Consider the following 957,671-nt stretch of genomic DNA (forward strand, 5'->3'; position numbering starts at 1 on the left):
GAGGGAGAGAAGGCCTTGGCTGATGGGGAAAGGTGACAGCTTGAGATATGAAGCAAGAGTCAAATCAAGCCGTAGTGAGAGGTTCCTCTGCTTCAGATCAGTGTCTTCTTCCCCCTTCAGGCCAGGAAAGATACTAACGATAGTCACTTCTTCATTCAACAAACACTGTCATATGCCTAGGCATGGGAAAGCACAATGAGCAGGTGTATGACCTTCTTACTTCCTCTTCCTCCTCTATGGACTCTTCTGCGTCTCTTCTGTGAGCATCTTGTTGTGGCCTCACCCTGTCCTCAGGAATCTAATCCTACTTTCCTTTTCTTTCCAGTTTTTTAAGCCAGTCATATCAAGTCCATAATATTTGCTTTGAGGACAGCTCCACTTACATATTCCACAGCTTATTGTTGGGGAAATAAAACAATCCTACCAATGCAAGACCCCTCCATACCGATAGAGGAGAGAAAGCCATTTGAAACTGAGTATGATCAGATTACATACCTGTAAATGTAGCAGGAACTTACCTGCAAAGTCTGGACAGAATTTCGTATAAATTCATTCATAAAAGTAGAAGAGGAAAAGCAATAAAAACTTTTCTTAGCTCCATTAGAGACCAGAGGACACACCTCTTGCGCATGATTATCTCATGTATCTCTTCTGAGAGACTTCCAAGTTCCTCTTGGAGGTTGTGTTTATAGTTCCAAAGTCAGAAGGTTCATGACCTTGCCTGATGAGTACAAGGTCAGACATGTGATGAGGACCCCTGTATTTTCACGGAGACACACTGAGGTACAGAGCGTGGGAGGACTGTCACCTCCCTCCTCTTTGCTAAACAAAGTAAGTTCGATCATCTTACCCTTATATTTGGAAGCTTGATCAATGTACCCTTACACACCACAAATGTATATTTTCTAAAGTGAAATGGTCTTTTCTTCAGCTTCACCCCACTCCTTCTTGGTTTTCTTACATCAGTATCAAAGGGAATTGCACTGCCAATCCAAGTCTTTACCGAAATCAGAAACGAAGATGGTATCTTTGACTCTTTTATCTCCTTTCTAGATTCCCCTCTCATGTGATCATTAGAAACTCCTGGCCATACTACCCCATAAATATCTATCAGTGTATCTCTTCCTCCTACCCTTTCTGCCCTACTGACCTCAGGCCATCCTCCTCCATGTGTCCTCAGCATCCCTGCTTCCAGAATGGGCTCCATGGGGTCAGGGGGATTACAGGAGTGGAAACAAAAGCCTGAACAATTTGCATTTCTTTTTGTCAAAAGGAGGCTCTAATAGAAAATTTAGTCATGAAACAATTGTTCTTCAGTGCTCTTGTCATACTTTTTTACCCAGCTTCTGCGCTTCTTCATTCTAGACACAAAGCTTTCTTTTCTGTTTCACATTTTACAAAATACGCCTTCTCCTTCCTCACTTTCCTCTTCTGTTTAGCTGTGATCCACTCCCAAATATTAACGAGAAAGTAAGACTATCACAAAATGGCCAACAGCAATGCGTAGAGCTTATCTGGCAAGTGCTCTTGGTTGCTTCTTTCGGATGGAAGGGCTTGTCCTCATTCTGTAGTGCTCAGAATGAATCAAGGCAGGGGTGCTCAGTACACTGCATTGATGGTGAAGAATAGAGGTGGAAGCCCATTGAATCAGAAAGCTTTTGGGGTGTAAGACATAATATTGGTCAGTTTGTAGTACGCTCATTGCAAAGCTCTGAAGGAGGGCAGACTTTTTTCCCTCTGGAAAACAAATCGCCACAGCCTTGTGAATCTGAGAAGACATTGGGGCGTGGTTGGAAGGGGGGAGTCTGGGACTGGGTTGAGGGAGCAGTGAACAGTTATGGATGCAAAGGGCTCCAGGGGGCTAGGAGGCAACTAGAGAAAACAGGACATGTCAACCTGGGTAAAAGGCTAGAGCCAGGTTCTTGTTACTTTATTCACTTCTGGCGATGTAAGTAGATAACTATGGCAGGAAATTTGTTTTTGTTGTTGTTGTCCTTAATTGTTCATGATAGCGGCAGTCCATTTATTTCTAAATTTCAAGCCCTGCTGGGAATTTCCTCAGCACTCCAAGACAAGACAGGAAAGTTGTCTTTTTTTTTTTTTAATTGAATCCTTTAAATCAAATGAGAAGAAAACATGTCATAGAGTTGTAATTGTGGTGTCATTTGCATTGCCATTCTGAAAGCCGTGTCAGTGTTTCCACTGCATATCAGTCCTTTTATAGGTTTATAGCTATCATAAAATACCCTAGGGAAGGAAATGTGCCACCTACACATTTTTTTTTGGTTCACCTGCTGCATGGCATAATTAACGTAACTACTTTTGCTTTTACTCACTCTTCATCATCAAAAAATAGAAATATCAAACACAAAGCCTTTGTCTGGAACCTGGCACACTATTACTTTTTATGGAAACAGGAAAAACACGTTCAAGGATACTGTGTACACCTATCACGTGTCCACAGAAAAGATAAGTGAGACCCTCCCCCTCCCCCCAAAAAAGTGACAGACTTGCAAAATGCTGTGTGAAAACCACCAGCTCTTTCTCTTCATGACTTCACGTACTGGAATGAAAGCCAGACTATTTATCAAGAATAGTAAATATTCTACGGGTACATATGATAATCAGGTTTCATTTTCTCCTCATCAGGCTAAGAGAACCGTTGCATGAATCCTACACTCTCCTCATGTCCTAGAAAGACCTCAGAACTTCATATCGCTCTTTGTTATCTAAAAATGTTATGTGGCTACCTGGATGGTAGAGACAGACCTTTAATATGAATGACTTAAGATTCCGATGCCTGAGAGTGAAGTATAGCAGGGGCTCTGGAAGAAGATTGAACTCAGCTCTGTAAGTAAGTTCTAAACTACTCAGAATTCCAGTTTCCTTATTTGTAAAACGTGAATAACAATAAGGCTTTAATTGTTCTCTATTTTATTTAATTTTAAGGTAACATCTGCACATGATACCGAGAAAAAAAATCCGAATAATACATAAGGATACACAAAAGGGGCAAGTGTATCTCTCATACCTACCTGATTCCTACTCGCACCATTTCCCACCCTCCCTACTCCATCTGCCACAGCCAGGCTCCAGAGTCTTTGCTATATGTGTACGTACACATGTGTGACTAGATGGATACATGCATATGCATATATTCTGTTTGTTCCAGACAATATTTACAGAATATCATAGCATTTTAATTTGTAATTAGATTTTCCTCGTTCCAACGATTCCTTTTCTTCTTTATATGTTATCCTTCTTGCCCACATACGCCAACAAATTCTGATGTATTTCTTTATATGTCAGGAATCTTTTATGTGGGATAGGGTTCATGTCATGCAATAAATAACTTTCTGGGACCACATCCCTCAAAAATCAAAATAGTGCTGTGCTCTGTGCCCCTCAATAACACTTGAAAAAGACTGTATAAAGACTGTAAATATGAACACATAATATTTTGACTGTGACATTCTGAGGTAGCTCTTTTGATGGTAGCTGTTTTGACTACCAATTTTTTAATCTTTGCATGCCGATAATTTTGCTCAATTTTTCACACATGCCAATGTAAGATTTTTTTCCTCTGCAAGACTTTTTTTACTGACTATTTTTTGTTAACCATTACTGTGTCTTTCCAACAACCACCAATTCTCCAATTCTCTGAAATCAGCTTGGTGTCTTACAATTCGTTTCAATTCCTACACTAACTAGAGTCAGTACACATCCCATAGATTAAGAGGGAAGTCCCACAAGACTGGCCCTGCTTCAGATATCAGCTGCAAATGGGATCCCCAGGCTACTCGCACTTCCGCCCAACTGACGACAAATTTGGGGGTTCACACATTCCGCCCATTTCTCAACTCTAGGTTTGATAATTTGCTGGAATGACTCATAAAAAACAGTAAAACACTACGCTTCTATTACATTTGTATTCTGAAGGATACAATCCAAGAACAGCCAAATGGAAGGGATGCATATGGCAAGGTATGGGGGGACGTAAGATGCAGTTTCTATACCCTATCTGGATATCCCAACCTCCTAGCACATCGGTGTATTCACCAATTCACGAACTCACTGAAGCTCATTGTTCAAGGTTTTCAAGGGTTTTTATCAAAGTTTCATTACACGTTACACAGGTATGACTAATGACTCATTGTCCATTGGTGTATCTGATCACCTTGCTAGACATAGTATTATGATGTTATTAATTGATTTCTTTGTTCTAGGTAGATTGCACACCCTATTCAACTAGTTTTTTTTCTCCTTCTTGCCAGTATTTATATACATTCATTTTCCCCCTCATTTTATTATAGTAGCTAGAACTTTTCACACAACCTTGAATATCAGCAATGACCACTGGCTTCCTTATCTTACTTTTGAACCTGTGAGAAACAAACTTAATATTTAACCATTAATTGTGTTATCAGTTCTGGATTTCTGGTAGGTGTTTTTTTTTTTTTATGGAATTAAAGAAGCTTCCTTCAATACTAATTGAGAAGAGATTTTTTGTTTTTTGAAATCATGAATAGGTATAAAATTTTGTCAAATTCTATTGAAATGATGATGTTTATTTTTTACTTCTGATCTGTTAATATAATAAATTACAATGATATATTTTTCACATTAATGTTCCTTGCCATACTTGACTAAATACTTCCTGATCTTTAAATACACTGTTAATATTTTATTTTTAATTTTTAAATGCACTTTCATAAGTTAGAATGCCATAGAGGTTTCTTTTCTGGTCCTGAACCACCTAGCATATATGGATACTAGGTTAAAACCTCCTTCAGATAAACGGACTTACAATAATTGATTTCTCAATTATAGACGTTTAGAAATACAAACAGAGAACCACACTTTAACAATTAAAACCAAGGTTGAAAGCTCAAATCTGTACACAGACCAGAAAAATATCACAGATAAGTGAGGCAACCTATGTAACGTATGTATGTGTATACAGTAAGCAAGTGGGAGGCACTCTGGCAAAGAAACCCACCAGCCAATTGAAGGAAGCAGCCTCTACTAAGGTCCAGCCAATTACTGCCTGCAGAAATGTGAGCACAGTGCTTGCAGATCTAACAGATATTTAATTTCCTTTAAAGATTTGGCTCAAACAAAAAAGAAAGAAAGAAAGAAAGAAAGAGAAAGAAAGAAAGAAAAGAAAATGAAAAGCCACTCTCTGGGACTTGTTTGTGACTTTTGAATTAGACAATAAATTGTAGGATTAGATTAACACATGTGTGCACATCAGAAAAATCTCACTCTTCTCTTTCACCAGTCAGAAGGAAAGAAAAAAAAATTTTCCTGTGAACTCCCATCAATAGACCAGCAGAGAACTTTTTTTTTTAAAGATTTTATTTATTTATTCGACAGATAGAGACAGCCGGCGAGAGAGGGAACACAAGCAGGGGGAGTCAGAGAGGAAGAAGCAGGCTCCCAGCGGAGGAGCCTGATGTGGGGCTCGATCCCAGAACGCCGGGATCACGCCCTGAGCCGAAGGCAGACGCTTAACCACTGTGCCACCCAGGCGCCCCCAGCAGAGAACTTTAAAAAGACCCCAAAACAGGTAGACTTCTTTAAAAATTAGAGCATGATTTAAACTGTAACAAAGCAGAGGTGATTCTGAAAGACAATGAGATCACTGAAAAGTACTTGCTAATCAGATTTTTATGTATAGTGATAAAAATGAAAATCTCAAATTACCTCTAGATCTCATGACTCGCCAAATAACCTAGTCTTAACAGTGAATCATTATTTTTGGCCTCAGATGAAAACTGTAATTCTTTAGATTAAAAAGGACAAGGTTAGAAAGCAGAAAACTTGAGACATTTTTTGAAAAATAAAAGCAGAGGAGTTAAGATGGTGGAGGAGTAGGGGACCCCATTTTCAGCCAGTCCTCTGAGTCGAGCTGGATAGGTACCAGACCAGCCTGAACATCCACGGAATCAGCCTAAGACCCAGGGAGATACATCTGGATCTCTACAAATGAACATCTCCAGCACTGAGTATTGAGGTACGAAGCGGGGAGCGGTGAAACCGGGCACAGATATCGGAAGATAAACAGAAGGGGGAGGGAGATGCCACGTTCGGGTGCTGGGAAACGGTAGCCACCTGAACAGGGGAGCGTGTGGACTCGCGGACCGGCACCGTGAGAGAGCGGACTGAGACCATGAGCTGGGAACGCGGGCCACCAGACTGAAACAGAGCTCCAGTGCGCTCACTGGAACCAGACTGAGACCGGGAGCAACAAGAGCACACGGGGGCAGCTGGAGGCTGGCGGTGTTAGAAACACAAAGGATAGAGACGCGCTGGCCCTGGAAGTGAGGGCTGGGATGCCGGGTGTGGGGCGCACATCCCGGGACGTTGCAGGGTTGAGCAGTACCAACACAAACACAGTTAAAGTGGCCAGATCATCAGTGGAGAACGGGCTGCAATCCCTCTGTTCTGAGACAGAGGCTGAGATTCGGCTACTGTGGCTCTGACTCTCAGAAGAGGCACAGCAAACCGCCAGGGAAAGCCGCCAGAGAACAAAAGCCTGGAAAGACCGGCTCACAGCGTGCCCATCCCCATCCCACCTCGCAGGGGACACGGAGACTCTACCCAAACAGGGTTGCCTGAGTATTGGCGTGGCAGGCCCCTCTCCCAGAAGGCAGCCTGAAAAATCAAGAAGCTCACATCCCTAAGATCCCTATAAAACAAGGGCGCACTGCCTGGGTCCCGGTCAATAATGTGGGCTCTGGACAACCCCGCAACGTCTCCTCATCAGAATGACGAGAAGGAGAAATCCCCCCCAGCAAAGAAAAGACAATGAGTCTGTGGCCTCTGCCACAGAACTAATGGCTGTGGATATAACCAAATTATCAGAAATGGAATTCAGAGTAACAATGGTCAAGATGATGTGTAGACTTGAAAAAAGTATTAACGAAAATGTTAATGAGAATATAGAATCCCTAAGGGCGGAAATGAGAGCAAATCTGGCAGAAATTAAAAATTCTATGAGCCAAATGCAGTCAGAACTAGAGGCTCTGACGACCAGGGTGAATGAGGCAGAAGAACGTATCAGTGAATTGGAGGATGGGTTAGTAGAAGAGAAAGCTAAAATAGAATCTGGACTCAAAAAAATCCATTCTCAAGAATATAGGTTACGGGAGATTACTGACTCAATGAAATGTTCCAATGTCAGAATCATCGGCATCCCTGAGCGGGTGGAGAAAAACAGAGGTCTAGAAGAGATATTTGAACAAATTGTAGCTGAAAACTTCCCTAATATAGCAAAGGAAACAAACATTCATGTCCAAGAGGCAGAGAGGAACCCTCCCAAGCTCAACCACAACAAACCTACACCACGTCACGTCATAGCGCAATTCGCAAATATTAGATCCAAGGATACAGTATTGAAAGTGGCCAGGGCAAAGAAATTTCTCACGTACCAAGACAAAGATATCAGAATTACGTCAGACCTGTCTACACAGACCTGGAATGAGAGAAAGGGTTGGGGGGGGGGGGCATTTTTAAAGCTCTTTCAGAGAAAAACATACAGCCAAGGATCCTTTATCCAGCAAGGCTGTCATTCAGAATTGATGGAGAAATAAAGACCTTTCAGAATCGCCAGTCATTGACCAATTTCATAAGCATGAAACCAGCCCTACAGGAGATATTAAGGGGGGTTCTATGAAAGTAAAAAGGCCCCAAGAGTGATACAGAACAGAAAGTCACAAACTATAGAAGCAAAGACTTTACTGGCAGCATGGCATCATTAAAATCCTATCTCTCAATAATCAGTCCCAATGTAAATGGCCTAAATGCTCCCATAAAAGGCCACAGGGTTGCAGATTGGATAAAAAGACATGACCCATCCATTTGCTGTCTACAAGAGACTCATTTTGAACCTAAAGATACATCCAGACTGAAAGTAAAGGGATGGAATATCGTCTTTCACGCCAATGGACCTCAAAAAAAAGCTGGGGTAGCAATTCTCATATCAGACAGATTGGATTTTAAACTAAAGACCATAGTTAGAGACACAGAAGGGCATTATATTATTCTTAAATGATGTATCCAACAAGTGGATATGACAATTATAAATATATATGCCCCCAACAAGGGAGGAGCAAGATACACAAGCCAACTATTAACCACAATAAAGAGACATATAGATAAAAATAAGTTAATAGTAGGGGACCTCAACATTCCACTATCAGCAATAGACGGATCACCTAAGCAAGAAATCAACAAAGAAACAAGAGCTTTGAATGCCATACTCGACGAGCTGGACCTCATAGATATATATAGAACACTAAACCCCAGAACCAAAGAATACTCATTCTATTCTAATGCCCATGGAACATTCTCAAGGATATACCATGTTCTGGGTCACAAAACAGGTCTCAACCGATACCAAAAGAATGAAATTATTCCCTGCATATTCTCAGACCACAACGCTTTGAAATTGGAACTCAACCACAAGGAAAAATTTGGAAGAAACTCAAACACTTGGAGACTAAGAACCATCCTGCTCAGGAATGATTCGATAAACCAGGAAATCAAAAATCAATTTAAACAATTTATGGAGACCAAGGAGAATGAAAACACAACGGTCCAAAACCTATGGGATACTGCAAAGGCAGTCCTAAGGGGGAAATACATAATCATCCAAGCCTCACTCAAAAGAATAGAAAAATCTAAAATGCAGTTTTTATATTCTCACCTCAAGAAGATGGAACAGCAACAGAGGGACAGGCCTAATCCATGCACGAGGAAGCACTTGACCAAGATTAGAGCAGAAATCAATAAATTAGAAACCAGGAGTACAGTAGAGCAGATCAACAGAACTAGAAGCTGGTTCTTTGAGAGAATTAATAAAATTGACAGACCACTGGCAAGACTTATCCAAAAGAATAGTGAAAGGACCCAAATTAATAAAATTATGAATGAAAAAGGAGAGGTCACAACCAAGACCAATGAAATTGGAAGGGTTATTAGAAACTTTTATCAACAGCTTTATGCCAATAAATTAAGCAATCTGGAAGAGATGGAGGACTTCCTAGAAACCTATAAACTACCAAGACTGAAACAGGAAGAAATTGATTTTTTAAACAGGCCAATTAATTATGAAGAGATTGAAACAGTGATAAACAACCTTCCAAAAAACAAAACTCCAGGCCCGGTCAGTTTTCCTGGGTAATTCTACCAAACATCCAAAGAAGAAATTATACCTATTCTCCTAAAGCTATTTCAAAAAATAGAAACAGAAGGAAAGCTACCAAACTCATTCTATGAGGCCAATATTACCTTGATCCCCAAACCAGGCAAAGACCCCATCAAAAAGGAGAATTACAGACTGATTTCCCTAATGAATATGGACGCCAAAATCCTCAACAAGATCCTGGCTAATAGAATCCAACAGTACATTAAAAAGATTATCCATCATGACCAAGTGGGATTCATCCCTGGGATGCAAGGGTGGTTCAACATTAGTAAATCTATCAGTGTCTTAGACTTTATCCAGAAAGAAAAATTCAAAAATCATATGATTCTCTCAATAGATGCAGAAAAAGCATTTGACAAAATACAGCATCCTTTCCTGATTAAAACCCTTCAGAGTGTAGGGATAGAGGGTACATTCCTCAATCTCATAAAAACTATCTATGAAAAGCCTACAGCAAATATCATTCTCAATGGGAAAAAGCTGGAAGCCTTTCCCTTAAGATCAGGAACACGACAAGGATGCCACTCTCGCCACTATTATTCAACATAGTACTAGAAGTCCTTGCAACAGCAATCAGACAACAAGAAGGGATAAAAGGTATCCAAATCAGCAAAGAAGAAGTCAAAATGTCTCCCTTCACAGATGACATGATACTCTATATGGAAAACCCAAAAGAATCCACTCCCAAACTACTAGAAGTTATAGATTAATTCAGTAATGTGGCAGGATACAAAATCAATGCTCAGAAATCAGTTGCATTTCTATACACGAATAATGAGACTGAAAAAAGAGAAATTAGGGAATCCATCCCATTTACAATAGCACCAAAAAGCATATGTTACCTTGGAATTAACTTAACCAGAGACGTAAAGGATCTATGTTCTAGAAACTATAAATCACTCTGGAAAGACATTGAAGAAGACAGAAGAAGATGGAAAAATATTCCATGCTCATGGATTGGAAGAATTAACATAGTTAAAATGTCCATGCTACCCAGAGAAATCTACACTTTCAATGCCATCCCGACCAAAATACCAATGACATTTTTCAAAGAACTGGAACAAATAGTCCTTAAATTTGTATGGAAACAGAAAAGGCCCCAAATTGCCACGGAACTGATGAAAAGGAAAAACAAAGCTGGGGGCATCACAATGCTGGATTTCGAGCTGTACTACAAAGCTGTGATCACAAAGACAGCATGGTAATGGAACAAAAACAGACACATAGACCAATGGAACAGAATAGAGAACCCAGAAATGGACCCTCAGCTCTTTGGGCAACTAATCTTTGATAAAGCAGGAAAAAACATCCGGTGGAAAAAAGACAAGTCTCTTCAATAAATGGTGCTGGGAAAATTGGACAGCTACATGCAAAAGAATGAAACTTGACCACTCTCTCACACCATACACAAATATAAACTCCACATGGATGAAAGACCTCGATGTGAGACAGGAATCCATCAAAATCCTAGAGGAGAACATAGGCAGCAACCTCTACGACATCGGCCAAAGCAAACTTTTTCATGACACATCTCCAAAGGCAAGAGAAACAAAAGATAAAATGAACTTGTGGGACTTCATAAAGATAAAAAGCTTCTGCACAGCCAAGGAAACAGTCAAAAAAACTAAGAGGCAGCCCACGGAATGGGAGAATATATTTGCAAATGATACTACAGATAAAAGACTGGTATCCAAGATCTACAAAGAACGTCTCAAACTCAATATGTGAGAAACAAATAAATAAATCATAAAATGGGCAGAAGATATGAACAGACACTTTTCCAATGATGACATACAAATGGCTAACAGACACATGAAAAAAGGTTCAAAATCATTAGCCATCAGGGAAATTCAAATCAAAACCACACTAAGATACCACCTTATGCCAGTTAGAATGGCAAAAATAGACAAGGCAAGAAACAACAATTGCTGGAGAGGATGTGGAGAAAGGGGATCCCTCCTACATTGTTGGTGGGAATGCAAGTTGGTACAGCCGCTCTGGAAAACAGTGTGGAGGTCCCTTAAAAAGTTAAAAATTGAGCTACCCTATGACCCAGCCATTGCACTACTGGGTATTTACCCCAAAGATACAGACGTAGTGAAGAGAAGGGCCTTATGCACCCCAATGTTCATAGCAGCATTGTCCACAATAGCTAAATTGTGGAAGGAGCCGAGATGCCCTTCAATATATGACTGGATTAAGAAGTTGTGGTCCATATATACAACGGAATATTACTCAGCTATCAGTAAGAATGATTTCTCAACATTTGCTGCAACATGGATGGGACTGGAGGAGATAATGCTAAGTGAAATAGGTCAAGCAGAGAAAGACAATTATCATATGCTTTCTCTCATCTATGGAACATAAGAACTTAGAAGATCGGTAGGGGAAGAAAGGGATAAAGAAAGGGGGGTAATCAGAAGGGGGAATGAAGCATGACAGAGTATGGACTCTGAGAAACAAACTGAGGGCTTCAGAGGGGAGGGGGTGGGGGAATGGGATAGGCTGGTGATGGGTATTAAGGAGAGCACATATTGCATGGTGCACTGGGTGTTATACACAACTAATGAATCATCGAACTTTACATCAAAAACCAGGGATGTACTGTATGGTGACTAACATAATATAATAAAAAAAAAACATTAAAAAAAAGAATGGTTCTGGAAAAAGAAATAGAAAAGCAAATGCACTAAATAACTCCTAGTTGATATAAGTTCCATATCCTCTATAACAGCAACAACAACAACAACAAAATTGGTTGCACACACTCTCTTGAGACCTACCTTTTGCTTTTACTGGATGGGATTAATATGCCACCCTTGCTTCCCTTGGGTATACCTGCTTAAGGGAAGGCCATTAAAGAGAGTTGGTAACAAAAGCAGCAGTAAGAAAAGGCAGCAAAGAAATCTAAGGCTTTGGACATCCATATACATACACTCATACACCCGCATATACACAGGGATATCATTGGTACTCTGAGCTCCCCAAGTCCTCTCCCACTCCATAGCAGAATCCCAAATGGCTCATCTGTTCATTTGAGAGCCCTTTTGCTTTTCCTGCTGCAGTCTTGAGTATTGCTTTTTTATCTGCCATCGTTAATTCGGCTGAGTCTTCGGCAGATGTTTTGGCCCACTCAGCTTGTTTTGGACATCTATTGAATAGCACTGTGAGAAATGCTACAGTAAAGGTAGAACTTTTTTTTTTTTAAGATTTTATTTATTTATTTGACAGACAGAGAGAGCACAAGCAGTCAGAGTGGCAGGCAGAGGGAGAGGGAGAAGCAGACTCCCCACTGAGCAAGGAGACCAATGCAGAACTTGATCCCAGGACCCTGGGATCATGACCTGAGCTGAAGACAGATGCCCAACCGACTGAGCCACCCAGGTGCCCCAAGCTAGAACCTTTAATATCACATCAGGACTGTCTCTTCTGTCTCTGTGGATATGTGCCCTACCAATGCTGCTGAGAGTCTCATTCAAGGGGTCTCTCAGTCTTTACCTAGAAGTAATATTTATCCTAACTCAACACTTGCAGGTGAATTAGTGAGGGTATGTGAGGCTGCAGTGACAAAGAGGCCTGACATGGAATGCCTCTAGGGAACAGAAATTTCTCACTGATGTGGGTGACTCGGGGTGACTCAACTTGGTGGGAGCAATCTGCTCCCCTCAGCCATTCAGGGCACCAGGCTGGTAATGACTTTGTCATGTCTGACACATGTCTTCTAAAAGTCTGCAAAAAATGGGAAAAGTATGGAAGAACATGTGTGGGAGATTTTTATGCTAGGCCTAGCTATGACAAACATCACTTCTGCTCATATTCCATTCACTATCAGTCATTTGGTTTTACCAAACTGGAAGAGCAAGTGGAAAATGAGTTCTAGCTGAGTGCTGGGAAAGAAAGGGAACATATTTTGGTAAATACTTAGCCATGTCCACCACAGATGGGAAGAAATAGCATCTGGATCAATTGACTCTGGTGACCTTGTAAAAAAATAGACCCTCTTTCTCTATAGTTTTTTTTTTTTTCATTTTTCCATTTCAAAACCTTATGTAGTACTCATCCTACAGATTAAAGGACCAAGCAGCTGTGTTTGAATATGAGCCACATAGTTTTTGCATTAAAGCATCTGGGCAAATAGAAACCCTTTGCTTTCCCCTACCTCCCAAGCCCGCGATACATGCCTGCTACATTAAAAGCATGGGTAATACTGAAGACACTGAACTCACAATCTCTGCCCTCTAGGGGGGTGCAATTGAGTTTCCAGAAAAGAGAAGACTTATAATCGTAAACACAATCAAAGCAATATCACATTACACTATTAGATACATTTTCACTGTAAGAACAGGAAGAGCAAAACCCCATCCCCAGGAAGTTCCTGATCCGTAGCCTTATGCACACAGTGTGCGTGAGTGTCTTAGGATGAAGAGGAAATATTGTTGAAGGTTGATTACATTTTAATCAGAAAACCAATTTATTAATCCTATAACCAGTGATTTTCGATTTAAAAAATCTCATGCCTGGAAAGCTTGGCAGTGTGCTGGCTTATTTTGCGTCTTCTAGGTCTCTCTTTTTGCATATTGGATGTATAAAACACTCCTTAAATTGTATTTCATTTTCCCTCTGTCTTCCTTTATAAAATAATGAAATTAAAGGTGAGAATTACTGTCATTAGAGAAAGGACTATCGGGGCGCCTGGGTAGCGCAGTCATTAAGCCTTAGGCTCAGGGCGTGATCCCCGCGTTCTGGGATCGAGTCCCACATTGGGCTCCTCGGCTGGGAGCCTGCTTCTTCCTCTCCCTCTCCCCTGCTGTGTTCCCTCTCTCGCTGGCTGTCTCTCTGTCACATAAATAAATAAAATCTTAAAAAAAAAGAAAGAAAGAAAGGACTATGATGAGTGCAGGGAAATGTGACTTGCTAACAACTATTTAATCAAAGCTTTTCCAAGATCCATCTGTAGTTTTAAAAGATTTTCTTCCAAGTTTTGCTGTATTGACATGCAGTACAAAACTGTGCATTAAACCACGAATTCTCCAAATTCAATAAAAGGAAATGTAAAAAGATATTTTCTTCAAATGCCTCCAGCTGGCCATCTGCCCTAATCACATACAGGCCTCAAAATCGTTTTCTACTGACAATAATAGGATCTATAAAGAGTATTACTGTGGAGTGATTTGAGAGCGTGTGGTGCCTTGTGACCCTCACCTCCACTGAGCTGAGCCTGCCTGGATGGGAATAGAGAGATGCAGGCAGAGGCCAAAGACCCGGGTGTGGGCCAGCTCTGCACTGCTAAGGCATGTTGCTCAAATATCTCTGAGAGGCAAAGGACAGCTGATTAGCTGCTGGCCTTCTGCCCCTGGAGGGCAAACTCACACAGCATGGATGGGGCACAATTATTGCAATAATTCAGCAAAGTACGAGTTATAAAAAGAGGTTGGCTCTAGCTGCTGCTCGAGTCTTCAGCCTTCACTGGGCCATCCCCGTGACCATGCACGGCGCCTGTGGGAAGTGAGCACCAGGGTCAGCCAGAGCTAGAGGGAAACAGAAGTCCACGAATGGGGTTGGGGGGCCAAGGAGGCTCCCTCCATCAATCACAGGATAGGTGTAGACTCCTGTCTTGCTAAGGAAACTGCTCCGGAGCGGGCTCAGCCCCTTGCACGTTTCAGATCCATTGAGTCTGAGTGACCCGTCAGGAAACACAAGAGGCAGCCTGGTGAAGTGGGGAGAACATGGACCCTGGAACGGAAAGATCTAGGTTCATAACATAGATCTGTCTCTTACCACTCATGCTCCCCATGAGGAATACTGACTAAATCACTTCCAAGGAGACCTAGTTCCTTCGTCTGTGAGGGAAGAATAACAACAACATGTACCATTCAGGACTGCCTCTTGGAGTGATTGAGATGTCTTTGAAAGGGTTTTGAAAACAGCCAAGTATCAAATATCGTTGAGTGATATGAAAGAATACAAAAGAAATTCCATACAGAGAGCCTGATATCAGGGTCCTATTTCTTTAGGGAGAAGTGGGCATTTACCAAACAATTTGAGGAAAATGAGCAAGCAGACACACAAGGCAAAATTACATAATGACATGAATGCTTCTCATTTACTTAAGCACATATGTACATTACATACACAAAGTTTTCAATTGATCCTTACAACTGCGGGATAGAGCGGTGTTCGTCTCCATCCCCCAACTGTGATACATTTATTGTGCAGTGCCCTGTACAACATGCTTTATGTATTGTGAGGATCGTGATTATCTTACAGGTTAACAGTGAGGTAGATACTAGTATTCTTTTCATTTTAGAGACAGGGAAACTGAGGTACGGAGCAGCTAGAAACATGCCAAGTCAGACAGGTAGTTAGTGCTTCCAGACAAGTTAAGAATCCAAGGAAATGGCCTCTACAGTGCTACACTACCATTGTGTGCAGGAGCTGAGGTTCAAAGACCAAAAGGACCTTCCAAGATGACTTAATTAGTAAGTAAATAAGCAAGGAAAAATTCCATACTAACACATGGGTCTTTTGACCTTTTGGTCCAGCTATCAAAGACCGCATGCTGCAGTAAAGAAGCATAATCATTTAGGGGTGCCTGGGTGGCACAGTCGTTAAGCCTCTGCCTTCGGCTCAGGGCGTGATCCCAGCATTCTGGGATCGAGCCCCACATCAGGCTCCTCTGCTAGGAGCCTGCTTCTTCCTCTCCCACTCCCCCTACTTGTTTTCCCTCTCTTGCTGGCTGTCTCTGTCAAATAAATAAAATAAAATCTTTAAAAAATAAAAAAAAATTAAAATTAAAAAAAGAAGCATAATCATTTAGCTCTATTTCTCTTCAATTACACATTTTCAAATAAAAAGGAATTAATTAGAAGAGTTAAACATTTACAGTTACACATATTTACTTGGATAATTCAGGGCCTAAATTTGAAAATCACAGAAAGACCTACATTATATTTGAAAACTCCACTGACTAATAATTTATAGGCACTCCCTAATCTTTCACATTCCTCCCCACTCCTGACTGTTCTCCTACCCTGGAATCTGTGCGTTGCAGGCATTTGTGTATGTAACAAATTTTGTCATAAGCCAAAATCCCTGTAGCTTTTCGCCATTTGTTGGCTTCCTTCCTGGCTAGTCTCTTCTCATCTTCTTGATCAAATTCCTAAACAAATGCACAGCTTAGTTCTGGTTTCACTCGGACTTAGGAACGCTTTGTTTCCTTCACAGGAGAAGACTTCAGCTAATCCCAGAAAAGGCCTCAGTTCCACCATGGACTAGTTCTCTGAGTACTCAGGTCTGTTAAATCATTTCTTCTGCCAAAGGCAGAGAAAAGACAAGAGGGCCACTCATCTCTCAGGCACAGAAAATCAATCTCTCAGTCACTCCTCCCGTGAGTCCACAAGTTGCCATTTCTGCCTGACATGGGAAAGGTTCCTACTTCTCTACCAGGAAGAACCAGATTTGCGAGTTGGGAGGAAGCAAACAGGAAAAAGCCAACAGGCTTAGTAATCCATCAGGAATGATACCCACTTGCCGAGGTGCTGAGGGAAGCAAGAGACATGGTCTATGGGAGGGGTGCTTGACAGTTCTGGTCTAAATAAATTGTTCTCAAATAAGGGGGCCAGGATTGATTTGAATTTTGGCTCACTATTTAATGATTTTGAGATCTTGGGTATATCATTTAACTTTGCTGATCCTCAGTTTCATCAAGTAGTTCAGTTCAAAACCATTAACAAACATCTACTGAGGGTTAGTGTTAATTCACCAAATACTCATTAAGTACCTCTCATAAGCAAGACTCGTGTTTGTTCCTGGGAATACAGCACAGAATAAATTGGCCACCATCTCTGCTCCAATAGAGATTATGGTCTAGAGCTAGGGAATCTAGAACAAGGTAAGGGAAATGCTCGATGATAAGACGCCTTTCAGAATTCAGTGAAACAAGGTAAGTAAAGCATGTGTCATACAGTAGGCACTCAATATACAATACAGTCACTGTGGCAAATCTTTAGAAATTTGCATATATAAAAATTGGATCGATTACAATAGCTTCAATAGGATCTCTGAAAAGTTTAGCCTGTTCTTAGACAGGAACCCTCTTATTTAAGAGAATGAGAACCCTTTTCATCAAAAGTGTAACATGAAAAACGTATCTGAATTAAGCATATTCATGTTTGTAAATATGGGGCACCTAATTTTTTCATCATTCTCTCCATTTTCCATTTTGCATACATTCAATACTTTTGGAATTTGACAAGAGGCTTGGGCTTTCCAGAGGGAAGAAACTACAAAAGCTCAAAGTGATAATATCCCAGCAGCTAAAGTGGGCTGCAATGACTACACAGTGGCATTTTAGAAATGGCCCCGCAGGACTCACTCGGTAATGACCTAGTTGGGCTAGACCCTCTCAACTAAAGGCCAGGCCTCATCGAGCAAAAATGAAAAAGGAAATTGAGGCAATTTTTCACGTAATTTAGGGGGAAAGCACTTTCATCTCAATTCTTGAGGTACAATGATTGGCACAAATCTCTGCCCTGGCAGTGGAGACCTGGCCATTGTGGAGCCCAGGCTGAGTCAGTCATTCGGCAAGTGAGGGCTGTGAGCTGAAGGGAGATAATCAGAAGGAAAGCACATTCTTGTGAGCTAAGATCTGGATGGCTGCTCTGTCCACTGCACCGATTTGCTTTCCAGTCGCAAATGACCAAATCAACAGCCCACTTTGCTCTTAGGACATGTTTAATTATATTAATTCATACGGAATTTTTCTAGTAGTTATTCTCTTCACTTTAAATGCAGCCTAGAGGGGCACCTGGGTGGTTCAGTCAGTTAAGGGTCTGACTTCAGCTCGGGTGATGATCTCAGGGTCCTGGGATTAGTACGCCCACCCCCATGTCAGGGCCCCCTGTAGGGCTCCCTGCTCAGCGGGGAGTCTGCTTCTCCTTCTCCTCTGCCCTTCCCCAACCCCCTGCTAGTGTTCTCTCTGTCTCTCTCTCAAATAAATAAATAAAATCTTAAAAAAAATAAAAATAAATGCAGCCCAGAATTTATTTCTGAACTCAAAGGACAGTGAACATGCAAAGTTAGAGAGGTAGGCAAATAGTTAGTTGCACAGCAACCATAATAAAAACTCCACAGAAAAAAAGCATTCTCCCTGGGCTGCCAACCAAAATTGCATCAGACAATTTTGAAGGCACTGAGAACTTGTTTTCAACTGTGTTTCTCTGGCAGGATGTTTACTTCCTGCTCAGACTGAGAAATTGTACCAGTTCATTTAAAAATGGACAAATAATCCCCCCAACCCCCACACTCATACTTGGTAACTGCTTCTTCACCATAACGTCCAGCCTCCAGGAATAATTTTGGCAAGCTGAGCTCTGGCAGCAAACGGAGGGTATGGTTATAATGCCCACCATCATGGCTCTGCCTTTTCTGGGCTATAACACTCAGTTCCTTCAGATAAATCACAATGGATTATACATTAACCAATGAGGAACACATTGTACAGGGAAAAGCGTGACTTTAAAGATAAAAAGGATTCTAAGAGATGACTCCATCACTTACTGTGTGATTTTTGGTGAAATACCCAACGTCTCTGAACTTGTTTCCTTATCTACCTATGGATATCAATGGGTATTAATTGATTAACTTAAGAAAAGCCCAATCACAGGGCTTGAATAAAAATAAGTACATAGTAGGTGTACCTTCCCTCACACCTAATACAAATATCTTTCGCTCTTTTCTCTTTTCTAGGGTTCAATGTGTGGACCAGAGCCCAACGTGTAGATCCAATATCCTGATGCTGATGCAGAATTTGGTACAAGGCAGCTCTAACTCAGTGAAATAGACCAAAAACTATAGGCTGAAGATTCAGATGCTGTACTAGCTATAGTTTCCCTCAGCTGCTACTCACTCCCACTCCACTTCTCAATAGTCCAACAGTATCGAAGCCAAAGTCTGAAACAGCTGCTACGCTTTTTGTTTCTCAACTTAATTTTAGATGCTTTGGTTAAATAACTGTTAAGTAATAGGAATAATTTTGTGCAATGGATGACATTTTGCTTATTTGTTTTGATATTAAGTTCATCATAAAATCAATTTATGCATATGAAGAAATGAAAACAATACAAAAAATTGAGAGGTAAAAAATGAAACTTTCTATACTCCTATGCCCTTCCCCTTCTCCCCAAACTTCAGACCACACACACATAGAGGATTTGGAGGCTGACTTCTGGATGGAGGAGGTGATGTATTGAACTGAGTGGATTCTATTCCTCTGGAAGACTATGTCACCATTCACAATACTCAGAATTGTGACATTTGTCAGGAGATGGTTGTAATGGAAAGTCATCTCTGATCTTTACATTAGCTGTGGCTACTTTGAGGGGTCTGACAGCCACTCTGTAACTGCCATACAAACGCTTGCAAATATGCCCTTTATTTATGTTGAAGTCAAATTTAGTACTCTGTAGAAAATATCAAAGTATTTTTATTAGTAAATATTAGTGGACAAGATCTTTCCAAATATTAAATTCTCATTATTTTTTTTAGAATTATCACAAAAAATAATAGTAATGACTTCTTCAACCCACATGATATTACTCAATTCACTCTAATAATAAAATCAGGCTCCCAATCCTTTTTAGAGGCCCAGCAGATAACTGAGGTATTAAAAGAATTGCTCCAATTCTGTATCTATTATATACACACAATGCATACAAAAAAATTCCTGCAATAGTCTTCCTATGGATTTTTCTGTCTTCATTTGGCCACCTCAGTTGACTCCATCCTGTTCATGAAATATCTCCTTAAAGCAAAATTGTAAAGATGAAAAAGTTTCTACTCAAAAACCATCATTGGTTTGGGTGCTCATTCATTTTGTAAATGATGGGGACCACTCAAAGGAAATTTCAAAGGCCCGTCATCCAAGGTTCTCCTTAGGTCAAGCCAATGTATATTTCCAGATTCTTCTTCCCCAATCACCTACATACCATGGACTTGTAGGCACAAATTGGACTGCTTCTACAGCATTCTCCCAGCATCCTTGCCTCCATGTCTGGACTATGATGATGTCTTTTATATAGTAGGAATGCTCTTTTTTCTGTGTCTGAGGCATCATATTTATCTGTATCAGAAATAAACGTGTTTTCCAGAACAATAATAACACAATGACTGTAGCCACTCCTGCAGTAAACGATGGTGTGGGAATGATGAGGGGTGGTAGAGCAGCATTGGCAATGTCCATATTCAGAGACAGTCCTATGAAAACATTTGAGTTGGCCTAGATTAAGAAACCAAAAAAAAATCACTGCCATTTCAAGGCTCCGTGCTGCTGAAATAGTCCTAGAAGAGAAGCCTCTGGTTTCATAAAGTACTTAATGACCTGTGTGCACCTAAAGCCACTTGGGATTTCGGTTAGGGTAGGGATGACAGACAATGTTTCTATGCACTAGCCTTGGAGCCTTTTGTTGTCTTCTGAGAGGCAGCCGAGGTACAACAGAGAGAGAAGTTTCATAAGATAACCAGGGGCTGAAGAGAGATGCTCCATGAGAAAGGCCTGGTCATGGAACACAGCTGAAGGACTTTTAATTACAGCACTTTCTAATACTTACTGTTACGTTATTTACAGTATTACATGTAAATTCACCCACCTCCGCTTTCTCAGCATTTTAGCGAAGTTTATCTACCCCCCAGCCTTGTGACTGTGGAACCTCAGAGGAGGAGAGAAGACTAGAAGGAAAAGTGTGCCCAGCAGAACAAAATGTTATAGAAAAGAAAGACACATCATCTGCAGTAGGAACTTAGAGCCAGGGTGGCTGGGAGAAAATTAAGAACCCTTGAATCCTGGGAGTTAATGGAAAGGATGCTGCGTCCCCCTGACATATGTAATGGGTATAAACCAGTTTGAGTTAAACCTTAAAGACACAGTAACCCCAGAAAGCTAAAAGACCAGTAATATACAAGTAGGTAATATATGAGTACAATATCCATTCATGAAAATCCAAATGAAATGTCCTATTACAAACAAAGTAAGTAAAAATTAAGAGAAGATGGAAGGTTATAGGAGAAGATTATTGAAGGAACTGCATAGCTGGACTAAGAAGAGGGGCCGGGGGCAGACACATCATCTTCAGCAATCCTAGTCACTACAACCTGATGAAGCAATGGCATGCTGCCTATCATTTTCCTCACAATTCCCGCCCTTGGCTTCCTTTGCGTGGCTTCTGTATCCCCACTCATCAGAAAAAAATGCCCAGAAGTGGCAGTCCTTGTCGTAAAAGAGAGGGTTTGGGAGAAGGAAGGATTATAGGGATATAAAAAGCCTCATGTTATGGATGCCCAAATGGATTTTCTCAGTGTCTGCTGTTTTCAAGTAGTGCTTAAAAGGTCTTATCCACATTTGTTAAAAGAACTTTTTCAACTGTTGGGCATTATAATAATGATATTCCACCCATGTTTCCCTTTATATAAAGAGGATATTAAATACGTATTAGACACAGGTGACTCAAAAGTCTTAGCTGTGATTAGTCTGGAAAGGGTATAAGTCAATTTTTCTAATCAAAATGAAATTTTAGTGTATCCTTGGAGTTCTTAAAACTTATATATTGAAAGTTTTCCCAAGTATTTCTCCATTTATTTGTTTTAGGATATACATTAGATCAGAAATAAAAAATTATGTTTTCATACATTTGTAACTTACAGCATATGGTGGGGGAGAATAATAGAAACCTAGAATGGAGTTAGAAGGCATCATAGAGATTGCCTTGTCCAAAACTTTTGTTTTACACATGAGGAAATAAAATCAAGGCCCAGAGGCAGAGGATTTGACTTTTCATTCTCATTCTATTATAAACTAATTAATGTTAACTAAAAGCAACAATCTCTCAAATAGAACCTACACACTCAGAACCTACTCAGTACATTTACAGTTGTGATCATGATGACAATGACGGTGGTGGTAGTGGCGGTTTCATTAAGAGCCCTATTCTTCACTCCTTCTCATATTCACACCTTTTGCAATATGACTTTAAACTTTCTCCAGGAAGAGTAGAGTATATTTCCCTTCCCCTTTGGCTTTAAGTTTACCTGAGTGACCAGCTTTGTCCCATAGATTAAAATGGAAGTGACAGTGTATGAGCCAGATCTAATCCTGGACCTTAAGAATTCTGTGGGTTTCTGCTTGCTGTCTTGGGTCATATTCATCACAATAAGAACAACATTTCTTGTGTAAACCTCTGGTCCAAGAAGGATGAGAAACACATGGAGCAAAGCCATCCCATCCCAGCCCACAGTTACACAGTAAGAAGCGGAGCTGTCCAACAGCCTCAGCCTGAAGCAGAAGCCTCCAGCCAAGCCCAACCTGAATCAAACACCACCTACCCACCTACAGATGCATGAGCAGTAATAAATGACTGTTGTTTTAAGCAGTTGAGTTTTGGGGTGCTTTGTTGTGAGAAATAGCAAACCATACAATGATAAACCATTCATTACCTATAAATCCATTTTTTAAAATTATTTTTAATGGGCTTTAAATGCCAAGTGGGTTATTTTTATGTTGTTTGGCTTTTGGCAGGCAAGAAGGGAAAGAAGGAGTATCTGCTCTTTGTCTTTTTGTTTCTACTTCTACCCATTAAGGATAATAGCCCAAATCCCCACTCTCCACCTAGAAGAATACTGAAGGTAAGACACAGCTTTTCTGATGCTCACTTTCATCACAAAGGAAAGAGCAGTGGTAAATTTTGTGAGAAATCAACATCCACTGAACCATTTTTTTTGGTGGTCAGGCTGATGGCCCCGAAAGCCAGACCTGATTGTACATTTCCTTTTTCACTCTCTGTGCTCTGTCAAACATGAGCAGCCTCTTCTCTGGAGGTAACTATTCCACTTTATTTTCTGCCTCCAAATGGATGTTTAAGACAATCTTGAGGTCCTCATTCATCCAGCTGTTTGGGTACTGGGGTTTTGAGTCTGTACTTTAGACCCAGTAAAATCTTTGGGTATTAGTATTGAGAGTCAGAGCAGAGGGTAAGAAGCCTATTTTATTTGATTTTATTATTTTTTTAAGATTTTATTTATTTATTTGACAGAGAGAGAGAGAGCCAGTGAGAGAGGGAACACAAGCAAGGGGAGTGGGAGAGGAAGAAGCAGGCTCCCAGCAGGGCAGGGAGCCCGATGCAGGGCTCGATCCCAGGACCCTGGGATCACGCCCTGAGCCGAAGGCAGACGCTTAATGACTGAGCCACCCAGGCGCCCCAAGAAGCCTATTTTAAACTTGACTCTAAGACACAGCATCCATTCCAACTTTCTATTCCATTCAGCAATTTCCTTTATGTGTTTCCTCCATTGATGGATATCCAGAGGAAAAGAGGGGTTCCTTTCCCTTTCTTTTTTGCAGTTCTCTAAATTTAGCTTGTTCTTCAAAAGCTAGCTCTAATCTTGGTCTGTGATTCTCCACAGTGAAAGGAATCTCCACTGCCTCCAAACTGCAATAAACTTAATCTATCCGTACAGCTCATATGGCTCGCGTATAATTAGCTACCTTTTTATGGATTTACATGTTATTGTCTCTTTCAGCTTATTTGGTCTATATATTACCCTACTTCTGTTTACCTTCCTCGAGGCTAACATAATGCCTTTCCCAGGTAGGTGTTAGACAAACAATTAACTTACATATGAATGATCCATTCTTTTGTATTCATGCCTTTTATCCCACCCAAGAGCAGACTATATAGACAAACTTATAAGTGACACTTGACTTTGAGGATTTAACACATTGACCAATAATTTCGGTTTGTTGTTTTAACAAATATTAGAACTAAAATTGCTCACCTATTGTACAATGTCCTGTGTTGTTGCCTTTTTTCCTGGCATGGTTCTTTTCTATTTCCCACCTCAACTCCCCCTTCCCTACTTCCCACCACCAACACACACACACACACACACACACACACACACACACACACACACACACGATACCCTCAGAACTAAAATAGTTCTCTGATTTCACCTCCCTTTCTCCATCTTCCCTAATTTAGCTTGTCTTTAAGGCAATTTTCCTTAATTGTTGATTTAATTAATTTCTTTGAGCCTATGGATTGACTTTCCAGGTTCTATTTACCTGATTTCTTCTACTATACCTTCTTTAAGTAAAAAATAATTAGGCCTCTGATTTTTGTTTATTTACAAAACAGCCAAAAAGTTGCTAGTTTCTATAATTTTATAAACAGAATTATAGATGGCTGGCTGACAAATGCAATGCTAGGTGAATACTGACTGGGTTGAATTGCATAGGGTTAAAATAAGCAGTGGCTCTTTTGTGTGAGAGGAAGGAAGGAAGGAAGGAAGGGAGGGAGGGAGGGAGGGAGGAAGGAAGGAAGGAAGGAAGGAAGGAAGGAAGGAAGAGAAACGGAGGAAGGGAGGAAGGGAAAGAAGAGAAAGAGAGGGAGAAAATCAGAATACTATACTTTAGCATTTGCCAAATCAAGAGTCTCAGGAATTTCAAACGCCCTCTCCCTGACTCTGTCAAGAGGTTTATATTGATACAAGCACCAAAAAATAAAAATCTCTGTCAAATGTGGTACTTGATCTTGTAGACTAGCTTGTGCTTGACCTGAAGTGGTCAGTGGAGCATGGCACTGTAAATGGAGGACAGAGAGAGTGACTGTTTACCGAAAATTTGAAGCAAAGGCTGTGTTTGGAAAATACTGGATGGAAAAAATATATTGCCATGGTAACAAATTACTTTTATACTCACATAAAGCAAAAATAGATCTTTCCCTCTCTCCCTCTCTGAGAAGCATATATTTTAAAGTATATGGAAGATTAAAGGTGATATAGAGAAACAGCTGCATGAATATATTTTCATTTTTCTTCATTTGGTTTATACTAATGTCAGTATAAATCTGAAAGGCAGAAATAATTTTGAACTGGAAGTATCTCAGCTCCAGAGAGCAGAGCAGCTTAGGAGAGAAATGTATAATTCAGTCAAAAACTCTATTTTGACTGTAATATAATGATGGCAGAATTGAACTTATCAAAACAAAATGTTCCTGGCATCAGTCACCAAGGAAAATAACATTTCTTCATGTATTTTTTTTCTTTCTCTTTGAAAAGCCCAAAATGTTTTACTCCTCCCTTTAGCTAACAAAGAAGAATTCTTCAGTTTAACTTACATGAAAAGGTAAATGATATTGTCAAGGGTCCTTAGATCTTTCTTTAAAGTTCTAAGATATGCTGCTCTATGTGGTAATGGCTGTGGAACACTAGTGTGGAGACTGTGGAGAAATGAGGAGGAAACAACCCAGTTCGTCCAGCATAGGTCTTGGGAGTTGAATCCTAAAAAGTCCCTCCACCACTACCACTCACTTGCCAGATCAGATCTCTCCATTAGCTTCCCTGGAAAACACTGACCTTCCCAAAACAGTAGGTAGTGAAAGTTGAGAAATAAAAGGTAGATATTTTGGCCTGATAAAATTTTTGTCACCTGTTTTATTTCCCTTGGAAGATTATTTTCAACACTTAACAATAATCCTCATTTCCCTAGTGAAATCTAAAGAAGATACTTTGTAAAGATCTTTCCCAAAGCCTGGGAAACTATTTGATGGGTGATATGAAATTGCCATTTTATGTAGATCAAAAATGGTCAAATACTAACAATTTCATAAGGTTTAACCTAGTAGATATTTTATGTGATTATAGAACTTCCCTCTAAATCAGTAATGCTATTGATAATGCTCTTCAAGTTCATCACAACTTCTTTTTTCTTTCATAGATAAGAGGTGAAAGGCTTTCACATTCAATGATGCTTTGTATTTCTACATAACCAAATCAATATGCCCAAACCTGAACTCATCATCGCCACCCAGAACTTCGTAAGCCTACTACTCTATTTTACAATTGGCTCTCCCACATATTTAAACAGAAATCTGGGAGCAATCCTCAATATCTCTCATTTTCTTTTCTACGCTCTTATAGTCATAGAGTTTCACCAATTGCAACCTTTCTTCCTCAATCTCAGTGATACTTACTGATCACTGCTATAGCCCAGCATTTTATCACAACTGCATTTGTGCCCTAGTCACAGGAATAGTCTCCCCATTTGCATCTCCTCATTCAAATTCAAGTCCCACTGCTGCCAGAGTAGATTTCCAATATTACAAATCTAAAATATCCCTCTCCTTTTCAAAAACCTGAGTTCCTTCCCCATGGCCTAGGGATAAACTCAATATTCCTAAATTATAGCCATCTTGGACTACCATGTACTTTTAAATTTGTCTTCATTTGTTTATTCTGGCTACTATTCCTGGAAAAGCCCACTCCACCCCCACCTTGTACAGCTTGAAAATCTCTAAACATCATTTAGGGCCAAATTTCAGGGGCTGGGGAAAATGCCTTGATCCATTGTCTCTAGTACTCAACAGCCAGGATAAAGAAATTTCTTTTCTGCCTGAGTCTTTTGTACATACCCAGTTATAATGCTTACCACATCCTAGTATTCTAGGCACTATGACTGTTCATGTCTGTAATCCCATCCTAGCCCACAGATTGTGAGTTTCTTCAGTATACGTAGTTTTATTCAACTTTATTTTTCAAAAAGCCTAGCCTAAGTGTTCGTCATTACTCACAGATTGTTGAAAGAGCATTATCAAATGAGTGACTGCATATACTTCCCAAACACTCTAACCACTTGGAAATAAAGACTTATTTTCAGTTATGAAAATGGTTCAGTTATGACCCAGAAGTATAGTTTCTTTCGTCTTTTCTTTTCAGCGACACTAGTTATATCTTTTAGTATTGGCTTACTATATGTAGACTAGACTATACCCCCAAACATCTGTTTCTTTTGTTTTAATTTGTTTTGTTTTGTTTTCTTTTTTTAATAATAATTTTTTATTATATTAGTCACCATACAGTACATCCCCAGTTTTTGATGTAAAGTTCCATGATTCATTACCTGCGTATAATACCCAGTGGCACCATGCAATACGTGCCCTACTTAATACCCATCACCAGCCTATCCTATTCCCCCACCCCCCTCCCCTCTGAAGCCCTCAGTTTGTTTCCCAGAGTCCATAGTCTCTCATGGTTCATTCCCCCTTCTGTTTACCCCCCTTTCTTCTTCCCTTTCTTCTCCTACTGATCTTCCTACTTCTTATGTTCCATAAATGAGTGAAACCATATGATAATTGTCTTTCTATGCTTGACTTATTTCGCTTAACATTATCTCCTCCAGTCCCATCCATGTTGCTGCAAATGTTGTGAAATCGTTCTTTTTGATGGCTGAGTAATATTCCATTGTATATATGGACCACAACTCCTTAATCCAGTCATCTGTTGAAGGGCATCTCGGCTCCTTCCACAATTTAGCTATTGTGGACAATGCTGCTATGAACATTGGGGTGCATATGGCCCTTCTCGTCACTACGTCTGTATCTTTGGGGTAAATACCCAGTAGTGCAATTGTTGAATCATAGGGTAGCTCAATTTTTAACTTTTTAAGGGACCTCCACACTGTTTTCCAAAGTGGCTGTACCAACTTGCATTTCCACCAACAGTGTAAGAGGGATCCCCTTTCTCCACATCCTGTCCAACATTTGTTGTTTCTGGCCTTGTCAATTTTTGCCATTCTAACTGGCGTAAGGTGGTATCTCAAGGTGGTTTTGATTTGAATTTCCCTGATGGCTAATGATTTTGAACATTTTTTCATGTGTCTGTTAGCCATTTGTATGTCATCATTGGAAAAGTGTCTGTTCATATCTTCTGCCCATTTTTTGATTGGATTATTTGTTTCCCGTGTATTGAGTTTAAGAAGTTCTTTGTAGATCTTGGATACTAATCTTTATCTGTAGTGTCATTTGCAAATATCTTCTCCCATTCCATTTTATTTTCAACTGTGAGCAAGAATCTCTTGAAGCCATGTATAACCAAGCTACCTCTGAAGATCTCATATATCTTATATCCCTTTTCATATTACCACCATAATTTTACCATTAATCCAGTTTTCCTGAGGTAGAGTAGAAGATGCTATTGATCTGATGCTCCACTCCACATCCTATTGACCTATCTCTGAGTTCACTGGTGCTGGGCTGAACAGTATATCATATGCTGACAATTGCCCAGCGCAAGTACCGATATCTTTGTTTCTCTGCCAATGGCTTTTCCCAGTTCTACAAGCATTGGCCCAGCCAAGGAGTGCTATACATTTAATTCCCCCGGAGGCAACTTTAAAACAATGATAGTCAGGAATGGGTAAACAAATACCCCAATTTCCCAGTCCCTCAAGTAGACAATTCTGAGCTGTGTTCTACCCAGTTCCTCAGAGGTCCCCAATGGAATCCAGCTGCATTTGCCCACAGTAATATCCTACTAAGTGATACAATTTAGTGGTTTTCTCCTTTCTCAACTTATCTTTCCCTTCTCATTTTTTCCATTCCCTTTCCTGTGTTTCTTTTGACCACTTCCCAAATAAATGACCTACATCCAAGTCCTTGTCTTAGAGTTGCTTTGGGGGAAACTAGAATTAAGATGGGAAACATCTTGGGAACCCAGTGCAGAGGTAGTTCAGAACATCAATAAAACCAGGAAGTATAATAATAAAATCACTAAATTTTAGAGCATATAGGGTCATAAAGTTCATGTTGTCTTATCCATTCTCTCTCCTTCTCTTTTCCTTCCAAGCCTCCTGGATATCCTGGTTTATGTCTGTACAGTGCTTTGTTCCCTTGTCACTTGACTTAAAAGAAACAGTGTTGAATTTCTCCAAACTAACTATACATGCAGGAAAAAGAAAAATGCAAACCAAACATGAGACATAATAGAAGCCTAACACTGGCAGAGTAACTTTATTAGTTTGCTAGGGCTGCTTTAACAGAGTACCACAAACTCTGTTGCTTCAAGAACAGAAATTTATTGTCTCATAGTTCTGGAGGCCAGAAGTCCAAGATCAAGGTGTTGGCAGAGTTGATTCCTTCTAAGGGCTGTGTGGGAAGGATCCATTCCAAGCCTCTCTCTTTGGTCTGTATATACCTATCTTCTGCCTATATCTCTTCACATTGTCTTCCCTTTATGTGTGTCTATCTCTGAGTCCAAATTTCCCCTTTTATAACAACAGCAGTCATATTGGATTAGCGCCCACCCTAATGACCTCATTTGAACTTCATTACTCTGCAATGACTCTATCTCCAAATAAGGTCATTTGCTGAGGTTCTGGGAGTTAGGACTTCAACATATCTTTTTTGGAGGGATACAATTCAACCATAACAGTTCATCATGATAGATTCCTTGTGAAACTGTGTAATGTTGTCTTTGTTTTTCGAATCAAATTACAGAACACTCAGAGCCATGTTCCTTTCTTCACTTTGGCAGAATCTTGTTTACCAAGGGGCTAATCTTTCACCTGAGGCAAAGTTCAGCCGTTTGTTGCTGCTGTTAGATGTATCAGGATTATAAATTTAGTCTTTTTTTCAGATCATTAAACATTCTGAGAAAAATGTCAAATTTGTCTGCCTTGAACATTATTTTTCATGTCAGTAAAATACAGTCCTAATTAATGCATACTATTAAATATAATAGCCTTCTCTGATAAATATTTTTGCATACCACTATACTTAATTGTATACCTTTAGACAACTTTAGATATGTAGTTTGTTTAGGTACTGTATAAATGGCTTTTTCTGAAATACTCAGAATTAAAACTATTGGGTTTGAAGTATATGCCCCTCAAAAGGCAATTCTCAGATTTCTTTCTGAAAAAGACTATACCAGTCTGTTTTGCTGAGAGCAATGCATGAGTATATTGTTTTCCCACATCCTCACTAAAACTACATGTTACCAGTTTCCTTTTTTAACTTTTGCACAGCCGATGAAAAATAAATATTTTACCTCTATTTTAATTTGCATTCCTGTAATTAAAGGAGAAGGAAGATGGCCTTATTTAATTCATTTATTATTCTTTCTGTTTCTCTGCTAGGCTGCCTGACTGTAACTTTTGCCTATTTCATAATAAGTTTTGGACATTTTCTTATTTACGTGTAAGAGCTTCTTAGATACATGTTTGCAATTTTTTTAGTTTCTTTTGATTTTTACTTTTTTACATTGAGCTATTTTACATATATACTATATGTATAATATGATATAGGAATCAAACATATTTTTCCCCAAACGAAGACTCAATTGTCCCCAAACCATCTTTACTTAATCAGAATATATAACTTTATGACCAAAGTCTCTTTTTTATTTTTCTCTTTCTACACAAATCAAACTATTTAAATTATTAACACTTAAAAGTGTTTTGATATCTAGTAGAACAACTCTTTAATATTTGTTCTTATCTGTGTAAATTTTCTTGACATGTTCCTAAATCTTCTCTTCTAAATAAACTTTATAATAGGTTAGAAAATTTCATTTGTCTTTTGACTAAAATTGTTTTCTACATATAGATTAATTTGTTGATAAGACAATCCTTTTCCCCCACTGAATTTCCTTCTGAAATTTAATGACTATAGTTAAATCTGGAAGAATTAATGTACTAACCTTAATATTTCTTGGTTTATTCACAGATCATATACTTTCTTTCCTAGAAAGTCCCAAATATATATATATATATACATATATATACATATATATATATGTATATATATATATTCATTAGCATGGACTTCCAGGGCAATGTTGAATAAAATGTCAAAAATGTCAAAAATTGGATCCTTGTCCTAGTCTTGACTTTAGGGTTAAAGTGTCAAATATTTCACCATTATATATAATGTTAGTTGTAGTATTTTTTTAGACCTACTTTATGAGATTGAGAATCTTTCCTATTCATTATTTTCTGAGACTTTTTTCTTGTCACAAATGAGTATTGAATGTTTTCATGTTTGTTCCTATATCTTTTGAGAATAATATAATTTTCTCCTTTATGAGCTATTTAGTGAATTATATTGATTGGTTCTTGAATGCTAAACCAATTATGCATTCCTGAAATAAATTCCACTTAATATACTATATTTTAGGTCTTTAAAAACATTTTTATATTACATTATATTAAGTTACATTACAAGATCAATGAGAACAGACGAAAGCCCAACATATAATAGTACAATTCACAAATCTTAGATCAAAGGAAACAATCTTGAAAGTGGCTAGGGGGAAGAGATTTCTTACATACAAAGGGAGGAACATCAGAATAACGTCAGACCTGTCCACAGAGGCCTGACATGCCAGAAAGGGTGGGCAAGACATATTCAGGGTCCTAAATGAGAAGAACATGTAGCTAAGGATACTTTAGCCAGCAAGACTGTCATTCAGAATGGATGGAGAGACAAAGAGCTTCCAAGACTGGCAAAAACTGAAAGAATATATGAACACCAAGCCGGTCCTACAAGAAATATTAAGGGGGGGGGGTGTATTAAAAAAATATTTTTTTAAAGACCCCAAGCGTAATATACACCAGAAATTTACAGAGACAATCTATAGAAACAAGGACTTCACAGGAAACATGATGGCAATAAAATCATATCTTTCAATAATCACTCTCAAAGTGAACAGCCTAAATGCTCCCATGAAATGTCACAAGATTGCAGAGAGGATAAAAAGACATGACCCATCCATATGCTATCTACAGGAGACTCATTTTGAATCTAATGATACATCCAGACTGAAAGTGAGGGGATGGAGAACAATTTTTCATGCCAACGGACCTGAAAAGAAAGCTGGGGTAGCAATTCTCATATCAGACAAATTAGATTTTAAGCTAAAGACTGTAGTAAGAGATACAGAAAGACACTATATCATTCTTAAAGGGTATATCCAACAAGAAGATCTAACGATTGTAAATATCTATGCACCCAACATGGGAGCAGCCAGCTACATAAGACAGCTGTTAACCAAAATAAAGAAATATATTGATAATAATACTTTAACAATAGGAGACCTCGACACTCCACTCTCAGCAATAGACAGATCATCTGAGCTGAAAATAACAAAGAAACAAGAGCTTTGATTGACACACTGGAGCAGATGGACTTCACAGATTATATACAGAACATTCCACCCTAAAACAACAGAATACTCATTCTTCTTGAACACACATGGAACTTTCTCCAGTATAGATCACATACTGGGTCACAAATCAGGTCTCAACTGATACCAAAAGATTGAGATTATTCCCTGCATATTTTCAGACCACAATGCTTTGAAACTGGAACTCAATCACAAAAAAAAAAAAAATTTGGAAGGAATTCAAACACTTGCAAGTAAAGACCACCCTGCTTAAGGATGTTTGAGTCAACCAGGAAATTAAAGAAAAACTTAAACAACTCATGGAAACCAATGAGAATGAAACACATAGGTCCAAAACCTATGGGATACTGCAAAGGTGGTCCTAAGGGGGAAATACATAGCCATCCATGCCTCTCTCAAAAAATTAGAAAAAATCCCAAATGCGAACCTTATACCTTAAGGAACTGGAGAAAGAACAACAAATAAATCCTAAGCCAAGCAGGAGAAGAGAAATAATAAAGATTAGAGCAGAGATCAATGAACTAGAAACCAGAAATACAGTAGAGCAGATCAATGAAACTGGAAGCTGGTTCTTTGAAAGAATTAATAAGATCGATAAACCACTGGCCAGACATCCAAAAGAAAAGAGAAAGGACCCAAATTAATAAAATTATGAATGAAAGGGGAGAGATCATGACTAACACCAAGGAAATAGAAACAATTATTAGAAATTATTATTAGCAAATACATGCCAATAAATTAAGCAACCTGGAAGAAATGGATGCCTTCCTGGAAACCTATTAACTACCAAGACTGAAACAGGAAGAAATTGACAATCTGAATAGACCAATAACCAGTAACAAAATTGAAGCAGTGATCAAAAACCTCCCAAAAAACAAGAGTCCTGGGCCTGATGGATTCCCAGGGGAATTCTACCAGACATTTAAAGAAGAAATAATACCTATTCTCCTGAAGCTCTTTCAAAAAATAGAAACAAAATGGAAACTTCCAAACTCATTCTATGAGGCCAGCATTACCTTGATCCCAAAACCAGGCAAGGACCCCATCAAAAATGAGAATTAGAGACCAATATCCCTGGTGAATATGGATGCCAATATTCTCAACAAGATCCTAGCCAATAGGATCCAACAGTATATTAAAAGGATTATCCACCATGTGATTCCTGGGATACAAGGGTGGTTCAATATTTGCAAATCAATCAGTGTGATAGAACACATTCGTAACAGAGGAGACAAGAACCATATGCTCCTCTCAATTGATGTAGAAAAAGCAATTAACAAAATACAGCATCCTTTCCTGATTAAAACTCTTCAGAGGGTAGGGATGGAGGGTACATTCCTCAATTTCATAAAAACCATCTATGAAAAGCCCACAGTGAATATCATTCTCAATGGGCAAAAGCTGAGAGCTTTTCCCTTAAGATCAGGAACACGACAAGGATGCCCACTCTCACTACTATTGTTCACCATAGTACTAGAAGTCCTAGCATCGGCAATCAGACAACAAAAAGAAATAAAATGTATTCAAACTGGCAAAGAAGAAGTCAAACTCTCTCTCTTCGCAGGTGACATGATACTTAATGTGGAAAACCCAAAGACTCCACCCCCAAATTACTAGAACCCATACAGCAATTCAGTAACGTGGCAGGATACAAAATCAACGCACAGAAACCAGTTGATCTTCTATACACTAACAATGTAACTGTAGAAAGAGAAATTAGGGAACTGATTCCATTTACAATACCACCAAAAATCATAAGATACCTTGGAATTCTAACCAAAGAGGTAAAGGATCTATATTCTAGAAACCACAGAACACTTATGAAAGAAATTGAAATAGACACAAAAAGATGGAAAAACATTCCATGCCCATGGACTGGAAGAATAAACATTGTTAAAATGTCTATGCTGCCCAGAGCAATCTATACTTTCAATGCCATCCCAATCAAAACACCAATGGCATTTTTCAAAGAGCTGGAACAAACAATTCCAAAATTTGTATGGAACCAGAAAAGACCCAGAATCATCAATGACATGTTGAAAAAGAAAAACAAAGCTGGGGGCTTCATGTTGACTGATTTTGAGCTTTATTACAAAGCTGTGATCACCAAGACAGCATGGTACTGGCATAGAAACAGACACATAGATCAGTGGAACAGAATGGAGAGCCCACATATGGACCCTCAACTCTATGGTCAACTAATCTTTGACAAAGCAGGAAGAACTATCCAATGTCTCTTCAATAAATGGTGCTGGGAAAATTGGACAGCTATATGCAGAAGAATGAAACTCGACCATTCTCTTACACCATACAAAAGATAAACTCTAAATGGTTGAAAGACCTCAATGTGAGACAGGAATCCATTAAAATCATAGATGAGAACATAGGCAGTAGCCTCTTCAATATCGGCCACAGCAACTTCTTTCAAGACAATCCCCAAAGGCAAGAGAAACAAAAGGGAAAATGAACTTTCAAGTTTTATCAACTTTTATCAAGATAAAAAGTTTCTGCATAGCAAAGGAAACAGTCAACAAAACAAACAGGCAACCCATGGAATGGGAGAAGATATTTGAAAATGACATTACAGATAAAGGGCTGGTATCCAAGATCTATAAAGAACTTAAACTCAGCACCCAAAAAACAAATAATCAAGTCAAAAAATGGGCAGAAGACATGAAGAGACACTTCTCCAAAGAAGACATATGAATGGCTAACAGACACATGAAAAGATGTTTAACATCATTAGCCATCAGGGAAATTCAAATCAAAACCACATTGAGATACCACCTTACACCAGATAGAATGGCAAAAATTAATAAGGCAGGAAACAACAAATGTTGGAGAGGATGTGGTGAAAGAGGAACTCTCTTACACTGTTGGTGGGAATGCAAGTTGGTACAGCCACTTTGGAAAACAGTAGGGAGGTCCCTTAAAAAGTTAAAAATAGAGCTAGCCTATGACCCAGCAATTCCACTACTGGGTATTTACCCCAAAGATACAGATGTAGTGAAAAGAAGGGGCACATGTACTCCAATTTTAATAGCAGCAATGTCCACAATAGCGAAATTGTGGAAGAATCCGACATGCCCTTCAACAGATGAATGGATAAAGATGTGGTTCATATATACAATGGAATATTACTCAGCCATCAGAAAGGATGAATACCCACCACTTGTATTGACATGGATGGAACTGGAGGGGATTATGCCAAGTGAAATAAGTCAGGCAGAGAAAGACAATTATCATATGGTTTCACTTATATGTGGAACATAAGAAATAGCATGGAGGACATCAGGAGAAGGAAAGGAAAAATGAAGCGAGGGAAATCAGAGGGGGAGATGAACCATGAGAGACAATGGACTCTGGGAAACAAACTGAGGGTTTCAGAGGGGAGGGGGGTGGGGGGATGGGTTAGCATGGTGATGGGTATTAAGGAGGGCACGTATTGCAATGAGTACTGGGTGTTATACGCAAACAATGAATCATGGAACACTACATCAAAAACTAATGAAGTACTGAATGGTAACTAACAACATAATAAAAAAATCAAACTGTTTTTACATTACATTTATTATTAGATATTTTAGACATAATATAAATTTTAATATTCAAAATATTTTCAATATAATTTAACATATCAGCATATTTTAATTATAATTTAAACAGTTAAATGTACCACCTGTTTTAAATATATTTTAATTAAATATTTTATTATATAATTATATTTTGAAATATTTTATATACATTTATAGTTTACTGGATATGATTTGCATATATTATTAAGGATTTTGCATCTATGTTCATGAGACATATTGGGTCTTTAATTTTTTTTGAAATGTCCTTGGTGGCTATATAAGACAAGTAGGAAAATATTCCTACCTCCTCTATGATCTAATAGAGTTTACATAAGATAGACAATACAGTTGACCCCTTAACAACGCAGGGGTTGGGACACCAACCCCCTGTGTAGTTGAAAATCTGTGCATAACTTCTGACTTTCCAAAAACGTAACAACTAATAGCCTACTATTGACCAGAAGCCTTACAGATAACCTAAACAGTCAATTAACGCATATTTTGCATATGTATTACATACTATATTCTCACAATAAAGAAGGTAGAGAAAAGAAAATGTTATTAAGAAAATCATAAGGAAGAGAAAATATAATTATAGTACTGTAGTAAAAAATCTGTGCAAAAATGGACCTGCATAGTTCAAACCAATATGGGTCAAGGGTCAATGGTATTTCTTTCTTGAGTATTCCTTAGAATTGACCAGTAATGCCATCCTTTGAAGATGCTTTTTAATTCAATTATCAATCCTTAATAGATACAGAGATATTCAGATTTCCTTTTTCTTTGGCTGGTTAATTGTGTTTTTCACAAGAAACTTGTCAGTTTCACCTAAGTTGTTTAAATGCATGCCATAAAATAATTCATAATATTTCCTTTTTATTATTCTAATGTTTGTAGCATCTCTGGCGGAGTTCTCTTTTCAACCCTGATATTGATAATTTGTGTCTTACCTCTTTCTCTTCTTTCCTCTTGATTAATCTTGTTAGGGGTTTATCACTGTTACTAGTATTTGTGAAAAATCTACTTTTGGCTTTGTGGATATTTGCTATTTTTTGTTTTCTTTACTTTTAAATGTATTAAATTTGAACCATTTCGACTATCTCCAGTTAGCGTGCTAACCATCTCCCTACTTCTACCTTTGACTCCCTCTTTATTAGCAACACAGAAGTCACAGCTTTGTTAATATGAGTCTCACACCCCTCCCAATCCTCATTCCTTCTCTATCATTATCTTCTGCTCTTTCTCACTTCTCAATTCCCTCTAGCCACAATGGATTTCTAGCAAGAAACAGTCCTCAAACACTTCAAGTATGCTCCTACCTCAGGACTTTTTACTTACTGTTACCTTTTCATATAATACCCTTTCTCTAGACTTCCCTAATTTCCTTCAAGTTCTTATTCAAAAACAACCTCTTCTTTCAAATTAGTTGGGAAAGGAAATTAGTGTGGAAATTCAAGGAACTAATCAGAAAAGGGGTATCTACTCAAAACCTTCAGCAAACATCATATGTCACATTGACACATTAAATGCTTTCCATTTCAGATTCAGTTTAAGACAAAGATGTCTGCTAAACGACTTTAATTCGGTAATTTACTAGAAGTCCTAATAAAGGCAATAAGACAAGGAAAGATACACAACTTATAAAGACTGAAAGGGAAGAAATAAAACTGTCATAACAAATCACATCTTTATGCATGTAGAAAATCCCCCCCCCAAAATCTACCGATAAACTGTTAGATTTAAAAAGTGAATTTACCTAGGTCACTGTATACACATTAATACACACAATTATTTGTATTCCTATAAGTCGTCAGAAACAAATTTAAATCTTAAAATAAGAAAATAGGAAAAATTAATACAAGAATAAATTTAATGACTGCAATATGTCTACACAAAAAATTATAAAACATTATTGACATATATTAATAATACCTAAATGATGTATATACTATTCTCAGGGATTGAAAGAGTCAATATTGTAGATATGCCCCCAAAGTAACCTATAGATTTACTATAATACTTATAACCTCAGTAGTGATTTAGTGTAGAAATTATAAGATTATCCTAAAATTTATATATAAAAATAAAGAATAGCCAAGGTAATCATGAAGAAAATCAATGTACTTCCATTACCAGATATCAAGGGTTACTATAAATCTATGTTTATTAAGAGAGCATAGCAATCATGCAAGGATAAACAAATGGAACAATAAGCAGGAAGAGACTATTCAGAAATAGACTCCCATGTACAGACATTTGATTTATTCCAAGAACGTCTCTGAAAAGCTGTAGGGAAAAGAAAATAGTCTTTCCAATAAATGGTGCTGGTCAGTTAGATATCCTATTATAGAAAAAAAAAACATACATACACACACACATAAACACCCCTACTTTACACCATTTCCAAAAATCAATTCTTGTGAAGTAAAGTCTACTTGCAAAAGATAAAACAATAAAAATTTTGCAATATTACATAAGAGAATATCTCCATGATCATGGATTATGTGAATATTTCTTAAGTAGACAAAAAGCAGAAATTGTTAAGGCAAAATTGTCTTTATATAAGTCACTAAAATAAGGATGAATTCTGTTCATCAAAAGACACTATCAAAAACTGAAGAAACACTCAAATCCACATTATATAAAGAACTCCTACTAATCAATAGAAAAATGGGCAAAAGACTTAAATAGGCATTTCACAAAAGATCTCCAATAGACTGATAAATAATTAAAAACTTGCTCAATCTCTTCAGTCATCAGAGGAACAAATTGAAACCACAATGAAATACCTGCATGCAACCATCAATATGACTAAAATTAAAAAAAAAAGAAAAGAAAAATACCAAATGTTGATGAGAAAGCAATTAGAATTCTCATGGACTACTGGTGGGAATATAATCTGGTACCACTATTTTGGAAACTGTTTGGTGTGCTAAAACTGAACACAGACATAGTCTACAACCTGGCAATTCTGACCCTAGGTATTTATCCAATAGTACTACATAGATATATACACAGGATTTTGCATGTAAGAAGACTCACTGCAGCGTTATTCATAGTAGCCAATTACTGGAAGCAACCAAAATGTCCATAAACAGTGGAATAGGCAAATAAAGTGTGGCACAGTCATAATAAACTACTATACAGAAATAAAAATGAACAAACTTGCTACAGAAAACAACAGAAGTACACTTGACAAATATAATGTTAAGGAAAAGAACTCAGATACAAAAGAGTATATAGATTATATATTCCAGTTATATTTCTCAAATACAGGGAAAACTCATTAATGGTATAGAAATCAGGATCATGGTGATCTCTGAGAAAAAAGGCACAGGGACTAGAAGCGGGCATGAAAGAGCTGCTGAAATGTAATATTTCTTGATCTAGGGTGCTGGTAATGCCCCATTTCTTGATCTTCATTTGAAGATATTTTCATTTCATGAAAATTCATGGAGCTATATATATTTATGACTCATGTGATTCTCTATAAAAGTTATATTTCAATAAAAATGTGTATTTTCTAAAAATCGACTTATCCATGAGACTTCCTAGATATCCCTTCTCAAGTTACACCCTCTACACATACTCCATTCCCTGCTTTATGTTTTCCTTGGAAAATCTTTGTAGAACACAGCCTTCAGAGTTATCCCACCTGAGAGCTGAGATTGCTAGGACAGTTTACAAGTAAACTTCTGCCAGCTGTTGGTTGACACTTGCTCCTAGAAGTGTCTCCATATCTCCAGGCTGAGTAGGCTCTAGGGGTAAGCGCTGAGACCAAGAGTTTCAGGGCTCGCAGAGGGGTGTTGGGATGACTGCACCAAGTGGAGATGGGCTGCAGGGATATGGGCTGGCCATATTAGGCATTTTACTTATTTCATCTTATTTTCTGAACTCTATCCACTGTAACTAGAATATATGCTCCCAAATGGCAGGAATTTAGATTTCTGGGGTCTGTTTTTGTCTGGTTCATGGAATATACTCAATAATGTTTATTGAATAAATAAATGAAGAACAACCAAGACTGTGGTTTCAGTCTATTTTACGGTCATTTAAATTATCTTTCAATGTACATGACTAAAAGAATAAAAAGGGCTTTTATTTTCTGCATTCATTGACAGCAATATCCTATGTGACAAATACGAGCTTTTCTCTAAGCTACATAGTTCACCATCTTTTCCCTTTTGTTGATGTGATTGACTCTTTGTTAGAGGAGGAAACTGAGATGTCTGACACAAGGCATTCTCTAAAGAAACGAAGTACATATCTGTGTGTGTGTGAATATATATATTTTTTATATATACTAAGCTACAACCTAATACCATTTACTCGCCTAGGTGTTTATAAATTATTTGACTTGTATCTTTATATGGATTTATTTTTCCACTTGAAAGACTGTGGTATTCAGCATAACCTTTTATGTTTAACAGTAACAGTAACATTAATAATTCTAATAAATGTGATACTTCTAATACTATGCAAAGCATTTTAAGGATCTTAGACATATTTTTAAGTATACTGTGTTCTTTTTACAGTCTTTAAATAATTTGTTTGTTAATAAATTATTTAAAATTATGAATTCTGACCTGTATTCAACCCTAATATGTTAAGTAATTTAACCAGTTCTAAGTGCCACCTTCAACTCCTGAAACTTTGTTTACTCAAGTCATTCCCTCTTATAATCTCCTTCTCTGAAAGACATCTCCTTGTCATTCATAAGCAGACATACCCTGTTGGAAAGATCACAAGTGATCTTTTTAATAAATAAAGATCATTAAAATTGAAGGCTTTTGACTTTTAAAAAATCATCTTTTTCTCCCAGATTCTGATGTCTTTCCATCTTTCGTTTCTCCCAGAGAGCTAATGCTTATTGGCCTCTTCTGAACCTGGCCTCTTTATCCCTGCATAGCTTTCATATACCAGACCAAATCACCCTTTTTTCTTGCCTGCATTCTATAATCTGATTAAAACTCTGGGGATTGGCTAAGAAAATGTATTAATGACGATCCATAATATCAACCTCTCCATTGGTTACAGCATGAATTAATTTCTTTTTACTTTCATTATTATTGGTTTGCTGACTGAATAAAAACTCTTTAGCTGCAAATGATTCCCTATAGAAGAAAGAAAATCAGGATTTGGTAGAAAGTGGAGTTGATATGTTGTATGGCATGTGATATAGTTTTTAAAGGAATAAGGTGCCCATTAGTGTCATTCAGTCAGTAAAGATTTTTAAATGCTGACCATATATAGGCATTGAACTAAGTGCTGGGAATACAAAATTAAATAAGACATGTTCCTGCCCTCAAAGAATTTGCAGTCTAATGAAGGTTGAAATAAGTACATGAGTGATTATATTTTACTTTGGTAAAAGATAGGAGAGTGATATGCAGAAGGTACTGTTGTCTCAGCAAGGGGTAAAGAAATTAGATGGGCACGGTTAGGAAAGAATAGAAGAGAAAGAAGGAAAGAACAGAGAGAGATCTCAGACAGAGAGCTCTGAAGAGAATATCTTTTGATCTTCTCAAACCCCAGAAGGGTGGTGAAGTCTTGGAAGATGCAGCAGCATGTAGGAAAGAGATAATTTTATGTCCTAAGATAGGAGTGTGGCTTTATTCTAAAACATCCTATTGAAGGATGTTAAGCATGGAATGATTTATATTTTAAAAATTCCTTTGGTATATTATAAAGATGGATTGAAGGGGGACCAGAATGAAAACAGAAAGACTAGTTGAAAGATCCAGGTGAGAATAGTACAAGAGCTTATTCCTGGGCTCTAGTGAGTTAACTAATTGAGCTAATTAATTGAGCTAATCAATTCTAAAATACTCCTAGATTTCTGGTTTGGGAAACTGGATTGAGGATGGTTCCATTGGCTAAGGTGGGAAATATAATCATAGGTTGGGAATAGGGAGTGGGGATGACATGTTCAGTTTTACACATGAGGAATTTGGAATACCTATAAGACAGCCAAGTGGAAGACTTGAGTAGACACTTGAATATGACTGGGAGTTCACTAGAGAAATCCTGATTAAAAATATAGGTTTCTGGAGTCATCAACATACTATGCAGTAGTTGATGCCATGGATGTTGTTTATGCCTCAAGAAGAAGCATGCGAAAAGTAAGAGTAGAAAACTCCTGGGGGCAGGAGCTTCTATTGTTAAGGCTTGAGCCAGAGAAAGAGGAGCCTCAGAGGAGACAGCAAAGGAGCTACCACAGATGTGAGGGAAATTAAGGAAGAGTTATATCATGGAGACAGAGGGGCAAAGAGTAATTCTCAGATATTGCACGGGTCTAAAATTCTATCTGACTTTCAAACAAAATTGTGACTCAGAAGACCGGGAGACCCAGCAGCATCCCAGACTGCTGCAAAAGGTAAAGCATGGTGAAGAGAAGCAATGGATTAAAAAGTAGGAAATGGGAACACGAAACGACATGTTAAATAAGGATACTGTGAAACCAACACAGTCGTTTACACTTGATCATTTGGTAAGTGGGATAAAAGCCTACAATATTTTTCCTCTTTGAACTCAGAGGGCTTTCAGGGGCTGTTTGGCCCCTGCCCTTCATCTTTTAGACAGCTCAGGTAGTATCATATCTGTTATAGATGTGCTAACTGAGGCTCACAGAATGATTTGTCTGATACTTAAGTACAAAAAAAGATTCCACCAAAACATCACAACCGTGCTTTTTCTCATCCTTTTACCTCTCCTATCAGAAAAGAAAATGTTGTTTACTAGTAATGGGTTTGTGAGTCTATGCTATCTTGCTTATTAAATTTCACCTTTTTCTTTTCTTTTTCTTTTTTTTTTTTTATTTATTTATTCGACAGAGATAGAGACAGCCAGCGAGAGAGGGAACACAAGCAGGGGGAGTGGGAGAGGAAGAAGCAGGCTCATAGCGGAGGAGCCTGATGTGGGGCTCGATCCCATAACGCCAGGATCACGCCCTGAGCCGAAGGCAGACGCTTAACCGTTGTGCCACCCAGGCGCCCCTCACCTTTTTCTTATTTGATGCAAATGTTAATTGAGGACTTTAGAGAATGTCAAACAAAAATAATCATGTGAGAAGTGTCATAAATGAATTGCCAGGTATATCATTTCTAGACTATATTAGAGACTAAGTTTTGTTGCATTAAAGTAGCTTTCAAGGCTTAAAAAAATCATCAGAAACTCTTAAAATTAAATAATAAGTATGATCCAATATATAAAACAGTAAACGTAACATATTAAACAGTGATATTTCATTAATAAAATTTTATTTTATAATATATTTAATTTACAAAGTGGATTTTTGCCTTGTATTTTTAGAGGTCACTTAATTATGCCAGCAAGTTGAAGATGAGTCTGCAACTAATGTTTGCCATGGCTTTTGTTTATTCAGCTTGGAGAAAGTCCATATTCACATTGACAAGTGGTGGCAAATGGTATTCATTCTTATAAAACAATTCACCCTGCATGATCGCAATATCCAGTAGCTAGATATAAGTGGCCAAAGAAGGTTTATTCTGAGGACTACACAAAAATTAATTACCTTGGAAGCACAAGAGAACAAGTTAGTTGGTTCCAGTGTTAAAATTTGCTATATAATACATTTTAAAATGCATATTGGTTTTATTCCTGATTAAAATATATTAGAAAATAAAATTTATAGTGAAATTCTGTCAAATCCCTTGAAGTTCATAATCTTTTGTGGGAAATACTTTGATATTACAAGGTCTAATAAACTTTGGTATAGAGCAGTATTTTTCAAAATAGAAGTATTATTATAAGACCCTTTTCATTTTTTAATAAACTTTTTATTGTAGAATGGCTTTTAGATTTACATTAAAATTGAGAAGCTAATACAGAGTTCCCATAAACTTCATACCCAATTTTACCTATTGCTAACATCTTACGTTAGGATGGTACATACACCCCAATTAATGAACCAATATTGATACATTATTATTAAAGTCCATACTTATTCAGATTGTGTCAGTTTTTCTCTAATGCCCTTTTCCTGTTCCAAGATTCTACCCAGAATACTACATTATGTTTAGTCAGCATAGCTCCTTGATTGTGACAATTTCTCATTTTCCTTGTTTTTGATGACCTTGACAGTTTTGAGGAGTATTGATAGCGTATTTTGTAGAATTTCACTCAATTGGGATTTTTCTGATGTTTTCTCATGACTACTCTAGGATTATGGGTTTTTGGAAGGAAGATCTCAAGGTAAAGTGCCATTCTCATCATATCATACAATCAACGTGTCTTATCACTGTTGATATTGACCTTGCCCACATGCCCAGATAGTGTTTAACAGGTTTTTCCACTTAAAGTTACTCTTTTTCCTCCCCTTTCCCCACTGTCCTCTTTGGAGGGAAGTCAGTTGGGCAGCCCATACTTAGGGACTGGAGAGTTATGTTCCACTTCCTTAAGATCAGAATATACTTCTCCTCCATTTATTTTATTTAATTATTTATTTGTCAGTATGGCTCCATGGTATTTATTTTATATGTTGTATTATAATCCAATACTACTTTATTTTGTGCCTCAAATTGCTTCAGAATTGGATACTGGGAGCTCCTTCAGTTGGTTCTCATGTTTTTTGACATGTGTTTGACATTTTATTTGGGGCACCTTATTTTTTTGCACTATAAGATAGTCCAAAGCTTATCTTGTATATTTCCTACCTTAGCCCTATAATCAGCCACTTCTGCTAAGATTCCATGGTTCTTTTTATTGGAGAATGGTATTAGAAACAAAAATCTGGGTGCCAAGTGGGTGCATTGCTCCCAGGATATCATTGCCTCTAGGCCCTCACTTTAGACAGCAAAAAAATATATTTCTCTATTCTATATGTATACACACATATCTAGAAATATGTCTATATGAACCATCTGTATCTACATTAAGTTAAACATACATTGATGTCTCCAACTCTAATCCATTACCACATGGGTCATTCCAGCTTCTTCCCTTGCTTACCTGTAACCTCCTATTACAACAGTAAGAAATGTGATGCCTTCCATCTGTCATCCATTTAGTTAATTGTTCAAATCTCCTTTACATGTATAGGGGTTTCAGAACTGTTAATCAATATATCTGCAGGTAGCAAATTTATCAACCAGATTACACTGCATATGGGTAGTTCTTTCATCTTTAGTCTTAGAGACTCCATCCATTTCCAAAGTTACTTAGATCAGCACATAGGCAGCAACCTCTATGACATCAGCCAAAGCAACCTTTTTCATGACACATCTCCAAAGGCAAGAGAAACAAAAGATAAAATGAACTTGTGGGACTTCATCAAGATAAAAAGCTTCTGCACAGCCAAGGAAACAGTCAAAAAAACTAAGAGGCAGCCCACGGAATGGGAGAATATATTTGCAAATGATACTACAGATAAAAGACTGGTATCCAAGATCTACAAAGAACTTCTCAAACTCAATACGTGAGAAACAAATAAACAAATCATAAAATGGGCAGAAGACACGAACAGACACTTTTCCAGTGATGACATACAAATGGCTAACAGACACATAAAAAAATGTTCAAAATCATTAGCCATCAGGGAAATTCAAATCAAAACCACACTAAGATACCACCTTACGCCAGTTAGAATGGCAAAAATTGACAAGGCAAGAAACAACAATTGCCGGAGAGGATGTGGAGAAAGGGGATCCCTCCTATATTGTTGGTGGGAATGCAAGTTGGTACAGCCACTCTGGAAAACAGCGTGGAGGTCCCTTAAAAAGTTAAAAATTGAGCTACCCTATGACCCAGCCATTGCACTACTGGGTATTTACCCCAAAGATACAGACGTAGTGAAGAGAAGGGCCATATGCACCCCAATGCTCATAGCAGCATTGTCCACAATAGCCAAATTGTGGAAGGAGCTGAGATGCCCTTCAACAGATGACTGATTAAGAAGTTGTGGTCCATATATATACAATTGAATATTACTCAGCTATCAGAAAGAACGAGTTCTCAACATTTGCTGCAACATGGACGGCACTGGAGGAGATAATGCTAAGTGAAATAAGTTAAGCAGAGAAAGACAATTATCATATGGTTTCTCTCATCTATGGAACATAAGAACTAGGAAGATCAGTAGGGGAAGAAAGGGATAAAGAAAGGGGGTTAATCAGAAGGGGGAATGAAGCATGAGAGACTATGGACTCTGAGAAACAAACTGAGGGCTTCAGAGGGGATGGGGGTGGGGGAATGGGATAGGCGGGTGATGGGTATTAAGGAGGGCACGTATTACATGGTGCACTGGGTGTTATACGCAACTAATGAATCATCAAACTTTACATCAAAAACCAGGGATGTACTGTATGGTGACTAACATAATATAATAAAAAAATTAAAAAAAGATAAAATTATAAAAACTGAAATAGTAAAATTATAAAAAGGAAGATCAGCACCTTTTACTCCATATTCCTCAGTGAGCCTGTTTCATACACTTGTGATATAGTTAGACAATTTTGCTACATTTTATATCCCATCTTGGGATTCCCAGATACCCTAAAAGACTTTTTAAAATTTGCATACATTTTCACTTTTTTGCTATAAAGTTCTATGAGTCCACAGTATCATATGGGATAGTTTCACCACCCTAAAAAAATCCTTTGTGCTTCACGTATTCACTTCCTTCCCCTTCTCCCATGGAACTCTTGGCAACCACTGATCTGTTTACCATCTCAATAGTTCTGCCTTTTCCAGATGGCCATGTAATTGTAATCACACATGTAGCTTTCTCAGACTAGCTTCTTTCACTGAGCAGTATTCATTTAAGATTTGCTCATGGATTTTCAGAGCTTCAGAGCTCATGTTTTGTGCTGCAGGATAATTTCTGTTATATGGATGTATTATGGTTTGTTTATCCAATCACCTCTGAAGGACATCTTGCTTACCTCCAGTTTGCTGTGATAACCATTCATATGCAAGTTTTTAAGTTTCCAAATCAGTTGAGTATATACCTAGGAGTATGATTGCTGGATCGTATGGTAAGCCAATGTTTAGCTTTGTAAGAAACTGCCAAACTGTGTTCCAAAGTAGCTGTACCATTTTGCATTCCTACCAGCAATGAATGAGACCTTCCTGTTGCTTCAAATCATTGCCAGCAATTAGGATTGCCAGAATTTTGCATCTTATACATTCTAATAGGTGGGCAGTAATATCTCATTGCTGTTTTAGTTTGCAATATCCCAATAACAAATGAATTTGAACATTCATTCTTATGCTTATTTGGCATCTGTATATTTTCTTTGGTACAGTGTCCAGATCTTTTGACCATTTTTAATTGGCCTATCCCTTTTTCACTTTAAAATCCATCCTCATAATTCAAGCATTTGGTATAGTTCCCACCAAATAACACTGCATAACCTGCATAAACTTTTTCCATTCTTAAAATTTAGGGGAATTACTCTCAAGTTTATTTGAGTTGGTCATTCTCTTATTTTGTAAGCTTAGCAAATACTACCAGCTAAGAATGTTTTATTTGAGGCAAAAATAATGGTTCAGAGACTATCATTTGGAGAAGGGGTAGAGATCAGAGAAGGGAATAAAGTTGGTTTTGGCAGCAAGGGAACAGTAGTCTGGGCCCCAAACACCCAAAGAGGCGACTGATGAGGAGTGAGCCACTAATGAGACCTGGGGCAATGTCCACACACAATCTAAATCATGGGGAAGTGGGAAACACTGCTCTTTCTTATACAACTATTTGCTTTAATTAAAGTAAATAAAAAATTAACAAGCATATTGTATACTCATTCATTTTCTAGGCACTTTTGTAATGATTTCTCCTGAGTCAAGTGTTTGGAGCTAGCTTTGCTGTCAGGGTGACTTCTGAAGCCAGGGTGCAAACTCACCAGGCCTTCAGCAAAGATCAGTTTCTCTCTGCAGATGCCTTTAACCTCTGCCCTCTTACTCATCAGAGCATATGGAACCCACTGCTGTTAGCAATCCCATATCTCTGCCCTCAGATCACACAATGTGTTGGGCAGAACTAAATATAGATCTCAAATTCCAGGATTATCATGCTTCACAGACACCCAAGGTGCCTTTGTGAGTCTTCCACTGAGACATAGCCTGAAAACAAGAGAGTTGGCAAATGGCTTTTAAGCCCATTGGGTGGTGGCATCTGGGTGGCTCAGTCAGTTAAGTGTCTGCCTTGGTCCCAGAGTCCTGGAATTGAGTCCCACATTGGGCTCCCTGCTCACTGGGGAGTCTGCTTCTCCCTCTCCCTCTCCCTCTACTCCTCCCCCTGGTCCTTCTCTCTCTCTCTCTCAAATAAATAAATAAAAGTAAAAAAAAATGTTTAAAGCCACTGGGTGGTATGCCATAGATGATGCAGAGTTTTCACCTCTCCTTTTAGGATCTCCCAATGAACTATCTAAATGCCTTTACAGACCTCACTGCTTCTGGGTACGCTAGGCTGCCCCTCTACCCACCTCCCCAGCTTTAGTTAGAAAAGTGGGGAAGACCAGGCAATTCCCAGTGACTTTAACAAAGGCAGAGCCAACATCATCTCTGTGGACACACTGTGCTGTTTTTATCTGCTGACCTTAATTCATGTACTGCTCTCTTTCAGGAGTGCTCTCTTTGGTGGACTACTAAAATACTGCCAATTCTGGAAGAATCCGACCAAATCTCTACTCCTTTAAGATGTATCTCTTGATTCCCAGTCCCATAAGAGATCTCCAGTTTTCTAAACTTTCATATCATTTGCAGCTGAACCATTACTATAGTCTGTGATATACATATGCATACACACGCACATTCTGCAATGTTCCTTGTGTGTTATCCTTGCTGTTTTATAAGACAGCAAGGCACTCATGGCCCTCTCGGGTCAAAAGGAAATAACCTATGCTATTTTCTATATCATCCTTCAAGGTTGAGATGAACTCACAATAGATGCTAAATGAATAATGTTATGTGAATTGATTCCTAGTATCCGGTATAGAAACGATCATTGACTTTCTTGTGTCATTCTGTACGTAGGTCCCATAAAGCCTCTTCAACAATTTCTATTTCATATTCTTTTAATATACATTTATCAAGTACCTAATACTATAGAGCAGTATATAGATGCTAGAGATAAAATGATCTATAACATACTGTCCCTACCTTCAAGGAGTTCACAATTTAGACTCACTGGGCAAAAATTGTGGCACTAGGTAGAATTAATGTTGCCAGCTACATTCCCAGGGCACCAATTTTATCATGAATCTGGTAGGGACAGAGTCTGGTGTCCATTTGGAGACGTAATATGAATAGACAATTTTTTGCAAACATCTGGAAGACCTAAGCAGAAATGGTAAGTCTCCCTTCCCATCCACAAAGGATGAAGACACTGGGGAAAATATAACAAAAAAGTACAAAATTAAAATTAAAAGCAAGAAAGGAAAATCTTTAGGTGCTAAAAATGAAAAAGTTACTCAAATCTAGGAGAGCTAGAGTTGAAGTTAAATGTTTATCTCAACTTAGAGGGCTGGATATACATTTTAGACAGTTGGATCCCAATGTCTTCACAGAGCTGCAAGTAAAGGTTATCACTCAGAGCTAAATTAGGGGCTATAGTTGGACTTTGTTCATAAACATGGGAAGACAGAAGGGACTATCCTATTAGTAAAGAAAGATTTGAAAATTTTTCATAGCATTTTGAAGGTTATATAAAAAAATAAATACACCTCAAAACATAATTCATAAAACAAATTGATATAATTAAATATCAAATCTTAAAATGTTTGTATAGTAGACTATATGACTTTCAACACCTAAAATATTTATTATCTGGCTCTTTACAAAAAAAATGTTTGTTATAAAACAACTGAAAATAAATGTTTCAACATGAATAGACTATAAAAGCAATGTGAAATGAAAATGACAAGTTGTAGAATGATGTATACCATTTATACCATTCCTATTAAATTATAAAACAGGTAGAATAGTACCATAAGTTGGTAATGGATACTTTTTGGATAATACTTTTATAAAAATTCAAAGGTAAAATGTCTTCATCAAATTCATGATAGTGGTTCAAATTCTGAAGAACAGAAGGAAAAAGGACTGAGAATATCACAAAGAGAAGTTCCTGGTATACATATATACACATATGTCTATATGCATATGTGTGTGTGTGTGTGTGTGTGTGTGTGTGTGTGTGTGTGTGTATCTGTCAATACTCAACTCATATTCCCCTGGTCTCTCCATTTAAGTGCACATCAGTCTACTTTCAGCTGTCAGGACCAATATCTCTTTGCCTAAGGGCTTTCCCTAGCTTCCTGTAAGACCACTCAACCCATGCATGTGACAGCCGAAGTGTCAAGAGTTAACACTTCCTCTCCCAGAACAGCCTTCCTTAATAGCTGAGTGGAGATGATGTTTATGCACGCAGTAGCATCACCCCTTAGGTGAGATAACTCTCTGGTGTGTGTCCTACACTGCTTCCTAGAGTTCCCAGTAAGACTAAGTCAGCTGTGCACAATGATTATTGGAAATCATACCCATTACTGCCTTTTTTCCCCTTTCCCCTACTGGTACTTCCTGGGACTATTTTCCAAATAAACTATTGCGCCCCAAATTCTTGTCTCAAGATTTAGTTCTAGGGGGATTCAAACTAAGACAGACATTTACACTCACAAAATAAGCTCACATGTATTTTCTACAGTTGTTATCTCCTTGTGAAGTAGGCTGGACAGAGCATTTTTTCCTATTTTACAGAGAAGGAAACTAAGGCACAGTCACATTAATCTCCCAGTATTACCACTGGCAACCACCACCACCATTCAAGTCTAGCTAGTAACAGATAAAATTTGGACTTAGACATTTGAACCTCTCTATTATGTTGTGTTACTTGAGAACACCTTTGGCCTGTATTTCTACTGTGTAATGGAAGCTGTATTATGAGAGTTTGAGTCTGTAATAAATGGTGCACTTTGATTTTGTTGCAACTCCCCAGAAATGGTGACTCATGCGTTGTGAGGGGGCTTTGTCCCATGGACATCAGAGAGTTGCTGGAATGTTCCTGAGTGCCAGTTGGTGAGAATGCTTATCTGGATTACTCTTCGGGAGTTACTACTAAGGGTGGAGAGCCACACAGCCTCTATAGGAAAATGGCAGGTGAAACAGACTTTCTTAAATCAGATTGCTTCTCTAGTTTCCAAGGTTCACCTTCAGAAGATGGCATGTCAAGTTTCATGAACTAATTACTTCAGGTTTGAGGTGTTGCAGCTTGTTAAAAATTCTCACTTCTTATTGATTCCCCATGGCTTTTCAAAAAGGAAGGACACTTTTAATACATCACATGAAGAATCTGTGATACGATATTATCAGGAGTTGAAGGCAATCAAAGTCCAGATTTCAAATCCCATTGCTGCAAAATGTTTACTTGTCAGATCTCATTTGTTGATGGTGTTCAGATGCGTGTAATTTCTTGCAAGGCAGACTTTTAGAATGTGAGGACATGGCAGTAATGAAGAAAATTTGTATGGTGGGTGAACCGCAAACCTGAGTGTTCGAGCTTGACTTGGTAAAGTCAACACAATGCCAACATTAGTATTCAGATGAAATCTCAGGTCCTATGAACAAGCTGCCATGCAGCCCAATTTGTCAAGATAAAATTTCAGAGCCTTGTTCTGTGTCTCTTCTCTCTAATAAGCAGAACTTCCAAGATGTGAGAGGCAATTTCAAGGGTATTGATGACAATCTTCCTTGTTGAGAGGGTTGCACCAAATATAGTGGAAGAATGCTAAGATGAGCACTTCATAATTTGTAAAGTGTCTACTCGTAATTTTGCTGGTTTAGTCCTCAAAACAATTCCATGAAACTGTGAACATTTTTGACAGTGTTAGATATTAATCCTTCTACGATTAGTAAGCGCCTTATGCATGGAAGGCAATTAGAAAAACTTTTTTTTTTTAAAGATTTATTTATTTATTTATTCGATAGAGATAGAGACAGCCAGCGAGAGAGGGAACACAAGCAGGGGGAGTGGAAGAGGAAGAAGCAGGCTCATAGCAGAAGAGCCTGACGTGGGGCTGGATCCCATAATGCTGGGATCACGCCCTGAGCCGAAGGCAGACGCCCAACCGCTGTGCCACCCAGGCGCCCCAATTAGAAAAACTTTTAATTGTGACTAAAAGACAAGGCAATCTAAGCTTTGGACAAATTATGGCTGTCCTTCATTCTGTGAACTTAGTCTATGGTCACTTAGTTAAATTACCATGCAATGCAAATGCCCTTGGCCACATTCGAAAAGATTAAGTACCGGACACACTGAGGCTGGTTTTATACAGGTAAGATATTGACCCTACACAATGGTTAGGAGGCATAACCAACTCAGCATTACCTTTCAAGTGTGGTAATAATTGTTATACATTTGTTCTATAATTTAAAATTTGTATATCCATAATCATTACCCTACTACAGACTCTCTTTAAGTGTGTTTCAAAGAGCTTGATTTTCTCAGAATGTTAACAGGTATGACTTGTTGAGAAAAAAAATATTTGAGAACTCCTTGTTTAAACAAGTTTAGGAATTGCTGGTTTAAACTAGGTTGATTTCTTAACATTAGGATACCACAGAGCATTTAATATGCTAATACATATTATACTCTTCAAAGGGGGTTATAAATAGTGGTGTTTCTGAAACTAATTTGCTCGTTAAGCTCTTTTTCATGGATCATCTCAAGGGATTGGTGCTCCGCAGCACACTGTATTAGAAATACTACCAATGTATTTGAAGGGAATGAAATTTATTTTGCTCCTTTTGAATTGGCCTCATCACTATGCCAATAAAATTGGTAGCTTTACTTACCATTCTTAATGTCTTCTTCCTACAAAATTTTTCTGGAAAAAAAATTAATTGTCTATTGGTTTATCAGAAAACTAAGGCCTTGTGTCTTTGCAGCTATAGAAATTCATGTTAATTCTGCAGGGTTACAAATTATCCAAAAGAAAGACTGAGAATCAAAATGGTCATTTCTGAATGTAACATTTTTCATTGAGTCCATTAAATCCCTAAGCTGCTTTGCCTTTAATAAATATATATAATATACATGCCAGCTGTTTTACTCCCTGACAAATCAACTTGCATAGAAAAAAAAATTATATTTGTGAAAAATGTAGGCCAAAGCTAAAGTAGAAAAAGTGGTAATATTGTTTTTATTACATGGTGGCATAGGTAATCATAATTATTCACTAAATACATGACAAATAAGTACCAGGAGATGAGCTAGATGAAGGAATGTATATGGGAATAAACCTACCTGGTCCTGATTCATGGACCTTATCATCTTTTGAGAAAGATATATTAAACTGATCATTTCAGGGGAGATGAATGTTTTGAAGAAGTAGAAGGTTTTGTGGATATGATTTGCAGGTAGACCTAACCATTCAGGGAAGGATTTTCTCAGGAAATGATGTTCAGCCTGGGTTCTGCATCCTGAACTAGAAAGAGCAGACATCAGCACATCATGAGCAAAGTGGAACGTCTATGCAAAATTTCACATGCTACAACATAAGAGAGAAGTTAGGTCAATGACCTAGGAGTCTCTGAAAGTATTTCACAGCTTCTTCAATCCCCCTTATCTGCCCACGAGACTCATTCATGATCTATTCAGTTGTTTATCACAGACCTACTATGTGCAAGATTCCATAGAGGATATAAAAGATATGTAATACATTTTGAAGTAATTTATAGTCTAGGAATAAGCTACGAATGAATGAAGAAAATGAGGCGAAGACAAATAACTATTTGGCGCCATTAAATAGCATCTAGATTATAAGAAGTCATGATGAAAATCAGGTCAATCCATTCAGTGTTGTCAAACTGAGGCAGTAGGCTGAGGGGAGCACCTGCAAAGCCCTGTCCAGGGTACTCAGGTAAAACACAGACTTTGGGATATTTGAAAATGGGTTGGGTAGAAGCTGAAGCAAAGATGACATTTAAATGTTAAAAGTAGCTTTTATCTGTTAGGAGGTGGTGACTCCAATACATCTTTAGAGATCACTCTTCCCTTGTTCAGGCTGTTAAATTAATTGAGCAAGGAGGCCATTAGACCTAGGTGTCTCTAATGCTGTGGCGGCCTATGTAAGCAAACTGAAACCTAAGCCTGTAAATGCCTCAAGGTTATGAAATCAAAATGCTAAGAACACCAATTACTAACAGCTAACTAGGCTTTATGCTACAGCCAATCAAATAATTTCTTCTTTGCTTCCACACTTTCTCTATATAAGTCTTTCCTCTAGCTCCTGTCAGTGGAGCACTCCTAACCATTTCCAGTTTGGCACTGCCCAACTGAAATTGATTTTTCCTCAAATAAACTCTTAAAATTTTTAATATGCCTCAGTTTATCTCTTAACAAGGCAAACCCCCTTCACTGGCCTTTTAATTATGTAGATGCAAAGATAATAATGTATAGACGTCTTATTTATTTCTCACAATAACTCTATGAGGGATGTACTATTATTATCATGCCCATTTTACAGATGGGAACTGTAGAGAAGTTTATGAACTTTCCCAAGGTCATAGCAGATCTGAGGCTGGAACCTTGGTCTGTTAACTTTAGAACCTGCTTGTTTCAGTTTCCTGGGGTTGCTGTGATAATTGACCATGATTGTCTATGCTGGAGACAAACACCCCAGTTAATATTTGGGGAAATATGTTTTGTCTTAGGAGGAGATGAGGAGAATGGGAAAGATGTTATGGTGTTTATTCCCCTATGAATTTGATCCACTATGATTTCCACAGCCAGAAACTGGTGATAACTTTTTCAAAATCTACTTTGTGAAATTCCAAACAAAAAGCAGAATGGTTTAGGAGTCCAGGGCTCAAAGTGAGGGGCAAGGTTAGGGAATGTGTCATTCCTCCACCTGAAGAATCCACATCTGTCTGGCTCACTGAAGAGCCACTGTTGCAAATCATATCTTTTCATTATAATTTATTATTGATTATTGCTAAAAAAATGTTTTCGGTTTTGGAATGTTCATATTGTATCTTTTCTAATTCTCCTGAGTTCTCCACGCATACAATCATCTCCTTCTCTGAAAACAATCACGACATGCCTCCTTTCTAATACACCTTCCACTTGTTAATGTTTCCTGAATTATCACATTATCTAAATTATAAACTGTGTCTAATGTAATGAACATATAACATAGTTGAACCTCAGGAGAGCTATTTGAATACAGAGGCCAGGAGCATGGCAAACAGCTCCAGAGATACTGCAGTGATTTCATAATCTAATGATGTTAGGACCAGCATGATAACTGAGAGCCGACGACAGAAAGAAGGCTTTTTCAGAGTTTGCATGTCAGAAAATGCTTGAGAGTTTGTTTTTACTACTTCTATAGCTGATAACAGAAACCACGTAACACTGTAAAAATATTTATTTCTAGACTGAAAAGCTCCATCATTTGATCACACCAGAAGCTGACATACTTCATTATAAACAAAGTAGTAATAACCTTTGTCACATTGGACAAACAAAACTGCCTTTGTTTGGTGGGTATTCCTGTCTGGTAAGGTTTAAGCTGCTGCAGCTGCTGTGAAATCCCTCCTCAATCTCAGTGTTGTTTGTGATAACACACTCGTTTTCTCATTATTAACTGTCATTCCTCAGAGAGAAATGAATGCAAAAGAACAGATACAAGTCAGGCAAGCCCAGTAGTCCATGATAGCAACAGAGGATGGAGGAAATATCAGCAAGCAAACTAATAATGTCCCTACAGAAATGGAGCCTGCTCTGTAAAGCTTTTCAAGGTTTTTAATCATGCAGGCGACTAGTGAAAGATTTATCCTGTCCTTTGTTACTAAGTACTGCCCCCACTAACACAGTTCTTCATCAAGCATAATTAATTTGGTGTCCTTGCTGCACAGTATGATTTTTGGAAACCATACCATCTCACTGTTCAGGCAGTAGTAATTGAACTTTACAAGTATAACCTAAACACAATGCATACAGATTGGCTTAGTGAGTTAAGTATTGAGGATTTTGAGCCTTCATTTTCTGCCAGGAAGTACTGAGTCACACAGAGTTCCCTATTTGATCTTGGCATATTTTTGACAATATCCCTAGATCTTTTTATCATGCCTCTAATGATAAAAGAAAAGGCTAAAACAAAGTATTCTTTGTTGCTGAAGAAATGTCATAGCTGTTGCAAGCTTTATGTCAATTTATTTAATATAATAGTTTTATTCTATTATAAAAATAATACATATTCACAATAAGTAACTTTAAAAATGAAAAAGCATGGAAAATAATCGAAAAAGCTATAATACCACTATCTAGTGACAACTTATGTTAATATTTTGGTATACATATTTTGGCAGTAATATTTTAGATTTTTATGTATTTATATATAAACACCACTTATCGAATTCCTACTATGCCCTAGGACTACAGTAGGCAATCGACAGATGATTTCTCACACAAATTCACGGAATAACTCTGTAAGACAGGTACTATTATCCTCATTTTACAATGACATCCTGAGGCCCAGTGAATTCCCAAGATCTCAGCTAAAAAGTGGTAAGCCTAAATTGTTCTGATTCCAAGCCTAATGTTTCTAACTTCAATGTTCTATTGTTTCTCATACACTCTGACAGTGTACACTATATATATTATAAGCATACATATATGTACACATATATGTTATAACTGACATATACATTATACTACTTGGAACTTAGGGTCTTCTAGTCTGGCTTTCATATAGCATTCCCAATCACAAGCATCCCCTCTGCTATTAGCAATTCCTAGAAAACATTATATTCATGAATGCATACTATTTCATCACATGAATATCTCAGAATTATTTATTACAACAATATTATAATGAGCATCATTGAACAGAACTCTTAAGCCTCTGATTATTTCCTTTGCTTAATTCCTAGAAGATGAGCATTGTAAGAACCATGAATATTTTTCAGGCCTTTAATATTTATTCTGAAAGTGTGAGATGAGACAGTAGTATATATATTATTAAAGATCTACTAAGTCGAAAACCATTCACTTGGGGAGTGGGGCTGAGGGATAGAAGTACATTGATGAGAAGAAAAGGGAGAGAAAAGAAGAGAAAAATGGGGAAAAGCTTCTGCTTAAGAAATGAGTTAAACCAAGGATGAGCTGGGATGGTAAGATGTTGCCAAATTTTGACAGCCTGTGTTTCTCTTTTCCTCTCTTTAGCAGATCCATCAAGTCTCCCCTTGCATAACTGTCCTCCCAACTCTAATTAATTCACAAAGAAAACAGGAAAGTTGCTATTTGCCTTTGCAAGCACTTGCTACTCCCACAGGACAGGACTCCTGCTCGCCTTGCATGCCCAGCAGGAGGGCTTGCCATGGTGCTCTGAAGCCACCATTCATGACTGTTCTGTGGCCCATTGCTTATGAGAACAGTTTTGTTAAGACAGGTGTGACCAGATGGTCCTATTCTGTCTCTCCTGCTAAAATTCTTCTTTTTCTTTTTCTTTTTTTTTTCAAAGTAGACTCCAGGGGTGCCTGTGTGGCTCAGTTGGTTAAGGGTCTGCTTTCTGCCTGGGTCATGATCCCAGGGTCCTGGGATCAAGCCCACATCTACTTCTCCCTCTGCTGCTCCCCATGCTTGTGCTCTCTCACTCTCACTCTCTCTCAAATAAATAAATAAATACATAAAATCTTATTAAAACAAACAAACAAACAAACATAGACCCCCTGTCCCACATGGACCTTAAACTCACAACCTTGAGATAGAGAGTCACATGCTGTACCGACTGAGCCAACCAGACGCCTGTCTCCTGCTAAAATCTTCCTTTTTTTTTTTTTTTAAGATTTTATTTATTTATTTGACAGAGAGAGACAGCAAGAGAGGGAACACAAGCAAGGGGAGTGTGAGAGGAAGAAGCAGGCTTCCTGCTGAGCAGGGAGTCCGATGCAGGGCTAGATCATGACCTGAGCCAAAGGCAGACACTTAATGGCTAAGCCATCCAGGCACCCCTGTCTCCTGCTAAAATTCTTACAAAGGAAAAGATTTCATGGGCTAGCCTTTGTTTAACTGTCAGCTAGTAATCCATCTTTTCTTCACTGTCACATTCTCATTAAACTTATTCTTCCATGGGGACACTGAGGATAAAAGGCTTCTAAACACTATGTCTTGTTTCTGGTCTCATCTCTGTATGTTCTAGATCTCTGATAGCTGGCCATGATGTTTCTAACTGTGCCTTCCTGGAATGTCCCACTTCTTGTGTCTATAGTCGGCATCCTCACTGCAGTCTCATGAAATGCCCTGTGAATGTGACCATCTGGAAACTAATTGGCTGTTTTGATGTCTGGTACCCTCTTCTTCAACCCAGAAACCCAGAAAATACCCCGTGTATTTTTCTCTATGTGCTTTCAAAAGTTAATAAAATGACACTATTTGACTCAACAAACAAGCATTATTAAACAGCTATTAAATGCCAGGCATTCTGTTAGTTTTTAAACATAAATAGACTGTAACCACGGATCCTATCCTCAAGAAATGTCTAGCTTAGTGAGTCAGATAAATACACAAATAACTAAGTAGAATAGATGTTTATAAGTAGTGTATTAGACATAAGCCCAGGGTAGCACAGAAAAACATCTAAATTAAAATGAGAGGTGATGGAGGCTTTTCAAAAGAAATGAAAAGAGTCCTAAATGAAGTGTGGAAGTGAAGTAAAGGAGATGGGAAAAGAAGCTGTTGATGGAAGAAATGACAGCAGGAAAAAGTCAGAGGTCCTTGAGACCACATGATATGATAGACAAGGTATCTAGATTTAGCAAATACAAAGGCAGGATGCCCGTTAAATTCGAATTTTAGGTAAAAAGAAAATAATAATACTTCTGTATAAATTTGTCCCATTCAATATTTGGAATATACTTATACTAAAACATTATTTGTTATTTATCTGAAATTCAAATTTAACTGGGTGTCCTGTATTTTATAGGGATTGGCTAGGGATTCGTGGACTGTAACAAGAAGTGAATAATGATACAACCAGAAGAGAGGGGGGTGGATCAAATTGTGAAGAGCCCCTCATCCAGTCATTTAAATGTGGTCCTAAAAGCATTATTGATCATTGGCAGATTTAGGACAGGGCAGTAATGATCATATTTGCATGTTGAAGGCCTGCTGGGCCTCTGTGTGGGGCTCGAATGCAGGTGGACAGACTGTGGAGGTGCTCTAAGTGAAGAGGAAGGATGTTTGAATCAGCCAGTGGGACTTTCTAGTTGTCACTCCTGCTCTGTGTACTGGCTTCTCCAGTGTAGCTCTGATGGTTTTTAGAAAGTATTTCCTAGATCACCTTTGATACTGATCTAGTAGCCAACATCTTAAAGTAAGGACACCTAGATCTTGTAGGTGGGGAATGCACTGGCAGTAGAAAAACAGATTAATATTTCCTGAGAACATCAGATGGGCCTGACAGTACAAATGTTTAAAATTCCAATGGATTTTTACATATATAAGATTAGACCAAAAAACTACAGAAGCTGCACTTGGGCTGGACTCTTCATTCATTCTTTGAAGAAACAGAGCCTCTGATCTCATGCAACTTGCCCAGGCCACATGGCTATTCGGGGCCAGCAGCTTCCTTGAACGCTAGATCTTCAGACTGAGTGCTCTTTCAACGATGTCACAGGGCACCTGGGTGGCTCAGTTGGTTAAGCGTCTGACTCCAGATTTCAGCTCAGGTCATGATCTCAGGGTCATGAGATCCAGCCCCGCATTCAGGCTCTTCATCAGGCATGGAGCCTGCTTGAGATTCTCTCTCTCCTTCTGCCCCACCCCACCCACCACTCATCCACATTTTCTCTCTAAAAAGAAAAGAAAAAAGAAAGAAGAAAAGAACAATGTCACTTGTTTTCCTGGTTAGCCCAGGTTGATGAAACAGCAGCACACTTGGGTGCAAGGTGTGAAGTCAGATACGAGGGAGCCAGGAGTGGGGCAGAGTGGGGCAGTTAGGGAATGAGCACTACATGCTGCCAGCTTTTGAAGAGCTCACTGTAGAGGAGAAGGGAATGGACGTGGCTAACAATAATATAATTGGACCTGGGATAAATGCTCTCAATGGGAACAAATTGCTATGACAGCTGAGAAGAGGAAGGAGAGACTCATTTGGAGTAAAGAAACTGATAATGACTTTATAAGAAGACTGCAATTCACACTGGGCTCTGCAGGAGCAGGGGTGGATGATGGGAGACTAGAGAAGAGCCATGAAGTCTTCACCAAGTTCAAAGCAGTCCTGCATGTCTGGGCTGCACACAGGCCTTGGTGGGAGGGATTGAGAATGACAGTGTTAACAGGTGGTAGGTGACAGTTTGCAAAGAATCTTGAAGGCTCTGATAAGGGGTTTGGCCTGTATTCTGCAGACATGAGAAATTACCAAGTGTGTAAGCAAGACAATAACCTAGTCACATCTGTGTTTTAGAAATACAGCTGGAGCAGCAGGGTGGAGATGGCATAGAGAGGGGAGGAATTTGAGACGGGAAAAGGCAGATCAGGAGTTTTTCCAGTTTACTCTGTGGATCTCTGGACTCATAAGCTGCTACATGGCGGGGAGAGAGGCTCCCAAGCATGTTTGGAGACAGTGACCTTTATATTTCACTCTTATGTCTCCAACCTATTTGAACAAAGGTTTTTCTTTCTGTAATAGTTCTAGGGAACTAACAGAAATGACATTCAAAGTATTTAATAATCAACAATGAATAAACACTAATCAGAATGAATGCTAGAAAGGTCCCGGAGGCCCTCGGCAATATCAGGCATGTCCCAGATCATGGAGAGGTGATAGAAGGTGCCAGGTGAGGGGCCAGGGCAACCAGGATGCAGAGGCAGCTCTCAGCATCCAGCTCTACAAGCAAAATAAGTTGCTAGTGTCAACATTTAGTGAATAAAAAACACATTTATTCAGGTCTGCACTCCCATGCTTATTGCAGCATTATCACAATAGCCAAGTTATGAAAACAACTAAAGCATCCATCAACACATGAATGGATAAAGAAAATATGAAATGTATATATAGGAATAAAATATGTATTATATATTACACATATATAATGGGATATTATTTAGCCATGAGAAAGAAGGAAATCTTCCCTTTTGTGACAACATGGATGGACCTTGAGGGTATTATGCTAAGTAAAATACGTCAGAGAAAAACAAAAACTATATGTTCATAATTATATGTGGATTCTTATAAAGCTGAACTCAGAGAAATGGAATAGAATGATGGTTACCAGGGGCTGCGAGGGGAGTGGGTGACATGGAGAGATGTTGGTCAAAGGGTATGAACTCCAAGCTATAAGATAAATAAGTTCTGGGGAACTGATATACAGTATGGTAACAACGATTAACAATATTATATAACTGAAAGTTGTTAAAAGATTAGACCTTAAATGTTACCACTACATACACACACTAAGGTAATCATGTGAGGAGATGGAAGCGTTAACTATTCTTATTGTGGTAATCGTTTTGTAATATATACATGTATCAAATCATCACACTGTATCTCCAAACTTACATGTTGCATGTCAATAATACCTCAATAAAGCTGGAAAAAAATAAAAATTTTAAAAATACAAACAACAAAAGTAAACTGATTATATGGTAGAAAAATAAAAAACAAAACAAATTCAGAGCTTTCCACTATCTGCTCAGAGTGCACATCAAATTTTATCTGAAACCAGACATCTACCTAAAGTCCTCTCTGTAGCAAAAAAAAAATCATTTCCTATTTCTCAAAAATGCCTTGTTTGTTGTTTTCTTGTTGCTGCTGTTGCTGTTGTCTCTACGCTATTGCACAGAGTATGTTTCCAAAGCATGTTCAAAGAAACATCAGTTTTCAAGACCAATACCCACCCAGTTTGCTCTGTACAACCAGGCTAGTTGTAGAAATATTAAAGCACATCCACAGCAGTTTCAAAAGCTCTACTTTATCATAATAGCAGGAATTAGGTGCAAATATTTCCAGAAATCTCTTTCTCCTTGCTTTTCCTACTTCAAAAAGTCCACTCTTTCTCACCTCAGGGCCCTTGCACATGTATTTCTTCTACTTGCAATGTTCAACCATCACTACCAGCACCCTCTTCTAGCAAAAACCTCTTTGTGCCCTGACATTTAATCTAAGACCTAGGTTTATGTCTTAATCTAAGACCTATGTTTCTGTCTTAATTTAAGTCTCACCTTCTCAGACAGACCCACCATGATCAACCTCTCCAAGGAACCACCCCCTTCTAATTGTTCTCTCCACCCCTATTAGTTTCCTTCTTAACGTTTATAACAACTTGTATAATTTTATTAGTGTGCCATTTTTTCACTCTTACCTCTACTAGAATATAAGGTCTATGAAGATTGGACAGCATCTGCCCAGTTCACCATTATATCCCTAATACCTATAACAGTGTGTGGTACAATAGCAAATGTTCAGGAAATCCCTATACAAAGAAGAGAGGCAGGCTGGCCACTACTCAGTCAGCCTGGAATACTGGTAATCATGGAGGGTCCCCGAGGTCTTGAGGCAAGACCTTCCATCTTTGCAGAAGTTCTCCACAATCAACTTCACAGACTCCACCTGATAAATGTAGAGAGCTTGAGCCCGTTGTGCTAACATCAAGCAACTACAGTGTGACACGTTTGAACAAACTAGCTCAGCTCTTCCTGGCCTCACATTTATGTATTCGACTATTGTTCCTTCAGAGCAGCAGAAGTGGGCTTTGTTCTTCCTGATTATTTCATATGCTATCACATTGGTGGTATATGCAGTTATTGCAAGCGGTACCAAGCAAGGCCAAATGCATGCCAACCATGCCGCTCCTCATCTTAAATGACTTCTTTCCATGTTTTCTCTTCCATTGCCACAACTGTACCCGTTCTAGTCTAAAATTTGGTGACAGTATAAAATACAAGCCCCAACTAATCTAATTATGCTTTTCTCCTCCCAAGCATGACATAAAGAAGAAAAGCAATGTAGGCTTGATCATCCAGTGGGTCTCTGGGAGAAAGTTGATGCATATAAATTATTCTCTTTAGCTTTTGCCATAATTTTTTAACAAAATCTTGGGAAACTGCATAATATTAAAGGGAAAAATGAAATGACCTATACATTTATAGTCATATTCCAAAACCAGAAAAGAGTTACTGATACATTTGTTTGTACATAAAAGTATAACAATAAAGAACAACTTTATATGAAGGAAGGAAGGAAGGAAGAAGGAAAAGGAAGGGAAGGGAAAGAAAGAAAAGAAGAGAAAAGAAAAAAGAAAAGAAAAGAAAGGAAAAGAAAAGGAAAGAAGAAGGGCGGGAGGAAGAAAGATGAAAAGGAAAGGAAGGAAGGAAGAAAGATGGGCAGAAGGGAGGAAGAGAAGATACATACACAGATAGATGCATAAATATATAGATATGTAGAAACACAGGTGGAGATAGATGATAGACCTACATAGATCTACACATATATATACACACATAGAGAGAGAGGAAGAAAGAGAGAGCAAAAGCTTACATTCTGTTAGTAACTAACATGCATATAGAATTTTATAATTTATTATCATGCTATAGATTTTCTGAATGATTGTCAGAACATATCCATGGTTGGTTAAGTAGGAGTTATTTTCCAGTTTTATAAGCAAGGACAGAGTCGATTGCCATCTATTGTGGCTTTGCCCAAGGTCACACAGCTAGGAGTGGAAGAGCCTCCTAGGACGCCAGCTTATTCCCTGCCCACACTCTTCCTTAACATGTTTTTGATGCAGACGCTCTTCTAAGAAACAAAATCCCTTAACTTTATACAATCATTCATTTAATATTTTTTGGTGTGATATATTTCATTTCTAAGTTAGAATATTTTCTGTGGAGCGTGTTTCTAATATGCTGGTTCAGCTGAGTTTAGGAAAATTTATTAGTTTTGGCTTCAGCAGTCCTGAGACGGTGCATAATTTGCTGTGTTCATCTGTATTCACAAGCTGCCATCAGGCAATGTCTTAAACCAGTTGAGCCCAGAAATCATTAGCATGTACTATTTCTGAGATTGAACTAATACTTGGGCCGTTAGCTCACTCTTCCTAGAAATCCAACCACTGATTTCCAATCCAATGTTCTGATTTATAAATTTTGAAAATCCGGATGTATTTTGTAATTAATACCAGTTCAAGGAAAGAAAATATCAATTTACTTTCCTTTTTTCTCCTCTGAATGTCTTTACAAAATGAGGCAGGTTAGAGGGGTTTTTTTTCACCTCAGTGACAGAAATTGGAGAAGTTGGCATGTGTCCAAAGAGATGAAGGGAAAACAAACAGATCAATGAGAAGAGGAGAAATAGTAGATTCTTACTAAACTGTTATTTTTTCTGTTTGAGAAATGTTATAACTTATTTATTTTTTGAAAAACTCATCAGGAACCAAAATTTTGTAGATTTTGCTCCCTAGTAAACTCTTTAAAAACTGGGGATAGTAATAGAAGACATTCGGGAAATCCTGTCTACTCTATTGCCCTGGAAGAGTGACAGTGCTTATGAACCTGATAACACCTCTGAGACATCACTGGGAGGTGGGAAGGGCAATTTTTTTTAGTGTGGTCCAGTGTCATAAAGTTATTTAACCACAAAACTTGATTTTTGAGGACAATCCATATTAATCAAACAATATACTTTAAGCTACTGCATTCATGTTTGAGTTCAATCATTATCCTGTGTTTAAATTGCCCAGTTGATTTTAATATTTAAAAAAATTTACTGAATTATGAGTATGTTGAGCACAATCAGTGAGGGAGGCACAGTAAGGACTAGCTGAGAGAGAGTGGGATTAGAGTTAGGTTTATAGTCAAGGCAATAAAAGATTTATTTCCTTCTCATACTTTCCCCTAGGAAACCCCATGCTTATGATATGGGTATTCTCTTTCCACCCTGTCACATAGTTGTTTTTTAATTACTGATTCTGTTCTCATAGCCCATACTAGTAATATAAGCTATTACCCAACAATATCCTTATTCAGCAGAGTTAAACATTTTTTAGAAATCCCCCATCTTTTTTCTTTTGCAATATAAGCTATTACCCAACAATATCCTTATTCAGCAGAGTTAAACATTTTTTAGAAATCCCCCATCTTTTTTCTTTTGTGATTTAGTTTGTAGGATATCACACACCCGTCTTCCTTGAATCCTCCTCAGAAGTCTTCATTTCAACTTTTTCCTTCTCTTTCATTACCATTCTACTTCACCTGTCTCAGTAGCTCAGTGAAGTGATGGTTCCTTCTGTGACTATTTCTAAACACTTGGAAGGAAATTGAACACCATAGATTCCCTGTCCCTGCTACTCCTAAGGACATGTGGAAAACTGCACCAGGAGTAACAAAACCAAATTGTTGGGCTGCATTCAGTAGGTTTGTGTCTTAATTGTAATGTTTGTTTACAGAGACATTGATATTAAGCTTAAGGCTGAGTTTTGAAAATAGATGACATCAAGTGATGGGCTTCATGAAACTGAAAGTTGATTGGGATGAATTAGCTTTCCTCTCAACTTCTGCACATAGTGACCTGATTAATCTCAAATCTTCCCATGCCCAAGCATTATGATGCCCTCTGGTGCCTGGAACACAAAACTCATAGACATTTTATGAAACGACCGTCACTCAGAACCCTTCTATGCTCTTGAAACGACAAAAACACGTTTTTGTGAATTGTGATCCTCTTCCTTAGTTGTGTTTATCAAACTTTCCCCAATAATTATGGTTTCTGTTGATTTCACATAAATATAGATATTCCATATTTTTCCTCTAAATTTGTCTACTAAAAAATAACTTCTACATGAGAAAAAAGGTAATGAAAATGAAAGGTCATTTTTTTCAACCCTTTATAAGGTTTCTAGCTTTTTTTTTGCCAATTAGATTGGAAATTAGATGAAGGGAACTTAAGAATGCCAAAACATTCTCTTAGTACTATGTTTTATATTCCTTTAAATAAATGAATTGTTTTTAGAATATTCCTGACGTCTCCATCATCCCAGGTTTTCAGAGAGTTATGCAATGTAAAAGGGAATCAGTATGATTCCTCAACTGGTAAAATTCTGTTTAACAATGTATTACCTAACACTTTGTCCTTCTCTAAAATTCATCCCAAAATGTCATGTTAAACTTCTACTGATTTTCAAGCAAAAAAAAAAAAAAAAAAAGAAGAGAGGAGCGTGAATAAAGGAAAAAATAATAAAAAGGATCATAAAAAATTAGGGAACTGGGTAGCCAGAAGCCTGGAAACAGAGCAGTCTTACTGTGAGTATTTGCTTTCTGTGATTGGATCAGTGAGTTCTTGGATCCTTGGATTCCAGCTTACTTCTAGAACTACATCGTCATGTAAGTTCATGGGGACAGTGTTTTCAAATGGCAATCATTCTTGTTTCTCAGGATATAAGCAAAGAAAACAAGATGCTCTTTTTCCAACAGTTATTTTAGGACTATATTTATGATATGTCTACAATCACAGATTTTCCAGTCACTATTAAAAGGATGTGAGCTTTTTTCATTGTCTGGGAATAACAGTTTCCATCACATTATTGTCACTGAGTAACCATTGAAATTCTTTTGGGATTTCTTTTCATTCATCAAGCTTACTTTCAAGAGTAATATCACACTCCTAAAACCAATTTATTCTTTCCTTTTTCTCAAAATCTGACCTCAGGATGTAGACAGTTAGGGATCCTGATAATTCAGACCTAGGAAATGTTCACAGACCATCCCTCCAGTTCAAAAAAGAACATTTATCCATTCTGTAATAGATAACTTCCAAACGATAAAATAGGAAGTGTGAACCTCAAGGTCGAATTATAAATATCTCCAAATGAATTGTAGTTCTAGTTTCTTCCAATTTTTTTCTTATTTTTGATTTGAAATAGTACTTCAATGATGACATATGTATGTTTATTCTACATAGTTGAAGAACAGTTTAATTTAAAAAATTTTTTTACAGAAACAGATTCATGGCTTTAAATATTTGAGTGTCTCCCATATATAAGAGAAATGACAATTTTTCTATGTGACATATGAAAACAGATGTAACACAGGGCTGGAATGTACAAAGATATTCTCATAGAAATTATACTCTCATAGAAAAAAATAATTGTCTAAGAATTAGAATTGGGGGGCGCCTGGGTGGCACAGCGGTTAAGCATCTGCCTTCGGCTCAGGGCGTGATCCCGGCGTTATGGGATCGAGCCCCACATCAGGCTCCTCCGCTATGAGCCTGCTTCTTCCTCTCCCACTCCCCCTGCTTGTGTTCCCTCTCTCGCTGGCTGTCTCTATCTCTGTCAAATAAAATAAATAAAATCTTTAAAAAAAAAAAGAATTAGAATTGGAAGATGCTTTACAGAACAGTGAAATCTCATCCCTGGTGAATTTAAAGGAGTGGATCAGTCAAGGATGCTACCCAGGTCATTCCTGCATTTTTACTGAAGGCTGGAGAAAAGGACCATAGCCTCCCTTTCAACCATGACCATGACACTCATTTCTCAAATACCTGGTAGTTGAGAAGGGTGATTTGAAGAAATGATCAGAGAAGAGAGTGGAATATCTCCTTAACACAAATATCGTGTGTGTACAATATGCTTTATTTCCATTTATTTAATCAATTCTTGTGAGATGGGTATTATACCATTTACTGTTGAAAACCTGATATTTGGACCTAAGACACAGCAAAATAAATCTGAACTCTAATGCTTCAAATTTCAAAATTCATGTTCCTTCCACACACAATACCACTTCTTTATTCTTACTTTGCAATTACTACTATAATCAATTGTCTTCAAGATCAATTTCAGAAAGAGATTTAAGAAGAACCTCTGCCAACTCATTTTTCAATAAAAATTGAATCCTCAAGGCACATGCCATTCCATTATGCTCCTTGGGAGCTCATTTCTGTATTTTAATGAGGACTGTGCATTAATTGTGTTCAAGTCTGTTGATGGCTTGCTGGGCAAAATGCTCTCCAAACATAAGCCACAAATACTACTAGGTTGAACCAGGAGCTTCTTTCTCATTTCAGAATCTCTTATGACATCGAGTGTAGTACTTTCTGCTGGTAGGTGCTCAGTAAAGAAGTATTCAGTTGAATCTAATATTATTACTAGGAATGTTTACAACATATGTTAATGGAGCAATCACATGACTTAAAGCCAATGACTGTGAATTGATAAGCTGTGCTACCCGGAAAATTTATTTAACCTCTCTGAATCTAACTCCTCATATGTAAGATACTAATCAATATCTACCTTTCAGAGTTATTGTGAGGATTAAAGATAATTTATGTAAAGTACCTATTACTTATCACATAGAAGGCGCTTAGTAAACAGTAGCTATTATTATCCTTGATTTGTCAACTTCTTATTGTAATAAATACCTGTATGGGTTTGAAATTATAAAGTGATTTTTTCCAGTAGTTCTGTTAGATGATTAACCCTATATACCCACTTTTATTCCAGAGGGTTGACTACATATAGCTTTCTGAATGTAGTTGTTCTATTTAGTAGACTAAGAATGGCATTTTTCTAAAAAATGTAAAAAACTAAAATTCCCTAGATTAAGAAAAAAATATTACTTATAGCATAGCCAGTGATGTGTACAGAGCACTTGAATGGAGTTTAAAACATGACCCATGTCATCAGAAAACAAACATTCTAGATCGAACGACAAGATCAAAACACATAAAAGAATCAGAGAGTAATTTATTACTAAAAATATGCTACTGATAATAACATGACAGATTTCAGAAAAGGGAACTATCAGAGTGGGCTCTGGGAGCAAATACTTTGGATTCAAATCTTTCCCCCATCACTGACTAGATGTGAGAAGGTTAATTAACTTTCTTTAGGTTTTGTGGAAGGCACACTCTAGAGTGATCCCCAATGAATCACACTCTTGTATAATCCCTTCCCTTTGAGTGCTTGCTCCTAACCAATAGAATCCGTGGATTTGCTTCTAACCAGTAGAATATGGCAATGGTCAAGAAATGTTGCAGATGTAATTAAAGTGTCTAATCAGTTGACTTTAAGTTAATCAAGAGAACCTCCTGCAAGCCTCAAAGAAGAAGCAAGCCACTGTGAGTTCTATAGTGGTAAGAAAACTAATTCTACAACAACCAGGTGAGTATACAAGAAGATGCCTGAGCCTTAGACAGGATTTCAGACCCAGCCAGTGCCTTGATGATAGCCTTGTGAAATCCTGAGAATATGACCCAGCTAAGCCATGCCCAGACTCCTATATATGTGAGATAAATGTAGATGATGCTCTAAGCTAATAAGTGTGTGGTAATTTGTTACACAGCAATACAGGATTCAATTTCCTCATTTGTAAAATAGGAATAAAAATAATTCATACTACAAGGGCTTGCAACGAAAACTTTGTAATGGCACCTGTTATTATGTAAGCTTGATAATTCATACAACAACTCCATCAACAGTATCAATTTTAGAGACCCTAGTTCAAGATACTTCAGAAACCTGCTAAATTTGAGGCAGTGCTTATCCTTGTCCAAAAATGAAAAATGAAAGCTTAATTTAACTTCAAGATATCATAACAAATAGTTTGCACAATATTTTTCCTTTGCTAAAATCACAGACATCACAGTATTGAGGTGGACAATCAAAATCATGAACTTCTCTAATGACTATTACTGGAATAAGCCCAGGCATGCTTTGTATGGCTCATTCCAGTCATCAAGGCAAGGGTAGGAAGTACAGAAAGAGCTCTGCCTTTATATACTTTAGTAGTCAAGGTTTCATATCATTGGAACAGGTCAACTGCTAGAGGTGGGCACCAGATTTCCCAAGATTTTCTACAAATAATTTGGAACCATTGTCACTCCATGTCAATCTGGTCATTGTATCAACTAACTATACGTATACAGCTCATGGGAAGAAAAAAATTTTTAATGTTAAGCTACCATTCGAGTGGGGAAAGGTGGACTTCTTCAATCAATAGAATGTACCCTGAAAACAAGTGCTTCTAAATTCTGCCCCTAAATTTTTACTAAATTCTAAATTCTGCTCCTGTATCATTTATAACTTCATTATTATATAATGAATTATATAATCTACTCAGACATCACAACAAATCAGACAAAAAGTTGAAATAATTACCAAGATCATTTGAAATATGGATTCATGCTCACTGTCATTAATGTTGAAACTCTCCCTAGGAGCATGATATATATTAAAATAATAGCTAATTAGTATATGAAGAATTACTTTAGCAAAATCCAAAATTTTTATATGAAACATTTATAACATGCTGAAGATAAAAGAAACTTAAATTTATGAATCTAATACTTGACAAAATTCCATTAAATATAATGGGAAATGTTTAGATGCTTCTTTGGATGTTTTCCACCAAATATTAAAAATTTAAAAGACACCACAGAAGAGGAAATTATCCTTCTTGAAAAAGTAATAATGGTCCAAATAATACCCAGAAAATGATATTATATCAAACCAAAATGCATATCTTGCCAGCAAATATTGTTAGAGGACAGCAAATTTGCTCAAGAAACATGTATTTAAATAAGTTGATTATAAGTTGATTAATTACAAGTTAAGAGAAGTTTGTCACTAAATTTATATAAATGTACAGGTTTTGAATATATCTCGATTTATAGTACTTTCTAGATCTTTTCAAAAATAAAATAAATGGAGGATTCTGGGTTTTGTGATCATCTTAAGGAAAGATGTACTAGATAAGATATATTCTTAGTAGTAAATAATTGGCTATGCAAATACTAGATTTCAGCAAACTAACACACCTTCCAAGTACAACTAAAAAGACTATATATAAAATTTTAAAAGTCCAGCTGAAAGCATGAGACCAAGAGCTAGAACTTGAGGGTCAAAAATTCCAGAAAGGAGGGAAAGACATAAAAGTAAAACCAAAAACGTGCTCTGCTTTTCCCTTTGAAGTATTTGCTGATTCATCAGCTGAGCAAGACTAGAAGTTAAGAGGATCAGAACAAAGTGTCAGCTAAAAGACTGAGAAACTAGGCAGAGCAATCCTCAATTTCATTGTGTTAGAGAGACAAAAATTGAATTTCAGGGCTCATCAAGGAGAGGAAGTCCCAGTGAATAGCTTGGCTCTCAGATACAACCCCTGAAGGGCAACATCCTAAGAATAGACTGCAAATAGTTAAGTCCTTTAAAATACTGTAGTCCAGACTGGAATGAGTTCTACCTTGACTGGATTAAGGTGGCCTGCCCCTACTATCACTACTTATTGTAATCTAAAATTAATTTCCTCCACAAAGATATTATTATGATCATACACAATGTCTAGCATTCAATTAAAAATTACCAGGTATACCAAGAAACATTGTCAAGACAAAAAGAAAATAGAATATAGAAACAGACCAAAGGGTGATCCAGACATTAGAGTTAGCAGATACAGACTTTAAAATAGCAGTGATTAATATGTCCAAAAAATGATAAGAGATTTTAGAAAAAAAGTGGAATATATTTTTAAAATCATATAGAAATTCTACAGCTAAAATATACAATAACTAAAATCAATAATTCAGTAGATGAGTTCATCATTAGATTGGGCCCAGTTGAAAAGATGATTTTGCTGAACAGAAAGATAGAAAATATGCAGATGAAAGCATGAAAAAATAGGGAAAATTCAGAAAACAATATAAGAAATATATAGGAGATCTTAATAAGTTCTGTGATACACAAAATCAATGTCCTAAAATGATAATACAGAGAATGTGACAGAAGCAATATTGAATAGATATGACTTAGAATATTCAAAACTGATGAAGGACATCAACTTACATATTCAAGAAGTGCTTTAAACACCAAGATTTAAAAAAATAATAATAAATCCACACTAGGCACACAGCAGTAAAACTGCCAAAGACAGGAAAATCTTAAAGACAGCCAGAGATAACTGGCACATTATCTTCACAGGAGAAATAGTAAGTCTGGGCTGATCTTTTAACAGAAAAGGTGGGAGCTAGAAGACAATAAAAAGATTCCTTTATATGCCCAACTAGAATTATATAGTCCATGAAAATATCGTTCAGAAATAAAAGTAAAATTGGGGTGCCTGGGTGGCTCAGTCATTAAGCGTCTGCTTTCAACTCAGGGCGTGATCCCAGCATTCGGGGATCGAGCCCCGCATCAGGCTCCTCTGCTGGGAGCCTGCTTCTTCCTCTCCCACTCCCCCTGCTTGTGTTCCCTCTCTCGCCGGCTGTCTCTCTCTGTCAAATAAATAAATAAAAATCTTTAAAAAAAAAGAAATAAAAGTAAAATTGAGACATTTTCTGACAAACAAAAGCTGAGAAAATTTATCACCAGTAGATTTTCTTAAAATATTTACTGAAGGAAATTTCTCAGACAAAAAGAAAACAGTCTTATACAAAATGCAAGAAGGAACACAAGGTGGCATTAAGTGATAAATATGTAGATAAATATAAATGGAGGGTGACTGTACAAAACAATAATAATAATGTGCTTTGGAGTTTAAAATATACAAAATAGATGATAACGGTTTTGGGAAAGGCAGAATGAGAATAAATGCAGTTAAAGTATTCTAAGTTTCCAGCATAATCAGAGAATTGATAAAGCTAATATTTTTTATTTGACTGCAATAAGTCAAGTGTAAGTATTAAATAATAACAGAAGCAGGTATAACAGACAAGATAATTGAAATTAAAATTAAAATAGAAATATCTTATTACCCCAAAAGAAGACAATATAGTAAAATGATGGTTATGAGAACAAAATGGTGAACATACTTGGCATATTTCTCATATGTAAAATACTACACATATCAATCATGGGATAAGCTTTGCACATGCAACGTTTACCAAATTGGCAATATGCTGGGCTAGGAAGCAATTTTCAACAGACTGAAATCATACAGAGAATATTCTCTGACTGAGATAATCCCTAAGTGGTTGGAAGTTAAGCGATATAACACTAAATTAATCCAATAAATTAATCCAAAAACCAAGAAGAAATAACAGTGAAAAATAAAAAATATTTAGAACTAAATAATAGTATAGATTAATAAAATTTATGGAGTGCCATTAAAGCCATTCTTAGAAAGACATTTATAACTTTTGACTAACACATTAGAAAAGAAGAAAAGTTGAAAATCAGTAATCTGAGTATCTACCTCAAGAATTTAGATAAAAACTTGGGGCGCCTGGGTGGCACAGCGGTTAAGCGTCTGCCTTCGGCTCAGGGCATGATCCCAGCGTTCTGGGATCAAGCCCCACATCAGGCTCCTCCGATGGGAGCCTGCTTCTTCCTCTCCCACTCCCCCTGCTTGTGTTCCCTCTCTCGCTGGCTGTCTCTATCTCTGTCAAATAAATAAATAAAATCTAAAAAAAAAAAAAAAGAATTTAGATAAAAACTTGACAAATTATTTCCCCTCCTAAAAAAAAATTAAGGAAGTAGGAAGAAAACAATAAATTTGGAATAGAAATTAATAGAACAAAACACAACTATTCAATAAAGAAAATCAACAGAACCAAAGGGTTTTTTTAAGATTTTTATTTATTTATGTATTTGAGAGAGAGAGTGTGTGCATGTGCATGAGTGGGGTTGGGGGGCAGAGGGAGAGGGAGAGAATCTCAAGCTGACTCCGCACTGAGCCTGTAGCCAATGCAAGGCTCGATCCCCTGACCCTGAGATCATAACCTGAGCCAAAATCAAGAGTGTGTCACTTAACCAACTGAGCCACCCAGGCACTCCTTTTTAAACACTAGTAAAATAAATAAACCTCAGGAAGATGGATCAGGAAGAAAAAAAATAACACAAACTGTCAAAATCAGAAATACACAAAGAAGACATCATCTCAGATTTGACAAATATTTAAAGGACAAGAGGAAATTATAATACTATGCTCTGAGGTATTTTCTCTGACACCACAGTCAGTTCTCTGATTTTCCAGACACCAAGTGGGTGTCCAACAATTCATTTCAATTCTGACACTATCTACCCAGAGTTGGTACAGACACCACAGGTTTAGGGCTCCGTCTCACAACACTGCCCCCACTTCAGACACCAGTCACAAGTCCAGGGCTATCCACTCTGACTGGCTATAAATCAGGTGTTCCTATGATCCTCTCCTCAGGTTCAATAATCTACTAGAGCCGCTCTTGGAACTCAGAAAAATAGCGTAATTTGGTTTACTTTATTCGTCCTTATTAGAAAGGATACAACTCAGGAATGGCCAAATGGAATGGATACATAGAGCAAGGTATGGGTCCAGAGCTGCACCTTTTGGGGTAGCAAGAAGTGAAAAAGTACCCAAATCCTTATTTAAAATAGTTAAATAAATTGTAGTATATTAGTACAATGGCATACTATTCAGTGATGAGAATAAAGAAATCACAAATATTTATCATAATGTTCAGAAGACAAGGTAACAAAATACTGCATGCTGCATGATTCGACTTGTATAAAATGCAAAAATAGGAACAACAAATTGATCTACAACGTTAAAATTCAGTATAACAGTTACCTCCAGGAAAGGTAATGACCACAAAGTGTCCAAGGGGGGCCTCTACAGGGTGCTAGTGATGTTCTGCTTCTCAACCTCATGTTTGTTTCATGGGAGTTTTTCCTTGTGAAAATTCATAAAGTTGAAGCTTATGGTTTCTCTGAATATAAGTTAAGCTTCAATAAAAATTTTAAAAATAAAATATGATTTTAAAAATGGAATGGAACATATTTCCCTGAGGAAGTGAAGAATATGCCAACATACTTCACATGCAAGCTTCCAATTACTTTATTTTTCTAAGTTACCTTCATGGCCTTGAAGGCATTTTAGTTTGTAACTCTTGTTTTGGGAGCATAATATAAAATATGATCCTGTTTTTTGTGGCTGGGCTTTATCTTGACCTATGGCTTTGAAAATGTGAGATCCTAGCTGCTAAAGCACTCCTTTAGGAAATTTGCAAACATCCTTGGATTGTGTGGGAAGGGATGGGGGAGAGGAGAAATAACTTTAAACTAGGTCAGATAATAGAAACTTTGGTGAAGCCCATGGGTTTTTTCTCTTCCTTAATGATCTTCTGCATGAATATGTACAATGGGCATTGTCCTATAACCAAGAACAGAGAAAAGTGGTCACCTCCTTGTGGGGCTGGCTCTACTATGCAGGGAGCAGAGACTTAAAGGAGGGCCAGGTACCCCATAGTCATCCTCATAAATATTAACAGGCTAGTGGCTTGAGAAATAATGACAAGAGCCACCCCCTCAGGAACACATTAGAGGAACATATCTTACTGCTCTCAGATAGCCAGTTAGACTTTTGTAAGCGGCAAAGTCAATCTACAATACAATTTCAGTTGGATTAATTATAGGTAACACACAGGGCTAAGCATTTTCGTTAACTCATTTTCTAAGTTACCCGATTATCCTCTTCTATATATTCCAATTCATGTTCCTACATCACCCCACTATCAACCTTCATCTTCACGTGGCATGTTCTTTGTGCGCCTGTTTCTGTATTCAAATTTCCCCTTCTCATAAGGACACAAGTCATACTGGATTAGGTTCCATCCTAATAACCTCATCCTAACTAATTACACCTATAATGGCCTTATTTCCAAATATGGTTACATTCTGATGTAACAGGGATTAAGACTTCAACATATGAATTGGAGCGAGGGTGGGAGATGGAAACAGTTTGACTCCGAACAGACCTTATTTCTGAAGAAGGTCACATTCACAGCTACTTGGGGTTGAGACTTCGACATCCTTTTGAAGAACACAATTCAACCCATACAGCACCCATACTTATAGATGGATAGTACTGTAGTCCAGGAAAATTACCCCATGATGCAATCCATCCCTAGTATCTTCTCAGTCCCTAGGTAAAATGTAGATGTTAATGTCTTTGCCTCCCGGAGCTACTCTGCCCATACCCACCTGATACGGACTATCACCTGCCATCTGGGTTACTTGTTACCATGTTTTTCTCACTGACTGCATCTTCCAGATGTTATTTCAATGACCACTTGAGCTTTCCATGCCTTTGGGACAATGTGCATAAGGCCGTCTGACTTCCTTGCCCTGCCTGCCTCTCCCTTCTCACATTATTACACCAACCCGCCTGTGCCCACATGCACACATGTGCGTAACACACCACTTACACCAGAACTCCACATATAAGAAACATGAGACCAGTTCAGTGACCCAGGTGCTACACATGTCTCTCGGTGTATCATCTGGGTGGACCTGCTCACGCCATTCATGCAAGGGCTTCAATTGTGAAATTGTGCTTCAGCCCCAACATATCTTTCCCTGATAGTCCATTCTGGTATAATTATGTAGCTACAGGCAATGGATTTAAGTCTTGTCCAGATTTAATTATTTTATTTTATTTTATTTTATTTTATTTTATTTTATTTTATTTTATTTTATTTTGAGAAAGACAGAGGGAGAGGGAGAGAGAATCTTAAGTAGGCTCCACACTCAGCACAGAGTCTGACACCAGGCTCAATCTCACAGTCCTGACTGAGATCATGACCTGAGCCAAAATCAAGCGTCTAACTGATGGAGCCACCAAGATGCCCCTAGTCCAGCATTTTTAAGACACTGCTTCTTTTTGTTTTTGTTTTTCCCTGACAGACTGGACCAGCTCCTTAATTCCATCCAATTCTAGTAAGTAGCATGTAATATTAATTCCAAGTAAAACTTTAATTTATTATGAAATAAAGGAGCCCTAATTTCTCAAAGAACAAAGATAATGTATTGGCATCATTTGAATGTCAAAGAGACTTCCTGCTCCTAACTTCCTGCTCATAACTAGGAAACTGGTGGCACCTTTAAGTTTTACAATTATATTCCTAAAATTTAAGTTGTTTTGTCACAATCATTATTTCCAGAAACCCTTGGAGAAGTCTACTTAAAACATACTTTCTCCCCTTGACATTTGGGGTAAAAAAAAAAAAGAAGAAGAAAAAGAAGACATCTCAAGGCAGAAAAAAAAAATTATGACACTTCAAAGGGAAGATTGGCATATTTTAGGACACTGACATGATTCAATTATCTGGTGACTAAAAGAAGACCCTCAAACTAAGAAAGGTAACCAAATCTAAAATATGGAGGCAGCCTGCCAGGAGAGGTTCTACAGGGCACACTGCCATGTTGGCAGGCCATCAGGAAGGGTGGGATCCAGCCATCCAGGCTGACAGGCACTTCGCGACATGAGAGTTTGTGTCTCGACTTGCAAGCAAGAACTCCGAGGCTCAGAAAAGGTACTTTTGGAGAAAAGCAACACTTTATATGTAGAGAAAAAAAAATAGTACTAGAGAGATAACTAGGGATAGATGCCCTGGCATAGAAGACAAATGACAAGGGAGCTGCTTACAAGAAATGGAACAGAAAGGCAAAGGTGGGCTAAGGGCAAGGATACCTAACGCTGAGTCTAATCAGGGTCAGGATGGATCATAAAAAACAAGCTGTCAGGAATAAGCAGCAGGGGATTGAGCTATTGAAAGAGGGGAGCCTCAGAGGCTGGGCTATTGGAAGAATTTTGTGGTTATTGATTCTAATGTCCAAAAAGCAATAGAGAGACACAAGCCAAAACATAGGGTAGTCTCAGGACTCAGGGAGGAGTCTTCACTTTGCCCCTTCATCTCTCACTGCCTCCTTCTTCCTCTTCCTGCCTCCCTCTCACATTGTCCCTCTCAATTACTCTTCTTGCCTTTGTCTCTTTGCTCAGTTTGTAAATATTTGATTTCTCTGGACTGTTTCTCTTCCTTCCATTCCCCTTTTGCTCTCCCTTCTCCCCCCTCCTCTCTTCCCCTTCATCTGTCTACCTGTCTCAGCATCCCTACACAGCTCAATGGTTCCTTCACTCACCTCCCTCTCTTACTATTCCTTCCTTCCCCAATCCTGGAGTCTCCTACAACCCACCATACTAAAATGACACATTTTCTTAATTTTATGTAACTATCAAATGAAACATTAAAATCCCAAATTTAGAGAAGATCTTTAGGATGTTTTTAATATTTCTTTCTCATGAAAAGATAAAAGCAAACAAATTATTTTTCCTTTTATGCATCTGATTTGGGAGATCTTTTTCCCCAAAAAAGCTCAGTGATTCTTACTAAGAAACAAAAAAAAAAAAGTTTCTCCCCTTGCCCTTGTTTTCAAATTTCCTAAGTCATCATTTGAAAGTCTCACCCACAATGAAATTCTTTGTACATTGTTAAATTCTATCATCTCATTGATTTACTATCTCTTTGTTACACCAGAGATAGAGAAGATGAGAATCTGACCCACTCTTATAAATGGTAACAATTATATTCATCATGGCTAGGTCTCTTTGAACATCACAAAGGAGATGAGCATCCAGCCCAATAATACCAGCGGCCATAGAAGCCATGGTAATAAAAGACAATCACTAAACCAGCAATAAGCTCTCAGGGTACATTGTTTCCCCGGCACTGACCAGCAGTTCATTTTAACACAATAAGACCTCATTCCCAAACGATGTAGGACAGGTAGAATGCGATTATTGCACACTCTTCATTTGTTCGCCCAGATCTCCATGTGTTTTCTGACCTCTAGTACTGAAACTGCTATTGAGGCTTATATTCCCTATTATTAGCTTGGCATTAGCAAGCTAGAAAAGGAAAAAGAAAAACAACCACAGATTTGAAGAATTTATTGTCTGCCATAAGCGCTTGCATCAATGAGGCTGAGCAGCTGGCGCAAAGCTCTTATGATATCACCATCTGTAACTCGAAGGGGAAAACGAGGATCTCTGATTTTTCAAAGGGTAGAGAGAGTACAATTGTATTTATTAGGTGTTTAAAAGCTTTGACAAGAGAGGCCTGTCAGACGTTATCAGCATGTGCCAGTTGGCATGCAGATTGCAGACATATTGTCCATTTAAGTTGTCAGTATACAAGTCTCAACCAATGTTTGCAAATCTGCATAGCAAAAGCCAGTCGTTGTTGTCATGATCCTAGGAGTAAGCTTAGGGACTGGTGTCCCCACTGTTCAAAACTTACATAGGAATGTGCTTTGCAGGAGAAACAAAAAAAAATTATATATATATATATATATATATATATATATATATATATATATATACATACACACACACACACACACACACATACTTAATACTGATTTAGACATAGTGGACCGTCCATTATTTTACATGATTACCTTGATAATATAAGAATTTGCTGGCTGTCCTTGGTCTAGGGCAATGCTTTCTCTATACTTTTTCTTCTTCATTTGACAACCTCTATCTTCATTCCTTCCAGGGGCCCAGTTCTGAAGCTTCTTGGAATCTCTCATGTCACTAATAAAATATATTTTATAATAATAAGGCTAACTAACACATTTAGTACTTGCATTTTATCTTGTAACACAGCAAATATCAAAGAAGACCCTACTAAATGGAGGAGAAGAACAATGATTTTGGAGAGAAAGATTGTGAAAGATATCCATTCTTCCCAAATAAATATATACTGTAAGACAATTCTAATCAAAGTCAGTCACAAATGAAAAAATAAAGTCACAAATGGTTTTCTTCACCTTTTTGAAACTTTACTAAATGATATTTAGAGAAATAAACAGGCAAGAATCACTAACATCTTTTTAATGATGGTAATGAGAGGGTACGTTCTGTACCACAAATTAAAATGTGTTCTGTAGCTACAATAATTAAACTCAGTGTGGTACCTATGCAACAAAAGATGAACAATGGAACAGATTATTGAGATGCTTAATTCCATGCAGGTGGAGCCCACGTGTGTTCTGTTCGTGACTCTTATTCATTCTGTATCTTTACAGTGCCTGGAACATAGTAAACACTTGTAGAATAAACGAGCTAGCACAGTAAAGGCAATATACATAGTATTGGAACATAAATACACATACACATATAACATATGAGAAAAACAGAATCATAAATCAGTGAAAAAAAACTATGTTTTATTCAAAAAGTGTTGAGAAAATCGCCTTTTAAGGAAACAATATACTGTTTTAATCATCACCTCACAGAATGCATGAACAGAACTTGTTCTATAATTAAAGTGTAAAAAAAAAGAATTAAAAAAAAACTAGAAGGAAACAAATTACTATAAATTTTATCTTCGGATTGGGGATTGGGAGCTCTTAGAAGGAGGGGAAGGGGACATTCAATGTTTCAAACAGAAAAAAAAGAAATCAGATGTCACAAAGAAAAAAATATTTCCACTATCAGCATTGAGAGTATCTATGTATGGGCACACACATAAGCCAACACAACTTTAGGAGCAGTCATTCGCACAGAATGGCGCCCCTTGAAGGTAAAAAAAACATGGTGTCTCTGCAGGACCACTAAGCTCTCCCAGTCATTTTGGTCTCCTGGAGGATACCAGTTTAACTGGCAACATTTTTTTAAAAGAGTTTGTTTATTTATTTATTTATTTATTTATTTATTTGAGAAAGAGAAAGAGAACACAAGTGGGGTGAAGGGCAGAGGGAGAAGCAGACTCCCTGCGGAGCAGGGAGCCCGATGGGGGACTTGATCCTGGAACTCCAGGATCATGACCTGAGCTGAAAGCAGACGCTTAACCAACTGAGTGACCCAGGCGCCCTAACTGGCAACATTTTAAGAGAGTTTATAGATCTCATTTATGGATCAGCACCATAGAAAGCCTAAGCTCAGCTCTCAGATAGCTTAGATCAGTGGTTCTCAACATGTGGGTCCCAGCCAGCAGCATCAGGATCACCCGACCCTCACCAGACCTACCATATCAGAAACGCTGGGGTGGAGCCCAGCGCCTGTGCTGGGGGTGCTGATAAGAGGTGAAGTCTAAGTACCCTGGCTCAGATGAAACAAACCACCATCCACTTACAACTGAATCCACAACTTCTTCTCAGTTCAACTCCACTTTCCTTACCACTATGACCAAAAAATATCATTTTCACACCTAGTGGTCATATTGCCCTGTCTCAGGCCCATCAACCAATCAGCTCCTGGAAAATCTGTGTTTATTGGCATATTCCTACATGTTGGTACCTAGGAAAATTTTTCACAGTTCAGCGTGCCCAAGATCCAGGATTTATAAGTCAAAGTTGAGGAGAACATCAATAGCACCTAAAGTCTTATATAGCAAGCAAGGATAGGCTGAAGTAGTCAAAATCTAAATTTGCATCAAGCATAAACGAGCACTAAAAAACCTTCTAAGAAAAAAAGAGAATGCAATATATCACTTGATAGCACTACAGAGCCATAAAGAAATGATAGGTGATGCCAAACATGCCGTTTTCCCTAAGAACGAAAGGAGGGAGGAATGCAGGGATCACGCTGGGAAGACAAGTTTGAGATCTCTATGTGAATACTCTGTTCCAAAGATGTTCATTTATCTCCACTAATGCCTCATGAAAATACACGATAAGTAAGAAAATCCCCAAATCTTTAAGAGGAAAGTGTCTAACTATCGTAAACTGACAAACCACAGCAGTGAAAATTAAAAGAACTAATACATGAACGTGAAAGAGGTAAGACTCTGTAGTAATGACAGACAGAAAAATAAAGCTATACAATTCAGTTATTTATTAAATTGTTGAAATATTAGAGGACAACTCTCAGTGATGACAGAAGTATTAAATTATCACAAAGATTCTAGAAGGCAATTTGGCAAGCTACATTAAGAACCTTAAAATGCTGAATCTTTCTGACTCAGAAGTGTCTTCTAGCATTCCATTCTAAAGAAATAAACAGGAATATGGACAAATATTTACACCAAAAAAATGTTTATCTTAATTTTATAATATGCAAATTGGAAATAATCCAATTGTCAAATTATAATAACATAAGAGAAAGTTCAGAAATTTTCTTGTGAAAAAGTAGGATACAGAATTAAATACATAGTATGAATTCAAATATATAATATATGTATATTTGACTATATTAATAATATATACTTGAGTTCAAATATATAAAATATAATAAGCATATGCACATACCAAACATTAACACTATTCATGGCTGGATGGATATGGTTGGAGTATTCAATATGGTTGGATATTATGAGTAAATGTTTTTTCTTTTACTTTGTCAAATTTTCTAAACTTTCTATAAAGAGTAACATTTACCAGAAAAAAATTTTTAAATGATATTACATGAAAATTGCATTTGGAATATTTGGGGGGAGATATTTGGGGCTATGGGATCTTTCTAAAAAAAATCACCAATAGCAATAAGTTTTAATGTGGTTTAATGACATAATTATTTCATTTAGTGTTAATTAAATCTTTATAAAGAAGATCCATTTTTTCCACTGACTTGCAATATGAAATCAGAGAGATGTTTATTTAGCAACACTTTTTCATTATATATAATTAAAATGTTCTGGCTGGTTTAGAAAAGAGGGCTATGTCAAGCACTCCTGCAATACTACGCTATCCATCATGGCACCCTTCTATCGCGTCATCTCACCAACCCGCCAGGATAATTTATGACTAGCAATGTTTGTCAGACTTCTCTCTTCTCCTGTCTTTCTTGGTGAATTTACAATAGCAAAAAGAATAAATGCAATATTATATTTTATTAACAATTAGGTAGCCTTTCTTTAAATCCTTTTAGTTTAAAATTTCAGAGAATGGAAAAACTATAAACTCTATTCATCCATTTCAGACTAGGAGTGGTAAAATCAATTTTGAAAACTTTTTTTTAAGATTTTTTTATTTATTTGAGAGAGAAAGCATAAGCCGGGAGAAGAGTGAGAAGCATATTCCCCACTGAGCAGGGAGCCCAACGTGGGGCTCGATCCCAGAACCCTGGGATCAGGATTTGAGCCAAAGGCAGACGGTTAACCGACTGAGCCACCCAGGTGCCCCTGAAAACTTTTCTGCAAATATTCTACAAAAAAATTATTTTAGACATAATCTTAACTCAGGGCCAAAAGTGAACATGTTCTTCTACAAAGTACCACAACTCTGTGTTCAGAGGAAACTAGCCCATTTCAGATAGTCTTCAGTTTTCTCCCAGACACTGGGGTCTCATCATTGATTGTAACAGACATGTGCCTGCTTACTTGATGAGATGACATGTGACTGAGGGATCCTGCACAGGTTTAAGCATTGGCAAGTGGCTGGTGGGCTTGGCAGTAAGGATGGGATACAGATTAAGAGTGTAGGGAAAGGATATTCAGTAATCCTGGGGGCCTCTATTTTACCAACACATTGGTCTATCTCACCCAAAGCCATTCCTTGGACTTGAGGGGCCATCCACTGCTGATATAAGTCAAACTCTTTTTCACTCAGTGACCTTTGTTCCAGTCAGGACCACACACGTTGTCCACCCACCAGGCCTCTCTAGCCCAGGAACCCAAGCTCAGCTCCTGAATCTTCAAAAAGTCATAGCAGATCTCAGACACTCTTGGCTCCCATGTCACCCAGGGTTTCAGGAGATATATGGTGGGATGGAGTTCATCTTATAGCCTCTCTGCCTAAAATGCCTCATCACCATTTTCCATTTCTACTCCACTGAAGAAACATCATGTCACTGTGTAAAGTAAAGTGAAGAAGGGAACTTTTCCAGGTGGCTTTCTCTAGGCCAGGGGTCAGAAAACATGGAGGGCCGGATGGTAAATATTTCAGGTTTTGAGGGTCATACTGTCTCTGTTGCAAGTACTCCATTTTGTTGCAGCAGGAAAGCAGCCATAGATGCTAAGTAAGCGAATGAGCATGACTATCTAACAACAAAGCTTTGTTTACAGAAACAGTGAGCAGGCAGGATTTAACCTGCCAGACAGCTTTCCAACCCTCTTTCTAGACTAGAAATGCCTTGAAAATGCAGACTATGTCTAGGTCTTCTTAAACTTCTACAGAGCATTTACTGCCTTCCATTCATAGAAAGTCAATAATGTTTGTGTGAAAATTAAATGAAAGAAAGAATAAATGAGTGGGTTCCCTACTACCACCTAATAAATCTATTCTTCTCTTTTAAAATCAATCGTCCGTCTTTTAGAAGACCCAGTTGCATCTTTTAGAGTTTGGACCTGTAAGCAAAATTCTTTCTGAGCTCTCAGAAGTTATGTGTAGTCTGGGGCTTCTCTTCACGTTGGTTTCAAAGCCCCTTTCAGGACTGAACTAAGAGTATAACTACGAGATCCCTGAGCCCTGATGCCAGCCCCCACAGAGGAAGCTTCTGGACCCTGGGAAATCAGGTTCTTTCAGACCCTCAGAGACAAATCCAGCTCTAACCATAGGAAAACCGAGGAATCTTGGATGGCTACCACTGCCACAATGGACCTAAACTGTCTCTGGCAGCCTGAGACTTCTGAGGCTTATAAGGCTCTCCTGTGGGTGAGAGAGGCCAGGGGAGGCTGAAATACACTCAGAGTGTCAGAAGCTGCGAAGACCAACTGGGAGTGATGCAGCCAGTTGTCTGCAGCCCCAGCTCGCTGGCCTCTACTCACAGCAACAGCCTGCCTCACTCTCTCCTGTGGTTGTCATTCCCCATTGATAACCCACCCCTAATCGGAGTCGCGGTTAGAACCCCTACATCTAGCCTTCCCAGCAATCACCAAGCATGAGCCCTACTCAGTAGCACCTCTTAATTCAGTCCTACAAGTGACCATGTGGCCTGAGGATCCCAGGCAATCAGGTCATCTCACTTGTTCTGGATCCACTGATTCCCATGTTAATATCCTTGTCCCCAACTACGCGTAGACCTAAAACAATCTTTCTAGGGTGCTGGAAATGGCCTAAAATTTGATTGTGGTATCGATTGTACAACTCTACTAAATACTAAAATTTACTGAATTGTACACTTAAAATAAATGAATTTTATGGTATATAAATTATATCCCAATAAGCTATTTCAAAAAAATAATAATACAGGAGAAAAAAAGAATGTTGCTGAAGTTTTTAAAAATCACTTTCATTACTAATTATCATTTGGTGATGACACCAGGTATCATGTTAAACAGGGAATCTCACTTAATCAAAGAAACTTCTTTGCTTCATTTCACTTTTTTTTTTCTTTACGTCTCACTTTATCCTCACAGAAGTCCTCTGGGTAGGTATTCCCAGCCCTGTTTCACAGATGAAGGGAAGAACGTGCTGGAGGTTTCCTAGATCTGAAGAGAAAGAGCCAGGAGACAAATCCAGATTTCTCTAACTGGACCCCAATGATTGTGCTCTGCTCTACAATTTCCTTAATTCTGGGCACCCCATTATATCTTATTTAAAATATTGGATAATTAGTCCAAATCCTGCCCAAATAGCATTTGAGTAAGCTGTCTTATGAGAAATTGATATATCTGAAGTCTGGAGTAACAGATCAGTAAGCTGAAATTAGAAACAAAACAAGACAAAACAAAAAACCAGAGGTCTCCTTTGTTCTTCACCCAAGGGCTCCATTCTGGGGTGTGCTAGGGGGGTGGCATGTTGCTTCAAAGTCATCTGGGAAAGCTACACATCCGGGGCCTAATGGAGCTATAACCTCAGCCTACGTAACAAAGATCCTGTAGTTTGCTTATCCTGTAGTTTGCTAAAATACACAATTTCCTATTTAAAAACAGCTGATCGATGACACCAGTGTGGGTTTTGCAGAGGCTTGAGACCCCTCTACAAATTGCAGGCACAGGAAAGCAACAAACTATCTTTTGGCCTCTGACCTCTGGCTGTTCATATCTGCTTTTCCTTCTTTTTGAAGCCGTCTTCCTAACCTTTTTAATCAAGCTGTATATCTTCAGTTCTCTGCTTCAAAGGCATCACCCTGGGGAAAGCTGACTTGACTTACATGCCATTCCCATGTGGGTTAGGGAGACACGCATACTCTGGAGCCTCCAGTTCACTGCTCACAGCACCTAGCACCCACTACTGTAGATGTGTGCTTGAAGCACAACGAGATGCACCTGCCGCCAAATCCCCAACAGATAGTACAGCAAGGGGAAACAGTGGACACTCAGTAAGTCATCATTCAATGAACAAAACAAAGAGCCTAAACTTACTTGGTGCCGGAGATTTCAAGTTTTTGTTTCATTTCATTTCATTTCCCCCCTTTTTTTCTTTACAGACGACAGTTCCTAGCTATAAATTTAATTTAATCTGTGAGGATAAAATATGTTGTTTAATCTGTGAGGATAAAATATGTAAACAATGGTATATCGCGTGGTAAGCAAGCATATGTATATGCTATCAACTGAGGTGTATATAAGATACAGTGGGAACATGATTTTCTCTCTATAGTCACTTTTATTAAAATAAATAATGAAGATTCATAATATGTGTAGTAGGAAAGATTGAGTGTGATAAAAACCCTTAAGACTGTTTGTTTCCTTCTTGATATCCTATACTACCAACATGGGGACTGCCTTTCACGATCACAAGAATGGAGATTTTGCGTAGGTGTAATGAACTGAAGAAGTAGCTACAGCACCCCAGCAATTTCTTTAAATTATGCATTTTCTAAAACTCACGCTTGTAAAAGGTAAACTGAATTTTCTCCCCACCCCAACCCACCCTTGGGTGATCAGATGTTCTACTAGGAGGGGAATAAACTTTCTAGTAGTTACTTGGAAGTTATCATTATAGAATTTACCAAATCTTTTTAAAGCTTCTCTTTTCCAGGTCAGGCTTGTCCCGGGACATGATTTGTCTCCCATAGTATAGGGATGGCATGAGGACACTAAAAATTTGCTGAGGTTCTGCCATCCATCTCCCCTTTTGATCCAAATACATTACTCCAGGATCCTAGAAGTGAGTTTCTGTGGGGCTGACTGAAGGGAGGGTGAATAGGGAGACAGACTGAAACAGGACTGAAATTTATTTCTCCAGCGACTGCTATCTGCCTGGCATGGGACAAGGAGCATGGCAGATATAGTTATGCTTCAACTTTATAACAACCCAATGACATTTATGCAAGAGGATACTGAAACCCAGGTAAAGTACCCACAATTAGTAAGTAGCTGGTGGGTCTAATATTTTACCCAAGACCATAAAACTCCAGAGACTTTTTTCCTTTGCACACACACCCTCCACAAATATCTGTTCCCCATGAAATCTGCCCACAGGATTAAAAAGAAGCAGATAAAATTCTTAATATAACTTTTTCATTTTTTGAAAGTTACAGCAAAATGGTGTTTTAGAAGCATACACCAATAAAATAATATAAACTGTCTATATTAATCAAATAGATGATTAAATATATAATATATAATTTTATATAATAAATATGTAAAATGTATTGCTTTATGTTAATAAAATAAAATAATATAAAATACATACAGAAGTAAAATAAAATAAAGCAGGTAGTTTTTTTCAAAATCATCTAGGTTTTATGTCAATGCTTTCAGCAAAAAAACAGCCAATTGGCTTTATTAATTTTTTTAAATGATCGGTTTACATTTGCAGCAAATTGATTCTCATAACCATAGTACAATATAATTGGTATAACAGATTTATCGAGCATCTTAACTTAGAGCAAGTGTCTGGTAAGCATATGCATAATAGCTTTCTAGAGGAGGAATTCCAATGTCAGCCAAAGAAATAATCACTTACAAAGGAAAAAAAATAGATCGGGCAATTCGGCCTAAGTACCTTCAGGGTTTCCATGACAACCACAATTAGTACCATTTAACAAGAAAACAATGGATTTGCAGGTTCAGAATAGTAGTCAAATACGTGTCTCCTAATTTATTTCTATTATTAGAAATACAAAGAGATAATTGAATACGGTACTGTGAGTGCTCCGGCACATACTCTTCAGAATTTCTGATGCGGTGAGAGGATCACATCATTAGCATAAACAATATTGATTGTGTGGGCTGTGGCGGGACTAAGATAAATGTCCTCTAGAAATCCCATCTGAACACTCACCACCATCCCAAATCAATTACCCTCTGTAAGATAAATAAGAACCGACAAGTTCTTTGTTCCAAAATGACCAAAAGACAAAAGGGATTCCCCTGCTCTCCCTCCATTTTTGGCCGGGTAGATCACTCCAAATTACAGAGGTTAACTAAAAGCAAATCAATAAGCTGGAGCTGTCAGCATTTCATGATTAGCCCCATAAAAACTTTCTGATCACCCTTTTCTCTTGACTTTGCTTTTGAGAATGTGAAAATATGGTCACATCAATTCTTGGGCCTATGGACTTGGCTGTGATTGCTGCCTGCCTTTGGCTGAGTCAGCAGAGTCAGGCTGTGAAGTAATGGGGCATGGCTGCTTCAGCCTTTCCTGTCCAGCACGTTTTGTTACAAAGCCCTCCACAGCTGGCAAATTTTGTACATCAGCCTGCTTTATTTACTTGGTAGTATTATTTGAGGTTTCTAGCAAGTTACAAGTTAATTTGGTCTAAAAATATCCCCCTGCAAAAAAAAAAAAGAAAGAAAAAGAAAGAAATTATTTCCCAGATATACAGAGCAGGGGAGACATAAACATTTATAAGCAATTTTAGTAATAAAAATAGCTATCTCATATTGATTATCTGAGAGTATGTTGCAAGGATTCTTTCATTTAATCCTCACAACTCTCTGAGGACTGTATTATTATTAGCTTCATTTACAGCTCAAGAAACCTAACCCCAGAGAAGTAACAGCCCCCAATGACACACCTAGCCAGTAGCCATGTACCAAATAAATGTAAGGGTTCGAATCCTAGCAGTCTGGCCCAGGGCTGGTTCAGTAATAACGCTACTCCATTGCTGAGGTCTGAAACTGCTAGGAATTCTCCAATACAAGTAGATATTATTCATTGGAGGTATTCACACAAACTAATGTGTCTGCAGCCTGTCTACCTGCAATTTCTTTTTTGAAGAGTTACTTGTCCTGAGAGGCAGAATAATGCAATGAAAAGCATGGAGCCCCAGGGACGCAGTTTTTAAATCCCAACTCTGCAACTCACCTACTAAATGACCTTGGGCAAGCTTCTGGGCCCTTCTGGATCTCAGTGTCCCCAACTGTAATAAGCATCCTGGACAGCTTTGGGGAATCCTAGCAGTGGCATATGTTAAATGCCTTACAGGTGACAGGCACTCTGAAAATAGAGTCAATAATTATCTTGAGCTTCTTAAGGACCCATCTCCTTCAGATCTATCTCTGACCCCAATTCTACCGGTTGCCCCAACAAGTAAAGATATTTCTAGCAAAATCCAAGAGAATTGTCTGTATGTTCTGAATCCTGCTGGTAGAATAGATGAAGGGGTTTCCTTTCATTTCTAAATGAGGAAATTCTTATCCAGACACCTTTACATACAGTGTTATTAGGAAGGTACCTAATCCCACAGGGCCTGTCACTTTATAATGAGGAAATTTTAGAGGCATGAAAAACTCAACATTATATGAAACAAGATGGTTCCGGAAGAAAATTAAATAGCGTCTGAGTTGTGAGCTCTGGATTGTGCTGGGCCGAGAGTGTAGAGGTTGTAGAAAGGGCTCTATGCAGTGCACAAAGCACAACCAAAGGAGTTAAATGGGACTACTGGCAGCATTTGCTCAACTCTAAGGAAACAGGAGGGCTCTTTTGATCCTAATATATTCAAATAGATCCTGAAGAGGCGCTGGAAACAGCACAGTGTTCTGCAATATTTAAAGGATGCTGCTGAGATTCACAGTCCTAAAATTAGACCTGCAGGCTGTTTCCTGCACTTCAGGCTAAGCTTCCTTTCCATGCCCAGGATTATCTTTCTAGAAATTAAGGTTCTGGTTCATTTAACCATCTACTCTGTTTACAATATAAAAAAGCCCACAAGAAGCCTGGGCTCTCCTGCCTTGCTCACAGACTTACCCAGCAGGACTACACCTGAGTTCTGTGACATGAGGGGGCTGACAGGGAAACAAGCTGGGCCCATGATAGGTCTTATGACTCAAGGACTGTATGAGGCAAAGGTGGACCCTGTGTGCCTTGCTACTCCACTTCCATGGTGAGCATCTCAAAAATGGGAGATTAGGTCTAAGATCCTACCCTTTTCTGAGTTTTAAAGCTTCAGGACCTTGAAACAGAGTAATGTCTCCAAGTCCACTGTACTCATTTAGAAACTACATCTTTACTTTTTAAAAAGTATCCAAATAACAACTTTGACTTTTGATGTTAAATTACATCAATAACCTTGGAGGCGGGGGAAGTAATACAAACCAAAAATGCATTTAGCAAATGCATTAAAAACATTTACACATACACACATACACACACATACATCTATATATGCAGTTGCCCCCTGTGAATGGCCTTCATGAAATCATCATTGGCACCATTAGCCAAACCTCCGTAGGGACTGTGAGGCAATACTCTGCATTATCACATGACATCTAGCCAAAACCCAGCTGGTTGTCAATGAAGAATACTCCCCCCCCCCCAGGCAAAGTCTAACTTTATGTGATCCAGACCTCTTTGCGACATCTGTTTCTGTCACCAAAGAACTATAGCGATTTCTGTCTAGAGGGAGGCTTGTGTAGACCAGGGCTGCAACCTAAACCTCTCTAATAATTGAGCGTTTTCCTTACAACTTCTGAACCTGAATAGACCTCTGTCATTTAGAGGTACAGTTTTTCTCTCTTGATTTTGAAATCAATTATTGTGAATAATTTTAGTCACTGTTTATTTAATCATGCTAAAGTAGTAATGATTTAATATTTATAGAAGTAGCCAGTGAAAACTTCCATCTCTCCTACCCGACATTAATTGAAACTACCCTGCATGATTGAAAATTAGAGTCTGGGAAACTGAAAGAAAAGGAAAACCAAACCAAACCCCAGCATGGGCGTGAGGAAGGCTATGGAAATCTACCCCCCAGGAAAGCCAGCATTGTCCCTTTTCATTGTTAGCAGACGTACTGATGGTGAATATATTTATTTTATTTACAATAATGCAACCTGGAAGCATGTTTTCAGGTTAAATGGTCCCTGCCCTGAACAAGTAATTATTTAATCATGTTAAGTATATGTGTGTGCGTGTGTTTGTGTGTGTGTGTATACATATATATATAATATCCAGAAATAGTATAGATATAGCTACAGATACATGTATATACATATATCTATATATAAACTATCCAGAAATATATAATAGCCAGAAAAAGGGACAAGTGTGTGCTGGCATTTTGAACACCTCTTCATTTTAGCTCTTACATCCTCTGTTGGCAGCATCATAATTCCTGCGGTAGCAACTATGACAGCCAAACAAAGGATTAAGGCTGTTTGTGGAAAAGCAGCAGCAGTTGAATTCATAAGCAAGAGAAATTCAATATACTTGTAAATGCCTCTCACAATAGAAAACAAGGGAGATAAAACTCCGAGAAACAGAACTATTTATTTCTCGAAGATTACTTGAATTCTAAAAATAGTGAAGCCTTTTTATTTGCTCTTGCAAGATGCCATCTTGGATTTTGACCACATACAGAACAATCCTTTGTGGTGCTCATTTTAAATGTATGTTTGAATATTAAATTAAATTATAAAAATATTATAAAACATTATTAAAATAAATTGAAAATAAATTTTTAAAGATGGCAAAAAAATTATTACACTCTCCTAACACAATATTTTTATTTTTGTTTGCTCCTTCCCAGTCATTTTTATGTTTCATGCTAATTTTTCATATAGATACAAACATAGAACAGGTGAATTCTTCAAACTATGTTATGTAAGAGATCTTTATTTTGTTCAGATTTCCAAGGAGATTTTGCAAATATTGTGAATAGCTGCATATTATTATGTAGAATTAATGTGATTGTCATTCTTAATTATTATTTAGTATTGGAAGTTTAATTTCTTTCCAGTTTCTTATTATTAGAGATAATACTACAATAAATATCATCATACAAATAGTTTTTTTCTTCTGCTGAATTATTTTCTTCAGATAAATTTCCAAGGAAGTGAGGTTGATGGACCAAATGGCATAATATTTTTGTGCTCAACTTATAGAAACATACTACTTTCTTAAAAGGTTGTTCCCATTTACCTTGTCATCAGCCACATGCGTGTTTAAGGTGTTCATTTTCCAAATTTGTGTGTGTGAGGTGCCCATTTCTAAATTTTTCTGGTAGTTTGGAGTGCATACGGGCAAAAAGGAGGAAGAAGGTACAGAATAGGGAAGAAGGGAGGTGCATGAAAGAATAATAATCAGTGGTCAAGAGATGATGGTTGAATGAATGAATGGATAATTGCACTATTCAAATGCTCAACTCCTTGCCTGGAAGAAAAGGTAGCCTAGAATAAAGCATTTGTCTAGCACAGTGAGGGGTTAGATTTTCTTCCAAAGGTTGGCTCAATAATAGAGCAAACATTGGCTTCCTATTAGCTTTAAAGTAGAAATAAGATGCTCTTTTCAATATGATTTTTTTCTTATAATTGACCACGAACTGCCTTAATACCACTATCATAGGACAATACACTTTATCATCATTTCTAATCTTTAACTAAACCCATTTCTAAGGCAATTACCTGTCTACTATTGATTGGCCATCTGTTTCCCCAGAAATTACATGAGCGCATCACTTAGCAACAGGATGCACTTTTCTTCCATATTTCCATAGAACAACATGGTTATGGTTTTAAAGCAAGAAAATACTGAAGTCTTCTGTTATTGCAAATAAATGTATAGTCACATGTTCTGTGCACAACTGTGTGAACGGATGTGGCTGTGTGCTCCTTTTATCCCTGGTTTCTGTAGTTAACAAGGGGAAAAATATATTTGCCTGGATATCTCATAATTACCAACAATAGCCACTACAGTGACTATTGGAGACTTACTATTTATCAGACAGAGCAATTTGCAAAAACTTTACATACATTACTTCACTTAATCCTTAGAACAATCTGATAAGCTAGGTACTTTTATACCTAACCAAGTGGTTCTATCCTATTTACAGATAAAGAAATAGAGGCTTAGAGGAATTAATTTTCCCTAAGGTCATAGAGTAAGTGACAGAATTAGAATTCTAAGCCAAAATTACCCACTCCAAAGCTCATGTTCTTAGAGCTGCGTCCTTAGAGCTGATCACAAAATCAGTTCATTTACCACTTGGGCATCTTGGTGCTTTCAGACCAATTTCATATAGATTAACAATGAAGGGAGATTTAAGAGTGCCTCTGGCTCTCTCTTTAGACTGGGCCAGATGTTTCTTTGTTCTCTTGCCAGAACCTGGATCAGTGCTTACAGTTCAGTGCAGGGCCTGTGGACACTGCTTTGGGTACTGAGAAACTCCCAGATCCTAGCAGAGATAACAAATGTCCTTGTCCAGGGAGTTTCATGTCCTTATTCAGAGTAAAGTAAGTATCCTTAGTAAAATAGTTATTAAGTTTCTGTACACAAACTGACATTTTCACTTGCCTGTTTCATGCTACCCAGCTTCACTTGGGTGATCAATAAGCATTTCAAACTCAAAAGATTCCAAACTAAACTCAGTTCTTTTTTTTTTTTTTTTCCTGACCTTCTCCATACCCCCAAACTGTCCCTGGTCCAAGGTCCCCTGCTTCTGTGAATGGCACTACCAGAGATGGGTTTGCTCAGTTGAACCTAGTGAATACAATTCATCTATGATTCCTCTCTCACTCCACTCACAGCTTCAATTCCATTACCAAGCCAGTTTACCAGTCCTATCCTTCCACTTACCTCCATACCCAGGCTACGAATATGTGTTTTTTTAATATTATTTTATTTTTCTTTTTTACAGTGTTATATTAGTTTCAGATGTACAGTACAGTGATTCAACAATTCCATACATTATCCGGAGCTCATCACAAGTGCCCTCCTTATTCCTCATAACCTATTTAACTCATCCCCCCACCTCCCTCCCCTCTGGTAACCATCAGTTTGTTCTCTATAATTAACCAATATGTCTTGCTGTAGTTATTACAAAAGTCCCCAAACTGATATGTACCCACTCTTGCCCTAGGCTGTCCAGTCATTTCACTGCAACTGGAGGAATCTTTCTAAAACACATGTCTGGTCTTTGTACTCCCCTAATAAATAGCATATGATTCCACACTGTCCTTAGAATGAACTTTGAATTTCTCTCTAGGGTTCACATAGCCCTTCATGGCTGATTTCTGCATCACTCTCCAGCCTCACCTCTGGAGATGAATGAGTCCCCCGCATTCCAGCCACACCAACTCACTTCTAAGTCCTGAATATATTCTCTCACTTCCAGGCCATTGCACTGACTGTTCCTCAAGCCTCCTTTGTCCAACCACAAATTCTTTCTAGGTCCAACTCAGTCCTATCCATTCCAGCGTTCAATGCTGAAATTACTTCTTCCAGAAAGCTTTCCTGAACACTCTGAGTCAGAATAAATGCCCCTCCCAGGAGCCCCCGTAACAGCTTAGACTTCTTCCATTGTTGCATCTGTTACACTATTTTGCAGTCATTCACTTACTTGTCACATTCTCACTTTCGCTGTAGTGAAAGGCAGTCTATCTTGGTCATAACAATATCTCTAGGACCTGGGACACATAGTAGATGGAAGCTCCATTTCTTGGATGATTGACTAATTAGCTAAATAAATAGTAATGATAAGAAATCAGGGGCTGAAAACTAGTATAACTGGATATGGACATTTTTTTCTTGGCTTCATATTATGAACTTTTTGGTTTCCTTTCTTCATCTTGACTAGATCATCTGGGCAAGAATTTGCAAGTAGTTCTTTGATCTGGCAATGAGGAGAGGTGTTAACAGAAAAGTGTGGGTAGGGTCTAAGAAGGAAAAACATTAATGACTTCTACCAATACACACCCCAAATACATGCTTTATCAGCCCTCAGTTTCCAACTGGTTAAGAAAAAGATTATGAATGATAGATAGGCAAAGCTGCTGATGCAAATTTCTATCCAGAAATTCTTGACTCCTGTGTATAAACTAACAGCAGGATGTTCTCCCATGTTGGTCTTGCGTTAGTGATGAGAGGCTGTGGTGTGAAAGATCTCTCTCACCAGCTGTTTGGACTTAGGCAATTCACTCCAACAAGGCATTTAGGTCTCAGTCTCCTCATCTGTAAAATGGGTGACTGTACTGTCCTACCTCAAGTTGGTCTCCATGAAGTCTGCTATTGCTGGTTTCTTTGAAACCCTTCTTCTTAAGTGCCTTGAACTTTCACAGCCTATTGTTTTCATAGCTGCTATTATCCTTTACCTGGAATATACTTTTTTAGACCTCTTATAAGGTAGCTCCTAGTCTGTCCAAGGACTCAATTATCATATACTTCAGAAAACCTCGTATGATCTCTCTAGCCGAGATTAAGTGCCAGTTTCCTCAGCTCCATTTGTCATGGAACACTGACAATGTTGTCATGCTGCTCTATATTCTTGGTTTACTTCCATGAGACTCTGAGTTGACTGCAAGGTTAACATCAATAGTAAAAATAATGATGAGCACTCATGAGTGCTTACTATGTGCCAAGTACTCTGCCAAACTCTTCCCACGCACTTTAATCATATAGACCTATTAATCTCCTCTTTATGCATGACCAAATCAAGGTTTAGAGATGTCAACATCTAAGTAAGTGACAAAAACTGGGTTTCAAACACCATCCATTCAATTTCAGAGTCCAGGTTCTTAACCATTATGTTATATTAACTCTTCTTGAGGGAAAATTCTATCCTATTTATCTGTGTACTTTCAATACATGTCTAGCACACAGTAGGAATTAAGTAAATGTTAGGGAATTGGGCAAGCAGTTGAATGACTGAGCAAGTGAATTAACGAATATGGCAAAGAAGCAATAATAAAATAGTAAAAAGAATAACAACAATAATATCAATTGGATATTGAATAATGGAATAATATCAAATATCAAATAATATCAAATCTTATATATGTATTATTGCCATGGTTCTGGTCTATAATTCTTACTTGCTGAAAAGGTAACTAAAAGTTTACTACATTTTTTTAAAAGATTTTATTTATTTATGTGACAGAGAGACAGCCAGTGAGAGAGGGAACACAAGCAGGGGGAGTGGGAGAGGAAGAAGTAGGCTCCCAGCGGAGAAGCCTGATGTGGGGCTCGATCCCATAACACCGGGATCACGCCCTGAGCCGAAGGCAGACGCTTAATCAAATGTTAATTTTACTGAGCAAATGCCCCAAACGATCTTTCCTGTAGTATGCCAAGTATCAACCAAAGGGGCACCATGTATACATTTTCTAAGTCCTCGGGAAGATTCTTACTTTGTTTACATCTCTAAGATGTTGGCTCAAAAGATAATCTATCACAGAGAGATGACCAGCATAGCCCTTGCCTTCAGGCAGAACACAGACAAACTTAAGTAAAGAAGTGTGCTTTGCTTTTTATACATTCCAATCCCTAAGTTTTTCCCACTAGGAAAAGAAGGAAATGGAATAGGAAGAGGAGAAAGAGGAAGAAGGGGAGGAAGAGAAAAAAGATAAGGAGATATGAAGTGAAGAAAGGGGAAGAAAAGAAACAGGAAGAGGAAGAAATAGAGCAAGATAAACAGGAGAAAGAAGAATTGGAGGAAGAGAAGGAAGGATAAGAGGAAGATAAGAAGGAAGAGCAGGAGCAGGTGAAAGAGAAGGCAAGTCTCTCCCCAGATGATACCTTCCCTTACTTTAGAAGTCCTACGGACTGTGAGAGAAGCCCTGGCCTAAATGCAGGAGGACAGGGACCAACTTGGCCTCTTGTTGCCTCAGGGACCCCAAGAGCATTATCTTTGTGAAGATAAAACAGGGGAATTGGACTAAAAATTTCTAAGATTTCTTCCAGGTCTAAAATATTAGTAAGTCTACAAAAAGCCCTGTTTTCAATTCTTCTAAGTTGTGACTGAAGAATGTATATTATAGATGATTTCAGTGCTTTTCAGGCAACATGAGAAAAATCCATCAGTAGAATCACATTGTGATGGTTAATTTTACATGTCAACTTGACTGGGCTACAGGATGACCAGGTATTTGGTCAAACATTATTTGGGGTATAACTGTGAGGGTACTTCTGGATGATAGTATCATTTGAATAAGTAGACTGAATAAGGCAGACTGCCTTCCTTAATGTGGGGGCCCTCGCCCAGTTATCTGAAGGCTCAAATAGAACAAAAGTGCTGACCTCCCCTGAGTAAGAGGGCACTCCTCCTGTGTGACTGTTGAGCTGAGATACTAGTGTTTTCTTGCCTTTGGACTCAAACTAAAATGTGGGCTCTTCTTGGGTCTCAAGCATGCTGGCTTTTGGACTGGAATTTATGCTATCAGCTCTCTTGCTTCTCAGGCCTTTGGACTTGAACTGGAATTATATCATTGGCTCTACTGGGTTTCCAGATTAGTTATTATAGATCCTGGGACTTCTCAGCCTCCATAAGGACATAAGCCAATTCCTTAAAATAAACCTCTGTCTCTCCCTGTCTCCATTTCTCTGTCTCTCTCTCTATATATATATTTTTTATTTTATATATATTAGTTCTTATATATTATTTCACATATATTAATTCTAATATATTATTATATCTAATATATACCTAAAGTATATTATATATTTTATATTATTAGTTCTTATCTATTATTTCATATATATATATATATATATTAGTTCTAATAAAGTTTTACTAGTTCTGTTCCTCTGAAGAACCCTGACTGAACACAGATCATTTACAAGAGATGAATAAACAAGGTTTGATCATTTCCCTCCTTTTCTAGGACTATTAAGACTTTCCCAGGCAATTTTGTGGAGCTGACAATCTCCAGAAGAACTAGGATTCAATTTATAGCAAGCTTTCTAGATCATGGAGCACCCAGTGAGCCACCTCAGAAATCACAGATAACTACATTTCCCCTGGTACTTAAGTTAGGATTTCCTGAAACTCTAGGGCTCTAAGCCACTAAAACCTGCTCTGTGACTCCTTAACATCATGAAGCAGTTTCCAAAACGCTGAACCTCCAGTCTGCAGTGGGTCTCTCTTTTAAGAGGCTGCTCAGGAGATACTAATCCTTCTTATAAAATAAATGCTGAACTGGTCAATTTAACATTTTTTATCAGATAAATGCAATGCAAATCATTAATCTTAGTGGAAATATTTGGGGGAGTTCTTTGAGTAGTTTAATACTTGATCATTTTACCCTTTCTGACTTTCAGCATATCCTTAGAAAGAGAATGAAATTTTTTTATTATCTAGAATTCTTTATTCCAAACACATTAAAGACTTTCTATTATAGGAACTGTCCGGGAGAAAGTAACATATAACATCTGTATGCCATAAAAAAGAGAAAGAATTTTTCTTTAAATTGTGATACTCTGATTCCCAAATACTTTTCAAAGATTTGTGAAAGACCTTGAATTAAAAAAAATATATAGCAGAAGAATTATTTCTGATTACATGCTTCTCTTGCCTTTTAATAGGGTTTAAATTGGATCACTGATCTCAAATATTCATTTTGAAAATTATTTCACAAAAAAATAAGATTAAATAGTTGATGCCTTTAACTATGGTCTTTAGAGACAGCCAAATGATATTAAAGCTTGTTCTTCATTGTCTTTTTGTTCTAAATAATCTCTATCAGGATGATTATTGCTAATATTTGAATTAACCAAAGAAGCAATTAATTCTATTCATATTAAATTAGAATGAATTAAATCTATAAGAAATTATCATTTTAAAATTTTATATAACAATTACGTGATGTCTCCTTCACCAAGAAAAGTATTTTTGGCTTGGATTTAAGTGTAATTTTTAAAATGATTTACATTCCAAATTAATTTTTCACCTATTTTATTTGTCTTGGGGAGATTTAATTTTTGATATGTAATAACTTGGGCAGTGAAATATGTCCCAGGATTTATCATTTCTTAAGAAAAAAATGGCAAGTGCAACAATCCCAAGATTTCTGGTCCAGGTTTAAGGGTAATAAAGGTACTAGAACTTAGCAGAACATAGAATTTCCACTTCTAAATAATCTTCCCTTCATGGTACCAAATAGTTTAGGAATAGAACATACTACCCGAAGTCTTTACCTCACACATGGTTAGGATTCAAAATCAGTAAGTAGTCTCTGGGAAATCAGTGCTACACTGGTACTGTGAACAACATAAAAACAGAGATTGTGAGTGAACCAGGAAATAGACTTTTCAAGAGAGGGAAAATGTACAAATAAAAAACAGAAGTCAACAGTAAGAAAGACTGCAGAATTACGGCTGACTATATAATCAGAGACTGACATTTCTATAAAAAGTAGTGATCAGGACATACGCGGTCTACATGAATCTGTGAAGTCCAAGTTCGGTCATATTTAGAGTGAGTATCTCCTGTAGGTGTAGTTCCAATGCGTGTCTGCTATTGGACCTACTACCAGAAAACCAATACTTTTACCTTGAAGGTCAGTAACACAGAAAATAGAAATTTCCTTATAAAGCAGCTTATCCAACTTTCAATCTCTTTTGATTTACTGACCGTGAGCCAAATAAATAAGAATCACAAATTACAGAATGGTTTCCAATTCAGTCATGCATAGAATTTGAAGGTCCTGTGGCAACATACACAGAGCTGAGTCAGAACCCAAACCCTACATTTTGAGGATGTGATCAATGTGCCACTTATACAAACAAAATCATTAATCACACAGCAGATTAAGTAACACTATATACATAGCATTACATATGATAACAAACATAAGCCACAGTCCCTTAAGTCATATCTACATTATGACTTAAGGGACTTATATCTACAGTCATATCAAATTATGAATTTGATATCAAGAACAGAAGCAATTAGTGTCATACAACTAATCATAGCAGAGTTAGAAGAAGGGCAAGATCAGATTGAGTTTAAGATTCTTTGTAGCTTTTTTCCATTAGCATAAATGTAGACCGCCTTCTCAGGTCAGACATTTATCAAAGTAAGCTTTCCAATCATTATTCCTGTGTGTGTGTGTGTGTGTGTGTGTGTGTGTGTGTGTATGGAAAACGCCAGATTTAGTGAAGAATGTTAGTGGGTCATGTGAGTTGAATATTAACAGTCACTGGAAACCCAATCAACAGTATTTAGTGTGTACTTACTATGGGTGAGACACTGAGTTTGCTATTTTAACAGCCATCTTTATGCTTTCTACATTGAGCATAGTGAGGGAACAAGTCATGGAATTCTGCTTCAGCCATGAAGATCCTGAAGTTATCATCAAACTTGAAGGAAGATATTGTTACAAACTCATGGACGATTTTTTCTTGTCATTGAGATTTTTATTTTGTACTAAATGAACGAGGTCTTTCAGACTTGGATTTTTGTCATATGTCACTCTTATGCATACAAAAAAAAGAGAGAGAGAGAGAGAGAACATAAGTGAAAGAAATTGGTTAAGAAATTTCTAAGGCAACCACATCACAATTGTCACTGGCTCTCAGCAATTGTAAGACCATCCTGATTTCAAAGATGCTAAAACATGGGAAAAAAAAAAAAGGATACACAAAAACGAATAGCATGCCTTCATGTACACATCACCTTGCTTAAGAAACAGAACAAGTCCCAGCATCATTAAAGCTCCTTGTATACACCTCCCTTGTCACACTTTCCTCCTCTCCATATATATGTATATATATTGTCAAGTCATATTTTTCAACACAGTTTGGCTCTAAGAAGTCCTACCAAGCTCTGTTTAGGCCAGCATTGTCATCCCAGCTTATCTGGCCATGGGAAATGTGTTCAAAGTAGCATCTACTAATTTCTGAGGAAATACTGTTCTGAGGAATTCACCTGGGAAACACTGGCTTGTCAAATGTGGAAAGAATTGCTGAGAGGCAAGGGTGGATAGGCAGATTGAGTCCAGATTGTAGAAAAGCCTGAATGACACATGAGGGAATTTGGATTTTATCCTGATGGTGTCAGAGCCATCTGGTCTCTTTTAAAGGACATGGCATGATTTGACCTGTACTTCAGGAGAGTTCCTCTGGCACCAGGAAGATGGATTCATGTGGAGGGACTGAAGGAAGGAAAACTAATTAGAAGACAAATAATCGTAGCCTTGTGAAAGGTGATAAGGGTATGAGCTAGGCCAGAGGCAGCAGTTAGAAATGATTTAAATGAGTAGAGGAAGGACAGCTATAGTTACCGAAAGTGGTGAAGATCAGGGGTGAGGGGATGAACGCTTAAGAGACAATTCAGAGGATTTGACATTACGTGACAAAAAAATAAGTGGTACCTTTAGGGGGGGGAAAAGGGAAAGTCAGGAAGAAAAACTTCTAAATTTTTTAGGAAAAAAATATTGTTTACTTTGGACACAGAATAAGATACAATCATCCAATCATTCAATAACTTTAAGTATCAAGCATCACGGCTGTCTAAGATGTCCCTTGTTTATATCTCCCCTAGCAACAACAATTTGGTATCCACTCACAGACAAAAGTGCCTCCATGGGAGCTGTGGAATCCAGCACCATATGCCAATGTACCCAAGAGGAATCTTATCCATCCATGCATCAGATAATAAGCATAGACACTCAGCCCTGGCTGTGGACCCTGCAATGGCCCATGAACCAGCTCCAGCCCTTCTCAGCTGTGTCTAGAGGCACCGGACAACACTGTCTTAGACAAGAGAGCCTCTGTGGAAGTTCCGATTTCCAGCAGAAAAGTCCCCGCATACCAATGGAGCAAAATTATATGAGCTTGGACACACTGGAGAGAGTGGTTTATAAAGACAGGAGGTGACCACTACTTAAAATGTGAAGAATGCAGTGCAAGATGTCAAGAAAGAGGGTGGTGATGGTTACACAACAATATGAAAGTACTTAATACCACTGAATTGTACACCACAAATAGTTAAGTAGCAAGTTTTATATGTGTTTCACATCAATTAAAGAAATTGGAAAAAAACAAATGTATGCCTGTTTCCTCCCTCTACCTTCCTTTCGCTCCCTCCCTCCCCTCCCTTCCCTTTCTGTCCCCTCTTCCTCTCTCCCTCCTTTCCTTCCTTGTGGGAACCAAGCAAAAAGATAACCAAGCCTGGGATCGTTCTAAGCACAGGACTCTGCAATTGCACAGGTGGTACAACTATGAAGCTAACCTTGCCAGCACCCTTTCAGAATATCTCCTCACAAAATATTTTATCAATTAGAGAAAGAAAAAAAGTAAATTTATCTTGGAGAAACTAGGCAGCTGACACCATCTTAACCACACAATTTAAGTTAATACCACAGATAATAAGATAAATTGACACTGTGTGCCACCTGATAGGACATGATGAGAAGAACACAGGGCCACTTCTATGGTATTTCAGTCAAAGACACAAAACCTGAGTCTAATTATGAGAAAACATTGGACAAACCTAAACTGAGGGAAGCCTATAAGATGGCCTTGTATATTTAAAAAGCCAAGGCCGTGACAGTGAAAGAAAATTGAGGAACTGCTCCCATTTTGAAGGAGACTCAGGAGACATAATATGGGTATACCCTGTGATCCTGCATTGGCATGTTTTACCATAAAGGATGTTATTGAGATGATAGATGAAACCTGATCGAGTCCCCAGGCAAAAAGAATGTGGAAATTATTTTGTTTCATTCTTTAGGTAAAACTTTTCTATAAGTTTGGAATTATTTCAAAAGAAAAAGAAAAAAGGAAATTTACCATGACAAAATTAAACAAACCAACCAATAAATAAATAAGTAAGTACTCCTGTCTTAGTTTGGGTTTCCCAAAAAGCAGAACTGGTGCAGTTAGCTGGGTGCAGTATTCATCTGGGAGGTGATGTCAGATGGCTATTATGAAAAACACAAGAGATAACAAGTGTTGGTGAGGATGTGGAGAAAAGGAACCCTTGTGCACTGTTTGTTGGTGGGACTATAAGTTGGTGCAGCCACTATGGAAACAGTATAGAGGTTCCTTAAATATTTAAAAATAGAATTAACATATTACATAGTAATCCCACTTCTGCGTATATATGCAAAGGAAATGAAATCAGGATCCTGAAGAGATATCTGTATTCCCATGTTCATTGCAGCATTATTCACAATAGCCCAGATATTGAAACTACTTACATGTCTGTATATGAATAGATAGAGCAAATGTGATATATGTGATATTTATACACAATGGAATATTATTCAGCCATGAGAAAGAAGGAAATCGTGTCATTTGCAACAACATGGATGAATTTAAGGCACTATGCTAAGTGAAGCAAGTCAGACAGACAAAGGCAAATGCTATAGCATATCACTTACATAAAAAACCCAAATGCATAGAAACAGAGACTAGAATGGTGGTTACCAGGAGCTGGGAGCAGGGGAAGTGGGGAGATGTTTGTCAAAGGGTACAAACTTCTAGTTATAAGATGAATAAGTTCTGGGGATGTAATATATATGATGGTGCTTATAGTTAACAGTACTGTAGTATACACTTGAAAGCTACTAAGAGAACAGATCTTAAATGTTCTCGTTACAAAAAAGAAATGGCAATTACGTTAGGTAATAGAGGTGCTAGCTAACGCTAGTGTGATGGCCATTTTGCAATGTATGTGTTGTACGTGTTGTACACTTTAAATTTACTTACTGTTATGTTTCCATTATATCTCAATAAAGCTGGAAGAAATAATTTTACATATCTACTAGATTCCAGGCAGTGTACTAGGTGCTGAGCAAACAATTATGAAAAAGACAAAGGCCCTGTTGTAGAGTAAGGAATAAGAGGTAAAATTTACCACAAGTGATTTTAGAATGTTCAAGTTCAAATAATATTTTAGAAATACGTAACTTTTTTTTTACAAGATTTTATTTATTTAATTGAAAGAGAGAGACAGACATAGCAACAGCACAAGTGGGGAGGAAAGGGAGAAACAGGCTCCCCACTGAGCAGGGAGCCTGACACAGGGCTGTATCCCAGGACCCTGGGATCATGACCTGAGCCGAAGGCCACCTCTTAACCGACTGAGCCACCCAGGTGCCCCAGAAATAAGTATCTTTAGCAAGGTGATGAAAATGAGACTGATACTTAAAAAACAATAGTGTTGGGTGCACACACAAATGTAAAATCAGTGAAGGAAAAGATAGGTCAATGTAATAAATATGGATGTCCATAAGAAACAACAGGAAGTAAATGTATCTGTTTCTTTGCTTAATTTGAACAGAGATGGGTAATTAGAAGATCAAATGAGATGATGAGTTTCTACTCTTGGGAGAAAACCAACTAGCAGTAGGATTATCACCAAGAAATGACAGCACAGAGGCCTAACAAAGGGACTTAGGATCCCAAATCATTCCCCACATCCTAAAGGTAATCTAAAGAAATAAACTCCCCTAGCAGGGTCCCAGGGAAAATGGCACTACCTTCCCTGGAGGTCAGAGCCGTAAGACCAGGAACAAAACGTAGAATACTTTCTTCGGTTTGCATAAACATGCAAATCCAAGCAGGAATGTTTAAGAACTTCTGGGGTACATAGGGTGATGTCCTGGAGTTAGCATGCACCAGTTCATGAGAGCCTATGGCTAAATTTTCAGGAATTTTGCAATCTACAGGTTTTAAAAAAGCATATTACTAAAGAATAAATTATATAAGCCTACAATTAAGTTTCATTTTTAAAAAAGGGAAATAAATACTTAAAATTTATCACTTTCAAATCATACCTTTTACTATTATCCTGTGCTCTTGAGGTTTTCTGAGGTTTTTACACCTACTCTTAACTGTATGGTGGGAATATGATAATGACATATGACTGCACATCTCTGCCCAACTCCATGTTTAGTGACATCATGCCGGTAGCTTGGAATTGGTCAAGGTGGGAGAATTTATAACATAGAAATTGTCAAATGCTACAAATCAGGCTTGGTTTCTTGTTTTGTTGTCTGTCTGGACTTAAAAAAGTAACGAAGTAGAGTGAGCTGGAGAAGTCAAGTAGTGAGCCCAAAGTTACAGCACGAGTACAGGTGAAGTTTTGATCCTGGGCAGTTTTTCTCCACACTCATGGAACTTAACCAGCTTTTATCCCGAGAGAATCACCCAGGCTGGAGATAGGACCAGCCTTATGTTTGAGTAAGCAAGGAGGCTAATTCTAATAGGACCTGAGAACCTCATTGTGTCCTGTGAGTCTCCTAAATGTAGCCCCGTGTTTATTCAAGCACATTCACCTGTCTCCTACCTGTGTGTTCACCATTCTTTACCTGACTTGATATTCCCACCTCCAGTGTTATTCTGAGTACCTGCTGTTGTCTTACATTTAAAAAGTAGGGCAGACATTTTTTAGATGTGCTCATAGCAGGGCAGGGGTCAGGGTCTGGGGTGTGGGTGGACATTTCTCTTCTAGGGAAGAATTCTCCTCAGGCCTCTTCTCACTAAGCAGCTTCATATGAATCCATGTATTACTTTTTTAAAAGCTGCAAAGACTGACTCTAAGGTTTTAAACTATAAGGAAATACATTCATAAGTGAAAGTGAGGTTGCTGGGCGCGAGAGAGGGGGCGCAAATGCACCAACGCAGGGTTATAGGTCTTAGATGGTTGGATGAAGTGAGGCAGGCCCCTTCGGAGGAGTCACTGATGAAACTCCTGAAGAAAAGGGACAGGGAATGAAGTAAGGAAATAGAAGTGGTGTGGTGCCAACACTCAACTTTGCAAACCTTATAGTTTTAATTGGGGCAGAAAGATCATAAGGTGCTTCTAGGCTGAGGCCCTCTGTTTTTAGCTGGATAGAACCTTCTACTAGCATGCAGAAGGTCCATATTCCTAATCTGGCTTCTGGAGCCCTGGCTTTTATATTGTCTCTTTGATTTTTTTTTAACTTTCCCCTAATTTTTGTCTTCCATCTAATTAACTTACCTATTTCCCTACCAACAAGGCAAAACTCTCCAAGGGCCAGCATATTCTTATACTTAAAATGCATCAACTATTAGTAAAAGTTCTGTCAATACATGTATAGGCTATCAATTACTATTTTGATGGCATCATTAGATTTTTTTAAATTCATTTGACTTGCTTGGATAATCATCTGATCAAATTTTTTGGTTGTTTTGATACCAGGTAGGTGTATTCAAATAATGTTATTCAATTATCTCTTATCTGCTTTTTTTTCCAGATTGAATTGTCCTGATATATTTAACTTCTATGTCTGGTAAGTATTTTCTGGTGTCTCACTAATTTTCCTTGCATTCCTGTGAACTTTCTCATAATATTCACATCCTTCATGTTTGGGACATAGAACTTTAGGCAAGTCTAGGGCGCCTGGGTGGCACAGTGGTTAAGCGTCTGCCTTCGGCTCAGGGCGTGATCCCGGCGTTACGGGATCGAGCCCCACGTCAGGTTCCTCCACTATGAGCCTGCTTCTTCCTCTCCCACTCCCCCTGCTTGTGTTCCCTCTCTCGCTGGCTGTCTCTATCTCTGTCAAATAAATAAATAAAATCTTTAAAAAAAAAAAAAGAACTTTAGGCAAGTCTATACGATGCAAAATTCCAATATAATACAAAGGCCAAAAATCAGGTATTTCCAAATACATGTACTCTGGGTATGTGTGTATGCAAGCGTGTATATATGTATGTTTATACAGATATATTTGACATTGTAGAAATAGAGCATCTGGTATTTTCATCCAGATGTTTGACATTAGGTAGTTACTATAATCCAGCCAGCTGTGTGTTGTAGGTCACCTTTTTTTTTCTTTTTTGTTCACTGATGGGTTGTAACATGCAGATAACTAAAAGATTTGTTGCAATCAGGACAGAGTACATCTATCATTTCTCCTTGATCTACCATATTAGATTAGCTTAAAAGGATTTGGTTTTAAGTAGGACACATTAGTCATTATCCACTAAGTACCTTCTTGTCTTCAAGTTATTTGCAAATTGATTAGATCAGGGTTTCTGCCAGTATTTTCTTAAGTATCCAAGTGAAGGTTACTTGTCTGTTCTGCTTGTTATATGACTCATGACTTCATTTAGTCCTCTACTGGTGACAGATTTCCCTGTTAACACTTCAAGATAAAACCTTTAGGGAATCTGACACATGAATAAAAAGAATGCATTAAAACCAAGGTTGGTGGAGTTGTTGCTATTATTAGAGTTCTACATACATTCTACATTTGAAATTCTGCCAGTATTTCAAATGCATACTGAATGCTTAAAATTGCCATTGCCATTCTTAGTTGTGTATTTAATATCAGACTTAGCAAGCAAGATTGTGACAGATTCTGTTTACTACTTTTTACAACCACGAAACATGGTGGACTTTGCAGTTTAAGTGACCATGACCTAGAAGGGCCAAAAAGTGGAATAATAATAATTAATAATAATAATAATAATTTCTAAAGTTTTTCACTTTACATATGGATTAAATTATATATAACAAAGTCAATGTCATTTCATGAGTGGTGTGATTGATACATAATAATATGTTATCTTCTAAGACAAGTGTCTGCACTTATAAATTAATTTTACATAGTAATATATCTGGAAGAAAGCATGGTATAAAAAGGATAGGAATGTACTTAGGCATCCCATAGACCTGGTTTTAGTTTCAGCTGGCCCACCTACAAGCTGTGTGACCTTCGACAAGTAACCTAAGCTATTGAAACCCCAGTTTCTTCATCAATAAGTTAGGGTGGTGTTACTTATCTCATTAATTTGTAATGAGCGTAAAGGATATAACATATTTAAGTTGACAATATCTGACACAATTGATAAGCATACTTTAGGGTTCTAAAGAGTCACAGGTTTTCTGAAGAGGGATGAGAACTGTGATGGGAAAATCTGCTAAACCATTTTGAACAATGGCTTGCTCATTTCCTTGGCACAGGGTCAATGTGATGGCATGTGAATCACCTTTATGTGATTTCTGGGACATAGTCATGTCCAGTTTGATGAAGTCAGATTAACATTGTATTATTAGTGTAATCAGATTGGGCAGAACTACCCATGGATTGAACAGTATTCAGATCACGGGCACAAATAGAAAATTGGCATAATCTCTAACCAAATGACCAAAGTCATAAATTAACATCATTCACCACATACCAGTTCCATTTAGAGTGACACATTGCTAAGAATCATACCAACAACCCCTCAAATGAAAGCTAGGACCCCTACCTACCCTGCCCAGCTTAAAAAGTAAGCCTCAACACTCTCTGGGATTTTTGTCAGGAGATTATGGGGTTGCTCCTGATCCTAAAGATGGCCATTATCACTATTATCAACAACATGTGAATAAATATATTAAGGCTTATGAAGTCAGGGCCCTGGAATATATTGATCACCAATGTATCTCTAGCACTCAGGGAAAAAAATGTAATACATAGCAGTCTTTCAAAAGCTATTTGTTGAATGAGTAAATGAATTAATTTTAAATTAGGTAAATTCTTGAATGATCAACGAGCCTGTCAAGTGATTGAGCTGCAAAGTTTTGCCACCTGAGGGTTAAAGAGTACTCCAGCTTCCTGTTTGGTTCAATTCTTATGGTTTCTAAATGTTTCCCCAAATGTCTGTATACAATCTCTTGCCTTGCTAAGCAGTCTAGTGAACATGACTGCATCTTTCAATGATGTGATAGATCATTGCAGCCTCAGGATTATCATGCTAAATCCATTTTCATCTTTTAGCTGCAGGTACAGAGGTGGGAAGTGTAGGAGCTGGGGTGAAGGAAGTATGGTCCTGAAATATAAATTTAAAATTTTCACTGAAATAAAGATTTATCATCAACAAATGTTTTCATCACCTATATCTTTTTCTAAAATCCATATGGAAAAAATATCAATATTTCTAGGTTTCTGTCATATGGGATCTGAATAATTTTTGCTATAATGAAGATCCTATTATCATTCAATAGGTGAGTAAGGTTTCTTTTATTCCAGAAACTGTTTGTGAGCACCTACTGTATACTAGGAAGATAAATGTGCTTGAGAAACAGACTCATAGACATTTAACCTCAATTCAATATATTATAAAAATAACTCTCTACTGCAAAATATAATTACAAGATACTCTGTTCAACTAGAAGTGATTACTCTGTATATAAGGACTTCTCAGAAAAGGCATTATGTCAGATAAATTTTGAAGAATGAGTAAGAGTTCACCAAGTTCACCAAGACCATGTTGTAAAACTCCAAGGAGCAGCACCATCATGTTATATATAAATAGTGACCCCTGAGTTTCGGCTCCTGGGAAACTCTTTTGTATATCAGTTAGGATGCCTTCAGATGCAAGTAAGCAGAATATTACAGAAAGTAGCTTAATTAATAGAAGGTTTAAGGGGTACCTGGGGGGCTCAGTTGGTTAAGTGGCTGCCTTTGGCTCAGGTCATGATCCTGGGATCCTGGTATCCTGGGATCGAGACCCACAGAATCATTGGGCTCCTTGCTCAGTGGGAAGACTGCTTCTTCCTCCCCCTCTGCCCCTCCCCCTACTCATGTTCTCGCTCTCTCTCTCAAATAAATAAATAAAATCTTTAAAAAAATTAATAGGTTTTATTTTCTCAAAGTCTAAAAGAAGTGGTCCTAAGTGGTTTAGGTGCATGCTATTTCAGTCAAAATCTTCCATGATTTCACTCTGTTGTGGTCAGCATGTTGGCTTCTGTCCTTGGGCTTATCACCAGATGGTCATAAGATGGTTTCTAAAGTTCCAGAATACTATCCAAAATACAAGAAGAAAATGGGGCAGGTGAGAACACTCTCTGAATGTATCTTTTTATTTTATTTTTTAATGGAAGAAAATTCTTCACAGATGCCATCCAGATGTTAGTCTTACACCTCATAGGCCAGAACTTACAAAAAACTAGTATCAGTTACAAGAGAGATTGAGAAGGCAAGTAGGTTAAATATGTTTTTAATCTCTGTTGTGCAAAGCACTCTCTACTAGGAAGAAAAAAAAGAAAGAAAATGAAAGCTCTTGCATAGGCAACCCACGGTGTCTGCAGGCTATTCTAAGGTGAAAAGACATTAGGCTTTTAGTGTCCAGAACTAGACATTTTGACAAATATTGAGGTTTTCTTGTCAGTGTCTGCTAAAACTATACTTAGGTTTTAATAACTTCTAGTATTATTCTTCCCTTTCTCAAGAGTAGTATGCTTCAGCTAAACATCCTCTTTTTATTCTACCAAAATTATCTAGGAGATAGGTATTATAGTTAATATTCCATCTATAGAGGAGAAAACTGGGGCAAAGAGGGGTAAAGCAACACAGCTAGCAAGTAATTAAATAATGAAGCCCAGAAATAGTCCCAGGTCTCCTGACTCTGAGACCAGTTTTTTTTTCTGTGATGTCTTAAATGTTTATATTTTCATGTTATTTTCATATATTTATATTATGTTTATATTTTCAAGTATGATATTATAGAATAACATGATAAAGGATGATATATTATTTAATTATATACAGTATGATACAGTTTTGTACTATAACATAGAGTAATAGTTAATCTCTGTCATATTTCAAACTATTATGGCCCAAGGTAGACTAATCAGCTTCATAGGAATTATTCACTACCGGCTTAAAGGTAGTTCTGTTCAATAGGGCACTTTCTGTTCCAGGAGCTCACCATCTTCCCAATACAGCCTGAGAGAAATAAAAAAGTTGGCTCTCACTCCAAGAGTAGAAGAGTTCAGGAAATGACCTGGGTATGAGGGCAACTAAGCATAAGAAAGGTGATTTGAAAAGCAAGAACTCTACATTCCTTGGACCTCTTTCCCTCCTTTTGTCCTCTAGTTTGCATCTGTCCATGGGGAGTAACAAAATCACCAGCAAATCAAAAGAACACATTGCACCAAGAGATAAGATGAGCCTTTAAAAGCCCACAAGGAGCTAAGATGTGCTTCACCCCCGGGGGAAGAGACTGCATGGGCCATTTGAAAACTTTCTGAGATGGACTCTACACTCAAGATCAATGGATTTAATATCCGATAGCACTAGCCATGGTCACCATGGTGAGCAAGGCTCTGGCTATAATTATAAGATTCGGCTGGATGTATTGCAGGGAGAAATTCTTTATGAACAAAACAGACTTGGCACTCTTATAAAGTTCGTATCCAGCATATTTCTCAGTCATGGACAATTCAAAAGATGGTGCCTTTGAAGATAAAGTAGAAACCAGAGTAACTGGGTCATTTCATTCTGGGGTTTTCAAAAACTATTCTAAATCAGGCTAGGTTCTAAATAGTTCCGGTGTCTATAGCTATAATTCTGGACTGTGGCTGAGTGTTTACTTGACCTCATTTTCCAACATAAAGAATTATCTATTAGACAAGTAAAAATAGATTTCCCCAAAGCAAGCACACTTTGGTCAAGGCAGAACCCATTCAAGTGGAACCCTGTAGAAGAGCATCTAAAGAATGGGAGAGGTCAATGACAGAGTTTCCCTAAGATGTTATCATGTATTTTTAAAAAGAGTGCGCCAAAAGAAGCGGTAGAATGTCATGTTTCTGAGTCATAGGTTGTTTAGTATGCTTTGATCATGCAGATTATTGTGCAGTTGCTCAAAAATCTGTTTCAGGATAGGCAGTTGAGTTTTTTGACTGAACTGTATATACCCTGAAAATTCAAAGATTATATAAAGCCTACAGATTGGTGGCAAGCCCCAGAAATAGAGCAAATGGTTGATGTGGTTTTTTAAATTAAACTTTCTATTTTTGAAATAACTGTAGCTTCTTCTGCAATTGTAAGAAGTAAGAGAGAGATAGAGTACTCTTGATTCAGTTTCCTCCAATGGTAATATCTTGTCTACCTATAGTACAATATCACAACCAACATATTAACAGTGATAGGATTCTTCAACCTTGTTCAGATTTTCCTAGTTTTATATGCACTCATATGTGTGTGCGTGTGAGAGTATCTGTGTAGTTCCACAGAATTTTACATATGTAGAGGTTCGTGTGTCCACCACTACAGTCAAGATACAAAACAATTCCATCGCCACAAGGGTTCATCATGTTGCCCTTGATGTAGTTTTAATGACTTGTGAAGGAGAGGTAAGAACTATATCATTATTTAAATTAAGCAGGAGAGGAGTACCTGGGTGGCTCAGTGGGTTGAGCATCTGACTCTTGATTTCCGCTCAGGTCATGACCTCAGTGTCCTGAGATCGAGTCCCATGTCAGGCTCTGTGCTCAGCAAGGAGTCTGCTTGTCTCTCTCACTCTCCCTCTGTTCCTCCCCCAATTCACATGTGTTCTTTCTTCCTCTCTCAAATAAATAAAACTCTTTTAAAAAGTCGATCAATCAATTAATTAATTAAGTGGGAGAAACAAACAAAAACAATGCATTTTAACATGTACATTTCTAAGTTCCTTTCAATTTCTATTATATTCATATTTCCCCCTGAATTATTTAAAAATATAATTAATCTGACCTTGCATAGTTTTGATATTTTTATATAGTCATTTTAAGATATATATTTAGTTATTAATCACTTATTTCCACTATAAAATATATGACCATCAATTACATGCCTGGGTATTCATCATAGAGAAATGAAAAGTTATGTTCTCCCCAAAACCTCTACATGAACATTCATAGTAGCTTTATTTTTAAGAGCCAAGAACTAGAAATAACCCAAATGTCCTTCAGGGGGTGAATGGATAAACAAACTGTGGTACATCCATAAAATGGAATACTAGTCAGCAACAAACAGGAATGAACATTGATACGCACAACTTGAATGGATCAGCGGTATGCTGAGTGAAAAAAAAGCCATCTTTTATGATCCCATTTATAAAACAGTTCCAAGATAACAAAATTTTTGTGATGGAAAATAGATCAGTGTTGCCAGAAGTTAGGATTGGAAAGAGGGTATGACTATAAAGGAAGAGCACAATAATTTCTTTATGGTGACAAAACAGGTATGTGTTCTGATTATGGTGGAGATCACAGACATCTACACATGTAATAAAATTTCACACAACTATATGTCCCCCCCAAAATGTTTACATGTATAAAATGGGTGAAATCTGAATTCGGTGTGCAGTTTAGTTCATGGTACTCTACCCCTGTCAATGATCTGATTTTAATAATGCCCTATGGTTATCTAAGATCTTGTCACTGGGGGAAGCTGCCAGGGAGGATACACAGAAACTCTATGTGCTAATTTTGCAATTTCTTGTGACCCTAAATTTTTTTCAAAATAAAAAATGAAAACAAAAAATTAGCTTCCCAAATTTACAGAGAAGTAAATTAAGATTCAAACAGGCCAAATAAACTGCCCTTATAAAGAAGCCCTCAAGTTGGAAAGGCCAAACTGGAATTTAAACAGCGGGGCTTCTGACTCATGTGACTATTGAAATTTAAATTGATTTTATTTTTTAAAATGTTTGTAAATTATGGTTTTTTTTTTAAGATTTTTTTATTTATTTGACAGAGTTAGAGACAGCCAGCGAGAAAGGGAACACAAGCAGGGGGAGTGGGAGAGGAAGAAGCAGGCTCACAGCAGAAGAGCCTGATGTGGGGCTTGATCCCGTAACGCCGGGATCACGCCCTGAGCCGAAGGCAGACTCTTAACCGCTGTGCCACCCAGGCGCCCCTGGAAATTATGTTTTTAAATATTTTATTTTTAACTAATCTCTACATCCCACAGTGGGGCCCGAACTCAGGACCCTGAGATCAAGAGTCGCATGTTCCATCAACTGAACCACCAGGCACCCATACATTGATTTTAAATAAAATTAAAAATTCAATTCCCCAGTTGCTCTAGCCATATTCAGGGACTCAATATCTACATGTAGCTAATGGCTACCATATCAGACAGTGCAGATAGAGAACATTTCTGTCACCTCAGAAAGTTCTAATGCACAGTGTTGCCTAAAGTAATACACAGTGACTCACTAATTTGTCTTCCTTGACTTTTTTCTACCTCTCTCACACAATCAATCATGTTATTTTAAGAGGTTCAGCACTCCATGTCTCAAATGGGCCCCTGACATCTGAAATGAGGATAGCAGCATTGAGTTATTTTCAGCACAATTATGCAGAATCCAACTATAGTAGAATCCTGATGACTTTTATATAAACATATCAAACTTTATGATTATGCCATTAACACCATGTTATGTTTAATATGGTTAAGAAGTGCAATAGGCAGGAGTACCTTTTAGGAGCACCTCCCAAAATATCTACACCCTTATCCCCAAAACCTATGAATATTAAATTCCATGGAAAAGGAGTAATAAGAAAGTAGCAGATAGAATTAAAGTTTGCTGACCAGCTGACATTGGATGAGTAAATTATATTGGATTATCTAGGTGAGCCCAATGGAATCACAAGGTCCTTAAAAATGGAAGAAGGACGGAGAAGAGTCAGGGTCAGAGTGATGCAGAGGAAGAAAGACTTGACAGGGTATTGGTGGCTCTGAAAATGGAAGGGAACCATGTGCCCAGGGAATGCAGGCAACCTCTAAAAGCTAGAAAAGGCAAGAAAACCCAATTCTTCTTTAGAGCCTCCAAAGAGGAATGCAGACCTGCCAACACCTTGAATTTAACCTACTCAGAGTGATTTTGGATTGATAACTTCCAGAACTGTAAGATGATACATTTGTGTTGTTTTTTAAGCCACTAAGTTTGTGATAATTTAGTAACACAGCAGTAGGAACCTAATATAGACGTTTTCTAAAATTCAGTATTAATGGGTGTAACTCTTGCTTAGTTATTTCTTTTTTTTTTTTTTTTTTTTTAGTTGTGGAGAAGCAGATTTTAAAAGAATTAGTGGTACTTTGAGTCTCAGGAGTTCTTGTATCAAAACACGGAGGCTTCAGATTGGCCCCTTGGCCTAGAACTGCACAGGAGGGAATGGTGGGTCTACGGAGGAGAAGAGCAGACCTTGAGCTAAGTCTCCATGCACAGAGTTGCTAATCCAGTGTAGTTGTTTGCCTGAGAATGACACTGAAGTTCTCAGCAGTGAGGATAAAATTAGATAATCTATTTTGCTTCATGAAAAGGACAAGGAAATGATATAATCTTTAAGAACAGTGGAAGAGTATGCACAATTCTACTTAAAATAGCAATAAGAGAATTGTTCTATTGTGTCAAATTACTGAGATTAAATGTTATCAGATGATATTTTATTTTTCATTTTGGCATTTTTAAAAAATTCAATGTGCTTCTAAAGACAAAAAAGTCAATAAAAAATTGAATGTTAGTATTAAAATAGGAAAGTGGGTCTAATTCATTTGAAATGGGAGGAAATTTGCTGGGACGTGTGCTAAAACACATCCTAGAGTTTTCATATTTCATATGACGCACCAAAAAATCATGATTTAATGAGGGCTAAGAAACTACCTCAAAACTTTCCAAAAACTTTCACGCTTCTGTGCCTACCTGAAATTTCCACATTATCTGCTCATTTTGTTTGAGGCTTTAATGGCTAATGTTAAAGTGAAAAATATATATATATATATACACACACACATACATATGTAGACAGTTTCTTAGTCAGTGTTTTCAGGAAACCTATTCTTAATTACCTTCCAAGAGCCGTGAACTTCCTGTGTCTGCTCTCAGAGCACCTGAGATCCACTGCATGTCACCTATTCAGAGATAAGGATCTAGTTGCCTACCACACACCTCAAACTCAACATGTGTCAAACTCAGCCATTCAAATCCTTCTCCACCCCCACCCTGTCCTTCTCCCATTTTTCCTGACCCACCCACTCAAGCTGAAAAGCTCAGTTATCCAAGGATGCCCCACTTGCCCTCCCACCACTTCTAGCTCATCACCAAATCCTCACAATTCCTCCTCTTCCATGTACCCTTCTGGTCCACACACTCCCTTCCATACCCAATTCTGGAGCCTCCATTCATCTCATTGGTTCACATCTAAACTCTAATCAGTCTCTCCTAACCAATCCAGTCAATGAAAAAGACTTATTACCACAGGATTTATGGAAAGGATTTATAGTCAATATTTCAGTTAAAAATATTTTGCATCCCTGTTACCTGAAAATCACTGTGGGAAGGCATACCCCTTGTTATCAAGAAGTTTGAAATGAAATGGGAAACAACAGTAATGTATAACAATCATAAAAATAACTACAGTTATCATTTACTGAGTATCTCCTATATTCTTGACATTATTCCAGATGGTTTCCATGTATTGTCTATAATAATCATAACGGCCCTACAAGGTAGGAATTATGCCCATTTTATAGATGAGAAAATGGAGGCTCAGCGATGTTACTAATTTGCCAAGATCTTACAATCTTAAGTGGAGTACAAACTGGAGATTTTTTTTTTGAGATTTTATCTATTTATTTGAGAAACAGAGCAAGCAAGAGTGAGAGAGAGTTGAGACAAGCTGGGAGGAGGGGAAGAGGAAGAGGGAAAAGCAGACTCCTCACTGAGCAGGGAGCCTCAACACAGAGCGATCCCAGGACCCCGGGATCATGACCTGAGCCAAAGGCAGATGCTTAACTGACTGAGCCACCCAGGTGCCCTAAACCTGAGATTCTTAAGGGCAGAGGCTATAATTCAACTTTTTATTTTCTATTAATGTCAGAATAAAAGAATTTCAGACAAAATAGCAGCTGGCTTTGTAAATACTCATAAACAGTATGTCAGAGGAAAACTATATCCTTTAAAATGTTATTTATACTCCTTACTATAAATGTTACAGTGAAAAAAAAAATCAATGTCCGATTTTAATCCACTGCATTTACATACACACCAATCTGTTTTACCAGAAGTTCACTTGGCTCATCATCTGAACAGAAAGATATCAAATCATGGGATTATGGAAGTTCCATACCAAGGCTTCAGGTTTTTCCTATATATGTTTGTGGACTTTTTTTCTCCCCGATATGCCTTTGTCCTATAATTTCTAGTTCCTCTTATAAAGAAAATATATGCAGTTAATGAGAATTACTCCATAGGAATGTTGGGAGAACTTAATAAAAGAATGCCTGTGGATTGTCTACCACAATGCCTGACAAATAGTAAACCCTCTATAAGAAGTAGCTGATAGAGCATAATGGCTAAGAGAGTGGACTCTGTAACCAGCCTCCTGCTACTACTTTACAAGCTGTGTGACTTTGGCTAAATCACTCAACCTCTCTGAAACTTGCCTCCTCACATGTAAAATGTGGCTAATAATATAATACTCATTCCACTAAGTTACAATGGATCAAATTTGGATAACACATTTTGTAAAGCACTCAGCCTAAATTAGTAAAGACTCAATAAATACTAGCTTTCGGCTGTTATCTCACCCTCCTCCCCAGAAAAGGAGAGTTTCAACAAAAGTGTTACAGTGAAAAAAGAAATCAATGTCTGATTTTAAAATCCACTGCATTTACATACACACCAGTCTGTTTTGCCAGAAGCTCACTGGCTCATCATCTGAACAGAAAGATATCAAATCATGGGATTTAGGAACTCAGAGAGAATCTTATCTGAAATTCAGCTCAATCTGGCCAAGTTCAGAAATGAAATGAAGGTTCAAAAAAGGAAAATTGACTTCCCAAGGTTGTAAAGTTTGTTTAACATAGATCCAACAGTAGAATCTAGATCTCTACGCTTATAATCTCATGCTCTTTCAACTACAAACACACCTTTTTAAAAGTGAGTTCAGTACCATCTCATATATTAGAAATACTAAAATGAATCACCAGTCATATTGTTCCAAAGTGTTTGACTGACTATATTAAACTATCTATAGCTAAGTTTAAAATTCAAGTAAAAGCAAATTTATATGCTCCTTAATATGTGTTCATATTGCTTAAAAACAACATAAAAATACGAATACTCTTATGAATCAAAATTTTTAATGTTAAATGAATTTTTTTAAATCACTGATTAAATTCAGAAAGCAACTGACATTGATTAAAGTAAGGATTATCAACAAAAACTTGGAAAAATAAAATAAGTATTTTAAAACCCTAAATCACGCATGTTTTCTGCCCTTAAGAAGATTCCCATTTCCTGATGGGGTAGATGACAAAGGAGCTTCACTACACACAGTCTTCAACTATATCACCTTGGAATTAATAGTTTTAAATGTGAAAGAAATGCGAGTCACACAATGAATATACTCATTCATTGGATAACTATCAACTGAGCACTTCCTTTGTTCTAGTAATGGTGGTAGGAGCTGGAGTCATAATGGTAAAATAAGATATGGTCCCCATTCTCCAGAATCTTAGAAGATAATGGAAGAAGGAGACAAGAGATTAAGATGCTAAAATCCAGGATAATGGACATCAACAGCTAACATTTAGGATAATTGATATCAATAGCTAATATTTATTCAACATTTATTCAATATATTAGGTGCCAGGTAATATGCTAAGCACTTCCAACTTTCAGGCTGTTTCACAAAACCCTGTGAGATGACTGCTATTATTAGCCTCATTTTCCAAGTCAGGAATCTGAAGCCAAGAACTTATTAGAAAGCAGGAAGGTAGGATTCAAGTCGCTATTTGCTGCGTCTGAGTCCTGTCTGTTAACAATGAGGACCACTGCCGAAGTGATAGATGGAGAATATACTGTGCCAAAGATGAGGGGCTGAACCCAGTCCTAGTGGATAAGGAATCAGGATTCCTAGAAAACACACGTACATTGAGATTTGACAGGGATTGTGCCAGTCAGAGAAGGATAAGAAAGACTTTCCAGGTGGATAAACCAGTATAAGAGAAACCGCTTTCCCATCGACCTGAAAATTACCCTAAAAGCATGACATTCAAGTCCCTTCACGGTATGGCCTAGACCCATCTCTCAACACTATTCCCATGAGTCAACTACAATTTAACATTTTTCAGTTGCTTCGAAGAACCAAGTTTACCTTCCCTGCTGGGTCTCTGAGGATGCCATTCCTCTGTCGAAATTAGAACTCTGCTCCTAGGTAATGCTTAGTCATTCTGGAGGTCTCAGCATAGACACTGTTTTCTCCAGGGAGTCTTCCAAGAGCTATGTCCAGGCCCTTCTCAAATTGCATTTAGAGTCCCTACCATTCATGCCTATGGTCCCCTGCATTTCTGTCACTGCAGCCCTAAGCAGACTGCTAAATCCACATTTGAACATCTACCTTCTTTATGATACTGAAAACGCCATTGGGCAAGGTCTGTTTTACTCATCACTATAATCCCAGAGCCTGGCACAATGCCAAGCACATAGTAGGCACTCAATAATTATTTGTAGCATGAGTTAAAGGATCTAAATTTGTAGAGTAATATCTCCATCTTGTGGCCTTTTGGAAGACTCTGATAAAGTCATGATACCCTGCTGTGTTTTCAATACTAAAAGCACAGGTAGGCACTGGCAATCCTTGCTCCATGCACTGAAGGAAATGAAAGTAAAAGTGATATACCACCTGTAAGGTCAATGTTTCCTACCTTTAGTTGACACAAGGCAGAAGAAATATGTGGAAGGGAATAAACCTGAAAGTACAGTTGTGTACAGCTGTGAAAGTACACTCAAATCAGACAAACCAGTTCCCTTGTCTGCTTCCATTTTTGAAGCGAAAGACTTTATTCAGGCTTGCCTTCTGAAAGGACGTTTTCCAAGCACATATTTCCTTACGGAATGAGTCATTCTCAGTCAGACTCACAACCTTCTTAGAACCATAGCACCTTGGATGGAAGGAAAGAGCCCATATTTCAGAAAGAAAGCACCCAGCTAGCAAGTGGCACTGCTAGGCCAGAACCCAAACCGGCTGGCTGCTAAACCTCAGCTGGAAATTGTTAATAATTAAGCAGTGACTGGTTAGTGTGCTGTGGAATGGAATGATGGAATTTAGTATTAGTATTAGTAACTTATCGTAATTAGAATATAATTTTTCTATGAATGGTCCAGAAGTGGGTGGTGGCACATAAATTAAAGCAATGCCCAAAAGGGGGTGCTTTGAAAATTTGCATTCATCCCCAAAATAATAACCTACAACTTCAGAATCTTGGACGATTTTAAGAGAAGTGAGGCTTAAAGGAAGACTCTAATTAAAATGAATAAAAAATTGAAAAAGACTTTGACTTCCCCAAATAATTATCACTAGCCCTTCCTGCAGCACTTCCTGTGCACCATAAACTGGATTGACATGGCTTATTCTACTTACTTCCACAAGCACCCCACTCCTGTAAGTAGCTGCTGTCATTAATCCCATCTACAAGAGGAAGAGACCGAGCAAAGCGGGGGGGGGGGGGGGGGGAGCTAAGGAACTGTTTAAAGTCCCTTGTGAGTAGATGGGGACCTGAGATGCAAGATGCCCGAGTGGAGAGCTCTTGCTTCTGTGGCCCTTTGCAAATGTGAAAGTTAAACCCTTCCTTTCTGTCAGTTTGCCACCATAAAACCTTCCTTTGAAGATGCGTTAAATTTACAACCTCGCTTCCTTTCAGACACTCTGTGGATATTTTCTGAGTCTTTTCACTTAATAGAGATTTCTGGCATCAAAATAAGCCACAGTAAAGTCAAAACCACACTGGATTTGGTCTTGAAATACACAGGCTTTGGAATACTTGGATTTTCCAGTTTATCAAAAGTCACTTAACCTCCTTCAAAGTTTCCTAATGTGTAAAACAAGAGTAACACCTATTTCACAAAGTTGTTGAGAGAGTTTAATGAAGTAATATATTTTAAAAGGCCTGGGACATGGTGGGTGCTCAAATATTTTTTGGTTCTAATGGGATGATTGTCCTTGGATTCCACAATACTCTCGAAAATTGACAATGGCCCCTTCCACGCAAGAAGCCTGAGTATAAGGAGTTGGTCACTCAGACAGTGGATTGATAGAAGAAACTTTGTGACTATTTTCGAACATTCTTGAAGGCCCTAGCAAAGTCCAGCAAAATATTTTCCCTCAATTTGGTCTCCTAAGCATATCAAATCTGGCACATTTCTGACTATGGGCCTACATTTGTTTAGCTCAACTTTAAAAGTCAAAGGACTCTTTAAGTCATCATCAAATGTAGAAGAAGCAAACAAGCCCAAATGAAAACATTCTTCACGTATTTTTCATGCAGAATCAATCAACCCATGATGAGATTCATTCATTCAATACTCGGCAAACATTTATTGAGTATCTACTATATTTGTTTTTAATAAAATATAATGCCAGGTGTTCAGAATATTTGAAGATTGGTATAAAGTTCATATAAATTGCAAATATTTTTATTCCCTCTCCAATCACTCTCCAAGAAAGGAATTCAGAGAGTGACATGCTTAATCTGTCTGTGAAAAAGCACAGAAATGACAGAACTCTCCAATGTGACAACCTTCCCTTGCTAATGAGGTCTCCTCCTCTCCCACAGCCTCCTCACTACATTGCCTTTGGTAACAGGCACCTCCTTGTTCTGAATCTGCCACTTATATACTATGTTTAGTATTATGAATAAGTTTTCTTTACCACACACATTGGCACAGCCCAAGGACATGAAGTCAAATAAACAGATATTAGGCAAATGTTCTCTTATCTCTTGCCATAGAGATAAAAGGGGAAAAAAATGATTGAAAGAACAAATGAAGCCACCTGCTCTGAATTTTAACCAAAAAATGCGGAATCTAAGGACTTTGAATAGTGCTCTAAGCACTGAATGCATTTCAGTATTACTTGGTACAGGCAGGTATGCCTTAAGAACCAACGTCTAATTCAACAAAGCTCTTAACTTTCCCTTCCTTTACCAATCTATAAAGTAGGGGTGATATTGGCCTTTCACTCATCTGTGGGTCAGGGAAATAGAGGAAAAAGTGCCTTGTCAATTGAAGAAAACCACCCCAGTGTTCCATGAGTTTTACTGTATAGTTTTGACTGTAGAAATCTCTTACGGCTTATATATTGTTTGGTGTCAGAACACAGGAGAGGGAATAAGGAGAGGGAGGACAGAGTACAGGCAGAATAGTGAGCCCCAAAGATGTCCACATCCTAATCTCTGGAATCTGTAAATATGGCCCCTTATATGATAAAATGGACTTTATAGGTATGACCAAATTAAGCATCTGGAGATGGGAGATTATTCTGGGTTATCTGGCTGGGGCAATGTAATTGCAAGTGTTCTTACGAGAGGGAGTAGGAGGGTCAGGATCAGTAATGAAAGATGGGATGGTAAAAGCAAGAAGGTGGAGTGACCCAAGGAAGTCACCCCAAACCAAGGGGTGCTGGTGGCTTCTGGAAGCTGGAAAAGGCACAGAAACGGATTTTCCCTCGGAGCCTCCAGCAGGACGCAGACAGTGAAACTGGTTTTGGACTTTTGACCTAGAACAGCAAAATAATACATGTGTACTGTTTTAAGCCACCCTGTTTATGGTAAAAATGAAGTGGATACAAGTGGGAAATGAATACAAGTGGGAAGCTATGTTCTCTAGTAAAAAGAGCAAAGGATGAGGGTCAGAAAGACTTTGGCTCTGGTTTTAAGTTTGGCACTACTAGCCATGGGACCTTAAATGAGTCACATTACCTCTCAGGACTTTATTCATAACCCACAGGGTTTAACTCTGGCTAAAGCTTTAGTCCCTTCTAGTCCTGGCAGTCTATTACGGGCACAATGCTAAGTGTACAGAGGCACTTAACATCCTCCTCATCCTCCAGACGATATTCCAAAATTTAGTTTACATTCTCCCTGCCATGCCACCTCAAATGACTCTAAAGCCAGATCACAAATCCGACATTAGCACTAAAGATACAGTGGCATACAAAATTTATGTCTAAACCCTGGAATGTATTTGCCTAGTACACAAGTTTTTTTTAAACACATGGTGCTTGCCTTAGGTAGTTTTATTTTGGAGAAGGAGCTTCTTAGTTCTGGCCAAACATATGGTCTGGCAGTTCCACTACACCCACTGAGTGTTTGTCTTCTCTGCTTCTGTGCAGTAATTTTAATAAAAAAAGCCTGTACCAGCCCTCACCCCAGGTGGTAAGCCAGCCCCACCTGTCTCTTCCTGACAGACTGTTGAACATGGATGCCTTCCAGCAACTAAAAGTCATTATTTTGTCTCCCCAACCTCTCTGCTTTTGCTCCAGGTAGCTATTGCACAGAGTCGTATATTTAGAAACATGATGTCAGCTATTTCTTATCTTGCCATCTTTGAGATGTCCTGTGTCTTGGAATTTCCAACAAAATAGATCCCTCTTTGCAGCACTCCCCATTCTAAACACACAAAAGAAAATTAAATAGATTAAAGGAATCCCATTATTTTATCTGTGTTTCATCTTCTTCAGAATAAATAAGCCCACCCATGCACTTGGTGCTGGAAGTAAGCTAAGGACAGCCAGGTGATGCTTTGCCCTTCGCTGGCCCTGTACAAAGGATTTTTCTTTTTGTCTAAAACTGAGCTGTTAATTGCTTTTAATCAGACAGATCCAATGAGAACATTTTCACCAAAAATCAAAATAGAAACCAAATATTCTGAGTATATGTTTAAGAACCAGATTGCAGGTACTTAGCAATTCTGAGAGTTCATGAGAGCACTCACTGTATTTTGTCAACTTAACAAAGAATTGTTCCTGCCCTTTGTGAAGCTAGCAAACATGAGGATAAGAGAGACTTAGATTTTTATATTTCTTTCTCTCAGACTTTCAGAAGGGCAGGTTTTCTATATCGACTATCTTGAGGAATCTGGAGCCTCTGAAAGCCTGAATAGTAATATGGGTTATAAAAATTATTTAGGATATTCAGATACAGAGATATGGTAGGAGATTAACCATCACAGTGCAGAAAGGTCTGATCTTTGTGATACTCCTAAAGGCAAGATGATAATGAAATCCTTTTCTCTCTCTCCTTTACTCATAGGATCTGAAGCACTCACTTCACCTCCTGTCCCTGCAGGCCTGTTCATCCAGCAGGTGGAACCAGATGAAGACGAGAAGGGCAAATAACCACACTGGAGGTGCAAAGGCAGAACTCTGCAGGCACACGGCACAAGAGAAATTCAACAATATCCTTCTTTGTAGATAAATATTTATCTCCCTGAGAAGGGTTTAATTTTCTATTAGTGGAAATTATTCCACTTTTTCTATTTTTTACTTTGTTATGTAAAAAAGTAGATGAGTGAAAAGAACAACAATCATACAAAATAAAAAATCTGCAGGGTTTTTCATGTAGCCCTTGATTTTTTGTGGCTCACTGTCCCTAGACAGAAATCAAATGTTATCCATGAATCACTCTTGTAAAGGTCAAGGCTCTTGGTTGCAAGCAATGGAGACAAATATCACTAACTTAATGAAGCACTAAGGCACTTAGTAGAAGAATATTGTGTTGCTAACTCAATCAACAGGAAGGCTAGAGAGCCCAGGCTGAGGAAATGGGCAGGGCCGGAGCACAGTGAACAGCAGGGAACCAGGAATATTCTGTCATGATGCCACCACCAGTTACTACCACCACCAATAGCTCAATGTTGCCACCACCAGACACTTCATGTCCTTGCCTCTAGAATTTTGACACTAACCACTGCCATTGGGCTCCATGAAATCACCAAACTAACAAGTATTTTTCACAAGATTTGTGATTTTGTTTCACTATCCCAGGAATGCTGGAATGCTCAAGCCTAGGCCAGGGAGAAGCGTCTGGCCATTTTAACTTCTATAAAGGGAGGTGAGGTTTCCCTTCCACCCAGGTTCGCATTTTGGAGGATTTCCAACAAAGACAAGGGTGTTTGGATGCTGGGTAGCCAAGCAATACCAGATGTCCAGCACAGTCCAGTACTCTTCTTACCTGATTTCTACATATAGTCCTCACTCAAAACTACTCCTGCTTCATAATGTTCCTCAAATAATCAAGACATTTTCAGCCCCTCCCAACAAAGGAAGGCAACCTTTAGCCTTGCTAGTTACTGCCTCTAGATCAAAGTCTGATTTCTGAGTAATCTTTTTCCCTCCATATCTGTTGAATACCTTCATACTATTCTGCAGCATATGACCTGAAATGTAAAGTTAATCAGCAAAACTTATTTAGAAATGGTGTAGGAAAGAGGTAGGAAAGAAAAAGAAAATTAACAAAAATACACAAATCTACACATGACATGGCAGTGAAGGTCATGGGATGAAGTTGATAGAATTCTCTATCACACATTTCATTTGCCCTGCATCTTCAGCCAGCATTGTAACTGGTATGGGGTCCTTAGCCACGTGGATGACACAAACCTTCCCAATTGGGGTTCTCAGTCCTGTGGATTAGCCTAGGAGGGGCTACTGTAGGGTTTCAGTAACTCGTTTTGTTCAATAGAGTGATAATAGGATGCTGCCCAGAGAATTAATTACCTATGCTCATCTCCATCTCTTTTGAATACATGAAACTATATGTCTTCTAGATAGTCAGAATCCATCACCCCAGTTACCACCATGATCCCCCTTTTCCTCTGTTTTCCCAGAAGCATGAGTGGTCTGTTAGCTTCCAGTTCAGTTGAAAATTATTGTGATACCTTCGGGAAGAAGTATTTCTCTTGGGGTACTAAAATTACTAAACTAACAGAATCCAGAGTCACAAGGACAGAAAGCAAGATTTGTAAGTGGGTCATTAGCTGTTCTAGGTAAGGATCCACCCCACTTCCAGTTCATTATTCTTGGACATGCACATTCTGGCTATGGGAAAAAGAGCACCATATTTCAGTTGTCGGTTCAGAGCACATTCTGAATTTTGTAAGACAGTATCCAACTTCACTAGGCATTGGCACTAAAATGAGTATTGCATAGTCCATTGCACCATTCCATAAAACTAACTGCTTCTAGTGATAAAGATAGAAATTTAGTGAATTCCATGGACATCAACCACTGCCCTGTTTCCCATACTGTAACTTAACTTCCACTTGGTCCTTCCTACCATACAGTTCTTACTTCATGAATCAGAAAACTAATGAAGATTACAGGTCAGGATACCTATTCTGACTATATGTAATATAGTATACTTATCTTTACATATATTTACATACATACATATATACATCTAAATTTATAGGAACTAAGTAAAAAACCATGTATAGAAACCCACTGAACCCACGATGAGGTAGATCTGGGTCAAAACTCTAATTATTATCCGGCTTTTTTAAACCCCCATTCTTCCTGGTAGACCTCAGTGGAATTTGGAGTCACCAGAAATTAGCCTGAGTTAGAAGCATTGTGAAATCTGCCCTGGAATAACTGGGTATTTCACTTTCTCCAGGACCTATTTACCATGGTAAATGGTAAATGGCTACACAGCACTTAAGGCACAATTAATGCCTAAAGTATATAAAGAGTACATATTCATGACTTTCTAGTATGTCTTTTCTGAGGGGTCCCAGACCCACCTTTGTTCAAGGCGCTCCAGGTCTGTGATGTGGCTCAGGGCTGGGAATTGGGTGAGTAGCTACTACTTTATCATAAAAGCTCATTGGGCCTCTTTTCCCCACACCTATAGATGTTTTTGTTTTTTATTTAAATACATCAAGAAGGACCATAGAGAGTTTCCAATTAGGTATTCCATGATCAATTATCCACCTCTAAAATCAGTATGGGTCACACTCTTCTAGTCAGCCATTACTCCTGCTGCCTGTCAAGGTAATCACACCACTTTGCCTCTGTCAATAAACACCATTACTTGGCCTAGGCATCTGGGTGCTTCCCATCGCCATTGAGTTTATGAGTCCATTTTCCTGCAGCACTTCCCACTGCTATTGCAGCCTACAGAAAAGTACCTGTGAACTACTTCTCAAAAGTGCTCACCTTATCCTTGAATTACTCAAGACCTTGTTGAAGACAGTTTCTTCTGAAACCTCTTGGAGGGCATAGATAGCTATGGCAGTCACACTTGATTAATGCAATCAAGGACTCCTGTCTTTGTAGACACAGGCTACATTGCACTGAGTATATTTTGACAGATCAAGTTCCTTTACTCTAGAGCTCTATGAAACCGTTTTCATTCAACTAGCCAAGTCAACACTGAGCAACTATTTCAGCTACTTGGTTCAGCACATAGGATCCAGAATCTCTGGGGTCTGTGTCTGCATTGGTAATTGAGTCTGATCTGTAGTTGTGTCATTCCTTCCTTGATACAGCTTCCCCAGAAGACATTTCCCTATAGATTTTGCTGAAACAAATTAGCAAAGATATTTAATTCTTTTCTTACATCACCTTGTCCTTCTATGTTTGCCTTTGTAATTTCCCAAGCACCCACTCCTCCATCACCCACATTCAAACCACACACTCTGGTTTCAAGTCTAGAGACATCACTAGGGTGAGAGAGTGCAAGGAGAATAAGTACTTCTTCCAGGTCAACTCCCTCAAATGAAGGTACAGTGAAATAAAGCGGCCTAACTCTCTGAAATTTAACAATGCTTATAGAATATTTTTGCATATTTTTACAGACTTTTCAGGTGTTCTGAATTGAGAGGACTACTCTGGAGAGCAAAAGCACCACATTCTTGGAAAACTCTCCTACAACATTTGATGCTGGTAATCATTCTCCTATTTGGAAACCTTCCTCCTTCTATGTTCTGTGTCATTTCATTCTCCTAATTTTGCCTTTCTCCCTCAGTTTCTGACTATTCCTCATTACTCTAGGATTATCTTTTATCTTCTCTATCTTCTCTCGTCTCTTCCCACAGTTCCAACTACAATCAATTATTCATTTTTTTCATCCATAGCTACATGCCTAGGTTTTATCTCTCTTCTGAACTCTATTCCTACATTTCCAGCTGCATGACAGACACCCCAAAGTTGCTACTGCAACATAATAGCCCTAGGACTGAACTCCTTTCTTCCTACAAAACAAGTTCACCATCACCCGAGTTAGGGTCTTAGAATCATATTTGAGTTGTTCTCCCTCATTCACACGTCCCATCTATGCCAGTTCCTTTCAAATATTTCCACAGTCTCTAAAATCCATACCATTTCTTTGATTATATCATTTTCTGCTAAAAGATTTTCAAAGGGTTCCCATTGTCTTGAGGATAAAAAAACTATGTAGTATAAAAAAGTTCAAGCTATCAGGAATCTACTCAGTCTTTCTCCAGTTCCATCACGCTCTAAGTAGATTTCCCGTTTACCCCTTGACCTCCAACCATACTTCCCAAGGTAATCTCAAGTGTCTACTATTTCTCATACTCACCCTTCATGAATTCACTTAATCATCTCTGGTCATGCTATTCCCTCCATCTTGCCTCTCCTAACCCTCCCCTCTCAGCTGGATTAGGTAAAGAACCCAAGAACTGGAAGATAGTTATAACAGAACCAGAGGGAGAGGATGTGACAATGATGCTTTTGAGAGGATATGCTGTGCTGAGCCATCTCCTTTCCTGAAGAAGTTTACAGGGATGAGGAGGGGTGAAAATCGCAAAAACCTCTGTATAAATGTTTAGGAGATACAGAGCAAAGGGAATCTGTGCCCTATGCCCAGGAGAACCCTGAAAATTGGCAAGATCTCGGTGTCACTAACCTCAGCATACGTGGGAGAATAGAGTAGGCATAGCAGTGGGGTGGGAAATCCAGAACAAGAACCTCATGTGGTCTCATAGAGGGCCTGGGTGCACATGCAGTGTCAAACAAGAGAATGAATGATTTCATTGCACCAAACAGCATTTCAGAGCAACAACTAGCATGGAAGAGGTGACTCAGCACTGCCAGCTCCACAGTGGCTGACAGACAGCATTCCTATGTTTGGAAAGGGAGACCCAGGAATTACCTGGGTGAAATAACCCAAGGCCAACAGGAATGAGCACATCTCAGCTGATGTCAGAGGGGTCAGGGACAAAGATCCACACAGCATATGGCCCTTTTCAATGCCTGAGTATCATAAAGCCACTCTGCCTTTTCTCAGGCCCCTCTCTTTTTCCATGGCTTGTGGGGGAAGGGGTGCTAAATGGATGAAGATGTAACCTTTGCTACCTAGCAGAGTGAGGACTCCGAACAGAAATTAAGCTCACTTAGAAAACGATAAAAAGGATCATTTCTGGCTGATTTTGTGTTTGAGATCCGTATCTGCATATGTGTATTATGTATATATGTATGTGTATATTCATTTTTTTCTTTCATCCATAAATCATCAATGTGTGTTTTAGTCCATTTGGGCTGCTACAGTGAAATATCACAGACTAGGGGGCTTACACACAACAGAAATATATTCCCCACAGTTCTAAAGGCTGGGAAGTCCAAGACCAAGGTGCCAACAGATGTGGTGTCTGGTGGACTTACTTCCTGGTTCATAGATGCAGGTTTTTTTGTTTTTTTGTTTTTGCTGTGTCTTCACATGCAAGAAGGGCAGGGGAGCTCTCTAAGGTCTCTTCTAGGGAATAAATTCATTTCTGAGGGTTCCTTACTCATGACATAATCACCACCCCACCTCCAAATACTATCACACTAGGAGTTAGGTTTCAACATATGAATTTTGGGGGACACAAATATTCAGTCCATAATAATGTGGTTCTAAATACTGTGACAAAAAATAATCTGTCAATAAAAAGATTTTGTGACTATATAGAACATCATCCTAAATACTTCCGTGATACAAAATCAAAATCAACTAATTGACAAAACAAACCAAAGTTCTCTGTGGGAAACACTATCCCGAAGGACCTCCAGGAAGTCATTTTCTAAACTTTCTTGAAAACTCAAGTAAGATTTTATTATAAATAATAGAATCTGACAGCATTGAGAGGCAATTTATAAATTCCATTCTACGACGAAATCGTGCAGCTGGAAACTTGAGGAGTGGACTAAATAAAATGACCTTAGAGGTGACTTCAAAACAGCAACCCTCATTATATCTCTGGATCCCAATTTTCCTACTTCCTATATAATTTCAAGATATTTAAACTGCCAACTGCAGGAAGAGATCAGATCAAAATACTCAGAAATTTAAGACACAACTACAGAAAATGCTTATCAAAATATGTACATGGATATACATATATATATACACACGCAGAGTAGTAAAAATACATAAATAAACAATACATAATTACTTTTTTAACCTTTTATAGTTTGTCTCATATTTTAAAGTATTTTGCTATGTGTGCATGTGTATATATATGAATCAGTGGGAGACATACTGATATACCTAAAATCATTGACAAAAGTAGCTTATTGATGTAGAAAACCAGCAGAAAATACAGGAACACATCTAATTATAAAAGATGGGAACTATAAATGGAAGAAATTACATAAAGACATTGAAGCTGAGTCAAGTCAAGGGAAGTCTCTAAGCTCTTCTTTCAAGAATAACTGTTAAATAGATTTCATTGAAATTATACTTCACAACATGTTAATTCTCTGTCCCTAAGGGATTCCATTTTGCATAGAACCTAAATAAACTGCCTGAGAAAAATTTTGCTGAGATTGGATTTAATTACCAGACCTAATTCTTCAGTAATGGAAATTCAGCCAAACAACTGGGAGAAAATGCTGACTGGATAGAGACCTGAGTGACCCAGCTAACGGGAAGGGAACAACATTTTTGATTAATTGAAAGGACAAACACTTCATCTTAAAATATCTAAAGGTGAGACATGTAGAACTAAATAAATCTACAACACTGTTTGAGAGCACTTTCCCAATAACCCTGTGGAGTACCTTTCATATGATAATATATGAAATAGCAAGAAGCATATTTTTGCAGGCACCTTTCTACACCCAAAGTAAAATTTAATGTTTTTTAGAGTTTTCTGAATAGGCATTTCTACTACTCATAAAAACAATTTCTTATATTTTCAGGGTTAGTTTTATGGCAAAGGTCACCAAATATAATTGGTTACAGTACTTTCAGATGGCATAGTTGGAGTTGGCAAGAGACTGTTCAGTGAAAAATCATTTTTGGATCTTCTAAGTGAGTTTTGTGTGTCTTTGGCAGATGAACTGCCTCTATAGCAATGAACGGCAATGATCCTACATGTTATTTCGAACATGAAAATGTCATTCTTCCCCTTTCAAAGCCATCCTGCAATCAGCAACAATTAGTATGCTTGTTAAAAAGGAGATGACTTTATTGATATTAATAATTCAATGTCACATTAGAATCATGTTTATTATCACTGCTCTAACAAATCTTGAAATTAACATGCAGACTTTAACTGGTGTGGTTTGCTTGTCTGTTAATACATTTTTAAATATTATATGATCTGTTCAAATATGTTTCTTAAGTAATAAGAGGAAAAAAAGATTTGGCTACTTTAAGAAGTCACTGTAGGACTTGCATGAAAATGAAATATCGCTAACCAGGAGGGAGTTATTTAAGGGGACATAAAATGGTTGTTGCCAAAGTAACCTTCCTCTGATTGGAGGAGAACCATGACTGCAGACAGAAGATCATGCTGCAGACAGAAACATAACACATCTCATTTTTCTCTCTTCTCTCCTTGTTTTAGCCTAGAGGGAAAGAACAAGGAGGTTCTCTATGCCCAGAGCCGCTTGGAACACATACAGAGTCCAGCGTCACTTTAAGAAGCTGAGGGATAAGCAGAAACACATCCAGAGACCAGCAACCAGGAGGACAAGGAGTCTGGAAGTCACAAGATAAATGTTTGCAGCAACTGGGAATGTCTACTTTGGAGTGGGGACAATTAGGGAGAAATACAATAACTAATTCAAATATCTGGAGTTACTTTTTTTAATTCAAATTATTTAAACTAAAAACAAAAACAGTTCACTCATTTCTTCCTCCACCACTCCAAGCCCCTGCTTCTGGAAACTACCAATCTGTTCTTTGAATCTATGAGGTTGGTTTAGTTAAGAAAAAAACAAAAAAACAAACAACAACAAAAAAAAAAACCCGTTTTTTAGATTGCACATATAAAAGAAATCATATGGTATTTGTCTTTCTCTGTCTGACTTATTTCCTTTAACATAATGCCCTCAAGGTCCATCTGTATGGTCACAAATGGCAAGATTTCAATTTTTTATGGCAAGATAATATTCCATTGTATCTAGATACCACAATTTCTTGCTCTATAATATAGAATATGTCTTTAACATGTTTGTGCAGTTTCAGAGAGCAATATCTACCCACATCTGAGCAAGCATCTGAAGGCAGCAACCTGCCCCAACTGTAAGTCATGGACTTCTCTCCTCCTCCTGCATATTATTATTCCCTTGATTTCCTTGTGGGGGACTTTGCTACTTTAGGTTTCTCCTCTGGGTCTTTTCCCTTTTTAAAAAATACATGTAACACACTTGGATAGAAGTAAGTCTTACTCATCCATCATTATATAAAGGATGCTATTTGCCTGGCCTGTCTATAGGAAACTTTATTATTTATTTCAGGTTGGAAATATATACATTTATGTATATAAATACCTGTATCTATATCTATATCTATATCTATATCTATATCTATATCTATATATACATACATATATATAAAATATATATATATATAAATATGTTTATATATATAAGATATATATAAACATAAATTTAATTCATGTTCCTTAGAGGGAAAAATTTGAATACATAGAAAATAGAAATTACCCATAGTCCTGCACCCAATCACTGCTAAAATTATGATCTTTTTCCTCATGGCTTTTCTGAGTACTTTTATTAAGTTCTGACCTTTGTACATGGTCACTTTTATAAACCGTTCTCTTCACTCATTAAAACAAAGATTTTGTATTATTAAAAATATTTCAAAATATTCAATGATTTTATACCTCTCCATTGTAACATTATTTAGCTATTTTATCATTCAGGGGCAGTTAGAGTGATTATCAACTGTCCCTATTGTAAATATGTTGGGTTAATCTGTTAATAAACCACCTCGTTTTTTTCCCTCAAAATTCTCATTTTGCTCCATGACCTCTCTTCTGGGCATTTAATTTAGGCTTTGCCTCAGGGAAAGGACAGGAGGGCAAGTGAAAAGAGTTCATACTCAGCTTCTGAGTTTTAAAGCGGACTTCTGAAACTTGCAGCAAAGATGAAGCAAAAGGTTATTTTTTGAGCCTCAAAAATACTTTCAAGTATCAAATAAAATCATGATGTTATTGGTGGCATTTGTACCATACACAATAAACTTGAAAGCATGTGAGATTGGCCAAAGCAGTTTAGAAGGGATAAAAACGTACAAGAGAAAAGTCTGAGATATCACACCAGGAGTTAGATGGTGTGAGTCTTTGAAAAGAGAACCTGCCCTCTGACCATCATCACCAGGACCAAAACTCTTGGGAGACAGTGAGGGGCAAAGAATCCCAGATAGGTTTGGGGCTCTCAGTGAAGAGGAGACCAGTGCCCCACTTCCTGACTAGAGACTAGGCAAGAGGCAAACCTTATATAGGGCTCTACCTCAGCACGATGACAGTGGGTAGAGATGATGCCTTGGGAATGTCTATAGAGATGTGCCTGAGAAAGCTCCACAGAGTTTCCTTTGGCCCCATTGTGGAATAGAAGAATAGCTTAATTTTGCTGGTGCCCCTTTGCGAGGCATGGAGTCATTTAAAGAGAGCTCACAATTTCATCACATCTCCTGAGTTGGGACATCTCGATGGCTGAAGGGTGTACCAATGGACTACAGCAACCAAAGACCAGTGGGAACCCAGATGCCTCAGTAGATGCCACAGTGGAAAAGTCACAGAGCCCAAGGATCAGTTAGAATAGTGCATCTCACCAGATGTCAGCTTGGGCAGAGAGCAGCCCAGGTGCACTCTCTTCTTCATGCCTGGATGTATTGTAATTTCCTCACAATTGAGATGCAAAATCAGAAGGGGAATCCTGAATTTACTGAGAAAACCATAATTTGACTAAGTCTATCCCGAATTGCCTGAGATTAAATAGCCAAATAGAACAAGGGGCTCAGTATCAATGTTAATTTCAGTTGGATAAAAATTATTACATTTTTGCATACCCAAATCTGCCACCTCTGCATAATTGACACCACACTTAACCATTCATTGCTTTGCAGCAATAAGAACTTGAACGCCTTTTCATCTGGGTTTAGTCATTTACCTTTATACTCATTTATTCCTTTGGTGAACTTTTTGAGCACCTATTTTCTAGGCACTATACTAAACACTAAGTTTAGAACAGGGAACAAAACAGATGTAGCTCCTCTCCGTTTTCACTAACTTCCAGTTAGGAAGACTGACAGAAGTTATTATAACAAAATAATGTGGCCATTTTGACAAGGGAGGGGTCCTAACCTAGCTTTCTAGGCAAAGCATCAGTGACATAGAACCCCAAAGAATTAGTAGACACAAGACAGAGAAGAGTATCCTAGTATCCTTTGGAAGAAAACAGCTTACCTAAAATGTCAGGAGTCAGAGAAAAATGATATGGCCATATATTATCAAGCATGCACTTAGCATTTGAGGATGTATGTTACGTGTTTTATAAATGGAGTTTCAAGGACCATTATGCTATAGTTTAAAGAAAAAGGTAGGACTAACAGCTAAAATTAGACAAATTCTGTGAAAAATACATTCTCTGCATTTGATAGCCTACCACTTTTATTTCTACTTAAATCAGTGGAAATAATAATACCTCATGTATAATAATAATAATAATAATACCTCATTTTTCCATGACTGAAACAGAGACAGATAATTGCCTACCTCAATATTAATTTTCTACCTTTTCTCTGACTTTAAAAAAGGATCTTACTCAGTACAGTCATATGCTCAGTTTTTCTCCAATTACAGATGTGACCAGGGAAATAAATTCTGGTCATCCAGATATAAGTAAAAGAATAGGAGGTACCTGCAGGAAATCTTCTTAAGTTTCCTTCTTTCAGCTGCCATCCTAGAATGCAAGCATGATGTCTGGATCTTCAGCTGCCATCTTGAAACATGAGGACAAAATTCGTACTCTAGGGTTTGTAGAATGAAAAGTAAGAAGGATCCTGGTTACCAACGGTTTTGTAAAAGTTACAAGACTAGCTTCCCAAATTGATTTTACATGAAAGAAATAAACTTCTCTCATGTTTAAGCCATGTTATTATTTATCAGGGATATCAAATATGTAGCAAAGCATAATCCTACCTAATATAGTGTGGTAAGGAGCTGATTTAGGATAACTGAGAAATATTCTAAATCTATGCCAAGGCCCAAAACAATAATCAGAAAACTGTAAAGCTCAAAAGAAATGTAGAAGTCATTTGGTTCAACTGCTTCATTTTGTTAACCCAACCATATCACTCTCTGGGTTGAGGCTGTTCATCCTCTGCATTGGTAAGATAATGTCTAAGTCTAAGTTTCCTGAATGGTATGACCTGGTCCTTTCTACTTGCCACCCTTACCTCCTAACATTATGCTAAGGAAGAAAGGAAAGGGAAAGGGAAGGAGAGGGGAGGGGAGGTGAGAGGGAGAGAAAGGGAGGTGAGAGGGAGAGAAGGGAAGGGAGGGAAAGGAGTGAAGGGAAGGGAAGGAAAGGAAAAGAAATTATGCTCGGGAATTATCCACTATTTTTAGTATCCTAATATAACATGTATGTCATAACCCCATTGTTTATTATGTACTATTCTCTCCAACAAAAATATGCTTTCCCTGCTTTCCCATTTTGCTCAAAAATTTCCTTCTCCATTGCCTACCTCAAAATTACCAAGCAGCTGGTCACTTCCTCTTTTGTGTTATCTTTATGATGTATATATTTTTCTAATATTATACATAAGCGTGTAAATAGTTACCATCTAATGAGATATTGTTTATTCTGTATCACCAGGGCTCAGCACAATAACATATAGTAGGTGCTGAATAACTACTTGTTGAATTGATTGGCATTTCAAATTAGAAAATTAAGAACTTTGAAAAACTAATCAAACTAGGTTGTAACAGAGCAAAGAGACCCAGAATTTATATCAGGGGCTGAAACAAAAGAGAAAAGATAAGCCAAAACATCACTTTTATATCTAATAGAGGTCAAGTTGGAGGGCTTGACTTATATGTTGACACCCACGAACACTGAACTCCAGAATGACGCAGACTTACTAGACAAGTAAGGTAGCAATGGAACAGAGCAAGCCTCCTATGTGTTCTAACAGAGGGAAATGCATGTTTACTTCTGAAAGGAGGAAAATGGGAGCTGAGCTGAGCATGCCCTACTAACTGGACTCAGAGGCTAAGAATCTCCTCAGAGGCAAAGTGATTAACAGAGTAGAGGGAAGCCCAGAGTTATAACAAATTGAGCTCCTTTCATAAGAACAAAGCATCGAGTGGGGAAGAGGTGAACCTGGCCCACATCTCCCAGCTTTTCATTCTCTTAATTCACTGGACTTAAGCATGAAGGCTTTGGTCCGCAAGAGTTGTGGCTGTCTCCCTCAGGAGAACTTTGCCTCCAACCTTCATGAGACCACCTCTACACCAATCTCTGCTCTTGGGGGTTTCATCTTGGGTCTAGTGGCAAAGCTGAAGCTTTTAAATGTTTAAATATTCAAATGTTGTCCCTGGAAGAATCTGCAATGGGTCAGAACAAAACATTCAACGTATCAACTTTGAAGGGCATCTGGGTGGCTCAGTCGATTAAGCGTCTGCCTTCAGCTCAGATCATGATCCCAGGGTCTTGGGATCAAGCCCCACATTAGGATCCCTGCTCAGTGGGGAGTCTGCTTCTCCCTCTCCCTTTGCCCCTCCCCCTGCTTGTGCACTCTCTCTCTCTCTCTCACTCGCTCAAAGAAATAAAATCTTTAAAATATAGATATATATGTATATATCAACTTTGAGTCCACTCCATGCCAAAAGCTGAAAATGTATTTCCTTTTCTATTTTCTGTCCAAAATTATGTCCAGGCATGCTGTCCAATGCAGCATGACAGAGATTCTGCAGAGATTGAATGCTATCTTAAAGATACTTCAATAATAAAATGCCTTTAAAGAGATGCTTCATATTTGAACACAATTTCCGTTCTATTATTAAAGTCCCAACATTAAATTCCTTTACAGGTTAAAGACATTAAAACCCCAAGAACTAAAGTCTAAAATAAAATTCTCTTGTCCTGTGTGTTAAAGTTCAAAGTGCAAAGTTCAGCTGCAAAACAAAACTCATCTCTCAGTTCCTTATTCTACACAGGCTCAGCTAGAGATTTTCTGCCTGAGTAGAGAGGGGGTCCCTTCAGCAACTGCAGCAATCTCTCCCTGGAATGGGTTTGGAGCTTCAAAAGCCTCAAAAGTTATAGTATTCAAGGCCTGGTTTCTCAGAAGCTTCACTTTCAAAAATCCAAAGAGTTAACAGGCCACACAGAATTATCGCAGGCCTTTTCCAGATTTACCTAATATAGAAAGCCATTCTCCTGCCATTAAATCAGTTGGTGCAGGCAAAATTACATTCCCAGAACCAGGGCTGCCAAGACCCCTAGAGTAATCCGATGATGTCTGAGAGGAAAGGAAAATATTCCTGGCCTCATTCTCAGCAGGAAGTCTGTCATTCCAGACCAACTGTCTGGATTCCATGACCTGTTTACTTAAGCCAAACCAGGAAAATTCTTCCGACAAGAGTTAGTTGAGACTACACATTTAGCATTTTCATTTACATTTCTTCACATTTACATTTTTGTGAAGAAAGTAAATCCATCTCTGATTCCCGCATCCTCTCAGAGAGAGTCATGTGAGGCATTTCCGTCTCCTTGCAAACAACTACAATGGGGGCGGCACCCCAGCAGGGCTCACTTCAGGCGCTTTCTTCCACATCCAGCATATCCAGTACTTCTTAATCCCTTTCCCACTGAGTCTTGGGCCCCTAACGCTACCCTGAGGACAGGCTCTGTCTGGTGACACAACTGCACCGTCTCCAGACAGCAGGTATTTTGGGGATTGCTCAGGCTATGAGAACCGCCCCCTCAGGAAGAGTTCTTCATTTCCAATTTGTTTTAGCTGAAGAATCATCCTCCACAGATTCCTGTACTGAGATTTTGATGCTTCTGAAGCTTAGGTCCTGAGGAAAAGCAGTTTTAAATGTCCCAGAGTCTGAGTAGCTTTTTTTTTTTCCCTGCTATGTCTTTTTCTGAAACACTGGGACATATCACTGATATTTAATTTCCCTCTATTTCTTGACAGCTTTCAGGAATCTCATTCTCAAAGTGGCCCCTTTCTTTCTCTAATCTGTGTAAGAGCTAATGCTGCTTGCCCGAACAGAGTGCCTCTCTTCTGTTTACTTTACCTTTACTTTCTGGCCAAATGGTTATTTTTATAAGTACTCTGCATTAATAATAATAATAATAATAGAGAAGAAATCAATAAATTCTGGGTTTATTGTTCAAATTTTGTCTACTTTACTCTCAAGGAGATGGATAATCCCCACCTCCCTGGAGATATTCTTCCATCAGACATTAAATAGCCAAAGCCTGGACCTTTTCTCTGATTCTCACATCTAGATTTCTTCATGTCTTTCCTCTACTTTCCTTTAGGATCCTCACTTCATAAATTTGTTGGCTAAAGTCATTAGTTTCCCTCCCAAAAGTATTTTTAAGATGCGACAGAATCATAGCATATGGAGAAACAGGCATTGTCATTGCCCTGAGTGATGTATAGAACTGTTGAATCGTTATATTGTACACCTGAAACTAATATAACACCGTATGTTAATTATACTTGAATTTAAAAACACTTTGCCTATTTCACATGAATTTTCTCTCAATTCTGCCCAGACTTTTTGTAACCACTTGGGGTAGCTATCCCAATCTTTAAGAAGCAGTTCTCCAACAGCTTTGACTGAGGTCTGTGGCTTTCAGAAATCATCTCTAAGCAACACGGCCTTTCTTGGAGGAATCACTCAAGCTTGCTCTCTGTTAAGATTTGTTTGGATTCCAGTCACTATCTCTGACCTGATAACAACAAAAATATATTTCCTTCCTAAGGGCAGTTAGAATCTGGGTACCTTTTCCCCCGCTGTGTATTTGCTGTTCAGGATGACTTTTTCCCCTTTACTCTTGAATGACTAAATAAAAATCTCTTCCTCCAGTTTAATCAGCCTACTACGTTTTTTTATTTTCTTAATCTTTAAGTGCTCCTGGATTTGATAGTAAAACTGAAGTAACCTTTTCAAACCACTCTGGTTTCTCCTTGTTTTCCTAAGCAAATGGGACTATTAGAGGCAAACAATTCCAAACATAGAACATTTTTGTTTCCTTCTAAGACTCTGCATTTATAATAATGTCATTTAGTTGATTTTCTATCTTAAGGGGATGGCATTTTCTTTCTAATAAGGGCTCACATCTCTTACCTGTTCATTAAATCTAACGCGAGTTTATGGTGAAGCCACAGTTCGAGTCTCAGATAACAAGTCAGAGTTAGAACTTACATCAACATAGAGCCAATTTGAGATTCTATGATGGGCAGTGAGTCATAAAAATTGGCAGAAATACCACAGAAATCAAGGTCAAGCAATCCACAGTGCCCTCCTTGATCCTGAAAGAGGAGAGAACCTGGAATACCCAATTTGGTTACCTAACTAGGCTTAGTACTAACTGTATAAAGATTGGGCATCTCTAGTGTTCTATGATACATGCAGAATTCAGCTGCCCTTCAGCAACCAATAAAGCCACCCTGAACAGTAAGCTAAAGCAGTCTCTACCTGAAGCCCCCAACACAGCTAAGGGTTGTGTTTTATTTTCTCACATAAGTTGCATAAGTCATAAGTTGCGGTCACCTGCCAAGCTCAAAATACCTCATGAGAGCTAGAGCTTTTTTCCCAGGCTACAGAAGTTCAAAGCCACCTGAAAAAGTGTGAAAACATGTTTGGCCTAAAATAAGACTCTATAAGCCAGGCACAAATAACTTTTCCTGAAATTTTCTCCCTCAAGGTGTTCTCTTTTATTTCTCAGTGTTCCTGGTGAATAAACCAAATCTCTGAGAGCACCTCCCCAATAAATAGCACCCTTATCCTACTCTCAGTTTAGAACAAGCTGAGAAATACAATGAAACAGAAAAGTAGGAGGCCAAAATATCACCTGGTACTGACAGAGAACATCAGAGAATAGTCCTCAGGACATGGTGTGTTCGGTGGGCGGTGCTGGGCGTGGATAGGCCTCTCCAGATGAATGCAGCCTAACTAAGATTAACAACTTAGAACACACAGGCTCATTCCCAACAGGGATAAAACTGAAGTTAAGTCAAGTAGGTTCACGTACTCTTCTCAATGCTAACACTCAAAACACTTCATCTCTCTAGGAGCTGCATAAATAAAGGACAAAGAGAGGCCTGGAGTTACATTAAGAGAGCCAGCTTCCAGGAAGGAAACACCAGGAATGGGGAAGAATTATTCCCAGCTAACAATACCTACAAACGCAATTAAAATCCTTGCTTATTGGTTTTTATACTGACGGTAACTTTTCTCAAGATGTTTGTGCAATTTTGATAGTGTAATATTCTCATATTTAGTTTTCAGTTCCATCTTGAACTGCAATTTAATAAATCCTATTCGTGGATTTTCAAGGTTTTGCAATATCAACATTCATTCATTTTCCTAAAATTTGATATCAGAAAGTCCGTTTTAGAATTTAGTCTTCAGCTCTACAACTTGGGAATGTATTCATAGTTAGCTCTGTTATTTAAATGTCTGGAAATTGATTTCCCATAAAATTGTAAGCCAGATTATTCCCTGCCAAATAATTTCCCAAATTCCAACTTAAATGTAATGCTATAAGAATAACTTTACACAAAAATACTAATTCTTTAGATGTGTTGTATTATTAACTAAAGAATCCAATCTTTACAAGGCAGGGGGTAGGAGGTATGGAAAAATTAGGAGTAAAATTTCCCTTAGATTACATAAACAAAGTTGATTCTTTTAACAACCGAAAGTATTTTTTACTTAACATCTATGTAAAAAAAACCAGACACCTGTATCATGTACTCGACTTATCAACAAAGCATTATACTATCTCTGGTTCAAATCTTAAGAGTATATCTAGTTCTTGGTGTTAATTTCTCATTCCAGGAAGGGTTTTGGCTTGTTTTCACAACACACAAAAAAACAAAGCAATTGATAAATATAAGTTGTAATCCTTGCAACTGGATTTATTTTGTGTGTGTGGAGGGGGGTTCAAAATTAACATCAACTATTGCAGAAGTAATATTTATCTTATCCCATACCTAGCCATAGTTCCTACCATGATTTGTTTCATAAGGATGTAGTAAGTGCACTCCCTCAATATAGACATGTTTTATTATACATAGAAATATTACATCTGCAAAGAAATATGCTTGTTCAATTTTCTCGAATTACATAGCCCTCTTTCACTTCTCATTTTGCCACTTTTAGTAAGAGAGTTGATTATAAGAAATAGTTCATTTTCCTCACCTCCACAAGTAAAAACAAACAAACAAAAAAACTGCAAAGGCTGACAGCTAAAACTCAACTTCAGGGACATAAAAGGCTGTAGTAAGAACCTTGCCAAAATGGAGAATGCATACCCTAAAAAGACTCTACCCGACCATTCCTCAGCTCCGATGAATTAAATTCTAGGAAGGGATGCCAATCTTCTGATTTTCTAAAAAAATTGAGAAATTCATTCTTTATAGGATATCTCTAGATTTTAAAATATTGATAATAAAATATTTTAAAGCAATGTGTAAGCCAACACCATGTAAGCCAAATAAAATACTTTATAAGCCATGAGTTTGCAGTCAAAGGTTTATATGAACAATAATTAATACTCTTAACCCAGTAGATAAATTGATTCTGTTAAAACATAAACCTCATCATGTCATCCCTCTAAAACCCTCCACCAGCTTCCTTTCTTGAAAGAAAGGAAAGAAAGTGAGGGGAGGGGAGGGTAGAGGTAAAGAGGGGAGGGGAGGAAGGGGGAAGGAAGAAAAGGGAGGGAAGGAAGAGAAAGAAGGGAAGGAAGGGAAGGGAGGGAAGGAAAAGAAGGAAGGGAAGGAAGGAAGAAAAACAAGAAAATTTCATTATGGTTTATAAGACTCAACATCATTGGTATGCTGGAGAAGACATACCAGCTCACAGATCTATTAAATTTTAAGGAATTTCTGAGAACTAGTTCATCTCATGTTGGTAGCTTGAAATTGGCCATGACAGGGATATTTGGCAGAGAAATTGGCAAACATTGCAAATCAGGACTTTTTATTAATTTTCCCCCCAAGGAGCCAGCTGTTAAAACATTTACCAGCACACCAGTGTCCTATGTGACCTATCCTACTCCATGCCAACCCAATGCACCTCTGACATCTCCTACCATTTTCCCATTTTACCCAATCCACTCCACGGGCACATTCCTTCCTGCCTGAGGTCTTGCATATACTGTTTATTCTGCTTGGAATTTTCCTATCCCTGATTAGTCCCCTTACTAAAGAGGCTTTTCCATGATTATCCTATGTAAAACAACAAACCAATTCCCCATATCTATAGCACATCTGACACACAGTATTTTATGTATCATCTATCATTTATCTCTTTGTAGTATAAATTTCACAAGGGGACATAGTATCTATTTTGTCCTGCTATAACCCCAGCATCTTAAAAAAAAAATGCCATGGCACAGAGAAGGTGCTCAATAAAAAAATTTTCTGAACTAATGAATGGATAGAAGTTGCCACTTAGTGGTCTGAATCTAAATATTTATATGTCTCTCTTTCATACATAGAAATTAGTTGCTAGATCACTTATGCTGCTGAATATGAAGTTATAATTTTTTTAACATATAACTATGTTCTCATTATATCCATGCTTTCTAGAAATCTGTTGTGCCATCAGAGTGAGCCTGACCATGAGTCCACATAGTCTGTCTGTTACCCTCAATTCAGTGGCAGGTACAATTACATACACCAAATGGTACAAGTACAGAAGGATGAAAATAACACTCACATATCAGAGAAAATGACCAGAACTTGACAACTGGCTGTTTTAAAATAAAGAGAGAGGTCAATTTACTCCAGTTTTACACCAGGTACATAAGAGTCCTGACAGCAAGAAGCTAAAAGGAGTAGTTGGTTTAACAGAAAAGCTGGTGAATTGTTTTTATGATAAGCTAAAGTTAGTGAAGATTATATTAGGAAATACATTAACTGTCTGGATATGGGAATCATTAGCATACGCATCATTTATAAACTCCAAACCGAATTGTCTCAGGGAACATAAGACAAAGATACTAAACTGGTCATTGAATAAAGAAAATTAGATGGAACCACAGGAAATTCTAACACTTGTAGAACATGAAAAACAATCTGCAAAGATGACTCTGAGAAAAGGAATACTGGAAAAGATCTAGTTGGGAGCTGGGAAGATCAAAAGCTCAGTTTGAGACATGTTCAAGTTGAGATGTATTTGAAGTATTTGTGGGTAAGTATGAGATAGGTGTTTAGATGTAGAAGTCTGAAATTCAGAAAAAGTCTGAGCTTATATAAATGAAATCATTGGCTAAGAAGTGGTGTTTGAAGCCCTAAGCTTGGATAAAGTCACTCAAGGAAGTTTTATGAGCAGAAGAGTGAAAGATAAAGCCATATTCTACATTTCATAGTTCAGTAAGAATAGCCTATAAAGTGAGGCCAAAGAAATAGGTACAAAATACAAGAGACATTTGTCTCAGGGAAGCTATGAAAAAAAGAGGAATTCAACAAAAAGTAACAAATATTGCTGACATCAAATAAAAAGAGTTCATTGGATGTAGAGCAGAAATTCATTGGATGAAGACATACATACCTGTTTTTAGACTAGATGGGTTTTCAAAATTAGGAGAGGGAAAAACAGGTTGAAATGGGTTGAGAAGTGAGAAAACTGTGGCAATGAGAACTTCTAAACGTTTGTTTAGAAGTTTGAAAAGAGTAGTAAAGAGGAGGGAGTTAAGATGGCGGAGGAGTAGGGGACCCCTTTTTCAGCCAGTCCCCTGAGTCGAGCTGGATAGCTACCAGACCAGCCTAAATAACCACGGAATCAGCCTGAGACGCAGGAAGATACATCTGGATCTCTACAAATGAACATCTCCAGCGCTGAGTATTGAGGTACGAAGCGGGGAGCTGTGAGACTGCGCACAGATATTGGAAGATAAACGGAAGGGGGAGGGAGCCGCCGCGTTTGGGCGCCGGGAAGCGGCAGCCACCTGCACGGGGGAGCGGGCGGACTCACGGACGGCACCGCGAGAGAGCGGACTGAGACCGGTGAGCTGGGAGCGTGCGCCACCAGGCTTCTCGCGGAACATCGGAATCCCGGTGTGCTCACGGGATCCAGACTGAGACCAGGAGCTCCCTGAGCGTGCGCGGGGCGGCTGGCGGCTGGCGGGCCACCTGCACGGGGGAGCGGGCGGACTCGCGGTCGGCACCCGGGAAACAGCAGACTGAGACCCTGAACTGGGTGCGCGCGCCACCAGGCTTCTCACAGAACACTGGAATCCCGGTGTGCTCACCGGGCATAGACTGAGACCGGGCATAGACTGAGACCGGGAGATCCGGGAGCGCGTGGGGGCGGGCGGCTGGTGGCTGGCAGCGTTAGAAACACAAAGGACAGAGATGCGCCGGCCCTGGAAGTGAGGGCAGGGCCGCTGGGTGTGGGGCGCACATCCCAGGACGCTGCAGGGTTGAGCAGCACCAACAGTAACAGAGTTAAAGTGGCCAGAACATCAGTGGAGAACGGGCCGCAATCCCTCTGTTCTGTGACAATGCAGCCTCTGCTGCTCTGACTCTCAGAAGAGGCATAGCCGGCCGCCAGGGAAAGCCGCCAGAGAACAAAAGCCTGGAAATACCGGCTCACAGCGTGCCCATCCCCATCCCCCCTCGCAGGGGACACGGAGACTCTACCCAAACAGGGTTGCCTGAGTATTGGCGCAGCAGGCCCCTCCCCCAGAACACAGAAGGCAGGCTGAAAAATCAAGAAGCCCACAACCCGGGACGCCTGGGTGGCGCAGTCATTGAGCGCCTGTCTCCGGCTTAGGGCGTGATCCCGGCGTTCTGGAAAGGAGTCCCTCATCGGGCTCCTCCGCTGGGAGCCTGCTTCTTCCTCTCCAACTCCCCTGCTTCTGTTCCCATTCTTGCTGACTGTCTGTCTCTCTCTCTCAGATAAATAAATAAATAAAATCTTTAAAGAAGAAGCCCACATCCCTAAGATCCCTATAAAACAAGGGGCACGGACTGGGACCCAGTCAATAATTTGGGCTCTGGACAACCCCGCAACCTCTCCTCATCAGAATGACAAGAAGGAGAAGCCCCCCCCAGCAAAGAAAAGACAGTGAGTCTGTGGCCTCTGCCACAGAAATAATGGATATGGATGTAACCAAATTATCAGAAATGGAATTCAGAGTAACGATGGTCAAAATGATGAGCAGAATTGAAAAAACTATTAACGAAAAGGTTACTGAGAATATAGAATCCCTAAGGACAGAAATGAGAGCGAATCTGACAGAAATTAAAAATTCTATGAGCCAAATGCAGGCAAAACTAGAGGCTCTGACGGCCAGGGTCACAGAAGCAGAGGAACGGGTTAGTGAATTGGAGGATGGGTTAATAGAGGAAAAAACCAAAATAGAAGCTGCTCTTAAAAAAATCCAAGCCCACGAATGTAGGTTATGGGAGATTACTGACTCAATGAAACGATCCAATGTTAGAATCATCAGCATCCCCAAGGGGGTGGAGAAAAACAGAGGTCTAGAAGAGATATTTGAACAAATTGTAGCTGAAAACTTCCCTAATCTAGCGAGGGAAACAAACATTCGTGTCCAAGAGGCAGAGAGGACCCCTCCCAAGCTCAACCACGACAAACCTACGCCACATCACGTCATAGTGCATTTCGCAAATATTAGATCCAAGGATACAGTATTGAAAGCGGCCAGGGCAAAGAAATTTCTCACGTACCAAGGCAAAGGCATCAGAATTACGTCAGACCTGTCTACACCGACCTGGAATGAGAGAAAGGGTTGGGGGAGTATATTTAAAGCTCTTTCAGAGAAAAACATGCAGCCAAGGATCCTTTATCCAGCAAGGCTGTCATTCAGAATTGATGGAGAAATAAAGACATTTCAGAATCGCCAGTCACTAACCAATTTCGTAACCACGAAACCAGCCCTACAGGAGATATTACGGAGGGTTCTATAAAAGTAAAAAGGCCCCAAGGGTGATACAGAACAGAAAGTAACAGCCAATACAAACAAAGACTTCACAGGCAACATGGCATCATTAAAATCATATCTCTCAGTACTCAGTCTTAATGTTAATGGCTTAAATTCTCCCATAAACGCCGCCCACAGGGTTGCAGATTGGATAAAAAGAAATGACCCATCCATTTGCTCTCTACAAGAGACTCATTTCGAACCCAAGGAGGCATTCAGACTGAGAGTAAGGGGATGGATTACCATCTTTCATGCAAATGGACCTCAAAAGAAAGCTGGGGTAGCAATTCTCATATCAGATAAATTGGATTTTAAACTAAAGACTATAGTTAGAGACACAGAAGGGCACTATATTATCCTTAAGGGAAGTATTCAACAAGTGGATATGACAATTATAAATATATATGCCCCCAACAGGGGAGCAGCAAGATACACAAGCCAACTTTTAACCACAAAAAAGAGACATATAAATAAAAATACATTAATAGTAGGGGACCTCAACACTCCACTATCAGAAATAGACAGAACACCCTGGCAAAAACTAAGCAAAGAATCAAAGGCTTTGAATGCCATACTCGACAAGTTGGACCTCATAGATATATATAGAACACTACACCCCAGAACCAAAGAATACTCATTCTATTCTAATGCCCATGGAACATTCTCAAGAATAGACCATGTTCTGGGACACAAAACAGGTCTCAACCGATACCAAAAGATTGAAATTATCCCCTGCATATTCTCAGACCACAACGCTTTGAAATTGGAACTCAACCACAAGGAAAAATTTGGAAGAAACTCAAACACTTGGAGACTAAGAACCATCCTGCTCAGGAATGACTCGATAAACCAGGAAATCAAAAATCAAATTAAACAATTAATGGAAACCAATGAGAATGAAAATACAACAGTCCAAAACCTATGGGATACTGCAAAGGCAGTCCTAAGGGGGAAATACATAGCCATCCAAGCCTCACTCAAAAGAATAGAAAAATCTAAAATGCAGTTTTTATATTCTCACCTCAAGAAGCTGGAACAGCAACAGAGGGACAGGCCTAATCCACGCACGAGGAAGCAGTTGACCAAAATTAGAGCTGAAATCAATCAAGCAGAAACCAGAAGTACAGTAGAGCAGATCAACAGGACTAGAAGCTGGTTCTTTGAGAGAATCAATAAAATTGACAGACCACTGGCAAGACTTATCCAAAAGAAAAGAGAAAGGACCCAGATTATTAAAATTATGAATGAAAAGGAGAGGTCATGACGAACACCATTGAAATTGGAAGGATTATTAGAAATTTTTATCAACAGCAATATGCCAATAAACTAAGCAATCTGGAAGAGACGGAATCCTTCCTGGAAACCTATAAACTACCAAGATTGAAACAGGAAGAAATTGATTTCTTAAACAGGCCAATTAACTATGAAGAAATTGAGTCAGTGATAAACAACCTTCCAAATAACAAAACCCCAGGCCCGGACAGTTTTCCTGGGGAATTCTACCAAACATTCAAAGAAGAAATAATACCTATTCTCCTAAAGCTATTTCAAAAAATAGAAACAGAAGGAAAGCTACCAAACTCATTCTATGAGGCCAACATTACCTTGATCCCCAAACCAGGCAAAGACCCCCTCAAAAAGGAGAATTACAGACCGATTTCCCTAATGAATATGGACGCCAAAATCCTCAACAAGATACTTGCTAATAGAATCCAACAGTACATTAAAAGGATTATCCATCACGATCAAGTGGGATTCATACCTGGGATGCAAGCGTAGTTCAATATTCGCAAATCAATCAGCATGATACATCATATCAACAAGAAAAGACTCAGGAACCATATGATCCTCTCAATTGATGCCGAAAAAGCATTTGACAAAATACAGCATCCTTTCCTGATTAAAACCCTTCAGAGTGTAGGAATAGAAGGTACATTTCTCAATCTCATAAAAGCCATCTATGAAAAGCCTACTGCAAATATTATTCTCAATGGGGAAAAGCTGGAAGCCTTTCCCTTAAGATCAGGAACTCGACAAGGATGCCCACTCTCGCCACTATTATTCAACATAGTACTAGAAGTCCTTGCAACAGCAATCAGACGACAAAAAGGGATCAAAGGTATTCAAATTGGCAAAGAAGAAGTCAAAATGTCTCTCTTCGCAGATGACATGATACTCTATATGGAAAACCCAAAAGAAGCCAGTCCCAAACTATTAGAAGTTATAGAGCAATTCAGTAACGTGGCGGGATACAAAATCAATGCTCAGAAATCAGTTGCATTTCTATACACGAATAACGAGACCGAAGAAAGAGAAATTAGGGAATCCATCCCTTTTACAATAGCACCAAAAACCATACGTTACCTTGGAATTAACTTAACCAGAGACGTAAAGGACCTATATTCTAGAAACTATAAATCACTCTTGAAAGACACTGAAGAAGACACAAAAAGATGGAAAAATATTCCATGCTCATGGATTGGAAGAATTAACATAGTTAAAATGTCCATGCTACCCAGAGCAATCTACACTTTCAATGCTATCCCGATCAAAATACCGAGGACATTTTTCAAAGAACTGGAACAAATAGTCCTTAAATTTGTATGGAAACAGAAAAGGCCCCGAATCTCCAAGGAACTGTTGAAAAGGAAAAACAAAGCTGGGGGCATCACAATACCGGATCTTGAGCTGTACTATAAAGCTGTGATCACAAAGACAGCATGGTACTGGCACAAAAACAGACACATAGACCAATGGAACAGAATAGAGAGCCCAGAAATGGACCCTCAGTTCTTTGGGCAACTAATATTTGATAAAGCAGGAAAAAACATCCGGTGGGAAAAAGACAGTCTCTTCAATAAATGGTGCTGGGAAAATTGGACAGCTACATGCAAAAGAATGAAACTTGACCACTCTCTCACACCATACACAAAAATGAACTCCAAAGGGATGAAAGACCTCGATGTGAGACAGGAATCCATCAAAATTCTAGAGGAGAACATAGGCAGCAACCTCTACGACATCGCCCAAAGCAACCTTTTTCATGATACATCCCCAAAGGCAAGAGAAACAAAAGATAAAATGAATTTATGGGACTTCATCAAGATTAAAAGTTTCTGCACAGCCAAGGAAACATCAGAAAAACTAAGAGGCAGCCCACGGAATGGGAGAATATATTTGCAAATGACACTACAGATAAAGGACTGGTATCCAAGATCTACAAAGAACTTCTCAAACTCAATACACGAGAAACAAACAAATCATAAAATGGGCAGAAGATAAGAACAGACACTTTTCCAATGAAGACATACAAATGGCTAACAGACACATGAAAAAATGTTCAAAATCATTAGCCATCAAGGAAATTCAAATCAAAACCACACTGAGATACCACCTTACGCCAGTTAGAATGGCAAAAATTGACAAGGCAAGAAACAACAATTGTTGGATTGGATGTGGAGAAAGGGTATCTCTCCTACATTGTTGGTGGGAATGCAAGTTGGTACAGCCACTCCGGAAAACAGAGTGGAGGTCCCTTAAAAAGTTAAAAATTGAGCTACCCTATGATCCAGCCATTGCACTACTGCGTGTTTACCCCAAAGATACAGACGTAGTGAAGAGAAGGGCCATATGCACCCCAATGTTCATAGCAGCAATGTCCACAATAGCTAAATCGTGGAAGGAGCCGAGATGCCCTTCAACAGATGACTGGATTAAGAAGTTGTGGTCCATATATACAATGGAATATTACTCAGCTATCAGAAAGAACGAGTTCTCAACATTTGCTTCAACATGGACGGCACTGGAGGAGATAATGCTAAGTGAAATAAGTCAAGCAGAGAAAGACAACTATCATATGATTTCTCTCATCTATGGAACATAAGAACGAGGATGATCAGTAGCGGAAGAAAGGGATAAAGAAAGGGGGGTAATCAGAAGGGGGAATGAAACATGAGAGAGTATAGACTATGAGAAACAAACTGAGGGCCTCAGAGGGGAGGGGGGTGGGGGAACGGGATAGACTGGTGATGGGTAGTAAGGAGGGCACGTATTGCATGGTGCACTGGGTGTTATACACAACGAATGAATCATCGAGCCTTACATCGGAAACCGGGGATGTACTGTATGGTGACTAACATAATATAATAAAAAATCATTTAAAAAAAAAAGAAGCTTAAATTTAATTAAAGTCAATAAAACCCTAGACTAAAAAAAAAGAGTAGTAAAAAAGGCTGAAAGATGGGACATATATAGGTACCTTTTAAAAAAAATTTTTTTAGGAGCGCCTGGGTGGCACAGCGGTTAAGCGTCTGCCTTCGGCTCAGGGCGTGATCCCGGCGTTATGGGATCGAGCCCCACATCAGGCCCCACATCAGGCTCCTCCACTATTAGCCTGCTTCTTCCTCTCCCACTCCCCCTGCTTGTGTTCCCTCTCTCGCTGGCTGTCTCTATCTCTGTCGAATAAATAAATAAAATCTTAAAAAAAAAATTTTTTTTTTAATAGGAGAGACTTGAATATATTTACAAACAATGGGAAGAAATTTCTGCTTTTGGCCTCCTATCAGGCCAAACTTCCAGTAGATAACAATGATAGACAGTGAACAAAATATAAAAAGCAGTTGCTGGGCAGAGAAGAAAAATAGAAACTGGAAGGGAGTCAACAATTGAAATGTGGGTACAGCACTTGCAGACTTTCCTATTTTTTAGGCCTTTTACTAAGAGCAGGCCCTGGTCTGCGTTAAGATGGGTATCTAATACCTCAAGGAAATCCTAGTTTTACTGGATTGAAGAACTAGAAGATTAGGGTAACCACAACTGCTAGAAAGTTAATAGAGACAATCTCAGAAAAGAGAGAACAAGAGAGCCTGAGTTCCAATTTTGCATATACACTCTGGCTAATGCCTGAATCATTCAGAACCTCTGGTACAATTCACAATTACTCAATATACCAAGAAGTAGGAAAACAGGACTTATTATCAGAGAAAAGACGATCCACACAGACCAGCCTCTTAAGGATCCAGACTGTGAAATTCACAGAAAAGGAACTCAATGCAGTGAATATAACCAGGCTCTAGGATGTAAAGGAAAATATGTTTATAATGAATAAGAGAAAATACCAGTAGTGAAATGGACATTGTTAATAAGAACAAAACAGAGATTCTAGAACTAAAATATACAGTATCTAAAAAATGCAACGGATGGTCTTAATGGGAGAAATAAGATGACAAAGGATCTGGAGAACTCAAGGAAAGATTCTATAGAAATTATCCAATCTGAAAAACAAAGAATCAAAAATGTTTTAAAAAACGAAGACAGAGGGGGGCGCCTGGGTGGCACAGCTGTTAAGCGTCTGCCTTCAGCTCAGGGCGTGATCCCGGCGTTATGGGATCGAGCCCCACATCAGGCTCCTCCGCTATGAGCCTGCTTCCTCTCCCACTCCCCCTGCTTGTGTTCCCTCTCTCACTGGCTGTCTCTATATCTGTCAAATAAATAAATAAAATCTTAAAAAAAAAAAAAAAACGAAGACAGAGGGATCTAGGAGACAACAGCAACAAGTCAAATATATGTGTAATTGGATTCCTGGTAGGAGAGGTGTAAGAGAATGAGTAGGAAAAAACTTTTTCATAAAATAATGGCTGAAAATCATCCAAAATTTGGTGCAAAATATAAATTTACAGGGGCGCCTGGGTAGCGCAGTTGTTAAGCGTCTGCCTTCGGCTCAGGGCGTGATCCCGACGTTCCGGGATCGAGTCCCACATCGGGCTCCTCCACTGGGAGCCTGCTTCTTCCTCTCCCACTCCCCTGCTGTGTTCCCTCTCTTGCTGGCTGTCTCTCTGTCACATTATATATATATATATATATATATATATATATATATATATATATATATATATATAAATTTACAGACTTAAGAAGATCAATGAGCCCCAAGTAAGATGATTACAAAGATAACATCAGGCATATCATAGTGAGATCCTGAAATCCAAAGTTAAGAAAATATTTAACTAAGGACATTATGCTAAGTGATATAAGCCAGTCACAAATAGACAAATACAGTCCTACTCTACTTACATGAAGTACCTAAAGTAGTTAAACTCATAAAGACAGGAAGTAGAATGGTGTTTGCGAGGGGCTAAGAAGGGGGTAATGAGGAGTTTCTTATAGGTACAGAGTTACTGTTTTCCTAGATGAAAAACGTTCTGGAAATGGATGGTGGTGATGGTTGCAACAACATGGAATGTACTTAACACCACCAAACTGTATTGTTACAAATAGTTAAGATGGAAAATTTTATGTGTATTTTACCACAATTAAAAGGAAAAATCTTAAAAGCAGGCAAAGAAAACTGAAATTACACATATGAGGACAAGGACATGTATGACCAAGGACTTATCAAAAATAATGAAGGTGAAAAGATACTTCCTTTAAACTTCCAGTTATAAAATGAGGAGGTGCTGGGGACCTAATATACAGCACGGTGAATATAGTTAACTATGTGTTATATACTTGGAAGTTGCTAAGAGAATAGATCTTATTTCCACTATGAAAAAAATGTAGATGATAGATGTGTTAACAAACCTTATTGTGGTAATCATTTAGCAATATATATGTGTATCAAGTCATCATATTATACACTTACAGTGTTATATGTCAGTTATATAAGCCTGGGGAGATAATCGAAGAAAACGTGAGGATGGAAGCAGAGTCAGAGAAAAATGTGAAGATGCTACATTGCTGGCTTTGAAGATGAAGGACAAAGGCATGAGCCAAACAATTCAAACAACCTCTAAAATCTGGAAAGGCAAGGAACTGATTCTCCCCTAGAACCTCCAGAAGGAACACAGCCCTGCAGACACCTTGATTTTACCCCAGTGAAGCCTATTTTGGACTTCTGACCCCCAGAACTGAATGATAAGCTACTAAAATCATCACCATCATCAAATAGCAGAGCAACAACTTTAAAGTGATAAAAGAAAAACCTGTCAATCTAGAATTTCACATTTAGTGAAAATGTCCTTCAAAAAATTAAGACAAAATAAACACTAAGAGAATCTGCCATTAGACCTACACTATAAAAAATGCTACAGAAAATGATTCTGGCTCAATGAAAAGCAAAACAGACTGAATCCTGGATATTAAGGGAAAAAAATAAAATTTCAGGAAAGGTAAATAGTAAATGTTAGAATCTATTTTTCCTCTTATTATCTTATTGTTTTGGGGGGGGCGGGGAGGGGCAGGTGGAGAGGGAAAGAGAGAATCTTAAGCAGGTTCCACTCCCAGTGCTGAGCCCGATGCAGGACTTGATCTCACAACCCTGAGATCATGACCTGAGCTAAAAACAAGAGTTGGATGCTTAACCGACTGAGGCACCCACGCACTCAGCTATTAATTTCTTTTGAAGTACTTGGAACTGTTTTTGTTTAAAGCAAAAATAATATTATACTGTAAGTTTTACAAGGTTGTAGATGTAACATATGATAATTATAACATAAATCATAGATCACTTTGGAGAGAACTGACATCTTGATATTTGGAGTCTTCAAATCCAAGACAAATTTCTCCATCTATATCATGTTCTTTAATTTCTCTTAACAATTTATTTTCAATATACAGGTCTTAAGGATGGTTTTTTAAATTTATTTCATATTATTTTGGGGGTTTTGTGATGTATTGTAAATTGAATCAATTATTTAAAATTTATTTTCCAATAGTTTACTGCTACTAAATAAAAACAGATTGATTTCCATAAACTTTATATCTTATGATCTTACTAAATTCATTCATTTGTCAAAGGAATTGTTATTTAGAATTTTTCTAGGAAAACAATCATTTTGTCTAATACAAAGAATTTTCTTCCCTCCTTTTGTTTGCTTATTATGCCTGTTACATATTTTTCTTCCCTTATTAAACTAGCTTGTTAATGACATACATGCTAACAGGCCTGGGAGAAAATGTACTGATGTCTGTAACTTGCTTTGAAATGCAGCAAAAACATAAGAGGACTGAAAGATGGAGGGAGGGATAGATATATGATTAAGTAAACAGTTAAATTTCACTGTAAAATATTTTATGAATGCTCCCTATCAATTTTTTTCAGTTTTCTGTATGTTGGAAACTTTAATAATATTAGGAAATCAAAATCAAAGCAAGGATCTACTTTTGAGAGGACTGAAAATACAAGAGAGAGAAAGGACAGATGTCAGGTTTTTCGAGACAGGCTAAAATTGCAGATCAGGCTTAAAAGGAGATAAGCAGCTTCTCTTTATATCTGAGAATATGAATAGATATAAAGCATATAGGATGCATACAGATCAACATATAGTAATATAGAATGCATACACATTTGGTGTTGTTAGCTGGCTAATAAGGACATAAGTTTTGAAAGAGACACTGTGGAGACTTAATTAGAGAAATGTAAATTTGTTGGGCAGTATCGAAGGCCTATTTCTTGGTTGGTGGCTTTGAATTTATTAGAGTGGAGCCTGTGCTGAGCTGCCTGGATCATTTCCTCACTTGCAAAACAGGATAACAAGGCCTACTCTGAGACTGTAGGAGAGTTAAGTACGAGGATGCCTATGAAGAACCTAGTACAGCGCCTCATACAAAAGTACTTCATGTTATCCTGGAAAGGCTGTGTGGAAATCTTTACGTGCCTACTACTAGTCCTCATTTTGTACAGCTGCTCTTCAGGACCTTCCTGAAGTTTCTTACGCTGCTGTATTAAAGAGACAGTAACTTCAGTATGCAATCAGCTAATCAAGAGCAGCAACAGGCACGGAAGGTATCAACCCACAAAGGTACCATATAGTGTTTATAACCAGCGTTAGGCTGCAATTTGGACATGAGCTAAGGTTTATAGGGACCACTATTTTTGCAGAGCTACTGAGAGGAAAGTAATTTGTTCTAAGTCTTGCACACCACAATCAAATTGATAAAGGGCATCTTGTGATAATGTTCCATATTTCCATAGGAATTATAAACAGGAAAGAAACCGGGCCAAATAGCTAGTGAAATCTAGTTCGTCAATTTGAAAAATTTGAAACGATTATGTTTTTCTTGAGAGCTAGGTACAAGGAAAATTGCTGCCAAGAGTTGATTTTTTACTTTTTAATAACTGTGTTTCACAATTTTGAGTGCTATAATTTGGAAATAACACTTACATTCCTATTACTCAGCTCTGATATATCTAGATATAAAACAGAACTTTACAAACACCACAGCAAGACTTTTTGTTGTGATGTATATTGCACAACTTCAAATCTCAGGAACAAAATTTTAATTTATATTATAAAAACATAAAATGAAAGGAGAGAGATATCAGCATCATTGCAGCTTAAGATCTCCCTACTTTTGTCACCCACCCACAACAAAACTTAAGCAGTCATGGGCAGACGTGCCTTGAGAAAGTTGTGGGGTTCAGCCACATATGCCAAGGGACCCTAGAGGAGTCACACACCTGTGCATGGAGTAATAGACAGATAGTCCTTGGTCCCAGTTGTTGACCCTGCAGTGGTCTATAAAAAGGCTCCAGGCCCTCTCCAATCAAACTGTCCCCTGGAGAACACTGGAGAACATTAACTTAAGACAATCACTGAAAGAGAAGAGAACCTTTGTGGAAGTCCAAGTTTCCAAGAAGTTCTAGCTCTCTATTGGAGAAAAAAATGAGTTTCAATGCATTGTAGTGGTCATAACTTTATCCATGTCACCCTGTCCCCACAGCATCACAACTTTGGGCCAAAAGGACACCTTCCTTCACCATATTTGTCCCATGGGGAAAAGGAAGAGCATATGAGTGAACACCTGGCTCACCAGGTGTACCTGGTGCTGCCAAAGAGGGTCCTTTCCTCTTATTGTCCCATCAGTACAGAATCATGCGCTATATGACTTGGGGGCAGGAAGAGACAGGAGAGTTGCAAATATAACTATTGGAGGATAAGAATGTACTCAGATCCTACCTGCATCACAGACTCCATCAAAAATCTGCCTGTCAGCTGCTGGGAACTCCTCACTTGTGGATCACCCCACCTGGCCCACAGAAACCCCTAGCACTCTGTGTACCTCACGTACAAACCTCCCTCTCCTGTGGCCACCTGTTTGTGCTCCCCAACAGTTGTGCAGTTAGAGTGAACTTTGGAAGGGGGTAGTGAACATGCACAAAAGTTGGCCAAATCTGCAGGCCAGGGAGAGATCATAAATTTGAGCTTTAGCACCACCTTTGGCAAACAAAAGAGAAACTGTCAGCACTTGGCCTGCTGTATCATAGGATGCAGAAAAGGCTTAAAGCTTAAGAACTCTTTCATCCGAGGGGGCAAGAAGTAACAGCTGGACCCAAAAGAGATCTGGGATAGCTTCAGAGTCTATATCATGGCTCATGGAAGGTCTCTCTCTCAAAAGCAGTTAGTGAAGCACAGAGGAGAAGACTGCTACTTTGGAAGTGAAGAAAGTAATGCAAAGCTTCAAAGAACTTGAAAAATCAAGGTTACATAATTCCACCAAAGGATCACAATCATCTTCTGGTAACAAAACCTAAAGAAACATAGATCTGTGATTTATCCAATAAAGAATTTAGGCAACCTAGAAAAAAATGGATAAATTCCTAGAAACGTACAATCTACCAAGACCGAATCATGATGAAATGAAAAATCTGAATAGACCAATTACTAGTATGGAGATTTAACTGGTAATTAAAAACCCTCAACAAATAAAAGGTTAGGACCAGAAGGCTTCATTGGTTAATTCTATCAAACATTTAAAGAATTAATACCAATACTTCTCAAACTCTTCCAAAAAACTGAAGATGAGGGAACTCTTCCAAATTCATTTTATAAGACGAGCATTGCTGATTTCAAAACCAGACAAAGATATTACAAGAACAGAAAATTATAGGCCAATATCCCTAATGAGCATAGATGTAAAAACCCTCAATAAATTATTAGCAAAACAAATTTAAAGTTCATTAAAAGGATCATACATCATAATCAAGTACGATTTATTCCAGGGATACAAGAACGGTACAAAATCTGCAAATCAGTCAGTATGATACATCACATTACTAAAATAAAGGATAAAAATCACATGATCATCAAGAGATTCAGAAAAAACATTTGACAAAATTCAACATCCATTTATGATAAAAACTCTCAACAAAGTGGGTAGAGAGGAAAAGTACTTCAACATAGGGCCATATATGACCACCCCAGGCCTAATGTCATACTCAACAGTAAAAACCTGAAAACCTTTCCTCTAAGACCAGGAACAAGATAAGGATACCCCTCTTGCCACTTCAGGATAGTGCTGGAAATCCTAGCCAGAGCAATCAGGCAAGAAAAAGACAAAGAGCATAAAAACTGGAAAGAACAAAATAAAACTGTCACTGTCTGCAGATAACCTGATACTATACACAGAAAACCCTAAAGAGGGGAGCCTGGGTGGCTCAGTCTTTAAGCGTCTGCATTCAGCTCAGGGCATGATCCGAGTCCTGGGATTGAGCCCCACATCAGGCTCCTCCACTGGGAGCCTGCTTCTTCCTCTCCCACTCCCCCTGCCTCTGTTCCCTCTCACTGGCTGTCTCTCTCTCTGTCAAATAAATAAATAAAATCTTAAAAAAAAAAAAAAGAAAACCCTAAAGACTCCATCAAAAAAGTGTTACAACTAATTCAGGAAAGTTTCAGGATATAAAATGAATACACAAAAATCTGTTGCATTTCTTTACACTAATAACAAACTACCAGAAAGAGAAATAAAGAAAATAATCCCTTTATAATTATATCAAAAAGAATAAAATAACAATAAATTTAACCAAGAGATAAAAGTCTATATATTGAAAACTACATTAATGAAAGAAATTGAGGGAGATACAAATACAAAAGATAACCTGTGCTTATGAATTTGAAGAATACTGTTAAAATGTCCATACTACCCAAAGAAATCTACGGAGTCAATGCAATTGGTATCAAAATCCAGTGCCATTTTTCAAAGAAATAAACAGTCCTAAAATTTGTATGGAACCACAAAATAACCCCAAATAGCTAAAAAATCTTGAGAAAGAACAACAAAGCTAGAAGCATTGTGCTCACTGGTTTCAAACTATATTACAAAGTTATAGTAAATAAAACAATATGGTATTGGTATAAAAGCAGATACACAGATCAATGGAACAGAGAGGCCAGAAATAATCCTATGCATATATGGTCAATTAATTTATGACAAAGGAGCCAAGACTAGACAATGGAGAATGGACAGACTGTTCAACAAATGGTGTTGTGAAAACTGGACAGCCACATGCAAAAATAATGAAATTCAACCACTATCTTATACCACACACAAAAATTAACTCAAAATGGATTAAAGATTTGAACATAAGACCAGAAACCATAAATCAACTCCTAGAAGAAAATATAGGTAGTAAGCTCCTTGACACAGATCTTGAGTCTGACACCAAAAGCAACAAAACCAAATAAGTGAATCTACATCAAACTAAAAAGCTTCTGCACAGCCATGGAAATCATCAATACAATGAAAAAGCAACCTACTGAATGGAAGAAAATATTTGCAGACCATATATCTGATAATATCCAATATCCAAAATATATATCCAAATACCCAAAATAAAGAACTCATACAACTCAAGAACAAAAAACAAAAACAATCCAAATAAAAAATAAGCCGATCTGAATAGACATTTTTCTAAAGAAGACATACAGATAGATAACAGGTACATCATTACTCACCAGGAAAATGCCAACCAAACCACAATGAGTTATCACCTCACACCTTTCAGAATGGCTATTATCAAGAAGACAAGAAATAACAGTTTTGGTGAGGATATGGAGAAAGGAAACCCTTGTGCACTATTGGTGGGAATGTAAATTGGTACAGCCACCATGGAAAACAGTATGGAGATTCCTCAAAATATTAAAAGAACTACCATATGATCCAGCTATCTCACTTTAGTATACATCCAAAGGAAAGGAAATGGGATATCCAAGAGATACATGCACTCCCATGTTTACTGTGGCATTATGCAGAACAGCCAAGACTTGGAAGTAACCTAAGTGTCCCTCAACAGATGAATGGATAAAGATGTGAGAGATTTAAATATATATATATGTATATATGTGTATGTGTGTGTATATATATATATATATATATATATATATATGTGTACATATATATACATATACATATATATATATATATTTAATGGAATTATTATTCAGCCATGAGGAAGAAGGACATACTGCCATTTGTGACAATATGGATGGGCCTTGAAGGCATTATGCTAGTGAAAAAGACGAAGACACATTATATGACATCACTTGAGTGGAATTTTAAAAAGCCAGACTCATAGAAACAGATGGTAAAATTACAGTTACCAGGGGCTAAGAAGTGGGGAAATGAGAAGCTACTGGTCAAAGAGTATAAACTTCATGTTTTGAAACGAGTAAGTTCTCGGAATCTAATGTGCACGATGGTGATTATAATTAATAATATTGTATTATATACTTGAAAGTTGCTGAGATTTTATTTTCTCACCATAAAAATGAAATGGTAATTTCATGATGTGATAGAGGGGTTAGCTAAAGCTCTGCTGATAATCATTTGGCAATTATGTGTATCATATCAACATATTATACAACATACAACTGACACAATATTGTATCTCAATACCCTGGAAAAAAAAGTACATAAATCATAGTTTTAAAGAACTGTGTAAGAGTCACACACAGAAATCAGGACTTTCACTTAAAATCCTTAATTCAAGACTTTCACTACCAATTATAAAAGAGTAACTGATAATACATTGTCCTCCCATTGTAAATAACTGGAAAACTAGACAAAATGTATATAGCAACTCTATAATGGACATTGGACAGCAGGCAGTGCAAGACTGGGATGCGTAAGAGAAAAGAAACTATTGACGTAAACTCTAAAATCACCCCTGAATTTTGCCTAGAGGCATTTTCCTGCAGGTAGGAAGGGCAAATCCAGGTGGACAACTGTAATAACAATGAGCTGGAGAAAAGAGCAGAATTCAGAGGCTGAGGCCACTGAGTATGCATAGCAGAGATCTGGAAAGAAGAGAGTTATAGAGAAAAAGCATACAAAAATCTGCATTAAGAGTTTCCTTGCATCTTTGGCTAATTACTAAGTCACATATGCATTGGGTATGACTCCACAAAGCCAGACCAAAAAAAACAAAAAAAAAAAAAACAAAAAAAACTATTGGGAAAAGATCTGTTGTAAACTATAAACTGAAAAATTACCAGAGCTCACATAGGGCTGGAAGACATTTGATTTCTGGTGATTCGTGATACAGACACCTCAGTGATCTCTAGGGCATTTAGCAGAACACCACAAAAATCATGCCTCAGTTGTAAAGCTCAACTAGGGATAAACACTAAAATAAAGGTGAAAAACAAGCAGCAAAAGGGATCAAACTGCTGCTAATCAAATAACTGCTGCCAAAAAAAAGTTCAAAACTGTTTAGGGGAGCCTGAGTGGCTCAGTCAGTTGAGTGTCAGGCTCTTGGTTTTGTCTCAGGTCATGATCTCAAGGTCATGAGATGGAGTCCCACCTTCGGCTCCACATTCTGCATGGGATTCTCTCTCTCTCCCTCTGCCCCATCCCCCCATGTTCGCTTATACGCTCTAATAAATAAATAAAATCTTTTAAAAAACTCTTCAGGGGTGCCTGAGTGGCTCAGTCAGTTAAGTGTCTGTCTTCGGCTCAGGATCCAGCCCCACATGGGGTTCTCTGCTCAGCAGGGAGTCTGCTTCTCCCTCCCCCTCTGCCCTACCCCCCACTAGTGCTCTCTCTCTCAAATAAATTAACTCTTAAGAAAAAACTCTTTAAAGACAACTGAATTCAGACATTCAAAAATGTAACATTACAATGTAATATTCAAAATAGCCAGCATCCAATAAAAACTCATGCATATTAAAATGCAGGATACCTCACCTACGATCAGGAAAAATTATTAGTCAACAGAAACAGATCTAGAAATGACTGATATGATGGAATTATCAAAGACTTCAAAAGGGTTATTAATATATTTAAGAAAATTTTAAAAAATCATGAACAGAATAAGAAATGTAAAACATAAAAAAGAACCAAATGAAACTTAACTTCCGGAGTGGAGAAATTCATTATTTAAAATGACAATTACACTGCATGGTCTTAAAAGCAGGTTAAATGGTGCAAAAGATTAGTGAACTTGAAGGCAACGAACCTATTCAAACTGACGGACAGTGAGAAAAGTCCTGCTAAAAAAGACAGATTTTATAGGACACTATCAGGAAGTCAGAGATACAAAACTAGGGTATCAGAGGATAGGGAAGAAAAGTATTTGAAGAAAACAGCTAAATTTTTCTAAATTTGATAAAATAAATAAACCCACAAATCAAAGAATCACTACATATATGAAGCAATATAAACAGGAAAACACTAAGAAAAACAGTGTCAAGACACATCTTAAAAGATTTCATTTATTTATTTGAAAGAGTGAAAGAAAGAGCAAGCAGGGGAGGAGTGGAGAGAGATAAACAGACTTTACGCTGAGTGCTAAGCCCCACGCAGGGCTCGATCCCACAACCCTGAGATCATGACCTGAGCCAAAATCAAGAGTCAGATGCTTGACAGACTGGGCCACCCAGGAGCCCCTGATACATCTTAAATAATCAAACTGCTGAAAACTAGTTATAAAGACAAGTTGCAAATCTCACAAGTAGTCATAGGAAGTAAAAGAAACAAAAACACACAGGGAAAAAGATTAGAATATAGATCTCTCTTCAGAAGCAACGCAAACCAAAACACAAAACAATATCTTTCAAGTCCAGATAGGAAAGAAAAAACAAAAACAAAAACCTGCTAAACTACAATTCTATATCCATTAAAAATGCTTATCAAGAAAGACTACATAATAAAGACATTTTAGGCCCCACCAACCCCCCCCCAAAAAAAACCAGAATGCTGAGAGAATTCACCAGCAAAACTGCCCTACAAGAAAAGCTAAAAAGTTTTCAGACTAAAGAAAAATGGTATCAGATTGAAATTTAGAGCTACAAAAAGCAATGAAGAAATTTGTCAGTGAAGTGCTATTTATACTAAGTGAAACAGGAGGAAATTAGGTGATCTCCCTCTGCAGAAAAGTATTAAAAGTGAGTGGATAAAATTGTCAAAAACAACCAATCAGGACACTGAAAATTGATCAGAATTAGACAAATTAAAAAATGTTTATTGCCAAAAAACTATTTAGCTTTACATAAAAATGGCAGCAACTCTATGGCCTTCTCTATGTGCATGACACCTGTCACTTGGTTGGGAAAAAACTGTGGCTTCATAAGTTCAAGGCTGATTGCAGCCACAGGAGGGGACTCAATTCAGGATGTAGACTGAGGAAAACCCATGGCTTTGCTAGATTAAAGTGACAGACATGGTTCAAAAAGGATGGGGAACATCTATAGCTTTGCTAACCCAAGGTTCCAAGTTCAGTAAAGGATGCAGAATATCTTTAAGTTTGCTAGCCCAACGTTACAATTCCAGTTCATGACCATTGAGAGACCAATCAGTTAATGAAATGAGAAATCCTGGAAGTGAAAGAGCCAAATGGCGGCCAAGGTACATTCCTGACTGACACCCAACTGATTGCTAAACTGGGGAAGTGAAAACAAAGGATACTGAGAACTGGTTGCAATCTTGAATGTGTTCCTCAATCGACATGTACCTCAGCTGACTTCAAGTCTCAACTTTAAGATGTCTGAATTCAAACTGTCCAAATGATTGTCTGGCCACTGAGCTATGCAGATAGAAAGATGAAGCCAGGCTAAAATAAAAATAACTGAGCAGAAACATCAGAGGCTGCATAATGAAAGGAAGATAAGATTATACAGTTTAAGTCTAGGTAAGTCTATGAAACAAAGAAACAAAACAAAAAATCAGAAAAAAAAAAAACCCACAAAGTTGCTAAAATATATTATCTAAAAGTTTTCAGTTACATATTACCAGACATGGAGTAATGGGAGAGACAGAAGTATAACAATACTGAGTAGGACCAGATGTTGGATTAGCAAAGACTTCAAAGCAACTATTATAAATATATTCAAAGAATTAAAGGAAAATATGATAACAATGAGACAACAAATAGGGAATTGCAATAGAAAAATTGAAACTAAAAAGAACAAAATGGAAACTCTAGAATCAAAATGTACAAATATTAAAATGAAAAAGATATCAGATATGAAATGGCATAAGAAAGAATCCATGAACGTAAAGATCAATGAAATTATCCAATTCAATGATCATAGAGAAAAAAGAGTGAAGAAAAATGAACAAAGCATCAGAGATCTGAGACATCAAGCTTCCAACATATACGTAATGGGAATCTCAATGGAGATGGAGAGAAAAGATCAGAGAAAAATTTTGAATAAATAATGGCAAAGAATTCCCCAAACTGAAACTATAGTGCTATTACTCATAATAATCTGATCCAAGAAACTAAATAAAGTCCAAGATAAACACAAAGAGAACTACAACTGGACGCACCTTGGTCACATTGCTAAAGCCAAAGAAAAAAATGAAAAAACTGAAAACATCAAGAAAGTGATGCATCATATAAAAGGAAACAATAAGGTTACTGACCAACTTCTCAGCAGAAATAATAGAAGGTAGTAGAATGAAATATTTAAAGTGCTGTGGAAAAAAAAAGTAAAATCAAGAATTCTATAAATGAAGATAAAACAGATATATGCCAGATAAACAAAACTGAGAATTCATTGCTAGCAGACCTTAACTATAAGAAATATGTCTACCATGCAAACTCTCAGCAAAAGAAAACTGGAGAGGCTATCTTAATATTAAAGTAGATTTAGCGCAAGAAGTATTATCAGAAATAAAGAGGCACATTTCAAAATGACAAAGTTGTCAATTCATCAGCAAGTCATAATAATCCTTAAAATGTTTGAACCTAATAATGAGCTTCAAAATGCACGAGGTAAAAACACAAAGAACTGAATTAGACAAATCCTTGTGGCTGTAGATTTCAATATTCCTTTCAGTAAATGATAGAAAATTAATAAAGAAGATCTGAAAATATATCTGGAAAATCTTAATTATTTGGAAATTAACACACTTCCAAGTAATAATTCAATCACAGAAAAAAATCACAGGTGAAATTAAAAAATAATCGGAACTAATGGAAATGAAAACACAAGACATCAAAGTTTGTAGAGGAAGCTAGATAGGCATGCAGGGTGAAATTTTTAATTTTAAATGATATTAGAAAAAAATGGTATAAAATCAATTATCTAAATTTCCATGTTAAGATTCTAGAAAAATAAGAGCATACTAAATCAAAAGTAAGAGGATGGGATTAATAAAGATAAAAAGGCAATCAATAAAATATAAAATAATGCCAAAAATCAATGAAACCAATTTTATAGGAACAACTAGAACTCTCATATTTTGTTGGTAGGAATGTAAAAATGGTACAACTTCATTGGGAAGTTTGTTTGGCAACTTTTTAAAAGTTAAACTTATACCTATCTTATGTCCATTCTATCCCTACATATTTACTCAAGACAATGAAAATAGTATGTCCACAAAAAGACTTATACAACAATAATCAGAGCAAGTTTGTTTATAATAATCAAAACCTGGACACCCAAAGGTCCACCAATAAGTAAACAGATTTAAAACATATACAAGCATTACCGGTCAATAAAAATTGAAATTAGTGAAATGTAAGTTTCAACAATATAGAGGAATCTGAATTGTATTTCTGAGACAATGAAGCCTGACAAAAAGATGGTAACAGTCTTTGACTCTACATTCTTGAACAGGCAAAACTAACCTATAATGACAGCAAGCAGATCAGTGGTCACTTAGGCCAGTGTAGGGGTGGACTGACCATAAAGAAATGTGAAAAAACTCTTTAGGGTGATGAAATCTGTATCCTGATTGGGATGGTGGCTACTTTGAATTGTTCGTCAAAAATCATAGACTTTAGGGGCGCCTGGGTGGCACAGCAGTTAAGCGTCTGCCTTCGGCTCAGGGCGTGATCCCAGCGTTCTGAGATCGAGCCCCACATCAGGCTCCTCTGCTATGAGCCTGCTTCTTCCTCTCCCACTCCCCCTGCTTGTGTTCCCTCTCTCGCTGGCTGTCTCTCTCTCTGTCAAATAAATAAATAAAATCTTTAAAAAAAAAAAAATCATAGACTTTAAATGGGTATGTTTTATTATACAAAGTATACTTCATTTCTCTAAATCTCAGCCTCTTTGTTTTTATAGAACAAAGATAATACCTACCTCCTAAAGACATAAGGTTATAATAATACATAGAAAGTTCCCAGCGCAATGCCTAGCATATGTAAGCACTGCATTCTCCATTAATTCTCCACCTGAAAATTTCCTGTTTATAAGGAGCTCTCAAGCTTGCCATACAATTATGATAGCCATTGTTAGAAAGTTGTTCTTTACCTCCAACTGTCTCTCTTTAACCTATGCCCATTGATCCTAAGCATACATTCTCTACAGCAGTGGTTATCAAACTCAAGCGTACATCAGAAGTCCCTGAAGAGATGGTACAACACAAAGATTGCTGATGCCCATTCCCATAGTTGCTGATTCAGCAGATGTGGAATGAAAATTGAGAGTTTGTGTTTCTTAGTTCCCAGGTGATGCTGGTGCTGGTCCAGGGATTCTACTCTGAGAAGCAGTGCCCTAGAGACATGCAAATGATAAGTCCACTCATGCTTCCAAGTGCATTATTCTAAACATTAGAAGACAGTCACCATATTTTTGCTTTTCTTTTATCCAAATTAAAAGTCTTAGCTCTCCCAAATCTCACTTTCCCAGTTCTTTCTTTTGTTACAATGTCAATACCCTTCCTGGCATCTAAGTCCCTCAATGACAGAGACTGCCAATTGGGGCCGAAGTAGTACCGCCAAAACAAACACACAGAAAGGCAATCATCACCTCTCTTGACCTTAACAGCTTCCCGTAAGCCTAAAACTGTATTAGACTTTTTTGTATGTGTGAAACTGTGTCTGCCAATTTAACACTTCCTGATTGTTTATCGCTAACTGCTAGAAGAACAGGTCTCCCTGATACCTTATAGAGGTAATTTAACTTATTTAAACTTAAAATCTTTTATTTTACCTTGTTGGTTTAGCTTTTTTTGTAGTCATGCTTCTGTTGCCCCAAATTAAAGAAACTGTTCAGAACCTGTCATACAAATCTGTCAAGCAAACTCTTTGTTCCATGAACCAAATTTCTAACGAAAAATTGTTCTAAAGGATAGATCAATGACAGAAAAATACACTTGTTCAAAGAGTAATTTCTATATTAATATACCTTTGCTGTGAGCCACATGGCGCATGTTCTTCAGGAACCTCAAGCATTTAATGAAAACACGCATACGTCTTAGCAGCCAACCTAATACCAAATCTGAATCACTGAAATAAAAGCTGGATTTCTGTAGTTTCAATAGAAATGATTCCAACAATTTTCTTCATACTCATGCTATTGTATTTCAAAATTAATCCTTACATTTCCTGCAAATATACAGTTCTTGATTGAGGGAAAATATGATTAAAGTTAATGACCTGCCAAGCAAAGAGTTATGTGCCTGTGGCCAAAAATGGTCCCTTGGAGGACAGAAAATAATCTCTGCTTTTGTATGTGGTAAATTTCCTCCAACAGATGAGAGAATGAATGGAAAATGAGAGGACCAGCATTGCATACTTGAATAGCAAATTTTGAAAGTCATTAAAATCATGTTTCTGGACTCTAAAGTTTCTAAGTTGTGTCCTTTCAATATACTTCTTTATATAAAGGAGTAATTATTTAACTTAGAGTACAATAATAATTCACAGGAGAATTATTACAAAAAAAAACCACAAATAAGACATGATTAAGTAAAGTTAGTTTATTTTACCTGCAGCTCTTCCAATATAAACTGAATGTAAATGCTGATACTGAGAAATATTAGGAAGAATTAAGGATAGACGTCAAGATGTCAAAACATCATGCCTTCCAATCCATCCTCCATGAACTTCTTATAAAGTGCCATAAATTTGGCCACGAATGCTTCCAAGTGATAAATGGCTTTGCTACCCAGCTGTAGACGATGTTCATAGTAAGCGGCCATCTGGGCCACTTCCCCTTTCAGTTGTCCATCACAATTATGTAAAAGTTCTGAGAGAAGGCCCTGAAAAAAGACAACTAATAATTAAAAAGTAATCATTAAAAATAAAATTAAAAAAAAAAAGGTGAACAAGCTTTCCAAAATCTTTAATTCTTTTATATGGAATGCCAGTCTTCATCCGAAAACAAAAAATTGTATACCCTTTCTATAATGTAAAAATGTGGTAGTTATAAATCATATTCCAAATGCCAAATTGAGGGATAAGATATTAAGTACAAAGATGCTTACTGCAGCATTATTAGTTATATTAATAATCTGTAGACAACCTGAAATTCCACCAACAGGGTCATATTCAAAAACCTACACTATAGTCCTACAATGAAATTCCATTCATTCACTAGGATAAAATAAATCCATACTGTCATGAAACATCATCCATGCTACACTGTTGAATAAAAAAACACAGTGCAGAACACAGTGAAGTTTTGTGAAACTACACACACACGGCCATATATATGGGCTTATTTCTATGTCACTAGAATAGAGGTCTGTTTAAAGTGCATACTTTTGTGGAAATGGAAGGGTGGACCTTCACTTTTTTCTTTTAAATTTAGTATAATTTGAATTGTTTCATGTAAGTGTTGCCAGGTAATTTTAATAAATACAAACAAAAACCCTGCATTCTCTAACATCCAAGTCAATCAACACAGCTGGCTAGGTAGCTAAAAGACCAAACCTAAAGCTGTGCCTCACAATACCCTACATAGAACAGACTCTACCAACTTCTTTAATGTCATTCTCCATGTGCACTAAACATCACTGTCGGAAATACAGCTGACTCTTAAACAACATGGATTTGAACTGTGAGGGTCCACTTACAAGCGGATTTTTTTCAATAAGTACAGTACTATAAATGCATTTTCCTTATGATTTCCTTAATAAGTTTTCTTTTCTCTAGCTTACTTTATTGTAACAATACAGAATATGATATATACACATAATGTGTTAATCAACTATTTATGTTATCAGTAAGGCCCTTGGTCAAAAGTAGACTGTTAGCAGTTAAATTTGGGGGTAGTTGAAAGTGCTGTGCGGATTTCAACTATGCAGGGGGTCAGGGCCTTAATATCCCCACAAGGTTCAAGGGTACACCTGTACTTGTTCCCATCTATTGACACGGTTCTCTTTTTTTAATCCTCCGAATCTCAGTTTAAACATACCTTCCTCATAGAAGCTGTCGCTGACCTTCCACAGCCCAACTTCCATTACTATCATTTCACCTTGTTACTTCCTTTTAAAACTTACAACATTCTGAAAGCCTTTTGCTTGTTTCCCATTTCACCCACTAAAATATAAATGGTCTGAAAGCAGGCCCTCCCCAGTCTTTAACACTCCCCTAATGGTGTCTGACACACGGAGAGGCTCAATAAATATCTGTTGAATAGAAAGCTGGATAGAAAGAAATGACAGTGTGTCTCAGTACTGCAAAAGCCCTGTGATCACATACCCAAAGTCCAAATTTTATGGTTATAAAGGGTTCAAGATCTGAAATCAGATTACCTTCATTATTATTTCAGGAGGAATACAATGAGTTAGAAGCTCATAAAGTCTTCCACGAACTTCAAGGAGCCTACAAAAAACAAGATAATTAATATTTTATACTGAAAATAAGACATAATTTTTTCAAGTACCTACTGTGCTGTCTTACTTTATGAGTTAAACAATCCAATACAGACAGTTTCTTAAATGGCTTATCATACTTAAGAGAGACATTTAAGCTTTTCCTAATTTCAGTTCATTTTCCCAAAAATGTTCAGAACTTTTAGTCAGACATTTATATTCAGACATCTAGAAAATGGTCATGAAAAGATTAAACAATCACTAATTATACAAGTAAGAAAAGAGAATATAAGCATGATATATGATATATGTTACTATCTCAACTGCTAAGTAAAAAAGCAGTGTGGTAGGGAAACAAAGCTGTCCTGTCACAGAAAGGGCAGTGCAAGAGGTCATAGGTTAAGCACAGAATCAGGCAGCCGAAATTAATATGAACATTCCAACCTCTGAGCTCTTAATTCTAGGCTCTTCTTATAATAGTTTCAGAAATGAAAAGTATAAAGGAGGGAAATATACATATGACATTTTAAAACAGGAAGAAAAAAGTGACAAGTAAAATTTAAATACACATAAAACAATTATCTTTATCTCTTTACATATACTTAGTACCTAAACAGAAAATACTGTTCTGAATCTTTACTAAAATAATATCACAGATGTTCCATATTTCAGATCAGTCAGAGAAGTGATTCGTCAAAGACTTCTTAAAAGTGGAAGTTCAGATCCTTGTCCAGGGACTCTAAGAGTAGGAAGCTGTACCACAATAAAAGTAAATAAAGTGAAAAAAGAAACTAGCATCTTTTGAGCCCCTGCTATGTGCAAGACACTGTAACAAATAATTTAACTTAGTCCTCACACTAGCTCTGAGTGGGTGTATTATCTCCATTTTTTTAGATGAAAAGACTAAGGCTCAGATAGTTTAAGTAACCTCACAAAGCTGACTACAGCAAAACCATGATTTAAGAATAGATCTGCCTTCCTTTCAAATCCATACCCTTCCAATGTCTGTCAAAGCATTTATTTAACCCCTTCCTCTATAAGAGGCTCACTACAGTATGCTATTGAGACCTCACAACACCACTCCTTTAATTAAGAGTTCAGAGAGGTTAAGCATCCATTAAAACTCATGTAGTTAAGGCAGAATTTTAATTCAAGTCTGACTCCAAAGCCCTTGATCCTTCTTGGCCATGGTAGTAGATCTCATTTTAAAAAAACAAAAACAAAACAAAAACCCTGATTATTAAAAAGTAAGAAACAGACACAAATGACAGATGGTATGAAATTATTTTAACAATTATGCATATAGTTTATTTCTGAAGAGTTAAATAAGGATATATTTCCCCCTACAAGTGTGCCATAACTACGCTGTGTTCACCTCATGCATGTTACATCCATCTCGGCTTAGTCTGAGTTCATTTCTAATATGACTTAGCTTCTTTAAAATTAACATATTCTACATTTTCTATGTTTGTGTCATTATTTCTTGGGGATTGCAAGTGATAAAGAGTGCAAATTCTTCTGTCAGAAAAACATGGTATTATAGAACTCTCTGATTCTTAACCGAATATCTGTGAATAAGCAACAATCTCCCAAAACAGCAGTTCTCTTACCTACAAAATAAAGATGATATAAAACTTTTCTTCCTAGGACTGTTCTACAACTTAAATGAGATACCACAGTGTAAGAACCAACATACTAATTGCTCGCTAAATATTAGCTGTTATCCAAACTAGAAAATTATGACTCCTAAAACAAATCAGACAAGAATCAAGACTAAGGGGTCAAAAACAATAAACAGTCATTTGGTAATGTGTGAGCCAACAATCAGAATGACACCAGCTCTCCCAGTATTTCCAGTCAACTTGGAAGCTTTCTGGAATTGAAATTTCTTTTTATGTAACACAATGGAATTAATTCCCACAACTGTTAGTTTCCATAGGAAATAACAGCACCTCTTCTTAAACAAATTTGAGTCTCCCAAACTTGTGTGGAAAATTGGAAGAAGAGGTAGCAGCAAAGTCTTAAAAATACAACTAGCAATTGTCAAATATTACAACATCTTATACTGAACTCTCTTAAAATTAGGAAAGTTCTACTACTACCACCAAATTTTCTTCTTTAAAATCAAAAATCAAGAAAGTCATCTTCAATGTGGAAATATTTTACAAAAGTAAAAGGCTCCTAAAACAGGCTGTTTGAATTTTCTCTCTTTAAAGCTGAGATTACTTCACAGCTTATCAACATTTTACAAAACGGAATGCACACTTTTTCCTAAAGTAAGGTTTCTTTTCTGAAGAGATTACTTATAACGTTTGGCACTTCTTAAAAACTATTAAATTCTTCAATTAAAATAATTGAATTATAGGAATTCAAAGCAAACCCTCATGAAATACTAAGTACCCATTATGTGTGATTATCCACCTCCACTAATCTACATAGGAGCCAAGGAGTTTATGTTATAATCCTTTTGAAGCATCTTCATAAAAACTAGAATTCATCAGATATATCATCCAAAAGGAGGAACATGGTGTATTTTTCTCACGATTATTTTCATATGAACCAAGAAGCTTAAACTTCAGTGGTTGAACTCAGTCCAGTCTATTTCCTAAAGCGATCAACTATCTTCTCTTAACTCCAAAGATGGTTTCTCAGTTCTAACAGGCAGTAAGTAAGAGTAAGAGACTGCACATCAATGAGCCTTAAAAATCTCCAGGCTTCCCAAAGGTAGTGGGCCTTAAGACAGTCACTCTTGATTTGGAGAAGAGCAGATTGCCCTTCTCAATCAAAGCTATCTTAAACCAAACAATTAGTGGTTGAAGTATTTCCAGTATGGTCCACTACTGAATAAGAGACCCACAGAAATAAATGTAAACAACTGTTCAGCAAATACGACACAAAATACTTCCTAAATACTGGTGGTGTATACATAGTATTGTTCTTAACAGAGCTTATCATCATACATAAGCAGTTTTCTAGTTCTCAAACCATTATCACACAATCTTACTCTTCACAACCAAGGCCCAAATATTCCTAGCAGGGTAACAGCAACAGTATCTTCATTACATAAACGAAAATGTTCAAACTCTAAGATGAAGTTACCTGAAGAATTTTAGCTAAAAATCAGTAAAAGTCTGATTCATAAGCTGGTGTCTTTCTAGGATATGATGCTTCAATTACAAAGTATTATTTTTTTCAATATTAGATAACTAGGCACATTATGTTACATACTAAGTCATCTGAGAGTCTGAAAAGAAAACTAAAACTTCCAAGATTTGTTTTAATTTACGTATAAATTCCATATTTACCTGTCAATAGCTTAATAAAAGCCACGATACTACATAACAGCTATTCTGAACCACTACATTTCTAAAATTAAATCATATCTTTTCTTTGAAAGTTTAGTATTCAGATACAAGATTTATTGTAATTCTAAATGGCATATTGGTAGTATAAAACAGCTAATCCAAAACTCAGATCATCTGTGCTATTTTCATGTTGAAACTTTTATGGTCATCTTTGATACTATTTACCTTTGTGGAGTCTGCTGACTGACAATAGCATTGGCGGTCTCCCTGAGATACACCTCCCAATCTGTTTCAGGGATTTCTTGATCTGAAGTAAAAGGATATCTACATGATAAAAAGAGTACACAATAAATTAAATGGAAGGGTGCTTGTGTCCCAAAATGTTTCCTGCAGTAACTGCCCCTTTCACTCACTGTTGTACTCTGCAGGCTTCACACATAAGTAGGGCTTTTCGGAGATTCCTGCAGGACTTCTCTGCAAGTCTCTGAGCCAGCTGTGAAGGAAGATTCAGACCTTCCTTCTTGCACACAGTAGACAACACATGACAAATCTACAAACAAAACATTATTAACAAAATTGGGCAATCTGTCAAACAGCACATGGATGCAATTCTGTTGATAACATCTTTATAGAACCTTGTTATTTTATTTTTGTCATTTCCTACCCTATCTCACATGTTCCTCTAAGCAGAAAACCAGGTGTCTAATCTAGCTGTCAGGAAGGGGCAGCAACTGGCTCTGCAACCAAAGATCTGGCTTAAATTCCTAGCCTGCCAGCTACCCTGGGGGACTGTGAGAAGGACACACAGGGCCTCAGGTCTTTTACAAGGACACCACTCACAGGGCTGCCAAGTAGAGCTGCACAGGCTGAATTCTGCATGACTCAGGGGTATTATTTGTATGCACTAAGATGCCAACGGTGCCCATAAGAGTGGTGTAACCTGGTAGCCCTGCCTTTTTAACTTTATTAAGTTTTTACTATATCAAACTATTTTTAACCATATAAAAATGTTTATAAGTGAAACATTTAAAAAGGTAATTTAATACTTTGCAACCAACACAAGGTCACAGTCACCTACTATACCTACTTTACATAAAATCACCCAAAATCTATTAATAGTAGGAAAGCTGCTTATTTTGAGAAATTCGCATTTTTATTTATAAGTATTAAAAATGATAAAGGAAAAAAAACATGTACTATGTTGTTTCAGACTAATTTTGGTCCCCTAACTAGGAACTAGATATTCTCACATTAATCTCCTTGCGAAATCTAGATCCTCCAACCTCAAGTCTTTTCCAAAGCCAAATAAATCAGCTTGAGGTAGAAGACACTAAAATAACTAACCCTTGCCTAGTTTAGTAAAATTCATGATACCTACTTGTTTAAGGTAAAAAATGACTTAAAGAGAACTTCCTAAATACTGATAGCATATACACAATATTATTATTAACAGAACTTACCATCACACTTTCTATATAATGTTATCTGGCATTTACTACTCTATATATTGGTTTATTTATCCACTAACAGTTAGCATCCAGGTCATAGATGTTCCTGAATTACTAATACACTTCACCATGTTTTTACAAAACAAACATGACAAGGATGTACACACAGTACTCACAGAATCTGAAATAATTTCTGAAAAGTTTCACTTGACTTACATCTTCGATGCTGGGAGCAGGCACACGAACTGCCAGGCACCTACTACGAATAGGTGGTATCACTTTAGATGTAGAATTGCAACACAAGATCAATCTGCAAGTGGACATATACTTTTCCATGGTTCTACGCAAGGCATGTTGAGCATCTTTGGTGAGTTTGTCAACCTCTGTCAATAATACCACTAGTCAAGGAGAAACAAAACCAACTTTAACTTGAATATCTCTTTCTCTTCCTCCTTATTATTTAGAGAGAAATCTTAAATAATAAGTTTGATATACTACTCTTTCCTTTGGCAAGGACATATAAAAGTCACAGGTATGGTGAGAATAATTTTATTTTTATTTTTAAAAATTCCAATCAAACAAACCTAAGAAACATTAGGCTAAATGAAGTTAAAGAGGTTACTTTTTTGTAGAACTTACTAGAGGTTTTATTATATTTATATGAACTAAAAATCACCAAGACAGGGAAATACTGTGCTGTATTTCCCCAAAATACTTTATCGCGGGAGCACCTTCCTGTGGAACAACTTCAATCTTATCATTCCTAGAAATAATCTTTGGAAAACACTGATGAAAGAGACATAGTCAATAAGAAATAAAGACATCTGGTAAAGTACACAGTAAGATTTCACCCGGCCATAACAAAGGATCAGCTTTAAGGTGTTTTAGGAATAATATGTAGGTAAGAACTGAATCCAACTATTGTATTTTTCTTTTCCTTTTTAAAAAAGATTTTATTTATTTGAGACAGAGAGAGGGAGAGAGCGCGCACACACAAGGAGGGGGAGGGGCAGAGGGAGACGGAGACTCCCCACTGAGCAGGGAGCCCCACGAAGGGCTCAATCCATCCCAGGACCCTGGGATCATGACCTGAGCCGAAGGCAGACGCTCAAGCAACTGAGACACCCAGGCGCCCCTGTATTTTTCATCATATTAAGTTATTTCTAGAAAATGGTAGTGGTAGCAGTGTAGATCTGAATCTCCCCCATAAAAACAGAGATTCCAAAACCAAAGACTCATCGATAACATTTATATCAAAACAAAGTGACAGGTTTTATCTAAAAACCCCAAATATGAGCAAGTGAGAACAAGAAACTATGTGTGGAAGAAGTGGCGGGGATGTACGAGGTTTTTACAGCCTTTACTACAGAACCCCAAATCGCCCACAAGAGCACACTGTAAAGTATAATGGGTCAATCTGAGAACAGTACCTACAGGGTTCCATTTCTGGGTTAGAGCAAAGGAACCTGGATGCAAAAGGTTTGAAAGAGCAGTAAACTAAAAATAACAAAATGAAACTCCCTCCCAAGACAATCCTTCACAATGAGGAGAAATTCTGGAGATAGAAATCCAAATGGAACAGAACAGGGAAAATAGAAATAAAGAGACTGATCTCCAAATCTAACAAAGATAGCACTTAACAAAGTACTGTAAACCAACTGATATAAAAATAACTTCTTCGTAGGCAGAAAACAGCATCATATTTAAAAATTTAACACATCATGACCAAGTGAGCTTTACTCTAGAAATACAAAGCAGTTTCACTAGAAGACCCAATATAACCTAAGATACCAATAGAGCTAAGAAAAATCTTAAAACACTCAAAATATGAACTGATGCTTACTTTCTTATTATGATCAAATAGATACACCTCAGGCCAAAATCCAAGAACTAAATAACTAAATGGGGAAACTCTAAGGCTCTCCTTCCAGAGTCATGACAAGGACGTCCACTACCTTTAGCACTATTAAACACTGTATTGGAGGTGTTGGCAAACATAATTAGGTTAAAGAAAGTATTTAAAGCCATACAAACTGGAAAGAAGAGGAAAAATTATCTCTATTCACAGATGATATAAATATATATATATATATATATATATATATATATATATATATATATCCAAAAAGTCAAAAGAATCAAAAGGCTATTACAAACAACAGAAGCATGTAATAACATAGTAAGACATAAAGTTAAGATACAAACATCAATAGCTGTCACATATGTACACAACAGTTAGAAAATGTAAGATAGTACTCCATTTATAGTAGCAAAAAATAAAGATAAGGGGCACCTGGGTGGCCCAGTCAGCTAAGCAGCCAACTCTTGATTTCGGTTCAGGTCATGATCTCAGGGTCATAGGACTAAGCCCTGAGAACAGGCTCCATACTGAGGCTCCAAACTCATCAGGGAGTCTGCTTGGAGATTCTCTCCCTCTGTCCCACCCCACACTCTCGCTTTTCTCTCTCAAATAAATAAAGAAATAAAAAAATTAGATATACGTAAACTTATTCTGAAATACAGTGAACTAAGGAGGAAAGATAAGAAATAGGCTGAAATATGCACAGGCAATTCATAAAACAGTAAAATAAGCAATGAACAAAAGAAAAAATTATCACACTAACTAAAGAAAAAACAAACACAAACTATTTTCTCCACTCAAACTGACAAAGATTAAAAAAATTAACCGCAGTGGTGATAAATATCAGAGAATGGTACTTCCAAATACTCCTGGTGGTAGGATAAGTCTACCTTTCAGATGAAGAATTTGACAAAATATATCAAAAGCATTAAATGCTGGCATATTCATCATCACAAGATCTTCTATGAGAATGTACACATATATATGCATAATAAAAAATACTGGAAGGTAATGACAAAAATGTTAACAGTAATTGTCTCTGGACAGCAAAATTATAGATTATTTTCTTCTAAAAATTTGATAATGAACATATAACTTTGGTCCTAGAACAGTTATTTTTAAATCATGTTATTTCTTTGTTTTTTCATTATTCATCTAGTTCTAAAATAACAAATAGGTGACACAAATAGTTCTCTTTCCACCAAAATTCAACTCCATTAGCCTATACACTGTCATGAGCACAAAGATCATGCCTCTCTTATTCACTTTTATATCCAAAAATAAGGGAGCATGTTTGGCACAGAACAGGAGGTTAATACGTATTTGCTAAATAGATGGAATTCATGTTTCCTACTACATTTTCTCTTACTCACTGCGTACAATTTCAGGGTCTGCCTTAAACATACCTTTAAAATCTCTTTGAGAGTTTGTTTCAAGTTGCTGTGATTGTGCCACTGTTTTCAACATCTCCTGAATTACTACCCGGTCACTATTTCCAGCATCACTACACAAAACAAAAATAATGGCAAATATAGATGTAAGTATTTAGAAAATATTATGCCCTTATTCTTATGAAGATCTTATTAAAATTTTAATCAAAATTATTCACACCTAATTACAGTCACAAAATTTTCAAAGTGAAATATTTTAGGGGTCATTAAAATACAATATTCTAATATTCAATTACAATTTGGTAAGTATCCCTGAAAACAGTAGACATGTTCTCATATTAAATTTACTGTAACTTAAAAAGAGCAATAACTAATCCTTAAGTTTCTTAATTATCTGTAGTTACTCAAAATGTAAAAATAAGTCTGAAACAGAAATTTAATCTCCATCCCCCAAATAATAAAGGTCTGAGAGAGAACAAGCCTAGACAAGTCTGTTCCCAACACTAGCATGGAGCTCATTCAGGGTCTTAGCAAGATGATGGGATAAGCAAATGGAATTTAACATAGAACCCTGTGGGCTGTTGACTTATTATAAGCATTATCTATCATTTATACTAACATTATTGCTTTGGCACTTAAGTCATGCAACTCACAAACCAACATAAGTCACCTAGTTAATTTAGGCTGTCAATTTCAAACACCTGAAAAACAAATCAGCTCAATCTCTAACTGACTATTCTTGCTACAGAGGAACTCACAATGAGAAACAGGGCAAAGCAATCGCTTTAGTTTATTTTCCCGAACGGCCATCAAATCTTTCTCAATTCACTATTAGATCAATACACCTTGAGTATCTCTTTTATGATCATTTACTAGTCAAGAATCCAAAACATTTCCCTTCTGTCTACCGAATTAACACTTCTAATTTTCTGATAAGACCCTTTCCCACCAATCTTAGTTCTCTTAATTTTTTGGACATACCTGGGGAAAATAATAACACCTATCTGTTAGGGTTGTTTTGAGGACTAAATATAATCCATGTAAAGCTTCTCACACAGTGCCTGCTACTGAATACACATTAGCTTATAACTATATTCTTCCTGATCCACTCAGTCTTGAAATGGATGTTCATCCTCATCTCTGTTCCACTGCCCAAAAAGGTTGCCTTTGCCTGAAGATGTCCTTGATTCTGTACTCCTTAAAGAACATTATCAGGCCCCAGACAACCCTGAAGCTTTACCCAACTTTGTTCCCAATACAATCGCTTCTACACTATTAAGCAGTACTGCATGAGTTTTCAATGTGCCTCCCCACAGGATGCTCATCTTATTTAGTCATGATAAATAATATAGACATTGGTTGTTGGACTATTATAACACACTCTAATCAAGAAATTGAAACAAAGGAGTGGCAAAAAAAAAAGATCTGATAACCCAAATTCACATTCTGAAATATTCACTCCAGACATTACAAACTTTTTAGACACACTTTACTTTGCTCATCAGTTCTGAATTAGTCAATATAACAATTAATAATTTAATGATTTAAATTTAATGATTATGAAATGTACTCTGTATAAAACACTAAACTCTCTAGAGCAAGAAAATTTAATTATTAAAATTATTTGACTCAGAGATCAAAAAGAAAAGGAGAAGTGGAAAGGTTCTAGGTTCCCTATTTCACACTGAGCAGCTTTACTTTTATTTGTGTATATATTGTGCTTCCATACATGATTCTATTTCAAGAATGGGTTCTACTCTTTAAAAAAAAAAAAAAAAAAGTCTTAATTTCTATATAGTAGCCTTACCTGGGATTAACTTCAAGGTGATAATTACTTGCAATGGTGCTAATTTCAATTTTCTTTTTAGATGGAGTCTGTGGACAAAGAAAATAGATGATTTTAATGTTTATTTAGTGGCCATTTCTCCTCTTTTTCTGTATTTGTTTTTTAAAAATAAACAATTTATACTTTATAAAAAAATTTTAGATAACCACCAATATTTTAACTTCATTAATCCCATTCTTTATGTGCAAATAAACGTGTTTCTACATAAACTGGGGCATATCACACACCCTGTTTTTATTATGATTACTTTTTCCCTCTACCTCTAGAAATCTACAAACCATTCCATTATGAGAAGAACATCACTGTAAACAGTCTGCATATGTCCACTCACAGACTTTACCATAACACACATATGTATATTTATATATAAATGTATTTTTATATATTTTATATATCTCTATAGAGTGTCAGTGTTTCCTGTAAAAAAGTCATAGAAAAAGAGGCAATCCTATCTATTTCTGTTTTACTTTTCCTAGTTAACAATACATCTAGGCAATTACCCTCCGATATTGATATAGGGTAGTTGCATATCGACCTATAACTTGGATGTCCCGAAGTCAGTCATACCGATGGGCATTTTGTTTCTTGCTTTTTGACATATCAAACAATCCCACAATTAACATCCTTCTACATATGTCTAACGCACTGACTTCATTTCTATGTAACAGATTCCCAATAAAGGATTTGCTGGATGAACAGGATTTGTTTTTTTGAAGTTTTATGTGTGTGTGTGTGTGTGTGTGTACAAGTATAACCAGCCTGTTTTCAAAAAAACAAAAAACAAAACCACAAAAACCTAACAATTCAGTTTTCAACTGGCAACAAATACTCTTCCCCAACATTCCCCTTCTGCAGGTTTTATATAATGTCCTCAATTTCTGCCGATTTTATAACTGACTCACTGCTTCTCTTCAACTATCACAAATGTCAAACATCTTTACATATGTTTATTGGTCGCTTATATTTCTCTCTTGAGACTCTTTCATTCAGTTTTCTACCAGGTTATTTGTTTTTCCATTTTCAATTTGTAAAATCTTTTATCTAACACATTCCTTTCAAATATTTTTTGACAATCTCTTATTTTTCTGATTTTACATACGCTATCTTCTGTCATACAAACTTGTAATTTCACATATATACAAGCACATATTTTTTTTCCTGTCACTTCCATGTTTTTATTAAAAGGTATTAAAAAAAAAAGGTATTCCTGACCACAGGCTGTTCATTTAATCTAAGAAATTCAGTATTTTTTTTTTAAGATTTTATTTATTTATTTGACAGAGAGACAGCCAGTGAGAGAGGGAACACAAGCAGGGGGAGTGGGAGAGGAAGAAGCAGGCTCCCAGCGGAGGAGCCTGATGTGGGGCTCGATCCCAGCATGCCAGGATCACGCCCTGAGCCAAAGGCAGACGCTTAACGATTGCGCTACCCAGGCGCCCCAGAAATTCAGTATTTCATTTTAACAGTTAAGGCTTTAATTCACATGGAATTCACCTTTATAAATTATGAATCATAGGTATTCAACTTTATTTTCTTCAGGGTAGATAACTAGGTATGCTGGCACATCTTGCTGACTCGTGCTTTTAATACTGATTTGAAATAGCTACCATCAGATTTTGGGGCTCTTTAATAAGTTCCACTGATTGAATTCCCTATTCCCAAGCCAATATAATATTGTTTTGATTACAGTAGCCTTACAATACGATTTAATACCTCTTAACACAAGTCCCACTTCACAAATCTTTTTCATGATTACTTTAGCTAGTCTCAGAAATGTATTCTTCCATATGTACTTTAAGATGATTTCAAACAACTAAAAAAACGTTGGATTTTAATTGTAATTTCATTGAAATTTATCCTGTAACTTGTGTAGAACAAATATTTTAAAGTATTAAGCCTCTGAGAACTTGCTGCATCTTTGCATTTGATCAGCTCTTGTTTTTTGTCCTTTTATAAAATACTAGTTTTCTTCCCACAAATTTCACACTTGTTAAATTTGTCCCTGCATACTTTTTAAGAATTCCGACCAGGGTGTGCCACCGGCACCTCAAACTCAATGTGTCTAAATATAAGCTCATCAACATTAGCCTAAAATCCATTTGTCTTCCTAAAGATTCTATTAATAGTACTACTTACCATCCAGTCACTCAACATACATTTTTTCAGTGCCTAATATGTACAAGATGCTACACCAGAGCCTACAAAGGATATAAAAATGAATAGGACATGTTCCCTACATAACTTCAAACCCAATCTTGTCAAAAAAAAAAAAAAAAAAGCATGAAAAACTATAATCAAGTAAGTACTCTACCACTACTCTTACCAAACAAAGTAAGTACTCAAAAAACTATAAACTATAGGGATGGTAGAAGGAAAAATTAATTCTAAAGGGATTGGGGGGGCACAATGAGAGGAGGTATTTCAGCTAAATCTTAGACACAGTCTATAAGGAGAATATGAAAATGCACTGCATGGTATAAGACTGGAAAGCTCAGCCAAGGGCAGGATCGCAGGAATTCTCTGAACATCCCAGAGCTTCATGCCTCCTTTTCTTATCAGTCAGCTGCCCAATCTCCACCAAGTTGCCTGATTCCATATTCAAAATTTTTCTCAAAATCATTCCCTTTCCAAACCCACTACTGCTCTCAGAACAATGAATTCTAGAGACCTGAGTTCCAGTTCCAGCTGAGGTACTGATTCACTAGATAATCTAAAAAGAATTCCACCACCTACATTTTACCCAAAATTTCCTGTTACTTTTTCTCTCTAACTTAACTGACTCTGATCTGGCTTTCATAGTTAGGTCTATACATCAGCTCTCAATCCTGTGTACCTGGGTTATCTTTGAAATTCTTAAACACACATTGGGCAACAATGGCTGGGGCCACAAGAATCTGTATGATGAGGACTGAAAATCCTTGCTATAAATATTCAGAGGCCTCAAAGTAAAATGCTTACTGTGATGGTCTGATGTTCAATTCTTAATTTTTCCACTCCAACACCATAAAGTTCACGTAGAATACACATAATTCTTGTCTTTTTTCCGGCACCTGATGGTCCATACACTAAGAGGTGAGGAAAATCACCACACTGCACCTGGAAAAAAAGGAGGCATTTTCCCTGGTCAAACAACTACTCTAGGTAGAATTAAACTACTTTTTAGGTATCAAATAGTTTGTGTCTCCACCTCTGAGGTGGAGATATTTAAAAATATATATATGTATGAGTGTATATATACAAAGACTTTTTAAAATTAACTGAAATGTTGATTATTCCTCTGGCATTAATTTTATATAATTATATACCAGCATAGTACATGCAGGATACAACACCATGTCCTAGAAAACATAAACTTCCAAACTAAGTCTGTTAAAATCTCTTAGAGAACTTCTTAAAATAAAAGACTGGACTCCACCCATGAGATTATGATTCAATAACTCTGAGACTGATGCCTGTCTTAGTTTGGGCTTTCTATAGTCCCTCTGATAAGAATTGAGTGTATCTGGTTTATTTGAGGTAAAGGAAAATTTTGTAGGGGAATAGGGAAGCAAAGCAAGGTCAGAAAGGCAGCCAATGAGTGTATTATCTGCTTAAATAGCACTCTGGGCATCTGGGGTTTAATTCTGCTGGAGATACTCTTGAAGTCAGTGTGAAAAAAACACCACAGTGTTAACCCATCCAAGAGTTGGGGAAGCTGGAGTATGATATACTATTTCTCATCAGTCCTTTGATGAAGCTTGCTTGGGAAAGTGGTTGGGATTAAGGGAGGGCATTAATTCTCAGGTATTTCAAGTCTGCTTAGGGATGTCAGCAAAAGAAAGTCTTCAGGAAGCGCAGATCCAGGAAGCTGGAAGTCAGTCTGTGTGTGCTTGCAAGTTAAGAGCAATAGGAGGAGTAGGGCACTGACAGTACCGCAAAAGACTACAAGACTGTGTGCATTTAAAAAGCTTCCCAGGTGACTTTGATATCAGTCAGGTTTGGAAATGAGTGCTGTGAAGGGTATAAAAATGATGAAAACACAAACCATGACTTCAACAGTATAAAATCTTGTGGAGCAAAAGCTTCTACATAAGCATTACAGAAAAAAATGAAATAAGTACCTTAATAGAAGTGATGATTGCAATAAATTTTAATACTTTGTAAACTGATCTCTGGCACTGAAAAAAAAAGTTTCAAGAAAAGGAACTATTCACCCCAAACAGTGCATGGAAAATAGCAGGTGCTTCACAAATACTTGTTGCCTCTGCTCTATAAACTCAATCTAGCCAAAAGAAAGGGTATGCTTTAAAGATTTCATAGTTTCATTAAACAGTTGATTCAACAGTAAAATGGGTGAATATTTCTTAAAAAGCAAATCTATTACACACAAATTTTGTCCAAAATATTTACCCCAAATTTTGTACAACAAAAAGATGGCCATAGAATATAAAATGTATCCTATGGCTAAGGAAATCAAAGTGAAAGGTATTCTGAGAAAACACAATTTGTCTAAACATGAAGTAGATAGCTGTAATAGATTTATTTTAAATTAGTATAGCTGGAATACCATTAAAAAAGAAAAAAGCCCTCAATCTCACAACATTATCAATTCTTCTAATGATTTTCATATAATGCTGGAGTTTTTTTTTTTTTTTCTCATTAAAAAAAAAAAAAAAAAAACTTAGCAGATAGTACCTGTAACTCTGAAAGGAGATGGGTATTGAAGAAACTGAGAGCTGAGCAAAACACTTTCATTAGCGTATGGTGCTATTAGATTCTTAAAAGGACTGGATAAATAGCTTCCACAGACACTAGATTTTTCTCAAGACCCTTCTTCCCTCTACATTTCCTGAAAGATTCAGTTTGCTTTTCAGAAAACATTGCCATTACACTTTTACCAACTACAACACGAAAATACACATCAGGTTGAAGAAAAAAATAAATCTTCCATAAGAAATTAAAATCAGGGACGACCTAATACAACCTATTTTAGAATTAGAAATGACCTCCAAAATTAGTAAATACCTTCCTTTTTGTAAGTAAGGGCAATGACACCAAGAAATTTTAAGTAAACCTGTTAAAAAATAAAGTCAGATGATGTCACTTCTCTACTACTCAAAGCCTTCCAATGGCTCCCTACCTCACCCTATAAGGATTTACTGAATCTGCACCTCCCCGTCCCGCCGCACACCCCCACCCCATTTTCTACCACTCTTCCCCAGGCCCACTATTATCCAGCTACAGGGCGTTCTTGAGGTTCCCAGAACAGGCCGGGCACACTCCTGCCTCAAGAAACCTGCACTTGCTGTTCTCTTTACCTGTTCTACTCTTCCCTCATATTTCTCTACTGAAGGCTTTCTCACTTAGGGTCTGAGCTCAGAGGACAGTTGTCTGGGAGGCCTCACATGTTTACCAACACTACCCCCGCCCCCGCACACTCTTTCCCCCTTCCCTGCTTCATTTTTCACCACAGCACTCACCACCTTCCGAAGAGGGTTGGCGATGCGCCACTCCCTAGGGGCGCGAAACTCCGGAGCTGGGGGCCTACACCTCTCCCCACTCTCCCCGCCCTGTCCCGTCGACTCACCAGGTTGCGCAGCTGGGCCGCCTGCTCCTTGTGATAGTCCAGCCGTCCCAAGGAGCAGGGCCGGTATTTGTCCACCCAGAGGCTCATGCCAGCTCGAATTCCCGGGGTCAGACGCTTGAAAGTCCCGCGCGCGGGCGCTCTCTCCGTCCGGACGCTGAGACGAGTTCTCCCGCGAATTCCAAATCTCGTGACGTCACTACCGGCCGGGTCACGTAAGCGACTTTCGGTCTAAAGACTACGGAAGCTGGATGGGGACAATATTCGCCGCAATGTTGGTGCACCCCCCCCCCTTACTCATTGATGTTCATTGTTTATGTAATCATTTTTGTTGTTCTTACCGTCTATGACAGTCCAGAGATTACTAAACAAAATTGGAAATTTGGCTCTGATACTCCGGGCTTCAAATGCAGGTACCTCAAAGAAGACAAGTTCCTTGATTAATTTCCTTCATTCATTCATTCACTCATTCGTTCTGCAGAAACCTGTAAAATATCTCCGGTGTTGAGCTCTGTTTTTGGCACTAGAATATATACGACTTGAGCATTTCTCACTGGGCAGGTTCTCAATAAAGCTTTTTAAAATAAATTGCTTCAGAGGGGCGGGGGTGGGGGAATGGGATAGGCTGGTGATGGGTAGTAAGGAGGGCTCGTATTGCATGGTGCACTGGGTGTTATACACAACTAATGAATCATCGGACTTTACATCAGAAACCAGGGATGTACTGTATGGTGACTAATATAATAAAAAAACATTAAAATAAAAAAAATAAAAAAATAAAAAAAAGACGACGACTGCTTCCTCCAGCAGCTGTTTTGCTGCAAGGGATTCAAAGACAAACCCTGATTTTCAACTTTTCTTTCTCACTTGTCTGTATGCTCGTATTTTCCTACATTTTTCTTAACCGATGTAATTTATTTTTGAAATAAGGAAAATAAATAGTTCCCCTTTTTGTCATAAAGAAATAAAATTAAAGCATTCTGAGAAATTGTTTAAAAACTGAAAAAACATTGCTAAAAATAAAATCTAATCTTCACTATCTTTCCTTACTTCCATTCTTCAAGAGTCACTGGGTTGAAAGCAAGAGAATCAAAAGGTCATGAAAAACTACAGAAATGTTGCCTGTAGGAGAGACGATACGAGGTTAGTATGCTATCCTAAGCCATAATGTTGTAACACCCTTCTGATTAAAATAAGAATAATGTGAAACCCTTGGGAAAATATTCTGCACATCAGGCCTTTATAAAACTTGAATTGTGCCCCTCAAAATGCACCTCTCAAATGCACTTTTCTAGTTGTACATAAAATTAATTCCTTATTTAAGTTATGGTCTTATTTTACATATTGCTCAGAAGGCTGTCATTGGACCTCAAGTTCTTACGGGACAGGCATTGATTTCAAAATATGTTTTATGACCTATCAGAGTACCCCCTTCCATTCTTTTATTAAACAAGAATTTATTGTGCTCTCTGAGTCATCATATTTACTGAGTTATTCCTATGGGCAAGATAATATTGAGCACAATCAACAACACCAAGAACTATAAGATATAGTCCTTATTCTCAAGAAACTTTCTGAAACAACCCTGGGAGGCTTCTACCTCAGGACCTTTGCACTTCTATTTACTCTTCCTGGACCACTTTTGTCCAGGTGTCAATAGAGCTGGGTCCCTCACTTCTTTCAGGGTGTTTGCTTAAAGTCATCTCTTCAATGAGGCCTCCCTAGCCCTATTTAATACTACAAAACCTTCCACAAAATGTTTGAAATTAGAAGGTAAAGGAAATCGGAAGCAAAGGTATTGAATTGTCATCTATGTGGGTAATGGAATCCTGAAAAAGATAATAATGGAAATAATTATTCAGAGAAAGAAAGTGAACCAGGTGCTAAATCAATAAATTTACAATAACCCTGAGCATGACAGACAACTTCTACTACTGTAAAAGGTAGTAGAAAGCAGAGTCTGAAGATATGTAGACATGTGTTTCAAAGTTACCAGAAGGTCTAAGGAAGGAGAAATGGTGTGGAGGGGACAACAATACATAAGAAAGACCATAGCTCAACTAGGGTTGTCAGAGTCCACAAATAAAAATAAAGGAAGCCTAGTTAAAGTTGAATTTCAGGTAACATTTTAGTATTACTAAATATTACTGCAAATAATATTTAGTATTACTAAATATTACTGTAAGCATTGCATGGACATACTTATACAAAAAATATTCATTGTTTTTCTGAAATTACAATCTAATTGGGTGTCCTGCATTTTTTCTGGCAATCCTACTCCAGACTCTTGAATATATGGGAAGTGAGAGATGGCTACAGAGGAAAATAGGATCCTCAGGGGAGAGTCAGAAAATGAAAAAAGGTGTTCAGAGAAGTGGTTATGCATATTAAGCAGTGGCCGGCAAACAATAGCTCCAATCACTCGATGACTCAGTTTCTTCAGCCCTAAAATGGGGTTGATGAAACCTGCTTTACATAGTTCATTCGAGGATTAAGTAAGGTAATGTAAGCAGCAACCACATAGAAGGTATTCAATAATTAGTGGTTAGGTTTTATTGAGAAAAGACATATTCATGGTGATACAGGATGAGGGGGCATGAATACAGAGATGGTTAAGAACACACCAAGGCTAAATTTGCACTGAACTCATCCAAACAAAAACGATAAAGCTATCATCTTGTACCTGTAACCCACTGCTAGACAGAATCAACCTAAACTTCTAAAGACCCTCAAGCTCAAGGATTGATCTGCTCCTAACCCTTGGCAGTTTATCCCAATGCACCTCTCTGGGGCAAACCTATAATCGGTTCTTGACAGAATCAGGAGAAAGGTCTTTCCATAGGCTGGATCTAATTTGGCTTCTTTAAAGAGAAGTAACAAAGCAGATCTCACGAGTCACGATCTCAAGAGGCCTAGAGACTAGTCAAAGAGTGTGTGTAATTTTACTTCCTCTAAAAATATATTATCACTTTGTCTTCACAAAACATTTGTGAGTTTTCTCTTTCATATGTCTGAGAAGATTTGGACCTTCCTTTTCAGAGAACACACCCAACAAATTTTGCTGCATCCTTGCTTCTATTTTAAAGTGAGGGAGTGTTCTTGTCCTTTTTTCTTATAATTTATTCTTTGAAATTGTCAGCGATAGTGTCCAGTTATAATTCTGTTTCTCCGTTTGGGGAAGGGCCAATGGGCAGATCCCTCTCTGCACTTTAGAAATAGCATTGAATAGTATGCTGGAAAGAATTTTGAGCAGAGGTTTCTCACAGGAACTTCACATAATGTCATATTTTTTGTGGCAATAATACGAAATTTATCTTTCTAAAATAAGTAAGTATAGATTTTGCTGCAAATAACTTAAGAACAATAGCTTAAAACTCCCAGCAAGAGAGAGGAGAGGTAAGATGCATTTTAAAATTGTGGCAGAGCCCATGCTCTGTGTTCACCAAATCTCCTGATTTTCCTGGGTACACGGGTGATTTTTCAAGCTTCCTCTGTAGTTAGTAGAATCACGTGACTCAATAGGACTCTGTAACATCCCCATCCAAACAAAAGTCAGAGCAAAAGATTCAGATCTGTGCTGGGTGAAAGGGACCTGAGGGTCGAGGCAGCTGATTCCATGTAGTGCTTTTATATTTCATCTGACAAGTATTGTTTCTTATGTTTTTATACACATTCATATCTGTGTATCTACAATCTATATCAAGATATAGAATATTTCCACCACCCTAAAAATCTCTCTCATGCCCTTTCCCATTCAATATATCCCCCAGAGTAGCCACAATTCTAAATTCCATTATCATATATTATTTTCTCTGTTCTTAATCTTCATATAAATGAAATCATATAGTACTTTTTCTTTTGTGCTTGGGTTTTTTGCTCATCATAGATCTGCAAAAGTCATCCATTCGTTATATGTAGTAATAGGTCATTCGTCTTTTATTGCTGTGTAGGATTCCATTGTATCAATATCAGGACAGGCTTCATGGGAATGTCATGTGAGCAGTGCCACATAGCCTCCTGTTTGCTTTAATGCTCTGCTGTTGACATCTTGAAATTCTTAATCATTTCTTAGCCAAGCACCTGCATTTTTATATTGCATTCTAAAATTGCCCTTAAATTGTGTAACCAGACCTGATCACTACAACTCATTATTTGTTGTATTGTTGATGGACATTTGGGGTGTTTCCATGTTTTGTCTAGTAAGAATAATTTCATTGAAAATTCTTTATATATATATATAAATATATATATGTGTGTGTGTATATATATGTTTATATACATGTGTGTATATATATGTTTATATATATGTGTGTGTATATATGTATATATATATAAAGTATATGTATATATATGTATATACACATATATGTATATACAAAATATACATATATTATATATATATTTATAAAAATAAAAATGTATATATATATAAAATTCTTTATATATATGTGTGTGTATATATCTTTATATATATATGTGTGTATATATATGTATATATATGTGTATATATATGTATATATATGTATATATATATATATATAAAGATTTTATTTATTCATTTATTTGACAGAGAAAGAGCACAAACAGGGAGAGCAGCAGGCAGAAGGAGTGGGAGAAGCAGGCCCCCCACGGAGCGGGGAACCCGATGTGGGGCTCGATCCCAGGACCCTGGGACCATGACCTGAGCTGAAGGAAGATGCTTAACCAACTGAGCCACCCAGGCTTCCTAAGATGCATTTTTTTCCTCCATGTGGAAATTCAGTTACACCAGAACTATTTTTTTCAAAGATTTATTTATTTATTTTAAAAAGAAAGGGGGGAGGGGCAGTGAGAGGGAGAATATCAAGCAGACTTTACACTGAGCATGGAGCCTGACCTGGGGCTCCATCTCATGACACTGAGATCATGACCTGAGCTGAAATCAAGAGCTGCATGCCTAATGGACTGAGCCACCCAGGTGCTCCACACGAGCACTATTTATTGAAAAGAACTTTCTTCACTCTAGGATCACCTTGTCATAAACCAGGTGACCATGTACGTGTGTATTTGTTTCTGAACTCCATATTCTGTTCCATTGGTCTATTTTCCTATCCAGGCACAGATACCACACTGCTTTGATTACTATAGTTTTATAATAGGTCTTGTTTCTGGTAATTGGACTCTTTTTGTTCTTACCCAAGGTTGCCTTTGATAGTTATTGTCTTCTACATTTTCATATACATTTTAGAATCAGCTTGTCAATTTTGCAAAAAAAATCTTGGTTAGGATTCTTTTGGGGATTGTTAGTTACAAGCATTTAACTATATTTGAACATTGTAGATTTCATCTTCTTGGTCTTGGAAATCATAAAATATATTTTTCCCCCTGAGCACATTACAAACCTGTCACCCATTTACTCAAGCCTTTATGTATGCGGCAAAAATTGCAAAAGCGAAAAAGCACTTTTTTCTGCATGATTTTACTGTGATATATATTTAACACCTCTTCAGTTGCCCTTGCTACCTTCTTGAAAGGTAATATATTAAAACTGAAAATGGTCACTCATAGATGTTAAAAGGGAGAATTTATTTTACATGAAATGGCATCAGAAACCAATTACAAATTTAAAAACACAAAATGTGATTAAATGTCTGATATGAAAAGAAGAAAGGGCCTTTAGTCCTTTGAGGTTCTGTGGCTCTTGTCACTGATATTACTTCATCTTGATGTTTCAAAAATGATCAATCTGTAGCCTCTGAGAGAGGGGCCTTGAAAACAGGAGATACCATTGTGAGGCAGAGCAAGTGGATATTCCAGGATCTCAGCGCCGGAAAGCTCCAGGCAACAGCAACAGACACACTTGGGAAATGAGTGCTTTAGGCTAGAGCAGAAGGACAACTGTCTCCAGAAGATGAAATTAATATCTGATGGGCTCACACATACTGAAATGAGGATTACACATATGCAAGAGAATTTGGGGGTAAGTTAGCAATAGGTACATTAAAAACTAAGCCAAAGAGAAAACAAGACAGTCACTAACAGCAAGAAACATAAACATTATGTAAAAGGATATATAGTGTCTAAGAAAGAAAATGTGATAACATTATACCTCGTGGCTGAACTATAAATAACACATACAGAATCAAAATAACATAAAGACCACATGTTTACCTCACCAGAAATGATGCTATAAATTCACTGGGGAGTGTTTGAGAAGAGACTGGTGTAAGAGAGATCAGACCTCATTTTCCATAGTAGGAAATCAATGGCTATCTTTTCAAAATCAAGAAAAGCAGGATAAGTATGTTATCAAGAAATCTGGAGTTATTACTAATACACACACACACACACACACACACAGACACACTAAAAGAGTTGAAAGTGGGTTTTTTTGGAAGCAGAAATCAATTGGTGGGGCAGAGACCAGGGATAAGGGATGCCACATTTCATACCAACCTTTGTGGACCTTTTGACTTTTCTTACTATGTCCTTCAATAAAAATTGAGTAAATAACACAATGATTAATACAAAGTAAGCCCAAAGAATATACTGACCTCTACTGCCACACATATTAAATTGTTTATTTCAATACTAGCTTTAAAGGGGATTTCTAGGGGCACCTGTGTGGCTCAGTCAGTTAAGCATACGACTCTTGATTTTGGCTCAGGTCATGATCTCAGGGTTGTGAGATCAAGTCCTGCATGAGGTTCCATGCTCAGTATAGAATCTGCTTGAAATTCTCTCTCCCCCTCTCCCTCTTCCTCTCCCCCTGCCCCCTGGCTCGCGCTTTAAATAAATAAACATATAAATAAATAAGTAAAAATCTAAAAAAAAAAAATTTTTTTTAAGCAGGATTTTTTAGGGAGACCCACCTAAACAGGTCAGTCGGGAAGGGTTTCTTGGGAAGAGTAACACTTAGAATGAAGCTACAGTTGGAATCAGCCAGAAAGGAGGAGAGTGTATTTCAGGATAAAGGACCAAAACTTGCCATAGGCCCTGAATGGGCAAGTTTCATGGCTCCTACTGAAAAACTTGTTGGCCAGAGAGGAGTAAACACGGAAGAGAAAGGCAGAGGAGATATGGTGGGAAAGGCCAATGAAGAAACTGTTTGGTGGCCCTCGTAGCTTTTAATAAGGATTTTTTGGGCTCTATATCCTGAGTTTCCTCTGGTTACCTCCCCAGTCTGTAACCAGATTAAGCTGGTTCTTCCCAAGTGCAACATTCTGCAATTCTAAAACCCTGAGCTGTTTTCCCAGGGATTTTGCTCTGATGGACAGCTCTCCGCTGGGGGCCGTGCGTTGTCCCTGGCGTCTTGTTTCACTCCGGGCAGGTCGCTTTCTCTGGGCCTGAATGGAACTCTCCCGCAAAGCGAAAGGCTGCATGGGGTAACCTCTACGTGCCCTGCAAGCCTGATGTAGCACCTTGCACTCCTCTGTGCTTTTGCCAGAAGGAAGAACACCCAGTTCTTCCAAGTATTCACACTTTTGTGGCAAACTGCTTTTTGACATGATACTTAGCAATTCCTCAACTTCCCATTTCTTGAGATGTTTCTACAAAGTGGGATAACGATATCAGCGGGTGTTGGTTTTTGCAAATGGGATGCAGAGGTGATGATCTAGGATGATCTTGATGTCAGTCTATTACTAAATCACTTCATTGCAACGTTGTTTTCAAAAATATAGCTTGCTTTTTTCTCTTGGAAATTAATCATCATTATATACATTTTTATTAACTAGATAATTTTAGCAACATTCTAAGCTTTTCCTGTAATCACAACAGCTCGTTACCCCGTTTGTTTGATGATTTTTCCGGTTTCCATGTATCATCTGCAGCAGCAGCAGCCTCTTGTCTGGGGCTCCCCTGGCAATGAGGCAATCTCCTCATCAGCCTGATCCACAGGACTCCCACCCAGCAGCATTCCACAGGGGGAAATGGGACATTGTAGGTGGGGAAAAGAAGGGCAGAGCTTTCTCCTATTTGGTTTCTTACTTACGCTACTGCAATGATCAAAGGCTCAGTGGTTACTTTCCTTTTGGGTTACTGTCCTAATGGATGACCCTAATATCTGGCAGCTCAGATCGCTCCAGCTTAGCTCAGTCTTGACAACAGCTCATCACCAACATGAGGTACAACACATTTTAAGCTCCACAACAGCTAGGAATACAGGATGTAGAAAAGGGACTCTGGAAAACATTGTAATTCTTGGAAGCAAGCCAGTGGCATTTGAGTATTTCAAGTATATGGCATTAATGTATTAATGTTAATAGGGTGAGATTTTGTGTCCTGACTGTCACATTGCCCCTTGGGGGAAGACCCCACAGGGCAATGCAGCTCGGTCCTTGAGAGGGGAAAAAGCCTCATTGTGGATCCTCCAGAACCCTGATGCAGGAAATACAAAGCTAGGCTTTATTCAGGCTGAAAAGGATCCTGAACTGGACTCTAGAAGAGCTAGGTTGAGCAAAATTGGTTTACCTTTCAGTTTAAACGTCTGGGGTTTGCTGTGGAGCCTGCTGTCATTAACTGCTCCAGGCTAGTCGAGGTGCAGCTTGCTTTCAGTTTCCCATGGCTTCTGCAGGGCAGAGCTAGCATGAATAATTCAAAAATGGAAATAACCCAGGGCCTCTTTTTAATCCTTTGTTTCAACCTCCTCCTGGAAGGTAGCAACATTTCAATCATTAAGGTTTTGTTCGTTTCCTGCCTCTTGTAGTTCCTCTGTCTGTAGCGATAAACAGTGGCAAGTGAGTTCTACAGCTGTCTCTGTCCCTCTCCTGATGGATGGTAGAGAACAGTGAGCAGCCCACCTCTTGCCAGCACAACAAAGCTTTCCACATGCATGTGGTATATGCTCTCTGTTCTCACGGTCCTACTTTTGATACCTAATCTCCTCGTTGTTCATCTGTTTTATGTATTTTGCAGGATGCCCGGGTGACTCCGTTGGTTTGGCGTCTGCCTTCGGCTGGGATTGTGATCTGGGGTCCTGGGACTGAGTCCTGTGTTGGGCTCCTTGCTCGGTGGGGAACTTGCCTCTCCCTCTGCCTTCCGCTCTCCCTGCTTGTGCTCTCTCTCTCTGACAAATGAATAAATGTTATCTTAAAGAAAAGACAAAAGATTTATTTTGCTGAAAGTTATCTAACCACCTTAAATCTTCTCGAACAGGGCAGAATGTGCATAAATAAATACACAAAACGTTGTTATGTTACGTCAGCCATTTAGAAACAAAACAGCAAACAACTAGAGCAAACACTTGGAAGGGTCAAGAGTGTGGCGAATTTAAATATCTTGGTAATTATCTCTTTCAAAAATGGAACGGAATCACTACTTCTGTTAGGAGGGACTGTTCTTCCGATGCAGAGTTTTTAAGGCCACGGTAGTCTGAAATTTCCTCAAATTGTATCAAATCTTCTCAGAAAACCAGTCATGAGCAGGTCCTGACTAGATCCCCAGGAGACTATGGCTGGAAAAGCCACACTGAAGGAAGTCATTGTTGTTGCACTGTCGCATTGTTTCAGGTTTTGTTTTCTTTTTCTTTTGAAATACACTAATGGTAAAACCAAGGAGAAGGAAAGACTAAGTAGAAAAAGCCAAGAAATTTATAAACGATGGTTTCATCCTACTGTTTTGTACTTAACAGTGTGACTTAAGGGCTAATCTCATTTGTCAAGGAATCTAACTTGTCAAGGAAGAGAATGCTCCAGAAAAAGAACATTTGGTTACATTTTTTACATTAAAAGTTACAAATTATTAGACAAAGGGCATTTCAGAAAGTTGCAGACCTTAAGTTCCTATTACATGCAGGGTTGTATGACTTTAATCTTCAGGGAACCAGGGAAGTTTCTTACCTTTTCTTATCCTCTATGTTCAGAATGCTCCTTTTTGGTTATTTTCTTTAAGGAAGCAGATGTACAATGTGTGCTTCGGGCAGAAATAGAGCCTCTTGCTTTGAGATGTTGCTGAGTCATTTTGACCTTGGTAAATGTTAAAGTGTGGCTTCCCTGGGAGCCCAGGAGCAGAGTCCACAAACATTAAAAGTTGAAAATTTCCTTTAACAGTTCCCAGTTGTTCTTAGATGTCATAGTTAAGAAAAGAGCATGAAATATGCAATACCTATGTATTCTGTATCCACACCTTAGCTTTCATTTGAAAGATTTAATTTTTTTATTCCTCTTGGGGCTGCCATGCTATCATTTTAAAAAGCCCTAGGCATAGTGCCATTAACAAAAACAGAGAGATAGGAAGAGGACAGCCTAGATGATTCAAAACATGTGAAATGTAAACCTAAATGCAGCTATTTTGACTGTAAGATGTTACCAAGAGTTTAGAGAGGTCATAAGTCTGTTATTTATTCTCTTCTCAAGATTTCTACACTTTATTAAGAATTTAGAGATTCATCACAGGGGATGCGCAGGGGGTTAAGCGTCTGCCTTTGGCTCAGATCATGATCCCAGGGTCCTGGGATCCAGCCCTGCACTGGGCTCTCTGCTCAGCAGGGGAGTCTGCTTCTCCCTCTCCCTCTGCCTGCCACTCCCCCTGCTTGTGCTCTCTCTCTCTCAAATAAATAAAATCTTTAAAAAGAAAAAAGCGTCTAACTCTTGATTTCAGCTCAGGTCATGATCTCGGGGTTGTGAGATTGAGCCCTGCGTCAGGCTCTGTACTGGGTTTAGAGCCTGTTTAAGATGCTCGCGCTCTCTCTCTCTCTCTCTCTCTCTCTCTGCCCGCCCCCCCCCCCAAAGAATTTAAAGATTCATCACGAAAACTTCAAATTCATTCATATAAAGATGGAGGTATAGTTTTTTCAATTTGTACATTATTAACTGAATAAGACAGGAAGACCTCGACACATAGTGTAGATAGAAAGAAAAACAAATACGTTTATGCTAAGTTAGCAGTTGTTATTTCTTTGTTTCAGTATTTCTTATCTCCCTCATTTTAAAAGAAAACCCATTTATAATATGTCAAGGAATATCAGCAAACCAAAAAGTTGTTTTTTTTAATATTTCTGTTCAGCTGCTGTGAACGATCCGGTCCATTATAATAAATGCCTTTTTTTTAAGTGGTACTAGCACCATCAATTCCATTTTCTTCTCTTGAATAAAGATCTAAGTTGTGGAGTTTCTTCATATCCCTATCACCCCACCCCCTTTCTTTTACATAGGAGTTACAGATAGAAATGCCAACAGGGGCCAGACAAGCAAATACATGATCCAGGCTTTGGGAGAGCAAAACAGGAAGAGAACACAGGAAGTCTGTCCTCACCAAAAGGGGGTGACAGCCCCTCAGCTTCACTTGATCCCCCCAAAACAGGATCCCAGCCTACTGATGATAGAATTCCATATGTTTTGAGAAAAGTCCTAGTGCAGATTTTTCCCCCCTAATCTCCTGAGAAAAGCTAGGACACTGTGCAGACCTACAGAGCACATCTGCAGACCAGACTCACCCCACACTCCTTGCCTTGCAAACTTTGCTCAGAACTTGGAACATTTTGCTCAGATCTTCTCAGAAAGAACCAAAGCTCAAATCAAGCAGTATTTGATTTATTTCCCCCCGGATTTATTGATTTATTACCCATTGTTGGATACTGGAGGGAAACCTCTGGGGCAGGCAATTGCTGGAACAGTTGACCAAAAGGTGAAGGGAGGACTCCATTCTGACTGTCACTGAAGCAAACACTCCCTGCCTCTCTGTATCATGGATTGCCAGCAGCTGATCAACTGTTATCTGGATGGCTACCACTTTGGTTTCACAAGTTAAAGGAGATTTGCTTGTTTTCATTCATAAAAATGTGTTATATAAGAAAATACATTTATTTATATTTTCCACATTTGAAGACTAATCACATTTTCCTACAAATAACAGCTTGTCCACAAATGATGCTCAGAGATGGAAAGAAAAGCACATCTGACCATTAAGTAATTTATTTACACAATCATCTGTTTTATAGAATTCGATTCTCTGTTTCATTTCTGGGATGAAAAGGCTCAGAAATCCCTTTAGTTTCACTTATTTTAAGTGATGGACAATATATGTTATAGCCAATAGTTACAATCCTATGAAATATAAATGGCTTTTATTATGAACATATGATTATACAAGTAAAAATGCAAAGGATTAGTAATGACTTCTAATAGAACCCCATTGATTTCCCTTGTATTCCTCACACTTCTTTTGTCCCTGATACTTTCTTGCCAAATATTCTGCTAAATTCCTTATCCCTCCTTTCCTTCAAATTTAAGAATGATTTTGTAGGAACTACTTAACATGAAGGGAATTTTGAATTACTATGTCCTTTCCTATGGTGCTTTTGAATATTATTCATTAGAAATCGAGTTTCAAAAAGCAGTTCTGTTTACTCACGCTTTTAAGGGCACATGTATTTTTAGATATTTTCCTAAGAGCCATCAATACCTGAGCCATTAATGCCTTGAACTTATTTATAATTTGTTATAACCTGTTGTAACAAAAAATCGTTCATGCAACTTCTCTGCCTCATTTCCCTGGTGAAACTAGACACATTCTAAATAATTTTTTAAAGAATTCTAAATTAATTCTAAATAAAACACTATTCAAATTAAAACACGGTTTCTATGGCATACAATTAGCCTCGTTCATCCACCTGTGACCACGGGTATCTAAATAAAAAGAAACTTAGTTTAACAGTAATTTATATTTATAAACACCCCCTGCAAAAAAAATTAAAAACCTTAGCTAGTCCCAAACAATACCAATCTTGCACTAATATCATGGTATCTTTCCACCAGATTACGAAATTACCACTGCTTTAAGTAGTGTAGGAAGTTTACTGTAAAAGCAGAACTCCCATACATATAACTGCTCAAAAATTCTACAACTTTATTTCTCACTTATGTAAGGTCAAAAATGAGTGATCCTAGAACAGCAGGTGGCTCTTCCAAGAAACAATACAGCGTCACAGGCTCCTTCCATCGTTTGTTTTTGCTATCTTCACCAGCTGGCTTCCAAGGTCGCCATGCTTGTCTGAATCTAGCCGATGAAAAGGGAAAGAGCATGTAGAATCACATATGAAAGTGTGTCAGGGCTGGAACTGGGAGCGGGCTATAGCGCACCCCATTTGCTAGACTTAGTGATACAGCCATATCTAATTCAAATGGAAGCTAGGAAAAATAGCCTAGCTATATGTTCCGGGTATAAGAGAAAAGGTGCTTAAAGAACACACAGCCAACCTTTGCCTCACCAAATATTTGTGCCTGTGCATAAATTGCATAATCCAAAAAAAGGAAATAGAAGAGGACCATACTTGTATCAAGATGGAGGCGTTTTCCTAAGATACAAGTAGCTTGAGGCTTCACTCTGTCCTTGCTACTCAAAGTGTGGTACCCGAACCAGCAGCAATCTGTACCATCTGGGAAGTTTTTAGAAATGCAGACTCACAAGCCCCACTCTAGTGCTTCTGGTCTACATTTTAATGAGAGCCCCAGGGAATTTTCATATACATTAAAGTTTGAGAAACACTAACCTATACCTCAATTAAAATATGTTAGTTCAGAATTATTGTTCTACTTCTATAGAATTTATATTTCTTTTGTGCAGAGTTGCACATTTCATGCACTCATGTAAGTGCACATACGCTAGTGTACAGATGTGTGTATATTCGTGTGCATTTATATATATATATATATACACACACACACACATATGTATGCTTGTGCTAACTTAACTGTATATATTAATTTGTTGGTATAAAAGCACTTTTTAAAATTATTATTTTCTTTCTTTGACTTTATAAACTATCAGTTAAAATTTTTTTCAGATTTTGTTAAGAGAAGAGCACTTAAATCAGGTGGACCCACTGACAATTTCAAGTAAGGTTTACATTCCAGACAGTACTATAAGGGAAGTGGCATGTCTCACAGAATGATGTTCATTTTAGGGTAAGCCCCCAACAGGTAGGGGGACTGAGGCAGAATAGTAATTAGGATGGAAGTTGAAAAATGCATCTTTAAGGTAGTACCATTTGAGTTGGATCCTGAATGATAAATAGAATTTTTCAAGGCCATGAGAGAAACCTACTGAGGCATACAGGCTTGATAGCAAAGATTTATTCAAGAAAAGATGAATGGTATATTGTCAATGGTTGTATCTGCTAGGATTGCATTTGGTTCTGTGTCAAAGTGACCAGAGTTAGTGGCATAACCAAATAGAGACTGATTTTTCTCACAAAAAAAGAAGACCAGAGGCAGGCAACCCAGGACTGGTGTGGCAATACCATGCTGTCCTCCATACCCCAGGCTCCTTGCATCTGCCCACCACCATCGGTAGCTGGTAGCTGTCATCATCATTGACCTCAGGGTAAAAAAAAAAAAAAAAAAAAAAAAAAAAAAAAAAAAAAAAAAGGCTGTTCTACCTCCAAGCTTCAGTCCACTCAGCCAGGGAGAAAGAAGAGAAAAGAAAAAACAACTAGCAAATAGAAGATGCGGGTGCTATTTCAAGAAACCAAACTCTTCCTGTAGATTTCCAACAGGCAATTGCTTACCTCTCTCTGGCCAGAATTTTATCAGATGATGACTCCTGGCTGAAACAAAGATGAGAAATGTTGTGTGTGAATGTGTGTGTGTGTGTGTGTGTGTGTGTGTGTGTGTGTGTGTTTTAAACTGGGCATATTGATGTCTTGGAATACACTGGTGATCTAAGAATAGAGAAAAAGGAGAGATTCGATTTTCAGTAGGCAACTACCAGCAGCTGCAAAAACAGGCATAGTGTGAGGATTGGGGAGTGAGGAGAAATGAAGGGAAACTAGGCAAGTGCCAGATAAGGGAAGGTCTTCTGTATCATGCTGAGGAATTTATAGTCACATGTGATTTAATTTCCGTGATTTGTTTAAAATATACATGTAATCCTAGAAGCAGCATGGATGGCAGATTGGAACAAATAGACACCAAGGCGAGGAGACCAGTAAGAAACATACTGTGAACGTCTAGTTGTGGGATGATATGAGCCTCTTCTAAGACAGTGGAATTGAGGAGGGATATTTAGAAGGTATTTGGATGAGAAGGGAGAATGGGGGTGGAGAGAGTAGTTGTCAGATGTTTCTAAAATATTTCTAAAAATCTTGCTTAAATGAATAATATCAAAGTTATTTCCAAGTTGTGAAAGGTCAAATGCTTTTTAATTAATTAATTAATTAATTAATTGGGGGGAGGGGCGGGGGGGAGAGAGAATCTTAAGCAGGCTCCACCCCAGTGTGGAGCCTGATGTGGCACTTGATCTCACAACCCTGAGATCATAACCTGAGAGGAAATCTAGTGTTGGACGCTTAACTGACTGAGCCAGCCAGGGACACCTCAGGTGCATTTAAAATTGATAGAATTGTTCCTAAATTTTTATCTAGTATATTATAAAAGTAATATTATAGTCCAAGCCCTTACTGAATGTTGTAAACACTTAAAGAATGCATTTTCACCCTTGCCCCTCCTCTACTTTAATTTGTTTTATTAGTAATTAGAAGAACAAATTTTCCTACGACAGATTAAAATCAAAATATCACAGAACAGCTGAGTAAAGAACAGCTCTGCTAAGCAGCCATTTCAAGGAAAATTTGCTTTTACTTCCAAGGGAACTGGTTACTAAATGATTCTTTTTCCCCAAGAATGTTAAGTGTTATAAAATGAAAAAGCAGTTTTCGACTGGCCCCAGGGTGGCTGAGATTCTTTTACCTGAGTCTTGAACTTGTCACTGTTTTTCCCCAAAGTTAACTCCGTTGCTATAGAGCCTATGAAGGCTTTTTAATTAAAGACCATTAGAATTTGCTTCCCAAAGACACAGATTATAGTGCCCCACAGTGGTCTGCAAAGTAACAAGACATTGTGTTTGGTAAACTTTTATTTATTTATTTTTTTTTGGTAAACTTTTAAACACAAAAGTCTATTAAATAAGTCACAGGGATGAAAAGTACACAGAGGGAATTTAGTCAGTAATACTGGAATACACTTATCATGGTGGGCATTTTGTAATGTATATAATTGTTGAATTACTATGTTGTACACCTGAAACTAATTTAATAGTGTATGTCAAGCATACATCAATTACAATTAAAAAAAAATAAAAGCTATTTCAAACATTATACAGCTATGTTTGTTTCCTGTTATTTCCATAACAGGTTATCACAAATTTTGTGGCTTAAAACAACAGAAATGTATTTTCTCATAGTACTAGAGGCGAGATATCTGAAATCTAATTGCCTGCAGGGTTGGTTGGTATTTTCTGGAGGCTCAGAGGGAGAATTCATTCCGTGGCTCCCATCTAGCTACTCTTTTCCTAGTTTGCCTGTATTCCTCTCCTTTCCTTGACTTGTAGCCATATCATTCCAGTCTCTGCCTCGGTCTTCACATGTCTTCCCTCTGGTTCTTCTCTGTGTCTGGATGTCTCGAACCTCCTGTATTTTGCTTATTAGAACACTAATCATTGGATTTGAGGCTCACCCCAAATCTGGTATCCTCTTGTCTTCAGATCTGTAACTTAATATTATGTACAAAGACCCTATTTCCAAATAAGGTCACATTCATAGGTACTGGGAGTTAAGACATGGACATAATTTGGAAGGACATAATTCTACCCACTATAACAACTGCCCCAGGGAGAACACCAAGGTTTTGTGATGTCAAGGGGGGCCGGAGACAATGAGACCCAAACTTGGGTTGATTGATCTAACCCACAAACCTAAGAGGAAACTCTACTGAAAATAAATGATCTCGGTGTATTCTGTTCACACTTTTTTTAAAAGCTGGTGGAGACGGAGAGTCCCGTTTTTATAGTTTTCTACATGCTGAATTTTTCTGTTATAAAAATGTGCTTTTTCATTAGTTTAAAATGATAAAGGTTTTTGGAATTGTTGGGTCATCATTGCTTTTACTCTTCCCCTTATAGCAATAAATCAAAGGAAGACAGAACGCTGCCTACTTTGCTTGCACACCTTTTTCTCTCTGTATTGCAATTTTATTCACTTGGTGACTTTACCCTGAACATTTCCATATTTCAGTTAACTTTTATTTACAGTTTTGAAATAGGAAGCTCTGAACCATGAAAAGGGTAAAAAATCAACTGAAGTTCTTTGATGCCTACATAAAGTAAATGTGTATATCTGCTTCATAGCTAAATAGTATTAAATACACCATTGAAACCAAACCTTACTTTTACTTTAAGAATTTAAAAGATCTAGGGGCGCCTGGGTGGCACAGCGGTTAAGCATCTGCCTTCGGCTCAGGGCGTGATCCCGGCATTGTGGGATCGAGCCCCACATCAGGCTCCTCCACTATGAGCCTGCTTCTTCCTCTCCCACTCCCCCTGCTTGTGTTCCCTCTCGCTGGCTGTCTCTATCTCTGTCAAATAAATAAATAAAATCTTAAAAAAAAAAAAGAATTTAAAAGATCTTTTAAAAGGAATTAAAGTTTAAAGAAAAGCAGTTTGCACTTTGGCAACTTTTGTTTATAGATCTCTCATCAGTAGGTGACAGACAACATGGAGTATAATTTTCTATTTTAAATGATTTTTACTCATCAAGCATATGAATAGAGATGTTTGAGAGAAATTAAATGTAGATTCTACATAAATTTAAAAAAAAAATTCTCCCTGAATTGTGTAGTTAAATTCACTCCAAAATATTCATTGAGTGCCTGCTCTGAGCTGAGCACTGTTTTAAGGATTCCATGAACAAGCTGACTAGGTCCCTTTTTCTCATTGGGATCCTTTTAGTGGGAGGGGACAGATAAAAAAATAAGCACCAGTATAATTTCAGACATTGATGAGTGTAACGAAGACAATAATGTTGGGTAATGTGATCATGTGTCACATTGTGGCATGGGGTGAGGGATGTCTGCTTTAGCTAACGCAGTCAGGGAAACGCTCCCTAAAGAGATGATGCTGAAATTGAGGTTAACAGATGAAAAGGTACTTTAACTACTGCTGCAGCGGCTGACATTGTATTAGCAAGGCCAGATCCACGTTTACACTAAGCACAAGCAATATAAAGGAAGAAGAAATGATGTCAAATAGCTTCAGGACAAGATTTGAAGCCAGAAAATTTATTTCCAAGCTGATGACTCAACACAGAGATGATGCATTATGTCCAGAAATCGTCTTAAATGTATGGCCAGAAACTAATTAGGAGCCTTCCAGACCCAGGCCTGTGGCCCTGTGCCCAGATGTAATTTTATTCTATTGATTCTGGGTACGACAGCTGCAGGATCTCAGCAGCAAATAGCTCCAGGTAAGGGTCTAAACTGAAATCCTGGGGAATCTTTTCTCCAACCCGTCATTGTTCTCTTTATGTGACCCACAATCATCACACAGTTTCATAATACCAAATGTGTGGTTCCTAAGGCTTGGAGGGGTCAATCTACAAAAGCTTGGAGGGAGGGGGAGGATTTAAAACAGAGCCCAATTTTTGGTAAAGAAGCAAAAAAAGTCTTTCCGATTTATTACCTCAGTCTCTGCAAATGGTTGTCTGGATAGAACAATCCAGCAGAATGCCGACCTTAAAGTTATGGTCAGATTTTTATTTTGCTTGGAAATCAAGCTTTTAATTTTATTCACTATCAAATCAGTGATCACCATTACTCTTACTAGTATTTTTTGGTTCCCATTTTTCTTTCTAAAAAATCAACTATATTGAGGTATAATTTAAATGCCATAAAATGTTTATATGTCCATATTGACAAATATAAACATATGCGTAAATATCTCACATGAAGAAATGAAGTATTGCCATCACCCAAGGGTTCACTTGTGATCCTTCCCATTTCATTCCTCTCCCCCACCCTCAGTCCCAAGAACACTGGTCTTCTTGCAATCACTATAGATTTGTCTTTTCTAGAGGTTTATATAAACGGAATCAGAGAGTATGTGGTCTCCTGTGTCTGACTTTTTCCATTTAACATAATACCTAGAGATTCATCTGTGTTGCTCCATGTCTCAGTAGTTTTTCCTTTTAATAGAAATATTCCATTGTATGGCTATAACACAATTTATCCACACACCTTTTGATGGACATTTGGGTCGTTTCCAAATTTTTGCTAATGCGAATAAAGATGTTACTAACCTTGAGGTACAAGCCTTTTGTGGACATATGTTTTCATTTTTCTTGAGTAAATATCTGAGTAAAATTGCTCACATAAGGTTAAGGGAATATTCAACTTTACCGGGAAGTGCCAAATAGTTTTCTAGTGTGGTTGGAACATTTTACATTCCCACCAGCAATATACGAGTGCTGCAGGTGCTCTTATCTTTGCCAACATTTGGCACCTTGTTTACCTGTTTGTGTGTTTGTTTGTAGTCACTGCGTGTATAAGTGGTATCTCATCGTGGTTTTAATTTTCATTTTTCCTATGACTAATGATATTAAGCATTTTTTCATGGGCTTCTTGACCATTCACATATCTTTGTGAAGGGTCTATTCAAATCTTTTGCCCATTTTTAGTTGAGTTGATTTATTTTACTGAATTGTAAGAATTCTTCACATATTGTGGATGTAGTCCTTTGTGAGATACACGTATTGTGCTTGTCTCCCAATATGTGGCTTGCCTTTTCATTTTATTAACGGTAATTTTTGAAAAGTAGAAGAGTTTCCTTTTCTTTTTCTTATTATGTTGCTGATCTTTTGCTTGTTTTTTCTTTTTGTCATATCCCTGAATTATGTATGTCAAGAAACTGAGATTATAATTTGCAATAATATATATTGCTAAATATTAAATGGGTAAAAAATTATACCATTATGAAACTGAAAAAAGTTCTATAACAGCCTGTACTAGTTTTTTATAGCTGTTGTAACAAATTACCACAAATGGAGCAGCCTAAGATGACACGTATTTATTATCCCACAATTCTGTACATCGGAAATCTTGTTGCATATAGCTCAGGTGGTTCTCTGCTCCCAATTTTAAAAGGCCAAAATCAAGGTGTGAATAGGGCTGCATTCCTTTCTGGAAGTTCTGGAGATGAATCCTTTCTCAGTTTCATTCAGGATGTTGGTAGTGTGCAGTTCTTGCAGGTGTAGGACTCAGGCCCTGGTTCCCTGCTGACTGTCAGCTGGAGATAGTTCTCATGGCTGCCTCCATGTCTGGAGCCTGGCTCCCTTCACAGCCAGCAATGGCAGTTGCGTCCTTCTCAAGGTCTCTGTGTCCTTTTGCCCATTTCTCCTGTCTTCCTCTTCTGATGCATCTCTCCGACTGACCCTTATGTCTTCCTATTCTACTTATTAAGGGTTCACATGATTAGATGGCACCCACTGAGACAATCCTGAACCATCTCCTTATTGTAGCTTAGCTGATTATTAACCTTAATTATACCTACAAAAGTTCCTTTACAGAAGTACCTAGATTAGTCTTTGATCGGATAACTAGGGGATGGGAATCTCAAAGGAACATCTTTAAAATTCTACCTAACACACTGCCAAACCATTACCTATATTATGTGTGAAAAAAACAACTTAAAATTAGATTCAGCAAGAGGTTGGAACTAGGAATGCTAAGAAGATATTTTAATTGGAAATAATCATGCTAATGCTAAATATTAGCTTATAAATTAGAGATAGTAAGGTAAAATTTACAGATATTCTGCATAGGTATTTTATTCAAATTGTCACTTTTTAACCTCTACTCACTGTCACATTGAATATGCAAAGAAAAGGAAAACTCTTTCATTTTGCTTCTCTTTGCCCAGCAATTGATTTGATGGACACCTTAAACAATAAATAATTTGTATCTGCAAATCCATCGGTCGCGTGAGTGTGAGACTTTTTTGCGAAATTACTAACAGTGGCAGAATAGAAAAAGAAATCATAACTGTAACACATTGTTAAAAGACTGAAAATTGTTCCTCCTCTTTTACCCCCTTTCCTTGCTTTGTCCTTTTTCAAACTGAACTGCTTCTTCAAATCTGAAGAGCACTGCAAGAAATGTGCAAGGTATAAGAAAGCAAACATAGTGGTGTCATGTTTGCTATATCGGTCATGTTGCTGTATTGGTCTGCTAGGGTTGCCATAAGAAATGCCACAAACCGGGTGGGTTAAACAGCAGAAATAAATTTCCTCACACTTCTGGAGGCAGAAGTCCAAGATCAAGGTGCCGTCAGGGTTAGTATCTGGTGAGTCCTCTCTTCCTGGCTTGCATTGGGCTACCTATTCACTGTGTCTTCACATGGCCTCTCTGTGCATGTGTGAAGAGAGAGGGTGCTCTAATCTTCCCCCCCTCTCATAAAGACACAAGTCCTGTCAGACTAAGGTCCTACCTAGTCTTAAGATCTTAGTTAACCTTCATTCCCTCCATAAAGGTCCTATCTTCAAACACAGGCACATTGGGGGTTAGGGCTTTAACATACTTAATTTGGAAGGATACAATTCAGTCTGCATTTTGTGATGAAAAAAAATGACAAATCGAACTCGTTATAAGTTGAAATGTGTTCCCCCCCCAAAAGATATGATAAAACCCTAATTCCCACTCCCTCAGGATGTGACCTTATTAAGAAATAGGGTCTTCGCAGATACTTTAGAGGTGGTTCATGGGCTTTATTTTAATGATTTAACATAACTGGACCTTTAATAATCTACAAGAGGAGATAGTTACTGCAAAACTCATTCACATCACATCGCATCTCTCTTTTTTTAATTGTGGTAAAAAACTCCACATAATGTGAAATCTACCCTCTCAACAAAATTTTAAGTGCATAGAACAGTATTGTTAACTATAGGCACAACTTTGTACAGTAGACCGATCTCTAGAACTTCTTCACCTTGCATGACTAAAACTTTATACCCATTGAACAGCAACTTCCAATTTTCCCCTCCACCCAACCTCTGGCAAACACTGTTCTACCTTCCGCTTTAATGATTTTTTCGATTTCCGATACCTCCAATCAGTGGAATCATGAATTATTTGTCATTCTCTGACTGGCTTATTCCACTTAGCATCACATCCTCAAGATTCATCCGTGTTGTAGTACGTGACAGGTGTGATGGTTAATTTTATGTGTCACCTTGACTGTGTGTATCTGTGAGTGTGTTTCTGCATGCGATTAACATTTGAATCAGTAGACAGAGTAAAGCAGAGGGCCCTCGCTAATCCAGTGGGCCCCATACAATCCACCGAAGAACTGAGCAGAACAGAAAGGCTGAATGAGTGGGAGCTCCTCCTGGCTAGCTGCTGGATCTGGGAGATCAGTTCTTTCCTGCCTTTAGACTAAAACTGAAAAATTGCCTCTTCTCAGGTCTTGAGGCTTCCAGCTTTCTGACTGAAATTTACAACATCAGCTCTCTGGGTTCTTAGGCATTTGAATTCGGACTAGAAATACATCATCAGCTCTCCTGTATCTCCAGCTTGCTGGACGCATATCTTGAGACTTCGTAGCCTACATAATTGTGTGAACCAATTCCTTATAATAAGTCTCTTTGGTTCTATTTCTCTGAAGAACCCGGATTAATACAACAAGATTTCATTCTTTTTATGGATGAATAATATTTCACTGTGTATATGTGCCACATTTTCTTTATCCATTCATCCATCAATGGATATTTAAGTTGTTTCCACCTCTTGGCCATTGTGAATAGTACTGTATTAAACAAAAGAGTACTAATATCTGTGCAAGATCCTGACTTCAATTATATTTGATAAATACTCAGAAGCAGGACTGCTGGATCATTTGGTATTTCTATTTATAATTTTTTGAGAAAACCCTGTTTTCCATAGTGCTTTCATAATTTTATATTCCCACCACCAGTCACAAGAGTTCAAATTTCTCCATATCCTCATCAGTATTTGCTATTTTCTGGGTGTTTCTGATTTTGTTTTTCATAGTGGCCACTCTGACTGGTATGAGGTGATATCTCAGTGTACTTTGGATTTGCATTTTACTGATAAGTAATGATGTCAAGCATTTTTTCATATATCTGTTGACTATCTGTAGGTCTTCTTTAGAGAAATGCCTATTCAAGTCCTTTGTCCATTTTTTTAAAATTCAGATAATTTGGGTTTTTTGTTTTGTTTTTTCTATTGAGTTGTAGCAGTTTCTTATACATTTTGGATATTAGCCCCTATCAGATAATATGGTTTGCAAACATTTTCTCCTATTCCAGGCCTTTTCAATCTGTTGTTTCCTTTGCTGTGCAGAAGCTCTTTAGCTTGATGTAGTCCCATTTGTCTATTATGGCTTTTTTATGTTGTGTATCAATTAACATATTTTACAGTTATAGTTACTTTTGTACTTTTGACTTTTAACTCCTAAAGGATGTATACACTTCTGTTACAGTTTCACAGTGTTCTACATTTGTCTATATTATTATTGCTTTGTTAGTAAGCTTTATAATTTCTTGTTGTTTGGCATCTTTTTTTCATGTTGAAGGACTTCCTTAGAGGTTCCTTTGCATGTGATGAGTCACTTTTGCTGATTTCAAAATTCTCTCTTTGTGGTTTTTGACCATTTGAGTGTCTGGGGGTTCCTACTCCACCGTCTTTATGATGTCACTTCCTGGGTCTTTGTAGATTTAATCAAGTTAAGATGAGACCATTATGGTGGGCCTTAATCCAATATGACTTACAACAAGGTGTTCTTATAGAAAGGGGAAATTCGGATACAGACATACACCAAGGAAAGATAATGTGAAGACACACAGGGAGAAGATAGCCATGTGACTACAGTGATGCCAAGGAAGGCCAAGGATGGCTGGCCAATACCAGAAGCAAGAAGCAGCAAGGAAAGACGTTCCCCTGGTGTTGTCAGAGAGAGCATCATTTGCTTGCTGACAGTTTGATTTCAGACTTCTAGCCTCCAGAACTGTGAGACAATAAATTTCTGTTATTTAAGCCACCTAATTTTTGGTTTGGTACTTTATAATACAACAACCCTAGGAAACTAATACAAGAGCTCCTTTAATAAACTGAGTTGTGCTGAGGACTCTCTCCCACTCACCAAGATAATATGCATAGACACAACCATTTCTGAGTGGTTTCTCTTCTTTCTACAAGAACAACTAAAGAGACTGGGAAAAGGGAATTAAAAAATACATCAGGAGTTATGGAGCTAAAGAGAATGCCTCTTTTGAGAAATTTGTTGAAGTATCCAAACTTGAACTTGATAGTGTAATATCAAAAGTAAAATGTCTTGCAGTAGACAGCTGCTTATTATTTCTTACAACCTCAATAATGTCACGAACTCATCTCTTCACCTTGGTGATCTACCTTCTGAAGAATTTTTAAAGTTCTTTTGTCTTCTGATTGTTTTTATTTCAATAAACATGGATGCAAGAAAAATAAAACAAGAATTAGCAAATTACAAAGTTATACATAGTAGAGTATGTACATTTAAGCAAAATATGTTCTAAAGACGCAAATGTGTAAATACCACTACTGCATAAAATAGAGCGAAATATAACTGAAATATTGAAATGACCAATTAGCACTGAAGTAATTGATATAGCACTTAAAATGTTTCTGCTTCCAAAATAAACATCATATCTATTTCTTGCTTTTCTTTTACTTGTACAGTATACTAGTGGACACCTGCCTTTGCAACAGAACTGAGCCAACACTGAGCTTGACATTCCACTCCTTATGCAAAACATAAATTGTAAATAAAATTTCCTTCCTTTCTTTCTATTTGCATTTCCAGGACTAGAAGTTCACTTTCCTTTGATGTCTCCTTTTTTTCCACAAAGGAAGAAAGTTTGTCATTTCTTTTTTTTTTTTAAAGATTTTTATTTATTTATTTGACAGAGACAGAGACAGCCAGCGAGAGAGGGAACACAAGCAGGGGGATGGGAGAGGAAGAAGCAGGCTCACAGCGGAGGAGCCTGATGTGGGGCTCGATCCCATAACGCCAGGATCATGCCCTGAGCCGAAGGCAGACGCTTAACCGCTGTGCCACCCAGGCGCCCCAAGTTTGTCATTTCTTAAGAGCAGAGAATAAGAAACCAAAAATGTGGTTACCAGGCCAATTCAAGATGCACTCAGGGGCCAAGTGACACATTCCCATACACAAGCCTCAGGCGTAATGTATGCAAATTTCCACATGTCATCAACCTTTGAGGTCAAAACCATAATGGAGAATGGTGAATCCACAAATGCCTAGTGGCTACTGTAATTAAAGTTAAGCCTTGACTGACAGTAAACATGGATGATGGGACTCTGTCCAAATCATACCAAGAGAGGGTTATCAGGGGAATCGGCAAGATAGCTTTCTAAATTGTGGGGGGATGGGATAACTGGGTGATGGGCATTAAGGAGGGCACTTGATGTACTGGGCACTGGGTGTTATATGCAACTGACGAATCACCAAACTACCCTGAACCTAATAATACACTGTATGTTAACTAACTTGAATTTAAATTAAAGTAAGAAAGAGAGAAAGAAAGAAAGAAAGAAAGAAAGAAAGAAAGAAAGAAAGAAAGAAAGAAAAGGAGAAAAGAGAAGAGAAAAAAAAAGAAAAGAAAAGAAAAGAAAAGAAAAGAAAAGAAAAGAAAAGAAAAGAAAAGAAAGCTGGGTTCCTACAGGATAAATGGTACCTTGAAGAATACTTGGAAGATACCAACATTAAATATCATGCATTAATACTAATCTCAGATTAAAAAAAAATGAAACTAAGAAAAGCAAGAGTATTGAAGAAGAATACATTTATTACTTTGGAGATTTTTTAATTTATAGAGCAATTGGAAAACACAATACTTAAAAGTGCATTAGAACAAAAAAGCAATAACTTCTCCCCCCGTCAGATCTAAGAAAAGCGTTCTTTCAGTGAGTGTTCTTTATTAAGAACATTCATCTTCATGCCAATCAGTGCCACCAGTTGGTTTTAAACTCCATGGTAACAACATTAACTACTAGAAATACCAAGAGTAGCAATAAAAATAATAATTATAATAAATGCCTACTTAGGGGAAATTTTCAGTTCCTTCGGGAGTTTGATTTCTCTTTTGTCTCATGGAGGCAAATTATAATAATTGTTTTGTCAGTTGCTACTGGAGATCTTTTAACTTCATATCACATCAATTCAGAGATCCCAAGTCTAACTGTCACTCAGATAATGTTAAATAACTGTTTGGGAGCCTACAGGAAGCTGAAGCTTTCTGATTCCTTTCACTGAGTCCTATGGAATAAAACAGCATTCCCTTGACACAGCAGTTCTCCAGTCCCACAATACCTCAGGGTTATTTTCAATCAGATACATTGAAAGGATAATGCCTTTTACAACAAGGATGGGCTGGGAAACTCCATATGTAAATATAAGAGCTTGGAGGAGTCCACAGGGAGTGATTTCCCATTCAACAATAACTGACAATTCTTATGTAATGGAGAATAAAATTTAATCAGTAAATGGGATTCATGGGGAATAATGGATGAACTGTTCTAGTAATTTTAAAAAACCTGTTCTAACTCACCCTTTAAGCGAGCGAGTAGCTGTGTAGGAACAAGAATAAATAATATAGGTCAAAATGGAAAAACAAGAAATTTCTAGAGAGTCCTTTATCTTTGGGAATTCTATAAGAACAGGGGCAGCGTTTTCCCTGTTCATTACCACCGCATCTTTGGCATATTACTCAACATGCAGTCGACATGCAATAAACAATTGTTGGATAACTGGAGGAGAGGCATGGTGGCTATCATAAAAGATCTTTACACAGTTATTTTATTGTTCTTTTAAGATTTTATTTATTTATTTGACAGAGAGAGAGAATGAGCACAAGTAGGGGGAGCAGCAGGAAGAGGGGGAGGGAAAAGCAAGCTCCTTGCTGAGCAGGGAGCCTCAGGACCCTGGGATCATGAGCTGAGCCGAAGGCAGACGATTAACCGACTGAGCCACCCAGGCGCCCCTACACAGTTATTTTGATACAATCTTATCTTGATATTTTTATTCCACCTGTACATTTTTATTATAGTCCAAAATGAAAAGATAGGTGAAAAAGGATAAGCATAACTATTTTCTCTGTTAATTAACCGTGGTGTTTTGGAACAACTGTGCTAGAGATCAGATGACTTCTGGTGGGATGACCCTATCCCCGTCATGATGTGACTATGAATTAGTCAAAATCTGAAGTTTAGAGAATAACATCTTGCAAGAGTTTATTATAGATGAAGTAATCTTAATAGCAACATATACACTGCAATTAGCAAAAGAAGTATTAGTATGCTACCTTGTGTTTTTACAGTACTCTAGCATTTATAAAATCCCTCCATTTATTATCACTCCATTTGCTCATCACAATGATGCCACAAGAAATAAGGAGCTCAACCATCAAACAAAAACCATGTTAACCTTGAGTTAACCTTGAATAAAACATAGGCACTTTCTAACAGCTTTTTTTTTTTTTAGGATTAGCTGCATACCATACAATTTACCCATTTTAAGTGTAAAATTCAATTGTTTTTAGTAAATTTACAGTTGTAAAACCACCAAAATCCAATTTTGGAACATATTCATCACCCCAAAAAGATTCTTTGTGCTCATTTGCAATCACATCTGTTCCTACCTTTAGCCAGACAAACAGAAAAGTAACAAAGAATCTTTTCATATATATGGTATGTCCCACATATTTCATAGGGCATACTTATACCAAAATATTTTTATCAAGTATCTGAAATTCATATTTAATCAGAGACCCTGTTAACCCTACCAAAACATGGACTTTTTAAACTTTTTTTTTTTTTTTTAGTATTGTTGATGGATTTACGCATACTTGTTCACAATCCGTTCACTGGTAATAAAATATGCTTTTATAAGATGGCTGACCAAGGACTTATATTTGTACAATTCTTCCTACATCAATCACCATTAGAACAACTAAGGAGTTCTAAAAACCAGTTTTTCTAAGGAAACTAATCCCCACATCCCTTTTGCATGTAAGGGCAGTTACCAGAGGACTTCAGGCAGAAGGCCAGGCTCGGTGCTGCTCTAGGATGTTGTGAGTGTTTATGATTCTACCTGATGTGTCCCGAGGCAGTACACGTCTTTCTCTGACATTCTTTAAGGCACTCCTGCATTTGAAAATTAGTTGCAGGGGCGCCTGGGTGGTGCAGTCTTTAAGCGTCTGCCTTCGGCTCAGGGAGTGATCCCGGTGTTCTGGGATCGAGCCCCACGTCAGGCTCCTCCGCTGGGAGCCCGCTGCTTCCTCTCCCACTCCCCCTGCCTGTGTTCCCTCTCTTGCTGGCTGTCTCTGTCAAATAAATAAATAAATAAAAATCTTTAATTAAAAAAAAAAAAGAAAGAAAATTAGTTGCAGTACACTGTCTACTTGCTACATCCAGTGAGGGTGTGACCTCCTACACACACTGCCTCCGGTAGAGAATCTGTTCAGGGAATGGTAAGTTAAGCAACATGAAACCACAAAGAAAAGATCGCTCCCCTTTATTTATATTGTCATTGTATCAGAGACCTGAACCTTCAGGCTGGGACTGTTTAGTCACCAGAGACCTGGTTTTTATGTTTGTCTGTTTTTGTTTGTTTTTTTATCAAATACAAGCTTCCACTGAAGAATGAATGTTAGGTTTTTCACAAGACGAGGCTCTGTTGTTAGGTGGATAATAGTCTAAACAATCTCCTTCAGTCTCTATGCTGTGGTTCCTATTTGTTTCCCTCATGCTATCACCTCAGCTTAGTCATTCAATCAATCTGTCAACAAATACTTCCTGAGGGTACTGATTTGAAAACTAGACATTTTGGTGGGAGATAGAAGTTCAGGATAGTGTTTGGTTTTTGTTTTCCTTTTTGGTCTCAGGGCCAAGCTCAGTGCCTCGGTGGGGCGGTACCCAAATTCATGTGCCAAATACATGAATGCATTCATTTGCCTATTTTATCGAGCTTTCTCAAGACAGTTTTGAAGTACAGTAGAGAAAGTCAGGCCACAAGAGTGTCTGCAGTTCTGGTTTTCCTCTACTTTTTGCTTTAATCTTGAATGCTTAAATCTTGAAAATCTTTTGATTTCCTACTTTAGCCTTCTGACCTGAAACAGGGAGGCAAACACTAAATGCTTCTTCCAGGGCTCACTTCAGGGGGCATTATCGGTCATCCCCAACCCTAGAAGCTCCTGTCTAATTTTCCTCAGACTGAGGGAACCACTTGGAAATGGCAATATCCCTTCTTTCCTTGGCTTACAATTTTCTTGGGATTACATGGAAATCTCATTTAGATCCATCTAGGGTAGAGCAGTGCTATGACAATCCAAAACCCTGAATCAAAACAAAACCGAAGCTAGGCAGCCGCAAAATGGCACGTGACTAAATTTACTGTTTGAAACTAATGCAAACTACTGAAAGCTCAGTTATATGTTAGCCTGGTGATCTTGTATCATTGGGACTTTACTAGTATCTAGTAATTACTAACATCATTCAATATTTAGTTAATATAATCTGTCATAAAAAGGACGATAGCTTGGTGGAAATGTAAAATGATGCAGGCTCTATAGAAAACAGGATGGAGGTTCCCCCAAAAGTTAAATAGAATTATCATATGATCTAGCAGTCCTACTCCTGGGTATTATCCAAAGGAACTTAAAGCAGAATGTTGAAGAGATGTTTGCACACCCACGTTCATTGCAGCACTATTCACAATAACCAGGAGACAGAAGCAACTCAAATGTCCATTGACAGATGAATGAATAAATAAAATGATATATACACAACATAATATTATTCAGCCTTAAAAAATAAAAGGAAATCCTGTTTTGTGCTACCGACCCTCTCATGAATCTTGACATTCTGCTAAGTGAAATAAGCCAGTCACAAAGACAGATACTATATGACTCCACTTCTATGAAGTATCTAAAGTAGTCAAAAGAAAAGAAACCAAAAGTAGAGTGGTGATTGCCAGGGGCTGGAGAAGAGGAAAATGGGGAGCTGTGGTTCAATGGATATAGAGTTTCAGTGTCATAAGATAAAACATTTCCAGGGGCACCTGGGTGGTGCAGTCGTTAAGCGTCTGCCTTCGGCTCAGGGCGTGATCCCAGCGTTCTGGGATCGAACCCCACATCGGGCTCCTCCGCTAGCAACTTGTTTCTTCCTCTCCCGCTTCCCCTGCTTGTGTTCCCTTTCTCGCTGGCTGTCTCTATCTCTGTCGAATAAATAAATAAAATCTTAAAAAAAAAAAAAAAAAATTTCCAGAGATCTGTTGCACAGCAATGTGAATATAGCTAGCACTACTGAGCTATACACTTAAAAGTGGGTAAGATAGTAAATTTATGTTATATATTTTCTAAACATAGTTTTTAAAAAAGGACAATCCTAGTTATGCTGAGACCTAATATTTTCTTAGTTAAAAGAAAGGAGATTGAAGGTTTAGCTTTTTAAACCCTGTAATCTCCATATAAAATGAATCTTGTTGTAGACTGGACAGAGATTATTTCCAAATTTGCATTGGAGATTGATGCTAAGCCTGCATCACTGTGTGTGAATCTTAAAAGGGAGAGTTATTTAAAATAGATTAAATGATGTAGAATAAAACTTCCAAAAGCTGTAATTGAAAGTGTCAGAAACATTAGCTTTGAAACAAGTAACATTTAATCACATAGATTGTACAGAAGCATAAATTTTTGTAGGTTGTTTTCTTCAATCAAATTTACATTTTAATCTGCTGAGACTGTTCATCACTTTTGGCTGTCTGGTACCAAGCAACTTGTCAGAACTTATAAATGCAAACCGCCTACATTGGGAATAGGACTTTTCCTTTAAGCACAACGATGATGAAAGTTTAATTAGAATACATCAAGATAGCAGGTGTCTGAGAGTGGTGAGATTAAAAGAAAGGACATTTTGTCTATCTGTATTTCTTTAGCTGCTAAATGTTAAAAATTATAATCATTCATGCTTATAAAACAGCCTGAAGGGCCAATAAAATGTGAAACTTTCCAAAAACGGACACTTGCCAAAGGTGAGAATTTGACAAGATATGTACTGTGGTTGGGAGAGCGAAGCGATGAGACAGACAGATACTCTCTTCAAGGGTTGGGCTGGGAGATGAGAGTTACTGGTCATTTTGGAGGACCTGCTAAGACAGGAGGGGTCCAAGGAGAAAGAACCCTCATATGGCTACAGATTGTGGCAGTTCTCTTAGTTAAGTGTTAAATTCCAACTGTTCTCCACAGTTGTCCACGGAATTTGTTTTCAATATTACCACGTTCTGGAGCAATTCTTGGTTTTACTGGCCTCAAGAGGGCTGCTGTTGGACTCTCAATAAAGCACAACCACATGTGGTTGTTGAGGTCATGGTAACAAAGTGTAGTTTGTTATGTACGTGTTTATTTGTATTCTTTTCCATGACACAAATGCCACCAGGTACAAATATCATAAGGTAGAATAGTTGAAAAATATGGGTGAATTTGTACAAAGGCAGAACCTTCCCAGAATATGCATCTTTGGGCCAACAATGGCCGTGGCATGGATTTAAATGTTATAGTGAGTCAAGTCACAGAAGACATGGCATAAATTGCTTCCGTTGTTATTTAGTGCATGAGAAAGCAGTTCCTTGGGAATGGCCAATGAGGAGACCATAACATCACCAACAAGCATGGACTGCAAACCTACTTATAAAGCATCATGCTGGTGCCCGAGTGACCCAACCTGGAGGAAATCATCCCTGTCCTCCACAGAGAGAGATATATATCCAAGGAACTGGAGAACAAGTATCATGAAGACTCAAAGAAAGAATAAATTACTTCCTATTAGAAATTATTTTATACAGAGAACCTGTCTTACCCTTTCTCTCTCTCTCTTTCTTTCTTTTTCTTTCTTTCTACTACTGGGGATCTATCTGAATAGAATAAAAAAAAATATGGGAGTCGAGTTAAGATGGTGGAGGAACAGGGGACCCCCCCCTTTCTCAGCCAGTCCCCTGAGTTGAGCTGGATAGGTACCAGACCAGCCTGAACATCCACGGAATCAGCTTGAGACACAGGAAGATACATCTGGATCTCTACAAATCAACATCTCCAGTGCTGAGTATTGAGGCACGAAGTGGGGAGCTGTGAAACCCGCACAGATATCGGAAGATAAACGGAAGGGGGAGGGAGCCGCTGCGTTCGGGCGCCGGGAAGCAGTAGCCACCTGCACGGGGGAGCGGGCGGAGTTGCGGACCGGCACCCGCGAGAGAAAAGACTGAGACCGTGAGCCGGGGAACGCGCATGACCAGACTGAAACGGAGCTCCAGTGTGCTCACTGGAACCAGACTGAGACCGGGAGCTCTGGAGGGCACGGGGGCGGCTGGCGGTGTTAGAAACACAAAGGACAGAGATGCGCTGGCTCTGGAAGTGAGGGCTGGGACACCGGCTGGGGGGCGCACATCCCGGGACGCTGCAGGGTTGAGCAGCACCAACACAAACAGAGTTAAAGTGGCCAGAACATCAGTGGAGAACGGTCCGCGATCCCTCTGTTCTGAGACAGAGGGTGAGATTTGGGTACTGCCGCTCTGACTCTCAGAAGAGGCAAAGCAAACCGCCAGGGAAAGCCGCCAGAGAACAAAAGCCTGGAAAAACCGGCTCACAGTGTGCCCATCCCCATCCCCCCTCGCAGGGGACACGGAGACTCTACCCAAACAGGGTTGCCTGAATATCGGCGTGGCAGGCCCCTCCCCCAGAAGGCAGGCTGAAAAATCAAGAAGCCCACATCCCTAAGGTCCCTATAAAACAAGGGCGCACTGCCTGGGTCCCGGTCAATAATTTGGGCTCTGGACAACCCCGCAACCTCTCCTCATCAGAATGAGGAGAAGAGAAATCCCCCCCAGCAAAGAAAAGACAATGAGTCTATGGCCTCTGCCACGGAACTAATGGATATGGATATAACCAAATTATCAGAAATGGAATTCAGAGTAACAATGGTCAAGATGATGTGTAGACTTGAAAAAAGTATTAACGAAAATGTTAATGAGAATATAGAATCTCTAAGGGCAGAAATGAGAGCGAATCTGACAGAAATTAAAAATTCTATGAGCCAAATGCAGGCAAAATTATAGGCTCTGACGGCCAGGGTGAAAGAGGCAGAAGAACGTATCAGCGAATTGGAGGATGGGCTAGTAGAAGAGAAAGCTAAAATAGAATCTGGACTCAAAAAAATCCATTCTCATGAATGTAGGTTACGAGAGATTACTGACTCAATGAAACGTTTCAGTGTCAGAATCATCGGCATCCCCGAGGGGCTGGAGAAATACAGAGGTCTAGAAGAGATATTTGAACAAATTGTAGCTGAAAACTTCCCTAATCTAGCAAAGGAAACAAACATTCGTGTCCAAGAGGCAGACAGGACCCCTCCCAAGCTGAACCATGACAAACCTACGCCACGTCATGTCATAGTCATAGCAATTCACAAATATTAGATCCAAGGATACGGTATTGAAAGCGGCCAGGGCAAAGAAATTTCTCACGTACCAAGGCAAAGGTATCAGAATTATGTCAGACCTGTCTACACAGACCTGGAATGAGAGAAAGGGTTGGGGGGCATTTTTAAAGCTCTTTGGGAGAAAAACATGCAGTCAAGGATCCTTTATCCAGCAAGGCTGTCATTCAGAATTGATGGAGAAATAAAGACCTTCCAGAATCACCAGTCATTGACCAATTTCGTAACCACGAAACCAGCCCTACAGGAGATGTTAAGGGGGGTTCTATAAAAGTAAAAAGGCCCCAAGAGTGATACAGAACAGAAAGTTACAATCTATAGAAACAAAGACTTTACTGGCAACATGGCATCATTAAAATCATATCTCTCAATATTCAGTCTCAATGTAAATGGCCTAAATGCTCCCATAAAAGGCCACAGGGTTGCAGATTGGATAAAAAGACATGACCCATCCATTTGCTATCTACAAGAGACTCATTTTGAACCTAAAGATACATTCAGACTGAAAGTAAAGGGATGGAATACCATCTTTCATGCCAATGGACCTCAAAAGAAAGCTGGGGTAGCAATTCTCATATCAGATAGATTGGATTTTAAACTAAAGACTATAGTTAGAGACACAGAAGGGTACTATATTATTCTTAAAGGATGTATCCAACAAGTGGATATGACAATTTTAAATATATATGCCCCCAAGAGGGGAGCAGCAAGATACACAAGCCAACTCTTAACCAGAATAAAGAGACATATAGATAGGGGCGCCTGGGTGGCACAGCGGTTAAGTGTCTGCCTTCGGCTCAGGGCGTGATCCCGGCGATCTGGGATCGAGCCCCACATCAGGCTCTTCTGCTATGAGCCTGCTTCTTCGTCTCCCACTCCCCCTGCTTGTGTTCCCTCTCTCGCTGGCTCTCTCTATCTCTGTCAAATAAATAAAATCTTTAAAAAAAAAAAAAAAAGAGACATATAGATAAAAATACGTTAATAGTAGGGTACCTCAACACTCCACTATCAGAAATAGACAGAGCACCCATGCAGAAAATTGACAAAGAAAGAAAGGCTTTGAATGCCATACTCAACGAGTTGGACCTCATAGATATATATAGAACACGACACCCCAGAACCAAAGAATACTCATTCTATTCTAATGCCCATGGAACATTCTCAAGAATAGACCATGTTCTGGGACACAAAACAGGTCTCAACCAATACCAAAAGAATGAAATTATTCCCTGCATATTCTCAGACCACAACGCTTTGAAATTGGATCTCAACCACAAGGAAAAATTTGGAAGAAACTCAAACACTTGGAGACTAAGAACCATCCTGCTCAGGAATGATTCGATAAACCAGGAAATCAAAAATCAAATTAAACAATTCATGGAGACCAACGAGAATGAAAATACAACAGTCCAAAACCTATGGGATACTGCAAAGGCAGTCCTAAGGGGGAAATAGATAGCCATCCAAGCCTCACTCAAAAGAATAGAAAAATCTAAAATGCAATTTTTATATTCTCACCTCAAGAAGCTGGAACAGCAACAGAGGGACAGGCCTAATCCACACACGAGGAAGCAGTTGACCAAGATTAGAGCAGAAATCAATGAATTAGAAGCCAGGAGTATAGTAGAGCAGATCAACAGAACTAGAAGCTGGTTCTTTGAGAGAATTAATAAAATTGACAGACCACTGGCAAGACTTATCCAAAAGAAGAGAGAAAGGACCCAAATTAATAAAATTATGAATGAAAAAAGGAGAGGTCACACGGAACACCAATGAAACTGGAAGGATTATTAGAAACTTTTATCAACAGGTTTATGCCAATAAACTAAGCAATCTGGAAGAGATGGAGGCCTTCCTGGAAACCTATAAACTACCAAGACTGAGACAGGAAGAAATTGATTTTTTAAACAGGCCAATTAATTGTGAAGACATTGAGTCAGTGATAAACAACCTTCCAAAAAACAAAACTCCAGGCCCGGATTGTTTTCCTGGGGAATTCTACCAAACATTCAAAGAAGAAATAATACCTATTCTCCTAAAGCTATTTCAAAAAATAGAAACAGAAGGAAAGCTACCAAACTCATTCTATGAGGCCAATATTACCTTGATCCCCAAACCAGGCAAAGACCCCATCAAAAAGGAGAATTACAGACCGATTTCCCTAATGAATATGGACGCCAAAATCCTCAACAAGATCCTGGCTAATAGAATCCAACAGTACATTAAAAGGATTATCCATCATGACCAAGTGGGATTCATCCCTGGGATGCAAGGGTGGTTCAACATTCACAAATCAATCAGTGTCATAGGTTTTATCCAGAAAGAAAAATTCAAAAAATCATATGATTCTCTCAATAGATGCAGAAAAAGCATTTGACAAAATACAGCATCCTTTCCTGATTAAAACCCTTCAGAGTGTAGGGATAGAGGGTACATTCCTCAATCTCATAAAAACCATCTATGAAAAGCCCACGGCAAATATTATTCTCAATGGGGAAAAGCTGGAAGCCTTTCCCTTAAGATCAGGAACACGACAAGGATGCCCACTCTCACCACTATTATTCAACATAGTACTAGAAATCCTTGCAACAACAATCAGACAACAAAAAGGGATAAAAGGTATCCAATCGGCAAAGAAGAAGTCAAAATGTCTCTCTTCGCAGATGACATGATACTGTATATGGAAAACCCAAAAGAATCCACTCCCAAACTATGAGAAGTTATAGAGCAATTCAGTAATGTGGCAGGATACAAAATCAATGCTCAGAAATCAGTTGCATTTCTATACACGAATAATGAGACTGAAGAAAGAGAAATTAGGGAATCCATCCCATTTACAATAGCACCAAAAACCATACGTTACCTTGGAATTAACTTAACCAGAGACGTAAAGGACCTATATTCTAGAAACTATAAATCACTCTTGAAAGACACTGAAGAAGACACAAAAAGATGGAAAAATATTCCATGCTCATGGATTGGAAGAATTAACATAGTTAAAATGTCCATGCTACCCAGAGAAATCTACACTTTCAATGCTATCCCGATCAAATTACCAATGACATTTTTCAAAGAACTGGAACAAATAGTCCTTAAATTTGTATGGAACCAGAAAAGGCCCTGAATCGCCAAGGAACTATTGAAAAGGAAAAACAAAGCTGGGGGCATCACAATGCCAGATTTCGAGCTGTACTACAAAGCTGTGATCACAAAGACAGCATGGTACTAGCACAGAAACAGACACATAGACCAATGGAACAGAATAGAGAACCCAGAAATGGACCCTCGGCTCTTTGGGCAACTAATCTTTGATAAAGCAAGAAAAAATATCCAGTGGAAAAAAGATAGTCTCTTCAATATATGGTGCTGGGAAAATTGGACAGCTACATGCAAAAGAATGAAACTTGACCACTCTCTCACACCATACACAAAGATAAACTCCAAATGGATGAAAGACCTCGATGTGAGACAGGAATCCATCAAAATCCTAGAGGAGAACATAGGCAGCAACCTCTACGACATCAGCCAAAGCAACCTTTTTCATGACACATCTCCAAAGGCAAGAGAAACAAAAGATAAAATGAACTTGTGGGACTTCATCAAGATAAAAAGCTTCTGCACAGCCAAGGAAACAGTCAAAAAAACTAAGAGGCAGCCCACGGAATGGGAGAATATATTTGCAAATGATACTACAGATAAAAGACTGGTATCCAAGATCTAAAAAGAACTTCTCAAACTCAATACACGAGAAACAAATAAACAAATCATAAAATGGGCAGAAGATATGAACAGACACTTTTCCAATGAAGACATACAAATGGCTAACAGACACATGAAAAAATGTTCAAAATCATTAGCCATCAGGGAAATTCAAATCAAAACCACACTAAGATACCACCTTACGCCAGTTAGAATGGCAAAAATTGACAAGGCAAGAAACAACAATTGCTGGAGAGGATGTGGAGAAAGGGGATCCCTCCTACATTGTTGGTGGGAATGCAATTTGTTACAGGCACTCTGGAAGACAGTGTGGAGGTCCCTTAAAAAGTTAAAAATTGAGCTACCCTATGACCCAGCCATTGCACTACTGGGTATTTACCCCAAAGATACAGACGTAGTGAAGAGAAGGGCCTTATGCACCCCAATGTTCATAGCAGCATTGTCCACAATGGCTAAATCGTGGAATGGAACCGAGATGCCCTTCAACAGATGACTGGATTAAGAAGTTGTGGTCCATATATACAATGGAATATTACTCAGCTATCAGAAAGAACGAGTTCTCATCATTTGCTGCAACATGGACGGCACTGGAGGAGATAATGCTAAGTGAAATAAGTCAAGCAGAGAAAGACAATTATCATATGATTTCTCTCATCTATGGAACATAAGAACTAGGAAGATCGGTAGGGGGAGAAAGGGATAAAGAAAGGGGGGGTAATCAGAAGGGGGAATGAAGCATGAGAGACTATGGACTCTGAGAAACAAACTGAGGGCTTCCGAGGGGAGGGGGGTAGGGGAATGGGATAGGCTGGTGATGGGTAGTAAGGAGGGCATGTATTGCATGGTGCACTGGGTGTTATACGCAACTAATGAATCATCGAACTTTACATCAAAAACCAGGGATGTACTGTATGGTGACTAACATAATATAATAAAAAAACATTTAATAAAAAAAAAGGCACAAATTCCTATATGTATAGTGCTCAGTTTAAGTATATGCACTATTAAAATTCTGTTTTATCTGCCAAATTTCTTCTAGAACATCCATGTAATCGGAGTACCAGAGGAGAGAAAGGAGCAGAAAAAATATTTGAAGAAATAATGCCTGAAGATTTCTCAAATTTACTGAAAAACAATAACCTACACATCCAGAAAGCCCAATGAACTCCATGGAAGACAAATTAAAAGAGATCCACAGACGTATCACAGTAAAAATGGTCAAACACAGAAGAAAATCTTAAAAGGAGCAAGAGAAAAATGAGTTGCTACTTACAAGGTACTCCCAACAAGATTAATGGCTGACCTATCAGCAGAAACAACAGAAACCAGAAAGCAGTGGGATGCCATATTCAAAGTGCTCAAAGAAAAAGAATCCTATATCCAGCAAAACTATCTTTCAAATATGAAGGTGAACTAAAGACATTATTGGATAAACAAAAACCAAGAAAATTTGGTTGTTTGTAGACCTGTCTCACATACTAAAGGAAGTATTCATGCTAAAAGCAAGGGAGCCTACGTGGTAATTTAAATCTACCAAAAAAGACAAAGAGCACCAATAAAATCAGTTTAAATGAGGAAAAAAAAATCCATAAAAAAATTAAAATATCATAAATTAGAAAACATTCACTTAATGCAAAAGAAAGCAATAAAGGACAAACAGAGAAACTAAGGTCATACATAAAACAAAAAGTAAAATAGCAAGTAAATCAAACCATATCAATAGTTAACATTAAATGCTGAGTGGAGGGGCGCCTGGGTGGCTCAGTCGTTAAGCATCTGCCTTCAGCTCAGGTCATGATCCCAGGGTCCTGGGATGGAGCCCCGCATCGGGCTCCTTGCTCGGGGGGAAGCCTGCTTCTCCCTCTCCCACTCCCCCTGCTTGTGTTCCCTCTCTCACTGTGTCTCTCTGTCAAATAAATAAAATCTTTAAAAAAATAAAAATAAAAAATAAAAATAAATCAAAAAATTAAAAAAGAATAAAAAAATATGATACTTACATTTTATTAACATAAGGATGGTAATTAATAGCTCCTTAACTCCATGATAATAACAGTAAACTGCAAAATCTATTTACTTTAGCACTAGGGTAGGATAAATGTTACTCATAAGTCTAGTACTGAGTGGTAATTGTAAGGGAGACCAGGAAGTCACAATTAGTAGAGTTCTTTGCTTATTATTCCTTCCTTTTTTAACACTGTTCCCCTATTCCCTGTGCTTAATTCCTTACAGCCCAAGGGAGAATGAGTTTACCAGATAGCTTCTTTCTGTTACAGTAGGAATCAGCACAGATAGGCTGGGGGAAGGGTACTGGGGCAGTTTAAGATGAGCTCAGTCTTGGCTCCCTTGAGTCTTGAGATGTTCATGAACCACCCAAGTGGAAGTGTAGAAGAAGAGCATGCATATTCACACCCAGAATTCACAATGGAGATCCAGACAGAAGACAGAGGTTGATGTATGGAAGGTAGTTGATGTTGGCACACTGGATAAGATCACCAAGGGAAACCATGCAGTGTGACATGAGAAGAGGTGAAGAATGGAGCCCTGTATGCTGGTGTTTGAGTTTCCCAGGGAGCAGCCTCTGACACAGAGTTTTGTGCTTAGGATGTTTATTGAGGAGTGCACTTGGAATCCACACCTACAGAAAGGGTGTGGAGGAAGCACGGTTAGGCAGAGGGAGAAGTTGAGTTGCAATGCCGCCTCCAGGTGGAATGACCTGGCCCAAATTACCAGCCCTTTATGCTCTGCCTTCATCAGTTAATCACTGGATATGTGTCCTCAGAACAGTGTGGACATGAAGGCCTTCTTTGCAGCTGAGGCCACATCAGGCTGAGCTGAAAGCAGTCCCTGTCTGTACTCCCAGCAGTTACAGTAACAAGTCCTTTCCTATAGAGGGACCTGGGCAAAATGTCCCCATGTCCACCACACTGAGAAATGCAGAAATGTAAGGGGTAAGCAGAGAAAGAAAAGTCTAACATTCAGAAGTTCTAAAGAGCAGGTAGAGAAGTAGTAAGACAATAAACAGCTTGTGCAGTGTTGGGAGTGCTGGAGGCCAGAGGAAGAAGGAGGGACTGGGAAACAATATTAAGTGCTATTTTTAAAAAACAAATAAAATAAGGACCATCAAGTGTAGATAAATGTCAAGAGTTTATAGCTACCAGTAGAGGTACAGGCTTTTACATGAAGATGAAGCACTAATGGTCCAAAAATGGCATGGAATATAAAAAGTTACTGAGATTAAATCTTAACCCAATACTATGTGAGGTTGGAAGAATAGGCCAAATACGCTTAAATGGGCCAGTTCAGATCAAATGTCTTCAAGGGGATGTCAGGTTTCAGTTAAGGCAAGAGTTCCAAGTGGTTTCCAATATCAAAGGTTTGGTTCACCACATCGAATATTCCAAAGCACAACAGGAAAGCTTAGAAGGGGGAAGAGGGAAGGGAATGGAAGGATGGAGAAGGCAGGGGCACGGGAATGAGCTATATGATTTTGACCCAGGTAAAAATATTCACCCAGCAGCCTGGAGTGGAGTGAGATTATAGGAAAGAAGGAATGCTCAAAGGGGCTTCTAGTGCTTTAGATGGGAAATTGAGGCATGGGAAGATTTCTAACCTCAAGATTGCCAAAATTACTTGTGTCCGCAGGCCCAGTCTAAAAAACCCTCTAGGGAAGGAGTCAATCATTTTGCTTGATTGAGGGTGTTGCAAGGGATATCTCAGGTGAACGACAACAGGGTTGACTTGTTTTCAGGATTTCTACAAACATCAAATTCAGCAGAAGCCCTCAGTGGTTGAGAGCGGTCTTAGAAGGCATCAATGGGTGTACTCCATTTTTTAAAAATATTATTTATTTATTTATTTTGGCGGGGAGGGGCAGAGGAAGAGACTCTTTCGAGCAGACTCCCCACTGAGCCCAGAGCCCTATGCAAGACTTGATCCCAAGACCCATGAGATCATGACCTGAGCCGAAACCAAGAGTCTATCACACTTCAAGGACTGAGCCACCCAGGCAACAACAATGGACATACTCTTAAAGAACTACCACAATGACAACATTCCTTTCCCCCTTTTTCCTCCTCTATTTAGTTCTATGTATTAAACGATAAATATTTATTGAGAATTTATAGTTCCAGATAGCTGTCCTATAGCTTGAGGATTCAGAGATAAATAAAGCACATCCTCCGTCCTCCAGATGCTCAGAGCACAAAAATTCTAGCGTAGTTATAACTGTCAAGAAAAATGCTATGCGACAGTCATGCAAACAAGCACTCACAACCTGGAATAAATCAGAGCCAGTCAGATATCAAGCTGTTGATAATTAAGGATTTTAATAAAAGTTGAGAAATATCCCTGGCACCATTCTCCACACATTTCCTACTTCTGCGGCTCACTGCTGTCAGGTGTAACATTGCAAAGATATTATTGAGGAAAGGACAGTGAAAGTAGAGTCAGTGACAGATTTTTAGAGAAAATACCTGCATAGTTATTATTCTACTCATTGCCACATCAGTCTGGAAGAGCAGAACATGCCAACTGTTTTAGCCACCTACCTTCTAGTCAGGCTTCCCACTCACTAGGCCAGAAGGGATCACTTGTCTTTCATGCCTATCCTGGATCATAACTGATCTTCTTGTTCCATCCTCCACTTCCTCTCTTCTTATCAGCTTGCAAGTGTTGGCAGAACACTTCAGACTAAGGACTGATTTGGGAGCCGACCCCAAAACAAGCTCAGGCTACCCCTCTCCCCATGGTCCATGGTCACCTCTCACCAAAACTAGGTTCTCACTAGTGAATAATGGCTCTAGCCTCACATCTTGGCAAGGGGGTTTAGGTCTCATCACCAGGGAAAATATTAAATTGCTATAATTTATTCACGAGACATTTATTGAGTGCTTGCTAGGGGTCAGAAATCGAGATGAGTAAGACGTGGTCCCTTCACTAAAGAATAGAGGAGGGAAAACCAACAAAATATTCTCTGAGAGAAAAATGGATTGCTTAGGAAGCAAGCATGAGACATGGACAAAATCATTCCACTAACTTCTTTCATGGAACAATAAATGCCTGAAAATAGTTAACAGCTAATGACGTAACCTATTCCCTATCATCACTGACAGGATCCCGGTGTTATAAGTCAAACTCTATTTGCATGATTATCCATACAAATATTTAACATATGTGAACATATACCATTCATTCATATAGTAATCATACACACAGAGATGTTCAATTCTGAAACTTAAGTATCATGTATACATTTCACTTATTAATATTTGTTGAGCACCAATTCTGTGCAGAGATCTATTAGACACTAAGAGACTTACAAGATGAATTAGACACAAAGTCTCTTTTAAAAAGCTTTCATTTAAATAATCAATATTAACTTTTTAATGGACAGTTTTCACCAAATTTGGAAGACATATTTGGAATGTACTGCCTTAAAATACAGATTATGTGGCATACTGGAAATTCACTCAGGGGGGACTTCAGAGAATCCCTCAACCAGATAGGCTGCCTTCCCAGATATTAGCTATTTGGAGCCACCCATCATCTAATGGTACCTTGTTTTTTGGAGAGAGGCATTTCTTCTTCTTTGCATGCAATCTTAGCAAGATGGTAAATCAAGGTATCTAGCTGTCTCACAAGAGACGCTGAAGGGCCTCCTATGAATGCTCCCCACCTCTGAGAACAGCCAGAGGCAGGGAAGTGAACTAAAATTGACCAAACAGCCTCTCTCTCCCAAGACGTAGAATTTTGAACAGAGTAATCCAGAAAAAGAATAAATTACTGGAGCTGGCATACCCAGTGGTGAATTCAGAGTGAGGTTGGCTGCTTCCCCTGGCAGTGAGATCTGTGGTAGGTTCTGGTCTCTATTTTAGGCCTGGTTCTTCAGCCTTCCAAGGGATTTTGTAAGTTTCCCTATGGTTTTTTAATAAATTACCTTAAAAAAAATTCATCCAGCCACCATTCTGTTGCTTTCAACTAAAGAACCCTAAGTGATACCACAGGCATCTCCCAAGGACAGCTAGAGGTCCACATGGCTGCTAATGGGAAGAGAAATACAAAAGTCACTTATACACAGAGATTTCAAATATGAGTCCCATAGTGTAACTCATCAGACATTCCAAACTCCAGACATCGCTTTGTGACAGAACTGCTTCTCACCTGGACTCCCTGATGTAGAAATAAGGATTTATTTACTTAATGATGGCTAACAATTGTCTTGAAAATGTAGAACTCACATACAACATAATTAAAATTCAGAAGGAAAGGAGGTCATTACCACAAAAGGACAGGTAAAGTGTTACGAAATGCCAAGGAAAGAAACTGTGAAAAAGCCAAGGAGACATCTCAAAGGAGAGGATATTGAGCCAGGTGATCAAAGGAATTCACAATTCCTTGATCTTTGAATAAGATAAACAAGTAAGTCATAGAGGCACGAGATTATGGATGTTGAGTAGTTAAACTTGGCTAAAGCTTAGGGTCAGTGGTGAGAGGCAATGGAAAGTCAAGGTTGGAAAAGCAGTTTGTTGATACAACTAAGGGACACATAAGTTTCATATCTATATCTACTCTAATCAATGGTGTATGTGTGTGTGTGTGTGTGTGTGTGTGTGTGTGTGTGTGTGTGTGCTACACGAAAGCAAGCACTGAACTTCACGTACCATTCTACGTGTTGAACTGTCTAGGTTTCAGCGGCATCCACTAAGTTTAGGTCTAGTAACTTTAATGAATTGCAGAGAGGTTCTTTTCTCATGACTTGCTATGTGCCTTTGAGAGGTTTTAAGGAAACCTGACACAGTTAATCTTGTGTTTGTATTGCCTTCTCTGGAAACCACTGAAATCAAGTCTAGATACCATGTCCATGAAATACCTAGTCTGTGATGGGCATATGGCAGATGCATGGTAAACAGCAGCTTCTTTCTCCATGACTTTCTTCATTAAGGCTTTGGTGAAGCATCTCCATGATCTTCAGAAGTATCTTCGTGGATCCTACTCTCCTTCAATTATCATTCTTTTCCTAGTCTAGAAATGTTTGTCATCATTTTCTAAATATGTGTTTTAAAATTTGGAAAACAAACTGGACACAATATTCTCTAGAATCAGAATATCAGTGATTCTTCCCAACTGAGGTAGGTAACAAATATACAACCCAGTCATAAATACAGGATGCAAAAGATGTAACTTTATTTTCTAAAATTCGCCTTAAGTTTCAACCCTCATTCCATCAGTCCTTGGCATGTGTTAAATACTCAACATCTGTTTGTTGAATGAATCAATAAATGAATGAATAAATGAATTTGTTAGCACACCTTTAGTCAGCAAGTCCAACTCCCTACCTAGTACATTAATCTTTTTGGACAATGAGGCACCCAACTCTTTTAAACCTTTCTAGTTTTTTGCTAACTTTGAAAGGTAAATTGACATTTTACTATAGTTGTGGCCAATAAGAAAACCATGTGTCCTAGTCTTCTAAGCTAGTTTGGATTTTAAGTATTCTATCGTAATGGTCAGATCACAAAAATCACAGGATTTTGTGTTTCAGGAAATACGATCACTGTATATAATTTCTATTGTTACTATCATACCTAGATTATCCTCATCACATTTGGTTTTCTTCCTTCCTTTTTTATCCTCTAAGGTTTTTCTAGGAAAATCAAGTGACAAGCTAACCAAGAGTGAATGGAGCAGCGGGCAAGACAAAAAGATGCCCCAAAACTATCACGAGAGGCAGTTTGACAATAAGCCTCTACAGCACTGAAGACAACCTGGTTGTGTGGGGGAATTGGGCCAACCACCTGGATAGCCTGTGGGTCAGAAGGGGGAGTGGTCTAACAAAGGGAGGCAAAGAGTCAGCCCAGGTCACTGAGCTCTTACTGACCTAAGTAATGAATGAGATGCCCTCAAGTCATGGGCCCTTACTGGGCAATTGTAAATTGTTGGCTACACACATTGCAACACCCCAAGACTTAAGTCTGTGGCCTTTGGCAGCTTTTGATTCAGAGATATCCAGTAATTGGGGTAATCAAGGCTTTGCATAAGCTGAAAATACTGAACCAAAGAAAACCAATTAACTTGGGAGTAGTTTTAAATCAACTTTTTCCCCCCTATAATCACTCTGCCTTGTGTTTTACTTCCATGCTTTTCAAATATGTGTGAATTGCAAATGGATTTGCACACAGTCTCCATTTTGACTCAGCAGGAGACAAATGGTCTTCTTAGGTTCTTCTGGTTCCTTCCAAACAGTCCGAGAGCAAAGGTCTCAGATCTCAACTGTCAAAAGTTAAATTTGCAACCAGCTTAGGACCTCAAGGTCACACTCTTCAGAAACTCATTTTTCTTTAGGATTTAATCAAGACACATAATATCCCCATATTACATCTGTGGACAGAGATTCCAAGAAGTGATGGTAATTGCCCAATGTCACTGAGGGAGGTAAAGTGCCCCAATTCTACCAACACTTGCTGGTAATGTCAGCTGTTCTCTCTATATATTCCTGAACTCAAACTTGTTTCCCGTGGCTCCTCTTGACTCACCTAGAAAAAAAAAGGCTTGCAAGGATAAGGGCACATAGGGAAAGACTATAGGTGAGAATTTCTCAGTTACGGGTAAGAATTTCCTCAAATTTGGAAATATCTAGTCCCTGCCTTGCACTAAATGTTCAAATTCTGGAATTTCAAATTCTGTGAACTTTCTCTTTAAGACAGTCTACAGAGTAGGTAGTCGAGGATTTATAAACATCAGAGGGCTCTGAGCAGACTCTGTCATGGTATTATTCTTTTTAAAACACCTATTTCCTGGTTTGTAGCAGAGTGTTAAAATGATTGATGAACAAATAAGTTCATAGTAGTTGAAGCAAACAGTGCTTACCCAGCTGAACCAACTACAAATCATACATCATTTTTTAGCATTAAATCCTTTGCGTGTTGCAAAAAAAATAAAAAATAAAAAGCCACACACCCACAATTCTTAATGACAACACAGAGGGAAACGGGTGATTTTTGCATCAATCAAATGCTACTGTTTTTCTTAGAAACAATTCCCAACCCAAAAGGCCTCTGTAATGGTGAGCTGTGGGCTAGATGTCTTATTCCTCCTTTCTGGGCTACTTCCAGAAACATTTGCAGTAGTACAAACACATCTTTCATCCTTAATACACTTACAACTGAAGATGAAAAAAAGCACAATGCACTGCTATCAAGATACTAACCTCATTCATCTTGAAATACTATTGAAGCAGCTTATGGCTTTAGTACTGAAGAGTTTTCAAGTCAACCCTGTACATGTTCGTTAAGCACCTATATTTTCAGGGTGGCAGCAGAGACACAGAGATGAATACAACTGAAACATAGCCCCTGTGCATTTTATTTTATAGTTAGGGAGATGTCAGAGATAAAGAAGGAAAGAGTGACCACAGAGTGTGGATAAATGCAATGACAAGTGTGCCTACGAGAGACAGAAGAGTCCCAGAGGGGGCACTTATCACCTGCTTGGAGTGGTCAGTGGGGACTTCCCAGAGGAGGTGAGGTCAGAACAGGACTTTAAAGAATCGAATCAGTAGGTCTCATGGTCAAGAACGTGGGTGTGCCCTCTGGGGACAAGGAGTAACACGTGAAGAGTTATGACTGGCAGCAACTGGGGGCTGTTGAAATATAAAGGAAGGGGTGCTGAGATCTGTCAGAATGAAGTGGGAGGGAAAACACAAGGAAGACTTTATGGCATGGGGACCAAGAAGGCTTTATTTATTCGAATCTTCCAAAAAGTAGCCATACTCTTCCCCTCTCTCTTTTGAAAATTCCTGATATGTATTCCTTTGGGCAGTACCTATTGGAGAGAAAAGGCTACCAAATATTGAAGGCAGAATTATTTTTTTTCCGGGGCACCTGGGTGGATCAGTCGTTAAGCGTCTGCCTTAGGCTCAGGGCGTGATCCCAGTGTTCTGGGATCGAACCCCCCATCAGGCTTCCTGCTCAGCGGGGAGCCTGCTTCTCCCTCTCCCACTCCCCCTGCTTGTGTTCCCTCTCTCACCGCATCTCTCTCTGTCAAATAAATAAATAAAATCTTTAAAAAAGAAAAAAAAAAAGAATTACTTTTTCCCAAATAGATATATTCCTTCCCCTCCGATATGGGTTTCTACAAAACTCAAGGTCACAGGTGCCTAGTGGTTAGAGCAAATTGGCTTTGGAGTCAGGCAGGTCTGAGTACAATTCTGCATCTACCATGTATGCCCTGAAAAGTTATTTAAACCTTTAAATGTATGTTTTCCTACCCGTATTATGGCTGCTATGTGAATTAAATGACACGTACATACCACAGTGTCTGGAGTGTAATAAGTATCAGAACACAATAGCTACTGCCATTATCATTATTTTTTTTATTGGCAGTTTCCTAGCATAACATTATGCTTGTGTCAGGTGGGTAAATAAACTGTCTCACTGTAAATCCCTCCAACTAAGCTCAATGGCAAATAGATTGCATACGGTGGAGCTTGCTTCACCCCTGGGAGCCTTAAAATGTGCTAAGGAGAGAAACCACCAGGGTCCTAAAGACAGGACCCTATCCCCAACTTACCCTGTCACTTGCCTCCAGTGGGAACTCTCTCGGGCCCCCGAATGATTAAGCAAAAATGCCCAGAAGTGTAGACAGATGTTCTCATAAAATCCTGATTGTGCGTATATGGAAATTGTGGCGTCTCCCATGGCAGCCAGAATGCTTGCTGGAATCAGGAGCCAGGTTTTTATATGCAGCTCCCTCATTCTGCACTCTGCAGGGGCATTTGGTAAAATCTTGAGCTTTAAATCCATAGAGTACAATGGAAATAGCTTTATTAGCAAGATCTGAGGATATTTATTCTTTCCAGAAATATTTTCTTAAACAACCTGAACTATTTATTCAATCCTGAATATTAGAAGAAAATTGGAAGTTGAGGTAAAAGTAGTGGGACTATTCAAGCTGATCTCCAAAGAATGAAGAATTTCTTTAGAACAGAGAAATGGAAATGTGTCAGGCCCCTTTTCCAAAGCAAAATCGAATGTTTGTTTGTGGATGAAAATCTGTTCTGTATGAGATTGGAGTTTTAGAATGGTCACTTTCATGATTTCTATTTTGAAAAACATGCCAGGGGCGCCTGGGTGGCTCAATCCGTTAAGCATCTGCGTTCAGCTCAGGTCATGATCCTGGGGTCCTGGGATCAAGCCCCATATTGGGCTTCCTGCTCAGTGGGGAGTCTACTTCTCCCTCTCCCTCTGCCCCTCCCCCTGCTCGTGCTCTCTCTCTCAAATAAATAAAATCTTAAAAAAAAAAAAGAAAAGGAAAACATGTCAGTCTTATTAACAAGATGATACCTGGATCTCTGTCACAGAAATGAAAGTGCCTTATCATTTCGTAAGTATATTCTGCATTGCCAAAATACATATCTCTCCTAGCTCTCCTTCACCAAGTTCTGGGGCTGGATTTTCACACTGTCTTCTCGTGCATTCCCTGGCAGCATGAGGTCACTGGTAAAAGCTGAGCTCCAATACGAAACTTCACCAAAGTTAATTTATGAATTAAACTGTACCACCTAACCACCAGATCTCTACCACCCTAGCCATAAACAATCAACAAATATTTGGGGGGTGTCTAGTTTTATGTCCAAAACTGTGCTAAGTACCATGCAGAAATGCCAAGGGATAAATTATGTTCTTTGAGATTCTGAATTATGTAACATTATGAGGGGAAGAAGGTCACAGATATTAACATGCAAAACCAAGAGCAAACAACAGATTCAAAGCAATGTGGTATTGAGAAAGCTGAAGATTTAAAAGAGAGTATGCTAGGTTTAAAATCTTGTTATGTGACTTAGTACTTGTGAAATCATAGTATTAATTTTATTGTGCTAAGTTTTAGTTTTCTCAATTCTAAAGTGGGGGTTAGGCTTATGGGAGTGTTGTAGGATCAAGCACAATAATCTACATAAAAAAGTGTATTGTAAGCTTCAAAGTCCCATACAATAGTTAGATATTATTAAAAGTACCAAATCCTATGGTATATACTTTACATTCCCTTTTAAGGTTTTCTTAAACAGTGACCACTGAGTGATTTGTAATATCTAGCTTAACAAGTTAGTATACTACAACAGCAAAATTCTAAGAAATTTAAAAAACATATATAATTGCATCCCACCAATTGGATTTCTCATGCCATTTAATCACATTCTTATGTTTTTGATTTGGGGTCTCCTGAGTCCCCAAATTCTTGAGAATTCAAATTGACAAATAAATGTAAGACACGATTTTTTCAAACTATTGTTATTAGTTGGGAACCTCATTGCAAGACAGTAACTTTAGAAGACCTGGAAACAGACATGATTTCAACATGATCTTGCCCATGTGGATGTTACTTTTGTTTCAGGAACTATTTTTGAAAACTTGATGTGTCAAGTATGGAAAAATGAAGGATCATGACCAAGTTTCAAAGGAGGCCCTAGTACCACTCACACAGATTTGCATCTGGATGCATTTACACGCGAACGATTTCATTTGCATGCACAAATTGAGTAATTAGGCAGCTAACTACAAGATCAGCAAATGTAAATGCTTATTAGCCCATCAACAAATTTGTGCTCATAAAAAATTTCCAATCATAGCTTGTAGTCCAATTTCTTTTCACCTTTTAAATATTGGCAATATTCTTATAAGTTCCTTAAATTTTCAAGAATTGGGGGTTATTTGCCAAATAAACATACTCTCTGAAGTGTTAATCTTTCACAAACTTCTCAGTTTCAAAGAAGGATTGAAAGATGCTCTATTATTAGCAAAAACGATAAATTTCTCAGAAAATCGAATGTGATATGTATGTGTATATACAGGTGTAAGTGCATATGTATATTTACATATGTACACACATATATACACATGCACACACACATATATACTCCTTATTTACAGGTACATTTTTTAAAATTGAATTTTATTACTGAAATGGATCTTACTACTTGCTCATTTCTTTGTTGTTTGGACTATAAAACTAAGAAGCAGAATAAACAAATACCTCTAGTTGGTTGCACAGCTGGGGATTTGATTCTATGTCTCCTGATTCATCCTATTATATCAGCATCCTCTCAGGAAAGAGAATATCCAAATAAGGCAAAAAGTTAAAATCAATGTATGCAAAAATTCTCTGATATTATTCAAATGGGCTTTTCCTTCTTATCTTTTAACAAGATAACTTGAAACATCTGACATAATTTGACAGTTGGAGCAGAGTCTGGGAGTTAGGGAAACAAATTCTCAGGCTTTATGAAAGTCTGGGCCCTCAAAACGTCAAATAATGTGTTTCTAGCCTTTTTGTTGCCAAGTAAGGACACTGAAAAAAACTACTATAATTCACTCATAGTGCAATTCATAAAATGAAGAAGATTCTAGTACCAAAGAAATTGAAAAGATATGATCACAGAATAAAGGACTATCCTATAAATTAAATGAATTTAGTTTTGCGTAAAACTATGTAAACAAAGTTTATTTAAACCCTTTTTTCTCAGTCTGTTGCTGGCAAGTTAAGAAGTTCTTCCATATGTTAAGCCAAAATTGACTTCCTCAGAACTTTCACCCATAGTACCAGTGTGGATACTAGTGTTTCTTCCAGAACACACACACAAGTTCAATGTCAGATCACTAGATACTTGGGCAAGCACAGCATGGGGGGCAGAGACAACCAAGGTTAAATAAAGAACCCATGTCTTAAAGGGCAGACAAAAAGATCTAAAAGACATTACTTAGGATTTTAGAAACTATTTGACAAAATTCCATGCCAAAGACCATTTAAATAATTGTGTCACTATCATATTTACAGCAATGACCAACGGGCACTGTGCCACTTAAAGGTAATTTTACATCTATCATTTCATATATTACTACATATTTGCATTATTGTAATAGTTACATATATATTTGTTAACTATCCTATGTTTGAAGTCATATCGGAATTTTTTTTCCTAATGAGAAATTAGAAGATACAATGTGCAGAGTTAAGTGAGGACACCTTGGGATAAAGTGAAGGCAACGAAAGTCCTCAGGTATCATAGATTTTAACCTGTGTACCTTTGTTCTTGCTGCTCTTTTTGACTAAAATGACCTTTATCTTATGATCTTATGACCTTATCTTAACTTGCGAAAGATTCATTACAAGGCTTTCCACCCTATCAGGTCCAATTGCTTTTCCATCCTCTTCTCATTTGTACTTTATACGTAAAAACATTATTGCACCTCTGTTGGGTTTTGTTTGTGTCAGTTTTCCTAGTATATCATAACAGCCTCAAGGTCAAAAACTGAATCTTACTATTTTCTATACATTTTATCCCATCTCAGGTTGAATGTCACTTTCCTCAGAAAATCTTCCTGCATGAGAGGGTAAATTATGGTTCGCTGTTGGGTGTTAGGTCAGCACTAACACCATGCTCCTTGAAACCTCTGTCACCTCTTGCCTAGTTCACCCACTGGACCACAACATCCACCAGGGCATGGCACACAGTGAAGCCCATGAAATATTCGTGACTAACAAAGTGAATTACACAAAGTCATTACTCAAGGAAATTCTTACATGGGATTGTTAATAGAAGTTCAATATTTTATAGGTGTCCTGGAATTTCTAGATTTCTTAGAGGGTAGCGAAATATGAACAATTCAACTGCCACCCCAAGTATAACACTGAGAATTGCAGAATGCATCATCACCTTTCAAAACAATTTTCTCTATATCTGTAAGGAGGGTGGTCCTTCTCTGTGCCACTCGAGTCTCCAGGGAAGAACAGAAGTGTACCTCTGTGTCTCTGAAGCCTAGCAGGGAGCTCTGCAAGTAATAGGCATTCAAAATGCAATCATTGAATAAAGAAAAGTTCTAAAACTTCAGGGAATTACTCAAAGGCTACGATTGTATTGGTAATGTTTACATCTCTGAATGAAGAGTACCTCATGTTTGCAATGTAATTTTAATTCCTTTTTTTGTAAGTCTGAAGTATTTCAGAATACAGTTATTTTTATTGTGTGGAAACACATAAGACTTACCGTCTTCACCATTTGCTTAGTAAAAGGTGAAAGATTTATTGATCTTATCCTAAATATTTTTAAGTATACAGTACGGTAGTGTTTCCTGTATAACCTTACTGTGCAACAGATCTCTAGAACTTTTTGTTCTTGTAAACCTGAGACTCTATACCCAGTAGACAACTGCCCTTCCCCCCCCCCCAAGCTCCTGGCAAGCACAGTTCTACTTCTGTTAGGTAATTTACGTAAGTAGAATCATGCAGTATTTGTCCTTTTGTGACTGGCTTACCTTACTTAGCATAATGTCCTCAAAGTTCATCCATGCTGTAGCAGATTAAAGAATTTACTTCCTTTTTAAGGCTGAATAATATTCCACTGTATCTACATACCACATTTTGTATATCCATTCCTCCACTGATGGGCATTCAGGTTGCTTTCACATCTTGGTTATTGTGAATAGTGCTGCAGTGAACAGGTGTGTGTCAGAACATGGTTTTGAAAAACCTTGGATCCTCTTTGACTCACATATTAACCAAGTTCTCAAAGCTTTTCTCCATCTCTCTTCTATCCCTGCCTTCCTCTCTAGCTGACATTTCTTTGAATCCTGTTCTGGCGCTTTCTGCTTCACACCTGGAGGGCTAGAACAGTGCCTTCATTTTTCTTCCACTCTTCCATCTCTTCCTACTTCGTTATTTTACACAATGCCATCCATCCATCAACTTTCCTAAAACCGCCACATTAATCACATCAATGCCATGTGAAAAACCTTTAGTGAATTTTCACTGTCTATGGTAAGTGGGGCCTGACTTCAAAGGTCCTCTTTCCCTTCCAGCTTTGTCAATTCTTTCCCCAAGTCTAGGTTTTGCCAGTTGCCAGGCTTCTGCCAGGCAGAGTAAGAGCAGAAAGGTGGCAGAGGGAAGACCCTGGAGAAAGGAGCTGGTGAACCATGCCCTCAAGGAAGATGCCATAGGGCTGCAGCCAAGATTTAGGGTCCCCAGAACAAAGCCAGTGGGACACATTTGGGGTAAAAGTTAAGCCACAACGGAGGAGGAGACAGAAGAGTCACATGCATGCAAGGACACAGACACACACACACACACACACACACACACACACATATTGCAGCTATACCGCAGACTCACTGAAACACAGATACAAACACCGACACGTGCGTGACACACACACACATGCAATGACAAAGCTGCGAGTCACTGGACTGGGAGTTGAGAATGAAGCCACATCCATCTTACTCAATCAGTCAGTCCTCCCAGAACAAAACCAGGGCAGCTCACACTGCATGCAGTCAGGAGCAAGGAGCTCAGATAGGTCAGGGAGGGGAGCAATGGGGAGCTGGGTGACTTGTTTCACCTGCCCTTGTCCATCTGGTTTTACTTTTTTTTAAGTGATGTTTAAAATTTAAATTGTATTATGTTTGCATGTGGACAACTTTGCAAAGATGAATGGGAAAATAGGCAATGTACATGTTCATAGGCACATATACATATATACAACATTCCTACGTTACTAAACATTTATCCTATGCATCAACTTTAATGCTGCATAGTACTCCACAGATGGATTTAAGCAGCCCTCTATTCATTTATATTTATGAGACCATCTTTTGCAGAATCTTGGCTATTTCCCAAAGGTAGATTCCTGGAAGTAGGACTGTGTGATAATGGCTATGAGCAATTTTAAATATTGCTGATAAATATTGTTAAACTTCTCTCAGGAAGTCCGTACCAATGTGTAAGAACTCTGCCTTACGACTTTCCCCAACACTGAGTATTTTAAACCACTGCTATATAAACCAGCCTGACCTTCATTCAAAAATAATATCAGGCAAAAAAAGAATCAGCAGATATTTGAGAGAATATATTTGCACAAATGAAAAGAACCAAGATGAATAGGTAGAACAATTGCTCCAGTGAAAACATATAATTCAGGGGATAGAAGGGAGCTTGAAAATTTCTTTTTTATATCCTCAGAGAAATACAAGAAGATATTAAAACCATAAAACAAACTACAGTATAGGCTGCTATGAAAAGGAACAATCACAGAAAAAGATATTTCTTGGTAATTAAAAAATATGATTTCCAAAATGAAAAAAAAAAAATCAATAGAAGTGCTGGGAGATGCCCTTGCAGAAACCTCCCAAAATATAGAGCAAAAGAAAAGAGGTAGAAAATCTGAGTGACTAGCTGTCTGGACTGGCCTGTCTTAATAGAAAAAATAAAAACAAATAAAAACATCGTGTTAAGAAACAAGAGTCAGAGAGAATTAATAAGCAGGTGGGAGAAAGAACAAGGATCAGCACATTTTCAATCAGTGAGTCAGATTTTGGCAAATCAAGAAAGAGAGATTTACAGGTATTGCTTAGAGTTAGAAAGGTAACCACCAGGAGAATCAAAACTACTGGTATCCACTAGAATTTAGGGTGAGCAGAGAAGAGGGGGTACTGGAGTTAATTCTCTTTTCGTATCAGTGAGACAAGAGATGCTGTTGATCTTTTTTTTTTTTTTTAAGATTTTATTTATTTATTTGACAGAGAGAGACAGCCAGCGAGAGAGGGAACACAAGCAGGGGGAGTGGGAGAGGAAGAAGCAGGCTCCCAGCGTAGGAGCCTGATGTGGGCCTCGATCCCAGAACACCGGGATCACGCCCTGAGCAGAAGGCAGACGCTTAACGACTGTGCCACCCAGGCGCCCCTGTTGATCATTTTTTTAACCAAGAATTAAAGATGTCTGCATATTATTTGGCATTATAGAGGTAATCGCCAGAATTGCTACAAGCTAAAATGATTAATTTTAATTTAAAATTATTACTTGTTAATATGTACTTTTCCGTGTTCTAGTTTTCTATGTTACTGGAATTTTTTCCACTAGGCGCATATAATTATTTTATAAAAATAAAAATTACATTTCATCAAGACAAGACGATTCACCAAGCTAACTCAAACATGCATACGTACAGTTATACTGTACAGAAACAATGCACTGGGTGTAATTTCGGAGGTAACATGTGGGAAGGATGTTGGGGGCTAGCCTTGGAAAGCTTTGTCCTCTAATTACTTGCAGGAGACCCTTCGGGGAGCTTAGGAAAGCTTTAAGAGGTTCTGAGTATGAGGCTATTCCACGGTATATTCTATAGCTATAAACAGGTCGGACTTGCAGTTAGGAAACACGTGTTTGGAAAGGGGGGAGAATCCATTTGCATTTGGAGGGGTTAGTTGGGAGGCGAAAACAGGAAAGAAGAGCCGATAACAGGGCAGCAGATTAGACTAGAGCTGATAAGTAAAGGATCTTAAAGATGACAAGAAGGTAAAGATTTTAGCTGCAGGCTCACTTGTCAAAAATTATTGCAAAGAGCTGGTAGCCAAATTCAACAGATAAACTGCTTAAAAAAAAAAAAAAGGTTTCTGGTTTTCTCCTAGCACTTTATGTATTTGTCATGGCCTTCTGAGGTTGAAAAAAAATATTGTTCTTTTTTTCTAAGGCATTATCGCCCATAAAATCACTCCATCCCTACAACATTGAGGTACACATATATACCCTGTGAATTACTCTTCCTCAGGAAGAATAATCTCGGCCTGCAGCAAATAGCTGTTGCCGGCTCCCCCACAACACTATTCTACCATTAGTTCAATTTACTGGGCTCACACACACAGAAACCCTTTTTGTTATGTATTTCTTATGGTTATCCATATTAGAAGTAATGACCCAAAGTTTCAATGCCCAAAGTAACCGAGGAGGAAACTACATAGGGACTGCCATTGTGTTCAAAATTACACACATGGCATGCAAACTTTGGGAAAGTATAATCTTGCTCCTTGACCGAGCTCCCTTCTTTGATTTGACCATCTTATTGATTAAGCAATGTGGATAAATTTTAAAAATATCTCCTATCTGTTAAAAAGAAAGAAGTACAAGGCCTATCCTGGTAGAAGAGAACAACATAAGTAGAGTTATCTGTAACAGTAGTAGTCCTCTGCTATTTCAAACAGGGACTCAAAGACAACCAGTGAGTTTTTCCTAGAAGCTATCATTGGTGAAAGGAAAGTGTTCTTTCATCTCAGAATTTCTAATGCCTTAACTCCTTCATTGCAGCTGCAAAGCCAGAAATACTCTTTTAAATGAGGCATCCATTCTAAGTTTATTCTTATGCTAGGTCAAAAAGAATAAACTAGTTTTATAGAATTGTTTGAAAGAAACAGTGTCACACATAAGGAATCCAAGAAGTAACAAATTCTAATGATCTCGAATCTTTACTAAACCATTTTTCTTTGGTTTAAAGATGGAGAAGGCTGAGTTAGGGAGTGCCATTTTAAAGGAATGGCAAGAAGCTTTGTCATTTGGTCGACTTGATCTGTTGGCCATCATTCTTAACGTGGCAGCTGGTGATAGCTAGTATGTTACACAATCTGGAGGATTCTAAATATCTTGGGTTAGGTACAGGTAGAGGTTAGCTTTTAAAGTGATTTCTTGGACTTTAGTTTCTTTGCTTCTTTAATAGGCATATGGAACACAGCAGTGCCTGCAGGCAGGCACTATGAAGAATCAGATTTCCAGAAAAATACTAATTAAATAAGGACCATTTGAAAAAAATGAAATTTGGAATATGAGCATTTCTGTTAAAATTGACACCTCGTGTGTCAAAGTGGGTGAGTTTCTTCTGTTGCCTCACCATCCATTCCCAGGTCCTTCTCCAAGATCTTGAACAAGAAACTATACCTTTACCACTGTTGTATTCCAGGGACAACTCATCTCACCATAAATGCATTGCACTGTAGGTGTTCACCATGATTGAACAAAATGTCAGCAAACCACTTCCCATCGGTAGACTCGAAGAACAAAAACAAAAATAAAAACAAAACTTCAGAATCCATGGGCTCTGTGGCTTCCAGTCACGATGCATACTTTTAAAGAATACTGGCCAAAAATGTGTGATAAGGACCAGGTGTGATTAGAGATGCCATCAAGATGACAGCAAGAGTACTTATTTCAGTGTCCATTTCTTGGAGATTTGATTTGAACCACAAACTTGGATGAGACAGTGGGCACAGCCTTATTATCAATTTCATGTCTGGAATGAAAGGGAGATCAGCGTTTCATCTTTCAGGGTGGAGATGAGTTTTTAAGAGCCATTCTATTACAGAATGGAGGGTTCTATTTACAAATTCTGGGGAAATTGACTTGAATCCTCAAGAAATATTATGGGCTAATTTTAGGATAACAGCATTCTCTTTTTGATAATTTTCCCCTCCACTCCCATCACTAGAAATAGCTTGCATGTAGAGTTTAGGTTCACACTCAAAGAGTTTCTAATTCACAGGCAGGGCAGAAAAAAAAAAGTGTATATTTATATTTAATCCTTTTCTTTTCCATCCAAAACTGGAGAAGGAGTGTTTAAAAATACAGCCTCCGGAGTTAGTTAGAACTGCCTAGTTTAGATCTTGGTTCCTTGGGATAATAGCTGTGTGACCTTGAGCATGTAATAACATCGTTTTTCCTTAGTTTCCTCTTCTTGAAAGTGAGGGTGACACTAGTACCTATACAGTAAAAGACGACTGGGAGCCAAACTATGTCAGACCTGAGAAATACTTAGCTAGGCTCCTGATTCCCACTGTTATTATTTAACTATTTTTAAACCTCCCTTTTTCATCTGTAAAAAAAGACATCATTTTGCCTATCTTATTACCTTGATGTGAACATAACATTTGCTGTGTCTCTTGGTACATAAGACATGGATAAATATTAGCTATTATTTATTACTGACTTTTTGATAAAACAGCAATTATAACACCAAATATGGCCTCCTCAGAATGAACTTCAGAAACACTGCCATCTAGCGACATATCTAAACTCCCAAAGTCCTCTCTATTTCAGAAGCTCTAGCTCTACGCCTTTTATTATTCCCAGCTCATTGATGAAATAGGCTCTGCTCAATGCTTTAAAGGCGTGCTTCCTCTGCTGCCTGCCCCGGACATCAGGGAGCTAGGTATATAAGAAAGGAAAACACGCTGGCCACGTTAGCCCTGTGTGTATTCGGATTCTAACAATCCATTTGCTTCTCTCCTGTTTGTGTTGACTCAAGCATGGATACAGTGTTTCCTTAAGCAAACTCAACCTGAATAATGCTGAAAAATCAATAAAACAGCAAAGCACAAAGAATTAGCTATGGCGTTACTCCACAATGCCATGGTACCGTCAGATGGCTTTGGGGTGGAGAGTGGTTAAAAAGGCTACGGAAGAGCCATGGCAATTAAGCAGCATGTCATGTGTGACCACAGGCCAGTGAACTAAGGATTATCTCGGCTAAACAGGAGTGCGGTAGGGTGCTGCAGAGACCACTGGCTCCCAGTGTCATTTGTGTGTTCAGGGACTAGAACGGAAATTGCCCTAAAACAAACTGAGCGGGCTGAACCTCATCTAAAGAGCAAACACAGAAATGCGATAACTAACGGTGACCTCTGTGTCCTATGCTTGAATGTCAGCCATTATATTTTCACGGTCTTGCTGCTTTTTGCAGGCAAACCCATGTGGGTGAAGAACTGCTCAGGCTCTAAATATTGAGGAAAGTTCTCAACTTAATAGTGACTTCAGAATCTTTTGCTTCAATTACCGAAATAATAAAAGTAAAATTTCTGAGAGTAGAGATAGAGAAGGAGGTCAGGCCCCAATTGCTTAGAATTCTGTTTCTGCCTTCTGCTTGACCTTGTGGTTCAGGACTCTGATCCCCAAATCTTGGCACCATCCTCACTTCTTTAGGAAGTCCCAGCTGGCCTCAATGAGGTTAAATTTTCCAGCAATGTTCTCACTGAACCAAGTACCCACTTTCTTCACACTTATCACATTGCATTACATTTATGTGTGTGATTGTTTGATTAACATGTCTTTTTCCCATTTGACTGTAAGCTCCATGAGAGTGGGGGCCCTGACTGCTCTGGCCTAACATCATATGCCCACAGTTAGTGCAGACCTGGACCACACAGGTGCTAAATAAATGATGAAGGGGGGAGATCACTCATTGCTGGCTGAACCGAGCTGTCACTGAACAGAAATGGATATGCCTGGGGTAAAAAAAACTTCGGACCTATTCACTGTCCATCCTGCTAGTTAAAAATGACTGTCACAGGGAGCTCAGGGTGCTCAGGGAGAAGAACTTGGACTGGCGTGGCAGAAGATCGTTTGGTCAGAAAGAGGAAACTAGTACCTCACTCCTCTCTCTAAAACCAGGACTCAGCTTAAGGTTTATGTTAGGGGTCAATGACTTAATTCTTCTCCAAAGGCAACCTTTGAATTGGGTTTAAGTGATTAAAATTCAGTTTGATATTGGTGGTATGAAATCACTTGATATAACAATTCTCCCCTAAAACATAATTAAATAGTGCTCTCTAGGTCTGATACCAAAATAATGGTTTATGTAGAGAACGCTGCTTTCAGGTTAGTACCCAAACCTACATGTGCTGATAGAGGGAAAATGGGAAAATGAGGCACAAAAAACATAAAAAGCCATGGAGAATCTCAAAAAATAAACCTCAAGTCAACAAATACCTGTTTTAAGATTAAATACTACAGAATTGGGATTCACGGCTTTATCTCTTCAACTAACAACAGTAGCATTGGGCCTATGTTATTCTTTTATTTTTTTTAAAGATTTTATTTATTTATTTATTTATTTATTTATTTATTTATTTATGTATTTATTTGAGGGAGAGAGCTAGAGAGAGTGAGAGAGAGAGAGAACACAAGCCAAGGGGAAAGGCAAAGGGAGAAGCAGACTCCCCGCCAAGCAGGGAGCCCGATGCGGGATTCGATCCCAGGACCCCGGGATCACAACCTGAGCTGAAGGCAGACGCTTAACTGACTGAGCCATGCAGGCACCCCTGAGCCTATGTTATTCTTACTGATGTTGCCAAAAATTCACCAAATATTTTCAATAAGATAACACACGGGGTTGAGGAATAAAAGAAATGGTCCTTTTTTTCAAGGAAACTACATTCTATTTCCATGAGGAATATGTTACATTTATTATTGTAAAAGAGGAAACTGACTTCTCTTACCCTCTAAAAATAATATTTTATTTGGGGAATATTCTTTTTTTTTAAAGATTTTATTTATTCATTTATTTGAGAGAGAGAGAGAAAGAGAGAGAGGTAGATGCAAGCAGGGGGAGCAGCAGAGGGAAAGGAGAAGCAGACCCCTGCTGAGCAGGGAGCCTGATATGGGGCTGGATCCCAGGACCCTGGGATCATGACCAGAGCCAAAGGCAGACGTTAAACCAACTGAGTTACCCAGCTGCCCCTGGGAATATTCTTGGTTGAGAGAAATAATTTAATCTGCTTTCATAGGTGGCACCAGGAGAGTCTTAGAGAGAAAAAAAAAATTCTATCTATGTGTTTTTTTGTTGTTTTTTTTTTTTTAACATTCAGTGTTACAGATAGAATTAGTGGTATATCACAGTGTGTTTTTAGGGCTACAAAGGGTTATGGAATATGAAGAACTCTACTGCCTTTAGCCTAATAAAATACTTATAATGAGGTCAGATAGAATTAAGGGGGCAATTAAACATCTGACAGCAACAGTTTTATAGGTTTTGTTTGATTTAAGGAGTACAATGATAATCTGGTAGTCATCATCCAGCGGTTAGAAATTAGCTTTAAACTCTCTGGAAGCCATATCTAATGAGTAATGTCCAAAATAGTTCCAAATGGGCTCCAAAAAACATTAGCTATGTAGGCTTAGGAATTTTATAAATGGAATCTAGTTCGGTAATCAAAGCAATTAAAGTAATCAAGGTAACCAAGGTAATCAAGGGCCTTATACTACTCTGAGCCCCATTTTATGTTGGTTTCTAAAAAATTTGATCCATGTAATCACTTATACTCTTCTTCAGCATGTTCTCCTGTGAATAAATACAGAAATGAGAGTTCAAAAATCATAATGCATTGACTAGGTTCTAGCATTCTGTGAGTTTCATATCTTACATCTGAGCTTTAAGATTATTGTGCTATCTGACTGATATACATGGTCTTTCCTTTTTATTTTTATTTTTTACTAGATTTTTTTATCTTTATGATATGATGACTTTTTAGATAGAGCTAGGACCTAGGACGCTTATAAAAAGTGTTTGATAAGCTGCATGTGTGTCTAACATGCCCTTTGAGATTAATGGATCTAATGACACAACCTACTCACCCTACAGATTAAATGAAATCACCTCAATGTAATGACCTCAACTCATTCATATCTGGCATGTTCTGAGTAATGCAGGTGTTGTCATTTATACTGTAGTATATGTATTACATTATTGCCCATCAATCACTGGTACTGTTTCAGGGAAATACAAGGAAATGTGCTAAGATGCAGAGCTGATAAAGGAAGTTGGTCTAAATTACAGGTCTTATAAATTTAATGGTAGACAGATTCCTGTTTCAGAAAGTCTGACTAAAAGAAGTGAAAGGAGAAGAAAGAATTAGCATCAAAGATATAAAACTATAACTATTCTCTTACCCTACATTGGTGATACTAGTTAAATTTTAGTTCTTGCCAATTCCCTAAAGGACGAAGCTTTCTCTTGGTTACAATATGCATGGATGTATTCCTAAAAGGCAATATAATCTAAATTTGTACAAGACTAAATGTATCATATACACACAAAGGAAGTAGTTCCTCTTCCCGTCAAAATAGTATGATACATCTGTATGTAGCAATTAGTTCTAAAATAAGTCACAAGAGAATTTGTTACCATAATTGCTAAATTATCAAGGTTTGTGAATTATTTACTTAAAAAACCACTTGCTTCTGATGTATTGAAACTCAAAGTCTTGCGTATGTACAAGATTGTTCCTATAATACTACTCATCCCTTTTAGTAATTTTCATTTGACCATGCTTTCTTGAGTAAAACAGAAAGGAGTTAAATCTTAGCCATTATATTGGGAATGTCTCCAGGACAGGATTAATTGACCCTGGAGGTAAGTTTGTGCTTACCTCCATCCCAACATTTGGTCATTCTAATATTGTAATTGCTTTTTGACTTGTCTGTTTCTCATCAAGGTCCTTGAGGACAGCAGTAGTGCCATAGCAAATAGAATGAACTCAACAATATTTGTTCAATTAATAACTTAGGTTTATACAAAAACAAAATAGGGAGTCAATTGACTTTAAAAATTCCTTGATAGGACACATATCAGATGTACTTAAAATTATCTTACAAAAATTTGATTTGAGGAGTCTTCCTGTTGCATTGCACTCTTTCTTTTTTTAAGCCAAGGAGATTTGTACTTATTTTTAAGGAATTCTAAACTCTTTATTAATATTAATTTAATTTAATTCAGTGAGCTTTATTGAGTTCCTACTCTGTGCTACGTGCTAAGAAAACATGATGAATTAGACACAATTTCTACCCTCAAACATTATATATGCAAAGAAAAAGTTATAATATAGTATGAGAAAAGTAATAATGTAGGTGTAAAATACACACTTAGCATAGAAGACGGAGGATTAAGTCTGTTCAAACAAGTCCAAAAGACTTCCTGACCAAGATGACATCTTCGCTGAGGTTTCAAGGATGAGTAGTAGATGATCAATGAGTGAATAGTTGGGAAGGAGGAGGAGGGAATCATCTTGGGCAGAACAGTATGTGTACAAGCAGAGACATGGAACATCATGGATGGAGACAAATGTTCAAGGGGGGATGTTCTGTAGAATATGATTGGAGAGGCAGGCAAAGTACAAGTTACGTAGGGTCTTGTACGATATTCTAAGGAGCTAGCACTTAATTTTAGAACCAAGAGTTTTAGCATGAAGTAGATATGCTCATATTTGTGCTTTAGGAAGACCACATTTGTGACAAGAGGAGGATCAGAGAAGGAGAAGATAATAAGGCAGGAAGTTAAAAAAAAAAACAACTGCTGGACAATGTACTTCAGCTTCTCAATAGAATCACTTGAAACTCCAAAGCCCAGACCCATAGAATTAGAATCTCTGAAGGCAGAAGCCCATATGAGTGTGATTGCAAAGCAGAGTCAAGGTTGAGAACCACTGGTCTAGACAACGACTCTTCACGTTATTTGTGGAGAAAATGAGAGCTTAAGTAAAGCATCGTAAGTCACAGAAGATGGGAAATAGATTCCAAACCTCCTGATTTCCAGCCCAGGGGCCTGACCACCAGACTGAATTACACCTAGGAACATCAGCAGATCATTGACCAGCACTCACAAGTCAGCTCCATGGCACTCATTCATTTATATCTCTACATGCTCAAAGCCAGCTGACTACAGTAAGAAATAAAGGCATTTTTACCTCACTGGAGATAATGACACTTCAGATGATGACAAACTAATTAAGAAGAACTAATACTTCTAAATGTAAAGCCAGAGCACATATATTACAAGATATAGTTAATGGTAGAGGCCCTTACTGAAAGAGTCATAGGACTTCAGGGAAGCGAGAGTTAACTCTGAAAACATCACTCGGGGAGGAGACAAAACTCATCAAAATGTAAACTTGAAATTATGAGTATTTTAAAAGGCAATGAATGGCATTTCGTGAACATTCAGGTAACAATCCAATTAATTCTGACAGGTATGAACATAAGTCATTGAGTATTGCTTTACTAGGCAAGATTTAGTAGATTCGGGAGCTGTTTACAGCCTTTGCACAATTTTTAATTATAAATCAAAATGAGATGCAGTCATTTTATTCATGGAAAGATTAGGTCAATTGGAGAAAAAAATACAATTAACACTGAAGCAAAATGAGTTATTAAACTCACGTGGCTCTGAAGAATAGTCTTTCAAAGTGTTTCTACAGACAGAGAGTAGATAATCTATTTTTAACTGGCATAGCAATAACATTCACTGTGTCTACATGTAAATATCATCAAATACAAATTTAGTGAATACTCAAGAGTTATTTTGAAAATAACAAAAGACCAATTTTCCATAATATCACAATCATTAGTCTTCCCATAACCATCATCCCTTCATCCCTCCTTCCTTTGCACATCTATAGAACTGTGGTATTTCATCTCTCCTATGACATTGTCCACATTTAGGCGTGAGTTTTGGATATCCAGGCACACTCTACTGTACTGTACATGCCCAGAAATATCCACTGTGGTTGGGAAGGGGCATAGTGAATGACTAAGAGCATGGATTCTGGCCTCAGACGACCTGGGCTCAAATCGCGGCTCTGTCATTCACTAGCAGAATCATCATAAAATAAATGAGTAAAAATATAAAATAATGAGTAAGTTACTCAGCACCTGTGTTTTAGTTTGTTCATCCCTAAAATTAGGATAATGATAGTATCTACCTTAAAAGATTGTGGTGAAGATATTTCGATCAGTGATAGCAGTTGTAATAGTGCCCTGAACACAGGACAAACTCAATAAACGTTGATTATGGTGCTATTGTGATTTATAATAAGAAATATGTATTTGGTCTTTGTTCCAGTTCCTGGCACAGAGTTCCTAAAACACTTGGAATTTCCTGTGGAGAGAGTTATTGTGTTGTTTGTTATGCTAATGAGATGACTTTTGGAAAGCAGTTAAGGACGGGGCCTGGTTGCCAGTGGAGATAACCATGTGATCATAGGGTTGGAACTTTCATTCCCATTTATGACTTCAGGGGTTGAGAAGGAGCTGGATATTGAGTTTAAACACCAGTGGCCAAAAATTTAATCAATCGTGTCTATGTAATGAAGCCTCTATAAAAACTCCAAAAGGTCAGTGTCCAGGGAATTTCTGGGTTGATGAACACGTGGAGGTGTTGGAGAGTGGCATGCTTGGAGAGGGCATGGAAGCTCTGTGCCCTTTTTCCATACCTTGACCTATGCATCTTTTCCAGCTGCCTGTTTCCAAGTTATATCCTTTTATAATAAACTGTTAATCTGGCAACTAAAATTATTCTCTGAGTTCTGTGAGCTGCTGTAGCAAAATTAATCAAGCCCAAGGAGGAGGTCATGAGAACCTTTGATCTGTATAGCTGGACTTGGGATTGGCATCTGAAGAGGGTTATGTGGGGTAGTCTTGTGGGACTTAGCCCTCAACCTCTGGCATTGATGCTGATTGTAGTCAAAACAAAAAACCCACACTGGAATTGGGCGCAGAATCATGGTTACTATAGTGTCTTATATTAGGAGGTGTGTTGAATAGATACCGGATGGAAAGACCAATGAATAGGCAAGTGACATAGAAATAAAACATCTGATGGAAGAACAACAATATCCACTATAACCAGTAGGACTTGGTCTTTTTCTCAATCTACTTCAAACCAGCAGTAAATTGCTAGACAAGTTCTACAACCTCTCTTTGACCTTTACAAGATAATGATATCAACACATTCTTCCTATCTTCAAACTGACATGAAAATTGATTCTATAATATTTTTCACTGTAACATTTGAAAATCATGTCTTGTAAGTATAAAATATTATTTTAAAAAAATCTCCGTTTTATCCACTCTTTTCCAGAAGGAGTTGGGGGAACTACTTTTGAAAGGATCCTTGAAGAGCCTAATATCATATTCTTTGTTCAAGTTAGCAGATTGGGAGCATGACATGCGCTAATTCTCTAATAATCGAATGGGAGATCTCTAATTGGGTTTGGCCTCTACTAAAGCACACAGAGTGAAGACAGCTGCCCCTATCTAGGGACTGTGAAACAGAACACGGCTATGACAGTGCCTTTTAAGGAAAAGAACACTGCCCTGCCACATATTGAAAAACTCCAAATATAATCAGCATAGGTTTCCTCACCTACATAAAAGCATCAAATTGATACCTATTTGAATTAAAAGGGGTCCTTTCTCGAAGATCAATGTCTTTAAGAAAGATAGAGGATGCTGAGTGCACAACCCAGAGGAATAACAGTGTATGTCAACCACTGATTTGTTAGTTTCTGCAAAAGCAGCACCTAGGAGATACATCACAGGGGCTGAGTCATTGGAGAACTTCCTAGGCTGAACACAAGCAGCACCGGCTGACTTGAATTTACAACTTGCGGAAAAAAAGAGGGGAGAAAAAACTGCCCGGAGGAAACCTATCATTCCAGTAGGTGGTCCGATACATTGTGAGTTGTGGAAAGTGCCCATTTCAAAGCCCATGCGTTTTATTTTATGAGTTTATGCATTTAGCCACGTGTTCTGCTGCGGAAGCTGCATTAGTTCTGTGTCTTGGCCTCCAGGAGGCAGAACGGACAAGTGCATTTCACTCCAAGTGACTTTTCCTCCATCAGAAGATTGCTGTCACTCTAGGCCTTGATCTATACCCCAAATCTTTGAAAAGCAGTGATAAATTATTCCAAATGACAGTTTCCATATAATTTCACTGCAAAGACTATTAAAGCTGGAAAGAGCCTTAGAGATCATCTAGTGACAACTTCTTGGCCTTACAGGTGAGGAAATAGAGACTCAGAAAAATCTATGAGCCTTGGCCAGGATCACAGTCAGGTACTGCTTAAAGTCAGAACTAGATTCCAAGGCGTCAGACACAGAGTGCCTTCTTCAGTTAGGTTGGATTATGCTTTATACTACTGCACATGCCAGAGAACCTAATTCATTATCTGAAAACAATTTAGGACAATATAGAAGACTATAACTCAACAAAGCAGTGATATGTGAAGCATTGTTACTTATAGTAAATATATAGGCAAAAGTTTAAAAGGGCAGGCTGCTCATACATATGCAGAGAAAAATATGATTAAATGCTTTGACAAAAAAAATGTTCATTCTCTACTAGGTAACAACACTCTAGAGTGAGCAGGGGGATCAGTAAAAAAAAGCTATTTGCAAAGATTTCAAATTCATTTGGCCTCATCTAAAATACTTTCAACATATTTCAAAATCTCATTTTTTTATCACTGACTTCCTTATGATTCAATCAGATATACATACTCAGTTAACTACAAGTATTTCTTTGATGCCTACTATGCACCCTTTAATGCTATTCTCAGTGATAAGCAAAAGAATACTCTAAAGATGACTGAATTTACAAAGCGAAATTAGCTAAAGAAAAAAAGAAATACTTTATATTACTCACCAAAGAGTAGATTTATGTGTCCAATACAAAATGCTTATTAACAGAGAGCACTGACTTTCTGTTCTCTCAATATCTGTATCTATATAGATATATAGTATAGAGACACAGATATAGCTATCGATATACATCTCTGTGTGTGTGTGTGTGTGTGTGTGTGTGTGTGTGTAACATCTCCCTTGACCTTGGCTTTGTTCCGGTAGCACAAAGTTGCCAATGTACCAAAGAAACTTTTCTTTGACTTAGAAATGTTAATACATTATGGCTATTTAGAAGTTTAGAAAAATTCTTGGATAGGACAATCTCCCAACAAATAGTGAATGAAAATGTATAATTTAATGGTATGGTTGTATAACAGGTTACAAAACTTAACCTTCAGTCAGATCAACTTTTATTTAAGTTTACAACTTTCAGCAGCAAGGTCCAATTTTCCAAAATCATTTGCCTTCTGACGCTTACAGTTCTAAGAAGCTAGGAAACCAGGTTGTTCTGCAGGGTGGTATATCTCAGAATCAAAACAGTGCCCTTTGAGCAATTAGAGAAAGCAGTGCCTATCTGGACAGACTTCAGAGACCTAAATGTTTGGACCAATGTTAGTGTTTAAAGTCTACCAGTGGTGAAGTATTCATGCAGGTCCTCTTACAACAAACTAAACAAATACATGAAAACGTGTGTTTCCTTATTGCATAAGTAATACATATTCATTTTAGAGTAATCATAAGGTAATGTGAGATGGTGATAAACAAAAAGCAAAAAAAGCCCTCATATTCTTATCACTCACAAATAAGTACCATTATGCAGTCCCCACATCATGTATATAAAACATATATAATATATATATATATATATGAAATTCTTTCTAAAAAGGAAACTTGGGACATTTTATGTTTTATAATTTGCTTTTCTTATTTCTCTCCACATACAGAAATCTTTCCCCTTTATATCCTTTTAAATATCTGTATAGCATTCCTTTGCAAAGATGTAAGCATTTTACAAATGCCCTAACATTGAGCATTTTGTTTAGTTTCAATTTTCTAATAAGATGAGTAATGCTGCATTGAATTTCTTTGCAGGTAAGTCTTAAAACAAATTGAGGACTTACCCTATTCGTTAGGGTAAGTTTTAATTACAGTTCCTAGTTTAAGAGTATGCTAATTTTTAATGGTGATCTCCTACTCTTCCTGGGTGGGCCTAAGCCAAGCCAGAGGAGGGATGGACCTTCATAAGAATGGGGCCCCCTCTCAGGTCACTCTACCCCTCGACCATGGTGTGTGGAGCGAGCGGCAAGGGACCTGACCTGACCCCACCCTCGTGCCCTCTGCCTCCCTGCGCAGGCGGGGTCCTGTGACCTCCGCTGTCGCCCGCCTACCTCCTGGCCATGTTGCCGGGGGCTCTCCCTCAGGCGGCGAAGGCCGCAGGGCCCCGGTCTGCCCACTCCTGGCCCTCTGGAGGGCTCCAGGTCCTTCCGCCGGTGGCGAGATTAAGCGCAGGCGGCGTTTCCTGTTCCCAGCAAGCCCTGCGGCTCGGGGCTGCGGGTGGAGTGTCTTAGAAGCCGAGTCTAGAAGGTAAGGGAGGCCTAGCGGTCCCTTCGGGGGCAGATACGTCGTCGTCGCACTTGGGGAGAGGGGGGTGCTGGCTTGGGGGTGCGGTGCTCGGTGCACGCGTGCTTGTGAGCCACCACCACCCCGAGCCAGCCACGGGCGCCTGGCCATCCGGGACTGTCGTTTCGCCCTACCTGTGTGGTCTGGTTCTTTTGCCTTTTTCTTTTTTTCTTTTCTTTTCTTTTTTTTTAATTCGCTTGCTTGAAAAAGAAAGAATGCTAATTTTAAAGCTTTCAATATTCTTTCTAAACTGCTTTGTGGACAGGCAATACTAGAGTAAAATCCCTCCAATCCTGCCAGTGCTGGGTATTCTCATGTTTCGTCTTTGGCGATTTGACAGCAAGAATTCAGCAATGACCTCTTATTCAATGACGCATTTAGTGAGAACTTATTTCTGGGAAAGAGCATCCACTGTGTAACAACCCCGTGCTTCGGATGCTGGAATCCGAAGGCAGTAGCGCCCTTAAGAACCTTCAGTCAAGGGAGGACCGTTAAAAAGTGTGAAGCCTCCAAAGGATGAAGAAGGGGGGTTTAAAGATGAGCTGGTTTCGAGAGAGTGGGGTTAGTGCAAAGTGTGTGGTGAGCAAGTTTGCCTAGATCAGCCACAGGACTGAGTTTATTCAAATGAGTGCCTGGGGGTCTGAGGCTCATTCTCCCCTGGCTCTGCTGAGCAGGCTGGCAGTGGGCTGGTTGCATTTGTAATAAATGGTTCGTGTCCGCATAAAGGAACAATGGAGCAGTAATTTTTCTTTTCTAATGGTCCATTACCACTGTCCTTTATGTGAAATGATAATAGTGGGCTCTCCCCCATCCACATCTTTCTCCTCCCATGGGGGCTGCTGACATGTGGTTATGCAAGAGGACCTCATTTTTGTCATGTTGGGTCAGTGTGTTCCCTGCAGCATGTGGCTCATCATAATTCTTTATACTTCTGCTTCTGCTTTTTTTTTTTTTTACAGGATTAAAATGCATGTGTAGCACATATCATCAATCCCCAATGTCACTTAAGTGAACTGTGTGTGTTTATACAGCTGCTGACTCCCGAGATATCCTCTTGGGAAGTAGCAAAAGTTCTGAACGTAACTTTTTGTAAATCAGAAAATAGTATGGTCTGAATTTAAAGAAAAAAAATTAAAGTTTTTCATTCAACAGTTTTGTCAACAGGGACATAAACGATCTCTGTCTCAGGCATGTTTTGGAAGTGATAGCCAATATTTGGGAAATAGGAGGTATTTATTTGTTCTTTAAAGAAAACTGGAGTTTTGCAGGATTGCAATACTTTGCCCTAATTATTTGTTTGTTTCTTTTAATTTTTAAGTAGTAAAATCTGGAAATAATCCATTTTTTAGTGGGTCTTTCCAACTGGAAGTTGTAGCATCCCCCTTGCCCTGGGGAACTTCCCTATTCTATGCAGCTGTGCTGATCCCCACCCAGTTCCTGCCTCGAGTCCTCCCGGAGGTGCTTCAGAGTTTCATCCCACTTCCTCTGCCTCTTGTTAAACAATCGAGTTAACTCAGTTTACACTGTGTCCATTGACTGGCCCAATAATCCTTTGAGGTAGATACAGGTGAGGAAGCTGAATCAGCAAGAATCAGTGACTTGTTGGAGATCTCCATCTTTTCTGAGGGGCCACAGGTCATTCTGCATCTTTATCTAGGAATCGGTCAAAAACAGGCTGAATGATGGCTCTCAGCAATAAGCTCTGCTGCAGGATGGAAACTTCTGCCTTGATGGTTGGGTGGGAGTGAGGCTGTTAGTGCCTTCCACCGAGCATCCCTGTCTATCACCTTAGCTCTATTTTTTTTCTCTTAGTTCTTCCAGTTACAAGTAGTTTCTTTCCACTGTTCATGAATTTAAGGTACGAGGGGAAGTCTTTTGATGATGAATGATCAAGTCTGTTGTCATTTGAAACACACATGTGCTGGTATAGGTGTGGGGAGCAAGCCACACGTCTCTCCTCTCTCAGACTGTGTCCTATGTCACAATGAACTCCTGAATTTTAACCCTAAACACATTTCATCATGTCTTAATTTACCCATTCAACAAACATTTATGGAGCTGCCACTTTCCTGGACTGAGTTTACAGTGAGTTTACAATTCCCTATCAATGCCTTTCCCCTTCTTCTCTCACCCCCTGGGAGCTCACAACAGAACAGATTGTCAAGCCTTCTTCTTGCTGGTCTAGTGGTGTCCATATTGCCAATCCCTAGTACAAGTCCCAAGCATCCCAGGGGCCTCACCTGGGCAGGTGTGGTTCCACACACAGACTGATGAGATGGTGCAGACCTAGTTTACTCTGGGTGTGGGTGTGGGGACTGCTCTATTGGGCTGTGGGACATGTAGGGGAGAAGGAGCAGGGATGTGATGAGCGAGTTACTGAGCTGAGTCATATGAAAAGGCCGGAGGCTGTGCAGGGGATGAGGTGAAGCTTAGGTAAGGAGGAGAGCAGAGCTGGTTGAGAAAAATTCCCTGGGGTTTCTGATTGGCAGCCTGCAGCGAGATTGACAGCCACTATCACCGCTCACATATTTACCTGCCAGAGACCTTTAACCAGCTGGCTTTTCCGTACCCTTGCTCCCTGCCAGTCTCTGCCACATGGCAGCCAAAATAACCTAAAAACAGACTGATACCTTCTTCATAATTCCACTGGCTTCTTGTCACATTTAGAATAAAACTTAGGCATTCGCCTGGACTACGAGGTCTGTTAGTTGGCTTTTTGCTTGCGTCTCATCTCCTACCACTTCCCAGCCACACTGGATCCTTACTGCTTCAAGCATTCCTGCCTCACACATTCTCTTTCTCTACTTCTTCTCCTCACTAAATATTCCTTGGTTAGATTTAGGATTCTGTTAAGCTCTCACCTCCTCAGAGAGGCACTCTCTGACTGCTGCTATCTAAAGTAACACCCGTTGTGTCTCTTTAGTTAGCCTCTTCCCTGCTTCATTATATATTGTATAATACTTGTCACTACCTGACATTCTATTCTATTCCCATTTGTGGTTTGTCATACTCAGTAGAAGGTAAGCTCCATGAGGCCTGGGTCTGTCCTTCTTGATCACTGTTCTATTTTTAATGCTGAGGACAGTGCCTACATATAACTAGGGATCAATAAATAGATGAAGAATGGCTAAATTAACTAATTAATTAACTCAGTAGTGCTGTCAGCCTATATAAAGAATTTGCTCTATTGAGAGGTTTGGATTCATATATGCAATCCGTTATAGGACCGTTCAGTGTATATGCTGTGCTAATCTTGATGCTGATTTCACTTTTCTTCTTAACAAGACAATTTAGTGATGACCCATTTTGTGGCTGAAAGGAAATATATTAGGTATTTAATGTAAACTAGTAGTTTGTTGAGGTGAAAAGTAGAGCAATAATAGGCCATTTAAAATACATAAGGGGAGGAAAATGCCTTCATTCATCTATTCATTTACCCCCTAATTCAACTACTATGTATTGGTTCCTTCTCCACACGAAGCTAGGTGGTAAGCTGTGAGAATGCAGTGGTGAAAAACAGCAGACTCAGCACTTGCCCTTAGGGAGCTTAGAATCTAACGCGAGAGTGTTTTAGTCCATTTGGACCCTTCTACAAAACTACTGTAGACCAGGTGGTGTATAAACAATAGAAATTTATGTCTCACATTTCGGGAGGCTGAGAAGTCCAAGGTCAAGGTGCTAGCAGATTTAGTGTATGGGGAGAACTTGATTCCTGGGTTCAGGGATGGCCATCTTCTCACTGTGTCCTCATGGTAGAAGGGGCAAGGAGTCTTTTGGGGGCCTCTTTTATAAGGGCACTAATCTCATTCATGAGGGCTCTACCCTCATGACCTAATCATCCCAAAGGCCCCACCTCCAAAAACCATCATGTTAGGGATTAGATTTCAACATATGAATTTGGAGGTACAGAAACATTTTACCTATGACAAGAGATTAACTAAACAAATACTAGGAAATCAATTTAAAACTTTTGGCAAGTATTAAAAAGGTGGCTCACAATGTGCCATGAAATTAAATAAAGGCAACTTAACCTGTTGAGTAGAAAATTCTTCCTGAGGGAAGTTGCATCTAAACTGAAACTGGAAGGGTAAGAAGGAGTTGCCAAAGTCAGGAAGAGGAGACAAGCATTCCAGGTAGGGAAGCAGCATGTGCAAGGGCCCTGAGGTACATTGGGGTTTGGTGTAGTTTATTGGAAAAACTGAAAGGAGATCCAATATGACTGGAAAATACAGAATGTGCAGGTTCAGGATAGGAAATGAGCCTAGTGAAGCTGATAGAATCTGGCTTGTAGGAGCAACACAAATCCATCAAGACAGTTAAGAGATGAATGACACAAAAAAGATTTATCTTTTAAAAATATCACGAATAGAGTGTACAGAGTAGACTGGAACATGGCAAAATTGGAAACAGGGGTAAATTAGGGGCTATTAGAGTAATCAAGATAAGATATAATAACTTGGACTAGAGAAGTGGCAGCACAGATAGAGAAAAGTAGGTGGATCCAGGGGCACCTGGGCAGCTCAGTCGGTTAAGACTCTGCCTCCAGCTCAGGTCATGATCCCAGAATCTGGGCATCGAGCCCCTCATTGGGCTCCCTGCTCAGGGGGGAGCCTGCTTCTCCCTCTGCCTGCCATTCCTCCTGCTTGGCTCTCTCTCAAATAAATAAATAAAAACTTTAAAAACAAAACAAAAACTAGGTGGTTCCTAAAAATAATTAGAAAGTAAAATAGATTATTTTGGTGACTGGACATGGAAGAGAAGAGAAGGAGGTATCAAGAATGATTTCTATCTTTTATGAGTTTAATTGTGTCCCCCTAAAATTTATATGTTGAAGTACCTTGGAAGGTGATCTTATTTGGAAATAAGGTTGTAGATGTAATTAGTTGATCTGCATTAGATTATACTGAAGTATAGGGTAGGCCTTTAATCCGGTATGACCGGCATCTTTATAGGGGGAAGATGTGGACACAGACATGCCCATGATGAGAATGCCATGTGAAGTTGAAGGCAGAGATTGGAGTGATGCATCTATAGGCTACAGAATGCCAAAAGATTGCCAGCAAACCCCCAGAAGCTAACTGAGAGGCATGGAACAGATTCTCACAGCCCTCAGAAGGAAGCAACTCTGACCACACCTTGATCTTGGACCTTTAGCCTCCAGAACCATGAGATAATAAATTTCTATTGTTTAAGCCACCCAATCTGTGGCTGTGTTTACAGTGGCCCAAGCAAGCTAATTGTCCCGCAAGCTAATATACCATAATTGTCCCAAATCATGTCCCCTAATGGGAGCCCTGCGGAAGGACAGTGGGCAGGCATGGAGTTGCCTTTTTTCACTTCCTTTACCCCAGAAAAGACCATCCCTACCGAAGACCTTCAGAAAGCAGATTGAGGAATCAAAGGTGTAGACTAGAGAATGATTTATCTATTCATCCAGCCATTCATCTAGAAACATTCATTCCACCAAAATTCTTTGGAAGCTTCGCTTTTCAAGTGCTAGATGAATTTTGAAGTATTACCCATATGTATTGAAAGAAAGCACTTGTTTGGGGATGGTCAGGAAAATTATAGCCAAAATCTTGGATTCAGTTGAACAATGAGAAAATCTGGCTGACCTTCAAAAAAGCATTCCTAATAATAAAAGCTATTATTTTGCGAAGAGTTTCCCAGAGGAAGTGGTAATAATCCCATAGTTTGAGTCATAGGAAATTTTGCTGGACAGAACATTCAATAACACACTTTGGGGAACAATCTTAAATTATAAAGGCGAATAAGCAGGATTACTTCATTGTTTCCCCATCTTTATTTTCTATAAAAGCTCCTTGTGGAGACTTTCACGACATGGGTGGCCAAATTATAATCACCAAATGATACAGTAGAAGATGCAGCAAAACGCCATGATTGTTCTTTTCACTCCTATTTCTGACTTTTATTTGCGAGCCTCATCCTCTGGATTCTTTCTCCTTAGCATTTCCAGTTAATACCCTCCATTTTTCAATATTTCCTATTCTTGTCTTTGTTTCAGGGGTTTAATTAAGATATGGAAGCTCAGACAATGTGGGTTCGCACATCTTTTGGTGTAACTATGAAAATAGTCTTTCAGGTGCAAACAAACTATTGAGAGAGAATTTTCGCAGTTCCCATACCTTTAATGGTGTTTTAATATCACTTCACATTGTTAAGATGAGATTAGCAACAAGATAATCCTCCCATATTTTCTTTTGAAATGCCTACATTTTGTGTTTAAAGAACTTAGTCTTAGCTCCCTGGCAACTTCTAAATTGCTTCCTTATCTATTTCTGCATTTCTAGGTGTCTTACTTGGGAGAAGAGGGGGACAGTCCTAGGGCTCCTAATTAGCCCAAAGCAAAATGTAAGAAAGCTTTGAAAATGTTATCCTCTTCCAGCCCAATCGACTTATCACCTAAGACTCATCCATGTCTGACCAAGGGTGTTTACCCTGCTCCTCAGGCAGTGTGGGGACTGGTCCACATCAGAGGGAACCAGATGCCTGTAGAGCCTAAGAATGGCTTTGTTTTTCCCACATCTATAACAGAGTCTCGGGGCTCATAGGACATATGGGTCTACTGAGATCCCTTCCTAAGGCCACATCCCGTGGTTTTCAGATTAAATGGTCATTTCTGTCAAGGATACCACCACAGCTTGGTTTGGGGGTCTCAGATCGGGTAGCACAGTGCGAAGAACAGTTTAGGCAAGAAATAATTTCTCGGTAGTCTTCATTTCCGAGAAGCCTTTCCACAATGCATTGGCCTTCCATGAAATTCTAGCTCTTCTTTTCTGTAAAATTCTGAGGCTCCCAGACAAATCTCCAGCAAAGAAAGTCTTTATCATCCTTTCTCTGCCCCTGAATACAGTGCTCCATCAGATAGAGGATGTGAAGGATCACAGTTCTTGGCAGGCAAGTTGCCCTAGGAAGGAGAAATTTCTGAGCACAAAAGTTTTGTTTGTTTGCTTTGTTTTAAGACCTCAAGAGGCAGCAGCAAGTCATTTTTGCATAGGAGAAATCTAAAGTATTGTCTTCGCTGTGTACTGTGTGGGTGTCAGGTATGTCAAGTCCTCCATCCTTCTTTCACCTCTTCCAAACACATCCAGTACAAAGGATCACCCATTTCTCTCTAAACTCTCACCAGCTCTGGAGAAGAAGAGGGTCAGCGATCCTGGAAGCATGTGACCAGTGACATTGAGGTGAAGGTGTTTCTTATTGCTGTTATAACAAACTTAGAGGCTTGAGCCAACATACATCTATTATCTCACAGTTCTGTGGCTCAGAAATCTGGGCTGGCTGGTCTGGCTTCTCTGCTTACAGTCTCACAAGGCTGAAATCAAAGTGTCATTTAGCTTGGCTTCTATTAGAAGGCTCTGGGGGAAAAAATCTACTTCCAGACCCATTCAGGCTTTTGGCAGAACTCTGTTCCATGCGATTGTAGGACTGAGGTCCCTATGCTCTTGCTGACTGATGACTGGGGGTCTTTCCAGCATCTAGAGGCTGTCCTCATTCCTTGGTTCAAGACCCTTTTCCTCCAGCTTCAGAATCAGCAGTAGTGGGTGGAGTCCTTCTTATGCTTTGAATCTCTCTGACCTCCCTTTCTGTCACATGTCTCCTGCTTTCCTGTTCTGTTGCATCTCTTTAATTATTCTACCTTCCTTTTCTGGTTTTAAGTGTTCTTTTGATTACAGTGTGTCTACCAGGATAATTTCCCTGAAGGTCAGCTGATTAGTGACCTTACTTACATCCGCAATGTGCCTTCACAGCAGCACCGAGGTTTGATTGAATAATCAGAGAATGGGGATCTTGTGGGAACATCTTTAGGGTTCTGCTACCACAGGGAGCGTGACAGGGACATGACTTCAGGCCATCTGTGTTAAACAGAATATTAACCCAACTCTTCTGCTATCTTGGAGTTTCAACAGAGGCCCGAAAAATGGAGAACAAAAATGTCGATGCCAAATGATCCCACATCCTAATGAGTTGTTGTCCACATGCTAAGCAATTACAACATTTTTTCAGCCACTCACCCATTCCTGCTCTATGGGAGAAGGATTTACTGGCAATGAGGGCTGTTTGAGAGAGTTTTGTCAGTGTTATGTACTCTGAGCTCACCCGCACCCCTGATGAAGGAAAAAGGCATGCTTCCTTCCACTTCCAGATGAGGAAATGCTGTTTCAAGACAACACTCAGAGAGCTTGGCACTCATTCCCTAGAATTTGAGGAATGCAGAGACAGGTATCTGATGCAGACCTGGAAAGTTAAAGGTGAGAGTCTTCCTCTGCCACCAGCTACATAAGGAATAGTCTGCACTTTCAGAGTTTGATGGGGCAAGGAAAGACACCTTGAATTTCCCAAGGGTCAAGAGTTCATCTTGGGAGACAACCAGTCTTGGGTCCTTTAAAAGGGACCCTGCCCAAGAGTACTTTTTTAAAGGAATGAGATGGCCCAGCAGAAGAAGCTGGTGACAGAGGAGAAAGGTATCAAGAGCCAGCCACAGGAGGGGACTAGAAGAGGGAGAGCCCTAGTCATGGGGGAGAGGGTCTCCAAAGAAACCAGCAAGCAGTCCACAAAGAAAGAATTAGAATTTGGAACTTGTCATATTTGTAAAGCACCAACACCAGATCACAACCATATCGGCCAAGTTAGATCATTCTGTGTGCCTTATCTACCCCACTCCCTAGCTCTGCTGACCCTGGAGAGAAGGAGAAAAAAGTGGCCTGGGCCAACATGAGCTGGAGGGGGGCATATCTTACACTGGAAGAGAGTTTGTAATTTTATGATTATTACACTGGACTGGCCTGGATTGCAAGAACTACAGTAATTTCCTGAAGTTTCATCTAAGGGGGTGGGTAAAGAAATATTTGACATAGGAGGCTGAAAGGAGATTAGTGATAAAGAAGAAAATTGGCTTGTATTATCTTAAATCAAGCTTGTTCAATAAAATAGTTCATGTTATATGTGTCATTAATTGCTGACATCACTTATATATCAGAATCATTTTAACAGAGATGAGATCATCTCTCAGCTTTCTTTTTACCTATTTAAATAATATCAGTTCTTGCAACTGAATGTTTTAGTCATCTTTGAACATCTCTTGAAAAATCATCTCTCCATGGCTTCCATCAAGAGCCAAGATAATTCCATGTACCTTGGCTCTAGTTTTGATATGCTCTGTACTCTAAGGGAGGCTGAACAAAATGACCTCTGCAGATATTTCCAGCTCAGTAGTTATAAAATGAATTGTAGCTTTCTCCAAGGTCTCTTTGCCTTAGTTAACAGATTAGTGGTCCAGTTAGGGTTGAATCTGATAAACTCACTAACAGCTCTCTACTCTTCACAGAACACTTGGTTCCATGTAGAGACAACTCAGGGAGTAATCTCCATACTTCATCTCCCGTGGTCATCTTCAGTCACTTCCTCCCCCTGGGAGACCCATCTTCCCTTCACTTTGCCATGCTCCAGCCCTACTTCTCTCAAATCCCCCAGGAAGTGCAGTTCTCACTTTAGAACTCCCATCCCACTTCATCTCCCATGCTAGAGGCCTCTGTTAGAAAGGTTGTTGGTGCAGGGTATTTTTAAGATTTAGTTAGTTATTTTTAGAGAGAGAGAAAGAGAGAGTGTGTGTGTGTGTGCGCGCACACAAGTTGGGGGAAGGGCAGAGGGAGAGTAAGAGGGAGAATCTCCAGCAGACTTTCTGCTGAGTGTGGAGCCTGACAAGGGCTCGATCTCACGACACTGAGATGATGACCTAAGCTGAAGCCAGCAGTCTGACACTTAACTGACTGAGCCACCCAGGCACCCCAAGGATGTCAGTGCAGTTTTGACAGAAACACTTTAACATTGCCGGATATTCCAGAAGAATAAACTCTGGGGAAAAGAACCCTGGCATCAAAGCAAAGCTCAATTTATACACCATAGCAAGTTTTGATAGCTATAAACCTGACATGCAAATAGAACATTTTATGACATAGCACTACATTTAGATTAAAGTGCTTTTTAATAGAATATGTAATTCACAAATATAAAAGTGCATTTTAATTGCCCACAAATGAGTTTTTAAAGCACTTAGGTGTATCAGGAATATAAAATGCAAACGATTAGATGAGTCATGCTTCTAAAACTAATAATTTAAATGGGATAACTATATAAAGAGTAACTATGTAGTATTAAGACAGAATTCTCAGGGGCGCCTGGGTGGCATAGCGGTTAAGCGTCTGCCTTCGGCTCAGGGCGTGATCCCGGCGATCTGGGATCGAGCCCCACATCAGGCTCCTCCACTATGAGCCTGCTTCTTCCTCTCCCACTCCCCCTGCTTGTGTTCCCTCTCTCGCTGGCTGTCTCTATCGCTGTCAAAAAAAAAAAAAAGACAGAATTCTCAGGGCGCCTGGGTGTCTCAGTTGGTTAAGCACTGGACTCTTGATTTCAGCTCAGGTCATGATCTCAGGGTTGTGAGATTGAGCCCCGTGTTGGGTTCCATGCTCAGCAGGGAGTCTGCTCAAGATTCTCTCTCTCCGTCTGCTCCTCCCCAAAGCACTCGAGGGCTCTCAATCTCTCAAATAAATAAATAAATCTTAAAAAAGAAAAGAAAGGCAAAATTCCCCAAACTGTGTATGAAGCCTGTTTTATTACTTGAAATTTCTGTCTTGTATAAGGATATTGTTATCTTTTATGTTTAAAAGGCATCATTATGGATGGTGCAAAATCATGTTGTGTGTGACAGAGAAGCTTTGAGATCCATAGCCAGCTTTCTTCCTTCTCCATACCTCCTTTGTCCAGTATTGCCCAGGCATTGCCATTTACACTTCTCCTGACTTTACTCAGTGTGAGCCATGCTTTCTCTGATTTCTTCATTGTCTTACCAGCACCCTGTGCTTATCTGCTTCTGTTTCTTCATCACTGAAGAAAAAGCTTGAGATTGGAATTTGGGGAGCCCCTCACAGCATTTTTCTCTTTCTCTTGCCTCACGTCAGATCATCAAACAGCTCCACTCTAAGTCATTGTCTCATACATCGAGTTCAAAATAAGTGGACTAGTGAAGTTACAGGCTCATGGGCCCCTGGTCCAACCCGGGCATTGGATGTTAATAGCAGCTGTTCAGTGACGCTGTGGAACCTGCTTAAAACCATTAGAATAATATCAATAACTAATAGAATTATGCTGTGCTATAAGGGAAGACTGGGACAACAACTTTCATAAATGGCTCGAAAGAAGATTACAGGAAGCCATGAAAATATCTGGCAGGTAAGTTCAACCTAGCCTAGGGTTTCTAAATAGCTTCTCTGAGGAAAGTACATCCAATCTGAGATCCAGGGGATGAATATGTTATCCAGTATGAAAGAAAAGAACATTCAAAAAGGAATGTTTAAGGATCTGATAGATTAGTAGAGCAAGAGAGAGAGAAGGAAAGAGTTGATTTAAGCAAGAGTGGTTCAGATATTGCAGGATGATAATTAGAGGCAGGAATGCTTGGGAGGAAGAGTCTAGAAGCCATTTTCTAACTGGGGACAGAAATGGTGTTGGTTAGGACCAGGATGGTGCTGAAGAGATGAAGAGAGAAGGGTATTTAGAAGGTACACTTACCTCTGATGATCCATTGCATAAGGTGGGTGAAGAAGAGGAGAATGTTTTTCACTTACACACTTGGATAGATGGCAGTGCCATTCACTGAGCTAGTGGTCATTAGGGGAAAATTGAGTTGCTGGGGATGGAAGGAAGAGGTGCGTTGTGGGCTTACTGGTGTTAAATACCCATGTAGCAACATTGAGTAAACCATTAGGTTGGGGCTCAGAAGAAAGGTCTGTACTAGGAATATAAATTTGACAGTTATTAAAGATGTTATATGAAGCCATTAGGGTAGATGAGGTTCCTTAGGGAGAGCATGTAGAAAGAAATTAGATTTAAATGAAGAAAACAGAAGAGGGCCTCTGACCAAGACTTAGGGATCTCCAGTTCTTTCTTTCTTTATTTTTTAAAAGATTTATTTAGTTATTTTGAGAGAGAGAGAAAAAGAGGCGGGGAGGGCAGCGGAAGAGGGAAAGAGAGTCTCAAGCCGACTTCTCTGATGCAGGGCTTAATCTCATGAGTCCGAAATCACAACCTCAACTGAAACCCAGAGTCAGATGCTCAACTGACTGTGCCACCCAGGCGCCCCCTCTCCAGTAATTTAAAAGCTGGGGAGAAGATAATGCACTGGAAAAGCTGGGGTTACGAGAGCATAACTAGTAGTGTATTGTATCCCAGAAGCCAAGGGGATTGGAGTATATCAGAAAGGAGGAAATCACCATTAGAATAAAGTATAAAGTGTAATGAGATGTCAAGTGAAATGAGAACTAAAAAAAAAAAAAAAAAATCTCTGTGATTTAGGGACAGGGAGGTCTCTGCTGATCTTACCAAGAGCTGTTTAGAGAGTGAATAGCATGAATAGGAAAATAATAGCCTGAATTCCCAGTGCTTGAGAGCTGAGGATGTGTAGAATATAAACAAATCTTTCGAGTTGGTGTGACCAAATGTCCAGCCTACCCAAGATTAGGTTCCAATTTGGCCTATTGTCCTGGACAAACTATTAACAGTGCTCTCCTTCATTCTCAACCACGTCCTGTTTGAGTGACAAATTATCCTGGCCCTGTGTGAAGGGCAGGGGCAGGTTAGAACAGCAATCCGTAGCTGTCTGGTGCAGAAGTATGGCAGCACAGAGCGGTGAGTGAATCCACGTTTGAAGGCAGACAGCCCTGAACATAATTTTTAGTTCTACTACTTCTTGGAGCTTGGACAAGTTTATCTGAGCTCTCTGAGGCTAACAGGACTTACATTTCAGGATAGAGGACGGGTTTCTTGTAAAGTGCTAATGTGTAGTGCTCAGCAAATATGAGTTCCTTTCTCTTTGTTCCCTAGGACTTGTTCTTTAACCCTTGTTGCAATGGTTACATTTCCTTCTCTCTCTTCTCTCCTTCCTCTCCTGCCTCACCCTAAAACAACTCAAAGACTTTGTGAAAGAAAAAGTTCTTATTTTTATAGCGATAACAAAGCACTCTCTTTGTGTAACATGTTTCATTCTTCAGAATAGTTGGTGACCCAGTCTTCTGTCTCATTATTCTAACTGGGCAAATGCAATGATACCCAGCTCATTCATGTCAGTACATTTCAACGGGTACTTACTGAGTGTTGCTTGCATAGGAGTGTCTGATGTGATCCTTTTTCTCAAGAACCGTCTTTTGCAGGGAGACCACATACTGTGTATAGTACTCTTCCTGTTGCAGTTTCTCTGCCTCCGCTGGTGGCTACTGTTTATGGGGCCCCTTAGATGTACTATGACGGGCAGCTAGCATCTTACTGCATTAAATCTTCACATTGTGCAAGGCATTACTATAATGATTCAGTTTCACAAGTGAGGAAAACTGAAGTCCAAAGATATGAAGCCAACTGCTCAGAATGACAGAGCTCATGTGCATCCAAACTGGCATCTGAGTCCTGATGCCCCTGACAGTACAGCCCATGATCTCTCCATTACTCAGTGGAATCAAAAACAAATAAAATATCACTTCGGTATTTCAGAGTTAAATTAATGTGCCACTTGTATATATTGTTTGAAGTTTTTAATTAGAAGTCAAGCAGAGAAAGACAATTATCATATGGCTTCACTCATTTATGGAACATAAGAAATAGGAAGATCGGTAGGAGAAGGAAGGGAAGAATGAAGGGGGGTAAACAGAAGGGGGAATGAACCATGAGAGGCTGTGGACTCTGGGAAACAAACTGAGGGATTCAGAGGGGAGGGAGTTGGGGGAATGGGATAGGCCAGTGATGGGTATTAAGGAGGGCACATATTGCATGGTGCACTGGGTGTTATACGCAAATAATAAATCATGGAACATTGCATCAAAAACTGGGGATGACTAACATAATATAATAAAAAATCATTAAAAAAAACAAAACAAAAACAAAAACTGGGGATGTACTGTATGGTGACCAATATAACAAAATAAAAATTATTAAAAAAAACAACAAAAACAAAACAAAACAAAAAAAAAGAAAGTAAAACTAAATCAATTTCGGGAAGGGTAACATTGATTCTAATTACGTGTCAAAATAAATGGGACATTATAAATAGAAGTCAAAATGTGCACTCACTGAGCAGACAATTGCTTGGGGTGCTCAGGGGAGAGAGAGGGCACCCCTGAAACCACAGGTACTGCTGGAGGCTCAAGGAAGAGGAGAGACCCCGAGGGGCCAGGAAGCATAGTTTACCCAAGTGATTGTCCAAGGTGGACAGGGTGCTTTACAACGTGTGAAGCTAGAAATGCTTCCCAGGGGATTAGATGTATAGATTTCCAAGGTCTTCCATCTCCTTAGCCTTGACTGTTTAAAGCAAATTGTCACTTAAATGCCCTTGAAGTCCAATTGGATGGAATCAACCCTACTACATTCCAATAACTCCAAAGCTTCCCTGACTTGGGCTCTCACTTTACGAGCAGGAATAGCCCATTCAGGCTTCAAAATTACAGAGTTTCCTGCCGTTTACCAATAGCACATTATTTGTTTTTAGCTGTTGCCTCTAGCACTGAAATAGTACAGACTTTAACATGATTTAAAGTGTCCACTTAGAAGCTCGCTGAATAATGCTTGACTTTCATCAGTGCTGAAAGGGCACTTAAAGCACCAGCCCTGTGACTGTGTCATCTTCTGCAAATCAAGGTTGATTAATAACGAGATTGCCTCACCCTGGCGTTGTGCCTTTCATCTGAGCAACACTGAAGCGATTCCTGGAAAAGATCCAGTTTTCTCTTGCTGCAGTGGTGGGGTGTGCCGACAGCAGGGGCAAAAAGGAAGGGCAAAGTTAGCATTTGTGTTTGGTTTGGTTCGAAGGAAGTGAGAGAATGGAAATCCATCCTGTAAATGGTCTTAAGGTTCTCCAGGCTCATGGCACAGGGTCCACGTCGGGGGTGGACGTGTGATCATGCTTTCTCTGTGCAGCCAGGCAGGCACCATTTTATGGGCAAGCTTTCCGGAAAATGTTGATATCATTAGTGGGTGGGGTTCTAGGCACTTCTCCCGCCTTTCTTCTGAAAACAAGCAGGCTATTCTTCTCCATAAGAATTTTCAATTTGTACTCCATGGAAGTTTGCCATGGATCTGTGGCCTGTTTCAAAAGCAGAGCTCTGGCTATGGAGAGTTTTGTAAAGGACTCCCTGCAACACACACACATCTTCCCTGAGAGTAAGGAGAGTGTGTCAGTATTTTCTCCTGACTTCTACTTCACCGTGTCTTGTGGCATTGACGCCTACCGCAGAGCACTCTGGGAGCATCATGTACACAGTGAAATCCGTGGGAAGAAGAGGTTTTGTGTTGTACCTGACATATAAAGGAGTTGTCTTGCAGGGCCTTCACCGAGTGTTGACCTCCAGGTATGGAGAAAAGTAGGTCCAACCTTCTGGACCGAAACAGAGGTTGGTTTTCCTTTAGCAAACTTGCTGGTGATCTTGATGTACTCGGAAGCTGTCTGAGCATTCCAAAGAATGTTGTGGATATTCACTCCCTCGTCAAACCATAGTGAATGGAAGGCTCTGCTACCATTTCCTTGATTTGCGTGGATTTGTTGTTAGAGTTCCAGCCTCTGGTTAAAGGGGACGTCCATGCAATAGTTATTTAAGTCAGGCTCACTACAGAGTGGGTGATGTGTTCTTCATCAAAATTAGAGGTTAACAAGCTGACACTGAACTCTTTACCAAAATCCACATTTGAACTATTTTAATTTAAATACAGGTCTGTGAATTTACAGAATTAAAGATTACAAGTGAAAGGAAATCATGTTCTTTCTATAAAACTTAGTAAGAAAGAGGGAAATGTGGGGAGTCTTAGGAATCTGTTATGTTCTAGAAACTGTCTAGGTGCTATATCATTAGTCCAGCGGGCCTGCAGGAAGAACACTGAGCCAAAGAGGATTATTCTCAAGGTTTAAGATTAACAGAATTTGTCTTGCTAAGCTATGGACTTGCTTGGGACCCATCTCCCCTTTCTTGTTTTTGATTTCTCCCTTTAGGAATAGGAATACCTACCCTCTGCCTCTCCTACCGTTGTATTTTGAAAAAGCATAACTTATCTGGTTCCACGGGTTCACTGGAGAGAAATTTTGCCTCCAGTTTCACTGATACCTGATTTAGATGCTATTTAGATGAGACTTTGGACTTGGAATCGATGCTGGAATGAGTTAAGACTTTTGGGGTTGTTGGCAGGGGGTGAATTTGTTTTGTATACAAAAAGGACACAAATTTTGGGGGGACCAAAGAAGGGAATGTTATGGACTAAATTGTGCCTCCCTAAAATTCATATGTTGAAGCCCTAATACCGTGGGACTGGTGGCCTTCCAAGAAGAGGCAGAGACACCAGAGAACTCACTCTCTCTCCGCGTGCACACAGATAAAAGACCATGTGAGCACACAGTGAGAAGATGGTCATCTGTGAGCCAGGAAGAGAGGCTTCACAAGAAGCCAGCCCTGCCAGCACCTTGATCTTGGACTCCTAGCCTCCAGAACTGTGAAAAAATACGTTTCTGTTGTTTAAGCAACTCTGTCTGTGATACTTTGTTACGGCAGGCTGAGCAAATTAATATTTGCTCCATCCAATTAACAGACACCAACAGTTTCTGAAATTAGTCCACCAGTCTTGGAAATTATTACCATTCCATTATCAACAGTAATTTCTTATCCCGAGTGGGAAGCCATGTAGCTGTCAGAGTAGAATTAAGAGAGCCTAGAAATTAAGTCTCCAATCTCCTCAGGACCCACATTTGACAAAAAAATTTTTTTTCAAGATGTATCCGGATAAGAATAAAATAGCTATTGTCCATGATAAAGGCAAATTTAATGTAATTCAAGTAACAACGAAATAAAGCAATTCTCTTTAGAATACGTTGTAGGATTTTAAAAAGATTTCCTTTCCTATTAGTATTTTACTTGAATTAATTTAAAATGTGTTTGGGCGTGGTTCCCCAGGTGGTCAGTTAAGTGTCTGACTCTTGGTTTTGACTCTGATGGTGATCTCAAGGTCATGAGATTAAGCCCTGAGTGGGGCTCTGTGCTCGGTGCAGAGTCTGCTTGGGATTCTCTCTCTCTCTGCCTCTCCTGCTTCTGCTTTCTCTCTCTCTCTCTCTAAAATAAATAAATAAATCTTTAAAAAAGTAAAAAATAAAATGGGTTTGAGCTCATTGAGCCACACTGACTGGGTAATAGAGACGTAAGCCTGCTTTCTCCAGGTAATGGACAAGATGGAAAATTTACTTATGAATCCTTGGGGCTGACTGTATATAGATTCTGTGGGGGCATATGAAGTAGTTCTCAGCTAAATAGGGCAAGCATTTGAATGAGATAAAATTTCAGTGAAAGTCTAGTGGAAGGGAGTGTGAAGTCCTCTTTCTGTTCTAGGGATGGGAGCCACCCTGAATGAAAGGCTAGGAGAAGGGGTAGGACCTTTCTCTGTGCAGAGAACTAACAGTGATTAGGAAGACAAGTCAAGAGATTGTGTTTGGTAGACCAATGATTAGCCCTTGGAAGTTTCTGAGGGTGGCTTCACTTGAAGGAAAGACGAGCATTTTCATCACATTTGTTGGATGCCCACCAAGTTCTTGATTGATACTCCAACATTACATGTGTCTTTAAAATTGTAGTATGCCCTTCATCACCACAAATTCACTATTTGTATAAATCAGATCATGACTAATTGGGGTATGCAGTATAAACACATTTTATCCGAAACACAGAAATATCACCCAACCAGGTAATACGACTTGTGTGATCTTTTCACCAGGAAGAACATGGCTAATTAAGGAAGATTTCTTTCCTTCTTCTTTGTAGAGTCTTTATTCAAAGTTACTATCTCAGCACAGTACATGTACACTCTAAAGACTGGATCAACGATGGCAAACAAACATTGAAGACAGAACCCTCCCCTTACAACTGAAAAGCGACATGATTGAGCCTTCTGCAGGGCTTTCTGGGTAAGGTTTTCTGCATGGCCTGTCCCCGAAAGGCCCTGAAGTTTGTTCTCTTCCAGTCCTCTAACTTCTCATTTTGTAATCATGTGTAGTTTGTAAGACCTCAGACTCAATTTTCCAGATGACTTCATGGGCAGAGAATTGCTAATTTGTTACACTGATCTTGACATTTCACACTGCAATTGAAAACAGCTTTCCTTAATTAACTGTGTTGTTCCTGGTGAAAAAAATCAGACAAAACTGGCATGTTTGGTTGGGCAATGTTTCTATTTTGGTGTCTTATAAATATAGTCCTTCAATCCCAAGTTGATATCCATATATTAATTTCTCAGCTTGCCCCATAGAGAAAATTAAATATGAATAAAACTCTACAGCACTACTTGGGGAATAAAGATTTTACCCACAATAGCACTATTTTATCCATATTATCCATCATAGAATTATTGCGAGAGAGATATATATGAAAAATCCTTTTCTTCATTTAGTAGGCAAATACATTATTTAAAAGCTACCTCTCCAGGGGCACCTGGGTAGCTCGGTTGGTTGGGCGTCTGCTTTCGGCTCGGGTCATGATCCCAGGGTCCTGGGATCTAGTCCCGCATCAGGCTCCCTGCTCAGTGGGGAGTCTGCTTCTCCCTCTGCCTTTCCCCCCCATCCCGCTTGTACTCTCTCTCTCAAACAAATAAATAAAATCTTAAAAAAATAATAATAAATAAAATAAAAGCTACCTCTCCAAATATGGGTAAACCTTTAGAAAAAAGATGTCAGATCATCAGTAGCATTAAATGTGCCTTTACCTTTAAGTACTTTGGTTTTATTTATTTTATTTTTTCAGATTTTATTTATTTGAGAGACAGAGACCGAGATAGCAACACAGATAGCAAAAGAGAGCATGAACTGGGAGGAGAGGGAGAAGCAGGCTCCCTGCTTAGAAGCCCAGTGAGGGGCTTGATCCCAGGACCCAGGGCCCTGGGATCATGACTTAAGCTGAAGGCAGACACTTAACCAACAGAGCCACCCAGGCGCCCCTTCCTTCAAGTACTTTGAAATTCAAGTTGACTATAACTTTTCCCTCTAAAATATTTACTAAAGCATTGTGCTTGTCTAGGCTTATATATATATATATATATATAATATTATAGAATACATATTTATATATAAAAGTAATTATATATTAGATTATGTACATAGATTTAGTGTGTATAATAATATATGTAAATTTTATAGGAGGAATTTGCAGACTGGTTGTGCCTGCGAGGGGATAAGAGCCTATTGCTTTCAGAAGTGCAATCAGAGGCCTGGTTGCTGTATGCTACCCCTCTTCGCCCAAGCTTTTGTCCTGCTAGAGGTATATTCTCCCAGGAATGCAACACAAGGTGGTGCTGTTGTATTTATGCTAAACCAGCTGCAAGCCCAGCCACTTAGGCTATCTGTAGATTTGATCTGAAAGTGCTGTGCCAAACGCAGGGAGGGATAGGTTTTGCATATATAAGTGTTTACAGCGTAGTTACCCTTTCAGATAAGAAAAGCTAAGTAGAAATAAGGAGATGGAAAGTAAGTTTCTTCCATTTGTGGCAGCTTCTGGGAAAAGCATTTTAACGGAAGAAAGTGAAAGTGCAAATGGGCTCCTTTTGTGACTAAATTGCAGATGCATAGAATGTTCGGGGCTCGAAGAGATACTATTAAGATATTATCCAACCATTCCCCTATTTTCAGGCAGGACTTCGTTTATTAAATTATCAGCCAGTGAACCTTTTCTCTTGGCTTTAAAGTTTCCCAGGGAAGGAAATGGGGCAAATTAACAACGCTTAGTGCTGGCCATCCTCCCCTCCACCTGTGGTGAAGGGTTGGGCACCTCCTCACACTCCCCTCTCTCTGAATTCACACTCACAGGGGATGGGAGGGATCTCACCAGCAGCCCTATTTGGTGAGGAGCAAGAAGGGACTAGGCGTTAGGCAGCTAGGTTCTCCTCCCTCATCTGACTCAGGACAAGGCAGCCCTCAGATTCAGCATCTCCAAAGGGAAGAGGTTGGACTAGCATCAGTGGTTTCCACAAATAGTTGGATCACAGAATCGCCTGGGATGCTTTTTCGAAAATACACATTTCAGGGTCACACCCACAAAACTGCTCAATAAGAAAATCTAGGACAAGGCCCAGAAATTGTACTTAAAAAACAAATAACGAAAACTGAAGGTTTTTCCCCCCCTCGAAAACTTTTTTTCCTGTCTGAAGTTGGGGAGATGACCTCTAAATTCATAGGCAGGTGAGTAGATACCAGTAGATTAAATAGCTCTTAAATCCCATGTGGCTTTAAAATTGTCAGGCATCCCAAACACAAAAGCCCTTGAAAAATAAAAGTAAATTATCCCAGGTCCAAAGTAACTTCCTCTTCAATTAAAACCCCCAGCCCTTTGAGCAGTCTGTTGTGTAATGATCTAAATGCAAATGCTTTCTAAATTTTTCATATCCATGAAATTGGAAGGTCCAGAACTATTGCTATGATAAAAAATCGAATAATAGTAAATGTGTTCAGCAAGCTTCCTATGTGGTATTTTATTTTCCTATAGTTGTAACTGAATTGGTTGACAGTTATGAAAACAATATTTTGACCCTTTCAGTTTTTATTCTTATAAAACTGGAAAGTTAAGGAGTTGGGCAAATATCTGGCCAGTATATAAAATGCATATTCTGGCAAATTCAGCTGTGTAGGAGTCACTCAACAAAAAGTCTTCTAGGAGGATTTGGCTTTCTTACTCTTTCAGACTTTGTCTAATTTAGCAAAGTGAAATTCAGTAACAATGCAATTCAGATCATTTATACCCCAAAAGTCTCATCTGAAAGAATCAGATAATTGAAGCAACATTTGTTTACTCTAGCTTATAGTACCAAGGTAATTAATTCTGCTTTCCATTTTCCCTTGCTAATATAATGTGACCTCAATGTTATTTTCTAAGTAAATCAATTAGAAGGTTTGGCTTACATATGCAACTCTCACAAATGGATAATTATCCCAGCAAACAGAAACCTATATACTTTTTGCAAGCCCCAGTGTTGGTGTTGCTTTCAAATATTTGGTTCTCATTATTTGTAGTTTAAAAGCCATTTACAGGTCTAATTAATTTGTTTCACAACAATCTAAAGATCAGTGCTCCCAACTCCATGGATTGAATGTATAAAATGATGCATGGGGCCAAAATTAGCATTCAGTTAAAGATTAAAGTAAGTCAATGTCAGAGCTAAGCTCCACTAAATGCCTTTTAGGTAATCTGTCCATTAGACCTTTCAAATCACCCCTCAAAATTTGGGCAAGCTACTACTGTTTATCAGTTACAAATTTCCATATTCTGCTGCTGCTCAGTCATGCTGTTCCAAATTATCTCTAAGCCCATGTCTTGTGATTTTCTGTATAATTACATCTGCATTTCCCTGATTTTCCATTAGCTTGTGTCATCCTTTCAAGAGCACTCATGAACGCATTTGTTCCCTTTATCAGAAGGACACCAGCGCTCAGCTCTTCCTTTATTTTGACTCCCAAGCCCCATTGAATAAAAATAACCTTGTGTCCTCTGGAGTTCTCTGAACCATTTAGGAAAAAAGAATGCCTGTCATGGAATCACTATCATTTGTAATATCCTCTCCAAAAGAAAGCCACAAGGGAGGGAAAAGCCTTGGAACTATTTTGTGACCTCATGAAATACAAAAGAAAAGAAAATGTGCCCCGAACAATACAGCTTTTCTTTTCTCTTCTGACTCCTTGAAGCCCTAGTAATTTTTGTTGCTGGACTTGGTCCTGGTTGTGTAAAGGGTCTGAGCGTGAGGAAATCAGTTGCTGTCTCAGCAGCCAGTGTGAAATTACCCTGCGTTTTGAACCAGGCTCTCTGCCTTTGCTGCCATTGCTGCTGCTGGCTCTCTCTCTCGAAGACTGAGGCTGCTCTCTCCCTGGATACCGAAAACCTTGCTCCTCCTTTCCCCAGAACCCTTTCTCCATGTCCTGGAGAGACTGTGGGCTGTGGTGGAAGCTTGCAGTTCTTTAGCTAACTAATTTGTAGCTTTGTCCTTCATCAAGTTCCTGAGCTTCCGTGGGTATAAAATAGACACTGTATCTACTTCACAGTCTTGTTTGCACTGAATGAGCAGTTCATGAAATGAAACACTATAACAACACTCTGTGGTTGGGCCTTGCTGCCCAGATGTGAGGAGCTGTTGAATATGGCTGCTTGAGAGCAGTGGCCTCCCACTGGGGGCCCCCAACCTCGGGAGCGCACAGCCATGGAGTGAGGCATGAAAAGAGAATGTTAGAATATAAAGCTGTTTAAACTAAAAAAATTAAAAAGGTATTGCGTTTTCATGGTGTTTAAGACACGAATTAAAGCTGGCGCCTTCTCTAGGTGAAATGCTCATGGGACCTGGTCCATGGGATATCCTGACGAGATATCCTGCCAGTGCCACCACAGAGGAGTGACAGCAGGGTCCTTGCACATCTGTGCACGTTTTTGCACAGGGCACAAGGACGCAGTTTGTGTGTGTCCCGCATGGCAGGCAATAATGGCCCCCCAAAAAGGTCTGTGTTTTCATCTCTGGAGCCTGGGGATGTTACCTCCCATAGTAAGAGGAGCTTTGCAGACGTGATTAAGTAAAGGATCTGGAGATGGGGAGGTTATCTGGGTTATCTGGGTGGGCCCCAAGGAGTGACCAGAGTCCTTACAATAAGTGAAGGAGGGAGGCAGGAGAGTCCCTGGGACCGATGTAGCAACAGAGGTCAGAGTGATAGGATAGTCGGAGGGGCAACAGGCCAAGAAACGCAGGCAGCTTCTGCAAGCTGGCACCGTCGTGGAAGCCGAGCGGCCCCTACAGCCTTCGGCTAGAGCGCAGCCCTGCTAACGCCTTCATTTTTCCCCAGTGACACCCATTTTGGGTTTCCCCCCTCCAGAATGGTAACAATATTAAATTCGTGCTGTTTGAAGCCACTAAATTTGTGATAATTTGTTACAGCAGCAAGAGGAAACTGAAATATTATGTTTAAGTGGGTTTGTGAATACCATTACCTAGTTTTAGGGAAACTAATTGCCACCAAATGGGCAAATGTCCTCTAAAGGGATGTCTGCAGCAAAAATGTTGCTGAAAGACAGCCTTCATAATGCAACAGCACATTGGCAGGGCTGGACTTCACCTTACTTTTCAGTTCATTTTGAAGTCAAAGCAATGATGATGTAGTATGCTTAATCTTTCTGCTTTCACTATGATGATTAAATGAGGACATGGTTTTTATATCCTGAATACATAAACTGAAGATAATAAAACATTACTTTTAACATATGCATTTTATATCTGTTAAATCCTTTTTAAATTAACCTTTTATTTTGAGATAATTGTAGGTTAGCATGTAGTTGTAAGAAGAAATACAGAGAGACGCCCTGTCCCCTTAATCCAGTTTCCACCAGTGACCATATCTGGCCTAACTATAGGTTGCAATGTCAGAACCAGGATATTGACATTGATACAACCCACTGACCTTATTTGGTTCCATTAGTTTTGCAGGCAGTCCTGTGTGTGTGTGTGTGTGTGTGTGTGTGTGTGCGCGCGCGCGCGTGTGTATTCATCACTTGTGTAGATTCATGTAACCACCCCTACAGTCGAGTTACAGAATAATTTAATCAACGCAAGGATCCGTCATGCTGTCCATTCAATCCTATCCAGCTCCCTCCCCACCTCCCCCAGCCTTTTTCTATTTTCCATTTCTATAATTAGTCATTTCAAAAATATTATATAAATGGAACAATTCACTATGTAACCTTTGGAGAGTGAATTTTTTTCATTCAGCATATGTCCCCTGGGAGTCATCCAAGTTACTGCATATATTCGTCTTTTATTGTTGCTGTGCCAAATTACCACAGATTTAGCCACTTAAAGCAGCACATATTTATTATCTTACAGTGCTGAAGGTCAGAAGTCCAGGAACAGCATGGTTCAACGCTTAGAAGCTCACAAGGCCAAAATCAAGGCCTACATTCCTTTCTGGAGGCTCTGGGGATGGAGCAGTTCCAAGTTCTTTCAGGGTTGTTGGCAAAATTCAGTTCTTTGCAATCATAGGACAGAGGTCCCCATTATCTTGCTGACTGTCAGCCGGGGCCCTCTGAGAGGCTGCCTGCATCCTTCTCAAGCTGCCCATGTGGCCCACCCTCAGCAGCTGCCTATGAGGCCCTCTGACACTCAGAATCTCTCTCACTGGCCTTTATTTTTACTACTTTTAAGTTGGGGAAAAAATCGGAAGGCCTGTATATAGGTTTCTTTTTCTTTCTTTCTTTCTTTCTTTCTTTCTTTCTTTCTTTCTTTCTTTCCTTCTTTTAGAGAGAGAGAGGGAGCACGAGTGGGAAGGGGGTGGGTGGAGAGGCAGATAGAGAATCTTAACTAGGCTCCATGTCAGCACAGAGCTCTACATGGGGCTTGATCTCACAACCCTGAGGTCATGACCTGAGCTGAAATCAAGAGTCAGACGTTTAATTGACTGAGCCACCCAGGCGTCCCAGCCTGCATAGATTTCTAATATGAGATAAGCTAATGTTCCACAAAATTCATGAAGAATTCTTAGACAACAACTCCCTATATGAAGAATTTTTTCCTCTTGTTAAACACTGGACAGATGTTCAATCAGACCTATGACTTGAAAACTTAGCCACAGAGGAGAGAGAATTGAGAATGTCCCATAGTCTACCCAAGCCAAGTAGAATCAGAAGGAGTTTTATAAGAAGGCATTCATTCAGGGCACCTGGGTGGCTCAGTTGGTTAGGCGTCTGCTGTTGGCTCAGGTCATGATCCCAGGATCCTGGGATCAAGTCCTGCATTGGGCTCCCTGCTCAGCAGGGAGCCTGCTTCTCCCGCTCTCTTTGCCCTTCCCCCCTGCTTGTGCCCTCTCTCTCTCAAATAAAGAAATTTAAAAAAAAAAGAAGTCATTCATTCATTCATTCAACAAATATTTATTTTCTTGCATATTCAGTGCTCCATACCACATGTTATGACCCTGATACATGTAGTGTTTGTCCTAATGGAGACAAAGCTCAGTGAAAACTCCAGGTCAATAATCAAGCAAATGCAAAGACGCAGCAAGTACAGTGCTAGAAGAGTGACAGAGTGCCATCAGCACACACAGGAGGAGTGTTGGAGTCAAGAATCATTTGCATGCAAGCGACAAAACCACTAAGGGTAGAAGAAATTGGTAATTTAATATAGGGGTAGAGGTAATTCCCAGGAAACCAAATGGGTAGGATATAGGGCTGTTGGAAGAAAGCTGGTTTCTTGTTCTTCATCTTCCTGAGGCCATGTGATCTTGCACATTTGTTTCTTTCTGGGCATCTCTTTCATTCTCTGGAGGCTGGCTATTATTATTATTATTGTTGTTGTTATTTCTTCATGTACATGACAAAATATGGATGCCCCACATTGGCAACCCAACTGAGTTTACCTCTTTTCTTATTTCTAATATGAACTGAAATGGGTTATTATGCTAAGTTCCAAACCAAGTTCCCAGGAGAGAATCAGACTGGGCTAATTGAGCTCACGTACCCACGTGGGCTAAGACACCTTAAATTAGGTCTGCTTCAAGGAATATCAATATCTATGCTGATTAGGGGATTCAGGGAGAGTGTTCTAGAGGAAACAGCAACTAACTGAGATGGCAAGGATGATGTTATCAGAAGTCCGGAGAGAGCGTGGCATGTCTGGAGCACTGAAAGAAGCTTGGAACAATTGGAACTTCCGTCTAGTGTGTGTGGAGTTGGGGACAGTACATGAGGAGTTGAGTCTGGAGAGGAAGAAGAGGCCAGGTTAGAAAGGTTCTTGAAAGCCATGCAGAGGGGCTGAGTTTTGGCCGGGTGGTCTTCCTTGATATAAGCTTTAGAATGAAGGATGTTGTCTCCTCCCCACCAAAGCACCGTTGCAGCATTTGTGATTGCTCTGACTCCAGTCATAGCCTTCAAAAGACTAAATTAGAACATTTTGTTTTGGTTCACAACCACGTGGCTTTCTCCCTTGTTGTCTTCCTGTAGCTGTCCTTGTCTGGGCTTTCCTTGAGCCTTGCTTGAGATATAGGTATGTAGGATCATGGTTTTGCACAGAGGTGGAAATGTGTTTAATTTTTATTACTTTCTAGTATTGTCCAACATGACTTTGACCTCTTTGATGTGCGGTAGAAAAAAGCCAAGTCCCTTGATGGAACCATCTACTTTTATTCCCAGAAGAAACTATAAAAGACAAACCAAAGCATTAGAATAATTTATTTATTTCCAGTTTTCCTTCGAGATTTATACCCAAGCATGACTTAGAGTCATAATACAACAATTTGGAAAAATTCTAAAATACTAAGAGAAAATAAGTACTAAGAAAAAAGGAAGAAAAAAAAAAAAAAAAAGCACTAGGATAAGGGACCGTAACAACGGAGATGCCAGTTTAGTGACTTAAACTTGGTTTGTGTGTGTTTCATGCATTATATGCCTGTATTTTGAAACACTTGATGACAGTCCCCACTCCCACCTCATCTGTTGAACTGTACAGGTTTCTCCAGTGTTTCTTTAGGTCTGTCAATCATGACTCTAAGTTGAAAACGTGGAACTGACTTCTCCCACTAGTTCCCTTTCTTTCATCTGCTTGAATTTTCCTTTTAGTGTTTCTGGTTGCACTTCCTCATTTCTACCATCCAGTAAACCTTGTTTAGAACTGGCTTATTGAATTTCATTCTTTCCAGTTGCTGATCGTTTTAATTCCAGACTACTTAAGATACGTCACTGGAGTCAGATCAATGAGATTCGCTTATCTCAAAGAAATCACTTGCAAAGGAATAATCAGTTCATGTGACTTTTCGTGGTGGCTCTTTTCCTTTCAGGGTCTTGGGCCAAGGACAAAGTAAGGCTATATAGGATGTTTGCTACTTGGAGACAAATGGGAGTATCTTAAGTGGAGGGCATCCTCTGGAGGACAGTATGAATGGTTGTCCCCAATTTGTTCCTTGGAGCCAGAGGAATACACCCACTGTGGCACTGATTATCCCCTTCCCCTGTTTCTGAGAGTGGGGCTGAATGTACATTGGGAGGGCTGAGTTGGTGCTTGCTCTGGGATTTCTGTCTGTCTCCCTGCTTGAGACATGAAAAATAAAAATGAACTAATTCTCGGGCAAAATGCCATTCCTCTTCCTTGGTAGATCCCTAGGGGCTACCATCTTTAATAATTCAATACCAAGGTTCACTTCCAGGTTAGAAAATAATTGATTCTTACTGAAATGTTAACTTCCCAACTTTAAGAATCTGAATTCAAGACTAAAAGAGTAGAGATGCTTTTTAACTGCTCGACTAAATGTTGAGGCTCTACTCTATTGCCATTTTCCTTAGCAAATTTTCTGGTACTGGCTCAAATCTATCATTGAGCTGACTTTTACCCAAACTGGCACTTCATGAATAATTCACACTTATGAAAGTACAAAGTCCATGAAAAAATTATTATTTTTGCTACTGACTTGAATAGCCAAGATACTTGTCATCTCTCAACATTAATTTTTGATGGCTTGCTCCTTGGATAACAGAAAATGAAGCCGGAGAGGACTACAAGAACAAGAAATACGCCTCTTTTTGTGCTTGGAGATATACAACTCCACTTTTCTCTGACACATAAAAGATCATCTGAGAGAAATGAAACCATGGTGCCAAAGGGTGACAGACCCCCCCAAAAGTGAGACTAAAATCGAAATACAATGGACACTTGAACATTAAGATAGAGTAAACGCTTATGAAACTAAATTAAACTTGTTGTTTGAACATCATCAAAAGATTTAAAAATTAAATCCCAGTAGTATTTCTCAGGAGCTAGAACCAAAAATAAATTCAGGTCACCAGAATTACCTGTAAGAGTTGTACTTTCCAAAACAAGCCTACTCATTTTTAGGGATGGGGCAGAGAACAGACTTCATAACCTTCTGTATTTTCCACACACATTTTACATTAAATGATCTTCCTGAACTACATGAAACTTATTTGTTAGAATATTTTTCTTCTTTTGTTCTTTTTATAGAACTTATGACTATAAGGTATAACTGATGTCAGAAAAAAACCTGTTTTGTATTGTTCATAGAAACTTTACCCCCCAAAAATTCAAGGGACTTTCCAGATCTTAAGTATATAACCCAACAAACTTTCTCTAAATACTATGAAGTGACATAGTACATAAAAGTCATAAATACCTCCCTCGCTCATGCACCCAGCTATATTTTCTTTTTCTTTTTTTTTTTTTTTTGATTCATGAGATATAATCTCTCTGCTGTTATGGTTTCAACTCAAAAATAGGCAAGCAGTATAAAAACACAACAATGAAAACAGAGAGTTTTCCAGTCTCCTAGTTTCTTTATTTAATCAAATCAGACTTAAAATAGATCATTTCACCATGTTAGCTCTTTGTTTAAAGATGTAAATAAATTAATATATAATTATGTAGATATAATACAGTGCATTGTTTTTTCCTATCCTACAGTAAATTATAGATCTTGCTATGCTGTGGTTTGCATTCATCACCAAGAGTATAACCAAAGAGTTCTTCCTTTAAAGATGAATTTTTCAATTGCAGTGCTAAGAGCATTTCCTTAGGAGCAGAGCAGAGAGGAATCATAGCATGGAACAATGATTTGCCAATTTGCAGAATTCACACACAAAAAATCACTTTTGTGATTTTCCCAAATACATAGTTCCAAGCGGATTCTGTGTTGACAGGTAAGGTAGAGAAGCCGATTAACACCCCTGTCTGTGGCATAGTGTTCTTCAATATTGTTGTTGCACTGGAAAAATTAGTCTGCTGCTCATTATCAGAACGTGCATCACACATACTATGAGATTCTTCCCTGCACTAGCGACACTTTGGGCTGTCCACGCTGTCCTTTACTTGAGGCTCTGAGACAAAACATGCTAATGCTTTTCAAATGCAGCGCTAGTCCCCTGAGATGAGGAAGAAATAAATATCAGTGTCCTTATTTTCAATAGGGAAACTAGGACAGGAAAAAGTAATTTATTAGCTAGATCTCTGGCAAAACAAAAAATAAAAAAATAAAAAAAAGGAAAGAGAGACAATTTTCCAGCTAATTGGTGTTGAAACTATGTGATTGATGTTTTGAATACCATGAATATGTTTCAACATTTTATGTTTGCAGTTCCTGTTTTAATTTTAGGAATACAGAAGGATTAAAATATTGAACACCCCAATTTTGTAGCTCCATGTTTCAATTGCCAGAGATCCTTAAACTATGGTAGGATAGAAATAGAATCAGTAGTGGTGTTTTAAATCACATATAAATTTCACCGTTTTCAAAATCTAGGAGAAAAAAGTATAGTGCTTTCTTTGAAAGAATGTTCTGTGAAAAGGCAAAACATTTATTTGGGGGTTTGCACTTCGGGTTTGCTTTCTTTCATGGGAACAGACTGGACATGTGACAGTCTAGAAGCAGAACTAAATTGGTAGTGACTCGAACTACATGGCATCGTTAAACAGGTGTGTCTGACCATCCTAATCAGCAAACTCCAACTTGAATAAAGAGAAATGTGAAAACAATGTGCATAGTTTGCTAAGCTAATAAATAAGAGGGAATGAGGAATGGATCATAGAACTGAATGTAAAACTCTTAAAATAAAATGTAGGAGCAAATCTTTATGACCTTAAGTTAGGCAGTTGTTTCTTAGATATGACACCAAAAGTAAAAGTGACAAAAGAAAAAAGATACATCAATTGGACTTCGTCTAAATTTAAATCTTCTTGCCTCAAAGGAAACCATGAAGAAAGTGAACAAATAAACCACAGAATGGAAGAAAATACTTGCAAATTACATATATAATAAAGAACTTGTATTTAAACAATATGAAGAAATCTTAATCTCAATAGTAAAACTACAAATAACATAATCTACAAATGGGCAAAGAATTTGAAAAGACATTTCTCCAGAGAAGAGACATGAATGGCCAATAAGCCCATGAAAAGAAGCTCAAAATCATTAGTCATTACAGAAATGCAAATCCTGGGTGGCTCAGTAGGTTAAGCTTCCAACTCTTGATTTCGGCTGTTCATGATGTCAGGGCTGTAGAATGGAGCCCCACGTCTGGCTCCACGCCCTGCTTGCACACGCACTCTCCCTCTCTCAAAAAAAAAAGCAAATCAAAACCATAATGAAATACCACTTTATACCCCCTAGGATGGCTAAAATTAAAAAAGATAGACAATATCGAGTGTTGGTAAAGATATGGAGAAATTGAAACCCTCACACATTGGTGGGGAAGTGAAAGGATGCAGCTATTTTGGAAAAACAATGTTGCAGTTTCTTAAAAATGTTCAACATTGAATTACCATATGACCCAGCAATTCTATTCCTCAGTAAATATTCAAGAGAATTTAAAACATTTATCCACACAGAACCTTGTATTTGAATGTTCATAGCATCAGTGTTCATAATGTCAGAAACTGGAAATGACCCAAATAATCATCAGCTGATGACTGGAAAAACAGAATACAGTACAGCCCTACAGCGGAATTGTACCTGGCCTTAAAATAGTGCGAAGTACCGATGCATACTGCAATATGGATGGACCTTGAAAACATTACGTTAAGTCAAAGAAGCAAACACAAAAGGCAACATATTGTGTAATTCCATTTATCTGAAATGTCCAGAATAGGCAAATTCATAGAGACAGAAAGTATATTAGCCATTACTAGCAGCTGAGGAGAGGCAAGTATGGGGTGATACTCACTGGTGTGATGAAAACGTTCTAAAATTAGTGATGATGGACATATAACTGTTAATATATGAAAAACCACTCAATTGTTCACCTTAAAATGGTGAGTTTTGTTATGTGAATTATAATAATGTAGTTATTTTTTCAAATTGTGACCAAGAGTCCAGTTTGAGTGGCTGAGAAGTGGGGCAGAGGAATTTGCAAAATAGTTGTGATCTAGTTCCTTACACGTTGCAGATGTTTACGATGATTTTTTTTTAGAATGCTCTGTTTTCATATTCTGTGTTCTTCAGTTGGACTTAAACTGATGCATGCAAAGTATGAGAAGAAAGAGTCATCCTTCCAAGTACCAGGGAAATCGGGCTGTGCTTTCCAAGCACATGACCTGTAGCGGGTCACTCCATGCATTTTGCGTAAGATCCTGTTGAATTCCAAAAACCAAGAAAATCAGTCAAGGCAACTAGCTAGTTGGATGGACAAATCAAGGCAAAACACTCAAGCAGGGAGCAAATAAAGTTGGTTTCTGCTGTGATTTTATTTTATTTTATTTTTTTTGCCATAAAAATCGCATTGATTCCAAATCGAAGACTGAATTAGTTGCATATAAAATCATGGATGTTTTTATTAAAAATATAGAATCTCACTGACAATAACAACTGTTACATATACATACAACTGTTGTATGTATATACATGCATATATGTACACAGACACATATAAAATATATAGCATGTAGTTACATGTGATACATATATAATACATAGCGCACAGTTATAAACACACATATGTATAAAATCTTGGTAATTCTAAGTGAATCATCTGGCGTTGCCTCAGATAAAAAATAATTTTGGTTAAACTGGGGCTAAAAAAGATTTGTTGAGTTTTTCCTTTGGAAAAGCATAATCATCGTTACTTAACCAGAAAAAAGTTATTAATACAACTGTTGAGAATAAATTATCACAAAGATGTCTTAGTTTGTTCTTGTCCCTGTTATAAAATTCTACAAGTCTATGCACGCATCTTACCTTTCTAGTTTTGTTCCAAGGGAGGAAAAAAAAGGTCGAAGTTTTTAATCCTGAAATGACGTTGGCAAGGATTTCGTAAATTTGGGCAGCAGATGGTGTATGGCATTTATGAGCCCAGCTGTTGAACGCTTACAGAGTGACTCATGAACTGATAGCTGTTTATTGAAGGGGAAGAAAGGGCATTATCTTGTTTAAAATGTTGCCATGTTGCAGAGAGAATAGAAATCTCACTCCACTTTAAGCCTGTCTCCTTCCTAGTTTTACTAACAATAGGCATTTTTCTTTTGTTCAAGTTATTTATCACATTTAGTTCTTTTAATATGGCTTTTGTATGCTCTCCAAATTTTTACTCCAAATGAAAGACAATTGCACTGTGTCTGCATGAATATGTTTTAGCCTATTGCTTTCCATAGGTAAGAAAGCATGTCCACATAGATGGATAAATTCTTTAGATTGGCTTCTGCGTCATATTTGAAATGGAGTAAACCAGTGTTTTGGCTTCCTTTAATCAAAAAATGAAAGTAGAGGGGAAAATGAAGAAGCATAATGCTATTAATGGATTTTGAATGTCAACTGGTGAAGAGTTATGTGGTGATGGGATGGGGACAGGGTTTTAGCAACTCTTGGTCATTGCAGTTTGTATGCCAAACATTACACATGTGATGATGATCTAATTCAAATTTTGACTGTAGCTGGTGACTATTGAAGGTTGCCCCATGGCTTGAGCTACTATTAAGATCAGAATTCCTATCTTTATCTGCGATAAATTAGAGCACCAGTTCCCTATCTTGGTTGCCTCTCTCAATTCTGGCTTGCTTCTAGTATAGAAAGAACAGTATTAAGTTTTGAGTGCTCAGGGATTGAGCCCTGCCCCAAATAGCAACTGAGAAAGAAGCTCTATACAAGGACTCCTGGAGAAAGAGAATGTTTCTCCCTCACCCAGTAGGTCCTGATTCTCAACATGGGTAGAAAGCAAACATTGCTGTTTTCTAGTCCTTAAAAAGGAGATAATGTAGGATGTAGAGGAGGATTAACTGAGCCAATGTATCTAAGTCCTCAGCATGGTACATGGCTAAGAGCAAGTGTTCAATAAATGACAGCTGCATCTATTTTGTTTTTGTTGTTAAAATTAATAAAACAGAGGTAGAGTGATCACTCATTGTCGTGGAAAAAGTAGTAGGAATAAAGAGATGAAGTATATATAATCCTTGGCTCTACCAACTGGCATTTTGTTGACTTCAGAATTAGATGAGTCATTTCATAGGTTCCAGAATGATAGAATTTGAGAGCTGAAAGATACCTTACTCATGCATTTGTTCAATGAACATCTATTGAGTACCTACTATGCATTTCAGTTGGAGATAGAAAGATAACTTAGACCTCGCCCTTCATTCTGAGAGCTGACACTCCAAGGAGAATGACTTACAAATGATGACACAATGAAGAAGAAATGCTGTGTTATGGAAGCTTTTGGTGATGGAGACTTAACTTATTGTCAATGAAGATGTGAAGTTCTGGTGTTTAGAGAAAGCTACCTGGAGTTTGTAAGCAAAGCCTTGTGTAAGTGTTGCTGGTGTGATTAGCATTTTTATCAATAGCTCATTGGAGAGGTATGTAACTGAGCCAGTATCATAATAAGACAGGCTCAGACCTTTGGGGAACAGGCAGAGACCAAAGGCCAATGGAAAGGCTTAGTGAGCTGAGGTCAGGGACATGTATTGGGAGAATAAACCCACCTGCAATGGTTGACCTCTGTAAGGCAGAGTTGAAGCTCAGGACAAGATCATATCCAAAGAGTATATATTATTTCGAGAAGCATTAATACTAAGAATTCTAATTTAGTACATAAGACACAGAGGTTTTGGACAGTAAAATAACTATTATGCTGTGGTTATGGAGCACCAGTGTCCAGTCAGACTCCAGCCAGTGATTGAGAGAACAAAATATGGAATCCACGCCTTAGAAAGGTCTGAAAAAGTTAGGATGGATAGCACAGCTCTAGGTAAGCAAGCTGTGGTTTAGCTAAAGCCTTAGAGCATCGGTAGGGTAGATGGCATAGGACCTACGGGCTGCGGAATGGGGAGCAGGTGGAAGCCCATCGCTAAGTACCAGGTCAAGACTGTGAGGATGTGGAATGAGTAAGGACAGCTTGCACTCCTCACCTGGCTCTGTGTAAGGTGATGTTCCTGGTGCGTCTGATCCCAGCTCTGGCTGTAGTATGGACTGACCAACTGACTAATTGGTTCATTTATATCTCCGTTCCATGCTCAGTAAGACTGAAGGTGACAGTCGGCATGATTTATCCCCATAGGGCACTCAGATCCTGGTGCTTATCCAGAATTGCTATTTGAGTTTAGAAGGCACCTCCAGCCAGTTGGATGGCCAGTGTAATATCTAGGGACAACTTGTGTAGGTGCCCTGTGCATGATGGAGAAATATGTGATGGGAAATTGGGAGCATTTGTCCCATGCCAGTGCCTGGGCATGTAAAATCAATCACTTCTCAGAGGTGATGAAGGAGCCGCTCTTGAGAAATCACATGGTTAAAAATGTGAGAGTTTTCGGATGAGAGTTCTTGGAGGCCTAGGTTAAGACTACCCAGGGACAAACAGGCCTTCCTCTGAGCTTGCAAACCAGCAGGTATCTCAACTGGTTTCTGCTTTCCATGGGCACTAAACCACTTGCCAGCCACAGTGCGTGTCCCAGCTGTGGTGGGACCGATCTGTGCTCCTGTGGTGGGTAGTCATCCTCCTGTACCTCAGGGACACAGAAGATCAGAGTTTGGATAAGCTGCTCATGAGCTGTGGCCCTCACAGTGTCACTCACGTACAAGCATATTTTTATGCACCGGAACCGCATACGCACTCTTATAGTACTCATGTTGAGCGCTGATGATCACCAGTGTTAAGTCAAACCACTCTTTTAGTGAGCCCACATGTGGCAGCCACTATGTTGGGTATTTTCTCAATATTAGTGCCGATCTTTGTAACTATCCTATGATCTAGGCAGAATTATTCCTAGAACCTAGAACTAGAAAGGGGCTAAGGTTTCGTTCAAATCTTTGGTTTGATGCCAAACCCAGTACTTTTTCCACAACCCCCCCCCCACAAACTCTATGTGCTATTGTCACAGGGCCTGGCACACAGGGCAATTTCTGTTGTGTACCAAGTTTCCCTTTATGCATTTATGGACATCCTTCATTTTCTGAATATCTAACAAAAGCAATGAAGTTAATTAATTAATCAAAGGTTACACAAAAACCCAGTGCAGATAGAATGTAACAACCCTCTGTATATTACCTATATAACATATATGTAAGTGCAAATTATATATACATGTATATCTACACGCTGTCAAAACTATAAAACTTAAGAAATAGTTGAAGTCCTAATCACATTCTTTAGCTCCCTGAAAGCAAAGCAAATGCAATTTTTTCACCAGAATAGACTACACTGTGGATTTCCAGGGCTTAGAATCCTGTCCTACCTTATTTCTTAAACACTGTCAGGCAGACTGTAGAGCTGCCAGTGTGGAAACACAGCTATGGTCTCTTGGACAACTTACGTTGAGACGAATTCTAAAATATGGAGCAAACTCAGATGTTAAAACCCAGTGTGTCTTTCACTTTTCAAAAATGCATTATCTTGTGCCTAAGAGAATATTCATTACTCTCTTTTTTGAAAATGTTCCCTTTTTGATGAAAAATGTTCAAAGCCAGGACAAAACGTTCTTGAGATAATTCAGGAAAATAGCTCAGGGGGGTGGGCACTGAGAAGAGGCTTGAAAAACTGCAGAAAAAGAAAAAACCACAGAAATATAATTTTAGTATCATTTTCTTGGCTTTTGAACATCTCTTTGTTGTGTGGTCGAGGCAGCTTTATGGGTTCTTTATGAGAAGTAAGGGAAAAGTCTGAATTAATGTCTCTTTGGGAAAAGCCAGAGCTGAGTGTGGGTGATATCTGTTATCACTCACGGAACCAGGGTGGATGGAATTCTCCATCACATGCCTGCAGCGGCAAGGGATTTAACAGTTTCTGGTGTCAGAGGTGAAAAGCTTCAATTTAAGGGAGACTTTTTTGCTATAAGGTTTGCTACAAGAAATTTGTGATGCTTTTGATATGTATATTTCAAAGTATGTACGACCCAGAAATGGAAGAGCCCCCATTGGGAAAATCTCTCTGCTCATAATCAGCCCAGCAGAGCTAGTAAACTGCATTGAATTTCTCTCCCATCCACTTTCCCCCTCTCACTCACCTCCCACATGCATCAAATACACTTATTTGGAGCATACAGAAAATATGTGTTCCAAATATACGGAGGGCCTGTTCTTCCAATGGGACTTGGCTGGATAGATTTCTGTGCCCTTTCTATTATTCTGTGAAAGGTACCTCCTGCCCCTCTCTTCTTCCCATCCTGTTCAAAATAAGTGACACTTGTTTTCCAGCTTTTCAGAAGAAATAGACTATAGTCGTATCAAAGCAGAGATACACACAGCACTTTCAGAGCCATGGAGGATAGGAATGCATTTTTTTTTTTCTAGGAATCAAACAAACTTAAATGTGCATGGGGCTGAAATTTTCTTTGTTCTTTTGTGGCTGGGAGATGTCACATGTTTCCATGTGGCCAGACCCTTTTTTCATACTGTGAAATCACAACCTCATGCCTGCCCTGGGAGGGCTCCATGGAAAAGGTAATATGGCAGAAAATATTGGGATGGCAATAATTTTTCACATCAAAGATGAGTTTCTTTATCTTATGAAATGATGTGAATCTGCTCTCTCTGAAGGTGAGGCCACAGAAATAGAGTAAAGAGGATGTCAGAAAGCCTGGTGAATTTTTAATCATCTCCTAAATCCCACTGAACAGGGAACAAGGTTACTTTTCATCCTCAGGAAGAGCAGCTACAATCTTTCCAGGCTGAAAATGTCACGGTCGAAATCATTCTTGGCCAGAAGGCCTTTGCAAAACTTATAGAACAGAAATCAAATCAAATCAAAAAACCTTTAGAATAAGTTGTAAAGTACACTTCAGAATGCAGACTGCATTTCTGAGCAATGGAAACAAACAGGATTCCACAGTTGACTGCAATTTGTAGAATCATCAGATTAAATGTTATCGTGGCAATTAACTGCTAAATCTAAAACATCTTACTCAGATTTTTGAAACAACCAGTGCAAAAAAGAAAACTCTATATATCACAAATCTGTCTCTGTCAGGCTTTAACAAGACATTCCTCAAATTGTTCTCAAATATATGTGTTCAAAACAATGCAAGAAACTTGGGTTTCTAGACATGGCTCTAGAAATGCCAGAAAGAAAGAAAGAAAGAAAGAAAGAAAGAAAGAAAGAAAGAAAGAAAGAAAGAAAGGAAGGAAGGAAGGAAGGAAGAAAGAAAAGAGAGAGAGAGAGAGAGAGAGAGAGAGAGAAAGAAAGAAAGAAAAAGAAAGAAAGAAAGAAAGAAAGAAAGAAAGAAAAAAAATACCAAAAGGGCATCTCCTTGATTTAAGGACTCTATAATTAGAGATTCTTGAACTATAAAGATTTCCAGTCACTGTTGTCAAACATTGCATCAGACAGAGTTTAATCAGAGAAAGGCTTTGGGCATATCCAGGTTTATAAAAGCTGGAATTGAGCCAACAAACTGATTTAAAATGGCCACTTCTTCCTGTGGTGTCTGGATCTCCAACATCGTGAAGTGGTTACCACATAATGGGCTTCTCTTTTCTGTGGGATGTGGGCCATGCAGAAGCATCCTTTGAGAAGTGTAGCCTGAGAACGAGCCACTCACTTAGAGAGAACATTTTGTGACAAGAAATAAGTACTGTTTTTACTTATGTACCTATTTAGGGCCAGGTATCTTCCTGAGAGAGGGGACAGAGGAACTAATTGCTAATACCCTAACATAAGAACCGGCTGAAGGTATAGCTAGTAGCCAATATTTTCTTCCTCTGCTGTCTGCTGGACCCAGTGGTCTTCTGATAAGGACTTTTTCAGCGCCTAAGAAGGGCCAGGCACTAGGCATTGAGATGCAGGGGTGAACATGAGAGACACAGCTCTGGCCTTTTGGAGCTCATCTGTACTTGGGGGAAGACAGGCATTAAGCAAATCTCAAAAGTGTTCTATTTTATTCATGTTAAGTGTTGTGAGGAGTGTGGGACGCAGTGAGTGTATGACTTGGGTATTAATCTACATGTGGATCAGGAGGTTTTCCTTAGGAATTTATGTTTGTATTGAGATCTGATAAATGAGTCAAAGTTAGATAAAGAGGAGACTAAGGTTCAGCCCAGCAAACATAAAATTTATCTGTCACATGACAAACAAAGAAACTCCTATTCTAAGAGCCCTTTTCCCCCCACATTACTTCTTTGGCTGTATTGTCTAGGAGGTTTCTTCTATTCCCTCCATTCTAGCCGCCACACTGGTCACCTAGTGTTTAGCGTTTGTGTGTAAGACTTTTTTTTTTTTTTTAGTGCAGTTTAAGATTCCCCGTAAAATTGAGGGGGAAAGTAGAAAGATTTCCCACATCTCTTTCACATGGGTGCCTTTTAAAATCAGATAGAACCTCATCTTTTCAGGGCTGGTGCACCTAAGTGTCCAATCATCTAGAAACAGAGGTTAGACTAAATAATCAGGATTATGTGGGCTCCAGCAGCACAGTGATTCTAGAATTTTAATTCCATGATTATATGGCTTTCTTTTCTTGCCACTTGGACTGGAAATAGGGCAGAAGCTGGCTTTAAAAGGCTGGAAGGTGGTTTTCCTGAGCAGTGGCAGAAGGTCCTCTTCAAGTGCCACATTCCGGTCTCACGCAGGCAGAATGCCCAGCAGGGCTCACTCCACTGGAGTACTTGTGGCTTGCAAGTGGAACCAAGACAATTTGCTCCTGGATTAGGCCCGGATGAGTGAGAGCAAGGAGCTCCTGGATTCAGAGCTGACTTACGAACTGCAGAAGAGAAAATACAGCTCAGCAGAAAACGTGACTTGGGGTTGGACACAGGGCATGTATAGAGAAGAAACCACCTAAAACTTTGCTCTGGGCAAGAATACACATGCTCAGTGTGTGAGCCCATAGTGTTTGAGGGGTGCTGAGTTTGATCTCCCATGGGCCTGTTGCCTTGGTTCCCTTCCTGCATCCTTCGTCCAGCTGGAGGTCTTACAAATGCTGACTTCTGGTCGCCAGAGGATCTTGTGAAATGGGTCAGCACAGCCCAAAGTTCATGCTTCCTCGACCTGAATGCCTGATACCCTTGCATGTAGAAAGCACTTTTTCTTTTTGTGGGACTGAATTATATTATACTAAAAGTTACACCACTGTCAGTTAATTTCGTGATATCAAAAGATCAATTCTTTTTTGCTCTGTGTTAAATCTCAAGCACAATGAACTGAATAAAAAAGAAAAGACAGGTCTTTGAAGAAGTTAGTCCTACGTGAAAAATAAAAATAAAAAAGAGAACTTGAACAGAAAAATCAATGCACTGATATATTTGAGGCTGACTATACTAGTGCCTAATAGGTTTAGATACAATGGAATTTACCTAGAGAGCAAACTCTGTAGGACATGTGGAGCATATAATGCTTAGAATAAAAATAAACATTGTTAACTTACTCAGCTGTAACGTTGAAAGTGAAAACTAATATCAAATATCATAACACTGGATTTCAGAAATTGCCGGGTGGGGTTGTAACCATCCCAACAGAAGAATCCATGGTGCCCATAGTTTTCTAATTTTCTTAATTCAAAACTGTGGGAAGTAGTCTTTGGATTTCCAAACACATGTTCCTAATCACCACTCCCTATGATAGAAAAAGAATAAGAGTGTTAAAGTCACCTTAGGATAGACCAAATTGGTTAAAGATCTACAATAGGTTTTCAGAGTTCTATCCATCTGGGAGCTGCTGTTTCCCCATGTGGGATCCTATGTAAGCTGGGCCAGTATACCCATTCTTGATTCATTAGACAAGTGAAAAAGAACTGCTAGCAACGCGTCTCTTGCTTCTGTGTCTTTGTGGCCAGCCATGTGAAGATGTACTGACTGACCAGCCACATGGAGGACCTATTACAGCTTCTGTAGTGTGAGCTAGGCTCGCTTGGTGAATTTGAGCCCAAGAAGGCAAATATGGAAAGGAAGCCCTCCAAATTCACTTAGTTACTCTGGAGTTAGAAGGCAGGCAGGGAAAATTAGGGTCTGTTTCAATAGCATAGGAACTGTATATCACAGAAATGGGACACTTGTGAGGGACCCCCTTCAGGTGTATAGCGAGGGGATGCACTAATTCACAAAATCTCTCCACCTCTTCTGCTGGGACTGAGTTTAGCTGGGGTCACTTTAGGCGTGTCATGAGATGGACTAAGTCTTAAAGGTCCTGATTTTACTTTCTCAGAGCAGTGCTCTGCTTACCCACACATAGCTCATTTGTTTGGAGGAGGAATGATGAGGAACCTGTCCTTTGATGTCAAGAAGAAAGATATAAGAGAGAGGAAGGTTGAGAAAGGAAGAGGTGGACAAGGAGAATGAACCAAGGCAGACAATAGGAATTTAGAGATTGCTACAATTGATTGAGCACCCTCTCTTTGCCAGGCACTGTGCTGGACTATTGATTTCCATTAGGTGAAATCCTTACAAAGGCCCTGTGAGGTCAATGTTATCATCTTGTTTTGTTGATGAAGAAATCAAGACCCAGAGAGATAAAAAAACTTGCCCACACAGGGATAAAAACTCATGTTGCTGCACACTACAATACCCCTCAACCTTACCCCCCAGTTCCAAGATCTTGAAAACACTTGAAAGCAGCCCCATACAGGTCATTGAATGCAAGAGAGCAAAGCAGCAACTCTCAGAGCAAATTTGAGCTCAGGTCTTGAAAGGGGATCTAAATATTTCTTTGCCCTCGCAGCCTGCAGACAAAAATCTACCTTCTTGTGATAGCAAATGAGCTGTTAGAGGAGACAGAAAAGCCTGGGAGTTTAAGGATTTTGAGGAGACTGGGAAGAAAGGACAGTCCCAGGGGAAAGGTCTGAGACCACCGTGTTGTCAGGTCATTGACCTCAAACAGCATATTTAAACCGAATGATCAGTCTTCGAGATGGCAATATTTAAAAAGAAAACATACAAGCAATGAGAAGGTTTGGCCTACTTTCATTTTAAAATGAAAATTCATTTTTAAATGATATCCTGCCCATGTCTAAGCCCTGTCAATCCCCAACCCAGAAATCTCACCCCAAACTGGAATACTTTGCCATGCACAGGATTGCAAGTCCTACTCTCCCCTCCCCAGCCGAAATTCCCTTCAGAACCTCGCCCTCCATTTAGAGCTCATCATCACTGAATTCTCTCCCTTTTATAGATGAAGGAATCAGGTCACAGACACAATCCTTAATAATATACATAAAAAGAGAATACCATTCTTTTATTTCCAACCACATGACCCAGTTTGGGTGACTAATTCTGGAGGTAGTCTGCGTGTGAATGAGCAAAGTGGAGGCTCAGTGTGGTAAACTTGTCAGTGCGGCTCATGGTGTGTTTAGAGAGAGCTTTTCTAGGGTCATCGCTCTGAAGGGATAAAGGGGTGAGCAAATTGGCTTTACTGTGTCTGGCATGGCTCAGGCTTTAAACGGAAAGATTACACTTTTTAGAAACAATTAGATCTCTCCTTTTGCAAGTAAACTTGAGAGCTCTCCTGGGAAAAAGGTTCTTAGCCTTTAATGAGAAGAAGAGATGTTAATTGGATACGTCAGCAGACTGTTCATGTTTTTGCTATGGGCTTGGTTATAGTTACACTCAGGTCTATGTGATTAGCGTCCAAGTCAAACTCCTGGGTGGGGTATTGCCCTTCTCCCCGCCCCCGAAGGCTGGGCCCCATAGGAGAACGATGGATATGTTTCCAAATTCCTTTCCAGTGCTGCTCCCTCCTTGGACTCCTGCCATGTACCCTTTCCCCTCTCGGAGCACTCTTGCTCTGTCTTCTCAGCCCTTCCTTTTGCTAGTGGGATTTCTCCAGGCCCACACTTAGCTCTCTTATCTTAACAAGATATACCTACACTCCTGAGACAATCTACTTCCAAGGCTTGTGGTCCACGGTTCCCAAGTCACCAATTCCAGCCCAGCTCACTCTTCTCACAGGACAGCATGGATAAGAGCAGGGGCCCTGCAATTAAACTGCCTGAGTTCAAAAACCCAGTCCATCGACTTTCTGCCTGTGTAAATGGTACAAGAGGCTTGGCTTCTCTGCGGCACTCTGTGTCCTCCTCGGTGAAATGGCATCACTAGGGGCTTTCCTTGTGGAACTATTCTGAGGGCTGTATGAGTTAAGTACATGTAAAGCACTTAGAATAGTACTGGACACAACAGATGTGCTGGGAAATGTTCATGGGATCACTATTGCTAACACTGTTACAATTTGAAACATCTGTGTAGATATCCCTCCTGTACCTTGAAACCAATATGAATTTAATGCACTGGTGTGCCAGGTGGTCATATACATTGTGTCATTCAGTCCCTTCACAACAGCTCTGCAGTGTAGTCTTCTGGTTATCTACTGCTTCATAACAAACTATCCCAAACAGTGGCGTCGAACAGCACTGTTGTTATGTGCATGAGCTCTGAATTGGGAATTCCAACAAACACAGCATGGGCAAGTGCTTTTCACAATGCCTGAGGCCTCAGCTAGGCATGGCTTTAACATCTAGGAACTGAAATCCATGAAACATTTCTTCACCCACATGTCTGCCACCTGACCTAGGATGACTTAAAAGCTGGGTTCAGCTGAGACTTGACCGGAGCACCTATACGTAGCTCTTTACATGATGTGTGCTCCTTAGAGCACAGCAGCTGGGTTCTGAGAGGTAGCATCCCAAAAGGAGGAGCAACTATTCCAAGAGCACCAGACAGAAGCTGCAAGACCTTCTAAGACTTAGGCTCGGGAATCACAAAGCATTGATCCCTCCATACTCCATTGCCTGAAGTAGTCAAAGTGTTGCTGAGATTCAAGAGTAGGGAACATAGACCCCACCTTTTGTTAGGGAAAGTGTCAAAGAATTTGTAATCCTTTAAAAAATTGCCAAAGGCAGGTCCCATCACTACTTTAATAAAGAAATTGGTACTTAGAGAAATAAAGTAACTTGAAATAGGACACATTTGGTAGGAGAGAGAGTCTAGATTTTAACTCAAGATTTTATGTCGGGTATGAATTTATTTTTATTTATCCTGCTAGGAACTTTATATAACTTGAATATAAGAACTAATGTCTCTGGAAAAATCTCAGCTGTTTTCCTTTTAAATATTGTTTAACTGCCAATTCCATCCTGTTTTTAAGAATTCATTGATTCTCTCTTTGACTAGATGGTTCTTTTTCATATGTATCTGCTTATTTTTCACTTCTTATTTTTTTATAATTTCTTGTTTTTTCAAAGATAAATTTTATCCTTATATCTCTTTCAGGATTCCAAGCTCAACTGAGAAACATATCAGCATCCTATCTAGACAGCTCTTATCAAAATGCATCCGCACATTTTCCTCCCTATTGCGTTCCACATCAAATAATAGATTTAGCCAATTGAAGATGGAATCCTGATATGTTTACTTCAGAAGTGCTTCTGAGGTAATACTGCCTAACTGCCCATTTACCTCTCCCACCATATCCGTGCTATCTCTGTCCCCTAAGGTTCACACTCTCCCCTCAAGGTTGGGGAATCATTACTTTAAAATATGGATCTAAAAGTACTGTGGAGGGGCGCCTGGGTGGCACAGCGGTTAAGCATCTGCCTTCGGCTCAGGGCGTGATCCTGGCGTTATGGGATCGAGCCCCGCATCAGGCTCCTCCACTATGAGCCTGCTTCTTCCTCTCCCATCCCCCTGCTTATGTTCCCTCTCTCGCTGGCTGTCTCTATCTCTGTCGAATAAATAAATAAAATCTTTAAAAAATAAATAAATAAATAAAAGTACTGTGGAGAGGAGCCAACCTGGCAATGTAGGAGGCTCCCGAACCTCCCTCTTCCCATGGATGCACTGAATATATAGCTGCACAAGGAGCAACACCCTCTGCGAGAAATCCAGAAACTAGCCGAGTGACTCCTACACGATAAAATGACCACACCAAATAGGAAGGCTGATACCCTCTATCACCATAAACCTCACCCCTGACACAGCACCATTCAGTTGGGAGGGAACCTCCAGTTCCCAACTTCTTGGGGAGCACAGTGTTTGGATCACACATCTAGCACCCCAACTTTTAAGGCTCCCTCTGAGGGATGGGGACCCAAAACAGCTAACTCTGAGAGCCAACATGGCTTTTATTCACAAGTATCACAAAACTATAGCAAAGAAGCAGTTTCCCCCGCTCAGTTTTATTAAGATATAATTGACATATAACATTGTATTAATTTTAGATGTGCGGCATGATTTGATATATGTATATATTGTAAAATGATTACCACAATAATGTTAGTTAACATCCATCGCCTCACATACATTTCAATTTTCTTTTCTTGTAATGAGAACTTTTAGGACTTACTCTCTTAGCAACTTTCAAATATATGATACAGTAACTTTAGTCACCATGCTGTATATTACATCCCCAGAACTTATTTATCTTACAACTGGAAGTTTATACATTTTGACTACTTTCAGCCATTTTACCTACTTTCATCCATTTCTACCCCACCCTGCCTCTAGCTCTAGCAATCACAAATCTGTTTTCTGTTATCTATGAGTCTGAGTGTTTTTAGATTCTACATATGAGTGAGATCATGCAGTATTTGTCTTTCTCTGCCTGCCTTATTTCACTTACCATAGTATTCTTAAGGTCCATCCATGTTGTTGCAAATGGCAGGATTTTTATATATATATATATAATTTTATATAAATTTTATCTGATACATATATAATATAATTATATATATTTATGTAAATATGTATATATAAAATTTCTGCATCCATTCATCTTCATCAATGGACATGTAGGTTGTCTCCATGTTTGACTATTGTAAATAATACTGCAGTGAATATGGAGGTACAGATATTTTTTCAAGATAGTGATTCTGTTTCCTTCAAATACATACCCAGAAATAGAATTCCTGAATTAAATGATAGTTCTATTTTTAATTTCTTGCTTAACCTCCATACTGTTTTCCAGAGTGACTGCATCAATTTATATTCCTGTCAGCAATACATAAGAGTTCCCTTTTCTCCACATCCTTGCCAACACTTGTTACCTCTTATCTTATTGATAACAAACATCCTAACAGGTGTGAAGTAATAGCCCATTGTGGTTTGATTTGCATTTCTCTGATGATTAATGCATCTTTTCATGTACCTTTTGGCCACCCAATTGACTTCTTTAGAAACATGTCTATTCACTCCCTCAGCCCACTTTTTTAACTGGATTGTTTGTGTTTTTTTGTTATTAAGTTGTATGGGTACTTTGTATATTTTGGATCTTAACCCCTTATCAGAAATATGATATACATCAAAGAAACAGTTCTTAATGGGTGTGCAAGCACTCACTGTGGTTATTCCCATCGGGTTCAATTCAGAGGGAACAGGCAAAAATGCCTATTTCTCAGTCTTTCCTAGGAAGGGATTTGACTACATATGTTACAAGCTGCTGCCTGAGTGTCTGGCTTCTAAATAGCGTGCATTTAGGTGCTCACTGCAGTCCTCCCAAGAGTGTCAAAGAGCTTACGGACACTTCCCCACTTTATCCCTTTGGCTCACTCCAACAGTAAAACCAAGTTTCCAGTATCTCTTTGGAAGAAGAATATCACAAGTATTTTCCTGGAAGGAGAATGTCCACATACCTATTGCCCAAATCTTTATGTCTGCCACCGAAGGGATGGGCCCCCAAATCACCTAGCTCTAACAGCCAACAGAGTTTGCATCCATGGATCCCATGATATAGCAAACAAAGGAGCAGTTTTTAAACAGGTATAGGAGCAACCCCCACAGCAATACACCTGGCGTCAACACAGAGGTAACCGAAAAAAATTACCCGTATCCCAGTTTCTCCCTGGAAGCGGTTTAACTGCATGTTTTTCCAGCAGCACCTGAGGGTCCAGCTTCTAACAAGCATGTATCAAGGTGATGGCTGTGATCCTCATCTTTGGGACACTAATGGCTCCTGGTATTCCCTCAGCCATTGGGAACCACTAAGAACAAAGACAGTGGAATGTATGATCACAAAGGTTCGAGGGGCAACCAGAAGCTCAGGCAAGACAGATTGATGATGAAACCAGCCTGCCAAGGCTGGAGAGGTGACTGTTTTACTTAATACATAGAAACCAACACACAGTCAAGGAAAATGAAGAAGTGGGACTATGTTTCAAAAAAAGAACCAGATAAATCTCCAGAAATAGCTCTTAATGAAATGGAGAAAAGTGCTTTATCTGATAGTGAGTTCAAAATAACAGTCATAACAATGCTCAGCAAGGTCAGGAGAGCAATAAATGTACAAAGTAAGAATTTCAGCAAAGAGAAAATATTAAAAAGTACTAAACAGACATCATGGAGCTGAAGAAAAATACCTGGGCTGAAAATTTCAATAGAGAGATTAAGGAGTAACCTAGATCAAGCAGAAGAAACAATCAGTGAGCTCAAATTCAGGGCAGTGAAATTCATCCAATCAGAGGAGCAAAAAGAATGAAAAAGAGTGAAGATAGCTTAAAGAACTTATGGAACAACATCAAACAAAGCAATATACACATTATAGGGGTCCCAGAAAGAGAAGACAGAGAAAGGGGCAGAGAGTTTATTCAAAGAAATAATAGCTGAAAATGTCCCTAATGTAAGGAATGAAACAGACATTCAGATCAAGAAGCCCAACAAGTACCAAAAAAGTTGAATCTAAAGAGACTCACACTGAAACAGTATAATTAGTCAAAAGTGGAAGACAATGAAAGAATCTTAAAAGCATCACGATTATTACTAAAGCAACACTTTATTATGTATAAGGGGACCCCCCCATAAGACTATCAGCAGACTTTTCAGCAGAAACTTTACAGATCAAAAGGTAGTGGGGCGATATATTCAAAGCGCTGAAAGAAAGAAAACTGCCAAACAAAAATACTCTGCCTGGAAAAGTTGTCCTTCAGAATTGAAGAAGAGATAAAGAGTTTTACAGTGAAAAGTTGAAAGAGCTCAATAGCACTGGACCGGCCTTATGAGAAATGTTAAGGGAGCTCCTCAAGCTGAAATGAAAGGGGACTAATTAGTAACATGAAAACATATGAAAATGCACAGCACACTGGTAAAGGTAAATATATATGTTAGGCTACCAAATAAATCTTAATAAACTTGAGAAGACTAAAATCATACCAAGTAGCTTTTCTAAACCCAGTGTTATAAAACTAGAAATCAATTATAAGAAGAAAACTAGAAAATACACAAATACACACTCTGGAACAACCAATGGCTCAAGGAAGAAATCCAAAGAGAAGTTTAAAAAAATCTTGGGAGAAATGAAAGTGGAAACACAACATACCAAAACTTAAGGGATGCAGCAAAAGCAGTTCCAAGAGGGAAATTTATACTGATAAATGCCTACCTGCATTAGGAAAAAAGGAAGATCTTAACGTAACTTTACACCTTAAGGTACTAGAAAAAGAAGCACAAGCTAAGCCCAGAATTAGCAGAAGGAAGGAAATAAAGATCAGAGCAGATAAGATTTAAATAGATGCCAGAAAAACAAGAGAAAAGATCCATGAAACTAAAAGCTGATTTTTTCCATTTTACTTACTTATTTTTTTAGCGAGAGAGAGGAAGTGTGTGCATGTGTGCACACAAGTGGTGGGGAGGGACAGAATAGCAAGCAGGCTCCATGCTTAGTGCAGAGACTGATAGGGAGCTCGACCTCATACCCTGAGATTATGACCTGAACTGAAATCAAAGTTAGACACTTAACTGACCAAGCCACCCAGGACTCCTTGATTTTTTGAAAAGATAAAATTGACAAATTTAGCTACACTCACTAACATTTGTGACTTTTAAAATTAACACTTGCTAAGTAGAGCTGCTGGATATTGGATGGTGAACCTGAGTCAACAAAAGACCACAAGAGAATTGAAACAGAGAAGTTTGTTACTCAGAGACCGTGGAAGAAGTACACAGCATGCCTTGAGGGGGCCACATGGGAAGATCAAGGCAGTTGCAGGCAAAGATAGTGGCAGGACTTGGGACACATGCCTTTATGAGAGTCTGAGGGTGGAGTGCTTTGGGATTCTTGATCTAAAGCCAGATTGGCCAATTCAAATAAAAAAGAGTGGGGTTTTGGCAAGCTTTATAGGGGAGCTTATCACAAGGATAATCACAAGATAATAAAGGCATATTTCAAGGGGCATGTAAAGGGAAAGGCTTATGAGGTGGAAGAGATCTGTATCACAAGGGCCATTGCGGATGTCATATCAGGAACTCACCTTTATTTGTGACTCTGTGAACTATTATCTATGGCAAAACAAATAGCCCAGGCCTTACTTTTTTAGGGGCTAATGTCAGTTTAAGGCCTGTGCAGTCCACTTGGCCAAACAAAATGGATGCCCATGAAGCAATACCATGGTGTAGTTTATCTAAACATTTAACACTAACTTAGAAAAAGGAAGACTTACATAAACAAAATCAGAAATGAAAGAGGAAACATTAAAGCTGATAACTCACAGGTACTAAAGATTATAAGAAACTATATGAACAATTACATACTATATATAACAAATTACATAACCTAAAAGAAATAAATTCCTAGAAACTTACAACCTACCAAGACTAAATTATGAAGAAATAGAAAATCTGAACAGTCCAATAATGAATAAGAGATTGAATTAGTAATCAAAAACTTGCAACAAAGAAAAGTCCAGGACCAGATGTCTTCAGTGGTGAATTCTGCCAAAAATTTAAAGAATTAATACCAATTCTTCTTAAACTCATCCAAAAATTAAGAGAGGAAGGAACACCTCCAAACTCATTTTACAAGGCCAGCATTATCTGATACCAAAGCCCGATAAAGACCCTACATGAAAAGAAAATTAGAGGCCAATATCCTTGATGAACATAGAAGCAAAAATCCTCAACAAAATATTAGCTGGTAAACCAAACTCAACAGTACATTAAAAGGATCATACACCATGATCAAATGGAATTTATCCCTGGGATACAAGGATGGTATAACACATGCAAAATAATAAATATGATACATCACATTAACAAAATGAAGGATAAAAATCATATGATCATCTTAATAGATGCAGAAAAATTATTTGACAAAATTCAGCATCTTTTTATGATAAAGACTCTCAACTGTGGACATACTTCAACACAATAAAGTCCATACATGACAAGCCTACAGCTAACATCGTACTCTCCAGTGAAAAACTGAAAGATTTTCTTCTAAGATCAGGAGCAGGACAAAGATGTCCACTCTCAGCAATTTTTTTCAATATAATACTAGAAGTCCTAGCCAGAGCAATCAGGCAAGGAAAAAAAAAAAAGAAAGAAAGAAAAAGAAAGTCATCCAAATTGGAAATTGAGAAGTAAAATTTGCAGATGACATGATTTTATATATAGAAAACACTAAAGACTCCACCAAAAACAACAACAGCAACAACAAAACAAAAAACCCTGTTACAACTAATAAATTCAGTAAAGTTGCAGGATATAAAATCAATATGTGAAAATCAGTTGCATTTCTATACACTAACAATGGACTATCAGGAAGAGAAATTAAGAAAATAATCCCATTTATAATAGCTTCAAAAAGAATAAAATACTTAGGAATAAATTTAACCAAGGAGATGAAAGATCTGGACACTGAATACTATAAAACATTGGTGAAAGAAATGAAAGAAGACACAAATAAATGAAAGCTATCCCATGTGTATGTATTAGAAAAATTAATACTGTCAAAATTTCCATACTACCCAAGGCAATTTACAGATTTAATACAATTTCTATCAAAATTCCAATGGCATTTTTTACAGAAGTATAAAAAACAATTCCAAAATTTGTTTAGAACCACAAAAGATCTCAAATAGCCAAAGCAATTTTGAGAAAGAGCAAAGCTTGAGGCATCACATTTCTTCATCAAACTACATGATAAAGCTATTAGTAATCAAAACAGTGTGGTATTAGCATAAACACAGACACATAGATCAATGGAAACAGAGTGGAAAGCTCAGAAATAAATCCATGTGTATATGGCCAATTAATTTTAACAAAGGAACTAACTATATACAATGAGGAAAGGAAATTCTCTTCAGTAAGTGGTGCTGGGAAAACTGTATCCTGTTTTCTGCTATCCAGAAGTAGAGCGTTCCTATGACCTTTTCATAAGCTAAATGGCATATGTCAAAAAAACAATTACCATTTATTTATATGGAAAAAAGTTAAAGTATTCTCAGACCCCAAAAATAACCTCTCTTAAGCTTTCGTGATACCCTAGGACACATCTTGCTAATGGATGCACAAAATAAATCAAGATAAAACATAGGTGCTCATAGACACAGATCAAAGCCATGGCGGCTCGATGCTGAGATGCTGAGTGTAGTTCTGGGGAAGGAGCTTGGCGGGGTTGCTCTCTCTGCTCAGGCTGTGAGCTGCATCTACAGTGGCTTGCTGCAAAACAAACACTGAACACTACTTTTGCTTTTCACCTTTTTTTCATAAAAGCAAAAATCCTCTTTGGATTTTTTTTTTTTTTTTTTTTGGTTAGTGAAAACAAGTACTGACGTCGATCTTTTGTAAAAGTGGTGAAGTGGCATAATGTGAATTTTTGAAAAGCAGGGGACACCTGTATCTCCACGCCAAAGAATAAAACTGGACACCTATCTTACACCATACACAACAATCAACTCAAGATGAATTAAAGACTTGAAAGTAAGACCTAAAACCATAAAACTCCTAGAGAAAATGTAGGAGGTAAGCTCCCTAATATCAGCCTTTGGCAATAAGTTTTTGGATTTGACAGCAAAAGCAAAGGAAACAAAAGCAAAAATAAACAAGTGGGACTATATCAACCTGAAATGTTTCTATACAGCAAAGGAAACTATAAACAAAATTTAAAAGTAATCCATGGAAAGGGAGAGAATATGTGCAAACAATGTATCTGATAATGGGTTAATATTCAAAATACGAGCTCATACAACTCAATAGCATAAATAAATAAATAAATAAATAAATAAATAAATAAATAAATAAATTTTAAAAATGAGCAAAGAACCCAGTGAAGGCTCTCTTCAGTTAGTATCAAAGCTATGTATAAAGGAATAGTTTCCATCCATTCTACTCCTTTGTCCCTTCAGCCCTGGTTGGAAGTATGTGTTGCTGCTGTCATTGTTTACCATGTACCTTCACTTCCTCTGTTGCATCTGTGAAAGCAGCATGAGATTTGAGGGGGGCCAATATATGGTGACTGTCATCTGTACACTCATCATTGACCAAAACATTCCCATAGATGGTCATAGGAAGCATAAACGTTTAGAAAGGTTGGATTATGGCAGAAGGCAGTAACTACTGTCATGAGGAACATTATTTTGAACAAATGCACTAAAAATCCATGATAGAATGAAACTGAAAAAAATTAGCTATATTGAAAAAACATCATCCTCATAATAATATATATCTAAACCAAATACTCTTTCAAACACTTGCCTAATCACTTTAATTTCACTGCATTTATAATGTACACGTTACTTCTCCTAGTTATTAGTTTTCTATTTACTAATGCATTCAACCGATACTTACTAAGTTCCTTACCTGTGCCAAGCATGGATGTGCTAGGTTGTAGAAATAAAAAGTGGGTGAGAGAGTATTAGTTTAATGAGACAAGTAGACAAAAAATCAAAATTCAATTTAAGTACTGAACTAAGATAGAGTAAAATAAAGGATACTTTATAATAAGGGCAGCCTGAGAGGCTAAGGGAAATTCCCTGGGATGAAATGACTCATGCTGCATCCAAGTCTTGAAAGATCAAAGGCTTTGCCTACCCATCTCGGTCTTTGGTCCACAATCTCCTTGCCAGGGTTCATCAGGCAGGGCAAATATTTATTGAGCATGTTTGCAAGGCTCTGGCCTTGGTCCCTGGTGAGTCAGCACTTCTCTCTCTCAACGGGGATAAGTCCTGACTCACGAAGAGGGATTTTACACCCAGTCAGAGCTCATCCAGTGGCTCAGGAAGGATTGTACTGGTGAGACCATGAGGACTGAGTATTTCCAACTTCAGTTTTGTCTATTGACCAAGAAGAGAATTATTTAGTCGACTTTGTTTTGCGCACATCTCCAACCCACTGTACCCCAACATCTCTCTTTTATTGAGCAAGTCAATAAACATTTTCTTTCCCTCAACAGAATGTAGCTACTTATCATGAGCCCTATTTGACCTTTTGCTTTTACTTTCGGTATTTCAGTCTTGAGATAAGACTGGTAGCGTTGCATCCGGTTGCTTTTAATATTACTGAAACAATATTTTTTTCTCCCCCCTGTGTGGGTTCTTCTGCCTTTTCTCATTCATCAGATTCTTAGAATGCTAACGCTTTCATGGATTCCACACCAGCACTATCCAGAGGAACTCAGCCATGTAAGGTCGTCAGTCGTGATCACCACCATGAAGTAGTGTGGTGAGGGTCCCCAATTTCACCACAGAAGCACTAGGCACTTCTTCTTTAAGTCCTATCTTGACTCCTAAGCATGCCGAAAGTTTTTCTAGAGGCTAATTTCCCTGGATTATTCATTTTCTAGGATAAGACTCAACATCATCTAGTTTATAAGTCCCAAATTGGCAGCCTGCAGGGCAAATTTAACCAGCATATTTTGCCTGGTATTCATTAAACATTTTGAGTAAGGAGATTTATATTATAAAACTTAGAGTTCACATAAAAATTTGAACTTCTAGCTTCTTTTTAAAAGTCAAAAGATTTGGCATAATTCATTCCGTAACAAATTAGGGATAGTTATTATGGAATAATAACTTCCAAAATAGAGAGCTGTGTTTTCCACCTCACCTTAGCCCACCCAGTGAACAGCACTTTGAGTCTTTGCATTTACTTTTCCATTCCTGAACTACTAGTCCAACTCCTTCATTTGACAGAAAACGAAACTGAAATCCAGAGAGACCTGAAGATTTTCCTGGGCTTAGAGTTGATTGTATAACCAGAACCAGAACTTGAACATGGGTCTCTGTGCCCCACTCTCTACTTCGAGGGGCCGCCTTTCTCTCTTATTCATGCTCGCGACCAGCTGCTCACCATGATCCCTTCAGGCTAGAGTCCTAGCAAGGGCTGCAGAAAGGCCAAAACATCAAACTCTAAGCCTAGAGTAATGGCTCAAGTCTTAACGTATGGATTTTGAAGAGGTTTGATTATTTTGACGTATTTTTTTTTTCCCACCCAGTATCTCTTTCCTTTTCTGTGGCACGTTGTAGCAGGTGGACGTGAAAGTAAAAGCAAATGTTTTTCTGGTCCTTGTCCATCTATGTCCCACGAGAGGACATGTACTTCCTCTTCACAATGACTTCTAGCTGGCTTGATGTGGAAAGCCCACTTGAAATATTATGTCAGTGACACAGGTGCAGTAGATTTTCATTTTATCTTTGGGCTTGGTGGGGCCTGGCTAGCACACATTATTGCACACTCACAATTGTGAACTTCCTTCCGATAAAACATCCTGTCTGTTCGTAGGGAGTAGACACTTTTCTAAGAGGTGAGATGGAGCTTTAACGATCAGCCCTCCTTCACACCAGCCAGGACATAGCGGAGTTCTGAGAGATAAGCTTTTCCTCTTATCTCAACATACTGGTGAGTTGTTACAAGTCTTACTTGTTCCCCAGGAAGCTAACAAAAAAATAATTCTCTCTATTTTTAATGAATGAGAGGCCCATCCCAACAAAAGCATGAAAACTGCAGATTGGCTAGAGCCCTTTTTTATAACCCTTTCCTGCCCCCAAGACTTGGCCGGGACCTCACAATGAGGTGCTTTGTGAGCCTAACGCCAAGGTTGATTTGGCACGTCCGTCACAGAGAGCATGTGCAGACTGTGACAGGCTCCCAGGGAAGCCACTTCCCACATGTGCTCCTCTGGTTCCCTCATTGGTGTTCGGGAAGAGGAGGTTGGTTCCTCCGGGGGAGCTGGGTGCTATGACAGATGAGAGTTTCATGCGAGAAAATAAACCCTGCACATTTGATGTACTGCTTTAGACCCAAAGACCTCTTGGGACCCGAAATTGTAAGGTAAGCAGCGCTCTGCCACAGTTCTTGAACTTTGAAACTGTGAATGTAATTTGAGGACGTTCCTTGAAACTCTTTGTTGTTTAATGTGAAACTTTAACATGCCGCCTTTCCTCCTGCCTTTAAGAATAACAGCTCCCTGTCAAACAAGCACACACAGCTCTGGTTTGGAAAGACAAAAAAAAAAAAGCCACTGCTTAAAAAAAGAAAAATTCTTCCATAATGAAATAGTCACTTTGATTTGTACTTTTCAACCTGTGTGGAAGTGTCCCAGGTGGGCTGGGTTTTCTCTCTGCTCTCAGTAATCAGCGGCCTTTAAAACGGGATCAAATTATCTTTGCCACTTGAAAATGGGTGTGTGTGCAGGATTAATTTTGTAGACAGAAGAGCCCAGTGGAATTGTAACCAAATGTTTGTCCAGGTCTGTGGGGTTTTACCCAGAGTGTGGCTGGGTGCTTGCTAAGGCATGAGAGGGGCTTAGAGAAAGCCGTTGTGGCAATTGTGTCCGCACTGCTCTGCAGGACCTGGGAAATCTGCTGGGGTCCGGTGTTGCTGTGTGCAGACGAGTTCCTTGTGATTGTGGCAAATTAAGTTGGGAAGCTGGAAGTTATTCCAGTGCAGACTAAGAGCCAGTGGTTTGTCAGATATAAAATGATGCAGAACAAGTTGAACAATATACAAGGCAGTTATGTGTCTAATGTTAATGAAATCCAATCTTTTTATAGAAATCTACAGGAACTTTTAATGTTTTTGTTCAAGTTTGACCAGACTCCAAGGCTATGCTTGCAGCGCTGTAAATAATCTATTTCTAAGAGGGCATCACTGTAAAATATTTCTCTGTTATAGGGAGAAATGATGCTAAATCTTCTTTCTGTGTTCTGAAACCATACAGGAGAAGACCTCCACTATAGTCACACTGTTTCTTTTTCTCTTAAATCTTTGTCCAGATGTTTCTCCTTTCCTACTTTGTCTTTATCTCTTCCCTGGAGACTAAGTTACTATGGGCATCTCAAACTTTCGCTAAGGTCCCCAAACCCCTCCTTGTGCCCTCCTTACGGACAGCACCAACATGCATCCACACAAAGCATTCAGATTCTTGCTCATTATTGTCTTTCTCACTCTGGATAGTGGTTTACATTGATCTGTCAGCCCCCAAGGCACAGTCCTGTGATACAGGTTCCCTCCAGTTTATAGGCTGAGAAGGTGAGGCCCAGAGAGGCTAGGGCACCCCACCTAAAGTCTGAAGGAACAGCAATGGGGGCGGGGGGCTGGCCTAGATGCCATGTCCCCTCCCCCAGGCTTTCTCCCTTCCAGGACTAAGCTGCCTCACCTGGCTCCAGGTATTTCCACGAGCCTAACCCTTTGAACCACATTACTGATTAGCTGCACACAGTTTAGGCGAGGTACTCATTCACCCCAAGGATCAGAATGTTGAAGCTTCCTTTGGTCTGGAGGGAAGAAAATTTCCCCACCAGGCGTGCAATGTGGGGGTCTCTGGAAGCAAGAGTGACTATCTGAGGACTTTTCTCCTCCTCTTCTTGCTCTATTTCTTGCTAGTCTCGGCACACATTTTTAAAACGGCTCAAGCAAAAAAGGTGAAGATTCCTAAGGAAATGGGGCTGAGGTTGTTTACTTTGTGCAGCCAGGACACCCAGGATGCTCGTCTCGGAAGGATAAGCAGTGGGCTTGGATTAGCATTCCGGTGTGCCACTGCCTCACAGCAAGGGTTATTTTTAACTTGACAACATGTCTACACATCTGCAATCCAAATACCCCATTCTTGAGAATAAATATTTAGGCAGTGTGCTAGCTTCATTAACCAGACACTACATCAGAGCCATTCTTCATAATTCTTTTTCTTGTTCTAGTAAAATTAAAAGAGCAAAAAAGGAGGCGGGGGGAGAAAATAGGGGGAAACAGGGGTAAAATATTGCCTATGGCAGTTCAGGAAAAAAATGACCTAACCAGAGACCAGAAAATTTTTTTCAAGATTTTTCTATTTCTTTTATCAAAGATGACATCTCTCCATTGAAAGATACACTCAGGTTCTTGTGCTTTTCATCTTTGACAGCCCTGGGTCTTTTCCTCAGAGTTGTGCTCAGACTCTGATAGGAATGCTTATAGGGCGGTTCCCAAAAGGTAGACAAAGGCCCTGGAATTATAGGCGGTAGGCATAAGAATTCTCTGTCATTCTAACAACCAAACCCTGAAGAAATCACCACCATTCTAGAACTCACATTTAAAGAATGTCTCATTTGTCTCTGGAGCTAATAGTTTCCTTTACTTTTCTTATTCTTACTTTTCACTTTTTACCGAATGAATGAAATTAGCTGCGATGATTTCCCATCCCATCTGAAGCATGTTCCTTCAGTCATTCTACAGGTTTTCACTGAGATTACGCGGGCATGCAAGTCTATTGAATAAACACTGAGCGATGTGATTATTTTATTTTAAACAAAACCTAGGAAGGCTAAGGCAACAACTTAAAAGTTAATGATCCTGACTGGATCCTTTTACAGAGAAGATGGAAAATAATTTAAATATTTTGTTTTATGTAATATGGTATATTACGCAAAATCATATAAAGTGCAACCTATCACCTGTTTGCCTGGAAGCAGAACTTAGAAGGCTCAAGAAGGGTTGGCTGGCAACTCACAGGAGCTTTTGGTGACTTCTATACACCTTCCCTCTCAGACAGCTGTAAGTATAGACCAGGAGGTAATACCAGGACCAAGTGGCAATTATGGCCCCTGGAACCAGACTGATTTTTAAAATAATAGTAATAACAGTAAGGTGGGTCAAGGAAAAATAACATGGGAAAACTATGGGGTAGGAGAATATTAAATGTATGTCATATTCTTGAATTCATTCTGTGGCAACACGGAGGGTAGAGAAATTGAGCAATTTCCTTGAGAACAGGTCAGTGTAAAGTACTTGGAACAGAGTGCTTGGACAGTCTCTTAGCTGAGTTTATCAACATTTATTTTCAAGTAGGAGGTATTCCCCACTGGTGTCTTCAGATAGCTTCAAAAGGAACTTGTACATACCACTTCACTTTCCCAAGCTGGCAAGATTCTGAAATGGCTTATTAAAGGAGCGGTTTACAGAGTAGCCAAAGGAGATGCCAGTGGATCCCTAGAACTCAGCATAGATTCACTTAAAAGGAAATCATTGGGATAGTCGCATTTTTTTCCCCTCTAATGTGTTACTGGCTTGGTCGATGGTAGTATGTATTTAGCCAAAAGTAATTTGGTCAAAAGCAAATTGGTCAACACAACAGATTAGTTAAAAATGAATATCTTCCATCATTATACGTTCGAGTATGAGTGATAAAACATGGGACAGCTTTACAGCGCTATAAGTATCTTTAAACACTCTTTTACAGTTTCCAGAATTAATTCATCTTCAAACAATTGCTCTGTTTACACTCAAACAATTAAGGAATTGCTTCGGGAACAAGAATCCAACAAAAGGAGCTAAATACTTGAAACAAACAGAGTGATTGAACAATTGACTACAGTTGTGATTTATGTTTTATTTTAGACTTTTTAAGCTTATTATGGAAAATTATATTATAAACCAGAACAAAATTTTAAAGATAATTCCACTTAATAGTGTCCACCAATGATTGCACGTTAGTGTATGATGGGCTTCCGTATGCATCTCCTATGACTACATATGATATTTTACCTACCATATGGTATTTGGAACTTAGCATATTTTTTAAAAACAATCCGTCAGTTGTTGGGCATTTGCATTCTTCTAATTAACTGCTGACCAGTTATATTGTTTCAGTTAGTCTACATTATGAGCAATGCTTGATAGGAACAACTGGCTGGAAATTAATTAGAAATTTAAAAAATCAAACTATTGAGAAAAAACAAAATATTGGCAAAAATATATAAATACAAAATGGGTCACGATTCTATCTAATAGTACATACACAAAAATGACCAACTTTGAAAACACACTGATTGGCATTATTCTTCTTTATCTACATCATTGTTTTGACAAAATTGTTTTCTTGACCAAATTGCTTTTTGTCAAATTGCTTTTAGCAAAATTAAATCTGGCCAAATTAGAGGAAACAATAGTTCAAGGAAATGCAACAGACAAAATGCTCATGAACTTCAGTGGGGCATTGTGTAATTTCTTCATGATATAATTGGAGACAAGATTAAGAAATATGAGCTGAGTTAATGCAATTAAGCAGATTAATAACTGGTTGAATGAACATAGTTAGAGGGTGCTTCTTAGCAACGAGGGGGGGGGAGTGTCTGATGGCTTATAAAAAACTCTATTCTTAGTCCTAGCCTAATAAATATTTTTGTCAGTGTCTTGGGTAAATGAATGTTAAACAGATTTCTGGATATAAAGCCAAAAGGAATTAATACATTAGTGTGTTGACATCATATATAATCCAAACAGATCTTAACAGGTTGTAATAACGATCTGACTTTACTTAGACTGTGTAACAGTGGTAAGTATAAGATTACTTACTTTGACATAAATGTAAATGCTCAAATACTCATTGGAGAAGCCTATACTTGTAAAATAAGACTTTAGGATTTTGGTTGATGGTAAATTCCATTTGGTGTAGACAAAGAAGGTGATGTGATTTTTGGTGACATTGTCAGAAGCATAGGAGAGGAGTACAAATGGAAAATGCTATACTGAACACTGTGCTAGCTCTGGTACAGTCTTCTCGTCATTGTCCCATCCCTGGTGTGACTTCCATTGCTTCTGAGTACACATGTCATCCTTGAACTAAACCCTCAAACCCTGAAGTCCAAATGATGGGCTAATCCGGATGATGACCTCAAGACTTTCCACTCCAAAACATCTGTTTATTTCAATGTTACTGAGGCATCTGTGGGTGAATATGGAGAGGAGGGTAGTACTTAGCCTAGCAGGGCAGGAGAGATCTTCGTGTCCCTACAAGATTGAGAATAATGATTAGATTTTGTAACAAAGTGTGGTTGGACAGTTAGGGCCTTGCAGGGGCAGAGTCATAAAAGAAAATACTCTTCATATCATGACAATTAATGAGCATTAAGATCCCCAATGGAGTGAAACAAGCTGAGGAAGTCTAGAAGGACCGTGTGAGGTCCAGGAGATGATGTGTAAACACACCAGCTAAACCCAGGCGTGAGAGGCTTGATGAAGCATGAGTGCACTCTGAAATGATTTAAAGAGTCAGGAGAAAATGAAAAGCATCCATGAGCTGGTGTCTTCTGCCTGTCCCACTGCTAGGACTGTGTTTATCTACCTGGGAGAGGTTTCTGCATTCCTTTGGATTTGTTTCTACAAGAGTTGCTTTTCTGAGTCTGTGCTCTTTTTCACCCACCTGCATCTGCTGATTATTGGCTTGAGGCTATCTTTGGTTCTTATCTGCAAATGAAAAACTATAGAAATGATCCCTGAAAGTGTAGTCTTTCTTATCTGCAAGCGATTCTGAGCAGGCTGTGATTCCCATTGCTCTTAATCCAGTGTCACTAGAAGGAAGGCAATACCTAATGTGGTTTCAAGCACAGTCTTAGGGTTAGATCCAGTCCCCGCCACTTGCCAGCTTTGGGAAATGCACATAAGTTTTCTGTTTCCTCATGGGTAAAAAGAAAATCATAATAGTATTAACAAGTTAGGGTTGTCATGAGAATTAAGTAAACTCATGCATGGTAAGCGACTTAGCATAGTGACTGGAACATTCAATTAAATTTTAAATTGCTATTGTTGCTGCTTTTAATTATCCTTGATACGAACCTAGTATACCCTCTGAGGATGACCAAATACTGATGTAAAGTAGCACAGTGGCCTTTGGGGCTAGAAGCAATTATAAGGACTAGCCAACTATCACTGTAATAAAAGGTAGGACCCAGGCAGCGTCAACAAAATAAGGTGTTCAGAAATAAGATGAAGGACTAGCAATGTGCATACCTTCCACTCGCTTCATCACTCACAGTCCCAGGGAATATTCTTTACAGTCTCTATCTGGAACCTACCATGAGCATAGAATGAACCTCTTGCATATAGGAAGACCCAATCCTATTCATGGGAAGTTCTATTACTAATACTTTATAGACAGAATTTTTTTTTCTGAAATGTTTAAGAGAATAGTACATTAAGCCCTCTTGTACCTTGCAATCCAACTTGAACAATTATCAATCCATAGCCAATCTTGTTTTATCTGTACATTCCCATGGTGCCCACCTCAGATATTTTTGTGTTGTGAATCCAAAACATCATTTCATCTATAAATATTTCAGTTTGTGCAGGCGTGGTTTTAGCATTTTGCTTTCTCCCCCCTCAGGTGACAGTTTTGATGGATATTTGAAATAATTAAGTCCAAAGTGTTTCGGTGCAACAATTATTCAGCACCCATTAAAAAGGATAATTTTGTAATGGGTTATATGAAAACCTTTTTTTTTTTACCAACGAAGAGTTATCAAGCTTTTTTCATGTTTTTGCATCTCTGAAATTGGGATGAATTTTACAGTTGATGGCAACTGATAGTTTGAGTGTTATTTTTCTTTATTCATACAAAATCTTATGGTGTAGCTCAGAGAATGATGCCTTAGAAATGAAGAAGTGCAACAGTTGGGAAGATAAATGGGCACACTCATACACATACCCCTCAAACTACATGTTTAACTGCCTATTTATCCACTTTCCTACACATAGGATTTCTAGCTCAGTACAGTAACTCCTACACTAACATGATATCTAAGATCATGTCCAGCCCATAAATGGTGTGATTCTATACAGTAAGTCCCAATCCACATATTAGTAACATCAAAACAGCAGCACCAAGTGCATTCCCAGAAGCACTGGCCATTTCTCCTGAGATTCATGGAGAAGATATATAAATTTTTCTCCGTTTAGAGATTAGGAAGGATTTTCCCCATTTAGAGATTAAGAAATTACGGCATGCCATTCTGAGAAATTCTGCCAAAAATCCTGGGGTCAAAGGAATATTTAGATCTTACCACATAGCTTAGTCTCATTTTAGCAGCAGCTTTTCTTCCTTCGGGGGCAAGTCAGGTTATTTTATGCCTTGGTTTATTCCAGGTTCCCATGGTCAAGGGCAAAATATACTGACACATTTAGCTCAATGGCTTGCACTGAACCAGGAGAGTGACATTGACTTATGACCTTCCCCCTTGGGACCCTCATTAACCAAAAGTTATGACACTCTAGAGAACCCTGGAGAGAGTCAAAGCTTGGAATTCATTTTATTTTTAGTCTAATGGTTCCCTCTTCTCTCATCTCAATGGCTGCCTCTGAAAGCCAGCAAGCTTCTAGTTGGTTAAACATTACTTAGCCTCATTATTGAAAGAAAAATAGGGGAGCCAAAATAAAGAAGCACTTTCTTCTGTAAGAGAAAAAATATTCAAGGTAGTAATTACTCCATTGTCTGAAATGATCCTGTTAGGCATTGTCTTTCCATCAAAATTAACCAGCACAAAGAAACTGGCAGGAGAAGAGAGCTGGTAGAAAAAATATTGTTTTCATTTAGCTGCTGGTTAAAGGAAAATTTCAATGTCCTTATTCCTTTCTTAGAGGTACACAAGTAACCATTAATTGTTGGTCGTACAAAGATTAAGTATCTGTGCATTGGTTTCATTTTTTTGTCCTTAACTTGGTAGTCTCCTGAATGTTTTATAGTAGTATATCAGAAGTTCTTGGCTTTTTTTTTTTTTTTTGGATCATATACTCCTTGAAAAATGCCGCAGGGTTTCTACTTTGAAGATTTTTCATGAATTGCATAAAATGTCCAGGGGTTCAGGTATTCTCTTGTTCTAAACCCCATCCAAGAGAAGTAGTAGGTAAAATACAATCAAAACACTGACCTTAAATAAGAAACAGGAATTTGCTTGTGAGGAGCCTGGGTTATGTTGTTGGATGATTCACTGACTGGTGCTTGACCTTGAAATGTTGGCCCAATAACAGGGACCCCCTCTGGCCCTCCTTTATTCTCGTTGCTGGGACATTCACAACATAGTTTATCAACAGTCTTTCGCAGTCTCATGTTATCTTTTTGGTCAAGAGGAGTAAGGTGACTTGAAGTGTGGTATCTGAGGTTCAAAGCAGGCAACAGACTTGCTCTGAACAGCAGCAAGAATAAGAGAGAGTGCCAGCACTAAAGCCAGGTCTGTCGGATTTCTTCGAGGGGAGAGACAGCATTGTAAAGTCCAACAGATACAGCAAGCTGGGAATGCCTTAAAGGGAATTTTCACCCAGTGCAAAATCAACACAGTTCTGTAATTCTCAGACGGAAACCTCAACCGAAATGTGTATTTTTATGGAGCCTTTAGTGTTTTGTTCTTTCCCACCATGACACCAAAAACTCAACAATTGTAAAAACTCATTGAATGGATCTGCTACTAAATCCTTACTGAGTGTAGTGTTATGTGTGACAATGGGACACAAAGAGGAAATAGGTAGAATGCAAAAAGCCTCCATGGGTAGTTTTACTTGGTGGAAAGGGCTGTGGAATAGAAGTATGGCGTTGAAAAATTAATGCCTCCTCAGCACGTTTCCTCTCAGATCCTGAGTGGAAAGGACTTGTGATTTCTTGGGTTCAAGAAATGTCTATGTTTTATCTTTGAAGTGTCTGCTGGGACAGCCACCACTGTCTGTACAACCCAGCTCCCATGTTTCCTCCCATGCAACACAGACACCTCCCTTCCTTTTATAAGCTGTCCAGCTCCCATCAGAGGAGCGAGGTCAGACTTTATCACGGAGGAAGAACAGTTGCTGGAGCATCAGGCTTAGGCAAGTACAACAGAAGCTGATGATGTCATTCAAGGGAGTTTGGAATCATGGGCCTCTCATTTCCCTTTTGGTGAAATCTGAGAGAGCACATCTGCCTTCCTCCTTCCTACTCTCCTTCTCCCTCTTCCTTTCCCACCTCCCTCTCTCTCTCTCTCTCCCTCCCTCTCTGTCTCTCTCTCCCTGTTCAGAAATTACAGGCAAGGAAATATATTTGTAGATAGCTAAGGATCTGTTGGGCTTCCTCTCTATAATGTGACAGGCTAGATCTTCTTGAAGACCAGAATTTCACCACCTTGTGATAAACAAGTTTCATTTAAAGATTCAGGAGATAGGTGCTCAAAAGGTTAAGAGACGGCCTTAGGCCATAGAGTCAGCTTGGGGGCTAGAAGTGATTCCTAGTGATGCCTTCTCTCCATCTCACCAAATTGCCTCCCTAGATATTGCTATTGGGAAGAGTGGCTGAGCTGAAGGCTGATATGGGAGTGTGGAAACAATTGAAGACCACCCAAATGAGAATAAATGGAGGTAATTTATTTGGCATTTACGATAGCAGGAGAGTCAGCCACCATCACATACACTTGGCAGAGATTCAAAGTCAGGCAGAGGAGTGGGAAAGCTTTACAGGGGAAGAAAGAGAAGTCTCAGGGTGTGACCCCACTGAAGGTTTTTGGCATGCAGGAGCTGGAGGAGGGCTGGCTAGAAGTGGGGCTTCCTACGTGATTGCTGGAGGAGCATTTTGCCTGATCAGTCCTGAGTTGGAAGCAGGCATTAAAAGCAGGGAAGCTGACAGTCACTGGCTAAGTCCCGAATGCTCTGGGTGGTTGCTGCAGAGGTGGTGTGCCAGACCTCTGTCGTCACGTATGGCCTGGCCATTGTCACCTTGTATATTCTGTCTCTCAGGAGGGATTGCTAAGAATTGCAGCCCTACTCCAATCTCCCAGAGGAGACTTATCAGTGATATCTTTGAGTCTTCCTTCTTCTATATCCTCTGTGTTCCATCTACCACAGTTCTCTCCTTGAGCAATCTCTCTGACATTCCCACCTTTCCTCCCACCAAGGCCTTGTCCAGACACATCATGTCCTCTCTCAGGAACTGCCAAAACTCTGACGTAGCTAGACTCCTACCACCACTCTCCTGACCCTTAAGTCCATCCAGCAAACTGGCTACTCTTTGGCTAATGTCCCCTGACCAGCATCCTTTTGCAATACTGAGGCCCAAAGCAAATGAAAGAATACCTAACATAGCTCTATCCTAATCAGTCCAGGTTAAATTTGAGAGTTTTCTGCCTGTCTTTCAAAGTCCCTTCATGGTCTGGCCCACATGGCCAACCCCACTTGATTTCCCCCATCCCTGAAGACTATGGTCTCCCTAGCTGCGCAGCACTATGGACGGGAACCAATGCAAGAAAGAGCCTGGAATAGGCTCCCAGTGAGTTAGGACTTTGGTCCTCAGTTAAGCCAAGTGGTTTGTTTATGTTGCATGGCCACAGACTGTACCCTCGCACCAGCAGTCACCACAGGGAAATGTGTCCTAAGATCAACCCCAATTCATCTTTCAGACTTTTAAAGTATTTTATGATTTAGAAGGCATTTTTTTTCATATTCATCCTTTCAAGTGGTTATCATAACAAACCTAGGAGGACATTTAGTGCGATATTGCCCCCATTTTATAGGTGAGAACATTCGTGCTTTCTTAAGTGATTTACCCCAAATTTACACAGATAGTAGGTATGAAGAATAAATGAGTAAAAAATATTTTCGTAGTCTCTATTCCTAGAACCATACTCTGGATATCCAGCTGACCACTTGTATATATATTTTTTTCTGACTGCTATAGAACATTTGGGCAATATAGAAAAGGGTAAAAATGAAAGAAAAAAATCACCTATAAATGTACTCCCCTAAGGATAACCACTGTTAGCATTTTGTATATTTCTTTGCAGTTCTTTTTTTTAGTATTTTGAAATAATTGATCCCAAAGTCTATATAATTTGCGTTACTCTTTGTTAATTAAATATATGACTCAGGCATTTCCCCATGTTTTTAAAATTCATAATAAAAAATTCATGACAAATATTTGCTGTATAATATCTCCTCTTTTGCACCTACAAAATGTAATAAACTATCTCTAAGCAACTAAACATTTACTTAGTTTATAGCATTTGTATTTTTTAAAATGCTACTTCAAGTTTTTGTTCATACAGTATCTTGGATCTTTTACTAAGAATAGTTCTAAGATTTCTATCATTGAAAGCAATATTATTTGATATTAGAAAGTTATTTTCTAGAAAAGATGCTTTAATTCAAACTGCTATCAGCAGCGGAAGGTAATAAACACCTCATCTCACTCTCAGTGACCCTGAATTTAATACATTCTCAAAACCTTGCTGAGTTTATGGAGAAAACAGTGTCTCATTATAACTTGTAGTATTATTGTTTGCTGCTATTGAGACCAATTTTTTTTTTCATACATCCATCAGCTTTTTATATTTCCTCTTCGGGAAAACTTTGTCTCCTTATCCATGATGGGATTGTGGCAGTTTTCAAATTAATGAGTATGAGCTTTAGAACTTATTTTTACCCCTTTATGATCACTTCCGAGGCAACTTTGAAGGAAGTATAATAGAGCACGGCGTACCGCTTACTTCCACAGATTTTGATTTGTTGTTTCAAAGAAAGCAGCTAAAAGCATAGGGACCACAGCTGGTACGGAGGGTGAGGGTTTTCTCATTAAAACTGGATTGGAAGGACCTCAAGAACAGTCATTCCAACCTCTTCTTTTTATATCCTCAGTAGTGACTTAACCCAATCCCAGGCCACACTGAGGTACATTAACAAACACTTGGCTTATCAGCGTAGGAAAATGGGGAGACATGTAAAGGTCAACCAAAGGCCTGTGATTTGCCAGAGAGCAAATCAGATTTATCCTGTACCCTTGACCAGCCACACACTAATTGGACTTTCAACCTCCTCTGGTCAAGTCTGTTTAAGAAGGGTATTAATGCTTTGAACCAATATTTTGACAACATCTCTGGTTGTCTTTCAATTACAAAATTTCCAAAACTAAGCAAAATTTAACTTCATTTCCTACATGCAATAGGGCATCTACATAAAATCAAGGTAACAAGTGTGATAACTTCAAACTGGTAATCTCTGGTAAATAGTTTTGGGGCCTGGGCAAGAAATAAATTAATAATGATATATTTGTGAGCCTGTATGTATATTTGTTTATCTTTCTGGGAGGTCATATTACTCTTCTCTCCTCCTCTCCTCCTCCTTTGCCCTTCCCTACATGCATACATATACTCCCCAGTAGAGTCCCTACTTACCCCCAAATTTTCAAGTAAATTTTCGGTATATGTCAGAGCTTGTCTTACCTTCTTATTTCCTCTTCCCTTGACTGACTTTATGAACCATGTTTTTCAGATCAATCATTTGGGAAGGTAGACTTTATTAGTATCTGTTTCCAAAAGAGAACCGGAAGTTGAGAGGCAAATCCTCCATATCTCTTTTCTTGTAACCCCAACATTGCAGTTTGGTATCCGATTTAGGTAACTCCAAATCACTAGGCTTAGACCCCATTACACTTACTGGCATTTGAACTTGCTTTCTGGATTCAAGAGAAGTTGGTTTTATTTTTTATTAGTTATTGACACTACGAGCCCTGGCCCTTTGAGTAGTTTTCCTTGCAGAAATCTAAAAATAAGGTTATTAGATAAAATACAAGACACCCAGTCAAATTTAATTTCAGGTAAACATCAAGTAAATTTTTAGTATAAGTATGTCCCAAATATGGCATGGAACATACTTACAGAAAGTTATTTGTTGTTGATCTGGAATTCAGTTTTAACCGGGTATATTTTTATTTGCTAAATTTGGCTACCCTACCAAAGAAGCAACACCATCAATGAACTAACAGCACAAATCAAATACTTATTCAGTGTCCTACCTCCCTGACACAGCAGTGAGAACCACCAGCAAGTGTTACCATCAGAGAAAACAACTGCACATCGCAAGGGTCTTGGCTTGGTCAGGACCAGCAAGGGAACGCAGAAAGCAGAGAGCTAGGCAAAACCACAGGACTCAGGATTGCTCCCACTGATGTGGGATTATTCTAATTAGAGAGATTTTAACAATTAGAGAAGTTTTAACTGTCAGAAATACCTTTTTAGACAGTGAAAAACTGTAAGAATTATCACAGATAATAGTGCTATTTCAGGAAACAAAATCTTGCTTAATGTTACCGACATAAACATATGAATTTAGGAAAGAAAAAAACTGTACAAATATGAATCAGTTGCAAGAAAAATCCTGGTTCTACCTGGGCTGGAGCCTCGTTTGGAAGAGTTTCACTGGGCACACACCGTCACTGACCCTGCCCCGCCTACATACCTAGCTTCTACTTTCCTCCCTCAAAGGTCCTCAGAGGACCTCTCAACTTTTCAAAAGCTCTGTTCAAACAGAGCATTGGCATCTCTGGAATTTAATGAAGATAGTTATCCAAGAACAGAATGTGAAATCATATCAGGTATGATTTAAGCCTGTGAGTAATCAAGATTTAAATATTTTGTTTGGGCAATAGACATAGTGTCCCAGGTTATTGTACATGCAAAGTTTGAATTTTATCAACAATGGTGTAGTTGGAGTGGGGTCGGGGGGTCAGGGGGACACTAAGTCTGGATTAGTTGGTCCAGAATGTCATTTTGCTAGAGAAACAACAGCTACATCTGATGCCTGAAAGATAAACTTTAAAAATGGATTTCCCCCCAAACTTTGGGCTACTGATTTCTTTTGGCAAGCCCAAGTAAAATAAGACTTTTGATCTTCCCTGCAATTGCATCTCAATGAGGATATTTTTGCCTTTGCATCTCTGGTGTCTTCAGCTGGTGAAAAATCTTTGGTGTGAAGAAGAAAAAGTATGTTGAGAAAACGACACTTCAGGCTAAGAGGCAGAAACTGTCCCTAAATTAACAAGTGACTTAACTTTAATAATTTGGATTTCTTATTTGCAGAAAGGGAAAGTACTATCTACTTTATTTTCCATAGTGTTTATGAATTATAGACATAAGAGTACTTTGCAAAGTTAAAAGCACTATAGAAACATAACAATCCTATTTGTACACTTTCGTTCATAGCAATGTGACTCACAATACCAAATGGTGGAAACAATTCAAATGTCCGTCAACTGATGAATGGATACACAAAATGTGGTAGACATGCAACTAAACATAATGAGGCCTTAAAAAGGCAGGAAATCCTGACACATGCTACAACATAGATGGAACTTGAAAACATTATGTGAAGTAGAAGAAGCCGCATAACAAAAGGACAAACATTGTATGATTCCACTTACATAAGGCATCTAGAGTAGTCAAATTCATAGAGACAGAAAGCAGAACAGTGGTTTCCTGGGACTGGGGGAGGAAGGAATGAGAAGTTACTGTTGAGAGGAGAGAGAGTTTTAGTTTGGGCAAATGAAAAAGTTCTGTGGGTGGATAGTGGTGATGGTTCCACAACAATGTGAATGTATTTAATGTCACTAAGCTGTTATGCTGAAAAGTGGTCAAAATGGTAAATTTTATGTTTTGTATATTTTAGCACATAAAAATAGATACTATATATGTATTTTTTACAGAAAAAAATACAGTAATTAGTAGTGACAGATTTGGGGAACTTGGGTGGCTCAGTTGGTTAAGTGTCTGACTTAGGTTGAGGTCATGATCTCAGGGATCTGGAATCAAGCCCCACGCCAGGCTCCCTGCTCAGTGGGAAGTCTGCTGCTGCTTCTCCCACTGCCCCTCCCCCACGCATGCGATCGCGCTCACTCTCTCGCTCTCAAATAAATGAATAAAATCTTTAAAAAAAGAGAAGTGGTAGTAGATTTACTGGCATAAGCATTATAGGTAGGTTGGAGGAAACCTTCACATTGTATTGGGCTTATGTAAAAGGATGGGCTCAGCTACTTAAATCAAAATATTATGGTATGTTTGCATATATAAAGTGGAGGAGGCAAGGTGACCTTTAGACAGTTATGTCTAAAACTTTCAAAGCAAATTAAGGATTCTAAAGGAAGTTTACGTACCTATGTTGTAAGAATAAGTTAAATAACAGCTTAATTTTCCCCAGAATATCAGTGTTTTGAATATCTGCATATTGTTTACATGTTGAACTTGAAATCTTCAATTTCAGAACCTCTGCTATATGTTTTGATACCTTCCTGTGCTTCCAGTATTTTAATATGTATTTTACTACTTACCTGTGTCCTTTTCCTGATAATACTGTGAGGTGTGTGATGACTTCTTTAGCATTGGCACAGGGCTGGGCACTTAGCAGGCACTCAATAAATATTCGTGGAATGAATGAACAGATATGCAGGGGTGATGGAATCATATGTTAAGCATGTTTTTGAGCTAAATAGACCTTATAATTTCTATCACTCCAGCCCATGAACATGTCTTAATATGTTTACACCTAATACCCTCGTTGGAGAGCTAGAGGGTTCAGAGTGCTCGAGGGAAAGTTCTTGGAACCTCAGGATCAGTACAGGGTTGGACTAGGCATCCTTGCCCTTCTCAGGTAAGCCCCAGGGGTCTCTGGTCTGAAAGAACCAGGATTTAAAGTCCTGGCCATTGTCTTCTTGTTGGAATCCCTTTGGGAGTATGGGTTTCCACAGCATCTAAATTATCCTGAGGATAATTAAAAGTTCTTTATATATATATATATATCTTTTAGATTCATGCTCCTTTTTTTTCCTCATTCCCTCATTTCCTCCCTCCCTTCTTCTTCCTGCCTTGCTCCTTTCCTTCCTTCCTTCCTTCCTTCCTTCCTTCCTTCCTTCCTTCCTTCCTTCCAAATACTTACTGAGCAGCTGCTATTTCCAGGGACTATTTCTAGCATGATATATAGAGCAGGGGAAAAACAGACTATATAAAATCAGAATTTAGATTCTGGTAAGGGAAGAGGAGAGATAGGCAATAAACAAATACTTAGAATATGTAGAGATAATTGCTATGGAGAAAAATAAAGCAGGAAAGTGGGGATAAGAAGTGGAGTAAGATGATGAGAATGTAGATAGAGTGGTGGGAGAAGAGCAAGGCAAAGCAAGAGTGTGGCTGGCATGGACCAAGAGTGAATGGCTTCATTAACTTGCTTACATTCTTCCAAGCTAAGAACCTCTTCTTCACATGTTGCCCATTTTCAAGCATATTACTGCAAGTGTCCCGTAGGGTCCACACTAGCATTTCCCTGGAGACTTCAAACCTGTGCTACCACTCAGCATTCTGGGAACAAAAACTCCAGAACCTCCTTCTGGCTGATGCTATGCCTGTGTTCATATGGAAAATTACGTTTGTTAATTCACTCATTTACTTATTCATTAAAGTCTACAGTCTGCCCATCACTCTGTAGAATTCTGAGGGATCAAAGATGAAAAAGCCCACAGATCCTGCTGCCCAAAGTGTTAGCGCGCGCGTACACACACACACACACAGACACACACACACACACACACACAGACACACACACACACACACACGAGGATTACTGAGATTAGGGTTGGAATGGGCTGGGAGAGGAGAGAATAAGGATGTCTTCATTTGAGAGCAAAACAGTGATTTGCAAAGTCTCCATTTATTACAGACTTGCAGGTAATTAATTGTTGACTGTAACATATTAGCCTCCCGGACTGATGTATTGTAATTGGTATGGAAAAATGCCATCAATTCTTGCCAACAAATACATTTCTTCTCTGAAGGAGCTATCCAGTGTTGCAGGTCTGATTTCAGTTGCATAATACTTAGCCAGAATTTTAGCTCCTGCAATTCAAAAGGCAAGTTTATTATTGTTGTTTATTTACTATAGAATAACACTTAAATTCGAGTTAACCTCTCGGCTTATAATTATATCTGAATTTAGAAAGACATAAGGAATTAGGTCTGCTTGCCCTGTTAAAGTCAATTATAAGAAAGAAGGATTGCTATTATTATCTCGTATTTCTAAAGCATTCAGAATTATAAAATGCCATGCAGTTATTCTGTGTATCCTCATTCTCAGCATTGCTCCAGGGGGTGAGAGACATGGCAACCAGACCCTTTTACAAAGAGAGAAATGAGTCTTGCTCAAATGAGGAGTGGCTTGTAGAATGGGTATGGGCCGTAGGTAGGACAAGACCCCCAAAGTCTGACTCTGGAGTAATATTCTTTGGATCAAAGGCTCCTTCCCTTCAGTCAGCTGCAGAAGTCTTAGCAGTATGCAAAATCCAGGCAGAAATATTTCCAGAACTCTCACTTCTGACTAACCAAGGTAAAATCATGAATTAACCTAACAGTTTTTGCACCACAGGCAGAATACTTCACAGAAGTTTACCTGTTTTTATTTTCAGTAAATTATATTTTAACTTTCGACCTTACTCTATTACATTTTTTGAGATATAATTCACATACCATAAAATTCACCCTTTTAAGGTGTACAATTCTGTGATTCTAGAATATTTGCGACATTGTTAAATCTTCACTGCTAATTCCAGAACATTTTCATCATCCCAAAAAGAAACCCCATTCCCATTAGCAGACATCCTCCGTTCTCCCCTTCCCTCTCCCCTGGAAACCACTCAGCTACTCTCTGTGTCTATGGACTTGTCTGTTCTGACATTTTATATAAATGAAATCATGCAATATATAGGCTATTGTGTCTGGCTTAACACAGCATAATGTCTTCAAGGTTCATGTAGTAGTATTTATCAGTATTTCATTCCTTTTTAAGCATTGGATAATAGTTCCATCGTATAAATATATCACATTTTCTTAATCAATTCATCAGGTAATGGACATTTGGATAATTTCCACTTTTTGACAATAATGAACATTCATGTACACATTTTTGCATGGACATATGTTTTCATTTCTCTTGTTTATACACTTACGAATGAAATTATTGGGTCATAAGATAACTCTGCCAAACTATTTTTCTAAAGAGGCTGTACCATTTTACTAACCTACCAGCAATGTATGTGAGTTCCAATTTCTCCACATCCTGGCCAACACTTGTTACTGTTTGTCTCTTTTACTGTAGTCATCTTAGTGAATGGGGAGTGGTATCTTATAGAGAAAAGTTTTGATTTGCATTTCCCTAATGACTAATGAAGTCAAGCATCTTTTCATGGGCATGTTGGGCTGTTGTATATCTTCTTTAGAGAAATACCTATTCAAATACTTTGCCCGTTTTAAAATGGGTTATCTACCCTTTTATTGCTGAGTTTTAAAGGTTCTTTGTATATTCTGAGTGCTAATCCAGATATGTGATTTGCAAATATTTCCCCCAGGTTTGTGATTTATCTTTTCATTTTCTTGATTGTGCCCTTTGCAGCACAAGAGTTTTTAATTTAGATGATAGTCCAATTTATCTCTTTTCTGTTTTGCTGCCTGTGCTTCTGGTGTTATACCTAAGGATCCATTGCCTAATCTGAGGACACAGGTTTCCCCCTTATTATCCTCCAAGAGTTTTATAATTGTAGCTCCTACATCTAGGTGTTTGACCCATTTTGAGTTAATTTCCGCATATGGTATAAGGTAGGTTCTAACTTCATTATTTTGCTTGTGGATATCCAGTTGTCCCAGCACCATTTATTGAAAAGACTATTCTTTCCCCACTGAAAGTCTTGGTATGTCAGTTGAAAATCAGTTGACCGTAGGGATATAGGGTTCATTTTTGGACTTAGTTCAATTCTGTTGGTCTATATGCCAATCATTATGCCAGTAGCACATTGTTTTGATTGCTGTAAGTTTGTAATAAGTTTTAAAATTAGTAAGTTTGAGTCCTATAAGTTTGTTCTTCTTCCTCAAGACTATTCTGGCTTATTCAAGGTCACTTGCATTTCCCTATGAATTTTAAAATCAACCTGACAATTTCTGTAGAATAGGCAACTTGGATTTTGTTAGGAGTCCGTGAATTAATTTGAGGAATATTGCCATCTTAACAATATTTGTCTTCTAGTCCATGCACAAGAGATGTCTATTGACTTCTTTAACTTCAGTGATGTTTTCTGTTTTCAGTATACATGCCATACACAACTTTTGTTGAATTTATTCCTAAATATTTTATTCTTTTTGATGGTATAAGTTAAAGATATAACTGAAACTATCATTAAAAAATGCCTACTATTACAACTAGATGCCAGATATTGGACCAATCCATTGTCTCATTAAACCTACCCTACAACTCTTGGAGATGCTATTACTAGTCCCAATCTACAAATGAAGAAACCAGATCTCAAAGAAATGAAGTAACTTGCCCAAGATCATCCTAATAAGTGGCTTGCTGGGATTAGAAACCGAGTGTAACTGACTCTAAATTGTATGCTACTGATGTAAATTTTTTTGTGCCCCATTAAATTGGCTTTGAAGACAAGAATAGTTTGGGAATCCATGTGTTTTTATATCCATGAACCATGAAACTGTTACAAGTTTTACTTTCAATAACCACATAAGGAGAAAATTGTCAACAGAGTATGGTAATTAACTACAGGATGACTTTTAATGACAATTATTATTTAGAAATCTAGAGATAATGGCTTATCATCGTCCATAATACAAATGTGATTTTATCACATAAGCAATTATTTAATTATTGCTTGAATTAGTCTTCACCCAAATATTACCTTGACACAAAAAATTAAGTTAAATTATTGAAATCTCTGTCTCTCATTTTTATCTTGTATGAAACTTAACTATGTGGAGCTGGAGTTGAGGAGGGTTAATATCAACAGCAGAGCCCCAAATGCCCAAATTTGGGACTTTTTGGTCAATTCAGATCCGGAAATATTTATTGAGGGTTACTGTTTCGATTTTTCATTGTTATATAACAAATATTTGGTGGCTTACAACAATAATCATTTTATTATATCTCACAATTTTGTGGGTCAGGAATTTAGGCAGCACTCAGCTGACCAATTATTATGTTCAGCAAGTGACACTGAGTCACTTGTTTGTATCAGCTGCCAGTGATCTTCTCTGGAGGGTCCAAGATGGCTTCACCCACAGCCTGATGCCTTGTTGGGTGGAGTAAGTAGAAGGTGGACTTAGCAGGTCCCCCTTTCCATTCTCAGTCCACATACTTTTTTCAGCAGAGTAGAGGACTTCTTAAGACTGGTTTAGGAATCCAGAAGGAGGGTGAAATATAGGCTTGAAATGGATATTGGATGACTTCCAACATATTTTAATGTCCAAAGTAGTCAAAGACTGGCCAACATTCATGAAAAAGAGAGCTAGAACTCACCTCTAAATGAGATCAATGTCAAAGAATTTGCATACATCTTAAACCTGTACCAGACATGATGTTAGGCTTTAGGGAAAAAGATCAGAAAAACATTGCTTCTTTACCAAAGGATCTCAAAGTTTAATGACCGTTGTTAGAGTGATCGTATTGTACAATTTATTGTCTAAGCCAGGTACTTTTGAGAGTGAAAGGAGGTGCAAATAATTATTATGCTTGGATTAGAGGCATGACATGGAACTATCCCATGTAAACTGAAATGATAGTCATGTTAATTTTGGATGCATTGAAACTCAGTATGTTAAAAGAGTTGTGGAAAGCTTACATTTTACTCTCTAGAAATTTCACCACTTTTTTAGTGCATGAACTTTTATTTTTGAAAGAAAGTGTGTTGGGGAATGGTTTGAAACAATAGCAATTATGAGACCCCTGTGCATACCCCAAATAGCCAATGATAAAGATCACATTCTGTTATTAAGAAAAACAGATCTACATCCTCTCTCTAAAACTCTATGTTTCTTCCTACATACCTGACTTTATAAACACACACACACACACACAAGAAAGTTGCTTAGTAAAGTAAACTTGTGACAAAAGCCAATATTTATGAAGATGAACAAGTTCAAAATTATCCTTAGTATAATCTACTCCATCTGTCACATTGCCTCTTCTATTTTATTTCTGCTATGCCCATTACTGAATTTTATTTTTACCTAAGTTCTTCTTTAGAATAAAGTTTACTCTAAGAATTCAACCCTCAGGGTTCTCTAGGGTAAAGAGTGAAAAATAAATGCCCCAAAGACTTACAACATTAAAAGGAATTTTTTTTAATTGCTCATTTCACATTCAGGTATAGAGCCAAATAAGAAACACCTACTGGGCAAATGGAAGAGAGATAGTGTTATTCTCCATTCCAAGAACAAGCTGTTGAGGCTGCAAGTCACTTTATGCGAGGCTCCAGACTTGGCACTCAAGTGGCAGGGAAGAATTTCTGTGAATAGGAGAAAAAGAAACATGAAACTTTCCTGGCAAAGTGTTTCAAAGGAATTAAAAGCACTGTGCTAAAAATAAAACTTCAGACAAGCTGTATTTCATAATGACTCTTCTTGCTTGTATTAATTAGGGAGGTTTTTAAAATTCTTATTGCTTCTGATTAAGTATTTTAAAGTCAGTCACTCATGGCAGTTGAATGTACTGGCTTCACTTTCTATTTGAATGAGACATGGCTTTCATTTGTGACCTCTTTACCCTGACCACCAAGGCCAATTACATATTTATTTTTCATTTGAAACCTAAATTATCAAGCCTTCATCTGTATTTTGAAGTGTTTTGAGATCTTTCGAGGAAAAGTGATGGGTGGATGGATTGATGGATGGGTGGGACGTGGATGGTTGGGTGGGTAGAGATGTTCATTCAACCGGTATTTCTTTTGAACTAATTTATTAGGTGTCAGGCTCTGACTTAGGGCTGGAGATCCCCAATTGAACAAAATGCTGACGAGAACGTTCTCATGGTATTTATGTTCTGGTGTAGCCAGAGAAACAGTAAACAGGTCAGTTATAAACACAGTAATTAGAGATTGTATTAACTGCCTCTAAGGAAATATACAAGATGACATGATGGAAAGTAACTGGCTGAAGTGGGAGGGGAGGCATGATTAAGACTACCAGGAAAAGCCTCTCAAGGAGGTCATATTTGAGCTTAGACCTGAAAGATGAGAAGCAGAAAGCCATGAAGTTAAGAGAAGTGCATTTCAGACGAAGAAAATAACAACTTTGAAGGCCCTTTTTATACAGTAGCGTATACACAATGAATGTGTTAGGTAGGCTGGAATCCAAAAACAAACAAAATACAATAATTAGAATTTTGCTAATTATCTAGAATCTAGGTTATCTGGATTCTAGGTAATTTGATCAAACTAGGTCAGAGTGTCATTCCAATAACAAAATGAAAAAGACTACTGTGAGAACACAAACTACTCACTAACTAGCTGTGATTTGAGGCAAGTCCCTTCTCTAGGTTTTAGTTTTCTTACCTATAAATTGAAAGAGACTGTACCAGCTGCTTTCTGAACTCTCTACAGCTCTAAGTTCTTCCTCAGAGGGGGAAACTGAGGCCCAGGCAAAGGGGAAACTGAGGCCCAGGCAAGGAGGAAAGTGAAGGAACTAGCCTTTACTTAGGAACTGGGGACTACTACATGGGAAACCCTTTCCATACCATGTCCCATTCAATCCTTCCGGTATTCTGGACTAAATAGTATCGTTCCTGTATTACAAACAGGAAATGAAAGCACACAGAAGTGAAGTAACTTCCAAGTCTACCTAGCTGGTAAGTGGCAGAGCTGAGGTTTGGCCTTAGAGCTGCTGACATTAGATCCCACTGGATTCTGAAAAATATGGATTCAAATCCGGCCTCTGTTCATCCCCTGATGAGCCTGTGCAAATCACTTAACCTCCTGAGACTTGGTTTTTGCATTTGGAAATAGAGATAATATTGTCTGCCTAATGGGACCATTGAAAAGATTAAAATAAAACCTGGCTTATAAAGTACTCTGTAAGCTCCTTGCACAGAATGAGCTTTTAAGAAATGTCAGCTGTTTTTATTTCCCTAAGATCACATAGCAGATGGAACCAGATCTTGTCTTTTACATCTGAGAAGAGTCCTCTTATCATTCCCCATATGAAGTGCCACTGTATTAAAGAAGTAAATATATTCACTGAATACCTGACTAAATATATAATACAATGAAAATAATTAGCAGTAAAAATAGTGAAGATGTCCTCATGTCAGGAAAAGCTCTTGGATAGTATTTTGTCAGATGCCATGACTGAATTCTGTGGAACCTAAATCTTTGCTAGAACTTTCCCATTTACATCTTCTTGAGCACAAAGTCACATCACAATTCATTAAGCTAGATACGTCAGATTTGTGCTCGAGGTCCTTCAAGATAGTTTCTGGCTAATATAATTGTCATTGTCACCATAACAATATAGAGTTTGGGTAAGTATTTGAATTAATCAATTCCTAGAGGCAAACTACATGATTCAGGCCAAATAATTTCTTAGGCTAGGGAAGAATAGGGGGGTTAGGGAGCTTCTGAATGACCACTTAGGGTCTGAGCTACTAGATTCTCATCCTGGACTGGGCAAAATTGAGATAAGCGCCTATGGGAGCTGTTTGTTAAGTGTTAATTATTGTATCTATATCTCTATAAAATTATTAAATGCGAAATGAGAACCCACTGCGTATGAAGAACTTTCTTTCATATCGTTAATTTCTTTACCATTGAATTTTTTATTTGCCCATGAAATATTGCTCTTTCAAAGTTTTGTTTAGGAGTCAACAAATACATAAATCATTGTATTAGATGATATTTTTCCAATTTTTTTAAAGCCCTTGCTTGTAACATTTCATCGTTTAGAGTTCCGTGAGACTGTAATACCTCAACTCCCTACCCCACAGCTCTCCCTCCCCACTCTTTGGCTAGAATTTTGGAGCAGTTGCAGTTGATCTAAAATTAATTTTCTTAAAGTCAAACTTGAGTATGATTTCAAAGGTGCAAAACGGGGGCCTTGACACCTGTGTCTCACCCCTATTGCAAAAGCAGAATTGTTTGTCTGCCAGTACAAACTAAGCACTAACGTTTTTATCCCCAGAGAGGCTGTGCCTGACTTTTCCCATTACAGAAGTCCCCTAGAGCCAAGGCAGGTGCTGAGAAGCTCTTAGCCAAGATGTGTGGGAGTTTGAAGTATTCTTGGGCAGAACTTCCTGGAGTCCTTGGATTCCTTTATGTGGAATCCATGAGTGCGGAATGTACTCTTCTCCACACATCTGCTGGCCGTGAGGCAGAATGTTTTCTCCTACAAGGGGGACCCCTGATAGAGAGATGCAAGGAGAACAGCAGGGTATTTATTTTACCATATTTCCTTTCGAGATTTTAGATAAATAGCATGGAGATTATTTTTCTCAGCCAGGGAGGAAAATTAGTTGGGTAAGGTCCAGTGACATTCCAGTGAAGCTATTTGATGAAGAAGAACAGGACCGTGCCCCTGGAACACTCTCTCTTTGCGTATGCCAAATCATCACATGAAGTTTTATTCTTGCAATTGGATTTAATGGGATAAACCCATGTTACGTTAGCTCTGATAAGCTTTTTGTCAATTTTAAAAGTCACCGCCATCTTTCTGACAATAGCTGGTGTCTATTACTGCTCAGTTGTGTGATCTGTGTAGTATCCTCCAGCTTTAAGTCCCAGAATTCTCAACTAGGTGCAACTGTTGGCAGAAGGGAAAGAAAAGAGAAAAGCCCTGTGTGATGTCACTGCTGACCCAGGTAAATAAGATCCATCTTAGGTTATCACCCCGGCTGAAAAATCTGCCCTCTCTGTCCCAGGCATTCCTGTAGGCAAACTTTTTCACATAGGAAACAGCCCAAGGAGTGAGTACAACCCCTCCGCTGACATGCCACTTCCCCATAGCTTGAGGGGGCAGCACTCCTGCTCTTCACATTGCTTAATGATAAAATGTTTTCTCGTGACAACAAGCTCCTCACAAATTAACCTGGTGAGAGGAGCTGAAGTCAGTTCTAAGGCTGGCTAGTTACTTCAATGACCATCCCACTTCCTCCTGCATGGTGGTAAAAGTGATGGGTATTAAGGAGGGCACAGATTGCATGGTTATACGCAAATAATGAATCATGGAACACTACATCAAAAACTAATGCTGTACTGTATGGTGACTAACATAATAAAAATTATTATTAAAAAAAGAGCATCTTCTCACAATGAGGAAAATGGTATAAGTTTGTGTCAATTACCTATTTCTTTGTAATAAAACCCCCACAGTTTGGCAGTTTAAATACACTCTTTCTTCGTTAGCAGTTCTGTGGGTCAGCACTTTGGGCTGAGCTCGGTGGGGTGGTTCTTTGGCTGTTTGGTCTTGAGCAATACATGCAGTCATCTAGCAGCTGGGCTGGCTAGGGAGATTGCCCAAGATGTTCTGCTGCCTGGAACCAGCTGTCAGCCAGTCCTCTCTCTCCCTGCAGCCTTTCATTCTCAAAGAAGCTAACCATTCATGGTCTCAGGGCCACAAGGGGGAGGAAGTACAAGCTGCAAGGCCTCTTGAGGCAGAGGCTTGCAGATCAAATGACTTCACTTCTGCCACATTCTACTGGTCAACACAAGTCCCAGTGTCAGCCAAGAGTTGAGGGGTAGGGAGCTTGACTTTAGCTCTTGATGGAAGAAATGGCAAAGTCACCATGCAAAAGATGGTTGCATCTAATCTTTGCAAGCAGTCTCCCACAAAGAGCTGGAAGCAGAGTATTTGTAATAAAGCCACGTCAAGATTCTCAGCAGAAAGAAAATCTCCATGTGCTTCAATTTACTATTTCTGATCTGAGGGTTTTGTTCGCTAATGATGCAAATGCAAATCTATCACATGCATATTGTTCTCCTGGAGCCATCTGAACGTTTGAGCGTCATTATTCCTAGAAAAGCCTGTATTTAAGTTGCTGTGCACAGCATAGACAATATTGTACGTCCTCTGAAATAACTTGATGGTCAATTCACTCAGGCAGTTTTACGGATACCATCAGGGAAGGCCTTCAAATACCTGTTGTCAGAAAATAACTATTTGTTCCTTCTATTTCTTTGGAGGCTTTTTTTTAAGTCTGACCTCAGGAACAGCTCAGGCACCCAAATGGGGAGGTCTCCAGAGTTCTGGTTGCTTCTTTTAGTTCTCAGTATGGCAGAGAATGGCTGACTTCAGATCTGTCCAGAGAAATCCCCTGGGAAAAAGTGGAGTATTCCAGAAGGCGCTCTCACTGTTTTAGTTACACTTTTTTGGAACAGAGATTCACCCAAGTTGCTCAAGTAAATTGCTAGTGGGATTTTGTTCTGTTTTGTTTTGTTTAGTCAGTTATAAGCTGGGGATTAGAGGACAGCTGGAACTGGAAAGCTTTCAGCTGTCGACTCTAGGAACTGACTTCTCTCCCTCTTCTATGGCCTGATGATCTCTCTCTCATGTTTCTCTGTCTCTGTCTCTTTCTCTACCTCGTCTTCTTACTCTCTCATATTATCTGTTTTATCTCTCTCTGCTCTCTACCAGTAGGCTTCTCTGTTTATTAATTTGTTTTTCAGAATTTTAGCTAAAGTTTCAAAACTGAAGCTAACAGGTACAGAATCCCTGATTTTCAGAGCGAATGTGAAAGAGCAGCCAGATGCCTCCTCCCTCCAGCCCTTAATGTAGTCTTTTGACCCTTACTCTTACCTTCACCTCATCCAGCCTCTCTGAACAGAAGACCAGAATTTATTCATGGGAGGGAGAAAGGGTAAGAGAGATCACTAATATAAAAGAGTAGTTTGAGTTAGGAAAGTATTGGAGAAGTATAGGAAGGTGTGTAGTGAACTGCTCACATAGGCCTTAAATGAAACGCAAGAAGCTACGAGAGACCCTGACGCGGCCCTCGCCAGCTGGAAGTCACTGAACTCCAGAATCAAAGGCCCAAGACAGCATAGTGACCAGAGTACCGCGCAGCAGGAGGGGTCTTGAGAAAGCTTGATGTGGGTCCCCCAGAGCGTGGGCCTACATGCACGTAGGGCCTGGCTGTTGCTCTTGGCCTGGAGGTGAAGGCTGACTCCAAAAGCCAGGGAGCACAAGGGAGCAGGGAGGACCAGGGGACCAGCAGACCCCGGCCGTGGGGTGAGGCGGGGAACAGAGACTTCTCCACCTTCAAGTATGTACCACAACAGCTGTCCAAAAGTTCTCCCTTGCTAGATTCCTACCTATGGGGAGGGCCTAGAAGTGAGAAGCTGTGAGATGGAAAGCCAAAGATTGGGGTTGAGATGTGTTACAAGAGGTCAGAAAGTGCATTGCCTTGCATAAGGGATGGTCAGTGTGAAAAACCCACGATGTGCCCTATGGGGAAAGAAGCAGAAAGACGCTACTAGTAACCGAAATACAGCAGCACTAACCACATACAAAATGTCTGTCCTTTTCCTCTGTCCTTGCTCTGAGACCCCAGTACACCAGGGATGGAAGAGAGAGAAAGAGATACAAAGAGCAACAGTGAGTGAAAACATAGACCTGTCTTCCCTTCCCCACCACAGGGCCCCCCACCTTGAGTTAGGCCCCAGCGGGGACGTTAGGGGGTACATGACTGCTTTGAATTAGATGTGAGGTTGAAATTTTAAAATTGGGCTGTGCTGCACGTCTTAATATATGAAGTGAATCAGAATTACTAAAAAACGAGATAAAGCCTTTTTAAAAGAACTGAAAGTAAGTAGAAACCTATGGTGTCTGCCTGAGGTATCACCAAGAGAAACACAAAAGGGAAATCCCAAGGGGGCATTGGTTGGAGAAAAAAATAATAAAACTATTTCCTTTCTTGTACCTCATGCATAAACTGATTTCAAGTATACTTTTCTCAATTCACGGTCCCAAGAGCGTCTTGATTGGCTTAGCCCGCCTTTATTTGGGGCCACACTGTAAATCCCTAGCCAACCTGCAGAATGGCTGCCTGTGCCGGGGGCCCACCTCCGGGCCAGGCTGCTCTGACCAGGGCAGGGTCAGAGGGAGACCAGGACAAGGCCTGCAGGTCTTCCCTCTCGAGAAGGCACAGGGGGCAGGAAACTTCCCATGTGGAAGTTTTAAGCAAAGTAGGAAAGTACTCAGCATTCTCCTCTCCTCTAGGGACTGCTTAGAGGCTTCTGAAAGAAGACTAATCTTCCTGAATTGAGCTCAGAATCAAAGATGTTCTTGCTTTCCCTAAACATCCCCTATGTGAGTGTGTGTGAGTGTGTGTGTGTGTGTGTGTGTGTGTGCGCGCGCGCGTGCGCTCTAGTTAAGGTACCCAAGTTAGTTTACTGACATTCAAGAGAATCTCAAGGTACAAGCAACACACATTGTATAGATACATGTATAGAAAGTTGGGCTCTCTTTCTAAGCCAGTTTAAAGCAATGATCATGGCTTCCAGGTTAAGAGCTCAGGGTAATTGCTTAATAAATGTTTACTCTTTGCAATAACTCTGTCCCTGTGCGTGAGTTCACCCTGACCTCTTGCCTCAGTCCAAATCTAATCTTCCCTGATCTTGGCTTTATTTGTTCTTAAGCAAGTAGAGAGTTTATGTTTGTTTGTTTGTTCTCAGAGCTCCTAGCCTTTTGGCAGTACCTGGGGGAGTCTCGCCGCCCCCGCTGTCATATAGCCTTTGGGAAATGCAAGCAGGAGACAGAGCAGGGACTCTGGGGTCAGCCAGATGTTACTAAATCTGCACCACCTAATAGCTCCGGGACTCACGGTGGGTTACTTAAGGTCTCTGAGCTTCCATGTATTGACTTGTAAGCGGAGACCTCAGCGGTCACCTCAGAGAGTTGTCTGGAAGATTTACACAAAAAAATAGAGTTTCTGTGGCGTTTCTAAAGTACAGGAAGCGCTCAGTTCTTAGTAACCTACCCAAGCAGCCCCCTGCCCCCTCCGCCCACAGACTTGCTCTCCCTACCAGGGGCTTCTCTGCTGGCCCCCAGACTTCTGCTTAGATCCTCTCTCTTTTTCTTAAAACGTCTCTACTATTTTCTCAAATTGGCCACTGTGTGGGTCTTCTGCCTGCATTGCGCATCGTATCTCCCTTCTCTCAATAATGTCTAAATCCAGGTGTTTGTTTTTTAAGCTTTGACTTTATTCACAACTCTGAACCCTCAAGCTAAGTCTCCAGACTGCTGTCCTTCCCTCCTGTGTCAGCATAACAAAACCAAGCCCTTCCTGATTCATTAATTCAGTCATCCGTTTGACTATCTTCCTGAGTATTCTGTATGGATACCACCTTTCTCAGTGTGATCATGGAGAAGGAAAGAAGGAAAGGCACAGAAATGATAAGTTACTATTTTGTATGAGCCTAGGGTCTGGTATGAGCACTTCCTTGTTAGGGGATAGTCGTATCTGTTGTTGTTACGTGATAGTTGTGCCTTGGAAGTAACTCTTAAAGTCAATATCTCTTTTTCCATTCTTTCCTTGCTTTCTTTTTTTTTTTTTTTTAAGATTTTATTTATTTACTTGACAGAGAGAGGCAGCGAGAGAGAGAACACAGCAGGGGGAGTGGGAGAGGGAGAAGCAGGCTTCCCGCTGAGCAGGGAACCCATGCGGGGCTGTATCCCAGGGTCCTGGGATCATGACCTGAGCCAAAGGCAGGCGCTTAAGGACTGAGCCACCCACGCATCCCCTTTCCTTGCTTTCTTTACACACTAGCATAACAAAAGTATTACAATCCTGTTCATTTCTGTTCTGGTAGCTTTCTGGGACAGGCTATGTTTTTGGTACAGAAAGTACCAAAACTCAAATTTTTTGAAATTCACTTTTCTTATCTCTATATATGGAAACAATAATCAGTATCTCACAGGCTTTTTCTGAAAATCAAATGAGAGAAAACAAGCATCCAGCTTTGTTCCAGGAACACAGTAGGCACTCGATAAAGTTTGTGTCTCTCCCTGCTTTCCTTAATTGGCTTGTGGGGAAAAAAAGAAACACAACTTCCTTTCTCCATTCACAATCAAGAAGGGTGCGTTTCCCACTCTTCTCTTCTTCTTCTTCTTCTTCTTCTTCTTCTTCTTTTTTTTTTTTTTAAGATTTTATTTATTTATTCGACAGAGATAGAGACAGCCAGCGAGAGAGGGAACACAAGCAGGAGGAGTGGGAGAGGAAGAAGCAGGCTCATAGCAGAGGAGCCTGATGTGGGGCTCGATCCCAGATCGCCGGGACCACACCCTGAGCCGAAGGCAGACGCTTAACCGCTGTGCCACCCAGGCGCCATCCCCCCCCTTTCTCTTCTTGATCTGAGATTGGGATCAGTCCCAGCCAGGACCCTGATGTACTCACTTCCTCCCGTTGCCATAAGGGCCTTCGTCAAATCATATTGCTGAGCAGGACATTTACAAACCTGCATGGAACCTAAGGATCTGCTGTCTGAAGGATTTCATGAGTAATTGACAAAATGACATTTATTTGACAAATAAGAAAGCCATCTGCCAAATCCATCATTAAATGGCAAAGATTCTAGGTCTCTTGTGCTTACTTAGAGAAGGACGGGCCCTCTGTTTTCAGAGAAACATGGACTGGAACTGCCAGGCTGGAGGGTGAGTGAAGGAGAAGGCACTAACTATCATTAGTGCTGTTGTCCCTCCCTGATGCATAATATACTAGCGCCCTCGTTTGCATGGACTATTAGGACGTTATTTATATTCTAATCAGAAGCTATTAAATTATTGCATTTATATTCTAATTGCAGGGTTTTTTTGGAAAGCTCATATGTTTTCCAGAGAGGACTGAGATTTGAGGAGGAAGAAATGGGCAGTGGTCTGGAGCTTTGGTCACAACAGGACCCAGTAAAAATGAGAGATGGTGCCTAAGAAATAGAAACCACTGACCCCTGTGGGTGTGTTAGGGGAAAACTAGGTAGAAGCACAAAGAGGCATAGTTTTCACTGTAATTGAAAACAGCAACTCATGGCGGATTGGACAACAGCTTTTGGAAACCAGCAATGCAACCCACCAAGCATCCTTGAAGTCCTTCCCTCCAGGCAAAATGCCCAGAGAAGATGTTCTACTGAAGATACTCAGATGAGAAAAAAAATTAAACACCTGTACAAATTAGTGTTTTAGGAAAAAAGATTTTTGGATCAATGACTGGACTGAGTAAATGCATTTTCATAGAATGTGTTGATCTTCTCTACAAGGGCTCTGGATGGGACGCTGGAAGTGATTAAGAAGTTCAGCATAGAAGTACTGTACTCAAAAAATATGAAGTGTGCCACCTCTAATATCTTGTCGTTGCTCCTCTGGCTTTATCCAGGGATGAATATTCTCTAAGCTGACTCATTTTCCCCATCTCTTTTGTGTGTTCCACTGGGAATATAATGAAAAACAATAAAAAACACTGGATAAGGAGTTGAGAAACCCACATTAGAGATTTGGCTTTGCCACTAATGAGCTAGGTGGCCCTGGACAAATTTCTCAGGGCAGTCTCCTCTACCGGTTGCTCTGCCCATGGAGATTGGATCATTCCCTTCCTTCTGTTGCCATGATGGTCATACTTGGAGAATGTTGCTACACTGCAATGACTTGCTCACACGGCTATTTTCTCTACCATTCATGAGTTCCTTGAAGGCAGGAACCTTATTTTCCCATGAGACAGTGAACTTCATGAGAGCAAAGACCATGGCTATTCTTGGATACCTTTGAATGCCCCATCTCCAGCACAGCCCCGGCAAATAGCAGAGTTCAAGGCCTTGGACCTGTTCCCCCCTTATCCCAATATGGTGTTTGCCCAAGTGTTCCCAGGACTGATCTCCTCTGTAATTCCTCTTCCCTGTTCACCTGCCTTAAATAGCCTCCTCTAGGTTACTCTCCAACGCTTCATCACACCGCCCTCTGTATCCCTTGGTAGCAAGTGTCATCATGTGTCATTGTCATATCTATTCACTTGTGTCTTGCTTATTTTCTTTTCTGCTCCAACTAGAAACTCTGTGAGGTCAGGGAGGATCTCAGCCATGTTCATTATTTACCTCCAGAATTTAGAAAAGTGTCCGGTTTACAAATATTTGCAGAATGAATGAATCTGTTAATTGAGAAGCTGACTAAAGGCTTAGGTAATCAGTCTATAATCTCTGACTTTAGGAAAAGGAGAAGTGGGTCCCTTTCACAGAATACCTGACCTCCACAAATGACTGAAGACAAATGCCTTTGGAGGGTGGGGATGATTTATGGCAGGGTTTCCCCTGCTAGAAATCCTGCATGGTGAGCACTTGCTGCCCACTGTCTGCATTGCTCATTGACCACATAGCACTGCTGTATTTCAGTCCTCCATTTTAGAAACATGTTACACAAGCTACTATATGACACGTTATCTGCACATCAGAATTTTATTTTATTAGTATTGATTTGTTGTTATTTGCTATCTCGTTATCCCTCCTGTTCTACCCCTGCCTGATTTTTGGAGAGAGTGAGGTTATAGGTGACACTTAGATATACAGTCAGTGGCAACAATACAATCAAGTTAGGTAGAATTTGTGACTTGAACTGTTATGGAAATGTCAACCTAATATAACTTCTGCTGGTCAGAATCATATCTTAACCTTAGTATTTCAAACAAATGTGTTGCCACTGTATTTCAGGAAGTGAAGCCTGTGTATACAGTATTTCCAAATTTGTAGTTATAAAACCTTGGAGGAGGATCTATCTCACACCTAAGTTTCCAAATCCTGCATTCAGATTAGGGTAAAATAGAACAAATATGAAGCAATAGAGATTTATTCAAGGACCCGAGAACTTGGTAAAAGAACCAAGAGGAAGTGTAGAAAGAAACCATTAAATGCTCCAAAAAGGTTAGCTAAATAAAGTGAATAAATGAGTGAATGAACAGATGGAAAGATAATATAAATTTTGGTTAAAGTTGAAAATCAACAACTTTGAATCTAAAAAAATAAGATTAAAGACAGTACTAGCACTGTGATTGAAGCAAATCAAATTCTTTTTTTTTTTTTTAAAGATTTTATTTATTTATTCGACAGAGGTAGAGACAGCCAGCGAGAGAGGGAACACAAGCAGGGGGAGTGGGAGAGGAAGAAGCAGGCTCATAGCGGAAGAGCCTGATGTGGGGCTCGATCCCAGAACGCCGGGATCACGCCCTGAGCCGAAGGCAGACGCTTAACCGCTGTACCACCCAGGCGCCCCAGAAGCAAATCAAATTCTTATGTGAAGGAGTCTGCAAAACTGAGTTCAATACGTGATGAATACAATTTTTTTACCTGTTAGTAAAAGCGATGCCACAAGAATCAAAATTCAAAACTCAGACCCATCTTCTTTGGATTTCATGTGAATCTTATGTAGCTCTGTAATTCAAATCAATGTAACTCATGTTTTTAAATTACTTCCTGGAAGCAAAGTATGTGGGTTAGTGTAAGTTGTAACTTCTTTGAATTTCTTTCCATATGATAAAGTGTGTGAGTTGATTAGAAACTGTCTTTTGGTCTTTGGCAAAGTAATTATCAAAGCCCTTAAATGTGCTGCAAAATTATAAGCGTTAACTGCTGAGAAGCTTGGTAGAAAATGTCATGCAAGTTGAAAGTTTCATCACATGTTGGTGTTCAGTGCACATTTGTGAGAATTCGAAATGAGTTTCCAATGAGCAAAAGAGCAATCAGAATGATATTTATATTCCAGGACTTTCAAGTTACAATATGGAAACTGAGCATTTTTCCAGACGGCTGTGTGTTAAAATGTACCTTGTGGATATTTATCCAACTGAGGACAAGTTTGCTTTCATGTACAACATAGGCCAGAAGAGAGCGGTTTGAGGGTGTAGGTCACAGCCATGACTCCTTCACTCTCTAAATTCTAAATAAATTCTGTTTCTTGCAATTCAGCAGTGGAAATTTGGAGGCCTCTGCTGCCTCTTCTCTGCTCTCATGGCCCAAGGATAAGAACACAGAGTCTGAAGTCCCACTCTCTCCATTCACAACCACACTACCACTTACTAGTTGCAAGACCTTGGCTAGTTATTTGATTTCTCTGTATCTCAGATTCTGCTATTATCGGATGATGATAGTGCCTACCACAGAGGGTTGCTGTGGGGCTTAAATGAAACCATGGTGTTTGGCACATAAAGCACTCACAATAGAGATAAATGCTACCAAGTAGTATTCATTCCTTCACTGTGTTTTCAGGAGGAGTGTGTTGCTCACAACCCGAATTGAATGCTACTTTCAGAAGGATGCAAAGTCTGAGTTTAAAAATGATAATGTTACTGAAATTGATACACGGTACTACTCTGGAGCTCCAGGAGATTAAAAACAGAATTATAAACCGTTGGAGAGCTCAGGGGTCCCTGTTCCAACTCCCTGATTATCTAGGTGGTATAACAGGACCTCTGACTGTGATAACACAGAATAACACAGCCAATTAGCTGTTGAGCAAGTCAATGAACCCAGGAGTCCTGATGACCCAGCCAATAATTTTGACATAGCCAAAGTAAAATAGTAATGATGCCTTGTTGCCTTGACTAATTATTTTTTAATGGAGTGTCTGGATAGAATAGCAAGTGTGCTTATTTCCTACTCTTCTTCAAGTAAGAGAACAGACTTTTGAGAAAAGGAGCAACTTTCCCTCCAGTTTCAGGCTTTGAAACAAGAAGAAGGCTTAGGATCTCAGCTTCCTAGATAGTCCCATCATTAGGGAGTCCCATTCCCAATTTTCCAAGGAGAGTCCAGTTTATGCCTATTGCCCTGATGTCCACTGGATTAACACTGTTTCCCTCTCAAAAGTGTCCTAGTTTGGACAAAGAATTTTATGATTTCCCTATCCCAGATGCAATCTCAACAAAAGTAATTATAAGTGAAGTTGCTGAGCCTCCCAGTCCTCCTTTCCAGGAGCACAAGGAGAAATCCTATTTCTCATATCCTTTAAAATAGAGAGCTGGAAGGCCTGGGTATCTCCATTGGTTAAGCATCTGACTCTTGATTTCGGCTCAGGTCATCATCTCAGGGTTGTGAGATAGAGCCCTGAGTTGGGCTCCGCACTGAGCATGGAGCCTGCTTAAGATTCTCTCTCCCTCTCCCTCTGCCTCTCCCCCTGCCAAAAAATTGGAGGGCTAAGAAGAAGGCATGTGTTGGGGGCTACAATCAATCAGTCATCATAATCTTGTTTACTACAATGTACTGAGGTATTGAGTGTTTACTATGTGCTTAGTGTGTTACATCCGTTTTCTTCCAACTCTGCGACGTACGTATTTAATTTTCACTTATCGAGTAAGAAAATTAAACAAAGGATATAGAGCAGGATATGGTAGGAGCCAGGATTTAAACTCAGGACAGTCTGGCTCCATGGTCTGTACGCTGCTCTGCTGTACTATTTATTCTTCAGTACATTTTGTACGTGGAGTGAAGAATTCACAAAGTGGGCGCCGTAAAAGGTTTCTCTGAGCTTGGGGAAGCATTTTCTAAAGAAAAGGGAAGAACTGGGCTCAATTCTTGATATACTCATCCTCTTTGTTTTATTCTATAATTTATGGTAAAATAAAAAATGTCTCTTGAACGTCCTTTTATCGTAGTATCTCTAAGGCAGAGCTGGCTCATAGCTGCCTTTCCCCACCCTCCACTGTACATCTTGCATCTGCCAGGCACTGGCAGGGAGAAATCCCAGGGGATATCATGAGGCCAACTCCGAGCACACCCATTGTTTCACCACCTTGCTCCACCCTTCATTTGCAGCTACACCACTTTCCCTGGGGCCCAATGAACATTGTTTTTCTCTCTGTCGGAGGGGCAATCCAACCGTGTGAAAGAGAAATAGGAGAAAGAAAGTGAGTGAATGAGTGTGTGTGTGTGTGTGTGTGTGCGCGCGCGCGTGTGCGCGTGCGCGTTCGTGCGCATACAAATGTTTAAAGAAAGACAACAGTAATTTCGATCATTTAGTTTTGGTCCAATGTAGAATCAGTATGTTAAATTAATTTACATCTCATGGTTCCTTTCAGGATTTTAGACCTAGAGAAAGAAGGAATTTGGTGACCCAAAATAGCTTTGAGGTATCTATTCCAATCCAACTTCTGGGGGGAAAAGAAAGGAAAAGGAAAAGGAAAAGGAAAAGGAAAAGGAAAAAGGAAAAGAAAGAAAGAAAGAAAGAAAGAAAGAAAGAAAGAAAGAAAGAAAGAAAGAAAGAAAGAAAGAAAGAAAGAAAGAAGGAAGGAAGGAAGGAAGGAAGGAAGGAAAGAAAGAAAGAAAGGAAGGAAGGAAGGAAGGAAGGAAGGAAGGAAGGAAGAAAAAAAAGGAAGGAAGAAAGAAAAGAGAAGGCTTTGGAGTAGAAAATCTTTTAGGTGTCTATTTCTTTTGTAAATCAAACTTTGAAAACCTCATGGGGTTGTGCATTTAGAAACAGTTCAGAAGTTCTAGGAAATGCTCATTGGTAACAATGAGAACTAGTCCATGTATTTAATGAACAGTTTCTACCATTGGATCATTAAGGCATACTTTAACTGTGAGGTCACTGATGTTGGGTAAGTCTAGAGTATGGAGTGAACTGTTCCTTAAAGGAGTTCTGACATGTCCTGTCAAAAGCTTTCAGATGCTATGGATTGATGCCACTCTGAGTTCTTAGCTCAGGGATATAAATCAGGTTATAGCACAAATGAGGTACGATTAGATGCCTAATTTTCTGATATAAGGTAAGAAGGAAATGAGATTATTTAAACAGTCATGTTTATCTGGTGGCCATCTTTTAACAAAAATCCTCTCCAATCTATGAAAAACTATCATTAAATTATCAAATGTAGTTTTGTCCTCTGAAAGACAAAAGAGTAGTGTTTAGACTATCTGAAGAATCCATTTGACTGAACGATGCAAACAAATGTGGTCTTGTTGTCATCTCGGGGTCCTTCTGAAAACCCTGTGTACAGAGTTCAGATTGGGAGCCCCAGGAGGGTGGTCAGCAGTGAAAATGAGCTTTCCACTGGGCCAGCTCATTTCCCAACACCACCCCAGGCTGCGAGGAGGCGCCACGGGTCCTGCTCCCAGATTACATCACCCTCTCCACCTGACCTTGCATGTCAGGCTAAAGCCTTCCATTCTGCAATTGGTTTTTACATAACAGGGTTGAATAATGAAACTTGGAACCAGCCTGAGGGGAAGGTATATAGCAACATCTGACTTCTCTCCTTTTTAACATTATTGTGAAGATACAATCAAACACAACCGACCTGTTCTGTGCAGTGATTACATTTTAAAATTTGTGCCAGTCATTCGTGTAGATCTCAACACAGAACAGGAAGCTGCAGATGCAATCAATGAAGGACATTTAGCAAAGAATGTCCTTTTCCCCCCATATTTTCCACAATTTAACATCTACTAAACTCGATAATGACTAAGTAATATATATGAATATTTAGAGGTCAGTATTTTTTTGTTTCTTTGTCTTAGGTACATTCTTTGTATTAAGAACCTTAAGTTCATCTTGTGGATAAGGCAAAATGGGGTATGATCTATGGTACTATTTACAAGAATCTGCTATAAAGCCCTAGCGTTCATTTAGAACGTCCGTTTATGTGCTGTGTAGAAAAAAAAAAAGTTATCATAAGATTAAAGGTAACCAACAAATTCTTGGGTAAATAGCATTAGGCAGCATTTGGATGACAAGAGGTAGTTAGAAGGTAAGGACTTTCTAAATGCCCAGAAGGGTTAAAAGCAATGAATGACATTGCTGAATAATACAGCTGACATTATCAAGCACTGTTTTATCATCAACGTCATTTACAATTCAACACATGCCTCTTAATAGGAATTAAATGAATCTTTTGGGGAATTTCAGGATAAGTTCACTGTATGAAATAAAAAAATACCAGCTTGGGTCCGGTGACATTTTTGCTCTTTTCGAGGTAATGGAGTTGACATTTTCTAGCCACTAATGTTTATGTTTATTCAGGTCTTGGGTTATCATTTCAGTGATTGGTATTCAGTTCTGTGAATGATCACTATGCCCTTGAAAGACATTATGCCTTGCTCAGTGCCTCTTAAATAGAAATGAAAATAATTGAAAACGCAGGACATTGTGACATAATGATTGCTACATAGAAAACAATGATAATTTATCCTTGCAGAAAAGTGGGTAGCTGAAGGATTTATATCTTTCTGAAATATATTTTTCTAGCAGAGTAAAACTGTAAATAATAAGATTGGAAAATAAAATATATACCCGTGAAGAGAAATAGTAAAATTTGGTAATTATTTTGCCAATATCTTTTTTCTCCAGAAAGCAACAAAAGCTTTGGCTCCCACTTTGATTCCAACCCATTTTCTGGGCTTAAGGGATAAAATACCTCTACACCAGAGCAAAAATTCTTCTTAACTACGTCCGAGTTGATATAAAGATATGTAGGTAGAATACAGAGGCAGTGAGGTGAAAGCTAGCCTACTAATGCTCTTCTGAGTTTGAATTTATATAAAAAAATATCATTCTAAAACGAGATGCCACAGACTCACTCACAAGGTTCCAAATAATGTATCTGGTGAAAGGAGGGCTGAATATTGCTGATTAACTGGCTCACTGATGCCAGAATGTGCAGGAACATACTCCATAGTGAGTAAGCAATAGGATGGGCCCAGGAATGACTGTACAAGAGCTCAAAAGTTGATGTTCTAGCCTAGCCTCAAAGACTCATATGTTCTTTTGCTTTAATGTGCTGATTATATGTATTCGCTACAGATTGACAATATCACAATCAACCTGCATCCATGAGTGCCATTTGGTAAATTAAGCTCGTAAATGCAAATAGCAGCAATGTCATTATAATGACAAAACTGATTTCATCCAGCAACAGCATGATCAGGAATTTTACTGTGACCGTTGCCTAACAAACTTTATTTAGACTTCTGTGATGGATGATTTTCTCTTTACTTCAAATCTAGTGGAAGTGTGTTACCACGACAGCATTCTTTCTTTTCACTATTTTAACCGTAATTTTTACTACAAATTACTTTTATCTGCTCATCAGGCATCATGATAAGATTTTAACCTGACCTCTGAGTATGGCATTTTGAATACTGGAAGTGTCCGTATTTGTATAAACATCTAAAGAAATAAAGTAAAAATTAGCAGCCCATAACATCTTAATCGTCACTCTACTCTAGAATCTGAAACTTCAACTACTTCAAATGCAGCAAATAGTGAGATTTGTTTAAATTAACATGGAGATTTGATTAAAATAAGATGCAAACACAAATAGTCCGGTTCATTTCCTAGCTTCAGCATTTTTTAGTCCAAAGCTCATATCTGTATTGACACATCTTGTACAATAAGGTGTAGGAGTCAGCATTATGGCACAGAGTGCTAACACGTCCTCAGTCATCGACCAGACCAAGTCCTATCTCTTACATACTATCTTCCAACATAAGAACACGAAGAAGATATTCTAAAAGCTTTGAGAAAAGAAAGCTGAAATCAAACTTTCTAATATCTACCTGATTTTAGAAATAGTCCAGGTAATTGTGGTTTTAACTTAGCACAATGCCTGGCTATTTTGAGAACTTGATAAATGGTTTTGTGTGGATAGATGCCACCTGGTATTCCCATAAAAGGAGGATAATATACTTTGGATGGTGACTAAAATTACATGTGGTGTTATAAATCCCTAGTGCTTATGCTAGCCAAGGATTATTGTGTAAGAAAGAGAATACCAAGTAAGTGCCGCTCCTAGCTCATAAAATCAGTGTGATTTAACACTGCCTTGGACTGGACCAACTACTGATCATTTCCACCAGTATATTATACACACTGGGATGTCAGCAGGGACTTGGCATCTGATTTACAAAGACTGGAACATCTTTTTTAAGATGCAGGTTTATATCTCAAAGGGATTCATAATGAATGCCAGTTGAGTTCATATTTGCCTAAGAGGACCTGAATCTTTCTACCTCAGGAGTCTAGGATTGTATTATCTACAACCATAAGACAAGGGATAGCGGAGGTGTTAGGAGAGAGAGAAATTCCTTACTTGCATCTACCATTATAGACAAAGGAGTGATGAGAGAAGGTGAAGAAAGATTAGGACCGTGGGACTCAAAGTTTCTCAGGACAGCATATGTATAAGAAAATTTGTGTCTGAGCAGGTAGCGATATGGGCTGGAGCATATCTAGTGCTATGAAGAACAAGATAAAATTCCACTGACTTGGGTGTTTATAAAAATTCTTCCTCTCTATTTAATTTTTCCCACACTTTACCCTTTGATAAGACTCGATTAGCAAGTCAAAGGAAGTAAAGGTCATGAGGGACTAGTCCAACGCAATACTGCGTCTGGGAGGGTGGGTGTGTTGAGTCTCTGTAGGAAAGGCACATAATCAGCACCTCTGAAGGGAAAAGCAATATTCAGTGGCCACAGCAGGCCAATTAGAAATACCTATCAGCAAATTAACTTTTCCCTTGGCTTTGGAATAAATCTTTCCTAGAGGCTAGGAAAGTGGTGGAGTAATAGGAAAAGGGCCTGAAAACCAGCCAAAAGGAGGTCTCGTGGGCTTCGTTAAAGTAAGTTGAGGGTAAGAGGCTTTTGCGGTGTGAAGAGATGAGAGAAGCTGGGACTTAGTGGCTAATGAGTGAGGGACTAAGGGACAGGGAATTTGCAATCTGGATCAGCCCAGGCTTTGCTGGGGCGCTCTGGGAAACTCGCTTCGTTTCTCGATTCCTCTGGCACCTTGCCTTGAAAGCAAGCTACTCCAACTTACGTCATGGGGTGGCTGTGAGAAAGAGAATAAAAGTGAGCTGGAAGACTTGCAAAAATATACAAAAATTATATAAATGTGAAAGAAAAACAGGGACTGCTGGAATATGTTATATAGTTATATTTGATTCAATAAAAGGCTTTCATTTGCCATTGATGTGCATTTTATCCCCTTTATGTTCATAAACCAAATGATCTTGAGCCTGTATTACTTATCTAAAAGGCTGCAAACCTTCTGAGGTTGTTGCCACATTAGAAGCAAATTAAAGATTTACACCACGAGATAGTGTTTCTGATAGAATGAGGCCAGGGAGAGAGGCAATGAGACAGTATTGATTTTTTTGTCCAGTAATTCCTTGGCTCTGGAGGGTTCAAAAAATTATGTTAAAACTCAGCAGTTTTTCTTTTCTGTTTGTTTTATATTCTTACCCTTATAAATGTACCCGTTTACAGGGTATACGCTTATTTAAAAAAAAGTGCCATATAATATCATCCCCAATGCTTATATATGTCCCTTACCTAATTTAAAATAGATTTAACTTAGAAACTATAGTGTTTCTGTAGCACCCCTGCATATTAGTTTCTAGAGTTTGACAAAGTGAAAGCGCAATAAACATCACTATGAAGTATTTGAATATTTATTTGTGGCCAAGCCACAAACTTGGCTCTGTCTAGAAATCTCTAACAAACAAGCTGGAGCATACAAAGACTTCTGACTGGTAACATTGTTTTTATTTCTAAATAAGACAACATGTAAGAGCAGTGCTTGGTAATTTTGTTATTACTTTAGCTGTGGAGGTTCAGGCTGACCGTTGTAGTAAAAAGGGCTACATTCTTCTAAACCTTCCTCCATTAGTCCTTCAAAGGGTCTTGATTTCTCTAAGGTGCCCCTTCTGCATACAGAATGGGTTGAGTTTTGCCAGATTTGACTCTGATTATGTGAGGCTCCTGCTGAGTGAAGCTGAAGTTTATTACCTTAATGCCTTTTAGAACAGGTTTATTTCAATATAATTCTGAGAAAAAGAGAAAGGACCCATTCTAACTCATACCTGATACTTCAACTTGAACTTTGAAGTTGCTCAGAAGCAACTTTCTGGTCTGGAGGGAAAAATGGCTGTAAGAAAAGTGACCAGGCTGTTCATTACTGAATAAACTTATTAGTGCCGTGTACAAAGGAGAAGAATAAAGAAGAGGCATCCCTGGTTTAATTTCTGGAATAAATTAAAGGAAAACATTGGAAATGTGTGTGTATGTGTGTGCATGTGTGTGTGTGCATCCAGGAACAAGAAAAATGTATTCATCCCAACTCATTACCCTATTAAACTGAAAACCTGTCTTAGAAATAGCCTAAAATTATGCAAAATAAATCTAGGCTGATTTACACTGTAGTATGTTCTTTATGGACATTCAAAAGTTAATAATTATACATGGAGAAGTAAATGCCAAATTGACACTGTCTAGGTTAAGCAGGAAAGTACACTGAAATATTGGAAAGTTTGTGAAATAAGGTGGTTTAATGATTCTACAAATAAAGGAAGGAAGTATAGTGATGGAGGCAGCAATGGGTTTATTCTATTTTCCTTTATCAGAATCAATTTTGTAATTATATTATTTAAAGTCTACTGAGCTTTTGATCTTGATGGCCAAAATTTCTTTGGACCTAAAGCAGGGTCAGTGCAGTAATTTACAGATAGACAAACATAACCGTAAGTATAGACTTCTCAAGATGGACACAAATACAAGTGAGTCGCTCTGTTCCAGATCTGCCATTCTTAAGTTGGGATCTATATTGGACTAATCCATACTCTTTCTTCTGGTGATGACAATACTCAGCCTGGTGGCACATAATACTACTCGCAAAGATGAGAAAGGAGAGTGGGTGACATTTTTTTTTTTTTTTACCATGGCTTCACTGAGTGGCCCAGGAAAATTATATCTTCCTAATATTAATACTTTCCTACACATTCCAAAATTAGAGTTACTTGGAACCAAAGCTCCTCTTTAGAGTTGGAAGTGATAACAGTTTTATTTTGTTTTAGATTTCACCAAGTGCTTTCTCATATTCCAGAGGTTAAGCCCATTTATTGGTCATCCATGCTTTATTGCCTTTTCATTAATCAGATTTATGTATAGCTAAGGATCAGCTAGAGAGAATGGGATATTTTGATTTGGAGATGAGGGTGAAACTCAGGGTACTGAAGGAAGATAAAACCTGGTTAGTAAAAATGATGAAAATATTAGACAATTTGACTCTTACCCTTATACAAATCTCCCTTTCATTGCCTTCTCCTCCTCCTCTGTTTCTGGTGTTATCACATCTGATTTCTGCTGTTCCCAGAAATAGTTACAGTTTATCCCTAAACTATGCCAAGAGCCTTCTGTATGAAAATTTTCCTGTTTAAGTTCTATGAGAAGCAATATATAAGGCCAAATCAGAACAGAATTATTTAAAATGGAATTTAAGATGACTATGAGTGGAATATGCATTTAAGAATTCTGCTGGTACCATAAGGTAAATGAAGTTGCCTTCCAACCAACAGAATTCACATAATTTCTTAAATGTGTCCTTAGACACTATTACCAATAGCGTGTGCTCAAGTTTAGAATATATTTTTCAATTTTTGCTAAGGTTATACTTGCAGTTAAGGACAGAATTGGTTTCTACCCACGTCCTCATCTCTGGGAAGATGATTCCTTGTCTCCTCCTCAAGCACGCAGAGGCTCAAGCCTTTCACCCCGCTTCCGTCCTCTACTCACTTCTGTACCCAGGCTTGCTCCTGCTCAGATCTCAGAGAGTTCTGCTCTGCGCCCTCAGCCAGGAAGCAATAGAATAGCAACTGCTGTCCTCAGGATGGCACTGCCCATCCCACCTCCCACTGCTGCCACCACGCTCCAGCCAAACAGGATGGCATCCCCCCTGCAGGGACTCTGACAGGCTGTACAGGTACTAACCCGGGTCCCAACTCATCTGCCAAACTCTGGGTGATAAAAACAAATATTGAAGTAGAAGCCTAAACCAGCCATCCAGTTCTTCCATCCGGGGGATGAGAGTCACTTATTACCTAGCAGACTTTATTGACTAACTCTCGCACTGGCCTTAGGAAACTCAAAGGAGATAAAAGACGCATGCGTAGTGTTCCTTTCATCTTTCACGAATATCGATTGAGCTTAAACACTATGTCCGGTGGTGGGCAGGATGTTGGTGTTACGGAAATGAGTAAGACCATGACTGACTTCAAGGAGTGCTTGGTCTGGTGAGAAAAGAAAACGTATATTCACAATGCTCTGTTTTAGCACAGTGCTACAGATGAGCCCAAGCGGGAACTTGAGAAGGCAGGGCCTGACTCTGCGTGGTGACGCCAGTGGCCGTGGAAAATCTCACTGAGGGTAGCAAACACTGGAGCTGAGTCCAAAAAAAAGTGGATTGTTTTCACAAACATTTACAAACTATCTTCTCAGTAGTTCATCGGGTTTTACTGCTGATTAGTACTCCCGTTGTATGAATATGCCACAATTTGTTTATCCATTCTGTTGAAGGACATTTGGGTTATTTCTGGTTTGGGTTGCTTGGATTGTTTCTAGTTTGGGACTATTATGAACAAAGCAGCTATGGATATTCTTGAGTAAGCCTTTGTGTAGGCATACTTCCCCCCCCCCCCCCAGGAATGGATTTACATTTCCTAGGAATGGTGGTGCAGTATATTTATTTTTATTTTTATTTTTATTTTTATTTAGTTCATTAAAAATCTGCTAGACTGACAAAATGGTTGTGACTTACTTCATCACCAATGTATGAGAGCTCCATTTACTCCACATCCTCTCCAACAGTTGGTGTATGTCTTTTTAAAGTTTTAGTGCTTCTAGTCAGTGTGAAATTCTAGTTAGTGTCTTTAATTGCATTTCCCTGATCAAGAATGATGTTGGACATCTTTTCGTGAGTTCATTAATACCATCTTCTAATATGAAGTGTCTATCTCAAGGCTTTTGCCCATTTTTTGCTTATTTGTCTTATTATAAATGTGTGTGTTCATCAAAGAAATATTTTCTCCCAGTCTGTGGCTTGCCTTTTTATGTTCTTAACAATATCTTTCCTTTTTTTAAAAAAAAGATTTTATTTATTTATTTGAGAGAGAGATTGGGAGGGATATAGCAAGAGGGGACGGGCCTTGATCCCAGGGCCCTGGGATCATGACCTGAGCCCAAGGCAGACGCTTAACCTACTGAACCACCCAGGCGCCCCAACAATGTCTTTCCATTAGCAGACTTTTAAAATTTTTAATGAGGTCCAGTTTATAATTGTTTTATGTTTAAAAGGGCTTTTTGCAGGCTTTCTGAGCAAATTCCACCTTCTTCAAAGTAGCAAAAATATTCTGTATTTTTTTTCTAAAAGATTTATGGTGTTAACTTCATGTTTAGGTCTCAAAATAATGTTTGTGAATGGTGTGACATATTGGAAATGACATTTTAAAATTCATTTACAATTTTATTTCAAGCTGTTTTTGCTGCTAAAATATATAAATGAAGTTGGTTTTTGTATAGTGACCTTGTATTCTGGAGCCGTGCTAATTAAGTTAACATGTTGGATTTAGTAGTCTTTTAATAGATTGATTAGAATTTTCTACATAAATAATCATGCCATTTGCAAGTAAGACAGTTTTACTTGTAGGTTTTCAAGTAAACCCTTATGGCCCTATTTATTTTTCTTGCTCTATTGCAATGCTTATGAACCTTACTACATTGCTGAATAAAGTCATGAGAACATAAATCTTCCTGCTCCCCAAATGAGAGAGAAAACTATTTTATTCACTATTTTGCCATTTAGTATGATGTTGACTGTAGGGTTTTCATAAATACCTTTACAGGATGAGGAAATACATTTCTGTTCTTAGCTTGCTGACTTTTAGTCATGAAAGGGTATGAATGTTGTCAAAAGCTTTTTTTTTTAAACAAATATTGAGATGGTTAATATGATCCCCTCTCTTTTACTCTTTTAATGTGGTAAATTGCTCTGATTAATTGCACTGATTGCATTTCTGGGATAAAAACCCACTTGCTCTATTTATTTTTTCTTTTGTATAGTATTGGATTGATTTGCTATTGAATTTGGATTTTGTATCTATTTTCATAAGGGATATTGGTCTTTATTTGTAAAGTCTTTGTCAGATTTTGGAAATAGGGTTATTCTGGCCCCACAAAATGAGTGGAGAAGCATTCCCTCTTTCTGTTTTCTAACAAAGTTTGCATAGAATTTTTTTTCCCATTAATATTTTATAGAAATCATTGCTGAAACCATCTGGGCTTGGAGTTTTCTTTACTGAAAGGTTTCTTTGTTAAATTCTAAATTCAATTTCTTTAAGATATATAGACTTTTCAGATATTCAATGACTTTTTTAGTCTGTTTTGTTAAGATGAGTTTTTCAAAGATTTTGTCAATTTTCTGTTATATTTTTTGGCAGAAAGTTGTTTATAATATCATTTTTATTACCCTTTATTACCCATTATTATGTAGAAATATCTACTGTGTTACTGTTGATGTTAGTATTTGTGTTTTCTCTCTTTTTGCTGTTATCGATTTCATTATTCTTTTATAAAAACAATGTTTGACTTGTTAATTTTCTTTATTGTTTACACATTTTCCAGTTCATTTTATTTGTTCTTTATTATTATCATTACTTCCTTTCTTCTATTTACTTTGGGTATAGTTTGCTCTACTTTTTCTAACTTTAAAAAATTTTTATTTCACTTCACAGTGAAAGACACAAAAAGCACTTCCATTCTTATACTACAAATTTAACTTCTAAAATTAATTCAGCTTCTTTCAGGATTTGTTTTTTTCTTCTTCCAGTACTTGTAGTGAAAATGTTCAAATGAAATCTATTTTCTAACTTTTTAAAATGGAAGTTCAGCTTAATAGTTTTACATCTTTTTTATTTTCTAATATAAACATTTAATATTATAAATTTCCTTCTACCACTTCTTTAGCAGCATCTCACAAATTTTGGCATGTTGTGTTCCATTATCATTTTGTTTCTAGTATTTCCAATATTTTCCTGTGGATTTATTCTTTGATCCATAGGCTATTTAATGTATATTTAACGTATTCTTTAATTTTCAACTACTTGGGAGCATTTCTAGATTCTATCTATCTATCTATCTATCTATCTTATTGTTATTGATTTTTGGTTTCATCTTATGTTGTAAGATTTCAGTCATTTGAAATGTTTTAAAACACAGTCTGCTTTAATGGATAGTCCAGTGTACTTGAAAGAATGTGTGTTCTTGAGTGTTAGGTTTGGTGTTCTAATACGTCAAATAGGTCATGTGGATTAATAACATCTTTCCAATTGCTATACTTACTGATTTGCATATGTGTGTTTATTTGTTCTGTAAATTACAAAGAGGGAGTATTAAAATTTCCAATGATGGTTATGGATTTGTATTAGTTCTGTCAATCAGTGGTTCATTCATTATGAAAGTCTGTTAATAAGTGAATGAATATTTAAGTTCATTTTATCTTCCTGATCAATTTATTCTTTTATGATTATGAAGTTCCTTCTTTATCTCTGCTAATATTCTTAGCCTTAAAGTCTAATTCAGATAATATTAATATAGCCACACCAGCTTTATTATTTGTATTATTTGCACAGTATACATTTTCCATCCTACCTTTAACCTGTATTTAATGTGTGGTTCTTGTTAACAGCATATAGTTGAGCCTTGCTTTTTTATCTGTTCTAACTCTTCTGGCTTTTAATTGGAATGATTAGCACATTTACATTTAATGTGATTATTGATATAGTTGGGTTCATATCTCTTATTATTTTATATTTGTCACATTTGTTTTTTTCATTTTGTTTTGTTAATTTTTGTTTTGGCTTGGTTTTTGTTCTTCCATTCTTTTTTCCTTGATTTTTTTTTTTAGGAAGTTTTTTTTTGTTGTTGTTGTTGTTGTTTCAGTATTTCTTTTAATCTCTATTGGCTTTTTATCTTACCTGTAATTTCAGCTAGATATTTTTAAATGTTCTAAAAATTGTGATAATGTAGTCTAATTTTTCAAAAACTAAATTAGAATTATCTCTGAAATGAAATGAATTAAAAGCAAAATCAGTAATACACTATTTTACTTAAAACAACTTGTTTACATTTATCTACTCTATCCCTTGTGTTATATGAGTAATATCTATACATATGATAATCTGATGTGAAATGTTCCTATTTTTGTTTTCAACAATCATTTTTAGAAGAAATAAGAGGTAATAAAAGATAGTGTTTTGTATTTACCTATATATTTTGTCATTTTCAATTCTCCATTTTCTACCGTCTAGATCCAAGTTTCAATCTGGCATCATTTTTCTGGGGCTGAAGAACTTCTGTTAGTATTTCTTGTAGGCAGATCTGTTGGCAACATGCTCTCAGCTTTTATTTATCTGAATATCTTTATTTCACCTTCATTCTTAATGAATATCTTTATTAGATATAGAATTCTGGATTGACATTTCTTTTTATTTTAGCACTAAAAGATGTCATTTCATTATCATCTGGTTTTCATTGTTTCTGATAAGAAGCCAGTCATCAATTCATATCATTGTTTCCTTTTAGGTAAATGTATATATACATATGTAGTATGGGTGCTTTTAAGATTTGCTCTTTATTTTACAATTTTTTAAAAGATTTTACTTATTTATTTATTTGAGAGAGAGCGCACAGAGGGAGAGGGAGAGAGAGAAGCAGACTCCTCACTGAGCAGAAAGCCTGGGTTCTATCCCAGCACCCTAAGATCATGACCTGAGCAGAAGGCAGACACTTAACCTACTGAGTCACCCAGGCGCTCCAACATTTGCTCTTTATATGTGACTTTCAGCAGTTTACTGTGCTGTATCTTGGTATCGTTTTCTTTGTATTCATTCTCTTTGTATTTCTTTTCTTTTTTTTTTAATATTTTATTTATTTGAGAGGGAGAGAGAGAGCACAAGCAGGGGGAGCCAAGGCAGAGGGACGGGGAGAAGCGGGCTCCCAGCTGAGCCCCGAGCCGATTGATGCGGGGCTCAATCCCAGGACCCTGGGATCATGACCTGAGCTGAAGTCAGATGCTTAACCGGCTGAGCCACCCAGGCGCCCCCATTCTCTTTGTATTTCTTTGAGTTTTTTGAGTCTATAGGTTGATATTTTTTCACTGAATTTGGAATTTTTTTCCCATTATATCTTCCTATCTTTTTTTCTGATCCATTTTTCCTCTCTTCTCTCGTTTGAGAAATTCTGTTACATGTATGTTAGAAAGCTTGATATCTTCTCATAGATCCCTGAGGTTATGGTCATTTTTTAAAAAATATTTTTTTCTTTTTCAGCTTGGGTAATTTCTATGGATTTGTCCTCATAGACTCTTTCCTCTGGAGTCTACAATCTATTTTGAAGCCCATCTAGGAGATTTTTCATTTCAAATGTTACACTTTTCTGTTGCAGCCTTTCCATTTATAACAGCTTTTATTTATCTGCTGATATTCCTCACGTTGACTCAGTAGTTCCACCTTTTCCATTAAATTCTTGAGCATATTTACATTATCTTGCTTAACATCCTTTCTTAATTCCAACATCTCAGTAATCTCTGTGTCTGCCTTGGCTGTCTTTTTTCTTGGTTTTTATGCCACATTTTCTTTCTCTTTATCATGTATAGTAATTAATTGATTGTACATTCAACATTGACATTGTGAATAATACATTTTAGGAAATCTGGTTTACAGTGTCTTTCATTAGAAGGAGTTATATTTTGTCTGGCAAACAATTAAATTACTTGGAATCTTCTCTGTCCTGTGAAATGTGTTTTGGTTCTTTGTCAGGGCTTGTGTGGGCCAGTTTTGTCTTTAGTCCTAGGGTATGGCTCTTATCTGGGGTATGGTCTTTGCTCACAGGGTGTGGTGTTTTTGGAGACTGAACTAAATACCCAGGGTTCTCAGAGATGTCTGCCATTCTGACTGGGCCAGAATTCTGTCTTCTAGCATTATGTAATTTTCTATCTCCTGTTCTGTCTCAGCCCTAAAGCAGTCGTTCTCTTTCTGGACTTGCAAGATTTTCCTTCTGAATGCATAGTCTAGTCTTAAGCCAAGGATTCACAAAAAACCTGTACACAGATTCCTAGGGCTATTGCTGTCCTCAGATCTCCCCTTTCTAGGATCCTGCCCTGAAAGTCCCAGATGCTTCAGCAGTCCTGCACATTCATACTAGTCTCTACAGCTCAACAAAATCACCGTGGTCTCCTTGGGCTCTGTCTCCCTACACTGCAGTCCAGGACATGCCCCCAGTAGGAAACTAGGACAAATGGGAGGCTCATCTCATGTTTTCTTTTCTTAAGGATTGCCTGCTATTCAATGGGGAAAACTTTATATGTATATATTTTTCCAGTTTTATAGTATGTCAAGAGAACAAATTTGGTAGCAGTAACTCTGTCATAGCTGGGAGAAGAAGTCTTATCATTTATTTAATTTGTATCCTCAATGTGTGACCTGCAATCCATCAATGTAGGATGGATGGATGCATATATGAATGGATGTGTGAATAGTGGAATTAGTGGAGAGATGGGTGGAAAAAACTTGCTGTACTTTTTCCTAATATTATTTTTTTCCCCTTAGCACTTCTTACAATGTAACATACTCTATATTTGTTTTGTTTTGTTTTGTTTTGTTTCTTATTTCACTCCCACTAGAATGTAAGTGGCACAACGTGTCAAAATGATATTTGTTTGTTTTGTTCACTGATTTATTCCTGGAACTAGAGTAGTGACTGGCATATACAGACTGCTCAATAAATATGTGCTGTTAGAGTTAACTGATAGATTTTTAAGGGTGATCTGTCTTACTTTTACAGAAATATGCTAAATAAGGAAGTGAAGTTGAGCAGGTATAAAATCTGTCCATGGCTGGTCAATTCTTCTGGGGGAGGGTCATTTTAGAATATCCTGTTATTTTGACTGACAACTGGAATGTTCAATCCAGCTACATCAGCCCTTTTTCTGTTCCTTATTACATATGCCAACCTTCTTCCTTCCTTAGAAATGTTGCAGTTCCATCTCCCTGGAAACCATCTCCTTGCTCTTCCCATGAAGAGTGGTTCCTTATATCACTCAGAAGTCAACTCAAATGCTGCCAGTTTAGAGAGGCCTTGCCTGATCTCAAACAGAAGTACTCACACCCCCAGTTTCTATTATAACACCATGCTTGATTTTCTTAAGAGAACATATCCTTGTCTGCATTTCCATATTTATTTTTACATATTCATTGTCTTATCTGTTTTCCTAGAAGATAGACTCTGTAAGAGCCAGACTCTCGTGGGGCTTCTTCAAGGTAATGCCCAGAACCTAAACTAGTTCTCAGTTCTCTGTAAGCACGCAAAATTTTTTTCTGATGATAAGCAGAATTCTAAGATGGCTCCCATAATCTCCACCCCTTGGTATTACTCCTGTGATTATGTTATGCAACATGGCAAAGAGATTTTGCAGATGTAATCAAGGTTACAAATCAGTTACCTAATCAATTGAGCCCTTTCAAAGCAGAGAGTTTTCTCTGGCTGGCAACAGAGGAGGAGGTCAGAAAGGTTCCAAGTGCAAGAAGGATTTAATGAGCCACTGCTGACTTTGAAGATGGAGAGGAGCACATACAAAGATCAGAGAGAGGCCTCTCTGGCAGCCAGCAAGGGAATGGGAACTTCAGTCCTACAGCTGCAAGGAACTGAATGCTTCCAATAACTAAATAAACTTAGAAACATATTTTCCAGAGCGCTCAACATAAGAACCCAACTGCCAACACCTTGATTTGGCCTTTCAAGAACCTAAGCTGAGAGCCCAGTTGAACCTGCCTGAACTTTTTTTTTTTTTTAAGATTTTTTATTTATTTATTTGACAGAGAGAGACACAGCCAGCGAGAGAGGGAACACAAGCAGGGGGAGTGGGAGAGGAAGAAGCAGGCTCCCAGCAGAGCAGGGAGCCCGATGCGGGGCTCGATCCCAGCACCCTGGGATCATGCCCTGAGCCTGAAGGCAGACTCTTGATGACTGAGCCACCCAGGCGCCCCCTGGGTGGACTTTTGACCTACAGAACAGTGAGATAAGGAATGGACACCATATTAAGCTATTAAATGTGTGGTGACTAATTATGCAACAATCGGAAACTAATACAAGCCCTCAACAAATATTTGTGCCTTTTCTTCTGCCCCAGCCCAACCTCTCAGTTTCAGTGACAAATTATCTCCTCTACAGAGGTGACAATGACCTACTGGGTTGTGATCCACTGACTTACCTTCATTATGTGTCAGAAATGTCCTTTGACAATCCTTCATCTGCAAAGGATCTCTTTATTTTTGCTCACCTATCTTTTCCTTCTTGCTCATCTCTGAGGAAGAGATGTTTCTTTTGGAGGTGTAATCATTTTACTGGTGATTTTAAACATGGTGTGACCTGCTTTGTCAGGATGTTGCTGCTTCTGCTATCATCTGTTTTGTCTTATATGTGTCACTTCCCCATCAGATGTTTCTTTGTCTATAAATAAAAATTAGCAAATGCATCATCTCACTATATTTGATTTAGCAGTCAAACTTTTTGAAAGCAGAGTCAGCACTCACCTCTTCATCTTCCTCACCATCAACCAACTTTTAGAAGTATAATTTTATTTACTTTGAATAGAATTAACCTCTATGCACTTTGTATAAAATCCAAAAACCACAAGGGTATGAAAAAGAGTAAGCCTTACTCATATCCTTGTCCTGTTGATATCAATTTCCCCTTCTTAGAGGCAACCACTTGTGTGTGTGTGTGTGTGTGTGTACATGTACACACAGTGTACACACACGTACACACACATAGGTATGTATATACAGATACATTTGTTTAATGCCTAACCTCTTACATTCTGGCTCCCACTGATCCTATTCTCATGGAAGGTACCAATACTTCTATATTTTGTTTTCCTTATTTCCTGGCTCTTTGTTCACTTCTCACTTCTCTTAATTTCCATGAAGCATTTGACATTCTCAAAACACCTCCATCATGCCACCTCAAACTCTTTAAAAAGCCCTCATTGGGGCTCCTGGGTGGCTCAGTCCATTAAGCGTCCAATTCTTGGTTTCAGCTCAGGTCATGATCTCATGAGATCATGAGATTGAACCCAGGGTTGGGCTCCACGCTCAGTGGGAGTCTGCTTGGGATTCTCTCTCCCCAACGCCCTCTGCCCCTCCCACTTGTGCTCTCTCCAACTCTCTCTTTCCCTCCCTCTCTAAAATAAATAAATAAATCTTTTTTAAAAAATCCTCATTGTTTTCCTAACATTACAGTCTTTAGATGGTCTCCTAATCCCCAGATTACTTGTCCATTTATAGTTGCCTCCCTTTCTGCCCCCGTCCTCTCAGTGTTAGGGTCCAAGGCTCTGATCTCATGGATTTCTATAGTTGTTGTTTTTTTTTAAAGATTTTATTTTTTTATTTGACAGAGAGAGAGACAGCCAGCTAGAGAGGGAACACAAGCAGGGGGTGTGGGAGAGGAAGAAGCAGGCTCCCAACCGAGGAGTCTGATGTGGGGCTCGATCCCAGACCGCCGGGATCATGCCCTGAGTCGAAGGCAGATGCTTAACGACTGAGCCACCCAGGTGCCCGGATTTCTATAGTTTTAGCCATTAACCTTATGTGGATGATGGCCAAACTCATCTTTTTAGATAGCCCAAATGGATTAGCCAAATTCTAGCTCTTTATTGCAGCAGACTGTGAGCAATTTTCCCTTGACATTCCGTAACTCTTTAGGATAAGATTTCTAAAGCTAAGTCTTACTTCAGCTCTTTCTGGGGAGTCAGGAAAGGAGAGACCCTGAAAACAGCAGCTCTTGCTGACATCCCCACTGGTGTTAACTGATCCACTTAGGCTCCACCCTTAGATTTATAGATAATCCTTTCCTCTCAGATCTCACATAACCCCCATTACCAGATAAAGTCAGCTCTTGGTTTATAATCCCTTCCCACCTGTTCCTTCTTGGTACACTCACCCCAAGTCATGCCTAGATAAAGTCTGCTAACTGTTCTCAGTGCTTCTAAATGCTCTCTTCCCCTATCCATCCTGTACCATTACGTTGTCTAATTCAATTCTTTCTTCTTATTCAAAACCTTAAATGACTCCCTAGTATTTATAAGATAAAATAAACATTCTTTAGCTTATCATTCAGAGTTGAAAATAATCTGACTCCAACATACTTATGCAGCCTCATTCCTCACTCAACCCCCTATTTATCTTGCATTGTGACCAAACTGGAATTTTCCCTGGCCATACCATCCTGTTCCTGAACCTTTCATCATAATATAATGGCTCTCCACACCACCCCTCCTTTCAATTTCCTGCATCACTGACACTTTTTAAAAACCTGTCATCTATTCAAGGCTAAGTAAAATACATCTTCATCTACTAAGTATTCTCTGATGTCAGCCCTGTGCTATGTAGTTTATAGGCATTTTGTCTACACTGATTACCTATGTGCAAAGAAAAGAGAATCAAAGCTACTGAACACCTACTATGCACTGGTTGCTGTGCAAGGCCCTATATCTCATTGAATCCTTCCAACTCTTTGGTGCTATTGTATCAACCCAAGGTCGCACAACTAGGTTTTGGAATCGAGTGGTCTAAATTGAGAAATAAAAGCAAAACAAAAAACCAAAATAAAAACCCAGAAATAGAGTAAACAAAGAATAAAGGACTCTGTGTCTGTAGTTCCATTTGAAACTGTGCTAATGGCACTAAGTTCAGGTGATGGCTCTACTTAGTAGATATGTCCTATTTGCACATCCAGATCCACAGTTCCTTTAGGGCTACTTCCTCTCGCTCCTTACCCAATGCTCCGTTTCCTGGTTCACTTTTGCTTGTCACTTGGGTCTCAAATGAAACATTTCCTCAAAAAAAACCTTTCCTGACCCGCCCTTTGTCCCCACCCAGGTGTGGTGCTTTGTTCTGTACTTTGTACTTTTCCCTGTGTAGCATCGGCACAATTCAATTATTCATGTAATTACATATTTTATTACTTGTTGATAGCCAGGAAATTGCTTATTAATTACTAAAGCATGAACTAATTTAAGGGTGGATACTGTATCTCTTTCCTTGACAAGTGTATCACTGAAAATATTCCCCACCATCACTGAAAATACTCCCTCTGTGGTAAATTAATGAATGGATGGATTGATAGATAAATGAACAATTCTCAAAACTCTCCTAGTCTAGATTTCTGAGACTGGCATCCCAGGAATGATAAATTTGTGGGGGGGGGGAAGCAGAAAGTTGAAATTGTCTAATATCCTTTCGCTGCTAACTACTGAAACTACCAGCATACCACCTGTCCCTACAGATATCACTTTAGAGATTTCTTTTCTTTTCTTTTCTTTTCTTTTCTTTTCTTTTCTTTTCTTTTCTTTCCCTTCCCTTCCCTTCCCTTCCCTTCCCTTCCCTTCCCTTCCCTTCCCTTCCCTTCCCTTCCTTCCTTCCTTCCTTTCTTTCTTTCTTTCTTTCTTTCTTTCTCTCTCTCTCTCTCTCTCTCTCTCTCTCAAATTCTAGCCAGAAATGTGTCTTTAATATGCTTGGCATAGCTGCCTTTTAAGAGTTAGAAAATGTTAAATAATACAACACAGCATAAATAATACAAATAATGATGGTACTACATTGTTAACATTAAGCTGATTCATTTAAGGACTGGCAGCATCAAGAGTTGTTTCTAAGAAATTTAACACTTGAAGATCCTATAGATAGACGGTAGGTATTAATTGGTCTGAATAGTACTTACAACCCATGAGAAATTTGTTTTCCCACACAGCTATTTTCATCTGAGGTTAAACACAAGCCATAATGAAAGGCCTTTGTTTGGGTGCTGTGTGATGGTCTTGGAACGATACCTAGATGTCAAGATGATATCTCTAACACTGTGGATTTACATAGCACCATGCTTCACAGAAGCTTAATTGTGTTGTTGTTTTAAAGACAAACTTGTGCCAAAGATCTGGCATTCTGCAGAGGATGCCAGATGGTTCCCCAGGAAAGTCTCTTCTCAGAAACAGGTGGGTGTTCCATCTCACTATCCTGCCCAAAGGCAAAGCCATAGCTCTGACTCTTCAGGGAGTTCTCAAGGAGAAGCACTTTTCTGATAATGGAAAACATTTTTCTTTCACTGGTGCTGAGTACATAGTAAGCACCTAAAAACACTACTGATTGTTCTTTTAAGTTAAAAATCAGTATCTCCTGCCTAATTTTACTCTGGAACCTCAGCTTCCAACTGCCCAATCCCCATCTCTTCTTGAATCTCTGCTACTTAAGATTCAAAGCAGAACTACTGATTGTTATCCAGCCTCCCAACTCATGCCCTAGGCCAAATCAACTCCCATCCAAGGCTTTTTCATCCTCTGTAAATGGCATCACTGTCCACCAAAGGTTCAAGACCAAAAAATAGGGGTTCTTGTGGATTACTCTTGCTCTGTAACATCCCACTCTACTAGTAAGTTCTGTTGATTCTACCTCCAAAATATATCTCTAACTCAGTCAAAGCCTGCTCTCTGACTGATTCCCCTCTAGCCCATCAGCATCCTCTCTTGCCTAATTGGCCTCTCTCTTTCCACTCTTATTCCTTTCAAGTCCATTTTTCACATAGCAGCCTGGACGAGCTGGACAGTGCAAGCCAGATCATTTCACTCCCCTGGCAGCTTCCAAAAATATTCGGAATGAAATCAGATTCATTACCCCCCCCAGATCCTATTGATCTCCCCTTGCCAAAGGAGGGAACCCTATCTGCTATGCTTTTCCCACTCACTCACCACTCCCCAGACACATGGGCTTTGACTTTGACCCTCCAACACATTGAGTGATTCCAGGTTCATGGACTTGGCACTTGCTGGTCCTGCTGTTTAAAATTTACACGTCCCGGATCTATGTGGGACTTACTCCTTCTTGTCTTTCAGGCCACGGTTCAAATAACACCTCCTCAGATTGCCTTGCCTCCTTTACTTTCAATCATATTACCCTATTTTATTTTTTTCATACCACTTAATTATATCTAATCATATGATTTGCTCACATGTATTTGTTGCATGTCTCCCCAGTAGCTTATAAGGTCCTTGAGCTCAGAGATTGACTCTTTTGGTCACTGCTGCATCCCCAACATGTAAAACTGTGACCAGCTGGCTGGCCAAAAGCGCACACAAGGCCAATTTGTCTTGGTGAGATCAGACATCTTCCTGAGTTGTGATTCTGAAATTTTTAGGCGGTATTTGAACACCACCTGAGATTTTATTTTCAAGCCAAGCCTGAGTGCACCTGGAGAAGCCGCAGCTCCAGGCACCCAAGCACCTCTCTTTTGCCAGAGTACCTCTGCTTCAATCTGCTGAATTTTTAAAAACTCTAACTGGGTCCCACAAAGGAGATCCTGACAAATAGGATTCCACCAGTGCAGGGCCGCCTGGGTGGCTCAGTCAGTTAAGGGTCTGCCTTTAGCTCGGGTCATAGACTTCCCGGGGTCCTGGGATAGAGCCCCGCATTGAGCTTCCTGCTCAGCAGAAAGTCTGCTTCTCCCTCTGCCCTCCCCCGCCCCCAGCTCATGGTCTCTCCCTCACTTGCTCAAATAAATAAATAAAATCTTGAAAAAAAAAAAAAAAGATTGCACTAGTGCAAATGAATTTGACTGCTTAATGCATATATTTACAAACATTTAAAAGCCTTCTTCTGAGCCTCCAAAAATAGACATAAGGTGTATTTCTTGCCGTCTGCACTTCTCCCTGCTTTCTAGTCCCACTGTCACTACCCTATTAAGACCCCCACCTCTTACTTTGGCCTGGATAGTATCTGGAAATGTCTCTGTCTTCTTTTCTGTCACTTGTGCCAATTCCTTCTTCACCCTGCTGTTAAATTAACATCGCTCCTCCCAGGCCCAGATCTGAGTTGTCCCATCCCCACTGGCCCCCTGAGCCTACTGTACTCATTTACACTCAGCCTGGACTGATGCCACCTCCCTTACCTTACTCTTCCTTCAAAGTCTTTGTGCCCTGAATACCCTTCACACCAGCCACGCTTGACTATTTCCCAACACGGCCTGAAGTTCTCCCTTCTCCTAACTGGCTGTGTTCTGGCCCATTCCTCACACCGATTCTTTCCCCTCAGACGTTCCAACTGAAAGCCCACCTATGCTCCCTTAGGCTCTCCCATCCCCCCACCACCCGCTTCACCTCACCCTCGGGATATCCTCTCCCTCTTCCTTCTTTGTGTGTAAGCTTGGACTTACCCTCTCTGAGCCTTATCCTCTTTACCTGTAAAATATATATAATAATATCAACCTCTCAAAGCTGCTGTGGTTGTTGATACAAGTGAAAACAATTTGGAAGCTAGAAATGTGAAGTATGCTTATTCCTTTTTGCTACTTGAGGGCAGGGACCATTTCCATTCATCTTTGTACCTAACCTTCAGCCCCACTGCATGCCAGTATCTAGCAGAGTCCGTTCTCTTCAACGTAATTCTGAGGAAGAGAAAGGACCCATTTGGACTCACATTTCATACCTCAACTTGAACTTTCAAGTTGCTCAGAAGAGTTCTTTCTGACCTGGAGGGGAAAAGACCAAAAGAAAAGTTTTAGGCTATTTATGAACTGCTTTTTTTGAATAACAGATTATTTGGGAGTAGGCCCAGGTGAACCTCTGAAGTTAGGACTGTTCTGGATATTTCATGTGCTCTCAAAAGTCCTTCCCCCAGTTTGGGGAGCACCCAGCCCAGGAGCTCTTTGAGGCAGAATTTGAATGAGACAGTTGCATTAAAGCATGTACAGGTTTGTCTAATAACCAGGGTGTATGGTATACTTCTAGAAAGGGGGCTAGACAGGAGGAAGAAAAAACAGGATCGCTAAAGTAACTCTCCTTGGAGAAGTCTTCAAGAATGGTCCAGTCTCTGCAGCAAAGCTGGGATGATGCAGGGAGTAAATGTTTTAGGGGGAAGCTGTGATTAGCTTTCCTCTGACATCTTTCCAGTCTTGTAGTGTTGGATCACCATGGCGGGCCAATCAGGTTGTGCACTGAACAAGAATACACATAGGAAGATATTATTCACATAGCAAATTTGCACATACTATTTTTTGTGTGTTTTTATTTTTGCTATTTTCTTCCAAGGGAAGACCAAGCATCTTAAGGAAGGGATGTCTTTTTGTTTTGTCCAGGGGAGGCCCTGGCAGGGCTCCCTAGATGGGGAGGGCTATTAAGAGTGGAAAGAACTATGCCATTAAGAGCCCAATAGTTCTGTGTTAACATTCCTTCAAAAAAGCTGGTTTGGGGAAGTAGAAGGAGTTTCCCTACTTGTCATGGTGAAGAAAAGTGCCAGAGCCCAGTGGTCCAGAAGTGATTGACAGAGGCCTATAAGCAGTAAGCAGAACAGAGCAGATGCAGGGTCTATAGGGGAGTGTGGTGGTTCCCAGTACTGGTTAAACCCACTGCTTAGAACACATACACAATGAGATCATCATGATTTCTCTTGGCCCATCTAGCCCACTTACCTCCAAACTCTTTAAAGGCAAGAAATGTGTCTTAGCCATATTTATCCCCTGAGAACCTAGCACAGGACCTGGTGCATAATGTTAACTCAGATGGTTGTTCGATAGGTGCCCATGGGTTTTATGTTTTATCTAAAAGGCTTCAGATATCCCATTTTTTTTCTTCATTCCTTTTGTGTTTTCTTCTCAGACTTGGGGCATTGTCACAGGAGATAGTATTTTCAATAAACAATATAAACCTTCACTCAACACATAAGTTAGACAATATTATGGCAGGAGCCCCCAGGGTGCTTTCTTTCCAGGCCCAGTTTTTCCACCTTTCCTCCATTTCCAAGTTATCGGAAGTACTTTCCTACACCCTAAAGTTCAGAACGCTGATCAAGTCAGTGAAGAAGCTTTTATTCTGAGCCTGCTGGGTATAAAGGACTGCATTTTACTCTGGGAAGGGATTCAAAGTCTTTCCAGATAAATGACCTGCTTGTCTGGCTGTCAAAATGTGGACTTCATTGGCAGTCTTACCATAGCCCTAATTCAAGTTTATGTGCCAGAAACGGAACTTCTGCCTTTCAGATTCAAGAAGGTCTTCAGACCATGGCCGTCTTGCACAATATGGAGCTCCTATTAGAGCAACTAAGGGTATTTACAATGTGTTTAAATAATGTAGTGCAAAGAATAGGAGGTTTGAAAGTCTGGCTGGGAGCTGGAGAATTGACTTCCATAAATCTAAGACCCGAAAAATACCTTTTTTGTTCAAATGTTGGAAAGAATTTTGTCGACCTTTTTGCTTCGTTGGGATTTCTTTAAGTTTTCCTGGTAACCAGAAACAAATTTCACAATTTGTGTCGCACTTGGCTCCCGTTCCAAGAGTGAGGGAAAGCTGGTTGTTATTTCAGTAATCCCTGCACAGCGGAGTATGGAGAATTCAGCACTGAGGAAGTCTGCCAACAGTTAACCCTGCCAAACCAAACAGGAATCAGTGCGGACAATAGGAAGATTATGTGGTGGAAAATGGATACCCCGAATTGAGGCAGGAAAGCCATGTCAATTGTATTTAGAAGCAGCATCTGTGCCCCAGGTTACAAAGCCATCCCTCCAAGCATCTAGAAGATGTTGCTGTTTCACCAAAAGCTTACCCACAAAAGGTCGACAGGTGAAGCTGGAACACAATACTTTTTCTCTTATGACTTCCCGTGTGCCGTGATATCGGGCCACGGATCTTTCTGAGACCACTGTGTCCTTTCATTCACACTAGATCAGGCCTTCCAGTGCTGCCGAGAGAGGAGATGGACAGAGCCCCCACCGCCAGGAGCAAATGCAGAGGGCTCAGGGGTGCCCTCGAGCAGGTGATCTCTGTGCAAGGCCCGGTGAAGGACCTGCTGCTCACCTTCCTTCCTGCTTTTATCTTGACCTGCAGGGGAAGACAAACAAAAACAAAACAAAAATCAAGCAAAACACCTGTTTCTAAACCACCAAAGCCCAATGGGTACCTCATGGAGTAAGCCCTTATGATGACTCCTGGTGGCCCAGGGGAAGTCTGGTCCATCACTATTGTAAATTGAGGGCAGAGTGGCTTCTCTCCCATTGCCAGACAGTGGCCAGGCTTGGCCAGGTGCCCTGCTAAAAAGTCTTTTCAGCAGTGTGCTCGAGGCTGAGAAGGGACTTCCGTGAGTGAGGTACTGACTCCCTGAGTGCGAATGATTCTTTGATCCCCATCTCTTCTTCTTAAAAAAGCAAAATCAAATGAGTACTTTTTCTTTTTTTAACAATGAAACAATCCAAAGTACAACAAATAATCTGACACTGGTACAGCTCAGCAAGATGTTTAGGTATTATTGTTATTGGGAAAAGACCTTGCTTGTTTATGTGTCTGTTTTTATTTTTATTTTTTTGAAGATTGTATTTATTTATCAGAGAGAGATAGACAGCACAAACAGGGGGAGTGTCAGGCAGAGGGAGAAACAGGCTACCTGCCGAGCAAGGAGCCTGAAACAGGACTTGATCCCAGGACCCTGGGATCATGACCTAAGCCAAAGGCAGATACTTAACCAAATGAGCCACCCAGGCATCCCTGTGAAGCTTGGAAGATATGATAAAGCCCCACCTTCATCCTTCCCTTTCCCAGAGGGTACCTCCTAAATTTAGTTGGCATGGATCATTCCCAGGTGATTTTTAGGACTTCTACTATATGTTCTTATTCATAAGTATATATAAATGATCTTGCATGTTTTTTTAATATACATAAATGATGTATTTTACTTATCTTTTCTCAATTTACTTTTTGTACTCAGCCTAATGTTTTTGAAATAGGTCAGTGTGAATATTGGTAAATCTAGCTGTAAATTTGTTTAATATTCTTTTAAATAAAATTCTTCTGAAAATCTAATCTCCTATTCAAGGACAGGTTTTCCCCCACTTTTTTGTAGTACAAAGAATACAATCAACATGCTTGTATCTTCATCTCAACGTGCATGTCTGGTGTTTACTGGGGCAGACTCTCAATAAATGGGGAGTACTGTTGCTGAACCATAGCTCAATTTAAACTTTACCAAATAGTGGCAAATTACGTCCCAAGAAGTCTTCACTAATCTACAATCCCCCATAATGTGTAACATTTCACCAAAATTTGGTGTCAACAGATTATGTTTTGCTGATTTGATGGTTTCAAATGGTACTTCACTGTTTTATTTCTCAATTCCCAGATAACTAGTGAAGTGTATTTTCATAGGCCATTGTCCATTTGTGCTTCTTGCTTTTTAAATTGTATGTTCATATGCTTTGTTTACATTTGTACTGTTATTGGAGGGATTCTTTACAGAGGTTGGGATTTATATGTTGTTCCCATGGATTTTCCCAGTTTATGACTTGCTTTTTTACTTTTTACAGTAAATTTTAAGTTTTAATGTGGTTAAAATTTCCTTTTTAATGTAGTTAAATTTATTAATTTTCTATGTTTTTTAATGTTTTATGATTTTTTTAAAAAAAGAAAATGTTTCTTTAGTTCTATATTCTAAAGATTCTTCCATGCTTTATTCTAAGGCTTTTGTTTTTTATTTTAAATTCAGTCTTCATGCCATCTGGGCTGTGAATTTGTGTATCATGAAGTAGGACTTAATGTTATCTCTTTCCATATGGATAATCAATTGTCCCATATGATTCACCAAAAAGTATGTCCTTTCCCCACTGATTTATATTTTATTTATTTATTTTTAAATATTTTATTTCTTTATTAGAGAGAGAGAGGGTCCCCACTGATTTATAATATCATCTGTCATATTACAAATTTCCTTGTATTTGTGGGTGTATTTCTAGATACTCTCATTGATCAATTTTTCTATACTTTTAAAATTGCAATAGTTTTTTTTTTTTTTTTTTTTTTTTTTTTTTAAAGATTTATTTTATTATTTATTTGACAGAGATAGAGACAGCCAGCGAGAGAGGGAACACAAGCAGGGGGAGTGGGAGAGGAAGAAGCAGGCTCATAGCGGAGGAGCCTGACGTGGGGCTCGATCCCGGAACGCCAGGATCACGCCCTGAGCCGAAGGCAGACGCTTAACCGCTGTGCCACCCAGGCGCCCCTAAAATTGCAATAGTTTTATCAAAAGTCTTATTAAGAATAAATTATTTATCTTTTTCCTCCCCCTTTTCCTCTTACTACTTTTCTTCCTCCTAGATTTTATTGGCTTTTGTTGGCCTTTTATTCTTCTATAAGATTTTAGAATCAGCTTGTCTGGATCTTAAAAAAATCTTGGCAGGAAGATGACTGTGATTGTATTGTATTTATGAATTAATTTTGGGGAGAATTGACCTCTTTGTAATATTGAGTGTTTCTATCCATGAAGATAATGTATCTCTCCATTAATAAGGTCTTCTTTTATGTCTCTCAAAGAACTTTTATAATTTTTTTAGAAATATTGTACACTTTTATTAGATTTATTTCTAGACAGCTTATCAATTTAGTTACTAATATAAATTATATCTTCTAAAGTTATATTATCTGAGTATTTGTTGCTTTTTTATACTAATGCAAATAATATTTTATTTATATACACTATCTTAATAAAATCCCAAATTCCTTACTTTTTCTAATAATTTGTATAAGTTCTAGGCTCTTCTATGTGGACAGTAATGTCATGATGAAGGTTTTATTCTGCCTTTCTAATCAGTATAAGTGTTCTCTCCTCCTCCACTTCCAATCTGTACCGTCAGAAAGGAGACAATGGTAGCTGGAAAGCTTTTTCATTCTTGATTTTAAAGAGCATGGTTTTGTTTTATTTTTGCTATTGACATTTATGACAGATTTAAAAGATATCTTTAAAAATGTTCCTTTTTTTCTAGTGTGCTAGTAATTTTTCTCTTTTCATGAATTTTTGCTTGTTTGTTTTTCTATACTTGGTTTTCTTCATCTGTTAATGATTTGTTACTTCTCCTTCTAAACTGTCAATGTGACATATTAATAGGATATCCAAGTTTAATACTTAATCATAATGTATGCAGGGCTTGATTTTCTAATATTTTTAAATATTTTTGTATTTATGGTCGTAAGAAATATTGGACTATAAGGTTTTATTTTTTTCCTGTATTGTCCTTGTCTAGTTTGGGTATGAGATTAAACTGACCTCATTAAATGAGTTGGGTTACTTTTCCTGTTGTTCTGATCTTTGGAAGAGTTTATATAAAATAGATATGATCCATTCGGTGGAGGCTTGGGAGAATTTGCATATAAACCATTTTGGAATGGAGGATTTTTTAGGGGGATAGATTTTGATCCATTAATCCATTTCTTTTAAATGGCTGTAGATCTGTTTAGATTTTCTATTTCTTCTTAAGTCAGTTTTGCTAAGTTATAGTTTTCTAAGACAGACTTTCTTAATTCATTGCAGACCAATATTTTTGTAAAATATGAAATTACATGCTAGATGTTGCAATGGTAAAAAATGCTTTCACTGGTTCTAAGTACTTACGCTCAATTTCTGTACTTATTTCATCTCAGACTGGTCATAAATAATTTGCAGACCAGTCAGCTGACCACACTTTAAGTAGCACTATTCAGAAAATCATCCATTTGTCAAACTTCTCAAATTCATTAGCATAGAGCATTGTTCATGATACTCTGATATTACCTTAAAACATTGTTATTGTATATATAGTGATGTTGTTTGCTCAATCCTAGCAACAGAAAGTATGGAATAATGGAAAGATTTAAAGTCAGAGGAGCCAGCTTAATCCACAGCCTTGGTGTTTATGAGCTATGTAACTTCGGGCAAGTTAGTTTTCAGAGATTTTTGTTTGTTTGTTTGTTTGCAGATTAGATCAGGGCTTTTCAAACTTTTTTTTTTTTAATTCCTCACTACCTCCCAATGAAACAGTATCTTCAAATGGAGCCTAACATTAAAACAGATCGAAGTAAAATTGCCCTTCTTGAAGGAGGGAGGTATATTTCCCCTTTGTCCTTCTACCCTCTCTGACCCCCAAGAAGTCTTTGAGGCACTTCACAAATCTCCTAGAGCTAGTATTGAAGAGGAAAAATTTCCCTCTATCCTTCAAGGTTTTTCTGACTGGTCTAAGAGAAAAAGTGACATAGACAAATTAACAGAAGAAAATCAAATTTAATTTGTACGTACTATGCAACCTTAGAAGTGACCAAGGTGTCCAGCTTTTATGCTTTTTAGACAAAGAAGCATAAATCTTTGAGGCACTGATAAAGAAAGCTTATATTTGGGAGCTTTAATTAGTAAAACTGAATTTGGGCTAGGCTAGTAAATTAGTAAAAGTAACAAGGTTTGCTTATATAGGCTTTTTCAGCCCTAAATTCCTTCTCCCCAATCTTTATCACCATTAATCTCTACCTTTCACATGGGATATTCATTTCTTACATTCTGGAGACAAAAGAGGGTCAGAGTATTCTTGCTCTAGCTGTTCCTTAAGTAACTTTAACTCAAAATAATCCATATGCCATTTTGGCATATTTGGGGGCAGCCTGCCCTAGGCTCCCATACTAGCACAGTTTGCCCCTATTAGTTTACCTTGTAAAGGTTCGAAGCAAACCTTCCTTGAGTTGGCATCAAGCCAAACAGCCAGTAAATAATCAGCCAAAGTGATTGCATTAAGCATGGTTTCCATGAGGACTAAAAGAGCTTTCCAGGTTTCCTAGCAACAGAAATCAAGGTCCGCTGGCCACAGCAGAATAAAAAACATTCTTTGGAACATGGGAAAAAATGGTTAATTGAGTTTAACCCTTATTCTCTATTGTGATGCAACAATAGAAATGATCATAAGGGTGATAATTTTCTAGTTTTTCTGCCTGAAATCTTCCAGCACCTTCTGAGCAGCACATGGCAATCATCAACCACAAGATGAGTAGTGGAATTCCCGTTTTATTAAAAAATGAAAGGTGCTAGTCACATTTTCCTTTTGATGCACATTTTACTTGTGAGAAAGAAAAGGGAGGAGAGGAGAGTGATAATAATTTCAGCATTTTCCCCTTTCATACCATAGTACATAAAGGAAGATATTAAAACACAAGTTTGGGGATACCTTTGGTCTCTTTGTCCTTTTTGTATGAACATCATCTTCTTACTTTATAGATTAGAAAAATTTATTTCTAAGCTAAGTGATTGATCCAAGATTACACACCTATTAAATGGCAGAGCCAAGAGAAACCAGGCTTTTTTTCCTCTTAAAGCCAGTTTATAATTTTTATTACAGTATTAATTGATTATAATGCTCTTTGTCAAAAGTTGATATCTTGTGTCTTTTTCTCCCCACTTTTTACTTTGAAAAATTAAACCTACAGAAAAGTTGGAAGAAATGGAATATTAAAATCATATACCTTTCACCTCGATTCACAAGTTTACATTTTTTTGCTTTTCTTCTATGTATGTGGATATATGTATACATATGAATATATGTGTCTACATACACATATGTAAAATAGAAATACACATTTTTATGCTGAACTGTTTAGTTACTTAAGAATTAGCAACTCATCGATAAAGACTTTTTAATTTTTATTATATATCTCATATATATATATGTGTATATATATATATATATATATATAGGCAAAATACCATCAACTACTCCTGAGAATTGAATGGATTATCATCTAATATAGTCCATAATTAAATATTTTCAATTGTCTTAATATTGTCTTTCATAGATTTTTTGAAATCTTGGATCCAATCAATATTTGGACTACACATTTGCATATTTTTTTTGAGATTCATTCATTTATTTGAAAGGGAGGGAGAAAGAGAAAGCATGAGCAGGAAGGTCATAAGGAGAGAGAGAGACTATCAAGCAGACTCCTCACTGAGTATGGAGCCTGACATGGGGCTCAGTGTCATGACCTGGAGATCACGACCTGAGCCAAAACCAGGGGTTGGATGCTCAACCGACTGCATCACTCAGGTGCCCTTATACATTTGCTTTTGACATTTCTTTTCTTCTTTCTTTCCTTCTTTCTTTCATGACACTGACTTTTTTGTGTTCAGATCAGTATCTTCTAGAATGTTCCATTCAGAATGCACTCTGAATGTGTATGACTTTTCTTCATAATTTGATAAAGACAACATTTACAGCAAGAAAACTACATATGTAATACTGTAGATTTATTGTGTCACATCAGGTAGCAAATAAAGTCAGAAGGTTTCCCTGTTGATGAGACTGTCTGATCATCTAGATAAGATGATGATTACCAAATGTCAAGGTACATTTTCCATTTGTAATTTGTAAATAATCTGCATTGTAAATCTTTTAGGTCATGTGAATGTTCAATTTCATGACAACCTTTCAGCCAATGGTTTTAGCATCCATTGACCTTGATCTTGCTGGAATCATTTATTAAAATGGAGAGTTACAGAATGGTGATTTCTTTGGTTCTAGCCATTCCTTCCACATTTATTAGCTTATATTCTAATTATAAAGAAAAGTCTTTTTTGAGAGTCTCTTTGTCTCTGTGTGTGTGCCTCTATGTCTCTGTCTCTCCCTGTCTCATTGCTAATCACCGTGCACTGCCTTCTTAAACTTTGTTGCTCTTGATCTAAATTGCTACATAAAAAGGCCTTGGGGAAAATGTTTGTGGTTGTCAAGGCACAGTGATTTAGGATTCTTTATCCATGGTGTCTTCCAAAAGCTTAATGAGGAGGGTAGAGCCAATTAACTTCACCTGAATTTCTAGGAATGAAGTTCTTAATTATTAATAAGGAAATTGGTGAATAATATTATTAAGTAATAATGAAAATAGGAAAGTGTCCATAAAAGATAAAAAGGAGTAGGAATTTTTTTCCCTGAAATTCCAAAATGTCATTTGATTTTAGCTAAAGAAAAGAATTTGATATATGCTTCTTTAGAAGCTTCTGGGCTCCCCAAGGGAAAGGGTCTAGTCCCAGTGTTGTGAGTATTATCACTGAAGAGGAGGTTCATTGAATATGTGAAAACTTTTAAGGCTGGCATGCAATAGCTTCTTAATTGCTTCTTTTCAAATAAATCAATGAAGGCAAAAATAAATGTAGTCGGGTCAGTATGATTGAATTAAAACCAAGCACAATATGAAAAGGATGGGGCTTTTCCTCAACTGAAGTTGAAAGAAAAACCACTGGATGATTTTTTAACTGAAGCTCCCACAGTTGAAATTCCCTCCTCGTAGATATCACTCCCAGAAACTTTCTTACATCATGGCAAATCGTGACTATTTCCTTAGTTTGTTATAAAGGAAAGAAAGCTCTTGAGATCCAGATGTTTTATGATTATGAATTATTCAGGAAACATTTAAGAAGAACTCCTGCTTTCTTGGCATAGATTTACAAGTTAGTAATCTGGAGGAGGAAAAGACCCAGCTCCTGTCTGGTGGTACCTCTAGAATTTCTGTCTAGAAGCTTAGAGATGACAATCTAGGAGCTAAGAAACTTGTCATTAAGCTATGTTTGCATTTCAGGTGAAGTTTCTTAACTTAGATTATATGTTACAGGTCAATTTAAAAATTAGCAAAGTCATTTCTGAAAATGTCTTTATTCATTATTTGTATAAGGCTGGAGAAAATATCAGTTATGTTCATATGGGGGGTAGAAGTTACTGATGGAAATTATGAAAAAGCCAAAACTTTTTCTCTCATGTTCTATGATACCACCACTATTTTTACATTTGAAGAGTTTGGTTTTAATAGGAATGATAGATGCATAAAAAATTAATTATAATAAAATATACTATTAATAGGATAGGTACACGAACAAAAAGATATTAATGAGCTAAATGGGCAAAAAGCATTCCTTTGAGGTGAGGCCCAACTAAGGACACAACAATGAGTTTTCCTTCAGAGACATTCAAAGACAGTTTGAATCAGAATTTGGTCCTCTATCCTTTAACCTTTCATTTCTATCATCAAACCAAATGTTCCTGGGGACATTCACATCCATCAAACCAAGTGTTTTCTCTTACTGTGCAATAGTTCTAGGGAGGACGAAATTCAAAGGGGGCCATGTGAGTGGCTTATAAGGTACAGAATATCTGAGGGTCAAAGTCAAGAAACTCTGTGAGTACTGGCTTAACAGAAAAGAACATTGATTTCAGCCAGGATAGAAAAGATTATGAGCCCCTTGATGACCATTTCAGGAGTGCCCTAGAGGGTGGGGTTCAGTGGAAAGATGGCATGAGTGAAAGGCAGGTTGTTGAAGAAAAGGTGTAGAACAGCTTCAGCTACTCATTTATTCTTCTATCCATAAGATATGCCATAGTTCAAATCTATCAACTAATGGTCATTAATATCCATTCAACTTCTACCTGACTAGATTTTGAGCTTCTTGAGGTCAGGAATCAAATCTTATTTATCTATGTTTTAGTAATGTCTACTGTACTACCCACCACATTGCGGAATAAAGGTTGTATGATTAAATGGGAAGACTTTTGATAATTCTCTTAACCAGGAATGTAGAAACACATTAGAGTAACGGTCAGTAATAATATATAGGTTACAGATATTTCATTATGTTTTATCTTTGGGTTTATGAGAGAAACCATAATGTAATGATCTATAGAATAAGGCACTTTTAAAAAATTTTATTTATTTGTTTTAGAGAGAGGGAGAGCACAGACAGGAGCGGCAGAGGGAGAGGGAGAGAGAATCTCAAGCCAACTCTGCACTGAGCCCAACGTGGGGCTTGATTTCATGACCCTGAGATCATGACCTGAGCTGAAACCAAAAGTGGAATGCTTAACCAACTGTGCTACCCAGGCACCCCATAGAATAAAGCACTTTTAAATAGGATATAAATAAAAATATAATTTGATAATCTAACCCTTTTATTGGAGCTTTTTGCCCATAATAGAAATAAAACAACAATAATTAGCCTTTGAAATAAGATGATTAAAACAAATATAACTTATCAGTTTTCTATGATGAATACTTTCCATATACAAGCAATCCCTAAGGATAACAGTAGCCATCAACTTAATACATCAGAGCCTAGAAAAAATTATTAATTCACACATTAGACAGTGACTTGCTGAGAGTCTTGGAATTTAGTCAGTTGATTAATACCTGGAAGAGCATCTGATTTCAAACTCAAGCTACAAATCTCAGAGAGAAATACAATCCAAACAGTGAACAGTACATGGATAAAGGATTGGTTGTTCTAATGGTGGTTTAAGCACATTTTGTAGAAACCCAGTTAGAACCTGTGTTCATTTGTTTCTTTAACAGAGCTGTCTTGCAGGAATTTGTAGGAGAGTATTTTAGGGTATGATTAAATCACTGGGATTTAAAATCTAGCCATTTTCTAATTGCTGAAATCCATACTGTGCTGACACAACAAGGCTTTTCCAAATGGCTGGCTTATTATTCTGCAATAAACTGTAACTGGGTATTTAGTTCCCTTGAATGAATCTGTTCTTTAGGGTACACATGAAGTCATCTGTTTAAAGTAGATTTCATCTATATATGCACATCTCATTTATCTTAGATTGAAGATCTTCACTGTTTTTGAAAAGACAGGTATAATTGAAATTAAGGATAACTTTTTATATATTAATAATTTCCTTCATAACTCTGCTTTCATTATAATTTAAATTGTCTATTTAAAAAAAAGCATTTAAACCTAGTGATCCATTTTATTTTCAACTCATCGTATCTTTATCTGTAACATTATATTAATGCCAGGGAGAGGTTATGAAAGTCATTTAGTGAATTTCCATAGTTGACATGTTCTCTAGATAATCCACATATTCAGGTCTTACTGGATAGAGGTTTTCCACATTTTATTAGACTCTCATGCACTTTCATTTGCCCAAACTTCAACACTCTTAAGCTCTCTTTCATAGATGATGAAATAACATTCTCTTGAAACTCTAATTAGTACACATGCGTTCAAATTCATGTCATTGTTATCTCTGTAGTACATATATCTATGAAGAGGTGAGGGTGGCAAGATGTTATTGTTCAACATCAGATAATTTTAAAACAGTATGGAGGTTCCTCAAAAAATTAAACGGAATTATCATATGATCCAGCAATTCTACTTCTGAGTATATGCCCAAAAGAAATGAAAACAAGGGCTCAAAGACATAGTTATACATCCATGTTTCGTAGCAGCATTATTCACAATAGCCAAAAGGTGGAAGCAGTCAAAGTGTGCATTGACAGATGAGTGGATAAACAAAATGTGGTAAATACACACAATGAAGTATTATTCAGCTTTAAAGAGGAATGAAATTGTGGTACCCACTACTACATGAAAGAATCTTGAAGACAGTATGTTAAGTGAACTAAGTCTATCACGAAAGGACAAATATTGAATGATTCCATTCTTAAGAGCTACTTAGACTCATCAAGTTCACGGACACAGTAGAATGGAGATTGCCAGGGGCTATGGGGAAAGGAGAATGGGGAGTTAGTGTTTAATGGATATGATGTTTCAGTTTGGGAAGTTAATAAAGTTCTGGAGATGGATGGTAGTGATGGCTGTACAACAAATGAAAGTTCTTAGTGCCACTGAACTATACGCTTAAAAATGGTTAAAATTTTATGTTATGCATATATTACTACCATGTAACAACTAATTTAAAAAAGCAATCCTAATATTTTAGTAATGTCTGGTGAAAAGCAAACTCTGACTTTTATTGCTTTAGCAAATCATAGTCCTAGAGGTTATTTTAGCTTTTGTGCAACCAGAAATGAGATAATTAAGGTAGACAGAGCCTTGGAAGAGACAGTACTTCAAATGAGACCTCCAATCGTGCTCGATAGGCAGGTCTTCCTAAATCTAAAGCTCATGATTTTTCTGCAAGGCTCAGAACATAATGGGCATTTATGATAGAAAACATTAGATAGAATAGGCATTTATGATAGAAAACATTAGATAGAATGGGCATTAGATAGAAAACATTAATGGGAACTAGAAGCAGGTGCTATGTGAAGAGCCCAGGCAGCTGTCACTGGGGATTCTGTCAACCTTGGGTATGGGAGATGTCCCTTCTCTAGAGATGAGACATCCTGGGCAAGTGATTCCTGACATAGGAATCTTAGCCAGAGAATGGGATACATGTGTTGGGGGGCAATTTAAGAGAATTGGTCTCAGGATGAGGGAGAAACAGTTATTGGTATTTGGGGCTCAAGTTCAGAAAATGTAGTAACTTAGGCTGTGACCCCTTAGAATTGAGCATGGCTCCTTAAATCCTTCTTTATTAGATGAGACTGGCATGGGGCTCAATCTGCAGGTAGATATCAGCTGAGTCTAGTTATTATAAAAGAGAGAATTTGGAGGTTGTGGGTGCAGTTTGGATGGAAAGGCTCAGGTTAGGTCCTGAGAGTCTAAAGTTTAAAGAATCACTCCCAATGTAGTTGAAAGTCATTGGCCATAGTTCCTAGAGACACACACATATCAGATCATCAGCCCTAGTATGTGGACCCCTTGCACCTCTGAGCATCTCTGGACCTCTTCCCATTCCTCTATCAGCTGCCCATCACCATCCCTGGGTTCCATTGTCCTTCCATCCTTTCCCCAAGAAGTTTGGAGCCCCAACACCCCCAATCTAGCTTTCCTCCTTCTTTCTGATCCACTCCAGTGTGCACATGGGAAGAACTTTTTGAAAGGGCTGGTGCTTTAGGGCTGTATTAACCCTACCCAGTAGAAAGTGTTCAATAAGCATTTGTTGAATTATGTTGAAAACCGCCCTTGCCAAATAAAACTATTTCAATGCATTAAGTTTCTTAAGTTCTTAGTGTATTCTGGTGCCAGAAAATTGGCCTGGGGAGGAACTAGGAGCTAGCTATTAACAATTCCTGTGATTTTAGGCAAGTATTTAATTTTGTTGTTGTTCTTCTTGTAAAATAAAAAAATGTGAAGTCCTCAAAAAAACGTTCTAGTTCCAAAATGTTGGATTCTCTGGGCTCACAACTGCATCTCTGATGTCTGGAATCTCCCATTCTCCTATAAACAATTGATCCCTGGCCCTAGGGCATGAGGCCATAGAATTCTCTTTCATTCCCAATCTCCCAAACAATATAGTGTCTCTTTCTAATCATGACTCCCAGTCCTTTCAGATCTCAGGTTTGAAATAATGTTTTGTTTTTTGGGGGTAAATGATGGCGAAAACAAGTGATTAAATGTGAGACATAATACAATGGCTTAAATACTGATGGAAACTTATTTTTTGAATACCATTTCTTGATTTTTATTTTTTGAATATCAAAGGATATTTGATCCATATGCATGAGTAACTAAAAATTCATCTTTTTATGCCAAATTTTAAAATCTATTTACTGGTCTCAAAGTTAATGAAAAGCATCAAACCATTTGGTTTTGCTGCTTTTTAACTAAAATAAAGTGAACTAATGCTGATTAAGCTTTAGGGAGAAAAAAAGTCAGCATGGATGACAAATTATATGCGGTATTAGCTTCCTATGATTCAAAACCATATTGCTGAAGATCAGCAGGCTGCTGGCGCATCTTTAATTACTAATACTAGTAATATGGACATACAAGCCTAATGTGTCATATGAATATAAAGCACACAGTTAATAGAAAATGCATACTAAAAGAATTTTAATTAATGAATGAGCATCACTATTGCATTAGCTTTCTTAAGTAGGTCAGAGCTTAAAGCTGTCCAAATAATAGATTTTATGTTTCCTTTTTTTTCTTCTCCATCTATCTCAGGGCAAGAAATTAATTTTTTCCTGTTCCAATGTCATCACTAGATTAATGACTGTCATATGTGGAGCCTGACTACAGGGAGCTCCTCATATGCACAGCCATGTGTGGCTTCTGAAAAATGAACATGATTACAGTGGGGTATCAAATAGATTATTTTTTTTTTCTTGGAAAGAAAGACTGTTAAATTTGTTCTGATGACAGTGGTGAATGAGATTTAGAAATACAAATGCCTCTCTCTTCTGTCATGCCTCACTTATGTTGTCATAGATACCATTTCAATTTAGAAAACCTTATTGAGGAAAATATGGAAAAAGACAAGATCCCTGCAGCCCCCCCGAAACTTATATTCTAGTGGGAGATATAGGATCCTACCACGAGCTACTGATACATGCATATAACGCATGCAAATGAATATTTTTATTGAAAATGAATTTTCAAATTGGCATTTCATCCCTTGTTTTAAATATAAATAAGGTAAAATTTGGACAGAGAGAGTTTTTTATTTTTTTTATTTAAAGATTTTATTTATGTGACAGAGAGACAGCCAGCAAGAGAGGGAACACAGCAGGGGAGTGGGAGAGGAAGAAGCAGGCTCATAGCGGAGGAGCCTGATGTGGGACTCCATCCCGGGATGCCGGATCACGCCCTGAGCCCAAGGCAGACGCTTAACGACTGCGCTGCCCAGGCGCCCCAGAGAGAGTTTTTTAAAGTAAAAAGTCTACAGTGTTATTCCAGACACTCCCTACTGGCTGGACCTTCACGTTTGAAAGTCAAGGTGAATGGATGCCTGTGAATGACAAGTCAGAGTTCCTGAGACATGGATTCTGCTCTCAGACATCTGCAGTGAAGTTCTGTAGCCTTAGGGCAGCTGAATTGACAGCAAGTAAGAAAGCTCTTGAAGGAGGATGTTACTGACTGGAGCCAGGCAGGTCTTAAAAAGGAAATGAATACAAAATTCCAAACTTAATTAGACTATAAAAGTCACATATGTTAAATTGTAAGGGACTCTCTTCCATAATATTGCTCTGTTTTACAAGTGCCAAGAACCTTTTTCTTTCTTTTTTTTTTTTAATTGCAGTTTGGGAAAAAATAATTTTAAGCCCTCAAAGCATCTTCAGAGCTAGATATGCTTTTCAAAATGCTTTGAGGACTTAAAATTATTTTTTTTCCAACTACATGGCACTAGTGAATGAATGATTGGTCAGAAAAGTAAAACAAATTACCAAATTTAATTCAGAAATTAGTAGGGCAAGAGAATGGTCTGGAAACTGCCTTTTATTTAAGATGTTATTTGTGTCCGTATCTTGCATTGGACTGCCTTATGAATCCTGGGGTCACCGGCACCTGGAGTATTGTAGGATCTCAGCAAGTCTGTTGTTGAAGGAGTGACTCTGTGGGTTAAATGAGCAAGTGAGTGAAGAATTAATGAATACAGGGCACCTGAGGGGATGCAAGCGTCAGACTCTTGCTTTTGGCTCAGGTGGTGATGTGAGGGTCATGAGATGGAGCCCCACATCAGGCTCCACACTCAACATGGAGTCTACATGACATTCTCTCTCCTTCTCCTTCTGCCCTGACCCCCCCCACACAAGTCTCTCTCTCTCTCTCTCTCAAATAAGTACAACTTTTTAAAGAATGAATGAATGCATGCATGCATGCATGAATGAATGAAGATTTACCAGACAGTACATTTAATGCAAAGGGACAGCGATCCTGGAATCTCAAATTGAAGATGAGTAAATTCTTCTTAAATCTTGTTTGACATAACATTAGGAATTTGCCCCTTACTTCTAGCCAAGAGCCTTCTCAAGTTCCTCATTTCAATAATGATGATGGTACTGAAAGAGAAGCAGTCACCTTCTTTGTTTTTAAGCAATTCTCTTTCAATCAACTTTTAATTATCCTAAAGGAGGAAAGCAGTGGTGCAGATAATCCCAAATCTCTTGTTGGAATGCGTTATATGATGGCTTTTTACAGTAGTTTGCCTTCCTAATTATGTTTTGATTAGGTTTCTATTACAGTTACTGGAATTCCCTTAGCAGAGAGGACAGCAGGTCAGGCAGCCCAAGAACACCATGATCAATCAATGGGACTGACCCATACCTTACTCTGGGCCCTCCTTTTTAAAATGCAGTGTACTAAGCACGTTGAGGCATACAAAGTCATAGCAGACCTTTCAGGTTCATAATTTATTCAGTGGTCATCATCAAGAATCTGTTGGAAGGTAAGTACTTCTCCAGAGGCAGTCGATACAAGGAGGAATAAGATAATATCTTCTACAAGGGAGAATGAATGATATAAAAGGTTAGAATTTCAGGAACTCTGTCTAGCCAGCATGATGTAGGTATGTGACCTTTAGCAACACAAGGCAATATGTGCTAAAGGATAAATGGGCTGCATCTTCAGAGGTCATCTCAAGTGAGACACAAAGAAGACACCAGAGAAGATGACTTGAGTTAGTTCTTGAAAATAAATAACATATGAATGAGTGGCAAAAATTTAGGAGGACTCACTAAAGCAGCACTGTCCAATGGAAATACCATGTGAGCCATATATGCAAATTTAAATTTTCTTATAGTCAATTTAAAAAGCTAAAAAAGAAATGGGTGAAGTTGACTTTAATAATACATTGTATTTAACCCAACATATTTAAAATATCATTTTAATGTGTAATCAGTATAAAAATTACAAGATACTTTGCACTTTCCTTTTTAAACTACATCTGCAAAATCTGGTGTGTATTTTACCCTTGAAGCACATCTCAATCCAGACTAGTATATTTCAAGTGCTTAATAGCCATATGTAACTAATGGCTACCATATCGGAAAGCAGAGTTCTAGAACCTTGCTTCTTAAACTGTGGTCTGGGGATCAGCTGCATTGGCAGCAGCTGGAAAAATGTTAGAAATGCAGAATCTTAGGCTCCATCCCAGACCTACTGAATCAAAATCTGCATTTTAACAAGATACTCAGGTAATTCCCACACACATTAAAATTTCAGAGTACTTGTCTAGATAGGGAAAAGTTGGAACAACCATCTGGATTTAAGAGTGCCGAAGAAATTTTTTTTATTATGTTAGTCACCATACAGTACATCCCTGGTTTCTGATGTAAAGTTCGATGATTCATTAGTTGCGAAGAAATTTTTAAGGTCCAGCCATCATTAGAACATGTGAGAAGTAAAAGTTAAGAGTATATGGGGCGCCTGGGTGGCGCAGTCGTTAAGTGTCTGCCTTTGGCTCAGGGCGTGATCCCGGCGTTCCAGGATCGAGTCCCACATCGGGCTCCTCCGCTGGGAGCCTGCTTCTTCCTCTCCCACTCTCCCTGCTTGTGTTCCCTCTCTAGCTGGCTGTCTCTCTGTCACATAAATAAATAAAATCTTAAAAAAAAAAAAAGAGTATATGGATAGTTGTTTATAAGGAATTTGGTAAAACCATTTTAATCTGAGAGTCTGCTTCTCAATCTTCAAAATGAAACTAATCCTGCTCATTTTGTAAGACTGATGTTTAAATTAGAGATAGTGATAAAGCAATTCACATGATGCCTAGCTTCCAGACATGAAAGTTTTATATAATTCCATTACTGATGGGTAATAGTCACAGATGCAGACTCCAGTGCTACAGGATTTTAACTACAAGGGAAGTGTCTGAAGCTATATGAAAATTGACAAATAGAAAGAATTGCAATAAATGTTGAGAAATCATTCTTTCTGATAGCTGAGTAATATTCCATTGTATATATGGACCACAGCTTCTTAATCCAGTCATCTGTTGAAGGGCATCTCGGCTCCTTCCACTAACATAATATAATAAAAAAAATTAAAAAAGAAAAAAATAAGAAATACAGATACAACAACAACAAAAAAGAAATAAAGAACCTGAATTCTAATAAAAAAAAAAAAAAGAAAGAATTGCAGACCATCACTGGTGTCACATGCCAGGATTCCGTGTGCTTGGCAGGAGTCTCAAATGAGAACTAATGTCAGAGCAGGTTCATTCTCTCTGGGATAGGAGAGAGGGAAGTCCCACAGGGGCAACACAGGTGCTAGGATTTACACATTATGTTCATAAGCCTACTGTGACCACCCCTCATCAAAATATGTTGCACAATTCTGGACATCTGGTTTACTAACACATTAGCAGGACTGAAAGGATCAGATAACTGGTCCTTGTGCTCATTTAACATCTGGCCCTTTCACTAAGTCGGCATGTTGGGTTGAGACACCTTATTCCAGCTGTCAAATTGTGTCAGCATGTCTGGGAATATTATCCAGCTGTAAGTAATGCAATGCTGAGAACTGGAAACCCACTAATATTGTTGTTGGAAGATTAGGAATACCCCCTTCTAATGATGGTGTATCAAAAATGTCAACTATTACTAAAAAGAATGGGAGGTGACTCTGGGACAATAGAAAGACTCTGGCTGGAGGGTCATGGGATCATGGGGTTCTAGTTTGAGCTCTTCCATAATAACTGGCTTTCTTTTCTTCATCAGAAGTTTAATTTCCTGTGGCCTGAACTTCTGAACTGATAAAACAAGGAGCTTTGATATATGCATCTCTTCATTTAGTCATTTCCAGTTGTATTTTCATTTGATTTTTTCAAATTTTATTTTATCTCTTATTGTGGTAAATTGTATATTACATAAAATTTACCATTTTAACCATTTTTAAGTGTACAGTTCAGTAACATTGAATACATTCACATTGTTGTACAACCATCATCACCACCCATCTCCAGAACTTTTATCTTTCCAAACTGAAACTCTATATACATTAAACACTAACTCTTTCTTCCCCCTTGGCCAATCTCCTAAAAATCACCATGCCACTTTCCGTCTTTATGAATTTGATTACTCTAGATACCTCATGTAAGTAGAATCTGGTAGTATTTGTCCTGTTGACTTTCGTTTATTTCATGTAACACAATGTCTTCAAGATTCATTCACGTTGTAGCATGTATGAGAATTTCATCCCCTTTTAAAGTTGAATAATCTCCCATTATATGTCTATACCACATTTTGTTTATCCATGTTTGGGTGCAGTGGCATGTGGTTTGGAGATATGGGTTGCTAATACTCACTGCGGTGGTGCATGCAATGAATGCGTGTATCGGTCAATTTTCTGGGATGTCTAGGGTTAGTGGTGCTTTGCTCTAAACACCAGGAAAGGGAAGAAAAGGCAATCAAGGGATTGATTTATCACTAGAGTGACAGAAGGCAGAACATAAAGACAGAGAAATGCCTGTTTTTGTGAAATGCAGGGAAAGTGTAGACTCAAATATTAGAGCCACCAAAAGAAAGGTGAAGCTCTGTAGAGTAGGGCGATGCTGAAGCACCTGCGGCTGAAGGAGAGGTAGGAACAAGTGAGGCACATTTTGGTCCTCAATGGATGTGTCAGTCAGAGATACGTTGGTAGAATGATCATCCCTATCAGCTTGGAGTAACATCTCAACACTCATGTAGATGATGTCATCAGAGCTCAAAGGTGCTCACTGTTAATAGTGTTTGTTTCCATGTGCCCCATTCTCACTATGATGAATCTGTGATTATCACTGGGTTTATGAATTAGTGAAGTTGAGTGACAGTGACAATTTCTGTAAAGTAAGTCTGTTGACTTCTACAGATTGTGCCAATGCCAAGCAGCAAAAGAAAACACAATGCAACTGAAACCATTTTCCTGATGTCATTATGAAATTAATTTGTTTTGAACAGTGTCCCAAACAGACCACTCACAGAAAACCTTCAGGGCAGGAAGGAGAGGGTTAGAGGAGGCAGGGTTGAAAAAGTGCCTCTGTTCTCCTCACTGCCCTGACCTTTCCAGGAAAAGTGGGATGAATTGGTAGAAGCTGAAATTGGTCAAGGGATATAGGAAATAGGATCCGTCTTGTCAAAATCTAGCCTCTGTTCTATGTCAATTAGAAATAAATGTAGATTAACAAGTTTCTCTTTGAAAATGAAAATATTTCTCATAGCTCAGTCAGAAACTTTTGTGAGAAAGAGGTTAGGTTGGGGGTCCATGTCAGGGTCCTCTGGACATTATAGTACATCTGCTGTGTTACACCAGAGGGATGTCAGAGCCCTCTGCAGTAGTTTAAGGACCGTTGGCATGCTCTTAATTCTACCTTCTTCTATTGGGCACAAGTTAGAGAAGAGAGGGGCTCCTGGGTGTCTAAGTCAGTTGGGCATCCAACTCCTGGTTTCGGCTCAGGTCATGATCTCAGGGTTGTGGGATCAAGGCCCGAGTCCAGCTCCATGCTTGGCTTGGAGTCTGCTTATCCCTCTCTCTGCTCCTCCCCTGCACAGTTCTCTCTCTCTCACTTGCTCTCAAATAAATAAATAAATAAATAAATAAATAAATAAATACAATCTTAGAAGAAAAACTTGGAGGGGCGTCTAGGAGGCTCAGTCGGTTAAATATCTTTCTTTGGCTCAGGTCATGATCCCAGGGTCCTGGGAGGGACTCCCAGAAAGGAGGACTTTTACCCATGTTTGAGGATGTCATAGTTTCAAATGTTCAGATCTCTAGTCGTCGTCATCTCTCAGAGGCAACATAGGGTAAATAAAAGCATGAGAATAAGAGTAAAAAACATTCCAGATTTGTCTTTCAGCTTTGCCATGTAATAGCTGTGTAAACTTGGACAAGGTTTTCTCATCTGTAATTGTTTGTGGACTGATAGTTGGCTATGCTGTTAAATGACAAGGTACAAAGAGCACCTAGTACGTAGCAGGTGCTCAACAAATGTTAGTAACCTTCCCTTGCTGTCTTATTAAATTTAGGAGTATATATCTATTCATTCACCCAGTCTTTCCTTTTTCAGGTACCATTAATATGTATGTGCCTAGTACTGTTGAAATCAAATACAGCTCTTTATCAAATCATTTATTTTGCAGTATGTATTATCTTTTCCACAAAATGCTTCAGCATTGAAAATAATAATTCCTCCTGAGTTGTTCTGTAAAATAAATCAGTTACTTTGTATTATTAAATATTCATGGTTTGAGATTGTGTATAGTATATATAAATAAGATGAAGAGTACATAAACTGAAACGCCAGTTTGACAATGCAACAGAAAACAAGTCTCATTGAAGACTAACGAATTCAAACAGATATTGTTGGCAAACCTTTATTTTTATGTAGGATGTAATAGGGTTATTTTATTATAAGAACTACTGGAAGAGATTATAAAATTGATCTTGTGCCCACTGGGAGTTCATAACACTCTAAAACATACATTGATTTGATAACTTTTCAGAGGTTTTTACTAAGAGTTTCACAGGGGTGCCTGGGTGGCTCAGTTGGTTAAATGTGACAGACTCTTGATTTTGGCTCAGGTCATGATTTGGGGGTCCTGGGATCGAGCCCAGCGTCAGGCTCCACACTCAGCATGGAATCTGCTTGGGATTCTCTCTCTCCCTCTCTCTCTCTCTCTCTAAAAGAAATAAATAAATCTTTTTTTTTTTTTAAGGATTTTATTTATTTGAGAGAGAGAGTGAGAACAAGCCAGGGGAGGGTCAGAGGGAGGAGAAGCAGACTCCCTGCTGAGCAGGGAGCCTGATGCAGGACTCAATCCCAAAACCCTGAAATCATGACCTGAGCCGAAGGCAGATGCTTAACCGACTGAGCCACCCAGACGCCTAAAGTAAATAAATAAATCTTAAAAAATAAATCTTAAAAAAAAAAAAGTTTCACAGATCTCCTCCAGGATTATGGTGGGAAAAGCTTTGTGTGCCTGTCTACAGGGAAATTCGTCTAGAACTGTCATATTTTAGGACCAGAATTCTAATGATGGATTGATAAATGCTGAATACCAAAATAGTCTGACAATCATCCTTCTGTTCTCAAAAGCTAAATTATGGTGAAAATGAGGAAAAAGGCTAATTTAAAAATTAATTATCCAGAGAATTTTCTCATGTTTATGGTGTATTTTAAATGCTTTTTTTTTTTTAAGATTTTATTTATTCGACAGAGATAGAGACCCAGCGAGAGAGGGAACACAAGCAGGGGGAGTGGGAGAGGAAGAAGCAGGCTCATAGCGGAAGAGCCTGATGTGGGGCTCGATCCCATAACGCCGGGATCACGCCCTGAGCCAAAGGCAGACGCTTAACCGCTGTGCCACCCAGGCGCCCCTATGGTGTATGTTAAGAAATTAAATTCTACTTATTTAAACTTGGTTAAGAAGTACTAAATTAAACAGGAGAGTGTGAATTATGTCCTGAAGGCCATCGAAACTATAATTTTTGTGAGAATATTAAAGTTGGGCTTCCTTTATATCGGAAACTGGGGATGTACTGTATGGTGACTAACATAATATAATAAAAAATCATTAAAGTTGGGCTTCTTAAGAAGTATCCACTGAAGTATTATTGTTTTGATACCTTTTCATGTTCCCCTGGGAGAGTCGGAGAAGTGTATATGTACGTGTATTTTCTAATCCTGAAATCATGATACCGAAGTCTATCTTGTTTGCAGCTAAAAGTAAAAATTTGAAGCAAGCAGGCCTTGAGTCAAGTTGATTTCCTTCCTTTGATTCTCACTATTTACCTCCTTCACACCCTTTGTAAATGTGATGTTCTTTTTGTTGTTGTTTTTATGTGGTTTTTAAAATAAAATTTAAAATTAATAGACTTTAAAATTCAGTGCAGTTTTAGGGATACAGAAAAACTGAACATAAATTACAAAGTTCCCATATAGTCCATCTCCTTCTTTCCCTGACCCTAACACTATTTCCCTTTTCATCAGCATCTGTAATTAATACAGTACATTTATTACAATTGATGAGTCAATATTAAAACAGTATTAACTGAAGTCCACAGCTTACATTAGGGTTTACTCCTTCTATTGTACATTCTGTGGATTTGACAAATGAGTAATGACATCTATCTACCATTACAATATCATACAGAAGAGTTTTACTGCCCTAAAAATCCCCTGTGCTTCACCAATTCATCCATCTATCCCTCTCCTCAACTCCCTGGCAAGCACTGGTCTTTCAACAGTCTCCATACTTTTTTCTTTTCCAGGGTGTCATATGGGTGGGATCGTACGGTATGCGGACTTCTCAGATTGCCTTCTTTCACTTTAGCAATATGTATGTAAGTTGTCTCTGTGTCTTTTTTTTTTAAGAAGGAGAGAGAGAGAGAGAGAGAGAGAGAGAGACGGTGGGGGAGGGGTAGAGAGAAAGGGAGAAAGAGAATCTTAAGCATGCTTCATGATGCAGGCTCACTCTCATGACCCTGAGATCACGTTCTGAGCCAAAATCAAGACTCATATGCTTAACCAACTGAGCCACCCAGGTGCCCCTTCTCTGTCTTTTCATAGCTTGATAGCTCATTTCTTTTCTTTTCTTTTCTTTCTTTCTTTTTCTTTCTTTTTTTTTTTTTTTTTTTGATAGCTCATTTCTTTTCGTCACTGAGTAATATTCCATTGTTTAGATGTGCCACAGCTTACTTATCCATCCACCTACTGGAGGATATCTTGTTAGCTTCCAAGTTTTGGCAATGAATAAAACTAAAATAAACATTTGCATGCAGGTATTTGTGTGGACTTAAGTTTTCAACTCATTTAGATAAATACCAAGAAGCACAATTGCAGGATTATATGGTAAGAGTATGTTTTGTTTTGTAAGAAACCACCAAACTGTCCTCCGAAGTGGCTGAACCATTTTTCTTTCTCATCAGCAATGCATGAGGGTTCCTATTACTCCACTCCCTCACCAGCACTTGTGTTGTCAGTGTTTTAGATTTTAGCCATTCTAATAGGTATGTAGTAGAGACTCGTTGGTTTAATTCCATTTCCCTAATGACTGATAATGTTGAGCATCTTTTCATAGACTTATGAAAATTTGCCATCTGTATATCTACTTTCATAAGTTATCTGCCCAGATTCTTTGCCCATTTTCAATTGGGTCATTGGTTTTCTTATTGTTGAATTTGAGAGTTCTTTGTATATGTGGGATACCAGTCCTTTATCAGATATGTGTTTTGCAAAGATTTGGGGGGGGGGCTTATCTTTTCATTCTTTTAACAGTGCAGAGCAGTGTTCTCACAGTTCTCTCACAGAGCAGAAGTTTTGAGTTTATAATGAAGTCCAACTTACCAATATTTTCTTTCATGTATTATGCTTTTGGTGTTATATCTAAAAGGTCATCGTCAAAGCCAAAGTCACCTAGATTTTCTCATATGTTATCTTCTAGGAGTTTTATAGTTTTACATTTTAAATTTAGGTCTATGATCCTTCTTGAGTTAATATTTGTGAAAGGGATAGGGTCTGTGTCTAAATTCATTTTTTTGTACATGAATGTCCGGTTCTTCCAGCACCATTTGTTGAGAAGACAACCATTGAATTACTGTTGTTCCTTTGTCAAAGATCAGCTGATTATATTTATGTGGGTCTGTTTCTGGGTTGTCCATTCAGGAGCTCATATTATTATTGATAACTCTGATTATTTACCAACTCTTGCTTTATGACATTCTTGGTTATTAATAATTTCCTCTATGTTTTTAAGGTAAAATTTATAAATAGGAAAATGCACAGATCCCTTTCCTTTTTAGTACCTGATGAGATTCTTGTTTTTTTCCTTTTTAATGCAACAGTATGAAACAATTGATATTTTATGCTGTAATATTTATAACTAAGGTAAAACATTTTAGAGAGTGAAAGCCCATCTCTTACTTTGAGCTAATTGTTTTGTAGACTAGAGGCTGTCACCACCACAATCACTACTGTCATGATCAAATACAACCTAGGTGGATTTGGTGTAATTTAGTTTGAATCCAAGTTCTGTGTTGTACATGCTTGTAGTACTTTATGCAAATTATTTAATCAAGAATCAGCTTCTGCAGTTAAAGAAATGGAAATAATTATGCATAGCAGTCAGTATTGTGAGAGATTATATGATAAAGTATATTTGAAAGGGATTTTGTAAAATGTGAAATTTTAAAGAGATGCTGGGTATTGTTTTCATTGAATAATAGGATTTTAAGGGACTGTTTTAAAGATGAGTACATCTAGTTGCCATCGGACAGCTGATGGTTTTAAACCAACAATTAAAGCTTAAAATATTAAAATCACTAAGAATGCTTTCATAAATGCCCTCCAGAGAAGAGGTTTCTACTGAATTCTATGAAGCTATGTTGAAGTTTGTAACGCTGAGCCTATTGTTGTATGTCTAATTTAAATCTCTCATACTGTATTGTTTTTTACCTAATCTTTGGTGAAAAAATTCTAAATTCCTTTCAAAATTTGTTACTGTGAAGAATAACATTTGAGGAATAGACCATCAATACTGTGGATAACTGATACGTGGGTTTCATTTTTCTTGATGAGCGAATTAACCAGTTGAGGGCAGATTAATTGGTTAGTTATCAACCATCAAAAGAGCAGCACCAACAATAATTCAAAATATTTGAAGTAAAAATAGTCAATAGGTGTAGAAATAATGTGTTCTCTTCACCGATCTAATATTATTCTACTGACAGGTTCATTAATTCATTCATTGAGGAGTTAAGGCTCTGACTGAGCTAGATGCAGTGGTAGAATCAAGACACATTGGGGACAGACCTGCTATCTCAAGCCACTGAAGGTGTCAGTGCCATATTGATTTCTTAGCACTATTAGCCCTATCCACATCGTTCTGCCTGAGCTTTAGATGGTGTGGCTGCCAAGGAGGGAGAAGGGCATTCCAGGTAGAAAAAACAGCATGTGCAAAAGCATAGCAGTTGAGGATGGGGTGCTGTGGCCTTCTTTGTATCTGTTTCCCCACCCCCCCAAATATAGGATTTTGGTCAGTCAGGGGTGGATGTCTGGTTGTCTCTTTCAGATATTGAGTTCAATGTTGGAGCCACCGGCACAGTCATAAAGGAACAAGTATATAAATTCCATTGCTCCAGAGCTCACTGGATTGGCCAACTATTTGCTCAGCTGTAGTAAAGAAAGGATTGGCAAATGTATAAATCTAACACTAAGAAGAAATTGTAATAACTCAGTGAATAAAAACAGCTTTTGGGGGAACTTTTCACATGTAAGCTTTCTACATTTTTCTTAATGCATAGACACAGTTTATTTTTTTTTCTAAAAAAAAAAGAAGACGACGATGACAAGTGAGAGTAAAAAATGTGAAAGCACTTTGCAACCCATCAAGTGCTAAGTTCATTAAAATAATTGATATTGCTTATTGACTCAGAAAAAAATGTAATGATTTTTCATTTTAAATCTAAATCTCTTCTTTTCTAAATGTTTCCACCACAGAGTTTTATTGACCACTCAGTTTTTTGATTTGGATCCTAAGAATGAGCTGTATTTTAAAGAAATGACCAGATCTAGCTCAGGTTTTTCCTGTACAAGCTTGTAGAATTCCCTGCTTCCACTGATTGAAAGTAGCAGGGAGAAGGTGGCAGTGGGATTAATTTCAAAAATCTTGATGCCTACCTGAAATGAATTTGCTGGTTGTGTAGGTTAGACAAGGAAGTTTGACAGCTAAACTCAAACTTATCCAATATGCTGAAACTTTGTTTCACAGTTGATTTTGAAAGATTTTATCAAAATATATACATTAGTCACATCTTTCAAAAACTGAGAGCAACTAAGTCCTGATATGATTTATGTGAAACGAATATTAGGTACTTCCAAAACTAAAATAAGACAAACTGCTAGCATCAACCCACTACCCATATTCTCCAAACATTTTTTATAGCTTATCTCTGTTAATGAAACATGTAAAAATATATCCCCAACAGATATTAGTGTGTTTATTTACGTATTATACCACTTATTACTAATTATTATATATACTGTAAAACAAGTGCAAAAATGGAATTTTTTAAAATAATGGAATTAAAGAGGAACTAAATGATTGGCCAATCTAGGGATGGGTACCTGGGGGGCTCAGATGGTTAAGCTTCTGCCTTCAGCTCAGGTCATGATCCCAGGGTCCTAGGATCAAGCACTGCATTGGGCTTCCAGCTCAGCAGGGAGTCCACCTCTCCCTCTGGCTTTCCCACTCTTGCTCGCTTGCTGTCTCTCTCTCTCTCTCTCTCAAATAAATAAATAAAATCTTTAAAAAAAATTAAAAAATAAATGATTGGCCAATTTTGATGGTTGTATGCTATCATTAGCTAAGTGAAGTTAAGAGTGAAGTTCTTTGTTAATGATAATGGATAAAAAGCCATATTTAAGATAATCTTGAAAATTTCTAGAAATAGCTGGACTGGTTCTTGTGAGAACTAATAGAATGAATTTTATCTCTTAATGGAGTTGAGATAGAGCTCCTAGTATCATAAGCAGCAGGGCCACTCAGACATTTTCTTGCTCAATTGTGCTTATCAGCATTTTCCGCATTCGCTGCCTTCTCTACAGAATCCTTTTTATTCACTTCTCCCTTATGTGAAGGTTAATTAAGGTAAAGCTAGGTAACATAATGCACAAAGCCACTTAACCAAGCACATATAAGCTGGAATGTGCTGAAATGGCCTGACGTGGTGGTAGGAGCCAAGGTGAAGGGGGGATTGGGAGCAAGTGGTGTAGGCTGGTTCATTCTTGCCCCTATTACTGTCCAAGCTTCCATTTCAAACAGAAGCGCGAAACAAGAGAAGACATCCATCAAAGGTTATACTGGAAGCTGATATTTTTATAAACTACAATGCAAAATTCCTCTGCAGGATTTAATATATAAGATAATTAACATACAATAATCTCATTAAAAGTCATGTAAACATTCAACATGGCAATATATTCAGAGAGTAAACCTGAGAATTAATGGTGATTTTCATTTTAAAATAATTCCTGTAATAAATTATGCTTCAGACATACCGTATTAGGACCTTTGGGGTTTTTAAAAAGTATATTATAGGCAAATATATATCTATACGAAATATGTGTGTATATGTACCATCACTGTGAAAACAGTGGTTTTAGATTGAAAATGTAACAACTTGTGCTGTTTGGACCCGCATCCCTAAGTGGGCCCTAACAGTTCGAAAGTACCTATAATCTGATAAATATCAGAAGTTGTTCTTGGATGTCAAAATTTCCTGGATAAAAACGAGGCCAAAGTCCTCTCTCTGGGATGATCTGTGCTTTCACCTATTATGTTCTGTCGCAGATTAAAAACTTTGCCTTTTTTCTGTATTTCATATCAGTGTGACAAACCTGACGGCTTTTTGGAAAGATAACATTTACTACCGGAGAAGCACTGGCTTTTTACGGTGCTTTCTCTAATTATAGTTTCCCGCAGCGCACTAGTGAAGTAGGACATGGCCCCATATCCCTTCACGCACCAGGCCTGCACGTCTCTCATCCGGGGCCCCCCAGACTTCTCCCATTTGGCAGGCAAGCCTCAAGATTTTTGTCACATCCCCGTACCAGCTATACTATTGTTTACTTAATATTTTTAAGGACAACTTTTCTTTTTAACTTAATCATAACCTCAGGTAATTACTCTGATCACAGTTGAATGTGATATTTTTTTCTAATGCATTATATACATACATATAAAAATACTGTTCTTGCCCACTGGTTTTATCTACAATACGCTTTGGGAAACAGGTGGCTGAAAGCAGGGCCCCAGGACACTGGTGGTAAGATAATAAAGGTAAAGCCAGGCCAAGAGGGTGTCCTGAATCTAGATAGTTTCTCGATCCAGTTTGCCTGATTGAACTAATAGAGAAACAATGTATTTCAGTTAAAACATTTGATATTCTTAAGAGGTGCAATTCAGAGATTATCTGCTTTTGCTCCCTGGAACCTCTCCCAGAATACCTATTTACTTTAAACCATGCCTAACAAAATTTTAACATCTGTCACCATAGTACAATGTAATTGTTATTAGAGATATGCAGCAACTTTCAGGGAAATCAAGGCTTTTGCATATACAAGTATGCCCACATTTTCGGCCATTAGGATCCCTAATCTTATGGGGATTTCAACAGTGTTTTACATATTTTATAATGGGATCAATACTTATGTGTTTTCCCTTTAAGAGTTCAGGGCAAAATTGGATTTAACCTGCGTTTGCTGAAATAAAATTGCTATTTCTAAGTGGCATTAGCTCATATATGCGCTGTTTTGTTTGTTTCTTCGCCTCAGGATGAACTAAATATAGGATGCATGATTATAATATAATGTGACATATTTCCATTTGCCACACATAAAAATGAATCTCATTATTTGATATCTTTGCCTTTTATGAAATAAGGTCCCTCCCTTCAAAGGTTTTACAAAGTAGGTGGGGGGGGGGACAAACTAATAAATATGAACCAATAAATGAAAAACTAAGTGCAATCTATTTAATTGTGTAAATGGTGTACAATGCCATGAAACTAAATTTATTTCACATTGGCTAAAAAGTCAATATTAGAATTCTTTTATCTTGTTGGTTTTCTTATATAAAAATTCTACAAAGGTTAGATAGTTTATATTTTTGGTAGCTGTTTGATAAATGTTACATAGAATCATTCTAGGCTCAGATCTCTTCAGATTTATTTCAGTTATACCTCTGTATACCTCTGCAGGGCATTCTAACCAGGAAGCAATCAAGTAGGAAATAGATCAAGAGGCAAAAGTTTCAATTTAGTTTGGTATTATCTTTGAAAAAGAGGCTGAAATTGCTAATCTAAATAGATATTTTGTGCATATGGCTTTTATTGTAGAATAATAAAAAGAAGAAATCCTTAGGAAAACACATAAGAAAAATGTGAAAAGTAAAACCAATTCTATCTCAAGGTGGTTTTTTTTTTTTTTTTTTTTTTGCATCTCTTTAAACAAGGTATTTTCTTTGCAACTCTTAACTCTTTAAATACAGATTATTTATTCAATAGAATGCATTGACCAGTAAGCCCTCTTTAGGGCTTATTGTGTATATAAAGCATTGATAGGGTGGTTGGTATACTGATCTCATAGACATTTGTTTAAGAAAGACCTGTAAATAAATAAGTTGGCATATATGATGTCAGTTACTTAACTAGAGCACACATTTTCTAAGGACTTTATGTGACTCCAAATGGTAACATTTTTTTTCTTTATGGATATAGATTGTACTCTGTATTTTTAATGTTTACAGTTTATGAGATGTTTTCTTATGTAAATTCATTACCCACTCTAGATTATTCTTGTAAATAGGCAGAAATCCCAATACCCCCATTTTTCACTATAGGGACCTAAAGGAATACAGTATAACTTGGGAAAGAAAGCAGAGGCCACAGAACCACAATTCTTTGTCATAATAGTGTAGAAATGGGATGTATGTCCCAGGTCATTTAACATGTTAAAGTTTATATTTATAAAATAGTATAGAAGATATTTAGAAAAGTACTTTGTAACCCAGAGCCATCTGAAAAAGTTGCATTATATGAAAGAAAATATAGTATCCAAAAAGAGAAACTAGGAACAATTAACAATTGAAGATGAGGAGGTTAATCTGCAGGCAGTGGGAAAGAGAGAGAAGGAGAGAAAGAGAGAGAGACCCACCTAGCACCCTGCTTGCTTATCTCTGTTTTGCTGTGCGATTCAATTAATATTTACCAGGCTTTGATGTTTTCCGGGCTGCTAATGTCAGGCCCTCGGAACATTGGTCTAATTACCCCCCTTGTTATTTTCTTTCTCAACCATGCTTGCAAGTTTTTCTCCATACTTCCCCTGTTCTCAGAAGCCTACGGGGTCTTGTTCCCGGAAGAGGAATATTTCCGGGTCCACTTAAATCTCCTCCTTCTCACAGCATCCAGTCCTATTGCAGAACATGAGCAGGCTATTTCCATGGCTGGCAGGCACCTGCTATCCACCAGACCACATCTCATTTCTGAACTCCTGCATAGCATCCTCATCTCTTGGAAGGAGGGGAAAAGGTATAAGAGCCCACTGCCCACATTAGAGCCTGTTTGCCTCTTTTGGAGATCTGGAGAACTCGAACACAGAGTCACTGCTGGCAGCAGTGGGGCAAGAGTGTGGCCTTGCTGGCACAGCAGAGAGGTATGCTCCAAGTCCCTCTGAGTCCAAGCATTGGGTATTTGAGAATATAACTAATACGTAACGTAAGGTATGCAGAAAAACACAGGTACTACAAACAACTACCACACTTAATTTTTAGCTACCTACACATTAGATATTTGCCATTTATTCTCAAAAGGAAAATAATCTTAAGATAAGTTGAATTCACCGTTCATTTTGGAGGACTTTCTCACCTGGGTGATTATGACAGAATGTAATGTGAATTATAATTGCTGAGCCAACCAAAAATGAAGATAATTCTAGTCATTCTCTAATGCATAAAACTCATCAGAATGGAATCTCAGCTCTTCAGAAAGAAGCAGATGTCTTCTCCTGATGTATCCACTAAATGCCCAGAAACTTCAAACTGTGCACAGAAGGAGCTATCAGACACCACCCTGAGAATTCCTGCCAATCCATGGGAGCTGGGATCTCTACCAAAGGATTCCTCCTCGGGGAGGCAGAGAAGCCGGAGCAAGGTGCAGCACAACGGCTCCAACTCTCAGGATGCCTGGTGGTATGAGCGTCATGAGTGATGCAGAAGAGGCAAGTCATGGGAGCACATCATTCACCACCTTAGGAGCAGTAGAAGATAGTATTGATATGTCCTCCCTTGAGAACCATGTCTCTCTCCACATCTACCAGTCAGAGCTGCAGAGAAAAATCCAAAACAAATCCCAGCACAATGTTTTTTTCAACCATGCCTGTATCACCCTTGCTGCCAGTAGAGAACTCAGGATTTGTGAGGCGACAGCCACCTCATTGAAGAGTCCACAGAGAGGAAGAAGGGAGCTGGGGGTTACATTTTCCCACAGCTGTCCCCTGTGAAACACTTGTAAAGGAGCTCCAGTCAGGAGCTTTCCCCCAAAGGAAATAAGAAAGAAGAGAGTTTCAGTGAGCATTCTGGAAGCACATTAGGTAAGGACAAAAGTGGACAAAAGAGCAATCCATCTAGTGATGAGTAGTTCTCTAATGACGGGAATGATTCCTACAAATGTTTGAAGGATGGCTCGTACCTTCTCAGTTTAAATACATTATAATACACTTGTCAAGGAAAGTGAAGGGAAGAAAGATCATTAGTAAGGCTTTATATGGGGGTAAAATTGGTAATATAAATAATAAAATTTAAATAGTCTATTCATATTTCAAGCATTGATGGTATTACCATTCAACTGACTGAAAACCCCCACGTAATCTAACATGATTAAGAACGAGTAGCTGGAATTTTAGAGATTGTGGCTTCCTGTCCCATGCTCTTTTTTTTTTTAAGGTCTTTTATTTATATATAGAGAGAGAGAACACAAGTTGGGCGAGGGGCAGAGGGAAAGGGAGAAGCAGACTCCCTGATGAGCAGGGGCTTAATCCCAGTCCTGGGATCTTGACCAGAGCGGAAGTCAGACACTTAACGGACTGAGCCACCCAGGCACCCCTGTCCCATGCTCTTTCACAGATCCCTTTACTGATGCACCGTGCCAGAGGCAAGCCTAGCTTCCAAAGGGACACTGAAACAGAATATTCATGACTCTAAACTTGTGCTTAGAAATAGCTACATGCTGATTTCTTCTCTGGATAGCAATTTTTATTTATTTTAAATTTCATTTTTTATTAAGTTTTTCTTTCAATTCCAGTATAGTTAACATACAGTGTGATATCAGTTTCAGGTGTTTCAACACTTCCATATATCGCCTGGTTCTCATCAAGACAAGTGCCCTCCTTAATCCCCATCACCTCTTTCCCTCGTCCACCCACCCAGCTCCCCTCTGGTAACCATTAGTTTGTTCTCTGTAGTTTGGAGTCATGTTTCTTGGTTTAGTTTCCCTCTCTCTCTCTCTCTCTCTCTCTCTCTCTCTCTCCCTCTCCCTCTTTTCCTTTGTGGATAGCAATTTTTTTTACACAAATAAGCAGCACTCCCTTTATCTGTATCTTAACCTATTGACCAAAAGGAAAAGTAATATTCGTCTGAAAGTTTAGTTAATAATTTACTCTGTTGCCATTTCATCATGACCAAAATAAATACAGTACAAAAATAATCTGTATAATTTATACTAGATATTATAGTTTGAAAGTCAAATAATGCAAATCAATTACAATTTAAATTCGTAATGGATTACTTGTGCAATTATTGTTTCCTTACTGATGTAGGTTTTTTTTAACCTTTTTTCAATTGAGATGTCACCTTGCTGCTGAAACTAACTTTCTGTTCACTTTTTCCTCATTTAATGCCTTTTTCTTTTAACTTCATGCCTAATTATTATATAAAATTATTAAATCCTTAAAATTTCTTTAAAACCATTCCAATAATTAAACATACACTCTTATTTTTTTTAAGATTTATTTATTTATTAGAGAGAGGCAGAGGGAGAAAGAGTGTAGGAGCAGGGGGAAGGACAGAGGGAGAGAGAAGAAGAAGCAGACTCCCCTCTGAGCAGGGGAGCCCTATGAGGGGCTCCATGCAGGGCTCCATTCCAGGACACTGAGATCATCACCTGAGCCACAACCAAGAATTGAAGCTTCACTGACTGAGCCACCCAGGTGCCCCTAGACTCTCCTTTAATTACAAATAATTTATCTATTTGCAACATTTAGCCCAGGCAGAGGGTTTGGGGAAGGCTTTCCAGAGATGTCTTTTTTCCTTATTAATTTGCATAAGCTCTTCGCATCATGACATTTACATATATTTACAACTCATACTTAATATTGCCAAACTGCTCTTCAAAGTGTTCGACCATTTTACACTTTCAACAGGGAGACGTAAATAAGAACTATCACTAAAGTTTACACTGCTCTTCTTGCTTTTTGACAAAGGATAACACCGATAGATCATATACACGATTGGTTGATGGATGCAAGACTTGATTTTTTTCAACTATCCGTTTAACAGACTGTGTATGTAAATTAACATTCTCCCCTCCTTCATATGTAGATTTTCTAGACCAAATGCCAAATAAACCTGACCTTTGTGCTATTTGCAGTCAGTTAAATCAGATGACTAGTCTGCCCAATGAGAAATTCTCATATCTGTCCTCTCCTACGCTGTTGCATTTGTGATTTCCTTTAGGGGGCTAATGGTTATTGGCTGTTAATAAAAATTATAAGGCAGACCTATATATAGATATTAGTATATATAGATATTTAATGTATCATCAGAATAATTCTGTCCAAAAGTAAAGCTCAACTGTACTTCTTATTCAGTTTATTTTGAATTTTGGTGGAATAAGCAATGCTACTGTAATTAGGGAACACCTCATCACTAAATGGGTTGTGTATGTGTATCTATACCCATAATCAAAAAAAATCTTTCTGAAATGTAGGTTAAAAAATCTCCCTTGGATAAATACAAAGCTGCATGTAAATTCTGTAATTTATGTTGAGGTCTTATAAATGCAGCCAATAGACAAATTTATACATTTATTGCACTCACTTTAATCCCGTCATTCGTATCTGGGACTTTCTGATAAATTCCACAACCTGAGAAACTAATTCTTACTCAATTATTTTGTGCCCGGTGGCAGATAGCAGCTCTGTGCAGACAGAGGACACCACAGCACTGAAGCTGGATTGGATCACAAGTGAAATTAAATTGATAGCTTACCTCCAGTACTATACTATTTCTGTTAAATGTTTGATATCTCTAGGACGGAAATATTTAATAAAATTTCAGAGCTCTTCTTTCCAGCATTTTATTAACAAACAATTGCCACAGGAATGGGCTAATCACCTTATAGAACTTGACAGAAGTCATTAGACCTTGGAGAGCCATGTAATGGTTTCCCTGCCATTGCTACCACATCACCCCACGTAGTTCGTATCTTGCTTGCTACCCTCTCCACAAGCCTGAGTTGCCTCTCTTTGTCTTTACCTTCTTTTACTGTAAAGACCAAAGCAAACAGCAGGAGTCCAGGAGAAATACTCATCCTGATAAGAGCTCATAGTGCAGATGACTAGGAACGACCGCCCAGGACTAATGCTTATAAGTTAATAATGCTTGTTCAGCAAAGCAAATTTAGTGTCCCAATTGTTTTCTCCTGGACACCTCATCCTTTAAAATATTCTAACTATTCATTTAAATAGTGACCCCCAAAATCTCTAAATACTAGTATCTTTCCTAAAGAAGAACTGTAAACCCATGAATACATTTTGACATTTTACTAATAATTAGTGACGTATGACCTCCCTCAACATACAGACTTCTAAGAGAAGCCTCACTGATTTTAAGAGAGGGGACATGAGTCACAAGAGGCACACAAGACACTTTGACCCAGTTATTTTATCACTTTCCTTTTTATTTTTCTGAAATGGTCCATTACTATCACTTTCCTTTTCCTATAAAAATTACATGAGGATTTGATTCCCAGAATAGTTTTTGTCCGTATTAAGTTTTCTCATTTATAGCTTCACCATTGTAAATTTGCTCTTTTTGGCCATTATTTCTATGAAACTGCATTTTCTATGATCTGAATATCACCAAGGTTGGTTTTTCTGTTGATTTATAGTCAGCAACATATTCTGCCTTGTGCAGTTTCTGCTGCTGTCAGTTATATTTTGTTTATTATTTGTACTGAGATCCAGTTTTCCCTGGGTCACTAATAGCTGTTTTCACAAAAATGCCATCATTCTTTACCTTGCTCTCCAGTTAAAATTAAGCTATTGTCAGTTTTATTTTGTGTTTGTATTCTTGTCAGAATATTTGTTAGGTATTTTATAAAAAGTTGAGCTTTTGTACTTGCTTCTTGGAGCAACGTGCACGTTGGTGGGTGTAGATAACCAGTCAGGGTGGAAGCATTCTTCTTCAGCAACATATAGTTAAACCATGACCCAGAGAAGCTTAAAGAAAGTTTGAGAGAAAAGCTGATGAGTGCAGTAAAGTGCAAGAACTGTACCATGAGAATACTGGAAGGGCATGCAATGACTTGCTTAAGATGTAGAGGAATAAGAAACACTGAACCATTAGAGTAAACAACCGAGAAGAAGCTGAAAACTACTAAAGCCAAAATACAGAATTATTTAGTGTACATGCTGGAACGTATACAGTATGGCAGGCGATAATGGGCCTGGTGAAAGCTCAGTAAAATAAGAAGCAGACCAGAAAGGATGGAATTTGGACACAGCAAAGACTGCCTAGTAATAGGTAGTATCTGAGGGTAGTAGACTCTCCTACTGCCTGGTTTAATAAAAGACCTCCATCCGGGAATCAGGGGGTCGCTGACCTGGTAGATTTCTCACTTCTCACAGGTTACCTTGACTAATAATATTCAAGAGGCATGGGGAACTGGCTCCACTCAACCATGACCTTGATCATGTGATCTTTTGTGCCTCTTGTTTGTAGGTTCCACAGAACCGAAAGGGAAAGCAACTTTACAAACTATAAAACACGATATCTATCATAAGATGGATTGCTATGGTCACGAATGGGGTCATGAATAGGTCAATGAAAGGAGAAATTTTTTGCTTATCCAATGTCTTCACAAATGCCAGAAACTGTGCTAGCGGTTGGACTTGCACAGAAAACCAGACATAGTCTCTGAGTCCAGGCAGTTAGAGAAGGTGAGGAGGCATAAATATTGTGGTACATTCCATAACAGATATAAGCACAGAAGGAGGAAGTAATTCATTTGGCTTGGGAAAGCCTTCCAAAGCAGGTGGCATTCATTTGGACTTTGAAGGATGAAGATATGGGAAAGTACTTAACTAGGTAGAGAAGAAAAAAGAAGACAAGAGCTGTTGGTTGATGTCAGTGACAATAATGATGCCCATCTATGACATATTCTTTTGATTCTTTTAGAGGCAGAGTACTGGGCTGAGTGAGAAATCTGCATGAGCCTATGAGCTCATGTTCTCTCCATTCATTGGTTAGGAGGCCCAAGTCATTCTATTTAAAGTCACCAAGTAGTTACACAGTTTATCAAAATACACCTTTTAAAACTCTTTTTAAGAATGGTGACCAAAAATCACAAAGGTAATTTAATTTTTTTTTTTTTTGTAAACCACAGTGAAATAACCCTTAACCAGTATCTTACCGCATTAATTCTTAACAGCTCCTGCAACAGCTTGTGCTCAATATAATTTCGCCTTGGTGACAAGGGTGTCCTTGACTTTTTTTTTTTTTTTTTTCTCAACTCCCAACTATCATGCTAGGAAATCCTCTAAATTTATATAATTTTACTTATAGTTTTAAATCGATATTCTTAAAAAAGATTATTTATTTATTCATGAGAGAGAGAAAGAGAGTGAGAGCGAGCATGAGTGGAGGGAGGGGCAGAGGGAGAAGGAGAAGCAGACTCCCCAAGGAGCAGAAGCCTGATGCAGGGCTCCATCCCGGGACCCTGAGATCATGACCTGAGCTGAAGGCAGACACTTAACCAACTAAGCCACCCAGATGCCTCATAACTTGATATTTTAATCTTATTATATAGCATATTTGTAAAACATGGTATCATTTTTTTTTAAATGAACCAATTTAGGTAAATTTGTTCTTTTACACATAAAATTAACATTGTTTTGCTATCTACATACTTCATTTATTCAATAAGCAAATATTGATAATTTGGTTCTCCTGGATGAATAAGAGGAGATCCATGGGCCTTGGAGAGTTTAGTGGTGCACATTTTAAAAGTGTTCCTAATTAATAAGTGTGTGCAATTAAAAGTATATATAAAGTACTATATAATTTCAGAATAAAAAGAGACATTATTTTTTTCGTGGAGAATCTAGGAAGACTTCATGGAAATACCATTTGACCCAGGCCTAAGTGTTGGATAGACATTGGACACATGAGAATGGAAGAAGGTTATTCTAGGCAAAGAGAAAAATATAAGTGAGGCCATGTGAGTGAAGCAGTGTAGGCAGCCATGTTGAAGAATAAATAGAGGTCAGAGTCAGTTGAGGGCAAAGTCATAAAAAAAAATTATGGATGATAGCCATTTCTCAGTTTAAAAAAAAACCAGGAAGGAAACAGCTAAAATTAATGTGAAGATTTGAGTTTCCAAATTTGAATATTTTATCTTACAAAATTACCATTTACATGCATTAACCCCCAAATTTACACTGGCTCTAGGTATCACAGGAGAAAGAAACACGGAAATGAAGTCCAGAAGCAAGTAACATTCAGTTATCCTCAGAGAGCAATGGTAATGTGATCTCAGCTACGGAATAGTTTGAAAAATTTGAAGTGAGATGTTAAGTTGCTGAAGTTGAAAAAGATGACCATTTCTTTCAGGCTGACCGAGAAAACTGAAAGCCAAAATGTGTTATCCTTCCATTGTGGCTGTGGTTTAAACAGAAAGAAGCGACAGAGCATTAGTCACATTATGTGGTAAAATAATCCCCCCCCCCGGTGTGGTAATTATTAAAAAATGGTGACACCTTTGGAATTGTTAGACTAATGCTGTAAATCATCTCTGTCCTAAAAAAAAAAAAGCATTACAATACAATATTTTGATGCTTTTGGATTGCAAGGGATAAGCAAGTAGCTTTGAAAAGCAACTAATTTAGAAGATTTAAACTGAAGAGCGGTCTGAAGTATTAAACTGGATAAGAAGGCAGAAGGCAGCACAAAATTTCAGTCAGGTACACTGGCACAGATCTCTCAAATCCAATTTGTAATACCCATCTAATGTCACTCACAAAGACATTTGAAAAGACAAGAAATGTAATGGAGAAAAAGAAACATGTCTAAGTAATGCAATTTAAAAATAACAAGATAGAGTATTTCTAGCAATCACAGGGATTACACACAGAGGTTATCAGGGGAAAAATATCTTCATTTTGGAAATAAACAGTACTTATAAAATGAATAGAATAAGAGAATTCAAGTAAATAATTTTTATCAGTGTGACAAAAAATGTTCAGGTCTTTTGCAAAGTTTTGAACTCTAGAATAGCTCCTCTAACCCATTTTTTCCTTTTTCCTTTTTTTCCTTTTTATTTTATTTTATTTTATTTTTTATTTTTTTTGAAGATTTTTATTTATTTATTTGACACAGAAAGAGACAGCCAGCAAGAGAGGAAACACAGGCAGGGGGAGTGGGAGAGGAAGAAGCAGGCTCCCAGCGCAGGAACCCAATGTGGTCTCAATCCCAGGACCCTGGGATCATGCCCTGGGCCAAAGGCAGATGCTTAACAACTGAGCCACCCAGGCGCCCCCCTTTTTTTCATTTTTAGAACTAAATTCACAACATTCAGGATTTCGGCCTCATGCAAAGATGACATCTATATGTTGGAAATCCAGACCAAAAAAGAAAAATCCTTTTAAGTTTATTTGTATTAATAACTTATAAGCTTATGGATTTTATAGCAAACTAGAAGGAGGAACTGGAATAGGTAAAGGAGGTAACATAGAAATAAAAGATTCTTAAACATATTTTAATGCAGCGTTGGCAATAGTAGCCTCCAAGAGAATTAACACGTTCTAAAAGCTTATTAATACTTAAACTCAAGGCATTAAGAAAAATATGCTATCAGTACAAAGAATGTAAGTCTGTTGAGCTGTTGTCAACAGTTTGCAGACTAGGTATGGAAAGATCTTAACCCAAACACAAGATTGCATTTAATTGTGTGGGGCTTTATTTGAAGGGCCCTGATTTTGTGTCTCCAAATCCTTTCAGTTTAACCAAAGCATAACAACACAAAACTAAAACTTAACTGATAATGCTGCTGATTCAGAAATATATATATATGTGTATCTATTAAATATATTTAATATAAGTTATATATTTATATGTATTTGTATATATATATTTATATATATATTTAAGTTAAAGATGTGCAAGGAGGGGGCACCTGGGTGGCACAGCGGTTAAGCGTCTGCCTTCGGCTCAGGGCGTGATCCCGGCGTTCTGGGATCGAGCCCCACATCAGGCTCTTCCGCTATGAGCCTGCTTCTTCCTCTCCCACTCCCCCTGCTTGTGTTCCCTCTCTCGCTGGCTGTCTCTATCTCTGTCGAATAAATAAATAAAATCTTTAAAAAAAAATAAAATAAAATAAAGATGTGCAAGGAGGTGTTTCAAGAATTTTTAAATGGTGGATAGTTTGTGTACTTACAAATGGATTCTTTAGTTACATATTCACAAAGGTGATTGGTTCTCTCTGGGATGTTGCTGCCAAGACCAATTCAATTTCATTTGGCAACAATTTTTATGATGCCTGAAAGGACCCCTTTCTTGTGACCAGGGGTCTGCAGGATTATGTCTAGTCCTTCCATATTTTGAGGTGGCATTTTCCATGTTTTTTGCCACCCTAGATTTTGTTGAAAGGGGAAAACAAACCAAAAAACCCAGCCTTTCTTCTTCCAAAGGCTAATCTTTCACCCTGTAAAATAAATTCCCCTGTGTCCTTATGATATTATGCTTTGAAAGTCTATAGAGCGACTGTTTTGGCCATGAAAAAAAGTTTACACTGGGGCACCTGGGTGGCTCAGTTGGTTAAGCGTCTGACTGTAGATTTTGGCTCAAGTCAAGATCTCAAGGTCTGAGATCATGCCCAGCGTGGAGCCTGCCTAAGATTCTCTCTCCCTCTGCCTCTACCCCTCTCACCCCTACTCATGCACTGTCTCTCTCGCTCTCTCTCTCAAAACAAAAAAAGTTTACACTAAGACCTACGAATTTGAATTTAAGTTTCCAAACCAAATTAAAGTTCTGTAAAAAAAAAAAAGTTACAAGTTGTAGTGTAGCTGTGTGGATAGATAGGAAAGGAAATATAGACTATTCTTAGGATATCAGCTATAATGCCAGTAACTTTCTTATGTTACATTGAGCTTCCAGAACCTGAAAATAATATCTACATGACTTAGCCAGCTCAGGCTGATATAACAAAGTACCATAGACTGGGTGATTTAAACAACAGATATTAATTTCTCACAGTTTGGGAGCTGTGAAGTCCAAGACCAGGGCTCCATCAGGTTCAGTTTTTGGTGAGGGCTCCCTTCCTGGTTCATAAATGGCTGTCTTCTTACTGTATCTTTATAAGACAGAGAGAAGCAGCTCTGGTGTCTTTTCATCTTCTAACAAGGACACTAATCCCATCATGGAGGTCCATCCTCATGACCTCATCTAAACCTAATTACCTCCCAAAGGCCTCACCTCTGAATACAGTGGGGGTTTAGAGCTTCAACATATGTTTTTTGGGGAGGACGCATTCAGTCCATAACACCAAATACATGATGTTTTGAGGTACCTTCTCTATTCTCTAACTTTACTATATTCTAATTGTATTCAAATTCTTTCAAAGCTGAGATGTATCTGAACTTCATGTTTTGTGCTTAAATGGAACTTCTTTTAGTTGAAAAAAACAGGTGATACTTTTGGAATAAAAAACCAAAGAAATATTATAAGTAAATGTATTAGGTTAATATAATTCTCTAAGAGTATTAGACTTCAAAACCATTTTCAAACCTCTTTTCTAGTTTGTGAACACAGAGAAAATGAAGAAACTCAGTAGTCTTTCAAATCATCTAAAAAGACTGTTTTCTGGGAAACAGAAAATTTAAATGACAGATCTATTATATGTTATAATATAAACATGCCTATCAGATGCCTAGAAACATAAAGTTAAAAAGTCACCTATTATTATATTTAACATTTTATTGTTTTTAATCCTTAGGGTATGTGCTAATTTTTACATGAGTGACTTCGTTAGAAAATGACATTGAACCTGAAGATTACTGAGAGCTAAAAACAAAACTCTAATATTGAGTAAATCCCATGGCTGATGAAAGCAGTAACTTTATATTAGTATATAGACTATTATAATAACCACTTTATATTATTACCACTTTATATTATTCTTAATATGTAAGAATTACATAAGAGTTTTTATTATCTTCATTTTCAAGCCCTAATAAGTCATACAGTCCAATAGAAACCAGAAAGTGAGAAAAATCATTTTACTGTTATTTTGTGACCAAGGTCAAAAACTTTTTTTTTTTTTAAAGATTTTATTTATTTATTTGACAGAGATAGAGAAAGCCAGCGAGAGAGGGAACACAAGCAGGGGGAGTGGGAGAGGAAGAAGCAGGCTCATAGCGGAGTTGCCTGATGCGGGGCTCGATCCCATAACGCTGGGATCACGCCCTGAGCCAAAGGCAGACGCTTAACCGCTGTGCCACCCAGGCACCCCAAGGTCAAAATTTTTAAACTTTTTCTTAAAAACACTTAGTATTCTTTTTTATTTCTTTCCTTCTTTTCCTTCTTTATTTCCTTCTTCCCTCCTTTCTTTCTCTCTACCATAAAGATAGGCTAGTTTTTTTTTTAATTTCAAGAAATAAACACTACAAGTTGAAGGCAAACTGTGAAAATGTCTCTTAGCAACAGTTCCACATTTTAAATGAAAATATATAAGTATGCTTTAGTGGAGATATTACTTTCCAACTGTTATTTATTTAACAAATATTTATTGTCTCAAGAATTTTCCAGGTACTTTTCTAAGTCTTTTAAAACATATTAAATGATTTAATCCTGACAATCCTGTGAGGCAGGTACCATAATTATCATCTTCAATTTACAAACAAGGAAGCTAAGGCATAGAGAAGTACCTTTCCCAAGGTCATAGAGGGACCAAGTTTTGCATAGAAAGATTATGAATGAAAAAGTGTTAGAATTTGGAAACCATGTCTTTTTTCCTCTTTAAGTTCTACATTGTTCCTGTACTACAAATGAAACTATATTTCAACCTTTAGTATAAGTTTTTAGTGTAGTTGCCTTTTAAAAATCTTGACTTTTTAATTTTTATAAAATGACATGCACATGCTTATTAGTTTAAATGACATGGTGGCTTACACCCTCGTGCGTCTCAAAAAATAGGAGGCTCTTGCAGCTCTACAACTTCCTTTAGTTTAGGGCCCGTGGTTTCCTCACTGTCTCATCTCCCAAACTATAGCCTCTGAAGAAACCCTCCATAGGTATCCCTACTTTCCTCTTCGCCAGGGCTAGACCCTGTCTTACTTCCTTGCTCCAGAGGACTAAAAGAAGGGTTGAGGGAAGTGAGAGTTAAATCATTTTTATAAAACTAGCACCATTCCCAAAGCTTCTTGTTTTGAATTTCCAATAAAGAACAAAAAATAGCAGTTCGCAAAAACATTTTTAGAGCACCTAATGCATAGCAGACACAGTGCTAGTACTGGGATCATAAAGGACACAATTACGATGCTGAAGGAACTATAACCAAATAAAACAATACCAAAGCTTAGGAAGAATTTCTTCATATAGTTCAAAAAAGCATGGGGGCCTGGGTGGCACAGCAGTTAAGCATCTGCCTTCGGCTCAGGGCATGATCCCGGCGTTATGGGATCGAGCCCCACATCAGGCTCCTCCGCTATGAGCCTGCTTCTTCCTCTCCCACTCCCCCTGCTTGTGTTCCCTCTCTCGCTGGCTGTCTCTATCTCTGTCAAATAAATAAAATCTTTAAAACAAACAAACAAAAAAAAAAAAACAAAAAAGCAAGCAGTAATTTCCCTGAATAAGATCATTGCAAAACTAGTGGCTACAAGACTTAAAAAAAAAAAAAATTTTTTTTTAATTCCATATGCAAGTTCAAAAGGAGTTCTCTCCCCAACCCTGGATTTGTATAGGATTATTATGCTACTCGAAAGTAATCATTTCTTGGAAATAATCATGAGTCATTAAAGTGTCTCAGTGAAGTTTGAATTTTTAAAAATCATATTCAGTTTAAGTTTCTAAAAGAGCAACATATTATCCTAATTGTAATGTTTATATTGCTAAAGGAGCAATATTAAGGATTGCCTCACACAAGATATCTCAGATTAATTTAGTGCACACATTAGTTCCCTACAGACCAGCACGAGAGGTGGGAGGATTTCATCTAGTGGGGTGTTGCTTTGATAAATCTGTTTTTCTTTTCACATGATGAATTACCAAATGTCTGTTTCAAGTAAGAAGTCTTTACCTAAGTCTCTTACTCATTATCAGGGAGATAATTTAAGCATGTAGAAGTTCATAGACCTACCATAAGCCCAGAATGTTTAAAATTATTTTATAAAACTCAGTTTATTTCTAGAATGGGAAGTTTATTTCTAGAATGGGAATAAATGAGAAATAAGAATGAGGGAGAAAAAAAGGAAAGAAGGGAAACGAGAGAATGAACGTGCATGGGCAGCATTGTTCACAAATATCTGAACATGGGAGATTTCATGTCTGTGTGGGGTTCCCCATACATACACCTATTAAATTTGATTTTCTCCTGTTAAAAAGACCCAAATATCTAAACATCATTATTCCAAAAGAACAATTAAACATCATTTTGATTTTATACCTTCCATTTCCTTATGAATTTCTTCATACGAAGCCTGATATATTGCAAGTCCACTACATTGTGCAAAATGTCAGTCTTAAGAGCAAACATGACAGTATGAGCTTTCATCTGTTACTACTTTTGCCAGTTCTTGCTTCCCCAGCAAAGAAGCCCTATGTCTGTGGAAGCCCCGCATCCATTGTTCTGTCATGTATGTTTCTAAAGACAAGACAATTTATAATTTTATTATTTCTCTTCACATAAAATTTACAAGCGGTATCTCATAATGACATGCTATTTATAGTCATTTTAATAACAGTATAATATTCCTACTTGTGAGTTGTAAGTTAACCATGGTTATCTTAACTAATCCCCTACTCAGGTGTTTAGGTTGCTTCAAATTTTGTACAATTATGAATAAAGTTACAATTAATATTTTCTCCTCACCCCATTTAGGATTATTTCAAAAAAAAAGATACACAGGAGTATAATTGCAAGGTCTAATTCGGCCATTTATATCAATAAATAATAATAATAAAATTATTGAATCATTCATTTCAATGTGTGTTGTAATGTCTTTTAATATGTACTATAACATATAAGAGGATATTTCTTGGATATTTTTTCAATTACTGTTCTATTCCTACATCAGTATTATAATATTTTTATTATCATAGCCTAAAAATATGATTTAATGTCCAGTATCACTTGTGTAACTCATTTCTCTTCCTTTCAAAATATTCTATGCATTTTTTGTGTATTTAACCTTTCAGATGAACTTTAGAATGATTTTGTCAAACAAATCAAACAAATCAATTATTTTTTTGAGAAACAAAATTATTTTGAAAACAAATCAAACCAAAATTTCCTTATGATTTTCACTGGAATTGCATTAAATCTCTAAAGTAATTTTGACATAACTGACATCCCTGGAGATATTATTTTTGATATGCAGAAATGTAGTTTTTCTAATTTATTTCTACTTTTTTCTCAAAGCTTCATCACTTTTTATTCATGTTAGGCCACAAGTATTTCTCATTAAAGTTATTCTGAAAGTTTATGTGGTTGTTGCTGTGGTAAATATTGACTATTGCATTAATTTTTAACAGATTTATTGAGATATAATTTACATAATAAAAGTCACATTTTAAGTATATAATTCAGTGATTTTTTGGGGGGGGGGGTAGTAAATTATAGAGCTGTTCAACCAGCACCACAATCCGGTCTTAGAACATTTCTGTCACCTCAAAAAAATTTCCTTTCTGTTGATGATTTCAAATTTATTTCTGTTACAGTTGGAGAACATACATTATATGATTTCAGGCCTTTTAAATATATTGGGATGTGTTTTATGGCCTAGCATGTGGTCTATTTTTGAGAATGTTCCACATGCACTTGGGAAGAATGCGCATTCTGTTTTTGTTGGGTGGAGTGTTCTGTAGGTGTCAGTAGGTCAAGTTGACTGATAGTGTGAAGTGTTAAGTGTTCTGTCATGTATGTTTCTAAAGAAATAAGGACATAAAGGGCATCCTTGCTGATTTTCTGTCTAGTTGTTCTATCATATTGCTTCTTGTACTTGGGGGATATATTTCAGGTATGTATACACTTATAATTGCTCTGTTTTCCTGTTGAATTGACCGTTTTATCTTTATAAAATGTCCCTCTTTGTCTCAAGAATTTTTTGGTCTTAAAGTATATTTTCTCTGATATGTATTAATATATTCACTTTAATTCTTTTATGGTTACTATTTGTGTGGTATAACTTTTAAATTCTTTTAACTTTTGGTCTATTTGTGTTTTTGAATTTAAAACCTGCCTTTTGTACACAGCATATAGTTGGATTTTTTTTAATACAGTCTGACAATCTCTGCTTTTTGATCTATTCACACGTAATGAACATATTGATATAGTTGGCCGTCTACTATTTTGGTATCTGTTTTTCATCTGTCTCAAGTCCTTTTTGTCCTCTGTTCCTCTTTAACTGTGTTTATGTTAGATAGATACATCCTAGTCTACTATTTTAATTCATTTTTTAAGACTTTTTTTCATTGTTTCCTTGGTGGCTGCTCTTGGCCTTAAAATAACCAGTAATTTGTTACAATCTACTACAGCTAATCTCAATCTATTTCAGATTAATAATAACAATGCCAGTAAAATATAAAAATTTTGCTCTAACATAGGTATATTTCTTTTCCCTTCATGTTATTGTCATGTATCATTATATAAGCTCAATACCAGTTTAGTAATTATTGTTTTATGCAATTGTCTTTCAAATCAGTTAAGAGGAAGACAAAAATATTTGTCTTTATAAGTGTTTATATAGTATTATAAGTATTTAGATAGTATTTCTGTAGTCCTTTATATTTACCTATGTAATTAGGTAAATTACAAAATTCCACCCCCCCCCCCATATTATGACTTTATGTTTTAGAGAAGTTTGAGGTTTACAACCTAAATCTGAGAGGGGAGGTACAGAGGTTTACTATAGAGCCCCTGCCCCCACACAGGCATAGTCTCCCTCATTACCAACATCCCCCACATTTGTTACCAAGGATGAACCCACATTGGCACCTCATAATCACCCGAAGTCCATAGTTTACCTTAGGGTTCACTCTTCATGTTGCACATTTCAGTGGGTTTGGACCCACGTATGATGTATGTCCATCTTTATAATATTTTACAGAATATTATCACTGCCCTAAAAAAATCCCTGTGTTCTGCTTATTCATCCCCTCCTAACCCCTGCAACCACTGATCTTTATGGTCTTCCTATTTTGCCTTTTCCAGAATGTTATATAGTTGGAGTCATACAGTATATACCCTTTTCAGATTGGCTTCTTCCATTTAGTAATTTGCATAAGTTTCCTCCATGTCTTTCCATGTAATTACTTTTTCCAGTGTTCTTTATTTCTTCATGTGGGTTCAAGTTACCATCTGTTGTCACTTCCTTTCAGCCTGAAGGATTTTCTTTTGTATTTCTTGTAAGGCAGATGTGGTAACAACAAATTCTCTGTCTTTGCTTATCTGAGAATGGTAGTTTTGCCAAATATAGAATTTTTGGTTGATAGTTTTTTCTTTGAATATGTCATTCTGTTGCCTTCCAGCCTCAATTTCTGATGAGAAGTCAGCTCTTAATCTGTGATTCCACTGTTATGTGATGAGTCACTTTTCTCTTGCTGCACACAAGATGTTCTCTTTGTCTTTTGACAGTTTGACTATAATGTATCTCGGTATAAATTTATTTGGGTTAATGCTCTTTGGAGTTTATTGAGCTTCTTGGATTGTACATTAATGTTCATCATCAAATTTGGAAAGTACTTGGTCATCTTTGTTTCACACATTTTCTAACCCACACATTCTTCTCTCTCTCCCTGTCCAGGCCTCTCAATATGTGCATGTTTGTACGTTCCTGTGTCCTACAGGTCCCTGAGACTCTGTTTATTTTTCTTGCTGTTCCTCAGGTTGCATACCACCTGGACAGAAAAGCCATATAGCAATTTGAACGAATTTAATATAAAGAATCATCACCTAGAGCTGGGTATTCAAGTAATGCGGAACTGACTCAAAAAGTAAATAGAACTCTTAAAAAATGCAGGACTAGAGAATTAAGAAGAAGCCATTATCCATAGGTCGGATATTAGAGCACCCAAGAAAGACCCCCCCCCCAACCAAACATAGGTGAGACCCAGATTTGAAGTAGGCTTGACCATGGGTCACCAAATGGCAGAGAAGTCCCTCTGGAGCTACATGGGCAGAACCTGCTGGAAATTCCCCTCTAGGGTGCTGGCAAAATCTCTTCATAAGGAGGTATCTCCCTGGAGACACTCTTCTACCAAATGGCCCAATGGGAATTTCTGGGGGTCAGTGCTGGCCAATGGATGCTGATGGCCATGCAGTACAGGGGATGGGTGCTGGATAAAGCTGCCTGCACTGCAGGAGCTGGGAGCAGGAGAAACCACATATTAGGCTACTACCAAGTAGGCCCGATGGAACCAGAAAGGAAAACCCCTTCTTCCTGCAATGTCCTTCCAGCACCATCTCCTGACAAGGCTTATTGACAGCTGGCAAAAGAAAAGGAAAAAAATTAAAGGTTGCAAATTCATTTTCATAGAACAGGAAAGGAAGAGGAATTTGGAACTGAGAGGCAATATATTAATAATGGGCACACTCCATTCCTTTGGCCAGTTTCATATGCAACTTTACACACATTTGAATTCCTATATAGCAACAAAATATATTTCCAACTAACAAAATACAGCTATCCATATTGCAAGTAAGGAAGCCCTACCCCTTTTCCCCCAAATGAGGAAGTACATAGCCCCAAGTCCCAACAGTTATTGTGTTCAACACAGGCTGCAGTAATAACTTCTCAAAGTCAGCCACAGTTTCACTGAATATTCTGTTACCCAAATACTATAGTGTTAGCTTTCAACAGCTCGTAAAAAAAATGAAAAAGAAAGGGAAGAAAACAGTGTATACAAGTAAACATTGCATATAGCAAGAAGAGAAAAAATATACTAATTTCTGTAATTGTCTCAAGGTTATAGATGATATCTATAGATTCCATTTTTAACTACCCATTCCATTTTCCCTTTACTCTCTGCCAAAACCTTGACTGCTCTGAGTTCTTTACCTAAATGACCCCAAACCTTCATTCGTGAAGGATGTGCATCTTCAATTGTTCTGCCTTTTCTTGGTTGCTATATTTTACATTGACTTTTACTATCGGGCATGAAAGTAATAAGCCATGCCCCTGAGAATCCTCTAGGTTGCAAATATAGTCTTTTTTTGTCTCCAACCCAATTTCTAGTTGGTAATATGGATTAATTGCTGTATCTTTTTTCTCTCTCTTGGTTCAATGATATAGGAGTCCCAAAATGCCAGTTGGCATCGCATCTTCCAATTTGATGGAATGATTTTTGTGTCCCTGATGGAAGCATTTCATGCTTGGGGACTAAGACTGCTAAACTAGAAGAACTCAAAATTAATGGTATGGGAAGCAAAAATTGTGCAAGTGATTTATTACATGTTCACTGCATACTTTCTGGAACCATGTATTTTATAAGGGAAACGGCTACCATGCAATGGTCTCTGATTTAAAGCATCTACTGCATTCTATAAAACATAACCCCATCCTTTTAGGGTGTGGTCTCCCAACTGGCATTATAACGGTTTTCAAAAAGGCATTCCAACTTCCTAAACCAGAATATCCTCCATAAATAATATTCTCTCCTTCATTACATTCCTATTAAGCTATCTAGAATTTATAGGGCATTTCAATGCAAAATTGGTGAAAGAAGAATCCCCTATTTTATCTGAGTTTTAAAAAGAACGACTTAGTATTTTATCTTTAAATAAGATAAAAATGGCTATTGGTTTGAGAGAGACATCTTAACATATGAAAGAGCCTACTACCTTCTAAGTTACACTTTTGAAAAAAAGATTTAAAAATAAGTATGGAAGTTCACTAAATGACTTTTGGAAATCTAATGGATGTAACTGTAAAGATAGTTCTTGTTTTATCTATTGATAAAATGTGATATCAGTACATTTCTCCATACTGAACCATCCTTATTGTATTTGCTTTTGCCGCAGTAACAAACATTCCCCAAATCTTTGTGGCTTAAAAACACAACCATGTTACATTAGGGCTGTAGATTGCAAGCTCTGTTAGAGCTTGTAGACCGACTGCAGACCTGTCCCATTGTCTTCCTATGTCCAGGATGAAGGAGCAACAGTAATTATAGTAGAGTGGAAAAGACAGATTGAAATGAATCATGCAACTGCTCTTAAAGCTTGTGCTTGAAAATGGCAAACCTGACAACCATTCAGATTCCATTGGCCAAAGCAAGCCACATGGTCAAGCCCAATGTCAATGAAGTGGAAAAATACTCCTTCAACAGTCTGATGAAGGGAGAATGAATATTTGTGAAAAGTAATGCAAACTATCATAATTACACTCAAAGAGTAGAACCTTCTTGGTCATGGTAAATTACTCTTTGGATATGCTGTTAAGTCTATTTCATAATATTACATTATGCATAATCATAAGTGAAATCTGTAATTTTTCATGCTCTAAGAGTTTGGTAGGATGGTTATGTTTGCTTAGTAAAAGGAACTGGGTAGCTTTCCATATTTTTTTCTATGTTCTATATATGGAGTTATCTATTCCTCTTAAGGATAAGAGATTTCACCAGCACTATTTAGAACTGAAGGGTTTTGGGGGAAGTAATTAATTTGATAACATAAAGCACATTTTTTTTGTTATTGATAGAATATCATTAAATTTTAAGTAGTTTTGTTTTTTCTAGAAATCATTCACTTCATAATTTTCAAATCTGACAGTGATAAATAATATGTATATATTTAACGTGCTTTGTACATGTTATAACTTCTCTATCATTTCTAATTAACCTGGGATTTTCTGAATTTACTATTTTGTGATTTCTTCACTTTTTTCCTATTTTCTAATGTATTTATTATTACTGCTTTTATTTTTACTCATCTTCCTCTTGCTTTATTTTCTGAATCACTTAATAAAATTTCTCATAAACTAAAAATCTAGCTACAAATTTAATTTAGCAGTATTACATAATTCCATTAAAATGAAAATTTAGTGAGGGTTGTATTTCTGTTCCTTTGTTCGCTAATACCGTCAAGTAGCTAGCACTGTGACTCCGCAGAGAGGAGTTTCACAGGTAACAGTCACTGGAATCTGTTTTGTATTGTTTCCTTTTTGGAATTATGGTTATTTCTGAATTCCAGCAATCTTAGATTTTTGTTTAAATTTTCATTACTTTATCAAATTTGGTGATTCTCAGACTTTAACATCCATCAGGGCTCACTTGCAGAACTCGTTATAACACTGATTTTTAAATTTTAAAACACAGGCTCTACTCTCAGAATTTTTTTTTTTTTAAGATTTTATTTATTTATTTGACACATAGAGACAGCCAGCGAGAGGGAACACAAGCAGGGGGAGTGGGAGAGGAAGAAGCAGGCTCATAGCAGAGGAGCCTGATGTGGGGCTCGATCCCATAACGCCGGGATCACGCCCTGAGCTGAAGGCAGACGCTTAACCGGCTGTGCCACCCAGGCGCCCCTACTCTCAGAATTTCTTATTCAATAGGTTTGGGGCAGGGATCTAGAATTTGTATTTTTAAGAAGTTCCCAGGTAATGTTGAGGTCTCACTGGGTACACACTGTAAGATTCATTGGCATGGTTTATTTCATTTTATGAGAATGTTGATTACTGGCTTCTGCCTTAGAGAATTTATTGAGGTATCTTGGTGACTAGTAATAGATCAATTATGTATGCTGCCCCAGCTGTAGATATTCTGCTGTCTTAATTATGTTTTAAAAATTCTGTCATCATTTACTTTTTGTGTAATTGAGAATAGACTAACAGTTAAGAAGATGTATATTGGCACAGCAAACTGTTGAATTCTCTAAGTTAGTTTATTGTATAGCACAAGAGAGTATAATCTTTTTAAGCATTCCGGGAAATACCTTTTAAAAAATAAAAGACTTATCACAAATTTATAGTTGGTGTAATCAAAATGTACTGGACAAATATGCAGTATCACATCTGCTGGTTACCTATCTCCGCTATTTTCTGAAAGACTTGATTCTGTAAAACCTTACCTACATGGAAATCATTTACTTGAGCCATTACTTTGTGATTCAGGCATCACATCACATTTTCCTTAGCCCACCCAACTTTAGTCCTTTCCATGAAACTGGTATATTGTGTCATTAGGCTTCCTATGCAGTGTTCCACTTTTAAGAAGTGACGGGCCTTGTACGTGTGGATTTTCTTCAACCAATGGTTCCAGTTAAGAATGGCTTCCAAATTCATCAATCAGTTTTGGTGAAGCCTGCTCTGTCCTCTTTTTCTCAATTCTATTTTCTACTTCCAAAAGTCTCAGTTCCTCTGGCTTTAACTCATTTTTTTTCCTCTATGGTATATCTTTGTATTATAGTATTTAAAAATTATCCTATGTCTTGCTTTCTGCCACAAATTCTACTTAATCTGACATTCATACTGATGCATCTTTTAGCGTAATTTAAGGATGCTCACTGCTTCATTCATAGTTTTTCTGAATAATTTTTTAGATGCATCCCTTCTAAGTAGTAAACCATTGGATTTTATTTCATTATACATCCACTTTTTAGTGAGATTTTAAGTGATTTACAATTTTTTACAATTCTTACACAAGTCATTTCATTATAGAAAAATCAGAAAGTACTAGTAATACAAAAAGAAAAATTAGTCAATATATTAAGTTTTTAAAAATGGATTGACATATGAAGGACATTTTTTTCTAATTATGTTTTATAGATTTTAACACAGAGACTTTAACATTGTAATGTAGAAAGAATTATCAGTTGTCTTTTCCTTTGATTTCTGATCACTTTTGTGATTAAAAAAGGTTCTTTCCTGGGGCGCCTGGGTGGCACAGCGGTTAAACGTCTGCCTTCGGCTCAGGGCGTGATCCTGGCGATCCGGGATCGAGCCCCACATCAGGCTCTTCTGCTATGAGCCTACTTCTTCCTCTCCCACTCCCCCTGCTTGTGTTCCCTCTCTCGCTGGCTGTCTCTATCTCTGTCGAATAAATAAATAAAATCTTTAAAAAAAAAAAAAAAGATTCTTTCCTGGGGCGCCTGGGAGGCTTGTTGGTTAAGCTTCCAGGTTATGATTTTGGCTCAGGTCATGATCTTGGGGTCCTGAGACTGAGCCCCGTGTTGGGCTCTGTGCTCAGCAGGGAGTCTGCTTAAGAGTCTTTTTCTGCCCCTCCCCTAGCTCATGCATATGTGTACACTCTTCTCTCTCTGTAAAATGATTTTTTTTTAAAAGTCTTTTCCTATCTAGAGATTAGATACTCATCTGCATTTTCTTCTGATTTTTGGTTTTGCTTTCTTTACATATATTACTTTGTTTAACCTAGAATTTATTTGGTGAATATATGTTTTACTCATTTCAAATGAAAAAATATAATTCTTTTATACAATATTCTTTGGGCATGCTGTATTTAGGGTATTGTAGTAAACATTCAATATTTATAATTATTTTTGTCAAGTATTAGAATTGTTTTAGCTTTATCCCTTCACCTAGCATTACTTACAAACATGAGAACTTATACTCCTAAAACCTGTTATTGTAAGACAGAAATGAAGTATTTAAGACCTTACAGGTAAAGCAGGGTTAGGGGATTGTAGTAATAAGTGAACCTAAAATAATGACAGACAACTCATTAAAGAAATCAACTCCTGGCATTTTCCATACTTTTAAACAGTAATAATCTGCACTGTTCAATTTTCAAAATGCTTTGTGAATGTGTTTTTGCCTTGCTGTAAATATAAGCAGTTTTCCTTGGATCTCCACCAAATAATTCGTGTTTTTTATGATTCAGTTACCTTTTTTAGCTTAGGATAACTGAAGCAGAAAATGCCAGTATATTGTGAGATATTCTTCAGACCTTTCTAATGCATTGCTTTATGTTTGAGATAACTTAATTCCAGTGTAGAAATGACCATGGCAGAACATTGCTCTACCTCTAAAGCTTTCACATGTCTCAATTCCTTTCCTTTGGTTTACTTTGCCTCAGTTCCCTATATCTCTCCCAAGATTACATTACAAAGATATCTACATACACTTGCTCTTCTATACATTTTATCTTAATTTTCTCTTCCCAGGATTCCATGCTTTCATTGTAATTTAAAAAATTATCCTCAAGAAAAATTACTCATGTTTGTAAATACAGTATCCTAAATTCTCACATTTGTGGGAAAAGTACAGGTATGCAAATCCATATTTATAGAATTTTGTACAATAGGAATTATAGTTGGGGAGACATTATATCACTCAACACAAAGTGTTTAATATTAGAAATCTGCTTAATGGGACTCTATTTCATCTGGTATGGAAACACATTTAAGACAGTGGAGTTGATACAATGACTATATAACTAAAGCACCAAGGCTATTGAAGAAAAGCTAGATACAGTTAATTCAGCAGTGTAAATGACTAAGTCTGTTTGATACATGGCTGAAATATTAATAATAAAAGTTTACCATAAAAATTGAAAAAGATCTACTGAAAAATGGCTATTTTTGTGGTAGTATTTAAAAGTCATATAAAAATATCTTTGTATTTTTGCTTTTCCAAAGTACTAATAACTGGCATTGCTCAAACTAGTACAGTAAACTTAGATATTAAAATATTTTATCCATATCAAATGCTAAGGGCTCTAAATGTGACATTACAATAAATATATGATCTGCATCAGTACTTAATACTTTAAAAGAGTTAATTTACTTTATCCACATATCAAATTATATCAGTTATCATTGAAACATGTACAATATGTTAGTCTTGTATTTAATTGATTACAAATAAGAAATGCCATTGTTTTAACAACACAGTAATAAATGTAGCTCACCATCAGGGAGAATAACTATTAAAATGAGTACAGCAGAACAATTAATTCAAATTTACTTCCAAAGAATAACTTAAAAGAAATGATAGGCACTTTGAATGAGATTTAAAACATAACAAGCCAAAAGATTAGAAAGTTTAAGAACTGCAACTCAAACACCATAAAAAGGCAGTATTAAGGCTATAGAGATTCAATTGTCAGTGACTGACAGAAGTATTATATATTGCCAGTATACCAAAAAAAAAAAAAAATGTCCCAGTATGGAGTAAAAATGTGAGTATCAGTAGTGTTAGGTTAAAATGGAAAATATTAACAAGGCTATTGATTGTAGCAAAAATAACATTGGCAAAAAGATATCTAAAAAAGTTAAGACACCGCAAGAGCTGAATCAACTTATTTCAAAATTTCTCTTTGGAGAAATGTTTCTTTCCCCAGATGTTCATTACACATCCATTTAGGTATTATGTTTTTAGAAAGTAGGAGGAAAGATTAAAAACACAGAAAATGGAACCTGAAAGTAATCACTAGAAGATATTTTTGAAAGCAAATCTGACACTGGAGTCCTAATGTAATTACTATGTCAAACTCCACCAATCCTTGACTGAAAGTAAACTACATCATCTCACATGATGCTTTATTACAAAATTAGCCAAGATAAATGACATTAATAGCCATAATAAATAAATGTCATAAATCACTAATATCATTTAGTCAACAAAGCAGGGTTGTTTAATAATGCTCCCCAAATACAACAGGTACCATTTCTAATGAATAATTGGGTTTTATAACACACCTCTTTCTCATGAGTGAATTTGTAACAAGGTTCATTTAAAATAAGGCACAGAACATGTGCCTTTCCTTCCTTGGTTTAAATGGTTAATCAATAATGACTCAGATACAAAGTACTAGGACTCTTAGGGGAATACCATAGTTTTAGGACAGGTGTTCTCAACCTTTTATTTTTTTTTCTTCCTTTTTCTGATGGAGCCTCATTCATGTTATAGGGGAAAAGAAAAGGACTGGAGTCCAGTGTACAAAGTAATAATGATTTTTAAAAAGTGAGAGGTAGAAAACAGTTAAATGATAACACCTGTCAATTACAAAAGTACATATCAATTCATAAATACAAAATGTCACATAATTCTAAAAAAGGTAGTTAATGGAAGAATAGCAGATCAAGAATAGTTAACACATCTCAATATAACACTGATGATACACTGGCAGGAAAGCAACCTTCTTGAATATTATGGAAATTTCAACCGCCTGCATGGGTGCATATAGAGTAAGAGTTTGTAAAGGTGCCAAGAATTGGTGGCACCACACAACTGAGTGGAGTACTGAATTAGAATTCTCTGTTATTTGTGGTAATGCAATAATCTTACTCTATGAATACCAAATTTAGTAAGTCTTAATAACTCATTCAGCAGGTTACTACTAAGAAGCACATAGTTGTCAGTAAAAATGAATCTATGAAATTGGGCTCATTCATATGTAAGTATAAAAAATGAGCCTTGCATTTTTCCATGAAGAGAGCTCTCAAAGCCATGAATTTGCTTTAAAACAAGACTGATTTAGGGAACACAGTGTCTGACATAGAGCTTGAAATAGTGTAGTGGATGGACCTAAAATATACAGAAAAACAAGCACGTGTGATTAATATCTGATTTCATAAAAAGCATATGAAACACAATCTCATTGATCTGATGTAATTTTGTGATAAATTACATTTTAGACAGTATGGAATGATTCCTCAAAGCTTACAATGAATTTCATTCCTTTAATCACTTCAGTGATGTTATTGAAATTGTTTTTGATTCATAAAAACCTTATTGCTAAATTACTGCAAGAGCAACATTTCAATGGGCTTTCTTGATCTTTTATTTTTTTTAAGATTGTATTTCTTTATGGCCCTGTACTGTGTCAGGGTCAAATGCAGTGGCAAAGTTAGGATTTGATAGAATTAAGAGGAAAAGGCCTGCAGAAAAGATGAGGTAAGCCATTTTTACAAAAGAGAGGGCCATTTTTACCAATGAAAGCATTTTGTCCATTTGTGAATGGCATGGTGTGGGTGAAGTTAAGTGGGGTTGGTAGAGGATTCAGAGAAATAAGGGAACTTGGGGATTTGCAAAAGAACTTTGAAAAAGCCTGGCATCTTCCACAGGATAAAATTAGAATGTTTGTTGAAACAATTTTGTCCTTAATTCTAGTAATTTTTTTTTTTAAAGATTTTATTTATTTATTCGACAGAGATAGAGACAGCCAGCGAGAGAGGGAACACAAGCAGGGGGAGTGGGAGAGGAAGAAGCAGGCTCATAGCAGAGGAGCCTGATGTGGGGCTCGATCCCATAACGCCGGGATCACGCCCTGAGCCGAAGGCAGACGCTCAACCGCTGTGCCACCCAGGCGCCCCTCTAGTAATTTCTGATTTACTGACTTTTAGCAGCTAATGTGAGGACAGAAATTACTACAGAATAACTGAAATATTTAGTATACCTGGTATTACAGCACCCTCTATCACATGATCATATACAGAACATTTATATGTAGTAGCCACTTTAATGTGGGAATATTCATTTATGTACAACTTTCCTGGTTCTAGGGCTTAAACTTATTATGTTCCAGCAAAGGGGTCAAAGGCCTACACACTTCTCCAGTTCTAGTATCATCACTCTCTCTCCTGTAATAGCAAAGGGCATTAATGACAAAGCAATTTTGAACTCTAAATTCTTCCAGGTGTGGTTCTAGTACCAACACCTTAAACACCAGGGGAGAATTTATCAAAGCTGTAATTATCCAGCTCTACCCCCAGTCCTTCCCAGTTAGAAACTCAGAGGTTAAGGCCAATCTGTTTTAATATGCCTTTTAGGGACTTCTGATGGATGCTCAAGTTTAGGGACTTCTGATGGATGCTCAAGTTTAAGAACCACTACTCTATTACAGAAAAAATGAGCAGTGGAGCAGTCAAGTCAGTAGGCGCTAATGTACGAATTCTAAAAACTTATCTCACTTTCACTATATACTTTGATATTCACTGAGAACAATCTCATGCTAGTTACCTACTATGGTCAGGCCCACAAGCTTCCAGGGAAATCTAGGTTGTCACCTAAGAATTCATTATCATGGAAGAATTTACCTCGATTTTGCTGACTTTGGGGAAATTATGTTTCCTCTCTGGTTATCTAAAAGAAATATGCCATGCAAACAAATCTATATTCAGCCCGAGCATCTCTGAGGCTGTTTGGGAAATTTCCTTAGCCTGTTTTTCTTTTTTCTTTAATATTTCAAGTTTTTATTTAAATTCTAGTTAGTTAACATATGGTGTAACATTAGTTTCAGGAGAATTTACTGATTCTAGCCTGTTTTTAAAACAAATTATCCACTAAATTCTACGCTTCTCTATAGGCTCCAAACACGTATACACTGTACGCTTTTACGAAAGTGGCTTAATACGTGAAAAGAAACAAAAGCTTTTATATCAGAGGACAATCTAAGATACAAAGCCTGTGCCATCTTCCCACCAAGTGGGAAATAGAAGACCCCATTCCTGACGGACTAAGAAATACATGCGGGGATGAGTGGGAATAGTTCAGGAACAAGGCTTGTGGAAGCATAAAAACAGAGAAACATTTTTTTCCCCTGAGCTTAAAACTAGAGAAAGAAATCCGTTTTCTCTCCATCTGGGAATACGCAGCTACTCCCACAAGCAACCTCCAATTCAAAGTCATAAGAAGTACCTCCTGCGCGGGAACCCGGCAGGGCGGAGACTCGGGTGCCTCCCTTCCGGGGGGGCGAGAAAAAGAAACGCCGGGGCCGCGATTTCTCTGGAAGGTTCCGAGAAAAAGGTGCGCGCGCCCCCTCCGCGGGCAGCGGGAGACGTGGCACCAGATGGCGCTGCCGCACCGAGAGCCGGAGCCTGGGTGACTAAGGGGACGGGAAGAGGCGTCACCGGATCCTTTTCTTCGTGTCCCTCGCCGGAAATGCGCGCTGGCGCCAGCCTCTGGTCCCGGATATTAAGACTTCTGGAGCGTTCCCGCGTGGGGGCGGAGCTAGGACCGGAACCGAACGGCAACCGTAGGGCCTCGGGGCGGAAGCCCCGGGCGGTGCTAGCGGGGGCTGCCTTGTGGTGCGCGCGCCTCTTCAAGGCGGGAGCGCGGGGCTGGGGGAGGTGAGGAACGCGAGGGGCGGGGCCTCGCCATGCGCGTGCGCACTTTTGGGACGTAGTTGCCGCTGGCGTGTGCGTCTTTCTCCATTTTTGCACGTTTGCTGGCCCGGCGAGGCGGAAGTGGTGACGTAGTAGGGGTTTTTCCCCCTCCTTCTCCCGCCCGCGGGCTTTGGATTTCTAGCTGTGAGTCAGGTTTCTGGAAATCTTTGTGGAAAGTTAATGGTATATGAGGTAAAAACTCGAGCTGTATTTTCCTCCTGACTCTAAAGCGATCCAGCTGTTTGCTGGGCGCGGTCCCAGTGCTGGTATGGACCCAGCCTTTCCCTCTAAATCAGCCTTTTCCTCTAAATCTCTGGACCGGCTTGATCCACCCACTCTGTTTAAGCATCAATCATGAGGCAGTAGGGATGTCACAAGGAAAGGAACTCAGGCAAATAGACTATTCCTGTGGAACCGCAGTTATTTAAGGAAGCGTGCTTTTGCTTTTTAACAGTGCTTCTCAAGAATGTGAGGCGTTCAGTGGAGTTTATTTTTCTGTTTTTGTCAGTGTAAACATTTTATATTGTGTTTTTTGTGGTGTAGTCTTGGTCTTGCACACACTTTGTTAACTAAAGGAAGGCTGCTTGTACAAAGCGTTCCAGAGGAAGATTCTGCCGTTTTTCCATTTTTGCACAGTAGAGGCAAACCACTTTTAATGGATAGATGGACCATAGTAACTAGGGAAAAGTGCACTGGCTTTGTTTTGCGTTTAGATGCAGCATGGAAACAACTAAGACCTTGAAAAAAATAAATATGTATCCATCCTGTTCTAGTTTTGATTGTAATTCAATTTTTAAGAAAGATTTTATTTATTTGTCAGAGAGGGAGAGAGAGCACAAGCAGGAGGAGCATCAGGCAGAGGGAGAAGCAGGCTCCCGGCTGACCAGGGAGCCCGATGTGGGACTTGATCCCAGCACCCATGACCTGAGATTAAGGCAGATGCTTAACTGACTGAGCCACCCAGGCATCCCTAGATTGTAATTCTTAAAGTGTCAGCTGCAAGGTGCCTGGTTCTCCCAAGAAATTTGTTCAGTTTTGGTAAACACTTTTGTTTCTGTATTTCAGAGCTCTTTCTATTCTGTGGCCTAAATAAGAACTGAATACTTTAGAAAGCCACAGCGAAAGGACTAGAGAGGTAAGCAGATATACTGAGAGAAACAGGTGGACTGGGGAATGCAAGAAAGATTGTCTCTAATAGCTAAATGAGGACATTTTACTGTTTCTCAATAAAACCTTTTGGGTGGTCTTGGTAGTAGGTGTAAAGAAAGCTGTTGTGGCTTGAGGAGTGCCATGACATATGTTTATATGAAAATTCCAGGGGAAAAAATGTGGGCAATATTGCAGTATCATTAGGCTGACTAGAAATAGGACAAACAGGAGGCAAGACATCCAGGAAAAATTTTAAAAGGAAGAAAACCCCACAGTGGTAGATATTAGAAAATATGTGAAGGAGAAAGAGTCAAAGCTGTGAAAATATGGAAAGAGGCTGATTTGGAAGACAGTAAGGGAAAAACAGTTTTAGATCTCAACCTGAATGTGTAGAATAAGGAATACTTTATTAGGTGTTTCAGCTTTGGATATACTGCATGTAGTTGAAAGAGTGCTTCATTTTGCCACCATTATATCAGTAATTTAGTAGCATAGTTCTTCATAGTTTAAAAATTCATCAATTTTATGTATGTATGTATTTATATTCAGAAATCACTTGTCTGCAAATACCTCAATTCTTGTCCCTCACTACTGCTTGCCTGGCAAAACCTGGCTCATGAATGAACTCATACGTTTATGTTTTCTGTGCTTGCACCCAGAGCTTAACAATTGGATGAACTAACAATAATCTCACACCTAGATGGGCTCTCCACATTGTCCAGTCACCCTACTTCTTTTCTCTAGTTACTTCGCTGTCTTCTGGAAACCAAATATTTCATTATTTTTCTTCCTTTCTCAAATTACCAACTGCCTCTTCAACCAATGACTTTGCTTCATATTTTATTTAAAAATAAAATTGTGAGCCTAAGCCAAGAATTCTCTTTTTTCTAGCATCTACTCTACCTGTGCCTGTACTTTTTGAACATCTTCCATCTAGTTTAAAAGGATGATGGATCTTTCTATCAAATGCAAACACTTGATACTGTCTTTCATTTTAGCCATTTGACTGGGTGTATGGTATTAGTTTTATCTTTGTGAAGTGTGTTTAGAACTTTTGCCCAATTTTAAATGGAGTTTTTCTTATAATTGAGTTGTAGTGTCATTTATATATTATGCACATTATATTCTTTATTATTTATTATTATTTTATTATAAAAGCACTTCACATAAAATCTACCCTCTTAGTAAATTTTTAAGTATATAGTACATTATTGTACTTTTGGCACTCTGCTGTAATCCCTAGAACTTACTCATCTTGTATAACTTTGTACCCTCTGACTAATAGCTCTCCATTTCCCCTTCCCCTTATACACACTTTTTTGGTCAGAGTGTGTGTTGTGAATATTTTTCTACCAGTTTGTGGCCTGTCTTTTCATTTTCTTAATAGCGTATTTTGAAGAACATTTTTTGTAAGTTGTATTTTTCTAGGAATTTGTACATATTATCCAAATATTAAAGTTTATTAGCACAAGGTTGTAAATAAAATCCTATTATGTTTTTAATATTCACAATTTATTATATTTAAGCCTATTATCCACTGAAGGTTAATTCATCTGTATGGTATAACAGTAGAAGTTGATATTCATATTTTTCAGAATAAGAATCCAGTTATTCCAGTAGCATTTGTTGAAAGGATTATCTTTTTCCCCATTGAATTACTTTGGCACCTTTGTCTGATTTTCTGAATGTCTATTCAGTTCCATTGATAAGTATATGTCTATCCTTATGCCCACTTATCCAGCTTCCTTTTTCCTCAGAATTGTTTTGGTCTTTCTAATTCCTTTGCATTTTAATATAAATTTTAGAATCGGTGTTTCAATTTCTGAAAAAGCTGGCTGGGATTTTGATTGGGATTCTGTTGAATCTGCTGATCAGTCTGGGGAGAATTGACATCTTAAAAATATTGAGTTTTCAAATCTATAATCATGGCATACCTCTCCATTTGTCTTGATCTTTAATTTCTCTATGTAATTTTCAGAATACAAGTCTTGCACATATATTGCTAAATTTTTTCCTAAGTATTTCATGTTTTTTTTTATTTTACTATAAACATATTGTTAGATTTCCAGTTTTGAGTCATTGTATTTTTTAGTTCTAGAATTTCACTACTTCTCTGGTGAAATCCTGAAGTCCATGCCTAATAACTCCAGTATTTGGATCATCTGTGGATCTTGTTTCTATTGTCTTTTTCTTATTCCTATTGTGCCCAAAAATTCTTAATGGAATGCCGTCTTTGTTTATGAAAAAATTAGACTCTGAGCAATGTTTTTTGCTTCCATAAAAGATTTTACTTTTGCTTCTGTCAAGAAGGGAGGCCAGGGGTAGAGCACCTTAATCTCTATCGTTTTCAGTCCGTTAGGTCTGGTCTATTTCAGGTCCCTTCTTATTCCTATGATGGCCCTTTTCTGTGTCTCAACCAAAAGCCTGAGGTATTTTCATTTTTTTAAGTGTTTTTTTTAAAGATTTTCTTTATTTATTTGCGAGAAAGAGAATAAGTGAGAGAGAGAGAGAGCACAAGCGGCGGGGTGGGGGGTGCAGAGGGAGAAGCAGACTCCCCACTGAGCAGAGAGCTGGATGTGGGGCTGGATCCCAGGACCCTGGGACCATGACCTGAGCCTGAAGGTAGACACTTAACTGACTGAGCCACCCAGGCACCCCTAAGGTATTTTCAAAGGCCATTCCTCATTGGTTGTCCTTGAACTCCAGTTTTTATTTTCTCAGAATCATGGGACTCTCAAAAGCTATTCTTGACTTCTTTACTTCTTAGCTGCCACGTTCTGAGTGACTTCCCAGCCTCAGGAACAGCTTCCAAATTGGCAAATAAGTCAAAGGGAAAAACAGTTAAATATGGACAGACTTCTCCATACCTTCTCTCCAGGATCTTGTTCTCTCAAGATGACATCAAAAAGATCCTTTTTGTATTTTTAACCAGCTTTTCTAGTTCCTCGTTAGGAGGATGGGCCTGATTAAAAAAAAAAAAAAAGAAAAAAGGAAAGAAAGAAAAGAAAAGAAGTACATCATTGGCAGAAGTGGAAGACCCTCTTAACTTAAGTTTCAATGATGCAGGGCGCCTTGTGGCTCAGTCGTTAAGTGTCTGCCTTCGGCTCAGGTCATGATCCCAGGGTCCTGGGATGGAGCCCTATGCTTCTCCCTCTCCTCCCCACTTGTGCTCTCTCTCACTATCTCTGTCTCTCTCACTCAAATAAATAAATTTAACTTAAAAAAGCCTCAACGATGCTAATAAAGAGTATTCTCTTCCTGTGTTAGTGTTACCATTTCTTGTCCCCAAATACCAGAAACAATCCAGGAGACACACCAGTGGCTTTCTGTCTTGCTTCTGGATGTGTCTCTAGGGCTTTCTGGAAGTGATAACCCCTTGCCACAGGTGGGTTCCTTAATTGTGTTTAGAATTTGCCTACCTATGTCTTCTGCCCTCTGCTCTTTCTACCGAGGGTCCCAGGGTAGTTTTGTTTTCACGCAAACCAAGCACAGCTATCGCTGTAGCTGTAAATTCAGTCTGTTGCCTATGGTATTCTTACAGTACAAGCATATGTTCCAGTCAGGCAGGAAGAAATGCATCCCTTTATTTTTATAGATAGCCGTAAAAAGATATACGCTCCCCAAACAGAAAATGGATTTTATTTCTTTTTTTTTAATATTTGAGACAAATTATATTCTTTTATTTATTTATTTATTTTTTAAAGATTTTATTTATTTGACAGAGAGAGACACAACCAGTGAGAGAGAGAACACAAGCGGGGGAGTGGGAGAGGAAGAAGCAGGCTCCCAGCAGAGCAAGGAGCCCGATGTGGGGCTCGATCCCAGGACCCTGGGATCATGCCCTGAGCTGAAGGCAGACGCTTAACGACTGAGCCACCCAGGTGTCCCTGGATTTAATTTCTTACTGTAATTTCAAGCAATAATTATATAAAACATTGCCCACCAGCTCATGGGTGTACTATAGAAAGGTCAGAATGGACAGGACTTAATCCCAGATTCCCCACTTCTTGGTGGAGGATTAAGTTATTTAACTTTTCTAAGCCTTACTTCCCTAATTTGAAAAACAAGATGTCTACTTTCCAGGGTGATTGTTGGATTTAAGAAAAAGATACCATTTGTAAAGTGTCTGATACATGATAGGTTCTATTATTACGTTAAAAATTATTTATATAGATTTCAGGGATTTGTCCAAACGGCGGCACTGTTTCAGAACCCACAGTATTTTGAGATTTCTAGTCATCACATAGTTCGCTTTATTCAGTAAACATTGATCCTCTATTAAATACAGAACACTGCACTAATACACTAGGATGCAAAAACTATGAAACAACTTGCCTCACAGGTCTGTAAACATAGCTTGTCCATTTTATTAAAAGCCACGGTCAGAACTGTTCAGAAAGTTTCATCACCCATAGTGTTCAAGTATAAGACTTTGTGATTTTGTTCTCTTGCCGCTATTTAATGAATCCTGAAATAGTTTTTGTTACCTAAAATAAAATTTGATAGAGTTTAACTTAAAATTTAACATAAAACAGCTCTGATATGAATAATTTCCAAGGGAATTTTATTATTAACAAACCAATAGGACTGTATTGTGAGGCAGTTTCTCTTAGAAAACTATATGACACAATGGAACATGAGCTTGGCTTTAGCGTGTTAATAATTAGCCTGACTCATCCAAAGACTGGAGGATAGGCTGTTACCAAACATCATGGGAAGTTCTGTTCAGTGTGCTGGCAGAGGGCTTTCTTCTTTCTTTAAAGGGGAAAACCAATTTATTTTATTGTCGAATGTCCATAAAAAGAACTATCTGCCGGCTTTTCCATTTTAACCCTGCTCTTCAGATTGTTCTAGGTCTAACACATTTATAAGCCCCTTGAATACAAACACTTGTCCTCAGGTTTTATCGTGTCAACTCTCATACCCATTTCTAAGGTCTTCCTACTTAATTTCTATTTTATCAAGGGAGCATAACAGTTATGCAGTAAATATGAACTGAGTAATTTTATAAGATTCTCAGATCCAGTAAGAGATTCTCCTGTGATAAGAAAACACCATTCAAAATGAAACGTCTATTTTCTGAAGTTGATTTCCTTTATTATTTGGTGGCTTGTTTTTATTTTCCTAATCCATAGAATAAACAAATATAGCTTAGAACGGGTAAAATAAAAAAATTTCTTACAGTATTGACTATAAAATTATCCAAATTATGTTTTACTGATTAAATTTCCTAATTTCCTTGCTTTAAAAATACAAGTGCAAAGAACTAATGGCAATACAAGTTAGTAATCTTATTCACCATTTCAGTCTTGCCTCACCATTTTTTTTCCCTACATTTGAGTTCCCAGTTCTCTAACTGTATTACTGGGGTCTCACATTTAATTATATCCATTCTATAATTGGGTAAACTTGAATTATTTGAAATTCTTCTGGAACAGTCATATATTGAATTCATTTACATGCACACACAAAAAATTAAATGTCAAGTCTAGAGTGGCTTTCCCATAACCCTGCTCTATTAATGTCTTAAAAATCACCAAATGCTCTTATTCCAGATCATGATGAGGTCAAGCTGGAGTGTTAAATCTGACCTCAATGCGTTCTATAAGGGATTGCTCAGTCCTATTACAATCCAGTAGTTTAAGTATAGATTTTCTGACAGTCATCTTGCCTTTTATAATGTGCTCAGATGGAACAGTAAAACAAATGTGCCTTTTAACTACTCTGAATGGGGTTATTGTAGAGATATCAGAAGAAGCCATAAATAAGGGTGCAACATTTCCTTTATCCCAAAACACAAATAGTCATATTGAGAACTGGAACATATTTACTGCAGCTTTTGTAATAAGAGAAAGAATATAAGTTTTCTATGTTCAAAATAAAGTTGACCTTAGTACATAACAACTGATATAGTCTGAGAAGTACCTCTCTGCCCTGCTTCCCTTTGGAGCAGCCTTTGTCATATCCCTTTAATTCATATAATTGAATTATTTTTAAAATTAAAACAGCAGACTGACATTTTCTCTCAATTATCTGCTTCTTGAAGTTTTGTTTTTAGATTACTAAAAATCAATTATACCCTTAATTGATTGCCTTTGGTTTTCTGTGGTAAAACATAAAATACAAATGTATTTTACTTAAGTGTATAACTTGAAATTGTTATAGGTCAAAAATAATTCCATGTGACTCTTCCTCAACTGCTTTTAAATTATAAATAATCATTATCATGATTAAATATTTAATTATCTATGCTACACAGCTTTTAAATCATCAATATGAATGTTCACATGATGACTTGGTGCTAAAATTTCCAGTTAGTGCCTTTTTTACTTTGGTTTTTATTTTTGGCCACTCATATTCAGATTTACATGATAATGAAAACTCATTTTTGTTTCTTGTTTTTTTGTCTGGAATTTGGAAAAGTTACTAGGTTAGAAAAGAATGATGTCTCCTTTCATCAAGAAAACAATGCATTTTAATTTTCCCTACTGTCCATCTTTGGGGTGAGGGTTTTGTTTCGATAGTAGATTATCACAATTTATAGATTAATGAAAGAAAATTCAGTTTTTATAAATAATGTTAAAACAGACACAATCCCTACCCTCATGGTGTTTACAGAAGGCACTTAGTGATTAGATTAAGAAGAAGGTAAATATATCAAAGGCATCAAAGTGTTCTATAGCCATTTTCAACAGTATTTCCACAGTGGATTGTATGAATAAAAGAAATATATTAGAAAAGAAAATGTTCTTTTCTGCCTACATAACAATATACATGATCCCAAAATAGAGGCATGAAAAATGCATGAAAAAAAATCTAGCATATGGTTTCAAACATCTTTAAAACAAAGATTACATGATTAAATTAAATGATTAAAAAGCAAAAGACCTTTTAAAAATTGTTGAATTCAAAAGTCTACCTTAGGAATTTCATTTAAATCCAAAGGCCTGATCTTTTATGGTAGGAGACTCCGAGATGTAAAACAAGTGACATTGTATTTATAATGAGAAATCTGAGACTAGAAAATTTAGTAAAAAGCTGACTAGGTTAACAAAAGGTATTATTTCAGGACTGCTGATTGGCTTTCTTGCCTGCCCCCACGCATTTCTGTTGTGATGTATTAACTCCACTTACCTCTACTTATTGATCAGTAACTAATTATTCAAACATTCTAAGTACAAAGTTCTTCCTAATATTCTGATGACTATGAGGTAAGTATAAAATATGTCCTTATTTTCTAGGAACTTTGAGAATAATTGGAGACACTCATCCAATGGGAAATACCTAATGATCAAGTAAGAGATGATATCTCAGACTGTGATAGCAAAGAAGGGCCCTGATAATGAGAGCCATCATTTGTTAAGGGCCTAGCATGTGTGTAGAGCTTTCCTCCAGAGCAAGACAGTGTTGAAAAGATTGGGGGGAAAGATCCAGGTAACAATCTGGAATTGGCATTCTTGGGGCTTGACTGATATCTAAAGCAGGCTCTTTAAATTCCTCTGCCTGAAATCTCCGACTACAATACTCCAAGATGGGCCTTTTTCCCCAACTGGCCACTTAAGACTTCAACCAATGCTTAGCTGTGGGCATCTAATGAGTTCATCTCACCCAGATTCTTTCTTCTGGGTTCTCAAAAAAAGTGGTTCTCTCCCTTAAGTGTATCTCCTGGCAATGTAGTCCTTTCTAAGAGACTTCTTGGTGGGTTTCTTCATCTGGAAGGTGTGCGTCTGGTCCACACAAAGCACTTGTCTTTCCTTGGCTAAGCTGTACATAGAAGTACAGTGAGTTCCTAACAGGGCTTTTTCTCTCTGCTCTGCTGCCTTAATGGCTAAGTGAACATGGGCATTGCTACACTTTACATTCCTCTTACCTGAGTCGGAAACCAGATATGAATCAAATTCATATTCCTGAGATACAAGGAAACAATTGCTCAGAAGTACAACTTTTTTGATAAACCAAATAACATAAATTTCCTTCCTATGTTTTCATGAAAAGAATTGTATACACACATCACACTATACACAAAACTCAGTTTCAGGTGTATTAAGAGCTTAAGAGTGAAAGTCACAGCTTGAAAACTTTTGGGATGTTTTTGTGACTTCAAAATAGACTTTCTTAAAAGATATTTTTAAAAAGCCATAAAAGAAGAAGAAAATTAAATGAAGGGATCAGAAGAAATGCTAAAAATTATAATTCAGAAAACTTTTCTGAAATAAAGAGGATTTGAAGTTACATGTTGAAAGAGCTCATCATAACACTTAAGAATATCAACCCAGAATGATGAACCCAAAGATATTCTAGTACAATTATTGGGTTTAAGAGAAAAAAATATTCTTTGACTAAGGGGAAAAAGCATACAATTTATAGGAGATTATAATTAGATAATCATCAAAATTTTCAAGAGCAACTCTTTTTGTTCAAAGAAAATAAGATTCTCTCATTTCTTTTCCTTTAGTTTCTCAAGGAAAGATGAGCCAAGCATTTCATATCCAGTGAAACTGACTTTCAAGTGAAAAGAGCACTGGGAGTCTTCAGCTCTTTCTGAAGAATCTAGTAGAGATTGAGCTTCAAGTAACCTAATGACCAGAAAGACATCACCAGAAGGACTGGTGAGCACTGAATATGTAGTTCTTGGTAGGACTAAGACAAAAATGAAGGCTAAGAGAATGAGAGTATAGTATATAATGGCTAAAAATGTAGGAAGGAATGGAGAATTGGGGAGAGCATATGCAAAAAAAATTTTTTAAGTGTTTTTAGTATTCATGTGGTGGTAGTATTAATATTGTTATTTTGAGACTATTCTATGTGTAATATGAGTTAAAAACAAATGAGTAATTATGGGATTTTCTAAATCTATCCTAGCCTGTGTCCTTGGGAACCAATGTTCTCAGTGTAGAAGGAAGGGGAAACAAATGTAATAGCTAAGAGATTGAATAAAATTACTGTAACCCTAAATTTGAATTGTAAGTATCAATATGAACTCATGAAGAACCTCTCTCTCTGTGAAAAACAACTAGAAAAGATTACCAACCCAGTAACAATGAGAATTGTTTCATTATTGTGTAGATTGTGTTCTTGGAATATAATTTCTCATTAAAAGAAATCAGAGCTTCTTGAAAGGTTTCTAATTCTAGATTTAGGGGATAAAATGTATAAGATGAACCTAGAATAGCTTGTCATTTCATGGCTAGGAAGCTATCAAATACTACTTGAAAAGGTTCCTGTGGGCCAAAGATAGAACAATGTGAATTTCAATCATGGGAATAATTGCAATGGATTGAAACTCATCAAGTATATCTAAATCCATGTGTTCATAATGATTTTTTTTTAAAGAATGATCACTTTTAGAAGGTAATAGGAAACCAGTTCATTATCTTGAAAACTAATAATGAAGTTAAAGACTTAAACATTTATCCTGCTTTTCTTTATGAATCGTAACACTGGGTAACCAAATAATGAATGAAGGAAACATCTCTATGTGACTATATTCCAACTCGTACATGAACAAAGAATTAAAATATAATCTTGTTGCAACCCTCAATAAATTCATAAATATAGGTAGTTAGTATCAATGACTGCTAATATAAAAAAGGAAGACAATCAGGTATTATATACTTCTTGATGGAAGCACTCAGCACTATCACAGTCATGGAACCCAAATCGGATTCACCTACTAATTTGCAGAAAAACAGAAGACAGGAACAAGATGAAATGCACTATTGAACATGCAATTTGCAAAATTCGGACTGTGGAGAACTACAGAGTGTAGAAAAAACTTGTGTTTTTTTTTTTTTAAAGATTTTATTTATTTGACAGGACAGAGACAGCCAGCGAGAGAGGGAACACAAGCAGGGGGAGTGGGAGAGGAAGAAGCAGGCTCATAGCGGAGGAGCCTGATGTGGGGCTCGATCCCATAATGCCGGGATCACGCCCTGAGCCGAAGGCAGACGCTTAACCGCTGTGCCACCCAGGCGCCCCAAAACTTGGGTTTTTTAACAGGTAAATTGTAACAGAAATAAGTTATAGATTAAGAGAGTTAAAAGATATCAAAAATTTTATAAGAAAGCTGGACTAAACTTTAGCATCTAGGGATACACATTTGACTGATAAAGCTATGAAAAATGCAGGGAAATAATTACTGTAAAAGTCCATAACAGTTCCTTTTGGGAGGAAGAAGGAGACTGGACTTTGTATGGAGTATATTGGGGGATTTGTTGGGGGAATAGGGCAGAGTTCTGGCAAAGTTTTACCCATTGACCGGATGGTGGTTAAAAGGTTCTTCACAGTTGAGTAATTCATTTAGCTATGCATCTATTTGTGTGCTTTTCTATATTTCTAGTTGACAATAAAAACATTGTTTTGAAAAAGGACTTGCAAAAAGGGAGGGAGCAGAGGCAAGGGAGAGTTGGACTCACGTAAGAAATGTTGAGATACTGAAGCATGTTTAAACTCCTTGATATTTATATAATCTCCCTGTATTGTTTAACTTTATCAGTTGTAAAATACAAGAAATCCACAGTGTCCCCATTACCTACAGAAAACAGTCAAACTCCTTAATATGTGGCTTCTTTATATGAGGACCCTCATAACACTAGCATACACCATGTGTTGCCATTACCCGCCAGGCCCAGTGAGATGGAGTCAGACAAAAATCCTCACTAATCTTTGAACATGTAGTGTTCTTCTTAAGCTTTCATGTCTTTGGGGTTCTCTTCCCCTGAAATACTATTCTTCCTTCAAAACTGAATTTAAAGGTTATTTTCTCTATGAACTCTATGAACTTTCCCCAGGCAGAATTATTTGCTGTTTTGTCTGTGTTCCCATATCATTGTGTACATACTTTGGTTTAAATCCTTATAATATTATCAGTCTACATGACTCTTTCTCCCTAGACTAGAACTCTTCAAGAAGATATATTTATTTTTGTTTTTCCAGTGCTTGCACAGTGCTTGGCATATGAATGAATGAACGAATGAATGGAGTGAATGGAGACAAGAATTGAGTGGCTCCAAAGACACTTTGCCTAAGGAGGCCACTGGGTGCAGGGGAAAGATGTAGATACTGCAATCAACTATGTACAAGTGACAAAGCCACAAGACTGCTAAAGCTTGTCCTATGTGTCACTATGCTAAGTTGAACTGTATGTCATCATGAGTCTCCTGTGTTCTCACATCTTATGTTTTGTTCTGTCACTTCTATATCCATCTTCAATGGATCCAGTGAGGGATTTGAAAGAGACATTTGCGTTCTTCAATCAGCGTGGTGCTTTTTCTTAGTCTGTGTGTGGTGGGTCTCCATTGACTGTTTTATCGTACTAGATCCCTCAGCAAGGGTGTAGTCATAGCTCTCATAGAGGCTATAATACAATTAGAACTCTGGCTTCCTGAAGTCCTAACAACATCTTGATATAATATGGGCCAAAAAATAAAATGAGAAGTAATAAATAAAATTGTATTAGTAGGTCCTATTAATATCACCATTTTAATCTAATGAGATGGCAGAGACATTGAGAACTTAAGTAACTCACTCAAGTCACACAACAGTAAGCAGAGAAAGTATAAGCTGAATTTGGGCAGCAGCCCTTTTTTTGCTACACTCAGTACAAGCACTAAATAAATAGTAGTTATCATTATTGTGATAGAGAAGAGAAATCTCGTGTCTAACAGTAGGAATACAAAAAGCTGGAAGGCCTCTCTCAGGTGGATGTGGAATCAAGTATGTCTTTTTTAGTCTAATTTAGCAGGATAAGTAAATTAGTCCCAGTTATAGGAAGAACAGATTAGAAACATTGTCAAAAATGAATTCAATACAAACTAGCTCAGCTCAGCTCAGGAAAATTTTCAATTTCTTCTTTGTGTTTTTAATGTTCCCTGAAGGTTAATTACACAAGCTTCTCTTGATATACAGAACACATCTACTACTTGAAAAATAAATGGCAAAGGTGACTTTGAGTTTATGCATAGCTTTGACCTTTGGCTCACTTCATTTGTATTTGGACCAAAACTGATGTTACATTATTTATGCCTATTGTTGCAACTGGATGTTAAGTCAGTATTTTACATGTTTTAAAATATGGATGTTTCTTTATAAATATTGTGCTTTCCTCTGAAAAATTAAGTGTAATGGTCCTCAATTACCAAATCAGTTAATTAGTAAGATTCTTCTTTGCAAATGAGGAAATAAAAGAATGGCATGCTGCACTTTTAAATAATATATAAAAATTAGAATATTAAATATTATATTTTAGAAATGTCCTAGAACTTTTTGAAGAAAAAGATTATTTATCTGTCTGTATTTCCATTTTTTATTTCTTTTATTCTGAAAAGAGTAAAATGAGTTAAATAATTTACCGTTTATCTGTCTAGGCTTGGACAGTCAACAACAGCACACACTTCAGTTTTTGGTATATTTGCATAACTGTAAATATTTTAGGAATTTTTTTCTTAAGCTCTCTTTATATGAGATTTTGGCATACATTAGGAAGAGAATTTCCTTATTGGTTTCTTGCAATTCTATGTCATGACTAGTTGTACATAGGAGAAAATATTCAATCATTATTACATCAGTGAAGTCTAATACTCTAGGGCTAATATTTATACATGGCAACCTTTGAGAATGACTGTAAGGATAGCATTTTAAAATTTCTTTGTCCAGGAGAAAAACAAATGAAGAGGCATTATTTGAGTAATGTATGAACTATGAAAAGTAAGTAATGGATAAAAAGATCTAAGGAGAAAAACATATTTGGAAAATCAAAAATTATTTCTAAAAGAGCTATCAAGTCTGAAGAAAAATTTTTATTCAGGTATTTCATAGTTATAAAAACATTAAATTAAACTGTTGAAATAACCTAGTTGTATTGTAGAGACTAAGATATAAAAGAAAAATTCCAGTTTAAGAAAAATATTCCATTTTTTTGCTCCAAATAGGAACAAAACCTTATTAAATATTTCTCTGGCCTTGTCATTTTTTTCCAAAGAAGAAAATAGTTCTCTTTCTTGTGGCCACGGGGGCTTCCCATTTGTAATGGTTCTAATAAAATACTTAAAATGGTTTTTATTATTTAAAATTCCTGTCACTTGATCCTCAGAACACCCAGAACAGAGCAAATATTATCACTATTTTCTCTGTTTTTACAGGTTCATTATTCTTTTATCCATTCATTTACTTGTCATGTACTAACATAATAATAGCTATCATTAATCTATCACTTACTGTGTACCAGATAGTGTTTTAAGTGTTTTACGTATATAAACTCCCTACAGTCCAGCATTATTATTCTAGTTTTACAGAGAGGCAACTGAGGTACACAGAAGTGAAGTAATTTGTTCATAGTCACAGAGCTAGTGAATGGCAGAGCCTAGCTTTGAACCCTGCACTCTAGCTCCAGAGCTGGCATTTTTAATTGCTCTTCTGCTTTTTTGGTATGATAGCTATAAAAGTCAATTAAAACTTGTGGTCTTATGGAAGAGACAGGCAGAGTAAAACATGGAAACAATTACTCGTTCTTTCAAACAAAGATTTACTGAGTGTTCATTCTGTTAAAGACATTGTGCTAGGTGCTTGGTGGTAAACTAGACATACCTTGTCATTACTCTCATAGAGCTTCCAGTTTAACTTTGAAGCTGCCCATTAAACAAACAACAATAATACTGTGAAACACATGTTTTGATAGAGGAAGTACAGAAATCCACAGAAACCTCTCCTAGGAGTGATGCAAGGTTTCCCAGAGGCGGTAGTGATTAAGCTGAGATCTAAGAAATGAATTTACTTGTCTGCCTTAGTGTTGAGTTCTTCTAACCTAAATCCTAGGCTCTTTCCACTAAATAACAGAAATAAAATTAGGAGCAAGAAGGCTATAATATCAGATACAATATTATTTTAAAAGTGCAAGAGTGTACATAGGTCTGCTAATAAATTTGAAAGACTTTGTAATAGATAACGTTATATTAAAATATATATTATCAAAATTCATTCAGGGGTTACATACCAGAATAGACCAAAAACCAATGGGATACATTAAACAAGTTCTCAAAAAAAGTACCTACCTCTAAGGGCCTGTAAGTCCTTTGACATTATCAAAGAATGGATAATTCTCATGCAATATACATTTTCTGAACCTCATTTATAAAGATGCATAGCTTCCATGTTTATTTTATGAAACTAACATCTTGATACAAAAATTTGACAGAGGACAAAAATGAATATGAATGCAAAAAATGCTAAAGAAAACAGCAGCTAACCAAACTGAATAAGATTGGAAGGAACTGCTTATCACAACCAAGCACAGTTGATGTCATGCATGTAAGGATAGTTTAATAATTGTAAATATTGGGGCCCCTGGGTGGCTCAGTCAGTTACGCATAAGGCTTTGGCTTGGGTCATGATCCCAGGGTCCTAGGATCGAGCCCCACATAAGGCTCCCTGCTCTATGGGGAGACTGCTTCTCCCTCTCCCTCTGTCTGCCACTCCCCCTGCTTGTGCTCTCTCTCTTTGTGTCAAATAAATTTAAAAACTCTTTTTAAAAAATTGTAAATATCTTAGTATAGTTCATTGGTATGTCCAGGTATCTAAAGGGAATTTGATGAATTCCAAGAGTCATTATGATAAATAATCTTTAAAGCCTTGAAAGTTACTTTGATGATATAATACAGGAATGCATGGTTGGCTTAATACAAGACTAATATGATTTATAAGTTAAGAGATTAAAGAAGAAAAATTTGATTATCTTAATAGATGGCGGAAGTACATTCAGTAAAATTAAACATCTTCTCAGAAAAAAAAAATTCGATCAAAAGAAAGGAACTGCCTGATTAACACAAAAACAAAAACCATACAGTTAGCATCACACTTAAATGGAGAAGTGTTGGAAGCATTCTCCTTAAAATCAGAAATAAGGTTGGGATATATTTTACCACCTCTAATCAGCACTGATCAGAGGTCCTAGCCTAGTAGTAAGGAAAATAAAAGAAAGAAAATACAAGGATGGAAAGGAAACAAAAGTATCATTAGTCCCAGATATAAAAGTACAAAGACAACACCCCCAAGTATAAAACATTAATTAAAAACCTTATGTATATTTATGGCCACAACATCAATTAAGAAAAGTCGATTGAATTTTTATGTACCAATTACAGAACATAGAAAATGTAATTTTATGAAAAGATATTACTCATAACAATGTCAAAAATATCAAGTGCCTTAGCATGCATTCTAAAAGTGCTATATAAGTGGCCCTGCCTTTGCCATGGGAGCTCTAGAAAGCTGCTGGGTTGTTACAGTCAATTCCTTCCTACAGTTTCAGCCCATTTCCTCATCTCTGCAGGTATCCATCATCTCCAGGGCTAAGAGGAGCCCAAGCCTGTTAACCAGATGATGGTATTTAGACAGAAGAGGGCGTGGAGGTGGGGCTGGCAAGGATACAAAGAGAAATCTGGGGGAGTAGAGAAATCACGGAGGAGAATCAAGAGAGCTAAGTGCTCTCATTTGCCATGTGAGCCTCGTCAAAAGCTCATTCTCTTGGGGCGCCTGGGTGGCTCAGTCGTTAGGCGTCTGCGTTCGGCTCAGGGCGTGATCCCAGAGTCCTGGGGTTGAGCCCCACATCAGGTTCCTCCGCTGGGAGCCTGCTTCTTCCTCTCCCACTCCCCCTGCTTGTGTTCCCTCTCTTGCTGGCAGTCTCTCTCTGTCAAATAAATAAATAAAATCTTTAAAAAAAAAAAAAAAGAGCTCATTCTCTTTAGTAATTGTTTTTATAAAATCAGAACAGCAAGACTCCCCTCACAGAATGGCTAAGAAGAAAAGAAAGCGAAGTAATATATGTGAAACTATCATACATGGGATCTTGTATTTAATATTCTGTCAGCGAATGTCATTTTTTTTCTGAATAAGCTACAGTCCCTACCTTCCTGAAGGAGAGGACTATCCCCACGTGCTGAGTTGTAACAACAGCAACCGCAGGAGTGCTTATGGGGTTTCATGCGATCCACTGCAGCCTGTTAAAAGAGGTGCCAGCACCACCCTCATTTTACAAATGAACCTACAGGGAGTTGTTCCTCCAGGCATCTGTCAAATTGTCTACACTAGTGGCAGAGGTAGACATTAGCAGTAATCAGAAGAGTGTAGCACTCCTTGGTCAACCCAATGCCAACTCACTGCATTGTCAGCTCCACTGACTGCCAGTTCATTGTAGTCTTATTTGTTGCTGCTTTTTAAAAAATTTAATAAGTCATACCTTTAAAAGTCAGTGTATACTTGAAGTAAGACCTGGCCCCATTAGCTTCTTAATGCCCTTTTCTCCAGGGCAGAAGTGTGTACACTTCCTCTATATCCTCAAACCCTTCTAGGAGACATTTTTGAGTTAGTAAGCTTCTAGTGCAAAGAACAAATCAAGTGATTGTTTTTAAAAGGTAAGTATGTAAAACGCATAACAGTGCCTGTCAAACATATGTTATCTACCATTATCATCACCATATCACTATTATTCTAATCATCATAGCCAATTCTTCTCACCGCAGGAGAGTTGCTGCAAGCATCAAGAGTAAGAAGAATGTAATTTCCAAGCAGCACATTTAATGATTCCACTCAGACTTGGCAGGTTCCTATGGACTTATATTCCATTCTTCAAATAAATGCCAGAAAGTATTGTTTTACAGGTGAATAAATTAAGATTCGAGGAAATTAAGGCCAAGGTTATGTAGTTAGTATTTGGCAATGCTACTTTCATATACAATTCAATAAAGTTTGTTTATTCTAGATCTTTTATTCACCCCGCCCCCAAACAACCTGATGATCAATGAGTAAAATTTTAGTTAAATGAAAAATTCACATTTCTAACCTTCCCTACTTCTGTAGAACTTGATACTTGTTCCAGAAGGAATAGACCAGGATAGAACTTTTCACTGGAGGCTGCTAGGTAACTTGTATAAGGCACTTGGACGTAGAGAGAGATGCGGAAGACTTCCAAGCAGTAGGAAGAATAAATCGAGGCAAACTTAATTACCCCAATTCAATGAGGATTTATCCAACATTCTAGAAAAGGACTTTTCCTATGTCTATGAGGTTTTGGGTTCTCTTTCTGCTAATATGTTTTTACTGATTTTAATTCTATAGCTAACTCTCAGAAATATACATTTATAATTGGCTCCCTATTTAACAAAATATAGAAACAGAGATCTTAAAGCCTAAAAGAATAATGTGGCTCTGTATGAGCCACATCTTACTATTTCCATTTTAAAAATACCTTTGGTTTTGAATTTTAGGAAGTTTTATGATATGCCAATATAGTGCTCTAGTTTACCTTGGTAGAGTAAAACTAATTTTAATTTATAAATTTACACTTACAAAAAGTTCTTATGCTTAACTAGGCTAATCTCACTGAGCCTAATCATAAATGTCTTTGGAAAAATTACTAATATCGGGGAATATTCTCACAGTTTATGTTAACTTTCAAAACATGTATTTTTATTGACTAATTTACATGAATTACTGCCTAGGAATAATTCTTTGTATGTGAAAAATCACCTGCTTAAAATTTCTTTCTACAGAATTCTATAAATCTGAAGACTAAGCTTTAAAAAAAATCATCAGAGGAAAGGAATTTGTAGAAATAAAACTGGAAACATCCAGAATCTTGATGGTGTGCCAAACCAGATGTCAACTGGAGCTCAACCAAAACCTAAAGTAAGTAGCTTTATTACAGAATATTCTGGGTGGAGTGTCATGTCCCATTCACGCAGTAAAGTCAGCACCACGTTCACACGTTCTCCATTACTTTTTTGTTTTAAACTTAGCATTAAGGTTGACCTGTTTTTCATTATAACATGATTTGTAATATATGTAGTTAATATTTATAAAATTGGAAAAAATGCAGGCAGTGATTCTCTTAAGGCAAAATGGCTAGCTCATTGTCAAACGTAGAACCATAACAGAAGATTATATGCACTTCAATTAATTCCTTCATTGTTAGTGAAAATTCTTGCTGCAATGAAAATACCCTTGAATTATTATTATAAAAGTCTTCCCTATTGGGATGCTCCATATCCCACCATGGTTCCAGAAATGAGGTATTAGAAATGAGGTATCACATTGGGGGACACATCTGTGAAACATCAGCTACAAACATTAACTGCACTTTAAATAACTGTCTTTGTGCCACAAAGCTAAATAATACCCAGCAATTTTTTGTTGTTATATTTTTTGGTATATTTTTAATGAGGAAACCTTGACCTGCCTTTCTTATAGATATTTTACAACTTTTATAACTTTTTTCCAAATCTCTATAATTTTTTCCACTTTTTAAATTGAATCTGAAAGTATGTCTTCATAAATTCTGACTAGTGTTGGGTTTAGAGGGATGTCAGGAATAACTTGCAAGATTTTGTACAGTTGCATATGGTTCTTGATTTTATGATGCCTTGGCTGCTTTACAATGTTAAAAAAATAATAATAATTGTGCCAATAAATACGAAGGGCAAACATTATGTGTCTTCCTGACAGGAAGCAGCAGAAACTTCCTAAATTACCTCAAGGTATAATTTAAGAGATTACTTATATAGGGATGGTCAGGGTTAAGGGAAGCCAAATGGTTGCCCAGCAAGATTTTTGTCCTTTAAGGGAGAATGCAGCCACAACCAAACTACAGCATGACAGAAATGGCACAGGGATCTCTCCTTCCCAACTTCTCTCCTTCCCAACTTCTCTCCTTCCCATCTTCTAACCTCCTCTGGGACCTCCCGTTGGTTTGTTGACCTCATCAGGAAATCCAGAGGAGGGATACTCAATTTAGCAATTGTGCCCCACAAGGCAAGATGGTAAAAAGCAGAGAATAGTTTTAGAGGGTCAAATAAAAAGTATTTAGCATGCATTAAAATAAAAATAGCATGGCAGCTACTGTTAATAAATATGCAGTATGTTCTAGGCATGCTGCTAAGCTCTTCATACACATCACCTATTTAATTCATACAACAACTCTACAACATAGACATTATTACCTCCTTTTTTAAAGATTTATTTATTTTAGAAAGAGAGAGAGCGCACGCACGCACAGACACACACACACACACACACACACACACACACACACACACTCGCACTGGGGGTTGGGGAGTGTGGAAGCAGAGGGAGAGAGGGAAACCCAAGCAGACTCCATGCTGAGCATGGAGCCTGATGCCTGGCTGTATCTCATGAGCCCAAGATCAGACCTGAGCCAAAACCAAGAGTTGGACGCTTAAACCAGCTACATCACCCATGCACTCCTCCGTCTTTTCAGAAGAAACTGACCTTTACAACAACATCATAAAGTTAGTGGGATAGGTATTAATGTTATCCTGATTTTACAGATGAGAAAACCAAGGCCTAGTAAAGGTAAATCACTTGCCCAAAGCGGCAAAATTAGTACTTGAGTGTGAGTCTTCTTACTCTTTCTCATTTTGCCATAGCAACATACATGGCTTTGGGGAAGTTTTATAATGCCTTTAAGGAAAAAAATGAATATGACTAAGTGAAAGAAGCCAATCTGGAAAGGCTACGTACCATATGATTCCAACTATATGACCTTCTGGAAAGGACAAAACTATGGAGACAGTAAAGAGATCAATGGTTGCCATGGGTTAGTGGGGAGGGAAGGATGAATAAGTGGAGTACAGAGGAGTTTTAGGGCAGTGAAAGTATGATGTATGATACTGCGGTGGTAGATACCTGTCGTTAGGTATTTGTCAGAATCCACAAAATTTACACCACGAGTGAACCTTAAGAAAAGCTGGGGACTTGGGGTAATAATGATGTGTCAGTACAGGTTCAACAGGAACAAATGGAACACTCTGGTCAGGGGTGTTGGCAGTCGGGGAGGCTGTGCATACGTGGGGGCAGGGATGTATGGAAATCTCTGTATCCTCTGGTCAGTTTTCCTGTGAACCTAGAACTGCTCTAAAAAGTAAGGTTTATTTTCTAATTAAAAAGGAAAAGAAAAATAGAGTACATCTTAATTGTATCTATTGCGATCCAGATTTTGTTTCGTTTTTGGTGAAGAGTGACTAAGAAATAGTGTCAAACTTTTATATAAGGCTTTCTCCTCAGAACCTTCCTCAGCCCAAGAAGAAAACATTCATTACAAATTGATTGTTTTTTTTTAAGATTAACAATGAAAGTTAAAAAGGGGAAAAACCATTATTTTTAGTGTGATGCTATATTCCATTGCCTATTGCCTTTTAAGGGAATGTAATTTATTAAAGAGGCATTTGGGACCTCTTTTAGCTGATTTCCTAATTTTTTTTTTCATTCTTGTTACTTTGTTTTTACAGTAAGCTCTCAATTATCCTGGGACAGGTAATTGATTTCCAAACTAGCACATTCAGGATAGGGTAGCTTTATAAATTATTAGGTAAGAAGTTAAGGAGTATTTTATTTTTTGGCCCATTCAGAACAAGATTATAATCGGAGTTCTCAGTTCTCACTGATGCGGAGTGTGGAGAGGAGGACTATATCGCCTCAGATGTTAATACAGGATCTTTACAGCCTCTGAAAATCTTTTTCTGTTATCTGTTTCACTACCAAGATGTCTATTGGCATTCCTTCTAAGATGTATACTTATAAACGGAGCATACAAGCAGGGTTCAGCTTGACAGAAGAACTGCTTTTGCTGTTACATCTGAATCGTTAGGTAGATGGACAGTGTATTCTAGAAGCTTCCCTTACTGTTCCCTATTCTAGGGAATACTTTCTAAAACACAGCTTGCTTCCGTTTCCTCTGAATATGTCACGAAGTCAGAGGCTTCAAAAGATAGAAAGTTTGCCAATGCCTAATTTCTTCAAAGATAGGAGACAAATTCCTCCATACAGATTTGTGGCATCCTAATGTGCATTTATTCATCTGACTTATTATCATTTTCTTAGGCTAGCCTGCCAAACCCAATTTCACCCATAGAATACTGGATGTGTAAAATTCTCTGCCCTCTGAGGTACATGTGCTGAGTTTTGAATGTGGTCCCGGCTGCCAAATACTGAGGGTAAGACTTTTCCCAGTCATGGCAGGTTTCCCACAGGCCTAATGCTATTCAAAGCGTTGAGGATGAAGGTGTTTAACCCTTGATTGCTTGTCAGAATTTCTGTATACTTTTAGAGGTGGACCAAAGTTGGGAGTATGGGCTTCTACCTTGGTAGGACGATTCATGTCTGTTCCTCACAGGTATTACTTGCCTAGGGGTACAGTGAAGTATAAAAGCTGCTGATGGTAACTGCCCTATAAGTGAGACGCAAGAACGGTTCAGGACTTACACTGGACATAGACATTCTCACCAAAGAGCCAAATAGCTCAGTCCGAAGCCAGATCAGAGCCACACATATAGAAGCTATGCCCTGCACACTGGCCACCTTTTCTAATTAGCACAAAGATATCTTCTGACACTAAGCTATGAGTCCTTGAGAATGCCAGTGAATGCCAACCAAAGAGGATATTTTTTTTTCCTAATTTTTATTAAAAAAAAAAAATCCCTTGGGCTAGCATGGGCTACTACTTGGCTAAGGGGATGGTCCAGGCTGAGTTGACAGAAACAGTAAAAGTCCAGGGGCCAAGCCATAAATTTGGACAGCGAGGTTGCCAAGGCTAAGAACGGTATTTAAGAGAAAGCCAAGGGCAAACAGTTAAGCAGTTGAAAATCTGGGGCTATTCTGGCTCTGTTCTCAACTTCAGAGAGCAAGTTGGGCACATTTCTGAAGCCAGTGACTCATGAGCAGCTTTTGATTTATGTTTACTTTCCAGACATGTGTGTGGGTGGAAGGGCCGGGACATTGACGTGGAAGTTATATTCTGGGCAGGGAAGAAATCAGTGGGGTGCGGACTGGCCAGCTGCATAGGATCTATCCTCTATAACCTGTATCTGCATCCCCATCTTCCTCCTGAACCCAGACCCTTATGCCTGCCTGGCTGTCTTGGCGTCTCTAATGCACCTCAAACTCAGTGTATCAGTCTTGAACTTCATCATTTTCTCCTGTGTTAGTGAAAGGCACTCTCAGTCAGCTCATCATTCAGGCCAGCAACCTACATGTCACCCTAGTTTCGTTCTTCTCTCTTAAACTCACAGTCTCTGTCACCAAGTCCTGTCTAGTCTGCATTTCTAATGACATGTTAATTCATCGCCTTTGGATTCCTGATGCCACTGCTCTGAGTCAGGTATTTCTCACCTGAAGTGCAGCCTATTAGCTGGTGTTTGGTGTTAAATACCCCTCATCTGTTACCCAAAATGCAAACAGAGTGATCTTTTATGAAGTTAAATCTCATTATGTTTCTGTTCTATGGAAAATCCTTCAATATCTTCACATTTTCTTTGGTAGAAAATCAAACTTCTGGGTACATTAGACAAAGCTGCTCACAGTTTAGCCATGCCAACTTCTGCAGTCTCTCTTCTCTTGTCTCCTCCACCTTCTGCCTGGTGTTCTGTCCATATCAACTGTTTTGGGATCCCTCTCACACTCCTTGTGTTTGCATCAATTGTTCCTTCAACCCAAAATTCCCTGTCTTCTTCACACTGATTCGCTTGACTAGGTTCTCAAGACTCAGTGTACTGGAAGGGCCCTGTTTTTCTAGCATTCATCACATTAATATTATCTGTATATGTTTTTTGGACTTGAAGCAATTGAAGTCCAGATTGTCACTTATCTCAATAACGTAAGTGCTTAGCATAGTAATTTAACATAGTGAGCACTCATAAAATGTTTCGGACTGTAGTGTGTTCTAGTTATTTTTGCTTATAGGGTCTCCTTTCTCCTCAGGGGTAGTGGCCGGAGTTGCTACTCAGACACATTTAGGCTAATGTTGAGGCAGGGTTTTAATAATGGAAAGGAAGATGGATACACATTCGCACCATGAAAAGTTAATGGGTTCTAGGGTGACAAGAATTGAAGAGTTGTAAGGGACAAAGACTTTCTATCTAGGAGAAATTCCTAGAATCCTCCCACCTGGGTCAGAGTTCTGGTTACCTCTCTTTTCTTTTTTTTCTTTTTTTTTTTTTCTGAGAGCACCAGAATTTGGGCGGCATGTTGGTCTTTGCATTGTTACCTTCTTTGCTTTCATCTATTATTTCTTTTATTTCTTGACTAATGAGAAATGAGTCATTCCAGCAAGTATGACTCATCCCTCCACAGTTTTTCTCAGGGTTTTTATTGGAAATTATAAGAAAGAGATCATGAACAAAGGGGCTCCACATAATATCATCATATCAGTACTTTTTATTTTTCCCAAACAAGTGTTGGAGGAAGATAAGACACAGATAAGTGGTGGGTCTCAGGTAATGTTTGTCTACACTTTGAAGGCCACCTTATGCTCAATGAGTTCCCTGAGAGCTAAGCAAGAGTTAAGAAATAACTGGGGACTAGGAATTGGGATGGAACAGGGCTGGAAATTGGGCACATGATCCTGCATCTTGGCTGGAAGAAAGGTAGCTATGGACACGGGGGAGAGGAGAAGACTTGAGTGGGGGTAGGTATCCTGCCTCTTGTTACTTCTCCCTTACTGTTATTTCCAGCATAACTACCGCAAGGATTCCTGCTTGGGATACACTGTGGGGAAGTTCAGAGGATTTTTGTGTGGTCAAAGGGATGAGAAGAATTTGTGAAACATCTCCTCATAGCAGCAACTGTCAGGGAAGCAGAGTTGCTTTGGCCACCAGACTGAAGTAGTAATTCCCAGGGATTATCTGTGTGTAAACAGTGGTCCAGGGTGTGTAAAATAGAGACGACGCATTATTGGTTTTTTTCAAATATCCTAGAGAATATAACACTGTTCTTTATATTGTGTTCCATGATTAAGTCATGACTAACTATTCTCGAATGTTCAGGTCCTTACTTTTGTCGCCTGCAGATTTAGAGAGTATTTACCAGAGCTGATACATACAGAGCCATGACTGTGTCAAACGACATCTGTTTCAGGCACATGGCCCAGTTGTGCGGTTGAAAATATGCAGTCACAAGCCACATGTGGCCACTGCATTCTTGAAGCCCTGACTAGATGTATCTGCCCGTGAAATCACCGCAGCTACCAACCAAACATGTTTTTTCTCTGAATTATTAAAAAGTATTTTAAACATGGTGTACTGAAAAAGTCAAAGCTTTCATTTTGGTTTACTTTATAGCCTTTATTGATTACACACATTTCCTCCATGGCTTGAACGGATAATAGCATCAACTGTTAAAATAAATTCTCTACTCCTCAAACCTGTTTAGCACGTATGCACGTGCCAAAATTATGTACCAGATGGTAACTGAAAATGATTTGATATCTGTGGTGAGATGATATTTAGAGAAATACATTTGCACATAAAGCAGGATGGACATTTCACGGTGGTTTTTAAAGCAAATTGAACAAGTCAGTCAGCAAATGTTTACTGAGTGTCTACTCTGTAGAGCTTTGTACGGATTGCTGTTTTTGTGTTGAGTGGCCCGAATGTAGGGCTTAGAAGTGTTGCTAATACATCATCTCCTACAAAAAGTTTGGAGAAATAATGATTTCCTAAATTTTCAAAGTTTCTCCACTGTTGACTTTCTGTGTTATGAACTTGGAACAGGAATTAAGAACCGTTTAGCCATCAAGGATCGTGTTTTCTGTGGCTTTTTGAGTTAGGCATGTGTGACAATATTACGGGACCTGTGGAAAACAGGATCCTGGGATGGCCCAACTCATAAGCAGGATCCGATTAGGTGCTATAAATGGATTTGATCCATCAACAACAGAGTAGGGTCCTAAAGTCTTTAAATATCCGGTAAAGTCTTTATCAAGATATACGGAATGTGAAAGTGACTGAATTTCTGGTCATAAGTGTCATTGTTCTGAAATACATGTTCTTTAGAAATTACACAAGAGTTCCTGCAGAGTGAGTAGCTGGGGAGAGTTACTGAACTGGGCCAATGATGCCTGATTTACATAGTCTATCTTCCCCATCCTCCTCAAAGACCTATAACCAAAACTGAAATGTTCTTCCCCACAGCTAAGACCATAGGACCATAAACTGTGTCCCATCCCACCTCTTAACTCCACGAGGTAAAAATGAAGTCTCTGCAAATCTTCCTACTTTTACATCATTTTACTGGAGGAAATCCAAGAGGCAGTTCCACTACCAGAAGAGTGCAATGAATTTGCTACCCCAAAATAAAATAGCTTGAAAGACTTGACATGACTTTTTGAGCTGCTAAAATGTTAATATCTTGACAGATTTAAGAAGTAGCCACGTGTAGGAAGCTTTCTAATCCTTTGTTTTGAAATTAGATTTCTGTCCTTTTTTTATTAATAATATTTTTTATTATATTATGTTAGTCACCATACAGTACATCCCTAGTTTTTGATGTAAAGTTCCATGATTCATTACTTGCGCATAACACCCAGTGCACCATGCAGTACGTGCCCTCCTTAATACCTTATTGCTGAGGAAGACAAGCAGTGAGGGGGCTGCTAATCACCATGAGGGGAGAGGCAATCTGATTGAATAAATTCACACCAATGTGTAAATTACTGAAAGCCCTTTAACACTCTCAGGAATATTTGCATTTTTAAAAGATTCTCGCTTAACCCAAATAAATCTATGGTGGGGTTTGAGTAATTCTGACAGTGTAGCACAGTGAAATAAAAGCAAATCAGGCCATGCACAGGAAACTGTTTCAGAGCTTGGGGGCAGAAGGCGGAAGACCAGCCCCCTACATACTTTCTGTTTTCCCACAGGCTCCTTTTCACTGCTTCTCTAAAAGGTTCGGGTGTTTTTTAATGGGTCCCAGGCAGAACTTGAGGCCAGAGGAAGAAGGCGTGGCCAGGAGGGGGCAGTAGGTGGAGAGGGCATGGAGACAGGGTAGGTGGTTCTTCATATATTCTTGTCATTTTAAGTCAAGTTTGAATACATCAGGGATTAACAATGGTTTGTTGTAAATGTGTCTGTGCCTGGATTGATTTGTCCGTAAAAATATCAGAAGTGTAAAAATAATGGCAAACCACGATGGAGAGAGTAAGTTTTGCTGTTTATGTCAAGCACTTGGAAAATATTCAGCCCCATTGGTCCCTTGGGCTGGATTGATACTGCCTATGAACTTCCTTCAAGAAAAATACAACCGGTTTCACCATCCATTTTTATTAACTCCACACTCTCAGAGGAACCTTTATGCACTCCCTTGAATAGCAAGACTAAATTTGTTTCACTCCATGTAACACTGTCTTACTGGATGTAATTTTCTGGGAAGTCAGTTCTGCTTTCCAAGACCAGCAGGAATATCTGTGAATATTCTGCCCTTGCTCTGCTTACTTTGTTTTGTCTCCAGACATTACTTCAGGAATAAGAAAGACACTTTTTTTTCTTTCTAACGGAATAACTTCAGGGCCATCAGCATACTTGTTATGAGTGGCAGTGTGTACTTACACCTATTCCCCAACGTATGCAGTCTGAGAAACTCTTTGGCTAAGATAGAGGTAATCAAAAAGAATTGTTAGCTCAATGGAGATGTTAGTGCTGTGAAAAAAGAAAATAGATCAGGAGATTGGACTTGGATCATGGGTGGGGCGGGGGTGGGTGTGTGCTCAGATAAAGACTTAGGATGCAAAGTTAAAAGCTCTAGGTCAGTGCTGCCAATAGAAGTGGAATGTGAGCCCATAGGTAACTTTAAATTTTCTAGCAGCCATTTAAACAAAAAGAAAATTAAAAGGAACAGGTAAAAGTAATTAATTTTAAGAATATATTTTATTGAAACCAGTATATCTAAAATGTTACCGTTTTGACATGTAATCAATATACAGAAATTATCCAGAAGATATGACTTTCTTTTGGGGGTTCTAGGGTCTCAAAATCTGCTGTGTGTTTTATACATAAGCATCCCTCCATTCGGACTAGCCACATTCTAGGTGCTTAATAGCAGATGTGGTCGGAGCCGTCCTGGGTGATAAGCCAGGAGGAAAGACATAATGATAACCAAAACCATGTATTTATTTATTTATAAGTAAAGTATTGTGAATAAATAGTTATCTTATAGAACCTAAGTCAGAGAAAGCAATAAGAAAACAATGAGAGAAATTTAAGAGATTTGCCTAACTTTGGACAGTTATTCCCAAGAAATAGACTGATTAAGGGAAGATTTATGTGACCAGGGAACAATTTACTGAGTTGGGCTTCAGGAAGTTATTAGGGGATGAGTCGCGACTTTGATTTAAAGGGTGAACTTGGAGTTTATTCAGAGATGATCTTCACTTTCTTAAGGTAAGTAAGAAAAACAATTCTGCCCCTAGAGCAAGAGTGGAAGAAAAAGTAAATTCCAAAGGCGATGACTCTAAAAACTCCATGAATGTATAAATCTAAAGGGCAAAGAGACATCCTGAATCTAATATGCATAATTACATCCCTGAGTTTAAGTGAGCCCCCAAATCTCCTTTCTGCAATAAAGTAATTTTTATCCATATGAAGTGCTTTGTTAATTGTGAAACTCATATACAGGCATGGGTTATTGTTATTGGCTAAAGAAAGGGCTATTCTGTGGAGATGAGCTATCAGGGAAAATTTTATCATCCCAGACATCATTAAATGTCAGAAACTTGCCCCTGCCTCCAGGTGGGTAACAGAGAGTTAGTGGAGGTGAGGGAGGGCAGTCTCTCTGGTGGGGGCAATCTTAGATTTGTTTTATCAAAACATTTATTACCCATCTTAAGAGCCTCAGGCTATTACTCTCATTATGTATTTAGTATGAGGGCATGTACTGCTCAAAATCAGTATTTTTTTTTCTCACTCAATGTGGGCTTTTGGTGGCTTCATAAAAGTGATAAATGGCTCTTCTTCGACACACAAAATAGAGATTGGCAGGCAATTTAAAGTTAAGATTTCCCAGTAGAACCATCACTACCAATAAGATCACACAACGACTCTCCCATACTCTGAGAAATGTTAAAATAAGGCCAGGATTTTTATGACGCCCACTTTCTGCTGCCCAAAAGGCTTTTCTGCCCTTCATTTCTCCTGTGCCAGCCCTAGCTGCGTTTTCCCAGTTATGTCCCCTTGGAGAACACAGACATATACGGATGCTCCTGGAATCAGTCATGTGAAAGAGCGCTAGGTTTTGCTGAGACAATTGTGTGTTTAAGAAAAGTTACTTGAGGGGCGCCTGGGTGGCACAGCGGTTAAGCATCTGCCTTCGGCTGAGGGCGTGATTCTGGCATTTACAGGATCGAGCCCCACATCAGGCTCCCTCCGCTGGGAGCCTGCTTCTTCCTCTCCCACTCCCCCTGCTTGTGTTCCCTCTCTCGCTGGCTGTCTCTATCTCTGTCAAATAAATAAATAAAATCTTAAAAAAAAAAAAAAAGAAAAGAAAAGTTACTTGAAAAATGGCTTCGGAAGACACAAAAACATTTTTATATCAGGTGACAACTGGAAACCAGTGCAGTCAAAACCTTTTATAAATAGCCTGTTCTGCAATATTCCCTGTAATTAAAATAATGACACTTAATGAAAGGATAGGGTGTTCTCACACAGGATTCCATTTGAGCTTCACAATGGCCTTGTCAGGGCATTTAAAAGATTACACTTTTTTGATACAGGATCTGAAGCCCAGACCATCTGAATGACTCGGCCAAGGTCACACAGCCCATATTTAACAGGACGAGCACTATGCTCGCTTCTCCACCAGATTTCCTTCACTTTTACATCTTTCTAAGTTGCATTTTCCAGGCCATGCAACCTGGAAGCAAGAACTGTAACCACACATTCATTTGAAGGCTCTGCTTCCATTTATTATAACTCCAACTCTACAATTCCTGCCTACCAGTGCCAGGGTCTTTTTTCCTCTAGGAATCTCAGGGAGAAGGTTGGAGGGTGGAGTGTGCGGGAGGAGTTTGGGACTTGGATTTGTTGGTTACATGGTGGCACGCACTGTTTTTATTATTTTGTGATCCAGTCTGGAATCCATGATGTGATTTATCACTGCCTCTATGATGAAGCAGCTGAAACCCTCCAGAGGTACTAAGGCTGCCCAAGTGTTTTGCTCTGTTGTTTGTCTGGTCTAGCTCCAGGCTATTCCTGGGTGCAGCCCAGAGCTCCAGCTGCAAGGTCACCCTTGAGTGGGGAAGTGCCCTTTGCCCCACCCCCGCCCCACCCCCAGCGTCCATTGTTACAAATGCTATTCAACACTGCCCTCAACAGAGTCTTTATGGAAACTGCTCTTTTTGTTGTCACTCCCTTTTAATTGTATTTCTCCCTGAGAGGTCCACAGGGACCAAGCCAGAGAATGTCCATCCAGGTAGCAAGCTCCATGCTGTTCCCCACTTGTTGCATTCTCCAGCAGTGCCCATTGAATTTAAACACAGATGTCCTGCCTTTGGATGAGTTATTTCCCTGAAAATCCTTAGATCTCTCCTGCCAACAGATTCTGCTGGTCTCCCTGCCCTTCCTTCCCTCTGGCCAGATACGTTCATAGTTTAAGTTATCAAGCTGAGATCTCTACATTCACAGCTGCTGGAACAATTTTCCCTAAAAACTCCTTTTTCTCAGTTAACCTTTTGTGAACGTATATTGACGCAAAGCCAGATTTTTCTGCCTGCGTGTCAAGGCCTTTTACCAACTGTTCATTTTATATTATTGTTTTTCATGCCTCTCCCTCCATAGGATGTCAGAATTTGTTTCTAATGGGCATTTTCCATATGTATCAATGGATTAATTGAGTAAATGACAAGCTATGGGTGACCAATCAGGGACTGAGTTTTCTTTCTTGGGTATGTTTCTAGATATTTTTATTAGTGATTAAAATATTTTTCAAACTACATAGGTATTATCATCAGTCTTTTCCATCTTCGCTTCCTCATGAACCCAGCTGAATAAAATTGTTGTCAGTGGATTAGCAGGGTCTCCCTTATTAATGAGGGAAGCCACATTAATTAGTGCAGCATTGTGCTGGTTATTAAACAGACCAGACCTCAAGTTAAACAAAAACCTGCTCAAGAGTTTATAATCTGAGGGAGGTTATAGTAATTTAGATATATTCTGTAAAAGGACACTCAGATACTTATATAATCACATAATGTCTTAGCACAAAGAAAAAACAAACTAACAAAAAAGCCCAAAAACCAAAAACCAAACAAACAAAAAATCTAAATTGTGTGAGCATTAGTGCAAGCGGTTTTATGTGGTCTCGAATTTAAGAATGAGTCATGAGAATTGCATATCCAGAGAGGATATGGCCAGGTTAAAAAATAAATCAGCACTCACTTCCTTTTTGGAGAGACTTCAAGAAGGAAATGAGATTTCCAACACTCTTTTGCTACGAGGAGGAAGAAGTTGAGGTTTGTGGAGACCAGTGAGTCCCATAACTCTCCTCCAGGTTTAGACCAGTTGAGAAATACATACAGGTGTCAGAAAGAGATGATAAAGCTAGATTGTAGACAATGCCTTGGACCCCAAATGGCCTTCCTATCTCTCCCTTACTTTTATCCTAAATAGAATTTACTAGTCTAGGAAGATTAGCTGGGTATTTCCAGACCTCTCTGTGGCAGGATTAGCAGACAGTTCTCAAAGGAAAGGTACAAGGAGATTGGACTGTGTTTGACTGGTGACACTTTCTCCTATTTTACCAATCACATAAATCAGGAATCTGCAAACTTTCTGTAAAGGGCAAGATAGTAAAAGTTTTAGGCTTTGAGGCCATATTGTTTTTGTTTGAACTATTCAACTCTGCTGTTGTTGCAGGAGAGCAATACGATGTGAACATATACAATAAGTAGAAGAGGATGGCTGTTGTATTAGTTTTCTATGACTGCTGTAACAAAGTACCACAGAATGGGGGGCTTAAACGATGGAAATATATTGTTTCATAGTTCTGGAGGCTAGAAGGCAGAGCCCAAGGTGTGGGCAGGGTTGGTTCCTTCCCATGGCTGTGAGGGAGAATCTATTCCATGCCTCACTCCTAGTTTCTGGTGGTTTGCTGGCAATCTTGGCATTCTGTAGTTTGTACAAGCATCACCCTGCCTTCATCTTCACCTGACATTCTCCCTGTTGTACGTAGCTCTGTCCAAATTTCCCCTTTTTGTAAGTACACCAGTAATCTTGGACCATGGGGCCCACTCTACTCCAATGGAGCCTGTATTAACCAGTCACATGTGCAACGACCCTTTTGCAGATTACGGTCCCATTTTGAAGTATGGGGAGTTAGATATATGAATTTGGGGGAGATACGATTCAACTCATAATGCAGACATGCAATGTTAAATTTCATATAAATGTCATGTGTCATGAAATATTTGTCTCATTTTTCCCCAACCTTATGAAACATGTAAATGTGTGTAGGCTGCCCCAAAATAGGCCTGAGCTGAAGATTAACAGCCTCTGAGGTAAGTCCCTCCTCCTCCAGAGGGGAGGACTAAGTCAGGGAGGGGAAGAGGGACCACAAGTATTCCTCCCCCCCTAACCTCTCCAGGGGCATGAGTGAGAATTCCCTGCCCTCTGCGGAAATATGAGGGTATTTACATAGTCCCAAGGACCCCGGCTAGTCGGGAAGCAGATCATATTCCAGGCAGACAAGGGAAACATTAGGAAGGATGGTAGAATAGGAAAGACATAAGAGAAAAGAAAAAACAAAACAAAACAAAACTCAGGAAGATAAAAGAAATTAGAAAACCTAGGGAAGGATTTGTAAGTACAAAATACAGTCTTTATTTTAGAGCATTTAAAAAACCCCGTAGGTCCTATAAGAAATTGATCAACCTGGTCAGAGTAATTTGAGAAGGAAGAATTGAAGGAAATCCACAAGTAGGAAACCTGGAGAGAAAGGTCATGCAAAAGTCTAGATTGAGGTTACAAGAACTCGACTAAAGCAATAGTTGCAGAATGATAACAAGCATTAAATAAAAACATCTTTCTTTGTTCCTGGGACTCTGTCTCTTCTCTAAGACTCTCAGTGACGAAAGCTCTTTGTTATATGTTCTTACACCACTTACTATCCCGCATCTTGGGAAAAATGCAAGACTTTGATTTTCATGATAGAACTTTGCTCATGTGATGGGGGTTTTGTGCACATAGATATCTTTTTAGTCAGCAATCTGCTTTAGGTACTTAATTTCCTTAATTGATCTTAGTCTTTAGTTTCTAGTGGTTTTCTGTGTAACTTTTGTAATGAGCTTTTATGAGTCAACAGATGATTATGGGGAGTGGTCTTAAGGGACACGCTACTTTCATCTGCTTTTCACCTAGAGTACTTCATAAAATCTGCTCATATATTAGGCCACATGACCAAGAACAGATCATGTGTACTTCATTATTTTAATCTTCCCCCTAGAATTGCCTTCACAGATTTATAATTTAACAAGGGCCTCTGAGCTTTAATTAAGGGACAGTTTTTTTTTTCTATAATGGCCATAAAAAGGATATTTCTGCATCTCTTATGAAGCTTCTGTTAAATACTCTCAATTATATTATTTAGTGCTAGTGTGTGAAGAGCCAGGTAATAAATTATTTCTAGACTTTAGTGCTAGAAATAAGATAATCTCTCACTGATGAACTATGTCCTTTAATTAAGATAATCATGCTACAGAACTTCTCAATACCATTTTGCTTTGCCTTTTCAGAACCTCAGAGACGAATTGTACTCGATTCTAGCAGAGAGACTCAACCTAGGATTTTCAGTTCAACTCTCTCCTAAACTTTATGATTCGGATCTTTTTATTTTTAACTTGCTTTAGTGGTTTTATTACATAGTGCATTTTATGGCAAAAACACAAAACTTTTTTAATATAAGTAGGATATAAATAATAAATGATTGGCTCTCATCACTTTGTCCAGGGGGATTTTCCTCTAGAACAGATTTTTGTGACCTTAATTACCTTCTAATGCTACCTCAGGTTACAGTGATTTTTTTTTTCCTCCCACAGATTCCTTAATGACTTCTCTCCCGACATGCTATATTTGTTAAAGAAACAAATATATACTGGGCTCCAGAAATACATGCGTGGGTTGTTTTTTTTTTTTTTTTACGAGAGTATTGTTTTAGATGGACATTCAATGATTTCTCTTAAAAAATTAAAATTAAATAAAAATCACTATTTGGTTGTGTTCGTTAGGATTCTTCTGTTTGAAAATGGCAAAAGTTTAACTCCGACTCATTTAACTGCAGAAAGGTGTCTATCGATTCAAAGAATTTGGAAAGCCAGAATTTACCAGTCTAGCTTTAGGTATGGCTAGCTCCAGGAGCTCGAAAGAAGATTCTTTCACTCATCTCTCTGCTTTAATAAACTAGCTGTTGGCTCCGTTCTTGGGTAGGCTCTTTCCACAATGTAGCAAAAATGACTAGCAACATTTCTGGTTTACACTGTACTAGCAGCTGGCATTCCTAAAGAAAAAATACAAAAAGTCTGGTTTTCAACAGCTCCCACAAAAGGCACAGGGAGAGTTTTTATTGGCCTGCCTTTGAGCATATGACCATCCCTGAACTTAATCACCATGGCTGAAGAAATCAAGTACTTAACTGGCTAGACTCCTGGAACCAAGGAGATGGGATTGGCCCCATCCAAACCCCTTGGACTCAGAATGGAGAAGAGAGAGTTCCCAAAGACATTTGGGGCTGAACAAAACACAGGTTAACTACATCTCACATTATGTTTGTCCCTCAGCTGCCCAGCACCTATACATACCTTCTTTCCCACTTATAAAATTCCCCAAATGGCCCTGGCTAATATAATGCAAATATAGCTATACAAAGAAAATTGCCTCTACCTCCAGTCTAAAGGGAGATAGCTTGTAGGCTTATCCAGTTGCTGTTTTCTACTTTAATTCCAGAATCTCTAAGTTATGATATTTTTCTTGGTTGTGTCTAAACTAGCTCCTCATGTTTAGGCAACCTGTGGCTAAATGTTATATTTAACACTACTAGTTAACAGTGGCAGAGAGAAAACACTTCTGCTATCAAACTGCCATTTGACAAAGGGAGAGAAGGGCAACCACTAAATAGTGATCTCAGTTTCATAGCAGTCATCTCAGGCTCACAAAGAGAGCAAGGACTCCCTGAGCTAGCAGTGGAGGGAGTTCTTTGTTCAGAAATCTGGCTGGGCTCTCACTGGTTTCTGGGAGGAACTCCCTTTCCATTGTCCTGCATAGCTACATGACGGGTGGATATTGGGGAGGCTTTCATCCTTTTTTTTTTTTTTAAAGATTTTATTTATTTATTTGACAGAGACAGAGATAGCCAGCGAGAGAGGGAACACAAGCAGGGGAGTGGGAGAGGAAGAAGCAGAGGAGGTGGCTGATCCTGTTCCTAGATCAAGAGGACATCAACAACTTTACCTGTCAGAGTACTACATCCCCCAGAGGAATGGGCAGGTGATGCAGACAGGCCAAAAAAAGGATCAGGCCCGGAGCCGAAGGCAGACGCTTAATGACTGAGCCACCCAGGCGCCCCAAGGGGAGGCTTTCATCCTAACAGCTACAAACATTTCAGTTCCTCCCTGCTGTTGGTGTAGGTTTGGGGCGTGAAATCTGCCATGTAAATTGGGTGTTCTCAGGTCTATTTGGCAAGCGTTGGCATTTCTCTGGCAATGCCACTGGATCTCTTGCTAGGACGGTTGGGCTGTTTGTTTCCTGAATATTTTCTGGATTGACTCTTGTATAGTCGTGGCCCTCCTCTCTGGTTCCAACCCTCATTGCTTCCTCCTCTGAGCAATCTTCCTTTGTGCTCTGCCCTTCCCCCAAACCATCTGGACGACAAACTAGGAGACAATGAGCTGACATCCTGCAGATCCTAATCCTTCTAGTGGTGAGAGTCGTGGGGAGGGCTTTTCTAGAGGAGCTGTAGCTATTCTGTGTTAGTCACGGAATGTAGTGTTGGGAAATGATCCTCTGGCTCCCTGGCTCACCAGGATCTCAATCTCTTTTCCCGTTGGGTTTTCCACTTGCACTAACTTTAGCATGGGGCAGACATTTATACATCTGCCATCCCAAAAGACACATGGTTATCTACTATTGACCATTTTAGAGTGCCAGACACAGGCAGAAAGGATGACTCTTAGTAAGGACTGAATCCCTTTTCCTCTTTGCTTCCAGAACTGCCAGATTAGGCTGCAGGCCATCCTTTTCTTTGAAGGCTAAAAGACATAGCCAACACCCTCCAAGATTCTGACACTTTTTTTCCTGAGCCCCTAAAACTCTATCCTTGATATTTATGTGATCTGTGTTCTAAAATACGTTAGGCACCTTTTAACTGATGCTTTGCAACCAAATAATAGCTTTTGCCTTTCCCTAGCCTGGAATGGATGAATCTCACCTTACCTTAGCCAGTATCACATTTTGAAGTCTGTTACTTCGACACTCCAATTCCAGGGAGCAAATTCTATATTAGGATTCATTTTGGTATAAGTGATAGAAATCCAACTTCTAAAAATTGAAATACAAGGAATTTATTGGCTTTCATAGCCAGAAAGACCAGAGATGAAGCTGTCTTCAAATATGTTGGTTAGAGAGGTTTAATGTCATCAGGATACATTTTTTTTTTCCTATTGTCTCTACTCCCTGTGTTGGCTGCATTCTAGTAATTTCTCCACTTTTTAGCAAAGATAGCCACTGACCCAGAGTTCTGGGCTTACATCATTCTTAGAGCTAGCAACACAGGAAAAATTGTAAATGCAGAGATTCCTTTTTTTTGGCCTGTCTGCATCACCTGCCCATTCCTCTGGGGGATGTAGTACTCTGACAGGTAAAGTTGTTGATGTCCTCTTGATCTAGGGACAGGATCAGCCACCTGCACTGAGAATAGCAGGTGGGTGGTTTTCCTGAAGAGCTACTAAGTGGGAAGCTTATATCCCCTACATTGATTAAGTCACCTTAAAGAAAGGAAGGCAAATACTGAACAGAACTCAGTCTTGATTATATGCCATCATAAAACTAATTATTGAACACATATGTCTATAGCACAGTGGTTCTTAATATCTTGGTCTCAGACCCTGTAATTCTTTCTTAAAAATTACTGCAGACTCCAAAGAGCTTCTGTTTAGGTGGGTTACATCTATTGATGCTTACTATATTAGAAGTGAAAAAAAATTCTATATTAGAAATTGGAACAGAAACGTAAAATTATTTTTCATAAAGTCATTTAAAAATAAGAAGAAGCCCATTACATGTTAACATAATTAGAATATTTTAATAAAACATTACTACATTTTCACCAAAAAAGAAACTTGGTGAGAAGAGTTTTAAATTTATTTTAAACTGGCTGCTTTGCTACTTCTTAAAAATACTTTTTGCAAATCTCTTTGATGGCTGACTTAATAAAAGGCAGCTGGAGTTTTGTATCTGTTTCTGCTTCAGTTTATTGCTATGTTGTTTTGGTGGAAATAAATGGAAAAAATCTAGCCTCATACAGTTGTGTAGGTGGAAATGGAGGAGTATTTTAATAGCCTATTTAGATAGTTGGGCATAGACTTTTTTTATATTACACCAAAACCCAACAAGTGGTCATTTCTTGACATATAGAATCAGAAACCATATCAGTGAGCTTTTCATATTCTGTTACATTAAAATTGATTAGGCATATTTGGACTTTGAACATACCTTTACCCATCCATGATTTTATAACATCATGCTTTGGTTATTTGGAAAATGTTGGTTTATACAAATCTTCCAAATGCTGACACATTTCATTGTATAATTTCAAAAAATCACATTCATTTACACCAGACAATTCTCAGTCAAGTCTTTTAAGAATTTGAAAGCCATTAAGTTCATAGTGGTGGATAAAAGCTTGCAAAATTCTATCAAAAGCTTGAATTTTATCTTTAACAACAGATGTGGTCACTTTAAGTGTTCTTTAAGTGGTAATCTCAGTTTGTTAATTTTTTAGCTGTCTGTCAAATACCCAAGTCTGAATAAGTATAGTAAGTCAGTTGTTCATTCAAGTAAAAATGATCCTCCATGGGAAAAGCCTTTGTTTCAGTTTGAAACTCAATCACACATGCTTTTCCTCAAGCCAGCCATCATACTTTCTATGCAATGAAAATGCTTCGTGCTTACTTCCTGTGTTGTCACACAGAATATTTAAGAACTATATATTCAGGGTTGAGATTTAATAAAATAATTTTTACTGCTTCATCAAGGACATTCTTAAGTGAAACTTGTACCTTATTTTTCCACTGCTAATGCATGGCATTGAGCAGTACAATGACTACAGGTGTAGACTACAGGTGCTAAGGCATCACAAACAGTTTTACTTCTGTTGTTTCACACCATTAGGACAAAATATCAAAATAGTGAAAGAGGCATATAATATCTTAGCATTATAAAGAAGCAAATTTTGACTTCACGAATGTCCTGAAAGTTCTGAGAGACTCCTGGGGATCTGCAGGCCACACTTTGAGAGCTGTAACTACTCTTGTAAGATTTGAAAGAAAGACATTTACTGAGATCCATCATAAAAAGACCCATGAGTGGTGTTAGGAAAACTGGACAGCAACATGCAGAAGAATGAAACTGGACTACTTTCTTAAACCATACACAAAAACAAATTCAAAGTGGATGAAAGACCTAAATGTGAGACAGGAAACCATCAAAATCCTAGAGGAGAACACAGGCAGCAACCTCTTTGACCTCGGCTGGAGCAACTTCTTACTAGACACGTCACTGGAGACAAGGGAAACAAAAGCAAAGATGAACTATTGGGACTTTATCAAGATAAAAGTGTCTGTAGAGCAAAGGAAACAACAAAACTAAAAGGTAGTCTATGGAATGGGAAAAGATATTTGCAAACAACATATCTGATAACAGGTTAGTATCCAAACCTATAAAGAAGTTGTCAAACTAAACACCCAAAAAACAAATAACCCAGTTAAGAAACGGGCAGAAGACATGAATAGACATTTTTCCAAAGAAGACATCCAGATGGCTAATAGACACATGAAAAGATACTCAACATCATGCATCATCAGGGAAATACAAATCAAAACCACGAAGAGATACCACCTCACACCTGTCAGAATGGTTAAAAGTAACAGCTTGGGGAGGATGTGGAAAAAGGGGAACACTCTTGCACCATTGATGGGAATGCAAACTGGTGCAGCCACTTTGGAGAACAGTTTGAAGATTCCTCAAAGAGTTAAAATAGAACTGTTCTACAATTCAGCAATTGCAGTACTATGTACTTACCAAAGGATACAAAAATACAGATTTGAAGGGGTACATGTACCCCCGTGTTTATATCAATATTATCAATAATAGCCAAACTATGGAGAGAGCCCAAATGTCCATCAACTGATGAATGGATAAAGAAGTGATATATATATACATATATATGTATATATATGTATATATATATAATGGAATATTATTCAGTGATTGTGTGTATATATATATATATATATATATAATGGAATATTATTATATTCCATTCATCAACTGATGAATGGATAAAGAAGTGATATATATATATATATATATATATATATATAATGGAATATTATTCAGTGATATATGTGTGTGTAAATATATATATATAATGGAATATTATTCAGCCATCAAAAGAAATGGAATCTTGCCATTTGCAACAATGTGGATGGAACTAGAGTATATTATGCTAAGTGAAATAAGTCAGAGAAAGACAAATACCATATGATCTCATTCATATGTGGAATTTAAGGAAAAAAAGATAAACATATGGGAAGGGAGAAAAGAAAAAAGGAGAGAGGGAAACAAGCCATAAGAGACTCTTAACCATACTCTTAACAATAGAGAACAAACTGAGGGTTGATGGAGGGGAGGTGGGTGGGGATGGGCTAGATGGGTGGTGGATATTAAAGAGGGCATTTGTGATGAGCACTGGGTGTTGTATGTAAGTGATGAATCACTGAATTCTACTCCAGAATCCAATATTTCGCTGTATGTTAACTAAGTAAAATTCAACGAAGAGAAAAAAAAGAGAAAAAAAGAAAAGGATCCATGAGTATAAGCTGCTATTTTGTCCTGTCCCTTGATTTTTATCTGTCATTTTTGTCATTTGTGACAGTACATGTCAAACTAGATTTGAAATACTCTGTTCTGAATTTCTTTTGAGAGTTGAGGGGAAAATGTCAGTTTAATAGAAGAAATATTAAGTTAAGAAATATTGATCCTTGACACACTTGTTTGTCAGACAAATTTAAAAGTGGTCTTACTTTCAATAAAAATGTCTTATAGCTTAAAAATAATTTTAAAGGATAATATTAATGTTTTCATAATATTTTCCATCTATGAAAAACCATAAACAATTTTTCTGATATATAATAATTTTATCCTATTATATATGACATTTCATTTTTGTGAAATGACTTTCTTTAAGAACATTTATGAGTTAATTCTGTATGAATTTTTATTTACCTATTTAATTACATACTGAATTAGTTTTTAGGAATAGAGAAATCTGAGTTTGGATTCCAACCATACCACTTACCAACTAATTGATGATTACATTTTTAACCTTCCTAAGCCTCAGTTTCCTCATTCATGGAAAGTTGGGGACATTTTGGATGAATGATATAATGATATCATAGATGTGAAACTTAATGATCTCCTTGCCACATAGAGGGCACTCAATTTTCATTTCCTTGTTTTCATCCATTTACTTTACCAGTCCATACCTGTAAGAGCAACAAGCATTGATTATAGATTCCCTTAGTCAGGAGGGGAGTATTGGTCTTCCTCCGTTCAGTTCTAACTAAGGACCCCAGCTGCCATGAGCAGTATGTGGAGAGCAGGCTTTCTTTGGGGCAGACCATGACACAGGATATAACGGAAGGATTGTCACATCCACATGCAAGGCTTTTCTAGCAGTATCTCAAATAAGAGAATGACTGCTGCCATCTTCCTGATGTAATTTATTTTTTAGGAGAATTATGGAAAATTTGGAAGCAAATTAGGACAGGTAGAAAAGGAAGTATGGTGTCATGGGGGGTTTTTTTGTAGTTGTCATTATTTTTCAAGTTCTTTTTTTAACACCATAAAATTTTTCTAGTAGTTAATACTGTTTTCCTTAAATAGCAAGCTTTCTATTATTATAACATTTATATTGAAGCATTATTTGATCCTTAAAGCAAGTTTGTCATCTTTGTCATACAAATTTAACAAGAGAAAATTAGTGTCCCCATATCATGAAGACACTAGAATTATGGTTAGAATGTTCTATCTCACTGCTTAACTTCTTGAGTGATGCTCCCCTCATGGTAGACTCCTGACTGTACTTGGTTCTCCTTTATTAATACTTGGCAGTCCTTGAGTCCTTTTACTGCTAAATATATAAGCAAAATGTTAGAAAAAGTTATCACAGTCTGAGACAGAAAGGATTTCATCAAGCATTCAATCGATTGTGTCTGAAGAAATAACAAGCCAAAGAGCACCCAGAATTGATTTATTTAACTGCAAGCAAAATTTTTCATTGATCATCTCTAAAATACTCTGTTCAGGTGCTGTTAAGGCTAGTAATTTTTTAAAAGATTTTTTAAATTTATTTGACGGAGACAGAGAGGGAGAGAGAGCACAAGCAGGGGAAGAGGCAGAGGGAGAGGGAGAAGCAGACTCCCCACTGAGCAGAGAGCCCGACATGGGGCTTGATCCCAGGACCCTGGGATCATGACCTGAGCCAAAGGCAGACGCTTAACCGACTGAGCCATGCAGGTACCCCAAGGCCAATAATTAAAAAGGAACATAGCTAAGTGATAAGAGTTAGGCACAGACAGTATAGAAAACCCTTCATACATGGGACTGTACAGAACTATGGAAAATTGTCCATCTCATTTCCTTTCTCGGATGGTTTTCTAATTCTTCGCTTTATTTTGATTCTTTTAAAAATTGCATAGTGAAATGTTAAATAATTTAAGTTAGAGTGGCCTGATCATTTGGTCTGAAAAAATGGCTGGCCAAAGTTTCAGAAAGCCTGGGCTCTTGTCCTTACTTTCACTCTAAAACTTGGTAAACTCTTTCAAATCACTCAACTTTTCTCAGCCTGACTTCTGTCACCCATAAGAATAAGAGTTTTGGACTAAATCATTCCCGAGGTTCATTCATGTGCTAGGATTTGAGCTGCAATGAACTCAAAATACTTTAGTTGTGATAGGGAGAATTCAAGACTATTTCAAATTTCCTTTTTCAATTAATTAGTATTTCCTGAGCATTGTATGTGAAAATATGAGGGAGGCACAATGATTTTATGTGTATTATTTGGATTCCTTTAATAGAAAGCATTTAGACTCATTCAGTGTTATTGGTTATTTTTTATACCTAAAGCCAATCTTACCTTTTTCTCTTTATAATAGTAGAGATCCTATTACCTTATCTCTTGACTATCATAAAAATGCAAATATTTCAAGATGTTGGATTTATTATACACAACAATATTCTGAAATATAGGGACATTAAGACTTCCTACAGTAAAGTGATTAGAGCCATTTGAATTTTAATCTATTTAACTCCCACCATATAATTTCCATTATATCCCTTTTATCAACATTGGGATAGCACTTCACTCCTGAGTACAAACTTAGCAGAAGATAATTCCAAATTCCTTAAATTAAAGCATATCAGCTGCTATGCTGTTTTTGTAAATACTTTATGTCAGCTTAAGGCTTGAGAGTAAATGTGTTATTTGTCTTTGTTTGCAAAGAAATAGATGCTTTTAAAACTTAAGTTCACATGTGTGGAAGTACCAGTGACATTCTGGTTGCTTTTACTGAAATCAGTCTGTTGATACCACAGCCCTTTTTTATTGGACACTATTTTAATGACTTTCATTATACTATTAAAAAATTGGTTGTTATTGATGCACATGGTTAAAGGACTCCTTATTCCATATTACAGAGCCTTGTCTATCTGTATTTTTAAACTCCCGTGTTACTAAAGTAACATGGTAGACCCACAGTAATAACCATATATCCTCCAAATCATTTATCATCTCAGAATTTCAAGGGTTATACATTCCAAGAAGCCCTCACACATTTAACTCCATCTTCACCAAACCCTGTCCTCTCCATAGTGAGTGGGACTCATGGGCCTATGAGAAGACACAGCAGTATCCAGGATACTTGTCACTTGTGGGTGTGACACCATGATAATCAGCTCTAGAGGGGGAAAGACCGATGGTGGTTTTTATAACAGATAATACATAAAATAAATAAATCTGCTTATTTAGCCACCAAATGAACTTGAAAGGTTTTCATATTGAAGAGACAAATAAACAGATCAATGTAAAGATAAATGGGAGGAATGACTTAGTGGTTTAGCTGTGATATAGTACTACAAACTAGTATTCCCACCTGTTTACTAAATATCTTTATGATCTTGGCAAACCGTTCTCACTTCTTTATCAAGATGGAGATTGCCCAAGGTAATAGACAGTAAAACCCATGCTCAGACTGTGGTTGAGGGTAAGGTACTCACTGGCACAATGATAGCTACAACTCTGTTGGCTGATAGTGGAAATGAAATACAGGCTGAGTATAGTCTTGTAGGCAGTCCTCAACAAACTGACATTATTTACAGAACATATTGCACATTTAGTCTTCATGGAAGGGAAATAAGACTGTATGTTGTTGGTTACATCTGGGCGTCCAGCACATAACATCAGCAACATACATTTGAGCCTGAAGTGGCACACTAGATCGGTTTTCCTAGGACAGAAATTAGATGAGTAATTTTGGAAAGTCGATGGTCTCAGAATATGATGGGACTCATCTGAGGTCGTTCTAATTAACCTAAGCATATTGTTTTTTATAGTTTTCAAAACTTGTCAGGAAAGCCAAGGTCTATTTTTCTTGACATAAAAGGAAAACCACAAAGGAAGTCTGGTGTGAAAATATGCCCAAACAGATCTCTCTTAGAAAACATCTGTTTCTTATATATCTGGGGTTTAATTGAGAAAAATGACACTTGTAGGTCAATAGGAACAAAGCAGAGTAGATTATCGCATAACCAAAATTTCTCCTGAAATGTGACTATAGAGTTTAAAAAATCAAAGATACAATAGAATTTGAAATGTGCCATCTGATATTGAGACAAAATGGTTCACATACCTTCTTTATTGAAAAACAAGAGTCAATATGTCGAAACTATATTATCTTCAGCAGCAGCATAGTGAAATTTGAAAACACTCTTCTGTATGTACCACTGTCCTGGGTATTTTGCGCAAAGAGAGTGAACGATCATGGGAGCCCTTTGGCTGCTTAAAACTTAAAACCTTATTGTATGTGCCTGGGCATGTAGGTGATTCAGACAAAGTAATTAATATGACACAAGTGTCTGATGTGAATAAATACTTGAATAGTAATATTCATATTGTGTCTAAGAAGAAAGGAAATTGTATAATGAAGTAGGATGATGTGTTAGGGAGAGATTTGCATATTAAAAATGAGAACAAAGGAAGTTTCTACCATGAAGATATTTTAGGAACTGGCCAACTATTCTAAATAATTTAATAATAACTATTATTATCATTATAATATTAGTAGCAATTATAAGCCCTATTGGGGGTGTTATTTACTATGCTGTTTTAATTTCTTATGTTAAAACTTGCTTCAAAGACATTTACCCTTGCCTGAAATAAGTGATAAAACATATTAAATGTAGAAAAATAGTTAGCCCAAGATGAAAATTGATTTAAATCATCCATTATAAGAAAAGGGTAGAAAGTCAGGAATAATGCAAAACAATTCAAAACCATAACCCCCCCCACACACACACTTCCTACTGACTTTACTCAAAGGTAGTGTATACACAGCAAGTATTTCTACCCTGTTTAGAAGATGGGAAAACTAAGGCACAGATATTTAAATATTTTAGTCAACACAATAAGAAAGGAAGTGATCCACATAAAGAAAATGTTCAAGGTTTTCAATCTTTTATCTTTAGGTCATGCTGCCCTTATAAATGTTTATCATCTGTTGTTGAGGGCTTCTTAAATAGTACAACGTATAGAAGAGCTCATGTTATTTGTTAGCATTTCCATAACAATTCTGTAATGTAAAACAGAAGTACTTTCTTCCAAAGTTTTAAGTGATATCAAGGAAAACCTGATGTGATAGAATTCTGAATACTTTTTAAACGGCTGGTATGGTTACAAGTGTGGATCAAATTGGGAAGTAAGCTGTCTTCTGTTTTTATTCTCACATGTTGTGTATTCTCTGAACAGTTTTTATGGTCTACACAGGCTGAATTAGAAATATCTGGCATAGCTGCGTATGAAAGACAAACTCGCAGTGAGGTCCAGAGCTAAAGGAAGTGTAGGCAGGAAATAGAGAGTCACTGAGTCATGTCATGGGAATGTATGGCTAGTGAGCTTTGATAACATTTAGCTAAACCACACTGTTGATTTTGGAAGATTTGTCGTGGGAACCCTAAGTAGAGTCCTTACCCTTTTGGGGTACATTTATTTTTAAGTTTCCTACTGTGTTTAAGTGGTTTAGGCTAGTTATTTCTTCTTCTGGTGTGGCAGCAAAGAAATCCTTGAAATGGTAACCTCTATAGAGTGTGTCACATACGGGCTCTGTTTGGCAGTTGTCCTAAGTGGCCAACTACTCAGCCTTATTTTGCTAACTATAGAGGAATAAAAAACAAGCCTTCCATTTCAGTCAAAAAGCTATTTTGCTTAAGCCTTCAATTCAATTTTACTGGGATTACAATCCTATCAGCCAATCCTGTTGTCCTCTGTTCTATCTTCAGCTCTTTTCTCTCCAATAGTAGACAGTGACCCAATGCAGTGAGTCAAAAAATAAGCTGCAAAAGCTGGCACAGAGTCCAGGAGAACTATAGCAGGAGAGCCTTAAACTCTAATGATTCTCTTTGTAAGCCCTTTTCATGCCTTCTGACACTTGCCTCCATCAGAGCTGTCACTGCTCAGGTCCCCGTGGCCTGAGCTCCTGGCATCTTTCTCTTCTAGTGTCCATGCTGTCATTAGACCCTGAGCTTCCAAGTATGAGTTCATTCATTCAATTTAGCAAATATGTATGGGAGGCATACTAAATGCCAGGTACTGTTCTAGGGCTAGAGATTCAACAGTAAAAAAATCTCTACCCTCCTTGTACTTATGCTAGTGAGGTAAGAAAACAATGAAGTCAAGTAAAATATATAGTTTGCTGAATGACAGTGATTGCACTGTGGGGAAATAAAGAAAAGGCATGAAAGGGGGATAGAGAGTTAGCAGAAGTAGAGAGTTTGCAGTTCTGGGTTGGGTGATTGGTTAGTGCTACACTGGAAAAGTGGCATGGGAGTCAGTATGGGAAGGAAGTGTCTGCAGTGTTTGTAGCACTAAGGACTAGCATTCTCGAAAGAATTGTAGCTCTTCCTGCCCCAGATGTAAAGGGACCTTGAGGTGAGCCATTATTCCTGGTAGTCTGATATTCTGATGAATACAGCATCCCCAAAGTAGTTTTGTCTTTTTGGGGTTACCACTCTGTCTGCTGAAGAAACTACACCAGCTCCTTCAGGATCTCAGGGGCAGGCCATCCATGTGGCACTAACCTGCTAATTAGCCTTCTTCTGTTAAGCCCCACCCTTTGTGAATGTGGCCAGCCACTGGCCAGTTTCTGTGAATGTGATTGAAATTAAGTTTTGGGGGCTGAGAAGATAAGAGGCTGAGTAAATCCTAGATTTGGATTTTCTTGACTTCAACTTTTCTTTTTTTAAAATATGTTAGCAAATAACTTTTTAAAAACTAGTAAAGTCTAATTTTTAGATATTTTAGGTTTACAGAGAAATTGAGTAGCATGTACGGACTTTGTAAGTACTCCCCACAACCACCTACCCCCCAGTTTCCCCTATTATTAACATCTTGCTTTAGTGTGGAACACTCGCTACAATTGGTGAAGCAATATTGATACATTATTATTAACTAAGGCCATCATTTGCATTAGGGTTCACCCTTTGTGTTCAGTTCTAGGGGTTTTGACAAATGCATAATCAACTTTCCTGATCATGTGACATTGTATCCGTGTTTATCCTGGGACTTTGTGGGAGGGTGGGAGGAGTGTTAAGTGTGGTGGATCAGGCCCCAGACAATAGCTCTGCTTCTTAATGAGTTGTGTGGGTGTCTCAGAGTTGGTTCCACAGGGAGGTTTTACTTGAAGTAATAGGCTATGGCTCCTAAAGGTTAGGTGGTCATGGTAAACTCTTTAGGTATCCCACCCCACCTACACCTGCACTAAATGCTGATAGTCTCTGGGAGAGATGACCTGCTTATAAGTTCCTATATCCCTCAGGATCACAAAACGTCATTTAACAGAAGAAGAATACCTCAGAAAGTGTATGCAGTAAGAGATGCTGTTCCTTTGGTGGGATATATTTGAAGCAGTTTGGTAGAGTCAACAGTGTACAGATATATTCAGTGTTTGATTGACCTTGAGCAAGTCAACCTCTCTGAGACTCAGTCTTCTCATTATAAAGAGGCATAATGACACTTAACTCAGCATCAATGAGACTCCATGAGGTACCGAGATAGAGTAGACACTCAATGAATGGTACCTATAATATACTATCCAACTCTCATCGTTTCCCCACCCGAAGGAGTTCTTGCCTTCAGATTCCTCCAAAAACTCTGCTACTATAATGGTTTTTAAACTTTATTCCTCAGAAATCTAGAGCTTCTCATTGCGTTGTGTGAGGTGTAATGGAGAGACAAACGAAATGGGCTGGATTCCAAATTCCCATTTTTTAACTTATATATTGGGGTTGCAGTGCATCGATAAAGCTTATAAACAATTTCTTTTGAGAAGTTGCTTTTAGACAATGATCCTTTATTGTATCTTATAAAGTCTACAACATAGTGGGCCTACGTTCTATGCATAGATTAGATTTTCCTCTTAAATTTTCAAGGTACAACTTTAGTATTGAACTACAACTAACAGATCGCTGATTCATATACCACATACTTCATACTCTTTGGAATTTTTGCTGAATCCTTTCATGGAATTTTTAAAAAGCAAAGCCAATCAAAGCAAAACACTTAAAAGTCTCTCCAGATTAGAGTATGTCCTCTTTTAATAAGTTATTAGGATTGCTCCCAACAATTCCTCAGATCTTAGGCAATCAAATGACTAATGTTCCCAATTTCAAATTAATGTTTCCTAAGCTGACTCAGCCTTCTCTCATTCATTTATTCAAAAATATGTGTTGAGAGCCTACTGTGGTGCCAGACACCAGGAATATAATGGAGGAATGTTTTTCCATTTTATATCTGGCATTTTTCCAAGGTCTGTTCTCTTTTCACCAGTTGGGTTCAGCTTCGAACTTTCATTTTAATCTTTTACTCCAAACAGGCTGCTCATGTACTACTGGCAAATTCTCCAGAATGTTATAGGATGTCACATGGTCAGGAGGCGTAGTTAATACCTGCCAGCATCCTCCAATATATGACTTGAAATGATTTTCCCAGAGCAAATGAACATGTGGAATTCCATAAAACAAAACAAAAAACATAAACTTTTGAAATAAGGCAAACTATTGCCATTAAAGTCAATTATAATTAGCATCAAGTTATAATTTATACATCAGATAAAATTATTTTCATGATTATTTTAAAAAAATTTGAAAGTGTAAAATAGTACGTTTAATTGGCAATATTGTTATTTTATGTTGCTTCCATTCCTTGCTTAACACAAAGTTCCTTCTTAACGATATCGATCCATTTGATTTTTTTTTTCTTTTCAGCAATGTTCTGGCCTCAAAAATTATTTTTATCCCCTAAATAGAAGGAATATGATAGGTCACATTTTTAGCTTGATAATTTGCTGAGAATCCTCATATGAATAATGAAAACTAGCAAAGTAGGCAGAGATGAAGAAAAGAGAAGTTGAAGTGATTAGCCCCGTGACCCATGGCTGTTTCTTGAGTTTTTAAAATGCAAAGTCACCATTGTTCCGATTAATAAAATTAGTACATTCAATTCTGGTCTAAGAAGAAGCTGAATAAGTAAATTACATGGTACTTTCAACTAACTTCTAATTTAAATACTTTAAAAAGAAAATGTAAAGGGAAGTTTTAACAGGGAAATTGTTTTCAGATGTCTACATTCATCCTGTTTTTTCTTAATTGGTTGCAGTTGAAACACATAAAAGTAACATTTAATTCTCTAAATCATTAACTAGAAATTGGTCAGAGGAAGAAAATGAAAAATAATATGGTGTCTTCTCAACTTTTATTACAAATAAGTGTACAAATGTCTGAACACTAAACTACCAAATTAATTTTTAGTTTGGTTTACCAAGAGAAAACTTTCAATAATACCCTGAAAGGATTATAGTAAATTGTCTTGTGGAAGTTTAAAGAGAGAAAAAAAAAAACCAATAACAGTTAATTGACTACATATGGATTATATAACTTATGTTTATGTTTCTAAATTGAGACTTGATTTTTATTAGAAATTCTAATCAGTTAATTAATAATTGATCAGAGGAAGAAAATGAACAATAAAATCTGATGGTTTGAACTAGTTTATTAACAGTGAGGAAAAGGATGTGAATATATCTGAAAGATATTTAGAAGTTAGAATCAATTAGCGAAGTGAGAGATAGAAGGAGGTAGAGTAATCAAGAATGGCCTGGAATCTTCTCTCTAACTGGGAGCATGACAGTGAGATCAAGTCTGGTCAGAAATGGTGTATTCAATTTGAGATGTATTAAATTTGATGGACTCAAGGGTTAGCCCAGTGAGATGATTGTTGGGCAATTAAATATGAGTCTGAAATTGGGGTGGAGAATATTTTAAGGAAGCATGACCTAAATGCTTTAAATAAGTGTTAAAGTCCCATATGATCATAGCATAAAGAGTGATTAATTCTGTGAACCAGTATCAAAGAAGACTACAGAGAGAAAATGGTATTTGAACTTAAAAGATAGGTAGGGTTTAAGTAGATGGAAAGAAGGAAAGGATATTTCAGGTTGAGGCAATATCACAAGTAAAGAATCAAAACCTTGAAAGTGTTTGACATTATCAGGAAACGTCTAGCAGTAGAAAAAGGAAAGTATTCATGAAGAAAGATAGTGGAGATTGAAGTCCAAAAGGAAGATTACTGCCAAGTATTGGTAATCTTTTAATCTTATTCTAAAGAATTTTCATTCTGTTCTCTAGGGGTAATTGGGATGCGTTTGGAGGTTTTTGAGGATGAAAGAGCCAGATATCGGAAATGAGACATTGCAGACACAGATGTAATTGGGTTTGGTGGCTGAATTTATGTGGGATTGCTATATAAGTACAAACCAAAGATAATATTGACATTTCTACATTGGAAGGCTAGGGTTAATGGAAGTGCCGTTAATTGAAAAATAAAGTACAAAGCGGGAGCATGTCTAGGTAGAGGGATCCTCTGAAACAGAGGCACAGTACTCCTCTAAGGTAGCAATAGGCCACTAAAGTGCAGCTCTGGAAGGGTCTTAGAATAATGACGTGGGTCATTGTAGGAGGGAGTTTTGAGAAAGAGGAAGACTAAGCATAAAACCTTAGGGCGTTTCTGCATTGAAAGGGTGGGCAGAACGCATGGGTGACTCAGTTGCTTAAGCGCCTGCCTTCCTCTCAGGTCATGATCCCAGAGTCCTGGAATTGAGTCCTGCATCAAGCCAGCTGCTCAGTAGGGAGTCTACTTCTCTCTCTCCCTCTGCTCCTCCCCTTGTTCATGCTCTCTCTCTCTCTCACTCTCTCAAATAAATAAATAAATAAATAAAATCTTAAAAAAATAAAAAAGGTGGGCAGAGGAAGAGAAACTAGGAGAAAAAAGAGGAGTGGCCAGAGAGACAGTAGAAGACTCAGGAGAGGACAGTATCATAGAAGCCAAGGAAGAAGGCAAGACTAAAGGGGAGGAGAGGGAAGACACTTGGAAACAGTCGTGGTTGACTAGAACCAAGAAGAGGCCTTTGGATTTGGCAAACAGGAGGACATGGCCAAGAGAGAGATCACAGAGTGATGGTGCTGGCAGCCAGATTACAAAAGGTGCAGGGGTGAGTGTCAGATGAATAACACACTATAGCAAGTATGAGGTTTGAGAAATTTGTTTATGATAACCAGAAGAGAAAGTAAAGTCAAAGAAAGTGGCTATGGTGGGGGAAGGCAAATAATTATTGGAAAGGAAGATCTTACATGCTGCAGAGGGTAACAGTATTACAACAGACCAAGGTTGTTAACACTTCTGCGCAAGGAAGGCTTAAAAAGGTGCCCAAAATAAGAGCATTCTAGTGATATGAGCATACCAGCATCCCATGAAACCCCTCACGAGATGCTCACCCTCCCACCCCAGGAGCTTGAGAATTTCTCTGCCCCCTTTTAGAGCATGTACCCAAGGTCAATGTTCTGAAACTTGAATCTTTTTTTTCCTTTTTATGGAATATTTAAAACATACCCCTCTTTCCCTTCATTTATAAGGCATGTAGCCAAAGTAACTTTATAGATTCTTTAACACTTGAATTATTTTCCATATATATATATATATATATATATATATATATATATGAAATGATAATTGTGGAAATTGGACGAACTAGAGCCCGGGAACTTCGAAAAAGCAAATCTATTGTATATAATAACAGAAACAAAATCAACGAGAGCAACTATAGTTGACGCTTGAGCAATGTGGAGGTTGGGGCACCGACCCCCTGCAAAGTTAAAAATCCATGTATAACTTTCAACTCCTCCCAGATTTAGCTACTAATGACCTACTGTCATTAGAAGGTAGAAGCCTTACCAATGACATACACAGTCAATTAACACGTTTTGTATGTTATATGTATTCTACACTGTATTCTTATGGTAAAGTAAGCTAGAGAAAAGAAAATGTTACAAGGAAAAATCATAAGAAAGAAAATACATTTATAGTACTGTATTGTACTGCATATAAGTGGACCTGCATGGTTCAGACTCCTGTTGTCCCAGGCTCAACTGTACTACTGTCGCAACAGCAGCAGCAGCTGTTAAGAGTTCCTTCATCTCGTCTTGGGCCAGTGCTGAGAGCTTCCTACGGACTCTTTCACTACATCCCCGCCACACCTCTAGGAGGCAGTGGGACAATTAATGTCTACAGTTTGCAGATGACAAAACTATGTTGAGGGAGATTCAGTTACCTCAGGTTACAGGGCTTGTTAGTGGTAAAAGAATATGACCGAGACTGATACTATACTTTGTAAAGGTCCCTGTTTTAATAAATGGTTACTCCCAGCTCGTAGTGAGTTAAGAAAAATGCTTTTGTTTGAATAACTAGTTGCCCCACAGAAAAATCAGGTTGTCAGTGGTACAACATAGCAAGCAGCACTACTGAGGTGGAAGAAATCTCTCCAAGGTTGAAGACGAACAGCTTACCGTACTTGAGTCATAAAACATCACGGTGGAGGTACTGTTCCGAATGTTATTACTTTTCTTTCTGGTGGACAAAAGATAGGCCGTATTAAAATGCAAAATGTGTGTTTGGGAGAAAGAGTTGGTGGGTGAGAGGAGTGACCTTGGTGAGGTGAAATGATGCGTCAGTAAACAGAATTGTGGAAGACATAAGCCAAACAGGGACGCCTGGTGGGCTCAGTCGGGTAAGTGTCTGCCTTCTGCTCAGGTCATGATCCCAGGGTCCTGGGATTGAGCCCCACATCAGGTTTGCTGCTCAGCCCGGAGTCTACTTCTCCTGCTGCCTGCTACTCCCTCTGCTTGTGCTCTCTCTCTCTCTCTCTTTCTGTCTCTCTCAAATAAATAAATAAAATCTTAAAAAAAAAAAAAAAAGACATAAGCCAAACAAATCACATACCTGGAAACAATCATTGATAAGAAAAGATGGAAAGAGTATTATTATGTAGGAAAGAAAGGATTTGAAGCTTCCAACTAAGCAGATGCTGGTCTTCTGGATCCCACCTTAACCCTTTTACATTTGTTGCCTGGCAACCGTATTTCTACTGCAAAGCCCATTCACCTTCTATTGGTGGCCCTAGAGGTCACTTTTGGGGTCTTTGGGTCCAAATCCCAAGAAGTGATTCCAACCTTCTTTTTTCCCTAGGGCTGATCTAGGTCAGCATTGATCTTAAAATGTGGGTGAAATCACTGAGGAGCTCTTTGATCGTGATTTATAAGTAGGGCAGACAAGGGTCCATAATAATGGTTTTCATCAACAGCATTGTCAACTCAATACTTTCTATATTCTATACTTTAATATTTCCAATTCACCAAAATATACCTGATAATGAATTCATCTTATTTTCACTACTCTAACCCTTATTTTCTTCTTGAATCTCTGCATGGACCTCCTTTTTTTGCCCTGCAGTAGCTTGAAATTGAAAGGTTTGTGATATTTCAACTACTGGTAGTAACGGTAGTGCCTTATATGTTTATATAGACATTCATACAATTAAAAGTGATTGCATATACATTACCTCATTTGACCTCATTTGAAGTGAATAATGGGCATTCTGTGCCCTTAGAAGACCAATCTCGGAGCTCTTTTTCAGGAAATTCTTGAGACTCAGCCATTTCTACAACACTCTCATACAGCATAAGAAATGTTCCAGGGCTGGAAATTGCTTTATAATCTGTATTGTTCTTCTTTCAAAACTTCAATCCTTATTTCTTTTCTAATGAATTTATGTCAACAAAGCATTTTTTTTTTAATGTGTCAGGACCAAATATTGTGGGTATGTCATACATATGGACATAATTTTCTAATTTCCTGGAGCATTTTTTGAAAGTCAGAAATATTTTAAAAGCAAACATGTTTTATTTTTTAAAATGATCTCATTTGAAAGCATTTTATAAGATCATGGACCATTTTAGTTTTGTAATTTAAAATGCCTTTGAATTTCAGAAGCACTAAAGAGTAGTAAAATTATTACTCATCTGCTTATTTTTGACATTCATTTAACTTAAGGCAATCCAAGTGCATTTCTACTAATTGCATTTGGACTTCACCGAGTAGGAGTTTGGGGAAAATATTCTTAGGTTTAGTTAGTTAATCTGTCAATAATAATTGATTTTAGATAATAGAAATCAGTTCTTTAGCATGTGAATTATTTTTTTTAATTTTTTATACATAGGAGTACAGTGTTATTTAAAAGGAAATAGATAGGGTGAGGTCTGGGAGTGAGTACACAGCTTCCATTGCCTCTCCCCATGGAATCAGTAGGCATCACCTTCTCAGAACATCAATGCTAGTATGTGAATTTGGCCATTCTCCACTTCTTATAGTGTGGTAGTTTACTTAGCTTGCTTGTATCAAATATCAGCCAGTAGTCTTTAAGTTTATGAATGGTAAAAAGAGAGAAAGCCAGCGTTGGAAGAAAGTGTCTCCTTAAACTGATTTTTTTAAGGTTTAGGTGACCTAAGACTTTGAAATTGAACAAAAATTGAGATAGTGAAGTGTTATCTTATGAGGCTACCAGCTTTATTTCTCATTTTTTCCTTCCCCAACTCCTACCCTACACTTGCAAATGACTGCATCCTAATTAGTTGTGAAATATTGAACTTACCATATTGGATATTTTTTCAATAATTTTATGCTTATGTAACTCTAAAACACTGATAAGGTTAATGTCTCATTTCATTTTCCCAAGAAAAATCATATACTTTATATAGAGCCATAATTTGTCGTTATTTTTAAACATCCCGAGTTATGGCCAAAGTGATTATCAATTATTTTCAAGCCCTAATTTTCTCCTTTTTTTCCCCTGATTGCTCACTTATTTATTGGGCCCATGTACTTAATGTATTTGTCATATTTTAATTTTAATTGTCTTTTGAGGCCACCTGGTCTGGACTAGACAGTTTTAGGAGATTTACAGCTGTCCTAGATTTTCATCCATAAAATTCATTCCAGGGGCGCCTGGGTGGCACAGCGGTTAAGCGCCTGCCTTCGGCTCAGGGCGTGATCCCGGCGTTCTGGGATCGAGCCCCACATCAGGCTCTTCAGCTATGAGCCTGCTTCTTCCTCTCCCACTCCCCCTGCTTGTGTTCCCTCTCTCGCTGGCTGTCTCTATCTCTGTCAAATAAATAAATAAAATCTTTAAAAAAAAAAAAAAAAAAAAAAAAAATTCATTCCAAAAATTTTATTGTTATTAAGAGTTCTTTAGGCAGTTCTGGTTGATTCTGTCATCAGAGAGCCCTCCAGCTAACTCCCAAGGACTTCATAACCTTGACTCACTTCTGAATCCTGTGACTGTCTTGCCGGGGGAGAGCCCTTGGGGCAGTTCCATATGGAAATACACTCTGAAGCTTTTATCTAATCCTAACCCAGACCCTAATCAGGATGGCGGTCAAGGGTGTCCCCGAATCAATTCTATATACTGTTTGGCCAGCTTTGGGTTATCATTTTATTCCCTCCCATGATTTGTACTTCTTCCCATCTGCTCAATTAAAAAAACAACAACAAGAAGAAAATTAAAAAGTACAAACTAGTCTGAGAATTTTTGTCTGAAACCTTTCTTTGTTAGGTTTGCTAGGCTTCAAACTTTCATCCTACTTTCATTTTATCTATTTGTCCGGTGCACCAAACAAAGGAACAGTTAAAAATATGAAGCCTTCCTTAACCAAGTCTCCATAAGCTTTCTACACTTACACATTAAAAGATGCATTTAAGGGGCGCCTGGGTGGTTCAGTCGGTTAAGCGCCTGCCTTCGGCTCGGGTCATGATCCCAGGGTCCTGGGATTGAGCCCTGCACTGGGCTTCCTTCTCAGCCCCCTCTCCCTCTCCCTCTGCCTGCCATTCCCCCTGCTTGTGCTCTCTCTCTCTCTGTGTCAAATAAATAAATAAAATATTTTTTTTAAAAAGATGCATTTAAATAAAATATTATTTTTATCTTTGATAATTATCAACATTAAGTTTATTTTAAAATGTCAACCAGTTGTATATTATTAATAATTGTAAAAACCTAGAAGAAATTTTACATTTAGATTCATATCACAATAAGAAAATTTTAAAAATTAAAAATCTACATGTGTATACTTATTTTTGCTGCAGAAATATGAATTGGTGATCAGTAAAATGCTTTTCATTAATGTCTTTACATTGGTATAAAATTAGGATAGGCAAGTGGAATGGATTTCACAATGAAAAAGAAACATTATAGTATTTCCAACTGTTGGATGTTTTTAATATTTTATTATGAAAATTTCTAAATACATAAAAGATTAGAAGGAAGAGTAAACAGTGAACCTTATGTACCCATTACCTAGCTTCCATAGTTATCAACTCATGCCAATCTTGTTTAATCTGTACTTCCACCCATATTTCCCTACCTATATTATTTTGAAGAAAATTCTAATCATTGTGTCAATCTGCCAGTAAATATTTTACCATTTATCTCTAAACAATAAGGACTTAAAAAAAAAACAATCACAAATCAGTCTTAGACCTAAAATTACCAGTAATTTGTAGTATCATAAAATATTCAGTCAGTTCTTATATTTCCAACTCAGATTTTTTGTTTTTTTAAAATAAAGACCCAAATGAAGTCCATACATTAGAACTGGTTATATGACTCTTAAGTCTCTGAATTTATAGGTTTGATCTTTCTCTTTCTCTCTTTCAATTTTTTTTCCTTGCCAAATTATTTGTTGAAGAAATTGGGTTGTGTGTTCCATAGAATTTCATACAAACTGGACTTGGATGATTGCATTTGCCATATTCCTTTGTTCTCTGTATTTCCTGTGAATTGATAGCTGAATCTAGAGGTTTAAATGGGTTATGGTTCAATATTTTTTACTAAGACTACCTCATAGACGACATTGTCTTCTTCTGTTAGGAAGCACCTAATATCTATTTCTCTCTCTTTTTTTTTGTGATGTTAGCTGCAGGAGCTATCAGATGTCTAGATCCATTATTTCAATAGGGATTGCTAATGGTAATGTACAGAATTAGTACATTCTAATCATTCTGTTTTATTAACTTTCTCACACCTACTTTTTGATTATGTCATGGTACAATTCATATAGGAAAGGCAGGATTAATGCTTGGTTCTTTTTTTTTTTTATTTACCACTTTCCAAAATAATCAATTTGTCCATCAGCGTCCTGCAGTGGTGAACTATTTGTTTATGTTTTTAGTTCACTGAGAACTCATGGATTTAAACATATTTGATATGCTTTCATCTCCTGCTGTTAATATGATTTTCTCTCAATTCTTCCTGTCTTCGGTCAGTAGGAGCTTCTTGAGGTTGGCTTCTGGTTCATTTAACATGACCCTAGTAATTTTTGGTAGCTTCCTTGCTTTCAGGTGTGACAAGACCCTTCAGCCTCATCATAAACATTTTCTGCTCTAGATGTGAAATCAGCCATTTCCCCAAGGAGCTCTCTTTCCATTTACTCCAAATGGAACTTGAAAATCACAATTTGAATTCTCACTGCTACTAGGTGAAGTCATTGTGTCTAAGCCTTTTCAGTGGTTAGATAAAAGAAATACAGATGTGTGTGTAAATGTATTTTTAAGACAAAATAATTGTGAGTTTATATTCATGATTCCAACTTAAATTCAGTACTACAGCATTTGTACATCTCTGGTTTGATTTTATATCTGTGTTCTCTTTTCCTGCAGCAAGAATCTGGGTTCTCAAAAAACACTGGGAATGATAGAATATCATAAAAATACTCATTTGTTTTGTTCCAAAACACAGAGCTTAAGAGTTTCAGAATGAGAATTCCAGTACCACCCCTACTAATATAAGTATTGGAAAGAGTTAATATTGATTTTTATAAGTCAGTACAAGTAGTTCCTCTCTGTATAGTTACATTACCAACTGGATAAACATTTAGTTTCATTTAGTTCATTTTATTTCTTTATTTGAATGGATTTCTTTTTAAAATTTTAATATCGTTCTATAATTCTGTGGTTCCTAACTTGGATATGTAACGTAAGAGAGTCTTAGCTTCTATCCCTATTCCTCCTACTCTGTTTCCTTTCATTAGCTAATCATTTAAAACAAGTTATAGTCTACATGTCCATTGTTAGCTTAAAATTATATCTGTATATATCATATATATGCATAAATATATATGATAGACACTCACCTACATTAAACACATATAATATGTGTATCGTCCTTTTCTTTTTTTATTATTTTTTAAAATATTTTTTTAAAGATGGGTCCACACCCAGCTGGGAGCCCAACACAGGGCTTCAATTTACAACCCAGAGATCAAGACCTGAGCTGAGATCAGGAGTCAGGTGCTCAACTAACTGAGCCACCCAGGCGCCCCATACATTGCCTTTCTTAACCTGTAGCACACTACTCGCTCCTCTTTTCCTTATTGCGTTTTTCTCTTAACAATATATCCTGGGGTTAACTCCATAGTGGCACATAGAGACATTCTTTATTTCTTTTGTCAACACTGTGAACTCCATTGCGTGGATGTACCATAATTTATTCAACCAATCCCTTTACACACTTGAGTGTTTTCAGTCTTCACCTTTTATAAATAATTCTGTAATGCAATGTGCCTCTGTGGTGTGGTTTTTTGTTTGTTTGTTTGTTTGTTTGTTTTTAATGCCAAAACCCAGGAACTGCATCAGTCCTTTTGCTTTTTTGCCTGAGTATCTCTGGGATAAGTGGAATAAGTACATTTTTTGAATCTGATGAATATATTGATAGCTTTGCCGGATATTGCCAACTTCCTTTTCCTAAGGGTCTTACTATGTTTGCATTCCCACCAGCAGTGTATGCAGTGCCTCTTTCCTCTTGTCAACAGAGAATGCTGTTCAATTTTTGGAGTTGTACTAATTTAATAGGTGAGAAATGGTATCTTGGTATACTTTTAATGTGCATTTATCTTATTATGAGGAAGGCTGATCGTCTTTTCATATGGTTAAAAACATTATAAGCCACTTTTCTGTGAATCATGTGTTCATTTCAGTAGCCCATTTTTTTTTTAGAGTTGTTGGGTTTTTCTCTACCTTTTTTTTTTTTTTTAGGATTTTATTTATTTATTTGAGAGAGAGAGACAGAGATAACGAGAGAGAGCACAAGCTGGGAGGAGAGGGAGAAGCAGGCTCCCCACTGAGCAGGGAGCCCCACCCGGGGTTGTATCCCAGGACTCCAGGATCATGACCTGAGCCAAAGGCAGATGCTTAACTTACTGAGCCACCCAGGTGCCCAAGGTCTTTCTTTACCTTTGGAAGCTCTTTATTTAAATATTAACCCTTTGAAAGTGATACACCACAAATTTTTTCCCCCAATTTGTCATTTGACCTTATATTTTACTTAATTTTTAAAAAGTGGGTGATGTTGGAAACCAAATGGTTATGGAATTTTAGTTCCTTGGACACATGGAAAAAAGTGGTGTCACAGTTTTATTATACAATATAATATTTACAATATATCAGGACTTCCATCTTTCGCTGCTATTTAAATGTATATTGAAAAAAGCATAAGTTTTCAAAATTATTTTAGGAGGTCCTTGAGGTGGTACCCGAGGGAACACCATTATAAGGAATTAGGTCCTCATCAGTAATTTCAGTAGTTTGGCACCTACAAAACAGCCTGTGCAGGTATCAGGACAGATAATCTGACTTTGTAGTTTAACAAGTTGAAGTCCAAACTCTGCTAGTTGGTACAGGCAAGTTACGAAATCCATTTGAGCCTCAATTTCATCATATATAATATATGGAAACAATAATATACCTTCCACATGGGGTCACTGTGAAGAGTAAGTGATACTGTCAATATGTCTAAAATATAGTAGACCATAAGTATTTTCACACTGTTTAGGTTGTTAGTAAAATGCAGGCATAATTTGCCTCACCAGGCCATCAGTTACCTAGGATCAAATTACTTTCCTCTGATTTTTCTGCTTTCTTTCTTTTTTTTTTTTAAAGATTTATTTATTTATTTATTTGACAAATTGAGATAGAGAAAGAGAGAGAGAGCACAAGCCGGGGGAGCGGCAGGCAGAGGGAGAGAGAGAAGCAGACTTCCACTGAGCAGGGAGCCCTATGTGGGGCTCCATCCCAGGACCCTGGGATCTTGACCTGAGCCGAAGGCAGATGCTTAACCAACTGAGCCACCCAGGCACCCCTCTGCTTTCTTTTCATAGCAAACGACCCCCCCAAAAAAAGTTATTACATACTGGTATGGTGATATTTGGAATGCCCATCATTTATTCAACAATAGGCCTCTATGTATATTGTGTATATCAGGCACCAGGCTAGGTATAGAGATTCAGAGATAAGATGTGCCCCCCCACCCCGCCCTCAAGTTGCTATCTGTGAAATAAGATGCTAACGAGTAAACACGTGCAGTCAGTGCTGTGCTAATTTTGCTGTGACAGAGGTATACATGTGTTGGTGCTGGAGCCCAGAGCTCTTACTTCAACTTGAGATAGTCAAAGAATGTCTCCCAATCAGATAATGACAAGGTAAAATACAGAGAGCAAATAGAAGTTAGCTAATGACCAGGGTATTCTAGAAAGGAAACAGGATGGGCAAACGTTCAAGAGTGAAAGAACCTGGAAGCTCCTGTTCCTTCAGTGTGGCTAGAGCAATGTGTGCACGTGAGTGACAAGAGATGGGCCTAGAGATGAAGACGGGAGCCAGACACGGAGGGAGGAGCAGGCCCTGCTGAGGAACTGGAATTCACGCTCAAGTGTTGTCAGCAGCAGTGTTATCGTCAGATGGGTGTTGTCCGGAGATCACTGTTGCTGCGTCACCAGGAATTCACTGGAAGGAAAACCACACATACTAGTGGCAGCATCATTTGGATGTAAATATTTTGGTACATTTTTCAAAGTCTGTCTTATTTTGCAGCTACATGCAAAAGAATGAAACGTGACCACTGTCTCACACCATACACAAAGATAAACTCTAAATGGATGAAAGACCTCGATGTGAGACAGGAATCCAACAAAATCCTAGAGGAGAGCATAGGCAGCACCCTCTACAATATAGGCCAAAGCAACCTTTTTCATGACACATCTCCAAAGGCAACAGAAACAAAAGATAAGGGGCACCTGGGTGGCACAGCGGTTAAGCGTCTGCCTTCGGCTCAGGGCATGATCCCGGCGTTATGGGATCGAGCCCCACATCAGGCTCCTCCGCTATGAGCCTGCTTCTTCCTCTCCCACTCCCCCTGCTTCTGTTCCCTCTCTCGCTGACTGTCTCTATCTCTGTCGAATAAATAAATAAAATCTTAAAAAAAAAAAAGAAACAAAAGATAAAATGAACTTGTGGGACTTCATCAAGATAAAAAGCTTCTGCACAGCCAAGGAAACAGTCAAAAAAACTAAGAGGCAGCCCACGGAATGGGAGAATATATTTGCAAATGACACTACAGATAAAAGACTGGCTTCCAAGATCTACAAAGAACTTCTCAAACTCAATACACGAGAAACAAATAAACAAATCATAAAATGGACAGAAGATATGAACAGACACTTTTCCAATGAAGACATACAAATGGCTAACAGACACATGAAAAAGTATTCAAAATCATTAGCCATCAGGGAAATTCAAATCAAAACCACACTGAGATACCACCTTACGCCAGTTAGAATGGCAAAAATTGACAAGGCAAGAGACAACAATTGCTGGAGAGGATGTGGAGAAAGGGGATCCCTCCTACATTGTTGGTGGGAATGCAAGTTGGTACAGCCACTCTGGAAAACAGTGTCGAGGTCCCTTAAAAAGTTAAAAATTGAGCTACCCTATGATCCAGCCATTCCACTACTGGTGATTTACCCCAAAGATACAGACATAGTGAAGAGAAGGGCCATATGCACCCCAATGTTCATAGCAGCATTGTCCACAATAGCCAAATCGTGGAAGGAACCGAGATGCCCTTCAACAGATGACTGGATTAAGAAGTTGTGGTCCATATATGCAATGGAATATTACTCAGGTATCAGAAAGAATGAGTTCTCAACATTTGCAGCAACATGGACGGGACTGGAGGAGATAATGCTACGTGAAATAAGTCAAGCAGAGAAAGATAATTATCATATGATTTCCTCATCTATGGAACATAAGAACTAGGAAGATCGGTAGAAGAAAGGGATAAAGAAAGGGGGGGTAATCAGAAGGGGGAATGAAGCACGAAAGACTATGGACTATGAGAAACAAACTGAGGGCTTAGAGGGGAGGGGGGTGGGGAATGGGATAGACTGGTGATAAGTAGTAAGGAGGGCACATATTGCGTGGTGCACTGGGTGTTATACGCAACTAATGAATCATCGAACTTTACATCAGAAACCAGGGATGTACTGTATGGTGACTAGCATAATATAATAAAAAAACATTAAAAAAAAAGAAAATAAAATAAAAATGTGGATGACACTACCTATTCTGGATTTTGTATTACATAAGGGTTCACTGTAGAGCCTTAATCAATTATAGTGTTCTTTGTATTCGGTACACCAGACCCATCTCCCTGAGGCAGGATGCTATTCTGCTTATTTTTGTATTCCCTGGGTCTAACACTGTACCTAGCACATGGTACACAACTTGATAAATGTTGAATCAGCAAACCAACCACCAAGTCCAAGGACACCTCTGAATCTTATGTATCTTCATCCTAATTTTTTAAAAAAAATCCTATAGTTTCATTTTAGTGGGTGTTTTAGAGAAATCACCCATGGATAGAGTCCCTGAGGCCAAGCCAGATACTTTCAAGAAATAGCTCAGTTGCCTGAGTTTTGAGTTGTCTGATCCCTCTAGATACCTTTGAACCAGTAAAGAGCCAAAGATATTCTAAAATCTAGACAGTTTCACATTCCTCTTGGACTTGACTAGGACTAAATGGGACCCGAAGGCCATGGAGAAACCACAGGATGAATCATTCCTTTCAATGTTATACCTGCTCTTCACCAAAAAAGAGCCCCAAGTCCCATCCTCACATACACAGGATTCTGCCCCATCCTAAGTGGATTGGGAAGCTGAATAGCTGAGGGCACTTGCTCCATGCATCTTTGCTGCATGGAGGATTGTTTTTGGTATTGAGCAGTAAAGCTGCATTAAGTTACATAGCAGCATCAGTGTATGTCAGTAGTCCTCAACTGGGTCATTTTGCTCCCTGCCCCGCATCCCCTACAGGACGACTGACAATGTTTCAAGACATCTTGGGTTGTTATAAGTCACAATTAGGGTAGGGTGGAGAAGATACTATTGGCCTCTAGTTGGTAGAGACCACGGATGCTGCTGAACATGCATAGGACAGCTCCATACCCCCCCCACCACTCTATGACAATGAACTTTCCAGCCCTAAATGTCAATAGCGTCAGGATTGAGACATTCTGGCACATGTTTTTCTTTTTTATGATTGAATTTTGGAAAAATAATTACAGACTGATAACAAGCTCTAAATAAAAAAGACTTGCTATGAAAAGTAAATTTAAAAAACTGGCTAAATCCACACTCTTGGGGAGATTACATATAGAAAAGAAAGGCACCATCTGTTTTATAATTTGATGAAAAACAAGGTATGTATACTATGTAATTTCATTTGCCAAGATTTTATTTCAGAAATGAGTTCATATACATAAATATTGTATCTTCCTCTGAATAATTTGCTTTATATAAAGAATTTATAATGAAAGAATATTATTTCTGTATCATTAACTTCATTTCCTATTTCAGCTATCTGGAAAATAGTAAATTTAGGTTAGAAGTGTCTCTAATGCTGCTTGGCTTATTTATACTGAAAAGATTTGTGTTCGTGTTGAAAGGATCCTTGAACATTTCTCAGGAAGGTCAGTTTGTTTTGCTTTAAAAAATGAAAATATATTTGTCTGCATTGCAGATAGGCATAAAATCAGGTGGTCACATGGCTTTTTTTCCCCCAAGGAGGACTAATCCTTGGCTACTTGGGGGGAAAAAAGCCGGGAGCCAAATGCGACTGAATGGTGGATGTATCCACTCTGGTAATCAATTACTTCTGAAACACAGCCATGCACATGGTATATTTTAGAATAGGAAGAACCCTCTGAGGGAATATTAAGTATTCCTTTCCATTCTGAAGTAGAATTTGCTTTATGAATCAAGCAAATAAAAAAGAATTGGGAGTTTATTTAAATTGATCTGTGTGCTTGGAAGCTAAGGGTGGAATACTGGGATTCAGCCATCTCTGTAATGCATTCACAGGAGTCGGGTGCTGCTGCTCTGCACGGCCGGTTTCTATTTTTGCATCATGCAGAAAGATCTTTGTAGCACATCCCTATGAGCAGGTCTCTTCCTCTTTCTGTACGACTAGATGGTGAGGGCACTTTCATAGTCTTTGTCTTTTCCTATGAAAAATAACAAAAGCATTTGGTTAAAAATCTTATGCATATTTTAAGATCATCCTAGCAGTGACTCTTTAAAAACAGTACAGCTAGTGTCTTACGAACATGATCTCCCCTCATCCCCACCTTTCTTGGAATAGATTCATTGGGATTTTTGTGGTCAAGTGACTAGGGTCTTACTTCTGTCCCCATCATTAGCTCATTATATAAGATCAGACTAATCTTAAGCCAAATGTCTGAATTTCCTCTTACATAAAGTGGAATAATAGTGCATGCTTTTGCTGTTTTACAGATTGTTGTGTGCACCTAATACCTTTATTAAATTTCCCTATGCTAAGTGAAATAAGTCAAGCAGAGAAAGACAATTATCATACAGTTTCACTCATTTATGGAACATAAGGAATAGCAGGGAGATCGGTAGGAGAAGGAAGGGAAGAATGAAGGGGGGGTAAACAGAAAGGGAAGTGAACCACAAGAGACTATGGACTCTTGGAAACAAACTGAGGGTTTCAGAGGGGAGGGGGTGTAGGAGATTGGGATAGGCTGATGATGGGTATTAAGGAGGGCATGTATTGCATGGAGCGCTGGGTGTTATACGCAAACAATGAATCATGGAACACTACATCAAAAACTGGTGATGTATTGTATGGTGACTAACATAACATAATAAATTAAAAAAAAAAAAACACTTTAAAAAAAATTCCCTATCCCCTCTGCTCTAATATTACCTCTTTGTCCGTGTGCCCATTCAGGTACGCAGTGTCTTTGGAAGTACCTGGTAAACATTGTTCCTTAAATATTTGTTGAATGAAATAAATTATTTCAGTTTCATAATTCCTACCAATAATCACGGTGAGGGGGATTCTATGTGAGCTAGACTTTCAGTCATTCAATAAACCAGAATGTTGAAACATCTCTCAAAAAAGTCCAAAGACAGAGAAATTATGATACCTCAACTTTGATTCTTAAAATTATTGTTCATTCGTTACTGGTGAGAGGGGTCATATGATATTGGTTAAAAAGTAGGCCTTGGAATCAGGTAATCCTGGGTTTAATCCTGATTCTGAAACTTATATGTGACATTGCACAAGTTTCTTGAACTATATAAACTCCAGTTTTATTTTCTGTGAGAGGAGAGGTAATAATGTATTCCTTGTAGTATTATTCTGAGGATTAAATGAGGGTAATTTATACATACTGCTTACTTAGCACAATGCCTGACATCTAGTATGTGTATTAGGGTGTGCTAGGCTGTGGTAACAAACAGATGACCCAAATAAATAATGACTCAACATATTAGTTTGAGGCATATATTTTTGATTAGCAGGTGGCTCATCTAGAAGATTAGAAAGGGAAGAGTAGAGAAGGCCTTGGCCAGGAAATTCTCATATCACTTCTGCTCTTATTGCATTGGTAAGAATTACTCATATGGAGGGGAAAGAACAGATGGTTGCTAAGTATTACAAGGAGAGTCAAGGATTAATTGAATGGAAGAAGCAGTAAGAGATCAAAGCTAAAGATAAAAATGTTTCAAATGCCTATAGAGATATCAGTGTCTTTAGTATAAATTAGGCACAAAGGAAGGTAAGCAGGATGGAAAGAGAAAATTTTGAATTGTGATTTAGAATATTGAATTAGATGTCTAGAAGCATATCCACTTGAGAGTCTTTCAGGAATTTGGAGATGCAGGAGTGAAGAGTTCAGGGTGGTGATAGTTTCTTTGGGACTCATTCACATAGAACCAATGGTTATATCCCTGTGACTGAATACAGTTGCTAAAAAGATATTGCAACATTTTAACTTCCCTTATTTCTGGCACCCTTGCCACTAGCTTTGCATAAGAGCAAAAAGTCTCATGACTTACTAGAATTTTCCAAAAAATGACTAGAGTATAAAGACCGTAATGACCATCCCCTTGAACATCAGCTCAGAAACACCCATTAATCAGTCCCAGAGATTAAGGAGACGAAAACATTCAGACAGAGTATCAAAAATATTTACCATATATAAAGTGGAGATAATAAAAGCATCTACCTCATTAGTTGTTGTGAAGATTAAAATAAATGGTACAGGGGCACCTGGGTGGCTCAGTCGGTTAAGTGTCCGACTCTTGGTTTTGATCTCAGGGTCGTGGGATCCCGCCCAGTGTTGGGCTCTGCGCTCAGCGAGGAATCTGCTTAGGTTTCTCTCTCCCTCTCCTTCTGCTCCTCCCCACCCTGTGCGTGCTCTCTCTCTCTCAAATAAATCGATATATCTTTAAAAAAAAAAAAACAAAAAATAAAATAGATGGCACAGATAAAGTGTCTTAAGTGCTCAGATATGGTAAGTTCTCCTATCCTACTTAACTATCTGCGAATGGTTTTCTTTATTACTATACCCTTAGCCTGAATACACAACCCCAAAACATCCAACCCGCATCAGATTTAATAAGTGTCCTTATTTTGCCTTGTGAAGAGTGTCCTTGTACTGCACTTAGTGACTCTTAACTTCAACATCAACTCCTGATATGGGTCCTTCCAGTTTTCTACAGAAGAGCAAACTTTCAGGAGATTTCTCCTCTGTTTAGTGTACTCATGGAAAATAAAAAGATCTGCTACCCAAACATACACTAGTTTTATTCTTAGGAAAATTTTTACTTTTGTTCTTGCTACTATGTAGATCAGGGGTCAGGAAGAAATGCCAAGTATGTGTTTCCCTCTTGAATTGTCTTAAATTTGTATTTAGGACTTTAAAAGACTTTTGAGTTCCCAGAAGCCTTTGGTCCCTAGAGTGCTTTACATTTATGCCACATTTCATTCTTTGAAAGCGATTTAGAAATACCAACTAATGATATAATACTATGCTACTTATCTAGGTTAGTTGGCTTGTTTGTTTGTTGGATTTTTGTTTATAGTTACTGTTTTCACGGAGATATTTTCATTTAACTTCTATCCAGCCTTTAAATTTTTATATGATGTTAGTATGCAAGTACATTAAAGCTTGCTGAGCTATAATAAAGTATAAATAAATAGTAAGCACATTCATTTCATGGTGTAATGTTGAGGCTCTACGTCTAAAAATATTTGCTTGCTAGGAGTATAGGAGAATGTTATAGTTATACTTTATTCTCATTTTTTTCCTTTAATGGCAACTGTGTTAATCTAACAAGTGACAAGAATCCAGTTATGGCAGTACCAGGTCATATACTTCCATATTTCCTTAGGAAAGGTAATATGTCATATATAGAGTCATTGGCAGATTTTTTTTTTTTTTTCTCAGCCAGGCTGGAACACATCTGTGGTGTAGCACATGTCATTTCTTCAGGTAGACCAGCTGGTCTGTTGCAGCCAGATCCACTAAGTTCCATCCTGCATGCAATGGGAACCTGTTGTGGGGAGGAATGTTATCTGATGTAGATATATTTTTAAGATTATTTTGGGGGATGAATGATAGGAGTACAAAAATGGAAGCAAGAGGACCAATTAGGAGGCTGCAACAGATCATGGTGAGTGGTAGGAATAAAGAAAATAGAAGTGAAGGCTATAGAAATACAGGACAGAAGAGGAAAACCGAGGACATTAGGGCAAGTAGAGTTGACAAGACTTGATAATGCATTGGATATATGGAATGAGAGAAAGAGAAGCATCAAAGATAAATCCCTAATTTCTGGCTTGAGGTTATGCTTTTAGAGAAGTGGGGGAAGAGCCAAGGTTTAAGTGACTACCTGTAATCTGACTCCCCTGCTACACTGGGAGCTTCTTGCAGGCTGGTACCATAGTGTCAAATGTGGTATTTAGCACATAGTAGGCATTCAGCACATTTTTTTAATGAATAAAGAAATATGTGGTATCATTATGCAAAAGTAGAATAAGACAAGCACAGAGCTCCAGTATTTCAGTTATGGCTTTAAGGGAATTGAGGCATGGGAACAGATTTTCTTCCAACTGTGAACCTTTGTGTTATTGTTGATCCAAAATAAGTTTTGGCAGGGCACATATATAAGAAGATTTGACTTGCATGAGTGAGAATACTGTGTGCTTCATTTGACATCTTACTGCTTTAACCATAAATCTTTTTAAAAAAAATTGTTATTGAAATGTTCATATACAGACAAAACTATAGAGACTAGTGTAATAAAACCCCATGTATCCATCCCACTGCTTCAGTAATTACCAACAAACTAGTTTTGTTTCATCAATATTCTTTTCCAGCCCCTTATCAGCTTATTTTGAAATAAATTCCAGACCTCACACCACTTGGTGGGCATGTATTTCAATAACCAATAACCTTCTAATACTTTATCGGTTTGCCTACATTTTAACATCCAAAAGGGATAAAACACTATTTCCCACCAGGGTAAATGAGAATCCCACAGTATAATATGTGCCTGCACACATTTCTGTTCATTTTGCTTTGTACCTCTAGGCCTAGGTTAGCACACCCCAGATCTCTGTGTGACCATAGTGAGCTCCGTACAGCTGCTTCCTGCTTTCTCTGACTTTCCTTGGCACTTCTGGAGACTTGACTATCATTTCCTTACTCATTTATTCACCAATTGCACTGACCATTTACTAAGAGTGAGGCACTCAGCTAGGCCCTTTGAGAGGCACAGAAGTGTATGACAGGACTTCTGCCCTACTATAATTTAAAATATGAAAAAGTAAAGCTAGTATGCAGACTAATAAGGTGCTATGTGATCTCTAACGGGTAAGTGAATGGTATGGACAATAAACATTCCAAGAATTGGGAAGAAGGACTTCATCACTTCTGGTCAGGATGAGCAGGAAAGACACCAGGGCCAAGGCAGTATTCAAACAGATCTTTAAAGAATATTGAAGCTTTTAGGGTGGACTTCATTCCTGGGAGAGTAACATACATACAAGTTCAGAGAAAAAAGACAGAATACATGGACAGGGAAATGGGTGATAGAGCAGATCAGGCAGCAGGCAGGTTTGTGACAAAGAGTGGGTGGTAGGCTGGAAAGTATTAATAGAAAGAGAAATAACATTCACATTTATTTCTTCTTTATTGTGGTTGTGTTTCTAATACTAAGAAAAAAATAGAGAAATCATATCATTTCATTTTATGGCAAAGCAAATTACATGGAGATTGCTGCTACTTAAACTATCGACTTTAACAGAAGGTGGACACATGATGTTCTCTAAATGATATATTTATTTCTGGTTCCTCTGGCCATTCTACAAAGTGTATCTATTCCAGGTTTTAAATTTTATATAAACATGCATGTGATGACAAGTGGAAACAAAGAAAAACCAGTATTACACATTTAAATATTTCATCTCAATCTTGAGTGGTCTGTAAAAATCATCCTAATCTAAAAAGCCTAAACCATAACCTAAGTTTATAAAAACCCATGATAAGCAAGAGTATAATTAGAAACCAACAAGTATAAATGAAATCTAAGATTCCTAGTAGGCAAAAATGCCCTAAGAGGCCTGTACTACTGTGGAAAAGGCAAAAATCTGAAATAAAATTTAGTTCAGGGGTGCCTGGGTGGCTTAGTCTGTTAAGCATCTCACTCTTGGTTTTGGCTCAGGTCATGATCTCATGGGTCCTGAGATCAAGCCCCACGAAGGCTCCCTGCTCAGTGGGGAATCCCCTTGAGTATTCTTTCCTTTTGATCCTCCCCCCATGAGCATGCTCTCGCTCTTTCTCTCTCTCTCTCTCTCTCTCAAATAAATAAATAAATAAATAAATAAATAAATAAATAAATCTTTTTAAAAAGAAGACTTAGTTCAAATTTCAGAGTCCCCACTGAGGGGCCTTTAATTTCGCTGAGTATGGGTTTCCTCATTTGTAAAATGTGGGAATAATAATGCCTGCCTCATGTGGTTGATGGGGATCGGATGACAAAACATAGTACTGGCATTTAACACTGTATAGCACTGAGCAGGTGCTCTATAGATCCTTTATTTCTTCTTCTCTGTGAGTTTACAAGAGATATATGTCACAGGATTTTTTTTTTAATTTTAAAATCAGTGTTTTTGAATCAGCTTTATTGACATATAATTAACATACAATATACTGCACATATTTATAGTGTACAATTTGATAAGCCTTAACATATGTATAAACCCAGGACACCCTCACCATAACCAAGATAATGACCATATCCATCCCAAATTTTTCCTCACTCCCCTTGGTAATTTCTCCTTCATTACGGTCTTCCTCATGAAACTACTGACCTGCTTTCTGTCATAGTAGCTAGTTTGAATTTTCTAGAATTTTAAAAATATGTAATTATTCACTATGTGCTCTTTTTTGTCTGGTTTCTGTCCCTCAGCCTGATTGTTCTGAGATTCATCCTCGTTGCTACATGCATTGATAGTTCATTCCTTCTTATTGCTGAGAGTATGCTATTGTGTGTCTATCATAGATATTTACATTTTTAAGGAGCCTTCGATTTGCCAAGATTTCAGGTTAGATAAGATAGTTCTAAAGTATAGAACTGGCAATTGTAGTTTAGTGCAAAAAAGATATTGCTCTTCTTGTTGACATTTTTTTTTAGTTGATTCTGCATGATGCTTTAGAAATCTAATCTTTAATTAAACATGTTAATTTTTTTTATTTTTTAATTTAGGAAGTAAATGCTCTATTGGAGAAATGAGCCATGGGTCATTTTTAAAAATAAAAGTGATACATTGCCAATAGTAAAAATTTAAGAAATACAGAAAAGCACAAAGAAAGAACTACAATATCACCCCAAGCCCTTGACCCAGAAACAACCTTCATTAATACTGTTGACTTTCATCCTATAATCTCTTGATGGATAAGCAGGAAAAAAAAAATTACAAAAACACATTTGGGGCTTCTACTTTTAGCTAAGATAGAATAATGGGAGCTGGATGTACCCTCCCACTTAAAAAAAAACCAAACAGACGAAATATATGAAAGTGTGGTTTTCAGACATTGGACATCTGGCAGTACAGGACAGTGAACCCTAGAAAAAGGGAAATCAACAAGTTGAGCCTGATGGTTGCTCCAGCTTACTTCCTGAGGAAACTTTCTAAGCTGCAGTGCAGGAAGGGGGAGTCCAGGCTGAGCCTGATGGTCTCCCCGACTTGAGGAGACAGTGTTGGGCCATAGGAAGACCAGGGCAGTCAGAATTCAAGGGAGAGCACTGAAGGGAGAACTTCACAAAGAGGGAAAGCCCTGGGGGGGGGCGGGGCGGAGACAGGTTTCCCAAGCCTTAAATTTGCATCTGAGTAAGGATCCGCAAGTACTGATCAGCACACCCAAGGCCAGGGAAAGAACCGCCAGAAGGCATCAGAGGTAACAATCCCAGAATTTACCCACGGCTGAGAATAGTTTGTGTTCTCTTCACCCACAGTTAAAAAAAATTCTTTGCAATGCACAGGACATTGGGTAGTGTACTCAAAGGAAATTGCTTAAATAATTGGGGAAAAAGAACCCTAGAATAAAGGCTGCTCTGATTTCACATAAGAAAGCTTAAAAGCAAGCTATGGAAGGATTAAATCATTTCCAACCAACTTAACCACATCCCAGAACAAAATTAAAAAATATTTATAAGAATATAAAAATATTCAGCACTCAACAGGGAAAAACTCAAAAAGACTGACATTCAATTAAAAATTACCAGGAATGCAAAGAAGCAGGAAAATATGACCTATAATGAGAAGCATTAATTAATAGAAACAGGCCCAGAAATGCCACAGATGATAGAATGCTTAGACAAGAACATTAAAACATCTCTTATATCACATTGCATATGTTCAAGAAGCTAGAAGATTAAGCATGTCAGGTAGAGACATAATAGATACAAAAATATATCCAAAGTGAACTCCTAGTAATGAACGAGGTTAAAAAAAAAAAAAAAAGAATGCACTGCATGAGACTACTAGCAGTTGAGACACTGCAGGGGAACAGACCGGTAAGTGAAACTGAGGACATAAAAACTATCCAAAATGAAACACACAGAGAAAAAAAGAGTTGGGGGGAAAGAAAAAGCACACCTCACCAAAGAAGATATCCAGATGGTAAGAAAACATGAAAAGATGCCGCACGTCATATGTCCTCAAGAGAATGCAAATGAAAACAGCACTGAGATACCATAACACACCTACTGGAATGGTCAAAATCCAGAACACTGACACAGCACATGCTGGTGAGGATGTGGAGCTGTAGAAACTCTCACTCGCTGCTGGGAATGCAACATGGTGCAGCCACTTCGGAAGGCAGCTTGGACGTTTCTTACAATATTAATCATACTTTTACCTTATGATCCCGTGATTGTGCTTCTTGGTATTCATCCAGAGCAGCTGAAAACTCATGGCACTCAAAACCTACACACAAATGTTTAAAACATTTATGTATAATGTTTATATTATTCATAATTATTATGGTTCATATTATAATTTATATTATTCATAATTATCAAAACTTGGAAACAGCCAAGATGTTCTTCAGTAGATAGTAAAAATAGATGAATAGATAAACTGTGATACATCTAGACAATGGAATATTATTCAGTGCTGAAAAGAAACGAGCTATTGAGCCATGAAAAAACTGGGAGAAACGTGACTGCATATTTCCAGGTGAAAGAAGCCAATCTGAGAAAGCTACATGCTGCTTGGTTGCAGCTATATGACATTCCGGAAAAGGCAAAACTGTGGGGGCAGTGAAAGATCAGTGGTTACCAGGTGCTAGAGGGAGAGAGAGATGAATGGTCAGAGCACAGAGGATTTTCAGGGCAGTGAAACTCTGTATTACAAACTCTATAATGGTAGGTATGTGTCATAGATTGGTCTAAACCCACGGAATATATAACACCAGGAGTGAACTGTAGTGTAAACTATGGACTTTGGGTGATCACAATGTGTCAGTGTAGGTTCATCAGTTATAATGACTGTACCACTTCAGTGGGGGATGTCGATAGTGGGAAAAATTATGTGTGTGTGTGTCTGTGGACAGAGGGATAGATGGAAACTCCCTCTGTACCTTATACTCAATTTTGCTGTAACCTGAAACTGCTCTAAAAAATACCATCTATTTTAAAAAATCAGTTGGCTACAGGGTAACTTTAAGCAGCCACATATACAGGTAATTAGAGTTTTCAAAGGAGAAAGAGGAAACAGAAAATATATTTGAAAAAATAATGGCCTAATTCTTCTAAATTTGATAAAAACTTCAACAGAACCAGGATCTTCAATGAACTCCAAGCACAAGAGATTTAAAAACTACACGAAGATACATCATAATGAAATTACTTAAAACAAATGCAAACGAGAGAATCTTAAAAGCTGAGTCACCTGTTAAGCTTCTGCCTTTGGCTCAGGTCATGTTCCTAGGGTCCTGGGATCAAGCCTTTTGTGCGGCTCCCTGCTCAGTGGGAAGTCTGCTTCTCCCTCTCCCTCTGCCTGCCACTCCCCCTGCTTGTGCTCTCTCTGTCTGTCAAATACGTAAATAAAATCTTTTTAAAAAAATAATCTTAAAAGCTGTCAGAGGAAAAAAAAGACACATTCCATACCAAGGAACAAAGATAAGAATGACCTCAGATTTCTGTTTGGAAACAATGCAAGCCAGTGGAGCACTGTTTAAGTACTGAAAGAAAAGCCATCAAATTAGAATTCTATACCCAGAAAAAGTATCTGTCAAATAAAGGTAAAACAATGACTTCATTGGAAAAGTGTCTATTCATATCTTCTGCCCATTTTATGATTTATTTGTTTCTTGTGTATTGAGTTTGAGAAGTTCTTTGTAGATCTTGGATACTAGTCTTTTATCTGTAGTGTCATTTGCAAGTATATTCTCCCATTCCGTGGGCTGCCTCTTAGTTTTTTTGACTGTTTCCTTGGCTGTGCAGAAGCTTTTTATCTTGATGAAGTCCCACAAGTTCATTTTATCTTTTGTTTCTCTTGCCTTTGGAGATGTGTCATGAAAAAGGTTGCTGTGGCTGATGTCGTAGAGGTTGCTGTCTATGCTCTCCTCTAGGATTTTGATGGATTCCTGTCTCACATCGAAGTCTTTCATCCATTTAGAGTTTATCTTTGTGTATGGTGTGAGAGAGTGGTCAAGTTTCATTCTTTTGCATGTAGCTTTTCCAATGAAGACATACAAATGGCTAACAGACACATGAAAAAATGTTCAAAATCATTAGCCATGAGGGAAATTCAAATCAAAACCACACTGAGATACCACCTTATGCCAGTTAGAATGGCAAAAATTGACAAGGCAAGAAACAACAATTGCTGGAGAGGATGTGGAGAAAGGGGATCCCTCCTACATCGTTGGTGGGAATGCAAGTTGGTACAGCCACTCTGCAAAACAGTGTGGAGGTCCCTTAAAATGTTAAAAATTGAGCTACCCTATGACCCAGCCATTGCACTATTGGGTATTTACCCCAAAGATACAGACGTAGTGAAGAGAAGGGCCATATGCACCCCAATGTTCATAATAGCATTGTCCACAATAGCCAAATCGTGGAAGGAACCGAGATGCCCTTCAACAGATGACTGGATTAAGAAGATGTGGTCCATATATACAATGGAATATTACTCAGCTATCAGAAAGAACAATTTCTCAACATTTGGTGCAACATGGACGGCACTGGAGGAGATAATGCTAAGTGAAATAAGTCAAGCAGAGAAAGACAATTATCATATGGTTTCTCTCATCTATGGAACATAAGAACATAAGAATATAAGAACATAACAAGATCTGTAGAAGAAGAAAGGGATAAAGAAAGGGGGGGGGGTAATCAGAAGGGGGAATGAAGCATGAGAGACTATGGACTCTGAGAAACAAACTGAGGGCTTCAGAGGGGAGGGGGGTGGGGGAATGTGATAGACTGGTGATGGGTAGTAAGGAGGGCACGTATTGCATGGTGCACTGGGTGTTATACGCAACTAAGGAATCATGGAACTTTACATCAAAAACCAGGGATGTACAGTATGGTGACTAACATAATATAATAAAAAACTATTATTATAAAAAAATAAACAAAAATAAACTCAAAAATAAAACCAATGACTGTGTTATGCATAAAAATATCAAAGTATTCATCACCAGTAGACCCGCACTACAAGAAATACTAAGGAAAGTCCATCAGGCTAAAAGAAAATGACCCCGAATGGAAATCTGGATCTACACAAAGGAATGAAGAGTACTGGAAATGATAAATACATGGGTAAATGCAATTGAAAACGTTTTTGATCTCTTTAAAAACAATCGAGTGTGTAAAGCAAATACAACAACAATGTATTTGAAGGTTTGTAACAGATACAGAGGTAAAAACGTCTGGCAATAATAGTCCAAAAAGAGAGGGATAATGGAAGTGTAGTCTTGTAAGTTTTATATGCTACATAAAGTGGTGTGATATTATTTGAAGTAGACTGGTAAGTCAAAGAGGAAAACTGTAAACCCTAGAGCAAGAACTAACAGTGTAGTCAAGATGACAACAATAAAAAAAGTCCCCATGGAGTTACAGTTTATAAACCAACTAAGGAGATAAAATGCTACCATTGAAATACGTTTAAGTAATGCAAAAGAATGCAGACCAAGAGGCAAAGACAATTCAATAAAAAAAGATAGTCCCTTTGGCAAATGGTATTGAGACAATTAGATGTCCATATGCAAAAACAAATCCCTCTCACCACATACAAATATTTTCTCAGAAGGGATCATAGACAAATGGAAAATATAAAACTATAAAAAAAGATACACATTAAAGAAAATAATGTCTATAGAGTACTCCATTTTGTTGGCATGCCATAATTTAACTTCTGTGTATAAACACTTTGGTTGTTACCTGATTTATTTTGTTGCAAACTATGCTGTAATAAACATCTTTCAACATATATATATATATATATATATATATATAAATAGAATAAAACACAGGAGACATCTTTAAGACCTTGGTTTAGGCAAAGATTTCTTAGGTATGACACCAAAAGTAATCTATAGAAAAAAATTGATAAATTGGACATTTTCAGCATTAAGAACTTCTGCTCCTCAGAAGACTCACTAAAAGAATGAAAAGGCGAAACAGACTGGAGGAAAATTTTCACAAGTCATTTATCTGATAAAGGACTTGTATCTACAATATATAAAGAACTCTAAAAATGCAAAAATGAGAATACAATTTACCTTTTTAAAATGGACAAATAAGGGGCTCCTGGGTGGCTCAGTTGGTTAAGCATCTGCCTTCAGCTCAGGTCATGATCCTGAGGTTCTGGGATTGAGTCCCACATCAGGCTTTTGCTCAGTGGGGAGCCTGCTTCTCCGTCTCCCTCTGCCCCCCACTCTCCCTGCTTGTGCTCTCTTTCTCTCTCTCAAATAAATTAATAAAATATATTTTTTAAATGGAGAAATAGTTTAAAAGACACTTCATCAAAGTAAGTATAGAGATGGTAAATAAGCACATGGAAACAAGACTCCATGTCATGAATTATTAGGGAAATGCAGATTAAAACCACAAAAAATTAAAACCATTAGGACGGCTAAAATTAAAGAGACTGACCATGCCACGTGTTGGCAAGGATGTAGAGTAACTGGGGCTCTTCTGTACTGCTGGTGGGGATGTAAAATGGTATAACACTTTAGAAAACAGGTTGGCAGTTCTTAAAAAGTTAAATACATACCTATCATATGATTCCTTCATTCCACTTCCATGAGAAAAAGAAGAACATGTCAATAAGATGAATTATAAATGAATATTCATAGCAGCTTTATTTGTAGTACCCAAAAACCGGAAACTACGTAAGTGTCCATCATGGACAAATGGATGAACAAATTGTGATATCTCTACATAATGGAATGAATCCTCAACAATAAAAATAAACAAGCTCTTGATACATAAACAATATGGTTGAATCTCAAATGCATTATGCTAAGTGAAAGAAACCAGAAAAAATAGATACTGCATGATTCCATTTATGTAAAATTCTTAAGAATACAAACTAATCTACTAATCTACAGTGAGAGAAGGCCGATCATAGGTTGTCTAGGGACTGGAGGTGGGAGACAAACAGGGTGTGAGAGGTGATTACAAAGGGGCACAAGGGAAGTTTTAGAAAGCAGATATGTTAATTATTTGATTGTGATGATGGCTTCATGGGTATATGCATATTGTCAAAATTTATCAAAGTATACACTAAATTACATCTGTGCAGTTTATCCTATGTCACTTACACCTCAACAAAGCTGAAAATGAAAAAGTCACAAGATATAATAATAACAACAACAACAACGACAAACATGTTGTGTAGGTTGTTCCTTGCTCAGAGGAACCCTCCCAAGGGAGTAAAGAAGGTCTGAAATTCTGGGGTCATTTATCAGAAGGAAGGTGGACCTTTATAATTCAGCCACCCAGAGGAATTCTCTGTGTATGTGTAATTTTTTCTTCAACAGATGTTGCCTTTTTCTAATTCACAGAAAAGTTCTGCTTGTGTTAGCAACGGCCTTGCCAAATCTACATGTAATCATAGTCATAATTTTTTTATTTCAATTTTATTTGATGGTAAGAAAAAGAATCCAGTGAGACTTGCAGAGTTGCCAAACTTGAAAGTTTCTGTACACATGAGAAAGCAGATCATAAAGATTCCTTAAAGTTAACAGAAAATATGAAAACCATTAAGTGATCGGGTTTGTTATGCTTTTGTAAACTACATATTTCAACTTTAAATAATATCTGTTAACGCTTGCTATAAAAGATAAGGAAATCAGCACATTTGTACCTACCTTATATGCCGTTCCCCAAGCTTTTTGAATATGTTTTCATATTATTATTTTGACATTGCCAGAATAAAAACCCAATTGCGTGAATTACAATTATAAAACTAAAACTATATAAGACTGTGTAAATACCTTCATTCTGAGTTTAAATGGATTCAGTGTTCACTAGCTGTCCTATGGTTTCTTTATCTCTGATAACTTTTCACTTCTATCTTCCTCTTTGTTAACAATTTGTATTATGCAAGGAGTTACATCAGATGTTATTTAAACTTTTGCAGCCCTATCTGTCATTTTAATACTTATAGAACAAGTTGATCAGGCATTTGGGGTCACATTTTACTTTCCTAAGCCCTTTGTAAACAAATGTTTGCTGCTTTCTGGCTTGAGTGTTTCCATCCAGACGCCCTACGTGATACATGGGAAGGGCAATACCAGTCAGTTCACTGGCACGTGACATTGCAGATTTTCCAGAGCACCGTGTGTCCTATCAAGCAACAAACTTAAGTTATTCTTTTATTTCAGAAAACTTTTCTGTTACTGCTTGAATACTCTTTGTGTCCTACTTGTTGTTCTCTTTTCCAGAACACTGATTCTATGTATGTTAGACTTTTCTTTTTCTTCCATATTTAGCCTCGTACTCTTTACACGGTCATTTGCCACCTTGTCAGAGTCTTCAACCCTCAGTACCCGTTGTGTTCTCTGTCTAAACTTACCTTTTCGTTTTGTGGCTTCAGATGTAAGTTTCATGCCTGCAGCATTATTCTCTTTCTCTTCTATTTCAATCTTAGGCTCTGCTGGCTGATTTTTAGGTAATTTTGTAATACATTGTTTTAATAGGTATATGTCTTTTTTTAGCTCGAAAACTTTTAAAGAGAGATGTTGTGGTCTATAAGTTCTTCAAAGCGATGGAGAACTATCGTTGTGAATTTTTACTGAGTTGTGTAATTTATTTTGAGATGCATGTTTGCCTGTGTTTTCACCGTCCTACTTCAAAATCCATTCCCCCACACACTTTTTTTCCTCAATTTCTTTGTACATGTCCCTCAGTGGTCCTTCTGTGATTGTTACTCATATTTGAATATGCCGTACTGATTTCAAAGAACAGTATGAGCCTAGGACTGACGGGAAGGATGAATTGATGACTCTGCTACCTTATAATAAATACTCTATTATCAAATCTGTTATTTTCTTTGCCCTGGTGGAAAGTCTCCTCTCATTTTTTTAATATTCTTGGTGAACTTCTTCAGTGAAGGGCCAGATAGTAAATATCTTAGGCTTTGCAAGCCATACAGTCCCTCTTGCAACTATTCAGCTTGGCTGTTGTAGCCTGTTATGGACTGAACTGTGCCCCTTAAAACTCATAGGTTGAAACCCTAACCCCCACTGTGGCTGTATTTGGAGATAGGGCCTTTAGGGAGGAAATTAAGATTAAATGAGGTCATAAAGGTGAGGCCCTAATCTAATAGAACCAGTGTTCTTAAGAGAAGAGGAAGAGACACCAGGGATGTGCATGCTTAGGAAAAAAACTATGTGAGGATAGAGTGAGAAGATGGCCTGTGAGCTGAGGAGAGAGGCCTTAGGAGAAACCAACTCTGCCAGCACCTCAGTCTTAAATGTGCAGCCTCCAGAACTGTGAGAAAACAAATTTCTGTTGTTTAAGCTGCCCGATCTGTGATATTTTGTTACAGAAGTTCTGGGAGACTAATAAGTAGCCAGAAAGCAGCCATAGAAAAGATGTAAACAGATGAACATGGCTGTGTTCCAATAAAACTTTATCAATGGATGCTGAAATTTGGATTTCATATAATCTTCTTGTGTCACAAAATATTATTCATTTGATTTATTCCAACCACTTAAAAATGTAAAAACCATTCTCAGCTCATGGTAGAACAAAAACAGGCAATGGCTGGATTGGACCAGCAGGCAATAGTTGCTGTGCTAAAGGGAAGATTGATGAAGAGTGAAGCCCAGGGAGTCACAAGCCTTTGTGTCCAGGTCTGATAATTGGTTATTCCCCCTCTGTCCCTCACCCTCACTCACTTCAGGGTGTAGAAGGTAACATGGAAGGTTAGCCTGTGTTCATGAGCCCACAACTCCTGCCTTCCTTCCATGATAGGGCACTGCCTGCAGGAGCACTGCCTGCCTCCCTCCAACTCTCCTAGTACTGGTTGTTCTCATCAATGCATCATTGGCTAGACCTTTTACTATTGTGACACTTATTTTCGGAGAAGTCTGCATCCTGTTCAGAGTCTGAGGTTTTGGGCTGCTCTAAGCGCCCTTGTTTCGGCAGAGCTTTCCACTGTAATTGACTTCTGTGTTTCAGAGTCTGCGGTTTAGGCTTATGGCCATTTTCTTGTTTTATTGGTGGTGGAGGGTTTGGGTTTTTTTCTTCTGCTTTCCATTATGTCTCTGGCCTTTAAGGGATTGGAGTAGAGTAAAAGATCCTTTACACACACATGTTTGAACAGAAGTCGACCAAATGCTTCTGGACAGTTGGGAATGTGTCTTTTGTTCTCTATCTTCCCAGAGCATAGCCCAGGGCTTGGTCCAGGGTAAATACCTACTGAATTACAAATCTCAGTTTTCCCTGTAAAATATTTCCCCACCTCTTCTAACTACACTGGGACTATTCTCACACATGCCACCATCATCTCTTCCGTGGTGATTGCACCAGTCTCCAAACCGGCCCCTCCCATTTGGCCTTGTGCCCCTTCGGCTCATCCCCTACTTTGCAGCAGTTGATGTTATTACATCACAAAGCTGGGCATGCCACTCAAAGAGGTGCTCTTTATTCTTAAGATAAGGTCCAGAACCAAGCATATAGGAGGCATTCAATAAATATTTGTTAAATGAATGATTGTGGGAATCAGGAGCCTCAGGTCATTGAGTAATATTATCCTCTTTGGCAATTTATTAAATCTTTCTTTGCATCAGCTTTTCTGTTTATATAAATACCTGCTTATGACCATAAAACAAGAATAAGATAGTAGATGAATGTTTTAGTTTATGTCTGCCAAGGCAGATACCAAGTAGGATTAGAGATGCAAGAGAATTATTGAGAAAGGGAGCAGGGAAATATGGGAAGAGCATCCATACAATATTGGGGGTCTGACACCTGTGGGAGGAGAAAGGGAAGGAGGAGACAAAGTGCAGTTCTGAGAAGGGTTTGGCCAGACCAGTGGTAAATCCGATAGCAAAGTCATCCACAGAGAGTGTCCTGCCTCTGGCTGTATCAATATCCCTACCAAGTTTATTCACTGGGTGAGAACCAGCCTTGGGGAAGTACAGCCTCAGCACTAAGTGGGTGGTGGTTCCAGGGGGGCAACAGCTCCCTGAGCAGAAGGTCAGAGTAGTGCATTTTTGTAACTACCACAAGTAGGAACCCCTTTGAGTTGGAGAGGAAGCATTAATTAAACACAAGAAAAAAACATCTTTCAGTTGTTCAAGGACTATTTAGCTTGTGGGTTTCATATCATAAACTCATCAGCCTTGCCTTTTAAGTTTCTTCTTCCTGATATGTTCCTTTTATCCTTTTTACTACTCATCAACACCTTCATGTCGAGGTTTCAGGAACAGAGAAACAAGAATTCAGGCCATTTTTCTGACAAACAGCAGGACAAAATCCCACCCTCCCACTTTTTTTTTTAACCTTCCTCCCTTCCTCCCTCCCTTCCTCCCTTCCTTCCTTCCTTCCTTCCTTCCTTCCTTCCTTCCTTCCTTCCTTCCTTCCTTCCTATGGTAGCATGCAGCAATGTGTTTATACAAGTGTTTTTGCCTGAAGATGATGTTAAGTTATATTTTGGTAGATAATAGTTTTAAAGTCCCAGACCTCCATTAACACAAACAAAAGTAGTGATACTGTATTATTATCTCCTATATTTAATCTCTCATTGACATTTATTAAACTATCGAATTTTCTGTGCCTTTCAAATTCAGAATGAAATGGGTGCTCTAGAGAAGCCAACATCATCAGTGTTTCTTCCATACGCAGAAGAAAACATGTTCTTAAGAGTCATTTTTATTTTTTAAAGCACTTAGGATTTATTCAGGAAGTTACTTGAGCTAGGGCCAGACAGAAGAGCAGACCATCCAACTTCTGACATTTTCCAGGGCTGTGTGTCCAGAACGTGGTGACCCAATTCTTCTCTATTGGCCTATATTAAGCTGAACATGTCAGGGCCTAAGTCATCAGGCTTATGAGATGTTTCGCTTTTTTAAACCAAAAACCATCTTATAAAGAAAATGAAGCATTAAATAAAATATGCCACTATAATTTTGAATAATCTTAAAAGCTGGCAGTACTGGTCTATAAAAATAAGCTTGAAAGCCAAGGCAAATAGGCCTCTGAAGCAGTCAAACCCCAGGGTTGCCCAAGGAGGCTGGCCATGTGGTAACAGCTAAACTGAACTTTTGATTTTGATTTCTTACTTATGCACACCTAAAAGTAAAGTAGGGTTATGATTACTAAAGGACAGAATTGAGGTGTGATAGAATGACTTCTTTTCCATAACTTCTTTAATGGTGGGCAATATTTTTAGAGTTAGAGATGAAACTGAAAACAATAGCTGGAGAGAAATATATTTTCATGTAGATACACATAAGTGTTCCATGTCACTCATTTATTTAGAATGCATAGATTAAGCACATTATGTGCCCAATCTGGTCCAAGATACTGTGGATGAGAGATGGTACACAGTTTTTTAATTTAATCTTTACATTCCTATGAAATCTGTATTACTATTTCCATTTTACATATAAAGAAACCACGTCTCAGACAAGTGAGAGATTTGCCTAAGCCCACATAACTAGCAAGAGTTGGATTCAAGTCTCAAATCCAATGAGCCTAACTCATAAACCCAATCTTTCTTTCTTTCTTTCTTTCTTTCTTTCTTTCTTTCTTTCTTTCTTTCTTTCTTTCTTTCTTTCTTTCTTCCTGGGGGGTGGGGCAAATTGGGGAGGAGCAAAGGGAGAGGGAGAGAGAGAATCCCAAGCAAGCTCCATGCTCAGCACGGAGCCAGATGTGGGGCTTGATTCTACAACCCCAAGATCATGACCTGAGCCACAATCAAGAGTTGGATGCCCAACCAACTGACCCACCCAGGCACCCCTAAACCCAGCTCTTGGTAATATACCATAATGCCTTGAAAGAAATAGAGAAAGGCAGGTCTTAATTTTCCAGTACTCACAATTTGCTCATCTTCATCAATGTGACAACTCAGTGGACCAGGTTGCCCAAGGCAAAACCTGAAAACCATCCAAGATGCCTCTCTCCCTCCATCTCTCTCCCTGCTCTTGATCCCCTCCTAACTATGATTCATAACTACCATGTCTTTGCACATAGTCTAGTTCAGGTCCTTTTATTTCACCCAGTCTTGATCTACTGCAACAACCCCCTGACTCGTGCCCATCTCTTCTTCCCCCAGCCCATCCTTTCACACTGCTTCCGGATTTACCATTACACAGTCAATTCTTTTGGAGCCCGTATCACCCATAGAAGTTATTCCCAACTCCTTACTGTAGTATACAAACTCTTTTATTATCTAGCCCATTCCTATCTTTCTAATCCCATCACTTTACATTCTTCCCCATAACTGATTTACAGCAATATCGGAGAACTTGCATTTCCCTGAACACTCATGCTCTCTTCTGCCCCCTCCCATTGTATATGTTCTTCCTTCTCTCTGGAATTCCTCTCTCCCTCTTGTTTTCCCAAGTGAGATTATTCTTTAAGATCCATCGTAAATATTACTCTCTATATGAACCTCCCTTGATTCCCTTCATGAGGTCCACTGTGTCTTTTTCTGTGCAACCATTATGCCTTGCATGCATCTCTATTGGTGGGCTTGTTCCATAGGATAGCAGCCTTGTCATTATGGGGCTATCTTCTGTTGTAGACTGGAATCTCATTCAAGTTGAGAATATAGTTTCATCCTAATCCAGCTGGATTTCCAACAACACACTCAAAAGTAGTGAAAGTCTTTTCACTATTAACTTTAAGGTGCTCTTAAATGTGAACTACACTTATCTAAGTTAGTTAATTCTGTATTGTAACAAATTCTTCACAGAATAGCTTCCAGTTGGTTTGCATGTGTATGTCTTATATCTTCTAGATTATCAAACTCCAGAGTCTTTTACTCACCTACAAATTATCTTAACGGTGAATCAGCCCTCTTGTAAAGCTAGATAGCCAGGCCCGCACACTCAAAATGTTTTTCACTGGGCCTATAATATTACTTGGCTAGGAAATCTGTGTTTAAATCATGAAACCAAGCACTTTTTATGATTATTAAATAATTCCAAACTAAATAAGGAGAAAAAAATATTTATTTTTGAGTTAATTAATTCATACTCCCATTTCTCCATTTCTAATGGATTAATTCATTGGCTAGAGTTTTGTTGTTTTACTTTGAGTGTCTCATAACATAATATTATTACTCATAACATAATATGTTATTACTACCTGGTAAATGCTTGTGTAAGTATAGTCATTAGCTTTCAATTCTTCTAACAAAATTTAATGAAAATTCATATGATACATACTTTATAGTATTGCATTGATGTTCCCAAATAAGTAGTGACATCTTCTAGAGGAAAGGGTAAGAAGCTGGTATGTTGGGGTCAACATACAGTCTAAGACAGTCTAAGTCCAATGTCCAAGTTGGAGCAGAACACTCAATACAGGATCTAAAGGGAAGAACACAGGAAGTCTGAGCAAGCAGGACAAGAAGACCCATATTTTTGGTTCATGGTCCAGAAACAAGAGAGTATCTGGAGGTCTCCGTTCCAGTCTGGTTGTCCCAGTAGCCTCATGCTCAGCTGCTGCTTTCATACAGGCTTCTAGCAAAACCTGCCTTGAATCGAAGGATTGGTCAACTTTGCCTAGCGAGACTGGTTATATGCAAGATGGAAGTTTTTAGGTCCTTGTTTTTTTTTTCAGTTCTGGAAAACTTACTTCAAATATTTACCCAGATGCAAAATTCCTTGGATCATTGTTTAAAATGAACTTTATTAACTAAACTGAATCCAGGAAAATTCTATAATCAGTTTTGTTATTAAGAAACTTAATTTTTATTTGCTGCATTCCTTTCTTCCTTCATTTATTCATTTCTGGGACTTGGTCCAAATCTTATATAAAACATACACAGAAAGAGAGAAAACAAGTGGCCTCTTTATATAAACTAATCAAGAAGGAAATGAAGCCACCCAAATGTGGCCTATGCCATCTGTGGTCTGCGATAAATAGCAAAACTGCAGTCATGTTTTTTCTTTAAATGTTAACTGTAAAATATAAAATCCTTTTTATTAACACCAGATGTCAAGAATGCTTATTAAAATGCCATGGTTTATTAAATAACATCATTTTAGACTCACTGAGCTAGTAAAGACTTTTTTTTTTTTTTGCATTTAGGTTAAACATCTAAAATTATGTATTACTTACCAGGTCTGTTCAAATATGTGAATACTAATATATATACACCAAAATTTAAATTTAGAAGTAGAAAGATTTATATGTCATGGGTTGAACCAAAATGTTTTTAAATCTGCAAAAGTAGATTTTCACTTGGCTGTTATGTTTAAGATTTATAGAGATTTTTGTATGCACTGGAATAAGCATTACTTTATGTATCTTGGGTCTAGAGGAAATCAAGGAAGATCAAAAAAAATTAAGAGTAGACCTAAAATTGTGTATCCTTTTTAGTGGCCTTTTCTTTGGCTTTCATGGCGTAGGCAATTGTGAGGAAATCTATTAACTTCTGTTTCTCCACATACTCCATCAACTAAGAGTCACTTCAGTCTTTTCTCAACCTGAGACAGAGAAGAAATAGGTTTGAGAATTAGGTAGAAACAGTATGTAGAATTTTTACAGAAATAAAAAAGTTTTGGAAACTTCTCCGCAAGGCCATGCTTGGAATGTTTTGAACACAAATTTAAAGTCAATATTGAGAGTTTAACATGGTGATAAAGGAACATTATATTTCTTTTTTTTTTTTTTTTTCCTTTATGAACTGATACTTTGGTTGAACCTCTCTCTAAGCAAGGCTCCTTAAAAATGACTCTGGAATTGCAGATTTTAATGCTTTTATTTTCTTTTCTCTTTCATTTTTACATATAGTTTGTATATGACCTATTAGGTAGCTAACAGGAAGATTAGAAAAAGTTTTTTTGAGAGATAAATTCACCTACATCAGTGTCAGTCAGCCTTAAATTATTTAGGCCAAAGTCAGTGTGTAATACTCACATCCCTTATATTTGTCCAAGGAAACCAACTTTCTAGTGGTGATCTGGTGATTAATTTTATTTGCTCATTGCTACTTAGATATTTTTCTGTGATGTTTAAATCAGGGTCACCTCTGAATATAATTTATTGAGTTTGAAACCAGCAGGTGTATTCTGGGCAAAGCAAAGAGCAAATAGTAATATGGCTTACATGTTTACCTAGAAGTTTATTTACTTTGGTATTTTATCTGCTGCTTTGGGTTTTAAAGGTTTACAATGAGGGCATTAGGAACAAATGTGCCCTTTGTGTATCAGGAGCAGCAGGTGTTGAAATAGCTTTCAGATTTCACTGGGGCGATGTAGTTAGTGTATTTATTGACTTGATCGATCATCATGTGCCCCAAGGACCATAGCCTCCCAATAAAAATTATCTGTATATTTTTATTGTTATCTGGTATTGTTCTGTTCATTTAATCTGCATATTTGTCTATGTGGGCAAGGGATACACGTCTGGGTAAATTTGTTACAAAAAGCAATTGCATTTTATATCCATCCATATCATAAAACAATTCCTAAAATGTTATTCTTAGACTGTGTGAACATGGATTTATAATTACTATGGCTTTAGAGGTATTAAAAACTTAATACCTTCTGGAGATCTCACCAAATAAGGCAAAAGACTCTTTTTGTTTGTTTGTTTGTTTTTAAAATTTAATATTAATTACTTTTTTTATAATAATATTTTTTATTATATTATGCTAGTCACCATACAGTACATCCCTGGTTTTCGATGTAAAGTTCCATGATTCATTAGTTGCGTATAACACCCAGTGCACCATGCAATACGTGCCCTCCTTACTACCCATCACCAGCCTATTCCATTTCCCCATCCCCCTCCCCTCTGAAGCCCTCAGTTTGTATCTCAGAGTCTATAGTCTCTCATGCTTCATTCCCCCTTCTGATTACCCCCCCCTTTCTTTATCCCTTTCTTCTCCAAAAGACTCGTAAACTTAATTCAAAGGAATTTACTATGATTTGTCCATGAGATAATTCTAACAGTTCTAGAATTCCTAATCTCCAGCTTTGATGATTTACCGGCCCCCAGCCATCTATATGACAGAGGTAAAGTGTCAAGCACCCAGCATAATGCTAGAAATGTGTGTTTCTGTATATTGGTGAAGCACTCAACAACTGTTTGTTGAATAAAACATTCAGAGAAAAAACCCATTGGTGGTCTAGTGACATTTAATCTAACTAACCTAGCATCAGTGAATGACATCCCACATTCTGCTCTAAAGTGCACCCTTCTCTCTTATATTTCTGAAGCTGACTATAATCTAAGGGTGACTTCAGGTGAGTATAAATAATTATCTCCAAGTTAGTACCAGTTTCTTTATTATCTGCGCATAAGTCACATTTTAGTTCTTAGAGATATTCTATCAACATGATATATTGCTAGGATCCAAAATGCTTCTACCCTATCATGTGGGTTTCCAAACAGAGGGGTTTGAGTTACAATAGAATATATGCATCTAGAGATTTTTGTGTGGTCTTTTTTAATTGTAGAAAAATATGCATGACATAAAATTTATTGTCTTAACCATTTTAAGGGTACACTTTAGTGGCATAAGTACATTCACATTGCCATGCAACTCTCACCACCTCTATCTCTAGAACTGTTTTCATTTTGCAAAACTGAAACTCTGCACCCATTAAACAATAGCTTCCCATTTCCTCCTCCTTCAAGCCCCTGGGATCTAGTGGTTTTTAATGAAAATTATTATGCTAAAGTATTGCTGTATAATCTATAAAGAAATATATGTTTGCCATCACATTTATGAATATTTAGAACTGATGTATTATAGAAAATACATATAAATATAAATATCTATATTTCTTCTTTGCCGCATTAGTTTTCCTGAGAAATGAGTGTCCCTACCTCTGCTTCTAACTTTTCATGTACTATTTAAATGGTTATTGTGTTAGGGGTTCATTTTTAAATATCTCTAAAATCTTTGAACTTCAGTAATATTTTCCAAATATCTTCAGTTTCCAATAGCACTAATTTTTGTTATGTTAATTTCAGACATTTGATTTCTACTTTTTTCTCATCATGACACTCAACATTAATATTTTTCATATTTCTGTGTCAATTTATGTATTTATCAAATTCAAGTTCTATATGTCCTTTAATGTAACATTCTATATTTAGAACTAAATAATATTCAACCATACTCTTGTCAAATAGTCTGTTTTATCTGAGAATCCCTATTTCACCTGGGTTGCATTAATTTATTTTGGAATCAGGTAATCTAACTTTCAGTTTTTCTGTGAAGGATTATTTCTTATTAACGTATGAGTAGCTATGTTAGCACTCAATCTCAAGGAATGGGTGAGGAGGCCTACCTAATAGGTTTGTTTTATTTTTAAGCCCTCAGGCTGAAATTTCTCTGCAGCAATTGCTCATAATTGAGAATTTTTAAACAGTTGAGCTTGACTTCTACTGGGTTATTTCTTTGTGTGATGATTAAAACATTATGATATTTAGAAGATAACTGTTAATATAAGTTATTTTACTTTCTAATTTTATTCTACTTGCTATTCTAAGTCAAATAGTCATTAAATAAATTTTCTTCCAGACCAAGTCAGAACCATTTAAATACGCTATACTATTACTAAATAAATAAATTAAATAAATAAACAAATATGCTATACTACCATCTGCAGTCAGGTTGGGTTCATTCTAGAGCAGTAAGTCGTCACCTACTTGATATTACCTGAGAAATGTGGAGAGAGCTTTTCCTCCTCAGTGTCACAGCATCTGAAGTTTTACCATTAGAGGTTCAGTACTTGGTGTTTGTTGTCAGCTGGTACCCTTTAAGAAGAAAAGGTCCTTGGGAAAAGTGACTCTTCTTATTGTCAGTCACCAGCTCTTTTGTGGATTTGTTTTACCCAGGATAAGTATGAGCAGAGGCATAGAATAGGGTGAGAAAAATAAAGAATAAAAAATAGGGTGGGTAGGAACTGAGGTATCAACGACGAAGCTTTAACTGCATCAGCATTGTGCCTCCTTCATCCCTGACTCACAAAGAGCATCATTTACTCAATACTTTGAAAAAAGCTAGTAAAATTTAAGTCTGTTTCTCAGAATTTCCTTCAGAAAAATCAACAAATGTTCGTCATGTGTCTCTTCTATGCCACACCTGCTGCTCAGCACATCACATGCGTTATTTTACTTACTCCCTAAAACAACCCTATTTGACTGACAAGGAAGTGAGGTTCGGAGAAATTTGGTAACTTTCTGAAGGTCATGCAGCTAGTCACTGTCTTTCTGATTGCTAAGCATATGATATTAAGCATATGATCTAAACTGTATTTATTCTTAGGATAATGGGGAACGGATTCACAAAGAGTGACATGATGTAATTGTTTTTTGGAAGGATCATACTGGGTGTGAATAGTTTGAAGGGGAATCAGACTAGAATCCAGCTAGAAGTTAGGAAGCTATGGCAGTTATCTAAGCAAGACCTGAATGTTGCTCAGAGGTGGAAGTTGGAATGAAAAGAAGTAGATGGATTTAGGCAAGACTTGGGAGTAGACATCAACAATTTAACCAGAAGAATAGCAAAGAGTCAAGGATGAGTCTGGTGAGAGCCTGCTTCCTGGCCTGCAGATGACCATCTTCTTGCTGTGTCTTCATGTGACAGATAGAGAGTTCTGTCCCATCTTGGGGGCACCATTCCCACCCATCTTGGGGGATCCACTCCCATGACCTCATCCAAACCTAAATACCTCCCCAAGGCTCCACCTTCAAATACTTTCACATTGGGGATTATGCTTCAGCATATGAATTTGGTGGGTGGGAGGCACACAAACTGTCAGGCCATAGCCATGGTGGAACCAATCACTAAGATGGGAACACAGAAAAGGGATCAGTGTGAGGCTGGGTGTGTATGTGAGGGGGATAATGTTGGATAATGTTGAGATTTGGACACACGGAGTTTGAAGTATCCTGTGAAATGTCCCAAAGTAGATGGCCAGTAAGTTTCCTCTATTGGCCTGGAGCTCAAGGAAAGAGATATGGTCTGAAGGTGTAAATCTGGAGGGTGTCAGAATATGGATGCAAAGTAGATGAGATCACCCTGGGTAAAGCGCAAAGTGAGAAGAGAAGGCCCTGAGCAATGCCTGACAAAACAAAATAAAACAAAAGTAAATGAAATCAACATATGAGAAAGGCACAGGCAAAAAAGGAACTCACCAAGAAAATGAGAAGGAACAGGTAGAGAAATAGAAAAAACAGCAGGGACAATGTGGGAGAACAAAAGCCCAGAAAGATAAATTCAGAAAGAAGTGCTCAGGTGTCTTGGCTGTTGGAGTGTTACAGAGAGAGAAAGTGGAGTAGGGACTGGTTTTAGCACTAAAGAGGTTGTTGGTGGCACGAGGACAGTGGAGTAGAAGACAAAAACTAGACTTCAGTCTTCTGGTTACTAAATGAATGTAGGATAGTGTAAATTTTTATATAATCCAGAGGAAAACAAAGTCAAAACATTTTCCTTGTGAATGAATATTTTAATTATGTTTATTATTCCAAACGATTTGTTCAGTCTAAAATCATTCAATCCTAATACCCTTGTAGCATTTTATTTTCATTTCTGGAGGTCATTTGTTCCTAATTTTACAATCTAATTTTTTTTTCAAATTTGATGATGCCATTTTTGATGAAAGCAGTGTAATTTTGAGATATTAAGATAATTGTGATTTTTTTTTTTTTACAGGTGCTCTCTGACAAACGAAGCAAAGAGAGAGCAGGTAAGTCTCCTTGAAAGGATGTTTTACTCTATTTGCTTATCAAAGTTGAAGAGCCTTGCCCAGTCACTATAAATTTAAGCATGCCATGAGTTTTGCTTAATCAATAGTCATGCTATGATGTTAAATTAGAATATGTCCTGCATCTTGAAGACTGGATCAGTTCACTTAGTTTTTCACTAGGTGTCATGCAGCCCATATTATGGGTTTAATCCCCATTTTTTACAGTTGGTTTTACCCAGAAGGAAATACCTTTCCATAGCCAGTCCTTATCTTGAAACATATACTACAGATTTAATAGGAACTAAATAAAATATTGCACCTGTAAGGAAACAACTGCTTAGAAGATGAATCCTCTTGACAATAATAAAGGGTAGCATTTTTTATTTGTATAGCTTCCATATTTGGAAATGTTCTGTGTAAATCTGTATGTTTTGCATCTTAATTTATTTAATCTCTTATTTAAATGACTACATAAAATAACATCTAACCACTCCCTGAACCACCACTTCTTACCAACTGTGTAGTAGATGTTGTATTATTTGCACAGTTTTTTTATTTGAGCAAGCGTTGTGGATACATCACTCTGAATCTTCTCGTTTTTCCTTGCTTTCGTATGGTCATTTAAATGCTTATACACAGAAGGAAACCACTTCAAAAACCTTGTGATTCCTCTATACTTTTCTTCTTATATTGAAGATTATATGCTTTTAGAATAGTTCAATGTAAAATTAAAACTTCTTTTCTCTGAGTTTATATCTTTAAAGCCTGTTTTTGAAATAATCTTGTCAAATAATGCCACTAATTATAATCGTCTAATACCACCCTCACTTGCATTGGTGACCCTCATTATTTCCATTTTTGAATGCTCCTTTTCTTTGATTGTTGGAGAACCATTATTCAAAAACCCAAGGTCTCAGCTTCAGTTCAGATTGGATCAGCATGAGCATTGGGTCTTTGGGATACAGTCATCAGCTGTGCTCTCTCTTAGGGACATTTACAAGGAGACCTTTACACTGGACCACTAGGCAAAGTGGCTGGCTGGAACTTTTAATGAAAATGTCCTTAGTGAGACAGCTGGGCCCACCAGCTGTGCCACTAAAACCAGCAAACAGAATTTGCTCTTGCCATTCTGTGAAATATTTGTAGCATCAAGTATACATAATTTTGTCCATATTCACTTTTTATATTTGAGACTTTAACAGTACTGAACTGTCAACCACACAACACCTAAGTGGGAAATAAGCAAAGCCCTCTTTCCAGATCCTGTGAGTGTGTCCCAATAGTAAGTTATGCCATAAGTAGAACCCTCTGTGCTTCGTCTCTCTCGTTGAAATTCCAACCTGAGTTCGAGGAGTTGATACGACATTCACGTCAGCGAAGATTGTGCTTCCCTCCAGCAATTACCAAATTGGGATTGACACAAATGAGCAGCATCTGAAATTGTAGACAAATAAGGTGTTGCCCCTGGAGATTTCTATCAGCATGTCCAAGATAATTTCCTTCATATAAAAGCTACAGTTAAGGGAGTAAGTAAAAAAAACAACAGAGTTAACTCCTGGCTAGAAATGACAAGTAGCTTTCTAACAAATCTCCAATGAGGAGGGTCAGATTTGGAGGCTCTGATGTGGTGAGAAGTACCAGACTGGATGTGGAGCTTATCTACAAATATTCAGGTATCGTAGGGGGGGTTCAATCGACCAGAGACTGCATTTTTAGCTGCTTATCCATTCCGCCAGCTAGTGTTTCATTTTGACAGAAATAAAAAAATTGAATAGGCAAGCAGGCCAGCAGAAACTAGAAAAGAGTCAAATCAATTCTCACATAAATATTTATGGAAAGTACTCTGGGAGTAGGAAATATTGGTGAAGGATGTCGGAGAACAATTTTTCTGCACATGTAAATCAGAGGAGAATTTTTGAAGCCTAATTCAAATTTCCATAAGAATGTAAAACAGTCCATAAATTTGGGTTTTTTCAATTATAGTTGTCCTCTTTTTTTTCCCAATCTCCTCTTTTGAATTAAATTATTTTCACAATTTAAATTTTTAATGATCATTCCTTCCTGCCATTTGTAAAATGTGAAATACACTCCCCTCGCTTCTAATTTGGCTCCCTATAATGGTTTCTTGATTGGAGTATCTGAGAGCTTCTCTCTATCTGTATGTTTTACCTAAGATGTAATAGGGCAACCGGATGGATGATCTAATGGCGGCTGTTTAATATATACAGATGTAAGGTGTAATATGACATTGGAAAAGGACGTGACTGTGATCGAACCTCTCTGTTTGCCCTTGTAAGGTGACTTCTAATGATTCTTTCTTGTGTGTTAAAGTAGCCTGAGCCTCATTTTCCTCTGGTCTTAGACCCTGGTGAGGAGTAAATGCGGAGCCCAAGGGAATAGTGATCTCGAGCAGAAAAGCTGAGGTAGGACGAGGTGGTCTAAAGGCCAGCCATTGTTACACTCTTATTAGTAAATTAAGAGGGAGTGTCACAAGATAGCCACATTCTTTTCCTAATAGTTTAAACTGTCCACCAGGGCCAAGATATCTCAGCCTAGCGAAGGAAGAAACATTTACTATGGTAACATTGCAGTAAATTCTCTGAGTTCATGCCTTTCATGGTGTGAACCTTGTTGGATAAAAAGTCAAAATAGAAATGAATGGTACAAAAACAAAGAAAGAAATGAAGCATACATATTATGGTATGGATTCCATAATGGAATGAAAATTTACCTTTGAAAAGTGAACATAAATGTTCACAAATACGTACGTACTTTAAAATTTAACCCATATAGTTATGGTTGATTTAATCTGTCTTTAAACTTAGTTTCTCATTGTACGTATTTTTTTCTTTAAATTTGTAAATGGGATACCAAAGCCAAATTCCAACTTTCCTCACTATCAAGAATATTTGAATCTTGCACGGATATGCTATTCTTAGCATATATTATATATATTTTGCTTCGAGATTGTAATAAATTTCTCTTCCATATGGAAAACAATTTTAAAACCTGAAGAAAATAAGGTCACTTCTGAAGAAATCACTTGCTTTATTTTTCTCAGTAATTTCAGTAGCGCAACGGGGATAACTCCTCTAAGAACAGTTTCAAAAGCACCTTTGTGACCATAACTCTTCTTCCTTCCTACAAGTACTGTAATTAATTACTTTCTGCCTTCTCAGCTTCACTGTGTTATGCTGCTTTGTTAAGCCTATTTTTTTTTTTAAGATTTTATTTGTTTATTCGACAGAGATAGAGACAGCCAGCGAGAGGGAACACAAGCAGGGGGAGTGGGAGAGGAAGAAGCAGGCTTCTAGCGGAGGAGCCTGATGTGGGGCTCGATCCCATAACGCCGGGATCACGCCCTGAGCCGAAGGCAGACGCCCAACCGCTGTGCCACCCAGGCGCCCCTTTGTTAAGCCTATTATCAAGATTATGAAGGATCTGTCACAAACAGAATTTCATAAGTGTTGGGGATACAGAGTATGCATGGAGTCAAAAGTATGGCCAAATCTGACGATTACAAACAAAAGCATATACAATGGAGTGTACATATTCTTCTGTTTCACTGGAATTTAATTGTAATGACAAATACCTGCGCTCAAGAGATTTCTGGTACCCATCTGAACTGGAAACTATAACTTTTTAATTCATCAAGTGTACATTAAACATCTATGTCTCTGGCACTATGCAAGGTATTAGCATCACAAGATAAATAAGATAAAATTATCCCTCCTTCAAGAAACTCACCTACGTTAAATCCTCTCTTTTAAGATTTCTGCAGTGAAACCAATGCTTTTCAGTAGCAAAATTTGTAATAATTCAGTAAGTTTTACAATTGTGATTTCCTATGTCTGGATAAAGAGAAGCAATTACCATTTTGCAGCAAAATGCCCACATGAGGCAAAAGGAAAACATCAGAGCATGCGGAGAGGAAACTTAGTTTTATTTTATTTTAGTGTGAATCTCTATCTTGAGTTGTAAGTGCCTCACAAGCGTTATATAAATCTAGCTATATAATCTGTCCCTCTTTATTTGACTTATACCAGTTTATTCTGAACCCTTGCAAGCTGCTAACTTAAATATAGAGGGGAGAAAGAGTGATTTTTATCCACCATTCCTACATCTTGCAGCTGGTGTTCAAAGTCCCCACTATAATATTTCCCAACTATTTACCAAAAAGCCCTAAATAGCAGGGAGTCAGGGAAATTGCCAAACTAGCAAATATGAAATTTGTTTTACCTGAAGAATTCAGATGACTTTTCCTTTTCTGTTCCCAGGGCTCCAAATGCTCATCCCTACATCTTCTTATTGCTGTGTCCTCATTATCCAACTTAAATGCCATCTGCTTTTAAAAGCCTTCTCTGCCCACTCTACCTAAAGAGGTTGGCTCCTACCCCACACATTTCATCTCTGCAATTTCTTTGTTTCCTTCACAGCATTTGTCAAAAATTGTAACTTCTTTCCTCCCTTCATCCCTTCCCCCTCCTTTCCTTCACACTAGACTAGAAACTCCATAACTTATTTATTATTTTATCCCTTGCACCCAGCAGACTGCTGTTTCATAACAGGTGCTCAAAAATATTTGTTGACTAGGGGCGCCTGGGTGGTGCAGTCGTTAAGCGTCTGCCTTCGGCTCAGGGCGTGATCCCGGCATTATGGGATCGAGCCCCACATCAGGCTCCTCCGCTATGAGCCTGCTTCTTCCTCTCCCACTCCCCCTGCTTGTGTTCCCTCTCTCGCTGGCTGTCTCTCTCTGTCAAATAAATAAAATCTTTAAAAGAAAATATTTGTTGACTAAATGAATCCCTGAATAAATCTTTCATATTAAATATGTGCATCCAGAAAAGTATATGTAGCAGGATGACCATCATGTTTATCCAGTGGCTTTGTGACCCTCTTGGCACATTGCTAAGTACCAGTTTGAAGAGGATAGGTCTGGGATATTAGAGGAAGATAGAGGATCAGTATTAATTGAGTGCCCTTCATGTGCCAGGCAAGCATTATGATACATTTCTTATGAATATTCATTCATTCAATCCTCAAAAATCCCTACAACGTAGGAGGTATTGTCCACACATTATACACATAAAAAAGTAAGAGTCAAGGAAGTTGAATTGCTCAATGAGTGTCTGGGTTGGAATTTTAACCAGGTTTTATTTGATTTTCAAGACCATATACTTTTCACAAACCAGTACTTTCCAAGGAGTATAGTGTCGGGGCACAGTGGGGCAGGTGGGGGGAGGTGGTATTGTTAGTTGCTATGGTTTGTCTGCCCATAAGCTTCAACTACTGTGTTTTATGTATACTTAAATTTATTGAGCAAGCATTGTATTTCATTACATAATGAACACAAAGAAGAAAAAGACAGTGCCTTCCTTCAAGGAGCTCAGTTACTGGGGGAAAAGAATAAATAAACAGAATACATAGAGGGAAAACACATAGATATTTTCTATTACATTTCTATTTCTGCTGTTATTTAGAATGTAAGTATGCCAAGGACACAAGCAGGATCCTTAAAATCTAGGAAACAGTATTTTTGCAAATATGATTAGTGAACCGTACCTGAATATCCCCTAATAAGTAGCAACCTTTTTTTTTTTTTTAAAGAAAAGAATGAGTTCTAGAGACCAAAACCAAAGCAAAGCAAGATGTTTGGTCTTACTGTTGTTGCTTCTAAAGTGCCTTTGGAGGAAACCAGACCTAAGCAAACCCTATATGATGAAAGACGAATCAGTACCTGGTTTCTTCCTTTTGTGGTCTTCTAGGAAATGAAGCAGGCTCTTCTAGAGGATGAGAGACCTTGCAAAGATGAGATCATGGCCAGAAAGCAGAAAAGCAGAAAGCAATTACAATACTTGGTAGCTAATTTGTTGTCAACAGGGAAAGAATATTATCTTGTTATAAGACTCCTTCTTTGATATAATCAATAATCTCTTCAGTCAGAAACACTGACATATCAATGTGTTTTGTTTCTCAATACCATTTATTGCAAAGAATAGACCTTAGCTGAAAAACAGCCTTTTAGCCTTATGTCCTATTCATTTCGTGATCTGAAAGGAAAAGATTAAAAATTTCTATTCAATAACAACATGATTTTATTTTATGTGCTGTCTAAAAAACAGGTCTTTCCACTTTTATGTATAGCATATTGATCCCTTAAATAATCTAAATTTAATGTTGAAAATAAAAAACGATTTCATTTTGAGGTTCTACAATCTACCCACAACTCATAAATAGATTTACGATTAGTTGATGTTTATTTTTATTGTTCTTGAAACAGCAATCCCTGTAAAAAGTGTGCCAAAGAAAATACTAGAATTAAAAGGCAGCCATAATTTTCCTTTTGAAATTGCCTTTTATAAGTGTGTTATGCTCAAATATATAATCTTGAATGTATCATATACCATTATTTTCATTGTAATTTTAATATAAATATAGTCCCATGGAAAAATGTCAATCATATTGACTGCAGCATTAGTACAGATGAGTAACTTTGATATATGTTTATTTCTAGCAACTAATTCAGTCTTTGGAAGGTCTAAATGATTTCTTGTAGGCCCCAGTTGTTTTGTGAAGCTACCTTTTCCTCTAGGGAGCCCTGTAATTATCCTGTTGAAAAGGTGGGCCCTTTTAGAAGCATTGCCCTAACCCAAAGAGCTAAGCATTCACTTAAAAAAAAAAAAAAAAAAAAGGAATATTTTGCCCCACACATAAGTTAGTAATTGAATACTATTCAATTAAGTCCTGCGAATTTAGATTTATACCTTTTGTTAACATCCTCCTCTCAAAAGGAGCAGAGATCCTAACATCACATGAGAATATGCACAACATCACCAAAAGCTACCAAGTAATTGTGGTTCCTTTCTTTTCAGCTTTCTGTCAGCATCAGAACCTTCTAACCCAGAACCTTCCAACATTGGAAACATGGCACTACCTCCCCTCTCCTCCTCTTTATTTGCCAGAGCCTTAACCACACTCCCACCCCCACTCCACACCCATTCACTGAGCACACCCTGCTTTCACACTTGGGAGATATGAAGACAAGATATTCCCTGACTTCTCTACCTGGCAAATTCCTCCTCACATTCAAGAGGCAGATCAGAGGCTAATTAGCATTTTTCCTTAATCCCCAAGCAGAGTTAACCAGCTACAAGACACTTCATGATGCTCTCCGTTATGGCTCCTATAAAATTCTGTAAGCTCCTTGTATCCCTAAATTTTTGTCAAATGAATAAGTTAATAAGTATTCATTTTATATTTGTAACAACCCCATGAGGTAAGCATATAGTTATTATCTTGATTTTACAAAATAGGTATTAAATGATTACTAGGTATGAAATGATTCATCAAAGTTTATGCATCTCCTAACTGGTAGACTAAACTAAGATTGAAAGTTTAGTCAAATAATTTTTTGTGCACACTAAGTATTGAGTTTCATTTGTTTGTTGGTTTGCTTTTGTTCTTCAACAATTTTTTTTTCCATGACTCGATTTTAAGGTTGGTTATTTGAAAACACGTATGGTTCACAACAGTCCTGTCTAATAGAACCATAATGCAAACTGCAAATGTGAGCCAAATATACCGTTTGAAATCTATTTAAAATCATTTAAAAAATAAAAACACAGGTGAAATAAATTTTAACAACATTTTATTTAGCTCACATCTCCAAAATATTACTTCAGTATATAACAAAAATTAAAACTATTAAGGAGATATTTCACTTTTTTATATTAAATATTTGTAACCTGGTGAGTATTTCACACTTTACAGTACATCTCAATTCGAACTAATCACATTTCTAATGCTCAGTGGCCACATGGACTGGTGTAGTTCTACCGTATTAGACAGCACAAGTTATAGTATCTTTTTATAGGTCACTCTGCAGTTTGCTGTTTGATGTGGTCCTGTGGAGAGCAGTGTTGGGTGAATCAATCCCAAATGGTGAGAAGGGGAGATCATCATGGCATAGCTAGTGAAAATCAGTAAGCCACCAGTGTGAGTTACAGTGTCTTTTCCTCCATCATTTTGATTTGAAATAGTTGTAGGAATTATTGATTTCCTTAATGGATTCATTGAAAGCACTCCTACCTTCCTCTGCAATTCAAAATATTTTCATGTTTTCTTTTTCTTTTTTTTTTTTAAGATTTTATTTATTTATTCGACACAGAGAGAGACAGCCAGCGAGAGAGGGAACACAAGCAGGGGGAGTGGGAGAGGAAGAAGCAGGCTCATAGCGGAGGAGCCTGATGTGGGGCTCGATCCCAGAATGCCAGGATCATGCCCTGAGCCGAAGGCAGACGCTTAACCGCTGTGCCACCCAGGCACCCCTATGTTTTATTTTTCTTAATGCAAAACTAAGGAACACTGTTCTTTTTGGAGACAGAACACGTGGGCATTGGAGACAAAGAGGCAAGTGTGAGTGTGGGCCTCTGTCACTTCCTGGCCTCCTAATCGAGGGCAAGTTACTGAACTGTTTTAGCCTCATTTTCCTCATCTGTGACCATAAATCACAACATGCCTATTTGACACGATTATTGTGAGGGTTATATGAGCTAATAGATGGAAAGTTCTGAGTACGGTGCCTACTTGTGACCAATATATGGTAGCTATTACTGCCATTATTATTATTAATAATAATAGCTCTATACGAAGTTCCCATAATCACTTCCAACTACAGCATATTTACTGAGGACCCAAATGACAAATGACAAAGCATTTTCATGGTGAACACAAGTCTACAAACTGAGAATAGAGCGAGCAGTCAAGGTTCTCTTTTAAGATATCAAAGCTCATTCTTTATGTGTTATCTTGGATAAATCACATTCTGTTTTCTCAGATATAAAATGCGAAAAGGTTTTTGTTACAATAATAGCAATACAATGACCACTTGATACAACAAATACTTCATAAAAAGTTTTATAACAAATAAATTAACTCTATTTACTATTCTGAAAGGAAATTTATAGATAACAAATACCTGTAATTTCAAAAACCGATGCAATGACTTAAGTGTAATAAGTGAAATAAAAACTAAAGTGATTAGTTGTTATATGATTATATATTTAATATATAATATTCAGGTTGACTGCATGAGAAGATATAATGAAATAGTCCAACAGTCATAATGAATAGTTTGGGATTTAAAAGAAGTAAAAATATGAGAAGCCATTTTATAGAATTGTTATGGGAAAACGAAGGAATGGACATAAGGGTAAAATTAGAATAATTCTTATGTGTGTGGTAAAAGGCAAGAGAAAGTAACCTTAATTAAAGATGAGATACCAAGACAAATTGTTGACTGTTAATATGGAAAAAATGAGAAAGTTTGATATTCTTGCAAATGAGCTGGGCTTTATTAATGCATGATCTCAGAATAATTAATTCTCTGTGTTATAACATGGGTCAGGATAGGAAATGTCAACCTTAAAAATAAAATAGCCAGTAATTTTACCAGCCAAATGAGTTTATTGGGGAATAGTAGAGGAATTGCGATTTGGTATATGTAAGTTATGGTGAGCCAAAGTCAAGTCCAAAGAGACAAAGGGAAGGCCAGCTTTTATTATGTTTTAGGAGGAAATTGGGGAAGATTGTTTTAAACAGAAGTTCTTTGGAGAAGAACAAGAGGTCATGGTTGAGACAGTTTCTTGCTGGCTGCAAGAGGTGTTTAGTGTGGTTGCTTGGGGGCAGGGAGGGATCTTCCTTCTTTTCCTTAAAAGCAGGAGATGAAATTCCTGTTTGAAAAATATCCTCCATTCTCATAAGAATTTGTACCTTTTTACTTACTGTTGGTTATGGAGGCTGCAATGAGTGGCACACTTGTGAGAGCTTTTCTTTTGGGGCTTCCCAACTCCATTTTATTTTTCTAGTTTTTATTTTATTTTTAAAGATTTTATTTATTTATTTGGGAGAGAGATAAAGAGATCCAGAGGGCGGAGGGGCAGGGGAAGAGGCAGAGAAAGAATCTCAAGTGGACTTCACATTGAGTGTGGAGTCCAGTCCTGGGCTCAATCTAACGACACTGAGATCATGACCTGAGCCAAAATCAAAAGTCTGATGCTTAGCTGGCTGAGCCACCCAGGTACCCCATTTTTTAAGACTTTTTTAAGTAATCCCTACACCCAACATGGGGTTCGAACTTACAACCCTGAGATCAAGTCACATGCTGGACTGAGCCAACCAGGTGCCCTTGACTACATTTTAGACAACGTTTCCTTTATTTATTTGCAAAGAACAAAGTATCACCAAAAACCTATCTCCTTTCTTGAAATGCCACCATGTATCAGCGCGTACAATCAGTCTCATATTTAAAAAGACACTACAGATAACTTCCTTACATAAGCAACAGAATTTGAGGAGGGGTTAGAAAAAGAAACTCTATGACAGGAAATTGTATAAGTGGTGTATGAGAACAGTGTTGAAAAACCTAAGTAACTAAAATATAAATTGTTTAGATATAGGTGGTCATATTTTGCATTTTAAAATAAGGCTAAATAAGACTCAATATCAGTCTTCCCCCAATTTGTATGGTAGTTTAATTGCTGGAAAGTTCAGTGTGTATTAAAATCATGTCAAAACTGTTTCGTTTATATGTAAAATGGAATTAGGGTTTAGTTTCAGCGAAGCTCAGATAACTTACGTCTAAGGCAGGAGATTTGAAAATTATGTTAAATGCAGAGCAATTCTTCACTGTGCAGTCCTGTCCTGTGTTTTTTGGGTGATGCTTACTAAATTCTAGTAGAAGTTCCCCGTCATTGAAGCAAACAAAAATGCACTCACCTCACTTTTTTCCCAAGGGCACCCATACTAGTAGATGTGGGGATCCATAGAGAAGCGGTGGCTTAGAGAGGAAGAACAGCCTTGCATTCGGGACTTCCCTTGCAGGTGCGCTAAGCTAGCAGCATGACTTGAGGTTGGGCTACCACCCGGAACGGGCCTGAGTGCACTTTTGCTACCCGTTCCTTCAGCTGCATGGTACCAGTGTTGGCGTACCAGCTTTGCCAGTCCCTAGACACTTCAGATGCTTGCTGGACACTCCTCTTTGGACAAATCTCTTTCCAACTAGGAGGCATAGGCAAGGCTTCATGCTGCTGCCAGTACTAGTCAAAAACCCAAAGACCAGAAAACAAAAAAATCTCAAAGCCCACCATAGGATAAATGAGTATACAATACATATCAGCTATTCCATTTGAATAATTACATATACGGTGGTTTTCCTTTTCACTGAGCTCTTGCATAAGGTGAGACTAGCAGTTTTTATTCATCTCTTGAGGGTTGTAATGACATTTAAAGGCTTCTATTATCTATTCTTAGCTCTAAAACTCACATCAAAATCTGTCATTTGATAACAATCGGCAGATCAAATTAACAAATTCTCAGACCCTGATAGGATTTTAATTTATCTTTAAAGTCATCTTTCAATTGTGGAAGCAAACCAGTTTCTCTTCTGGAAAATTCACTGAAAGCAAGCTTGTCAGACTGTGTCTATTTTGAGTAACATTGCAAGGTTTCTGAAAGGTACATCTGAGCTGTATAATAACATGCAAGATAAATTTAGATTTTTACATATAAAAATATATCCACATCCCTACTGCTTATGGCCTTTTTTGATAAGCACTTATGTGCTCCCTATTACCCACAGACTGAAATCCAGAAACCTTATTAGGCCATCAAATTCCTAAGCAGGCTGTCACTTCCCCCCACCCTGTCCCACGCTACCTACCAGACAGACCTCACTTCACTCCCTCCCTCTGATCGCCTACATTTCCCTTCTTGTGGGCTTACTCAGGCCAGATGCAGGGGACCCTGAGCCTGCAGTTGAGCCCCTACTTGGTCACTTGACCACTTCACTCTCAGCATAAGTACAAAGCAGGAGGAATGGGCTGCAGTGATGTACGTGGAATGCTTAGTGCAGACCTGGCACACATTAGGTGCTCTTGAAAGTGTTAGTTCCTTTTAAGGTCTTTATCTCATAATCTAAAAAAACTCTACTCTTGAAACCAACCCAAATTTCACCTCGGTGAAAATTTCCCTTGAGATCTCAGCTGGAATTAATCATTCATTTATAGATGAAGAAATTGTGTAAAGCCGGGATAAAGCAATTTGCTCTAAGCTTCATAACTGGTGAGTGGGAGAACACAGATTCCAACCTAGGTTGTCTGACTCTAGAGTCTGTATGTTTTTTATTTTGTTTTTTAGGATAACCTAGATTTTTTTTTAACAGCTTTACTCAGATATAATTTATGTGCCACAAATTCATCCATTTACAGTGTATAATTCAATAGTTTTTCGTATATTCAGAGTTGTACGACCAACACCAAAGTCAATTTGAGAACATTTTCACCACCCCAAAAAGAAACTCCACACCCCTTAGCAGTCACTCTCCAATTTCCACCCCATCCCACCCTCTAGCCCTTGGCTACCACTAATCTGTCTCTGGATTTGCCTATTCTGGATATTTCATATAAATGGGATCATATGCTCTGTGGTCTTTGTGACTGGTTACTCTCTCACCATAATGCTTTCAAGGTTCATCCATATTGTGGCATGTATCAGTACTTCATTTCTATTTATTTGCACAAAATAGTCCATTATATGGGTATATTGCATTAAGTTTATTCATCAGTTTATGAACATTTGGATTCTTCCCACTTGTTGACTATCGTGACTAATGTTATTAGGAATATTCATTTACACATTTTTCTGTGAACATTTTTGTGTGTTTTTATTTCTCTTAGGTAGCTATTTGGAATTGCTGGGTCATATAGTAATTCTGTGTTAAACTTTTTGAGGAACTGCCAAACCGTTTTCCAAAGTGGTGGAATGCACCAGTTTAAGTTCCCAGCAACAATGTATGGGGATTTCTCCACTTCCTCACCAACATATTACCTGTCTTTTATATTACAGTCATCCTAATGGGTATGAAGTAGTAGTATCTCATTTTAGTTTTGGTTTGCATTTCCCCAACTACTAACGATGCTCAACACTTTCCACATGTTTATTGACCATGTATCTACTTCCTAGAAGAAATGTCTGCTAAATCTTTTTTTGAAAGTTTTTTTTTAAGCCTATTTTAAATGAATTGTCTTTTTTAAAGTGTTGGATGGGAGCCCCTGGGTGGCTCAGTCGGTTAAGTGTCTGCCTTCGGCTCAGGTCATGATCCCAGGGTCCTGGGATCGAGCCCTGCTCAGTGAGGAGCCTGCTTCTCCCTCTGCTTGCTGCTCCCCCTTCTTGTGCTCTCTCTCTGTCAAATAAATAAATAAATAAAATCTTTAAAAAAATAAAAGTGTTGAATGATAGGAGTTTTAAAATGTATCTTGTATACAAGCCCTTACCAGACATGATTTGCAAATATTTTCTCCCATTCTACCTTTTCACTTTCCTAATGATGTCCTTTGAAGTACAGACTTTTTAAAATTTGATAAATTCAGCTGTATCAATTTTTTCCCCTTTGTTGCTTATGTTTTTGATGTTGTATCTAAGTAACCTTTTCCTAACCCAAGTTCACGAAGATTTACTCCTATGTTTCCTTCTAAAAGTCTTGTAGCGTTAGCACTTACATTTAGGTCTGTGGTCACTTGAAATTAATTTTGTGTGTGGTCTAAGGAGGGAGTCTGACTCTGTTCTCTTGCACGTGGATGTTCAGTTGTTCCAGCATCATTGGTTGAAAAGAGGATCCTTTCCTGCCCTGAACTGGCACCCTTGTTGAAAAAGAGGCTGTGTATTTGATTTCAGTACTGGCTGCCTCCATCATTTCCACACCCTACCAATCAGACCCAGTCATCCTTACAAACTACATTTTCTTCTCAGTCACATCACGCTCTTCACACTTTCTTGCTTCCCCACATCCTTCCACTGTGTCTGGAATGTAGTTCCCAGTCTTGTCTGCCTGCCAAACACTTGCTATCCTTAAGAGCAGCTAAAATGGAATATACTTTGTCTAGTTTTTATGACTCTACCTCCTGCACATTATTTAGTCTTTTTAAATGTTTTACTTTTCATACTAGATCATTATCTTGTTACTGACAATTCCTCTGCTTTTTTTTAGGACTCTCATTCTCTTTCTCTAAGCACCTGGCACAGTGTCCAGAGCACAGAGTAGACACCGTAGATATAAATCTGTTGAATTGAATTAATGAAAATGGCCTTGGCCGGGAATTTTAGGGCCTATCAGAAGTCCAGGAAGATCCTAAAGAAATCAAGTATCCAATAAATATAAAAGTTAATAAAAATGAAAACTGCAGCCCACAGCGAAAACATTATCATTTTTTTTCACGCTTCTGATAAATTTCCTGCAGACTTATCATTGCTGTATCACTGTTCAGAACAGAGAAGCTGGTGACAATTTTACAGGCTGATAAAATGTTCTGTGAGCTAATGCACTTTTCTAATGTATCTTATAGACTGCACTACTGCGAATACTTTAAAATCAATTTTGTTAATGCCTATCTCTCGCTTAGTTTTTATAGCATATTTAAAGAAGATTAAGAATGTTTCAGTTGCCAATCCACAGCCACTTTCAATGTATATGCTTTTGGCCCTTATTTTTAAAGAAAATTGATTTATAAATGTGTTTATGAAACCAACATTATACACCAATGTCTGAAACTGAGGGCTACGAAATGCTGCAGCAAATAGAGAATAACAATAAAACGAGAGTGAGCGCTTCTCCAAAGGCCAGTTCCGACAAGAAAATAGAACATAGAACATTTTTATTTCTCCTTGTAAATTTTTTCTGTAATTGATTTTTTCAGATTGTAGAAACCAGTGAAACAATATAAAGACATATAAAGTCACAGTTAATCATCTCCCCTTTTATTCCTATTGCCACTGCTAAGCAACCACTTTTGATAGGTAAGTTTTTGTTCACAATATTCTCTTTGCTCTTAAAAACATTTACATATTTATAAACATGTCTCAGGTTATCTATTGCTGTGTAACAAACTACCCCAAAAGAGGTGGGGTGGGCTTATTGGTAGCCGTCTTTGCAAACATTGGTAACCCAACATTCATACTTAGAAGTTGGGTTCTTTGTTTGATCTCTATGAAATAGAAGCATAATAATGTAATACTATAAAACTTGTCTCTTAATATAGTATAGACATACTCATAGATCACAAGGATCTAATTCTAGCTATCTTGCTCTAATTTTTTATGCATATTACCCACACATACATGATAGCTTCAGTAAACTTTTTCTGTCCTCTTTTTATTGCATTTTCGTAATCCCTTTCTCCCTACCTCCCCTCATAGTACCCTCTCTGCTTCACCCACATAAGATGACCCATGTTGAGAACTGATGTGTTCCTTTCCAGACTTTTTTATTTAATGGTTTGTGTCATTGTCTAACAAAAATGAAGTCATACTATGTTTCTTTTGTGAGCCATTTTCTCCCCTCATTCAAAACTGTGTCATTGAAACTCTAATCAAGATAACTGGCATAGAAAGGAAGAGAGAGAGAAAGAAATTACCTTTCTTTGCTTTCTTCCTTTCTTCCCCCCTTCTTTCTTTCACACTTACATTCCTTTAAATTTTTTTTAAATTAAACCTTTTATTTTTAAAGTTTTTAAATTAAACTTTTTTATTTTGAGATCATTATAGGTTCCCATACAGCTTAAAGAAATAACGTAGAGTGCTCCCATGTACCCTTTCTCAGTTTCCCCCAATGGTAACATCTTGCAAAACAATGGTACACTATCACAACCAGGATTTTTGACATTGATAGAGTCAAAATAGACAATATTTCCATCACTACAAGGGTCACTAATGTTCTTTTTTAACTACACCCATTTCCCTCCCAACACCACCCTCCTTCACCTCTGGCAACCCCTAAGTTTTTAATTTTTTTTTCTATAATTTTGTCATGTCAAGAATGTTATATAAATGGAATCAAACAGTATATAACCTGTTGGGTTTACTCTTTTCACTCATCGTAATTCCTGGAGATTCGTCCAGGTTGTTTGTGTATCAATAGTTCATTTCTTTTTGTTGTTGAGTAGCACTTCATGGTACGGATTTACTATATAGTATGAATAATGCTGCTATAAATATTCATGTACAGATTTTTATGTGACCGTAAGTTTTTGTTTTTCTAAATAAACGCCCAGGAGGACAATTGCTGGGTTATACAGTAGTTCCATGTTTGGATTTTTAGAGAGACTTCCAAAATGCTTTTGAGAGTGGCTGTACCATTTTGCACTCCCACCAGTAATGTATGAGTGATAGGGTTTCTCCGCATCCTCACCAGCATTTGCCAGCTTCAGTTGTTTGTTTGTTTGTTTGTCTTTTTAAGCCATTTTGATAGGTGTGTTGTATTATATATTATTGTGGTTTTAGGTACATATATCCTTAATGGCTAACAATGTTGAAATTTTTTCATATACTTATTTATCATCTGTATATACTCTTTGGTGAAATGTGTTTTCATGGATTTTGCTATTTCCTTTTTTCATTGTGGAGTTTTGAGAATTCTCTATATACTCTATATACTAGTCCTTTGTCAGATATGTGGTTTGAAATATTTTCTCTTAGCCTATAGCTTGTCTTTTTATCCTCTCTACATGAGTGTCAGAGAGAAACAGTTTTTAATTTTGATGCATTTGTTAATTTTAATGATCTTTTCAAAGAACCAACACTTTTGGTTGGTTCTTTGGTTTTCTTCAATTTTTTTTTTCAATTTCATTGATTGCTGCTTTTATTTTTATTTCCTTTCTTCTCCTTACTTTGGGTTGATTTTCCCCCATTTTTTCCAGATTCAGAGATATGATCTTAGATTACTGACTTGAGATATTTCCTCATTAAATATATATTTAATGCTATAAATATACCCCCCTCAGCATTAGCTGTGTCCCCCAAATTTTGATATGTTGTATTTTCATTTTCATTTAGTTTAATGCATTTTTCTTTCTTTCCCTTGAAACTTCCTCTTTGACCCATGGATTGTTTACATGTGTGTTGTTTGGTTTCCAAGTATTTGGAAATTTCTGTTAACTGTCTGCTGTTGATTTCTAGTTTGATTTCATTGTGGTCAGAGAACACATTCTGTATTATTTCAATTGTTAGAAATTTGTTGAGGCTTGTTTTATGGTGCAGGATATGATCTATCTTGGTATATGTCATATAAGCCCTGAAAAAGAACATGTTTTCTGTTGTTATTTGGGTGAAATGTTGATTGTACCGTATTAGTTGATGCTGTCATTGAGTGATTCCATACCCTTGCTGATTTTCTATACAATTGTTCAATCAATTGTTGAGAAAGAGGTGTTAACGGGGCGCCTGGGTGGCACAGCGGTTAGGCGTCTGCCTTCGGCTCAGGGCGTGATCCCGGCGTTCTGGGATCGAGCCCCACGTCAGGCTCCTCTGCTAGGAGCCTGCTTCTTCCTCTCCCACTCTCCCTGCTTGTGTTCCCTCTCTCACTGGCTGTCTTTCTCTGTCAAATAAATAAATAAAATATTTTAAAAAAAAAAAAAAAGAAAGAAAGAGGTGTTAAAGTCTCCAACTATAATTACACATTTATTTCTCCTTTCAGTTCTATCAGAGTTTGCTTTACATATTTTGAAGCTCTGTTTGTTGATACATGCTTGTTTAGGATTACTACACTGATTGGCAAATTTACTCTTTTATATCCATTTAATGTCCCTCTCTATCTCTGGTAGTTTTCTTTACACTGTATCATATTTTATTTGATATTAATATAGCTACTCCTGCTTTTTTGATTAATGTTTGCATGCTATATCTTTTTTATTCTTTTATTTTCAAATTGCTCATGTCATATTTGAAGTGAGTTTCTGCCACTTAATTCTGCCAATTTCTGTCTTTTAATTGATACACTTGGACCATTTACATTTAATGTGACTATTAATGTGTTAGGTCTTAGTTGTGCCATTTTAAATTTCATTTTCTGTCTTCTGTGTCTTCATTTCTGTTTTCTTTTTCCTACCTTATTATGTGTTACTTAAACAATTTTAGCATTTTATTTTTATCTATCTATAGTGTTTTTGAGTGTATCTTTTTGGATAGCATTTTTAATCTTTGCTTTAGGTACTCCATCACCTATACATAACTTCTCACGGTTTTCTGGTGTTATTTTACCAGTTCAAATAAATCATAAAGTACTTACCTCCCATTGCATCCCTTTACCCTCTCCCATTTAAAATATAATTGTCTTAAATATTCTCTCAATATACATTTGGAACCACATCAGAAAGTGGTACAATTTTTGCTTCAACCATCAATATAATTGCGAAGATTCAAGAAGAGAAGGAAAGCCTATTGTAATTACTCCTATTTTTGCTTACCATGTTCTTCCTTCCTTCTTTTATTGTTTTGTTTTTGTTTGTGGAGAACTTCCTTTAGCTATTGTTTTAGGGTAGGTCTGCCAGCAACAAGTTCTCTTACTTTTCCTTTGTTTGAGAATGTCTTGATTTCTCTTCATTTCTGAGGAATACTTACACTGGATATAGGATTCTACGTTGACAGTTCTTTTCTTTCCCACACTTTAAAAATGTGATGCCATTTTGTTCTGGACTCCATGATTTCTAATGGGAAATAAGGTGTCATTTGAATTGCTTTTTCCCTAAGGTAAGAAGTCCTTTCTTCTTTCACTGCTTTTAAGATTTTTGTTTTGTCTTGAATTTTTAGACTTTTGTTCTTCTCTTTTAGTTTTCAGTCTTGGTATAGATTTCTTTGATTTTATGTTGTTTTGGGGTTTACTTTGCTTCTTGAATCTGTAGATTTATGCCTCCCAAATTTGGGAAGTTTTCAGCCATTATTTTTCTTCAGTATTTTCCAATTCTACCTTCTTCCTCCTATCCTTCCAGGACTCTGATGTTGAAGCTTTTTTTTGAAGATTTATTAATTAATTTATTTGAGAGAGAGAGAGAGAGAGAGAGAAGGAGAGCACTAGCAGGGAGGAAGGAACAGAGGGAGAGGGAGAAGCAGACTTCCGGCTGAGCAGGGAGCCCCATGAAGGGCTCGATCCAGGGACCCTGAGATAATGTCCTGAGTAGAAGGCAGACGCCCAACTGACTGAGCCACCCAGGTGGCCCTTGGTGCTTTTGTTATAATCCTACAGACCCCTGAGGCTTTTTTTAAAACGTAATATTCTCTCTGTTGTTTCGATGGATAATTGTTATTTTTCGGCTTTGCCATTCACTTACAGTTCACTACAGTTTCTTTTCCTCGGTCCACTCCATCCTACTGTAAAGTCCATCTATTTAGTTTTCTTTTTCAGTTGTTGTGTTCTTCAGTTCTAAAATTTACTTTTGGCTCTGCATTATACTGTTTCTCTGTGGTAAGTTTCTATCCCTTTTTTGAAGTTCTCTATGTTCTATTTGTTTTAAGCTTATTTGTAATTCCTTTTTGAAGGGTTTTTATAATAAGTGCTTTAAAGTTTTTGTAAGATAATTCTAATGTTTCTGTCATCTCATTGTTGGCATCTGTTGATTGTCTTTTTTCACTCATTGTGAGATCTTCCTGGATCTTGATATGACAAGTGAATTCCAGTCAAAATACGGACATTTGGGATATTAAGTTATGAAACCCTGCATCTTATTTAAGCCTTCTGTTTTAGCTGGCTTCTTCAGACACTGCTCTGACAGGAAAGGTGGGAGGCACCTTGTTACTGCTTAGTGGGCATAGAGATCCAGATTCTTCATTTGGCCTTCACTGGCACCTGGGGGTGGGGTAGAGAGGTGGCTCATTATTATTTCCGGATAGGGATAGAAGTTCTGGCTCTCCACTAAGCCTCTGCTGATCCATTCCTGGCTGGGAGGGGTAAGAGTGAGTTGCTACTGCTCCCAGCTAGCCTCTACCAACACCATGGCATGTGAGTACCCTTATCAATGGGCAAAAGTAAAAGTGCCTACTCTCCTCTGGGTCTCTTCTAACACCACCCTGCGGGGAGGGGAAGAGGCATGAAGCCTATCGTTACTGACAAGTGATGATGAAAATCTAAACTCCCTCCTACTCTGCCTCTTCTAACACCATTCCTGGCAGGGAGTGTTGGGTGCCTTGTTAAAGTCTGGTGAGAGTAGGAGTCCCTGTTTAGCCTTTGCTGATTCGGGTGGAGGAGAGAACACAGTTTTGTTTTTTTTTTTCCTGTGCTGTTTGGCTGCAGTAGAGTAATTATTTTCTAAAATTTCCTGTCTAACTAGGCTGTCCCTTTCATGCTCCTTTGGCTAGAGAAAGTCAGCTTTTGTTGGGCCTTTTTTGGTCTGCACCCAATGGTGTTTCCAGGTTACCAGCTTTTCCAGCAAACAGTCTGGGAGTTGTGAGGCATAAAGAAAACCCCAGGGAATTAACTACATTTAGGTCCTGAGGTCCTTAGCTGGTCTTCCTTCTAACTTTCAGAAGCTGCTTGTATTTGTTTTATATATAATGTCCAGAGTTATCAGTTGTATTTAGCAGGATAAATTAGGGAATGTATATCTACTCTCTCTTGCAAGAAGCAGTTTCCTTTCTTTCTTTCTTTCTTTCTTTCTTTCTTTCTTTCTTTCTTTCTTTTTCTCTCTTTCCTTCCTTTTCTTTCTTTCTTTCTTTCTTTCTTTCTTTCTTTCTTTCTTTCTTTCTTTCTTTCTTTCATCTCCTTCTCTCTTTCTTTCTTTTTTACATTCTGTACAATATTCCTTGTTGTGAATGTGCCACAGTTCAACTATTCCCCTACTGATTAATATTGTGACTAAGAAAATCTGCAATTTTTATGTCAGTACCTGTATCCTAACATATTACTGTATTTATTTCTAAGGTATAGATTCCAAGGAGTGGGGTTGTAGGATGTATATTTTAAATTCTAGTAGCTAGTACCTTATCACTTTTTCAGTTCACATTTCCACCAGCAATATATTTTAAAAACTCTTTTTCCCACATTTCTATTAACAATAGTTATTATTGACCTTATTATATTTTTTCCAGTAATAGAAGCACAAAGTGATACCTTACTTATTTTATGTTGTCTTTATTCCATATTTTCATACATTTATTGACTATTTATGATCAGTTCTCTGTTATTTATCCCTTCATAGCTATTACATGTTTTCCCCATTGGGTTATAAGTCTTTTTTACCCATCAATTTGTAAGAACTCTTTGAAGTTATAGACCCTTTATGTGTGATCTGCTTTATAAATCATTTTTTTCAAAAATATAAATTGTCTGTTGACCTTGCTTCTGGTATCTTTTGGCATATGATTTTTTAAATTTTTATATAGTTAGAAATGTTTACAATTTCTTCTATCAGGCTTATTAGTATCATAATCAACAGCTTGATATGTCTACTTTGCAAATGTTTTCTCTCAGTATCTATTCTTTATTATCCAGTAACTACTTACTTTGAGTAGGGCCTGGTCTGGTTCAATTAAATCTAAAATCCTTAGTCCATTTGGTTTATTGAAATTAAAATCTTTCACACTTTCAGGCAAATAAAACCCACAGGATTTTGAGGAAAAGTAACTAATTTTATCTTTTTCCCTAATATTTATACTAATTGTTTTATTTTTCTGTCTTAATTGCAATTTCTAATAGCAGAAATCCCTGACTATATCTTGATTTGACTGAAATGGTTTAAATGTGTTTCACTTTCTTGAATAAATTTCTTGTTAAGTTTGGATAGTTTTCATCAAATTTTAATGATTTTTATTACCACTATTTTACTTAGAATTTTTATTTAATGGCTGCATAATCTTATTTGATGAAATTACCTTTCATATATATTAAAGTATTTATTTCTTTTCTTTTAGTTCAAATCATTCCTGCATTCCTAGAAATGATTTCAATGGTCATAAAATATTATGATTATTATTATGTTAATATTATTAACATTCTTTTTGAAAAAATTTCCAGCTTATAAGATTTGTAAAATTACTCCAAAAAATCCCTGTAAGCTCTTTGACTCAATTTACCTATATAACCATTACCCAAACTTAACCAATTTTTAACATTTTATAATTTTTAAGACATTTTGCCCCATTTGCTTTATCATTTACACTCTCTCTAGTTAACTCATTTTTTGTTTTTGCTAACCTAAGGAAAAACATGTATACTTTCTTATTTCTTCTTTTTTTTCCATAAAAGTTAGCCTTCTGTTTATGCTTTTTTGCATTTTTCTTGTATCACTTAACAATGTAACCTGAGGAGCACTCCTTATCAATTAAAGAAGATTCTTTATTTTTTTAAATAGTTGCATAGCACTCCCTCATAAGCATGAACCATGGTTTTACCAAGCTGTCTCCTATAGACATAGGAGCCTTTAGATAGTTTCCAAAATTTTGCAAATACAAATAATGCTGAAAAGCATAATCTTACACATTTGCATTTTCATATTGCAAGGATATGTAAAGGGTAAGTTCTGGAAGTGTGATTGCTTGGCCAAAAGGTTTCTATCTGTTTGCAGTCACAACAGCAATATACCAAAGTGCTTTTTCCCCCTAGCCTCACCAACTTAAAATGATATCAGATTTTTAATTTTGCCAGTCTGGTAGGTTAAAATGATATCTTAGTATACTTTAAATTTAGATTTCTCTTATTATGAGTGAAGATGAGCATCCTGTCATATGTATAATGGCTGTTTTGTGTTTTGTGTGTGTTTGTGAATTGTTGTTCATGTCCTTTGCCCATTTTTCTGTCAATTTTTTATCTTTTTCTACCCTCAAGTTTTGAAAGTTTTATACATATTGGAAATATTAGCCTTTTATACACATTGCCAATATTTTCTCCTGGTTTGTCATTTGTCTTTTGTCTTTGCTTCTACAGTATTGCTATACAAAGGTTTGTTTTATTTGTGATATTTTGCTTTCTTTGGGTTGAATTTATCCATCTTTTCTTATATTGCCCCTGGACTTTGAGTCAAAGTTAGGAAGCTAACTTTCCCCACCCAGGGAATGTAATTCACTCATGTTTTCTTCTTGCTCCTTTGTTTTCTTTTTTTTTTTTTCCTTCTTTGTGCTATTTTAATATATTGCTAGATATTTGCTAATTTTTAATTTTAGAATTTTGCACCTATCATAATTGGGACTAATTCCAATTTTCCATATATTGTGCTATCTTTAGTATAAAGTTATCCTGGTTATATAAATTAGGGTCATTTCTAACTTGTTCATGATAAAAAATAGTTTAAATACCATTGCAATTATCTTGTTTTATAATTAACCAGAACTTGGGGGATATTTACTCACCTTTTCATTCTGTTTTATAGCAAATGTTCTGTTTAACTTTTCTTTTGTTGTGGGTCATTTGGCAATTTTCATTTTCTTAATCAATCATTCATTCCTTGAATATTTTCAAATTTGTTGTCATAGATTTGTGTGTGGAGAGTTCTGCATGGTCAAGACTGATCAGATACACCCTCTCTATAGACTGTCTAATCTATTAAGAGAGAAGGTTAGAATATTGTTTTCTAATATTAAATATTATGATTCTAATTTGTATTACAGTACTCCAGTATTATTTCTATAAGCTTCCACATAAATGGGTAAACATGGAGGGAAAATCAAACTGTAGGCTTGTTATTTTACACAGTGCCATATAATGTGTTTTACTTACTAAACTAGTGGTTTTTGCTTCATGTAGGAACATTCTTAGTGTAATGTTTGCCTGTGGATTTTATGATATATTAGAAATTCTAATTATAGTAAATAAAATTACTAAGTGGACATGGTGTACCAGAGCAATTATAGGAAATCAAGAAAACAATGTAAAAAACAAGATCTGTAATGTGCCTTTCTGTTTCCTTCTTAGAGATCCAAATGTAAAATTGAGAGCCTCAGAAAAATAGTTTCATTGATCATCATTATCATTTAGATTCATAGAACACTAAAGGTGGAAAATAGATTAGAGATAATTAATCCAACCCTTTCACCCTATGAGAGAGGAAGTGGAAACCCCAACTACATGACTTGCTCAGACTTAACCATCACCCATGAGTGATTGGTGGTAGGCCAAGAAGCCAGTTTACCTGCCTCCTCCAGTGCTCTTGCTCGATTTCCCCTTTATGCTTTATGGGGAAGTACTCAAATGTTGGGTTTAGTGCAGATTCTTCCAGAGTTCTACTTTCATTCAGCGTTCCCAAAGGGAAACGATCCTTTAGGAAAATGAGTGTGTGCTTAGAAATTCAGAATTAAGCTTTGTGATGAAGTTATTTCTTCAGGATCCATTGGTAAAGCTCACTTGCCCATTGGAAGCCCAGCAGAAGAAACAGATCTGTTGATCCTTGGCCTTCATTATCATCCTCATTGTTACCCTCTCCCATTGGAGATTTTTTCCAAAGATCTTCAGAGTCCTCAGATGACCTCCAGTGAGTCTCTGAACTTACAAAACAGCTTGGAGGTTATTATCATTTGGTGACAAAATTTTGCTTAGAATCAAATGTTGGATGTATGCATCTGTTCTTCTAGTGAAGCCTGAAAAGTCTGAAGTGAAGATGACCACACAGGCGGTATCTTCAGGCATACAGGCCCATAGAATGGACTCAACCATTTGCCAATTGCTTTGTAAGTCACCTACAATGCAAAATGCAAAATTGAACCAACGAGTTTCAAAGCACCAATGAGGCTAGTTTAAAAAAGAAACAGAATAAAGAATAAAGAGAATGAACAAAATGATGATTGTTTATCAGACACTCATACAGTACTACTTTATTTTTTAAAAATATTCCTTCCAAAGGAATCTGTTTCTCTCTATGCCTGCTAAAGTCAAGAACTCTCTTAGCTTGTTTCAGATTGGGAGACTCTTCCCACCTTCGCTGTGTTTTTTCAGAACATCAGCCTAGTCGTTACTGAAGTGCACAGTGGACAACCTGCCAGGATGCCTGGGCCTTAGAAGGATCAAACAGAAGTCAGCAGCAGAAATGCATTTGAGGAGGGTGGGTGTCTCTGGAGAGTGGACAACAGCTGAAATCCCAGTTAAAAGCATGGAATCTCAAGTGATCAGTCCACTTATGGAAAATAAGAAAGGAAATGGGGGAAAAGTATAACAAAGAGGGTAGAAACAGTCTTTGCCTACTTTCTATCCATCATATTTATGCCTTTTATTCTGGAGAATGGTGCCTATTTCCACTGATGGGAACTAGCTCTGTTAGGGAATTTTCTAAAGGTAATTTAAAAGCTCTGGTTGTTAATTAACATGTGTTATTTCTGATAAATTCTAATGTTATATCAATGATAAAGTAAATCTTGCATCTTGCTCTGTTCCAATATTCAGAAGAATTCAAATATTTCAAGTCAGAGATATTGCCATGAAATAGATGGAGCCAAAGATATTGTAGAGGTAGGACTAGCAAATTAAAGAGCTTCTCTTTTTTAAAAACCTTGTTAAACACTAAACACTTTTGAGGCATTTTTGATACTCAGAGCAGCTGGATTGGGGGAGGCATGGTTAGGAAGAAATGTCAAATTTCCAGAAGTTGTGAAAAAAATGAACCACATTTTTCCTTGAGCTGGTAACACAATGTCCTGCTGATGTTTTGGGTTGGGGCTGGAAGTTATCACCTCCTGCACACTGCCATATTGAGCATAGAATATGGAGGTTCTCTGCAAGAGGCCTGAAGTGTTTTGTGTGGATCTAGAAAAGGATGTATGCAGAGGGCAGTTCGTGACTCCATTTTATTTTACCACACTGTTTGTGAGGATAGTTGAAAAGACAAAGTTGAAATTATTTTGTTGAAAGAGTCTACTTCTCTTTCAATGTAGGCAGTTGGTTTTAACCAATGCTCACAAGGGATCCCCTTTTGTAATGTAAGGCTCTTCTCCAACACAGAGAAGACAGGAAGCCAAGCGTTCAGGGTGGGTGCTGCAGATGACAAGCTAATGACAAGTTCTTCTTTGTTAACAGAAATGAGTGAGTTTGGGAGTAGGAGATAAAGCCTGATGGCTGCAAAAGTTTGTAACCTTGGCCTTTTGGTTGAAAATGCATTTAGCATCCTAATTTTAATTTGCTTGAGATGTTATTCAGATCAGGCAAGATGTTCCTATTCTACACATTAGCCTCTTTGCTCTCAACATGACTTTTGAAGAAGAGGGTGTATAACATCTTCTTTTCTCCATCTGCTCCCTGCTTCTACTTCCATTTATTTGACCATTAACATCTTCCATGACACCAATAAAATGGAGGTGGTAGATTATCTTAGGAGATTTCCAATAAATCGCCCAACAGCTGCCTCACATAGTCTTATATCATAAGCATATTCCTCCAATGGAGAGGCATACGTAACTATTGATTTTTATTAAGCTTGCATTAAGCACTTAGGAGAACACAGCAATAAATTAGTAATCACCTCAGTGTTTTTCAAGTTGAACTGAAGTGGCATTAGAGGAATTTTGAGATGCTGTATCAAATATACACTACATGGTGAAGGACACAGAACAGGGAAGACAGGAGAAAGAGGTCACTAAACGAGAAAAATGGGGAAAAATTAAACTGTAAGGAGGATGTGCTGGGAAAAACTATGTCTCAAGGTTGACATTTGTGTATAACATAAAGAGAAGCTGAAATTATGGAGTGTCTTCCTTTCTTTGTACGGTATTTATACTTCCAGTTAAGACTGGTAAATAGAAATGACTAAATCTTATTCCCAGAAGGATGTTAGTGTGTCCTCTCACGTGACCTGCCATGTTCTGAAACAAATTTGACAGTGTTTAGTCAGGCTCGTACTCTGCTTGCTTCCACTCCCCAAGCTCTGATACCCAGAGTGGAGAAAAACATAACTTCGTGTGCCAGGGCATTTGTCCACCAACAGAGGAGAAAAGGCAGTAGAAAAATTTGCCTATTCTATCCCCTGCCCCATAGAATGTATAATTCACCGAACAAGACCATTGTGATGCATAATGGGAAGGAGAAAACTTGCAACCTCTTTGCTCTCATTTTGTAACTTAAGGGTCATTCTCTTTATTCTTTCACTCATAGCATAATGGTTATGATTCTGGCACCACACTGTTTGAATTTGCACTGTGGTTCCATGCCATACCCGCTGGGTGACCTTGAGTAAGTTATTTGACATCTCTGTGCCCTCATTTTATTATGCAACCAGTCTGTAGAAATATTTCAACTTGGAAAGCTCTGTACCCATTGAGCAACAGCTCTTCTTTTTTGTTCCTTCCCAGCCCCTGGCAACCACCATTCTATTTTCTGTTGTTCTGAATTTGACTACTCTTGATATCTCATATGAGTGGAATCATACAGTGTTTGTCTTTTTGTTTCTGGATTATTTCACTTGACGTAACACCCAAGGCTCATCCATATTGTAGCATGTGTCTCACAATTTCCTTCATTTTTAAAGCTGAGTGTATATACCGCATTGTGATTATCCATTCACCTGTCAATGGATACTTGGGCTATTTCTACCTATTTCTTTAAAGTAGTTAAAATCTTAGACAAAGATAGGACCACATGTGCCCTTGGAGTGAAGTTGATTTTGTACCCTTTTTAAACTTAAAAATTCAGCCTATTTCTTAGAGATAAATGACCTGCTCGCAGCTATGTAATCCCGGCCCATTTGTGTTTCTCCTCATCATACTGATTGCACAACAAGACGAATATACTTAACACTGCTGAACTTAGAGTTAGGAATAGTAAGATGGTAGATTTTGTGTCATATGTAATTTGCCACAATTAAAATTTTTATTTATTTATTTATTTTCTAAGATTTTATTTATTTATTTGACAGAGAGAGAGACAGCCAGCGAGAGAGGGAACACAAGCAGGGGGAGTGGGAGAGGAAGAAGCAGGCTCCCAGTGGAGGAGCCTGATGTGGGGCTCGATCCCAGATCGCCGGGATCACGCCCTGAGCCGAAGGCGGACGCTTAACGACTGAGCCACCCAGGCGCCCCACAATTAAAATTTTTAAATAAAAAAGGTAATAATGCAAATTCTGTGAGAATAGAGTAACATTAAGGGGCATTTACTTTATTGTAGATTTGATGACTTTCTCCCATGACTTTGCAAGAAGAGTTGCCACCTGCCATCCAGGCAGTTGAGACAATGTCCCAGTAGCCTCCAGATGCAGGCAGTCCCGAGAAGCTCCTGGCTGCACCTTGGGCACTAATAGAGAAATAACAAGGCTCACTTAAGCTCAGAGATAAAGATGCTAAAGACCTTCCAGGGAATATATGTAGTCTGTGTGCTTTTAAAAATACCTGCCACTACAAAAATCATAATTCCCACCTGAAATGACACTTTTAAATAGTATTTTTCACAGTTATGATTAAACTCTTTCTACCCACCATTCCTTAGAAAAAATGCTCTCACAACAGGGAGAAATGACAAAATAAAAACAAAAGCAAAAGTGCAAAAGCCCAAGCAGTATTGGTCAGGCATTCTGTTTCTGTTGGCATCCTATCCTCATGGTGCTTGAAGCCTTTTTTCCCCCTGACAGTTAGCCACCAACTGTATCACAGAGCTTTTGGGCTTCTCCGTGATGGGGCGATAATGACCATGAACACAGTAGCCTCTATAGGAAGGGAACATGGTAATAGCACTTACCAGCTGACAGGAAGGAGGCCTGGGTGATGGAGAACACCCACCCCATTGCTCATCTGAGTTAGAATACGTAGATTCAAGGACCATGCATCTTTGGCCTTCGTAGTGAGAATGTAAGAAGTTATTCCATATGTGTTGTGGAGAATGGTTGTCATTGGCTCAAATTACATAGGAATCCATATTCTGAGCTGTGGTTTCAAAGAATAAGCTAGTACAAAATTGCCTTCATTCAGCTTGATTGCCATGATTTCCTTCAAGTGAGTCATATGTACAGTTGATCCTCATTATTCATGGATTCAATATTTGTGAATTCACTTACTTGCTGCCCCCAAAAGTTAATACTTGAGATGTGTTTGTGGTCACTCGTGGACATGCACAGAGCCAGGGTACATATCCCCAGCTGAGGTGAAGCAAGGCAATGTTCTACTCTCTTGTTTCAGCTCTTTTTTTTTTTTTAAGATTGTATTTATTTATTTGACAGGGAGAGAGACAGCCAGCGAGACAGGGAACACAAGCAGGGGGAGTGGGAGAGGGAGAAGCAGGCTCCTAGCGGAGGAGCCTGACGTGGGGCTCGATCCCAGAATGCCGGGATCACGCCCTGAGCCGAAGGCAGACGCTTAACGACTGAGCCACCCAGGCGCCCCTTGTTTCAGCTCCTATTCTGTAAACGAGTGTCCTTCCTTTTCATGGTCTATTTAGTACTGTGTTTTCACATTTTTGTGCTTTAGTTGCTGATTTTACTGTTTAAAATGGCCATTATGTGTAGTGCCAAAGGGCTGTCTGGTGTTCCTGAGTGCAAGAAGGCTGTGATGTGCCTTTCAGAGAAAACAGGTGTGTTAGAGAAGCTCACTCAATCATGAGCGTTAGTGCTGTTAGCTATGAGTTCAAGTTAATGAATCAACAGTATAGATTAAATCAGGTGTCTTTAAATAGCAAACACATGCAAATACATACATATCAATAAAAAATCAATACATAATTGATTGGTTGATAAAATGTTCGGACCAGAGGCTGACAAGAACCTAACCTCGTATTTTCTCTAGAAGCAAGGGCTCAGTATTCACTAATTCAGTGTTACTTTATGGGACGTAACTGTCATGAATAATGAGAGCTATTGTTTATCAACCTCGTTGATAGCATATCCCACATCTTTGTATTTATCGTTCATTCAACAAATATTTGTTATGCACACAGAACTATGGGACTAGAAGGCTGCCAAATTACTTAACAACACTTATATTAAATTTCTAAATTCATTGAGTTAGACCCAGGTCAATCTGCCAGCACATGTCTTACAAGGAGGACCATATTTAGAATGTGGAAATTACAGAGCTCTCAACAATTCTCAGAGCAGAGATCGTTATCTTCTCTGGCCTCTGCGGTAGTATTCTGAGCAGTGTGAACACAATGAACATTTGCCGCCTTCTTCATGCAGGCTGCATGAGCACCCTTGCATGTGGAGAATGGGGAGGCTTGATGAAGAGGGGGGGCCGCCTTCTGCATATTCACAATCCACTCTCTTCCGGGCGGAGCTGGGAGTCCTCCCACAACACAACACGGATGGTCACACAAAGCATGGACGGAAGTAAATTCACTGGGATGGTGGTTCTCAGCTTACTTTCTGCCCTGTCCCACCCAAGTGTTATGATAACCCACTCATCAGGAACAGTGGCTCGTATGGGCCCTGGTGCTTAAGGTAGGATTGTTCGTAGTGGTGGTGGGGTTAGGGGGAGTTGTCAGAATTTCTTTGAGGCAAATGTAACTTGAAAAAGTCCCAGAGGTGATTTTGACATACTCCCTCCCCTGAGTAGGGTGTGACATTTCCTTCTCACATTTCTGTCTGGTGAGAGAACGTGCTTTGTTATTTCACAAAATGTCCAGTTCTAACTCGGTGCCCACATCTGGTGTTTTCCTAGCGCTGGATCTTACTTTATTGCTTAAAGTGACTTGTTCTTAGTCATGCCTTTAGGTAGCTTAAGGGACATATCTTAGATTCTCTCTCTGGATCACTACTTGGTCCCAAGTCACCACTCATGCATTGTAAACATCAGAAATACTCATTCCTTTATAAGATCGTTGTACCATTTCTGCTTATGGTCCATGATTTCTTCTTTTAGTATCTCTCTTTCTCTTTAAGTTGAATAACAGAACGGCATGTTACTTTGATCTTCCTTGTTTATGGCAAAACACATCCTTTTTGGACTCTTGCCTTAAAAAAAAAAAGACTTCGGTAGGATATAATATAGTTAAGAAAAGATTTATGTCAGCAGAAAATCCAGTTCCTTCTTTGTTTTCTTTGAATCTGCTTCTTATCAAGATGTCCTTTGTAGTACCACAGCTCCTTTATCTGTATTCCAGGGGCCATTGAGACATTTTTCCCCACTATCTATGAAAAACATATCTCGTTATTATTTATTTCAATTGCAAAAAACCAATGATCATCAGCCTTTTTGCATATTATTGCTCATCAATAACACTAGCTGTCAAACTAATTAAAGATGAAAGTTTGCTTGTGATTCAAGAGGTCTAAAGAGAAACATGTAATAGAATATTCCTATTAATAGCACTTAGAGTAATAGAAGAATCCAAGGGAAAAAAGGATAAAAGTTTTAACCAAGATTTGTGGGGAAAATTGAACCGCTGAGCTGGTATGATTTCCTTATCCATAGTAAATGCAGGTTAATGGTGTTTTGGTTCCGTTTATGAAATATTGTCTACATTCATGAGTTCTAAAAGTATGGAGTAGAAAATAATAGTCTTTATCCTGCAGTTTGGTACCCATTTGGACCAAAGATTTATTAAGAGATAACAACCTTAGGCAAGATGACTACTCACACAGTGATAATGCTCTCTAATGGTGTCATGTTGGGGCACATATTTGCCGTCATGTCTAGGTTCAGCCTCCTACTAATCACAATATTTATCATGAAATATTTATTTCTGGCCTATTTCATTTCTTATCAAAACCCCCCATGAATTCCATGAGCTAATGCAAGAAGCATGTGCTACCTCTTAAGGCACCCTTAAGTATGTAGTGCCAAAATTATTTTTAGTATTAGCATGGATATCCATGATGAAAAAGAATTTTTAGAGTTGTTTATTCTCTGGCTTACTTACCAGGCATTCCCTTTGCCTCCACCCAAAATATTTTGAAACAATTAGTTTGGAAAATCTATAGCTCCCACATAATCATTCCTAAGTCTACACACAAATGAAATCTGCCATTATTACAACCATGTGTTTTTTTTTCTTGAACTATCACAATAAATAATGAAGCAAAACACCAAATCCTTATTTAAGGGAATCCAATTACATTGCTTTTATAAATTATTTCATTTAGAAGATAGGTCTTGATGTTTTGAGAGCTGAAGTTTTTATGCTATGGTCCCCTCTCTAATATCAGAGCAAAAGAACTACACAACTTCTTTCTAAAGCAAACTATGATTACAAACACATATGTGCGAAATATTATAGGAAGAGATGTACAATTTGATTTTAAGGGTGCTATCCACCCTCTAGCTACATATAATTTATTATTTCTATTATTCTCTAATATTTATTCAATTTATGAGAACATGGACTTCTCTGTACTATCAAGCCTATTATAGATTTTGATCGCATGATCAAAAAGATCTGTCATTTGGCTATTCCAGTTTAATACTTTTACTCAGAACTTGAAAAAGACATATAACTACTCACCAATCTTTGATGTTACAAAGGTGGGAAATGTAATAAAAGATTATAGAATCATGATTCACAAATATCTTAATGTGTTGGAATAATGGGCCTTACACCAACAAGATGGAATTTAATAGGTAAAATATAAAAGCATAAAACCCATCAGTGGGCCTCTACTGCTATAAAAGATAATCAAATATTAGACTATGTAGTTGTTCAGGTTCCCCAAGAAATCAACATCAAAATGATATTAAATTTGCAAGGATTGTATTGAGGAAAATGCCTATGAGAAAAAATGGGGAGGGAGCTGGGAAAAATGGAAGATTCATCCAACTATGATGCAAATCTGAATCCTAGTAACGGAGAGAAAGGGAGGTAAGTTAGGTGAAAGTGTTTTTGACTTCCATGAAGTCTAATGAAAGTTCATCAAGGCCACTGGGGTGTTCTTGAGCCAAAATTGGCCTTCTGGAAAAAGACCTGTGGCTCTCAGGAACAAGCTGCCTTAGTAGCCTGCTGTACTCAGTCATTCACTAGGAGCAGCCCATGCGAAGCTTGGCCTCAGTACAAATGAAGCAATGCATTTCAGAGTGTGACAGCTGGGGCCTATGGTCAGTCACTGTCCCTGTACTTGGAAGTCTACAAAGTACATTCTCAAGGCATTCTCAAAACAAGTGCTTATGTAATTTGGGTTTTCAAAATTCCATCCAAGTTTTGCTTAGAAAATATTACAAAAATATTTCTTAAATTAGTAATTCAAAAGAAGCAAACCTGAGATCTGAAAAGCGCAAGCCTGCCTTAGGATTTCTAGTTTCAGAACAGTAACTACTCACAGAAAATACATTTAAGAAAATAGAATTAGGGGCGCCTGGGTGGCTCAGTAGGTTAAGTGTCCAACTCTTGATTTTGGATCAGGTCATGATCTCAGGGTTGTGGGATTGAGTCCAGTGTTGGGCTCCTTGCTTAGGGGGGAGTCTTTGGAGATTCTCTCTCTTCCCCTCCCCTCTGCCCCCTAACCTTCTCCCCGCTCCCCCCTCCCCCCGCTTGTACTCTCTCTCTCTCTTTCTCTCAAATAAATAAGTAAATCCTGCAAATAAAAAAGAGAAGAAAATAGAATTAAATTCTGGTCTTTGGTGTGTGTGTGTGTGTGTGTGCGCACTTGTAATTATGGAATGATGTCTTTTTACACATTCACTGTATTTTCAGCATTCACAGCCATCATTCTCCTTTTGATGGTTAAACTACCAACTTTTGCCAATGGGAACACTTTTAAGGTTGCCTCTGGGTCATTTTGATCTTTTCTTTTCTTTTTTTTTTTTAAGATTTTATTTATGTATTTGACACAGAGAGAGAGAGAGCACAAGCAGGGGGAGCAGAAGGAGAGGGAGAAGCAGACTTCTCTCTCAGCAAGGAGCCTGATGTGGGGCTTGGTCCCAGGAACCTGGGATCATGACCCGAACTGAAGGCAGACACTTAACCAACTGAGCCAACCAGGCACCCTTGATCTTTTCTTTTTAAATCAACTATATTAAAATAATATTTATATAACTGACATGCACCCATTTTCAGTTTACAGCTTGATGAGCTTTGACAAATATACCTCCCATGCATTCACCATCATGATCAAGAATAACCATCCTAAAATTTGCCTTGTGCCACGTTGCAGTCATTGCCCCCACAATTGCAGCCCCGGATAATCAATGATCTGCTTTCTTCCACTGTAATTCATTATACTTATTCAAGAATTTTATGCAAGTAAAACCATACGGAACGTGCCCTTCTGTTAGCTCTGGCTTTTTTTCACTCATGTAACATTCTGGAGACTCCACTGTGTTTTTCATCTAGGAGAAATCCATTCCTTTTTATTTTTTGACAGGTATTTCCTTCTGTGGATAACTACAATTTGTTTATCCATTCACCCCTCAGTGGACTTTTGAGTTTCTAGTTTGGGACTATTATGAATAAATCTGCTATGAACATTCACATAAAAGTCTTTGCAAAGACATATGTTTGCATCTCTCTTGGGTAAATATAAAGGAATGGAACTGCTGAGTTAAATGGTTAAGCATCTAAGAAAACTACCAGAGTACTTTCTAGAGTGTTTGTTCTATTACACATCCTCTCCAACAATGTGTAAGAGTTTTAATTGCTGCACATCTTAAGTAATACTTGTGCACAGTAGTATTTCATTGTGACTTTAATTTGCATTTTCCTGGTAGTAATGATATTGAGCATCTTTTAATGTGCTTAGTGACTGTTTGCATACCTTCTTCTGTGAAGTGCTTATTCAAATCATTTGTCCGTTTTAAATTGGATTCTTGTCTTTTTAATTAATGAGATGAGCAGTTCTTTATATATTCTGGATATCAATCTTTGGATATATGTATCATAAATATTTTTCCACTTGAGGGATTGGTTTTCATTTTCTTAGCAATGTGTTTCAAAGGATAGAGGAACTTGCTTTTGATAATGAAATTCAACCAATTTTCGTCCAGTTTATGTTTCTGTATCCTAAAGATCCTTTTCCTACCCTCAGAATCTTGATGATTTCATTTTATCTTGCCTTCTAAAAGCTTTATAGCTTTAGCTGTTTTTTAAATCAATTTTGGGAATGTTGTAAAGTAATTTCAAGGTTAATTTTTTTCCATATGGATCTCAAGTTGTTCCAAGATGAATATGATTACTAATTGTTACAACAGGACAGACCTGAAGCTGACTGCAAAACTGGTGAGGAACATCCTCCCTCCTCCTCAAAGGAGAGTCAGCAACAATCAGAGGAGTGACCTTGAGTCTACTTCATAGTAGTCAGCCTGTAACCACCTCCCAAATCCTCCTCAGTAACAGGCAATAAAGGGGAGAACCATTTTTTTGCCCAGTTGACCATACAATTTGGTCAACAGTGTGCTCTGTTTATCACTAAAATGGTCCAAAACTATGAAGGGTCTGAGCTTTTACCCTTCTTGCAAGCTAACAACTTAGGCTGCCATGGTTTCAAGGATGTCAACAGAAGACATGATTCCTGGATCAGAGACAGAAAACTTTATTACTCATGGGAGGAGGAGAGGCCAGAGTGTCAGTATCCGCACTAGTTCCCCGAGCCCCAGTTTCGACAGGGCAGTATCCGCACGTGCAGTACAGTGATAAAGGAGGGGACCCTGAGTCTAGGGAACCAGAATCTTCTGTAACGGGAACTAAGTTTGTCTGCCCTTTGCTCCTGAGACAGTATCTCTATCTTCCAAGGCTGTTTGCTATATAAACATCTGTGGGGGGAAAAAAACAGAGTAAATGCAGGCAGTACCTCTGGTTATGAGGTACCTGGAAATGTGAGCAACCGATGGAGAATTGTCACTGATACTTACAGCTCCCTGGTTGTTGTTTTATGGCTCCGTGGAGTTTCTTCCTATGCATCTCACTTTAGTGTTTTGCAACAGACTCGAGGAGACCCTACGCAGATTTCTGTAGCTTTTTGTCTGCGGAACTCCCCTCTCGCCGATTCAGTGTTCTGTACATTCCAGTCATTTCAGCTTCCCTGAATTCTTAATCCTCGTCTTCTCGATTTAATAAGACTGTTGTGTTCTGCTGGTGTTCTCCCTCTTCGTGCCCCGATTCAGAAAGTGCTCCCAGACAGAAACCCGAGGAAATTGTAGGGCTCACCTTATCTGTTTACCTTCTCTCAGGGATCCAGTCCTATCTCTTCTGTAATGTCTGAAACAATTATATTGTACGTTTTGCCCAATTTTGTATTGTTCACAATGGGATTACAAATCCAGTCCCAGTTACCTCAGCATGGGAATAGCAGACATCCCCTTTTTAAAATTTTTCAACAGTTTCTGAGATAGTCATTAAAAATAATTGGGCTTTAAGTTGCATATACGTAGAACTAAAATTAATCACAGACCTGAAATGGAACAGAATAAGAGAACACTTACACTGAAGCATGAAACACTTCTGAGGCAGAGATGCAGTCTGAGAGTGCCTTTCAGGGAGGCTAACTGGGTCAGTCTGTCCTCACCCAAGGCCAGTCAGGTGAATGAATGAAGAGATGGGAGGGAAGCATTAGAGGTGCCCCGGAGGCTGCTCCCTCCCCCTTCTCTGAGAAGGCAATTTTGGGAAACCTTTGGGAAAACATCAGATTGATTTTTTTTTTGATGTTGTTACATACTTCATAGTAAATGTTTTAGTCCTGACCAGAAGTATCTCCTTCTCCATTATTAAGTCAGGGCCTCCAGTCTCACATCAGTTATGAAGAGTGGTAGCTTACTGCTAGTTAAGGGACAGAGCCATCTCCTGGGCTAGACACATTGATTCACTAACCATAAGGCACAGGTTCCGGCTGAGGCTTAATCGGGGAAAAGTGGTTTCCAGCATACCCTCACTTATTTACCTCAGGACTGAATTCGTAGGATGGGAAAAAATGAGGGAAGAATCTGTCTCTCCTTTTACCAAATTTTTTCCAAAACGATCAAAACACCGCCGGCACAGTGAGCGTGCCCTGGTTTATGTCTCATCTTTTATATTTCATCCATCTTCCCATTTTATTTCCAGCCTGGTAACTGTCCTTCATTTTAACTCTTTCATTTCATAATCTTTAAAACCAATTAGTAGCATTATAAGTATTATAAATATATTAACCAAGAATGGACTTAAGCTGCTTTCCAAGTGTTTTCTTTAGTCATTATGTGACTGAATTTTTCAGGCCATGCTAAGAATCTATTTTACCAGCACATACTTAACAAAGCACTTAATGTGCCCTTTCAGTGTCAAAAATATCAGTAGATAAGTCATCTTATTTGGAAATATGACATATTAGGATTGGTGATTAGGGCTCAATAACATGACCAAGAGAAAATCAGTAAGTTGCGTCTCAACCTCTGACCTAAGACACCCTCTTGGCCTCTGCCTAATCACTTTCCTAAAAAACAAAGCTATGCCTATCATGTCATCCACAGCTTGAAGACTCCTGATGGCTCCTTGTGGCCTAACATAATATGGAAACATTTTAGGGTACACAAGACCCATTACAATTTGAGCCTAGTTTTAACCATCAACACCTTTTTCTGCTATTGTCTCACCTTGGGATTCTACCACTCTGAAATTACCTTACACCATAGCCAGGTCACAAGACCTTTTCAACATTTGGTGCCTTTGCTTGGGCCATTTAATCTGCCTAAAAAGCTCTCTCTGAACAACTCTGACTGCTCTGGCCAGAGCTATTTGCTCACTCTTCCTCCCCATTTTCTCACCTCTGTGGAGCTAAAATGCACCAGTAAACTTATCACTGGCAAATCTTGTGCTTTGCCAACAGAGAGCATGAAAGAATTGGTTTAAGATAGTTCTCCAACCTGGATGCTTTAATCTTCTCTCCTGTTGATTCCCAGTATGCCCCACCTCTTTCCAATAGTTGCCACCCTAAACATCCCTGCAAATCCCCTGTTGTGCTTACATATGTAACTCAAGATTCCTCTTGGCCCCAGCAAACCAAGGCAGGGAGAGAGGATACTTACTGATTTTATGTTCTTGAGCGGAGCTGTGCTGGGCAGACGATGGAATTGTATCTCTACTGTGCAGTATGATGGCCACCAGCAACACATGGCTATTGAGTATTTGATATTGAGTATTTGATATGTGATGGAGGAGTTACATCTTTTAAATTGCATCTTAATTAATTTAAATATAATTTAAAGAGTTGCATGTAGCTAGTGGCTACCATATTGGACAATGCAATTCTATAATCCTCATAGGCTTGGAGACCACCTCATAAGACTATTATTCTAGGGATTAGGCCTTTAATAGTAAAAGAAAAGAATTTTTAAAAATGGACAACTGGTCATAATAATTAAGGTGCTACTAGGGTCATATGATTGCAAGAATTTTTTTCTTTTTCCATCCTTTAGGACTTCATTATCTACAATTCAGCCTACATTATTTTGTATTGGTTCTCATACTGCTTTTTAAATGTCCTACAGCCTTCCCTTTTATGTACGTTCTGCCACTCTAGAATAATAATGTTGATTTTCTATTTTGTTCATTATTTCTTTATGAATGTGCTGCGTATAGATGTATTAGATGATGTTGAGATAGTGATCGGACTAGTCAACGAAGTGCTAGACAAAAATTGCTTTTATGGAATACATGAAAACATAGAATCATCCCTAAATAAATTCAGTTAGCATTCATCATGGTTATAATAGGGAAGGCAATACAGTGGAAGTTAAAGCACAAAGGGGGTGCCAGATAGAACTTGGTCAAGTGATTCAACCTGTCTAACCTTCAGTTTTCTATACTGTAAAATAATGAGGATGATAATAATAATATGCAACCCGAGGATACAATGCATGCAAAGCCCTTAGGTTAGTGTCTGGCATGGGGCAAGTGTTTAAATGTTAGTTGATATTGTTACTGCAATAATGATTATTCTATTATTATTTTATTAGTGCTGTCATTTTACTAGTGTTGTAGAACTTTATGGTTGATGAAGCACTTTCAGAGTGGAATCTCATCTGACCCTCTAAACAGCCTTCAAGGCAGGTAGATAGTCCCACTTTATAAAAGAAAAATGATGTTTAGAGACTTTAAGCAACTTGTCCAAGCCACAAAAGGCAGAGCTGTCTACAGACTCCAAAGCCCACACACAGGCCACTATGCTGTGCTGTCTTTGTTGTTGGTAATCATCTCTCTGCCTTTTTAGAGACGCTTATTCATTTCTTCATCTCCGAGTGTTTAATCTTCATCTGGGTTTTAGCAAGTATTCCTGCTTCCCGGGAATGCCCTCTCCATAGGGTTGCCTCTCTTTCCAGCCATATGCTGCTATTGTGTTTTAAAGTTGTTTCTTATGTGTTAGGCAAGCAAATGTTTCGTAATATGTGGCAGTGCCTTGTGTAAGCATTGGCAAATCAGTTTTTTGAAAAACTCTTATCCATATCCAAGAGCAAACACTTATGGTTTACTTCTGAAAAGCCAGGCCAGCATCTGAAGCTGGAGCTCAACAAATGTGTCTTTGTTTCAGCTGATCTCAACATCAGCTATAAAAGCTCTTCGGCACCGGCCAAGAGTCTTTGCCATATTGTACCTTACAAGTAAGAGACAAAGGGCTTTGGAATAATTAAACAAAGCACAATTTCTACATTTTATATTTTATTTACTCAGGATCCTATCCTGTATTTTTTTATGCCAGCAAAATTTAAATGGAAGTTAGCTGAAATCTCATCTCACGTGAGATGTAGAGGATTAAACTCAGAATCCATACTCAAAAAAGTGTTCCTACCAGTGCATATCGGGCAGTATGAAGACTTGATTTCTCTTCCTAATTAGGCAGACTACAATGATGTGGCTAAATGAATGCAAAACTCGATGACTACATTCATTCCACCCCATCAGACCAAACGTGATGAGATGGCCAAACGAGCACGGCATCCTTCACACCCGAAGGCAATATGAGTCTCTTCACTCTGTGTAATAATTTCCCATTCACACCTCCAGCCTGCTTGACTTGGGGTCACTGGGCACAAACCCTGAGCAAAGCATGCACAGCCAAACACATCTGGGTTTCAGGAAAAACAACAGGGTGAAGAAGCAAAGCCTATCACAGGACGCTTGGGGCCCTCCGTGTCTTTTAATTTTCTGATTAATGAAATGTGAATTAGACTATTGCTTTATAGGGATGGCTATATAATCATGAGCAACTCAATTTCTCTGTCTTTTTTTTTTTAATATTTTATTTATTTATTTATTTATTTGACAGAGAGAGACAGCCAGCGAGAGAGGGAACACAAGCAGGGGGAGTGGGAGAGGAAGAAGCAGGCTCCCAGCGGAAGAGCCTGACATGGGGCTCGATCCCAGAACGCCGGGATCACGCCCTGAGCCGAAGGCAGACGCTTAACGACTGAGCCACCCAGGCGCCCCTCTCTTTTTTTTTTTTTTTTTTACACGTAAAACAGAATAGTTGAGGAAAGAATTCCCGCCACAGAATCAAGTTCATACGGGCTCTTTGACGTTATGCCAGAACGGGCCTATCCTGAGAAATTGTCTAACGGAGCAGCGTAGCTAAGGCCTCTTACAACAGCAATAGTCTAGGATATTATACAATAAACATTTCTCAGAAGGCAGTCGCTTTACAGTTGGCTGGGTTCTTTCCAGAATATCACACAAGTATTGAGGATTTTTCTTTAGCATCCTGCCAAGAAGTCCCCCCACACATAGTGGGTAAATGCTGCTCTGTAGTTCCACTGAGGGGTTCCTACAGCTTACGATTCAACTCAGGATAGAGATACGGGCGAGGAGTGATAAGGGAACCTTGACCCCAAACTGACAACACGTGGTCTCTGCGCTGATTTCCTGGGCTGTCCTGAGCGTCTTCACCAAAGCTCTTCCTGTTCCATCATTTGGGAAGTCCAGCTAAGAGCCATTTACAGTAATTCTGTCCCATCCATGATAAGCTTCCCATATGTATGAAGATTTTTACGAAATGTTTCTGAAGTATGTGTTCATGCGGAGTGTACGTGGCCTGTAAATCAATCCTGTGTGTACGGTGCTCACTGACCTTGCTAAAGCCACACTGCTCTGGCAACGTTGATTTACAGCGTTGTTCTTGCTTGCGAAACAAGGCAAAACTTGGGGTCTGCTTTAAAAATGAATTGCACGCACTTCAATCAGTGAAGACTTTGGTAAATGCAGTGAATGTTGAAAGGCAAAACTGGTGACTCGGACCTGCTTATTTTGAAGACTTTCTAGTTGTGGTTTTTGTTTTGCCCATTGTGAAAGTTGTTTGCTCAGGCGTTCCTTACCCGGAGCAAGTAATCACAATGCTAAAATGTATCTAATTGTTTTCCGTTTCTTAAGAGATAGCCCTTTGTTTTCAAATAAAACGAGGTACTACCTTCTTGGTGAATCAAGGACGTTTTCTTCTTATATTTTTACTATAACCCAGACTGTGGTGTTTTCTAGTCATTGAGAGGAGTAAAAATCTATTTTTTTCTGTGCCACATATACAAACCCACAAGGTTAGAAAGTAACCTGCTGAGTGGTTAAGAGAATTCAAGTGCTGCCTGACAAAGCCTGCTGAGTGGTTAAGAGAATTCAAGTGCTGCCTGTCATGGAAAAGAAATACAGAAGTAGCGACTACTTCTATATACTCACTATATACTCACTATATACTCAGCTAGAGGTGGAAAAGGGACACAGCTTTTCGACGATACAGTTACTGCTGTTCTCTTCCTGGGCCAGTACGCAAAATGGAAAGAACGCTTGCATCTTGGTGATCGATGGGATTTCCTAGACCCCAGCATGATGTTCACCAGAACTGTCTGGTTTAGCCTGGATCATTCTCTAAAGGGGTGAGACCAGAAACTCTGTCTCTCCTTGGGCCGGGAATAACAACACCCTCCTCATACTTGAGCAAAGTGGGGGGCTTGAGCTGTATTTCCAATCATGCCGGTTTGCATTGATCCGTCTTTATCCTCTTGTTTCTGCTTTGTGACAAATGATATAAATTTATGAAGTGGTTGGACGCGCAAGCACCAGCTGTCATTGTAAAGTAGAACAAGGCTCAGCCTGCAAAAAGGGATAGAACTGGTGCCCTTGGAATCCTCGGCTTGTCCTAACAAACGAAGTCAAGAGGACGAGGGCGCAGGGTAGCAAATCTCAGGTTGTGTGGAAACACATTGCGGGTGGTGGAACGAATCCTGCCGCAGTCATCCTGTCAGTCATTCCAGCGGGGATGCCGGGCAAAGCAACCTCATAGCCAAAGCTGAGGGGGCTTTTTGGTTCTGATTTTGGAGGTGAATTTAAGCTCAGCAATTCTTCTAGCTTCTATAAAATTATCAGACATGGGGATTAAGTCTTCCTTTTCTTTTGTATTTGTTAACGATAGTTCGTAAAGGGAAGTTCATGGAGGAAACACTTAAGATAGGCTTTCTATTGATTTTTCTGAGTGTTTTGCCTTTTCCAGCCTGTAACTTTGTTCCTTCTATTCTAGATTTCATAGGCTCCATTCAGGGCATGAAATATCCGCTGCTTGAACGGGACCTCCAGGCCTTCATTTTTATCCTTGTACAAAAGTGATCACTTGTATCCTTGCACGAAGAGCGGATCACTCTTTTTTTGTTTTTTTTTAAGATTTATTTATTTATTTATTTGACAGAGAGAGACAGCCAGTGAGAGAGGGAACACAAGCAGGGGGAGTGGGAGAGGAAGAAGCAGGCTCATAGTGGAGGAGCCTGAAGTGGGGCTCGATCCCATAACGCCGGGATCACGCCCTGAGCCAAAGGCAGATGCTTAACCGCTGTGCCACCCAGGCGCCCCAGAGCGGATCACTCTTGTTTTTGTTTTATCGGTTGATCTTTTTAAATAAGACCAGAAAAAAAATCAGACTTTTAACAGTATAACTCTGAAAAATTTTTATAACTGGGGCATGTGGGTGGCTCAGTCAGTTAAGCATCTGACTATTGGTTTCAGCTCAGGTCACGATCCCAAGGTCGTGAGATTGAGGCCCACATGGGGCTCCTTGCTCAGTGCAGAGTCTGCTTGAGATTCTTCCCGTCTCCCTCCAACCCTCCCACCTCCCCGCCTCACATATGGGTGCTCTCTCTCTCGTAAATAAATAAAATCTTGAAAAAAAAATTTTTAATAATTACTTCCAGACATGTCAAGATATTGAGATCAAAATTACAAGGCAGTTTTACCTTCTAAGCATTAATGCCAAATTATTTTACACTTGAACAATATAAATGGGGATGCCTGGGTGGCTCAGTTGGCTAAGTCTGTCTTGTGCTCAGGTTCTGATCTCAGGGTCCTGGATGGAGCCCTGTGCTGGGCTCCCTGCTCAGCAGGGAGTCTGCTTCTCCCTCTCCCTCTGCCCCTCTTCCCAGCTCATTCTTTCTCTCTCTCTCAAATAAATAAATATAATCTTTTAAAATATATATATAAATGAAGATAAAGAAGATGACCTTAATATAAAAAATGGATTTTAATTGCAATGACCTTGTTATTAGAATGTATGACCATATACTATAAATGTAATGGGCATAAATTTTTAATTTTTATTTATATATCTATAAGTAATGAAAAGTGAACATATGGCTTGAATATCAGAGAATGATTAATTTTCAAGTGAATTAATAGAGTAGTTTTTTGTTGTTGTTATTGTTCTCTACAGTTTATGACAGGTAAAAGATTTGCAAACCCATTTCATTACTGTATGACAAGAAAATAAAGAGCTAATGGTGGTAGGTGATGGAGAGGATATGGTGAGAAGCAACCCAGGTGGGCCCTAGCTCAGCTCACCACCCTGCCTCCTTCACCAGAAAGCTCCTCAGCCTTCGTCCACCAGAGTTCCTTCTACTGCAGCGCCCCAAGTCAGGGGAGAAAGGACCTCCTTTGCTCCCAGAATTGTTTGACTCTAGTGGGGTCATTTGTCCTTATATGCCAGTTATATGTACCTTATGTATCACGCATTATCTTAGTGAGATACCTTCTGAAGCCCTGATACATGAGGCAAAAATATGAAGAGTCAGTAAGTTAGTGGGAACTTGGGACACCAAAGTCACCAGCGGTAAAACTGACACAATGTTAAATGTCTGCTATAAGGCTAACAGTATGAGGATTGATGTCGGAGGCGCTGGCAGATCTTAGGCTGCTAGTGTGTGACATGGGTACAGCTGCCAGGCTGCAGGGCAGGGGACCAAAGTAGATTATTCAGGTCCTCTTCTTCACCGAGTCAAAGGATACGGTGTGTCTACAAAGCTGAATTGGCAACTCAGAGCAGCATGCTACTAATTTCCAGACTCCTCTTACAATTCAAAGGAAACAGACATCACAAGGAAGCTCTAGAAGAGATACGACTTAGATGAGTTCTGAAGAAAGGGTAGAATTTAAATAAAGTAACCCAAGAGGAAAGCAGGAATCTCACCAGTAGGATTCGAGCTTCTGCATCTTCCTAAGCAAGTTCCCCTATTGGGGTGCTCAGCCTGTGCCCCGTCTTTATAGACTTCAAGCAACAACCACATGGGCTGAAGAGCTCCTCCCAACCCACACAGAGTTCCTCCTGCAGGATGCAGCCCTGTGGTATTAGCTGCCCCTTAACTCTGCCAACCCAGTCCAGTACTATGCCTCTCCCAGCAAGTGAAGGCAAGCCACAAACAATGGCCTCTTCTAGGCAACTGCTCTTGATCTTTGCCCATTTACTCTCAACCTGGCTATGTTTGTTCAATTCTCCTACAGTTCTCAGAACCCAGCCTTGATATTGGTTTCCAGTTCTACACTTCTACAACCCAGTAGATGTCCTTGAGGCTTCTTGGCCCCTGGCTTCCAACTCCATTGGCTCTTCTCACCTCCTGACTTTGGCATTTCTCTTGGGAGGGAACAAGAAACTCTATGTGGCAGGTCCATCCTTATAGAGATGCACCCCTCAGTCTCCCACACTTGTGCTTTTCCTTTTCCAGCCTCATAGCCCAGGAAACACTCAGGTGCTTTAGAGAATAAAGACCACCTGAACACAGAGTGTGGCAAAGAGGGCAGTGTTCCCTCCACTGAGAACTCCTCAAGACAGGTGACCATGTTTTTTCATTTTGAATCTCCAGCTCCTAGAGCAGAGCCTGGAATAAAATGGGCACTAGCTAAATGGTTCTTAATTGTAACCCCATGATAAAGTAGAACCATTTTAGTCCATTTCAGCTGAGATTCCCTGCTATGGAGATCAAAACATTAAGTGCCAAGCCCCTCCACTCCTTGCCCTAATTCCAGACCAAGATACAATGCAGGATTTGCAAAGAGGGTGGTCAAAATTCTGTTTTGTTCTTGGCACATCATCAACCTCAAAATTTTAAAAGGGTTGAAATTGAAGAGTAAGGAAGGCAGCTCTGTTATTGGTGGAGTGGTCAATATGCTGTTTCTCTCTCACTTTAAGCCAAATAGGGGGACCCCTAGGCCCCACTGCATGAGGGGACCAGAGAACTTGACCAATATTCTCTGGACTTTATCAAGTTCCAGAAAATGGTGCCTAATTCCTTTCTAGGGGTAAGAAAGGCAAAAGGCTGTGCTTTGAACTGCCTGCCACAATAGGAGAACAAAAAGAGGGAGACCTGGGAGAGAACTGCTCTTCCACTGATGGCAGCAGGCACAGGTCCCTTGTCCTGGGCCGGATGTGGCTTCTACACCGGAAGTGATCATGAGAGCTGCCTGCAGGGGAAACTGATCGGGGCAGAGTAGGTAGGCAACCAGATGTCCAGGGCTGAGAAAGAAATCCAGCATGTGACCTCATGGGAAAGGTTCAGCACTGGGAATCTGCCACATCTAGAGGGCCCTGATATGGATCTCATCTGACCAGCTAGCTCAGCACATAAGACCTTTTGTTGTTCCGGCCTCAGGCCCGTTCCACCCATAGCAACCCCTGAGGAGGCCAGGGTGTTCCAATGAGGGGGGAGGTTGGTGGGGGCAAAAGGAAGACTGAAGAGCAAGGCTGAGAAACAGAAAAGCTTTCATCTGGGATCAGATTGGAAGCTTTTTATAATTACAGTGAACTGAATATTTCAGTTGTTAAAATGAGATTGTTCTTCTGGTCACCCAAGGTGACCAGATTACTTTAAATCAGCTATGTGATCCGAAGAGCCATGGTACTTCAGATTTCATCTGAAGAATGAGGAAGAAACGCGTTAACAGTGGGTTTGAAGGCCAAATGCTGGAAAAGAAAGGGAAGCTGTTTTCTGTTTCATGCAGTTGAATTCAGCTGATATAAATATAACAGAAATAAATAATGAACTGACAAATGAATTCATAAATGCAAACAAGGAAATAATTGCAAATTCAGTTGTACTACTCAATTTGACTCAAGACATTACTTACCATAAATTAGACTTTTAAAATTAGCTCCGCTTCCCCCTTCTAGTTTACTGTTATCTCTGTTCTTAACCAGGTCAAAATTCTAGCCTCTATTTTTTGACCATTTCAGGTGACTACTCTTTTCCTCACAGCTGCCAGTTCCTCTGGTTTCTGGTCTCCCAATTTTTAGAGCAATTTTACTCTTGAGCTCACAGCCCAGGACAGCTATACCAAGTAAGCCTTTGCCTTTTTTTTCTTTTCTGGAACTTTTCTAATTTGCTACTCTATGGATGTATCCAAGACATGTTTCCCATTCCTGCTTTTTAGATTCCCTTGTTCCAAAGTAAAAATCCAGGATTTGCTGGTGTATTGGTCACTTGGGCACCAGAGAAACTGGAACTGTTATCAAGCCAGACATGATTTGGGAAGAGGGTTATATATGTTTTTTTGAGTCTCTCTTTTCTGCCATTATTTTGGTTCCATGTGTAAGTCACCTGCCCTCTGTTACAGTTCATTATTTTAGGTCTTCCCATGGAGCCATGGGCATATTTAGCTAACTTCCTCTTTCCTCAGCACAGCAGACTTTTTGGGGGTAGAGTAAGGATTAAGCAGACATAAGATATGGGTGCCCCAAGGGATGAAAGGATTAAAGAATTTGAGGACTGCATCCCTGTGGACAATGGTATCATTGGCTGTCCATCGGGATAGTTCCAATACTTTATATTTTGAGTTGTTATTTTACGGTTCAGCTTAGGATATTTTAACGTATATCTTTGTGCTAAATCACTTTTGTACTGTTGTACTCACAGGCTCACTTACTCTTGTGCTGTAATACTAACTGGTAGATTTTTAAAGTTCTTTGCAGTTTGTTAATATCAATTCATTTGATTCAAAAACATTTGCTTTCTCAGGCCAGTGGACTCAGCCTACTCTTAAGGAGAATTAAAGTATTGATTGGTCGGTGTTTAACAAGCCCTGCCAAGTGGTTTTATGTGATTTGGTTTAGCAGTCTGCCTCCCTGATTCTTGGTTTGGCTGACAACACTACAGTGCTTTAACCATTGATTTAGAAAACCGAAGAGAATTATTTCCCTTTAATCATTACGAAGCGGTAAACAGCTAGAATTAAAGCTGGAGGAAGGGTCATCTAGTTGCAATTATTACTGTCAGATTCAAAGTGTTTTTATATGAAGGCAACCTCACAGTTCCTTTCATCTGAAGATGGTCTGTGATTGGACCACATCGTGCAAGACCCTGTTCTTAAGGCCTTCAGCATCTTTGCTTTAGAACTGGGTTAGCCAGCCACGTTGCTCTTCCAGGGCTAATTTATCTTTCAGGTGACACATTAAATAGAAGCACACGAAGTTTGAATTCCAGCCTCTGTGTTGTCTTGGTCTGTCAGGTCAAATTAATCATCTAATAGTGTGCCCTTGAACGAGCTGCATGCGATATACATTTAGCTGTCCAAACTGCATCCCCCACCACCACCATTTGAAGTAATCCTCTGATAAGGAAACAAGCTCACAAAGGACAAAGGTACCAGGCAAGTGGGAGAAGAAGATGACTAGAAGAGGATGTGCAGTTTTGTTTTTCAAATGAAGCACTAATGGCAGGCCTGCTCTGTCCACTGGTGGTTGCCAGAGTCCTCTCGTGTATGGCATTCCAGTGGAACTCAACCTCAAAGCGAGAGTAACGCCACCCATGTGGCATTTCTGTGGAACAACCTAAAGAAACATAGGAGGAATATTATGTGTCTTGTGAAGGAATCTAAATATATTCTGAAAGTTTGATTTCCTGGATTTTTTTTCATTATTATAATGGAAGATCCAACTAGTTGTCACCCACTAGCCCAGCCCAGACCAGATCTGTTAGGAAAAAACACACAGAATACTATCTTTGGTTTAGCGCTCCAATGCCACAAAGGGATTGATAAATTGGAAAAAGTTTGGAAAGATCCACGGAATAATAAAAGTAATAGAGGAAAGTGATTTATGGAACATATCAAAGGAACAAACCATGTGTAGTGTAGTGAAGTGGTGGTGAATAGAAAACATGAAGCCAAAAGTATTTGAAGCGTATGAATGCCAATGTGAAGAATTCTATTTCACATAAAGAGAAAATGCTCCCTAAAAGCTAGACATCATGAAATAGAATTAAAATTTAAGCTGTTCACCAAATATAATAGTAATATTAATAGCTAATACTTTTTTTTCTTTTTTTAAAGATTTTTTTTATTTATTTATGTGACAGAGACAGCCAGCGAGAGAGGGAACACAGCAGGGGAGTGAGAGAGGAAGAAGCAGGCTCCCAGCGGAGGAGCCCGATGTGGGACTCGATCCCGGAACACCGGGATCACGCCCTGAGCCGAAGGCAGACGCTTTAACGACTGCGCTACCTAGGCGCCCCTAGCTAATACTTTTTTAAAGATCTATTTATTTACTTGAGAGAGAGAGAGAGAGAGCATGAGGTGGGGAGGGGCAGAGGAAGAAGGAGAGAGAATCTCCAGCAGACTCCCCCCTGAGCGCAGAGCTCGACACAGGGCTCGATCTCACAACCCTGCGATCACCACCTGAGCTGAAATCAAGAGTCGGATGCTTAACCCCCTGAGCCACCCAGGCTCCCCACTAATACTTTTTTATAATTAGAAAATTAAAGCTATTATATCAATAAACTTTTATCAGTGGAATAGCATTTCTCTATAATTTCAGTAAAAGCCTAAATTCTAGAAATCAGGTCTAGGCTGTAGCCAATTCATGAAGAGTCTTGCTGTTTCCATTCTCTTAAATTATGAATTTTGGGTGTTCTTTTATCCATGTTTATTCAGCACTTGTGTACTAGATGCCGCAGTACAACACTGAGCAGAAGCAGAGCCCTGCCCTCCCGAGCTCATGGCCCAGAGGACCAACAATAAACAAATAGCCACCCAGATACACTTAAGATTACAACTGATGTCAGTGTTAAGTAGGAAAAGACAAAGGATATTCCAAGACTTGACAACAGTGACCTTCCCAGTCTGGGAAGGGTGAGTAGGGGAAGTGACATCTCAGCAGAGGCATGAGGAGGAGTTACCTGTGGGGAGGAAGGGGGTTGAAGAAGGTGTAAGGGGCAGGAGCCAGCTCTGCGAAAGCCCAGCGACACCAGTGAGCAGGGCACAAGTTTCATAACCAGGTTAATTTAACTTAAGACCTGACTTGTTCAGAAGACACCAAAATTAAAATGTAGGACAAATGACCTGCAGTTACCCGAGAGAAGCCAGAACTTCAGATAATTCCACTAGGAACATTCTATCCACATGACTTAGCGTCCATAAGGTGTGACGTGCCACATTTATGATTCTGCAGTGTGGTCTGGCCTTGGGTCTGTGCATTTGCATCAGGGGCTGGGACGATCTGCATGGTCATGGAGTTTGATGTGACCACCGCTGTCCTCTGTGGCCGTAGACACATCAGTTCTATGTTGGAAACTGAAAGGATAAGCCCCACAGAGGGGACAGTTTTGGGAAACTCCTGGATGGTATTTTGACTTTGGTGTATCATTGTGTAAAATTCTGTCGAGAAATAAATTTCTTAATTCCAAAAAAGTAATGAATACATTGGAGAGACATTTAAAAGGAGATCTTTCATATCATGTTATCGAGGAATTACAATTTCTAACATTCCATGAGTGTTTCCTCATGAATGATCTTTTGAGGAAGTGATGTGTACTCCCTATGTATAGGGACACTCCTGGGTCACACCCTTATTGAGAATGAACGTAGGCCAACTCTGAGGCGTTTAATAGGTGTTCTGTGGGAGGGGAACATCAAAAAAGTTTAATGAATTAAGTTTAACAGACGCTGAATTAAACAAAGTTAAACACATTTCCTTACTGCCTGACTGATCAAAGTACTTAATATTTTTATATTAATATAAATTGTAAAACTCTTGTAAGGTAATAAATATAGTATTTGGCATCTCCCAAATTTATTTTTTTGGAGAATCCTTTTTTTCCCCTTGAAATACACAATCCTGAGAACCAAATATTTCCTATATACCACTCATATAGGTGATCTAAAATTAGGAAAAAGTCATTACTATTTTTTGGTTCTAGAATGTGTTGCCACTTCATTGCCTTTGTCATATCTACAGCTCTGAGTTGAGCAGATAAGACCATTCACTGTCTGGACTCAGTCCAATTTTTTCTTCCATTTTTCCCCCCGCACATGTACTTTCTCCTTTAGGCACACTGAATTTCTCCCTTGCCCTGAACACACCTTCCTTTCCCCTACTGTACCTTGCACATTTCCCTCTGCTGGAAAGCCCTTGATCCCCACCTGTTATCTCCCTCTGCCCCTGGCTCCACTTTTGCTTGTCAAGAGTCTGTTCGTTCTGCAAAATCAAGTTCAAGTATCTTCTCTGGGACCTTTGTTTTTTCTTCTGTTAAAACATTTTCACCATTATATTCTTATTTATCTGTTTCTCTGACACTTCCCTGCCTTCTGCCTTCTCCTAGCTGAATTTCTTACTCGAGAAATGACAGAGACAGTGCTCCAGTTTGAATACAGTCTTACCTGACACAGCATCCAGCACACAAAGGAAATACGAATGCTGAGTGCATGAACTTGAATTTGTGTATGAATGCATATGTGTGATAAGGATATTCTCCACATTTTAAATAAAACAAGTCAAACCATAAAAAATCTCTCTGATGATGAGCACAACTCGTCTGTCTTTGCATACATTTATTATTGCACTTACAAAGTATTAAAATTAGGTATTTCTATGAGTCATATGGTAACTTTGTCCTTGAGCACAGGGATCTTAGCATATTCAGTTTTCATTCTCAGCACTTAGCATAGATCCTGGCATTTAGTAAATGGCCAATAAATAAATGGTGCTTGAATTAAATGGAATTGAATCTTGCTCAACTCCTTGCTGCTACCCCTGCTGATGTAAAGACTGTCACAGCAAAGTGACAAAATGTGTGAACTCTGGAATGAAAATACTTGGTTTCAATCCTAGCTCTTCACCAGCTGTGTGACCTGAACCATTTTGTCCTTGATTTTGTCATCTGTAAGAAGAGGATGTTTATATTGTCCACTCCTGGGCCGTTGCTTTAATCCTAATCTATATTTATATCTATTTCTGCATCTGTTCTATTTATTTTAATTGTGTAGAGTGTCTGTCCCAAGCCTTCCCAGTGAGGGAACAATTAAGCACTGTACTCTATGAGGGAAAACCTCTAGCCTTCTAAATTCTGTTAAAGGTCAAATCAGAGATGAGCATCATGTCAATAAAGGAGTTAATGGATATGAGGATATAATTTGCATTGTGTAATGGTTATAATCTGCCCAACCAAAATGATTGTAAAATGATCTTATTTCCCAACTTTTAAACACTGTTGTATAGCTTTTATGAAAAATTCTGTAAATGTCAGGAAAAAAAGTACTATACAATAGGACATATTTTGTATTTGTACTATTTTACAAAGTGCTTTAAAATATATATTATCTTATTTGATTCTCCTACAAACTCTGTAAAGAAAACCAGATCTAGTTTTGCAGTCCAGCTGGGAAATGGTGCAAATAAATGACAATGGGCATAATGTTATATACTAAGTATCAAATGCACATTTTAAATAATAAACACAGGATTTCGGAGCATGAAGTTATTCCTGACAACCACCATCGGGGTAAAGATATTATAGAAGAGGTAGAGTTTCAGGTGGGCCTTGGAGAGTAAGATTTAGGCAGGTGTAAAGCAGAAAGGATGGAGGTTGACATGCCTTTGGTGTGTTTAGGGTCATGAGCTCGCCATACGGCAGCAGAGGAGTCTCAGGCTGGTGCTGGAAGCTGAGTCTGGTGGTCTACACTAGAGAGTGGAGGCTTTGGAATGCCATGCTGGCCTGTGCATTCCCCAAGTTAAACTGTCCACTTCCCTGTAGACACCACTGGCTAACATGCTCCATGAATTACAACTCTGATAGCCAAGGAAGGTCTGGAGTCACCCACCCCCAGGGACCTACAGCCAGACACTGGCTTTCCCCCCATTAAAATAAAGCTTTGCTCAACTGCTTCATTCAACAAACAATAACCAGCACCGTCATTATTCCGGCACTATAAAAACAGTCATTCAGCCACTAAAATTTACCAAACATTCCTGCCAGAATTGTATTGGCTATTGAGAATGGTTTTAATAACAGGATTTTGTTCATTTGGTTTTTAGATGTGTTATTACTGATTTACCCATTCAATCAATTTCTGTTTGTGCTGGGTAGAAAAACTGCCCGAGCCCTACTCCCTGGGTTCAGGACAAGAAAAAAGAAAAAAAAAAAAAAGGAAACAAAAACAAAAACAAAACAAAACTACATGATAATCGTGGAAAGTAATCACACACTTTCCTGTTCTAAGTTAGGATTTTTAATTCTGATATGGCTTATACAGGGATATTGTAGAGTCTTCCCTAAAAGTATTCCAAATAGGAAGCATTCTCATCTTCTCTAAGTGGGGTGTGTCTGTGCATGCGGGGTGGGGGGAGGCTAGCATCAGGGTCAGAGGGAGAGTGATTTAAATCCTCTGTTAAGATTTCATGTAACCCCATGAGGCTAATGTAACGTTTTTTCGGTTGTCATACAGAACTCCTGGAGTTAATATGGGTACTAAGAGCCTTAGTACTGACAATTCTGGATAGCTAACTTTGTTTTTACCTTTCAGAGAAAGCCCAATATTTTTCACTTGGTATCCTTAAGTTCACACACACACACTGGCTTCAATCTTTCTTCCCAAACGTCCCTCATATCAGAAAGAAGGCATAAAATAAAATTAAATGTTTTTACCAGAAGATGGTTCTTGTTTGCTACTTTAGGTCTTTAAAGCACACAAGTGCCATTTGTAACCCATTCTCAGAGTAACCTTTTGGGAAAGATGATGCACTAGGTATTGATGAAAAGTGAGATGCTTAGAGCCTTTGCTTTATTTTGTTCCAAATCTGCAGGAATAACAACTATGAAAAGGTTGTTTTTATTAACAATAAAAAAGTGGCAGCAAGAAATAAGTCATGGCAGCAAATTGTCATCTAAGAATAAGCCGAACCCCTTAACAGTGTCAGTGCTTTTTCTCGTATGCAGAATAGCTCATAGCATCTTACTGGCCAATCCCCCAGGGCACAGTGCATTGTTTCCCAAAGCTAACAGCCCCTTCCCCACAGTGGCCACCTGTCCTGGGCCTGTCTCCTTGACCTTTCAGCAACATTTGGTATTGTTTCCTGGAGGACCCATAACCTCCCTGGTTTCCTGGCTTCCATCATAGAGCAGCACCTTGGTACTTCCCTTACTGCTCTGACTGCTCCTTCATGGGCTCACTGACTCCTCCCTGTGCTCCCCACGTGCAGGCACTGCCCCTGGTCTCTACCATCAGGGAGGCATCTCACCCACTCTCAAAGCTTTATCCTCCATAAAAACCAAAGCTATATCTAAACCTGCATCCACCTCCCTTTTGAATTAGAACCCCCCATTCTTGATGCTGTGTTTGCTATTGCCCCTAGCAATAAGTCTCGCTGGCACCTGGCTGGCAACTTGCTCCCTTTCCGTCTCCTCCTCAACCCCCACTTCTGGAATGTGTTAAGTCTCCTCTAGATCATAAACTCTAGTAGGACAACACTTTTGGTTGTTGTCATTTTTCCTTAAACTTAGATATCCTCAGAACTTAGAATAATGCCTGGCATATAGCTGACATGTGGTAGATGTTGAATGAATGAATGAGTGAATATCACCCATCCGTACCCACTACAAACCAGCCTAACTCTCCTCTACATCCTGGTAATCACCTGTGCTTGGGTGACTCTATTATGTATCACCTACACTGGGTGGAAAGAGGCACTATTAATTTTTAGTGTGGAAGGGGCAGTATTATTATGCTGGAACAATAGTCATAAATTTGGAAAGTCTTGGGAAAACCTGGTTGAGTGCTTATTCAAATCATCAGCATTTTTTTTAAAACTTTTCCTCCTTCTGTGTTCCCCTACAGGTCAGCTGCCAAGACATATATCTTGTCTGCTTCTGAGCTTTCCCCTCGCTTGGTCTCCCCTTTGCACCCTTACTCTCTCTCACTTGCCTGTTTTACGCTTCACCACGTCTAGCCTGGTTACTACTAATAGCTCCTTGACTGGCCTTGTTGATCCCTAACCAGTCTCCGCAGTGTCTGTCTTTGCCCATTCTATTCCCAGTACATGTGGCTGCCAGATTAATCTTCCTAAGGAATGGCTACAATAATACAATATCCCCACCCAAAAGAGTTCCATCACTTCTCTGTTAACTCTGAAGTAAATGCAGACTTCTGGTTTTCAAAGTTCTCAACCTTGAACTCACCTACATTCTGTAGGCATACGTGTTGGAGACCCACAGCACTCAAAGCAGCATTGGCGTCACCTGGGAGCTTATTAGAATGAAAGACTTTGGGACCCTACCATTAGACCTGTGGAATCAGAATCTACATTTTAGCAGGATTCCTGAGCAATACACATTAAAGTTTGAGAAGCACTGCTCTAACTTTAATCTAACAGGGAGGAATCACAGTTCCAAAATCACAGCCCCCAAATTTCACTTCCATGCTTTGTTCATACTGGTCTCTTTTTACAGGATACCTGTTCACACCTTCTCTCCTCATTACAATTGTATTAATTTTCCAAAAGTAAACCTCAGCCATTATATACTCTACAAAACCTTTTCTGAAACAGCTAGTATCTTTGTGTTCTGTGAACATACCATAGTATTTAATTCCTACTCTTACTACTATCTCACTTACCTTGTATCAGAGTTATTCAGGTACACAGTTTACATACATCTGCATTCCCACTATATCATAAGCCCAATGTAAGCAGGGACTATCTTTTTTTCTTGTGGTAAAAGGTATATAACATAAAATTGACCATTTAAACCATTTTTAAGCCTACAGTTTTGTGGCATGTAAGTGCGTTCACATTGTGTACCACCACCACCATCCACCTCCAGAACTTTCCTACTGTTCCAAACCGAAACTCACACTGCAAACCACGGCAACCTCCATTCTATTTTATGTCTCTGAACTTGACTACTCTGTGTGTGTGTGTGTGTGTGTGTGTGTGTGTGTGTATAATCATACAGTATTTGTCCTGTTGTGTCTGGCTTATTTCACTTAGCGTGATGTCTTCAGAATTTATCTATGTCTCAGCATGTATCAGAATTTTCGTCCTTTTTAAGGCTGTATAATATTCCATGGTACATATATACTGCAGTTTCTTTATCCAGTCATCCGTCAATAGGCAGTTGAGTTGCTTCCTCTTTTTGACTATTGTGAATAATACTGCTGGTGTACAAATATCTGAGTCCCTGCTTTCAGTTGGGTGTACACACAGAAATGAAATTGCTGGGTTATATGGTAATTTTACTCTTAATTTTTTGAGGAACCTCCATACTATTTTCCATAACAGCTGTGCCATTTTGTATTCTCATCAGCAGTGCACAAGGATTCCAGTTTTCTATATCTTCACCAACACTTGTTTTTTTCTGTTTTGGGTGGGGCATTTTGTTTTGTTTTGTTTTGCAATAGCCATTCAAATGGAATGGTTATGAGATGGTATGTCATTGTGGTTTTGATTTGCATTTCCCTAATGATTAGTGATATTGAGCATCTTTCCATGTGCTTATTGGCCATTTGGGTGTTTCCTGTGAAGAAATGTCTGTTCAAGAATTCTGCCCATTTTCAATCAGGTTGTTCGTTTTCTGTTGTTGTTGAATTGTAGGTGTGCTTTGTATATTCTGGGTATTAACTCCTTATCAGATATATGATCTGCACATATTTTCCCCATCCTGTATATTGCCTTTTCACTCTGTTGTTAGTGTCCTTTGATACAGGAACTGTTTCCATATCCCTACTATAGTGCCTTCAAATGGTATCTGGTCAATATTTGTATTTTCAGTTTCACTGAGTTTTTAAATGATGCTTAATTAATGATTTATCACCTTACTTAAATTTATGATAAAATCTAACTAAATATAAATTAACTTTGCTTTAAAGTTATTTGGGACAAATCCAATGGGATTGAGGAACTTCAAATATGATTGTGAACATTTTCAGGCTTGAACGCTACTAAGATACATAAAGGAGGCTTCAAAACACTGTACTGAAAATTTCCCATCACTGTTCCTAGATTTAGAATTTTGGCAACTTCCACAGGGAGGCTTTGAAAGTTAATTGCTCTTATATGACAAGAAAGAGATGAGAAATTATTTGTGGGACAATCAGATGAAAGTTTCAATTCTTATGTTTGGCTAGGGACTGTCCCATGATCAAAGACAGATGGGAAATAGAAAGTAACTCTGAAAGAATGAATTTTCAGGGAAGTAAGGATGTTTATAAAAATTCCGAATGTTCCCTGAAGCATGACTCCTGTTGGTCTTGCTCTAATCAGAGGCATCATTAATATGACAGTAGTGAATTAAAAAAGCTAGTGAATATTTGTAAGGATGGTAAAATGAAAGACATGGTAGGTTCTTCATGATTTCTGAACTGCATTACCTGGCTAATTTATAAGCCAAGAAAACTACTAATAATAAATAGCTCTATTAACAATTCTGATTCTTTTCCTTTCTCACATTCTGGTCTTTCTGCTCTGTGATTTATTTTTAGTTGAAAAACTTTCTACCACAAATTATCTTTAGGCTATAGAGTCACATTAGTTGTGTACTGCTGTGATCATGTGCCCTCTGTAGACAGCTTAATGGAAATTCTGATTGTTCTGGTTGGTTCACATTTGAAAGGGTAGCATAAAACTTCTTTGAGTAATTAGCACAGCATCCCAACAAAGAGTTAGTTGATTTTTTACAATAAAAGGTCAAGCAAGAGAAAGTCATTTAGAAGGCAGAAGAGATTGCCTTCCTGGGGTCATTTTTAGTCTGAATTATGAAACAACTTCAAAGGCATGAGTCAAGCACTTAGTATTTCTGGTGCGAAACATTGCTACTGAGCAAGTGTAGTTCAATGACAAGATCTCTACTGGATTAACATAAATGAGAGCTAATAATGGTCCGTTCATGCACATACGTAGGTGTATTTAAAGGGTATGTGTCGGTAGTTAACCAGGGTCATACTTAGCCTTTATTTACTCTATTTACTCAACCCCTGACTTTGTGATGAACGATCCATCTGGAACAAACTTTTTGTGTCCTTTCAGATATATAAAGGTTACACATTTCCCCCAACTGCTTAATTTAATGCTTTAAACATTTTCCCCTGACTATTCTTGACTCATTCACTTACCTGTGCTCTGAAGTGATTTATCTGATTGTTTACATTAAAAGAGGTTAACAGGAATAGAGAGTTAAAGCCAGGAATATGTGAGCTTTTCTAACTTTGATTAGTTGTAACTTAAGTCAAAAGTCTGGCAGGTGTTTCTGAGACAAGATCTATTGTTTTAAGGCTCTTTGAGCCTTAGTTGGAGTTTAAACAAATACATTTTGTGACCACCTTTTCCCAATTTCAGTACTGGAAAAAAAAAAAACCACAATAGTTATTGTATAAACAACTTAAATTGAAAAGGAGAAGTCCATGTGTTGAGTATCAAACATGTACCTGAAATCATACAGTTTTAGAAAAGAGACCTCAGAGGTTAACTGTTCTGTTTCTCTCACTTTACAATTGAAATAAATGAGACCCAGTGAGTTTAAGGGACTGACTTAATGTTATATAGCTCACTAAGGGCAGCCCTAGGATGAGACTCAGGAACTGGGAGACATCACAGCTCAGTGTTCTCACTATTATGTATCATCTTCCTTCAGTTAATCCTTTTCATAAGCCCTATATTAATCAATTCTCACCTTTTTAATTCGAGTAAAACGTGTGTATCGATGGACTCAACAAGTTGTTCCTTTATTAAACACTGAAATTTTTCTTGTCCTAACCTTCCTACTGAAAGAAGAATGCTAAAGTAGCAAGTATTTTTGACAAGGTAACAAAATGCTATCCAGTGTGAAATCCTTAATGACGTCAGTCTGAAATGCAGAATAGTTGATATCTACATACACAGAAAGCATATGCTTTCTTAACAGTTTTTCAGAAAGGACATAGTATTAACAGATGTTTAAGCAAAGCAGATGTGGAAAGAAGAAAAGAGCTGACCTTTTCTATACAGTATGCTTTCAGGTGCTAGTGAGGATGAAAATAGACAAGACTTAGCCTTACAGAATTCCTCTCTGCTAAGATGATAGGAGCATTGACAATGAAGAAGGAAAGAACTGAGAGTTAATAAAGTCCTTCCTCCTATTAAGAGTTATGTGAACATGTTTTATACTAGTTTATTTAAAGATGGTATGAATTCATCCTAAACTTTGAGACAGATTTTAGATTAAACTAATTATTAGCACTTTAGTTAAAGAAAATATATCAAATCAAAGCAGGGGAACATTCAGAAGCGATCATTTTGTTCTGCATATGAATGTTATGCAAAAACTCAGGTAATCTCCTACCTTATAACTAAACATTAAAATAAATCCCAGGACATTAAAAAAAATGGTACTAGGAGGTTTTCTCTGTATGTTAATTTCCTGTTGCTGAGAGTACTGTAGTGTGGAAAACTGTTCCCTACTGCCCAAATCCAGCTGAATATGCGAAGGGTATGGCAAGATTAAAATTCAGCCTAAGTGATATTAGCAAACTTTTACTGTATTTTAATTTCTTGCTGTCTTTCTGAAGCTAATTATGCTATGCAAATCAGTGTCTCCTATTCCCCAAACTCAGCTAAGAATGAAAAATGGAGCCAAGATTCAGCAAAATTGGCTCATAAATTCAAAAACTAATTTCCTCTTCTAGAAGGATCAAAAGTGGTAAGTATAATTATTTATAATCGATTAATGTCCAAGAGCTCATAGTGATAGATAGTTATAGGTGCCTGTTCCAAATGCTTTATAAATATGGCTTTATTTAATATTCACAACAGTCCAATGAAGTAAAGTACATTATTATCCCCATTTTACAGATGAGACGCAGAGAAGCTGTAACTTGTTCTAGAAAGTGACAAAGCTAGTCTAGAAAAGATAAAGGCCATGAAAAATATGCTTATGTACCTTATCCATTTGTAGTAATCTGAGCTATCATGATAGTTTATCTTTTGAGTACAAAATCAGAAATATCTAGAGAAATTAAAAGATTATTAATCTATTGATATTTCTTGAATTACTTGACAAATATTTACTGAGGACCAACTGTGTACTAAAACCAAGGATTCTCTATTAATTAATGATAAGTAGCTCCCAAAACAAGGGAGATTTTTCTTCCAACTGCCTTCAAAACAAACTTTACCTAAAATATATATAATGTACGTCTATGTGCCTGAACACAGACACACATTCTTTAAACAAAGAGAAAGGGAGCTTTCAGATACAAAGCCTAGAACAAGTGTCAGTTCATTGGAAGACATATACATTCCCAGGCTATGTTCAGTTTGCCTTGAAGTACTAGACCTGCTTCCAGACTTTGTTCAGGACAGTTAAAAAATATCCATTAGAAAAGTTTCTTGGGGTGCCTGGGTGGCTCAGTTGGTTAAGCATCAGATTTTTGACCTTGGCTCAGGTCATGATCTCAAGGTTGTGGGATCAAGCCCCATGTTGGCCTCCGCATTCAGAACTGAGTCTGCTTCTTCCTCTCCCTCTGCTCTCCCCCTAACCACGTTCTCCCTTTCAAATAAATAAATAAATAAATAAATAAATAAATAAATAAATAAAATCTTTAAAAAAAAAAAAGAAAGAAAAAAGTTTCTTGACTTACATGCAAGTTTTTTTTTTTTAATTGGAGGGGGCATTTATAAATTTTTTTCATAGCCACCATAAAGGGCACTGAAATGGAATAAAGTTGACATTTTTTCAAGGCATTTGAAGGGAGAAAATCTCAGTAAGAGAAATAACCATTTCAGTAGAAAAGACCAAATTTAATTTGGCTGTGAGGATTGAGAAGTAGGTAGGCTTTCAGCTGGGTCAGCACACAAAGCAAACAAACACCTACAGGGGCCACTGCTAAATGCCTTGGTGCTTTGAGAAGCTGAGAACCACAAGTGGGAGAAAGTATTTCTGAACTGGTGTCTGAGATGCCCAATGAGACTAAATGGAAATAAAGATATCATCTCATTTGAAAGGTTATCAGATAAAATACAGGACAATACAATTATAAATATTGCATGGGACACACTTCTCCTAAAAAATGATTTGTGGTTTATCTGAAATTCAAATTTAACTGGGAATCCTGGATTCTTCTTGCTAACTCTGGCAGCCTTACTGATTCCCAAGCCTTCCCTTGACTCCTTCCTCTGGTGTCTCTCATTGTCCTGATCAGCGACTCCAGGAAGGGATGTTTGTGGTGATGGCAAAGGATGGAATGGGATGGTATCTCTAACAGAGACTATTGGCAAGGCCTACCAGAAGGCTCCTGAGTCAGAAGCTGGAAACTCCTGCCTATAGAAGTCCTTGGAGGACGCATCAGATGTTGGGCTGGCTCCTCACAATACCTGTCTCTGCCCGGGGATGAGTCAGCCTGCCTTCATGTCCACAGCCTGCCCCCCCGCCCTTATTTCTGTTCAGGATGGCTCTTAGTCTCAAGTTTTTTCTAGTCTGCACTCTCTTGGAAGACTCTCATGGCACAGGGTCCACAGTCTGTTGTACTTACCCTGCTGTCCCAGCATCAAGCACAGAGCCCAGGACATAGTAGAGGGCCAATGAATGTTTACTCACCTGGAGGTTCTCAAACGTTTTTGTTGTTGTTGATGTTCTCCTGCTAATAATGGTAAGGAGGAAACTCAGATAAAATCATTCCCTCCTAAGCCCTCATTATTTCTCTTTATTTTTAAAAATCCATAAGGAAAGACAGAATTGCACACAATACCATTATATCGTGTGCCCAGCATGGCGTCTGCTATATAAGATGTAAACTATTTGTTGAGTGAATGAATGAATGCTGATTATGATATTTGAGTATGAAGAGGGCTGGCATAAGTTTTATCTGCATTTTGTAGGAATAACTTCCATCGAAAGAGCTTTTCTGTATTATAGAGCTGGGCCAGGATGGGAGAGGGGACTGGTTAGATGTTACTTGACTTGGGACATATTGAGAAGAGATGGTGAAGGGGTGCCTTGAGGAAGTGGGGAGAGGGATTACTCATAGGGTTTACTCCCCTAAGATAAGAAGTGTTTGAAGTAGGAGGAGAGACTGGGGACATAGGCAATACTGAACAACAGTGATGGAAGGAGGAAGGGGAAGGAAATCGCAAACCCTGTTATCAGAAAGGGGAGGAGGGCTCCTACAACTCCTGGGTCCTCTGGGCCCTTTTCCCAAGTGGCCGTATATCTCAAAGTGACAGGTCTAAATCAATATGCATTAGTTAGGGACTACCAACAGTCAGATTACTAAATTCCTATTTTCGCATAAAACTTCAAACCTTCTTAAATGTAATTCAATTTGAAATACTTATCACATTCCACTGAAATCTTTGATACGGGCAAGATAAAAATACTGTGAGTCACAACTGAGTTTTCCCCCAAATCTTCTCTAATTGGCTTACATTATACAATAAGGTAAAGGCATATCAGATCATTGCCATTTTATCTTGGGATATTTTCCCACCAAGATAAAAGCAGACATAGAACAGGTTAAAATACATTTAATGAGACCGCACTCAAGATTTAAGCAAATGGATATTAAACCATAAAGAATGGCTTTTCATACCTTAAGAAGTTTTATTGTTGTTTTTACTAGTTAAAAAAAATTGTTTTCCTTCCTTTTTTTAAGAGCTACTCACCTTTGGGAAGAGATGGTTTCAATCTTTTCTTCTCTGTTGTAGTTAACTAAAACGCTGCTGTCTTGGACTGAATTTAATTGAAGCCAGCCTATGTGTGGCATTGATTAACTGTTTAAGGCAGAGAACTGTCTTCAGGTTTCAAAACTCTGCTTAAAGTTGTTGCCCACATATATGCCTTATTAGAAATAAATTGAAAGAAGATCCAGAAACAGCTGGAAACATTCTTTTTCATGTCCCACGTACATTTTGTAAAATAAAAAGACTTAAGTCATTTGGACTATGATATATCACATCTCTGACTTGATGAAAATTCTGTTTCCCTTTTTCTTGATATATTATCTACATAGTGACAGAAGGGTGATGAGTGTTCATGCTGTTAATGCTGTCATTAATCATTTTGCTATATACTTATTTTAATGTATTTTTAGGGCAAACTTGGACTACTGGATACTTATATAGTACTCTTTTATAGGACATGGATAACTCCTGTCATAACCTTTAAAAATCCTTCATAAAAAATACTTTTACCTCGAATCCGAAAGGTTAGCTTTCATAATAGTTCATCTTTGAACCCCCAGCAATAAGCTCCTTTCACTAAATGTTGATATAATATCCGGCCTATCAAGAGAAATCAGTGTTGAATGCTTATGAAAGGCATAGAGCTGTGCAAATGTGCTGTTTTATAAGGCATTAATCCAGAGATCCAGTAATCTGTACAGTGAACTTTATCTTGACAGGTAGATCAACCCACTGCTAAGTAAAGCAGCCAGACAATACTACCCTTGTTGTGAGCTGCAGGTGTTTCAGAAGCTGGGTGAACGCGGGAGAAACCTCACAGCCTCAGATGGCAGGAGTGAATGGTGGTGAAGGAAGCAAAGCCTGGTGAGTTGGTTAGGCAGGTGCTTGGGACACTTCAAGGAGAAAATAGAAATCAAAAATCAAAAGCAGGTGCCTGCTAGGTTTTATGGCCTTACTAGAAATAATGAGAGAGCTAACATTAGGAACACAGATTAAAATCATTCTTTCTAAGAAATCTTGGTTTGGAAGAACGAATTAATGCTTTGGAAATAGCCCTGCTCTCAGGATTAATTGTGTCCAGATTAATTACAGGGAAATCCTGTTAAATCTAAGAACAAGCGTATTTATCAGCCTCAGAAGTATTTATTAAATCCCTCCAGTGTCTGTGACAGAGTTCTAGCCTCTATCCTGCCTTTTTTAAGCAAACCATATAATCTTAGGAAACATTATTTGCAAGAATTTTTAACAGTTGTAACCAAGTGATATGTCTGTCCATATAATTCACTTACAGAGCCAAGTTTAAGCTATTCTGTACCTATGATACTGTACATAGGGAGAAAAAGCCGTTTACCCCTGTGACAGGAGTTTCCAACCAATAGTATTAAGAAAACAGTTACTTAACATAAAAGAACCAACGGGTGAATATTTTGTCACACCAATAATATCTCTAAGGTGTTATTTAAAAACATGAAAGTGGAAAAATAAAATAAAACCATTAAAGAGAAATTAGGAAAATAACAAAGAATTTGTGAGCAGGGATAATTAATGTCTCAAGTGAAAACGCTTATGGTTTGTAGTTATATCAAGAAAAGCGTACTGAATGGACAGTAGACAGACCAATATGCTTTCCTGGTCAGACACGTGACCTGCAGTGAATTTATAGTTCATACATGAGGGTTCCAGATGGCTTGATTGATTCTTTAAGGTACTAAAAGCTGAGGGATTGCATTTTGTATTTGGTTCACCCATGGTTCATCTACAAAACCCATCTGATGAAATACGTGTCATTTCATCTGCTAGAAAATCTTGTGATTTTCCACCACCTAAGGGTCCAGTGTGAAGAATCTCTAGCCTTGCCACCTTGCTTTCACTTCCCCGTCAGGGCTCTCTCCTCCAGCCCCGACTGCTCTCATGCAGGCTACAGAGCCCTTCTAGTGTCGTTTTACCTGTGACAGGGAAAGAAATGCAGGGACACCAGCTGTGCGATGCTGACGTGCATGAGAAGTGCAGTTTGATATTGCTTCGTGACCTTTGCCCAAATTAAAGGTGCTGAACAATCCCTTTCCCAATTCCTATTACTCTCTCTCAATTTGCCAATTTGAATTCTTTGAGGGTACAGACTTTTTGTTTGGCCCAGCACCCCAGACCCTCCATTCCCTTTAGTCTCTTTTCCTTCTCTCCAAGGGGACCAGGGTCCTTTCCTACTTGAGGCTTAGAGGAGCCTAAATCAATTTGTTTTTGTGATTACCTCCTGCTATCATGAGAGGTGACCAACTGCGCCTGACTCTGGGGTTTTTGCCTCCAGGTTAAATTCTCCTAGTTCTGTTCTCGCCACACGACTTTGGTATGTGGTATTGGAACCCTTCTCTGTTCCTTCTGGCTTTACTTAGCTGCTACCTTTCTGTTCTTATCCATATCCTACAGTTTTTTCCCCCTCTTTTCTTTTTCTTAATCGTTATTCTAGTCCCCGTTTATTTATTTTTTTTTTTAAGATTTTATTTATTTGACAGAGAGACAGCCAGCGAGAGAGGGAACACAAGCAGGGGGAGTGGGAGAGGAAGAAGCAGGCTCATAGCAGAAGAGCCTGATGTGGGGCTCGATCCCATAACGCCGGGATCACGCCCTGAGCCGAAGGCAGACGCTTAACCGCTGTGCCACCCAGGCGCCCCTCTAGTCCCCGTTTAAATCACACACACTTTAACCACAAGAAAGTCATATTTTCCCCTAGATAAGACATTATTGATTTTTTGTTTTACAGTACCGTATTCCTAGTCAGAGAATCCCAAAAGGTTTATGTGTTAAATTAGCAGTATACTCTTACATATTAAAGCTAACCCACTTCATTTCTATTGTATATTTAAGATAGTGATAACTATCTAAACTATCTACATTTATACATATTTTAATACAGAAAGCCTTAGATTCCAACCCTGGTTTGGGTGAAGGGAGGGAGTTAATTTATGACAAGATTAACTTTCTCAAGTCAGAATTTAGAGGAAAAAACCGCTAAGTAATATTTTAAATTAATCAGTTTGAGTAAATATTTGAAAGTAGTTAATAATATTACCCATAATGTATTACTATTATTTCCTGTCATTCTTTTTTATTTTATCAGTTGTGCCTTAGGACGTATGTGTTTGTATCATATCTACTACTTTCTGTCTAATGGCTTGATGCTCAATATTTCAATGTTTGAGTGGGTAGCAAACACATGGACATAGCCATCTTCCCTAGCTCACTCCTCAGGTCAGGCCCTATTTCCATTTGTATTCATTCAATAAATATATAGTGAGTACTTACCATGTATTGGGCACCATATTCCGGACTGGGGATAGAGAAATTAAAAACTTACTTCCTATCCTCAAAGGGGTCATGATCCAATGGGGTAGTGAAATAGTTACTCTCTGGAGATTAGGTAGATCTGTGAAAAGGAAGAGCCAATGTGTTCCAGGCAGGAGGCATAAGTACAAAGGTATTGAGGCAGAAGAGGGTGCGGTGCATTCAAGGAACTGCCAGTTTCTCTGTTTTCTCTGTGAAGCATCAGGCAAGTGTTGATGCCAAGAGCAAGAGGGAAGAAAGTGTGCGTGGCTTATGGGAGGTACCTAGAATAGGTAAGTTCAAAGAGACAGAAAGTAGAATAGAGGTCACCAGAGGCTGTGGGCAGGACTGAGGGGAGAGTTTCTCTATATGAATACAGAGTGTTTATTGAGGACGAAGAAAGAGTGTTAGTTACAGATGGTTGTGATGTTTATACAACACGGTGAATGTGATTAATGTCACCAAATCGTATACGATGGGCCGTTGAAATAATAAATATTATTCATATTTTACCACAATAAAAAATGATTTTGAGTGTGCATGGCTGTAAGGAGAATGGGGAGGTTTTGAGACAGCCACAGTGGGGAACAGGAATGAAAGCCAGCCAGAGACATGGCGCCGACAGTGCTGGCAACTCTCAGTCCAGCAGCGTTGTGTCACCTGTCCCTGCAGTTTTGCGATTTCATCCACAGCCTGTCGTGGCCTGGAGATAAGAGTGGATACAGGGCCTTGGGGAGACAGGTGTGGGAGAGCTAGAAACTGAAACAGCTGTGTGTGCAATGAGAAAATGCTGAAGAGGCTGGCTCATGGACTTTAAGCCAAGGCTTGGAAAGGCGTAAGGCTGGAGAGGGACTGAATAAGTAAAGGAAAAGCAAAAGCAAAAGATCTTGAGACAAGATGAGGAATGCTGGAAAGATCCAAGATCATCATAGAAGCTGAGATGAAGGTTGAGATTTTGGAAGCATAGCACTGTGGGCGGTGACTTAGCCCAGGGTGTGTCCACAGGGGTGGGTGTTAAGGGATGACAAAGACCCCAGCAGTTGTGAGTCGAAGGAACTAAACTCTCCAGAAGATACGGGACAAGAACATGTTGGTCACATGAGCTTTCGTAGCAAATGACGTATTGTTTATTCATTTGTCACATGCATCCATTAAGTGTCCACTTTGTACCAGACACTGCCCTAGGTGCTGGGAACAAGAGTCCAGGAAGAAAGACAAGTCCCTGCTCTCCTGAAATTTACAACCTAGTGAAGGGGCAAGCTAGGCAATAGCCAAAATAAACACAAAATGTCACGTGGGCATGCGCTGTGGTCAGAGTTAGTGAGGCTTGATCACGCAAGAGGGGCACACCGACGTGGTCAGGAAGGGCCTCGAAAGAAGCGAGAGGTATGCAGAGACCTACAAGTTAAGAAAATCAAGTTCAGTCATCCATTTTATTTATTTTCTTTGAGAATGCCATGTGCCAAGCACAGTTCCAGGCACAAGGAATGCAAAGATACATGAAACAGAGGCCCCGGTCACACAAATAGAATAGATATGGCAATAATAGCCATGAAATCCGGAACGATCTCCCAGACTCCCAGGATGGATTTGGACTTGTAATTTTTCCTAATTAATATCAGGAGGTTTTATTTTCAATGATACCTGCAAAGTATTTTACTAAAAATAAATTATACTAAAAATATATTATTAGTAATGAATGACCAATGGGGCACAACTGAAGTGATAAAGAAAACACAGCATTACCCCATATGGAAGGAAAAAGTGCTCAACTAAGAGAAGACAGGAGAAAAATACATATTACATGAAAAAAGTAATTTCCATTGCCCCAGAAACTCTTCAACATAACTCCCTTTGTATTCACCACATTATTATAAGGCGCTAACAGGAAAACACTTAACATTTGCAAAATCAGCTGCTTTTGGACAACTTCTGTTGAAGAGGTACATTTTGAAGTTTACACTTTTTAAAATATCAGAAATTGAAATATACTTTATAATATTGTTTATACTCACTATAGTGTTGTTAGTGACAACAAGAAAGTGTCACTGGGTATTGACAAAAGTCAGTCTTTGTCCTCGTAGCCCCTCATTGCATCTGAAAAAATCAGGGACTAGGGGACCCAGAGTTATTTTGAGGTCCTCATTTCATGAAAATGGGTTCAACCCCAGAAATTTTATTAGATAACCAGACTTCTTCCAGGAGCTTTAATGAAAGATTTGAATACAAGTCAACTCTAGATTACTTTAAATAATGAAATAGGCTTAATCTCGTGACTGACAGAGATGACATTTCTTAAGTGATTATAATGTATTGTCCCACAACCTCTTAAGTTCTACGAACAAGGGAGGAAAAATACTATTAGCTTAGATGGTGAGGGGCAAGGGGGAGTCAAATGAGAGCTGGAATTGGCCACAGAGATCAGCCTTGAGTCTTGGTTCTGCAATTTATTAGCTGATAATCTAGTCCTATAACTTTTCTGAGCCTGTTTCTTTGCCAGTTTTTTTTTTTTTAAAGGTGAATGCCTACTTCTTGCATTTGTTATATTAGGTAATCTATACAAAGTGCTTTATCCTGCATAGTGCTTACCTAGGGCAAAGGCTTATTAGTGAAAAAATTCCTAAAGTTAATGCCATATCTAGTCAGGTTAAGTAACAAGTTGGGAGTTCTTGCTGAGATCTCACCAAAAGATTTGCCTCTAGAATGTGGAATATGCTGCCTATCTTTAAAGAGGCCAAAGACTTGCTCCGTACCTATCTGTGGAGTAAGTAGAATGGCAGTGGGAGGTTGGCCCAGGGAAGGGGGTGAGGGTCCCCACCCCTTCCGAGAGTCCACACCACACACTTAACGGCCTTGAAATCATGTCAGCAGGTGGAACACAGGGCCACCAGAGAAAAGCTGTGTCACTCAAGATAAAGACATTTGTTGAATGAATACATTTTTTTAATGTATTTAAGTAGGCAGTGTACCAGCTCCAAACGTAGATCGTCCCCAGTGTTTCCTGTTATCTACAACAGCTTCCATTGGGATAGCATTTTGAATTGATAAGCCTCTCTCACATATAGTTTAAGTCTGATCAGGGCAAGTAGAGCAAATGTTCTTGTCTGCATTTGACAAGTAAGGAAACTGACGTTATGGGAGGTTAAGTAGCTTCCACCGGTCCTGCGACTCATCATTCTCCTAGCTGAGATTTGAATTCCAGTCTTATTCCTCCCCAGTTCATCGCTATTCTCTGCCACTCTTTAGTGTCTTCTTGTTATTTGGTATGATGCTATGCAAAATTTAGCTGGACTGGAATCTCATGAGAATTGCAGAATTGATGTAGGCCAAATAATGGTAATATAGCTAACATTTAATGAGTGCTCATTATATGACAGGAACCATTCTAAGTATTTTCCATGTTTTATTGCCCTGGATTCTTGCCAAAAGCCCTCTGAAGGAAGCACTATTATTATTCCCATTTATAGATGCCAAGGCTGAGGAACAGAAAAGAATGGTAACTTGTCCAAATCACACAGCCGGTTGGTGGGAGCCAGGGTATCCACCTGCCTCCTTTACTTGCCTCACCACCTTACTGCCCAAGCAAGCCAGGGAGCTGCCTTTCCCAGCTCTTCAGAGGATATGTTTCTTGACCTTAAAGAGCTCGGTAGCACCAAGATAGTGCTTCCCAGTGTATGTTTGAGTGTCCCCAAAACATGCTGAGGTCTAAAACTAGCCTCTGTATACGGGCAGTCATCGCAAAATGGATGAGTCTTAACTGGTCAATTTGCCTGTATCAATGTAATAAAGCATGGTTGTGTAGGAAGTTACATTTGTTCAAACTTTATGGCTGAATAAACAGGCTGAAGAATGCCGCAGGGTGTCCACAAGCCGGCATCAAGATGATTCCAATCTCTAGACACTTCTTCCATGCCAGTAGCCTGTGAATACAATAAGTGATTTGTGACACACTGACCCAGGATCTCCTGTGTGGTAATCATAGTCCCCAAACCATACATGAAACATGCAGAAAGGAATTACCATATGTGAGAAGAAATATTATGACATGGCATTAAGGCTGAAGATTCCAGGCATTTATCAGTGTACATGAGGAAAATACTAAACATAGCCAAAGATTTTGATCGGCAATGCAGAGCTCACAGCTAACATTAAATTTGCTTCCAAGAAAGCATGGAGCCCAGCAATATTTCAATTAACAGAACAAAACCCAAAAGCAATCACAACTGTTAGCGTTAGAAGATTGGCAGATTCAGAACTTGGCAGTGGGGCACTAAGACACACCCACTGGGACAGGTACAGATTGGTGACGATGAGCTAAGGAGCCGGCATGAAAGCCAGCTTCTCCAGAACTTTCAGCAACATTTTTTATGAGGAAATAAATAATATGAGATTGCATTTTGGAGTCTCTATAACAAGACCCTGAAATGTAGCCTGAAGGGAACACTGAAGGAATGGCTGCCACATCACGTTTCTCTGGGAGAAAGAGCATGCATGGAAAGAATCACACTGAGCTCTTTACCCTTCTATTGTGCAGTGAGGGGAAATGGGTCACTGTAAGGAAGGTAATTTCCTACAATAAAGCTGAAAAACAACATGAAATAATGGGTCATAACCATAGGCTCCCGACAAAGGTTTGCAGGCCTGGTACAGTTAGAAGAAATGGAATTCTTTTTTTAAGCGAGGCTCAAAATACTCAGCATGTGAGCAGAATATACTTCTCCATTCTTTTTTTTTTTAATTTATTTATTTGTCAGAGAGAACGACAGGCAGAGGGGGAAGTAGGGTTCTCACTGACCAAGGAGCCTGATGTGGGTCTCGATCCCAGGACCTCAGATCATGACCTGGGCCAGAGACAGACACTTAACGGACTGAGCCACCCAGGCATCCCTACACATCTCCATTCTGAGGTATAAGGAGTGATGGCACGGGATGGGTTGGATGAGAAGGGGGAGTAGGAGAGATAAGTTAATAGAATTGCAGAGTCATTGGCATTCTTATACATAGGAGGGTGGGTGGCAAGTCCTGCTTCTTACTTGCGGTTGTGGGTGCAATGGTGATGAGTCTTAATTATATAGCATTAAGAGAAGATGAAGAAAAAAAATATCTTTTTTCTCCTTTATAGCCAAAGTTGTTAATCGTAGTATTATTTGTAATTTCAGAAATTTGGAATGAAATGTCCAAACTTGTGAAGGTTTTAAAGTAAGTTATGATGTGTCTACCCAACAGAAATGTACGTATTCACTGAAAACTGTATTTTAAAAAACTCAATAGACAGGGAACATTCTCACAATCTAGTACTAAGTGAAAAAATTTTCAAAATTTGGTATGAAAGTTATTCCAGCTTTTTTAAACATGCAAAGAAAAAACTGAAAAGGAAAATTTTCAGATGTTATCAATTTTACTGGTTCTATTTATAATTTTCTGTATTTAAAAACCATAATCATTATTATGTATTCTATATTTAAAATTACTAAACTTGACATAAGAAAAGAGAGGGATAATTCATGATAATGAAGCAGCACAGCCACAGGCATAATTAAAATTTATATTTATACTAAGGAACAGACCCTAGTAATAACCAGTCATCTAAAACTACAATAGAATATATATTCAGTCAGAAAAGGATCCCACTATGGGCTGTTCAGTAAGAAAGGCACATGGGATTCAGAAATAAATGTACTAGTCCCAGCAGGGGGAACTCAGGACTGGGGGATGGGGGACAGGGTGGCTGAGAGAAAACAGCTACCCACAGTGCTCTGTGATTGCTGGGCCCAAGGTGTCCTATAGGAACATGGGAGAGGAGGAACACACCAGTCACTGGGATTTGTGGAAGGCTTTCAGGAGGAGTTGACATCTGAATTGATTCCTGAAGGATAAGTGCAAAGAAGGGAAAAAAAAAGTAGAGGAAGGTCTGTCAGCAGAGGGAATGTATAAAGACAGAGCTGAGTGAGGGCAATAGCTTTCCAAAGTGAATCTCATAAAAAGAAATTCGGGGGAGGAAAGAAGAAACTTGACCAAACTCCAGTCCATTGGAGATGGAGAAGCAGAGAAAGATTGAAATGATATCAGGAATTCTGGAGGAATTTAGAATGCGTTTTAGGCATCTGTCTTGGACATGTGTGTAACGGTCGGTGGCATCAGCGGGTAGCACAGGAACTGGAGAGGGAAGAGCAGGTTCTCGGGGAGGATTTCAGAGACACCCATTAGTAAGGCAAATGATGCACAGTGCTGGGGTATGATCATGCATTCCACAAGTTTTTACTGAACACTACTGTCAAGGACTGTTCTAGGCGCTGAGTACGCACCAGTGAGTCAGGCAGACAAGGCCTCTGCTCTCATAATGCTCCAGATTTGCCTGGGAGACAGACCACAAACAAACAAGAAGATGTCCGAAGTGATACGTGCTATAGAGAAAATTATAACACTCGTGGATGCCACGAGAGGAAGTAATGAAGTTATTTAGATTGGGTGTCAGGAAAGGTCCCTTAGACGGCTCAGGAAAGATGAGGGATAGGACAGCAATGTGATAATGATAACGATAGAACAGCAGCTGCGGGTAGCATTCACTGTTGAATCCTTTCTTGGTGCCAAGTGGATTATTTCATTAAATCCACAAGATAATCTTATAGGTAGGTGGTATTGAGGGGAAGAAACTTGCCAGAGTCAAACACAACTCTGCCTCTGGCCAAACTCTTTTTTTAAAATTTAAATTTAATTAGCCAAGGGGCCTGGGTAGTTCAGTGGGTTAAGTGTTGGCCTCCCGGCGCAGGTCATGACCTCAGGGTCCTGGGATTGATCCCTACCTTGGTGTCTCTGCTCAGCGGGGAGCCTGCTTTCCCTCTGCCTGCTGCTCCCCCTGCTTGTGCTCTCTCTCTGACAAATAAATAAAATTTTTTTTTAAAAAATGGTTTAAATTCAATTAGCCAACATGTAGTACATCGTTAGTTTCAGATGTAGAGTTCAGTAATTCACCAGTTGCATGTAATACATCACATGTCCTCCTTGATGCCCATCACCCAGTTACCCCATCCCCCCCCCCCCCCCCCCCCCCGCTGGCCCAATTCCCCTCCAGCAACCCTCAGTTCGTTTCCTAGAGTTAAGAGTCTCTCATGGTTTGTCTCCCTCTCTGATTTCTTCCCCTTCAGTTTTCCCTTCCTTCCCCTATGATCCTCTGTGTCCAGCCGCACTCTTTTTTTTTTTTTTTTTAAAGATTTTTTATTTATTTATTCGACAGAGATAGAGACAGCCAGAGAGAGAGGGAACACAAGCAGGGGGAGTGGGAGAGGAAGAAGCAGGCTCACAGCGGAAGAGCCCGATGTGAGACTCGATCCCGTAATGCCGGGATCACGCCCTGAGCGGAAGGCAGACGCTCAATTGTTGTGCCACCCAGGCGCCCCCAGCCGCACTCTTAAACACAAGTACTTTTGTGTGTACCAAGTTGGGTCCTGAGAGGTAAAGGATGAAACTCTGGGAGGGAATACAATCACCCAAGGACACAAAAGCATGAGGAAAAGGGGGGAGGGGGCTGAAAACTGAAACCTAGGGAATGCCAACAGTGAGGGGGTGGGAGAGGAGCTCTGAGGACAAACACCTCAGCCGCGTGGCCTGACCGGCATGAGACAAGCCAGTGTCACGAGGAATCGAATGGTCAGCAGTGTCCCATTGTCCACATGACCTAGAAAGGACAACAACAACGCAAAACATCCAATAGCTTTAGCAACCAGACAATTAGTGGTGACCTTGGCAAGACAGGTTTCAGTGAAGTAGTGAGGGAGGCCAGATTGCAGGGTTGATAAGGGAAGATTTCTTTTTCCAAGAGATACAGGATAGAGGCAGCACAGCTTGCTATGGGGGTTTTGGTTTGGTTTAAAGAAGGGTGAGCCTCTTGGGAGGAAGGTTGAGGGTAAAGGACATAGAGGCAATGACCGATGTAGTCAAGTCCTCATAGGGACAAGAAAGGTCGGTAAACAGAGCGCAGGTGGAGGACTAGGTCTTAGTAGGAAGAGGTGCCTCTTTTAGATAGCAGGGGTGGGGATTTCTTTTCTCTGAAGTAGACTTTATTGTCATCTGCTCAAGGTGAAGCCCCTGGGGCGGGGTGGGGGGGTGTCTTTAAAGGAGTTTCACTGAAGGTTCCGCTTTGAGATAGGGCTTGTGGATGCTAAGGGCCTGTATACAAGACTCCAAGGAGCCCTGAGGTTCCCGTGAGTTTGGAAGCCTTGCATTTGTGGCGGCAGCGTGTGCACAGCTGTGAGATTTCCTGCAGCAAGGCTGGCAGCTGGGCCAGGCAGGGAGCTGGGCTGAGCTGTGTGGCATAAGCTGCTCAGGCGGCACCTGTTCCAGGAAGATCACTTGAGTCTTTCCTCTGGCTTCTCTTGGACAGACCTGAATTCAGGGACTCTTCTACAACCAGAACTAAACAAATTTGCACTGCACGAATTCATCTTCAAATTCATCATTGAAAGAAAACCCCTAAGCCATGCCATCTGAATGTAAAATATGTATTAAAATAGAAAAGTAGTAGGGGTCCAGGATCTTTGGAGCTAAATGATTAGTGAAATAGCTGGACTCTCCCTTGTATTGTTCTATTCCTGCGCAAACATTGTTACAACTCCTGCCTACCGTTGATTCAATTAGGTCCTTTTTAAAAGTTAAACACACAGCTTCCCTGGGCATGTAATTGTGAAACATGTTGTTGTTATACTGTATAGCAGTCACTTTAAGATAACACAGATCTTTCTCCTTCCAGAGAATTTCGATACCAGCTTACATGCATACAAAACAGAGGATGTAATCAAAAGGGTATTTGGCATGGGTCCAGAAAGCTATCTGGATTAGTCTATAACTGGCTGCCATAGTTTCCAGTCCATTTCTGATCCATGACTTATTGCTTCATAACTGACAATTTCAAAGGTTTATCAGGATGGCGCACAAGAGCTCAATCATTACTTTCTAGCTCATTCTGAAGTGTGTTTCATTAGTGAACATTTTTGGTTATTTAAGACAACAAAATAAGACGATTAAAGATTCTTTTTACCATCGTTTCTCCCCCCATTTTCTAGCAACAGTATAAACTAGTGGAGGGAATATTTACTAAAAGTGTGGAATTATAGCAAGAGGACTTGGACTGGCTGATAGTTCCCACTCCTTAAGTTAGTAGCAGTTTGTATAATAGAGAAAGGACTCCACAGTTTAATTTTCAAAGTTCACGTGGAGCACCTGAAATTAAAAAAAACAGAACAAAACAAAACACAGCTGACTAAACTGGTTCTTGGCAGTCTCGTTCAAAGACATTTTAAAAGAAATGAGATTTCAGAAATTTTACTGTTTGAATAATTCTCTTTGAAATATTTCAATTTGAAATATTTCAAATATTTCAATTCCTGTCACCAAATTTGGAATGTGTGACATTAATCACGTCGCTGAATTACATCAAATGTTGTCAAAATTACTTTCTCTGAGGTCCCCTGAGCACTTTAGAAGCAAAACACTGAGAACAGCAGGACACCCTGAGGCCTGAACTAGCATTGTCCTCATCTTATGAGTGAGGCTTTGGAGCCCAGTAAAATGACCTGGACATCACCTTTTCAGGTATTCGTAGAAGAGCCAGCGCCTTTCCTCTCTCTTCCCTGCAGGAGTCAGTTAATTTCTGATTATAAGCCTGCCTCATGTTACTGACTAAAAAATACCTAAAAATTCTTCAATTTTCATATTTCACTTCCTCATAATATCTACTTTTTAAAAGCGCATGCAGATTCTAATACTTTTCCACGGTATGTAAATCTCTTTAATGTGGGGTTCCTGGCGGTTTGACCTTAATCTTTACAAGTTCTTTTCCTCCAACACAGTGGCTGTAATACTTCGACTCTTTAAATCATTTGATTGTTGATTGCAGCCAGGTCATCATTTCATTGATAAAATCAGGAAAGATTAACATAAAATCCTAGAACACTAGTATCCAACTCCAAAAGAATGTCAGCCAAACTGAATAGATGATTTCAAGTGACTTGAATTCAGGAAAACTATGATGAGTTATAATGGCACCAGCTGTGGCATAGTTTAAAATTTGTGTTACGGTGGTTGTGATGGTGGCGATTCTGAAACTGAAAAATGGAAACTATCAAGAAATAGGAATATGGTACAGCCCCTGATCTGCGAGGGAAACTGAAAAGGGGGTGGAAACTCCGTGAGTGGGGGCCATCGGGGCCAGGCTGTCAGGTTTAGGCGAGGGAGGGAGGAAGGGAGGAAAAGCTCGCTGGGGGAAGGAGTGGGGCGCTAGACAGTCCGGGAGAGCAGGGGAGGGAGGGGAAGGGAGGGGAGCGGCGGAGCGCCCAGCCGAGGGGAAGGAGGGAGGGAAAGTGGGAAAGGAGTAGAGGAGTAGACGGAGCGCAGAGGTTAACCTTGCTCGGCTCCCGGGCGGGCGGCGCATCCCGGCCCGCGCACGCCGAGCAGCCCCAGCGCGGGACGGCGGCGGACCCATGTCGCGCCCGCGGCGGGTCCCGGGACCCCACCGGGCGTCCCGCGCCGGGCGTCTCGAGTCTCCGGGAGTCTGAGCTGCGGGCCACGCGGGAGTAGCGGTGGCGAGCCCGCTGGTCGTTATGAGGACGGATCTAAAATGACCAGCAAACGGAAACCCTTCCGGACGCAGCTCAGGCGGTCCATCAGTGAGCAGTTGCGGGATTCCACGGCCAGAGCCTGGGATCTGCTGTGGAAAAACGTCCGGGAGCGACGGCTGGCAGGTCGGTGCCCGCGAGACTCCGGGGCCGCGGGGCAGGAAGAGGCGCCGGCGGCGTGGTGCGTCCGGCCCACCGCCCGCCGCCGCTTTGGGTTCCCCGGCACAGGCTTTTCAGAGCCAGGGGTTGAGCGGAGCCGACCGCGCTCACCCCTCCCGGGCCGGCCCGGCCCGAGCGCCCGCGCTGCCCCGTGGGTGTGGGTTCCGCCCCGCGCGCGCGCTGACAGCCCGGCGGGACGCTACACGCGGGGCCGAGAGCGGCCGCCGGGCTTACCTGGCGAGTCTTCCTTCGGGCGGCCGCGGCGCCCGGCTGGCCCCTGCTCCTCCGCCTTCCACCCAGGGAATGAATGAGTGCCCAGCGCAAGGGGCACTCCACGAGGGCTGCGTCTCTTCCAACGTCGCCTTTTCCACGCGGGGCACATCCACTGCGTGCCGGGGGTGGAGGAGGGGGGGAGGGGTACAAAGCAAGGGAACATATCCAAAGTTCTGGGAGACCAGATGTTTGGGGGGCAGAGGGGCAGGACTTGGGGAAAGACAGGTGGACAACTGTTGGTGCAAGTAGATGGCTGCTCACAATCCCTGTCCTGCTATGAATCGTGCTCTCCTCACTTTGGGATTACAAAAGAGGGGCCTCCTTTTTGGAATCTATTGCCCTGAATTAGAGGAAGAGAAGAGGTGATTATTCTGAGCTAAGGGGTCCTTAAGAATACTTGCTTGGGTCAGAACGCCAGCCTCCTCCTTAGCACCTCCCCCAGCCTTCCCACGCTGTGACCTTACTTCTGTGCTTGCTCCGTGGAACCATCTCCTTGTAGGGCCACGGATGCAGTGAGTGGTCTGAGCCTTCTCAGAGCCCTCATTCAGAGCTGTAGGTCGGGTTAGTCACCGCATCATACCTGCCCCAATAAGGGAAAGCCGCCCTACGCACAGTTCCAGAGCAGTGTAGGATTTAGGATCACTTTTCCCAAGTGCTGGCTGCTAGAAGATGTTTCAGGGGTTGGGGGAAGTGTGGTTGGGAGGGTCCCTGGGCTGACCACCAGCCCAGTCTCTGGACCTTGTTGCCTCCCGTCTCTCCAGCAATATCTCCTGAGTTGGTCAGTGACCACAAGGATGGAAGAGAGTTCTAGAGAAGAAGAAGGTATGAAGTCTGGACAGAGGGAAGGGATGCCAAGGGTGAGAATGGGAGATTTTAACTTCTCTGTGCTCCTCCCCTTTTCCTTAAAGTAGAACTGTGGAACTAGTTTGCTGGATGTTCTGCTCCCACAGTCATGCAGCCACCTCTCCCCATCAGCCTGAGGGCATTCCAAAGTGGGTGCCCAGCGTCTGTATCTCTCCTTGATCATTGGGTCTTTATCAAGCTAACTGGTCAAATCAGAAGGAGGGATTACAGATGATTTCAACACTCAGTGTTCTCAGGATAAAATGTTCATCCCATGGTTCTTGTCCAACAGAGTGGCCCCGTTTAGTAAGCACCCAAGAAATAAACAGACTTTTCAATCTGGACCCAGAAATAAGTTGTGGTAGCCAGTAGGTTTGACTTTTGATTTTTAAAGACCTGTGTGTGCATTGCAGACCTCGATTAATAACAATTAGTAACTTTCCCTGTTATCGTGCTAAATTGTATAATCTACATGATGGATGGTGTTAGAGAAATTTTTGTGGTCTAGTAAATGTTTGTTGCTTCATAACTTCAGAATGCTCACTGCAAAAGTCTCTTTCATAGCTTCTGTTATTTAAGTTTGTTAAGTTTGTTAAATCAATGGATCTTCAGGAAACAAGTCTTTCCAGGAGGGCTGCCAAGGCTGTGCCGGGTTTTTATAGAAGCTGAGGCCAAAGATGACTGCAGCCCTGTCTTTTTCAAAAAGAGATCTGGGAAGGAAGAGAATGAAATGTAAAGACTTAAAACCATGAAGGCTGTCCAGGAAAGTCATCTGTTCACGTGAATTTTAGACATTGCATTTCAGTTAATGTGGTGGAGAGAAAAAGTTTTGATTCGGGGAAATAAACCATAGGTAGAAATTTTAAGATCACGAGTATATAGAAATTAAGGCTAGAAGTGGCTTCAGAAGGGTAAGTATAAGAGTTCTCCAGAGTAGTGCGATTATTTTTTTTTAAATAGTGGTATGAGGTTTTAAAATGTTTAATCAGAATATTAATATCTGCTTACCCATAATCTGCTTACCACTCTGCTAACAGTGGATGCCAGGGGGTTATTCAACTAGCACCAAACAATCCTCTGTGAAGCAGACTTCAACTTCTGCTTCTCGAAGCAAGCTGGGATGCTTGCCACAAAACCAAGCCAACTCCATGAAGGAGCTTTTAGATGCAAATTGATTTTCTTGGGTTTTCTTGCTAAGGTAGCTAAAATATGGAACTTTGGCCATGAGACACTGAAATACTTAAGTTATTAATGTTGGCATCAATTCTAGGTGAAAGTGTTCTTCATTTGTAAAAGTGTTCTTTATATGGTTCTTTTCACAATATCCGAATAACCAACTATGTGAATGTGCCCCAGAGAGTATCCACCCTGCCAAGACATGATACTGGGCTTTTTTTTTTTTTTTTTTTTAAGGTTTTGTTTTGGCTTTTTTTCCCCCCTGTATCAGATAAAAGTTGTGTGCTGGGATTTCTTTAATCTCCCTAAAATTTTCTTCTTATTACCTTTAGTCAATAGGACAGCGTTCAGAGTGCTTTATAACAAACTCGTATTTACTGTCTAGAGCATTCTGAAAGTATTTGAGTCTCCCTTTTACTCCTTTACACCCGAAGGAAGGAAATCCTTATTCTAACTCGCTTTTACTTCTCTTCATGAAAGGCTGTCTTGTCAATGAGACAGAAAGACAAAAAAATAGAACGATACTGAAGCCTGTAGATTTCTGTGCTGTGGGGCCATATTTAGGAAGGAAGGGATTATACATAATCAGAAAAAGAATTTCAACACAGGTGATGAATAGAAGGACAAAATGTGAATGGTGTTCAAATATGTCCATTTTATTACAAAATTAAAAAAGGTTTAAGTTAAAGAAGGATTGATATTGGGAGCTTGTCCTGGGCCTCCGATTCTGTAGTAGCTGCCAGATTTTCGTCAGATTGTGGCATTTTTGCCAATGTACTCTTCTCAATTTCCCAAGACCCTAAACCCCATAGGGGTCAGCAAGACTTTTTCTCACCTGTTATCTCAATATTGATTATTCTAATAATGGTGGTGATTGTTACTTTTTCCCAAGATGACAAATTAGTGTTCAAGGCAGGATTCTAATGCAGGTTGTCAGAAGTCAAAGACCATCTCTGCCCATTTTATCTGACACCAAACTTTATGGAGACACATGGACCTCAAATCCTTTCTCCAAGGCTGTTTAGTTTTAAAAAGAATAACAAAGATAACTGGAAAAATTGCTTGCTCTCTCTTTTCTTTTTAAAACTCTTGGAGTGACAAAGATAACCCTATACCTAAAATTATTGTCCCCTAGTCATCTTGTTGGGCTGGTTAGTGTATGAGTTTATGCAGATTTGAAACAGCCATACCTCTAGCTTGTCTGGGGGCCCTGATGTGGTGTGCCTTGCCCACGACAAACACTGTAAGAAGGCAAGGGCTGCAAGAATGAGATGCTGACATAAAGCCTAATGTAGGTTTCTTCAAGGTAGGTGAGTGACAGGTTCTTTTGGCTTCCCCAGATCTCTAATCAGCCTCCACTGGTGACAATTCTTAACTTTTATAGCATCATTAAGTTCTGTAGGCAGCAGCATACCCTTCAGCTTTTAGTGTTTGTAAGCAGCTTGAACTACTTTTCAAATGTTAAGGCCTGAGAAAATCCAAATGAGTTTTCTAAAGCTTTCTGCTCCTTTATTTTAAAACCCCACTCTATTTTAATGGAAATGTAATCCATATGTTTGATTCCTTTATACTCACACAACAGTGTTTAGGTAGCTTGTGAACTAATTGATGTCCAAGCCTTTTGATCTCTTTTATAGTCTCATTTTAAATCATTTCTCTTAGACACAGGAAGTTCTATTGCTGCCAAGAATAAACTAACTTAAGACACCGAAAAGTTTGAGTTTCGATTAGAAACGCTAATTCCACCAAATTTCAGTGAGTTCTTGTCATGTTAAAACAGGTTCATTCATTCTCAGAGTCAACAGTAGCATCCTGTGATGTGATGTAAACACGAGATTGGGACTTTAAGGCAGAGTGGGATCAAGAATGGAACACGGGCCATAAAAAAGTTCCTTATTAAAATCTAAATGTGCTCCGTGATATTAAAAATACAGGATGATACTAGCTGATCCTTTTCATGTGTTTTATATCAGAGTCCTTCCTTTTTATTATCACTTGCCATCCTACTCTGCCAGGTGTTTCTGTTTGGTTTTTTTTAACATCTCTTGAAAGGAGAGTACATTTAGATGTGATTTGTATTAATAGTGACACAAAATCTAAGTAAGTACACAGTTAAGATCAGAGAGAAGGAAAGCATATCACTTACATCAGGGTTCTTAACCTTAGCTACACATAGAATCATCTGGAGTCTTTCACGAATATCGGTGCCCTGGCTGCCGCTTAGAGATTCTGATTCAGTTTAGATAAGGCCTGGGGATCAGCATTTTTTTCCAGTTCCATAGATGGTTCCACTGAATAGCCTGGCCGAGAGCCACTGACTTGTATTAACTACTCGCCCAAGTCTGTGTCTAGCACAAGGTCATACTCTTGGCCCCTAGGGGAAGGTTTGCTTAAGTGGGGTTGGAGTGAGCTTGCTATGTTACAGGGGAACAAAAGGTCTGGGCCTTGTTGCTAGGGCCAGAAATTTGGATTTGGTTCCGCATATGATAAGGAAGCAAAGGATTTTAAGCAGAAGAGTGGCAGGGCCCTGTTATATTGCCACCAGAGTGGTCTAGGTGAGAGATGTACAGTGACAGGGACTCGGGTGACCGTGATGGAGAGAAAGGGACAGATTTGGAATATGTCTTGAAAGGAGAGAGATTGATGTGCTGGAGGTGAGGGAGGGATCAAGAACTCCTGGCTTTAGGGACTCCTGGGTGGCTCAGTCGGTTAAGCGTCTGACTTCAGCTCAGGTCATGATCTCCGCGTCCTGGGATCGAGCCCCCAGTTGAGCCCTGCATGGAGCCAAGCATCAGGCTGCACACTCAGCGGGGAGTCTGCAAGTCTGCTTCTCCCTCTCCCTTTGCCCCTCCCCCCACTCTTGCTCACTCTCTGTCTCTTTTAAATAAAAAAATAAAATCTTAAAAAAAAAAAAAAAGAACTCCTGGGTTTGTAGTGCCGTAGGCGGAGGGGGGGGACCACTGGCAGATTTGCATGTTACAGCTGCAAACGGAAGATTTTTTAGTTTTTTGGTTTTTTGGCATAAGACAGATGAGGAGTAAGGAGTTCTCCTTGAGCCAGACTAGACCAAAAATGCCTCTTAGACATCCAAAGGTAAAAGTCAAAGAGCTGGAGACACAAGTACATGTTCGGAAGAAAAGTCAAAGCCAGATAAATCCAGAAGTGATTGGCATGTAACCACCATAGAATACAGCCTTAGGACAGATGGGGTTACTCAGGAAAAAATATAAATAAGAGGGGGGCCAAGGACAGAATCCTAGGAGATCCTTTATTTAGAGCACGCTATTTGGGGGCCCCTGGGTGGTTCCATGGGTTAAGTGTCTGCCTTCTGCTCAGGTCATGATCCCAGGATCCTGGGATCCAGCCCAGCATTGGGCTCTCATCTCAGCGGGGAGTCTGCTTCTCCCTCTTCTTCTGCCACTCCACCAGCCTGTGTTCTCTCTCTCTCCCTCTCTGTCAAATAAATAAATAAAATCTTAAAAAAAAAAGATAGAGCACACTATTTGGATGTGAACTCTCTCTCTATATATATATACACACCTGTGCTAAATTTCTGGGGAATTAGAAAAAGCAACACTTTTTCTAAATTCAGCATTCTTACAGCAGTAGTAGAGTAGTGCTGTATTGAATAATCTTTCATGACAGATTTATTTGGTTCCAGAACTGTTGATGAATGAAAAAATAAAGTTAAAAATATATCTCACTAATAAAATACACCTTTTTCTGAAATTTAGAAATGGCATTGCAAAGTAAAAATTGAAAATTTCAAATAACATTTGAAGGAAAAACTGCTCAAGTTTGCCCTCATACACAAAAGATAAAAATATGCTAATTAAATAAAAGTGGTCTTAACAGGAATACTTCCATGGTTATTATAACTTGTGCCCCCCCCCCCATAATGAGGTAAAAGCTTTATATTGGAAAGATGACTTCTCTAGTGTCATGATCTCCAGAAACAGTCTAATCAAACAAAGCTTAGTTTGTAAGAAAAGTTCTGTGTATTGAAGTTTCCAGGATCGCATCCATTTACTGACCTTAATCAGTTATGGTTTGTCCATAATAAAGTTGACTGAAGGGAAATTTCCCAGAGAAAAATAGATAATGTCTTAAATTTTTGCATTTGTAAGGAGAGTAACTTAAACTTGGCCTAACCTAGCCGTAGCATGCTGGCTAACCCTTCGAAGTAACACAATTTCCTCCCAGAGTTGGAAATGATCGTGTTCATTAATTGCTGGTGATTGCTCTGAGTAAGACTCACAAGCCCCACTAGTTGGCTGGAATTCCTTCTAGAAGACCATGTGGCACAATTTTTGTGATTCAACAACTTGATCATTTAGACATGGAGCACATATCTAATGAAATTCATTGATACGCCTTCGTTGTGTTTTTTATGTCTTGTGTTGAACAAAACAACTTATAAAGAAAAATTTACTAAAAGACCTTGTAGTTTACTGGGAGTTTATCCAACAGTATATTTCTATTCTGTTCTTTTGCAAGTTGAGTGGTGTTGCAAAAGGAAAACAAAAGTGGTTTGAAAAGTGTTACAACATTCCCGGACTTTTTTCAGAATCCTTGAATGTTTAGTCCTAAAACAGTCGAGTTGAAGGACAAACATTTTTTGTCATGTTTGTAGTTAGTCAATAAGTACTTATTGAGCCATGAAATAGCATCCTTGTCAAAGCTTGTTGGGTCCGTAGTGCAGGATATTAATTTAGTACTGTGGTTTTATCCTGGCAAAGCACACGAATTTTATTATGCCGCTCGATTCACTTAACTCATCTATTTAACCAGAAATAGAGCAAGCTTCCAGAAATTGCAAAAGGACAGTATAGAATGTGCCATGACTACACAATACTGTATTTGCAAATCTGCTATGTCAAGCCATTTTATACTCTCAGACTATTTCCTTAGTGACGTTTTCATTCAAAACGAAATTTTCAGATTCTTATGGTTCTGTCATTTTGTGTAATACAGTGTATTTTACCTGTATTTCATCATGGCAGACTGTGTTTGGTGAATACTTTTCTTTCTCCTTCCTATATAGGAAATTAAATGAGTGCAAGAGGTAATTGTTGTACAACCCCATGAAAATTAATACATTTACTAGCAATGACATTAAGCCGGAAAGTCTTATCAGATACCTCTTCTTCTCTTTCCATCAGATAAAATGGAAATATTTCCAGGTTCCTTGAAGGATCTTTGAAAACATTTTCTATTGAAATGTGATACTTATCACTAGAATGATGTCCTAAAAGTACAAATATTTAACAGTGTAAGTTGCACTAATGTACCGCTGCACGTGGATGTAGGCGTTGTCGCCATGACGTCATAAGGAAGGCAAGGCGCTGTTTCCTTCCTTTGCCTGACAGTGAGTTGCATTCATCCCAGAACTCTTCGAAGATATTTATTTATTTATGTATTTATTTATCAGAGAGAGAAGGAGAGAGCATAAGCGGGGGGAGCATCAGGCAGAGGGAGAAGCAGGCTCCCTGCTGAGCAAGGAGCCGGATGCAGGACTCAATCCCAGGACCCTGGGATCATGAGCTGAGCTGAAGGCAGATGCTTGACTGACTGAGCCAGCCAGGCATCCCCATCCCAGAACTCTTCAAAAACAATGATAGATTGCACCTTTCCTAGCCATGAGGAGTCGTCCCCGTGGTCTTGGAAATAAATTACATCTTTATTTCAGCCTGAAAAAAAGACTTTGTAAGCAATAGACAGAAAAGATGAATAGTCATTAAAGTTTGTAAAACAAAACTTTCACGTATTTCAATAGAGGCTGTTTTATTCTTTCTGGAAAGAAAGAAGAGAGGCTTTGTGCTGAATGTTTGACTTTTGTTCTTAAATCTAAATCAAAGCAATGATGACAAATGAAAAGGAGCACTCTTACTCCTTTGGCGTAGCGGTAGAAGAGGGACTGAATCTCTCTGACGTGTCCGTGGGTGTAGAATCACAGCTGTGTGGTGGTGATCAGTATCTGAAATTAGCATCACCTCATCGTAATGTTGATTACAGATTTGCCACGGCGATGGCTAAAGCATTAGGAGCACAGATCGCCCGGTGTCATAAATGAGCGTCATTTTACTTCTGGAGCATAATAGTAGTGGAGGGCACAATTTCTGGTATTTGGGCATGATGGGACATTATTGGCATGGCATCATGACCTAGTGGGTTAAGGGCAGCTACTGGAGCCCAAGACTACGTGGGTTTGAATCCTGCCTCCACCGCTTAAACAGTGGATCTTTGCGAAAAATAAGTAATCTCGATGTTCCTTCGTTTCCTCATCTTTAAAAAGGAGGAGAAGCATAGTACTTACCTCACAGGGTTGTTATGAGGATTAAATGAGTTAACGTTTTCAAAGTATTTAGCATAATGTCTGGCCCCTCATAAACATTGTATGAGAGTTTATATAGATATATACACGCACACCCCTACCGACCCCCGCACAGTTAAAATTCCAGGTATAACTCTGGATTCCCCCCAAAACTTGCCTACTAATAGCCCACTGTTGACCAGGCTAATAACATAAACAGTCAATTAACACATATGTTGTGTGTTATATATTTTATATACTGTATTCTTACAATAATGTGAGATAGAGAAAAGAAAATGTTATTAAGAATATCGTAAGGAAGAGAAAATACATTTACAGTGCTGCACTGTATTTTTGGGAAAAAATCCGCATGCACAGTAGACCTGAACAGTTCGAACCTGTGTGATTCTAGGGTCCACTGTATGTGTCCATGCAAGTGAAAAGTAGAGCAGCAGAGACGCATTTCCTGGTAAAGGAGATGCTTTTAACCCCAGCCCTAAGCCTCTCACCCCCTTCACACCTGGATTCATCAGCCCGTTCCTATATCTAATGAACCCATTCTAGATCCCATCCACGCTCAGGGATTTCCAAGTGCTAAGACTTTAGCCTTCCTCTCTTTGCCCTGACTGAGCTTAAAAAAAAAAAAAAAAATCAAATACTACATATGTTGTTAGCATGGTTGACAGCATCTTGTGTAATCCATGAGTGTTATAGCATGAATCATTCGTTATCCTAACATTTTGTCTTTCTGAGAGATCATCAGTTAAGGTTTGTTCATCAAAATCACCGTTGGCTTTAGGGCTGTGCACCCATGAATTCATTCCCATGTCCTTGGCCTAAATGGAATTTAATGGAGACCTAATTAAAATGAAAGAAGTTGGACTAGATAATCTCTAAGGACCCATTTAGCTTTAAAGATCAACGAGTCTGTAAAACTAGACCATGCGTCTAAAGGAAACTTAATGCCCTAAGTCTTTGAGTTCCCTTTCTGTGTTAGATTTCATAGGATGTTCTGAGAGGAGGGGGGGCAGAAGCCAAGAAGCACACCCCAAAATGTCTGCCGGTGCCGTTCTCCATGCGGGTCTGCTTACGCAGCCTCCATCAACAGCAACAACTGCTAATTGGTACTTTGTGTCATTGGAGCTACCCCTGCCAGAACTGGCGATGGGACCAGGAGGGTGGCCCCTGGGAGGCCTGGGCCCGCAAACACCTGCAGAACCTCAGCTGCCCCGGCACCACTCTCAGGCAGGCTCCTGCTCAAAAGGCTTCTGTCTTTGGTTTAATGCTCTTCTGTTGCAATTTTGAAATTATTAACAATCGCTGAATGGAGGGCCCCCGGTTTCATCCTGCACTGTGCTTGGCAAATGACGTAGCTGGCCCTGTATTCCAGGAAAGCCGGGCTCCTGTAGAATCATGCCTTGATTTGTGAGTTCACCTTCATCGGTGGTTTGGTGGTGTTTAAGTAAGAGAAAAGGGATGCATAAAATCACAGGACAGTAGATTTGGAAGAGGCCTTGGAAAGCCCTCCTTTTAGCGTCTACAAATCTCTAATCCACGTGCTCTATGCCCCTCACCCTTAGGGAAGGTGATCTCCCGGGAGAAAGTGTGTTTGTTTTAGTTTATTGTTTATTGATTCTGACAGCATCATTATGAAATAAAGCAATAACATTACCCCTGGTGTTTACACAGTTACAATGATTATATTTTAGTTATTACATACATTGAAGGAAATATTTTAATCGGTTTTTTTAAGGTAATGCCGTGCTCAGGTGGAATAGGAAATTGGGACAAATTATACAACTCTTGGTAATCCAGATTTTCAGATCCAGGACTTGTTTTGAAAACTTCTTAATTAAGCTTTTTCTTAATTAAAAATTTATTTGCAATACCCATAATGGGTTAATTCATTAACCACTGCTATTAAAACCATTAAGGCTATTTCCTGTGTAGGTTCATCTAGGGCTACTTACTCAGAAAAGGAAATTAGGAGAGGTAGTAATAAAGCCTATCATTTATCACCAGGAATTTTCAGCCCATGTCTACTAACATTTTGTTTTGTCATTATGTCCATCTGTCTCTGTGAAAAACACTGAAATTGACTAGAATTTGTCTCATGATGGTGCACGGTTAAATCCTTTGCTAATGGAAGCTATACATACAACTCCCCATTTAATGATGTTTTTTAAAAAGGACACTTTCCTTTGTTTGAAATTAAGCTTATTAATGAAATTAATAAGTTTATTAATGAAATTAAGTTTATGTAATGCAAAGTATTTCTGGGCAATTGACTAAAAAGGATGAATTTTCATTTGCTCTTACGCTTCTTCAAACAAGAATGATTTGTGTAGTTCTGAGTAGTAAATAAGCAGGCAGATACTGTCCCTCATCAGTTCATTCAAGGCCATGTTGTAGGAAAGGAGACCTGCCTGACCGCAGGTCCTTGTTCTGAGCTGGGCACAGGTGCTATTCCACAAGGAGAATCAAGTGCCAGTGGCTTGGTAAGCTCATTCTGTCTGTTTAGCTCTAAACATATGAGAAGTGTGGGAGATACAAACAGCTTTATCAAAAAGACTGAACAAGCTTGCCTTTCCAGATAAAAAAAATCTATAGGAGTAAATTAAACCTTACTAGCACAGCCATCAGAATGCAGAAATTCAAGCTATAACACTCTGGACAAGGTCTCCTGTATCAAAACTCGAATCTAATGATTTATGCAAGTGTCTGTATTTGCACCTAAGCCACAGCCTCCTCCAGGGAAAAGGTAGTGTCTTGTTCTCTGTGGATAGTCCCGTTGCCGTAGCATAGTAGCTGGGACACGGAATGTGCACAGTGGATGTCTGCTGAGTGAATGAATTAATGATAATTATAATATTAACAGCAAACCTGCGCTGGACCCCATTGGGTGCAAGGCTCAATGCTAAAGACTTCATGCATTTTCTCATTTGATGCCCAGGCATCAGGGTAAGGACTACCAGCGTCCCTGTTAGCACACACAGCAGCTTGCTGTGATTTAGAAAAGAGCTTCTTCTCTGGGCTCATGAATTAGAAAAAGGTGCCCCCTCTGAGATAATGCAGCCCCGAGGGCATGCAGCTACGTGAGTGTACCTGGGCTGAATTTCAGCCTGCCTGGCCCCCCTTGGCTGCTTGCTGCGTGCAAGGCACAGCCCACGCAGTTGTACCCGGTGGCCCAGCGTGCTAACATTATCCCCAGCTTATGCAAGAGGAAACTAAGGCCTGGAGAGGTTAAGTGACTTGTTCCCTGAAGACTCGAGGAGTCACAGTGTAGCACTTAGGAAGGGGTCACTGTTCAGGGGTGTCATCGTGACAATATGGAACCATTTTCAGGTTACCACAGGTGTTGCCTCAAGGTGACCACGGGGTGTATTAGATGGGAGCTGACCATGGCATCCCGGCATCCCAGGGTCCCCATGATAATCAATGTGATGGTTAAGGATGATCCTGAATATTCGTGTAACACTTTACAGTTAAGTGTTTTTCTATTAAGGTAATATAACAGTGGCTTAAAATCATTAGGTTCTTGCAAGAGTCCTCTGAGAAAGGCAGGGTAGGTGCTGTGATCTCTACTACATAAACAAGGCGAACGAGGATAAGAAAAATCATGTGACTACGCTAGGTCCCATGGCCAGTGAGGGCCAGAGGGGGATTGGGATCCAGGCTCCAACACCAGGGCTCAGTCTTCTGGTCACTTTCCTATTGCCCAGGGTGAGCTTTGCTGTGTAAGACATCAGTTGCTGTTAACGAAACCCATGGCTCCCATACCTGACTGCACATCAGAACCACTGGAAAAACTTTGAAAATACAGACCCCTGGATGCCTCCCCAGATCCATTGAATCAACATCATCCCTGGGGGGAGCAGTATAATGTACTTTTGTGTGTGTGTGGTGGGGGTGGGGAAGAGGTTGGTCCCGTAGTATACATTTTTAACAAGCCTCCTAGGTGATTTTTGTTGTTTGTTTCCAGCCTGTCCTCTCACCAGTGACTGGAAATGGCTCTAAACTCTCATGGTTATTTGAGGCTCTGTGCCTTGTCCTATTCCGTGTCTTCTAGTCTAACACTTTTCTCTCTCTTCTACCTACTAGATCTTAGCCATTTTCAAGGGCTGGGTCAATTCCTTCATGGTTTTGTTGCTAGCGCCATTCTGGCTATGCCCATTCCCATCTCCAGATGCTCCCCCTGCTTCCAGATCGAAGTGCGTGGAGGGGAGTGAGAGGGTGGGAGCCCCGCGAGGGCCTGTTACATGTCAGTCCCCTGAGTCAGTGTCTTCCCACATGTCATCATGCGAACCATCAGAGTAGATGCTGAGGTCATGATTATCATCCCCAATTTAAAGAGGGCGTAAGTGAAGAAACTCGGCGGAGGCCAGCACAGCCAGGAACACACATAGTCTCATTTGGCTGTAAGTTTCTGTCTGTCTTTCTGTTCCCTCTGCTGCATGTTTTAGTCTTCAGAAACCAGAAAGATTTCTTTTGTACTATAATTGAGAAACTTTGTCTTACATTTAAAAAAAAGTCTTTTACCTCTTACTCCATAATCCACATAGTAAAATAACCTAATTGTTGAAGAAATGAAAGAATGAGTGCCTTTTCTTCTTTTGTGAAATCACTTCCTAGCAAGCTTCAGAAAGTTGAACTGATATTGATTGAGACATGATGTTTACTTATTCAAGCTCTTTAATATTATGAGGAAATTCCAGCCAACATTCTACCCTCTTCTTTCTTTTAACTCAAAAAATCATGAAATGTTAGAGCAGATGGAAGCCTTGTAGATTATCTTGTCCAGGCCATTTATTTTACAAGAGTCGATTGAACTTCAGAGAGAGTCAGTTAATTCAGTTCCAGGTCACGTGTCTCATTGGTGATAAATTTGAGATTAGAGTCCAACTCCATGTCATACCAAGTGTCTTTGGGGATTATAGGTGAATTCATACTTGGCCATCCATTCGTAAGCAAGACGCCTATTTTCAAAATTAGAGTACAAATTTCTTGAGGGAAAAATTACACCTTGCCCTCAAGAGCGAAGCTTTTCCCATGAGATGTGTTTTTAAGTGTTTCTCGGGGCAGCCTGCCTTGCTGCCTCACTGAGGGATATTAAAGAAATAAAATCGCTCCCTCCTAAGTTCTGAGTTCACCTCTGGTGGCCCCACGATAACCTTTCCCCATCCTCTAGCCCCCATCCAAGGGGCAACTGGAAATTTTATGACTAAAGGAAACTGACACTTCTGTTGTCACGAGTTGGGTGAGGAAAATGGAGAAAGCATAGTTGAAATTTAAATAACGATTTTTCCTCTATTTAAGATGGAAATGCTCCCTTTTGGTCATTTTTTTTTTTAATTACAGAGCTAGAGAAAAAAAATGAGTTTCTTTTAACACCCCAAATCATATGATTCTTTTTTTCCACAGTGACTCCAAGTTCTCATTCACTTAACTTATTCAACAAATATTTATTAAGTACCTACCATGCCAAACACTGTCCCAGCTCCTGGGGATTCAGTAGTAAGCAAAAGACAAAATCAACAACCTCATTGAGCTTCCATTTAAGTGGGGGGAGACAGATCATCCCGAACAAATATATAATATGTGTTACGAATAACACAGTGTGAAGAAAAACAAATGTGCTACAGAATGAAAGGGAGTGCTATTTTGCATCCAATGGTCAGAGAAGATCTCTCTGGGGAGGAGGAAATCGGAGCAGAGACATTCAAACATCTAGGGCAAAGAGTGTTCTGGGCGGAAGGAGTAGGATGGGCCTCAGCCCTGAAGCAGGAGCACATGGGTGTGTTTGAGGAAAGGCAAGAATGCCGGTGGGGCTTGGGGGACAGTGATTGAGTGGAAAAATGGTGGGAAAAGGGGTTGACAGATAGCCAGGTCCTCTGAAGACTTACGGCCTGGAAGGGAGTCCTGATATGATCTTGGGTGTAATTTGCTGTGTACAGTTATCTGGTTTATGATGTAAAACTTGAAAAGAAAAGACAATGGAGACCAAGAGTGGAAACAAGAGGTCTCCCAGAAATATCAAATTTAGTTAATATCTCAGTTATTAAAAAAAAATACTTAGCTGCTAGTCACATAGGGACCCATTGCTTAATTAAAAGGAAAGGGAGAATAACCTCTGGCCCTCCATTTTTTTTTTTAACGCGAATGGAAGGAATTAGATTCATTCATTCATTCATTCATTCAGAAACATTTATTTAATGAATATTATATTTCAGATGCTCTGCTCTGCCCCAAGCATAAAAAGATGAAAGGACACTAAGTCTTCCTCTCAAGGACTTGTAGACAAAAGCGGTGGCAGCGGAATACACAAGATGTAGGGTAGATCGGAGGACGGAGTGGTGAACTTGGCCTGGCTTTGCCGAGCAAAGGCGAAGACCCTTGAGTTGGGCTTTAAAGGAGAGAACTTCCAGTCTAAGGAAGGGAAAAGGCAAGCACATGCCAAGAAACAGAGAGGCATGAAGCTGCGTGAATAATTTTTAGAAGCTGATTGATGGGACCTTGGGTCAAGAAGGAGAGCAGGTGAAGAAAACTGGAGAGGTGGGAAGAAGCCAGATAAGTCTGGGTTTCATCCACGACCTGTGGTGCTGTCTCAGATCATCTGTAAATTCCTTTCTAGCTCTAGGACTTTATCATCACATGAATCCATTTTCCTTTTTCCATCAGTGTTTGAGGTAAGCATCACCAGCCCCTGTTTATTTTTATATTTATCTTTTTAAAGTGACCTTGCTTTACAACTTTAGAAAATCACCATGAGAGCCTTTCTTCTTGCAAAGGTGTTGCAGAGAACCAGAGGTCTTCTGTGCCTTTTCATGATGACTTTAGTTAAATTAGCAGAACCTGCAGGAGCTCCTGTGACTTCCCAGTTTCCTGCCTTGCTTCTCAGTGCTTTTTCACTCCACATCTTGGTACAATTGCTTGGATCCACATTTAAAGTGAAAACGAGTGTCTGATATGCCTGTGGTATATAACGGAGACTTGTGGTCTACGATTTTCACAGTGAAACTAATATGATTTCTTGAGCAATTTTTCAGAGGACTTTTGGGCAATAGTTACTTTAGAAGGATCCTCTTGAAAAAGAGATCTGAAGTGGGACTCAAAGGCTGTATTTACTCACTTATAAGCATTTACTGATGACCTGCTTTAGGCAAGATTGCATACCAGGTACCAGGGACCCAAAAATGAATAAGATAAAATTCTTTCTTTCAAGGCACCTACAACAGTTAACGAATTCTTGTAATTCTTGTAAGAAATCTTATAATTCTTGGGGCGCCTGGGTGGCACAGCGGTTAAGCGTCTGCCTTCGGCTCAGGGCGTGATCCCGACGATCTGGGATCGAGCCCCACATCAGGCTCCTCCGCTATGAGCCTACTTCTTCCTCTCCCACTCCCCCTGCTTGTGTTCCCTCTCTCGCTGGCTGTCTCTATCTCTGTCGAATAAATAAATAAAATCTTTAAAAAAAAAAAAAGAAGTCTTATAATTCTCTGACTTTACTATATACACAGAATGGTTTTATGTCAATGATTTAAAAGGCTTTATAAAATTTCATTAAAAATAGTTGAGTTCTTTGATTTTGTGTAAGCTCAGCCTCTCCTGGAAGGCTGAAATTATTAATCTAACACACTGACTAGAGGCAAGGAGGAGGGGGAAAAAAAAGCCAGAAGAAAAGTACGAATTCATGATGCACAAGTTGAGAATCTCTCGTGAACAGCCGCATTGTAACACTCACCCTTTTTGTTCACATGGCCTTGCTCTCTGGAATCCTCAGATATCCATGGTTGCCCGAGGGCTCGTCAGATGTCACCAGGGCAACAACAAAGTAACACACATGAAGCAGCCCCTCTGTGGCATTCTTTATGAAAAGCATTGAATTAAATTATTGCATAACAAATCATCTGCATATGAAAGGCGGTGAACTGTTTGAGAACCCAACTGGAAACAATGCTGAATTTGATCCCTACCACCACTGATAACTTACTGGTCCCCTTAGAAATCTTGTTGTGACCAGAGGCCCCTTTACGGAATGCGGGAAATATTAATACTGTACTTATGACCTCCAGGGGATTGTGAGCTAAATTAGGGAGATTGTGGAGGTGGTCATAGACAAACTCCCTTTACCCCGTTCCTCTCCCCCTTTCTTGGTCAAGGTTTCAAAAAGATGAAGGCATATCCCACGTTGGATGAAACTGTTGCTCCCCCACCAAGGAGATCCTAGCAAAACAGATAACAGCTACCTTGATTGAGTCTTACCACGTGCCAGACACTGTGCTAAGCACTTCACGTGCATAACTTTTATTTCATCCTAATGAACTGTATGTAGGGTCAGTATTATTAAAGTCCTCATTTTATAATGGAGACATTTAGACTCGAAAATGTGGTGATTCTTGGCCCAGGTTCTCAAGGCTAAGGAATATCCTGAAACAAAGAATTAGGACCAGGTGATCTGTCTCAGGAGCCCTCAAATCTCTGTACATATTAGTTTAGAGGAAACTGTATATCACATCGCATCCTCTATCACCATTATACCTGGCTACTGCTTAATCTAGGTAGAAATCTTTATAGTAGGAAAAACAATTTCTACAGACTACGTATATTAATTCAGAAAGCCTGTGGAGAGACAGTGTATGAGAAATAAATGTGATGTTTTTGGCTTGGTTAACCAAAAATAAGACAGATTTTTTTTATAATAATTTTTTTAATTATATTATGTTTGTCACCATACAGTACATCCCTGGTTTTTGATGTAAAGTTTGATGATTCATTAGTTGCGTATAACACCCGGTGCACCATGCAATACGTGCCCTCCTTACTACCCATAACCAGCCTATCCCATTCCCTCACCCCCTCCCCTCTGAAGCCCTCAGTTTGTTTCTCAGAGTCCATAGTCTCTCATGCTTCATTCCCCCTCTGATTACCCCCCCTTTCTTTATCCCTTTCTTCTCCTATCGATCTTCCTAGTTCTTATGTTCCATAGATGAGAGAAACCATATGATAATTGTCTTTCTCTGCTTGACTTATTTCACATAGCATTATCTCCTCCAGCACTGTCCATGTTGCAGCAAATGTTGAGAAATCGTTCTTTTTGATAGCTGAGTGATATTCCATTGTATATATGGACCACATCTTCTTAATCCAGTCGTCTGTTGAAGGGCATCTCGACTCCTTCCACGATTTAGTTATTGTGGACAATGCTGCTATGAACATTGGGGTGCATATGGCCCTTCCCTTCACTATGTCTGTATCTTTGGGGTAAATACCCAGTAGTGCAATGGTTGGATCATAGGGTAGCTCAATTTTTAACTTTTTTTTTTAAATAATATTTTTTTTGTTATATCAGTCACCATACAGTACATCCCCAGTTTTTGATGCAATGTTCCATGATTCATTACTTGCATTAAACACCCAGTGCACCATGCAATATGTGCCCTCCTTACTACCCATCACCAGCCTATCCCATTCCCCCCACCCCCCTCCCCTCTGAAGCCCTCAGTTTGTTTTTCAGAGTCCATAGCCTCTCATGCTTCATTCCCCCTCTGATTACCCCCCTTTCTTTATCCCTTCCTTCTCCTACCGATCTTCCTATTTCTCATATTCCATAAATGAGTGAAACCATATGATAATTGTCTTTCTCTGCTTGACTTATTTCACTTAGCATAATCTCCTCCAGTCCCGTCCATGTTGCTGCAAATGTTGAGAACTCGTTCTTTCTGATGGCTGAGTAATATTCCATTGTATATATGGACCACGACTTCTTAATCCAGTCATCTGTTGAAGGGCATCTTGGCTCCTTCCACGATTTGGCTATTGTGGACAATGCTGCTATGAACATTGGGGTGCATATGGCCCTTCTCTTCACTATGTCTGTATCTTTGGGGTAAACACCCAGTAGTGCAATGGCTGGATCATAGGGTAGCTCAATTTTTAACTTTTTAAGGGACCTCCACACTGTTTTCCAGAGTGGCTGTACCAACTTGCATTCCCACCAACAATGGAGGAGGGATCCCCTTTCTCCACATCCTCTCCAACAATTGTTGTCTCTTGCCTTGTCTATTTTTGCCATTCTAACTGGCGTAAGGTGGTATCTCAGTGTGGTTTTGATTTGAATTTCCCTGATGGCTAATGATTTTGAACATTTGTTCATGTGTCTGTTAGCCATTTGTATGTCTTCATTGGAAAAGTGTCTGTTCATATCTTCTGCCCATTTTATGATTTGTTTATTTGTTTCTCGTGTATTGAGTTTGAGAAGTTCTTTGTAGATCTTGGATACCAGTCTTTGATCTGTAGTATCATTTGCAAATATATTCTCCCATTCCGTGGGCTGCCTCTTAGTTTTTTTGACTGTTTCCTTGGCTGTGCAGAAGCTTTTTATCTTGATGAAGTCCCACAAGTTCATTTTATCTTTTGTTTCTCTTGCCTTTGGAGTTGTGTCATGAAAAAAGTTGCTGTGACTGATGTCGTAGAGGTTGCTGCCTATGCTCTCCTCTAGGATTTTGTTGGGTTCCTGTCTCACATCGAGGTCGTTCATCCATTTAGAGTTTATCTTTGTGTATGGTGTGAGACAGTGGTCACGTTTCATTCTTTTGCATGTAGCTGCAAAATAAGACAGATTTTGGAAAATGTACCAAAATATTTACATCCAAATGATGCTGCCACTAGTGGCCCACCCCCTTTACCCCATAAAGCTTGAAGCTCTTCTTGGGAATTGCCAGCTTATGAACCACATCAGAAGAAAATGAGCCTCACTTCTGTTTGGTTGGATTTCAGTGTTGGGTCCCCAAAGATCACCAGTCACTTGCTTTTCACCAGAATTGTCCATGAAAGACTTAACCGTTTTAAAGAACAAGTCCATTCTCAACAGTGTAAGAAATTGGCACGACTAACATGTATTTGAAAGGGTAGATTCCCCCCCTTTTAAATTTTATTTATTTATTTGTAATTATAAAAATAGCATGTTGATTATAAAACTAACATGTTGATTATAAAACTAACATGCTGACTATAAAAAGCACCCAAAGATAATCACCACATACTTCTAAAGTGTTTGAAAATATTTCAAGCCAGCCAGCCAGCATTTTTAAAAATAAATGTGATCTCCCGCGAGAATTCTTTTAATGGAGACAGCAGATACATGGCTTTTATAGGTATTTTTAAAATGGTAACATTGCTTTATAATCACATAACTAATGTGCTGTTCTAAGATTGAAGCACGATTTGTGGATAAATATACGATTATTTCTTAGCTGCACCATTTTTTTTCAAGAAAAATTATAATAGCTATAACTTTTTGAGTGCGAACCATGATCCAGGCACACAAGTTATTGTATTTAATATTTAAAACAGGCCTAACAAGTCAGCATTATAGTCCTTTCTCGTGTGATACAACTAAATCTCCTGGAGGCTTAGGAATTGAGCAGAGTCTCATGGTTGAGACAGTCTTCCTTGTTTCACCCATGAAACATCCACAGAAGAGAAGCACAGTTATTTCTGCCTGGGGGGAGAATCAACATGCAAATTAAGTTATTAACATCACCATTCGGGTGTTAATGTACTACTGGAACTGAGGTGAGACACATTCTTCAAATACTAAGAGAGCCCGTATGAAAGCATCTAGACAAAGTCATTTAATTCCCTCTCAACTTTTGGTACAGAAGAATCATCTGAGAGGCTTTTCAGTATATCTAAAGTAGGATCCACCAGTTAGAATGTCAGGTTAAACAGAAAGGGTCCAGGAACTTGCATTTTTAAGATGTTTTCTAGAGAATTGGGAGGCTATAGATCTGGGGACTGTCTTCAAAAACCACCACTTTATTACATGGCAGATGCTCTCAACATGGCTTCCTTTCCTTTCCCTAAATATCTGAGTACACACAGGAAGAACACCAAAGACAATAGTTGAAAACAAGAGCCCAGGTCATAGGGTATTGTGTCTGGTTTACACTGGGTTATCGGAATACACCAAAATGACGTTTCATTTCCAATTTGCTCTCTTACCTTGATGGCCTCTTTGTAGAACTTAGTGTACAAAAGTGGTGTTTGAGTGGATGAAGAAAGTTCTCACAGAAGCTCTGGTTTGATAGATCTCAGGATTCTCACAGCATAAGGAGCAGCTAAAGTAAGGCCAGGTGGGGATGTGGGGGATTTCCTGTTTATTTGTTTTACCTATTTAAAATGATTTTATACATCCTGTGATTTTTACAGTTGTTGTGAAAGGAAGCTCTTATATTTAACTCTATTGAAATGTAGCATTTGTGTTTTTAGAGGAGTAGAAGATGGGGATAAATCTCCTTTGTGCTTTTCAGGAGTTAATGAATTATGTTCTTGCAGCTTCGCTTGTCTGCTGTCTATAACAAAGAGTTAGGCTTCGTAAGACTGATGATGAATTTCTAAGGTTCATAAATTATGTGTCAGACAGTTCAGGAGGTGGTGTATGCACTTTTTTTTTTTTTTACCCCCTGGTTTCCTTCCTTTGGGCATGCAACATTTGGACAGTTTAATCCAGCCCGTGGGGGGATGGGCAAGAGAAGGGATTAAAACTAGAATTCTTGAAAGTACCTCACATAAAAAAGTTTTGTGAAGAAAAGGCATCAAAATCCTAGGTTATACCAAGACTTTATATTATATTAATTTTCATTTTCTTTCCTCTCAGTAAAATAATCAGGAGGTAGCTGTGGGCAGAACTGTCCGTTGATGACAGCAAGCGGAGTGTCTGGGAAAGGTTCTCATCCTGTTTTTTTTCCTGGAGCTCCTGAGATCCGGCATGTCAGCCATTTTAGGGTTGGGTGAAGGTGAGAGGTAAGAGTTAAGTTGAACCTTCCCTATTCAGCCTCAGTAGGAAGTTGTACTGGTTGCTAAAAGCACAGTTGTGCTCATGATGTTTTCAGAGGATGACAAGTGGCCGATGATACTCAAGCAACCTAATGACAAGCTTTTGTAATGTGTAGGTTTGGAATCCTTTCCGTTTACTTTTTAAAAAGAGGGGAAAAAGGGGCGCCTGGGTGGCACAGCGGTTAAGCGTCTGCCTTCGGCTCAGGGCGTGATCCTGGAGTTCTGGGATCGAGCCCCACATCAGGCTCCTCCGCTATGAGCCTGCTTCTTCCTCTCCCACTCCCCCTGCTTGTGTTCCCTCTCTCGCTGGCTGTCTCTCTCTCTGTCAAATAAATAAATAAAATCTTTAAAAAAAAATAAAATAAAATAAAAAGGGGGAAAAAATATATATATATATGGGATACCATACACACTTAGAGCTATAAGGAAGGAAAAAAATTAGTGGCGTCAAAACAGATCCTGGACCAGTAGGAATGGAATTTATTGCATAGACTGGAGAAGCGGCACCCACTTTCAGAAGGGAGGGCTTTAGGGATAGACTCAACGTGGGTATAGATCATATGTTATAGTCAGTCTGCACATATTTATTACCACCTTCAGTGTACTCAAAAGACACGTACAACCTTTTTATTTTTTTATTTTTTTAAATGATTTATTTATTTGAGAGAAAGAGTATAAGAGAGCAGGGGGAGGGGCAGAGGGAGAGGCAAAGAGAGAATCCCAAGCAGATTCCCTGCGAGCACAGAGCCCAACACGGGGCTCGATCACAGGACCCTGAGACCATGACCTGAGCTGAAATCAAGAGTTGGACGCTCAACTGACTGAGCCACCCGGGCACCCGACACAACCTTTTTAGATGATCAAAATAGAGAGTTTAAAAAAAAAAAATTAGGTAATCCAAATATCTTAATCCGTCAAAAACATACAAATTACCAAATCACATGTAATATCTCTTCATTAACATTGAGTAAAAAATAGAAAACCATGAGGTCAGTGGGGGATAGGAAGGTGATGAAACACCAAATACCTCTTTTCCTGAATAATTTACATGATATTTTCAAGATGTTTTTATGGACAAGTTGTGGAGGATTTATTTTTTTAAAAGAGAAAAACAGTTTTGATGACTGCCTGGATTTTGAAGCTTCAAACTTGAATTCCCTGTTCGACATCTCCCTTCGGTTCGGTGTTTGATATACCTGGCTAGTAAAGTTAGACATTTTCAGAATCTCTGTAGAATTTTTAATTCTCGATGAAATAAACCTGGTTTCTAAGTTAGGTATCAGCCCTCACCCTTGGCATAAGGAGCTTTTGTTATGCAGGACTTGAGGAATGCCCCAGCTGGGGAGATGCCAGTTAATAGATTCAGACAGATGGATTTTGATGAAAGTCTGCACTGTTCACACCCCTTTAGCAAATGTTTTCAAATATTCTCAAGTAACACACTTAACTTGAAAACAAATATGGATTTGCTTACTTTAGAGTCAATAGTAATTATTATCATTAGTAGTATATAAAAATATCTGTTCTGTTTGTGCATATTAGAGTGTTAAATTCATATGTCACATTATATCTCTAGACCTGTAGCTGCCTTGTACATACAGAGAAAACACACTTTGAATTTAAAACAGGTTTTGGCAGAAAATTATTTCAGCTGTTGTGAAATATAGCACTTTTTTTTTTTTAATTTCCCTCCCCCATAAAGTCAGAGGGATCGTCAGCTGTGGAAATAGCCTTACGAAATTCCCAAGAGGAATGCAATTTTTTTCGCTCAGTGGGGACTGTGTAACCAGACCAAAAGGGAGTGACATTGGAATAAAAATCCAGCCCAAGGAGCAAGGGAGCATTTCTTATGGGAGTCATGTTATGGAGTCCAGTGCTGTCTTCTCAAGTGTGAGGTTCAGCTCTGGCCTTATGTGTTGCCAAAGCCCATTCGTCCCTGGCATTCACTTAATTGAAGGCCTGAGAACCAAGGTTAAAGTATAGGAAAATGGGAAAGCAGGAGGCTGGAGATGGTGCTTTGAAGTGGAAATGTATGCATTACTATATTGAGTGCTCTTTGGGGCAGGGTGCTTTGACAGGTTTGTGGAGGTAGCTGAAAAAGATCTCATCAAACTTGCAGCCCAGGGCTGTGGGTTGACCTTATATGGCAAATTGCACACTTAATTATTTAATTACAGTGTGAAAAGTGCTATGTAGGAGAAGAAGGGGTGCTGCAGAAGTGTAGCAAGGGGGCTGACAGCATCTGGAAGGCTGGAGAATGCTTCATCGAACAATAGCATTTGAGCTAAATTCCAGAGTCTAGTATCTAGTTGAAGTTCCTTAGAAGGGAGAATTAGAAAAGGGATTTAAGGCAGTGGGAACGGTATATGTGAAGGCTCAGAATCAGGGAAGCATTGGGTCAGACCAGGGTTCAGAAGGCAACTGGTGTGGCTGGAGCAAAGAGAATCAGTGAGGGACAAGGCAGATGCCGGGGCGGGGGGCGGGGCGGCGGGAGGGGCCTTTTCTCATTATATCCTGTGGTACCCTCCATGGTGTTACCCATTTTCTAGCTGAAAGAAAAAATATTAGTACTTCAAATTTATTCTCTTATTTTGTTTTAGTTCTTGCCTGTGTTTCTATCTCCATCCTCCATCTCTAACTTTCTTAAAAAAAAAAAAAAGAGGTTTTTAGTCTGTGTTTCATAAGAAAACCATGCCACTGCTTATTCATAATGGCCTGGCAGTTTTAACTAATTTAATGTCTGCAGTGGCCTTGTATATCTTTCAAAAATGGACTATTAGTTCAAATTAGTAGAAACGTGAACTGTATTACATTATCATAGCATATATTGATTTAGCTTTTAAATATGTTAGTCTCTTCTTTTTAACTTCTGGAAGGCCTGATTTAGAAAGAGGAAGATAAATGAACTCTTCTGTACCAAAAGAGAAGGCTTTTAGATCCTATTTCTGAAGAGCTGAATAACGTTTCTGCAGCTTTTACATCACATCTGTGTGTACGACAGCTGTTAGATCATTCCTAAAACCTTCGCATTTGTTCAGGTTTTAAGACATTCAACATTTTTACGTGCAGATGTAAGTTTCCAAGTTGTATTTGAAGAAAACACGCCTTTCCAAGTTGCAAAATATATTTTCTGGTTCATTGGTTAGGAAAGGAAAATATAGATACATTTTTTAATGCACTTGTGGTGGTTTAACTTCTCAGCGAAACGATGCGGAGAAGAGCATAAACAAGAGAGGCTGGGCTCCTTTCACCTATGGGTCAAGGTTTTACCAATTGCGTTGTTCGGAAGACTCAGGTTACTAAGACTTTGGGCTGTTTCTTTGTGTGTTGTGTGCACTGTGAGGAAATATAAGCCATTCTTGTTGATTGTCACCTTCAGATTTGAAAAGTTATAGAAGTGAAGATATTAGATGCAATGCTGAGGAATAATGTACAGTTTGTAAATGAAATTGATTTCGAAGTGAGATATAGTGTTTGTCAGGCAGTTGCACACTTGCTAATCTCAACACTGTGATTAATGAGCAGTGAGTTGATGGTATCTGCTGAACACCTACCTTCTTCAGAACATTCTTTCATGCACAGATCATAGCAGAATAAAAAAAAAAAAGAGCGAGAGAAAGAGAAAAACACAATCTCTTCTTTATAATTAAGCAAAAGTTTAACCTGATGTACAAAATACACGCCTTTGACGATACTTGAAAAAAATTTCCCAGAGGTAACAAATTAATGCTTTAGAAAACTCAGTTTATAAATACTGAAAACATAGAGGAAAAGAATAATTCCTATCAGCAAGAGTCACTTGCAGAAAGCCTCTGGAAGGAGAGGCTTGGCTGGAGAGGAAGATAAGTAATAAGAACTGATGCTCATTCATCGTGAGGTCTAGATAGTAGGAGAGCCTCGGATATTGTCTGCTGCTGTCTCCCAGTTGCGTGGCTTTAGGCCACATAGTTCACCACTTGAACTCAGTTTTCTCATCTGTAAAATGGGACTAATGATCGTGTGTGTGTTTGAATAAAATATGTAAGAGTATGGTGATGGCAAAGAGTAAGTGCTTAAAATGGCAGTTTTTATTTTTTCTTATCTTTATTCATTAATAGAACTAATAGAAATCAGGGTTATTAGGTGTAGAGAATGCTATATACAGAAGTAGAGGAAGGAACAAACTTCTACTCCTGCCTAGAAGTATTCAGTTGGTTTAAACAATAGAAATGTTATTTCTAACAAATAAAATACATGAAATGTTGTTTTACACACACAGTATTTAATGGTCTCCATAAATTGATTTATAAGTGTCCTTAAAAACCTATAAATTTTTCCATGCATTGGAATTAGAAACATGACTAGTCCATGACTAAACTCTAACAATAGGTTTGTGATGGAGGAAAGAGTGTGTGTTCACTCACATGAACCATGCGGGGTGTCACGTCTTTTACTGAAAATGTGCTAGTCCAGCTTTCCATCTGGATCAGTACACATAGGAAGCTGATCATTTCAAAAAATACCTATGGGTAGAAATGGGATTCCGAGAAACATACACAGAGTATATAGTAGAAATATACTTTGGGGTTCTGAAATATACTTTCCAGGTTCTGAAAAAATTGTGTAAGTTGAGCTGGGAGAAGGACCTAAAACTTAGGGTTGTATTCAGAGGGATGTCATTTTCTCACATTGGTTGGCTCATCCCTAATAATCCCTGCATGCACTACTCCAGGAAACCCTGCCCTGCCCTGATCCCAGCCCAGGCAGAACCCTGGAATCCTGGTGTGTGGTCTCTATGGCAGGAGGGGCTGGGGGTGGAGGTGAAAAGCCCCAGAGCAAGAGCTCCCTGCCCAAGTCACTCAGAGCTCACTCTGTTGTCTCAAGTAAAGTGAGCACCTTTAGTCTTTTGTAAGGACTGAAAGAACTAACATGGGGGGGGGGGGGGATCACTAGATACACCCCTTTCTACAATCTGGATATTCAACAATTGCTTTTTAATTCTAGAAGTAGCCAAAGGCTGTAATCACCTGATTTTGTCCTAAACATCTATTAATATGCTCCATGATTAGTGCTCGCTGAGTACAAAATCATCTAGTATTCAGTTTTACAGAGGAGGAAACTGAGGCGGAACGAGGTGGAGTGACTTGTCTAAGGTCAGGCGTTTAGCAAGTGGCTGAGCAGGGCTTTCAGCTTGGACAGTCAGGTGCCTCCAAAGGTGGGCTCTCGTCCATCACACTACAGAGTCTCATCTGTATTGGAAGTATGGTAAGGAGCATACAAGTATGTATCTTATCTCTATTGTGGTTTTGTACAGATACTGAGTTTTTGTACAGATTTACAAACATCGAGCTGTGGAACTGAAGGCGACTTTAGAGATCATCCATGAGTCCAGCTCCTTATGTTGTAAGTCCTCACCAAAGACCAGGAAGGTGAATGACTGACCCACCATCAGTGATCCTGGTAGCAGAAATGAGGCAGGTCCCCAGGCCTCCTGGTTCAGTACTCTTTCCATTCCACTGTGTGCTTGTCCAGCTTCACAGAAGATTATTTAATTATTGTTAAAATCACATTCTTTACAAAAAAATTTATTGAGGTAGAAGTCACATAAAATTCACCCGTATAAAGTGTATTATTTCCATAGTTTTTAGTATTTTCCCCAAGTTATACAACCATCACCACTATCTGATTCTGGGACATTTCTGTCACCTCAAAATGCTTGTTAGAAGTCACACCCTATTTCTCCCTCCTCTCAGCCCTTGACAACACTAAGCTACTTTCTGTATTTACAAATTTGCCTATTATGGATATTTCATGTAAATAGAATCATATGCTGTACGCCTTTGTGTCTGGCTTCCTTCACTTCACACAACGTTCTCGAGGGTCATCCATGTTGTAACATGCATTAGTACTTCATTCCTTTTTATGACTGAATAGTATTCCCTGGTATGGATTATGCTACGTTTGTTTATCTGCTTATTAGCTGGTGGATATTTGGGTTGTCTCCACTTTTCAGCTATTATGAATACTGTTTTTATGAGCACTCGTGTTCATATTTTTTCAATTTTCTTGGGTACATATCTGTGAGTGGAATTGCTAGGTGATATGGTAACTCTATGTCTTACTTATTGAGGAACTGGCAAACTGTTTTCCAAAATGGCTGTGCATTTTAAATTCTGGGTTCGAATTTCTCTATATCCTCGTCAACACTTTTTATTGTCCGACTTTTTCATTATATACCCATCCTATAGGATGGGAAATGGTGTCTTATGGTTTTGTTTGCATATCCCTAATGAGTAATGATGTTGAGAATTTTTTCACGTGCATTTGTATATAGTCTTTGGATAAATGTATTTTCAAATCCTCCGCTCATTTTTACATTGAGTCGTCTTTTTATTATTGAGTTGTAAGATTTCTTTATATTTCTGGGTACTAGACTCTTATCAGATATATGAATTGCAAATATTTTCTCTCATTCTCTGGGTTATCTTTTAACTTTCTTGTGTCCTTTTAATGAACTCTAGTTTATCTGTTCTTTACTTTGATTACTTGTCACTTTAGGTATCATTTCTAAGAAACCATTGCCTAATCCAAGGTCACAAAAATCTATACTTATGTTTTCCTTGAAGAGTTTTAATAGTTTTGGGGCACCTGGTTGCACAGTTGGTTAAGCGTCCAACTCTACATTTTGGCTTGGGTGGCGATCTCAGTATGGTGCTCCATTCATGGCAAGGAGTCAGTTTGATGGTTCTCTCCCTCTGCCCCTCCCCCCCTCAATAAATAAATAAATATTTTTTAAAAGTTTACTAGTTTTGACTCCTACATTTATGTCTCTGATCCATTTTGAGTTAATTTGTATATATAGTGTGAGGTAAGGATCCAACTTCATTCTTTTGCATGTGGATATCGAATTGTCCCAACATCATTTGTTGAAAAGACTATTCTTCCCCCCATTGAAATGTTCTGGAATCCTGTTGACACATTCATTCATATATTAAAATGAATAACTGTTCTCTATGAGCCAGGATAAGTAAATTGTTTGTTGTATTACTTTCCAAACTGAGTGGGTTATAACAGTATCTCTGTAATTCTGTTGTTTCATCTATAAAATGGGAGTGATAATACTTTGCTATAGTACCGTTTGAAGTATATAATACCTTGCTGAAGATGGAGGCTTAGATCATATGACGTCCCAATTTTGACTTTAATGTTGTTTAAAGCCCTTTGAGTCTGACTGACCTGGGTTCAAATCTTGGCTCTACTGTATACTAGTTGCATGACTTGGGCAAGTTAAATTTTTGTGAATTTTTTTTAAGTAATCTTTATGCCCAGTGGGGGGCTCAAACTCATGACCCCAAGATCAAGAGTTGCATGCTGTACTGACTGAGCCAGCCAGGTGCCCCTGTAAATTTTATTTTTCATTGAAGTATAGTTGATATGTTAGTTTTAGTTACACAATATACTGATCTGACAATTATATTCATTATAAAATGCTCACCATGAGAAGTGTAATTACCATGTGTTACCACACAGTTATTACAGTATTATTGACTATATTCCCTATGCTATGCTTTTCATCCACATGAGTTATTTATTTTGTAACTGGAAGTTTGTATCTCTTAAGTCCCTTCAGCTGTTTTGCCTATCCCTTCACTCCTTCCCCTTTGGCAACCACTAGTTTGTATGTGAGTCTGTTTCTCTTTTGTTGTTTGTTTGTTCTGCTTTTTAGATCCCACATTTAAGTGGAATCATATGGTATTTGTCTTTCTTGGTCTAACTTATTTTACTTAGCATAATACCCTCTAGGTCCATTCATGTTATAGTGAATGGCAAGATTTCATTCTTTTTTACGGCTAGGTAATATTCCATAGTGTATATATACCATTTCTTCTTAATCCATTGATCTATTAATGGATACTTAGATTGCTTCCATGTCTTGGCTATTGTAAATAATGCTGCAATAAACATAGGGGTGCATATATCTTTTCATATTAGTTTTTTCATTTTCTTTGGGTAAATACCCAGAAGTGGAATTACTGGATCATATGGTATTTCTATTTTTAATTTCTTGAGAAACCTTCACATACTGTCTTTCACAGTGGCTGCACCAATTTGCATTCCCTCCAACAGTCTTATATAATTTTTAAAATACAGATCATACATCATGACAATTATTTCCACTCTATTATCAAAGCTCAATGCTTTCACGAACCTGGCTTGTGAAAGCAGCTACACTTACTAACTATAAGGACCATATGGCAAGTAGAACACAAGACAACACAAAAGCCCCTGGCATGCACTTTACAAATAAATTTACAACCTCATGGGTGCATTGACCATTGCTCCCAAATGCTGGTGCTTTGATGGCAATCTGATGAAATTTTCATGATTCCATGGGGAACATATTAAATATAGTTTTTAACTGATAATTTTTTCTTTACTATGAGGTTATGGCCTTTCTTCCTTTTGATGTTTTAAATGCCAATTTTGTTTTAAGTGTAATGATGATGGTAGTGTTGAATTCCTTGACCTAGCAAAATTAAAAGGTAGGTAACTTTAGTCTTACTTCCAAACTTTCTTTTGAAATTATTCCCAGTCTATAAAATCTCAAAGTCTGGGATCCTCTGTCTTAAAGTACACTATCCCTGAAGTCAGTAAACATTGTTTCAGTTAATTATGAAGGGATCGCAAAGAGTCTCTCCCCATCATGCTGTTAGTAGATGATGGCTGAACCAATCAGGAGTCTTTAAGGGTGTTCTTCTCATGCCAGAGGCAGCCATTTAAAAGTCCCTAAAAGAAGCTTCTGTATACATACACAATGTGAAGTCTGGTATATGCAAATAAGTTCATATTTGTATTATTTAATTTTAATTCTGAGCCTCTATTGAATGAGGTTGACCACATGCTTAGATCATATTGAATATTCTTTTTTTTAAAGATTTTGTTTATTTATTTGACAGAGAAAGAGAGCACAAGCAGGGCGAACGGCAGGCAGAGGGAGAAGCAGGCTCCCCACCGAACAGAGAGCCCAATGCCGGGCTCCATCCCGGGACCCTGGGATCGTGACCTGAGCCAAAGGCAGACACTTAACTGACTGAGCCACCCAGGTGCCCCCATATTGAGTATATTAATAAGATACTAATTGAGTGGAAGGATTTGATGAACTGAAGTAGAGAAGTTAGGTTTTACCATGAGCTTTCATGCACTAAATCAAGTTTCTGTAGTTTTTGCCTCACGTTTGTGTTACTAAGGCAGGCATCCAAGGGGAACTGTGTTCTAGATAGAGCAAGCTCGTTTTAGTTTACATCAGAGAAGATAGGCATATGTCTTTTCCTTGATAAAATATTTTTGAAAGTGTTCTATGTTGTTTTTTTCCCAAGGATGTTGTAGATTACACACACTGTTCAGATCCTGCGTAAACCTTTGTAACTGTCAACGGAAACAATGGACTTTCCAATGAAAACAAAAAAAATTAAAAGTGTGTTATTTGCTTTAGCTCTTTCTCTTTCCGGAACCTAAATATTCTTGGTAATCGCATACATTCTACACAGAATATACTACTGCCAGGTATTGTAATTGTAAAAGACATACTTTCTGGTCTCAAGAACTTGGTTACTAGGTATGAGGTACATGGAAACAAAGACCATTACAGGCTAGCATTAGAGAAGGGCACCAGCCTTAGTGCCTGACAGACCTGGGTTTGAATTCAACTACTTGACAGACAAACAGATTTGCTTGGTGTTCTGTGGAGTATAATGGAGAGCCAACAAATTAGATGAAAAGGAAAGTTTGGAGAAAAGCGTTGTGGAATGCTCTCCAGAATAGGTGACTTGCAAGATGAATTTTCAAGAATAAATAAAAATTCAGCAAAGGAGGGGGAGGAGGGAAGGGTGCCCTGGTAAGGATCAGCGGCACCTGCAGAGATATTGAGGCATGAAGCCATAGCAAGTAGCAAGCAGGGGGTCTAGGATTACGGACCCTAGATCAGGGTGCCTGAAGGACATACAGATGGAAATATACAATAGGGTTGGTGGCTTCTACTTATTAGACTTATGTGAACTTTTAATTTATTAAAGTAAACAATTTGTTTATATCACAAAATAATGAAATTTCCCATTGGGGTAGCAAATTCTTCATTCTGAATACCCTGTTTTTCTAAAAAACAGGTCTCTAGGGCAATGAACTCATGATACATTTTTAAAAAAAAACTTCCCAATAATAACATTTTAAATTATATCTATTTTTACTAGATGCTTATACAGTTTTTACTCATATTCCCAGATTTAAAAATATCTGACAGCAAAGTTAGCCATTTTACTAGGAAATTAAAAGGAAAGATGGGGGGATGCCTGGGTGGCTCAATCGGTTAAGCATCTGCCTTCAGCTCAGGTCATGATCACAGGGTCCTGGGTTGGAGCCCGGCATCGGGCTCCTTGCTCAGTGGGGAGCCTGCTTCTCCTTCTGCCTTCTGCCCCCCTGCTTTGTGTGCATGTGCTCTCTCTCAATCTCTCTCTCTCACAAATAAAGAAATAAAATAAAAAAAAAGAAATATGGGTTTGAGTGCAGACTTCAGTTCTACTAACTAGGATATAAACATTTGGTAACTCACTACAACTGGCTAAAGGAAAACCAAGAACATAATTACCTAAGAAAGACTTTCATTACAATTCTAATAAGTCTGTCTCAACGAATGGATCATTCTCCATGGAATTTTTGTCGTTTGTTATTAGAAATTTTGTTGTTACTTTGATCTGAATGAAATGTTCCAAAATAAAATGTGTCCGAGTCCAATAACAGATATTCACATACTTATGTAGCAGAATTTTTTTATTTGCAGACGAAAGCTATGTTGCCACATGTCTACTCAAGTAAATTAACATTACCAACTAAATTGACTCATTTGTAAGGAACAAGTCTACATAGCAGAAAGTATGACATCCATCAGAAAATATGCATGCCAGAAACATTGAAAGGGACAGGTTTCTCATTTTCTTGTGTTTTAATGTGCCATTTCTTGACCTTTACCTGCACCCCGACTCTAGCACAGATGCTGAAATGTAGAATCATAGAAAATAAGAGGATAGGGGTGGGAGGAGGGGAGGTACGAAAAAGGAGGGGAGCAGGAAAGGCAGGATGCCTTTTCTCAAGATAGGAATTTAGGGGGAAAATGCCCCGACAAGGGAATTCCAACTTGAAAGACTATCTTCCCCAGCTAGGTGGCATCTAGAACCTATGATTGCCATTCAGAGTAAAGGAAAAAGGGAAAAAGGAATATAGCATTTTCTCCTTAGGGCAGAAGGGGTTGTTTCTCTTTAGTAAATGCGTGAACTTAAATGTGGAACCTCAGACTTGATAGTGAAAACAAAGAAACTATAAGATAAACAGTAAAAATGATTTGTTGATATGATGTTATTGTAGCTTTTATGTATATTTTGTTAAGCAAAACATGGATATTTCATGCAATGCTTTAAGCACAACTTTCAAAAGGAAAACAATAGCCATTTGTTCTGATAGGAATGCATATTCAATAGTGGACATATCTTGTAGCATTATTTTTTTTTCTTATGGCAATGACATTTGGTGTTTTTTGGGGATTTAAACAATGATACCATCCTTCCATTTACATAGAACTTAAGTTCTATGTAATCCACACGCAAGCAAAAGCATAGTGTAAATAATGTCTCTTACCTATTAAGTTGCTTTCCACTTATGCTGAGACCATGGCTTGGCACCATCTTTGGTTTCATTTCCTACCACGGCTGCCGATCCTCTCTGAGCTTGACATATGCTCTGGACACTCTGACCCTTTATCATTTTATCTCTGTATTCCAGAGCCTAAAAGGAGTTCACTAAGCTTGTTTGTTTGTTTGTTGACTGAATGAATAAAACAGTGAATAACCTCGGGCTAGAAGTGATGAGACATAAATAATATTACAATTATAATTTACAGTTTGCAAAGTACTTCCATTAGCTGAATTAATCCTCAAAATCGTGGTATGAGGTAGATAGCTCCTATCTCTATTTTATAAATAAGGGAACAGAAGCTCAGAGAGGTTAAGTAGGCTGCCCAAGAGCACAGCTAATGAAGTCACTTAGTTGGGATTTAAACCCAGGTCTTCCCTAAATTTCTTATGCTTTCTACTCTATCCTGCTGTCTCTAGAGGCCTTATACACAAAGGGTAGAAGCTGAAAAGATTTTTATCTCATGTATTGAATTTTATTCAGGGTGAAATAAGTAAAGCATTCTTTTTTTTAAAGTTCAGAATATTAATAACATTTTATGAATGCTCACATTCATTCGGTTTATTATTTTTTGTAAATATGAAAGAAGAAGAACCAGCAATGCAAGTTTAATATCACAAGAGATTTGGCAGTATTTTATTAACCTGCCCTGCTAGGTTGCCCACAGTGATATAAGTACTGCTATTTATCAGTTTGTGCAGATGTACCGAATTACAGCCTAGAGATCTGTAACTTTCGCTTATAGAGACGAAGGCTGGTGGGTACAAAGCATTCTATTGTAATCCTAGGAAAATATTTTTAAATATATATTTCCCCTCGGCAATCCCATAATGATTTCCTTTCATGTAATCTCATCATTAATAGATTTATACCTCGAAGAACCACCAGCATCCAGGAGGGTGTCAGCAACATGCTGTCCCCAGGACGAAGTAAGTGACAGGTGCCTGCTGCCACCTAGACTTGCAAGTGAAAAGAGCAGAGGTGGCTCCATTCAGTGTGTTCCTGTCTCCTTGACTGTCCAAAGTCCAGCAAGTGAGAGGCCTTTACGCACCTCTATTATTTCTCCATATCCATCCCCTTCCTTACCCCAGGAGAGCATAATGTCAGTGGACCCTACGCAAAGGTTCTAGAAAACAGATCTGAAGTAGATCATTTGTAATACTTGTCATTTACTAGAAATGGGATGCTGTCTGGAGGGGAAATGTTAGGAATAGGCTAGTCAGGGCTTAAGAGCCTGCATTGTCCCCACCCTCAATCGCCCTCTTAGAGAGAATACCTTTCATTCAAAAGAAACTCTTCCTGTTCCATTCATTCCCAGTTTAGAAAATTGGTATCTGCTTACAGCTGCCTTTTCTGCTATTATGTGTGCACTCTAAAACAATGCAAACTATGAAGAAATTGTGACAAATATCCCGAGTAGGAATAGGAAATCCTAAACAGAGGACGGTTGTTTTGGGTTACCCTAGAAAGCTACCTGTCAGTACTTTTGGGGAGGTTTTGTTGTTCAGTGTATTTGATTGCAATGATGGTTGAACATGACTGTTCTCTCCTGATCCCTCCTCTTTGCCCACCGTTTGCCTCACTGGCTCAGCCTGTGCTTTGTAAATGAAGGCATCATGCCAGCTTCTCTTCTCTGCCTTCCTCTTATTTGGTCAGGTGTCTCCCTGCAGAGAGCGGACCCACAGCTCCTGCTCTCACTCCGGCCTCTTTCGTGAAGACTCCGACTTACTTCGTCCGGCTCTGTGGCTTCCTCTGGGGTCCTGATCCATCCCCTGGACCCACAACTCTCTAATTTCACTCCACGCTCTTTAAGAGCTCAAGAAGGAAGAATGAGTGCATCATCCCGGAAGGTGTCATGGAGGGAGCAGGGCTTAAACTCACTGTAATGATGAATGGACTCTTCTATATCAAAACTGCCCAGATGGAGCTTTTATATTACGAAAATTTACTGAATCATTGGCATTCAACACTATGCCTAATACACATCCAGTGGGTGTGTAAGTTCAAATCTGAATTTCTCAACTAAGATCGAGTTTAAGTCTGCAGGAAGTTGTGCTTGTTAGAGAATCACAGAATTAAGTTCTTGGTGAAAGAACTCGGTAAGAGGCAACGTGACCATCCTGAGATCCTTGGTGGTCTTATAGACCCCAGAGCTCTGGAGAGGTTCCCAGGACACTTCCTGTGGGCAACCCGTGAGGCACCATCTGGGAGGAAATGGGCAATCCTACAAGGCAAACGTCTTGCCAAGGCATTTGCCTGGAAATTAGAAAAAATAAATAAATAAAGAGACCACAGGGTCCGGGTTTAACGCCTTCAAGAAATGCAAGTATGCATATTGACAGACACTTTCCTAATCTTTAAAATATCAGGCACATCAGCTTTAATACAGTCCCCTGCTCTTTTTTCTCTGTGCGCTGTGTATTACTTATATATTCAGGAACATTTTGGTAGGAATAATCAAAGGAAGAAATAAAAAAAACAGCTAATTGGGAAATGGGCTAATTCTAAAGCCACATTGACAATCGTTGTGGGAGGAGGTGGCCATTATTTAATTGTTCTTCCTCTGGAGACAATCAGTAGGGTGGGTTTTGCCAAGTGTCCTGAGGCAAATACTACTATAAAGCTCCGTGTGGAGTAGGACTATTGTCCCTCCAAATATAGTCCCTTTGTGTTGAGGGCCAAGAAATCCAATGACGGAATGAAACAATGGAAATCTGCCCAGAAACTTTTGTACAGAGCGATTCCTTTGGTAAAACTGACAAATAAAGAAGCACCACAATTGCTCTTTTACCAGTAATTCTTTAAAATATTTGACTGTAAATGAATAATATGTGGTAGTTTGTGACCAGGGAGGTTCACATTTTTATGTGTGCTCCCCAAAGGGAGAAGTGACAGGTATAGCATAAGCACCGAGAGACGAACATAAAATCTGAATTCTATGCATATCTTAGGTTTTAGTAGATAGAGGGTCTAGCTCTGAGATACAGATAGGCAGAATATATGCCAGCCTTTAAACTGGATCCAGAAGCCCTCTCCAAATTGCTCATCCCCTACACGGGTGACAAGGCCTACCTGCACATTTCTGTAAAATCTTGTGCTTTAATCTATCGTAGTACTTACTTAAAGGGTATTAGCATTGTTGTTACTTGTTTGTCTCCCCTATGTAAGGAGCGTCTACATCTTTCATTTCTTTATGGCTAATACTTAGCATAGTACCTGGCACATAGTAGACACTCACTAATAATAATAAATAGTTGTTGAATTCATGAATATCCCCATTGGTAAAACATTTATAATTAACATGTTTTACTAACAGGGACATTCACTGCTGATTTGCTATCCACTCTATGAGGTGAATTTTACATTCTTGATTAACAAGTTCTATGTTTATTCTGTACAAGGTGCTCTGCGGATCACCATGGAGGACACAGAGACGAGACTCCGCCTAACCCTAGGTTTATCCTCGGGCTAACGTGAAACACTCCTCTTTAACTCATTGTGAGTCATCACCTGTCAATTCTCTGAAGGTTTAGTGACTAGGATACAGTAGGTACTCATTCAATGTCTGGTGAAAGAGTAGATAAATGAACCTCTCTGGTACTTGCGGTCAATTTGCCCTCGAATGCTTGGGACTAATAGTTACCAGCGTCGTAATGAAATCCTTTAATCTTTCATGGGCTCTTTTTCTCAGCTAATCATAGTCAACATTCTTAATATTTAACTGCAGTGTAAGATCCTTGAAGGCAGGTCATAACTATATTGATCTTTTTCACCATTATAGTCTCAGTCTCCAACACATAATAGATGATCAGTAAATATTTGCTGAATGAAGTTTTTAATGTTTCCTTTTTAGTCTTTGTAGAGGAGATGCCAAAAGTTGACAAATGTCTATGATAGAAAACAGAGTAAAAGAGAAATAAACTATTTTGGGGGACTCACTTGTGGTCAGGTTCATGTCTTGTAGAGGTACAGGATTTTTATAAATAAAATTTATAAATTTTAATAACTTTTTGGGTAGATCTTGACAAGAAACTAGAATTTCAATTGATGTCCAGAAGAGCATTAAGTTTTACTTAAAAAAACCTCATCCTTCAAAGTACAGAATTCCTTGATTCAAAGATGTAGATTTTTAAAAATGTAAAATTCTTATCTTTAGGTCTGCAAGGAAAAGCAAGTATTTTTAACCTGAATTTTTAAATCACGTGGAGTGTTGAGAAATTTTTTTTTAATTTAAAATGGAGGGGTTTCAGAATTTAATTCTGTGAAATTAATGTTAAGCACTAAAACACATTCCTATAAGAATTTAAAATATTTTGGTACAAATAATAGGCTTTAGCTCTTTTCTTAAAACTTCAGGCCGTCTTAATAAGATCTTTAAGAAAAATAAGTTTACTTTCGCTTGTAAGTAATATTAAAAATACGATGCAAGTGAGTGGAAACATTCAAAGCAGTGCCTCAAACATTCACCTAATCATGTAGGAATCCGTGGCTCAGCAGAAAGATCAAAAACGTCAAAATTAAAGGCCCGGGCCTGCGTTGTGTCTGCAAGTAGCAGATTTCACAACCTGGGAAAGTCCAACACACCCATCTTCCTGGTTGACAAAAGTAGGGGGTCATATTAGACCAGCACCTCTCAAAACTTTAGTATGTCACTAATCACCTGCAAATCTAGTTAACATGCAGATTCCGACCGAGTAGGTGGGGCCGGGGGTGGGGGGGAGAGTCTGCAGTTCCAATCAGCTCCCAGGTGTTGCCCATGCTGCTGGTTGTTGACCTCACTATGAGTAACAAAGCATTGGAAATCTCTTGAGGTTTTCTGCTGCCCGAGGATCCTAGGTAAGGTTTCCAGGTTTCTAGCATGAAAACTCTGTTATCAGACATAAGCTGGAATGTGGTTCAACTACAAACACTTCTGAAGTCCTTCTCATCGAATGTACACGGTGCTTATCATTACTTTACCCCTTTGATTTAAAGGAATAATGTTCTCTAGATGTCACTGGCATGCAGTATACTCTTCTCCCTTAACTTCCCCCGACAAACCTCAGAATATAGTGGTACTTAAATATCAGTATGTAATGTGATGTGCCTTATGTGAAGTTAGGCTCCTTTAGGAATTTAGTCCGCAGTTATCATATCATATGTCAAGGAAAAATTCAAATAATAATTTCTTGAGCCCTGCTGTGTGCCAAAGATTGTGTCATGCAAGGGGTATATCATTATCTTTTATTTTGCAAATGAGGACATCGAGGCTAAGAGCGAAGACTAGGGCTATCCATCCAGTAAGAGGAGTCAAGGTTTGAACTTCAGTCTTTTTTTTTTTTTTAAAGATTTTATTTATTCATTTGATTGAGAGAGAGAGAGAGCACAAAAAGGGGGAGAGGCAGAGGGAGAGGGAGAAGCAAGGAGCCCGACATGGGGCTCGATCCCAGGACCTGGAGATCATGACCTGAGCCGAAGGCAGACGCCCTTGAACCTAAGTCTTGCTGGCTCGCAGGCTGTGCTCTTCCTACTATACCTCACTGTCTCTCTGAGGGAGGCATAAGACAGGATCAATGTGGGGGTCTGAAGACATACGTGGCATATTGTGGGCTTCAAGAAGTTTCCAGTAAGAGCAGTAAGAGATGACACAAAGCAAATCAGAATGAAGTGCCCAATGGCTATAACAGAAATAAGTTTCAGAGGAATACAGAAGAGCGAGGAGGCCGTGTATGCTGGAATGGCCTGGAAAGGCTTCCCACAGAAGGGGACCATTGAGCCAGGTCTTGAAAAAATGAGTAGGAATTAAAGGAGCAGAGAAGAGAGCTTTATAGGCAGTGGGGACAGGAGTGAAATCTCTTTCTTTCTAAACATTTTAAATTCCAAGGCTTTTTCAGGCAACCAGAGTGGAGTCCACTATGACAGGCCTTTACTGCCGGACCAAAGAATTTGGATTCCATCCTTTTCTCACTGGGGGATCTCTCCATGTTTATAAATAATATATCAGAACTATAGAGGATTATTCTAGCAACTAGAAATGTGAAAAACTGGAGCTGAAGAGTCAGGAGGCAGGACTATAGGAGGTCAGTTTTGTTTGTTTGTTATCTGTAAAATGAGGAAAACGCAGTAAACACCTCACAGGGTTGTTCTGAGAATTAGAATTAGAATGGTTCCTGACGCGTGATGTCACAAATGTGGGCTATCGTTACTTCCGCTCTCTCCGTGTGAAGGTGAATGAGCCCAAATCCTGCACGTATTTCCACTTAGCACACTTTAGAGTCAGTGCTTCACTTCTAGAGCCTGTAAGTACAGCGTCAGGCATGGCGGAGGACTTTACTGCCAGGTAGTGTGGCTGGGGTCACCATGACCTTCCTCTCCCCTCCCCCCCACCCAGGTAGTTGTTCATGGTGCCCTCTTTTCTCCAACCTTACGTATCTGCAGGGCAGCACAGTGACTGTCCTTTGGCTTAATGTCACTCTCTTCTTGTATCAGTCTCTCTCCCTTTAATTCGACATGAGCATGCTCTCTGCTTGTAGGCACAAGTATAAAAGAAGGGCTGTAATTCTGAGAACAATTTAAAAATAAGTGGGTGAGCCCCAGTTTTCTAAGAAAAAGAAACTCGAGGTGGAAATTCCCAGAGAAGAATTTGACTGAGAGTGACATTCGGTATGTATCAGCAGCTTCGGGTTCTCTTAGGTTAAGTCCCGCTCTATAAACCAAGACTTCACCTACTAAAGTAAAAGGCATATTACCCATCTTTGATTAGAACAGAGTCCGGTTCGGAAGAGGAGAGAGAAGAGAAGATACAGTGTGGGAGGGGGGATAAAGTAACAGTCAGGGCACTGGGTGCCCATGCTTCAACCCCACGGAGTGGTCAGATGCCCTTGTGCAAATCGCTTCGTTTCTCCCATGCAGAGTGAAAATGCCATCCATCCTATTTGCCTATCATTCAACATTCCATTCTGCCAAAATGTAGTATTCACTCCTAGGTGCCAGGCGCTGGGCTAAGTTCTGTGATACAATCATGAGCAGCAGTACACATGGTCCCTGACTTCATGGGATGTACAAACTAGGGGAAGAGACAGATGTTCATCTAATACTCCCCCCACCATAGCACAACGCAGCTATGATAGGCTACAAGGGAGATGCTACAGGGTGCCGCAGGGAACTGTAGAGAGGCTGGGTAAGGATCCTTGAGGGAATGGGCGTTGAGTAGTGGGGATGATACCAGTCTAGGGGTACTTGGTGTTATAGCCCAGGAAGAGGAAATGGCGTGTTTACTGCCCTCAGAAAGAAGGCCAGTGTCCCTGGACCACAGAGCAAGAGGAGGGATGTGATTATCGAGGCTGCAAGCGGAAGCAGGGGTAAAACTAAACAGAGCCTTCTACGCCCTTCCAAAGTATTGTTTTAAATGGTTGTATTCATTATCAAATACAATGAAGGGCTTACATTTATCATTTTAAAAATCTTTAAAAATTTTAAAATGCTGAATAAATGAAAGGCAATTTCATTACCATCATGAGTATTGTCTTTCTGGAGTTATACTAGGAGAATTGCACCAAATATCATTATATAGCTTAACACAAGCATCTAGTCTACTCAAGGAATCAAAGAACAAAGTTTGGCTGTTCACTGGGTCATAAAATACTCTCCAAAGAAAAGTCTAGGCATCCACCTTTTTGGTAGTTAGAATCCTGGTGATCTCATGGAATCATAAACTTTCAGTTTGGAAAGGATTTTCTTGCTAACGTATGACATTTCCGATATGGAAATTGAAAGCCGCTGGGGATGAGGACCCCTGAGCGATTGAAGACAACCTATTCTATCTTGGTGCTTTGTACTTGATTCAAAGTTCTCACTCATATTTTGGATGGGAACCTACAAGATGAGGATGGGGGAGGGAGACACCAACCTTACAGTGTCACATACATAATCTAATTCAACCCTCACGAGAGCTTTATGAGGCCTAACCTCAGTTTTATAGATGAGGAAACAGAGGTGAGGAAAAATGAATGAATTTTTATTTGCCCAAGCTCATATAGTTAATAAGTAGCAGAGCCTGACTTTGAATACACACTGACTTGACTCCAAAGCCACGGTTCTAGGTGTTCTAGAACTATGCCTTAGAGTCATTTAAAAACACTTTGATAGTTGCAGCACGTCTTTTGGAAATCTGATAAAATCTAGTAACCTATGCTCTAGAGAAGCGAATATATGCACAAGATTTTGTAAACAATTCCAGAATTTAGATGGCTCATGAATCCCAAGTTCATACACGCATGCTATGATGTGCGTCGGCTAGAGCACGAGCCTCGCTGGGACAGAGGTCATTGTTCTACTCGTTGCTGCATTCCCAGCACTAAGAACATTGCCCGCCACAGAGTAGGAGTTCAAAAAAGAGTTGTTGAATAAAAGTGATTCCAAATGCCTGGGCCCATTCATCTAATTATTTACAGCAGGGTGATAAACATATAGTATGGAAGGGTTGCCTCTGTGCAAAATTTAGGAGAACCACAGAATGATTTCCCAACCCTGACCCCAGGGAACCCAAGGGGTACCAAAAGGGACCGTCCGTATCCAGATCTGAGTCATTATGGGCCAAGTTTGTTTTGTTTTGTTTTGCTGTCTAACTTTAAAATCACGTTCTCTTCCCCCCACTCTCAGAAAACAATAGTGTCTTTCAAAGTTTCTTTTTAAATTAGAATTTGAAATACACTAGTAAAAACAGCACTTCTGAGTCAATTTTCAGGAAGTATTTGGATAAAAAGTGTATAGACCATGTTTTGTCCAAATGCTTCTTGGCGTCACCCTTATATTATTTAAATGGGTTTTGCTTATTTGGGGAAGGCTAGACCTTTAGGATGCTTATGTGTATTTCAAAACAGAGGTAAATATCAGCTCTTAGAAAATAGCTGTAAGGACATAACATGTTATCGATCCCAGGTTTTAAAACCAGGAAGAGCCAAGAAGGTCCTTTCGTATATCTAGAGATCGGGTCTGTGCAGTTGACAGTTCCTAGTGCTCCCAGTGAATCTTTCCCCTAAAGGCAACACTCAAGAAGTGGTACAAAGTCCTCTTTCAACTAGTTACTTTTTTTTTTTTAAGATTTTATTTATTTATTCGACAGAAAGAGACAACCAGCGAGAGAGGGAACACAAGCAGGGGGAGTGGGAGAGGAAGAAGCAGGCTCCCAGCAGAGGAGCCCGATGTGGGGCTTGATCCCAGAACGCCGGGACGACGCCCTGAGCCGAAGGCAGACGCTTAATGACTGCGCTACCCAGGCGCCCCCACTTTTTTTCTTGATTTAGATGGTGATCCAGTTGAAACAAAGGATGGGAAGGGAAAGATCATCATATGTACTTGGCCAGTTATATATGATCTATGTGTACACATATACATATGAACCATATGTAGATAAGGAAAGGGACACTTGAAGTGTCTCAAGACCCAGGTAGAACTGGGACATTATTTGGTGTTTTGAACAGGCAAGTAATATAATGGAAGTGCTGTCCTGAGAAGCTAAGGGTTCTGTGGTGTTTGGGTGGTACTCAGGTAGGCAAGGGTCGACACAAAGACACAAGCGGGACGGTCAGAGTCCATGAGGTGAGAGGGCTGGTCCCCACGTGGTAGAAACAACAAGGCAAGAAGGAATGGATGGGAGAGGCATTTTGAAAAAGGAATCCATAGACTTTTCTCTCTTTCTCTCTCTCTTTTTCTCTTTCTTTTATTTTGAACACTAATTTTAACACTAAACACTAAAATTGCCTAATTTTGCCTAATATTGTGTGCCCTAAGGAAGTTCAAGCTATATTAGACAATATCTATCATTTTTGTGCAGATTTGTCTTCTCTCGGTCTTTCATCTGTGAAACACAGATGCAGCTGGAAATAAGCCGAGGCTGAGGTCCTTCTCCACACCTCCTGATGTGAGTCACTAGTTAGGCCTGATCCCCTTATTTTATAAGAAATATTAGTCATATGATAGAATATTTAGAAAATGGAAATTTAAAAGACCTCACCCATAATTCCACCATCCTAAAAGTGGACATAATTATATTTTTTATGTGTTTTCTTCTAATCTTTTTTACTATGCATTAAAAATGTATACATATATATATATATATATTTTTTTTTTTTTACAAAATGTAATTGTAGTAGATACCACAGCATTCTGCGCCCTGCATTTTCCAAATGCAACAATACACTGATTGATTAACAGAAGGCTATGAAACTGGATTTTCTAAGGTAATCCGTATTGAGAAAGAAACCAAGGCCAAGGACAGTTCCTGAGACTCCCAAAGTCAGAGAATGAAGTATTTTAAGTTCATCAAAGACTGAGAGTAGCTTTTGGTATGTTCTATCCTTCTATGGAGCAAACATATTTTTGGTACTTTGTATTTTCCTGGGATTGATTAGTGTTGAGTCATCTTGGTGGAGCAGCATAAAGAGAAGGTAATCACGCCCAGCTATCTATGGTGTACTTGGTCTGTTTAAACAGGTCTGTGTCTTAAGAGACAGTGTGATTATGTTGATGCTCTCGGAGGTTGGCCAGAGGCCGCTGCGTACTTCAATAAATATCAAGTTCTAAAGAAATAATAACATGAGAAATCTTAGGACAGTCTCTGTATATTTATATACACACATATATTCTAGAGCAGAAAGGAACTCTTACAGAAAGGCTATATGAAACAGGCATAACAGCCAAGCAGTAGTTTTTCTTCCCTTAATTCAAAGGAACACCGGGGTAAAGAACTTTCAAGGGAAGCTATGATGGGGATAGGTTTGGAAACCTGCTTTATCTTTAGAAGTAGCATTGTACTGATGTTGAAAGCGGGTTAGACAAAGGATGGTTTGTTTCACAATGCCAGAGTACCATTTGATGGGTAGATTCAGGACTTCCTACACGTATTGTCACTGTGAACCCTTCTGGCAGACCTCTCTTCCTTCTGCCCAAGCCTATAACTCTTGAGTCCAGTTTGCCCTCTTAGTTCTTTACCATTATTCACCATAGTCCTTCTTCTAAAAGGACAATGACCTCCAGGAAATAGGTGGAGCTGAAAAGCATCCCCCTCTTTAGAGCTTTGGTGGAGAAAGGGGAGAATGAATCATGAGGAACATTTGAGGGAGGGGGGTGTCCTTTCAAGTTGAGTCTTAGAATCCAAGAGGTCTCTATAACATGGTGATTTGAAATACTAAGTCCTCTTATTAATTAAAGAAGGGAGCATAGCGTAGGAAAATATTGATGTATCATTTTCTTTCTCATGAGCATTTTTTTTTTCTTGATATTGTCTTCACCTTCTTCTCACCCAGATATGTATCCCTCCAGGCTCAGCATTACTTTTCCTGCTGTTTGAATGAATTTGGTCCTGTTCTGATCTAGCTACTCTGCTCCCGCAGACACCTCTGCACACCTCTGTTGTAGCACCTGTAATGCAGTCTGGTGGTTGTAACTGTCCTCAGCTTTTGCCATGATAAATCCCACTGCGAAGAAGAGAGACAGTGTCAAGTTCACCTTTGTACCACGGGTGCCTCGCATTGTACCTGACATGATGTATGCACTAGAATGTTTGACTAGGAAAGAGTAAAAGAAAGATACTGTAATATGTGTTAATTAGTGGCGTTATCTCTATTTATGAGAAACAAGATGCCAATAAAAAATCATATTTTCATTATACTGGAATCACCTTTGGTGAAATCATTCCTCCCAACCCAAAAGAGGAATCTCCCCTTGTTGCCCAGCCATAAACCCCGAAATTTGTCTTCTTCATCATGCAAAGTGCCATTGATACTGATATCTAGGGCTTTAAACGGGTCTCCATATCTTCTCAATCTCTTAGTGCTTCTCTCTTTATGGAATGTGTTTTAATGCTGTTTCTCCTCCTTACATCACTTGTCATGCTTTAAAGTGTAGATGAATGGTCTTCTATTAGGAATAAGGAGGGAAAGCATTCTGTCATATTCTTAGTGTACTGAGCTGAATTTATCCAAAAAGTTATGTTGGTTTAAATATATAAGAAATGCAATTGCATCATTAATACCACACCCTTATTCATCCACAGTATGTGGGCCATGATTATTTGCAAACCTTACTTAGTGCCCAACTGCTGCATGACGCCAGATGGGAAGCAATTATATGAAAAATGCAACAGGCCAGCATACAATATAAACAGTGGTGTACCTTTCACTGGGCAATCTCAAATATTTACGAAACAGATAATGGGGAGAATTTGGAGGATTTTCCAAAGGACTCATCATAGGATTTTTTTAACGAGCAAGCTTCTTTTTTATATTCAAATTATAATTTGAGTCAACATTAAGAAAATATATTCACCTGTTTAAGAAAGGGAAAGAGTTTATAGAATCTAACTTGATGTAAATGAGGATAAATTTCTAAGTGCTGACAAATCCCAAATATCCCCTCTAGTAATTGAAGCAATCCTCAAAAAAAGAAAGAAAAGAAACACCAAAAATGAACAATTACCTTTATTTTCAAGTAGGGCAAAAACACATAGTTCCTAGAAAATACCAGACAGTAAATTAATTAAAATCTCCAGCAATATCAGTGTGAGAATTATTAAAAGATATTTATGAGCGTGAAGAAGCAGAGGTGGTTGATAACCTAGAAGCAGTATGGGTCCATGAAGAGCAACTGACCCCACGCTGTTCACCTTTTAACTGAAGACACAGCAGGCACACTTGTAAAATTTGAGGCTGATTCAGAGCTAAGGAAGATAGTGGGTTTGTTTGTTTTTTTTAAATGCCTTTCAACCTCTCTCTGCGGAACAAGGATTGCTCATCCCTCCAGGCTCCCTCATTTTCGCGAGAAACCTTAAATTGCCCTGATTTGTTGGTCAAAGTATATACTTTTGCCACGAACCAACAAACTGAAATATGTGCATTTAAGGTTTTTTCTGGAGAATAAAACCTTGAATTATCTACCGTCCAGTTCTTACCCAATCCAAATGTAGTAACAACAACAGCAAAATTTATGATAATTGCCTAAAAAAATATGCATCCATTCCTCTAGACATTGTAGACATTCTAGATCTTTGGAAAAATTCAGGTTATCGTTTGTTCACGTATTTATATAATCCTTGATTAAACCAACTTCTATGGTCTTGATTAAACCAACTTCTATGATTTCCTACTGTGTTTCAGGCCTTGTGATAGGCATTAAGTATGGAACGTGAATGAAATAGACATGGTTCAGACATGACAATCAGGAATTGAAAATATCTCAATAATTCCAATAAGTTGAAAGACCTGTTTTTTTGTTTTTGTTTTTAGTTTGAAAGGTCATTTGTTAAATGCAGAATAGAGAACACTCATTTAACAGCAGATTTTATGAAGACACATAAATACCACATGACTTAAGCACTTAGGTTGACTATAAAGCAGTATGAGGGAATGGAGATAGCCTGCTACATAACACTTATCATTGGTGTAATGGTGAGTTTCTTTCTTATCTTCCCTGGCAGACTCTCCCTTGAGGGCAGGGACTATATCATATTCACCTTCATGTCTTCCATACTTACTATAGTACTGTACAAGCATTCAGCCCATGCTGAATTAATGATTGAGTAAATATATATTAAAAAAATCAAATCTCCCCTATCTTAGACTGGATCAGCAAAAATACAATGTCCTGAATGCAGGAGGTCTGCACAATTTGTACCGTATACTACTGTGCTTGGCCATGCCTAGGGCTCTAAGTTTAGGGGAGGAGCCATATTCTTACAGAGATACTAACAGACTGGACCAGATCCAAAAGATAGCAATTGGTTGTCTGAAGTTGCGTGTGGTTTGATGTAAAGGAATGCTTGGCCTAAAAAAAAAAAAAAAAATTCTTATAAGGAACGGTTTGGCTTTCTACAAACATCTGAAGGACAAGCATACGGAAGAAGGAGTAGATTTGTCCTATTTAATTCAAATGGCAGAATTAGAGTCAGTGGATGAAAATTATAAGGAAAAACTTTCTTAAACAGTTTGTAGTCTTCAGTGAGATACAACAATTCATTTATGTGGGTAGAGTATTACTTAATTGATCTGTATAATAGCTGAGTGGTTGGGCTAGAAGATGTTTAATATCCTTTCCAAGTCCAAGATGTAAAAACTTAATGCCAATAGGAGTTACAATGAATAAGTGGATTCCATATTAGCATGTAACAAGCTACTCTAATTAATGGGCCACGTAACGACTATTTACAGGTATTAACATGACTGTTAATACTAAATATTTTTGCATTAGTCATGAAAATATTTCTGAAGGCAATAGGTTTTGACAGGGTGAAAGAAGAGGAAATCACACAGTTCCAGATCTTTGAAACAACTTAGCAAAATGAAAGAATTTTGGTTTGGCTGGAATGATGGGTGTAGGCAATGAGCCCAGAACAAGTCAGACCAGATCGCTTGCCATATGAACTGGGGCTGACGGTTGGGTCCCCAGGGGATGGCATGAGGGCAGTGCATGTGCTCTTGGAGACCCATACAGGCAAAGTTAACCAAAGACAGTAGGGAGGGCTGAGAGACAAAATAGAGCAAATCTATTACTATCCCCAAGTCCAGCAGCAGCAGCTGGACTCTAACTGGTCTAGAGCTGGTGAAGCTGAATCAGAAGAGAATCCACTCTGAAACTTTTCATGGAGGGTCCTGGTCATGGCTACAAATGTTAGTGGCTTGCCTGCATTGGTCATTGGGCGTGTGGGGCATATTGGGAAAACTTATTGGCACAGAGTTGGGCACATACCCCACAAATCGATTGGTGGAAATTCTCAAAGTGAGCTTCAGAACCCACAGGAAGGCTTTGCCATTAACCTACAACTTTGGGATTCAAGGAATTTCAAAAGCAGCCCTTCAAATCTGTTCTGCTTTTTACTCCTACCACTTAGATCTCCAACATTTTTTTCCTGCTTGGCAGAACTACTTTGGCTCCCTCTGAACAGGATGATGAGGAGGCTGGAATGTGTGTGAAGGAGTCGAAGGAGCAGTAGACAGATGAAAGCACAGGGAGCCATTCCTGGCTTCTGTAAAAGTGCACCTAGCTTTCTTCTGCGTATACACATGATTCCACTGAGCACTACTCTGTGATTATCTATCAAAAGACTTGACAGCAAACGTTTTGTTTAGTGGTCAGATTTCAGAGTTTTGACTGTGTTTGGAGTGTTTGCATTGGGAGGAAATTCCCAGGGAAAGGTAAGATAATATGCAGAATTAGCTGCGAGGAAGAACAGAAAGCCGAGGACAAACAGCTTTCCCTGCAAAAGGGATTGCTAAACAAAAAGACAGTCAAGCTACTTCTGCACGTTAAGGTTGGGGTGGGTGGGAGCTGGTGGGTCTCCAGTTCTGAGCCTTGGGTTGCTCCGAAGAGGGTCCATGGTTCTCACTGGTTAATTAACGGGTCTGGGCCGTGTAGCTTGCTCTCCAGACAGCTGCACCTCAGCCGCTACAAGAATTCAGCCAGCCCATGCTATGCAGCTGACCTTTGAACAACACAGGGCTTAGGGGCTCCTACCCCCATGCAGTCTGTGTGTAACTTGGCTTCCCAAAAACTTACCCGCTAATAGCCTACTTGACCAGGAGTTTTACCAGTAATATAAACAGTCGATTCACACATATTTTGTACGTTGTATGTGTTATATACTGTATTCTTACAATAATACCTGGCATTTTCACATTTTTTTTCAGTATTTCTAGGCTATGTGGTTTGTCTGCAATTTTTTTCAAATTGTTGCAAGTCTCCAAAAATGTTTCCAATATATTTATTGAAAAATATCTGCATGGAAGTCGATCCCCATAAATAAATCTGTGGTGTCTAAGGGTCAACTGTATTTTCATTTAGGCATTCCAGTATCACATGCAATTAAACAGGATTAAGATGGTTTTCAATATATCCTATGAAAATCCTTTCCTCTATCCAGTTTCCCCAGCACACTCTCAGTGCCACAGTTTCCCTTTCCCTGCCCCTCTTGTGTGATAGTGGAAAGAGTTCAAATATTATCACCTTAGAGATAGACAGTGGCTCTACACTTGGTTGCTATATGACCTAGGACATCTCTTCACCTCTGGGAGTCTTAATTTCCTGTTCTATAAAATAGGATACCACAGGGGTTTGCTGTGGACATTAATTAAAGACGTGACTGGCATATAGAAGGTGCTCAACACTGTTAGTCCCTCCCACCTCTCCCTTCCTCGTTTTGCTTTGTTTTTGTTTTTTTAAGACTTATTAATTTATTTGACAGAAAGAGAGAGAGAGAGGGAGGAGAGGCAGAGGGAGAGGGAGAGAATCCCAAGCAGGCTCTATGCTGAGCATAGAGCCCAATGTGGGGCTCGATTCCATGAACCTGAGATCATGACGTGAACTGAAATTGAGTTGGATGGGTATCCATCCAATTCCCCTTCTCTGTTAATTGCTCTCTTTGGGTCCCAATAATCATCTGTTGATCCCATCCCTGAAATAATAGGAGTGAGGATTGCTCTTGACCAAAGTAGGAAAGAGGAAAAGAGGTGAAAACTTAAAGCTAGTGCTATCCATTTCCCTCATTTTTAAAGGAATTGGAAAGGAAGGAATCCAGCATCAATCTTGAAAGATAACTTGGGTTTTCAGCACTTTCTCCCTCTCTCTGATTTCTCTGGCACTCACTCGCCAGTGAAAATGAAGAGTTCTGTCAACTAGATGCATGGAGGACGTTATCAGCTCAGAGAAGATAGATTATCAGCAGCTTCTCGCTTCCACATTTACAACAAACAGAACAGAACTGCCCACCCAGTGGTTATTATTTGATCACTAGGACCAAATAATGAAAAAAACATTCATTAAAAGGGCGTGGGTTTCATAGCAATACATTAGCATGAAACAAGGCGTTATGGGCACTCATAAGAAAGCAGTGTTATTTATCTGCTTTAAATATGGTATTTCGGACATTTGAAATGGCAAAAACATGGGGAGCAGTTGCATGGATTTATAGCTACTATTTGAACCATAAAAATAAAACTTAGAGGCAGAAATGCTGCTACATAATCCTTCATAGATCCCCTTATTAAAACTTAGACTGATTTTTAGAAAAATTAGGCTTTATTCTAAGTTGTCTTTCTTTTAATCAGCAAATAGAAATTTCCCTTTTTTTCTTAATTTTCATTTAATTCTCGTTCTGCATTGCCAATCTCTTATGAAATACTATGCTTCCTGTTGTTGCCTCTCTTTACATATATATCAAAGTATACATGTTTACTCCTATATGTCAAAGGATACAAATCATTGATGTTTTCAGAACAAACACCTCAGGACTTTCAATGCAGAAGGGAGGCATTGTGATTTTTTTTTTTAATACTAAACTGGCCATGATACACTGCAGTACTTCTCAGAGAGAATCATTCCATTTATTCTTAAAATGTAGCCAAGTCACTAATGAACTACCAGGTTGGCACTGGGAAAGGCCAATCTTTAAGTGTTATTCACAGCTATAAAGCAACAAAATATTATTTTCTGCCTTTTCCTTCCCTTTGCTTGGCTTTTGGAATATATCCCAAGTTCCTAAGTTCCATGGTCTTCTTCCTCTCTCCATCCTCCTTCCATTCTCTCCCAGTGGAAAAGTGGAAACTGCCAGGTGTCTGGCTTGAACACGTTTGTTTAACGGCAGGGATGTCCCTAATGTTGGACTATCAGAACAGGAGTAGCTGCCATTAGCATCTCCATCAGATGGCAACCAGTGCAGGATCTGAGTTTGTGAGCTTGGAACGGGCCTTACAGGCATCTAATATGGAAGTGTAGTGCTAACCCGGTCCATCGGTAATGCCTGTGCCTTTGGTATACCAGAGTCACTAGACCTTAGATCCCTGTCACCCTCCACAAAAGATGGCTCGGAATGGCAAAACTCTGATCAAACCCTAAATAAGAATGGAAAGAGAACTGTATAACCCAGTGAGATCTTTCTTTCCTTTTCTACTGTGATGCTATTGAAAACGTAGCACTTGGCTACTCTTGCATAGTTACCAGAAGAGGCTCGCAAGTGCCACCATAAGAGAGAGTATATTCTACCGTAGGCTCTGTTCATTTACGTAGTAGGATAGTTATGCGAGATGAGCTGCCGGTCAGAAGCGGGCCAGCAAAAACTCCCACAGGGAAAGGTGTTAGGGCTGACCACCGTTAGCCACAGTAACCAGAACTAGGGTCCTAGTTTATGTCCTGCTAAACTTTTAATTGAGAGTTTTTTCATCATGAGGGCTATAAATCGCAGGCCAGGCTATGTTTCAGTTTAAGTCAGCCAAATATAAGAACAGCTTGGCCATATGCTTCTTTTTCAAAGAACTTTATTCGTTTAGCCCCAGGCTCAGAATTCAATAATGTTTTCTATGGACTTTTTCTCTTCACATCAAATAATATTAAAGAGGAAAAATAGGGGGAAAAAATTCTAATTATTCCCACATGGATACTCAGATAGGGCCAAACTGAATTATTCACAGTTTCCTTAAACACGTCCTGGTTCCTGATCTCCACACGTGTGGGCACAGACCCTCCTGGAAAGCCCTCCTCCGCCTCTGCTTGTCAGAAGCCCACTCATTTTTTTTTTAAACCCACCCCACGGAATGTCTTCTTGTCTTCTCTGTGTGTCCTGCTGTGATCACCTCAGTCAAAAATAACAGCTGCTTCCCCAACATTGTCTTTTTGTCTTTTTTGAGACACCTTTTCCATAAGGTCTGTGAAAGCCTTGGGCTTTTGTGTAACTTCTCTACTGATCATGGCAGTTTGGCGACAGTACCTTTGCTCCAGTCCGAATCCTTACAGAGATTCAGGGCAGGCTAGGGATAAATGGGATAGGCACTTCATAGCTATTTTGTTTCTTGGTGATTAAAGATTGGGCAAGTAGACAAATTACAGGGGAGCAGATACTTGCCAATGTGCTTGCTCCTGCCCTTTGGCTCTCCCAGGCATCTGTGAGAGCTCTCCGCTTCCCACTGCGGGTCAGGAATCTGTAGTGTTTCTCCTCCGCGTGTTAAAGCACTTGAAAGTTTATTTTTCGCTGGAAGAGCTTTATTTGATTCATTTCTTTGTAATGCAGGGTGGTAACATACTCAGCTGTTTATGCTTATTTGAAGTCGCTTTTCATTTAAGACGTTTATCACACCCTTCCTTTTTTTCTTTCTTTCTTTTTTTTTTTTTCTTTTTTACCTGGCGGCAGCTGCGTTGGAGCAAGCAAACGGGCTTTCTCTAACTTTTATAGCCGGGAAGGAAATCTGTGCCCAGGGCTTCTTTTTCTTCTACTGCCTGTTCTTTTACCCTTCTCTTTTTAACTCTTTTAGGGAGTGCTGCTTCTTGGCGCTTAGTCAGCTCTGGGGCACGGCCAGTGCTCGCGTCTGCCCTCCGCTCTGCGGGGGGAACTCGGCGGCGGGACCCGCCGGTCTGCGGGGCTCCGGGTGACTGTGTACGTTCCCAGTCTCCTCTCGTCCTCTGATTGGCTGCCCGGCGTCACGTGAGGGCCGGGGGGTTGGAATTCCGAGTTGTGGCTTTTGGCACTCCTTTTTTCTTTTTAAAAATCGCCTGGTGTGGGGAGCTCCGCCGGGCTGGGTGCCTTGCTCTCTGACTGAGTGAGACTGGAGACGGACGGAAACAGCCACAGGGCAGACTGAGGTGGCAAAAGGAAAATCTGCCGAGATGTTCAGTCAGGGCCCCAGGACCCCAGCTTCAGGCTGCTACTATCTAAATTCCATGACACCTGAGGGCCAGGAGATGTACTTGCGATTTGATCAGACTACGAGACGCTCTCCTTACAGGATGAGCCGGATTCTAGCACGCCATCAGCTAGTGACTAAAATTCAACAAGGTGAGTGGCCGGTAGTGGCAGGCGGTTGCTAATTCTGATTTTTGTCTCTATTTGGTGCTAACCCAGTTTTTTGTTTGTTTGTTTTACATTGTTGTTTTCACTTTACAATACATTGGATTTCTGTGCCACGCCGCTTGTAGCTTTTAGAAATAACTTCAGGCAGCAGGTTTAAGCCAGCAGTGACAGCGCTTAGCTGCCACATAACTCAACATACAGTGCGCAGAAAACTTCATGATAGGATGGTGTATCATCTCTTTCCAAAATTTATGTGTGCCGACACAATAAACGAGACAGGTTTACTCCGTGTGTATTTTAGGAGCTTTTCTGCAGGTTGCTCACTCTCTGTCACGTTTAAAACTTGGACATTTGTTTATTTGATCGGGGGGTTAGGAGGGGACTGACTTGCACCCTGCCCAGATTCTTTAGAACGCTCTTAGTGACAAGGGAAAGTTAGAATTCTGTTCTTAAGGCCATTGGGCTGAAAACCAAAATCACATCCTCTATTTGTATGCTTATGTCAGTGGTTGCCTCTGATTTGTTGATATTGTTTTTCTGGTAAAGGATAAAGGTGCCTGTTAAGTTCAAAACAAAGCTTGTGACCTGTGCTTAGAAGTACCAGCTTCCTGAGGAGAGGGAAGAGGATATTGATTACAAGTTGCCAGATACTCCTTTTTATTCTCTGCAAAAAAAATTAAGTAAAAGTAAAGTAGATCAACGGTCTGGGCATCACTAAAACTCGTCATTTTCCAAAAATAGTTAAAACATGCTCCTTATCTTAGAGCAGATCTATAGAAGCTTGAAAATGAAAACATTCCTAGGAAGCCCCTAAGTGGTTCTCATTTAAAAGACACGCACCGAATAACCACATGATCACAGTAAGTTTACAAAGTTTATGACCCACCCCTCCTGGACTAAAACAAGAAAAAGTAACAGAATTGTTATATTGGTGATACAAAACTTACCAGCAATTTCTAGAGCCATTATACAAATACAATTTCCACTTAAATTAATGAATTTAAGATTATATTGAATTTTAGAAGGGAAGTTAGGGTTTGTAATCGTGAAAATCTTATTGTAATGTTTCCAAAAGGAACAATATGTATTCTCGCGAGTAGCAGTTGATGAGATTGTTTCCTTGGAAATTAGGATTTGTTTGTAAAGGTTCAGGAACTGGTTATGTGTGAAGGATACTGGACCTACATACCAGTCTGATTTCAGGAAGGATATTATGTCATTCCATAAACTCAGTGTTCAGGTCTTGATTGAATAGAAACAAAAGTAATTATTTCCCTGTGGCTTGATTTAAAAATACATTAGGCTTAGAATAAAAACTAGCTTCATTTTAGCTCTAGAGATCTCTGACAGTGGTACTTTACCAGATGCCATCATCACTATGGACGTAGGGGCTTGACAAATGTTTGGTGATGATTTATAATCTACACTCGGTAATATTCTCCAGTATGCATATAAAGTGTATTATGTTGGAAACACTGCATATAGAAATCGTTTGAAGTTGCTTTGTGGATCTCTTTAAATGTATTTACAATAATTGATTTCATTAAAATTCTTGATGTTCTTTTGGGATGAAGTTTGTATTCCCGTTGAAGATTTGAAGTTATGAACACATGCATGATCATTGAAAGTGTACTATGAGTCTGTTTCATTTGCCTAAATGGAAAATGTGAGCATTCTCACCTTTCTGTGTTGAGCAACGGGATGTCTGAAGCCAATGAATGCCTAGAAATCAAGAGTGATAATGAAGATCATAGGGAGGCATGAAGGAATTCCAACAGTCCAGTGGTTGGGAACTCATCGTTTATTGATATCATACAGTTGTATAGTAAGCCATAGTATAGTATAGTGAGCTTCTGAAAACAGAAGCAAAATGATTTTACTAGGTTTACTGTATTATTAGATCGTTTCACTGTAATAGTAGAGAATACTGATTGAGCATTTAGAATGTTTCAAGCATTGCTCCAAGAGCCATATATATATATATATATATATATATATATATATATATATATATATATATATATTTCAATTTATTTTACCCTCAAAAAAAAAAAGGTCCTGGGAATACAAGCTATTATACCCATTTTAAAGGTCAGAAAACAGAGGCACATAGAGGTCAAGTAACTTCTCTCAAGTTACATAGTAGGAGCTGGTATTTGAATATAACTCTGAAGCCCATGCTCTTCGATACACTAAACTGTTTTTGATTTTTGAGTGTTGAAGTATTGGACCTGTGGTTGATTTTAGAGTCTGTAATATGCCAAAGACATTTCAGTCTTTTCTACTCAGGATGCAGTAATGAGCCATTTGACAGGATCAGAATTGGTCACCACAGTGAGATTTCCAGTCAGGTTTTATTTCGCTGATGCAAGCAAAGTGCTGTGTGTTTTACCTTCCTCGAACAGTTAGTGTCCAATAGTGCATGATGTCAAGTTACTTTACTAATCATTCAATTAAAGTTTATCCAGTGCATATTAAATTAATAACACCATTATTTTTTGTAGTTCACATATCAGTATCGAAATGACAGCAACATCAGCAAGATTGTTTACATTACTCTACTGTCGATCTTTCAAGGAAAATTTAGCATTGTATTAATATAATTTGGAGCATTATTACTTATGATCATAATCTCTCCTGGCTGTTGGGAACAGTGCAAACAAGAGTAAGTTGCTCCCCACTGACCTCATCACAGTGAGCTAATCATTGAATGGCATTGACATGATTCAACAGCGGATACACTCAGGAGAAGGAAAAACAAAGAGAAGAAATAAAGGCATCTTTGATGATACATAGGATCAGAATTAGTTGCTCAAACCCAGGATGAATCTAAACTTGCTCATCTTATGGTATGTTCCAAAATAACAGGCATCATTTCTCTAGCCTTCTTTACAGTTCTGGAGTTTTGAGTCCCTTTAAAAGAGAGCTTTAAGAGAGAATATGGTTTTGCAAAGTCAAAGTGTATTGTAAGTCATACTGCCCATAATCCCTACTCCACAATCTCGCTGAATCAATGGGGAAATTGTTGTATGGAGAGAGAATGGAAATAATAATGGTCTTTATGTCCCTCATTAGCAGGCACTGGGGAATGGAAGAGGGAGGATGCTGGGGAGGTGAAAGCAGAGCATGTTAGGCCACAGGAAGGGAGAATTGGGATCTCGTGTCATTATTTGATGGCTATGTTGTATTGCCTATGTGTGCACCATGCGGGAAACCTATCCACTCACACACGTGCTATTCGGAAGATCCAAATCTAAGCAAATACATAAATGTCATTATTTGCTTTGTGAAAGAATTCGTCTTGCTATTAAACTATTTTTTAAAATCATTTTAAATGCTTAAAACGGCATGAAGTGGACTCCATCGCAGTCAAGTTCACCAAACCAGAAAAAAAAGAGACCGGGATGCAGGCTCTTATTTAGACACTCTCTCGTTCTTTTACTGTGGCAGATTTCAGGACCTCACTGGGCTTCTGCTTCTTGATCAGAAAATAAGATGGTCAGTCTGCGACTTCTCGGGTTTTTTTCTGGTCTTCAGGTCCTCTCTATGGTTGAGTCAGTAACTCCTTGAACAAGAGGGTGCAAAGCAGAGGAACATAAACCTAAAATAATAGAAGCTGAAAAGGAAACAGAGCAGCTTTCTAATGTGGAATAAATCAGTGGCTTCTAATTTTTCTACAACTGGTCAAGGAAATGGTAAAGCAAAAATCAGATTTTAGTTCTACACCTGTCACTAATTAATTGTGTCATCTGGGGCAAGTCATAAATTCTCTGGGCATTCTTTCCTTCTTCCATAAAATAAAGGGTCTGGATTAAATAAACGTGAAGTTCCCATCATCTCTAAAATTCTAGGGCTCAGATCACAGGTGTTGTTTTAGAGAGACAATTCTTATTTACATTTTTCTTATGTCATTCAGTTATCTACCCGAACATGTTTCTTTGATACCTGTTTCATGCTCTCATTATCAGTTTATTTATTTATTTATTTTAAAGATTTTATTTATTTATTTGACAGAGATAGAGACAGCCAGCGAGAGAGGGAACACAAGCAGGGGGAGTGGGAGAGGAAGAAGCAGGCTCACAGCAGAGGAGCCTGATGTGGGGCTCGATCCTGTAAACGCCAGGATCACGCCCTGAGCCGAAGGCAGATGCTTAACCGCTGTGCCACCCAGGCGCCCCTCTCATTATCAATTTAATAGGAATGTTAGGATGTCCAGTCTTGTGGACTATTTAAATGTCATTATAACGTACAATTATAAACCAACTTGTAAAAACCTTTCTTTCTCCGGAGTCCAGGCCTGTGAAATGGAGTTATTGTGGTGCCTGGCCTATTGCAAGGACTGTAAGGATAAGAGCATGTCCATCCGTGTGTGTGTGTGTGTGTGTGTGTGTGTGTGTGTGTGTGTGTGTGTGTCTCTCCCCACTCTCACAAAAAAAAGACCTCTTGATAGAAAATACAGAATGTAGAAAATTTTTGCAACTGGAACAATTAGTGAAAGTCGGATTTGCATTTTCATTAACTTTTTATTGGAGACTCCTTTTAAAGATCGCACCTGAGCTGAACTTAACCAAAGAGTGGAATAAACTGCCTTCCTTATGTTCCCAGGGAATGGAACTGGGCCATTAGTGATGTGCTGGCTCTCTCATTACTCCATCAGGTCGGATGGCATCTTGGGAATTTGCCCGACCTAAACGGTGGCCTTGTTCATCCCGGGGGGTGAGCCCCCCACCAACTGGAGAGCATCCACGGAAATTAAACAATCATTTATGCTTTGGGAATCGCCCTTTCTCTGTGTCCAGTACTTTCTTACCCAACTACTTTCAGAAGTGGAGGGTGGATACACTGGCAGAAGGACAGATGGAACACGAAAACAGGGTGAGAATGCATCAGTCACGTATTGCTCAAGTTCTTTCTTAAAAAAGTGGCAACTGTCGGAAATTCACATTTCGTGAATCAGAGCCTCTTTTCTGTTCCATGCTGGTGACCGAAGGGCCTGTCCACAAAGGATACTGTGTAACCGAAAGTTACAGGAAAATCTGTTCAATGAATTAAGTCAATGAACTTTGAGTAACATTTTTAAAGTTATCATGTATGAAAGTGTTAAGAATGTGAGCAGTTCAGAAATAAGTACTGGAGGGAAAGTAGAGAAAAGCGATATGCTTGTACACACGTAAAAGTTGAGAGTTTAACTTTAACCAAATTGAGACATCCAAAGCTGCACGTCACTGCTTTTATTAGCTCTAATTTTATAAACACACATCCCAGATGCAGGCAGTTGCCAAATTTGGATTTTATGATATTACTTTAAGTGACTAGAGATTCATTTTTTTCTCCTCTTTTCCCCAAAGTCAGTGCTTTGATTCTATGTAAATTCTGGACCCTGGTCCACTCTTATAAAGCAAGGTTCCCCTTCCCTTAGCCACCTAATCATGGGCAGTGCTTCTGAGTCTTCTGAGTCTAAGCAACACCAATTGAGGACCCAAGCAAACTTAGAGAGAAAATAAGTGGGTTCTGGTAAACCTCTATACAAAGGACAATAAATCAGTTGGGATTTAATGGAGGCAGGTCATTCATGAGGATGCGCCTCGTCTCTGCATTTCATGAGGTATGAGGACAAGTCTAGGGAAGTCTAGGGAAGAAGATACAAGAAGATAGGAGACCATGAATTGCATAGATGGTATTTGAATGAAGGATCATGAGAAAATCATTTTCTGTCTCTTCAGGGGCAGTGTGAATATGATTTTGGTATGGGTAAAGACAACATATTTTCATTTACATTCTAATGCATTACCTATAGGATCTAAGTAGTGGATAAAATAATATTTAACTCAGTTAAGGTTATAAAAAGATAAAGCTGATGAAGAGAAAAATGTAGGTTAATTAATATGATAAAGCTAGGGAGAGATATTACATAAAAGTATGAAACATAAGGCACTGAATAATTACTAAAAGTGGGCTATAAATTTAGCTTGAGCTTCCCTGATCTAAACAAGGAGGAGAACATGATCAGGGGAAGATTTGGCATGTCCATGGTAAAAGCATACCAGCACAGCTTTTCCTGGGACCTGATGTTTGGGAGATTTTTCTCTGAGGAACTAGATCTATGAGAGCTGTTTCTCATACGAATCTCATAAAGGGAACACTAAGGAGATGTGGTACATGAATTAAACATTCCTACGGCGAATCCAATTGCAAGTTTCCTATAGCATCCCGCAGTGAACAGGGGCGTAACAACAAATTATCTTTCAATACAAATGCTTGGGCGTGGGGTGAGGGGCTCAGAACAAGGAGGTTCAGGTATGCACTCTGATTCTCCGGCTTAATCTCTAAATAGCGTGGAGACTGTGTAGAGACCTTTTCTCAGTTGGCTTCACAGAACACTAGTCCTGGTAGATATTCAGGGAAAAATGTTTCTGTGGTTAAGGAAGTTGGGAAATAGTATATCCTCTTTCCCTTTTTGGAAATTCACACTTGTGAAACGTTCAGAGAAATCCTGAAGAAAGTAATTTAACTTTGTTTCAACTGGTATATTTCATCATGAAACCATTTTTCACCGGATACCAGGAAGTGACATCTTATAAAACCACTTTCCCTGGGGAACACATTTTGGAAAAACTGATTTAGGAGGATTCAGGGCCTGGGGTTCATTCAGATCATTCTCTTTGACTGTATTTCTTGCATGGATTGGGCAATAGACAGCGTGAGGTTATATTTTGGAGAGTAAATTGCAAGTACTTTTTGTTTTCAAATTAGGCCATCTCCATATACTCTAAAAATCATCTGGGTAAAGACAGGATGGACATCTCTTTATAAAAAGTAACAAACAAAAGAAGATTCTAACCTGATTAGGTGGCCCCTGCATTTTTGCCAGGCAGAAAACTGAAGCACTAGGTATATGGACCGAGTTAATAATTCTAACAAGAATGCAATCAGTCTTCAGATAACTCTACAAGATAGGTTCTGGTGGGCCAGAAGGAAGAAATTATTGCTTTTTGGCTCTGAATTTGTCTAACCCACGATAAAGCTGAAGCCCTGGGCAAATTCCAAAGGGGTCTGCTATTATCACAGCTAATTCAGGATATTCCATTATTGCTGGGAAGTGGAGTCACTGCCCCACAGGAAAGAAACAGGAAACTCTTCAGCAGTGTCAGATGCTCCTTGGCTATCCGTGATGTGGGATATGGACTCTCTGAGACTCAGGAATTGATGAGTGTGGCTCAAAGTCCATTTCTTTCTTTTTTTTTTTTTTTTCAAAGTCCATTTCTGACTTCATGATCTGAACGTATCTTTGGTTACTGTGAAGTCTCTGTCACTATGACAGAATAAAGTGAATTAATAGGTAGTAGATCATTTTAATTAGTCAAGTTGGTTTGATTTAGTTGAATAAGCCACTTACAAGTTTCTCAGGAAGCCTGCAAATATATTCTTAAGGTATTTTTCCTTGTGCTGACAAAGAGATAGCACATTAGCCTTTGCATTATGAATGAAACTTTGGAAGAGAATCCACAAAATGGAAAAAAGTTACAACAGAATGCATGGGGAATTGGCCTGTCTAGCGCGCACCCCCATGTTGTAAAGCCACAGAGGACCATAGCAATCACTATAGAACGGTGCAGTCTAGGGTGGGACAGGCACACAGATGACCATGACAATTTGTACACTATTGTTTGAACAGACCTGAATTCTCCCTCTCTCTTTCTTTTTTAAAATTTAGAATCTAAAGGAATTTAAATGGACCAGTTACAAAATAACTGAAAATTACAGAGCATGCTAATGCTGTGAAGGAAAGAGAAGGAAATCAACCAAAATAGATCCAAAATGTCTGGCTGGGCTCTCAAATGATTTCCCTCACAAGGTGTAGGAATCCTGACCATTTTAAATGTCTGACAGAGGCAGAGCTGACTAAAATACCAACGATCTGCGTTGCCTTGCCTCTCTAACACTCTGATAAAATACAAGAGCCAACAGGGTAGAGGAAAAGAGTAGAGGTTGTAATGAAACTAGGCCATCTCAAGTAACTAACTTACCTGTCAGTATTTTGAGCTAAGGAAGGCTTTCTCTTCCGTACTCCAAGTCTCCGCTTCCTAGCTAATTTTAAAAATCATACATACGGATGGCAAGAACCTTGGATTAGTACTCAGCCTCTGTAAGTGAATAGTAGCAATTCACATCCCCTTGTATTCTCCAGATGACAGACTGGGAAAAAGTACGGTAGTCATCAAATCATATTTTTCTCTGGGAGTTTTACTACCCCAATATTATTTATAATGTTTAAAGTTACTAAAAGTAGCAAGAGAGACTCACAATCCCAGGGATAATGGTATTCCAACCATTCCCCCCTACATAAGACTGGAGTTCTTAATAGAGGAATTTAAATCTCTCCCAGATGCTTTGAAGGACACAAGCCATGTCCTCCTAAATGAATTTCCCAAAATAGAGAATGAAATCCATTGCAAAGCCTAAAGGCATGTGTTGTGGATAGCAAGTTCTTAGTAAGCAAATCACCTTCACGTCAACCATTGATGTCTTTTGAGTAGGAGGGTCCGCTAACACCCCTTCCCAGTACATCCTCACCCTCCCCATTAATGCTGCATTCCACCTGCTGTTACTATCTCAGAGTTATTGCAAGAATTAAGTGCAATAATATAATTAAACAAAGAGTACAGTGCCTGGCACATAATAAGTGCTCATTATAAGAAAAAAAATATTTATACTAAACAAACATCCATGTACCTATGGCCCTTCAAGGAACTCTATCATCAAATGAAGAATAAATTATACACTTTATACCAAGTTTACTAAGACAGGCATACATACTGCCACATTTTTGTGTCCTCAAAAAGCATCACAAAATGTAAAGCAAAGGAGTTTTTTTGTTGTTGTTTTGGTTTGGTTTTTGGTTTTTTGGTGTGTTTTTTCCTTTTATCTTAAAACTGTAATGAAATCTATCACCTTTCCCAAATGTGATTTCCTTTACTTCATTTACTTAGTAACATCAGTTTACTAAGTAATGAATGTACAGCAGTCACTTTCAGTTGCCCTGTGCTGACCTGAAATGATGGGTTTAGGCCAAGTTTCAACTCATATAGATAAACAGCAAAGCCCGTTGATCCCCACCTCCTGGCAAATTAAAGAGACCGTTCTGGACAGGAAGTGTTCCTGGCTCCTGGAACCGCTTGGTAGGAAACTCTAAAGCTGAGAGCCAGCAGCAGAGCTGGAGGAAGGGGGCTGTGCTCTCATCAGAGGTAGACCAGAGTGAAAAAGGCCAGGGAGGTGACCAGTCGGGCCTGAGAGCAAGGCCTGAGACAAGCATCACCAACCAGTAGTCAAATTAGATCTCTGTGCCTGATGGGTGAATCTATGATGTCTGAATCCCCCTCCCAAATTGTTGTGATTTTCTAAACCGATAAGTTTTTGAGATTGTTGCTAATTTTGTAGAAATTTTCCCATATTAAATGGTCTTTGTGTGGAAGAGTTAAAAAGAGAGGCTGTACCATGTAGATAAACTTTCTAATATCGTTAGCAATGTAAAAAGGCAGCACCCTTTCTCAAACTAATTCAAACACATTATTTAAGAAACTTCCATTGCCCATTTCCTCTAGGATTTCATTCCTTTTGATTGAGGAATAATCTTCATCATTGTTGAATTCCTCAGCTAGGAAAGACTGCCTTTGAACACGATCATTAGCATTTGCTGAAATGTGTTCTTAGAGAGTGGAATGGATTAAATACACAGGGACTCTTTTTGCTTTATTTATGTGTGGAATATACACAGTCTTAGGAAACTCCATGTAGGAGGCCCCTCCACAAAGACTGAAGTATCAGGTAGTACATGCTTTGTACATCATAACTTAAGTGTTAACCTTAAACTTCATCAAAGACTTACTTGGTAGGATAAAATATTTGATGTTTGTATCTGACATCCTGGAAACCCTGAGAAACTATTTTAATAGTAACTCCTTAACTGGTGTGTAGGACGGTTTGTGGAGCAATTCCAGAGGCGTTCTCTTTTTGAACCTTATGTAAAATGGTACTATGATCTTCGATTAGGAAGCTTTGCCACCTAGAATCCTTCAGAGACCTGACCAATGTATATGGAAGTTTCCCTACTTTGAAATGTTTCCAATCTCGTTTTCCTGAGCCCTTCCTTTGGACGCAGATTTTCACCTGGGGTTGTTGTATGGAACAGCACACTTACGTGAGTGGCTAGAGAAGCAGAGACTCACTTCATGGAATAAGGAAACTTGGCAGTGAGCAATGCGTTTATTAAACATTAACTAATGGGTAGACTAGAGGTGGTTTCAGAGGCCAGGTTTTCCCTTCCCTCCTCTGTTCAGAGTACAATTACTTCCTCACCTCCAGCTTACAATTCAGTTTCTAATGAAGCCTTTCCATTCCTGGTTCATGTGACGTGTCTCCTGTCACTTTGTCTCCTCCTCCCACCTTTGGTTACTCTAGCAGGGCTGACCCCAGACACTAGTGGCTTGTGTTCTGTGAAGCTTACTGCTTTGTTCCAGAATGCAGGAGTGAGGTGAAGTTGAGACAGGCTATTTTCAGCTCATTAAATGTCAGTCATGCCTCCTGCAGGCTATGGGAGTCCGTGTAGCATGTGCCTGGGGGTGCAGGAGCCCTGCCCCTGGGCCCAGGGAGAACATTTCCACTGACTCACCCAAGTGAAAAGAAAAGTGAGTGTCTGGGTTGGTCATGGAGAGGCAGGTTGTCAACATAGTTTACTAGCATTTCTGTGCATTTACATAAAGGATTTGGGTCTGAGGATGGTGATTGGACTTTTTATAAATTTTACAACACACATTTTAGGTTTTGAAACATTTACAACATTTTATTTTATTTATTTTTTTGGAAAGATTTTATTTATTTATTTGAGAGAGAGAGAGCACAAGCAAGAGGAGGGGCTAAGGGAGAAGCAGGCTCCCTGACACGGGGCTCGATCCTAGAACCCGGCGACCATGACCTGAGCCAAAGGCAGACGCTTAACTGACTGAGCCACCCAGGCGCCCCCATTTACAGCATTTTAAAAATAGCAACATTATACCTATAGCTACTCCTTCTTGAGGGCTCGATATGACGTACCATGGACTATTTTCAATACTACCTATATTGGTGTCTGATTTAATTTTCATGAAGACCTGAGAGTTCCGTTTACTCCTCTGGAAAATAAATATGGCAAGGCCTAATGCTTAAGGTTTTACTATGTTTATCTTCCAGATGAGTAAACAGAGGCTTACAGAGTTAAATAACCTTCCCAAAGTCTCCCAGCAAGTAGGTGGCAGAGGTGGGCTTTGAACTCAAGTCTGTATGACCTAGGAGCCCACATTATTCACCACTGAGCAACCCCATCACCCTCATAATTATAGGTAGTCATGGTCTACTTGGAACCAAAGAAGGTTGTTCGTTTTGGTTTTTTCCATCATTTTAGGCCTGGTTGGTCCTCTCTTCCTCACCCGCCCTTCAAGTTGCTGGAGGATTTCTCTGTGCCTCCAAGACCAGCAGCAACTCCAAGCAACCATCCTATATACTAACTACCCTCCCACTGCTGTCTTGAGGGCGGGCTGCTTTTTATCAAGAATGCTCTGTCCAAAGTAAATGTCAAGGCAGCAACATTCCAGCCTTTGGCAAGGAATCTAGCTTGGTTAGGTAGGAACAAGCTAACAGAGGGAAAGGACAGATTCTTCCACCCTTAGGGAAAAGTCATTTTCTCTACTCCCAAAACTGCAAAATGCTGCCCTTCTTCCTAGAAAGTGCCGGAGGCAGAATGCTCATCCTCCCACAAGTTTTCTCAGGGCTCTTAGGGCGCAACTAGCTCTGTGGCCCCTGTAACCTTCACAGGGGGCCTCTGCAGACAAGAAGCAAGATGGGAGTTAGGTCAAACCTGTCTTGTTCTCTAGACCCTAAATCTCAAGTCCAGCAGTTCTGTAGTGGAAGGAAAGCAAGTAGTAAAGCAGGGTCCCAATTTCCAGAGAGAAATCCTGTATGGAGATTTTTTTCCCCCCAGATTTTGCAATTTGACCTCAGTCTCAGCCGAGGCCCATAGAGCAGAATAGTTGCAGTTGTGCTCTGACTGCCCTGCACTTGTAGCTAGAGAACAGTAGCCGGTCAGAAGAAAATATCGATGTTCTGCCAACTTCTCCTGTTTGTGAAATTTTGCCAGAAGCAAAACAGGATCAAAAATAATAAACAGACCTCCTCCCTTGCTGCATGACTGCTATTTACATAAAGAGATTGATGAACTGACAGTGCTGTGTGAATGCTCAGGGAAGGGAATTTTTTAAGGAGAAAAAATTAATTTTTTGGTGCTTGGTTGCATAGGGTTCGAGGTTTTCTCAAATCACTGGGTTTCCAAAGAGACAAACCCTAGCACAGATAGTGCTGTTTCTCCAGTGGGCTGGACTAACCCATGGAGATAAAACAACTTGACACATGAATTACATGCTGCTATAAAACCTTTGCAGGGAAAATGCATCTTGAAGACTCAGGAACAGTGTGAGTCTCAAGTGAAATAGTAATGTTTCCAGGAGAAAGAGAAACTTGACCTGTATGTGCAGTAACCTCAGGGAACTGGAAGGCAGGAGGCCTGGGGGCTGGGACACCTCTGTCCTAATCTGGTCACTGTGGATGATTTTATTTAACTTCTTGGTGCCTCAGTTTCTTCATCTATCAGATGGGAATCATATCAGCTCCTACTTTGAGTAATATTAACGAGGAAAAAAAGAATCGGTGTGAAATCAATTCGAATGGAGGGATGCTCAGTTCTGGGCTGGCTAAGCAATGTTGGGGTGCACCTGATAGGGATCACCGGACTGGTCTGCACACAGGTGCCACACAAAGCAAGACCTAGCTCTTTATCCTCAGTTGGACACAAAGTGTCACCGTACTTGCTTCCTCTTCCTTGAATAATAATTCATATCACTCCTCAAGGTTATGGGAATAATGAACCACTCTGTGGTTTTTGTCTTATTTTTAATTGGTTCTCAAATGGACAAAGTCTACTAGCTCTTAGTTTCATTTTATGTTTTCTTTTTATGTAGTTGATGTGCTAAGAGTGAATCTATATAATTCATTAGGGTCATTTCAAACTCTAGTTTTCCCTCGTATTTTTCTTTCCTTCCGAGGTGTCAGGAATTTTGCTTTGCATTCTTATTTAGGTAATAAATATTGTTTCTCCCTTAGTGAGTAATTTCCCATAATCACGATAAGAATAAAACCTTTTAAAGTGAAAGGATATTGTGCTATAGACCCAGAGACTTTGACAAGTTAGAGTGTCATAAATCATATGCTTTCAAATTTATGAATTTCCAATGTAAATGGGCTTCCTGCCTAAGACTGCTATTTCATGTGGATAGTTAGCCCTTTAGGCAGGATACCCTACTGTGGCTGGCTAGCTGGAGGCCTACAAGAGCTTACTGTGGTCACAGCAGATTGTCTGAGTCTGAGGGGGAGGAAAAGAGCCTGATGTTGTGGGGCCCAAATGATCTGATGAAGAAAAGATGTGCCCAGTGCTCTTCTGCTGCCTTGCCTGGCACAGCCTGGTCTGGAAAGGCTTAGGAAAGTAAGGCGAAAAGTGACAGGAACACACACTTTATAAACATATCCCTTTAAAATGTTTGGGTTTTGTTTGATAATTTTGATATCAGTTTTATGTTTTGTTTTTAGTGTTTGAGCTTGCTGATGATGGTGGATTCCAGGAAAAAGGGCAGCTGCTCAGCTAAGACTTGTGTGAAAGTCTTTGCGAATTGTTAAGCACTCTGTGTAGTTGGTCATTATTTTGAAAGTCTGCAGGTCTTAAACGAAATGGAATTTTGGGGGGAATGTAAATGAAGAGAAGCAAGGAGCTTGTTTGATGGAGAAGTATCCAAGCACATGGATAGCTTGCCAAAATCTCCTACTTCAACAAAAACCGAACCCTAAGGCTCTATTGACTTCTTTCTTGCACATGAGGGTGAGACCGGCTCCTCTCCGCCCCCACACAGATACGTGATGCTCTGAGTTTCCCTGAAGCCTTCAGCTTTAGCAGAACACATTTCTTGTTTATAGCTGGCTGTGCTCATGATCAGTCATTTAAATGAATTACCATGTTCTGTGACTGATGTTAATAATTTGACATGGAAGTTATGAAGCCTTCAGATCCTTGATTTATCGGAGAAAGAATCTTTCAGACATATTTTTCTTTAGCTCTGGGAGGCTGTGATTTTTCTGAAACTCGTAGATGCAGTGCGCATTGTAGCTTGTAGGTGCCACGTGCCTTGCACAAAAGCAAGAGGTTCGTTGTTTTCTGGACCTGGGTTCAGTTCCTGGTTCAAGCACGGATTCGCTGTGTGATCTTGAGCAGATTCCATGGCCCCCGTAAGCCTGTTTCCTCATATAAAGTGGGAAACATAATAATAACGTCTACTGCCTGCAGTTGTTGTGGAGTGAAGTGTTGTTGCACATGCAGAGTGCTAAGCATGGAGCCAGACACTTATTCAGGGCTCAGTGTGCCTTAATCGAAAAAGGACAGAAAAGGACACTACACATCAGCAACATGGCCCAATGCTATGGATTAACTTCTTGTGGGGAAGATTAAAAATACCCAGGTTTGGAGAATCACATAACGTGGAAGTTAAGGAAGGGCCAGAATCATAGTGGATCTGAAATTAAATGTCTGCAATTTCACCAGGGGAGAGAAAGTCCAACAGGGGCCAGTCGGAAACGATGTGATTTTAAACAAGGATTTTCCTAACCCAGTGGAGTTTACCTCTGAAAGCAGATAGCTGTGAAATTCTGGTTAGAAGAGATTATATTTTTAGTCCTTAAACTAATGAGACCAGCCCCCACAAACCCAGACTATGAACTTCCCTTCTAGCCTGAGTTGTTGGAAACAAATCTGTCAGTCTTTCAAGTCTAACCTCCCCAAATGAAGCACTGTATCTTTAAAACATTCGCCTTAGCACTGAAGTCAATTGGGAACCTAATAATACATCCCCCAAACTACTCTCCTAAGATTTGTTAAGAAAAGCCCAGAGGAAGCCTAATATCCCACCTTCACCCCACCCTTAAGTTTGGAGCCTGCTCTAAAGCCTAGAGGAAAAGGGACAGCACCAGTAGCGGGACAAGATATCTTCAAAGCCTAGAGAATCTCCTTGGCTTCTTTTCAAAGACTGCCTTCAAAATCTTCTCTTTTTATTAAGTTTCACTAACCTCAAAACATTGAATCTCTGCTTCATTGCACCCCACTCACTGGCTTACAGAAAATGAAGTACATTCGTTCTTTCCATTTTGCATGGAGGAACGTAGTTATTCCCAAACTCACGAAATCACTTCTGGAGTGCCTTCTCTGTGCCAGGTGCTGTTAGGTCCTTGGGATATAACAACACATCAAAACATGATCCGTGCCATAATTTCATGGGTGTGCTTTAAGCAGGTGACACAGAGGTTTGTGGGTAGGGAGATGGGCATCCGCTCAGGGGGGTGGTGGTGCAGTGGAAGGAGTCTAGTTCTAGCTCTAGCTGTTGGTTTGTTGTTACTGTTCTGGGGTTTTGTTGTTCTCTTGCTCAGCTTCTATTCCTGTAGCAGAAAGCATCCATGCCTGCTGTTACTGGAGGTGATTCGTACCTAACCGTCTGGGGAATCCAGGGTTTCAGGCTTCATCAGTTTTTGCCCCATCAGTTTGCCGTGGGTCTTCCTTAGAATCTGAATACATGTGGTCCAGCCACCTGGGAACATGGAACTCTCTCTCTCTGGTGAAAAGTACATTGCCGCTCTCTGTCTTCAAAAGTAAGCGCCCATCATGTACAGAGAGCTTACCTCTGTACTAACACTGCTGAGACAGGCTATATTTTGGAAACAAATACGTGACTTTTTTTTTTTTTTTTTTTTTGCATCAACTATGTCAGTGGAGAACCTAATCTAGTCGATATTTCAACAAATGTTTATTCAAGTCGATTATGTGCAAGATCTTTGCTGATATTATGTATGTGAAAAATTATATAAAACATGATCACTGCCCTTGGGGAGATTACAATTAAGTGAGATAAGACAGAAATAGTCATTAATGTCGGCAATGCTGTTAATTCGTTGACTAACAGACTATCGAAATTTAGGTGCTCAGAAGAGCACATTGTCAGTAGGGCAGTAGGGTAAGGACATAAGATCACTGGGCCCGATCCATGGAACATGACTGTGTTTCCTCTGAGCAAATATCAGAGTGAGTTATTCTAAGTAGGGCAACAGAATGAGTGGAAAAGTATGATTTAAGTAATTACAAATGTCATTCAAATCCGGTGACCTAGAGGGTTGTCGGAAGTGTAGACGGTAAGTCTGAAAAAGAAGTTTGAGGCCAGACTGCAGTGAGTTTGAAATTTATATTATAGGTAATGGCGAGCTACTGAGGGTCTTCGAGTAAAAAAGAAATAAGATGAAAACAGTAGTTTAGAAAGATGAAAGGGTGAACATGGGTTTGAAGTAGACGGACTGTAGAGGGAGAAACAGTCATGTGTTCTGTCTGGGCTCTAAGTATGAGAAATAGTTATCTCACTGAATCCTCATAATAGTAGGTAGCATTGATATTCCCATTTTAAAGGTTAAGAAATTGAGGCCCAGAGAGGTTAAAGTAACTTGTTCAAGTTAAACCCAAATAACTATCAGAGCAAGGAATTGAACCCAGGGCTCTCTGACTCTATGTTATTCTATCACTCAAGGCTTCCCCTTATATTTGTTGCTGCTGTTGTTACAGTGAGTACCCCCCGGCCCCCAAAATATCCTGAGGAATGAGGATTTAAACTGTGGTGATAAAGAAATGATAAATGTAACATTTAGTTCCATAACTTTTCAGAATGACCAAATATTTATATACTTTAAAAAATTTTAATTTTTCCAATTACTAATTTCTCTCTTCATGCCTTTTCCCCACTTCCTGGATAGAATCCATTAATCTGAATTTAGTACTGTACCTTCTACCAGAGGTCGTCATTCTACTTGGACACATCTACCCAGTGATCTGTGTTCTCAGAATGTCTCATTCAGTAGAGTCTGGGTCACTTTACAACAGAAGTTTTGCTGGATTGTGATTAAATTACCTGATGGAACTATACATATTTCCTTCTGCTTAAGGCATGACCCCTTTAAAAATTTATTGGTAAGGAAAAAGTAAAATCAAATACTAATATTAAATGAATTTAATATGTGTGGTAAGAAGATTTCAATTTCAAACCCATAGATATTACCTGTTAGCTTGAATGATCTCATATTTTTTTTAAAAAAAAGGCTTTTCTAAGAGGACTATGTACCCAAATACAAATATAATTTAATGCCTGATTTTAGAAATATGAATAAACCAAAACACTAGTTAATTTGGGCCAATTGGCTGAAATAGTTTGAAACTACAAGGTTAATTGGTAGCGAACCCCAATAAACAAATACCCCTATAGGACACCTGTTCTTGTTGTTTATACCAAATTCTTAAGCAGCCAGTCTTTATTTTATCAAGAAAGGGAATTTCAAATGTGAATGCTTCCAGAAGTAATTTAAAAGATGTTTAAATATTTTATGAAGTATAAAATTGCCTGAGGCAGGTGCCCCACTGGTATTGAATAAAAAATACTCATATAGTATTTTAAAAGAGCTATTAATATAAAATTTTACTTCTCTGCCTGAATTATAGTTCGTATTCTGAATCTCGCCGCAGGTTAAATCCCAGTTAAATGGGCTGACTAAAGAGCCTCCAGGAGACAGAGTTTATGTGCTGCAGGGGAAGAGGCCACGTGGAGAATTGGCTTACTCGGATATTGTGCAAATGATACTGAATTATCCGCCATGCTCTTTAGCACCCCTGCACGCATTCTCCTGTTCTCCCACACACTCTAGTCTCATGACTTCTGCTTAGAAAATAACTTTTCACCATTTCCCTCAAGTCCAGTTCACTTTTATGCTTTCTTCATGATGAAGATGTCTCTCTCTATCGATCAAGATGGGGAAAAGGTCATGGTGAGTCAACCAGAGTCTCATTTCTTGGCAGCTCATGGTCACACTTACTCCCATGACTTCTCCAGTAAGCAAAAACTAGAGATCACTCCCCAACCTCTGGATCAATGCCAGGTTATTCTCTAGGTCGGGCTGCTCTGCACCCAATAATCGGCTTCTGAGGGTTCATGGTTTTTTAAGGAGATGCTCTTCTTTCAAGGCTCCTACTTATTGTTCTTGCCTTATATTTATATGTAAATCTAAGTCTCCCTTTCCTGCATATCTAGCTGCTCTTTACATGAGTGGCATGGAAGAAATCACAACCTCTGCAACTCCTATGTATAAGAAAGACCTCTGGATAGCACTGGTGAAATGTGTGACCATAAGCTCCTCAACCATGCCCAATGGCAGATCCATTCCTTGATGGTTTCGGATATAACCTCTAACTGAGCTAATCCTACAAGGCCCAAGTTCCCCAGTGAAAACATTCTTTGAGCAGCAGTGGTCAAAACTCATGTGTTCATTTACTGTTGCTATGCAACAATGCATCCAAGCTTAGTGGCATTAAACAACCATCATTATGCTCATGGATCCTGTGGGTCAGGAATTTCGAAATATGTAGTGGAGATGGCTTGTCTCTGCTCCATGAAAACTGTGACTTTAGCTGGAAAAACTTGATGGCTGGGGATGACTCAGTGACTGGGCTCTAGAATCATCCAAAGCCCCATTCACTCCAAGGACTGGCCATTGATGCTGCCTGTCAGGTGGCAGAGGCTGCCAGTTGGAACATCTACATGTGTCCTCTCCAAGTAGCTCTCCGCCTTCTTCACAGCACGGACACTGCCTTGTGAGAGCGAACGAGGCAAAGTACATGCTCTTTATGACTAGCCTTGGAAGTTGCGTAGGGTCACTTTTATTTATTCTATTGGTGAGCATAGTCATAAAGGTCTTCCCAGCTTCAAGGAAAGAGGACATTGACCCACCACTTTGGAGGAGGGTCAAAGAATTCACAGATATATTTTATAACAACAACAAAATATGTTTAACACGTTTGATAATTATGGGTTTCTGCCATTCTTACTGGCATGTGGCTGGCCCTTGACTGATTTTATTTGTCTGAATGCTAGGGCTAAAATCATCATGCAGTGTGCTTTTGCCCCCAGCTGTGAAGTGAGCGCCTTGGTGACATTCCTAATGGCGTTAATTCTTTAGCTGTGATTGTATGAATAGTTAACAGGCATCGTTTTGCACAGACATTGTCTTGCTAAAGCCCCATAACCCTCTGCAAAGGAGAATATACTTCCACCCCTGTGCTTTGCCCAAGATTAGAGTAAAATATAGAGTGTCCAAGTTTAGGGCTGGAGAAAAGTCCCCAAGTGAAGCCAAATGATAATCAATTTATACCAAACTCTGTTTTCCAGAGACAAGAATTATGAGTTGTCTCACTTTACTCACAGCAGTTTTCTTTACTGCTACCCTAGATCCATAGGCGTAGAATTAAAATTTATGGGTGCTGTTTTATTAAGAAAATAAAGAAGATGAGGTTCTTTTTCAGCAATGGTTCTCAAGCAGGAGCAACTTTATTCTCCAGGGGCAATTGGCAAAATCTGGAGATAATTTTTGATTGTCACAACTGGGTAGGGGTGCTACTAGCTTTTCAGTAGATAGAGGCCAAGGAAGCCACTACACATTCTGCCACGCACAGGATAACCCACTACACCAAAGAATTATCTGACCTAAAATGTCAGTACTGCCTCCATTGGCAAATCCTCCTTGACAGGGTGTTTTTATAATTCCCCTTATGAAAATGGGGGAACTGGGGCTCAGAGGAGCTAAATGATTTGGTTGAGATCCCACAACTAGTAAGCGTGGAGCCAGAGTTTAGACAGCCATCTTGAAATCCTTGGTGTCATGTTCTTGTTTCTTTTTGGTACGTCAGCTAGCCCTGCCACCTGCCTAGAGAGGGAGAGAACTTGGAGGTGGACATGGTCTTTCTCACGGTTATAAATTGAGCAGCATGAGGTCCACCACACCAATCATAATGAGCATAAGTCATCATGAGGGACACAGTGCTCCCTCATTTTCTTTGCCCTTCAGGAGATGGGTGCAGTGCTCACACAGACATAGTTAAGACTCTGGGTTCAAGCGTGGGTGGGATTTGGGCTCTAACCTCTCCGGAGGAGACTTATAAATAACACCTGAAGAACTGGCATGCATGGTGTTTGTGTATGTGTATGCATGTGCGTGTGCGTGTGTGTGTGTGTGTGTGTGTGTGTGTGTGTGGTCTGCGAGTGTTGTGGGAGGGCAGTAAGATCTTATCTTACAGTGACAAGCAAACAGCTAATTACTTGTAATTTTGGAGATAATTGTTTTCTCATCTGCAAGCATGCCGAGCAGGAAATTAATCTAAACCCCAGAAAGTTCGGATCATCTGCAGATTGTCAGGAAAGAAACACTCATTATCCCCTTAAAGCCCCCATCATATCTAACAAGCAAGCTGAAAACTGCAGCTGCGGCCTCATGCCACCACCACCAGGCTGGGCCGCACCACCACCAGGCTGGGCCGCATGCTCACTGCTAACTGGAGAGAAAACAGTACGGGGTGTCTGGCAAAGGCAGGCCCCAGGCAGACAGGGCCCTGCTCCCACTCGACACCTGATTAATGCTATCCGATGCAGAATGTCTGGCTTTGAGTCATCCCTTCGGATAGACCCATTCATCACTTTGCATTCCATGTCAGTGCAAGAACAGGCTTCTTTCTGCCTGGGACAAATGAGCCTTCAGGTAATAGATGGTAGTTTAAATGTCAGGCCAGTGTTATCTCTAGTGAAAGACTTGGCCGTCTCTGCTCAGTCTCTCTGCTTCCAGTTTGAGGAAGTCTCTCTTCATTTCTAAAAGGGAGGATAAATACAATCTGGATTATTCACTGAGATGAAGATGCTTCATCTTCTCACTTGCTCCTGGCCCAAGTGCACCAGGGAGAGCCTTCTAAGGGCGAGCCACAGAACAAAAGGAAAAGCCTGCCCTGCCTTCTGAACTCAAGCAGCCCACACATACAGTGTTTTAACTGTTCTGGAAAGAATGAAGCATTCATAAGCCATTCCATTTTCAAGAAAAAAATTTCCTGTGACATTTTAATCCCCTTTTGTGCTGGAGCGTTTTTAGAGTTTTCGCCTGCCAGTCATCTCGAATATTTTGTATCTTTCCCTTTTAGCTGAATTGCATATTATGAGCCATGACCCACAATAAAAAATAATGCCACTGTTTCTGAATGAAAGTCTTGTTCTTTGGGTTATTCTGGGCTATGGGTCAGCATACAAATGCTGACTTCTGAAAGTCCAAAGGCATTATCTGGTTGAGGCTCATGTTGGGAGAACAAAAATGAGCCAGGAGATGAAAATGACCACCTGGGATGTCCAATTTGGTTTATGTTTCTCCGAAATACTTTCTAAAACGGTATTGACTGGGTGCCATAGCATTTTTCCTAATCTGAGATCTGGCTTATTTCTGAGATTTCTTGACTGATTATGAAATTTTTGTAGACATTCTGTATCTAAATCAGGCTTTCTTAACCTCAGCACTACTGACGTTTTGGGGCCAGATAATTCTTTTTTGTGGGGGCTGTGCATTGTAGGATGTTAAGTGCCATCTGTGGTTTCTACCGTCTAGATACCAGGTGTCCTCCCTCTAAATTGAGAGTCAAGACTGAAGTGTCTGATGTGTCTTCAGATATTGCCAAGGGTTTATAAACTGGCAACATCACACTTGGTTGAGAATCAATGATTTTAGATAAAAGATATACGTGAACTTATTCATACGTTCATTCCTTTTACAAATATCTTAAGGGCCTACTGTGTGACAAAATCTTCTTTGGAGACTATAAACTGAGAGATTAAGAGATCATAGTTATTACCCTATTGGGACTTGAAAGGCAGACAGCCTTGAATGTGTAAATAATTGCATCTGGGACATACTCTAATAAAAATAGGAAGGATTTGGCTTGGGAGTCAGAGGAGGAAGTTTTAACTCTGATTCAAGTAGTAAACTTCCCAGATATTCTTGATTCTCTCTTTATTCAGGAAGCACCTGTGTTTTCAGGGGGGAAAATTCCTGTTTACGAAGACATTATACTATATACTATAGAGAGTTTCTAAACTAAACCTGTGGATTCTTTTATAAATGTATTGGTAAGGTAAATTTAGATTATCAAATGTGTATTAAAAAAATGCTCTTGAATCTAGGCTTAACTGATGTACAAACATATATATGAGAGCATCTGAATGATTACATTGGGTATCAGCGGTTCCAGGGGCTGAGTGAGCTCTGGACCTTGGACAGTGTTGAGGCTTCGTCCCCGGAAGGTATCTGTCAGGCTTTGAAGTCAGTTTTCAACCTTTGTTCAGTAGTAACAGACAAAAGTGGATGTTTACACTGCTCTGGGCCTCAGTGTGATAATCTCCCCAATAAAATATGGAGGACAATAAAATAAAACTAGAGTAAACTATCCCAGCTGTTGAAGCGGCACTGCAATGGTTATGCACCATGAGCTGCGTGCAGCAAGAAGTGTAGCTCCCAGCACTCCAGCTGGAAGTCCTCCCTTTCTCCTTCCCTGCAAACAAGTGTGAGAGATGCTATAAGGGATGGTTTTGAATGGGTGCGAATTTATATTTAAAGTCAGGTGTATGTTTTAACCATGTTGGAGGCAGTATGATTTAATCATCAAGAACACAGGCTGGAGAGTTAGAAAGACCTGGGATGAAATCCATCCTCTACCAGAGTGTGGACAAGTTTTCTAACCCCACTGTGCCTCAAGTTCTTTGGAGAAATTGGTGCAGTAACACCCGCCTCCAAAGATTGCTATAAGCATTATAGGTGTTCGAAAATTGCCTAACGTAAGTGCTTGGTGAATGGGGGTGGCAATATTGTTAGTAACACGTTACTTGCCATACATCTCACACTGCTGTGCCCATGACCCTATGGTTGAAAACTGTTTTTGTTTTATATTATAAATATATGATTGTATTTTTTTATTGAAGTGTAATTAACATACAATGTTATATTAGTTTCAGGTGTGCGATATGTAACAATTCTATACATTACTCAGTGGTCATCACAATAAGTGGACCCTTGATCCCTTTTATGTATTTCCCACATTCCCCCACTGACCTCCCATCTGGCAACCACCAGTTTGCACTCTGTATTTAAGCGTCTGGGGGTTTTTGGTCTCTGTTTTTGTTCTTTGTTTTGTTTCTTAAATTCCACATATGACTGAAATCAGATGGTATTTATCTTTCTCTGTCTGACTTATTTCACTTAGCATTATGCCCTCTAGATCCATCCGTGTTGTTGCAAATGACAAGATCTCCATGAAAAGATGCTCAGCATCACTCATCATCAGTAAATGCAAACCAAAACCACAATGAGATATCACCTCACACCACTCAGAATGAATCAAAAAAACAAGAAATAACAAGTGGTGGTGAAGATGTGGAGAAAAAGGAAACTCCATACACTGTTGGTGGCAATGCAATTTGGTGAAACCATGGAGAAAACAGTATGGAGTTTCCTCAAAAAATTCAAAATATAATTACCATATGATCTAGTAATTCCACTACTGGCTATTTGCCCAAGAAAATGAAAACACTAATTCGAAAAGATAGATGTTTATTGCAGCATTATTTATAATAGCCAAGATATGGAAGCAACCCAAGTGTCCATCCATAGGTGAATGGATAAATAATTTGTGGTACATACATGCAATGGAGAACTGTTGTCTTGAAGATAGAAAGGAACAGGTCAGTTCTGGTTCAAGATGATAGTATAAGAGGATCCCAAACTGAGCTCCTCCCATGGACACACCAGAATCTACAGCTATATGTGAAATGATTTCTTTCTGAAAAAAACCTGAAAGCTGGCAGGGTGACCCCTTCACATTGGGCAAACAAGACGGAAACCACATCAAAATGGGTGGGAAAGGCTGAGACACAATCTCGCTCTAAACCCCACCCATTGCACAGTGACCCACAATTGGGAGGGAACTCAAAACCCGGAGCTTCTCCCCAAGGAGTGAAGGCTTTGTACCCCACATCAGGCACCCCACTTTTAAGACCAGCACCTGAAAGATGAACCCCCAAAACATCTGGCTTTGAAGACCAGCTGGGCTTGTACCCACCAGACCTATTGGACTGTGATAAACTAAGGAACATCTCTTAATGAGTCCATGTGCAGACTCACCTGCCTTGAGGTCTAGCCCAGAAGTTGCCCTTGTAAAAATGCCCTGACTTTATGTAAAAGAGACTCGTTTCCCAATTTCAAAGCATGGGTGTAGGGGGAAGGGGCCTGGTGGAATACCCTCCAGGGATGGAGGCTGGTGAGCACCATCTTCTTGCTTTCCTTTTGCCTTGCTAAAGCCAGCAGTCATCATCGTTTCTTTTCTTTCTTTCTTTCTTTCTTTCTTTCTTTCTTTCTTTCTTTCTTTCTTTCTTTCTTTCTTTCTTTTTCTTTCTTTCCCTTCCTTCTTTTCCTCCCCTCCCCTCCCCTCCCCTCCCCTCCCCTCTCCTCTCCTCTCCTCTCCTCTCCTTTCCTTTCCTTTCCTTTCCTTTCCTTTCCTTTCCTTTCCTTTCCTTTCTCTTACAGGGCCATCTTTATGCTTTAGCTGGCAGGGCCATCCTCCACACTATCCCCTCTGCCTTACTAAAGCCAGGGGCACCATATTTTTTTTTACACTTTTTTCCTTTTTCTTTTTTTTATTCCCTTCTTTTTTCCTTCTTCTTTTCCTTTTTTTCTCTTTTTTTCTTTCTTTCCCCCCTTTTTTTCAGCAGGTGCCATCTTTGCACCCCCCCTCTGCCTCAGTCTAGCCAGGGGGCACCATCTTCATGCTCTCCCTTCGTCACACTCTAGAGCACCAGTATCTCCCAGAAGAAAGCTTCTACATACATCTGGTGCCCCAAATTTTATGTCTGGTGCTCTAGTTTTTTGCAGTTGCCACTCAGGAGACACCCCTTGATCACCTGGCTCTGGAGGCCAGAAGGGGCCGGGCTTATATTCCAGGGTCCCATGGGACTGTAACAATTGGAGAGACAGTTGTTGGCAGACTACCACTCCCAGGCTCTGCACAGACAGCAGACTAAAACACACCTCCAGTCTTTCTGAGAAGGGGGATTTTTAGCTTGTCCAGAAGCTTTGGCCTGAGGGGCAGGCGACCTTCTGGTTTGGCAATGTGGAGGGGCTTTCAGGAAATGGAGGCTGGTGAACACAATCTTTGTGCTCTCTCTTTGCCTCACCCGAGCTTACTTCTGTCTTACAGAAATGAACTTATAGCCTTCTCTGGTGCCCTGGTTTTTGCAGCTGCTGCCAGGGGACACCTCTGCATCACCTGGCTCTGGTGGCCAGCAGGGCTTATGCTCACAATCCCACAGGACTGTAACCAATGGAGAAAGATTTCTTAGTCAGCTACTACCCCTGGGGTACAGCAAGAGGCAACAGACCCAGGAGATCAGTCTTTCTGGGAAGAGGCTATTCACTTATCATCGTAGCTGCAGCCTGAGGGGCAGGCTTCTAATTAAACACACATCTTTAAGCTGAAAAGAAAAGGCAGTAATTAGTAACAAAAAACCATTTAACTCTCACTGGTAAAGCTGAAAATACAGTTCACCCTTGAATAATGCTAGGGGCACCAATCTGCACATTCAAAAATCCACATATAACTTTTGACTCTGCAAAAACTTAACTAATAATAGCCTACTGTTGACCAGAAGCCTTACCAATAACATAGTCAGTTAGCATACATTTTGTATGCTGTATGTATTATAGACTACATTTTTACAATAAAGCAAGCCAGAGAAAAGAAAATGTCATTAAGAAAATCATAAAAAGAAAAAACATATACATTACCGTACTGTATTTATTGAAAAAAATCCATGTGTTAGTGGACCCCACGAAGTTCAAACTCATGTCGTACAAGGGTCAACCGCATAGTAAAGGCAGTGGATTAATCATATATAGAGCTAGTATGAAGGTTAAAAGACAAAAGTAGTAAAACGAACTGCAGCTACAATGATTAGTTAAGGGGTACACAAGACAAAAATGTAAAATGTGAAATATAAAATTTAGGGGGGGAGAGTAAAAATGTAGAGCTTTAAAATACATTATTTTATTAATACATTAATTTGTTCCCAGCTTAAATACACTGTTACAAACGTAAGTTGTTGTAAGCCTTACCACACAAAAACCTATAGTAGGTACACAAAAGATAATGAGAAAGGACTCTAAGAATACTACTAAAGAAAGTCATCAATCCAGGGGCGCCTGGGTGGCATAGCGGTTAAGCGTCTGCCTTCTGCTCAGGGCGTGATCCCGGCGTCATGGGATCGAGCCCCACGTCAGGCTCCTCTGCTATGAGCCTGCTTCTTCCTCTCCCACTCCCCCTGCTTGTGTTCCCTCTCTCGCTGGCTGTCTCTATCTCTGTCTAATAAATAAATAAAATCTTAAAAAAAAAAAAAAAAAGAAAGTCATCAATCCAAAAAGGAGGAGAGCAAGAGAGGAGGAAAGAAACAGAGGAACTACAAAACAACTAGAACAAAATGGCAACAAGTCCATAGCTGTGAATAATTAAATGTAAATAGACTAAATCCAAAGACATACAACAGCTGAATGGTTAAAAGCAAACAAGACACATCTATATGCTGCCTACAGGAGACTCACTTCAGATGTAAGAACATACACAGACTGAAAATAAAGGAATGGAAAAAGATATTCCATGGACATGGACATGGAAACCAAAAGAAAGCTAGGGTAGCTATACTTATATCAGACAAAATTGACTTAAAACAAAGACTGTAATAAGAGACAAGGGCATTACATATTGATTAAGGCATAAACCCAACAAGAAGATATACCAATTATAAGTATTTATGCATCCAACGTAGGAGCACCTAAATATATAAAGCAAATATTAACAGTCCTAAAGGGAGGGGCGCCTGGGTGGCACAGCGGTTAAGCGTCTGCCTTCGGCTCGGGCGTGATCCTGGCGTTATGGGATCAAGCCCCACATCAGGCTCCTCCGCTATGAGCCTGCTTCTTCCTCTCCCACTCCCCCTGCCTGTGTTCCCTCTCTCGCTGGCTGTCTCTGTCTCTGTCGAATAAATAAATAAAATCTTAAAAAACAAAACAAAACAAAACAGTCCTAAAGGGAGAAGTAGCAATAAAATAATAGTAGGGGACTTTAAAACCCCACTTACATCAATGAATAGATTACCCAGGCAGAAAATCAGTACGGAAACATTGGCTTTAAATTATATGTTAGACCAGATGGACTTAACAGATGTATGCAGAACATTCCATCCAAAAGCAACAGACCACACACCCTTCTCAAGTGCACGTGGAACATACCCCAGGATATATAGGCCACAAAACAAGTGTTAACAAATTTAAGAAGATTGAAATCATATCAAGCATTTTTTCAGACCGCAATGGTATAAAACTAGAAATCAATTAGAAAAATTCTTTACTGGGAAAGCTGCAAATATGTGGAGAGTAAACAAAATGCTGTTGAACAACTATTGGGTCAGTGAAGAAATCAGAAGACTTTCTGATACAAATAAAAATGGAAATGCAACATACCAAAACATGGGATCCTGCAAAAGCAGTTCTAAGGGGGAAGTTCACAGTGATTAATGCCTCTCATGAAACAAAAATCTCAAATAGCAACCTAACTATAATTTACCTTAAAGAACTAGATAAAGAAGAACAAATGAAGCCCAAAGTGAGTAGAGGGAAAGAAATAACAAAGAGCCAAACAGAAATAAATGACATAGAGACTAAAAAGACAATAGAAATGACCAATGAAACCAATCACTGGTTCTTTGAAAAGATAAACAAAATTGATGACAAACCTTTAGGTAAACTCACCAAGAAAAAAAGAGAGGGATACCTGGGTGGCTCAGTCAGTTAAGCATCTGCCTTCAGCTCAGGTTATGATCCCAGGGTCCTTGGATTGAGTCCCACATCAGGCTCCTTGCTCAGCGGGAGCCTGCTTCTCCCTCTCCCACTCCTCCTGCTTGTGCGTACATGCTCTCTCTCTCTCTGACAAATAAATAAAATCTTAAAAAAAAAGAAGACTCAAATAAATAATATCAGAAATGAAGGAAACTTTACAGCTGACCAGAGAAATGCAATCGTAAGAGATTACTGTGAACAATTATACATTAACAAATTTGACAACCTAAAAGAAGTGGATAAATTCTGAGGAACATACAATCTTCCAGGACTAAATTGGATGAATGAATGAATCATGAAGAAATAGAAAACTTGAACAGACTGATTATTAGTAAGGAGACTGAATCGGTTATTTAAAAACTCTCTAAAAACAAAAGTCCAGGATTAAATGGCGTCACTAGCGAATTGTATGTAACATTCAAAGGAGAACTAATACCAATCTTTCTCAAATTCTTTAAAAAACAGAAGAAGAGAGAATACTTCCAAACTCATTTTATAAGGCCAGCATTACCCTGATACCAAAACCAGACAAGGATTCCATAAGAAAATTGCCAGATAGGCCAATGTCCCTGATATAGAAGCAGAAATACTCAACAAAATATTAGCAAACCAAATTCAGCAATACAATAAAAGAATCATATACCATGAACAAGTGGGATTTATCCCAAGGGTGAAAGGATGGCTCAACATTCACAAATCAATCAGCCTGATACACCACATTAACAAAATGAAGGATAAAAATTATGTAATCATCTCAATAGATGCAGAAAAAGCATTTGACAAAATTCAACATCCACTTATAATAAAAACTCTCAACAAAGTGTGTATAGAGGGAGCATACCTCAACATGTTAAAGGCCACATGTGACAAACACACAGCTAGCATACCTCATGGCAAAAAGCTGAAAACTTTTCCTCTAAGATCAAGAACGAGACAATATTATCTTTTATTCAAGATAATATTAAAAATCCCAGCTGGAGCAATTAGGCAAGAAAAAAAATAAGTAAAGATATCTAAGTTGGAAAGGAAGAAGTAAAACTGTCACTATTTGCTGATGGCATAATATTATTTATAAAAAAAACAAAAAACCCTAAAGATCCATCAAAAAACTGTTAGAACTAATAAATGAATTCAGTAAAGTTGAGGGGTTAAAAATCAATATGCAGAAATCTGTTGCATTTCTATACATTAATAACAAACTCTCGGAAAGAGAAATTAAGGGATGCCTGGGTGGCTCAGTTGGTTAAGTATCTGCCTTCAGCTCAGGTCGTGATCCCGGGGTCCTGGGATCTAGTCCTACGTCAGGCTCTTTGCTCAGCAGGGAGCCTGCTTCTCCCTCTACCTGCTGCTCCCCCTGCTGTGCTCTCTCTCTCTCTCTGACAAATAAATAAATAATTTGTTTTAAAAAGAGAAATTAAAAACCAATCCAACTTACAAATACATCAAAAAGAAAAAATGAGAATAAATTTAACCCAAAGAGGTGAAAGACCTGTATATTGAAAACTATGACATTGATGAAAGAAATTGAAGAAGACATAAAAATGGAAAGATAGCTCATGCTTATAGATTAGAAAAATTAATATTTTTAAATGTCCATACTACCCAAAGCAATCTACAGATTCAGTGCAATTTTTGTCAAAATTTCAATGGCATTTTTCACAGAAATACATAAGCAATTCTAAAATGTGTATAGAAACACAAAAGACCCCAAACAGCCAAGGACAGTCTTGAGAAAGAAAGACTTAGCTGGAGGCATCACACTCCCTGACTTCAAACTATGTGGCAAAGCTATAGTACTCAAAACAGTATGGTACTGACATAAACACAGGCACATAGATTAATGGAACAGAATAAAAGAGCCCAGAAATAGACTCATGAATATGTGGTCAATTAATTTAGGACAAAGGAGCCAAAAATATACAGCGTGGAAAGATAGTCTCTTCTATAAATGATGCTGGGAAAACTAGACAGCTACAAACAAAAGAATGAAACTGGACCACTACCTTACACCATACACAAAAATGAACTCAAGTAGATTAAAAACTTGAATGTAAGAACTGAAATCATAAAACTTCTAGAAGAAAACGTTAGTGGTAAGCTCCTTGACATCAGTCTTGGTAATGGTTTTTTTTGGATTTGACACCAAAAGCAAAGGCAACAAAAACAAAAATAGACAAAGCAGGACTATATCAAACTAAAAAGCTTCTGCAGGCAAAGGAAATCATCAACAAAATGAAAAGGCAACCTACTGAAAGAGAGAAAATATATGTAAATTATATATCTGATAAAGGTTTAATATTCAGAATATATAAAGAACTCAAATAACTTAATAGCAAAAACAAACCAAACGATCTAATTAAAAAATGGGCAAAGGAACTGAATAGACATTTTTTCCAAAGAAGACATACAGATGGCCAGGAGCTACCTAAAAAGATTTTCAATATCATTAATCGTCAGGGAAATGAAAATCCAAATCACAACATAATACCTCACATATGTTAAAATGGCTATTATCAAAAAGACAAGAAATGACAAGTGTTAGCGAGGATGTGGAGTAAAAGGAACCATTGTGCACTGTTGGCGGAAAGGTAAATTGGTGCAGCCACTATGGAAAACAGTATGGAGGTTCCTCAAAAAATTAAAAATAGGATACCCATATGATCCAGCAATCTCATATCTAGATATCTATCCGAAGAAAACGAAAACACTAACTTGAAAAAATATATGCATCCCCCATGTTCACTGCGGCAGTATTTGCAATAGCCAAGATAGGCAAGCCACCTAAGTGTCTATCAACAGGTGAATGGATAAAGGAGATGTGGTATAGATACACAGTGGAATATTATTCAGCCATAAAAAATGAAATCTTCTCATTTGTGACGACATGGATGGACCTTGAGGGCATTATGCTAAGTGAAATAAGACAGAGAAAGATAAATACTGTACAATCTCACTTATATGTAGAATCTGAAAAAATTAAAAATAAAAAAAACAGTGTCATAGCTATAGAGAATAGATTGGTGGTTGCCAGGGGTGAGTCAGGGTGGGGGGTGGGCAAAATGGTGAAGGGAGTAGAAAGGCACAAACTTTCAGTTCTAGAATAAATAAGGCATGAGGATATAATATACAGCATGGCAACTATAGTTAATAAATCTGTAGTGCATATTTGAAAATTGGTAAATGAGTAAATCTTTTGAAGTTCTCATCACAAGAAAAAATATTCTGTAACTACATACGGTGATGGATGGTCACTAGATTTGTTATGATGACAATTTCACAATACATATAAGTATTGAATTATTATGTTGTACAACTGAAACTAATATAATGTTATATGTCAATGATACATCATTAAAAAAAAAAGGGGACAAAGGGACAAAACCAGGAAGCTATTATAGGTCTGCTGAGCAGCTTGGTTACTTAAAACCAAAGGTCAAAAATAGTTGACTTTGTTTCTAATGCCAAGTTGCTGTGGGAGATTCTTCAGCAGAGTAAAGCCAGTATTGATGAGGTCAGAGTAGTATTTATCATTAGTAAAAGAGCTGATGATGATTACAGAAGGGAAGATCAGAAAGGCCATCATAACTTAGGAAAGGCCTGCATAGGTAGAAATAAACCAACCCTTTAAGTTTGCTTTCTGTTGGAATATCAGTAATGATTTTTAACCTCAAACGAAAGTTTGATATCACTGGTTTGATATTACTCATTTGATTTCTTGGGCCTGACCTAACCATAAACAGAGAAGACTTTGCCCTTGACCCCTGAGCCTTAATACAAATGTACCCAGACACTTTCTGTGCTTTCTTTGGCTGGTAACTATGTACATGTGACTGAGGATAGGAATATGACAAAGGAGATGCCTTCTACCAAGGTTGAAATGACATCAGTTCGTGGGGACTGACACCAAAGTGAGTGTGAGGTTTAAGAAGTTGAGACATTGATGAGAGAGCTGTTTTGAAGAGGTCCTTTTCTTTTCTGTGAGTATTCTTGCCCTGGATATCCTCCTTATCAATATGTTTCTCTATTAACTTGGAATTTCTACCAGAATCTCAGGGAGAGGATATTGTCAGCACTGATGAATATGAAGACAATATAAATTTTTATCCATTTCTTCCTCAAAAGATAAATTTCTGGTATCCATTCTCCCACTTATTTATTCAGTGTTTATTAAGCACCCGTTATAAGCTAGGCAAGACAAGACAAGGGCCTTCCAGGAGCTTCCACTGTAGTTGGGGTGGGGAGAGGGGGGAAGTCTAGAGGTAATCACAGTACAAGGCAAAAGTACAATGTTGCTGTAAGTGCGGGATGGAATGGAAGCCACAAAGGCTGCTAAATGCTTGGGGAAGGCTTCCAAGATAAGGCGATATATGCTCCCACTGATTCCTGAATGAGACATCCAAGCAAAGATAGAGAAGAAAGATGTTTATAGGAGAAAAATCTCATGTGCCGTAGCCTAGCAGCGTGAGAAAGCATGATCTGTTCTTGGCGTTCTTGGAGCAGCAAATTAAGGAGAAACCGTGTTTTCTCTATGGAAGCCGAAGCCTGGATAGTTCAGTGAGACTCTCTAATGACCGTGCATATATAATTCCCAATCCCTGGAGCCCTTCTCTAAATCAGTCTGACTGCAAAAGTGTGCTTATGAGTATTAGGTACCTGCAGAGAAAAACTATACATAAAATTGGATTGAAAATCTTTCATTGAAAACTGCAAGAATGAGTCTCAGAAATATTCTGTATTTTGCATTTAGAAACAGCTTGAAATGTTTTATCATCCTTTTCTGTTCCTTCCAGCTATAGGCTCTAAACAGTGCATACTAAAAAGGCTGTCCTTTACTACTTTCTCCCTGCTTATTTTTTTTTTTTCCTTTCCTGATCTCTAGAATGGAAGGTTGCATGGTCTCTTTTGGTAATGTGTTCCTGTACTGTTGGGCTTCACAATCATTAAAGTAAGTTTAATTGAAATCCAGTTGAAACTCTTGAAGCCCTCTTTGATGTTTGCTCCATTGAAAACACAGAACTGCTCTCTGGCCCATCTCTTTTTCAGGAAGACGGTTATGAAAGGGTTTACTCCAGTGACATAATATGGATAGGCTATTGCTTGCTTTAACTATGCCAGATAAAGGATAAAGCCACTTCTGCTTGGGGACCAGAACCCTTGATGCTGGAGCCAGAGGAAGACACTATGAGTACATTTTATAGCTGGAAGGAGATTTGCAGACGAGGGGCTATTACTCACCAGCTTAACCCAAGAAGCTGATAAAGGGGAACTGTCCATTTCAAGTGAATCAGAGCCTTATCACATGCATATAAAACAAAATGACTAAATGGAGCAGCTGGAATATTATAGGGAGTTTTAATTATCTTTTAATAGCCAAAAGGCTCCTGCCAACACATGCTGATAATCTGTCAGCTGTTATGTGCCCATACAATCTCCATTTACGAGTCTCAGCTGTTACAAATTGGAAAATATATTTACAGTGATGATCTTTTCTTGTTAAATGCAAATTCTCCGAGATGTTCAAACTGAAATTTGGCCTCACGGCTTTGTTTCTGTTGCCCTCCTGTGTGGAACTGAAAGGGCTGGCAAAAATGAATAACAATAACCCGACCCCCTTCTTGTTAATAAGTTATGACTCTCATTATGATATAATAATCCCAATCCACAAAAAAAGTCACGGTCAAATCATTTCTGGGGCTCATAGATTGTATTTCTGTAAATTACCAAAAATTATTTTTTAATGCTAGTCCCAATTTTTTTTAAATCAGCCTGTCCCCTTCTCCTCCTGTCCTTGGGTTTATCCTTCTCCAGTGTTCTTCGAGCTCCAAGGCTCCCGCCGTGGTGTCAGTCACATTTGCTATCTACCCTCCTCTATCCTCAGTGCTTAGCATGGCCCTTGGCATTCAGCCCATGGTAGAGCGAGTGTGAAAAAAGCTTCTGAATTTTCTGACCTCTGCCTACTTCCTGCCTTGACTTCATTTGTACTTTATTTTTCCCCACTTCTCTTGACTTTTTACTGATGTCTTTGCTAGCAACTCTTATGCCACCCCCCCCCCCCAGCGCTACGTTCTTCAAGATTTAGTTTCCATTCATGGCTTTTATTACCAATTTCAAATTTGTATCTGTTGGTCAACCTTGTACCTTTCCGCCAGCTTTGGGTGTCACATTGCCTTTATGAACATCTCTAATTGTGTGACCGTTGTCCGTTCTGATCAACAAGCTTAACAACTGAATATGTTAATTTTCCACCTGGAACCTTGTCCTATTTTGGCTAAAGCTTTATCTTTCTCTCCCATCTTCTTGATAAGTTAGAGTCCCTGTTCACATTCCTCTCACTCTCAGCTCTGTAGTCAGTCACTAAGCACTACCATTTTTTCTTCAAAACGTCTTTGGGATCAGCATAAGGATCAAATTATTCTTTATTTGCACTGCAAACATTGTGGTCCAAGTACAGAAACTTCTCTATTTACTTTCAACTTAAAAATCTTAATATATAAACAAATTATGCTTTATTGAAATATTCATCAGTCCTACTTCCCCCATAGCTGGGGTTAGCAGCTATAGGCCTCATTTTTACCTCTGCCAACATGTTTGTGAATGAGCTTGTCACATTTAAGCTTGATTAAGAAGGGCTTCTGCAGTAATTTTGAAGTGTTTCTGGTTGGATAAATGCAAAAATAGTAAGAGCTTAAAGTTCAAAGGCAACTGTAAAGTACTATTAAGAGAAGACCTGCAATTACCATGGAAACAAAAAAGTAGTTTCCTTAAAAAAATATTGAAAGGGGAGGAAATGTGCTGCACGTGGACTTGGAACTGCACGTGGACTTGGAAAGGATAGTTTGATCATTTCTAAACTTTGTAAGTGCCAATGGGCTCAGAAGGAATGTGAGTGAAGCATGTAACAGGTGAAGCGTGCAGAGCCCATGTGACTGGCGATAACCTCCCAGTGGAAGGAAGCCCATGGACAAAATGGAAACACTGTTGAATGGATGGCTGGAGGAGCCTCTGAGCCCCCAGGCCAGCCCGAGCCTTCTCAAGGAGGCGGAGCAAGCAGATGCAGTTGATGAGATGCACGTTATCCACCCGGTATCGTTCCTTAGGTCCTGCACCCATTCACGTCTGCACATCAGAGTGGGTTCGTGCAGCTCAGGGCGGAGGCACACGTAGAACTTGGCACTCCACGAAACCAAGGTTTAAAAATTAGTGTTGAAAATTAATCCTTTTTTTGTTGTCAAGTATATGCTCAGCTCTGTTAGTATTTCAGTGGGCCTAGCTGGAAAGTGATCAGATGAAGTTAATCAAACATATTTCTACATTTCCATTTTTCTTTATATTTAATATAAAAACTGATCTCATTCTTAGGCTCTTTTGTACTCTTCCTTTGGTGATTATCAAGAGTCTTATATTACCTATAAACCATCATTATGAATTTCAGTTTGGGGAATGTAAGCAGAAGGACTTCTAATGAGTGCTTTCTCCTACAACTCAGGATGGATAAAACCAAGAACCTGGTCTCTTCCTCCATAGTTATAAGCGAGCGTTTGTTATATACTATTAACCAGCCCCTGCTTGCCCTGGAAGGAGTGAGGCTGAGAAGAAAGATAAGGATAAAGACCTTTGGTATATAATTTTTGCTTGTTGGTGACAAAGAGACATCTTTGGGCTCACTCTGACTCAGTGTGATTTTTTGTTTCTAGCAGCCTCTGAAGGCTTTGCCTTTATGACAAGAAAAAAGTAGTATTTGGTGAAATAAATTGCCAGCAAGACTCACTATACCATGAATGCCTTACCTTCCATTTACCTCTGACCTTTATGACAAGAAAAAAGTAGTATTTGGTGAAATAAATTGCCAGCAAGACTCACTATACCATGAATGCCTTACCTTCCATTTACCTCTGACTCAGTGTGATTTTTTGTTTCTAGCAGCCTCTGAAGGCTTTGCCTTTATGACAAGAAAAAAGTAGTATTTGGTGAAATAAATTGCCAGCAAGACTCACTATACCATGAATGCCTTACCTTCCATTTACCTCCTTCTATAGACTTAGGGAGAGTGGGCTGGGCTGTGATTGGTGGCTGTGGGGCTCGCAAACCCTGGAGGAAGGAACTTGGCCCCAGTTGTGAGTGGTTCTCCTTAGAGATTGGGGCACTTGACAAATCTTCATCCTTAGCTCACGTAATAATAGTGAAAGCCCTGCTCCCCATCCTAAATATGAGGACTTACCTATCCCTTACTGAAAGCCAAGGAGAGAGTTACAATACTTGGATCTTTCTGGATATGAATTGTACATACATCAGTTTACACATCTGTATGATGATGTGGGAAAAGTTATATCTAAACAAATGTTCTTCTTCCGTATGAGAACCTCAATAGTTTGATAATGAGCAATTCACCTGTAATTCACATGAGACACGTATGTACCTTCTGGGTCCCTCCTGTTTACAGTGACAAAATTGGTTCTCCCGGGCAGTTCAACACTGTGTTAGAAACCTAGTGTGTAGAGATCTTGAACATCGGGATTTATAAAGTGAGAAAATATTCCAAGCTGAAACTGACTGTTTGGTACATTTAAAAATATGCAGAAGGGAGAGAACTAAATACAGCCCATGGAGTGAAAACCTTCTTAGTCACTCAGTGCGGTTAAAAACAAATGACAGAGGTCCGCTGTGCAGCTATTTCGGTGTTCTAAATGGAATGTCTAGCACTGCTATCGCTGCTTCCGCCCAGCTCTCGCCACCCTCAGGCCACCCAGCCAGCCTCGCCCGTGTTCTCCTTGCTCCTCGTCAGAAATAGGATGGACGTGGGGGTGTGGCCGCCGAGAAAGGATTAAAGCAGGGAATTCCAAATAAAGCACGGCTTCTGAGAGATAAAAGCTCCTCAAAGTCTTGGGTCAATCCTGTATTTGACCAGAAGAAATTGAATTAGAAGGTGATGATGATGTATCCTTTTTTAAAAAAAGATTGACTTATTTGAGAGTGAGGGAGAGCGCATGTGAGCTTGCACTCCCTTGTGCATGGCGGGAGGGGCAGAGGGAGAGAGAGAGAATCTCAAGCAGACTCCCTGCTGAGTGCAGAGCCTGACACTGGGCTCAGTCCCAGGACCCATGAGATCATGACCAGAGCAGAAACCGAGACTGAGCCACCCAGGCACCCCAGACGTATCTTTTTTTTTCATATTAGAGGGCCATGTGTTGTATGGGAAATATTAAATATGGAAATGACATGAATACCTTATCTAATATGTAATTATTTTTATATCTGTACTCTGTCAGGGTGAATAACACTTATTGTTTTGATTTTTAGGCTTGATCAGAAATCTGCAGAGATAAAGTTTTGCTAGTTTGTCTATTTTGAAAAGGAAGGGAATTTACTTTGGAAATGGTGTTCAGGATTAGATGTTACTTTGTTCAATTTAAGTAGCAGCATTACTTGACAAGCTAAATAGGGTGCCCCATCTGAGGCTTGCAGAAAATAGGCTTTTAAAATTCCCATCTCACATTAAAAATGCATTTCATTATAGCTTACCATCAAGGGAAGAAATAACCCAACATAAAGTGAGTCTATACTTTTTACAAACAGCCAATTAACCTTTTGACAAAAAGAGAAACTTTTGAAAGTGTAAACATGTGCGTCCACTTACTAAGGGTCCACCAGCTTATTATGTGCTGCCGACATAATGATGTCTTATGTACTTCCTCCTTGAAAATACAAAAATAAATGATACTCAGACCCAAAGCTCTGAAAATTAGTGGCTATTCAGGCTTTATAACTGTACTGAATGCACAGGGTTTTCTCATGTTGGCCACAGAATGGATGGATGAATCATCCTATCCTGGCACACCGTTTCAATAGCTCTTCCATTATAACGAAGTGATTCATTTGGAAAGAGTGTCAATGCCATGAGGACAAGGCCCCATTCCTCCAGCAGCTTCAGGGGGCTCTACACCCCATAATCCTGGTGTTTGATCACACTAGTAGCCTTGGGAGCCTAGGGAGCCTGTTGGCCTGCGGTGGATCCCACCCCCTGTACACTGTTTGCACATACATCATCTTCTTTAATTTTCTGCTCAGTCCTAGAAAGTCGATATTATCATATTTTGTAAATAAAATGTGAGGCTCAGAGATGTTAAATAATTTGTAGTTCAAGCATTTTAGATTCCAAACTGCATCCAAACTGTTTCCTGAACTCATCCTGTTCTTTTTCCTTCCTCTGTAATGTTTTCCTTTCCTTTCCTTCCCTTCTCTTCCCTTCCCTTTCTTTCCCAGTCCTGTCTGTTTTCCCCATCCTTTTATTCATTTGTTTGTTCAAAACATACGAGCTTCTATACCATGCCAGGCCCTGTGCTAGAGGCCAGGATTCATCGGTGAACAAGACAGACAAGGGCCTTGTCCTTATGTAGCTGAAAGTCTAGCAAGCAAGAACAGAGGTGTGTTCAAATGGAGACCAAGGGGCATTGGGAAGCAGGCATCAGGGAGGTACCATGTATGGAAGGGGGGGGTGCATGCTTCCTGGTGAGGATAGCTAGTGTATTAGTTGAAGAGTAAGAAGTATGAGATTTCAACAAGATGGAACAGTGGACCCAAAGCACTGGTTAAAATTAAACAGGAATAAATACAAAGCCTTTCATTTAAGTTTATCAAGATAGAATTACAGAAATGGGAAGACACGATTTAATAGGGTTTCAGGTGGGTTTGAAATCCCAGCAATGTGAAGCAGTGGTTTAAAAAGCATGTAGCCTTAGGCTCTATCTGGACCAGCATGGATTCCAAAACAGAGATGCTGGTAAATCCATGTCACATTCGTAACTCTTAACAGGGCTTTTCTATTTTGGGGGCAACACTGATTACTGCATAACAATGGGGAACTTCTGGCTTGGTAAATAAGAACTAGTGGGAGAAAATTAGTATCCCAAAGTAGCTGATTCTCTTTAATAATACCCAGCGATGTCTACTGTGTGAATGCTGAGGACACACTTTCCTAGAATTTTTCTTTTTTACTATTTTAGTCTGATTTAGTCTCTTAGTCTAATAACAAATAAGATAATTAGTTTATGAAGGCATTGGGAAGAAACAGAGAAGGGAGACTATGAGGAAGTGGAAAGAACATTGGCATCAGAATTAAATGTATGGGTTTGAATAACAACTATGTGTATGTTTATTGTGATATAGACAGTTCACTTACCATTTCTGAGCCTTAATTTCCTTGTGATAAATTAGTGCTATGAGTATCCACATCACAAAATTGTTGCGGTGATTAAAAATAATGGTGGTAAATCACCCCCCCCACCACCATTGCACATTTTAGGTGGCTAAGGAAACCCCGAGAAAAGAAAGCATTAAAGAAAATAGATGAAGTGAAGGAAGGGTTTTTGGAAGAAATGCTTTTTGAGATTCCTCCTTAAGAAATCATGGGCATGGATTGATTTAGTTTTAAGAAACCCATTACAAGCAGAAAAAAAAAATGGCAAACTGCAACTATAAGGTCAAGAATTTTTATAGATGGTGTTGTGTTTTCTCTTTGGTCAACCAGGCTGTCATTTGATAATGTGTTTTCTTGACATTGAAATTCATTGACAGGTGGATGTGGCTGGTGATAATCTCCGGGTGTGTGTTGATTTCCCTGCTCCTAAATCCTCCCAACATTTGGGAAATGGTGTTATTTTGTTATTAACTTGTTCTTCTCATTTTAATTTACAAAACTGGCAGTCATTTTAATGCCATGAAGAATGTCTAGTATTTTTCATGAGAATTTGCATGAAATACGCTTCATGTGTATTTAGGAAGCAATAGCTTCCTATAATGCTTCCTGTAGCATTAATTTCTTCTCCTTTATCAGTAATATCTGACGAGAGGACAGAGAGTTTTATTTTGTGTTCTTTTGTCAGAAATTACTGCCCCTGTGTGCCTGGGTGGCTCAGTCAGTTAAGCATCTGCCTTTAGCTCAGTTCATGATCCCGGGGTCCTGGGATCCAGCCCTGCATCAGACTGCCTGCTCAGTGGAGAGTCTTCTTCTCCCTCTCCCTCTGCCCCTCCCCCTGCTTGTGCTCTCTTACAAATAAATAAATAAAATCTTAAAAAAAAAAAATTACTGCCCCATTTATTAGTGAAGAGCAACTTATTTTACATTTATTTTAAAGAGAACTAGATAATATCTTCACTTTGGCACCCTAAAATCTAAGACTGGAGAACATCAAACTCATTCAATAAACATAACTAATAATTTAAAATATTGTGTAAGGTTTTTGGGTTAATTAAGAAGAGGGTATGAATGAGAACGAAAAGTGTTTGGAGAGGTAGAGAAGAAGGGAAGGAAGAAGAAAGAACAAAATATGGAGCAGAGATGGGACAATAACAGGGGAGGGATGTAAGAAAAAAAGGAGAAAAAAAAAAAACAAGAAAAGAGAGACAAAAGAAATAAGGAAGGGGAATAGAGGCGTGGTGGGGCCAGTGCGGAGTAGAGGTCACTAGACCTCAGCCAGAGGCCCCACTTCCCTTCCCCCATCCAAGTCTTGACCCCAGTGAGAGGTAACTCAAGATCCGAAGGCGAGCGTCAGGGGTTTGTCCTGTGAAGCCACAGTGCACAAATCCCTAACACATCACCGCATACCCAGGATTGCTTGGTTTTATGTATCACCTAAAAATTCCTTTGTCATTAACCATCTAGGTTATGTGCCCTTCCTGTGTCACATTCTTCCTTTTTTATCTTCCTCTTCTTCTGATCATAGTCCTGACTCATTGAAAACCCAAGACCACAGTGGAAATCTAAATTTAAAATGTCATATGTCCTTTTATTAAAAATTAATTTTTCTAGTCTCTTGGGTCTTGAAATGCAGTAATATAAGGACCCCTCAGAAGGTCATTTAAATTGCCTGAATGAAAAGTTTTTTGCATCAGTGACCCCAACAATGTCAGTACATTAGAATCACCCAGGGGCTGTTAAAACCTAGGGTGGGGGCCCCTGGGTGGCTCAGTCGGTTGAGCACCCCTTTGCTCAGGTCATGATCCTGGGGTCCTGGGATCAAGCCCCACGTTGGGCTCCCTGCTGGGTGGGAAGTTGGCTTCTCCCTCTGCCTGCCGCTCCCTCTGCTTGTGCTCTTTCTCTCTCTCTCTCTCTCTGACAAATAAATGAATCTTAAAAAATAAACAAAACCCAAGGTGTCTGGGCCCACCAGTTGAGGGTTGGTCGTCTGAGGTGTGGAGTCCTAACATTGCTTTTTAAGCACCTCAGGTGATGGGATATGCAGCCAATGTTGAGAATCGTGCCTTTGAGGAGATGGCGACAGAATGAGTCATGGTTCCAGCACTTACTAGTATGGGAGTATAGAGTTATGTGTGTATAACTGAGACCGTGTGGTTTTGCTAATTGCTTTTATCTATCTATCTATCTATCTATCTATCTATCTATCTATCTATCTATCTATCATCTATCTATCTATCTATATTATACAGTAGAACCTTGGGGTCCCTTGAAAAATGTTGCAAAAGTACTAGCTCCCAATGAATGAGAGGGTGCCGGTCGTGGGGTTCGATCGTCATGGAAACAGTGTTGAACTTGTCCCTGCTCACCCAGCTGTCAGAGCACACTGCTCATCATATCACCCCGTTGCCCACTAACTGAAGCACCGACTCCTTCTTTGGAGCTTCCCTCCATTTTATTCTCTGCCTCCTGACACGCTGGCTCCAGCCAAACTCAGCCGCGGTGCACTTTCTCTTCCGGGCCTTTTGCCAGCTAATCCTTTAAACTGGGACAATCGATAACTCTCCCTAACCGTGCCCCCATTATTGCATCATTGCCTAGTGAAATGATATCTGTCCTTTGAGGGTCTTCTTCCATAAAGCAATCTTAATTCTCTTGCGAACAGATAAATTCCTTCCTGTCTTTGAAACCCCACTGCATGTTGCTTTGTCCTCCCTCTCTCTTTTTTTCTCTCTTTTTCATTGTCTCTGCCTATCTGTGTTTGTTTTATGGTCATGAATATTTTTATCTTATCTGTCTAATAAGCTGAGTGAAGTTTGAGAAATCTTACGTATGTTTGCATCCTCTGTTGTGCCTGCTTAGCCACAGAAAGTGCTCAACAAGTATTTATTCGGTAGAATTCAATAAAATTTAAAAAGTTGTTGATTGAGATAGAAAACTGATTGAGATCTAAAACTAAAATGTTTAGATTATTTTAAATGCCTGGGTGCTCAGTTAGTTAAGCATCTGCCTTCGGCTCAGGTCAGGACCCCAGGGTCCTGGGATCCAGCCCCACATCCAGCTCCCCGCTCAGTGGGGAGCCTGCTTCTCCCTCTCCCACTCCCCTTGTTTGTGTTCCCTCTCTCACTCTCTCTCTCTCTCTTTCAAATAAATAAATAAAAATCTCAAAAAAAGACTAATATTTAGATGGGTGTGTTCATTAAAATAAATCAGCAATTTTAGGAGTTGCTTTTCTGCTCCTAGACACCCAGACCTAGACAAAGACAGCCGTAAGAAGCTCATGATGTAATACATTCCAGCCAACCCTGACTACAGATCTGTATGCATGTTTCTGGGTGCATTAGGTACGTACAAAGTGAATGAACAGGTCATGTTTTATCCCACCCTAACTTAGTGACTGCCACGCATCCCTCTTTTGTGAAACAAGACAGTTACTTATTCATTTTAAGTCATTTCCTCTTGGTTCACTCTGACACTCATGTCTTAAATTGTAACCCTGGGGTTTATTATCTTTTGTTTCAGAAGAAAGACAAAGCATTTATGCCTGTGAGTACAGTATAATTGCCCTTCTACCCACACACAAAAAGGAATTATAATATTTAAGAAATCGCCAAGCTCGAGCTCATTCTTTGTGACGTTGCTTTAGATAACAGGCAGGCCTGCCCTTCCCCCTTTCTGCACCTTCCAAATATCCCCAGTTGTACAGTGAATAAAATATAATTGTTGTCCTTAGGCCATATCTCTCTTCTGCTGCATACGGTAACCACAAGTGTGCATTTAAAAGCAGAATCTGGCCTCGCATTTACCAGTTAATTTAATCAACTCTTTAAATTACTTTAAAAAAAAAAGAATGAATGAAAGAACAGAAATCTGCTTTAGGAAAAAAAATGTATCTGTGCAGCTTTCTTTTCATGTGGAAGACAAAGAATCTTTCCAATAGGAGGACAGAATGACAGTTCCACTTATCTTGGCTGCTCGGAAATTAGATCAGTGACATATTTTCTGTTGAAGAAGCAACCTTATCTTAGTGGCTAAATTTCAGAATCAATCATCTGAATTTCAGTCCTGCCCCCTCTCACAAGCAGAGAGCATTATGCAATTTGTACATTTCAATTAGGTTGCGATAAAAAATGAGTAGCTCAAGGGCATTAGTTTATTACTGGTATCCAGCCATGTTTTCCTTTGCTAAATGACATTCTGAAAGCCTCCATTCTGAGCATAATCACCTTAGGGTGCCCACAGAATGTGGCCCCGAATGATTCAATTATGGCTGAAAGTCATTCTCTTCCCGGAACACAAGACTCGAGAAGCACATCTGCAATCTTCACCAATTGCAGGGTATTTTTTCTTTCATAAACTTTCCTGCGAGGATGTAAATGCAGAGAGGATTGTGTTCTGTCTGATTTCTCACTGTTCTCTCTTTTCTCTCTGGTCTGCTTTTTTGAGGTGAAGTATCATGTCTGAGGATAAATCATCCTTAGTTTACCAACAAATGAGCTTATAAGTGCGTTGATTCAAATGAGGACCATTTCCCGCTAGAACCAACAGTCAAGCATGCTGAATTTCCTACTGACCCACAGTAACCTGTTTAACTCACAGTGAGACTCAACTGTACCGTATTAATAGTTCTCTATCATTTTAAGGAAAAAGGAGCTGATCTTTCAAATAACTTGAAATGTCTGGAACTGCCTCTGACATGTGACACTTTCTTCCTCTGCTAGTGTTAAGGAAATTCCTTCTCTCATCAGAGACAGCTTGGTGGGTATATCTGAATGTAGAGACGTATCAGTTATCTTTTGCTAAGTAACAAACCACTCCAAACTTACTGACCGAAAACAATGACCATTTATTGGTTCACAAACCTGTATGTTGGCAATTTGGGCAGGGCTCAGCTAGTAGGTTTTTCTGTTGGTCTCTCTTGGGTTCAGCCATGTGCCAGGAGTCACCTGGAAGCCTGGCAGAGTCTAGTGCCCAGTACTGTCTCCCTCAAGTGCCTGGTGGTTTGTTTTGGTTGTCAGGTAGGCTTGGCTGCGTGTATTCTCTTATCTGCAGGGAAGCTAGCCTGGGCTGCTTGTTTCAGTTCCAAAAGGGTCAGTATGGAAGCTGAAAGTCCTCTTCAACCCTAGGCTCATATGTTGCACAATATCACTTCTGCTTTGTTTGCTGGTCAGAGCAATTCACATCACCAAGCCCAGATTCAAGGGCTCTTTTGATGAAAGGAGTGGTCAGGTCAAATTGCAAAGGAACATGCTGTGCGGGGAGAAATTAATGCAGCCCTCTTTGTAAGTCTTTGTGAAGAGTGGACTGTAAGGTATTGGAGTGGAGAGGCGAGAAGGTGAGGAGTGGCGGAAGGGGGTGAGAAGGTGACTAATAACTTTGAAGTTCGGAGAACCTGGATTCAAATCCCACTTTACTGCTTCCTAGTAACATGATCTTGGAGAAATTATTAACCTATTCAAGCTTAAATTCCTCATCTCTTGAGAGCCATCTCATGGCTCCTTGTCATGATTGTTATGAGAGTTAGAGTCAGTGCTTATAGACCCACTTAGCAAAGTGCCAGTTACATAGCAGTTGTCAGTCAGTGATTATGCTAATACCTCCTGGATTCGCTCCTCAACCCCAGAAAGGCAAGCAAAAAGGCCTGGACTTCAGGTATCTTTACTGGCTGCTCCTCGGGCATCTCAAAATCAGCTCATCCACAGGGAACTCACTAACTCTCCTCCCTCACCTCCCTCATCCTGATTTGCATCTTTCACTTTATCCCCTTTCCCAGATAAAGGTATTATCATCCAAATAATTGTCCAAGTTAGGAGCCTTGGAGCCATGAACTCCATTTCTCTCTACTCCACATCTACCTTGTGGTTCCTGCCTTCCTTCCCTAAACAGATGTCTCTTAGACCCCTGAGATGTCCTGGACTTCATGCCAGGTTTGAGTTCGACAGGTAAATGAGGTCAATATGGTTGCCTGCCCCCAGAGAACTTAAAACCCATCAATGATATGAAAGTCTACAAGCCCTGCGAAAGCAGATATGAGAAAAATGAAGGGCACTGGGGAACTGATTTTGCCCACCCTTCCACAGCACCCTACCAAGTCTGGGCTGCCACTGTCCCTGTGGCATAGCTATTAGTGGCCCAGCAAAGGGTTCTCCCTCCTTTATGCTTCAGCGTCCACACTGTTGTTAGAGATGTTTTGAAAGAAAACAATTCATCTCTAATTCTCTGCTTGGTCCTATGATCCTATGGTCCATGGGATTAAAATCCAAATTCCTCAAGGTAGAGTAAAAGGCCCTTCATTCTTGGCCTCAGTCTAGCCCTTCTCCCACTTAGGTACCCTTCACCCTTGTAAGCTACATTCCTCACAGCTCCTTCAATTGGTCATACTCTTGTGAATCCGTGACTTCACTTTAGAGAAAGTCTCTACTCTGAAATATATCTCTTTGATGCTTCTCCCTCAACAGCACACACAAAATTTCTATTTGATTTTGCACTTCAGAGCTTTAGAACATAGGAAGTGCTCAATAGATGTTTGTTGAATGAATGTTTGTGGGTCTGGTCAAAGGTAAGAGATAGTGTGATTCAAATGAAGGATAACTGAGTATGGTCATGTCCATCAATGGGTACCATGAGGAAGAAGAGGAGGTGCTTAACACTGTAGGGGTGGGGGCTAGGGATGGGATCACAGGGGGCATCATCCCATCTTATCTCTGTTGGCAAAACAGCAGTAGAGAGGAAACAAGAATTCCTATCAGCAGTAGGTCAGAGAGAAGGGTTCAATGGAGAAGTATTTTCTGAGGCTCAATCTATGCTTCCAGAAACCAGCAGTTTGGAAGAAATTGATGTTATTTTTGCTGTGCAGTGACTAGTAATATGTATCTTCTAACTTAGAGGGATTAAGAGGTCTTGCAAGATCCAACAACAGAAAAACAGACATACCAATTAAACCTCTGACTACATCAGACCTAATATATAAAAAAGAAAATGTGTTTTTAAAATAGTTTTAGCCATAAAGCTATTATTAATTTTGTACTAGTTAATCATTTCTTTTCCATTTTTATATATATTCAGACTGAAATCAGCTAGAAAATGTGTCTGAGGCAGTATCCAAAGTTATTTTATTGCAAGTCAAAGCTTTTGTTTTAGTTTAACATCAATACAAAGTTTAGTTTGCAGTTGTGTTCTGTTACTCCACAATAACTCTGAAGGTCCAAGTTATTTCTTACCTAGATTTTAAACATTCAGTAGATTCCTTTTATTGATTCTGTTTTGTCTTTATCAGCCTCGATTAGTCCTAAGAAATAACTTAGAGTCTATTTATGATGAATGGCAGTCTGTTCATTGACTGTAGAAATCAGTGGTCCTAAAAGAGTTTATAAAACAATTTTATACCCATAAGCCATGGAATCCTCACGATAATGTCATAAATCTGAAATACACAATTTCATCATTTGTAATATGATATTAATAATAGCACTGTACCAATGCCTCCAAATTAGAAAGGAAGAAGCAAAAGTATCTCTATTCACAGATGACATGTTCTTATATGTAGAAAACCCTAAGACTCCACCCACACAAAAACATATTACAACTAATAAACAAATTCAGCAAAGTAACTGGATACAAAGGTAACACACAAAAATCAGTTGCATTTCTATACACTGTAGTATAATAATGAGCAATCCAAATGGGAAATTAAAAAATCAGTTCTCCTTATAATAACATTAGGAAAGAATAAATACTTAGGAATAAACTTAACCAAAGAGGCAAAAAATGTTGCACACTGAAAACAATTAAATGTTGGTGAAAGAAATTAAGGAAAATACAAACAAATGGAAAGACATCCCATGTTCATGGATTGCAAGATTAATATTACTAAAATGTCCACACTACTCAAAGCAATCTGCAGATTCAGTGCAATGTCTGTCTGTCAAAATCCCACTGGATTTTTTTCAAATATAGAAAAAAATCAGCCTGAAATTCACATGGAATCTCAAAGAACCCTGAATAGCTGAAACAATCCTGAGAAAGAAGACCAAAACTTGAGAAATCACACTTCCTGATTTCAAAACGTAATGCAAAGCTACAGTAATCAAAACAGTATGGCACTAGCATAGAGACATATAGACCAGAATAGAGAGCCCAGAAATAAACTGTGTATGTGTATGATCACAAACGATCTTCAGTGAGGGCACCAAGACTACACAATGGGGAAAGGATACTCTCTTTAACAAATACTGCTGAAAAAACTGGATATCTACTGGATAAAAAACTGGATATCTACATGAAGTTGGACCCTTACCTTACAAGGTATACAAATATAATTCAGAATGAATTAAAGACGTAAAAGTAAGACATGAAATTGTAAAACTGGAAGAAAACATAGGGGCAAAATCTTCATAATATTGGATTTGGCAATGATTTCTTGGATATGACACCAAAAGTGCAGGCAGCAAAAGCAAAAATAGACAAATGGGATTATATCACACTGTTAAAACTTCTGCACAGCGAAGGAAACAGTCAACAGAATGAAAAGCTAACCTATGGAATGGGAGAAAATATTTGCAAACCATGTATCTGATAAGGGGTTAACATCCAAAATATATAAAGGACTTCTACAACTCAACAACAAAAACAACCCACCTTATTAAAAAATGGCAAAGGACTTGAATAGACATTTCTCCAAAGATCTACAAATGACTAACAAGCATATGAAAAATGCTCAACATCACAAATCATCAGGAAATGCAAATTAATACTACAATGAGATATCACCTCACACCCATTAGGATGACCATTATAAAAAACAAAAACAACAACAAAACACCAAAAAACAGAAAATAACAGGTATTGGCGAGGACTTAGAGAAATTAAAATCCTACACAATGTTGGTGGAAATGCAGAATGGTGTATCTACTATGGAAAAGAATATGGAGGTTCCTCAAAAAATTAAAAATAGAATTACCATATGATCCAACAATCCCACTTCTTGGTATATATCCAAAAGAATTGGAAAAGGATATCCAAGAGATATTACACACCCATGTTTATTGCAGCATTATTCACAATAGCCAATAGGTGGAAGCAACCTACATGTCCATCAACATTTGAAAGGGTAAAGACAATGTGGTATATATTACAATGGAATATTATTCAGCCTCAAAGAAGAAAGAAATCCTGTCACATGCTATAACACGGAGAACCTTGAGGACATGATACTAAGTGAAATAAGCTGATCACAAAAAAGAAATACTGCATGATTCCATTTGTGTGAGGTACCCAGAGTAGTCAAACTCACAGAAACAGAAAGTAAAATAGTGATTGCCCGGGGTGGGGAGGAAGATAATAGGGAGTTGGTAAAGAGTTTCCAATTTTACAAGATGAAAAGCTCTAGAGATTTGTTGCACAATAATGTTCATATATTGTATATTCATATACTGTATACTTAGAATGTTTAATGATAAATTTTATGTTATTTCTTTTTACCACAAGAAAAAAATTATCCTACCTCACGGGGATATGCATGGATATTAAAGTGCTTAGAACTGCACTTGGCTCGTAATATGCACTTATATGTTAACTATTATTATTGCTACAGATTTTAATCAACAGAAGTCTAAGGATAGTGAGGGCCATTCTCAAGGTCCCACAAGTACTAAATGGCAGAACTGGACCTTCAATTCAGATTTTCTCACCCCAAAGTTCATGAACTTTCTTTTATATATAGATTTATTTTCCTTCCTAAAACCTTCCCTCTTCTTGGCAAAATTTAGGTCTTGGGATTCTAAACCAAAAGTTCAAAACCACTAGTCTATTCCTTATTAAATATAAACATAAATGTAATAATAATAGTAATAATAATAGATGATCAATTTTAAGGGTATGCTCTTTTCCAATGTAAAAGTTTTTATCACTCACTTTACCTTCTGGGGGCAGTGTATTCATTTTCCCCAAATCATTTTCCTCATCTGACCCCATCTATGTTCTGATCTCTTGAGGAGCCTATCATAGTCCAATATAGTACCCCAGGACAATTCAGTCTTAAATCTTCAGCTAAATCTTTAGTCTTACCATCTGGCTTTGCCTTTGAAACTAGCCAGGAGTTGAACCAACAAAGAAAAATTCCAGGGGAGCTGGAATTGTGTTTGTTGTATTTACTGTTGAGTTCCTAGGACTTTATGTGGTGCTATATTTGTATATGAGTGAATAAGAGAAAGGTAAGTGCTGTTGTAAACAGAATCTTAGATATCTGAGCTGGAAGTAATTCAAGGTTGCCCACAACTAATCAGTGGCCTCAAAACATATTTCTACTTTCTACTGCTATGTTCATAAATAGTATTAATCAGTTACTGTGTATGGTTTACATAAAATATATTCCTGAAAGACATTATTTGGTCTATTTCTTCTGGTGAAACTGCTGTCAGTGCTATTGAATGGTTCTCTAAGCCTGGATTACTCTGATTTTTATCTCCAGATAGGATGTTTCATTTCATTTTGAGCTACAAAAGGCTCTTTTTCAACCCAATTAGTTAACAATTTTTCAGAAAACATACAATGTCTCCCAGAGTATCCGTAGAGGTTGTGGCAGACTTTTTCTTACAAGATTTTGACAAGAGTAGTCAAGTAGGTGTTGCAGGCATAGAGAGAGGAAGGGAAGATTGGGAATTTTTGATCAAGGGATCACACTGCGGAGTGGTACAATCTAGGAGTGTTTATTTAGCACCAAGATATAGGATTACCTGGAGAAGCAAGAAGCTGGAGATGGAAAGATCAGAAAAAGAGTCCATTGCAGTAGTTCAGGTAGGAAGTAAGGCCACTCCAAAACGTGTCAATGGTGGAAACAGAAGGAGAAATAAGATATTACAAAATGAGCCTTATTTACCCTCTAGAAGGCGAGGACCAAGTCTTACATGACCAACACTGACCTTATGCCTTTACCTGGGAGGTATTCAATATGTAGATGTGTTATGAATTTATGAACTGAGTGAAAATGAGGGCCGAAAAACAAGGATTACAGAATGGCCTCATTATGTATTTTGCTTGTCATACCTAGTTAGCTGAGAATAGCAGTTCCAGTAAGAATATCGAGCATGTCTAGGAGACAAATCTAGCTCCTGGAAAAGACACTGAGTTCAGTTGGGGTGGGGGTCAATTTAATAGTCAGGTGGTAGTTGGAAATCTGAGACCGGGACTTGGAAAATGGACAAAGGTGGAGTTTCAGGAGAGTTTCAGAGTGCAAAGGGGGATTAGGATATCCCCAGCAAGTGGAGAAAGTTGAATTTCTTGGGGTGGAGTGACTGTATAGAAGGCTGGTGTGGGAAGAGAAGAGAAGAGGTCAAGGGCAGATGTTACATGAGAAGGAAGAAAACGAAGCAGAGAAAATGGAAAGTGCTCTAATAAGAGTATATCCATGTGAAGAAAGACTTTCAGTTAGGAGACAGTAGTCCAAAAGTATTCAACTTTGAACAGGAAACTGAAATGTTCAGGAGAAGCAAATGAAGTTGTGCTGACCACAGAAGATGACCACAAATTAATTTCTAAAAATTACCGCATTGAGCAAGAATGCTGAAGGAATCTCTTCAGTAACTGCTGTGAGCCAGAGAGTCAGTAAGGCACTGGCCTCACTGGCCTTGAGAAATTGAGGCCCAGTTGGTCCTTGGTGGCTTTGGCTTCCTAGCCCCTCAAAGTCAAGCACTGAAAAGTCACCAGTATTAGAGGATTCAAGTTACTATTCTCTTCTCCTGTATTCTGATAGATGCGATTTCCTGACTAGCTGCCTTATTATGCTCAGCATTCGACCAGCATATTGCTAAGGAAATAGGGGGGCCTCCCAGAGAAGATTGTTGCTGAAAGCTTCTGATTTAGTCCTCAAAAGTTTGGAAATCTCTGCGTATGTACAAAGGCTTAATGGGATTAAATAGAATGAAATACGGAGCTCTTTTAGTCAGCAGAAGATATTTTGCTCAAAATCTCTAACACTCGGAAACCATGAGCTTTCACCACACCCAGTGGTCTTTGCTCCCCTCATCCTTTCGGACTCTTCTTCAGGGAAATACTGTCAACTTGTGTGAGGTATGTCCTGCTTGGTGTAAGTGCGGAGGGGAACGTAGATTAGAACGCTGCCAGGGACTTCAGATCATGCTCTACTGGCCAGTCTTAAATTTTGTCTGCTGAAAGAAATGATGTGATTTATTCTCAACAGTCTGCAACATTGAGTAATGGAATGATTCAGTGTTCAGAAATCAGAAGCAATTGTGGGCTCTCCAGAATGCCATAGGGTAAAGAGAAAGCACAAATTATTTACAATTCAGTATGTTTTCATCATTCTAAAATTATGGAATGACTGGAAGATATAGACACATTTTATGTATGTAAACTAACTGGCGTGGGTTGGCTTTTTTATTGCCCGAGTTGGGCCATTCCTGTACTTTTTCATGCAAACTGAGATTCGCCTGATGTTAATTTGAGAACTGAACACCCACATGCCCTCGCACAACTAGTTTTGCTCTTGGGTCATGCACTACTGCAGTGGTTCTCAACCTTGAATGTACGTTAGAATCACCTGGAGGCCTGGCTAAAACACAGGTCATCATGCCCCATGCCCCGAGTTTCAGAGTCAGTGAGGCTGGGGCAGGGCCTAAGGATTCCCAAGTGTAGCAACTCTCCTCTCAGAGGTTCCCAAACCAGGACGCCTTGGGGGCTCAGTCAGTTAAGCCTCTGCCTTCGGCTCAGATCATGATCCCGGGGTCCCGGGATCGAGCCCCACATCAGACTCCTTGCTCAATGGGGAGCCTGCTTCTCCCTCTGCCTGCCACTTCTCCTGCTTGTGCACGTGCTCTCTCTCTCTCCCTCTCTCTCTCTCTGACAGATAAATAAATAAAATCTAAAAGAAAAAAAAGGTTCCTAAACCTCCTCAGTTCATTGGACTCTCAGTGTCTTAGTAATGTTCTCACTGTGCCCTTAGGTACAGTGGTCTAAAGAAATACCTAGCAGCTCCGTTTATTAAATAGTTAGATCCAGGCAACTTCATAAGCATTATAGCCTAACAACTCAATAAGCATTCAAACAACAGTAACCCTTAAATTGAAAGAAAAAAATGTTTTAGTTCATTAACAACCACAGTTACTTAATAATGGGTTGTATGCACTGGTTGGACAGTGCACAGCTTCTCAGACCTTGGACTGAGATTGGATATCACCACCCTTATTTTCTGTTCCACATTGGTTTTCAACACGGCCTTTGCTTTTTTTATCACAGCGAATGTTAAAGACCTGCCTTCACAAGGATACAGCATTAGAGAAAGGACTGTTGAGCTCATGCCGAAACTGTCGGCCACCTCGAACTAGTAGTTCGCTCAGTGTCTTGACAGGTGTCCAGTGTTGCTGGGAGTCCCTTGAAATTTTGAGGTATTCCGAGGTGCCCCTGTGAGTTTACCACAGTGCCCCAGTGCACCTCGGGGCACATTCTGGAAACTGGGTCTCAAGTGTTGTTGATGGTGCTGGTTTGAGCATTCTGCTTTGAGAACCATTGCACTGATTTCTCAGAGAGATCACCAGGCAGGTGTTTTCCGAGCTTTTTCTCATTTTCTTTGACAATACTTAATGTCCTTAAAATGTTGGAAAGCATGGAATACAGCAAAATGCATACAAATTTACCATTAGTGATTCATTTTTGTAGCAGGAGAATCGGGTAGGACAGGAATCAGAGAATGAATAAAGGTACCACGAAGAGAATTGTAAGTTTTGAAGTTAGAAGCCCTTGATGGTTGTATACAGTTGTTGTTATGGAGCATTTACAAAGCAGGTTTTTTTCCCCCATGGTATTTTTCAGTCAGAATTAATTAAACTGAGCAATCCCAGTGAGCTAGGTAATGATTATTGTCCTTACTTTACACACGCAGACTGATAGGTGTATCAGCTTAGGTGACTTGCTTTGGCCACAGAGAGCTTAACTTGTTGGAGGCAGAATGCTACGATCCCAGTATTTTAGATTTCCTTAAAAAACGAGTTACAAGAAACCAGTCTATCATTTCACTAATAATTCCCTCAGGCTTCATTGTTAATTTTCTCAAAAATCTTGTAAGGTGGGTGAATAACAAGGCGTCCCATTTGACTGACAAGAAATCCACGGCCAGTTGTGAAAGTGTGCATGGGAGATGAGTTACAGAGGCGTTCTTGAGAACCAGTGAATTAAAGAGGAAGAACGTGTGTAAGTTTGAAGACATTGAGCTGTAGAGAGATGAAGGCTGGGGGTTACCTTTGAAAATAACTGTGCCAGGTCCCTATATCCCGAGGAGCATTTTCTCAGAAGAACAAAATTCAAAGCCCCTTGAGGACAAAGGGACAGAAACACCAATTTGTGACAAGAAAAGCAGGTAATAGTCGATAGTACTTCATCTTGAGGGGTCAGCTTCCGCTTGATGCAATCACTATGTCAGTGGGGGCCCAGAACCAAGAGGTTAAAGAGAGTCTATTCAGATAAAATCTGCCTAGCAAATATTTCTGCGTATGCATGTAATTTTAAGCCACATGTATGTATAAGTGTGATCAGTCCTATCTCTTTCTTTGGCTCATGCACGAAGCGTCAAAGAGTGCCTTGTGCATTCAGCAGTGCTTGATATACATCGTGAAGTTTCTGGAGGAGGAGAAGAGACAAGTGGTTATAGATCGAGTGCTCTTTTATCTGTTCTGGAGTCAATGAGATTTAATATACTAACCAATGATCTAGATGGTTGAACAGAATACACTTGCTAAGATGACACTGAATCATTAGGTTATTAAACTCTTTAAAGTTTCAGATAAAACTCAGTCATCTTAAAAAGTTAGAGAAATACCACGGGCCCTGGAGTCAAAAAGCACAACCAGCAACTTGAATCCCATTTGCAACTTCTGGCCATGTGAGCAAGGCCATTGTTTCCTCTTTCAGTTTCCTACCTCATGAGTCTGTATAGGGCTCAAAAGTGAGATAATAAATGCAAGAGTATGCTATGTTTTTTTATTAATCTCTCTTCAATTCAAGATGCTCAGGGTCCAAAATATAACTTCCCAACTCCCTAAATCTGCTCCTCCTTTGATTCCTTACTTTATTTATTTTTTTAAGATTTTATTTATTTATTTGAGAGAGAGAGAGAGAGAGACCGAGATAGGGAGAGAGAGCAGGAGTGGGGAGGAGGGAGAAGCAGACTCCCCGCTGAGCAGGGAACCTGATGCTGTACTTGATCCCAGGACTCTGGGATCATGACCTGAGCCGAGGGTAGATGCTTAACCAACTGAGCCACCCAGGCATCCCAGATTCCTTACTTTAAAACGTATGTGCCTACAGGACAGTGACGCTGGCCTAAGGAAGTCACACGCATGCATTATTGGAGTTCTAGGACCGTAAAGCGGTAGAATACATGTCCAGTCTAATGAGAGCTGCTCTGGCCACCACCTATGTGCCAGGCCCTGAGCCTTGTCTCTGTGGTGCCTTATACGATGTACTGAGCAAAAATTAGAGGCACAGTAAAGGCTGGGTCATGCTGTCCTGCCTGATTATCTCGACCGCCTTCCCTAAGACCTTATGCGTGGATGGCCGCTGAGTCAGCAACCTAAGGACCTGGCCAGCGCACTCATTACCACTCCCAGCCTACTGCTGTTGAGACTCTCCCTCACCGTGTCTTACCCTTGAGATAAATGCTGAGTTCTGATTGTCCTTTATAGTTCGGTATCCAACTAAAGGATTTCAGGGGACCCAAGACTTTCGGTTTAAAATTGGATTGATAGATTACTATACACATGACCAACTTAAATTCTATCTCCGTCAAAGCTAATATCCCAATCTTCCCAGTAGGAATTAAGAATTATTTTTTTCTCTTCCTTATATGCCCACAGGATTCTGATTAGACCTCTATCTTAAGTGCGTTAGAATTAGGTATCAGAATTTTTCCCCAAGTGTTTGTTTTTTTCACCAGATTTTTAGCATGTTACAGTTGTGGTCCTTGACTCCTTTCCTTAGTGTCTGGCTGTTGCTTCGTACGTCAGAGGTACTTAAAAGTACTTTGCTTGAACTGAAGAAATTAATCATTCAGATACAAAATGAATAGAAGCTGACCCTGGGCGTCATAATGGACTAAGTAAACAATGTTTAGAAGAGATAATGCGGTTCTCAAATGAATCAACATGAAATGAACAGGAAATAGGCTGAGATTTCAGCGAAAGAGAATTCTGCATATCAAAAAGCAGGCAGTCCTTGACTGGAAGGATGATGGGGGAAAATAGTAGGTGTTACAAGAGGAAATTGTGAATTCTCCACTCTCAAAATCATTCAACACTGACCCACCATCCATGCGTCTCAGTTTAAGATGAAGATTTTCTGAAACAAGGGCTGGATGAAGTAGGACAGTATTCAGATAGGCATCTCCATGAAACCCAGCGAGCCAGGACGAGCATTTGCCATATTTCTACCAGGGGCTCCACATCGATTTTTTCCTTTTAACCACAGTTAAGATGGGCAGGAACTGGCCGATTTCCGTGAAAGTTGTGATTGTGTAGGTTTAGAAGTCAGGAGTGTGACAATAATATTAACTGGCAACAGATGATCATATCACATTATAGTTTAATACTTTTTCCACAAAGGATTTCTTTGGGCACACTAAGACTCAGTGAATCACCATTTGCCATGGTCTTCACCGAAGAATGATAGCTCTGAAATTTGTCTTCCACCATGTGGACTGACCATCTGTTCACAATAATTGCAAATTCACTTCCAGGATTCATAAAGTCTCCCTATGTTCTTGCGCATCTTTGAAATGCCTCAGGCAACTGCTCCTCTCTCCAACAGAGCAGCCGGAGCAGCCACAACAGCTGTGGGATTCACCAGGGCTTGTCTCTGCTCAATTTCTGGCAGCCGGCAACAACCGCCAAGCCACTCTCCAAAAAAGCCTGCAAATTGTAAACCCATTAAGGCTTAACTCCTAGGGGACAACAAAGAGAACTGCCTTTGAATGTGAGCTCTGTGTGGGATCACGGAGGCCTCTGGCACCTGGGCTTGTCCTCAGGGCCAGGGTGATCTGGAGGGAAAGTTACAAGCTGCTGAGGGAATATTTTCACAGGTTTTCCAAACAAAGAGTGCTTTCTTCAAACCTCATACAACGCCTTTCTGATTGCTAATTAACCAAACCTAGTGAAAAACAGGCCATTTCTGTAAACAGAATAGAAGCTGTATGTATGTGCGCACGCGCGTGTGCACACACATGTTCACGCAGGGCTGTTGATGTGCGTTCTCATGTGTTTCTGTTTTGGGGGGATGCAATGACACAAGGCACTGTTTAGTTTGATGAGATGGTAAGAGGACTGTCCAAGGCATCTCATCTCTTCTAGCAATTTTTCCTGTGCGCACAGAGTTTTGCAGCTGTATTCGTATATCTCGCGGGTTTCGTTGTTTTGCTTTTTAACTCACTCTCTCTCCCCTGCAGCTGAGAGTTCTCACCTTAGGGTCTGTTTCACTCTGTGTCCTTACACCATACCTCATCTGTCTTCCCTGTTTACTTCCATGGAATCACTATTTAGGAAGTCCTTTTTCAGCCCATCTGTCTTAAATTACTGCGTTGTTTACTTTCCCAGACACTTTCCCACCCAGGAACCTTCCCTCTGTGAGTTGCTGGCCTTTTGTAGTTAGTACGCACTTGAAGATCTGAAAGCCCCCCTTTCCTCAGAAGCCCCTACTACAGGCCCCTGGCAATTTTTATGAGGGCTGCTTCACTCCTTGGTGTACGCTCCCACCTAGTCAGAGCCTGCAAGAGCCTGCTGGCCCTTTGGAATCGTTGCTGAAGCCTTCAAAACTACCTCCTTTAACTCCGCTCTTCCCATTGCATGTGAGTTTCACCAGTTCCACTATTTCAGCGTGTTGGCATTTTGAAAGACCATTGCATTGTGCTTATTTTATCCACAATTATGGTGCTGTGGTGAGATTACTTATCGGTTCAACCTTTGCCTTACTGATGTTTGATCACCATTTCTTAATTTTGTGTTAATTCTGGCCTTTTTGGTTATGAGCCTGTGGATGGGGGAGAAAAGCTCTTCACAGGCCTCTAGTGGACACCTCGTGGAACTGCAGAAATCTTGTATTCAAATGTGTGAAACTGTGGTGTGACCTCGGAGAATTAGGCAATCCCCAAAATATGTTCTTCATTTTTCATTTAATAGTGTAATAGTGTGTTTGAAGGCAAGGAAATGAAGAACAGTGGTGAAATTTTCCTCTCCGTTGTTCAGTTTTCCTGCCTAGTGCACGTTCAATCACACGTTCAAGTTGTTATTACAAGTTGGCTCGCAAAGGGCCTGTTTCTGCCGCCGGCCTTGAGCTCCCAGGGAGCCCCGCGTGGCGCTGTGTTTTGCAGTATTACCATCATCCGACCCTCGCTCCCTACCACAGCTCCTGGCACTTAGTCAAGACTTGTTGAATTGACAGCTGTTCTTGGTGGTGCTCGTCCTAGTTAAAACTGGGACTTGGGGAAATGTGCCATGTTTTGTCTTCAGTATCTCCATGTGTATCCAGCATCCTTCCTCCCTTCCTGCTTCCTCCTGCCTGGTCATTGCCAACTGAAAGTGATTTAAGTCCCCGGATCACCTTCTCCGGGGTATTTGAGATGTAAACCTTATCTTGATTCAAAAGGAAATGTTTTGCCCTGGTTAAATCAGAACAGAAATGTCAGACGACTGTGCTGATGAGAGAATTGTCTGGGGGGTGGCATAGACAGAACTCTGTATTTGGAATTATCCTCTCTTCTCCCTAAGAGTTAGGCCAGCTTCATTCTTTCACAGGGAGGCTTCCCTGCCATCTTTTGGATTAAACCTGCAGAGTATTTTGGGGGCATTGATGTGGAAAGTAATTCTGGAACTAATTAGCCCTGTGTTGAAATCTAGAGAGAGTTGTAGCAGCTGGGACCATGTTTTGAGCTGTAGATGAGGACAGTGAGATGAGTATGAGTCCCTCACTACAGGACAGACCTTGCACTAGGTTAGAGAGGACTGGGGCTGAAAGTTTAAAGAGGGTGACTTGATGGATAGCTGTCTCATGTCATGCTGTGGGACATCTGAGACCACACTGGAAGGTTGAGCAGAGCTCCCAGGTCGTGGTTGAGACGGACTAAAAGCAGCTGGTCACCGAGACATTTTATAGTGGCCTTTTAAGGGTGTCGAAGTGGATGGAGTTTGCTTTGCTGAAAGAGCCTACTTAGTTTTCGTTTCATTGGGGGTAGGTGGGGCACTGGGGTTCTTAATCTGGTGACTTCTTATCTCTTTAAAACTTCAGAAATTATAAGAAAAAATATTTATACATATGCCAAATGTTTAATGTAAAGAGCTGTGGCAAGATTCTTGAAAACCTAAAGAAGATTAAGAATGGTTATTTTAAGAGGTGGTTGAAAGGTAGTGTGTTTTACATCAATAGACTTGCCTGGACTAGGCTGGATGTTACCTTTACACATATTGTCCAGTTGTTTGTTTACTGAATTCTCTTACTTGAATAATAGAATCAAATTTCAAAACGAAATATCCTAGCACTTTTAACAATACCCTGGTAGTAGCCTTTTACTAAAGACTTTCTATACTTTTATGAGGCAAAAGTGAAAAAATTGGAACAATTACTTGGGTCAAAAGAATGACATATTTTTAAAAGAATGAAAGAGCACAAGTAAAATTCATCTCTAAGGATGGGTTGTTTGGAGATGGAACAAATCATGTGAAGTCAGTGCTCCTTCAGTTGTGGTTTTCGAAATTTGTAATCAAGCATTACCGTTAGTCATAGAAAGATAAAAGGAAGGATACGATTAAACTATAGATCTACATATTTGAAAATACACATTTTCTTGGCAAAATGAGGCTAGAAGGAGACACATACTAATATGAAGGGATTTTTTTCATTAAGGAAAGGATTTAAAGAACACAAGGCAGTATTTTATAAAGCAATAAAAAGGTCATCGTGCTTAAGGAAATGAAAATGCTACATGTTTAATACGTCTCAGCTCATAACACGGTGATACTTCACTTATCCAAAATCCACTGATAGTTCGCATCAGCTATATGGAAAAGGCCAATAAGCAAAGCAGCATAAATGTTATGCACCGAAGCTCTTGGGTTTTATTCATAGAAAAATACCAGAGATCCTTCCAATTTCGCTTATTTACTCTCATTTCACAAATAATTCTTTTTTAAAAAAGATTTATGTATTTTTACTTTTAGAGAGACAGAGAGAGAGAGAGTGAGCACAGGGAGGAGCAGAGGGAGAGAGAGAGAGAGAGAGAGAGAGAATCTCAAGCAGACGCCCTACTGAGCACGGAGCCTGATGTGGGACTCGATCTCATGACCCTGAGCCAAAATCAAGAGTTGGATGCTTAACGGACTGAGCCACTCAAGTGTCCCTCATTTCACAGATAATTCTAATGCACTTAATTTCCAGGACTTTGGAGGATTAAAAGCTAGAAATCAGAAGGAAAAGGGGACTACGGATGTACAGACAGTAGATGGAAGTGATGGCTGACTTGTCGGTAGCAATGGGGAGGAAGAAAGTGATTATAAAAAGCTAATCTATCTCAAAAGCCCTACACAGTACTCTGGGATAAGGGCTATTCTTACTCCTCGTGTGTTTGCAGTACTGACACATATATTTAATATGTATTTACATGTGTATTTGTTGAATGAATTAACATTTTATTTGATACCAAAGGTATCACCATATTGTATCTGATATTTATACTGATGATTTTTCATGATTAAGAAAATATTAAGTTATATGTGCATATCTTATTTAAAAAGAAGGAAAAATATGTAACCATTCAAAAAATGCTGTCATCCCCAAGTGTTAGGGTTTTTTTAAAATTTTTTAAGTTTAGAAGCTGTACTGTTAAATCCTTAGGTTTGCACATGCAAAAACCTCAGTTATCTTAAAATACCTCATTTCTGAAGTTTTCAGCTTTTAATACTCATTTGTTGTTCATGAAAAGAGTAGGATGACTTAGATGGCTGTCTAGGGAATCAAAGTTCCAATAAGTTATGTGTCTGCACAGAATGGGGAAGATCTGCTTATATGCAGGAGAGCATAGTTTTGAGAGAAATGTTCAGGAACGGGGATATTTTGTGTGTGAGTGTATTCCTATGAATATTGTTATTTTCCGAAGAAACAGAGACTCATTTAAACTGGTCCAACCATAAAAGGAAGGATGCAGTACTCATTAGGGCCTATTTACAAGATATTCTAATGTAACCCTCCTTCTAGGCACATGGTGGGATTGTACATCCTCTTTGGGGTTAGGCATCGGTCACATGGCCAAGGAAATGTGGAGTAGAATGACATGGATCACTTCCAGGCAGAAGCTTTAAAAGCCTGTGTGTGTCTCTTCTGTGTTCCCTTCCTGCTGCTACGATGATTGTTGAGATGAGGTCTCCAGTAGCCTGTGTTCCTGAGGGACTAAGATGAACCAAACCCGATGGCCAATACTTAGTAGACACATAGAATAAGAAGTACACTTTTGTTGTCTTGAGCTTCTGAGATTGGGGGCTATTTGTTACTGAAGCATAACTTAGTCTATCCTGACTGATACAGAATTGACCATAAAGATACAGAGCTATTCTCCAAATCTAAGACCAGGAAAAAAGATATAGCCAGGGTTCATGGGAACTGAGATGAAGATCTAGAAAAATCAGAGTTCTCTCCATGCCATGGCTGCATGGTGTTTTCTGTCTTTGCTTTTCTCAACAAGTTGTGGGTTATTTCCAGTCAACTGGTCAAACAATTTCTCTTGCTTCCTCATCCTAGACATTATCAAATATAGCTGCTGTCTTTCCTCCCTACCATGGACTCTGACTGTGTTTTGGGACACCCAGTTTAGTTTCCCTGTGGTAGGAACATGATTGATTCAATGAAAGCTGTATTATGACTGCTTGAGTCAGGTGTCCTCCCCTACTCCCACCCACCATAGTCATTATTAAGCAAGCCTATGGTTTTTATGATTTAGGAAATTCCTAAATAATGGCTAGCATTTAGTGACCATTTGGTATGTACCAGGAACAATTCTAAGTGCTTATGTGTGTAAACTCATTTACGCCTTTAACAACCATATGACATCTGTATTATTATCATTCTCCTCTTACAGACATGTAAACCGAAGCACAGAGAACTGAGTAACTTGCTCACGGTACGCTGCCAGGAGTGTTAGAGGCAGGATTTGTATACAGGCACTGTGGATCCAGAGCCCACATTTTTAGCTACTCTATGTGGTATTAAGGGTTCTATTTTCCAAATGTATTTGTCCTATATGGCCAGAAATGTGTTACATGTAAGCTTTTAAAAAGTATCCAGGTTGTTTTCAGTTTTGATTTATGACAGCAGTTTCAAAATACTATCCTTGAAGAACCAAGATTAAAACAAGGTATTAGCCTTCCAGTGGCTTGTGTGCACCATTGTCCTCGGGTAACTCTTTTAACATCTTTCTTCAGATTCCTGGAACTGCCAATAAGTGCTGGGGAATCCAGGACAAGTTGGATGACTTCCACCGAAGTTGTTTTGTTGACTATCAGATTTTAACTAAATTAATCTGTGGCCTGTTTTCAGAAATGAAATTCTGTAGTAATCCCAAAGTAGAAAACAGATTCCTAACCCCTCTTTCCCTTTGAAAGTCATTGTATTTACCAATCATTTAATTATCAGTGTTTCACAGGCCAGTGATCAACACAAAATTAATTCAGTCTTAAGAAGAGTCAACCTGGGAACAAATAAGAATCATAGCAGTTAGTCTCAGGGCCCTGTTTCTTGAGATTACTGATGCATTCTCTCTGTGATGTTATTCATTACCTAAGAGGAATTTCGAACATTTTGCTGGTTGCTAAAAATTTCAAATGGCTGAGAATTTTTAGGACTTTGCCATTTATATGTTATATGGATAGCACATATAGGTATCTTATTCCTTCTTCATGCCTAACATAGAGAACAATGAGGAAAAAAGAAAAATAGAAACCCAATAGAAGTGGGCGTTAAATGTGCTATGGGCAAAGGGAGCAGAAGGCGCTTCTGGAAATGTTCTGTATCTGCTAATATATATTGGCCTCATTTATAAGTGCTGGTAAAGTTTTTTTTTTTTAATCAAGCATAATTTGTGATTAATGTAATGTATAGCAAGAATTAATTCAAAAGAAAGCATTGAATACTCTGTGCTATCAAACACATGCGAGACGATGCAAGAAAATGAAAAATGAATAAAACTCTGTTCTGAAAGAGTTCACACTTTAGTGGGAGGACACCCCCATATGTAGCTCAATAGCGATGAGTACTCTAGAACTGTGGTCAGATAAAGTACCAAGAGGACACAGAGGCAGGGCCCTCACACTTCGAAGGACCTGGCCCTAGGTTTAATATTCGGCTATGGCCATCTTGAGATTATTAATAATTTTTTTAAACGTGATAGAATACACATAACAAAAAATTTGCCAGCTTAACCACTTTTAAGTGTGCAGTTCAGTCATGTTACATATATTCACCTTCTTGTGCAACCATCATTGTCATCCATCTCTAGAACACTTTTCTTCTTGCAAAACTGAAACTCTATCCCCAGTAAACAACTCCTCATTCCTTCCTCCCCCCAGCCCCTGGCAGCCACCATTCTACTTTCTGTCTTTATGAATTGGACTACCCTAGGTAGCTCATATAAGTGGAGTCATGTCATACTTGTCCTTTTGAGACTTATTTCACTCAGCATGATGTCCTCAAGCAAATGTTGTAGCATGTCACTGCCTTTTAGGCTGAATAATATTCCATTGTGTGTATTTACCACAGTGTGTTTTCCATTCATCTATCCATGTGATATGAGATGCTTCCACCTTTTGGCTACTCTTGAATAATGCTACTATGAATGTGGATGTACAGATATCTCTTTGAGGCTAAAATTGTTAATCATTTTTGAGCAGGGGGCCTGTGTTTTCATTTTCTGAGATCCACAATTTATGTAGCCAGTCGTGCGTGGGGGAGCTGAATGAGAGTGAGGTGGACTGCCAAGGAGGAGTTGGATTGGCCAAGCAGAGGAGCAGGACGAGGGCTCTATTCAGAGGGAATAGGGTGCACCTGACCCAGAGGGAGGAAGAGCCCGGTGTACTGAAGGACAGTGGGGACACACACCAAAGACAAATTGATGAATCTTCGCTCCAAGATCAGTTTTCAGTCCCAATTAGTCACACAAGTTGACGATGATATTATTCAGCCTTAAAAAGGAAACCGTCGCATGCTACAATGTGGATGAACCTTGAAGACAATATTCTAAGTGAAATGGTCACAAAAGGATAAATACTGTATGATTCCACTTACCCACGGTACCTGGAGCAGTCAAACTCCTAGAGACAGTAAGTTAGAATGGTGGTTGCTAGGGGCTGGGGGAGGAGGGAATGGGGAGTTGTTTACTGAGGACAGAGTTTGTTTTGCAAGATGAAAGCATTCTGGAGATGGGTGGTGGTGATGGTTGCACAACAGTGTGAAAGTATTTAATGCCACTGAACTGTATACTTAGAAATGGTTAAAATGGTAAATTTTTGTTTATTCTACCACAGTTAATAATAAAAAAAAGTTGATGGTGAGTGTTTTCATTTCAGTAGTTCATATGCTGTTGCACATTCTTCCAGGGCCTAAATGGATGGGGTTGGGGGAGTTTACTATGTCAATGGATGTGAAGACTGTGAATCCATCTCACTGCATCTCTGATAGTCATTCGTATTTTTGTCTGTTCTTGCAGCCTCTACAGGAACTTTTTATTCACAGAGGGCAAACACTTTCCGTTAATATAAAAATGTTGTTCTTTTATGTGTGTTGTTCATTGTCGAAGAGATGAAGGAATGGAGTAATCTGTTGGAATCAGAACCTAGATAGCTTTCAGTCATCTGTTTTCTAAAGATATTATATTTTAAATACATTAATTTTTATAAGAGGTCATTTTCATTCTTTATAGCTAATGCTCATTGTCCACAACCAGCTAACACGCGTTGTTTAGAACCAGCTAATAATACTCTTTGTCCAGTATGTAAAATAATAAATAATTACAGATCTTTTCACTGAGTTTCAGATGGATATGTTTCATGACCTTGAGGAAGCTCATTCCCTTATTATTTGTGTGTGTTTGCTGGCCAGTGAGGTTGTCCCCTCTAGTTTCCATGTGAGTGCATCAGTTTTATGATTCATTTATTATTTGGCTTACACTGAGTGATTATGAGGCACTGTTCTAGCCACTAAAGATATATCAGTGCACAAAAGAGAAAAACAAAGAATCCCTGCCTCATGGAGCTTTTGTTCAGAGGAGAGATGGACATTAAACCAAGTAAGTGTGCCAAGAGTGTGGCAGAAGGTGAAATGTGCTCTGAAGGAAAAAAATTAAAGCTGGGGCAGGGGTCTGTTGATAACTGCTTGAAATGGTGCTACAGACATGTGATTTAAAGTGATCCCTCTGCCCATCAGTATTTCAGTGTGGAATCTTGCAGTGGTTTCTTTTCTTACTGCGCCGTTCCCCGATTCCCGACCCTGCAGTCACACCCCTGAACTGGGATGTACCACAGGTCATCATCTCCTTCACTCCATGGAAAGTTATCTTGAGGTTTCTTTTCATTATTCTCATATCCAGCCCTCTAGCTTCTTATATAGTACTCTATTGTATTGTATAATTGTATAATAGGCATGATAAACACATGTCTGATATATTTTTAAAAATTAGGGAAGGGACATATTCTGTGTATTTCCGACGCCCTTATTTTTAGAGCCATCCAACTCCTAGGTTTGCCTTTCTTTTAAAAGACATTACCTTAAACACATTCTCAGGTTTTTCAATCGCCATATTGTTCAGCACAACCAAGCATAGCATGATGGGACCTAGTCCATATTTATCACAAAGTGTCCTTCTCTGTCTTTTTAATATCAAAATCTCGAAGCCATGTTTCAAGAATACAGAAACTGCCATCCGCTCTTCACAGACAACTAAATGGAAGATAAGTAGATATGTTACAATCATGCCATCTTGAATTTATATAGTACCTCTGTAGTGTTTAGCTATTTGCAGCATTTCTTGTCTTTTATTTAGCGGAGGGAATAAACAGGTTGCTGTAAGTCAGACAAGTGAAGTGAAACAGGCAACATGCTGTAAGGACAGCACGAGCTTTGGAATTACATGCTTTGGAGCAAGACCTAGTTTTGAATAGAGTTGGTGATTTCTGTGTAGCCTTCGACCCCCCTCACATCTGAGCTTCAGTTTTGAGCTTCAGTTGCCTTATCTGTAAAATGGGGATAAAATGAGGTGTGTGTGTGTGTGTGTGTGTGTGTGTGTGTGTGTGTATTTTATAGCCTGTTTCAAGCTTTGTCATTAAGTAGACAACTTCATAAATATGAACGTCTTTTGGCCTTCTCTTTAGAAATAAGCACTTCCGTGGTTTACCTGCCTTGCTAGGCGGAGTGCTTCCTTGCCTTAGTTGTCTTTGGCTCTAGCATAGTTCCTGGGCTGGAAAGCTTTCAGTAAAGCTGCATTTAAAAAAAAGTAATGTAAAGCTTAACTTTGAAAATATTTTTTAATGAAAATGTTCCTTATTTCTTTTCTTTTTTAGAGAGAGAGAGAACGTGCGTGAGTCGGGGGTAGGGGGTACTGAGAGAATTGAACCCAACAAAGGGCTTGCTATGGGGCTGGATCTCAATGCCTGAGATCATGACCTGAGCCAAAATCAAGAGTTGGATGCCTAACCGACTGAGCCACCGAGGTGCCCTGATGTTCCTTATTTTTGGCTCAGTGGTATTCTTCTCAGCAGGGGCTGCACTGTCCTCTCTCACTCTCCCAGAGGTGTCCCCTTGAATCTTGTTGTTTTGGAAGAGCCATCAGATGATGGCCCTGTTACCCAGCACAGCAATGAGTGGAAAAGCCTTGATGGAGGGACTTCTCCTTGATGTGGATGGCTCTGTGGCCTGCCGCTCCTCATGAATGTCATTGTGCCCTCACAGTGGCCACACTGGCTTCCTGCCCAGAAAATAAATGGTCCTTTACTTCCCATTACTCAGCCTGACAAGTGGCACATTTGGCAGGAGCAGGCTGGAGAGAGAAGGTTTTGAAGAGTCCAGGCAAGGTGGTAGGAAGTAGGAGGCTCTGACGTCATGAGGGTGGAGATGTCTCCAGCTTGCCCTCCCTTCCCCCAGTGCTGTGTCTGTACTCAATTTGCACATATCACCAAAAATAATGAGCTGGGGGAGACGGGTGCTGTCTTTTCAAATCTCATGTTCCATGAGCTATGATAGATGGCATATGATCAAAAAGTACTACCAGTCATACTATTCATCCCAAGAAGCTTTCTGATCCATCTCTGGTTTTGGAATGGTCTGCACTCAAATACTTTAGGGAAATGGTAACTTATCTTCCTTTAAAGACATCTAGAAAGTGAGATTCCTCAATTTTCCATAGTCTTCCAATCCCGGTGGTCTTCAATCATGTCCAACCCGTGAAGCAGCTACATCTCCAAGTGATAAAACTAACCTCAACTATGATGAGCATTTTTATGTCCAAGCATTATGGCTCCAACTCTGACATGATTTAAAAAAAAAACAAAAAACCAGGTGTCATCAGATTTGGTATTAAAAAAAATCATGATCGAGTACAAAGTGAATGTTTAGAAGTTCCCTGGAAGACACCATGTGGAAAGTTGGCAGAGGATTGAAATAGAAGATGAGCCTTTACTGGTTTGGTTTGTTTTTTTAGAGGTAAAGCTAGTACCAGCTTTGTGGTGTTAACATGAGCTAGGAAGAACGGAGGCCATGCTTCCAACATGGGAATTTGAGCATGCCTCCAACACAACAGAAGTAAGGCTGCCGATGAAGCACGTGGTCTTTTTAAGGAAGAGTCCCTTGAGTGAAAGCAATAGTCCACCAATCAGGGACTAGCCAGGCTCAGCTTTCGGTAGCCCCCCTTTTTTTCCCAGAATACTCATTCTTGGATGCACTCAGATGCGCTTCTGAGATGACAGAGCATTTTCTTGTTCTCTACGTATATTCTTTCCCAAGGAGCAATGGTCTGTGTGTCTTATGGGAAAAACTACAGTTAGACTCTAATGCTTCCAAAGGATTTAAACAAGGTTTAGTTTCCCTGGAAACCAGGCTCTTTCTGATTGTTGTACGCATTTTTCTTATGAGATCAGTAGCACCTGAGTCTCCTGACAGTAAAGGTCACCTTGAAAATCAAAATATGGGTGGTGTTTTAAAGAGCATTCTAGTTGTTTAAACAACTTACACAGTGTACAGCATTATGGATTTTTCATCTTAGCTACCGTCATAAGAGAAGGGTGTATGTGTGTGTGTGTGTGTGTAAGGTGATAGAAAAGAAAATCTGGGATTTATTAAAACCTAAGGTTTTTAATAAGGTCTGAAGTCATTGAAGGTCGGAGCTGGCTCAGGCAGTTATCACTCCGTGCTGACGTTCCTGTGTTCGGATTACAGGGAGCATTACAGTAGAGTAGCTAATCTTTTGTGGCCAGTGCTGCTTGCCTGTGTTGATAAGTATGATTAACAACTTTAAAAGTCAAATACATTAGCAAATGCCTTATAGCCGCCAGGAATGCTCATGGCCACCCACACTTCACAACAAAATGAAAAACAAGTTCAGGAGCCTAGGATTCCTGAAACTTTTAGATAAGTATGCCTCCAAGTTTGGTTTTGAAGTTGGTTTCAATCAAATCATGTAGAGCTGTTGTTAGAAAGCAGTCAGATATGAACCCCCAAAAAATGAGAAATATGCTTTTTAGTTTGGGAGATTGTAAAAAGATGATGTTCATTACAGTTTCAGAATCTACTTTAGGCCTGCTTTTTCCCTGAAATTTCAGAGTGAACTTTGGAAGAGCTACTGGATTTCTTTCTTTCTTTCTTTTTTTTTTTAGAAAATGCATTGCATAATCCAATTTTTGATAGTAATCCCGAATAAAAGTCAAAAGTCTAGGCTACATCCACACTGGATGAGGCAATTCTAGGTGACATAATCTTCAGAACAGTGGAAGAAATTCAGTTTTGTAGTGCTCAGCCTGGCTTGCTGTGTGACCAGGGGCTTTGTTCCTCCCAACTGGGGCTTCATTGTGGATGGCCATTAGCATCATAATTAGAGCAAGCCTCTGTGCTAAGTGTCGCACAAAGGAATTCGGGATTTCTCTGGGCAGAATTAAAGATAACGCCATTGAAATTGTAAACCAGTTTAAGATTTGATGTTTACAGTTCAAGGGTTCGTAGATAGTTGGGGGAGAAAGGAGAACTGGAGCACGGAATTAGGGTAGACAATCCCGAAGAATAGCTGTGCCAGATTCCAAGAGGCACATCCATTCTTGTAGAAGTGTCATGAACACAATGCATGAAACTGGCATCTCCCCAGCAGGTAGTTGATATTTTCTGCCCGGCTGTTGACTTTCTCTGGTCTGTGGCTGCTGAATGCCAGAACTTTCACATACCTTCCCTACGACGAGAGAGCCAGAGGAGGTTTTGTTCCTTGGTAACGGAAACCTCAAGCCAGCTAGCTCTCCAGAGCATCACATTTGTAGGGAAGATGTTGATGTGATGGAGCTTCCTTTTTTTTTTTTTTAAACCTTTCATCATTTATATGCTTCTGAGCCTGTTGTGGACACAGTTATTCTTGGTCCCTTTGATTTCATTTCCTCTGTCTTTGATGCAACTTCCCAATGCACAGTTGACTTTTTGCTGATGAAAAATTTCCCCCTATTTCTCTTTCTCTCTCTCTCTTCTTTTTTATAGGCAATGTAAGCCAGAAGTTTATAACTTTTGAAATTTTACAAATACTGAAGTAGAAATCCTATACGTACGACGGAACATCCGCATAGATAACGCGGTGCTGACATTTTGAAGCTGTACGTGATGTGGAATTAAGTTCTTATCCTTTGAATTCCATGTACAGCTGTCATTACTCCTCCAGTTCATTTTGAGAGTCCTCAGGCTGAAGATACGCTGTCAGGTTTTTCTTACGTAATCTTTTTAGGTAAAGAAAGCTAAAAAAATCAGGGTCGATCACCCAAGCAACCAAGCCCATTACCTTGATCTGCTTCAAAAGAAGAATATGTCAAAGGTGGGGGTAGGTTGCTTCAATCTAAAAATCTGATGGCTTCACAAAACTTTCCATTTTAAACAATATTTACTAAAAGCAAAGTGAAATTTTATAATTTTATAATGAAAGGTAACATTCTTCTCCAGGAAAAGAAAGGAGATTAAATATAATAGACGTAATGTGGTAGATTGTTGTATCTGTTTAGGAATGTTAAATGCTTGAAAAGGGATTTGTGGAGAGTTTGTTTTTGGAGCACATTATAAACATGGGTTTGTTTGGTTTTCAACATTACCTGGAATGCTTGCTACTGAAGTTGTGTTGAATGCATACACAGCATCCTGAGAATCTGAAAACCACAAGCTGCAACTTGAAAATGGGCTCCATGACACTAGAGAGTGTGGGAAGTCACAAAGCCCTTATTGTGCTCACTGCACCTGCCCCTACGTGTCCGTGGGACCCCTGCAGATGAGTACATGTCCCTGCTCGCTTATGCTCTCAGCGCATGTGCAGTGCGAGCAACAATATGCAGATCTGGAAATTTGACATTTCCATTGCCCTAAGGGAGACTAACTCAACAATAGAAGGTGGTATTTATTTTCTGCTTAAAATGCGGTGGAAAAGAAGCAGACATACTCTAAATACTTGTGTGCATGCTAGAGGGACAGTCAGTCACCTGAAACAAGTCAAGGAATTGAATTCTATTCAATTAATTGTTTCACTTATGAGTTTGTGTAGTTACTCATTTATCCATCAATTCTACAGTGCCGCTCCGGATGTAAAACTATTAGAGACGAACAGGAGGGACAGATCTCTCAGCCTCAGGTGGACATGTGACCCACTGAGAAAGGCACTGCATGTTTCTAACTCCATTTTGGAGCCTTGCTGCTTTCTTGGTCTGGCCTCCCTGGTACACGGCTGTTGACGAAATAGTCACTTGGGTTCCATTGGATTCAGCTGGCAGCTTTATTTGTTCATTTGAAGATCCCCAAAACATATGGTTAAGTAAACAAAATAAGTCTTTGAATAATACACATAATATGATTCTGTTTATGTAAAAAGAATTATCTAATGGGTGTGCAACATGGGCATATATGTACATATATGTGTAGACATATATGGGTATGTTTTACTCATATAAATATATGTATGTATATGTGTATGTATAGGTTGTATGTTTATGTAAAGTTATCTATATAAAGTTTGGAAGATAGACACTTAACTGTTAATAGTGATAACCTCTAGGGAGTGAAGCAGAATTAGGAGTTGTAAATAAAAATGGACTTTTGTTTGAATGTTTACAATGAGCAATATTTGATGTAATTAAAATTATTTTAAAGAAAAGTATTTTAAAAGTTGTTTTTGTTAGTTATTAAAGTGTGTTAGATATTCTTTGATTTCTTTGTGAAGATAACAAAATAATTTAAAAATATGAATGAACCCATCTTATAGGATGAGAACTGTATTTTCATACTTACAATTATATTCATAGCATAATACAAATAATGGGTAGTATCTTTCTGGGTTTTTTTCTGACTCCTTTTTTGCCACGAAATTGGCGAGCTTCTTAGAATCCAATTCTAAAGCAGATGTAACCAAAATAAACATCTTTGTCCTGGGCTCTTTGGTCAAGCAGACTTTGGAACTTTTGTTGATCTTCTTCAGTGTCTTACAGGTTCCATGTCTCATGCTTTTATTAGTAAATAAAGTGGTCACATTGGTCATGTACAACTGTTAGGTTCATTCTGCTAGATAATAGTAACCAAAGAAGAAATTGGGAAGCAAAGAAGGGTCATCCATTCTCCCCAAAACCTCATAATCCAATCATACCGCTCACCAAGCATACGACCAGATTCTGCCAGATGTATAGACATTTCGTAAGCAAACCAGCACCCCCACATGTGCATCAGTTCACATAACCTGTGTACAGGTTGAAGTCCCAGTGTTTTGCTTTCCTTTTAGAGGCTTCAAGCACAGCCTTACGTAAAGAGTCAAGAGAGGCTTGAGGCAAGTGCCTCAATTCAAAACAGATTCTGTCAGAAACAGATTCTGTCACCTTTGTAGCCAGCGTCAGACAAGCAGAACTCACCAGAAATCATGGCTACATGAACCACAATGATTACGTTGGTCTTGGATAACTCTTAGGTTCTTTTTGGTAGGTAATGGTAGCCAAATCAGTACTTTTGGAGCAAAAGAAGGTCATCTGTTCTCCCCAGAGCCTTACAACCAACCCATATCGATAACGCATCGAGGACTATCTCAGGGTTTAGACTGAGGCATTCTCACCAGAGATCCAGGTAAAGGCCTTACCAGATTTTACACTGAAACACCTTGAGCCAGTCCGTGTATTTCTCACATAGCTTAATTCCACCAAGCACACTAGTCAACGGTAGCAGTTTTCACCGGTTGAAAACGCTTTTTGACACTCCGAATGCTAACTGGAGATTGCTGATGGAGAGGTGGGGCCCGCAGGGCTGATATCAGCACATTCTGAAGTGCAGGCTCCCTCTTTAGAACACCAGCTTGACTGTCTCAGACCCGGAATGCTTGATTAGATGCTAGCAGCACCTGGGTTATCGCTGAACCTAAGCAGCCCATACATAACTTTGCACCATAGACGCTCAAGGATTTTAGAGTAAATTACAGACGAGTTCTGCAATTACCTGTTCTCGCAGAGAGTTCTGTTTCTTGAATTGAGATTAATCATATTCAGTCCTGTAAGTGCAGTCATAATCACCTGTATTTTAGAATTCTAACTATGGAATGGTAAGTAACATGTATTGAATGTTTAGGCCCAGCTCCATTCCCAGCATTTTACATGTATTAACCCACTTAATCTTCCTAACAACCCCAAGAGGGGTATTCTTATTTTCCATTTAACCAAGAGGAATCTCAAGCAACTTGTCCAAACTCACGCAGCTTGGATCTGGCAGAGCCCAGATGAGAACCCAGGTATTTGGAACATGAAAGGCAGCTTTTTCGCTGCATTAAAGAACGAACACGCTCTTATCCATGAAGCCATACTGCTCTCAGCAGCTGCGAAAGACTGCTCTTGCTCTGCGCGGATTCTGTGCACCAGGCATATTGTCTACACGCTGTTCTGTCTGAGCGGCTCTTGCCTTGATGTGCAGTGTTCCTCTGTGGGGTCCCGGGTTCCTCCGTGTGTTTTCCTCTCTACGGAGCTGACAAGAAACATAGTCAGCTCTCTGCAAGAAAGAAAAACCCCCAAGGAGCCTCTTGGATCCTTCCTGTGGCGCCCTGTCAAACTGCATGTGGCTCCTCTAGACCCCAGGGCTTGCTGTGCAATGTTTGCACCCCTTCTCTGAGGCTGGACTCTATGTTTTCTTTCTTTCTTTCTTTTTTTTTTTTTAAGATGTTTTATCTCTGCAGAGAATGAGCTTCTGTATATAAGCCTGGTTTCTACTGTCCCAGGGCTGATTAGAAGAAAGGGGATTGAGGGAGCCTGAACCACACAATTTGTGATGTATCACTTAATCTGGCCCTTCATCTTTGCCCTACTCTGTAACGGGGTCCTGGAGTTTAGAGCCTGTACTGTTACATTTCCATAAACAATATATCTTGCACATTTTCCAGGTCTTGAGGGGAGAATGGGACCAAGGACTCTCAGATCTAACTGCTCTTTAAACAAACGGAGTCAATCCACTGTATGTAGGCCCTCCCTTTCCTTGAATCTTTTATTAAACGTTTCTCCTCTTCGTTAGCCCTAAGTTAACTTCGTAAGCACTTAGCTTTGCTCTCCTCTCTGCCAAGCATTATCATTTCTTCATCTGGTTCCTGTTTCTTTCTTTCTTTCTTTCTTTCTTTCTTTCTTTCTTTCTTTCTTTCTTTCTTTTTTTAATCATTTTAGTTCATTTTTTTTCATCACAAGTATACTCTGTAATCCACATTCCCTATTTCCCCCATTCCTCCCCCACCTCCCCTTTTGTAACGATTATTTTGTTCTCTGTAGTTAAGAGTCTGTTTCTTGGTTTGTCTCTCTCTCTCTTTTTTCCCCTTTGCTCATTTGCTTTGTTTCTTAAGTTACACATATGAGTGAGATCATATGGTATTTGTCTTTCTCTGACTGACGTGTTTCACTTAGCATTATACTCTCTACTCCATCCATGTTGTTGCAAATAGCAAGATTTCATTTTTTTTCATGGCCGGCTAATATTCCATTGTGTATACATACCACATCTTCTTTATCCATTCATCAGTCAGTGGACACTTGGGCCTTTTCCATAGTTTGGTTATTGTAGATAATGCTACAATAAACATAGGGGTGTATGTATCCCTTTGAATTGGTGTTTTTGTATCTTGGGGGTAAATACCCAGTAGTGCAATTCCTGGATTGTAGGATGGTTCCATTTTTAATTTTTTGAGGAACCTCCATACTGTTCTCCACAGTGGCTACACCAATTTGCATTCCCACCAGCAGTGCAAAAGGATTCCTTTTTCTCCACATCGTCGCCACTGCTTGTTGTTTCTTGTGTTTTTGACTTTAGCCATTCTGACAGGTGTGAGGTGATATCTCATTGTGGTTTTTTTATTTGTTTGTTTTTTTGGTTTTTTAAAAAAGATTTTATTTATTTATTTGACAGAGAGACAGCCAGCGAGAGAGGGAAAACAAGCAGGGGGAGTAGGGGAGGAAGAAGCAGGCTCCCAGCGGAGGAGCCTGATGTGGGAGTCGATCCCAGAACTCCGGGATCACACCCTGAGCAGAAGGCAGACGCTTAATGACTGAGCCACCCAGGCGCCCCATCATTGTGGTTTTGATTTGCATTTCAGTGTATCAGTCCCAATTATTACTGCTGTGGTTGGTTTGTGAATTTGCACTGCACTTACACCTGGGCCTAGATGTGGCTTGTGATGCAGAACTGACTTCTTACGCTCAGAGTTTCATAAAAATGGGAAGTTTCAGATGCCAGACCATTTGCTTTGCCATCTGGAATAATCCTGAAAAGTATTCGTGTCCCAAACATGGATGATGTTCCTTTTTCAAGTACTGATTTGTCCAGGCCCATGGGTATTGGGCTTCTGACCATGAAAATAGGCAGGGCTAAGTTAGGCAGGCTTCTGGCACCGTTGAGCTAGTGGTCATAGGCAAAGCTGCCACATATATTTGGGTAGGTTGTATACTGCACAACTCTAAGTTGTCCTGGTTCTGGGGAAGCCAGGTGCCAAAGTGGCAGTGGAATCTGGATCCTGAGGTCCCCTCCCAGTGCTTATTCCACTCTCCACTGTCTTCTTTTTCTGCCATGGTTAAGCACTGGCAATCTGGTGCCTATCACCAGTACTCTACAATGGCTTTCTTGTAGCTGCATATCTATTTTAGATAGCTGTATAGTATTTCGTTATATGACTGTACCATCGTTTATTTGTAAGTTCCCTATTGGTGGGTATTATGGAATTTCCAATCCTTTGCAATGACAAATAATGCTGAAATAAAAACTTGTATATGTTTATACATTCGTCTGCAAATATCTCCAGGAAAAATTCCTCTAGGTAGGATTTTCTTTGATCTTCCTTGACAGTCATATCTAAGCAGTTGCCACCGGCACCCTCCTTCCTTTTTTTAACCTTCATCCTCCAAGTTTGAGCCTTCATGACCTCTTGCTTAAGTTATTCCAGTAGTCTCCTACATGTGTCAATCTCCCTACTCTTTCCTTTATAATCCATCCTAAACATGGTTACTAAATCTTGCTGCTAGGATAATGTTACACCCATGTTCCAAAACCTCCCAGGGTTCATGATTGCTGATTGAACTCAGTATTAACCCCCCCACACACACACACACCAGCATTCAAGGCCACACCCCAGTATTTGGTTCCAGCCTGTCTTTGGAGTCTCATTCCCCCCATGATTCCCCCCACGTTCCCTATGCTTCAGCAAAACCAGATACCTTCCTGAGCTTGTCTTGCCTCTTGTCTCTTTCTGTGCCCTGGAGCTCATTTTTTTATTCCTAAGAGTGTCCTTCCCTTTCAAGTGTCCTCCCTTGCCTTTGCCTGTGCAAATCCTTCCCAAACTTTAATGCTACCACCCTAGTCACGTTTTCTGGACTGTCCCACTCCCCAGCCTAGATGTGATCCTTCCCCTTCCCCTTTGAAGCCCAGCTGCACTCTTTCTATCCCCTGCTGGCCTCAGATCCTGTTTTTGATTGTAATCTTTTGTGCTGCTGGAAACCAGTGGTAGCTGGAGAGCTGGAAGCATGCATCCTCTGACGTGTCTAGTAGGGTGCCTTGTATAGATACGGCATTAAAAATATATTTATTAGTTTAGATCTTTGCAGTTTATAAGTTCACTTACCCCAAATTGGCATAACCCTTCTGCTTGGGAGGAAGAGATCATACACCTGAAACCACGAATATGAAAGTAGATTACCTTTCTAACGTGTTCAGTCAAAAACACAGACGCACACTGGCAGTGAGGTGGCATTCAGGGTAGAACAGGAGCCCATCACATTTGCCTTTCCTTCTCCTGGGGTCTACTGCTGCCCCTACATCACCCCCATGGAGTAGGGTCCCACTAGACTTGGAAAGGGGACTCCCTACCAGCCACAGGCAAGCAAGGACTCGCATCCCCATTTAGGAATTTCCCCTAACAATCCATGTACTTTCATTAAGGGGATGTTTGCAAACATCCTGGTTCTTGACTCACACTCATTGTCAGCAGGATGACATTCTCAGGAAAGGAAGTGGAAGGCGGGGGAGTTGCTAGGGAAAATTAGAAAGCAGGATCAGGTCAGGGGTCCCTGAACAAAATCTCCTCTCCTTTCAGTGACCCGGAAAGCCCCCATCCATATCACATTTGAGGACACTGGAAGGACACACAGGTAGTCTCCACCTTGAAGCACTAATTATCCACTTTCAAGCTCAGGCTTCTCATAATAATCTATACTCTCTCCCTTGGAGGGAGTAACTCTTACCTAGTTCAAGTTCTCATTCATTCACTTATTCAACAAATGTCAGTTGTGTATGTCCCTGCCCTTAAGGGGCTTATGGACTGATGGCAGATGACAATGCCAGGATTCTTTTGCAAGAATGTGGAATGAGAACCAAGGTGTCAGACTTTTACTTCTCCACCCCACTCTGACCTATGCTTACCACGTAGTCTCTCTCACTGAAGAGTTCAAATATTCAGAGTCAGAGCTGCTGTTGTGCTCAGACTGCACTTTATACCCTGCACATTATTCCGGGAATCCTTTTATCTCTAGTGCTCTTTATCACGGGCTGGTATTTATTTTGGTACCATCCTTTGCCAGATTAAATATTTATACTTATTTAAATTCTCTTTCTTGTTGAAAAGAACAATACAAATGTTGAATAATAACAATAAAGTACTTTATTGTCTTAATTTAATCCTTCAATCACCTGGGAGGTCTCCAGAGCTTCCTCTGTGCCCTTCCTGTTCAAGGACACTGGCCAAGGAACAAAACTGAGACTTGAATCCAGACCTGCTATTCTGGATCCCAGTACAGGCTTCAAATCCTTGTTTCAGTAAGATTCACATAATGTATTTGCTCTAAATGTTCAGCTTCTCTGCCCGATAAGGTTTGATTACTGTTGACTCTGCAGAGTAAGTCACTCTAAAAATGTGTCCTCTGCCCTGCTGATTTACAGAGAAGACTGATGTCACACGTTCAGCTGTTCTACTCTACTTGGTAGAGTAGAGACAACCTTCTCTCAGCCAGAACCTGAAATGCATCTCATATATTCTCTAGATTCACCAAGTTCACTGGGAGTATAAATACTAGCAAATCCTGTTGCTTAGGATACAATGTCATCTGAATATGAGTGATTACCTGTTTTAGGATAGAAATTATTTTGTAATGTACTATTTTGGCATTTTCTCCTTGGAATCAGCTTTCACAATTTTAATATGTTAAATGTTATTCCATTGTGTGTGTGTGTCTGTGTGTGGGGGGTGTGTGTGTGTGTGTTTCAGTCATGGGCATCTTCTTCTGAGTCTCGTTAGGCATGGAAAAGCATAAGTCTGCTTTAACAATGCTTCCTCTGGTCCTAAAGTTTTCAGGCTAACTTAAAATGGGATTTGTTATATAACATACATGCTGGGCATTGGCGTAGGGGGAGGGGGACCTAGGAGAGGATCGCCCCCTTGGTTTGTGACAGACTGGCAGCTTCCTCTAGCATGTGCCATAGCTGCAGAGCCAGATTTAAAAGAGAGGATTTATAGGAAATCCAGCTGTGAGTTTTCGTTTTTTCTCTCAGAGCTGGAGGCGGGGCCAAAACCAACCTCAAACCAGGCACACCATTGATCAGGCTAGAATCATGTGGAACAGTCTCACAGACAACAGCTAAGCACAGAGGAAATATTAGCTGGCAGAGATAACGAAGAGGAAACACTCAGTGACAGATGTACCATCTGTCAGTTTCGGAGGAGCAGTTTTCAAGAAAACAGAAAATGAAATGAAGAAGAGAGTGGCTTTGTTTCAAAAGTACAGCCCAGCCTAAGGACATTTTTCAACAAAGTAAGTTTGTATTCCATAGGAAAGGAGGTGGTGGTGGGTAAGACAACAGTGACTTCCTATTTGCACTGTGAGTTGTGTTACCGATATACAAAGTTTTCTTTGTGGTGTATTTTATCATTAGAAGGACATTCTTTTAACAGTAACTTGACTTAAAATTTAAAGCAGTGCCTCTCATGTTGACTACTCACTTGAAAAACATTTGAAAGCTACAATAAGATTTGTTTTACTTTTATTTAACCTCTGAAAATTGTCTTTATCTCAGACTATAGATATTGACACAGGACTTTTTTTTCTTGTTTCTTTTTTCTTTTTTTTTGAAATAGGAGCAAAATTATTTGTATCTTTCCCCAAAGGCAGTTTAGTGAGAAAAATGCCCATCTCTCAGATTTACAGGGCTGGTAGAAAGTGCTGTCTGATGGAGGTTTAATTCCATGGGGTCAGTTACGTAAATAGCTGTGAATACCACCTAGACTTCTACGTGCCTTCCAGATCATCGTATTGTGTTGACATCATTTTTAAAGGAAGCTGCTTCTGGATCTTTTAGCTCTCTTTCTCACAAAGCCTTCTGCCCTTTTCCAGAACACAAACTGCCATATCGAACAACCCTGTTACTTATGGTTAGTGTTTTTTTAAACATACTAGTTTTAAAACAAAGTTGGACTTGTGCTGTCTGTTGTTACGTATTCCATCCAAGTGGTTTGCATTTGATGTCCTGTGTCTCATGTTATATTAGGCTGGGATTTGTGTAAGTCCGAAGGGATCTTAAAGAGTGATTTGGAATGATAAGCTATGTGAACGATAGCAAAGTTTTGAGGGGGATCACAGGAGCCCCTCTGTTGGAAAAAGGCAATTCTCTTACATTTTGCACAGGCAAGAGGGGACTTGTGATGCATCGGCGTTAGCAGGCTGTCTAGTCCAAACCAGAAGTAGAAGCACTGGCTATAAACTCGCCAAAGCAGAAACCACTCAGTGTTATGGCCCAATATGGATGTCAGAGCTCTGTAGCATGTGTGGGAAAATGGCTGCAGTCCAACGTCTGGAAGCATTTATCTTCTGGTAGAGTCTAGAAGACAACTGTTGTATGCGTTTTACAGAAATCCCCGCTGATTGATTTCATTTACATAGAGCAAGCACAGTGACTGATGGTGGGGATGACTGCAAGTGGGGGAGAAGTATTGATCTATTTCTGCTTTGCCTGACATCCTAGTCTCATTAGTGTTCTTGGCACCTCTGAATGAGATCGTGCCGCTACTGACAACCATATGGTTTCTACAGGGCCCTTTCCACACGTTCCGTAATAAATGCCACGTTTATGTCGTTTCTTATTGAGGAAGTCATAAACTGAAGGTTGAGCGTTTTGTCTTGCTGTCTTTTCGGAGCTTAACCTGTTTCCTATAGTCTAGAGTTGAAGAATGAGAGGCAGAAAGTATCCGGAGGTGGAGTTCTTGACGCGGACTCGGTGCAGCTTCTGCTGTCGGTGAGAGATGTGTGCAGGATACGCTGCGGAATTCTGGAACATGCTCTTCTTGATGTTCAAACCCATATCTGCGTGTGAGGGTGTCAGCTGTGCCAGCCAGCGTGTTCTGTGTGAGTTAAACTCACGTGTGCTGACATATGCTGACATGCGACAGGGTAGCATCCAGATCTGTGTGTCGAACGTGTGAAAGGATATTTGCCAGTTTCTGACAGTACCCATGTCAGATCCCATGAAGACATTTTTAATTTATTGCAGGGACCAAGATAACAGTCAAAAGCTTTGGATTTCAGCCACTGCCCTTCTGCCACCTAACTTGGTAACCTTGAGGAAGATAACTAACCTTTTAATAAATCTGTCTCGCTGCTTAAAATGTCTCCCAGAGACATTTTAAATGTCAGATATTTATAATGTGTCTTGTGCTGTTAAATTTTAGTATTTATGTCATTTATGAAGTTGCCTTCATTTTCTTAGACAGAACTATACTACACTAAAAAAGCCAAAAAACTCTGGGTGGGTAAAAACAAAATTCAGTGATCTCATATAATAGTACTTTCGTTTGCAGAAGCCTATACTGGAAAGTACTTGCACCGGTCTTTTTTCTCTATGTGGAATTATCCTTTGATTTTCTCACCACAGTTCTGGCATTGTGGAATACCAGTCATTTCCTCAAACAAGTAGAAGTTTTAGAAGTTGGGTTACAATCGGTACAATACTGCTTTTAGTATGATTAAATATATATAATTTGTTAAATTCCCAATGTAAAGAAAATGGATGATAGTGCAAATTCGGGTACCTAATATTTTCTTACATTTGATATATCCATATATATCAATACATGCTCATATATATGCTTATTTTCATATAAGATACATATATATATATATGCAAGAGATAGAAAGAGAGGGAATCTTTCCAAAATATTTCGATAAAAGCAACAGTGTATAAAATATTAAAAGTAAAAGATAGGAGCCACTAGTGTATTTTCATTTTAAACCATTTTCATTTTAAGTGAAAAACATGATAGCAGCTTAGTATAATGCAAAGGATATCAGAAGTCAGAAGTCAAACCTGCCCCTATCAGCGGCCGGTACCACCATGCTTCCAACAAAACCATCCCCAGGGGCACCATTTACTGAACTGTGAAGCATGGCTGCCCTGTGAGCCACCCCACTCAGCTGCGGGACCTTGGGCCAGTCACTTAATCCCACTGATTCATAGTTCCTCTGTGGCGATGTGGGTAAGCATGTATACCTTATCCCATTAAGGTGTTAAGGTCACATGATATAAAAATGTATGTGATAATGCTTTGGAAACTTTAAAGTCACTAATTGCTTCCTGAAATATTCCCTTTTTCCCGTCTTAACAAATCCTGCCCATGATTCAAAGGCTTCTCTTAACCCTTTTCTGATCTGCTTAAGGGTGTGTTTTCTCCTTCTTTTGAACCCCTAGAGCCCTTTATGGAAGGACTAACCAGTTTGCCAGTCAAGTCCCTCCCTCTTCCCCTCAATTTGACTCTGCTATTCCATGTGCTTTCACGTCTCCATGCCCTGCTCATTTCGGTCCCCGGGCTCTACTAAATGTTTTCTTTATACTTTTTATCATTCTCTTCATCTTCCAAAGCTACCTAAAACATTACTCATCTTCAAAGCCTTACCCAGTATTTTTCCCCCATAGAGTCAGGGGTCTTCTTCATTCATGGTTCCATAGGATAAACTTGTAATAAATTTCTTATCTTGTTCTACTAGGTTTTTTATTTGTATTTCTCTCTCCCTTGGGAGGCTTCCCAAAGACAGGGAAGGTGCCATGTTGCTTTGATTTCCTAGTGTTTACCCTAGTTTCTCATAACTGACTAGTGTTCAAGTCATGTTTGTTGAATGAATGAACAAGTCAATATTTTCATACCTTTCTGAAAATTTTATCTTGTTTGTGGTACACTGTAATCACATAACCTTTGGGACAGAATCCAGGTACCCATTTATTTATCTGGAATAATATGACCATTATAGTGTATCTAATAACATACAGACCAATTTAGAATGGGAACCTGAGGCTCCGGTGACAGAAGCCCTGTGTGTAATCACCAGTAAGTAAATGGTTACCCAACGTAGTCATATCTGAATCCTGCTAGTTACACTTAGCTAACTAAAGATTAAAACTATCAGTCGGCAGTCTCTGTTTGGAAAGATCCTTGATGTATCTGTGGCTAGATATGGTTGTTGTTGCTGTTAGATTTTATTTATTTATCTCAGAGCAAGCAGGGGGAGGAGCAGAGGGAGAGGGATAAGCAGACTCCTCACTCACCACAGAGCCCGACGTGGGGCTTGATCTCACAACCCTGAGATCATGACCTGAGCCGAAATTAAGAGTTGGATGCTTAACCAACTGAGCCATCCAGGTGCCCGCTAGATATGTTTTAAAAGGAAAATCTAGGCATTTTTCTGAAAAGCAGTTTGGCAGTGTTTATCGAGACCGCCCGATCCAGTAATTCCCTTCTAGGAAATTATCCTAAAGAAGTAGTAAACAAAATTAAACAAAACAAAAGAATGTAGACAAGGTTTTCTGAACCAAGACGTTTAACATGGTATTATTCATAAATAATGTGAAAAATGGCAAATGAGTGACCAGCATTATTTTAATAATCTGAATAAAGTTCTTAATAATCCAAAGGTTGACTGATCAATTATATGCTAATTGCACTGACCTAAGGGCTGCCTTTTTTAGATACTTTAGGGAGAACCAGGGCCATACCTAGAGCACAATCAAGTTTAGGAACTTCGGGCCAGGCTTCTAATTTTCTGCTCTCCCTTTTTTACATTTAGAAAATGTTGAACATATGGTAACCTTTGAGGCCAAAGTTGGAAAACTCTTTGAGGGAACAATAATCTTAGCATTAAGAGAGACCCAAGAGCCCTGTTTTACCCATTTCGATGAAAAAATAGACAATCACTGAGAGATGGAAATGTAACTGGTTTAACTTTTTCCTTGAATTAAAATTAAAAACAGTAAAAAGGGGGAAACTTGAGTCTACTTGTGAAATGATTATGAAGAAAACTATGTAAATTGTGGAAGCTTTTTATAATCCCTTATTTAATCTCTTTTTACATGGAGTAACTGGTGGGGGGAAAGCCATTTTATCATAATAGTTTCTACAAGTTTTATCAAGATAAACCACAGGAATACTGGAAATAATCTGTCAAATCAGGGTCACGTGGTTAGTTGAACACTGAACTGAGTTGGAAGCTCCACTCTGTTTACAACCTCATTGATAAATGGGTCAGGGGCCTCACCGCTGCGATATACTATCCATCACCTACTTCTTTGTTCAAGAGGGGAGGTTTTCTTTTTTCAGTTCTTGGAATAACACTTGAAATGTATCCCCACTAAACGTGCCACTCCCTGAGCTCTCAGTAAAGAGACTGGAGCAAAGGACTGCCAGTGAGTGGGAACACATCCTCAGTACACCTGTCCATCTTGGCTTAAAAGGGTAAAGAAGCAGGTGCCTTCTTTCTACCTAGTCCTGTTTGGAATACTGCAGAATAAGTGCTAGAAGTCCCTCGCTTCAGAAGGTTCACTGTTTTTCTGGCGAAGGAATGCCAAGTTCAAAAATGAATACAAACCCAGTCATGAATAGACAACTCAACGTAGCCCCACATGAGCTGCTACCAAGCCCACTTGCAATGTCAGTGTATCAGGCTGTGGATCAAGGGAGCAGGAGAAAGTGGAGTCCTGAGGGGTTTATCCCCCAGAAAACCTAAGTCTTCATAACTAGGAAAGCTCCTTGAAGTGGCCTCGTTCTCATGAGTCTGTGGAAGCCTGAGGAGAAATGTCTTCACAGGGTGGGCGTGGTAGCTTACACCTCGCCAGTGGCTTCCACAAACAGAAATAGACCGCACAAGGGTGAAGGTGGCCAGTTATGTAGCTTGAGCTGAGCCAAGCCGATTATCTGAGCTAGAAGGAAATGGAGAGCAAGCTGCTAGCCGAAGGAGGACTCAAAGTCCTCCAGCCCAGATAGCCCTTACAGGATACCAAGGAAGAGCGTAAGTGCGGTCAGCAAACCAGAGGGGGAAGGAGTGCAAGAGGCTCAGGCCATTACCCTTGAGCCTCCGCAGAGGGCCCTTACAGGAGACCTGTGGATTCTGCAGTCAGCACCCCGTCTGAATTTGGTGCTCACGGGTCTAGAATTTAAATTCACTCTACTGTCTCAGCAAAGATTGTGCTATAAAAGCTTCTTGGAATTATTGGTTTTCTACTTTCCATAAGAAAACAATGATTTAGAACAATCTCTTGAGAACTACTGTTCTTTCCATATGTGCTTATTATCCTGCGTACTGGACCATTTGTACTGGGCCTGGCCAGTGACTAGCTGTGTGCATTACGGGGACAGGCCTGGGGAGGAGAAACCAGCAAGCAGATGAGACACAGTTTCTTAAATTAACTCTAGATTACTCCATGAAAAGCACCCTTATGTAACATAGAGGCATCCTGACTGGCGTTCTTTGGGCCTCGCGAGCACTTGAATAAACCGCAACGTGGTTAAGCAACAATAGCGATTGCTCGGTTTAAATAGAGCAGGTTGTGTTTAGCTGAGGATCAAACCCCAATTAAGTGACTTCTCTGTGCCAGACATTCCAGCAGAGGGGAAGGAGATATCTATATCTTTAGAGTTTGTTATTGAAGGCTCCTACTTCATGCTGTTTAAGCTACGATTTTATTTTATGTTTAAGGTTTAAGCTACAATTTTATTTTTCTTTTCAGTCCCACTGACATTCACTTAATAGGTATTGGCGTATTGCTTCTGCAGAGGATCTAAATGTTTATCTTTTGATGATCCCCTCATCTCAAAATCCACACTCTCGTGATATCATGTATTTCATTTCAACAAACGTGTATCAATCACTTACCATGTGCAAGAAACTGTGAAAAGGAGTAGACCTATGATGGCTGTTCAGGGATGTTATGGCCCCATCTTGGGGGCAGGTACAGACACAACTCCAGGGAGTCTAACTTCTGTACTAGCTAGAGGCATGTGGTGCTGTGCTTTGGAACACGCATCTAAAATCTCATGGGACGGCTTCATGGATGATAGGACATTGGAGCAAGGCCTGGAAGCATCCATAGATTTCAGTAGAGGGCAAAGTAGACAATGGGTATTCTGAGACAAAAGAATGTATGTCTAAAAATACAAAGTATTTAAAGCATTCAGTGTGTTCAGAATAAATGAGTGGCCGCCCCAGTGTGACTAGACCTTAGGATGTATGGAGAGATGGTTGCATGGTTGCATTGGGAGATGGGACCTCCACCTCTGAAGGCTTTTAGATGTCATTTCATAAATCACACATAGCTATTGACAGTTTAGGAGGATAGTAGTGATTTCAGGATGAATATTTTGGTAGAAGGGTGGATTGGAGAGGAAGCAATTGTACCATTTATTTTAAAGATTTTATTTTTACATAATCTCTACACCCAATGTGGGCCTCGAAACCACAACCCTGAGATCTAGAGCTGCATGCTCCACTGACTGAGCCAGCCAGGTGCCCCAGCAATGACACCATTTCTAGGTCCATTGCAATAATCTATCCATCCACCTGTTCATCCATTCATTCAACAAATATTGCTTGGGTACCTGCTGAGCACCAGACCCATTTTTAGGCAGTAGAGAAACATCAGTAAGCAAAACGAAGTTTCCTGCCTTCAGGGAGCTTAAATTCTAGTGGGGAAGACCTACAATGAGAAACATAAATAAACGGTGTTTATTTTAGTGACAGTGGATGAAGACAATGAATAAAACAGGGAAAGTGGTGCTGGAGGGATTAAACTTTGCAGAGAGGTATCCAGGGACGGCTTCTTGGAGAAGTGACTCGAGTGAGGACTTGAAGTGAATGAGGGGTTCCCGGATGTCTGAGGCAAGAGTGTGTCCAACAGAAGAGGCAGAAAAGGTGGAGGCTCTGCTGTAGGGTGAGTCTAGGGTGCTCACAAGTTGACTGTCCAGTTGAGGCAGGTTGTGCAGAAGGAAGAGAGAGAGGAGCTATTTCGATGAAAGCATCTCCTCTCTGACTAGTAGGTTTGGTTCCTAAGGAATAAGACAATGATGACTTGGTGGGTTTTACACTGAATGACTTAGGTCAATATATTTGATGTTAAAACAGCTTTTGTGGGATGGTCTTGATCTCATCAAAGGAAGAGATGAAGTCAGCTAAGAGTAAGTAGCCTGGGATTAGGGCTAGGATTTGAAACCAGGGGCAAAGTTTTGGACTAGCTACCAGGAGGAATAGGAAAAGGACCTTACTGGACATGAGTCTAAGGACTGATGAATGGTGTTTGTAACTTCTCTGTGGCCTTGTCTGTTCAGCAAACCTCTATTAGCACTGACTGTGTGAGTAACACTGTGCTGAATGCTGACCATGCGGAAGTGGGGCATGCTCACCAACAGAGAAGAAAGAGAATATTAGTAAATATATAAAGTCTGTTCCATTATCAGATTGGAGAATAAGATAGAATACATACTTAACTTCTTACAACCAGCCCAGTTATGATACAAATACATTTTATTGAGCTCATTCTTAAGAGGTCCATTTTTAAAAAAACCGTTCTCTCTCCTTTTCTGTAGAGTTGACTCCACTAGAACATAACAGCTGTGTTCTTCAATAATGAGCCCTGCCTAAGTCTGTCCGTAGGACTGAGTTTCCAAGCAGTGTGCTCTTAGGTGCCCCTCGTGGGATGTGGGTGTGCTCCGAATGAGTGATAGGTCTGCTGAGGATACGCACCCCCTCAGCACTTGGGCTGGCTGAGTAGGGTCTGGGGCAGCCTAAGGCCTTGTCTGCTGACCTTGGGCTTCCAGCGGCATGGTAGTTTATCTCCACGTGCAGTGCAAACAGTGTGGGCCATGCTGTGGAGAAGGTTGGGAAGCGTGCTGTCAGACCTGGTCCTACAGTATTCCACTCTGTCCTCATGTTCCCCAGCATGGCGGCCCCACACTGCCTCGAATGTATGGTCCTCTGGGTACCACGCTCTTGAGTGGTGCTTGCAATTGGATTTGTTTGCATTTTATAAGTCACCACATGTTCCGCTCTCATTCACTATCTGAAGTCATGAAGACCAAAGTTCATTAACACTTACTTCTATCCCTATTTCAAATAATCTTCCGGATAATTTTAAATGATTCTAGCTGACTTCTTATCTGGTCTAAATATGTTTTCATCTTCTGACCTTGTAGATGTGACTGTTACAGGGCTAGGGTAGGGAAATCTCAGTGTTACCACTTCTCGTTGACCACTCCTGCTAGGAATGAATATCCTCTTCTCTTCGTGATATCTCTATAGGGATCTTTCTAAGTTGCTTCTCCATTTTGTGAGGGTTAGTTTATTTAAAAGTAAGCAATGTATTCCACATACCCTCTCAATCTGGTTGTGCAGACTTCAGTACATCATGATACATGGCAGTACAGAAGATGAACGTGTACATGGGATAGCCAGTGCCAGCCCTCTCTAGTACACGTAGAGTACAACTAACTCCAACCCCCAACCCCAGGTAACACCATGCAGGTGGACAGCTTAAGTGAGGGTACCTTGTATCAAAACCTGACATTGAATACTGGCATGACGATTTATTTCTCAAAATATCTAAATTACTGGGGCGCCTGCGTGGCTCAGTCAGCTAAGCTGCCAACTCTTGGTTTCAGCTCAGATCATGATCTCAGGGTCGTGGGATTTGGGCTCTGTGCTCAGAAGAGAGTCTGCTTGAGGATTCTCTCCCTCTCCCTCTCCCCTCCTTCCGCTGCGCTCTCTCTCTCCAATAAATAAATAAATTTTTTAAAAAATGCTTAAATAAAATATTTAAACACAGATAAGACTTTCTAATATACTCACCTGCGTGCTGTTTTGGAGACCATCGCCCTTGTGTCCTGAAATATCCGTTGTGTCCCTCCTTAACTTGATGATAAATAGCTAACGAGCTATTATATGCTTCTCGTCTGCCACCCACAGTCTGATATCATGAGCCCATTCCATCCTTACTGCCACCCTCGGAAGGAAGGTTATTATCTCCATTTTACAGATGAGAAAACTGAGGAGGCTCAGAGAGCTTCCTTAACTTATCCAAGGTGGCACTGCTTGTAAGAAATAGATTTGAAACACAAGCTCTTTTCAGTCTTAATTACTGCCTTCCTTCTGTTAGGGTCTGGGGTAATTTCCATCCTTGTGTCTGAAGAACTTAGTCCCCCAAAATACTGAATTTTGAGTTTTCAGGACACTCTTTACAATAATACTATTATGGGTACTGCGAGTCTGCCTCCCACCTTAAACTGTAGCCCCACGATGCCTGGTTTGTATCCACGCCACAAATCTGGTTGCTATGGCTTCCCACATATTAGGAAAATATTTGTCCGCTCCAGGTGGCTGGAACACCAGACAGGCTTACTGATACTTCGGTGAATACAAATAACGATTTAGTGGGTTATGGGGTAGTATGCTGAGAGCAAAACATGGTCTCTGGGGATTTTGATGAGGTAGGCCAGGGATTTACACCATGTATTTCTTTCTTTTTTTTTTTTTTAATTTTTTTTTTTAAGATTTTTTATTTATTTATTCGATAGAGATAGAGACAGCCAGGGAGAGAGGGAACACAAGCAGGGGGAGTGGGAGAGGAAGAAGCAGGCTCACAGTGGAGGAGCCTGATGTGGGGCTTGATCCCATAACGCCGGGATCACGCCCTGAGCCGAAGGCAGGCGCCTAACCGCTGTGCCACCCAGGCGCCCCTACACCATGTATTTCTATTGCTACAAGCTTCAACTTTAGTCAGCTGGGTTACAGAGAGTGGCCAAATCTGCAGAGATGAAATAGGCGGTTACTGAAATAGCCGTCCTTGCCGTGGGGGAACATAGACCACGTTAGAATAAGTGGATGTGTTGACCCAGTAGAATTAAGGTGCCATATCCAAGGTGGTGGCAGGATTACGCATCTTAATTGTTGGTCATGATTTAAATCCTCTTCATCAGAATGTATTCTCCTTCCACATGATTACATCCAGATAATGTTCTCTTCCAGTAAGAAGGGAAGAACAAAGGAAAATAAATAAAACAGTTTACTAGAATCTCATAAAAGTTCTTGCACAAGAAGTAACAAAGCATGGGAAAATATGAGTTCTTTTATAAAAACAAATTTTTCCTTGAAGTCACTACAAGATTGCAGTTCACATAATATATTGGTATGCGTATGTGTTTATACAAGAGGGGACTGTATCCCCAGGACAAATGTGAATCAAAGTCTCTATAGTAGCTGTGGTCATTTTTTAAGATGACTAACAGCATGCATAATTTCCTTTTTAAAGAGTACTTTATCATTCATTTATCATTAAAAAAATAATAATAATCCATTTTCACTTTCTCCAAAAGAGGCCCAGATCGGGGAATTGAGAACCATTTTTTTTCCATCTTACTAATTCTTCACAATTTTGAATTTGTCCTACGTTCTGCCCCAAATGAACAAAACATTATGGACTTGAAAAGTTTTCTATTAACAACCAGACAGATTATATCTCGTTTCTGTTAAAGCAATTTCATTCTGTGCTAAATACTCTCAAATATGATGCTTAAATATAAATATACCACCAGGCCTAAAACAAATGCTGGTTAACCTGTTTTATGTATTCTTACCATAAAAGAATCTGCATTCACAAGATCCATAAATCAGGGTTGTTTGTTAAGATTCAGCCACAACACTTTTTTAAAGTGAAAAGGCTAGTCTCCATAGTAAACTGGATTTCATAGCAGAATATTTCCAAAATGAAGTATTAACTAGCTCTCCATATTTAAATTCAGATCTATTTACAAAAATTCATTTAACATGCAATTTTAAGGTAATACCTGTTTTTACAAGTGAAGTATATTTATGGTTCAAAAGTCATTAAATTTTTATTTATTTATTTACCTATCCAGTTATTAGGCATGGGCTGTGTTCATTGCCCCATTCCTGTGGCTTTTCTGCTGAGTTAAGTTCATTGAATGTAAGTCCAGACTGAGGCAAGAAGGGCCAGCGTGTTTCTGTGTTCTTGCTTCTACCAAGCAAGAATTCCGTCTTTCTTTTTCCCTAAATAAGTGAAAAGAAGCTCTAACAATCTTTGAGCTCTCTGGGATAACTCTGGACTACTTACTAATAGAAAAAAGCAACAACATGAAACCCTCAGCTGAAAGGAACTTTTTTGCTTCAGTTCGGAAAGGAAAAAAGGCATAATCCTATTAAATTTAGTAATCAGGCCCCAGTTGAGATTCCGACTGGCTTGATAATCACCATGGAGCCACAGAGTACTTAGCTGGTAGATAGCTAAATTTAATTAACAGTACAGATTGCTGGATAAACCTCCCCATTCATTTTCCTGATCTATGCCCGTTGTCGCCCCTGCCCCCACCCCCGCGCTAGGGTCTTCTTTTGGTTTCCTTGTTTTCCCACGGCAAGCTCTGTGCAGCAGCAGAGGACACTGCACAGGAGGACTTTGAGCGGTGTGGGGTCCTGGGAGGGTGGAATGCTTAGGCTCAGAAGGATCTGGGTGGGAATGCCAATACTATCACTGGTTGTATGCATGCTTTCCTACTGTTCCTTTCCAAAATGGCGGGAGGCATGAGATCAGAGTGTGAAGGGCCCGGTGCTGTGCTTTGTCTGGATTATGTCCCACAACAACACTATTACTACACTGCCCTGATTTTACTGCTCCCTGCCTCTTCCACAGTTCACCTTGCCGGGAACCTGGAGTTTCCACCTAGAACCTTTCACAAGGAATCAAGACCTTTGGGAAACTATTGCTTGATGATTCAACTTTTTCTCATCTTTCTTATCACGAACAACCCTCATTTTCATCAGAGTTTAAGCACTGCCTCTGTTGACCTCTGTTTCTGTCTCTCACGTTGTCTGGTGCAGGGGTGACATACACATTTAATGGCTGATTAAGGTATGAATAAATAAATGGGGAAATTATCTGAGTACATCTTTTTGTCTTCTTTAGTTGCTTATTTATTTGTAATTTATACCCGACCTTCTTGCAAAAAGATGTGGAAACGCTTTGCTTTCTTTTTCTATGTGTTCCCATATGGTTGTAAGTGGGGACGAGAATTGGAGCAGAAGCCCTTGGCATGACATATAGCATCACTATTGTGTGACCTTGGCACCGTATTTAACCTCCTGCAGCCTTAGTTTCTTCCTCCGTAAAATGGGGAAGATAATATCTTTTTAGAGGGTGTTATGAGGATTAACACATTCAGCATCATGGCTAGCACGTGATATTAACAATGACAGTGCAGATATTTTCTAGCAGAATATTTGAATGGCATATGAGAGAATTAAAACAAGAATCAGATGGACTTTTTGGGCTCTCTAAGCCTTCCTTATGCAATTTATATTGGGGAAAACATTCCTGAATGTGCTTCCAAAAAAAAACAAAAACAAAAACAAAAACAAAAAAACCTGCAGTTAGAATTCTAGTGATGATATTTATTTCTAGGAAAACAAATTCCAATAACAAGTGTACATGATTATGATTAACAAATGAAAGAATAATGGAAGCAAATTAACTGATACAGTGTTTTAGCATCTAAGTAGCTTATTCCCTATTTAGTAAATATTCCTGTTATAGCAAATGGTTCTCTCTAGTCCAACTACAAAATGCCTAAAGCTTTCACACGGCCTAGAATTTTTTTTACCTTTTCCATAATAGTTATTTAGTAAGTTGCCAACAAATTTTACCCTGCCGCTATGTGCCTGACACTGTGTCATGTGCTGTGGAACTGCTGGAAAAAAGGACTCCAGTTCACAGATTCCTGTAACTTGATTTCAGAGAAAGCAGTCCAAAGCCATATGCACCAAGGGCCAGATTTCCCGGCTGATTTGCCGGCTGAGTGCAGTATGAGGTCATTTACCCAGACATTTTAATAACTGTCTTACAATAACTGGCTGCCTTAAAAAATGCACTTTTATTTATCTCCCTCCAGTCAGAATCCTGTCTTCTTGTCTCTATTAGAATTGGATTACAAAAAAGAGAGTGATCAGAAATGTTGCATTTAAGAATAAAATTGCAAAAAGGAACCCGTTGGGGATGATGTCCAGGACAAAAGGCACAGCAGCTGAGACCGTGGTTTCTCGGGATGTTTCTCTCGCTATGTCAGAGACCACAATATGAAATCATATAAACCATTTGGATTAGAGCTCGTCAACAATGCTTTCCTAGCAACAAAGTGTAGACTGACCTTAACTTTCCTACAACATTCATGGGTTTCTTGGATTCGGTGAGCATGGGTGTGGCTCTTGTCTACAATCGTGTAGCCAGAACGTAGGTACAATTTATCTTCCCTGGAGTCCTGTGACGTTGTTCCAAAATGGCATTGCCCTCACTGATTTCAGATACTGTCAACAGAACATTTTATCTTTCAAATCGCAGGATTTTAAAGCATTAAGAGACCTCATTTTACTAGTGAGAAGCCTGGGACCAAGGAGGTTAAAGTACTGTTCAAGGCCACACAGCGAGCTGGTTACTTTGGTGGTTTCACTGGTCATCTCTTGACTCTCTTTGGAGCAACAGATTGTCCTGTAAAAGCCTCTGCCCTCTGCAGGCTCTCTTTTCTCCCCCCCTAATTCCTAATATAGTTCTAATATAGACATTTCTTTCCTTAAAAAAAATTAAAAGGGAGTATGTGTAAACCTCTTGGTAACAGCAATCGATGGACTATGACCAAGCAAATAGTTTTGTTAAATTAAATTAAAAGCATTCGGAAATGACTTTGCTTCCTATCTCATAACCCGCAGTGGGCCAATCATCAAAGCTTCCTCGAGAAAAATACACTTAAAAAGCTGAAAATCATGTGAACAGTTTGGGGAGGTTTTTCTGAGGTTTTTTGTTTGTTTGGTTTTTTACATGGTGACTTCACTTTAGTACCTGTTTGTGTCATAACTTATTAAAATAAATATACCTTTCACATTGTGTACAAAGTTCCAAAGTCTTTTTGGAAACGTGAGTTTCTTGGTGTGGAAACTTACCAGTTAGTAGTCCTTTCTCTGCATTCCTGACAGGTGTGTATAGAGGTGACTGTACAGTCAAAGTTCAATTCCCCTTCGCTTCTTCATGTTAGAAGCCAGGGGGTTTTAGGTGTGATCCTGATCATTGGTGCGTGAGGAGAAATTGTTTTACTCTTCCTACTAATTTCAGTACTAAGGTAGTGAAGCCATTTTGTTCTGCCAAAAGCTGATCACCCTCTCCCGTGGTATTAGCAGATCATTTTCTGCCTGTTCGGAAGGTTTGCCATGCTGTTTTCCATTGAAAATTGTATTCAAATGAGCACTGGGACATGTTGGGAGAAGAGTCTGAGGGGTAAAATTAAAATATTCTAGAAAAAAATGCATAAGAGTAACACTGCTTTTTTGTTTGTTTTGAATTCTTAGATTTTTTTAAAAGAGTATGTAATTTATATGGGCACATGGAGAAATGGGTGTGGTGTTTCAACTGTATGCCCTTTATTTTTGGTCTCTCACGGTGCTGGTGCTAAGAGCCACAGGCTTAAAAACATTTGGAGTTTTGCTTTCATGTCTATCTCAGTAAATCCTTAAGATATTTTTGAAATAAACCAGATTCAGGGCAAAATAAAGCCCAAACAGGCATTCATTAACCATAATGAACTTTAGCCAAATATTTATTCATCAGTTAATGTGAACTTGCTAGTGATCACGTGGTACCTAGTACAGTGAGAAGGTTGTTTTTCCCCAGAGGGCGTTAGGAAGCTAAATTTTAAAATAACACAAATATGGAGTTAAGTTTGGGATCATCGTTTTTGCAATAATAGTTAAAATGATTTAAAGCAGATTCAAGTTGAAAGTAAGGTGAGACTGAAGGTGGTACATTTCCATCAGTGACTTTTATTGAACTCCTGTTAGAAATCCAGAATACCCGGGACAGGACAAGGACAGGGAGTAAAGGGTGTAGAGAACCATCTTGTAGATGGGAGACTGATTGAGCCAAGCAAAAAGAATGTATTTAGAAAGGTGAAACTGAGCAATGTGTCCAAGTTTCTGATTTAAGAAATAGCTATAAACTGGGCACTGTCCGTAATAAGGTTGCCCATATCCAGCAGGAAAGGTGAGCAGGTTACTTCTTTGTTAGAAGGAGGTTTGTATACAGCAGCCAGATAACCAGATAGAAGTGTCCTGGAGTACTAGTGCCAGAGGAACTCTCTGGGCGCCAGCCAGAGATTTGTTTAGGATCTCTGACAAGATGACTTACTGTTGGAGTCCATCCTGTCTTCCTCCCTCCCTCCCTTCCTCCCTTCCTTCCTTCCTCCCTCCCTCCCTCCCTCCCTCCCTCCCTTCCTTCCTTCCTTCCTTCCTTCCTTCCTTCACTTCCTCCTTGCTTCTTTCTTATAACTAGCCATTTAATACTAGTGTTAGAAGATACAGCCACCTTGGAGATTTCAAACAATTTACAAACATGCCTACTATCACTTCTTGCCAATATACAAAAGCGTTTTCTAAAATTTCGATTTGTAACTCTGTCTTATGATTTTATTTCAAGCTATCCCTCATGTTACTTTTTAGACAATAAAAAGAAAGGAAACAAAACATTTTTAAATGACAAAAAGAAGCATAAATACAAGGTGTGGAATTACTATTGACTTACCCCAACAGACACTAAGCATATAGTTCCAATATCTAGTCACAATTAGTTTAAAAAGGAAACAGCAAATGCCACTTCATAGTCTTTTTTTTTTTCTTTTAAGATTTTATTTATTTATTCGACAGAGATAGAGACAGCCAGCGAGAGAGGGAACACAAGCAGGGGGAGTGGGAGAGGAAGAAGCAGGCTCATAGCAGAGGAGCCTGATGTGGGGCTCGATCCCATAACGCCGGGATCACGCCCTGAGCCGAAGGCAGACGTTTAACCGCTGTGCCACCCAGGCGCCCTCACTTCATAGTCTTTAGCCTAGAAATCAGCTTTAGTCAGAAAATAAGTACAAATGTGTAAGGTGGGTTTTGCTATCAAGGCAAAGTGTCCATCCATTTGTCATTTTCAAAGAGTAGTCAGACAAGGGCAAGAAGTTTCTTCATGAAGAGAACTCTGAGCAAAGAAACCCACCCACCAGTCAATATCCCCTTGGGGAATCTGCCATTAAAGTCTGGATAACCCCAAACTGTTTTTGAAATGTATTTGATTCTCTAAAACTGATGAGCAGTGAAATAAACCTGGTCAGTCAACTGAGATGGGTTTATTTTCGGGGGCAAGGGTGAGGGGGCTGGAATTGAATCTTTTTCAAAAGAAACTGTTTCACAATGTATCTTAGTGTGGTGTGTATTGAAAGTTGGGTGGTTTCCATGAAAACAAAAGTGGACCAAAAAAACAAGAGCTTTGAGTAATATTAAGAGGGAGGGTGTGTGTGTGTGTGTGTGTGTGTGCGCGCGCGCACGCGTGCAATAGCAAAGGATCCTCAGAAATTTTTCTCGGAATTAACTCTCAGTGTGCACTTTGATTTTTCATGTGCATTTTTAGGACTCATTGAGCATTCATTATTCCATAAATACTGGCTATATACCTCTCTTTTCTGGGCCTAAGGTGGCCATTGCAGATTCAACATCAAATAAGGTGAAAGTCCCTGTCCTCAGAATGGTATAATGTCAACCAACTAAAAGTTTGTTTCCCATTCACACTGGGACAAGAATCTGTACTCCAGATCTAGGCCGACTGATCTCTCCCACCTCAACACGCAGCTTCTGAGGTTCTGCGGTCACCGGGGCATTGACACAACCACTCATGGAGAGAGAAGGCGAAGGCGTGGTCGATCACAGGGCGTGTGAGTGGTCGCGAACCTTTGCACAGAACTTTTCCCCATGGCCTACCTACAAGGGAGGCTGGCATTCATAGGCCGCCCATAGGTTTGTGAAATACATACTTAGTGTCCCTCTACAATATTATTTTTAAAAAACTTAATTAAAAATATCATAGTAAAAATATCCTTTTATTAAAAACTGACCTGGAAAGCTAAGACTCATGTACTAGATCCAGTGTATTAATACTAGTGACGAATAAGGATGCCAGTCTCAACGAAATAGATGCCCGTCTGACCACTTAGTTTTAATTAGGTCCCAGATTTACCCAGTCAAACTTTTCATGAATATAAGACTGAGGAATTTGCTTTTATTTATTTTACCCACCATCCTTTCTGAAGTTGCAAATAAGCAGAGGAAAGGTAAAGAGTGGAATCAGGAGGTAGATCAACTCTTAAGTAATGCCCAGGTCAGGTCAATGGTAAGATGCTAATAATTATCTCCTAAAAAATAGCAAGAGTTAGCAGTCCTCAGCAACTCACTCTCTAATATGGGCTGAGTGGGACTCTTGTCTCCCTTCTGCCTGCCTTCCAGGCAACCCCCTCCCTCCCAGTGCCCCTTATCACACCCCCCAGGCCAAGGCTCAGAAGGGGAAGTTTAGCCACAAGCTTAAAGGACAGGAAGTGACTCATGGTTCCCCCAGAGGTCAGGTGAGTGGGTAGTGAGGGAAGGCTGGGAGAGAAAATTCCAGATTAGAAAAGTAGCCCAGATGGGAGAGTGGCCAGGGCTGGAATTTCAGAAATGACCATGACATCAGCAAGAGTGATACTCCCCCACTTTCCCAGACAAGCATCTCAAAGCTCTGCTGTGAATTCTTCCCCATCTATTTTCACAGCATGATTGGGAACAAAGAGTTATCAATATGCAGCCTAAGGAGAGTCGTTATAAATCCCCGAAGCAGAGTTTCATAGAGGAGGCTTCTGGCAAGGTTTGTCGGCGATTTAGTGCAATCTGGGTTTTGCTAATAGAAACCATTATGCCAAAGAGAATTTCAGAACCTGGAATTCCGTAAACTGAAGATGTATGGATTTATTTTATTTTATTTTTTTTTGCTCTTTGAGGATTATTTCAAATACTCTAAATTTGATGATACCATTATTGTTGTTAGGAAATAAGCGAGGTTGGGGGATATCTAAATAATATACTGTTTAGCCTATACATAGAAACTACAGTTGACAAAGAAGACAGGAGTAAAATTTGAACGAGGTTATGAACATGGGTTCATTAGTACCTGCATGGTGCTATGAGATACTCTTTGCACCGAGAAGGAGGAAGTCCTTTAGAAACATCGTCTTTGCTATTTGTAGTCAACTGTGGAATGTTTCAAAATGGTATTTATCTTCTTAAAGGGCTTGTAAGGAAAGATTTGAAAATGTCAAATGAAAGATTAACCATTGGGATCATAATGTAATCCTTGAGCTGGTTCTTTATGAGCAGAGAGTTCTGTTTGCTACTTAAAGACCCCGTTGATAATGTGAATAAGTGGGGACATACTCCACCTTGTATTTCAGTTATATTTAGGGGGTTGATACGTTAGAAAATGTGTGGTTCTTCCAGTTCCAAATGGAATCCTTTCTCCCCGTGACTTTATTTTGAGACTGTGGTGCAAATCCATGGTGTTCCTTTTTAATGTGAATGAAAACAATGAGCAAAGGAAGTGTGGAGGTTTGGAATCTTCGCTGATGCTTCACAGGTCACTGGGGAGCAGTGAGGTTCTTCTCCACTGTCAGTGGCCGGAAGCATTAGAGAGGACTATTTTTTACTCCTTGCTCTAAAGTTCTCTGAGCCTCTGTACTGGAAGCTTCCTCAGTTTGCCACGCAAACGTTCACCAAGCCCCTTGGTTGGTGTGGGATATGCAAAGACGATGCCGGTGGAGGGAAACAGGAGAACAGAGTAAAGCGAAAATCCTGGTGCTGGGTAAGTGCTGGGCCGGAAGCACAGAGAGGGTGCAAAGGCGGGACTGGGGCGAGCCTTTCTCACATGGGTGCCAGGAGCGGGTGGTCTTCGCAGGAAGGTAAAACTAGAGCTGAGAATTACAGAAATAGAGTGGGAAAGAAGAATTAGCTAGTCAGATGAAGGGGGAGAAAGTCACGCCAAACACAGGCTAAGTACTTACAAGCAGCAGCAGATGGGAGTGGGGTGAGGTGGTGGTTTTAGGGAACCACGAGGTGTTCAGTACCCTGGCGTCCGGGGTACTGTTGCCAGTTGAGACACAGACGGGCATGCCAGGGACCGGCGCAGGGGACTCAAGAATTGTATGTTGTCCCCACATATTGAGATTTTATTTGGGGGCCGTCTGAGAGCCGCGCCAGGTGTAGAGTGAGGGGTGAAGTCTGGGTTCCATCTCTGAGGCTACCTTTGCAGGACGTTGGGTGCGTTCCTGAATAAAATGCACAGATTGCCATCAGAACATAAGGTCTCCTGCTATTTTATGGAAATATATTTAAGGAGGTCTTCTTGTTTCTAAGCCAGCTCCTCATGTCCCTGAGCAAAGACTCTGCCTCCATCCTGTGATCTTAAACCTGGCCGACAGTCAGCTCCGCATGGCCTGTGCGTCTCCCTTGCGTTCCAGTCAGACTCCAGGTCTAACTTCACCTCACTGTAGCTTGAGTGCAGTTGGAATTGCCTGAACCTCACATTTTCTAGTGTTCGGGGGATTGCTAGTAAACAGTAATAATAAATCACCTCTCTAACAATGAGATTTCCCTTTGAAATGTACGTCCGAGCCTCAGCAGCCTGGCAGAATGTCCAGCGGGATGAGAAGCCAAAGGGTGGTACATCTTCTTGGGGCATCAGTTTTCTTAAAATTTGAATGAAGGTTTTATTGTTTTAAAACAAGTATGGGCATGTTATGTTCTTCCTCTCTGTGGGCAGAAATGTCAAATAAATCCATGGGGGGTATCTGTTTATTTTCTTCTGCCATTGGAGTGCATCAGTGGAAAAAACATGAAAAGTACTCATTTTTGTCAATAATAATAGCTCCAGTTTTTAAGTGCCTGCTTCTTGTCAATTCACAGAGTTCATTTTGTTCCGCAAATGTAAACACAACGTGAGGTCCAAAGCACTGTGCCAGGGACTAGAATTGCAGCGGTAAACGAAATGGCCCTGTTTGTTGGGGAGTTCAGCTAACAGCCTTACAGCTGCTCTGAAGAGTATAGAGGATGTTGTGCACATTTCGCAGATGGGAAACTGAGACTTTAAGATGCAAACACACTTTGCTCAGGGACCGCTCCAATAAGCCCGTCCTCCCCAGGCCGCCCTCCATTGCCGTTTTCTGAAAAGTTTTTGGTCTCAGCTTGCTGTCTCCTTTCCCTTATCTGTTCCTGCCTTCCCTTTATCCATTAAAGACATTCATTGCTTTCCACCAGGTCTGTCTACTCTCCTAGCTCTAGAAATGAATGAGGTCTATCAGTCATCAGCAGCAGCCCGTATACAGGCTTGTTTTTATGTTAATTATTAACAGTAGCCATAACAGCCACCACCATCACAAACCTATATTGAGCCCCTACTATTTACAAATTCACTCTGCTGAGACTTTAAGTCTATAAATAGATGGAAGTCATGGTTACATATGACAGGTCAAATAACAATTCATGATGGCCAGAAATCGTGGAGTAGTGGAGACCATAAGTGTTAGAAATGTTCAGGGAAGACTTCTTGGAGGAGGTGCCCAACAAGCTACACCTTCAAGGAAGGAGAACCATTAACTAAGCAGAGTAAAGGGGAGGGCCTTCTAGCAGACCCAACTAAATCTAGTGCCGGAAGGAAATCACCGCAGTATGTCACCTATTTTCCCTCTGCTCCTGAGAACCAAAGTCATCGTAGCTGAGTTTGGTGATGCTTCAAGAGAGGCATTAATCTACCTTAATTGAAAGTGGACCCACGTCCCCAGGGGTGCCATCAAGGACTAGCTGGATGATTACTTTGTGGGTGTGATTGGGGTGGCCTCGGGGACTTGGGTTTCCTCTGGGGCATATCCAGGGAGATTTGGGTGGTCCAGACTGAACGAGGACTCAGATCTGTTAGTGAGAAGACCTAACCCTTTCTGCTCATTAGCAGAACTACCCACCCCTACCGAGTCTTCTAGATTCAAAGTGACTCTGGACCAAATCTGACTTCCCAACACTGTTCCAAATCCACATCTGGAAGGCCTCGAAGCTGCGTGAGATTTCATGTCATTGATTTGTTACTGATTGAGACTAGAGCTGGCACTCAGCCCACCCTCTGCCCCAGGAATAGTAGCAGCAGACTTCTTAAATGGAGTGGAACAGAAAGCTATGAAAACCCAGTGTGTGCCCCTCAGCCTCCTTTATTCAAGCCAGGAAAGGAAGAAGAAAGCAGGAGAGCATTTTCAGGGGGCATAGGTACCTTCGCCAGAGACCTCTGACCATCACGAATCTGGAGGGCCTGTGCTGGGAAGAAATAGGAGCCACGGACCATTCTGGTTGGGGATTAACGCAGAGCAAGGTCAGTGAAAGATGGCCGCTCGGGGATACGTGGGGCAGAAGCAGTACTTCTCGCTTCTCTGTAGGTGGGCACACACTGAGCGCGGGGTTCCAAGGGCTCTGCCAGACTCTAGAGATGCCAAAAATGAATCGGGCAACCTCTGCCCTTGACCAGCTTGTGGTCTCATGGGAAGACAGATGTATAACAAGAACATTTTAGGCTAATCTCATAAGAATCATAAGAGATTATGAAAGTCCAGAGGAGAGCAGGCCAACCTGGGATTCAGGAGGTGAGGTCCTAGCTGAATCTTGATAGAAGACAAATGAAAGTAAGCCAGGAGAACAAGAAGTAGGAGGAACGCGACAGACGAAGGGAGGAAACAGCCTCAGCACAGCGTGGGAAGTGAAACAGCACCGTGGGACTGGCCAGCCCCAGGCACTTCTGCACAACTGGACCTAACGTGGGCCATCAGCCCCAGGAAGCAGGCAGAGGCCAGGTGAGGGAGGGCACCGTGGCCAGGAGTACGGGCTGCTGCTTTATTCTGTGGGTAACAGGGAAGCACGAAGGAGTCTTAAGGGGAATGACTGACTGGGCTTCCATTGTAGAGACATTTGGAAGGCAAGAACTGAAGGGGTGAGATCCTTTAGAAGGTCTGTTGCAGTAGGTCCTAGGGATGGGATGAGGCTCTCCACCAAGGCAGAGGGAATAAGGGTGGGGAGAACAGGAATTCGAGAAACACGTTGAAGAGAGAAATTCAGCAGGTCTTGAGATTTTGTTGTGAAAATATGGGGGATACGGGAGGGGGAGGAGTCTAAGAAGACCTCCTGGTGTCAGATTCTTAGAACTGTGTTCAGTTTATTCATTTATTTAACCAGATGCCTCTCAAATAGCAGAGTGTCATCCAAGACTGTGTTCTTTAAATGGAGGGGGGTCATGAAGTCAGTGAGGGGGCATACCCAGCAATTTTTAATAAAAGAAAACAAACCAGGAAAGAACATGTCAGGTGGCATTGCACATATATAAAGTATAACTATGGTTTTGTGAAACTTTGTTTTAGTCCCTATATGTTTGTTCACACATGCAAGTGTGTGCATGTTAACAACTATATGAAGTGTGTTTCTTACTAAAGATAGTGATAAAACATTTGAAAAGTCCTATGATACTCATTTCCTGTGGTTGTGTCTGATTATTCTCAAGTATGACTATGTACCAATCAGGTTTGAGGATCTTTAAAAGGGAGAGTAATTCCTCTGGGAGAAAACAGGAAAATCTTTTCTCGTTAAATTTTCAAGACCAAATCTTGCAGTCGTCTGTGCCCTTGGGATTCCCAAGGATTCCATGCAGAGGGAAGGGAAAGGGGATCGGAGCCAGCAGAAATAACTCTTCCTGTCAGGAATGGGACAACATCAAATGTCCTGCCCTTCAGAAAGCACGGGCATCATCAAAAGCTACACAGACACTGCTGTCCAAGTGTGTTGGGACTGGTCTCCCAGGGGCAGAATCACAGCTAGAAGAATAATGTTATCTTATTTTGTTTTTATTTTATTTATTTGTTTATTTATTTGAGAGAGAAAAGTAGAGAGAGCACTCGCACAGTGAGCATGCAGGGTGGGGGAGGGGTAGAGGGGGAGAATAGGGAATCTCAAGGACACTGTGCTGAGCAGGAGCACCTGAGACTTGATCTCACAACCCTGAGATCACGACCTGAGCCAAAACCAAGACTAGGACGCTTAACCAACTGAGTCATCCAGGTGCCCCTTACCTTATTTTCATATAGGGTTTTACAGTTTGCGAGCTACTTCCACAATGTATGTTCCCATGTTTACAATAGCCTGGGGAGTTTGGAGGGGCCTGAATATCTAAAAAATGTTGTAGGTGTTTAGTGGCCTATAAATATTAAAAGCTATAAATATTTTCCTCTTCATATAGCCATTCACTCTTTCAGCCAACATTCATTTGCAAGGCTCTGGGCTAAGAACTGGACGTGCAAAGATGCAACCTGTTTTCCAGTCTGGTGCGTGTACCTGCAATGTCATAATGTCAGAGCATATAAAAATCTACATATTTATTTAAGGATACTTGCAGTTTTACCTATAAGAGATTTATAGAATGTATGCGCACCTGTATCTGTATTTGTGTGCCTGTGTGTGTGGGGGGGGGGGTCATTTATCTCTTTAAGTGCCAAAATCAAAACCTGATTGCCCACAGGGAACAAGGCAGGAAGAAGCTGGCCCTTTTATAAGCCCAGTGCATAAAGTTTTCTCCTTGGGCTAAATGTGAATACCTTAGTGGTAGAATAAGCAAATCAGAGAACTTAATGAAAACTACGTAGTCTCAGCAAACAAAGCTATATAACACTTGCCTTCAGAGGCGTTCCCATGCCTCTGAGTTCTATCTAAAAACCCCAGGTTAAGAACCCCTACTTCATGCATTAGTCTAGGCAAGACAAACTTCATCTCAATTTAAAGCGCGCGCACACACACGCACACACACACACACAGTTGACCCCTGAATAACACAAACTTGAACTGCACAGATCCATTAATGTGTGGATTTTTTTGATAAACACAGTACAGTACTATAAATGTATCTACCTTATGAATTTCTTAATAACATTTTCTTTTTTCTAGCTTATTTTATTGTAAGATTACAGTGTGTAATACATATGACACGTACGAAATATGTGTTAATCAGCTATTTATGTTATTGGTAAGATTCCTGGTCAACTGCAGGCTATTAGTAAAGTTTTTGAGAAGTCAAAAATTTCTACTGTTGCAGGGTGTGGGTTCGCCTAACTCCCACATCAGTCATGGATCAACTGTATGTATGCGTGTGTGTGTGTGTGTGTGTGTGTTAATATGTACTAATCGTTCCCTATTTTGGAAAAACAAAAGTTCAAAGAAGACTGCTTTCTAAATTTTTTGTTCAGCATTAGGTATAATTTGAGCAGACATGACATGTTAATTATGATCATTTAAGCGTAAGAGCCAAATATTTATTTGCTTTTAAATGTAAATGGTTTGAAGTATTTTAATGGTATTTCGATTGTTTTCCTACTTGCCTCACAAAATAGATTCCCGAATAGACACCTTGGATGTTTTCAATAGTGGGAATGACCTTGACTGGAAGCCAGTCCGGGAGACTCCTGACCTCTTGAGGTCAATGACCTTTGGATCCACTTTAACCCTCAGCTTTTCCCAGTCATTACTCCACAGAAAGCCCATATCCCTTGCTAACAATTTACTTATTTGTTCAGTTTTTTTCTCATAACATGGAAAAATAATCTTCTGAAGGCATTTCCTTAATGAAGCATACACATCTGATACAGATTTCTTTCCCAAGGTTCTGATGTGGTTGGTATGTTTAAACACATCTTTGCCCTTGAGATCCTCCCATATCAAGCAAGTTATTGCTAATATTTTACTTATTAACTGGTAAGCACATCATAAACTATAATCACCAGACCATCTTCCCCAACCTGGTGTTGATATCCTAAAAGAAACAGCCTGCGGAGGCCCTTAGTTCCATTTTGAAAGTGTCACATTTCATTTATGACTCTCATTACCTCTTGTTAAACAGCATCGTACTGTGTGAAGCATGGCTTCCTGCGATACAGCATTAGTTAACAGAAAGAGTAGAACAGAATCTTCCACAGAATGTAAAAAACGAATTGCCCATTAGATTCCTGTCATAAGAAGGATCTGGATGTAGGGGGCAGGGCCGCATTTGGCCCCAAAGCCCTCCTGCAGACACAGATGAAGGAGTATAAGCTTCTATTCCAGAAAAACCCCAATTCACAGGAATGCTGGCTTCAAAAGCAGTCGGTGGGCAGAAGAGGGATTGCCATGGGCAGAACCAGTTAGCCGACCATCCTCTGCCTCAAATCTCATTTCACCTTCTAAGTCTGTCCTGGTCACTTTATCTGATATGGCCCCTCTTGCTCTGAGCCCTGTAGGACTTTGTCCTGCTCTGGGAGGCTTTTGCTTTTTGTTGATTAGTGATTCCTGGATGTGTCTTTGTCTTCTGTGCTTGGCTTAGAGACCTGCAGGGCAGGACCCTGCTCCCCGCAGCTGGGCATCCCCCTACAGTGCCTAAAGGCAAGCTCTTCAAATCCTGGGCACCCCGCAGGTGTCCACCGAATAAATCAGTAACACAAACGCCTTCTACTTCTGAAGGCCGAATGAGAAAGCTGAGTGGAGAGCATCGGGCGCCATTGGCACCACTATTTTCTATTGTAGGAAAGAACAATAAACACCTTCACTGTCCTAGTAGCAAACACGGCTAACAGCTCTTTCACCCTCACAACAGCGCTCTGAAGTAAGGTACTGTTGTTTATTCCCACTTTATAGATAAGGAAACTGAGGCATGTTGAAGTTAACCTATCTAAGGCCGTGAAGGTAATCAGAGGTCGAGCTAGGATTGCAACTCAGCCCTTGCCTCTAAAACTTTATGCTGTATTACTGCTACTGTAACAGTCTGTGTATGCCCTCAAATAAAGGCATGTTTTCTAAACAAATCAACAGGCTGTTTTTAGAAAGTTAATTCATAAAACCAAGTATACATACTCAACAGAAGAAGAAATGAGTTTTATTTAATAGATATGCCATTAGTTAAGAGCAAAATGAAATTAGAATATATCTTCATGTTTTTTTAAAGATTGTATTTATTTGATAGAGAGAGAGTGCACCAGCGGGGAGGGGGGGAAGGGGGCAGGGCAGAGGAAGAGGAAGAAGCAGGCTCTCCACTGAGCAGGGAGCCCGATGTGTGGCTTGATCCCAGGACCCTGGGATCATGACCTGAGCCGAAGGCAGACGCTTAACCAACTGAGCCACCTAGGCGCCCCTGTATCTTCATTTTAAACCCCTTTAAAGCATTAACATTACCGATGCACAAAAATAAGCCTGTTTGTTCTAAAGACAGACACTCTTGGTGAATTTGCTAGTTTTAGAAATTTGGGTCACACTTTGCTTCTGATTATTTAAAGGATTGGGGCAGTCGTGTGGGCTCCAAATATTCATCTAGTCATTAAAACAAGATGGGGAGTTTTTCTCTATTTGGTCTAGTATACTTGTCTTGTTTTGTTTTGTTTTGTAAGTGTAACCTCGAAACTTCAGCAACACCCTTTCAAAAATACCAGTTTATGACATAAAGTTTTGAAATGCATCTTTGAAATTATCTAAATACATATGCAGGAGGTCAAAGACAAGTGCGACAGCTGTTCCATAAAATCTGCACTCTCCAAATACCAAGAAGGAAGAGGTGGGAACATGGTCCAGGATCTAACCTTAACTTTGAACTTCCTGACTTGTGTTAGTTTAAGACATCCCTGTAGCATCATTTAAACATAGTTCTGGTGTGTGAATAAACTTCCACTTGGAATTTCCTTTTTGAAGTCTTCTGAGAATATAAATCAAAACCATATGAGATGGGTCTTAATCCAGAATGTAAAATAACATGAGAAATGTCAACCCAGAAGTTCTCCCTGAAATACATTCACCAGGATGCACGTTCTGGCAAAATTCTTTCTTTAGAGCGAAAGCCTCCAGAGAACTGAATTTATTATTTTTAACCCATGATTATGACGTCTGAATTGATACAAGAAGATGCTTTTTAAAGTTATGGCAGGAGGAATGTCTTTCAGCCATCCAGAATGATTGAAAAGGAAATCAGTTGGCTTGGAAGGAGGTTCAAAAGGCGTTGTCAAGTGGAAATGCTGATTATAATTTTATTTAAAGATTATGTAAAATATATAGTATAGTTAGCCTAGGTACATACACACATCTTCGTAATACAAGAAGGAGAGACTGTTTGCCAACAAAATATTCATCAATATCTAGATGCTAGGATTGTGGTGATTTTCCTTTTCTTTTTTTTTCTTCCTTTTTTTCTTTCAGGTGTTTCAAATCTTGGGCTTAGATTTTGCTACTTTTCTGTTAGATTTCATGTAAGAGGGGATTTTTGGTCACTTTAATCTCTTATTCAAGTCTGTTTATAAGGGAGATAACCCTTTTATACTTGAATTCAGTGAGTATTTGGGCAGGCATCTTAGTCAAGACCAAATTATTGACTACAATTAATAGAAATTGTTATATGCCTAGAACTAGTCAGGTAGTTAAATTATACTCATATTTTATAAGGTAGAACTACCCGAACCTCATTTAGAAGTGCTTGTGTGTTTGCATGACACATTCTTCTGCCATTTCCTACTGTGTTCTTATACTTAAAACCTGAAGTTTAAGGTTTTGTGACAAGAATTATTAAGGCCCAGAGTTCTTTAAAATTAGAAGTTATTTGCTATACATAGTAAACTATTAAAGATTTAAAAACTTTTATTATGTTTTAAGCTTTTAAAACTCTTTACAGTTTATGTAACTTTTTAAAAAATCTCTTTGATTGCATTTGTGGTATATTTATGGGATACCTCAACTGACTTTAATATCAGTATGCCACGTGGTTGGACAGTCATTAATGTATCACTGTGTCTGATGGAAAAGGAGGGGCTCCAGTATATAAGTTGTTTCACACCCCTCCAGTCTGAATCTTAATCCCTTCCCTCCCAAATCAGTAAAGCTATTTCAGTGGCCTAACTTGTTTGAAATTGCGTTCTGTAGGAGATATGTAATGTCAGTGTTTGACATTAATGATTTGCAAAATAAAAAATCCCAGTATTTAAAGAGCAAACCTCTGAGCTCAGTGATCACTTTGGCTTTGAAGAACATGGAGGGGGGAAAAATGAATCTATAGCTGAAAACCTAATAAAAACATAATTTCTTAAATCGGCCCTAATTTTCCCAGACAGGTGATGTATGTTTAGAAAATCATTCACAGAATGAGTGCCCTTGCAGACAAGCAGAAAACATTCCAGAAAACTGGCAAAGACACTTTGGGAAATTCTCAGTAAATATTTTATCCCAGTGAATATTTCCTGGTAAATATTTAAAAATAAAAAGTTACACACATGCATACACCCTGAAGTTTTTTTTATATAGTCAGATAATAAAATTACACTTGAGTTGTACACATCTTGGGATTACATGAAGCAAACACTAGTTTCAATTGATCCAGGTATTACAATTGATGAGAAATTAAATGCACAAAGCCTTGAACTTTGGTGATTATATTATGCCATTCCAGCCCTATAAGGAGTGAAAGACTCGAATCTGTCAGATTCTTGGAGTTATTTTATCAAGACAGTTTCCATGCCCCTTCTGATGCCTGCATGGTAGAATTTTCCCTGATACCATGAGAGCTTCTGGTGTAATTGGAGTACCCAGAGCTATGAGTTGGACTAAGAAACTAAAATAGCAGATAAGCCTTTACAAGTATAGACTTTCAGATACGTCTGAAAATAGAGAAGGGTTTGAGTCCCTAAAGATATGCATATTTTTTAACGTTAAAAAAAAAAAACCAACCCAACTCTTAAAGCAATGCAGGATAAAAGAGTACCTGTCCAAAGCCAAGAAACCTGACTTCCTAGCAGTGGTGGGCCTTCTCCAAAGCAGTTACTCCTCCCCAGACAGGAGCTCATCAGTATGACAGTGACTACGCAGGGACCCCTTGGAGGCTGCCAGTTTGGCTGGCACCGAGGAAGTTAGAGCTTCTGCTCCTGAGAAGCAACATCAAGTCAGCTCCCAGGCTCTCCTGTTCTTCACCTTTCCTAGAGAAGCCAAAGAAACCAAGACAGAGAGAAAAAAGAAATCATCTCCAGAATCTCATACCCTTGTCTCAAGAAAGGCTCCTCAAGACTTTATTTATTATCTTGGTGGGTCAATATGGAGGTACTTTGGCCAAGGCCTACGGACGATGACCTTCTTTCTAATGTTCTGAATCAACATGCTGTCCCCCTACCTTGCATGTCAGTTGCTTGACTGACTCCACCACGAAGAATCTCTTGGGATTCCGTGGTAGGCAGTGGCTCCACCACTTCCAAAAGCTGGGGATGTTCATCTGCTTGTGTCTGCATGCAGCCCCCCCGAGAAATACCACAAGCGCCTGATGGGAGCAATCTGTACCAAATGAAAGGAGAGAATAAAGAGCTACTCTGCCTCATGGAAAACTTGAGTCAAAACAATCTGGTCAGAAACTATTTGGCTGGCAGAGCATATACTTTCTGCTTTCTTTTTCTTTGAGATTGATCGGGGTGGGATTGTAAATTCTTTTTCTTTTCTTTTATACTTTTAGGAATATGAGCGTAAGGAATAGTATTTATATTCCTGAGGACTTTCCTTGTTCAGTTGCAACTGAGCTTTTGATTTTCTGTAGTGTGTGTGTGAGAGAGAAAATGTGTGTGTTTGTGAACGTGTGTGCACTCACACATGTGGCTGCATGCGACAGAGGATTGTGAAAGGATTGTTTACCTTTTTTTAAGGTTTAATTAATTTATTTGAGAGAGAGAGAACAAGTGGTGGGGAGGAGCAGAGAGAGAGAGAAATAGATTACCTGCTGAGCAGGGAACCCGATGCGGGGCTCGATCCGAGGACCCCAGGATCACGACCTGAGCCAAAGGCAGGTGCTTAACTGACTGAGCCACTCAGCATCCCTACATTTTTTTAATTCATAGAGGCCATGCGCCATTGGCAGGGAAGCAGAATTCCAAGCAGAAATGATTACTGAGATGGATTATCTTCATTTCTAGGGCACACTAACAGATATCCAGCAACAGCTTCCAGTTGAAATGAAGGTCCATATTTTTTCCCTCTAGAATGAATATCTGGCCCTGCATTAAATTAGTTTATGCTAGATTATGCCACTGTAACAAGTTGTCCCCCAAGTTGTAGTGGCATAAAACAACAGAAGTTTATTTCTTGCTCACATTACATGTCCGCAGCTGGTCTGTTGTGGCTTTGTTCCCTGTGTCGTCATTCCAGGACCGAGGCTGAAGAAATAGCCTCTGTCTGAGACATACTGGCCTCATGATACAGGGGAAAGAGTTGGAAAACTGGAAGAACTTGGTGATGGCCCTTGAAGAGTTTTGCTTGAAACTAGCATACATTGCTTCTGCTCACATTTCATTGGCCAAAGTGGGTCACATGGCAAAGCCAGACATCAGTGGGATGGGAAGCATACGCTTCCCAGTTGGAGGAGAGCTGCAAGTTCCATGACACCTGGAAAGAACGGGGAATCATTGCAAGCGTCTAAGGAAATGTGTGCGTGTGTGCATGTAAGTTTTCATTATAAATTTAATAGTTAAATTAGTAACAAATTAATAATAAATTACATAAATATGATTGCCCCAACAAAGCTGAAAAGGAGTGACTAAAAGCAACCCCTGAGGGACTAGGAAGGGACCTACCACTCAGGTGTTGAATTTGCTTGATCCTCTTTCACTGTAATAGAAATTGTTTTCAAGTGACGAGATTTACAATGAATCCAGCTTGCAGAAGATCATTCAAGACCTGAGAAATAAGGCTAGTGTTAAGAATTAGTGATGGAGTAGTATGTCTCAACATGAACGTGATCCTTGCTTTCAGGAAAATAGTACACATAAACACAGCCATGAATCCCCACCCTTAACTGAGTACAACTCACAGATATAGGATATAGATATAGATACAGATCTGCATCTTCCAGATTTCTTTCTTCTGTAGTTCTGTGTTAGCTGACAGCAAGACATTTTGCTGCACATTAAGGAAAAATTTGCCTTAAAAAAAGTGGCCTACATTATGGGGAGATAAAATGGATGTCTATCAGTTGGTTCACTGATTTGAATATTCAGTGATCGATAATCTTAAATTTATTCTAAATAACCTGTATTTTAACTCTACTAGTAACTCTTTAATTCTACTAGTAGAATATAATGGAAAGAAAAGATTATGCATATTAGAAAAAAACTATACTTGGCAAACATTTAAGACTTATACAGGCCTTTTACACATCACAATAAACTTATTATAATAATTCAAAGAGTGCAAAAAAGAGGTATCCTGTCGCCATGATGCACAATGTAAATCAGTTTCTTATTACTGTGAAATTTGCTGCTTCATCCTGCACCTGTGATTGGGGTTATAAAGCACTCTTGGGAGAAGGATTGTGGTGGTAGTGTATAGTTCTATATAATGTTAATTATTGCATCATTCATATCTATCTCCAGATGGGATGGATACTCTCGCATTGGTTTTAACAAAGCTAGCCTAGTGTATGGCCAACTAAATACACCTTCAATAAATAGGGACTTCACTTGAGAAATTCCATCTGAAGACAAAAGAGTCATTCGTCTAACGTAGTACACTAATAATGACGTTAACTCAGCCATATAAATTACCCTAAGCCAACAACCATGAGTGTGTTGAAATGTTAATACCTTTGATATACTTTAATAGTGTTAATTGCATCCACTGCAGACATCTTGTGGTGGTTGAGTCACCCATAATCTTTCAGAGACAGGGTGCCCACCATGTTCGCCAGTTTAAATGAAAAAAACAAAGCACCTACTCTTCTAAATCACATGGAGACCCATGATGTCTTTTTTCCCCCACTTCTCTCGAGTATTTTAATGAACATTTAAGAAAGAAGACCTACTTAAATTGGAGCCAGTGTGACCATTGAAATTCCAGGAGATTTGTAAGAACAACATAAATACATATGCCTGTATGTAATGATTTCATAAACTTTTCACGGTAGACCAGGTTCCTTCTGGCCAGTTAACTTTCTGATAATAATAAAATTTAATTTGGCCCTAATTTGAATTTTTGCTCATTTAAAAAGAATAGTACTCCTTTAAGTTAGCTATGGAAAAAGTATTTGCTGTGCCGAGAATAATGGAAACCAAAAAATGTACTTAAAATGCTTAGCTGGGAGAACACACTGTTCCCAAGCACTGAAGAAACACCAGTTTAAAAATTCAATGAGATTGTAACATGAGAGGAGGCCTGCCAACCTGGGCAGCAAATCTGCTGCTTACTTGACTGGAACCCTCCAGAATCTTATCCACCTGACTATCCAAACATCACTATAGGATATTTCTTTAAAGAAACAGCTTGTAAATCTCTTTACTCACGAAGACTTCCAGCCTTTCCGCAACTAGTCTGTGTTGAAGTCCTGCTGAACTGTTTTCTCTTGGCTACCTTGATTTTAAAACTTCCCAGCAGTGATTAACAATTGGCATTATTCAAAAATCAAGTATTTAAAAAATAAGCATCCTTCTGAAAACAAACTAAATTTCCCATTTTTACCAACAATATCATTATATGGGGAAATATTCACAGTGTATTATTATGTGAAAAAGGTAGTCAACCAAAGATACTACAATGATTACCATTTTGATAAGTAACATCTATTGAATTACGTGTTGGTAATGGGTTAGGAGTTGACTTTTTTCCTTCATTGTGCCCTTAGTGGTTTTTATAGGTTTTCAACACTGAGCATGTGTAATTAAGAAAGAATATAAGACTCTTGAGAACCAGTGTACAGGCTGTAGTTAGTTTCCACGATGACTTTGTTCCCATGCCCATTGATGTGCAGCTCCTGAGGCACCCAGGGAGGCCTCCTCCCTCTACACATCTGTCTCTCAACAGAGGCCGTATCATGTCCTAAGCATGTAGGAAAGGCAGCTGAGGCAGAGTGTGTGACTTTCCCTCAAGTAGAGTCACAGACGTGTGGCAGAAGAGCATGCCTAATGCCAAACCATCTTCTGGATTTATTGAGTGAAAAGGTTTGCTTGGTTTTTGTGCAGAGCAAGCTATCAATTGAAAAACTGGGTATCTCCCTCTTCAACTAGTTGATTTCAGCCTCCAAACAACTGTTCACTTAAGATCCCAAAGCTCCTTGGTCTCCCTGAACTTAAGGGGAATCAGCTGTTCTTCAGAAATAGGTCATGCCCATTTGGGTGGTGGTGATAGGGCCAAGGAATGTGGTCAGGGTGACCACAAGTGTCAACCCCACCTAAACCAAATAGAGGCTTTGAACATAAAGAGCTTCTATTATCTGAAGACGTGGGGAAGGATGTTGGGCAGGCAAAAACAGGTACCCACTACAGAATTTAAGAGACATGATTTTTACATATAATAATTACAGAAATTCAAATGAAATCCTGTCATGCTATGGAATCAAACGGGTTGAATTTTCTCAGGTCATGGAGTGTGGTAACCACAGTAGAGATCGGCAGGCCAGTCTGTCCAAAGGCATTCTCCTGTTCTGCCCCACACTTAGGTTTTCTACGGACTTGGCAGCAACTTGAAGCTTTGCCTCGTGGCCCTGGAGCTGCTGTAGGGCAGGTATGGGTTGCAAATAGAGAACAAATAAAACTGCAGAAATGTGATTTGAATGGCCCCTAAAGCTTTCACAGAATATTATGCTAGCCAGTAAGAGCGCAGTAAAAAGATTTTCACTCTCCTCAGATGTCATGTAGATGGATCTTGGTGTAATGATGACACTGGCAATAAAGATTCCTTTTTAATTCTGTAAGCATTTGGCCACTCCAAATGTAATACGCTGTGGGGAAACCAGTAGCATTCGGCTGATGGGTGTTAGGGCTGTGGAGACTCACTCAGTAGAAATCATAAGGCTCTTTTTTTCCTCCAACTCAACGTGATTGTCAAATTTGATAGCAGTTAGGTACGTGTGATTATTTTGTTTGATTGCTTTGTCAGTAGGTGGTAAACAAGAGTTTGTTTTGCCCTTAGATTGAGATATCAAGGTGCTGGGCCTACAGCTAGAGCACGGGGAATATTTAAGAGACTTTCAGAAATAGAAAGGGTGTAGGAGAGTGATGGCGAGGAACCATCCACCACGGCTGGGATGTGGTTTCATCTCATTTATTATTTACTAATTGCAGTTTTTGTTGTATTTGAGTCTGAGACTTAAAAGCTAAATGCCTACCCATTTTAAAAATCAGCCTATTTGAGGATTTGATTTAGCTGGATTCTGGTGAAGATTTGATTATTCAAATTTACATATGCATAGAATTTCAGTTCATTATCTTTGTTGCTCTTGTGAAGAGAAGCTTTTAATTTTTTTTTCAAGATTTTATTTATTTGAGAGAGAGAGTGAGAGCGCGCACGCTCAGACGTGCACAAGGGGGGGAGACACAGAGGGACACAGAGGGAGAGAGAATTTCAAGCAGACTCTGTGCTGAGTGCAGAGCCTGACACAGCCTCTCCCTCTGCCACTCCCCCTGCTCCAGCGCTCTGTCTCTCAAATAGATAAATTAAATTTAAAAAAAAAAGCCTCGCTGGCTCATAATTAGGTTTAGAGAATACCAAGAAATTAAATATTTCCTCCTTACTAACCGCTGTATTATATTGAAAGAGAAAGCAAATCTGAAGCTTGAAAATCTAGAAGGCAGCAGTCTATCTATGACTCAATAGAAACGCGCCGCATTTGCCACGTGTTAAGGTCAGAATGTGCATTTCCTACTTCCCCTGAAATACGTGTGTGATTTTTCAAAGCGAAAGCCTTCATATAAGGACTCTCAGAGGAGTACTAAATAGGACTCAAGCCATACAGGAATTGGCCTTCACCCTTTCAAAGAGAAGGCCCACATTAGCTAATACGGTACAGTTCAGCAGAACGTCCGTTTTGAACCGCACTTGTGGATCTCAGAGACACCCCTCCTAAGAGAAATGCTTTCCAGAGCTTTTATTTCCAGCTGGGTGCCCCGGGTATTTCTGAATGATGCCTGCATGGCAGGAATGAGTACATATTAGGTCTGTGCTGGTAACAATTATGTAAAAAACCCTCATGCCAGACAAAAAACGCAAGATTTAGAATTGTCAATCACTGAACTTACAGTGGACTAGGGGATGCCAGAGGAAGTGGTCACTCTGGGATAGGGACCACCACAGGCTTGCTTCCCTGGATTCAATGACAAATCTCAATCCATGTTCAACCAGATCAGTGGGACGGGGCTGAAAGTGTTTCTCTTCCCTTTGGGGCCTGTGCAAGATCTGGTCTTTGGTCTGTTTACCTAACATACAGCAGATAGCTCTGTCACATTAAACATTATGCTGCACAGACATTGTTTCCCTGAATTCAGTGCACAGACATTGTGCTTTCACTGCAGGGATACAGGCTCAGCCCCAGAGCCAGTGTTAGTGTGGATCGTTTTTTGCGGTTGTCCCAAGAACACCCTGTACTCTCCAGCTTTTGCTATGGGGAGAAATGAACATCCGAGTAAATGGAAATACAGTGATCTGATCGGGCTCCATCCCAACAGCAGAGGAAGGGGACTGGGTAGAGACCCGTTGTAATAGGCTGTTTAATTTTGTTTGGAGAAACTGGACTTTTGACAGATGAACTTCTTTTCCCTTGCATTCATATTTATCTAACAGAGTTGTGGTTGGGAAATGATCCAGGATTCACAAGGTCAAAAAGTGACCTGGTTCACATACTGTAGACTCCTCCCATCTCACTCCACAGCTTCTCCAAGCAGGTGGTCCCGTGTGTTGTTGGTACGTCCACAGCGGAGTGGTCACCCAAAGGACGTATCAACCTTTTGGGTTCGGCCCTCAGAGATTCTAGCAGCCCCATCAAACTCGCCTCAGTTCCGGATAACCAGCTTTGCTTTTCCATGCTGTCGTCTGCAGCTTGAAACCATTCTAATGTGCTTGAATGAACATCTTGTGAGAAGGCATTGGGAATTAAAGCCGTTAGAAAAATTAGAGAAATAACAATACACTGGATTTTTGTGATACCTTTCTTCATGAGAAAATACATTTTCATAGACCATCCAGTTGTATTCTTTCTTTCATTATCCCAAGAGTGAAAGAATAAAAGAATGGGATAGGCTGGTGATGGGTAGTAAGGAGGGAACATATTGCATGCTGCACTGGGTGTTATATGCAACTAATGAATCATCAAACTTTATATCAAAAACCAGGGATGTACTGTATGGCGACTTACAATATAATAAAAAGTTATTATTATAAAAAAAGAATAAAAGAATGTTGGATAAGTATTCTTAGCCTTATCTTTGAAAGCCAAAAAAAATTCTTTAAAAAAAAAAAAAAGGATCATAAGAAAGTATTTCCTCCTTCTCTGTAGTCCCCTGGTTCCCTGGTGTATAAATAAGACATTTTTCCCTCCTGAAACTCAGCCTTTGTGTTCTGTCATCTGTGGTTTTGTTATTACCTAAATACTTGTGGATCGACATTAGACAATAATCTGGATAGACACCTAAGTACCTTTGTGATACCTGCTCATTTTACCCCCATTTCTGGTAGGCCTACTTATGCAGACTTACCTGAGAACAATTTTGCTTTGTAATAACTTGTACAATGCTCACCAGTTTCTTCTTGATTAAGGTAGAGTGCTAGTGTGTGGCCATTGGACTCATGCATTTCCCTTTCTTGTATTTTTCAGAAATTGAGGCGAAGGAAGCATGCGACTGGCTCCGTGCTGCTGGGTTCCCACAATACGCTCAGTTGTATGAGGGTAAGCTGGCCTTCCCTTCACTCTTTATAAAGAGAATTAACCCGAAACGAGCCTCACATACCCTGTGGTGTACTTTGACTTCCAAGTCTCTTCTCATCCATTTTTCTTCGCTGTCCCTTTCCCTCAGTGTCTGTAATCCCAGGGCTTAGACTGATGCCAGTCTAGACATGAGTATTGCTGCCCAGGCCTACCTGACTTTCTGCTCGACACTGCTTCTCACTTCTTTACTTTCTGCTTCTCCTCTCTTCACCGCCAGTCCCACCTCTGCCTCTTCCTTCCAAAGTTCTACCATCAGCGGCTTTCATTATTGCCGTTACTATGGAAGCATAATTGACAGTGTTACGTCGGTTTCGGGTGCACACCACAGTGATCCGACAGTTCTGTACGTTGTGTGGCGCTCGCCACACTAAGTGTGGTCACCACCATCACCGTGCAATGTTATTGTGGTGTCAGTCACCGTATTCCCTATGCTGTGCCAAATTATAATCAATTCTGCCTCCTCCTTGGATCGTCCTTATCTATAGTGAATCAGGATCCCAACAGTGAGCAGACGGCACACTCAAGATAATCTGAGGAGGATTTATTTCTAAATATGTTTATTACAAAGATGTGGGCAGGATATGAGAAACCCTGAAGAACAGTCCAGGTGCCCAGAGCTCATAGCAGCCGAGCTGCCACTGCCATAGGCCCAAAGGGATGGGCAGAGGGAGAGGGTGCCAGAACCCAGAACAAGAGAGGATCCTTCGAGCAGAGGACACAGATGGCAGTGGGTGAGAACCAGGAAGGTAAATACCCTGACCTCGAACTCCTTCCTCCCTCCGTCTCCACAGAGCTTCCCATTGGCCAAACACGAAAGGAAGCCAGAGGACACGGATCCCCTTTGAAGGCCATCCACACGGGTGGTCCTCGGCACAAAGCAGGGTATAGAAAAGTGGAGAGTGGGTCTGTAGGGCTAAAAAAGGATATCTAGCACACGAAGCAGCATCGAGCTCTCTTCCTGATGTCATGAAATGTGTGTAGGAAGAATCGATAAAATTCACCTGTAGTCACTGGTGAATCTCACTTATTCACCTAAGCTCAGTTTTATATTTTAAAAAACAAAGCACTTGTTTCTAGTTCTCTAACTTCAATTCCCTAAGGACAAAGGAAGGTATATCTCGGAATGTGCTTTGAAGTCTAGAATCTCTGACACAAGTTTGATAAACCGTGGCCTTGTAGGCAAGGAGGGCTTTATAATTTTGATCTAAGCCACCCTGCTCCCATGCCCCACCACCAACTTCCTGATTACGAGAGAGAGGCCCGAAGAGGTTACATGACTTTTCCAACATTAAAAGGTAGAGGAATCAGAATTAAAATCAGTCTCTTGAGCCATAACGCAGTGACTTTTCTCCTGTCCTGTGAACTCTCTTTGTAAGCTCACAGTACTATAAAATTTAAACGGAACTGTCTACAAATGGCTAAGAGGTTAAGTAAATGTCTTCTCTTTAGATAGAATCAATTGTTTGAATATTTTGCTGATACTCTAAAGTGACTCAAGATTTTGCTACAAAAGAAAACATTGGAGGCCATTGAGCTTTGGTTATTTTTGGAAATTTCCTTTCTAAAGAAAAAAAAATCTGCTGTAAGTAAAAGGTGCCTGTTAAATTGTGTTTAAGCCATATGCATTGAATAAACATAATAAGAAAGATCAAATAGTATAGAGCCTACTATGTGCCAGGTTCTGTTGAAAGTACTTTACCTATGCTATTCATCAAATATTCTCAATACCACAGGGTAAATATTATAATTATCATCATCCCCATTTTACAGATGGGGAAACACAGGCTCAAGAGAGGTTAGATAAGTTGCCCCCAGTTCTACAGCTAGATATTAGCAGTGTAAGACTCAAAGCCGAGGCAGCTGGGCTTTGGTGTCTCTGTTTCTCATTATTACACACACTCCCTCTCTAGCAGAACAAGACAGTCTTCATTCTGGCACCATCTGGAATGCACTCACGTTACTTTTATCACCAAAAGATGTTGTTTCTGTTTCCAACTCACATTAAGGTTTAGATACCTTTGGATTTATTATGACCGGCAATGCAAAATATAAAATGAGAAAGAGGAAGACTGGCAGGATGATGATAATGAATTGACATTGTCTGTTAGATTTGACTATAGCCTCTATTAGAATGATCTCTAAATTTTTCCCTCCATGAATAAGGCACCTAAAATGAACACTGCGTCTTGAGGATTGCCCTTGACCTCCAAAGTTGGCCTGAATAGTCTGTGGGAGAAAAGTCATGATGTTGGAATCTATTCTCTTTGGATAGAATCAGTTGTTTGAATATTTTGCTGATAATCTAAAGAGACTCAAGATTTTGCTACAAAAGTACACATTTGGGGCCATTGAGCTTTGGGTATTTTTGGACATTTCCTTTCCGAAAAAAAAAAATCTGCCAAACTGAGTATTTCATGAACTGATCAAGATAAGAGTCAGTGACGTTAGGTGGACAGTGAGAGTATAAAAGCTCTTCACAGAGGCAAATGTCTGCATTTATGCTGGACTACCACAATACAGGCACCGAGTATTCGATCCTATCCAAGGGCAAACACTTGGTTATTCTCATATTTCATACTTCTTTTGTATCCTGAAGAGCATTTCTTTGATAAAAATAAAACTGCCTACTATTTTAAACATTACCAACACATCCATCAATGGGGGAGTAACTGCCAAGATCAGTCCTGTGTACTGAAATGTGGTGGTCAAAAGATATTGGTGCCTATTCAGATAAAAACGAGATGCAAAAACGTCTCTGTTTCTCTCTCTTTTCAGATTCCCAATTTCCCATCAACATTGTGGCTGTCAAGAATGATCATGATTTTCTTGAAAAGGACCTTGTAGAACCTCTTTACAGGTAAGTCGTGTGATTGCGTTACTTTCAATTGTGCAGTCTCCAACAGGTATCATTGTATTGCGGGGCAAGTCAACAGCTCCCTAAGTATTTATTGAGTGCCTACTCTGTACCAGGCCTGGGTCCAAGTTCTAAGTATGCCACAGTAAGCATGATTGGACCCTGGTTTTATGGAGCTTAAATCCTAGTCGGAGGCTTCAGAAAATAGATTGAGGAAAAAGAGTCAGTGAGAGAAAGAGAAGGAGAGGGAGAAGTTATCTCAGAGAGTGTTCAGTGCTATGAACAAACTAGATTAAGACTAAGCTATAGACTGTGGTGATTGGGGTCAGGGGTGGGTTAGTGGAAGGAGGCAGCAGGGGAGGTCACAGCATGAGGGCCCGAGAAGGCCCTGAAAAACTCCATGAGTATGTCAAACTTGGCTGTATTTTTTGCAAAGGCAAGTGATTATATCAGCAAACTAAAATATGTAAGCTCAAGTAATTATATCAGCAACCTGGGATATTTAGGCCTTTGCTAGGTGATAGATGCTGGATAGAAACAAAGATGCATATGAGTACTTCCCTCCCCTCCAAGAATTTATAATCTGGTTGGAGAAATCTAGTTGAAGAAATAAAGCATGAAAATAGGAACAAATAAGTAATAGTTGTAATCTGAGTGATAGGAAAATCCAGGAACAATTAAGTGCTGCATGAGAGACTGTACGTGTCTGTAGAAATTTGAAGTTTCCTAACTAAAGCCCTGGAGAGAGGTCAGGGCTGGAGATAAATATTAGTTACAGGAGGTGAGTCATTTTTCCGCGGCCACACAGCTAGTTATGGGCTGAACTGACCTTAAAACGTAGTACTTCAGGGCACCTGGCTGGCTCAGTCAGTGGAGCGTGCAACTTTTGACTCAAAGTTGTGAGTTCAAACCCCACACTGGGTGTAGAGATTCCTTAAAAACAAAACAAAACAAAAAAATTAGAAACTTGAAAAAATGCAGTACTTAAAATTTGCAATCCAGTGTTCTTTCTAGCACATTCTGCATTGACATAGAAAGATGGTAGTTTAATCAGAAAGTAATGATGAGCAAAACTTTTGTGAAGATAGGAGAGACCAGTGTATGTTAGGATAGTGTGCAAATAACCTTAATCTTCCTGAATCTTCAGGCATACATATTTTTGTATTCACTCTGTGGTTCCTATGTGAAGAGAAAATAGATTTGCATTAAGAAGTGATATCTGAATGTTTAAGGAAAACAGTACTGTAGGTTTGCTTAAGTGGGTAGAAGAGCAAAGAACTCTTCAAATCACAGATTATAGGGCTATGTGGGCTAGAAAACAAATATGCACAAAATGCCATTTGCGAGCATTTATGAGAGGAACGGATGGTTTGATTGTGACTCTTTAAAGGTAATGAATTGGAAAAGCAGTGTTTTCAGGGTGTCTGGGGTGTACCCAAGCAGGAGCATCTCCCTGCTCATAAGAGTTCACTCAACCCAGAACTGTTCCATCAGCACCTCCTTCTGAATTTTCCCCTCTTAGTTTTAACCAAGGGCATTTTTATAGCCGACTTAAAAAAAAAAGGAATTTTTATATTTTAATTATATTATATTGCATTATTATTTTCTCCATTGAATGTCTTAAATTTATGTATTCTTTTTTAATTTTTAAAAAATTTTTTAAGATTTTTATTTTATTTATTTTAGAGAGAGAGCACTCACATGCATGAGTAGGGGGAGGGGCGGGGGGAGAGAGAGCGAGAACCTCAAGCAGACTCCATGTGAAGCTGGAGCCCTACGTGGGGCTTTATTCCAGGACCTGAGCCAAAATCAAGAGTCAGCCGCTTAACCAACTGAGCCACCCAGGCGCCCCAAAATGTATGCTTTCTTTAAATCAAAACATCATATATACATACATATATAGGTATATATACATATATAAAGTAAAATTTACTATTTTGAGTGAACAGTTTTCGAGCATCTAACTGCCACCACAACCAATATGAAGAACAGCTCCATCACCCCCGAAAATTCGCTGGGTCCCCTCTGGCATCAACCTCTAACCCTACTCCCACCCCACCCCACCCCCCTGGCAACCACTGATCTGGCTTTTGTACCTATAGTTTTGCCTTTTCTAGAATACCATATAAATGAAATGAAACAATATGTAGCCTTTTGAGCCTGACTTCTTTTACTTAGTATAGTACACTTAAGATTCCTCCATGTCGTTGGTGGGTCGGTCAGTACCAAAACTGAGCAGCATTGCATCGTACGGATGTACTGCAGTTTGTCCATTCACCAGCTGAAGGACATTTGAGTCATCAGTTTTGGTGGTTCTAAAGCAATGATAAACATTTTCATATTCAAGATATTGTGTGAACATAAGTCTTCATTTCTTTTGGGTAAAATCCTAGGAAGGGGATGGTGGGGTCCATTTGATAACTATATTTTAACTTTATAAGAAATCACCAGACATTTCAAAAGTGATCCTATCATTTTGCATTTTCACCAACAATGTATGAGAGTTCTGGCTGCTCCACATCTTTGCCAGCACTTGCTGCTGTCGGTTTTTGTTTTGTTAATTTTATTGAGGTACAGTGGACACACAATGTTACATTAGTTTCGCGTGGTCAACACTGTGACTCAACAAGTCTCTACATTGTGCTATGCTCTCACAAGCAGAGCTCCCTTCTGTCGCCATATAATGCTATTACAATACCGTTGATTATATTCCCTAGGCTGTACCTGTCATCCCCATGGCATATATTGTTTGTTTTGGTTTTAGCCATTCTAATAGGTGTCTAGAGTTATCTCATTATGAGTTTAATTTTCATTTCCTAATGAGTAATGATGTCGAATATCTGTTCATGAGCTTATTTGCTATACCTGCATTTTCTTTGTTCAAGTCTTTTGCCCATTTTTCAAAATTTGATTGTTTTCTTATCATTGAGTTTTGAGAGTTCCTTATATGCTTTAGAGTAAACCCTTTGTTAGATATGGGTTTTGTAAATATTTTCTGCCAGTTTGTAGCTTGTCCTTTCAATCTCTCTCTCTCTCTCTTTCTCTCTCTCTCTCTTTTTTTTTTAAGATTTTATTTATTCATTTGAGAGAGAGGGGGAGAGAGGGAATGAGCACAAGCGGAGGTGGGGAGCAAAGGGAGAGGGAGAAGCAGGCTCCCCACTGAGCAGGGAGCCCAACTTGGGGGCTCAATTCCAAGACAACAGCTCCCTAAGTATTTATTGAGTGGGATCATAACCTGAGCCAAAGGCAGGTGCTTAACTGACTGAGCCACCCACGTGCCCCTTGTCTTTTCGATCTCTTAACGGTGTCTTTCACAGAACAGAAGTTTTAAATTTTGCCTAAATCCAGTTTATCTATTTTTTCCGTATTTTTAGCCCTAAGAAATTTTTGCCTAACATAAGGTCACAACTCTTTTCTCCTTTGTTTTCTTCTATAAATTTCAGACTTATGTTTTACATTTATTTGATGGTCTGTCTAAAGTTAATTTTTTATAAGGTACGAAGTATGGGTCAAGATTCATTTTTACACATCAGCATCCCATTGGTTTGGCACCATGTTGAAAAGGTTAACTTTCTTCATTGAATTGCCTTTGCACCTGCATTGTAAATCAATTGACCATGAATGTGTAAGTCTGTTTCTGGACTGTCTCTTCTGTTCCAATTTATCTGTATGTCTAATCTTTCATCAATATATGACGCATGATTACTTAGCTCTATGTATGTCTTGGAATCCAATAGTGTATGTCCTCCAACTTTGTTCTTTTGTTCCAGAATTATTTTGGCTATTCTAGTTCCTCCGTCGTTTCATATAAATTTTAGAAACAACTTGTTGATATCTATTTTAAAAATCCTCTGGAGTGTTGATTTGGATTATGTTGAATCCCATAGATCAGTTTGGGGAGAATTGACAGCTTAACAGTACTGAATCTTGTGATTCATAAATACAGTGTATGTTTTTTTTTTTTTTATTTAGGTGTCCTTTGATTTTTTTTTTCAGAACCTGACCCGTAGTTTTCAGCATATGGATACTATACTTCTTCAAATGTACTTAAGAATTTCATGTTTTATGGTGCTATTGAAGATAGTAGAGATTTTTTTATCATTTCAATTTCCAGTTGCTCATTAATAGTACGTAAATTTTTTATATATTGTTCTTGTATCCTACAATCTAAATTCACTCATTAGTTCCTAGTAGCTTCATCATAGATTTCTAAAATTTTATTTCTAAATATAAATAAAGGATTACATTGTAAACCAAGAATAAAAATTATAGTACATATTTTCAAGTCAGGATTGCAGAGGCAAACACTGTCTCTGAATGCGCAGTTATGTTCACTGGTGACATGGCTGACCAGCTTTGAATCTCATACATGTGGGTAGTAAATCCTTATCTAATTACTGCTGTTAGTGATCTGAGATGCCCTGACTAAATTCTGGACTTTTCCATCAAAGTCTACTCTTTCTTTTTTTTTTTTTTTAAGATTTTTTAATTTATTTAAGAGAGAGAGAAGGAAGGAGAGGGAGAGAGCATGAACAGGGGGAGGGACAGAGGGAGAGGGACAAGCAGACTCCCTGCTCTGCAGGGAGCCTGACTCAGGGCTCCATCCCAGGATCCTGGGATCATAACCTGAGCTGAAGGCAGACACGTAACCAACTGAGCCACCCAGGCACTGCCCCCAAAGTCTACTCTTTAAAAATAAAATGCCTTTCAGACATGTTATAGAGATGACCCAGTACCATGAATGTGAAATCATTTAGAGATCTAAAGAGTTCTGAATAATACTGTTAGTGTCAGCCAGAAAAATCAGGAAGGCTTCTTTTGCAGGCCCATGCCCCATCTCTGACACAGCCCACAGCAGGATCCATGCAGACATACCCCGAAAGGTATGGCTGCGTAAACATGTCTAAATGTGGTGATGCCAGACACCACAGTGTTCTTCACAGGGGCCCAGCTCGGGTAAAAATGGCGAGAGTGGCAGGAGGTTGTTATAATTGGAATAATTCTTACGATAGCTGTGTCTCCAAAAATATTATTAAGTAAGAAAAGTGTTTGGCTGGAAGTGTGCGAGCTGAGATTCTTGGGGCGTAGGAGGGGTGGGTGAAACAGAGGCCAAAGGAGTAGTCACAGCAGGGTGGGTCAAAGGAAGCAGGCACGGTACGGAGGCAGACATGGAGGTAGCTTGGCTAAGGGGACCCGTATGCAGCTTCTTTCCCTTCATGACAAGTTCCACCAGGACACTGATATCCCATGTAGCAAATAGTGGAAAGCAAGCAGAAGGAAGACCTCCAGCCTGAGGGGAATGACTGCACTTATAAAACTTTGAGATAGATGAGTGGTTAATGAGACACTCACCCACTCACATGGTATATACTGATTGATGCCTGGAGAGCAGTAAGGGGTTGTGATTTTATCCCTTTTCTCACGGGTACATTGCAGACGCAGTGATAGAGTTGGTCTCGTGTTTTATTTTAAAGCTTTGTGGGCTCCACACTTCTCAAATGCATATTTGAAGTGCTGAGCTAATGCAGACTCATAAAGGGAGCCATAGCCAGAGGGCAGGTAGCTTCTGCCAGGTAGACAGATGAAGACAAGAGGGCTGAACGTCTCCTGCAAATGTTACCCGCGACAAGAATTTTACTCACCTTTGGTTTTCTGGAAGTGTCTCACCTGTGTAGACAGACAGTGTCCTAGGTCCTAATTACACGTAGTGAGTTGCTGGCAGCATTTTCGAATGGCTGGAAAAACACAGCGTACTGAGGATATCAATGACAAGGAAGACCCACGCCTGGCCTGGAGTACATAGAGGTGTGCCTCTTGTTTTTAGGTCTCGAACACTAGACAGGTTTGCTATTTGTGCTGAAGGTGTGAACTTCCAGGCTGGCAGGCATGTCTTACATTGCTTCTGCGACTGTGACAGCGCCAGCACATAGTAGGGGCTCTGCAAACATTTGTAACTGCAAATCAGAGTAGTGCAGTTGCTTATTTTAGCAACCTCAATTATAATTTTGTTTTGATGCTCTTTGAACTCTTAGTTGAAAAATATTTTCCCCTGTGAGTAATGAAAAGCTAATTGCAAATCTAAGTACCTAGATGAGCTAATTGGAACTGTTAACTGTATCAGAATGTAGGAATAGCCAAGGTGTCAAAATAGCTTGCAATGTTTGTCACCTTTAAGGCAAATTGCCGCAAGTCAAAGCCCCTAAATGAGATTTTTTTTAAGGATAAGCAATATGTTTAATTCGCATTTTGATTTGCGATATTCACTCAGACTGATAATATAGGGCCTTGATGTTCAAGGTGATCTATGAGTTTCTAATTTAGTATTAGGCCAGTAAATCATCCATGTAACTTATGTTGCTAGTAAGTGCTAGTCAATTGTATTGTGTTTAAAACTAGAGCATTACCTTGTTCAATACCATTTCAGGGAGATATGGACTTGGTTAGGATTCTAGAGTGCATCTATCACTGTCCTTTGTATTTTAAAGGATAATTAATGACCATGGTTTTCATGTGGGGCAGGGGGGCTGGTGGAGGAGAGTGCTAACAAAAATGATATTTATAATTTACCTCTGCACACAAACGCACGTCCTTGAGTGTGTTAAATAACATTAATAAATTAAGTAATGGTAATCTTTATGAATATTAATATATATTCTAGATATTTTCTCTTTTAGAATATTTGTCACAGAAAATGTACAGTATTATATATTATGTTACGTCATATAGTAATATGTGACAATTAACTGGACTGAAACCTTGGACACATCATTGAGGGAAAGGTATAGGGGGTTACAGAATAATCATGGTCACTTCCAACTTTAAAATTCTGAGCTATAAAAAAAATACAGATCCCAGTAAATGATGATTTTATTTTTTTTAAAAACACAAAGTGCTCATTATCTACCAAGCACCACTCTAAGCATTCTACAAATATTTAGTTATTTACTTCTTATAACAACCCTATAAAGTAGGCTCTAACTAACATGATTCCCATTTTAGAGACAAGGAAACTGAGGCACAGAGTTATAAAATAATTGACCCACTTATAGCTAGCGAATGCATTGCTAGGATTCAAAGCCAGATAGGCTGCTTCTGGAGTTTCCAAAGAAAGCTTTGGTCGGAGACCAATAAGCCAGAATCCTCACCCTGAATTCTCAGGCTAATGCAGTGGTCTCAACCTGTAAGGGGAGGAGCATTTTGTCCCCCCTCAACATCTGGGGCCAAATTTTTGCTCATCACTACTGGGCCATGATACCTGCATCTAGTGAATGGAGGTCAGGGATGCCGCCAAGCCTCCTGTAATGCACAGGGTAGTCCCCACAACCAGGAATTGTCTGGCCTCAAATGCCAGTTGTACCAGGGTTGAGAAATGAGTAAATTACAATTTACTTGGACAAATGATATGATCACTAGAAGAACAGATGCAAGGGAAGGGATTTCAGAGAGGGCTTCTGGAAAAATGACCCTAAAAGGCCAGTAGGGATTACCCAGACAAGAACACATGAAATTTTGATGCGCCTCTTTTGAACTTTTAGCTGTTTTTTTCTCAACTAAGTTAATGTGCAGAAAGACGTCTTTCTCCCTACCCCCACCTCCACTATGAACCTTACCACAATGGAGCCTATATAGTATAGGGCAGCCTTGGTTGGGGTACAGACAGGCAGACACATGGCAGGGTCAGAGATAGGGAATTTCACACACACACACACGCACACATATATGAAAAACGTTGGTCTTTGTATTTTAAAATGGCTTCTTATATAACCTTTTCCAACCATCTACTCAAAATGACTTCAGTGTGTATAAACTTTCAGGAAGAATACACAAGAAACTACAGACTAGGACAGCAAATCGAGGGGAGAGTTTATATTTTTAATTACATATATATTAGCTCTATATTAGATATTTTATATTGCACTATTAAAAACCTTAACAATGTTTTTAAAAGTGCCTTCCTTTGCCGGATAAATAATGGATGACAATGGCTAACATCTAGTGAGTACTGACCATTGCTTAGTAGCAGCATACCAAGCTGTTTACATTGGTCTCATTTCATTTTCACAAAGCCCTATGAATGCAAGGTGTTATTAGTATTGCTGTAATTCAGAAGAAAGGGTGACCAGACTCCCCTTGGTTTGAGCAGCTGGGGGTGGTGATGCCCCTTGCTGTGGAGTCTGGCCAGGGTCTGAGCAGGAGAAAGTGTGATAAGCTGAGGCCTGGGGGATTGGGACCCGGAGGAGATGTCCAGTGTGAGGCAGGTCTGGCCAGGGACCTCAGCTGGAGACAGATGCAGAGTCATCCACATATACGGGTAGGAAGATCCTGAGAGGGTATGAGTTCATCCAGGGACAGTAAGGAGAGCAGAAGAGGACTACGACTGAACAGTAGGGGCCCGTATCCAGGAAGCAGGCAGGAAAGGAGCCCAGAGACAACCCCAGGGCCCAGAGTGAGTGCTTTAACCTTCCAGTAACCCCGGCCTGTTTGTGCTTTGCTTTTCACCTTTGAACCTCTCAGAGAAATCTCTGGTTGTGACCCTTGCTTCAACTTGGACCAGTTCTCACTAGAGAAATTATCTGGATTAGATGCAATCATTGTTAACAGTTAAAGGCTAGGGACACCCCATCTGGTTTTTCCAGTGCAGGTGTATGTGAATTTAAAATTTATCTGAAATCCTGCAAACTAAGGAAGTCCAAGAAAACCTGCACCTTTTTTTTTTTTAAGTTCTTTACTCTTGGGCCACTGTGGCCGTTGAAGCTTATTGATTTTCCTTGAACCTTGGGTCTCACACTCTTCCTTGAACCTTGATCATTAGAACCTGTAGCTTATTTAAAATTATTTTTCTGGAGATGTAGTGTACAACCTGGTGACCAGAGTCAACGATACTGTATTGTATATTTGAAAAGTTGCTGAGAGGATAAGTCTTAAGTTCTCGTTACAAGAAAAACAAAGTAACGATGTGTGGCTGTGGATGTTGACTTATCCTGGTGATCATTTCGCAATATATACAGACACCAAATCATTAGATCGGACACCTAAAACAAACACAATGTTATATGTCAATTACATCTCAATAAAAAAAAATTATTTTACAAATCCCACCGTTTCACACACACATCCATTCCCCCGACGACAACATATACATCCTTCCTTTTCTTCCTGTAGCCAGATCTGTCTGTGCATAACTGTTTTCCTCCCACATTCCAGCTAATAGCCAGGGACAGTTGCTTGTGGGTTTCTGGTCTGGAAGAGAGGTCAGCCTTTTGCAGCAGCGTGACCTCTTGGTCGGAGAACAGCTAGAGTGAAAAGCTCAGCAGAGCAGAGGCATGGCCTTCGCAGACTCAGCGGTGGCTCTGGGACAGGCACCTGTGGACTTCTGACTACACTCTTTTTTCCGCAGACACTGTAAACTCTCCCGCTGGATGGCCTGTGATTTTTGTAAGGCCCCACCCTTGCTGAGTTCCATTGCAGAGTTGTCTGACCGGCATAGCTCTCCATCCCGCTCTGCAGTCTCTTTTGTAAACTCCCCGGGCAGCCGGGAGACCTTTCCCAGGCCCTGCGCTCCTGTGTGCAGGGAGGAACTCATGCTCCCCCTTGCCATCGATTCCTGGGTCAGGAGGAGTCTTCCGTCTGGAGTCTCCGTGACTTTGTTTCTGAAGGTCTTTGAGCGTCACGCCCAGAACACTCCTTAGCAGACAGGGCTAGATACCTTTAGCCCCTGACACTTGAGTGGAGGGTGAGAAGTTCAGGCTGCGGGCTTTAATCAGAATCGCATGTTGGAGATGAATGTGTGTACCTTTGCTTGTTACTCTTCTCGTGGCTTTGGCAGGAATATTAGAAATATCACAGGAAAGTGGCCATTAAGTCAGCATGGGAGACCTCAGGACCCGTCTAAGTCTGGTAGTTGAACTATAAAATGGGAATCTAAAATGTAAATGTGAGGAAGGGAACGGTTTTGTGGCTTTTCTGGACATCCACAGGCAGAGGGCCTTCTGTGTCTCCCAGACAGGCCTCCGTCACAGTGGAAGTGGAAGAATCCTCTCAGACAAGGCCCAGACTGCCCTCCTGTCACCCCCAGATGCTTCCGACACATGCACTGCTCGCAGATCCCCAGCCCTCGCAGCAAGCACGCCACTGTGCCTTTTCCTGGTTCTTCTGCATGGCCCCTGGGTTCTGTCCTCCCGGGCCCCCTCTGTCGGGGTCTCCCTCCTGTGCACCCCTTGATTTGATGCTGACCACCGCCCCACTCTGGTTCTGGTTACCTACCAGCTTCTAGGTGTTCCATAGTAAAAACTGTATCTTATTCGGTGGCGTAGCTGGTAGTGGGGGCTTCCTGGCCTTGTGCTGAGCAGGAAGTCAATAAAGGTGTGTTAAACTGAACTAGAACCCGGAAGAAAATAACCTGTCAGCTCACGAATTATTTTCTTTCTACATGTAAGGAAAATATTATATGATGATAAATTACTCCTTTTCTCCACAAAATACCCCACATCTCTCTCTCTTTCTTAGCTAGACTTCTTAAAAGAGCACTCTGCGTCCATGGCCTAACTTTATCAGGGTCCCCTTGCCCCTCAGCTCTCTTCCTTCAGGCTTCTCGGAAACTGCCTTGGCTAACTGCTAAGTCCAAAAGGCACACTTGAAGCTGTCTATCATTTACTTTTCCATAAATAATTGGCACAGCTAACCATCTACTCCCTCCTTTCCGTAATGCTCATTCTGTGGCTTCTCAGATGCGGCCTTCAGCTAGTTCTGTTGACCTCTTTCCTTCCCCGAGCCTGGCCCCTCCTCTCTGGCCCATGCCTTACACACTGGAGTTTCCAGGTTTGGCTCAGTTACTGTATATTACATTACTGTCCTGTCTAAGATCCTTCAGGAGCTCCCCCTCGCCCAGATTGCTCTTGACGTATTCATTTTGGTCCTTTGTGATCTAGCCCCTGCCTTTCTCTGCAGACATTCCCAGTCACATACTTGAAATTGCTAGACTAAAGCACGCTATTTAACGCCTATTTGCTTTGCCTGTAATTCTTTTAGCCTGGGCAGCAAATTTCTCTTAGTCCTTCACAGGCTTACTCAAATATTCTCTCCTCTGGGAGGTGTTGTCCTTATGCACTCAGGAAGTGAGTTGCTTCTTCTTCTATTTGTCATATTTATATTGCACACAGGACTGCGAGACCCACAAGGGCTGGGACCACATTCCCAGTACCTCCCCCTTGTTCCTGGTACATAGTACACCGTTGGATGAATGAGTCTTGACTTCTTTTCTTCTTATTGACTTTCCCATTAGAACCTCAGGTTTCACTCTTAAAATGAGATTTCTATCTCCCCTTACTAATGGATTAGCCCTTCTTAGGGATTCTGACGACAACAGTAAAAATTAACAGGTTCTGGCAGTGATATCGTTGTGACATTTCTTCTAAAAAGATCAAACTGCTTTGCTTATGTTAACACAGAAATCCAGTTTGTCCAAAGCGCAAAGCGGCCAGGCTTCATCATGTGTAATGGATTTTCTCTTTCCATGGAGAGAGAGGAAGAGGGGAAGGGAATCGCCATTTATTGAATAGCCTGTGCTAGTGACAGGACTGTGTTCTCATTTTGCAGGCCCCGCTGAAACTCTTCTTGGGTAGCCAGGAGCAGAGAAATCACTGGCAGGAAGAAGTCCTAGCTCCACTGCTAACGAACGTGTGGCTCCCTTGAGCAGGTGGTCCTCTCAGATCCTTATTCTCTTCATCCGAAAATAGCAGGGTCAGACCAGATTGTCCCTAGAGTCTGCCAAGCTCTGAAGTTTCTTCAGCAAACATTTACTGAGAGGATTCGCCGTAGCCAGTGCCTGTGCTAGGCATTAGGGATGCAGATCAGATGCAGTCCTTAGCCTGTCCTATTCAGTGGGGGAGAATAATTCGGTTATTCTGACAGTACGAAGTCTATTGGGACTACTTAAAATCAATCTCCGATTAGACCTATATAAACAAAATATGTTGGGTTAAAAAAGAAAAACCTACTGAAACTACCACGTATAAAATTTCGTGCTAGGCCTAAGGTGGGTGAGAAGAATAAATTCTGGTTTCTGCCTCAAAAGAGGCCCTGATCCAGTAAATAAAATAAATTCATGCAGCAAATAAAATAAATTTTATAATCAAAATTATTATTCATGCAGGACTAGTTTTTCAGGAAACCAGTGCTAGGCCAACTCAGATAACCTGGTTTTCTAGGAGTTAACAATAAGTTAGAGGTAAATACCGATGCTAAATATTTGTTGAATGCAGCTTGGCGTCATTCATAGCAGAATTTCACGGGGGTTTTGGTGAAGTGCTCTGAATACTCTGTTATGTGACGTGTTCTCTTCCCTGAGGCAGCCGGTCCTTAAAGAGGCATTTACATCTCTCCGGGACGTGTGTTTCATCCATTTCGTATTCTTGCAGAGTCTGGCCGTTGTTTAATTTTACCTTGTGCAGGATAAATCACAGGCTGATGTTACAGCATGCTGGAGCTGTCGACCTAGTTTCAGGCCACCATAAAGAGTGTTTTCTCTCTTTGTGTCTTTTTTTTTCATCTTAACAAATCAGCTATTTCCCCCCCCAGCATTACTGAAGTGTATTTGGACAAATAAAATTGTATGATATTTAAAGTGTACGACATGCTGATCCGATATGCATATACATTTGGAAAGGAAGAGTTGAATGGTTGTGTGTATGATATTCGAAGTTGTACCCAGAATTTCCACGACATTTTCGATGACGATAGTTTTGTAGATAGGTTTGAGAACTAATGGGCCAGTGGATGGAGAGAAAGAAAAAAAAAATGCGGATCACTTTACATCAGTAATTTCAAAGTTGGATACATAAAGTGATTTTCAAATGAATAAAACGAAACGATGTCTTTTAAAGAATAGACTTTTTAAAGAGCCATTTTAGGTTCACAGAAAATTTGAGCACAAAGTACAGAGAGTTCCTGTGTGCCCCTGTACGTACACACACTCAGCCTCCTCCCCAGCAGCATCCTGCACAGAGTGGGACATTGCCGTTGATGGCCCAACACTGACACATCATCATCACCAAAGTCCATAATCTGCGTTAGGTTTTACTCTTGGTCGTACGCATTTTCTGGGTTTGATAAATGTGTAATGATTTGTATTCATCGTTATAGCAGCATACAAAATAGTTGCACAGCCCGAAGATCCTTTATGCCCTGACTGTTCAGCCCTCCCTCCCTCCTAACTCCTGACGACCACTGATCTTTTTACTGTCTCCATAGTTTTGCCTTTTCCAGATTGTCTTATAGTTGGAATCACACAGTCTGTAGCCTTCTCAGATTGGCTTCTTTCACTTAGTAATTTGTCTTTTCATGGCTTGATGGCTCAGTTCTTTTTAACGCTGGATAATATTCCATTGTCTGAATGTACTACTGTTAATTTATCCATTCATCTACTAAAGGACATCTGGTTGTTTCCACGTTTTTGCAGTTATGAATAAACCTGCTGGAAACATTCCTGTGCAGGTTTTTATGTGTACATAAGTTTTCAACTCATTTGGATAAATACCAAGGAGTATGATTGCTCAATCCTATGGTAAGAGTGTGTTTGGCAGGAAGAAACTACCAAACTATCTTCCAAAGTGCTGTACCATTTTGCATTCCCAACAGCGGTAAATGAGCATTCCTGTTGTTCCACATTCTTGTTAGCACTTGGTGTGGTCAGTGTTTTAGAATTTTGTCATTCTAATAGGTGTATCATGTTTATCTCATGGCTATTTTAATTTGCAATTCTATAGTGACGTATGATGGTAAGCATCCTTTTACGTGCTTATTTGTCATCTGTGTATCTTTGGTGAAGTGTCTGTTCAGACTATTTGCCTATTTTTTAAATGGATTGTTTGTTTTCTTATTGAGTTTTAAGACTTCTTTGTATATATTAGGTAATAGTCCTTTTTCAGATTTTTTTTGCAATTATTTTCCCAAGTCTATAGCTTTTCTTCTCACACACTTGACATTTTCTCTCATAGAGCAGAAGTTTTTAATTTTAATGAAGTTCAGTTTATCAGTTATTTATTTTATAGATCATACCTTTGGTGTTGTATCTAAAAAGTTATCACCAAACCTAAGGTCATTTAGATTTCCTTCTATGTTATCTTCTAGGAGTTTTATAATTTCGTGTTTATACTTAAGTCTGTGATTCATTTTCAGTTAATTTTTGGGAAGGGTATGAAGTCTATGTCTAGATGGAGTCCGTGTGTGTGTGTGTGTGTGTGTGTGTGTGTGTAGATGTTCGGTTGTTTCAACACAATTTGTTGAAAGATATCAGTTCTCTGTTGTATTACCTTCGCTGCTTTGTCAAAGATAGTTGACCCACTGCTATGGGCCTATTTCTGGGCTCTCTATTTTATTCCATTGATATACTTGTCTATCCTTTTACCAATATCATACTGTCTGGATTACTTTAGCTTTATAGTAAGTTTTGAAGCTGGGTAGTATCCATCCTCCAACCTTCTTTTCTGCTTCAGTATTATATTGGCTATTCTGGGTCTTATGCCTCTCCATCTAAACTTTAGAATTGGTTTGTTGTCTTTTAATTTTTCACTTAATATTGGACATTTCACACATTATAATGTAGCACCTCTCAAAATCAGACCCCCCTCCCCAAGGTTTGTTGTTGTTGCTATTGTTTAGTAACTTTCCTCAACTAATTCTCCAAAATTTGAATCCTTTGCAATATATTACCACTGAAGTCTCTACTTGGTTAGAGGGTCAGCAAATGATTAGACAGCTTGTACAGAACACCAATGCCAGACAGAGGTGAGAAATTAGGACATTCTCATGCCTTTTCCAGGTATGCACACAGTTCTGCATATGTACTTGGCCTTCTAGATTCCTAAGAATGTGTTAGAACTTTTCTAAGTCCCCTATGGACATCTCATTCCTACAGCTATTCTTTTTATTTCTTTTGGTTCATATCTTGTTTGGCCCAAATGTTATCACCATTTTAGGCAGATGCGATGTTAAATAAATTGCCACTGATTGTTTTTACAAACACCCTAGGAAAAAAAACTATTCTCAGTGATGAGCTCAGAGTCAGGTTAAATGAAGATAAGCCCTATGAATGGGGGCATTCAGGGAATTGCCAGAGAGTTCAGATAATGACAGTTCTTTAATAATGGAGCTTTTGGGGAGCCGGAGCCATTTTGCCCTCTCCAGTGGCTTCTAGGCTGTCAGTTTTCACAGCTACTCTGATTGTGATGCTGTTGTTTTTCAAAGCTTCTGCGAAACTGAGAAAAGAAACATGAGAATAGGACAAGTTCGGATGCCTCAAATCTCACTGTTCTTACATAGATTCAACCATTTTTCTTAAATAGACAGTACTTGGATTGTCTCAAGGCTTTATTAATTTCCAGAGTTCTTCAGAAGTTGATTTTGACAATTATTGCCAATAGTCTTCTTGTTTTTATAGAGGCTCAGAGTGTTAGAGATTTTTATTGCACCATTCCCACTGATGGCACTCATTTACAGTATTTTTTATTCAGCTTTGTTGAAGTATAATATACATTCAAAAAATTGCCAACTTAATTAAGTATAATATACATTCAAAAAAATCACAAACTTAAAATACACAACTTGATGAATTTTGTCAAATATATACGGTTATGTAACTATCACCACAATCATGGTATAGAACATTTTCATTATCTCAAAAAGTTCTATATTGCTGGCATTTGGCAACCACTGAACTGTTTTCTGTCACTACAGATATACCTTCTATAAAATTTTGTATAAATGCAGTTATATAGTATGTGCTTTTTGTGTCTGGCTTCTTTCACTTAACATAATGCCTGTGAGACTCATCCATTTTGTTGCATGTATCAGTAGTCAGTGACTTGGTATAGTTGAATATTTTATTATATGTATGTACCCCAATTTTTATTTCCATTTGCCAGTTAAGGGACCTTTGGGTTATTTCCAATTTTTGGTGGTTTTGTGAACAAATCTGCTATGAACATTCAAGTACAGGTCTTTGTATGGATGTATAATTTATTTTATCTTGGATATAAAGAACTAAGAGTAGAATTGCTAGGTCCAATGCTAAGAATATGTTTAATTTTATAAGCAATTGCCAAATTATTTTCCAGAAAGGCTGTATCCTTTGGAAGTTTCAGTGGTTCTGTGTCTTTGCTAAAACTTAGTATTGTCAGTGATTTTAATTTAGGCATTCCAGTGTATGTTGTGGTGTCTTATTATTTTAATTTGCATTTCTTCCAAGATTACTGATGTTAAGCATCTTTTCATGTGCTTATTTGCCATTTGAATATCTTCCTTTAGAACCGTATGTTCAAATATTTTTGCACATTTTTAAAATCAGATTGTTTGACTTATTATGGAATTGATTATGGAGTTCTTTATTCTGGATAAAAGTCCTTTATGAGATGCAGGTTTTGCAAATATTTTCTCCTGGTAGAAGATTAATTCTTAAGGTGCCAGCAAATATCTGAGTTTAGGGGAGCTAAAAGGACCTAAATCTACAGTCAAATCTAGTTTGAGTCTCTAGCTTTAAAAAATGATAAATGAACTTCCTGTTTGTGTCAGAAAGTATAAAGCATATTCAGGCATGTGGTATATAAAGGATGAGCCCTTTGATAGCTTTTGTATATGTAGTAGATCAAAAACTTTTGCATAGAATAAAAAGATTTGTTTGTGCTTCCAAAGTATAATGGAAGAGCAAGTTTATTAGAAAAGTAAATTTTATAAATAATAAGCAATTCTTACCCAAACAAACCTGTTACAGAGAGGCCAAATAAGCAACATGGACTTATTTAAGCTCTTACATATCATATCTTTATTTAAGCTCTTATATATCTCATTATATATCCAAGTGAGAATATATATATAAAATTTACCTCACATACTACTCTTAGCTCTTAGACAGCAATGTTAACACCTGTGGAACTGGCCAAAAAGATAGGCTGTCAGTTAAAAGAGCAAAGGCCAAGCCCATGCTAAAGATAGCTTCAGACTAAATGATCAGTTTCTAATCCAGGGTTGCTTATTATATTTGACACTAATGAATGTGTAGTCAGTGTGTAAACTGGAGATGGCTGAAAATGAGGGAAGTCATCAAATATTTTTAAATAGATGAGTGACATGAGAAAAAGTTTCAAAATAGAACTGGTTTCAACGTGAAGCATTTGAAGTCATAGTGAAACCAACTAAGAGGCTGTTGCCTGACTTTAGGTAAAAGATGAGAAAGCACCAAAGTAGGGCCAAAGGAGAGGCAAGACTTCAAAAATATCAAGGAAGTATAATTGACAGGACTTGGTGATCAAATGAATACAGATCTGAAAGAAGAGTGTCAAGATGACTCCATTTTCCGGTTTGGGTGGCCTACTTGGTGATGCTCTTAATCAAGATAAGACATTAAATAACAGAAACAGGTTTTGAAGAGAATATAATGAGCTCAGTTTTGAAAGTTGAGTTTGAAGGGCCAGAGGACCCCACAAATGGGTGAGATTAGTGAGTAGTTAGAAATATAACTCTGGGGCTCAATTGATGTGTCTGGGCTAGAGAAAGAGTATTGGACATCATCAGAGTCTAATTTATCTTAAGATGAGATAAGATATTTCAGTACACTCATGCACAGTGAAAAGCGAAGACTGCAGTCTAAATTCTAAAAGATATTAATAGTTAAGGGGCAAGTACTGCTTGGTGACAAGAAGGAGATAGTGTTTAGAGAGATGAGAGAATTCATGATCTTGAATGCCAAAGACAAGAGTTTCAAGGAACGGAGAGTGGTAATTAGTGTCCATTGCTACAAATAGGTCTTTGCTAAAAAGAAGATATTGAATCTGATGAATAAGTCATTGGTCAAAACTGGAAACAGCCTAAATGTCCATCAGCAAAAGAGTATGCAAAACCAGTTGTATATCTTCATAATGGTATGAATTATAAGCAATTATAAGGAATGATTATTGCTATACTCAACAAAATGGATCAATCTCAAAAACATTGCATTGACTGAAAAAAAGCCAGACACATGAAAATACATAGCACATGATTCCATTTTTATGATAACCAAGAATTGCCAAAATCAGTCTATGGGCAACAGAAATCAGAAAGAGAATGTCCCTGGGGGTGGTGGGAGGGGATGTGGTGGTGAGGAGAACTGATGGTAGAGGAGCACAAGAGAACTTTCTGATGTGAAAAAATGTTCTTTGCTTTGTTTGAGGGTAGTTAAAATTGCCAAAATTCATTGAGCTGAAAATTTAAAGCCACTGCAGAGCCAGAATACAAAAAAAAGTCATCGGTCAAAGGTGGGAGATTGAACATCTGAATTTTCTTGCTTTCTAAATTCCCGCTGATTTAGAGAGACATGCCTTTACAAAAGCAATGTCCATACAGAGAGAGACACCACAACTACAAAATTTTCAAAGCAGGAAAACAGAAATAATATAGTAGAGAACTTTGCAAGCCCAAGAAATAAAAAGCTAAGTGGTCAGTGAAGTAAGTCATAAGCTAACTCAGTCTGTACCACAATAATCCTAAAAAGCTCCAAAATGGGGAATGATGTTTAAGGTAGGCTAAAAAGGAGAGGGTTCTTTGAAGTTCTATTTTAAAGTAGCTAGAGCCCTCAATTTATTCCCCCAACTTATATGTTGGTGCCTTTTCTTCCCCATCATCAGCACAAGACTAGAAGTTTATCCCCTAGAGAGGCTAAAACAGACGTTCCCTAAGCTGGGGGACACCAGGCATAGTTGAAGGTGGGACACTCAATTAAAAATGGGGGCTTCATTGACAGTCTACTTACATTCCAAATATTGACGTTCTCAGGCCTCTTTTGTAACTCAGGTCCAAAATATTAGATAACATACTGCAGGAGAATCTGAGTGCTGAGAAATCTGATCAGCCCATGATAATAAAATAAAGTAAAATAAAATAAAATAAAATAGAATAGAATAACAAGGGCAGCAAACCCCAGCTAGAACAGGTCAGAAGGCTCTGAGAGAGATCGCCAAGAAATTAGATTAATGGATATTAATAGATTAACGCACTTAGGGAGTTAGATACTAAGCTGAGGAGGTGTTTGAGTTTGAATTTAGGAATAAATACATTGAAAACTAAGGAAACAAACAGGATGCATATTAACTCCTGGGATAATGAAAAGTCGAGAATGAAAGACAAAGTAATCAGAGTATGATATACATGTGAACAGCGTTTACATGGTCAATAAAAAATGTAATAAACACTGAATATGGATTTATCAAAAATTATGAAATGATCACATAACTATAATTATAAGAGATAAGGGGTATGAATGTGGGGAAGGTGAGTGATGGGAAAATGTAGTAAAAAATAAATAAATCCTCATCATTCATAGAACAAAGTCTATAAATAATGATTTGAATTGAAAAATTAAGAAGTAACAGCATAAACAATGTCATCAGAGGTAAACACCAATAAAAGAAACCAGGGTAGTAAGGAGGGCACGTATTGCATGGTGCACTGGGTGTTATATGCAACTAATGAATCATCGAACTTTACATCAAAAACCAGGGATGTACTGTATGGTGACTAACATAATATAACAAAAAAATATTAAAAAAAAAAAAAAAGGAAACCAGTGAAAGAGTTGCTGCCAAAGAGGGGTAAATGGAAAAGGACAGGAGGGTAATGTTTGACTCTTTAAACCAACCGTAAGCATTCAATATATACGATGTTTAAAAAGTAATCAAATAAAACAAAACGGTGAAGGTATTTGCAAAGAGCCTCTCATGAAGTTAGATTGTAATGGCTTGAAGAGTGAATGAATGAAAATTGAGACTGTTCTCGGCAAACTGAGTCATATAAGGAAGGGAATATTGGGATAGGTAGCATGGTTGCTTGATGAAAAACTTAGGGTTGAAGGGAAAATTAATAGTTTGTGTGATCATGGTTATTTAGGTAGCTAACTAATTGGTTAGTCAATTTGTTCAAGACAGGGATACGCTCAAAGAGAAGAAAGCAGTTGGGGCGCCTGGGTGGCACAGCGGTTAAGCGTCTGCCTTCGGCTCAGGGCGTGATCCCGGCGATCTGGGATCGAGCCCCACATCAGGCTCCTCTGCTGTGAGCCTGCTTCTTCCTCTCCCACTCCCCCTGCTTGTGTTCCCTCTCTCGCTGGCTGTCTCTATCTCTGTCGAATAAATAAATAAAATCTTAAAAAAAAAAAAAAAAAGAAGAAAGCAGTTGAGAGGATCTGCTGAGGTGAAGAATGAATGAGGTACTATGGTCCCAGATGAAGTGGTGGATGTTGAAATCAAAAACAAGGTTAAATAAAGGGTTAGCTCTGAAAAAGAATAGAAACATCCTTTGTGTGTGTGTGTTGAAGGAGAGGATTATTAAAAGAACTCCTGTCCAGTAGCTTATACTCAGTATGCTTTCTCATTGGCAGCAGCAGCTAAGTCCTCTGTTGTGGGATATTTTTCACAATCTGAGATTGGGAGCCAACCAGAGAAAAAAATGAAAGGAATGCTGGGTAGCAATTTTGGGAGCCCAGCTGAGGCTGAAAATCAAAATGTATTTATTCGTCAGCACGGGCTTCCATAACAAAATACCACAGACTGGGTGTCTTAAACAACAGACATTTATTTCCTCACAGTTCTGGAGGCTGGAAAGTCCAGGATCAAGGTGCCAGCAGGGCTTGGTTCCTGGTAAGCACTCTCTTTCTGACTAGCAGACAGCCACCTTCTCACTGTGTTCTCACATGGCAGATTGAGAGCGAGCTCTCTGGGTTCTCCCCTTATAAGGACCCAGTTCTGTTGGATCAGAGCTCTTTCCTATGACCTCATTTAACCTCAGTTTCTTCTTACTCCACATACAGTCACATGGGGTTAGGGTTGCAACATATGAGTTTTGGTGGGGACACAATTTAGTCTATAGCACGTATAATTCAGCACTGAGTTATTTTTCCATTTACACTCACAGCCCAAGAGCAGGGAGAAGACAGGTGGTTGAGCTGATCCGAATTTGGGGCTAGCGTGGTCGAGGTGGCAAATGAATAGAGGGGCTGATGAGAGCAGGGCTAAAATGACTGCTCATATTTCCAAAAATGGTGGAAAGGGAAGTCAGGAAAAGACTGGGTTTAAATTAGGGAATGGGCAGGGATTGGTAGGCTCCTCGGCAGAGTCCTCTCAAGTCTGAGGGGCTGGAGAACCAGCGGGAGCACTTCTATAGCACATCTGGAGTGGGTGCAGTAGTTTCTTGGGACGTACCTTCTTGTTTCTGCACTTTCAACTTTGTAGGGAATCAGTGAGAACTGTCAAACTGAAAAGAAAATTTGGGTTTATTAGTGTAGCAATCATCACCTTTTTCTTTCTTTTTAGACGACTAAATACATTGAACAAGTGTGCCTCAATGAAACTTGATGTGAACTTCCAAAGGAAAAAGGTAGGTGTCTCCACCTTGCTAAGATCATGGCTGTATCAACAAAAGAAACTTGTGTTCATAGATTAAAAACCACGTGAACCCAAGCAAAATTCTGAAATGCCTGACCATCTACGTTTATTCTCCAAATCTCTCTTCTTATCACAACCATCATAAATAAGTCCATTAGAAACCCAAGCCAAGGTCTGTTCATTTCAACCATTTCATTTTGCCGTAGTTTTGATCAGAGGTCTTGCATAAAGATGTAATATGTCTTTTTTTTTTTTTTTAAGATTTTATTTATTTATTCAACAGAGATAGAGACAGCCAGCAAGAGAGGGAACACAAGCAGGGGGAGTGGGAGAGGAAGAAGCAGGCTCATAGCGGAAGAGCCTGATGTGGGGCTCAATCCCAGAACACCGGGATCACACCCTGAGCCAAAGGCAGACGCTTAACCGCTGTGCCACCCAGGCGCCCCTGTAATATGTCTTCTTTATGGTTATCTTTTGGAAGTGTCTTTAGTTGTAAATATCCATTCCATATCAGACTGAAATACTGCACGGTGATTCATAGATTAAGAGAATGCAGAGAAGAACCCCTGGGTCCATGCCTAATGTCTTCTGCTTCATCCTTTTCAATGGCATTTCATTTCCAAGTACGCTTGAAGATGTGCTCATCCTCAGGCAGGATCATTTCATAATGGTTGAGGGGGTGGCAGGGAGTGTAGCAACAAGATGCTGAGCCTGCCTCCTCCTCACCCTTCCTGCCCACCCTTCCTTTCCTCTAGTGACAAGAAATTTCGTTCGTTTTAAGAGCCACTGTGCTCGCTCCCTGTTCCAGGACGCGCATGTGCTATTCCGTCTCTATGAATCAGACTGGAAATTTGAGTTCTGAAATAAAGCTGGACTTTATTGAGCTCTTACTGATTTCTAGGAGCTACGTTATGTACTGACTATGCGTGATCTCATTTAATCCACTGAGGTAGGAATCCTCTGTTTCCTAGAGAAGGGAAGTAAAGCTGAACAGGTTGTCATTTGTTCGTGATCTTTCAGCTAGTGGCAAAGCCGGATTTCAAACTCAGACACGCCTAACTCCAAAACCCAGGCTCCTCATAGCCACCACCATGCTGAAAGACTTCTCTCTCTCTCTCTCTCTCTTTCTCACTGAGTTGATCCTTTTGGGAAGTTCAGAATTAAGATCGTTAACTACTTTTTTTCATTTCACATCTCTAGTATGTAACAAGTCAAGCCTCAGTATATTTTGAAGAAGCAGAGAAAACACCGTTGAGTCAAAAGAAAGTGCTCTTTATCCTGGTCCAATACAGAGAAATCATTAAATCCAATGGATTTTAAGTCACCCCTGAGTAACCTAATCTTTAAAAATAACTTTAACTTGAATTTCTGTTCTACAATAGCGCCCAATGGGGAAAAAAAAAGAAAGCAAATGAATTTTGGTTGACCTCACCTTAAAAACAATTTGGGGTTTGAGTTAGAAACCAAAGATTTAAGCTAATGAGGTAAAACAGTGAAAAACAATATCCAGAGAAATATTAAAATATGAGCAGTTTGTCTAGGCCGAAGACAAATTAAAAATGTGGGAATAAACGTCCCAACAGCTGCCTGGCTGAATAGACCCCTTGAGAAGCATACATACTATTTGAAGCATGAGGGTCAGATGTTGTTTTGGTTGTAACACACGGTGCTTATTAAAACGAACACAGCCACGCCTGTGTGTCTACAGCGCGGCTGGTCTATACGGCTTCCTCTACAGACCTGTAGCTGCAGTGTATCACAGAAGACAAAAGCTAATGACATGATTTGTCTTTAACCAAGTGGAGTGATGGGATTCTCACCCTATCACCAGCTTTTCAAAAACCCGTATGTGAGATGGGCCCAAATACCATTTATCGGGCTCTTGATGTGTTACCTTCACAAAAGCCCCGCTGTACTTTGGTCACTTCAGTCTTCCTGACATTCTTAATTTATTCCTGATGTTGGATGAAGCAGCACACAGCCAGCCAGCCCCTGCCTAACTGGAGGCCTCACAAATGCATGCACCCGAATAAAATATTGCTGTTCACGTTGTAAATTGAGAAGACATGGCCTGAATTTTCAAATAAATAATTTCAACATGTGGTCCCCACCGCCCTGTGGATCTCAGTAATGACCAGCATCTGGGGCTGTGGTCGAAGCAATTATGCAGGAGACCCTGTGTGGGGGCATGCATTCCTGTCATCTGCCCCTTTCACAAGTCATAGGCTCATCCTTTATTTTGCTGCAAAAAAAAAAAAAATACAAAAAATACAAAAAATACAAAAAATAAATACAGGCTAGGAATAGGCCAAGTAATTCAAATATAGAAAGTGAAACTTGAGGAAAGCACCCTGTGACGATGCAATCATTCCGGAATTAGTTTCTTTGGAAGAAAAAAAAGGACCAGCAGCATTTCCTCTAGGTATGTCCCCATTTTAGGCTATCCAAGAAATAAAAATATAATCCTCCTTTCTCATCTACAGAGACCCAGACATGCGTAATTCTGCAGAAGGTCATCCCCAAACTGCCTAACTGTCCAGAGCCACAGTCCTTCTTTCTCCCTTTGGGGCCTCTGCGGGGGCTACGTGTGCTGGCTTCGCCGTGTGTGGGCAGCAAACACTCACACGGGCGTATGTATGTCAGACACCGTTCCTCATCATGGGCTGCATGTCACAGATGCAGAGGTAGGAACTTGCTCAAAGTCACGCAGAAATAGGCAGGGGTTTGACCACAGATATTCGGGCACCACACTGCCCCTCCTTGCATTTCAGAGAATTCGGAAATGTACTGGAGTCTGAGTGAGCTCCTGGCGCTTGGCCTGAGACCCGGAAGAGTTTCCCCAGCAATATATACAGTTATATATTTTGATTGTTGTATTTAGAAGAGGGATGTTTCTTGCCACCTGTACAGAATGCCACGATTTATTTAGTGTCTCCATGGAAATGTATCTCTGGATCTCTCACAGTGAATCGCATTGCTCTGCTTTGCATTTCCTTCTCGTTTGATTTTTTTTTTTTAATTCTGAAGAGTGGTGGGTTCACCCAAGAGAGGAGAAACAAGTCCACAAATAGATGAGGCTGGTGAAGCCTCCTTCATACTTGGTTAGGCATGCACTTTTCTTGTGCATCAAATGCTACTTGTAAAGCCCCAAGAAAAATGACATCACACCTGCCTCCCCACCACCAGGATAGTACCACAAGATTTTCTCTTTGCAGAAGAGAAACGCAGTTCTTCAAAGATTCAAGGTAACCTTTCCTGTCCCTGGGAGAGTCAGGTAGAGAAGAGCATTCTCAATCTTGGCCACACATCTCACTGAAAGACTTACTAAAACCCAACCAAGAGGCATTCCAACAGCTCTGTGCCCCTCCCCCCGCCTCTGGCTTCAGGCTCCGCCCCCCCCCCCCCCCCCCCGCCCTTGCAGTACTGCAAGTGGTACATTCCAGCTTCTGAACAGGTGGACTCAGCCCCTCAGCTCCAGTTAACTTTAATGGAAGATATACTTCTAAATTTCTATGTGACTACGGATTAGCTGCCTCTTGCAGCTGTGGACTTGTGTGGGCTCCTGTTTCCAGTGTAAAGATATGGCCAAATTCCATCAGAAAAAAAAGAAAATTCTTTTGCAGTGTCTGCTTGGCATTTGTCTCTGAGGAATATATAATTTCAACTAAGAATGTTCTTGTTTTTTAGAAAAAGCCAAATATCGGCACTCCATCTAAATTAAAAACTCCAAAGCACAGACAGACCTACTTGTTCTCAGAAGTGTTTCTTCTCCATTATTAACTACACAATTCACCCTTGCTTCATGATGACTTTAAAATCCCCCAATTATGGTGAGCGTTTATGTGGTATGACTTCTATTCAAAGTTAAAGTCAGAGGCCAAAGACTCCAAGAAGGCGATCTGTTAAATGAGGAAAGAAAAGGACACGTACACACGCAAGACTGTTCCCTAAGATTTCCCAAGAGAGAAAGAGTGGCTTCAAAAGATTCTGCTTAAAGTTATAGTTTTAATAAAGCTCTCTGAAATCATGACCAAAGGTGGAAAGCAACACGGAAACCATGACTAATTGCCACCTTGCAGCCAGCCTTTCCTGGCCTGGATGCCCATCAGCGTTTCAAAGGAGCTGCAGCTGCTGCCCAGGGGCCTGGTGTCTGTTCCTCTCCACCCACTCCGCCTTTCACACACACCCCCCGACCATCACCAAATCAGACACCTCTCTGCAGCTCCAAACAGCAGGGTCAAATGAGAGAAACATTACATCTCATTCCAGCATTCACTTGGCTGGGGAGTATTACAGTCTTGAGTTGAGGATAATGGCACGGGAATATCCTAGAGCCATAGGATCTTTGAGTTGGAAGGGATGTTCCGTCATCTCTTCCAGCCTCTCGTCCTCTATGGGATTTACTTCTGGGAGCATTGCTCATAGGTCACCCAGCCTCTGCTTGCAAGCATCCAGACATGATGAGTTCACTGCATTGCTAGGTGATCTATTTTATTTCTAATTACTAGGAGTCTTCCAAATAATAAGCTAAAAGCTGATTTCATGTAAACTTGCAGAATTGGATTCTAGCTCTTTCCTCTGAAGAAGCACCGAAATGTAGATTTCGCTTTTCATACGGCAGTCCTTCAGCTCTATCCTCTAGATTGGGGGTCGGCAAACCACGGTTCCTGCTTTTGTAAAGAAAGTGAAAGTTGTATTAGAACAAAGCCGCGCTCGTTCTTCTGGCTGTAACAGCAGAGTTGAGTAGGTATAGCAGAAACTGCGTGCCCCAGAAACCTATAATATTTACTATGCGACCCTTTACAGAAAGTTTTCCGACCTCTGCTCAATCGAGAACACAATTTCTCAAACTGTCTATAGTGAGTGAGCCAGGGTTTTGTTTGTTTTATTTTTAATTTCCAGTCTGCCACTGACCAAGATACTTCTGTAAAATTCAGTACAAATGAATTATTAGAAATATGAAATGAAAAAAGTTATAGAAAATACAGGCCTCCTTGTTTTATTATTAGACTCAACAAACACAAAGGTGCATTCCAATGAATATAATCAAACCAACTATAATGGGAAATAGAAAAGAATTACAAAAACTGTTCACAATTTTTTTGAAAGTGTCTGTATAGGCGATTAATATGAAGAATCATGATTATTCTCATGACCTTTGTTGTTCAGCTATTGTAACCAAGCGAAAAGTTTACCTTGACATAGCAGTTTCCCATATTAAATGCCTAATCACACTTTGATCAAATGCTAGGACTATGAGTATTCATGACAGCGAGTTTCCTGTTTGTTACCTACTTTAGGTTGGGTTGCCAGCAACACTATTCGCACAGGGAAGAATGTGTATCTAAAATGTTTCTCTGTTTTAATACTAGTCATCATAAAGAAACCAGTCTCACAGAGTCTACTGACTACAATTAAAGAGGTTTTTAAGTAATTTTTAAAAGCTTAGGGTATTCCTTTTTACCTTCTATTCAAAATGAAGTGAGTGAAGCTGTATTTTCTATAAGGTCTGTACTTAACTTCATTGAAGACTGCGAAGTCTGGGGACTGGCAGCCCCTTGACCACACTTTGAATCCCACTGCTCTAGAATTCCTCATTTCTAAGCCAAACCCTTAGTTTTTTCGATACTCGTTCACAGGAAGTTGGGGTTCCTAGATCCTTGGCCATCCTGATTACTGTTCTCTAGAAATATAGCCCTTTCCACATGACTCTTCAAATGTGTTTCTGATGTACGTGACCAGTGCACAACGCAGTGGGGCTGCAAACTTCAGAGTCTTGAGATCCGTGCTTCTGGTCAGGCATCCTAAAGGTGGTGTCTTAGTCCGTTAGGTAACCACGGTACATGGTTACCTCACATGAAGCTGAAATCTGCTACAACTCCCAGAGCTATTAATAGGAGCTGTGATTTAATTAAATCTATTCCAGCCTGCCTGCTCTACAGTTGATTTTTGAAATTAAGGTCTTTATATTTTGCTTCACGAAATTTCATCTTATTAACAGACCATCCTTCAATTCTGTTAAGATCTTTGTACATCTCAGTATCACCAGTCTCTAACAACAATAATTAACTTTATCTTGCCCTTGAAGGCTTATGTGGCGTTTTCACATATAATCTCTTTTGGTTGTATTGACAAATCATGCTAGATGTGTATTACTATCATTCCCATTTCCAGCTGAGAAAATGGACTCAAAAAGGGTGCCTTATGCGAGATCATTTAGTGAATTACCTTGTGCCATATTCGTATTTTAAAATGTGAGTTCCCCTGGCTCATTCACGTTATTCTTAAAATGGACATAACTTTAAGGCATCCTTCAGAGATCTCTCCCTTCGTTGCATTCAGCCTTTTGATCACACTCTTTGGTATGAGCTACTCAACCAGTTACCAGAAAAACTCTCTGTAGCATCAAACACAATTAGCCATCTTGGCCACAACAATATCATGAGAACCTCTTGTCAGTTCTTTTGATAGAATCCAGACACTGGTCTACTAAACCATTGAGATGGGAGATTAAAGTTTGTTTGGTGTGTCTTTTTCTCATAAATACATCTGACTCCCAGAGGTTTCCATTTTGCATTTCCAAATAATCAAACTATTTGTTTTTAGCCTCAAAAAAAATGATCAAACAGATGAAATCTCAACATCTCTTAATCAGTACACTTCCACAATTATTACTGGAGAGTCTGCTCTTTGCATGATAGTCTGCTGGGCCCTGATATAGTTAAAAAAAAAAAATACAAAACTTTAGTACAGTGTGATTTTCATACTGTGGATCATGACCCATTGGTGGGTTGTGAAATCAGTTGAGTGGGTAAGAAACAATATTTTTAGAAAATGAGACAGACTAAACTAGATTATAAAATATCAAAGTACAAACAAGGCTAATTATTATAGCATGAATTTATTTGTTTGTTTATTGTAATATATGTGTGCCTTAAGCTGTGATGGAAAATTTTTTATTGTATGTCACTATCAATAGCTTGAAAGATTCTACACTGGTGGAAAAAACAAAATCATGTCACAACCCTTGGGACATACTATGATAATTATATGCACAAGGTGCAAAAGGAGAATGGGTGTTTTTTCTTTGTTTTGTTTTGTTTTGTTTATTGTTGCTTTGGTTTTCATTTGTTTGTTTTGGTTCAAAAGACCTAAATACTGCAAGATTTCCCTGAACTGTTGGCCTTTTTTTCCAGGAGTTTACCACTGTTTCACGTGACTTGTTTGGGTTGTAAATACCTTCCTGTTGCTCAAGGCTAGTATAATAAGCTCTTAGAGTCTAGCAGACAGGAGCAGACTTTCCAGTCCCAGTCCACAGGGCCCAGCTTGGCATCTTTTCTTGACCAAAATAAAGGAATCCTTATCCAACTAGTATGTGGTTTGCTAGCATCAGTAACCAAGTTTGGGCTAGCTTGAGAGAGAGCTCGTTGGAGCCCACACTAAATATCGCAGTTTCTATTTAAAATATCTACATATTATTTAAAAGTATATCCTTTTCTGGCCTTCTCAAAAAGTATTGCCGAAAGGGCTCTTTCAGAATGATAACTTAATATCAACTTCTTTTCACTAGCTTCTTGAAATGTGATATGAAAATCCATTGAGCTCAACCTTCAACCTATTATGGTGCCTGATATATAAATAGCCCTCAAATGTCATGTCTTGTTGTATTAATCACAGGGAAAGAGAAATCGAAAATGCTACAGAGAAAGTATTAACTTTGATTCATCATCCTAGAACCTTTCCTTTTTTTCCACTTGTACAAGTACATCTTTTTTAAATTCTTTTGCCAAAGCTTTATGTAACTTTTTTTTAACTCAAAGCTAATTTCCTAGTATGATCCCAAAGCTGTGGAATTCTCCGTTAGTACCTTAGTTTTTTTTACTCTCTTCCACCTTCCACCATACATGAATGTTCGAATGTGTCACTTAGTCCAACCCATTTGAATCTAGATTCTCAAGGAATAAGCAAGAACGGGGAGATGCCAGTATTTATTGACTGAGCACCCATTTACTTTTCTTTGAGACCAGAATATAATAAAAAATTAAGGGGGGCTAAAGTGGGCATTAGATATGTAAAAAGATAGGTAAGCAATCTTCTTAGATAGGCAACAAATAGATAAGCATTTGAGCCAACACTGGAAAGTAACACAACAAATACTCCTCAATAAGGGCCTGCTAAGTGCATTATTTCATTTAACTCCCTGCCCAAACCTATGAGGCAGGGTCTATTTTTAGTCCCATTTCATGAGTGATAGAAACTTACTTTGAAGAGAGTAAGCAATTTGCAAACAATCGTCCAAGCTCTTAACTGGAGGTACCAGAATTTGGAACCAGGTCTTAGAACCAGACGCCAAAGTAAAATAAACTTAATTCAAATTAAAAAAAATAATAATATATATATATATATATAGAGAGAGAGAGAGAGAGAGAGAGTAGTTACTATGTGCTTGACATTGAGGAAGATATAAATATGAACGCCACCCTGAAACACACGCCCTTCTCTAGATGAGCTTACCTCTAATGGTTGACAGTGGATGCGAGTGGCATGAGCTTAAGTTATCATTAGAATAAATGCTACAAAAAAGATCGAATCCAAATACTGTAGAGCTCAGGGGAGAAAGTAGTCGTTGCCTTGGAGCAGTCAGGGGAGGCTTCAAAGAGAAGGGGTCAGGGAGCAGAGGGCAGTGAACTTGAGAGACACAACTGAAACAAGGCAGGAACAGTACATTGCAGGCAGGTTGAAAGGACTTTGAATGCCATGCTAAAGACTTCTAGGAAGGCCAAGGGAAGCTGAAGGCTTTCAAGCTGGAAAATTACATGATCATATTTGGATTACACAGTGGAAAGCTGTTTAGATGCGGAAGACGCTGGCGACAAGGATTCTAGCCAGGCTTTCACTGTAATAGACCCAGACAGAGGTGCCAAGGGCCTACACAAAGGGAATGGGAATGAAGATATGAATGAGGGAACAGATCTGAAAGTCATTTCAGAGTTGGGTCTTGGTAATATGCATGAAGAGGAGGGGGAAGAAGCCGATGGATCCGTTCATCTTGGAAGGGGGTTATTATTTTTTGCCCTACGTCAAGATCTGTCCTGGGGCACAAGGATTTGCAAAGATAAGCAAGCCCGTCTCTGGCCACAGGGAACCCAGACTCGCATCTCTCAGGGGATTCATACTCAGGCAGCACCCAGATAGGTCAAAGAACTGTGTGAGGTGCGGAGTGGAAGACAGAGCAGAGCAGCGGGGGCTACGGCAGCCGGGAGATACATGCCTTGCCAAAAGGCATTTAGATTCAGAGTTGATTAAAAACAAGAAGGCTGGCCAAGCAGAGCAGGCTGGATTGGACTCTCCTCAACTAGTGGTGTCTAGAATGGCTCCCAAGTTTCTATTTAGAGGAATTCGGTGGGTAGTTTTGCTGTTAATTTGTACAGGGGAATACACAGTAAGAATCAGGTTTGGGAGACTAAGGTAAGGAGTGTTAGCTTTGAGATAGATTGACACTGAGGATCCAAAGAGGGAAACTGGAAATAGGGTCTTGGGGCTCAGTGAAGAGGTTTCAGGAAAGAAGTAAGTGCCTTTTATGGCAGGATTAAGTTTCTGAAAAAGAGAACTGCAGGTGTTTTATATTTAGACGTCTAGTCAGATGGTAATTACACCTCTTTGTAATCAGTCAAGGAAAACTTCTTAGGAAGGAAGGATTCAGAAACTCTATGAAAGTTGAAAGGAGGAAAGCTTGGCAGGTTGAGAAGAGATCCTCTAGCCATGAGGGAGGAGGAGGGTGTATGGGACACGGGAAGTTGGTGGAAGGACCGAGGGACGGCCAGAGGGCACGCGTGGAAGGGAGGAAGGAAGGGAAGGGGGGGGAGTACCTCGCCTCTGTGCTCACCCAGTTTCCCACTGCATCCGAGCTACCTGGAAATGAGCATCGTGTTTAATGTTTTTCAGGGTGACGACTCAGATGAGGAAGATCTCTGCATTAGCAACAAATGGACTTTCCAAAGAACCAGCCGCCGGTGGTCTCGTGTGGACGACCTGCACACACTGTTCCCCGGAGGAGACAGAAATGGGTCATCGGGAGACATTAGGATGAGAAACACCACAAGCAGTGAAAGCGTCCTCACAGACCTGAGTGAGCCCGAGGTCTGCTCCATTCACAGTGAAAGCAGCGGAGGGAGTGACGGCCGCAGCCAGCCAGGCAGCAGCCACAGCGCCGGCCGGGAGCCGTTCGACTGCCCGGGCCAGTCCTGCCCCGACAGCCCGGTCATGCTGGACGCCACGTTCGTCAGCGGCGGCCTCCCACAGTCCCCCAAAGACGTTCTCAGCTACCCTCTCCACCCAAAGAATGAGAAACCCACCAGGGCCAGAGCCAAGTCGTTTTTGAAACGCATGGAAACTCTCAGAGGGAAGGGAGGCCACGGAAGGCACAAGGGGCCGGGGCGGACCGGGGGCTTGGTGATCAGCGGGCCGGTGCTGCAGCAGGAGCCAGAGGCCTTCAAGGCCATGCAGTGCATCCCCATACCAAACGGAGATCTGCAGAGCTCGCCCCCCACTGCCTGCACCAAAGGGCTCCTGAGCGCCAGCAAATGGAGCGGGGAGAGCAGCCAGTCGGAAAACAGCAGCAGTGGGGTGAGCACGCCCGGCCTGAAGGAACGAAAATGCCAGGAGGCCAACAAGCGCGGGGGCATGTACTTGGAAGACCTGGACGTGCTGGCCGGGACAGCACTGCGGGATGCAGGTGACCAAAACCACACACACGAGTTCCATTCCCAAGAGAACTTGGTAGTGCACATCCCCAAGGATCACAAACCCGGAACGTTCCCCAAGGCGCTGTCCATCGAAAGCCTCTCGCCAACAGACAGTAGCAATGGGGTTAACTGGAGGACGGGCAGCATCTCCCTGGGCAGACAGCAGGGCCCCGGGGCCAGGGAGCCCAGGCTCATGGCGTCCTGCCACAGAGCAAGTAGAGTCAGTATCTACGACAACGTCCCGGGCTCCCATTTATATGCCAGCACAGGAGATCTTTTGGACTTGGAGAAAGATGACCTCTTCCCTCATCTAGATGACATCCTGCACCATGTCAGTGGGCTCCAAGAGGTAGTGGATGACTGGTCAAAAAATGTCTTGCCTGAACTGCAAACACGCGATGCGTTGGTTGGGGAACCCGGCTTATGCCCCTTCCCGTCTCCTAATCAGATCACCTTCGATTTCGAAGGCAACTCTGTCTCAGAAGGTCGGACAACACCCAGTGACATGGAAAGAGATGGAACATCTCTCAATGAGTCGGAGGCCACTGGGGTCAGAGAGAGGAGGGACTCTGGTGTAGGGGCCTCTCTGACCAGGCCCAACAGGTTGGTGGCATGATTTTCTGAAATGATTTTTAATCCATTTCATAATAATTATGGTCTCTTTATCTAACAAACATTTATAGAACACTTAACTAAGTGCCTGACACTGTTTGAAATGATATATGTGGTTACAAATTATTTGAACGGAAGTATATCTTTTCTACAGATGTTACAGTGTTTGAATCTCTGTTAACTCACATTCATTTCTCTGAGTCTTTGTCTTTTAATTCAATCTTAACTTTCACTCAAAACAATGTTGTGAGTGTATGTGCAAAGCACTGTGCTAGGCACCATCAGGAAATCACTGGAAATGGAAGCCCCGTGCCTGTTCACAGGTGCTTCCCATGACCTTGTTGCCATATTAATTAAAACGTCCCTATCTCAAATTTTTAAACTCTTTTTTTTAATCCTATGAGAAATTTCTGAGACCTAAGGTGTGTACTACACAAGTTTATTTTGGCTTTAAAATGCCAATTACAAAGTACATAAAGCTATTTTACAAAGACCACTTCAGAAGCATCTGTGAAAAATGGCCCCGGAAGAGCTTGACTGGTGGAAACGGTAACACTGGACATGCTGCTGTGCTCTTATGGAGGCCAGATGTCCGTTGGGGTTTGCTGATGTGTCCTCTCTTCAGGAGTGCTGCTTCCTCTGCGCCTGCCACCTTCAGGTTCCATGTCAACAGAAGGAGAATTTGAATGCAGACGGGATGGCAGTGCGAAAATGGTTCCAGAACATTCCAGATCTCACTGCGCGCACGCGCTCTCTCTCTCTCTCTCTCTCTCTCTCTCTCGACACACACTCACACGTACACTGTCTCAGATGCTTTCAACACTTTGGGAACAAATTTAGGAATAGACAATAAAACGTATTAGGTCACTTATTAAAACCTTCCCCGGATTTGTCAGACTTGAAAGCCGCGGTTTCTTATGTTTACTCTCCGCATCGGTGTCTTCTGTTCCATTTGCTTTGTGATTTCTCTTGGCTCAGGAGCTATGCTGATTAGCTACTTCAAAATCAGTAACATCCTGTGTTTTCCAATCGTACATCCCCTTTGTGACTGGCTCTTCTAATGGTCTTTCTGGTAAAGGCGGCTCCGATGGAATAGTTTCCAGCTCTCGCACCAGCCGCAGCCGTCCGCAGCGCCGCACATCAGCAACCAGACGGCCGGCCAGCTGAACCTGCTCCAGCGCTTCTCGCTGCTTCGCCTCACGGCCGTCATGGAGAAGTACTCCATGTCCAACAAGCACGGCTGGACCTGGTGCGTAGCAGATTCCCTGAGGAGGGGATCATTTGTTCTAGAGCTGAGTTTACAGTTGCAACGGCTTCGGTAGTGAAGTCCTGATTTCTCACTCACTGCCTTCGCTGCGGATCTGCTGACAACAAGGCGGCAGTTCGGCCTCCCGGTCTGCCTTCTGTGCTCCTGCAGCTTGGAGGGGATGCGGCCTGCTGGGAGCAGGGCTTTATCTGCAGCTCTCGGTTAGTTTCCAGGGCAAGCAGTCAGGTTCCAAGAAGGAAAAAGAGACCAGGAAAGGGTGATGAATGGTGAACAGAGGACTTAAAAATAAACTGGCCATAAAATAATTCTGGCAGCTTGCAAAGAAACAGCTGTCACTTGTACCTTCTGGCTCAATGCAGGGCTCAACACTGACAGCATTGATTCATTCAAAGAGCATTTAATTCTTCAAATGCATTCCTGCTTTGACTTCGTGGCAAATAAAAACAAGAATATGCAGGAATTCCTTTGTCCTAAGGAATTGACAAAAGCATGTGTTGGAGCCTAAATACAGACCTGTTTTAGATGAGCTGGTGGGCGTGGACCTTTACATCAAAAACCAGGGATGTACTGTATGGTGACTAACATAATATTATTATTTAAAAAAAGCAGGCAAATGGAGGAAGTATTAACTGGCAACATAGTAATTCTACTCAATATATTCTAAGATTTTTTTTCTTTAAATGCTACTTTATTTTAAATCCTACTTTCCTACCCAAAGTGTAAAATTCACCAACACAAAAAAATTTCCAGAAGTAGAACAAGTGGAAAGAGCTATTATTACAATAATTTGGCAATAAAGTATTTAAATTTTTCCTGTGGGGGGAAAAAATAGATGAGCTGGTGGATTTGAAAAATATAAAATATGTCATTAGTTGTCCTATGTTATATATTATGTATAGAGAAAAATCAACAGTGCCTTTAAAAAAATATTTTGGGAAATTATAAATTGTGTAGTCCAATGAATATATGCTTGTATATTAAAATTTCTTTTAAAAAGTACAACCGGTTCTAGAAAAGTAAGGTATAGCTGAGAAGTATTTTCTCTCCCCTCCTTTCTCCCCCAACCCCAACTAAATTTCTTCTTATAGTTTTTAAATTTGTTTTGTTTTGTCTAATTGGGGACAAGTGTTTATCACTTGAGAGGTGTGTCTGTCACAATTAAATTGGAAAATTGTCCCCTTGACTTGAAAACAGAGCCGTAAATCCATTCCGCTAATGTGAATCATGCTGTTTAATAGTCAGAGATCTAACATAGGCAAGGGGCGCACATAGTACTTCCATGTCATGTGATTAATTAAGAGAGAGATGTTGAATTCCCCCTGTGCCTGTTGGTTGTTCCAACAAAAGCTTGGCTTCCCTCTTGCTTTCACAGCCTCTCCCCACAGGCTGCCCCAGGAGGTTTGCATGACCTGGTTTCTGTGAATTCTAGGTCAGTTCCAAAGTTCATGAAGAGGATGAAAGTTCCTGATTACAAAGACAAGACCGTCTTTGGTGTTCCTCTCATAGTTCACGTCCAGAGAACGGGACAGCCCCTGCCTCAGAGTATTCAGCAAGCGCTCAGATATCTGCGTAGCAACTGCCTCGATCAGGTATGGTTGTAAATCCCAAACACGGCCCTGGATTTATGGGACGCCAGACAAAGTCAGATCTCTCCAGTGTCACCCAAGACACGCCTCACTAAAAATAAAAGGCACTGTGATCTTTGTATGGCACTATGTAATTGGCCCAGGCTACATCCCGGTCAAGCTGTTTGAGGGTGTTTCCTCACTAGCAACTTGAAGGACGTCCTGAGGGAAAATTCATGTTTTCTTTGGTTTGTTTGGTTGGTTTTTGTTTGTTTGTTTTTCTGAGTGAACATTCATGCTAATAGTTTGTGTGTTAATAGTGTGGACCTGTGCCGTCAAACTTGCATTCCCTAGAAACTGGGAGTTACGCTTTACACTGCATTTCCTTTTTAATTATTGCCCCACTGCCATCATTGATTTCATAGCATTCTTTCATCTCTGTTTTATTATTTTTCGAGAAAAGAATGAGGTTTTTATATCTCCTTTTATTAATTGTTTTTTTTAAACATTTTATTTATTTATTTGACAGAGAGAGAGAGACAGCCAGCGAGAGAGGGAACACAAGCAGGGGGAGTGGGAGAGGAAGAAGCAGGCTCCCAGCGGAAGAGCCTGACGTGGGGCTCGATCCCAGAACACCGGGATCACACCCTGAGCCGAAGGCAGACGCTTAACGACTGCACCACCCAGGCGCCCCTATTAATTGTTTTTTTTTTTTAAAGGTTTATTTATTTATTTGAGAGACAGAGAGAGAGAGTGAGAGCACAAGTGAGAGAGGCAGAGGCAGAAGGGGAGAGAATTTCAGGCAGACTCTGTGTTGAGCGGGGAGCCTGATGTGGGGCTCGATCTCACCACCCTGAGATCGCGAGCTGAGCCAAAACCAAGAATCCAACGCTTAACTGACTGTGCCACCCAGGCGCCTATTAATTCTTTTTTTTTTTTTTTTGAAGCGGCACCATGACCAGGAAAACTGAAACCAAAGATAAATTTATTTACATCTTTTTAAAATGTGCAAGTAAACCATGAAAGCAATACCAGCTAAACCAAATATCCCCTCATCTTGTACAGTTGATTAAGAACTCAAGACAAGCACAATTTTCAGAGATCATCTTCTGTCTCCACGCCTGTTTGGGGACCACTGTAATGGTGGCCCGTGACTGGACCCAGAGTGCCACCCATTCTGTAATTTACCAGGCCCAGCCTTCACGCCTCCAGATTAACACCCATTCTTGTCTTAGAGATTCTGCCCCCCAAAGAGCCATATTCCCACTTGATGAATTGCAACCTTGAGGAGTGGGGGTATTTTCAGGCCACTATTCTACAGTGGCTTTTATGCGTCATATTCTTTATACCATGTGAACAATTCTGCCCACCTAAAAGCAGTTGCACTTTTTATTGATTCCCCCTTGGCCTTGGGCTCAGTGAACAGGAATGAGCTGAGCCACATGAACTCACAGACCTTGACTGCTGATGCTTGTATCTACCACAGTACTGAGATCGCACTTAGAATCGGGATGGTCTCTTCACGAATCAGATGCCACTTTTCAGTGGAGCGGAATAGAGTAACTTCTTCATTTGACGCTACCTTCATTTGAACGGAATGTGTGATCCCCTTTTGCCTTCCCACTCCTGATTTAGAGAATATACAGGTATACAATTTCCCCCATTTCTTTAGATGCCATAGCGGAGGGCAGGAGTGGTTGCTGTTACTGTTGGTGGTGAGGACTATTTCGTTTTGAGAAATGGCCTCAGTAGCTTGCCTGTTATTTCTCAGAAAGAAGGGCAACAGACGACTTTTCTAAAGCTATATAGTCTTTAGCAGATGCCCCAACGTTGACTTGTGAATAACATCTAAATCGAGCAAACCCATGAATCTAGTTACTTAAGCATTTTTTTTTTAAATTTTAGAGCTTTTACCAAAATTGCACATTAATCAAAGGTAGATGATCTATGGATATCTTACTGAGAAACCTTGTTGGAGAGGGGGACTTAGGTGAATATATGGAAATGGCCACTCTGATCCCTTCCGCAACCATGCCCTTACACATAGGACTTTGGGGCCTCAATTGTACTTCTGTTGTTTTGTTAGCACAGCCCCAAGATTGTGTTTTGTGGACGGTAACCTTTTATTCAGACACATGTTTTCCCAAGCGTCTCGATTTCCCTAAGGGTATATAAGACTCGTCTCTCCTCTTGGTTAATTCTCTTAGTCTTTGGCTCTGCCTTTTACCAAGAACAAAAAATATTTTGTTCTACACATTATAATGTGTGGCCAGTGAATGCTTATCAGCAAAAACTCTATTAAGAGAAAACAGTGTTGGTTCAGAAATACTTAAAGGAAATGCAGTCCATCTATGCCATTAGCTCTGCAGTGATAATGTTTCTTGAGGACCCAGCATGTTTTAGGCATTGTCCTGTTTTACATTCACTTTCTCACTTAAGGCCATATCCATCTTGGGTGGCAGTTTCCCCCAGGTAGCAATGGTGGAGCCAACACTTGCTTGAAAAGCTACCTCCAGAGTCCAGGTTTTTAAACCTACCCTCTACTGCCACCTGTTAGAATTGCTTGTCCCAGTGGACTTGAGAAGATACCATCTCTAGCATTGAGGGACACTTGGAGAAATGGCCCTAAAACTCACTGATAGGAGCGCCTGGGTGGCTCAGTCGTTAAGCGTCTGCCTTCGGCTCAGGGCGTGATCCCGGCGTTCTGGGATCGAGCCCCACGTCAGGCTCTTCCGCTGGGAGCCTGCTTCTTCCTCTCCCACTCCCCCTGCTCGTGTTCCCTCTCTCGCTGGCTGCCTCTCTCTCTGTTGAATGAATAAATAAAATCTTTAAAAATAAATAAATAAATAAATAAAACTCACTGATAAATGCACTATCAGGATTTTGTTGATAATGTTGATTCTTACCTGAGGTGGTGTCCTTGGAACCCATGGACGAGTTTTTCTCTAGCCCCAACACCTGAAAGCATTGTGTTTCTTTTAGACAACTAGTCTGTTTCTTATATTAAGAACAACTGGATATGTTTTCCTCTCTATATTAGCTACTAGAAAGATTGGAGCCAAATGAGTGTTCTGCCTGTAGCAAATACCTGTAAAGTTTTGGTATGAATTTTGTACATCATTCCCAGTTTCAGCTACTCTTTTTATCTTTATTTTTCTTTTGCTCAAATTTTCTCATCTGTGATCTTTAATTGTATCTTATGCATTTTATAGATCATTACAAGTCACCTTGAATTCTTTCTTGAACAAAATTGGGTGGAAATAAATGAATTGTAATACCACTGTTCTACTTACCACACGGTGCTTAGTGTAGACTGGAAACCACCCCTACAGATTCCAAATAATGGGTAGCTCCAGTTAAGACCACTGTTACTGGGTCCAGTCTCCTGCCTGAAGCAAAGTCCTACAAATCGAGAGAAGGACAGTGGGCACCAAACTCTCCTCAGTCCTGGGTCGCTGGCTTATTCTCAGTCTCCACATCGAGCCTCTCACGGTTTTTTCAATCTGGAAGCATGCCTTACTGAAAAGACATGTGCTGGCAAAGCTTTGTAGGCAAATGACTTATTTCGAGGATATAAATACGGATTCCAAATGTAACCAAAATGAATAAGGCAACCCTCTCTTGTATCGGTCAAAAGTAAGAACTGTAAGATGTCCAAGGGACTTTCACCAGAGCCCATTACTCCCTTATGAAGCACTCCACACCTGCGGGGCTTTGCACCTCGTAAGTCACAGAGTGTGGGAAGCACACAGAGATCCCCCTCTGGTCCCTGTGAAGAAGGAAGGTGGTAATAAGAAGGGAACAAGGGAAAACGGGACAAACACAATGGAGAATTAAAACCAGGCTCGAAAGAAAGACTGTTCTAGAGCTTTACGAGTGAAGAAGAGCAAATAAAGGTGAATGAATCCGTAAGGAAAGAAGGGACAAGAGCAAAAGGGAAGGAACATGCATCACACGAGACTGTCCTTTCTTTGCCAGTAGCACCTCCTTGGAACTGAAAAGATTCAGGTCTGCACAGGATCTCGAGATCTCAGCCCCTGGGTGGTCGAAGACCCGAACGTCTCAGAACACCTTTCCTCCAAACCACGCTGACTGGCCTCTGTGCTGCCTCCCTCTACATGGCCTCCTTGACCCTCCATCCCGGACTCTCCTGTGGCTTCGCCCTGGATCTCAGGGGAGGAGGCTTCCTGCAATGAGCTGGACCCCTTTTCCTCATGCTAAGCCTTACCTCCAACATAAGCATTCATCGCTGACAGTTGAATGCAGCCCCACCAGGCCCTGAAACATGGCCAACGTTTCGCCTCCTACACTCCCAAGTGCAGAACAGTTTCTGTATGATGAAACACAGTGTTTCCATTCTCCCCCTCGCAGCTGGCCGTAGCTGAAACAAGGAAGTTTAGCCTTCAATTATGAACCATTTGTATTCAGACATAGCAGTGTGTGAGAGGAGCCTTGCTCTGTTGGCTGAGCTTTTATTTCTGCCCTAAATCAGTGGCGCACAGAGGCACAGGTGATGCTTGTCCTGACGAACACGACGTCACTGCAGGGAGAGGCCAAGCCTGCCAGGCTCAGAATCAGAACCCTCCGCACGCGGCACTTAGGAACCTGTCTTTTTCTGAATAAAACCAACCTTTCTTCATCAACTGAGCACATTTCTGAAGAAGAGGAAATGGGATGCCTGATAAACATCATTAAGTACCGAAAGGATTAGCATGAAAGGAGATTTAATATTATTTAGATGAAATTTGAATTCTGATGCAGCACTCGTGGGCCCAACGTCTCCTTCTAATAGAACAGTGAATTTTAGAAGCCCGATCATGCTGGGAAGAGACATCCTACTCAGTACAAGTGTCCCCTACCCTCTGACTATTCCTCACAGTCCTCTTGCCTTCCTCAGAAGAGAGCTGGGCTTTGCGGTGGAAGACAAAAAGAGAGGAAAGGAAAAACAAGACCGAGGGAACACTCGCCACTCACCCCTTTACCTGTAAAATGAGTGATGGCGTGCAAGATGCTTATAGAAAGAAGGCCGCAGTGCCGCCCTTTTTAGAGAGGGTGTCTGAGCCCTGCTTTAGAGGCCCATGAGCACAGGCCCTGCTAGGGAGTTTGCAGGGCCTCATGCAAAGTGAAAATGTGAGATTCTTTGTTCATAGATTTTTAAGAATTTTAAAACGGTGACAGCAGAGAATTAAACCAAGCACGGGGCCCCGTGTGACCCCCAGCAGTGACAGACACAGAGGCGAAGGAAAGACTTTTCACACCCCTTGGGTCTTCCTCATAATGAAGCTGAGGGATCTGGGGCAGCCTCCCACCCGTGGTGATGACAAGGCCGCCCTCAGAAGCGACAGTTTTAAAATGGTTTCTTCAGCTCTCTGTTTTTCACTTGGAAAAAAATGTTCGCCAGAAGTGCAGATTTCATCACTGCTTTGAAAACTCTTCTAAGAAGAAGTGATTATTGGCAATCACTCACGCCACCACCCATGGTTGTTCTGTGACTTCTCCCTGTTCTCGGGATCTCTGCACCATTGGAAGAATCTTCTGCTTACTGTGTCTGGGGAGTTTTCCACTGCGAGGAACAGAAGGCTGTCCCAGGATGGCTTCAACAGGAGGAAATTCATGAGCTCACGTGACAAGAGTAGGGGAAGTAGGGTGGTTCCGGCATTCTTTCTTTCATCAGCTCAGGGCCAATGTTGAAGACTGGGGTTTCTTTCCTTCTTTCCCTTCTGCCAGCCTTAGCTCCTATATCTGGAATCTGGTCTGAGTTCAGACCACCTTTTCTTTATTAGGTCCAGGAAAGAAATTTCCTTCTGTGCTTCCAACAAAAATCCACAGATCCCACAGATATTTCCCACGTCCCTGGAAGATAAGGGTGGGACGGGAAGGTTATTGTCAGAATTTGAGGCAGAACAAATAAATACCTGACAGCCCTCTGGACGTCCTGTGAGATCTAAGTCAGAACAAGCCGCTCAGAGCCCACAGCTGGAGAGCTCCAGACATGTCGAAAATAATTAAAATAACAATATTTGCTGAAACTAGAAAGAAGCTTGGAAACAGAATAATACAAAGCAAACACTGCTGGGATGTGTTTGCGCACGCACGCCAGCGTGCCCCAGAAATGAAGCCAGCAAGACACAGTGGATGTTCTGCAATTTACACACAAGCACTCGTCTGCTTTCTTCTTTTGATAGATTCCAATCAATACTTCTCTGCTGCTAAGAAAATCACAGGAATTCTCAAAGGGAATAACAGCGACTCACAGGAGGAAAAATGTTTGTGAGTCACACTTAGGAATTCGCCTTCCGGGCACTGGGATTCTGAGAACTCCCGTGTAGCACAGCCCTGGGGCACTGTCCTGGGCCTCCTTCCAGAACTGGAGTCGTCGAGAATGTAAACACATTGAGCGTGGATCTCACTTTAGTAATCATTCATTGGACATCTTGAATGTTTCCTTTGACAGTACATGCTTTCTTCTCGTGCACTTTGCTGAAGTTTGGAGTAGTTGCCAGACAATGATACATGTTCCCTAGATTCTTGAAGAGTCATCGAAGGACGGCAAAGTTGTGCATTTTCTAGACATTGCAAACTTTCAGAATAAAAAAGAAAGCAATTAACGTTTTAAGTGACAATATGCCTGAATACCCTGCTCTGTGGAATTAGAGCCGTAAGCCTTGGAATGCAGAAAAAGTGGTACCAGGAGTTCTGGTTTTATTGCCACAAAGAGTAGCAGTGTATAATTTCCCCCGCCATCCATTCAGCTGACATATACAAAACCCTGAGTATTCTCTAATTGCTTGGAGCTCTTCCCTTGCTGTCACTGTACTTGAAAGGAATTCAAACTGCTCTCCATTTATAGCAATAACCAAGAGAGCTCTCCTCAGACACCTGAACTTGGGTCAAGGCCGGCCTGGCACACAGAGCTGCCGCGGACACGGCCTGGCGCCTTTCCCCAGGCACAGGGAGGAGGTGTGGCTGACTGGTGTGCCACTGCTTACCTGTCTGACCACTCGGAATGTTCCTACCTTGCTTTTTGGAAGTGAGCCAACCTGTGAGCCCTTGAGGAATGAGAAAAGGAGAGACTGAGGGTTGAATGAAGGACCAAGTTGGACCAACTCGATGCCCTGCAGGCATTTAAAAATAGCAGACATGGAAATTCACTGTAAGCCAGGGGGCCCAGAGAAACTCCGCCCTTTCTTGGGTAGAGGCAAGTCCAGTGTGCAGAGCCTCCAGAGGGGCCTAGAGTGTGAGCTGCCCACTGACCCTTGCAGGAATCTCCATTCCCCTAGGGCTCCTCTACACGTTGCTCATTCCTACTAGGGGCATTACCTCCTGGGTGCCTTACTGCTTCATGTATTTGTCAAGCAGAAGAGGACTCTAAGCCCTAGGGATGAAAAAGGCATAAGACATGGGGTGCCTGGGTGGCTCAGTCGGTTAAGCGTCTGCCTTCGGCTTAGGTCATGATCCCAGAGTCCTGGGATTGAGCCCTGCATTGGGCTCTCTGCGCAGTGGGGAGCCTGCTTCTCCCTCTCCCTCTGCCTGCTGCTCTGCCTGCTTGTGTGTTCTCTCTCTCTCTGTCAAATAAACAAAATCTTAAAAAAAAAAAAAAAAAGCCATAAGACAATGTCTTGAAGGCTGAAAAAATGCCACCCAGGAACCCTCACTAGAGCCACAGCTCATGCACATAGTAACTAACCAGGCAGAGTAATGAGTGCCAAGCATCATACGAGAAACACACATAGGGAGTATTATGAGGATTCCAAAGGACAAGAAATAAGACTCTTAAATCTAAATGTGTGCTTTAGTATTATGTTCCAGGAGCATTTTCCCTAAACCTCTCCCCCAAAGGTGCACTGAATATGGTTGCTTAACTGGGACCCACCAAACCTTTCATTGACCAGACTTTCTCAAAACCCCCACTAAAGTGTAAACACCAGAGGGCAGGGAACTTTGTCTGGTCTGCTCGCTAATGACGCCCGGCAACTCTAAGTGTGTCTGAGTGGGGTTTAATCACTGCTTGTGGGAGAAATGAAGGACGTGATTGCATCTAGTCAAGAAGACTACAGGTTACAAAGCACAGCCTTACGTATGTTCCCATTTAGTCTCCACAACAGCCCTGTGAGATGGGCTATTACTCTTATCTTCATTTCATAGGAGAGGGAGTCAGCGTTCAACTACTGCCCAAAGTAACTAACCTAGTCGTTGACATTTGACTAGTTGGGATGCAGTCGCTGCTCATCCAGCCCCGACTCCATGCCTTCTCATCGCTCGCAAGGTGCTTGCCCTAGGAAGAGGACAGCTGGGGAGAAGGTGGCCTCGCTAACTTGTCCCTCTGACTCATTTCAGGTGGGTCTTTTCCGAAAATCGGGCGTGAAATCGCGAATCCATGCATTACGTCAGATGAACGAGAACTTCCCTGAGAATGTCAGCTACGAGGACCAATCTGCGTATGACGTGGCGGATATGGTAAAACAGTTCTTCCGGGACCTCCCGGAGCCCCTTTTCACCAACAAGCTCAGCGAGACCTTCCTCCACATCTATCAGTGTAAGTGCAAGGAATGCAGATCGTGTTCTCGCGGGCACCCCTCCGCTTAAAAAGCATTCTGTAGACTGAGGTCTAGTTACACAAGTAATACGTGAATCCATAAAGAAATGTACAAAAGTTACTACAAAAGTTACCATTCTCTGCTTCTTCCCAGAAGTAAACTTTGTTCACAGTTTGATATGGAAATCTCCAGGCCATTTGTTATGCGCTTGAAAATACCTTTTTGACATCAAAGTTTTCCTTCTCAGTAGGGTTTTGTGTAAGATCTAAAACTAACTCTCAGTGTACTTTTAATAACTTTAAAATGAGAAGGGGACACAATAGAATTTATTTTGTATATAAATGTTTTTTAAAACTTTAATTTAAAAAAGAATAAGCATTGCCTCGGGATATAGGAAATTCAAAGCTAAATGTGTTAAGATGACCAGAAGTAAAACACAAATGTATTTTAAGACAGTGTATTTTAATTGGTGAAAAGTACACAAACCAAATCAAGTTTACGCTTAATTCAGCTGATTTATATTTTCACTTGGAATTTTTTAAGTGATGTTGAATTGGAAATTCTTGGCAAAGCCCCTATAATTAAAATAACCATTGACTAAAATAATTTCTGATTAAAAAGCATATCCTTCCAAAGGTAGCTACAAAGGGAGTATTAAAAATGAACACATGACTCTTTTCTAGATGCAATAATGTTATGATTATAAATTATTTCAGTGGTCCAAGTCCTGATTCTTTAGAAAAAAATATTTGGCCTGTGGACTTTGAGTTTTCAGGAAAACATGCCTGAAACGGGGATCGACAACATGGACTTGATCCAATTTGAAGAAGATCCTTGCTGTAGGGAATTCTGTGCTGTATTTAAGGAGCCTACAATATTGCAAATCCAAAAAGGAGTATAATAAATACCACTTGTAAAAACAGGATAAAGTGATGACCCACTAAATAAATATTATTTTTTGTCAAAGTGAACAGGTTAAGTTAAATTAATGATATATGTCGCGTGAGCCCAAACAGAGAGTTCAGGACTTTGTTGCCATAAGAGGTCGAGCTGCATTTTCAAGTTAAACCTCCCTCATGGTTTGGAACTCTCATATATGATTCTTTACATTTAATCAGTCCGCAGGTTAGGGTTGACACTACTCTAAGGTTAAAGCCAGATTGTTTCTAGCAGATAAATCCTTTGGCTCTTTCTGAGATTTCACCAACAAGAAACCAGATCAAAGCAGCGTTTATTTTAGCTGAGCAAACATTTACTGAGTTCCGCCTACGCACAGGGCAGTGCTGAGCCCTGCAGATGATATCGACGGGTAAGACTTACTCCCTGCTGTTACGGATCTTACAACTGAGGGAGATGAGTCATGTCTGTATATAACTGCTATACAGCAAGACTGGAGAAATTCCATAATGATGTTACAAAGAAAACCCAAGGAGGTGGAGATGAGAACTAGGACTTGGTGGGGAACTGGCAGCTGAAGGTGGAGAAACGGAAGGAACACGTGTTGAGTGATTCACATAGCATGAGCATGGTCCAGGAAGTTCCAGGGTATTCTTCTGGCTTGTGTGAATGGTAACTGTATGACACAGTACCAGTGATACTAAAAAGTTAGACCAGGGCCATCCCAAGGAAAGGCATGGAATGTCAAGGCAAAGAGTTTATACTTGATTCATTAAGCACAGAGGAACCCTTGGGTGGTGTTGAGGGGGTTACCAGTTACAATGCTCTCAGCTGTAAAGAAAGAACCAGAAATCCAACAAATAGTTTAAACAATAAAAAAATTTTATAATCGCACATGACAAGAAATCTGGAATTAAGTAATTCCAGAGTCAGTTAATTTCACAGCTCGGTCATGCCAGGGCTGAAGTCAGCCTCTCTCGGTTATGCCCTTAAGGTCACAATACAATTACCACAACTTACAATGATCATGCCTTCCCAAAATCACACTCAAAGGCAAGAAGAGAGCGGGAGGGCTTCTCCTGGGACATATGTCTGTCTTTATCAAGGACATAAATTTACAGAAGCTCCTAGCATTTATCTTGGTCTGATAGGCTGGAAATGGTCTACGTGTTCTCCTTAAATCAATCACTGGAAAGAGGACTGGGATTACCACTTTGGGTTTAGGCCAACATGGTTATGCCCTGGGTCTGAGGGAAGGGAAGGGCCCATCTTCCCTGAGCATATTCCAGATTGCACAGGAGCAGAAAGTGTATTTTCTTATAGAAGAGAAGGAGGGAGTAGGCATTGAGTACGCAGACAAGTCTGTGTCTTCCACACGGGTAAATGTCCATCCATACTGCTCTCGTGACCCGTGAATCTGGAAGTGGTGAACAAGAGATACTGGACTGTGCAAGAACAGAGGGTTAGTGAGTGAGCTTACACATTAACTAAGGTGCTGGATTATCTGCAGTGACTTCCAGCAGTGAGACTGGAAATTCAGTGTTCCATGGGTAGACTCTGGAGTCAAAGAGGACTGTTCTTCCTCTCCTTCTCCAGAGCAGTTCTAATTTTAGCTGTGTTACTTCTTGGACTTTCATCAGATGATAATGACAATGGTTGAAACCCACCAGTCTCCAGGAGAGAGAAGGTTGGAGGGATCAGAGACTACTCTGTAGTCTTGAAGTTTGGTGATTGGGAGAATATCGAAAAGAAGAGGGGAAGGATTGCTGGTGTGAGGGCAGGAGAGGACAGGTGTTCAGAAGCAACTGGGTGTTGAGTTTGAGGTGCTGACAGCCATCTGCCTGGATGTCAGTATTAACACTTAGATATGCAGATCTAGAATAGTCTCCAGAGAGCCGAGTAAGAGGCAGGAACCACAGGAGTGTCAGGTATGACAAAGGTCCAGGAGGATAGGATCCAAAACGAATGCTAAATTTAGGGATTAATAATTGGCCTTCACAATCATTTTTAGTAGGAAATAATAGAAGATACTTTCTGATGGATAAAGGAATAAGTAAAGAGAAAGTTGAGACAACAGATAGCCATGACAGATGACTCTTAAAAATGTTGTTGTGGAGGAGAAGGTTGGCCATCTAAAGTTAAACAATGTACACGCTAGCCATCTTAGCTAAAGCAGCAAATTTAAAAGCAGTTCAATGGCTCAGCTGAATTTCTAACACTTCAGTGACAAGCTTGAAATCGTTAGTAGTATCTCCTGTTTCAGCACAAGCAAGAAAAAAGAACAAGGTTCTGCTGTAATTTGAACAAAATGGCTCTTTCTACTAAACCCAGGTCTATTTTGTGCCACACACTGAACGCGGTGGGAGTAGAAATGGGTCCTAGAACATTGAATGTAGTCAGGCTTTTCCAGAAATCTGGATTTGCTGGCTGACTGGGGCCAAGAGTGTGCCCAGTCCTGGGATGTACAGCGGTGGGGAGGGGCAGGACCCGGGCGGAAGGTCACTATGCAGCCCCTCTGGAAGCAGCAGGCTCCAAGTGTCTTTATCATGTATCCCTACGAGTAGGAAATACCCGAGCAGGTATACTTCTTTCTTTCTCATAATAGAAATATACTGTGATATACCGTGAATGTTATAAAACATAATCAGTATTTTTGAAGCATGAGAGGAAACATAAACACCATTGGAAGGCCTGATATTTTCTTCTCACAAGTCAGGCACATTCCCCCACCTCTTCAGCCTACCAGAGAGACCTGCTCTAGAACATGGTATTTTAAGAAAGACAGTGTCACCAAAATGAGCTCCGGACAGTGTCTTTTGGAGTGAGAGGAATAAGGGCAGTGAGTCAGACCTAAAAGATCAGTAATAAACCCAGCCAGGGGGCAGCAAAATGCAGTGCCTAGCACCCACCTGCCGTGATCTTCCCTATCAGTTCACAGCATTTGGGGCCGGTGCCCTTCCTTCTAAGTCGGCATGACCAGCACCCACCACCACCACCCAACAAGGACCACCCTGAAGGGGAATGGCCTGACAGGGCCAGAGTCTCTCCATAACCTTAGCAAGCCTGGTTCCTCTTCCCCAGGTACAACCTCAATTTCCATTCTCCCCAAGATTATGAAGTGCATGCCACCGGGTCACCACGTGAAGCCAAGAGCACACCTCCTCCGCACCGAGCCCTGGGTGACTTGTAGGAAAAAGAAAGATGTGTCCGGCTGACGCTCAAGGAGCTGACCCACTAGGAGTCATTCCAGAGGGCCACCCGGCTGGACCCCACCACTCATGGTTAATTGTGCCAAACCGGCATCAAGGTCTGGCTGCTCCACTAGGGGTGGGGAAAGGCGAGGCTGCCGTCCCCGAACACAGTGGTGTCCAAACACGCCCCCCAGAGCCGTGGGCATCCTGAGAGTCGCTTCCCAAGCTGTCTGGTGGGAGGGTGGGCGTTAGGGACAGTGACAGGCTGACAGTGCCCCAGCCTGTCGCCAATTTCAGCCAGAGCAGAAAACCAGTTTGAAAACAGCGGAGCAGGGGGATTGCTCAGGGACTGTGAAAGGCCAGGACGGGGGTGTTCCTTGCCAAATAGCATCTCGTGGTGAAGGCGGGGGGTTCGGAGTTGGACGGCTGGGGTTCCAGTCCCAGCTCTGCCTCTCACCAGCCGTGGGTCCTGAGCAATGACTGACTTCTTTGTGCCATTAGTGGCTGTCGCCATGGTTGTGGACGATGGTCATGTCTCTTAGTGTGTCTTCACACCGGGAAGGTGGAGCTCACTCACTGCCTCCCGGCTGGCTCTTCCTGCGGCTGTCCCTCTAATGACCTGGCACCCACTTTTCCATAGATGTCCCCAAGGAGCAGCGGCTGCAGGCGGTGCAGGCGGCCATCCTGCTGCTGGCCGACGAGAGCAGGGAGGTCTTGCAGACGCTGCTATGCTTTCTCAACGACGTGGTCAACCTGGTAGAAGAGAACCAGATGACATCCATGAATCTGGCTGTGTGCCTGGCCCCCTCCCTCTTCCATCTTAATTTACTGAAGAAGGAAAGCTCCCCCAGGTGGGTTTTTCTCATCAACGGCCATGATCCTAAACCAGGTATTTCCCATAGTTGATTAAACAAAACGAAACAAAACGTCTTGTGTTGTATTTCAACTTAAGGATTTGTCAGCATTTAGTTTATAATCAGAAAATGTTTCGAGGTGACCGAATTCACGTGCTAGGTATGAATCCAAGTAGTCTCGAAGGACGTCCATTGCGATCCAGAAAGCCCAAGGAGTTGTGTTGTGGTGTGTGTGTAGTGCAGAGGGGGAAGGAGGAAAAAGTACAAGAAGCCCTGTCTACACCCTTTAGTGACAAAGACGGGACTCACGGCTCTTGCTCCACAGCTGCAGTGATGTGGTTTCAAACTCGGGGGAAAGTAGGTGAATTTCTCCTGCAGCAGTCGTTCTGGCCCTTGTGTCTTTCCAAGCTTTTTCATCATGAACTGTCAGACTGGTAACCTGACTCAGAGTAGCTAGGCCGTGTGGTCAGAGTTTTGATTTGGAAATGAGAAAGTCTGGGATCTGGATCAGCATCCAGGCGTGAAGCGAAAACCAAAGGGATGGGCTCTGTGTTGCCAGAAGCTCTCGAGTCTGGGATCTGCTGACAACTCTGCCCTTCAATTACAGAGTCATACAGAAGAAATACGCCACCGGGAAGCCGGATCAAAAGGACCTCAGTGAGAACCTGGCGGCCGCGCAGGGGCTTGCCCACATGATCACAGAATGCGACAGATTGTTTGAGGTGAGCGGAAGGTTCCAGCGGCCTCCCCCTAGCTCTTGGAGCTAGATAAGAACGGTGGCTGCGTTTGCGGCTCACAGGTGTCTGTTCCTGATTCTATAACGACAACAGTACAGTCTGTCACTCGGGTCTTTGCCTCCAAGAAATGTGACGAGCTGACTGAATAATTGAGGCTCTGCCGGTTAGACACCCGGGTTACCGTGATGATGGTTTTCAAGAATACGGTCACATTACCTTCCGTTGCCGGGGTCAAGGCCGCCAGCCAACCCTGTTGCATTTGTCCACTCGGACTGGATGAGTTTCAACATCTGCGTGTGCGCGATATTGAGCAAACCCTGTCAACTAAGACTCCATGACGCTTCTGCGTTTAGCCGCAGATGTGTTCGAGAAGTAACTCAAGCAGACTTCTGGCATACTTTTTGGGGTAAAATTGGCATTTGTAAATGGGGAAAGTGTGCTAAGAAGGTAAAGCGATTTCTAAGTCATATTTGATGTTTCCCTCAAGTCTGTGTGCTTTAAGTTTCCTGAGCCCACATTTTGCCAAACTGGATAAAAATACGTTGAAGGTAAAATAAAAGGAAAATGGAAAGACTGAAAGGGAAGTCACTCGATGTTTGAATAATAACCGTAGTCTCAGAACCGTGTTTGTTCTTCCTGACTTTAGGAAACCCCCCCACCCCAGCCTTGCCGCTGATCTTGGGAAAACATCCCTTGCCCCACGGCACTAGGCCTATTGCCCATACTGTGGTTTTTGACGAAATTGCTTTGCTTTCTCTCACCAGGAGTCTCAGCATTTCTTTAGCTCAGTATGTTGCTCTTTTGTGCGTCTGTTGGTTCAGGTCCCGCACGAGTTGGTAGCCCAGTCCCACAACTCATACGTGGAGGCCGAGATCCATGCCCCAACTCTTGAAGACCTGGGGACCCCGCTGGAGGAGAGTGGGGCAACTTTCCGTACGTACCTGGAACACCTTGTGCAGGGCCTCCAGAAAGAAGCCAAGGAGAAGTTCAAAGGCTGGGTCACATGCTCCAGTACAGACAATACAGATCTTGCTTTCAAAAAGGTAATCTCAGGGGTTGGAAAAAATTACCCCCAAAGAGCCAAGAGGAATCCCCTGCGTAGCAAGCAGGGATTTGTTTTCCTTTAAAAATGCCCACTCCAGGGGCGCCTGGGTGGCTCAGTCAGTTAAGTGTCTGACTTTTGATTTGGGCTCGGGTCATGAGGTCAGGATCATGAGATCGAGCCCCATGTTGGGCTCTGTACTGGGTGTGGAGCCTGCTTAAGATTCTCTCTCTTCCTCTCCCTCTCCCTCCACTCCCCTCCCTACCAACCTCTAAAAATATATAAATAAATTAAATAAATAAATAAATTAAAATGGCCACCCTGTCCATGGGGCTTGGCACGCACACGAATAGGTCCCAGATCCACTCGAGAGACTGCCGAGCAGTCCCTGTTGCACATAATCTGAGTATAGACTGTGAAGCTAGGCTGCTGGATGCCCAACTTATCCCTGTCCCTTGGCTGTGTGACGTTGGGCAAGTCGCATGCCTCTCTGGGCCTGTTTTCTCATTTGTATAATGAACATCATCCTACCAGGTCAGAGGAAGGCTATTTACAAGTCAACTGGGTGAGAATCTTTCCTGGCACGCAGTACATACTGTATGGGTTGGTGGTTACTATTTGTCTTATCATTATTATTTTTCTTCTAAGCCTAAAGATGAACATCTTAAAATTTTAAACCTGAGGTGTGCAGAATCACTCTTCTAAATTACATCCTCAGGGATAGTTTCTGAAGGTCCCATGAAGAATGCTGGGTGTGGGTTGGGACTAGTTGACCTCTTCAGCCTTCGATGGTGTCTTTCCTAAGGTGGGAGACGGGCACCCGCTGAAGCTGTGGAAGGCCTCTGTGGAGGTGGAAGCGCCCCCCTCGGTGGTTTTGAACCGTGTGCTGAGAGAGCGCCACCTGTGGGATGAGGATTTTGTGCAGTGGAAGGTTGTGGAAACCCTGGACAAGCAAACAGAAATCTATCAGTACGTGTTGAACAGCATGGCCCCCCACCCTTCCCGAGACTTCGTGGTTCTCAGGTAAGCCTGACTCTAGGGTTTAAGGTATTTTTTTCCCAAAAGCAGATGAAGAGCTGCATATTTAAGCATTTCACGGAGTTCTACCACCGAAGTTCAGCCTCCACTGGGAACACTAAGACGGCGCACATTTCCCTCCGTGAAACCTTCGCCGTATTGATGCCCGACTTCCTGCTTCCTTCACCCAATTTACGGCTCTGCTGGGCTTTCTTATGGCCCCTTTCACTACGGAGGATACGGTTTATTAGGCTGTAAATATTGTTCATTTCCCCGGAACAGAGTCCCAAGCATAGCTGCTGTTTGTCCAGTTGCGCTTTCTGCCAAGTTATGCAAATCGAATCTGACTTGTCTCCTGATTTTGCCTTCCTCCCTGGGGAAGGCAAGTCTTGGGTTTGTGTAACTCTCAAGATGGAAATGTGCGTAACTTCAAAACCCATCTGTATAACTTTGAATTTTCACAACTCATTGCCGCGTAGGGAAAGCCGGGCACAACCCTGAAGGTCCCACTATGCAGAGACGGGCGGAAGTCCAGTAAGATTTCAGGGCCTGAGAAGGCCTGCGAGTGTTGTGTCTACTGGTGAAGCATTGCTTCTGATCGGTTTATGGGCTGACTTCTGGCCCCTGCCCTCTGAGTTTGGAAGGGGGTGCTCAGCCCGTGAGAGGTGTGCACGGTACAGCTGTGCGCATGAGCCGATGAGTCAGCGTTGAATCCAAAAGTACACGGACTGAAGACACTAAGAAAGCAAATAACACATAATTAAATCAATGTAGTCTTTTTTATTGATAACTGATGGCAAATACTGCCTCTTCCCATAGGTTAGTAGTGTCAAGGGAATCACTAGTGAAATTCCCAAATGTGTATTTCAAATAGTTTCTATATGAAAATCGTTTGGATGGCAAACTCCAGGTTACTTTTCACATGGGCCTTTGGAGTTGGTCCTTGGGACCCTGAATTTTAAGAGTCATTTTTCCCTAAATATATGTTTGTCTTAGCAACTTTGGGATCCTGGTGGAGAACTTGGTCAGTCTTAAGGGTGGCTTGTTACCACAGTTATGGGGACATTCATCACCTCGTGGAATTTAAACTTCACGTCTTCACTCTTGTAAGCAGCAAATCAAATAGTTCCTGTGGGATGGCAACCATGGGGATGGAGCCATGTCATAGCGTGCCTCTTCCCTCCCCCTAGAGCGGCTGAGGGCCAGAATCCACACATGGAACCTCCCTCCTTCATCCACCCGGCAGTCTCACTAGCCTATTTCTTAGTACAGGGCAGCATTCCAGCCCCAAGGGGAGGCTGTGGGGATACTGCAGTGAATACAACAGACCGCAGTCCTGCTCTCTCTCGGGATTTACGTTTTATCAGGGAGGGAGGGTCAATAAATAATAAGTAAGGGGATAATGTTACTCATCCTGGGGCCGTGGGGGGAGGATAAGTAAGACAGGGGGATGGTAAGGGGTTGAGTGTTAAATACAGTGGTTAGGGCAGACTCTCACAGCATTGATAGTTGACCCACAACTTGAAAAAGAAAGTGGGTGGGTCATGAGGCTCTGACGCAGAGGAACTCAACACTCGAGAAAATTAAGCATGCACCGGACTCGGTTCCTGCAACAGGGATGCCTGGGTGATGATACCAGGAGGTAGAAAGTGACAAGAACGGTGGGGAAGTCCCAGAGCTGAGACACTTCCTGTCTTCCGAGTGCCACCCATCTAGACGAGCATTCCCTTCAGGATTGCCCGTGTACTTCTCACGTTATCGCCTTCTCTAAATCCTCATGAGCTTCCGGTGATAGTTACCGAAGCTCTTTCCATTTCATCCCCACGAGTCTGTACAACTCCCCGACTTTATTGCTAATCACGTCGTCTTGCGTGAGGAGAATGGTCGTGCCCAGGGAGAAGCTGCTAGGCGTGTGTGTAGGGCTTGCCTCTTCCCACGTTCGAGGCGCACGTATGATAGTTTCTCTTTCTGGTGTGGTAGGACAGGACGGACAAAGTTACGGATGACATGGCCAAGCCCGGGGTAGGGTTTGTGAGGTAAATAACTGGGATTATGATAATGAAGCCTATGTCCCTGAGAGAAATGGTTGTTACACAGCTGCTCTCATGGTTCCTGACTTCCATCTACAACATTTTCCCAAGTGGTAGCCCTGTCTCTGCTCGCACAGCTCCTGTAACAGGGAACTCACTACTCTTCATAACACCTGTTCCGTTTTTGGAGAGTGCACTTTGTGAGTCAGGTCTTCTCTCTCCTGAGCGGACACATGCCGTCACATCTCTGCCTGCTGGGTCACATCAGCTGTGTTTTTCTCATTCCACTTGGGAGCCACTCAGGTATTTGAAAACAGCTAGCAGTCCACATGTGTCTAGTCTACTTCAGGCTAAGCACCACCGGCTCATTTTTTTCCTTTAGGACTGAGTTGAGCATCGCCTCCTCCAGGAAGCCTTCTCCTGGCTGCCACCCCTTCCCTTCCACAGGATTGCAGAGCACCGTGTGGAGAGCCACAGCACCGCACTTCCCCTGGTGCTGTGGAAGTCTCTTTGTATGCCCGTTTCTCTACCTTGGCTGTGTATCTCTGTGTCCGTGGTGACTTCTCGTGTGCCCAGTAGAAGTTTGCTGAATGAATGGACTGAGCAAGTCCTAAGTGTAAAACTGTAAGACGCACCCTTCAGGAATGGCCAGGAACCTCTGCAGCCTCGGTTTGGGGGTTCCAAAGGCAGATTGGAAAGCTGCAAGACCATCGCTGGCCTCTGGGTCAGGGGGCTGAGAGCCTTGCTTTGAACTGCACTGTGAAAGTTTTACACACCCTTATGGAAGCCATTAGTTTAAGTAAGTAGGACGGGGATTTGAGCAGGAAAATATAGGTAAAACCCTCAGTGCCGTGTCCAGGTTTTTCTTTCTCTCTTAGCCCTAGTTTAGATGTGCCGGTTGTTTTGCTACAGGACCTGGAGGACCGATTTGCCCAAAGGCATGTGTACCCTGGTGTCCCTCTCTGTGGAGCACGAGGAAGCCCAGCTCATGGGCGGCGTGCGGGCTGTGGTGATGGATTCTCAGTACTTGATAGAACCGTGCGGCTCCGGCAAATCGAGACTGACCCACATCTGCAGGGTAGACCTGAAGTAAGTGCGCACGTCCCCGGACAGCAGGCACGCTCGGGAGCCTCAGTTCGAGTGGCGGAGTCGCCAGGGCCCTGTTTGTTGTCCTGACTTCTTATTTCACTGTGCTTTGTTTTTTCAGTGCCACTAGCATGCTTTCCTGGCTGATTACGGATGCCTCCCCCTCTCTGCTTTCCTTTCCTCCTCTTTCCTAAAACTCTGACATTCTCCTGCACCCTCGGCTCTTCTTTCTTTTCAGCGCTGTTCCCACTTACGATGTGTACTTCTCACGCAGAGCAAACACACTCGTGCTGGCTTCTCAGCCACCGCGAGTCCCCTTCTCTTGCGCTGCTGTCAGGCCTGCTGTCCCTGTGCTGTGCCCTCCTGTCGCCCTGCTTGGAGAAGAAGCTGACTGAAATCCCACCCCGTCAGGGCAGTCATGTCGCGGGTGCACAGACACTGAGATTCCTCAGTGAATTCCAGGATTCAGTCTGAATCTTAGCACTGAAAAGACAGACTGAATACTTGGCCAGAAAGGCATTTTCCAGGCACCTGATGACAGAATGAGGTTCTCGGGCCTCGAGGGGTCAGCCCCGAATTGTAGGCAAGCGTGCTCATGAGCAGGGCACAGGACAGCCCTGCCTACCATGATAAAGTGCTGAGATTTGGAAAAAGCCTTTCCCACTTCCTTTCTGATTTTTGTCCCCACAGAGGTCACTCCCCAGAGTGGTACAATAAAGCCTTCGGACATCTGTGTGCAGCGGAAGTGGCCAGGATTAGAAACTCTTTTCAGCCCCTCATTGCTGAGGGTCCAGAAACTAAAATCTGAGTTTTCCCCAGTGTGACATCAAACTCAGGGAAGAGGAAGTGAACGGAAACACTTGTGGGAGAGAGTGTGCTCGTGAGAAAGCAAGAGAGAGAGAGAGAGAGACTGAGTGACATGGTTAATGCTTAAAAATGGAAACACTGAGAAGTCGGAATGTGGAAGATGCAAGAATTTCTGAGAACTTTCCTAGCCTTCCTGGAGATGGCTACATCCCTACTAATATAATATTTTTTAAAAATCAGAACATTTATCTATGTTACTTAAAATTAAATGGATTATTCCTTGTGCATTGCCTAATTTGCTATTTAAAGGCTTCTAAGAAGCATATTCTTAACTGTAAATAAATGTATGTATAGCATATGTACATACGTGTGTATATTTCTATCTTTACTGTATATATGTGCAATACCAATTTTATATATAATTGCGTCTTTTGAAAAGGAACGCGTCTGACTCAGTGAGTCCCTTCCTCACTCGCGTGGTTCTTTCCAAGTTGCTCTGGGCCCATCCCCCCACTGTCCTGTAAGCGCAGCTGAACGTGTCGCTGACTCCAAGGTGTGAAAAATCTGTCGTCTGTCAGTCTCCCCTGATGTTTAACCAAAGATTAGCTAACCAAAGGAAAACAACATCCAAAGGTTCTTAGGTGTTGAGGGTTGGTTTGTCTTATTCAAAAACGGGAGCGTGGGGTGTTGGATAAAGCCAGGAAAAGAATACTTACTCCTCTTAAAAGCACAGAAGTGGGGAAGAAGTTGTGACCAAAGGTAAGGCTGGGTTACCAGTTGCCAGTGGACCCCGCCAGGTGCAGTTTCAGGTGGACGTCAGATGCCCACAGGCCGCTGGAGTCAGCGCAAGCGACTGAAAGAAACTTTATTTCCCTGCTGCTTAGAGCCAAATATCGTAGCCTTTGCGTATTCACAGCCAAAGGGAGCCTCTGTGTTTCCTCAAGTTTTCATAGATACATTTCATCCTGTTCTTAAATGTCATTCTGTATGACCAGTGGCCTGTTTGGTCATAGTTAATTGGCATTTTCTTACCAATACGTTGCACTGAATTTAACTCTGGACACCAGGCAAGGGGAGGCGATGGTCATTCGAGAGTCCTGGACCATCACAGTTTCAGGGAATTCTTACTTTGCTTCGTACGATGCTCTTAAGATATAATTCATTCAAGTTTTGCAATTCGAAAGACAGGGTTTTAAACTAACAGTAAGACCAAAACTAGGCTCTGCTATTAGTCTTAGAAAATGTAAACAGGTTTCTTAATTTCGTATTTCGTCATTAGCCAGCCAAGCCTACCCAGGTGTTTGACCCAACCTTATTTATTGTTGTATACACTAAGCTGATTGACTCTCCTTAACCAATTGCTGATAGATTTAAGTTATGGGGTTTTTTAAATTGTAATTCAACAACCGTAGAAAGGAAGATAAGTTATTATGTTTGGTTTCAGGGAGAGATTTTCTTTGGTAATCCATGAGAGATTGGTATCATAATTTAGCAACTGGTGTGGGAGGAAAAAAAGAAACTTAAATGAGTGTGTTCCCCTTTTCTGTATTGTATGCATTTATGCTATTATGTAATGTTTTTTCCTATCAGCAATGTGCAATTTTTTTATTGAGAGAAATAAAAAATGCTATCTATGAGTTCTGTATGGTGCAAGGGAAATCATACTATTTGAATTATGACCCAGGAATTTTTCGCTTCCTTGCCTACGCAAGACGGTGCTGGCAAACTCCTAATTTTCAATTTGGGCGGTGCTCTGTGAGCTCACTTCCGCCGTGCATCTTAAATTTCACCGCATAGGCTGGATTACTGTCCTCATGCAAAGACAAGATTAATGAAGTTTAGTCCAGTTCAACACCCATCCAGGGATGGAACCCGAGGTGTTTGGAAAACATGATAGACACGCAAGGATGAATCATATTAAATCACCGAGTTTAGCGCGCACACGAATCACCTGGAGATCTTGTTCAAACGCAGACTCTGATTCAGGCGGTCTGGAGTAGGGGTCTGCATTTCTAACAAGTCTCGGGGATGCTCGTGCTGCTGGCCCAGAGACCACACGCTCTGGGAAGCAAAAGGATGCTAAAAACAAGTATGATTGTATTTCTGACTCCTCCTCTCTTCAAGTTGTCTGACTGACTTTGCTATTTTTACGCACGTACTAATCCCGTCACTGCTGCATAACAGAGTGCGTCTAAAAAAAAAAAGGAAAATGGAGGGAAAAGCTGCATCGAGCTTGTTTGTCAAATACCACAGTGTTTTATTCATTGTTATCTTGCCAATGGAAATAAAATATGATATTGCATTTAAATATTATATTTATACCTCATGTATATTTTTACCTCAATTGTTGGTATCAATCATCAATTGTAAATAAATAATTGCCAAGGCAAATAAATTTATATACATTAAATATTTCCTATTTTCTATAAAATATATGTGGATTTTCATGCTTCCTCCTGTAAGTGGAAAACCCATATTCAGTATCTCTCCCAAGTACAAGGATGTTGTTACCAACATTCACTGGCAGTCGGGGCGCCTTGATTTCTGTCTAAGGCATCAAAGTGATGGAAGGGCTTAATTTTTACATCTCATTGTTCTTAAGTCTGGAAGTTATAAAAACACATTTATGGTATTTTTATCAAAGATTCAGTAAACTCTAGCTACATTTCATTTTCCCTGAGTAGACAAGAAATTGAGGTGTGATGTGACGTCTGGCTGCACCGCTAGACCGCGAAGAGTAGCCACCTCTGACTCTAAGCCTCCTGCCCTCCTTCTATTTGTTCTCTGCGTTTAAGTAAGAGGAGCAAACCAAGTAAGCGGGAGCAGCCTAGCATTCTCAGCTACAGGCTGCAGAAGCTACAGCAGCCCAAAAGACCATACGCCCCATAAAAATGTTCCAAATTCCGCTCCCTGCATGTCTCCCTCATGCCTTCCCCCTGTACTTGAAAGGTGTGCCTTTCAGAGGCAACGGAGGAATTTCAGTTGCCCTCTTTCCTCTCCCATGTGAACGAAGAGAACATGGTGGTCATTCTAGCAGCCACTGGTTACAGATGTCCTGAGACCCTAGACCATATGAATTCAAACTTGATTGCAAGCATACTTTACTTTCTTAGGTATGACATTGTTCTACTTCCGTCTTTTGATATTTGGCTGCAGAAAAACTGGTTGGTTATATGTCTTCTTCTCGGGAAGATAACGCAGAAGAATAAAATAGACCCCAGCGACACCCACACTGACACAGAAACAAAATCAGTGGGGGCTGACTGCACAAGGGATTAAGAAATAAACACATGAAGATACAGCATTGTAACACTGAAAAGCCACAATGTTTGATAACTGACAACATGCGATGTCGGACTTGCCTTAGGCAGACTACATCCTTCGTAGATTGAATGTTGACTTCCATTCTAGCAATCCCACCCAGCAGGCCACCCAGATGCCTCTCAACCCACATCCTCCTTGTGCACAGACGAGGCTCAAAATCCCCAGTCATGCTGTTCCTTTGAAGCAAAACTTCCTGCATCATTTGTTCACGCAGAGCGTGTTCACTGAACACGGCACAGGGGTGGGACACTGGGCAGACAGAAGGGTGGATACAAAGAAGACAGAACTAGAAGCAGCAGTCCCTTCTTGTCACCAGTTAGCAAATACTGAGCCACTGCTCCCAGCAGAAATATACGGCTAGGTTCCTATGAGCCTCTACTCACAACATTTTTGTCAACCAATCAGCATATAACCTTGTTCTATGTCCATTCCTGTTTAAACACGCCTTACTTAATGTAAGTTTCTTACAACTATTTATCCACAGTATTTCTTTATAGTAAAACAATAGTCAAGAAAGGCTTAGTATTTTCTGGACCCTGAGTAATGTGACAATAAATTTCTTTGGCTTTCAGCCTCACCGCAATGCTTTTTTTTTAATGCGCCATCATCTCATGAATTCACAAATTAGCAGCTTTCCATCTTTTCCACAGCTTCTCATCATGCATCACCTGCATTACTTTCCAGGGTAGCCTCACTTGCAGATCATGCATTTCCCTTCCTTTTTCTAGATGTACCATACTGTCGATCAATTAACATTGAACTCACAGCCAACAACACTAAAACTCTTGGCTAAGCAAAGCTTATCTAACACACTTATTTCCTCTGTAAGGCATATTCCAAAGAACACCAGACAGCACTCAGCACTGTACCTGGGGGCCACTTTAAACAGCAAAATCACTGACAAAAAGCACAAAAATGGGGAAGGGGGAATGTGCTACTAAATACACCATGAAAAGGATATATTTTTTACGGTATGAGGGCTGAAACAGGAAGGCAGAGGTCACATGTGCTTGATCTCAGCTGGGAATGCATGAACATCACTGACTCGTCCAGTTTTGTGCCATTCTGCACATATCTAGGAATGACCAGGAAAGAACAGTGAGTATTGACTTGGGGATTACAAAGAAGTTTTCAAAAGTCGGCAAATTTGCAAATACAGAATCTGCAAGTAATGAGGATGAATATATATATATATATATATATATATATATATATATATATATATATATATATATATTATATACAGTAAGTTACTGTGGAGTCTATGAAGCCCAGAGGTGGTGACCCCCAGGGACTTGGGAAGAGTGAGCAGCACAGGGAAAACTTACGAAGTGAAGGGAAAGGATGGGCTTGGGCATCAGATGGAGGTTGGGCGTGGCTAAAGCAGAGTATCAGAGGATACAGAGGACGGCAGTGAGTAGGGCAGGAGATAAAGCTGGATGGTCACAGACCAGGAGTTTTAAAGCTGCAGCAGGGATTTGGGACTTTATTGAGCCAAAAAGCAGAGAAATGAATTCATATTTGTTTTGATGGCAGAGACTTAAAATGGGCTAAAAGAGAATGGGCATATCCCCATATGCAGGAGCAAGGGTATGAAGACACCCCCATCTTTGCTTTTTTCCCTCTCCCTTTTGTTTCCACATAGGTAGAAATAAATAAAGTGATTGATAGCACTGGTCTTCCTGAGCTGATACTAATCCATGATAACTTGCCTTTCCTTTCGTTCTAGAATGTGTTGCTTTCCCCTATTTCCTATTACATGTGCGGTATTTATGTAAATTTAGTATTCATCTGACAACCTCAGAAAAGACACTTTCAAACCAAAATGCCAAGACTCCAGATCAGTCTAGGTGCTATATGATCTGAAGATGCCAAGAGCTGGTGGGATGAGCTTACTGGTGGGATCTCCAAGGACAAACTCCAAATCAGCAGGAAAAGCTGGCCTGGCAGCCTGACTTCTGCCTCTCTCATTACAATGCCCATTGCTTGTCCCAGGGGGTAAGCTGGTTCTGGTGATGAGAGATCTCTGACTCTGGACTCCCTGCTCACTGAGAGAAGACATCTCTAATTTATATAAAGTGGAGCCTGAGCTGTTACTGTGCCTCCTCCCTCAACTCCAGCATGGCCAAGACATGGATCTAAGACCCCTCCCATGGGCCAAACCGAAATCTGTCCTTTTCTCCTTAACCCAGGACCTCATGGGTGCTAAGGAGGAAATTCCAGCCATTAGAATGACTAGCAGCTGAGATGAGGACAGACTGGAGTGATGAAGGGCAGATTGATGGCGGGAAATCCAAGCAGAAGGCCATCGTTACAGTCCAGGTGGAAATATTTGTGGGGAAAGAAGTGGAGAGATTTTTAAGGACATTTCTGCACTGGAATTAATAAGATTTCTGTATTAGCTGGTTGTGGAAGGGTAGGGAAATGGAAGTAAGTAAAGATGACTCTGAGTTTCTAACTTAGAAAATGTGTGCGAAGAGGAAGAACAAGTTTCAGATGGGAATAAGGCAGATGGGAATAGGACCATCCAGGTGGAGGTCCCCAGTAGCCAGCTGGACACACAAGGTCTGAAACTCAAGCTAAAGCTGTGTTCCTTAGGCCGCTTCCGTTTTGTCATTCCTGCCTCTTCTGACCATACACTTAATGGCCCAGTGATACCGACCGCGGTTTCACATCTCTGTGACTTTGCATTGACCTTCTCTCCATCTTGTTGGTCATATGATAGCCTATTTATTCCTCAAAGCCCTATTTGGGTGTGGACTTTCCTGACCATCCCTCTCCAATCCACCTGTTTCTTCCATATTTCTCTTATTGCATGGATCACATTGCAGTTCATTATTCAGCAAGAAATCTAAGTCTCCTGCTAGATTATAAACTCTAAAGGCCAAGGACCGTATCTTGCCTCCATTTAAAACTCCAGATCTTAGACCTCCGCACATCACTTCACAAATATTGTGACAATGAAGTGGGCATACAAAACCTGGATGTTAGGATGACAGAGGCCATAGACAGGGAAGTCATAACCTAGGGACATTGTGTAAAGTTTTCCAAAGCTAATGAAATAACTTACATTTTGTGCTTTGACTGCTTCACCTCTCAAGAGTACAAAGAATAGAGATTCACTGGTCCCCCCAAGAAGTTAAATTTGGCTGTTTCTGAAATTAGTAAATGCTAACCACCTGCTTGCAACAAATAAAACAGTTTGATTAGGTCATTCATCCAATAAATAGGTACGGAGCACTCATTACGTGCCAGACACTGTTCTAGGCGTTAAGTAAATAAAACCGTGAATAAAATCAATGAACAAAAAGATAAAAATCCCTCTCCTTGAGGAGCTTATGATCTAGTGGGAAAAAATAGCCAAGAAACAAGATAAATAACTGGTCATGTACACTCCACAGAGAAAAATAAAAACAGGTAGAAGATAGATTGGGTGGTCAGGAAAAACCTTACTTAGTGATACCCTGAGCATTTTTCTCTCCAGTTCCACTAGAGTTTCTAAAATTACAGTATGGGAATGATCAATTAATTAATCGATTTGCAGAGAACTATTTCCTGTGAAGGAAAAGAAGTACAGCAACAGCAGACGAACGAATCCCCTGAGAACGACACCTGCTGCTGCCTAATGGCTGCATCTTCCAAGCCAGTCAGAAAGGGGGGCAAGCAGGGATGCTCGGGTGTTAGAAATCCGCATGTCCCAGACTGTAACGTTTTCTTCTTATGCCTACATGATCAAATCCCCTGCTGTTCTGGTTTCCAGATATTAGCATGTCTCAGAGGTCCCCGGGTACTTCAGGGCGTGCCGGAGACCAGGTCTCTGGTGTGCTCGGGAGTAGCCCCCGTTCTCTAGTTTTGACGTCCTCATCGCACCCCACACAGTAGCCACCCCTGCTGACAACGACCCCGTCAGCTCACTGTTGGGCTCCACACATGCCCTTTCTTCTCTTGTCATATTGACCTATGGGGGTCTTTAGGGCGTTGGGGGGAGACCCAGTTCTCCCCTTGATACCTCTGTAGGGAGCTGCCCCCAGCTCTTCCCTAAATCCCCACAGCATACCTGGCTGAGACCAGGGTGTCACTTGTAGTAAGACTCAACCCATATATCGGGGAGAAGTTCAAAATAAAGTATAATTAAAGCTGTGCCTAAAAGTGGTTCATCTTCCAGCCTACTGACCCACGCCTGACCTTAGAGCCCCCAACTGTCCAGCCTGCCCTGCTTCACCCCTGCCGGCTGAGCCTCTCTGCTCTGGCACGGGTGAACATATTCACCTGCCAGGAAGGGCCTGCCTGACCCCAAGCCCCCCTCTCTCTAAGACCCTTGCCCCTGAGTCTTCGTAATGGGATAAGCTACCACTGATTGGCAAAAGGAATGAGTACCAACTCACGTGGGAGAAGATCCAGTTCCACCATCCCTCGTAGGGCCGGACTCAACCCTCTGGAGTCCAGACAATAATCACACATCAGAACTTCATTGATTCTTAGTGCCCTAAATCCGGGTTATCTCACAGGAAACACCACCATGTTGACTCCGATGGGCATGGTGGAAGAGCCAGCCGCATAATGGGGCTTCACCGCCTTTCCTTCCCTGTGCTGCCTTGGCTCTAGAGCCACTTCCAGGCTCTAGAGCCGCCTTGTTGCAGACGCCCTTCCCCACCCTGGTTTGCATCAGTCAGCCCACCTGCTGCAAAGCTGATTGATGACATTTTAATATGAATGAGTTTCAGACAGAGCTACTCCGCCATGATTTGCATAATTAAACCTTTTATCTCTTTATTGGGAATCAGAGGGCACATGGATTTCAGGCATCAGCAGGTTGGTGTGAGCTATTTTTGGAGTTCTGAAGAGCCTGAAATTACGCTACCATAGAAAATAAAGCCGAAACCTGACAGTCAACCTGGTCTTGGTGTTCCAGGATGACTGGGCTGGGCGGGAAGATTGTTCCCCTGTGTGGTCCCTACTTCCCTGGGAGGCTGGGGCGCTGCACCTTTCCTGGACCTCGGCGGGTGGGGGAGCTTGCCGTGAATTCAGAAGGACTTTTCTTGGCAGCCTCCTCCCACCTGACCCTTCCCAGCCACCTTGTCCCTCTCCCCTTCCACCACCTAAAAGCTATCTAAATCTGATCTTTCTTCTCTGAAAATCCCCAATACCTTTGGTTTCTAAGCCCCTTGGGCATTTTCTGAAGAACTCTCCAAGATGGTATAAGGTGACCATGTTGTCTACAGTCTATAATGCACAGCTTGGTCAGGAACTTTGTGCCCAAGGAGGACCCAAGGGAATTGCCCACCTCCCGTGTTAGATTGGCAGCTAAGGGCAAAAGCCTTTCCTGGGGCTGGTGGGGCAACAGGAGGCAGAACATACCCCATGAGGTAAGGGTTGATGACATCAAGTAAGGACGTGCCAACCTGGGGAGCATTGCATTAAAAAATCAGATGGCTGGATTTGGGGGTATTCATTGGTTTTCCTCAAGATCCTTCAGTGTCTCTGTTGCTCCTCATCCTAAGGGGAAAATAAAAAAGAAACAGGTATAACTGTCAATTCTGTTTGAGCCACAGATAGAGTGTGCTGCCTTCCATGGGGATGGGCAGTTCTAAGTATTTTGGAAAAGTCAAACTATGCAATCATCTGAAATTAAATATGCTCTCTGAAGAGAAGCCACTGGGGTGACACCATCCGTCACCGGGGTCTGCAGGAGCCGCCCTCTGGACGCCAAGCAAAAGGAACACATGCTCCAGAGCAGTACTTCCATTCCAGAAACTGCAAGCAACAAGAATGTTCAACTCAAAAGTAACTTGCAAATGGTTTGCAAAGGAGAGCAAATTTCTTCTTAGCTTCCCATCAGTTTGCGGTGGGTCCAGTGTAAAACCAACAGTCTGCGTACAAAGCATGAAAACTACCAGCTGGCTCAATGGAAACATCAAACCAGAGATGCAGCATTTCAAACAAATGCTGTCTGGCTGCTTGGTCCACTTTCCAGAAGCCTGCGTCTCCGTCCTGATCATCCCCAGGGAGCCCCACATGCATATTTAACAGAGCCCCATTCCCCTACCGTCGTGATGAGTAGATTACCGTTCAGGGCTCCGATGATTGCAAAGCAGACATCGAGCAGGATTCTTTCACAGGAGACGAGGGGATTTTAAACAATTGTATGCATAGTGACAGCTGTCGCTTCATGGAACTGAAGAAGGACGAGAGGGGCAGTTTTTCCCTGAAAAGACGGACGAACACTTTGTGAATTTTGTTCAAGGATTTGGGAGTGTAAAACAAACAGCTCCTCTTGTTCCCACATTCCAGGGTCAAGGTGCAATGCAGAGACTGGAGATAGGGCGTGCAAGGTGACATCCGAGCGGCACAAGTCAGGAAGGAAGCCTCCCAGCGGCAGTAAGTCCCAGGACAGGGTTAACTACACGGTGAAGCGAGTTGAGGCCAGAAGGGGGATCCAAAGCTGAAGAGTACTTGTACCCTACTCGACAAGAAGAAAACCGCACCGAGCAGCAAGCAGGTGTGGCCGTTCTCGAGAATATTCTCCAAGTCGAAACGGGAAGCCTAATGGTGGGGCGCTGCCGTGAACTGGAACTTCAGACCTAAAAGCATAAACAGGGAAGCTTCTGATCCCCTGTATGTTATGTGATCTTCATCTTCCCGCCTGTGATCATCACCGACCGTGCACGGAGTAAACTCCGTGGCAAGGAAAAAGTGAGAAGCCCGCGACAGCTGTACGCCGTGAGGTCTTGCTGTATGCCAAGGAATCTTCACACGCGTTCACATATATGTACAGATGCATGTGGACTTTACAGAGCGATCCTCACAACAATTCAACGAAATAGACATGATTATTTCTACTTTTAAAAGGAGCAGGTTGAGGCACAGAAAGGACAAGTGACTTTCCTGACATCACCCGACGAGGACTGGACTTCAAATCCAGCAAGCTGATCTTTGCCCTGCCGCCTCCCTTAATGAGAAGGAGGGTTCCTCTGTCATGGGGATGATGAAGTCAGCAGTCAGGTGTGGAAGTCAGGAAGCTCTACCGGTGTAGAGAGCAAGATGGAGTCACTCATGTCAAGCAGTGGCCTGTGTCCAGCAAGGGCAGTGAGCTCAGACCAGCACCGGCCGATAGCACTCAAACCCATAACCTGCAGAAACAGAGGAGGTCTGCAAAGGCCCAAGCCTGATGAAACCCCTTTAAAACGGGAGGATTTCTGCAGCAGACCGTTGACTCCTCGGACACTGACCCCTCCGAGCCTGACCACTTCAAAAAGGCAGCTGCCGCCCAAGGCTCTGCCCAATTGATCGCAGAACAGAGCCGAGATCCTTCGCAGCTTGACCATCGGAAGCAGTGAGTGCCGAGAGCTGCCCCGGCCAGACGGGGCCTTACCTCAACGGGGTTCAGACTGACTTCGCGTTTGGTTCCTTAACTCCCCGTTCCTTTTTCTGTCTTGCCGTGTGACGTGTAAGAAGCCAAGTTCAACACGTAGTGAAATGTCATGGAGTCTGGAATCCTGTGCACCTTGCTTTATGACTGAGGAAAGCTGAAATCGTGGGAAGACACGAGCCCGTGGGCGCCCTCATCGCACGCTCATGACAGCTGGCCGGGCCGGGCCGGGAGCAGGCTGAGCGGATCTTTGGAAGAATTGCATTTTGAATATAATTGCAAGTAATCTCCATAATGAAGAAGACAGAAAGCTGGCGAGGCTGCACAGCCAGCCCTCCGGAGAGGCCGGGTTTTAACAAAGCAAGGACACATGTTGTGGGGGGGGGGGGGACAGCGTCCCCTCCATTGCGACCTGGCTGGCGGGGGGCCGGTTCTTCTGTGATTCCTCGAGGTCAGGCCCCTTGTTCGGACCTGCGTGGTCCCAGTGTTGCCTGGCGGCACACCCACTGTGTATCCCTTCCTCTGAGCAGGCAGCCAGCCAGGAGGCTCAGCCTGACGCCCAGACATCCAGGCCAAGATTCAGATTCCGAGGCGAGGGAGAGTCCTTGACCTTTCCTACCGTTTGCGAACGTGTTGCACGAGATGACTTTTGATTCCATCTTCTGCCATCGCTCCTGTGCACACAGAGTCTCCCGAGCCTGGCGGCGGGGGGGGGGGGGGGGGGGGGGGGGGATCGTGAGAGATGATGGAGACTTCAGCGCTCCCGGGGGCCTGGCAGTCGTAACATCTAGTTCCTGGGCACAAGGCAAAATACCAAGAGGAGATTCAACACAGAGGCATAATCCCCGAGAGTCGGGTCAGGGAGCCTGAAACCCAGAATGTGCTGAGATTTTCAAAATGTATAGAGAATGGTAAAAAAGAAACAACAATAATAAAAGAAAGACTTTAAAAAGGCATATGCAGGGCTAGAACAGAGAGAAGGAGGGGCTCGGTCTCTGCCCGATGTGGGTGGTGCAATGTCGACAGAAGACAGAAGGAAAGCGAACGTTCCTTCTTCACAGCATCCTCCTCTTTCCACCCATAAACATCTCCCTCCAGAAAAATGTAGAACAAAAGTCGGTGGCGAGAGCGTAATATGTCCACAAATTATTTGATGTTTTTCCTTCAAGAGGTAGAGTTTAACTCTCCTGGCCCGGAATGTGGGCTGCATTTAGTGACTTGCTTCTCACAAATGGGCAGTGGGAGAAATAACAGAAGAAGTGTAAGGGTAGGTTTTTATTTCTCTTGCATAGACACCTAGAAGTGGAATTCCTGGACCATATGGCATATTATTTATCTAACTTTTAAGGGAAATGCCAACTCTTTTCCAGAGCGGCCTCAGCGTTTACCCTTCCCACAACCACGCGTGAGGCCGCCGGTTTCTCCACATGCTCGTCCACCTTCTGGATGAGAACCACCTTCGTGGGTAGGAAGTCATCCGCTTTCAATGGCCTTCACTGTTTCAACTTTAAGCAAAGATAGAATTTCCATGTGATCAGAAGAAATGATAGAATCCAATGAACTCAAGTTCTGGTTCTCGCTTTTTAGAAGCACTCTGCTGCCGCTGATTATGTCAAATCTGCAGTTTAAATGATCACAGGGAATGGAATAAGCACAGGGATGATGCCCAAACCAAGGCAGAACAATTCCAAACCATTCCTCGCTCTTGCTCTTGAAGAGGGTGAGACAGAGTGTATTTCTGCCCTTTCTTCCCAGGCCCCCATCTGCTATCCCCTCCGGCTGTGCCTTCTGCTTTACTGGAGCTCTTTTCCTTTTTCGGATTCCACCCTATGCGTGAGTAAGAGAAATGTGCTAAATGAGCACACCTTCAAGGGCCTTCGTGGTCCATAGGAGGAGAGCAGGAGAAAAGAAAGTCAGATGCGTTCCTTCCCAGCTGGAGACCCTGGCCAGTACTGGGGGGATGGGGAGGGTCTCTCCTGGGCAACCCCACAAACCTAGGAATGTAAGGGGGTAAACCTTTGAGAGGCATGACTGGGGGTGCAGGTGGGAGGGGGGAATCAAGCGGAAAAGGATACTCACCTTAAAATGACAAAAACAGCTCCCAGTTGCAAGTGACGGGAAGCTGATTCTATGAAACCAGAAGGAATGTTCTGCCCAGATATGCAGTTGTCAGTAGAGGAACCACAGGAAGGAAATCAGAGGTGAGCACTGGGGATACCCATCGAGGCATCGCATGCCTGGGAACAGAGAACCTGGGCCGTGGGCTTCCAGTTCTTTCCCTGAGAAGACAGGGGCCATGAGCACCCCGTTCCCCTGTCTCGCTGAATTCCGCCCTGTGTTCACTGGCCCTCTCTGAGGAGGATTTTGCTCCCACACTGGGAGGCTCCTGGGGAGATACTGTGCATGTGGGGCTGGAAGCTGGTTTTCGTCCTCAGAGCAGAGCAGCACAAGCAGAGCAAGGAGGAGAGACTGGGGAAAACGATGAGTGGAAGAAGCCCCACAGGGGGCTTCCGGGTCACGGAGAGCAGCACGCCGTCCCTGCCCCTCTGCACCCAGTGCCCCCCGGAGCCACCGAGCAGACACCCTCTGAGTCATCCGGCAACGCCTCCGCAGGGCACAAGTAGTTTTACAGAATTATTATTTCCAGTCATGGGGGACATTCGCGTGGCCAGACAGTCTCAAAAACAAGAGCCCATCAGTTCAGGTAGAGTCCTCAAGGGGGGCCCCTGTGGGCTGCCGAGGGCTCCCTGAGTCCCCGAAATCCACCTGTTTTCCAAGAACGGGTGCTCAGGGCGCCATTAAGCAAATTGAAATTGCAGTAGCCTTTCCTCTTATTGGTATTTGGACATCTCTGAAATTCAGATCAAGTACGGGGTCGTGCAAAATGGCAAAATTCACCAGGGCTTCTTTGGTCATTACCATTTAATGTGGCCATTCTCCCAAAAATGACTGTCCCATAACTGTCTCCAGAGGAACAGAACAGTTCTTAGCGGTATGTCAAGCGCAGTTTCTGAGAAGGCTGACATTTCCTAAAGCTTGTTTTGTTTTTTGGAGGACAAGCTATGAAAGGTTTGTTCTCAAATATTCCAACTGAAACCTCTACGTGAGCGTGAGTACCGAAGTAATGCAATGAATTGCTTTCAGTTTCTAATACACCCCCCCCCAAAAAAAAGTTCCGCTCAGGAGACTCAGTAGCTACACTAGAGACAGGCAAGGGGAGTGTGAAAGGAGTTTGACAGGCGGGAATCTGTAGGAGGCAAGAGCACAACACTCCCTACGAAGAGAAAAGAGCTGGGTCCGTCCTCCCCACTTGCTTTGAGAGCCCCGAGCTGCTGTTCAGATCTGCATCGAGGGTCATTGAAAAGGGGCATTTGCTATCAAGTTTAGTTAAGGTAACAGTGGGTTTAAACTAGCTCTGTGATCCATGGATAAGAAGAGATGGTAGGTTTTTAAAGGGATCAAAAGATAAAAGTCAAGGAAGCCAGGCGGATGATCCTGGAGAAGAAGGGATAAGCCAACAAGAAGGAGAAAATCAGGGGAAGGAGCGCAGGACTGCAGTTGAGGAAGACGGGGGAAGTCTGCAACTCCCCCCGAGGCTGTTCCTTATTTCCCCAGAACAGCAGATGGCCTTGAAGATTGGCTTTCGTGGTTTTTCGAGCATTCCCAGAGTCAAGAATTGTTATGCAAAGTCTTTTACGGGCAGGGATTCCAGCTTCTCTTTCTAAGAGGCTGTAACCAGGAGTTAAGAGAAATGTAGCTATTCAGAAGTTCCCTTGTACAGATTTCTATTTTTTGTTTAATTAAAATATTTAAAATATGGAGCTGGTACACCAATTGGCAGCTACGCGAAACTGTCAAGCGTGGCAAAACGGTTGTGCAACGTTCTGTCTTTTTCTGCGCACAAACACCACCTGACAAATGGAGTGATAAGGGAACACGGAGTGCCTGTTTACTTAATAGGCTGGAAAGATGAAAAAGAACTCTCCCCAGCGTGCCAAGTGCAACATAATTGCTAACACAATAGTAGCCACAGGAACAATAAGGTAGAAAAGTCAGGTCTTGTGAGAAAGGGGCTGAAAGCTTGCCTATTGGTAGCCCAGCAGTCTTTTATTTGTTTTTATTCCACAAAGAGAACATAAACGGGGAACACGCTGGCTTTTTAAATAGTTCATTCCCTCCCTCCCTCGCCCTTATTTATTCCTTCCTCCCTCCCTCTCTCCCCCTCACCTCCCTCCCACCACCCTCCTTCCCTCCTTCCTCCCTCAACCACACTAAGTGTTCTGTGGTAACGACCTAGCATTATAAACAAATACACACATTCACAAACATATACTTACAAATGACAGACTTCGGTCATTGGTTATTAGTATTACTTGCAGAAATGCAGCGTTAGACATTTCTGCAGCTACATTTTCTCACTCGATAATACTTCATAGAAATCCTAAACAAGTCAAGTGATTTTGCTATAACACATTCTTTTTAATGGCTGCATAATGTTTTACGGCATTTTAACATTTTTTTATCTTAAAGATTGATTCAACCATTCCTCTATTTATGGGGGGATTCACCTTGTTTCAGGATGTTAACTGTACGAATAATGCTGTAATAAACATGATACGTCTATTCTTATGAAATTACATTATTACAGTAATGTATTTTTATTTCTTTGGAATAGCTTCCCAGGGATGAGACTGGTGGATCAAAGTGTATGAGAATTTTTGTTTTTAGAAGATAGTGCCATACTGTGGTTAAAAAAGGACTGTGACAATTCACACTGCATTTGCAAAGTACAAAAGTACCTTTTCCTCTGCATCCTTACCTCTAAAGAGAAAAGGGTGTTGTCGTTCTATTGTTTTTGTTAATTACGTGGTTATAAAGGGCGACTGCATTGTTACTTGAATTTGTATTTCTTTGATTACGGATGATTTTAAATATCCATACTTTATGGCCATTATGCCCACTTTTGGGTAAATTAACCATTTCATACCTATTTTTATTATCTGTTGCCCATTTGTGAGGACTCTTGGTATTTAAAAGATACTAACTTTGTATCTGTCATCTGTGATGCAAATATATTTTTGCCTCTATAATTCCTCAGTGACCTTGTTTAAGTCTTCTATTGCTGTTGGTTTCTTGTCTTGGGTGAGCACAGTCTCCACAAATCCTAAATTGTGTGTAGATGCTCTTAGATTTTTTCTGTAATTTAGATAATTCATTTATCTACTCAATGATTTATCTTTATATCTAATTCTTTACACTGAAGTCTTCAGTTATCTGGAATTTATTTCTATAAATGCTGAGAGAAAATGTACATTTCTATTTTCTTCCAGATGGATAGCCAATTGAGCCTGCACCTGCCTTCTCACACTGAATCGAAATGTCAACTTCACGATAGATTAAAATAGCATGTATTTCGGAATCCAGATTTTCCATTCAATTCCTCTACCATATTTATTTATTTCAAAAACCAATGCTCTATTTATCTGATTGTAGTGGCTACATACTGTGTGTTAAGATCTGTACTCACTAGTCTTTTTTTATACATTTTATTCCTGGGCTTTCAGTTTTTTTCCAAATAAGCTTTAAGAACATTTTGTATTATTTTTAGGTCTTACAATTCTAATTGGAATTGTAGTATATATCATAATTAATGTATGTATAAATATTACATATCCATGTATACAGTGAATTTGGGGAGAGCTAACGTTTTAATTACCGTCAGTCTATACATCTAAGAACTCAGTATATATCTAAGAACTTTGTGTAATTTTCCATTAGTTTGAATCTTGTTTTTAGGGTTTTATACCTTTATTCACACCACATTGCTTTGCATTGTATTGCAACCACAAATTAAATTTTCCCATTTTCCCATTTAGGTGATTTCTGCTATTCATTGTTATATGTATTTTTTGATCTCTCTATCTTACCAATTCCAGTGCTTTTTTCTTAAGTCTCTTGGGTTTCCCAAGAACATAATATTATTAACAAAAATAGAAAGTTTTATCCTTTCTTTTCCAATGTTGATGCAAATTATCTTACTGTCTTTTCTTACTACATTTGCTAGAACTTCTAAGAAAATGTTGAATAATAATGATAGGAGCAAGCAATCTTATCTAGTCCCTGGTCATAATTAAAGTGATTTTAGTGTTTTAGTGTTAGGATAATGTTTACTGATGTTTTGTAGTCTTTATCATACTTAAAAAATTCCCCTTTTTTTTTAAAGATTTTATTTATTTCTTTGAGAGAGAGAGAGTGAAAGAGCACAAGAAGGGGGAGCAGCAGAGGGAGAAGGAGAAACAGCCTCCCCGCTAAGCAGAGAGCCTGATGAGGGACTCAATCCCAGGACCCTGGGATCACGACCTGAGCTGAAGGCGGACACTTAACCATCTGAGCCACATAGGTGCCCTAAAAAGTTTCCTCATGTACATAGATTCTTTAAAGTTATTGTTAAGAATAGCTGCTGAATGTCTATCAAAATGGCTTTTCAGCATCTATTGTCATGTTCATTTAATTTTCAGCTTTAATATGCTGATGTAATGAATTATGTTGTTTGATTTCCTGATACCTACACAACCTTGCATTCTTGCAATGCACTCTACTTGGCCATTGTTTCTTAATCTTGGATTAAGATTATTGGATTATTGTAGCTAATATCACATTTAAAGTGTTTCGAATCTATATGAATCAATCTTTTTGCAGTATCTTTATCAGGTTATAGTAATAAGATTGCTTTCATAAATACAATGACAATTTTTTCTCTGCTGTAGTCTTAAATTACATCAGAACTGCTTGCCCTTTAAGGTTAAATAGTGTTCAGCTATGAAATCGTCAAATCCTGTTAACTTTTTCAATAATACATTTTTAATCACCTTTATCATCTCTTCCATGGTGCTCGGTCTAGTCAAAGTTTCTACTTCTTCATTCAATTTTAATAATTTATATTTTCCTAGGAGATCATCAGAGGTTTTTAGGTTTCCAAATTACCTTCTAGAGATTAAGGTTTTCTGTGTGGTCAAGTACATGATCAATTATTTTTGTAAATATTGTATGGATGTTAAAAAAAGTGAATGCTCTTTAGGAGTCAGTGAATAAATAGATTTGTATTTAATGAATAGAAAAATTTTGAATGCACCTTGTAGACCCAAGCAACAGGCCTAGGATAAATAGGTCCACTTTCCATGTCTCTCCCTTTGCCCATCTCCAGAGTTTTCTCTAGGGTGTTCACCACACCTGTACCCGGTGGCTAGGGAACTCCTATCAACACTTAGGTCTCAGCCTCATGTCACTTCCCCCAGGAAGTCCTCCTTCATACCCTAAACTAAGTTGGGGAAACAGTCTTACAATACACAGAACTTTTTCTCCTTTGCACTTGCCTCATTTGTAATTACATGGTGATTTGTATAAATAATAGAGTAACGTCTTTCTGTCCTACTATCTACTAAGCTCCATGAGGGTTAAATAACATCTGGTTTATCTGATCCTCAAAGCACAGTTGAACATGGTAGAGCGCCTGGCACAGAGTAGGCAGGCACTATTTCTTAGATGAATGATGAATGAATGAATGAATGAATGAATGAATGATCTGGTCCTCAGAAGAGTTATACATTCAGAAAGTGTCACGGGCAGTTCCACCACATGGTTGGAAACCCAGGCTGGGTCAAAGGATGATGAAGCAGAATGCAAGAAAAACAGCAGAGTTGAAAGACTGAGGGGAAAAGATGTCCTGGCTCCCACGAGCCCACGAGTCTCCGTGTAAAGTTTGAGTGAGACGCCCAACTGCAATCCCAGTCTGCCGCTTTGTCAGATGCACCATGGCCTGGAATTCCTCTTTTTCCTGAAGCTAAAAACCGAAGCAGATTTTCTTTGTTTTTACCGATGCCTGTTTTCTATTCAGGATACCATGTTTCACGTAGTTGTCCTCTCCCTCAGGCTTCTCCTGCTGTGTATGATTCTCTCATTTTGTATGACCTCTTGGTGCTTTTTGTGCTCTTTTATTCCTCCCGTTTTATGCTTATTTTGTATTCGGTTTGGTTTACTTTGTTGTCTCCTTTTCCTTTTGCTATCGTTTTGATCGTTTGCATAGGTTTCTTTTTCATGTTGTTAAGACTGATGTCCTACTGTAACCTCCTATTCCATAAATGTTTGCTTCCCCTCTCTAGGGGCTTAAAATAAAACATACATTTCTGTCATTTTCTTTATTAAAAAAAACCACAAGCTATAATTTATCCCTTCACCAAGGTAGTCTATTGAATAGGATCAGTCTTCTCAATGTTTTCACTACTGTTCTCAACTCTGCCCTCATGCAGACCAAGATAAAATCTTCCTAATGCTTTGCCCCATTGCTTTTCTCTTCCTTCACCCCTAGCTCCTAGATTTCTCTTAAATAGCTCAGCACTTTAAGTTCCAAATTATTCTTAGAATTACCCTTACATAGTTCCTTCCTATTTTAAGACTTCTTATCTGGAGTTGCTGGTATACAATCCTGGTCTCTTGCTGTCCGTTTGGATCGAGTTATGTGTGCATTGCTGACTACAGCTTCTCCTCCCCCCCGCCCCCCTGCTCCTGTAATTTCAGTGGTGGTATGGGTAGTGGGTGGAGGTTTGCCTGCTATGTCCTCCCCTAGTAGTTTCTTCTAGAGTCTCAGATACACAAGTAATACACTGTCTGGATCACATGACACCCACCTTTACCTCCATCCTGAGAGGTGACTGACATGCTCAATGAGAAAGGTGGCATTTCTCTCTCCACAGGCAGAGATGGCCCTCCATCTTCTAGTTAAGGTGTCGCAGAGCAAACATCAAAGGGTATTGATTCTTTAAGCAACCAGTTATTTCTGTCTGGAAGTTTGTAATGGTTTCTCTCCATTCTTGGAGTTGAAGAATTTTCCAGACTAGCTTTGGTGACTTTTTTTTTCTCATCCCTTCTGTTTGGAGCTCTGTGAATAGTTTCAGTCTGCACATTCAGGTCTTTCTTAATCTTGAGGACATTTTCTTCTTTCATTAGTTTAATTATTGCCTCTTCTCCATCTGCTCCTTTTCTCCTTTCTAAATCTTCTTTTACTCACGTTAGTTCTTCCAGATACATCCACCAAAAATCTATTTTTTTCCTCTCGTGATTATCTCGTCCTTGTTCTTTTGTTCTGTGTTTTAAGATATTACTTCCAGTTGACTTTCCAGGTCACTAAGAGTCTCAACAGTGACCACTATTCTCCTCCAATTCATTTGCTAGCATTTTTAGTTCAAAAGTCACGCAGAAAGCCTTTACAAAGCACAATTGACTACTCTGACATATTTCTATATTTTGGTTTAAGGTTTAATCTTTCATTTTGGGCTTGTCCTGTGTGTTCTGCTTGTTTTTCCTCTCTCAGACTCCTGGGTCCTCTCTGAACACTGGAGCTTAGGTCCAATTATTGGTGTTTTCAAATGATGCCACAGAATGGTGGTTCGCAAAGTGTGGTCTGCAGAGTTCTGCCAGCCCCCAAGACTTGTTCAGGGCACCTACATGATCGAAATGCTTTTGTAATAATCCTGTCATGTTATTTGCCCTTTTCCCTATGTTGACATTTGCTCTGATGACACAAAAGCAATGAATCAGAGCATTGTCACTAAAATGCGTCAGCTGTCATTGTTTCCTTCACCACCATGTACAAGAAAATGAAGAATTAAAGACTTGAGCCCTTCTAAAGGTCTCACTGCACCAAAAGGCAAAGCTGGGCCCACATCCAGCTCTCTGGCCCAGCGTCACAGACGCCAGACTGCTCTGCAATCTCCCTCTCTCCTTGGAACCAGCTCTGATTGTGGGGAGAGGAAAAATAAGATGAGAATAAAAATAGCCATAAAACATACAGTACTTTTTACAAGAGTAGTGACTAAGGAAAGAAAACAATCCATTCTCCTCAGGCTGTCTTGTCTGTAACGCTGCCCAGCACCTAATGTGTTGCTTGGACAACCAGAGAAAGCCTGGCAGCTCCTCAGCTCCTGAGCAAGGCTGGCCCTGGCCAGACTCCGGGAGGGACCCCTGACTCAACGTTCACTTAACCCGACCCCGAATTGACCTCTGCCTCTGTGTCAGGGCTGTATCTTTCATCAGGATAAAAATGAAACTTGGGCTCTTGGTTAAAGAACCTTATCCTCCTGTTTCTTCTATGGTATCGTTTCCTTCTTCTGGGAGCAGGGCTGGATACCTAGCTTAAAGGACCCGATGCAAAATGAACACGAAAGCCCCTGGTGAAAGATCAGGGAAAAGTGCTATTAAAGGTGCTAAAATATAAAAATTTTCCTTTAAAGACTTTTTGTTACCTACAAAAGAGCAATAGGAGTAATAGTGATACACGAGTAACAACATAAACCTGCATAATGTGCAAAATAATATTTTGGTGCCATCATTTTATATAATGGGATAATGATTGTACTTTATTAGTATGATATCTTGATTGATCCTACGATTTTTCCGTCTTTTCTGCAAATTCATTAGATCATCAAAAGCTATACTTCTAACAACTTTATTTTTAATAGCTATCGATTTAAAGCGATATTGGTCACTCTTCCAAGATTACAAAAATTTTTATCATTTTTAATTTTGAGAAGGATCTTTGTGCATATGCATCTGTTAATGGAGCTATCGAGAGCATTTTATAGGCTGAGACAACATTGTTGGGATGATTTGGGGATATTATATTGGGATAAATTTCTAGTAAGTGATATCGAAATAGAAATTTTATTACATCTGGAACTGATAATCATCACAATAATTTTTTCTGAAAGATTTAGCTCTCTGCACAAACGAGTTTCATGTAAGTCTGAAGGTAAAGTCACATGCAAATATGTACGATGTAATTCCAATGTTTCCTCTGACATTTCTTTGAACTTGCGGAGCCGAGCTTGCCACTTCCGTTGCCTCTGCTGCCACCTATCTGGACCCAGGTGCTGTCCTGGCCACCCCCTTGGGAAACCCAAACTGCCCTGAGGCGGGCACGGGAGGAGGTCTGGGCCAACAGCTGTGTGCCCGTGGGCTGAGCTGGACCACAGCCCTCCACGAGCGTGGGCTGCTGCCTCACGCAGCTCCACGCACCAACGTGCGGACTGCATTGACCCGTCAGCATCATCACAAGACACAGATTCAAAGATAAACGTAGATTAAGAACCTCAAGACAGTCACAGAAGAACATTAAACCAGGCACAGGGGCCTTCTCAACCTGGGTCCTGAGTAACTGCAGGCTCTGCCTGGGAGCCCAGGCACATAGCAACCATAATTTCTGCTTTTCCACCCAGTAGTGGTTTGGACTAGAGTGTTTAATGCACTTTTTATTGCCAATCTAGTAAGTAATTTGTCTTATAAATCTGCCATTTACAGTCTCTCCTTCTAGGGGCTTTCTGCAGCTCCCCCAGCCAGCAATTGTCTCTCTTCTCCTTGTAAATCAGCTGGCTACCTTTCTGAGGAAACCAATGTGAACCTAACTTCAAATAGTCACTAATCACTTGAATTAGTTGCTGAGTCTTTCTGAGCCTCTAATTTTCCCAAGACTGACTAGCTCAGACATAGAGAAGCCCTGCATTCCACCAGCCACTTAAAACACGATGGACATAAATTCCGGGTGCAAGTTCTGGAGCAGCCCTGCCTGTTCCAAGCCCACTCTTATCTCCGCTTTCCGTCTCTGGGCCTCTAGCACGTTCTTAACCTCTGTAAGCCTCTGTTTTCTCATCTGTAAAATGAGGATAGTAGCACACCTTAAAGATGGGGCTTGACAAATGCTTCTTATCAATATTTGCTTCTAGGTCAATGGGATTCAATCTCTTAGCTTAGAGCAATGATGTCCCTAAGAAAACAAAAACGCTAGCTTTGACTAACAATTATTTGGTGTAAAATGTAGTTGTTCGCTACATACTGCTTTCTCAAGGAGTCTATAAAGGGGCAGAAAAAAATGTGTAATTCAGTAAGGCCATGCAGAAAGCTCAGTTGGGTGAAGGCTGCTGCAGGATCAGCTGGGGGAATGGGGGTTACGTGTGTGTGTGTGAGTGTGTGTGTGTGAGTGTGTGTGTGTGTGTGTGTGTGTGTGCATGTATGTGAAGAAAAGACTCTGGGTCTGCATATGATCAGCCTTGAACTTCCTTGGAAGTAAGCCTTGAATGTCCATGTTTACAACCAACAGACACAAGCGGCTTTCATTTGATCCCTGGGATTGCTTCCTCCTGTTTCCATGGCCACCATCAGCAGAGCTCTGATGGGACAAGATGGTGAAGTAAGACAGAACAGAGCACCTCCTCCTACTTACATAAGACAAAGAACAGGCATTTTTTGAGGTTGATTTTCTTTTTTTTTTTTAACTGGGATGAGGCTTTCCAAATCTACCATATGGTTGGTCATGAATTTGAAGCATAAGCCAACCCAACACCAGGGTTTGGTAAGAGGGTATTGCAAATTTAAAAAGAAATTCACATTTAGGTTTCTTCAGCTTTACTAATATGGACTTAAAGGTTAGAGCTAATCAACCGTATATACCAATAGATAGGCACCACGTAAAAAATTTATTTCTTCCCTATAGACTTTACAAATAAATGTGTGACCTATGACAAGGACACTAAATCATCAAAAAATGATGAAATTAGAACATATCATGAAATTCGCCCATGAGATTTGTGCTACAGAATACCTGCAAGGTATCTGTGCTGCCAGATGAATGGCCTCTGGAAATGGCCACCAAACTTGAGTCCTTCCCACTCGCCCATCTCCACTTGCCTGGGCTTCTTCGGCCCCCAGGTAGGATTAGAGTCGGCTGCCCACGGTTGCTCCAGTCTATGCTTAGCCAGCTTTTCACTGTCTTCACTGCCAGCTGTCTTCGTCAAGCTCCAATGAGAACCGGAACAAGGAAAACTACTTTGAGATCTTACAAGAGAGAGAATGTTATGCGGAGAGTTGGTTACAGGCACGGTGGAAGCGCTGAGAAGCCGACAGGGACGGAGAAGGACTCGGAGTAGCAACAGCGGAAGCTGCTGCCTCACCTGGGCTCCAGGATAAAGGAAGAGGTGGCCCCGGAGCCCAGGGCCAGCGTCACCTGGGAGAGTTGACAAGCCCGTCCAATGGGCCCTGGAGCCATGAAAGAGACACAGGGCAACATCCCAGACCAATTAAGCTAGAATCCCTGCAACTGGGACCAGGCATCAGTGGTTTTTAAAACCCCTTAGGTGATTCCAGGCTGGAGAACCACACTGCTGACAGCACCCAATCACAAGCTGTGTCCCCAGCATTGCACCTATTCCAGATGAAGCAGACATGGAGAGAGGAGCTACTGACGTCATGTGACGTCCAGAATCAGAGACCAGAGTGACCAGTTAGATAAGCAGCCAACCTGCTCTAAGGTACCTTTGAGACCTATCAAAACAATGGATTCGATTTATAGAATTTTACTTCATAGGTAACTTTTTACTAGTTGATCTACAAAATACACTGTTTTACAGAGTCATATCTTGCTTAATGTCTATTGAAAAAATTGATTAAATATCATACTGTATGTCAATTACAGTCAGGCGTTGACTGGCCCAATTAATGCACGAGGCATTTCAAGTATACATAAAACGACTAGAGTAGAATATTTCTGCATAATAACTCTATTAACTTGGATATATTAGTGTGTGCTAATTATTTGTCAAATGAACTGATCATCAAAGGAAAATTAATGCTCAGTGTGATGTTATCAAATTTTTTTATTGTATTTTAACTCTTCTAAAATGGATAATCCATGATGAGATATATCATGAATCTGTTAACTAGAAACAAACATCTTTTTTTTTTTAAAGATTTTATTTATTTATTTGACAGAGATACAGACAGCCAGCAAGAGAGGGAACACAAGCAGGGGGAGTGGGAGAGGAAGAAGCAGGCTCATAGCGGAGGAGACTGACGTGGGGCTCGATCCCATAACACCGGGATCACGCCCTGAGCCGAAGGCAGACGCCTAACCGCTGTGCCACCCAGGCGCCCCTAGAAACAAACATCTTAATATCATCTTCTCTTAAATGACTGAGAAGACAGTTCAAGATTTTGTACAGCCCCAGGGTAATCACTATGAACACCAATTACCATCATAAATATTGTTGACTAGAAGTTGACTGGCAAAACTCAAGGTAATAAAGGTCAACTGAGCCTCAGTAACTGGAAAAAAGCAGTTAACTCCTTTTAAAGAACCCCTGTAATAAATTTCTACCCCTACCCCTTCGCATTAAACATTTATTCGTATAAGAAATGTTTATTAAGCAATTAATATTCATTGCAGAGGATAATGAGACAAATGAGATAAGGTGCCCCCCCGAGCACTTTATAATCTAACGGCAGAGATTAGACAACCACGCAAGTCCCGGTAGAAGACAGTCGGTGCTGATCCTGGCGTTCAGCCAGGTTGAAGATGACCAGTCTAGAGGACATGCAGGAGATTGATTGACTGATTGATTTTTAAAGATTTTATTTATTTATTTGACAGAGAGAGAGCACAAGCAAGGGGAGCAGCAGGCAGAGGGAGAGGGAGAAGCAGGCTCCCCGCTTAGCAGGGAGCCCGACGCAGGACTCGATCCCAGGACCCTGAGATCACGAGCTGAGCCGAAGGCAGACGCTTAACCTACTGAGCCACCCAGGTGCCCCCAGAGGGAGATTTCAAGCAACTGTCAGCTGATGGTGAGGCGCAAGGACGCGCATTGTAAGCGCTCGAAGGCAGAAGGGAACTGAATCAAAATGGCACATGATGTGCAGAGCGGACACAGCCAGAAAACCAGTTTAGGGAGTATGGGAAAGGTCTAAGCAAGGAGTTTAAAGGAGACACCCTCACCAAGCATCCAAACGCAGGGCGGGTGCTACAAACATCAGAGCGAAAACAATCCATAGAATTTCCTGCTGAGTGTCTCCCAGGGATGACTGGGGAAATGAAAGAAACAGAAAGAAGAGCTAGTTTGAAGGGAAAGAAAATGAATACTCACTCCTCTTCAGACATACTCGGCTGTATGTCAAGAAGAGACATCCACCCTGACTGCACCGAACACACTCACTGCTCGCCAAATTGTATTCCTTATGAGATTGTCCTTGTGCACCTGTAGCCAGAAGAGAAAACACTCACTTGTCATTTGTTTTCCAAAATATTGTGAATAAAAATATAAATTCCTGTGTTGGCACAAAATTCTTAAAGGTGTTGAAAAATAGCAATGCCAGTCATCTTCCCATGCACCACACATGTTGTACCTTCACTTTCCTCCAACAAAGTCACAGTGGTCGTGATCACGTCGTCCAGGCTTTTAGGCTGACGTTGGAGAATACCAGATCCAACTCTTCCCATGTCCATCCTATGACCCGTGGTAATCCCTGGCGCCTTTGTATGTTCATGCCTTACTGGCCAAGGCTGGAGAGACCACCGAGACGATAGAGACGATATTTTGCAATCAATTCTTAATTGGCTTCCCAATAACTCCCCACCCAGTTTGCTTATAAACATGGCAGCCTTTCCTTGACTCTTCCCCTTTTTTTCCTCTATCTCTTTAGAGGTGATGGGAGGGCCATCACCACTCCATCCTAACAAGTGAAAATCTGAAGAAACTGAAAAATCAGCGGATCTTCTTGGGTCTGTCAGAAGGGACACACACACACACACACACACACACACACACACACACACACGGCAAACTCCTGCCCCCCAAATTGGAGAGACGGACAAATACAGGGAGTCTGTGGTGTACCCAAGCAGAGACTCACAAGTGGAAACCACCTCAGGAACCAGTGCTGGGGTAGGAAAACCTGAACTGTAATTCATGAGTTGCTAGAGGCTCAGTGTGGCCAATTCCAAGAGTTACAAATTCTGAGGAGATCCAGTCATGGCAGAGGAGGGGCCGGTGGCACAATTTGTGGGATTTACTCCAGGAGCTCTACCAGGTTTTCACAGTATGTTGGGGATTGTATTTTGCAATCCCGTAATATCAGAGAAAAATCTCCTTGTGTTTTTGGCGGGGCCAGAGGGGAAGGGGCCATTTTGGAATATGCCAGAGCGCTCTGTTTGCTCTAGATAAATTCAGCGTGGGGCTGGAACTCACACCCTGGAGATCAAGAGTCCCATGTTCTACCGACTGAGCCAGCCCGCACCCCAGAGCACTTTGTTCCTAACAAGGCCTGCCCTCAGGAGAAACTGGCTAACCAGGGCTTAGCCTACTGGGGTCTTGTCAGAGCCGAACTGACCTGGGAGAAGGGAAATACCCAACCCTAGCCCACTCTAGTCTTCCATGTGGAAGAATTCTGTCATTTTTGCAAATAGTTCTTTCCTGGGCTCTCCCCAATCCTGCAAGCCCTTCCCGCGCTTTCTGGCTTCCCTTGTCTCCTTCCTTCCTCCCGAGGTGAACACTGCCGGAATCTCGCAGGCTCTGCTACTGTCAGGCTGATGGACCAGTAACCCCCACTGTGTTTGTTTTGGTGGGTTATTAGGTCCGTGACAGGCACAGATAGAGTAAGGACAGTTTAGAACGGTACCAGTTTGGAATAAAATCGTGTTCATTTTTCATCTGTCAGCTTTCACTAATGGAATATTTTCACCTGACCCGTCAATCTTTTTCTAATTATATCTGTTTTGCTGCTCTGTGGCTTACCACTCCTGCCCCTGAGAATTGAAATGTTTTATTTTGAAGCCTTTGGGCTACTTACTGGAGACTCATGATACCCATAATTTAAGGTGAAAAAAACATAGTTATAAAACCTTCATGTCTTAACTGCAACAGTATGGCCAATTAAATTAGCCAAAGCTTTGATTCACATGATCAAAACTGGCTGAAAAGTCTTAGGCAACATTTATGCTTAAGGCCATAACTAGACAGTAACTGCTATCATATTGAAAGAAAACCCAATTTTATAAACTAATCAATTGAGATTTTTTAACGGAAAAAAAAAAACATTCAGCCCTATTCTAGCAATTTATTAAAGAGCAATGTTTCCTTTGCAAATAATTTATAAAAAATAAATAAGCTCATTAAAAGTTAATTATTTTTACCATAAAATAAGCATATGGAAAGCTTACAACCAAAATTAGAAACTCTATCCAGGATTTTTGAATCACACAAAAATTTAGTTAATGGGTCTTCAATTATTTACCAATTCAACAACAAATATACAAATTTCAGTGTTTTGTCTGTGTCATTAGATTGGTTCAAAAGAGCAGATGGTGCAACATACTGCTATAGAAACTTCTTCTGCCAAATGATCTTCAGGATTCTATCGATTCCACCTTCATAAAATTTGGATCCAAGTAATCTTATTAAATAACTCTGGGGATCGATTCTTTTAGTTTGGTTTCACCAAGAGCATTCGATGACGATGTATATTCAAAGTCACAAATAAAATAACTGAAGTGCTTCTGGATGAATCGTATTGACAATAAATCATATACATATTAAGAAAAAGTGGAATTAGTCCAGAAAAATAAAGCATCTCTAGGGGAGGTGCTGTATTTATTGAATACTTTGTATGTTCAGCACTGTGCCCTGGTAGACATTACTCCCATTTCAAAGATAAGGAAATTGAGACTCAGTGACATTTAGAAGGTCCATCCACTGACTCTTGTCCCTCTTGTCCCAATAGTTCATTTTTGCTTTTATTTCCCTTGCCTCTGGAGACGTGTCTAGCAAGGAGTTGCTACAGTCAAGGTTCAAGAGGTTGCTGCCTGGGTTCTCCTCTAGGATTTTCACGCATTTTGAACGTATGTTTTAAGATATTTGTTTTACTCAATACTTACCTTAATTGTAATTTTACTTGTCGATTATTTCCATGGACTATAGAGTTTGGGAGATTCTTTTAAAGAGTTTATTCTTCTAACGTATTAAATATTTTGGGTATCTTATATGCAATTAATTAATTTAGCAGAGCAAGGCTTTCTTTATAGACCTGCACTGTCCAATGGAGCGGCCATTAAGCCACATGTGGCTACTGAGCATTTACAGTCTGCCTAATCCAAACTGAGCACAAGATGTGTCACACAAGAAAAACACACACCAGACTTCTGAGACTTAGTATAAAAAAAGTATATAAAAATCTTAATCATTTTTATATTGATTACACATTGAAGCTATATTTTGATTATATTGGAAAAATAATATATAGTATAAGCTTTATTTCTTCAGCACTTTTTTATTTTTTAAATGGGATTACAGAAAATTTAAAATATGCAGCTTGCACTCTCTGTTGGACAACATTGTTATAAATAGTATAAAGGAAAAGCTTCCAAGGCATTAATAGATTCTAATTACTGTACGTGGAAGACAAAAATAAAATGGCAAATGTCCTTAATGAATCTGAAAAACCATCCTCGCAAGGCCAGGCCGAAGGAACAACGAGGCATAAGCGCAAGGGGTACACCTTGGGTCAAGGCAGGGACTGTGAACGCACAGCAAGTACAAGTGTGGAAGAAATTAGCCAAGATGCCTCAGGAAACCACAGCTTACCACCTAATGCCCCCCTAGAGTTGGCCCCACAACCTAGTAAGAGATGGAGGAGTTCCAGGGGAATTATCTCTCTGTATTTCAAAAAAAAATATGTAAAGTGGTGAAATACCCAGGATTCACGAGTGAAACATTATAAGGACTGATGTGAAGAGGGGCGGTACTCTGACAGGAAGTCCCGCCTCCTGGCCCCGCCTCCCTCCCCCTGCCGGTCCCTCCTCCCTCCTGCGGTCTGGACAGACCCAAGTGGTGCCCTCCCTCTTTTCCTGCGGGCGGAAGCCATGACCTCCTCCTAAGGTCCACGAGGCCGCAACATTAGATGCTGCTCTCACTACAACTGAGTTGGATGGTTTTGGTATGTCATTTCTCTTCGAGGTTTTGTCTCTTTCAGCTCTTCTCTTTTGCTTTCTCAGTGTCTGAAAGTCTCAGCTCAACCACAAGGATGAGCCTGGGGCACCCTCCATCCCCTCCCATCTTCCAGCGTCGCTATCGGACCCATTTCTTCACCACTCATATTCTATGTAGTTAAGTCAACACACACAAAAAATTTTTTAATAAACGTATCTAGCAGCCAGTTATATGATTATGAAAGAAACAAAGTTGCAGACAGATTTATTACAATACTTCATCAAGGGACAGAATTACTTCTGTCTACACTTAAGGAAATGAAAATATTGTAGCAAGAAAAATTTTAAATATTATTTAACAGTAATTAACAATAAGAAACTAGTCCAACCAATAGGAATGGTTAAATAAGTTGTGATAAATTCATATAGTGGAATCACTCCATAGCTATTAGAAATCATGCTTTTGAATGACAAAAGAAACACACACAGTAAAAATTAACAAAGATACATAATTATTTACAGTATGATCTAACTCCATGTAAAATAAAATACGTAGGCTAGTGGCCACCTTGGTGGTGAGATTACAGGTCATTTTTCCTCTTTACATATAGTTTTGGCGCTTTTCAATTTTTTACAACAAACATATACTACTGTTAGAATCAGAAAAAATATATACATAGAAGAAACTATTATTCTCTAGTTTCAATTTCAATAATAAGTCCAATTTTTAAAAGAATACCGACAAAAGCTTATCTTTCATGGTAAAAAATCATACCACCTCTGAAGATGATACATAATACAGTACAGCATTTTATTAACATTATAACCCTGTGTCAGCAAGATTAGTTATGCTTTATATGAGAGTGGTTTACCTTGCCTGATATGATATTGGCTTCTCTATAAAACAAACATTAGAATCATCGGCAACGCCAGTGTAACAGAAAGACCCTTGTCTGAAAATCAGCAAAACTTGTTTAAGGGGCACTAAAGGATAAGACCTCGTTAGCCCTTTCTAGAAATCAGTAGCATGTTTCAGTGTGAAAGCTCAAAGCTAGTTCCACAGAAATTGCAGCAAAAATATAAAATAAACCTCAGCAATCACAGAAACAAATCTTCCAGTGTTATCAAACCAAATAACTTGGAGCCTGTTAAGAATTTAAAAAAAAAAAAATTCAATTCAAAGAAATCATGGCACATTCTAAAGGACAGCAAGTGAAGGCTCTCTTCACAGGATGAGTTATTATTTCATTCTTATTTGCTCAGGAAAGGTCACATCATTCATTGCAAGGAGTGCTCTAAAATCAAAGGGTTTATAATCAAATTAATCATAATGTTGCTCATAGTAAGGACTTTTTCCTCCTTTCTTCCTCCTAGAGCCACACAATATAATGCATTTCAAGATCCATTTATGCTTCCTGAAGAGCCCAACATCTCACGATTCGTGTTTATTTTTCTGCAAACATTCAGAGTCCTCCCTGTGCAGGCTTTTGACAAGACCCCAGTAACGCAAAGCCCTCAAGGACCCCAGGGCCTGGAGAGCGCCTCGAAAGTCATGTAAAATAGAGTTCTATCATTTGCTCTGCTAAATGTATCATGAACCAGATATGTAAATTCATATTAGCAGCATTTGCTAGAAACACTGCTTTTAAAAGGAACATTGCAGCCCAGGGCCCTTTGTTGTCTCTCCTATATCCTGCCATTTCTTTTTCAAAGGAAACTCGGTTCAACAGAGACCATTAAGTATATCATGGCAGTTTAGAGATGGTTACTTGGGACTTAACTTTTTATTCCAACCTTTGCGATTATTACTTCAAGATAAACACTACATTTAGGAACGGGCACTGATAAGGCCATTCAATTTCTGTAAAAAAGTTACAGAATGGTTCCCACTCCCCATACATTTGTTACACAGTGTGTTGCAGAAATGATGGCCCCTGACAGTCTCTGATCACCCCAAAAAAAGAACAAATCCAGGCACTATTCACATTATTCAATATTTTACAATCACCTACGCTCATTTCCAAATGTCTGTCATATGCCACAAAAAATTTTTCTAGAAGTCGGATAAATGAAATCGATAGTTTTACAACAGTAAGAAGTAGAAATGGTTAACAGCTGATGTGTGCGCGTAATTATTTCAAAATAGATGAATAGGAAAATGTTCAGGACTATTTATAACTTCTTCTACCTTTCTTAGAGTAGTAGAAAATCAGGGAAAGAGAAACAACAAAAGCAAAAAGTAGGAAAGCAATGAAAGCCAGTAAAGACTTTCGGGTATGAAAAAGGCTGCATTCGGTGCACAGGGTGAATTCCTCTGGACAAAATCTGCCCAGAGTCTCGGGACCCGGGAAGCCATTGTTGTCAATAATTTTCCTGTAATGTTTCATGGACGGTTTGGGCTCAAACTGATTTGCAGCATAATGATAGAGGCCAAACTTCGGAGCTGTGCGATCATTAAATGAATAAGCAAAGTATCCACAAAGATTGATACCGTCCAGTATGTAGGCTGGAAAAACAAAAGGACAGAATGGTTATGCAAATGTTTTGCACACAACACTTCACTTTTACACAGCCTTAGGGAGTGCATCGGGGAAAATTGCAATACCATTTAATAAAACTAAATTAGGTTTAACCATAAAAGACTTCTTTCAATGCGAGGACGAATACCGAGCTACGCTTAACGTAGTAGGTTTTACCTAATTAAACCTCCTATGATGTACTTGGGTCAAACCTTTATGCACATGAAGGAGGCAAGAGTGCTGTGAGCCCATCTGCGATGGGGGACAAGAGAGTCCACGCTTTTATAGGCCCAGCGCTAGGGAATTTTCCTCTCTTTTGCTAGGGTCTCCCACTTTTAGCTAAACTCCATTATCCCTGGGGGAAAATACTAGGTATCTCTCGGACTTGTTCAGTGTGGCAAGGTCTGGATAGCACTCTGCAACGAGAGTGACAGTGGGTGTATATGTTTGAGCGCCTATGGGGTATCCTGCCCTCAGGGGCCATGGTCTTCAAGCGACTGGGGTTTCCAGGGCTCCTTACCTTTCAGAGCTTCATTGACATAATTTTGCATGTAGTACACCCTCAACCTGTCTTGGGCTGCGAGCGGATCATCGTCTATGCCGTTGGATATTATATACATGGGGAGGTCTCCGTACTTCAACTTCAGCCAGTTGAGAACTTTGCGCAAGCCCCAGGGCACCACTGCCACCTGACCGGGAGAGTTGAGCCAGGTGATGTCGGTCATTTCCTGCACTTCCAGGTAATCGTTGTATTTCATTGGATCTTCTTTTTCCCAGTCGACAAGGATGGTGGTGTAATGGCTTAAAGCCAGAAAGTCAAAGGAACCCCGGATCAGCTTTTTTTCTTCCTCCGTGAAATAGGGTAGAAGGAAGTTGTTTCTTTGGTTGAGCCAGTCCCTCATCACACGTGGATAATCCCCGGAGCCGAAAATGGGCTCCGCCAGCCAGCCAATGTCAAATTCCAAAACTCTCTCGGCCACTTCTTTGTCCTTTGGGGAGAAAGGGCAGGCGGGCTCTATCCAATCGGCCTGCAGGGCTATGGATATTTTACCTTTCTGAGAGCGCCTGAACTTCTCATCGTACACGCGCCAGGCCAACGCGTGCGCTTTCAGCAGATTGTGCCCGGCGCTGTAGGTCATGTTCCGAGTGTACGGCTCGCCCATCGTGATCCAGAACTTGACGTGGTGCCCGAGATCCTGAAAGCACAGACGGGCGTACTCGGCAAAGGCCAGGGCGGTGCGGGGGTTCTCCCAGGCGCCGTGCTTGGCCAGGGGCCACGGCAGGCCGTGGTGCGGGGCGGCGGGGCGCCAGAGCGCCACCACCGGCGTGATGTTGGCGCGCACCAGCTCGCTGACCACGCAGCGGTAGTAGTGCAGGACCGTGTGGTTCACCTGGGACAGGTTGCCCAGAGGAAGGATCAAGGCCCAGTCCAGCGAGAAGTGAAAGTGCGAAACGTGCATCTCCTGGAGTAAGGCTATCTGGGGCCGGATGGCCGCGAAGTCCACGCAATAGGACTTCCTCTTCTTGGTCACCGCCCCGTCCACCTTAATGAGCCTCTTACTGTGGTGGACATCCCACAGGTAAACGTTCGGGTCGGTAAACTGAGACAGAGTGGTGTCCACCTGCCGGGAGAGGAGTAGGCGTGAGTTTCACCTGACCGTCCTGGAAAAGGAATTCCATTCAATCCCATCCATGAAACTAGCAAGCCAGAGAGCAAAAAGAGAGCCTTTCTAGCAGGAAATTTCAACCAGGTTTCATCAATCGTTAAGCTCATGAAGAAAAAAAAAATCCACTTTTTAATGCATTTTGGCTTAACTCATAGTCCTAACTCTTCAACTGTTGCTTCAATGTTTAAAAAAAAAAATCTGATTTTTAAAAAATCATTTCAGATGACAAACATTAATGATTCTCACGCACCTCTGGTCTGTGTTAAGCAAGCAAAGTGCTTTTGAACGTTTGTATCTTAATATAAGAAATCACTAATAATACGAGACTCCCAAATTAAAAAAAAATAGACAAGATAAAGCATAAAACCTGAGTGAGTTAGAGTCAGAAAATGCAATGATATTTAAAATTAAATCGTGCTTCTTAAAATCACGTTCTGAATTGAAGTTTGCTAGGCAGGGAACATGCTAGATACGTGTAACTTGCCTTTTATTGGTGTTAGTGTCAAAGACAGAACTTAACAAATTCAGTCGGATGATGAAAGCGTTAGAGAATGTGGAAATGAGGAACCATATTAGCATTTACACGTACTGGGCTATTTGAACATAGTTTTTAACTGTTCCTGAGTGATTTTTCGGTGATGATCACGAGACCAAGGGTTTTCAATCATCTGATGAATTAGCCTCCGAAATGAAAATGGGTATTTAGGAAAAGCAGGCAGATTGTAAAACTGAAACCACAAAACGCTCCCTCTACGTGTTAACCACGGAGGAAAAGGCACACGGAAAGTTCATCCTCAGTGACCAAACCAGTTTTCTCCTCAGAAACAATCCTGTTTGAAGGGGTCCTGGGTTGGACCCTCGGAATACAAGCGGGGGTCAAACTCTGGTTTGAAATCCCTAGCAGAGGTTTCTTTGCATTTTGCCCGCCTGAGCTGCTGGTCCTCTGGAGGGGTCAGGGCTGTGTTTATAAGGGAAAGTAAGAAAAAACTCAGCGTGTCAGAGGCAAATTGCTCTCTCTGGAGAATTGTCCCCTGCACATCACCCACGCATGCATTTCCCCCCCCCCCCCGTACTGTGGGAATGCTGTGACAAGTATTTTTCCACTGTGATGCACCCACAAATCTTGTTTCCTCAGCTTTGCAAGAGAAAATATTTGCATGCTCTTTTGAAGTGAAAGTGTTCAGAGCTTGAAGGAATTCTTTGGATTATTTTCACAGAGCTCCGGGTTGACTAAATTTGTGACTTTTCTACCACAATTTTTCCAAAACAGCAGCTTTTATTCGGTCCATCTGCAAACAAATATGAGAGACTAAGGTATAATTTCGGGGTGGGGGAGGGGATCTATTTCTTGAAAATACGAGACACTTAGAAATGAGTACTTGGGCATAATTCTATCTAACCTCCATTAATTGGTTGACTTTTCTTAATTAAAAACAATGAAAACTCAAGTGGAGCCTTTCAGAAGAAATGGGTATAAAGTATGTATTTAGTATATTACGGAAGAAACCTTCTTCTAATAGTGGCCAAGGTTAAAGAAGCTCTATGTCCCCAACATGTAACAGGGTCTGCAACTATGTTTACTATGAGCGTTAGTGGTTACAGGGAAACAAGCCTGTCTTCTGGGAAATTAGGTCCAGCGACAGTGACAGTCCACGTGAACAAGCCGGAGGTCTGGCTTCAGACAGGTGGTGCCCTTACTGGGATATTCTTTTTAAAGTTTTTTAGGATTAATGTGAGGAATTTATTTGTGTTAGAAGTTTGAAATACTAGCCAGGAGGGAAAAGACAAATTTCAATGGTTTAAAAATTACTTCTCAGGGCTTTAATATAATGCATTAAAAGTATAGAGAACAGCTTGTAAATTAAAACATATGCACACCCTCCTCAGAACCGCCCTACAAAAAAATTTGTTTTTATTCTGCCGGGAAAGTAGTTAGGAGGTAGCTTAGGAAGGGCACTGCCAAAATAATGCAAGGCTCGAGGTGAAAAGAAGAAAGAACAAAACAGCAGATGCAGCCTTTTCCCACTAGAGAGCTTCTGGAGAAGTTCACCCACCAAGGGTTTGAGAGTGAGGTAGTTTGTGTGTGGCTGCTTGGGTGTCAGAGAGACCGGCGGGAGGTGGAGGGGTGGGGGGGCACTGCTGGGTGGAGGACTAGGGACCCTCCCCCACCTGAGGTAGAAGGGCAGTGCAACCTCAGAGGAAGGGTTCAGAGCTGAGGCGTGGCTGGCATCAGATCAAATTCTAAAACAACTGTCCCTAAAGACTAGCAAAAGCAATCCTCTCCCCATCTCCCTCCCTCTTCATTGCCAGATTTGTTAGGTCTGACCAGAGTTTCTCTGCTCTCTCTCTCAAGGAAATAGGTTGTACTCTTAAAACTTTCTCACTACTTACCAGTTCCCAAAAGCAAACACAGTCCAGGGATGGGGAACAGAGCAGGAGTGAAGGGGCTCCCCACACTGTCTCACAACTCTCTGAGTTCACACTGTCTGCACAGAGATGCTGGCAGAAACTTCTCTTCACGTAAAACTGAACTGGGAATTACCTACCCAGGCTGAGGCTGCTATCCTGAGTCCTCAGGGGCAAGGAGCACAGAGCCCAGCTGGGAGTGGCTCCTCCCAGAAGGTCAGGAGAGAGAACAAAGACCAGGGACCAACCTGCCCCCAGCCGGGAAGGAAGGAGGGGTGGGGAGCCCATCTCCCTCCCTTTGTCCCTTTCCCCCTCACCAGCACCCTATTTGAACCCCACTGTGGATCCCACATGCAGGAGAGAAGTTAAGAAAGGGAGGTTCTGGGAACAGAGGCTGAGGGAGAAGAGAGAGGAGGAGGGAGGAAAACCCCAAACCCAACAGGGCAGTGCTAGACATCTTCCTCCTGTGCTCAGACATCTTTACTAACAGTGTCCTGCAGTCGCCTTTTAAATATAAGAAGGGATTTAAGTCTGAGGCTGCCCTGTAAACTAACTCAGGTCTGCAAAAGACCTAAGAATAATACAACCCAGCAAAAAAATGTACTAAGGATAGTGTTGATTTATTTCCTTATAAATAAAGGACTTCCATTTGATACTTACAAGAAAATAGCAACCCATTTCAACTAAAAGACCTTTCCTCAGATCCAAGCATTCTTCCAAATACTTCTTTTGAACCGAAGGGTAACAGAATATGCCACCCCAAAATGTGACAGTGGGAGTTCAGGGCCTGCCACCCCAAAGTACGCTCTGCTCATATAAAACTGAGTATTTTGAGCAGCAGGCTCTCAAAAAATAGCAAATGCAGCGAAAGGCTTTCTCTGAGCTCCCCTTACCTGCCTAAAGACAGATCCTCCAAAAGGAACTCAGTTGTCATCAGTCCCCTCCTGGGGGGGGGGGGCGGTTCATCCCCCAGGGAAGATGGAGTCTTGTCACAGAAGAGGAGACCAGAGGTCACCACGACACCCAGACAGACTTTGTCACAAAGTATTGTGGTTCCCATTTACTCTTCTAAGCGTCCATTCATCTTTCCTAAAAATTGTTTATTCTTCCCTAGAGACCTATATCCCACCCCTGCTTCCAGCTTTTTCTACTAAGATGGTATGTATTTAAGCCTGAATTCCACCTCACCTCAAGGAGTTACTCATTTTTCCCTGAGTGTCTCCCATGTATATGTAAGCTGCACATGTTACAAAACTTCTCTTTGTTGTTCTCTTGTTACTCTGTCTTTAATTATAAGGGATCTCAGCTAAGAACTCAGAAGGGTAGAGGGAAAGCTATTTTTCCTTTACTACTGAACCAGTGAATTGGCTAGAAGCACTCAGCATGCTAAATGCCATTGCTTGTCTATGAATACCAACCTTTGTCTCTGTCTTGATCTCTGTTTACACACTGTTCCACAGCACCCTACTACCACCTTGCTCACTTAGTACCCTACTCTGTGCTACTCCATTATGTGATTTGTGTATCCCACATTTTCCCTCAACAGACCTCTTTGAAAGCAGGGGTCAACCTTACTCATCTCAGCGTGCACTCCCCTCAACCAAGCACCCCCAATGATTAACATAGGGCTTTGTCCGATAAGCATCCAATAAGTGCCTACTAAAATATCCCATCAAACTCTAGAAAACCAATTCCTTTAAGATTGGGAAGTTAAAAATCATATTGAGGATTGGTTGACCGTTTTGAAGAACTTCCTTACCACTTCGATGACTAGCTCTAGAAATGAAATTTTGAGCAGTGAACCATTGGAGCAAGGTTTTCATTGCTGAGTGCTTCTGCAATAGGCTGCGGCTATGCCTCGGGAGGGCTCCGCCTGATGTTCCTGCCTTGGGCTCAGCAGCTCCACTGAGATCTCATAAATTTGAAGTTCTGTGTTACTTCTTAATTATGGAAGAACCCAACCGCTCTAAAAAGCATTGAAAACCACTATATTAAAAGGGAGTATTTTATCTTTTTACTACCTTTTCAGATCTTAAATGTTCATGTATTTTAAACTTGTTCCTCCTTTGGAGCTGATTTAAAGTGCAAGATGAAGCTAGAAAGATTTTTGGAGAGAAGGGCACCATGCTCCAAACTGTGCCCCTAACGTGCTCCTCCAGGAACCACGTTTGGCCTGAAGAATGGACAATGTGCCATGACAAACCTAATAAGGAAACACTACTTACTAGTGATAGGGCTTGGTGACACTGCTGATTGATTTTGTCAGCTGACTTACTTGAATGTAGTTGTCAACAATTCCCCAAGCAAAGTCACAGGGAAATGTCCCTTCTAGGGGTTGATTCTCAGGTAAAGGAGGGAAGCCATTTTTCTCTATCAGCTTTTGGTAGAACAAGGCTGACGATTTTGGCAACAGTTTCTTATCCTGGCTGAGAAAGTCGACATAGAAGAGCCCACGTCTGATGCTGTAGCCTCTGTGCCACTCGAAGCCATCCATAAGGGACCACGCCGTGTACCCAATGACGTCCACCCCATCCAGCCTGATGGCTGCAAAGAGAAGCGAGGACGAGAACAACATGACTGACCCTTAGCTGGACACTAGCCTCATGACTCAAGAGCATTTGAGGGGTTTACAACTTATGGAAATAAGTTATGGATAATGCTTATTGTTCGGTAAACCAATGACCTTCCTTACTAATAAAAGGCTATCACACCTGGATAACTCTACAAATAAATGTCTTCACAAATAGGATGATCTCCAATATGTTTTTACTTGGAATATTTTTATTTCCAGTAGGTGGTCTTTGGGCCTGAGAAGATGTCTTGTTCCATTTTCTATCCTAGCATTGTGGCTGCTGCAATAAAGAGTTAAAATCTTTAAAAGTATGAACTACACAATATTTTCTTCAGAAAGAGTTGGTATTCTTTTTCCTTTAAAAATCGTTTTATTCAGGGGCGCCTGGGTGGCACAGCGGTTAAGCGTCTGCCTTCGGCTCAGGGCGTGATCCCGGCGTTCTGGGATCGAGCCCCACATCAGGCTCCTCCGCTAGGAGCCTGCTTCTTCCTCTCCCACTCCCCCTGCTTGTGTTCCCTCTCTCACTGGCTGTCTCTCTCTCTGTCGAAGAAATAAATAAAATCTTAAAAAAAAAATCGTTTTATTCAGTGCAAATAGTAAGAACCCAAAAACACGTACACAGATCTAGATACCCCAGGTATTGCTTAATCCTTAATATAATCTAAAAATCTAGAGTAGTAACTCTGAAAATCAAGTTATTTCACACATTAAAACCCAGTTTCTCATTTACAAAATGAGTTTTAAAAATGAATTTGAGTTCCTCAAGGCCCCAGATGAGAAAGGTGTTACATAAACGCATTCCTGCTATTGCCAAAATGGTTTTCTGCGTTACAATTAAAAACTATAAATTCACATAGTTTATTACAGATCATCTGAAAGATTGTTCTTCCTGTGGATTTTGGCAGGAAATTAGAATTTTATCCCCAATCCTACCTTTTAAGGTTTCCATTATGAATTTTTTGAGGTAATACATATATTTGGCATCATCTCTCTTGGTGGTCCCTGAGACAAACCAGCCATTTTCCACAATAAATATTTGAGGGTGGTTATATTCAAGGTCAATCCAAGAAAGGAGTTGCCTCAGGCTGGGAGATTCTAATTGGCGGAACTTCATGTGAGGGTCCAATAGTTGAAAACTCAAGGTTGGTCCGAAAGAAAGAGCAAAAAAGTCAGCTGTTCCCTTGATGAACTTTTTCTCAGATTCAGTAAAATCGGGCAGAAGAGATGAAAGGTTATTCTTCATGCTCTCAGGATAGTCACCGTCAATAAATATGGGTTTGGCAAACCAGCCTAGTACAAAGTCAAGAGATTTTTGACATTCTTTGATGCTATGGTCGGTCATTCTTCGAGGATTGATCCAGTGGGAGCTTAGGGCAATGGATATCTGGCCTCCCTGAGTTGGACGGAAAGAAGTATTGTAGAGATGCCAGATTTTGGCATGAGCCTATAAAGAGAAAAGCCATGATGAATTTATCTCTGATTGTGAGAAATAATACATTTTTGAATCCCCAACTCTATTGGTATCTGTTTCTCATCAAGCCTAACCTAATGAATAACCCCACAATATAAGAGTCACCTGGAAACAATAAATTATTTTCAGAGGTGGGTCAGCCCACAGAGAGCTGCTACCATGACTGGAATTGTTTCCGTTGTTTTTCAGTAGCCAGTGGAAAATGTGAATTTCTTGCCTTGAATGCAAAGTGATTATTCGTACTTCGAAAAGTTAATGAAATAAGAATTTGTTATAATATCTTACTACTTAATTGACTTTGGATTATGTAATTTTTCATTAATAGGCTTCATGAGAAGAACCAATTCTGTATTATGATCACGCCAGGAATTTCTAAGTAGGATTATGTATTTTTTTTATCCTAAGAGACTGGGAGTTTTCGAGTTGACTCAAGCTGTTGGAGTCAATTTTATATTTTGTGTTCATGCCTCACAGCTAAAATCCTAACACATGTTCCCACAATCTTTATTCTTCCCTAAGAAGAGTCAGCACAATAAATTAAGGACTAACTCCAATACCTAACCTTGGCCCACCCTCCGGAACTCTGGGACAGCGCTGGTTTCCCACAGGACCCAGGGTGCAAGGTACAAGCCAAGAGCAAGAATCCCCCAAATGCAGCTTCAAGGAGATCAGATGTCCAATGTTAGTCAGCGCTCAGCTGGGAGTTTCCTACAGCAATGAAATGGGCTTTACTTCCCTAAGATAACCTTTATATTCCCATAAAATCTTACTGACTTCTGATAGGTTTTTTTTTTTCACTTGTTTTCCTTTTATTCACAAAGACTGAGGATTACAGGGTTGTTCCTCCCTTACTTGAATTACGTCTCTCTTCACTTTTGCATTCCTTGATTTACCCTCCCCCCTATTTTTCTACAAATACAAGTGCTGTTTATCAGCCTTTTACTCCCCTAATATATCCTCCCTGAAAAACCCCATTCCAATTCTCTGTTTGACTCATACTCTCCAAGATGATTATGCCAATTTCATCCCACTCCCTGGGCCTGAAGAAGCTCGTTCCCTCAGTATGCCAAATATCCTCTGCATTTTTCCTAAATATTCTTCTCGTGGCTCATTTCGGTGCAGGTGTCCAAGAATGATCTCATCACTGTTCTTATGAGTTCAGCCAAATAGTTCAATGGCATAAAACAGTTTATGTCTAACTTTCGTTTTTTGGTTTCTTGGTAAATATCTACTCTGTTTCATTCCACTGAATGTGTTTTTTCATGACCTGAAGCAACTACCCAGATGCTAAGAAGGAAACAGAGAGTAAAAAATGAAGCAGGCGAACAGTGGCATTTGCCCACGTGGTTCGAGAAACGGGGGTTCCATCGTGCTGGGCTGCCGGCTTCGTGACGCCTCCCACCTTTATCCTCCTCACCCCCACCACCCGACCTCTCTCTTCCCCATTGTCAGGGAATCTCACCGAGTCATTCACCAGTTGACCAGAAAAGAAAGGGAGCAGCTCAGGCTAGTCCTCAGAATGGCAGACCGGGACACTTCCCTACCATGGCCCAGGGAGGCCCACAGACACTCAGGTCCTAAATCTAACAGTCACGTCTCTATAGAACAGATGCTGTGACAGACTCCAGGCACGAGTGACAGCAGCCCAAGAACTTCTGAATCTGGGTCCGTTTTGCAGGTAGCTGAAGGAGGAGTCCTCCAACAGAACGGCCTATGCCGATGGGCCACCCCTCTAACCGCGGACACTTTACCTACCCTGGGCAGGTGAGACTAACTTCCTTGCGTCTCTCACGGGGATGTTATGAGGATTAAGTAATGTACATAGAACACCTAACACAGAGTCTGCCTACGGTAAGGTCTCCACGAATGCATATTCCAGCAGGCCAAAAAAAGAAAGCACAGCCCGTAAAGCATAGCATACCGCCTGCTAAGGAATTCAGTCGAAGAACAGCCAAGCGATGTAGTGATACCACTTGGGGTTTGGATTAGAAGAGCCGTGGGTTTGGATCCCAACTCCCCCATCCATTACCAGCATGAGCCTCAGTTACTTCCGTACAAACAGGAATCGCAGGTGTTCTCCCGCAGGGACACGATGAGGACGAAAGGATAGGAGGCAAGTAAAAGTGTCTAGTAAGTAGCTGATTATTTGAGAGAAGTATAAATTTGCAGCATTGGGAAGCTGATGATTAATTTTATGTGTCCACTTGCCTGGGCTAAGGGGACGCCCCCCCCTCGCCCCAGAGAGCTGGTAAAACATTTGTCAAGGGTTTAGCTAAGCTGCGCTACGGTATTGCTGCCTCAGCATCGATTTTGTTTGGCCAAGTGGCCTTCGGGGACCTTAAGCTGACACCAGCCTCTCCTGCAAGCGCATGCCCCAGTCAGCAGCCTCCGGGATCACAAGCAAATGGCAGTTCCTGACATGACCTCCAGAACAGCCCTCGTGATCAACAGGCTCCCCTCCCTTCCAGCACCTGGATGCCTCACGGGCCCTTTAGATAGAGCCCCCTGGGGCTTACCAAGATCCGTCTTTTGGGTGGAATTGACCAGTCCGGCCCTAGCCCAGGCATGTATTTAAGTCCTGCCTTTTTCTTTGTCTGCGCTCTGCCTTGATCTCCCCAAGTGGCCCCCGAAGGCCGTGTACTTCCTGCAGGACCTGTGAGTCACAAACTTCTCTATTCAGGTTCTCCTGTGGTCAGTTGTCGAGCTGAGACTCGCCGTACAGCACTGGGCTCCACTTAACAGACGTTAATCTAACAAACCGTACGGCATTATTTCTGGGTGTGTCTATGAGGGCGTTTCTGGAAGAGCTTAGCATTTGCACTGGTAGGCCGAGTAAAGAAAATCACCCTCACCAGTGTGGGTTGGCATCATCCAATGCACTGAGGGGCTGAAGAGAACAAAAAGGGAAGGACAGGTGAACTGTTTCTCTGGAGAAAGCAAAAGAATATAGAAAGTGTCTTTGGGGCGCCTGGGTGGCACAGCGGTTAAGCATCTGCCTTCGGCTCAGGGCGTGATCCCGGCGTTACGGGATCGAGCCCCACATCAGGCTCCTCCGCTGTGAGCCTGCTTCTTCCTCTCCCACTCCCCTGCTTGTGTTCCCTCTCTAGCTGGCTGTCTCTATCTCTGTCGAATAAATAAATAAAAATCTTAAAAAAAAAAAAAGTGTCTTGATTATCACTTGCCTTAACCACTCATCCCACCCCCCACCCCCACCTGATCTGTCATTTGACTACTCTCCACAGCAGCCCAACTTGGAGTCATCCCATGCCTGGCATCTTCTCCAGGAAGTCCCCACCCCACCCCCACCCAACCTGCCGCACCGGCCTGCACGTCCTCCTCTGGGTGCCCCCTGAGTCTGAGGCATAACTCTCTTGCATCACCTGCGGCGGGTAATGACGCCTTCCTGCCCCGACTGAGCTCCCTGGGGGTCCCCTCGTCCCCTCCCTGGCACGTGGAGGCCCCAGGGTCTGCTGCACGGAACTGAAGGCTGCTCCGTTCACCTTCATTCCATGTTCAGATGGTGGATTTGAGTAACAACTGCTTACTATAAGGCAAGGCGTAGGAAGGTCACCACTTAAGGTGTGGCAACAGCCAAGGATGATTAAGAGGGACATGGTTGCTCGTTTTTCATTGCTTTCTGATTATTCTGGGTGCGTTCATCTTACAAGTTTGTCATTTCAAGGTTGAGATTTAATAAAGTTATTGACAAGGACGCAGGGAAGCGATTAAGGGGGTGCATAAGAATGTTCACCTACACACTATTTCTAATAGTAAAATATTGGAAACAATTGAAATGTCCAATATTCAAATATATTCACACCTATATATGCATGTTTTAACACATAATGTGATGACTAAAGATAAACTACTATTCAGACATTATAAATAATACAGAAGAACGTCCATTAACATGTCAAAACTGTTTCTGAAAAACTAACTGAACAGAAAAGCAGATTACAAAGCAGTAAGGAGAGTTTAACAGTATTTTTTATTAAAGAAAAACACGTACATAAAAACCTGGAATGATTTATAAGTTGTTAAAAGAGGTTTTGTAGCAGGATTGCGGGTAGTATAATTCTCTTCAATTTGCTCATCTCTATTTTTTCATTTCCTACCATACTCATGTATTGCTTTAGAGGTAAGAAAAAACTTCAAATTTAAGAAAGGAAAACAGCTCATTGGAGCCAGATGGCTGGCCCTGCTGAACTGTCCGTGACAGTTATTTGAAAGCCGTGCTCTAAATAACGCCTGCCTGATTGTTCTCTGTGGTGCCCTGTGGTCTCTGCCTCAGCTCCTGAGTCCCCGGCTCACTGAACCCTCCACGAAGGTCTGAAGTCCCCTATTATGCCTTCATAGGTACAGCTCTCCCAAGTTTTCCAATTCCCTGTCCCCCCAGCTCATGCCCCTTCAAAACCCAGCTCAGGCATCACCCCTCTGGAAAGTCTTCCCTGACATCTTCCCTCTCTCTGCCCTTAAGAGTCCATTGCACGTGTCTCCACGGCTGGCCTCTATCAAACACCTTCCCCATATTGTGCTGCCTTCAAGTCTAGATTATAGGGGTTTCCAAGACATTGACTGGCTCTTTTATCTCTCTCTTCTCAGATTCTAGCAAAGTGTCTGGGGCAGAATAAGTAAAATAAACAGATATGGAGGAATGAAGGCTGGCAGTAAGAACCAGATCAGAGTTTGGGACAGAAGCAAACATTTTTCTGATCCAGAATGGGAAAACTCTCTCATAAGATACCCTGGTTGTATTTTATTTCTGAGACCTGCAAAGACAGAGAGCTTTCAGGCACACACCATTAAGGAAATAAATTAGAAGGAATTTGGCATGGTAAGCATCTGAGAATAATACTGCATTGTCTCAAAAGCACTAATGATCCAATTTGGGGCAGAAGATACTGGTGTGTGATATCCTCTTCACTTCCTTCCCAGCCTCAGTGTTGATTTTGAAATCTATGTTCTGAAAAATTTATATTATCCAGAATATATATACAAAAATCCTTGAAATAACTGGAGATTAAACACAACAAATATTTTTTAAATGCACCAAAAGAGAGATGGAATGGCAATACTAACATAAGACAAAATATAGTTTTAAGTCAAAAATTATTGCAAAAGACAAAGAGGAACATTACCTATGGATAAGAGAGTCAATCCATCAAGAATATATAAAATTATAAACACACGCACATCAACAAGAGAACAAAATTAATGAAGCAAAAATTGATAGAATTGAAGGGAGAAATATATAACTTGATAATAATTGTTCCAGACTTTAATACTCCACTTTTAATAATGGACAGAAAATTTAGACAGCAGGGTGCCTGGGTGGTTTGGTCAGTTAGGCAGTTGCCTTCAGCTCAGGTCATGATCCCAGGGTCCTGGGATCGAGTCCTGCATCGGGTTCCCTGGTCAGCAGGGAGTCTGCTTCTCCCTCTGACTCTGCCTGCCGCTCCCCCCCGCTTGTGCTGTCTGTGTCAAACAAATAAATAAAATATTAAAAAAAAAAAGGAAAGAAAATCTAGACAGCAGTTCAACAAGAAAAGAGAGACTTTGGACATACTATAAATTAATCAGACATATAGAACAGCCCACCCAACAAGAATAGATACACATTTTTCTTAAGTGCCCATGAGACATTCTCCAGAATTGACCATATGTAAGGATCCAAAACAATTCTTAATAAATTTTAAAAGACTAGATCATACAAAGTATCTTCTCTGACCACCGTGAAGTGAAATGACAAATCAATAGCATTCACAGATAAATGTGGAAATTAAAGAACACATTCTTAGAAATCAATAGGTCAAAGAAGAAATCACAAGGAACATTAGAAAATACTTGGAGATGAATAAAAATCAAACCACAACATGCCAAGACTCATGGGATGCCACAAAAGCAGTGCTCAGAGGACGTTTTAATACCTGTAAGTGACCACATGAAAAAAAAAGAAAGACCTCAAACCAAGAACTAACCCTTCCACCTGAAGGAAACAGAGAAAGAAGAGCAAACTCAACCTACAGCTGGCAGAATAAAGGGAATAGTAAAGATTAGAGTGGATATAAACAAGATGAAGTATCCAGACAATTATCTGAGAAATTATCTAGACTAAGAAAAACAGAGAGAAGACTCAAATTACTAAAATCAGAAACCAAAGCAGGGACATCACTACTGGTCTTTTCTGTAGACCTACTTCTATAATACAAGGATTATAAGGGAATACAATAAAAAATTGTATGCCTACAAATAAGATAACCTAGAGGAAATGAACAAATCCCTAGAAATATACCAAACGTGGCTCAAGAAGAAATAGAAAAAGGAGAAAGACACCACTTTTTAAATTTTAATTCTGCCTTTTGTTGTATGATTTCCTTACTGTTTAAGCTAAGACCTTTGGTACAAGGTTGGAGGGGAGAGATACCATGTTTATGGATTGGAAGATTCAACACTGGAAGTTATCCATCCTCCCCAAATTGATCTTTAGATTCCACACCATCCCAAACAAAATCCCAACACATTTTTTGTAGACACTGATAAGTTGTTTCTAAAATGTATGATTACTCAAAGGACTTAGATCAGTTCAAATAAATTGCAAAAGGAAGAACAAAGTTGAAGCACTCACACGACTGGATTTCAAGACTTACTCGAAAGCTATAATATCCAATATGGTGTGATACTGGCATAAGAACAGACAAATAGATCAAAGACGAATCGAGAATTCAAAAATAAACCTAATGCAAACAGATTTCTAACAAATTCAGCTATGCACTTATATGGCAAAGGAAGGCCTTTTCAACAAACTCTTTTGCAAAATGGAAAAATATATGAAAAAAAATGAACTCAACCTTACACCTTGCCTAAAAATTCATTTGAGACAGATCCAAATGTGAAGGATAAAACTATGAAACTTGCAGAACAACACATAGCCTTTTGATCTTAGAACACAGAAAGCACTAATCATAGAAGAAAAAAATTGATGAATTGGACATCATCAAAATTATAATCTGCTCATCAAAAGTTAACAAAAAAGGGGTGCCTGGCTGGCTCAGTCAGAAGAGCATGTGACTCCTGATTCCGGGGTCATGAGTTTGAGCACCATGCTGGGTGTAGAGATTACTTACATAAATAAATAAATATGAAAAAAAAATTTAAGTCTTTAAATAAATAAAAATTTGCTTATTTAGCTTTTAAGTAAAGAGATCAATACTGATTTATTCACTCACTCATTTATTCATTCAACAAATGTTGTCCTACTTACCTTTTTAAGTTTCTAGAAATTAAGAGGATTCAAAATAAGATTCTGATCTCATGGAGCTTACATTGTAGGGAGGAAGAGAGATACTCGAAATACAACTGAGGAAGAGATCAAGACGTGGCAGGGACGGAATGGAGGGGTACAATACAAAAGGCTTCTCTTAGCAGGGATGGTTGAGGAGACATCTATCAATAACAGCATAAATGAAGGGTGCTAAGTGAGACCTGAGAGAAAACGCATTCTGGGTAGAGGACTGGGCAAGTGTAAAGAAAGATCGGTGGGTCTGGCAGGAACATGGCAGGTTGGAGGAAAACCATATAGAAAGTAAAGGGGGCAACTCCTAAAAAGGAGATGAGACACAGGTATTTAGCCCCCACTCCCACCTCCAAACCAAGAGGGGCCATTGCCAATGACTGACAGGGATAGGAGGTCAAAAGTCCAGCTGGAAAGCAACTGTGGGATACAACTTACAGTCCAGAGGTCCCGCAGGGGATCAAACTGAAATGGCAACATGGCTTTCCTTTACGCCTTCCCTGGTTCTGCTCTCATGCCTTCACTGACTTCTCTTCAAGCACTTCTTCGCCCAAGGCTGGCTTCTCAGGGAGCTGGACCTGCGTCAGGCTGGGACCAGGTTGGCCCAGCCTTGTAGGCCCCAGTGAGGAGTTTGGATTTTTTTTCTAAATAAGGTGAAATTCACTAGATGGTTAAACACTGGTTAAGAACATGAGCTAAGTCAGACTGCTCTAATTCTGTGCCCTTGCTAGCTGTGTGACCTTGGACACATCATCTAACTCTCTGTGCCTCTGCTTCCTCATTTGTAAAATAAGGCCAAGAATAGCACCTTAAGTTCCTATTCTTACGTGGAGTAAGTAAATCAGTATATAAAAAGCATTTATAATGTGACTAGCTAGGTAAGTTTATTATTCAAGTGTGGTAGTAATATAATTTATGATTTTTAAAAGATCACTGGCTGCTATGTGGCAAACACCAGGAGGGCAAGACAGGGGCAAGAAAACCAGTTAGGGAGCCATTGCCGTGGTCTAGGCAAAAGATAATGTGGGTTTAGACCAAAGGAGATAGCAAGAAGTGGCCAGATTTAGGCTATCATGGAAGGTGGAACCAGGAGAACTTGGTGATGAATTGCACATGACTTGCAAGGCAGGGAAAGAATCAAGGACAACAGGGAAAGCAACAAGTAAAGGATTAGGGCAGGAAAGTGATCAAGTTCTGTTTGGGTCACGGGTCTGATACCTCACTGAAGATGCCTGGTTGGTGGCTGGGTAGATAAGTCAAAAGTTGGAGAAGACATTGATAGATGGTATTAACAATCATTCAAATACATTTCAGAGGTAACACTGAAAGGGTCACTTTTGGCTATCATTCCTTAGATTTTTTAAAAAATGAAATGGAATAATGCTTAAAGGATTAATTTAATCCTACAAATAATCTTAATTAAACTGACTGCGACCAATGGTTAAAGATCTGAAATGCAGCCCATCAGCAAAAAATAATTCAAAACAGCTAGTTTGTGGCTACTCCCTACCCAAGAAGAGACCTCGAGGTGTTGTCTAGTTCTAATTTAAAGGTACATTCTTTTAAGAAAGGTCAAAGGACTAAACACATTTTAAATCACGATTATATGTCCAGGGACTTTCTTCAAAGTCACTGCCACCCTGTGCTGTTACGCGTATGCCAACTACCCAATGTTCGTTTTTGTAGACCAAGTTAACCTTCTTATTTCTATCAGCACAGCTCTGTAGATTATAAACAGCAGTTTCTTCAGATAGAATTTCAAGCAGCCTTCACAAAACAACCATCTAAAAGAGCATAAAAATAATTTCCAAAACATAGCCATCTATAATTTTATGCTCAAAAATACTGTAATCAGTGGTCTCTGTGTGCAGTTCCCCAAACGTTGCCCAGGACTTGCCTCAATCATCCGGGCCCCAACCTATGCCCAAGGCCCCACGTCCACCTTCCCTGACACCCAGTCAGACAGATGTATGGAAACAGGCAACAGCTGACCTTGCGTGACTCACTGTGGACTTAGCAAATTAAATATGTAGAATTTCGACTTTGAGCACCAAGCCTTACAGCCTCTCAGAAGTTAAGAGGAAGAACTAGTACAGTTTCATACCCGTATGCGTTTCCTATCTCATCACTTCCCCAACCCAGCTCCTTTACCACAGACAAGTCAATTTCTTGATATCCGCCATGCAGGGCTTATGTTGGATGACAACCCATCAATCCCAAAACATTCTGCTTTTCCTTTATTATCTAGCCTTCCCCGCCTTCTGTTTTAGATTTGTTTCTTCTAAGAAGAGTCCGTAATTAACCCTGCTTACTCTTGGTGCTATTTCCCCCCATTATTCACTGTAAATGTCCACTCCTCCCAAATTCAGCTCCCTTCTCATCTCCTCTGTGAAGACTTGTTTGGCTTCATGGATGCATTTAGACATTCCTTTCCCACCACACCCTGAACACACGTATTTGGAGTAGATACCAAGCTTCTTCATAGTTCTTCATAAATTCGTGTCTCTTCACCAAGACCATATGCTCTTCATCAACAAGGGTTGAATTGAAACAACCTGAACACCTCACAATAAGAGATTATTTATTTATTCTTTTAGTCAAATATTTATTGAGTAGCTACTATGTGCCAGACATAGTTCTTAGATTAGGCGAAACAATCTAAAGGGACAACAATAAGGATCAGTTGAAATAATCCAAGACTAAGGGATTAAATGGAACAAATTATTTGCTGGCTACAAAACATCATCAATCATTTTAATAAATTATTCAGCTACAGACAACGCATGTGCAGTATTACCTAATTTATGGACTCATATGTGGATACATAGAATAAATAGACAGAAGACAGGAGTCATTTGAGTTGAATGACCCAAGGCAGACCAATGAGAGATTCCCCCTGAGATTTTTCTGCCATAGTAGAGGCAAGTGTCTCTCCTGCCTCTGGAGTAAATCTGGACTTCTTGGCATGGGAAGAGACCCTCTGCGGCAGGATGTAAAGAAGCCAAGCAGACCCAAGCATGTGAGCATGAGAGAGAGAGAGAGGGAGAGGGAGAGAGAAATTGCCCCCCACCCGTTGATGGTAATAATTACCTGCAAGTCCAATCTCTGAACTGTCTGGAATTGTTCTCCAATTCTGTGAATTACCCCAGTGTCTTTTGAATAAAATCTCTTTTTCTTCCTTAACCTAGTTTTAGTTGGGGTTGGTCATTTGCCAATGTAGAATTCCTAAATACACATATAACCAAATTTGAGATTCTATAAGACCCCACTAAGGTAAAGGTATGCTTTTACAGCCGGGCAAGACAAAGGCCAAGGTATATTTTTTTAAATCATGGCGTGATTTTGGAGTTTTGTAACCTATAATCATTATGTCTGGATTTTTCCGAAGTAGGTTACATAAAAGGCCTTATTCATTTATTTCTAAGCATAAACTTTCTCCAAATGAAGTAAAAAATTTCATAACTCAGTTGGAGTAAATACATCAATAAATCAGAGATTAAGTTTCTTGCCTCATTTATCTGTATAAAACTAATCAACATCAGTTAATTCATTCTATTTAATACTCAATCATGCTGCTATAAAAATCCTTCCAAATCACTGATGCTAGGTTGTTAACAAAATATCTGGCTCGCAACCACAATCTACCTAGTCCATTAATCACCATGTTCTCGGAGACACAGAGGAGTTCCAATCCCTGAATTTTATATCTGTTTTTCTAACAGCAACAAAATGAGAATGGTGAAGGAACAGGTAGGGAGACATCAGGCTAGCTGAGAAAAAGAAACAGGAAGATGAAGAATTCAGATAAGGGATGTTTATCACACGGTCAGCAAAAGCACCCTGTGGTTCATCCATCAGCTGGAATCTTTTCAGTAAACATCTATTACTAATATCACCAACGTAATTCTATGATACCCTCATGAAACAGCTGCTCTCTGATTTCAACAAAATTGAGAAAAGTCTTTTTCTCATAACAGTCAGCTTTACTTTTCTAAATGTTTTACCTCTGTCTCCTCACCTAATTTTCCCGCTTGGAATTATCAACATCAGATGCCAACTGACTGACTCTCCCTGAGACTTGAACATCATTTATCAGTTCACAGGCTCATTTGCGGCTGTTTGCTTTCAAAATAACTCAGTTCCCCTTGCAGTAGAGAACACTTTCCACCTAAAGAAAAAGTGACGTGTAAGCATGCGAGGGTTTCTGCATTGTCAGACAGCGTAAGGTTACGGAAATATAAAATATCTTTTATGGAGGGGCGCCTGGGTGGCTCCGTCAGTTAAGCATCGGACTCTTGGTCTCAGCTCAGGTCCTGATGTCAGGGTTGTGAGATCAAGCCCCGTGTCAGGCTCTGCACTGGACGTGGAGCCTGCTTAAGATTCTTTCTCTCTCTCTAAAAAAAATAAATAAATAAAAAACCTCTCTCTCTATATATATATATATACATGTATATATAGATACATATATGTATATGTATAATGTTTTAGGGAGTAGCTGGTAGTAGAAAGCAACTGCCCACCCTTTCCCTCCCTCTTTCCCATTTACCTTGTGTGGTAGCAGTTTCTACGCTGTCTTAAGTCACAGGTTTTCATGGCAGATTCCAGTCTGTGTCATTCCAGTGACATCAAGTTATGAGCAGCCACAGCAATTTTTGAAAATCCAGGTAGACTAGAACTAATTAGAAATTATCAGAGTGTGTTGTGTGGAGTAAGGGCAGGTAAGCCCTGCTTTATGAAACTCTCGTTTCAGTTGTGAATGTGTCAACTTTCTTAGTGCGGGTCAAGTTCCAACTATTCGAAAGTCACTCGTCTGAGTTAAGGGATATTTTCATCCCACAAGTATTTCTGGACCTTCTACCTGCCTGGCACAGTTTCAGCACTTAGGGAGGCAACAAACTGGACAAAAGCTCTGCCCTCACAAAGCTTCTAGTTTAGCAGAAGAGACAATAATCAGCGAATATTATAAACACTACTGCAAAGAATGTTAGATGGTGAGCAGTGGTCAGAAAACGCAGAACCAAGGAAGGACGGCCTGGAAGCCAAGGAGAGGAGAGGCATTTTCTTGGTGGTGCTCACAAGAATCTTTCGTTTGTTTTCCCATTACCCATGGTGCGGTGTTAGTCTTGATTTTACAGCTCTCTAGGGCAAAATCCAGATGTGTTCTTACTGGGGAGGATCATGTCCGTTAACATCTACCCTCACAGAACTTAAAATAGCGTAACCCATAGTAAATAACAAATCAAACAAAGGCATACTCCCCTGTGCACCCCCAGAAAATCAGAATCAGAGAATGGGATTAACCCACGCAGGCCAGCTCCTTCTGTCCATTTCTGTGTCTAGGATTTTTTTTTTTTTTACAGTCTCCCTTTATGACCCTAAATAATCCTCAAAGATTATTCTGTATCCGCACACCTCAAGCCCCCAATAAAAGCTGTTCTCCTTGGGCTTTGGTCGGGTTCGTTTACAAATGTTCTTCAAGGGATAATTAACACACAGGAGCCACTTGGACCTACAGTGTTGAGCAACTACTAAATCTGTAGCTTCTGTCTAGGGATGGCCTTAGAAATCAAAGATGGCATTTTCAATAGCCACTATTATGCCAGAAGGGTTTTGTTTGTTTGCTGGTTTGGTTTTGTTTTTTAATTGCTTGAATAGGGTCTTCTATTCTGAGGCTAAAAACCAAACCCCCAAAATTCTTCTCCACAGAATGCATTTGCAGTACCTATAAATTTAGTGAGCTCCTCTCTCCTCTACGCCCCCAGGAAGCACTTCTTGAGCCAGGAAGTAGGTCTCTCTACTCCCTCAAAGGCCGGGTCTCTGGGAGAAGCGGTTTTGAATGGGGTGGTTAAGCTGTGCCTCATTCCAGAAAGTGGCTTCTGACCATAGGCTTCAAACAGGTGAGGAAGCTGATTCTGTGGATTTGGGGATCAGGTGGGCTGGGAAGAACATTCCAGGCAGAGAGTAAAGTCAGAAGAAAAGTTCTCAAGACACAACAGCAAGACCTTCCCTGGGACTGGAGGACAGTGAGTGAGCGGCAAGGGTTAGAGTTGAGGCCAAATGTGTCACGCACTGCAAGGATGTTTCCAGAATGGGGAACTGAGGCAGTCATACCCGCTTGATCTAACCCCCCTCTATAATGAAAGGGAAAATTTAATGGGGATTAAACATGAAAGGGAAAGAAAGCTTCTTAATCAAATTGTAAAGGACATGGTTTTTACCCCCCCTCTCCCTTGTCTCTCACAGATTAGCAATAAACACCAGGAAGCAGTCGCGCACAGTTTCTGCTGTAACTCTTCCTGAGACATTGTTTGCTTCCTTCCGTTCTTCAGATATTAGAATTGCAAAGGAAAATAAAATAAGAGCCCTGAATCGGAACGCACTTTTTCACAAGTATTATTTGTGTTATCATGCGATCATTATTTCACTGAGCCAATATTTATGCCACGGGCAAGTTATACGGGGCACACAGTGTGGGATCAAAGCCCAGGTAACAGAACGATTGTGACACAAGATTGAAAATGAAAGGGCGGTGAGAATGGGGCTTCAGAGAAAAGAAAGACTCCTTGTGGAGAGATCTTCACGTGGGAGGTAATGTCCCAACCATATACTGAGAGATGTGCAGGTCCTGGGGAGATGGAAAAAGGCATTTGAGACAGATCACTGCGAGGGGAAAGCCTGCGAGGTGGTGACAGCTTGCATTTCTCAAAGAGGGAACCTCCCCCGTGATCCTCTAGGACTGTGACCTTGACACGCCTCCCCCAGAGGGGTCTGTGTTCCCTCCCCTTGACTCTGGGGGTTGTGACTGATCTGAGAGAAGTGAAGCTGCAGGACACCACTTCCTTCTAGTTGGTTCTCTTGGGGTGTTTGCTGGGCGGGGGGGGGGGGGGGGGGGGGGGCTGTCTGCACCAACTGGCAATCACGCAAGAGCCCAGCCTCTGGAAGCTGGGCTTCCAGACCCTAATCCCGATCTGCCATGTGTCAGCCACCAAGTCTTGGGGGAACACACAGCAGTAATAAGTGAAACAGATATATATGGTTTAGTGGGTTTTTTTAAATATGCGCAATGGTAAGTCTCTAGCTGTTAATGAAAGTAGAAGCCATTGGTGACAATTTAGGGCTCACATTCTCCTCCATTTCGGCGTGCTAATATGTGGACAAGGAGGGAACTTCTCTTGGTGTAGACATTCACCAGCACACCCCCATATGAAACCGAGCCGTGTCGGAGGCAGCATGGAGCCCAGGATGCGCCCTGGGAATGTTCAGGAAAGCAGATCCCAGTTCCATGCCCTGGCAGCTACAGGAAAGTCAGCTAGACTCTCTGAGACCCTCTACTAATTTACCTGCCCACCCCCGCTCCAAAATACACAAACGCACTTCAGAATCTACAAGCAGTATTCAGTGGTACAGGTTTAAAAAAATTATTTTAATTACATACATTCATTCATGTAGTTTAAAATCAGAGTACCAAAGGCTTGCCATGAAAAACAGTGTTTCCTCTACCCTGTCTCCCTCTCCTACTCCCTGCAGACAACCGCATTTAACTTTTGCTGGTTTTTTCTAGTAATTACCATCATAGTCCTAAATACATGCTTATTCCGAAATTTAATAATGCATCAAGATAATGAAGAGATAGCTCTTTCATACTCCCCAATTTTCTTCCCTTATCCTCCCAAATGTCTGTTCTTATTTAAATCATTAATCAGTATTTACATCAAGGTTCTTATATTAATATTGTTCGTTGCAAAGTCAAATAGGATACTAATAACATTCCCTCCCCATCCCGGCTTTTTCAGACAGCTTTTTATTTTCCCTTGAATAAATAACCACTTCATTATTAAACTTGCAAAATACTCCATGTGGTTTAATGCTTTCATGATTCTCCATCGTATTCATTGCCATACTCCCTGTTCTATTACTTCTTCACCTGCTCTGCTAGACCTTTCCACCTTCCTGGTTCCATCTGGACTAGATGCTGTCTCGAGCTGCTCTCCTCCTAGGGTTTTTCTCTGTTTTTCATGGATTGAAGCCAGATTCTCCTGGATCCAAATTCTTCCCATTATTTGCTCTGTAATTTTGCTGGTACCTTCCACTGGCGTCTTAGGACAGATTACATTGAAGGTAAGCTTCCTAAATCCGCACACAACTGTGCATTCATTGTTCTAGGAACTCAGTAGGATCTTTAAAGCCGAAGGCTCGTGCTCAGTTTGGGGGCATATTCTTATATTATTTCTTGAAAAATTTCCTGCCCTCCACTTTCATATTTTCTTTTTGGAACTCCTCTTTGTCTGATTTGGGGACTTTTGTACTGGATCTTTTCAATCTTTAACTCTTGTCTTTAATATCTCCATTTCTTTGTCATTTTGCACCACTTTAGGGTCATTTCTTTGACTTTATTCTTCAAACTTTTTACTAACCAACAATCACATTGTTGATGTCCAAGAATTTTTTAATATTCTCTGTTCTTTTTTGAGTTTGTGTGTATTTAATTTCCTGCACAATCTGTTTTTCCTGGTTTGCTTTTCTGTTTATTTATTTTATTCTCTCTGTTTCATGTTGAGCGCTTCCTGCAAATATTTTTTTGATGTTTGGCTGTCCACTGATATTTAAGAAAAAAGTACTTAAAAACTCGTAAAAAATTTTATGTATGGGATCACCTTATGAAGAGCAAGTCATACCCTCCGCTGATCGGCCGGGAAGCCAGTCATTTTGTTAGGGGACCCACCCTAAAAGTCAGTGGGTGAAATCCCTACTTTGGGAGCCATTCAGAGACTTTCAAAGAGGAAAAAAAATCTTCCCTTTTTCCACCAGGGAGACAGATGCTACCTGCTTATAGAGCAAAGAGGCTGAGAAGTGACAGGGAATTTGTAGATACAATTCCACTTGAGCCCCTGTGTTCATATCTGTGTCTCACCCCCTGCCCTTTGCTCTATGTAGTGCCCCCACGTTCCTCCACCTCCCTGTCTTTCAAATTCTCGCAGAAGTAAACCTTTGGTCTCAGGCCTGACAGTGGGGGCAGGGTATGAACATTCTCTATGATTAAGTAGATTACCTAATGATTTGACAAAAACCTATTTACGTCATTGAATAAAATCAGTTTAAATGAATACCCATTATGTACCTAATATTACAGGATATGACACCTGCAACTATCCAATCCATACATTAGGGAGCTTCATGCTCAAAAATCCACTTCTCTGGAGCACCTGGGGGGCTCAGTCCATTAAGCGTCTGCCTTTGGCTCAGGTCATGATCCCAGGGTCCTGGGATCAAGCCCGGCATCATTTGGCTCCCTGCTCAGCGGGGAGTCTGCTTCTTCCTCTGCCCCTTCCCCCTGCTCATCCTCTCTCTCTCAAATAAAAAAAAAATCTGAAATAAAAAGAACTGAATCTATATGAAATAAAATCCGAGATTACAAACTATATATATTAGTTGTATTGTAGGTACAGGCAGTCCTTAAAATTTGATTGATTGAATTTACTTGTATAAAAGAAATATATTGCTAAAATCAGTTTATTACCTGATAAAAGTCGATACGAAAATCACCATCACATTCTGAGGTCACAGACTCTGATCCTTTCAAGTCGTTGACTTCCTTAATCCACTACACCTGTTGGCTCTCCTTGATTTTCCTGTCACCAGCATTTTTGAGTCTGTTACCTCTCGTTCTCAATTGTATCTATCCTCAGACTATGACATATTCCTGAACTTGAATTTCTAATTATTACAAGAGGAAAGCACATCAGGAGTCTGCATGCCATTCCAAATTCATCATCTCCAAGAGGGACTGAGCAAAAAAATTTGCAGTTACAATCATGAAACAGTCATCAGTTACTTTGAGGAATCATGGAAAATACAATGCTTGAAGAATGAACATTTTCCTAATTTTAAAATGGAAGAAAATGTGGATTTTGGAAATAATAGACCCAGGAGCGAAGTTATGTAATAGCTTAATACAATTACATCAGCACTGAGGAAGAGAAGGTAAGGGGGAAGCAACACGGATTCATAACATAAGGCTCCCCAGCTAGCCTCAAATAATTTTTAGGGTGTTGTATAGCTTGCCTAGGAATTCAAGAAATGTATCTCTCTGTGTAATAATTTTGACAATTGCCAGAACTTCTTGTGATATTCTTGGGGTCAAAAAGAAGAAAAGTAGGGGATCTATCTATCTATCTATCATCTATCTTAGTACCGTCTGCTTGAATAATTGAGGCTGGAAAGCTATATTTTAAGAGCATGCACTGATTAAACAAAAATTTACTGGTTGCTTACTGTCAAACACTGACAGATGTTTGCAACATTGATTAATAGGAGATGTCCCGCTGAGAGAAGGTGACTAACAACAGCCCACAGAGTTGACTCACAGCCCTATTTCTTTTCAACATTTTTATCATCAAAAGGATGAAAATTCACAAAGCATTAATCTGAAAATTTGGAAATACTGCAAAAAAGCTCGCTTCAAAAAGAGTCCTACAGACTGAAATGCTATAAATATGTGCTATAACTAACAAAATTAAGTTTTAAAGTGATGATAAAAATATTTTTTTTCTTTTTATGCAACCTCTAACAACAATCACAGTTCCCTGTCCTACTCCCCCTCCCCAATCTCCCCAGTTCCCCTTTGCAGAGGTAAACGCCATTGACTCTTATGACTTTTGAAACTTACACATTTCCATACTTCCAAACTTTCGACAGTATTCACTGACTTCCCGTTACGGGAGGTGAGGACTTAGCTCTCTTACCCAGCCAGTTGAGCTCTACAGCAGGTTTGGGTCTGAATAACTAATCTTCCATACTGACATTATTCTGCCAACATGACTATTAATCACAGCTGGGCTTTATGACGTGGTAATTAAGACTCTGTTTTCTTTCTTATTTTTGCTTTCCTTAAAGTTAATAATTGCATTGCTTTTTCATTTCCTTGGTTTTCTTTGTTCCTGTGGCTAATTCTTCCCACACTTTCCAATAGCCTGTCAGCAGAAATTTCTACAAGTTCACATCGGCCTCCAATATTTTTCTTGGAGACACACTTCTAGAATCTTCTCCCCTTCTGGAATGGTTGCTCTTAGTTCTGCTCCACAGTTGGCTTCCTGGGTCGACAATTCATCATCACGTTCCTGCGTAAGACCTACTATTTTGTCTTCTTCCTTTTTCTTTCTTGTCTCCATTATGTTCCTCATAAACGGCTCATGGAAGATGTATTTTTTGAGACTTTGAGCATCCTGAAATCTCATTATTTTACCTTCATAAATGATTCGTAGTTTAAATTAATCTCAAACCCTGGTTGGAAATATATTTAAAAAAAATTCTGGTTGGAAATAATTTTCATTCCCTTTTTCTGAATGGCACTCCTTCCTGATGTTTGTGGTGACCATAAAAATGCCCTGCTCAGTTCTCCTGCTATGAGAAGCATAACTGACTGACACCAGTTGCTACCCTCTTTGGCCCCACCGCTTCGCTGGCCCTGAGGTCATGCTTGTCACAGGCTACTCTCCCTTACGAATAAACATGGTAGGGGTACTAATGCAGACCCATTCCTTTAGGACGGTGACCCCTTCAATAGAGAATGTTGGCTAAGGGCTCCTCACTGGCCTGGCTGGATCTTTCTTTCTTTCTTTCTTTCTTTCTTTCTTTCTTTCTTTCTTTCTTTCTTTCTTTCCTTCCTTCCTTCCTTCTTTCTTTCTTTCTTTCTTTCTTTCTTTCTTTCTTTCTTTCTTTCTTTCTTTTTCTTCCTCCCTCCCTCCCTCTCTTTCTCTTTCTTTCTCTTTCTTTCTCTTTCTTTCTTTCTTTATTTCTTTCTTTCTTTCTTTCTTTCTCTTTCTTTCTTTCTTTCTTTCTTTTTTAAGATATTATTTATTCATTTGACAGAGAGAGAGAGAGAGAGACAGCCAGAGAGAGAGAGACAGCCAGAGAGAGAGGGAACACAAGCAGGAGGAATGGGAGAGAAAGAAGCCGGCTCCCAGTGGAAGAGCCTGACGTGGGCCTGGATCCCAGAACTTCAGGATCACGCCCTGAGCTGAAGGCAGACGCTTAATGACTGAGCCACCCAGGTGCCCCTGGCTGGATCTTTCTTAGACCTGTACTGCCATCTGAGACTCTTCCCAGCCAAACCTATTTCTTGCCCACTCTCTTTCACAGGTGTCAGGCATGTGTCATGGTCTAAAGGCTCTGCCTTCTGCATCTCCTTCCTCTTTATCCTTCCCAGTTGTTTCCTTCAATAAATGTTTTGCACATCTAATCCTGTCTTGACATTTGCATCTCAGAAGACCTAAACAAACACAAGTGAGGTTTCACTTCCTGGAGAGCAAAGAAAATGCCATTCTGAGTGATATTTAGGGGTTAGATAATTTCCTGGCACAAAATGGTATCCCGATTGCCAAGTATTTCATCAGTGGAACTTGGGGAAATGTCCTGGTGGAGGGGAATGCTCCTGCAGGTGCAATGATCCAGGCGTTCCAAGCCTACAAGGAGACGGGAATCGATCGGTTCCTGCTATACTGTACTGAGACGTCACAGAGAGATCATGAGAAACCAAAGGACTTTAACAAGCAGTCAAAGACTCAATATGAGAGCCAGAGGGTCTCACTGATAGCTCACAGAGAGGCCCTTATTTCCCACAGTGGAAGTATACACACAACTTAGCCTCAGACCTGGAACCTGGTAGAGACACGGAGAGCTCCAGGGATGTTGAAATGCTCAACTAGGGTAGGTCTGTTATACCAGGGTCAGAACCCTGGTTGGGACAGCCTACGACTCTGAAACATGGGAAGTAGTTGCTGGGATCTTCAGACTCCGTGGAACCCCTGGAGACTACAGAGGTGGCCTGCCCTGCCCTAGTTAGAGACAGTACTTCGCTATGCTGAAGAGGCCTCACCCTTCAAAGGCAGCAGTGCTCCCTCAGGAGCTGACAGGCCACTAACTAGGGTTCAATCCTGGGGTTAAAACCTGGAGGCAGCTGGGCCTGACAGAGAAAGAAAGACATTATATACCAAAGTAGCTTCAAGATTTAGAATGTACTGGCAAGAACCCAAGAAGTACCACTGGGATTGAATTTTGAGGGCCCTTGACTAAGGGACTGGAATATAAGACAGGACAAGACAGAATTCATTGACTAGGGGGCACTTTCTCCAAAACTGTGTGTTAATGTTCTGGCAAGGACCCCAGGAGATAGGGCAAACTTGCCGCTAGCATGGCTCTGAGAAGCCTAGAAAACATGATGGCCAATGTTGAGTGGGCAGAAATGCTTGAGGTTCCCTGACAGCCGACAGAGGAAGGAATACAAGAAGCTGAAAGAAGCAGGCCTGCTGGAATGAATATATTACGTAAGGCTGAACAATCCACCAGAGTTCTGTGTCTCATATGAGCACCAGAGAGAGACACACCATTCACCAAGGCCATCAGGAATATGCTAGTGAGGGACACCAGCATTGCTAAGAAATTTAGTGGCACTTTTCTGCAGGCCGGGGCTGACAGTCGGAGAGGCCATCACAGAGCTGGGCTTGTTACCATCCACGGAGGCCATGAGTCTCGTTAACATCCGTCACCACACAGAGTTACAGTTCTTTTTCTTCTGATGAGAACTTCTAAGATCTACACTCTTAGCAATTTTCAAATATACAATATAGTGTTATGAACTATGGTTACCATAGTTGTATCTTCTGACTGAGGGTTTTCTGTTTCTGTCTTTTTGTTTGGTTGGTGGTTCGGTTTTTGTTTTTTTGTTTGTTTGTTTGTTTGTTTGTTTGGGTTTTTTTTTTTTTTTTAGCTTTTTCTCCCTGCATATTCTTGGTTTCTCCATGTTTCCTTCAGAGATAGTGATTTTTTGTCTTTGTTTCTTCATTTGTGGGGTTTTCCATCTTCATGTTGGAGGCTTTCCTCAGATGTCTGTTGATCTTTGATTGGCTACTCAAATTTAAGAAGGAGAAACGTAAAACCTGATTGGAAGGTCTGAGCGTGTGGGTGGGGTTTGCTGACCGAGTGTCACTGTAGAAAGATCTGTCTCCTCCAATTGTTCTGGAACCCATAAGATCAGCATCTTAGGTCTTTCCCCATCAGCTCATCCGATTCCCTGGAGAAGACTCTTCCATCCCTACTTGGAGAGTAAGCCACACTGCCAGCATCCTCAGAGCCTGGTGGAAAAAGAGAATGAGCAGGGGGCAGGGGCCTGGCGGGGGGGAGGGAGTGTCTCAGCTTTCAGCTGCATACATTTACTTAATCCTTGTTTTCAGTATAGGCTCATGCCCTCAGATGTGCCTGACATCCCTCAGCCCAGACACTTCCCGTTCTATACTCTCCAGAAAATTAACATCTTGGAATGGAGAAGGGGCAGATGTCCAGCAATGAGGAGAAGGGAGTGATCTAGAAATCTAGTTCTTTCTTTCTTTTTTTTTTTTTTTTAAGATTTTATTTATTTATGTGACAGAGAGACAGCTAGCGAGAGAGGGAACACAGCAGGGGGAGTGGGAGGGAAAGAAGTAGGCTCCCAGCGGAGGAGCCCAATGTGGGACTCGATCCCGCAACGCCGGGATCATGCCCTGAGCCGAAGGCAGACGCCTAACGACTGCGCTACCCAGGCGCCCCAGAAATCTAGTTCTTTCTTAAACAGCTTTCGACCAGTCTAAGGTGAGCGCTTACTCCTTTCTCCTCCAGTTCCAGAGTATCTAGTCTCACTATTCTTGGAGCCTCTTGAAGATTCTGTAATCATAGGATTTGCTCTTGGTTTCTCCCACTGCCACCTGAACAGTCCACCTTCTTGAGTCTGCTCAGTCAATAACACTTGTCCATCCGCTTTTCAGTTCTCAAAGCTTTGCTGCTACTCTGCTCTCTTCACTGTATGCGTCTTTCTCCTCCTCTCTTCCCTCCTTCTCTACTGCCCTCCGTTCTTCCTCCACCTTCTTTCTTTAAGTTTCTTTACTACAGTTTGATGGGATCCCAAGAGAGAAAAAAAAATTTAATGGGTAAATTCAATGTGCCATCTTTCCCCAGAAACACTATTATTCCCCATCACAAAAGTAATACATTTTGCTTACAGAAAAGTCAGAAAATCCAGATAACCAGAAAGAAAAAATCATCTGTAATCCCACCATCCAGAAATAACCCACTGTTAACTTTTTTTCCTCTCCCAGTTCGTGGAGGGGGTGCATTCTTTCATTCCTGCATGCTCCCTCTCCGTGGGCCTTGGGAGGCTATGAGTATAAAATAGAAAGCAAGCTAAACATGGTTCCTGGCATCTCAAAGCTGACGTCCATTGAGGGAAGCCAAAGAAACAACTCATTTCAATAAAAAGGGTCAAGTATTATTAGAGAAGGAGTTTACGGGAGGAGAAGGGAGGAATACCAAATCTAGGTTTGGGCATGTCAGGAAGGGGCTAGAGGGCCCAAGAACCATAAAGTGCATACAACTTAGTCTCATTTATTTGTCAGCAGAGATAGGTAAGAAGCCTAACATAACTGGCATTTTTCTCTTAACAACATGCCACGTGCAACTTTTCAATCATCAGACATCAGTTTTTTAATAGCTACATACTACTCCATGGTACACATGTGTGGCTATTCCTTTAACTGCTCACCTTAACATACTTAGGTAATTTCCATTTTTCAAGAATTATCCACCATCTGTGACCACCCTCTTCTTTGCTCAGCGAAGATGAAATTTACTAAGATTAAAAGTTCAAAAATAAGCAACAAAAGGAGATTTCAGGAAAGATCTGGCTCAACAGCAACTCACATGGGGAAACATCAAAGCGCCTGGGAAGTTTTCGCTGACTACAAACTAATCCAGTCTGCAGGGAGGTCACAGCCGAAACAGAGAATGCCCTCCAGGACAGCGTTAACACAGGTCAGCGCCCGGAACCAGAAATGTGCACTGACCATCGGGGGCAGCTAAAATTTGTCCTGTACATCAGATTTTCGGAGAGGCCTTGGCAAATTCTAGGTTTACTTTTCCAGCTTCTTTCCCTCCTTTTCCCCTGATGCTTCAGCCATTCCTAGTCCTGACCCTGCGCGGTGAATGGCCACCTCGTCTCATCTGTCCTGGTGGCATGCTGCTCTCCCGGGAAGCCACAAGCCCCTCCTATGCTGCATGCCTGCACTCCCGAGCACTATGGGCCCACACCTGGGTGTGGAACCGAAGCTGTCGCAGGACGCAGCCGCGCCCATTCATTGCCACGCTGCTCATGGCTACCCTCTCACTGCACCGAACGGACACAACTGAGCACTTGCAACACACACTGCATGACCCGCGAAGCCTAAAACCTAGCCCTCTGCAGAAAAGTCTGCCAGCCCCTGAGCTCATCAGTCTAGTTTTCCCTGACTGCTCCCCAAAACTCTTACCCATCCCTCCTTCCTTGACACCCCCACTGCTCCTGGTACTTATTATATTAAGGCATTTATGCATGATTTGACAGCTATCTCTGCCCTACTCATCTGTAAGGGATATAAGGGCAGGGGTCTTACCTTTATCTTTCTTTTGGTGGCGTCGTAAGTGAGACCCACCACCCTTAAACCGCCAGTCACCACTCTTCCCCGACCCCAATGCCAGAATCTTCCATAGCTGGGGCAAAGCTGCAAACGCAGAGAAGCCTTTTGCCCTCTGTGGGTGCAGGGAGGCTTTGAAAGGTAACCCTGGCCAGGAAGGGTGGAAAGGGCCAGGGGAGTGGCTCATGGCAAACACAGCCCCTGCGAGGCAAACAGGAGGAAGCTGACTCTCTCATGCAGCCTAAAGAGTGTGCTTTGAAAATACCCAGGCTACGACTTCTGTTTGACTTCAGATAATTTCGGGGAGGAGGTAGCTGAGCCCTGAGCGAAAGACCCTGCCGCCACTGCCCCACCCCTGCTGAGCCCCTGCAGAACGGCCTGATGTTGAGTAAAGAGATGCCAACACCAGGGAAGAACTAGGCTCACTGATAGAACAAGGGGCTGGAGGGGAAGAGCACGTGATGAGGAATCCAGAGAGCAGGGGGCGGCAGGCAGGAAAGAGGAGGCGCATCCCCTAAAGGCCGGCGGCGGGGGGCCCTGGAGGCCAAGTACATTCCCTACCACCCCCCACCTCCCCTGTGGTTTTTTGTTTTTTTTGTTTTTTCTTTTTCTAGAACCTGTAAATACAGGAACCTGTAAATACCGCCAGGGGTCCCTGTTCTCTTCAGGACCCCAAGCCTGGAGACCTCGGGCCCCTTATTCTCAGTCATCTCCGCCCATCTCCAGCTGCTTGTTAAGGATGCTGGGACAGAGACAGGTCCGACTGCTCTGCTCCTCAGAGAACAGGACCCGGTCCCCAGCCCCGGGGAAATAGATGAACTTTTCCAGGTCCCGCTGCACCTTATCCTCCAGGGTCAGAAGACACAGAGGCCTCGCTAGGGTCGCATTTGCATCCTCAGAATTCAGCAGCATGCCTGCCTGCCACACAGCAGGCTCCCGAGAAATGGTCCTTGGCTAAGTGTCCCTCTAATTCTTCTCGGGGCCGACTTTAGCATGAAGAGAAAATACTTAGGAAGAACAGAGTGGCCGTTTCAGATATTTGAAAGGCTGTCTCATCAAAAAGCAGTTGGTTTTATTCTTTGAGATTTGGAAAGGCCAAGAGCCAACCACAGGTGAGTCCTGTCCTGAAGCCCTGATGTGAGAGGCAGGCTTCCCATTCAATATAAAAGATCAAATTGAGGGGCGCCTGGGTGGCACAGCGGTTAAGCGTCTGCCTTCGGCTCAGGGCGTGATCCCAGCATTCTGGGATTGAGCCCCACATCAGGCTCCTCCGCTGGGAGCCTGCTTCTTCCTCTCCCACTCCCCCTGCTTGTGTTCCCTCTCTCGCTGGCTGTCTCTCTCTGTCAAATAAATAAATAAAAACTTAAAAAAAAAAAAAAAAGATCAAATTGAGCGGGTTACTTGCGAGGAGCTGTGTTCCTCTTGCTGCAAATAGTTGAGCAGAAGCTAGAGGACCCCAGTAGGGTCACTGCAAGTGGTTTGTCCTGAGAAGAAATTTGATCTGGGATTATCCCTGGTCCCTTGTATTTCCAATGTTCTAATTATAAGACATGGAAATAGTATTTGCTTAACCATCGTATTTAAACTTTATGTACGTCCCTGCTTTCAGGTTATTTTGAGTATTTCATCAAACTACAAAGATAATGATCTGTGGATGATGTTCTGACATCCATACTTCAAACAAGAAAAAAATCTATTCAGAAACCACAGTTCACTAAATATTTACCTTTAGTCAATATATCAAATTATAGCAGTCATAAACTTTAGTACACTTCTTTTAAACACTAAGCTGGGTCCAACTAAAGGTATTGGGTAATGTGCTTTATGTAAAATAGATCATTTCAAAAATGATTTGAATTGGTCAAATGCTATTGAAATAATTACAAAGATTTCATTCCATTGGGTGCTACCAGTTGCAAATGAAGAAGTTAAGAGGGGCAACAATTTCTAAAGTACTTGTCTAATCCCTTTCTTCTAAATGGCTTAGGAGGACCATTTCCCAAGTGCTTTCACTTTTTTAATTATTAGGATTGACAATAAATTCATACCTCATCTTTGCAGAGTTCTTTATTTTTTTCAAAATATGTTGACATTCATGATTTTGCTTTCCTTCTCACAATATATCTGGGAGGTAGGCCGTGTGGCAGAGATTGCTGGTTGTCCTGAATGATCTGTTCCCACCTGATTTCAACATAATTAGAATTATTTGCTGAGCTTCTGGTTACCCAGCGGGACAATAATTACCAGGTTCTTTACACCACATGACCGAGTCCTGCCAATGGGACCATGCCACCTCCAGGTCAGGCACTTACGAGGCTACATTCTTCCCCTTCCCTCCTTCTCCATCACTGGACGAAATGGTCTATTATCTGCCCTGGAAATGCACCAAGGTCATATACGTATCCGGGCAGGAATCTTTTCCCCGTTCTTCCTCACTGCTTTAAACTCCTCCCCACACACTGTGCGAGAAAGCAGACTGCAAGTATTCAGCTTAGAAGAAAGACAAAAGGGGACACCTGGGTGGCTCAGTCGGTTAAGCCTCCGACTCTTGATTGAGACTCAGGGTTGTAAACTCAAGCCCCGCGTTGGGCTCCATGCTGGGTGTGGAACCTACTTAATAAATAAAGGGGGGGGAGGACATACTGAAATAAATAGAGATTATTTTACAGCTACATGTATTCCTTTATTAGAAATTATATCAATTATATTCCTCTGTGCCAAGGAGTGAGTGAAGCACTAAACACTTAAAAATAAATATGACACTACAGTCTGTGACCTCAGAGAGTCACAGATGAGGGGCTGATCCAAGCTGCCTGTTGTTATCACGTAATGGCAATATTTGTGTTGAGCCTTTGAAGGCTAAGTAACAGTTTATCCCAAGATAGAGAGGCGAAGAGATATATTATCCCTCAGATTAACTTTGCACCCAGAATATATCAACGTAGAGCATATAAAAAGAAGATTATCCGTTTAAGTATCTTATCTGTTTATCTTATAAACAGATATCTTACTCATAAGTACACTTATCTGTTTAAGTATGGATTACCATTATAACTTAGCAGTTTCCTGAGAAGACGTGGATCCCGGAGGACAGTAACTATGTATTTTTCCACACCCACTCTTTATTTCTTGTCCTCGCAATAGGCATGTATTCTATTCTCCTCCTACACCCGAACTTTCTTTCACGTCTTAAAAAGATGACATTCATCAAAAGAAAGGCACATTTTGTACAAATTAATTATAATAAAATGCTGGCTTAGAACAATCATATTGTTTGAAAAATTAATATAACTCAGAAGAGTTCTATACGCCAAAGACATGACTAACCACAGTCAGGTACACAGTTGTGCATTCATTCATTTCGTACTTAAGAAGGACACAATGACATTATTTGAATGCTGAGTAGTTTGTATTTTCCCTCTTTTCTATTGACATTGTTCAACAGTGCTATGATTTTGAAATGATTAGTTCTTTTCCTAGTCTTAAAATTTTTCTTGGACTTGACTGTAACCTTTAAAAAACATTATGTTCAATCAAATATTCAAAGAGGAGTGACTCAAGCCCTTTGGAAGATACTTTAACTATTTCTCATTAAACACACTAAGGAATTCAATACTATTCTACAAAATACATTAACTTTCAACCTGGGTGATTTTTCCATCTATGTACCAAATATATTTTAATGAGAGGAAAATTGGTAAAGTGCTTCCCAAAAGCATGTGGCCTATATATTTGAGCATGTAACTGGCAGATAAATTGCTTCACTATTACTTGGGAAATGAAAAATCAGGCTGTCACATGGCGGAGCCACGGCCTGAGTATGTCCTGAGCACAGGACAAGATGGCACTTTAGGATACATGAACGTGGCTTCCTTACTTAAGGAACTGCCCAGCTAGGAGAACAGTGAAAGAAGGCAAATGGTTGTACGAAGGAGGTGTGTGGTAGGAGGCATCAGAAATAAAGCACAGGGGGATTCCAGAGAAGGAAGAGATGGCATTCGGGTGTGGAGCCAAAGGGAACATGTGAGCTTGTTCTTGAAGGGAAGGTGGGCTTTTAATAAATAAGACTTTGTCTTCTTCACACATGATGATATCTTGGAGAATGTCCATCGCGGCACACTGCATGGTACAAGGGCAGAAGCAAGGACATCAGCGAGGAGCCTATGGCAATTACCCAGGCAGAATCTGACGGGGGCTTGGATCTGTGGGCTGTAAAGGGAGAAGTGGTTGGAGTCTGGATACATGTGGAAGATAGGTAGCGCCGTAGGATTTGTTGATGGATTGAAAGTAAGACGTGAGAGAAAGGGAGGAGTTAAGGTGTGGGGCTCAACCAACTGAAAGAGCAGAGTTGCCATAGTGGAGATGGGGAGAAGAGGAGTTTGCTTCTGGATGTGTCCAATGTAGCATGCCCACTGGGCCTCTAGGTGGAGAAGGTGGTTGTCCATCCAAGCCTGGAGCTCAGAGCACAGGCTCTGGCTGGACACTCAAAACTTGGAGTCATCAGGATCTGGAGTATTCAAAGAGTTCACTTAGAGGAAATCAAGAGAAGAGGCTCGCCAATGGAGCCCCGGGCCCTGCAATATCGTGAGGTGCAGAGGACACAGGAATTGATGGTGAGCTGAGAGGGGAAGCGAGAGAGCCAAGCTGAGGAAGTGTGTCAAGAAAAGAGAATAGTGTCTAGACATATGCTGCAGACAGATCAGCTAAGCCATGAGCCTTGATCATAGCCTGCTCAATACCAGTCATGTCTGTACTACCTGTTAGTGTCCAAAGTACTCTACCCTTGTCTCACCTTAAGTGAAAGATGGTGTCTTTTTCCACAGGTTCCCTGTACAAACATTTGCTAGACTCCCATGTGGGAGGCCCAAGTATATCTTCGATTGGGTTCTGGTCCTTTCAGAAATCCATGGGCAGAACAAAAACTCAGAGGACTGCTGGGCCTGGAATCCCAGCTACAGGCCCTAGGGCAAGGACCATCTTCCAAGAGCTGTAAAGGCATGGCGGTCTCTCTTCAGGTCACAGAGAAAAGGTGTGTCCTCTTTCTGGGTTATGCTCAGATGAGCAAAGCAACCTGGGCTCCTAGAGCTCTGTAGGGAAACCCTTCTTTTAGTTCTGTTTCTCCCTCTTTCTCTGTCTCTGTCCCTCTCTATCTCTTTTACACACACACACACACACACACACACACACACACGTGGACTGTTTTTTCAAAGTTTACCTCAGGACCCCAAAAGAACATGGAGGCTTCCATTTTGAGCAGAACCCCCCCCCCCCCCCATTATTCACCCTGCAGTTTGTTTGGCCTGCTTCCTGTCCTCCAGGCCATTAGACAATGATCACTGAATGGGGGGGGGGGGTAAAGGGGGGGAGGGAAGCTTGGTTCAAATTCCCACTCTCCCTAGGGGGTCTCCTTAGCCCACCTGTAAATTACTGGCACAGAATGGGGCAGGGAAGAGGTGCTGGCCAGCTTCATCCTTCACCAGCATCGGATCCCCAAATGCAAAAAAAAAAAAAAAAAAAAAAAAAAGGTAGGGGCTTAGTGGCCTTGACAACAATATCTAAGCCCTGGCTGAAATGTTCTATTACCAAAATCAGCAGCATATGTTTTATCTTTTCAAATAAGGTCAAAACTTCCCTACTTCCCTCTCCCTAACACATCCACCAAGAAAGAACACTGAAAACAGAACGAAAATATCTTATATGACAAACTTAAGATACTGTCCTTGATAACAAGTTCCCTCTTCATAGCATACAAGAATGACTGAATTCCAAACCAAAGAAATTTGACAACAAAATTAATATTTTACAGCAACTAGCATTTTGTTTGCAGCATCGGCAGAACCAAGCGTCCACCTGTTACTAATTTCTTATGACTACAAAGTCCACTGTGCTTCTGGGAAGGATGGCTAGTGTTTGTCAAGTTTTTTGTGTAAAGATACAAAAATATAACTGAAAAGTTCATCAGAGCGCCAAAAGCAGGGATAAGAATCAAAAACTCATTGACTATTTCAAATACTAGAGTTCCAGAAAGCTCCTACAGTCCTAATTCCTGATCTTAGAAATGAAATTATCGTGTAAGTCACTATAATAAAAATTGATGACTTTTGTATACATACAGGGTTTATTACACGCACACTAAAAACAGAACTTGTATGATTTAAATCTAAAGTAGTGATTTTGCAGGAATGGTCTATTACTTCCTCCAGCTGGCCCCCAAATCTCTTATTTGTTTCTGGTATGAACTAAAATTTGCTTATGCTTTCTTCAGAAGAGGAGCCAGTTCTTCCCATAACTTTTCTATCACCAGCATGAACAGGTGACTTTTAGGGTCTCTTGATTCCTTAAAAAAAAAATGGACAGACTGAAAAAGTTTCCTACTATTGCTCTAAAGTATCTTAATGAAAAAAATATATACCAATCTGAAATCACAATTTTTTGGTCCAACAAACCCAACATTCCTCTACCATCTGTGGTAGCAAACAGCAGCCGACAGACAACCTAATTAAGCCATTCTTACGACACTAGCGGCAGCCCGAGCACTAAGTCACCTCAAGAACCCAGTGCGGTTCTGCCTCAATTATCTATGGCTTCAATTAAAAGTGTGTTGAAGTGGTTTTCATCTTGAATTTGTTCAAAATATGTGGCTTAATTTTCGATTTCAAATAGGTCCTCAGTAGGCTCACAAGCACCAGAAGTCAGACACTTTTATTAAGATGTTTGCACACAAAAAAATTCTTTCTCTTATGATACAAAACTGTAGAAAATGTACCAACAACTGACATTACAAAGGAACCCTCAGGTCAATGGGACCTAATCTTGAGCACTAAGTGCCGGAGAAATAGGAGGAAGAATTATTTGAGGACAACTTAATCATGGCATATCAATAATCCAGCTATCAAAATGGATTAAGCCTTTGCACAAGAGAGTCGAAATCAATTGTGTCAGGCTAATAATCTCCTCCCCAAGGACTCCTCGGAATTGGAGAAAGGGCCATGGAAATACGGTTGTAGGACACAATCTGTATTATCCTGTAGTTGATTCTGTATTTTTACGCTAGCTCTGTTCAAGGCTGTGTAAGGGGTCTTCACGCCGCTGATGGTTAGTACGGCGGATGGATGCAGTTCTGCCTGCCACAGAAAGAACTTCCAAAGAGCTGAAGCCCGGCTTGCCAGGACATGTGATTTTGACACCTTCCCATTTGCTGCAGTGTGTGCAGAGCAAACTAGACAGATCTTACTGGATCAACAGTGAACTCATGACACCTCCACGAAGTCTAGCAGGGAGTAATGACATCTGCAAGGCTCCCTAACAAACCTGTTTCTTTCGTCCACCCTCCTCCCTCTCCCCTCAGGTACTATTAGGAAAGCGTCCCCCCCCTCCCTCCCTCTAGGGAGTCCTCCGCACCCAGAGAAAGGAGCTCCCCTTTCTTGCTCTCCATACCCAATTGCTTGGCTTTCCCGGGAAGCCCCAGCTGCTCAGCTCCCCCCCGGGATGCGAATCCTAGAAGACCTCATGAATGACTTCGAATGGAGCCTCGTCTAGGCTGCAGGCTCAGGCCCCCCACTGGGCCCTGGCGTCTTCAGAGGCCCTCTCCCCGCGTGGCCCTCTGCCTGGCCCCCTGAACTCACCAGGAGGAGGTTGTGCGCCACCAGGTACCCGAGCCGCGGGCTGCCGCGGACGCCAGGGGCCAGGCGCCCGGTGGCGTAGCCGTGCCAGGCCACCACGTAGGGGTTGTCGATGGTGATCCAGTACTTGACCTGGCCGCCGAAGTGGCGGAAGCAGAGCTCCGCGTAATCCCTGAAGTGGTCGGCCACGGCGCGGTTGGCCCAGCCGCCGTAGGCGTCCTGCAGGCGCTGGGGCAGGTCCCAGTGGTACAGGGTGACCACCGGCTGCACGCCCAGCTCCCGCAGCCGCTCCAGCAGGCGCCGGTAGTAGCGCAGCCCCTCGCGGTTGGGGGCGCCCGCGCTGCCATTGGGGAGCACCCGCGCCCACGAGATGGAGAAGCGGTAGTGGGTGACCCCGAGCTCGCGCAGCCCCTCCGTGTCGCGGAAGACATTGTTGTAGCCGTCGCCGGCCACGTCCCCGGTAGCGGGAGGGGACGGAGACCGGGCGCCCGACGGCAGGCCGGCTCCCGGGGAGTCTCCCGGGGGTGCCGGGGGCTGGTGGGTGAACGTGTCCCAGATGGATGCGCCCTTGCCGTGCTGCCGCCAGCCGCCCTCCGTCTGGTAGGCGGCGCTGCCCACAGCCCAGAGGAAGCCGTCGGGGAAGGTGTCGTGGAGGAGGCCGGCGGCCTCGGGGGCGGGAGGCTGCGCGAAGCGGGCCCAGGTCTGCGCCCCGTCGCCGGGCTCGGCGTGCAGGCGGCTACCGCCCAGGGCCAGCAGCAGCAGCAGCAGCGGCAGCTGTAGCGGCAGCGGCGGCGGAAGCCGCAGGCGGCGCGGCGGGGCGCGGGCTGGCATGCTGAGAGGGAGCCGGGCGCTGGGGCGCAGCGCAGCACCCCTTTATGCCGGCGCCCCGCCGCGCCGCCCGCCCCTGCTGGCGCGCCCACCCCCGCTTTGCCCGCCGGGCCCCGCTGGCAATAATTACCTGCGAGGCGGCGCCCCCCCCCCCCCCCGCCCAGTGCCCTGGAGTGGGGGGCGGGGGCACAAAGGGCGAGCGCGTGCCGGGGAGGGGGCGCGGCAGCGGGCAAGGTGCAGCGGGCGCCACTCCGGGACGTCGGGAAAAAGGCACCTGTTCCTCGCTGCTCCCCGCAGCCGCGGAGGATGTTTGGCGACCTAAGTTCTCTCCGCGCCGCCTTCTCGGTCCCCTCCGCGCGCACCCCGGGGAGAAGCCATCGAGCCGGTGTTCGTCAAGGAGGGAAGGCGGCCCACCAACTTTCCCCGAGTCGGGCGCGGGTTCTTTGCCTGCCCTCTCCGAGTCAGCCAGCGGAGAAGCACCTGCTTTCTCCTTTCCCACTGACATTGCTAGAACCGACTAGAAATTGGCAGAACCGTATCGGGAGGGCAAGGTGGGGAGAGCCAGGTGGGAACTTTGAATGTTGTGAGAGAGAACGACTAGTGGCCGGCTTTCCCTTAAAGTCTTTGGTAAGATGCTGTCGTGGAGAGCCACCCCACTGGCGCAGGGATGGATGGTCCGTCCCCCAGCCCCGGAGACAAAGGAGATGCTTGGGTTGCCTTGACACTTGGCTTTACTCTCTCTCATACAGTTACCTTTAACCATTTCAAACCAGTACTTGTTCTTTAGATAAATCTTGCAGAATTCCTTGCCCATGGCCCAGAGGAAGGGGAAGGTGGCTTGTTCATGTCATGACAGTTTTGATTGCTCTTATAAAAAAATTTGAAAAAAACAAAAAACAAAGTACCAAGGTTTCGACTTCGAATAACTGTTGTTCACCTTTTTTTTTTTTTATCCTTTTGCATCTGTTTTATGAATAATCCCATTGTAGCTTTCAGCTCTGAACTTAGCAAGTAACTTCTCTCTGCAAAGTTGTGCCCGCAGCCGTGCTGGAGCCCCAGGTCCCTGGGTCCCACAAATGCCACCTGAGCTGAGAAGGGAAAGGGTGGAGGGATTTAGCCCAAGCAACCACTCCTACCCGCTATAACAAAAGAGATTCCGACGTTTTTCCAGTTGCCAGAGAGCCCTTTTGACAGAAGCTGTGCAGGCAGGTCTCCGTTTGTAGGTGTGTATAGACAGTCTATGAATACCTGATGTACACCTGGTGGGGTGCGGAGTGGACAGCCCGGGCCCCACCTTTGTGACCGCGGTTGCAACAGTCTCTTCTCTAAGCCCGAGGAACCTCATCTGTAAAATGCCACGCCTGCCCTGCCACCTTAGAGGCCTATGAAATGCAAATGTAAAAATGTGCCCACAGATGACTCAGTCATGGAAAGCACAAACGTTAAGATCGTGCTAATATCTTTTCCTCCCTCTCCAGTCCCACATGCCTCACTCTGGGCACACCTGCACCTGTGCTCAATGACTAAGATCCTCACTGAGTTACATCCATTCTTGTCAAATGATCATCCTTGTGCTGTTTCTTACAAATGTAAAACCAAGAAAGTTTTAAGTACTGCCGACGCAGGTGCTTTTATTAATTTCCTTTAAATGTAAGCACGACAAATTTATTCCAGTCCTTTATTAAATAGTCCCAACTCCGGCTAGCATATATTTTCATGATTAGTAAGATTAAGCCATCGGACTGGAACAAGACATACCGCTATTCTTTTACACGTGGCATTTACATTTTTCAAAAAATATGAAATAACGAACAGTAACACTTCAGGAATTAAAAAAAATTACGCCACACAACTACCCAGCACACTCGCCTCCAGCTAAATGAAAAAGCTCCCGTGTCTGTGTGCGGGATCACGTTTCCCTTCTAGAGCCCAAGACCAGAGCATTTGCTGCGTTGTAGCTTGTTAAGTTTCAATTAGAAATGCTTCCTGGGGCTCGTGGAAAATAGCTTCGACTTAAGCGTTGGCTTATTGATGTATGGTCTGTTTGCTCAGGGCAGATTGTGTCCATTGCAACTTTTATTTAACCAACAGTTAAAAAAACAAAAAAAAAAAAAGAGAGGTTTTTTTTTTTTTGAGCCGTGATTAAAAAGAAGGACCTACTTGATTAAATGCTCACACTTGAAGCTCATCGCTCCTAAGTTGGACATCAGAACGTGAGCATTTGCCGAGATCTTCCTCGATGACCGTTTATTTAACCCGATGATGAAGATTCGTGATAATTAAAGTTTATTTCCGGAGCTCGCTGTTGTTCCGAGGTTCTGTGCGCGGTTATTAAATTCTGGATTCCTGAAGTGTGGGTAACCGTGGTGTTGCCCCTCATTTGTTGGGTTCTGTTTTGGTTCTCCTGTTTCACAGCCACCTTCCAGTTCTAAACTGTGAGTTTCGGTCAATGCTTTGTTCTCCGGGGAATAAGAGATTCATTCTCTGCTGTGCTTTGAATATAAAGGTGGAGTTATTGATGCATCAAAGGAAGGGAAATTAAAATGTACTTACTGACTTCTGTCATGGTGATGATTTTCAACAACCTAAATAAAGACGATTCCCCAGCTGCCCATCATCCACATTCCTTCTCCAGTCCCTCCTCACCAGAACTTCTCCTGTGGGCTCCGGGGATGACCAGAGCCCTCCTGGGCCAAGGGAGCAGAAGGAAGTCCACTGACTGACACGGGCCCAAACACAGCACCAACCGCACAAGCTCTCAGCCCAGCAGCCGTGACATTCAGCCTCTGCGAGGAGGTACTGATAGCATCACCGCCAGTCTGGCTGAGCAACAGCCATGGGCAAAGCAACCTTGAGGAGCTGAAGACTTCAAATCCTAGGTGACACCCCCTGCCTTCAAAGACAACATGGATTGGAGAAACAGGGTAAAGAATATTGATAATACATACACTGTTGAGTGCTCAGAAACGACACTCATGATAGCTGTTACAGGAATGCAGAGGGAAGAGTAGTTAGCCTATTTTGAGTTGGATGGAAAAGTTTCACAAAAAAAATGGGACAATATCTGGGGTTTAAAGGGTAAGATTGGCAAGGAGATCTGGAGGCAAGGATAATAGAGAAGCAAAATATGGAAAAGAAAAGTGTTCAGGGGCGCCCGGGTGGCTCAGTTGTTAAATGTCTGCCTTCGGCTCAGGTCATGATCCCAGGGTCCTGGGATCGAGCCCCACATCAGGCTCCCTGCTCAGCAGGAAGCCTGCTTCTCCCTCTCCCACTCCCCCTGCTTGTGTTGCCTCTCTTGCTGTCTCTCTGTCAAATAAATAAATAAAATCTTTAAAAAATAAAAATAAAAAGTGCTCAAGTCTATTTGTATTAAAAACACCTATTAGTCAGGGCAACAGTACAGACTGGAGATTTGGACCAGAAATTTTGATACTGGGATGGTGGATAAAATGAGGGTATTCAAAAAGAGACAACTAAAAGCCAAAGGCCGGTGTTGGTATGGGTCTCCATCTACGGGCACAGGAGATGGAGTAAGAAAGGGGGAATAAAAGAAAACAAGACCCCCAGGGAGTGCCTCGAGTCCCAGGATTATGTGTTTTTCAAGCTAAGGCAAGGACTTCAAAAAGGAGAAGTGATCAAACTTGTTGAGAAAAGACAACCAATCTAGAAATTAGGTCATTTGCCGACTTTGGGGACAGATTTCATTTCAGTTGTAAAGAGGGCTCAAGCCAGGATGTGGTATGAGGCCTCAGTGAGAGTCTGTGGGAGCTGAGGAGACAGAGGCCATCCGTACAGACTCGTCCGAGACGTTGGCCAGAGGAAGGAATGCGAGAAGATGGTCACTTGAGGGGTTAGCACGGTAGAGAGAAAAATTTTCAAGGTGAGGAACTCTGCACCTGTTTGGGCTCGGAGGAGGAAAGGGCAAGGACAAGGAGAATCGGGAATCGGGAGTTCACGGTTTTGCTGAAGCAGAATACTGTACGGCAGCAGCTGCGATCTAAAAGAGACGGTTGTAGACTTTGGAGGTCCCAGCGTATTCAACAGGGAGACCGTAAAAAGACCGCAAGAACAAGAGCGTGCAGCTGGAATGCTGAAAGGACGGGGAAGGCAGCATGAGCAAGTGCCTCGGGGCCGTGGACCACCAGCTACTAAGGGAGCTCCGTGAAGGCTTCGAACACCAGGAAGGGGGCTCCTGGGCAGCTGCGGCTGTGCTGAGCTCGACGGAGCTCGACGGAGCTGAAGTGGGTGATGGAGGCCCTGGCTTGGGCTCTGGTTGCTTCTGCAGCCTGTGGAAAGTGAGCATTCCTGGATGGCTCCATCTCTTCTGAGCAGAGCAGGGATCCCGAGGGCTGGGAACCTGCACCCCATTCCTTCTAAGTGACACTGCTCCCTCCACTGCCCGGAACTAATTACACCCCAACTAAACATGTCCTGACACAAGGTCATGTCCAGAAGCAGGGAGCGTGGCACCCGCGGCTGAGGGCCCTGAGTTGCTGCAGTCGGGATATCTCTACTCCCTTTCTCAAAACTACCCTCCATATGAGAATAAGAGACATATCTCTTTGCAATGAAATTGACAGAGGTTAGTATATGGGAAGGAAATGAAGGTGAAGGACTGGTACGTGAATTAGCCGAGAGAGTTATGTATGCGAAGCAAGATGATTGACCTGGCATCACTCCAGGAAAGCTCAAAGTCTGAGATACTATGGAAGAAACAGGCAGCTGAAGGCCTGGAAACAAGAATGAGGAGCTCCCAATTTTCTGCTCTTAGCACAGTCTGGCGCAACCCATTCCCTAGTTCCACGGGGAACTTAGTCTCTCTGAAGAAATCGATCCAAAGAGGCTACAGCCCTGGGGATAGCACATATGGAGAAGAGCATGGGTGAGGCATTAGGGGAGTAGATCAGATTCCACATAGCAAGAGTGGGACCCCTTCCCCAGGCTAGCTGCAGGATTCCATCAGAGCACCTGGTCATAAAGCTGCATCTGCCACGAGCCCTGCCTATGCACATAAAGCTTCCAGGCAGCTTTTTAGTGACTCATCCTTAGACATTAAGGAACAGCCAAGAAACACCAGATATATGAAGGAAAATTCCTCATGCAGGAGTACAAAACCGTCAAATTTTTTCAAGTAAGAGAGGTATTGCATCTATGGTACAAGAGCAGGATAAGAATAAAAATAGGAAAAATAGAGTTCCAAAACAGAGCTCGTGGAAATTAAGAATATCATACCAAATAAAAATAAGATTTTAAATTTGGTAAAAATATTGGGAAATAAGAAAATACCTTAAAAACTATACAAAAAAACAAAGCATTTGAAAATAGGAAATAAAGATTCAGAAAGAACTAGATTAAAGCGTCCAACTTAAAGGAGTTCAAAACAGAGAACAAATAGGAAATTCAGAACTGAAGGTCATGTGGTTCCGGGGAAATGGGTCTAAGCTGCCCAATCATAATAAAGACCCAAAGTAAGACACGTCATTGTGGAATTTCAGAATACCAGGGGTAGAGTTAAATTCCTAAAGCTTCAGCATTTAAACAAAAACAAAACAAAAAAAGAAAAACCAAGGACCAAAGTGGCACTGGACTTCTCAAGACTAACATGGAAAATCAGAGAACAATGATACCATGTTTTAAATTTTCTAAAGGAAAATTATTTTTAACCTAGAATCCTGTGCCCCACCAAACCAGTAATTAAGTGGGAGAGTAAAGTAGGCATTTTCAGATATCAAGGATCTTTTAAAAGGTGCTTTCAAATGCATCTTTTTTTTCTGAAGGTATAAAAATACTCCATTAATACAAGGAAGTAAGTCAAAAAAGGAGAAAATATGAGTTGCATGAAACAGAGGGTAGAAGGCAGATGAAACGTGAAGGGAATTTATAGGATTATCGCAAAAGGAAGCCTCAGAATCAGCCAATTAGAGCATAAGCATTCTAGGTGGAAGCAGAACAGAGGGCTTCAAGAGGATGTCTCCAGGAAATAAACACACACAAAAGCAATAGATAGATAGCTGATAAACTTCGTTGAGAGAGATGTTTACAGGGTTTTAGGAGTGAGTAAGAAAACTTAGCCAGAAATTCAAAGTAATGGATTTCCGGTTTCCGGTCTGACATGTAAACAGCTCAGAAGTCATCACTCCCATCCTCACATCAAGAAAAAAACTTGAACAAACTGAAAATCAACCACTCTCCTTAGACGCATCAAAGACATGAGGTCACAGGGCAATCTGTTGCCCCCCAAACTGGAAAGACAGATGGGGTGATAGAATCACGGCTTATCAGAAGCAGACAGCCACAGCTGGAGCCTATACAGTAGGAAAACTTTAAGCTGTAATTGACAGGTAGCTGGAGATTCAGTGTGAACAACCTGGAGAGTTAAAAACTCTGAGGGGGTTAGCGCCTGGGTGGCGCAGTCGTTAAGCGTCTGCTTTCGGCTCAGGGCGTGATCCCAGCGTGATCCCAGCATTGTGGGATCGAGCCCCACATCAGGCTCCTCCGCTATGAGCCTGCTTCTTCCTCTCCCACTCCCCCTGCTTGTGTTCTGTCTCTCACTGGCTGTCTCTGTCAACTAAATAAATAAAATCTTTAAAAAAAAAAAAAAAAAAACTCTGAGGGGGCCCCCACACTTCTGTGAAGTTTACCTCCATGGGCCCTACCAGATTCTCACTGGGAAGACAGGAGAAAAAGGGCACCTGGCTGGCTCAGTCAGTTAAGCATTCGACTTGGATCTTAATGTTGGGGTTATGAGACTGAGTCCTGTGTTGGGTTCACATGCTGGGCATGAAGCCTGCTTAAGATTCTCTCTCCCACTCCCTCTGCCCTTCCCCCACCTAAAAAAAATAATTAATTTTAAAAAGAGAGAGAAAGTGGTGCATACACATTATTTTTAAACATGGAGGTGAAATACCAAGAAAATAAAACAGCTGAAAGAGTTGAAAGGGGCAAAATCAGGGGATTGGTGATTTTTCGATAAAACCTTTCAACATTATCTGTCCTTATAATTTGTATGCAAATTAAAGGAAGTATCATGTCATCATGTCAATAATTTCGGTCCAAAGTGAGGAAGGACTGTATCTCCTTGAGAGAAGAAAGGAAGGAAGGTGGGTGAAGCTACAGAGAGATTTGGAGGCAGAGATGAAGGTATAGATGTATGTTTTGAGGTGCGAGACGGATGGGGGCAGTCAGGGTAATGACATGAAACTTAAAACTAATGGTTTCTCTCTTCTCATAGAACAGAAGGCTGGTTCAACTGCTGAGAGCGAGCAAACTGGATGAGTATGTAAAAAAAGCAAAAGCCACAAGAGTGAACTTCCTGAGGAGTCAACAAAGGACGGCTATGACTTCACTGAGCAGCAGGATTAAAGCTACACAGCAGGCACTTTTAAAGTAACTATCTATATAAACCACACTCGTCTCAAATACTTGGTGCACTATTTCAGGTTGTCTAACTGCCTGTGTTTAAAATCACAATTTTATGACCTGTTTCTCACTGCGATGACAACACAGCAACACTTTTCATACAATACAAAACTGAGTCTGCTATTTCTTTGCAAATGGCCTGTCTCTGTTGTTGATTAGGACCAAGGGCAGCGGTTCAGAGCTTGGACGGCCCAGTTAGCATCCCTCTGGTTCACTCAAAAGATTGCCACCCTGCCCCTGGCCGTGGGCTTGAAACTGATGTCCTGAGTCATCAGGGGCATTGGTTAAAGCAGAAAGTGAATTAATTAGTTGGAATTTATTACCAGCACAGGAAAATGGCACAAATGCATCACTCTACTCGTGTAACTAATAAAATTTGGGTGTAGGGTCTGTCCTCTGGAGCAAGTGACAGCTGAGGTGTCTACCCATCCTTGGCCAACAGTACTGATGTTATACCCACACTATTTTGGCCATTTCTTTCTAAACAGAGAACCTCAAAGTCTTATTTTTTCTCAGCAAGAACCTCTACGTACCCTGGGCATTTTGATCTTTGTAATTTGAATAGCTATAGTGAAAAAAATAGTAAAACATACTGGAATGTACAAAACAGCCCTGGAGGGATGGATAGATGGATAGATACAATAATTTAACAATGATTTAACATAAGCTAAAATGAAAGGAGAGATTTTTTTTTAAAACTGGTAAAAATGGCCATTTGTTTGAAAAAATAATAATAAAATTAGATTCCTAATTCACACCAATTAACAAAATATTCCTAATGGATTAGATTTAGCAAAGTGAAAAAATGTAAAAAATGGTAGAAAAAATATATGAGAATATGTTTATAATCTTGTGAAAAAGACCTTTTCCAGCATGAAGCAAAACCCAGACAACATAAAGGAAAAGACTGACAATGTTAACTGAGTCATCAAAGACACTACTTAGAATTAGAGACAAATGACAGATCTGGAGGAAAATATTTGCAAAGGGTTAATAGCTGTCATCTACAGAGTTCCTGTAAATCAATCAATCAATCAATCAGGCAATGAACTCAGTGCAAAAATCATCAAAATTATGACTAGGCAGGACGCCTAGGTGGCTCAGTCAGTTAAGGGTCGGACTCTTGGTTTTGGCTCCTGTCGTGATCTCAGGGTTGTGAGATCAAGCCCCACATGGGGTTCTGCTCTCAGCGGGGAGTCTGCTTCTCTCCCCCATCTCCCTTTGCCCGTCTCCCCCCACTCTCTAAAATAAGTAAGTAAATAAATCTTTAAACAAATACGAATAGGCATGTCACAAAGGAAAAAATTAAAATGTCAAATAAGCATAAGCAAATAAGCACTACCAAACTAAGGGAGAGCAAAAGAACATTGTGAAAAGAGACACCATTTTTCACCCGAAAATAGAAAAAAAAAATCACATTTAATGTTAGAGCGCAGGAAAATATGATTTACATACTACTGATAAACAAATCTTACAACTTTGGAGGAGGGTAATTTGTCATTTTCTATAAAAACTACACATGCCCACACCTTGTAATTCAGAAATGCCACTTCAAAGACTGTCCGACAGCAATAGCAACAAATGCATAAAGATATGAGTGAACAAATGCCGTGTGGCATTGCTTGTGATAGAAGACAATAGGAAAGTCCCCACTGCCCTTCAGTAGGGGAAATTTACATAAACTATGTTACAAATTTAGACTTCTTTTTTTAATCTCCTGGTTGAAGATTTGCCAAATGTGTACCTCTGAGGCATGGAATTGGAGGAGAGGATTTTTTTTTCCCTTTTATTTTTTACTTTATAAATACTTTCTGCCCATCCCTTACCTCTGAGGAGGGGGGGAAAAAAGGAAGAGAGCAAACAAAGGAAAAGGTGGGCTAAATAATCATGTAAGGATTATCTCAGTCGTGTAGTACCGGGGGCAGAGTGACGCTGTATGAATGGAAACAATCACTCATCTCCCTACCTCTTCTTTTCAATCCTATCAATGTCCCAGAGAAAGGGAATATAAAGAGAAATGCCGAACATGGAACTCACGTTCCTACGGAGGCAGTATCAAAGAGAGAACGGAGGGTTGAGGAATGGATGCGAGGAGCATGGAAAGGAAGGAAGGAAGGGGAGAGGGGAGCCAGGGCTCGGTAATCATTTCCAGCGGGCATCCACTCCCTCTTGGTGACGTGGCGCCCAGCACATGGCCGCCGCAGGAGTGGGAGTGGTTTCCCGTTCCCGGAAGCTCAGCCTCCATTGTGCTTTGAAAAGTATCCCATTGTGGAGTGACTTAATGTCCTTTAACAAACAAATGCCTTCTCGGCTTCAACCAGCCAGAGCGGGTTCCGTTGTTGGCAGCTGACAGAGACCCATGGCTTTCTCAGCCTGGTGCCCCAACCTCATCAAAAACAGAAGCTTAGACTTGGAAGGAAGCTTGGGGCCATAGGACCTCTTCCCCCACCCGGTATGGATGGAGTCTTCTCTGACCCCTTCATGCCCCCTGCCTGGACATTTCCCAAGACAAGGAAATCACCCCCTGGTGAAGACTCCGCACCTTGCTGGACACTGACAAGAAAACCATATTCCTGGTTCCATAGAATCGGCCTTACGGTACCTTCTGCCAGAGAGTCTCGGTCTTGTCCCAGGAGCTTAGAGCAGCGCCCCTGGTGGCTTGGAGGAAGCACGCGCCAGTGCCCCTGCACATCTGCTCCACAGTGAACTTCTCAAGGGCAGAGCGTGGTGCCCTCGTGCCGCGCAAAGCGTTCCGTAAACACAGGCCCAATGGATGAACAAACGCGTGGTAGTTTACAGCTCTGCTTGGGGGCTGCGTGACTTCAGCAGGAGTGAGCTTGTGACCACTCGCTGTCATCAAACCTGTTCCTCCCAATTATGGTCACCGAAGTGCCAACACTGAGCCCTGCTCCCCACAGCCGAGGAGGGAGAGGCCTGCCCAGGGTCCCGCAGTAAGTGTGACCCGTAGATGGTGTTGGAGGAGACCGAGAAGCGCTGAGAGACGTCATTGTGGTACAAGCTACAAGGTATTTAGAGAATCGAGAGGCCTAAAAAGCAGAAGTTGGGAATGAGGTGAGAACTGTTATCAGCTCATACGTTACAGCCAGCTGACTGAAGCTCTGTGCATGGAGAGCCGACAAGGAACGGTGTCAGGGAGCTGACTGAGGCTGTGTCACTAGACCAGGGGGAGGGGCACTTCCACAGCCAAGGTCCTCTGGGAGCAATGAGCCACTAGAACGCCAGAGGTGAGGACAGTCTGGCCTGAACTAGAATTACATGTACAGCCACCAGACCCAAACTGGAAATGTATTGAATATTCCAAAGGCTTTATTCACTCATTGAACAAATATTTACTGATCACTGGCTGTGCCCACAAAGATGACCATGTTCTAATTCCTGGAACCTGTGAATATGAAAGGATTCACACGGCAACAGGGACTTTTTGCAGATGTCCCTAAGGATCCTGAGAGAGATTATCTCGGATTATTTGGGTGCCATGCACTGAATTGTGTCCCCTCAAAATTCATACAGGGAAGCCCTAACCTTTAACATGATAGTATTGGGGGATGAGGCCTTTGGGTGATAATTAGGTTTAGATGAGGTCATGAGGGTGGGGATCTCAGGATGGGATTCGTACCTTCATGAGAGACACTGAAGAGCTTTTTCTGTTTCTCTCTAGCTCCCCCTCTCCCTCTCTTTCTACCAGTGAGAACACAGAGAGAGATGAACCGTCTGCAAGCCACAAAGATAGCTGTCACTTGAGCCCCACCACGCTGGCACCCTAACCTCGGATTTCCAGCCTCCGGAACATTGAGAAAGTTCGGTTCTGTTGTTGGAGCCACCTCGTCTATGGTGTGTGGTTATTGGGCAGCCCAAGCTAACTAACACACCAAGTGGGCCCATGTAACCCCAAGGGTCCTTCTAAGGGAGCTGAGAGGGCAGGAGAGCAGGAATCAGGGAAGACGATGGGGTGCTGCCAGCAGAGCTGCTCTGGAGGCAGGACCACGAGGCAGGGAATGGGCACAGCCTTTAGAGGAGGAAAAAGCAAGGAGACATGTTCTCCCCTGAAACCTCCAGTGGGAACCTAACCCTGCCAGCACTTTGATTTCAGAACTGTAAGTTAATAAATTTGTGTTGTTTTAAGCTGCTCAGTTTTGTGCGAGTTGTTACATCAGCAATAGGAAACATATACGCTTCCTGCGCGCCAGGTAGTGTACGATGCATTTGGCATCGAGCAGCGAACAAAATAAACAAAACCCCTACCCTGGCGTCATTTACGTCCCAGTGAAGACAGGAAATGAACAATAAGCATGGTAAGTAAACCGTTCAGGAAGAGCATGTTAGGAAGTGACATGGGCCGTAGGAAGGTAAATGTGCAGTCAAGAAAGAGAGAACAGGGCTGCCCGGCTGGTAGGAGTGGCTGCAGTTGTTAACAGGGTGAGGATGAGCTTCACTGAGGGGCAGCATTTCAGCAGAGACCTGAAGAGGTGAGAGAGTGAGCCGTGGATATATCTGAACAAAGAATAAATGACATAGGGAACAGCCAATGCAAAGGGCCTCAGCTCAGGGTGGGCCTGGCCCGTTCAGGACCAGCAAGGAGGCCATGGGGGCAGGAACAGAGAACATTGGCTCTACTCTGAGTGCTACGGGAAGCTGCTGGAGGATTCGAGCAGAGGACCGACATGAACTCAGGTGGCTTTTAAAGGATCACTTTGCTTGCTCATTCTGGAAAAGATGGGGGATAAGCGGGCTGAGAGCAGGATGGTAGCAGTAGAAATGGAGGGAAGTAGTCAGATTCTGATCTATTTGGAAGTAGAGCCAAGAATTTCCTGAGAGATCAGTTGTGGGGTTGAGAAAGAGGAGAAAAGGCTAACTCCAAGTTAAATTGGGAGCATAGAGTTCAACCAGGAAGCAAACCATGAAACTGCTTGTTAAAATCTCAACTCAGAAGTTCAACATAATTCCATAACCATTAACCATGTAAATAAAACAAAGTCCATTTTTTTGGCCACTAAAGAAACTTCAATTAAAAGAGAGAATATTCTTGGCCTTAAATGTGCAAAGTGTTAGCAAGGCTAAGAGAGACTCTTGGGTGCTGCATATATGAGTTTGGGGCCAGCCAGGCGGGTGTGACAACAACAGCAGAGGGGCTTAAACGATATAGAGGTTAAATTCTCAGTCATGTGACAGTCCAGGGGGAGACAATCCAGGGTTTGTGCTGGTTCCGCCATCCCCAGCCTGCGCCATTTCCAAGATGGCCCCCAATGTCACCATTTCTCAGCCATCAACAAGGGAGTCGACAAGAAATGTCCAGAGTAAGCATCTCTTCAGGAAGGAAGCAGAAGTTGAGCTCATCCTCTCCTACACACCCTACAATGGCAAAATAAGGTTACACGGCCATACCGAGCTGCAAGGGGAAGTGGGAAATTAATCAACAGCTGGAGAGCTGAGTACCCAGCTGTAATTTGAGGATATCTGTTATGCTTAGAAAGGGGCAAGAATGGGTGCCAGGGGAGGGTCTGCAGGCTGCCACACCATTCCTGGGGGTACCACTGGTGCAGTCTCTCTGAAGAGCACCTGGGAAACACGGATTGAAATCTTAAAATGTTGAATCATGGTTTCATTTCAAAAAATTAACCTAAAGAAATCATCATGACGTTTTACAAAGTGTTGAAGACAGGAATTTTCAATTAAATTTTAAACAATATAATGTTCTTGGAAATTGGAGAATTAGATTGTGGAACTCACCTTGTAACTTTAGGCCTGCTTCTCTGTCTGTTCCCCTGCCCTGCACCACATGAATCTTGAAGTTCAGGACTGGATCGCATCCACTTTTGATCCTGTAGGCTCAGCGCTCGATGTGTATTTGGAGAATAAAGGAATGAAAGAAAAAAAAAAAGAATCGTGACCATGAACAAATATTTAGCTCTAAGTATAGCTACTGAAAAGAACTGAATGTAGCGAAAGAACTGGAACACTAAATATCCAACAAGAGAGAGTCGCTATAATAAATTATCTGTAGGGGAGACTATATGATTATTCAAAATGGCATTGTAGTAGACATGCAATGATACAGAAGGTTTCCAACATATTAGTGTTTAAAAAGCAGGTTTTGCAGGCCACCTGGGTGGCTCAGTCAGTTAAGTGTCTGACTCTTGGTTTCCACTCAGGTCATGGTCTCAGGGCTGTGAGATGGAACCCCATGTTGAGCTCTGTGCTCAGCGGGGAGTCTCCTGGAGATTCTCTCTCTCCCTCTGCCCCTGCCTCCCTCTCTCTCTCTCAAATAAATAAATAAATAAATCTTTTTTTTAAAGCAGGTTGTGTAATTTTAGGCAAAATATGTGCTTTGAAATTCTCAGAGACATAGCCATACCAAATTGTATACCAAAATTTTACCTCTATTTTTCCACAAAATGTCCAAAGTATTCCAAAATGTATACTAAAATTGTATACCAAGATTTTACCTCTAATTACTTTCTTTTTATTTCCTTATATTTAATAATGCAAAGACACAACGACTGTGTGTTGCTTTAGGAAGTAAAAATAATTTTTTTCAAAAATGAAACAATTATTTTGCTTCCAAATCAAGCCTGCCTGCTCATTGTTTTGTTTCTTCCAGTAGTGACAATATTCTCTCATTTCCAGGCTTATAGCCTTGGAGTCATCTCTCATTCTTCTTTTTCCTCATCTCCAATATTTAATAATCAGACAGATCATGTCGGTTCTTTTCTCAAAATATCTCCTGTATTTGCCCTTTCCTTCCCTCCTTCTTTCTTTCTTTTTTTTTTATCTTGTTATGTTAGTCACCATACTGTACTTCATTAGTTTTTGATGTCGTGTTTCAAAATACCAATGGCATTTTTCAAAGAGCTGGAACAAACCATCCTAAATGTGTATGGAACCAGAAAAGATCCCAAATCGCCAAGGAGATGTTGAAAAGGAAAAACAAAGCTGGGGATATCATGTTGCCTGATTTCAAGCTATATTACAAAGCTGTGATCACCAAGACAGCATGGTACTGGCACAAAAACAGACACATAGATCAGTGGAACAGAATAGAGACCCCAGAAATGGACCCTCAACCCTCCTTCCTTCTTTCCACATCTTCCCCCTCCCATTCAGGTTCTATAACTACTACCAAAGCCTCCCAGCTGGCTTTCCTGTCTTCAGTCTCTCCCACTCCAATCTCTGCCAGTTATTCTTTTTTTTTAATTTTTTTATAATAATTTTTTATTATGTTATGTTAGTCACCATACAGTATATCCTTAGTTTTTGATGCAGTGTTCCATGATTCATTGTTTGCGTATAACACCCAGTGCACCATGCAATACGTGCCCTCCTTAATACCTATCACTGGCCTATCCCAATCCCTCACCCCCCTCTCCTCTGAAGCCATGAGTTTGTTTCCCAGAGTCCATAGTCTCTCATGGTTCATTCCCCCTTCTGTTTACCCCCCCTTCATTCTTCCTTTTCTTCTCCTACTGATCTTCCTATTTCTTATGTTCCATAAATGAGTGAAACCATATGATAATTGCCTTTCTCTGCTTGACTTATTTCACTTAGTATTATCTCCTCCAGTCCTGTCCATGTTGATGCAAATGTTGTGACATCGTTCTTTTTGATGGCTGAGTAATATTCCATTGTATATATGGACCACAACTTCTTAATCCAGTCATCTGTTGAAGGGCATCTTGGCTCCTTCCACAATTTAGCTATTGCGGACATTGCTGCTATGAACATTGAGGTGCATATGGCCCTTCTCTTCACTACGTCTGTATCTTTGGGGTAAATACCCAGTAGTGCAATGGCTGGATCATAGGGTAGCTCAATTTTTAACTTTTTAAGGGACCTCCACACTGTTTTCCAAAGTGGCTGTACCAACTTGCATTCCCACCAACAATGTAGGAGGGATCTCCTTTCTCCACATCCTCCCCAACAATTGTTGTTTCCTGCCTTGTCAATTTTTGCCATTCTAACTGGCGTAAGGTGGTATCTCAGTGTGGTTTTGATTTGAATTTCCCTGATGGCTAATGATTTTGAACATTTTTTCATGTGTCTGTTAGCCATTTGTATGTCTTCATTGGAAAAGTGTTCATATCTTCTGCCCATTTTTTGATTTGATTGTTTTTTTCTTGTGTACTGAGCTTGAGAAGTTCTTTATAGATCTTGGATACCAGTCTTTTTTTTTTTTAAGATTTTATTTATTTATTTGACAGAGAGAGAGACAGCCAGCAAGAGAGGGAACACAAGCAGGGGGAGTGGGAGAGGAAGAAGCAGACTCCCAGCAGAGGAGCCTGACATGGGACTCGATCCCAGAACACCAGGATCATGCCCTGAGCTGAAGGCAGACACTTAACGACTGAGCCACCCAGGCGCCCCTTGGATACCAGTCTTTTATCTGTAGTGTCATTTGCAAATATCTTCTCCTATTCTGTGGGCTGCCAGTTATTCTTTCAAAGTCTTATTTTGAAACTGCTTAGAAAGCTTTTAAGGACCTTCCTGACAGAGGTCTTTCCCTTGGCTTTGAAGCCCTGGCTCCATGTGGCCCCATCTACCACTCCAAGTGTGATCAGAGAAGCACCTTCTCAGCCAGCCACACTCCAGACTCCAATGGAAAGTTCTCCTGAGCAGCCTAATGACCCTCTCTATGCCCAGCCCTGGTCATGGACACCTTTACTCAAAAATGATTCATTTAGTCAATTCCCCAAAAGGCAGTTAAGTTTTAAAGAATGAACATATCTCAAATATTTTTTTAAAAGATTTTATTTATTTATTCGACAGAGAGAGAGACAGCCAACAAGAGAGGGAACACAGGCAGGAGGAGTGGGAGAGAAGAAGCAGGCTCCCAGTGGAGGAGCCTGATGTGGGGCTCGATCCCAGGACTCTGGGATCATGCCCTGAGTCGAAGGCAGAGGTTTAACAACTGAGCCACCCAGGCGCCCCACATATCTCAAATCTTAATTGCAAAATGTGTAAGCAGGCACTTGAACAGAGCAATGAAAAGAAAACCAACAAGGAGCACTATGGGAAAGCAGAGTCGGGCAGGAGCCTCCTTGCTTCTCATGCCTCCTCCAGATAATGGTTTCTCCATCCTCCCAGCAACCATCAGACTGTGGAAACTGCGGGTCCTCCTTTGAAACCATATGAGCTCCAAACAAGCTCTTCCTCATTCACCGAAGACCTCAGCACCTGACTCTTCTCTCTGCTGCCACTTTCATCACCCTTAAGGTGATTCCATTATGCCCACGGACTCTCTCTCTAACACTCTGGCCTCTAAATTCACTGCTCCTGGTCTCCAACCTGCTTCTTCCATAGACATCCATGTCATACCCTAGACTTGGTTGTTATCAGTTACTTCACCACCTCTCACCTCTCACTTTTAGGTGTCCTTCTCTCTAACCAACCTCTGCCACCTCTTGGCCTTACTCCCACCAGTACTTGCCTGGCAACAATTCTATGGCTCTACCAGGACCGGGAATCCCCTAGGCCTACATCCATCATCCCAACCCTGTCCACAACCTCACTCTCCTCCTCCTAGAGCTGAGATTCCTTTGCCCACCATTATAATCACGCCCTTGCCTTCTTTCTCAGTGGCCCTACTCTTCTTCCCTCAAAGTAGTAGCCCACAAAAAAAAAAAAAGTTCTGGTGAAATTCAACTCTCTACCTACTCCTTTGCCACCTCTGACCAGCTGGAGAAGGTTGGGGGAAAAAAAAAAACCTCCAGGCAGATTATCTCAAAATTTATTCCCACAAGCCACACATGGGCCTTGAGGCTAGCCCAGCCACTCTGCACATTTCCTATGTCTTTTCTCTCCCACTTCCTAATTCAGAGCTTCTCCCCTTTCCTCAAACTTTAACACTTCCTCCCCCATTTCCCTTCTTGGCTGCTGACCTTGCTTCTTTTGTCACTGAGAGGACAGAAGGGATTGGAAAATAAATTTCACAACCTTGCACGACAAATCTACCATCCCACACGCATCTGTGCTTATACTCCGCCTTCTGTCTTATCCCAGTGCATAAATGGCCAGGGTCAGCCTCGTCTTGTCAGTGGATTCTCACCCTATTCCCTCCTGATAACAAGGAACTCCATTCTTGAAGTTCCCCTTCTCTCCCCTCCATCATCATTCTTCCCCTGTTGACTGGGGGATCATTTCTATCCACACATGGACATAGAAACTCGGGGTGCTATATCCGAGTGACACCACATCCCCCTCCGTGCCTCCCCAAGACCACTCTCTTAGCAGCAATTCTCCTTGAAAGAATGATCAGCATTCACTGTCTCCAGTTCTTTTTTTTTCCATTCTCTTTATTAAATTTAAAATGTTTTTAAATATAACATTTGACTCATCGAAAAAAAATACGAATTATATGTGCAAGATGTAACACAGACTAATCTAATGAATCCACAAACCTACCACTCAACACAAGAATTGGAAGATTACCAATGACTTTGATTTATATCAATACCTCTTGATTTTCTCCCTCTGGCAACCCTAATCCAATCCATCAGCAAATCCCAGTGGACTCTAGGTTCACAAATTATCCTAAATCGGACTGGTGCTCATCATATTGACCACTGTCACCCTCATCCCAGATGACATGATCTATATCCTGGATCACTGCAATCAGCTTCTCTCTGTTTCCAGTCTTGCTCCCTGATTCCTTAAGCAGCAGCCAGACTGATGCTTTTAAAATGTCAAGTTAATCATTTCCTGATCAGTATCCCCCAGTGGCTTCCCATTATACCCAGAGAAATTCTGAATCCTTGATGCAACTTACAAGGTCCGTTGGGATCTAGACCCTACCACCCCCACCTCCTGCTATTCTTCCGTCATCTTATTTGGAACTCCCAACTCTGCCTTAAACAGACCAGGCATGCCCTTGACTCCGGTCGGTCATTTACATTTGCTGATCCCTCTGCTCAGAATGCTTATCCCTATGTATCTGCACAAATTGTTTCCTCACTACACTCAAGTCTTTATTTAACTGCCATCAGAAAAAATCCCCCCACCCCGCCGCTGACAATGCACTCTCAAGTAGCAACCCTCATCACACCACTTCCAGATTTTCTTTATCATGTGTCATACCTGACATCACAGCACAAAGGCATTTGTTTCTTTGCATACTGTCTATCTCCTCTTGCCAGCATATAGGTCCCATGAGAGTGGGGACTTTGAGATGCTCGTGGCTGATGCCTTGTCTCCATCTGGTGCCTGGCAGGGAAAGAAAGAGTATAAGCAGGGGGGAGCAGCAGCCAGTGGGAGAAGCAGATTCTCCTCTGGGCAAGCGGCCCTATGCAGGACTCAATCCCAGGACCCTGGGATCATGACCTGAGCTGAAGGCAGACGCTTAGCTGACTGAGCCACCCAGGCATCCCCATACTTGCTTGTATTTTCTAAATGTCTTGGTAAGGGCATATCTTACTTCCTTAATCAGATGGTAAGTTATCGTGCTTTTTCTTATTTTTGAGGACAGGCTAGAGCAACGTAAGGGACCCCTTGCTTGATGAGTATGGGAAATTGTCTCCAGCTTGGCCCTCCCAGCAGTAGGTAATGGAACCTAAATATTTGTGGGATGAATGAGGTGGGAAAGCAGAACAAATGTCAGTGTCAGCCTAATCAAAGTTCCCTGGCCTATGTCTCTGAAAGTCTCACCATTCTTCTGCAAGTGGACGGACATCACTACTTATGATACACCAGCTTTTAAGGCAGTACCTACGACATGAAGATATTATCACTGAGCAGTATGAAATCATTAGGTAAGAAAGCCCTGATGGAATCAAGAGGATGGCACGTTATAAGCTAGAAGTGCAGCAGTGTGAACTGCTGATAGAACCATGTACTCGATTTCGTTCTGCACCCGGGTGTTGTCTCTCTAGGACTTCAGGTTTTCTTATGAGAAGTCAGCGCAGCACTTGGAAGGGAGTTTTAAGGCATTGAGTGAACTATTGAGCATTATCCTGGTTGGGACCCATGACGCCAGCAGCGTTCATGCTGGGCCCAGGGGTTGGGGAGCTGCCCATTAGGCTGTTGGGGGTCCCCGAACAGCCCCTCGGACTCTAGAGCAGCTTCAGGATCCACCATGGTGGTCCACCCCAGGCTCAAGTGAACCCACAATTCCAAGAAGATTCTGGAGAGTGGGCATTCTAAGCCCTTTCTTTTGGCAGTGGGGGGAGTCCAATAGCTTCTTAGATTTATTTTCCAGAACCTCCTGAAAATGAAAGATTCCTTGAGAAACTTGATGTAGAATTCCTCCTCCAAATGGAATACTGGAGGGAAGTAGCAGGGCATTGCTCTGAGCAAACCCTCCCAGCCCTTTGCCTACAGCAGCTAGTAGGTCACATTGTTCTTGGTCCCATTGTCAGGTATAGCCTTTCCTCACATTGTCCAAGGGCAGGGAGTAGAACCTCTTATATCAGCTGACCTCCCCCTTCAGCTGCCAAAGCCTCCCTCAGAAAGCTTGACCAAGAACCATGATGGGTCTTTCCTCCTTCCATTACCTACTGATGAGAGGGCCATGCTGGGGACAACTTCCCACACTCATCCAGCAAGGGGTCCCTTATGTTGCTCCAGCCTGTCCTCAAAAATAAGAAAAAGCACAGTACTTACCATCTGATTAAGGAAGCAAATATGCCCTTACCAAGACATTTAGAAAATACAAGCAAGTATGGGGATGCCTGGGTGGCTCAGTCAGCTAAGCATCTGCCTTCAGCTCAGGTCATGATCCCAAGCTCCTGGGATCAAGCCCCGCATCAGGCTCCTTGCCCAGCGGAAAGCCTGCTTCTCCCTCTGGCTGCAGCTCCCCCTGCTTGTGCTCTCTTTCTCTCTCTGACAAATAAATAAATAAAATATTAAAAAAAAACACACAAGTAAGTATGAATCGACATAATATGCACTGCTAGAGAGGAGAGAGGTATAAAAACTAACGGATGATAAAAGAATGGGATGGGTTTGTTTAGGACACTTTTCTTGTTGGAAGCCAGTCTGTTGTTGTAGCAGCCCAGGCTAACTACGACAGGTGCAAGTCATGACCTTCCTCCAAAATCAGTTATTCTCCTGGCATCCCTATTCCATTATTGTGACCTCTATTCTCACGCTCACCCAAGTTCAAAGCATCTTCAAAATATCATAGGACTTTACTGATGATATAAATTGGATTAATAATGAAATAATGAAATCAAACCAAAGAGAAGATAAAAGGTAGGGTTTTAATTTCTTTTTTTGAATTAAGGTATTTATTAGTGTCTATACAAACAAGCTACACCCACTAATTCAAAAATAGGAGGGTTTTTTCCTTCAGCAAGAGTACAGTCTTTAATGGGACTCTATTTGAATAAGAATTCCATATAAATAGAATATATACTTAGCACAAGAAAGCAAGGAAGGATTTTACATTACACAAAACAGACGTTCAGTTAGTTCAATCATGGTGAGTTACCCTTTCAACCGAATACTTACTTTTTATATTTATTATACAGACTGCAGTCAGTTTAGTATATGCCAACAATCACAGTTTTAATATTTAGTAGCTTGAAGCACTCTTAACTATTTACAAAGGGATATGTGATGTGGTCTTCATTTCAGAGGGGCAGTGCGACCGGGTTACTATCTGTTCTTTAATGTTCCATCTAACCATTTCATTGTCTCATCGTGGTCAGGGTCTTTGGTTGCTGAAGTTTTGAATATTTGCCGTTCTCGGTCCTTCAGTGCAGGTAACCCAATTGAATTTGCCATCTCTGAGTCAGTCATGGCCTGCCCCATGCCATGCTTATTTGCAAACACCACCAAAATGGCTTTTCTCAGCTCTTCTTCCTCCAACATGGCAGCTAACTCTGATTTGGGAATGCCAACTTGGTCTCGGACACGACTGCCTACTACAGAAATGACTGCATCTGTGTTTGAATAATAACGTCTCCAGTAGGGCGTGATACTTGTCCGTCCTCCTCAATCCCAGACTTGGGATTCAAGGTTCTTGTATGTTACTGTCCCAACGTGAAATCCAGTAGTAGAAATAGTAGTGACCACTTGTCCAACCTACAATCTGGACAAAATTATAGTTTTCCCGTGCCATCCTGTCCCAAAATTAAAATCTCCATTTCCTGGGTTCCAAACAAGACTGGAAAAAAATACTTGAGAAAAAGCCACCCATGATGAACCACCTGTCCACCCTTGTTGGTGGTCAGAGACAGGCTCCGGCCTCGGCAGTGACTCCTATTTGAGCCTTGGCCCTGCCACCTCCGCTCACCTTGGCCTCTGGCTCCGGCTTCAGCTCCAAAGTGGCTCCCTTGGAAGCCAGGTCTACCAGCAGCTTCCAAGTGGGACTCCTGGCGGGGGCAACGGGCCAAGAAGACTATGCATTAGAATCAGCGACCTTAGAAAAGGTAGTGTTTTAAAATGGGTTTAGAAATCAGGCTGTATAATAAGGCTAGAAATATATACCAGTTGGATTTATGCACTGACTAGAAAGACTCAGAATCATTCACTAATTTTCCCAAGACAGTGCAATCAATACGTGATGGATCATGTTTTGAACATGAGAGCTCATGCTCTTCCCTCTTTCCCAAAGCACCTGTCATTGTCTGTTTGTTCCGTCTTCGTTCATTGATCACATATTATTACAAAGCACTGGGGGGTACAGAGGTGTACCTGACACAGTCAATTCAATTTTATTTCCACAAACTTTATTGAGTGCTTAAAATGAGTTCTTCCTCTGTGTGAAGCAGCCTTGAGTTACGGCAATGGCTCAAGCCCAGCCCTTATCCCCAAGGGGCTGAGGGCCAGGGGTGGGTCATGGATAGAGGAGGAGACAGAGAAACAAACAACTGTCAAGTATGTTGTGTGCCCGCTCAGTGGTACAAATGAGAGCTTGGGTGACGTGATTCCAAAGGTTCTTCCCAGCAATGATTACGTTACGACTCATTAAAATCTGTACCATGTATTAGCATCAGCTTTTCTGTGAAATGTTAATGCTACTATTTAATATTAGTTCACTTTTGTAGGATTTAATTTTTTACAAGTTCAAATCTTGTATCCCAAACTAGATTTGAAGTTTCTTAACACAAAATCTGTTCTTACCTTTTTTGCTTCCTTAGCAAAAGTCAAAACTCAATAACTACAGATTCACTGACTATGAACGTCAATTACTTTCAAATAAACAGAAAGCCATGCTTTCTCCTCTTCCCCACATCCTAAATATTGGTGATGCAGAGTATTTATGTCTGGAGAGGTTGCTGGCAGGGATGGTCTCCCTTTTTCTCCCTATACTTGCTTTATAAGCTTAAGCCTTTAAAAAAGGGGGGGTACTTAATAGCATGAGGAAATCACACTATTAAGTGAAAAAGAGCAGAATACAAAATAGTATACATAGACTATATCCCAATTTGAGTAGAGAAATGGGAAGAAGAAACACATAATTGGAGCATCTAAGACGTCACCAGCCCGCAAACACAAATGCTGTCTCATAGTGTTTATATGCCAGAGTTTCTGTTCTTGCTCCCATCTGCACATGCACGAATGGGACTCCCCTTTAAAAGTTCCTCCAGAAGGGACCCCCACATGGGCTCGTACTTGACTCTCAGGTGCAGACACTAACCGGCACCAGCATGTTCTCCTCCCGCTGCGCCCCAGACACGGTCCGCGGCTGGTGAAGCCACATGAAGGGCTAATAGTGCCCACCAGGAAAATGTTAAGACCAGCTCCCTCTGTGTGACAAGGATATAAGTATTAAAATTCCTTAATTATTTTTCTGTGTTCTTTTTATATTTTCCAAATTTTCTAGATTATTAGTTTCTATAATCAGAAAAAATGTTGATTAAAAACATCTGCATCAAGTCTGGAAGATAGCGAGGGGGCTGCTGTTGCGAGTAACCCCAGCAGAAATCAGAGAACAGCAAGGAAAAAGCATGCAGGGAATGCATTGGCGTTAGAATTGCAGGGTCAATCAGCATAAAACCCTGCCGGACATCTCAGACCCGTTCTGGGAGGTACCAGCATCTGCGGGGATCCCACCATTGATTTAGTTCATAAAGCGTGAAGAGCTTGGAGCAAAACTGACTCCTGGTTGGCATGTTTGCCTGATGAGACTCAAGATTCACAAAGGCAAGGAAGTTCATTTCAGGGGGGAAAAAAATTGTAAGCCATTCATGTGCACCAATAGCTTTGGACTTGGCCGAAACCTCATAGGGAAAGCTCCTAGAGTTGTCCCAGGCAGCCTAATGAAGACATCTGCTGAACAGAGACAGCTGGCCAGAAATTTAATAAGACACCAGACCATGTTACAAAGAGAATATAGAGTATTGCTATGGAAAAATTAATAGTGTTGTGTGCATTAATGAGCAGGAACTGACTGAAGCATCAAAGGCACAAGGGGGCAATTTGGTTTCTAGAATGATAATAGAATTCATGAAAAAAAATGTTCATCCACATTCCCAGCTGAGGTCAGACAAGGCAGTACTCTGCCTTCCTGTTTCAGCTGTCAAAAATAAACAAGTGTCCTTTTTGTGTTCAAGTTAATGCTACATTTTTTGCACTTTTGTGCTTTTTGTTCATGATTTTGTTGTTTAAAACAGCTCCCAAGCATCGTGCTAAAGTGCTATCCAGTGCTCTGAGAGCAAGAAGGCTCGGGTGTGCCTTAGGGAGATCATACGTGTTGGATAAGCTTCCTGCAGGTGTGAGTTAACAGTGCTCCCGGCTGTGCGTTCGATGTTAATGGGACAATCTATATTAAATAAGGTTATCTTTAGACAGAAACACACAGAGTGATGTGTGAATCCAGCAAGGGCACATAAAACAAAGATATGTATTGATCTATGGGTGAAAATGTGACCAGACGCTCTCAGGAACCCAATCCTGTATTTCCCCAGGCCCATGGCTCACTATTTGCTAATTCAGTGTTCACGTTCACAGCAATTTTGCGGAACATCATTGCTACGAATGATGAGAATTGACTGTATTATCATTTCAACAAGTAATTAATAGAAAATGATTAGTGAGCTATATTGCATTAGTTTTTGTACTAAGTCCAAAATCTGATATGTCTTTTGCATTTAGACTGGCCATGTTTAAAGGGCTTAGTGACCACACGTGACAAGTGGCTTTGCCCTAGCCAGAGCTGGTCTAGCCTTGGACTCCACAAAGAAACTGAAACCATCAGACAGAGCTCCCCAACCATTGCCAAGATCCATGTCTGTCCCTCCATGGAGCTCTGGACCCCATGCTCCCCTGTCTCCAGGGAAGCTGCCCCTTCATCAGGCCCTTTCCTTCCTTATAATTTTTCTCTCTCCATTGGCTATTACCCTTCAGCATATAAATTTGCTTGTCTTCCCCATTTAAAAAACAAATAATAAAATGAGGGACTGTATGTGTCCCTCCAGCTTTTGGATGAACTTCTGAATTAGCATTATTCCTCTGCTGTATTATTTGTTCATTCATCCACCTTCTCACTGGACTAACTTTAGGGCAGTGATCATTTTCTACCGCATTTTATTCAATCAATATTTACTAGATCAAAGATTTTCTGTGCACTCAGCACTGTGATGAGGCCCCGAGCATACTATGATGACAAAAAACAGGCATATCCCAAACCTAAAGAAATCTTACAGACTAATGGGTGAGTCAGACATTATTCAGATAAACCCTCAAATAAATGCATAATTACAAGCTGCGATAAGTACTAGGAAGGAGTGCATAGGGTTTCCAGAACTTGTAACAGGAAGATCTGATCTATTTTGATCAGACTTTTCTGAAGAAGGAACATGGAGCTAAGTCAGAATTAGTCTACCAGAGTCCAAATTCAACTCATGAAAATGAAATCTTCAGTAGGGCAGGGAGTTTACTTCATCACCAAGTCTCCAACACCCTAAATCAGCACCTGGCATGTGGTAGGTCTTCAATAAATATTGGTGAATAAATGGATGAACTATGCAAAAGAGAAGAGACAGGGTAGGAAAGAGGGAGACAAAGAGCATTCCAATTCTATGAGAATAGCATGTGCAAAGATCCTGTGGTAGAGGAAACATGGCATGCTCAAGGAACTTAAAGGCCAGTGTGGAAGGGCAAAGAGAATGAGGGAGAGGATGGGATGAGATGAGGATAGAGACAGGAAGAAGCAATATCATCAACACATCACTGGCTACCTTGGACATTTTATTCTTCAACTAAAGAAATACAGCTTTTTAAGAGCAGAGGAGGGATAGGAAATGACATGACCAGATTTGGCTCTGGTGTAGAGTGAGGTGGAGGGCTGGGCATACATGTTGGAGGCCAGGAGTCCTGCCAAGAAATGAGATAGTAATAGTACTTTGGACTGATGGTGACCAAAGATGGAAGAAAGTGAATGGACCTGAGAAATATTTAAGTGTTAAAACGAACAGGACTTGGTGAAGTCACTGGATAAGACAGGGGACAGAGAGAGAGAAACGTCAAGGATGATCACTTAGTGTCTGGCCTCTGCCAATCAAGTGGAGCCATTCTCTGAGAGGAAGACAGTTGTGGGGATGAATCACAGTACTTGGTTGTTCTGGGTTTGAGGTATTCTTGACACACTCAAGCAGAAATGTAAAGGCTGTGCTGTGGGTTTGGAATTCAGAGAAGCCTGGGGTGGCAATATAAATTTGAAAGGCATGGTGTAAAATGGTTATTGAGGCCCAGGATCCGGCACACGACAGGAGTTTCATAAATATTTGTTGAATTAATGAATGACTGGGGATTACTAAGGACTAGTTTTATTAGGACGTGATAAGTTTGTAGTAACTTGACTTAGAAATATCTAAATATACCTCTAAGCTCCTATTTTTCATAAGAAATTAATATACAAATAATTTAAATAACATTTAATCTTCTCCAAGTCTATCACATTATTTTATGTTATGACTTATTTTTAATTATATTTCTTGGCTTTTCATGGTTTAATGGCCTCACGTGAGATAAAAGCTACATTGAAGATAGCATGCTGTTGATTATATGCTAGTTTATCATACCATGTAAGCCAGATCAAGTATCTTAGAAGACACTTTTCTCCAGTGATAAATTTTTCATTTTCTCTCTGTTATTGGGGCCCATGCAATTCTAACAAAAATTAATAGAAAGTCTCATTATCTCATGTATGTAAATCATATTTAGGCTCAGATACCATCAGAAAGCGCAAATACAAGCACAGTGTCTGGAAAAAGTAAAGCCTTAATAAATGGTTATTAAATGGAATTGAGTTGAGAGATGACAAGTATTTCCCTTTTCCTGCTCCATTTACTTGTTTATTCCCTTTTATCCCACAGCCAGCCTGTTCCCCTCCCCTTAGCAGAGGCTGGTGTGTTTTACAAATATCTTGAAATGTGTATTTGTTGTTTTGTACAGATATATCTTTTCTCTCAAAAACTTTTGGAACAAATTAATGAATTTTAAAATTTGCATGATATTGAGCACTGAATTATTACACGTTGCTCTGTTTCACACAAGTGAAAACATAAGCATCATCTCCCTTCTCCTTTTTAAAAAAAGGATTGCACTCCAACTCTACAACTATCAGAATCACATAGCTTTTCTTCCTTTTTGTCTTTTTACATTTATGTTTTATTTTGGTAAATGTGGTTGAATGTACATAACATAAAATTTACCATTTTAACCACATTTAAGTGTACAGTTAAATGGTAGTAAGTGAAATCACGTTGTCGTGTGGCTGTGAACACCATTCACTTCCGGAACCTTTTCATCATCTCACACAGAAACCATGTCCCCACTAAGCACTATCTCCCTCCAAACCCTGGCAACCACCATTCTATTCTGTCTTTATGAACAAAAACTCTTGGGGCGCCTGGGTGGCACAGTGGTTAAGCGTCTGCCTTCGGCTCAGGGTGTGATCCTGGCGTTATGGGATCGAGCCCCGCATCAGGCTCCTCCGCTGTGAGCCTGCTTCTTCCTCTCCCACTCCCCCTGCTTGTGTTCCCTCTCTCGCTGGCTGTCTCTATCTGTCGAATAAATAAATAAAATCTTAAAAAAAAAAAACTCTTAATTTGGGTAAAGTCTAATTTATTTATTTATTTTTTATTTCATTGCCTGTGCTTTGACATCATAGCCAAGAAATTCTTTCTAAAGCTGATGTCATGAAGTTTTTCCCTTGTGTTTTTTTACCCTTATGTTTTCTTCTAAGAATTTGGTCGTTTTAAGATCTATCTCAATTTGTATAAATAGAGTTATGTTGCATATCTCATTCTGTTTCTTACTTTTTCACTCAGTGTTATATTCTTAAGATTTATCCATGCTCCTACATGAAAATTGAATCTGTTGCTTCTCACTGTGGCACAATCTTCCATCAGTGTTTACCTTTGCCTTTTACCATCCGCTCTCCATGAAGGACATCAGATGCCCCTACAACCTGCCACCAATACCCTTAGATGTGTCCCTTAATGGCCTGTAATGAGAATTTCCAGAGGTGACTCAAGTAGGGAATGGCTGGGCCCTAAGGCATCCCCATGTTTAGTTACACTGAGTAGGCCGGATGGCTGCCCCAGTCTGCTTGTCCCCCAGCAGGGCAAAGGGGCCCCTAACCTCACACTCTTGTCCACAGTGGGTGTCATGCAGCTCCAGTGACTTCCTGGCTAATAGGCACAATGTGATGCTTCATTATTTTATTTGCCTTTCTCTTATTTATAGTGTTTGAACATCTCTCCATGTGTTTAGTAGCTCAGAGAGTTTCCTCTTCTGCAAAACGCCCCTTCTGTATTTTGCGCATTTTTTCTGTTGGAGTATTTCGTGGTTGTCCATAGGCACAAGTTTCTTGTATACTCTAGGTATTAGTCCCTTGTCAGATTTAAAGATTACAGATATTGCACCCTTTTGTGTCACCCTGGTCCAGGGGACCCACAAATGTTTTATTTTCACCTTATTATATTTAGTAATTCCAAATTTTAAAAAGAATTACTTTGCCAACAATAAAAATTATATGTTCTGCGTTGCTTCTTCTGTCTCTTCAGTTAAATTAATTCCTATAAGTGACATACTTAGAACAGTCTGGAGGGTGTTCGGCATTCAATGCATGTTACTGTCATCATCGCTGTATTTCATTCAAATTTATGTTTCTCAAATGAAATCATCTCATATGACCTATCTCGCATAACTGCTTTAGGATACATTCAAGTGATGGAATATTGAGGTCACGGTGAATTCTTTATCAGCAAAGATGATTCTGTTATTTAGTAAAATTATTAGAAGACAAGAAAAAATAAGGGAGACACACACAGTCCATTGTTTGGACGCAAGCATGGGCTTCAGGGATGTGAGAATTCATAGCGTCTTCACGCTTGCAAGAAAGAATGTACGCCCTGTGGCATAATTTCAGCCTCTCAGTTCCATTGCATTCTCTCCGCGATTCTCCACTTTCGGGTTACCCGTGACCCCTTACTTCCTTATTCCAGGTATTGAGAGTGGTTTTCACATTAAAAAAAAAAAAATGCTCACAGGTAATGTGACACTTTCCTCATTTTAAATCCCCCTGGTAAGTGTTGTCACAGTTCAATTCCTAGAAACACAACCTATCCTTGCCTCCCGGTCACGACACTGACCTGGCTCAGCGCCCTTGCCCCCCACCCGCCCCATCACCATCAGAACACCCACAGTCACTGCCGCGGGTGGGACGGCATAACAGACACGTGTGTGTGCCTCTGTGACACCGGGCAGAGTATCTCACCCAGAGCCACTTCTCAAAGCATCTTACTGCAGACTTGGATGGGTTTGTGCTCAGAAGAAAATGGTTTTTTTAATTTGTTTTTTCAAAACTGTATTTCAATCGATTAAATATAATTAAGCAAATGAATTGGTTGTGATGTCAGGAAGGTATTTTCTACCTAGATTTCCCATTTTTACAATTCCTGAGATAATCTGATTAACTATGAGAGTGATAATCTATACTTAACACATACATGGTCAGCGGATATTTGAGTGTATCCGTTCCCTTTGTATTTGGAGAATGAGGTCATATTGAAGTGAGAGATTTTCTCGCATAAGTAGTTGAATAGCTTTCATGTAAACAATAATTATTTCCTAATTCTTTTTTTCTTTAAAGATTTTATTTATTTATTTATTTATTTGACAGAGATAGAGACAGCCAGCGAGAGAGAGAACACAAGCAGGGGGAGTGGGAGAGGAAGAAGCAGGCTCATAGCGGAGGAGCCTGATGTGGGGCTCGATCCCGTAACACCGGGATCACGCCCTGAGCCGAAGGCAGACGCTTAACCGCTGTGCCACCCAGGCGCCCCTATTTCCTAATTCTTTTCCATATTTTTCATTAATAGCATATTGCCTAGCAAAGTTTTAGCCACAAAAGGAGGAAGATGATCGCATTTCCATCACAGCAAATGCTGTGGGACGCCGCTCACATCAGCAGTGTTCTCCTTAAGGTTGCCACATGTAACCATTCCCCTCAGAAGTATCCTACTTTGTGCCTTTTAATCCAAAAAAAGAAATTGCTCAGAACAACTAAATGGGGTGTTGTTACTTTTTAAATGATGTCCAGTGTGTTTCTTTTTCCAGATTAGAGCACTGTTACTTTATGAATCAAAACATGAAAGAGATGGTCCAACGTTAGCAGTGAACTTTGTTTTAATACATTGGGTATGTTTTCTTAGTGGTTTTGTAAACTTTGGCCATCTGTTGCTGAGCTGTGAGGACCACATATTTCCCTTGCAAGTGGGGAAGGATGCAATACATTTAACCACCATATGTGTAAGACCAACTATCTACAAAACCAGAACGACGGATTGGAGTCACACTGGAGTCAAAAAGCTAACATTTCGGCAATTTTCCTAGCAGTATTTCTGCAAACATCTTTACGGTAGGTTATTGGTACCATGCCGTTAAGGACCGAAGGTATGTGACTCCCTAAAATTCATAATCCCCAATATGATAGAATTTGAGGATGGGGCTCTTGGGGGGTAATTAGATAAGGTCGTGAGGGTTGGGCCCCATGGTGGGACTAGTGTCCTTATAAGAAGAGGAAGAGACACCAGAGCTCTCTTTCCTCCCGCCACGTGAGGACCCAGCAAGAAGTCTGGGTTTGCAAGCCAGGAAGCAGGCTCTTGCCAGGAACAGAGCCTGCAGGCACCTTGATATCGGGCTTTCCAGCCCCCAGAACTGTGGGAAATAAACGTCTGTTGTTTTAGCCACCCTGCCTATGGCATCCTGTTCTAGCAACCCAAGCTGACCAAGACTTGTGTGATTGGTGGTAACTATGGGGACTGAAGAGATACATTCAGCGTTTCTTTCATGTAAATTTTTGTTCATGACTTCTTGGGCTACTTTCCCTCTGCTGTGCATGTGAAGTCCTACACTGAAAAGAAAATTCTGGCCAGCTGATTGGAGCCTCTGGAATCTTGCGCCGACATTAGGAAATACTATTGGGAAGAATAGGAAATGTAACTCCATCGTTTCCAACCTCCCCTTTCACGGAAAAGGATCTCAACTATTAATTCGTAAGGCAGTGTTGGCAACCTAAGTGTATCAGCCACCCTCTTGCCACTGAAACAAGAGTGTCTGCTTTTTCAAATAAGATGCTTTTACCTGAAGGAATGGATGGACAGTAGGATTCCAGATCCTGGGACATCGTTGTAAGTGGTCAGCATCTCCCTACTTTTCCCTCGCTTGTGCTCGCCAACTGCTTGCTTTGTTTCCAGTTAAATGCTTGGAACCTCAGGATTGGGCTCAACTTTTGAACTCCTCGAGCTCCTCTCCACCTCTGCCAACAGGCCCCGTGCCTGTTCTATCCAGTCTTATCACTCATGGCTGTTCCAGAAAGTTCTTTTCATGGTTTACAAATTTTCCCCTTATATCCAGTGAGTGAGGTCATATTAAAGCCTCTATAAAAGGGCAACTTTCCAGAAAAAATAAGCTAGTGGGCAGTTCTGGGTGGGGCTTTCTTCAAGAGAGAGTGGACAACCCAGCCGGGCGGGACTAGGGCGAGGCGGGGAGGGCCTCTGCCGTGCTCAGTGCTGACCCTGCATTCCCAGGATGTTTCTCCTCCAAGGCACCTCATCCAGGTGACCCCAGCTCTCATAGGCTCAGGTAACACCATTTCTTCTCCTTGGCCCTATTTTATCTGCTCTATTCTCTTACAATTAGGATTCCTGATGATCTAGTTGCAGACCTAGTAGGTAATTCTGATATAAATCCTTTTAAAACACTGCATGTCTGAACTGGGAGATTCTTTTGCCAATATAACAATAAAGCCAGGCTTATTGTTTGGAATGGAAGATGTGGAATTTTACATACATGCATTCTCCCCAAAATCTTTAGAAAAAGTTGATGGATTTTTTTTTAATCCATTTTTGTGTCCTTCAAAATCATTTCAGAAGGTCTTATTCCCGCATGGCTATCCAGGGCACCAACTTGCAGTAAAATGACAGATTAAAAGATTCCAAGTGGCCACATCCCCTGTGATCGTCACAAGAGGTACCACTCGGCTCTCAGGGCTGTGGGAGCTGGCCGGAGCCAGGCTGGGATCCTCAGAGGAGATGGAGAAAAGTGTCTCTGGTGCCCTGAGCAGCCCACAGGGGCGGAAGGCAGGCCACAACCACTCTGAGCGAGGGTGGTGGACATCTGTCCACTCTGCGTGGGGTTAGCGATGCTCGCGGGTGGCAGTGGAGCAGGTGATAGGGCCAATCTCAGCGGGCACTGCGGTGTGTGCTCCAGGCTCTGTACCCACGCGGTCAGCAGAGCCGGAAGCTCTACTGGTGGTGAAGGGTGATTATTCCGTAGTCCTTAGCAAAACCTTTTGGATTTCTTTCTTAAGATTTTATTTATTTATGAGAGAGAGAGAGAGAGAGAGAGAGAGAGGAAGAAAGCATGAGCAGGGGGAGAGGCAGAGGGAGAAGTAGACTCCCCACTGAGCAGGGAGCCTGATGTGGGCCTCCATCCCAGGACCTGGGATCATGACCTGAGCGGAAGGCAGACGGTTAACTGGCTGAGCCACCCAGGTGCCCCCAAACCTTTGGGATTTGTTCAAGGTACGCTAGCTATTCTGTTTGCCTCCCTAGGTCTATTGTCCCTACCCTGTTGTATGCTGCAGGAGGCTAGCCTCTCCCGACTGCGGCTCCCAGCTCCTGGCCCTTGACATCTGCATGGGTTTAACAAGAGCACTGGCAGGGGATCAGAGGAGTGGATGAGAGAAAGATCGGGGTATTTCTCCCACCGTTCCTTTCTAGTCATAGTCTGACTGCGGCTTCCTCCTCTTATTACAGCCCCTGCCAGTGACCCCTCCAGGACTCCTGGGCTCTGGAAACAGGGTTTCTCTTCCTTGCACCTTAGGGCTGTTGGGAGGTAACCACTTCCTGCTAACGCTAGTCCCCTGAGGGCCTCCCCAGGCCTCGTCAGTTTCCTTAACTCTGGCTGCACATCAGTAAGTAGGTACTTTTCGGTTAAATTTTTTTGAGTGGAATTCTATTTCTTGCTAGAACCCTGGCTGACATATTCCTATCTTTTTATGCCTATATACTCTTACATCTATTTTTTATAGTTTTATAGAAGAGATTATCTTAATTTCCCACTAAAAGAAAAAAAGCATAAAACGCTGGTATGAGTTCACCTTACAAAAATGTACGAATTCAGGGGAGAAGGAAATGTAAATATAAGAAAAAAATTGTATTAGTCAGAGTTCTCTACAGAGACAGAGCCAATAGGAAATAGGTAGATAGACCTGAGAAAAACAGTGAGAAATAGAGAGAGAGAGAAAGAGAGAGAGATTATAAGGAATTGGCTCATGCAATTATGGAGAATGGCAAGTTCAAAATCTGCAGTGTGGGCCAGCAGACTGAAGACCCAAGGGAGCTGATGGTGCAAGTAAAGTTTAAAGGCAGTAGAGAATTCCCCCTTGCTCAGGAGATTAGTCTTTCTGGTCTACTCAGACCTTCAACTGATTGGACGAGGCCCACCCACAATACAGAGGACAAGCTGCTGTACTCAGGGTTCACCAATGCAAATGTTAATCTCATTCCCAAATACCCTCCAAGTAACACATACAATTAACCATCACAGGAATCTAGAAAATGGAAAAACTGTATAGGGATCCTCAATGATGAGAGTAATTAGATTAATTAAAAACTATTTTAAGTGTTATTCTTACATATAGCACCCTAAATTTAACTACCAGCTTCCTCTGTTTTTGAACACATATGGGACACATTCTTTTTTCTTAATCATTTCATTTACTCAGACATGTTGAAAAGAAGCATTTTCTTATTCATCTGAGTACAATGAAATTACCAAGAACACATCTAATGTTTTTTATTTGTGCCACTTAAATAGCTCAAGCCTAGAGCCTCTTGACATTCCCTGGGCCCTGGTTCCGGAGTCATGTATCATTGCCCTCCCACACACCCGCGATGGCTCACGGATGCGGTGCATGGACAAAGGGGCCCGGAGCATGGAAGGCTCCATCCTGCGAGGTTCGGGGCCAGTGAAATGTGCTCTCACAAGCTTGCCACACATCTGGACAAATGTACCTTTTATTCTCTAAGTTCGTTGTTGAGATAAAGCTCAGTATATTTAATCATTATAATTAAAGTGGGCAAGAATGTATATTTAATCTTCTGAATCAAATTTTCTTTTGTTTCATAGGCGCAAAACGACAATTCCCAAAAAAAGTTGTATAAAGAAATGAATCACTCATGCAGAAAAACTATTTTATGAGACTCTGGTGTGCTTTGCGGAAGGAGGGGTTGGGGGATGAGAATCTTCATTTAAAGGAGATAAAATGGTTCAATTTTAAAAGAAGGACCTAAATATGAACAGAAATCTCTTCCCCAATGCTTTTTTCACAGCTTTAGGTCTCATTCAGACAAATGAAATGGGAGACTCATCTTTTTTTTAATAGGACTCAAAATGCAGCTCAATTCCTTGTGTTATTTTTCACACACAAAGCCCGGCTCCACTGAGTGGCAAAGCATTTCTTCCGTTAATATGGAACTAATGTTGTCATAATATTTTTTATCAAGAAAATAATGTTAGTTTTGTGTCCTGATAGGTCTTTTATACCAGAGCCCACAGGACGGTGGGCAGGAAATTTTGCAGTAACTCCCTGAGGTCTTACAGCCGAAGAGTTTTAATAGTGCAGAGCACAAGAAATGCCATGGTGTTCTCTTTTCTCTCCAGGACAGAATCCATTTGCGAAAACACAGCGAGTAACACCAATAGTAAAGGGATTGAGATATAGACCCCTTTATACGAATATGGTCCCGGGCCTCCTTATGCCAATATGGCACCTCTTTCTCCCTGCCCTGAACACCAATGGAAAAGACACCGCTAAGTTCAACTAAAAAGCTTAGTAACACCTTCTCTTCAGAGCAGAGTACCTGCTTGCCTTACGTTTGTAAATCAAAAAGAGGTCCCATCAAGAAAGATGTACTCCAAATGTAAAACAGTACAGCCACTGTGAAAAACAGTATGGAGGTTCCTCAAAACATTAAAAATAGAACTACTATCTGACCCATCAATTCCACTTCTGGGTACATTTCCAAAATAATTGAAAGCAGGGTCTTGAAGAGATATTTGTACCCCCACGTTCATAACAGCATGATTCTCAATAGATAAGAGGTAGAATCCACACAAGTGTCCATTGACGGATGAATCCATTACAAAAGTAGTCTATCCATACAGTGGATTATTATTCAGCCTCAAAAAAGGAGGAAAATTCCGACATGGGCTACAACGTGGATGGACCCTGAGGATGTTATGCTAACTGAAATAAGCCAGAAACAGAAGGATGAATAGGGCATGATTCTACTTACATGGGCTGCCTACAGTGGTCAAGTTCATAGGGACAGAAGGCAGAAGGGTGGTTGCCAGGGACTGGAGGAGGGGATTGGGGGTTAGTGTTTAATGGGGACAGAGTCTCAGTTGGAGATAATGAAAAAGTTCTGGAAATAGATTGGTTGCAAAACATTATGAATGTACTTAGTGCCACCAAACTCTACATTTAAAAAGAATTTAAATGATAACTTTTTTTTTTTTTTTTTTTTTTTACACAGAGATAGAGACAGCCAGCGAGAGAGGGAACACAAGCAGGGGGAGTGGGAGAGGAAGAAGCAGGCTCATAGCGGAGGAGCCTGACGTGGGGCTCGATCCCACAACGCCGGGATCACGCCCTGAGCCGAAGGCAGACGCTTAACCGCTGTGCCACCCAGGCGCCCCTAAATGATAACTTTTATGTTACATATATTTTACCACACACGCAAAAAATTCATGCTCCAAGTGACCCCTACCTATTCTTGACCATAAGAGAAACTGCTGGCAGCTTCACCTCAAAATAAATTTTTTTTAAATTATAAATTGGACTCTGTATGGCCCCCCATTGAGGGATCCCACTTCCTATGACCAAACATGAGTTATTGGTAAAGTAAACTGGGTAGAGTGTTCATTCTAATCTATAGCATGATTTTAGTCATCCTTAGCTAGTTCTCTTGTGGTCCTCAGAAAATTAGAAGACCTTCCTGCTTCATAAGGAGAAGAGATTGGGACAAGGTCATGACCATGTCACTCAAGATCCTGTGCCCAGGAGACTCCTGGGTGGCTCAGTCGGTTGAGCGTCAGCCTTCGGCTCAGGTCATGATCCCACAGTCCTGGGATCGAGCCCTGCGTAGGGCTCCCTGCTCAGTGGGGAGCCTGTTCTCCCTCTGCCTGTCTCTCTCTCTTTCTCTCTCTTTCTGACAAATAAATAAATAAAACATTTTTTAAAAATTGAAAAAAAAAAGATTCTGTGCCCAGGTTTGGCCGTCCAGAGCTGTACCCTTACACAAAGATGCCCTAGACACATTTCCTTTTGTCTGTGAATATTATGCATTTCAACAATAACTAGCAAAAAAAAAAAAAAAAAGGAAACTGCTGGAGATTGACACTGAACAAAAAAAAGTTAAAACAATAGAATAGCAAACTACCTCATCTCGTATTATTTTGTAAGTTTCATTTTGTAAGTAGCTCCATTAAGGATATTGGCAATATTTAGAAATAATATTTTTGTGTTCCAGTTCACTGGCACCGGAGACCACAGCCATATGCATACATGCACTGTTAAATAGATGCAAGGGAAAAATTGGTCGTTCCTTCTCTCTACGGCTTGTTTATACAACTATGCAAGTTCCCAAATCCAAGAAGTAATTGTCCCTCTGCTCCAGATACTATCTTAATGAGCCATAGCAAATTTGAGAACCAAATCTTTCAGTTGTGTCCAATTCAGCTGCCTGTTTACAGACACACTCTGTTAGCTCCCTAAAACAAACTTTTCTGCTATATGAAGTCATTACCCTTAACACAGGAAGCAACTATTGGATAGTTATGATTTGGAACCTTCTATTAACAACGTAATATCATGAAAAATGTTTTCTAGTAGGTGGGAAAAAATCCATCCAAGAACAAAATACTGGTCAGCTCTTACCAATAGGTTATCAATGGAATCTAGTAATTCTTTGGCAGATACAATTCTGAGTTTATTTTCCATTTGTATCTCTTTAAAAAAAATTTTTTTTTGGACATATCTGAATTTCTTTTAGGCTTAATTAAATTTTTTTCTCATCCCTAGAATGTATATCTTAGGTAAGCCACTCAATCAACTTCTTTGCCCTTCATGAATATTTTGATCTGATTTAAAACCAAATGCCACTGATTAAACAGGCTACATAATGATTCAAGTCTCAGTAAACCAAACCTGCTGAGTTCACTTATTAGGCTGCATATATCCAGGGATTACTCAACTGGCTTGGGTATGGTCATTGAACTTGCTGATGCTAAAACTAGAAAATTATTCTTGGTAGGCTGAAGTCAGGGTTGTTTTTTTTTTTCTCATGTTTCCCCTATAAACGATTCCTCTCCCCGTCCAAAGACTGAACCCACTTCACAGTGAATGTTTTGACCATCACAGTAACGACCAGCCTTGGGCCCCGCCATGAATTTTCCTGTAGAAGTGTAGGTGTCATCCTGTTAGTTCTGAGTTCCTCAAACAATTATTACCTAAAAATGGAATGTTACTGGAACTCCTATCAATGGCTTAAAATCCCATTGGTAGAACTATTCCTTAACACCACGCTCTGGTTTGTCGTCTATACCCTTTTAGAGTTTTTGAGTTTGTCATTTGGTCAAGAATCCTATTTAGAGAACTTGGGCTATGCAGTATTTCACAATGACCTCACACACCTAATTATTTTACATTAATAGATGTGTGTTGAGCACTGTAGGGCACCAGGCATCATACCAGGCTTAGGGATTTACGGAGACAAAAGTAGACATGGTCTTGCCCATATGGAATTGGCAGACCCAGAGGGATGATATGGCCCTCGTGGAGGGCAAATATTACATTCAGGGGTTCACTCTTTGGGAGGCCATAAACAAGGTCCTTTCTTCACTAAAAATTTTCTTAAATGAAGAATATATATCATTCCTTTGATCTGTGATCCTGAATAATTGAAATATATAAATGAGTGCTAAGAAAATGCTAAGTTGTATTCCCCACCCCCCACCCCCCAAGAATTAATAACTCCTCATTTCTTTCACTTCAAATATCCCAGTCACTCAACCTGGGTTCTGTGCTTCTCATCAGAAGAATCAGCACGTTTGTTCCATAACTCAGAATATCAAAACTCCCCTGAAAACGATGACGTGTAGATGTACACAGCAATGTGGGGGTGTGTATCTGGATTCTCGGAGCCCTAACACGAGCACCATGAGCCCCATTCTCCAGTGAGCCCACTCTGAAGGGGCTGAGCCTGGTCCCCTGCCCTAAGTCCTAGAGGCCAATGATTCAGGGCCCCTATGGGTCCTCCTGGGCAGCAGCCTGTCCCCTAATAGCCCCTCTTATAGTCCCTTGAATAAAGTTGGTGGAGTCAAATATTGCTGGGATTTCATGGCAGCAGGATGTATAGAATGACCATGAGAGACACCGGGAGGGAGGAAGGGAGGAAGGGAGGAAGGAAGGAAGGGAGGAAGGGAGGGAGGAAGGAAGGAAGGAAGGAAGGAAGGGAGAAAGGGAGAAAGAAAGGGAGGAAGGAAGGAAGGGAGGAAGAGAGGAAGGAAGGAAGGAAGGAAGGAAGGAAGGAAGGAAGGAAGGAAGGAAGGAAAGGAGGGAGGGAGGGAGGAAGGAAGGAAGGAAGGGAGGGAGGGAGGAAGGAAGGAAGGAAGGAAGGAAGGAAGGAAGGAAGGAAAGAAGGGAGAAAGGGAGAAAGAAAGGGAGGAAGGAAGGAAGGGAGGAAGAGAGGAAGGAAGGAAGGGAGGAAGGAAGGAAGGAAAGGAGGAAGGGAGGGAGGGAGGAAGGAAAGAAGGAAGGGAGGGAGGGAGGAAGGAAAGAAGGAAGGGAGGGAGGGAGGAAGGAAAGGAGGAAGGGAGGAAGGGAGGAAGGAAAGAAGGAAGGGAGGGAGGGAGGGAGGGAAGGGAGGGAGGGAGGGAGGGAAGGGAGGGAGGAAGGAAGGAAGGAAGGAAAGCAGAGGGAAGGAGGGAGGGAGGAAGTCACAAAGTGGCATAAGCCAAAAAGAAAAACCTAAGAAAGCTAAGGAGACCACAAGGTCAGAAAGCATGACTGCAGGAGACCCACAGGATCACAGCTGCCTGAAGATGGTGAAAGCTTCATCCTTCTCCACATCTCGTGTACGGAAGCCCCCCAGCATAGGCTCATTCTCAGCCTCTTCCCAGCCACAGTTTCCCAGTGGGCATTAAGCCAGCCAAGCCTCACACATCTGCGAAAGACCTCCTAGGCCCCCAGGCCTGCAATATTTACCCACAAGGACCAGAATATTCCTCCCAACAGCCCCAGGTGGTAGGCCCAGACTCCAGAGCCCTGTGCTCCACACAGAGGAAATACTCAACAAGTGTTGGTTGAATCAGTAGTTTCTATAAAATGTCACCCGGGCTGTGATGGAGCCCAGGACGCAGGCGCTGCGGATCCCAGAGATCAGAGCGTCCTTGAAGGCATCCTCCTGTCTCCTCCCTTTCCCTCTGTCTGGCACAGATGGCAGCAGCCCGTGATTGCTGAATGAATCGACAAATATACGAATAAATTAAAACAAACAAACAAAAAAGCTCCCCATAGACAAATCAGATTCTGTTTCAAAGCTTTATTTAGGAGTTTCTAATTACAAAATGCAAAATTCTTTCCGTAAGGCGGGCTTCTACTCTGATGACGCTGCCATTGCCGGGCCTGAATAAAACATCGCAAGCGCTTCCTTTTTCAAAGCAAATTTGAATTTAATCTGTTCAACAGAACCAGCTCTCAGCAGAGTTTTCTCGTTCTCCCCTGCTGCTGTATATCCTGTGTCCACAGAGGATGAAAAGGGAAAAAATTCATTTGAAAATACATTCTTTGCATGAAAGAAAAGAAAAGAAAGAAGTCTGAATGGTTTTGCCCAGCTTGTTTTTGGGAGAGTTGATGAAGCTGATTTTCTTTCTTTTTTTTTTTTTTATGTTCTATGAACAGTTTTACGTTTCTACATAGTTTTATTCCCCTGCAATCAGACGTATCACCAAGTTCTTTACCAATTATGCAGCAAAGAAATTATATCAGCATATAATGCTGCAGATTGTGACAATTCGAAGTTAAATAGCAGCTTACCGTACTGTAAAGTATAACAGGAAGGAAAAGCACTGACAAGTGAGCTCATCTGGCTTTTTATAGACACCGGGACTTGAGAGCGCCCATCCTATAGCAACAGAGGGAGCGACCAGCAGCTAAGATAATGGGATGCACACATTGCAAATGAGAACTTTAAAGGCTCTGGGGCTGGTGGGCAAACCGACGTCTCATTTCTTTGTAGCTGACTCGGTTCAGCATGGACTTGGCTTTGTCCCCAAATGTTCTCTGAGGTCATCATACCCAGTTAATTTTCTTCTAATATTACATTAATGAATCAGAGGCAGGCAAGTAGTCAAATTTCCAAAACTCATTAGAAAACTGTTTGCTGCCAATGGTAATGGTGCAGGTCCTGCTCGCTGCTGACATGGTTTCTGGCATTTGAAAGCAGGAAAATGTGCTCACTGGAGTGGAATTTTTGATTTCCATACACGGCCGATCTGTGGGGTGGGAGTGGGAATCCATTCTATCACTAGCCTATAGTCTTCAAAATATGCCTAATGTACTTCGGGACTCTTCCCTCTTTACAGTGTGATGTTCCCTGATATGTTAGCTGATTTCTGTCAACTTCTAGCACATTCTGGAGCATTTGGTCTCTTCTTTGGCCCTGGATTCACATGGTTGGATGGAATACTTGAATAGACAATATCTAGAGGAAAGGGAACCGGTGCTTCCAAGCACCTGCAATGTGCCAGGTTCGTGGCCAGATATTCTCCATACGCGAACCATGAAGCAGGTATCACTGTGCCTCTGTATGGGGGAAGGCCTGAGACTTTAAGAACCTGAGTTAACATTCCACGAAGTGTGGCCCATGGGGACCAGAGATCAGAATCCCCTAGAAACTTCTACAATGCAGATTCTTGGGCCCCACAAAAAATCACTTAATCAAAATATACGGCAAGGAGCCTTGGAGTCTGAACTTTAACCAGCACAGGTGATTCTCACATACTGAGGTTTTACTGGGTGGGTCACTTGCTCAAGATCATTGCTGAGAGGCAGAGAGCAGAGGCAGGATTCCCACCTAAGTGTGCAGAGATACAATCCGTATCTTTGCTGTGCCTGAGCCCCCCTATAACTCTAATATTCTAACACTTTATTAACATAACCAACTTTCGATATTATAGTAATAATGATAGTTAGCTTTTTGAGTGTTTACTGTATGCCAGGAGTGAGTTAAATATTTAACACACATTATCTCCGTAATCCTCACAACACTCTGTTGGGGTCACTGTTAGAATTAGTATTATTTCCATTTCATGTATGTGGAAACTGAGACTTGAGGAAATTATTTTAACCCACATCTATCTGGGGCAGAGGTGGTGTTAAGAATTGGGTTGAGGAACTCGATCTAGTCAAAACAAGGTGCAACTGTAACTTCAGCATACATCCCCTTGTTCTCTCTCCTAAACAGCCAGCCACCCCTAAACCCATCCAGTATGGAAGTTCTGGAGCCTTCACTGGCCTGATTGGGAAGCTTATGCCCTTAATCACACTGTGGTGCAACAGACCTTGGACAAGCATTTCTTTTTAGCATAATTCAGTTCAATCCATCTCATTTCAATTCATTTCCACCAAATGCTTATGAAGCCCTAGTATGTAGTAGGCTGAGTGCTAAGCCCTGTAGAAGATGAGAAGGTAAGTTAGACAGATTTTGTATCCCTGGACCTCACTACCTAATAAGATAGGGAGGTGCAGTTAAAAAGCATTGTAAACAAGATTGCAAAACACAAGAAGAGAGGGAATGGCTAATTTTATTGCTTAAGGGCCAGCATCTATCTTTCTCTCCATCATTCTCCCTTGCTCTAAATACCTGGAAGAATAGACCAAAGACCACCTACAATAAAAGGCAAGTGACGGTGCTGGGTACAGTGGAAAAAAGATCAGACCCCAAGGAAGGCACTGAAAAGGGTGTAGGGTAGAAGTTTCTCCATGGGGCTTTTTCCAGCTCTGTAGGGCAAATGCTCTGCCCCTTTTCCAGAGGTTTCTGACTCCCATTTGAGAAAAACTGCTCCATGTGATACATCTCCCTATTTTCCTTGATAGTCATAGTTATTACATAACTCAAAGCTTTAATTATTGCCCATGTGCCAAAATATGCCAATAAGTCTATACATTGTCCATATTTGTAACATATAGACAAATACATATACTTCAGTTTTGAAAGAATAATCCTTTACTTTGAGCACCAGTAGTTATTATCCAAAGTTTGCTGTATCCAAGAAATAACTTTTAAATATTCCAATATGACCCACTCTGCTACTAGAACAGCAAAAATCTAAAACACTGACAAGCCCAAAGTGCTGGTGAAGATGTAGAAAAACAGGAACTTTTATTCGTTGCTGAGAGGAATGCAAAATGCCACTTTGGAAGACAGTTTGGCAGTTCCCTATAAAACAAACTACACTCTAACCATATGATAGAGCAGTCATGCTCCTTGCTATTTACTCAAATGAGTGAAAACATACCCACACAAAAACCTGCACACAAAATCACCATATGATCCAACAATTCCACTTCTGGGTATATGCCCCCCAAAATTGAAAGTACAGTCTTGAAGACATATGTGTGTGCCCAGGTTCATAGCAGCATTATTCACGATAGCTAAAATGTGTCCATCAGTGGATGAATGAATTAGCAAAATGTGGTATATATACCATATTTTTCTTTATCCACTCATCTATCAATGGGCACTTGGGTTGCTTCCATATCTTGGCTATTGTAAATAAATGGAAGGAACCCAAGTATCCATTGATAGATGAATATCCAAGATGTGGCATATATATACTGTGGAATATTACTCAGCCATAAAAAGAATGAAATATTGCCATTCCAACGATATGGATGGACCTAGAGGATATAATGCTAAGTGAAATAAGTCAGTCAGGGAAAGACAAAATACCACATGACTTCACTCATATGTGGAATTTAAGAAACAAAGGAAAGAAAGAAAGAAAGAGAGAGAGAGAGAGAAGAAAGAAAGAAAGAAAGAAAGAAAGAAAGAAAGAAAGAAAGAGAAAGACAAAAAATACAGACTCTTAAATACAGAGAACAAAATGGCGACTGCCGGGGCGGGGAGTGCAGAGTATGGGTGAAATAAAGGGAATTAAAAGTACACTTATCTTGATGAGCACTGAGCAATGTATATATAGAATTATTGAATCATTGTATTGTACACCTGAAATTAATATTATACTGTATGTTATTTATACATGAATTTTAAAAATGTAGTGTATGCATACATTTAGCCTTAAAAAGGAAGGAAATTCTGACATACGCTACAACATGGATGGACCTTAAGGGCACGTGCTAAGGAAAATAGGGCAGACACAAAGGAACAAGTACTATACAAATCTACTTGTAAGAATTTCTTAGAGTAGTCAAACTCATAGAGATAGAAAGTAGACTGATGTTGTCAGGTCTTGGGGAAGAGGAATGGGATTTACTATTTAATGGGTATAGAGTTTCAGCGTGGCAAGGTGAAAATGGTTTCAAAGATGGATGGTGGTGACATTTGCACAATAATACGAACGTATTTAATACCACAGAACTGTACATTTAAAAATGGTTAAGATGGTAAATTTTATGTTATGTGGATTTTGCCATAATATAAGCAAACAAACAAATAAATAAAACTTGTACACACACATTTCTATCAGCTTTATTCACAATTACCAAAACCTGTGAGCAACCAAGATGTCCTTCCAGACAATGGAATATTATTGAGCATTAAAAAGAAATGAGCCATCAAGCCATGAAAAGACACGGAAGACACTTCAATGATTATTACTAAGTGAAAAAACCAATCTGAAAAGGCTATATACTCTGATTCCAAGCATGTGACATTCTGGAAAAGCTATGGACTATGGAGGCAGTTAAAAAAAAAAAAAATCAGTGGTTGCTAAGGATAAGGGACAAAGGAGAAAATGAATGGGTGGGACACAGAGGATTTTTAGAGCAGTATGATTATTCTGTGTGATGCTGGTAACAGTGAACACACGTCATACATTTGTTAAAACCTATAAAACGTGCAACACCGAGAGAGAATCCTATTTAAACTATGAACTTTGGGTGATAATGATAAGTCAATGTTGCTTCATCGCTTGTAACAAATACGCCAGTCTGGTGGGGGATGTTGATCCTGGGAAGGCTGTGCATGTGGGGAGGAGGGGGTGCATGGGAAATCTCTGTGCTTTGTGCTCGATTTTGCTGTGAACCTAACATTGCTCTAAAAAGAAGAGTTTATTTTAAAAAGCAATGAGGAAATAAAGCAAACGCTCTATTTGTAACTGGAAAGTGATGAAATATTTTATCCTGATTCTCTTGGACCTCTTTATAGCAATTCACAACATTTTTCACCCATTCCTCCTTGAAACTCCCTCCTACCTTGACCTTTGTAAGTAAGACACCATCCTGGTTCTCTCCTCATGCTGTTTGGGCGCCTTCTCCGCCTTCGTTCACCGATGCTTCCGCGTCTTTTGCAGCCTGGCTGTAGGCATAGCCCTGAAACGCTCTCCTTAGCCACTCTTCTCTCCAAACCTCAGGGAGGCACTGACTTGATTTTCAGTTACAGTGACCCACATGCGGATGACCTCCCCTGCCACCAGCACTCAGCTCTGAGCTATGGCCAGAAGCCACCACCGGAGCCCGCCAGACGTTCCTCCAGGAATAGCTCCTGTCACCTCCACTTGCCACATCACAAGCTCCTTACTTTATCTTCAAAACTAGCATCGATGCCTGCTGCGAAGAACATTGCTCTGTCTCCCAGGCTTGGAGCTGCCTCTGACTAACTCCTTCCCTGCTGACCTCCACGTCCCATCAGCCACCAAGTTCTGTGGATCCTTCCATGGGTTCTTACTCTCTGACCCCACTGTCACTACCAAGAAGACAGCCCTCTTTGCCCTCTGTCTGGCATTTTGCCATCATCTGCCTTCGTTCACGCTTTCATCTGCAGCCAGATCTGGCTTCTTTCACGTATCTTTCTATGCAGGTTCCTCTGGGTGTGGAAGCCTGTGTTGGGATCCCTGCACTGGGCTGCGTTGCCCACAGAGATCTCCTCCCACGACTGAACCCAAGACCCTGTCACTTAGACCTCTTGTCTGGCTCTGCCACAAACTGCCTTGAATTTTAGTTATCTTCTTACCTGTGTCTGCACACCCTTAACTAGAGTTTAACTAGAGTTGGCAGATCCGAAAATGCCCGCAAATACAGTTAAGACACCAACCTGCACACCCCCAGGGGCCCTGATGGCTTTCTTTCTCTTCCCGGTGACCGTACATAACGGTTGAGAGGGTATTATACCAGTGCTAATGAGGATGAGCCAAACGTAGGCCAGTCAGGCTGGAGGAGGCCATTGTTCTTGTTGATTACTGTCTGTTGTCCTCTCCTGCTCATTCATTTCTTCATTTCCCACTATGGTCCGACCTAACCCATTTTTCTGTCCATGCACTGCTTGTGCAGTCTGACTCTTTCTCACTGTTCCATTCAGTCAGTGTCTCCTGCATCCGGGGGCCTTGCCATCTGCTGCCCCCCGGCCTCTACCTCAAGTAATTCTGTTCTGTTGGCTTCAGTCTTCCTAACCGCCAGTCATGCTAGATAATAAATCTGTACTGTTGACTGTGAACTTTTATGACCTTTAAAATTACACGTATGTGCCCCCATGTGGGAATTGTCCACCCATTAGTCTAAAGGAAAGTCCTTTTTGATTTGTTTGGACAGATAATTTGAGAATGTGGGGTAACTCTGAATTGCAAGTCTAAATTCCAGTTCAAAGACCTTGTCCTCCAAGCCCTTATCCTGATGGAGGTGCTGGGCTCCCAGGTGGCCCCCATTTTAAGAATCTGTGCACTTCTCTATATTTCCTCACTATCTTCTCACTAGTTTGTTTGCTTGTTCAAAATACAACTATCAATTTATTTTATTTTTATTTATATTTAAAGATTTAATTTATTTATTTGTCAGAGAGAGAGAATACAAGCTGGGGGAGCAGCAGGCAGAAAAAGCAGGCTCCCCACTGAGCAGAGAGCCCCACATGGGACTTGATCCCAGGACCCTGGGATCATGACCTGAGCCACCCAGGTGTCCCTATCATTTTATTTTTTTAATGTATACAATTAGCATGTCAAAAAAGAGACGTGTTAAAATGGTATTAGTAGCTATCTGTGAAAGGCAGACTTACCAGTGACTTTTTTCTTCTTCATATTTTTACTTTAAACTTTCCTTAATCATGTAAGTGTGGCCCCACCAGATTCATAAAAATGATAAAAATCCAAATTATGGGCTTGGAAAGCACAACCTTCCTATGGCTGCTAAGTACAGACTCAGTTTTAACAATAGCCCCTAAAGTTCTGACATAGAATGATTTTTTTTTTAAGATTTTATTTATTTATTTGACAGAGAGAGAGAGACAGCCAGCAAAAGAGGGAACACAAGCAGGAGGAATGGGAAAGGAAGAAGTAGGCTCATAGCGGAGCAGGGAGCCGAATGCGGGGCTCCATCCCAGGACCCCGGGATCAGGCCCTGAGCAGAAGGCAGACGCTTAATGACTGAGCCACCCAGGCGCCCTGGACGTAGCATGATTCTTAAACGCTTGTTCTCTGAGGACAGATCGAGGTGAAAAGTCTCATCCTCATCTCACTGCACATTCCAGTTATCAAGCTCCCGCCCTTCCCAGATCGTGAGGCCACACTTGGTTCAGACATCATGTTCCATCAAAGGCCTGGCCCCTGGAACCTCTTCTTTCCTCTGGGGTTCAGCTGTAAGGTGAGGCTTCCCTACAATTGGGTGATGAAGTCCCTACTAGAATTTCAAAATACTTTGCTGGGCTTCAGTAACTTGCTAGATACCCAATTTCACATATTTCAGTCTGAGGCATTTGGAAACCTGGAAGTCACTGGCCCTCCTCTCCAAGAAGGAAGAGAAGTATGCAAACACTCGCGTGGCGCTGACTTGCTTGGGTCCCCGCTGCAGCTCCAGTGAGATGGGGAGCACGGGGCTTGGCACTGAGGATGTGATCAGCGATCTCAGCTAAACCCTCCCGGCCCGCAGAACACTCGGACTCCTGCCAGAGGTTTCCCAGCCCTGGGACCATCAGGGCATTTATTTGTTAAAAAGCTTTCTGTCACGTCCCTCCCCTGACTGTTTGGCATCCAGCCAGTCCCGGAGGACTCTGTTGGTGGCACTTTCCTCTGAGTCCCTGTAAATTCATCCCTAAATGTGATTCTTTAGTATCCAGATGCATGAACGGCATACCGAAGCTCCGCCAAAGGCAAGTTCTTCTCCAGTGTGTCCCTGTAGCTCACTGACCCATGGACTCGCCTTCTTGCCTTGTCACTTTCAAGTATCATATTCACCCCTGTCTTTTACCCATGAACTCGTGGGGCCTCCTCTTCAGAACTGCAGCAGGTTCCCCGCCCAGCTTCCGCTACCAGCACTTGGCCTTCTGATTGGTTCTTGGGGAGCCCGTGGCAGTGAACTAGCGCCTGCTGCCGCTGTCCCAACTTCTAGCCTGTTTTAGGTTCCCAGTTAGACCCTGGTCTCATCTTCTTGGGGGCCCAAGGCTAAGAGGGCTTCAAAATGCCGCCTCCCAGGTCATCACCACCATATTCCTACCTGCCTTAATGTACAGACACACACACACACACACACACACACACACACACACTTCATAATATTATTCCATGGGAGATATGTAACATCAAGCTATTAGAAGGACCGACTGCAAAAGATTATCTGGATCATTCTCCAGCCTTTGGTGATTCCCTCATTCATTCCCTCATTCCCTCACTCATTTACTCAGCCACTTGTTTATTCATTCCTTCACTCATTCATTCACTTAGTCATGGAACAAACAGTGTTTGCTCAACATGGTTTGGGGCCCTGAGGATTCAAAAACAGTGCAACCAAGACCTTTAATGTGGTAGACACCCATTGTCTGGTTTTGGGTTTTGTTTGTTTGGATTGCAAAACAGTATGCACTCCCCCTTTTGCTGACCACAGCTCGTGGCTCTCCTTTTGGTGAGCCACTTGCCCCTCATTTACTGTCCACGGTGCTTCAAGGGGGGTTAACGACAGCCCCAACCCCAGCCCATGACCCAGGAGCTCTGCCCAATCAGAGACACCACGACTGACCTAGAGCAGTGCTTCTCAAACATTTTGATCTCAAGACCACTTAAACTCCTAAAAATTGTGGAGGACCCCAAGAGCTTGGGAGTATGTGAGCTGTGTTTATAAATATTTACCACATTTGACATTTTTTGTTTAAATAAACAAAGGGAATTTTTAAATATTTATGTTTTTATTGTACTGACCCAATAGTCACATGCACAGAGTAGCCATGGGGCAGGGATAGAGGCCATGCACGGGCCCAACAGTATGGCCTCTCTCGCCAAGGCTGATCTGACTACTGCCACTGCTGAATGAAACCCTACAAAACAAACCAACACTGGGTCCCAAGATGGCACTTCCCCTCAAGGAGACTGACCAGCCCAGCCACTTGGTGGGAAAATGACTCTATGGGACCCCTTCCACCTTGGAAGGGGTGGAGGGGTTGTGACTCCTCTTGATAGAATCAACAATATTCTGATACATGTTTGCATTTCTCACAAAGACTCAACCAGCACTACTATCTGAAGGCTCTAGAGTGTTTGATCCACACTCTTACAACCCACATGACATTGTAACCCACATAACATCAAGAGCCCCACTTCGCAGCACGAGATATGTCAGCAGGCACATGACCGCGGGACCCACTGGTCTCTTAGACATGCATCACAGGGAAGCTGCCGGCCTAACAGAAAGATAGAATTATCTGCTGAAGGTACATCTGAGGAGCCTGTTAGGACACATTACCCTGCATGGATGGGGTACATCCTTCAGAACATAGTATATATGCTGAACCAGTGACCAGAACAGTTCTTTATCCAGAGTAGGGAAAATGCACGGGCCTGGGAACCAAGGTGCGTGAGCAGGACTGGCCCCACTTATCGCCAGGTGGGAAAGTTTGTCTGCTCATCCTTGCTTCTCTGAACTCCGTAGGTTAACAGGTTCTGGTTCTCAGAGGGGGTTACACCTACTGGGGACACAGCAAGAATCCCACTGGACTTTCAGCTACATCTGCCGCCAGGGCACTGTGGACACGTTACACCGAGGCAGGCAAGAAGGGGGTCCCCACGGCATCCTCAGTGCAGCAGGGGCTTTGGAGGACTTCAGAAGGCAGAGAAGCGATTGAAGCCAGGACCGTGGATGAGAAAATCCTGGGAAACTGTAAGCAAGGTGATAGTCCATTTGTCCTCAAAGTCCATTGGAAAAGGGACAGCATCACCTTCCTCCTGGCAGTGGGCTCCTTCTTTAGAGCCTAAATCCTGCATGATGTCATAAAATGATTTCTTCTCTGTCTCTAACTTACATAAAGCACTTTGCATTCTCGATGATATTAACTCCTCAATCTTTTGGGATAAAATAATCTCCAATCCCTTTATTTTTAGCTCAGTAAGATCAAAATTTTATTTTGAGAAACATACCTAGATAAGTCAAAAATTAATTCCAGGAGGCTACGGCAGCCTTCCAGGAACCAGTGAGGTTCAACAGGTCACATGCACTGCCTGGGAGACCTTTTTTTTTCTCCCCCAGTCAATGTTCTGGTCAACAAACAGCACAGATGGTTGGTTTTCCCAGGGCCACCGTTTGCAGAATGTGTGCATGATTTTATTATTTCAAACTTGGAAAAGAGCTAGGATTATGTGTCCCCTTAAAAAAAAACAAACCCAAACATCTTAAGTAGGAAGCTAGCCCCCCACCTTTGCAAGGACCTTGTACTGTGTATCCATCCGAATGTACTTGAGGCGATGCAAGGGTAGCAGTCACCATATCACCACAGGGTGGACCAGATGCTGAACCGGGGGCCTGGATTCAAATCCCAGCATGCCCCCTAAGTGTGTGACCTGGGTCCGTAAGCCTTCTCTGTGTTAGTTGGTCTTTGCAAAATGAAACGATGAGGTTAAATGACAGTGGTGGTCTCTTGAATCAAGAAATTCTGTGCTATGGTGCGTTGCCTTAGGACTGCACGTTTCCATGCAGGCTCCCCACCCAATAGGAAATCCTCAGGGCAGATACGAGGAACTGATTCCCCTTTTCCTACCCACATAGCACGGCATCCATGTGTCTCGAGCAGTGGTCCTCAAACAGTACTGGGTCTAACAATCACCTGTAGAGCTTTCTGGTGTCTTAAGAGTTTTGTTGATTCTTCAGTCTTTTGTCCAGACATCTGGATTTGGGCTGAGATGAGCTTCCAAAATTTGCATCTGTGACAAGTTTGCCCAGTGATTCTAATGCAGGTGGCCCATCTGCCACATCCGAGATCTGCTCTTGGACCCAGTACCTGCAAAGGAGACAAGGTTGAGTGACAAGTGACTCTGGTATCTGTCATGTCCTCTGTTCGAGGCCACAGTTTATTGTATGGAGTTTCTTCTTCCGTATTACTGCCTTTTACAGATTTAGAAAGCATCTCCTTATGATGAATATGTGGTGAAGATTATTATTATTGGAATTGGGAGACAATTCTCATTTGTTCTGACTTGCTGTTCCTAATTTTGATATTATCAAGTACTAGAAAAGCAAAATGAATTTTCAATAGCTAAATAATGTCATTTTCTCTCATCTTTCATTCTCTAAAACGCTGACAAGTCAGAGACGCATATTTTAAAGGACGGCTAGTATCTGTTCATTTTATTTCAAGTGACATTTCAGCAAAAATTTCAATAATATAAAATCATTTTATTTAACTGGTGTTTTCATAATTAAGTTACAAAAATCATTCCCTCCTCCCCCCACCCCCATCCCCCAAAATCATTCCCTTTTGCCTTCAGGTGACTGGGGAATTGTTTTTTGTTTGGGTTTTTTTTTTTAAACTCAACCTTGGAGGTTACTGCTTCAGTGTAAAATTTCCTAGGGTCTCATTTGATTACTTTAAAAAGTATAGCTTGTACAGCAGTGTTTAGATTTCCATAACATTAGAATATTCTGCATGAAAATGCGATGAAGTCATAGCAGGAGACAGGAGAGAGGGTTGAAAGCCTGGATGAATAGGCCTTGCAGGGTGCATGGGATGCCAAGCCTGGCCTATCCTGGCAGCCAGCATGGCCGGGCCTCTTGCTGTCCGTCTCCTCCCTCCCTTCACTCACCACCCGGGAGCCAGAGAAGCCTTTCCCAACCTAAATCTGCTTACACTTCTGTTCTGGTCTGAATTGTGTCGCCCTACCCCAAATTCCTATGCTGAAGCCCTAACCCCCAAGACCTCACAATGTGACCACATATGGAGATTAGTGTCTTTAAAGAGAAAATGAGGGCATTGGGTGGGCTCTGATCCAGGGAGGCGGGTGTCCTCATGAGAAGACATGAGGTCACAGACATAAACAGAGGAAAGGCCCTGTGAGGACATAAGAAGACAGCCATCTTCAAGTGAAGGAGAGAGGCCGAGAGGCCTCAGGAGAAACCAAGCCTGTTGACACCTTGATTTCCTGTAGCCTCCAGAACTCTGAGAAAATAAATTTCTGTTGTTTCAGCCCCTCAGTCTGTGATATTCTGTTATGGCAGCCTGAGCAAACTAACACAGCTTCTCTCTCTCCCTCCCTCCCCCCTCCCTCCCTCTTTTCCTCCCTTCTCCCTTACCCCCTCTTCCTCCCTCCCCCCTCCCTCATTTTCTCCCTCTCCCTCTCTACCTGCCTCCCTCCTCTCTCTTCTCACCACCCCTACTGCCACTCTTCCTTACAAACCTCCAAGGTCTCCCATTTCCCTTAGGACTACGGCCCCAACCCTGAAGTCAGCCTGTGAGGCCCACAGGGCCCTGCCAGGCCTCCACTCCGGCCCATACCCATCGTCTCTCCTCTCCAGCCACACTGGTCTTCCTGTGACATAACCCTCACACCTGAGCACTTCTGAACGAGTTCTTCCTCCACCCAGAACCCTCCTTCCCTGACTCCCTTCACCTGGTAGTTTCCATCAGCCCTTCCACAGCAGCTCGAACGTCGCTTCTGTAGGAATACCACCACAGACACGGTCACTACAGCTGACTAGGCTGTAAACTCTCGTGGGCCCTAGACATTTTCTTCATGGCATGTACAGACGTTTTTAAACTGTATATGCATTTACTTGATTCTTTCATTCATGTCCATCTCCCCACTTCATCATGAGCTCTGATAGGGTGACGACATGTCTGTTTTGTTCCCTGTTGTATTCCCAGGGCCTCACATAGTAGGTGCTTAATGAATGGCCACAGTTTACACCCACTGCTGGTCTTGGGGAAATGGCTGGGTCAGAGGGTACAGAACAGGGTACCTAGTTAACATTTCTGGGTATAGGAGCTCAGTCAGTGGCGTGAAAGCGGACCCTACAAACAACTCACCTCTATCTGCAAGATGATCTTCAATTACCAGAACTAGCAATTACTGACTCTACTTTCCTCTCCTGATACAGACACTGACCACCCCAAACAGCCCTCAGCTGCGCAACGAGAGGCCCTGCGTTCACTGTGCAAGGCACAGTCTCTGGCCTTGACTATGACATCATTTCCTATGATCTCTTCCCTGCTAAAAATCAAGGTTCCCAGAATTCCGCATCCTTTGGCCACTTCCTTGCCTTCTGGCCACATGTTCCCCCAGCCTTACCCCTTTCAACTATCGTCTCAGGAAGCAGCTCTTCCCTTGAACTTGTCATTACTCTCAAACCTGGTGCAACGTCACAATTACATGTACCCTTTTTAATAACGACATTCCTGGGCTCTGGGCCCAAAGACTCTGAAGTTCACCTGGAAAGAAAGCGGAGTCTGTCACCACCCCTTCCTAAGTGATGAGTCACCCTACTTCGGACGATCTCAGTATCACAGTAAATTTATTTGAGTGGTTAAACTAGCTTACACGTTTTCCAAACAGTAGCCTGGGGATGACCTCAAATTTGATAAACACAGTGTAAGGTTCTAACCGCATGATAACTAATGTTGGTGTCCCCGCTGACAGTTGCCTTCCCAGCCCCACCTCTCATGTGATTCCCCCCAGCCCTGCGAAGGCAGGAGAGAGGGCGCTGCCGCCATCTCCCATATGGGCAAGGAGACCGTGGTGAGTTTCCTGCTCAGGTTACACCTTGCAAATGGCAACTGTGGCACAGCTCAAACCTGTAAGTACACGGAGCCCAGGTACATCATTACCTGGCCGCCACAGCCCTCTCTGCCATTAAGACCACTACTTAACGCTTCCTGAATTCCAAATTGAAGCTGATGGGAAATCAACGTGGACTAATAGAAATGCATTTATTAATTATTTCTTGAATGCACCCAACTGTTCTTGGAGTTGGGTGACCACAGCTGTCACCAAAGCAGATCAGGCCCCCACTCACATCGAGTGTTTTCTGTCGGTGGAGTCCCTGCTGGCTGCGCCTTTCAGAGCAGGCTCACAGGAGGCCCAAATTCACGGCGGTCATGAAATGGAGCCTATGAACATCTCTTTCTAAAAAACATTTCTATCTTTAAAAAGATTACCCTTAGGCTAATACACAAAATACACATTTCCACTAAAACCAAATAACCAGAAACTTATTAAAAGCATGGTTCTGCTACAGCCTTGTAACTCTAGAGGAAAAGAAATATAAAATAGAAAACCCCGGGGTGGGGGGGGGACACCTGGGTGGCTCTGTCGGTTAAGTGTCTGCCTTTGGCTCAGGTCATGATCCCGGGGTCCTGGGATCGAGTCCCACGTTGGGATCCTTGCTCAGAGGGGAGCCTGCTTCTCCCTCTGCCTGCTGCTCCCCCTGCTTGTGCTCTCTCTCACACATAAATAAATGAAAGAAGAAAGAAAGAAAGAAAGAAAGAAAGAAAGAAAGAAAGAAAGAAAGAAAGAAAGAAAGAAAGAAAGAAAGAAGAGGGAGGGAGGAGAAGGAAGGAAAAAAAACCAAGGGGATTTTTTTTTTTTTATTTCTGGACCTCTTATCACCTGTGTGCTTTGTGCAAGTCCCTTCACCCCTTCCTGCCTCATTCTCCTTCCCTGCACCTACCCCGTCATATTATTGGAAAGAACGGATGAGTTACACTTCCACAGCCCCCAGGACAGTGTCTGGCACACTACGAGCCCATCTCTGAAACTCTTACTTCCACACAAATCGTTTCGAAGGCATTTCTTTTCACCCATTAATCCTGAATTTTATTTTATCTTCTCACATACTCTTAGGTTGCCTTTCTGCCGTCCCTGAGATTCGCAATCACTCCCAATTTAATATCCACCATGAATTTAATTAAAATTCTGTTAGCGTCTACCTCTTCTAGACCATTAATGAGGCTGTTAGATAAAATGTAATAAAGATCCCTTGAGCAGCCCGGCAGACATTGCTATTAATCATTGTTTACTTCTCCACAGCCTGTGTTCGTACTTTATGGACATTTCCCAGCCCACTTGAATAAACTCACCTAATATGACTTTGTTTTTCTAAATGGTGTCAAGCACCTTTCAAAAGCCCTGGTACATGGTGCTGCTGAGGGGGGGACCCTGCCCTCACCCCTACCTGGGCTGGCACTGCTGGGGATGGGTTTGAACGTCTGTGGGCAATGCTGTTCCCACCTCATGCTCTCACCCACCCCGAACCCCCTCCCACGTACACACATGAAAATCTCTCCTATTCTACTCTTAGACATTCTGTCCTTGAAGCTGAACAATCTCCTTTCATAGATTCCCCCCAACTACCCTGGAAAGCGTGATACAGTGAGTACATATTGTTATTAACGTCCTAGAATTACCTCTAGAATGAGGAAATTAACAAATAAAAATACATCTCCTTTTGAATGAATTCCAGTCCTTTCCCTCTGGGCCACCGTGGCCAGGCTGAGAGCAGCATGTCTGTGTGCACAGGCTGTGTACGAAGAGGAAGGGAGGCAAGAGAAGGGAGGCACCGGGAGGAGAGGGTCACACTGAACACAATCTCACCTCCACGGCTTTTTCTGCAGAGTTGACCATCTAACTATGCTTTCCCGGCAGCCCCCCACCCCCAGCCCAAAATATCTGTCCCAACCCCAGCAGACAGATCAGTTCTGAGTTTATAAACACCTGCTCAACCCATCACTTCCTTTAGGGTCTGTGAAGTGTTTCTGTGTGGTTTAGAGGCACAATTCACGACTTGAAGGCAAATGATCTGGGCTCCAGCCCCGACTGCAGCACTTACCACCAATTTCCTCACCGTGAGCATAAAAATAACAATTGCTACCTCAAAGAGCTGTGGTGAAGATTCACAGAGATTCCATACCATGATGTCAGGCTTCGCTTCAAAACTCACGGCTGCCGGGGAGAAAAATCAGATTATATCGTCAAGGAGTTTTTCAGACGACAAAGAGAACGAAATTTGGTGAGTCTGCCAATGTTTGTGCCTTTGGTAGATTGAGTTTAAACCACACTCTGGTCCCAAACAAGAGCCAGGAGGACCTGTGAGGTCTTCTGCCCCAATTTCTTCCTCTAATCAGGAAGCCCCAACAGCCTTGCTACCCAAAGTATAGTTCTTGGACCGGCAGCATCAGTATCACCTGGGAGCTTGTTAGGAATGCAGAGCCTTAGGTCCCACCCTTGATCTACCCACCCCATCCAAGAATCTGAATTTGGACACGACGACTTATATGCTTATTAAGCTTAAGAGTCATTGTCTTCTATGATGCCCTTCATAGGTGGGCTAAGAATTAATGAAGCCATAGTGAGCATGCATGCATGTGGAGGGGATGGTGCCCAGGTCTTAGAGCAACCAAATGTCATAAAACTCCTTTCCAAAAGTAATGAACTTTTAAGGGGGCTATTTTAAAAATGAAAAGATAGCTTGTACGTTTGTAAATTCTCACCTTACTCACTTTGACCTTGAATCAAGTCTCTTGATTCTCCCCTACCCCGTCTGTTCTCTGGGTCACTTGATCTCCCCTGTTTGTTTCCTAGCTCCTACTTAGGGAATTGAGCACCACAATGCCAGGAAGGATTTACACACACGCACACATGCACACGCACACACGCACACACACACACACAATTTTCAACCCAGTTTCTGAAGAGGTGAATGTTTGTTCAGCCAGGACCTACAGGTAGAGGGGGGTGTCAATGATAGACCCACACATACCAGGGCTTATGAACCTGTGAAATTCAACCAAAACCAGGGAGCAGAGTACAATCTAGGTTCCTCTTGGTTCCAGTTGTCATACTGCCTTCTGAAAATTAAAGACTGGCCTACAGATGCCACGGTTCTTGGGTGGAACCTCTTTCACTAGAAGATTCGGGAGATATGAAACGCTCCTCCTCAATCCTTTGAGCCTTTTCCAGGCTCCTCCCCTGCGAGATGCCCAACCATAGACTTCCATGTCCCTGAATCCCTCAAATGACGTATTGTCTTGGATTTTTTTAGAGAGAAAACAATATTTCAGAATCATCACAAATTTTTCAACTAGATTAGAGTTTTCCTAATGGGAAAGATCATGTCTCGCACAACTCTGGGGATGCCCCAAAGTGACACTTAGAGCCACTGAGCAGCTATATGTCTTGGAGACACGGACTCCCTGAGCCTCTGTTTCCTCAACTGTGAAACGGACATAATGGTAGGGTTATCATGAAAATGAAAGAATAAAAAAGGATTAACACATAGAAAGTGCACAAGAAAGACTTCTGATCGCTTGGCCATGGTAATCCGACGAGACCTGCACCGCCACATCCTTTTCTCTCCTTCTACCGGGGGAGCAAGACAGTGGCAGAACGGCTGAGCGCACAACGAGGCAGGGCTCCTGGCGTCCCCAGCATCCATCCGTCAATTTTTCTTTGAACATCTAACAATTTGTATGCGGGTGAGAAGCCTCGAACATGATCACAGCGAGCTGGCTTCACGTAGCCCAAGTGACAATTTCTGCTTTTCCTGTCCTCTGAAGCGCATGAAAATCTCCTGCAAGGTGTAGCTCCTCTCCTATGAGAGAGGAGCATCTGAACACGGGTTGGGGTGGGGGGACGCTGACACAGTGAAGGGAAGGAGATCGAAAATAATTAGATGCTTCTGAAATACCTACGTGTCTTCTGAACGCCGGGAGGAAAACACGGACGGCCTGCCGCTGACAGACTGCATCTTGTTGCCTAGCACTGGCCTGAAGTGACTGAGGCTGCTAGGCAACCCATCCTCCTGGGTCTGGTGATCCGGCAAACACCAGGCAGATGCTCTCCGCTGCCGCCAGGCCGCCCCTCCCGATTCTCCCGGCTGGAAGATTCACACCTGATTAATGTTTCCTCTGGACTTGTTTCTGCTTGGACAGGGCGACGGGACGTGCAGGATTGCCCATGCCCAAGCGAGCCTGGCCACACACCTCAAGAACGCCTCTGGGCAAAGAACAAATGACCCACCACAAAGGAAACGGGGTGGGGATGGAAGGCTGAGCTCTGGCATGTAGGAGGGCATCGAACCATTCCTTGCAGGAATTCTCAAACCACCATCTGCATCCAAGGCAGATGGGTCTGGTGCTGGTTGAATGCCCTGAGCCAAACTGCAAAGTCACCCAAGTTTATACTCATCCCTCTGAATGACTTGGGGCACGAGGAGGTGCTTTTTCCTAGCAGGGAGTTTCTTCGAACTGCTCGCAGGGTTTACACTTTCTGGCCAATCTGCTCAGGTCCTAAGACGGAGCCGAGGATAAATATAACTGCTTACCCCCTGCTGTCCCCAGGAGTATTTACACTGTTAGGATGCAGGGTAGCATTTCACGAAGGAGGTAGAGAAAGCAATCTTTTGTCTTCCTTTCTTCCCTCCCTTCCTTTCTGTTTAACGAAAAATTGTGACACAAGCGTGGTGACTTACTTGGCTGGGCTCCATATTGGCTCCTGCTCTCCAGAGACTTTTGATAAGATGTGACCATTTTCAAACTGAAATTGTTAATCATACAGTATTAAAGAGTCACTTGCTCTAGTTTTCCCTGGTTTCAGGGTTATGAGAGCTTTCTAGATTAATGAGATGGTGGTTTTCTTTCAAGCAGGGCACTGCTATTTCTTCCTTTCCATGTATTCGGTGTTTATAACTTTGCAAAGCATTTCCACATTTTTTTTTTTTTACCATGCTGTTCTAGAAACCCCTATGCTCTGGTGCATGTAAGCAAATTGCAGTGCTTTTCATTTAGGAGAGAAAGAGATTGAAGAAAACTGCAGAGCATAGTGGAAATGAATTTCAGTCCACAAACTCAGGTGCAAAGCAAATACCACTCTTTTTAGGTCAGCTGAGGTCTATCCCAATGGATTGGAAGACATTCAATATCAGTATTATTGCTCTAGAATCCAGGAGGCTTAAGAACCGCCTAGAAAATGGAGGGAAGGCCCTTTACCTCCAGTCTATGGGAGTTGCCGCCGTACTCTCAGACCCAAGTTCATGTGGTCCCTTGAAATTCTTGCCTTCCATCCCACAGGTGAGGCCTGGAATCTTTGCCAAGTACTGGAGCCCAGAGGCAAGGAGCCTGCACCAGCCCTTGTCTCTGTGGGGCAGCCCCTCCTCCACCCTCTGGTCACCGTCCCTTCTGATCCTAGAGGGAACCACCTCTCCTTGGCTACCCCCAGGGCTGCTATTCTTCCTAACTCCCCGTGCTGTGCCCCACCCCCGCCAATCTTGAACTATGTCTTCAATGGCTTAGGTTTCCCCAAAGTGCAGAAGCAACTATTCTAGAACTAGGACAAGGGACTTTCTTTTCATCCTGCCGAAGTTATGCTTTCGTCACATCACTAACACAACTCTTGAGGCCACTTAACACGTACATGTGGCCCAAACCACTGGTCAGTTTTGTGCATTTTTACGTATTCTCTCAGCAGCATCAAGGCTGACCACTCCCTCCATGAACACTGCCTTGTCTGGGCTCCCAGGACACATCCCCCCGGTTCTCTCTCACCTTGTGGCTCATCCTTATCCATCTCCCTCTCTCTTAGCTTCCTACACCAAAACTCTAATGTCAGAGTGACCCCAAGTCTGTGGCCTTCTGGGTCTGTACTCTCCCTCACATTATCTTATCCAGTTCCACAGCCCAGAAGACCATCTATGCTATTGACTCTCTAATGTGAGTTTCTAGCCCAGAACTGTTCCATCAGATGCAGACTTACACATCCAATTGCCTATTAGCTTCTTGACTCAGGTGTCCTACAGGCATCTCAAAATTAACATGACCAAACCTGCCATCTCACCTCCTTGAGCCTTCTGTCGATTCGATCAGTCCAAAACCCTAGGAGTTATCCTCGAATCCTCACTTCTCCTCATACTCGATATCTAATCCTAGTAAGTTCTTCAGTTGCACATATAAAACCAGTCCCGAATCTGATCACTTCTCCCCATCTTCATTGGCACAACCCTAACCCAACCGCCATATCTCTCACCTAGATTTCTGCAACAGTGCCCCATCTCCTGTGCCCCGAGTCTGCCCTTCACACAGCAGCTGTATGATCTGTATAAACAAGATCACGTCACTCCTCTGCTGAAAACTTTCTAGGGGTCCCCCATGATGGTTACCAAAAACTCAAACTCTCTGACCATGACCTAGACCTAGAAGGCCTGCACGCCTGCTTCAGTAATTTCACCTTCTCCGACCCTCCCACCCACCTGCCATGTTCCAGCCACCTGGACTGCTTTCAGCCTCTGCACCTGCAAGGCTCACCCTTCCCCAGGACCTTAGCACCTGGTATCTCTAGCTGCAACCGTCACCCCCTTCACATGGCTGCCTTTTTTCATTATTCAGCTTTCTCCTTGTTCAGACCATCTTCCCGGATGCCAGCCAAAACATCCTCCAGAGTCACTCTATTTCACATGACCCTGTTTTATCCATTGCACTTTGCAGCACCTGAAATTTACCTGCTGAATTAGACTATCATGACCTGACTAGAATGCAGGCGTCACGAGAGTGGGATTTTGCTGGACTTGTTCCGTCTGTATCTCCCAGAGCAGTGCCAGGAGTGGCTGACTTCCACCTCAGGCCAACGGTCCCCAAACCTTGCTGTTCATAGGTCACCAGAGGTGCTGCTTGAAATACACTGCCCATGTGAATTACATGTCCACAAGAGTGTTTTTAAAGTATACACCCCCACTCTGGACCCACTGAAATCAGGATCAGGGGCGAAGTCTCTGGTTCTAACAAGTCCCACGCAGTCACACCCACGGTGTGTGAGAACCATCGCATCGGGCACAAAGGAAGGACCTTCGCGAGATAAAGGGAGCCGTGGGAGGTGGGAGGGTGCGCTGTGCTCGGGGAAGGGAGGTGGAGCTCCCAGTTCGGAGTAACAAAACCGGATGAAGACAATGCAGATACCACTGTTCGACCAAAAGCCATGGATTAAAAAACAATTTTATTTCATTTCTGCTAAACTGAGAACGTTTAAAATAACGTTTTCAAGACTTTGACTCCTTCACCTGGCTCCAGCCCGGGCATTCAAAGCCGGATCTTCATTCAGAAAGTATTGCCAGTTTAGAGGTCACCAATTCTGGGGGGCTCTCCTGGAAAGCCGGCCATGTCAGCGTTCCCCACAGGGCCTCCCAGCAGCAGGTGAACCTTCCTGGCCAATAGGGCTCCGTGAGAAACCGCCACCCGGTGGGAAGCTCTTGCTCTGGGAGATGCCTGGACCAATCCTCAGGAACCCTGTGAGCCCCGCCCCCGGGCCCGCACGGGCTCGGCGGGAGGGGCTTGTGCTCTAGCCAATGCAGGATGTGGAGCAGTGCTCTCCGCCTCTTTCCGCAGCAGACTTTCAAAACCAGAATCGGACAGTCTGGGACGCTGTCCCTCCCTCAGACTGTGATTCTTGGGAACTCCAGGCACCCCGGGTTCTCTTGAACCACGGGCTTAGCAACGTCCTCTATCTCTGTGTAGATGAAGAGAGGTAGGCGGTGTTTTAGGCATATCACAGACCCCTGATCCCGAGCTCTAGAAAATGCCGCGATCCTTGTTCTCCCTTCAGTAAGACAGAAACCATCTTATCCCTACTCATCTAGACGAGCAACTCCCTGACCGCGTGATGTGTTTTGCTTTAGTGATAAAATGAACGGCCATGTCAATCTACCATCTTAACCATTTTTAGGTGTGCAATTCAATGGCACTACACACATTCACACTGTGGTGCAACCCTCACTAGTATCCATCCCCGGAACTCTTCCATCACCCCAAATTGAAACACTGTACCTATTAAACAGTAACTCCCCATCTCCCCACTCCCAGGCCCTGGTAACATCTATTCTCCTATCTCTCTGAATTTGACTACTCTAAGTGCCTCCTGGAGTGGAATCATACAATGTTTATCCTTCTGCGTCTGGCTTATTTCACTTAGCATAATGTTTTCAAGGTTTATTTGTGCTGTAGCATGCATCAGATTTTCCTCCCTTTCTAAGACTGAGAAAGAGTCCATTGCACATGTATGCCACATTTTGCTTATCCATTCCTCCGTTGATGGACATCTGGGTTGTTTCCACCTTTTTCTGTGTGAATAATGCTGCTATGAACATTTGTGTACAAATATGTTCAAGTCCCTGCTTTCAATTCTTTTGAGTACATACCCAGAAGTGAAATTGCTGGATCATATGATAGTTCTACTTTAATTTTCAACAATACACATACTGTTTTCCTTACCAACAGCACCATTTTAAAGTCTCACCAGCAGTGCTCAAGGGTTCCAGTTTCTCCACATTCTCATCAGCCCTTGTTATTTTCTGGTTTTTTGATAGTAGTCATCTTAATGGTGTCAAGTAATATCTCATTGTGGTTTTGATTTGCATTTCCCTAATGATTAGTAATGCTGAGCATCTTCTCATGCAAATGTTGGCTATTTGTATGTCGTCTTTGGACATCTATTCAAATCCTTTGCCCATTTTTGTATTGGATTATCCGTATTTTTATTGTTGAGTTCTAGAAATTTAAATCTTATATATTCTAGATATTAATTCCTTATCAGATATATGGTTTTCAAATGTTTTCTCCCATTTTATGGGTCACCTTTTCATTTATAGTGTCCTCTGATACACAAGGTTTTAATTTTGATAAAATCTGATTTATCTATTTTATTTTGGCTGTCTTTGATATCACAGCCAAGACATTATCACCGAATCTAATGTCATCAAGATTTCTCCCTATGTTTTCTTCAAAGAGTTATAGTGTTAGCTGTAAGATTTAGATCTTCAATCCATTTGGAGTTGAATTTTGTAGATGGCATAAGGTAAGGGTCCAGCTTCCTTCTCCTGCATGTGGACATGCATTTTCCCAATGCCATTTGTTGACAAGACTGTCCTTTCCTTCACTGAGTGGTGTTGGCACCCTGTTGAAAATCAATTGGTCATACAGGTCATTGGCCATTTTTAACCCTGAAAATAGTAACACATCAGTCCTACAATGTGTGCAGCGCCTGCTGCATGCCCAGAAGTTTGTGAAATAAAGGTGAATAAAACCCAGTTGCAAGGAGTTCAGGAGTACACCTAAGAGGCCAGACAGAAACCCAAATAACTACAAAGCGGCAGCATGTGACATGTGCTCAAATAGAGACACAAACAAAACTGAGGGGTCCAGAGGAAAGCACAGTGAATTCTGGCAATGGCAATTTGGCACGTTTTCATAGTGTGGGCAGTGTGAGAGCTCACCTTAGCATATGGATGGGATTTCCTCATGCAGAAGCTGGGTGGGGGGAAACAATTTCAGATGAAGGGTACGTCATGGGAAAATGCCCAGAGGTGGTAAATTGCAGGGGTTCGACTTTGGCTGGAACATGGGCTGAATGTGGAGAGAGACTGCATGGGAGGAATGTAAGTTACAGATGTCTCTCCCATTAGCACCTCAGACACCTGCCCAGATTGGCAGAGGCCTAGAGGACAGGGACGGTAAGTAGGGCTTGGGATATGGAAGGAGGAAAGAGATGGGGAGCTGGCTTTCTATACCCCATCCCAAGAGTGGCTTTACAGGGCTGGCGTTCTTCCCAACAGTTTCCAGAGTGATGTTCCAGACTCTGGAACCAAAGTCCTATCATTACATGCACTCCCTATTAGAACTCCCCGAAGCAGGGGAAGCAAGATCCGGTTCAAAACTCCAGGCTGCTAACTGATTAAGGGCCCTTGAGCCACAAATGGGGATTCTGGTCCATTTCCCACTGGGGCGAGCACAGACAGCTGGACCCAGGGGTCAAATCACCCCTGGCTGGGATCTGTGTGGTCTGGCTGGGAGTCAGCCAGCAAGAGGCCAGTCCCCTCATGTGGCCCAGAGAAGCCTCAGCACCAAGTACAGGAAGTGGCTGAATGAAGAGAGCGCCAAGTGCGGTTTCCTCGAGTCAGGAACAGGCCATAGGCTAGAGCGCTGAGCGTGGGGTTTGGGGACTGGAGAGAGACAGAATGGGAGGGGGGATAACGGAACGCTGGCTGGATGGCAGGGCTCCCGGAACCAGCTTTGCCTCCTGCGGGAGTGCAGTGCACGTGCAAGGGGACCCTGAGGAACAACCGGCCCTTTGGCCAGGCTAGTGTTTGGAAACATTTACAACCACGACCCATCATGACCCTGTACGTAAATACGCATATATAATTAAATTATAAAATATATAATTTTGAAAACAATACTTCCCAGAACATACACAATAAGACACACAGAAGACGGGCTGCTCCGGAGTTGCTTAATTCAACATTTTAACCGCATGAGCTCTGGGCCTCGGCCCTTCTCCATCTTTCCACTCTGCCATCCCCGGAGTGTCGGCTACTTCCTTGGTGTTCACAGGATGCCTGCAGCAACTCCAAGCACCACACTTCACACAGCTGATTTCGGAGACATGAAAGGACCTGTTCTTCTCTCAGGTCTCTTTCTAGAAGTAAAGAAGCTTAACCTAGAAGCCCCTCAGCTTACCACTCGAAAGGTGCTCCTCACACTGGCAGCATGTGGGACCCGCAGGGCCCACCCCAGGCCTCCAGAATCAGAATCTGTGAAATCCCGGGTGGTGCATTTGGACAAGCAAGCTGGAGAACACCTCCACGGCTGACTTTGTCAGCCAGCATTGCATCCCACACTCAAGCTGAAACCAATTGCTGGCAGGCAGCCTAGAATTGCTGTTATTGGCGTAAGGACCAAAATTCACCACCAGGGGCAGAGGAGGAGGTCCACTCTTCCCTGGAGCTGGATACCTGAACATCAAGTTTCTACCAGTAAGAAGAGGTGGAGAAAGGTTTTCGGTAGGCAGCTAACGATGGGTATCCCAGGGAGCAGACAGAAAAGCAGGTAAATTATAAAATGGTGTGATAAGTACTATGATTGAGATACTATGGGGTGCCTAGGTGTCTTAGTCAGTCAAGCATCTGCCTTCGGCTCAGGCCATGATCCTGGGGTCCTGGGATAGAGCCAGACATCAGGCTCCCTGCTCAGTGGGGAGCCTGCTTCTCCCTCTGCCTCTGCTGCTCCCCCTGCTTGTGTTCTCTCTCTCTCTCTCTCAGATAAATAAATAATCTTTAAAAAAGAGAGAGGGAGAGATACTAAATGTGCTGTTGGGAGCCCAGGGAAAGAACTGAGTAATTGCCTTGGAATGCTGATGAAAGCTTTACAGAAGAGGTGATAATGGAGGAGGGTTTTGAAGGATGAATAGGAGCTTTCCTACAGATACTGGGGTGAAGGATAATCCAAGCCAAAGAAATAGCATGTGAAGACACAAAATGTTTTTGGAATATATTTCTGTTTTGCAACTCTGTGAATTGCCCCCAAGGTCATGGTATCATCATTAACAGCTCAACATGGCTGGAGCCCAGAATGTTTGGAGGGGGGAGGGATGTGCCGGGAGATGTGGCCAGAGGAGGACAGAGTTGGGAGTTATGCTGTAGCATTCTTTAAAGGAACCAGGCTTTCTTTAGTCCCACATGATTCACTTGCCCTCTCTTACTCAATGTTTTCCAGGTATGTTAACTCACAGATCAAGCCATTTAAACCCTCTGTCCTTGGTGTTTTAATCAAGAGAGATGACATAAAGGAAGGAGGAGACATAAAAAGACTCCCATCCACAACCGAGTCTGAAGTTGACTCTTGGATGTGCTGAACCAGGAGAGAAAGTGGAAAACACTGTCCATCAAAGACAGTGCTTTTGAGTCTCAGCTTTTTCTCTTTGGTCCCAGGAGGGAACAGGTAGTTGGAGGATTCAAGAGGAGCCTTGATAAGACTTGATATGAAAATAATTATTTCCCTCTTCAAAAATGATGTTGAATTGGGTGGGAAGGCAAGAGGAATGGGGCCTTTCATATCCTTTAATAATGTCCTGAGTGCTTAAACTAAGTCTTCTGTTATTCCAGAAATTGGCTATTCCTCAAAATGATCTGTCCCTCTCAAGGCTGGGTCAATTAGAAAGATACCAGTTTAGGAAATGTGTAAAATGATTTAGAACTGATTTGCACTGAAACTGGTTAATCTAACAAACCATTCTTCTGCCAAGGAATATGGGTGCCCTCCCATGTCCCTAAATCAATGGCCAGCTCTTCCTGATTCACAAGGATTCAGAGAGAATACTAAGCTTTTTCCAAAAATTATTTTTTAAAACACTTCTCTTCTCATGGGTTATTTTTTATCTACAATGATTCCACAGCAAAATATATAGTCGGTATATATATTTTTTAATTTGACCCTTCAAATGTTCACGGTATACTGTAAATAGCCTCCTGATTTCCAGATGCCGCCTCAGCAGAACACATCTGGGCATCAGGCATGACCGTGAGCCGACAAAAGCATCCTCCCCAAGAGAATTCTCTAAACACAATCTAATTGCAATGTGTGGATACGTCACAATGTGTATGAATGTGTATAAAGCTGTAAACATAATTATTTTTCACCCAAGCAGAATTTTTATTGTTTGGTGGGCTGCATTCCAGGTTCTTAATTTTTTCTTCCAACAAACGTAGGAACTAAATACTGTCAGTATAAGAAGAGTATCATAGATGTGAATGGGGAATTAATATGGAGTAAGATGTCTCTCACTATACCAGCAGCATATAATCTTCAAAACAACGTATGAAGTAGGTCTTATTCTTCTCATTTCTGTTACAAAGAAGAGTTTCAGGGAGGGTGTCATGCTCCAGATGATATGACCCAGTGAGTGGTGAGCCCAGATATGAACCAAAGTCTTTGTCTTCCCCCTGCCTATTAATATATACCATCTCATTATTATGAAGTCTATTCAAAAAAGTTATTAGTGCAACTTTGGCCCATTGAGCTAAAAAGCCATTTGAAAGACACTCCGCTAGACAGATGGGATGCAAAGACAAGACACAGCCCTCCCGGGCCAGGAGGAACCTACAGTCTGAGGCAGGACAGCAGAAAGCCATAAGGCAGAGTCTGACAAATGCTCTTCAGGAGCACACGATGTTCCTCCCACCAGCAGTGTTCTCCCACGTTCACACCCTGGTGAGCTCCCAGGGCTGCCCACTCTAAAAAGCTGCCCAGAATTCCCTCTCGGACACACTCTCCTGTTTCTACAGCACCTTGCACAATCCCTTCCTCATATGGTATTAACGGTATGTGTTACATGTCTGTCTTCTCCTAGACTTTGTTTTAAGAAATAAGGGGGCCGCCTGGGTGGCTCAGTCGTTAAGCGTCTGCCTTTGGCTCAGGGCGTGATCCCAGAGTTATGGGATCGAGCCCCGCATCAGGCTCCTCCACTGGGATCCTGCTTCTTCCTCTCCTACTGCCCCTGCTTGTGTTCCCTCTCTCTCTGGCTGTCTCTCTCTGTCAATTAATAAATAAAATCTTAGGAAGGAAGGAAGGAAGGAAGGAAGGAAGGAAGGAAGGAAGGAAGGAAGGAAGGAAAGAAAGGAAGGAAGGTTATCTGGCCATGATAATCTGCCACTTTCTGGGAGACCAGAGTCAGTCAGCTAATCAGGATCATGTGATCCTACCCAAATATAAGGTTCATTGAAGACAGACATTCCTTCCACAGGAATAAAGAGGGTTCCAGATCAAGGGCACACTCAAAGCTTATCTGTCCTCCTGAAATCTCTACACAAGAGCTCAGGGTCTATTTATAGAAACAGTAAAGTGAGAACCTCCATGAGATTATCTCTTTTTATCTCTAAATACCCTGTATACTGAGCACATTGCTTGGCACATAGCAGGTGCTGATTCTATTTATTGAGTAGATAACATATGAATGAATGGATGAATGAATGAATGAATGAATGAATGAATAAAAACATCATCTCCCATTTTATTGTATTATTTTTTAATCTCTCATTTTAAATATGTACTTAGGAGATGGATTGTATGGGATACTAGAGGCTTTTCTCATTTGAAACATGTTAATTTGGTTTTTGAGGGCACTATTGAAGCTGAAATTCAGATTAAAAGAACGAACACATGAACTCACATTGGAACTTGGAAACTCGATCAGATATTATGCCACAGGAACAACTCCCTCCTTGTTCAATGCCTTGTGTCTGGAGTTTATTATACTCCCTACATTCCTGGCATTCTATAGGGGCACTCACGGGATTCCTGAGGCTTCCCAGCAAGGAATCCAGAATCTATGAGGTCCTTCCGTCCAACTCAGTACTCAGTTCTCAGCACCCTCCAGAAGGTACACACTGTTCTTACTACCTCACATCACACTTGTTTAAAAGACCATGGAGCTTGTCTTAGTGAACTGAAAAGCTCCTAAGAAGCAAAACCTGTCTTCTGCTTATTTTGAGTTCACTATGCAAATGTGTGCTAACACCAGCCAGAGCAAATAGTAGATACTCAATAAACCTTTATGGAATGGCTAGTAGTGTCTCACATATTTACCGCCAATTCTTACTTATCAAAGAACATTAATGTGCTTGATGTCATTTGAGCTTTAGATTAATGAGGTACAAAAGGTTGATACTCCATTTTATAGATGAAGAAGCAGAAACACAGGAAAGAGAAATGATTTTTCCAGAAAAA

The 957,671-nt window shown here is 39.8% G+C and overlaps 3 protein-coding genes, 2 long non-coding RNA genes and 1 pseudogene across 20 annotated transcripts; 2 read left to right on the forward strand and 4 right to left on the reverse strand.

Annotated features, from left to right (window-relative positions):
- Positions 1–166,354: 166,354 nt before the first annotated feature.
- On the reverse strand, positions 166,355–193,522 carry RFC3 (replication factor C subunit 3). The gene is made up of 11 exons (XM_026493124.4): positions 193,441–193,522; positions 183,964–184,107; positions 183,626–183,869; positions 181,018–181,155; positions 178,021–178,088; positions 176,229–176,326; positions 173,178–173,359; positions 171,927–172,063; positions 171,739–171,837; positions 168,149–168,218; positions 166,355–166,651 (listed from the first exon to the last, which is right to left on the reverse strand). The coding sequence occupies exons 3-11, from the start codon at positions 183,710–183,712 to the stop codon at positions 166,460–166,462; spliced, it is 1,071 nt and encodes a 356-aa protein (XP_026348909.1). The 5' UTR covers positions 183,713–183,869; positions 183,964–184,107; positions 193,441–193,522; the 3' UTR covers positions 166,355–166,459.
- LOC113251253 (uncharacterized) lies at positions 183,844–194,179 on the forward strand. Its single transcript, XR_003314367.4, has 3 exons — positions 183,844–184,035; positions 184,687–184,765; positions 192,518–194,179. It is a non-coding gene; the product is annotated as an uncharacterized LOC113251253 (long non-coding RNA).
- Positions 194,180–306,107: 111,928 nt separating this feature from the next.
- Positions 306,108–819,846, forward strand: STARD13 (StAR related lipid transfer domain containing 13). 16 transcript variants are annotated; one of them, XM_044381754.3, is made up of 18 exons: positions 306,137–306,274; positions 315,481–315,568; positions 433,686–433,839; positions 442,774–442,909; positions 515,055–515,088; positions 758,660–758,731; positions 761,546–761,627; positions 782,957–783,020; positions 792,974–794,376; positions 795,464–795,634; positions 797,025–797,241; positions 805,555–805,753; positions 810,483–810,693; positions 811,304–811,418; positions 812,255–812,476; positions 813,281–813,498; positions 816,435–816,611; positions 817,299–819,846. In XM_044381754.3, exons 4-18 carry the CDS (start codon positions 442,880–442,882, stop codon positions 817,414–817,416), a joined length of 3,333 nt encoding a protein of 1,110 aa, XP_044237689.1. In that variant the 5' UTR covers positions 306,137–306,274; positions 315,481–315,568; positions 433,686–433,839; positions 442,774–442,879; the 3' UTR covers positions 817,417–819,846. The 16 variants fall into 16 exon arrangements, with proteins under 16 accessions (XP_044237691.1, XP_048071590.1, XP_044237689.1 ...); XM_057309255.1 differs by lacking the exon at positions 315,481–315,568 and adding an exon at positions 577,565–577,709; XM_044381751.3 differs by lacking the exon at positions 315,481–315,568.
- Positions 409,658–424,014, reverse strand: LOC123000695 (uncharacterized). The gene is made up of 2 exons (XR_006408840.3): positions 423,615–424,014; positions 409,658–412,914 (listed from the first exon to the last, which is right to left on the reverse strand). It is a non-coding gene; the product is annotated as an uncharacterized LOC123000695 (long non-coding RNA).
- A 27,292-nt stretch (positions 819,847–847,138) lies between the features above and the next one.
- Positions 847,139–889,761, reverse strand: KL (klotho). The gene is made up of 5 exons (XM_026493120.4): positions 888,934–889,761; positions 857,005–857,515; positions 855,775–856,043; positions 849,947–851,048; positions 847,139–849,413 (listed from the first exon to the last, which is right to left on the reverse strand). Exons 1-5 carry the CDS (start codon positions 889,759–889,761, stop codon positions 849,076–849,078), a joined length of 3,048 nt encoding a protein of 1,015 aa, XP_026348905.2. The 3' UTR covers positions 847,139–849,075.
- Positions 889,762–910,782: 21,021 nt separating this feature from the next.
- LOC113251038 (ADP-ribosylation factor-like protein 1) lies at positions 910,783–911,326 on the reverse strand (annotated as a pseudogene).
- Positions 911,327–957,671: the final 46,345 nt, after the last annotated feature.

Source organism: Ursus arctos, unplaced genomic scaffold (assembly GCF_023065955.2).
Source record: "Ursus arctos isolate Adak ecotype North America unplaced genomic scaffold, UrsArc2.0 scaffold_10, whole genome shotgun sequence".
Lineage (NCBI taxonomy): Eukaryota > Metazoa > Chordata > Mammalia > Carnivora > Ursidae > Ursus > Ursus arctos.

Coding starts and splice junctions, on each gene's coding strand:
- KL (XM_026493120.4), bottom strand. CDS start 889,761: ATGCCAGCCCGCGCCCCGCCGCGCCGCCTGCGGCTTCCGCCGCCGCTG. Junction 857,516..888,933: donor TGGCGCACAACCTCCTCCTG/GTGAGTTCAGGG, acceptor TTCTCTTTATAG/GCTCATGCCAAAATCTGGCA. Junction 851,049..855,774: donor TTGTTGACAACTACATTCAA/GTAAGTCAGCTG, acceptor CTCTCCCGGCAG/GTGGACACCACTCTGTCTCA.
- RFC3 (XM_026493124.4), bottom strand. CDS start 183,712: ATGAGCCTCTGGGTGGACAAATACCGGCCCTGCTCCTTGGGACGGCTG. Junction 181,156..183,625: donor CGGCCCAGCTGCGCAACCTG/GTGAGTCGACGG, acceptor CTTTTTTTCCAG/GTGCAGTGTGGTGATTTTCC. Junction 172,064..173,177: donor CTGCTCCCAGCATCGAAGAT/GTAAGTCAAGTG, acceptor TTTTGTTTGTAG/ATTTGTCATGTGTTGTCTAC.
- STARD13 (XM_044381759.3), top strand. CDS start 643,716: ATGTTCAGTCAGGGCCCCAGGACCCCAGCTTCAGGCTGCTACTATCTA. Junction 797,242..805,554: donor GTAGCAACTGCCTCGATCAG/GTATGGTTGTAA, acceptor GACTCATTTCAG/GTGGGTCTTTTCCGAAAATC. Junction 811,419..812,254: donor AATGCGACAGATTGTTTGAG/GTGAGCGGAAGG, acceptor CTGTTGGTTCAG/GTCCCGCACGAGTTGGTAGC.